We start from the raw sequence: 963,857 nt of genomic DNA, 5'->3' as shown, positions 1-963,857 counted from the left end.
GATAGCTCACCATAAAAATACTTTTAAAATATTCCACTTGTCTTCTATTTATTGTACTCATCTATTTTACCTGTATATGCTTTTGGAATAATTTACCTCATACCACACTGTCATAAGACTAGTTCTTCACTCCACTTGCCTTTTGCTATTTTGTGAGATGATATTTTATATTCTAACCTATTGTAACTCCCTATTGCCTTATCCTGTCCTTGGCAAAGAAGTCAAGTGTTTTCTGAATGAGATGATTTTTGGATTCTTTAGACCTTATTGTGATAAATATTTCACACTGATTAAGGTACTCTACAAAATGGCAATGATTGGAGTTGTTGTCCTTGTTTTTATTTAATTCTCATTCTTCAAAGCCAAATAGATTTCAAATAGGTTTGGCTGGGCCTGGTATAATTGAACAAAGTGTGTTCTCATCTTAATTGTTTCTTCTCATTTCCTGTTAATTTTAACCTTGCCCAAACCATCAACTGAAATGAGCCATTTTGTACTTCTTTCTCTCTTATGAGTTGCTATGGTCAAAAAGATCATTAATGAGTGTCCAACCTGTTATGATGAACTTTGTTATACTTAGTGATGCTTACCTTTGCATGGTAGACACAGTTGCATGATAACACCATACTAAAAGTCTTTCCACCTTGGTAGAACCTTACAGACTTTTTACTTAAGTTAGTTTCACAAGCCTGGTTTATCTCCAACCATATTGAAACATCATATTAGGTGTTTTTTGAGTGTAGTAATAAAGTATTTTGTAAATATGAACTATTATTGTTTTTAACAAATATGGGGCAGCTAGGTGGCGCAGTGGATAGAGCACCGACCCTGGAGTCAGGAGTACCTGAGTTCAAATCTGGTTTCCGACACTTAACACTTACTAGCTGTGTGACCCTGGGCAAGTCACTTAACCCCAATTGCCTCACTTAAACAAAACAAAACAAAACAAAACAAACAAAAAAACCAAATATGAAAAATATTTCCTAGAAATGAATCATTGAAATATTATGCTGGAGAGATCATGTAAGATTTTTTTTTGCAGGGCAATGGGGGTTAAGTGACTTGCCCATGGTCACACAGATAGTAAGTGTTAAGTGTCAGAGGTCAAATTTGAACTCAGGTTCTCCTGAATCCAGGGCCAGCGCTTTATCCACTGCGCCACCTAGCTGCCCCCCACCATGAGTATTTCTAAAGCTTATCTCTCTATCTTAACTTTTTCTTCCCTCTCTTTGACAACCCATTTAGTTTTATAACTTTAATAAGCATTTCTATGTAGCTCTGAGTAAATAACTTTAGTTTTTATTTCCAATCCTGACTTCTCTATCAAACTCTGATTCCGAATATCCATTTGCTGCAGGGTACTGTTTGAAGGTCCCACTATCTCCCTAAATTCAAAGTCTAAATATAATCTCATCATTATGCTCTCTCTCCTGACTACCCTATTTTAGGCATCCAGGGGATTGAAAGAAATATAAGTTCCAATAATTTGTGATCCAGTGACCACTTATATTTTATTTAACTTAAGGGATGTGTCTGTTTTATCTTCCCAGCTAGGATATAAACTCCTTCAAGGCAAGAGGTGAATATTAATTAGACTTTTTGTGTCTCTTTCAGCCTTGAGCATGGGGCTAGATACACTAAACACTGTAGGTGCTCAACAAATATTTGTTGAATGAATGAATTATGGGAGAAAAATCCAGTTGAATATAGCAAAAAAAAAAAAAAGAAATCTGGTTATCATGAATATCTTTGAAATAGGTAAAAGTGGTTGATCTGGGGTGAAGAAGTAGTGTTGCATGGGAAAAAAATAATAACAAGAAAAATGCATTGTACAGGCAAGAACAATAACAAGGATACATTCAGTTATATACATTGCATTTGTTTAGAATTCTTTACCCAATAGGGGAAAAACAAGGTAGTCTATGTTATAATGTTTGAGGGGCCCACTTCATTTCAGGAGTAGGGAGTAGGCACTTAAAAACATATGCAAGTTCTCATCTTGTTACACTTTCAATAATGAAAGTATTTCTTACTTCCTAAGTACCACTAGCATTGTTCAAAAGAAAGGACTTTCTATTTAAATGTAGATGGATAGAAAGAAAATAATTCTTAGTCAATTACTGTAAGTATAGGCTTGTCTCATTACTTTTACTCTGCTGCCTATGAGTGACCAATTCAAGCCAATAATTTAAGGTATTGTGTCAATTTAGTACTTACCTTGCATTTGTGTCTTTCTCAAGAATAAATTAACATATTCTGAATACTCCATTTTCATATTGATACTTAGAAAAAGGATTATTCTGATGGTTTAATCTTTAAACCAACTTAGTTATTTGAAATATATGAGAAATCAACCTAACTTCCATTGTATAAAAGAGATAACCTTTGACAAGAATATATGTACTTATAAGCATCATGGGGCCTGTCACAGAAACTGAATTCTTTGGAACCTGTGTGGGAAAGAACAATGATGGAAAGTGGGGTTTTTTTGAGTGGTTCAAAATTCACATGCCCCACTTACAGGTTAGAATCCTTTGCATCTCTGGGATTGGCCAAATCCTGCAAGTACCTTAGTGATGATTGTGAATTAAGATAGATTTCTCGTGGTCCTACAGATTAGATTTAAAACCTAAAGTTTTCCAGAATCTTATCATATTGTATACATAAGGGTAAGGAGTATAAAAGCCTGTATGAGGGTAAGGAGTTGTTAGTTTTATGGTCAGAAACTTACTTATTTTTGTATTTCTTTCAATGACTAACTCAGTGCTTTATGTATTATAGATATCATCCGTTTATCAGTGGACTGACAAAATGAATGAGTGATTGACACATAAGAGGGAATCCCATGGTTATCCTTTGAAATGGCCATTTAAACTGTAGGCTTTTTGACCAGTATCTATTAAAACAAGCTAGTACATGGAAGTCCTTCAGGGATAACCAATTGGTATAGTGCACATTAAATAATACTATCATTCTATGTACTGATCCTAGTAATTGAATCTTAATCTACCCTACTGAGTTAGTTTTCTAGTGGAAAGAAATCTCTTTCTTTCTTTCTTTCTTTTTTTCTTTCTTTCTTTCTTTCTTTCTTTCTTTCTTTCTTTCTCTCTCTCTCTTTCCTTCCTTCCTTCCTTCCTTCCTTCCTTCCTTCCTTCCTTCCTTCCTTCCTTCCTTCCTTCCTTCCTTCCTTCCTTCCTTCCTTCCTTCCTTCCTTCCTTCCTTCCTTCCTTCCTTCCTTCCTTCCTTCCTTCCTTCCTTCCTTCCTTCCTTCCTTCCTTCCTTCCTTCCTTCCTTCCTTTCTTTCTTTCTTTCTTTCTTTCTTTCTTTCTTTCTTTCTTTCTTTCTTTCTGGTGAGGCAATTGGGGTTAGATGACTTGTCCAGGGTCACACAGCTAGTAAGTGTTAAATGTCCGAGGCTGGATTTGAACTCAGGTCCTCCTGAATCTAGTGGAATTTCTAATATTATTTGTTCTGCCCCAATTGTTGTTGTTGTTGTTTGTGCTTTATTCTCTAAGGGAACCAGTGACATCACTGGGTGATATTTTGACTCATGTTTGAATTAGATTTAAGTGAGGCAGAGCAGGACAAAGTTGTAAGCCTCACTCTCTCTTCCAGAGTCATTGAAGTTAAGTGGCAAGACAAAAAGTCAGGATGATTAACGACCCAGGATGCAATGGATGACCTTGGCATCTTCAATATCTGACCAAGCTCTAAGCACTCCACATTGCCTGCTTCAGCCACCTCCATGAGCATGGGAACAAATTGTTTTCATCCATCTATTCCACTGGAGGAAGTCTTTACGTGCTTCGGGTAGATGCATCTCTAACACATCAATAGGTTTGTGGCTCACTGATATGATTCCTGGGGTGTAGTTGGTGCACATGTTACAGCTTCTTGGTGAGAACTGAGTGCCAGGTGGATGAACAGCCCTGAAAAGGGCTCAGCAAGCCCTCAGACCAGAGGTGCTATTCTTCCATGAACACCCCTCCACTGTTTTGCCCCAGTACGGTAACTATAATTTCATCAGGGTAACAAAGAATGCTTTATACTTACATAGTACCTCTCTTGGAGAAGTTCAACGTACTCAGTAGTCTATTATTTTGTTTAAGCCTAATGTAGGAAGGTTGATTTCAATTGATACTGTTATTGTTTTTTTTTTTTTAATTTCACAGGAGCAAGGACTGCTTAAACTAGAAAATAAAAAGTGCCAGAAACTTGGAAATAGCACAGGGTGGCTACATTAATGAAGAAGGAGTTCTAGACAGTAAGTGAAGTCAATTAGGCATTATTAATATATATTGAAGGGCCTAGTACAACCTGCTATATAACACCTGGAGGATACAGACTGTGGTTTGTAGATATTCTGATTTCCTTCTTTACACTATCAGTGTTCAACAAATAAAAATATTGAGCAATTTCAAAAGGTCAGTACCTTATTCCTTTGTTTCAATAGACTTAAAAAAATGGAAAGAAAGAGGATGATATTTGGTATCATAAGACATTTCTGTTGAGCACTTTATATGCTATATGTGGAGTGTTGCTATTGCTAGGCAGATCTCAACAATTCCTTAGGTGGGAGAATAATTAGATCTGGTTGCCACTGGTTGCGATTCACAGATGTTTCATTAAAGCTTAACTGTTATATCCACTTGGACTGTTTTCTATTGATCAAGGACAGGTTCCTTGGATGCTTCTCAAATACCTGGACCTGATTGTAGTTTATTGGATGCACCATGTTGCTACATAGCATGTACCAGAAATGTCTTATTTATCTATCTATTCAGCAAATATTCATTGAGCTCCTACTATGTCCAACTATCAGCTCCCTACCAGAGAGCAAATGCTGTTTGTCCTTAATTATACTTTCACAGAAAACCAATATCACTTAATATTAGTAGCCCTAATTATCATCATCATGGTTGGCATTCATAAACAGTTTTATGAAGTGCTTTTCTCCTTATAATACTGTGAGGAAATTACTTAGTACAAGTGTTATTATTCCCATTTTACAGATGGGGAAATTGAGACTCAGTAAGGCTAAGTGACTTAACCAAAGCACCCAGGTAGTAAGCTAAATAATTAAGACATGAATCGATGTATTCTGTGTCTAAGTCCAGATCAACCTGCCACAACAAATCTCCAACAACACTCATTGACAAGGCATTTAAGAAGTGTTTGTAATTTTTCTTGACTCTATTTTTTCTTTATTTTTAGTTCCTTTAACCTGTTTCTCATAGGCTTTACATCTGTGCATTCCAAGATATCTATCATGAATTTTGGACAAAAATATATTATCTGCCATTTTTTCAGAAAAATGCCCTTATTTTGTGCGAGTTGTACTGTGTAGAGTTTTTGGGCTCAGAGAAATTGCTGGCGTTGAGATCAAGAGGCTGGATACTTAAAACTGTACCAAAGAGAGAAGCAATTAGTCAATTATCAAGCATTTGTTTGGTGTATGTTATATGCCAGACCAATATTAAGGGCTAGGAATAAAAACAAAAAACAAAAACAATTCCTGCTTCTAAGGAGCTTATATTATAATGGGTAAGAAAACACAAAAGATAAATTAGCACATAGAAGATAAGCTTCATAGAAGAAAGCACAAGTAGCTGGGGTGGGTGGGTGGATAGTACATACTAAGCACTCACTATATAGTGAACACTATATAAGGTGCATGTATATGCCAGGCACTGTGCTAAGTAATGGGGATATAAAAAGAGGCAAAAGAAAGTCCTTGCCTTCAAGAAGCTTACATTTTAATGGAAGAGACACTAAGCAAAGAAATATGTACAAACAAGATATATACAGGATATATAGCAAATAAGCTACTGAAAGAAGACACTAGAATAAGGAGGGGTTGGGAAAGGCTTCCTGTAGAAAATGGGATTTTAGTTGGGATTTAAAGAAAGCCAGGGAATACAGTAGGCAGAAATGCTGACAAAAAGAGAATTCCAGAGATGGAGGACAACCTAATCCAGAGAAAATGACCAGAGTTGAGAGGTGGAATCTCTCGTTCATGTAATGGGAAGGAGGCCCGGCTCACTAAACTGAAGATTATTTAAGGTATAAGAATACTGGAGAGGTAGAAGGGGCCTAGGTTATGAAGGGCTTTGTATGCCAAGAGGAATTTGTATTTGATTCTTTTCTTTTTTTTGGTGAGGCAATTGGAGTTAAGTGACTTGCCTAGGGTCACACAGCTAGTAAGTGTCAGGTGTCTGAGGCCAGATCTGAACTCAGGTCCTCCTGACTCCAGGGCTGGTGCTCTATTCACTGCACCACCTAGCTGCCCCTTTGTATTTGATTCTTGAGATGATAGGGAGCCACTGGTGTTTACTGAGTGAGGAAGTAACATGATTGGACCTGCACTTAAAGAAAATCACTTGGATAACTAGATGAAGATAGACTGGAATGGGGGGAGATGTTTATCAGGCAGCCCTAGCCCTAGGTTGTTGTGAAAAAACCAGGGATGAGTAGACAAGACCCTGCATCAAAGTGTGGTAGTGTCAGAGGAGAGAAGTGGGGATATTCAAGAGATGTTTCAAAAGTAAAATCTATAGGACTTGGTGATTGATTGGATAGGGAGTTGAGAGATAGTGAGGAATTAAGGATGACCCCAAGGTTGTAAGTTGGTAGAGTTTAGGGGGGAAGATAATGAGTTTGCTTTTAGACATGTTGAGTTAAGATGTTTACTGGACACAGTTCAGGATATATTTTCTTTTTGGTAAATAAGTTATTATTATTGTCTTTTGGTTTTTACATCCTAATTTCCCCCAGTAGCCACCCTCATCATCCCAGAGAGACATTTTTTACAATAAAAGGCTTTTTAAAAAACAAAGTAAAAAGAAATATAAGCACAACTGATCAATATACTGAAAAAATCCAAAATATTCAGTGTGTAATGTCGATCTCCAACCTCCACAAAGGGTTGTTGGGTTGGGAGCATCCTCTTGTTTTTCTTCATTTGAGTCATAACTGATCTCTTTATAATTTTACTACATTCACTTTTTTATCTTTGTGTGCATGATTGTTTTTTTTTCTATTTAGATAGTTGTTACTTTGTATATATTGTTTTGTATCTGCTTACTTCATTTTGCATCTGCCATGTAGATCATGTAACTTATGTAGATCATTCCATGCTTTTCTGTATTTATCATATTCATTATTTCTTTACATAGCATTTATCCTACTAATATTCCATTACATTCATGTACTAAAATTTACTTACTCATTCCCCAATTAGGGATTTTGCTCATGTCTAGTAGTCTGTCTGTCTCTGTCTCTCTGTCTCTCTCTGTCTCTCTCTGTCTCTCTCTCTCTGTCTCTCCCCCCCCCCCCCCATAGAATCTTTTCTGGTCTTCATTAGAAGTAAAGCATCAGGACACCTAGGTAGCACAGTGGATAAAGCACTGGCCCTGGATTCTGGAGGACCTGAGTTCAAATCCAACCTCAGACACTTGACACATTATCTGTACGACCCTGGGAAAGTCACTTAACCCTCATTGCCCCACAAACAAAAGAAGTGAAGCATCACTGAAATGAACATACAACTACCTAGTGCAGCAATATGCATCCCAAAGAGCACTCAATAAATATTACAGTGAATTAAATTGATATAATAGGTGGGGTTGGTTTTTGAACTAAGTTGGGGAATTATTACAATTTCTACCAAATTATTGCTCCACAGAAAGAAGAAGTACACAGCATGTGCCGATTGCCATAGTTTTGTTGTTTGTCCTTCCTTCTTGAAGAGGACCAATGACATCAGGATGGTAATGTCTTGACTTGCACATGAATTGCATTTAAGTGAGGCAGAGCTTCAATCTCTCCTTCAGAGTCATCAAAGTCCAGTGGCAAGAATACTCATCAAGATGACTGGAGATGGCCCAGGATGCAGTGGGTGACCTTAGCCTTTCTAAATTTAGATATTTTCCAGGTCATAGTTTGTCTGAGGTCATGCTCATTCAGTGGACCAGAAGCATGTGCAAAAGTTTATCAGCTACTTTGTAGAGAAATTCCAACACTAAGGAATGATAAGTCTGAAGAAATACTATTGTTAACAGGATGTTTCCTTAGATAGAGTTGAGCATTGTCACAGGATTGAGTCAATCCACCTGGGATATCAGTCTCCCCAACAGCATCAGATTGTCCCGTCAGGCAATTGACTATATAGGAGAACCCAATTCTGCACACAGTAAGTGCATAAACAAATGTTTTTATATATGTGTATGTGTATGTATGTGTATATATGTGTATGTGTGTATGTGTATGGAAATGAATATCACATGTGAATCCTCCCTCTCCCTCTTCCTCTTCCTTACCAACTTCATCCCCCCCAATCTGTAATAGCTTTAAAATTGTGTGCACCTGTTACTTTATGCACCTCCACATTGTTCTTCATGTTATATTCTCCAGCTTTAAGTGTGTATGTGTGTGTGTGTGTGTGCATAAATGCTCATTGCCTATTATTACTAGCAATTATGAACATCTCTAAAGTATTGTTACAAATAAGTATTATTATAGGTTTTCCAAGTATTGTTGACTAAACCTGACATTCATTTGACCAGTCATTTCACATTTAGTCATTAGTGACAATTGTACTCTAAAAGCTGCTATTCTTTGCACTATTTCAAGTTACCAATATTTACAACATAAGAATGGTATTCTGCAAGATGATATTTAATATCCAAAATGTTTTTGAGACATTTCAAGCAAGCTGAGTAGCCACACAACTGCCTAGTGCAGCAATATGTACCCCAAGAGCATTCAATAAATATTGCAGTGAATTAAATTGATATAACATGTGTGGTTGGTTTCTGACCTAAGTAGGGGAGTTATTACAATCTCTACTACATGACTGGCCACAGGAAAAAAGAAAGGTATCAATAATTCATTTATATAGGTCATATTATAATTATTTTCATTGTACACCATATAGTTTTCCTGTCATATTCCTTCTAACTTTGTAATGATTTAATTTTTTTCTCTAAGAAGTAAGTGCTCTGGTTGTACACAGTTGACTCAGAAATCACTCCCACTATGTCATTTCCTTTTTTTTTTTTTTTTTTGCAGGGCAATGGGGGTTAAGTGACTTGCCCAGGGTCACACAGCCAGTAAGTGTGAAATGTTTGAGGTCGGATTCGAACTCAGGTACTCCTGAATCCAGGGTCAGTGCTTTATCTACTGCGCCACCTAGCTGCCCTGTCATTTCCTTTTAATTAAGACCAATTTTATTTTTGCCACACTATTTAGTGCTTGCTATGCCCAATATTTCCTAATTCTTTTCCCAAAGAAAAAATTCATGAGGTAAATATTTGAGGTTTCTGTATAGTCAACCAGTCTTTGACCTCTCTCATCCCTTACTTCTGAACCATATCTTTTAATGTATTTCCCCCTTCTTTCCTTAGGCCCATTTTCCATTGAACTCTCAATGATTTGAACTCAATGATTTGAATTAATTGAATTCTCTATTTAATTTGGTTTTCATCAAGTTCTTCACAGAATTTCTCTACTACTCCCCTTTCCTTTTAAATCTTTCATGCATGGTGGAACCTTGCAGACTTGTGTTCTACTGGCAAAAACCCCAAATCACTTCCAAACCACAATGAGGAATAAAATTGTTTGTGTGAGCTGTGATGAGACTTAGATTTGATATTGTGTGCAAAATGTTTTGTAACTCTTAAAGACAAGAATTATTCTGCTATAAAACATGAGCTATTATTCATAATGGCGCCAGACAGCAGTTTAGAATGAGGTGACTCTTTTCAGTTCATTTCAGCTCAACAGATACATACTGTCTGCTGTGTGCAAGGCTTTGAACAGTAATTGATTCTAAGAATATAAATATAATAGTGAATCATTCAACTACACAATCACTCCACCTGACTTAAGTAACTAACAAGATGCTAGCTCAGATACCTTAAACAAGTGAGAACACTTCTATTGAGTCAAGAAATAAAACTGCTTGTTCAATTTAGCAGTCCTTGAAAGCCACTGGATAAAATGGAGTAGTGTTATTCAAAAAGTATCTTCAGATTGGTTGAGACAACTTGGTCACATCCTGTGGCGCTTTTATAAAACTAAGAAAGCTAGTTTGGAATTGCCTATTTGAGCATCTGGCAGCTTAGTGCTAGAAGTCTTCTAGCCAAACCCATATGAAGAAATCTCTTGGGGTGGGAGGGGAGTCAGGATAGAACCTTGTTCTCTTCTTTCCTTTGACCAGAGGAAAAACTTTTGGACTTTAGGGGGTGAGCGGATTTGGAACTTCTCATTGGTATCCTACGTGCCAGCAGCATTCCTAATATAGCAGTAACTGTTGGCAGTGCCTGTACTGGAGCCATGGACAAATTAGATATACTAATGAAAGGCTGCTTTAGAACTGTCCAAGGACCCCAGAAGAAGTTACACCATACCTTGAATATCTTGAAGATTCCAATAAAAGAATTCCAGGATCTGTAAGTTACCCCCTTTGCTACATGTAAGCTAAACTGTTTACCATCCCATGGACTCTGTGTGTATTAGTAGAAGAGTATATCACAGACTTAGACAAGGGGGGGTTGTTTTGTACCAACTATTTTTTACTGAGATATCTTAGTAAACATAGCTTTCTAAAAGATACTTAGATCTGATGACTCAATAGAGGGGGAGGGGGTGTAAAGTAATTTTTAATGGAAAATGAGTGATTTTTATATATGAAAATTTATACAGTGCAGACAGATGTATTTGACAAAATGGTGCACTGTGGGAAATCTAGAGTATCTAGGACCATAGGAAAGAAGGAAGAGAAGGCAAAAAAGGAAGGGCCTTCTTTCCCCATTCAATTTAGTCATACTCCTTTAGTCTCCTATTCTTGTGAGTAGGGGAGAACTATCCTTGGACATTGGGATAGTGAAGAAAGAGTTAAATCCAGAGGAGTTGAGGGGGGGGGAGTGTGCATTATGGGCATGCTGAAAGACCCAAGTAAACACTGGAAATTCAGAATAAAAATGTTTAATCAACAAATTTGTCCTTAGCAGATATGAAAGTACCCGGCATGGGGGAGGAAGAAAGAGTAGAGGAGAGAAACAAAATTGTTACAACATTAAAAAAAAAATCACAGGAAGACGGGGAGAGAGACTCAGAAATTGAAAGGGGTGAGAAGATGGATTTTATAGTCATGGGGAGGGACAAAAGGATATCAGGAAAACAAAAGTGAAAAAATAATCTGGTATTTCAATAATAATCTGATAAATTGATTATCATGGGAAGAAGCACACCAATAGGGGCTCATAAGCTAAGTCCTTTATTTTTTTGTAATCCCACTACTTTCTTCAAGTCTTCTGGGATACTACTAGAGGGGAAAAGTAGCCAGTTTTATTCTGACCTGCCAATAGATATATTGGGGGAATACAGCAAGTATACCTCTTAATACATAGTAGGAAATCACACTTGAGATGACTTTGAAGGAATATATGCATTCTAGAAGAGGAAGTGAGTCCAGAGTCCATTCCACATATGTTGAAGGGATGAAGGCAAGAGATGTGAATGCCATTTAGGTTACTTTGACTAGAATAATGAATGGGTGAAAGGGAATAATACAAAATGAGACTTGTAAGGTAGATGGAAGCTAGATTGTTGGAGGGCTTTAAATGTCAGAATGAAGAATTGATATTTCTAAGGCCAATAGGACTTCTGCTCAAAATCACAGAGGTTGACTATAAATTTTAGACACAGGATTATTACAGTAGGAGATTATGAGGTCAATAGTAGCAACCACAAACAAAAGACTGTCATTAGGTCTGTATTGGGGAATATATTGCCAACATTTTGGGCCTTTCAGGCTCAGAAGCATACATTTAGTAGCAGTAACTTCTTTGATCCAAAAGAATGGTGGTATGTTTACTTCTGCCCCCTTTCTCCCTTTCCCTCACAATGATAGCCATGCAATTAATAAACAGTGGAATAAGCCACCACTAATAACATGAAACCATCAGTTGCAAATAGTGACTGAAAAGTGAATTCAACTCATTACAAATCTACAGACATTGATTGAGCAGTGACTATGTTTAAGGCCCTGGAGGGGATATAAAGATGAACAAAACAGACACTGCCCTCAAAGTGGTTACAGTTTAACAGGAGTGCTAACATAAGTATGAATACAGGGTGTCCAAAAGTCTTAGTGCAGTTTTTTTAATAGAATTTTATTTTCCAAAATATATGTAAAAACAAAATGTTAACATCAATTTTTTTTAAAACTTTGTGTTCCAACTTCTCTTCCCCCCTCCATTCCCACCCCCCCACAAGAACTCAAGCAATTCAAAATAAATTATACATGAGTAGTCATGGAAAAATTCCCATATTAGCTAGTTGTGAGAGAAAACAGTCAAAAAACCCCAAAACTTCAGATTAAGGAATTGTCAAAGAGAAAAAGAAAAAAAATTTTAATATGTTTCCATCTGTTTTCAGATACTATCAGTTCTTTCTCTGCAGATGGGCTGCAATCTTCATAAGTCCTTCAGGGTTATATTGGATCATTGCCTTGCTGAAAATAACCACGTGCTTCCCAGCAGATCATCCCCCACTATTGCTATTATTTTGTATACAGTACATTTCACTCTGCTTCAGTTCATGTATGTCTTTCCATGTTTTTCTGATAGTTTCCTATTCATCATAACCTGTATATAGTACCTTAAGCTTGACAGAGAATTTTCTTCATAAAAACCTAGCAAAGTAGGTACCATACATTTTGCCATTATAATCAATCATCATAACTATTTCCCTCCATCCCACTCCCTTCTCATGATATTTACTCTATCTTCTTTTTACCTAATTCCTCCTCAAAAGTGTTTTACTTCTGACTATCCTCTCCCTCACTCTGTACTCCCTTTTTTTCACCCTTCCTTCCTTATCCTCTTCCCCTTCTACTTTCCTTCAGGGTTAAATAGATTACTCCTCGCAATTGGGTATGAAAGCTATTCCCTCCATGAGCCTTAGTGCAGTTTTAAGCTTTAATAGCTTAATGAATCATTTTAAGCTTTTAATTGCTTCAGGGGTACTATGTATAAATATAATTAAAACTAGAATGTGTTTTATAATATAATAATCATAAGAGAGGTACATGGGGAACAGAGACAACAGGAACTCCTAAACTCAACAGTACACAGACAGTAGAAAAGGAAACTTCAGATAGCAAAGATCTTTTTAAAATACGAAGAATTTGTAGTTCCTAGCACAGTCAGTGGGGACCCAGTACATGAATGCTAAGGTGGCTCCTAGAAACAATGAAACTGTTACCAGGTTTTCCTTTTTTCAGGTGACCCTGCCCTGGGCAGAGTAAGAACTTGACATAAAGGAGAAAGCTTTTGTGCATATCTAATTTCTTCTTCATGTGGTGTTAATGAATATTTAGGCATTAAAAAATCATTTCAATGGAATAGGTGTGCTAACCTACATGTAGGTGGAACTCCTGTGGGTTGGATTTTGTTGTGGTGAAAGGTTCATGCAAGATGTTTCATTATACTCTAGAATATTAGAGTTGGAAAGAACCTTAAAGGTATAGATTTCCTAACTATTTCAAACTAGGACTCATCCTGATTCCACTTGAACACCTTTAGTGGTAGGAAACACCAAACAAAATGCATTCTATTTATTTTTTTTCATTGGGAGGGAGAGCAACATTGCCCTTTTTTCCATATTGAGCCAAAAATTTGCTTGTTTGCTCCTTGTTCTGGGGGCAAGAATATGTATACAATCCATCTTCCACAAGATACATCTTCTAACCCTTCAAGTTTTTCCAAATGGCTATTATGTCCTGAGTCATCTTTTCTTCAGGTTATATACATACATACATACATACATACATACATACATACATACATACATATATAGCTTTAGTTTCTTCACATTGTTCTTACCATGGCTTGTTTTTATACATTATTGTTTGCACATTGTCTTCCCCATTGGGCTGTGAGCTCTTTGGGAATAGGAACCATTCCCCAGCCCCCTTTGCTTTGTATCCCAGGCACTTGGCACAGAGTCTCACACATAGTAGGTGTTGAATAAATATTAATTGACTGACATCATCTTTATCTTCAGGAAACACTCTAACCTCCTCTTTTATATCTCACTAAAAACATGACACTCGTGACTAAACATGATATGGTCTGACCAGGGCAGAGTACAGAGGTATTATCACTTGTTTTGTTCTGGATACTATACTTTTCTAAATGATTTTCTATTTGAACCATAAAACTAATGTGGAGTTATAGCGTTTATTGAATGGGGAAGGAACCATAGTCAGATCTATGCTTTGGGAAAATCATGTTGGCAGTTGTGTGGAGAATAAACTGTAGACGGGAGAACATGAGGTGGTGAGAACAATTAGGAGGCTTTACAGTAACTTAGGAGAGGTGATGAGGCCCTGAATTAAGGTGTTGGATGTTAGGGATGTTGTGGAAATAGAATTAACCAGGCTGGGTAACTGATTGAATATGTGGGATGAGTGAGAATGAGGAATTGAGTATGATTCTAAGGTAGGAATCTGGGAAAATGGAAGGATGGTGGTGCCTTCAGCAGAAATGGGGTTGGATTTGGTTTATGTTTCAATAAATTTGAATTCAGTTTTTATGATTGATTTGATTATAAGTTCCATAAGGTCAGGGATGTTTCAAATCACTCTTTCACTAAAAAGTAGGTAAAGGAAATGGAGTTTTGAAGTCATGATAGAAGGAAGGAGGAAAGAACAGTCCTGAAGCATGGGGAAAAACAGTGCTGGGGAAAGTCAACAATGAGGAAATTTATGAATTTAGAAGGCAATACAAAGAGCTGGGGGTGAGGAGAGATGAGAGGGATCTATCCATCCATCCATCCATCCATCCATCCATTCATCCATCCATCAGTATGATGGCTAGACCTCTGCAATGGAATATACAATTCTTTTTTTTTTTTTTTTTGCAGGGCAATGGGAGTTAAGTGACTTGCCCAGGGTCACACAGCTAGTAAGTGTCAAATGTCAGAGGCCGGATTTGAACTCAGGTCCTCCTGAATCCAGGGCCAGTGCTTTATCCACTGCTCCACCAAGCTGCCTCCGGAATATACAATTCTTAATAAAATGGTCCCAAAAAATCTGAGATAACAGGAGGGCTCCTTTTCCACTTGCCTTCTAGAAACCAATATGAGAAAACCAAAGAAGATCTTTATGAATATCACTTTACAGAAGAAAGTTGCTCAGATTTGAGAAGCCTTGAGTAAAAAAAAAAAATAGAATTCTAAAACTCAGAAGAGCTCTGAGGTTTGATCAGAGGATGAAGCCCAAATCATCAAACTTCCCCTGACCCTTCCCTACACTAACCTTCAAACATATAAGTGATTTCCTTTTCATTAATAAGTAAGAGCTCTAGAGATGGAAACTTTCCAAGTACAGTACATTGTTTTTATTGCCACCAAATTCTACTTATGTTTAGTTACTGTAATTACTTTTCAGCAAGGTAGTAATACAGGCCACATAACATCATGACATTTTCATTTCTAGGGAGATTCCCAGGGATCACAGTATTATAGAGCAGCCGGTCCATTGTAGAATTCCCTTTGCATTATTCATTTTGATAAAGTAAGCAGAGAAAATAAAATAGGAAGATCTAAACTAGGGAGGGAGGCAAAGAAGCCTAAAGAGTTAGTGAGTCAGAGTGGGGGAGGGGGGAGAATCCCTTTATAGCATGGAAGACTATATTAAAAAAAAGATAGATGTTCACCTGAAAGTTTATAGTTAACTTCCCAAAGGCAAAGTGTTTATAACAGGGGCATCAGGTTCTGCCTTGGGAGTTGATGAGATCGGAAGGTCTGATGACCTCCCTGGATATTCTGTCTAGCACTTTAGTGACTAGAACTACAGATTAAACTATTTTATTTTAGGATTTTTTTCCCATTTAAAGACTGCTTTGTTTGAAAGAAGTTTTCTTCTCTACTTTTCCTTCAATGTCTCCTGGTGTAATACTTAAAGAAACACAGCAAGAATACTATTTCATTGACAGATAATAATAGTTATTATATGTTGGGGTTCAGTTGCCAAGAAATTTGTTTGGCAACTAAACTACTAGTCTCACTTCTCTTCTCCTATATTGGCTTGATAATGAATAATTTCGTTTTAAAGATGGGGGCAGCTGGTGGCACAGTAGATAGAGTGCTGGGCCTAAAGTCAGGAAGATTCATCTTTGTGAGTTCAAATCTTACTAGTTGTGTGACCCTGAGCAAGCCATTTAATCCTACTTATCTGTTTCTTCATCTCCAAAATTAGCTAGAGAAGGCAATGGCAAACCACTTCAGTACCTTTGCCAAGAGCACCAAAAATGGGGTCACAGAGTCATCACTGAAGTTACTGAACAACAAATTTCAATTCTGAGACAGAATTCCCAGAAGGTCTTTTTTTTTCCTAGACTAATAGGGACCAGAGCCCCTTTCTCTTGGAATATGTGAAAAGAAAAATGAATAGTATAGAACAGTGTTTGAACAGAAATATATAGTGGTTTACCCACCTAGGTATAATCCAAGGCATTGCTTATCTTTCAACCCATCACAAATAGTACATAGTAGCTTCAAAGCTAAAACACCTGAGTTCTAATTTCAGCATTTCTAAGACACTTAACCTCTCTAAACCAAAGTATCTATTTATATAAGTGGAAGTAAAAGTAAAATGCTCAAAGTTTCTGCTCCCAAATGTTGTGAGAATCAATTATGTCCAACATGTGTAATATTTTGAGCACCCCAAAGAAAGACATAAAACTCAAGACATTTAGCATTTTTCTCCTTTTGTATGCATGTAGAAGTGTTAGATCAATGTCCTTTCTGGCTATAGAGCTCCCTCTAAGTAGATTATGTAGGAAGCTGTGTAGGTAATGAATAAGAGCAATGACTTTGGATTTGTAGGAAATGGATAGAGGCGCCATCTCTCACTATTTGTATGACTGGAAAAACAGCAACCTCTCTGAGCTGTTTCCTCATCTTTAAAAGAACACCAGAGAAATCTGCCTTGCCTAATTCAGGAGTTTGTTATAAGTCCCAAATGAGTTATAACTTTCTCTCTAGGGTTCACTCACCTAATTCTCATTAGCACTGGCAGGTTAGGACTGCATAGTGGTAACTGTTATTTACTACTCAAGTTTAGTTGGATCTCCATGTAATTCTGTTTGAGCATATCAAAATGGATTAACACATGGAATGGTTGCTTACCGGAAGCAAATGTGGAGGACAAAGCTCCCACGTGAAATGAAATTAATATATTTCACCTAGCCTGGAGTCAGTAAGACTTATCTTCCTGAGTTCAAGTTTGGCTTTTGACCCTTACTAGCTGTGTGACCCTGGAGAAGTCACTTAACCCTGCTTGCCTCAGTTTCCTCATCTATAAAATGAGCTGGAGAAGGAAATGGCAAGCCACTGCACTATCTTTGCCAAGAAAACCCCTTAAATGGGTTCGTGAAGAGTCATGTTCTATCCTGCTAAGTCTTAGATATTCACATTGAATATATCTCTTGAAAAAAATCTCTGGGTCACTTAATTTATGATTCATACTTTTCATTTGTGTATAGAGACCTAAGACCATAATGTTCCTCCTATTGACATGTGAATTGTGAATTCATGTTCTTCACTGATATTCCTCTCAGATTGTGCCTGCTCTCCATAGTGTCATCTGGCTTGGGGGATGTTTGTGGTGGTCTCCTTCTTTAGCCTCCGTATCCTTTGGCTTCTGGGATGTCCCATTCTAACTTCTCTGTACTTCTTTAGTGGTAGCTCATAAATTGTGAGTGATCTTAACTGTGATTTCTTAGTACTTGAATTTTCTTTCTACCTGATTGAAGCATTTTCAATGAAGGTTGAAAACTATCTTGACATGTAACTGGAAAAAAATACTATTAAGATTGAAAAAAAAGATTTTCAGTCTTACCCACCTTTTATGCAAAATTATCAACTATATTGTTCTTTCCTTATATATGATATTCAGATGGTTACTAACAATCATAGCTAATGTTTGTTCAGGTAGTCCTTAAGGTTTGCAAAGCACTTTGCACACATTGTTTCACTGTCCATATGAATAAACTAAGACTAGAGAAGGTAAGCAATTTTCAGTATTCATGGTTAGTAAGTGTAGGACATAGGATCCAAACCGAATTATCTTGACCCCAAGTCTAGTTGTTGCCACTTTAAGTAAATTATTTATTTGCCTCTCAAGTTAGAGAACAACTAACTGAAGTAGATGGGAATATTAAATGTAGGGAATGTGGCAATTGCTACAATAAATTAGGTTTTAAAATTTTAATGGTATTCTTAGAAGTCTTAAGTGCAACCAGTCTTGAAATGAATTTATTTTAAATTGAAGTCTAAATCTTTACAGAGAATTAATGAAGAGGGGACCTGGGTTTGAATCACAACTTGCCAATTACTATCCATATAATGTTGGACAAGAAAATTAACATCTCCAGGCTTCAGTTTCCTCAATTATAAAATGATGGGAATAGACTAAATCAAATCTATGATCTTTTTTATGATGTATAATTTCTCAGCAGAAAGTATGGTCCAAACTCACACTGACTTCTCAGGTTTAGATTTTTTTTTTGTTGTTCATCTCTTGATACAAGTAAATATCTTGTAGTGTGAAGATGGGGGTAGGTCTAGAAAAGAGCCCAGAAAAGGCAAAGAGAGAGCATATGGAAAGGAAGTGATGTATTGCTTCTGGGCTGCCTGGAGAGTGGGACAGGAAGAAGTAATAGATGTGGCTATGTAAAGTAGGGAAGCAGTTTGATTAGCTACAAGATATTGATATTTCCCTTCCCCATTTGTTGTTATTGAGTCATTTTTCAGTTGGGTCCCATTCTTCATGTTCACATTTGGAGTTTTCTTGACAAAGATACTGAAAGTGGTTCACTTCTCTAACTCATTTTACAGATGAGGCACTGAAGTAGACAGGGTTAAGTGACTTGTCCAGGGTCACATAGCTAGTAAGCGTCTAAAGACAGATTTGAACTCAGGAAGATGAGTCTTTCTGACTTCAGGCCTAGGACACTATCCACTGTACCACCCAGCTTCTCCTCCTCTCCCTAGGCCACCAGAAAATGAAGGAAAGATAAGGGAGAATAGCCAAGGAGTTACTATAGTAGCTGATTGTACCCTACCCATTTAGCTGGATGCAATTGCTGCCTATTTCTAGGTACATTTTTATATTCATATAGAATTCATATAGTTGTATCCCCTCCTAAGTTCCTGTGATCAACCCAGGCATGTATATTTCCTTGTGTCCATTAGTTCCAGGCATGGAGGTATAGGGACAGTTCTGGGAACAACACAGGAGAGATGTTTCCTAGTTCAGTTCAGGGATCCCAAACACAGCCCATGGTTAAAGTCTCTCCCTCTTTCTCCTTTTTCCTATCATTCTTCCTCAGGACATAATCACAAGCCATACATGTTTCCTAACTAAACTTACAAGAGCAGAATGAATAAAGACCTAGACCTTTCATTTTTCCCCATCAGAGTCTAAACCTAACTTTTGGTTTTGCTGTGTAATGAAGATTTTTTAATAAATACTTAGGAACTGGTGGATAGGAGGAGATGGAAGGAGATCAAGCATTTGTCAAATGTCTAAGTGTCAGCCATTGTGCCAGGCTCTGGGGATAGAGAGAAGAAAAATGAAATAGGGCCTGCCTGTGAGGAGTTTATATTCTATCAGGGGAGACAGTGTGTGTGTGTGTGTGTGTGTGTGTGTGTGTGTGTGTGTGTGTGTGTGTGTGCATGCACATGCTCGGGCATGCACAAGTATCATAAATACAAAATAATATAAGGGGAAGCCTTAGGAACTGTGGGGAGGGGAGGACAAGGAGGGCCTGATGTTGAAAGTGACATATAAGAAGAGTGGGGCTGCATTGCTGATGAACAGGAGAAAAGATGGGAAATGGGCAGTAAGCAATCCATAAAAGAGGGCAGATAAGTGGTGCAGTGGATAGAGTGCCAGACCTGAAGTCAGGAAAACTCATCTTTCTGAGTTTAAATCTGGCTTCAGACACTAGCCTTGTGATCCTGGGCAAGTCACTTAAGCCTGTTTGCCTCAATTCCTCATATGTGAAATGAACTAGACAGAAAATGGCAAAATACTCCACTATCTTTGCCAAGAAATCCCCAAAATGGTGTCACAGAATGGCACGTGACTGTACAAGAAAAATCCATAAAAGGAATGCTAAGCATTGGTGAAGACTCAGCTGAAGTTACATAGCATGAATCTGCTATGGACCCAATCAACACAATTTCCTGATCCTTACCCTAGAAATGCCCTAGAAATCCTCAGCAATCAGGTTATAGAAAAGAAAGAGGATGATGGGGTCTACTCTGGGCTTGGCAATAAAGGTGAGCATGGACAAGGGACTGAAGGATTCTAGAGTGCTAGCCAGAGCATTAGTGAGCATGGAATTCAGGTTGGTTATGAAAGCAAATGAAGCCAGAAGGTCATGTATTTTTGAACTTGGAGATATTGGTCAAAGGACTATGATAAGCAGAAAGAGCAGGCACTTTGGGAGTGGATTGGGAGAGGAGAGATGTTCATGATCTGAAAAGGAATTTGGGGATTTGAGATCTTTGAGGTCAATTGAATGGTTCTGAGTGAAAATGAAGAGATACAAAGAGGTGGCCATGCAAATTCACTTGGGCAGAGTAATATACTAAGAAGATACTTAACTTTTGAAATCGTAAGTGTGAATTAGTCAATTAAATCTTTTCTAGCATCCAAATAGCTGAGAGCCAGGAAGGAAGGTCACCAAGCACATAGACTTTTTTAATTTTAATTTTTTGCGGGGCAATGAGGGTTAAGTGACTTGCCCAGGGCCACATAGTTAGTAAGTGTCAAGTGTCTGAGGCCAGATTGGAACTCAGGTCCTCCTAAATCCAGGGCCAGTGCTTTATCCACTGCAACACCTAGCTGCCACACGAAGCACATAGACTTTTTGATGAAATGAGAATGAAGAAAAAGCTGGAGGGTAGATGTAGTCCTAAGAGGAGGACTGAAGGTGATATAGAATCTAGGACAGTCAGAGAGTGATAGGATAAGAAAAGAGGGGAGAGGAGGATGGTCACATGGTTGGGAAAGGAATATAAGAAGAGGAAGTGGGAAGAACTAAAAGTCAACTTTGTTCCCTTCACAATTTTGTCTGTAGCAGGCCCAGCTGTTTCACCACCCAGAGGTCCTTTCCTCACCTTCCTATTCTATCCTTCCTTCATTATATTGTATTTATTTGCTTAAATATTGTATCCCCTACCTCCACCCCACCAGAACATAAGCTTGTTGAAAGCATGGGTTGTTTCTTTCTTTTTTTTTTTTTGTATTTGTAATCCTTTGTTTCTTGTATATAGTAGGTACTTAATAAAGGAGTGGCGTTGAATTAAATATATGAAAATAATAAAGATTCATTGAAGGTTTTAATATCTATAATGATAGCTACAAGAGAGACTTTGGTTTTCATGATGATATTCAGCAGCAAACAAAGGATACAGAGGCAAGGATTTGGGTAAATTAATAAAAGAGTTTGTCATCTGTCAGCTGGGGGAGGATCAGGGCCTTAGTGTAACATCACACTATTCATTGGCTAGTTTAGGTGAGATGATTCATCTGAAGATCAATTTAAGGCTGAAATACAACATATGGACACAATGAGTCATTTTAAAACAAGCATACCAGAACATATAATAATAAAATATACAAAATAAATATGATAATAAGTGGCATTTATATAACCCAGAAATTGTCAACCTGAGTTCCATCCCCCCTAGAGTTAGTCTGTCAGTAAACATTAAGTAAGCACCTACTAAGCACTGAGGATAACATAGAGGCAAAGCAACTGGTGGCTCTGTGGATGGTGTACTGGGTCTGGAGTGAGGAAGACCTGAGTTCAAATTTGACTTCCAATGCTTACTAGTTGTCTGACCCTGGACAAATCATTTAAACTCTCTTTGCACAGTTTCCTTGATTGGAAAATGAGGATAATAATAGCACCTACGTCCCAGGATTGTTGTAAGGAATAAATGAGATATTTGTAAAAATTGTTTAACACAATATCTGGAGCATAGTAAATGTTATGTAAACATGTAGTTTCTTCCTCAAATACAAAAAAGAAAGACAGTCACTTCCCTCAAGGAGCCCACAGTCTAATCGGGGAAGACACACAAAAGGAAGATGAAAGGTGGGCAGGAAGAAAAGTTACCTGGCACATGATGGAATATAGTTCTAAAGAATACAATAATCAGGTAGGCAGTGAAGAAATAGTCAGCCTGGGATTTTTCTTTAAATGGAAGCTCTGGGGAGAGGTGGTTGTCATTATTATTTTCCTTCATTCTCCAGTTAAGAGGAGAAGAGGGTCCTGATAAGATAACCCTTTACAAGAGCTCATTGATAGATTTCATGAAATTAGATGGAAAAAATTATCTTTATTTCCACTAACCTCTAATTAAAATTCAGCATTTCCTTCAATTATGAATGCAAAAAACATAACATTATTCTGAGAAGGATCCATAGTTTTCATCAGATTACCAAAGATCCATCATGTAAAATTAGATTAAGAACCTTTGATTTATCCCTTTGCAATTTGCAAAACATATGTATTATGCCATTTGACCTTCATAATAGACCTCTAAAGTAGTTACTGTAGGTACTATGGGTACTTTTTTTTTGTGGGGCAATGGGGGTTAAGTGACTTGCCCAGGGTCACACAGCTAGTAAGTGTCAAGTGTCTGAGGTCAGATTTAAACTCAGGTACTCCTGAATCCAGGGCTGGTGCTTTATCCACTGTGCCACCTAGCCGCCCCTACTATAGGTACTTTTGTCTCCATTTTACTGATGAGGAAACTGAGACTCAGAAAAGTGAAATGACTTGCCAAGGAACACACATCTGCTAAACATCTCAGTCAGGATTCTAACCCACATCTTCTTGCCTCCGAATCTGGCATTTTATCCATTGCCTCAGACTCCCTACTTCCCTACTTTTGATTGAACAAACTGGAAATAATTTAGAATTTCTTTCAAATATGATGAAGTCCTTGGACCTTAGGAGGCTCATATGCATTTTCATTAAATATCTGAATTTAACGTTTTTTCCCAAAATGGTTTTTCAACATACCCTCATTGTAAGCAAGAGCTAAAGTTTTTTGCTTGAGTCATCCTTCTTAATAGGCAGCTGGTCTCTCTTACCAGCTGATATTTCATATTAAATTGTCCTCCAGATATTTCATCAAAATGGTTTGTGGCGTACACCCTACATTTACCTCATGTCCTTTATGTGGTTCATTGTAACTTTGCACAATAGGGGAGTCTGGGTGGCAGCTGCAAATTTTCTGTTTCTCAATACACATAGAGTATTTGTCAGCAATTATGTCTCAGCTTCTCTCTTTGCACTTGTATTCTTGGTATAGAGCAGAGATGGCAAATTAATTATTACAATGATCTGCACTGTGTATTCCCTTCTCTTTAGTGCACACTGAAACCCTTTCAATTTAGCCACAAAAAAGCACGCGCACACACACACACACACACACACACACCAAAAACATGGCCTCAGTATGATGGAAAATTCATGTCTTCTAAACTTCTCTGCCCAAAGGGAAAATTTTTTAAAAATAATTTCTCTCCTCCTCCCTCCCACCCCAAATAAAGGTATTGCTTGCATTTGTCAGGCTATCGGATTCTTCCCAGGGAATCTGTCACCTCTACTTTCATTTGGGGTTTTGTTGATCCCACTGAAAAATTAATTGACTAAATTTTGCCAACCTTGATAACATTTATGTTTTATAAACAAAACATGTTGAATTTAGAGACAAAATACCTGGGTTTGAATCTTGGCCCTTTTACTTTCTACTTGTGTGACCTTGGGTAATTTACATCATCTCTTTACCTCATCTCATTATTTATATTGTGAGATGGTTTTACTACATGTTCGATCTAATAAATTAACAATCTAGTAATTCAATCTGTAAATCAACAAATATTTATTAAGCACTTACTATGTGTGAGATAGTGTTAGACTCTGGAGATGCACAGACAAAAATGGTTCTATTCCTGCCTTCAAGGGGCTTGCATTCTATCAAAGAACATAGTGTATACATATGTAAGTATATGCAAAATAAATACAAATTAATGGCGGGGGGAGGGAGGGAGGAGGATGTGTTATCCCTTAGGGACAGGGGAGGTCTAGTATAGAAGGTGGCACCTGAGTTTAGTTTGGAAGGGCAGTAAATATTCTAGGGAGACAGAAGTGAGAATGAAGTGAAGTCCAGATATGAGAAACAACCTATATAAAGGCAAGGGAGTAGGAGATAGAAAGACATGGGTAAGGAACATGGGCTATAGCATGAAGGGGAGGCAATATAAAAAACTAGAAAGGTCTGTGGAGCAGGTTGTAAAAGGGTCAGTGACAACAGAGGATCTTAGAGGTAATAGGGAATCCCTAGAGTTTATTGAGTAGGGATGTGACATAACCAGACCTATACTTAAGAAAAATCACTTTGGCAGTTGTACAGAGAAGGGATTGCATTTTTCATTCCCCTGCCCACCATTTTGTACACTAACCCCTAACTTACAAAAAAAAATTAAGCAAGTGAACTTGTGAAATCAGTGGAGAAAATGTTTTCTTTGGAGCAATTGCATTAGGAAACTCATGAAGTGAAGGTCTAGTCACATAGAGCAAAAAGCACCTACGGACAGAGGCACTGGGCAAAACCAACAGATGGTCTTCATTTATGTTTTATGTTGACGCATGTCTATGTTCTCCCATATTCTCACATTATCAAAAGTACCAAAAGTTGTAAAGTTTGTAAGTAGACGCCCCTACATATAGATGCACATACCCTGAACCTAAAGGTTTCCTTTTCTCTGCCTGCTTTTCTAGTAACTCCCCATCCTAGCTAACCCTCATCCTTCATCTATTTTTCATGAAAGATTCATAAGATATGAGTCCTTTTAGTCATATAAGATTATATTCCCATATCTGGGTTCCATCCATCTTTTACTATTAACCTAGGTAGGCACTAATTTCTCTAAGATCATCATTCATCCCCAAAGCTACAAGAATACCATGTGATCTGCAAAGTAAGCCTTTTGTCATCACACGTTAAAACAATTAAAGAATCAGAGATTTAGTATTCAAGGGGCACACAGGACTTTGAGAACCAAGCATCTTTGCTTCAGTCCTATAGCTTAACTTCAATCACTCTTTTTTTGGCGGGGTCAATGAGGGTTGAGTGACTTGCCCAGGGTCACACAGCTAGTGTCAAGTGTCTGAGGCTGGATTTGAACTCAGGTCCTCCTGACTCCAAGGCCTGTGCTTTATCCACTGAGCCACCTAACTGCCCCTCCCCTGTTTGTATTTTTAAACAAGAGTTCCACCACTCAGGAGAGCAGAATTGTTGTTGTTGTTATTGATGATGGCGATGGTGATGGTGATGGTGATGATTTTGATGATGAAGTTTTTGAAGAGAACCAATGACATCACAGGATAAAGTCTTGACTTGCTATGAATTAGATTTAAGTGAGGGGGAACAGCACAAAGTTGTCAGACTCACTCTGTCTTCCAACATCATCTAAGTCCAGAGGCAAGACAAAGTGGGTGATCTTGGCACCCCAAACACCCCAGAGAACAGAGCAATAGGTACAGGCTGGAGGGCAGCAGATAGGATTCAGGTGGTGAGAATTCAAGGAACATATTTGCTCTTCTTTATATTTATTAGTGACTTCTAGTTCACTGACCTTCATAGATTAGTTTCTGCCTTTGTTCTAGTTGAAATGTTGCATTGGAGTTTTGCACGACTAGCACTATTTGGGAGTGTCTGTGATGATACCTTTTCAGGGTCAACAACTGCTAGAAACTGCTAAATTCCTGTACTCGACTATCCCCCTTTAGAACAAGATTGTTAGGTCCTAGAATGTGAAAAGAAATACTAGTTACATGCATATTTGAATTATATTAAATGTAAATATCCCCATGACTTCACATTTGAAGGAAGGCTTCAAACAACCATTAAGAGCTTACTATGGGGGGCAGCTAGATGGCGCAGTGGTTAAAGCGCTGGCCCTGGATTCAGGAGTACCTGAGTTCAAATCCAGCCTCAGACACTTGACACTTACTAGCTGTGTGACCCTGGGCAAGTCACTTAATTCCCATTGCCCAGCAAAAAAAAAAAAAAAAAGAGCTTACTATGGACTAAGCTCTATGCTAAGCACTTTACAAATATCTCATTTTATCCTCACAACAACCCTATGAAAGTGGTGCTATTGTTATCCCCATTTTGTATTTGAGGGAACTAAGGCAGAGGTTAAGTGACTTGCCCAGGGTCACACTGCTAGTAAGTGTCTGTGGCCAGATTTGAACTCAAGTCTTTTTGACCCTAGATTCAGGGCTAATTACAATCTCTTCCTTACAAATATATATATACATATATATATATATATATACATACACACACATATATATATACATATATATTTGAATCCTACTAGAAAGAAAATATAGAAAGATCACTATGCACAATTTAATTAGTACTGAAACTTATTGTTTCATTATATCTCAGCTTCTCATTACAAAAATAAATATGCTAGCTCTTCCACTGGTGTTTATATATAGAGGGATGACTTTTAGGGGGAATATATGAAGAAAACATCTCCAAAAGAAGAATGGGTAGCCTAGAAAGAGAAGATTCCTCCTCCTTAGAGGTTTATAAATACAGGCAACATTTGTTAGGTATCTTGTAGAGGAGATTACTGTATAAGCCTTGGTTGGACCAGATGGCCTCTAATGTGCCTTTCAGGAGCAACTAGGTGGTGTAGTGGATAGAACACTGAGCCTAGAGACAGGAAGACTCATTTTTCTAAGTTCAAACCTGACTAGCTTGCCTCATATGTTTACTAGTTCTGTGACTCTGAGTAAGTCACTTAACCCTGTTTGCTTTAGTTTCCTCATGTGTAAAATGAGCTAGAGAAGGAAAGGGTAAACCAGTCTAGTATCTTCTCCAAGAAAACACCAAATGGAGTCAAGGAGAGTCAGATATGAACAACAACAAGGTCCCTTTTAAGTCTGATTCTATGATTCTCTTTTCTTGTAAAATGTAAGCTATTTGAGGGCAGGGAGTATGTCATGTTGACATAATAAATCAAGTATTTTTTAAGTGCCTACTATATGTCAGACACTATGCTAAACACTAAGGGTATAAAAACAAGAAAAGAAGACTATAAAAACAAGGATATAAATGGTCTCTTCTCTTAGAGAGCTCACATGCTAATAGAGGAAGACAAAACACAAAAAGAAACTGGAAAGCTAGGGAGGAAGAGAGTAGGGATGGAAGCTACTCTCTTGTGATCCAGGCATCCAGCATGGAGGTGGAATAGTCAGGAAGGTGAGCCAGAAGAGCCAGAACTTTCTCATGATATAGCAATTCTAGGCAAGAACTCATCAACCATTAAGTTAACCTCAAAGTGTGGGGTCTTTGTATCTTCCTAGAATGGACCCTTGCACATTTTTTTTTTTGGTGTCAGGAGAGAAGAGGGACTCATACTCACCGGGGCCATAGGCAACTCCTTGTGCAGAAACTTCCTTTACCAATGTACATAGGAATGTCATCTGTAACTTATAGTCTGAGGACATAGAGAAGTCAACTTGCCCTTGGTCATGAGGATTTGAACAGCATCTTCCTGGCTCCAAGGCTGTCCCTGACATTCACATGGAAGATATTTAACAAACATTGGATTGAATTCCTACTCCTAGGTTACCAGGAATTGCTGAAGCAAGTCATGAGACTCTACTACTAATTTGTGCTATCAGCCTTACTTGAAATTTCACTGCTATAAAGGGCAGAATTAGAAAAACAAGTACATTGTTCCCAATTTCATTGACATAGAGTTAATGTAGGTACACTAAGAGTTATTACCAAAGTTCTGAAAATACTCTTTTTCAAATATGAAATGGTTTTATTTATCATAGTTCCTGTCCATACATGACAGGAGGAAGCCCCAGAGGTAAAATCATTATCTTTCCCTCCCTCCTTTCTTTCTTTCTTCCTTCCTTCCTTCCTTCCTTCCTTCCTTCCTTCCTTCCTTCCTTCCTTCCTTCCTTCCTTCCTTCCTTCCTTCCTTCCTTCCTTCCTTCCTTCCTTCCTTCCTTCCTTCCTTCCTTCCTTCCTTCCTTCCTTCTTTCTTTCTTTCTTTCTTTCTTTCTTTCTTTCTTTCTTCTTTCTTTCTTTCTTTCTTTCTTTCTTTCTTTCTTTCTTTCTTTCTTTCTTTCTTTCTTTCTTTCTTTCTTTCTTTCTTTCTTTCTTTCTTTCTTTCTTTCTTTCTTTCTTCCCAGGACAATGAGGGTTAAGTGAATTGCCCAGGGTCACACAGCTAGTAAGTGTCAAGTGTCTGAGGCCAGATTTGAACTCAAGTCCTCCTGAATTCAGGGCCAGTGTTCTATCTACTATGCCACCTAGCTGCCCAAGTAATCTTTCTCGAAAATGGATATGTTCCCTATTGGTCCATATACCTTTAATATGTTCACTCACTCAGTCAGTCAAGAAGCATTTATTAATTACCAGCTAAGTGCCAGGCACTGTGCTAGGCCCTGAGGATATAAATATTCTTATTCTCAAAGAGCTTGCATTTTACTAGGGAGACATATATACTATCTTTTTAGCATATGCAGATGAATATGTACTTATTATTCTATTCATATACAAATAGAAATAAGGATAGAAACTAGAACAAAAATTCTTTCCCTGGAGTCCATGAATTTGTTTAAAAATATTTTGATAACTATGTAAGTTGATTTCCTTTGTAATCTTTTTATGCATTTAAAAACAGTATTCTGATGGGGTTCATAGTTTTTACTAGATTATCAAAGGAGTTACTAACACAAAAAAGGAAAAGAACCTCTGGGCTAATCTAATGCAGTTATGCCTTTCACATTATGGGGATTAGGGGTGTAATACCCTCATCATCTGGAAAACTCACATAAAATTTTTTGGCCCTCCCTTCATATGAGAGAAGTCTGAATTTTTTTCTTTTTCTTTTATGGGATGTTTACAGTACCTTATTTTAAAATTTGAATTAAGTATTTGGTCATAGGCTATATTATATAATACTATACATATATTTTATGAATTTCTGATTTTCTAAACTTTTTATGTGTAATTTTCTGGCCTTCACATGTCATCTATGGTTTTTGCAAAACTACCCTCAAAACTTCCCATTTAATTTCTTATGCCAATCTGTGATGTATCAAAACTGTGATGTGGAAGGGAAAACTATTGATAACTCCTGGGTGATGAAATGCCCACAACCAGTGCACATTAGCACATTTTCTGCAACTTATAGTCTTTGAGAGTGCTGATCTAGATCACCTCTAGATCACAGAGAAATTAAATGATTTGCTCAGGGTCACATGGCCAGTGTGAGTCAGAGATAGGACTTGAACACAGGTTTTTTTGGTTTGAAGGCCTGCTATCTATCTAGTATGCCATTACATTATATATGAGTATGGGTAGATTTCTTAGAATATATGTATAGTCTGTATAATTATCATGAAAATCTTATATTAAATTCAATCAAAAGTATGAAATACCTACTAAGCAACACAAACCACACAACATAAATTTTTTGGTAATGTTATATATACTTCATTGCAATGGAGAGCAGGGAAACTAAGCTAAGACCTAAGAATGTGAGAGGTCATTACTTCTATTTCCTACTGGAGTTTCCTCCATTTCTGACAAATATTCATCCAATCTGTCTGCAAGCATTCAAGGACACCCTTGTGGATAACTCATTTAATTTCTGAACATAGTTCTAATTACTAAAATAATTCTTCTATGTATTGCTGCAACATATAACACAAGGCAGAATTCAAGACTTTATTTTTGCTTGACAGGATGCTTTCAAAAAGATTTCTGAGTCTCAGAAACATGGATCAGTTTTTTAAAAGTATATTTTTGCTTCCCATTTAGAAAATAAAATTTCTTAGCCATGAAATAGATAATAAGAAAAGGAACACATTTCTGAAAAAATAACTAGTTTATAATAATAATAGCTAGCATTTATATGGTACCTATCATCTTCAGGTACTGTGCTAAGTGCCAAATAAACACTTATTAAATGTTTACTCTATGCCAGGAACTGTACAAGTATTTTATCCTGAGAGCAAACCTGGGTACAATGATTATTTCCATTTTACAATTGAGGAAACTAATGCAGGTAGAGGATGAGTCACTTGCCCGAGATCACATAGCTAGTACATTTCTGAGGTCAAATTTGAACTCAGGTCTTCCTCACTCCAAGCCCAACATTCTATCCACTGACCAATCTAACTGCCTGCAGGGGAGGGTGGGGGGAAGAGGTGTGAAATCAAATTTCAAAGGAGAATTCACTGATTTCATTGTTCTTATCCTTATGGCTTGCATTTGTGTAGTGCTTTAAAGTTTCAAAGTTCCTACATATATTATCTTACTTCATCCTTACCACAACCTTTTTGAATTAGGAACCAATTATTACTTACTCTTTATAGGTAGGAAGATTGACTCTAAGAAAGATTAAGTGATTTGCCCAGAGTCACAGAGCTAGTAAATTACCTGAGCCAGGATTTGAACCCAAGTTATTTCTGCAGCAGGGTTTGTGACTACAAATCCAGCATGCAATCCACTACCTATCATTGCCATCATCACCATCACCGTCTGCATTCTAGACCCTGTACAAGAAACAGTCCCCATCCTCTAGAAGCTTACAATATAAAACACATGGCATCAGCAAGCTAATAGAGTTTTCAACAGTGACCAGGTGCCAGAGTGATGAGAGTTGTATTGACAGGTTATGAATTCATATTATAGTACTTCATTATATTTCAATTTAGGTGAGGGACAAAAGCAACCGTAGAAAACCCTGAAGTTATTTCCCTTTAACTATTTATGTACTCAGATCTCTAGAGGAATTTAAACTCCCCATCAAGGTACATTTGCTTCACTTAGAGTGTGATGATTAGATTTCCAAGTCTCTGAACAGCAGCTACAGATACACATTTCTCCTATTCTGTTTCATTACTAGCTGATAATTCTATCTTATACTGCTTTGGAATTCATCTCACAAAGTACTATCCATTTTCCCACTCAATTGTCCTTCTTGTTGCCTGATTCTCATTGACAGCTCACTTGCATGATGAAAAGCCAGCCATGTTATTTCTGCGGCAGCATTTGATCCTTGAAACATTTCCCAGTCAATAACTAAATGAATGATAGTGAGAACAAGAAAGAGAAAACCTGTATAAAGCTATCCCCAGAGGATACTGTGTTTACTCTGAGACAAAAAAAAGGGGGGGGGAGGGGAAATTGACTGTTAGACACTGAATATTAATTTCACATTAAATTCACATAGTTGAGACATTATAGATATTGGAAATGAAATCTGTGCTGAAATGTGCCCTTAAATGACAGGTAATGGATGACCATTGTCATGATCCATAAAGGAAAGAATCTCAACAAAACTACTTTGAGCTCTCTAACAGGTGGGCTGTCATATTATCTACAAAACCAAGATTCCATCTTACTTTCCAGCAAGGTCGCTTGGTGCCTAGAGCACTGGGATCTATCAGGTCATAAAGACTAGACTTTAAGTTTGGGCTCAGACACTTAACTAGCTCTATGATCCTAGGCAGGGACACTTAACCTCTGCCTCTAAAATCAGGATAATATTAGCACCTACTTCCCATAGTTATTGTAAGGATTAAATATTTGTAACAATAATAACACAGTACCTAGCACATAGTAGCTGCTTAATATGTTTGTTTCCTTCCCCTTCCCTTACCTGACCACCAACTCCAAAACAGGCTGCCTTCACTCCAGCCACCATATGACAAGTGTAGCCCTCATACTCCTTGATTTTTAGCTCCCCTTTATGTGTCATTTCCTGACAATGAGGACAGTGTTGCTTGTTTGTTTTTGTATTTTGTTTACTAAATCTGATCCTTAAATAAATCTGGGGGCAGCTAGGTGGTACAGTGGACAAAGCACCAGCCCTGGATTCAGGAATACCTGAGTTCAAATCAGGCCTCAGACATTTGACACTTACTAGCTGTGTGACCCTGGGCAAGTCACTTAACCCCCATAGCCCTGAAAAACAAGCTGACAAAACATTTCATTCTACATTAATAGGTAGGGATTAAAATATAAATATCCTAAAAGGAAATAGTAGATTTAAATTTCACCAAGATATAAATGATAAAAACACTTTATCTGGGAGCAGATATTGACATGAGGAAGAATAGAAAAAGAATGAGGGAACTGGGACTTAGTGGGAAAGGGTGTTGTGGGCAAAGGGTATCCGTGGACAGTGGGAAGAGTACAGAGAAGAAAGACTGAGTTCCTAGAAGATAATGATTGCCTAAGAGATTCAGTACTGTGTATGTATTAGGAAAAGTCCTGGCCTTGGGAGTCAGAAGATTTATATGTCTTGTGAGAGCAACAATTTCCCCTCCACCATTATGACCTTAATTTTCTCTCTATTCCCTGACTTTCTCCCAGTGGTCTTTCTCCATTGTCCCATAACCACCACCACCACCTATTCTGGAGAAGTTTCAGAAGTTGTGAGGATCAGAGAAAAAACAATCTAATCTTCCATGTTGTTGGTCACATGTTCAACAAATGGCTTCACCACATGTTCATGTTCATGTTCTCAATTAGATCCTTGCTCCTGCATACCTCTCCTTTTCTTTTCTCATTGTTTTTCCCTTGCACTTCCCACAATAGATAATCCAAACCTTTTCTTCTCTCCTCCAATCTCTTTAATTATCACATCTTTCCCACTGCCTCTCAGGAGAAGATCTCACCTGCTACTTTACTTAAAGTATAGAGGACATCCTTTATGAATTTCCTGCTCTTCCATATCCTACTCTTCAATTTGGCATGTCTAGAAAGAAATTTAGTATTTTCTTTTCTAAACCTATGTCTCCAGCAAGCTTCCCTTTTCTGTAGAATATACTAACATTTTTCCAGTCACACAATCTTGCAACCTCAGAATCATCCTTTACACATCCATTACCCTCTCAAATCCAATCAGTTTTGGAAATTCTTCCTTCACAACATATTTTTTATCCCTATTCTTCTATTGACCCACATGACCACCATCCTACAACAAGCTTTTTATTGAATGTTTAGTTGTTAGTGTTTTTCTCCTTTTCAAATTATCTTATGTATGTATTTGACTTTTAAAATTTATATCCTCCAAATAAAACATAAGCTCCCTGGTGTCAGTGTTTATTTTCCATTTTGTTTTTGTTTCTCCAGCATCTAGTGTGGTGCCTTTTAAACGATTAATAAATGCTTGGTGCTTTGAGTCTCCATGTCTGACATCTACTAGTTCTTTGCTGAATTTCAGCTGCTTCATGGCCTTTTCCCAACAGAGTGATCTCTCAGCTCTTTTAAGGTTGCTTCTTAGCACCAGGTTTATTTCAGCCTTTTTTTGATTCAGCTCCATAGCTATAGCCAGTCAATCAGCCAAAGAAGTCCTTAGTAATTTTTTCGAATTTTTTTCTGCCTCAGTTGCCCCTTTTGAATTCAGCCTATTCTTTGATTCAGGATCTAAAACTTTGTTTAAATGTCCATAATTCTCATTGTTAATTGAGTCTATTTAAATCACCATTGGATTTTTATTCAGATAGTGTCGGGGTTTGGAGAGAGCAGGGTAGAACTAATAACTATTTTTGTCCTGAAATTCCATCAGTAATTAAATCACTGTTCTTGATACACTGACAACTTATTTAAAAGTATTACACATAATTAAATTTGTAATTAAAACTGAGATTTGTAAGGTTTTTACCCATTGGAATTAGAGAAACTGACCTTTTTGAAACTGTTAAAGCAAACTTAAGCCAGTGACAAACATGATTTGTATCCTCTGGGTGACTCAGTACTTCACATGTATCTATGAAGTAAATGAGAAATCCCTTCATTATTAAAATATTTGATGGGATTCTTAAAATAGTTAAGGAAAAGGAGTATTCTTGCCCATTAAAAAAAACTTTATCTGATCTTCCATTTTGCACAAAAAAGAAAAACAACATTTCATTATGAATATAGTATCTCCATAGACAAAAGTGAGCATTCACTTATTTTTTATCTTTATTATGAGGGTACAGTCTTTAGATATCAAAACAAGTTTTATAGGTATCTAACTAGAAGGGACAAAATATATCATCTCTCTAATTACTTCACTATAGCTTTATCTCTCCACTGCCAACTGTCACTAATTTTCTCTGGTTAAGAAGTCTTTCATTTTGCTTCTGTTTGAAAAACATCACTTGGAAGTTTCCATTATTAATGATGAATACTCATAATGAAGCAAGATTGTGCCAAACTACTGCTAACCAGTCGGACTGGAAGTAGGAACCTACTTGGTTGGGATGAAGATTTTTCTAAGTTTGGATACAATTCTATCTTGGGAGATTTAGAGACTCAATAACCTGAGTTTTAATTTAATTGGTTTTCTTATAGGTTCATGAAGACAAGTATTTTTTTGGAAAGTGACACATGTTACAGTGGGAGAAAGCTTCCAAATATTTATAAATGCAAATTAGAAATTCATTAGTAAAATTTTGTTTTTCACATAATGACATAAATTTTTGTTCCCAATAACAATTCTGGAGAATTAGCAAGTTCTACATTTTAAAAGTCATTGTACAAGTTGATGAACAAGATCCAAGAAAGTTTAATTGAATGCATTTTTTTCATAACCAGAAAAATTTTTTTTATAAAAGCACTATCCCTTCCTATGAGAGTTGATTACATAAAGAAAAAAAAAGGCTATAACTTTTTAATTTTGAAACTAAACCAGAAATTTCCAATGAAGCCCCAAGAAGGAGTAACTTCATGGATGTATTAAGGTATTTTTTCATGTTCATACTATTTTAGTCTAGAAACTTAAAGATAGCACAGTCCTGCAACACAGTTCCAGAGAAAAACTGAGAACAAAGATAATGTGAAATGGTTATAGGGTGAGTCTCCAAGGTTAGCACAAAAGGTCTGCAGAACCTAAATAAAGAGAAATGATCCTCAGGCAAGACAAGGCAATAAGTGTTCTTGGAGAACCATGACAAACCAGGGGGGAAAGGTTTCTGCTAGAAGGTCCTGTCTCTGTTAGGCAATTCACTTGATTCTTTCTTTACTCCATTTTAAAGTTAAGTTGGAAGAGCAAAATAACTACTTTATCTTTAAGGAAAGATATTGCTTATAATTATCTCCCTTCTTTTTTCATTGTCTCTGTAGACCTTTCCTTTGCTAAACATCAGAGTTTTGTTATTGTTCTTATTGTTGTCCTGAGTTAATATCGAAATGACAAAACCATCTATAAAAATCATCTTCGAGACAGCTTCCTGTTTGGTGCAAAACTAAAATAAAGGGTCAAATCTTTTCATAGTTATTTAGGTTTACTTTTAACGTTTTGCATGATATTCCTCCTTATCAAATCTTTAAATGCTATTTTAATTATGAAAGCTAACATTTATATATCTTTTTAAGGTTTACAAAATATTTTACAAATAATATCTCATCTTCACCTCACAACAATTATAGCAGACAAATGCTATTATTATCCTCATTTTACAAATGAAGAAACTGAAGCAAACAGAGGTTAAGTGACTTCCCCAAAGTCACACAGCTAATAAGTGTCTGAGACTGGAATTGGATTGTCTTTCTGACTCTTGACTTACAACGTTCTATCCATGCTACCACCTGGTTGCCTAAAGCTAGAGAAGTATAGTCTATAGTCTAAAAATCCCTGCAAGAGAGTCAAAATAGAGGGAAAAGTGTAGGATTCCTGTCTGGGGTTGAAATAGAGTTGAACACAAAATCCTATACTGTTCCCAGAGCCTCAGAGATCCAAAATACAGAACTCAACCTTATGACACCAGTACTGCTATTCTCTGAACTGCTGGTGTTTAGCCAAAGAATTGAGGGAATGGAACAGGTCATCAGAAAAGGTTGTTCTGTGTATGTGTATAGAGAGGGAAGGAGAATTGTATGGCACTTTATTAAACCTGACAGAGTTCAGAATCCAATTGGGACCAGTTCTATCCTTCCAAAAGGGGGAAGAGACCAAGACTAGTGAACAGTCAATTGCCCAGAATGAGGGGAGTCTGAGACATTTTGAGATCTTAGACCCAAGGAAACTATCATCAGAGTGAAGGGAGTCAGAAAGTGAGCAATAGAAGAAAATAAGTTGGGGGGGGGGAGACAGAAATTACCAAAGATCTAAGGAAGAAAAAACTCAAAGACTGAACAAAATCAGATAAATCAAAATGAAATATGCCAAGAACAGAAAGAAATATGGCCTCTAGATTTAATAAACTAATTCAGGTATCTATGAATAAACACTGCAAAATAAAGGAAAATAATTCAACACTTGACAAGACAGAGGACCTAGTGAAAGATGAGAAGAATATGTAGCCATAATAAACTGTACCTGAAGGGTTCAAAAGAGAATAATGAGAGCAGAATTTATATCCTGCACAGCAAAAATAACAGGTAGAATAATAATAATAATAATAGCCATCTTAATTCTATAATGGCAAATCTCAGCCACACACCACATTTTGACATCTCTGTCTAACATCGACAGAATTATCCCCAGTATCCTTCCCTCTTCTGCTCCCCAAAAAGCCATTCCTTATATCAAGTAGTACTTTTTTGGGGGGGTGGGGCAATGAGGGTTAAGTGACTTGCCCGGGGTCACACAGCTAGTAAGTGTCAAGTGTCTGAGGCCAGATTTGAACTCAGGTACTTCCTCCTGAATCCAGGACCGGTGCTTTATCCACTGCACCACCTAGCTGTCCCCAGTAGTATTCTTTTTAATAAGGGGAAAAAGTAGTGTAATATATTGATAGATTTTTAAAGTCCCTAAACACATGTAATGTGTAATACTTGTGTACCTCCCACTTTCATAAAGGGGTGTGTTGGGGGTACTTTCTCAAACCTCTTAATTTGAGTGGTTCTTAATCTTCATAGTTTTGTTACATTCACTTTTGATTTTTTGGTGTGTGGTTTTATTCCCATTCTTGTTGTTACTGTGTATATTATTTTCCTGGTTCTACTTACTTCAGTCTATCTAGATCTTTCCATGCTTCTCTATATTTATCACATATATCATTGCTTACAGCAAATGTCATTACCTTTATGTACCACAATTTATCTAGCCATTTCTCAGTCAGTGGACATCTATTTTGCTTCTAATACTCTGTTATCACAAAAAAATGCTTTAAATATTTTTGTGTATATGGAAACTTTCTTTATATCAATAGCTCTTTGACCTCTTCCCTTTGGCATTGTCAAATGGTTAAACATCAATGATCAATGGCAATGATGTTAAATGAGTCCTTGCCATCAGCTTTGCTGCTGTATGCTAATGACCTCAGAGCCTTTCAATATGACTTACTGACAATGTGTGAGCTCCTTGAGACTTCCTTTCCTCTTGATATGCCTAGGACTTAGCATAGTACTTTACACCTTGTATAGTTTTTCATTCATTCATTCTATCCATTAATTCATTCTCTGAAATACCCTCACTTCTACTATCTACTCTGAGTCTCTCTGTTCAACTTATATTTAAACACATTTTTGTTGTTTCTCCTGGTAGATGGTAAGCTCTGGAAAGGCAGAAACTATTTCATACTTATTTTGGTATTACTAGAGTCTTATGTAGTACTTAGAACTTAGTAGTTGCTAAATAATAGAAGAACCAGGCATACCAAATAGTGACACAAAATATTATGATTTGACTTTGAAATAAAGATTTGCATCTAACTATTACTGTGGTAGCTTAGTGGATAGAACACTGGTCTAGAGTCATAAAGATCTGAATTCAAATCTGGCTTCAAACACTTACTAGCTGTGTAACCTTGGGCTAGGTACTGATCCTCCCAGGGTTATTGTAAGAATCAAATGAAATAATAGTAGTAAAGTGCTTCACACAGTTCCTGGCACATTTTAAGCATTATATAAATGTTAGTTATCACCATCATCATTATTATTTCAACTGCATTAATTGATACAGTTGGATACTTTGAGGTGCTTTAAAATTCTAGTCCTTCTATTAACCAATACTTTTATATCACTGATTGATTATGGTTGATGAGAAGCTCATTTCAGTGCTTCGGTTTTTTCCAAGGGGATGAGAAAAATATTCCCAAAGCTCTACTTCCTAAATGGAAAATAAACTGTTGTGATGAAATTGCTTTTAATCTCTCCTATCACATTACTTTGTTTAATCAGAAGGCAAGGGATAGACTTGCTGGAGAAGACTTAGTGGGCCCTTGATTTTTGTCTTATTTTTTCCTAGAATTCATAGATCTCTTTCTGCTCTTTCTTCAGTTATTCAATTGGGAAGGAATAAAGATACTATTTCATTTTTTTTCCTGTCCATCATGAACACAGCCAATTAAAACTTCAGTGCCAAACTAGGACTTTTTCTTCCTTCCCCCCATACTCCCATACTCCAGTCATTTTTAAGTGCATATACTGAATTTCCTAATCTCAAAAAATGAAGAAATGAAGGAATTGGATAAGATAGACTCTAAACACCCTTCTAGTTCTTCTTCTTCTTCTTTTGGGGGGGGGGCAGTGAGAGTTAAGTGACTTGCCCAGGGTCACACAGCTAGTAAGTGTCAAGTGTTTTAGGTCACATTTGAACTCAGGTCCTTGGTGTTTTATCCACCATGTCACCTAGCTGCCCCCATTGCCCCTCTAGTTCTAAATCTACAATTTTACAATTCTATTGACCTTCTTCCTTTGTAGAAGGTTTTACCTAAATTTGAATGGCCACCTGGGCCCAGCCCAAGTTTTCCCCTTAGGCAATTCAATATATCTTTGATTAAATGAAGAAAAACACAAAGAAGTAAAAAAAGCCAAAAAAACATCTTTTCCTAGTTTCAATAGCTATTGTTCTCCTGAATTTACTTGAGGGTTTCTGTGATTATTTATGGAAAAGTAACTTTGACCTCTCACTAGTCCATCTATAGACTGTGGTTTTCACCAAGGAGTTAGCCCTTTATCGGTTCAAAATTTCCCCTGAAGATAGAACCTTAAAGACTTGAGATCTAATAAGAAGTTGGCTTTCCCTTAAGGACCTAAGAATTTCTCTAAATGAGCGCTTTGGGTTGCTGACTAAGCTTCCTTACATCTTTCTTTTCTCTATGAAATTTCCTAATGCTACTTCTTGTCTCCTAATAGGAAAATAGCACTTAGATGCCAGGGTATACAACTCAATTGTGAGTCTGAGAACTGACCTCTGGGTTCTGTGTGTCTCCAGTACAATTATTTTAGCTATTTGACATTAAAAAACTCAGTCACTCTGTCATTTTTTAGCTATTTCCTGAATAATTTCCAATTTCCAAGCCATTTGTACACAGGAAACTGCTGTTTAACAAAGGTTATATTCAATGAATTCAGGAGCCTCCATCTAATTATGGCGTTTACCAGACATAACTTTTCATATCTGAAAGCAATAAGATGGAAATGATAACATAGGATCGTAGGTTCATAGATTCAGAGCTGGAAATCACTTCAGAGGTCACCTAGTCTAATTCCCTAGTTTTATAGATGATAGGACTGAGGCAGAGGAAGATTAAGTGACTTGCCCTAGGTTTATAAGTAGTGAATGAATGTTAAAGGAAGGCTTAGGTCCCAATTTAAAAATCTTAATAGCTTTGTGTCCAATCGTAAGCCATTCATTACTCAGAACTCTAGTTTTCTTATCTGCACTAACCTATGGATGCAGTGAGGAAAATATTTTGTAAACTCTAAAGCATTTGAATGAATTATTAGCACTCACCTGGCAAATGTCAATATTGGAGAAAAAAAGAGAAAAAAATTGAATTTAATGTCTTGGTCAATTTGGAAATAAAGTGAATCTCCAATAGGTGTCATTCAGTTAGTTCCCATTTATCTCAATTGTATGAAGTGCTAAGGGCATCTGGGTGGCATAGTGGATAGTGCCAGGCCTGGAGTCAGGAAGATCATCTTCATGAGTTCAAATCTGGCCTCATACACTTACTAGCTATGTGACTCTGGGCAAGTCACTTAACCCTATTTGCTTCAGTTTCCTTATCCATAAAATGAGCCAGAGGAGGAAATGGCAAACCACTCCAGTATCTTTGCCAAAACCAAACCAAAAGGGGTCACAAAGAGTCAGAGATGACAAAAAGCCAACTAAGCAAGAACAACATGAAGGGCTAAAGTGAGATGATGAAATGAGACAAGTCCTGAAGATGGTAAACTATGAAAAGAACCTTCATTGAAAAAATGGAGGTAAGCTATTATACTGCCTTATCTCGCCCTAGGGCTCACTGCTTTACCTCTGCTTAAGGAAAAGTGGGCTATGGCTACTACAGAAGCTTGAAAGTATAAAATAAATCAACCCATGAGTAATTATTAGATGCTTGATATACACAAATGTTGTTTCCTCCATTAGAATGTAAACTCCTTGAGGATAGGCTCTCTTTTGTTTTTTGTCTTTTTATCCTCAATGATTATTGTATTATTCTCAGAGATTTTGTAGAAATCAGGAACCAAGCATACAATAAAACTAAATTTGGTATTTGAAGTACAAAAATTTTTAAGTAACTCAAATTATATTCTTAATATCAAGTTACTTTTAGAAAATAAATAAATAAATATAATGTTTAGAAATCATGACAAGGAGTTGAGGATTATAAAATGAATGTGGAATTGATTCAGGATGTGTCAGTGTCACAAAATAGTGCTTCCTATTCATAGTTGATCATCACAAGTTTAATATCATACCTCAAAAACAACTTCAGAATAGTACAATCATATTAGGATTGGCTAAAGGAACGAGAGATGTTTATAGCTCAGGCAGAAGACAGGTGAAGGGGTGCAGATAACTATCTTCAAGTATGTGTTAAATGGAAAAGGGAATTAGCCTTTTTCTTGTCCCTAGAGGACAGAATTTGGCGCCTTGGATGGGAATTGCAAAGAAGCAGATATCAACTTTTAGTAAGGAAAAATCCTTAAGAATTAGAGCTATCTGAAAGTGAAATGGCGGTAGTGGGAAGATTTTAGATTTTAGTGGGAAGATTCCTTTAGAAGCCTTCAGGAAAAAGGGTGGATGACCGGATATTGGTTATTTTGTGGATGGGATTCTTTTTTCAGGTATGATTTAGGTTACAAGGTTACTGGGTACCATTCCAAGCCTGAAGTCACTTGATTCTCTGAAATTGATCTAACTACAGGGTTTGTTGGTAATATATCAACCATTATTACAGTACTTAAATATGCATATGAATCTATGATCACATTGATTTAGATTGTGGATATCAATGTCACTTTAGCTATCATGATTTGAGTCTCTCTCTCCTCTCTGGGTGAGGGAACTAATAACATTGTGTGTGTGTGTGTGTGTGTGTGTGTGTGTGTGTGTATGTTTATGTATATATTGTCTCTGATCCAGCAATACCACCACCACTACTACTACTGGGTTCATTTCAAAAAATGATTAAAGGAAAAGGAAAAGAACCTATATGTTCTAAAATGTTTATAGCACCTCTCTTTATGGAGACAAAGAAATTGAAATTGAGGTGATGCCTGCCAATTGGGGAATGGCTTAACAAGTTGTGGTATGTGATTGCGATAGAATACTACTGTGCCATAAGAAATGATGAGCTTGATGATTTTAGAGAAATGTAGATAGACTTGCACGAAATAATGAAGAGCAAAATGAGCAGAATCAGGAGAACATTATATATGGTAACAGCAATATTGTTTTAAGTACAACTTTGAGCAAATAAGTCATTTTGACTATTAGAAATGCCCAAATTAACTACAAAGGACATATGCAAGAAGATGCTATCTGCATCTAGAGAAAGAACTGATAAATAGAAGTTTGGATCAAATGATTTTACATGCATACAAACACATAACTCCATTTGTGTCTAATGGTAGTCATCTCATGGGCAGGAGGGTCAGGCAGGGAAGGTAAGAAAAAAAGGGAAAAAAAAAGAAATGTACATGATAACTTGATTATCTTTTAAAGGAATAGCAAGTTGAACAAAACAGATTTGCAGTTTCATGTGCAATCATCTGTTTTTATTATACTATGCTATGGAAATGTGTTTTATTGCACAAATTAAAAATAAAACAAAATGATGCAGTAGGGAAGTGAAGCATGAACTGATTAGCAAAAACAAAAACAAACAACAACAAAAAACACAATACCCAAAGTATAATGAAGTATTACAATATGAAAAACAGGTAACATGTGATATGGGATATTATTCAAGCAGGAAAGTGATAGTATAGTTTGTTGTTTTTGAAAGATGGAATTTGATATGGGCTTTAAAGATTGGGTTGATTTTGGACAGTACGGCCCTTGGAACTAGGCCTGTATCTCAGGGTAGCACCTATCATTTTGAAGGACCCTGATCATTATAGTCACAAAAAAATTATTGAGAGTTGGGGGAGGAAGAAAAGAACAGCTACTAAAGTGACAGCAGCTATAGAACCTTTTTCTTTGTTGTTGTTATAAACTGAACTATTTTATTTTGGGGAGGTTTCTGTACAATGGGACATATCTGAAGACAGCTGAGGAAAAGATGTGATGACTATTCCTTTTTCCAACCCAAAATGTAATAACAGGAAAGAGAATTTGTATTTGGATACGAGAATATGATTATGTAGGAGCAGGGTGTAAAGCCTGAAGGAAGTATTTCTGGACATTGTCTACCCCCAGGAGAAGCTATTGTGACTATAGAGACTAACTTCACAAAACTATATTAATAGTATAAGAACCTTTTTGTACAACAAGAATAAAGTAAGAGTAGATGTTCTTGACCGGATGGCAAGGCATTACTCAGTGAAATCAGGAAGAAGAAGATGGCCTATGCATGTTTTTCTACTATGTTCTAGATATAGTCTTTTTTTTGGCCAGGCAATGAGGGTTAAGTGACTTGCCTAGGGTCACACAGCTAGTGAGTGTCAAGTGTCTGAGTCCTGATTTGAACTCAGGTCCTCCTGAATCCAGGGCCAGTGCTTTATCCACTGTGGCACCTTGCCATCCCAAGATATAGTCCTCAACAACACTACCCTTTGCCTCTCTGGTTAGAGGGCAGAAGCATGAACTCCCCAAATCTTCATTTAAAGTGGGGATTCAGGATAGGCATCTTCTCATTTCCCACATGGCTGTACTACTTTGGCAGTTCTCTAATTTGACCATTTTTTCATGTCACCTACCATTTCCTCCCTCCCTCTTCAGCTTCCTTTTGCGTATTGTCTTCCACCCATTGTCAGGGCAGGGACTGTTTTTTCTTTCTGGATCACCAAAGCTTAACACAGTGCCTGGAACATTGTAGGCACTTAATAAATGTTTACCGACTACTGATATTAGCCACTAAGAACACATCTGAAAGGGAAATGAGGAGCTAATGAGAGATTGACCAAGTGGCAAATTGGAAGTTGCAACAACTGTGGGTGAGCTCCATGTTGGACAAACTGGGCATACTCAAAGAGGGTTTCCATATACAAAATAAATACACAGTGATTTGGAAGATCCAGTCCCAAGCTCTGATGAGTAAATAGCATCACATTCCTTAGATTATTCGTTAAATTGTTCATAGCCTTTCTATAATTCAGTTTTAGTATTTCTAGGCTTCCAAAGCAATTGCTTTTCCTGACTAGTCTTTTTTTGTTTTGTTTTGTTTTGTTTTTTGGGTGAGGCAATTGGGGTTAAGTGACTTGCCCAGGGTCATACATCTAGTAAGTGTCAAGTGTCTGAGCCTGGATTTGAACTCAGGTCCTCCTGACTCCAGGGCCAGTGCTCTATCCACTGCACCACCTAGCTGTCCCCTGACTAGTCTTATTTTGTACTTTTTCATTGATGTTTTCTTTTAGAAATTTTTTTGAGAAAGTTCTGAGTGTAAAAATAAACATTATTTCTTCATGAATGATTGAGATCTCCATTTTCTGATCATTCAAAAACTGACGGGGGCAGCTAGGTGGCACAGTGAACAAAACACCAGCCCTGGATTCAGGAGGATCTGAGTTCAAATCCAGCTTCAGACACTTGACACTTACTAGCTGTGTGACCCTGGGCAAGTTACTTAACCCTCATTTCCCTGTCCCCCCCCCCCCCCCCGCAAAAAACAAAACAAAACAACTGAGGGCAGGAAAGGAACAGAAAACACAGGAGAGATTGAATTGGACTCCTGAACCAGTAACTAAAATGTGATGATAGTCACTGACCTGCTCCTTGATATAATTTAACATTAGTCAAGGGATCTAGTGAACAGGATGAAGCAGCGACAAAAGGTCTGCTTTCATCTGACGCACACTGAGTAGCTTGCAACGTATTATGCAATAAGACATCTGCTTCAAGGCTGTGTAGTGAGTGCCTGCTTTAGTATAATTTATGCTTCTAAAAAGTTTCCATAGCTTTTAAATGAAAATGAAACCTGAGCGATTATTTGAATTCACAGCAAACTGCAAAGTCACTTGAAATATTCTCTGATATGTGATTCCCATCCAAGCATCCATTTTTCTAAGCATTATCATACATGGCATTTCACATTGGCAAAATGGATCAATTAGGAGGTAGCTGCATTTTATAAAACCTGAGGCCTAGTGGAAAGATGCTAAATTTCTATCAGAACATCTGGGCTGAGATTTCTGATGTTTAAAATCTAATGTATGTCCTAACCTGCCTCCCCCCCCCCAGTTTTTTGGGGGAAACTGGCTAAGATTACTGATAAATTCAGCAAGATTTTAGGCTTCTAAGGTTTTATTAAAGTATATTAGAAGTTAGTGAAGAGAGAGAAGTTGAGAAAGCCACTTTTATTTAGCTATCCACGCTTCTACAGAGAACACGTGGAATAGACCTTTCTACTCTGTTCTGCCCCTGCCACCACCACGCCAAAATCCCAGACGAAAAGAGGGACCCTCTTTTTCTTCATCTGCCACCACACTGGTTCCTGAACCAAAAAAAAGAAACAGCCAGACAGCCAGCCTCCACTTCCTACATCTTGTCTCCCTCCCCAAAAGAGGAGGTCCTTCAAGCTGATTGGTTGAGAGTGGTCTCCTGTTGATGGCGTAGTCCACAGCCCCTGAGAAAAATACCCTACTCAGGGTTGGCCAGGTGTGGTCTTGATTCAATCATTCTTAAATAGGTTCTCAGTCAGTTTTTCAGTTTCACCCAATTCAATCAATTCTAAATCAATCTTCAGGTGGGGCTCCTGGGTGTCTGCTAAATCCCATTATTTTATCACAGATTCGAGCTCTGATATTAGTAGTATGATGTTAAGGAAATTTTAATTTCTCTGACTCAGTGTCCTGATCTATAAAATGGTGCAAATGATATACTCTTTGATTGGAGTAGATAGTAGAACTTCCATTTAAATATAACACCACAGTTCCAGTTCAATTAGATATTTAGTATATGTATATTGAAGGAGAAGGAATAGTAGTTATATGATAGTCAATGGTATAGCTTGGACTAAAACCTAGAAAGTCCAACATGTTATAGGACTGACTTCTATGTCTTCATCTTCCCCATTAAAACTTTTTGATTCCATATACTGGTGGGGAAATATGCCTCTGATTTTGGTGGCACACCTTTATTCTATTCTACAGAGTGATGAACCTCTGTAAAGTGTCAGTCAGCCAATAAATCAGTAAGCATTTATTAAATACTTATTATATGTGAGGCACTGTGTTCAGTACTTAGAATACAAAGACAAAAGCGAAATAATTCCTACCTACCCTCAGGGAGCTTATATTCTACAAGGGGAGACAAGTCTATTCATATATATGTAGATACAAAATGGAAACTAGGTAATTTGGGAGAGAAGCAGGAAAAGGAAAGAACTTGTGTCGAAGGTAGAACCTGAGCTGATTCATAAAGATTAGGACCTTTAAGAGAAAGAGGTGAAAAGAGATTCTGTTCCATACAAAGGCATGGAGTTATTTGAAGGAGATGGAGTTACTTGAAGAACAGCAAGGAGGTGTGGATCTGGAAAAAAGACAGTGGAGTAACGTATAATTAGATTTGAAAAATATGTTTTAGCCAGGTTGTAAAGGGTTTTAAATGATGAACAGAAGATCCTAAGGTGAGAGATGTGTTTTGGAGTTTGTTGATTAGGAAAGTGACACGGTCACATTTGCATTACTTTGGCAAGTCTAATAGAGAATGATTTGGAATGGAGAGTCTTGAGTGAGAGAGAGCAGTTGGTATACTATTGAAATAGCAAGGCATGAACTAATGAGGCCTAAACTAGGGTGGTGGCTATGTGATTATAGTGAAGGGGATGGATACAAGAGATATTATGGAGAAAGAAACAATGATTTGACAACTGATTGTACAAATGGGATGAGAGTGAAAAGCTGAGGATGATCCTGAAGTTACAAATCTGAGTGACTAGAAGGATGATGGTGCATTTGCTGGTTTAAATAAGGTGAATTTTAGAAGGGAAGATAATAGGTTTTGCTTCAGGTATGTTGGGTTTGAGATGCTATAGGGCATCCAGTTTGAAATATGCAGTAGGAATTAGTGATGGTAGAATGATTTATTCTTTCACTCTTTTCTCCAGTTTTTGCTTAGGTACCCAAGGAAGGTGCTCTCAATGAAATACAGGTAAATTGCTATATTTTCAGCAGAAGAGTTGACTTGTATTTTTCCCAAAAAGCCCAACTTCCACTTTTAAGTTATAAGGGATCATCATTTAGGTCCTTGTCTACTGTTCTCTTAACAATGAGTCAAGTGACATCAAATGAATGAATATAATTTGCCAATTCTTATTACTTCATCTAAATTTTCTCTTTCCTCAGTAATGTTTTTGACCTTCAGATAGCTAAATAACTACTTCAATGACCCCCTACATTTTTTCTCAGACACAACTTTAAAGGTTTTTTTTAAAGCAAAGTTTGAACATTTACCAGAAATTCATACTATTTTTCATGTTTTACAATAGAGTTCTTTATGTCTAACCCAATTTTTATAGTTTAAGTTAAGTACATTTCTTCTCTTTTCATTCTTCTTGGCCCATTGGGTTAACAGTCTAAATTTAGACAAAGGGAAAAGAAAGGACAGAAAGGGAATATGTTCACTCCAAAGAAAATGTTTGTGAAGATATGAAGGTCAAGAGTGATAAGTAAACCTTTTTTCGTGATTGTTTCTAGGGATTTGATTTTTTTAGTTCTGGGAATTCTTTAAGACTATTTCTTTCCCTCTGGCTCTGACCAAGCTCTGCAAATAACCAAGTTCAGAAAGTGTTGATAATCTATATTGGTATATCCTAGGAAGAAAAGGAAAAACCCAAATCTAATCCTTCATCAAAAATGACAAGTTTTGGTATATTGTGAATTTGACTATTCCTTTTTTTAGAATTTTTGTGGGGCTCTTTGGCTGTGTTAATCCTTTGAAAGACTTAAGTCTGGAATATTTTAAAGAATTCAATTAATCAAATATTTCTTGAATGATTATTATATTCATAACACTATGCTAGATGTTGCTGAAGAGATAAAGAAATAAAAAAACATTGTTCCTGTTTTCATATTTCTTACAATTTAATTGGGAAGACAAGGCATACAAAGTTAAATAATGACACAAGTTAAATGGCAAAACATAATTTACTAATAATCCATAAAAGTGTAACAATCCTCTTATTCTTTGTCCCTCCCCCTCCTCCTGCCAAATGGGGGGGGGATGTGGAATACCCAGGCTTCATCTATCAAGTAGAGTATAAGAAAGGAAGTATTGAAGCAGGAGTGACAAGGGAAGGCAGGGTATTGATTGGGGCAGACGGAATTTCTCCCTACATTTTGTTTTCCTTTTGCCGATAGTTTTGCTCCTTAAGAGATGAAATAATTCTACTGAGGAGCAATCAGAAGTTCTTGCCAATGATTGACAGTACATTGAAAAGAAAAGCACTAGTTGTCTAGAACTCTAGTTCATGCCAGTTTCCAAGGAGGAACAACTGAATGCCAGGTCAAGAGCTTCTGAATCTTTACCTAATGACCAGTCTTATTGGGTCATCTTCTCTTCTCTCTATATATTACTTCACTTGGCGATCTCATCAATTTCCTTGGATTTAATTACGATCTCTATGCTGATAATTCTCAAATCTATTGCCCCAACCTTCAAACTCCCATCTCCAATTGCCTTTCAGACACCTCAAACTAGATGTCCAGTAGTAATATTAAACTCAGTAGGTATAAAACAGAATCATTATTTCTCCCCTAAACCCTTCACAACACCTAATTTATTGTTACTAAAGAGGGCAATGCCATCCTACTAGTCCCTTAAGCTCACAACCTAAGTATTATCCTGGATTCCTCATTGTTTTTCACCTCCCATATTCAATCTGTTGCCATGGCCTATCAATTTCAGCTTTTCAACATCTCTAGAATATTTTCTCTCCTTTCCTTTGACACTACCACCACTCTAATACAGTCTCTCACCACCTTGTGCCTTTACTATTGCAATATTCTGCTAGCAGGTCTGCCACCTTCAAGTCTTTTCCCCCTCCAATCCATCCTCCATTCAGTCATCAAAGTGATTTTCCTGAAATGCAGATCTGAATATGTCTCTTTCCTATTAAGTAAACACCACTGGCTCCCTATTGCTTCCAAGATTAAATGGAAATTCCTGTTTTGGGCATTCAAAAGTCTTCATAATCTAGTTTCCTTCTACCTTTCCAGTCTTGATCCAGTGACACTGGCCTCCATGTTCTTCCATGAACATGACACTCCATTTCTTTTTTTTTTTTTTTAGTGAGGCAATTGGGGTTAAGTGACTTGCCCAGGGTCACACAGCTAGTAAGTGTTAAGTGTCTGAGGCCGGATTTGAACTCAGGTACTCCTGACTCCAAGGCCAGTGCTCTATCCACTGCACCACCTAGCTGCCCTGACACTCCATTTCTTGATGGATATTTTCTCTGGCTCTCCCCTATGCCTGGAAGGCTATCCTTTCTCATTTTTGCCTACTTGCTTCCTTGGCTTCCTTTAAGTCTCAACTTCTACCAGGTTTTCCCAACCTTTCCTTTTTTTTTCTTTTTCTTTGTGGGGCAATGAGAGTTAAGTGACTTGCCCAGGGTCACACAGCTAGTAAGTGTCAAGTGTCTAAGACCAGATTTGAACTCAGGTCCTCCTGAATCCAGGGCCAGTGCTTTATCCACTGCACCACCTAATTGCCCCCAAAATCTTTCTTGATTCTAGTGTTTTCCCTCATTAAATTCCATCCTACCTTTCTTGCATCTAACTTGTTTGCATATATTTGTTGTCAAACTGATTAGATTATTAGCTCCTTGAGGGCAAGGACTTTTCTTTTGCCTCTTTTTTATCCTCTTATCTTGTATCATTCAGGGTTGTAGCTTCCATTAGGGACCTAGGGAGATACTACATAAGATATAAAAAATGGAATTTCTATTTACTCTGTATAAGGAGAGTAAAAAATTAAATGCCAAATGGTAAACCTCCTCACTGTACCTTTGGCTATATTTTTATTTGGCTGCCAAATTGTTCATATTAGGGTCAAGATAAATGTAAAGCTATTACAACTGGCAACATAAAAGAGGCCATGAGAGACACGAAGGGGATGGACTTAGAATAGAAAAATATGGTCAACACATAAGAATTTCTGCATATAGAAAACTGTTCCAGCAAGAGTCAAATAGAGAATAGGTTTTAGGATTTAGTATTAGCCTGAGCCTTCTGTCTTCAATGTATCTGGACCTTAGGCAAGAGCTATTCTGAAGAGAGGAAACATCACATTATTGAAATACCCAGTGATGCCCCATACATTCATATTTATGGTCAGGAAGGGAACAATTTCTTTTCTGCTCAAGGCAAACCAAGAACAAAAAATCCCTAATAAAACTTAAAAGCCCTACCACTTGGCACAGGACAGATCTGTTCTTTAAAAGGTACTTTAATCTTCAGTGCAAGTTATTAGGAAATTATAGCTGAATTAATAAGGCTAATAACATTGAGTCAGTGAGCTACCAAGTCATGGTACAAAGTAGTTTTATATAACTGAATCACTCTGTTCTCCTGGTATTTCTTAGATGCAAAGCAATTTTGATTCGCTAAAAAATAGCTATTTGCATAGTATTCGATAAATTGTAAATGTTTTGCATTTGTTATCTTATTTGATTACCAGAACCACTCTATGAGGTAAATACTACAAGACCCATTTGCAAGGAAGTTATTCTCATTTTGAAAATTAGAAAGCTGACCCTCAGAGAGATTAAATGACTTTTTCCATGGTCACATAACTAACATATTCCAGAAGTAGAATTAGAAACCAATTTCTCCTGACTATTTCTAGTCCTCTTCTGCTTATAGAATTCATCCTCTGGCTAGGTATCACTAAAAGCAACCTTATTTGTAAAAGTGCTTAGAACAGTTTCTGGCATGAAGTAGACCCTGTATAAATGCATATTCTCTTCCCTTTTACACTTCTTTATGTATACTGTAAAGATTATCTCTCAAAACACATTTCTCTTAGGTATGCTGGACTATGAGAACAGGAAGATTTCTTGTAAAGGAAGATAAAAATGATGATAAGCATAAACAGGAAGTGATCTTAAATCCTCACTTAACCAAAGCAAATTGACCATCAGGCCCCATCAGAGTTTATAATCTGACATAGCAGACATGGACAGATGCATTAGGCATACGAACTGAACACTGTCTCACCTTTTCTGCTAGTATCCCTGGTGTTTTACACAGTGTGTGTATCTGTGTGTGTGTGTGTGTGTGTGTGTGTGTGTGTGTGTGTGTGTGTGTGTGTGTGAGAGAGAGAGAGAGAGAGAGAGAGAGAGAGAGAGAGTGTGTGTGTGTGTGTGAGTGTGTGTGTGAGTGGTAGAGGGACAGTGGCATAAAATTGGCTCAAACCCTTATTCCATGCAGTTTCTTACCCCCTAGGTAAATCACCAGAAATCCAATAATAATAAAAGATTTAATTAAACCATACTAATTAAATTAGTAGATCCCAATAGTATTCACAGCTTTAAATCAAAAGAAAGTCTTCATTCTTATTCACTGGGACAAAGACAGCTGGTTCCATACCAACCTTTTTGTCTACAATATCCTAATAGATAGTGAACACTGATGCCCTTACTTGTCTTTTTTGACCCTAAAGGATAGCAATTCAATTTGAAAAACATATATTAGAAGATAGAGCCTAGATGGCAGATCAGGAGAAGGAACTCACCCAACCTCTTCCAATATTTTCCTCCAAATATCTTTAAAATAATGCCTCAAATAAAATTCTCAAGTGGCAGAGCCAACAAAAGGTCAAGGTGAAATAATATCCCAGCCCAAGATAACTTAGGAGGTTAGCAGGAAAGGTCTCTTACACTGGAGTGGTGATTGGGCCTAGATCACAATGCAAGCCCCTTGAAGTGATGCCACCAATAGTCTTGGAGGTGGTTATGTAAGTGGTAGCAGCAACTTTAAGGGCTCTCTACTCATCGATGGTAACCAGGTTGGAAATTGGTCAGAAAGATTACAGGAAACCCTTTTCTGGCATTGGGTTCAAGACCCTGTAGCATTGTCCATACACAGTTCTAGATCCCAGTTCCAGAACAAAGAGGAACATTAGTGTTTGCAGTTTCAGGGGTCTAGCAGCACTAGTCATAGAAAAGTGCCTCTGGCCACTCATAAGGGAGTAAGATCCCTGGTCCCAGTTCTAAGATAGAAAGGAGCACTAGTGCTTGTGATTGTAGGAGAGTAGGGCACTTGGTCACAGTTCCAGGACCAAAAGACATGCTAGTAATTGTGGCTACAGATGAAAAAGATCTCTTCCTGAGTAAAGACCAAAGCACAGAACAGGAAAGCAGTAACCACACATTTCCTTAGATTATACTACCTTGGAGGCACCAAATACTTACAGACCCCTAGAACTAGTTCTGAAAACAGCAACATGAAAAACCTAAATCTTGGGACAGTGCCCCTTCCACACTGGGAGCAGAGTCCAACTTTAATATAAAGTTAAAAGTCAAAGAATAGGCTGGGCAATAGGCTGAGCAAACAAATAAAAGAACCTGACCATAAAAAGTTGCTATGATGACAGGGAAGAAGATGGTGATGTCAAAAAGGAAATCCTTAAACAAAATTGAATTGGATATAAGCCTCAAAGGAATTCTTGGAAGAACTCAAAAAGGATTTCTTAAAATCAGAGAGGTGAGGGGAAATCTGGGGAAAAAATGAGGATACAAGAAAATTATGAAAAGACAACTGACATTTTATTATAAAAAAGGCGCAAAAATACTGAAGAAAACACCTTAAAAGACAGAATTGATCAACTGGTAAAAGTGACACAAAAATCCACTAAAGAGAACACTTTAAAAATCAAAATTGGTCAAATGGGAAGAAGTACAAAAGCTCACTGAATAAAATGGTTCCTTAAAAATTTGAATTGGGCAAGTGGAATGACTCCATAAGACATCATAAAACAATAAAACCGAGTCAAAAGAATGAAAAGATAGAAGAAAATGTGAAATATCTCATTGGAAAAATAACTGACTTGAAAATAGATCAAGAAGAGGTAATTTAAGAATTATTAGACAACCAGAAAGCCATGATAAAAAAGAGCTTGTACTTCATATTTCAAGAAATTATCAAGGAAAACTTCACTGATATCTTAGAACCAGACAGTAAAATAGGAATTGAAAAATAATTAATCAATCACCTTCTAAAAGAGATCCCCAAATGAAAATTCTCAGAATATTATAGCCCAGTTTTAGAGCTTCCAATTCAAGGAGTAAATATTGCAAGGAGCCAGAAAGAAACAATTTAAGTATCATGGCAGGTGATAACATGATAGCATAGGCAAGATAACATGAGATTTAGCAACTTCTACAGTAATGGAGCAGAGGGCTTGGAATATGATATTCCAGAAAGCCAAGGAGCTAGGATTACAACTAAGAAAAATCTACCCAACAAAACTGAATATAATCCTTCAGGAGAAAAAAACTGGATATTTAATGAAAGAGAGGACTTTTTGGCATTCCTGATTAAAAGACCAGTGCTGAATAATAATTTTTTAAAAGGTGACTTTCAAATATAAGACTAAGAGAAGCATTAAGAAGATAAACATGGAAGAAAATTCATAAGGGACTCAACAAGCTGTTTATATTCCTATATGGGAAGATGATACATTTAATAATCCTGAGTCTATGTATCAAAATTGAATACTTTAACTAAGAAATATTCACTGACACCAAAGTTACTGATACTGTTCAGGTTGAGATTTGTAATGTAAACTGACAGAGAACACATGAGAATATTTGAGGTATTATCTAAACTATATTAACATGACTATAGTAAAATCAAATTTCATCTTCAAACTGAAACAGAGCAGTTAAGGTAACATGCACTAGGCAGTAATCAAACTAAGGCTTGCTAATTGAATTGAGCTGCAGGAGATAACAACACACTTGACAATGCCCAGCATGTTCTGTAATTGTTGCAAATTGGTGCTATGTTTGAAATAGAACAGTAACTATATTTTGACTGTTTTCCAGACCCAAGAAACATCCTCGAATATCATTATCGATTGTGAGATGCTTGACAGTTTCAAAACTATATATTTTAAGAGAATTATTTCACACTTGTGGAAGATTTTGGATTTTTTCCATTAAAATAAAGTGGTCAGTGAATCCAGTCTACCCTTCCAGGCTTATTTTAACACATTACTCACTTCATGCATTCTTGGATTCCACCAAATTGGACTTCTTCCACACAACTGTCTGTCTCTCATTTCCATACATTTGCAAAGGCTGTTTCCCATGACTTGGGTGAACTCCTCCTTCACCTATACCTCTTAGAATCTCTGGCTTCCATCATGACTCAAATTCTACTTTCTAAATGAAACCATTCTTGATCTAGTATCTTTCCCTGCCGAAGTTTCCTTGTCTTTAGTGTGTTGTATATGCCAAAGTTTCTTAAACTGTGGATCATGACTCCATATAGGGTCACATAACTGAATGGGGGGGGGGTCACAAAAAATTTGGCAACAGTAAAAGGTTGCATATGCCTATTTTATATATCTAAATATCTGGGGTCGTGTAAAAATTTCTTGGGCAAAAAGGAGTTACAAGTAGAAAAAGTTCAAGAAGTCTTGGTATATGTTTATTTTTATCTTCATATCCCTAGCACCTGACCGGGCCTTCCACATTATTTCCTCAACTATGAAATGGGGATAATAACTCTCAGGATGGTAGAAAGGATCAAATGAGATGATATTTGTATAATGCTTGAGGCCTGGCCCATAGTAGGCATTAAATAAATGTTAGCAATGATAATGATTATGATTGTCCCAATTGATGGTGATTGATCAAACACAAACTACAGCCCACCTCTTCCAACATTATTAGTCTAAAAGAAGAATCTGAAGGTATAATTGTAAAACTTGATGCAACATAGAAATGTTTTTATGATGCTTCAAGGTTTGCAAAGTGTTTTCCTCACAGCACCCTGTGGTAGTACAAATATTATTACCCCAATTTTACAGATTAGGAAAACTGACCTCCCATGAGATTAAATTAATTATTCATGTAGAAGAAATTACACCTCCCATAAATATTGAAACACTGAGCAACATTATGTTAGCTCCTTTGGCTGCTACATTATACTGATAACTCAAGTCCTAGGTCTTTTTCACAGGAAAAACTTTCCCCCTTAAATCTAATTGCATGGTTTATTTTTTAAATTTCCTTGATAAACATTCTTTTTTTTTTAAATTATGAACTTGACCAACATGAACTTTTCTATATGCAAAGAAAAGCAGAAAAATATGATTGTATAGGAAATTGCGAGTCTCTAATTGTGTCCAGTTTGCTAAATTTAGTATGATCATCCCAATACTTTTGTGTTTGTCTCCTCTGAACTTCCTTTTGCTCTCTTTTGTGTATTTTAAAATTTTCATTGATGCTTTCCTTTATTTTTTTTGCATCACTTAGTCCTCTCTCATTTCTCACCCAATTCTTCCATCAAAAATAAAATAAATTCCTACCTTGTAACAAATTAGTATAATGAAGCAAACAAATTCACATATTTGTCATGTCATTCTGAGTTTCTATTTCATCACCCCTCTACCGAGAGGTGAAAAGCATATTTGTCTCAGTCTTCTGAAATCATAATAGAGGATTGAATTGAGAAGAGTCTTTAAGTCTTTCTAAGTTGTTTTCCTTTATATTGATGCAATCATTGCTTAAATTGCTGCCCTGGCTATGTTCATTTAATTCTTTATCAGTTCATACAAGTCTTCCTAGTTTTCTTTGAATCTGTCCCTTTTGTCATATTTTATGGAGAAATAACTATCCAGTACATTTAAGCTATACAACCATTTCCCAATCGATGGGCACCATTTTATTTCCAGCTCTTCGCAACCAAAAAAAAGTTATAAATATTTTTGAACATATGGATCTTTTCATGTTGTCCTTAATCTGTTTTGGGTACATGCTTAATGGTGGAAATGTGAGGTCAAAAAGTATATAGAGTTTAGTGACTTTTTAAGTATAGCTAAAAATTTGCTTTCCTTCTGGTTGGATTATTTCACAGCCCCACCTACAATGATTTAGAGTGTCTGTACTCCCATATCTCCTCCAACAATTGATGTTTGCCTATTTCATCATATTTAACAATTTTATGGGTGGAATAATTTTGAAATTTACTTTCTCTTAAAAGTAGTGAGTTAGAGCATTTCCCCATGATTTTTGAAAGCTTATGTTTCTTTTAGTAACTTCTTATTCCCATCATTTGATCATTTCTCTATTGAGAAATGACTCTTGCTTAAATATTTCTACCTGTTCTCTATAATGGCTATAAAACCTTTATTATAGACATTTGTTGCAAAGATTTTTTAATTTTATAATTTATTTAATTTATTTATTATAATTATATTTATTTATTTAATTACATAATACTAACTCCATTGATCTTTTGCAAAAGTTTTTAAATTTAATGCAATCAAAATTATCCATTTTATCTTTTATAATAATTTCTATTCTTTTCTGGTCAAAAACTCTTCTCCGATCCATAGCTGTGAAAAGTATCTCTCTCTGTTCTCTAATTAGTTTGTGATATTCTAGATATCTAGGTCATATATTCTTCTATAACCCTATTATAGCACATGGCATCAGATATTGTTCTCAACCTAATTTCTCCAAAACTACTTTATAATTTACCATATAAATTCTGTTGAATCATAAGTCCTTACCCGTATAAGGTTAAGTAAGGGTTTATCAAACACCATGGTACTCAGTCAATTGCTTTTACATCTTATGTATCTTTTTACCCAATCTATTATATTGATGAACTCTCCTATTTTCTAATTAATACTAAATAATTTTGATTACTACTGAACTGAAATATAGATTGAGATTTGATACTGCTAAGATGCTTTCCTTTCAATTTTTTTCATTATTTTCCTTGAGATTCTTTAGGTTTTGTTCTTCTAGATTAATTATGTTATGTTTAAACATTTTTATGAAATACTTTTTCTTAGTTTTATTAGCATGACAGTGAATCTGTAAACTAATTTTAGTAGTATTGTTATTTTCTCATATTAACACAACTAAACAATAAGAAATTAACAACTCTAAATATTTGCATTTCCTCATATTTCTATAAATATTTTTTTGTAACTGCAATTGCATAATTCCTATGTGTGTCTTAGTAAGGGGAATCCAGGCATTATATACATTTTATATTGTTATAAATGTCATTTATTTTACTAACTTTTCTCTGAATTTTGTTGGTAACATACAGAAAGAATGATTTTTTTTTGTGGATTTATTTTTTATTCTGCCACTTTGCTGAAGTGATCATTTCAATTAATTTTTAAAGTTGAAACTCTAGAATTCTCCAAACCATTTTATCACACCTCCCCTAGAATCCAGTGATTTTTTTCTTCTTTGCATATGCTTATTCCCTCAATTTTTTTTTATCTAATTGCTACAGGTAGCATTTCTAGAAAAATATACAACACTGGTGCTGATGATAGATACCTTTGTTTCACCCCATTGGACGGGCCTTTAGTAATAATTGTTTTATTATGAGTAATTCCAGCTCTTGATTTTAAATAGATATTATTTAGTATATTAAAGAATGATTTGTTTATTTCTGTGCTTTTTAATGTTTTTTATATAAATAGGTGTTTTATTTTGTCAAAAGTTGTATCTTCTATAATTAAATTATATATAATTAACAGATTATATGTCTATTGTGTGAAGGCCAAAATTTGATATACGGAGTGTTATTTGAATGACTTGCCTTAATATTGGGGTCCTGGAAATATGAGGAACTTTTTAGGTTCACCCTCTCCTCTGAACTGCCTTTTTTAGATATTTCTCCCAGGCCAATAGGAAAGGAGCCTCTAAGCTTTAGTTCACAAAAGAATCAGATTTTATTACTTGGGAATTAATTAAATAACAAAGGTGAAACTAATAAAAATCAAAGATAAGGAAATAGGAAAATAGAAATACAGATAAATGCTCTTAACTCTAAGCTTAACCTATGTAACCCCAGACTGTTTCCAATTAAGCTAGTTCAAAGGAATTTAGGGTTTTCCATAATTAACTCACCAAACCTGAAAGTTTACAGTTGCTCATGCCACAAGAGATAGCTAACACACACCACCACCACAAGGGCCAAGCACCAAAAAGAAGGCCAAGTCCTGGAAGACGCCTAGCATTCTGGAAGCACCCTCCACCTCCCTTCAGGGAGTGTTCAGTCTTTCCTTCCCCAAAAGGGGAGGTCCTTCAAAAGCTACCTGTGGAGAGTTCTCTAATTTTTACCACAATTGATATGATCATATAATGTAATTTTTTATAATAATGTTCTATTATATTATCATTTCTTTTTGGTAGTTGTTGATGTTTTACATTTCCTTTATTGGTTCTTTGATTTTTAAGAATCTCTATTTTCATTTTTAGTTTGTTATTTGTTGCTTTTCAAGTTGTTTTTAATCTACATGCCTAAGCCATTGATTTGATCTTTTTTTTCTGTTGGTGAAGATGTTTATAGATAGAAATTTTCAATTTATGACTACTTTGCATTCTAAAAGTTTTTGTTAATCTCATTATTAATGTTTGATGGAACTACCTTTTTTATTTGTTTCTTTGAATTGTTCTTTGACCCATATTCTTTTTTATATCATAAAAGTATTTTATTATTGGAGAGAGTTTTCAACATTTGTTTTTATAAGATTTCTAGTTCCAAATTTTTCTCCCTCCCCCCTCCCCAAGACAGCAAGCAATCTGACTTAGGTTATATATGTACAATCACATTAAACATATTTCTGTATTAGTCATGTTGTGAAAGAAGAATTAGAACAAAAGGGAAAAGCCTAAAAAAAAAAAAGTGAGATAGTATGGTTCAATCTGCAAGTAGATTCCACAGTTCTTTTTTCTGGATGTGAGAACATTTTCCATCATGAGTCCTTTGAAATTACCTTAGATCATTGTATTGCTGAGAGGAATTAAGTCTATCAGAGATGATCATCACACAATGTTCTTGATACTGTGTACAATGTTCTGCTGTTTTTTCTCATTTCACTCAGCATCAGTTTATGTAAGTCCTTCCATCTGCTCATCATTTCTTATAGTACAGTAGTATTCCATTATGTTCATATACCACAACTTGTTTAGCCATTCCCCAATTGATGGGTATCCCTTCATTTTCTAATTCTTTATCACCACAAAAAGAGTAGCTATAAATATTTTTGTACATGAAGGTCCTTTCCCCCTTTTTATGATCTTTTTGGGATAAAGACCTAATAGTGGTATTTCTGGGTCAAAGAGTATGCATAATTTTATAGCCCTTTGGGCATAGTTTCAAATTGCTCTCCAGAATGGTTGTATCAGTTCACAACTCCACCAACAATGTATTAGTTTTTCAATTTTTCCACAGCTTCTCCAACACTTATTATTTTCCTTTTTTGTCATATTAGTCAATCTGATAGGTGTGACGTGATACCTCAGAGTTGTTTTAATTTGAATTTCTCTAACGTATAGTGACTTAGAGCATTTTTTTCATATGGCAATACATAGCTTTTATTTCTTCATCTGAAAACTCTATGTTTATATCCTTTGACCATTTCTCAATTGTGGAATGACTTGGATTCTTATAAATTTAATTTAGTTCCCTATATATTTTAGAAATGAGGCCTTTATCAGAAATACTGACTGTAGAAAATTGTTTCCAGCTTTCTGCCTTCCTTCTAATTTTGGATGCATTGCTTCTGTTTGTACAAAACCTTTTTAATTTAATGTAATCAAAATCATCCCTTTTGCACTTCATAATATTTTCTATCTCTTGTTTGGTCATAAATTCTTCTCTTCTCCATAGATCTGAAAGGTAAACTATTCCTTCCTTTCCTAATTTACCTATGGTGTCACCCTTAATGTCTAAATAATGTACCTACCCATTTTGATCTTATTTTGGGATATGGTATAAGATGTTGGTCTGTGCCTAGTTTCTGCCATGCTATCTTCCAGTTTTCCCAGCATTTTTTGTTAAATAGTGAGTTTTTATACCAAAAGTTGGAGTCTTTGGGTTTATCAAACAGTAGATTACTATAGTCATTTCTTACTGTGTCTCCTGTGCCTAACCTATTCCATTGGTGCACCACTCTATTTCTTAGCCAGTAACAAACAGTTTTGATGACTGCTGCTTTATAGTATAGTTTCAGATTTGGTACAGCTAGCCAATTTTCCTGTGCATTTTTCTTAGTAGTTCCTTTGATATTCTTGACCTTTTGTTCTTCCAGATGAATTTTGTTATTTTATAGCTCTATAAAATAATTTTTATGTAGTCTGATTGGTATGGAATGACCCATATATTCTTTAGGATTTTTTAGTCTCTATTTAAGCTTTGAATTCTTTCTTCACATTCTTTTATTGATTATATTTTTGTTGTTTTATGGTTAATAAATGTTTTTAAAAATATTTCTGCTTTTCTGTATTAATTTATGAGTTTTATGAGGAGAGAATACTGGACCTGGAGTTGGAAGACGAGTTCAAGTCCAACTTCAGATACTTAATAGCTGTATGACCCTGGGCAAATTGCTTTTCTATCTATTTATATGAGAATAAATAATAATATTTATAAAGAATTTTGTAAAGTTTAAATGTCATGTAAATGCTAGTTATTATGTTATGATATATTAAGTAAATGTGCCATGCACAACTGAAATATATGTATATTACACTCCATTCCTATTCAGTAATCACCCAAGATCTATTATACTTTACTTTTTTTTTTCTAAAATTCTATTAAATTCTTGAAGTTCTTTATAGTTTGTGTTTTTGCTAGATTTTTTTCTGGGTCTGAAAAAGGCATTTTAAAGCCCCTAAAAATTATTGTTTTATTCTCTATTGATCTCTGTAATTTGATTTAATTAGTTTTTCCTTAGATATAATGCTATTTGGAGAGAGAGGGAGGGAGGGAGGGAGGGAAGGAAGGAGAGAGAGAAAGAGAGAGAGAGAGAGAGAGAGAGAGAGAGAGAGAGAGAGAGAGAGAGAGAGAGAGAGAGAGAGAGAGAGATTATATTATTTCATTATCCATGGTACCTTAGAGGATAATGTAATTTCCCTACCCCCCTCCCTCTCTCCCTTCCCTTCTCTTTCACTCATCTCTGATCCTGTCTGATTTTTCTGAATGCACTTGAAGCATAATAAATTTTGATCTATCCATCTATCCCTTCATTTCAACTGTCTCTATCTTTATGTTTCAAGTGTGTGTTTCATGTAAAGAACATATTGTTGTAATTGGCCTTCAAATCCATTCTACCATCCTCTATTTTCTGGAAGACTTCAAACTATTGGTACTTGTGGTTGTATTTTCCTCTTGATCATATTCTCCTATTTTCTTTCCTTTCTTTGTTCTGAATACTCTCATTATGAAGAAAAAGGATGCAGTGGGGAAAAAAAGTACTAGTGCTTGATACTAGTAATATATAATCAAAATATAATACTACACTTTCCCTCCTCCCCAACTCTCTTCTAGCCTAGATTCTGCTCACTGGTTCTTCCACTTTCTTCCTCTTCTTTTAATATCTTTAACCTTACCTATCCCCTGCAGAATTTAATGTACTTAACAAAAGAAGAAAATAACAAATCCAATGACCTCCAGTATTTATCTTCCTTCACCTCTCTGAAGTATTTGATAGTATTCACTGTTCCCTCCTTAATATTCTCTTTTCCCTTCATTTCGATGACGCAACTCATTCATGATTCCCTTATAGTATTATCTACCTCTTAGTATCCTTTATTAATTCATTTTCTACTTTATATCTCTTAAGTATTAGGTTTTCCCTACGTCTCCACCCTTGTCATTCTTCTTTTTTTATTCATTCCCATGGCTTTGATACTCAGTTGTGGTTTTTGTTTGTTTGTTTGTTTGTTTTGTTTTTTTTGTTTTTGTTTTTTTAGTGAGGCAATTGGGGTTAAGTGACTTGCCCAGGGTCACACAGCTGTAAGTGTGTTAAGTGTCTGAGGCCCGATTTGAACTCAGGTACTCCTGACTTCAGGGCCGGTGCTCTATCCACTGTGCCACCTAGCTGCCCGTGTTTTGTTTTTTAATAAAAGTATTTTATTATTTTCCAGTTATATATAAGGATAGTTTTCAACATTTGTTTTCATAGGATTTTTAGTTCCAAGTTTTTCTCCCCCCCCTTTACTCCCCTCCCAAGACAGAAAGCAATCTGATATGCACAATCACATTAAACGTATTTCTGCATTAGTCATATTGTGAAAGAAGAATCAGATAACAAGGGAAAAACCTCAAAAAAGAAGGGGAAAAAACAGCCAAAAAGTAGAAACAAGTATGGTTCAATCTGCACTCAGAATCCACAGTTCTTTTTTCTGGATGTGGAGAACATTTTCTATCATGAGTTCTTTGAAATTGTTTTGGATCATTGAACGGCTGAGAAGAGCCAAGTCTATCACAGTTGATTATTTGATACTCACTTGTATATAGATGGCTCCCAATTCTATATATCCAGTTCTACTCTGTCTTTTGAGCTGCACTATTATCTTTACAAATGGATCCTGTGGATCTCTACTTATATGTTTCATCTGAATTTCACAGTAAACCTGTTCAAAACTGAACTACCCTCATCTTTCTAGACCTTTCGTTCTTCCCACTTTGCTTGTTAATAAAATCACTACCACCACCCCTCCAAACACTATATAAAGAGCTTGCTTTTGATTCTTTTCTCTCCCTCATCTGCTTCTTTAACCTCTTGCCCAGTACTAACAATTTAACTTCCACAATGTCTTTCAGATGAGTCCACTCTTTTCCACTCATCCTGTCACTAACCTAGCTCAGGATCTCCTCATCACTTACCTGCCCTAATATTAGGGTCCTGATTGGTCTCCCTGCCTCTAGTCTTCCTCATTCAATCCATATTTCAAATATCTGCCAAAATAATCTTCTCAAAATTAGAGGTCTGACCTTATTGCTCTCCTGCTAAAACACCTTCAGTTGTTCCCCCTTTTCTACAGGATAAAATAACAAACTACTTAGGCTGGCATTGAAGACACTGTACAATCTCTGACTTGCTTTTCCAGCCTTATTTAATTCTGTTTCTCTCCATATACACCACGTTCTAGCCCAATAGTTCCCAAGCTTTTTGTTCTCAAGACTCGTTTACACTCAAAAAAAAAAATAATGAGGACCTCACAAAGAGTTTTTGTTTGAGTGAGTTGTACTTAGATTTACCATATTAGAAAAGAAAACATTTTAGTGCTGTAAAAGAAGTTTAGTTCCTCAGTACCCTGAACATACTGGGTGCTTAATAATACCAGTTTTATTGAATTAAATAAAACTTAATTGAATGGCAGGTGGTAATAAAATATGAAAACATCTTTGGCCTCAAGAACCCTTAGCTATGAAAACAAGACATATGTACCTGAAATAATTAGTAGTGATATAATACAATAGATATTTCAACACTGAATTGTGTGGTGTGGTGTACACAGGGCATAGAGATGATAGAAAGAGGTAAATGGAGCCTGGAATGGCGAGAGAAACTTGACCCAAGCCAGGCCTTGAAATATAGGTTGGATTTGGAGAAATGGAAAGTAGAAGGTATTCTCCTCCTCCCCAGTCATGTAGTGTTGGGAGAGGAGAACAATAAGAGCAAAGGTAGCATCAGAATAATGAGCCAGAAAATGAGCCAGGGGCCAGAAAAAGAGGATGCTTGGACCATAAGGAAACCAACCTTGATTAATCTGATAATTTTATCTTTGTCTGGTTAAACTTATTCTATTTTATATATATATTTTTGGTCTGGATAATAACATGATAAGCAAATGTCACACATCCCAGGCCTTTGTGACTAGCCTTGTCAGAATCATTGTAATTGAATTTGCTGGCTCCTGGAGGTTTAGATCACCAGTATCCCACATCTTAGGCATGCCAAATGACAGCTCATAACTCCCAGGAAAAATCCTGACCATTCTCATCACAGAACATGGAGGTGGATTTTGATGAGAGATTTATCTCTCAAGAAGAAGGGGAAAGAATTCAACTTCTTATAGTTTGAAAATAATAAAAGAGTCCATAATTGTCCCTGAAATGACTAAGGAGAAAATTCTGGCTGCCCTAATGACGAGAAATGAGGTTTGAAGTAAAAAAAAAATTGAAAGCTTCCTTTCAGTGCCCTGACCCTGGTATTCATGTGGGTATGACCATGAACACAGAAACACAATTGCAAGAAACACAGCATTCTTTTCTTTTCTTTTCCCCAGGGTATACAGAGCTACCTGGCACAATGCTTTTGATGAAAACCACAGAAATCAGAAAGGACAAATTGAAATGAAAATAAAAGCCAACTGGATATACACACAATAACTTGGAGGTTTATTTATTTCAAATGCAGAGTGAAAAATATGTACAGTACTTTTAGTTAAGTTAGGGGTTTTTGTTTTATGTGGGGTTCTTTTTTGTGGGGGTTCTTTATTTTTGTTCCAGATTAACTCAGCAAAATCAAGCTTTAGCAAGTAAAGATCCTAAGATAGTTCTCCAGTTTCCAGTTGGAGTCCCTGATTTGTATTCAATTTATCCTTCAGAACATAAAAGGAATATTAGCAATGACTTGCCCCCTTCCCTTTTTTTAAAATGTTATACTGAGTCAAATGATGCTCTTTGGATTTAACATCTATTGGATGGGGAAGGGGGAGATCCTTCTGGTATCATTCAGAAGATTCCCATGCCTTTTGTGACTGAAAGAAGAAAGCATATTGGCAAATATGATCAAATAAACTTTTGTTGAATAATACCTACTGTGTGTTTAGCCGTCCTATGAGGAATACAAAAAAGGTATACACCATAATTTATGCTCTGAAATGACTCACAGGCTAGCTGAGATCTCTCTCTCTATACACACGCACACAAACATATACATATATATGTATATATAATATATACATATATACACACGTGTGTATGTGTGTATATGTATACATGTGTGTATATATACACATACAATATATATGTGTATACACTATATATAAATAAAACAGTCTTTATTCTGTTCCCACTGTCACCTGGACTCTGCCTCTGGGATGCCAAGCTCTGATAGGTGACTTTTTGCCTTATCTTACCCAGAACCAGGTCTCCACCTTCCTTCCCAATCATTTCCATCCCATGTTACTACAAGTGAAGCCTTCCACTTCCCTATACATGTTCATTTCCTTATTAGAATGTAATGAGCTCCTTGGTGGTAGGGACAGTAGTGCTTACTTGTATTTGTATCCCCAAGGCTTACTTAATATAGTGCTTGGAACATAGTAAGTGCTTAAAAGATGTTCTGGTTATCTATTTATCGGATAACAATATGGTGCCATAGATAGAGAGCCAGGCTTAGAGTCTGGAAGATGTGAATTTATATCCTGCCTCAGGTGCCTACCATATGTGACACTGGGGAAGTCATTTAATTTTCCTCAGCCTCATTTTCCTCTTTTCTAAAATGGGGATAATAAGAGAACCTACTGTACAAGAGTGAAATAACATGTAAATTGCTTTGTAAACCTTAAAGTGCTATATAAATGCTAGTTTTTTATCATCTATATCAAAGAAAGATAATGTAGGACAAGGTTGAAAATTATATATCAAATAAGTGACCCAGACAAATAAGTAGGAATTTAGAGGTAAGAGGGAATGCTGCCAAATATGACTTACTTACAAGTAACAATAATCCTAAATAATACCTAATAAGTTCATCCAAGAAGAGAAACAAAGTAACACAGGAAGTCAGAAGAAGTCATTAATGACTGGTGGAGTCTAGGAAGAATTCTGAAAGGATGTGAATTAGGCTTTAAAAAGCTACATTTGATTGGAAAAGGTGAGGAGTAAAGTGTTGGTTTTCAAGATGGGCTGAAAAAGAAAAAGCTTAAAGATAACATGGTCAGTGGAAAGTGTAGAGCAACCTGGTTAGAATAAAGGGTTTGTTTATACTAGAACAATTATGTTAGTAAAGCTAGACTTCTTCTATGGGCTTGGAAAGGTTGTTGTTGAAATGAAACAGTGATAATACTGAAAAGTCATTTCTAATATCTATGAGTCCCCTAGTGACATCTAAGTATTAAGTCTTTTTTATGAATCTCCATAATTATAATGAAGAGGGATTTGTTATCCTGGACTCTTTTATAGTTCAGTTGAATTGATGATTTTGATGAATGTAAACTAATCATAGTGGCTTACCCAAGGAAGTCTAGAGCAAATTCTAAAAGCAATGTCCTTATCTTAGTGTCAAGCCCTCTATCCCCAAAGGGTAATTCTTGCTTATATTTAAGTATCAATTCTTGGTGTCTGTAAATATCACACTCAGACCTTTTGATTTTTTTTTCCTGGATTGCTTCAACAACTTGCAAGCACAGTAAATGTTTAACCAAGTGTGCTTCTACCGTTATGAAACTTTATTTATTTTGGTGCCAAAATATCTCTTGCCTGATATACACTTCTTGTAAATATTGTCCTATTTCTTTGTGTAAAGAGATGATCTCACAGTAGTTTAATAACTTTGCACTTGCTTTTTAACAAAGAGAAAGGTCATTAGGGAAACTTCTTTTTGATCTTAAGTAAAATTATCATGTCCTGAAAATGTCAATTGTCATTATCTCTTCAGCTCTCTTCCATTTTTTTCTCTTGAAGTTCCTCTCTTTCTTCAAGGGCCAGCTCAAGTGCCATATCTTTCATAAAACTTCCCCTGATCACTTAAAGTGAAAATCACCTCTCCTTCAAATCCATCATGACTCTTAAAAAATAAATTTGATTAATGGGTTTTATTTTTAAATAATTTCTGAATAAGCCCCTTCCCCATTTCCTAAAACAACAAGTTTTCCCTTATAAACATCTTCATTGTGCTCTACCTAGGATAAACTTATTACCAGATAATTTCATCACTAGACTCTTACTAGAATTTCATCACTGGAATCCATCATTATGGAGTTTGCCTTACTTTGCTGTTCACATCTCATCAATACCTTCACTTGCTTCTGTCTTTCTGTCTAAGGGGCTGGAGAATGGAGCCAAAAAAGTCTTCCCACAACCTCCCTTTAAAGAGGACTCAAAACTCTAACCCTCCCTTCATTTACCACCAACTGCTCTGCTTGATTCCAACTCCACCATCATGGTTATCATCTCCTTCCCTCTTTCAGGGTGCCCTTTGGTACCCTCCACCCATCCTCAGATTCCTTTTGTGTATTTCCTTCACCCATTATATTGTAAGCTCCATGAAGGCAGAGATTGTTTCTTTTTCTTTTTTATATCTCCAATGCTTGGCAGATAAATAGGGATGAGTAACCCAGACTGGCACAATCTTAGCAGCATCAAGAGTTTACTGAATACCAATGAAAATATAAATGTCCAAGACCCAAACTAGTAAAATGTGTACTGTCCATCTCAAAGCGTCATTTACTTGTGATGTGTGATTTTTCTTGTGAAAAATAATGACTATATCTAAATAGTGTCTTTTTTGTTTGTTTGTTTTGGGGGCAATGAGGGTTAAGTGACTTGCCCAGGGTCACACAGCTAGTGTCAAGTGTCTGAGGCCGGATTTGAACTCAGGTCCTCCTGAATCCAGGGCTGGTGTTTTATTCACTGTGCTACCTAGCTGCCCCCATGTGTCCTTTGTTTGTGTGTATGTGTATCCTCAGTATGCTTTACTTCTCTGATTGGAGAGCTGGACAGAGCAGAGAACTCTCAAGTTCTCCACTTAAAGAGGGATCACAGAACATCTAATACTTCATTTCCTGTCAGCTGTACTCCTTAGACTTGGATGCTACTATCATCCTTTTTTTTTTTTTTGTAGGGCAATGAAGGTTAAGTGACTTGCCCAGGGTCACACAGCTAGTAAGTGTCAAGTGTTTGAGACTAAATTTGAACCATCCACTGTGCCACCTAGCTGCCCCTACTATCATCATTCTACCAGAATTTCTTTTGCCTTTATTGCATCACCTTTGTCACTCATACCTCTCCAATACCTTCTGCCTTTTTATTGCCCAATCAGAAAATAACTATTGCTAAAACCTCCATTTAAAGGATAACAGACCAACCAACTCTTGAAGTTGTTGTGTATATTTTATCCTAGTTCTGTTTACTTCACTTTGCATCAGTTCAGTCAAGTCTTCTCATACTTCTCTGAATTCCTTGTATTCATGATTTGTTATGGCACAATAATACCGTATTACTTTTGTGTACCACCATTTATTTATACATTCCTTTATCAGTGGACTACTTTGTTTCAAACTCTTTGCTATCACAAATAATTCAGCTATGAACATGTTATACGTTTCTGTCACTAACCTTCTTTTGGTATATTCCTAGAAGAGGAATCTCTGGGTCACTTATACAGCAACTTTTTTGTCACTATAATTTTGATCTATTAGTCTTCTACAACCCTCCACTATAATACCAACTCGTCTTCCAGAATATTTCTACTAACAATGAATTAGTGTGTATGTTTTCCCACAGGCTCTCCAACATTGACTATTTCTAATATTTGGGGGGGGGGTGCCAATTTTCTGGTATAAGGAGAAATTTCAAAGATGTTTTTATTTGCATTTCTTTTATTATTAATGATCTGGAGAAACCTTTCATATTATTGGGTTTTTTTGTTTTTTTGTTTTTTCCTTTGGTGAGGTAATTGGGGTTAAGTGACTTGCCCAGGGTCACACAGCTAGTAAGTGTCAAGTGTCTGAGGTCGGATTTGAACTCAGGTCCTCCTGAATCCAGGGCCGGTGCTTTATCCACTGTGCCACCTAGCTGTACCCCTTTTTAAAAAATATATATATTTCAGGGCACCTAGGTGGTGCAGTGGATAAAGCACCGGCCCTGGATTCAGGAGGACCTCAGTTCAAATCCGGTCTCAGACACCTGACACTTACTAGCTGTGTGACTGTGGGCAAGTCACTTAACCCCCATAGCACTGTAATATATCTATATATATCTATATATCTATATCTCTCTCTATATATATAGCTATATATATATTTCTCATTTTTTAATTTCTTTTTGGGGGGGGGGAGTGAGTGGGCAATGAGAATTAAGTGATTTGCCCAAGGTCACAGAACTAGTAAGTGTTAGGTGTCTGAGGCTGGATTTGAACTCAGGTCCTCCTGACTCCAGCCCAGGGCTCTATCCACTGCTCCACCTGGCTGCCCCCATATTATTTTTATTAGTTGACAGTCCTTTTAAGAATTAGCTGTTCTTGGGGGCAGCTTGGTGGTGCAGTGGATAAAACATCAGCCCTGGATTCAGAAGGACCTGAGTCCAAATCTAGCCTCAGACACTTGACACTTGCTAGCTGTGTGACCCTGGGCAAGTCACTTAACCCTTGTTGCCCTGCCCACACAAAAAAGCTGTTAATATTCTTTAATCATTTATATATTGAAAAATTAGTCTAAATCCTACATATTTTCATTAATTCTGTGTGTATCTTGGATATTATAACCTCACAGATATTTGATGCAAAAGTTGTTACCTATATTTAGCTTCTTGCTTCTTCAGCTCCCTTGATTTTGTTTGTGCAAAGGCTTTGCAATTTCATATAATTTAAACTCTGTGCTTTAATTTTTGGTGATCTCTTCTATCCCTTACTTCATTAAGAATTCTTGGGGGCAGCTAGGTGGTGCAATCGATAGAGCACTGGCCCTGGAGTCAGGAGTACCTGAGTTCAAATCCGGCCTCAGACACTTAACACACACTTACTAGCTGTGTGACCCTGGGCAAGTCACTTAACCCCAATTGCCTCACAAAAAAAAAAAAAGAAAAAAGAAATCTTCCCTTGTCTATTGATGTGAATGGTACCATTTTCCAATTTCCTTCAATTAAAAAAAAAAACCAGTATTTTGAAGGGACCTTGCCTTGGTATCTACCATATTCTTTCTTAAATCGTAGTTATTTATATACCTGTCTTCCCTTTCCTCATTATACTATAAGCTCCTGAAGATCAGAATATATCACTTTGTATCCCCAGTGCCTTGCACATGGTAGGTGCTTAAATATTTTTTAGATTGGTTTGAATTGAATTGAACTAGTTGCTGAAATCACTAAATCTTTTATTTAGTGCTCACAAGATTATAATTTTACTTGTGCTGGTCAAAAGAGCTGTGACTGTGAAATCAATTTCAGATTAGTTGCAAGAAATGTCTGTTTATACAGGATTTCTGGAATTTCTAGATGTCTTAATATTATACTGTAGTATTTTCAAGAGGTCTGTTTCATCCATGATTAACTTTGGCATTTCTTTATAATTTTTTAAGAGAAATATATGGCAGTTTTATTTCTTTCCCTGGAAAAGATCAGTTTAAGAGTAGACAATGAGTTGTAGGTTGGGTTTAATATGATCAATGGATGAATCAAGGAATCAGATAACAAGATAAAAAGAACCAACTATAAATAGTTTCATAAAATGCTACCTAAGCTATTAGATGAAAGTAAAAAGAAACATGGATAGCAATTTTTTATCTTATTGAAATTTGTTTCAGTCATTTTTCAGTCGTGTCTGACTCTTTGTGACCCCATTTGTTGTCTTCTTGACAAAGATATTGGAGTGGTTTTGCTATTTCCTTTTCCAACTCATTTTACATATGAGGAAACTGAGGCAAACAGGGTTAAGGGACTTGCCCAGCTTGTCATACAGCTAGTAAGTGTCTGAAGCCAGATTTGAACTCAGGAAGATGAGTCTTCATGACTTCAGGTTTAGCACTCTATCTATTTCACTACCTAGCTGCACATTTTAGTGAATTGTGGCATACAAATAGATTTTTTAAAAAAGGGTAGAGGCAGCTAGGTGGCTCAGTGGATAGAGCACTGGCCTTGGAGTCAGGAGGACCTGAGTTCAAATCCGACCCCAGACATTTGACACTTACTAGCTGTGTGACCCTGGGCAAGTCACTTTACCCCAGTTGCTTAACAAAAAAAAAGATAGTTATAGAATATATAGGCCATTCTTATTCATTTGTTAGGCAAGATGAACAATGTGTTTTAAACATCTGGAATTCTATGGATCAGCCAAATTTCTTTTTACATAACTTTATTTTTTCAGAGTGTCCAGGATCTATCAAATGCTCTATCAAATGATTCCATTACTTACAGATGGTAAAAAATAATTCTCCCTGCCACAATAATTAAATTCAATTAAGCAAAAAGAACAAAATTCCATCAAAATTTAACAAATGGATGAAATTTACCCAACTGAGGATTTGCCTTTGTTCTTAATTTAGGACCTGAAACAAATGCTTATTGCAAACATGCTCAATATCAAAAGAGGGCATTAGACTAGATAACCTAAGGTCTCTATCAGATCTAAATCTCCCAAGCTTTTTGGCCCCAAATAAATGTTACAGTAGGCTATATTACCTGTTACTGTACCAACAGTAATTGAAATATAAAAACTGTGATGAAATAATGGGATTTAGCAGATACTCAAAGACCCACCTGGAGATTAATCTATACTGATTGAATCAAGTGAGAGTGATTGACTGCTGATTAAGCCTACTTCAGGTTAATTGGATTGTAATCACACCTAGCTATCCCTTAAGAAGGTATTGTTCTCAGAAACTAGACTGTGAACTCAACTTGAGAACACCTTCAAAGCCAATGGATTTGGATGATGCCAACCAATCACCTTGAAGTAGTGTGTAAGGACCGCCTCTGCTCCAGATCTATAAAAAGCTTCCACAAACAGCTTGCTAGAGAGTTCCTGATTAAAGCAGGCTTGTGGAGGAGGACTTCAGGAAGAACCCAACCAGGCTAGAACTCTAGGCTAGGTAGGACTTCTTTCTTTCTTAACCTTCTGAATTCTTTGTAAATATCTGTATGCTTTAATAAATGTTTAATGCCCAAAGACTGGTACTGAAGCTTTTTAATTTTTGGCAACCACAATTATGATTTTAAACATCACAAAACTATATATCCTCACATTAATTATAATAACAAAATATGACCCACTATTCTCATATATAATCAGAATTAATATTATTCACAGACAACAGTATCCTATGCTTCTTTGATTTTTGAATTCTGGATCATATGTTTTTTTGCTGTTAGAAAAAAATCAAAAGGAAGAATAGTCAGTTGGAAATTGATTGGCTTATTCCTGGTTGTGATTTTTTTTTTTAGTGAGGCAATTGGGGTTAAGTGACTTGCCCAGGGTCACACAGCTAGGAAGTGTTAAGTGTCTGAGGCCGGATTTGAACTCAGGTACTCCTGACTCCAGGGCCAGTGCTCTATCCACTGTGCCACCTAGCTGCCCCAAGCTGGTTGTGATTTTGTACTGGAATAAATGTTGTCTAAATTGTAAGCTACTTGAATGCAGGAACTGTGTTTTAGATTTTTGTATAGTCCCAAAGTACTTCTAGTGCAGTACAGACTCAAAATAGGTATGAAAGCAGTATAATTTATCATCTTAATTCAGAATTAAATATTTTGTACCCTGGCTATTTTATATACACATACACATACACATACACATACACATACACATACACATACACATACACATACACGTACATATACATATATGCATATATATATTCACATATATACATACACATACACATGCACATACATGTATATACACAAATAGAGGGAGAGGGAGGAGAGGGGTGAAGGAGAGAGCACATTTTTGCTCTTACCTGGCATATAAAAGCACTCCCCCAAAAAGCATATATAAGCACTCAAAAAATGCCTGCCTACCTGCCTAACTCTCCCTTGTATCAGTTATTTGTTTGCTTTTTTTCTCTGCCCCATTAGATAGATTCTAAGTTCCAAAACAGGAGGAATCATATCTACATCTTTGTACTCCCTCATGTAGCACAGTGTTTTGAACTTTTAATGACAAAGTAAAGAGAATTCCATTAGGTTCATCTGCTCCAAATATCTGAACAAGAATTCCCTCTGGATCAATCCCAACAAATTATCTCCCAATTAGCTGGTGCAGTAGATAGGGCACTAAGCTTGGAATCAGGAAGAACTGAGTTCAAATTCAGACTCAGACAATTATTAGCTAAGTGACCTTGGGTAAGTCACTTAACCTATTTGCCTCAGTTTCCTTAATTGTAGTCTAGGGATAATAATATCACCTACCTCCCAGGGCTACTGTGAGGAATGAATGAGATATTTATAAAAGTGCCTGGCACATTGTAAGCACTATGTAAATTTTAGTTTTTATTATAGAAAGAGAAAACCACTATCTACCTGGAACAGTCCATTTCCATATCTAACAGCAATACATGTTAGAAAGCATTTCTTTTCTCTTTTTTGGGGGGGGCGGGGTGAGGCAATTGGAGTTAAGTGACTTGCCCAGGGTCACACAGCTAGTAAGTGTCAAGTGTCCGAGGCTGGATTTGAACTCAGGTCCTCCTGAATCCAGAGCTGGTGCTCTATCTACTGTGCCACCTAGCTGCCCCTAAATCTCTATTCCTAATTATTTGAAGAGAGTTATTTTGTACCAGTGAATTTTCTCTTTTCTAGGTTTACCTTCCTCAGTTCTCTCAATTGTTCCTCAAAGGAAACTGATATTGAAGGTTGTCAACCTCTTTCTTACTCTCACTGAATAACCAAGTCACCAAATATTGAATTTGAGAGGGACCTCAGAGACAAAGTCCAACCTATATTTAAACAATGATCCCTTCTATAACATATCCTGTAGCTTTTGCTTGAAGATCTCTGGGGAGTGGGAGTCTACTATTTCCTGAGGCTATCCAATCTACTTTTGATTAGGTATAGTTTTGGGAATTATTCTGGTTAAGCAGAATATATGTAATCTATCTACTTTGTAACAACCTTTCAAATACTTGAAGTCCCTCTTAGTCTTCCCTTCTCAAAGACAATAGGCAATAAGCATTTATTAAGCACTTACTACATGCCAGGCTTTGTGCTAAGTACTACGTGTACAAATACAAGCAAGAAGAAATACAGTGTCTGCCTTCAAGGAGCTTACATTCTTTTTTTATATAAGGAATTTTAAAAAAATTTAATTTCATTTTTAATTTATTAAATAAAATAAGCATTTCCATAGCATATAATAAAAAAGAGTGATTGCACATAAAACTGCAAACCTATTATGTACAACTTGCTATGTTTTAAAAAATATGCGATAAAATTATTGTGCAAATTTCTATTTTCCCCCTTCCCCCCCATAGATGGCTACCATGAGACATAAATATTTTTGTATTTGTGTGTGTGTGTGTGTATATATATATATACATATATTTATATAAAATCATTTTATATATACTTCTATTTTTTAGTTCTTTCTCTGGATGCAGAATGGGGGGGCAAAATCCAGATAATCAGAAGCATAGCCCAGAGGGGAATGAAACTTGACTGATGTTGATTGCCTCCAAAGCTAGAGGTCCCTGGAAGAAACTCATCAGTAGGAGAAGGAGGCTGACATAGTGGATAAATATTGCATAGCAAGAAGATGTTAAGTTATACATCTCCATCAACTTTAACTCAAATAATGTGATCAAGTGTGTAAAATCATAAGAAAACATGTTAAAATAAAGGCAACTGGGTGTTACAGTTAGGTAGAGCATCAGACCTAGTGTTGGGAAGATCTGAGTTTAAATCCAGCTTCAGACATTTCCTAGCTGTATGACCCCGGGCCAACAACATATTGTTGGATTCTGGTTTCTAATCTATTCTGCTATCCAGTTCTGTTTTATTGGTGAGCTCATGCCATTTATTTATATTTGCAGTTAAGATTACTAACTGTGTATTTCCCTCCATTCCATTTTCTTCTGTTTATTCTTTTCTCTCTTTTTATCTTGTCCTTCCTCAAAAGTGTTATACTTCTAACCACTGCCTCCCTTAATCTGTCCTGCCTTTTATCATCTTCTAACCTTTCTCTTATCTTCTTCCCCTCCTATTTCCCATTTGGGTGAGACAGATTTCTATATGCAACTGAATGTGTGCAAAAATACACACATATATACACACAATACATACATAATACATACATGTATGCTTGAAGCAATTATGAGGTTCAAACATTTCCCAACTCCCCATTTCCCCCTCTACCTATCCCTTTCTTTTTCTCCCAGTGCATCCCTCTTTCTTACTCCTTCATTCTTTTTTGGAGATTGTTCCAACATAATTGATTCACACTCATGCCCTCCGTCTATGGATACTCCTTTTAACTGCCCTGTTCATGATAAAGTTTTTTTTTTTAAATTAAAAGAATCACCTTCCCATATCAGAATATAAACAGTTTAACATTATTGAATCCTTTATGACTTCTCTTTCATGTTTAACCTTTTTATGCTTCTTGGGTCTTTTGTTTGAATGTCAGATTTTCTATTCAGCTCTGGTCTTTTCATCAGGAATGCTTAAAGTCCTCTGTTTCATTAAATATCCATTTTTCCCTTGAGAGATCATACTCAGTTTTGTGGGTAGGTGATTCTTGGCTGTAATCCTAGTTCCTTTGCCCTCTGGAATATCATATTCCAAGACCTCTGCTCCTTCAACACAGAAGCCACTAAATCTTGTTCTATCCTGACTATGGATCTATGATTTTTGAATTGTTCTGGATGCTTGTAATACTTACTCCTTGATCTGGAAGCCCTGGAATTTGGCTATAATATCCTTAGAAGTTTTCATTTTTGGATCTCTTTCAGGAATTTATTGGTGAATTATTTCAATTTCTATTTTACCCTCTGGAACTAAGATATCAGGGTAATTTTCCTTGACAATTTCTTGAAATATGATGTCTAGGCTCTTTCTAAATAAACAAAAATCATGGCTTTATGTTGATGCAATAATTTAAAATTATCTCTTCTTGGCATATTTTCCAGGTCAATTGTTTTTCTGATGAGATATCTTACCTTTTCTTCTTTATTTTTCTTTTGACTTTTATTGTTTCTTGATGTCTCATGAAGTAATTAACTTCCAGTTAGCCACTTCTAATTTTTAAAGAATTATTTTCTTCAGTGAGCTTTTATGACTCTTTTCCATTTGGCCAATTCTGCTTTCCAAGTAGTTCTTTTCTTGAATAGTTTTTGTGCCTCTTTTACCAAGCTGTTAATTGTCCTTTAATAATTTTCTTGCTTTCTGTTCATTTCTTTTTTTTTTTTTTGGCAGGGCAATGGGGTTTAAGTGACTTGCCCAGGGTCACACAGGTAGTAAGTGTCAAATGTCTGAGGCCAGATTTGAAATCAGGTCCTCCTGAATCCAGGGCCAGTGCTTTATCCACTATGCCATCTAGCTGCCCCTTTATGCTCATTTCTTTTCCCCGTTTTTCCTCTACCATTCTTACCTCTTTCTTTAACTCTTCTAGGAATTCTTGTTGGGCTTGTGTTCAATTAGCATTTCTTTTTCTTTGAGGCTTTGGTTTTAGTTGTTTTCACATTGTTGTCTTCTTCTGAATTTGTGTCTTAGTCTTCCTTACCATTATTATTGTCAGTTTTTTTGGTTGATTGCTCATTTTCTCAGCCTCCTTTTTTTTTACTTTTAACTTTATGTTAAAGTTGACTCTCTGCTTACCTGGAGTGGGGAGACTGTCCCAAGCTTCAGGCCTTTGTATGCTACTGCTTTCAGAATTAGTTCTGGGGGGGGTCTACAAGTTTTTGGTGCTTCTAAAATGGTGTTATCCTGGGAGAGAGATGTGGTCACTGCTTTCCTGGTGTGTACTCTGGCCTTTACACAAGAAGGGCACCAGCTCCCCTGCAGCCATAAGCACTAGCATTCTTCTTGGGCCTATAACTGTGACCAGGGCCCCTGCTCCCTTGTGACCAACCACAAGTGCTCTTCTCTATCTTAGAATTGCGACCTAGAATTGTATATGAGTAGTAGAGGTGCCAGGCAGCAGCAGCTGTACACAAATGCCAGCAACAGGTCCCCTGTAATCTCTTTCTGACTAGTTGTCCTACCCTTTAACCATCTCTGGGCTGAGAATTCTCAAGGCTGTTTCTGCTGCAGCTGTGGCCAAATTCTGGACAAGCTATCTTCTCTATGTCACAGACCCCTCCTGCAGACTTCTCCAGATTTTTTGAATGCACTTGTGCCAGTTCATTCACCTCCCCAGAGTAATGAACCGGTGGAGCTCTCTACAGCAAGTCTCCAGTAGGTGGCGTCATTCCAATCATTACACTTCCAAAGTTTTATTAGACTGGAAAAATGTCTCACCCTGACCTTTTGTTGGCTCTGCCACTCCAAAATTTTATATTGGGTGTTCTTTTCTTTCTTTTTTTTTTTGTGAGGCAATTGGGGGTAAAGCTAGTAAGTATCAAGTGTCTGAGGCTGGATTTGAATTCAGGTCATCCTGAATCCAGGGCCAGTGCTTTATCCACTGCACCACCTAGCTGCCCCCCATTCCTACATTTCTAATCATATTATACCTTATTCCTCTCTTCCTTGAACATATTCTGCAATCTAGTGACACTGGTCTTGCTTTTCCTTGAATAAGACATTTTATCTCTGAACTCAGTGCATTTTCACTGGCTATCTCTCAAGCTTGGAATAGCTCTCTATCTTCATCTCTCCCTCCTAGTTTCTCTGACTTCCATGAAGTCTCAACTGAAGCTTTATTTTCTGAAAAAAGCCTTTCCAAAGTCCTTCTTAGTCTCAGTACCTTCCCTCTGAGACCACCCCAAATTTATCTTTTTTTATACATAGTTGTTTGCGTGTTGTCTTCCCCCATTAGACTGTGAATTCCTTGAGAGCAGACTTTTTTGGTTTTCTTGTATCCTAAATAACTTAATATAGTGATGACACATGGTAGACACTTAATGGATGACTTGACTGAATTACTGATTGACTGTCAACACAAGCAATCCTTTCCCACTTTGTAGCTGGCTCTTCACAAGTTTTTCTAAATAAAAGAAATTAATTTTAAATCACTTTTTGACTAACTTTCTAGTGCATCATAGGATCATAGTTCTAGACTTAATAGGCCATTCAATCCAATCCATTCTTCTTTTAAGTTTGAAGACCCTGTGGGCCACAGAGGTTAAGTGGTTTTCCCAAGGTCACAAAGTTAGTAAGTGAACATTTTGAATTGGCTTTGTGTTGGAGCCTTTACATTGTGCTGAAATCTGCCTGGCTTTGCATACAACTGGCATGGCCTTTGAGAACCCAGGGTCATCACCTCCATGCCAAGATGAGAAAATGGAGCAGGACTTTAGTGGAAGGTGACACACTAAAAAGATTAAATTACCCTCCAATTACCCAGGGAAGAGAAGAAATGATCAACCTAGAAATGACTCAGTTGAACTAGAGGAGATCATGGCATGAAATGGCAGGGGTATCACTCATGTCACTGCCTAGTAGCCTGTTTTGTGTCCACTCCTGGCTTACAGCCAGATCTTGCAAATTAGTGGCTGCATTTTTTTCTCTGAGCTCACTCAAAAGGTTCTTCTCATAGAAGTACTGCAGAAAATTTGAATAAAGAGGCAATAAAATTGGATTCCTTGAGAAACTATCCTTCCTAGGCCTAGAGTGCATTTAATGATTTTGCCTTGTTGATTTACATGGATATCTGAGCAAGCCTAATACCCAAAATATAAAACATCCTGACTCAATAGTGGTAAACTCACTTCTCTTTTAATCCTTGAGTGGCTCTTAATATATATTACATAGTCAGTATTTCTATCTTTGAATGTATTTTTTCCACGCAGAGCAATTAAGGTTAAGTGACTTGCCCAGGGTCACATAGCTAGTAAGTGTCAAGTGTCTGAGACCAGATTTGAACTCAGGTCCTCCTGAATCTAGGACTGCTACTTTATCCACTGCACCACCCAGCTCCCTCTTTTTGTTTTTGTTTTAAGTTGAATTGAAATTGGAAGTTGTTAAATAGAATTGAAATTGTATAATTATTCATTTTCAAATAAAGATAATTTTTGGATTATATGTAGGGGTAGAAACATTTCTTAGGCTATTTTCTGATGATAGGAGTATTGTGTAAACCCATGCTCTGGGGCCATGTATGATGCATACATTTTTGTTTCGGTTACTTTGGGTCCTCACTTATGATTTCATTGATGTGGAGAATGCCAGGTGAAGAAGTCCCTCTACCAGTATAGACCAGCATCTCCTATACTAGTTAGAATCCTAGTTACCTGTTGCACTGAGTGGTTAGATGACTAGCCTCCTGTTCTAGTCAGTATGTCTCAGAGACAGCTGGCTTTCTATCTACTATTCTAACCTATATACACAGAAGGAAATACACACATTGCACATGGGAAATAAATATCCAAGCTATTGAGGTTTAAAGATGGCAATAGCATGCTTCTTTGGGGTGTTATGTCTGTTTTCAAAGAAGAAATTATTTTGTTTTATTTTGAGACCAGGGCTGCTTTTATGTATGTGTAAGTAGAGCTAATTTACCGATTTGTATAGATGGGCTAGCTAGCCTAATCCTAACAGTTACATTCATATTTACCTCTTCTCGTAAAACCTTAACAAAAAGTCTACCCAAATTAAGTCCTACTATTTCACTTTTAGAGTGCAGACTGAATGATCAGAAGGGAAATAACCAAGCAAACTAAATAAAGAGGCTTAGAATGGCTGTTTGAACGTCTTTAGGAGCAAGAACAGGGACAAATCATTGGTATTTAGTTCAACTTTGGTCCAGTTCATAATCTCTCTCAGTATTACAGACTACATTCAGGAGAACTCTGATTCTAAAGATCCTGAAAATGAGCATCAATTAGCAACAATAACAGATTTTAGGAAGCTAGAAGGAGCTTTAGAGTGGTAAAGTTCAGTGGAAGGAGTTTCTAGATTTGAAAACATGAAGCCTATGTTCAAATACTAGTTCTGCTATTCACCACTCATATGACCTTAGGGCAAGTCACCTAACTTATCTGGAACTTAGTTGTCTCATCTATGGAATGAGAGCATTGGCGTTGATTACTTCTAAGGTATCTATGATCTGGGGAGTCTAATCCAATACTCTCATTTTCCAGATGAAGAATATAAAGTTTAGGGGTTAATGACCCTTTCTCCAAAACCACTAAGGAAGCAAGTGACAACAGCTAGAATTAGAACCTTGGTTTCTCAAGCCTCTGTTCTGGTGTTTTTTTCCATTCTATTCCATTGCCTCTGCCTCCACGTATCATTATTTAAAGGCCCCCAGTGAGGGAAAACTTGCTACTTCCTGAGGCTTCTATTTCTTTTTTCTATACCTTTCTTATGAAGAATGGAAAATAATTATGAATTGATGTGAAGGATAAATGGAAGTAAGGATGGAAACAAGCATTTCATTTGTTAAGCACCTACTATGTCTCAGGCACTGTGCTAAGAGCTTTATAATTATTATTTCATTTGATCCTCACTGGGAGGTGGTACTATTTTTATACCCATTTAATACTAGAATAAAATGAGGCAGACAGAAATTAAGTCTTACCCTGGCTAAGTAAAAGGATAAGTAACTTATCCTCATTACTGGCTCTGTGATTGTGGGCAATTCACTTAACCTCTGTTTGCCTCAGTTTCCTAATGTGGGTAATAATAGAATCTTCCTACCAGTATTGCTATAAGGATCAAATGAGACAAAATTGTAAAGCACTCAGCACAGTGCCTAGTACATAGTAAGCACTATGTAAATGTTAGTTGTTATTGTTGTTATGTATTGTTTTGGACTCTCAGCTTCAAGGGAAAGTGGCAGTGAACTATGAAGTTGCGTGGAAATGATAATGCCACAGGTATATTTGCTAGCTTGGCTATGGACTCTGATTCTAAGAATATATACCACCAGATTTTGTCTATAAGTGATATGAGGGCAAATCTCTCATTCAACCATTTGTAGGTCTTACTGAATCAATGAATAAAAGAGGGTAAACATAAAAAGGTGACTTTTGGGGGCCACTAGGTGGTGCAGTGGATAAAGCACTGGCCCTGGATGCAGGAGGACCTGAGTTCAAATCTAGACTCAGACACTTGACACTTACTAGCTGTGTCACTCTGGGCAAGTCACTTAACTCTCATTGCCCCACCCCCTCCCCAACAAGTGGCTCTTTTCCCCTCCTAAGGAAGAGGGGAGGAGAATAATCCCCGATAATGAAGCAAAGAGTTAGGGAAAAATCTACGGTTAAATAATGTGCATTGATTTAGTGTTCTTTGTTAGAATTATTTTTACAAACATTTTTATAAATATCAGGCATATTTACAACCAAAGAGCTATTTAACCTTATCATGATTTTTATATATCCAATTTGCCTTAAGCAGCTCTAAAGGTACACAGAAGTTCAGTTTTCTCTAAGCTGTAACAAAATTTCAAATCTGTGCAAAAAATTCACGTGCAATTTTTTTTCTCTAATAAAAAATCCTGCCTTTCAATAGTGTTCCTTCCAAAAGCCAAGTTAATTTCTATATTGACTTGACCTTCACAACTTTACTGTTTTCACAGAGAAGTGATCATTAATTTTGCCACAAATGACATCAATTCATTGCTTCATCTTTAAATACAAATTGAATTTTGATCTAGTCCGATAAGAGAGAGGGCTGAGGACAAGGGAGAAAAATGAGGATTTGGCAGCATGAAGAGAGAGATGTGAAAGAAGAAAAGGAAATATAACAAATAAATGGGAAGGAGGAAAGGGTAAGTAGATGATAGGGTGTAGAGCTGAAAAGGACATTAGAGGATACCTAGTCAAATAACTCATTTTACAAAGAAATCTGAAACTCAGAGATGTGAAATTTCTTGCCAGATTTTATAAAGGTCATAAGTAGAGACTCTCAGTTCAGTTATTTTTCTAGTGTTTCACAATTCCATAATAATGGAAGTGGGAATGGATAGAAAGTTGGGCGTTAGGATTATTTAATACTTATGTTTTTTAAAGAACAGAATAAAGATAGAATCAATGGCAAATTAAAAGTCCCTCACTCAATGGTCCATAGATCTTTGGGGCCTAGAGAGATAGGACAGCCATCCCATTTTGTTGGCCATGAGAAGAATTCTCAAAGTTCCCATAACCATACCCTTATGGCCCTGCTCCCACACATTACTCAGAAAGCCACTAAGAGTTTCACAACAGGGCAGAACTAACATTCTTATTCTTTCTCTGATTCGGAGATGAGGTGCAGGGTCAACTGAACTCATTCCTCTGAAACATAAATCTATGAGTATTAAATGACTAGGAGCTTAGATTAAGAAAATGATTCAATACAAGCCCTTTAGACAATATTAGAAGCTAAAGATAGTTTTAATCACATTCTTGTATCCAGTCTCTAAACTTACCAAAAGATGTCTCATAAAATTTTACTAGCAATTTTAGAATATAGATTTTATAAAATCTTTTAAGATTGTAACTCAAGAGTAAGTCATTGGTAGTGTATCTAATAGAACCTAAAAAGATTAGAGAAACACACAAAAAAAATCTAATTTTAAAAACGCTGAAATAGTCTCGACGATATCATCTCCATTGAGATAATTGACAAGCAGAAATAGAAAGGCAGTGACAACTTTGCCAATATTGTCAAGGGCACATCCTCCTAGTCATCCAGACTTACAACCTGTGTCATTATCCATTTATCACTCTCACTCACCCCACATAGCTATTCCATTGCTAAAACTTGTCATTACTACCTTCACTATTTCTCACATGTGTCTCTTCTTCTCCACTCATATAGCCACACCCCTCATCGAGTCCCTTAGAATCATTTGCCTGGACTATTGCAATAGCCTCTAATTGGTCTCTACACCTCAAGTTTTTCCTTTCTTCCTTCCCCTTCTTCCAATCCATCTTCCACTTTGCTATCAAGTAATTTTTCTATATCATAGGTCTGGAGGGTCAGCCAGGAGGCTAAGTGAATAAAACACCAGCCCTGGATTCAGGAGGACCTGAGTTCAAATTCAACCTCAGACATTTGACACTTACTAGCTATGTGACCCTGGGCAAGTCACTTCACCCTCATTGGCCCAGGAAAAAAAAAAGAATGACTATATCATAGGTCTGACCATATCACCACATCACTCAATAAAGTCTTAATTCCTCTTGAATCAAATATAAAGTCTTTGGATGATCATTTAAAACTCTTCATTATCTGATTTTGCTTTTTCATCTACTTATTATTTTTTGAACAGGATACTCTATCTCTGCTTCCATGCCATGCCTTGGCCCTAGTTGTCCCCTATGCCTAGAATCTCTTTTTTTCTCACATCAAAATTTTGATTTCTTTGGCTTCTTTTAAGTCTCAGGTCAATTGTTACCTTCTGCAGATGGCCTTTCTTGGTATCCTACAATGTCGTTGCTTTCCTTCCCCTCTGTTATTCCCTTTCATATACTCAGTACATATCCTGTATGTACCTAATTATATACATATTGTCTTTCCCAATAGAATGTGCACTCCTCGAGGGCAGGGACTTTTGTCTTTCTTTTTATCTCCAGTGCTTAACACAGTGGCTGGCACACAGTAATAGATATTTGTTGACTTGACTTGAATGGGCAAGTGTTTGTCCTTTGTTTTCACAGTAAACCAATGACTTCATGACAGTCATTGGACCCTATATCAATTGGATTGAAGTGAGGCAGAGTTGTACAGAATCATCAACCTCCCTCTCATCCAGAGTCATCAAAGTTTAGTGGCATGACAAAAATCAAGACAGCTGTTGGTGGCCCAGGATGTAGTGGATGAACATGGCCTCTTTAATGTCTGACCAAGTTCTCAGCACTCCATAGTGTCTGCTTCAGCTACCTTCATGGCTGTTGGAAAAAATGTACTCATCTGCCCATTCTATCAGGGGAAGTCTTTCCATACTTGGGATAGACATTCCCTAATTTATGGATAGGTTTGAATCCCGTTGGTTACATTCAAGCTGGTTTAGCCCATCTGCTGATATGGTTTTACTGGAGAGTGGCCATTGGACTTAGTACAGCTTCTTGGAGCTACAGTGAGTGAGAATTGAGGGATAAGTAGAAGCTAAAAGTGCATGAGTAGCCCTGATGAGGGCTTGACAAGCCCTCAGGTCAGAGGTGCTAGTCCTCTCTGAACTCCCCTGAACTGAATGTGTGAAGTGAGGCAGCAGAAAGAAAACAAAAATTATCATGGCTGCTTAAAGTTACATAAGAGTGAGTAGTCTAAATCATGGTGGTTAGTCACATTGTGTGATTTGAGAAATATCAAATGACCTACAAATTCAAAATATCTCACAGGGCTTACTGAGATAGGTGAAATGCCCATATTAGAGATTTATTGCTTTGAGTTAAGGGTTTGTGTCTTCAAAATTCTTCTTGATTCTCAGATTATTTTCTTACATGAATGCTATGTATACTATAGGTGCTTAATCCAACCATATGTGTGGTACTGTTGAAAGAATGATGAATTGAGACCTAGAGTATCTGGGTTCAAATCCAGGTTTTGCCCTTTACTACCTATATGACTTTGGGCTAGTAACTTGACCTCTATAAGCCTTTAATTCACACATCTGTAACGTCAAAGAGTTGGGTTCATTGGCTTTTGAGGTCCCTCCTAGCTTCTATATTTATGATCCTTTGTATCTTAGCTGTCCCATCACTCAAATTCCCTCTTTTCAGTTTTCCCCATAGCACATTTCCCAGTGCACATTATTATTACCCTTTGTTGGGACTACAGCAGTAATATAGACAATGGTCTCACTGGTCCCAGTCCCTTCCTCCTCCAATGCATTTTACACGCACACCCCCATCAGATATTATCATAGTACACTTTTCTCATCATATTGCCCAACTTCTCAAAATTGTAGATATAGAGAAGAGAGGGAAACTTGAGTCTAGGGAAATTAAAAGACTTGTCACTTTACATCCAACAGATAGTAATTAAAACAGGATTTTGAATCCAGATCCTTTGACTCTAAAGTCAGTGCACTTTCCATGGTGCCACACTTCCTTCATTAGTATCCCTATTTTCTACAGAATCAAGTCTAACACTCCTTAGCATGGTATTTGAACCTTCAATTTACCTCTCCAATCTTGTCTTCAGCTACTTTAATCTGGACCACTTATCATTTCCTAAACATGACCTTAGTGGAAATAACATTGGATGTTCAGTCTGAGGACCTTGTTCTGCCACTTACTTGCTATGTGTCTAGTCTCTGGGCTTCAGTTCCCTCTTCCATATAATGTGGGTGTAGGATTAAATGACCTCTAATGTCCTTCTTAAATAAATATAATATTATGAATATGACTAGAACTTATCTCATCCATGCCTTTGTTTTTCATGCCTAGAATGCCACACTCCTCTTCCTCCCTGACCCTGGCCACCTCCAACTTCTCCTGTTGAAATCTTATTCTTTTTTAAAGGTCCAGATCAAATATTCATTTCCCTGATGCCCTCCTCCCAACTGAAAGTGAAATCACCCTCCTCAATTGTCAGTACCTTGAACTTGTCTTATGCATGAATTATACATATATACACGTATGTTGTATTGTATATTATTTATTTATTTTCTTAAATATTTATTTATTCATTTTATCTTCTCTACTAGACTGTGAGTTTATTGAAGGCAGGGACTATCTCAATCATCTCAAACAGAACCTAATGCTAATTGTTGAATTGAATAAGTGAATGAGAATGAAAAGACAATTGGACACAGAACAAACTTTGTAATAACGTAGAAGGGAAGCAATACGTTGTAGCTTTTGTAGGGCCTAGAAAGGCATTACATTAAGAGTTTCTAGGTATACAGTGCCAGATTATGGAGATAGAATCTAGGGACAAGATGCTAGGAAGGAGAAGGAAGGAAAGAGGACATATGGCTAGGAACCAGACATATTTTGTGCATTTCAACATTGGGCATCATATCAACAGCATTGCTGTCATCCAGGAGATGGGCCACAAACCTATCAGTGCAGGGTGGATCAAAAGGGACCATGTCCTCTAGAAAGAAAGCTCACTAACTTCCTTTCAAAATTTTTTTGTGAAGTTGCCTTTCTTGGTGCCATTCTCCATGTTCAACCTTAAGTCTTCCTGAATAATAAGTTCACTGGTAGAGAATTGAGGAGACAAGAACTCTGAGGAGCAACAGACCTCCAGTTCCATAAACAGAATTGTTGTGGATGCCTACAATCCACTCCAAGACAGCATGATAGTCAAGGAGGTAAAAGGTCAGGGCCTTTGGGGCTCTACTGTTAAGCTCCAAACAGAACGAGTATCAGTGCAAAAAAAAAAATAGGACTCTTTTGTCCTCACACCCCAAACCATAAGGCTGAGGGGAAGATAAATTATGCTAGCCATAGGAAAAGGAAACACCAATGGCTTAAGAAAAACCAGGAATTAGCTGCAAACAAACTGTCAGAGAATAAGAACACAGATGATTAAGGAAATGAATTTCCTTTGGAAGATTAAAGGAACTAGCAAGTATATGATCACTAGGGGGTGATTTTATGATTTTATAGAAGACTATTCATCATGTTCCAAGAACACAGAATAAAATTATAGAAAAGGAAAAAAATAGAAAGGACAGGTCCCAATGAGTATTCATTTAACATCAAGATACTCCATCTCCACCTCCTCCACAAGCATGTACCTTCTGGCTAACCCACAAACAGGCATGGCAAAAGTGGGTAGGAGGAAGTGAGGGAAAATACTTTAGAATATATTACTGAATACTTCCATCAAGGCAATATTGTATGTGTGTTACTATGCTATGGCATTTGTAAAGGAAACCAAGCAATGCAAGCTTATTTGATTTGTTATATACTATACTCAGCACTTGCTACAAAATATATTAATTTTCAAAGACTTTTATTTACCATTGGCCTCTGTTAGAATAAATTTCATTTTCCTTAAGAACCAGTGGTGACATAGATGCTAGAGGACTCTCTTCAGGCAGGATGGAGATGTATGATGTAGTCTTTAGCTTTGCAAGGAGCCTGGGATGAAGAGGAATTTTTAAATGGCATCTTGGAAAGAACACTGGATTGGAAATATGAAGTTTGGATCCTGAGTTCCAGTTATACAATTTTCTAAATGACCTTGAGTTGATTGTAAAATGCTAGCAAATTAAGGTCGAAAGGGACTTTAAGGATATTTTCCTTCCTCATCTTCTTTCCAAAAATTTACTATATCCCCAAGGTTCTATCCTTGTCCCACTTCTTTCCTCTCTCTACACTCTCTCACTTGGTAATCACACTTGGTCCCACTGCTCTAATTAACTCTTTGTTGATGATTCCCAAGGAACATCTCCAAGTCCTAATTTTTCATCAGTATCAGACCAGCAACTCCTATAGCTGCCTATAGTGTATGTCTATCTAAATGTCCCACTAGCATCTCAGACTTAGCATAACCATAACCAACCTTATTGTCTTTCTACATAAATCTGCTTCCTTTGACTTTACTATTTTTCTCTGTGTAATCTCCATTCATTCAATTTCTTACTTTTAAAAACTTGGGCTTATCATAGGATCCTGAATTAATAAATTTAGAGCGGAAAAGTCTGATACCCCACTTTATAGATAAGGAAACTATAACCCAGGGAGGTTAAATGACTTCTTTAATGAAGTTCACACAGGTAGTGAGCCAAGTTATTTTATTCTTCCTCCTCTCCAACTTCTTATCAGTAATCAGCCCCCAAATTCTATTGATTCTGTATCCACAAGATCTCTCATACTCATCTTCTCCTCCCTCTTTTCTCTTCTACAACTTTGAGGCAGACAAGAATTTGCATGAAGATCAATGGAGGAGGAAACAAAAGTGATTTTGTCATTGAAGTATACTACACTTAGAGGAAATTCATGAGAAGTTTGGGAAATAGATCATAAGCATGATACAGCAATGGGAAACTTGAGAATAAAATTCTGAGGCACACAGAGGAAGATTCTAAGGAGGAGAGGAAAAATGGAGTCTGAAGGAAAAGAAAAAATTATTTGGATGCCCTGGAAATTAACCAACCTACTGACTTTTTAAAAAAAAAGATATGGATGAAAGATCAAAACAAGGGAATGTAACTGATGATAAATACAAGACTGTGTATGGTTCTGCAAAAATCACATCATCAACTTAAAGTGATCTGAGCCTATAAAGGAAAACTAAAAACAGCAACAATTATTATTTTAAGTTATATTGAAGAAAAGAGAAGGGAGCTGCTTGAGATGGATTGGACAACAACTGACAACAGAGGGAGAAAGAAAAGTTGCTCCATTCTCATTCTGTTTCTGTTTTATCTGCTAAGGAGAATGAAACTTTGCTCTGGAAATCACAGAACAAAAATGACTAACAGAGAGTTGATTCCCTAAGATAAGTGAGATGATAGTTGTCCTTTATGAATTCAACTCATCCGGCCCAGAAGAACTACATAATCAGATACTCAAAAAACTGACAGATGTGATTGCTGAGTCATTGTTAGTGATATCTGAAAGATTGTGGAATATGAGAGAGGTGCCACAAGACTGGAAAAGAGAACATACTGTACAGTGTCCACAAGATGATAATCAACATGATAAGAGTACCATTTATCCAAGAGAAGAGAAGACTTAGGGGAAAGAGAGGTTTCCAGTTTGGGTAGCTTGGGATCATTTGATGCTGGCCGTTACAGGGGTTAGGAATCATTAGGTTGTTTAGGGTTTGATCAAGTGTGAGAATGTTCCTCATTGAGTGAAAGGCACCACTCCTCCAGAAGAGGCTGAAAATCAGGCAGGAGATGCAAGACACATGATCAGATGGGAGGAAGTGATGGACATTAGGCAGGAGACTGTGCAGTAGGAGATGGAAGTCCTATTCTCCAACAATCTTCCTCTTCCTCTTCCCTCAAAAGAGACCCACAGCAGGAAATAGGTTAGTGGAAGGGGCCTATTGTAAAAAGTGGCACTTAAGCTAAGCCTTGAAAGGAGCAAGAGATTCCAAAAGGCAGTGAAGAGGGAAAGAATTCAAATTTCAGAGACAAAAGGGAAATGGAATGGTATATATGGAAAATATCATTCATCATTTTGTTTGGAACAATGATTGCATAAAGAGGAAGAGTGTATGTTAGCCTGGAATCTATATTTTATCATAGAGACAATAGGGAGCCACTAAAACTTCTTGAGCAAGAGACTGACATAGGTAGTCTTGTGCTTTAGGAATAACCTAGGAGAGATGTGATGAAGCCTGAATTAGAATGATTTTGGTATTAGATAACAGAGAGAGGTATTCAAATGATGTTTCTGAGCTGTAATCAACAAGAGGGTTAGTCATACAGGTAGAACAACTAAAAGATAAGTGTCATAAAAATCTGGTAGTATATTGTGCCCAAGAAGATGGGGTGGCCAACACTTTCAATCATTACTAAGAGGGGGGTAACTAGGTGGCACAGTGGATAAAGCACCAGTCCTGGATTCAGGAGGACCTGAGTTCAAATCCAGCCTCAGACACTTGACACTTACTAGCTGTGTGACACTGGGCAAGTCACTTAACCCTCATTGCCCTGCCCCCCACCCCAAAAAATCATTACTGAGAGGACAGAAAGGATAATAACTGAGAAAAATCCAGTTGATTTGATGATAAAGAGATCAGTAGTGATCTTGAAGAAAACCATTTTAGTACAATGATGGGATTCAGTGATCAGAGGTCAGACTGAAAGGTGTTGAGAAATAAATGGGAGGTAAGAACATGAAGGTAAGTGTAGACAGTTTTTTTCTAGGTATTTGGCTAAGATAGGGAGGAGAGATATAGGAGGATAGTTTGAGGGGATGGGGAAGATTCTTTCTGTCATCTGTTTTTAAGTTGGAGGAGATCTGGGTATATTTTCTTGGCAAGAAAAGAAAGTCAGTAAAGAGAGATTAAAAATTAGGGACAGGGGCAGCTAGATGGTGCAGTGGATAGAGCACCAGCCCTGGATTCAGGAGGACCTGAGTTCAAATCCAGCCTCAGGCACTTAACACTTAGTAGCTATGTGACCCCGGGCAAGTCACTTTACCCCAATTGCCTCACCAAAAAAAAAAAAAAAATTAGGGCCAGAGAGGTGATGATCAAAGAGATAAGCTGCCAAAAGAGATAAGATAGAATAAGATCAAAGAGATAAACTCTGAGTCACTTATAGGAGGGTATAGATGGTCCTTGGTGTCAGAATTGTTGTAATTATCATAGCTGCGATGCTCCTCATTTTCAGTAATTAATATCATGATTTGTAAAGAAGATCATTTGTTTTTCTTAAGTACCTTACTTTATTTTTATTTTGTCTTCAGTTTTCTTTTTCTTTTTCTGGAAGCCAAGTGAGAAATAGGCAGAGGTAAAAATGGGTTGATATTTTATTTACGTAGAGGCTTTCTTCAGGAAAGAAACACTATTTCCCATTATAAAATTTCTAGTCAATTTAAAATAGGAACAAACATCAATGTTCCTTCTTCTGACGTTTTTGTTTCTGACACTGAAGGCTATTTGATTTCTGGGGAGATGCCTCTGGGGAGGCGTAGACTTGGGAGATGTTGTGTAGGTTAGAAAGCTCTCTAAGATCCCATAAGCCCATCATGAATAAAAAAGCTGTGTTTTTCTCCTTCTGGAAACCCTGGAGCTTTGAAGTAATACTGATCTAAGACTTGCTGTCATCCTTAAATCATCTAAGCTGGAAACCAAGCAAGACCCTTAATCTTGACAATTCTTTTCCATATGTGCCTCCCTGTCTTACCAAAGGTTGGCACTCCTGACTCACACATCCTGCTCCTCTGGCCAAAGATGAAGATTTCTATCTTGTGAGTGTGTGTGTGTGTGTGTGTGTGTGTGTGTGTGTGTGTGTGTGTTTTATTTGTTGTGCTCACTGATGCTACATCTTCTGATAGCAGATTAGGGATTGATTTCAGGAGAATGTATCTTGACTTCCTGTGGATAGAAATAAGGCCAGGCCTAGGCCAATAGTCATATGTCAAAAGGCACATGATGTCAAGGTTCTGCAAAGAAAACATTTTGATTAGTCATTTCTAAGACAGCACATGTGTATCAAAAACAAATTTAGGTGACCTCTAAAAAGCAGGCAGAGATGGTTCCAGTAAGGCTCAGTTATTTGGCAATTTTCACAATCAGAAGGTCCCTGCTTCTCTTTTCCTGACACTAGGAAGGTTACACAGTAGGACTTCTCTAATATAGTCTAACTCTGGATGGAAATCCCTACTCTGTACTTGTTTTTATAGTTTATCCTCTTATGGCAATGTTTGAGGGTCACTCTTGTCTTCAACTCTCCCTAACAATCTCTTGCAGGTCAAAAATTTACCATGAATTCCTTAGTTTTAAACATATGTTTCCATCTTCAATATTAAATTAAAATAATTTTAAAAAATATTCCTGGATGTTATGAGTATAATAGTAGCATATTATTTCACTAACTCTTTGGTGTGAATTATTTTTATCTGATTATTTTCCTCTCTAAAAGAAAAATGGGTCAGAATGAAAAAAAGGGGGGGGGTCCTGGAAGACAAAGAAGAGAGTGACTTAAAATGAGGTAAAGACACAGGAAAGTTAGGGGGAAGGTGACAATATAAACTTTGGGTAATTTGCAAGTTTTCTGCCCATTAAATTGATGCTTTAGATTCCATATTGTGACACTATGAGTTTAATACTGAGCATCTGTATAATTTCATTACTCCTCATGCACATCTTCATCTCCCTGTCCTTCATTTAGGGAAAAGCATCTAATTTGTTTCATTCTATGACAGTTGATGATAGAAAAACATTTGCTTTGTACTTCTAACTTGATTTAGATATACCTCTAAATACTTGGCAGTTGCTCCAAGCATCTCACCCTTTGACCGTAAAGAGCAGATCTCAGAACATTGTCTATTAAACCTGCCTTGCTTGTTGACCAGGTTGACTACTGAAGTTTAGCAAAACACCAGATGTGCACAATACTCTCTGGTGGTTGGTCTCTTTCACTTTTTAGTTCAGGGGAATCAGGCAGAAATGCTTAAAAAGATAAAGGAGGCTGTCAGATACATGCAGACATTATATACACCTAGAACAATGTCTTACTAATAGGCATTTAATAACCTTTGTTGTTCATTCCTCCTTTTTGAAAAGGACCAATAGCATCATAGGATGATGTCTTGACTTGGCCATGAATTAGCTTGAAGTGAGGTACAAAGTAATCAACCTTCCTCTCTCTTCTAAGTCCGATGGCAAGATGAAAGTCAAGATGACTAGTGATGGCCAAAGATTCATTGGATGATCTTGGAATCTTTGATGTGTGATCAAGCTCTAAGTGCTCCACTGTGCCTTCATGGTCATTGAAACAAACTGTTCTCATCTATCCATTCTGTCAAGGGAAGTCTTTGTATGCTTGTAGGTAGACATTTCCCTAATTCACTAATGGGTTTGAGGTCTCTTGGATACCCACAACCTGGTTTAGCCTGTCTGCCAAAATGGTTTTACCAAGGTGTGTCCACTATGTATGCTACAGCTTCTTGGAGCCACAGGTGAGAGTTGGGGGACAGGTAGACACCAAAGCTCAGTGAGCAGCCATGAAAATGGCTTGGAAAGCCCTCATACCAGAGGTGCTAGTGCTTCCTGAACACCCCATAGACTCCTGATAAACTTTAATGAATGACTGAGACTTAGGAGAGACTTGATCTGCTATGAAGATTAATTATTTAAAAATTTTGTTCAAATGATCAGTCCTCTGTTCAAGAAGACATTTTGTAAAGTTCAGGTATCTATAATTCTATAGCTACTTAATTCAATTTGACAGGTATCACTGAAGCACATACTATGTGTTCCACACTGATTTAGAACTGGAAGGTACCTTAGGAGCTAACTCCTTAGTTTACAGATGAGGAAACTGAGGCTCTGAGATGGTGAGTGACTTGCCCAGGATCACACAGCTACTAAGTATCAGAGGTAGGATTTGAACCCCAGTAACATGAGATCCAGTAAACGATCCATGGCTCCATGTTGGGTGACTGAAAGGACAGATTTCACCAGAAACAGGAAAGTTATGAATAGGTGTAGATTTAAGGGAAAGATAATGAGTTCTAGGGCAGCTAGGTGGCTCAGTGGATAGAATACCATGCCTGGAGACAGGAAGACCTGAGTTCAAATCTAACCAAATGAGCTGGAGAAGGAAATGGCCAACCATTTCCATAATGGCCAACCATAAAATAGGAATCCTGATTGTATCTACCTCACAGAGTTGTAAAGATCAAATGAGATAATATTGTAAAGTGCCTAGCACATAATAAATAAATAAATATAAATAATTAATTATTCTCTTCCCTACTTCAAAGGAACATACATTCTGCCAGAGATTATATTGTACTTCCAAATGTGTAAATTAACAGTCACTTCCCAAAAAGACTTCTTTAAATTTTATAATCAGTTTTTCTTGATTTTTTTCTTTTATATAATCATAGCTCTCCCCAATATCCTTCCCCAGTATCTTTGCCCAGAAAACCCCAGTTGGAGTGATAGAATCAGACATGACTTAAAAATAACTATAAATTAGAAGAGCCTATCATTGCTTGACCCAGCAACTTGCTGGAATCTGTAAATTTTTGGTACTTTTTTTTTGCATGGGCAATGGGGGTTAAGTGACTTGCCCAGGGTCACACAGCTAAGTAAGTGTCGGGTGTCTAAGGCCGAATTTGAACTCAGGTCTTCCTGAATCTTGGGCTGGTGCTTTATTCACTGCACCACCTAGCTGCCTCTGTTTGGGGTATTTCTAAGGAGAGGTGTGCTCACTGTTCTCCCAACCTGTACTCTGGTCTTTATGGAGGAAGGGACTTTGTTCCCCTGTAACCAAAAGTGCTGGCATTCCTTTTATCCCTGGATCTCTGATCAGGTTCCCTGCTCTTCTGCAGCCATAAATAGCAATGCTCCTTTCCACCTTGGAACTGAGAGCAGGGTCCCTATTCCCTTATAAGTGACCACAAGCACTCTTCTCCACCCTGGAACTGTGACCAGGGCCTCTGCGCCACATGTGCTAGGATTCTTCTTCACCCTGGAACTGCAAACCAGAACTGAGCATATGGACAGTACAGCAGGGTCTTGAACTGAGCACCAGCAAAGGGTGCACTGTAATCTCTTTCTGACTAGTTTTCTGACCTCCTTACTGTCCATGGATTAAGATCTCTGGAAGCTGCTGCTTCTGTCCCTCTAAGTCCTATGGCTGGCATTGCTGCAGCATAGCCTGGCTGTGTTCTGGGCCCAACCACCGCCTTGGTGTGACAAACTTTTCTTGCTGATCTCCTAACTTGTCTTGGGTTGAAAAATTGTTTTACCTTGTCCTTTTGTTGGCTCTGCCACTGGAGAATTCAATTTGAGGTGGTGTTTTACAATTGTTTGGAGGGGAGTTAAAGAAAGTTCGGGTGAGTTCTTGCCTCTAGTCCATTATCTTGGCTCCACCCTCCCCTAAGTACTTTTAATAATTGCTTGTTAACTGATTGTCTAATTCCCTTAAACCTCATCTTTAATTATGGTTATGTTACATCTGTGATAGTGAAGTCAGCATACATACATACATATATATACACACACACACACACACACACACACACACACAAACACACATATATACATAATCTTTGTCAAATATCTTTTTATGAATCCTTAGAAATATTTCTTTTTGAGACATGTTATGTGTCAAGGTTTCCTGATGGTGAATAGTTATCACAAAGGTTTTTTTAAAATGGAACTTCAGAAGATGAAAAATTTTTCAACCACAGTGTGAAGAAAATGACTCCTGCTCAATAATTCTCTGAAACTCAGTGGCAGTGATGTGTCAAAGGATCATTTATTGTCATTCTCCCAAGAATGAGCAACCCAGTGTGCAACTGGTTTCATTTGCCTAAAACAACCTTGCCCCTTCCATCCTCTTCTACCACCACCACCACCACCACCACCACTACCTTAACCAAAACCATTTATTTACAGGAAATAATTCCAATTCAAATAATTTTGGAATCTGAATACATGTTCTTTGCGGGGGAGTTAAAGGGGGAGTAAATCACAAGCAAATCAAAGATGGCCCCATTTAAATTTGTGCCCCATTCAAGTCTCTGTACATATACATAAAAGAAAACACCACTAAATTCTCTGTGCAGACTATTAGAGTATTTTTTTTTTGGTGAGGCAATTGGGGTTAAGTGACTTTCCTAGGGTCACACAGCTATTAAGTGTTAAGTGTCTGAGGCCGGATTTGAACCCAGGTCCTTCTGACTCCAGGGCTGGTGCTCTATCCACTGTGCCACCTAGCTGCCCCATTAGAGTATTTTTAAAGCAACTTATTAATGAGTGCTACAAAACTTGATTTTCCCAAGATGAAGGGCTTTTCATAGAATCATCAGATCTTACAGCTGGAAGGAATTTAGAGACTATGAATTTAGAGTTGGAAGAGATTTTAGAGGTGATCTAGTTCAACATTTTATACACAAGAAAACTGTGACCCAAAGGGTTAAGTCCTTTGCCTCCAATCATGCAGCTAATAAGAGGCATGCCTGAGTTTTGAACCTATGTCCTCTGATTCCAAAGCTAGCACTCTTTTGACTAACACTGTCTTCTATCACCTTGGCAGCAAGGTGTAGCAGGGAATGTAGTGCTGGACCCAGAGGCAGGAAGACCTACATTCAAATCTCATCTCAGATACCTTCTTGCTGTGTGACGCTGGGCAAGTCACTTCACCTCTGTCGGACTCAATTCCCTCCAATATAAAATAGGAATCCTGATTGTATCTACCTCACAGAGTTGTAAAGATCAAATGAGATAATATTGTAAAGTGCCTAGCACATAATAAATAAATAAATATAAATAATTAATTATTCTCTTCCCTACTTCAAAGGAACATACATTCTGCCAGAGATTATATTGTACTTCCAAACGTGTAAATTAACAGTCACTTCCCAAAAAGACTTCTTTAAATTTTATAATCAGTTTTTCTTGATTTTTTTCTTTTATATAATCATAGCTCTCCCCAATATCCTTCCCCCTCCTTTCCCAGAGAGTTTAATGATTTTTAAAGCTGTAAGGAACAATTATATAGCTATGAGATATTTTTTTAAAATCCTAAATAATTTCATGACTGTCACTACAGAGTTCTCAGTATATTGGTTTGTGGGTCCTTGGATCCTTGGGGTGAGAGACAAGGGGGAGATAAATGAAGTAAGTCAGTTGAGGGTCCTTGTGACATGATGACTTTTGTTTTTGTTTTTGTTTTTTTTGGGGGGGGCAATGGGGGTTAAGTGACTTGCCCAGGGTCACACAGCTAGTAAGTGTCAAGTGTCTGAGGCTGGATTTGAACTCAGGTCCTCCTGAATCCAGGGCCAGTGCTTTATCTACTGTGCCACCTAGCTGCCCCTGTGATGACCTTTTAAGAACAAAGTGAGGTAACAATTGGCAAGATAGTAGATTAGTTGCTTTCTTCATAATCCCCCAAGTTAAAAACACAGAAAGGAAATGTATCAAATCTACAGTAACTAAAGCAGAATCCATCAGACAGAAACACCATACAACGTAAAAGTCCCATAAAATAATATTGCAGAGCAGAAATGTTCCCAGTCATCTTCTCTACTCCCCACCTACTCTGTGTACTGTCTGCCACCACTGAAAGCAAAAGGAATAGGGGAGATTGGGAATGGGATCTGCTTATATGGCGGTCAGAACCAAGAAATGGAAGGCATAATTTCTGCCCTTCAGAATCCTTTGCTTCAGCGCAAAGGGTCTACAGTTGTACATGGGAACTGGGAAGTGGTGGCTGGGTCAGAGGAAGATAAGGAAGCACAGAAGAGTACCTATCCAAATCAAAGGCCTACCTGGCATTTCCTGTGATAATTGTAATGGATTTGTGAAAGTCTCTGCTCCTTGTTGTTTTACTATTTCTTTCTAACCCTTTCATCACAGAGTAAACTTATTCCAAGGAGGCATCATTTGGATTTTTGAAAGACTTTGTCAGGCAAGGCCTAGAATCGAGAAGACTCATCTTTTGAGTGCAAATCTGGCCTCAGACATTTACAAGATGTATGACCCTGAGCAAATAACAAGTATTTTTGCCTCAGTTTCTTCATCTATAAAATGAGCTAGGGAAAGAATGGCAAACCACTCCAGTATCTTTACCAAAAAAAAACCCCAAATGGGGTCATAGAGAGTCAGATGTGACTGAAATGAAAACAACAACAACAAAAGACTTTGAACTTCCAGAAAATAGCAGCCGTATATGTCCAAACCTCTTTATTTAATGTCTTCACAATGTCTTGTATGTATGTAAGACTAATAAATTATGCTCCATGATGATTGCTAAATAATTCTTCAGGTAGTCAGCAAGAAATAACAAGGAGAGATAACAATTTCCAAATAATAAGGAGAGGAAGGTATGGTGGTACATAACATCTTGCTTCTGGGCATACTAAGGCTGATGGATCTCTTGAGCATAGGAATTCTGAGTTACAATAGGGGCTAAATTTTTTGTGTGTCCACACTAACTTAGTTACCAAAATGGGAAATCCCTGGGTAAGGTGGGGGCCTCCAGGCTGCCTAAAGAGGGTTTAATGGAGCAGTTTAAAGCTCCACTTCTATAATAGTTGATGACCCCATCTCAACAAACCAGTCTTCATGAACAGCAAATGCAAATCTTCTGAAAACTGAGAGTTATTGTCAAGTACATATCATAGAATACATATCATATCTTCCTTATATCTTGGTTTCTCTTTCCTGATTTCTCTGAATACTGTTCTAGGTGTCTTATTAAAACCCACTAGCCAATATTCTGGTCAAGCAAAGGGAATGTCAGAATCTTTCCCAAAATTACATTTCACATTGTCACATGACCTGTCAGTAATATTTATTAAATGTCTCCTGTGCAAAAGAGTTCTCAGTGCTGTATAATTTTAGTCCATATCACCATTTCAGTAAGTGGAATTTTTTTTAAAGGAATAACCCCATACTTATGGTTACAGAAGCAGTGGTTTAACTAGAAACTTGCTGGCTGTATGATCCTGGGCAAGTCACTTAACACTCATTGCCCTGCCCCCCCAAAAAACAAAAAAAAACCAAACAAACAAACCCTTTGGTGGAGCAACAATTTGTGCAACACCCTCTTTTTTTCTTCATTTTTATTTTTAAATCCTCCTTTTCACGTCTTCTCTACTTCTTTGTACTCAACTTTTTATGACCTCTTTCATTAAATATGGTGGCCCTGATTCTACCACTTCTAATAGTGGCACAATGTACCAAAAGGTATAGATAGTTTTAGTTTTTGGAGCAATGGTTCCAAATTGTTTTCCAGAATAACTGGACCAATTCACAGCTCCATCAACAGTACCTGACCATCTTTTCACTTTGTCTTCATTTAGTCTATGAAAATCAGAGAACATGTGAATAAAGCCAAATGTAGTTTTGTTTTGTTTTGTTTTTGCCCAGGGTCACACAGCTAGTAAGTGTCAAGTATCTGAGGCTGGATTTGAATTCAGGTCCTTCTGAATCCAGGACTGGTGATTTATCCACCATGCTACCTAGTTGCCCCTGTAGTTTTGACCTATATACAAAGATTTAGGAATCCATTTCCTATTTTAATCATGTGATATATATACTGAGGCAATCTTTAGCATCAAGCTTTACTCCATTATGCCTTCATTTATATACAACCATGTAATGTGGCAGAAGAATTCCTTGATTTGCCATTCTGGCTCCTGGGCCTGGCTGTCCTGAAAGCTTGACCAAGTCATTGAAACTCTTTGAGCATCTTTCTTTCTCTGATAAATAGGGTTAAGTGTAACTTGCCCTGCATCTACCTTACAGGATTATTGGGATTATATACATGAAAGTGTCTTGTAAACGATAAAGTACTATCGACAAACATATTTTTATTATTGTGATACAGTGGAAAAATAATTGACTTTGAATTAAACCAGCCAGACAGCCACTTGTCATCATCGTAAAGGTCACTTGTTTTGTCAGTGATTTAGATTAGGTGGGCACTGAGGTCCTTTCCAACTCTCAAATCTTGTGAAAGACCTGGTTTTTGAGAAGCACTTGGCAACCTATTGCTTCATAAGGACTCTCAAAAACTTTGAGGAGGTTATGCAGGATATACCACAGCAGACTGAAATTTTACATCTTAAAATGCATTTTACGAAGAATAATTTAAGTATTATCTTTGTGTATAAGAGGAAATTGCTCATTTGAAATATCAGAAAAACTAAAATAAGGTATGTATTAATGGCATATCAGAATAATATGTTCTTAGAACAAGTATTACCTAGATAGAAAAAAAATGTTGAAAACTTATATAACTAAAACTCCATATTGTCATATCAGTAAGAATAGATATCATTTTAATATTTACCAAAGTTTTTTTTTTACAAAGAACCATAACCATTAGTCCTTTGAAGCAAATAATTATATTTCTTGGCCTCTCCCTTCCCCCTGCCCCCCAAAGTCATACAATCTGAAAAGCCATGAATTCAGGTGTGTGCCAGAGCCAGCTCTAACCAACTTTAACATATTTTGTTAAATTTTCAGTGCTATATTGCAGGGTTTTGTTGTTGTTGTTATTATCTACACTTAAAGTATAATTCACTTTCGTTAAAAAAATCATATCAAAATATAAAGTGTGTGGGTATACATTCCCCACCCCCCGCCCCCCAGAGTACTAGGTTGGTAAACATCTACCAGTATATCCCTGTATTGTTCTATAAACATTGCCCGAGCTCAGCAGGAGTTAAATAAGAGTCTCAGGTAATGAAACTATCACCAGACTGAAGGCCCAGTGATTATAGACTGACCATATTGATAATGATGATAATGAGCATGATAATATTATTATTATCAGTATTTTATAGCACTTTGGGTTTGCAAAATATTTTATATCCATTCTCTCATTTGAGTTTCACAATATCCCTGCAAAAAGACAAATAAAACCTGCCTAAATGTTGGAAAATTTCCTAACTTGGAGATCTAATCTGTTATGATTGTACTTCTAACTTTTTGTTTAATATAAACTCCCTAAAGCAACAAAGGAGGGGAATCACATGAACCTGAGTGTCTATTATATTACCCCTTGGCTAGAAAAAATAGCTAATTGTCATAACAGGGTATGGCTGTTTTTAGGTGATTATTATATGATCAAATTAATTAGACATGCCATTTTAGTAAAACTGTATGACTTTGAACAAATAACTTCTCACTTGGCCTCAGCTATAAAATGAGGGGTTTGGACTGAATGGTTCAATATGGCTATAATATTTGATGATTTTAATTTGTGATGAAATCAATAATTATATGACAAACTATCCTCTTCGTGTGCTAGTTGATTGTATAGATGGATGAATAGATGAATAAGCATTTATTAAGCACTTACCATGTATGAAGCACTGTGCTAAGCATTAAATAGAAAAAGATGGTTCCTGCCTTCAAAGGGTTCACACTCTACTGGGGGAACACAATACATGTAGGAGAGTTAAGCTTTAGTGTCCATAGAAGGGCATGACACAGCTGACAGAGCAGATGGCAGGGCATGGGAATTCTTATTGTACATTAGAGCATCTACCTGAGATACATTATTGAGGACATCTATGTGAAATACATTAATCTTTCATGACAATTTTATTGAATCACATCTAGAGTCTTAGGTAAATGAGATTTCTTCTGAAGTATATAAGTACATAGATACATACATAAACACATGTTTAGTGTCATCATTTTGAAACCAAATTTGTTTTAAAAGCATTAATTAACTGTCTGAATCAGGAGCATAGTCCACTTCACATAATCTTTTATTTCTATAGCTCTTCTCTTCTAGAAAGTTCAAGGTTTTTCATGAATGGTCTTCCTTATAAAATTCTGAATGTGAAATATTGGGATATTTTAATGAGGACCTACTGAATATCTATATGAAAGAATAGACGCAATTTTAAATGGATCCTTATCATTGAGTTCATTGCATTTTTCAGGACTGACAAATGCAACAGTCATGTTGTATAAGAAGCACAAAATGCTCCAATTCATTTTGTTTTATGCTATATATGAATTGCCTTTTTTACCTAACTCTGAGGGAAGGAAGAAAGGGAAAAAAAGCATTTATTAAGTACTTACTATGTGCCAGATACTATACTATGTACTTTGCAAATATTAGCTCATTGGATCCTTATTTGATATTATTATCCACATTTTACAGTTGAACAAACTAAGACAAATAGGTCATATGACTTATTCAGAGTCACACAGCTAGTAATATGCCTGAGACTGAATTTGAACTCAGATCTTCATGATTCTAGGCCTAGTACTCTATCCACTATGCTACCTATCTCTGACACAAAAAATGTATCAAATGCCTTGTACAAAGGGTAGAAGGTTGTACATAACCATTTAACATTAATAGAAAGTAACAGAAGAATGAAGAGAATGAGGAGGACCTTCATCTCTACCGGAATCTTGAAGTAGAAAACTCAGGTTAAAGCTACCTCCTCTATTCACTCCTTCAGAGATTCAGGGAAATTCCAAGAGAAGGTCTGCTCTTCCCAGCTTTTCCTTATATTTCTTGTCTTTTAACACACTCAGTAACATATTTTACTTATTTTTTTTATCCTAAAGTTTCCTTTACGTAAATGTAAATCCATATTAGAGCAGAGAGACAAACAAAATCTCTGCCTAAATGTTGGGAAATTTCCTAACAGAGATTTGAGTGATTCTGATAATACTTTTAACTTTTCATTTCATCAAGATTCTATAAAGAAACAGAGGAGGAGACCACATGGACCTGAGCAGATATCATGTTATACAAACACATACATACATACATACACATACACCTATATACATATACACATGTACACACATGTATTGTGCATATGTAGTTGGTTGTTGTCCTTTGTGCTCAAAGAGGACCACAATGGCATCATTATGTTAGAGTCAAGTTACAGTGTGTTCGACTGTGGCTGAGCTCAGAATGCTCTACCACAGGTCAGATACAAATAGTCCACATGAAGATTATGGTTGGATTCTCTAAATTTGTACATCTTGCATTGCTTTTTTCCTTTTTTCTTTCTTTTTTTTCTTTTTGTGAAGCAATGAGGGTTAAGTGACTTGCTCAGGGTCACACAGCCTGTAAGTGTCAAGTGTCTGAAGCCGGATTTGAACTCAGGTCCTCCTGAATCCAGGGCCACTGCTTTATCTGATGTGCCACCTAGCTATTCCCTGCATTGCTTTTGAGCTATTTCAATTCTGGTTTGTTCATAGAGCTGGGTGGTCCTGTGCCAGTGTCACGTGCCATGTCATGATATCAGTTCCAAAGTTCTTGGGTTTTTTTGTTTATTTGTTTTGTTGTTGCTTTTTGTAGGGCAGTGAGGGTTAAGTGACTTGCCCAGGGTCACACAGCTAGTAAGTGTCAAGTGTCTGAAGCCAGACCCGAACTCAGGTCCTCCTGAATCCAGAGCTGGTGCTTTTATGCACTGCGCCACCTAGTTACCCACCAGTTCCAAAGTTCTTAAAAGAGACTTTGAAAGTGTCCCTGTATGGCCTCTTTTGGAATGTATGTGTGTGTGTGTGTATAATGTAAGTATATGTGTATATACATTATATTCTATATGTATATGTGTTATGAGTGTATATGTTGTATTATATATGTATAATTGTTGTATATGTGTGTTTATGTGTATATATGGAAAGATAGATAGATAGTTGTAACAGGGTATTGCTTATTAAATCCTCAGAGATAAAGAAGATTGGGAGGAGAGAGTGGTAATGATTAAGCCAACACCCACAATCACCACAGGTTCAAATGCCTTCTCTAAGATTATCTTTAGGTCCTTTGCAGCTATTTTGCATATGCATAATTTGTTTGCATGTTATCTTTCCTATTAGAATGTGAGCTCTTACACAGTTGGAACCATGTTTTTGCCTTTTTGTATTCATAGAATTTAGCACAGTAACCAGTACATAATAAGTGCATAATAAGTGCTTGTTTACTGACTTACTCTGAAACAAACACTGGATTCAGATTCAGGAAATGTGTGTTCTGATCCAGGGCTCTGCTGTGTCACCTGTCACCTTGAACTCTTCATTTGACCTCTTTAGATCTTAGTTTTGTCATCTATAAGAGAAAGGATTGGATTAAGTGATCTCTACGTCCCCTTCCAGAACAATCATCCTAGCATAATTCATATGAAAGAACAAAATGGAAAACAAAACAAAAGAAAAAAACCTAACCTTACTTCCTGGGAGAATCTTGAATGATGAGAAGAAATAACAATTCCATTTTCTGTCCAGAAATACCCTAAAAATTATAGTCAAGGGAAAAACAGCTTAATTGTATATAACATAATTTGTTTTAATTATTTTTGTCACATAGATAAAACATATTCAAATATATTGCCAATTATACTGTTGAAAGATCCTGGCAATATCATAAGCCATTCTTAGAATTGAGCATAAAATGAATTCTCACCCTGAAGCAACAATAATGGTTACTCACTTTTCTTTAAAGTTTAGGGCTGAGCTAAGAGTGCTAAAGGTAGTAAACATTCAGATGAAATACATTTTGTCTATTCATACTTAGATTAGGTAATCTATATGAGATTACTAAAATGATAGAAAATATCCTTAAAAGTTAAGTATACAATAACATTTCTTTTCTTTTCTTTCTTTCTTTTTTTTTTTTTTGTGGTGCAATGGGGGTTAAGTGACTTGCCCAGGGTCACACAGCTAGTAAGTGTCAAGTGTCTGAGGTCAGATTTGAACTCAGGTCCTCTGAACCCTGGGCCGGTGTTCTATCCACTGCGCCACCTAGCTGCCCCCACGATAAAATTTCTAACAGTTTGTTAACATTATGCGATGTCTGAAGCTGAGAGTACAGGTTTTATTGGAGATTCGATTTCAGGTGTTGATCACATCCACAACTTTGAGATTCCTATCTTTCTTGCAGGATAAGGATTTAGAATTTGTGTTAGAAAGCTTTGTAAAGATTTATTACCATTTTTCTATAGCACAGTCAAACATATGCTGGCAGAGCCAGGCTGTTCGCCATGTACGTGAGATCCAAGCAGCTTTTCAATGTCTGGAAGAAATTGCAAAGTATAATAAATCACCATGAGTGGCTCTGGGAGATACGAAATCCATTTTGGAAACCTCCTAAACCAAGTCCTCCACTCCAGTAACATTTGGGGAACCCTTGAAGAGCATTTATAGAACCACAGTGGTCATAAAGATAAGGTATGGATGGGTTATAGCACTATTATCACTAAAAGGAAATGTTCTATCAACTAGATCAGAGAGCCTTCAAAATAGAACTTTTAATCTCATTTATTGATAAGGGATATGGGAGGTCCACTTACTCAAAGCAAAACAACAGGGGTTGGAATACAGGGAACTCTATATTACTATAGAAATAAGAAAGAGCACAAGTGATGGTGATGGTGATGGTGATGATGGTGGTAAATTAATTTTTTATAGAACTTGGTGGTTTACAAAGTACTTTCCTCATAGAAAAGAAGGCAATGAATACAGAGGCAACCTCAAGGCCAAGAAGAACTCGTTTGGTTCAGTCAGCTAGGTGGCCCAGCGCACAGAGCAATGGACCTGGAGTTAAGAAGATGACCAGAGTTCAAATCCAGCCTCAGACATTTACTAGCCATGTGATCCTGGACAAGTCACTTAACCTTGACGCCTGCCTCAGTTTCCTTGTTTTCTATAAAATGGGCATAATCATAGCACTTACCTAACAAGGTTGTTGTGAAGATGATGAGATAATTTTTGTAAAGCTCATATGAACCTTAAAGTACTATGTAAATGTGAATTGATGTGGTGGTGGTGGTGGTTGTCTTGGTGGTGAAGATGATGGTGATGATGCCCCACCTCTGACTCCTAGTAACTGTTTGACCCCATAATATCCCTTAATATTTCAATTCTCTAGGCCTTTGGTATCTCAAATGGGAATGGGGCTATTAAACCTTGCAGGCTGTTATTAGCTTAGAAAGCCACATGTTAACGTTATCTATGCTCTTTTGCATTTTTCTTTATTTTGTTACATATTTCTTAATTACATTTTAGCCTGGTTCCAACCTACTCCCATGGGGGCAGCTAGATGGCGCAGTGGTTAAAGCACTGGCCCTGGATTCAGGAGTACCTGAGTTCAAAGCCGGCCTCAGACACTTGACACTTACTAGCTGTGTGACCCTGGGCAAGTCACTTAACCCCCATTGCCCCGCAAAAAAAAAAAAAAAAAAAAAAAAAAAAACCAACCTACTCCCAGAATGCTAAGGGGCTGCAATGCCCTGCTTGTTTGACACCTCTGCTCTAGGCAACTGTATAAGACTTTATATTGCAAAAAAAAGTACAGATATTCAATGTTAGAAGAAATTATTTTCAGCAAGTTCCCTTTCTGCTCAAATCCCAGACTCTGTCATTTCTCTTGATCATTTTCCTCTTTTAATTCTTTAATCATCTTCCAACTTACTCCCTATATTAATTCAACCACAGGTCTGGTCCCTATCCTTCTTCACAATAGCTGAGCAAGGAATGTAAAACACTTATTATTTTCCTCATTTTTCAAGTAAGGACATTTCAAGATCGAGAGACATCAAGCGGATTGCTCAGAGTCACAAAGTCAGTAAGTGTGGGAGGCAGGACTTAAACCCTGGTCTAGTTCTCTTTCCATTGTGTCCTGTTAATCTCAATTTGTTTAGTTTTCTGTTTCCAATTCTGGTTAATCTAGAATAGGGATAAATTAACACTGGGGCTGTATGTAAGAAAGCAACCATGTCAAAGAAATGCAAAGCTTCTGACTTTAGAAAGGATTGTAAGAAGAGTCTTCCTTCATTTAATCATCCTTGGTTCCCAGGTACTGAAAGAGAAAATGAAGGTCAACTTTCTTTGGTACTCCAGTGTAGATTTGTATATCTTAAATATTGCAGTAAGAGAAGTTTGCATTTGATATTTAAGACTTTTTTCAAAAGATAAGTAGTTCTGCTCAGAAGATCTTGGCTTTCCTGTAGTATTTATAAAGAACTCTGTTTATCTCAGCATGGCATCATGTATAAAGAGCCAGCCTCAAAACCAGGAAGACTCAAACTCAAGTCTCTGCTTTGACACAAAGGAAGAAAGCAAGAAGGAAACAAGCATTTTATAAACACCTAGTATGTGCTAGTCTCTGTTCCAAGTGATTTATAAATATCACTTCATTTGATCCTCACAACAACCATTTTACAATTGGGGAAACTAAGGCAGACAAAGTGACTTATCTGGGGTCACTAGTCCAGTAGACTAACTAGCAGTGACTATTTATTAAGTGCCTGTTTTGTGTCAGGCATTGTGCTAAGTGCTGGGAATACAAATACAGAAAAGACAGTTCCTCCCCTCAAGGAATTTACAATCTAAAGGAGTTTGCAATCTAAAGGGAGAAAAGCTGAGGTACTGTGCACAGGGCCATGGAGTATTAGCCAAAGAAAATGTGTCTGATATCAGATTTGACTGAGGTCTTTCTGACTGAAATCTAATTTCTCTATGGACTGTACCATCTAGCAATAGCTTAGATGTCATGGTGTCCCATCTTTTGAAAGCACAGAGAAAAGTTAAGTGGAGGCATCTAGGTGGCACAGTGGATAAAGCACCGGCCCTAGATTCAGGAGGACCTGAATTCAAATACAGCCTCAGACACTTGACACTTACAAGCTGTGTGACCCTGGGCAAGTCACTTAACCCTCATTGACCCCCCCCCCCAAGTTAAACAAAGTCTTGAACCATTTGAGTATTGTGGAAGTCTACCACATGGGCTCATCATGTCTTACCCTGATCTTCATAAATTCCTTATATATTGGACCAGACTCTAAGTTGGTTCTCATGGCAGATCCCACTTTTGCCTCTCCAATGGTGAATCTGACAGTTGGGCCTGTTTTCTGATGTTGGCCCATTCTTTTTATTGTTTACCTTCAGACTTAACCAATACACACCTTTGCGAATTATCTCTGCCTTCTTTGACCTTGGTCCTTGACTGTCCCTGGGGGACTTCTAAGCACTAAACTGCTAAGTAGCCCCAGGCTGTGACAGCTTCAGCATGAGAGAGCCAGGAACCATCATCATTATTACCATCATCATTATCACCAAATAGTATTTATTAAGCAAGCATTCATGTGCACATGGCATTGTTCTGGGCGCTTTGCCAAGGGAAATTTGATAAAGAAGATTTTGCCTACTAGAGTTTACAATCCATAAATAGTATATATATGTTACAGCTAAAGTATAAGCCAACAAAATGCTCACATCAGCTGTGCCTTTTGGTTAACGTCCAATGTCTTTTCAGGGAATCAGCAGTTTCATCTTTATCCAACTAATGTTGATATTAGAGGTTTAATTCACGTAAAGCTTAACAAGCTCTGGTTCAGAAAACATAATTTCTCCATATATTGTGGTTCTTACTTAAACCTTCTAGATTGGGTTAGTGTTTTCATCATTAATCTTAACCATTTGTCTATACTTCCCAGAACATACTTTGTGGTCCTTTGTGTTTGAATATGACATTATGGGAAAGTACTACCTGTATTTATGCATGCTATTAATTTTTTTCAATTAGCTAGTTCTGTCCTGTACACCTTACTTGCCACAACATGGGTCTATCTCAGTTTGCCTTTTAGAATCATCCACCCAAACCCAAACCTCTTTGCTGTATATCAGGCTCTTCCATCACCTCCTCCCATTTTCAAGTTGTCCACGACTATTTCCAGTGTTGTGCTTCAACCTCTTGAATTATAGTAAAAAATACATAAATACAGACAAAAATAAAGGTATTTTATCAAGATGTAGAGGAAAAGGGTATTTTAGTTGCTTGTTTTATCATTATCAAAAGTCATTGCTTAAGCACCTACTTATGCTTTTTCTCTTTTATTATGGTAGTGAGTCTTTGTAGGGAGGCTCAAGGAGTTGTATGAGACCAACTAGGGAGTGAGTTGTAAGAGAGTTAAAGAATTAAGGGAGGGGTAGCTAGGTGGTTCAGTGGATAGAGCACTGGCCCTGGAGTCAGGAGTACCTGAGTTCAAATCTGGCCTCAGACACTTAATACTTACTAGCTGTGTGACCCTGGACAAGTCACTTATCCCCAATTGCCTCACTAAAAAAAAAATTAAGGGAAGAAGATAATTGAGAGAAATGACAGAATCTGGGACTTGAACAGATAGGGAAGCTATAATTGATGAAGTTTTGAGTTCATTATTTTGGGTAATGATAATAATAATAAGTAGTAGTAGTAGTATTTATATAGTATTTTAAAGTTTGCAACATACTTGACATACATTATCTCATTTGATTCTCTAGCAATCCTTGGAGGTATCATTATTCCTGTTTTGCAGATGAAGAAACTGAGAGAGGTTAAGTGACTTACCCAAGGCCACACAGTTAGTAGGTGTCTGAGATGAGATTCAAATTCAGGTCTTCTTGACTCCAAGTCCAGTGTTCAAGTGCACGATTAAGATATTTTATATAATGAACAATATGGAAATATACCAACTGTTTCTCCATGTTTTTTTTTTCCCCTTCAAATATATCAAGTAATATCAAAGTGTATATAGAGGGGTGATGAGGAGAACCCCTGATCAATTATATGAGTTCCTATCAATAAAGTAGATAAGATTTCAAGGTGTGGATCTTTGTTAGAAGGAACAACTCCTTTGGAAATAGTCATGCTCCCTAGTCCCACACTAAGAGAGGGGACTTCTCTGATTGGTTCCCCTAACTAGGTCTGATGATTGATTGGCTGAGGCCCTTATTTAGGAACTGCCCTTTCTGTAGTCCACCAGAGTAAAGCTTAACCTTTAACCCTTAGGACCCTTTTCTCAATTCTTCTCTTCCTTGTGTTTCTAGACTGAAGTGTAGCATGGTGGGGAAAGAGAATTCTATGGATATATCCCCCTTTCCCCCCAAAGCAATGACAATGCAAAGAAGAAACTCATGATAAACACTGCCTACACTTGCACAGGCAAGCTTGAAACTGGAATTTCTACACCTACTAATTCCTAGCTGCCTTCTGCGTTTCTGTTTCTTTTTGTGATCATATCCGTGACTAACAATCATACTCAGGGAAAATGTGATAACTGATTTCAACAATTTGAAGGAATGTCACATGGTGCAGAGATTAGGCTTGTCCCCAGAGGGCATAAGCAGAAGCCTGGGCGGAAATTGCAGGGGCAAATTTAGGCTTACAGTCAGGATAAACTTTCTAACAATTAGAAACTTCCCAAAGTGAAATAGATTAGTTCCAAAGGTGCTCAATTCCTCCTCTTTGAAGGTATTCAAGCAGAAGTTGAATTATCACTTGGTAGCTATGTTAACGGGGGCTCTTTTGGTGTATTGGTTGGATTAGAAAGTCACAAACATCCCTTCGTATCTTCCCTTCCCTCCTCCACCTCATATTTCCAGTCTTCTTATACCTTACTCCCTTCCAGGTACTCTTTGATCTAGTGACAATAGGCTCCTGGCTATTCCAAAAACAAGACACTCCATCTCTCTGCTCTGGGCATGTTCTCTGGCAATCCACTAAAACTGGAATGCTCTCTTCTCTCATCTCTATCTACAGGCTTCCCTGAATCTGTTTTTTGTGTTGTTTTTTTTTTTAAAGAAAATACCATTTAGTGCAAAGAATTGATATTTGAATTTTAATCATTCATCCTTTAGTAAGGATAAAGATCTTTTAAAAATTTATTTTCAATTCAGGGAACAAACCCAGCATTTACATAACACAGCACCATACACACACACACACACACACACACACACACACACACACACACACACACACACAAGATGATTGTACATGAAACTGCAAGTCTACCATGCTACTGGAAATCTACTTGCTATTCCTTCCAAATATACAGTCAAATTATTATGTAAATATCCCACCCTTTTTCTCCTTCACTCCAAACCCTAAAGATGGCTATCATTAGACAAATAGATGTGTGTGCATGTGTATTCTATACATCTATTTTTCCGTGCTTTCTCTTTAAGTCACAAATAATATCTCATCTTCTACAAGAAGACTTTTCCAACTCTTCTTAATTCTAGGATGTTTCTTCTTTTATTTATTTCCTATTTATCTTATATGTAGCTTTTTTTGTGCATATCTGTTTGTTTGTTGTCTTCCCCATTAGGCTGTAAGCTCCTTGAGAATGATCACTCTCTTTCACCTCTTTTTGTATCCCTAGTCTTTAGCACAGTGCCTGACACACAGTAGGCATTTAATAAAGGTTTTTTGACTGACTTCCAACTCTCAAATTCTGTGATTCTGTAGATCCAGAAACATCCTAGAGAAGAAATGGCAGGAAGTGGATGGGAAGTAGGGAGGAGGCAGAATGCTAATTATAGAATCATGTATCTTCATGTGGCATCTCAAAATTTCAGAGAAAGAGCATGATTTCTTTAATATGTTTCAAATCTAGAAATCAGGAGACTCCTCATTTCCCCTAGGTATTTTAAACTATACAATTTAAGTTATAGATACCTAAGCATTTCATTTTAATTAGACAAAGTCTGGGAGTTTAATGAATTATAATTCAGTCTGAGTTAATCTGTGGTATGATAGCCAAAAAAAAAAAAAAAAAGATAATGCAATTTTAGGCTGCATTGAAAAATACTGTCCAGTCCAGCAGGGCATTCTCTATTAATTGGTACCTGAATCTAGAGATCAGACAGAAACTTAATAGAACCATCTGGTAGTGACCCTGTGCTGCCTGATCTCTACTTGCTGTCACACAGACCCCAGCACAGGGACCTTTGTGGTACAAAGGAAGCAGCTTCCAGTGGGAGTATTCAAAAGACAGCTGATGTGGGAAATACCTTCCTTAGATGATATTTGCTAAAAGTGTCTCTTTGTAGTTCTTATAAGCAAATGGGAGGAAATTTTAAATACATTATTTGGTCTCAGATAAGTAAGCTTTTCTTATTCAGTATGTAATCCATTAAGCAGTAGTTTATATATATATGTATATATAAACATTTACATTATATATAAACATATATATATATAATATTTATACATAAACTATTTTTATGAGTTTTTCCCCAACTTTAGGGTTATTGTCTCCTATATTTCATATGTAAATGCAGGTTTAAGAAGGTTTGAGAAGAGTATGACTTTTCTTATACAATTGTAGACAATCAATCAAGTAGTATTTATTAACATTTGTTAATAATCAAACAATTACTATTTTTGACATTAGAATAACCAGACGTCAATTACCTATATGTATATTTATTGTAATTTTAAATATAACATATTTGTATCTAATGGTAGCCATCTCTCGGGTAGGGGATAGGAAAGAAAAAAAGAGAAAAAAGAAAATTGCATGATAACTTTATTATATGTCTAAAAGAAATAGCAAGTTGTACATAATAGATTTGCAGTTTCATGTACTGTCTTCACTTTTTTCTATTCTATGTAATGAAAATAATTGTTTAATTTTTAAGTTCAGAATAAAATAAATAAGATTTTAAAAATTTAAATATATATATATGTATTATAATTTTTCCTACTGTGCAAATATACTTAAAAACAAATGATTACATGCAGATATTTTAATTTGTTTTGTTTTGTTTTGTTTTTTTCAGGGCAATGAGGGTTAAGTGACTTGCCCAAGGTCATACAGCTAGTGTCAAGAACTCAGGTCCTCCTGACTCCAGGGCCAGTGCTTTATCCATTGTACCACATAGCTGCCCCCTTAAAGCATCTTTTACATATAAGCTATTTTCCTCACTTCTAAAATGGGAGAGGGGGGATAATAATAGTAATGGAAGAGGCTAAAAAGGGTTATCCATCCCCACTTCAATAGTATCCATCGAATAGGGTTGTTGTGAGGATCAAATGAGGTAACATTCATAAAGCACTTAGCTCAGTGCCTAGCACATAGTAAACACTATAGAAATGTTAGCTAATAATAATAATAATAATAAAATGCAAGGTTATGTCAGGTGATAAACATGCATATACAAAACAAAAACAATACCTGCCCTTAAGAAACTTACTTTCTATTGAATACATAATAGGAATTCAAAAAAAGATCTTTAGTGGAATACCCCCAAATCTGTCCTTTTGTTCTATATTGTTGAATATTAAGGCATATAGGTCATGTTTATCAAATATGCAAATGACACAAAGTTAAGAGGGACAGTGAAAGTTCTCTAAGTCAGATGGAGTATCTTATGTGAAAAATAGCAAGAAGGTCAGTGTCATGGGATCACAGAGTACTTGGAGGGGAGCGAAGTATAAAAAGACTAGAAATATAGGAAGAGGTTTCTAAAGAGTTTTAAAAATCTAAATATAGGATTTCATATTTGATGTTGGAGGTAATAGCGAGCTAGTGGAGTTTATCAAATATGAGGGTAACATGGTCAGACTTGCACTTTAGGAAGATCAGCTGATAGAGAATAGGGTGGAATGGAAAGAGATTTGATGCAATTTTTAAGGATAACAATTAGTTGTGTCTGCAAAAATCATTCCAGAAACTCTTAGATAATGGCTCTGAAAGTATTTTTTAAGTTTCTAACACCAATTCTTGGCTATTGTCATGAAGTAATTACATTAAAGTGGTTTGTTGTATCACTGTTTTGCAGGTGGTTTCCAAAGTAATTTGTTTACATTATTTTTAATTTTTCAGAATAGATGTAGTAAATAATATTTGTATCTTTTAGATGCAGCCTGCCAGCCTGCTCATTCTTCCTGTTACAAAGGAGTTAATCACTTCAATCTGAAACAGCTGTGACTAAATTCTGTACAGATAGAAACTAATGAGAGATAGACATCCCTAAAAAGCAATGTGAGGAAAATAATACCTTAGTGAGTGAAAGAGTTATGAAGTCTACACTGCATGAAGTATAGAGTGCAATTCACAAAAGGTTTTTTGGCTACTCCTTTCTGTTAAAGCTCAACCAGAACTAACAGGAGGTGAAGGGCAATAGCCATCATCTGCAAAGGAGAACAGTACTGTGGGAAAAGGGGAAGCAGGGTAGAAGCCAGACATTTCCAATCCATTGGAAAAAACCAAACATGACCCAAGTTAATAGAAGCAAATGAAGTCACACTGGACAGAGTGACAGGGAAACCAGATCTAAGAAGCCAGGGGTCAGAACCATGGAGGAGCTATATGTATGATTCTGGATCACTTTGAAGAAAATAATTTAAGTAATGCAGGTGACCATCCTGGAGCCTTAATTCAATGGGCTGAGTATAACAATTAGCCAAACTGTTATCTTAAGAACCTACTACATAGGAAGCCAGACACATGAAATATCCTGTTCAGTTGTTCAGCCACTCAGTCGTGTCTGACTCTTCATGACCCCATGGACCACAGCACTCCAGGCCCTTTTCTTCTCCTCTATCTCCTCTCATTAAGTGGCCAGAGTATTTAAGCTTCATTTTCCATATTTGACCTACCAGTGAATAGTCCGAATAAATTTCTTTAAATATTGACTCCTTGGTGCACAAGAGATTCTCAAAAGTCTTGTCTAGCACCATAATTTGAAAGCATCGATTCTGCAGTGCTCAGCTTTCCTTAGAGTTGGCCTCTCACAGCCATACATTACTACTGGAAAAATGCCTGTAAGTTCCTAGAGGCCAGGCAGTCTTTATTCAGTTTTTGTATCCCCAGTTCTTAGCATGGTAGGTACTCAATAAATGCTTATTGATTGACAAGAGAGGCACACACATTCATTATATGGGTGGTTTATTTGGGGGGGGGGCATTGCATGCAATGAAAACATGTTGTTTTCACTGAGCATATTGGAATTTTTTTTCCCTAAAACATTCCATTGATTTAAGGCCCTACAGTACAGTGGTTTAAATCCTGGCATGGCCACCTTCTCAAGCAAGCTTCTCTAGGCTTTAGTTTCATCTGTAAAATGGAGGACTAGGTTAGATGGTTCTCAAAGGTCCTTTCCAGTTCTAAATCTGTGATCTAATGATGAATGTAAATAAAATAAATAAAATTCAATGAAATCTTTCTAATCCTCAGGCCTATTTATTTAAATTGTTCATTTGAATATGCATTCTAGTTTGTGTGTGTGTGTTTGTGTATGAGAGCATAAGAAAGACAGAGAGAGAAAATATAATCGTGTTTAACTGCGTTATGTTAGTGAAGCAGCTGGGTAATGCAGTGGATAGGACACTGTGTGGAGCCAGGAAATCAGAGTTCAAATCCAGTCTCAGTCACATATCAACTATGTGACCCTGAGCAAGCCACTTAACTTTTTTGTCTTGGTTTTCTCATCTGAAAAATGAGCTGGAGACGGAAATGGCAAACTACTTCAGTATCTTTACTAAGAACACCCAAAATGGTGTCATGAAGAATCAGACATGACTGAAACAACAGAATTAGTGGGGTGGCTAATCCAGTCAATAATCCAAAAATCATTTAAAATTGGGCTTGTTAGTGATTGGAGATAGGACTTTAAATTTTCATTTTTCCATTAAATAGGTTGTACTGTCATCAGTTCAGAGTGTGGGAGATTAAAAGCTAGAGAAGAGAGGTATGTTATAGACCGTTGAAATGGATTCAGAGAGAAGAAATCTAGTGATGGATAAAAAATTGTTCATTATTTTTCAGTGATTGGGGGCATAGAAGAGATGTGAGAATGACCCTGCAGTGTCTTGGGTAAGCAAAATTGTGGTAACATGAACAGAGGAATACAGTGAAAAGAGGGATACAATGTTCAAAGTTGTCAAGTTGTATGGAGATAAAGAAGAACATGGTGTTAGAGCAGCTTCATCAACTCCTGAATCACAAGTATCCTTTGAGGAAGCACAGTGGAGGTCAGAGGGGTGCCGTGGCAAGAAGTCCCAAGAGAAAGCTATCATAGAAAAGGGGCAAAACTGAAATAAGCTTGTGCTAGTGAGGCCAATGTCAGAGTACTGTCAAGCAAAATGGGGGGTTTAAAGGCTGCCTTGTTTTCAGTGAACTGTGGAGTCCATGGGGCATAAATGAACTAAAGGAAAGAGGACTTTTTTCTGGACACAGCTCATTTTTCAATGGATCTCTTAGAAATTGTAGGCAGACAATTTTGTTTCTGCTTTGTGAATTCAGAGAACGTAGGCCATTCAACCTCAAACAGCTCATGATACCGAGCCATCAAGGTTTCAATGATAGAGCTTCCTGAGATGCCCCCAAACTCATACACGCCCTTTGATCTCTTCAAATTACCTCCCATCCTTGATGATTTAGATTGTTTGCAATGCTTTCACAGAGGACCTGACTGGAAGTAAGGCCAGAATAACCCCCTAAAAGCATCCCTGAAATTTGAAAGCAGATTTAGAGTGATGAGATTAGAAGATCTCTTTCTCAGAAATCTTAGAGAAATTGCTCTGCCTTGTCTGGAAAGTATTTATACATTTAAAAATTTTTATGTGAATCTTGTAGAATATTCCATAAGGCAGAAGTCAGGAGGGGATGGCAATAATCTCACCTTTAAATATAGATATTTTGGGTGAGCTTATAAGTCATTTAAAATTTGAGTCTTTAAACTAAAGTTTGTCTTACTTCAACTTTTTGAATTTCCGTGGAATAGTTCAGCATCTATTCATTTTTATGGTCTTAATGTAAGAGTAGGGCAAACAATCTGGGAATGACTCTAAATTGGGATGACTATAATGAAGACAGGGAGGTGGAGATGTTTTATTCTCTAGCAACCCAATGTGCCTTCCTTTTAGGACATTTGTGAAGGGGATGAAAGGATGACTGAACCCAAGAAATACTTTAAGTCTAGATAAGTGTATGGGTCCCTGGGAGTTATAGGTTAACTGGAAGAGGAAAGAAAATATTTTTTTTGACATTTTATAGGTTTGGATGTGCACTTTTATTCCTTTGCCTCAAGTTTCTCCCTATTCCAATCCAAATGGCTGCAAAAGTAATTTTCCTAAATTAGATTTGGTTGGGTGCTCCCTGTTCTCCCACCACCCTACCCTATTCCCACCCCCAAATCCAACTCCAGCATTTTCCTTTTATTTCCAGAATTAAACATAACTCCTGTCAGGCATTCAAAATTCTTCACAACCTGGCATCTTCCTTCTTTCCCAGACTTCTTATATGTTACTCTCTTTACATTAAGAGAAATAGAGGTTAAGTGACTTACCTAGGATCACACAGCTAGTAAATGTCTGAGGCCAAATTTGAATTCAGGTCTCCCTGCCTCTAGACCCAGCGCTCTATCTACTGGGGAAGCAAGGTGGCTCAGGATGGTGAGGTAATGATGAAGTCCAGGAGAGCAGAAGGGTAGAGAACTATAGCCACCCCTCTCCCCCATTTAGTAAACCACAGTGCCTCCCAATCACTTCCAGGATCAAATACAAAATTTTCTGTTTGAGTTTTAAAGAAAGACCTCCATAACTTGATCCCACTTCCTAGTCTTTTCTTTTCTATTCTTCCATTTCATTCCCCTCTACATACTCTACAATACAGAAACACTGGTCTACTTGCTGTTTCTCATGTACAGAGCTCCGTCTTCTAGCTCTAACCATTTACCCTGGCTGGCCCCTATGTCTAGAACTCTCTCCTTCTTCACCTTTACCTCCTAACTTCCCTGGCTTCCTTCTTGTCTCAGTGAAAGTCTCATCTACAAGAAGGCCTTCCCAGTCCTCTTTAGTATTAGTGCCTTCTCTCTGAGACCACCCCCATTGTTGTGGTCTCCCCCATTAGACTATGAGTGCCCTGAGAGCAGGAACCGGTTTTTGTGGTTTTGGGGTTTTTTGTATACACAACACAGCACAGTAACAGGCACATAATATATTCCTAATAAATGCTAGTTGACTGACAATAAACATTTTATTCGTTCATCCATTCATTTAGTTCTTTTGCACTATCTGTCCCTTATGCCTGAAATTCACTATGTCCTAACCTCCAATTCTTGGAATCCCCTAATTTCCTTTAAGATTCAGGATAAGCATCACCTCTGCAGGAGAACTTTCTGGGCAATGCTTTCCCCTTGAAGGCTAATTCTTTCTTTTTCCAATTTTTAAAAACATTTTTTTTAAGGTTTCGCATTCCAAATTCTATCCCTCCCTCCCTCCCTGATCTCCCCACTCCCTGTGGTGGTAAGCAATCAGACATAGGTTATACTTGTGCAATTATGTAAAACATTTCCATAATAGCCATTCTGTACAAGAAGAGTCAAATAAAAGGGGAAAATGAAAGAAAGTGAAAAATAGCATTCTTCAGCCTGTATTCAATTAATATCAGTTTTTCCCCCCTGGGGGCAGATAGTATGTTTCATCATTAGTCCTTTAGGATTATCTTAGATCACTGTATTGATGAGAATAGCTGTCATTCACAGTTCTTCATCAAATAATATTGCTGTTACTGTACATAATGTTCTCCTGGTTCTGTTCACTTCACTTTGCATCAGTTCACATGTCTTTCCAGATGTTTCTGAAATCATTCTGCTCGTCATTTCTTGTAAGACAATAATATTCTATCATAATCATATACAAAGGCTTTTTAGCTATTCTCCAATTAATGGTTGTCCCTTTGATTTCCAATTATTAGCCACCACAAAAAAAGAGCTGCTATAAATATTTTTGTACAAATAGATCCTTTTCCTTTTTAAAGATGTCTTTGGGATATAGACCTAGAAGTGATATTGCTGGATCAAAGGGTGTGTACAGTTTTATAGTCCTTTGACAAAGTTCCAAATTTCTCTCCAGGATGGTTGGATTAGTTCACAACCCCACCAACACTGCATTCTTGTCCCAGTTTTCCCACATCCCTGCCAACAAACAATATTTTCTTTTTGTTCATATTAGCTACTCTGATATGTATGAGATGGTACCTCAGAGTTGTTTTTACTTGCATTTCTTTGATCAATAATGATTTAGAACATTTTTATATCACTATAGATAGCTTTGATTTCATTGTCTGAAAACTGCCTTTTCATATCCTTTGACCATTTATAAAATGAGGAATGACTTGTATTTTCATAAAATTGACTCAGTTCTCTATGTATTTGAGAAATAAGACCTTTATCAGAGGTACTTGTTGCAAAAATTCTTGCTCAATTTTCTGCTTTTCTTATAATTTTGGATGCATTGGTTTTGTTTGTGCAAATTTTTTTATTTTATATGATAAAATTTGTCTGTTTTATATTTTGTAATGTTTTCTATATTTTCATTGGTTCTAAATTTTCCCCTATCCATAAATCTAACAGATAAATGATCCCATGCTCTCTTAATTTGCTTATGGTATTACCCTTTATGTGTAAATCATATACCCATTTTGACCTCATCCTGTTCTTTCTTTTTTAAAATACAATTTTATTTTATTTTCAGCTTCAAATTATCTTTCTCCCACCTCTCTCTATCCCTCACTGAGAAAGCAAGAAATGTAAAACTTGTATATACATACATACATACACACATGTGTGTGGGTATATTCAAGAAAAACAAATTCTTGTGTGAGCCATATCTAAAATATATGTGACATATCAATCTGTACTCTGAGTCCATCACCTCTATCTCTGGAGGTGGGTAACATGTTTCATCATGAGTCCTTTGAATTGTGGTAGGTCATTGCATTTTAACTTGCTAGGTGTTGGGTTACATAGAGTTTAGGAAGAACATAATTCTTTTTCACATGGATTTTATAATCTAGTAGTGGAAAATGACACATACAATGATAACAACAATGCAAAAATATGTATATTATTAGATAAGTGAAAAATAAAGCTACATCCAAAATCTTTGGCATTTAAGCCAAAATATTTTAAATTAATTCCTTGTGTCTACTTCATTCAGAGGTCAAATGTTTTCATAAATGAAAATATATTTTAGATTAATAGATAGATTAATTCCCTACTTGTTTGACTTATTTGTTCATTCTTCAGGAAGTATCATGTTTTCCACAGTGAATAATGCAAAAGAGAGGGTAAGGGGAATTGAAAACTTGGGCTTAGTTCAAGTATCATATTCTATTGGACTTTTCTGATCCTCCCAAGTATTAGTCACCTTCATTTTATATTGTATTTGTTTTTCTGTGTACATGTGTTTTCCCAGTAGAAGGTAAGCTCCTTGAGGGCAGTTCACCTTGTTTTGTCTCTGTATACCTGCCACCTAGTCCAGAGCTTAGTACAAAGTATTTGTTTTTTGCAAGGCAATGAGTGACTTGTCCAGGGTCACACACCTAGTAAGTGTCAAGTGTTTGAGGTCGGATTTGAACTCAGGTCCTCTTGAATCCAGGGCTGATGCCTTATCCACAATGCCACCTAGCTGCCCTTAGCACAAAGTATTTAATAAGTCCATGGTGAATTACTGTGAGTTATGTTATTATATCACCTTCCTATAAAAGAACCAAATCTATGTTAGTATAATTGTTACTTATTTTTTTAAAAAACTCTCTGTATTATGGTACACTTTGATTCACCAATATGGGAAATAGTATTATAGGAGCCCAGTTAAGTGCATGCTAGAACCAGTTCAAACTGACTCACTAGAACTGATTGTTAAATTTCCAATGTATTCACACCTGAGAGTACAGCAAATGCTAAAAATCAGTTTGATTTATTGTGTTGTCCTTTGCCTAGCCATGAGAAAGTGATGGAGAAAATGTTAATGATGCAGCTTAAATTAAAAAGTGCATTATGTATATAGTTGTTTGAGAGCCAATTATTAAACACTCACCAGCATACTGCTGATCCCAGTACACAATGAAGAAGCATAAAATGTTCTTTTAAAACAGTGCCACCAGGGGCAGCTAGGTGGCACAGTGGATAAAGCACTAGCCCTGGATTCAGGAGGACCCAAGTTCAAATCCAGCCTCATAGACTTGATACTTACTAGCTATGTGACCCCCCCCCCAAAAAAAATAGTGCCGCCAGTTACACAAACCAGGTGGCAAAACCCAATCTCATCCTTTTATAATCACATAACATAGAACCATTCCCAGGTATCTGTATCATAAAGGGAAAGAGATGAATTGATATTCTGTTCCTTTAGTATTTCAAGCTATTTCTGTCATGGCAAATACATTCTGGATCTAATCTCAAATAAGGAGAGCACTTAAAAGTATATTTCTCTGATATTCTTTAGGCTAGAGAGGGGTCTTATTGAGTAAATTGTCTTCTGACTGAATAAGCAATTTAAGGAAATGATCTGTACAGTATCCAAATCTGTAAGAGCCATGAGCAGTAATAGTCAATTAAAAATCAAAGAAACAAAAATAGGATTGTCATAAATCTCCAAGCAAAGAGTTTTGTTCTAAGAAGGGGAGGGAAAAGTAACAATCATTTCAAGAGTGTCTACTATGTGTCAGGCACTGTGTTAAGTACTTTTACAAATATTACCTCATTTTATCCTCACAACAACCCTGAGAGGTAGGTGCTATTGTTATTCCTATTTTACAGTTGAGGAAACTGAGGCAAAAAAGTTAAATGCCTTCTCCAGGATCACATAGCTAATGAGTATCCAAGGTCAGATTTGAACACAGGTCTTCTTGACTCCAAGCCTTGCTCTCTCCACTGCACCACCAACTCCCTCTAAAAAAACAACCACAATAGTCTATGTCTACAAAGTGATTTGTAGTTATTAAATGTGCCCACATATGGGAACACACACACACACACACACACACACAGCAGAGTCCTACAAGATAAGCATTCAAGGAGTTAATTCTAGATGTGCAAAAGATAAAAATGGATTCATTCAATCAACGTTTATTAAGAACATACTACAAATGAACAAATGAAAAAAAATTAAATGTTTATTTGTGCAAAGCACACTCTCCAGGGCCCCCTGCCAAGAAAGCATTCAACCTTTCTGAGGTCGAATTGGCATCCTGGAAGTTGCCTCACAATTCATGGACTGCCTTTAAGTCATGTCAATCAGTGGACTTGAATGCTACCAGCCAATTAGTTTGGAGCTGTGTGTGGGGACCGCCTCTCTTCCGGTTCCCACAGGGAGCTTCCAGGGAAACTGAGTCAAGCCTCCTTCTCTCTGGGAAGTGGGACCTGCTAGGTGAAGGCAGATTTCTCTCTCTCTCTCTCTCTCTCTCTCTCTCTCTCTCTCTCTCTCTCTCTCTCTCTCTCTCTCTCTCTCTCCCACCCCACCCCCACCCTGCATAGATCTAAGCTGGGTTCTTTCTATTCTTTCAGAGACATGTGCTCTCTCTTTGCTAACCCCTAATACACTTTAATAAATGCTTAATGCCTGAACTGTTGCTGAAGCTCTTAATTTATAAATAATTACTAGCTAGTTCCCCCCCCCCAAAAACTGAGGGAGGGGGCAAGTAAAGTGATTTAGTTTTACTACCGTAACACAAGACAGTCTCTGGGGATCAACCTATCAAAGAGCACAAAATATTTGTATAGATTAAATTACAAAGTATTCCTTAAAGAAATAAGAACTAACTCAAATAGTTGTAGAAGTAGTTGGTGTTCATGGCTAGGTCATGATAATATAATGAAAATGATAACACTACCAAAATCAATGGACATTTTCAATGCTATACCAATCAAATTATCAATAGTTTACATTCTAGAATTTATTAAAATAGTAATAAAATCCATTTGGAAAAACAAAACAAAAATCTAAAATATCAAGGGAAATGATGCAAAGTTGGACTAAAAGGGAATAACACTTCTAGATCTTGAGCTATTATAAAGCACCAGTCATCAAAGCCATCTGATGTTGCTTAAATAATTGGTTGATCAATGGAACAGATCAGACAAGAGAGAAACAGAAATGATAGAACCAAATAACCCAGGGTTTGATAAAATGAAAAAACATAAATTGTCTAGGAAAAATTCCTTATTTGAAAAAAACTACTTGGAAAATTGGAAGACAATCTGGCAGAAATTAGACTTAGAGCAACACCTTACACCATATTTAACATGCATTCTAAATGGTTATGCAACCTTAATAATTTTTAAAGTATAATTTGTCTATATTAAAATTCTTTTAAAATTTTGAGTTTCAAATTTTCTTCTTCCTTTTAGCCCCTTTTTCACCTACTGAGAGGGCAAGCAATATGATATCAATTATATATCAGAAAAATGAACTTAAATTGCACTCAGAGTTCATTAGTTTTCTTTGAGGAAGTAGATAGCATTTTTCATCAAGGGTCCTTTGGAATTGACTTTGATTATTGTATTGATCAGAATAGCTAAATCTATCACATTTGCTCATTCTTACAATATAGTTGTTACTGGGTATAATGATCTCCTGGTTCTGCTCATTTCACTTTACATCAGTTCTTATATGTCTTCCCATGTCTTTCTGAAACCCTGCTGCTTTTCCCTTTTTCTTTGATCTTTTTAGGAGATAGACCTAGTTATTGGTATTGCTTCTCAAGGGGTATACACACTTTTATAGATCTCTGGACATACTTCCAAATTGTTCTCCAGAATGGTTGGGCCAATTCACAAATCAGCCAACAGTTCATTAGTGTACCTATTTTCCTACATCCCCTCTAGTGTTTGTCATTTCTGATAGGTGCAAAGTATTAAAAACCAGGTGAAAAAAATGTTCCAAGTGAGATAAGAAAAATGCAAATCAAAACAAACATAAGATTTTACTTCACAACCTGCCAATTAACTGAGATGACAAAAAATGGCAATGGTGCATGTTGGAGGGATTGTAGAATGAAAGAATTGGCATATGCAATATCACCTAGGATACTTATGGTTAGAAACAGAAATTGACCAGTCATGTAACAAGAACAAAAGATAATGAACAGGGTTCTATCATATATGGGGAAAAGAGTTGCTAAGTCATCAAAAAGCATTTATTAAGTGCTATGTGCCAGGCATTGAACTAAGTGCTGGATACATAAATACAAGTAGAAAGGAAGACATTCCTTGCCCTCAAGGAGCTTGCATTCTGAAGGGGGAAAACAACACATGGAAAGAATTGTTTAGAGGTGGGACAAAGTAGCTGGTGTGTGAATTCTATGGCTGGAGTAAGGCATTAGGATAAAGAGCTGAGGAATGGTAAAGGAAGTTCAGAACACAATCTGAAGGGGAATGAGAAATGCCTGACCTAGGTGCTCTCCTTAAATGGGGGTTCTGAGAAGAACCATACAATAAAAAGGAGAGGCCTCAGGGATGGGGGAGCACTTCCTCAATAAAGCAGATGCCAAGATCCCTGAGGAGGATAGCTGGATGGAATACTGTATCTCTTGAAGGCATGAGCTTTTCAATTTTATCTTTCTATCTTTGGTGTCTTGCATAGTACCTAGCATGTACTATGCACTTGTTTTGTTTACTGAATTGAATTATTGAATATTGCTAATAGAACAAAGAGTCAGGACTATAACCTAAGTCCCCTAGGACTGTTTCCACTACATTAAATTGTCCATAGCCATAAAATAGATAAAATGGAGAAAGTAGAACATTATTTTTATTAGGAAATTTTCAAATTGAAGCCATTCAGAGATAGGTTCTATTTCAGACAGGTACAAAATTTGGCTTTCCAAAATCAATCTAACCCCTAGACTCTCTTATTTTGGAAATTTCTTAGAATTGGTTTGGGTGCATGTGTATGATTTCCAAAATTATATACCTCAGATATTGATTTGATAAAAGTGGCATGTCCCTGTGAAATTTTTTTGGTAATTTCTAGAAAGAAAAAGGAAGTGAAAATCTTCTTATTTGAGTATGTTGGATTATTTTTTTTTAGGTTTGTCTCTCTGATTTATTTTTTTATTTTTTTAATTATTAAAGTATTTTATTTTTTCCCATTACATGTAAAGATAGTTCTCAACTTTTTTTTTTGAAGTGACAAAGGCGTTATTTTCTTCTCATGAGAAGGAGGCACCCTAGTGTGCAGCTAGTGGGTGCCCGGAAAAGGGGGCTCGCAGGCCCTGTTTTATACCCTAGTCCCTAACACAAATACACCCTTCCCTTTTTCATCCATGGTCCAATTACTCAAGGTCAACTTTTGTTTATACAAGCTTTCGGATAATTTTTTAAAATCTTATTTCAACTAGACACAGAACAAAAGCATTTTCTTTGTTTCTATGTTGTTTGAACATCTGTTTTGATCTACTTTGTTTAAGGTTAAAAGTTTGTGTAAGCTTTTTCTCCTCATTTTGCATTTTTACCTGATTTTCACCTTTCTTGATACTTATTTATTGTCTCATTTACAGAGATTGTTAAGTTGCTTTACTTGAGTAAAAGATTTTACAATATACGTTGACATATACCAAAGCACATAAAGAATTCTCCAATATGTTTTTTTCTAAGGGAAGGATAAAACACAAAGAAAACAAGAAGAGAGAAGATTTTGTTAAATGAGAAACCATTAGCAAGGACAGATTTTCATCCACTAATCTATCTCTAGTACTTGGTAAAACCAAGCTCTTAGAGGTAGTGAATGAGATAAATGTTCACTAAATGTGTCAGCAAAGGCTATAATCTGGTGATTGTCTACAGAGGCTATGCTCTGGGAGTGAGTCTTCATTCTGTCCAGGAAGGTGATAAAGCTCTTTAACAAAACTTCAATCAGAAATTGAACCTTTTCTTGAAGGAAGTACTATTTAAATCCATGGTAAATTTTATTGTACTTCCAGCCAACTTGACATCTTCAGAAAGTTAACATTTTTTCCCCTCTAAGGTATAAAAGATTAAAAACATTTGTGGTCATCTCTGTTAGAAAGAATGATTCATGATTTATAAATCAATGTGCTCTAATCAGAGTAGCTTCCTCAGCTGGAGTTCTTTATTCCTACATAGCAGAAAACTAACGATGCACAAGGACATTAGCCCATTGAATTCACTTAGTGACTAATAAAAGAAAATTTCCCCACCCCTATTCACTATGGTTGTCTTTGAAGCAGTTAGAAAGTGGACTATATTATAAATCCCACATAAACTACTCCAAGCTCAATTAATAGTCATTACATTTCTCTTTCTATTTGTTTCAAATTTATTCTAGGGATATCCTAGGGGAGAAATAGTGACTCTCCTGGACAAAAAGCTGGGCCCCAAATCAGCACAATTTCAGTTGTTCACATGCTGTGTAGGTATAGCTAACAGATAAGATAAAAGCCCAGGGTTCTTCCAAGGTTATCCTATTTCTTGCTTTCTAAGATAAGGATTTTTCTTTCTTTTTTTTTTTTTTGGTGAGGAAATTGGGGTTAAGTGACTTGCCCAGGGTCACACAGCTAGTAAGTGTCAAATGTCTGAGGCTGGATTTGAACTCAGGTCCTCCTGAATCCAGAACCAGTGCTTTATCCACTGTGCCACCTAGCTGCCCCTCTAAGATAAGGATTTTTAATCACCCTCACATTTGGATATTCCCTCTGATTCATTCCCTCTTCCTACTCTCTCTGGACACTTGAAATGCAACATGGTATTTCTCCTGAAACTGGAAGTTTGGATGAGGTAAAAGTTGCTGAGCCTGAATTCAGTGGGAATACAACAAATGTCATCTCTCACTCTCTCTGTCTCTCAACTTTGAAAGTTCCTTTGCTTCCCAGAAAGCTGAATGGGGGAAGGGGGACACCCTCATTTCCTACCAGCCTATGTGAGAGCCCATGGCTATCTCTTTATATTTATTCTTTCCTGATCTTAGGTGAACATGTATCCCAAAATGGAAGGTGACCTTTTGAGTTCAAGAGATTCAAAATTCCCAGTAGATATCCCATCAGTGGTTAGAGCTGAATGATTTCAATAGCCAATAGTATTCATTGAAGTGGTAGAGAGGCTTATAGAAGAAATATCTTCATCAGGAGTGGAAAGACATAGTGAGGACAAATAGATGCAGAGCAATAGAAAGGTGTTGTGGGCTTCAGGTAGTATGTTCCCTCATAACAAAGAGAAATACCAGCTATTGATTCAAGAAAAGTATTGATCCTGGGAGCCTAATTGAATGGTCTGGCCAGCAGATAGCTAAAACAAATTTCGAAAAGACTCTTCAAAGGAGAAAAAGGACTTCTAGGGCCAGGATTTTTGAGGTACCCCACCACCAAAGATGTTCTTCATGGATATCCCATATTACTATTGCATTTTAATAATAATAGCTAACATTTATGTAGAGCTTAAGTGCAGCTAGGTAGTGCAGTGGATAGTACAGGGCCTGAAGTGAGGAATACTCACCTTCCAAAGTTCAAATCTGGCATCAGATTCTAGCTGTGTGACCCTGGGCAAGTCACCTAACCCTGTTTGCCTTAGTTCCCTCATCTGTGGAATGAGCTGGAGAATCAAATGGCAAACAACTCCAGTATCTCTGCCAAGAAAACCCCAAATGGAGTCACCAAGAATTGGACGTGACTGAAACAACTGAACAATAAAAACATAAAGCTTACTCTGTTCCAGTTATTGTGCTAAGCTCCTTATAATCATTATCTTTAAGTCTGATAATTAAAGCTAATTAAATATGGAAGGCTAAAATTGTTCTTGGGGAGCATATCAGTTGGAATTCAAGAGCTTTATTCCTAGAAATACAGTCCCTTTGATTTACTGCTAGAACTATGCACGAGTAGTAATGAGCCTTTTTAGAGATCTCAGACTAAGTGTGAGTGTAGACTGGGGAAGTAGTCCAGAGAGGCTACAATATCTCTCTCCTTTCTCTTCCTCCATCTCTCCGTATATGCATTTTGAAAAAACTCCCTAGCTATGGCTAACCGCATTTGACCTCTAATATATTTGTAATATAGAGGTCAAAATATAGGTACAATTTAACTTTATATAAACCCTTTTAACTTCTTTTCTCCAAGGGACAAAATGGTATTCGTTTAATTCTATTCAACAAGTATGTATTAAATGTCTCCCAAGTTCCAGGAGCTGTCCTAGGTGCTAGGAATATACAAATAAGAGGAAACGGTCTCTGTCCTCAAGAAACTTCTATTCAAGTTGATGGAAATAGATGTACAGAGTAATTTGAGGAGAGTATTAACAACTAATAATCCCTTTTACAGAAGATGGCACTTGAGCAGAGGTGAGGAGGGGGACAACTATGGTCATAGAGCAGAGCCTGTAGAAGACATGGAGACAGGATTCCTGGGGTGTGAAATGCTAGTGGAGGGGCTGGATGATTAGGAAGCAGAGTAGAATGAGATTCCATGGCAAGAAGTTGAAAGTAGCAGGAGGCAAGAGTCTCCAAAGTGGCAAATAGGAAAGCCAGGCTCTGAAAGGGTGGAGAGTAGGAGTGGGAGTGGGAGAACTAGAAGATAGGATCATCCACTTACATTGACAAATGTGCCAGCTCAGTGTCTGGAGCACATAGTCCTCTCAGCCCTTGTGTGGCTTGTTCCAGCTGGGTAGGGGGCCCAATCTCTTGATGGCTTGATTGCTCTGGTCTGATTTCTCTACCTCAGAGAAATCTGAGCCTATTGGAATCCATTAGAAATATTTCTGTGAGTCCCCTAGAGAAAGGCAGAATATGAAATAAGATGGCTTTTATTTATACAGTATTCTTAAATATGCCCTTGAATTTGTTTCTTTGCTACCCATTGCCTCTAAAAAGGAAATTATATATGTGTATGTGTGTGTATATATGTATACAGATACATGTATATGTATAGTATGTGTGTTATGTCATGATATGTTATATATTATATATAATATAAACTTTCCTTTTAAAATAGTATTATTTGCAAATCAATAGGCAGATAGATACTTGACATCTTCAGCAATAATGGCTCTAATTTCTGTTCTCCTTTCCACTAGCTCATATCTGTATCTTGCTTTTAGTAGTATTCCATGGTTATTATGTGGGAAAGGAAGGAGATGCCTCTTTTCTCTCGGCCCTTTTGTCTTCCCCAAAGCAAACCTCTTTTGGCCCAAGAGTCTGATCACTAGTAGTAAGAACAACTGTTTATCCCTTAGGTTGGGTACTGAGACCAACAACAAAGAATAGAAGTAATCAAAGTAGAAAGCCAAGTTCTGAGGCAGACAGAGAGAGGGAATTGCCAAGCCAACAGCAACAACAGAAGCAGAAGTTGAGAATTTGGGACAAGTCAAGTACATAGGGATAAAAAATCCAGGAAAAAGAAAAAGCAACAGGGCAGATCACAAAGTCAGGAAAGGCAAATCAAGCTGGAATTACAGCTCTCAACTGAATGATACTTGCTTAGCTGAGAGTGCACTCTAGTGGAATGTTTTTGTTGATAGATAGATTGGTGCATGCTGCATGTTATACCTGTAACCAGGGTGGGATGACTTAAGATTTGCCTTAGGGCATATGAATTTAGACAGAACTGACAATACTTGTGGCCTTTCAATATCAAAGAAACATCTGAGTTGAGTCCTGCTGAGCAAGATTAATTTGTTATGACATATTCTTTCTGCTGGCAGCATGGTATGTGAGATCTTTGGCCCCTGGCCCTAATTCACTTCTCCCCCCTACTATTTCCTGTTGTGAGTCTCTCATTGTTACAAGGCCTGTGCCTAGAAGATAGCCCAGGATTTCTCTCTACTACAGGATTGTGTCCTGTAGGCTCAGCCACCCCCTCATATCCAAGAGCCACATGACATTTATTTTTAAAAAGTGATTTAGGGGAAGTTAGGTGGTGCAATAGATAGAGCACTGGCCCTGGATTCAGGAGTACCTGAGTTCAAATCCAGCCTCAGACACTTAACACTTACTAGCTGTGTGACCCTGGGCAAGTCACTTAACCCCAATTGCCTCACCCTCCCCCCCAAAAAAGTGATTTAAGGGCACATTTTTCTTCTTTTTGTCTGATATAAATTTTGTGTAGGGCCCCACAAAGAACAAAAATTGCTACATACAACTCTGCCACATGTTTACCTTCTCTTTGTATCTTTTTTCTCCTCTTAGAGACAGAGAGTAGGCTTTCGGAACTTCTGTTGGGTGAAAAAAAAATAACCTATGAGGACTGATGTGTGCTTTGGCTTGCAACTCCAGTATGCCAAAGGGAAGGGCCACTCCTGAGCTTGACCTATTGGTGTTTTCTCCAGGAAGAGTGTCTCATTAAGGCCTTACTTTAAAAATTCTGGTTCTAGGGACAGCTAGGTGGCACAGTAAATAAAGCACTGGCCCTGGATTCAGGAGGACCTGAGTTCAAATCTAACCTCAGACAGTTGACACTTACTAGCTGTGTGATCCAGAGTAAGTCACTTAAACCTCATTGCCATGCCAAAAAACAAACAAAAACAGAAAGAAAGAAAGAAAATAATTCTGTTTCTAACTCATTTATTTTTAAGAAATTTTTTCTCATGACCAAGATCCATTTTCAGTCCAATAAAATAATCAATCAACAGTATTTATTGAGTGCCCTCCCCACTTTATCCAGATTCTTAATTGTTTTGATATGCATGGTCCTATTTACCTTTCCTCAGAGTAAAGGATGATGGATGCTTCTATTGGTTTTCAGCTGCTGAGAAGATTGTCTTTTCCTTGGCATTTGATAATTGTATTTAGCAGGTTCCATGTTCATGTTGTTTGTTTTCACTTTTAATTATTATAATCCAGTATAATTGGTTTCTTTGTAATGCTATGTCCTTTATGAGTTTAAAAAACAAAAAAACAAAACATGAATGGGACAAGGGTCAATAAGTTTCCCCAGACTGCCTAAAATTAAAATGATTTAAGAAATCCTAATCCAAAGGAATCTTGAAATTCAATTTAATTTAACATGTATGAGTAGAGTACTTGCTTTGTGCTTGCACTTTTTATGTACTCTGGCCTCTCTCTCTCTCTCTCTCTCTCTCTCTCTCTCTCTCTCTCTACACACACACACACACACGCACATATATTTCCATTGGTACATTTTATTATTTTTTAATTTTTTTATTAATTTAGATTTTTCTCAATTACTTGTAAAGATATTTTTTGAGTTCCAAATTTTTTCTTCCACCCTCCCTTCCCTCCCAACTCTCAGAGCCAATATTCAATTTGACATAGATTATACATTACAATCATGTTAAACATATTTCCATGTTAATCAGAACAAAAGGAAAGAAAAAAACTAAGAAAAAATAAACAAGAACAACAACAAAAAAGCAACAACAAAAGTCAAAATAGTACGCATCTATCTGCATTCAGACTCCATAGTTCTTTTTCTGAATGTGGAGAGCATTTGCCACCATAAGTCTTTTGGCATTGTCTTGGATCATTGCATTGCTGAGAAGAGCCATATCCATCATAGTTGATCATCACAAAATGTTGTTGATAGTGTGTACAATGTTCTATTGGTTCTGTTCATTTCGCTCAGCTTCAATTTGTGTAAGTCTTTCCAGGTTTTCCTGAAATCCATCTGCTTATCATTTCTTATAAAGTAATAGCATTCAATTACATTAACATACCACAACTGGTTTAGCCACTCACCAACTGATGGGCATCCCCATAATTTCCAATTCTTTGGTACCACAAAAAGAATAACTATAAATATTTTTGTAAATGTGGGTCCTTTTCCCTTTTCCGTGATTTCTTTGGGATATAGACCTAGTAGTAGTATTGCTGGATCAAAGGGTATGCACAGTTTTAAAGCCTTATCCAAATTGCTCTCCAGAATGGTTGGATCAATTCATAGCTCCACCAACAGTACATTAGTGTTCCAGCTATGAGTTTTATTTATTAATTCCATAGTTTTCTCTTACTTTAGATTTTATTAAGTTCACCTTTACTTTTCAGAATTTCCAATTTGGTGTTTAATTGGGGATTTTTAATTTGTTCTTTTTCTAGCTTTTTTTAGCTGCATGCCCAATTCATTGATTTCCTCTCTCTCTATTTTATTCATGTAGGCATTTAGAGATATAAAATTTTCCCTAAGTACTTTGGCTTTTGCCTTTGGCTGCATCCCATAAGTTTTGGTATGTTGTCTCATGAAGTTACTGGTTGTTTCTATGATTTGTTCCTTGACCCACTCATTCTTTAGGATGAGATTATTTAGTTTCCAATTCATTTTTGGCCTGTCTTTCCATGGCCCTTTATTATATATACTTCTTATTGCATCATGATTTGAAGAGGATACATTTACTATTTCTGCCTTTCCACATCTGACTGTGCAGTACTTATGCCTTAATATATGGTCAGTTTTTGTGTATGTGCCATGTTCCACTGAGAAAAAGGTATATTCCTTTCTGGCCCCATTAAATTTTCTCCAGATGTCTATCATATCTAACTTTTCTAAAATTCTATTCACCTCCTTAACTTCTTTCTTAATAATTTTGTGGTTAGATTTACCTAGTTCTGAGAGGGAGAGGTTGAGGTCCTTCACTCATATAGTGTTGCTATCTATTTCTCAGAATACACTTATACCCACACCTTCTGTCTGTGTGTGCTCATCCTATCTGCTTTAATAAAGATATAGTTCTTGGGGTGGCTAGGTGGCACAGTGGATAAAGCACTGGTCCTGGATTCAGGAGTACCTGAGTTCAAATCTGGCCTCAGATGCTTGACACTTACTAGCTGTGTGACCGTGGGCAAGTCACTTAACCCCCATTGCCCCACCAAAAAAAAAAAAAGATATAGTTCTTAAGAATTACAAGTATTTTCTTCCCATGTAGGGATGTAAATATTTTAACCTTATTGAATAACATGCTTCCATCCCCCTCTCTTTTATCTTTTCATGTGTCTCTTGAGTCTTGTATTTGTAGATTGAAATTTTGGGTCAGTTTTGGATTTTTCATTAGGAAAGTTTTAAAGTCTCCTCTTTTACTGAATGTCCATCTTTTCCCCTGAAAGATTATGATTAATTTTCCTGGGTAGTACATTCTTGATTGTAATCCCAGTTCCTTTGCCTTCCAGAATATCATATTCCAATCCCTCCAAACCTTTACTATTAAAGCTTCCAGATCCCGTGTAATTCTGATAGTTGTTTCTTGATATTTAAATTGTTTCTTTCGGGCTGCTTATAGTATTTTCTCCTTTATTCAATAATTTTGGAATTTAGCTACAATATTCCTTGGAGTTTTCCTTTTGGGGTCTCTTTTAGTAGGTGATCAGTGGGTTCTTTCAATGGCTATTTTATACTCTGATTCTACAATACCAGGGCAGTTCTCCTTGATAATTTCCTGGAATATAGTGTCTAGACTCTTTTTCTTATCATGGCTTTCAGGTAGTCCAATAATTCTCAAATTACCTCCCCTGGACCTATTATATAGGTCAGTTGCCTTTCTGATGATGTATTTCTTATTTTGTCCTATTTTTTCATTCTCTTGAATCTGTTTGACTGATTCTTGGTGTCTCACAGAGTCATTAGCTTCCGTATTCCCAATTATAATTTTAAGGCATTATTTTCTTCAGTAAGCTTTTGTACCTCTTTCTCCATTTGACCAATTTTTCCCCCATTTGGTCAATTGTATTTTTTAAGGAATTGGTTTTTTTCCCCCAGTTAATTTTTGTGCTTCCTTCTCCAAGCTGTTGACTCTTTTTTCATAGTTTTCTTGCATATCTCTCATTTATCTCTTTTCCCATTTTTCCCTCTATTTCTCTCATTTAATTTTAAAAATCCTTTTTGAGCTCTTCCAGGAAGGCTTTTTGATCCTGAGACCAGTTCATCTTCCCACTTGAGGCTTCACATGTAGGCATTTTGAGAGTATTGTCCTCACCTGAATTTGTGTTTTGGTCTTCCTTGTTGACACAGAAGCTCTCAATGGTAAGGGTGTTTTTCTGTTTATTACTCATGTTGTGGCTTATTTTTTTTTTTTACTTTTAAAGTTGAGGTCTACTCTTGGGGCACAGGGGCCACTGTTGTAAGGTTCTTTTGTTGGTGGATAGGGGCCTGGTCACTGACTTTCTGCTCTGAGGCCTCTGTGGCTTGCAGATTCCTTACCACCCTAGATCTGCTCCCTGTGCTGGGATGACTTGGCCTAGTTGTGTTTGTCCTGTGGGTGGTTTTCTATCTGGCTCTTTGCCATCTCAACTTGGGCTAGCAGGTCTTCCAACTGGCCTGATGCACCACAATCCTGCTGAGCCAGGACCAAGGGACCTCAGTTACTGATCTTTGCTCTGACCAAGAGCCTCCAGACAACTTGCCCAGACCCCCTCCAAGCTGTGCTACACTGAACTGCACCTTCTCCCCTTTCACCTAAGTGAGACTGACCTTTCCCTAAAGTCTTCTATATTATCTCAAGTTGGAAGATTGTGTCTCTCTCTGTTTTTGTAGGTTCTTTAGTTTCAGAATAAAACACACACACACACACACACACACACACACACAAAGAGTAGCCTCCATGAGATCATTGATTTCAGGCATTTTGCAAACCAAAAAATCATTTCACTTGTTAATGAAGGACCATATATTTTCTTTTTTTATATTTCTTTTTACTTTTTTTAGGGCCATATATTTTAATAGGTGATCAGGCTCAGTGTTTCAAGGTATATTATTAGCTTGAAGTGCATGTAGAACTTTTTGATTTTTGAAGTTTTATTTTCCATTTTTTTCTCTCATTTTTTGATGGATACAAAGTAATCCTTGATAATTTGAACTGAGATTCTTTTATAGATGAGAGACTTGCTCTTACATGGATATCACATTTGTTATTAGGCACTGAAATTATAAAATTTAATGACTATGAAGTTTTAGGTATTTTTTTTTCTAAAAGTGAAGGGTGGATTTTATCAATCAGTTAAATGTACCAAAAGTTCTATGAAATAAGTCTTTTCTTGTACTTTAACTATAGTGTGGTATTCAGGTTTTCTTGCATTTGTCAGTTTTTACAGCTTGTTTTCCTTAAATTATATGAGCTATTGGTAGCTAAGCAGAGACTCAGGAAGACAGAGAAAGAGAAGTAAGTGTCTGAAAAGGAAAAGTGGCAACTTGGTACTTTTTCAAGCAGACCATTTGTCCAGTGCATAGAAATTAGGGCATATGCTCACCTCCAACACTTATTAGAGAATCATAGGGAGAATTATATGAATAAATGTCGAGTGATATAATAAGAACTAGGAAAACAATATACATGATGACCACAATAATGTATGAAGAAAGAATAAGAAAAGAAACAACTGTATGATTGTGACCAAGTTTAATTCTAGTGAAGAGATGAGAAAATTAATTTCCCTTCTTTGCAAAGGTGGCAAATTATGAGTATGGAACAATATAATGCCTGGCATATAGTAGGCACTATACAGGGGCTTATTCCTTTCCCTTCTCCCGTTCAGCTGATGTTAGTCTTGCTAAGCAAACTTTTTTTCTCTTTTTATCCTTTGTTATAAAGGGATATCTTCCCAAGATAGGCCCTTTAGTCCCTGACTATCTCTTCTGTTTAATATTTATTTCCCTGAACACAGGTAAGGAGAGAAATATATTCAGAAATGAAGTTAATATATTTTAAAAGTTATCGGGGCAGCTAGGTGGCACAGCAGATAAAGCACTGGCCCTGGATTCAGGAGGACTTGAGTTCAAATCCGGACTCAGACACTTGACACTAGCTGTGTGACCCTGGGCAAGTCACTTAACCCTCATTGCCCCACAAAAAAAAAAAAAGTTATCAACAAAAAATAGAATCCTAGCAGTGCTTTTCATAGTAACAAAAAATAGAAAAAGTAGGTGATCATAAATTGAGAAATGACTGAATAATTGTGGTATGTTAATATCATTATAGTTTTAAGGAATGAAGAATATAAGGAAGTCAGAAAAAGATGAGAAGATTTGTATGAATTGATACAAAGCAAGCAGAAAAATATACACAGTGACTATAATAATACAAATTAAGATGACACTAAAAGGCAACCAAATTCAGATTAATTGCAATGTTGACCAGTTGTCCCTATAAATCAGGTGATAAAATACTTATCCCTTTTAAAAAGATATAGGTAGGAGGCTTTATGAATAATTATTTTCGTCCATCTGTTTTACTTACCTGTTTTTCTTTATTACTCTGAGGCAAAGTTAATGAAAGACAGCACCACCCTCAAAAAAAAATTAATGATATAACAATAAGCACTAAAGTTATCAGAGGAGAGAGAAATCAATAGCAGTTAGAGAAGTCAGAGAAGGTTTCCTAGAAGAAAGGAGACTTGAATGGATAATTATCATGTTTGGATTAAGAAAGTAGAAAAATGAAATGGACATTTTAGGTAAGGGAAGCAGCAAAAGAAAAGGCATGGAGACAGGAATGAGGAGGCTTTGAAGAGATCATCCTGGTTAGAGCAGAAGGAATGTATGGTGAAACTGGAGAAAAGAAGAACCAGAGTTCTTTTTTAAATTTTATTTTTAATTTATGGAATAAAATAAGCATCCCACACCATAAATATGATAAAAATATGATTGTACATGAAGCTGCGAATCTGCTACACACAACTTGCTATTCCTTTCAAATATACAACAAGGGGCAGCTAGGTTTCGCAGTGGATAAAGCGCCGGCCCTGGATTCAGGAGTTCCTGAGTTCAAATCTGACCTCAGACACTTGACACTTACTAGCTATGTGACCGTGGGCAAGTCACTTAACCCCCATTGCCCTGCAAAAAAAAAAAATTAATTAAAAAAAAAACACAAATATACAACAAAATTATCATGTAATTTTTTTTCTTTTTTCCTCCCCCTTTAACCCTACCCAAGATGACTGCCATTAGACACAAAATAGGTATGTGTGTATATATGTGTGTGTAAGTATATGTATATGTATACATGTATGTGTATTCATGTATATATAATTATAATCTATATACTTCTGTTTATCAATTCTTTCTCTGGATGCATAGTATCTTTCCTCATATGTTCTTTACAGTTAATTTGGGCATTATATAATTTGGGTATTTGCTCAAAGTCATTCTTTAAACAATATTGCTGTTACAGAGCTCCTTTTTTCAGGTAAAAACTGAATCCTTTGTCTTCTACCACAAGTGAGTTACCTGAAATAAGACCAGAGTTGATTTTCAAATTAGTCTCTTCCTCATTGATCCACAATACTAGACAGGGATTATAGCATTAGTAATACAGAAGTCACTTGCACCAAAAGTTTCAATGAATTTTTTTTGTTTGTTTGCATTTGAAGGGGCGTCTGCTTTTGTGAGAACCTACCCTCATAATGGGGAGCCTATAAAATAATCCTGCTTTCCATTTTATTCTCAATTCAGCTCACCCTCCACTTCATACTTCAAGGAGGGTGATGGCATTGATCTCTGCCATGGTGTAGATTACAATGCATGTATGACGTCTTCCTGTGTGATTCTTGCCCATGTCCTTCTGTAAATCTCCTGCAAGTGTTCTAGCCAAGATACTAGAGGCCTGCCTCTTTAGCACTAAGGCTGGAGATCCCTGTTTTACATCATTCACACCTAGACCAGCCCACATCCTGTTCTAACTACATATTTCCTATGAGACATTTTATGACACCTTGTATATGGAAAGCATTCACTAGTCATGTACTATTTCCTCTTTATAGAATCCAAGATTAGAGCTATAAGAGAAATTAGTGACCTTAAACTAAATGACCTTAGATGTTAAAGAATGAACCCCCTCTGGCCATTGACTGAAGAGGAAACTGAGGCAAAATAATTCAAATGACTTGTCTAAAGTAATGGCTATTGCATCAGGAACTAGGAATGGAACCCAGAACCTCTGAATCTAGAGCCACTGTACCATGCTTCATCTAGCCACTGGGGAACCAAGGTATAAAAATCCAAATGTAGTGGTTTTTCTCTCATTGATAGTGAAAACTTTGTTATAATCACTCTGACAAATCTATTCCCTTTTTTTTCCATTTTGTGCAGGGAGATTTTTTTGTCCTTCCCATTTTATTGATAAATGCTCTTGGAATGACTTGATTCATGTCTCATGCCAAGCATTCTGCTGGCTTATTTTGTTTGTTGCCCACTTCACTGCTCTTCACTCTTGTGTGGCTAATGCTTGTAATCTTCTACTACCCTACTCTGCCATGTTTTGCCAATGAATTTATATTCTAGGTTAGTGCTGCCATTGGCTGCTATGTCTCTCTGATTGGCAAGGAGATAAAGTCTTTTGATGGCTAATGTTGTTTCTGCCCTCTTTGGGGGCTGCTTTTGAGTTAGTTAAACTTTCAGAGAATTGGGATAGTCCATATCAATGACCAATGCTCTTTCCTTTGTCTATTTCCTCTTTGGGGCATGAGTGGCTCATTTGCCCAGCTTAGGTTAGAGCTATTTTAGCTTTCCAGTATCTCCTTTCCTTCTGCTTGCTCTTAATTTGGTGTTGATGTTGAACTTTGTTCTGCCAATATTTGTTTAGTGTAGGACTGATTCTAAAATGACTCCCACATCAGGGTCATTTTCCATCTTTCAAGGTAGCTTTAATATGATATTGTGTGTATGTGTTTGTGGGATATATTTGATATGATTGCTACCTTTGGTTTTCTTTTTGAAGAAGTAATTTGTGAATTATAATGCTTTTACAAGCCTTTGGCATTTAGTTTCTTAATCTCAAACTGTATTTTGCAATATAGCTTTACTGTACTCCCTATGCACAATTATCACTATATATGTCAACCTGGTTTAAAGAATTTTCTCAAGTTCTTCATGTAATTTCTTTGCCTCTTCATCCTCTCTTACATCTAATAAAGTCCTACTCTGATGCCTCCTCATAGCATGGAGGTAACCCTGGATTCTTAGAGATGATACTAGCAGAATAGAAGTTCTGGAAGATTCTATGGAGGTGGAAAGTCAGTGAGTATAGTCTTGGCCCCAATTAGACCTGGATTGGATATGTGTGTGTGTATGTGTATGTGTAAATATATACAGACACATATACATATATGTATATATGCATTGTGTGTGTATATATGTGTGTGTATATACATACTGAGTTTTGTGTGTATATGTCTATATATACATATATATGTATGCATGTATGTGTATATACATATGGATGTGTATTATATACACACACATCAATCCAAGTATAGAGAACTTCATCATTTGCAGTGTGAACTCTAGTTAATGAATTCTTTTACCATGGTAATTGATTTTACTTCCTTTTTTTGGGGGGGGGCAATATGGCTGAAAAAAAAGGCAGAGTACTCTAAGAATTATAGTTTAAAAACAGTGAATAAAAATTAATTTAACTAGTAAGAGACAACATGGCATAGTAAATAGAAGGCTGGCCCTAAAGTTGGGAAGACTTTTGTTCAAATCCTATTTTTGATAAGGTCACTAGTGATGTTGACCATGAGTCAATCATTTAACCTCTCAGAGTCCTGAGGTGACTTTCAAAGATTCTTAAGTAATAGAAGAGCTTCTGATCTGAATCAAAGAAGGGGGAAGCTCCACAGCAGGAATTCCCTATACTGATAAAATTACAGCTCCAGAACTCACTCTGCGCCCCACCCCCAATTATGAGACCCATGTTCAATAAACTTATCTACATTAATATTCTATCTATAAATGAAAAAATGTACCTATACAATACAAAGCAGAAGTCATAAGGATGTTATAGTCACATAGGATGGCTCACAGGTCTTCCTCTGGAAAGCAAATAAGATTTAACAGAGATTATTTCCTTGTGCAACCAAAGGCAAGAAAAAACATAGTATAGTCTGTCTTATTTTTCAAAATTCATCAATGAGGTCATCTTATATTGATCTGTGATTCAGATAGCTAGATAGTACAACAGATAGAGCTTCCAGAGTCAGGAAGACCTGATTCAAATCTTGCCTCAGATGCTTCCTAGCTATGTGATCTTGGGCAAGTCACTTAACCTCTGTCCACATCATTTTCTTCAACTGTAAAATGGGGATAATAATTGTACCTACCTGTTTTAAGGAAAATGAGACAATAGGACCATGTAGGCACTTAGTAAATGTTTTTTTCCTTCCACCATGGTATGACCCATGGATGCAAACTGGACTGGAGTACTATTCATTTTTTTTCCACATGCATTTTCCTGATAATGTTCCTTATCCAGGACTCTTTTATTCCTAAATTCTGTCAGTATATCTGGTATGGAATTATAAAGAAAAAAGAAGAAAAATAGAGAAATGTAGTGCTCCAACTGGGTGTGACAATATTTGAGACTGCTGCATCTCAGGAGTAACCGATGCCTTGTGTATATAGTTGGTTCAATTTATCAAATCATTATGTAATGATTTTTGATATTTGGAAATGAATTATTGTTGTTGTTGCTTTTATTAATAGCTAAATTAGCACTTTAATGTCTGCCAAGTGTTTTGCTTATTTTGTATTATTTGATCCTCACAACAGCGCTGGAATGTATATACTATTATTATCCCTATCTTAAAGATGAATAAACTGAGGCTAAAATAGAGGATAAATTACTTGTCCAGAGTCACACATTAAGTAAATGTTTGATGCAGACTTTAAACCCAGGTCTTGCCAACACCAAAATTATCAACTGTGCCACCTAGCTGCTGCTGCTGCTGCAGGGATGATCCATCTGAGATGAGCAGGCTTTGGCAACCATCCAGCTTACTTCAAAAGACATGCTGGTTTACAGCAAAAAAAAGGTTGTTGCTAGTGTATAGCTACAGACCAAATATGAAATCCAACTTAGGCCCCTTTTCTGAGGGACAAAAGGCCTAGAACAAATAACATCTTTACCTTCTTAATGATTGGTTAACAGAAAAGTTACTTCACTTGCCCTAGCTTACTCACTGGTATAGACATCTGATAAGGTCTTTTCTTAATGGTTATCTTACCATCTTGGACCTGGAGCTTTCCAGACTGAGCCTGACCTCGAGCTCAGGTCTCTAGATGAGACCTGAGGCTATGTCAAAATCTGGCTCTTTCAGGCCTACAGTAGCCACCATCTAATCACTCAATCAGTAAACATTTATTAAGCAACTGCACTAAGTTCTGAAGGATACCAGCCCCTGCCCTGAAGAAGCTTGTTTTACAAATTTAATGCGAGAAAACGGCACACAAGAAAAGGGGGAAGGAGGACACAGGGAAAATACCCCAGTAGGACATAATGAGGAAGTCCAAATGAGTAGTCCAGGGTAGGAAATAAAGAATTCATTGTTCCGGGCCACTCCTTAAACAGAGGTTTAGGAGTTCATGGCTTTACAATACAATAAAATAAATATTTATTAAGTACCTACTATGTGCCAGGCACTATGCTAAGTATTGGAGATACAAATAAGAAAGACAGTTCCTGCCCTCAAAGAGGCACAGATAATCTTACACAGAAGACAATACAAAAGGAAGCTAACATAGGGAGGGGTCACCAGAGTGTATTCTGGGGAAAGGGAGGAGGGAGAAGAAGGGCATTATGATTTTGTTGTTGGTGTTGTTCAGTCATTTCAGTCCTGTTTGACTCTTCTTGACCCCATTTGGGGTTTTCTTGGCAAAGATACCAGAGTGGTTTGCCATTTCCTCCTCCAGTTCATTTTAGAGACAATGAAACTGAGGCAAACAGGTTCATGTGACTTGCCCAGGGTCACAGAGCTAGTAAATTTCTGAAACCAGATTTGAACTCACAAAAATAAGTCTTTCTGAATTCAGGCCCCACACTCTTGGTGCCACTTGGCCACCAAGCCAATGGTCAGAGGCAGCTAAAGGCACTGATGAGTTATGAACACCAAAACTGAAGCAATCTTTATGATGATGAGATTTTCCAATGATGGGGTTCATGAGGGCATGATGGAGAAATCTGAAAGGAGTACAGCTGGGTGGGAAAAGAGAGACAATTTTTAAATAGGCAAATATTAAAAATCACACCAGGCATTGAATTAACTTATTCATATTATACACAAGGAAAGAGGTATTCTATGGCAAGAGTTCTTAATATGTATATTTTTGGTATTTTTGTTTGTTTGTTTGTTTTGTTTTGTGGGGCAATGAGGGTTAAGTGACTTGCCCAGCATCACACAGCTAGTAAATGTCAAGTATCTGAGGGCGGATTTGAATTCAGGTCCTCCTGAATTCAGGGCTGGTGCCACCTAGCTGCCCCTTGTTTTGTTTTGTTTTGTTTAATATATATATTTTTAATTTCATGGACAGTTTTGGTAGGCTGATGAAGCCTATAGACTCCTTGTGAAAAATCACATTTTTCAAAAGCATGAAACAAGATGCATTGAATTATAGAGGAAACCAATTATGTTGAAATGCAGTTATGTGTATATACAAACATATGGATGTATATACATGTATATACACATACACATACTATGTGTGTGTGTGTGTGTGTGTGTGTGTGTATAAACACTTCATGAGACTCATGTTCAGAAGCCCTGTTCAAGGGGTGGTCAGTGAATAAACCTACCTGTAACTATGAGCTAATGATTCGTTTTTTCTTATTTACCAAGTTTAATGTTTTATCAAGAAATGATAGAGATGATATGTGGCATCTTCAGACACTGTGAAAGAGATGGAATCCTGAAGCATCCAACTTATGTTCTAAAAACTAATGTCACCGTTTATAGGAACATGATGCTTTCCTGACTCTGTAGAAGGAAATGCAATATTTTTATATGATTTTCATTAACTCCTTTAGAGTTATATAATGACTCTGAGAATTTGAAAGGCAAAGGAAACTTGCTCTGAAAGACTTTCGTGGGCCCAGTGGCAAGATACATATCAGGACAACTGGAGATGGCCATGGATATTTAAGGCAATTGTGCTTAAGTGACTTGCCCAGGGTCTGAGATCAGATTTGAACTCTCATCCTCCCAACTTCAGGGCCAGTGCTCAATCTACTGTGCCATCTAGCTGCCCCATTGTACTAATATGTTGGAACAGAGTATTGTGTTTGCTAAATTATTTGGGGTATGCTGGGTTTTCTAAATTATTTGCTACTTATATATTAATGGCTATTTATATATTAATGGCTATTTATATAATAATGGCTATTATACCCATTTTGGCAGTAATCATTTATTATTAATTAATATTAACTTTTAGAAAAGAATTTACTGTAGCAATTCAACAATAGTCCAAGAAAAACCCCAGCACCATATTAATAAGAGAGAGAGCACATGTCCTAGCAGCCTACCTCGTCCTAAGAGGAAAACACTCACCAACCAACAGCCTTCCCAAGCCAAGAGTTCATTTCAAGAAATGGCTTCAGCTTTTATCCTCTCTAGATAGAGGCAGGTTGCTACACACTGACCAAAGCTAATTGGCTAGCATCATCCAATTCTATTGGTTGATTTGACTTGAGGGTGGTTCATTTTAAAATGAGCTCTATAGATGACATCATGACCTAATGGGAGAAACACCCTGAGGGAAAAAGGCAAAGACCAGATAGGAGTGGTACTGAACTAGACAAAAAGAATCTATCTCCATTTCTATTGTTCCTTTGGGCTCAGCCTGAAAGAGATCAGAACTTTCTTGAGAACTGAGCTTTCTGAAGTGTAGGGGGTGAGGGGAAGAGGAAGTCGACTAAAACTGGATTCCTGGGTCTCCAAGAAATTTGTTATTAATAATAATTTTCTCACAGCATATATAGTTACTTCTCTTTTTCTTCCAGTTCACTTTTGGTAGATTAACAGCTTTTATCTCTAGAGGTGTGGGAGCTAGTCCTGAAAGATAAGGGAGATGTTGTTCTTAATCTTTAAAAACCTAAAGGTAATATAATAAACACAAATACATTTGTAATTATATGTAATACATTAAGAACAGCAAATTCCTTCAATTTTTCAAGTATCCATGGTTTTGCTTGGGTGTCTGTACCCTCTACAAAGCAGATTATAATCCCACCATAGTATAGTAGGTGATTTTCATTACTTGCTGTGATATAAAAGATCTTAGCTCCTGGTAGCCATATTTCTGGTGATGAACGTAATTTAGTCCTCACATCATGGTCCATCTCCAGGATGATCACTAAAGCCTTTTTAGTTAAAACCTGTCAATTTTCATGGTGGGGAATTAAGTAAGACTTTGGGAGAGGAACATAAATAATCAAATTCCAAATATTCATTTCCCAAGTATTATCACAATTATTCAAATATTATTTAAATCAGATGACAAAATGCTCACATTTGGCAGTTTCGTAATTGTGAAATATCATGCTCATGGATACAAATCATACTTATCAAAGTACTCTTTTGAATGGGAATCACTCCTCATCTACCCCATTCATTACTGTAACTAAGTATTTGTATTAATTAATTAGTACTTGCCTGGAATCTTCCCACTCTGGGAAGACCTCAAAGGTGGATTTTGTCTCAACTCTAATTCTGTTTTACCTGTGTCTCATATTTACTTCCTTCCTATTCCAGAACTTAATCTCATTTCATTCTTCTCCATTCATTTAATTTCTAATCACTAGATCCTTTCCTCTGCTTAAACCCCTTTACCACTTCAAACCAGTTTCACCTAGTGAATGTCAGTCATTCTTTCTCAGCCCAATTTTGCCAGAAGAATACAAGCATGACCATTGCTGCACAGAATGAAAACATGTGAAAGTATCTCTTGTTCTTCAATTTAGACATGATATAGGAATAGAGAGCTGGACTTAGAACTTGAAAAACCTGGATACAAATTCTATTCCTAACATATCCTGGCTGTGATACTGACCAAATCATTTAATCGTTCATTTTCCTAAACAACTCTCTAAGACTATGAGCTACAGAGAAGGTGCCAACCTACATAAAATCACAGCCCACCCCTATCAATAAGTATATGTCTATATGTACATATGTGTGTGTCAACCTGAAAATTAATGAAACAATCAATATAGGAGAAATAAGATCTTTAATCAGGGCAGAGGAGCCATAACTCGGAGTATCACAAAACAAGATTTCTAGGAATACCCAAAGATGGGGACTGAGGAGAGAGTTTATATGGGGTAACAGAACAAAGGGAGCTAGGAGACTGCCCTTGAGTTAAGTATAGAATCTACTTAACTCTACATAGAAACTACTTAATGTAAATGAACCTTTTTACATAACAACCTAAAGTCCAGGAAGTAAGTGGGGGAATCTTTGGGAGGAGATTGTTTGGGAGAGATCCATAAAACAAATCAAGAGTCTGGATTTGACAAATATTGATCAGCCCCAGGCAATTCACTGGCCTGGAAATGGGGGATAGGTGAGGATCAGTCAGTTTTCAGTGAATTGTGGTTATCATTCCCTCCTCTTGGTCAAGATGAATTCTGGAATTCGTCAATGACCAAAAAGTAGTGCTGGGGCATGAAACACAGGATTCTCAGGCCATGTCCAGTGTCTTGGGAAAGTTGTCTACCCTGCTGTCATCTGTTTCTTTTTCTGGGTTACTGGGCAATCTATTTGGAGCTTCTCTTGAGGTAAAAGGTGTATTCAGTTGTCAATTTAGCTTCACTTTTGCAGCAGAAGGGTTGGTCAACAGGACTTGCTAGGGACCTTTCCACATGGGCTGTAGAGAGTCCTTGCTTAAGTGCCTTTTCCAATAGACCCAGTCTCCAGGTTCCAACTGTAGGTTAGACTGAATTAACATTGAACCTCTAGAAAATGACAGAGAGACAAGATAATTAAGGTGATGAAGAGTTTGTGTGAGTCTTTTACAATAGGACAGAAGGGAGGCCTTGATGGAGAGGGACTCACTGGAGGGAGAAAAGAGAGTCATAAGATGCCCAGTGATGATTTCGAAAGGTAAAAGAGATTATTTACTAAAAAGGGTTGCCCTAAGGTTCAGAAGAACTAGGGAAAGGGCTTTTGGCCATAGAAGACCCAAATCATCCATAAACTTGCCAAGCTGAACCTTAATGATCCCATTGATAGGTTCTACCAGACCTGAGGATGGGGCGGGGGGAAGGGGGGACGGTAAGCAATGTAAGTGTTGAAGTACTGGCCAGGAAGCTAACAATTGGGAGACAATTAAACCAGTAAAAGGAGTACCTTTGTCACTGCGAACTTCTTAAAAATTCCCCAGGTGGGAAAAATCCTTTCTAATAAGCACTTGGCTAAAGCTGTTGCAATAGCTTTCCTGCAAGGAAAAGCTTCTACCCAATGGGAAAACCATAACTAATACGAACTTTTAACTGGAGGATGATGGAAGCTGAATATATCAATCTTCCAGACTTGAAAAGGGGTGAAGGAATTTCTCAGGGGGAGGTGTTAGGGTCTTGCTTATAGTATATTTAGGACAGATAGCACATTGTAGATAAATGCCATGTGCAGCTCATCTCACTTTTCCCACCAATATTTGTAGCCTAAACTAAGCAGTTTGTTAGGACTCCAGTGACTTAAAGAGTGCAGGTATTCCATCATAGGTCACTGGAATGAGTTGGGGAGGATTGGGCATCCATTTGGCCCATACCAGAGCATAGAGTTTTTATTCTTTTTGAACCCTGCCACTCTTAGCCTGTCTTGGATGGAATAGGACATGGTCTCTTTACAGCAAGTTCTGTTGGCATCAGTGTTAACTTGGGGCCAGGTCCAGTAGATGTAAGGGAAGAAAGAGTAATAGGGATTGTAGTTTTTCAAGCAGCCTGCTTGGCATGCAAGTCAGCTAGGGCATTGCCCCAGGCATGGGAAGAATCTTCATGGAAGTGTCCCAGCATTTTAAAAACAGTTACTGCTGCTAATAACAAAAGGGAGTCAAACAATCTCTAGACTTGTAGGACTGCCAGGAACCCTGACGTCCATAACATCCCCAAATCATGTACCACCCCATACACATATCTGCTATCCATCTAAATGTTCACTAGTTTTCCTTTTTCTAATTCACAAGCTTGGGGGCAGCTTGGTGGCTCAGTGGATAAAGCACCTTTCCTGGATTCAGAAGGACCTGAGTTCAAATCCGGCCTCACACTTGACACTTACTAGCTGTGTGACCCTGGGCAAGTCACTTAACCCCCATTGTCCTGCCAAAGAAAAAAAATACTTTCTAATTCACAAGCTTGAGTTAGGGCTTCAAATTTGGCCTATTGCGCTGAGAAAATCAAAGGAAGGTGTCAATGACCTCAGTGGTGCTGATAACATACCCAGCAATTAATTTACCATAATCATCTTGGAGGCAGGAACCATCAGTGTACCAGAAATAATCCAGATTTTCTATCTCAATTTCTTGGAGATCTTCTTGATGGGTTAAAATAAAGTCAATAATTTTAATAAAATCATGATCCTGAGTGTGATCAGAGTTCTCAGCCTTTGTCAGAGAAGAAAGTGGCTGGGCTCTATACCTGGAGAAAGTTACACTATGTTCGGATAGTAGAGAGAGCTCTAATCCTGCAAGACAGAGACTATTGGCTAATATCAGATGTCCTAAAAACTTAAAACCTGAGAACAAAATACTTAATGGTATTTGAAGAAGGAAGTGAGGAAAAAATGGTATTAGCTTTTGAAGACTGGAGATCCAGGGACCAAAGGAGTAAATCATCCACATATTGAAAAGGGTGGAGCCTCTAGGAAACTTAAAGGTCAGCAAGGTCTGTTTTCATAATTTGTGAAAAGTAGGAAGGATTCTCTGAGGCAGAACAGTCCAAGTGTACTGCAGGCCCTCCTAGGTAAAAATAAAATAAAAATAAAAACGGGCAATTCATAGCGAAAGACTCACTGAAAAGTGCACTCCACAAAACAGTGAAAACAGTTGAATCATAGGGAATGAGATTCAGTATAGGGATGAGGGACCACAGGGGTTCTAGGAATCACACAAGCATTTCTCAAATATATGGAGAACTGAGTCAAATTTATAAAAATGCAAGTCATTCCCCAATTAATAAATGGTCAAAGGATATGAACAGGCAGTTTTCAGACAAAAAAATCACAGCTATCTATAATCATGTGAAAAATGCTCTGGATCACTATTGATCAAATAAATGCAAATTAAAACAACTTTGAGGTATCAACTCACACCTATCAGAGTGGCAGTTATAACAACAAAGGAAAATATTGGATGTTGGAGGGGGATGCTAATCCACTGTTGGTGGAGTTGTGAAAAGATCCAGGGGCGGCTAGGTGGCGCAGTGGATAAAGCACTGGCCCTGGATTCAGGAGTACCTGAGTTCAAATCCCACCTCAGACACTTGACACTTACTAGCTGTGTGACTCTGAGCAAGTCACTTAACCCCAATTGCCTCACTTAAAAAAAAAAAAAAACCAAAGAAAAGATCCAACCATTCTGGAGAACAGTTTGGAACTATGTCTAAAGGGCTGTAGAACTTTGCATTCCTTTTGATCCTGCAATACCACTGCTAGGTTTATGTTCCAAAGACATGCCAAAAAAGATAAAAAGACCTCTTTGTATGAAAATATTTATAGCAGCTCTTTTTGTAATGGCTAAGAATTGGAAATCAAAGGAATGCCAATCAATTGGGGAATGGCTAAACAAGTTGCGATATATGATTGTAATGGAATATTATTGTGCTCTAAGAAATGACAAGTAGGATGATTTCAGAAAGGCCTGAAAAGACTTTTATGAATTGATGTATAGTGAAGTGAGCAAGACCAGGAGAATGATGTGCACAGTGACGGCAATATTGTTTGAACTATTCTCAGCAATACAATGATCGAAGACATACTATCCACTTCCAGAGAAAGAACTGATATTGATCGAACAGGCTGAAGCATGCTATTTTTCACTTTCTTTCATTTTTTCTTTTATTTGTTTTCTTATACAAAATGACTAATATAGTAATGTTTTACATGATTGCATATGTATAACCTATATCTGTCTGATTGCTTACTGCCTCAGGGAGGAGGGAAGGGAGGGAGGGAAGGAAGAATAAAATGTGGAATGCAAAACTACAAATAAAAATGTTTATTATTTAAAAAATAAAATAAAATGATCATTTTTTAAAAAGAGAGAAATGACACCAGACTTAAGGGGCAAAGCTTGAGGATTCCAGCAAAAGGACTTTCAAGAATGGTGAGTTGCCCTCTTTGCCACGAGTACAGTAAGTTAAACTTGTGTCTACTTTCTCCCTGGGTTCACCTAGAATATAGAACTTCAGCTGAGTCTTGAAGGAAGTAATACTCTATAAGAAGGAGAGGAGGGAGTATTGTCCAAGCATTGTCTAGCCACTGCAAAAACATGGAGGTGGAAGACAGTGTTGTACAAATATATTGACGCAATGATGCAAAATGCTTTACATACATAACTTTATTTGATCCTCACAATAATCCTCAAAGACAGGTGATATTACAAATGGGGAAACTGAGCATGAATAAAGTTAAGGGATTTGCCAGTAAGTGTCTGAGGTCAGATTTAATTCGGATCTTCATGCCTCAAGTCTAGTGTTCTAACCATTACACCAAGTCATACTTTGTTGTTGTTGTTGTTGTTCTTGACCTATCGGACACCATGGTCTCCCAAGAATCAAAATTGCATATAACCCAAAGGGCATGGAGAGAGACAACAGTATAAGTAGGCAAAACATATGACCACTGTTGATTTGCATTAAAGAATTCATGTGAAAGATATGTGATCAGAAACTAAAATCAACTGGTCTCATAGGAAGCAAAGGAGAAGAAGTAGGTAATAGATGCACTCTGAAAGATGAACTGGTATTCTGGAAATAGTAGAAACCCTAGAGCAGGGAATAGTAAATTTGTTTTTTCGAATACTTTGATAACTGTTTTTCAATATAATTTATTATAATTTGATATACATGGCTCCGATCCAAGTATTTTATTCCCCACCCAGGTGGTTCAAAGGATAGAACACTGGGCCTGGAGTCAGGAAGTCCTGAATTCAAATCCAACCTCAGAGGCTTTATTTCCTCATCTGTAAAATAGGGTAACAATAGGTAGGTGACCTCCTAGGGTTGTTGAAGATCATTTGTGCCTGGCACATAGTACCTTTGAACCACCTGGGTGGGGAATAAAATACTTGGGGGGTGGTGGTGGTAGTTGTGAATATGATGATAATTTCAACTGAAAGGCCGTCATGTAGCACAGGCATTAGAGATGTTCTTCTCTAGCCTCAGAAGATGGAACTAGGATCAGTGACGTAATCTAAGTTGCAGACAGGCAGATTTAGGTTTAACCCAAGAGAAAAAGTCTTCACAGATAGTACAATCAAAAAGAGGGGGGCCAAGTGCCTGGAGTGCAGTCTTCCTCCACTGGAGGCCTTTTAGCAAAGGTTGGTGATAGAGAAAGGGTTTCTGGTTGGGCATGGATTGGACTGGATGGCCCCTGGGGTCCCTTTCAGCTATTCTCAGACATAGCTTGTACCACTCCCCTCAAAAGAATTCAAGCACTGAATAAACTTGACAACTTATACCCTGAAGATTCTGTATTCTGTTCTCTTTTACTGTTTCTATTCACCCAGTTTCCTATGCTTGGAATGCCCTCCCTGTCCCCATTCACCTTTCTTTTGAATTTCTGCCCATGCTTTAAGGGAGAATTTGCATACTACCTTTTTCATAAAGGCTCCACTGATGATCTCTCATGAAGTAATAATCTCTCTGCTTAGGTACAGGCAAAGTTTAACCTCATTCACCAAGGCATCATCATTCTCTGTTCATGTGTCCTATTCCTCTACCAGACTGGAAGTTCTTTGAGGCCTAAGGTGTCTCTAAAAGGTTTTTTTATGATGATTTTCTACAGGAAGCCCTCCTTAAATCCTCTTAATTCTATTATCTTCCCTCTCTTAATGATTTCCTATTTATCCAGGAGATAGCTTGATTTGTATATATTCATTTGCATATTGTAAGCTCCTTGAGGGCTGGGGCAGGCTTTTACCTCTTTTTGTATCCCCAGTGCTTAACACAGTGCCTGGCACATAGTAGGTAATATACTAAATGTATATTGATTATTGATTGATGGGGGATTTCCTTTAGTCATGTTCCAGCTTAAAAACATAGGCCTTCCATAGAAATGTGATACAGAAAGCTGAAAACTATTAATATTGTCCATGTGGTTTAATGACTTCAGCAGATAGGGGAATACCTGGCTCTATTGTTCTAGACCACTCTATACCACCATCAATGCAACTGAAGGTTATAGTAGCCATTTTTGGCTGACGTACTACTAGTGCTGATTCATCTTGAATTTGTGATCAACTGAAACCCCTCAATCTTTTCCATAACTCCGTTATCCGGTCATTGTATAGCTGCTTTTTTGAGCCTTAGTGTAGAATTTTACATTTATCACAACTACATTTTGTTTTTACCAGAGCTGGCCTATCTTTTCAGATATAGGGGTTTGGGATTTTTTGTATTCTTATTCTATTACCTAGTGTATTATCTATTTTTCACAGATTTATGTCAATCACAAAGTTGGAAAGCATGCCAGGCAATCTAGATGTTGATCTAAATTATTGATAAAGATGTTGAAGACAGCTGAGGATGGAGCTGTGCAGAGAGGCTACTTTCCAGATTGACAATGATCCATTGATTTTTTTCTTTTAAAAATAAATGTATTGCTGTCTTTTTTTATATATTACCTAAATTTCTCCCTGTTTCATTCACCCAAGAGAATTTTGTAAAGAATTAATTGTTGGGGAAGCTAGATGGCGCAGTGGTTAAAGCACCGGCCCGAATTCAGGAGTATCTGAGTTCAAATCTGGCCTCAGACACTTGACACTTACTAGCTGTGTGACCCTGGGCAAGTCACTTAACCCCCATTGCCTACAAAAAAAAAAAAAGAATTAATTGTTATTTGAGGTTTTTATGACCCCATCTTTTGGCTAGAATTAAAATAAAAACCCTCTGCACGCACTGGCCTCTGGGGCTCCGCAAACGGCATGGTGCTCCACCCACTGGTTGTAGCTGTCGCCATGGTGCTGGCACCTCATACCATCACCACTCGCCAACGCCTACATGAGCCTGGCAAAATTATGATTGGAAGCCTAGTGAGGGCAGTCATGTGACTGTCAGAGCAGCCAATCGATTGGCTGGGGGCTGCCTGGGGTTTGCTGGGAAGGGGGAGGAGAATTCGCCATTCTAGCAGGAAGGCAACAGGAGCGCTGCTGTATATTCTCAGCTGATTCCTGGGCAGTGGTATTTTTCAGGTTGTATAATTTCCCTTTCCCCATTTTATTTCCTTTCCCTCGATCTTACTGATCCTGTTTGTGGTTTTGTTTTTTTTTAAGTTTGTTCTTGTTAAAATAAATCCTGCTCTGTTTTGAGGGAGGCTGCCAGTCTCCTTCCTTGCCCCAATATTGCCGCGAGCCACTTAGCTAGCACTCCCCAATTAAAAAGTGGTCCCCACAGTTTAAAGGAAGAATTTTTTTTCTTTTTGTTTTTTTTTTTTCAGGGCAATGAAGGTTAAATGACTTGCCCGGGGTCACACAAGTAGTAAGTGTCAAGTGTCTGAGGCCAGATTTTAACTCGGGTCCTCCTGAATACAGGGCTAGTGCTTTATCCACTGCACCATCTAGCTGCCCCCTAAAGGAAGAATTTTTAAAAGAAAAAAAAGGGCAGGGGGGAATCACCCAAACCAATCAATATATATTTTTTAAAATCTGAAAATCTGTACAATAGAAAACACTCATGGATCTTTCACCTCTGCAAAGAAGAGAGGGAAGGTATCTAGAATATTTATTATAATAAAAGAGGACATGTTTAGGTACAATCATATAAACACAAGCAGCCAGATTGTGTAATGGTTAGGATTACTGGACTTGGAGTTAGAAATACTTGATTTCAAATCCTGTCTCAGACACTAGATGTGTAACCTTGGGCAAATTATCCTTCTGCCCTAGTTTCTCCCATCTGCAAAATGGAGCCATTAGACACTGATTAACATTTTTTTTTTATAAAATAATTAAACCAGTTACAGATCCACCTAATATTTCTCCATTATGCCTATAAAATGTCTTGTTGCAACAATCTCTGGATTTCAGTCTAAAAAAATACTATGCTTAGTCTTTCACAGTTTCATAATCTTGTTTTTAAAAAAATGAGGTAAATTTGGAGTGATTTATGTCTATAGGCCTGTGTTGGTTCTCTGTTATTAAGTTGTAACCACTCTCTAAACCCTCACAGACTAATAATCTGTTCCAGAATTTTGCTGAAGATACAACAAATCTACACTTTCAGGATACAGCAACACAGCCTACAAAATACAGTATCCCTTTGAACATAGAGAGAAAACATAATCTCTTTTAGGTATGGAAAGGTGCATATTAACCATGTAGAGTTGTTGTTTTTTGTGAAGCAATTGGGGTTAAGTGACTTGCCCAAGGTCACACAGCTAATAAGTGTCAAATATCTGAGGCCAGATTTGAATTCAGGTACTCCTAACTCCTGGGCCAGTGCTCTATCCACTATGCCACCTAGCTGCCCCTAGAGTTTGTTTTTTTTAATGACCCTGCCAAAGTACTTTCTGGCTTCAAGAAATGACTCAGTATTATTAATTATTATTAATCTGATCATTATTCCAATATTACATAATTAAGCCTGCTTTACTCATAAAGAATCATGTGTCAAGTTCTTTGAAGCAAGGACAAAATTGTACCGGTGAAGCAAAAAGACTTGGCTAATGTATAATTTAGTTAATTTCTTAGCCAAATACCAGAACTATCACCGTATTCTGTATCTCCTCCTCCATTAAGTATGGAATTCTTTTTAACACTTTGAAATCTGTGCTTTTATTTTTTGGTAAAAACATTAAGGACTTCCTTAAAGAGTAAATCAGGGAGTATATGACAGCCATTGAAAGGCAAGGTTGTTGTTATATTATAGAAATCAAGGTATGCTTTAGACTGAGAAAAAGCTAGTGTCTAATACACGTCGAAGGTAATTATGAAATGGCTTTGCATCATTTATTCAACACAACTGAATGATCATTATTAATAACACTCTCAGCAGAGATGATTTTGTCAGTTTTGCAAGGAGTAACAATTTCACAGGCATAAAGAGATGCCAACAGTGGAATGCTATCTTCCAATTAGTGCCAATCACACCACAGAATATCATATGGAGTAAGTGTGTTTGTTAGAGGATTATGGAAAATTACATCTGACAGTAGAAAAAAAAACTGACTATTATAAAATAATGTAAAGGCCTTCGGGTCTCAGCAGCTTTTAATGGTTCTAGTCCTGGCTACAGAGAATGGAAACTCCTACTACATTGGTATGATAGACTGAGAGAGATTATTCTAGATGTTTCAAAAATAAATTCTAGAAATCAGAAAAACACTAGATAAAACCTTGTTAGTTACCAGCCTTGGCTTAATTACAGTTGAAAGGTTGTCAATATTTTCAACAGCATTATTCAATATTTCTATCAATTCTCTGGTCACACACACACACATATATATCTAAGCACATTGCTACTGTCTTATATCTGAAAATGTGATTGCTAATAATATATCCATGCACAGGAGCTGAAAAGGACATGAACTCCATGTAACCTGGAATATTTCCCAGATCACATGTCTATTGTTGGCAGTTAATTGCTATTACCTACAGCCTCTTAGCTAAGAGGCACTGCCCTCAATTCACCATATAAATGTGGGTTTCTTAAATTACTCATAATTGTACAAATTTGTGAATCACTCTACTGTAATCTGGCATCATTCAAGGCTGACAGATCACAGGAGATGGATATGGCCCTCGTGAAGTCGGGCTACATGAAAAAAAACCAATCAGCTCATCTTTTGCTACTGTAGTTATTGTTGGCTGTTATCCTAGGCATGGGAGCAGCAGCCTGCTAAAAAAAAAATTCATAAATAGTATCTTACTGGGGCAGCTAGGTGGTGCAGTGGATAAAGCACCAGCCCTGGATTCAGGAGGACCTGAGTTCAAATTCAGTCTCAGACAGTTGATGTGACCCTGGGCAAGTCACTTAACCCTCATTGCTCTTCAAATGAATGAATGAATGAATGAATGAACGAATGAACAAATAAATGAATAGGATCCCATCTCACAGGGTTGTTGTGAGAATAAAATGAAGTAACATTTGTAAACTCTTTGTAAATCTTATAAAGTACTATGTAAATTCTAGCTTTAGCTTTCAATATTTTTTTTTGCCATTAGGAAAATAGAAGGGTTTGTGTGTGTGTGTGTGTGTATGTGTGTGTGTGTTTTTGGTTTGAGGGGTAAGTGACTTGCTCAGGGTCACACAGCCAGTAAGTGTCAAGTATTTGAGGCCAGATTTGAACTCATGTCTTCCCGAATCCAGGTCCAGTGCTTTATCCACTGCACCACCTACCTGCCCCTAAACTTTTTGCTTTAATGAACAATTACCAAGAAACAAAAAGATGACATAAAATACAAGGCCAGATTCCTATATATCTAAGGAAAGATATATGTGACAGTTGCAAGAAAAAAAAAGTCTCACTTGTGGCCAAAAATAATTTTTCAAATACCCCCAAAGCTTTTACTCACCTGTCCATGGTTGTTGTTGGCTGATGTGGACTAGTCACTGGTTCTCCATTCCTTGAAGAGTCTGTCACACATGGAAGTGGTGATACCCCTGGATATTTTCACAGAGATGAAGATATTAGAATTAACAACAACAACAACAACAACAACAAACTAGCCTCTGGTTAACACACACACACAACTTGTGTGTTCCCACCCCAATAGAGCCAAATGAAATGATGTAATGTGCTATATAAATATCAATTATAGTTATCTAGCAGGAAATGCATATAATGCTAGGACAGAAACAGATGTGTGATTTTTTTTTTATTAAGACCATGTCATAAATGTGGAAGTAATGTAGCCCTCAAAAGGCTTACTCTTGATGAGCTATCCCTCCACATCTACATGCAAGTCATAGAAAAAAGAAATTTTTTAAATCTTGAAATATATTTGTTTTGAAAATGTATAAAATATTTGTTTTTAATTCTTAAGATCTTGTAACACAGGAATTTTTATTCCCAAGTGTGCCACCCTACGGTGGCAAATACCATTAGCGCTAAATTTGGAGCCAATGGTATCAAACACTGAGAAATCTGATTCCAGAATTTAGGGTAAGATTCAAAGGCCTGCAGCTGTTCGCTCACAGCCGTGCCAAGCAGGGAGCAGGGTTTCAAGCAAAGCTGTAGCCGCTTTCAGTTAGAGATGTAAATGAGAGAACAACATGGCAATTTCAGCAGGTTCATTTTTCAATCTGGCACAAATCTAAATGTCGAGTTTAAAGCAAAGCTGTAGCTGCTGCAAAGACCCTGGGGACTGAATTCATGGAGCAATGGTATCTAACAGGGTGAGGCCGAAGCCCCTGAAATTCACGAAGCTAGAAACACCCAGAATACCAGAAGACTGTGCAACAGATCCTAGTGGAATTCACTGACTTTTTGAGCACCATATGAAACTAGAATTAGAGGGTAAGGAAAGACTTAAAGGATACCCAGAGGTAATCTACAAGTTACGTTTTTGTCAAGGGTTTTAACACTTCCCTGCCTCTACCCCTCACCTTCACCCATATATATATATATATATATATATATATATATATATATATATATGCATGTATATGTATATGTAGGCATATTTATGTGTGCATATGCAGGTGTGCACACACTTATGTATAAACCTATATGTATATATGCACACCTGTATGTGTATATATGTATGCATATATACCATATGCGCGCATGCACGCGCACACACACACACACACACACACACACATCTTGTTAGTATAGTAAGGTAGGATGAAGAGAAACCTCAGACTCAGACAACAGTTGGTGGCAATCTCTGTGTCTCTAAGAAAAAGAGGGCATAATATATGAGGAATTCTTCCTGGAAATTACAAGCAGTACCTACTCCCAACATTTCCAAATCCCAGGTCCATGCTCTGCTAGAACCTCTGCCACAGGCCAGGAGAGCCCACGTTTAGATTCAATGAACATTAACTATGCAGAGCAATATACTAGGTACTGCATGAGATACAAAGTTTAGATAGGATATGCCTGCTTGGAGCTTACAGTCTGGTGTTTCACAGCTAGGGGTATTACCTCTCCTGTTGGCCAAAAGGTTGGAAGTAGGAAGCCTCCAATCCTAGTGCAACAAGTATGAGAGAGTGACAGGAAGGAAAAGACAATATGGAGTAGGGTGGGGGAGAGATAGATGAATTGTATTGTGAAGGAGAATTTGTTAATGCCTTTTCTCACAGAAGCTGAGGTTGGGTTTTTTGGGAGGCAGTTGGGGTTAAGTCACTTGCCCAGGATCACTCAGCTAGTGTCAAGTGTCCAGCTGAGGCTGAATTTGAACTTGGGTCCTCCTGATTCCAAGGCCAGTGCTCTATCCATTGCACTGCCTAGCTGTACACCAGCTCTTACTTTTTAAAATGTTCTTAACAGGAGCAGTGCAGTGGATATAGCACTGGACCTGGATTCAGGAGGACCCGAGTTCAAATCTCATTTCAGGGGGCAGCTAGGTGGCACAGTGGATAAAGCACTGGCCTTGGATTCAAAAGGACCTGAGTTCAAATCCAGTCTCAGACACTTGACACTTACTAGCTGTGTGACCCTGGGCAAGTCACTTAACCCTCATTGCCCTGCAAAAAAAAAAAAGCAAAAAAAAAAAAAATCTCATTTCAGACACTTGACACTTACTTGACACTTACTGGCTGTGTGACCCTGGGCAAGTCACTTAACCCTCATTGCCCCGCAAAACAAACAAACAAAAACATAAGGAATTAAAATGTTCCTAACAGTACAGTAATACATTTCAAGTATATATATATATATAAAAGCCAAATGGGCTTTTACAGGCTGGCTTGGGAAACTAACCATCAGATATAACACCGTTTCAATGGGAAAATGCATCCTAAAAGCTCATTTCCAGAAGTTGGTTGCTTCTCCTACCATTTTTCACCATATATTTGGGAAATATTTATTTGGGAATAAACATTTTTGCTTCATGCTTTTTTAAAAGTCCAAATAAAGAAATAAACTCTATGCAAAGCCATATTTAAGACCACATGTGGTGTTGAGCCAAATACTCCAAACCTTTGTTCAATAAATAAAAATACAATAAAAAAGTCCAACATTGTTTTTTTAATCTTATATACTACCTCATATATATTTGAAATTATTTTAGAGTTTTGTGATTTTATATCAAGTTTTCATAATTAAAGCTAGAATAAAATATATCTTATAATTATAATTCTCTAATATGAATTTCAATTTGGAACTGGGGGGGGTTCTTTATAGTTATTATAAGCCCTTAATGAGTAAAGGAATATTATGAGTAGTACATTAAATTATCCCACTGGTTCACAACACTTTGTTGTTTTTGTTAAAAGGGACCGAACACACAATGTTGTTCATACTGTGTACGATGTTCTTCTGATTCTGCTCATCTCACTCAGCATCAGTTCATTTAAGTCCTTCCAGGTTTCTCTGAAATCCACCTGAAGCATGCTCTTTTCCACCTTTTTTGAGTCTTCTTATGAAAAATTACTGATCCAGAAATGTTTTACGTGATTGCACATATAAGCCATATCAGAAATCTCAAGGAAGGGAAGGAAAGAGAGGAAAGGAAGGATAGAATTTGGTATTCAAACGTTTTTAAGCTTTAAAATTGTTTTAACATGTAATTGGGGAAAAATAAAATATTATTTAAAAATAATAACCTGTTAACATATACGCAAAACAGGTTTAGGTACCTCACTGAATCTGTTCACCCCTTCCCAGTCCCATTGTCCTGAAACCCTCTTATTCCACCCCTCCAAACTTAACTTCACACATTTGGTTTCTGCTTCTGAGATTGACTGGAAATTTTACACTCTTTCCTTATGCTTCTGTAGCTTCGTGATTGATACTTTATGCAGGAAACACTAATAATCTACTTTTACAAAAAGTTATTTTCAAAAGAAGTTTTTAGAGAGAGTGATTTTTTTTCTCCTATTTAATTGGTGACTGTCTACCACCATTGGATGTGGTTTTTGTTATAAAGGGATTGATTAATTTATTGAAATCACAAGGGAAATATATTCTCTATTGGAGTATAAGAAAAAATCATTTCTATGCTGTGTTTAATGATCTATAATTTGAATTTTAAAAATTAAAAAATAACAGGTTTGAGTTTTTTCCTATTTTCTCTGATAGTCCATGTACATAGATGTTACATTAAATGAACATTTGTTCGAAGTTTGTAGCTTTACTTCTTTAAATTGGCATAACGTAAAGTCCCAAGGGCAGTGTATTCGGACCATTTTTTACTTTAGGCATCTAATTCATGTATTACTTACTCCAGAGACTACTTTAGAACTTTTTTATATCTTCTACAGTACTTTATAAACCTTGAAGTGCTGGGCTCAGCACGCCCCGGCCCGGCAGGCCTCGGCACACCCCGGCCCGGCTTGGCAGGCCTCGGCACGCCCTGGCTCAGAACGCCCCGGAGCACCCCGGCTCGGCCAGGCACGCCCCGGCTCTGCACGCCCCGGCTCTGCACGCCCCGGCTCTGCACGCCCCGGCTCTGCACGCCCCGGCTCTGCACGCCCCGGCTCTGCACGCCCCGGCTCTGCACGCCCCGGCTCTGCACGCCCCGGCTCTGCACGCCCCGGCTCTGCACGCCCCGGCTCTGCACGCCCCGGCTCTGCACGCCCCGGCCCGGCTCGGCACGCCCCGGCCCAACTCGGCACGCCCCACCCCGGCTCAGTGCGCCCCGGCCTGGCTCGGAGCGCCCCGGCTCGGCGCGCCCCAGCACGCTCCAGCTCGGCACGCCCCGGCACACCCCGGCTCGGCGCGCCCCGGCCCGGGTCAGCGCGCCCCGGATCGGCAGGCCTCGGCGCGCCCCGGCACGCCCCGGCACGCCCCGGCTCGGCACGCCCCTGCTCGGCTCGGCACGCCCCGGCACGGCTCGGCACGCCCGGCACGGTTCGGCACGGTTCGTCACGTCTCGGCACGCCCCGGCACGCCCCGGCTCGGCACGCCCCTGCTCGGCTCGGCACGCCCCGGCACGCCCCGGCACGGTTCGGCACGGTTCGTCACGTCTCGGCACGCCCCGGCACGGCTCGGCACGCCCCGGCACGGTTCGGCACGGCTCGGCACGGCTCGGCACGCCCCTGCTCGGCTCGGCACGCCCCGGCACGCCCCGCCTCAGCGCGCCCCGGCTCGGCAGGCCTCGGCACACCCCGGCACGCCCCGGCTCAGCGCGCCCCGGCCCGGGTCAGCGCGCCCCGGCTCGGCACGCCCCTGCTCGGCTCGGCACGCCCCGGCACGGCTCGGCACGGTTCGGCACGGTTCGGCACGGCTCGGCAAGCCCCTGCTCGGCTCGGCACGCCCCGGCTCGGCACGCCCCGGCCCAACTCGGCACGCCCCACCCCGGCTCAGTGCGCCCCGGCCTGGCTCGGAGCGCCCCGGCTCTGCATGCCCCGGCTCGGCACGCCCCGGCACGCCCCGGCTCGGCACGCCCCTGCTCGGCTCGGCACGCCCCTGCTCGGCTCGGCACGCCCCGGCACGCCTCGGCCCGGCTCGGCACGCCCCGGCACGGCTCGGCACGCCCCGGCACGCCCCGGCTCGGCTCGGCACGCCCCGGCACGGCTCGGCACGCCCCGGCACGGTTCGGCACGGCTCGGCACGCCCCGGCACGGCTCGGCACGCCCCCGCACGGTTCGGCACGGCTCGGCACGCCCCGGCCCAACTCGGCACGCCCCACCCCGGCTCAGTGCGCCCCGGCCTGACTCGGAGCGCCCCGGCTCTGCATGCCCCAGCTCGGCGCGCCCCAGCACGCTCCAGCTCGGCACGCCCCGGCACGCCCCGGCTCGGCTCGGCACGCCCCGGCACGGTTCGGCACGGTTCGTCACGGATCGGCACGCCCCGGCACGGCTCGGCACGCCCCGGCACGGTTCGTCACGGATCGGCACGCCCCGGCACGCCCCGGCTTGGCACGCCCCGGTCCAACTCGGCACGCCCCACCCCGGCTCAGTGCGCCCCGGCCTGGCTCGGAGCGCCCCGGCTCTGCATGCCCCGGCTCGGCGCGCCCCAGCACGCTCCAGCTCGGCACGCCCCGGCACCCCCCGCCTCAGCGCGCCCTGGCCCGCCTCAGCGCGCCCCGGCTCGGCAGGCCTCGGCACACCCCGGTACGCCCCGGCTCAGCGCGCCCCGGCCCGGGTCAGCGAGCCCCGGCTCGGCACGCCCCGGCTCGGCGCGCCCCGGCTCAGCAAGCTCCGGCTCGGTGTGCCCCGGCCCGGGTCAGCAGGCCCCGGCACGCCCCGGCTCGGCCAGGCGCTCCCGCCTCGGCACGCCCTGGCTCTGCACACCCCGGCTTGGCGCCCCCGGCCCGCCCCGCCCCACCGGGAAGGCCATTAATTAGGTAATTAGGGTCATAAAATGCTCTGGAAGAGAAGACTTTCACTAGGACCTGTTTTTACTTTGTAGGAAACTTTCCCATAGGGAAATTCTTATCTATCTGTGTGGCTAGCCTTCAACTGAGGGATGGGATCCTTTTTGTATTTTTTCTATGGCTCGGCGTGCCCCGGCTCAGCTCGCCCTGAGAGAGAAGAGGAGAGGGGAGAGGGGAGAGGGGAGAACCGCTGCATTGCAATATGTTAACCTCCCTAGAAAACCAGGAATACATACTAAGGAGGTACCCATCCATTAGTTCTATCATTGTACAAAAGGTATACATTAAGTTGATTGAGGAACTCCTCCAGTTAGGACATTCCCATGTTCAGATAATTGCCAGAGGCCTCTGAGCCCAACAATACCTACACCCAGAGAATTGGACAGTTGGAGAGTTCAGAGTCTATTGAAAAGGGTATTGAATGTTCATCTAGCCCAGTGTGTAAGGCTGGTGGTGGGGTAGAGGGAGATGAAGGAAAGTGACTCAATTGGCCTGGACTTCATTTACCTTTCTTTCCTTTTTGTATACCATCTACATGGAACATTTGGTCCAAAAGTGGCCTACCTTCCTTCAATATACTAATACCAATATAGCGGAGAGAATGTAATCTTGTAGGCCTGGGAGAAGGAGGGAGAGGACACAAGTAGAGCCATTCCCCTAGGATGATTTTGATAACATCAGTACTTTTAGAAAATGTTAAATAGTTCCCATGCCTATAATATACTGCCTCCTCCCCTCTGTCTCTTGGAATCCCATTTCCTTCAAAATTTAACTCAAAATACCTTCTATATGGAAGATTTCCAGACTCTACTAATTACTAATGCCTTTTCCCAAATTACCTTGTTTTTATTTTGAATAAATTTACATGCGTAAATATCTCCCCTGACAAAATGTAAGCATACATAGGGACTCTCTCACTGTTGCTTGTTTGTCACCAAAATAGTTCACTTATTAAATACTCGATGATCAATTAATTTGATTGAAGAGAGAGGCCATCAGATTGTACTGCCACTTCTATCAGAGTACTTAAGGGGTAAGAGTAAGGAAGAAGACTAATATCTTTATCATGGTGAGGAGAAAGAACAGCAGTTGAGATGAAAAAGAGGGAGTGAAAAAGATATCCAATTAGAGGCCACAAAAGCAGTACAGTTAGCACTCCTGTCCTCCCTTTGCACTGTTACTATGATGGATCTGAGTGTTCAAAGAAATCTGTTAGTCTAGGGTCATGGCTTCTATTATCCCAGAATTCCCATATTGGTTGTACTAGAAAAAATGGAGGAAAAGATGAAGAATTCTTTTTTTTTTTCCAGATCCCGTCTATAGCTGCCTACTCATCTCAATTGAACAAACACTTATTGAGCCATCTCCCAACTCCTGGCATTTCACTGGCTGTCCCTTATGCATAGAATGCTCTTCTCATCTCTCCCTCTTGGATTCCCTGCCTTTCTTGAAATCCCACCTTCTACAGGAAGACTTTCCTGATCCCTTTTAATTCTAATGCCTTCTCTTAGTTGATCATTTCCCATTTATCTTGTACATAATCTATTTGTATATAGTTCTTTACATGTTGTCTCCCCTATTAGATCTGAACTCATTGAGATCAGAAATTTTTTACCTTTCTTTTATCACCAGTACTTAGAACAGTGCCTGGTACATAGTAGGCACTTAAAAAGACTTACTGAGCATGCATTTTGTATAGTCTGCATATAGTGTCTATCCAAAGCAAACTAGTTGAGTTCACTTCTGATTTCTAATTCCTACGGACAAGCAATTAGCAACAGAAATTGGCCATGTAATATATAGCATGGTCTGTCCCCTAGTTCCCTGGACTATTCTGGTCAAATCAAGCTAGAGAAGTTCTTGTCTAGTTTCATGGGCCCCTCCAGGTCAGTCTTTAGGGACTGTAGACTACCAGTAGGTGTGTGCTAGTTAATGTTTAACCACCAGTTCTCCAAAGGAAATTACACACAGTCTCCATCACTTTGTCAAGTTTAGACAATCTACAAAATTAATCAAGCCAATTTCTGAGGGTTATATGTTCATACTGAAAATTTAACAATTGATTTTTTACAAGCTGGTTCTAACTGGCTCCAGCACACCCCTGGTCATAAATTTACATCCTTGTGGACCTGGTTACCCATCTCATATGTTGATACTTAAGTGTATCAACATTTTAAGTGTATGTAAGCCCCTTGACAAATTGATCCATTAGAGCTGTCTTGCAAAAGATCTTGGGGATTTTGATGATGTGAGATGACAGCCCAAAAGACCGATGCAGTCTTAGGCTTAAGAGCAGTGTCCAAAACACAGTAGTTGTTCCCTGCCCTGGTCAGACTAGATCTGAATTTTTGTATTAAGTCTGATTGCCTCATCTTCAGAAGCACATGAACCAATTGGACAGTGTGCAGGGAAGGGCAAGCAGGATGATAAGAGAACTGGGGACCATGCCATGCAATGATTGCCTGGAGATGAGAGAACTTCAAGGGAACAGATGTCTTCAATTAATTAAAAGACTATCATGTGGAAGACAGAGAAGAAATAAGACTGATTCTGCTTGGCCACTGAAGGCAGGACCAGAAGCAATGAGTGGAAAGTCAGTGAGACAGATTTCAATTGATATTAGAAAAAATTTCCTAATTAACAAAACTATACAAAAGAAGAATGGGCTGTCTTGGGAGGGTATAGAATCATCCTCAATAAAAAGCTCTTTAAGAAAAGGTTTGTTGAGGGGCAGCTAGGTGGCACAGTGGATAGAGCACTAGCCCTGAATTCAGGAGGACCTGAGTTCAAATCCGGCCTCAGACCCTTGACACTTACTAGCTGTGTGACCCTGGGCAAGTCACTTAACCCCAATTGCCTCACCCCCCCCAAAAAAAAAGAAACAAAACAAAAAGTTTGTTGAATATTTCTTCAGGGGGATAATATAAAAGAGATTCTTGCTTAATTATGGGTCAGTCAGAGGCCCTTCCAACTTTCATTCTGTGAACCTGTGGCCTAACCCTGCCTTTATCTAAGATCCTAAATCTGACTGTTGGCAATCATGATCTAGATAATGTTTCCAAATACCTCCATATATTTAGGTCTTAAACTGTTAACTCCTTTACCATATAAGAGCACGTGTCAAGCTCATCCCATCCTTGTATAATGGAAGAGAACCCCAGAATTTGCCCCCCCACTTTAAAGCTTAAATGACCAACCTCAAGACGGGGAAGGCATATGTTCCTGTCTCTTCCTTTCAGCTTTTTATTAGCACTCTCTAAGATCTTCTCTCCCCAGGGATATTATTTGCCTTATTGTACATTTAACTCATTCTATTAGTTTTCCTTGAATATGAAATATATGGGAGAAGAAAATAAAACAAGCATAAAAGCTCAGACTTGCCTTGATTTTGTAACCTGTCTCAGCACTACACACTCAGGGGAATAGGAAGTCAGAAAACCAGTTGAAGCTGACAAGTCATTTCAGTCTTGTCCAATTCTTCATGACCCTATTTGGGTTTTTCTTGGCATATATATTAGAGTACTTTGTCATTTCTTTCTACAGCTTATTTTACAGATGAGGAAACTAAGTCAAAGAGGGTTAAGTGACTTGCCCAAGGTCACACAGATAGTCTCTCACACACACAGTCTGAAGCCAGATTTGAACTCAGGAAGATAATGCTCTCTGACTCCAGACCCAGCACTCTACACTGCACCACTGTCAAAGGATATATGTCATCTTTAGATACTAAAGCTATTTACCTCTTCAGGGTAAAGGATACTCTTATAGCTGCTGGTATCCTCAGAGGTTTCTTCCCACTCTAACTATGTGATTTTGTGACCTTTCCCTGGCCTTGTGTGGTATCCTCCACCCCTGGAAAAAAAATTAACATGACCATCTATGCAGAGTTCTTTATTCCATTCCCAAAGACTTCACCTATGAAGTGCAGGCCCTGATAAATGGGAGATTATCAGAACAACTTTGGCTTAGTCATTGAGGAATTCATGGGGGGACAAATTTGGAAGTACTTTGATCTGGGCTAAGAACTTACACATCTCTTCCAGTTGGCCAGATTTTTTTTTCTGGCAGACAATACCAACTGGCACAAGGGTGGATAGCATGTTCCAACTACAGCTGGAACACATCTCCTTTCCCTGGGTGATAGCCAGCTATAACCAGAGGCTGGCGACTTCCATGAAGAGACACTTATAGTCAGCCTTAGAGTTCTGTACTTCATGGCTACAGCTCCTTGAGTTAAGATTCTGTACCTTCCCCTGAGGTCTTCCCCACAAAGGGTTATCCTTTAGGAACATGGGGAATGCTCTCAGCTGGTGGTAGAAGGCACTGACAGCCAGCAAAGGAGGTAATGTATGCCGAGGCAAAAGATCTCTGGAGGCAAAAAAACCATATGTTACCTAACAAAGAAATCCAGGAAATAAATTGGAGAAACTGGAAATGAAGAGTCAAAACACAGGGGAATCAAGGAAAATGGGATGAAGAAAAAGGGAAGAGAATGTCAGAACTGGAAGATTTGTTAGGCTGACCTTTCCTTCTCAGGGCTTTGGCCAGCAGGCACTCCTTATGAACTTGCACTGTGCCCATCCATCTGTACATCCAGGAATCCTCTGCCCCTGGGCTTGTGGTGAAGATCAGATACTGTCTAGCTAAATGCATGCTGTAGGGGGCAGCTAGGTTGAGCAGTAGATAAAGCACCAGTCCTGGATTCAGAAGGACCCGAGTTCAAATCCGGCCTCAGACACTTGACACGTACTAGCTATGTGACCCTGGGCAAGTCACTTAATCCTCATTGCCCCACCAAAAAAATAAAAAAATAAAAATAAAAAATAAATGCATGTTGTAATATGTAGTAGGTCAAAATAGTGTAAGGTTAAAAGCATAAGTTTAAAAAAGTGTTGCCTCCTGCATATGTGGTCTGATCAGGGCTCAGTGCAACAGAACTATCAGCTCCTGTTTTCTAGACTGTGTGCCTTAAACATTACCTTGACTTTCTTGGCCACTTTGTCAGATGGTGGACTTCTATTGAACTTTCAGTTCATTAAAACACCAAGGTCTCTTTTTTATCAACTGTTGTCTATTCCTATAGATTCCGGATAGTCACAAAACAATTCTAGGTGATGAATTTGTACAGGAGCCTATTGATAAAATTAAACAGAAGCACATGAGAAGGGGAACAATCCACCTCTCTGTCTGCTGTGATTTCAATGACACCTACCATTAATATAGTGCTTTTATAAGGTTGGTAATATGCTTGCCAGATATTACAGGCATACCTCATTTTATTGCACTTCATTTGATTGTGTTCCACAGATATTTCGATTTTTTACAAATTGAAGGTTTATGGCAACTGCACTCATCCTTTCCCCCAAAATCCTCCCCAATTTTTCACTTCCCAATTACTGTCAAGTAAACTATCATCCTGTAGATAAGGGGGGCCAGTTATTCCCAAGCCACAAGACATTCAAGCCAGCATATCTGAAGGAGCAAGGCACCCTGAAGGAGAAAGAGGAAGCAATATGTGCCAGGCAAGTCAAACAATCACTACCAACCTAACCACCATCTCTCTATAGAGCACAATGGAGAAAACCCAGTGCTCTAAACTGAAGAGCCTTAGGAATAACAGTGCTCTGAGCCACCAGAGCTACTTCCGTAGCTCCTGAAGCCATCATAAAGGGGGAAAATAATTATAGATAAGGCCTTACTTTCTTCACCACCAGAAGCAATAATTGCTGACCAATTGTCACTGAGCCACAGAAGCAGAAGAACCCTGGGAGAACCACCCCCTAGACTAGAATCCTGCTTCCAGTCTATCCCTCAATGACATCATCTGTGCAAACAACTCCTCTGGAGAAGAGGCCAATCGTCCCCACCAACTGCCAGCCACAGGGCAAGCAACACAACCTAGCTGAAGAAGCAAGGCATTCCGAAGGAAAGATAAATTAGGCTGTGCCAGGAAAATCCAAGCATTACCACTCTGACCTGACTCTGACCAATGGAGACAGTCCAGGACCCTAAGCCCAGGAGTCTTGCTTTTAGTGCTGTAGCAACTGCTCCTGCAGGCAGATACTACAGCTCCAGCTTCTGAAGATGCCAAAAGAAAAGTTCTTGCCACCAAAGTCCTTGGCACTGTCAAATGGTTCACATGAGAATTTAATGATTTTTATCAGTGGAAATGGCATTAATGTAAAGGCATTATCATCAACTTTACCACTGAACCCTAAGGAACATGGAACCTTTCCATCTGACTTGTAGCTGAAAACTACCACGTGTTGGCTCCTCCGTTTGAAGGTGAACCCCTCGAGATCAGGGACTAATATGATTTTTCTATTTGTGTCCCTAGCTCTTAGCACAGTGCTTTGTACATAGCAAACATTCAGTATATGCTGCTTTCTTTCTTCATTCATCCTCCCAGCCCTAAGTGTCATCCTTGACTCCTTGCTTTTTCTCAACACCACCCCCTCACACATAACCTATTTCCTGTCAATTTTAACTTCGAAACATTTGTCATGGGTGCATCATCTCTCCTCTGACACTGCCAGTAACCTGGTGCAGGCACTCATCACGTTGTGGCTGGACCGTTGCAATAGGCTTTTAGTTCATTTCCTTTTCTCCAGAATCTGGATACTCCAGTCCATAGCCCCTCAGCCATCACAGTGAAATTCCTCAAATGCAGGTCTGACCATACCCATCTACCCTCATTCAACAAACTGCAGTGACTCCTTATTAACTCCATGACTTAATATAAAATCCTCTTTTGGCCTTTCAGAGCCCCCCATATCTGGCCCCTTCCTATTTTTATAATCTTTTTAGGCCCGAGTCCCTTTCATATACTACTCTACAAACCATCAACACTGTCCTCCTTCTTGTTCCTTGTACTCTGTTCTCTGACTTCATTTTCACTGACTGCCACATATGCCTTCTCTTCTCCACCTCCTGAATTTCTTCGTCTCAGTTAAAATCCTGCCCCTGCAAAGTCTGTTCCAGTCCCCCTTAATTCTACTGCTGTCTCTCTGTCTCTAATTTATAATGTGTATATGTATATGTGTGTGTGTGTGTGTGTGTGTATGTATGTGTATGTATACATATATCATATTTGTATGCTGTAGGGGAAAAAGTAAGCACCTATGAATAAACTATGTGTATATGTGTGTGTGTGTGTGTGTGTGTGTGTGTGTGTGTGTGTTCATTCATAGGTGCTTGCTTTTCTTCCCCATTAGATTGTGAGCATCTTGAAAGCAGGGACTATTTTCTGCCCTTCTTTTTATCACCAAAGCTCAGCGCACAGTGACAGGCACAGAGCAGATGTTTAATAAATGCTTGTTGATTTGACTTAACTTGAAAGAGGATAGGGTACTTGACCAGCTCATACAGCTGAATTTGAGAAGTATGTGGCAGAATATGAACTCAGGTCTTCCTCATGCCAAGTCCATCATTCTATGTATTGTGTTACTTTGTTGCTTCTCTGCCTCTAAACAGAGCAGGATGGGTCAGGTATTTAAGGAGGAGGTGTTGGTTGCGGGGGAGAACTATATGTTCTAAGGCCAATGCCTGATCCTTAAGGGAACTCACTTAAGGACATATAGTTAATAAATTAAGAGCCTTTCATACAGATCCTCACCTAGAGAAAGGGAGCAGTTTTTCGAATGATGCATCAGAAGAACACTTTGAAGCAGAGCTAAGGACATGCCTTTTCCATCACTGGCATATTCCCCTGGCAATCCTCACCACCTTGAGGATTTATTTGGGAATAAATGTTCCTAACAGTACAGTAATACATTTCAAGTATATTATGGGCCAAATGGGCTTTTACAGGCTGGCTTGGGAAACTAACCATCAGATATAACACCGTTTCAATGGGAAAATGCATCCTAAAAGCTCATTTCCAGAAGTTGGTTGCTTCCTCAGAATAAAACCTGCTTATAAGTTAAGGACTGTATGTGTTTGTATGACTAAGCAATTAAAAACAGAACTTCTATTAAAAACTCCAACAAATTCTTAATTATAAAACTGTCCTAATGCCAGGAAAATAGCCAATCCAGGAAGGCCTTTTTTTAGACATCTGCCTCAAGTACAAGTTGCTCAAATAAGCAAATGAAAACTTCTTGGGGACAAAGTTAAGTTCTGATGTTCTGTCACATGGTAAGTAGCAAATGAAATTTCCATTTAACACAAAACAGGCCCTTGTTATAATCTTACATGTAATTCATTTTTTTTTTTTTTTTTTTGCGGGGCAATGGGGGTTAAGTGACTTGCCCAGGGTCACACAGCTAGTAAGTGTCAAGTGTCTGAGGCCAGATTTGAACTCAGGCATTCCTGAATCCAGGGCCGGTGCTTTATCCACTGCGCCACCTAGCCGCCCCCTAGTAATTCATTTTTAAAAAAGAAAGGCAATGACCTCGCCTTCCCTAGAAGTATTTGGCAGTGTCCTGTAGTGGTCAACCTTCTACCATGAGAGTGGCCTAAGTGACCTCTAAAGACCCTTCTAATAATTAAGAGATTTACATGATTTCAAGGTCTTGATTTTTTTGTTTGTTTGTTTTTTGTTTTGGTGAGGCAATTGGGGTTAAGTGACTTGCCCAGGGTCACACAGCTAGTAAGTGTTAAGTGTCTGAGGCTGGATTTGAACTCAGGTCTTCCTGAATCTAGGGCCAGTGCTCTATCCACTGTGCCACCTAGCTGCCCGATTTTTTTTTTAAACAACAAAAAACTTCTTGAAGACAATGAATATGTAACTTCTAGATTCATCTGTCCAGTGGTACAGTGCAAAGAAAGTTGAACGCAGGGGACCTGGGTTTGTGCAAATTTATTTTGATTTGGGGACCCTACCTTTAGGCTGAGATTAGAAAGCCTTGGGCCCTCAGGGTCTCTTCCCCTCCCCCTCTGCTTCAGCTGAGCCAAAGAGTGCCAGACCTGGAGTCAGGAAGACCCAAGTTCAACTATGGCCTGAGACACTTAATAGCTGTGTGATTTGGGGCACGTTATTTAACCCTGTTTGCCTCTGTTTCCTCATCTGTAAAATGAACTGGAAAAGGAAATAGCAAACACCTTTCACTGTCTCTGCCAAGAAAACCCCAAATGGGATCCTGAAGAGTAGGATATGACTGAAAAATGACCAAACAGCAACACAGATTGAATGCATTAATAACAATGAAAAGTACAATTCAAATTATTCCTTTGAATCCAGACTGGAACACAAAAGATTCCTGCTGGTGCCAAGCATCCTGAGGTCAAACACAGTGGCTGGCTGGACATGGAGTCTTCAAATCCCAGACAAGCCCCCATATGTCAACCTGAAAATTAATGAAACAAACAAACAAGAACATAAGATATGACTTCTATCTAAATGGACAAACCCGGAAATGTTATGTTTTAAAGAGGTGAGAAGTTTGAGGCAATGCTAGCCTAAGAGGAATGAACCAGCAAGGTGAGCTCTATCCTGCTCCAACTTTACTTCAATTTCTGTTTTCATTAGACTTATTCTGTTAAAGGAAGTGTGTCAGATTTAATATTATTTCTCATAAATACCTGTGGGCTAGCCTCTTCTCATGAAGCTGCATGGGAGTCTCACAGGAGGGAGTCAAGTCAACAAGCCAATTAAGCACTTATATGCTAGGCACTGCTGGGTTTTAGAGAATTTTGCTCTAACTGGGGGCATAAGCATGAGCCATTTTATAACCAGCCTTCTAAGTAAAGAATTACTAAGAATTTAGTCCTTATATTATAAATCAGTGTCATAGGTTGCCTATATAAAAATATGTACAATATATTATATGTACATGTAATCATTTGTATCTACATATATGTGTATAATATATTGCAGTAAGTAGGTAGAATAATGCTAGGTCTGGAGTTAAGAAGACCTGAGTTCAAATCTGAATAGATAATAACTATGTGGTGTTGGGCAAGTCGCTTAACCTCTTTGTACCTCAGTTTCCTCAGTTTTAAAATGGCTACAATGATAACACCTACCTCTTAGGGTTATAGTGATGATTAAATGATATCTCAAAACAATTTGCCAATGTTAAAGTGCTCCATAAATGTTAGCTGTTATCATTTAATACATATATGTGTATTTTCATGTGTGCCTTAGTTTCCTCAACTATAAAGAATTGACCTTTAATTTCTATAGTACAAGTAAATCCAGATGAGTAAAATCTTCCTACCATGCAGGACAGCACCTTCTCCAAAACTTAGTTGTACACAGTTATCTGGAAGGAGTTGCAAACTAGGGCTTTTGCTTATTGCATTTAAAAATAGACAAAACATTCTTACCTGATGAGCCCATTTTAAAACAGGCAAGTAGTCAACACAAGAATGAGTTTGCAAACCCTTGATCCAGAGTATGGAGAAGTTGTGACCTAACCAGGGTTGGTGCCACAACTACTATGTGTCAGAGGTGGAAATGAAACTCGAATTTTCCTGGCTCCAAGGTTATTTCTCTATTGACTTGATCATTCTGCCATTCAATTCTGAGTTCATATTTAAAAAAAAAAACAGTTAAATGCCTTGAGAGTGAAAATTAGAAATTGTAGTTTTCAGAGAAAAGAAAAGAAATGTTTCCCCATCTGTAAAATGAAGGACCATGCTCTTTGAGGGTCCTTTCAGCTTTAATATTATCTAAAACTCCATTATCCCAAGTCATAAAGATGTAAGAAATCAAAATTAAGAAACTGAATTTTAATACATTTCAAAGGAAGGGCCTGAGTAAAGATAAATTAAACTTTGAAGAGTGGAATTTATTTTCAAGCACAAAAGCAAACCAGAACATATATAGTTATGGCTAAACCCATAACTATAAAGAGTAGAATAGCAAATGAAAAAAAGGAACAAAATGTTGAATCCAGGGCAGGTCACCAAGGAAGAGTATAAAGAAAGAGCACAATTATATAGGAGGTGAAATGAAAAAAGTTCGACTAGGCAAGGAGAGGTAGCTTGTTAGAGCAAAGAATGGTAAATGAAAACCATTCTTCAATTACATAAGGAGAAAGAGAAGGACCAAAGAAAATATCTCTCTAACAGTGAAGAAGGGAAAGTTGTTAACAGAGGACTATGAAAAGGCAAACACTTTGAGTGTGTGTGTGTGTGTGTGTGTGTGTGTGTGTATGTGTGTGTGTGTGTGTTTTCTTTTCTCTTTACAAACAATATATCTGGGATCAGTTGTCTAGACTGAGCTCTAAAGCCAAAGTAGAATAGGCAAAAAAGTAATCAAAAATTGGAGTTTTTTGTAATGCTATATAGAAATCTGTATTTCTCTTAGCATTCTTAGGAATTGGAGGGATGTTATACAGCTACTATCCATGACTACTGAGAAATCTTGAATAATAGGAAAAGTCCCCAAATCCCAGAAAGGAGTACAAAAGTGATCACTCTCCCCAAAAAGGGAAGAAACCAAGAATCAAAGGAAAAAAAAAAAAAAGAAAACAAATTTCAGTCATTATAGTCTATTTAATTTAAGTGACTCATGTTATTAGACCATTAAACACAAGGAATTGATTATCCAACATATTTTATTGTTTATTGGGCTAAAATTTAAAAATCTATTGAAGGGTTTAGATAATTTAATAGATGATAGATTGACAGTTGGCAATTAAAAAAGGTAGAGATGTTAAAGATACATTCCTATTCTTTGAGGGTACCATGTAACAGGAAATGCCCTGCTTTGACACAAAACAACCCCTGGTAGTTGGTCAAATACAAGACAATAGCTTGGATTAAATTCTTATTTCATTTTACTGGGGGCAGGGGAATCAAATCATTACAAATCATTGCTTTATAGGCCAGGAAGAAATGACTAATAGCTATGTATCTTAAGTTCAATTTAGGAAATATTTATTACATTCCTACTTTGTACAGAATATTGTGCTAGGCTCTGTGGGAAAGGTACAAAGTTTAGATTAAGATATAGTCCCTGCTTTCATGCAATTTAGAATCTATAATATTATTACAACACATGCACAAATAAAAATTAAAAACATTGGTATATATTTATTAGTGATGCACACAATGTGTTCCATGAAATATGAGACAGAAAGGATAATTTATTGCACACTAAAGTAAATGAATGATGATGAATAATAAAGGCAGTAATATTTGAGTTGAATTTTAAAGGATTGGTAGGAATCCCCACCTCTAAAAAAGAAATGAGGGCATTCCAAGAAGAAGTAACAGCATGAACAAAGGCACAGAGGAAGGCAGAAGAGTTTTTTCTCATTACCAAATTTGGTTAGAATGAAGGGTATATAAGAGGTTGAATGGTACCAGATTGTATAATGCTTTGAAATGGAGGTGAATGAATCTGAATACTCCTCAGTAAATATTAGAGAATTACCGAAGATTATTAATTAAAGGACTATATCTACCACATGGCCTGAGCTCATTAAGAAAAAAAAAATCCACCTCTAGGAAGTCCCATACTCATCTGGGTGAATATGATATCCCTCTCTCTTCCACTCACTGCAAGTTCTGTAGGTATGTAAAGTAGGTAGTGTAGGCACGTGCATGTGATCCAAATTATCTTTGGTTCCTATAGAGCAGACCAACTTCTATCTCCCAATTTTGCCTCTCTCTGGATAATTGTGCTAACTTAGCTATCCAGTGGATATGGATTATTGTTGATCTATACAATTAGAATCAGGGCTTGAAACCTCTCCTCTAGCAAAACCCATCTATTCTCTAAATTTATTAAATTTCCCTAAATTCTAGTCATGTGATGCTCCATAATGATGGACAAATGTTTCTTCATCATCTCCATCATTGTATTCTGTTCAGGTTTGCAAAGCACTTTATAGATGTCATTTTAGTTATTCCTCCCAATAACCCTGTGAGGGAGGTACTATTATTATTCCAATTTATAGATGAGGAAATTGAGTCTAGAGAGGTTAAGTAACTTGCCTATAGTCATATAATATATATGTGAGGGCAAGAATTTGAACTCAGGTTCTCTGGTGAAGTTCAGCACTATTTCTCTCATGCCAACTAGCTACCTCTTGGCATAATAAAGCATCTACCACTGAGTTTCACCCTGAGATCTCTCCCAGATTCAGGTAGTCCCCAGTGAGGTCAAAGACAATTCTAAATCAATACTTTTGGGGATAAACACAATTCAGTTTTTATTGTAAAGCCTAAAATCTAGCTGTAATGTTTAAAATCCAATGTGTGGTCACCTTAAATTAGAAAAGCTTTAGCACCAGTCTTTGGGCATTAAGCATTTATTAAAGTATAATAGGGGTTAGAAAAGAGAAAGAAAGGGAGGAAAAACAGCCTTCATCTACCTATCTAAGAGAAAAAAAGCATTCCTGCTGCCAACAGCCAGTTCCTGCACCAAAGACCACACTCCTTTGCCTCTTCTCCCAGAAGCCCCCTCTGAAACAGGAAATAGGGCCATCCACACACACACACAGCTCCAAGCTAATTGGCTGGTAACACTGATAGACAAGACTCATGGGCGTTAGGCATAACTTCCAGATGCCAATCCAACCTTCAAAACCCCAGAAAGGTCACTTCCAGACACCAAAGTCACATGTTTCCTTTTCAGGCCAGAGCTTCCCTGCAATGTCTTTCTTAGCAGGTTGGTGGCACTCCAATTCTCACATTATTAACTCCCATAGTTTATTCTCTTGCAAACATCCAAAGAATTATAGACAACATAAAATAGTTAGCAATCAATATTTAATTCATGTGCCAACAGGGTCAGTTGTTATATGAAGACAGGAATCTGGTACCAAGGAGTGAGAAGTAGCAGTGTGAAGCAATAGAAAGAATATTTAAGCTGTAGTCAAAGAACCTTAGTTCAAATGTTGTCTGTTAAGGGCTAAAATTCTAGCTAGTCTGTCTAAAATCTCTAATAAGTGGTTGCCAATAAATTATAAGCTTTAGCAAGAGTTAGACTTTTAAGCATTTATTAAGGAGAATAAGAATTTGGTAAAGAGAGAAAGACCTACATTCATCTATCTATTAAAGGGAGAGAGCATTCCTAGCTCCACTCTCTGCCGGAGTCCATAGGAAAGGGCATGAGTCAGAGTGCCAGGCTCCCCCTTCTTCCTCCCACAAGCAAACGTCACTTCCTGATGCCAAAGAAAAGACTCATAGTCTTGCCCTCAGAGATATTCACCTCATGGCGGAGTTTTTCTACAGTAAGTCTCCAGCAGGTGGCATCATTCCAACCATTACTGTACCCGCTTTATTTCTTCAAGAAATGGGGCATTTCCTTGATGAAACAATCAAAAATAATAACAATATAGAAAAGGGAGAAAGGAAAGTCCATTTGGAAAAATTTAAAGGGAAAACAGCCAGTACTTAGTAGTTTAAAGGGACAGGGTAGGGGAAATTTCTTACCCAACCGGAAGATCAGAAGATGGAGGTTTTAGCTTTCCTCTTCGTGGTCAGCCATCTGTTTAGGGCTAAAATTCTAGCTAGTCTCTCTAAAATCTCTAATAAGTAGTCACCAATAAATTATAAGCTTTAGCAAGAGTTAGACTTTTAAGCATTTATTAAGGAGAATAAGAATTTGGTAAAGAGAGAAAGGCCTACATTTATCTATCTATTAAAGGGAGAGAGCATTCCTAGCTCCGCTCTCTGCCAGAGTCCACAGGAAAGAGCATGTGTCAGAGTGCCAGGCTCCCCCTTCTTCCTCCCACAAGCAAATGTCACTTCCTGATGCCAAAGAAAAGACTCATGGTCTTGCCCTCAGAGACGTTTACCTCATGGCGGAGCTTTTCTACAGTAAGTCTCCAGCAGGTGGCATCATTCCAGTCATTACATGTCTCTGCCACCTACTCTCTGTTTGGGCAAATCATTTAACTTCTGTTTACCTTATTTGTTTCCCCTCTAAAGTGAAGGGGTTAAAATTATTTCTAATTCAAGCTCTAAATCTATAATTCTATGGTCTCTTACAGCATGGAGTTCATAAATTCAGGATTTAATGAGAAATGGAATTCCCCAAGGCCAGTGCTTTGCCATTGGACCACAAAATGTTGTTGACATGATTAGCTCATTAAAGACTAGAAGGATTACAAGGTTTGTCATAGGGGGTCAGATTGATACATTTCTCCCAGGAAATGACAGAACTAATTGTGGTTTTAAGGCTGCAAAGGAGATAGGAGGGAAGGAAATAGGGGGAAAGTATTTATACAGTGCCTCCAATGTGCCAGGGCTACTCTATAAGCCTGGCACTATGTTAAACACTTTACAAATAATAATAACAACAATAATGATAGAAATAAAATTTACATAGCACTATGTGCTAGGTACCATGCTAAGCATTATGATAATAATAAACAAACAATTATATGATGCTTACTTTCTGTCAGTCACTGTCCTATGTAATTTACAGTCATTATCTCATTTGATCCTCACAATAATGTCATTATTGCTATTTTACAATTGGGAAAACTGAGGCAAACAGAAATTATGTGACTTGCCCAGGGACACACAGCTAGTAAGTGTTTGAAGCCAAACTTGAATTCAGGTTTTCCTGACTCCTGGTCTAGTACTCTATCTACTGTACCATCTAGCTACTTCTAGGGAGGAGAGTCAGAAATGTGTATGTATGGCTATATCTCCATTCTACCCTAACACTTTCCTTTGACCTTAAGACCATAAATCATGGCATATCTTTGAGGTGATCATTTCCCATTACTTTTCTGTTGCATACTTTGTCTCTCATTCCTCCATTGGACAAAATGTTGTGTCTCTATGGAGATGGTGGGAGGGTATATAAACAGAGCAGAGGGGCACTAAGTTAGTCACATGACCAAATTTTTACATAAGGAAGAATAGGCCTGAGTTGTATGAAGGTGGATTAGGTTAGGGGATTCTCACCCTATCATCAATAAATTTGGGGTTTTTTGTTGTTATTTTTTAAAAATATTTTGACAACTATATTTAAATATAGTTTCCTTTGTAAACTTCATATTTCATGCATGTAAAATGATTATTCTGTGAAGGGATCTGAAAGTTTCACCAGATTGCCAAAAGTGTTCATGACACAATAAATTTATAGACCCCCTCATTAGACAGAGATGAGAGTAGATCAGGGAAGAACTCTTACAAGGCTATTATTTTGGCTCAGAAATTAGAGCCTATTGTAGAGAGGTGAAAGGCAGAACAAAGAAGAAAGGACAGTCGCAAGATACATTGTGAAGGCAAAATGATAGGTTATATCATAGTGGGCTGGATGTAGAAGATGGAGGGAATAATCAAGGATACTACCAAGATATTGAAGATCAACAGCTACATGAATTGAGGTGCTGCTGATAACTAGTAATTTATTCAGAAGTATGCTTGAGAGGAAAATGAAGCAATTCTATTTGGAACCTTGTGCATTTTGGATTCTGCAGGAATGTTCCTAACTTATGATCAAACAAGGATAAAAGAAGTTCAAAAGATAAAACAGAAAATTTTTGATTGCATAAATTTCAAAGGTTTTTCATAAAGAAGTCTAATTCAGTTAAAATTTGAAAGGAAACAGTTAAATGTGAAAAACTTTTATAGAAAATTTATCCAAGTCTCATTAACATGATATATAAGGAACTAATTCCATAATAATAGTTAGCATTTTTCTAACAATAATGATAACTAACATTTACATAATACTTACTACGTATCAGGCATTGTGCTATGTATTTAAAATTATTTTCTCATTTAGTCCTAACAACAACCCAGGGAGGTAGGTGTTATTAATTTCATTTTACATTTGAGGAAACTGAGGCAGACAGAGGTTAAGTGACTTGCCCAAGATCACTAATCTAGTAAGTGTCTAAGGCAAGATTTGAATTCAGTTTTTCCTGACTCCAGGTGTGGTGCTCTATTCATTGTGCCATCTAACTGCTACATAGTCTTTAATGTTTGTAGATTACTTTATAAATATAATTTCATTTTATTTTATCCTCACAACAACCCTGTTAAGGAAGTTCAATTATTATTTCCATTTTATAGAAGAAGAAATAGAGGCAGACAGAGGCTAAGTGACTTGCTCAGGGTTTAGGAAGTCACTGAGGTCAAATAGGACCTCAGATCTTTCTGACTCCAGGTCTAGTGCTCTATGTACTACACTATCTCGCTTCCTCAATTCAAATGCATAAGAGCAAGATAAGTGGTCAAAAGATGTGAAGAATAAGTTCTCAAAGGAAGAAATCAAAACTACCAACATCTATATTTTTTTCTAAAAAAGCAACCTTACTCCAGATCATTAATATTTTAGAGTAATGTATATTAAAACAAGTCTGAGATTCCACCTCAGACCTACCAGCCTAGCAACAATAATTTTTAAAAAATGACAATGGTTGAAGGGGATGTGGGAAAACCAGATGTACTATCTCATTGTCAGTAAAGACATGAATCATTCCAAGCATCATGAAAAGAAATTGCTAACTATGCCCCACAAAACACTATATACTTTTAAAAAATTAATAGTACTTTTCTAATTACATGTAAAAAGTTTTTAACATTTTTTAAAATTTTGAGTTCTAAATGTTTTCCCTCCCTCTCTCACCATCCACCTGCTTGTCATTTCTTATAGCACAATAGTATTACATTCATTCATATACCACAACTTGTTCAGTAATTCCCTGATTGATAGCCATTCCTTCTGTTTCTAATTCTTTGCCACCACAGAAAGAGCTGCTATAAATATTTTGTATTTTCCCTTTTTTGTGATCTCTTTGGAATACAGACCTAGTAGCAGTATTGCTGAATCAAAGAGTAGGCAGTTTTATTGCCCTTTGAGCACAGTTCCAAATAGCTTTCTGGAATGGTTGGATCAGTTCACAACTCCACCAACAGTGCATTTGTGTCCCAATTTTCCCACATTCTCTCCAACATTTATCATTTACCTTTTCTGTCATGTAAGCCAATCTCATAGGTGTGAGGTGATACCTCAGAGTTGATTTAATTTGCATTTCCCTAATCAATAGTGGTTTAGAGTATTTTTTCATGACTATAGATAGTTTTAATTTCTTTGTCTGAAAAACTGCTTGTTCATATGCTTTGGCCACTTATCAATTGGTTCAGTTCTATACATATTTGTGAAATGAGGCTGTTATCAGAGACATTTACTGGAAAGATTGCTTTCTGCTTTGCTTCTGATCTTGGTTGCATTGGTTTTCATGGTGCAAAAATGTCTTAATATAATATAAACAAAATTAACCATTTTACATTTTGCAATTCTCTGTCTCTTGTTTGGTCATAAATTTTTCCCTTCTCCATCTATCTGACAGGTAAACTATACTTTGCCTCTCTTAATTTGCATATGGTATCACCCTTTATATCTAAATCATGTACTCATTTTGACCTTATCTTGGTATACAGTATAAGATGTTGGTCTATACCTGGTTTCTGCCATATTGTCCCAGCAGTTTTTGTCAAATACTGGGTTATTATCTCAGAAGCTGGGGTCTTCATAAAACACTAAATTCTTTTTGCCTTTTTTTTTTGGCCTGGCAATAGCCATACTAAATTTATATCTCAAAGACATCAAAGAAATAGCAAAAAAAACCCTATGTGTAGAAACATATTTATGATAATCCTTTTCATTATAGCAAAGAACTAGAAACTTAGGAAGTACCTATCAATATGGAAAATGGCTGAACAAATTATGATATATGAATGTAATGGGCCATTAATGTGATGGAAGGAAATTATGGAAGTGATACTTTTAGAGAAACCTGGACTTAGTTAACTATAAAAGAAAAAAAGCAACCACCCTTCCCACTTATCACTTCTCTGAGCAATATCAAGTCTCTCTCCTTCCATAAACTTGACTCAGATCACAGTGACTATAAGACAGCAAAACTTGCAAGTGTTTTTTATATCATCTGCCCCTGCAGTGACACTTTCCTGAATTTGTCCTTGGGTCCTCTGAACTTCAGGGCCAGTGCTGCCAGTTGTGCCACCTATCTGTCTCACCTCAGATACTTACTAGCTATGTGATCCTGGGCAAGTCACTTAATCCCAATTGCCTTAAATATCCCGGTCTATCTCTAGTATTCCTGATATATATCTTGTTACTGGACCCACATGACTCTGGGGAAGAGAATGAAGTTGGTGACCTTGCACAGCTCTGCCTCACTTAAATCCAATTCAGTGCAAGTCATGACATCACCCTGATGTCATGGTCCCCTTTGAGAACTAAGGTTTGTTGTTTTGTACTTCATTCTTGAAGAGTCATGAAGAGAATGAAGGACAAATAACAATAAAGCTATCCCCCCTAGCAATGCTGGTGAGCTTGTTTTCAGGATGGATCATGAGGTATTCCAAAGAATTAAACGACTCAGTGACTCTGTTTTAAGTTTTATTAAAAGACTACAAGGCCACAGGGAGACATAAAAGAGAAAGGTGTCTGGTTTGGGGAGATGGAAATGGTTATAATCATAGTGAAAAATATAGGTCATTTTCTCATTCTCTTAGTCTCCTCCATGTGGGAGGTTCATATACTATTGCACATGTTCCTAAAACCTGTATTAACTTGTCAGATCACAAGGGTCTCTCTTAAAGGATATCTCTTTGTCTTGAGGTCTTGTTTCTATGTACAGTTTCTGTTTCCTCTCATCCAGGATGATTATTAATGGCCCCTGGTTACTGTTTACTTAAACTTCTGTTGATATTGTTTGTTGATAAGAACTTGAGTCTTAGTTCCTCTGTTAAGCCCCTGGTTACCTCCATCAGACTCCATCAAGCTCAATGAACATCTTGGGGTGGAGTTTTCAGCTATATTAATATTAACAACAATAATAAAAACAAACATTTGTATGACACTTAATATGTGTAATATCTGTACTAATATGTATTAATTGCTTAAGTGTGCTCTGTAACTATCATCTCATTTGATCTGCACAACAGTGTTATTATTCCCATTTTATAGATAAGGAAATAGAGGAAAGCAGAAGTTAAATGAATTGCCCAGGGTCAAATAGCCAATAAGAGCCCAAGGGGTGAGAAAATAATTATTAATAATTAATTTCTTGGGGGACCCAGAGATTAGTTTCAATTCTTTCTCCTTCCCACTTCCAGAAAGTCCAATTCTTGAGGAACTCCAGCAAATATTATCTGGGACAAGCCCAAGGGAAGAAAAGGAATGGAGACTGATTCTTTTGTCTAGCTCAGTGAACAGATGGAAATAAACCACACCTAGATAATGGATTTGCCTTTGCTCTAGGGTAGAGTTTATTTTAATTTGGACCACCCTCAAGTCATGTCAACCAATGGAACTGAATGATGCTTTGATCAATGTATAATGACTTGCCTCTATCAAGAGAGGAGAAAAAGCATTGACCACATGAGACTTCTCTCTCTTGCCTCCCTGAACATGCTCCCTTGGCTCAGAATACTGTCTCTTGATATGCTCTTCCTTTTATAGGACAGTGTAGGTTTTGTGGGGCTTCTGAATTCTCCTTGAAACTCCATGTTGTCTCTCTGATCTGGGGCTTTTCTCCTACTTGTACTAACTGGCATGTGGTCAATACTTTACTAATGTATAATAATTAATTAATAAATGCTTACTACCAAAATGGGTACAATAGCCATTAATATATAAGTAGCAATCAGTAACTTTAGAAAATACACCATTAGCAAATAATTTTTAAAAACTAGGTGGCCAGATTTAAACTTTAAACTTAGGTCTTTTTTTTTTTTTTTGGTGGGGCAATGAAGGTTAAGTGACTTGCCCAGGGTCACACAGCTAGTGTCAAGTGTCTGAGGCCAGATTTGAACTCAGGTCCTGCTGAATCCAGAGCTGCTGCTTTATCCACTGCACCCCCTAGCTGCCCCCTAAACTCAGGTCTTTCTGACTCCAGACTTTGTGTTCTATCCACTGTGCCTCCTAGCTGCCAATAAATTGGGACACTGGCATGAAATATCAGCACCATCCCTCTCATTCCAGGTGCCTTCTGTGTCTATCTTGTCAATGTTTATAGAAGAGGCCTCACCTCCAAACACAATGCCATCAGTCTTGTCTCACAGTGTTATGACTTTGAAAGTGTCCAACACTACAAGATACGTGTTTTTAAAAGACTGTCTGCCCACCTCTAGCCTGCAATTGAGCTTCACTCCATTTGGGAGGGCCCAAGCCTTTCCATCACTCCCTGAACACACCTTCCCACTCCAGTGGTTTCACACTTTCCTTAGGAAGAAGAAGAAAAATATTGTTTGGGTATTTTTGTTATTGTTGTTGTTAGAAACTGGGAGGGAAGGGAAGAGAATGAAGAAGTATCTTTATGGAAATTAATTGCCATACATTGATCTGTATAAGAGTATAATCCCTGGGAGGAGGAGAGGAGAAAATAAAGAAGAGTATTGTTGGGACCTGTGTGTTTTTTAAAATAATTACTATTGCTATATAAGTTTTGGGTAAGCATATTATTTTATTAATACTATATCAGTAAACTATTGACCATGAGTCTCCCTAACTTCTCATGGTCTCAGGCCATGTGGTAGAGAAAGCAACCAGAGAGCTTCAGCATGCCAGTTAGAGCAAGCAGGAGAAAAACCCCAAAAGACCCATTCTGTCTCCCAGAGAGACTGCAGGTGATCTCAAGGAGACACAAGAGAATTCAGAAGACTTACAAGATCTAGAAAACCAGAGAGCCACAGTGTGCCTGGCTTCCTTCCCAGAATGTTTCTCCTATTTAGATAGAGTTGGGGTCATTATATATTGATCAAAACTAATTGGTTAGCAATCATTCAGTTCCATTGCTTGACATGATTTGAAAGTGGTCCACATTAAATGAGCTCTAGTGATGACACAGGGAAAAGACCTTCAGGAAAGGCCATTATCTAGGTGTGTGTTTTATCCATTAGTCCTTCACTGAGCTAGACAAAAGAGTCTATCTCCATTTCTTTTGTTCCCTTGGGTTTGTCCCAAATAAGATTTGATAGTTTCTCAAGGAGAACTACACTTTCTGGAGTGGGGGGTGGGGGGTGGAGAGGGAGCAAGCAGAGAAAGGATTGAGATGATCCCTGGGTCTCCCCAAGAAATCTATTATTAATTATTCTTTTCTCACACCTGTAAGTTCTGTGCCCTATAAGACTCTTCTCTTAAAAACTAACTCCAGGGGCAGCTAGGTGGCACAGTGGATAGAACCCTGGCCCTGGAGTCAGTAGGACTTGAGTTCAAATCCAGCCTCAGACACTTAACACTTACTAGCCGTGTGACCCTGGGCAAGTCACTTAACCCCAACTGCCTCACCAAAAAACAAAAAACAAACAAAAATTAACCCCATTATAGGCTCTAATTTAGTATAACACTTTGTCCTAAACTTTTATAAGGCATGAAGAATGTCAGTGAGCATTAGCTCTGAGTTCTGCCCTTTCTACCAAGTAGCCCCTATGATCACCCATACCTAAGCCTTAGCTAGGTCCTGAATCTTCTCATGTTACTAAGAAGATAAATGACTTGTCCAAATTCACACAAGTATTGAATGACTTAGCTAGCATTTTAACAGAGAACTTTCTTTTTTTTTTAAATGTGGGGCAATGAGGGTTAAGTGACTTGCCTAGGGTCACACAGCTAGTAAGTGTCAAGTGTCTGAGGTCAGATTTGAACTCAATTCCTCCTGAATCTAGGGCCAGTGCTTTATCCACTGCATCACCTATCTGCCCCCCTGAACAGAGAACTTCTTATACATTACTGTTCCTCTGCTACTTACTATCTGTGTAACTTTGCTCAAATTATTTCACCATTCCAGACTTCATATTCATCTACAAAATAAAGGAATTTGGATTAGAAAATTTCTGAAGTCCTTTTCATCTCCAAAAGTCCATTTTATAGCAATTTAATAGCTGTAATTAGAGAGGCAGCATGACATAGGTGATAGCACATTGGTGAAGAAGACCTGGGTTTCACTGAACTCTGTAATTATGGGCAAATTGCTTAATTTCTCTGAACCTCTGAGGCACCATCTGTAAAATAGGGAGACAAATACCTGTAGTTTGTACCTGAGATGTTTTTCTGGGTTTCAAAAAAGGTCATATGTGCAACAATGTATGCAAACCTTAGTGTAATTTATCAATATGAGCATTCATTAATTGGACAGAATATGCTGAGTTTCTTCTCCAGAGTGGATCAGACAAAAGGCAGTAGGCTTTAATTTGAGGGGTTTTTGGCAAAAATACTGGAGTGATTAGCCTTTTCCTTCTCTAGTGGATTCAGTGGATCCTTTGATCAGTCAAACAGAAGTTAAGTGACTTGCCAGGGGTCACACTGCTAAAAAGTGTCTGAGCCTGAATTTGAACTTAGGTCTTCCTGATTAACTCCAGTCTGTCCACTGAGACATCTTTCAGTGGCCTATGTGGCTTCAATTTTAGGAAAAACTTAAGCATGAAAATTGAATTAACTGGTTCAATTTTAGAAATTACATTTGTTTTTGATCTGATGATTGTTTTTGGCATTATACCTTTCAGGGAGAGTCTTTTCATAAGATCACTGACTGTGTCTGTCCTGTGCCATGGCCAACTCTATCCACAATGGACCAGATCCTTGGCTTCTGTTGCTTAAAGCATGGCATTTTCCCAATCACATGGTACTGGGTATTAGAAAAAATGAAAGAGGGACACCCACTAGCTGCACACTAGGGTGCCTCCTTCTCATGAGAATGAAATAAAGCCTTTGTCACTTCGCTACTGAGTTCCTGAGAATTATTGAGAAGAGGATGGATTTTTCCCTTACAATTGGAGTTCCCACGGAGATGTAAGGAGCTGGGGGGCCCTCTGGATTCCAGCACTCCCAGCGCCCTTCGCCAGCGATGGTCGGAGCCCAGAGGGGGCCACCCCAAACTCCTGAGTCCAAGGAACTCAGCAGAGACTTCGCAAACGCAGGGTGGAGCATGCTCACCAAGGGGTAAGAATTTATCAAAACAGGGACTGCCGTGGGCAGGAAGGAAAAGCCAGTGCTCTGGTTTGTTAGGCTCATGTTGGGGAGTCACTGCTGTACATCTTTTGCAGGGGTATTGGGTGAATTTATGAATGAAAGCTTACCTCCCAGGATTGTGAGGATAGAGCAAAATGTTATTGGGGTTTAGTATAATGTTTTGTTTGCGGGGGCAAGCCAGGAGAGAGGTCCCTGAATTTCATCTCAGAAGAGAGCATGGTGTGGAGGCATGGCCCTCTGGGATGCCTTTCTCCCTGAGTAGATGAGCAGGTGTTTGTGTGTGTGTGTGTGTGTGTGTGTGTGTGTGTGTGTGTGTGTGTGGTGGTGGTGGTCCAGTGGGGTCATCATCTGACTGAAGGGGTATCTTGTTGGGGGAGGGCCATCCCCCACTGGTGGTGGCTGAGGGAATTTGGGTGAGGGGCAGCTTCAGATCCCTCAGGTCATCTCTCTATCCCCCTCACCACACCTAATCTTCTCTTCCCTGGGGGTAGGGGAGAGTGGAGTGAAGGGCGGTGGTCCTGGAGTTACTCAGTGTGTCTGTCCTTTGGTTTGGTTTTGTGGGTAGGGGGTTCTTTTAATTTGCCCCAGGGAACTTCTCTGGTAAACTAGGGCCATTAGAAAAACAAAAGGGTTTGCTTAGGGTCCTTCTAGAGTCTAGGATTAACAAAGATTGGTTAGCCCCAGACAATTCATTTGCTTGGGAAAGGGGAGTATAAATTCAGTGACTTTTCTTAGAAAAGAAAAAGTTAAAAAAATGTTTGAGAATTCTGCTTTAAAATCCTGAGAAAACTGATTCCATGTTTTAATTGATAAACTGTTGACAGATGGAAATTATGGTAATATTTAGCAATTGTTGCATGCTATTTTAAATTGGTTTTATGATTTTGCTAAGGGTTAAATACTGTTTGAGTTTATTGATTAACTGAAAGCTTTCACTGCAGCTTTTGTGTAAGAAATTGTACCTATATAGCCCTCTTCCTCATTGATTCAGATAAAAGTTTTCTATTCATAGAGATATTCATTCTTTTACATTAATTGCCTTTTTTCTGAGTTATCAGATCTGAGCAAACAAGGTGCCAACTATCCACGGGGAGGGGGAGAGAGGACTCAGTTTCCCCTGCACTGTATTCCATGAGGCTTGGCAACTTGTGTTCTTTTATGGTAACCCCACGATCATCCCAGGAGGCATGATACACAACAATGTTGAATTGGCCATGGTATCTGGTACCAATGTTATTCGATTCTATATGAAACAAGATGAAAATTCTATTCTTATTGTCTACTATTAAATTAGAAGGGTATAGGAGTATAACTTTATGGACTCTTTTGCAGGTGGCTTGGGGAAATTTTTAACATCTCAAGTTTGTTTCAAGAGAAGGTAGAGGAGGGTGACTTATAGAATGTTTTATGATGTTAATAATTTGTTAGATAAAGCTTTGAGCAGCATGGGGCATTCTTGGCATCTCTCACTGGAACAGCTTTTCACCTCCTGATGCAGGATCTGGGGTTCCTGGCTTCTCTTTCTTGGTTTTGGGTGTGCCATGGTGTCAGGTGGTTAAAGTCTGTAGGTGCCAGGTGTGCCCAAGGTGCCAGGCATGCCAACCAGGGTGCCAGGCAGTTAAAGTCCTAGGTACTAGGTGTGACAAGGTGCCAGGACATGCCACCCAGGGTGCCAGGCAGTTACAGTCCATAGGTGCCAGGCATGCCAACAAGGGTGCCAAGCGGTTAAAGTCTATAGGTGCCAAGCATGCCAACCAGGGGTGCCAGTGCGGTTTGAAGTCCATAGGTGCCAGACGTGCCAACCAGGCCAAGTAGTGTGCCGGTGATTGGAGTCTGTAAGCACCGGGTGTGCTAAGCAATGTGCCAGGAGATGCCACGCAGTGTGCCAGGCGGGGTGGACCCCAAGAATTCAAAGGGTTCATTAAAGCTGAGGAATGCCATCTATTTGGGAGACAAATTAGAAATCTGGGATAAACTTGAGAAGTATAGAGGAAAATGCAAGAAGAGAATGCTAAAATATTGTTGCCTAATATGGGCTGGGATTCCCTCAAGGGAGGTTCAGTCCTTTTGCCTAAATTTGGTTCTACTGAAAACTGGGTCTGCCAAGCCTTAAATGTATATGTGATCCTTACTTGGGAAGGGAACCCGAGTTCCCAATAATAGAAATGAAAAGTAAGCTCTCAGATATTTCTGGCCCTCTCTGCCTCTGTTTCTTTACTCTGACAGAAGGATTCTGGCCCAGACTCCTCAAGTTTCCAGCTCACCAATTAAGCCTGGAGACTGGGTAATGATAAGAACCTGGAAGAGCAACAGTTGGAACCTGATTGGGACAGGGCCGTTCCTGGTGTTACTTTTTACTGACATTGCAGTGAGGACTGCGAGCGAAACTGGACTCACTACTCTCAAGTAAAGGGACACCTTTTCCAGAAGAAAAACCAGAGCCAAACATGAGCAGTGGACTGTTAATAGGGAATCTGATCGACCAAGGGTGAAGTTTAAAAAAGACTTTAATGTACAATATACCAAGCTGGTACCAAAAAGGGGGAAGGGAGGTAACATTTTGGGGTAGTGGGGCGCTGTCAGGCAAACAAGTAGTGGAGGAGCAAAAAGGATTTGGTATATGGGCATCTGAAGGAGGAACTGATCCTGTAGGAAGAATAGGAATATCCTTTGAAAATCCCATGAATCCTACATTCCCCTATCCTTTTAAGACTCCAGAAATAACCTCTCCAAGTCCAGAAGGGAAATTAGGAAACCCTGAAAGTCCTGAGTTACAAGCCAGTGAAGTTAAGGATGTGAGACAGACAGTGGAAACAGAGACTGGGTTTGGAGATTCAAATGCTCAGATGGAATGGATCAGCGCTTTGGGAAGACCAGCTACCCATACTCTTAAGTCCGCATTTTAGCCTAGAGGGGTTCCGGTGTCTCCTTCAATTATACCAGAATGGGTTGGCAAAGGGTGAGAGTTGCAGGGATTTGGAGCTACTCTTCCCTGTGATAAAAAGGTCAGCAGGAAAGATCATACCCACTTTTGTTGGAGTCCCAGAAAACCATCCCGCCTGTCTCTCCAGATGGGTGAGAGGTTTTCTGGTCTTGGGTAATATGAGTTGTGTCCAAATATGAGAAGTAACCGAGAACAACTCGGTAGATTTTTCATCCCTGATCCTCCCCTGAGCTGACCTATGGTGGTATTGTGGTGGAATATCAACCTTATCCCCTAAATGGGCTGGGACTTGTGGGTTGGTGCAGCTGGCCACCCCGTTTACCATGGCATCTGAGCATTTCTTCAAATCTGAGTCTAAATCAAGAAAGAAACACAGCCCAGAGTGGCAAAAAGGGTCATCTGATGCTCTAATCTGCCTAGATAGCATAGGATTCACAGATTTAGACCAAAAGGCAGAGGAGATATTCAATAAATGGAATGAGAGGAGCCAAATAGTCAAAAATAAAGAGGAAGGATTGTGAGAAATGGGTAGTTGTCTCCTCTCAATGTGGATATAACAGTCAGTCATACTCTCCCTGTTTGTAGGACAAAGGTCTCAGATCCCTTCCTCCCCCTCAGGTAAGCAAGGTCACATGCTTCAAGGAGCCCTGGTCTCAATAAGGTCTGCTCCAGAGTTGTGTCCATATAAGGAAGTATAAGGTCCACTCCTGAGTCATGCCCATACAAGGAAGAGGGGTGGGAATACTGCGTTCCGATTAGCTAGTTTTTGCACGTAGATTGTAACCCCACCAGTGATGAAAAAGGGGAAGGTCCATTCGTGTTAGGGACTAGGGTATTTAAAACGGCCTGCGAGCCCCCTTTCTGGGCACCCACCAGCTGCACACTAGGGTGTCTCCTTCTCATGAGAATGAAATAAAGAGCCTTTGTCACCTCAAAAAAAAAAAAAAAGAAAAAGAAAAAATGAAAGAAAAAAAAAGAGGGAATAGAAATATTTTCTACTTCTTAAGAACCTATTTACATTTGCATTTCCATGACCTTCAGTATCCAATCAGTTACTAAGTCCATACTCTTTCTTCTTGTACTTCTCAAATCCATTGTCCTTCCTTTCCCTTCAGTTGTCACCACAGAAATCCCCATGCGTATACTCTTACTTTTACACTATTGCAATAGCATCCTTATGAGGCTAGATGTTTCAAGTCCTTTCCCCTTTTCTGATTCATTTTTTCACATTGTTCTTTGATTAGGTTCCTAGAACACAAGTTTCATTGCTCAAAAGACCTCAAATGGCTTCTTCATTTCCTGTCTACAAACTAAAGTCCAAACTCCTTATTCAGGTATTTAGGTACTCTACAATCATGAACCAACCTCCCTAGCTTTCCAAATTCATTTTACACTAATATTCTAGATGGACACGTTTCTATTAAATTGGTCTTGCTCATTCAACAAATATGCTACATGTATCCCCTGTGATTCCTGTCATTTGTTATTCAGAGTTTCCCCACCTCCACCTACTCTATACCTATGTATATTGTACCTATGATTTCAACTTCCAATTCAAATCTTAATTTCTTCTGTAAAGTCTCCCTTGATCACCTAGCCTTTAGTGATCTCGCTTTCCTCACCTGTAGCCACTAATAGGTTCTGGTAGCTTTATGGTCTCCTTATTTTATGTACATATTCTTAGGTCTACAACTAGGTCTACAACTAGGTCTACAACTAGGTCTACAACTAGGTCTACAACTAGGATGATACTTGAAGGCACTAATGACATTTCATCCTTTTTTTTAACCATAGCATGATGTCTTGCACATATTTGGTGCTCAATAGTATGTATTTCTGAAATGGCCATAGTCACATCCAATGCAAGCAAAGAATATAGTGAGTCCAATTCATCATTGCTAGAGAATCTGGTATTTAGTGGTAGAATTGGTATTTTTGATTTAGTCTCTATTTTTGAATCTATGTATACTGATTACAGTGGCTACACTTGAATTAACCCAAAATGTAGACATGTTTCCTGTGATTTTTTTTTGTAAATGCCAAACTATGAAGTATTTCTTTTAATTCAGTTGTCTAAGTATCTACATTTTTCTAAATGTGTTCTTTTGTTTTGTTTTAGTAAGGCAATTGGTGTCAAGTGACTTGCCCAGGGTCACACAGTAAGTGTTAAGTGTCTGAGGCTGGATTTGAACTCAGGTCCTCCTGAATGCAGGCCCAGTGCTCTATCCACTGCACCACCTAGTTGCCCCTCTAAATGTGTTTTTCATAGGTAGCAGTGGCATTAGTACCTTACATCCTGCAGACACAGCTAAATCAGTTCATTGAATCAAACACATAAAAAATATTTGCAGTGATAATCAAATGTTTTTATTATCTACACTAAATGTTACATTCATTAAAAAAAATAGTTGTCTTTTGGATCTACCTTCTCTATAAGACTGCTAATATCATTGGAAACTTATGGTGAGTGCTCATGGAGAAAAGTTTTGCTCCTGTAAAGCAACAGACTTATCCAGTGTCATTGTATACCTCTCCAAACAAAGAATCCAGTGAGAGTTACTTAAACCAGAGCTACATGGAGTCGATCCCCTAAATCAAAAGTGAACCTATTCCAATACATATGCATGCTTTGGAAGTTGTAATGTGGGTAGTTTCTTTTCTTTTTTTTTTTTTTAGTGAGGCAATTGGGGTTAAGTGACTTGCCCAGGGCCACACAGCTAGTAAGTGTTAAATGTCTGAGGCCAGATTTGACTCCAGGGCTCCTGACTCCAGGGCCGGTACTCTATCCACTGTGCCACCTAGCCTCTCCAATGTGGGTAGTTTCTAATGATACTCTAACTGAAGGCTGACTTTTAGAGTTGGAATGAACAAAACATCCAAAACAAAACAAAAATCCATGGGGTTCTATTAACATGAGGGAATATGTTAATTTTCTTTTTTTTGGATGGAATTATCTTAGTTATACTCATGAATTATGGATAGTCTGTAAGGGGACCCTCGTGGCACAGTTTTTTATAATATTTTTCCTCTTTGCCACCCTTCTACAAAGTCAGGGACCATGGGATATTGAATCCTTGTGTGCACTTAATTTTTTCAATACATTTATTAAAAGAAAGGATACATAGTATATGAAGCCATGGGCTTTTCATGATTTGAAGACAACATTTAGATAAAGATCTCTAAAATGATATTTGCAGTACAAACACCACTTTTATTACATGAGAAGCAAATAAATCACAACTTTCACAACAACCTATATTTGTTTTGATTTTAACATTGAAGATGTTTCTTTGATAGATTTATGTATAACTCAAAAAATAGTCAATTTGTTCATTGTAGATTTCTTTCAGGCATTCTAACAAATAAAAAATAATGATAATTTTAAGACCAAACGTAATTAGATTTAAAATTTTTGTTTTATTTTCATAATAAAGATCTTAAGATAAATCAACACACTTCAGGTAATCATGCTAGCTCAGAGAAGGGTCCACTTTTCCCCTTACATTAGGAAATGAAATATTAGAGGCCTAGCAAATATACTATTAAATATTGGCCACTACTTTTCAATGAACCATTAATATTCTGCCTCAGAGATAATTCATATAAATTAAGAAGATATCTAATCAGAGAGAAAGGGTAAGGATGGCCTTTGGGTTAAGAAAAAGAAAATTTGACTTGTTTCTCCAAAGTAAATTCAATTTCTGTTCCACATCTTAGCACAAGAAAAATGGTGGGGGTTTGGGGGTGGGGATAAATGAAATCAGGGAACCCTTAGAATATCAAACTGCTCACTCTCAACTCTTGATACAAGTAATGATAAGAAATCAAAATCAGTTATTCTAAGTTGATTATAGGCTTGGCTTCTACATCGATAGAAATCGGAATTGTATAACCTGAAGTGGTCCACTAATATGGAGTGCCCCACTCTTATGAGGAGATAGTTCCCCTACAGAAGAAGCATGTTCATGCAAAATGACTCTTGGATATAGAAGGGTGAGACAGGAATAGGAATTTGTATAGTACCTACTACATGCCAGGCATTATGCTAAGAAGTTTACATATATTATTTATTTTATCCTCACAACAACCCTGGGAGGTCAAAAATGTTATCCCCATTTTAGTGGAGAAAACTAAGGCAAACAAAAGTCAAGTGACTTGCCCAAGGTCACACAGCTCATAATGTCTGTGGCTAGATTTTAACTCAGGTTCTCCTTCAGGCCTAGCACTATCCACTGCACAACCTTGCTGTAGGCTTAAGAGGGTGAGCAAATTGTCCCTAGAGCAGAATATTCATGTTGAGTTAGACTTACCATTAGGAAGCAGTGCATCAGCTCTATTTTTTTAGCATCACTTTCAAGATCCTTCTTTGGGACTGTTATTGTCACTGTAATAAACCAGGGAAAAATGCATTTTGAGATTCTTAGATGATCATAATTACTTGTACTAGAGATTGGGGTCCCCTTTACCAACATTTGGGGGAAACCTAGATGTGAGTTATACCCTGAATATAATAAGAACGAATCCTAGAGTTGAGAGTGAACCATCATGAGAAGATGATGCTCTTAGGGTTAGGTCCCTACAATGGAACAGATAGATATAGTACAAAGTCTTAGCATTTGTATTTTTTCATTTACACCCATATGCATGCATGTACATGCATGTGTGTACAATACATATATGTGCACATATATGTATATGCACATGTATATGCACACATATTTTTTCCTTTATCTTTCCTGTTCTTTCAAAAGTGATTCTAAATATTTCTTCAGTGCCTTAATGCTCAGGAAGTTTCTGTAATTATGAGTGAAGATTCCATCAATGTGACACTTTTCTGGCTTATGGAGATCACTGCCCACAGTAAGGGAAAGGAAAAACATCAGGCGCATTTATATGTGTGTACATATACACCTTTACCTTTTATTTATTCCTAATAATGCTTTTATTAATTTCTTCAGAAACTCTTCCTCCCTCAGTTTGCTTAACTCAGAAGTGAACAGTCCATCTACATGACGCTTCTTTGGCTTATGGAGATTACTGTGGACAGTAAGGGAAAGGAAAAACATCAGAAGTTTTAGCAAATATGTCAAAAAAGCAATAATTTGTGAGTGTGAATAGGCCAAGAATCATTAAATTAATATCCATTTGATACACAAAAAGCAAATATAATTATTAGTGACTAGTAGATTAAAATGCAGTTAGTAAAAAATAAATTGCTTACCTATTTTTATTTTCAATAAGATCTTTAATGAATTGTCTAGCAGCAAGTTCAGACAAGTACATGCTAAGATTACTGCTATGTCAGTGCTTTCTAAAATGGGGGTCATTTAAAGGTTAAAATATTTATATCTGCTTGAAAAATAATAGAAAATAGGTGTTGCCCTTCAATACTATGAAGAAAATTATTTGGAATAAATTTTTATCAAATCATTTTAGTTCTTTAAATGACGATTCTTATTGGCGTCTTATCACCTTAAATGCAAAATGAGCTTGATCCAAGTTTTATGATGACTTCTACTTGTTAAAGTTCCAATATAACCAGTCAGAGCTTGAAAATAATTTGGAAAATAACAAGAATTTAGCTGTACTAAAAATTATAGCTTTATCTTCTGCTTTTTTGAAGCAGATCCTCATGCCTTTCTGCATTAATTGTTCTTATTTCTTATTGACTGACAGTTCAATTAATTAGTTAATTGTGTTAAGGTGAAGGGAACAAAACACATTTGAAATTACAGAATAGTGGAATTTAAATAGACATAAAAGTTTTGTCCAATCTGAGTAAAGAATCTGCTCAGTAAATGATCATCCAAATACAAATATTTCCAGTGACAAAGAACTCACTACTTTTTTTTTTTTAGTGAGGCAATTGGGGCCAAGTGACTTGCCCAGGGTCACACAGCCAGCAAGCATTAAGTGTCTGAGGCTGGACCCAAACTCAAGTACTCCTGACTCCAGGGCCGGTCCTCCATCCACTGCGCCATCCAGCTGCCCCAAACTCACTACTTTTTAAGACAGAAAGTTCAATTTTTAGTCTACCTTTAGTTTTTGGAACATTCTTTGGATATAGCTAAGATTTCTTGGCTATATAGAGAGAGCAACTCTAGTGTAGCCCTTGAATATTTAATGTTCTTAGTGAATGACTCAGACTAAGACATTATGAATATTATGGAACTGGGTGCTTTTGAAAGATTTGTAGAAATAATAATATTTGAAAGAGCTGCCATGAGTTAGACTGACCAACTTTATGGTACACATAGTACTACCATTTTGTGGTATAGGAATAGCTTCCAGTAGTGCAGTATACAGCATCTTAATGTAATAATTATGATGATGACAACAACAATAACACCAGCTAGCATTTATATACATTTTATGGTTTTCAAAGCAGTTTATAAATATGACCTCCTATTATCCTCACAACCAGCCTTAGAGTTTAGATGGTGCAGTGGATAGAGTACCGAGCTTGAAGTCAGGAGATCTGAGTTCCATCCCAGCATCAGACACTTATTAGCTGTGTGACCCTGGGCAAGTTAATTAACCTGTTAGCCTCAATTTCCTCAACTGTAAAATGGGAACCCTAGAGAAGGGAATGGCAAACCACAAAGGGTTGGACATGTCTAAACAACTTAAAAACAACAGTATTATGTATTTACAAAAAGGAAACTGAGGTAGAGTTTGTGATCTACCTAGGTTTACAAAGCTAGTGAGTATCTGAGTTCAGATTTCATCTTTGGTCTTCCTGACTCCAGGTCAGAACTCTATCCAAAATTCTCAGATAGCAAAACGATGAGTGTAAATGAACTCACCTGATCAAGGGTCTTGGAGCATCCAAAAAAGATAGGTCATTTTCAGGTAATAGGCTCCCTATATGATCATTTTCCAGATTTAATAAACCTAGATTTTGGTCTGGTTCATCAAGCAGCATAACATTGCCCCTGCTGGTAGGGAAAACACCATGAGCTTGCTATAAACTATCACGTGATAAAGAATCTCTGGGGCAGCTAGGTGGCACAGTGGATAGAGCACCAGCCCTGGAGTCAGGAGGACCTGAGTTCAAAGCTGGCCTCAGACACTTAACACTTACTAGCTGTGTGACCCTGGGCAAGTCACTTAACCCCAATTGCCTCAGTAAAAAAAAAAAAAAAAAAAAAAGAATCTCTGGAAACACTAAAAACCATTGAAAGCAAGACATTTTCAAATGTATCCTAAAAAAACAAAATCTCTATTAGAAATGAAGAGATAATAAATAAGGACAATTCTTTGCTATCCCATGATGTGTATGCATTTGCACATGCATGCATGTGTGTGTATGTGTGTAATAAAGATTATACAAATTTTCAAAATAAGTAAGGCTGAAGGATCTATTCATATCCTAAGCTAAAACAAACAACCAAAAAACAAAAAAGGAGCAGAGAATTAGTATTACTAAAAGAAAAGGGAAGGGTGGAGAAGAGTGTGAAAAAATAATGAAATGCAAAAGATAAGAATGCCTTGTTTTAGGCAAATATGAGAGACAAAGATATGAAGTTCCAAGGAAAATAGAAAAGATAGTCAAACGCAGAAAGAAGAAAGAGAAGATGGAAAGCAATTCAGTATAGGAGATAGGGAAGGAAGGAAAGGTAATGTGGTTAAAAAAAAAAAATGAAAGTTTTTTAACAGTCGGTTAGGATAACTGAAAGATGCCAGTTTTTGAAGGACCACCCTATCGGGGAGGAGACCAACAGCATGAGCTACACATGCCAGACTGCCTGCTAAGCACTCGACTTCCGGGGTGCAAGCTTAAAAGGCAAGGAGAGAACGGAAATGGTTTTTTTTTTTTTTTCCTGCTCTGCTGGTCTCCTGACTGCGCTGCACAGACAGACCCTGACTGGAGTTCGACTGGGCCCGGCTCACGGTTAGCAGCCACCCAAAGGTGGCCTTGGGCTTTTGGTGAGTTTTATACAGAATATAGACTAAGCTTAGACTTTAAGACAATTTGTATTGTATTTCTACTTTCCTATCCCTCTAATCAACATCACCTGGTAACTACCACACAATAAAAGCTCTAACCAGAAAACCAGAAGCTTCTTCCATTTACTAGTCTGGGAGATAAATTAAGGGAAAGGTTAAAGAGGGGAGATTTATGATCTAATATCCAATTTTAAATCTCACAGTAAGAAGAATAAGGGTGTAGGGTAATCTATGTTTGTAAATTTAGATGTGGAAGAACTTGTTAAAACTGTCTAACATTCACAAAGTACAGAAGGTGGCACAGTGGGTAGAGTACTGAACCTGAAGTCAGAAAGACTTGAGTTCAAGTCCAGCCTGACACTTATAAGCTGTGTGACTTTGCTGCAAGATTCTTGATCTCTGCCTCATTTTTCTCAACTCTAAAATGGGGATAATAATAGCACTCACCTAACACAGGAGAGTTGTGAAGATCAAATGTATTGTAAAGTGCTGAGCACAGGGACTGGAATGTATTAAGCCCTGTATAAATGCTTATTCCCTTCCCCCATCCCTTTTCCCTCACAACAACCCAGTAACGTTTGTAGTATCAGCATTATTATCTTTTTTTACCAATAAGAAAATGAGGCAGACAAAGGTTAAGTGACTTGCTCCTGATAATATAACTAGAAGTCCATATCACAGCTGAGCTATAAACCTGGGTCTCCTGACATCAAGTCCACCAGTAATTCTACTTCACCCTGCTATATCTCATCTTGTCTATACACATCACATTTATGTGTGTATGTGTGTGTGTGCACACAAAGAGATATATACATATGTAGAAAAAACATATAATACCTATGTATTTCTATGCACAATAACAAATCTATAGATTGGGCATTTCTGCATTTTAGATGCTAAAAAAACACAAGGAGTAATTTGGATACATAAATTTACTTACACTTTTTTTCACAGTAAGAAAGACATTCATTACATGTACTAAGTCAATAAATTGATCATGTTTCCCATTACAAGACAGCAATATGTTTATTTATAAATGGATCAATACCCAGCCAGACTCTGCTACTCTACTTTCCAAACTAGCACTCCTCAAAACAATTTCTTCTGGGACTTGTCTAAGGCAGAAGAGTAACTGTATGAATATGGCAACACTACCTTCTATGTAATAGAAATTGGTGAGAATTTGTGTCTAACAAAAGTTTTCTGCCAGAAACCATGAGCTTATTCTTCCACCTACTTGGATTTAAACCTGGCTAAAAATGAGAAGAGCTGGAAGAGGAGCTCTCCTTATAGCAAGTTTCCTAAGCTTTACTGGGAAATGTAGGTTCAGCATTTGGTATTCTAGATATCTGTGACTGGCAATTTCTGTGCATTCTTAAATAAGCCAATGGCATGAAATGAGGCATCATCTCTTATCATTCACATGAAGATTGATAAGTTCCAGCATTGTTTCTTGGAATCATTGCATTTGGCAGGTTGCTGTCCTTTCTACTTGTGAATGGGAGCACTTTTACTATAAAGCATGTGCCATTATACAGCCAACAGATGGGGTGGATGTGCATGTGAAAAATGAACATTCTATAGTTCAGATTAAAAACAAAACAAAACAAACCCAAAGCTGTTTCTAAGAATGACAGTTAGGAGGTTGGTTTGAAAAATCATATAAGTTACACAAGTCTATTTAATTACATTAGTTTATTCAAAGTAAAGTCCTTAAGAAAAGTGGCAATCTTCCCAGAATTCCTAAAATGGGCAGTGATGCAGCATCCATCCTATGTGGGAATATACCCCTCAGCAAGTAAAATTGTTTAGGTTTGCAACCTGGGACAAGAAAGTAGTTGGCCACTAATATCTCTATAGCTAACACTACAGGATATTCTGTTGGTGCTACCACTGTTCTGCTTCAAAACTGACTGCTTCCTGGGCAGAGATAGAGAGGAGCAAGCTTGGATGGACTTCCTTAGCCACTCAGTACTCTTGACAAAAGAGCAATTTTCACTCAGCTGGATAAAAGTATGATGAGCAGGGAATAAGTGAAGGTTGAAGGTTGGCAAAGGATATTATCTGTGAAACTAGATGGAGAGATTCAAACTGGGAATTTTTTCTTTTCATGTTTGAGGCTTAGTATAAAATTCCTGTATATAAAAACCTGAAAGATATACTTTTTGTGTGACCTCCACTTAATTAGTATAGGAATTTTTTAAAGGTATGAAATGTGGCATCAATCAGAGGATGAAATAACTAAATATTTACAGGTAAAAATCAAATCATATTACAAATGGTTTATATTATATGTGATTTGCTTTTTAAAAAGACCTCATGTTGAATTAATTCTGTCAATATCTATGGTTTAGAGGTTTGAGTCAGTGTATTTGTATATCCAAAATGATCTTTTCTCTTTTGGCTGTAATATATAATATCAGAAAATGACCAATGTGCTACAAGAGAAAATTTGGGGGGAAAATCACACCAATATTGATATCTCTAGGAGTTCCTAAAATTTTTATCTAATGCATTCCAGGTGAAAGTAATTGAAATGAAAATAGCATCCATAGTATATATTAAAAGGTATACCAAGTTAATAATGGTTTAGGACAATATTTTGTGCTGAGACTGTAATAATGAAAGAGAAGAAAAGCCTCTTTGGGGATTCTTTGGAGATGTGCTCCCACCTACCTATATCCTACATCCTATTTCTTTAGCTGATGCTAGAGAAGTGACTTCCAGGGCACCTTTAGAATCCTTTATATTATAGTTTGGAACTGATCAGGGAGTAAAACGAGTAATAACATCACATCATTGAAGATCAGCAAATAAAATCAAGACTCATTTTCAAATAACTTTAAGTAGTCAATAGGATATGGCCCCTCATCCTACTTCACAGCAGAGTTAAGGGAGAGATGGCCACTACTCATGTTAAAAGACAATTTACCTCATGGTAGAATATGTTTCAAGAGGTAATGCCAGTGTTTGTGAGCAAAAGACACTGAGCAGCATCAGGGATACCAGGACCTGGAAGTTACTTCTGGCTTCCATCTTTGTGTATCTGAAATAAGTGAAAAAGAATCCAGTTTACATCACCTTCAGGGGTCACAGATACCATCTACAAAATAGCCCAGAACATCCCCTAGAAACATACCAGGTTTTTGCTGAGTTCAAAAGAAGTGACTGTTATTCCATTGAAAGAGATAGAACTGCAGCATGGTTATAGAGTAAAGCTATATAATTTTTCTCCATTGCTTTGAATATAAATTAGCCTCCATGTATATATATATATATGTATATATATATATATATAAACATAAACACTATATGTAGATTTCATACAATTACATAGTATATTCTGGTTTTCCAAAAAAATTCATATCAATCCAAAGGACACTACCCACCTTGTTTGAACAGAGGCATAGGTAAACAGTAATTTGATATATTTTTCTAACTAAAAGAATGAGTTTCAAAAGAGGTACCAATGAATACTTGAGCTTTCTTCTAGTTTTCATCATAATTATTTAGTAAAGATGAGAAAACTATGGAGATAGAGACAAAGTTGTTGAAACATAGAAAGATTACTCAAAACTCTCTTCCCTTGCCCCTACAGTTGAGCACTTTAAACACTATTAAGAGTAAAAAAAAATAATGCCAAGGTCTCATAGAAGAGAATATTATCATTAAAATATCTATTACTTTAGAAAAAAGAAAGTTCATAGAGGAAGTAAAGAGTATTTATATTCATTTTCTTAACATAGCTCTTCAAGGTTCTAAAAGGAAACAGGATTTTAAATTCTTCTATAAGAGGATTAACAAAATGAATTATTTAAAACTGCAAGTAAAGCAAAGAATTACTGTCACAATGATGCAATTGATTATAAAATGAAAACTTCAGTGCTTGAACAAGACACAATTTAAAATCTTGTCACCCTCACTGATTAAGGAGTGTTCACCTGTAAGACAGAAAGAAGTCAGTCTTAAAGCAAGAGAAATCATGCAATAGTAACTAAAACTGAATGAGGAAGAAAGCAGGATAAAATATTTACAAACCAATGGTGAATAAAAGCAACTTTGTTTTGTAACTGATGTAAAGGAAAAAAAAACATACATGGATAACTTGCTAGAGAGAGAAAATTCTATATAACCTGTAGGAAGTTCCAGGGAAAAATAAAGACAAGTAGAGTTTCTACTTACCCTGACATGCAATGTTCTTTCTGTGATGGGGAGTGCTCTTCTTTCAAAGATGCTGGTGAACGTTCAGAATCTTCCTGTGCAGTGAATTCCTGTGAAGCCACAAAGGACTTCACCTGTTCACTGAAGTAGATCTTAAGCTTGGCTACAGGGAGTCTGACTCCTTGTATCTTCACTGTATTCTAACCAGCATTTCGAACACCCTCCTTTTTATAGGGCTCACACATGGGGCCAAGCAGTCACCTAGCTATCTGTGATAGATGTCACAATTGTTACTCCCCCGGAGATAAATGGACAATTTCCCTGCTTTATGAGGAGGAAGATCCTATGTAATCCATGAGGAACACACAATGTTCTTACTATGGATGATTTATATTAACTTGTGGTGAGTAAGTCCAAGATGTAAAATACAGGAAGAAAACTCAACTTATTTGAATGACCACTAGGCCCATTGTTAGTAGGAAATAGCTTTTTTTTTTCTTTAAATGAATGTGAATATAATAAGATAATGATTATTTAAGTGTGTTTTGCTGGTCATGAAGCAATGTTTCACAAGAGGGGTTTTTCCCTTTTTTTCCCCAAAATTTTAAAGTTTATTTATTTATTTAGAATTTTCCCCAAGTTACATGTATAAACAAATTTTTACATTGATTTTTAAAACTTTGTGTTCCAAATTCACTTCCTTCCTCTCTTCCCACCCCCTTTTAGAACTCAAGCAATTCTATATAACTTATACATGTGCAGTCATGCAAAACATTTCCACATTAGTCAAATTGTGAAAGAAAAGAGACAAAAAACCTTTAGAAAGAGGAACTAACAAAAAAATTGTACTTCAATCTGTATTCAGATACCATCATTTCTTTCTCTGTAGATGGATTGCCTTTTTTATAAGTCCTTCTGATAGCATCCTGCTCATAATTTCTCATAGCACAAGTGTTCCGTCCTAATCTTATCACATAATTTGTTCAGCTATTCCCCAATTGATGGGAATCACCCCAATTTCTAATTCAACTTTTTAAAAAATCTCTTTTAGGATACCAACCCACCTTATAATGGTATTTCTATGTCAAAGAGTATGCATGGTTTAATACCCCTTTGGCCATAGTTCCAATTGCTCTACAGAATGTTTGAATCAGTTTACAACTTTACTAAGAGTGCATTAATGTCTTATTTTCCCCATTTCCCCTATAGCATTTGTCATTTTCCTCTCTTGTCCTATTATCCAATCCAATAAGTGTGAGGTAGTACCCAGAATTGTTTTGACATGAATTTCTCTAATCAATAGTAAGTTAGAACATTTTTTTTCATATGGCTATAGGTGGCTTTGATTATTTCATCTCTAAACTTCATATCTTTTGCTCATATATTAATTAGAAAACAGCTCTCATTTTAACAAATTTGACTCAGTTCTCTATGTGTTTGAGAACTGAGGTCTATCAGATGAACTTGCTTCAATTTTTTTTTTCAGTTACTATTGCTAACCGTATTATCCTCCATCCTATTGTGTCCCATTTATATTTACTCTATTTTCTATCTTCTTTCACCCTATCCATACTCAAAAGTGCTTTGCTTCTGACACCCCCCCCAATCTGCCCTCCCTTCCTTCACCCCTTCCCCCTTCTCCCCTTCCCCTCCCACATTCACACAGGGCAAGACATATTACTATACCCAATTGAGTGTGTATGTTATTCCCTCTTTGAGTCAATTCTGATGAGAGTAAGGCTGACTCATTCCCCTGTACCTCTCCCATCTTCCCCTACACTCCGTACACTTTTTCTTGCTTCTTTTATTTGAGATATTTTACCCCACTCCACCTCTCCCTTTCCTTTTCTCCCAGTGCATTCCTCTCCCCCTTTAATTTTATTTTTTTAAAGATATTAACACGGGGAAGTTAGGTGGCACAGTGGACAAAGTACCAGCTCTGGACCCAGGAGGACTCAAGCCCAAATCTGACCTCAGACACCCAACACTCACCAGCTATGTGACCCTGGGCAAGCCATCTAACCCTGACTGTCTCACACAAAAAAAAAAAAAAAAACAGTAAAAAAAATGCTTTAAAGATATCATCCCTTCATATTCAACTCACACCTGAGCCCTTTGTCTAAGTATAGGCCATTCAGCTGCACTAATAATGAGAAAGTTCTTATGAGTTACAAGTATCATTTTTCCATGTAGGAATGAAAACAGTTTACCCTTTTAGTATCCCTCATGATTTCTTTTTCCTGTTTACTTTTTTATGCTTCTCTAGGGTCTTGTATTTGGAAGTCAAATGTTTTATTCAATTCAGATCTTTTCATCATGAGTTCCTGAAAGTTCTCTTTGTCATTGAATTCCAATTTTTTCTCCTGAAATATTATATTCAGTTTTGCTGGGTAGGTGATTTTTGATTGTAATCCCAGTTCCTTTGCACTCCAGAATATCATATTTCATGCCTTCCAGTCCTTTAATGTAGAAGCTGCTAAATCTTGTGTTATCCTGACTGTGGCTCCACAGTACTTCAATTGTTTCTTTCTGGCTGCTTGAAATATTTTCCCCTTGACCTGGGATCTCTGGAATTTGGCTATAACATTCCCGGAAGTTTTCATTTTGTGATATCTTTCAGGAGGTGATCAGTGGAGTCTTTCATTTTCTATTTTACCTTCTGGTTCTAGGGCTTATCAGGGTAATTTTCCCTGACCATTTCTTTGAGGATGATGTCTAAGCTCTTTTTTTGTCATAGTTTTCAGGTAGTCCAATTATTTTCATATTATCTCTTCTTGATCTATTTTCTAGGTCAGTTGTTTTTCCAAGGAGATATTTCACATTGCCTTCTATTTTTTTCATTCTTATTGTTTTGCTTTATTGTTTCTTGATTTCTCATGAAGTCATTAATTTCCATTTGCTCAATCCTAATTTTTAAGCAATTATTTTCTTCAGAGAGCTTTTGTACCTCCTTTTCCATTTAGCCAATTTGGCTTTTCAAGCTGTTGATTTTTTGACTTTTTTTAATGCTTTTCTTGTATCACTCTCATTTCTCTTTCCATTTTTTCCTCTACCTCTCTTACTTTATTTTCAAAGTCCTTTTTAAGAGCTTCTGTGGTCTGAGACCAATTCATATTTTTCTTGGAAGCTTGGGATGTAGGAGCTTTGATTTTGTTATTTTCTTCTGAGGGTGTATTTTTATCTCCCCTGTCACCAAAGAAGCTTTCTAGGGTCAGCAGTTTTTCTGTCTGCTCATTCTTGTATCCTATTTCTTGACTTTTAAAACTGTCTTAAGTGGGTGTACAATCCCAAGCTTCAGGGTGTCCCAGGTGGTTACAATTTAAGGAGAGGCAGGTACTATACTCCCCTGGCCTGTGTTCTGGTCTATAAGTAACCACAGGTCTGCTTGTTCTTTAACACAGGAACAGAATTCTCTTTCACTGTGCTTGCAAGCTCAGGCCTGCCTGCACCCTTTTTCCACCTGGGACACCACTCAAGACTACTCCCTGGTTGTGAGCATAGTCAACACAACAGAATTCCACCTCAGCTCCAGCAGAAACCTCTGCAATTTCCCCCCAACCAACCACTCGACCCCCTCACTAGTCCATGAGCTGAGTTCCAGAAGAAGGCACTGCTACAGCTGATGTTGAGGTTCTAGTGGCCTGTTTCTCTAGTGCAGCCTACCTGGGGCTGGATCTGTGCCAGTGTGCCTAGGTCTGAGCTCCACTCTCACCCGGATACAACAGCCCTTTCCTGATGACCTTCTAAGCTGTCTTTGGCTGGAAAATTATATCACCCCATCCTTTTGTGGGTTCTGCTGCTCCAGGAATTGTTTTATAGCATTAATTGAAGCTATTTGCAGGGATCATGGGGAAAACTCTGGGAAGTCACTGCCTTTCCTCTGCTATGTTGGCTCCATCCCCCAAGAAGTGTTTTCTGAAAAACTTTCAAAGGAATTGGAAATAAGATCATCCTGTGAATCAAAGTAATAGAATCATTTGGGAGCTGTTTGTGTCTATGTATGTGTAATCTTATGTGCAAAGACATGCTTCACAGTTATGAAATGTTAACTACATACTATTGTTTATTTTTAGTCTAACAGGAAAACAATGTTGTTTGTGCTTTTATTATTTGTATTTAATTCCTATTATTACAGTTTCTCTCTTGTTTAATGAGATTTATGAATTATGATGAGACTTTCAGAACAGCTTCAGGATCATTTGTACATTCAGGGGTTACTTGTTCCCTACAAAGTACTGTTTCAACGTGGTAAACCTCAGAAGTTTCATTTCTTTAAAATAACTTTATTCAGGGGCGGCTAGGTGGCACAGTGGATAAACCACCAGCCCTGGATTCAGGAGGACCTCAGTTCAAATCTGGCCTCAGACACCTGACACTTACTAGCTGTGTGACCCTAGGCAAGTCACTTAATCCTCATTGCCCCCCTTCCCCAAAAAAAACATTTTTCCAGGTCTTGCATATATTATAGGGATATTTTATGTTTTCATTTATTATTAGAATACAACTTTATTGGTACTTTCTGAATATTATAACTCTTGGTACATTATTACATATCTTACTCTAAGTATGACTCTATGATTTGCCACTGAACTTTGAAAGGGAGAAAAAGAAACCCATGAAATACCACTCTAGTGAGAGGTTCTCTTTGCAAATGGGATGTGACATGGATTCCTGGGAAGGTTGTGGGATTTGGTATAAGAGACCTACTAACTAGTTGTGAGTTGCTAGGCCACTCACTTAACCTCTCTGGGAATTAAATGATCTCCAAGATCCCTTCTACTTCTAGAAAGATTACTTTGTCACCTACCATTTTCTGAAAGGAATATTTCCCAAATGCCTGACATCAGAACAGCTATCCTAGTAAAGGATATAGTGTGTGTGTGGGGGGGGGTTGTTTGTTTTATTGACCCTCCAAATAGTTCAAAATCAAACACTGTGGCTTAGAAAGTTGTAAAGAAAAAAATGGAAAGGGTAATTTATAATAATCTCATTTCTGTTTATGAAATATGCACATTATGAAAGCAACATGTGAGGGAGTCAGAAATTTAGGTTCATCTACACAACTGTAGGGATATCTAAGCAAACTGTGTTCAATCAACCCCTACTTTTGGTTTCTTGTTAATGTTCTTTGTGTGCTTATTTAAAGGTACCTAATGGGAGGATGATGAAATCTCCTTCCTTATTCTGTTTGATTCATTCTAAGACAGCCTGGAGTAGCAAAGGAATATTCTGCTATTCCTAATCACATCTTCTAGTCCATTTACTTGAAAAACTAAATGAATTAAATTTCCTAATGTCTGGAAATTTGTTTCCCAGGTGACAGTATTGACTTATACCAGAATTCCTGCGGTGGCTTAATTCCAAGAAATATTTTTTTATCTTATTATTACAAACTGGAGATCAAAATAATTCTCATTTGGAGGGGAGGAGGTGGCATTATTTCTTCATCACTACCACCCCTTCCAGTGAAGCAGCTTTATTTATGATAATAAGGATGGGACTGGGGGCAGCTAGGTCATGCAGTGGATAAAGCATCGGCCCTGGATTCAGGAGTACCTGAGTTCAAATCCGGCCTCAGACACTTGACACATACTAGCTGTGTGACCCTGGGCAAGTCACTTAGCCCCCATTGCCCCACAAAAATAATAATAATAATAATAAATAAGTATGGGACTGCATTTGATTGAGGCAGATAGGTGGTGCAATGGATTGAGCACTAGATCTGGAATCAAGAAAACCACAGTTCTAAACTAATCTCAAACCCTTACTAGATGTTTGACCGTAGGCAAGCCATTTAAACTCTGCCTGCCTCATTTTCCTCAACTGTAAAGTAGGATAACCCTAGCATTTACCTCCAGTGTTTTTTGGTTTTAGGGTTTTTTTTTTTTTTTTGGTGAGGCAACTGGGGTTAAGTGACTTGTCCAGGTCACACAGCTAGTAAGTGTTAAGTGTCTGAGGCTGGATTTGAACTCAGGTCCTCCTGACTCCAGGGCTGGTGCTCTATGCACTGTGCTACCTAGCCACTCCCACCTCCAATGGTTTTTGAGAGAATCAAATGAGATAATAATTACAAAGCAGCTAAACTTTAAAGCACTAAATAAATGCTATTATTTTTATTGTTGTTATAGTCATAGAGTTTTCAATAACAGGTAATGGGAAGGATTAAGAGAAAAGTAAAGAAAATTTCACTATAACTAAAATGGTAACCAAAAAACCTGAGAAAAAGGGAGGTACTTAACATTGTTGTTTTTTTTTTTTTTATTTTTGTAGGGCAATGAGGGTTAAGTGTCTTCCCCAGGGTAACACAGCTAATAAGTGTCAAGTATCTGAGATTGGATTTGAACTCAGGTCCTCCTGAATCCAGGGCCAGAGCTTTAACCACTGTGCCACCTAGCTGCCCCCGGTACTTAACTTTTCAAAGTGAAATTTTTTCAGTTAATGTCTTATTCTACCAGTTCATTTAAAAAAAATTATGGAACTTAAAAAAATTATTATTAGAGGTGCATAAACTAAAAATTTAAAACTAAATTAGGGGGCAGACAGGTGGCATAGTGGATAGAACACTGGCCCTGGAATCAGGAGAATCTGAGTTCAAATCCAGTCTCAGACACTTGATACTGTGTGACCCTGGGCAATTAACAACCCCAATTGCCTCAAAAAAAAAAAAAAACTAAATTAGAGGTCAACAGCATTGAAACAAAATAAAAGGATATTATGGTTTCCCCAAAACTATATCTAAAAAAAGTTCAACCTGCAGTTTTAAATGGTTTCAGAGCACCATCTACAGGCTCTCATTTCTTATATTAGTCAAAAGGTGCTGAACAAGCCCTCAACTTTTCTAGGCTATTTGAGGGATAGTATTTGTTTGATATTAGAAAACAAAAACAAAAACCCTACAAATAGAGATGTGGGGAGAATGTTTGATTTGATCTTAATGTCTTATTGTTTATGAAATTATAATTGTAAATCAAGAAAATGCAAAAATTGTATTTTACTATACACAAACCTTGTCTTTATAGTTTTAGTTCATATCTGCTCTTATCCCACAAAACTTTAAGAATTTAGACGCCTAATGCCAATGTCTATGATTTGCACATCTTTTTACAACATCTCATTTTCTAGCTAGAGGTTCATTGATCTGGAAGTGCTTATAATATATAGACCCATCATCAAATTTCAGAGCTCAATTCATTCAATCTTGTCCAACTCCTTTCATTTTAAAAAGGAGGAAATTGAATTCCCAAGAGATTTTTGGACTTGCCCATATTCATACAGATAGTTACTGGTAGTTCTAGGATGAGAACAAAAGTTTTTGACTCTTGTTTCAGTGTTCTCTCAACTACATAAAAATGTTTTTGAGTAAATTGCATAAACATGAAAAAATTCAAAAGGGTCAGTATGCCCTTTTTAAATGGGAGAAATTAGAAAGTAGATAGATAAAAACTCAGACTTCTTATTGAAAAGACACCAGAGGTAAGGAGAATAATAGTGTGAGAGATTGGAAGAAATTTTTTAAATACATTTTTATTTATACCTTTATTTGTAAATATTATAGTTATCTCCACTATCCTTCCCCCTACCTATCCCAGAGAGCCATCCCATATACCAAATAGTACTTTAATGTTGAAAAAAGAAAAAAGAAAAAAAATTAGCCTAATGACTACATTTAAAAAGTATGAAAATATGTGCAATGTTTGACAATTGTGTACTTTCTAACTCCATGAAGGGATAGGTTTATGGTGTCCCCTTATATCTCTTCATTAGAGTCATGCTTTATTTAGGTAATTGTGTTACATTTAATTTTGACTTTGTGTATGTGTGTGGTTATTTTTTCCACTTATATGTTGTAGTAATTGTGTGTATCAGTTTCTTGGTTTTGCTTACTGTAATATACATCAGTTCATGTATATCTTTCCATATATCTCTATATTTGTCTATCACAGTTGATCATCACACAATGTCCTCTTAGTTCTGTTCATTTCACTCAGCATCAATTCATCTGCTTATTAATCCATCTGCTTATCATTTCTTTTTTCTTTTTTTAAAATTTCTTTTCTTTTTTCTTCTTCTTTTTTTTTTTTTGCGGGGCAATGGGGGTTAAGTGACTTGCCCAGGGTCACACAGCTAGTAAGTGTCAAGTGTCTGAGGCCGGATTTGAACTCAGGTCCTCCTGAATCCAGGACCCATGCTTTATCCACTGCACCACCTAGCTGCCCCTGCTTATCATTTCTTACAGCAAAATAGTTTTCCAATACATTCATATACCACAACTTGTTTAGCCATTCCCCAAATGATGGGCATCCACTCAATTTCCAATTCTTTGTACCACAAAAAGAGCAGCTATAAATATTTTTTTGTAAATGTGGGTCCTTTTCCCTTTTCCATGATCTCTTTGGGATATAAACCTAGTAGTGGTATTGCTTGATCAAAAGATATTCACAGTTTTAAAACCTTTTTGGAATGGTTCCAAATTGCTTTCCAGAATGACTGAAAGAGTTCACAGCTCTACCATCAGTGTATTAGTGTTCCAATTTTCCCATATCTCCTCCAACATTTATAATTTTCCTTTTTTTGTCATATTAGCCAACTGGATAAGTGTGAGGTGGTATCTTAGAGTAATTTTAATTTGCATTTCTCTAATCAGTAGTGATTAAGAACATTTTTCCCAGAAGAGTTCCAGGGAACTCGTGATGGAAGAGGATCTCCAAATCCAGGAAAAAAAAAAAAAGAACTGCAGAGTATAGATGCTAAATGAACCATACTATTTCTTTTGTTTTTGATGCTGTTGTTTTTTTTCTATTTTGAGGTTTTCCATCATTGCTCTGATTTTTTTCTCTTATAACATGACTAATGCAGAAATAGGATTAATTTTATTATGTGTGTGTGTATATATATGTGTATATACATATATATATACATATATATACATATATATATATATATATATATATATAACCTATATCAGATTACCTGCTGTCTAGGGGAGGGGGAGGGAGGGGAGGGAGGGAGAAAAATCTGAAATTGTAAAGCTTGTATAAACAAAGGTTGAGAACTATCTTTACATGTAATGGAAAAAAATAAAATACTTTATTAATTAAAAAAAAAGAACATTTTCCCCCATATGACTGTAGATAGCTTTAATTTTGTCTTATGAAAACTGTCTGTTCATATCCTTTGACCAATTCTCAATTGCAGAATGGCTTGTATTCTTATGTATTTGATTCTTTTATATATTTACTTCTCTTTATATTTTAGATATGAGGCCTTTATCAGAAATACTGTCTGTAAAAACTCTTTCCCAGCTTTCTGTTTTCCTTCTAATCTTGTTTGCATTGGTTTTGTTTGTGCAAAACCTTTTTAATTTAATGTATTCAAAATGATCCACTCTGAATTTCATAATGTTTTCTATCTTGTTCTTCTTCATAAATTCTTCCCCTCTCCATAGATCTGACAAGTAAACTCTTCCTTCCTTTCCTAATTTGCCTGTGGTATCACCCCTTATGTCTAGATCTTGTACCCATTTTGACTTTATTTGGTGTATGGTGTAAGATGTTGGTCTATGCCTAGTTTCTACCACACTATTTTCCAGTTTTCCCAGCAGTTTTTATCAAATAGTGAGTTCTTACCCAGGAGGCTATAGTCTTTGGGTTTATCAAACAGGAGATCGCAATATTCATTTATTGCTATGTTTTGTGTGACTAAGCTATTTCACTGATCTACCTCCATTTCCTAGCTAGTACCAAATAGTTTTGATGACTGCTGTTTTATGATATAGTTTTAGATCTGGTACAGCTAGGCCACCTTTCTTTGCATTTTTTTATTAATTCCCTTGATATTCTTGACCTTTTATTATTCCATATTAATTTTGTTGGTTGTTTTAGCTCTATGAAATAAAATTTGGGATACCTTGATATTCTCACTGGATACATAAATTAATTTAGGTAGAATTGTCATTTTTATTATATTAGCACCCATGAGAAATTTATATTTTTCCATTTATTTAGATCTGATTTTATTTGGGTGAAAAGTTTTTTGTGGTTGTATTCATATGGTTCCTGCATTTGCCTTGGCAGGTAGACTTCCAAGTATTTTATATTGTCTACAATTTATTTTTAATGGAATTTCTCTTTCTATCTCTTGATGCTGAACTTTGTTGGTCATATATAGGAATGCTGATGGTTTATGTGGGTTTATTTTATAACCTGTAACTTTGCTAAAGTTGTTAATTGTTTCAAGTACTTTTTTAGTTGATTCTTTAGGATTCTCTAAGTATACCATCATATCACCTGAAAAGAGTGATAGTTTTGTTTCTTCCTTGCCTATTCTAATTCCTTCAAGTTCTTTTTCTTTTATTGCTAAGGCTAACATTTCTAGTATAATTAATATTGAAATCGTAGTAGTGATAATGGACATCCTCATTTCAACCCTAATCTTATTGATAATGCCTCTAACTTATCTTCATTGCTTATAATGTTTGCTGATGTTTTAAGATATATACTGGTTACCATCTTAAGGAAAGCTCCCTTTATTCCTATGCTCTCTAGTATTGTATTTTGTTAAAATCTCTGCATCTATTGAGACAATCAAATGATTTTGTTTAATTGTGTTATTGATGTTTTTGATTATGTTGATAGTTTTCCTAATATTGAACCAGCCCTGTATTCCTGTTATAAATCCCACCTAGTCACAGGTTAGTATCCTTGTGATAAATTACTATAATTTCTTTGCTAAAATTCTATTTAGAATTTTTGCATCAATATTCATTAGGGAGATTGGTCTATAATTTTCTTTCTCTGTTTTTGCTCTTCCTGGTTTAAGTATCAGCACCATATTTGTCTCATAAAAGGAATTTGGTAGGATTTTTCATTCACCTATTTTTTCAAATAGTTTATATAGTATTGGAATTAATTGTTCTTTGAATATTTGGGTGAATTCACTTGTAAACCCCTCTGGGCCTGGACATTTTTTTCTTAGGGAGTTCATTGATGGCTTGTTCAATTTCTTTTTCTAAAATGGGCTTATTTAAAGATTTTATTTCCTCTTCTCTTAACATGGGCAGTTTATATTTTTATAGATAGTCATCCATTTCATTTAGATTGTCAAATTTGTTGGCATATAGTTGGGAAAAATAGCTCCTAATTATTGCTTAAATTTCCTCTTCATTGGTGGTGAGTTCATCCTTTACTTTTTTATGCTGGTAATTTGGTTTTCTTCCTTTTTAAAATCAAATTAACTAAAGATTTGTCTATTTTATTGTTTTTTTTTATAAAACCAGTTCTTAGTTTTATTAATTCTATAGTTTTCTTACTTTCAATTTTATTCATCTCTCCTTGTGAGAACCAGGGGCCCCCTGCCAAGAAAGAATTTAACCTTTCTAAGGTCAAATTGGCATCCCAGAAGTTGACTAGCCATTCATGGACCACCTTTAAGTCATATCAATCAATGGACTTGAATGCTACCAGCTCGGTGTTGGGACCATTCTGCTTCATGTTACACAGAGAGGTTCCAGTAGAACTGAATGAGACTCTCTCTTGGAAAGCATGAGCGGCTAGGTGAAGGAGCTCTTTCTCTCTCTCAAGCGAAGGTCTGAGGTATGTTTTTTTTTTCCATTCTTTCAGAGACATGTGCTCTCTTTCTCTCTTTACTAACTTCTAATCTACTTTAATAAATGCTTAATATCATCACATCATAATCAACTTATACCCACATCTTCTGTCTCTATGGTATTCTCCTATCTGCCTAAGTAAATATACAGTTCTTAAGAGTTACAAGTATCTTTTAAGGTCCCCTATTTCATTGAATACCCATCTTTTTCCCTGAAACATTATAATTAATTTTGCTGAGTAGTATATTCTTGGTTGTAATCCCAGTTCCTTTGCCCTCTGGAATATCATATTCCAAGCCCTTCCATACTTTAATATTGAAGCTGACAGGTCTTGTGTAATCCTGATTATTATTCCTTGATATTTAAATTGTTTCTTTCTGGCTACTTGTAATATTTTCTCCTTCACTTAATAATTTTGGAATTTAGCTATGATATTCCTTGGAGTTTTCCTTTGGGGTCTCTTTCAGGAGGTGATTGGTGGATTCTTTCAATGAATACTTTTTCTTCTGCTTGTAAGACACTGTTTCATTCCATTTTTTTTGCAGATTTTATGGCTCCAGAATCTGTTGAGAGGCTTAATTTAACATTTCTTTTTTTGTGAATGAAATTTAGGAGAGCTCAGGCAGTTTCCTGGTTTCACTCCACCATCTTCATTCACTTGCTTCTATTATTGTTTTTTAAATTTTGATTTTCCCCCTTTCTCTATAAACTAAGTCATTGTGATGTCTCTTCAGTCACTTTAGTTTAATCTTTTTTTAAAGGTGGCCCCTATTCTTGTTGGCTCTCTTCCCTCTCCCTCTAATTTCCTACTCCCCTTTGTTAACATTCCCTTTTGGAGTTTTGCTTTTTAGTGTCTTTTACTTTCCAGAGTGTATAAGGTGTTCAGGGAGGACTAGCATTTTTAGTGTGAGTGTTTGCTGAGACCTTTTCAGGGCTGTTAATTCACCTTTGGTGTCTTCTTGCCACCCAAGCTGTGGCTCTAGGAAGTAGTGACCACACTCCAGTGCCAGCTCATCTTGGCAGATGGGATAAACCAAGGTGAGGGTAATCGATAGGACTCAAACTCATTGGAGAGTTAGGACAATTTCTACTCCACGTATATGAAGACTTCCCCCAGCAGAATGGGTAGATGAGAACAATTTGATTCAATGGCAATGAAGATGTTTGAAACAGGCATTGTGGAGCACTTAGAGCTTGGTGAGACATCTGCCAAAGTCATCTACTGCATCCCAGGCCATGGCCAGTTGTATTGATCACTGGGCTTAGATGGCTCTGGAAGAGAGAGTGAGCCTGATGACTGTGAAACTCTGCCTCACTTAAAACCAGTTTACACAGAAGTCAGGATGTCACCCATTACTCCAACATCATGATATCATTGGTCCTCTTCAAAAATGAAGGACAAACAGAAACTCTTTTATATTCCTGCTTTCATCTAGTCATTTAATTCTCCTCTTTTATACTCTTAGTTAAATAGATTCCCTGTTTCTCTCTTCTTCACCTAGTCCTGTGAAAATTGTTTTCACTCATTCTCTTCATTATCTATCCTCTCTTTTTGTCTATTCTTGATCCTCCTCCTCTGGTTCATAATGCCTTTACTTATCTACTCTCTATATATTTTCTGTATTCCTCATGGAGCTAAAACTTCTAAGGTGTCCATTCTGTACTCTTCCCTCTAAGCACTTTCTGCCACTACCTTGTAGAGTTTACCCCTCAGATTTCCCCTTTCACTTCCTAACTCCCTGAAAAAATATCTGTTTTTACAAGTTACTGAGAGGACACTTCCTTAGGCAACCTTCTCCCCCAACTTGTCCCTGATTATGTAGCCTACGTCTGACTTATGCTTTCCTTTTAGTCACCTACCTTCTTCTCTATTTGCTTCAAAATTTCCTCACTGGGTTTCTGCCTTTGCACTCCCCCTGAGATCAGTTGCCTTCAAGAGTTCCAATTTCCTTCCCCCCTCCCAAAAAAAGGATGAGTGGCTTTTGTAAGAACCAAATTCCCACAGACAATACTGAGCACATGAACCCCATCTTCTTTTACAGAATATCTATTTTTACCCACAGAGGCATTCATTATTAGAACCCATCCTCACTATCAAAATAAGATTTATTTGCCTTCCCCTCTGCTATTAAATTCTTTCCCTTTCCTCCTCAGACATTTCCTTGTATGCCCTTTTCTTCATGAATAACCAAAGAGATAACCTCTCCTTCATTGCTAAAACTCAATTTGAGCCAGGTACCTACATACTCTCCTCTATATTCTGTTGCCCTCTCTCTTTTTCATGCATCTTACCATTTTGTAGTATAGTGCCACAAAAATATATTGATTCAACAGTAGGTGGAGTATCACAGAATTCCATCAAAAATGCCCTAGGCTTGCTTTTCCACTGTTACCTCTACCTCACCTTCATCTTTACCCTTGTCTGATTATGTACCTTTGGAAAGAAATCTGTTACTGGTCCCTCTGTTGCTAATCTGTTGCTATTGCTGTCCTTAGCTGTTGCATTCATACAACCCTCCTGTATTTCTGTTGTCTGGGATGTTTCAGAAGCAAATAATCTCTTCTTTTCTAGTTTTCTTTCTACGAATATTTCAAACACCTCTGTTCTTGGACATAATTTTTTTTATTTATGATTAAGCTCAGATTTGCAGGGTAGATCACTCTGGGCTGTAGCTTTAGCTCCATCACTCTTCAGAACATATTATTCCATTTTCTCCTATGTTCTCTGTGGGTACAGAATAGTCTTGCATTATTTGACTTTCCTTTCCTTTAAATTTTGAGATCTTTCTCTTGATTACTTGCAGAATTTGTTGTTTTTGAACTGAATTGTTAAATTTAACAATGTTTCTTAGAGTTTTATCTATGGGTGTGTTTGGGGTTTTTTTGAGATGATCTATGCATTATTTTCTGTGTTTAGAAGTTCTGGACATTTTTCTCTTATTTTTCTTACACTGTGGTGCATAGCTTTTTGATTTGTGTTTTCCTAGGAGACTTATAATTGTTAAGTTTCATCTATGCCTCCAGTTTTCAAGATCAATATGTATTGCTTGGATTGAAAGCATGGTTTGTTTTAATCTTATTTCTTTTCCTTTTTTTTTCTTTGATGTTGTCATCACTTCTGTGTATATTCTTAATATATTCTCTTTTTGTTTCTATGGTGAGACTTGCAATTACTGATTCAAGTTTTTCTTTTTTTCTTTTTCTTTTCTTTTAATTTTTTTTCCTTCCTTCCTTCCTTCCTTCCTTCCTTCCTTCCTTCCTTCCTTCCTTCCTTCCTTCCTTCCTTCCTTCCTTCCTTCCTTCCTTCCTTCCTTCCTTCCTTCCTTCCTTCCTTCCTTCTTCTTTCTTTCTTTCTGCAGGGTAATGAAGATTAAGTGACTTGCCCAGGTTCACACAGCTAGTGTCAAGTGTCCAAGGCCGAATTTGAACTCAGGTCCTCCTGAATCCAGGGGCCATGCTTTATCCACTGCGCCACCTAGCTGCCACCAAGTTTTTCTTTTTCAATAATTATTTCTACCATGCGGACTAAAAATTCTGTTTACATAATTCTCATTTTTTCTTTTAATCTACTTAGGAATAGCATGTTGTGGTTTCATATTTTCCTCAAGTTTCACAAGGTTCTCTGTTTCCAGTATTGAGTAACTTTTGTTTGTCTTAATATCATTCATTCATAAAAATGTGTTTCCTTCTGGTGTTAATGTTTTCCCTATGATTTATCTGCTTATGTTTGAGGTCTTTGAGTTTTATTCCTCATGAGATATTTGGTAATTTTAGCCTTTTCCCCCATTACTTTTCCCTATTTCTCATAATACAAAGATCTCTTCTTCCTCTCTTTTAGCCTCTGGAAGGTTCTGATAGTATTATTGTCTGCATCTTTTATTTGACCCAACATGCAGGGCCTTATATTATTCATTATCATTTTATATAAACATTTCTTAGATACACAAATAAAATATTCCATAAAGGCAGAAATAGTATCTTACTCATTTTTTTATATTCCAAGCATGATACCTTAATGATAACTTGTGCACAATACTAAATATCCACGGATTGACTAGTGTTAAATCCAATGCAACCAAAGGATGTAGTAGGTCCAATTCACCATCACTGGTAAAACTACCTACTTAGTGGTAGAAACTGGTATTGGTGATCTAACCTCTACTTTTGAATCCATGTAGATTGGTCATGGTGGTCACACTTGAATTAACCTGAAATGGAGTTATGTGTCATTCTGCTTTTTTCATATAAATACCAATTGCTACTTTTTAGTCACTTTAAAAAAATCTACATTTTTCTTTTCATAGATGGCAGTGGCACTGGTACCTTGGATCCTGGAGACTCACAACTAAATCAGTGCATTGACTCAAACCCACAAAAATATTTGCAGTGATAAATGTCTTTACTGTCTATATTTCATTAGTTGCATTCATTCTGGAAAAAAAAATAATTGGGTCTCTGTGTATACCTTCTTATGAGACTGTTGAAGTCATCAGATATATGCTGAATACCCATGGAGAAAAGCTTTGTTCTTACAAAGTAACAGGCCTATCCCATTGTCACTGTATACCTCTCCAGAGAGAACCTAGGGAGAGTTACATACTCTAGTGGCAGAGTTAATCCCCTAAATAAAAAATGAATCTATTACAAATCATATTAATTCATTGGAAATTCTAAAGATAAATGTGGGTGGCTTCTAGTGATGCTCAAACTGAAGGCTACTTATCAGGCTTAGAACATAAAAAATCCATTACATTCCATAAACATGGGGGTGGGGAGATGTGTTTGCTTCTTTTTTGGCTGAACAATGTTTTGGGTTTTTGGGTTTTGGGGTTTTTTTTTGTTTTTTTTTTAGTGAGGCAATTGGGGTTAAGTGACTTGCGCAGCATCACATAGCTAGTAAGTGTTAAGTGTCTGAGGCTGGATTTGAACTCAGGTACTCCTGACTCCAGGGCCGGTGCTCTATCCACTGCACCACCTAGCTGTCCCTTGGCTGAGCAATGTTAAATATAGTAATGGTTTTGTGTAGCACTTTCCACCTTCAGATATGACATAACAGATATGTAGTTCCTTTATAAGAATTATGGATTTCCTGTGAGTATACCTTTGCAGTGTTGTTTTTTTCTTGCCACCATTTTGAAAGAGAAAGACATAAAACAATATGTTTGGGATTTGTTTGTTTCTCTTGCCACTGTTCTGAAAAGTCAGGGACCATAGGACAGTAGATCCTCATGTGTACTTCTTTTTTCAGTACATTTATTGAAAGAAAGGATACATAGATATGAAGGCATGGAGTTTTAATGATTTGAAGACAAAATTAGGTAAAGATCTCTAAAATAATATTTACATTGTAAATACCACTTATTACATGACAAGCAAATGAATCACACCTTTCAGTACAACATATATTTATTTTGTTTTTGATGTTGAAGTTATTTCTTTGATAGGTTATATAGAATTCAAAAATAGTCAATTTGTTCATGACAGATTTCTTTAAAATATTCTAAAAATATTTTTGGTGTTTTAAGAACAAAATTCATTTCATTAAAATTAGTTTATGTTTTATAATAAACACCTTCATTTAATAAACTCATTGTAGGTAATCATGCTAAATACAGTGAAGCAGAGAAATCATATCAGATTAAAAAGTTCTAGTATATATGCCAACAAAGTAGAAAATTTTCAACATAAAGTAGATCATGGAAAAATGGCTTCCACACTCACTACTTTTTGAAAATACAATGAAATTATATTCATTTATAACACATACTTTAAATGTCCTTGTTAACACTGAAAAATAAATTCATGATTAGCTGATGAAAATGCAGTTAATGAGAAAAATAGCTTTAGCTATCTCCATTTTGGGGAAGAGTATTTTTTCACAGGAGGATCCTCTAAGTCTTCACTGAAAACATTGCTCAAAAGTGAATCAGCTTTCTTGTTATTTCTAAAATAGAGGAAAAGATGATTTGGATATTAAAATTTCCACATTCATGTGAAAGATGATTGAAAATAAGAGTTACTTTTCCAGCAATAAGAACATTGGAATACATTCTGAATAAAGTAATTAAGTGCTTCAATGAAAAAGAAATCTCCTAACTAAAAACTAAAGTGTCATCATTTTAAATGCAAAGTGACATTCACCCATATTCTATGACCATTTTATTAATCAAGGATCTATCATGTGCACTATGGTTTATTGACACCAGCTTTAAAGCAATTTAGAAAATTAGGTAATCTACCCATACTTAGAAATGGAACTTTGTTTTCTACTGTTTTGATGGGAGATTTTTTTCCCAGACTAAAGCACTGGTTAGATTTATACCTGATTAAGCAAGTTCTTAATAACTGTGTTTATTATCTTCATTTCTTTTTGCCTGATAGTTTAGTGAATTGTGTAAAAGATAAATATATCATATGTGCAAAGAATAGTGAAATGAAAATAATATAGTCCAATGCAGTGAAAGAATGTGCTTCCCTCATATTTCCATCGTATAGTTAGCCTGTCAGTCTAAACATTTCTAGTTATAGGGAGCTTACTACTTTATAAGTCAGCAGGTTCTATTTTTAGACATCCCTTAATTTTTTAAAGTCTTTTTATCAAGCTCAGATTTCTTGCCTATATGTAGAATAGCTCCAATAAATGCCTTGACCAGCTAATACTTTCTAGTGAGTAGCAGAGATTAAAATATTATATCTGTTATGGAACTGGATGCTGTTGAAAGATTGAATGAAACATAGGAGTAATAGTTATATAAATGAGCTACAGTGAGCCAGACTGATGAAATTTATGTTATTTACAATACTACTATCATGAAGTACAGGCAGAGGCTTCAGTATTAAAGAGTATATACCACATTAATGAGTTAATATTAATAATACTGATGATGGTGGTGAGAGCTAGCATCTATATAACACTTTAAGACTAAATAATAAAGTCCTTTACAAATGTGATCTCTTTCTATTCTCCCCAAATCTCTGGGAGATAACTACTATTATTATTCCCATTTTCAAATGAGGAAAGTGAGGCAGCCTGCAATTATAAATGACCTGCTCAGTGTAACAAAGCTAGGAAGTATCTAAGGTCAGGTTTGATCTTAAGACTCCTTGACTCCAGGTCCTGAAATCTATCAATTGCATTACCTGGCTTCTTCAAAAGTATTCTTGGATAACCAACACAATATAAATAAACTTACCTCTTCTTTGATCTAGACTCCTTAAAATAGGACTTGCTATTTTCAAATTGTGAATTTTGGTCAAAATCATTTTCTCCTTTCAATGGACTTGGTGTTTCACCATAGTCACTTTGGCTCCCAAATAGCTTCTTTTTGCCCAACCTAATGAAAGGGAAGATTTGCACGATGAGTACTAAATGACTAAATGTTTCTAAAGGCTCTAAATATTAAATATTGATCAAAGAAAGACATTTTAAAATGTGTCATTAAAAAAACTCTATTCAGAGTAGATAAATCCTGAATATAGATAATTCTTTGTCAGCCTATGATGTGTATATTCACATAAACATGTATGTGCATTATGTAGTTTATACAAATAGAAATAATACCATAAAAGGACTCATGTTCTCATTCCTGCCATGAGGTAAGGGCGGGGAGGCGGGGGAGAGAAAGAATAGAAAAGGGCAGGGAAAAAGTAAAAAAAAATAATGAAATGATGAGAGTGCTTTAATTCAGGCAATTTTGAAAGACAAGAATACGAATCTCTGAAAAAGATACAATAAAGTCAAACTGGAAGAAGGGGAAGCTGGGAAACATTCATCATGGAGATATGAAAGGAAAGAAAGAGTAGGAAGAATAAAAGTGGAAAGAGGAGCAGGACTGTGGTTATAAACTTATATAAAGAGGTGTGATTTTAATAGTCCAAATTTATATAGTATTTTATGGTTTAAAACCTGTTTCCCCATAACAAACTTGTGAGGTGGATAGTGAATATCATTAACAGTATTTTACAGATGAAGAAACTGAGGCCTATGGAATTTAATGACATGCCCATGGAGACACATGTAATAAGTATCCATTCTTCCTCATGCCAGGCTGAGTGCTCAACATACTTCTCCACCTAGATGCCTCAAAAGTATTCTTGGATAAACAACACTCCCCATAAATGAACTCAATTCTTCTTGACTATCAAATCCTCATAATAGGACTGCTTATTTTGAAAGAATGAATTTTGTTGATGTTTTAATGTTTCTTCAGTTTCAAAAAGTTTATGTTATCAAACTGCCCTTTTTTGCTCACCCTACTTGAAGGGGAAAATACCATCTGGTCACAGTTAACAAAAAATTAACTTTAAAAGTTAATCACAGCAAAACATTTACAAATATATTATGGAAAAAAACTTCACAGTGGATGAATGATGAATACAGATAATTAGTTATAAACCCACATTATATATGAGTATTTCTGTGTGCAATATAGACTATACAAAGTGAAAAATGGGCCAAATCCTATAATATGACAAAGTAAAAAAAATGGAAGGGATTTAATATCACTAGAAGAGAGAAGGCAAGGGAAGAGTGTGAGAAATGTTAGAATGACAAGAATTTGAATGCTCTGTTTTAGGCAGATTTGAGTGACAAAAATATTAAGGGATAGGGAAGATAAGAAATTATGTCAAAAACAGGAAGAAGGGCAAGATAAGAAAATCTTAATTTTAAGAGATATTGGAAGAAAGAATAAGAGTGCCATGGGAAGCTTATGTTTTCAAATTTAGCTGAGGGGTGGCTATTCTTATAACTCACAGTTGTATAACTTCTTAAGGTATATGAGGTACTTTCTCCAGAATAACCCTATGAGATTGGTCATGTCAGTATAACTATCCCTATTTTATGGATGAGGAAACTGGAGCTTTAGAAGAGTTAAAAGACTTGCCCAGAGCCATATATCTAATAGGTACCTGTTAGTAGATTTGAACCAAGTTCTTTCTAACTCCAAGTCCAACACTTATCCATTGCCCCACTTAGCTGCACCAAAAGTATTCTTGGATCTCTATCACCCAATATAAAAGAACGTACCTCTTTTTGGGTCCGACATCCTCAAAATAGAACTCCTCATTTTCAGGTTGTGAACTTTGCTGGAGACCATTTTCCATTTTTAATGAGGCCTGCGTTTCACTAAGATCATCTTGGACATCAAACTTCCTTCTTTTGCCCATCATACTGAATGGAAATATAAAATATATAATACATTTAGTATATACTAAATTTATATATAAAAAATCTTTCTATGGAATTCAAAAGTCATTCAAAATAAGGGATTTACAAATATGTCCTAAAAATTCTATTCACAGTAGTTGAAAATGAATATAGAACACTTCTATTTATTCCATAAGGTCTGATGTGTGTGCCCATGTGTGTATGATTTATAAATGTATGTGTGTTTATATAATGTAGTTGCTAAAAATTGAAGTAATTCCCAGCAAGGATGAATAGTCCAAATCCTATCATAGATTAAAGTGAAAAATGAAACAATGCAAGAGAATTAATAGCAAGAAAAGAAAAGAGAGGTGATGAAGTAAAAATATAATAAAATTAAGATTATCAGAATAATCCCTTTTCAATAGATATGATGGACAAGACTATGAAGCTCTGAGGGAGAAAGAGACACAACAGGTTAAAGAGAGTTTAAACAGAGGAGTTAAACAGAGGAGCAAGGGCACAAGATTGAAAATAGTCAGTAGAGGAGATTTGGAGATAAAGAGAATAAAACTATTATAAAGTTAGGTTTAAAACAGAATATAAACTTAGGTTTAAAACTATGTTGGTAAACTTAGGTAAGGAGATTGTTTTAGCACTCATGCTTATGTGGCATTATAAATTGTAGGAAGTACTTTCCCTTGAAAAATGCTATTAGATGAATAATTTCAGTAGTATCCTTTTTTTTCTCACATGAGGAAAGTGAGGCAAGGAAACTTGAGGTTTACAAAGTAATTTCTGCACAACTCTGTGAGGTCAGTAGTAGCAATACTATCAGGGTTAAGTGACTTGCCTAGGGTCACACAGCTGGTAAGTGTGTCTGATCTGAACTCAGGTCTTCTTGATTCGAGGTCCAGCACTCTACTCATTGCTCCAGGTTTTCTCAAAAATATTCTTAATCAACAATATAAATGAACTCACCCCTTCTTGGCTCTGCAATCTTTAAAGTAGGACTGTTCATTTTCAAATTCTGAACTTTGCTAAAGATCATTTCCCTCATTTAATAACCATTGAGTTTCATCTAATTCATTTTTGCTTTTAAACTGCATGCCTTTTCTCATCATACTGGAAGGGAAAGGCACCATGAGGTTAAAGTAACCTACCATGTGACAAAACATTTCCAAAGACTTCAAAAGTGATTCAAAGAAATGAATTTGCAAATGTAGCCTTTTGAAAAGTTCCCTACTAACTATCTTTACATGTAACGGAAAAAATAAAATATCTCAAAAAAAAAAAAAAAAGTTCCCTACTCATAGTGGATAAATAATGAATACAGAAAATACTTTGTTATTCCAAATTAAATATGATCCAAAGTGTGTCTGTGTGTGATGTTAATTATTCAAAGGAAATTATATCAAGCAATAGCTGATACTGAAAATCCTCTTGTAGGTTAAAGTGGGGGAGGTAGGAGAGAAAGACTGGACGAGAATTAATATCAGTAGAAAAAACAAGAAGGATAGGAAAGAAAATGAAGATGAAAAATAACGGAATTCAGATGATCCAAACCTCATTTTTAGGTGGATTTTATAGACAAGAATGTGGAGCTTTGGGGAGGAGAGAAAAGGAGGTTAAATACAGGAAGATGTTAGAAAAGTTGGAAGGCATCCATTATAGGAGAAATGGAATGAAAGAATGGATAGAAAGAATAAATCTGGATTGTTGTTCAATTGTGTCCAATTCTTCATGACCTCATTGGACCATTAGCTGTCCATGGGGTTTTCTTGGCAAGGATAATGAATCAGTTTGCCATTTCCTTCTCTAATGGATCCTTTTGTCAGGCAAACAGAGGTTAACTGACTAGTCCAGGATCACACAGCTAGAAGGTGTCTGAGCCTGGATTTAAATTCAGATCTTCCTGACTCCAGGCCTTGTGTTCTACCCACTGAGCCACCAGCTGCCTTGAATAAGTCTGTAAGGGTTATTTATTTTTGCAAACTAAGATGAGGAAGAGTTATTTTTATAGCTAACATTTGATTAGCATTTTAAGGCTTATTAAAAGCTTTCCCTACAATAACCCTGTGAGTTGGTTAGTTTTGGTATTAATTTTCCTATTATATTGATATTACACAGATATTTAGGAATAGACAGCTAATAAGTGTCTTAAACTGGATCTGAACTCAGGTTTTCCTGACTCCACATCCAGCACTTGGTCAACTGGACCACCCAGGGCATCAAAAGTAGTGTTTTTGAATGGAATGTTTATAGCAGCTTTGTGGTGGCAAAGAACTAGAAATTTCAGGGATCCCCATCAACTGGGAAGTGACTGAACAAGTTGTGCTATATGGTTGTGATGTAATACTACTGTGTTATAAGAAATGATGAGTTCAGTGGTCTTAGAAAGATATGGAAAGACTTGCAGGAAATGATGAAGAGCACAGTGAGCAAGAGAACATTGTATATAGTAATAGCAATATTGTTTTTGTTTTGCTATGTTTTGTTTTTTGGTGAGGCAATTGGGGTTAAGTGACTTGCTCAGGGTCACACAGCTAGAGCAATATCGTTTTTGGTTTTTTTGTTTGTTTTTTTTGTTTGTTTTTTTGGGGGGGCGAGGCAATGGGGGTTAAGTGATTTGCCCAGAGTCACACAGCTAGTAAGTGTCAAGTGTCTGAGGATGAATTTGAATTCAGGTACTTCTGAATCCAGGGCCCGTGCTTTATCTACTGTGCCACCTAGCTGCCCCTGCAATATTGTTTTAAGAACAACTTTGAGCGACTGTCATTTTGACTATTATAAATACACAAATTAAAAAGGGACATATGAAAAAAGGTACTATCCATATCCAGAGAAAGAATTGATAAATACAAGTATGTATAGAAGAATTTTACATATGTAGACCTATTTGTGTTTAATGGTAGCCATCTCTAGGGTAGGTTGGGAGGGGAGGAAAGAAAAAAAAGGGGGAAAGGAAATTTACATGATAACTTCATTATGTATTTAAAAGGAATAGCAAGTTGTACATAATAGATTTGAAGTTTCATGTACAATCATCTTTTTAATTATACTATATTATGGAAATGTTTGTTTTATTCCATAAATTAAAAAAAATTTTTTAAAGTATTCTTGGATAGGTAACCAATACTTAACTTATTTTTTTTTTGGTGGGGCAATGAAGGTTAAGTGACTTGCCCAGGGTCACACGGCAAGTAAGTGTCAAGTATCTGAGGCCAGATTTGAACTCAGGTCCTCCTGAATCCAGGGCCAGTGCTTTATCCACTGCACCACCTAGCTGCCCCCCCCCAATACTTAATTTAAATGAATTCACTTCTTCTTGGCTTGGGAATCCTCAAAATAGGACTGCTCATTTTCAAGCTGGGAGCTTTGCTGAAGGTCACTTTCCTTCTTAAAGATCCCTTCAGTTTCATCATAGTCATTATTTGTCTCAAACTTCCTTCTTTTGCTCAGTTCACTGGAAGGAAAAAAGTCCATGAAGTTACTCGAATCTATAATGTGACCAAAAAGAAAAAAGATTCCATAGACTTTAAAAGTAATTCAAAATGAGGCATTTTAAAGTGTATCATACTCACAGTGGGGGTGGGAGGGGAGGGGAGAGAAAGAGAAAGAGAGAGAGAGAAGAAGGAAGGAGGGAGAGGGAGGGAAAGGGAGGGAGGATCAGAATGTAGCATTTTAGGAAGACTTGATGGACAAAAACATGAAAATCTAAGATAAAAAATTAGATTGAACGCAATAGAAGGGCAAAATTGAAAACATTTCATTTCAGAGATTTCAGAGATGTGGGAATAAAAAAAAGGAGAGGAAGAATTAGGCGGTGGGCAAAATGGGGAGCCTAAATTTGCAAGGTGCTTTCCCCACAACAACTCTGTGAGGTAGGTAGAATCAATACTATCATCCTTGTTTTAAAGATGAGGAAACTGAAATGTAGAGAGGTTAAACGACTTGCCCAAAGTCACATATCTAATAAGTGTCTGATGACAGACTTGAATTGAGTCTTTCATAACTAGAGTACTCTATCCACTGCCCCACCTAGTTACATGAAAAAACATTCCTGGATATCTAACATCCAATATAAAAGAACTCACCCCTTCTTGGATCTGGCATTCTTAAAATCAGACTTCTTGTTTTTTAATTGTGAGCTTTCCTGGAGATCATTTTCCCCTTTTAATGCTGCTTGAGTTTTAACAAATTCGATTTGAACATCAAACTGTCTACCTCTGTTGATTGCCCTGGAAGTAAAAAGGACTGTGAAGTCACTATATATGACCAGGTAATATATGTAATTTAATAATCACTCAAAGCAAGATATTTATAAATTTATTCTATAAAAAAATCTCTATTCATGGTGGATGAATAATGAATACAGACCATGCTTTTAAAAAATTCTATCATATGCATAGGATATGTGTCTGTGTTTCTCTGTGTGTAAATCAGATTATAAAAATTGAAATTATGCCAAGCTTGGGTTAATCATCCAGTTATATGATAGGAAAAAGTGATAAATGATACAGTAGAAGAAAATTAATACCTGTCTCAAAAACAAGAGAACAGAGCAGAAAGATGTGAAAAATGAGAAAATATAGACAATCAGAATGGCATATTTTAGACATATTTGAAGGGCAAGAATATCAGGTTCTGAGGAAAAAAGAAAAGGTCAAGCACAGGAAGGAGGGCAAGATAGAATAATTTCAACATAGTAAATAATTTCAACATAGTAAATAGAAAACAAAGGATAGGATGAAGAAGAGGTTGATTGGGGAGCCTATGTGGACAAACATATGAGCAGGAGCTGTAGTTTTAGCTCATATTTGCAAAGTATTTTAAGGTTTTCAAAGAACTTTCACCACAACAATCCTGTGAAGTGGGTAATGTCAGTATTATTATTCCCATTTAACAGATCAGAAAATTGAAACTTGGGTTAAATGACCAACCCAGAATCGCACAGCTAATAAATGTCTCAGGAGGGATATGAACTTGGGTTTTCCTGAATTCTTGTTTATCATTCTATCTACCACAACAGATAACAACCTCAAAAGTGCTTTTGGATAACCAACACTCAATGTAAAAACTCACCCCTTCTTAGATCTGTATTCCTGAAAATATGACTGCTCATTTTCAAGTTGTGAATTTTGTGGAAAATCATTTTCCTCTTTTAATGCTCCTTGACTTTTGGCAAGTTTATTTGTGCTTTGAAACTGCCCTTTTTTGTCCAGCCTACTGTAAGGGAAAACTCCATTAAGATTAAAGTAAACTACCATATGACCAAGGTTTCTATAGATACTAAAAGTCGGTCAAATCAAGACATTTACAAGTATTTCCTTTTTAAAAAGTCTCTATTCACAATAGATGAATAAGAAATACAACTTTTTAATGTTATTCCCATGACGTGTGGTATGTGTGTATATATGTGTGAAATACAGATCACACAAACTGAAGTCACACTTGGGAAGGTCAAATGGTCAAAATTCTACCATGGGTTAAAGTGGAAAAAAATAATCAAAAAGATTTATATTAGTAAAAAGAAAGGAAAAGGGAAGAGAAGAAGGTAAAAGAATCATGGAATACCCCAAATAAGAAGACTTTATTTCAGACAAGAATATGAGGCTTTGAGGAAGATAGAAAAGGAAGTTAAACTAAGGAGGCAAGACAGGATGGAAAACATTCAGTGAAGGTGATATGGAAGAAACAAAAGGGTGGGAATAAGGTTATGGACAACCAGGTGGCAGAGTGGATAGAGCACCAGCCCTGGAGTCAAGAAGACATGAGTTTAAATCCAGCCTCAGATACTTTTAGCTTGAATTTTATGGTTTACAAAATGGCTTCCCCACAACTATGATATGCTTACTGTCAGTATTATTATCCCTAATTTACAGGTGAGGAAACTGAAGCTTGGAAAGGGAATAGATTTGCTCAATCACACATTTAGTAAGTATCAACTGGTGATCTGAACCCAGTTCTTCCAGACAAAAGGTTGAATACTTCATTCTCTGCCTCTAGAATAACCCATCCTCTAACCAAATGAACTTACCTCTTCTTGGCTCTGGGATCCTCATAATAGGACTGCTCATCTTCAAGGAATGAGCTTTGCTGGATATCACTTTCTGTTTTCAATGTCCTTTGCATTAGTTCAGCTTCATTTACACCACCAGAATTCCTCCTTTTGCCAAGCCTATAGGAAGGGGAAACTCCAAGAAGTCAAGGTAAACTACCACAGCACCAAATGTTTCTATGGCCTTTCAAGCCATTCTAAACTAGATATTACAGATCTGTCCTTTAAAAATGCTCTGTTCACAATGGAAGAATAAGGAATAATCAATTCTTTGTTAATCCATGATGTGTGTGTGTGTGTGTGTGTGTGTGTGTGTGCGCATTTGTGATGTACATTCTACAAATCAAAATAATACCAGTCAAGGTCTATTCATCCAAATCCTATCATGTTATAAAGTAAAAAAAAAAAAAAGAAAGAAAGAAAGTCTGGAAGAGAGTTCCTTCTGGTAGAAGAAACAAGAAGGGAGGGGAAGGTATAAAATAAAATAAAATAAAAAACAATTGAATGAAGATAATTAGGATGCTCCATTTTAGCCATGTTGTATTGATAAGAATATGGAGTTCTGAGGTAGAATCAAAGGGAGGTGAAATGCAGAAAGAAGAAGGGGAGGCTAGAAAACATTTGATTTAGAAGATATGGAGGAAAGTGTAGGAAGAATGGTATGTGATGATATGTCTGTAAAGAGACTTTATTTGAATTATTTAATCACCTGGCTTTATTGAAGATAAATTGTAACTTTCAGGATTAATGAGTGTTTACTTGCTACATAATTAATAAACATCTATATTTGAGAGACCTGCATGAAATTTTTGATGACTGCTATGAGTCAGTGTTTAAATAGGCCTCTCTTTCCTTTTTTTAAAAAATAATTTTATTTTTAATGTTTGGAATAAAACAAGTATTTCCATACTATACTATAATAAAAAAAGATGATTGCACATGAAGCTGTAAATCTTTTGCAAACGTATGAGGAGGAGCTATTTCTCTAGCCCACATTTATATAGCATTTTATAGTTTACAAAGTGCTTTCACTAAAAGGCAAAGTGAGTAGAGTCAGTGTTATCAGCACTTTGACAAGTGAAAAAACAAGTTTCAAAACATTAAATGACAGGCCCAGTTAATAGGTATGTATGGCTCAATTTCAACTCAGGTCTTCCAGATTCCATGTCTCATTCTCTATCTACTCTCCCACTTATCATCCTCAAATACATTCTTGGCTAACCAATATTAAGTATACATGAGCTTACCTCTTCCTGGCTCTGGAATTCTCCAAAGAAGGCTGTTCATTTTGATGGAATGAACTTTGCTGTAGATCACTATCCTCTTTATATGCCCCTTGAGTGTCAACATTGTCATTTATGTTATCAAACTGCCTTTTCCTCCCCACCCTAATAGAAGAGAAAAACACAAACTGATCATCCTAATTTACCACATGACAGAAAGTTTCTATAGAGTTCAAAAGTCATTCAAAGCAAAACATTTGCCTGCCTATCCACAAAAAATCCATAATCCATAATCTCAATTCCTATTGAATGAATAATAAATATGGAATATTCTTTACTGTGTATATGTACATATATACAGTAGTAATATTGATTATAGAAATTAAAATAATATCAGACAAGGATTAAAGGTCCAAAGGCTATCATGGGTTAAAATGTAAAGAAGTGGAAGAGAATTAAAATCAGTAGAACAAAAAAGAAGGAAATGGGGAGGGGAGAGAAGATGGTGAAAAAATAACATAATGCAAATGATCAGAATCCCATGTTTTAGATAGATTTGACAGGTAAGAACATGAAGCTCTGAGGAAGATTAAAAAAAAAGAAAAACATAGGGAAAAGAAGGCAGATCAAAAACCATTCACATTGGGAGACGTGTATGGAAAGATACAATAGTAAAAAGGATTTGGAGGTGAACCTATGTTTATAATCTTAAATGAGGAAGAGATGTTGGAGTCTTGTCTCACATTTGTATTGAATTTTAATGTTAACAAGTGTTTTTCCCATAACCACCCTGTGAGGCTGGTAGCATCAATTTTATTTTCCTTATTTTATGGATGAGGAAATTGAAATGGAGACTAACCAAATGATTTGGTTATGAACATACTACTAGTATGTATCTGATAATGGATTTCTGCTCATTTTCCTTGCCAAAGGTCTAGCACTATATCCACTGTACAACACTCAGATTACATGATTTTACCTCTTCCTGGCTCTGGAATTCTCCAGAGAAGGATATTCATTTTGACGGAATGAACTTTGCTGAAGATCACTGTCCTCAATATATGCTCCTTGAGTGTCACCAGAGTCATTTATGCTGTCAAACTGCCTTTTTCTGCCCACCCTACTAGAAGGGAGAAACACCATCTGATCAGCCTAAACTACAACTAACAAAAAGTTTGTATAGAGTTCAAAAAAGCATTCAAAGCAAAACAGTTACCAACACATCCTGAAAAAAATCTCTATTCCCTACTTCATGGGTAATGAATAGTGACTATTCTTTATTGTGTGTGGTATTTTCATATTCACAGGAGTAATACAGATTATAGAAATTGAAATATCAGACAAGGACTAAAGGTCCAAACTCTATTCTGGATTAAAGTGAGAAAAGGAGTGGAAGAGAATTAAAATTAGTAGAAAAGAGAAGGAAAAGGGGAGGGGAGAAAAGATAGTAAAAAAATAATGTAATGCCATACTTTAGATATATATAATGAAAAAGAACATGAAGCTCTGAAGAGGATATAAGAAGAAGATAAACATAGGAAAAAAGAAGGCAAAAGGGGAAAACATTCACTTTGGAAGAGATGGATAGAAAGAAGGTAGTAAGAAGAAGGATTTGGAGGTGAGCCTATGTTTACAATCTTAGATGAGGAGGAGATATTTTTTTTTAATTTCACATTTCTATAGAATTTTAATGTTAACAAAGAGCTTTTCCTATAATAACCCTGAGAGGCTGATAGTGTCAATTTTATCTTCTTTATTTCACAGATGAAGAAATTGAAGTTGAGACTGGCTAAATTGCCTACAGACATATGGCTAGTATGTGTCTGATAATGGATTTGTGCTCATTTTCCTTGCCAAAGGTCTAGTGCTCCATCCACTGTATGACACTCAGATTAAATGAACTTACCTCTTCCTGGCTCTGGAACTCTCCAGAGAAGGATGTTCATTTTGACGGAATGAACTTTGCTGAAGATCACTGTCCTCATCATATGCTCCTTGAGTGTCACCAGAGTCATTTATGTTATCAAACTGCCTATTTCTGCCCACCCTACTAGAAGAGAGAAACACCATCTGAATCATCCTAAATTACCACTGACAAAAAGTTTCTATAGAGTTCAAAAATCATTCAAAGCAAAACAGTTACCAACATATCCTGGAAAAATCTCTATTCCCTACTTCATGAATAATGAAAAGTGACTATTCTTTTTTTTGGTGGGGGGGGGGCAGGGCAATGAGGGTTAAGTAACTTGCCCAGGGTCACACAGCTAGTGTCAAGTGTCTGACAATGGATTTGGACTCAGGTCCTCCTGATCCAGGGCTGGTGCTTTATCGACTGTGCCACCTAGCTGCCCCATGACTATTCTTTATTGTGTGTGCATTTTCATATTCACAGGAGTAATACAGATTATAGAAATTAAAATATCAGACAGGTACTAAAGGTCCAAACTCTGTTCTGGGCTAAAGTGAGAAAAGGAGTGGAAGAGAATTAAAATCAGAAGGAGAAAAGAGAAGGAAAAAGGGGAGGGGAGAGGAGACCATGAAAAAAAAATAATATAATGCTAATGATAAGAATTTTGTATGTAAATATGCACAGGAGTAATACAGATTATAAGAATTAAAATAATTTCAGACAATGACTAAAGGTCAATACCCTATTTTGGGTTAAAGTGAGAAACAGGAGTGGAAGAAAATTAAAAACAGTAGAACAAAAGAGAAGGAAATAGGGAGGGAAGAGAAGATAGTGAAAAAATAATGCAATGCAAGTGATCAGAGTACCATATTTTAGACAAATTTGATGGATAAGAACACGAAGCCCTGAAGAAGATATAAGAAGAAGATAAACATAGGAAAAAGAAGACAAATAGGGAAACATTCACGTTGGAAGACATGGATGGAAAAACAAGATAGTAAGAAGAAGGATTTGGAGGTGAGCCTATGTTTACAATCTTAGATGAGGAGGAGGTATTGGGAGATACTGTTTTATATCACATTTGTATAAAATTTTAATGTTAACAAGAGTTTTTCCCATGACAACCTTGTGAGGCTGGCATTGTCAGTTTTATTTTCCTTATTTTATTGATGAGGAAATTGAAGCTGAGACTGGCTAAATGACTTGCTTACAGACACATGGCTAATATGTGTCTGATAATGGATTTGAGCTCATTTTCCATGCCAAACAATGTCCAGTACTCCATCCACCATAAAACATTTAGTTTACCTGAACTTACCTCTTCCTGCCTCTAGACTCCTCAGAATAGGATTGCTCACTTAGAGGTGATGAACTTTGTTGGAACTCACTTTCCATGTTAAATGTATCTTGTGTTTGAACCCATGAATCCATTCCTTCAGACTGTTGTCTTTTGCCCATCCTACAGGAAAAGAAGAGCTGCATGAGGTTGCTGGAAACTAATGCATTAAAAATATTTCTGTTGATTTTAAAGATTTTTCTTTAAAAAGTCATTCATACATGTATGCTAAAAAAAATCTGTATTCAGAGTAGATATATAAGCATTATGCTGAGGAGATAAGATGGATATTTATATTTTACTACTTTTTTTTTAATCAGTAAGAAAGACATCCATTACATTTACTGAGTCAATAAAATGATCCCAAGATGCTTAGATTTCCCATGTCAAGGTAGCAATATATTCATGGCAACCTATATCTATTAATAGATCAATATGCAGCTAGATTCTTCTCTGGTGCTTTTCAAAATCAGCATTCCCTAAAAAGACTTGTTTTTGGTTTTTGTTTTTGTTTGATTTTTTTTTTTGTGGGGCAATGAGGGTTAAGTGACTTGCCCAGGGTCACACAGCTAGTAAGTGTCAGGTGTCTGAGGACGTATTTGAACTCAGATCCTCCTGAATCCAGGGCCGGTGCTTTGTCCACTGTGCCACCTAGCTGCCCGCCCCCCCCCCAAGAGATTTAATCTTGGACTTGTCCAAGGCAAAATAGCAACTCTATAGCTATGGCAACTCTGTCCTATCTGTAATGGTAATTGGTGAGAATTTGTTGTGTGCTTAAAAAAAGTTTTTCACCACAAACTATGAGATTATTCTTCTATATTCTTGAGTTTAAACCTGGAGAAAAATGAGAAGAGCTGAAGAGAAGCTATCCTTATGACCAGTTTCCTCCTACACTCTACTAGGAAACGTAGGCTCAGCATTAATCACTCTAAATATCTGTGACTACTCATGCATGTCCTTAACTAAACCAACAACATGAATAGAGATATCATTTCAACATTTTTATGTAGATGATGATAAACTTAAATGTTGTTTCTTGCAGCCATTGAATTTGGTAGGTAGCTGTCTTTTGTATTTGTGAATGGGAGCAATTTTAAAACAGAATGTACAAGGTTATGCAACAGAGAGATTGGGAAAATGTGCATAAGAACATGCACATTTTATATTCCAGGGCAAAAAAAAATCCAAAAAGCAAACCTGAGTTTTCTAAGAATGAAAATTAAGAAGCTGGTCTGAAAAATCCTATCATGTAAATTACACAAGCCTATTTAGCCATTCAAAACAAGGAAAATGCCAATATTCCCAAAGTTCTTAAAATGTACAATAATGCAGCATCGGAGGCAGCTAGGTAGCACAGTGGATAAAGTATCGGCCCTGGATTCAGGAGGACCTGAGTTCAAATCCAGCCTCAGACACTTGACACTTACTAGCTGTGTGACTGTGGGCAAGTCACACAACCCTCATTGCCCCGCGAAAAACAACAACAACAACAACAAAAACAATAATGCAGCATCCTGCACAGAAATGTAGCCCTAAAAAAGAAATGTAGTTCAGGATTGTAACTTGAGCCAAGAAGGGGGAAAGGCATTAATAACTCTGCAACTTGCATTCTCCAGAATACTGTTGTCTGTCCTTGTTCTGCCTCAGATTTGATTGCTTTCTAGGCAACTTTCAGAGCAGTATAGGAGCTAGCTACCTCAAAGATTGAGTACTCCTGACGATAGAGCAAATTTCATTAAACAAACTAAAAGTCTGATTTGAGTAGAGAATAAGAAAGGATTATAAAGGCTGGCAAAGTGTTGTCCCTATGAACCTAGACAGAGAGATTTAGACTGGGAGTGCTCTTTTTCATTTTTAAGGTTTAGCATAGGTTCCATACAAAAACTGAAAGATACGCCTTTTACCTGACCTCCACTCAAAATATTTTAAACTGTGAATTGTGGCATCCATCACAGAGGAAAGAATAACTAAAGATTTAGGGATTGAATCAAATTATATTTCAAATGGTTTATACTATATATGTTATGTTTTTTTAAATGTCTTTCACATTAAATCTATTATTTCACAATTTATAATTTAGAGATGAGTCAATTTATTTATATATGTGTATTGGTATTACATGCATTGGTTTTGTTAAACAATCCCACATGGAGACTAGACAAAGTGCTAAAAGGGAAAATCTTGATAAAAACCAACATTGATTTCTGTAACATTTCCTCAAAATTCATATCTGCTATATTTCAGAAGAAAGTAACTAGAATAAAAATGTCATTCAGAAACTGATGTTTCATGAGAAAATGCACTGCAGTGATGATGTATTTTTTAAGTTTGCTATTTATCAGACCCAGAAATGATAGAAAAGAGGCAAAGCTTCCCTTAGAATTGTTTGGAGATGTTATCCAACCTACCCCAAACCTATACCCTATTCCTTTGGCTAATGCCATGGAAGTGAATTCCAGGACAACTTTATAATCATTTGCACTATGGATTTAATTGGGAAATCAAATGAGAAAATACATCACATCATTGAAGATCTCCAAATTAAAATGACTCATTTTAAGTCCCTCTAACTTAAGGTAATTGGCAGGTTGTTGGCTCCTCAGCAGAGTTAGGAGAGAAATGGCAACTTCTCAAGTTCAAACAAACAAACAAACAACAACAAATTTACTTTGTTGCAGAATATATTCCAAGTGTCTGTGAGCAGAGGACACTAAGAAGCATCATCGATACCAGGAGCTGGGAGCTACTGCTGCCTTCCATCTCTGTGTATCTGAAATAAATGTAAAACAAGCCAATTTAGATCACCTCAGGGGCAACAGAAATTTTCAAAGTTTTCTGTCAAGTTCAAAACAAATGACACATCCCATAGAAAGAGTTAAAACTACACCATGGTTACAGGATCAAACCAGAGAACTGCCAGCTATATGTAACACATGACATAGGGATTTCACACAATCATATACTATATGTTAGCATTTCAAAGAAATGTGTATGAATCTAGGAACAAAGTTGTCTGTATGTAGTCAAATTGAATTCCTTTTCTAATTAAGGGAATGTATTCCAATAGAGGGGCTAATGGATAATTGAGCTTTCATACAGTTCTTATCTTAATTGTCTAGTAAAGATAAGAAAGTTATGGAAAGAGACAGAAATGGAAAAACAAAAAGTTGTTGAAACAGAAAGATTGTTCAGAACTCTCAGCCTAAAGTTGAATACCTTAAATACTTCATAATGAAAAGTCATACCAATTTATCATTAAGGAGGATATTATCGTTTGGGTATGTATTCCTTCAGAAAAGAGAAAGTGTATAAAGGAGGGAATATTTATGTCTATTCTCTTAACATGTCTCTGAAAGTTTCTAAAAAGAACCAAATTCTCTCCTTTAAGAGGATTAATAAAATGAAATATATAAAATTGCAAGTAAAAAGAAAACCTAATTACTGCCAGTAAAATGAAACGATTACAAAATAAAAACCTCAATGTTTGAAAAAGACACATGTTAAAATCTTGGTAAGAGCACTGAATAAGGAGTGTTCACCTGTAAGAAGTCAGTCTAGAAGGAAGAGAAACCATAAAATAGTAACTAAAACTGAATAAAGAAAAGAGGATTAAATCATTAAAAATCAGTAGAATGGTTAAAAAGCAACCCACAGAATATAAGCATTCTTATACAAATAAAGTTACCTAAGAAACTTTATTTCTTATTATTATTGATGTAATGAAAAAAACACACATTGAAAACTTCTTGCTAGAGAGAGAAATATCCATATCACTTTGGACAGTTGGATCAGAGGAAAAAATAAAAATCAGAGTTTATACTTACGCTGACATGAAATATCCTTTCAGCAATAAGATGTGCTCCTCTCTCAAAGATAAGATGCCAGTGAATGTTCAGAATCTTCCTGTGCAGTGAATTCCTGTGAAAGCACAAAAGACTTTCACCTGTTCACTGAACTAGGTCTTGAGCTTGGCTCCAGGGACATCTGCTCTTCCTAACTTCTGAGTCTGACTCCTCCTTTCCTCTTTACCATACTCAGACCAGCATTTTATACAGCCTCTTTTTTATAAGGCTCACACATGGGGCCAAGCAATCATGTAGCTATCCATGATAGACGTCACAATTGTTACTCCCCCCCCAGGAATGGAAGGTTTCACTTCCTTATGAGGTAGAAATTTCTGTTATTATTATAAATGATTTAGGTGAGTAATTTGAAGATAAAAGGTACAGGGGACAAAACTCAACTTATCTAAACTACCACTTGTCTCTTGCTTAATAAGAAAGCTTTTTTGAATGAATTTTTTGAAGCAATAGTTATTAAGTTATTAAGGGTCATTCGGCAATGTTTCACAAAGGATATTTTTTCCTAAAATTATTTTAAATAAATTAGAAATGGGGTCATCCTGTGAATAAAAAAAAAAATAAAATAATTTAGATGGTGTGTGTGTGTGTGTGTGTGTGTGTGTGTGTGTGTAAGATCATGGGTAGAAACATACATTATTACATTTATAAGATTTTTACCACATAATTTTACTATTCTTATTCTAAACAATAGGAAAACGGTGTTGTACATGCTGTATTTGTATTCTGTTCCTATCATGATTTATCTCTCTTGTTTAGAAAGATTTATTACCTGTGATGAAACTCTCAGAAGAGCTTCAGTATCATTTGGACATTACAAGGTTACTAATTATTTCCTACAGAGTACTGTTCTAGAATGTTAAGCCTAAGAATTTTCATTTCTTTAAAATAATTTATTTCCACCTTGTTCAAAACTCAAATATATTATAAGGATATTTTCTTTAATCTATTGTTTTCATCTCAGTATATGATTACATATATTATACTAGGTACAACTCTAAGTTCTAATGTTTTGCTATTAAACCTCTCAAAAAATATGAGATACCACTCTCTTAGAGAGGCTTCCTTTGCAAATAGTGTGTAGGCTAGTGTCCTAGGAAGGATGTGGGATTTGGAGTCAGAAGCTGATGTTTTGAAGCTTCATTCTTCTACGTATTTGCTGTGAGTTCTTGGGTAAGACAACTAATGTCTCTAAGTTACTATTTCCTTCTTTGTCAAATGAAGAGATTGGATTAAATGGCCTTTAAATTCCCTTTTACTGCTAGATCAATGGACCCATCATTACTTTCTTCTGAGAGAAATGTCTCCCATTGCCTTGCCTCAGAACAGCTAGACTAGAAAAGCATATGGTTCTCACCACCACAAACGCTTCATTCTCAATCAGGACAGAGTGCAGCAAGATTATTACTTCTTATTTTTGGACATTTTGTGTTTCCTAATACAGACATAACATGAATAAATGCAGTAGCATTCTTGATTATCATATTAAACTCATACTCAAACCACACAAAAGTTTTAACACAAGCTATTAGACACATCAACCATATCTAGGATATGTGAAGTTAATTTCTCAACCCAAGCATAGAACTTTACATTTATCTCTATAAAATTCCATCTTTTTATATTGATTTGATGAATCCTGTTGATCTTTCTCTATCCTACATTGACTTCTTCATGCAAACTTTAATGTCATATTCATGTTTGACAAATACGTTCTCAATGACTTTAACTGAGACTTTGTTAAATATACTGAACAGCAGGGCAAGGAAAGCAAATTTAGTGCTCCAGTGAATACCTTCATTCAATTTGACTCTGATCCATTAATGACTACATTTTGAGTCTATTCATGTAGCTAGAGTTGGGGGAGGAAGGAGAGTTTTTGCAGCCCTTTGGCTACAACATAGATTATCATTAAAGCATGGGGGACATATATAATTCAAACGTGCATGTCAAAGACTGCCTAAACATAAGTAGGAATAGGGGATGAATGTGATGAATAATTAGTATAGATAACACTAAGATGAGGAAACTCTCTGTGGATGCAAGTCAGCACCATCTTTGCAACTTATAGTCATAGAGTTGCCTAGAGCACTCAGATTCCGTGGCTTATTCTGGGACATACTGTCAGTAGGTTTCACATGCAGAACTTGGAACTCAGGTCTTCTTAGCTCCAAGGTCAACTCTCTGTCCTCTATACCTCACTTCCTTAACATAACATCAGTCCATATACCATAAATCCATTGCCAATAAAACAAAATGAGTGTCACTGCTTCTCCTTTTCATGTTTGTCAAACTGCCTATTGCCATCTTTGTGATTTTTTTTCTTTAAGTTTCCCCTACACCTGATTTTGCTGAGATAAAAGTGGAAGAGGGAACACATCATGGTTTTCCCTATGCCCAACATTCTCCTTAAGGCATGACCTTTCCTCTATGTCATACTTCTAATAGAATTCAGACAACTGAATTTTATGTTTTATTGAAACATATGTTCTATAGAAGAATCAAAATATGATTATGTCATATTGCTAGCTAATGTGAATAAGTGACTGAGTAAAGCTTTTCTTGTGAGACTTTAATGCAATTCTTTCAGGTCCTCTTGGAAAACATATAGTAGAATAGAAGAAAGGACAAAAGGTATGTAAAATTTTGGGAAATGATACTGTGAGAAGCCCACTCTCCCTAGAGACTGAGGTGGTGTAAGAGATGTTGAGGAAAATGATTATACTTTTGTTACTTCTATATAGCTCTTTGTAAAAACTAATTGATGTTAAGTGGAACTGGGGGATTAGACACTGGTAGCTAACCATAGGAGGAAATATAACCTGTGGGATTAAAACAATAGCATTAAACAGAAGATGCTCCATTAACTTTTCAAGGTATCACTAGAATTCTGAGGGAGCAGATGCAGTAAGTCTTAATTTTGAAGAGGTAATCTCCAAATAGTTGCTATACTTTTCTTAAAAAAGTAAAAAATAAATAATTAATGCTCCCTTTTAAAAACAAGGTCCTTGTTATCTATTCTTCCTTCTGAAATTTTGTGCATTTTAAAAAGTATTACAATGGAGCTCTTTTTTTTTTTTTGCATCACTATTGCTGATCTACCCTGATCATTAACCAACCTTTTCATTAGAAACCATAAGGGGAAAAAAGTGTGTAACAAGTATTATCAAGTTGTGAAACTGTGGATATAATAAAATATTACATCTCTTTTTACATTTTATGCCCATTACCTCTCTGTCAGGAAATGGTTAACATGATTCATCATAATTCCTATGGAAATTTGTTCATTCATTGCATTGATCTAAATTCTTAAGATTTTCAGAGTTGTTTTTCTTTACAATGTTTCCCACCTTTAAAAAAACTGTGCTTTTGTGAGGTTTGACTGATATCCATTTTTTCCATTTCTTCCTTTATGTATGAATACTTTTCTCAAATATACCAACTACAAGAAATTGCAAGGCCACCTTCCTTTTTCCTCCTTTCCACACAAGTATATTATTTCTTTTACCTTGCTTAATCTTTATTCTTTATATTTAATTTCTCCTGCCTTTGAGGACATTAAGAATTTGAAGGGACACTTTTTTCTTATCCCCCATTAGAGTATAAGTACTACATCATTGTATGGTTCCATCTAATGGTTGAGATAAACTTACCTTTCTATGTATCTCTGAACTCTTGTATTTGTATTGCTAGATTAATACTCATCTCTGATCTTTTCATCAGAAATACTTAAGCCTTCTATTCCATTAAAACTAAATTTTTCCACTTAAAATTTCAGTCTTTTTTAGGGTGAACTAGTTTTGCTTATAAGTTCATTTCTTTTGCCTTTTAAAATATTGCATTCCATTATCTCCCCTCATTTATAGTACAAGCTGCTAGGTCTTGTGGGATCTTATCTTTCCCTGATACCTGGACTGCTTCATTCTGGATTCTTTTTTTATTTTTTTCTTACCTTTTTTTTTTTTTTTGGTGAGGCAATGAGGGTCAAGTCACTTGCCCAGGGTCACACAGCTAGTAAATGTCAAATGTCTGAGGCTGGATTTGAACTCAGGTCCTCCTGAATCCAAGGCCGGTGCTTTATCCACTGCACCACCTATCTGCCCCTTATTTTTTTTTAATATGGCCTATTTTGTTTATTCCTGAGACTTTTCATTTGGGGGTTCCTTTCAAGAAGTGTTTGATAAATTATCTACCTTAACTTTTTCCTCCTGTTCTAACATATCTGAGTAATTTTCACTATGATTTCTTGAAATATGGTACCCTGGCTTTTTAAAAATCATGGTTCTTAGGAACTCTAATGATTTTTAAATTTTCTTATTGTCCTATTTTCCAGTCAGTTGTATTATATGTGTAAGTATATTCATACACTTGAGGATTTGTGCCAGGGCTAGATTCTGGCTCCCCTACTATGCTTTTATATGACTTTGTGTGTGGTAGTTTACCCTGCTTGGTCTCACCCTAAATCTCCTGGGTTATTATGTTGACTTCTATGTCCTGGAGTTAACCCTCCCCCACCCCTTAATTGAGGCTTAGAGTGCTAGATCTTCAGGGTCTTATCTGCCATCTCAGGACATCATGTTAGGGACTCAAACATGGGTCTGGGTTGTCCTGTTCTGAGTCCTATGGCACCAGTGTTTGACATTACTTATCACCCTTCACTGCCTGCTGCTACTTCCTGCAATTTTCAAGGTACCTCCCCACCAAACCCCCATCCAGGAACTTTATCAGGAGATTCTTTTGTTCTTGATGGCTCTAGATAAAACATTGCAGGCTACACATGTTCTATCTCTGGTTGAGCCAAATCTAACTTTATTGGATGTATTCCATTTCCTTTTGCCATTCCTATAATCTTTGGGCTTCTGACTTAATTACTACGCAGTTCTGGGCACCCCACTAGCATTCTATATTGATAACATCCCTTTATTAGAATTCTATTCCCAGATTCTTTGTTAGCCTATTTGGTATCACCTTGCCAAAATGTAACAAATGAAATTTCAGGCTTCTTACTGGAAATAGTAATGTGGCCTACACATTTTAGAATTAATATTATATCTCAGAGTGGAATAAAACAGCACACACACTCATGACACACATATACATATATTTGTGTATTTTCTTGTTCAATCCTTTTATATAGTATTAAATTTTTAATATATAATTATATAATATATATATATAGAAAGACTGTATAAAACATTAGACAGATAGATAGATAGAATTTTATCTATAGGGATTACTATATTTATAGAGCAGCTAGATGGTGCAGTGGCTAGAGCACTGGGCCTTGAATCAAGAAGAACTGAGTTCAGATCCAGCCTCAGGTGCTTACTAGCTGTTTGACCCTGGGTAAGTCACATAACCCTGTTTGCCTTAACTTCCTCATCTCTAACATGAGCTAGAAAAGGAAATGGCAAATCATTCCAGTATTATTGCCAATAAAATTCTAAATAGTGTCACAGAGAGTCACATATGACTGAAACAACTGAACAAGTATATATTTATATCTATTGGTAAAAAACCTCTCAATAGATAGAGATCTATAGATCTAGATATATACATAAATATAGAGAAATGTAGAGAAAGAAGAGAGAGGAGAGAAAAAGAGGGGGAAAGAAGGCAGTATAGAGGAAAGAAGACAGACAGAACTAGAAAGAGACAACAGAAGTTGAATGAAAGAAAAGCAATGGAAGTGAATTCTACAACCTAAAATTCTATAAAGTGAGTTTGCTCTAAAATTTTGGGAAGATCTTAAGAAGGAATTCTGAAGACACAAATAAAACAATTCAATCAATAATGGAAATGGGTAGACATTCACCATATAGCTCCAGGCATCATTTGAAGATGTATTACACATTACTCCTTTTCATTTGCTCTTTATTCCATCAAAAGTAGCCTATTTGATGTTTCTCATACAGAATGCTCTATTTTCCATCTATATGCTTTTGAACTTGATTAATTATATAAAGAAACTTGTAAAGGTCATTGTAAAGAAAAACAACTTCGAAAGGCTTAAGAAATTTGATCAATGTAATGATGAATCATAACTCTAGAAAACTGATCTTGGTTCTGTTTCTCATTGTGAAATTTTACATAGGAGAAGGAATAGACTCAAGGAACAATATGAGGAATACATTTTTAAACATGACCAATATAATACACACAGAAAGAAAAGAAAATGTTGTTGTATTTAGCAGTTAAGAGCTCATTATTGACTTTGGAAACAATCATTTCAGTTGTATGATGAAAGCATAAGTTAGATTGCAGAAGATTCAGAAGTGAATTAGAAGAGAGGAAGTAAAGACACCAATTGTAGATAGCTTTTTTTCCCCCAAGGAGTTGGGCTGAGAAAGTAATGAGAGGTTTAGAATGGTAGGGAAAAGAAAAGGGATAGGGAAATTGTACAAACTGGACTTCTGCTGGTTTGTGCTTATTGTCAGAAAATTAAGATGGGAATTAGTATTAATGGAAAATAGAAAAAATGACAATTTTACTATAGGCAAATAAAAGACTGTAGAAACAAGGATACAATGTAGTCTTCAAAGTTAATATTAACCAAATTTATGGTCTCAATATTGTTTTAGTAGAAACCAACTAAATACAACTGATAGTTAAATTTAAGCTCCCAATTATAAGGGATGGTGTGCTATGAACAACATGTAGAGAAGATGAAGTGTTTCTTCAGTTTTCAGTTCTAGTATGTAGTATCCAGTAAGAACCCCCAGATAAATACCTGGAGAGTAAAGGTACACTAGATAAATGCCTAATTATCCCTTTCAAAATGTTAATAGCCTGGGCCACTCAAAGGCCCAACAGAAAAACAGACCACCATGGGCAAGCCACTACAACAGTATATTAACAAAAAAATGAATGAAAAATATTGACAAAGATTATTCAATGGGACATATATACACCCACAGTTGTGTAGCAATGACCTTACCTAAGTACTGTCATTGGACAAGTTCTGTCACAATTGCTTTAATGATCTTTTTGTGGTAGGTAAGAACTGGAAATCAAAGGGATGCCCATCAATTGGATAATGGCTAAACAAACTATGGTATATGCCTGTAATGAGATATTATTGTGCTATAAGACATGACAATAATGATGATTTCAGAAAAACCTGGAAAGACTTACATGAATTGATGCATAGTGAACTGAACAGAACCAGGAGAATGGCATGCACAGTAACAGCAATATTGTTCAGTGAAGGACTATGAATGATTTAGCTATTCTCAGAATACAATGATCCAAGATATTTCCAAAAGACTAATGGTGAAGCATGATATCCACTTCTAGAGAAAGAACTGATATTGATAGAATACAGACTGAAGCATGCTATTTTTCACTTTCTTTCATTTTTCTTTTGAGTTTTTTATACAAAAATGACTAATAAGAAACTAACTGCACATATATAACCTATATCTGATTGCTTATCATCTCAGGGAGCGGGGAGGGAAAGAGAATTTGGAACTAAAAACTTTAAACAAAAATGTTTAAACAAAAAGAATTGCTTTGCTGTGCCAAATGTGTTATTCTCCCCCATACTACTAGTAAGAGCTCTCTTTCAAACATGCAGTGTTTTCCTACCTTTGATTCTTTAATTGGGTTGTTCTCTCTCCAAAAAGGAAGTCCTTTTCTCATGATAGCTTTTGAAACCATTTCCATTATTTAAAGCCCAACTGAAATTCCAGCTCCTCTATAAAAGTCCCTTGATTTTACTAGCCAGAAGCAATCTCTGCCTCCTCTGTATTAACACAATTAGGAGTTTTCTTCTAGCACGGGTATCATTTAACATTTTGTTCTTTTAATCAGTTTGTGTCCCATCTTCCCAACTAAATTGCAAGTTATCTGAGAGCCAAGATGGTTTCTTAATTATCTTTGTACCACATAACACTTAGTGCCTAGAAGTGTTTGACCCATATAGATTACATAAACGTTTCTAGAATCGGGTTGAGTATAACATTAGCAAGATGATTTTTTCTAGTGTGTGTGGCTGTGCCAGGAACATTTTGTCCTGATATGTTACTCACTGATATAGCCACACCAGGAAACCCAGACCTCATTTCCTTCAAATCCTTCAAAAAATCAACCAGGGCATTGGAAGGGATTTAACTAAATAAGCTCTCCTGGATATGAAAGTTCACTGTTTTTCAAAAGTATAAAGAAGGGTTCATAAGATCCATGGATAGATTTTAGGAGGTTAGTGAACTTTGATGGAAAAAGTATATATACATATATCAATCTCTAACTGTAATTCAGAATTTCTTTAATTATTTAAAAGCATTATTCTGAGAAGGGGCCCATAGGTTTCAACAGATGACAAAAAGATACATGACACACAAAAAGTTGATCCCTTTGCATGCAAAACTAAAAAAAAAAAGAACACTGATCTGTCATCTAATAATTCCTGCACAATTTATTCTTTTAAAAATAAATTAAATCATAATTTTGTGTTCTGCCATCCTGTCATATCTAGTGGCAATGGATTCATGTAGAAATGGGATAATTCTTTTTTGTTTTGTTTTGGTTTTTTGTGTTGTTTTTTGGTTTTTTTGGGGGGGGGCAGGGCAATGAGGGTTAAGTGACTTGCCCAGGGTCACACAACTAGTAAGTGTCAAGTGTCTAAGGCTGGATTTGAATTCAGGTCCTCCTGAATCCAGGGCCAGTGCTTTAGCCACTATGCCACCTAGCTACCCTGGAATAATTCTTTTTTGGGGGGATAATTCTTAATACAGAAGGTAGCAAGACAAAACCAACCAGAAGCAGATAGGAAATTTGTTGAAAAAATGTTTTTGAAATCTAGGCCAAGGTTCCCAACTTGCATCACTGCCTTGTCATGGCTGAGAGGTTTGTAGCTCAATGATACATTGGGCTATGCTGTTCAGGATTACTTAAGATAGAATGGCCATAATGGAGAGTTTTGAAAGAAAATGGCAATTCACTCCCATACCTTTGCCAAGAAAACCGCATGGACAGAATTAAAATGTAAAGGAGATGACATCAAAAAATGAGCCTCTCAGGTCCAAAAGGTGCCCAAAATGCTACTGGGCAAAACTGGAGGACAATTACCAGTAAGTTCAGTACTAATGAAGCATCTGGGCCAAGGACAAAGTGAAATTCAGTTGTGGATGCATCTGGTGGTGAAAAGAAAGTTTGATGCTTGTAAAGATCAATATTGTGTAGGAACCTGGAATGTAAAATATGTGAGCAAAGGTAAACTGGATATGGTATTAAAAAAGGAGATGGAAAGATTAAACATTGATATTTTGGGGGTCAGTAAACTTAAATGGGTAGAAGTGAGTGAATTTAGTTCAGGTATTTGATACATGTATTACTGTGGGCAAGAATCCCTTAAAAGAAATGGAGTAGGGGTAGCTAGATGGCACAGTGGATAGAGCACCGGCCCTGGAGTCAGGAGTACCTGAGTTCAAATCCGGCCTCAGACACTTAACACTTACTAGCTGTGTGACCCTAGGCAAGTCACTTAATCCCAATTGCCTCACTAAAAAAAAAAGAAAGAAATGGAGTAGCCCTCATAGTCAATAAAAGGGTGAGAAAAGCACTACTGGGGTATAATCTCAAAAATTGTAGAATGATATCTGTTCAAAACCAAGGCAAACTATTCAACATCTCAGTAATACAAGTCTATGCTCCAACCATTGATGCTGAAGAAGCCAAAGTTGATTAGTCCTATGAAGACCTGCAACATCTTCTAGAAATAACAACAACAACAAAAATTCATCATAGGGGATTGCAATGCCAAAGTAGGAAATCTTAAGATAATAAGAATCCAGGCAAGTTTGGCCTTGGTATACATAAATGAAGCAGGGCAGAGACTACTAGAGTTTTGTCAAGATAACTCATAGGTCATAGAAAACACGCTTTTTCAAAAACCCTCTATACATCAACATCACCACATGGTCAATATAGAAATTAGATTTGATTATATATATTTTTTCAGCCAAAGGTGACAAAGGTCTATACAGTAAGTTAAAACAAGACCTAGAGCTGATTGTGACTCAGCTCATGAGCTTTTTATTACAAAATTCAAACAAATTGAAAAAAGGAAAGAAAACCACCAGACCATATAAGTATTCATAATATCTATTATAAATATGAAGTAGAAGTGACCAAAAGGTTTAAGGGATTAGATCTGATAGACAGAGTGTCTGAAGAACTATGAATAGAAGTTTGCAATATTGTGTAGGAAGCATCAACAAAAAACATCCAAAAGGAAAAAAAAGAATCAAGAAGAAAAATGGCTGTCTGATGAGGTTTTACAAATAGTTGAGGAAAGAAGGAAAGCAAAAGGGAAAGGAGAAAGGGAAAGATATATCCAACTGAATGAAGAATTCCAGAGAATACCAAGGAGAGATAAGAACGTTTTCTTAAGTGAGCAATGCAAAGAAAAAGAAGAAACAATAGAATGGGAAAGATGAGATCTTTTCAAGAAAATTAGAGCTATCAACGATAGAGATATTATTTCACACAAAAATAGGCATGTTGAAAACCCTAAATGGTAGGGATTTAACAGAAGCAGAAGAGGTAAAGAAGAGGTAGCAAGAACAAAAGAACAATACAAAAACTATACTGATCTAGAGACAGACATCCTTGAGAATGAAGTCAACTAGGCCTTAGAAACACTTGTTAACAATAAGGATAAGTGGGGGTAATGGAATTCCAACTGAGCTATTTGAAATTCTAAATGATGATGCTGTTACAGTGGCGTACTTAATATTTCAGCAAATTTGGAAAGGTCGATAGTGGCCACTGGATTGGAAAAGATCAGTTTGTGTCTCAGTATTAAAGAAGTGCAATGGCAAGGAATGTTCTAATTAATGAACATTCATGTCACACACCAGTAAGATTATGCTTAAAATTCTCCATGCTAGGCTTCAGCAATATGTGAACTGAGAATTGCCAGAAGAGCAGGTTCATTTTCAAAGAGGTAGAAGAACTAGAGAAACAACTGTCAACATTCACTGGATTATATAGAAAGCAAGAGTTCCAGAAAAACATACTTCTGCTTCATTGACTACACTACATTGACTGTGTGGATCACAACAAACCGTGGCATGTCCTCAAAGACATAGCAGTAGTAGATCATTTTATTTGTCTCCTGAGGAAACTGTATGACAGCCAAGAAGCAACAGTTAGAATCAAACATAGAACAAATGATTATTTTAAGATTGAAAAGGGAGTATAACAGGGCATTATGTTGTCACCTTATTTATATAACTTATATGCAGAGTGTATCATTTGAAAGGGCAGGCTACAGGATTAATAATTTCAGACATGTAGACAATACCACTCTGATAGCAGAAAGTGAAGAAGAATTAAGAACTCTCTTCGTGAGGGTGAAAGTATAAAAGCTGGCTTGAAGATTAACATAAAAACAACTAAGACCTTGGCAACTGGTCCCATTATTTCCTGGAAAACAGGGAAGTCGAAGCAGTGTTAGATTTTATTTTTTTTTGACTCATAGATCACTCCTGATAGTGATCACAACTATGAAATTAAAAGATGCTTGCTCTTTGGAAGGAAAACTATGGCAGATCTGAACAGATACTAAAAAGCAGAGATATCACTTTGCTAACTAAGGCCCATATAGTCAAAGCTATGGGGTTTTTTCCAGTAGCAATGTATGACTGTGAGAAATCGTATGATAAGGAAAGCTGAACATCACATAATAGACACTTTTGAATTGTGGTGCTGAAAGACTCTTGGACAGCAAGGCGATCAAATCAGTTAATACTTAAAGAAATTAATTCAGGGTATTTCAGGTCAAATACTGAAGTTGAAGCTTAAATACTTTGGCCACATAATGAGAACATGGGACTTAGTTGAAATGATCTTGATGTTGGGAAAGATTAAAGGTAAAAGGAAAAAGAGATGGTAGAGTATGAAATGGATAAATAGTGTCAAAGAAACAAACATGAACTTGGACAGACATCAAGAGACAGTAGAGGATAGAAGGGCCTGGTGTTCTATGGCCCATGGAGTCACAAAGAGTTGGACACAGCTGAACAACTGAAAAGACCGAGGTTAGTTAATTGAATAATAGTTAAATTTGGATTAAAAATTGATCTTTAAGACATGAGCAGAGTGGTTTGTTCAGATTATTGCTTTTTTTCCCTTAACATTGTAAGGGAGGTAAAAGAATAGATATTGAGATAATAATAACACGAGTAATTTAATGCTTTCTCACAAACCCTTGAGATTCTTTTTATTAGACTTTCATCTTAGAAATAGAGAATATTAATACAATAAACAGATTTTTTCAAAGTTTTGTCAGGAATGAGGAGTTGGCAAGAATAAATGCATGCCTTCTATACATGCAAAGGAATGTTGGTGTTGAATTAAATTAATAGCTATACTTAGAGCATATGTTTTCTTGTAAAGGATATTAAAAATTAAAGTAAATGTTCCCCATTCAGTGATCATAGTTAAGAATCAGGATATATTGAGTCAAAACCAATGGGCTTTGTCAGAGAAATTGCAGTTTAAATTTAAAACCTGTAATCATTATTTTGTGGTAATAATACAGAGCAACATGAATATAGTGGGTGAAGTGATCTTTTGACATGCTTATGGGGAGCAGGAGGACAGAGGTTTCTTTTATCTTTTTTTCTATTAATGAAAACCATCTTCTCTCCCTTCTACCTTTTGCTTCCATAGTCAAGTAAAACAAATTTTTGCATTAACCATTTCCAAAAATTATGTCTTAATCTGCACTCTGAGTCCTTTGCTTCTTTGTTATGAAATGGATAGCATGTTTCAACATGAATCCTATGGAATCATGGTTGTTCATTACATTGGTCAGAGTTCTTAAGTCTTTCAGTTTCTCAGCTTTAGTGTTATTGTACCATATAAGGTCTTCTCCAAGCACTGTTCATTTCACTTTGTATCAGTTCATACAAATCTTCACAAGTTTCTCTGAAACTAATCTTTTTATCATTTCTTACAGCACATTAGTACCCAACCGTGTGCATATAACATAATTTGTTTAGCCATTTCCCAATTGATAAGATATTTCCTTGGTTTCTAGTTCTTTGCTACCACAAACAGAGCTATATGTGTATGGGTCCTTTTCCTCTTTATTTGATTGCTCTGGAGTATAACCCCAGTAACAATATTTTGGAGACACTTTAATAACTTCTTGGGCCATAGTTCTAAATTGCTTTCAAGAATGGCTGGATCAGTTCACAGGTCCAACAGCAATGCAAGTATTTGTCACTTTCCTTTTTTGTCAGCTTTGTTAATTTGAATGGTATGATGTGGATTCTCTTAGTTGCTTTAATTTATATTTCTTCATAAGTTATTTGGAACTTTTTTCATATGCCTATTGAATATTGAAAGTCTAATGAACATGATTTTACTTAAAATTTTTGAATCACTATGTATTAATGATCTTGGTCTATAATTCTCCTGTGTCTTATCCTTCCCTAGATTAGTATTAGGACAAAGGATTCCAGGAAAGTACTTTCCCTTTCACTAAAAGTATTCTAGGAAAATACTTTCACAGTTTTTGAAAATAATTTGTGGTGTGTAAAGGCAGCTGGGTGGTTAAGTAGATAGAGTTCTTGTCCTGGAATCAGGAAGATCTGAGTTCAATCTAGCCTCAGACACTTAGAGCTCTGTGACCCTGGGCAATTCAATTTGCAGATTCTGCTAAGTGGGGATGATAATAATAGTAGCTATCTCACAGGGCTGTTGTGAGGACCATATGAGGCAATAATTGTAAACCTCTTAGTACAGTGCCTGGCACATAGTAAGCACTATATAAATGTTAGCAATTTTGATTAGTAGTGGTATGGGTACTAATTGTTATTTTAAAATTTGACAGATTCTCTGAATCCATCAGAAAAAGTTTACACACACACACACACACACACACACACACACACACACACACACTTTGGTAGTTCCATTACATCTAGTTCTATTTCCTTTCTTGAGATTTAGTTGAAAAGATTTGCTTCATGATCTACTCACTTGGATATTCTATATTTTGAAGGTATTCCTTTATTTATTTTTTGTTCTCAGTTTTGTTAGCATATAACTGTGTATAGTACATTTTTACTATTGTTTTATTTCTTACAGTTTCATCGTGATTTTACCTTTTTTATTAACTATTGGTTGATGTGATTTTCTGGCCTCATTTTTAATCAGATTAGTTAAAGATTTATCAATTTTATTAGAGCCAGTTTTTTAAAGAACCAGCTTTTAATATTACTTATCATTTCTATACATTTTTTATTTCTAGTTCTGTATTTCTTCTTTAATTTTATATCTCATCTTTTATGTGTTTTAGATTTGCTTATTTTTTACTTTCTAATTTTAAAAACTGAATATTTAGTTGATTGATCTTTTTCTATTTCATAAATGGATATTTATAGGGATATGATTTTTCTCTAGAGAATTGCTTTGACTATGATGAAAATTTTGGAGATTGTTTCATCATTATAATTATCTCTCACAGAATTATGATTTTGTTGTTTGACCCACATATTATTTAGAACTTCATCATTAAATTCTTATTTAGGTCTGTATCTTTTATTTGTACTCCCTGTACTAATTACTATTTTTATTATGTTATGGTATACATAGAACTCAATAACTATTTCTGCCTTATTACATTACTTTACAATTTCTCTGTTGCCTGCTACATGGACAAATTTGTAAAAGTTCTATTGCTGCTGTTACATACATACATTGTTACTGACATATACATGCAGACATATGTATATTATATTAGTAATACATATGTTTATGTGTGTATTGATAGAGAGATGTATGTGTGAGTTGCTTTTTAATTTTTTTTTTTTGTGGTGAGGCAATTGGAGTTAAGTGACTTGCCCAGGGTCACACAGCTAGTAAATGATAAGTGTCTGAGGCCAGATTTGAACTCAAATCCTCCTGAATCCAAGGCCAGTGCTCTATCCACTGTGCCACCTAGCTGCCCCCCGAGCTGCATTTTAATTTACAAGAAGGCATAATTCTTTTAACTTTAGTTTCTCCAGCACTTTTTTTTTTCAATTCTACATTTTCTGTTTGGTTTATCTTTCTGTTGTCTTTATCTGAGACTGAGAGAAGAACATTGAAATTTTTTGTCTCTATTGTATTGCTGGCTCTGCCTTCTTGTAGCTAAGTCAATGTTTCCTTTATGAATTTAGATACTATGGCATTTGGAGTATATAAATATAATGCACATATTAATTTGTTGTCTATAGTTCCCTTTAGCATAATGTATTTTCTTTTTTATCCCAAGTTAGATTATGAATGTTTGCTTTGTCTGACAGCATGATTGCAAGTCCTGCTTATTGTTTTTTTTACTTACCTGATACATATTAAATTTTTTCTAGTGTCTCATTTTAATTATGTAAATTTATTTCTTTTTAAAATGTGTTTCTTGTAAAGTAACCGAAGGTGGGGCATTGTTTTCTTATTCAGTCTATCACTTTATTTCATTTTATTGAATTGTTTAATCCATTAATATTTAAGTTTTGAGTGCTAGTTATATTATTTATCACTAATATTGTTCTCCCCCCCCCAAAATTAGTATTCTTTCCTCACTTTCTCTGTAAACACAGTACTATGTCTCTTCAGTTACTTTACCTTAATCTATTTTAAGGCAACCCTATTTCCACTGGCTATCTTGCCCAAACTCTCAAACCCTCACTCTCCCCATGTGTTACTTTCTTCTCTGGTTTTATGATTTTCATTATTAGTTCCTTTTTCTGCCTACTTTTATATAGCTATTTAATTTTTCCCCTCCCCCAGTTAAGCAGTCAAGTAGAATTCCCCCTTCACTATCTTCTTTACTTTTTTTTAAATTTTAGATTTTTAAAAAATTCATTTTCTGTTCCTTTTTAAAAATGAATTTCTTTCCCTTATTGGATTCATTTTCCTATGCCACAAAGGCTTCCTCAAAGAGGGAGAATTTTAGCTAGGCTTTAAAAAATTAATAGGTAGAGAGTAAGATTGAATTAAAGTTAGATTTCCACTATCTATCTGTAAATGCATCAGTGAAAGTTTAAAAGGATTATGAGCTACATTTCTGAAGGACATATGTAGTTTGGGTATAAGACTACACTGGGTACTTTTAGTTTACAAAAATAATGTCCCACAAAGAATAATATTATAATCTTCATTAAAAGATGGCTCTAATTTCTTCATCATGGCAATGAGGTATCCTTCAGACCTTGAAAGCCATGCCATGGTATAATTTCTAATAAGTTCTGAGCCACTGAAAAGGTTTTAAGTGCAGGACTAGAGTTGGACTCTCATATAAGGGCAAATCTTATTTGTTTGGAAAAGCTCATAACCAGGATGTTGATAATTCATTTTAACCAAAGAAATTCATAAAGATCATTTACTGTGACATGGAAGGTTTCTGACATGCATCAGGAGAGAAAATGTACTGTTCACATCTTTTTGTATTATATAGCCCCTTTAAGGCACTGCCCTGCCAATTTAGTACTAAGAGGGACAGAAAGGTTTTGGGTTGTTGTTGTTTGCATAAAAGAGACAAATCAATTATGAAAAAATTCCAAATATTGCTCTTACTATTGACACACATTTTGCTGAAAGGAAAATAACTTTGATTTAAGAAAAAGTGCTAAAATATGTGTATGAAGAAACACAGCTTTCAAATGGGATTTGAGCAGTTTGAGACAGAAAATGAATGGTGTCGTAAAAATGAAATCACTAGTGAAAAATGTGGGGTGATGCCTCACACTAGGTTGATATTGATTGTTTAAATGGGCAGAGAAAAAACTTCTATTGCCAGCTATGAGAAATAACAACTCCCTCCTCCCTTCTCCCTTCTTTCCATATATATATATATATATACACACACATATATATGTATATATTTATATTAATTGATCTTTCTTTTTCTTATTAAATTCCCAATATAGACTTTGAAGACATCAAGATTCTGAAGAGACATGTTTCTTCTCCCTCATTACAATGTGAACCCTATATCATTATACAATTCCTTTTAATGGTTCAAGTAAATTTACATTTTTAATTTTTTTTGGACTCATGGTTGTCTTTCAAAGTTCCTACTCTTCTCTGGCCTTATCATTAGAAATAATTTGAGTCTGGAGCAGCTAGGTGGCACAGTGGATAGAGCACCGGCCCTGGATTCAGAAGAACCTGAGTTACTAGCTGTGTGACCCTGGGCAAGTCACTTAACCCCCATTGCCCCTCAAAAAAAAAAAAGAATTTGTCTTCTATTCCATTAATGCCACATTTTCCCCCATAGAATTTTATTGTTTCTCAAGATAAGTTTTTCTCAGTGGTAAGCCTATCTCTTTTGCCTTTTTGAATATTGAATTACTCATTTTCTCCTCATTTATAATACAAGTTTCCATTGTGATACTTTATGATCTTGTCTTTCTAGATTCTTTCAGTATTTGTTTTTCACTGAAGTGGAAGCTCTGGATTTTGCTTATTCCTGAGATTTTTCCTTTGTAAGTCCCTTTCAGGAGATGATCAGTGGATCTTTCTACTTCCATGTGTCACTTTTCTTTTAATATATCTGAGTGGTTTTCATTTATGATTTCTTAAAATATAGTGTACAGGCTTTTTTTTAAATCTGAATTTTCAAGAGATCCAATGATTCTTAAATTTTCTCCCCTGTTTTTTTCTGCCATTAAAAAATAGCAAATTGTATACTTTTTCTTCAATGTTTCTGCCTTTTTAATTTATTTCAGTATTTCTGTTTCGTGGAAAGATTCATTCATTTCTGTTTTCTGCTGGTTTTGCCAGCCATGGCCAAGCCTCCTTCTCAGGCTGGAATACACCACCTAGGCTCTGTTACTGAGCACCTGGAGGCAGTGGCCCCACCCCTTTCTTCAGCCTCTCTTCCAGGGGCTGGGGCTGAACTCACTCCTCCAGAAGTTGCCATACCTCTGTCTCTAATCACAATGTTGGGTAGGGGTGGTGAGGACACTTTGGTTTTGCCTTCCCCTCCCCTTTGCCCTCCCTCTTTGCCTTCTCCCTCTCCCCCTCCAGTCCCTGGTGCTTCCATTTCTCATATTGCTAAGGGACTGCCTTTTACTTCTGATGCTTTGTGCTCCAACTCTCCCCTTCTTTCCTTCACATAAATCTCAAATGATAATCTAACTTTAGAGAGAACAGAAAAGCCTAACATCCTTCTCCCTCTACAAGAGATACTTACTCATGACCACAAAGTTGCTGTAGTGATGCTCAGACAATACAAATCTAGCCTCAGACACTTGACACTTAACTAGCTGTGTGACCCTGGGCCAGTCACTTAACCCTCATTGCCCTGCCAAAAAAAAACCAATGGAATCCTGTGCTAGCAAAATGGATAATTGGGAAAAATTTCTAGATACCATTCAGAAACCCAAGGAAAGGCTTAATAGATTCTATGATACATTATGTAAGAGTGCAAAACAGCATGCTGGACTAGATCCATTAAATGCTGGAGATGCATATTTCATTTCTAAACATTTTTTCATCAATCTTTACCAGAAATAAAGAGGTATTTTGAAAAGCAGTGTCCAGAGTGGAATGCCTTGAGTACAGAAAGAATTCAAGAAATAGCATCATACATATATGAAGGAAATGAAAGGGGAAAAAGGGAAAAGAAAGACAGAAAGTGAAAGAATCACAAAACAAGAAACAGGTATCCGATATTATGAACACTGAGGAAGCAACCGCAGTCCAGAGTATTTTAGCTCCACTACAGGAAATCATGAGAAAGCCAGACCAAGTGGCTGAGACTTGCCATCAGCCTTCACGAATTTGTTACTACTGCCAGAGACAAGGGCATGTTCTTCAGGAGTATATGACAAGGCAATGAAACCTTAGAAAGCTGAGAACTGGTGAGTTTAGAAACTTCCTGAAGGGGCAGAACCAAAATAGTTCTAGATACTCTCAGAGAAATACTGAGGCCTGATGATGCTGGAGAGGAGGAAAGGATGGTGGAATCTGAAGGTTTTACCTTTCCAGACCCCAAGATACTCAGTCCTCTCGTGCCAGTCCATGTATCTCCCCAAAATAATGAACCCCAGGTAACCCTTAGGTTTAGGGACACTTATTATGATTGCTTATTAGATACAAGAGCCTCAAGATCAGTTCTAGTGAGCAAACCTGACCCTGAATATACATCTATTGGATCTCTAAATGTAGTTGGAGTTTCAGAGAAGACTCAAATAGTTGCAAAATTAACCCCTCCTATGGTATCTATGGATCCGTTAACAGTAGAGCATTCATTCCACCCAACTCTCCTGCAAATTTACTGGGTGGTGATCTCCTCTGTACACTTAGAGTAACCATATCTTGTTCTCCTGATGGTACCATTTCCCTAAAACTGCCAGAGGACACTGTCTACTTGTTGTCACTTTTGATCCCAGACACTCAGGAAATAGTAAGGAATACATTTCAAATCCCTTCTGATACTCCTGAGTCCCTTTGGGTTTCTTCCTCTTCTGATGTAGGGCTCCTTAAATCTGCTGTGCCTGTTACCATTAAGACCAAAGGAGTCCCCCTCTCCCATCCATTCCACAATATCTCTTATCTAGAGAAGCCATTGAGGGAATTGCACCTATAATTGATGCTTTAAGAAACCAAGGTATTATTGTCCTGTTCCATCATTCACCTTGTAATACACCCATTCTACCAGTCAAGAAGCCTAAGCCTGGGCCAGATGACAAACCTGTTTATCATTTTGTACAAGATCCACATGCATGTTATGTTGTACCTAGAAATACGATAGTGCCCAATCTGGCCACTATCATTTCCTCAATCCCTTGTGAGGCAACATGTTTCATGGTGGTAGAGCTCTGTTCCACCTTCTTTTTAATACCAGTAGACCAAGACTCTGAATATTTATTTGCCTTTACATGTAAAAGTACACAGTGGACTTGGACCAGACTGCACAGTGATTTTCTGACAGTCCAACACTATTCTCTCAAATTTTGCAGCAGGATTTAGTTTCCATCACTTTTATAGGCTGCACCTTAGTTCAATATGTAGATGACTTACTTCTAGCAGGCCAAAAGCTAAGATTTGCCAGGAAGAAAGCCGCCATTTATTGCTGGAGCTGCACCAGAGAGGCCACACAGGGTCTCTAAGTCAAAGGTACAATGGTACCTGCTTCTGGTAGAATATTTAGGTTTTGTTTTAGTTGCTGGCCACTCACTCCATCTCCCCTAAGCATTCTAAGAGCAACTGGGTATTGCAGAAAATGGATACCCTGTTTTGGCAAAATTACTAAGACTCTTGTATCTCTAACCAAAAATTCTGTCCCAGAACCTTTACAGGTGGATCCCCAACATCTTTCAGCTATATCAGAATTAAAACAGGCCCTGTTATCAGCACCTGCACTAGGACTTCCAGACTACAGTAAGTCTTTTACTCTTTTTGTACATGAACAGAGAGGAGTGGCTTCTGGGGTCCTGACTCAAAAATTAGGACCTGTCCAGTGCCCAAATAGCTTATTATTCTCCCCAACTTGACTCTGTAGCTGCTGGAGCACCACCCTGCCTATGGGCTGTGGGTGCCACACCCCACTCTTGGTAGAAAAAGCCTCTAATCTGGTTCTAGGTAACCTTTTAATTGTACCGTGGCCTCATGAAGTTGAGGCTCTCTTACTGTGTCACTGAACACAGGCCTTTTTAGATAAAAGGCTCACTAGATATGAAATGACCCTACTAGGGAATGAGAGGATCACTTTATTTTTTGGGGGGGGGTGAGGCAAGTGGGGTTAAGTGACTTGCCCAGGGTCACACAGCTAGTAAGTATCAAGTCTCTGAGGCCGTATTTGAATTCAGGTCCTCCTGACTTCAGGGCCGGTGCTCTATCCACTGTGCCACCTAGCTGCCCTGAGAGGATCACTTTAAAGAGTTGTACAGTCCTTAACCCAGCAACATTGATTCCTGACTTGCCATTCTCAGGAGAGCCTTTGCATGACAGTGTTTCCCTTGTTGATGTGGCTGAGAAACTTCATAATGATCTCTTTGACACACCTTTAGAGAACCCTAATTTTACTTATTTATACTGATGGGTCCTCTTTAATATGAGAGAGAACATTCCATACAGGTGCTGCTGTAGTTTCTGATTCTGATACTGTCTGAGCAACTTCTCTGCCCTCTATCCTTAGTGTTCAGGCTGCTGAACTCGTGGCCTTCACATAGGCCTGCCACCTAGCCAGAGGAAAGAGCGCTACTGTTTATACCTATTCTAGATGTGCAATTAGTGTCTGCCATGCTGTAGGAATACTATGGCTACAGAGAGGGGTTTTTAACCTCTGCTGGCAAAGTCATTGCTAATGGAGAATTTATTAAATATCTTCTGTCTGCCCTGATACTTTCCTCTGCTCTAGCTGTTGTTCACTGCCCTACCCACACCAGAAAAAATGATCCTGTGTCAAAAGGGAATGCATGGGATGCTGCTGCTGCTAAGCTTGCTGCCTTGGAAGCCCCAGAGAATATTTTTAACCTCTCTTCTTCTGATGATACTGATATGTCTCTTACCTATGATAAGTCTGAAATAGAGAAGTAGAAACAAAAATTTAAGACCAAACAAGTCAAAGGGGTCTGGGTGACTGAGGAGGGCAAGCTGCTCCTTCCCAGGAGCTTCTATCACCAGATATGCATGTCTCTTCACAGGAGTGGCCACATTGGCACTTGGGATTGTGAACTCAGTTAAAAGGCCTTCAGTTGCTCCAGGTGTTACCAACATAGCCTCCCAAGTGTGTGCCTCTTCCTCTACCTGTCAGACTTATAATCAACATGGCATCTGTGCTAAAGCTTATGGAGGGTGTCCTTTAGCTTATACACCTTTTGAACATCTATAAATTGATTTTATTACAATGCCTAAGGTGACATTGTTTTTTTCCTGTCATTGTTAATCAACTCACTTGGTGGGTAGAGACTTTCCCAAGCCCTCAGGCCACCACTGCATTTGTTGCCAAGGTACTTCTGAAGGAGATTGTTCCTCACTTTGGTCCACCAGCTCACACTGACTCTGACAAGGGTACACGTTTCATTGATTTTGTCCTTTCCCAAACCTATTCTTTACTGGGAGTAACTCCACAGTTTCATACACCCTACTAGCCACAAAGCTCAGACCAAGTGGAATGTATGAATAAAGAACTTATGACCATTGTGCACTGAAACTCATTTGAATTGGCCTGATGTTCTGCCTTTGGCACTGTTCTATTTGCACAGCAGGTCAAGAGGAAAACTACATATATCACTTTTTGAGATGCTTATTGGCCACCCCTCTAATCTAAGTAAAACCTTTTTCCCTAATATATACATCATTACTAGGGGAGTATACCTCTGTCACTTCCTATATATAGGAGTTACAAGCCAGGCTACATGAACTCCACAAGGCAGGAGCAGCAGTGCAGGCTGGCCCTTTGGACTTCTTGCATGATTTAAATCCAGGAGATAGGGTGTATATAAAAAATGTTCAGCAGACTGGTGGGGCCCAGCCTGCTTGGGAAGGTCAATTCCAGGTATTTCTGATAACTCCAATTGCCATCAAGATCAGAGAGAAGGACTCTTGGATTCATTGTTCCCATGTAAAACCAGTACCAGTACCTGATAAGTAATGCTTCTGTCCTTTAACATTGGCCATTCAACATTACTCATAACTAGTAGACTTTTGATGATATTTAAAATAGTGTCCTCACTTGCACATGATACCATTCTTTGGAATTTTACTCTTAGCCTTATAACCTCTGGTGATCTCTCCAGGTCCCTCTTGTTATGATGGTTGGGCAAAGGATAGTGCTATCATTAGACTCCATAGTCATGTGGGACATACATTACATAAAACTGGAGCTATTGAGCCTCCTGGATGTTGGGTCTGCCATCAACTCCACCAGAGCTATATTCTTTCCTGGATACCTCTTCCTGTACACCAAAATGAAACATTACCATGACCTGTAGGTTGTGACAGTAACCACAGGATATGAAATAGGCCATTTGTCCCTTTTGCAATTTTTTGTGTGTGTATGAATTTGATAGTAATAATCAGAAGCCACATGACTGGTCACAACCAGTTCCAGTGACTTATAAATTCCTTAAGAATTTCCAATTTTCTGCATTATTTAATGTAACCTCCAAGGTGACTTACAGATATTGGATCTCCCCACTCCCACTAGCTAAACTTCTTCCCATTTTTGATGATATGTTAAGCAAGACAAAAGGCCCAGGTGCTATTATATACATGGGAAATCTTATAAAATGTAATCTTACCTATCAGTTTTCTATGACAGTGTTTGCACGTGCTAAAGGTCACCTCTCTAAATCTGACAAGGGAGACTCTGGAAACATGACTTTCCCAACTGTGACTTAATTCAACATTAAGCCCAGAATATCCATGGGGATTGATAACTCCAGGACAATTTTACATCTGTAATATATTCAGCTTATTCCTCCCTTCCCCCAGGTTAGGTATGGTACATGTGGAATTGTTAACATGGCTCTACCAGTGTCAGTATTTGACCGTTCCATAGGGGTGAATGAAAGGACAACAGCTAGAAAATCAGGTGCCTGGTGGCATACACGACAAAAGATATCCACACCTAATTCAGTAGCCACCTAAATGGGGCGCAAAGGCTCTTTTGGGCCATTACACCCATGTTTGGTATGATGGCAGTAATTGACTGCACCAGAAATATGTCTGCTAAGGTAGAAAGGTTGGGGAGGGAGACAGGAATTAGGAAGAAGTTGAGGCTGACTCTCTGGATGCCTCTCTTTTCATCCAGGATCTTGACATGGTGGCAGCAGGGGCAGAACAAAGTAGAACGATCTACTCCACATGTTCTCTATAGAAGTGTGTATAGCTAAATAAAGGTGACTTTCTCAACTTCTCTCTCTTCACTAACTTCTAATATACTTTAATAAATCCTTAAAAGCCTAAACTCTTGCTGAATTAATCAGTAATATTAGCCAATTTCCCCCCAAAAACTGGGAGGGCAGGTTAGGACCTACATTAGATTTTAAACATCACAAAACCCAGAAGTGTTAGTGTTAGCTGCTCTCTCCCCCTCCCTGGAAACCAACCTAGGATGAGCCTTCAGCTCAATAAAAGGAATGCAGATTGATCCTTCTGATTAACTAGGGGAAGAAACACACCTACATAGTTGGTATTTGATCTCTAAACTACACCCCAAGTCACCAATCAATGAAGCTAAATGACACTAACCAATTAGCTTAGATCAATGTGTGGTGAGCCGCCTCTACCAGAAAGTGGAAAAAAATCCCTGGAGACAAGAGGGTCACTCTCTTATGATTGGCTCTTCCTCCCTCCCTCTCTCTCTCTCTCTCTCTCTCTCTCTCTCTCTCTCTCTCTCTCTCTCTCTCCCCCCTCCCCTTCCTTCCCCTCCCCTCCCCTCCCCTCCCTGTGACTTTTACTTTTCAAGCTGGGTATATAATTATATAGGCCTGTAAACCTATGCCCAGTGGGGAACTCAGGGATACATGTGGTCATACTTTATTAATATGTGATCTTAATTAGTAATAAATGCATACTGCCAAAACTGGTGCAATAGCCTTTAATTTATAAGTAGTGATATTTTAGAAACCCCAGCTAGTCCCACAATGTTTTAAATGACACACTATTATTGGCTAAGATTATTTATTGCAAAACAAAATCTTAACCCTCATTTCACTGTGACATGTCTACCTCAGAATATGTTAAAGGGAATGTTGTCTTTTTTTTCCTGTTGTTTCTTAAGCAAACCTTGGGTTTCATAGGTATTGAGAGCTCCCAGTAAGAAATTGCCTTTACTAAACTGGCTGATGAATCTGTTCTTGTCCTGCAATTTTAAGTCTAATAGAGTTGCCTGGAACACTGAGACATTAAATGGTATTCCCAGAGTTGTGTACCTATTAAATCAAACATTATAGATCTATAAATGGCAAAGATCTTGGCAGTTATCTTTATCCATTTCATTTTAAAGATGAGGAAACTAAGGCCCAGGGAGATTCAATGATTTGCCCAAGGTAACATGGAGGTAACATGGCTAGTAAGAAGTAGAAACAAAGACAGAGTTTGAGTCCAGATTCTCTAACTTCAGAGCCCCTTCATTCCACTATACCACATTGTCACCATGCATCAGAAGTGAGAATTGAACCCAGATCTTCTGTACTCCAATACTAGTCTCTATATACTACATCCTTCTATCCCCAGAATGTTATTTTATAATACAGGTCTGACAATGTCACCCTGCTCACCACCTCTGTCAATAAGCAACAGTAGCTCCCTATCATGTCCAGGATAAATACAAAATTCTTTGGTATTCAAAACTTTCATAACCTCGTCCTTCCTTACCTTTCCAGTCTTCTTAGCACCTTCTGCCCTTCCATCCCCCCCACCATATTCTTTGAATGACATTGCCCTCCTACTGTTCCATGAATAAAACTCTCCATCTCTTGACTCCAGCATTTTCTCTACCTCTGGACATTTCCTCTGCCTGTTCCCAATGCTTGGAATTAATTCTCTCTTCACCTCTACTTCCTGGCTTCCTTCAAATCCCACTTTTTACAGGGAAGCCTTTCCTTTTAATTCTAGTGCTCTCCTTCTACAATTATGTACATAATTGGTTTTCTTGTTGTCTCCCCCATTGGACTGAGCTCTCCGAGGTCAAGGACTATATTTTTTGCCTCTTTTTGCAACTCCAGAACATAGCACAGTGCCTGGCACATAATAAGTGTTTAATAATTGCTTATTGGTTCACTGACTGTCAGTCAAACTCATTAATAATCTGATATTGGACAGATCTCCCAATTGTAACTCTTATTAACAGGCTATCAAAGTTAAGAAGTTCCAGTTCATTTTTTTCAGGATCACATACATTAGTAGACTAAGTCCACCCTAAAATTTCTTACTATAATTAAGAAGTCATCTCAGCGATCTTAAGAATCACAGAATTTTATTCCTAGAAGGCATCTAATAATTGGTTAATGAATCAATAAATTTCCTTTTGCCCAAATGGAAAAACCGAGACTCAAGAGGAAAAATGATTTCTTCAAAGTAACACAGGCAGTAAACAGCAAGGCCAGGATTTGAATGCATGTCTTCTGAATCCAAATCCAGCACCATTTTTTACTATTTCACGCTGATTAGAGGACTTCCTTTCCAAAAGTTTTACTGCTTCTAGTCAGAGCCAAAAACTAAATTCTTGTCTTCTTTTAGGACTCACAGGCAGCTGGGACAGGAAGAGCCTATTAAGCCAGGATGTATGGTCCTCTGACCTTTTCTTCAAAGCTCAGTGCAGAAAGTCACAACAGGAACCCAGAATACAGTAATTCACATGATTAATGGCTTTAGACTAGAGTGAATGGCAACTGGAAAACCAGTTCTAACCTTTGCCAAATGACTGTCCCTTATTAACTTTGTAGATAGTTTACACTTGGGTGACTCCAAAATCCTTAAAGCTTTGTTACTGGCAAAGAAAGCCATAGAATCAAAAGATAACCTTTGAGGGGTTCTCCAGTAATACTGTGAGATAAATATCGTTGAGTGAGTCTTCATATATCACTGCTGTTGCTTTACTTGTCTGTCAAAGACAACTACTATCACCACCACTAACTACCGCCACCAATAACAATATCATACCAACCCTAATAAAGAGTAATACCTTTTTAGTTGATTTGATAGTTACTAACAGTTTAAAGATTGGAAGTTTCCTTAAAATTTCAGATTATCCCCCCCAAATAGTAACTTTCCAGATAAGTGGGGAGAATCATGTCCTTAAAAATCTCCAAGAAATGAAAGGTAACCTAACACACTCTTGAATTGTGAAAAAATCCTTTGCCAAGAGAATAAACATGAGGATCACAAATTGTTAGAGTAGTTCATTCTTCTTTGGCAAGAATCTTAAGCTATTGTGCATAAGAACAATTTTGCATCAGTTCTTCTCAAAGACTGCCATGGTGATTACAAAAGACATTGAATTCTGTTCTTTCTTGCTTTGAATTTCCTCCTTCCACTCTGACTCAGTCTCATTGGACCAATCCCCTAGCCCCCAAATAGATGAGGTGGGATAAATAGAAACAGCTAGAATAACCAGTGAATGCATAAATGTACATACCAACTACCAAAAGAATTTTGCCAGCCCATGTCCATCCTTATCTAGATAACTCATGATTCAAAAGTGCCTGGCATCTATTTCTCCAGTAATTATGCATTTACAAATGGCTCTAGTTCTCAAAAGATCCTTATTTCAGTATGTAGTCCAAGGATATTTGACTGGCTCCTAAATGGATCTCATGTATCACGTGGTATGTTCTAGTATATGATAAAGAGGTATCCAGCTAGTTATGTTTCAGTCTTGAATGTATTCTTTATATATCCTTTGCTATCACACCAATAATTTATAGCTACATTAGTTTCCTGTTAGTATGAAGAGAGTCCCTCGACTGACTGGAGGAGAGCTAATGCAGACTATAAGTTGACAGAGTCCATAGGTCCTCTTTACTGTCCTCCTTATAGACAGCATTGCACTCATATAATGTACAACTTTGCAGCCTCCTAAAGAAAAAAGTAACTACTCAAAAGTCAGTTATAATCAGTCTCACAGGAAAAGACAAGTGGATGAAGAATGTCTATTGTCCACATTACACTTAGCAGTTAGAAAGATAGCAAAAGATCTTGTCAATATATAAACATAAACATACATATACATATACATGAATCTATGTCCTATATCATGTGCCAAATCCTAAAATGCTCTGAAACCAACTTGTTATCCATTGTGAATGTCTCTCTCAGAGACTGGACATCCAGGACAGCTATTTCTCCCAGGGAAAAGCATAATAACTGGATAATGAGCCCAAAATTAGACAGGAGGAAGAGAGCAGGCTAAATTTCAAAGCTTCTTTAATGAACCACAAATGTTTTCTGTAGTCAAAAACTGATATATTTTTAAAATAATAAATATTTCTATTTAAAGTTTGTAGTTTCAAATTCTATCCCTCCTTTCCTCCCTTCCCTTTCCCCTCCCTGAGGCAGCAAGCAATCAGATATAGGTAATACATGTGTAATTCTGTAAAACATTATCATATTAGTAATTTTATATAAAAAACCTGAATAAAAGAAAAAATGAAAGTGAAAATTAGCATGATTGAGTCTGTGTTTAATCAATATTAGTTCTTTCTTTGGAAGTGAATAGTATGCTTCATCATTAGTCCTTTAAGATTGTCATGGATTGGGGCAGCTAGGTGGCGCAGTGGATAAAGCACCAGCCCTGGATTCAGGAGGACCTGAGTTCAAATCCGGCCTCAGACACTTGATACTTACTAGCTGTGTGACCCTGGGCAAGTCACATAATCCCCATTGCCCCACAAAAAAAAAAAAAAGATTGTCATGGATCATTGTATTGCTGAAAATAGGTCATTCACAGTTTTTCATCAAACAATATTGCTGTCACTGTATACAACGTTCTCTTGGTTTTGCTCATTTCACTATATATCAGTTCATACAAGTCTTTCCAGGCCTTTCTGCAATCATCCTGCTCGTCATTTTTTATATCACAATAATATTCCATCAGTATTTTACTTTTTAAAAGATATATATATATATATATATATGTATATATATGAGATAGAAAGCACAAGAGTTTATGAAGAACTGAAAATTAACATTACATAGAAAACAATGGAAAGACTCATGATGAGTGTGAATATACTTCAAATGATAAAGTGTGAAAGATGGTCGTAGGATGTATGTGTAAACCTGGGTTTCTCTTAGAACTTTAATAAACTCATTGGATTAGTGTTAGGTTTATATATAATTCATGTTCCATTTTCCTTCTGGATCTCATCATCTCATCAAAGCAATTTGGTTTTTTTGTTTGTTTGTTTGGTTGGTTTTTGTTTTTTTTGTTTGTTTGTTTTGGTGAGGCAATTGGGATTAAGTGACTTGCCCAGGGTCACACAGCTAGTAAGTGTTAAGTGTCTGAGGCCGGATTTGAACTCAGGTCCCCCCTGAATCCAGGGCCGATGCTCTATCTACTGCACCACCTAGCTGCCCCTTCATCAAAGCAATTTGGCATAGTGCAGCAGGTGTCATGCTTTTAAGTCTCAGGACGCATTTACACTTTAAAAAATATTAATGGGGCGGCTAGGTGGCGCAGTGGCCAGATCTGAACTCAGGTCCTCCTGAATCCAGGGCCAGTGTTTTATCCACTGTGCCGCCTAGCTGCCCCCAGTTGTACTAATTCCTAAAGACTCTTCTAGTTCTAAATATATTATCCTGTAATCATTTGATTAGAGATGTTTCCTGATATAAGCAGACATCACTCCCTGCTGGATGTCCATTCTCTGTGTCGTTTACCCTCATTATAGTATCATTGGTAGGTAAGACTATAGTGTTGTGTATGTTTACTGTAATTTTCAACTGGATGCTTTCTCTATAATCATTGTAACAGTTCTATTGCATTTGAATATTGGCAATTTGGCTTGTTCTCTGGCTAACGACTTCATTTCAGTGGATACCTCATTCCTTTGATCTTCTCATGGCAATTTCTGACCTCTTCATTCATGTCTGCTGAATATTTGTCACCTTGAAGGATAGACATTTCCCTCTCCCTCTTCTTTGTCCCATATCCCTTGAATCCTTGAGATGGTACACTGACAATAATATGTTCTTAAAATAAACCTAAAAAGGTTAATGCTGATACCACTGAGAATCCCACAAACAAACAAAAGTTTATCCTTGAGACCCTGAACCTGCTTATGCCCATACTGCCATCACCTTCAGGCCCATCCATTCTCAATTCTTAACTAGTTTAATCCCTTAGCTACTAAAACAGTACAGCTAATACAAATTGTAATATATTCACTGACTCTATTGATAAGGATCAGCTACAGCCAACAGCCTATCAAAACACTTCTAGCAGTTTTGAAATGGAACCATTTTTTATTCTGTATCTCTAGTGCTTTGCACAGTCTTTGATACATATTTGCCCTTAATAAAGCTTTGTTGGATGAATAAGTGAATGAATCAATGAATCAATAGTGAACATATCTTTCTTTGTATTTAATCACAATAAGCATTTGCTCCGTTTCTGATGTTTGTTTGTACATTCTATATTTTTGTTTTTATTGAAAATAATCCAAATTCATTCACAATTTATAGCTTTCTTTTCCTCCTCCTCCTCCTTCTTTTCTCCTCCTCTTCCTCCTCCTCTTCCTCCTCCCCCTCCTCCTCCCCCTCCTCCTCCTTTTTCTTCTTCTCCTCCCCCTCCTCCTCCTCATTCTCCACCTTCTCATTCTCCTTCCTCCTCTTCCTCTTGACTACTATTAAATTCAGGCAAATACAATTCTTTTTTAATATGCCTCAGTAATGGTTCGGATAAATTTCATTCCTGGATCCTCTTCCAGCGGTAACATTACCTCATGAGTACCAACTAATTTTATAAAGTGTCTGTAGATCAGGGATCTGGTATATGTCATTTTATTTTTGAGAAGATGTTTCCAGTAAAAGCAGTCTTCAGTTTACACTTATGAAGTCAAAATGCCAAGATGACTCAAAAATCATGTTAAATTACAAGTGAACTTTAGAGATTTGATTTGACAAAGATAGAACATATTCAAAGCAATTGTATACCCACAATATGACTGAGTAAGCAATCAGAAATCATTTAGTAAGAAAATGTCAAGGGAAAGAGTGAGAGCCACTTACGTTAATACCTTAGGTTGAAGCAAATCTATCAGAGGATTTTTTTCTGACATGGAAAAAGAATTTAGGTCAAGTCATGTGAGAAATACTACTAGTGTGTCTTCTCTAAAAAATAATCTGTAAGGAATGATCTATGAAAAATCTTGTGTTTATAAGATCAAAGGTGAATCATTTCTCATACTCAGAGATCTGGAACTGGAAGGGACCTCTGCCATTCCTCCAAGCTAACCCAATTTTCCATGTGGAAAAAAAAAAAGTGAGGCCTAGAGAAATTAAGTGATTTGTCCTAGGTCACATAAGTACCAATAATAGGTTTGGTATTTTGACTTAATTATTGTCAAATCTAAATCCAAACACTCTTCCTTGTATACCATAATGCCTACCAAGTATTGGGAGGAAATTCTTTGAATTTTCTGTCCCTGATTTACATAAAACTGGGGTGAATAAATTAAAATACACTATACAAACATTATTTTAAATGCACTCTCCCAGTATGTACTATTTTTTGGTCTTTGACTCCATTCAATCAACATTTATGTAGATATTACTTTAATAAATGTTGATTAATGCAGTTCTTTCAAGTTCACTGGCTATTGAAGGGAAGCAACATAGCCACAGAAAAACAAATACAAAATAAACATAAAGTGGATTAAAAATATGACTTCTGAGGGAAGAGCATGAGCAAAAGTGGGAGGACCAAAATAGGCTTCAGATTGGAGGGAGTATTTGAGTTGAGCTTTGAAGGAAGCAAGGGATCCTAAGAAATTGGAGATGAGAAGGGAGCACATACATTTTAGGTCTAAGGGACAACAGGTCAAAAGGCATGGAATAAAGTTCAATGGCACACATAGAGTAAAGCAAATAGGCTAGTTTGGTTGCAAAATTCAATGTGTGCATAATAAGTCAGAAAAAGTATGCTAGAGTCAAAGTAAAATGGGCTTCAAATACCAGATAAGGTTGTTTCTATTTTATCCTGGAGGCAAGAGGGAACAATCAGAGTTCCTAGAGCAGAGGCATGACATTGTCAGATCTGTATTCTATGAATATTGGTTTAGCAGCCAATGATGTCAATACCATTTTAAATGTTTAGGTCCACTCATAAAGGTAGAACTTATGAGGTAACAGGTGGTTTAGTGTAACTAAGTGGTTAAATGAAAAGATCCCTAACTTCCAGGATCATGCCATCTAAAAAATTCATCAGTACAAACCAAATTTTATAAGAGTATAATCTGTATATATAGAGAGAAGTATTGAACTGAGAAATAATAATAATCAAGCAATTAAATGATGAAATTAGAATACATTCATCTTATGTATGTCATTAAACCACCAGTCAAAATGTCTAACTTTTTCTTAAAAATTAATTTATGCACAAATGAATTTTCACCAATGAAGGCAAACAAAACATCCAGGGGTGAAATTTATACAATGTACAAATAAAAAATTGAGGTGCTAACATAAAGTCTATTTCCTAACTCAAAAGTTTCATAGATTATGATACTGGTTAATGTTTGTATTTATTGAACTTTTCTCCAGGGGTCATAACTAGAACCATTGTATCAAAGGGAGATTTCAGGTCAATATAAGAATTAGAGCCTATCCAAAAAGGAACTGATTCTCTCTCTCTTTTTTTCTTTTTTTTCTTTTTCTTTTTCTTTTGGTGTGTTAATTGGGCTTAAGTAAGTGTTAAATGTCTGAGGCCAGATTTGAACTCAGGTCCTCCTGACTCCAGGGCCGGCACCTAGCTGCCCCTCTGATTATCTCTTAAGATAATGAGTTCCCTGCTACTGAAGATCTTCTAGAAAAGACTAGATGACCACTTGCTGCTGAACCTATAAAGGGAATTCCTTTTGAATATAGGAGGGATGTGATGACTTCTAGGGTCCCTATCAACTCTATGATAATTGTACTTCAAATTCATGTCATGATTCTTTTTTAAATAGCAAATCTGAAAGATTCTTCCTGTATTCACTCATGTAGTTTGAAGGGTTTGTAAATTTCTCTGGGTAGCATTATGTCCAACTGTGATGTTATAAACATGTAAATTACCACAAACTTTTAACACACAACAGTGTCTCTTCACTTTTCCAATCTATATGAATTACAGTTTTCTGTAGTATGGATGAATTTTCCTTAGAATCATTAATACTAGGGAAAATCTTATTGCAAAGAAAAATTGGTTTTCCCAATCAAAGAGAATTCTTTACAATTTTAAATTCAAAATCAACAGATGCTTCTTGGATTTCTGTCCACAGATAGTAATTTTCTACAACAGAAATGAATTCTGTAAAATGAAAGACAGAGGAGAAAACCTACATTAAGCTAAACTGAGCTGTTGACATCAAATCACAAAGGCCATGGTAGTCCACCTTTTTACCTAGTACAGAAATACCCTTTATCATACCAATGGCAGATGGTCTTTTCTGACAGCTCTATTGCCTTTCATCAAGCAACACACCCTGAAAGTCCCTTCACAATTCAAATATCAAAAGCCCTAACTAAAAATCTACCTAAGCTGCCAAATCTAGGGGCTTGCAGGATGGTACAGTTAGTCAATAAAATTTATAAAATTATGTAAGTGCATAATAAATTCAATAAAAATTGCTTTCATTCATTTAAAACTTTTCTCTCCAAAGTTATAAATTATGTCTTAATTGGCTAATTCTATGACCTTTTCTCAACCCCCATTCTTCCTGACTTCTCAACAGCCTTTTATGTGGTTGATCACCTTTTTCTCTATGATACAATTTTCTCTCTAGATTTTTAAATTTCTACTCTCACCTGGTTTTTCAAGTGCTCATCTTTCTGTTCCTCCTCAGTCTCCTTTACTGGATCTTTATTCAAGTCACCAATTAAACATGGGTGTCCCACAGGGCTCTATCCTGGTCTCTTTTCTCTTCTCCTTCTAGACTATTTCACTTGATGATTTCATAAGCTCTCATGAGTTCAATAACTATCTCAATGATTATTCTCAAATCTACTTAGCCAGTCTTAACCTCTCAGTAGACCTTCAGTCTTCCATCTCTAACTGGCTAGTAGACAACTTGAACTAGATATCCTGTAGCTATCTTAAACTCAACCAAATGCATTATCTTATCTCCCAAATCCTCCCTTGTTCCAAACTTCCTATTCGTCAAGGGAAATCTGCTAGACCATGGACCTGGGTGTCACTCTTGACTCCTCACTATCCTCCATATACAATATGTTGCTAAAGTCTGTTGATTTCATCTTTGCAACATCTCTCAAACACACTTTCTTCTCTCCTCTCATATTGCCAACAGTCTGGTGCAGGCCCTCATCTCCTCTGGAAAAACATATAGCTAAGAAAAACCATTGGTCTCATAAAAAAAAAAATCTCAGTCTGTACTTTAAGACCATCGTGTCTCTGTCAGGAATGGGTAAGGTAGAATGGTATGACTTGTTCTTGAAGCAATATAAGTTCATCAAGATTATTTCTTTCTTATCTAGATGTCCTCTTACAATTTATTACTATTTACTAATCAGTAGTTATATGCCAAGATCTATTGCTTAGTACCATGCAGTACCTCATAACTCCTACCTTTATCTTTATATTCAAATCCTCATGCCATCTAAATTATTGTAATTTTATATCATCTTTCTTGTCTACTTCAAGGGTTATTCCCCTAACTATCCTCGTTATTGTGGGTATACTAGTATTCTCCACCTAGCATTTTAATTTCTTTAAGATGCCCCTTCTTTTTCCTTTTGTATTTGCTTGTAATTATCCTCAAATTATCACCAAGATCTTTAGCCTTAGTTTTTCAAAGCCTTTTACTAGGCCATTCAAAGAAATATGTTTATTGGAGCATCTAAGTCAATCAACTAACAAGTGTTTAAATGTCTACTATGTGGGGGCAGCTAGGTGGCACAGTGGATAAAGCACCGATCCTGGATTCAGATAGACCTGAGTTCAAATTTGGCCTCAGACACTTGACACTTACTAGCTGAGTGACCCTGGGCAAGTCACTTAACCCTCATTGCCCGATCAAAGAAAAAAGTCTACTATGTGTCAGGAACTGTGCAAGGCTACAAAAAGACAAAAATTAAACAATTCTTGCTCTCAAGGAACTTATATTCTGTTGGAAGAGATGACTTGTATACATACAAGTATATTCAAAATAAGTATAAGAAGGCACTCGCAATTGGGATTTGAGCTTGGGTTTGAAGGAAACTGTTTCTAAGTGGTCAGTAAGGTGGCACAGTAAGTAGAATGCTAGGTCTGAAGTCAGGAGGACTTCTTCCTGAGTTTAAATCTGGCCTTATAAGCTTAGTAGTTGGGTGACCCTGGGTAAGTCACTTAACCCTGTTTCCCTCAGTTTCCTCATCTGTAAAATGAGTTGGAGAAGGAAATGGCAAATTCCTCCAGTATCTTTGCCAAGAAAATCCCCAATGGGATCACAAAGAGTTGGACAATGACTGAACAACAACAAAAAATATATTCTAAGAGGCAGAAGTGAGGAGTTAGTTTTTTTACAGGTACAGGAGAAAGACTGTTTAGAGGTAAAGTAATGGGAGGTGGAATTCATGTGTGAGGCATAATAAGAAGGCTACTGTGGTTAAATTCTTTACTGTGTGAAAGGGAGAAATGTTTTATAAACCTGGAAAGGTAGAGTGGAGCCAGATTGTGAAGACACATCATGAGACATAAATGACAGAAGATTCTATATTCCCACACTAGAAGAAATTGGAGTCTACAGGAGTAACATGGCCAAATCTGCATTTTAGAAATATTCTTTGGCATCTCTATGGGAAAATGCATTGAAAAAGAGAGAGAGAGTTCAGACACAGAGATCTGTTAAAAGGATTTTGCAATAGTCTAGGTAAGGGCTAATGAAGACTTGAAATAGGCTGGTGGCCATATAAGTAGAGAGAAAGGAATGAATTTGAAAGCTATCCAGGATGTATAATTAACAAGATCTAACAAACAAGATGTGTGAAATTATATAGACTAACAAATTGTGGATGACTCAGAGAACCAGGGTAACTGGAAAAATGGTTGTGCACCTAACAGAAACAGGAAAGATAGGAATAGAATAAAGTTTAAATAAAGAAAAAAAATGAGTTTATACCAGTGGGACAGCTATGTGGAGATGTCCAGCAATTTGAGGTTATATTACTGAAGCTCAGGTGGTCTTGTGTGTAGAAATAGCAGCTAAGCCCATGGGGGCTAATGATATCATTGAGAGAGAGAGAAAATGTAGAGAAGAAGGCATGAGATAGAGCCTTGAAATACACCTATGGGGGAAAAAAAGAAATACACCTATGGTTGGAAAAAAGGACAAAGATGATCTTGGACTTTAGAACAAGGAATGGTGAAACAGGTAGGAGAATGAGATGAGAGCAAAAGTATCACTAGAAAATTTGATTGGCCACAAGATCAAATTCTGTAGGGAATTTCAAGAGTGATGAGAACTGATAAAAAGAAAAAAGGCATTCAATTTAATAACAAAGAGGTCATTTGTGACCTTGAAAAAAAGTGGTTAGGTTGGTAGCCAGAAACACAATCTATCAGTTAAACGAAGGTTTTCAGAGTCTGCTTACACAGAAACTCAGTATCTATTTTCAGTCCTGTTCCTGTATGTTGTTCTAACCTGCATGTATGCTGATAAAGAACAATGCTATTTGCTTAGCTATCAAATAATGTTTAATGTTTCTTTGAAAAGATTCCCAGATTACTCCAGGTTAATTACAATAATTTTATATAAATTGTATTCTTTATGATTGCTGGTTTGTAACACAAATATATTATTTACATACACACAAAGTGAAAAAAAAAACTTTCACGATCTCAAGTAAAGCGGTTCACTATACTTGGTCCTTTGTCAAAAAAGAGAGTCAGAAAAGGCAAAATTATGACAAGGACCTCCAGGTGGTCTTTACTGGAATTGTTTTGAAATCTGAACAAGGTGGAAGGTCAACATAGAGGAAATTCTCAAAAAATAATTCCTTTAACTTCCTAGAATTCCCCTTGGGGGACAGGGGAGAAAAGCAGTGGAGAAAGAAGTACTTCACCTCCCCTGAGTACTCTACACTGCTGCAACAAGGCAGTAAGATGGTCCTTTCACCTCTTTCCCCAAAGAGCTATGGTTAAGAAATAAAACTTAATTCCTGAGAGGCATTTCAAAGGTTACTTGTCCAAAATGGAAAAGGGTTACTAGACTGACTTGTGCTGTCTCTCCCACTATTCCCATCATTTATATCTGAGTTACATGGATATTTCCAGAGCTATTTTCTCCCATAACCCTTTAGACTTTAGAGCTTCACCATCAGTCTATTTAATTCTAATCTGGGGAAAAATCAACCAAACCCACTTCACCATTATAGCTAATGTTTGGGGGGTTTTTTACGTTCCCTTTCCCAATAGTCATTGCTTGAACACAACTGTCATACTTCTTAGTGGGGAATATCATCGTATTATAACAATGCATAGGGGCGGCTAGGTGGCGCAGTGGATAGAGCACTGGCCCTGGAGTCAGGAGGACCTGAGTTCAAATCCAAACTCAGACACTTAACACTTACTAGCTGTGTGACCTTGGGTAAGTCACTTAACCCCAATTGCCTCACTTAATAAATACCCTGGCACCCACTGCCTAAAGCCAGTATGTTATATTTCCACCCTCTCCTAGGGTTCTCTGGTACTCTTAAAGGTTCCAGGGAGTGTCTAGTCCACAGCATTGGCTCAAGTCCCCACTAATTGTATTCCCTAATTTTGTAAAGTTCCCTAGCATCTCAGTTCCAGTCACCCAATTAACAATCAGATTAGCTTTTTCAAAGGAATGTTTACTTCAAAATTATAGTAAGAACAAACTTACAAATGTTCCCCTCCCTGAACACCTGGGGAACATAATCCCCACATATACCGCCTCAATCTTTGGGGAGAGAAAGGGATTAGGTTCTAAGCTGAACACAGCACATAACCACCAAATTCCAAGTCCAAAACATCCCTGGGCTTGTGTCCTGGAAACCTTGATTTTCAAGGCTTTCCTGGAATCTTGGCAATAAGGTCTCCATAGCACAAGCTCTCATGACTAAGGACCCACATCTAGAACTGAAAAGGACAAACAAACTAGACCAAAATCCCAAGCCCATTTCTTAGGGCTACAGGGCCTAAGCAGAAGATGAAGGTACCCCTTCTCCTCACCCAACTTATTATATGGTACCCAAGTCATTGGTTAATGAGATCTTTACCTACAGATCTATCAGCAAGAGACTGTAATTGTGAATTAGGCAGGTAGAGTTGAAGACAGTCAGTTCTGTCTATACAGCCAAAGTAAAGATGCTTTTCTCATCCATGTGTCAGGGGAATACAAAATGTCTTCCCATAGAAGGAATCTCCCAGCATCTCCCATCTTAGGTTATATGGACATGTCTCAAAAGACCCATGGCAACATTAAAAATGATACAAGAGCAGTTAAATCATTGACTTCCCCATTGCTTCTGAGTGTTATTTTACCACATTGTTCTTACAGATTTCCTGTGCTCAAAGACCTGCTTGACCAAATGTAATGCAGGTTTTTGACTCTGCAATTTCTCCTGACCCTGCATCAAATTGTATCCTTCAAATTGATTGGGTGTGCTCCCACAAACTCTCCAGTTTGAATCAAGGCATATGCTTATAAGAAACATTTACTTGTGAAAACTTCTTTGCTCTAAGGAAACCTATATACAATAATGAATCTTTATGTCTTTGATGTGGATACTCCATTTAATATATAGGCTCTGGGGTCACTCTCCCAACCCCTATTTCACTGTCAGATCTGGTCCCCTGAACATGGGTGGATCTAACTTCCCTGAGGATTCTATGAATAACATTGAGAGGATAGGGGTATCTTTCTAGGACTGGAATACTCTACTAGAGACTCCAGTTGCTTGACATTTAGTTGTTCATGTGATCTTCTGAAGCTAACAAAGTCATAATATGGTTTATCTTTCTCTGATATTCATTCATCTAATATCAGGAAAAAATAAATGCAATGGACATGGAAGAATATCAATGCCAAACATTCATGGCCACATGATGACTGGGGAGGAGAGTGGGCCCCAGGACCTTCTCCATTCCATAGGCTCTAAGCTATCCTTGAATTGATTGCTACCAGGGGAGAAAGAAAGCTTTCTTCTAATCCTTTTGATACATACTCAGTTCCAGCTTAGTTGCAAATTAAAAGACCTTTAATTACCACATAGTAAATTGGTGGCAAATGGTCAGAGAATGACCCTCTATTCTCTGAAGCTTGCAAAGGGCCTCTCCAATATTTATCTTCTCACCAAGACTCATCAGTCCTTCATGTAGATTGAAGCATGTAAGACATATTCATATTTGAAGGATTGGATCCTCATTTGGCCCATCTCCATTAGGCTCTCACTTACAAATCCATTTGCTGAAAGAAAAACAACAAATAGCAACAAATCTGTCATCTTATTGATGTTCTTCTTATTTTATGTAATTCTTATTTATGTTCTCCTTTAAGTCTTCCACAGATAGTCCAGTCAATTTACCAGGGGAGTTATAGATTTTTTTGCCATTCTGTAAATACTTTTAGAGCATATAGTTTGTCCATTTGATGGCCTCTTCTCTTGCTCCATGAATGGTCAACCTTTTTTTCCCCTCATATATCTTTTGTGACACATCTATGAAATCCATCATTGGTTAGATGTTTCAACTGTTTATATCCATTCTCTATTATGTTTTGGGTCACCTACACTTTAATTCTTTGGAGTCTATAATATTTTGTGCTTTACAGACATTATTTCAGGAAGAATATTCATCTTTAAGAGTCAGTCAGTAGGGGCAGCTAGATGGCGCAGTGGATAAAGCACCGGCCCTGGATTCAGGAGGACCTGAGTTCAAATCCAGCCACAGACACTTGACACTTACTAGCTGTGTGACCCTGGGCAAGTCACTTAACCCTCATTGCCCCACAAAAAAAAGAGTCAGTCAGTAAATAAACATTAAATGCCTACTATATGCCAGGCTAAGAACTGAAGATACAAAAGAGGCCAAAGACTAGTCCCTGTCCTCAAAGAGCTCAGATCTAATGGGGGAGACAAGCAAACACACACACATATACGTACATGTATACATGTGTATATATAAACAAGATATAAGCAGGACAAATAAAAATCCAATTAGAGGGAAGGCACTGGAATTGAGAGTATTTGGGAAGAGATTTCTCTTTTTCTTTTTCTTTTTTCTTTTTTTTTTTTTACAGGGCAATCAGGGTTAAGTGACTTGCACAGGGTCACATAGCTAGTAAGTGTCAAGTGTCTGAGGCCAGATTTGAACTCAGGTCCTCCTGAATCCAGAGCCAGTGCTATATCCACTGTGCCACCTAACTGCCCCTTGGGAAGGGATTTATGCAGAAGGTGGGATTTTTAGCTGGTACTTGAAGCCAGTGGACAGAGATGAGGAAGGAGATCATTCCAGACATGGGTGTCTACTAGAGAAAGTCAATGGATTACGATTGAATAAGGGGATTTCTGGATTCTTGAATATGGATGTGGTACATTTGTGGTTGATGGCAAGATTAAAGGTATAACCACAACTTTCACAAGGCTGAGGCATGATCATAGGGGAAGGAGGAGGGCATAGGAAGTAAGAAGGTTGAGAAATTGAGTAGTGAGGGTGTTTGAGGGAGAGTTAATATATATATATATATATATATATATATTGACAACTGCAAATATAAATGCAAAAGTTGAGGAAGAAAGAAAAATTGTGAGCCAGTTACCAAATGCAATGAGGAAAGAAGAGAAGTGATATGGAGGTCTATAGATAAGTTAGCAAGATTTTTATTGGGTGGCAAATATGAATTACATGAATCTCAAAGGAGGAGTTTACTGAGTGATAGAGGCAGAGAAAGAACTTAGAATTGGCAATGGGGAGGAAAGAGTATGGCAGCTCTCAAAGAGTAAATTAAGGGGAGTTACTGAAGGCACAGTCAGTACCTTAGAAAGGCACACCCTTTCTAAAGGGTGGCCAGGGAGGCTGTGTCATCAGTGGGAAGCCAAATTTCAGTAATAGCTAAATGATGGAAGGAATAAGAGAGGGAAATATTTAGGACAAAGGGAACTTCGTTGCTGGTGGAACAGACATACCAGAGGGTACAGTGTAAAGATTGGGTTGTATTTGATTGGAATTTGGGGGTGATAGGGTTGAGGGGAATGGGAGTAAGAAATTGGATGGTGGGAGTGGGCAATGCGGTTTAGTCATGACCTATAGGGATTCAGAATCTCGGGTGTGTAAGGTATGACTGGGTGTAAGAATATTCATCATTTGGTGGAAGGCACCACTCTTCAGAAATTTCTAGAGATAAGACTAGAGACAATTGGAACATGGCATACAGGGCAGATGGTTAGGTAAGATGTCCCATTTCACTACTTTTCTCTCCTCTGAAGGCTGGAGATTAGTCAGGAAATTGCACAGAAAGAGATGAGTCCTACTCCCACTGACTGACATTACTAAAGATGGGCTTTCAGAGAGAAGATTGGGGTCATTGAAATCACTCCTCAATTTCTCAGTCATAACACATCCCATTAAATACTGAAAGATAGCTATCATGTCTCCTCTCTGCTTTTTCTTTGCCAGTCTGTCAAAAAAAAGATTTATCAAGCATTTGCTATGTGTCAAACCTTATACTAAGCTAGGTTCCTGATTCTCCAGCAGCATTTCTTCCTCTAGTCACTATCCTCGGTCCTTCTTTGGACACATAACAACTTATACTCCTTTGCACCTAAGGAGTATTAGAGTATAAGTTTCTTCTGGGGCATTTATAGCCTTCAACACTTTGGCTATCACCTACTCCTCCTAAATAAGTTGCATGTTAAATGAAATGAATTTGAAATTTTTTGCCTTCCCACCACTTTCCACTGCCTTTGAAGACATCACCAACTTGTTGAAAGCTCTAATGTACTCTTGTTCCAAGTAACATGGATTACAGGAGTCTTTGCTAATGATGACACTTTTTCAGGGCTTTTGATATTAGTTTGATACCTGTCAACTACTATATATTCCCTATTCCAGTCAAATTGGCCTATTTACTCTTCTGTGTACATGCCATGTATCATCTCCCTGCCTTTGTTCAGGCCAGCCTTCATACGTGGAAGGAGCATCCTCATCACCTCCACTACTTATTTTCAAAGTTCAGTTCAGGTGCTTCCTCCTCCATGAATTATTTCCTGATCTTCTTACTTCTCTGTGCTATCACCTCTTGAAATCATTTTGTACATACTTTTTATACACTTATCTGCCTGCATGTTGTATCTTTACATTTGAGTATAAGCCCTTGAGGATTCTTTCATTTTTGCTTTTGTGTCCCTAGTTCCTAGAACAGTGCATTACATATTACACACTCTTAATAAATGTCTTGGGGAAGCTAGATGGCACAGTGGATAGAGCACTGGCCCTGAAGTCAGGAGGACCTGAGTTCAAATCCGGTCTCAGACACTTGACTTACTAGATGTGTGACCCTGGGCAAGTCACTTAACCCCAATTGCCTCACCCCCAAAAAATACTATAATAAATGTCTCTTCAGTTGAACTGACTTGAGAGGAATTCCTCTGTTTGCACTGTTATTGTTTATTGTTCTTGCTTGCCATTTCTTTTAGGAATGAATGGAGAACTTTATTCCTAGATGTTTCATCCTACTGAACATGCTGGGTGTTTATATTGGTATGGGTAGAAAAAGAAGAGCTTTCTCACTCTTGACATCCCAACCTTTTTTTTTGCATAGTGATTTTGACACTTCCCCTCCTGGATCACAGCCTTGCTGTGGTAGAGGAACTTGTATAGCTCAAAAAGTGATCCACTGGAGAAGGAAATAGCAAATCATTCCAGTGTCTTTGAGAGGAAATCCCCATGAATGTATTAAAATGCATGACATTGGAAGATGAGCCCCTCAGGTTGAGGGCCTGGTGTGCTAGAGTTCACAAAGAGTCAGAGACAACTAAATTACTGATGAGAATAACAGCATGGCTGGAAGAATGCCTTGGAAGATCTAAGATATCCATCTTAGACTTGTCTCTAATGCTTACTTTCTATTGCGTTTGAAGACATCACCAACCTGTTGAAGGGTATAATGTGCTGTTCCATGGTAACTCCTTATCATGAACTTAGGAGTCTTAGCTAATCATGATACTTTTTCTGGGTTTGTGGATTATTTTGTACCTTGACCTACTATTTATTTTCTCCACTGTTGCTTACACAGCTTTAACATTTACCTTCATTTGAATGCAAAATTTTTTTTATATTTTAATTTCATTTTAATGCTAGATTCTAATCGAGCTATTCAGTATGCTCTGACTCACAAAAAGCTCAGAATAATAAGTGTTGTTGTAGCTCTCCAAGTTTAAGGTCCCAAAATTTACCAAGGCAACACTGTATTTTTGTATGAGTGAGTGTTTCTTCCTTAGTCCTTGGCTCATCTTCCAGAATGAGAGAAAGAAAATTTAAAACCCCTCTGCTGAACAATCATTAGCTTAGAGTCATCGCTCTACACTTATATGTGATAACAATATTTTTAAAATTTGGACATTTGGTTAATGCTCATTCATTTTGTGTACCTACAATTTTTCCTGCACAATAACAAAATAACTTGCCAATTCAGTTGAAATTAATTTTTTTAATCAGTAAAAAAATAGTTATTGGGAATCATATAGAAAGACCAATCAGTTGAAAGCTTAAATTATTTTCATGTTTCCAACATAGATATACCCTAAAGATAGCTATAAAATTCATGATTAATATTATTTATATTTATCACCCTTAATTCTATCTATCTTTAAAGTGAAAATGCCTAGAGGCCATAGAGGTCAGCTAGGTGGATAGAGTGCTGGGTCTGGAGTCAGGAAGACTTCTCTTCCTGAGTTTAAATTCAGCTCAGATGCTTAGTAGCTGTGTGACCCTGGGCAAGTCACTTGATTCTGTTTGTTTCAGTTCCTCATCTGTAAAATGAGCTAGAGAAGGAAATGGCAAACCACTCCAGTATCTTTACTAAGAAAACCCCAAAATGGGGCCACAGAGAGTTGGACATGACTAAATGAAAAACCACAACAAAAGAGGCCACTTAGCCTTCTGATTATTTTCTCTGCCTTGTTTCTCTATTTTCCAGCTGATTCTCCACACAGATGTCAAAAGGATATTCATAAGGTACAAGTCTAATCACATCACTACCTTGATCAAGGAGTTCCAGTGAACTCCAGGATAAAATCAAAATTCTTCTGTTAAGTATTCAAAGCCCTATGCAATATGTCCCAGGCAACCTTTCTATGTTTTATTACTATTCTTCATGCATACTTTCTCATGGATAAACTGGTCTATTTATTGTTCTTCATTCCCCATAGTCCATTTCAGGTCTTGCCTTCTTACAGGCTTTTCCCCATACCTAGAATGTACTTCCTCCTTATTTTGGCAATTTTGAGTCCCTATCTCCTTTCCAAGCTCAGCTCAGAGGTGTTCTTGCCCCTGCCCAGCTGCTAGTGCCCACGTAATTACTTTGTATGTATTGTGCATGTATTATATCTTATTTTATTCATATAGATGCTATGATAGTACAATACTCATATGGATTTCCTCTGATAGAATGTAAGCTCCTTGAGAGTATGGATTACTTTATTTTGGTCTTTAGATTCCAGTGCCTAATACCATTCCCAACACAATAGGCATTTATTGATTGCTTGATTGGCTGAATGTCTTTGTATACCATTCAAATAATTCCAGTGAATATTGTCTCTTTTTTTGTGGGGCAATGAGGGTTAAGTGACTTGGCCAGGGTCATAAAGCTAGTAAGTGTCAAGTGTCTGAGGTCAGATTTGAACTCAGGTCCTCCTGACTCCAGACTCAATGCTCTATCCACTGCACCACCTAGCTGCCCCCAAATACTGTGTCTTTTATAAATACTCTAAGACAGTAATGTTCATTGAAATATAATAAGTGGTGGCTGTTCAGCTATGCCTACTGGTTTTTAGCAACATTTACTGTAGTTCGATATACACTGACAAAATAAAAAGGGAAAGAACAATTAGCCAGCAATTATCTAACAGTTAACTCATATGTATATTTGGGGAGGGAGTTCCAATTTTCCTCAGTATAGAGATTTTTTTTCTTGAATTTTATCAGTAATTACGTCAATTATAGAAACCTTCTGACTTTTAAAATTGTAAATTTCATTATAGTTATTACCAAATGATACCTAAATAATTTCATGTGCACTATTTATAATTTAATATTTTATTATAATTATAATATTATTATTATAATTATTATTATTTATATGATAATTATTATGATAATTATAATATTATTATAATTATACATATTAATTTATAATTAATAATTTAAGTACACTATGAATTAAGGCTGAAATTAGTTTTAGTCAAATATTTACCTAAGAAATTGTCTTTAGAAAAACAAAAGATTTTATTTTGGCCTCCCCCCACTAAAAAAACCAAAAACAAACAAAAAAGCAAAAAAAAAAAAAAACAACCACACACATTTCATAGTCTCTTCCACCTTTACAAAATACTTATTTAATGCATGTTAAGATAATTTTCTAAGCATTCCACCTGCTAAGCTGTTAAATGTATTGGAAGATTTTAGTTTTTATTTCCTAGCCTTTTATTTCCAGTGTAAAATTCAGATTAAAACAAAAACAAAAACTCTGTATTTTCATATAAGTAAAAAAATAGACTTTTTAAAAAAACAAATAAAAAGTTTCCTTTAAAAATCTAGCTTTTGTTGGCAAAAGCTTCATCTTTAAAAAAATTCCTCATTCAAAAGCGACTTTATGAATTCAATTATTATAGGGTTTTCAGAAAGAGAATATATCATTAAAAGGTATATATCTGAAAGGCAACATTCAGAATAGGCAATATCACTTAAGGAATGAATAAGCATAAAGGTTATCAAATTAAAAATATCAAGACCTTAGATAGAAGGGCAGAATTATTTTTTTAAAAATTAAATATGAGACCCATATTTAGCTACTGACTTTTAGAAGTAAAAATGAAAGACCATTCCCCAACAAAAAGTATAATTTTTATTTTAAAAATAAACTGCATTTTCACTATAACCAAACCCAACAAGGGGTCTCATTTATATTAATTGAATTCACTGCCTGACAAATACCAGTGATTGCATCAACATGAAATTGGACCAGTCACATTTTCCAGCAGCTGGAGAGGTCTTCTTTAAGAGCATGACAACAGCCCATAAAAGCAGGCCGTCACGCTGTATACTTCCATGTACTCAATGTACAAACTCCATGCCATTCAATAGATTTTATCATTAAACAAACCATCACAGGATATTTTGCAACCAGCAGTTCATATTGGTAAATTGGGAATGGTTTCTTTTAAACACAAGCTAAACTTCATTTGAATAAAGGATAGGATTGTTCTCTACCTAATTAGTACACCTTAAGTGCAAGGGAAAAAAGATGATGATAGAAATACATATTTAGGTTTTCTGAGATATAAATCAGATCTAAAACTTACTATAAGAAAGAAAGTCTTGTTATTTAGTGTCATGTAGTTTTATATAATATTCACTCCTTTTTAGGTATAAAATTTTTTTTTGTCATGTCAGTCACTAAGAAAAAATGGAAGATAGTGATAATGATTAAAGTTCTTATACCCTGATTGTAATTGGAGCAGTGGATAGAGCACTTGACATGGAGTCAGGAATATCTGAATACAAATTTGACCTCACACTTTTACTAGCTGTGTGACCCTGGTCAAGTCACTTAAGCTCAGTTTCCTTAATTATAAAATGGGGTAATAATAGCACCTACCTCCCAGAGTTATTATGGAAATCAAATAATATAATGCCTGTAAAATGTGCTTACCACTGTTTCTTGCACATAGTAGCACTATATAAATGTTTGTTCCCTTCCCTTCCCTCTATGTATGAGACCTCCATCATGACTTTATTGACATGAATAATTCAGATTGAGGGGAAAAAAAGACTATAATGGAGTCTCTCTGGAAATGAAAAAAATCTAATACTCATTCCAATGATTGTTTTCCTATGTTATCTTTCACAGGTCGGTGCAAATCAGTCTCTTTTTGTTTCAATTTTAAAACCATAAATTGATTTAGAAGTGTTTTGAGATATGATTTGATGTCAAAACAAAGGGTGTTTTCTCAAAAAAAAAAAAACCCAAGTTTTCATCATGAAGTATAGGGATGGGCATTTAAATAGTATTTTCTCATAATAAACATAAAACAAAGCATAAGGATCTTAAAAATATGGATTCATCCATGTTTTAGAAAAAAACATTAAAGGGGGTATACAATATTTCAACAGACCATTCCTCTACTCTAAAAGCCTTATAATACAAGAATACAAAATTACAAAATTTATATAGAACATGAAGTTTTTGTGGTACGCAGGAACTTTTTTTTTGTACAAACTAAATGTAGTGCATCAATTTCCCACATTACCAGCATTATACAGTCTTGTCCCACTCAAAATTTATTTAATTTATTTGTGATCACCTCTTATGAAAAAGAAAGCACAGATAATCCTCTATTTAAGAATCTGGGAATGCCTTTATAATAGACTCATAAGCTGGTGGAGGAGTTTGTGTTGAAAGGCCAATACGAAGACTATTATTAGACCAGTGAAAGTCAGGACGGCTCAGACTATGTGTGGCATTGATGACAGGGGAAGTATTGGTAGAAGGAAGGGTCATTAGTTGACTATCAGTTTCCACAGGTAATGGAGGACACTGTAAGAAAGGGTGGAAAGTAGAGGCCCGGAAACTTGATTTTCTAGGAAAAGAGTTGGCTTGTTCCAGGGAAGCTTGTCGCTGGAAGGTGAGGCTGGCCAAGCTGAGGTTGCTGCGACGTTCGCAGCCACTGTGCCGGTACAATCCATTCCTGTTGAGACTGTGGGAATAAGGTCTAGAACGACGACTTGAACTCCATCGGGAGATGGGAGCACTGGCTCTTCGTCTAGACAGACAAACAAGCAATGCCCAGATGATACCGCCAATGACAAGTCCAATGGCCATGGATATTGTGAAGGACATTATAAGGTCATCTAAAAGAAAGAAAGCACAGTGTCAATGTAATTATTTTTGCTAAAGAAAGGGACAAAATAGAAGATTGCACATAATTCAGATGGATTTGGGAATTCATCTTTCAGTAATAGGTTAGAGAACTAGGATAATTATTCAAGTAAATAATGAATAATGATCAAAGTAGTTATGATTATGAAAACAAGATAATGCCTAATATAGTTCTTAATAGTCCTGAAGATTCAATATGTTGAGTCATTTTGATGATCTGTAAGAACTTACAAGTTAACATTTCTCATGGGATATAATAAGTTTCAAACACTTTGTCAAAGGACTTAGCTGCCAAAATCCAAGCATTTCTAGAACTTCTTTCTTTGGGAGATAATTCCTAAATTGACCAAATTGGAAAGGGGGTGAGGTGGGTGTAGCAGGTAGAGAAATTATTCATTCTGGTATACTTTGCTGTACTACATACCAGAAGTACAGAACTTCTAGTTGAAGAAGGCAGTTCTATACTTCTGGTATGTAGTGCAGCAAAGTATACCAGAATAAATAATTACTAACCCTCTGGAAAGAAAAGGATCTGTGACAGACCCTGTGTCTTTTCTTTGAAGACCAGATTCACTTAGCCACCTAGCTAGCCTGGGCCTCAGAGAAAAGTCACAGGATCTGTCACTGACACATTTCTACTAGAAACTTATTGCCTTAGCTAGAAATTATCTTTTGATCTTAACTCTCAAAAAACTTGCCAGTTAGACCATTCATTTGGCATTTATATCTGGTATTTAGTATATCTTCTCAATCAGATAATAAATTCCAATATTCCATGATTCTAAATATTAACAAACTTAACAGGCATATTTGTAGACTATCTTATCATTTTTCCACTTGAAAATCCTTAGTATACAGGCACAAAAACATTGGACTGGGATTCAGAAAACCTGGATTCAAATCTTGACTGATGATCTCAGGCAAGTAATTTGGTTGATTCCATTAGAACAAGTTTTTAGGTAAACAATGTTATGAAGCAGTTAATTTTGTATTTGTAACCATAGTATAAATGGATGACTTGTCAAATAACATTTCAAGGTTTTCCCATTTTAAAATGGGGTTGATATGTCCAAATGCTTACTATCTTAGTGAAGAGGGAGGGAAAAAGAGTGGAGAGAGGGAGAAAATTTGAAACTCAAATTTTATATAAAAATGAATGTTTAAAATTGTCTACATGTAACTGGAAAAAATAAAATACTGTTTATAAGAAAAAAATAAAATGAGGTTGAGTTATTGCTTATTCATAATGTTATTACCAAAAAAATTTGTTGTTTTGCTAATGCACTCATTAGTTTTGGTAATGCATTCCTTATTATTCCAGTTAATAATAATACCAACTTATCATCTAAACTGTTATATGATCTACTGTATAAGATTTGATTAATCATTGACTTCTTTGAGAAACCAGTAAACTCACAATGTAAACTTCAAGATGAGTTTATATACTATATGATGTGAGGGTTATTGACATATGGGGGAAGTGTATATATACATATACATATACATATATACATGTATATATGTGTGTGTATACATACATATATGTGCTATTTGTGTATGTTTATATATACACATATACATATATATATATATATATATATATATATATATATATATATATATATATATATATATATATACGCACACACACAAGTAAACATTTGACAAGGATTCAAGGCTATGTGGTAAAATGTAAAAGATACTGGACTTGGAATCAATTGTTACCTTAGGCAAGTAAGTCCCTTAATTTCTCTGGACTTTGATTTCATCATATATATATATATATATATATATATATATATTTTTTGAATGAGGAAGTTGGATGCAGTGACCTGTAAGATTGCTTACAGCTTCACTTTAACAATCTTATTTCCTGGTAATGTCCTTAATTCTCTTTGCCTCATTGAGATCGTGTATATTTGATATCCCTCTGTCAATTGTGTGACTATAAAGGTGTTCTGCTATAGAAAATCATCTACCTAAGGCTTCCTCTTACCTTTTTATCATCTTAACAAGGATACCCATATATGTATATAGGCCATGCTCATAAATATTTTTAAAGAATGGGAAAGTAGATACCTTAGTTGGTAATTGCTAATGTCTTATTGGTAATTTTTTATTTGTAACTGTACCATCTAGGATTTTTTTCCTATTCTTTTGGACACTACATATTTTTTGATATAGTTTGAAAAATCATCTGTAAATGCCTTTAAAATTAGGCTACTTCCAGCATAGATATCTTATATGTATTTGGTGAATACAATTGCATTTTCAGGCTTCATCTTTTTAATTGCCATTGTCATATAGCAGATGCTGAAGTGATAGAATCCAAGTTATCTCAATCCATTGATGAAAAGCATAGAACATTCATTAGCTCATTCATTAATTTTTTTGGTTGACTATTTGGTCTGGACTTGTGATTTCATTAGTACAGGTAATCTCTATATAGAAATAATCTCTTATATAGGGGAGGTAGGTGATTAAGAGGATAGAATTCCTCACCTGAAGTCAGTAAGACCTGAGTTCAAATTTGGCCTTAGACACTTCCTAGCTGTGTGACCCTGGGCAAGTCACTTTACCCTGTTTTCCTCAATCTCTTCATCTGTAAAATGAGCTAGAGAAGGAAATGGCAAACCACTTCAAGTTATCTTTGCCAAGAAAAGCCCAGATGGGGTTACAAAGAGCAGGACATAACTGAACAACAACAAAAAATATATAGAAAAGGCCTACTTGTGCAGATATGCAGAATAGAAATTCTTCTGTAACTTATGGCCTTAAAGACTTGTCTGTAGCACTAAGAAGCTGAGTATGTTGCCCATGGCTTCACAGCTAGTAAGTTCCAGAGGCAGGATTTGAAGGCAGGTCTTCTTCTTTTTTGTTGGGGTGGGGTGGGGTTAGGGGTAGGCAGGGCGAGCAGGGCAATGAGGGTTAAGTGACTTGCCCAGGGTCACACAGCTAGTAAGTGCCAATTGTCTAAGGCCAGATTTGAACTCACGTCTTCCTGAATCCAGGGCCAGTGCTTTATCCACTGTGCCACCTAGCTGCCCCCAAAAGCAGGTCTTCTTTAGGACAGTTAAGCAATCATTTTTAAGCAGGAGCTCAGCATTCTAACGCTGGCTCTTCTAGAGATCTATTATTCTATTGTTCAGGTGTTTCTGTCTAATATGATATATTTATATAGATATGGGTCTTGACATGTGATTTTATTGATATGGGAAATTTCCAGCAATTAAATTCCTTTTTACCAATACAAATGGATAACTGTTCTGTAAGTTTTAAGAGAGTTGCTTGAGTCATTGAGAGATGAAATGACTTGGGCAACAGACATACAAACTATGTATCATAGTTAGGGTTTGAAATCAAGTCCTCCTAACTGGGAGGTGGGCTCCTTGTTTTACTATAGGATGCTGCCTCCCTGGTCTGCTAGGGACAGAAAGAAAAACACTAATGAATTCCAAAAAATTAATCAATACCTATTTGCTGAGCACCTACAAATTGCAAGACACTAAGCTAGGTTTTGTGAATACTAAGGAATATGTTTATATATCTAGAAACATACACTTGTTCATATTACAGGACTGTCAGAAGGGAGTAAAGTAAACTGAAGCATATTAAAAATATTGTTAAAATCCAAAAAGTGTTGGGGCAGCTGGGTGGTGCAGTGGATAGAGCACCGGCCCTGGAGTCAGGAGTACTTGAGTTCAAATCCGGCCTCAGACACTCAACACTTACTAGCTGTGTGACCCTGGGCAAGTCACTTAACCCCAATTGCCTCACTAAAAAAAAAAAAATCCACAAGTGTTGCAAATTGCAAGTGCTTTTGGACTTTTTCATTATATTAATCAGGTTGCTTATTTTCTTATATTTATTTATTGGTCTTTGAAAGGACAATTTATCAAATGAGGTGGCTCAAGGAGGAAGACAAGATAGTGAAACTGGAGATAACTATTATAGAAGATATCAATAAAAACATTTAATTTTTTTAATAGCCAGAAATTTTTTTCAAAGTATCAGTGAAATTAAAGAATAAATAGCCTGCCTCTCCCTCCATCACCCACAGAAAAAAGTTGACCTTTGATCTTGCAGTCAAAGACTGTTCATTCATAAAATGGTAAAGGAAAATGAATGAAGAATATTTTAGTATTAAAAAATTAAAGTTGGCAATATGCAACAGCTACAATAAGAATCTAAAATTTTCATTATTATTCATTTAAAATAAAATTTAATTCAAAAAGAATAGTGTGTAAAAATAACTTCTATATGATACAGAATTAATGTCAAATAAGAAAAATGCCACAGCTTTGAGGGTTTGGGGCGGTTCTTTTTTTTTTTTGGGGGGGGGGGGGAATGGTAAGGCAATTGGCGTTAAGTGACTTGCCCAGTATCACACAGCTATTAAGTGTCAAGCGTCTGAGGCCAGATTTGAATTTAGGTCGTCCTGAATCCAGGGCCGGTGCTCTATCTACTGCAGTACCTACCTGCCCCTAGCTTTGAGTTTCAATGGACGCATTGTTAAGAGTAAGAAACTTTAAAAAAAAAGTTAGAAACTAACATCTTAATATTTATTAATATTATCCCTTCCTAATACCTCCTAGTAACATTATTAAAGAATACAGAACTGACCAAGCAATATCAGAAATACTTTGTGTGTTGTTGTTGTTATTTTAAAGACAAGTAGGCTTAAAACATAAACATGTCTGCAAGCATTTGACTTCAGATAGTTTGCAAAGAATTGTGTAACATGGTTAAGGGAATAAAAATTAGGAGAGATCTCCCTCTAGTGGACAAAACACTCACACCACCTACATTTGAAAAAAATCACAAAAAGCTAAAGTTTTCAGAAAATTGTCATTTTAATAACTGTTATCTTGAGGATTTTTTAAAAAAATATATCAATCTCTCTTGATTTTTGCTTAGCCAAACTTTTCCCCATCTTCTGGTACCTGGAGTCAGGGTGATTCATCTTCTTCAGTTCAAATCTGCCCTTAGACACTCCCAGCTATGTGACTCTGGGCAAGTCACTTAACCCCGTTTTCCTTAGTTCCTTATCAAATGAACTAGAGAAGGAAATTGAAAACCATTCTAGTATCTTTGCTGAGCAAACCTCAAATGGAATCATGAAGTTGGACACAACTGAAACAACTGAACAACATAATAATAATTCCTAATATTCATAAAGGTTATTCCTGTTCATATCAAGATCTGAAGTGTTTTCTGAATCATCAAAGATTATATTTAGCATTATTTTAGTGTTGTGTATATATTACCACCCTTCAAATAAATGCGGTAGCCCTCATAATCTACAAAAGGATGAGAAAAGCAGTTCTGGGATATAATCTCAAAAATCACAGAATGATATCTGTTTGAATCCAAGGTAAACTATTCAACATCACAGCAATACAAGTCTCTGTTCCAACAACTGATGCCAAAGAGGTCAAAGTTGATCAGTTCTATGAAGACCTACAAAATCTTCTAGAAATAACACACACACACACACACACACACACAAAGATGTCATATTTAACCTAGGAAATTGGGATGCTAAAGTAGGAAATCAAAAGATAACTGGAATAACAGTCAAGTTTGGCTTTGGAGGACATAATGAAGCAGGACAACATACTAAGAAGCAGAGCTATCACCTTGCCAACTAAGGTCTGTATTTTTAATGCTCTGTGTTTTTTTTTCAGGTATGGCTGTGAGAGTTGGACTATAAAGAAAGCTGAGCATCGCACAATAGACACTTTTGAATTATGGTGCTGGAGACTTTTGAGAGGTCCTTGGAGATCAAGATCAAATCCATCAATACTTAAAGAAATTAATGAGGGGCAGCTAGGTGGCACAGTGGATAAAGCACCGGCCCTGGATTCAGGAGGTTCTGAGTTCAAATCCAGCCTCAGACACTTGACATTTACTAGCTATGTGACTCTGGGCAAGTCACTTAACTCTCATTGCCCCCCCACCCCCGACAAAAATGATAAAAATTAAAATAAAAAAAGAAATGAATGGTCCATGGGGTCACAAAGAGCAGACTCAATGACTGAATGACTGAACAGCCACAACGATATTTTACTGATCAGTTAAAACAAGACCTGGAATTAACTATGGCTCAGGTCATGAGCTTCTTATTGCAGAATTCACGCCCGAATTGAAGAATGTAGAGAAAACCATCAGATAAAATAGATATGACCTAAATAACATCCCTTATGAATATGAAGTAGACGTGACCAATAGATTTAAGGTACTCGATCTGATAGAGTGTCTGAAGAATTATGGACAAAGGTTTACAATATCGTATAAGAGGCAGCAACAAAAAACATTATTTTTGAATGGGGGAGGGGGAAATGAGAGGGAGGAAAAATAGATTTTGTTCATAAAAATAAAATGTCATTTAAAAAACTTTGTTCCTTCTCACTATTCTCATCACATGGTTTTGAAACATTTTGGAGAATGTTTATCTATAATATAGACTCTATACTATCAACATCAGACACCTTATTTGCAACAATCTTAAAAATGTGTGGAGAACTTAATAATGAGTAAGAATAACTAAAAGTAACATAGCCATACATTGCTTCTGTCATTAAGTCAGAGTAATTCTGAGAAAGGAAGTAATTCATTGTCAGTTGCAAGAAAAACATCCTTTGTTTAAAGTTCCAACACGCCATGTGCCCCATCAAAATTTTTTCAGTATCTTTCTATTAATAACATTCACTTTAGAGTTAGGTACAAACTCTTTAACCTGACCTTCAAGGTCCCCCACGCTATGGTCCCAATCAGATTTAGACTTGGTGTAAGGGAAAAAATATTATAATAATGATATCTATCTGAAAGTGAGATGAACAGCATCAGGAATTAGTAGCTTCCCCTTCACTGGAGGTTTTCAATAAAAGCCTAGATAGACCCTTCTTAGGTATTCGGTAAATGAGATTTCTATCAAAGTATTAGTCAAAGAAGATCATTTTGGAAGTCCCTTCAGACCTTTATAAAGTATTCTGTAAAACTGGAATCCCTTTTTCAGCTTTATCAACCAGTGTTCCCTTACATATGTTTGGAACCATAACCAAATTTACCTGTCTATTCCTTGCATTTCTCCAATTCCTTGGGGTTTTTTTCCTGATCTTTCCATGTTTGTTCTTGTTCCTTCTATGTGAAATGTTTTCCAAGTGGACCTCCATCTGCTGAAACCTGTTACATTCCTCAAGTCAACTTCCTCCATGAAACTTTCACTTCCTTCTGCAACCAAATGTGATGGTTCTCTCTCTCTCTCCTCTAAATCCCCATAATACCTTATTTGTATCTCATTTATGCCTTTATATTCAGCCTTATGCTATAGACATTTGTACTTATTTTACTCCCCTGTAAGATAGTAAGCTCTCTATGGGCAATAAGTCTGCCTTATTCACTTCTGAATTTTTCATGGTGCCATGTACACAATTCCATGAAAACGGTGAATGATAAGGTTACCCCTCCAAAGAAGTCAATGACAAAAAACCAAACAAACAAAAATTAAAATGAACTAAAAAACTTTTACAATTGTAGTAGCAAAGAACCAGAAACACAAGAGATGCCTATTAGTTGAGAAATGGTTAAAAGAGTTGTAGTAGATGAATGTAATGATATATCTATGCTGTAAGAAATGATGGATGTGATAAATTCAGAGAAGCATGAGAAGATTTACACAATTACATAGAAATAATAATTAAAATGAATCAAAATTGAATGACTCAGCTTATCCCCAAAGAAGGGACTTACCTCCCCCCACCATTGTTTTTACAGAAAATGGGACCACACAATCACTTTTTTCATGTTAGTAAATTTTGCTGAATTGTTTTTCTTTCTTTTTTAGGTTGTTTGTTTTAAATAAGGAATTGCTCCCTGGGAGAGAGAAGGAAAAGGAATATATTTGCAAGTATAGAGGGCAAAAAAAGAAATCATAACAATTTAGTATTTTTTTAAATAGTTGGTGCCCAATAAATATTTGTTGAATGAAATTTTATTGTGTTTTTCCTTAAATACATACTCATTTATATATTAATCTGTTTGCTCATTTATTTATTTATTTGTTTGCTGAATCTGTTTCATGGGGAGCATAGGAATAGACATAAGGAGCTCTTTGAAAAACTTTTACCTTTGACACATCTACTCTGTTATTTATAATCTTAAATAGTTGTCTAGGGATCTGAATCACTAAGTGACTTGTCCAGGGTCACCCAGGCAGTTTGTGTTCAAAGATGAGAGCTGAACCCAAGTCTTCTTGGCTCTTAATCTACTGAGTATCTTAACTATATCCCTGGCAACTCATCTCCATACTTACATTAAAAAGAATAGCAGGGAGCAGCTAGGTGGCACAGTGGATAAAGCACCAGCCCTGGATTCAGGAGTACCTGAGTTCAAATCCAGTATCAGACACTTGACACTACTAGCTGTGTGACCCTGGCAAGTCACTTAACTCATTGCCCTGCCAAAAAAAGAAAAAGAATAAAAAAAGCATAGTAGTTGAAATGGTGAACAGTATGATCTAAAAGGAGTGAATACAATTGAAAACATAAATTCCCATCATTTGATTACAGAACTTTGTGTTATTAAGGGACTATGCATTCAATCCTGATATTATTCAAATTGTTATTGGGGTTTAAGTTAAATGGAAGCTTTTGTTTCTGCAAACTGTTGATTGTTCAAGAGTGCAGAAGACCTTAAAAATTGACAAGTGTGACTCAACAACTTTAATTATGAGAAAGCTTCAGGTATTTTTAGTCACATGGGAAGGCAGCATTCTCAAAGCAAACCTACAAAAATGCTGGGCATAAATACAAGCATTTCAAATGAACTGATCACATCTGACAAATCATTTTGCTTCCACTGGTAGTCAGTAAGAACAATGTTCTGGTATGCTGAGCATGTGATGTCCCTGCTTATTACTGCACTATAGAAGCAATCCTGGCTCATATCCTCTTAGGATATGATTAGCTAACTGTCCATGATAGAGAAATATAAAGAAATTAAGATAGAGATAAAGAGAAATAAGCTTTAGCAAAGAAATTGATTACACTGGCGAGGAAATGTGGTGATGGTGCCTTGTCTCAGGAAACCTTGGAATTTCTGAATGTCATTGTAATTATGCCAACATTATGATGGATTTAATTTAGTCTTTTTTTCTCAAGTAATCTAGCCTCAGGGGTGTTGGATAGAATATTTTACAATGAGATCATGTGATATACTTATAGGGCCTTCTTGCACATATTAGATGCTTAAAATATTTATTGGATGGAATTCAACACATACACATCTATCTATCATCTATCTATCTCTATCTTTCTATCTATCTATATATTGATGAATATTTATATTTGAGAGAGAATAACTTGGAGAAAATCTATTTCCAATAGGTACATTGAAAATAGCTATATCTATATATTTCCTTCTTTTTCTGTTTAGAATTTTATTTTCCAAATTACATGTAAAAACAAATTTTGACATCAATTTTTTAAAACTTTGTGTTCCAACTTCTCTTCCTCCCTCCCTTCCCATCCCTGCCGCCAAGAACTCAAGCAATTCAATATAAATTATGCATGAGTAGTCATGGAAAACATCTCTCCACATTAACTAGGTTGTGAGAGAAAACAGATAAAAACAAAACTTCAGATTAAGGATTTGTAAAAAAAAAAAATGTGTTTCAATCGGTTTTCAGATACCATCAATTCTTTCTCTGTAGATGGCTTGCAATTTCCATTAGTCCTTCAGAGTTATATTGGATCATTGCTTTGCTGAGAATAAACATATGCTTCCCATCAGATCATCTTACACTATTGCTGTTATTTTGTATACAATACAATACAATTCACTCTGCTTCAGTTCATGTAGGCCTTTCCAGGTTTTTCTGATAGCATCCTGTTCATCATAACTTTTATATAGTAACTTAAACTTGACAAAGAATTTTCTTCACAATAGCTCAGCAGAGTAGGTACCATACATTTGCCATTATAGTCAATCATCATAACTATTTCCCTCCATCCTATTCCCTTCCCATGATATTTACTCTATTTTCTATCTTCTTTTACCCTATTCTTCCTCAAAAGCATTTTACTTCTGACTGCCACCTCCCCCACTCTGCTATCCCTTCTTTCACCCTTCCCTCCTTATCCTCTTCCCCACGCCCCACCCCACTTTCCTGTAGGGTTAAATAGATTACTCCTCCCAATTGGGTGTGAATGTTATTCCCTCCTTGAACCCACTCTAATGAGGTTAAGGTCTTTGAGCTAATTCTGTGATCTAAATTTTTCTTCCTCCCTCCCTCCTCAACTCTCCCTATGAAATCAAGCAATTCAATATGTCATACATGTGCAGTTAATTCAGAACACCTTCACCTTCCTCAAAAGTGTTTTGCTTTTTACTGCTCCCTCCCCCAATCTGCCCTTCCCTCCTTCCCCTCTTCTCCACCCGCCCCGCCCCCCTCCCCGCCTTATCTCCTTTCCCTCTCACTTTCCCTGAGGGCAAAAATATATTACTATACCCACTTGAGTATTTATGTTATTCCCTCTTTGAGCCAATTCTGATGATAGTAAGGTTCACTCACTCCCCCACTCCTTCTCCCTCTTCCCCTCCCCTCCATAAGCTTTTTTCTTGTTTCCTTCATGGGAGCTACCTCTCCCCAGTCCACCTCTCCCCTTCCCCCTCCTCCAGTGCATTCCTCCTACCCTTCACTCCTATTTTAAAGATGTTAGCTAGGTGGCACAGAGGAAAAAGCACTAGCCTTGGACCCAGGAGGACCTGAGGCCAAATCCAGCTCCAGACATGACACCCCACCCTGCTTGCCCTACAAAGAACAAGGATAAACAAAAAGCAAATGCTTTACAGATATCATCTATTCATATTCAGTTCAGACCTGTGTCCTCTAAGTGTATTCCTTTCACCTTCCCTAATACTGAGAAAGTTCTTAAGTGCGAAGTAGTATCTTCCCATGTAGGAATGTAAACAGTTTAATCATTTAATATCCCTCATGATTTCTTTTTTCCTGTTTACCTTTTTATAATTTTTTTTTTTTGCAGGCAACGGAGGTAAAGTGACTTGCCCATGGTCACACAGCTAGTAAGTGTCAAGTGTCTGAGGCCGGATTTGAACTCAGGTACTCCTGAATCCAGGGCCGGTGCTTAACCACTGCGCCATCTAGCTGCCCCCTCCTGTTTACCTTTTTGTGCTTCTCCGGGGTCTTGTATTTGAAAGTCAAATTTTCTATTCAATTCAGATGTTTTCATCACCAATGCCTGAAAGTCTTCTTTTTTATTAAAGTCCCCATTTTTTTCCTCTGAAAGATTATATTCATTTTTGCTGGATATGTGATTCTTGGCTGTAGTCCCAGTTCCTTTGCCCTCTGGAATATCATATTCCATGCCCTCCAGTCCTTTAATGTAGATGCTGCTAGATCTTGTTTTATACTTATTGTAGATCCACAGTATTTGAATTCCTTTTTTTCTAACTGCTTGCAATATTTTCTCCTTGACATAGGAGATTTGCAATTTGGATATAATATTCCTGGAGGTTTTCCTTTTGGGATCTCTTTCAGGAGGTAATCAGTGGATTCTTTCAATTTCTATTTTACCTTCTGCTTCTAGAATATCAGGGCGATTTTCCCTGAAGATGCTATCTAAACTCTTATTTTGGTCATGGTTTTCAGATAGTCCAATGATTTTCAAATTATCTCTTCTGGATCTATTTTCCAGGTCAGCTGTTTTTCCAAGGAGATATTTCATATTGCCCTCTATTTTTTTATTCATTTGGATTTGCTTTACTGTGTCTTGGTTTCTCATACAGTCACTAGATTCCATCTGTTCAATCCTAATTCTTTGGCAATAATTTTCTTCGGAGAGCTTTTGTATCTCCTTTTCCATTTGGCTTTTCAAGCTATTAACTTTTTTCTCATGACTCTTCTGCATTGCTCTTATTTCTCTCTCCATTCTTTCCTCCACCTCTCTAAATCTTCCTTCTATCTCTCCTGATTTCTCTTCAAAGTACCTTTTGAGTGCTTCCATGGCCTGAGACCAATTCATATTTTTCTTGGAAGCTTTGGATGTAGGGGCCCTGAGGTTGTTATTCTCTTCTGAGGGTACACCTTGATCTTCCTTGTCACTAAAGAAACTTTTGATCATTCTCAACTTTCTTTGCTTGCTCATCTTGCTGTCTTTTATTTTACTTTTAACTCCCTCTTTCAGTGGGGCCCTATTTCCAAGCTACACTGTCCCAAGCTTCAGAGGGTCCCAGGTGTTTCAGTTTGAGGGAGGGCAGGTTTTTCTCTTGCCTAGCCTGTTCTCTGGCCCAAAGATAACCTCAAGCCAACTTGCTTATTAACCAGCCAGCAGAACTTTGTGTGCTGTGGTTCTTAGCTCTGATGAGCCTGTACCTCTCTCCCACCTGGGCCTCACACCACTCAAGATTTCTTCCTGGTTCCCTGCCGGGGTGGCATAGGCAAATTCTTCCTTAGGTCCTGCAGACACCCCTGTATTTTCCCCCATGGCCAGCCATTCAGCCCTCTCACCTGACCATAAGCTTAGTTCCAAAAAATGCTGGTGCTGTAGCAGATTCAGAGGCTTGGGGGTAAGTTTCGGTGGTGCAGCATGCCTGGGTTCTGTGTTGGTGTGATCATGGGGTTGGACTGTTCTTGCAGCCTAGCATGGCCCCCTTTAATCTGTCTTTGGCTGTAAAATAATCTCAGGCTGTCTTTTTTGGGAGTTTGCTACTCCAGGGGTTCTTTTATTGCTGTTTTTGGGATAATTGTGTCAGGACCTCTTTCTTCTACCATCTATATATTTCCTTCTAAGATTATTTCCAATTTATACCCTTTCTTCTTTGTATGTACAAGATCTGTAAGAGCAATGACTTTGTTTTGACTTTCTTTTTATTCTTTTAACTAGCATAATGCTTGGCATATAATAGATGCTTAATAAATGCTTGCTAGCACCACTCAAAATAATATAATAACATTAACATCAAAAAATTGTAACAGCATAATGCTATGTAAAACTGTTTGGTAAGGTAATACTAAAAAATGCCTGATTTTTAACCAAACATCAGTATTTTATATCATTAGTGTCAGAATGTATAAAGTTCTGTCAGTAATCTTTGGGGGGAAGAAAGTGGAGAATAGAAGTGTAGAGACAGGTAAATGTACTGATTTTCCAAAGGGGGAATTGGTTAGATTCTTCAAACTGTATTCTAATGAGCATGATTATTAATTCTGGAAAAACTTTTGTTCAGTCATTTCAGTAATGGATGACTCTTTGTGGCCCTATTTTGGGTTTTCTTCACAAAAATACTGAAGTAGTTTGCTATTTCCTTCTCCAGCTCATTTTACAGATTGAGAACTGAGGCAAACAGGGTTAAGTGATTTGGCCAAGGTCACATAGCTAGTAAGTATCTGAGGCCAGATTTTAACTCAGGAATATGAGTCTTCTTGACTCTGGGCCAGGCACTCTATTCACTGTGCCCCTGGGGGAAAAAAAACCTTTAGAATGCCTTATTAAAAATGGATGATTTTTGAACACTTGGAAAAGGAAGTGGTGGCTGCAATGAGCTATATGAGCTCATCAGGAAAAAAGTCATGTCATACTAACCTCATTTCCTATTTTTGAAATGATTACTAGACTAGTAGTTCAGAATATATCTGGATTTTATCTGAGTATCAACAAATTTCTTAAGATATCCCTATGCATAAGGAGAGATGAGGACAAAATGATAATATCAGCTGGACTTAGAAACTGATTAACAATGAAAATAAGAGTGTTGATTGTTTGATAGATATTAACCATTGAAAAAGGTCTCAAGTGAAGTAGTACAGGGTCCTTTACTGGTCCTTTACTGTTCAACATTACTGTTCATCAATGACCTATATGGAAATCATGACTTGGAATAACAAGTATGAAGATAACATAAATGAGGTAAATAGCTACTAGGTGGTTGAATGATAAAATTGCGTCCAAAAAAGATCATGGCAGGCTGGTTCAAAAATGAAATATGATGGGGGCAGCTAGATGGCACAGTGGATAGAGCACTGGCCCTGGAGTCAGGAGTACCTGAGTTCAAATCCGGCCTCAGACACTTAACACTTACTAGCCGTGTGACCCTGAGCAAGTCACTTAACCCTAAATCGCCTCACTAAAAAAAAAAAGAAAGAAATATGACTAAAAATAGTATGATGGAATTTCTTGGTTTATAATAAGAGCTTCAGAAATCACTTGCACAGCAGCAAAATTGTGAGAAAATCACTTACGTCTGATGATGGATACATTTAGGGCTAGATATTTTCTTCTTCTTTTCCCACTGTTTAAGGCTTCAATTGCCCCAAACCATTTTTATTTGGTACTTCCTAGTGTGAAATTATTCTCCTTAACAGAGAAAACAGAAATAAAATACCAGTTTAGAAATTTTGATGTCTCTGCCTATGGTTTTCTTTCTTTTGTTTTTGTTTTTTTTTATTTTTGGAGGCAATCTGGGTTAAATGACTTGCTCAGGTTCACACAGAAAGTGAGAGTCTGAGACAGATTTGAACTCAGGTCCTTCTGACTTCAGGCCCTGTGCTCTATCCACTAGATCACTTAACTGCTCCCTGTGGTTTTCTATTTCTATTATTCTTTCAAACCTTCAGAAGGTGACTCCCTTTTTAAAAAGAACACACATTTGTATATACATGTTATCCCGTGTTGCTGAAAGAAATCTCAGTATTTTATTGTCACGATTCAGGTATCATATGTCTAAAGATTGAATTCTGGTTGATGTTACAGAATGTCAGATTTGGAAGGATCCTCAGGCACCTTCCAGTTCAACCTAAACCTAAACAGAAATCCTTTCTACAACCCTGAAAAAGAGCCATTCAGCCTTTACTTGAAGGTCTTAATGTTGGGAAACCCTCCAAGGCAGCCAGCTACATTTTTTAAAATAGTTTTCATTGTAAAGAAGTTCATTTCCTCATATAAAGTCAAAATATACCACTCTGTCATTTTTGCCTATTGCTTCTCTTTGGTGCTCACCCAAACAACTCAACTACCTCTTCCATATGACACCCCTTCAAATACTAAAAGATATAAGTTTTTCTTCTTATCTCTGTGGTGTTGTCTCCAGTTTCATCTCCATCCTCTTCATTTTCTTCTGGATAGGGTCCAGTTTATCAGCCTTCACAAAATGTAGCAACTAAGACTGAACATGATACTCTGGAAGTGGTCTAATCGGGGAAGAGAACATGAGGAACACCATATATCTCATTCTTTTTTTTTTTTAAGCTAATTTTCTTTTTTTTGTTTTGTTTTGTTTTGCAGGGCAATGAGGGTTGAGTGACTTGCTCAGGGTCACACAGCTAGTAAGTGTCAAGGGTCTGATGCTGGATTTGAACTCAAGTCCTTCTGAATCCAGGGCCAGTGCTTTAGGCACTGCACCACCTAGCTGCTCCCCATATATCTCATTCTTGATGCTATGCTTTGATGAATATAGGCCAACACTGAGTTATTTTTTATTGTTATCTCATTTGACTCACTGATCTTGTCAGTAAAGCCCTTAGATCCTTGTCATATTAATCCTTACCTAGATATCTCTCCTCCCTAAATTTATACAATTGTTTTTTTTAAGTAAGTATAAGACTTTTACATTGATCTCTACTAACTTTCAGTTTATTTGATTCATATATTCAACCTTCAGAAATTCCATTTGGTTACCTCATTATGTTCTGGGGGTAACTCTGCATTTCTGAAGGCTATGCCAATCGGTTATAGTCTTTGACAAGTTCTACTATGCTGAAATGACTTCGACTATGGCACTAGTAATAGACCAAATCTTTTTCCAAAGGACAAACCAAGATAATTATGCAGATGCACATCACCAGTAGTGTAGCCACTTGATGATGATTTACTAGAAGAGGGGAGTAGCAATACATGATACAAAGAAAAATTTGTTATTGGGTCTGGTCCTGAGCTTCCCTCCTTTTTAAGGTCAATGGCAAATAAGAAGGAAAGGGGATAAGTGTTAAAAACATAAACTTCACTTTGACTCTTGGTACTCTAAATGAGAGAGCCTTCTGCAATGTCCAATGAATTGAATGGGCTTATCTATTGTTGGAAAAGCTGATTCAAATCAAACTTGACAATCTTTCCACAAATGAAACCAGAGGGAAAAAATGAGTAGCCAACATAAAGGATGGTTCAGAGGTACTCCTCGGAAAAGCAAAGAATAAAATTAGCAATGAGAGTTTTATTGTATGCCCAGGGGCAACAAGGGATATTATTTTGCAGGATAATAAGAATAAAAATAACAAACATTTACATAGTGCTTACTGTGTGCCAGGTATCATGCTAAGCACTTTGCAATTACCTCATTATCCTTACAACAATCCTGGGATGTAGGTGCTCATATTATTCCCATTTTACACATGAAGAAACTGAGACAAATAGAGGTTAAGTGATTTACACAGGGTTACACAGCTAGTAAGTGTTAAAGGCTGGATTTAGGATATTGGAGATCCCCTATTTTAGCACCAACCATAGAAATATGCAAAGAGACCATCCTAAAATAATTGCAGCTTATATGCCAATATCAGATGAGGATGAACTGATAGAAAAAAAGAATCATGAGGAACTTGATAATTACCTCAAAAATCAAAATTTACTCTAATATTTGGTGACTTTGCTGCAAAAATAGAAAAATGTGAGAACAGGGAGAAATGTATGAGAAAGTATGATAAGAAAGAAAGAATGAGAGAGATCAACTCAAAGATTACACAGAAATCTCATACCTTTATATCTTGAACATTTTCTTTAAAAACGAGTAGACATTAGACATGGTAAGCACCAAATAATATCATAAAGAATGAAATAGATTATATTGTAGCAGACAAAAAAAACAACTTGTTCTGGGTGTGGGAGTTAAATCTGAGTCAGATATTTGTGTGCAGTCAGACCATTGACTCATCGGTTAGAAGCAAAATTAGTTAAAATTATAAAAAGAAAGGCAGGAAAAATGAGGAAAAAAAATATGACATACAAGTGAAATGACAGTCCTAAATCATTTAAGCAGGTAATTAATTACTCAGAGAAGATCCACTGCTAGGCATATGCCCCAAGGTTATTGACCGAAACAAAGGCCCACGTACACCAAAATATTTATAGCAGCACTTTTTGTGGTAACAAAGTACTAGAACAAAGTTGAAGCCTGTCAGCTGGAAAATATCTTTTTTTAAACTGTTGTGTTTGAATGTAATGGGATACTCTTGTAATATAAGAAATGAGTAAGAAAAAGAAGCATGGAAAGACACATAAATGGACACAAAATGAAGTAAGCAGAGCCAAGAAAAAAAATTTACAATGTCTACAGCAACATAAATGGATAGAACAATAATCAGAAACAAAAATCCTGAGTATTTTGGAATTATAAAGAACATACTTGCACCCCCCCCCAAAAGATATGAGAAAACATTCAACCCCAATTCATTATAGAGGTTGAGGTTTATTGGCATATGTAACATTTGTAGTTTTTTCTGTAATCTATACAGATTCTGCAGTCTACAGATTTTTCAATATTGATCTGTTTTATTTTTTCTTATTTCTCTTTTTTCTTTAAAAATATTCTTTATAGGGGCAAATAGGTGGTGCAGTGGATAGAACATTGGCCCTGGAGTCAGGAGTACCTGAGTTCAAATCCGGCCTCAGACACTTAACACTTACTAGCTGTGTGACCCTGGGCAAGTCACTTAAGCCCAATTGCCTCACTAAAAAAAAAAAATTCTTTATAATAAGAAGTTATTCTTTAGAAAGGAAGAAGAGGAGAGATACAGGTATAGGTGTGCAGGTAATTGCTTTAACAACTAGCTGGGGGGTGTATACATGATATACTATGAAGTTTTATTAACATTTTCCCTCAATCATTTTCTTAAGTCTAAACAATCAACAAAACAATAAGCCAAGCCTTGATTTGTAACATTTCCCAATTTTTGAGGTGTAAATAAATTGAAAATTTAATAATCGGCTCTCGTGAGCTGGTATAAACTGGCTCTAGCATACCCCTGGATACAGGGGGAAAACTAGACAATGTAGGAAAAAAACCCACAATAAGATCTTTTTTTTTTTTTAAGTGACTAAAGAAAGCCAACTTCTTGATAAACAAGGAATTGAAAAGTAAAAAATATGAAATGGACAAAAGAAATGACAGTAATACCAACTATAATGATTTCATCCAGAAGTTTAACCAACTTAAAATAATTCCCACAACAAAGAGATCAAAGGAGCCCAGAAAGTGTTTTACTCTGCAAACATCTGACTTATTGCCCAAAGGCATATGACTGACAAGGCAACACTGGGTTAGAATCTAAAGTCATTTGTAAAAATCCCCCCCCAACCCCCCCCCCCCGGCAGAGCAATGAGAGTTAAGTGACTTGCCCAGGATCATACAGCTAGTTAAGTGTCAAATGTCTGAGGCCAGATTTGAACTCAGGTCCTCCTGAATCCAGGGCTGGTGCTTTATCCACTGTGCCACCTAGCTGCCCCTATTTGTAAAAATCTTACAAAGAAGAATGATTAGTGATTATGAGGACTATTATCATATAACTTAAGGAAACTATGAAAAGTAAAATCACTTTTAAAAGTTTAAGGAAAGATTAGCTACTAAACGAAATCATACTAAGGGTATTTAAGGATAAAAATGATAGGAGGATTATAAACAGAAGCAAAATAGAAAGTATCTGTAAAACCAACTTATCAGACTGTTTTCTCCATCAAGGATGGAACCCCCACACTTGGTCCTTTCTAAAATGGTTTTAGAGCAGATAGATAACAAAGACTGGTTAAAAAAAAGCTATAGATTGTGCCATATGTGCATGTATGTAGATATACAAATACATACATATATGCGAAGTATACTGGAGCCCATTGAAACTGGGTAACAGCTGTTAGCTAGGTTCAAACTGTACAATTAAGTCTTCTATATGAATCTTTTCACTTCAGAAATAAGCAAACACTGCATAGAAGGTGTTGATTTATTGTTTATTGTTTTATTCATTGTCTAGACTTAAGAAAGTGATAAATAAAATAATAATGAAGATTAAACTTGAAGTATGTCACATGTACTTTTTTTGACAGCCAGTTGTTAAACATTTACCATCACACCTCTACACACACACACACCTCTACACACACACACACACACACACACACATATATACACACGTACACACACACACACACACATACACACACACACACATACACACACACACATATACAGGGGTGTTCTGGTACATGTTTAAGAACCAGCTTTCAAAAAGCTTGATACTATGCTAAAACTTTTGGGATAGCCTGTATATGTATTTCTTGCTTAGATAATAGTCCCTCAATTCCCTTAGAATTCTATTACCTCTGGGATGTGTATGTGTATACACATATTGAGACTCCTTAGTTTTCTTATCTATTAAAGGGAGAGGTTGGACTAGATGAACTCTGACATTCCTTCCACCATTAACATTTTTTGTTATATTTTCTTTTGGGTGGGGAGGGGGATTTTGTGGTATTTTCATGTATAAAATCATCATGACAGGGAATTTTTTAAAAGTTTCCTCTAATAACTACATAAAATGATGCTTTTTTTTTGTTTTGCTTTTGTTTTTGTTTTTTTTAGTGAGGCAATTGGGGTTAAGTGACTTGCCCAGGGTCACACAGCTAGTAAAATGATACTTTAATGTATTCTATACTGATGGCCTGGACTTTGTTGGCTAATGCTTTGCTTTATACTTATAAAAATAAGTTTTTAATCATTTTAGTAAATTTGCATTTGCTAATCTGTTCACATTGCTAACAATATAGCTTCTTTCAGAAAAGCATTGTTTTGGTTAAAAGAGCATTGAACTCAGAGTTCAAAGATGTAGGTCATGATCTTTGCTCTGTCACCTTTTTCCTATTAAAGGGATTCTTTTTTTTTCTTTTTTTCTTTTTCCGGGGCAATGGGGGTTAAGTAATTTGTCCAGGGTCACATAACTAGTAAATGTCAAGTGTTTGAGGCCAGATTTGAATTCAGGTCCTCCTGAATTCAGGGCTGGTGCTTTATCCACCGTGCCACATAGCTGTCCCCTGATCTCATTGATTCTTAGTATCCTCAACTGTAAGATAAGAATAATAGCATTTAAGGGAATTGATCATAGTGCAAATTTAAATTTAACATATTTAGTAACAGTTCTTCCCTAAAGTAGACATTAGCCATTGTTCCAAATTTAGTCTGACACAAAGAAAATGCCTTTGCTAAAATCCCACTTTGATTTCAGATCCCTGAAATATTGAAATAAGCATAGGAAACAAAGTTATTGGACTAAAAATTTGCTAAGGTCCTTTTCCAGTTAAAAATTCTGCAATTATGTTCTACTGTGGTCAGAAATCTATTATTTCTAAAATAGGATTGGAATAAGAATACTTATACTAATACTAATACTTCTTCCTCTCTCCTTCTGCACAATGCTACATATTACAAAATAATGAGATGCAGTACTTTACTTTAAAATCCTTGATCTAATCAAAGCAGCTAGGTGGTGCAGTGGGGAGAGCTTTAGAGCTGGATTCAGGACTGAGGATAAAATGGAGATAATCCATGTCAAACTCTTTGCAAACTTTAAAGCCCTATATAAATGCTAACTATTAATCTGAAGGAGAAATTTTAATTTTTTTAAAACAATTCTGGAACAATGCCTTGCCCTTAAATATTTTTTATATTTTTCTTATGATTTCGGACCAAATCGACTTCCAAAGGGTAGGACCTGATCAGCTCCAGGAAGGAATACTCCCTGAAATTCATTAGGGTAATGAACAGAGTAAGAGATCAGCACAAGAAGGCTCTTCATTAATTCTATTAATAGACATATTTCTCAAGTTGTTCACTTATGATGAGGCTGAAAGATTAATTTTTAAAGGGGATGGTTAAAAACGTTTTGAATGGTTTTAAGAAAATGATTCTCTAGGGTCCCCTAGTTAAGTGACTAGTGCTCTGTGTGTGTGTGTGTGTGTGTGTGTGTGTGTGAAGAGTTAAAAACTGTTGTCTTAGACTTTGACTCCTGGTTGGATCTTGATTATGAAATTTGTGTGTTCTTGACCTTTTTAGTGGGAAGTAGGAAAGATTTTCAAAGGCAGGATGGATCTCTCTCCCTTTGGTTTTATCTCCCTATGCAGACATGCCTGGAATTAATTAATTAATTAATTTGTCTCTGGCAGATTTCTGACTAAAATGTCAAGTACGGAGTTTTTCCTATCCACATTTATCAAGGCATTTCGATATACATGATCTCATCTGATCTTCACAGTAATGCTGCTTACACTGAAGTAGGTACTGTCCAGATTTGCTTACTTCATTTTGTGCCTACTTATACAAGTCTTTTTATATTGCCATATTTCTTATCTTTTCTTTTCTTCTTTTTTTTTTCCAGGCAATGGGGATTAAGTGACTTGCCCAAGGTCACACAGCTAGTAAGTGTCAGTGGCCAAGTCCAAATTTGAACTCAGGTCCTCCTGAATCCAGGGCTGGTGCTTTATCCACTGCATCACCTAGCTGTCCCCCTACTTCTTATCTTTTCTTATAGCACAGGAATATTCCATTACATTCCTATATCGTGATATGTTTTGACATTCTCCAAAATAAAACACTTTGCAAATTGTAAAATGATATCTAAATGCTATTAAGATAGATAGATAGATAGATAGATAGATAGATAGATAGATAGATAGATAGATAGATAGATAGATAGATAGATTTTTTTTGCAGGGCAATGAGGGTTAAGTGACTTGCCCAAGGTCACACAGCTAGTAAGTGTCAAGTGTCTGAGGCTAAATTTGAACGCAGGCCCTCCTGAATCCAGGGCCAGTGCTTTATCCACTGCGCTCCCAGCTGCCCCCAATGTAATATATTTCTGTACTCTCCCATCCACCTTCCACATGGCTTCCAAATTGATATTCCTGAAACACAGATCTAGGAACATCACTCCTCTACTCAAAAACCTTCATTATTACCTCTAATAATGAAATGTAAACTCTTATCTTGGCAATTAGAGCAATTTACAACCTAGCTTCCATCTGCTTTTCCAGTCTTATTCCCTATTAGTCTGGGGTAGCTAGGTGGCAAAATGGATAGAGCACTGGCCTGGAGTCAGGAGAATTTGAATTCAAATCTCACCTCAGATACGTACTAGCTGTGTGACCCTGGGAAAGTCACTTAAGCCCAGTTGCCTTAAACATCTAGGGCCATCATACTGATATATATATATTGCCCCTTGACCCAGATGGCTCTGGAGGAGAGAGTGAGGTTGATAACTTTCACAGCAGCCCTCCCTCACTTAAATCCAATTCAGTGCCAATCATGACATCACCCTGATGTCATGGTCCTCTTCCAGGATGAAGGACAAACAACAACCCTGTTACTCCTCTTTACATTTTCTGAATTCCAGGCAAACTGGCCTTCTAATTTTCCTACAACTTTACCATGCCACAGTAGAAAGATGACTCACTGACTCCAAAGGTTGAAAATCTGAGTTCAAATCACATCTTTGGCCTTAGGAAAAATCACCACTTGGTGGACCTCAGTTTCCTCAACTGCAAAATGAGGTCATTGTACTATGTGGCCTCTAAAGTCCCTTCCAGCTTTAAATCTGTGATCCCATGAGTTCTCATTTCTGTGCCTTTGTACAAGTTGTCCCTCATGAAATATACTAGCCCCTTTGAGGTTCACCTCAGGTACTGTTTGTTGTGCAGCACTCTCTCCCCTTCTGTGATTACTTTGTACCACTTCATATATTTGCGCTATCCTTCTAGTAGGATAGAGGTTTCTTTAAAGTATTGAGTGTAGACCTAGGTTTTAATCCCAGTTGTGGCCTTGGATAAACCATTTTCTCTTTGTGGCTCAGTTTCCTCATACATTAAATGGAGACGTATGAGTGCATGATGTTTAAGGGACTCCATTTCTCATATGACCCTTTCCAAAAGTAATTGTTTTTATTTTTTGTTTTGTATGCCAAATGTCTACCATAGTGCCTTGTACATAGTAGCCATTTAATAAATGTTTTTTGGATTAAGTTAGAAATGTAAAATGTATGTAACTCACTTTTCCTCTCCTTCAAAAGGCTTCCAGTGTCAATGACAAAGAGCCAAGTCATTCTGAATTGGAACATGATAACACACAACACATCCTGCTTCATTTCAGAATACAATAGGCATCAACCTGCTCCTCCCACCTCTGCCTCCCCGCCTCAACACACACACACTTCTAAGCAAAGAACCAGCTTGACTGCTTCTGAATTAGGTAAAGTTCATCCTAAAACTGAGGAGAATTCACCACCAACTTGGGAAAACCTTCTGGGTTCCTAGAGAGGTAGAAGTGGTGTGTGTGTGTGTGTGTGTGTGTGTGTGTAATTGCACTGCTAAGTGAGTCTAACACTAAGACAATTTTAAGTACACAATGTGTCTGGCAACATCTAGAGAAACTTCCAGAGATAAAAAGACAGATCAGCTTCACATATGAGAAGTAGGTACATGACTATGAGAAGAGATTTGCATCAAATTCAGTATCAGCAGTGCCTGGTACAATTCCTTACATATAATAAGCATTTAATAAATGTATTTTTAATTCAATTGCATTCAGCTCTGGGCACCAAACTTAAAAAAAGCATTGGCAAGCTAGAGGCTATCCAGATATGCCAGAATAGGGAAGACACTCAAAACCATGCTATATAAGGATGTAAGGATTGGCCTACTACTGGACTAGCTTTGGCTTAGCCATCAGAAGTGACTCATTGTTTGGTCACTGATTGACCCACCTCCGTACTGGAATGATTCAAAGAACTGAGACATTCCTGTGTACCCAATATTCTTTTAGTCAGCTCCATTTAGGCAATAAATGCAAGGCTATACTGAGCATAATCAGTTTAGCAAACTTCATCTCATCCAGATATACAAGTTGAGCAAATCTTCCTACTCACAATGACCTTGTTGTTGATGGGGGGCAACTTATAGTCCAGACCACCTTCTTATTACCTGCCCATAAGCTTCCCCTCCCACTCATTTCCTGTGCATCTTCTCAACAACAACAATCAAATCTAAGGGCAGAGTTCCAGAGAGCTGGGCTTTCAGACCAGATATACATCCTACTGTATGCCTGATGGAGGAGGCAAAAAGGGGTTAACAGATAAACTGAGGCTTGAGTCCTTATTAATAGTACCTAAAAAGGTTAACAAAGAAACTAAGGTTTGTGTTCTTACGGTAACCAAGAGAGTTTGTCCTTATCAACCCTTACTATCAACAGAGACAGTAACTGAGACCATTAACCATTAATAGCCATTAAAATTCCTAGATGACATGACACCTAGAAACCAAATCTTAAGTAAAGAGATAGCATAAACATGGTAGAGACCCTCTGGGTCTGACAAGTTTAAGCATGTCTTTATGATCATGTGCAGAAAGGAACGAGTGTGTCCTTAGGTTCACCTTATGACATGTAAACCCCCAAAAACACACCTCCAGGGGAAAAGGTACCTGCCTCATGGGTTGTCTAAGGATTCCAGGAAGTCCAAATTAGGATAAGACCTCCCATGTACCTCCTTAAAGAGGAGATTAAGATAATGAGGAGATAACCTACTTTTTCTCACTATCAATATAATCATTTTCATCTCCCAATATGAGACACCTTTCCCCTTTGGGTGCTCTTCCTGTGGTCACAGTATTCCAAAAAAAACTTGGGAAACAGAGTCACTCAGTCTTGTAATTCTTTGGAATGCCTCACAATCAATCTGATCAATTAAATCCAGCACCATCACCACCACCCCACTCCCCCACATCATGTCTGTACCACCATATGTGCTCCCTGTGGGACTCTACGTATGGGAAGCAACAGACTTACATGCTTGTGAGAAATGAACTGTTATCTTTTGAAGGCTTATGTTCTTTTTAGGGTAGATCCTTTCACACAATCTCCCCATGGAAGGATCAACAGAAACACTGGTGAGTATTTAACCTGGAAAAGAGCAATCTTAAAGGGAATATAATAACTGTCTTTAAGTATTTGAAGGGTCTGCATGTGCAAGAGGGATTAGTGGTATTCTGCTTTTCCCCAGTGGCCAGAAAGTTTTAGGGAGCAAGAGTTAGTCCAGATGTAATGAAAAACTTCCTAACAGAAATACCCTGAAAGTGTGTAATGAAGTACCCCATGAGGTCTTTGAGCCAAGACTGGAATGTGTTGGGAATATTGTAGAGGGGATCCCTGGTCGGGTTCAGATTGGGCTAAATCTTCTCTGAAATACTTTCCAACTGTCATATTCAGAATAGAATCCTCCAGGTCAAAGTGACTAATATTCCCCCACAACATAGTTAATGAAGACCAAATCTAGTGGCTACCACTTGCCTAGAGATAATGGAGCAATTGTCCTGATTATAACCCTATGGAATCAATTTTTTTTCTTTTGTTGTTTTTAAAAGCCAGTGAAGGTGGGCAGCTAGGTGGCACAGTGGATAGAGCACTAGCCCTGGAGTCAGGAGGACCTGAATTCAAATCCGACCTCAGACACTTGACACTTACTAGCTGTGTGACCTTGGGCAAGTCACTTAACCCTCATTGCCCAACCAAAAATCAAAAAAAACAAAACAAAACAAAAAAGCCAGAGAAGGTGGGAGGTAGTTGGGAGAAGACTGACAAATTATATGAAATGTCCAAAACACTGACCTTTATACTAGCATCTAAATACCCTATAGTTATTAATTAGCATTGCCCAACCCCTATTTGCATTTGTAATTCCCCTTTGTATCAGAGTTATATTGATTGAAAGGACGAGATAGCATACTTTAAGATTCTAGTAGATTCAATTTGTCTTGTTACTCAGAAGCCATTGATTGTATTTCAGTTTATTCCTAATTGAAAGAAATACTTGAAATGGAAGTGGCAGGATTTCACACAATCACACACACACACACACACACACACACACACACACACACACACACACACACACACAGATACACCCATGCATACTGGGTATTTAGTTTACTTCTCTATAAATGAGATGGCATAGGTAAAGTGCCATGTAAACCTTAAAGCATTACATGAGTGCTAGCTATGATTACTAAGTGTGACCTATTTCTCTATTTCAATTTGCTTCCATAATGGGAACATGAAGATAAAAGATTACAAAACCTAAACAGCTTTTACTTTTAGATTATTAAACATTTTTATTACTAAATGTTGTGAGAAAATGAGCTATCAGTATCTAGTAACATTTATGGAAGAAAATTCCTCAGTGAAATTTTCATTATAAATTTTTATTTTAAGACTGAAATACTCTGGAAAAGCCTAAGACAACAAAATATGAATAATTTAAAAACGTTTTACAATTTAAAAAAATGCCACTGAAGTCATATAAACCAAAAGCTTTAAAATTTTTAAGTTTTCTGAAATAAATAGAACATGAAATAGATCTAAAATAATTTCCATGTAAGAAATTCAAATTGCAGGAAATATTATGAATATACGGTAAATGGGTGGGCAAATAGAATGAAAGAGGCTTATGAATTAAATAAATCAATACAGTGATGACACAATGTTTCCATACTTCTTTTCACAGCTTAATAAACCCCAAGCCAGATTCCCTCATTTATTATACAAACTTCTTTCTGAAAGTACCCTGTGCCCTTCTAGATGCTACAGTGGGATACAATGTAGTAGACTGAAAGAAAGATTTGAGTCAGTACTTCAGTTAGCTAGTTTGTTATAACAGACAATTATTAAGCAAATATATACAAGGCCTCTAGTTGTCCAGATACTGGGATACAAAAATGAAAAATGTCACATACTTTCCCTTGAATAGTATACAATCTAATTAGGCAAATGACATGGGACTTAGAAAGAAGTTTCTACTGTAAGAAGGAAAACCAAAGATGACCAGACAACAGGATAGGCACACATAAGAAGTAAGGAAAGATAAAATTCTATAGCAGTTAGGTATGGCTACTGTCTCACAGAGCTAGGAGAAAGAGATAGTTCTAGAGGTCAGTAGTAGTAGTAGTAGGCCTCTACCTGTCTCGGACGACCATGGATCAGCACCTTGAAGAGCCACAGGCCACAGTGAGGCTATGCTATACAGGAGCCGCAGCTCCTGAGTGACTTATAACCGGTAACTGCCGCATCCCGTGTTGTATCTACCCCATGAGGAGTAGCTGGAGTGTCCTCTCCAGGGCGCTGGCCTGGGCAGATCAATATGGAAAACAAGTTGTTGCCCATGCAGCAGGTTTTCCCTCTCCTCGACATTGGTGGATCCAAAGGAGAGGCAGAGCCAATACAGTTTGGCACCAGTGCCACCACAGGAGTTACCAAAGGGATGTGATGTCCAACATCCAACTGCCTAAGGGACTCCGACTCCTGATTTTTCCTTGGGGTTCACTCCTGAAGCCTTTCCCATATATGGGTATAGCCGCAAGGCAGCGGAGGTTTAAAATCAGGATTTTCTTCCCCTAGGTGGGTTGCCTGCCAAGGCTAACGAGCCCCACCTGCCCGGAAGAGGTCAGTACTATCATTTTTTTTTAATCCCCCTCAACTCTCAGGAATGACAAGCATCCAAGCTTTCCCCCACCCCATCCCATTTCAAAAATGATCTTTCCATTTTCAGGTGATCACCCCCATCTACCCTCCATAAAATCTTTTGCCTCCCTTCTGTTCTCAGAGGAGAATGTTTAAGCTTTCCTCCCAAGAGTGAAGTCTTTGACTTAGCCCACTGTCATTTTCTCTAGCACCAAATAAAATAGCATTTTAATTCTAATTGGACTGTGTGAAAGAGTATAATTCTTTACAGAGGAATACCTAAGGACCCCCATCACCTTTTCCCCTGTGATAGGAAATAAAAGATTTATACAAATAACTAAAATGTCAGTTAGAATTTGGAAAGGACAAGGAAGTCCAAAAAGAGGCAGATTCAGGGAGGTAGAGATCAACTCTATTTTAGGGTAGTCAAGTATATCAATCTTGTCCTTAAATAATTTATTCTATCTGTTGAAGAGACAAAAAAAAAAAATCTCCCCTCAATGATCAAGGTAACTATTCTATTTTATTCCATTTTTAAAAAATGATTATGAGGGGCAGCTAGGTGGCACAGTGGATATAGTACCAACCCTGGATTCAGGAGGATCTGAGTTCAGATCCAGCCTCAGACACTTGACACTTACTAGGTGTGTGACTCTGGGCAAGTCACTTAACCCTCATTGCCCAGCCCCGCCCCACCCCCCAAAAAAAATTATCATCCAGCTGGGATTCATTGCTATATTTGGTATAAGCTGAGGGTCTAATTCTATTTCCTGCTAAATTAATAGTTTTCCAAATTATATTAGTTAAGTAGTGAATATATTCTCAAACCTAAATATATATGCACACATATATATGTATATATATATATGTGTGTGTGTGTATATATATATATGTGTATATATATATGTATATGTGTATATATATATATATATATATATACATATATATATATATATATATATATATATATATAAATGTCTTATGGGTTTATCATAGGCTTATTTTGTTGACACCGTGCCATAGTGGATAGAGAGCTGACTGTAAAGCTAGAAAAACTTGGGTTCAAGTACAAACCTCTAATACAGTTTATGACCTTGGTCAAGTCACTTTACTTCTTAGTGACCTAGGTTGTTGTAAGTCATATAATTATAAGTTGCAAAGAAGGAGAAAGCCTTAATTTTTTTTTTAGGGCAATGAGGATCAAGTGACTTGACCAGGGTCACACAGCTAGTGTCAGGTGTCTGAGGTGGGATTTAAACTCAGGTCCCCCTGAATCCAGGCCCCGTGCTTTATCCACTGTGCCACCTAGCTGCCCCAAAAGCCTTCATTTTAAAAGGAGGTTCTTCAATGTGGGTATTCCCTAAATTAATGAAGAAATCATAAGTCCAGTCTCAATCCCCAATATTTCATTAAATGATATATTTAATCTATTCTATTGCTCTATTTCCCTCTTTTATCCAATACCAGATATTTTGATAATAATATCTCTGTAATGGGTTCATAAAGAAAAGATATTCATCAGTTTTTTTTCCCAGCATGTCTCTTGATAGTCTTATTGTGTTGTTTTTTTAAATATAAATTTCATTATTATTTTGCCTAGCTCCATAAAGATACCCCTTGGTATTTTGAAGAGTGTTGCACTAAATATATAAATTAATTTGGGAACTATTTTCATTTTTATTATGTTAATCCAACTCAATCATCAACATTTAATGATTGGGATGTATCATTTATGTTGGGAGACTGGATCAGAGAAAAGCTAACAGAGATTGGGCAGCAGTCCTGGACTTTGAAGAAAGTAACAATTTTAACAGGTGAGGACATTTAGAGAAATAGCATAGTAAAATGGAAAGAAGGCTATTTTAGGAGTTTTACAGAAGAAATGAGTTGAAGTCTCAGCTCTCAGACATTAGCAATGTCATCACAGCGAAGTTAAATTTGCTAACCTTCAGTTTCCTTAAATATAAAATAATATTTATTTTAAATAAATAATAAAATACATGTAATAACAAACAATACTAATGATATAATATAATAAAATCATATTTATATCACCTACTTCAAAGTTTTATTGCAAGGCCAGGGTTCTATATAACTTTGAGTACTATATAAGTATGACTTTCTATGAAACATAAAGTCCCTAAAGGAAAATGTGAAAATTCATTGATGTATGAGAGGGCAGGATGAGCTCTAGCAGTCAGCATGCCTTTATTCACTATCTAATATGTGTTGGGCAGGGTGCTAGGCACTAGCAAGGGGGCAGCCAAGTGGCATAGTGGCTAAAGTACTGGCCCTGGAGTCAGGGGGACCTGAGTTCAAATCTAACCTCAGACACTTACTAGCTGTGTGACCCTGGGCAAGTCACTTCATTTCAATTGCCTTAGACATTGAGGGCCATAGCCAGTTGTATTTCTTGCCTCTGCACCCAGATGGCTCTGGAGGAGAGAGTGAGGTTGGTGACTTTTCATAACCCTCCCTCACATTTCAATGCAAATCATGACATCAATGATGTCATGGTCCTCTTCCAGAATGAAGGACAAAGAACAACAAGGCACTAGGAATGAAAAGACAAATGTGAAAGTACCTTCCCTTGTGGAATTTATAATCTAGTGAAGAAAGGCAATGTGTATGTCTATAAGCAAAATAGATTAAAGGTAATTTGTATGAGGGGGGGAGGAATTTGCAGCTGACCTGATCTGGGAGGAAAATGTTTTCATGTAGAAAGCAGTACTTGAGATGAGCCTTAGAGGAAAGTAGGGATTCTCAAAGGTATAAGGATTACATTTCAAGCATTGGGAGACAACTAGCACAACCGCACAGAGGTGGGAAAATAAAGTGTTATTTGGTACAGCTATATTTGGTCAGAAACCCTGAGGGTATTCCCCTCCTCTCCCCCGCCCCCACCTTATCTATTTTTTTTTAAACTAGGTAAAAGAGGTTTTTCTTTGGCTCTTTCTTACCTAGCCTTATTACTGAGTGGGCATTGCTTCAGGCAAACTGAGACCTGTGAAAGGCCTTAGCTTAAAAAGCCAAGGTCTCCCACTGCATCTGGGCCCTCTCCAGTTGTCCTGATAATATATCTTCCCAGTGAACCCATCCTCCAGATGACTGTGGAGGAGAGAGTGAGGCTAGTGACTTTGCACAGCCCTTCTTCACTTAAATCCAATTTATTGCAAGTCATGACATCTGTCACGGTCTTCTTCAAGAACCAAGGACAAACAACAACAACAATGCTGCACAAAGGAGGGTAAGGTATAATAAGACCGAAAGGGCAGGTTGGCTTCAAGCTGTGATAAGATTTAAATGCCTAAAAGAGTAGTTTATATATAATCTTAGAGGTAAGAGGGTGCCCCTGGAGTCTACTGAGCAAGGGAAATAGGGTGATGACTTGGTAGGATTTATGCTTTAGGAAAATCACTTTGGCAGTTTATGTGGAAGATGGATTGCAGTGGGGAAAGACTTGAGGCAGGGATACCAATTAAAGGCAATTGCAACAGGACAGGAGAGTGGTGGTGAGGGATTAAATTAAGGTAGTGACTGTGAGAGTAGAAAGAAAGGTACAGAAGCAAGAGATGTTTTAGAGGGAAGATGTGACAAAATTTGGTGACTGATTAGAGTTCAAATAATGGTTACTAATACAGGTGGCTGGGGCAGCTAGGTGGTGCAATGGATCGAGCAGTCCTGGATTCAGGAGGACCTGAGTTCAAATCTGACCTCAGACACTTGACCCTTACTAGCTATGTGACCCTGGGAAAGTCACTTAACCCCAATTGCCTCACTAAAAAAACAAAAAACAAAAACAAAAAACTAGTACAGTTGACTGGAATATAGAAAAGTCGAAAGGAAGAAGTATATGAGAAGGCAGGAAAAATAGATTGGAAACAGGCTGTGGTGGATCCTGAATGTCAGAATAAAGAGTTTATATTTCAACTTGTAAACAATGTAGAGGTACTAAAGGATCTGAGCAGAAGAGTGATGAGAGCAAACCTCTGCAATAAGAAGATGTTGTTGTTGTTTTTTCTGGAAGCAATTTATGCATTCTTTCCACTGCTATTTCCATTTTCATGTTCAAAAGTTCTAGGCAGTTTTCTTGTATTTCTTCTTGCATGTTCAGGTTTTGGGGTTTGGGGGGGGACTTTTTAGGTTTTTTTACATTTTATCTTGTTCTGGCTCTATAAACCCTTAGGTTGTCTCTACATGTCCTGTCTTCGAGATCAGTATGTATCCACTGGATAGAGAATATATTTCTTTTAATTTTTTTTTGCTTCTCTTCTTCTAAATTGTCTTTCATTCCTGCATATTTTCATTCCTAATAAATTGTTCTCTCATCTCTTTTCTTTATTTAGTAGGACTTGCCATCTCAGATTCATGTTTTTCAATTCTGTCAATTATTTTTTCTGTGAAGGCCATAAATTATTGTCTCATAATTCTTATGTGTCTTTTAAATCACTCTATAAAGTTTGTTGTCAATCTGTGTTCTCCTCAAATTCCACAGAGTCCTTTGTCTCATCAAGTGTTAGATCATTTTTCCACTAATTTTGCAGTATTTATAAACAGAAACCTGAATTTGTTTACTAGATTTGGAAACTATATTTCCTTCTGTTGCTAATATTTTCCCTGCTGATTCAGATGCTTATGTTGAAGGTCTTTGAATTTTCTTCTTCCCAACATCTTTGGTTATTTCAGTCTTTTCCCCCATTATTTTTCCCTATTACTCACTCTCTGATTCCCTCCCCTTTAATGGTGGTTTTCCTTAGGGCTGGATCTCAAAGGTTCTTAGTCTCTTCTTACACTTGCTGGGCAATTCATGGTTTACCAGCCTTGGTCTGTACTTCAGATGACTTCTAGGGGGACAGTACTGGCCCCAGGTGAATGCTGGTTTTTTTTTTTTCAGGCTTAGTGGTGTTCCATGTAGCCTCCCCTCACTTCCCACATTCATGGTTTCCTGTTCCATTCCCTCTGTTCCTCAGGTCTTTGCCCTGGTAGTTCAAAGCACTGCCACACTGGTGCCACTGTGGCTGATTTTGAGGCTAACTCTCTCTATCCATTATACCATACAGCCTCTCGGTCTGTAAAAGTTCTGTGCTCAGCAGAAGCACTAGTATAATAGGTTCCCTTACTGTCATTTCCTATATCAATAATATCACAAATTCAGACAAAAATAAGTACAATAAAAGAATGATCATAGATCAGCTCTCAACTGGTGTTCACTATTTTCAGACCTTGGAGCAGTTGGATGATTGGCCTGGTGCTGATCAAGATATAATTAAGAAAACAAATATACATTCTATTCCTACCTAGATGCTTCCTTCACATACCAATAGAATATACAAACACATGTTGGGTAAAAATACCCAGGGAACCCAAAGCATTTCAGCCACTCCTGCTTCATTGCAATATGTGTCCTAATCACTTCCTTCCCACTCTGTCTTCTCTCTTTCTTTTGCCCCTCAGAAGTCCTATTAGACTTGTTATCTATGATATAAATAGAAAATTCATTCAATACATTTACATATGTATAATGATTCCTCTGGCCTCATTCCCAAGTGGGGCCAAGGATGGAACCCACCTGGGTAGAGGATCTCTATAGCACCAAAGGGGACTTCCCAAGCTAAGAAACAGAAATAAGTTGTGGCTAGACACTCCTACTAAGAAAGAGTACTCTATCTCTCTCATTGCTCTCACTATAGTCAGTCAGTCAACAAACATTTATTAATGGCTATGTGCCAGGTATTATGCTAAGCACTAGGAATATAAGGAAAAGCAAAAATAGTCCTGTCCCCAAGGTTTTCACAGTTTAATAAGGGAAACACATAGAAATAATGGTCCATACTAGTTATAATAGTGCAAATAGAAGATAATCTCAGAGGGAAGGTACTAAGAGTGAGGGAGGGAATGAGGGGCTACTTCTAAAAGGCATCCTAGGATTGGTGGGATTGAGTTGAGTATTGGAGGAAGCCAGGGAAGGCAGTAGGCAGAGGTGTAGACAGAGCATTCCAGGTATGTAAGCCTCTATTGCCCTCTGACAGCACCAGTGAAACATATGAATGTTTTTGACTCAGTTCTTGTTACCTCTGTCAGACCTAAATCCCATTCTCAGGTTAAAACTCTCTCCTACTTAGTTGGAATCCTATTTCTATTCCCTTCTGTCCAGCCCTGGCTCCTTAGAGCTTTTCCTTCAGACTCCAATTGAGTAAGCAGGGGCAGCTAAGAAGCACAGTGGATAGAGCACTGGCCGGGGAGTCAGGAGGACCTGAGTTCAAGTCTCACCTCAGACACTTACTAGCTGTGTGACCCTGGGCAAGTCACTTAACCCCAATTGCCTTAAACATCTGGGACCATTTCCAGTTGTCCTGATATATATCTTGCCACTGCACCCAGATGGCTCTCAAAAGATAGTGAGGTTGGTGATCTTGCATAGCCCTCTGTCACCTAAATCTAACTCAGTGCAAGCCATGACATCACCCTAATGTTATGTTCCTCTTAGTGTAAGGGGCTAAAATTCTAGCTAGTCTGTCTAAAATATCTAATGAGTGGTTGCCAATAAATTATAAGCTTTAGCAAGAGTTAGACTTTTAAGCATTTATTAAGGAGAATAAGAATTTGGTTGAGAGAGAAAGGCCTAGATTCATCTATCTATTAAAAGGAGAGCGCATTTCTAGCTCCACTCTCCACCAGAGTCCTGACGAAAAAGAGCAAGAGAACCAGCCTTGCCCCCTCTTCCTCCCACAAGCAAACATCACTTCCTGATGCCAAAGAAAAGCTGCATGGCTGGCCCTCAGGCACCTTCTCCTCATGGCAGAGCTTTCCTACAGTAAGTTTCCAGCAGGTGGCTTCATTCCAATCATTACATTTGAGAATGAAGGATAACCAACAACAACAGCAACAACAATCAGGTAATTGACAAAATCCCTACATTCTAGGCCCAGTTACTTGAGTTGTGTGCTTCTATTACCTTTTGATTTATTTTTTTTGTACACTCAGTGTTAAGTACAGTTCCTGCAATTTAGTAAGTACTTAATCAATGCTTGTTGACTGACTTTTTTCCCCCACTGAATATGTTGATTTTATTGATGGACCACCATAGGATTCTGCTTCTTCCCCCTACTATGGGGGATGGTTTGGGGCAAGGATACTGAATGAGGCATGAGATCCCTGTTTTAGGGAAATAGCTTAGGGCTATGGATTCCCCAATAATAGAACTCTTCTTTTGGTTCAGGCTAAAGATCCATGACTTTCTATTTTACTCCTTGGAAGCCATGTTAACCATGAGGTCTAGTATCTGGTTGCTATGACTACATTCATTTGCCATACCAAGAAATGAGCTTGACAAAATTATCATTGAGGGCAACACCAGTGCCAGCATGAAAGGTAGAAGAGTGTTTGTCACTGTTAAAGTCACAGGATACAACTTGGTCCTCTGTGTAGCCCAAGATGCCCTTCAAGGGGCCCTCTGATGCTTGAGTCACCACTTTCTTTCTTTCCTTTTTTTTTTTTTGAGCCACCACTTTCTTGATATCTTCATATTTGGCAGGTTTTTCTAAGTGACAGGTCAGATCCACAACAGAAACACTGGGAGTGGAAACATGGAAGACCATATCTATAAACTTCCCATTCAGCTCAGGTATGACCTTGTCTATAGCCTTAGCAGTACTCATGGAAGCAATGATGATACTTTAAGCAGCCCCATGCCAAAAATGGCACAACTTGCCAAAGGGGGGCACCTACTGTCTTTTTTTTTTAGTGAGGCAATTGGGGTTATGTGACTTGCCCAGGGTCACACAGCTAGTAAGTGTTAAGTGTCTGAGGCCGGATTTGGACTCAGGTACTCCTGACTCCAGGGCCAGTGCTCTATCCACTGTGCCACCTAGCTTCACCTGCCTACTGTCTTTTGATAACAATAATGGCATGGACTATGGTCATGATTCTTTACACAATACCAAAGTTATTATTAATAACATTGACCAGGGGAGCCAAGAAGTTGGTAGTACAGGAAGCATTACTGACAATTTGAAGGAAATTATCATATTTATCATGATTCACTTCCATCATGAATGTAGGGACATCAGCAAAAGAGGAAGAGATACACTTAACTTCACCCTTCAAGTAAGCCCCACCTTTTCCATGGTTGTAAAGACATCAATGGACTTCACTACATACTCAGCTTTAGCATCTCTCCATTTAGTATTGGTGATATCATGCTCCTGAAAAATAGAAAGGGCTTCTCCATTATCACCAGCTTTCCATTCTCATCCTTCACAGTGCTCCTGAACTTGTCATGAGTGGAATTATATTAGAACATATAAGACATATAGTTGAGTTTAATGAAGGGATCATTGAGGACCACAATGATCACTCTGCCTAAGTTGAATATAACCCTCATGCCCAGGCACTTAATATGGCTAAATCCATTGAGTCTACTCTTTGCCATCTTAGAGATGTGGCTACAGCAATGGATCCTGGCACCGAGCTTGGAAGAAGAGCTTAGATCCTAACCAACTTCTCATAAGAGATTACAGGACTGAAAGTTAGAGGAAGAGGCTTAGCTATCACTCTTTCTTTTTGGACATTCCTTTAACAGAGCCCAAAACTTGTGAAAAAAGAATTATTAATAATGAATTTATAGGAAAGATCCAGACTTAGTTTAGTTGATCTCTCTCCCCCTCATCCCAGAAAGCCCTACCTGGAATGAGCTCATGTGAACAAAAAGAATGCAGATTGATTCTTTTGTTTAGCTTGGGGAAGAGTACCTAAACTTTGGAATTTACCCTCTCTAAGACCACCCCTCAAGTCATGTCAATCAATGGAGCTAAATGATACTATAACCAATTAATTTAGATCAATGTATGGTAACCTGTCTCTAAGGGGGATAAAATCCCTGGGCAGAGCAGGATCAGTCTCTGTTTTGCTCTCCTCTTGCTGTCTGCTAGCTCTTCAGCTTAGGGGTATGTAGGTGCTTAGACCTTGAGACTATGTGCTGTCTCTCTCAGAGACAGCATGGGTCTTCTGGGCTTTCTTTCCTGATTATGTGAACTGCCATGTAGTCAGTACTTTACTGACAAATTACTTACAGCCCAAACTGGTCCTATAGCCATTAATATATAAGTAGCAAATAACTTTAAAAGTACATCTTAGCAACAAATAATTTAAATAACACAAACTCCAACTAAAGCAGTATCATTAGGACCCAAGAAATGTGTTCTTTTTCTCCTTCTTTTGAAGCAGGTCTCCTGAAAGGACTCCCACTGACTTTGAAATGCCCCATCCATGTTGCCTAAATTTTGTTCCATTACTAGGTCCAGGGAACATCTCCTGCTATATCTAGAATTCTAGCAACCTGGACCTCTTTCCAAACATCTTGAATTTATGAAAATTCTCTTTTCCTTGACTCCTAGCAAAGGAAATCCCAATGTCCCAAAGCTATAGAAACCTAGGCTTATTTCACTGGAACCTGGCTCATGTGTATATCCTGAAATGTAATATGTCCTTCCTTTATTTTAAGAAACTTTTTGTTTTTGTTCCTGTTGTTTCACAAGCACCATCATGCTTGGGAGACTCTCCCTCCCAGCCTCCTTCAACATTTAACTCAGATACTACCTGCTGCGAGTGGCCTTTCCAAGTCACCCTCCACTGTTGCATGAACTTCCTAAGTTATGCTAATGCTTTACCTCTAAGATCACCTCCTATTTATACTTTGTATTTTTCATAAACAGGTGGTACAGTGGATGGAGTACTCATCCTGGAATCAGGAAGATGAGTTCAAATTCCATCTCAGACACTTATAGCTGTATGATCTGAGTCAGTTGACCTATCTGCCTCAGTTTCCTTAATGAATATAATACAAATATGTATACTAATATATAATATAATAATAAAATTCATCTTTCATGGTTGTTATGAAGATCAATGAGATATTTGTAAAGCACTCAGCACAATGCCTGGCACATAGTAGGCACTTAATAAATGTCCATTTCCTTTTCCCTATAAGTACATTGCATGCTGCATCCCCCATTACAATGTGAGTTCTGTGAGGTCAAGAGCCATGTTTTTATTTTTCTCAGTATCATCAGTCCTTAGCATAGTGCCTGATGCATAAGTGCTTTAAAAATGGTTATTGACTTATGACTGACTTCAATTGATGTAACTGTTTTAGTCCTATTATGTCCATATCCCTCCTGGGCTATAGTAGTAAGCTGTGGACTGGATTGTACAACAATAACACTTATATGGCACTTAAAATTTTGCAAAGTACTTTTTGTGTTATTTCATTTGATCCATTAAGTCCAAGGCTACCTGTTCTAAGAATTGCCCAGCTTGAAGTATTGTGTCCTTACTCTGAATTACACTAACAAATAATTTTGTGACTACTCTCAAATTCTTTTTGCATCAAAAACTGATTGGGAAAAAAATGTCTGTGTGTGACCACTAGGGGGCGATTGTAGGAACAGCATGTCTTTACTGCTCACTACCTACCTTCTTCCAGAGAGATGCAAAAAGTACATTTTAGGCCAGGTGGTAAACGCATAAGTATTGTCTCAGAAAATTTTCATAGGAATCAGAACCGGAAGGAAGTTCCAAAATCATCTAATACCAAGGGTTCTTATTTTTTTGTCTGTGTTATAACCTTTTGGTGTCCTAATGAAACCTATGGATCACTTCCCAGAATATTTTTAAATGCATAAAATAAAATACATGGGATTACAAAGGGAACAAACTGTATTGAAGTAGCTATCAAAATATATTTTAAACAAAATTCCTGGGTTCTAGTTTTTAAAAACCCTGATTCTAGTTCAACTCCATCATTTGTTTCATTCAAACAGAGTTCTAGAAAAGATTAAGCTTAGAATTACTTCTTTATTTCTAAAACTATTTATGATTTCAAGTATTTCATAGAACGAATGGCTTTTCTTATTCTTTTTCCCTCTGTTTCTTTCACATGTCCTCCTTCCTACTGCCCTTACACTTTGAAGGCAAATGCACACCTTCCCTGCAATAATTGCCATGATTAACAAATTTGCTTTGTCCCATATTAATTGATTTGTCTCTTTTCAGATCTCTGATGAAAACATTTTTCTCTTTTTTATTTATTTTTCAATTTTTTTCCTTTGATTTTTAAAATTGTTAATATACAGTGATATATGCTCATATCTTATATTGTTGAGATAGATTTTACATTTGGCTTCATATCTCCATAACATATATTTTGCCAATATCCATAGTTCATGCATACTTAGGCTATGTATAAAACAGTTTACTTAAAACCAAGTTGTTGTTTTTTTCTGTCATGTTGTATATGCAATCTAATACCAAGAACAAAGAAAACGAGAGAACCCTACTGAAGAACTACTAATCCAAGAACACACATTCAATAGCTGCAGTGCCTAATAAAACAAACTTTGTTTCAAAAAAAATTATAATACTATGCCATTCCTGAGTCACCATTATGACCACTCCCTTTCTCTCCCCATCCCACTATTACTTTTTTATTCCTTTCTTGAACTCCAATTCTATTCAGGCCCCCAGAAAATCACTTTATCCCTGAGTCCTGAATTCTTTTCCAATGAGTATGAAAAATGGAGTCTTCTGTAATTTTTGTTCTTGTAATTTCCATTTATCCAAACTATGGTGACACCTCTAAGATTTTAGGAATCTAAATATTTAAGAGGTTATGAATGATGTAATAAATTAGACAGAACCCTTTCTTTATAATACTTTAAGTTAAAAACAAAGAAAAGACCTTACCCCAGAAATTTTCAGGCCATGGGCTCCCTAAAGTAGTTGCGTTATTAGCCATAATATCCACAAGAAACAGAAGAGAGGAAGGGGGAAAAAGACAACTGAGAGATCCAAAAGGAGCCCTTTGATTCTATGCTTTGTGGTTCAGCCCAGGAACAAATACCTTGCCACTGCCACTCAGATACTTTTGTTTGCATAAAAGGAAATAAGAGTATCATGTTTCCTGCTTTTATACTCAAATTAGCAACTGTTTGTCTTATCTTGGAATGCCACATGGTTCCCCAGACAAAAACAATTTCCTTCTCGTCATTTCCTCAGCCCAGGAGTACATGGACTTAGGGTTAAATTACTAAACACCCTCCTCTCAGATATTCTCAAACCCTGGGTTGAAGAAGGGGGGTCATTTGCTTTAATTGCTTTCCTTCATTGATTTTGTAATTCCTTCATAGATTTCTGTACAGTTGATTATTGAATTTCAACTAAAATGTGTTTATTAAGAAAGCTATTATTGTTCAGTTGTGTCTGACTTTTCATGACCCAATTTGAGGTTTCTTGGCAAAGATCATGTTGTGGTTTAACATTTCCTTCTCCAGTTCATTTCATAGATGAGGAACTGGGATGAACAGGGTTAAGTGACTTGTCCAATGTCACACAGCTAGTAAGTGTCTGATGCTGGATTTAAATTTAGGAAGATTTCAAGCCTACTGCTCTATCCACTGTACTCCCCATCATGATCATCATAGATAGATAGATAGATAGATAGATAGATAGATAGATAGATAGATAGATAGATAGATAGATAGATAGATAGATGGATGGATGGATGGATGGATATGTAGGTAGATAGGTAGATAGATAGCATTTAAATAACACTTTAAGGTCTGCAAAGCACTTTACAAACACTAAGGGAGGTAGTTGCTATTATTATCCCTATTTTAATCCTTGGAGGTAAATGCTATTATTGGAGCAGATAGGAGGCACAATAGATAGAGTGACAGGCCTGGAGTTAGGAAGACATCTTCTTGATATCAAATCTAGCTTTAGACACTTACTAGCTGTGTGACCGTAGATAAGTCACAAGTTTGCCTCAGTTTCCTCATCTGTAAAATGATCTGGAGAAGGAGACAGCAAGCCACTCCTGTGTCTTTGCCAAGAAAACCCCAAATGGAGTCAGACATGACTGAAAAGACTAAACAAAGGTGCTACTATTATCCTTACTTTACTGATGAGGAAAAGGAGGCAGACAGAATTTAAGTTACTTGCCCAGAGCAAAACAGCTAGTAAGTGTCTGAAGAAGGTTTTGAACTCAGGTCATCCTTACTCCAGATCTATTGATTTCTCCCCTATATCACATAGCTGTCTCTAAAAATGTATAATTTGACCAAAGAGCGGGACAAAGACAAAGACATGGAGAAAAGGAAGATATGGACGCGCCATAAATTATATATATATATATATATATATATATATATATATACACACATACATATATACACACATACATATATACATACATACATACACACATACATATATATGTATATATACATATGTAATAGATTGAAGTCCTATTTCAATGCTTATAAATGATCTTTAGTAAATTGATGAAGCAAGAATAAAAAGAATTTAATCCTTATGTATACTATTGTATTGAGGAGTGTAGGTAAAAGGTAGATCTCAATTCCTAGTAAGGAATTTTCTCTACCCCTTTCTCTGAAACTTAGGCTCTTTACAGTTGCCTGGGGACACAGAGAGGTTACCCAACATGCCCAGGATCCCAGAGTCAATATGTGTCAGAAGCAGAGATTGAACCCAGTTCTTAGGCTACCTCATTACCTAGTATTATGCTTTATCCAAATACAAACAATAATAATATTTCATTTCACTTCATAACTCTTTTTCTCTAAAAAAAATCATTCTACCTACATGTCATCTTTCTTCTTTTTTCCCTGTTAATTATTCATTACAATTTTTGATACATCAAAGGAATTTATATTTGTGGGGCAAAGAGGGTCAAGTGACTTGCCAAGGGTCACACAGCTAGTAAGTGTCAAGTGTCTGAGGCTGGATTTGAACTCAGGTCCTCCTGAATCCAGGGCTGGTGCTTTATCCATTGTGCCACCTAGCTGCCCCCTATATTAAATCTTATAGCCAATCACTAGAGTACCATTGAGTTTATTGAGGGAGTAAATATGTTTTCTTTTTTCTTTTCTTTTTTCTTTTTTTTTTGGTGAGGCAATTGGGGTTAAGTGACTTGCAAGTGTCACACAGCTAGTAAGTATCAAGTGTCTGAGGCCAGATTTGAACTCAGGTCCTCCTGAATCCAGGGCCAGTGCTCTATCCACTGCACCACCTAGCTGTCTCAGGAGTAAATATATTTTCAAAGTGTCTCATGTAGCCCTGAGTAATTTGTGCAGTGGAAAATGTAGAGGAATAGATGGAGTTCATCCTAAAATAATTCTTTGAAGCTCTATTTCTCTTTGGGTTTGTCTATCTAAACCCTCTGAATTTAGCAGTGGGAAATTATTTTAAATAGATATTTGGAGTGTTTGCTACATGGGTAAAAATACTAAATACAATTGATAAATCAAAATGGTACACCAAATGCTAAGTGACATATTCAATAGAGCGTTGGACTTGGAGTCAGGAAGACCTGAATTTGAATACTTATTAGCTGTGTGACCCTGGACAAGTCATTTCACTTCTCTCAGCCTCTTTCAGTAAACCCAAAGACTTTTCAACATAAAGATGTATAATATATTATCTATTTATATTTAAATATTAAGATACTTACATGAAAATCAAAATACCTATATGTGTATATTTTTGATAAGGAATCTTGAAAACCTCCAATTTCTTCAAAATTAATTTTGAATATGTAAAAATAATTGAAGTGTTATGTCATTATAGGACCTTATCAAAATAAACAATACAAGTGGAAAGAAGATTGAACTTGAACTCAGAACACCTAGGTTTGAATCCTGTCCCTACCTCTTCCTAGCTAGTGTGGCCTTGGCTAAGTCACTTTAGTTCTTTAATTACTTTATCTGTGAAATGAAGGGGTTGGACACCACATGATCTCTAATGTTCCTATCAGCTTTGTGATTCTACAATTTCAACAAAATCTGCTTACATTAGTTGGTATAACTTCTGATGAACTATGAGGAAAAATATAGATATAGACATTGCTATAGATATAGATGGATATACATATCAATATTGACACCAATATAGATATATGCATTGCATTTTTCCTCAAACACCCCAAGAGAGGAGTGAAGCCAGTTAGATTTTGGCTTTTAATAAATTATCTCTTGTACAAAACAGCAATCTTTCCAGCTAAGGTTGTGTTTTAGGCTGGGATTTCCTTTCATTGTTTCATGCTTTAGTCACTTCATATTTTCCCTGTTACTTTATAGTTTTGCAGATGGCCAAAGCCTAATCAAAATCCTGAGAAATAAAATTTTACAGCAGGAATGTGAGGTAGAGTAATCCTATGTGCCACTAAGGTAAAATTTACAATGACTTTGGGGGTCAGGGAATGGAGGGCAAGGGGGTGTCCTGTTTCTACAATGCAAACATCACAGATGTTAACAATAATTATCATTGGCAGAGATCCATCTGTGTGTCTGTGTATATGTGCACTAAGGAAAGCATGTATTTATGTGAATCCCGTGATTTATAAATCTATACAGGAAGGTGAGTGTTAACATTGCCAGAATGTACAGTTGGCTTTTCCTCTATTTGTTGCTATGCAATAGAACAGTCAGATCTGGTTTTCCCTACAGGTAACAAAATATATTTTTCTTTAAGTTTTCATACTCCCATTAAACATTTCCAACACTTTGAAAAGGGAAACACAAAGACTAGACAGAGCAGAAAAGCTACAAAGAGTAGAATGCATAGCAAGTCAGAGTCGTAAGACATCTTAGCAAGCATCATGTTCAATGAGCATCCTCATTTTATAGATGAGGAAACTGAGCCTTAGAAAAGTGAAATGACTGGCCCAAGCACAGACACTGGACTAGAATTTAGTGCAGAGTCTCATAAATTTAGAATTGGAAGAGACTTTTAAAATCATCACATCTTATAGAGAAGGAAAGTTAGAACTAGAGAAGTGAAGCTACTTGTCTAGGGTTACACAACTAATAAGTGTTCAAGGGAGAATTCAAACCCAGCTTTTCCTGGCTCCAAGTCCAAAAATCTGTATACTACCCTATGATACCTCTAGTATTAACCTGCTCGAGATCTCAAGGTTGTATTTTCCCCCTTTATATTACAGGTCACATGAATAAAAAGTAAAACAAGCTACATATGATTGCACTTCAATCCCAGTATTTTTAGTATTAAAATACTGAACTTAAAAAAAAATAGATTCTGATGACAACAAGGCAATTAGCAAAGGGACAGGTTTGATCTACACAATTTAAGTGGTAGTACCCATACTGCTGTTCTGAGAGAACTGACATTTCAATGTATTGTTCTGGGCTACTCTTAGGACCCAAATAGAAAGGAAACTGAGTGCCCTCAATGACAAGACAGTTTAGGGGGAAAGGGAATAAAAATCAGTAGTTTATTGAAGACTGGTGGGAAGATTAACCAGAAAAACTGGTATCTCCTTCTCAAAAGGGAAAACAAAGAAATTGTGGATTTGGGATGACAGATTTAGAATTAGAAATGACTGTGTATACAATCTATTCTAACCTCTTTGTTTGACAGATGAGGAAAGTAAAGCCTAGAGCATTTAACTGACTTCCTCTAGGTGAAATAGACAGTAAGAAAAAGAGCCATGACTTGTACCTAGACATAAGATCCAGGATTAGGGAGGTGATGGACCCACTGAACTCCATCCTGACAAGACCACATCTAAAAGACTGTTTTTGCTTTGGGGTGTCACATTTTAATAAGGACATTGATAAAGGCCAATAAACATCCAGGTGAAGGTAACTAGGATGGGGAATAGCCTCAAGTTCATGCTACATGAGAATTAACGGAAGGGACAGGAAATGGTTAGTTTGGGGAGACAGGGAGCTATCTATCTTTAAGTATTTGAAAGTTTGCCCAGGTGATAAGAGAATAGACAGTTTCTATTTGGCCCCAGAAGTCAGAAAGAGCAAGGGATGGAAAGTTCAAAGAAACAAATGTTAAATTTAATAATAATAATAATCATCATCATCATCATCATCTTCCTACCTATCCCAAAATGAAATAAGCTGCCTTAGGGAATAAGGAGTTCCCCCTCATTGGGTTTCTTCAAGGAGCTGACTGACCACATATTGGTTATGATGTATCAAGGATTCTTTTCCATAAAGAGATTGAACTAGATGTCTCCTTCCAATTGTAAGACTCCATGATTCCTTGACCCTAGGCTCCTTAACTCCAAAGTCTGTTTTCTTTCTACCACTTTGATTTGTTGCTGAAAATTACAGGAGTGACAAAAGAAAAGACCTGAAAATGATTAGTACTTTAAATGCCAAAACAAACTGTACTTGTAATAAGCCTTAACTATTGTAATATGCCTTGACGGTATGTAGTTGGCAAAACAAAATCTTTTATTCTCGTAAAATTCAAGTATGACCTTGATTGAACTATATAGGTAGAAGGGTAGAGGACAAGTTATAAAAAGAGATATTAGGGAGAAAAAAAGGAGGAGGAAAAAGCATCAAGAAGTCCATGATCTTTAATGAATGAAACCTCTCTCCCCACTTTACTCCCTGGGTAGTGGCAGAAGTTAGGAAATCTAAGGCATACCAATGGATAAGAAGGAAAACAGTTCCATGTTTTGTCAAAGAGTTTGTCCACTCTCATGATGTCAACTTTTTTCTTGATAATGATTCCTACATAATCAGAATCACAGACCATAGGGTTTTTGTTTGTTTGTTTGTTTTGTGTGTGTGTGATAACTTTTTTCTGATAAAAGTATTTTATTATTTCCCAGTTACATGTAGATATGATTTTCAACATTTGTTTATATAAGATTTCCAATTTCAAATTTTTCTCCCTCCCCCCCATAGGGTTTTTTTTTTAAGTGGGGCAATTGGGGTTAAGTGACTTGCCCAGGGTAACACAGCTAGTAAGTGTTAAGTGTCTGAGACTGGATTTGAACTCAGGTACTCCTGACTCCAGGGCCAGTGCTCTATCCACTGGGCCACCTAGCTGCCCCCCCCCATAGGGTTTTTAAAGATGGAGTGAACATTAGTAATCCTCTAGTCCAATCATTACTAAAAACAAGTCCCCTCATTATAATAAATCTGACAGATGAATGGTCATCAAGACTCTACTTGAAGGCTTCCAGTGAAAATGAATCCACTATCTTTAGAGATAGCCTATTTAACTCTTATGGGGAGCTAGGTTGTGCTGTGAATAGACCACTGGTTCTGAAGTCAGGAGGGCCTAAGTTCAAATCTCACCTCAGACATTTATTAGCTGTGTGACCCTGGGCAAGTCATTTGACTCTAATTGCCTTAAAAATCTGGAACCATCTCTAGTTATCCTGTTTTATATATATATATATATATATATATATATATATATATATATATATATATATTTATATTGCCACTGGACTCAGATGGCTCTGGTAACCTTGCATAGCCTTGCCTCACTTAAAATTCAATTCAGTGCAAGTCATGACATCACCCTGATGTCATGGTCCTCTTTGAGAATGAAGGACAAACAATAATTCCACTCTTAGATTGTATGAATCGTTAAGACATTTCTCTTTACATTGAGCCTAAATTTGTATATTAAGACCTGATAATATGGTACTTCATTCTTGAACCAAGAAGAACAAATGATATCCCCCTTCCATAAAGGAGGGTTTCTAGTACTTGAAGGTAACTAGCATGTCCTTCTCAACTGTTCTCTCTTCCAGTCTAAACATTCCCCTTTATGTCAACCAATCCTCATGTGACTCAGACACAAATGCTACTTACATCCTGGCTACTATCCTCTAGTTGCTTTCTAGCTTTTCCATGTCCAGTACATAACACAATGTTCCACATGTAGTCAGTGGAACTATTACTTCATTCCTAGAAGGTATAGCTCTCTTAAAGTAGCACAAGATAACAGCTTTACTGTCTAAAAAATAATGTTGTTGACTCATATTGAGATTACAGTCCACTGAAACCTCAGATCTTTTAATAATTGCTATTAAATCATTCCTCAAGGCATGCTAGATGGCATAGTGAAGAAAATGTTGGGCCTAGAGTTAGAAAGACTTGGGTTCAAATCCAGCCTCAGATAGTGATGGCTGTGTGGCTTTGGACAAGCCACTTAACCTTACTTGTCTCAATCTCCTCATCTGTAAAATGAGCTGGAAGGGGAAAAAATGGCAAACCACCCCAGTATTTTTACCAAAAAAACTCCAAAAGGGGTCATGAAGAGTTGAGCATGACAGAAAAGTGACTAAATATCAAAAATCATACCTCTCCCATATTTTATTTGTGAAGCTGATTTTTGAACCCATGTAAGACTTTGCATTTATCACTATTGAATTTCATCTTATCAGATTTAACACAATGCTCTAGTTCACAAACTACAACCTTAGGGCCAAATCAGGCTACTACCTCCTTTTGTATGGTTACCAAAAACAGGAGGTCAAAGGATGGGATTGTACAACATGTGGCAGGTCAGATTTGGCTGTTAGGCCATAGTTTGCTCTATGCTATCCGTTTGGATCCTAACTCTGTCACACTATCCCTTCCAATTCTGTGTCATCTTCAAATTTGAAACATACTAGGTAGTGTCCCTTTAAAGCTCCTTTATATGGTGCAGTTTAGTACTGAAAAGGGGCAGGGGGACTTACATAAAAGACAAAAAAATAAATCAATTAGTAAAGGGTACAAGATGTTGCTGCTCTCATAGATGTGCATTTGACGCCTGAGCGGAATAGGAAAAGAACATTGGTTTAATAAAAACTGTTAAAATGTGTGTATAAAGAAACAGTTTTCCAAAGGGATTTGAGCAGTTATTGGAAAGAAAATGCACTATAGAGTAAATATAAAGACAAATCACCTGTGAAAGATAAAATGAGTCCTTGTTTGCATGTAAACAGTTTTATGTTTTAAGGAAATTGATAACTTTCATTTGTTAAAAAAGGGGGGGAAATATGAGTACAAAGAAATCATTTCAAGAACAAAAAATGAAATGGGAGCTATATTTGAAATTTAGCACTGCAGGGAATATAGGCCTTCACCACTGGTATATAACTGGTTTATGATGAAGGAGGGTGAAACTAAAAAAAAATGGTTAATCATCTTAATATTTGGAGACTAAGGTTTAGGGTTTTTTTAAAGGCTAATTTCATAGGAAATTTTTGGCAAGTGACCTTTTAAGAGAAAGACTCATAACTGAGGTCCAAGAGCCTCTGTTTTAAGTCATTGGTAGGTATAGTAGACAAAGACACAGACTGGTGTTGTGGACATTTAAGAACCTTGGGTTGGGGGTGGGGGAATGGGAAAGAGAAAAGACCAACAGCTGGAACAATTAACTGACAAAAAGCTTCAACGATGTGATTTCTTATTGTCTGGAGCCAGTCTTCATTGGACAAGATCTTCAGTTCCAAAAACTGCTCCTCAGAACCCCCAAAAGCCCAAGAGCTAAAATTTCTCAGTAGTGTGTGCACTCTTCACAGCTCTCTTCTGAATTGAAAGGGAAAAACAGAAAGTGGGAAAACAGGGACTGCTGCAGCTTTGCTGTATAAAGAAAGCTGGCCAGACTGATTTGCTTTGCCTAGAGAATCAACTCAAGCTTTTCACTGTGAGCTTTGTTTTTATAGGACAACATGATCCTAGCTAGTGAAGCACTGGTTGGGCTGATCTGTAGCACCTAGAGATAGTCAGCTTGACATTATAGTTCTCTGATTTAGAGATGCTATTCAATATAAGAAGTTAACATTTTCCAAACACCATTTGATGTGCGATTGCAAACTGAAACAAGTTTGCAAATGCTACATTGGTTTGAGAATAGAAAGGAAGATCTGTTTAGCTAGAGAACATGAGAACCAACTATCAAACAGCAAAGAATTGGTTTCGTGTGGCACAGATATTACTAAATACACCAATGACAATAACAATGCATAGAATCCAGGGTTTAATTAGATCATAGATATGAGTTTCTCCTCCCTTTTGTGCTTCTCTGTTAGATTTATGTGGTGATCCCATCAAGTTTTCTATATATGACTCATAAGTGAATAGGTGGCCACCCCATTCACCCATTACAGGAGCATACCATTTCTTCCTATATCCAACTCACTGGTAAAAAATGGCAAAGGTACACTACAATGGAAAGAATACTAAATTGGGAGTCAGAAAATTTGAGTTTTAATCTTTCTGCCATGTATAGCACTTGTGACCTTGGGCAAGTCACTTAATTTCTCTGGACTTCAGTTTCCTCTTCTACAAAATGAAGGGGTTGGATTAGATGAGAGTGTGTTAATGTTACATCCCAGATAGATAACATAGAAAGATAACATTTGGTTTTCACAATAACCCTGTGAGATAAGTGCTATTATTATCACCATTTAATAGATGAAAAAACAGGCTGATACATTAAATGAATTGGCCCAGGATTACATAACTAGTCTGAGGTAGAATCTGAACTGAGCTTTTCCTGACTTCAAATTCAGCACTCTATCTACTGTTATACATAGCTATAAGAACAGTTGATACAAAACCATTCTTTCCAAAAGTTTAGAAATACTTTCTCACAAATATAACACAATCCAGGGGGAGATAGACTTGATCTTAGCACATGTGGCAAAAGAAGAATTCACGGTTCCTAGTTGAATGACCATCCTTTTCTCCCTTCTTGGAGTGTTCATGACATTTGCCTGAGGCGTTGCCCTTTGTTGGGCTCCAAGGTTTGAAGCTCTTATAGAAGTCTTAAGTTGTCTTTCTTCAGTGTGTCTAGTTTGTTCTCAGCTTCTTTCTTATACAGTGGCTGTCATTAAACACTGCTGTTTCAGGGCCACTCATATTTTCATGAATGTAATGTCCAAATAGTCTGACCTTTCAAACTTTACAAGATCTTCTCCTCTCCTTTAGAGGCCCTCTCAAGGACTTGGCTAGAAATGTTCTATTACTAAGCTGTTCTGTTATTGGAATCCTGGATTCTGAAATAGCCTCCTGTTTTATCCACAACCCACCAGCTGTGACTGATTTTCTTCAATCAATTCCAAAATATGTCCAGCATAGTGTCAACTCATTCCATTTGGCTGGAGGCATTTCATTCCTTCCCTCAAAAAATTAAGATCTTTTTGCATAACTAGTTTATCTTTTTGACTTATTAATATATTTGATAGAGGTTTATAGGAATTGTTTATATTCATTTTATACCTTTGTTTATCCAAATCCATAGTAGAGATGGTATCACATTTTAAAAGTATAAGGACTATAGTATCTTGCTAATTAATTGAGATTATGAGTAATAAACACACCTTCTTCCTACTTAATATTATTTTATTTTTCCCAATTACATGTAAAGATACTTTTCAATATTCATTTTTATAAGATTTTGAGTTCCAAATATTTCTCCCTGCCTCCCTTTGCTTCCCCCTCTCTAAGAGAGCAAGCAATCTGATATAGGTTATACATTACAATCATGTCAAATATATTTCCACATTTATTCATGTTGTGAAAGAAAAATCAAAACAAAAGGGAAAAACCACAAGAGAGAAAAAAACAAAAAAATACACAATAAAATGAAAATAGTATGCCTCCATCTGCATTCAGATTCTATCAGTTCCTTCTCTGGCTATGGAGAGCATTTTCCATCATGAGTCTTTTGTAATTATCTTGGATCATTGTATTGCTGAGAAGAGCCACCTCTATCACAGTTGATCATTGCACAATGTTGCTGTTACTGATAAATAAACCTTTTAAAATTATCCTTTCTGTGCCTCATTTTTCTTCACAGTAAATGAAGAATTTGGACTAATTTTTTCTTAGTTATCTTCTAGCTCTAATATGCTATGGTCTTATAGTAAGATTTTTTTTAAAAAAGACTTCCTCTCTCCAAGGCTTTCCTCTCTGTTATTTTCCAAGGTGATAACTAGCTAATCTGTAGAATTATGTTAATGTTAACCATTTCCTCATCCCTTGTAATATATGCACTTTAACAGTGGCCTTCTCTGAGGACTTTTTGAGTAGTTCATGAAGACTCAACAGAAGATGCATGGAGAATGTGATTTAGTGAATGTAAGCCAGTTTCTATGCCATAGAAATAATTTTTTTTCTAAATCCCTTGCTAATTTTTTTCATATTCTTAGGTATTACAGACCTAACTTGGGAAAATATTTTTTTAGCTCTGCCATCTTGTAAGGCCAGTGACACTACATCCCATTTCTCTTGGGTTTTGACATACTATGATGAAAGAGATCTACATACAGATAGAAAATATTAAATGATGATGGTCCTTTAGCCTTTAATGACTGAAAGCCTGTTGGATCAATGTTCCAAATTGGAAAAAGTATGTTAGATTGGTCATTTCAAAACCTCTTCTTTCTTTTTTGTTTTTGCAGGGCAATGGGGGTTAAGTGACTTGCCCCAGGGTCACACAGCTAGTAAGTGTCAAGTGTCTGAGGCCGGATTTGAAGTCAGGTCCTCCTGAATCCAGGGCCAGTGCTTTATCCTCTGCGCCACCGAGCTGCCCCTAAAACCTCTTCTTTCACTCTGTAGAATACATGCATGAAATATATTCTTCCCCTTTGTTGGTGATGTTATTGATTAGGATGGTTTTGTTCTCAAAATGATTTGGCAAAGATTAAGGACTTTTAAATTACTTGACTATTCTTTTGAGCAAGTTGTCTACTTCTAAAATATCTTAATAGCTTTGCCCTCCTGCAAACGATAAGCAATGGATGAATAAAAAATGTAAAGACATTATTTTCATAAAAATTGAATTTTGTTTTGTGTTTTAACTTTAAAAAAAGCACTTGATGGTGAAAGAGTAAGAACAGAGAAGAGGGAGTCAGAGACACAATTGTAGGAAATAGCTTTCAGTGAGGCTTAAGCAGAGTATTTTCATGAGGAGCACATTTGCATGGAATTTTGCACAATGGGCTATTTCTTCAAGATGAAAATAATGGGGTTTTTTTGTTGTACCTTTAAAGAATTGATTTTAATCCTAACAAAGAGAAAATCTGTATTTTCCCATGGAAATTACTCTGCTTCATAACTGTCATTCATTGGAAGGACATTTAACTAAGAGAAAGAAGGTGGCATCTTAAAATATAAAAAACTTGTGTGAAAGCAGAGGGTTTCGCCTTGAATCCCCATCTCTACCCCTTGCTTACCTATGTGACCATGGTCAAGTTACTTAGCTTCTTTGGGTTCCTGTTTCCTCATTTGTCAAATAAGGAGACTGAATTAGATGACCTTTTACCTCTAAGACTAGAATCATAATTAATACTGAGACACAGTTCCCCCCAAAATGTAAACTAGTTCTTTGGCAAAATGGGAAGAATGTTTCTACCACTTAACTCCCAGAGTAGTAGTGAAGAAACTGCTACCATTTATGTGTTATCTTGCCTTTTATTATCATTTTTAATAAAGAATATTCCTTATTGTAGCCAAATGAAACCTCTTTTCAAGCTTCAGAATAAAACACTATAATATATAGACAGCACATTTCTTTAATCAACCTAGTTTTCTAGACATCATTCTCCTTTCCCCTATATTCAGGGAGCATTAAGATTTAAAGATGAAAAGCAATTTATTGGTTAAGCAGTTTTTTAAAGCTTCATTAATTTTTTTCCCCAACTCATTTCCTCTTTCTTAGTGCATACCCTTGGAGAAGAATCCTAGAGAGGGCATAGGAAAAAATAGGAATGTCCCTGAAAGTTGTAGATAATGAGCAGATCTGTATTTATTTTGTCCTAAAAATTTTTTTTAACACTAGAAGGAACAGGTTAGTCAATTAATGCAATTTTTTTGTATTTAAAAAATTTTGCTTTTATTATTTCATTTTTAAACATTTATATTTAATATTTAAAATATTTTATGTAAATTTTATTTAAGTGCTACAATATTTATAAAACTGGGATTACAGTTTTGTAATTTCTATCTCTAAGATACACTTTAAATACAAGTAATAATAAGCAGATTTTTCTTTGAAAAAAATGTCATCCTACTATCTCTATAGTACATACAAACACCCAGCATCAGTTGACACAGATTGATCCCTTGAGATATTCTTAAATTCCCACCTCCTCACCCATAGACAGACACAATGGATAATGGCTACCTGTAAATCTAAAATCTTCAGGGTCACAAGCTTTCCTTTCTTCAGTCGAGCTTCTCTCACCCGACTTTGTATATATAATCTACATCTGCTTCACTTTAATCTGAGGAAGCTCTTGCTAAAATGATTGCCAATCAATGAGCAAGCATTTATTAACCACTTACTATAGGCAATAGACATGTTCCAGAAAGCTATATGCATATCCTTGTTTGGTTAAATATTATTTCATTTTCATTATCCAGGGGAAGGTCTCTTATTTCTTAGTGACAATTCTTTTTGTAAAGTAAAGGCACCTTTTGCAGTTTTAATGATTATCCTAACTGAGCTTTTCTTTAATAAGTATAAAATTCGGTATTTTGAAAGAGGAAATCATAATTCTCTAAATATCTTTAGAGCAGACAAATATGAAACATGTTTAACTTGGCATATTACTTTTAATTTTTCTATAATCTTGAAAAGATTTCTTGGAATAAAGACATCACCATTTGATTCTTTTTGGGGGGGCAATGAGGGTTAAGTGACTTGCCCAGGGTCACACAGCTAGTAAGTGTCAAGTGCCTGAGATCAGATCTGAACTCAGGTCCTTCTGCATCCAGGGCCAGTGTTTTATCCACTGCACCACCTAGGTGCCCCCTCACCATTTGATTCTCAAAGTTTTTCTTTTATTTCTTAAGTTCACTAAACACTAAGAAGCAGGGGATGTTAGTGTGGAGGTGATACCTGAAGGTGTGGAGAGAATAACATCAAGTTTATTACACTTTTAAAAGCTAAACATATAAATACTGATGCATGCAAAAAGTAAGGACTGATGCAAGGTAATAAATAAAATAAAGTGCTAATTAGCAGGTGTTGAAGGAAAACCCTTTATATTTCACATTAAAGCTAATTAAGGCAATTGAAACCAAAAGTGGTAAAATTGTAGCATAAGAATTTTTTTAATGGAGTTAAAAGTAAGCTAAAGTAGGAAAGGTTTGCTATAATGCTATAATGTGATTATAAAATAGCATTTGAGGGAGAAAAACCTTTTCCAACAATAATTGTTATAATAGTTCTTATCAAGAATTTATGAAATTTCATCTTCTTACTCTTGCCCCATTGATATCAATGTGAGAAAAAGTCAGAAAGGATCTAGAGTAGAGGGAGTATTAGTATATCAGGGGGAAAACAATAGAGCAATTAATTCTAACAGAGATTGAAAGCTATATAATTATTGGATTTGGAAAAACAGTTGTAAACTCCCTCTCTGCACATACAACACCATGGCCCAGTATAATCAAAGAGCACATATAACTTTGGAATGTCATGAGGGGTGTTGTCCACATCTTTTTTCCTCCTTGTCTATTGCAGTGGAAAAGATGGCCCTCCTTTTTGCCAAAGTACAACTTTTCAGCCTATCAGTCATTTTACTCAGCCCCATGCTTTTGTCATCTAGACCATTCCACCATTGTAATAAGTCCTACTCTTCAATCATACCCTTGGCACCTCCCTTCTGGAGACTGGTTTTCTTTCTTTTTTTTCTTTTCTTTTCTTTTTTTTGGTGAGGCAACTGGGGTTAAGTGACTTGCCCAGGGTCACACAGTTAGTAATTGTTAAGCATCTGAGGCTGGATTTAAACTCAAGTTCTCCTGAATTCAGGGTCGGTGCTCTATACACTGTGCCGCCTAGCTGCCCCGACTTGTTTTCTTTCAGATTAGGTCATGGGCAATGGAACATGCCTTTTCCAAGGATAAGCATCTCCATGGACCCAGGAAAGTACCCTCTTAGGATGGAAAGAAAAAGGAAAATGAGAATCAAGATCACCTAACCAAAAGCATTCTAGAAGCATGTAGGCCCTGTTTCTGGGTGTAAAAATAAGGCCAAATTCATCCACACCATCCTGATATCAGTGAATTCCAGCCACTAGTGGTTCCCCATCCTTTTCTTCATCGAGGCAACTCCTCTGCTTCCACTTCTCTGGTGTACAAAACACTTCTGACTTCCTACTTCCAGAAGTCCAAAATGTAGGGAATGTTAGTTCAGGACTCAAGATTATTTAGCTCCACCAGTGAAAGCAGATGTTCCCTCCCACACCCTTGAATCATTGTGCCCCATGACCTGTGATATTCTTTCCAGGGGTCAGAAATTTTTCAACCTTGGAAAAACAATGGTAAGTCAATCAGTAGTTCTGGCTCTTGCCCAAAACCTCAGCAGTTATGTTGTGAAGTCTGTTGCATCATTGCTGGTGGAGTTTTTGCTTGTATAAGAAATGCCACACATAGATGACTCACATTATTTTTTTTTCTGGTCTTCGTATTCCTAACACATTTGAAAAGTATGCAATTAAAATGCCTAGGATCTGTGTTTCCTTGTGGTGGGCTGCACTTTCACCTTCCTAAAAGTGAAATGAGTTACCTTAGGTTATATTAGATTGAGGTAGAGAGGAAAACTGTAAGTCAAGCCCAGGACTCATTAAGAATTGAGAAAGGATGCCTTGGGAGTCAGTAGCTCCCCTCATCACTTCATTCCTAGACTTACTGCAATTGTTTGTTGGTTGGTCTTTCTACCTCATCTCTATTCCAGTCTGCCTTCTATTCAGTTATGAAATTAATCTTTCCATAGTGCAGCCTCCTCTTCAATAAACTCTTATGTCTCTAGGATTACATTTAAAAAAAAAATTATTCTGTTTAATGTTCAAATCTCTTCCTAACCTGGCTCCTATCTACCTTTCCATTCCTTTTTTTTTTGGGGGGGGGGGGAATGAGGGTTATGACTTGCCAAACATCACACGGCTGTTAAGCATCAAGTGTCTGAGGCTGGATTTGAACTCAGGTACTCCTGAATCCAGGGCCGTGCTTTATTCACCATGCCACCAACTGCCACCTTTCCCTTCTTCTTATACCATATTCCCTCTTCCCCTGCCCATATGCTCTGTGATCCACCGACTGGCCTTTCTGTTCCTCGAACAAGACACTCTATCTTCCTACTCTAGGTATATTCATTGGCTGTCCCCCTACGCCTGTAATGGTCTCCTTGCTCATCTCCACCTCCTTTGATTGTAGCTAAAAATACATTTTATACAAGAAGCCTTCCCTCGATTCATCTTAATCCTAGTGCCTTCCCTTTATTGATTATTTCCAATTTATCTTGTATATATCTCGTTTGCTTTAGTTTTTTTTTTTTTAATTTTGTCTCCCAGATAAACTATGGAACTTCTTGAGAACAGGGGCTACCTTTTCCTTTTCTGTGTATCCCCAGTGCTTAGCACAGTGCCTGATATATAGTGAGTGCTTAATTAAATGCTTATTTACTAACTGGATCTCATTGAAAGTCTGGTTCTGAAACCAATGAACCCTAATGTAGAATAGTGTTTTTAAAATTAAATTGGAATAAATCCTGAATTTCAATTCTTATTCTCTCAGTGTGAGAGGAGGGAGGGAAAGATGTTCAGTTAAAAATTAAATTAAACATAATTTTAAAATGTAATTTAATTTAAGATTCAAACAAATTTTAAAATTTAAATGTAATATTAAAAATAATTTACAATTAATATTAAATTATTAAAAAGCATTATACAAGACAAAAACTTATAGTCTATACCACATTGACATCATAGTAGAAGGTAAAGTAGAAGAATACAGTTATCTCTTCCACATCAAAATTTTCTCCATCATGGTTTCAATATATTACAAATCAGCATAAGAAATGAAATGGGAATTTTTTGGAAGTTTTGCAGAAACTGTAAATGATAGGCAAAAGCTAGCAGATGACATACAAAAAGTTTAGAAACTCAGAAATACATAGTATAGTATGTATAGTATTATAAAATATCATCCCAAATTTTACAATAAATTATACAGCTAGTAAGTGTCAAGTGTCTGAGATGGAATTTGAACTCAGGTCTTCCTGAATCCAGGGCTGGTACTTTATCCACTGCGCCACCTAGCTGCCCCTTTAATTTTTTTTTTTTTAGAATCCTTTATATTATAATGAATTTTCCATTTCAAGTGATCCTTCTTGCCATCAATCTCTTGTATATGCCTCACCTTGGTTGTGGCATCTCTTAAAAGGCTTTGGTTCTCATTCTTTCAACAACAAAGTATTAATAAGTGCTTTGGGATGTAATGGAAGAAAAAATGTACTTTTGTAATCATTAGACTTGTCTCTAATTAAATATGAGACTAGCATGTTTGTGGGCTTAGACAAGCTACTTAATTTCTCTTAGGCTAAATTTCCTCATTTGTAAAATATTGAGTTGAGATGGAGAAGTTGATGTTTCACATTATGTAAAATTCTGGAACTTACCAGTAGGTGGCAGCAAATAACTATGAGTACACATTGCTGTTTGGGGTTGTATATGGGCACAAAATTGCTGTTCTTTAGCCTTAACTAATGTGACCATTACCATAGCAATCTGCTGTTTTATCTTTTAGCCTGATTCTTACCAGTATGCTTGACTTGCTTGCTTGCTTGCTTTCTCTCTCTCCTTCCCTTCCTCCCTCCCTCCCTCCTTCCTTCCTTCAGTCTTTCCTTTCCTTCTCTCAACTCTATCTGTTGTCAGGATCAAAAACTTCAAGATCTTCAAATAGTTTTAAAATAGAATGAATTACCTCCATGTTTAAGGGTGGAAAGGAGACCTAGGAAATCCACCAGCCAATATATGTTTCAAAAATTTAAGTTCCTGAGATATTTTCTTCACAATTAAAAAAAGATATTTTTTCTCTTTCAGGTATTAAAAACTATTTTTATATATTTATCCTTGCCTTAGAGAAAAGGATCATAGAATTTAGAGTTAGGAGGGACCCCCTCTCCTTCCCTTTATAGAAGAAGTAACTGGAAAAATTCCAGTATAGGAAAGTACCTTGCCCAAAGTCACACATGTGATAAGGGGTCAAGATTCGAACCCAGGTTCTCAAATATCTAACCTCAAATTTCTTCTACTGTACCATGGAATATGAGAGTAGAGTTTAGAGATATATCAAGACATTTAATACTAAATAATATGCAGATCTTGTTGATTCATTTCCCATAAAAGAAGTACTTGTATGTTTACTGTACTAGAAGAATCTTCAAGAATGCTTCATTTTCTTGGAAACCACCACCCACAAGGTAACCATTTTCACACTCACTAATGAGGCCAAAATATGTTGGTCTTTTGATTCAAACCTGAGATAGAGGAGCCTTATAGGTCTCAGCTCTATTTTTTTTTTTTAAAGAAAGCTAGTGAGAAATATGAAAATTAATTTCTGACCTAAAAGAATGACTCTAAATATAAGTAAACTATTAATGTTGAAAAAGGAATAAGGTATTCTAGATCTCATCAGTTATCTAGTAACAAAAAATTAGGTCTAATTAAGGAAGATATAAAAAAAAATTTGGTTTTTCTAAAAGTCAACTTGAGGGCAGCTAAGTGGCGCAGTGGATAGAGTACCGGCCCTGGAGTCAGGAGTACCTGAGTTCAAATCCGGCCTCGGACACTTAATACTTACTAGCTGTGTGACCCTGGGCGAGTCACTTAACCCCAATTACCTCACTAAAAAAAAAAAGTCAACTTGATTATAATCATGTTATATAATTATATATAATCATAATAATAATCATATTAGATAATTATATATAATCATATTAGATTGATTTCTATGTGGGGACTACTGAAAGTTTCTGGAGTTGACCCTCTGGTAGACATGGTAGACCCTATGGTTAGACATATTAAACCATGATACTTCTGATCAGGGCTGTGCTGGAGCCAGCTTGAACCAGCTTGTAAGAGAAAATTGTTATTTGGTGTGAACATTTATTTATACCTCATAAAATAGCAAACACTACAAATCAGAAATTGAGTTACTCCTTTGTTGATTATCTAGACTTAAGAGATAGATAAAGAATATTAAATAATGCAAATTAAACTTAAAAGTATGCCATGTATACATACCCCACACACCCCAGAAATCTATTTAAGTATTTACCAACATATCTTTGTAACTAGCCCAGAGCAATATCGAAAAGATATTATGAAAATGAAGATGTTATGGTATATTATCTGCAAATTAATCTAAACCATTTTATCATTATGATAACTTATTACGGAGTTATATCATCTATGCATGTATCTAAACTATTTATATTTTCAGTCTGTTCTACCTTTTGGGGTATAGTTCTACAAGTTTACTCCTTGCTTTATTATTATTATTATTTTGCAGGGCAATGAGGGTTAAGTGACTAGCCCAGGGTCACACAGCTAGTAAATGTCAAGTGTCTGAGGCCAGATTTGAACTCAGGTTCTCCTGATTCCAGGGCTGGTGCTTTATCCACTGTGCCACCTAGCTGGCCCTACTCCTTGCTTTATAAAATGGTACTTTTGATTTGTTTTAAATTTACCTTTTTAAGTTAAAGTTATCTTTTTAAAAAATCCCTTTAAATGCAAATCAGCAAGATTTTGTTGGTTGGTTGGTTGGTTGTTTGCTTGGTCTTAATTAGTGCACTGCTATGAGGAACCCACATAGTAGTTCTTAGGTATTAAAGTGTGACAATGTAGGTTTTTTCTATTTGTGATGTCCACCTGCTAATAGGGGAGTGCCCCCTTTAGCCTTTGTCAATGCATTGCTCAATTTCTTTTTCTCTCTTTTAATTCCCTTTACTTAGTCATAAGCATCTGTAATGTTATTGCTTCATGTGAGGAAACCATGTTTCTTCACTTGAAGCACAGGAGGGACTGTGACAATTGGAGTGATGCCCCCTGCTGGAGAGATACTGTAGGAAAGCTCCAACATGAGGAGAAGGCATCTGAGGGCAAACTATGTGACTTGGCAGGTCAGTTCCTTGGCTTCAGGAAGTCACATTTGATGTTTCCAGTTTAGACAGGTGGCTTGTGGACGAAAAAGGGGAGAGGCTCTCTTTCATCAGGACCTCATGGAGAGTGGAGCCAGAAATGCTGGCTCCCTGAGATAGATAGATGTAGGCATCTAGGCCTCTTTCTCTCTCTTCACCAAATTCTTATGCTCCATAATAAATGCCTAAAAGTCTAAACTCTTGCTGAGGCTTCTATTTTATTGGCGACCACTCATTGGATTTTTAGACAGTGTAGCTAGATAGCAACTTTACAGAGGGAAGTATCTGGTATAATATATAAAGTCCAGGAACCAGAATCAAGAAGACCTGAGTTCAAATTTTGCCCCTCAAATTTACTAGCTCTGACCCTGGGCAATTCATTTTTACATTCTGTGCCTCGGTTTCCTTATCTGTAAATGGGTGGCAATAATCCCTCACAAGCTTGTCAGGAATAAATGAGTTAACTTTTGCAAATTGCTTTTCAAACCTTAAAACGATATGGAAATGCTTGCTATTTCTTATAGTTCTTGAGACTACTAAATGAATCAGGATATGAATAATGACTAGCTTTAGAAATCAGGCAAAGCACACCAAAGCCAGTATTTCGATATCATAATTAGATTTAATAAGTAAAGTGGCTGAAATTTCTAGGAAGCATATAGAAGCACAATGTGCAAAAAGTAAGAAATAGAGATCTTAATGGGTTTGGAGGGTATTATTGTTGTTGTCTTTTGTTCTCCAAGAGGATCATGACATCGGGGTGATGTCATGACTTGTACTGAATTGGATTTAAGTGAGGGAGGGCTATGCAAAGTCACAAACCTTATTCTCTCCTCCAGAGCCATCTGCATCCAGTGGCAAGATACATATCAGGATGACTGGAGATGGTCCCAGATGTTTAAAGCAATTGAGGTTAAGTGACTTGCCCAGGGTCCCAAAGCTAGTAAATGTCTGACGTGACATTTGAACACAGGTCCTTCCAACTTCAAGGCCAATGCTCTATCCATTGTGCCACCTAGCTAACCCATAGTTTCGTAGGAACTCTATTTGAGGTAGATGGGAATTAGCGTGGGTAACAGGTTTTGGGATGTGGTCTGTGATAAAAATAACATAACACTGAACCACCAGAGTCTAAAAAATGAGCTCCAGGAAGACATAATTCCATAAGAAATACTGCAAACAATCAGTCACAACATTTTTAGCTGTAAATTATCAGAATCAGAGGGGGAAATCTCACTAATAGTTTGATATTTTGGGAGTGTGCCACAAGGAAATAAATTCTGTCCTTGATTTATCAATAACATTGAATTTACCACTGATAGCTTATAAGCCATCAATCCACTGGAGAATAAAGAAGTGTTTTCTACTCACCACCCCCCCTCAAGCTACTATTATTTAACTTCTGCTTAAAGCTAAACTATATCTGAACAGACAGAGGAATTCCATTTTAGAACCATATAACTTGAAGAAACCCCAGAAGTCATTTATCCTGAGATACGGAGAGACATATAGGACCTTTAGGCCAAAATCTCAATGAGTGCATCTCTTCCTGTGATTCTAAAGCAGCAACCCTCTCCTCTTCTCATCAAACATATGTCCTTGCCACTGCTCTAGATGTCATACCCCATCCCTCTGGCCCCATGTAGTCTAGTGGGAATAACAGGTAAGCCAGTCAACCAAAAATGTTTATTAGGCTTTTGCATGTTGCCTGCCTTCCAGAAGCTCATATTCTGAAAGGAGAGACAAAATGCAAAAAAATGTACATATGAGATATATACAGTGTAAATAAAAGATAACTTCAGAAGGAAGGTTCAAGTGGGAACAAGAGGGGAGTGCTAGAAAAGTCCTTTGTAGAAGATGGAATTTGAGCCTTGGGGGGAAACTAGGAGGCAGATCATTTCAGGGTGAGATAGTTCATTGTGGGAAACAAAAACACACATACATATATAGACATATACCCATATACACATGTATATATACCCATATCTTCCATATTTTATATATATGTATGCATACCCATATACATATATAAATGATAGCTTGAGATAAATTATTATTAATAACTAATGGTTTGGGGAGATTCAGAGTTCCCCCTTTTTCTATTTTGAAGGCCTCAGTCTCTAAAGGTTGAGTTAACCTTCTCCTCTGTCAGATGACAGTATCAGATGGTCTTCTACCTCATCAGAAGAAACAGATTTGGGGCAGCTAGGTGGTGCAGTGGATAGAGCAGTGGCTCTGGAGTCAGGAGGACCTGAGTTCAAATCTGATATCAGACACTTGACACTTACTAGCTGTGTGACCCTGGGCAAGTCACATAACCCCAATTGCCTCACCCCCCCAAAAAAAATCAATTTAAAAAAAAAGAAGAAACAGATTTGTTGGCTCCTATCTTATCCAATTTGTTGGAGCTGTCAAGAAGCCCAGGTTAAGGGGGAAGGCAAGGGGGAAAGAGCACCCCTGATAGTGGTGGGTCTTCCTGCTGTTCAGTTTTCTTAATGATCTTGTGAGTTAGAAAGGTCTTTGGACAGTGATAGTGGAACAGAGTGGCTGACAGCAAGGGAAATTCATGTATCAGAGAGTATAACCACCAGAAATGGCTACAGCCATTATAATCGGTACATTATACACAGATTTGTAAAGATAGTGAGTGATGAGCCAAGGTTAAACAGAAAATGGAAATTTAGTTGTACTGAAAACTGTTTCATATGTTCTGAGCAAGTTTAAATATCAGCCTCCTAGCAGATGGTAACAGTTATAATTTGTTGCTGAACTCTGTTCTAACCTTTCTGTGATCCCTTTATCCTTACCATTCCTCTCCTTAATTTTTTTTTTATTTAGTAGAAAGAAATCACCTCTCCTACCTTTGATTCATATTGTATATAGCCTTTTTAAGTTCTGGGGCTCATCATTCCAATTCACAATCACATTCATGAGTCAGGCTGTCCAAGTGTCCCCCTAAAGCTTCTAGGACACCCCTAAAGGATTAGAAATGCTAGCAATTAGACACGTTTCATATAACCAATTAGTATCATTTCACTTTTACAAAGGTTTATTACTGAGAAGAATAGTGAAAAAAGAAACTATAAACATATCCCCCCCCAATACCAAGGATATCCTCTCTTATATTAGGGAGACAGAGTAGGTTCTGATAATGCAGTTGCTATATACATTTGTCCTACCAAATACACTTCCTAATTCAGCACAACTGTAGCTCCCTCTTGTCTGCCCTCATTTGATGCTAGGTCAAATGGATTGTTCAGACTTTTATATTATGCATCTCAGCTTCCAAAAAATTCCAGCATAGCCTCTCAGTTCTCGACTTCTGGCTCTTACTCTTCTGACCTTTTGAAGTTCACAAGGTTGTAGCCATTTCACAGTGATATAGCTGATGGATAAAATTGCTCCAAAAATGGGGTTCCCTGGGGCCAAAATGTATGCACAACACACTTTTAAATTTAGATTAAAATATTGGCATTCTCTGGCTATTTTGAAAGAGTTTGGGCAGTTTTAGCCTGACCTGGGGTGGATAGGGGATACTCCTTCCATGTAAGACTGGGACAGGGCTATATCTTGGTTGTGTGTGTGTGTGTGTGTGTGTGTGTGTGTGTGTGTGTGTGTGTGTGTGTGTGAACACAAATCTGTGTAGGAAAGACAAATAAAGTAGCTTGTCAGCTAAAAAAAACACAGCATTAACATTTTCTCTACTAATTTCTTAAATACAGACAATCAACAAAATGATAAATTTAGCCCTGATCTGTAGCTTGCTAAAATCTGAGGGTCACATTGAAAATGTAACAATCTGATTAATTAGCTGCCTCTAGCACATTCCTGGACTTGCAGGTCATCAAGGCCTCAGCTTCTATCCCATCCATGCTCAGCCTCTGGCAAAGCCTGAAATTAACTCTGACTCCCAGACTCCTAGTAGCTGACCACTCTAACAAGGCCATGTCCACTTCCTTCACCTGAAGCAGAAAAGAGCAAAGAGGCAGAGAACAGAGGCTTATATTCAATGGCCTCTTCTCAGTCCTAGGTGAGGAGAGCTGAAGTCCTCTCTGAATAGACTTAAAACAGCCTCTGTCTCTCTGTCTCTCTGTCTCTGGCTCTGTCTCTCTGTCTCTATTTCTCTGTCTCTCTCTCTGTCTCTGTCAATCAGGATAAAGTTAGAGCAAGACAGTTGTTTTTCTGGGTTGTGCACTCATTCCAACTCAGCATCCAATCAACCACTTTACCATGTGATTGGTAGTCCAATTACAGAATATCTATACCTTCCCCCAATCAGGAAGCAGGGTCCTTTTATTACATGTCATCATGTTTAGCTGGAGGGCATCTAAGGAGCACAATGGATAGAGCATCAGGTCTGGAGTCAGGAAGACAACAAGTCACCTAACCCTCCTTGCCTCAGTTTCCTTATCTGTAAAATGATCCAGAGAAGGAAATGGCCAACCTCTCTCCAGTGACTTTACCAAAAAAAACCCAAATTGGATCATGGAGAGTTGGATGTGACTGAAACAACTGAACAACAAAATGTTTTCTGGAATCAGACTTTTCATATGGAATGGCAGCAAATAGAACCCACAGTGCACTATCAGGGGATGGAATGTTGAAGATTTTTGTCACTTTTCTCCTTTGGGTGAAACCAAAGACATGTGAGCCATGGAATTTAATATCATGTCTAGGACACTGTAGTCAGGAGTTTTTTTTTTTTAAACAAGCCAAGGAGTTTTATAAAAGTGAGGCCCCTTTCACCAGACACAGATTGCCTGGGACTGAAATCAGATGAGATGAGGTTCAGCTATGGTACCTCCCTTAATGATAGATATAGAAGGAAAGGGAAAAAAGGGAGAAAAAGGATTTAAGAAAGGCCCTGATCCTGAACTTTGTTCCTCCATCTTCCCACTTCTTTCAGAGTGAGAAATAGAAATAAAATGTTGGGTTTCTTTTTTCATCTGAGGCACTTGCCCAGCCCAGCCCAGGACCAGATTTTTAAGAGCACCAAAGCCACCTGATGGGATAAATTTGAAAAGTAGATTTCCCTACCCCTCTGTAGTTCTGATCTCCCAAGCTCCACCATAACACTTTCTCAAAACTGTGCTTCTCAGGGATCAAAGGAGACAGCAACCCTGTGATGTCCTGCATGTGGCTGCCACTCATCCTCAATGCTTTTCAGGTTGCATCAGTGGGACTGCAGAGTACAACCTGGTACATGCTAACTCTTGAGCTTCTTATATCACTTGAGGGGCTTCTCCCTCAACCTCTAAGCTCATCCATAAGTGTAGCTGAGGACTCTGTTGACAGCACCTCCAGGGAGCTGACTCTAGATAGGAAAAAACCATTTTTTTTCTGTATCCAAGTCCAAAAAAGTAGAGATGACAAAAGTTTCCAGAAGCTCTAGAATAAATCATTTCTACCTCTTTTTCTTCTTAAGAATAGGACTTCCTAGAGAAAAATATTAAACAAAACAGGACCAAGCAGAAAAAAAAAGGACTTCCTGGGGGCAGCTGGGGGGCGCAGTAGATACAGCACTGGTCCTGGATTCAGGAGGACCTGAGTTCAAATCCGACCTCGACACTTGACACTTACTAGCTGTGTGACCTTGGGCAAGTCACTTAATCCTCATTGGCCCACCAAAAAAAAAAAAAAAAGAAGAAAGAAAAGAAAAGAAAAGAAAGAAAAAGAAAAAAGAATAGGACTTCCTGTCCAGCAAACTTCTGTTGGTCCAGGGATTGAGGGGTAGGCCCAAGACACAGTTGCCTCAAGCAGTATCATACTCTTTTTGGCTGATGACCCTATGCTCTTCTAAACTTAATTGGGACTGTTTAACTTCTCCCTTCTATCAGAGGACTTTGGGACCTGGTTTGTGCATAGTCAGGGTGTAAAAGCACCAGATGACAGGCTCAGTGACTCAGTCTTACTGCTAGACCTTGACTGCCTATTTCCCCTATAATTGAAATACTGACTTATTAAATTGTGTTAGGACCCTTGCTATGCACTGAATTTTCCTTGTGGCTCTATTTCTTCATTTCCCCCTTTTGACTGAGACCTTCTTAAGTATCTGAGACCCCTTATTCTTGAATCCTGTCTGGGTCTGATTAGGTCCTTAATTTAAATTGTCAAGTAATCAATCAATATGCATTTTATTAAGTGTCTGTTAGGTATCAGAAACTGGGCCAGGCACTAGGGAGACAGAGAAAAGAGACAGTTCCTAATCTCATGGAGCTCAACACTTAGGAGATAAATTAAAATTAATTTGATAGAGAAGGCATTAGTAAGTAGCTGGGAAAATCAGGAAAGGCCTCATATAGATGGTGCCATCTGAGCCAGACACTGAAGAAAATAAGGAATTCCCTCTTACCTCTATGATCAAAACTGCTAGAAACAGATAAACTGAGGCATGACTCCCAGTCTGGTGCAAAGAAGGAAGGCCATTTAATTATGATCTTGCAAGAAAGGGTGTGCACTCTAGAAGAGTGGCACACTTTGCCACAGCAAACTTTCCTTTTTATCCTAGATCTAACACAAAGTCCCCCCCAATCCGGGTTCACATTCTTTGCTACACTTCTAAACATGTGGACTACCCCCCCCCAGATGTGGGGCCACCATTGCCCCCACCCTGTGGAACAACCAGACCCTGAGATTTTATGATTTTTCATTATCTAACTTCAGAAAACCTCTGCTAACTCAGCAGGGAAAGGAAGGAAAATTTTGGGGAGGCAAGGTGGGTAAGCCTCTAGGGCTTGAATAATCTAGTCTGTTCTTATCTAAGAGGAGCATCTTCTACTGGTTAACTGTTAACTCAGCAGGAAAAGGAAGGAATGGTGGAGATGGAGGAGAAGCCCCTGGACTTGAATAATGTATCCTGCCTACTGAGAAGGGACACATTATTCCTCTCAAAAACCAAAATGCTCTGTTAGCTATTTTTTTTGTTTGTTTTTGTTTTGTTTTTGTTTTTTTGGTGGTTTTTTTTGTTTGTTTGGTTTTTTGCGGGCGCAATGGGGGTTAAGTGACTTGCCCAGGGTCACACAGCTAGTAAGTGTCAAGTGTCTGAGGTCAGATTTGAACTCAAGTACTCCTGAATCCAGGGCCGGTGCTTTATCCACTGTGCCACCTAGACTCCCCTCTGTTAGCTATTAAAAAACTTTCATGGGGAAGCTAGGTGGGGCAGTGTATAAAGCATTGTCCCTGGATTCAGGAGGACCTGAGTTCAAATCCAGCCTCAGACACTTGACACGCAGACATACACTAGCAGTGTGGCTCTGGGAAAGTCACTTAACCCTCATTGCCCCAAAACAAAACAAACAACAACAACAACAACAAAAAAAAACCCTTCATGACCTAGCCTCCTCATACCTTTCCTGTCTTCTTACATCTTACTCCCTGTTGTGTACTATCTGATCCAGTGACACTGGCCCTCTCGCAGACACTCTATATCTTTACCCTGGGCATTTTCTCTTGCTGTCCCCCATGCCTGGAATGATCTCTCTGCTTGCCTCTGCTTACTCCCTTTCCTAGCTTCCTTTAGGTCTTAACTAAAATACCACTTTCTCCAGGAAACGATCTCCAATCCCTCTTACTTTTAGTACTTCCATTCTTTTTTTAAAAGCTATTTCCTATTTCTTCTATGCTTGAGTTCTTGTGGGTGGGGGATGGGGGGTGGGGATGGAGGGGGGAAGAGAAGTTGGAACACAAAGTTTTTTAAAAATTGATGTTAACATTTTGTTTTTACATATGTTTTGGAAAATAAAATTCTATTTAAAAAACATAAAAAAGCTATTTCCTATTTATTCTATATATAGCTTGTTTGCTTGTTAATTTCCCCTTTAGATTGTGAGTTCCTCGAGGGCAAAAACTGTCTTTTGCCTTTTTTTTTCTTTTTTTTCTTTTTTTTTGCATACCTGGTGCTTAGCAAAGTGCCTTTTGGAACATAGTAGGTGCTTAATAAATGTTTATTGACTTTCTAAATGAATTCAAAATAGGTGGATGTGAGGAGGGAGGCCATACCAGGAATGAGGGATAGGATCAAAGACAGGAGACAGAGGGTTGTATATAAAAAAACAAAAACAAAAAAGCATCAGGAAGGTCAGTTTATCTGAATCAGAGTATTTGAAGTGGAGTAACGAGTAATGCATAATAAGCCTGGAAAATCAGGTTGGGGACAGGTTCCCCTCTCCTGTGTCCTGCAGCAATATAACAGCTGTTGGAGATAACAGCTAAGTGTATGCATTCATTTGTCCCCTAGTTTACTGTCAGATTTTACCCAAACCATAACAAACCAATGGCTACATGAATCACACATAAGGATACTAAGGGAAAAATATAAATTGTTTTTTAAGTGGGACAATGAGGGTTAAGTGACTTGCTCAGGGTCACACAGCTAGTAAGTGTCAAGTGTCTGAGGTCGGATTTGAACTCAGATCCTCCTGACTCCAGGGCTGGTGCTCTATCCACTGAGCCACCTAGATGCCCCCAAAATATGACATTTAAAAAAAAATCCTCCCAGTACTGCCAGGAAGTTCATCCTCCTATTTAATCTAAAACCTTCCTGTTAATATTTAAACCCATTCATGCTTAATGAAGAGAGAGAACAAACACCACCCCCTTCTTTGTTAAATTCATTTTTCATGGGACCAGGAACTGTAAAGAACTTTGGAGATAAAATAGACAAACTATCTCATTTCATATTTCAGGGAACGGAAGCTAAAAAGATTACATTTATCCAAGTTCATGCAGGGAGTAAAAACAATGAGATTCATATATAGGTCATCAGCCTTCTTCAAACTCTTGTATGGTCTCAGAAGGGAAGGGACTGTCTTTTGCCTCTTTTTTGAATCCCCATAGCTTAGCATAGTGCCTGATACATAGTAGGCACTTAATAAATGTTTATTGATTGGTTGATTGATTGATAGTACCAAGCTTCTTTTTTCCTAAGAGCTAAGCAAGTTGGTCCATTAATTGGCTAATATCCCCTATTCTATTACAATTCATGGAGATGAGACTAAGCATAGATAAGGAGACTTTTTAGATCCATCTATAAACCTTGCTATTGAGATAAGGGAAATTTGGTTTGAACATGTGATGGTTGGTAATTTTTTTATACTATTAAAATGAATTATTCTTTAAATGTTTGAAGGAATTTGCTTGTAAATCTATCTGGTCTTGAGATTTTTTTTTTCCTTTGGAAGTTTGTGTGTGGCTTGTTCAGTTTCTTTTTCTAAGATAGTAATATGAGTACTTTATTTCCTGTTCTATTAATCTGGCAATTTACATTTTTGTAAACATACACATTTCACTTAATAAATGGTTTTTTTGTTGTTGTTTGTTTGTTTTTTGTTTTTGTTTTTGTTTTTTTTGTGAGGCAATTGGGCTCAAGTGACTTGCCCAGGGTCACACAGCAAGTAAGTGTCAAGGGTCTGAGGTCAAATTTGAACTCAGGTCCTCCTGAATCCAGGGCCGGTGCTCTATCCACATCTCCACCTAGGTGCCCCTTAATAAATGTTTATTGATTGGTTGATTAAATGAGCAATAGTACCAAGCTGCTTCTTTCCTAAATTGGTCCATTAATTGGCTAATATCCGCTATTCCATTACAGTTAGTGGAGATAAGAGTAAGTATAGATAAGGAGACTTTCAGATCTATCTGTAAACCTTGCTATAGGGATAAGAAAAATTTTGGGGGCAGCTTGATAGCAGAGTAGATAAAGCACCAACCCTGGATTCTGGAGAACCTGAGTTCAAATCTGACTTCAGGCATTTGACAGTTACTAGCTGTGTGAACCTGGGCAAGCCATTTAACCCTCATTGCCCTGCAAAACAAAACAAAAAACAAAAAACCCTGAGCTCTAGAGATAAGGGAAATTTGGTTTAACCATGACATGGTTGGTAATGTTTGGTCCAGATTTGTGCCTCAAATATTATCTTTAAAAAAGTTTGGTATAAGTTGTTAAATATTAGCTCCATTTAAATGGAAGAGGCAGCTTGACAGGCTAGAGAGTTAGTCTCCAAGTTGGCAGCTTAGACAATAATTTCTGCAAGACTCTGGACAAGTCATTTAACACCTCAGAGGTCTTGTCAACTTTCTAAGACTAGAAGATAGAGAGAAGGTATTGAGTGAGCTGATTTGATGGAGGGAGTTTCCCACCTGGAAATTTCAGAATAAATTCACTGTTCCATTTTCTATCCTTAGTTTCTCCCTAATTCTATCTGAATGACAGACATAAATAATCATCTAAAAGAGACAAAGTGTGCTTTTCCTTGTTATAAAGCTTAGATTTTTTTAAAAATCAAAGTCCTTATCTAGAGCTTAAAGACAACAACAATATTAATAACAACAATAATAATAAAACACTTAAGTAGTAGGGTAGCCCTACTCAAACTTTCAGATAGTGAAAATAACTTTTATCATATTCAAATCAAAGGACCTTAGGAATTCAAACTGGAGGGAACCTTAGAGATAGGGAGTCAATGCAGTGTAGTGAAAAGAACACTGAATTTGGAGTCAGACATCATGGATTCAGTTTTAGGCTTTGCTACTTGATAGCTGTGTAGCCTTGGGTAAGTCATTTAGTTCCTGTGGTTTCCATTTTCTTATCTGTGATATGAGAGCTCTGATCTAGATACCTATCCCTTCCAGCTCTCAATCTACAATCCTGTGATCTTGCCCATTCCCTTTTATTTTACAGATGAGGAGATTGAGACAGAGAGAGGTGAAGTGATTTGACTAGAAGATTCCAAATAGCAAAGAATAGGGTAATTTGAATTTATATCCACTTCTTCACACTGCTCATTGTATGTTCCAAGAACTCCCAACATTTCAATTATGGGGCCAATGACCAGATTTAAAAACATGAAACAGAAAGTTATACTGACCTTCCCCATCAATTTCTTGTGCTTTGTTATCTCCAGTGGGAATTCACCATTTCTCAAGTTTAATGCCTAGAACCAGTCTAAATTGAGTTAGCCTATTCAGTTCATACCTTCTAGGCAATTAAGTATTTTGATTTAAAAATGCTTCCTACTGACTGCTCTTAGGATAAAGCAAATAAAAGAGAATAAAAGCATGCCATCAAGCAATATCATTTACTCTGTTTTATTAGATAAATAGATCTTGAAAGCAGGATTTGATGATAATAATCTAAAAAGAGGATAATCCATCCACACTGATCTCATTCTCCTCCCTGCCCCCACCCCATCTCTGTCTCTATCTTTCTCATTTATGCTTGCTGTATCAAGCCCTAGTGACCCTGCTGAATAAGACTCATAACCACTCAAAAAGTTATCCATCCTCCACTCAGATGTCAAATTTACTTTCCTAAAGTGCAAGTATGACCATGTCATCCCTCCATTCAATGAACACCAGTGGCTCCCTATTACTACCAGGGTCAAATATAAAATCCTCTGGCTTTTAAAGCCCTTTATAACTTGACCCTTTCTTACATATCCATTCTTCTAACATCTGACTTCCTTCCATGTTCTCTATGATCCAGTAATACCATCCTTGCTGTTTCTCAAAAACAACACTTCATCTCCTGACTCTAGGCATTTTCACAAGCTGTCACCCATGCCTGGAATTCTCTCTCCCCCTCATCTCTATCTCCTGGCTTCGTTGTCTTTAAATCCAACTGAAACCTCACCTTCAGCAAATAAGCCTTTCTTAATCCCCCTTATTTTAGTACCTCCCCTTTGTTGATTATCTCAAGTTTTTTTTTCCATAAAAGTATTTTATTATTTTCCAGTTACATGTAGAGATAATTTTCAATATTTGTTTTTATAAAATTTCTAATTTCAAATTTTTCTCCCTCATTCCCCTCCCTCCCCCCTCCCCAAGACAGCAAGCAATCTGGTATAGGTTATATATGTACAATCACATTAAACATATTTAAACATATTTCTGCATTAGTCATGCTGTGAAAGAAGAATCAGAGCAAAAAGGAAAAAAACCTCAAAAAAGAAAAAAAAATAGAAATAGTATGGTTCAATCTACATCTAGATTCCATCGTTCTTTTTTTTCTGGATTTGGAGAGCATTTTCCATCATCATGAGTCCTTTGGAACTATCTTGGACCATCGCACTGCTGAGAAGAGTCAAGTCTATCACAGTTGATCAACATACAATGTTGTTGATACTGTGCGCAATGTTCTCCTGGTTCTGCTCATCTCACTCAGCATCAGTTCATGTAAGTCCTTCTAGGTTTCTCTGAAATACACCTGCTCATCATTTCTTACAGCACAATAGTATTCCATGACATTAATATACTACAACTTGTTCAGCTATTCCCCAATTGATGGGCAGCCCCTCAATTTCTAATTCCTTGCCACCACAAAAAGAGTAGCTATAAATATTTTTGTAAATGTGGGTCCTTTTCCCTTTTTATTATCTCTTTGGGAAAAAGACCTAATAATGGTATTGCTGGGTCAAAGGGTATGCACAGCTTTATAGCCTTTTGGGCATAGTTTCAAATAAAATAGAATGGTTGGATCAGTTCACAGTTCCACCAACAGTGCATTAGTGTTCCAATTTTTCTACAGCTTCTCCAACATTTATTATTTTCCTTTTTTGTCATATTAGCCAATCTGATAGGTGTTAGGTGGTATCTCAGAGTTGTTTTAATTTGCATTTCTCTGATCAATAGTGATTTTAGAGCATTTTTTCATATGGCAATATCTTTCATTTCTTCATCAGAAAACTCCCTGTTCATATCCTTTGACCATTTCTCAATTGGGGAATGACTTTGTATTCTTATAAATTTTATTTAGTTCCCGATATAGTTTAGAAATAAGGCCTTTATCAGAAATACTGGCTATAAAAATTGTTTCCCAGCTTTCTGCCTGCCTTCTAATTTTGCATGCATTGCTTCTGTTTGTACAAAACCTTTTTGATTTAATGTAATCAAAATCATCCATTTTGCATTTCATAATATTCTCTATCTCTTGTTTGGTCATAAACTGTTCTCCTTTCCAAAGATCTGAAAGTTAAACTATTTCTTCCTCTACTAATTTGCCTATGGTATCACCTTTTATGTCAAACCATGTACCCATTTTGACCTTATTTTGGTATGAGGTGTAAGATACTGGTCTATACCTAGTTTCTGCCATACTATCTTCCAGTTTTCCCAGCAGTTTTCGTCAAATACTGAGTTCCTATCCCAGAAGCTGAAGTCTTTGGGTTTATCAAACAGTACACTACTAAGGTAATTTACTACAGTGTCTCCTGTGCCTAACCTATTCCATTGATCCTCCACTCTATTTCTTAGCTAGTACCAAATAGTTTTGATGACTGCCACTTTATAGTAAAGCTTCAGATTTGGTACAGCTAGCCCACCTTCCTGTGCATTTTTTCTTAATAGTTCCCTTGGATTATCTCAAATTTGTAGTGTATAATAATTTGTTCGTAGTTGTTTGCATGGTGTCTCTCCCATTGAAATGTGTGCTTCGTGAGAGAAGGGAATATTTTTGCTTTTCTTGACATCCTCAGCAGTTAACACAGTGCCAGGTACCTAGAAGGCACTTTGAAATGCTCGTTGACTTGACAGTATGTGTATTTAGACAGACACTCCAAATGGATAATGAGTTTGGCCCAAAACTAAAAAGGAAGAGGAGAACATTATGCATTGCCTTTGGAAAATTGTGAAGCTCCTGTAGTGAACCCAAACTTCTCCCTGAAATAAAAGCTCATCTTTTAAATACCAGTATTCTACCAGCATTGCTGTGTGGCTGTTAGCCATGGATAACTACAGTCTCCAAAAAAAATTAAAAATAATTATTATTCAGAATGCAGCACAGGAGTACATGGCAAACTGCAGCACATACTAAATATTGGCAAGTTGCAACACATAATAAATAAGAAAATGTAAAGAAGACAGAGTAAAGGGTACCATGAGAGAATTTACATAATCCCCCCCCAAAAAATGGTTTAGTCACACAGAGTGAGGAATAACTAATGGATAACTGTGTACTGCACTGGAATCCTTTCAATTTCAAGAGAAAGTGAGGAATATTCCCAAACCTTATGCTCCTTTTGGGGAATAATTCAATTTTATTTTGTTTGTATATATAATTATGGCTTTGTGATACAGTTTGAGACCTGGTACTGCTATCTGATCTGTTTTCCCATTATTTTTCATTAATTCCCTTGATATTTTTTTATCATTTATTCCTTCCTGATTTTTACTATTTTCTCTAGTTCTATAAAATAATTCTTTGGTTGTTTGATTGTTATAGCACTAAAATAAATAAATTTAGGTTAATATTATCTTTGTTGTATTGGTTCAACCTACCAATGAACAATTAGTGTTTTCCAATTATTTAGATATGTCTTTAAGTGAAGAACATTTTACAATCGTATTCATATAGTTCTTGCATATATCTTGGACTCCCAAGTATTTTACACTATCTGTAACTATTTTAAATGGAATTTTTCTTTCTCTCCCTTTCTGTTGGACTTTGGTGGTAATATGACAAAAAGGTGATATTTTATGGAGGTTTATTTTATATCTCGCAACTTTGTTGAATTTGTCAACTGTTTCAATTAGTTTAGTTGACTGTCCAGAGTTCTCTAAGTAAATTATGTCATCTGCAAAAAGTGATAATTGTTTTTCCTCATTGCCTATCCTTATCACTTTATGCCAATTCCTTTTCTTGTCTTATTGCTACAATTAACATTTCTAGCACTATATTTAATAGTAATTGTAATAATGGACATTTTTTCTTTATAACTAATGTAATTGGGAAAAGTTCTTGCTTAATTCCATTATAGATAATGTTGGCTCTTGGTTTTTTGTTTGTTTTGGTTTCTAAGATAGATACCAGTTATATTAAGGGAAGATCCATTTATTCTTATGCATTTGGGTGCCTTTAGCGAGAATGGGTATTATATCTTCCCCAAAGATTTTCTGTATCTTTTCCCTGATATCTCTTTCATTAGCATGGCTATTCCATGAACAAGACACTCCTCTCAGCAATGGGCTTCCATTGTGGCTATTCCCCATTTCTAGAATGCTCTCTCTCATCTCCACCTACTGAATTCCCTAGCTTCTTTTAAGTCTTAGCTAAAATCCCACCTTATACAGGAAGCCTTTCCCAACTCTCCTTCTTCTTTTTTTTTATTTAAAAACAGGGCAATGAAGGTTAAGTGACTTGTCCAGAGTCACACAGCTAGTAAGTGCCAAGTGTCTGAGGCCAGATTTGAACTTAGGTCCTCCTGAATCCAGGGCCAGTGCTTTATCCACTCTGCCACCTAGCTGCCCCCCCCAACTCTTCTTAATTCTAGTGCCTTCCCTCTGTTAATTATTTCCTGTTTATCCTGTATGTGGTTTACTTTGTATATATTTGTCTGTATGTTGTTTCTCCCATTGGATTGTAAGCTCCTCGAGGGCTCCCTTTGCCTCTTTTTGCATCCCTAGCACTTAGCAATATGCCCAGCACATATGAGGTACTTAATAAATAATAATAACTGTTGATTAATCATATGTTTTTTTTTTATTTTTAATTTTATTTTTTTTTGGTGAGGCAATTGGGGTTAAGTGACTTGCCCAGGGTCACACAGCTAGTAAGTGTTAAGTGTCTGAGGCCAGATTTGAACTCAGGTTCTCCTGACTCCAGGGCTGGTGCTTTATCCACTGTGCCACCTAGCCACCCCATATGTTTTTATTTTTGCAATTAATATGGTTGATTATTTTCAAAGTTTTCTTAATATTGCATCAACCGTGCACTCCTGGTATAAAACCCAGATTGGTAATAGTGTATACTTGTTGCGATATTTTGCTGAACTCTCCTTGCTAATATTTTATTTGCATAAATATTCATTAGGGATATTGGTCTATAGTTTTCTTTTTCTATTTTAAATCTCCCTGGTTAAGGTAAAAAGACTATGATTGAATCTTAGAAGAATTCATTTTAATAGGATTCCTTTTCCTATTTTTCCAAACAGTTTATATACTATTGGAATGAATTATTCTTTAAATGTTTGAAAGAATTTGCTTGTAAATATATCTGGTCCTGAGATTTTTTTCCTTTGGAAGTTTGTATATGGCTTGTTAAATTTCTTTTTCTAAGATAGCTATATAAGTATTTTATTTCCTGTTCTATTAATTTGGGCAATTTACATTTTTGTAAATATACTCATTTCATTTAGATTGTGAGTATTGGCATACAATTGGGCAAAATCATTCCTATTAATTTATTTTATTTCCTCTTTGTGATTTTACCTATTTCATTTTTGATACTGGTCATTGGTTTTCTTCGTTTTTTGGTCAAATTTTCCAAGCTCAGATCTTTCAGAATGCCTCTATTTCACTAAAGCTCTATTCCCTCCCCACTCCATGTAAGATAACCAGTCAGTTTTTCTGGGTAAATTATTCTTGGTTGTCAGTCCTTATCTTTTGCCTTCTGGAATATTCTTTTTCAAGCTCTCAGTAGCAGTTAAATCTTGTGTGATCTTGTATGGCTCCTTGATACCTGAATTCTTTATTTCTGCCTACTTGTATTATTCAACCTGAAGTTATTAGATTTTAGCTATATTTCTGGTGTTTTCATTTTTTTAATCAGGAGATGATTGGTGGATCTTTTCAATTTATACTTTGCCCCTGGTTCTAATAGATCTGATCTGGGAAATTTCCAGATTTCTTGAAATATGATGTCCAGGATCATTTTTTGGTCATGGTTGTCAGGTATCCAGTGATTCTTAAATCATCTCTTCTCAATCTGTTTTTTTTTTTGTCACTTGTTTTTGTAATGAATTAGCTTATATTTTCTTTTCTTTTATATTTTAATCATTTGACTTTGTCTTAATATTTCTTCGTGTCTAGTGGAGTAAATCTTTTATTTGGTCAATTCTAATTAAGGGAGGTTTTCTTTTGGGGATAAGATTTTATACCCCTTATTTTAAGCTATTATTTTTCTTTCCTTATCTTTTATCCATAGCTCTCATTTCAGTTTCCACTTTTCCCCTACTCCTTTCATCTGGTTTTTAATACAAATTTTTGTCCTTTTTACCTCATGCTTTATTTTTTTCTAGGAACTGTGGTTGGACTTGTGTCCAAACTGCATTTTTCTTTGACACTTTTTTTATAGATGTTTTAGAATAATTTTCTTCCTTTAAGTATCTGTGTCACAAGTTCCTGACTCAGATTTAGCTCCAATTGATACCTCTGTCAGCATGTTCCTGCCTGGAAGTTTTAGGAGAGTGTTGCTGGACTCAAGCACTATTAGCTCACTGGGCAACGCTACAGGTTCTGATTCAATGAACTGCAGACTCTCCTTTGGTCTGCTAGTCCCATCCTAGTTATTCTACTTTAGCTACAGCCGGAGTTTTAGGCTAGAAGACAGTCTTGGCTCTGTTCCTGGTATCAGAGTTACATAGCTACTGTTTCTTTCTCCCTCAGCACACAGATAATGCTCATGGCCATTACCACCCTTCTTTGCAACCCTTAGGCACAGATCCCCTCCTTAGTCTATCCTGAATCTGTGACCTGGAATTGGACAATGAGGAACAAAGTTGCCAGATGGTACCATTCCAGTTCTCTCTGCTAGTTCAGGGATTTGGGGGAACCTATTTCTGCTCTAGTGCTTTCCTCTTACCTACTCTCAGACCTCTTTCAACTCTCCTAGGGTGATAAAATTCCCTGCACAGTGCTCATGGCCAGACCCTGTCCCCAAATATCTGCAGACCTCCTTACCTATCTCCCTAAATGAAATGTGCAATAAAAATAATTTACTGTGTTTTTTCTTTTTTCTTTTTTTTAAAGTAATAAACATTTTTATTTATAGTTTTGGGTTCCAATTTTTATCCCTCCTTCCCTCTCCTCCCCCTTATCAGATATGGGTTATACATGTATGATTATGTAAAACATTACAATATTAATCATTTTGAACAAGAAAATTTGAATAAAAGAAAAAATGAAAGTGAAAAATAACATCCTTCAGTATATTCCATCAATATCAGTTCTTTCTTTGGAGGTGGATAGTGTGTTTCAATAGTCTTTTGGGATTGTCTCGGATCATTGTATTTTTGAGAATAGTCAAGACATTCACAGTTCTTCATTAAACAATATTGCTATCTCTGTGCACAATGTTGTCTTGGTTCTGCTCATTTCACTCTATATCAGTTCATACAAGTCTTTCCAGGCCTTTCTGCAATCATCCTGCTTGTTATTTCTTATAGCACAATAATATTCCATCACCATCATATACCAGAGTTTGTTTAGCCATTCCCCAGTTTATGGACATTCCTTTGATTTCTAATTCTTAACCACCACAAAAAGAGCTGCTATACATATTCTTGTACAAATATGTCTTTTTTTCTTTCGGGGGATATCTTTGGGATATATACCTAGCAGTGGTATTGCTGGATCAAAGGGTATGCACAGTTCTATAGCCCTTTGTGCATAGTTCCAAATTGCTCTCCAGAACGGTTGTTATGATTTTTTCCTTGAATTTCCCAATCAAAATTCCATCTTTTTTTTTTTTTAGGCAATGGGGGTTAAGTGACTTGCCCACGGTCACACAGCTAGTAAGTGTCAAGTGTCTGAGGCCGGATTTGAACTCAGGTACTCCTGAATCCAGGGCCGGTGCTTTAACCACTGCGCCATCTAGCTGCCCCTATCTTTTTTGTGAGGCAATTGGGGTTAAGTGACTTGCCCAGGGTCACACAGCTTGTAAGTGTCAAGTGTCTGAGGCCAGATTTGAACTCAGGTCCTCCTGACTCCAGGGCCTGTACTCTATCCACTGCGCCACCTAGCTGCCCCCAAATTCCATCTTTTAAAAGATCTCTATGGAGCAGGTATGGTGGGGGATCTAGGTTCTATTTCCTCTTACTATATCTCTATCTTGACTTCTATGTTACCAACCCATTTTTTTCTTCATAAAGGTTTTGACTCACTTCTACACAAATGACTTAGTCATGAACAACAAATATTCAAAATAGATTCAAGGTTAGTGAGAATGCTAAATATTTGATGCCCACACAGAAAGCTGTTTTCTATTTAAAATATACTACCAACACAATAATGTCAAAACCAATTTATATAAAATGTGGCATCTTCCAAGGAGAATGATACAAAAACATTTTATTAACAACTTGATGTACAGGGATGGCATCTCGTATTGCTCCACTGAAAAGCATATTAAACAGCTACTGTACTTCATTTTATGGAAACTTTCTTCAACAGTATCAAAATGTAATTTGAACTTGATAAGTATAAAATTCTTAAAGTTTGAGAGGTTAAATCTGATAAAAGGAGAAAACAGATTAATAGATTTTTTTTAAAGTGAGGCAATTGGGGTTAAGTGACTTGCCCAAGGTCACACAGCTAGTAAGTGTTAAGTGTCTGAGGCCGGATTTGAACTCAGGTACTCCTGACTCTAAGGCCGGTGCTCTACCCACTGCGCCACCTAGCTGCCCCTATAGATATTTTTATACAACATGATCAACAGGTTAAAAAAATTACAAAAATATTTTTTAGAATAATGGGATCTCATAACACAAAGCAATTGCAAAACCTAATAACAAGTATTCATTACTGCATCTATCAAATGTCACTCAGAGTGGTTTCACTTTGAATAGAGATTATGGAACAACTAAGATAGAAGAGTAGAATCAAAAGGGTGTCCATGATCAACACGTACATGAATGAAACTATCGTTACACCAGTAAAAGAGTATTTAGCCAACAACTAAGATAGCCTGGTGTGGTACTGCAATTTTTGTAATTCCAACTACTTGGGGGGAAGATGAAGCTGATGGATGACTTGAATTTAGGGATTTTTGCAAGAGTGGGCTGATCCGATGGGGTGTCCAAAAATCAAATTAGCATCAATATTGCAAGCTTCTGAAAGTAGGGGGCTACTAAGATGCCCAAGGAGGAGACACAATGTGAAATTCAAAGTTCCCATGCTAATTATTACTGTGATTGTGTCTTTGAATGGGCACTGACCTTCCAGCTTGGGTGTGATAGGGCGACTTAGTTTCAAGAAGAAAAAGAAAACAAGAAGGAAGGAAAGAAAAATAAAAAAGAGAGAAAGAAAAGAAGGATGGCAGGAAGGCAGAAACTCACTTTCTTTTATTAACAGATGACAACTATACTATAAGAATAGACCCAAAATACAACTAAGAATACAACAAATAAACTTTGCTAGAAATGAAACATCCTTATAAAGAGAACTATTTCACAAAACCACTCAAACATAACATTGATATACAACATTTACAAATTTTAAATAAATGTTACCATACCATGTATTCATAATAAGTTCTATGGGATAAAAAGCTTTCAAAATATGGCAGCCTAGCAGAATAAATTAAATCAGTGTGGAAATAGGACAAGGTTCACGTTATCTTGCCATCCTTTCTTCCACTTGAGTCGTGCTCTTATACAATTATATAAGGCTATTCTATCCATTTGTGCGATAGTCCCAGAACATTAAATATAAAATGAGGATAGCAGGTCATTGACTTATCCCAGGAACATTTCTATTGATACTCTACAACAAAAGATAAAATCAAAATGAATAATAACATAAAGAAAATAGAATGTGGCAGGTAGAGATGGGGAACAATAGTATTCTAACAGGAGAGACAAGCATAAACAAGTCACAAAGATGGGATATTCAGGGATTCTTTAGAGAAAGTTATCCATCTTTCATCTTCATTATCTTCTTTCCTTCTTAGCAACTTAAAATGAGTATATGCATGAAAATCAATTATGAAATAAAGGAGACTACAAATGCCAGGTTATAGGATCATAAAGTTAGATCAAGAAGTGACCTTAGAGATCATCTAGTTCAGAGCTTCATAAACTTCTTCCCTCCTTTTCACCTGGGAAATTTTTATGTGACCCCTCAGTATATAAGTATATAAAAAGGTATACATAACCTTTTACTGCTGCCAAATTTTTCATGATCCCCGCATTCTGTTCCATGATCCCATATGGGCTGTCAATCCACAGTTTAAGAAGCTTAGGATCTAGCTCAACTTTCTCTTTGTCTCTCTCTGACACTGTCTCTCTCTTTCTGTGTATCTCTGTGTGTCTGTGTCTTTGTGTCTCTCTGTGTCTCTCTCTGTATCTCTGCCTCTGTCTCTGTGTCTCTGTCTGTCTCTGTGTGTCTGTGTGTCTATGTCTGTCTCTGTCTGTCTCTCTGTCTCTCTCTTTCTCTCCCTCTCTCCCTCCCTCTCTGTCTCTCTATCATTCTTTCTGCCTCCATCTGTCTGTCTGTCTGTCTGTCGCTCTCTCTCAAACTGAAGCACAGAAATTGAAGTGACTTGCCCAAGGTCAAACAGGTAGTGAATGGCAGAGCCAGGATTTCAACTCCCAACCATAAATCTAAACACATAATCTTCTGTTCCCATCTGTGACATGTTAACAAATTAGTTGGGCTCTAATCCTAGCATCTCTTGAATTCTGTCAACATCTGTCTAGCCAGGGTGACCCGCAAGTAACAGACAATATATAAAACAGATCAGAGAACAAGTATTTTCTAATCTAAGTAAAAAATCAAGCCATTTTCAATATTGCTTATCTTGGTGCCCTCTTTGGCTCTGGAATCTACCTGTCTACCTAGCCTATCTCCCATAGCTTATTTCACTGGATTCAACCCCACACCTGTACAGACACTTGTATATTCTAGATCCCACCTGCAATAGCTAGACTCCTACTTCTGACTCTTCCTGGGCAATCTTATCCATTACTGCTTGCATTCTAGTGTGAACAGATTATATTCATCTTACTTGTCATAGGACTGAAATTCCACTTGTAAGGGTTTTTCTAATAGTGTACATTAGTTTTCCTGATTATTAAATTAAAGCTTTAAAATGTAAGGGAGGGGGAGCAAGGGAGATGAGGGGAAGGTACAGAGAGTAGCACAGAAGTCTAGGTTCTCAAATGTTTTGCCAATGGATCAAAATCTTTTTTTAGGTTTTTACCACACTATGGCCCTAGACACATGCTGAGTCTGTTTTCTGAGGACTAACCTAGCTAAGGAAGGCTTCTTGATGATGCTTCTTTATTTTTGACCATGGTAACCCACAAAGCAAAAAATATATGTATGTATGTGTGTATATATGTGTATACAGATGTGCATATTTTATTTATTTATAATAACCCTCAATCTTGTGTGTTTCCCTTCCAAAATCTTCAGCAGTTATGGTAGAAGGGCATAAAAGGGGGTGGAAAGTATCAAGAATCACAGCTGTTGGATGATATGTAAACCTTTATTGACTATGGCTGCTTTAAATGTGTGGGGGGCAACTAGTAAGTGTGGTGGATAGAGCACAGGGCCTGAAACCAGGTGGATCTGAATTCAAATCCCATTTCAGATAATTACTAGTCGTGTGACTCTGGGCAAGTCACTTAACCCTTATTTGCTTCAGTTTTCCCTCTATAAAATGGGGACATACCGAAGAAGGAAATGCCAAACCACTCTAGTCTCTTTGCCAAATTAATGACTGAAAAACACTCTAAATTGTGAGCTCTTTTGTAGTGGTGAGCCTGGGACCAGTCAGAGGCTCTTCCTGTTTGAGGTGGAATGGTTGATCAGCTTGCTGGGATCAGTGAGAGGGTACTCTTCCCTTGGAAAAACAAGGTGGTTAATCAACCAGATATTAACTGACTAGGACCAGGTGGTGCCAATAATCCCTAGTTAGGCAAGCACCCTCAGTCCTGATTAGCTGCAACTTTTTGCCCATCTATCCCCCTATAAAAGCATTGTCTTCCCTTTAGCTCAAGGAGGAACTTGTCTTAAATCTTCTCTCTGGGAGGTTAAGTCAAACTTTTCCTTCCTTTTCCTTCCTATCACATTCTATATCATGCTGAATAAAAATGTTATTATCTCTGATCAGAAAGTGTGCAAGAGTTAATTCTTTAACAGGGGGATATTCAGAACCAGTGTTTCCCCTGACACTTTGTGTCTTGTCCAAAGGATTGACATATTGATGAAGGAGCTGAATCATATCAATCTTGACATTCTTGATTTGAACTCAGGTCCTCCTGAATCCAGGTCCAGTGCTTTATCCACTGCGCCACCTAGATGTCCCCTCTCTGAAGCCTTTAAAAAATTTTTCCTAACCAGGGCTGCGAGATGGCACAGTGGATAAAGCACCGGCCCTAGATTCTGGAGGACCTGAGTTCAAATCGGGCCTCCGACATTTGACACTTACTAGCTGTGTGATCCTGGGCAAGTACCTAGATCCTGATTGCCCCACCAAAACAACAATAACAACAACAACAAAAGGCCCCAGAGAAGGCAAGTGGTTATCTAAGGTTCCCCCACTCACCCTTAGTTCCAGGACTGGGATACAAAATCCCCATCTTCTGACCTCCAAGTACAGAGTTCTTTCTTCTTTGGGATGGTAGGGTGAGGGAGGGCAGGCAGGTCTATGGTTTCCAGTGCATGTGTGAAGGAGCTTCCTCTACCTACCCAGATCAACTATTCTGCAGCTTTAGTTTTCGACAGTAGCCTGGGGCAATGAATAGTTAAAAGGTTTAGGCTGGGTCACACCAGCAATTATAAGCTTGAGACTGGGTTTGAATCGGGTTCTTCCAGATTTCTGAGTCCTCTTAGCACTACTCCATAAAATGTATTTTCTATTCCCTTAAAACACCATACTTTCATCTCAAGTATATCAGCAAAGTGGGTCATCACTGCAACTTATGTGAAGACAGCAACACACTGAAAAATTAACCAAAGTATGACTAATGAGACAAAGGGCTTTGGAATGGGTCAGTTTAATTAGCGACATGCAGCTTTTCACCTTCACTTTTAGTGTTTACTGTTTGACCTGGGTCACAAAACAGATGGTTAAGTGAGAGACTGCTAACTTCCATCAGGACAAAACGTTAGCACCCTCATCATGCAGCCGACTTAAATTGTGCAGGAGACTGGGGTAGTTGTGCGCTGAGGGGCCACCTCGTTGCCTCCCACTCCCCAGCCCCCGGAATCCCTGCAGGAGGCTTGGCTCGGAGGGGCTGAGCAGCCAGCACACCAGGCCAAACCAGGAGATCTGAGCGCGCCCACAGCTGCGGTGGAGCCGAGGCAGCATCTCCCACTGACATTTCCGCCCCGCCCTCAACCCCAGCAGGCAGGTCCGGAGTGGGTGGGAGGGCGTAGAGAGGGTGGAGGACCCACACCAGTTAGGCTGCTGCTGTGAGACACCGCCAGGGTGCAGGCAAGGTTGTGTGTATTTCAGCTGAGAGGGAAAGCCCTTTGCGTAGCTGCCCTCCCTTGTCCCCGCCCCCAGCTCAGCCAGGGGGCCGGTGCATCCTTTCCGTAGCAGAGGCTAGCTAGGGCGTCCAAGCTAAGCCCGCCGAGGAAGGGTGAGAAGGAAAGGGATTGGAGAGCGGCCCTGGTCCAGGGGTTTTTGGAGCTTTCTCTTGCCTCTTCTGGAGCAAGAGCTCGAGAGGGAGGTGAGAAAGCAAGCTCAGGTTTGATCCTGGTGGTGGGGGGAGAGGACATTGGCCGGCAGGGCCAGCCGGGGATGCGATTGCTAGAGGGAGGGAACGACACTTCGGCGCTGCTAGGTGCAGTAGTGAGTGTGCGTGCGTGTGTGCTGTGTGTACGCGTTTATGTGTATCTGTCTGCACGGATGGAGCCAGGGTGGGATTGTTGTACCCGGTAACCAGGGCGGCCGAGGCTTCCCGTGAGCACCAGAGCCCTCGTAAAGAGAGAGGGAGAGAGGAAAGAGGGGTGGTGGTGGTGCAGGAGGAGGAGGAGGAAAAGAGCAGGATTGAGAGGAGAGCGCGAGCGCCAGCCACCGAGCGAGCTCTTGGGCATTTCCCGCAGAGCCCGGGAGAAGCAAGCCAAGGAGATTTTTCAACCGCTGCTCTTGGCAACGGTGGAACAAGACAAGCCAGCCGCCCTAGGAATAAGGTAAAAACGAGCAAAATGAGGACACATCCCTGGCAAGTTTGCGCGTTGCACTCTAGGGTCCTGCCCAGCTGAGGTAGGGGCTGCAGGGAAGAAGGGGGGGTTTTCGCTGCAATACTATACCAGGAGGTTTCTACGAATTTCTCCCTCTTTCTATATTGTCATTTCCGCCCATAGCACGTCCTCAAGCTCATGTTCGGATGGTGCAGAAAGAAGCAAAAGGCTGCCCCCCCCCCAACACCCCCTGTCATTGTACGGGTGGCTGTTACTATCAGATAGGAGCTTTAGGGCGTCAGACAGATTCTTGGAGCCTCCCTTCCTCCGCCTCCTGTGCTATTTTAGGAAGGGTTGGGGAAGGGGAAATAGGTAGCAAAGCAAGAATTGTGTGCCGGGCTGGACCCATCACATTCGCTTCTCTGCCACCGGCTCGGTCAGTGCACTAGCGCTGGCTGCACTAGAGGGCAAAATAACTTTCAGCCAGCCTGGTGGAAGACTCATTTTCCGACTCAGATTTTACATCACTGCCCAGGGTATGGGGTGGAATGGCGATTCAGAGAGGGTTGGTGCACTCACTGCAAAAGACAGTCAAATAACGCAAATGCAGCAGAAAACAGCCTGGGAAGGCAGAGAACTTGGGGGAAAGCTGTCCAATGGACTAGGTTAGTATAAAAAGGTTTTCATAAGATGTGAGAGAGACTCGGGCCCATTTTTTTTGTAGATGATTTGGGCAGGCTTTCCAGGAGTAGCAGTTATAGGCCAGTCTTACTATCCTGCCATTTTAAATATATATATATATATATATATATATATATATATTATCAGAGATTGGGCTGCTTGATTTTTTCTTTTTCTGAGACTATTATAAAGCAGTTCCAAAAATTGGGGGGAATGCTCCCCCCTTTAAAAGATCAGCGCTCACCTAATTTTTTGCCATATTTTCATAGCATTCTTCACAGGAAGGTCAAGTCACGCCAAGACTTTGTGTAATGATAGGCAATGAAACAAGTGGTGTAAATATGCAGACAAGCTGCATTATGTGTGAATTAGATGTGAGTCATGGAAATTCTTGGACCAGGCTTTCTGAGAGAAAAGCATGGGATGTATTGCTTGGGCTGTCTTGACATCGAAGGAACAGCACCTGTTTCTTCCCTTCTTCTTCACCCCTTGTTCACTGCTTTGAGGTAGATTTAAAGCTGATGCTAACAAACTATGTAAACTTAAGACATAATCATGTGAAAGGGCAGGAGCCATTTTTTTTTTCAGGCTGTTCCAGATGATATTGCTACTATTCTTTAAAACTTTTACCCCCTGGGCTATTGAGTTTACCTCACTTTTACCCTTCCCAAATAACAATTTTCACAAAACGAGTTACCCCTGCTCATCATTATTCTCTCCTTTGAATAGAAATTCTATCCTTGGTTTTCATTGTAACTTTTCTGAAGGAACAGAAAAAAAAAAGATATAGAATTGCCTTAAGACTTAGAAATCTTTGAAAAATACTTGCCACAATAGTGCAGAGTATGTGGCACTATAGCCTTCAATCTAATGTTCATTTATTTGCTAGACAGCTTCTTGAAATGGGGATGGGCTATAACTGGATGAGGATGTGTAAGAAATACATAAGTGGTAAAAGTCATTCCTTTTTTCTTCCACCCCAGCTTTAGCTATGGTTGGCTTCATCCTATAGACCCATATAGTATATAGCAAGAACATATGACAGGGAATCTAAGGAAATCCTGATAACTTTTCTTTCTTTTTTAAACTGTGGCCTTCCATTTGGTGTGGTCTACCAAAATCTGAAACATGAGGTTTATTTTTTGTTTTTAGTTCTTAGGTGTGTTTATTATTTAAAAAAAAAAACAACACTCCTAATAAGTCTATGAGAGAAAGGCAATGGATAACCTTTTTTATTGGGCAACTGTTAATCTGCTTGATCAAACAGAATCATGACCTAAATTTCTTTTTACATTAGTCAACTGAATACTCTGTCTTTTGGTTAGAGGACATGAACATCAGATGTTCATTATGCATTTGTCTTCCTGCCCTTGCTGGGCAGGGACAGAATTTGGAGCACTACCACCCACCCTCTGGGTACCCAGAACATTATTTTGGTAATGATGATGCAGGAGCTGAATATCCAAATACTTTGCTCCTCCTCTTCTTCCTTCCTTCTGTATGCCTTTTGGCTATGTTACAGGTTGCTAATTACATCCTTTACCAGTGGGTGTTTAGGAAAAAGATGAAGTAAAACTAAAATCAAACTATTTTTCTATATTTATGAATCCCAACAGACCTTAATGAGTAAAGAAATTGAAATTATGATTAAAAATTGTAGATTAAAAATGAGTGGATTGTATTACCCATTCTATTAATGAATTCTATTTGTATGGTTGATATAGTTATATAACTCTTTATAGCCTATATGATCTTCATAGCCTATTGCTGTTTTTTGATCTGAATCTTTACCTAGTAACCACATGTTAGTCGACTTATCTTTGGTTAGAAGTGAGTCAGTCCATCTCTTTCTGCTGTATGGTCTAAAGTACTCAGCTGATGCTTCCTGGGTCTTAATACCTCAACTTTTGGAATTGTTGAAGTTGTATTTCAAAACATCCTAGTAATTTGGCAGCTAGAAAATTAATGGCCATGCTGACAAGCAAAGAAAGGAAAATTTATTGTGGTGTTGAAGCAGAAGATGGAGCTTGAGGGTCCTCTGGGTTTGAGGCTCTGGGAAAAATTGGTGGGAAAATATTGTCTTAACCCCCTCCTTCCTACATGTTAGGTTCACTCATGGCATAGTGAAAAGAGGAGTGAATTTAGAACTTCTGGTTCTCTAATTCATCACTTGTGTGATCTTACACAAATCACTTCCATCAGTAAGCATTTATCAAACTCCTATGTTCCAGGCACTGTGCTAGGCACTAGGAATATGAAGATGAATGTTAAATGGTCACTCAAGGATACAGATATACTGTCATATGTAACACACATACTAAGTAGATATAAGATAACCTTAGGGAGGATGGCACCAGGGAGAGGACACCAAGAAAGGGCTGCCATGAAAATGGTCTTTAAGTTGAGTCTTGAAGGAAACTAGGGGTTCTAAGAGGTAGAGGTGAGAGAGGACAGCCCTCTAGCTTGGTTAGATAGCCATTGTAGTAGCAATGGTATGTATATAAAAGGTGGACTTTTATAGGTGAAGAATAGCAAAAAAGGCTAATATAGATGGATTAGAGAGTGTTTAGAGGGCAGGAAAGTTTAATTAGCCTGGAAGAGTAGGATAGGACCAGAGTGTGAATTAATTTAGATGCCAAACAATAGAATTTATTTTTGATACTATAGGTCATAGAAAGTCATGAGGGTTTATTGAGTGTGGGTGAAAGGGGGGGGGATGATGCAGTCAGACCATCACTTTTGGAAAATCACTTTCACAACTGTGTAGAAAAAGAATTGTAGTGTAGGGACTTGAGGCAGAGAGACTAATTAGGAGGCTATTACAATGGTTCAAAAGTGAGGCTTATAAAGGCCTAAAGTAAGGTGGTCCCTGTGAGAGTAGAGAGGAGAGGACCTATTGGAGCGATGTTTAAGGAGATAGAACTTTTAAGATAAGAAAACAGATTGATATGTGGGTTGAGGGAGAGGTAGAAGTTGAGGATTATATTGAGGTTGCAAACCTATGTGACTAAAAAGATGGAGGGTGTCCTCAAGCCCAGTAGGGAAGTTTTCAGGGCCTTAGTTTTCTTCTTAATAAAATGAGGAGGTTGTACTGCATGACCTTTGGATCATAGAATTTGGAACAGCTCTAACATGCTTTGATTTTGAATAAATTGGACACATTTTGAACCAGTTCAATCCCTAAAGATGAATAAAATTCATCTCAAAGAAGGATAAAAGTTTTCATTCAATATTTTAAAAAATTAATTTGACCATCTAATACTTTGATTCTTGTAATATATTGACAAATCCACAAGGACCTTTCACCTGGGTGGAGGTGGGGGGGGGGAGAGGGGAAGGGAGGTGTGGTAAGAAAACTACCGTCTAAGTGTTAGCAACAGATTGGTTTTCTTTTCTTCTTTCTAAGCCCAAGTCCCCACCATTGAGTATTCTATTAAATTTCATTTGCTGGTACAAAGTATACCCTTGAGACTCAGCATCCTGAAGTTAGAGTTGCTCAAGCTTAAGGTAGAAGCACAACCTATTTACCCTAAGTTCACTTGTTTGGCTCATCACTCAGTTATCTTTCCCTCCTTCTTCTTTCAGGGGAGTTACTTCCCAGAATCGTATTTTAATTTTACAATAAAAATTACTTAAAATATAAAGTAATGGTACTGATAATGATGATACCAGAAGGGTACTTTCTTGACATTTCTTTCCCAAGAAACCATTTGGAGATGAGGCAGATACTTTATTGCTACATGGAAATTATAGTACTGTTCTAAGTCTCTTTGCCCTTCCTTTCCATCTGCATGTACCATATCAGAAAAATCTTGTTCTGATCCTGTAGATAATTGTAGGTAATTGTCCTGCATTCAGAATAGAGACTCTCTGGGTGGCTAGGTGACGCAGTGGATAAAGCACCGGCCCTGGATTCAGGAGTACCTGAGTTCAAATCCAGCCTCAGACACTTGACACTTACTAGCTGTGTGACCCTGGGCAAGTCATTTAACCCCCAAAGCCCCGGAAAAAAAAAACAGAATAGAGACTCTCTGATTCAGGCCTAGGTCCTTGTAATCCCACAACTCTTCTTCATTTTATAGGACAGGTGTAGAAAGAAGATTTTGTTGTTCGTTCGTTTCAGTTATGTCCATCTGTTCCCTTCTTCAGTGGATTAAAGCAACAGGGTCAATCCACCAGTAAGTGTCTGAGGTCAATTTGAACTCAGAGGCACAGCACTCTATCCTCTGAGCACCTAGCTGCCCTCCATATTAGAGGTCTACCCAAGTGAAATAATCTGTCTCCAAAGGTAAAGTGTGCTTCACCAGAGATCTTTAAGCAAAGATTGGATAACTACTTTTGAGATATGTGGTAGAAGAGATTCTTCTTCATGTATGGGGTTGGAATAGCTGGCTTTTGAAGTCCTATCCAATTCTATGATTCTGATACACTTGCAAATTTTGAAGGCATGTCTTTTGATGAAGAAGATTGTGGGTATTTTCTGTTTTATTAATTTTCTTATGTCATGGTAACCTCCTAATTTTCATTCTACTTCTTTATTTCATTTACTAGTTCCTCCTATTCCCTCTACATATTAAAAATAAAAGTCCAGTTTAGTTCAGGTACATTCATTATTATTCCCAGGACACATTATATGCTCAGCACTGTGCAAGGTGCTGTGATATCACAGTTCATTTATATTTTGCTTGATCTGTGAGCTCATTGATATGGATACATACACCCTGACCTAGTACAGATTACCACGCATCCCAATTTTCATTCTTATGCAAGTTTTGTTCATGTCATAAATACTTCCTAGAGCAACTGTACAAACACACTGCAGGCCTTTCTCAGCAGGTGTTTTAATGTATTACATTAAAACATTGAGCAGAGAGGCTACCCATCTATTATCATACCTCATTTTTATGCAGTGACTGACTCACCTCCTTTTCTAGATATACAAGACTTTCATGATATCTTTTGTCCAACTTCTGATATTCAAGTCATCATTGTTCATGAGCTGCAACCTCCTTAAATCTGTCATATTTCTTTCCATTTGCTTTTAACTCATCTCCAATCTTAATTCTTCTGATACTTTTGTATCCCTTAATTCACTGTCATGTTACATCACTGGGAAATATTACTTTACAAAAGAGGGGTTTTTGTGACAAACAGAAATTTGAGATTGTCAAGAACATCACTGTAGTTCACCAATTATAATAGCACAATAACAGTAAATTTTAGGGGGTATTTATATAGAATTTTATGGCTTTTGCAAAGTGGTCTAAAGGACCTGCTATGTTGGCTGAACTAGTTTTTCCTGAAACTGGAGGGAAGCTGTTCCCAAGACTTGATTGGTCTAGCAGAGTTAAGCTTGTGCTGTTGATGTGGCTTCCTGGTTACCAAGGGCATTAAAAGGTCAGTCCATGGGGAATCAGTGCCCTTCAGACCTGACAGATGTTCACTACTGTGTGAGTCAACTGTGCTTTCTGACCAGATGTATTTCCGTATGGAGATGAGGTAGGAGTTTGTTTCTACCTGGAAAAGGTTATTTATCCTTTTCCAGAGCATGGCAAAGTAAATTTCCTTTTGTTAACTGTCTATGATAGATAGTCTATCAGTATCTCATTTTGTTTCAGTCCCAAACCTCACTCACTGGATTGGTCTGAGTTAGTCTTGGCTTGCGATACTGTTAAGGATTATAAGTTTAAATATTCATGTCCAGAGATTTTATTCTTCTCCCTGAGCAGAGATTTCCAGTATCATATAAAAGTCAAATGATCTCTAGATCTTGTGTCTTGATAGCTAAGACTTATGTGATGATTCCATCATGCTCTACCCATGAAATATGTTGATGGACTCATTCTAGTATTCTTATACACAAGTTTCTTAGGTAGTATACATTTCTCATTATGTTTAAATGCCTAGGGCATAGGGGTTCATGATCAATAGCTATATGGAAACAAATGAAGAAACTGAGGTCTCAGGAAGTTAAATGACTTTTCCCTATTTCTATTTCCCTTTTTTTTTTTTGGCCCGTCAATGAAGGTTAAGTGACTTGCCCAGGGTCACACAGCTAGTAAGTGTCAAGTGTCTGAGGCTGGATTTAAACTCAGGTCCTCCTGAATCCAGGGCTAGTGCTTAATCCACTGCACCACCTAGCTGGCCCCAGTTAAATGACTTTACAAATGTCATATGGATAGTGTGGGCTATCAGAGGCAGCATTTTGACCTTGGTTTTCTGATTTCAGAGTTGATGCTTTTTCCACTGTACTGCTTGGCCAGGTAGCAAGACCTGATTTACCTCTATAATTCCAATATTGATCTTTCAGTGAGGAAAAGTGGACTTTAAAAAAATGTCCTTCATGTGCAAAAAAAATGAATATCTAAGTAAATGGTCTAATGGATAATTTTTTTTCAGGCCTGACAATGTAAAAATTCCAGTCCCATCTTTAATCAATCAACCTTGATTATGTGTCTATTCATTTACTATATTTGGTGGGAAAAGAAATTGGCAAAACATACTGATGGGTTAGTAGAAGAGGAGGTAAAAAAAAAAAAACAAACGAAAAACCAAGCACCTAAGGTTCTGAGATTGACTAATAAAACAACCCCATTATGGACCATCTGGCTTATATCTGGTCAGGAAATCACTAATCAAATCATATGTCTTGGCAATGAAAAAGTGTCCAACAATAGTTATAGCTTCAGTACTGGTACATTTCTTAGTGTCTGCACCAACCTCTGCTATGTCCTGCCCCCTTCATTAGTTCCTGAAGAATGATTGTCCCATCAGCTTAATAGAAAATATAGTAAGGCAATATTTTTCCAAGTTGATTGATCACAGAACTCTTTGGGACTTGAAGGTATAATGACAAAACCTATATATGCTTGTCTGGGAATTCCGAGGAGGTAGGTTATGGGATGCTAGCCTGTATGACTACATGTATGTCTGTTCTGTATTGGATCAGATACCGTGGTGACCCAGGATGAAAAATATTGCTACTTCTAAGAGCATCCTGAGAATACTTTAGACTACAATTCGTACCATGTTTCCTTCAATCTTGGATTGGGAGAAACTACCACAATCTATTCCTCTGCTGGCTTAAGCTGGCTTCTTATTAGTGAGATGTGTAGATATACTAGGTATGCTCATTTTTGGAATTTCTTCTTAAATTTCTGTGTTTAGTAGCTTTTACATAATCTGTATTCTTAGTTAACTTTACTGCACTGAGCAAAGATTGTGTTCAGCCACCATTGTTACCCTAGGTGCCCTAGTACGAATAAACTATAGTTTCAGGCTTTAAATTTTAACATGGTCATTATAACATAATAAAAGATAGAATAAATGAAAACAGCTGGAAAGTGTGGTGGGAAATAGAGGAAATTAAGACTCTTCATACTGCTGAGTAGCCATATAAGTATATTTGATACATAAATAATTTATTATTTATTATTTAATATTTTTGGAAAGGAAACAGTTGCTATCATAATTTTCTCATGGAAATCCTATACCCTCCATATGGAACATAAGAGTTCTAAATAACACTGTTAGGAAATTAAATTGGCAGAGAATTAGAAGATTTGTGTTTTATTTTTCTCCATTCTTTGTGTTAGTAGGATTTTGGGGGATGAAGAAACAGAGTCATACTTCTAGACTAAGAATCTTTGACACAGAAACTTTTAGGAATTTTTTTTTTGCAGTTTTATAACTATTACACTTTCTCATAACACATACTGATAGATAGATGATAGATTAATAGATAGATAGATAGAAAAATTCATCATCATGACCCCATCATTCATCCACTTAAAAAACACTTTGTTTAATATTTTTTGTGGCAAAGGATTGTGCCAAACTCTAGAACAGACACAAAGGCTCTATCAAAAGAGCCTTCATTTCATGGAGCATGACCAGCTGGGGGTGATAAGGCACAAACATAGACAACAAAAATAATGGCATTTTCAGGTTTTCAAAGAACTTAGATACATTATCTCTTTAATCAACATAATAGCTACAATAGGTAGGTTCTACAGGTATCATTATAGTAATTTATATTTATAATTGTATATATTATTTTCTATTCTTCTATTCTTATATTTATTAAATTTGACAGTAGTTTTATATAGATGAGGAGAGTCGAGGCTCAGAAACTAAGGGGACGTAATCATGCTAAGGGATATAACCCACACTACTATTAGTGAGAAGTAAGATTTTTTTCATTTTATATATACATATATGTGTGCATATGTGTATGTGTGTGCATGTATATATGCATGTGTATGTATGTATGTATGTATATATGTAATATATGTGTGTGTGTATGTATCTAATGGTAGCCATCCTTAGGGTAGGGGAAAGAGAAATGAGAAAAACGAAATTTACATGATAACTATTATATATTTTAAAGCAATAATAAATTGTACAAAACAGATTTGCAGTTCCACATGCATTTTTATTATTCTGTTATAGAAATGCTTATTTTATTCCATAAATTAAAATAAAATAAATTTTTTAAATCTAAAAAGTAAAATTTAAACCAAGTCTCTCCTAAATTCCAGGTCCAGCATTCTTTTCACTAAAATATGAATTCAAGGCAAGAAACCTAGATTCTACTCTGACTCCACACTTGTCTTGTTCTGTAACCTTAGAAATATTACTGAACCAAAGGTGTAGTATTCAAACCAGGCCTTTCCTGACTCAAAGGAAAATTATTACATAAGTTCATTAGCAAGATACAAAACAAAATGCATGTGACATCTTGAGGGAGCCTGTAACCAACAAATGAGTTAAGGATGCTGCATGGAAAACGTGTATGTCAGTTAAGTTTTAGAGGCTGGGTATGAATTAAATGACTAAGAAAAAAGGGTGAAGATTATGCTCTTATTTTCTGACAATATAATAATGAGGAGAAAGCATATATATATGTATGTACATACATATAACGTATATTTTTTCCCTTACTGCAAACTTGCAAGTAGGCAGTGCCAATTGTTTTCCATTTTAACAGATAATAAATTGAGGCATAGAGGTGTGTCAGTTGCTTATCATAGCCTCACAGCTAGTGAGTCAAAGCTGGGATCTCAGCCCAGGTTCCTTGATTTTCTGGTCATTTCACTCTTATGTGTTCAAGGCAGACTGAGATACTTCAAATTATAAAGAATTGGGGAGATGTTAAGAGTTAAAAGAATGTTTACCGTGATAAAGAACACATTTTCCTTTTTCCCTATCAACTGTTAAGAAAGTTTAACGTAAAGCTTGGAGTAAAACAGTTGTTTTCTCTTTTTAGCTTTCGAATCTCTGCAGTGGGTTAAAAATGCCCAAATAACATGTAACAAAACAATACTCCTGATGACATTATGTTCCTATGAGCAAGGACTTGAAGAACAGGGCAACAGTAGTGTTTGTAAGATGGATTTGTAGCTTGTCATTTTATAATCATTCAAATAATCACCACGCAGTAGAGTTTCTGTAGCAATTTGCATTCTACTATAATATGCTTTCTTATGTGTATTTATGTTTTTAAATGTTAGATTAGTTCATTCTTTAAAACATTTTTAACATACAAAGGCCCATTTAAAATTACTTCTAAAACCTGTCTTTTCTCTCCTAACAGGCTTCTTTAGGGAAGGACTTCTGAAAAGAAGTGACTTAAAACATTGATAGGGCGGTTGTCCTAATCAGCTGCTTCCCAGAGATGGATCCATTTATGACCTCTCAGGTCTGAAAAGAAAAGAATGTTGTCTAAATGGGGAATAGTGTAGAGTCTTCACCTGTCCAAGATTTGTGGCTTCATGGGAGGATTCTCTTGCTGTAAGGTGCCTACCACAGAAGCATCATGGCCACTTCCTCGAGAATGCTATCAAGATCTCCTCGGGACATTGCTAATGTAATGCAAAGACTTCAAGGTAAGTGCCAGATGTCTCAGAGGCCAAGTCTGTTATGATTTACTCACATTTAGATATAGACATTTATTTTTTCCCATTTAAAATGTGTATGTAGTCTTTTCTCTTTTGTGAAACTGTAACAGCAACTGGTAGGAGACTGTATGAGAAATTTTTAGTAATAAAGAGCCCCAGACTTTTTTGTGATGACTTTTTAAAATCAATACAGACCATTTCCTCATCTGCCTTTGCTTTGCAAGAAGCAAAATGAGATAAACCCTGTTTGTCTTTTTCTTATCCCAGAAATGTATGTGCTTCAGTCTTTATTAGAGAAGTTTAATGTGAATTCATATTCTTTGGGACAAGAGCCCTGGGTTTATAGCTGTATAAATGACAACTCTGTCCTTCAGAGCCTGAGAGAAGCAGAACTGTAAGAACAGGCCAGTAAGAAGCAATGTGAATGGTGGGTTAGTTCACTGTCGGATAGTGTCATATAAATAACGAGTCTGTGAGTGATTGGTTCAGCATAATACTCTCCTAGATGATATGAAGATTGCTCATTATCTGCTTTTTCTTACATATTACTTTAGGGGAAAAAACAACAGCAGCAACAATGCTGGCTTATTGCCAGAAATGTGTAAAATGTGATGTGTGTTTGTGTGTGTATACAATACACAAACACATACACACATATACATGCATATACACATACACATGAATATATACATACATGCATACATGCATACACAGATACACACATACATACATATTCATCTACCTGTGGGGATATGAAAATTTGATGTCTCCTTTGTCACGGGTTTCTAAATCTAGAAATCATTGCCATTCAGGGTCATTTTAGGAAGCTCATGTTCTGCCTGACCCAGATATTAAGAATGTTGCCCAGGGTGGCTTAAAGAACAAAGATATTATTGTTTTCTTTTGAAGGGAGCATCAGAATTTCTATAAATTGGTCCTCTGCCTTCTTGTACTACAAACTACTAGATTACTAGATAAATTATTAAATTATTGGATTCATAGGTGGCAGCTAGGTGATACAATGGATGGGATTCCCTACCTGGATTCAGGAAGTCTTGAGTTCAAATACCAGCCTCAGATATTTATTAGCTTTGTGATCCTGGACAAGTCATTTCACCACTATTTGCCTCTGTTTTCTGATTTATAAAATGGGAAGAATAATAATACCTATCTCTAAGGGTTTTTATGAGGCTCAAGGGAGATAATCACTGTGAAGCATATAAGTGCCTCCTACATTGTGAGTACCATATAATTGTTACCTTTGTTATTATTGGGCAGCTAGATAGCACAGTGGATAGAGTGTGGGACCTAAAGTCAGGAAAACCTCAGTTCAAATCCAGCCTCAGATGCTTACTATCTATGTGACTCTGAGCAAGTCACTTAACCCTGTTTGCCTTAGCTTCCTCATGTGTAAAATGAGCCAGGGAAGGAAATGGCAAATCACTCTAGCAGTTTTGCCAAGGAAACCCCAAAGAGGGTCACAAAGAGGTCTGAAACAACTGAATAACATATCATTATTGTTGGTGGTGGTGGTGGTGTTATCATCATTAATCATTATTTGACGATTGATAGTTGTTTCTGGTGGCAGGTATAGTAATCATTTCCAATGTCTGGGGCAATCAATTTTCCAAAGACTGAAATTCACACCTAAGCTCTTGTAGAAGTCCATATAAGGTGAGGAGGTAGCATTTGTTATATAGTGGAGAGAGCACTAGATCTGATGGAGGAAAGCCTGGGTTTGATTTTCACTTCCAATATTAGGAGCTGTATAAGATCCAAGTCCCTTATGCTCTTCATATCTCAGTTTCCTTACTTGTAAAATGGAGATAATAATACTTTCCAACTCTCATAGGATTGTTCTGAAAGAAGTATTTTGTAAACCAAAAAACTATGTAAATGTAGTTACTATTAAGTGGGAGTATTGTCTGAATGCTCTATTGCATTGGTTTTCAAAGGTTAAGCCAATGCATGCTAATTATACTAGAATTTTATTCAGCATGCCACACAAGTTTATATTATTACAAGTAAAATTTGCTTTACATGTAATTTGGAAAATAAGTTCTAAAATTGGAAAAAAGAAAACTTATAAATAATTTTCTTTAATAGAAATGGTACTCCACATATATAATGTGGTAAGTACAGTATTTACCAAATAAAGGAAACTTGCCTATTAAATGTATGCCAGTAATCTCAAATTATCTTGAACCTCGAACTCAGAGAACTGAACCAAAAATGGCTGCTTTTATTGAAGGGAAACTGCACATCTATGAGTCTCCTGACTTTCTAAGATTAAAGAGGATTTTTTGAGCTGGATGAGGCCACTTAATTAAAACTGGCTCATTTTACAAATGAAAATAGTTTGGAACTAAGCAATGCTATAAATGAATGTGAAGATGTAATTAAAGTAAGAAAAGAACAACACCTGTTAATGTTGATAATATTAAATGCAATGTATGGTCCAGTGAAAGTTGGGTAAAATTTACTCAATGTTTATTTACTAATGTACCCCATGCATTACTCTTGCCCTTTATCTCTGTGTGCATTATTATCATTATTTATTTCCCTCCGTGCCTAGTGATGGTAATTCACGACAGCATCGGGTAATATGAGGACTGATAAATCTTAGGAAGCAGTGAGAAGTAATGTACATAGAGTGGCCTCAGGGTCATGTTCCCTCCCCCATATCTGTTAATAAAATTTATCATTGCCTCTTTTACCTCTAAGGTAAAGTGATAATACTTATTCATAGGTAATTATGAAGGTAGTATATTTACTCTGCTCACTCACTCATTTATAATATTAATTCTATCTATTATTACTTTATTATTAATTTTTATTTTTGGTGAGGCAATTGGGGTTAAGTGACTTGCCAGGGTCACACACAGCTAGTCAGTGTCAGTTATCTGAGGCCAGATTTGAACTCAGGTACTCCGAATCCAGGGCCAGTGCTCCATCCACTGCACCACCTAGCTGCCCCAATATTAGCTATCTAAATCAAAATATTTCACTATATGAAGTTAGAGAGTACAGTGACTTCAATTGAGAATCCCCACTTCTTTTAGAATAAGAAGCATATATAACATGCAAAAAAAGAATTCAGAATTAAATTCTAAAAAAGAATTCATAAAATTAAAGGAAAAGACAAAATTCTTGGTGCCAGTCCCATAGACTAAATCCACCTTGATGATCTGCCTTCTACACAGATTAGTGATGGACACAAATATCTTTATAGATAAGGCAGCAAAGTGAAATGGATAATTGTGGTAATTATTCAGATAAGTAAAAAATTATGAGGACAAATCATGATTCTTTTCTCCTTAGTTGTCCAGCGTGGTAGTTTTAATATCAAACCATCAGTTCTTTACTGGTATGTAAGTCTCAGAGAGAAGGCTTTTTTATTTTACATTTTAAATCTCAATGATCACTTTATACAACAGGATCCATATGTTACTAATGAAGAAAACAGGTTTGTCTATATAATTTAACATTTTCTGTCACTCACTGGTTATATAATTCATTGTTATCGGAGTTTGGATATTTCTGTTTAAACTCTGTTCTAGTGCAAGAAGTTAAAAAAAAAATACATCCAGTTTGGCATCATGATTTCATTTCTGCAGTAGCAGTGGTTCAATGTTTCACCTTTGCCAAGATTTGTTTAGTTTGAACATAATCTTTGAGATGGGGATCCTGAATTATGGATAGAGCTTTCAGTCTGCAGTGCAGATTCTCATTAGTCCTTAGGAAGAATGAGTGTTTCAGTCACCCAAGTCAATTATAATCTCTCTATAAAAGCACAGACGATGGAAAACAGGCTTATATAATGATAAACTAGAGTCAGCTGCAGCTAACTAGATATGAGCTCTGATTATGAAGTTATAGGATACGTTCTTCAGGTGAAGCTTGTACCATTACTTTATGGATCACCTGTTAGGTGTCTTTTCTTCCAGCTTCTTGATGGTAGAGACCATGTATAATATGTTTTGAGTGACTCATATTTCCACCTATGATGCCACTCAATGAATAGCAGTTGATTATTTTTAGAATTTGTCAGTTTCTTTACATGAAGTCAATTGTCTAAACTCCTTAATACTTAATATTTAATGATTCATTACTGGTTAATTTAGATTAATACAGCTAAATATTTGAAGTAAATAGTAAAATATCAGAAACAATTCACAGTTACAAGTTTCAATTCACAATCGGGGTTGAGTTTAATAGGAAAGGGTTGTCAACTAAAATATTATGAAAGTCCATGTTGGTAAATTATAACATTGATCATATCCATTTCCCCTAGAGAATGACCCTTTAGAAACCAAAAGAAGAAACTAAGTGTATCTTCTTTTTTCATGACATCAGAGTTTTTTTAAAAAAATTCTTGAAGTTGTGTAAATGTCCTTTTGAAATTTTATGATGAAACCATCTTAAAATGCTATTGGTTATAAGACAATTTTCCCCTGGGAATTCCTTACTCTAAGAAAGTGAACCACAGATTGCCTAGTCAAGATGGAAAGCAAAATAGAATAAATATTTTAAATTTTGGAAGATTTGTTTAGATTTTGTTACCTCCTGGACACATCAGGAAAGGAAAGCTTCCTAGGTTATGAAGATTGCATTCTGATAGCTGCAATAAGAGACTGAGATGGACCTTATCTGTCTGACTTTTCTGGCTACTTTTTAAAGGACTATAAAATATATTAAATATCCATGTATTATATCTCCAATGAAATTTCCATTTTCTTTGCTAACTCTTGCTCTGTTGGCTGGGAATCAGTTGTTGGTAGTTTTCCCAGTTAAATGAAATAAAGAACTTGGTTTTAACACATTACTATTACTTAGAAGTATATGTAGAAACTCTATTAGTCTATAGTTGCTGAATTAGAGAAATGAAAATAATTAGGCAGGCCAAAAAGAGAAAGAAAAAAGATAAACCAGTTTAGGATAAAACCAGTTTATGCCTGATTTGTCTCTTACTTTTTGTTTTAACTTGACCCATTATTCTTGCATTTGGGTGTATTTCTAAACAATGCATTTCAGATAGTTATAGTCTGCCTCTTATCCATACCCCTCTACTGAGATGTTATCTTTGTGGTTTGCTTTAACCCTTTATGCATGTTTTTTCCTTTACCCTGAGTGCTGCAACGTTTTTATTTCTTTACAGCGCTATTATTATTACATCTATACTTTCCTTCCTACCCTCTTTATCCCTTCTGTAAGCTGGCTGCTATTGCAGGGTACATCCATTAAGTATTCATTTTTATATATATCTGTTGCTCAAAAATTGAATGGTGCCTCAATAAAATCCAAACTTTTTACCTTGGCATTCAAGGCTTTTTGTAGGTCTAATTCCAACATCCCTTTCCGGCCAGTTAAATGAATCTTTGCTTTGTACATGAAATGCTTGGACATGCCTACTTTGGGGGGGGGGGTCATATGTAGGGTTAAGTGACTTGCCCAGGGTAACACAGCTAGTGTCAAGTGTCTGAGGCCAGATTGAAATTAGGTCCTCCTAAATTCAAGCTGGTGCTTTATTCACTGTGCCACCCTAGCTGCTCCTGGTCATGTCTACTTATGAAAACTCTGCCCTTTCCTAAATTCTTACAGCATTTTGTTTATACTGATCTTAGGCTAGTTTTGTGTGGGTATTTGGTTTTGGTTTATATACATATATCATTCCTACAAGACTTTAACTCTTTGAGGACCAAGAACTCACTCTTATACATTTCTGAATTCCCAAGAGCACCTGACCCTGTATCTTGTACACACTAGACAGAAGGTATATATTTTGTGAATTTCTTCATTAATATACAAATCATGCATTACATTGGGTCATTTGTCTGTTCTATTTCTATGTGAAATTAGTATTTTATTCAGAACTTAAAATTTGGGTGATATTAAATCCAGATAGCTTGCAATTGCTTCCAGATAGGAATTAAATAAATGATTTCAATAGACCCCATTTTTTAATTACCCATAGGACATTTTTATGAAACGTGTATAAAATTTATAGATGGATAGCTTTAGGAAGTTCTGTTATGGTATAGCTTTTAAAAATTGCTTCAGCTTTTTGGGGTGTCAACATAAGCAACAAAGATAGAATGAAATGATTATTTGGTCAATTGCTCATTGGTGGAGTTCCAAAGGCTGAAAAGTACTGATCTGAGTGTATTACTCCTTTTTGATCTAGGAAATAGCATTTTTCTGAACTAGAAATTTGAATTCCTATATGCCACACTCTCTCAAGTTTCTTTTTTATCTCCAGTGTGGGTTACATGAGTCATCACATACTAAAAATATATCTATTTGATTTGTTTACAATTTACTCATTGCCCTATCTTCTCTGATCCTGAGAAATTGACAACTATGAAGAAAAACAACCCCCACTAAGTTTAGTATAAGATTGTAGAAATTGTCTGTTGAAATTTTACACACACACACAACACACACACACACACACACACATGCGTGCACAAAACACACACTACATCTTTTTAGGAATGGCAAGATCTAGTTTTTCCTCATTTTTGGGGGGAGGGGGTTGGAGTGAAGTGAAGAAATAGGGATCCATAGTTATCCTTATAGTCCTATCTCTCTTATTGACTTATTCATTGTTATTGCCTGAGTAGAAACCATTCCACTGGTTTATTTGTTAAGCTTTCAAATGTGTATAATGCATATATATATGTATTAGATATGTGTGTGTATATACGGTACATAAAATATTTACATACATACACACAACACACACAAGAGGAAATTAGCTTTGGATCCTATGATTTACTTACATAAATACATTGCCTTTAAAGCAGGGCTCTTAAGGTTTTTTCCACTCCCCACTTCCTTTTCGCTCAAGAAATTTTTACACGACCCAGGTATTTAGGTATATAAAATAGGTATACATAACCTTTACTGTTGCCAAATGTTTCATGACCCCCCACATTGGTTATGTGACTCATATTGGGTTCATGGATCCACATTTTAATAAGCTTTTCTTAGAGCAGGAGTTTTTAGCCTTTTTTGTGCCATGGATCACTTTGTCAGTCTGATGAAGTCTATGGACCCCTTCTCAGAATGTTTTCAAATGCATGAGATAAAAACAATGATTATAAAGAAAATCAATCATATTGAAATATAGCTACTCTACTCATTTTTGTTTGTTGTTTGTTTTTTGTTTTTTTTTGTGAGGCAATTGGGGTTAAGTGACTTGCCCAGGTCACACAGCTAGTAAGTGTCAAATGTCTGAGGCTGGATTTGAACTCAGTCCTCTTGAACCCAGGGCCGGTGCTCTATCCACCTGTGCCACCTAGCTGTCCCTATCTTATTTTTAAAAAATGTTCATTGACTCCAAGTTAAGAACCCTTACTTTAAAATCTCATTGCAAGATCAGCTTAACAAAGCATTTCTAAAAACATGAATTCCTATGACCAGGATGCAGAAAATGCATTGAATACTCACACCAATCATGAATACTAGATGGTATTTCTAATCAGAGGTACCATTTGTTGATCTTGGAGCAAAAGGGTAAGGGGCTTTATAAGATGTCAGACATTTTGTGGTAAAAAGAAAACAGTTCTTTCAGTTATTTTAAACTTCTTTCCTTCCTCCCTCCCCTGTTTGTATAAGAATGAGACCACTAGTGACTTTTGTCCCACTTCCCCAAATTTCTCCCCAACAAATCACAGCCTCTTCTTTTTCTAGTTCCTTTATAATTCATCATTCACTTGTTAAGTTTGAGGGACATAGAGATAGGTAGAATTGTTCTTTTGTCTCAGGTTTGTTTAAAAATGAGGTAAAAACTGTATTCTGATGAGATGATAGATTCCCATTGTAAAAGTAGACATTTAGTTAATTAAACAGAAAAATTCATCTAATCAATGACAAATTATTTAGAATAGTAGAAAAACTGAATATATCCATGTATAGCTTTCACAACTAGCTTATGGATAAATAAGTCAGCTTTTCCATAATGCAAAGGAATAGATAAATAATGAATCTCAGATTTATTTTTGCTAAGATAATTATGAAAATAAGATTGGAAAAAGATACAACCTGAAGCACTTCATTAGGTCTTTAAAGGTCTATATTGGAGAAAGATGTTCCCTAAATGAAATGAAATCTGATGAATATTTTTTAAATGGTTCCTACAATAACTACTAAAGTAAAGTAAAGACCTTTTAAAAACACTTTGTTCACAATGCCTTCTTAGAATTTAAAAACAAACAAATCCTTCCTCTACTATATTGATCTTTTATGTTTTGTAAACACTGGTGGCACCTCACCTTTTTTCACCCTTTGAGAAATATGTAGATGTACTTACAGATTTAGCCTGAGAGTTAATGCAGTAACTAGAAAAATAGCCACAAGTTGGAAGGCCTCTTAGGGGCTCACTAGTCCAACCTGTACCTGAACCAGATTCCCATCTTCGATATTCCTGGCAAATGGTCATCTAGAATCTTAAAATAATTACATGAAGGAGAACTCTCCATGTCTAGAGGCAGCTTATTTTTTTTTTGATACCTTTAATTGTTGGAGTTTTTTTTTTTCCTCCCCCTTACATGGAGCTAAAATTTGGTTCTCTGAAAGTTTTACCTTCTGGGACCATAAAGAACAAGATGTATTTCATTTATGTGGCAACACTTCAAATATTTAAAGAGAGCTATCATATCCCTTGTAAATCTTGTATTCTCCAGGCTAAATGTGACGCCTCTTTTAATAAGTGGCATAAAATCCCATTAGCTCTTTTGGCTCTGTCACAGTGATGACTCATGTTTACTGCAGTCCACTAAATCCTCAGATCATTTTTGCACAAACTTTGCCTTAGCTATATTCTTCTAGTTTATATATATATATATATATATATAAAATTTGGTGGGGCAATGAGGGTTAAGTGACTTGCCCAGGGTCACACAGCTAGTAAGCGTAAAGTGTCTGAGGCCGGATTGGAACTCAGGTCCTCCTGAATCCAGGGCTGGTGCTTTATCCACTGCACCACCTAGCTGCCCCCTCTAGCTTATATTTGTAGTTTATATTTTGAACCCAAGTGTAGGATTTTGCTTTTATACCTATTAAATCTTATCTTTTTTGGCTTTATCCATTATTCTAACCTGTTGAGATTATTTTGGATCTCAGTCTGTCGTCTAAACCTTTGTTTTTACAGATGAGGAAATCGAGGCTCAGAGATATATGGGATTTTCCCAAAGCCATACAACTAAGTAAATTTTAGAGCAAAGATTTAATCCTAAGTTCTTTGACTCATAATTGCCTTTGATTTATTTGCTCTTCCCACCAACAATTTACAGGTGATATCCTCTTTACAATATTGCTGGCACATGGTCATCCAGCTTCTTGAAATAATTATGTGAGAAGAATTCAACATGTCCAGAGGCAGCCTATTTTTGACAGCTTTAATTTTTGAAGATGTTTTGTTATCCATGTGCTTCCCTGAATACATCATTTAATATCTGATTTTATTATGGTCTGGCTTTTTAATTTCCAGTAGCACTCTGGAGTCTATATATGAGCTTCCTTCCTTCCTTCTTTCCTTCCTTTCCTCCTCTTCCTCCTCCTTCCTCCTCTTTTTGTTCTCTTCTGCCCCCTCTTCTCCTCCTCTTCTTCCTTGCACTCTTCCTCTTCCTTCTCTTCCTCCTCTTCTCTTTTCCTCTGCTTTTTCTCCTCCTTTCGTCCTTCCCCTTTTTCTTCACTTTATTTCCTTCCTTCATCATTATTACCTTTTCATATATCTAGTTGCAGTATATTTTCACAGCTGTGACCAATTTAAAGGTGTTTTCTGGGTGAGGAAGGGGGATTTGCCTACAAAGTGACCTCCTTATCTAAATATATACATCTTCCCCTTGAGTTTTCACTTTTACACTGGTTGAAATTCCAATAATTTGAGTTCCATTTAATTCCATAGAATCTTAGAATTGAAAGAGCTAACTAACCTCTTGGAAGATAACCTCTAAGGAGGTTATTGTTCAAATTTCACCTGAAGGATGAATCTCCTCTGCAAGATACTTGGCTAGAAGTCAGTCATTCCATACTTGAAGACTTCTAGTTACTAAGGAACAGACTACCTATTGAGGCAAAGAACTGATACAAAATGAAATATACAGAACCAATGTAAATGGAAAAGGCAACAACTACAAAAGAGTAGAAACCATGTTAATGTCTTCCCATGCTTCTCAGCATTCATTATAATGAGGTTTCTTATTGTACAGTATTCTTCCATTATATTCATATACCATAATTTATTGGGATGATTTCTAATTGGTAGGTTTTTTTAACATAAATACTTCTGGGAGAGTTCAAGGGCCATTCATCATCTAACTGAATGATTTCCTAGGTGTTGAGATCTTCTGTGGTGAGGGAATAAGAAATTTAATTATAGGGGAAGTAAGTAGGTCATTTGGAGTACTTTGGTAAGTGGTTCAGACTGGGTGGTTTATCTTTTTTTTTTTTTTTACAGGACTAAGGTAATGTGAGGTCATTAGGAGAAAGCTACACATCTCAAAAAGGAGGTAGAACCTTTTTTTTTGTCTTTGTTTTTTACTTTTTTAAACCTTTCTGTCCTCATTCCTTTTCGCCTTTCCTTATTTCCTTCTACCAACCCTGCTGAACCGTAGGATGATAGAATTCAGAGCTCAAGGTGAATTAGGTAACTAGTTGGGAAATCCCTTTCTGGGAGCCCCTTACATTGATTAAATCCTGAATTCAGTAGGGGGGAAAGATACAAGTTGATTGGGAGCCTGTAGGAAATGAGGTTAGGGCAGGAAAGTCATCTTACATAGGATATGTAAGAGGATGTGACATTAGAAAGAACTAAACTTTGAAAATAGTTGGAGGATTCCAAGAGGCAGAATGAGTATAAAGATGTCTGATTTCTTGGTAGGTGTCTCAAAGAGGGGACTCTATGCTTTGAACAGGGGCTTGGACTGTGTGGCACAGTGGAAGTCAGAAGATCTGTGTTCAAATATCACCTCTGACACTTCCATCTGTGACCTGGAGCAAATCAGTCACCTTGCTGAGGACTCATTTTGCTCATCTAGAAAATGAGGGTTTCCTGGACTAGATGACTTTTGAGGTCCCTTCTGCTCCTAAATCTGTGATCCTCTTGCAGCAGATTTGATTCCTAAACTTTCACTAGACTTGAGGAACAGAGTCCTAAAGTTTGGCTGATTATTTCTCCCTTCAAAGTTCTCTTACCTCAGAGTAACCTTGAGAGGGTTATAGTTTCTAGTAGTTAGCCATGAGCTCCTATTGGTGTAATTCCTATTAACCTTAGTTAACTACACTTTACTTAACTTTTATAAGAATTATTTTTACTAAACCTATAGAGTAAGAGTAGTTCATTGAAATAGCCTCCTAAAGAGGCTAGGCATACCTTCCCACTATATGCACACACACACACACACATATACATACAAACATGCATATATACATATGTGCATACACACATATTTGTTTATCCATTCATCTATTTATTTGTTTATATATACATATATGTATATACATACACACATACACACATACACACATACACACATACATATACACACACACATCCATGGGAGAGTACATTCTATCTATATTTGTGGACAAAGGATAAACTCATAACTACTAAAAGTCCTTTTTTGAATCTCTAGTTGACATTTCTCTCTGGAGGAAGGGGTTATATTCTTTGAAGTAGCTTCCTCCAGTAGCTCTCTTTCTGTTTGTCTGTGTCCATATTTGCTTTTGTCTTCAGTGTGTATCTTTCTCTGTTTCCTATTGGATATATTGTCTCTTACTGGTCCATGATAGGGTCAGTGGTGGCAGTGAGGGGAAGGGTATCTACACATATATATGCATGTCGGTAGTGTATCAGTCCCTCCCAGATTACTCCTCTCTCTTTCTCCTTGCTATCCTCTGATGCAAGCACAAGATTCTTTCTCCTCAGTGTACTCCTGAGCCTGGAGTTATTCAGTGCTAGGCTTCACCCCTTTGGACTGACTGAAATTATTCTAGCTATTTAAATCCCCCCAAAACATGATTATTATTTTGGTTAGTCAATTAATTCTTTGTTTTTTAACCCAATAAAATATATTTACACAGGAACCATTGTGTTTACACATTTAATACTTCATCATGCACTTCACTGATTATATTACATTAATTGAGGTGAAAATATGAAACTATGATCATATGAGGGAGGTTAGAGGTCATCCATTTCAACACACTCATCTTACAGATGAGGAAACAGAGACAAGATAGATGTTGTGATTTGCCTAAGATAATGCAACCAGGAAGCAGCAATGAGATGTGAATCCCCTTAAAATTAACATTGCTCTTATTATTAGTACTATTTCATGCTTAATATCTATTTGAGAACTTTACTATTTATATTATCTTGTCTATGGGAAAAATTCTTTCCATGTTCCAAATAATTAGCATACAAAATCATTTTTGGAGCTCAGTTACTGCTTAAATTGAAGACTGCCTATACGTAATGTTTTGTGAAAGGATGATTACATATATACAGACAATTTCAATGCATATACATGTATTTGCATGTATTTATGTAGATGTTTGTGTATATACCCAGAATTTGACTGAAGAATTCAAGTTTCATTGAATTAAGTTGACGAAAGGCTAATGATTACTCTGAACCTTCATATTTCTTGTTTTATTGATTTGTTTTTTCTGTGTCATGTAATTAGTCATACTGCAATCTGTTTGTAGCAGATGAGTTGCATGGCACATACACATTTTAAGTGAAGTATTAGACATCTGACATTTATTATTAGTAATAAACATACCAAAAATTCATCAAGTATATTATTCTTGCTTTTACTAATTAATGCAGCATGGAGAGACCATCTGAGCAAACATTACCAAGCTTGAAGGTGTTGTAGGTACCGACTAGAGAAAGATTTGATGATACCATACTTTCATTTTATATACTTGTTTTTTATTATGCTTCTTTAGGCACATATTTATTGCAAATTAGATATTTTAGTAACACTAATGAGTTTTAATCACAGTATATCTTTAGGGTGTATTTAGAAGAATGAAATAGCCTTTTAAAACACCCTACAGTTACTGAGGTTTTATCTGGCCATACAACCATGTTTATTTTCTATGATGTGCATTTGTAAATATGTTACAACTATGAATCTTAGTTCATATTTTGGGATGAAACTGCTTATTTTAATTCTATGTATCAAATCCCAACTGGTAGTAGGTAGGACATAACAACAACAGGAGTAACAACAACAATATATATGAAAGTAACAACAACAATATATATGAAAGCCTTACTTTTTATTTGTTTTTTTTTTTTACTGAACCTGTGATTTCAGTAGTAGATAGAGCTCAGTTCCTCAACTTCCTATGCCAAGGCATATCAGTATTACATTTTTTACATCAGTTTAAAAAAGAATTCCCCATTCTCTCTTAGGACAACGTAAGATAGGTAGATGGGTAGGTAGAAAGATAGATGATAAGAAGATAGATAGATAGATAGATATGATAGCTAACTAGCTGAATGTATAGATATAGATAAATAGATGGAAACAGATAAATGGGAAGATAGCTAGGTAGATAGAGATAGATGGGTGGGTAGGTAGATAGATGATAGACAGACAGACAGATAGACAGACAGATAGACAGATAGATAGACAGACAGACAGACAGATAGATAGAACCTTATTATCACCCCTTTGTGGGTGAGAAAACTAAGGCATAGCCAAGTTAAATGAATTACTTTGTTCTCACAAGTGGTAGACCAGGTGCTTTGAACTTTAGTCAAAAGGTGTGGTTTCAAGTTCTATAGCTTTGATGCTTTCACACTAAATTTGTGATCTTAGGTAACTCACTTAAGCTCCGGGAGCCTCAGGCTCATCATCTGCAAGAAAGGGATCCATGATATCTGCCCTAGCTACTGAATAGGGCTTATTGTGTAACTTAAATGAGATAACAAAAATGAAACACTTTGCCAATTATCCCTCTATAAATGTAAAGCAGCATCACCATCACCACCACCACCACCACCACCACCACCACCACCACCATCATCATGATTGATCCTTCATCCCAGGAAATCTAATCATGGAAAGCCAAGTTAGGAATTTTCGATGTTGTGTTTTTCCCAGTCCATTATAAATTATGTATTTCATTATTCTTATCTAATGTTCATAGAGCTTGAAGGGGCTTTTGAGATCACATAGCCCAATTTCCTTTTATAGACAAGGAAAGTGAGGCCTTGAGAAGTTGTGTCAAATAGGTAATAAGTAGCCTAGTTAAGGTTCAAACCCATGTCTTCTGATTTCAGATTCAGTTCTTTTCTCATTGTGGCATGTTACCAAGTGCTTTAATTAAAAAAAAAAAAAAGAGGCAATGGCTAATTCAAAATGGCATCATTGAAAAAAATTGTTTACATGAATTGTATCTTTGTCTTTGTCTTTATGTTTGAATTTGTGTGTGTGTGTGTGTGTCAGATGTGCTAAGAATTTACTTTAAACAAAATAATAAGGCTCTGCAGGGTAAAATATTTTAGGAGGTGAGAAGTCCTATTACCCTGTTTCTCAAAGTATACTGTCATACTCTATCCTGCAAATGGACTGCTGTCTGATTTTATATTTGTAAACTCCTCTGAAAACTGAAGGAGTGGCTGTGTTTGGATTTTATGCTGTAATTCTTGTATGTAAATTATAAAAGGGGTTAATAGGATAATCCAAAATTTTAACCAATAAACAAAGGTAGTTAATATCTCTTGACTTCATGTTTTTTCACTGGCTATTCATCATGCCTGGAATGTTTTCCATCCTCACCCCTGTACCAGGAACTGCACTAAGCACTTTACAAATATCTTAATTGATCGTCACACCAACCTTGTGAGGTAGGTGGTCTGATGATCCCCATTTTACAGATAAGAAAACTGAGGTAAATAGAGGTTAAGTGACTTGACCAAGGTTGAATGACACATAATTGCCTGAGCCTGAAACTGAATTCAAGTCTCATAGTTTCCAGGTCTGGCCCTCTACCCATTGTGCCATCTCATTGTTTACATGTAATCTAATCCATTAGAAGATGAGTTCCTTGAAAGTAGGGATTGTTTTTAACCTTTCGTTATATAACCAGTGTTTAGCATAGTACCTGGTTCATAGTAAGCACTTTATAACTGCTTGTTGACTGATTAAGAATTAAAGAAATTTAGAGGCTGTTTTTCGGAAATGAAGAAGGAAGAATGTTATTCCTTACTCATTTGTTCTCATGTTTCTGCAGATGGTTCAGTGTCTGTGTCAACTTTGTCATTTTTATTCATTACTTGGTATATACTATTAACTTATTTGTATCATTCTGCAAAGTTATGTTCCATGAACTTAAAATTTAGAGGTTTAGGTTGGTTGAAACTTCTCCAGATTATTATAAAACCTTTTGGAGAGTAATCTCAAATATAAAACCCCACAGTTCTGCTAATGAATCTCATACAAAATGCTCAATCCTATTAGAGATCTAGAAACTACAATTGTGTGATCTTGGGTAAGTCACTTAAACCTAATCAGCCTCACTTTATTCATTTGAACTTCTACTAGCTCCCTCACAGGAGTCTCTGAGGAAAATTATTTTTGAAGAGTAAAATTCCATTTAAATATCAGCTAAAATGATCATTTTCACCTTCATTTATTAAGTCCACATGTTTCCTGTCGGACTTACTAGGTAACAATAACTTGTTTATTACTGATAATTAGGCAGTGTCTACATAGGTAAAATAATGGGATAATAGGAAATTATGTGGCAAATTTAAAGAGTATAATTATAGAAAGTGCCTTCCAGGAACATAGATCACAACACATCCATGCCTTCTCATCCTATGTGATTCTTTTTTTGTGTCCTTTCATAAAAATCTCCATAGAAGATTTTATCAGTGTAATAAATATTTTGCTCTAATATTTTTCCCCCAAATATTCTGTGGGTATTAATGCAGCTCTTGGCCTATGTCTTGCTCTTGCTACTTGTCTCACTCTTTTTATCAGCCTATATTTCCTAGGTAATTAAAAAAAATCAATTCTTGTGCAAAACTAATTATTGACAATATGCTGCATCCACCTTAAATTCACTATATTTCTTCATTGTCTCTTGGCTTTCTACACTTTTCATTTTTTCAGAGGTTATGGTGTTACATAAACTGAATTATTCAGACTAAAAATAGATGGATCTTCAACAGTAAAGTTTCTCCGTTTTTGCCTTAATTACTTTGATAATTGCTTTATTCTTCATTTTGTTTGGCATAGAATAAATTATATGCTTATTGTGTGATTAGTAGATAGAGAGGTAGGATGTTTATCCCACAAGTGTCTCAAATTCAATATGTATCAAAAAAAATCAGAATCATTTCCCCCAAATCCAACAACTTTAGGATTTCCCTTTAACTTTAGAGAGGGGTTCTTAACCAAGGGTTGACAAACTTGTTTACATTTTTTGGGGGGGACAGCTCTATTTCAATATAATTGATTTGCTTTGTCCTCATATGTATTTTATTGTATGCATTTAATAACATTCCAAAAAGAGTTCCATGATACACATGAAAAGACCAAATTCCCTAAATTTTTCCATCCATTAGAGGATAACTTATCCTTCCAGTTATTCAGGTTTCCAAACTTGGAGCCCTTCTTGACTCTTCACTCCTTCTTACCATCCATATCCAATCAGTTGCCAAGCATTATTAATTCTCCCTTCACATAACTACCACCCTGATTCTCATCACCTCTTGTGTTGACATTTGAAATAGCCTTCTTCTTTATGGCTCATTATTTATTATTTTATTATTATTATGGCTCATTACCCATAAAGCTTCCCCTCTCCAATCCATGATCCACACAGCAACAGAAATGGTATTTCTAAAGTTCAAGTCTGATATAATTACTCCCATACTCAGGAATCTCCAAGGAGTTCCTTGTGGTCTCTTAAGATCAGATACAGACTACTCTGGAGTACAAAGCCCTTTCCAACCCCTTCTAGAATTCTTATATATTACTCTTGTTCACTCACAGCGTAATACAATCAAATAAACTGACCTATATGCTGTGCTTCCCCCAACACACTCCATCTCTTCTCTCTGTTCCCCATGCCTGGAATTCACTCCCTCCTGACCTCTACCTCTTAGAATCAGTCAGCTCAAGTGTCATATCTTACTTAAAGCTTTTCCTGATATTCCCAGGTAGTGCCTCCTCCAATATATTCATATGAGTTAATCTTCATAAAAAATACTTAATAAAGTGCCTGGCACACAGTAGGCAATCTATAAATGCTTATTTCTTCCTCTTCTCCTTCTTTAAAAATAGTTTTGGGTAAGCTTTAGAACATTTGATTTTCAGCCAAGGCATCATTTGTTAAAAAAGAAATCCTACTTTCAAATATGAAACAAGTTATTTCCTATTTTTTAAAAAGTCTTTATGACTGGAAAGCTATATGCTAAGTTTTAATCTCATGGGCTTAGTTATTAATACCTCAAAAATGAGGCATATACTGGAAATGCTGATTCCTCCTTTAAGTGCAAGCTTGAATTGCTATAATGCATTTCTTCTTGAAAAGATTGTTCCTGTATTGACCTCAGTTTTGATTTTTATATGTTCAAGTACTCTATTTGTTGTTACCAAAAAGAGCTTCTATTGTACATTATATTATTGATGGCGGATATTATAATCTAACTTTACATTTCAGTTATAAAAATGCTTTGTAGGGGTTAGGTACCAAGTGAATTTTTTCCTGATTTTGTGGAATATATCATCATAAGTAATAATTATATTAATAGCTTATATTTACTTTAGCATATTAAGGTTTACAGTGTTCTTTATAGATATAATTTGACTGGATACTCACAATTTTCCTGAGAAGTGCTTCATGTACATTTGACCTTATCATTTCATCAGTGTAGAGAGCACTGAGATAAGGAAACTCTTCCAATGCAGATCAGTAACTAGTAGTCTTAAAGAGTTTTCTGGGGAAATGAGAGGTTAAATAACTTGTTCAGGATAACAGAGACATCTGTCAGAGATTAAATTTAAACCCATTCTGCTCCTATGCCATCTCTTTTTATATGTCATAACACTTTGCTGTCTCAGGAAAATTATTATTATATGAATTTTACAGATAAGGAAATTGAAGCTCAGATAAATTAGGTGATTTTCCCAAAGCCGTGAAACTATTACATGACACAAATATAACTATTTTGTCCCTATATTTCTATTGAGTAACAGCAATTAAAAATAAAATAAATTGGTTCTACATTCATAAAAATAACTAGTAAATTATATTTTAGAAGATTTTGTCTAACTTTGTTTCCTACTCAGTCCTGGGTAAGTATCTGCAGGAGTGGTAAGGGAAGTAGCCATCTGAAGCAGAGTTCATGTTAATTGTTTGTGCATAGACCTTTATGCATGAGTGTACACATTGTGTATGCATACAAACCTGTATGTGTATGTGTGCATGAGTGTGTGTATAAACCAGAGCTTTTCCTTTTATAAAGTAATAAAGTTTTAACCGCCCCCCCCAAAAAAAATGTAAGTCCAAGTATTCCATTCACTAAAGTCCTGTTCTGATAACTCACCATGGCATAGAGGTGATCTTGAAAAATGTACCATTTAATATAAGATCTGCTAAGTCACTGAGAACTGGTCATGTAACAGTTCCTAGGATCAGTCTACCTAAATTCAAACTGGCTCATTACCAGTTGGCCACAATATAATGAATGAATATATGTAATGTGTGGATACATACACACATTATGTATGTATGTATGGTCAAAGCAAGTCACAAATACATCAGCTAATATAGGGAGGCATTATACTCTACATCAGTGGAGAAACTACCCTTGCCAAAGAAATTACAGTTCTTTAAATCACTAGAGGCCAAATGGGAAAAAAATAATATGGCATGCTCATTTTTTCCCCTAAGGCAACTGGGGTTAAGTGACTTGCCCAGGGTCACACAGCTATTAAGTGTCAAGTGTCTGGGTCTGGATTTGAATTCAGGTCCTCCTGATTCTAGGGCCAGGTACTGTATCCACTGTGCAACCTAGCTGTCCCTGGCATACTCATTTTAAAATAGTTAATATGGCACTATTATATATAGGAGTTTGCTCCTTTACTGTTACCATTGTTATCTCCTCCTGTCATCTAAGGTTATGTCATTGGCTCTTTTCTCTTTACTCCCCACAGTCTTTTCTTCATTTATTTCTTCTAATCAATGCCCTTAGTGGTCACCTGTATATACATGACTCCCAAATTTGTATATCCATTTCCAAACTCTCTCCAGAATTCTGATAATTTCTTTCTTGTTTTTTTTGTTTTTTTGTTTTTGTGGGGCAATGAGGATCAAGTGATTTGCCCAGGGTCACACAGCTAGAACGTGTAAAGTGTCTGAGGTTGGATTTGAACTCAGGTCCTCCTGAATCCAGAGCCAGTGCCTTATCCACTGCGCCACCTAGCTGCCCTTGATCATTTATTTCTAACTTCATACTGGTTATTTCTACTTGAATGACCTTCTGGATTTCAAATTATCATACTCCAAACCTTGACCTTACCCTTCTTTATTTCCAATGATGGAATCTGCATCAGCCCAGCTACCTGTTCTTGTAACCTTCAAGTCATCCTTTACCCTTCCGTTTCCACCACCCCTCAGAGTTGGCAATGGGTTGCCAAGACTTGTTGATTCTATCTCCACAATATTTCTACCATCTGTCCCCTTATCTTTATTCCCATTTCAATAACCCTAGTTCTTTTCTTATATAGAATATTCTAATAACCAACCACCTGTCATCATATGGTTGTTATTATAGCTACTACTTTGTTCCCTCTTCAAACCTTCATGTCGTTTACTAAATCAGCTTTCTAAAGCCTAAACCTGTTCATATCACTTTTATGCTTAAACATAAATAACAAAAACCTCCTTATTGCCCATAGAATAGATTATAAAGGAGTCCTGGCTTTTCAGGATTTCCATAGTTTTGTTTCCATGCTTTCTTTCCATTGATTTTGTGATCTTGTTTTCATACTCTCTCCAGTGTACACTCCAGTGCACAAACTATTCCTCTTACCTCAAATGGTCCTTCCAAAACACAACCTGAAGTCTTCCCTGACCCTTCTAGCTGAAAATGTCTATTCTTCCTCAAATTTCTCCTAGTACATTGCTTGGATTTCTACATATATCCTACTCTTTCCCTTTATACCATAATTATTTTCGTATGTATCTTCTTCCCCACTTCCCCAATTAGTTATAAGCTCCTTAAGAATACTATCGTCCTCATATTTTTGTAATCCCAGTGCCTAGAATAATCCCTGACACTTAATAGGTGACTGATGAATGTTTGTTATACAGAATTGAATTTAAAAAAGAACCAATACAAAACCTATCACAGCAGTTAATTCATGTAAACCACTGGGAGAAAACCAAAAATAGATTAATTTCCCAACTTTTTAACATAATTACTGACTATTAAGAAAAAAATTTACATTTTCTGTTACTGTGGGCAGGTTCCAAGTGACAGATCAGAAGTCATACACATCTTATAATTATTCAGATCAGTTATTTCCTATTAATATAGAAATGAAAAAAATGATCCAAAATTATTCTTAAGAATTTGTAGCACTATTCTTGGAAAAGGCCATTCTCTCTGAAATCTGGAAAGGAAGTAGAAGTCAGAAAATAACCTAGAAATAGTGGATACTTTTTTTTGTGTCTGACCACATTAATAAGTTTTGCGGCAATGGTGTCTCAGTTCATTAACTCTTATCTACCTTCCAGATATAGTAAGTAAACTAAGCTAATAATAATAAGTACTTGGGAAAGTTGTAGTGATGCAAAAGTGATGCTATTGTCTCTGCCACATACAACTCATATGCGGCTAGACAGCTTTAGAATGTATGGCCAGGATACTGTTCATGTGGTGGTAGTCTGAGTTTCAAGCTATAAGCCCCCAAATAGTCCTTAGCTAAGATGAGCACATAGCAACAGTTACTTTTTTTTTTTTTTTTTTTAGTGAGGCAATTGGGGTTAAGTGACTTGCCCAGGGTCACACAGCTAGTAAGTGTTAAGTGACTGAGGCCGGATTTGAACTCAGGTATTCCTGACTCCAGGGCCGGTGCTCTATCCACTGCGCCACCTAGCTGCCCCAACAGTTAGTTTTGTGAGAAATAATGGGCTTCTATGAGACCCTGAAAGCCTGTCCAGACCTTTCTTAAGGTCAGCCCAGAGTCAGGAGAATTTCAAAGGAAATATGGTTGGACCTTGGACTGTGAATAGGGATTAAAACCACACCTACCTGAAGACTTTTTCCCCTGGGAGGTCTCTATACTCTGAAAGCTGCACATACTCTGCCAAACCACCCTCAAATTCAGTAAACCAATAGATTTGAATGATGCTAGTCAATTAGCTTTGAGCAATGTGTAAGGGCAGTCTTTTCTCTGGCCTGCAGGAAGCTTACACAGTAACATGCTCCCTTGGTCCTAGAAGTTGGAGGGGGCATTTGCAGCCCACAATGGCTCCTTACTATCTCTCCTTCTTAACTTTCTGAGCCATGAACTCTCTTTACTAATATTTAATATGCTTTAATAAATGCTTAATGCCCCCAAAGTGGTGCAGTAGCCTCTAATTTCTAAATTGCTACATATTAGAACCCCAGCTAATTTTACCTAAAACTTGGGACAGTAATAGGGCGATCTGATATAATTTTAATAACCACAGTTTGGAGTGCCCAGAATGCCAAAATTTGAAGAGGGAATTCAGTTCTCAGTGAACAGCTCACCTCATGTTATGTGACTGCCCCGAGACCAACATGCTCAGGAACCTATAATTGTCCTGTTACTGCATAATTGATACAGAAAATACTCAGCCAGGTACTTGAGATGGAGAGAAAGATTTTTTTATTACATGCAGGCCCAAAGGGGGTTCTCAAGCCTCCATCAATGGGTGGTAAGTCTTGTAGCCACACAAAAAAGAGAAGGCGTGGTGTAGAGGCAACTTTATCAAACGAAGATGAGGTCAGTTATTCACCAAACAAAGGATGCATAGTGGTGCCTAGTGGTTAGGGGAGGCTTGTTGTTACAGCTGGGGTACCTCAAGGGCAGAGTCTGTCTGAGACAGACAAGATTGGAAGGCAGAGATTACAGGCCTGCAGCTGTAGCTTGAACACAGCAAGGCCAGGGTCTGTTTGAGACAGATAAAGTCAGAGGCTACGTGTGATTTTCCACATCAGTGCCATAAACTCTCCCATTGTATCTTCAAAATTTAAAGCTTGAGAACTTCCCAACACTCTTGGACTGACTTCTATCACATTTAGTCCTTGGGATCTGTTCTCCGAATCCTAAGCAATAAAGAAAGAAGCTGCTTGGATGGGATTTCTCCATCTGGCAAATTGAATATTTGAATTTTAAAAAATCAACCCACCATGTATGGGTAGAGAGAGAGCAGTAGCATTCATTTATACACACACACACACACACACACACACACACACACACACACACACAAATATGCATATATATTATTTGCTGATATATAAGTTATAAATACACACACATGTATCATTTATATTTATATACTTAGATGTGTATATGTGTGCATATACAAAACACACACATATACAAACATACATACACACATACATATACATAAATTTGGAGTTGAAGTTTCAAATCTGTCCTCTATCATTTGCTACCTGAGTGACCTTGGTCAAGTCATTGAATGTCTTCGTCTTCTAGTTTCCTCATCTGTAAATTGAGGAGGTTATATTAGATGAACTCTAAGGTCTCTTCCAACTCTAATTCTATGAGCTTATCATCATATAAAGAAACACTCAAGAATTAATCAGAAAACCATTTGAGCTCTCATATTGGGCTCACCCTGTCCATTATGCTTGGATCTACACATTGACTGCCATGCCCCCTAGGAATGACTCCATCCTAATGTCAGTCATATGGATGATTTGTGTGTCCTTGCTCAAGTGAAGTACATAGCATCATAAGTCCCAGCCATGATGCTCATTTCTCTCTCAGCTCATTCTCTGGTACATTCCATTTTGTCTTTTATTTATTTATTTTGCAGGGCAATGAGGGTTAAGTGACTTGCCCAGGGTCACACAGCTGATAAAATTCATGTGTCTATGTTCATATTTGAACTCAGGTCCTTCTGAATCCAGGATCGGTGCTTTATCCACTGTGCCACCTAGCTGCCCCTGGTACACTCCATTTTGGCTGTCTTGACCTGTCCAGAACTGCCTTCTTCTGACCTCTTCTCTATATATGATATCTTCCCTGTTAGAATGTAAGCACCTTGAGGGGGCAGCTAGATGGCGCAGTGGTTAAAGCACCGGCCCTGGATTCAGGAGTACCTGAGTTCAAATCCGGCCTCAGACACTTGACACTTACTAGCTGTGTGACCCTGGGCAAGTCACTTAACCGCCATTGCCTAAAAAAAAAAAAAAAAAAGAATGTAAGCACCTTGAGAATAGAGAATCTGCTTGTTTCTTATTTTTGTAATACCATTGCTTAGCACAGGGCCTGGAACATAGTAGGTACTTAATAAGTGCTTTTTATGCCTAATAAATGATTGTTGATTGAATTTTGTTATTGTTGTTGAGTTGTTTCAATCATGTCTGACTTTTCATGGCCACATTTGTGATTTTCTTGGCAAAAATAATTGGAGTAGTTTGCCATTTCCTTCTCCAGCTTATTTTATGGAAGAGTAAACTGAGGCAAACAAGGTTAAGTGACGTTCTCAGGGCCACACAGTAAGTTTCTGAGGCTGGATATAAATTTAGGTCTTCCTGACTCCAGACCTGGTACTCTATCCTCTGCTCCACCTAGCTGCCCTGATTGATTGATAAGGTCAAAGAAAAAGTCTTTGAGGATAGTCTTGGTCACCTTCTATACCAGCCCAAGAAAAAATGAAAAGGAAGGTTAGCCAAAGAGTGATGAATTTTTCAACCACAGTAAATCATGAAGACATGAGGTTGCCTGTTCTGCATGAACGAGGAAGGCACCACACCAACTAGATCCCAGATCTTTGAGATATTAAAATAAATAATGTGAAGTTAAGGGATGGGGGAGAAAAAGAAAATCAGCACTGTCTAGATGAGAACTAACATCCATCACTTCCCACTTCCAGGAAGTAGGGGCCTACTTGGATTTTCTGTGTTGCCTGCTTATATAGAAGCCTTATTATATCCCCATTTGTTGATATGAGATAAGGAAAACTACTAGAGAAGGACTTCTTTTGTCACTTTTGAACCATTTTGATTTTATAGGTTTATATTTGCAGGTAAGTAATCCTACTACAAAGAATTACCAGAGCTTCCTTCTGGGCAAGTCCAGCCCTGTTTGGTAGTTTAAATCCTCTTCAGGTAACTAGGGAAGAGATAACTTTGGGGAAAAAAAAAGTGTGTGTGTGTATGTGTGTGTGTGTGTGTGTGTGTGTGTGTGCACACGCACGTGCATGCGCGCGCGTGCGAGAGAGAGAGAGAGAGAGAGAGAGAGAGAGAGAGAGAGAGAGAGAGAGAGAGAGAGAGGGAGGATGCTTTAGAACTATGAGTGAAACAGAAGGGATAAGCAGGGATTTGGCTCAGTATCTCTAGAGAGTTCTGGTGATTATGAAGGTCATTTTGCCAATGATGATTTGTTGTTCTCTGGTCTCTTGCCTTTTTACTATTTCCTTCTTTTATTTCCTATTCAATAATTCTAGAGGTGCCTTGAATGTATCTGTCATTAAATCTCTTGACCCAGAGCACTGCTATTAAAAGACCTAAACTTTCATAGCTAAAAAAAGGACAGTAGAATTAATCTTCCAGCCCAGATCTTGTTCAAGGTCACCCAGTGAATTGGAGGGAGAGTTGGGGAAGTTGAACTCAGATCTTCTGACGTCTAGGCTAGTGTTTTTTCCACAGGCCATACTGTTTCTAATTCGAAGGGGTAAAATAAGCATGCATCTCTAATTCAGGAAATTGCTTTGTTAGGCTAAGGATAGATAAACAAACAAGAAAACTACTTTGGGTGAATAATACCATATCAGCATTCCTCTTGATTTGAGTGGGCTTGGGCCAGGAATTTTCATACAAATCAGACTCAAGTAATGAGGATCCTGTGATAAGAAAGCTGTTAGTGATAACAAAAATTATTGTTTTCTTTCCAGAGATACTTGAGCAAGTCACACAATGTTTAGTTTACCTGAAAACAAAAACTATAATAATACTGGCTTGTCTGTTGGGAATGTTGTGGTAGACAGTTTAGAAAAAAGCAAGAACATGAGTTCCATGAATTATTGTTATTTTTGTCATAATTCCTTGGGGGACTAGAGACATGTTTGATGTTCAGATAGGAGTGATATGCCTACTTCAAACAATGTCCATGTGTGGGAGCACTCAGTGTTGTCAAGGAAAGGGAAATGGGGGGGAGCCCCGGAAAGCCCCAGCAGCATGATAACGTTGGACAAGTACTCCTAAATAATTTTGCACAGGCACTACTAAAATGTCATAGGGTTGAAAGGAACCTTAGAAAGCATCTAATTTTATTGTGGGCAAGGAAATAAAGGCCTAGAGAGGCTAGCTAAATGACTTACCCAAGATCACCCAGATAGTGGAAATATGTAAAAAAAATATATATTTTTTTCTAAACTTGGAACTTAACATCATCCCCTTACTCCCTCCCCCAAGAAGCATTTTCATATACAAATGAGAATAGAAAAAAAGTTTTTATAGAAAACTTATTAATCTATACTGTTTGCTTTTTAAAAATAAAGTACAAAATAAATTCAACATATTACTTTCAATGATGTCCTTCCTACAAATCAAGCTCTACTTAGATCTTTGTTATATAAACAATTACAAAACAAAGGCCTCTGTGGCAAGTTAATAGAGTTAATATTAAGCAATGAACTCTCCCTTTTTCAATTTATTACTGCTTGGTGTCCTTCCAAGGGCCTAGTCTCTTTGAGCAAATTCAGAAAAGTGTATTTCTTGCCAATTACACTTTCATCATTGGGGTTCTTAATTTAACCAGCTAGTCAGTTTTCATTGATCAGGTTCTTGAAAAAATTTGTTTCAGATAAAGAGTAGCAATACTAAGTGAGTATTTGTGCCTATTACTCTCTTGCTAATTGCTTTGGAAGATCCAGAAAGTGTCTCTGACCTCTTCTGCTAGGGAATGACATCATTTCAAGTTATTAATGGTCCTGCTTTCATTTGTGGCAAAAATGAACAAAACCAGAACACAAGGTTCATAAAATCATTGGATTTTTAGCTGAAAAGAACTTAGGAATGAATTACAAATTGAAAAGTAATGGGATAAATAAATTTTTAGAGCAGTTCTGTGCAATCAGTGTGGAATCAGTTTGTCATCAGGTTTTGTCTGAATAACTTGCACAATATCTAATTTTATGTTATATTCATTATGTGTGATACATTGTTGTCACTCAGTCATCTAGGTTTCCTATATAATGAATGTGGAGGGTTATTAAGAGAAAAATCACTCATTGAAAACAATTTTTGAACTATGCAAAGAAGTATAGCAGATAATTCAGAAGAAATCATAGACCAACAGGGTAATATTGAATGTAATGAATTAAATTTATTGTATACTTTATTTTTAAAAAAGCAAACAGTATGGAATAACCACTGTCTTCTATAAAAACCCCTTTTCTATTCTTATTTGTATATATTTGGTGGGAGGGTGTAAAAGGCTGATGTTAAGTTCAGAATTAATTTTTTTTTTTTACATATACTAAACTGCCAGATTTCTTTCTGGGAGTCTGACCACTTAATAAGATTGCATAATCATTGTTTTAAATTTGAAAATCTTGATATCATTAGTCCCCAACCTTTTCCAAAACTTTGAGATCACTGTAGGGTGGAGAGTGCTGACAATGAAGTCCCTAAAGGGAGTTCTAGTAGGAAACAGGCTTGTGCAATGTGCTTTGAGGCTAAAGTTAGTTCTCCACATTGTTCAAGTTAACTCATAATGTCCCCCTCCTTTGCTCCATCTTGTGTTAGGGAATGAATGTGTGTCTATCCTTTTTTGTTCAAACAACTGCAAAACTCTGGACCACATCTGCCACACTGTTGTTTTGAGTTCCTGCAAACTGAAACCTCAGCTATTATTTGGTGGTGTTACTAGAGACGCTGGGTGTCTGGCAAGCTGACTACCTGTGCTTGAATCATTAAATAAATTAAGGAGGACAGATTTTAGTGTTTATGCTACGGTCCTAGGATACAGACCTGAACCTTTGCTTCTAAGCCCAAGAAGCAACATTGGCTTTCATGGATGTTGTGAACAGTGTAAATAGAGTAGTTGTGCCTTAGTACATGTCATGACTTAGCTACACAGTGGTTCTGACCAAGGGTCAGGGTGCTCTAAACCAGGGGAACAATCAGTGCTTTTTCTTACAGTGGGAGAACTAGGCCTGCAAGAGGAGAGAGGACTGTCAAAACTCTTTGACAGAATGAGTCCCAGAAGTGTGGCCAAGCAAGCAGTAAGGAAAGGTCATTTTAAAAATAAATATTTAATTTAATATAAACTTAGTGATAGATCTTTTTAAAAATATGACTTCAGTGATTAGTTCCAGTGACCTTTCTTAGTCCTCATCCTTGTGACCTTTCTTCATCTTTTTACATGGTAACCACACTATTTTTGTGTGTGCGCTCCCTTCTCTGCATTTTCATGATGTTTTTCTGTTGTGTTTTTCCTCCTATCCGTTGGTCCAGTCCCTCTCAGTCTTCTTTAGAGGATTATTTGTCATGTTCTGCACCCATTCTTTGTGGGTAGTCAGAGAAATGATTATTAATACCCCCAATAATTTGGGACGATCCAGGGTTCCCCTTTTTTCTAAAGTCTCTCATTTCAAAACTCAGTCTCTGAATATTGAATTAAATTTCTCTCAGTGATGGTTCAGACCCACCCAATCTTTAAGGAATTTAATCTAAGGTGGGGAAGCCATTGTGATCTAACAAGTATGGGTGGAGATAAATTCTTTGAATAGATTGCCACGGCTGGGCAATCTTAGAAGTAAATGACATAATCAACAATCATTAAAATATTGTCATTCATGATGTATTCATTGTAATATAACTTTGTATTCAGTGTATCATTTGTATTCATGTATTCACTAGTATTCATTGAATATTCATTCTCTCTTATTACTTGTTAAACCAATCAGCATTCTCCATCCTCAGGAAACAAGGGCATATAAAACTGTGAGCCCACTGCCATGAGGGGTCTTAGGTATTTGAGATGACACTGATCTCTTTTTATTAATGATTTGCTAGTATTATTACTAAAATGAATACCCAGAAACTGTCTCTCAAATGTTTTAAACATCACAGTATGTGGTCAAGGTTTTGTCTTTTCTCTTTCTACACTCTTTCTTGATAACCTCACCACCTCAAATCATTCACCCATCATGTCTCTGCGGATAACTTCCACCTGAGCCAAGTACCTGGTAGATGTCCCGTATACATCTCAAGTTCTGTCTACAACATTACTCATGACCAATCAGCATTAACCCCACCTTTCCTGCCCACTTCCCTATTTCTGTCAAGGACACTACCATTCTTCCAATTGCCCAGATTTACAACCTAAGAATCATCTTCAGATTTTCACTCTCTCACTATCTCACTCCTAATATCTAAACAGATGCCAAGTCTTAGAGAATCTCCCTCCATAAATATCTTCCTATATCTGTCTCCATCTCTCCACTCATATAACCACCACTGTAATAGGTCTAATCTTAATCATCTTTCATCTAGATTATTATAATCACATTTTGAATAAAATTGCTTAATCTTTTGTTTTGACATCACCTAAATTTTCCCTTCTACCTACCCCTCCTACATCCCCTCCCAGAGAGCAAGCCAATTTAACAGGCACAAGCAATAAAAGGAAAAAGAAAAAGGGAGAACAAATATCAGCAAAACTGGAATTAACAGATGGGGGAAAAAATTCTTATGGTCTTATGGTCATACACTATTGCAACTGGCAGATCCTCTTACACTTCTGCAAAGGAGGTTTGTACATTGCATCCTTGGGGCAAGCTAGCTTTTTATAATCCTAGCAGCATTTAGCTGCAATTTTCACTTGCTTTGTGGATATCATTATTTCCATTTCCATTAATTGTTGTTACTGTGTATATTATTTCTTGACTCTACTTCATTTTGAGTCGTTCATATACTCCGTCAATATTTTTCTGTATTCATCATATTTGTAGTTTTTTTTAAAGTTAAGTAATACTTCCATACTAATCATACTTGAAATAAGGTCAACCAACAATCAACATGGAGAGGCAACAGATCTCTGGTCAAATACAGTGGCTGATCAACCTCCATGGTGTTAAAAGACAAGGATAACCTACCTTTCAGTTATAGTAACAATTAGACCCAACACCAATAATAACAAAAACTAATATCTAGCATTTACTCTAGTCCTTTACCTATAATTATCACTTTAGTTCTCATAATAGTCCTGCTATATAGAAGCATATATAGTGTGTGTGTATGAGTGTATAAACCTATACAGTATAGGAGCTACTGTATATTAATCTCCATTTTGCATTTCAGGAAACAATAGAGGTTAAATAGCTTGCTTAGAGTGACACTTGCTAGTAAATAGTTAAGGCACCGCTTGGCACTGGGGCACTTCTGACTCTTTGTGAGATTTGTTTGGTTGTTTATTTTACAGCAACTATTTAATTTATGTCGGAATAACATATGTCACATATTTGAAAAGAAAAAATATTAATTTAGACAAGGTTCAAGAGATACCTGAAAATTCATTAGCACTTCTAGAGGTTCTCTACAAAAATCATAATAATTAGATTCTTATTTCACAGTCATTCTCTGTAATCTTTTGGTTATGTAAAAAAAAAATTTAAGGGTAGCATTAAGGGGGGAATTCCACATTTCAGTAGATATAGGGGAAATATTTATGCCATAATCATTAGATGTGAACTGCAGATAATTTGTTAGGAAAACATCCATAATCCTGAGGGTTGGAAAGTCGTGCTGTCATAGGCATTAGTGACCGAGTCATATTTTAAGGCATTGCTGATCCTTATCTATTCCTTCCATTATGTATTGATCGAGCAGCTGTTTGAAGAGTTGAGGTAAGTAGAATAAAAAAAAAATCAAAAGACCTCAATAAGCATGTAATATACTACTTTGAAAGTGTGAAACTGTTTTGTTTGGAACACTCTCTTTTATTCTCGGACATAGACATCGGAAAGTAAAGCCCTGGAGATTTTTATCACCACTTTAACATATATACTGCCAGAGCATGATATTAAGAAGCAGTTAAGGTATACAATGAGTGGAAAGGGACAGTAACTTGATAAGGATTTCGTTTTTAGAATGAAGTTTGCTAAACTGGCATAGAGGACGAGCTGGCACAAAGCAATTCACCCATATGAGGACCCACTCTCCCATACATGTCTTTCTTTGGACAGTAGGCTCAGACTTTGAGGAACACATGTGGCCAAAGGGTAATTCTTGGCTCCTGCTTACCTGCAAGTCTTTCTTTACCTTCATAGAGTCTTCATGAAGGTGTAGCTTTTAGGTGTAGGTATAGAGTTCTTAGTCATGGCTCTCAACAGGGCTCCTGTGAGTTTGTGCCCTTTTCTAATTTGTCAAATCTCAGCTCCCCTTTGGGATGTGTTGTTTTTTGATGGTCAATAATATGGTCGTGGGGCTTAGGGGTATACTTCCTCTGAGCTTACCCCACCCTTCCCTTTGTTTACTTTCTGGTACAGGCAAAAGAGTTCTACCTCCTTGAGGTACTCCTCAACTTGACTTCTTTCATGCTGGAATCCCCCTCCCTTCTGATATACAGAAGCCTAGACTTAGGTCTAGTTCTTTCAACCAATCCCCGTACATTTTCTTTTAGCACTTTCAAATGATTTTAACTAAGCATTTCATTCTCCTCCCAAACAGGACTCATATCTCTCAACTTGTTCACATCTAGTTAGACATCTTTGATCTGTATAAATGATGCTGCACCTGAACTCAGAAAGGCTAAAGAATTAGACCATAGTTACAATGCAGTTCCTCTATAACGATAGAGTCCTTCCTGGTGTGATTATAGAATGTCAAACAAGTGATCAGGACTCATGTGATTGCAGAATATACCTACGTGGTCAGACTGCCCAAGAGAAATTTAAGTGGCACAGTGAGTGAATAGAGTGCGAATTGGAGTCAGGTTAGGAAGACCTAAGTTTGAATGCCGTACTCAGACACTACTACTTATCAGATGCTGAAACAAGTCATTTCATCTGTGGGCCCTCGTTTCCTCCTCTAAACAAATGAGGGGATTTGACTTGATGGCCTCTAATATCTCTTCTAGTTTTAAATCTTTGATCCATTGATGTTGATACTTTTACTATTTAATCAATGAATATACTGCCTTCAGTGGTGCAGAGACCCTTTATACGGGCGGAAATCCCAATAATTCACTAGTTTTCATTTTGTGCTAATCTTGTCTCTTTCTTCTTGGAAATCCACCATAGAACATTACCCAGTGGTTTGGAGTCCTTTAAATTTTTTTGGTCCAGTACTTGGAGGCTGTTATTCTGGACATTTGCTGCATATCCTACTTTATATATATATATACATGTGTGTGTGTGTATATGTATATATGTGTGTATATATGTATATATATGTGTATATATACACACACATACACACATATACATATACATACATATATATGTATGTATGTATACACACACACATATATATATATATAAAATCTCACCCACCTTTATATATGTAAATTGCAGTTATTTTTCTAACATATCAGCTCATCCTGACATTAGACAATTTAAAAAATAATAATAAATAGTTCAACTGAGCTTTCATTCCTCCTCATTTGCCTGGAAACATACAGTCAAATTTCATTAAATTGAATTCTGCTTATTCTGAATGTTATAATTTAGACTGTACTGTTGAGCAGCAGGATATAATAGAACAAGTCCTATATTTGGAATTAGAGACTTGAGTTTGAATTTATCTATGTCACTTATGAACTGGGCAAAATCACTTCATTTCTCTAGTTATCATCTGATTTATACCTTTGTCCTATTTATTTGCTATAGAGAAAAAGTGACAAAGTTTATATAATGGGGAAAGCTCTGACTCTGGCATTGAAGACCTACATTTGAATCCCATTTTTGCCGTTTACTATCTGTGTGACCTTGGGTAATCACTTAACTTCTTTGACACTTGGTTTCCTCAATGTGCAGGTTGGTCTAGATGACTTCTAAGGTAACTTCTGGCTGGCTAACACTGATGTCAGTGACTTTATGGTCAGCAGTAATTCTGTTCAGTTAAGCTAGGTATGATAAGGGATAGAATGCTGGACTGAGTCAAGAAGACTTGCCTCAGACACTTAGTAACTATATGACGCTGGCCAAGTCACTTAACCTTGTTTAGCCTCAGTTTCTTTATCTCTAAAATGGGATAATAATAGCACCTTTCTCATATGACTATTGTGAGAGTCAAATGAGATAATAGTTGTTCATTGAATTTTTATAGGTTTATTTTTCAATTTTCCTTACAATATGTGATTTTTAAAAGCTTGTGATTTTATTACATTTTTAGAGCTACTTTTTTTTAATATGGAAGAATACATATTCATTTGTAGAGAAAATAATTGTGAAAATAAGGTCTGATATGGAAATTTGGTTTGCAGAGAAACTTTCAAAAATAAATTTATTCAGTCAAGTACATATTGTACTTGTATTCATAGAATACAGAAAGGCAGAATACCAAACAACAAGACTGGATTAGTCCAAGATGATGTTTTATCTAATCACTTACTGTGGGTTCTATTGCTATACATTAAATGCTGTCCAATCAGGACAGTTGAAATGGATTATCAGCCTGAATGTTTTACCCTCTCTTTGTATGTGCCTCAGAATTCATGAGTAGAAAGCAGGAGCCTTGCCTGAACCAAAAGCTATTAGATTTCTCTGGGCCATGTATAATTAAATTCTAAAATGTTGACCTGCAGATGTCACAGATCCCTCCATCCAAGTGTTCATAAACAGATAAAATTGTAGGCCCTATTCTATTTCTATTCTTTTTCATCTTTAATTTCTACAAAGTAGCAGCACATTTTAGATGAATTAATTTTCAGTAATTACTGTAATTCCTAGGAATCTAGGATAAAGTAAAGAATTGTCATACTTAATGGCTTTTGATTCATGTTCACCATTATATAGAATATATTAAAAGATAATGCAGAATTTCTGAGAGGAAATTATTTATAGTGTCTGGTTGCCTTCCCCCACTTATCAAAACTCAGCCCAGCACATTTTAATATTATGTAACTCTTTGATATTTCAGTCAAATTACTGACTGATGCCAATGACTTCAGAAAAAGATGAAAAATGAAAATGGGAGCATTAACATTTTAGTGCTTTTATAACCTAAAGTTTCATCTACTTTGCAGGAATTAGAGAAGAAAAAGAAACATGGATGATTTTATTTTCTTTATTCAAAAAACATGAACAGTGATTTTATTAGCATTGGAACTCAGAAATATTAGGCTTATGCTATAATTGTGGAAATAAATTATTTCAATAATTAAGAGGGAATTCCAAATATGTACAATATAGAATATACCAAAACAGGATTTCATTTTATACTTGATCTTCTATGTACATCCATATAAATTGGTATTGTTAGTATGCGAATTAATTCTCTTATCTCAAGATTTCAATCACTCACATTCAGATATAAGTAATTGTCACCATTCATCTGTAAGGTCTAATGTACCTAACAGAATCCCTGAATAATACTGTGTAGGGGCCCATACCAACTCCATTTTGTATATGTAAGGTATTTACTATAAACAAATGCTGTATCTTAAGGGACATGAGTGGATTTATTACCAATAAATCATATCATAATAGAATTCTATGAATTTTAAATATAATTTTCTCATTCCTTTTGGAATAGTCAATTAATACATATTAAGTGACTACTATATGCCAAATATGTGCTAAGTGTTGGGGCTACAAAGAAAGGTAAATGATTGTCTCTGCTCTCAAGGAGCTCATAGTCTAATGGGAGGGGTAATGTGCAGACAACTATGTACAAATAAGACCGATCTATCTGTCTGTCTGTCTATCTATCTATCTCTATCTCTGTATCTATTAAATGTATACAGTTGTATATAGTGGTATGTACACACACATACACACACACACAGACACACACACAGACACACACACAGACACACACACACACACATATATATATATATATATATATATATATATATATATGAAATTGGAAATAATTAACAGAAGGCACTAGCATTACAGGGGATTGGGAATGCCTTTCTGTAGAAAGTAGGATTTTAGCTGGGACTTGGAGGAAGCTGGGAAATCCAGGAGTCAGAGATGAGGAGAAAGAGCATTCCAGGCTTTGGGGACAGCTAGCATAAATGTCTTGAGTCAGAAGGCAGAGTGTTTTATGGGAGGAATATCAAGGAAGCCTTCATCATGGGATCATTGGGTACTTGTGAGGCATAGTATGAAAGGAGACTAAAGGGAAGATGCAAATTATAAAGGGCTTTGGACATCAAAGAGAAGATTTTGTATTTGATTTTGGAGGCAATAGGGAACCCCTAGCGTTTATTGAGTATGGAGGCAACTATTTCCTCATTTGTAAAATTGGGCATAATAATAACAGCACCTATCTCCCAAAGTTGTAAGGATAAAATTTGTATGTATGTATGTATGTACGTATGCATGTATACACATACTATCTATCTACCACCTAAAAGTATTATAAGTGCCATAAATATTATATTACATATAATACTGGAATGATGCTAGTCCAGGTAAGATTATCCAATATTGTAGGTAATATAAAACTAGAATAATGCTATCTGGATTCTATCCTCTTTAAATAAACTGTAGCTGAGGCAAGTATTTGTTACAGTCATTCGGCTAGTATGGGAGTCAAAATTCAAATCCTGTTCTTCCTGTCCCCACGTCCAAATTTCTTTCCAGAATACCTTACTTCCTATACTATCTCATGTTTTGAGGGTTTGTTGGAAAGAGTACTGAGATTTGGAGTAAAAGGAGTTGGCTTCCAATACGGCCTCAGACCCTATCTGTGTAACACAGAGCACATCATCTGAACTGTCTTGAGACCCAGTTACCTTATCTATATAATGAAGACCTTGGACTAGATGACTGAAACAGCCCTCCCAGTTCTAGGATCCTATGTTAATTCTACAATCTTATTAAGATAGTGTCCTTAAATTCCTGGGTTGCTCTTGAAAGGTTGCTGCTGTAGTTGTTGTTATATTGGTCTGAGAAAAACCTCGTTCTTCTTTCTATAGGTACTAAAGACAATAGATGTACAATACTTTGACTCAACGATCCTACAAAAAAAAGTGATTTCTCAAAGAAATATACCATTTCAAACATCACATGAGGTTAGTCTTTTGAGCAACAACATAAGTAAACTTCTACGATAGACTTCTGTCTGGAATTCTAGCTAATAGATCATATTTATTACTCTGTTGGTACCAATGAGTTGAGAAGCATATTGCCAATAAGTGACAATGTTTAATCTGTCTTCTCTGCCAAAATCTACCTCCCCCAAAAAACAATACCTCTCAAAACCTCTCTAAAACATTTGATTACTTTAAGGCATAATTGGGGCATACCAATATTATATTTGAAAGAGTTAAGCATAGCAAAATAAAACAAGTTAGAAACAAATAAACCACCTATTCTGAAATAGAATACTATACATTTTAAAAAATAATTTTCCCCCAAATTTGTTTCCCAACATGTTTCTGAACCAAGGTACATATTATAAAAGTAGTATTGCTTCAAGGGCAAAATCTGCATCATTTACTGATAGCATATGATCCCTTATTAGTTTTTCTTATGTTTTCTCCCTTCTGGTAGCTCTTTATGTTATATAGGAGAAGTGGTCAAGACTTTCTTAAGGAGTTAAAGGAATTTATATCTAAGAAATTTAAAATATGAGTCTAAGTCCCAAATGGGTTCTTGTTTTGATTTTTAAAATTGACTGCTATGGTAAAGCCAATCATCCATTCTGACCAACACTTCATTGAACAACTATGTGTACTCTATATTGTGCCGACTGTTATGTACCTGGGAAACTCAAAGAAGTAAATGGGGTCCTTCTCAATGAGCTATACAAATTTAGGTAAGAAACAAGAAAACAAATAGGGAATAAATTGCTTTTACTCTATTTAGTGATTGCATCATGAATATAATAGTTTATATATGCAATGTATTGAGTTTGGCAGGGGTAATAATGGAAGTCTTCTTGGCCCAGTTGAAGTTGCTGCTTGTCCTTCCTTCTTGAAGAGGACCAGTGACATAAAGAGGGTGATGTCTTGGCTTGCAAGTGAATTGGATTTAAGTGAGGTAGGATTATGCAAAACCCTCAGCATCACTCACTCCTCCAGAGTCATCTGAGTCCAGTGGTAAGACATAGGTCAGGATAACAGACTTTTTCAAGCTCAGATCTTTCCCAGATCTCAGTTTGTCTGAGGCAATCCCTGTACAGTGATTTAAGGCTAGGTAAGAAATGAAGCAAAATGCTTAATTTGCCTGCATATACAGACATACACATCAATCTGGGAGGGGAAGACTTTGGGGTTGAAGTAGATTCTGAAGAAAACAATGAACATGGATGAGCTTACAGAGGAGCAACAGGTGAATCTCTGAGCAGAAATGCAGTAAGATCCAAAGGTAAAGAAATAGTAATGAAGGAGACCACCTAGGGAATTGTTAAAACACAAATGTGGATGGAATGTAGGGGCTCTTTTGGGGAAGAATAAAGGAAGAAGGTAAATGAGATAATCATGGGGAAGTCAGTTGAAAGACTTGAAATACTTAATAAGCTTACTTTTGATTAATAAGTTCTTGAGTTTGAGGGATATAGGAAAAATGATGATTTTTAAGAGAACCTAGAATTTCCTGGCAGGAAAGGCTAGAGGCAAGAAACATGGGTATGAATAATAATCCCAAGATTTTAGGGATGGTGAAAATTAGGGAATCCATAATTTTCCCTTCCTTTGGCAGTTTGACCACAAAGCAATATTCCATTCATGGGTATTTCATTACTCCTGGCAGTACAGTAAAAACAAAGGATGAGAATAAAAATCAGTACCATAAAATGATTTTGGCAAAATGCTTCCTTTGAGGTCAGAAATAGTCCCATTGAATTCTTCCCTTTTGTGTCAGTATGAATTAAAAGTAAAGAAGAGATAAATTGAAGGAGTGGCTTTACTAATCTTTAGAGATGTGAATTGTTCTCTTGAGAGAGAAGTTTTAATCACTCATGAGGTACATCAGGGTCTCCTGCATGAGAGCAGATGTGGGAAAGGAACAAAGGGAAGAAGATATTAATAAGAGGAACTTGCTAAGAGATTAAGTTCCTCTTATACTCTTCTTTGCCAAGCAACCTGACCTGTTGCAAATATTGTGATGGGCCTCTTTTGGACATTTGACAGGAAACTTCAACCTTTTGTCTGTTTCCCACATGGCTTACAATCTGTCCAAACAGGTTTCTTTGAAACCTTGTCAATGTTTTTTATCTTTTCCAATGGCCTTACAAGCTTTTTAGAAAATAGATAATACAGAGTGGGATCCACCTTTTTCTATTGAAATAGTTTAATAATTTATATTATTTGGATTTGACATGATAATTCTTGATTTTAATTTCTGTTGTCATTTTTTTATTATACTACTACTATGGCTTAGTGGTCGGATCCCAGGACTTAGTCAGGATGACCTTTGTTTGAATTCTGCCTTTAGGTACTAGCTGTAGCTGAGTAAGCTTGGGCAATATGCTTAGACCACATTGAACCTCAGTTTCCTTGTATACTAAATGGTAATAATGATAGCAGCTACCTCACGGTGTTGTAAGGACAAAATAATTATATAAGACACTTGTCAAATATTGACATATTATATAAATATTATTAATAATTATTATTACTGTGATTCTTTATCTCAGTAATTTTTTATATGTGGTATTATATTATTCCTTGTAAAAAGTATAAAAATAGTCTTTGTAGTAATCTATCATTCAGATAGTCATTTAGGGAATAATTAAAGAAATTATGGTATATCAATATAATAAATACTATTGTAGTGTAAGAAATGAAGGCAAACAATTCCAAAGATACCTGGATATAACTTCTATGAACTTATGCAGAGTAAAGTGAATACAACTAAAAGAATAATTTTTATAACAATAATATGGTAAAAATGAACAAATATAAAATACTCAAGCAGCTCCCTTCCACCTTCCTTAAATCCTTAGGTACCTCCCTCACCTTATCCCTATGTTCTGAAATTCTGGTGGGATAGTAAGAACAAAGCATGAGAATAAAAATCAGCACCAAAAACTGATGCAAGTAAAATGGTTCCTTTGAGGTTAGAAATGGTCCTGTTGGATTCTCTCTTTTTGTGTCTGTGAGAATTGACATAGTTCTTTTTTTATGTTCCTTTTTCAATCTCTCTTTTATGTGTAATCTTTCTCCATTAAAAAGTAAAGTCCTTGAGGGCAGGGACTATTTTTTTGTTTGTCTCTTTTTTCTTTTCTTTTTTTGCATGGCAATGAGGGTTAGGTGACTTGCCCAGGGTCACACAGTTAGTAAGTGTCAAGTGTCTGAGGCCGGATTTAAACTCAGGTCTTCCTGAATCCCCAGTGCTTTATCCACTGCACCACCTAACTGCCCCCTGTTTGTTTTTTCTTTTGCTTGTATTTTTATTATTAGCTCCTAGCATAGTATTAACATAGAGCAAACACTTAGTAAAAACTTGTTGAAATGATTTGAATGATTAGCCATGATAAAGAAGAATTCTGCACACTTAATGACAGAGAGACGATGGATTAATATACAGAATAAGGATATATTGTTGGATATGTGGAATTTGTTTTGTTTGATCATACTTATCCAATACCAGAATTACTTGTTGTACATATCCACTTGGATAGCTTAGATATGTGTCAGCCTCATCATGTCCAGAGTTCATTGTCTCCTCACTTTAAATTCCTTTCTCTTCTTCTGTTGAGCACACTACTTTCTTTCTTACTACCCAGCCTCAGAACCTCAGAATTATCTTCAACCATTCTCTCTTCTTCACTCCCTAGAGCCAATCAATAGCTAAGTCTTATTGATTCTATCTATTGTGTTGTTTAAAGTTAATTACTATAGATACCAGTTTGGAGCAAGCGTATTATTAACTTATCAATATTATAGCAGTAAAGGATTGACCATGTTTCCCTAATTTCTCATGGTCCCAGGCCATGTGGTAGTGAAGGCAAAGAGAAAACTTCAATTTGCCAGTTAGTGCAAATAGGAGAAAAGTCCCCAAGAGACCCATGTGTGATCTAAAGGAGACCCAAGAGAAAGAGAGCATGAGAGAGATTTGATGAAATCTCTCAAGGAAACTAGACTTTCTGGAGTGGGGTGGGGAGAAAGGACTGAGAGTGATCTCTGTATCCGTCAAGAAATCAATTATTTTCTCATACTATACAATGTATTCCCAATCAATCTTCTCTTTTCTATTCAAATTCCTGCTTATGACATAGCCACCCCCCTCATTCAGGCCTTTATTATGGCTCACTTGAGATATTTTAGTAACCTACTAATAGAAATTCTGACTTCTTGGCTCTTGCTTTACTAATCCATCTCCCACATAGCTACCACATGAATGTTCCAAAAATACAAGTCTCTTTAATGACACTCCCCTGCTCAATAATCTTCAGTGGCTCCCTCTTTCTTCTCAGATAAAAAACTCATATCAGTATTTAGAAATCCCCTAATAATTTAGCTTTAGCCTAATTTTCCAGGCTTATTTCCCATTACTCACTTCTATATGCCACAGTGAGAGATAGCATGGTGTAATCCATAGAAAGAGCAAGTCTCTGGGTTAGGAAAATTGGCGAGGTTCAAATACTGAATCTCACTTATACTGATTATTTAACTGTGAGCAGTTTAGCCTGTTGGTGCTATAGGCAGCTATCTAAGATGATGAGGTACAGTGAAGATGCCAACCTGCATAAATAGACAAAATTTTACCATCTGGGAATTGCTGATATCAGTGAGATCCCAAATCCATTCCCTATCCTGTCTCCTTATATTGAACATTCCAGCTCAACAGGCCTACTTGTTCCTTTTCCTGCCTCTGTGCTGTTATGTAGGCTGTCTCCTATACTTAGAATTCATTCTGTCCTCCCTTCTACCTCTCAGAATCCTGGATATTTCCTTCAAAGCTCATATCATATGCCTCATCTTAAGGAAGACATTTATCTCCCTAAATGTTAGTGCTATCCCACCTGAAATTACCATGCACACACTTAACATGTTGTGTCTCTCCAATAAAAATCTAAATTACTTGAAGGGAAGGACTTTTTTTTCCTTTCCTTTTTTTTTTGAGGCAATTGGGGTTAAGTGACTTGCTCAGGGTCACACAGCTAGTGTCAAGTGTTTGAGGCCAGATTTGAACTCAGGTCCCCCTGACTCCAGGGCCATTGCACCACTTAGCTGCCCCAAAGATTTTTCTTTTATTGGTTTTTGTATACTTAGGTGGTGTAGTGGATAAAGCAAGGGGTTTAGAATCAGAATGACTCTTCTTCATGAATTCAAATCTTACTTCAGACACTTACTATCTGTGTGACCCTGGGCAAGTCACTTAATCCTATTTTCCTGAGTTCCTCAGGAAATGGGAAATCATTCCAGTATCTTTGCCAAGAAAATTTCAAAATCAGGTCATAAAGAGTTGGGTACAACTGAAACAACTGAATAGCAACAAACAATATCCTTAGGACTTGGCACATTGTCCTGGACATAGTATGCAAATGCATTTCAGGTTAGCCTGTAACCCCATCCCTTGGTATTCATGAGTCTAGTGTTCATGAGTTGGTGTCAGAAAAAAAAATTATCCTATGACCAAATATAGGATGATAAGCTTCTTGTAACTTAGCTTGCCTTGTTCTCAGAGGATACTCATTCTATTCATCTCCAAGTCCATAATGGAAGCTTTTCAAGCTTAGTGGAGGACTTGCCAGAAGGCAACTTTTGTTGGCATCATCTTCAAGGACCCAGGGTTCTCTCCATGCCAAAACAAAGCAGTGGAGTTGCTTCTCCATAGAGTACAACTTTGATCACAATGATGTGCAAGTTAAATTGACGTGATTTCCTCCTTTGAGAAAATAAACTTGACCAACCCTTCCTAGCTTAGAAAGGCAGTATCAGCTGCCATTATTTATTGTCTGCCTCTGGGTATGTTAATTTGTTTCAAGCTGTACTTCATTATAACCTTGAACCATTTCAGCCTAGCCTTGCTAAATGCTGTTTTCTTCCCCTATCTCAGCTCATTGTTAGTTCTGTTATCTTGCTATCATTATTTTCTCTCTGCTCAGCACAATTGATTTTTCATAATCACTTCAACTTTCAACTCCAATGTTACATCACTGGAAATTTATCCTTTAGCATTATTGCATATCCCTGTGCTTTCTAGACTTTGGTTATGGGCAGGAGTTTGAGTCCATCTTGCTGACTTGCACTGATTGATAATGTCAAGTGACACATCCTAATTCAGTGTTTTTAAAAATGACCATGTAGTATTATATAGGATGCTGCCAAAGTAGCCCTTGTTTTCAAATCCTGTTATTCTTCTAGCCTTTATTTCAGAGACATTTATTTTATTTTATTGACATTTATTTTATAAAGGAGGACTAAATATTTTTCAATCAAAACCACACAAATAACCAAAATCATGGAGTGCTTACATTCTATTATTCTTCAGTGCAAAATATCATATTTCTTTTACGTGGGAAGTTTGTGCACAATTAAAAGAGGTTTGTAGGAAGGCAAAGAATTTGTAAAGATTGCAGGGGGTAAGGTTCAATCTTAGTTTCATATTTTTATGCTATAATCATTTTTCTACTATGTTTTACCTTTTGATGTTTATGATTCCAGTAAGCTATGTGCTTCCTGCTTTAATATTAATTTTTTCTTCCATATAAAATAATTATGCTCATTAGGCAATTTTTAAAAGAGTAATCAGAGCATTTCATAGCTTAAGAGTGTTAGCTCAGATAATCACACTTCATGTTCTCATTATAATATTGCCTTTATTTCAGAGACATTTATTTTCTAAAGGAGGACTAAACAGTCTTCCGTCAAAATCACATACATGGTCAGAATCATGTAGGATATTGATCCTACAAATTATGCTTACTTCTTTGGTAGATTATTTGCAGTTCATTTGATTATCATCTTTTCAGTTTCTTTGATGAATTATATTGTTCCTCTGCTTAAGCAGAATCATAGATTAAGAGCTGTAAGGGACCTTGAAAATAATATAGTTCAATTTTCTTGTTTTACAGATGAAGAAAACTAATAGGTGGATGAAGTCCTTTGTCCAAAGTCATACAACTTGTTGGTCATTACCATTTCAATTAAAAAGTAGCAAAAACCAAAAGAAAATAAAGATTGTGAAGCAATTATATTTATAATTACTAGGAACAAAAGGAAAAAAGGAAGATAATAGGGAGAGCAAGGAAGAGAGCAGAAAAGAGAGCCAGAGAGAGCAAAAGAGCCAGAGCCAGAGATTTAACTACTGAGAAAGAGAAAGTGATGGCTAATTTAGCTTAAGTTGAAGTATCTTCAACTATAGAATGGGGTAATATCTCAATATCTCAGGATAAATGAATGAGATCAGAGGATAGCTTTTTTTTTATTTCTAGTGAATTGAATCTTCATTGAAAAAGGTCCTTATTTGGTTTTTAGTGTTCTGAATTCTCATAAAATCAAATGCAGTAATAGTCAAATATTTGCACAAAAACATATCAAAGGAAAAATATAAATGCGTGTTGCACATTTTTCTGTTTATATGATCACCTGTACCATTTATAAACCCATTTTTGAAGTGATTGAAATTTGTCTTCAGAATCCAGACTCTGTTCTTTCTTTGGTTTTCCACCCATAGAATTAAGGACTTCAAGACTGAAGAGACCCTAGGAGCCAGCTAGTTCAACCCTCTCATTTTATATGTGCTGAGACTAAAGACAGCTTAAATAACTTGGCCAATGTAACACAGGTAGTAAGTGGCACATGTCCTTTAACTCCAAAGTTTATTCTTTCCGCTGTATCATCATCTGCCAGTGTCCCATGTTCTCTTCTACATGCTGACAGGAGAGATCCATTAACTCCCTAACTCTAATGTTTAAGTGACTATACAGGTATTATGTATTATTCTTTCCAGGGGTTATTTGCAAATTGACACATTTTACACCAGAGAAATAAATTTCTAATTAAGGATTTGTAGTCACTATAAAAAAGTGGTGATTCATGTGGTTGTTATTGTTGTAACCTTTTTCTTGCCTTTGAATTCAACCTGCTTAGGTGGCCTGGAGGGCAGATAACAGAGCAAACTCTCTCATGGTCTTTAAGTATGTCAGCATGTCCAAAGATTTAATTAATTTCTAGTAAATTTATAACTGGGAAATCATTTGTTATTAAAGTCTATAAGTCATGAATATTTCCTTAAAAATGTCACAGTTTATCACATCAAAAGATACACAAGGTCTAAGAAATACAGGAATTTTTTTAAACAACTTATACAGATTTTGCATGTATTACAACCAGATGTGTGCTAAAATAAGTGTTCTGGTAAGTCAACCAGTTTTCCCTCTTGAAAGTTTTTTCAACCCATTAATTAAAACACACTATTCAATTACTGTATTGCTTTTGGTTGATAATGAAATGGAATTACTGTATGTAATGAATAATTATGGTTTTTTTAGACTTAAAAATGACATTTTTATTTCTGAGTCCTACACATCAGCCAATGTGGGTATTACCAAAATATAGATAACTAGTAGCTTTGGAAATACTGGTATTGATGTCATAATACCGGTTAAGGGAGTTTATACTTACAAAAATATAATCTCTGAATTCTCTACTATTAATAACCTTACAAATATGAAATTATCTTTTATGTTGTACAAAGTGAATAGATTTTTTCTAGGAGTACGTAATAAAATATTTTTGGATATTATATTTCACACTGTTATTTGTGAATGAAAATTGCCATTTTCATTTGAATAGTCCTTTGGAAATAGTGAACCACAGGAAAAAAAATTATCTTGTCACAATGTTAATTCCTTTTGCCTCTGTAAAAGTCATCTCCTTGCCTACAGCTTTCCTTATATATTGAAGCATCCATTTACTAACATATACAGAAGACACATATAGAAGCTATGTTAAGGGAGAGACTGTGACACTTTCGTTTTTCTTTCTTTGTTCTACTAGGTTACATTTTTTGTAATAATAATAATAATTATATATACACATATATGTGTGTAGACATACTCATACATACATACATATATACATACACATACACACACACACATATATGACTGCTCTGTACCTTGAAATCAATTGTGTGGTAACAGATCAGTCTGTTATGGAAAAGCCTACATGTTCCCTTCTCTTATTTTTACCAGGAATATTCTTCAATTAGTGTATTTACCATTCCCATATCTCTTTTATAGAGATGAGAACGGTAAATATGGTCAGTAATTAATGACGGCTTCTAAGTCTACTCAATGATATTTTTTCATTTTTATGAATGCTACCTTTCCTTAAGACTGCTTGAAAACCAAACAAACTCTTGAAGTATCTTTACATTTTTGTCATCTCCAGAATAGGTGATTTTTAAATGTATTTAGGTATGTTCAGCTGCATTTCCAACTTCATATTCTTAAATCCCATTGCCAAGTATAACAAGTATTGGTGGAGATGTAAAAATCCAACGGCAATAGTTGCCCTATAATAGATGAAAATAAATTTTCATAGAAATAAACCACTAGGATACTTTACATTTGTTTGTTTAATTTTAAATCACCCACAAATCTTTAAAAATGAGCTTGTGCTCAAAGCTTGTGATCACCTGGATTGCCATATCTCTGGCTGGCATGGAGGTCCAGTGTTACCTTCCTGAGATAATTTCTATACTCTTTTACTTTTTTATTGTAATAAATGTTTTTTGAAAGTCAAACTTTCAAAAACTGATGAAAATCAGTTAATGTCCACCTATTACAAAAAAAATCTATAAATGTTTGTGATTATAGACTAGTTGCAATCCCAGAATACTTCAAGACTTTTGTAATGAAATCCATAGTATTCTAAGGAGACCAGTTTAGCTAAACAAATGAGAAAAACCAAGTGGATAAAGAACAAATATTGCACAAATTATGACAATTGTTGGATAGTAGCCCTTTCCAGTTATTCCATTAATACATATATTTGCAGAGGTTCTATGGTTGGAATGTTCACGGTCCAGAATTGACTAGGAAAAGGTGAGGTTGGATTGCATTGTGAAACTAAATGTCAGCAGTGACCTAAAAGGCAATGGAAAGACTCATGGTATTTATGAGCACCCTGTAGTATATTGTCAATAATAATTTGTTCACAATTAATATAGTAGATTGTATATTGAGATATTAATAATCAATATATTTATAATTAAACTATATATTAATAATCGATCATTTTAATTAATATTTATATATTTTTTAAAGTGGTTGGCTGGTCATGTGGTCAGACTACATGATGGATAGCTAGCCTGAGGATTGCTGTGTTAGCTATGAAACATTTAAGAGCCAGAAGAAGGTCTCTGGGGTGTTGGATAGGCCATTTATGGATGATTAATATAATGATATGGAGAGGAGTATCATTGGATAAAAGGGCATGACAGGATTATATTCTTTTTTTTTTTTTTTGCAGCCAGTGGGGGTTAAGTGACTTGCCCAGGGTCACACAGCTAGTAAGTGTCAAGTGTCTGAGGGCAGATTTGAACTCAGGTACTCCTGAATGCAGGACCAGTGCTTTAAGCACTGCGCCATCCAGCTGCCTGAGGATTGTGTTCTTAATCATGGAGAGAATATCCAAACAAACCAATGAAATCTTGAATGCATCAACACATTTAGTAGCATCACTAATGTTAAAAATTTTAATCAGTAACTGTTTAGACATGTACTACATACATTGGAATATCCTGAGCAGTATGGGGATAAGTTTTATGAGACATGTGTCTTGTTCTCAGGAGAAGATTGGTAGCACAAAAGACAGCATAGAGGTTAAGAGAGAGCTCTCATTGAATGAAGTTGTCCAGAAAAGCCTTTGAAATGGAGGTGGCATTTGTTCTGGACCTTTAAGCATAGACTTTCAACAGAGTTGGGAAGAAATGTATGAATCAGTAAGAAACAGAGGTAAAAAATCAAGGCATGTCTAGGAAATTTAGGGTACTTCCATTTTAGTGCAACAAAAGCATTAAAAGAAAAGTGGGAAGATGTGAAAGATAAGGAATGCATATGCTAGGAAGTTTACTGTTAAGTCAAGGCAACAAACATTTATTAAGTGCCTACTTTTTGCCAGGTACTATGCTAAGCACAAGGGATACAAAGAAAAGCAAAAGTAGTCTCTGTTCCAAAGGAGTTCAAAGTGTAATAGAGGAGATGTCAAGCAAAGAGCTATATACAAACAAGATAAAGAAAGGATAAATTAGAAATCATCTCAAAAGGAAAGCATTAGTAGAAAGCACGATGCATTAGCATCAAGAAAAACTTCTTGTAGCAGGTAGGATTTTGGCTGAGGCTTGAAAGAAGCCATGGAACTGAGGAGTTGGATATGTGGAGAGATTTTCAGTCATGGGGAATAGCTAGTTAAAATATATGGAACTGGGGCAGCTAGGTGGCTCAGTGGATAAAGCACCCACCCTGGATTCAGGAGGACCTGAGTTCAAAGCCGGCCTCAGACACTTAACACTTACTCTCTGTGTGACCCTGGGCAAGTCACTTAACCCCCATTGCCTCTCAAAAAAAATATATGGAACTGGCTGATGGAGTGTCATGTGCAAATCACATTAAGGAACCCAGTGTCGCTGGACTTGAGTGTAGGGAGAGGATTAGGGTGTAAGACTGGAAAGAAAGGTAACAGAGAGCCAAGTTATTAAGGGTTTTGAATGAAAACCAGTGTATTAGATTTGAATCTGGAGGTGATAGGAAGTTATTGCTATTTATTAAATGTGGGAGAGGGGTTGACATTGTCAGAATTATTTTTAAGTGTGATGATGAAAAATTTGAGAGACAGTTTCTGGGTACTTTAACTATTTTATTAATAGGGTCAGGAAGTTAGTAATTAAAGCACAGTCATTTCACTGTCTCTCTCAGACCAATGACAATCATGGCAAGCAGACTTGCAGTTTATATATTCTTTTTTTTTTTTGGTGAGGCAATTGGGGTTAAGTGACTTGCTCAGGGTCACACAGCTAGTAAGTGTCAAGTGTCTGAGGCCGGATTTGAACTCAGGTCCTCCTGACTCCAGGGTCAGTGCTCTATCCACTGTGCCACCTAGCTGCCCCCCCAGTTTATATATTCTTGAAAAATGTTAGGTGGTCAATGGGACTGAGAAGAAACTCCTGCACAGACAGATTATCTCCAGATTTAGGCTATCAATTCAAAGAATGTCTTCCCTCGACAATGGGGGTGGTGGGGCAATGAACCTTCCCTGGAGGGAAAGACCTACCTATCTAGAGGGAAGGATCTGTCTCCACCTAAGCTTGTGTAGAACACAATGAGCTTCCCCAACTTGAATTCCTTGCAAGCTTGGGATGGGTCTGACCAAGATGAAGAGATTCAATTCAATCTCATTATGGAGGAGAAAATGGACCTCTAAACATCAGGGCTTTGGAAGAAAGTGGGGGAGCTCTGAATCTCCCCAAGATATTGGTTATAAATGATAATTTCTCATATAAGAAAAGTCAACTTGATGCCTGTATAGAGAATGAACCGGACTGGGGAGAAATGAAACAGAGAGACCAGCTAGCAAGCTGTTAGAATGATCCAAATGTGAGGCAATAAGGAACACAACAGGCTGGGGAATTGGTAAAAGCAATCATGACCAATTTAGGAGTTTAACAGGTAAGGTCAGAGTTGATAAGGACCTGAATATTAGGTTGAGGTCAGTTGGAATGGAATGGTGGGAACTGATGAAAGAAAGATTTTTTTATTCAATTAACATACCTTAGCAGCAAAATGAATCGAAGGTGTATAGGAGGGAAGAATCAAAGATGATTTTAAGATTATGAGACTGGGTGCATAGATTTATAGCAGTATCATAAATAAAAATTGGGGAGCTGAGAGGAAGAGCATGTTTTAGGTAGGGAAGATGTTAAGTTCTTAGAAAAGAGGATCATAGATGTAGAACCAGATGGAATCTTAGAAGTCATCAAGTCCAATCCCTTCATTTTACAAATGAAGTGATTGAGGCACAAGGAGGTTAAGTGATTTGTCCAGGGTCACATAAGTAATAGGTATCCGAATCAGAATTGTCTTCTTTTCTCCAAGTCTAGCAGCCTCTACATTCTGTCACAGTGGTCCTTCAGTATCTCAGAAGGATATGTTGAAATGCATGTGGCAGAGGGGCATCGAGGGGGAGATAAATTGGGGACATCTGGAAATGCAGGAGTAGAGATTATGGAAAAAATCATGGAGGAAATGGGGATGGATAAAAATATTTTCAGAGTCATCTTCAACCAGGTATTAATCGTAGCCATAGAAACAAATGAGATTCTTTTTTTTTTTTTTTTTTGGTGGGACAACGAGAGTTAAGTGACTTGCCCAGGGCCACACAGCTAGTAAGTGTCAAGTGTCTGAGGCCAGATTTGAAATCAGGTCCTCCTGAATCCAGGGCCAGTGCTTTATCCACTGTGCCACCTAGCTGCCTGAGATTATTTTTTTAAAAAATCAATTTTATTTTATTTTCAGTGTGCAATTTCTTCCATACTAGAAGCAAAGTACAGAGTTGGCCTGAGTGTAGGCAGCATAGTGTTAGTTCTCAAACTAGGGATCCATGGTACAAATATGACTTATTAGTGGGAAGAACAAAAGGTCATCATGTTTGAAACTAATGATGGGTTGAGGAATATTGTAGGGCTTGTTTCCAGAAGACAGTTTTCATCTCCCCACTCTCACCTTCCCACAATCTGGGAGCGCAGCATAGTACTACCTGAACTCCAGTAGACATTAGACCTTTCCATGTGCCCATCATGTTGATGAGATTACATTTGGTCAGGTGGCCAACAAAGGGTTAAATTAACTGCCAATTAAGACTTGGGGAAAATCCCCTGAGAAACTGTTCTTTGCATAGAATTCCAAATACAAGTGGTTCTTGTGGGTCGCTGGGAAAGCTCCTTGAATTCTTAAAATCTGACTAACTGCAGAGTAGATTTTTAAAAAGTTGCAACCAGTTTAGGTTGGAACAAGTATAAAAACCTCTGAGAAAGCAACAACTATAGAATTTACTAGGATTGTCACATTTGTTAAATAGTTTAATTTATTTTTTCAACTCTCTTAATGCCTGAACATATTAGGGAAAACAACTAAAATATTTGTTTAACTTTTATACAGTGAAGCAAACAGATACAGAATGAGATGAGACATGAAAAATACAGGGTCATTAGCTCTGCTGGACCTATTCATCTTGAGGATTTAGAAATCCGAAGCCTAATTAATAATTTGGATAATTAAAGTTGTATCTGTAGAGACTTGGCTTTCCCAAAGAATTTCTGTGAAAGGGAAAATGCTTTTATTGTTGAAAATGTGTTTGTGAAATAAAGAAATACTTCACTTAGTAGGAAAAAAGGGCATTGTTTGGTTTTTTTGGCTATCCAATAAAAGATTTATCATGCATGGTAACTAGCTTCCCTCACTTCCTTTAAGTCCCACCTAAAATCGTGCCTTCTGCAAGAAGCCTTGCTTGATCCCCCGTCATGCTAGTGCTTCTCTCTTCTGGTTATCTCCAATTTATCCTGTATATATCTTGTTTGTATACAGTATTTGTATCATCTCCTTTGTTTTGCCATGAGATCCTTGGGAGTAGAGACTTGTCTTATGCCTTTCTTTATATGTTCAGCATTTTGTATAGTGCCTGACTCATAGGAAGTAATTAACAAATCCTTGTTGATGTAAAAGTCCTTCAAAACTCGCCTGATGCACCCAACACCTTCTTCTATATGAAGCCTTCCTCGACCTTCCCATATGCTAAAGCCCTTCCTCCCAAAATTATATTGTAATCATTTTGTGTATATTTCCTATATGCTAATATATGTATATATTGTCTCTGACTTTAGGATATAAGGCCCTTGAGGCCAAGGACTTTCATTTTTGTATTTCTATTCCTAGCATCACAGTTCTCAACACAAAGCAAGCTCTCATGAGCTCCCCCCTTAATTACTGCAGTAGCCTTCTGGTTGGTTGCCCCCCTTCAAGTTTCTCTTCACTCTAAGCCACCCTCCACCCAGTTGTCAAAGTGATCTTGCTAAAACATAGTTCTAACTATGTCACCTGCTATTTGGTAAATTCCATTGGCTCTAATAACAAATATATAATCCTCTTTTTGGCTTTCAAAACTCTTTATAACCTGGTCCCTTCCTAATGTTCTAGTCATCTTACACCTTACTTCCTATCATATGCTTTGAACTCTTTGCTATTCCTTGTATCCCTGACTGGAAGCATTTTCATTAGCTGGCACCCATGCTTGGAGTGTGTTCCTTTCTTGTCTCCACTTTCTGGCTTCCCTGCCTTCAAGTCTCAAATAAAGTCCCATCTTCTGCAAGAAGCCTTTCCCAGTCATCTTTAATCTTACTGTCTTCCCTCTGAGATTACCCCTAAATTATTTTGTATAATCTTATTACTATGTAGTTATTTGCATGTTGTCCCCTCCTTCAAGGTGAGTTCCTTCAGAGCAGGGAATGCTTTTTTTGCTATTCTTTGTATCCTTAGCACTTTACCTGTCACATAGGAGGTGCTTAACAAATGCTAGTTGACTGATGGACTGGCAGTCATTTGATTATTGATTGATTGATGGCCATTAGTTAGCCTTGAACTGAAGCTTTCCTGAATGGGCTCTGCTCTCCTGATTTAAAACTCCCATCCCTTCAAGTGGAGGGGGTAGGGAAGAAGAAATTCTAACACTTAAAAATAGCACCTTTTTTTCAATTATTTGAGGATGTATTCCTTCCAAAATTTAAAAACCAAAGTTGAAGGCTAGAGTGTAGCAAGGGGACCATGCACATTAGGGGATTGAAGTAAAAATAAAGAATTAAAATATTAAAAATGAAACAGGGGCAGCTAGGTGGAGAAGTGGATAGAGCACTGGTCCTGGAGTCAGGAGGACCTCAGTTCAAATTCAGCCTCAGCTGCTTGACACTTACTAGCTGTGTGACCCTGGGCAAGTCACTTAACCCCAATTGCCTCACACAAAAAAATGAAAGAAAAAATGAAACATTTTATGTTTTACCATTTAACCAAAATTCAGTGCTATCTCTAGAAATTTTGCATTGATTGTGCTAGAGAAATTCTCATGGGGCATACCAATGTCATGGTTTAGCTGAGCTAATAGTCATTATTAGGCCAACTAGCATCTGCTAGTAAACTGTCCCTTGCTGACTTGATTATTGGTCAAGTTAGGGACAATGATGAAACCCCTATATGTATCCCTTCTTACCCTCCCTTCCTTGGATCCACACATGAACAAAGTCATTCACATGGCTATTTCAATTCCAGAAGTATTAAACTGTGGACTTTTAAAAATATATTGTGATAACCATTTTTCAATCTGATTGGTTTCCTTAGAAATCCAAAATATTTTATTTTATAAATTTAAAAACATCATTTTGAGAAGGCGTCCTTAGGCTTCACCAGACTGCCAAAGGGGTCCATGACACAAAGAATGTTAAAAAACCCTAATATTAGAACAATACTTCCTTCACATTACTCTCACAATTCAACAGTTTGATTTAACACATTCGTTATGTGCCTCTCATATGCAAAGTACATACATGCCTTTTAGGAGCTTACATTTTGATGAAGGGAAAATTAATTTACACCCAATATGTAATCACCATCCCATAAATAATTATGTCCTGGAGGAAGGGAGTGGGTTGAATGTTGAACCTCAAGCTTGGAACAGGCCATATAGAATAATGCCTTGAAATACCCCACTGGTTATAGCCCTACTTGGGTATTATATTATGTTTCTGCACCTGAAACAGGGCAGAGAATGTGTTGCAGGCCCTTTGAAAGTTGACATCATGAGAGACAAGGTGTCTTTTTCTTTTATACTCTCCCTCAAAGATAAAACACACACACACACAGACAAACACACATACATACATACATACACATATACATCCACAAATCCAAGGTCATTATAGTTTTCTTAAAAAACAACAGCATTATTTTAAGGAGATGGAAGGAAGAAGCTGGAAGGAGAGGCTAGGATGAGTGAGTGGTGGAGGCGGGATAAAGCAGGGTAGCAGTTTTTAGAACTACTTTTGTTTCTGATGACTAAGTTTCAAGAGAAGTCTACTCATTTTTTGTACTTAACTTACTTGCATATTTCTAATAGAACAATGGAACAGTAGTGAGACCTTGAAGATACTGAAATGAGTTTTGGCTTCATCACAAATATTTTGAAAATGGCTATATAGAGTTGTGTAATGTTTTTATTATTAGGATCCCTTTCCATATAAATACATTATAATGCAATTATTTTTAAAAAATTGATTATTCTCATATATCCAATCGACTTGAGGTTGTTATTTTTTTCCAGCACCAATATAGTCAACACCATGCTGAATTTGTGGTAGTTGCAGCTATTTTTCAGGCTGAAAGGATGTAATAAGAAGGAAATAGAGTAGCTGTGTGATTTGCCCAAGGTCACATACTAATTACAGCTCCTTTGAAGGTTCTTTATATGAGTGAATCTATTACAAAAGGTTTTATCTTTGGTGAACATAGAGTATTTCCCATTCTCAGTTATTACCAGTCACTGCTCTTTTCTAAATCTTTATTTTTCTCAAAATTTCACCTTTCCTTACTGTGAATTATTTTGATTGATGATTGGAAGGTGACATTTTATGTCTTTAATCATTATATCAAAAGTTATGTTTTTAAACCTCAAGTTTAGTTCAAAATTTAGATTAGTTCAAAAGCCTTTTTTTGCATGATTCTTTTCATTAGTGTTAAACAGGTTCTGATTTGTAGTCATTTTTTTCCCCTGTCTGACAGACACCTTTTATTCATTCTGCTTAGATTATATTGTTAGGTATAAAGGCAAAGCTGAATTTTCCCACTGGTTCATGAAGTAAATAAAAAAAAATAAGGTGATATTCTCAATTTCTTATAGAGTCATTCCTTTATAAATAAATCACCAAGGTCAAGGTTCTGGCTTTGTGTTTCTATGCCTGCTGTGTCCCAGAATGGTTTGTCCGGCTGTTGACTGAGGAAAGCACTTGGGTCAGTTTGTCTTTGCATCCTGTGGAGATGTTTGTCTTTGGGAATGTCAGTTATGCATGGCAGATGGAAAAAATAATGCTAGATTTTGTATAAGTGCTTTATTATTTACAGGATATTGTAATTGATTTAGTAGGGCTAAGTTTTTGCATTTATTGACTAAGTTTAAGAAAATGAACACATTAAAGTAATAACAGGGAAAATAATGGAGAACAATATCAATCTTGGAGATTTGGGCCAGTTATATATTTATATTATACATATATAAATGTGAATATAAAAAGTCCAAACCATAAATTAGTAAGCATGTATTAATTTCTGTTACAATTTCCCATAGCCAGTTATGTCCCATCTGTCTTTTCATATTGTTCTAAGATCTTACTAATATTATAAATGCTTCTCTTTGCTTTATTAGTAAATATACTCTGGAAAATTAAGGCCCTTAAGATAAATAAAGTTGAGATTTGAGTGAGAGAACAAAGTATTTAAAAAATTAAAAGTCCCATATTGAATACCATTGGTTTGAACTGATATTCCATTAATTTAATTGCTGAGTGGAAGGTTGAGGCCATCTCTAATATGTCTCTGATGCTAACTATAATGTGGGTATTTTGTACTTAGTTTTTAGTGTTGGGTTCATTATTCTTCCATGTTTTGTCTACAGAACATCATGTATCTAACCAGCAATCATAGATGCTTATGACAAATTATGCAAATGTGCACATACCTTACCCTTACTCAAAGAAGAGAAGAGATTCCCACAAGTATTTTGTAGGGATGGATGTATAAAGCGGTTGACAGATTATATAATTTCTCCACTTTATCAAAAATTGTTTCCAGGTGATCCCTGCATCAACAGAATAATAAAATGCCATAATTCACAAAATGGAGCTATGTGTGTTTCCCACTAAAACTTCTCTTCTTCCAAAATTTTCTTTCTTCTGAGGGCACAGTCATCCTCCCAAGTCATTTAGTGCTGTCCTTTGTATCAAAGCTACTCTTGACTCTTCTCTTTCTTACATTCCCTATATTCTATCAGTTGCCAAGTCTTAACGCTAACTTTATAACACCTCTTCCATACACCCCCTTCTTTCTACCCCTACTACTACTGCCATAGTTCAGTCTGTTATAATATCTCTCCAGATTATTGAAATAACCTAATTGATCTCCCTATTTTTAACCATCTCTCCTCTCTAATTCATCTCTACACACTGTCAAAATTCTTATTCCCCCCTCCTAAAGCATAGGTCTGACCATGTTACTCCCCTTCTCTGGAATATTCAGTGGTTTCTTATTCCCTCTAGGGAACATAAGTTCCTCAACTTGGCATTGTACCCAGTCTATGCCCATTCCCCCCATTTCCCCCACCCTCATTGTTTATTATCCTGTACTCCATGCTCTAGCTATACTTGTCTATTTGCTGTCCCCAGTCTTGACATTTCCCAGTCCCACATGCATGCCTTTTTTAAAACTGTTCTCAATGCCTTAAAGAAATTTCTTCCTCCCCTCTGCTTCTTAGTACTTTCATAATTTCCTTTTGGGTTGAACTTGGGTGCTCCATTTCCTGATCTCCCTGTGGTTGTTGTTGTTCTTCTTCTTTATCATCATCATCATCATCATCATCATCATCATCATCATCCCAATAGCTAAAATTTGTGTAGTGTCTACTATATATGCCAGGCACCAAGTGCTTTACAATTATTATCTCATTTGATCCTTACAAGAATCCTGGAAGTAGGTGATATCATTATTCCCATTTTTCAGCACTCTTCTTTCTCAGTTTGTAGACTGTAAACTCTCTGAGGGCAGAGATGCTTTTATGTTTGTCCTTATATCTTTAGTATCTACCCCTGTATATAGTAAGCTCTTAATAAAAGCTTGTTGAATTGAATTGCTAGTTATCAATCTAACTGTTCCAACCAAGAGAGAAAAAATACCCCAAAGAATAATGCTCTAGAGATTTTATTCTCAGGTCATATATTACATAATATTTTTACCAGTGACCTGCATAATCATGTTACCCATGGCCCAGGTATCCTCTAAAAGGGGGAAATTTCCATTCTGGGATCACATAGATCCAGATTCATCCTGGGAGGGCCAGACTGAAAAAATGTGGTTCTATAGTTGGCTCATTATCCTATGGCAGAGTAAAATGCCAGATAAATATCTTTTTTAAAAATGGTTAGGTATATTTTATATCTTGGATCTTTCCAAACATGGGTCACTTCCAGAGAAGTTATTCAATTTATACTATCTGTATCAGATATAGAACATTTGTTCCTCTAGCATATAAAATGTTTAAGATGTAAAGATTCATAAGTACACATGAACAAATACAGGACTTCATGTTCCCCATGGGAAGGTAAGGACATCTTTGTGGGATTACTGAAGAGATGTATCACTTTTTAAATTCAACTTAGACCATCACTGGCTAAACAGCTCATAAGGCCCAGATCTCTAATTAGCCAGGGCATAACTCTCTTTCATCCTTTAGCTATTAGGATTCTATTGGTAGTTAGTTTCTCCACTAAGAAACAGGTCTGTTGGGGAGACTGTCTTTTGCTGGGTAGCCAGAACCCAACTCAATGAACTCTAAAATTCACCAGGTAGCTGCCAAAGTTGGAATATTCCATTTCTCAGACTCCCTGGCAAATGACCTCTGCTCAGAGAAGGAAAGAGAAAACAGAACAATCAAATAGCAAGGGTTCTAGGCTTGCCCAAGCAAGCCCATGTTCATGTAGCCATGGGCTTGTACCCATAATTATGTGGAGGGTTAGCAGGGAGAGGAGATAAATTTCCTTTCCTCTCCTCCACCTTGCTGAAAATTCAGTGTCTCTTTTGATAAAGCCCTGTAAGTGTCACAAAGAAAAACTCTTAAAAGGGAGAGGTGTAGCAGATGTTTTCACAGCTCTTTGTTGTTGTTGTTGTTGTCATGTCTGATTCTTCCTTATCCTATTTTGGGGCTTTCTTGGCAAAGAAACTGGAATGGTTTGTCATTTCCTCACAACTCTTACAGACATTTGCCATGGGGAAAATGGGGTGGGGGGGTTTGGGTAGGGGTAGGAGTTTTGGGTCCTTAGGAATTCCTCTTTAAATAATTATACCTGGGGGCAGCTAGGTGGCCCAGTGGATAGAGCACCAGCCCTGGATTCAGGAGGTCTTGAGTTCAAATCCAGCCTCAGACACTGGACACTTACTAGCTGTGCGACCCTGGGCAAGTCACTTGACCCTCATTGCCCCGCAATAAATAAATAGAATTTTAAAAAAAGAATTACACCATCTTGTACACAAAAGCAATAGAATAAGATGGTAGTTTATTTAGGGGCTGGGGAAGGGAAGGGAAACCATGAAAGAAATCCTTGGACTTCTCATGGGGAGAAAGGCATGGCACACAGCGAGGCTCTGAGATACCAATCTCCTGGAGCAGGAGACCTGCAGGTACTTTTATAGAGGACTAATGGGGGTGACCATCTGACTGTGGAAAGTTCCCTTAGTGAGGAAGGACCATTCCCCACTGGTGGTGGCTGGAGGACTTGGGTGAGGGGTGGCTGCAGATCTCTCAAGCCATCTCCTCAGGACACAAAGGCAGTAGCCACATCTAATCTTATCTCCCCAGGGTTGAGGCAGACTAAAATGAAGGGTGGAGGTCCCAAAACTAGCTCAGTCCGATCTGGTTCCACTTATCTCTTTAGGTGTGGCTGTCCTTTGGTTTAGCTTCTTTAGGAGAAGGTTCCTTGATGTACCCCAGAGAACTTCTGGGGTGCTCTGGGCCCATAACACGTTCAATTGCCAATTATTTTCAAGATAGCCTCCTGGTATTAGAAACCAATTAGGGAATACTTGGTTGTCTCAGGAAAGTGCATGTTCGTCAGTAAGAAAATTGTATATGTCCAGCTATATTTGAGATACCCTTTTCTGACAAAAGTTTCTACCATGTAATTTCATCAAGTGGATTGGGAACTCAATTGGCCATAGGTCCCATTGATCAATCCCTTCCATTATGATGGAATAGAGAGTATGATCATTTTTGTCATATAATTATACCAACACATTCCTGATTATGTGATATGTTATTTTGAAAAAAAGATTTAGATTTTGAACATTCATATTCATTTTGTTGAATTTTGTTTTTCACACTCATTACAGGATGTAGCAGAGTGCATAATATGTAGGGGGAAAAATAAACCAGTCATATCTGCACAAGTGCCAGTATCCTTTTCAGCAATCTCTGGTCTAGGTTATTTCTAAAACATTAAAATTTTAAGGCTTAACTAAGTAACAATAAGGGAAAGTAGCAGATTATCCAGGATTGGTGAAGATGGAGATTAGGGAACCTCATTTGGCACTGTTGTCCCAAATAAGCAGATGTACTCTATGGAAAGATGATATCACAAGTCCTGGGTTCAATTCTGTATGCCACATTTTAAGGGGAACATTGACACCATTAAGTGGAAGGTGATGAGGATGATGAAAGTTGTCGACTTCATGCCATGTGGGTATCCACTGAAAGAAGTAGAGGTGTTTAGCCTGGAGAAGGTAAGAGGTTGGAAGTAGAGTGGAGTTCATAGGTATCTTCAGTTATTTGAAGGGCTATTTGAAGTATTTGAAAGAATTACATTTATTCTTCTTGGCCTCAGAAGGCAGGACTAGGTAAGTACAATGAGTAGAGGCTGCAGACAGGCATATTTAGGCTTGCTAGAAGGAAGATTTCCTAGCACATAGAGCTGTTCCAGTGTGGAATAAGCTGGCTCATAATGCAGCGGGTTTTTCCTCATTGGGAGTCTTCAAGGTTTGATGATCCTCTGTATAGTCCATTGTAGAGGATGATTAGAGGCAGCTAGGTGGCACAGTGGATGTAGTGCTGGACTTGCAGTCTGGAAGACCTAGGTTTGAATCCTGTTTCAATCACTAGCCATGTTGCCCTGGGCAAATCACTTAACTCTCTTGTCCTCAGCTTCCTGATGTTTCATATATTTAATAAAAATCCCTACATCATTGGATTTTTGTGAAAATCAAATGAGGGTAACATATGTAAAATGTTTGGCAAACCTTAAAGCACTATGTAAATACTAACTATTTTTATTATTAGAAGAATTCTTATTCATGGACTAATTGAATTAGGTGGCCTCTGAAGTCCCAGGAAACCCTGACTCCATCATTAAAGATGTAATTGAAATTTTTCTCTTTACATCTGAATTCAGCACACACTAAGTCCCTAATTATAGGTGTGTATAAAAATAGGGATATAAAAATGCATGCAACATATGCTAGTCCCTGCTTTCAAGGAGTTAACAATCTAATTTAAACATCTTTCAACTGGATTATAAAAATCTTGACTCTTATGAGCTGTAGGTTTCTGTGTCAGTTTCACTTTCTTGTTAAGTTTTCCAGATAATTTCCATTCATTCACAGCAGAGTGCTGAACAATAAATCAGTTTTCAGACTTGGAAAAGTCCTTGGAAATTATTCATTCCAACCCGCTTATTTTTGAAATGAGGAAATTGAGGCCCAGCCAAGTTAAGTGACTATGGTCATATAGTTATTAAGTAGCAGAGCTGGATTTAATCCTAGGTTCCCTGACTGCATCTCTTGAGTTTTCCATTCTATGCCATGCTGAATCAATTTAAAAACTAGAAGGAACCTTAGAGAACATTACTCCACATCCCTCATTTAAAAAATGAGGTAATTGAGTTTTGTTGTTCATTTGTTTCATTTGTGTTGGACCCTTCATGATCCCATTTGAGATTTTCTTTGCAGAGATACTGGAGTGGTTTGTCATTTCCTTTTCCAGCTCATTTGACAGATGAGGAAACTGAGGCAAAGGGGAATAAGTACCATGTCCAGGGTCACACAGGAAGTGTCTGAGGCTGGATTTGAACCCAAGGAAGATGAGTCTTCTGACTCCAGGCCAGGTGCTCTATCCAGTGTACCGCCTAACTGCCTAAACTTAATTTAATCTAATGCAATTTAGCAAGCATTTATAAAGAGCCTATGATGACCAAGTAAGGCCCTGTGCATACAAATGCAAAGCAACCACAACTATTAAACAGTTCTTTTCCTCCAGGAAGTTATATTCTAGGCCATGAGAGTAGGGACAAAATAGTCAAAAGGCATAGTGGCTTCATTGATTTGTTTGCTTCAAGGGCAGTACATCTTTTACCTGCTTGATATTTGAGGGATGTAAGAGCACTAATGTATATGGATAGCAAGAAAAGGAGATGTTCCATGAGTTGAACCTTACAGAAAGCTAGGGATTCTTAACCGTGCTGCTGAGAAGGGACTAATGATCTAGCCATTCGGGACAATATGAGCCAAAGCATTGAGGGCAAAGCTGAAGTGCTAAGCTTGGAAAATAAATGAATGAATGAAGGAATGAATGAAAACATTTATATAGAAAAGACAGACCTTTGCTGTCCAGGAGCTCACATTCCAAAGGCAGTGACAACACACAGAGGTTTGTTTCAGCTACAAATCACCTGCAAAGGTCCTTTGATCTCTAGAGTATTGAACCAAGGCATATGGAAATGCATCTTCTTCAGTGTCATTTCCATTGTTAAAAACATATCAGTTTCTGGGGGCAGCTAGGTGGTGCAGTGGATAAAGCACTGGCCATAGATTCAGGAGGACCTGATTTCAAATCCAGCCTCAAACACTCGACACTTACTAGATGTGTGACCCTGGGCAAGCTACAACTCTCATTGCCCCACAAAATAAATAAGTAAATGAATGAATGAATAGATAAATAAATATGTAAACAAACAAATAAATAAAAACATCAATTTTTTATTTTGAATCATTTGACAGTACCAAGGACTTAGATAGCAAGAAGTTTCTTTTCCAATTCCATGGTAACTCTAACTGTAGCATCTTATAGAAGCAGTTGCTGTAGCTCTACATAGATTGTTTCCCAGGATGATTGTTGTAGGGACTAGGCTAGAAGCAGGACTGCTGCCATTCCCAGGACCCCTGAATTGGTTAGCACTCTGTGGTAGTGGTAGTGAGAAATGTAGACCCCTTCTCCATAGTGATTGCTCCCCTCAAAGAAAGGGATATGAGAAAGTATTTCCTTTGCAGAGGTGAACAATAAGCAGATACCTGTCATGTTATATCACCAGAACCCATCATAATACTTTCTACATAATAACCAATGAATCTATATTGCTTGATTATTTGAGAGATATTAGAGTCAGATTATGATGGATTTTAAATGTTAAGCAAAGAGTTTATATTTTGTCAAAGATACAGTACAAAGATACTGAAAGTTTTGAAGTAGTACAGTAATATATTCAGATTTATGCTTCATGAAGATTATTTTGGCACTACTGTTGTTTGTCCTTTCTTGAAAAGGACCATAATGTCAGGTAGGTGATCTCATGACTTACAATGAATTGGATTTAAGTCAGGAAGGGCTGTGCAAAGTCACCGGCCTCACTCTCTCCTTCTGAGTCCTCACTTCTCCATCTGGGTCCAGTGGCTAGATATATATTAGGACAACTGGAGATGGCCCAGGACGCAGTGGGAGACCTTGGCCTTTTAAGCTAAGGCCTTTCACCGGTCTTAGTTTCCCTGAAGCAATACCCATTCTGTGATTAAGCCTAGGTTGTTGTTGTTTGTCTTTTGTTCTCAAAGGGGACCATGACATGGGGAGATTTTCACTGAATTGGATTTAAGTGAGGGAGGACTTCCAAAGTTACCAACATTACTCTTTCTTCAGAGCCATCTAGATCCAGAGCCAAGATATATATCAGGATGATTGGAGATGGCCCTGAAGGTTTGAGGCAATTGGGGTTAAGTGACTTGCTCAGGGTCACCCAGCTAGTAAGTGTCTGAGATGAGATTTGAGCTCAGATTCTCTTGACTCCAGGGCTAGTGCTTTATCCACTGTCCCACTCAGACAGAGGTTAAGTGATTTGCACACAGTCATATAGCTAATAAGTGTCTGAAACTAGATTTGAACCCAGATCTTCCTGACTCTTGGTCCAGTATTCTCTATTCCCTGTGCCACCTAGCTTCCCTCAATGATTAGAGAATGACTACACAAATTATACCTGAATATAGTGGAATATTGCTGTACTGTCAAAAATGACAACTATGATGATACAGAGACTCATGGAAAAGACTTACTTGAACTGATGAAAAGTCAAGTAAGCAGAGACAAAAAAAGAATGTACGTAGTGACAACAGTGTAGAGGGAAAGAACAACCCCCAAACGGTTGGAAATAAATGCTTCAAAATAACCAAGAACACATCTGGCCTAAAGAAGAAACACGAAAAGACACCTTCTCCTCCTTTGCAGTGCTGAGGGTTCAGTGATGTGGAACGTTACACATAATGTCAAATTGTTTTGATGTGTTGATCAGTTTGTTGATCTTTCTTTTCTTTCCCTAATAAATTCTTTGTTACAAGGGATTAGTTGAGGAAGAGGAGAGGGTGATATTCAAGGAGCAATGAGGCTAGGTAAAAGCATAGGAAGCCAATAAAAATGTTATTTTAAAAAAAGAAATGCATTTGGTTTTCTATTGGTCCCCTTGATCCCAGACCACTGAGAGTACTGATGCAAATTGCTTTTACACTTGACAGTTTGGATTTTAAGTAGGTCTCTAGGTATGCAAATACAAAGAGAAGTGTGGTTGGCAAATTCCTGACTATTAATTAGGTTTATCACTACTAAAGAAAGATGGGTCATAATATGCATTCACAAAGTGAAACAAAAATAACTTAATAGTTGGATTCCTTTACAGAGAACACAGAGCACTTCTTTGCAGAAAGACATGTTTAGGCATGTTGGTTGGCTAGTGAAGGTTTAGTTTGTTCTGCTTTGGCAAGTTAAACAATAGGCCTGTCCTACAGCATTGCTAAGCACCCTGAAGGAAAAGGAAAGTTTTAATTGATTGGTTTGGGGCAAAAATTGTAAAGTGATAAAGTTGCTAAGAACTTAATTCAGCCCTTGAAAACTGATAAGAAATGTCATATAAGTATTGACCTATGTGATTGTAATGAAAGACATCATCACTGCCCTTTGGAAATTTACCAGCAATTTAAATAACCCTCCTGTCCTTACAAAATGAAGGATAATCAGGATCTGAAGTGGCAGCTATATTTTCTCTTTTGAATCTACTATTTAAAAAAAAAGATGATATACAGAATCCATGACAGTCCACTAAAAAATCTTTATTTAAAATAATATTACAGTTTTACATTAAAAGATGGTCCTTTTTACAGTATTTCACATTCCCTAATACAGTGACAGAATGAGCCAGATAATCCCAGAGCTCACATCCTTCCCTTGTGATGTGCATTATCCTTTTCAATCCTCAAGAGTATTAGGAAGATGATCAAAACTAACATCCTAAAAAGTACTCTAGTGGTATCACAGCAATAATGTATCACGAGGCAATTGTTTGAAATAGAATATGAGCTTTTTGAGAGACAGGAATGTCTTGTTTTGTCTTTGTGTCACTAGCACATAGTGCTTTGCAGAGGATAAGTACTAAATGTTTTCTAAATTAGGTGTCAAAAGCTCCATATTCATATTCTGAAAATGTTAATAAATTCTTTCTTTTCTAGCAATGCATAGCCTTATCAACAACTCCTTTGACAGCCTTTTTCTCAGCAACTAAAAAGAATATAAAGACCTAAAATCATAATATATTAGAGAGGAAAGAGAACATGTCCAGTCCCTTCTGATACAAATGATGAAACAGAGGCCTAGAGTGATCAAGTGAGTCAGCAAGGGTGTTGCTTCCACTCAGTAGCAGTGCTACGATATAAGTTCCAAAGAAATATAAATGGATAGAACATTAGACTATTGGAATTGGAAGGGACCTTGAAAAATTCCTGGTCTGACCTCCTCATTTACAAAAGAGTAAGGTTATATTTAGAGATCTGAAGAGCAACCCTATAGTTAATACTTTTTTGTTATCATGTTTGACAAACCTACTTGAGTCTAGGTTGATTAGGTTTTTAGGTTACCAAATGGTGCTCATTAGTTCAAGGTCAATGATTTATATCCTCAGAACAGTTTGCATTTCTTTTCAGAGGAAGAAAAATTGTGTCATCGCTTTAGGATGGAGTTTCCTTGTCAGAGAGTCCCTTGTGCCCATGAAATCTTGAGTTCCGTTCTTATTCCCATCCATGGCAACCAGATGATCAGTTAGTTAGCACTCTTAATGAAAGCTGTTACTCACCAAAGAAACTTAACAAGAGAAGGGGGATAGTTTAGCATACATATATATTTCTCCTCTATTAGAAAAATAACTGAGTGAATCATCTACCAAACTTTGAAGTCACAAGAGCCCTTTTAAAATTCAGGTAATTTATTATAGTGCACTAAATGGTATTATGGTGTCCAAAAAATTTTTTTTAACTAAGCACTCAATAACAGGGAATTATTCAGGTGTTCCTCTTGACTTCCACAGTGTCCTAATCTGTGAAATGGGGATACTTTTACTAGTACTGACATTACTACTACTACCAGCACTACTATTACCCTACTGTTACTACTACTAGTACTACTACTGTGCTATTACAAAAAGCCCTGGTCTAAGATAGCCATAACTATCTTGTCTGCCATATTATGCCATGATCACGAGGACAATGACAATGACGATGACAATGATGATGAAAGCATTCTTCACAGAATTTGTTGGAAGCATCAAATGAGATAGTACATGTGTGTTAAAAACCTTAAAATATTATACAAAGTCAGTTATCATTACCTATACTGTATATACTATTTGAGGGGAAAAAAGGATTTCTTTGTTATAAACTTATCTGTCTATGAGCAAATGTTTATTTAATGCCACTATATATGCTTATGACTGTCTTCATGGTGATGTTGGAGTTTCAAAAAAAGTAAAAGTATGGCTTCTGCTCTTAAGGAGCTTGCCATATTAGTATTGATAATAGCTGACATTTATGTTGCCTTTTATAGTGTACAGAGTGTTTTGGTTTTTTTTTTAAAACCTCTTTAGAGTAATATGTTGTTGTTAGTTGGGTCTGACTCTTTGTGAGTCCATGTGGGGTTTCCTTGGCATAGATATTTGAGTGGTTTGCCATTTCCTTCTCCAGCTCATTTGACAGATGAGGAAACTGGGATAGACAGGGTTAAGTGACTTTCCCAGGGTCACACAGCTAGTGTGTGAGTCCGGATTTGAACTCAGGTCCTCCTGATTCCAGACCCAACACTCTATTCACTGAACCACCTAGCTGCCCCTTTAGAGTAATGTAAAACCTTTTTCTTAGGGATGAGAACACTAAGTCTTAGAGAGATGGAGTAACTTGTTCAGCATCACATTGGTGAGTCAGTGGCACAGCCATAACCTTAAACCAGGTCTTCTAGGGTCCAATTCAGGGCTTCTTCATCACTTGATTACAACTTCCTCATAACATAGTTGGAGAGACACATAGGAATAAGTAGCAGACATCTGGCTACTAAACTACAAGACACTGACTCAAAGAACAGTAGGTTTTCCAAGAAGAGACAATCCACGAGGAGTTCCAGAATGGGAGAAGGGTCGATATGGAATGGTGCCAGAATGGAAGAGATCAATAGCTATCATGTCTTCCTGAAGGCTTTCCTTTCTTAGACTAAACAATTACAGGTCCTTGGATTGATCCTCCCATGATGTCTTCCCTATCCTGTTCACCCTCCTCTAGGCGTTCTCCAGCTTATCAATGTCCTTCCAAAGTTATAATGCTCTGGCCTAAATCTAATTTTTCAGTATTGACCAGGGCTAAGTATAGCAGAACTGTCAGTTCCTTCATTCAGAACACCATGGTTCTCTAAATATCGTCTAAGACAAAGCTTCTTAAACCAGGGGTCATGACCCCACATGGGGTCGCCTAACTCAATGTGGGGGTCACAAAATTTGGCACTAAGTGTTTGATTTGTATACCCATTTTATATACCTATATACCTGAAGTTGCATACAAATTTCTTAGGTGAAAAGGGGTTGCAAGTGGAAAAAGTTTAAGAAGCCCTGGTCTAAGATAGCCTTGAACTATCTTGCCTGCCATATTATGCCATTGACTTGTACTGAACTCAGAGATTTCTAGGATGTGTGTGTGTGTGTGTGTATGTGTGTGTTTATGTAAGTGCATGCTTTTGTGCACATGTGTGGACATGAATGCCTACTGGAACACTCATGGGCATGTATGTCTTAATAGGAGAAAAGATATAATAAGAACCCGTATGGGTTGGGGAGTGCATTCGAGAAGGTAGATCTAGTACCTTATAGGACAGATAGGAATTCAGGGATGTGATAGGAGGAAGTCAAGTCTTGGTGAGAGCCAGAAGATGGAAGGAGGTCCAAAATGAAGGATGTGTATTACTTATAGAATAGAAATTCTACACTCCAAGGGGAGGGGAAAGGAAAGGAAATAAGCATTTATTGAGCACCTGCTATGTACCAGATACTGGCCTAAGTGCTTACAAATATTATCTAATTTGATCTTCATGGTGCTCTTATGAGTTAGATGCTGTTATAATCTTCATTTTAGAGTCAAGGAAACTGAGGACAAAAGGCAATTAAGTGACTTGCCCAGGGTTACTCTAAAGTGTGAGGCAAGAGTTGGACTTAGGTCTTTTGGACTCCAGCACCAGCGCTCTATCCACCGTGACCTCTAACTGCACGTAAACAGCTGAAATGAGGCATGGAAAGCATAATCATTGATGAGGATGCAGACAGAATTACTGAGGTAAGTTCCAGAGTGAGAAGGAAGTTGAGTCATGTTGTCACAGTTTGAAGGGGGAATATTGCATGACTGGCCTGGTCTCAAATAGAGGCCCTGAAAAGAACTCACCATTGAAAGAAGGGCACAGCCTTGGCAGAGGGATGCTCCAGGGTAAGAAAATCACTGAGAGAGGGCAGCTAGGTGGCACAATGGATAAAGCACTGGCCTTGGATTCAGGAGGACCTGAGTTCAAATCTAGCCTGAGACATGACACTTATGAGTTGTGTGACCCTGGACAAGTTACTTAACCCTCATTGCCCGGCAAAGAAACAAAACAAAACAAAAAAATGAAATGAAAAGAAAGAAACTCACTGAGCCATGGTGCTAAAGTCTAGAAAGTCAGAAGCACAGCTGGGAGGTGAAACGCCCTCTAAAATTTTATTCCATCCCTGGTGGGCAGATCCCTGGTAGGCAGGCAGGTACTGGGCCTATTGCTTCCTCTTCAATGTTCCCACCTACATGGGGAGGGCAGTTATCTTCATAAGTGAGATCTTCAGGCACAGGCAGCCATAAAAACACCTGCCAAAGAGACATGACAAAAGGGTCCTCTGACTCTAACCAAGGGAGGGAAGAGGGAGGAGGAAGAGAAGTCAGGTAGTAGCAATAGCAGCAGCAGTTTGCATCCATACCTCCAGCCCCACCTTGTTCGTGCTCTGCCTTGCCCAGGAGCCCGAGTGGAGATGATTGTGCCTGCTTCAGGGGCACCGGAGACTCAAAAAAGGCCAAGCTGGGGTAGTTGTGTCAATTTTGCTTAGAAATCTAGCCTCAAACAAGCAGCTAGAGGCCTATAGGATAAATTGGAGCTAGGTCTTCCTCCTGGTGCCAATTGCTCCTTTTCTCTTTTTCCTTCCGTACCCTGTGGTTATGGCCCTGTGAGAAAATAATGGGGTTCTGAGGGACCCAGAGAGTCTTACTTGACCTTTCTTAAGGCCAGCCCAGAGTCAGGAGAATTTCAAAGGAAATGTAGATTGACCTTGCTGACTACCTAAAGTTAGTTAAACTCACCTAAAACTACACCTACCTGAAAGCCTTTCCCCTCAGAGGGTCTGTCCTCTGAACTCTGACCTCAGCATGTACTACTCATGGACCACCTTCAAATCCAATAAACCAACAGATTTGAATGATGCTAGCCAATTAGCTTAAAGCAGTGTGTAAGGGCTGCCTCTCCTCCAGACAGCAGAGAGCTTACTGTGTCTCATGCTCTCTCTTGGCTGGAACTTGGAAGAAGCCACCACGCACCTTGCTCTCTCTCCCTTCTATCCTAGGTAGGGCTTCTGAACTTTCAGAGCCACGTGCTCTCTCTTTTTGAATATTTAATATGCAATAATAAATGCCCCAAATTAGTGCTATAGCCTTTAATTTCTAAGTAACAATATATTAGAAACCCCAGCTAAATTCCCTAAAACCTGGTACAGAGATAGGCACCCCCATAAATTTTCTCTCTCTTTCTTTCCTTCCTTCCTTCCTTCCTTCCTTCCTTCCTTCCTTCCTTCCTTCCTTCCTTCCTTCCTTCCTTCCTTCCTTCCTTCCTTCCTTCCTTCCTTCCTTCCTTCCTTCCTTCCTTCCTTCCTTCTTTCCTTCTTTCTTTTGGTGAGGCAATTGGGATTAAGTGACTTGCCTAGGGTCACACAACTAGTAAATGTTAAGTGTCTGAGGCCGGACTTGAACTCAGGTCCTCCTGACTCCAGGGCCGGTGCTCTATCCACTGTGCCACCTAGCTGCCCCTCCTAAATCTTAAAGAATTCTATATATACTAACTAGCCTTATTATTGTCATGAAGGAGTGCTGACTCTGTCACTATTCACCTTTTTTAGACATTCACAAACAACCCATTTCCCCAGGAATCCATATGTAACTCAGTCCTATATAGTTTGCAGAGTTCAGAGATAAGTCACTTTCTATTTATTCCACTGCTATTTCCTCTAATAAAAATGCTGTGCATGAAATATAAGAAAGATCTCACTCTTCCAGCTCTCCATCTCTTACAGATAGAGATGAAGTCAGCATCGTTTAGTAGCAATCAGTCATGCATTTTCCATCTCCCCTTTTCTGTATCTCATAAAAGCAATTCAAGCCAAGGGAAGAGGGCATAGGTTAGCCCAGAAAGCACTTGAAACCACAAAAGACAAATCTAAGAATGTGGAAGAGTGTCTCCATTATTCTGTTTTGCTTTTTGCTAATCAGGTTAATACTAAGTTCAGAGGAAAGCTAAAAGGCCTTCATCAGGTCACGCATGAAGACTCGAGCTAGAACTTATCAACAGCTAATTGGATCATTCTCCACCTTTGATTATAGGTCCTGATGTCCCCTTCCTAGAACCATGATTATTAATAATTTGCTGTTATCTCATTTGTGCTGGAGATTTGTATTCCAGAATTAACACAAATATGAACAGAACATATTTTTTAAAAATAAAATTGTTCAATTTATTTATGTTGTAATAGATTACTTTAATGACTTTATCCAACATTGAAAAAGTATAGAATGTGATCTTCCTATAGTACAATTGTAATGTATATTCTGTATACTGATGTATCTGTTTTTCATCTTCCTTTCAAACCCTATTAACAGAACTAAGGCTATGGTTAAGAGGCCCATTCCTTTTTTACCCAGGAAATTAGGAGAAATAGCTTTGTGAATCTACCTATTAATAGGTTAATTAATTGATTAATTAAACAAGTGCTAAATGTATATACATATAGATAGATAGATAATATCTGTGTGTTGCAATTGTAACTGGAAACCTTATAATGATATTTGTATTAAAGTAGGAAAAATAATTCATTATAAGCAACATTTTCTATTTGCAGAACATTCCCTTTCTAGACTATAGGGATTTCTAGACTATATAGATTATGTGGCTTTTTGGGGGGGCGAGGCAATGAGGGTTAAGTGACTTGCCCAGGGTCACACAGCTAATAAGTGTCAAGTGTCTGAGGCCGGATTTGAAAATAGCTGTTTTCCTTTCCCTATTATCTTCATAAAGAAGAAATGTTAAGTCATGAAATTCAGTTAAACAAGCATTTATTAAGTACCTAGTATAGGCAGAACATGTTGTAGTTAGCAGAGAGACACTTTTGAGCATAATGTCCTATTAACAATTTTATTCTGTCATTGTTCTACTTTTCTGATTTTGGTGGGGAATTCATTATCCATACTTTCCTTCTGCCCGAGTGTATTTATTATACCCCTGCCACACTTTTACTCCTTTTTATCCTTAATTATATTTCTGCCCCAATGCATTCCTTTTTGAGGTTTCTAGATTTCCACAGAGTTGGATATCTTCTTCACTTCTGTTCTACTTCTCTCATCATTTTTTTTGTTTTTGTTTTTGTTTTTTTTAGTGAGGCAATTGGGGTTAAGTGACTTGCCCAGGGTCACACAGCTAGTAAGTGTTAAGTGTCTGAGGCCGGATTTGAACTCAGGTACTCCTGACTCCAGGGCCTGTGCTCTATCCACTGCGCCACCTAGCCGCCCCTCTCTCATCATTTTTATCACATTTTCTTTCTGCCTGGCCACAAAATGTCAAAAACAGTGAGTTAGTTCCCCAAAAGGTTAGAGTTCAGGGAGGTATATTTCAGCTTGCCATAAGGGGAAAAAAGGCTTTTAAAAAAAGAATGGGCTGGGATAACTAAGTGGCACAGTGGATAGAACACTGGCCCTGGAGTCGGGAAGACCTGAGTATAAATGTGACCTCAAACATTTATTGCTATGTGACCCTGGGCAAGTCACTTAACCCTGATTGCCTCACCCTACCCCATACCCACCCCCCAAAAAGAATGGACCAAAAAATTGAATGGATTATCCTAGCTGGATGTAGGAAGAATGAATTACCAAATGACTGGACATCTTTAAGTATAAGCTGGATATTGCACATTAGGAGATTGGGTTAGATGTTCAGTAACTCTCCTTCTGACTCTACAATTCTATGATTTTCTCTTCTTTGAAAAGTCACTTAACAGAGACACCTAGCCATCTCAGTGGACTCCACTGGGCCTGAAATCAAGAAGACCTGATTTCAAACCCAGCCTCAGACATTTATTAGCTGTGTGATCCTGGGCAAGTCTCCAGTTTCTTTAGTATAAAGTGGGAATAATAATAGCACATACCTCCCAAAGTTGTTCTGAGCATCAAATAAGAAATCCTTGCAGGGTGCTTAGAACAGTGACTGGGACATTATTTCCTTGGGACTTAATTTTCTTCTCAATGACTTCTCTTCATATAAGTGTTGTAGTAAGACTTAATCAACAACCTGAATCCCAGCCACTGTATAAGCTTTTGATATCAAAAGGTTGTTATATTTAATAGCTTCAGTGTTTTTTTAATTGCAAAACACTTTCATAGTCCTGCCCTTCTCTTCTTTACTGATGTTTGGTAATGCTTAATTGATATTGTGGTTATATATTCATAAGTCAAGAAGTGATAGAGGATGTATAGACATTTATATATTCTCCCTTTATCAAGGAACCTCTTGCTTGCATTTTGTTTTTTGTTCTGGTAATGTTATATAAAGCAGCTCAATAAGAGGTCAATGTGGAACAAGGCTGTAACATTGAAGAGGATGATTTGGCCATGGGTACTTTGTTTTCTTTTTGTAGACAAATAACCAAAGATTAAAATGCAAAGGAGGGAACTTTGTAATTGCAGTAATTTGAATTGTCTCAAAATCATCAAATTTTAAGGTAATTTTTACTTTTTAAGCATATGAAAACAGGTCATTGGAATTTACATTTGAATTGTAAGGTAATGGCTGACAGAATCTCTTTCTTGAGGAAAAAGATAATTCTTAAATATAATGAATCAATTTAACTTTAAAAAAAGCATGTTAGCATCAATTTCAGTCTTTGTAACTACTTTCCCTGAAAAAGGGTATAAATCTGTTTGAGAAATAATTATTAATAACTGATGTCTTGGGAGAGATTCAGTACTCTCTCCTTCTTTCTTTCCTTTCTTTCTCCCCCACCCTCTACTCCAAGGCCCAGTTATCCTTAAAAATAAGACTACATTGAAATTCCTCATCTTGGTCAGGCTTTTAATCTAATCATTGTGTTCTACTCAGGCTTGGGATGCAGACAGATCTTTTTGTCTAGATAGGAAGGCCTCTGTTCAGGGGGTGGTCTGGTATACCCCTTCATTTTTATATAGCCAACCTCCAAGTTAAGTTAACTAATTAGATTTGATGGCTATTTGATGGACCACCTACAGTTAGAAGGGTATATAAAGTCCATTAACTTTTTTGGTCTTTGGTCAGAGAGAGATGGTCATTGACCATCCCTTTGTTAAAAACCTGTTGGACTTATTAATAAAATCATTAAATTATCCAGAAAGTATGTCTCTTATATTTTTAATCATCACACCTATCTTTGGAAAAGAATCACTTTCTCACACCCAAGTAAGTCAAGAAACTTTGTATTCAACCACTGCACCATAAAGATGTCCCCCTTCAAAATGGAGGTGGGTCATTGTTCAGGAGTATGCCACCAGTTCTTCTGAGTTCTGTGAACTTTTAGGAAATATTATAATAACACAGTAAAATAAAATAGCTTAATTTATTTCCTGGGTATGCAGCTGTTTCCTATAAGCCAGGAGTTCTATAAGCTGGATAAACACAATCATGCGAAGGTAATAACTAGAAAGGTATGAGAAACATTTGTTTGTTTAAAGGATTATAACTCTTTCCTCATTTGTCAAATGAAGGAACTGGCTTAGATTCAATACAACTCTACAAATGATTATTAAATATCCTGCATGTAGGCAAGGCACTTTAGTAACCAGAAGGTATCAAAAGATAGCTATGATATATCCCGTATTTTCAAGAACCTTACTGTTTAATAGTAGGTAAAACATGTCCACCAAAGGTGATTTTAGGGAATAATTTAGTAGAATAAAAGCTCAGTGTGAGTGAATATGCAATGTATTAGGCAAAATAGCTAATTTGATCTTGAGGTACATTAAGAAAACTCATTTGAATGCCCATCAAGTGGAGAATGGCTAAACAAGCTGTGGTATATGATGGTGATGGAATATTATCATGCTATAAGAAATGATAAGCAGTATGATTTCAGAGAGGCCTGGAAAGACTTTTATGCACTGATGTTTAGTGAAATGAGCAGAACTAGGAGAATGTTGTGCACAGTGACAGTAGTATTGTTTGATGAAGAACTATACTACTCTCAGCAGTACAATGATCCAAGACAATCTCTGCTTAGCTTTTTTTTTGGGGGGGGGTGAGGTAGTTGGGGTTAAGTGACATGCCCAGGGTCACACAGCTAGTAAGTGTCAAGTGTGTGTGAGGCTGGATTTGAACTCAGGTCTTCCTGACTCCAGGGCCCATGCTCTATCCACTGCGCCACCTAGCTGCCCCGATCCAAGACAATCACAAAGGACTAATAATGAAGCATACTATCCATTTCCAAAGAAAGAACTTGTCTTGATTGAACACAGGATGCAGCATGCAGCATTTTCTTTAATTTTTTTCTTTTATTCAAGTTTCCTTATGCAAAACAACTAATATGGTAATGTTTTACATAATTGCACATGTATAACCCACATCAGATTGCTTACCACCTTAGGGAGGGAGGAGAAAGGAAGAAAAGGAGGGATAAAATTTGGAATTCCAAACTTTAAATAAAAATGTTATTAAAAAAAAGAAAAATATTTTCAGGAATAGGGAAATTATAGTTCCACTATAGTCTTATATTCATTAAGTAGACAGTGAAGAGCTACTGAATAAATAAATTGTGTAGTTAGAGCTGTAGGGAGATTACTTGGGAAGTATGTTTGGAGTATGTTTGGGAAATATGTTGGAAAGTATGTTGTGAAATATGGCTTGGAGAGGAGGAAATAGAATCATCTAGAATCAAAAAGACCAATTAGAAGTCTATTACAGTAGGTGAAGCTTAAAGAATTGAGGCTCTGACAGCAAGGTAATGGCAGTGGAAATGGAAAGGAGGGGACAGACACAGGAAAGAAAGCCCAAATAGAATCAACAGGACTTGGCAACTTTTTGAATATGTGATGTGAGACTAAAAATCTGTGTGCCTGGGAGGATAGTACTTAATCTTTAATAGACTAAAGCTGTACAAAGACTGTTGGGACACCCTGTATATCATCCAGGAAATGCATGATTGAGAAAGGAGGTGGGCTGGTCTTATTTCAAGAGCTAGAGGTAATGTGTACATAGCTTGCTTCCTGCAGTGGCACTTCTTAAATGTTAAGACCATCTTTAGGTTGAGTAGATACTCTATCAGGAGGATATGGGCAAAATTCACACAAGATGAGAAAATGTGAATTATATTCTATACATTGGGGAAAGTTCCCACAACCTAATAATATTATAGATACATTGAAATTCTGATTTTTAGATAAAGCATGAAATTATCTTGAAATTCATAAAGAAAGTAACAGAGTGGGGCAGCTAGGTGGTACAGTGGATAAAGCACCAGCTCTGGAATCAGGAGGACCTGAGTTCAAATCTGTCCTCAGACACTTGACACTTACTAGCTGTGTGACCCTGGGCAAGTCACTTAATCCTCATTGCCCTGCAAAAAAAAAAAAAAGAAAAGAAAGTAACAGAATTATTTTTTAAAAAGGTTAATCTTCCCCTTCAGGGTTCTAACCCCTGAAGAGTTAGGGCTAATTCTCTAATGCCGTCTGCTTGAGTTCATAACAGTGTGCTTCCCTGTCAAGATTATGAATTGAGAATCATTTAGTTATCCATTCTTAAGTAGTTTTTAGAAGGTGTTATTAACTAATTTGGTATAGTAAAAATAACTAACTAAAAGCAACCCCCCCCCAAAGTGTGTGACACACTTTTGCACAAGCACATATAGAGTGCTAGGGACATTAGACTCCAGCTTAGAAAGCACATTTTGCACTGAAATAATCCATAGTGCTTGGTTGCTGGAAGTACTTTGTCATTCAGGACGTGCTCAAGGATTTCTACTTAAGTATAGGGAATCTGCATCCATTTTTCCGTGTTTCCCAATTTAGACACTTCAATTATTATGAAATGTCATTCAAGATCAAAGGCCTTTTGGTCTCTGGTCTAAGGTCTATGATTGATTGATTAAGAGTTAAAATATTAAGGTTAAAATGGGATGGGGTGGTTTCAACTCCATACTTACCTTTTATTATTGTTTAAGTGGAGAAAATATGTCTGCATCATTTGAAATTTTTGCCTATTCTTTTCTCCTGAATACTGTCTTGTCTGCTTGTCTGGATGATCCTGATAGAGCCTTCTCTTTGACTTTTTTTTCCTGACTGTTACTCCTCAGTCTCCTTTCCTAAATGATCTTCCATATCCTACATCCTAATTGTGGTTGCACATCCAGTTGCTATCCTGGGCTCTATTCTGTTCTCTTTCTATACTTTCTCTCTTGGTGACCTCCTAAGTTCTTATGGATTCAATTGTCATCTCAACAGAGCTGATTCTTAGATCTATCTATGTATAAAACCCTAATTTATGTCCTGAGTTCCACACCTCTGAATCACCAACTGCCCATTGGACATTTTGAACTGGATGTTTTCATGTCCATCTCAAACTCCACATAGCAATAAGAACTCATCATCCCCCCCAAACCCACAACTTTTCTCAGCTTCCCTCTACCTATCACAAGCAACACTATCCTTCTAATCATCCAGCTTCACAATTTGGGAGTTATCCTGGACACCTCACTCTCCCTCACCACATGTATCCAATCAGTTGTCAAATCTTGCCAATTTAACCTTCACAATGTCTTTCATATGTCTTCCTTTATCTCTATTCCCCTAGTCAACACCCTAGGTCAGATTCTAATTTTCTCTTTCATAGAGATTATAATGACATTCTATTTGGTCTCCTTCCCTTGAAGTTATACAGCCAAACTGGTATTTTTGCTATTCTTCGCATACAATATTCCATCGATTGTGTTTGTAAATACATTGCCCCTTCCCCAACTGCCTAGGAAATATAAATTTCTCACCTCTGTTTCTTAGATATCCCTGATTTCTTTTCTTTTCTTCTCTTTTGTTGGGGGCAGGGCAGTGAGGGTTAAGTGACTTGCCCAGGGTCACACAGCTAGTGTCAAGTGTCTGAGGCCAGATTTGAACTCAAGTCCTCTTGACTCCAGGGCTTTATCCACTGCACCACCTAGCTGCCCCCCTGGTTTCTTTCAAAGTTAAACTTAGATGCTACCATCTACATGGGACCATGCCTGATGTCTTCCACCTAGTAATGCTGTTACCCTTCAAAAAATTCCCTTGATTTCATCTACAGTTTCTATATACTCATAGGTGTACATATTGTCGCCTGGCAGAATCTAAACTCTTAAGGAGAAGCATTCATTCATTTTTTTGTCTTTGTCTCAGTGCTTAGTACATAAACTAGAACATAGTAGGTATTTAATGAATGCTTGTTGATTGATTGTTGATGGAAGTTAGTTGTATTTGGTTAAAGATTCTGATTTTTGTGATTAAGAAAAAATTTGTTGTTGGATAGTGAATCAGTCAATTTGCATCATCATAGAATTAACCAAGAATCAGTGGCTTTTTTTCTGTTACTATGAAGATAAACACTTTTATAGCAAGAGTCACTCTGACAACTATTGTTCCTGTGAAATTAATATTTTGAGTCAGGCTAAGTGCTGTGTTGACTAATCCCCTACAGACACCTTGCTGAAACAGGAGCCTGTGGTTTTTCTTCCTGCCTCATGCCCATTTGGCAACCACACCCTTGATATAAGCCTGCAAATGTCATCCTGGAGCTCTATGTTGTTCAACACTTTCTGCCAGAAATTGCTATTTTAACTATCTGATTGCTTTTCACTTTTCTTTTTCTTTCATTTAAAAGGGTATATATTGAACTTCCTCTCTTTGAAAATTTCCTTGAATGTGTGATATTCTTCCCTTTCCCCACCTTCATTTTCAACCCCCAATGAATATTTGAGATTAAGAAATATATTTTCCCAGCATTACTCCTTCCTCTTTCTTACCACTACTATTTTTTCTCCTTTTGACCTTGAAACAAGGCTCCATCAAAAGTTTGTTGAATTCGTTAAACTCTTGTCAAGGGAGGTTTCCTTGAGTAAAATATACTTTTCTACTTTTCTAATGCAGATAAAGTATTAAATTAAGGGAGTGACTGGCTTCCTGCCACTGAATGAGGAGAGAAGAAATCTTGCTCTTGTTTAACTGCTTCTTACCTCCCCCTTCATGTTCTTCCCTTCATCCCTGATCTCTTGTGTTGAGGTGCTATTGATCCCCAAAAGCGCTACTAGTTTTTGTTTTGTTTTGGTAAAATACTGTTAGTGGGCTGAAGTTAAAACCTTTTCTTTCCCTGAAGCAAAAGGACTTCAGTGACTATGTGTGGATGTGAAAGGAAAAGGATTCCTACATTTGAGCCTCACTTATCATTTGCATATCATCTTTCTTCCCTCCCTCTTTCTATCTCAGACTACTCATGTGGCCTTGTTTAAAACAGTTTTGCTCTGAACAGTGGGGAATTTCTCAATTAAGAGAAAAATATGTTGAAGTGGATTGATATTTAACCTTGGATGAGTAATTGTTCTTTAGTAAATTCAAATGATTCTCTCAATTAAGATCAAAGTTTGTTGGAAGATCTAGACCTAGGTTCATTCCTGCTCTCCAAATTCCTATAACAACTATCCTCTTTCCCTCTTTTACACATGCTTCTTTTAGATGTAAGTATTAAGAAACATGGGAAATTAATCTGATCAACACAGGCATATCCTTTTGACAATCATCATTTGATTCCTATATTAGCAATAATTATTATAAGGTATAAATTGTTCTTTGAGATCAATGTTATAAATGGAAGATAGAAGCAAAGTTATAGGAGTGTTTGGCAATATTATAATTGGGTTTTGGTTGTAATGTGTTAATGATATTTTGAAATAATTTAGGACAAGAAAATTGCTATTTGGGGGCAACTAGGTGGCTCAGTGGATAAAACACTGGCCTTGGATTCAGGAGGACCTGAGTTCAAATCCAGCCTCAGACATTTGACACTTAACTAACTAGCTGTGTGACCCTGGGCAAGTCACTTAACCCTCATTGCCCTAAAAAAAAAAAAAAAAGAAAATTGCTATTTTCAAGTTTTTGTGAAACCACATTAGGCCACCTACACTGAGATCCTGCTCTAATCCTTAACCATAATGCCAAGTTGATCCAATCTATAGATCACCTATAAATGATTTGGATTTTGCCATGAAATTCTATTCTAAGTTAAGACATTCTTATCTATTGCAATGAGGAAATGTGGCAGAAGACAAGGGCTTTTTGCTTTAGGTGATGGATAGTGAACCAAGAGAGGTTGGGTAACTTTGTAAAGGTCACACAATTAATTACTACAGTGGTAAAACCAGGACGAGAACCAATGGTTTTCTGGCCCTTCTACTCCAATGATTCCCACCATACCATGCTGCCTTTTTCCAAAGACACTCAATTGGATTTTCTTTTAGGCATGCATTATGCATATTATCTGATCAACTTTCATTTTTGTACAGTTTTTTAATTAGCCATTATTTTGTATTCTTCTGTAAATTAAGATTTCACCCACATTCCCTGCTTTTATAAAAGAATCTGTGTGACTCCCACGGGAACAACCTTTTACTACATGTTTCTAATTATGATCACTGTAATTCCTTAATGTTTTTCTTAACATCAGATATTTGGAAAACCTCCAGGAAGTTCAAAGAAGAAATAAAGCAAACACAACTGTAACTTGTAGAAATGCAATCATAAATTAAATTATCTTCCAACAGTGGGCTAGACAGGAGTGGTAGCTTAGAAAACACCTGTGCATGGGACTTACCTTCCAGATTTACTATACATAAGGTATGGAGTCCTTGGGCACCTTAAGTAAGTCTCTTACCTTTATTTAATTTTTCTGTCCACAAAATTGGGGGCAGGGGAGTGTTAATCCCTCTCTATTCATGGGATAAAATCCCCACATTTTACAGATGAGGCAATTTAGTCACAGAGAACTTAATTAACTCAAGCAACACCATACAACTGGTAATTATCTGAGTTAGGATTTAAACCAAGTTCTTCCTGACTCTAAGACCAGTTCTCTATCTAGAGCTACCTCTACTAATTCTATTATCATATGAATCTAGTGAGATAAAGTATGTGAAAGCATTTTTTATAAACTCTACAAGAAATGTAAAGATTTATTTTAAAAGCATTTAGAATGGTAGACTGATAGAGTTGCAAAATGAAGACTTAAAGATCACTTAACCCTGTTTGCTCTTGAGGAAACTGAGGCCCAGAAAGTTGCCCTCTCTACACATCTTGTTCCACAGATATGACTAGATCTCAACTCTCTTGGCTGAAAAACTTTGTTTTATTTTGTTTTCCAGTGACTCCCTCCTTTAAAGCGTTTTGTATATGCTATCAAATATAAAGGATTTAGTGTTACTTGGGTTGGACCTGTGATTTCATTTGTATAGGAAACTTGTTAGAGCAACAGTTCTCAAAGATTGGTCTTGGGTGCCCAGTTATCCCTTCAGGGGGTCCATGAAATCAAAATTATTTTCACAATAATGCTAAGACATTTTCATTTCTCATATTGTATCAATAGTTATAACCCACATAAACAAAATCTTTTTGGTTAGGGGTCCTCAATTTTTTAAGAGTCTAATAGGTTCCAGAGACCAAAGAATTTGAGAACCCTTGCCCTGTAGTAGTGCAGACTATCCCCTTCTATGAAATTCATAGTTTTATAGAGTTGCCTGGGGCAATGAAAAATTAAGTGACTTACCTTGGGTTACACTGTCAGTATGTATCTGAGATGAGATTGGTCTTCCTTACTCTGAGGAAGGTAAACTACTGCTAGCCTCTTCACTATACTACCTCTCAATGGACCTAATGTAGCAAGTAATAATTCAGGGGGTATTCACTCAGGGGGGGGCATTCCTATAGGACTACTGGTTTATTTTTACATCCTGAAACTTTCAGGTATCATAATTTTAACACATCAACATCAAAATCTTGAGTACTCTTATTGTTCATTGAAATTACATGCATGGCACCTTTTTTTTTTTTTAAAGATGTGTGAAGACTGTCTTTGTGAAGTGGCTCTCACTTAGGAAGCAGTGCAGTTGGTCAGCAAGCAGGGGGTAGGACCAAAGAATGAGAGAAATAATGGCAGCACATTTAACGGAGGCGTTGCTATAGCAATGCCTAGAGGATAATGCTGCTAAGCTGGTTGGAGGTTTCCTTGGTGAAAACCTGTGTTTGGTTTGGATCCTGATTGAATTAGGGCTGCTTCCAAAACTCAGGAGAACAGGTGGAATATGTTGAAAACAGACTTTAAGACTCACTGCAAGATAAAAGGTACTGTTTTTCTCTCTGTATGTAGTTTCCTTTCATTCCGAATTCCAGTCATAAGCTTAGATAAGTCATGTGAAAAACCCAGTGTTATGATGTGTACCAAGCTTTAAAAATGAATTCTCTCTCTGGTTTGATAGATGTTCACGTCTGTTAAATGGGATTTTACTTATTGGTGGTGGAACTGACACTAATTTTATTCTTACGAGATTTGAATACCTGAAATCACTATGAAGAAAAACCCTCATTATGAAAAATAGAAAGAATTTTTCTTTGAAGCAGGATAAAATCTGTTATGGATATAAATCTGGGTGACTTTTAGATATTTCTGTGTTTTTTAAAAAAAGTTATAAAATGTTCATATAAAAGTGTGCTTCAGACAAAGATGAAAGTCATCTTTAAGAATTCCCTGGATAATGGAGTGAAGTATGTTTAGCACTATAAAGTTATCATTAATTTTGTTTCTAATATTATCACTTGGCAATTTTTTTGCATGTACCATATGGAAAAACATGTATACTTCTGTATATATCACATATGCACATTATGTGGATACACATGCGAATTCAGTAGAATTATTTCACTTGTGAAATTAGTAGTATAGAATTATTTTAAGTTGATGTTTAAGCTTTTATTGAGTATGGAATTTCCACAGTTTACTTTTTTCCCTATTATTAAACTGAAGCAGAGAACTCAAAATGATCATTTATCAGGTTACATCTATATTTGGACTGTGGAATAAACAGACCCAGATACTTTCCAGTGCCTGACTATAAAGGTAGGGGCATCTTCCTTCATCCGCCTCATTTTCATTTGTAGATAAATGGTCTCCACAAAAGTAGAGTGTTGTGAACCAAAGTATTTGTCAGGTACCTTTCTGGAGAAGTTTTAAACCAGTTCTGATCAACTATTTTGTTGTTCAGTCATTTTCAGTTGGATCCAACTCTTTGTAAACCCCATTTGAGGTTTTCTTGGCAAAGATACTGCAGTAGCTTGCCATTTCCTTTTCCAGCTCATTTTATAGATAAGAAAACTGAGGCAAATAGGATTAAGTGACTTACCCAGGTTCACACAGCTAGAAAGTGTTTGAGGCCAGATTTGAACTAATGAAAGTGAGTCTTCCTGACTCTGGGCCTGGCACTACTCTATCCATTGTACATCTAATTGCCCCTGATTGAATCTATAATTCCAGTTAATAAAGACATCATAAATAATGTGGATAAATCCTAATTCATCTTAATTTGTTCAGTTGACTAAATTTGGAACATAGTTTTTGACTAAGTAAAACACTATACTTCATTTTCATTAATATTTTTCTAAAATATTTATTTTCATAATGCATGCCCATTTTTTGCTACTATAAAGGCAATGTAGCAAAATAGAATGAGTTTGGTTCAAATTATGCCTGAGACACTACGTAGCACTGGACATGTCACTTTAACTCTATGTACCTCAGGAAACTCTCTAAGACTTATCAACTAAATGAGCCATTTTCTATCTTTTTTATTTTAGAGCCCTTTTATACATTTTAATAATCATTGAGGACCCCATAGAGCTTTTATTTATATGGGTTATATCCTGATATATGAGTCAATATTTCCCCTATTAGAAATTAAAAGTGATAAAATTTTAAAGTATTTATCAATTCCTTTAAAATAATAAATCACCAGTTGTCCTGATCTATATCTCACCACTGGACCCAGATGGCTCTGGAGGAGAGAGTGAGGCTGGTGACTTTGCACAACCCTGCTTCACTTAAGTCCAATTCACACAAGTCATGACACTACCTCCCAGTGTCATGGTTCCTTTCCAGAACAAATCCATTGCATCCTATCATAATATGATATTTTCCAAAATAAAGTTTAATGAGGAGTGGCACCATTTAATATATTTTCACAAACCTTTAAAGAAAAAACTGGATTTTTGTATTTGCTTCTGAGTTCAGTCTGTTGTATTATTTTATTTTGGTTGTAGTGTCTGAAAAAAAACTGGCCTTACAGCAATATAAATTGGAAAAGGCGGGATTATTTCAATAGGCAAATTATTATATCTTAGTATGAAAACAGTTCTGAATCTCAGGCTCACTGGAAAGGTCTTGAGAGTTGGACCATACTTTGAGGACTGCTATACTAAATCATAACTGGTATGTTGGTGAGGACAGTTTAGAATCAGAGATCTTTCATGTATACTTTTTCCCTCCATCAATTACTTCTGAGATAATTTAAATTATCCATCAAAAATGCTATATAGATTCTTCTTAGTTTGAGTGCTTCCTGCCCCAGTTTTTCTGCCTCCCATCATGCTGTACTCAACTCACTTCTCAGTGAGTAACCAGGATATATCACTGGTTATTATTTGCTTGTATTTAGAATTCTGCATTCAGGTCAGCTTCCTACTTTAGTTTTATATATACTGGAAAAGAACAAGGGTTAGTACCTGCTTTGCCAGTAGAGAGAGAAGGCTCTGCTTTCTGGAATTTCAATTCAATCTGATAAGTATTTCTCAAATGCTTGTGTTGAGAAATCTTTGCTAGACATTACAGTAATATAACATTTACATAGGTCACATGGAATTTACAATCTTATATGATATGAACACAGATAATTATAAATTATAATAACATATTGGTGCCTTTGAGAAGTCATAAGCAAAGTGCTGTTTGAGTCAAGTGAAGTCATTAAGGACAGGGATAGTCAGAGAAAGATTCATGGAAGAAGGAACTTTTGAGTTGCCCCCAAGAATTGGCGAGAGGCTGTGTGGTGTACTGAATAGAGGCATTATGATCAGATAAATCTGGGTTCAAGCCCCACATACTGACTGTTACACTGGGAATATCACTTAATGTAATACTGTATAAATTACAAAGAGGTATTAATGTATATTGGGAAATTCCTACAACCATGAAATCACAGGGTTAGTTTGAAAAAAATAATTGGTAGGATTCAGTAAGTGAAGAAGAAGAAGGTGGAAGTATAAGGAATTAATTATAATTTAGGGTTTCTATGACTCCATCTTTGGCTAAAATCGAAACCCCAGTGCACGCCCGTGCTTGCTGACCTCATTCCGGACACCTGCACGCCTGCATGGGCCTGGCCAAATTATAACAGGGGAAGACATGCCCCGTTAGCATCCAGAAGCTGGTCGGCTTGTAGCTGTAGAGCCACCTGTTAGTTTTGTCAATCAAAGTTTCCAGCCAATTAGCTTGTGGCTGTGTGTGTGGTTGGACCTGTTTTCCGGTTTCATGGAGGTTTTCGGGAGTAAGCCAGGGAGGAGAGAACTCACTCCTGCGTGCCAGAGAGAGGGAGAGAGATGCTGGTGTGGTGGTGAGTTTGTCTATCCCCTTTTTCATTGTCCCTAGCTCTATTAACTTCACTTGTGTTGTAGATTTGTTCCCATTAATAAAACGTTTTTTGTTTTTGTGGGGCAATTGAGGTTAAGTGACTTGCCCAGAGTCACACAGCCAGTAAGTATTAAGTGTCTGAGGTCAGATTTGAACTCAGGTCCTCCTGACTCCAGGGCCGGTGCTCTATCCACTGCACCATCTAGTTGCCCTATGCTTTGTTTTGTTTTGTTTTTAAAGAGGCTGTTAATCTCCTTTCTTACCCCAATATTACAGCGAGCTGCTCAATTAACTCTCCCCATAATAAATTTGGCCCTTACAGAAGGTATTCCTGGCATATAGAGTAGGATCAGTAAAGGCAAAGAAGTGGAAATGGTTTGAGGGAGTGTTATTACATTTTAACTCAAGCTTGGAATGGGAGGAAGGGAGTAATGTGAGATAAGATTGGAAATCTCGAATGATACCAAATTGTGGAAGGTTGTGATATGGATGTGTGACACCCTGATTACAAAATACAAACCATGGAACTTTCGGTTTAACCCATCTGTGCTTTGGACTTAATTCCTGCATCTTCCAAGGAAGGGACTGACCATCATTATTGGGAGGGTTTAAAACATAGTATGAGGGGAAGCTAGGTGGTGCATTGGATAAAGCACCGGCCCTGGATTCAGGAGGACCTGATTTCAAATCCGGCCTCAGACACTTGACACTTACTAGCTGTGTGACCCTGGGCAAGTCACTTAACCCCCATTGCCCCGCAAAAAAACAAAAACAAAAACAAAAAAAACCCAAACAAACAAAAAAACATAGTATGAGCGATGTGGACTATGAGAACAAGGTAGAGAGCAGGGTTGGGAAGCAACTTCCAAAGGTGTCTGGGCCTGAAGATCTTCCTCTATCAATCTTCACAAGTGGCCTTCCTTTTGTATTTCTGTTTGGAGCCTTCCCCCTAATTCCCAGAAAGGTATAAAAGAGGGTGTTTGTTCTTTATTTGTTTGTTTTTGTTGAGGGAAGCTAGGAAGTAAATATGTGGAGGGAAAGTTTGATTTGCACTTATTTGCTTTTTGGATTCTACTGTCCAATCTCTTACTCATTTTTTCTTCTGATTCAAATTCAAGAAGATGAATGTTAACAAAATTAAAGGTCTCTATTTACAGTTGTGAACTTCAAAGGAAATCTAACTGGTAGAGAAGAACTGATAGAGTCTGAAAGCAGATTGAAACATGCTATTTTTCATTTTTTTGTGTGTGTTTTGAGGGGGCTCTGTGTTTTCTTTAACTACATGACTAGTATGGAAATATGTTTTGCATAATTGCACATGTATAACCTATATCAAATTGATTACCATCTCAGAGAAGGGGGAAGGAAGAATTTAGAAACTTGGGAACTCAAAATTGTAAAAAAGGAATGTTAAAAATTGCTTCATCATATAATTGGGAAAAATAATAAAATATTATTAAAAAGGAAGTATAACATAAACAAAATAAGAGCAAAATATTTAGAAACTAGTTTCCTGAATGTAGAAGAATAAATATTTATAACCAAACTTAAATTCTGATAACAAATGAAGATCCAGGGGCAGCTAGATGGCACAGTGGATAAAGCACTGGCCCTGGATTTAGGAGGACCTGAGTTCAAATCTGGCCTCAGACACTTGACACTTACTAGCTGTGTGACCCTGGCCAAGTCACTTAACCCTCATTGCCCTGCAATAAAATTTTTAAAAATGAAAGAGGGGCAGCTAGGTGGTGCAGTGGATAGAGCACTGGCCCTGGAGTCAGGAGTACCTGAGTTCAAATCCGGCCTCAGACACTTAACACTTACTAGCTGTGTGACCCTGGGCAAGTCACTTAACCCCAATTGCCTCACTAAAAAAAAAAAAAATTAAAAATGAAAGAAATGAAGATCCACAAATAAAACAATTTTTTTTTGAAATAGGCTAAAATGAGAGAATATGTAGTTTAAGAGATCACTTCACGATGATCTCATCTTATATTATAACAATTGGTCATAATTAAAATAATGAAGACCATTTTTTTTTAAATAAAGGAATACAGGTGGTGCAGTGGATAGAGCACCGGCCCTGGAGTCAGGAGTACCTGAGTTCAAATTTGGCCTCAGACACTTAACACTTACTGGCTGTGTGACCCTGAGCAAGTCACTTGACCCCAATTGCCTCACAAAAAAATAAAATAATGGCATACATACATAAAGTCCTTTCCATTTGAACAATATTAAATACCCTAAAGATATAGGCCAAATAAAATAAGAGAATAATACAGATATTCCTTCTTTTCCTTCTATTAATCTGAAGGTAAAGAATTGAATCATTAAAATTGAAATGAATTTCCATGTTCAAATAAAATGCTTCACTAAAAGGCATATGTGAGAAAATTTTTCAATATTACCTTCACTTCTGTTGTACTGATGTTGGTAAGCAGTCCCAACAGGAAATGATTGCTCACTTGTGGTAGCTTTCTTGCAAAAGTAGGCAACAAACACATTCTTTGAAAAGTTAGAACTTTCTGTAGCAAGTTGAAAGTTGGGCCAGGGCAGAGTCCATGTTCCTATTCAGAGGCTATGTTCTGCATTTTCTAGTTTAAAATTCAATGTGTCATGCTTTTAATATATGTACTTTATATGAGGTTCATTAATGGAAACAGAATATCTACTCCGGCACGTAGCATGTATAGATGGTCCCTTTTACATATTCACATTGCTTTTCATGTCATGATTGTCATTATTTCATCCATATCTAAAGTCTATTCCAAAAGAAAACAACCAACAAAGTGTATTCCAATACATCTTCTAACCTTTTCTGTGCTTTTGTATAACTTGGGCTAGGAGTCAGAAGATCTATAATGATGGAACATTAGAGATGGAAAGGATCTTAAAGACCATTTAGGTAATTTTGAAAATAAGGTCACTAGGGGCAGCTAGATGGAGCAGTGGTTAAAACGCTGGCCCTGGATTCAGGAGTACCTGAGTTCAAATCCAGCCTCAGACACTTGACACTTACTAGCTGTGTGACCCTGGGCAAGTCACTTCACCCCCATTGCCCCGCAAAAAAAAAAAAAAAAAAAAGAAAAAAAGAAAATAAGGTCACTAAGGTCTAGAGAATTGTTATCTATGAAAGATTATGTATGTGCCACATTCTGACAATACAAAAAAGCAAACTAAAATAACAGTCCTTGAGCTCAAATCCTGAAATAAATCAAACTCATAAGTGGAAGAAAAAAACATCTTTCCTTGAGATAAAGAAAGTCATGAGCCTGGGTCCATATATATGAGTAGATGGATGTTCACCAAGAAAACTTACAGAATGGCTTATACACTTTTAGAAGGAAAAGTGGGGTGGGAGGTCATATGCGGATCAAGGCCTGCTCATAAGGTCTCAGCTGTCCCTGGTAATCTGAGCAAGAAAACCCACTTCATTCTGGTGATTTTACCCTTCATTATCTAACTCACTGCAAATCTTAATGAAAAAGGGATGGATATTTTGTGGTCACTTTTGGTAGCTGTGGCTATTCCAAGCCAGCCTCTGTTTATGGGTGGTTGTTGCCCTTCATCCCTGAAAGAACCAAAATGACATCACTATGTGATGTCACACAAGTTACAGTGTGTCCTATTGTGGCTGATCAGAACAATATGAGCTTGGAATGCTCTACCACAGGTCGGGCACAAATAGCTCACATGAACATTTGGTTTATAAGATAAACAGAACTAAAGATCCCTAGGGTGAAGCCCAGTCAAAGCTAGCTGAGAGTAAAATACCTCAAGAGCAGGAATGCAAGACATTCCTAGCATTAGGTTTTTTTGTTTTGTTTTTTTGTTTTTAGTAGGGCACCTCAGACACTTAACACCCTGGGCAAGTCACTTAACCCCAATTGCCTCACCAAAAAAAAAAAAAGAAGAAAGAAAGAAAAAAGAAAAAAAATGTGTAAAAGCCTCTAGAGATGGAATGATGAGTTCAGGGAATGGCAAGTAGTTCACTATAACTGAAATGTAGAATGTACATGTAGAGTTTAAAGGAGAGTAGGATATAATAGTATAGTAGTAGTAAATAATAGAAATAAAGGAGAGTAGTATAAATAGAATAAGTCCAGAAACGTAGATTGGAGCCAGATTGGAATGACAAGCCAGGGTATTTTATCTTAGAGGTGATGAGAAGTTATTGAAGACTTTTCAGCAGGGAAATAACATGGTTAGACCCATGTCTTAGGCTTATTACATTGGCAGCTGTGTGGGGTATGAATTCAAGAGGCCAGGAGAGGGGAGACTGGAAGTAACAAATTGATCGATTACTAATCATTTATTAAGCATTACTTTTTTTTTTTGGTAAGGCAATTGGGGTTAGGTGACTTGCCCAGGGTCACACAGCTAGTAAGTGTTAAGTGTCTGAGGCCGGATTTGAACTCAGGTCCTCCTGACTCCAGAGCCGGTGCTCTATCCACTACGCCACCTAGCTGCCCCTTAAGCATTACTTTTGCACCAGGTATTATGTTGGGTACTTTGGATACAAAGGTAAATGAGACAGTTGTTCTGGTCAAGGAATTTATATTTACATTCTATCTGGAGAGGATAATGAGGAAGCTATTGCATTAGACCAAATTAAAAGTGATGAGGACATGAATTAAAGTAGGGGCCATGTTAGTGGAGAGGAGTGGACAAATCTGAGAGATGCAGAGACAGAATGGAGAAGCCCTGACAACTGAATGGATGTGGGAGGTGGAGAAGAAAATTTCATGGATGACTCCAAGGTTTTAAATCTAGGTGACTGGAAGATGGGTGGTATCCTCAAAAAAATAGGGAAATTTAGAGGAGGACTGAGTTTTGAAGATAAATGATTTCTGTTTTACACATGCTGAATTTCAGATGCCCATCAGACATACAGACATCCAATAAGCAGTTGCTGCTACAGGGAAGGGCTAGGTATATAGATCTGGGAATCATTTGTACATTGAATAACTGGAAGCAGGTGTGTGTGTGTGTGTGTGTGTGTGTGTGTGTGTGTGTGTGTGTGTGTGTGAGAGAGAGAGAGAGAGACAGAGAGACAGAGAGAGACAGAGACAGAGAGAGAGACAGAGTGAGAGAGACAGAGACAGAGACAGACAGACAGACAGAGAGATATAGGAAAAAAGGAATCTATTGCCTTGCACAAGCTCTCACAGTTAAGTTGCAGAATGAGAACCTTAGTTACCTTGGCTTTAAAATGGGAGGAATTATATCTGTCGTGTCGGACAATACCTAACCTGACAAAATTGTGAGGAAAAAAGTGAAATTGTGTATGTGGAAGGATTCTCAATCTGTGATCATAAGGATCATGGATCAAAAGTTAGAAGGGGCCTATGTAAATTCTTAAATAATTCAGTGGATCTGTGATCTCATTGGTGGGGCTACGTACTTCCTCCACTAATACAGGTCGGAACTCCTTCCTGTTTTTTGTTGTGTGTGATTCTTATCCCTGACTATAAAATATATCACTATTAGCATATGTTTCATCAATATACAGATATCTTTCTGAAACAATTAGCAAAAGGGTGTTGGAAGGGGCAGCTAGGTGGCACAGTGGATAGAGCACCGGCCCTGGATTCAGGAGTACCTGAGTTCAAATCCAGCCTCAGACACTTGACACTTACTAGCTGTGTGACCCTGGGCAAGTCACTTCACCCCCATTGCCCCGCAAAAAAAAAAAAAAAAAAAAGAAAAAAAGAAAATAAGGTCACTAAGGTCTAGAGAATTGTTATCTATGAAAGATTATGTATGTGCCACATTCTGACAATACAAAAAAGCAAACTAAAATAACAGTCCTTGAGCTCAAATCCTGAAATAAATCAAACTCATAAGTGGAAGAAAAAAACATCTTTCCTTGAGATAAAGAAAGTCATGAGCCTGGGTCCATATATATGAGTAGATGGATGTTCACCAAGAAAACTTACAGAATGGCTTATACACTTTTAGAAGGAAAAGTGGGGTGGGAGGTCATATGCGGATCAAGGCCTGCTCATAAGGTCTCAGCTGTCCCTGGTAATCTGAGCAAGAAAACCCACTTCATTCTGGTGATTTTACCCTTCATTATCTAACTCACTGCAAATCTTAATGAAAAAGGGATGGATATTTTGTGGTCACTTTTGGTAGCTGTGGCTATTCCAAGCCAGCCTCTGTTTATGGGTGGTTGTTGCCCTTCATCCCTGAAAGAACCAAAATGACATCACTATGTGATGTCACACAAGTTACAGTGTGTCCTATTGTGGCTGATCAGAACAATATGAGCTTGGAATGCTCTACCACAGGTCGGGCACAAATAGCTCACATGAACATTTGGTTTATAAGATAAACAGAACTAAAGATCCCTAGGGTGAAGCCCAGTCAAAGCTAGCTGAGAGTAAAATACCTCAAGAGCAGGAATGCAAGACATTCCTAGCATTAGGTTTTTTTGTTTTGTTTTTTTGTTTTTAGTAGGGCACCTCAGACACTTAACACCCTGGGCAAGTCACTTAACCCCAATTGCCTCACCAAAAAAAAAAAAGAAGAAAGAAAGAAAAAAGAAAAAAAATGTGTAAAAGCCTCTAGAGATGGAATGATGAGTTCAGGGAATGGCAAGTAGTTCACTATAACTGAAATGTAGAATGTACATGTAGAGTTTAAAGGAGAGTAGGATATAATAGTATAGTAGTAGTAAATAATAGAAATAAAGGAGAGTAGTATAAATAGAATAAGTCCAGAAACGTAGATTGGAGCCAGATTGGAATGACAAGCCAGGGTATTTTATCTTAGAGGTGATGAGAAGTTATTGAAGACTTTTCAGCAGGGAAATAACATGGTTAGACCCATGTCTTAGGCTTATTACATTGGCAGCTGTGTGGGGTATGAATTCAAGAGGCCAGGAGAGGGGAGACTGGAAGTAACAAATTGATCGATTACTAATCATTTATTAAGCATTACTTTTTTTTTTTGGTAAGGCAATTGGGGTTAGGTGACTTGCCCAGGGTCACACAGCTAGTAAGTGTTAAGTGTCTGAGGCCGGATTTGAACTCAGGTCCTCCTGACTCCAGAGCCGGTGCTCTATCCACTACGCCACCTAGCTGCCCCTTAAGCATTACTTTTGCACCAGGTATTATGTTGGGTACTTTGGATACAAAGGTAAATGAGACAGTTGTTCTGGTCAAGGAATTTATATTTACATTCTATCTGGAGAGGATAATGAGGAAGCTATTGCATTAGACCAAATTAAAAGTGATGAGGACATGAATTAAAGTAGGGGCCATGTTAGTGGAGAGGAGTGGACAAATCTGAGAGATGCAGAGACAGAATGGAGAAGCCCTGACAACTGAATGGATGTGGGAGGTGGAGAAGAAAATTTCATGGATGACTCCAAGGTTTTAAATCTAGGTGACTGGAAGATGGGTGGTATCCTCAAAAAAATAGGGAAATTTAGAGGAGGACTGAGTTTTGAAGATAAATGATTTCTGTTTTACACATGCTGAATTTCAGATGCCCATCAGACATACAGACATCCAATAAGCAGTTGCTGCTACAGGGAAGGGCTAGGTATATAGATCTGGGAATCATTTGTACATTGAATAACTGGAAGCAGGTGTGTGTGTGTGTGTGTGTGTGTGTGTGTGTGTGTGTGTGTGTGTGTGTGTGTGTGAGAGAGAGAGAGAGAGACAGAGAGACAGAGAGAGACAGAGACAGAGAGACAGAGAGAGAGACAGAGTGAGAGAGACAGAGACAGAGACAGACAGACAGACAGAGAGATATAGGAAAAAAGGAATCTATTGCCTTGCACAAGCTCTCACAGTTAAGTTGCAGAATGAGAACCTTAGTTACCTTGGCTTTAAAATGGGAGGAATTATATCTGTCGTGTCGGACAATACCTAACCTGACAAAATTGTGAGGAAAAAAGTGAAATTGTGTATGTGGAAGGATTCTCAATCTGTGATCATAAGGATCATGGATCAAAAGTTAGAAGGGGCCTATGTAAATTCTTAAATAATTCAGTGGATCTGTGATCTCATTGGTGGGGCTACGTACTTCCTCCACTAATACAGGTCGGAACTCCTTCCTGTTTTTTGTTGTGTGTGATTCTTATCCCTGACTATAAAATATATCACTATTAGCATATGTTTCATCAATATACAGATATCTTTCTGAAACAATTAGCAAAAGGGTGTTGGAAGGGGCAGCTAGGTGGCACAGTGGATAGAGCACCGGCCCTGGATTCAGGAGTACCTGAGTTCAAATCCGGCCTCAGACACTTAACACTTACTAGCTGTGTGACCCTGGGCAAGTCACTTAACCCCAATTGCCTCACAAAAAAAGAAAAAAAGAAAAAAAAGGGTGTTGGAAGACAAAACTCTTCCCAGACTATTCAAATTTACTGCCTTAATGAACAATTTTAAGTTAACAAATAACTTCCCATAAACATAGGAGTATATTTTTAGAAATATCAAAATTAAAAATGATCTACAACACTTGCACCTTTTTCTTGTTTTCCTTTTTTGTGAAGCTGGCTCTCCCTTACTTCCTCAGGTTGGCAGTGCGGGGACCACTCATAGGCTTGATCTCACTGATGATCAACAGAAAAGCTTTGACCTGCTCAATTTCTGACCTGCCCAGGGTTTCCTTTTCCTTAGGCAGTCAGATGCCTCCCACTTCCTCATCCCCAGTCAGAGGACTCACCATATTAGTATAGAACTTTGTGCAGACACCCAATAAGCTTGAGCACTACTGTTGGGCTCAAAGCTCCCAAATTTAAGCAATTCACCAACCTCAATAACAGGAATTATAGGCAAAGAACACCATCCTTGGCTGCATTTTTTAATTCTTGGAGAGAAATATGTTGACGCTTGGTTTTATGGTGCTGGAAATAGCATGTGATAAACTTGTTTTTTGTTTGTTTGGCTTTTTTGTTCATTTGTTTTTGTTTAAATTAGCATGTAAGGTGTTTGGGGCCACACAGAAAGATGCTGGAGGTCATACCTTATCTTATATTTCATTTGAAGACCTTCTCTTCTGCAGGAAGGCTGGTTCTAATTTTAAAATTTTCTTTGCCAATATTACATGCAGCTTATTTTTTCTCTACAAACTTAATAAAATTTGAACTTTAGAATTTCCTAAATTATTGTGCATATCACTATTGACTAGTTAATTGACACTTGGAAGCCTTAGCATTGATAATATAAAAATACAGTATTGAATTGGTCACTAAGATTTTTTAACCAACTCTAGTCATTTATAGCCAAATTGACGAACTTTTAGATTTTAATAGTATAATAGCCCAAGAACAATATCAGGATATATGCGCTCTCATCTTATCTTCCCACAGCAAATCATTCTCTGTGTGTGAGTGTCTGTCTGCCTGTCTCTTTCTTTGTCTCTGTCTCTATCTTCCCTCCCCACACACACACAGAAAAAAACCCGAACACTACTATAACCATCAAGTCCACACCTTCGCCAGACTGTGAGATCACATACTCTTAGTGTTTATATTATATGTTTCATTCAAAGAGAAATTCCATTTTAATTAGAAGAAGTAGATCATTTCCAAGCCTGAGTCAAGGATAGACAGGATTATTGGCACAACTCAAATGGGTATCTTACAGAGCATAAGGCTTTGTGCCTTACTAAATACATGAGCTATGGCAGTAGGCCAGCACAATGTACAAATAATGTTTGGGTTTGTTACCTTACTGGCTATTTACAATAATAAAAAACAAAATCATTTTGCTGGAAATTTGCCACAATGGCAGTTCTGTTTGCTTAAGCAAAATATTTTCTGATGTCTACACAGAGACATGGTTAAATATTTCAATGAATTGCCTCAATTTTCCTGTCTAAAATGAAAGACACAATACAGAGAGCAATGTTTCTCAAGCCTTGTGGTCTGCTGAGCAGGATGTTCTGCACAATGGGAAGAAAGATTCTTTGAGAGAATTTCAGTGCTGATGATATTTTCCTCCGTAAGCTATATGATAAAAGATACAAAATTAATTGTAAATGCAGAATTTTAAAGGATGAAAATAAGCTTAAATTTCTCTATTTTGCACACAATTTTTTTTGATGCTTCCCACTCCTATCCTTTACCTTCTCACAGGATAAGCATTTATGGATTTCTTCAAGATATTTCAAGCTACCCAGAGTATTTTTTGTCCAGATTAGTTTGGACAAGATGAAATATAAAATTCCTTCTAATTCTATATTTTCATGAAACACCTAAGCTTTATTTGCATGAGTTTTTAGTTTCAATGAACCATGAAATTTTTGTATAATTCTATTCCTTCAACATCATTTTATTTTGAAAACATCAGGAGAAGAGCAAGTGTTAAATAATAGAAGTAAATGGAATATTCTTTGGAGATGCTGATTCAGTGGTGACTTGAATTTTTAAATAGTATAAAAATTTAGTAGCCACAGGTCCTTAATTTAATTTTATTGTTCTAGTGTGTTTTACATTCTTAGGCTCATTAAAGAGTATCTAAACTACCATTATGTAAAGGAGATATTTGATAGTTTTTTTCCATGTAAACAGCTATTTTGGTTAATTCATAAACTAAAAAGGATCTCTTGGATGGCATGATCTGTTTTGACTTTGTAAGGTCTAAAATTCTACCTGTGATGTCTAAAATCTAATGAGTGGTCACCTTAAATTAGAAGCTTTAACAAGAGTTTAGCCTTTTAAGTATTTATTAAAGTGTATTAGAAGTTAGTGAAGAGAGTGAGAGAGGAAAACAGATTCCTTATAGCATGGGAAATCCTAGTTTAGATCTATTCAGTATAGCCAGAGAGAAAAAAATCTTCCTTTCCTAGCAGCCCACATGAAGGCCCCCACCACTCCAAAGTCCGGAAACAAAAGGACCTCGCTCCTGAGTGGCTTCTCCCAGAAGCCTCCTGTGAAACCAGAAACAGGGCCATCCACACACACAGCTCCAAGCTAATTGGCTGGTAAACTGATTGACAGGACCCACGGGAAGCAGACATCACTTCCATATGCCAAAGTCACATGGTTTCTTTTCAGGCCAGAACTCACAATGTCCCTCCCAGGAAGGAGTGTCATTCCAATTCTCACAACTTTCAGCATTCATCATATTAATACTAAATTTGTATTAATTTTCCCCCTCTGTTTTCACCCTTTACAACTGTGTCCAAAAATCAGATCAGTGGGCTTTCATTCAGTTTTTCATAACAGTTCAACTTTTCAGTTTTATTTAGTTCACATTTTAAAGCAACTCTGAGCAAAACACATAATGCTAATTACTGAGGGAGATACAAAGTTTAGATAAGACATAGCCCTTGGCTGGTTTCATGGAGTTTGTAGGCTTATAGGGGCAAAGAGGGATATGGTATATGATTTTGTCTCTATCTAATGCTTACATATCAAAAGATATAATTATTACAAAAACACTTTTTAGTAGAATTGAGGTCCACAAAAATCCATACTTTTCTGTTGGATCCTTAAAATACATAAATTCATTTGTCCTATTGATCCAAGTAATTCCTAGTACATATGTTATTTCAATAGTAAATCACACATTTAATTGTAATAGATCATTTTAATCATTATCTAATTTATTGACCCTATCTGAATGAGGATAAATACATATTTTAGAGAGAAAACTGGTATATTTTATCATAGGTACTTTGTGTCAAAAGAGAAACCTAACCAAGTATTTCACTGAAATCTTAAAACTATTTTAAGCAAATGACAAGGAACATATACAATTCTAGTTAAACATACTCATTTTGAATAAAAAATATATTAAATGAATGGAAATGTTGGGAAAATGCACTAAACACTAACATACTTCCTTTTTTTCTGAGAGAGACAATGTGGCGATGGAGATAGAGAATTAGCCTTGAGTATAGAAGCACTCAATTCAGATCCCATCCCTGACAGATTGGCTGTGTGACCTTGGGCAAATTGATTAACCTCTCTGTGCTTTAGGCAACTAAGACTATAATTTGCAGAGAAGATGCTAACTTATGTTGATAGAGTGAGTTTCTTCATTCTATACTGTTGAAATCACTGTTCTGTTCTTAAATACAGAAAAAAGTCCATGATAATATTACTTATTGTTATACATATTGATATAATATCTGCATGTACAGTGAAAACAATCCACAGGTCTGTTCACCAAACACCAAGGTGTTATAAAGAATCTGTATAAGTTTATAGTTGTGTTTTGTGCACATCATTAGACATTTATTTTCTTTGGGTTTTTTTTGGGGGGGCTGTTTTTGTTTTTGTTTTTGTTCTTTTCTGCAGGGCAATAAGGGTTATGTGACTTGCAGAGGGTCACACAGCTAGTAAGTGTCAAGTGTCTGAGGCCGGATTTGAACTCAGGTGCTCCTGAATCCAGGGCCAGTGCTTTATCTACTGAGCCACCTAGCTGCCCCGACATTTATTTTCAAGATATTTTCCCCAGTGCATATTTTTACAAACTCTGTGGGTAAACTGTTTCATTTTATATATGCAATATAATTTTCAGTATCTTTGCATTTCAACAAATTGCAAAAGCTCAAGAAAAAATTTCAATTTCTGACAGATAAAGACAATGCTGAGTTGATAAAACTTAATTAAACATTTCTTTAGGGGAGAAATAATAGGAAGAAATGATGGCATCAAAACTAGAGGTTTCTTGTTTCATTTTGTGTTTTGTTTTCTATTTTTTAAACTTGAGATATAGCTGGCTTTGTCTGAGATATGAACTAAAAATATATTTGGAGAGCCCATTAAAATCTGTTTTCACAGTTCTCATATTGAATGGAAAAGAAGTGTAGAGGGATTTGTTGGCATTTAGAAACATATAATGCTACAAGAAGATATAATCTGAGCCTTCCAAAAAAAGGTCTTTTAGCTAAAGTCTAAATATAAACACATAAAATCACTATCAAATGGAGCAGCAACAATAGCAGTGGTGGCTCATGAAGGTGGTGACTTTGGCATTTTACCTCCCTCCCTCCTCTGCCTGATTTTCTTTTTTTGAGAACCTCAGATGCATCTGGAGTTGTTTTCCTTTTTATAGACTCCTCACACATATGTCCTTCACCGTGGCTGCACTCTTAAATGATGTGAATTTCCAAAAAGATTAGTCTCTTCTATCTATACTTCTTACCACCTCTACCTTTTCTTTCAAGTTGGCTTCTTTTGTACATCATCTTCCTGCCATTAATCCCATCTTATCCCATCTTGCCATGCCTAAAGAACTGTGTGTCAAATTCCATGGTCCACTCTGTTTCTCACCCATTCTTTGTGGACATAGACACCTGAAATGACACACATTATTCTTGACTCTCTAATCTGTTGTTTTCCCTTGTCAATTCTTCCCACCACAACCAACCCCTTAACAAACATCATACTTCTTGTTCTCTAGGGTATTGTAGGGACCAATTTTTAATTGGGGAGTGTTAGCTATGCGGCTCACCGCAATATTGGGGCAAGGAAGGAGACCGACAGCCTCCCTCAAAAACAGAACAGAATTTATTAACAAGAATGAACTTAAGAACACAAGCAAGATCAGTTAATTAAGGGAAAGAAAATATGGGGGAAGGGATATGATACAACCAGAATAAACACCACCGCCCAGGAATCAGTTGAGAACACACAGCTGCATCCTGTTGCCTTTCCAGCTTCAAGCTAGAATGGCGAATCTCCTCCCTTCTTCTTCTCAGCAGACCCTAGACTGACCACACATAGCCCCAAGCTCATTAGCTGGCAACCCTAACTGACAGTCACATGTCTGCCCTCACTGGGCTTCCAGTCATTATAATTTTGCCAGGCCCATGTAGGCGTCAGCAAATGGTGATGACGTGAGGTGCCAGCCCCAAGGCGATGGCTACAACCAGTGGGTGGAGCACTGTGCTGCCTGAGCCCCAGGCCAGTGCACATGCTGGGGTTTTTTAAATTCTAGCCAAAAGATGGGGTCATAAAAACCTCAAATAACAATTCTTTACAGTATCTGGTTTTGAAATTTTCATGTGAGCATTTATCTAACTACCTGTCAAATTTGTTTAAGCCCTTTTTAGCTTAGATTGTTAGGTTTTAGAATTTCTATAGGTAGATATCCTGTAGTGTCAACACTGATGGGAGAATGTATTACATTAGGACTTAGAGCTAGAAAAGGGCACAGGTGGTGCTTCCTGCACATTATGTGGGAAATTCTACAGGGATGCACCTGCCTTACTTAAGTTGTAGGGAACAGCAGTATACAGTTGATTGTCCCAAGTTAACAGAACACATAGACCTCCCCCTCCCCAGCAGTTTAGTCTACTAAGCACTTACCTACTGCACAGTAGCAATATTTGGTTCTCCTAGGAAATCATTTACAATGTTTTTCCCTTAATGTTAAAAGAAAATATAATAGCAGTACTTTAACAAAAGTGTAATTAGTACATCAAAATCATATTATTGATGGCTAAGGTTTCTTCCTCAGGCTATTCCTTGAAAAGGTATAGAACTGGTGGGCAGCTAGGTGGCACAGTGGATAAAACACTGGCCCTAGATTCAGGAGGACCTGAGTTCAAATCCGGCCTTAGATACTTGACACTTCCTAGCTGTGTGACCCTGGGCAAGTCATTTAACCCTCATCGCCCCGCAAAAAAAAGAAAGAGAAAAAAAGGTATATAACTGTCCAACTTCAACATATTGTATCTCATCTCAGAACCTAGGAATGCCTTCCTTAAACAACTTTGTAGATTATGCAAGTATTCCTAACCGTGTTGGAGAGATGATGAAACAGAAACTTAGAAATTCAGTGACTTGCACAATATACAGTCAGTTAGTAACAAAGTGATGATTTGAACCTGTTTTCTAATTCAAGGCAGCAGCATTATGTCTTCTACAACATATCTAACTTTCCTTTACTTACCATTCCTAGCCTTAGATAAGTATACCTCCCTCTGCCCCAAATGTACACCTATGAGGTTGAGTCCAGTAGAGAGGGAAGAAAAAAAGAGAGAGAAAAAAGGGACATAAGAGGTAGTAGAAGGTATTTGTGTGAAATGCAAATCAGACTTTCTAATATTAGTTAATATTATGGAATTTTAGGGTTAAAGGGGACCTTAGATATCATTGCGACCAATCCTTTAATTCTCTAGATGAAAAAATTAAACACAAGTTAATTACAGCCAAAACTTGATTCACCTACCAGCCCCTTTTAGACCAATTCATGGTCTAGTCTTTAGATTCTAGATTGACTTGCTGAGAAAAGTTCCTCCCAATCTTTTACATATGTATATATATTTTTTCTAGGTATCATGAGTTGGCCTTGATTCTGTTATTAGTGATTAAGGCGTAGAGTTCTTACCTGATACACTGAAGTTCTGAAATAGATTCCATGACAGGTTAGCTTCCCTCTTGGAGATGCAATACACTGTAATGGGAAGAACAGTGAATTTGGAGTCACAGAACTAGGGATTGATCTTGGTTTTGACACCACCAGTATGAACTTGGGTAATTCATTGGCATTTCTCTGAGATTCAGTTCTCCAGCTATAAAATAAAGGGGTTGAACTGGGTGATTTCAAAGATCTGAATGTATTTTCCAATTAAATTTATTTCTAAATTAAATTCTACGGTCTACATCAGCCCTAAATTTATGACCCTATTGTTTTGTAAAAATGTGCCAAATCCCATTAGAATGTGAGTTCTTTGAGGGCAGAGACCTTGTAAATGCTTCTTTGTATCTCAGCCCTTAGCACAGGACCTGACAAATAATAAATGCTTAATAAATGCCTGTTGATAACTTTCCCTGTGTCCAGTCACTCCCCTCCAAAACATCCTCAACACATCTTCCAAATCAATATTCCAAAACATAGATCTGACCATATTGCCATCCTATTCAAAAATGTGATTTGGCTCCTTATTGCCTATTTGATAGAACACAAAATTGTCAAACTGATGTTTGGAGCCTTCTACAATTTAGCTCTCACCTATCTTTTAAAAAATATATATATATCATTTCCCTTGATTCACATTCTGTTTCAGGCAATGTGACCTGCTAGCTATTCTCTCTAAAAGACATTCTCCCTCCCAGTTCTGAGCCTTTGTCTATAATTTACCCCCTCCTTACCTTTACTTCATCAGATTCCTAGTTTCCTTTAAAGCATAGCTTAAGTATAACCTCCACTATGGGACTTTTTTTGATCCTCTGAGTTATTAACATTATTGAATTTGAACTTTTCTAATGTTACTTTTTATTTACTTACTTATAAATATGCTGCAATCCCCCAGTAATAAGTAAGTCATTTCAGATCAGAGAGAATCTAGTTTTTGTCTTTTGGTTCCCTGTCCCTGGCATTGTGACTTGCACATACATATTAAGTATATAATAAGAGTCTTTTGAATTGATTTAAATTTAATCTTTATTTATTGTGATTTCCTGCTTTTATAGAATTTCTTAAAATATAGTAACACCATAATACATGAAACAATCTGTCATAGACTTGACACATTATAGGAAGGTTTAAAATCTTAATGCATATTTATCACATAATATAATCAATTAATTAATATATATTAATTAGATAATATAGTTGATGAAAACTCTTTGAGATTAATTTGCCTTTCATTTCAAGGAGAAGAAATTATAGGCAAAAATAAATGAGAACAAAAAACAATTGTTTCCTGCAGTTATTTATTACTGTAACGTTTTTCATGCTGTTAGCTCTTAGTGGCTTCTTATAATATCTAATTAGTATCATTATTCTTATTTTTTAGATGAGCAAGAGATAGTACAAAAACGGACTTTTACAAAATGGATCAACTCTCATCTGGCTAAGGTACTAATCATTATTGTATTTTTAATTATACTTGGTGAATGATACAAAGTATTATTGTTACTTACTCAATGACTTTGGAAGTCATAATAATTTAGCCCAGGTTTATAAAACAATGAAACCTATTGGTCAACAAGCTTCATTTTGGAAAGAATAATAAATAATAATCATGCATATGTGTCTATTAAATATAGTTTCTTTGTGGTCAACCCTGTTAATCCTTGTGAAATATTTCAAAATAGTATATACATATATATATATATTTTAATTATGTGTTCATTAGATATATATTTACTGATGGGAATATTTTTTTCTGTCTGTGAAATTCCGAAAGTGATACATAGTTCTAAATAAGAGTCTTTCATTCCCCTGGATGGTTGTAAAAGCATCATAAAAGTGTTACAGAAAGGCAACACCTTAGCACCATGATTGATCCCTTACCCAAATCAATCTTACAATGGAGTATCTGGCATTATGACTTCATCAAGCTTTTCATAACTCCACATATACATTGTAATCTGTTTTTAATCTATGTTGTAATACATGGTTAATCATAATCTATTCAGGGGATAGCCAGGCCCTAATCAGTGCAAATACTGAATCTCCCTAGCATTGTTTGGACTTATACTGCACATGACTCTCAGGCTTGAATTGGTGACAATATTTTACACAAGACTTTGAAGAGTGTCAATGGGGAGGGGATTGTTGTGGAGGGGAAAGGCAAGAATCACAGTCATTATTTTCTCACTATTTGGGACCTAAAACAAAAATGTCTTTGGAAGCTTTTTCATATTATTTAGAAAAAATAAATACAGACTTCAAGAGAGTCTCTGAGGGGCAGCTAGATGGTGCAGTGGATAGAGCACCGGCCCAGAAGTCAGGAGTACCTGAGTTCAAATCCAGCCTCAGACACTTAACACTTACTAGCTGTGTGACCCTGGGCAAGTCACTTAACCCCAATTGCCTCACTAAAAAAAAAAAGAGAGAGAGAGAGAGAGAGCCTCTGAATTCATTCTGCTAGGATGTTTGGGTTGAAACTAATATCTTTAGTTTGACAGGAACAATCACCTGAAGTAACACTAAAAGAATTTCTGAATTGATTATGGTGAGGATGAAGAGGAGTTACTTCTTATAATGCCTCAAAATCCATTGTCTCCTCGTTATTTTTTCTCCTGTATTTTTGGGAGGATGGTGCACCATATAGACAAGCAAAGAAAATAAAGGGGGGAGGGGTGGGAATAGTAGAAAATAAGGATCCCTCCCCTCCCTGCATCCATGGTAGTTGCTTGGTACCCGGAATAACAAACAAATCTTGCAGCTTTGGAAATCCTTCTTGATCAGGGCAGAGAGGAAGGAGGTAGGACTTGGTGAAGAACTCTCTTGAGCTTGTGTTGGCAGGGTGCAAGGTTGAGGGTTATTTGTATGGGATGATAAATCCAAAGCATTCAAGTACTTAATGTCAATCTGAGGATAGTTTGTTTCTTAGAATGCATATGTGCAAATGCCAGCGCATCCAATGTGGGATGAATTTTTTTTTTAAGTGTAAAAGGTTATTTATTACTTTTATTTTTTTTTGTGAGGCAATTGGGGTTAAGTGACTTGCCCAGGGTCACACAGCTAGTAAGTGTTAAGTGTCTGAGGCCGGATTTGAACTCAGGTACTCTTGACTCCAGGGCCAGTGCTCTATCCACTGTGCCACCTAGCTGCCCCTATTTATTACATTTTCAATCAATTGGAGGGATAGAAGGGAGAGAAGTGGATTTTTTTCCGATTAAGAAAAAAATTATTAAAAGACCCAAAATATGAAACGACATTTCAAGTGTTGTTTCATTATAATTTGTAATGCCTTTTTGTACTTTTCAAAATGACAGTGAAAACACAATGAAAAAATGGCAGAGTTCCCTGTTTGTAGGACATATAGGGCAGATTTATCAATATTTCCTCTTAGTCCTCTTAGTCTTAGCTCAATATTTCATGAACTTCAAATGAAATATGATCTGTCTTCTTGATTGCACTGCAGTAGAGTATAGTTGCTGCTTATGATTCAGCAAGTTCTGTCAGGCATGAAATGACTTTCATCACCCTTGAAATGGTTACTCATTAATAGAAAAGGGTATTTTAAAAAAATTTCTTGAAGATTAGCAGTTTAGTTCAAGATGTATAAGTCTTTTTTAGTGGCTTGTATTCTTCTATTTCTAAAACACTGAAAACAAAGTACTACATATTTTCTAAGATGTTCATTTTTATGGAATAGATTTATTTTGATTTGCAATATACCATAATAATTTCATTCTATTTTAATTTATCCCATTGTGTATTGATTGTCTGTTTTGATCAATGCAAATACTGTTTGGAAATTGTATTGGACTTGGGAGCAAGAGAAAGCTAGACTCAAATTCCATCTCTTACACCAACTGACCACTGGCAAATTGCTTAATTTAATTTATCTCAACTTCAATTTCCCTTACTTACAAAATGAAGGTAGTAGTAGTAATTGTAGCAGTCACCTCAGAGAGTTTTGATAATGAAATGAAAAATAAAGTACTAAAGTTCTTTGCAAACCTTAAGGAGCTAGGGAATGTCCAATACAACTAGTGCTACTGTTACTGCTACTGATACTACTGTAGAACTATAACTGTTGTTATTCTCACTGTTCTGAAACATTACATGGTCATTATGTCCTTGGTCATGTTGTTCATCATCCCCTGATTGGAATGTTCTCTCTTCTTCAGAATCAAATATTACTTATCTTTTAAAGCTGACACAAGTTGTATTTATTCCATGAACCCTTTCATAACCAAAAGAGAACTTATTATGTCATCAGAGGACCTGAGTTCAAATTTTGCCTCTTGAACTTATTACCTAGGACCACTCATTTATTTTACCTAGATTTTAGTTTGCTCAGCTACAAGTGAGGGAATTATACCAAATGATTTCTGAGGTCTCTTCCAGTTCTGGATCTACGAATCTAACATATTAACTTATTTCCCTATCTTTTAAATCAGTCATTCAATCAAGAATTATTTTTTGAGTTGTAATTTTGCCCATAGAATATAACTGTGTCGGATACTAAGAACTCCCACAGAACATAGTTCTATATCACGTGAATGAGTATTTGGTCCTCTCATATTTTTTCATTGTAATTTCATGTATGTTAGTTTGGTGTCTCCAACTAGACCATAAGCTCCTTAGAGTCAGTCATTTAGCAAACAAACATCTATTAATTATCTACTATGTGTCAGGCACTGTGCTAAGTTCTGGGGATAGAAAGAAAGGAAAAAATACTCAGTCTTTGCTCTCAAGGTAATCTTTATAGAACTAGCAATTTTTTTTTTTGTGAAGCAATTGGGGTTAAGTGACTTGCCCAGGGTCACACACCTAGTAAGTGTTAATTGTCTGAGGCCTGATTTGAACTCAGGTCCTCCTGACTCCAGGGCCAGTGCTCTATCCACTGTACCACCTAGCTGCCCTAGAACTAGCTCAAATTTTTAAAGATAGGTGGCTCAACCAAACTTCTTAAAGTAAAAAAAAAAGTTTATCTTTTGAATACTGTCTTCCTCTTTTTAGACAAAACGATCAGTGCAACTAAGGGATATGGCCTGTGTAAGCTATTGTCATTTTAGGCATGAGTCACTAATCTGATTCCCAAATTAGGCTTGGATTCAAACTACTGTCAGAATATTTATCTACCACCTGTCACAACTAGCCAATCAAGGTATCATTATTACTAATTTTATCTGGCTAGCAAAGTAGTGATTTAATCATAGAATCCCAGAAGTTATCTAATTTCTTGCCTCCAAGATAAACTCCTCTTGAACTATCTCTGACATGTACTTTGCTCAGATTTTTCTCAAACATCTCTCAGGAAACAGAAAGAACATGATTTTATGGTTTTCAATAGGACTACTTTATTATGCCACTATCATATTCATTTATAGTATAGATATTCCTTACTATAAAAAGTCAGAATTTCAAGGTTATTTATGTATAGCTTAAGGAAGATAGTGATGAAGGGAACATTTTTATTGTAAGATGAGAAGTGTAAAAGAAATTTTGAATAAGGATTTGGATAAAAATAATAAATATGTAAATTGAAACCTTTAAATATTGATGCATTTCAGTATAAAATACTGAAATGCGAATAGTGGCTATCTAGAATTTTATACTTCATAGTGACAAATTTCTATCAAGCAGTTAAGCTGCTGTTTGCAGTAGTCAATCTGGGCTTGGGTGAGAGTTACTGTGAGATTTTTGTGTATGCTACATTATCAGTTAGAAAGCCATTGGTCAGGGAGGAAAGCAGAAAAATGCAGGAACAGAAGAGAAACACCATCCACTTGTGAAATAAGATGAGAGGTTGAGAAGTAAATAGAAGAGGGAGAAGTAGAACAGAAAAGCCAAAAGGAAATAAACAGAAAGAAACCAGAAACTGGATTGGTCATGATGGAGTTAGGGTGTTATTTAAAAAGGAGTATCTGCAAATGGCCTTCTTTTGAGCATGAGTGAGATCCTTATGTTTTTGTTACATCCTTAAGCAAAACTATGCATTGAAAACTGAGAAGCAGACATCTCCATTTGTAATATGCTTTACTGGAGTCCAAAGTTTTGGCTTAATGGGATACTTTTACTAAATAGTACCCTTATGTACCTGAATATTCTAACCAATACGAGATAATATGTAAGCTTCTTCAGGGCAGGGGTGCGGGTGTGTGTGTGTGTGTGTGTGTGTGTGTGTGTGTGCGCGCGCGTGTGTCTGTGTCTATGTCTGTGTGTATCTGTGTCTATGTGTCTGTGTATGCATTTGTGTGTGTATGGTACCTTTTATATAGTAAATGTGGAATAAATGCCTATTGGATTGAAAGAATGAAGGTTGGGCCCAAATGAAGGACAATATGACTCCATACCACTACTTTAGATGTATTTTGCCTCACTTATAAATAGTGGATCCAGGTTGATCAGGCTTGGAACAAAAGTGATTCATTCTTTGAGTTCAACAAAGGCATGGTATATTGCAAAAGTCACTGCAGGAGAAAGGGGAAAAATACTTTAAGGGAAGAATTAATAAGTAGTAATAGAACTGCAAAAAGAAAAAAGAAAGAGAGAGTTCCAATGAAGCATTAAAAAATGTAGGAGAGGGGCAGCTAGGTGGTGCAATGGATAAAGAAAGCACCAACCCTGGATTCAGGGGGACCTGAAGTTCAAATCCAGCCTCAGACACTTGATACTTACTAGCTGTGTGACCCTGGGCAAGTCACTTAACCCTCATTGCCCCACCAAAAAAAATGTAGGAGAACAAAGTTGTTCAGAAGGGGACACAGACAAGCAGAGTACTTTTGTTACTCTCATGTTAAATTTAATATGCACTTAAAACTAAGTATCCAGTTCACAGTTACATATGCAATCCTTTTTTATGTGCATCTTGGTGTTTTAAAAGGTGCATGTTTGTTTATATGTGTGAAGTTCATAATAAAACAAATTCGAATCAAAAAAGCAAAGGAAAGCAAAGACTAAATTGTCAGTTTTAACTTGTAACTTAAGGAATCTCTGTAGGATTCAGCTTCATAGGTGACTTCCAGTTAAGTATGACTAGCTTCTCTTTTCCTCCTTATGACCTGCAATATACTACAGGAATTACATTTCTTTCCAGCCAAATTCGTGCTTTTTTAGTCTGAAAAGAAATGTTGGTCCCAGAAATAGGTTAAGACAGCTTTGAGAATTCTGGTCAGGGTCTTGGGAATACATGTGTACTGTCTGGATGAGAAAACTGTCTCTTCATCTAGGGAATAGGGGAAAATGGCTTCTGTAAAATACTGGAATATTGCTGGAGCACTGGGGAAGCTTAAACAGCAGCATGGTGGATTGAGTTATATCCAAGGTCTGGCTTGTAGCCTTCTAATCAAATGTCTTCCTTATCTGGATGACGTTTAAGTTGCCTAACGGTACAATATAATAAACATATTGAACATATAGAAAATCAGGGAGTAACAGAACAAAGCATTTACTCTATCTTGTAATATATTTAATGCTCTGAAACTATGTGCAAGTCTGTTACTCTTTCCTTCTTGGTTTCCCATGAATAACTAACTCCAAGGCCTTCACAAGAAGTAAAGACTGCTAAATGAACCTCAGATACAGGTTACTATTCAGTCACAGAAATCAAAGTTCTTGGGTCCAGTTCCATAATACACATACCAGGTCAAGATCTGTGTCTCCTGAACTATGTTGATTATACTGCTGCATAGTTTAAGTCTGACCATATGTTATTAAAATCTCAAAAGCACCTAATACTTATTTTTTTTTTTGCGGGGAAATGGGGGTTAAGTGACTTGCCCAGGGTCACACAGCTAGTAAGTGTCAAGTGTCTGAGGCCGGATTTGAACTCAGGTACTCCTGAATCCAGGGCCAGTGCTTTATCTACTGCACCACCTAGCCACCCCCTGCTCCTAATACTTATTAAGGAGAAAATATTATTTTAATGTTGGAAACTAATATTCTACTGGAAATTACAATGCTATATGTAGTGGGATGATATGGATACCCCCAAAACATTGCCTAAAATCTAGGTATTGAGGAGGCCACATCAGTATACCCCTTAAGATCACCAGGAATAAGAAATAGTAGATCCTGTTCAGCATGAGCAGTTCATGTTGAATCTCATTATGACTCATCAGAGCTTATGTTTTATGGTTCAAAGACCCTGACAAGAGAGGGGCAACCCATCAGCTATTAGCACACAATCACCACCGCATATGCAAAAATATCCAGCTCCTTTCTCCCTACCCCATTCCCTCTCCCTCCTTCCCTCCATTACCTCCTTCTGAATCGGAGTCTAGGATGTTCAGGTAAACTTGTGGAGCCACAAACTTTGATGGGTTAGGAATAACCTTGCTAGAGGCTTATTGGAGATGTATATACTTTGACCACGGGGAATGTGGCCATCATCTTGCACTCTGAGACAGACAATCAAGAAAACTTAAAAATGGATCTTAAACGGGGAAGCTAGATGGCACAGTGGATAAAGCACCAGCCCTGGATTCAGGAGTACCTGAGTTTGAATCCGGCCTCAGACACTTAACACTTACTAGCTGTGTGACCCTGGGCAAGTCACTTAACCCCAATTGCCTCACCAAAAAAAAACAAAAAAGAAAAATGGGTCTTAAACACACTAGATCTGGGGCAGCTAGGTGGCACAGTGAATAGAACACCAGTCCTAGGGTCAGGAGTACCTGAGTTCAAATCCAGCCTCAGACGATTGACACTTACTAGCTCTGTGACCCTGGGCAAGTCATTTAACCCCAATTGCCTCACTAATAATAATAATAATAATAATAATAATAATAATAATAATAATAAAACACACTAGATCTTTCACAAGTTAAGCTTTGGGGAAATTAATAGGAGTTGTAAGTTCTTGTGATAGCTAATGAGATGCCATATCCCCTCTAAAGGGTGACTATAAACCTCAGAGAAAAGAACATCTTTGTTGCAAGGAGTTCTTTCTCCCTTATGGCATTATTTTGCTTTGCTAGTTTTGATTTATATGAGAACACAGGACTAGAGCTGTAGTAGTTTGGAAAAGCCACCAGCCCAAGAGAGGATAGACCTGATTATGGAACTCGGTAGCAAAAATGTTGAGTGTGGCAAGTGCCAGTATCACAGGTTCTGTGACTTATAATCAAAACTTGAACTGATAGAAATTGCTTCTTGAGATTCAAAGAAGCCTCCACCCCTGGGGCTTAATTAAAAGCCTTTGATGTTTGAGTTGTTCTGCCAAGGTTGTCATTATTATAGGGAATCGTTAGATAAAATAGTATCACCATCCCAGGAACCCTACGAGGTATGATTAATCCTTCATAATATCGGGGATACCCAATTGAAAGATGGTTTCTCCATTATACAGCTATGTTTTTAATCCCTTAACAGCATAAACAATGTCCTAAGAACAACACTCCATATTTTTTAAAGTGGGCACTTTTTGAATTTGATGAATGGCATATGCTGAAATAACTGCTTGAGGACTGTGCAGACCATTTGGTCGTGCTGAGAAAGATTTTTAGAGTAAATCAAGATGTCACTAAAGTATATCCCCAATCCTCAGCTCAGCAGGTTTTAAAAAATGTGGTTCATAAATTTCTGGAATGTTGCAAGGGCAAATAACATGATGGATATTAATATTGTGAAAACAAATTTAGAACTCTGTCTTTTAAACACCTCTATTCTGAATCCTTATCATACTGTAGGTCCCCTACTAGATTTAGTTTGCTGAACATTTCCAGTTGTCCTGTTATAGAGGAGGTGGTTGTAGAAGATAATAGCAGTCATGATAAAATAGTTGTGACACAGATATTTTAAGTCCCTAATGTAAAGAATTGTTATTTGAGGTTTTTAGGCCTCGTTGTGCGTGCCACAAACCGCACTGTGCTCCATCCACTGGTTGTAGCCATTGCCATGGCACTGGCACCTCATGTCATCACCACTCGCAGATGCCTACATGGGCCTGGCAAAATTATAATGATTGGAAGCCTAGGGAGGGCAGTCATGTGATTGTCAGAGTGGCCATCCCATTGGCTGGGGCTGTGTGGGGTTTTTCTCGGATTGGGGGAGGAGAATTGGGCATTCTAGCTGGAGGCTGGAAGTCCACAGGAGTTCTGCTGTGTATTCTCAGCTGATTCCTGGGTGGTGGTGTTTTTTTCAGGTTGTATAATTTTCCTTTCCTTTGATCCCACTGATCCTGTTTGTGCTTTTTTTAAAAAAAGTTCGTTCTTGTTAAAATAAATCCTGTTCTGTTTTGAGGGAGGCTACAGGTCTCCTTCCTTGCCCCAATATTGTGGCGAGCCGCTTAGCTAACACTCCCCAATTAAAAATTGGTCCCCACACTACTTTTTCTTATTGAATAAAATGGAGTTTGTGTATATGTGCAAAAATATTTATAGCAGATCTCTTTGTTATAGCAAAGAACTGGGAGATAAGAAGGTACCTATCAATTGAGAAATGACTGAAGAAACTATGGTATATGACTATAACGAAATACTGTTGTATTGTAAGAAATGATAAAAGGGATGGTTTTGGAGAAACCCAGGAAAATTTATATAAACTGATACACAGTAAAATTAGAATAAGTGAAACAATTTAAACAGTAACAACAATGTTGTAGAGACAGATATTTTAGTACTCTGATGAAATCAATAACCAAACACCATTCCAGAGGACCTTCTGACAAAGGTAAGATCTCAAGTTGTAGAATATGACAGATTTTCAGACACAGTCATTTGTTTTTCTCAAATGTGAATATTTCTTGCAAATTTCTGTTTTTCTTTTTTGCTGAATTTCAAGAGAGGTGAGCTAGGGATGGGGTTTCCCTTAAAAAAGGAAGAAAGGTTATAGAAATATATTTTTGAAATGAACAGAAGAATTTATTGCTATGCAGTCAAGATTAATTTTTTCTCTGCCTAATGTATACAGAGTATCATATTAAGCCATTTCTATTCTCAGAGGAAGAAAAAAAGAAGCCCTAGTTTAAGCTCAAAACTTTCATTGTGTATCTCATAATTTGACAGTTTTAATTTAAAAATATTTTTCATAGTGTTCTGTGGAGGGCTCAGCATTTATTTTGACCTTTGCACCTATCAAAGTAATAATACCTAATAATAATAGCTAGCATTTATATTACCCTATAAGGTTGGGAAAGTACTTTATAAGTGTTCTCTTATTTTATCCTCACAACCCCACTGGGAGTGAGGTGCTATTATTATCCTCATTTTAGAGATGAGGAAACTGAGAGGGAAGAGAGGTTAAGGGATTTTCCCAGGGTCACACAGCTAGTAGGTGTCTGGGGCTGATTTTAAACTCAAGGATTCCTGATTTCAGTTTCAGCACTCTTCTCCATTGTATTACCCTTGGTCACTGCATACACCCTTGGTCATTGATCTTTACATCTTGACCAGGTCCTTGCATATAAATGTAGGTCAAGAAGACTGCATAAGGAAGGAAGTAGTTCCATGAACACAGTAGAAAAGGCATATCTCCTGAATGAAGCCAAGAGCAGAACACAAATACTCCTGATATTTGGAAGGCAAAGTCTAGCCAGTAGACCTAGTGGAGAGAGGATTCCTCTAGAAAGCAAGTTCTTTACTTTGTGTTTGTTTTTTGCAGGGCAAAGTGTCAAGTGTCTGAGTTCGGATTTGAACTCAGGTCCTCCTGAATCCAGGGCTGGTGCTTTATCCTCTATGCCACCTAGCTGCCCCCTTGTTTTTTTTTTGGGGGGGGTCTTTGGGGTTTTTTGGAAAGCAAGTTCTTTAAAATAAATTTTACCATAGATCCTTAGAGTCATTGTTCAGAAGATTCTCTCACCTAGATTAAGAAGAAATTAATATCCACATCTGAATTTTATATGGTACTTGAAGGTTTGCAAAGCATTTTACATGCACTGTCTCATTTGATTATGTCTAGTCGTAAGGGATTCTTGCTACTTCCAGGTGTTTAGTACTAGAATTGTGAACATGTGATCTTAGATAAATTGAGGGCTGGGCTGGATTTGTTTATCTGTGTCTTCTCTGTTATAAGCAGGATGTAGTTCTACTAAGTAGGCAGATTCAGAACCTTAAACAGCTCCTACATGCCATAACCAGTAATGCAAAACTTAAAATTACAACCTCACTCTTAGAGTTGGAGAAAGGGAAAAAAAACCCAACATACTTTCTCTATTAAAAATAATCTTACTTTCCTACAGGAGAAAGTGATTTTAGAGCCATGTGCTGTTTCATTTTCTTTAATCAAACTTTTTCCTGGATATTGGTAATTCTTAGAAGAGTGAGTAGGAGCTAATGGAGGCTTTAAGAGTTAGAGAATTGGAGTGAGGTGAAAAATAGAGTGCTACTATTGTTGAGTAGATATTTAACTTAATTAAAAGAATTGAAATAAAAGAAAAAAATTCAAAAACTGAAATTCGAAAACTGGAAAAAAGAATTGAAATGAAAAAATAAAACCTAAGGATGTGCTGTTTGATATTTATTTTTATTAGGGAACTTGTGCTAAATTACTTTTTAGTAGTTCTCTTCAATTGAGAAGTTGTTTTAACAAATTATTTGCTGCTAAATAAGAAAATAAACTCCAACTTTTACTGATGACATTATATTACATTGTAATACTTCTGCATTATAAATATTATGACAACAGTAAGATGAGACAGAGTGGAAAAGGAGAGCACAATCTGTTCTCAAAGAAAGCTCTTATTAAAGTAGAGATGCTTACAAAAACAGAAAGATATAATCAAGCTTTTTTTTTTTTTTAGTTTTCCAGATGTGAATTTTTCAGACTTGTTGGTGTAATTATCTGGTTTTTAGGTTTGTTTTGCTTTCAAAGAAAGTATTCAAATTCATTACAAAATATGTAAAATATTACAAATTTAAAATGTACTCTAATATATTTATCCACCAAAAATGAATAATATTTGTTTATTTAATGTACCTGATCATTGTTTCTAGAAATTGCAGGAGGAGTTTATCCCTAGTATAAAACCTAATTTTCTGAATATTAAAGGAATTTAAGCCTATTAAACTTTTTTTTAAGTGAGGCAATTGGGGTTAAGTGACTTGCCCAGGGTCACACAACTAGTTAAGTGTCTGAGGTTGGATTTGAACTCAGGTACTCCTGACTCTAGGGCCGGTGCTCTATCCACTGCGCCATCTAGCTACCCCGCTATTAAACTTTTTTTTTATATATATATATATATATATATATATATATATTTTTTTTTTTGTGGGGCAATTGGGGTTAAGCGACTTGCCCAGGGTCACACAGCCAGCAAGTGCCAAGCGTCCGAGGCCGGACCTGAACCCAGGTACTCCTGAATCCAGGGCCGGTGCCCTAACCACTGCGCCATCTAGCTGCCCCCCGCTATTAAACTTTTAATTCTCAAATCTTAAAGATTCTTTGTTTGGTGGCACATAAACCTTAATCTAAAATACTGGGGATGGTCAAGTTTAATGGATCTCTTGAACTTTGGAATTCTGAAATGCTGTGGCCTAATCTGATCATGTGTCTGTGCATTAATATGTCAAGGTGTGTGTGGGGGCAACTACTTGGATGCCTAAGTCAGAGCAAACTGGCCCACTCTGGAAATGGTGCAGGTAAAAGCTTCTATATTGATAAGACTGGAATTGTAGGACAAAACTTGTGTAGATGAGATAGGGAGACTGTGTCTTTAAAAACAAAAGAAAACAAAATTTAATGTAATGAAAGAAGAGGTAGTGTCTTTAATTAGCTCTAAGTTGATAATGAGATAGAATTGTTAACTTTAGGGTTATTGATACATTTCCATTCAGCCACTAGTAAACTACCTAGAAGTTATTTCTAGATTTAATTTAAGCTTAATCTTTTCCTTTGTTTTTTTTCTGATTTACTTGGTAGTTGACTACCCAAATAAATCCATGAATTGCCCATAGGTTTATTTTTTCTTCTGAAATGGATTCCTGAAGAGAAAATAGTCTTCACCCTACCCTTTCATGATTGGAGAAGCACTTCTATAATGTATGTCTCCAAGCAATTGTGATAGGAAAGTATGTAGTATTTCACTATCATGACGCTAAGTAGACTATTCTTAGTTCTGTGATTGTATTTTGCCCTAGCCAAATTTTGTGAGTGTTAGGCATGAGGTCCTAAGAATTAGGAATTATGGGAGATTGAGTGGTCTGTACATTAAAAAAAATGAATTTCATATTTAAATAAAGTTAACATTAGTCCCCATGAACTTTAACTCTCCAAATAAAATAATATTCTAGCTGGCAACAAGATCTTAGTTTTAAAGAATGGTCAATGAAATAGTTGTTTCATTTGTTGCTCAGGGGGAAAAAAACCTTCTAATTATTGCTTAGTAATCTTAGTAAATGAAATCCTCACATAAATCAACATATGTCACCACCACCAGCACCACCACCACCACCACCATCATCATTAAGGATATACTGGATGTAGAGCTGGTCTAGAAACCAGGAAAAGGTGGTTTCAATTCCTGTCCACACTAGCTTAAGAACCCTTGGCAATTCATTTAACTGCTTCATGTTCTTAGCAATCTACTCAGATCACAAATTGCAGAAAAGGTGCTGACTTGCATTGGTAGAGAATTTTTTTCTTACCCAGGAGATTTTTATACCTGAGAAATCACTGTACCATCTCTTTAAATTTAATAACCATAAAAATAATAGGACAAACAAAATAAGAGTAAAATATTATCCCAGAGTCCAAGCCTGTAAATAGATGAAACAAAGTAAATTAATAAACAAGCAAAAGCTGCTTTTGGTGTCTCTTTCCAGGTCTCTCCAAAGTTCTATTCCATTTGGCCCAAATTTTCTTCTTGCTTTCTTCTTTTTATGTAGATTTTTTGGGGGTGGGGCAATTAAGGTTAAGTGACTTGTCCAGGGTCACACAGCTAGTAAGTGTCAAGTGTCTGAGGCTGAATTTGAACTCAGGTCCTCCTCAATCCAGGGCTGGTACTTTATCCACTGTGCCACCTAGCTGCCCCCTTTTCTTCTTTTTAAATAAGTGTGTATACAGTTTTGGTTTTGCTGTTTTGTTCTTATATGATTTCATTTTTGTCAAAATATTTCCTTATATGCTTTGTATGTTTTAATTTTATAGCATTATTATATTAATATGCTGCTATAATTTATTAATTCATTCTGTAACAATTTGGCATACAGATTCTTTAAATTATTTTCTACTGCAAATTGAGTAAAAATGAATATTTTTATATAGTGGACATTTTAAATTTTTTTATTTTTATAATAATTAAGGATAGAGCCTTATCAAAGGCATTCTTGAGTGAAAAGTTATGTTTAATTGTGACTCGTAGTGTATATTATAATAATATTCTCTTTAAATTTTTTGCCATTTAAATGTCACATTCTAAACATAATAGAGTGCCTGTTTCCTCATAACCTTGCCATCTTTGGATTTCATCACCCACCCTCCCCATATTTTTGCTGTCCTGATATATGTAAGGTATTATTTTAATTTTGTCTTGATTTTAATTCCAAAGATTATTATGGAATTTAAACATATTATCTCATGATTACTTTTTGTTTTTCTTACTTTGCAAATTGTTGGCTCATCTCAGTGTAAAAATTTATAGCATTTGGATATGGATCCAGGAAATACATTTTATAATCATTAGTCATTATGGTTTTAATACTTTAATCTTTTAGTGTAATTACTTTCTTGTCCAACAACATCTTTTAAAATGCATTTTATTCTTACATTACTAACTCCCAAATAACTGACTTTGAGAATATATTCTTGGTTTGCTGTTATAATATTTTGATAGAATGTTTATTACATAAAAAATAAAGGCTATTATTCTTAACCACAGTATTTTCACTGCTGATTTCAAGCAGGACTAAGTTATTCCCATAGTTACATTTTGAATGTTTCCTCCGAATTGACAATTGATGGGTCTAAGCCATAGAGGAAGAGGAAATCATGATTCTCTGAGAAAACAGAGGGAAGAAAAAGGAATAGTTTTCCCCCTTTGCCAAGTGGTAATGGAAAATAATCACACATTTGTTTTTGTTTTTGTTTTTTAACAAGCAATGAGGTAACAACAGCTTTAGATAATGAGAACCAGAATGCAAACAGCCTTTCATTTTGAAACCACAGCTCTTTACAATAATTAAATTGTGTTATCATTAAAATGTCCAAACCATTTGGACATGGAATTCACTTTACTGACTTATTGTCTGTTGTCATAACCCAGAATTTATGAATCTCAAGCTTGGAAACCAGTTTGCTATTTTCTAAAAGTGTAGAATAGTCTCTACATATAGACTTTTCTCTCTACTTTCTGTGCTCTATATTTACACTTATTTTTTCAGTTGCTTCTGTTTGGTTAAACTTTATAAACCAGCTTTGATCCAGGGTTTTCCCCTGAATGCTATCCGTTTATGGATTGGAGTCCACCCCAAATCAAAGCTTCCAAAGTTGACTATCGGTTCTTGAGGGTGAGTGGTTTGGAGGAGGGCAAACCCAAGCTGGGTAGTGATTCTTGCTATTGCTTGACTTGGGCATTATCCATCTACAGCTAATGAGGGGGTGGATGAGAAACAAATTGCAGTATGTGAGAAAATAAGTTTTGTTACTGTTTCAGACTGTGAATCTGAGTCATAGCCAGTGAATGATCACTCTTCTCTTGTTTTCAGCACTGAAATGAACTGAATATAAGGTCGTGATATCATTATCCACCATATCTCTTCAGATAGTATTTGTTAAGGGCATACCTGGGGAAAAAAGGAAAAAAAAATTTTGACTCCTGAAAAAAAAAATATTTCTACAGACCAAACTTCCTATTTTTTCTTTTTCCCTCTATCCACAACACTTAGCACTAAGCCTGACACATAAGTAATAATAAATGCCTACATGATGTTTTACTTAAAAGAATTGAATTAAGATATTTGGAAAATACATTTTTATTTAGGTACCGTTCAGAGAAATATGATGATATAAATATATAGAGCAAAATTAAAGTAATTATTATGTATTTCAGAGTAGACTAAATTAAGCCCCACTTTTATGCTCTTGGAAAAAAAAACTACTTAATTAGAATCTTTCTACTTAATTAGAAACTGTAAACAACTTTAAATTGGAGACATTGGACAATTCATTATTGATGTATTTTCTGATACTCACCTTAGGCATTGACAATAGGCAGAAAGGACAAAGAGATGTTTGGACTTAGAAGACCTGGGTTCAGGTCCAACTTCTGATATATATTGATTATGTGACCTCAGATAAGACACAACTTCTCTGGGCTGTAGTTGGACTCCTAGGTTGTTGAGTAGATGCTGATCTACATTGATGGAGAGGAGGTTTCCTCACTGGAAGTTCCCTATACATATGAAATTCCATAAAGATCAGTACTTTAGGAGTGATTACCCTGGGATGAAAGAGTAAAACTTGAATTTAGGTGTTATCTGAAGAAAAAAGAGGCAGCATGTTAAAGTAGAAAGAACAATGATTCTAGAATCATTGTTCAAATTCTACCTGTCACACTTGGAACAGATTGGATCAGTAGATAAAACACTAGGCCCGGAGTCAGGAAGACCTGAGTTCAAATCTAGACACTTCCTAGCTGTGTGGCCCTTGGCAAGCCACTTAACCTCTGATTGCCTGACAAAATGGATCTACTGTAGAGGGAAATGACTAACCATTCCAATCATTTGTAGAAATACTAATAATTTTGTGTATGCTTTCAGAAATTTCCAACATGCCTATGTAAAAACATACCTCGATTTACAATGCTTTAATAAACGATAAAATCCTTGCTTTTTTCTCTTCCCCATTCTGGGGAACAGTTCAAAATTAATGAGTCAAGATAATGGGCATAGATTTTTGTGTAGAGGGGGAAAAAAGGGATCAGAAAATTGACTTGTATTATGGCTACTCTCACCCATGAACTTGTTTCCTCAAAGAGGCTGTTCCTGGGCCATCCAAACTATGTACCACAACATTTCTCAAAGGGCACCTTACGTTTTGTGAGGCATGCTGCAAATTGTATGGAATTTACACTTTCAGTTGCATGGGCATTCATCAGTCTCCCAACTCTCCTGGAAAATGGCATGGTTCCCAATGGCAAACAATAATAGATTATGGATTGTACAGTGCTGCTCCCAAAGTCAGTAAAATCTGAGTTCAAATTTTACTAGTTATATGACCTTGGACAAGTCTCTTAACCTCTGTCTGCCTTAATCTACTTATCTGTAAAAGAGGGATAGTGATGGCAATGATTTCCGAGGGTTGTGAGTATCAAATGAAAAAATATTTAGAAAGTGCTTCGCAAACTTTAAAGGATTTTATAAAAACTAACCTTTATAGTAATCATAAGCATACTTGTTAATATTATTATTACTACCAAAGATTGAGAACTGCTAGTGTAACACTTCCCACTGTGCACAAACCCATATTAACTTCTCTGACTGTCCTATTAGTTGGCAAAAGGAAGCTACCTCATCAACGTCAACAGTAACTGCTACCAGCAGGATAAACATGCTGAAGTGAGTGAAATGAATTATATCTACCTTCAGGAAAGTGATAATCTCTAATCTTAGAAGGGTGCCTTTCTATCAGAGAAACAAGATGAATGTTTGATTTCTGCCATGTAGAAACTGATTTGAGCTTTGTAGTCAGGTTCCTATAATAAGAAGGATGAGGTTTGGAGAACATACAAAACAGATGCAAGATTTTAAGAGAGAGAGAGAGAGAGAGAGAAACACATAGAGTTCAAATTCCAATTTTCCATCACAAAAGGAGACAAATTTACTGGAAGATACAATTGACTTGCCTAGAATTGTCAGCTGATTGATATGATATGATGCTAAGAATTAGATTCATAGTATTTTATTTCCCAGAGGTTCATCTTGTTCTCTATACTACAGTTGTTTGTCCTTTTTTTTCATTGTTTTCATTTTTTATTCAGCATTGTAACTGGAATTTCCCCCGAAGGGTTGATTTTTATCTAGATGACAGGAGCAAAATTTTAATTGGTCTTTTCTTATTAAACATATGTATTGTAGTGGTCCAGAAAAGAAGTAAGGATGCTGTGATCACAGGAATAAAGATGACTACCTTTGGCCTCCTAATAATATTGCCTCTGATCTTCCCTTGTTTCAATAAGATAATAAAATTGACAGCGTGAAAGTACATTAGATATCAATTAATCCATTCCCTTCCTTTTACAGATGAAGAAAATAGGCTTGGATAGTTTAAGTGACTTGTCCAAGTTCACATAGTAGAAAAACTAGGATCGAAAATTCCTAATTCAGATCCTTTGACTCTAAATCCAGAATATTTATTTTTGGACTTGTCTTCTCATTTCATTAATACAGGGAGCTCACAATGGTAAAACCGTGACAACCTCTCAATGCCCCATGCAATTCTCTAAGAGTTAGAAGTTCAGAACAGGTGTCAATCTGAATAGGTAGGAGGAGTTTCCTCAGTATATATCAGAGGTAGTACTTGAGCCTAGATCTTCCTACTTCCAGTGCTGATACTATTCCAATATGAAATGCAGTCTTTTAGTATATACCATATATACATGGCAAATATTTTCCAGTATTTATTTTTTTTTTTGCCTAATTCATGGGCCTGCTGAAGAAAAGCTTTTCTGGAAATGAAAGTTTGGTGCTTTCTTCACCCTGCATGGTGTGATGTCTTATAATCATCTCCTGTGTAGGAAAACATAAGACCATTTTCTAGCATTTATTTTGTCTAATGCTTGCGCCAGTAATGGCTGTCCAGGGGCTTGCTCAGCTATATACTAATATCATCAAATTGTATCATTAAATTCACTGCTCCTAACTTCATTGTGCTACATGATAGATTTCAGTATAATTAACAATTTATTAAAACCATACATCTAAGCTAGATTAACTAAACTTTGCCATTTGAACTATGTGTCGTATTATGTCCAAGTTTCTGGTTAGCCTGGAGTATTTTCCAGAGTCAAAATTCCTGGCACATTATATTGGCATGGCATTGAATATGGCATATTTGGAAAGCAACTTTGTTATCAGCATGGCTGGTTGGTGGAAATCCTCTCTTCCCACTTTTGATACTATTTATTTGTGATCCTTTTACTGTATTTATTTACCTAGGGCTTCCAATTGTGTTTTTTAGCCAAAATTAAATATATTTGGATTCTTGCAATAGCCCCATAGCTGCTTCCAAAGTCATCCATATCTCCTGCACAACCTAGACAGATTGATCTTTTTTTGAAACATTACCTGCTTCAAAAATCCATAATGCCTTTCTCTTATTTATTGGCTCAAGTTCAAACTATTCATTTTGAAATATCAATCACTGTACTATTTATTAAGTATAAAATTTAACCTATAAACCTTATCTCCTGGCTTGAATTTTTCCCCTAATTATTCCATGTATATATATATACTATAACTCAGACTAGACTGTAATAATTTAAGAATGTAAGTTGTAAAGATGGAGGCCTATGATTGTGGACCATATGATCAGACTCAGTTAGTAATGTAGGTTAGTTTTCCTGAACTGCTTTTTATTTTCTCTTTAATTTTTATTCTTTGTAACAAGGAATGACATACCATGCTAGGGAAATGTGAAAGGTGCTATATTTGGAAATAAAGTGATACAAAAACAAAAGACACACACATATGGATAAGAGGACATGGTCCCTTCCTAGAGCATGTAAATATGTATGTATTTATACATGTATTTGTGCTTCTATAGCACATATATACATATATGTAGATAAATAGATATATAGATGGATGGATGATTAAGCTAGGAACCATGCCTTTTATCGTTTTCCACCTGGCAAAGTGGATACAGCATGTATGCTGTTGTGCATGTAGTAGGCAATAAATCCATATTTAAAAAATCGCTTAATCTGATAATATTTGAATAAGTAAAGGAAAATAATAACTTTACTCATATATGTATTCCTGACATGATGAGTATCCACCATATTTGCTTGTAGTGGAAGAATGATATAGAACATTATTTGTTAAATTTTTTGGTCTGTAAACTACTTTGTTAGGACCAAAGGATCCCCCACCATAACTGGTAACTACTTGCCATCCCCGAAAACTTAGCATTTTCTTCTTGGAATAGTTTGATTCTTATTAGTTCTTTCTGAGGTGGGATAATAGGAACTGAGAATGTGACTGAAGGCTATAAACCCTTCATAGAGGATAGGGTCCTTTATATAACATTTGCAGAAGAGAATCAGACTCATTTGTGATCTCATAGAATGTTAGAGATAGAAGGGAACAATAAAGATCAATTACAACTGTGAGATAAAAGGTTTTGTTCCATGTTGCCGCAATTTCTCTACCAGCAAGGAGGTGAGGGGCCATTTTTGTAGTCAGGCAGACCCTCAAATATTATACTGGCTTTGATTATGTCTTGGCAGCATTTCTGCTTTCCAAAATTATAAAATTCTTGTCATGGTTATCAGTTTTTGCTGCCTTTCCCATCTCAACACCATAGTTTGTAATCTGATATGACACATCAAATAGGGAAGACAATGGCAAGGTGACCAAAAGAACAGAATTATTGACAAGTAAAACATTTTTAAAATTTTTGGTTCAGATCTGTGCTTTTTGGAGTATAGGCCACTCCTGGGGTTCAAATACTCTCTGCAGACAATCTATTGGTCTTAGAGGTTTGTGAGGCCATTCAGAAGTTAAGTGACTTGCTTCTGGACAAAACTATATCTGACCAAATTAATAAATTTATCTTAATAACTCAATCAACATCTAATTATAATGAAAGCTAACATTTATATGGGGTTTTAAAGTTTACAAAAACATTACATATATTTTATTTGATCTGTATGGCAGCTGATAATTTATGTTAACTATAGGAAAGATACAATGATTGAATCTAGTGTCCATCAAAAGATGTTTTAAATGGGAAATTACTCTTGATTAGAATTAGTCCAGTAGCCAAGATATGATTGCTCTATTTCTCAATTCTTCTCTGGATCTATGATTTGACTCTTCATTGACTGGCAGAATGAAATGCCACGGCACTACCCTATACCTATTTGCTACCTGGGTGAAGTTGTGCCTTTAGGCAAGTCTCTTAACCTCTCTAGGCATTGGTTGTTTGTTTGTTTGTTTCCCTTCTCTAAGATGAGGGGGAATGGATAGGCTAGATGACCTCCAAGGTCTCTCCTAGCATTAAAGCTGTGATACTAGTATTGTGTAATCTTTGTTCATGTTTTTTTTAGAAAACATCTTGTCTTCCATGCAAATTTTATTGAATAAACTATGATCCTTTCTCTTATTATTTTAGCATCTTGAGAGTTACTATCTTATGGGTTGTTCATCTGTTTTAATTGTCTGCTAAAGATAAAATACAAATTCATGCTACTTTTTTATTTTTGGGCGGGGCAATGAGGGTTAAGTGACTTGCCCAGGGTCACACAGCTAGTAAGTATCAAGTGTTTGAGGCTCCTCCTGAATCCAGGGCCCCCGTGCGTGCTTTATCCACTGCACCACCTAGCTGCACCCCCCCACACCCCGATGCTACTTATTTTAAAAATAATTTTCAGTAAGATTGGTTGGAAAATATTGACTCTTAAAAATGTTGATAACCTTTTTGTTTTGGATTTTTTCCCCTAGCGGAACCCCCCAATGGTGGTAGATGATCTTTTTGAAGACATGAAAGATGGGGTTAAGCTACTGGCCCTCCTTGAGGTTCTTTCAGGGCAGAAGTTGGTAAGTATTTTTCCTCTTCGACTCCAGACAATAACAACAACAACAAAAGCAAAAAACACAGATGTGTTTGATGATTCTTTAAGCCCAAGAGAATTCTACTGTCTAATATAAAACTAGACAGAAGAAAAGTCACTCTATTTCTCTAGCTTTACATGTGGAATTTCTTTGTCCAAGGAAGGTATGGTACTGATAGAAAGAAAGAATCCTGTGAACTAAGGATTTTTAAAGTGCCTGCTATGAGCCAGGTACTGTGTTAGATAGGCAGAAGTTAATATTCTACTATAGGGAATAAATGTGTATGTAAAAAAGATTGAGGAAGCACAGACAATTTACAAAACAAATAGAAAGTAGTATGAGGGAACAAAGATACCATTCTAAAAGGAAGAGAATTAAATGCATTAATTTTATTGTCAGCCAGAATGTAGTCAATAGAGAACTATCCATGAACAAAGTACATCTCTTAAGTTCTCACTACTCTGGACCAGTGTTGACAAACTCAAATACAAATGGCCCCTCCAGGTAGCATGTTGACTTAGAAAACTATAAATTAACATTTTCTATCTTGTATTATATTTTAATTAATTTTTTAAAAACATTTCCCAAATACATTTTTTCCAGGTTTTTGAGGGTTAAGTGACTTGCTCAGGGTCACACAGGTAGTAAGTGTCAGGCGCCTGAAGCTGGATTTAAACTCAGATACTCCTGAATACAGCTTTGGTGCTTTATCCACTGCTCCACCTAGCTGCTCCTCAAATACATTTTAATCTGGTACCACCCACATTTTTCTGACTGCTTGCCTCTGCCTTAGGCACCTTTCTAACTCTATAACTTTCAGAGAAGGGGCTGACCTGTACTGGTAGAGGAAGTTCTTCACAAAGAGCTTTCTACCTTAGGAAATCATAGATCCCATCCATAGTTCTATTTCTAATTTTTGGAAAAGAAGCATTAACAAGCTGGAGAATCAGGAAAGGCCTGTTCTTGATTGCAACTGAACTAGCTAAATGTTTGGCTCTCTTTTGTGCACGTTAATTATGTTACCTGTGGCCAATACAGATGAATACATCCAATAGAGGGTTGGAGATTCAGGACTGGGGCTTAGAGAAATAAAATTTGAACAAGTTGAGTTGGGGGTTATCTGCATAGCAGTGATAGCTGAACCCATTATGAGTTTGTGAAATCACTGAGTAAGAACATATAGAGTGGAAAGAGAAGAGATTCCAAGATAGAACCCACTAATTGGGGGCTGGATATAGAGGATGGGCCAGGAAAATAGACTTGAAATGATTGGTCAGTTAGGAGGAATACTAGGAGAGAGCCATGTTAGAAAAACCAAAGAAGAAAAGAGCATCTAAAAGTTAACAGAGGCAAAAAACTGCAAAGAGATCAAGAAAAGGCCTTTATATTAACAGTAAGAGGAGCATTTTTGATCTTAGAGAGAATATTATTAGTTAAATGATGGGGTTGGAGGCCAGGCTTAAAAGGTTTAGAAGTGAATGAAAGATGAGAAAGTGGAGGCACTGATAATTTTCAAGTAAATAACTTTTAAGCTTCATGTCTTCTGATTGAAGGAAATTGCTATGCACCAAAAGCTCTTTGCCTGAACAACCAGCCCCCATGCCATATTTTAGGCCATATTTTTAGTTGGATGCATATTTACATAATATAGCATCCATTTTACAATGGGTAGTAAGATAAAGAAATTCATAGAATCATAGAATATCAGAGGTGAAATGGGACGTTAGGAGTTATCTAACCTAACACACTTGGACAGAAATTTTCTCAATAGCATTTCTTATAAGGGATCAGTCAGCTTCCTTTTGAAAATCTCCAGTGGTTGAGATATCATATCACATATCAAGGCATCTAATTCTACTGTGGGACACTTTTTTCCCCCTGATAACATACTTCCCCATTTCTCTAAGTAACAAGCCATGACCCTGTAACAAAGAATAAAAAAGAAAGAGAAAAAAATATTTTGGCCAAACTAATCCACACATCACCTGACTCTGACAGCTTTGTAAATGATGGTCTCCTGTTTGGTTTTCTTCAATATTTTAATACACTTAATTGAAAAATTTTATTTTTATATCAGAATTATTTCCTCTCTTCCCTTCAAGGAAACTGAATCCTACCCATTAACAATTAAACAAAAATTGTCACATATGGTGATCATATCTGACAACATATACCCTATTTTGTCCTAGTAATCTTGGACCTCTATGCAATGAGGGAGGGTGTGTATTTCATTATTTATTCTCAGGGGCATTTATTGGTTTTTCAGTTATTGAGCGTTCAACTTCATTTTAGTAGGGGTTTTCTTCCATCTACATTGTTAAACACTGTACACAATATTCTTTTGATTATGTTTATTTCACTTTGTATCAGCTCATGAAAGTCTTATCATGATTCTCTGAATTCCTTATAGTCATCATTTCTTACTACATAACAGTGGCCCATTTTATGAATATGTAAGCATATTTAAACAGTTTTAAAAATTAGGTAGTTTTGGGGGCAGCTAGGTGGTGCAGTGGATAGAGCACCAGCCCTGGAGTCAGGAGTACCTGAGTTCAAATCCAGCCTCAGACACTTAACACTTACTAGCTATGTGACCCTGGGCAAGTCACTTAACCCCAACTGCCCTGCAAAAAAAATTAAGTAGTTTTTTGATGTTTCTCTGAACTTATTTTTTATAATTTTAATTGATATTTTATGATTATGATTTAAAATAATTTGTAAAGTGATCTTTTGTTTATAGATTACTTTTTCTTCTGATAATATCTTTCCCCACAACCCTAACCAGCAAGCCATGCCTTGTAACAAAGAATAAAAAAGAAAAAGAAAAAAATATTTCAACCCTACTAATCCACACATTAACTGAATCTGGCAGTATATATACATTGTTATATATGCGTACTCTCTTATCTATGGAAGAACGGAGAACAGGATATTTCTGATCTCTTCTTCAGGGTTAAACTTTGGTCTAATTTCACAGTGCTCAATTTTCTTTTCTTTTTTTTTCTTTTTTGATCTTTCCGTTTAAATTGTTGTGGTCATTATGTTCCTGGTTCAGCATACTTCACTCTGCATCAGTTCATATAAGTGTTCTCATGTTTCTCCTAATTCTTTATATTCATTGTTTTTTTATAGTGTAGTAGATTTCCACTGTAGGCTTATACTACAATTTGTGTATCCATTCTTCAGTTAATGGGTATATACTATATTTCCAGGTCTCTGTAACACACTGGCAAGGTAGAATACCTTCAGATCATTACTATCAAGTCAGTTAGCTAACCAGCACTTATTACGTACTTAACTATTTGTAAAGTACTGCTAAACACTGGTCATAAATCCCCCCAAAAAAACCAATGTTCTTGTCCTTAATGAGCTCACATTCTGATGAGAGATAAAACATGTGAATAACTATAGTCATATAAGATGAATTTTTAGGCAGTACAGGGGATAGAGTGCCAGGCCTGGAGTCAGGAAGACTCATATTTCTGAGTTCAAATCTGGTCTCAGACAGTTACTAATTGTGTGACCCTGGGCAAGTCACTTAACCCTGCTTTTGCCTCAGTTTCCTCATCTGTAAAATGAGATGGAGAAGGAAATGGCAAATGATTCCAGTATCTTTGCCAAGAAAACTCCAAATGAAGTCACAAAGAGGGGGATGTTACTGGAAAAAATGACTGAAAAACAAGAAATAGCCACTTCAGTACCTTACGGGAGTGAGTTACAACTAGTAGGACTCATCTTTTCATCTTGTGACCAGGCCAAGTTGCTTATCCTGGCAGCACCCACATATCTTCATAACTTTCCTGGAGTATGAATTGCTGCTTCTTCAGAAGAGGGCCCAGCTTTACCTACTGTAGGCTAAAAAAATCAAACCTATCACATAGCTTCAGAGGTTTCATGGTTGTTTTTCTTTTACTTTCTGTGTTATATTCTTCCAATTTCCAATTTCTTAGATTCTCCTCTGCCTCCTTGAATTCTGTTCTTCCCCCATACCTTCTTTGGAGAACCTCTTCCATTCCTTAAAGTCTTCTGAGGAATACTTCACTCCTCCTAGGGAACAGGAAAGTAAAGAGCATTTCTATCATCCTTTAACTTTCTTCACTTCACCATGACCAGGGTCTTCTTTGTATGTATTTGCACTGACTTTTTCCTCCTGGTCATAGGAGAGAGTGTTTTCTATTAAGTTATCATATAACAAAATATCTTTACTCTTTTGGGATAATATAATGGCACCCTTAGAGAATGGATAGCTTTTTACTTTATTATTATGAACTTGACAAATAATAAGTATTAAGGTGTCTAGATATAAATAATTTTAAAGAGGATTTATAGTGGGAATCTCTATCATGTACAGCTTTTTAGAAACAAAAGTACATATTAAATATAATATAGTAATACCCAGCTTGTCTATATCAGGGTTTCTTGAATTTTTTCTAATCACAATCCTTTTTTACCCAATAAATTTTTACTCAACCCTGGATATATATGTATATAAAATATGTATACGTAAACTGCTGTTCTCTTTGGGTACAGCTAGATGGCTCAGTGGATAAAGCACCGGCCCTAGATTCAGGAAGACCTGATTTCAAATCCAGCCTCAGACACTTGACACCTAATAGCTGTGTGACCCTGAGAAAGTCACTTAACCCCTCATTGTCCCACCAAAAAAAAATATGTATACATAAACTTTTACAGTTGTCAAATTTTTTGCAACCCTCACATTCAGTTATGTGAGCTCACATGGTATCATGACCCACAGTTTAAGTAGCTTTGGTCTATATTCCCTTCTGAAATTCCTTAGAGCCTCTATTCGTGTTGACATTATTACTACTGCAGCTTGAGTCTCTTCCATTTTAAAGTGTGTCTAGCTTTAAGTGTTATGAGATTCCATGAAGTCAAACATATATACCATAAGCAACTCAGCACCAAGGTCTACCTTATGACACCTTCAGTTCCTATGAGTTCCACAAGCATGTGGAGAGCTTGAAATATGGTCATCTGTGACATGAGTAAGATCAGGGACAGATAGATAGATGGATGGATGATAAGTAGATAGAGAATGTAGGTAAATAGAAGATAGATTGAAAGATAAGTAGATAGATACATGGATCTATATAAAATATATTTGATATAGATAGATAAGTATATATGTGAGTACATATATGTGTATATTTTTATGTGTATGTATATAGGACATGCATATATATAGACACACATGTGTATGTGTGTATTGTGTATAGGTATATATGTGTGTATACACATACCCCCCATGCATGCACATAACATACAATGCATACATACATATCACAGATATGTGCATACATGTATATACATATATATAAATATATAGATATTTTTGACATTCCAGAATATATTACTCTTGTATTTGAATACAAACTGAAAAACTTCATTGTGCATAAAGCTAGTATTAATCTCAGTGCTGTTATTTTTCCAGTTGGAAAGAATTGACTGGTTTATCTGTGTGTGTGTGTGTGTGTGTGTGTGTGTGTGTGTGTGTGTGTGTGTGCATGTGAAGGGGAGGTAATGAATGTGGTATTTTTCACGATTGTGTTTACACAGTGACAGTATCAATCACAACCAATGAAAGGACAGCTTGTTCAAAAGTATTTTTCTTATGGGAGCTACAGAGCCAATCCACATAAGAATATTGAAAATAAGATCATTGAATACTTCCCTTTTGGAGTATATTTTAAATAATGAAAAAATAGATTTCTTTTGTTTAGGTTTATTTATCTCAGTGCTATAGAGTGGTAGATGATTTGTTTTCAAACTCTATGTAAATAAAATTATTATTACTTGGACAAAAACGCTGAGGAGATAATACTTAAACTAGTATACAGAATAGTAGAAACTAAATCCCAGACTGGGAATTCCCGTTCTGATTTTATTCTTGCTTATCTAGCCACAGTTACTTAACCAGGTAATTTACTTTTAAAAGTTAAGTGGGTTTTTTTGCACGAACAAAATAGGTACTTTCTTAAACCTATTTTTACTTTGGTGGTTAAATGCAATTTTACACACACCAAGCTAGGTGGTTCAGTGGGAAGTCAGCAAGAAGACCTGAGTTAAAATCCTACCTCAATTGCCTTCTAGTAAAATCAATCATTATCCTTTTTGAGGGATTCTGTTAGATTAATAGACTTTTTTTTAAAATTTATTTATTTATTTTTTTGCTGGGCAATGGGGGTTAAGTGACTTGCCCAGGGTCACACAGCTAGTAAGAGTCAAGTGTCTGAGGCCGGATTTGAACTCAGGAACTCCTGAATCCAGGGCCAGTGCTTTATCCACTGCGCCACCTAGCTGCCCCTAGATTAATAGACTTTTAAAACAGGAGGGGACCTTACAAATCACTTTCTTCCAACTTCCTCATTTTACAGATGACGTGTTAAAGTAACTTGACAGGGGTCACACTTCTGATTAGTGCCTGGATCTGAAACAGAACATGAGTCTTCTAACTCTCAATCCAAATTCTGTTTACACCACATCACAAAGTATGAAATCATTTTCTTTGTGTATTTCAAGAGTCTGGGTTATCCAAATTGAAATTACTAAAAATAATTAAAATAAAATTCCATAGTGCAGGTTTACCTTATTTGTGTGCATTTTATGGGTTCATCCTTTCACATGAATTTTCAGTTATTGAGGAACGACAGTAAGGTTTAAAGGCAAAAGGGGGATAGTATTAGTGCAAGAGATAAATGAGCTGATGTGGGTTTTTGCCTTCCATTCTCTCTATGCTGACTTCTGAATAAAAATGTGCTGTCTGAGACATCCTTTCCATATCCCTCCCCGTTTTGTTTTAAAGGCCACTCATGGGGGAGGACATTTTGCTTAGAAACATTAAAATTTCATTGTGAATTTGAAATTATATGTTTTCAAGTGTTACATAATTATCTGCTGGGTAGAGCTATTTTAGGAATGTAAGAATTGCTACACTAGGTCAGCCCCATTGTCCATCCACTCCAGTGTTCTGTATCTGACAACAGTATATATTATGGAAAGACATGATTGTCCTTGACCTCAATTGTGATACAATAGCATATACTTGCCAATATCCTAGTTCTTTTAATAACTCATTATAGATTTTTCATTCTGGATCTATCTACAACTTTTGAAAGCTACTTCTATTTTTGTTGTTGTTTTAACATTTAGATTTTCTCAGCACTTAAGAAAATCTAATTGGCTTTTTTGTTTACTAGTCGAACAAGCCTTTTTTTTTTCTTTCACTGAAATGATGATTATCTCCTTTCACTTGTAAATGAACATAGGATGAGTAGGTTTGATTTTAGATTTCTGTATTCCTAAAGAATGTTACTAATTTCCATTAATTTGTTTGGACTGGACCTGTGATTTCATTGACATTGGGATCTCCTCCTGAGAAAATTCCCTTCATTAATTTAGACTTTTGCTTTAGACTTTTGCCTTAGACTTAGAAGAGACTTGCTTGAGGCCCTGATAGGTCATACAGCCAGTTATGTGTCAGAGCCAGGATGTAGGGCTAGGTCTTCCAGACTCCAAGGCTAGTTGTCTCTACATTATACCAGAGCTGCCTGTCTTTGAAAAATTACAAGAAATCAGAACAATCTACCTAAAGGTCAAATATTGAGCAGATTACTATTCTGAAGTATTGGGAAAGTAAAAGGAAAGGTTTGAGATACTTTTATCCTTTATCTTTATCAGAGAAAACTGATATTTTTCCATAGAGGAGTGAATCATATCTGCCTACATGCTCTTTTCCCTATTCCCACTGGTCAATGAATGGAGGGTGCATACCTATAAGACATCTCCATGAGTATCAAGGATCTTATTTAGTTATTGTTCACCATTTCATTTTACTGAAAATCTTTCAGAACCTCAGTGAAAAGTTATAGCCAGGGGGAGACTCAGTGCCTCTGACCACTAATCATTAATTCAAATATATTTATTAAATGCCTATTAAATAGACATTTATTTGCCAAAAGGAAATAAATATAAAGAAATTACTGCTCTGAGGGGGTTACAAAGATGGCTAAGACATGTTCCCTACCTTTAAGGAGCTTATGCGCTAATAAGGGAGATAAACCGTGTACAGTATAGACATGTATAATACATGATACACTCATGGCAAGTACCACAAGGAAGGTACAGTTGAAAGAGAAAACCAAAGTCTCTGCCATGAAGTGATTTAAAATTTTAGAGGAGAAATAGAGATCACTTCTGTGGAAAACTTTAGAGTGTCTGAGTTGGTCCTGAAGAGCCTGTTTCTTCTCTTGGAACTTGGGATGTGTACTTTCCCTGAATGAGAAGATATTCAGAGGGAAAATTGAGTTTTCTGATTGAGAAGGTTATTAAAATCACTCAATGTTTAAAAAAATGGTTGGAATATTGTTTTAATGCATGCTTTGTACTCTTATTAGCTTTTCCATTCTAAAGATGATGTGATTACTTTGGAGAAGGCTGAACATAAGGAAAAATGGTACATTTTACATGATTTATAGATCACAGAATAGGAAATATATCAAAATAATAGTTTATTATATGAGCCTGAAAACTGCTTTTGATTTAGTGAAACAGTTCCTATTAACTAAAGGTAAGAGTCTATGTGTAAATTTGATAGAACCCCAACTCTTTAAGGGAAGAGAAGGACTGCTAAAGTATAGGCTACTTTTGATTTTATTGTTCTCTGAGTTAGTGGAGGAAGTTTACAAACTGTGAGTTCCTCACATGGAAATGACATCCTACATTTCTGTATGCAGGTAACTAAGTCATAAAGTCAGTTGTTCACACTGTTATCCAAGAAGCCCAGTTATTATAGGTTGGAAATGGGTTGGTAACCTTTTAGCAAAAAGATGAATGCATTTACTGAGGTGGCTAAAAGAAGTCTTAAATGCTAATTCTCTTTTTTTCCTCCCAGTCTCCTGGGGATACAAAGCCTAAAATGATGTAGTCCCTGTCCTCAAGGGGATTACATTCTATCAGGGAGACAATTTATATATTCATGTTTATAGAATAAATAACAAATAAATACAAGGTAATTTTGATATTGGGGGCACTAAATCGTTCTCTCAGGGTGGGGCAAAGGAAGAGAATCAGGAAAGCTTCATGTAGAAATTGGTGCTTAAGCTGACCCTTGAAGGAAATAAGGTATTCTAACAGACTAAAGTAAGGAAGCACACTGTAATTCCTAGCCTGAGCAAAGTTGTCTATAGAACATAGAGTATGTGAAGAACAGCAAGAAGTCCTATTTGAATAGATGGCCCAACTTTGTTTCTTCAGCACTTTATCTCTTCCTTGTCTCTCACTGTTATCTGATTTTTTCCTCTTCACAAACTTATGGGCACCTAAATTCTGAAGGCTCATAAACTGAACTGTCTAACTGAAGAAGTGGTGCTGTGGATAGTGTGCTTGACCTAGAGTCTGGAAGACCTGAATTTGAATCCTGACTCAGACACGCTCAAGCTCTATGGTCCTGGGCAACTCAAACCTCACAGCCTCAGTTTCCATTTTGGAAAAATGGTAATAATAGTACTACCTTCCTCATAGAATTGTTGTAAAGGCCAAATGAAATCACACATGTAAAGTTCTTTGCAAACCTTTGAACACTATGTTAATAAATGCCTCCTATTAATAGGAACATATTCCTAGGACAACATATTCTCATTTTTACCCTGACCATTTTCCATCTTGCCACTGCAACTGCTGCTGCTCTACCCCCTTATACTACAAGTGACCATGCCTTGGAGAAGCTAAGCAGCTGACCTCTTGACTTCCTTGGATGATTAGTTCCCATTTTTGCCCCAATGCCCCTCCCTATTTCTATCTCTTCCTTGTTTCCTATTGCTTTGGGAACTGTAATCAAATCAATATTGGATCAGCATGTGTAAATAGACGGCTCTAATGTTTGACTTACATCTGTGTGATTTCCCAGTCCCAGAGCATCCTTCTTTGGCCATGACCCCCTACTAAATATGTCATCTCTTTGTTATAGAGTATGATTCTTCTGGACAAAGAATGTATTTCTATTGTATTTATGACTCCAGCACTTAGCATATTGTTTGGTGCATAGCAAATGTTCAATAAAGACTTTTTCATTCATTTAAGAGACAGGATGGAGCCGTTTGTGCAATGGAGTAATAAAATATATTTTCTAATTACTCTCCTTGCTTCTGGGAAAAGTTAACTTATAAAGGGAAAAATTACTCTTTATATATTTACCCATTCATTCATTTATTCATTCAAGTAATAAACATTTTTATTTATAGTTTTGAGTTATAATTTTTATCCCTCCTTTCCTCCTTCCTCCCTGAGACAGTAAGCAATCAGATATGGGTTATACATGTGACAAACTGAACTGGAACCTTGTTAACTAAGTGTATTAATGATATTTATGCTAGCATGTCAATAGGAAATTAGTAGGGTATACTATATGGAATTCTGGACTTAGCGTCTAAAGGACCTGGGTTTAAATGCTACCTGACATACTTCCCCATTGGGTAACCCTGGGCTAGTTACTTAACCTATCTGAGTATCAGTTTCCTCTTCAATAAAATGAGAGCATCTGATTAGGTGGGCTAGATCACCTCCAAGGACCACCTATCCCCAAATCTGGGAAACTCTAATCCTATTCCTTAGTATTGGCCTGATAGACATCATATTCTATAGTAATAACAATAAAGCTTAAATAATATTTTCCACATAACAACTCTTGGAGGCAGGTGGTACAAGTATTATTGTCCCTGTGTTAGATAAGGAAAATGAAACTTTGGGAGAAGTCAAGTGACTTGATAAGGTCAGAACCTGTAATTAAACTCAGGTCTGTCTCCTGGGTCTATGTGCAACACATTTTAGGATCATAGAATCATAGATATAGAGCTTCAAGTGAACTTAAAGGCCATCTAGGTCAACCCCCTCCTTGTACAATGAGGAAACCATGTGTCAGAGATCACAAAATTAGTGTCAGAAGCAAGATTTGAACCCAGTTTTACTGGACTCTAAGTTTAATACTCTGTCAAATATGACTGACTTCCAGGTATGTTTTGATTCTTATATCATCATGATATTTAAATGTCGGTGTGGCTGAAAAAATATTGCATGCTTTCTGTGGCAGTTAGGTGGCCCAGTGCAAAGAATGCCAGACCTAGACTCATCTTCCCAAGTTCAAATGTGGCCTCAGACACTTAACTAGCTGTGTGACCTTGGACTACTTCAGTTCCTCATCTGTAAAATGAACTGGAGAAGGATATGGTGAACCACTTCGGGACCTTTGCCAAGAAAACCCCAAATGGGGTCACAACGAGTTAGACACAACTTAAACGACTGAACAACAACAAAAGGCATGCTTTCATGGTGTTTATATATAGGTGATCTCACTTTCTTTCTAGATAATAGGTATTTAGACATCTTGTTTGTATGTTAAAGGGAATTTTATAATCAGAAAAAGGAAATAAGGCAGCAAATAATAATTTTGATCTTTTGATTTGTATTCTTTTTCAGCCATGTGAGCAAGGACGCCACATGAAAAGAATTCACTCGGTGGCTAACATTGGCACTGCCCTTAAATTTCTTGAAGGAAGAAGGGTAAGTAGATAACAGGGAAATAAATTTTTGCTTGTTTGTTTTTACCGTTGCTTTTTTGAGTTTGGTTTATATTGAAAAGTTTGGAACCAAAAACCCCAATGTATCATAAATTGACATTTAAAATTATAAGAAATTAAAAACACTGCAAAAAACTTCTATACAAGTCAAATAACAAAATGATGATGATGATGATTACCGAGCTTGTTATTTGAAGCATCATTTGATCTTTTGGGATTTCCCAATTTGGGTACCCATTGAAATAATCAGTGATTTCTTATACTGGCTAAAATACGCTGCTAGCCAAATATACAAAAAGTAATTGAATAGATGGTTACTTCAGTAGCTTCTGTAACTCACTGAAATGATAGTGATTGAGTCTCCGTTAATGAGATATTTTGTATGATGGGCATGTCTGGCCTTGATATAAGAAGGGTTGGGGTGGGGAGGGCAATGTGATAATGGCCTTCAAATATTTGAAAGGCTGTCATGTTAAGGACTCACAAGACCTTTTCTGTTTGGTCCAAGAAGGCTTATCCAGAAGCAGTGGGTGGAATATATAGGAGCCATTATGGGCTTAATAGCAGGAAAAATTTACTAATTGTTGGAGAGGGATAGAGTATCTTTAGAGATGATGTACTCCCTCTCCCTTTAGGTTTTCAAGCAGTGGCAGGGTGACCACTTGTTGGGTATATTATAGTGGGAATTCCTTTCAGGTTGTTGAGGTGATTTTGCAATTTTTTTATTAACATGTCTCTCTGTGACATATAAACTACATAGGAAGAAAATAATTCTTGTGCAATATTGGTCCAGTCCTTTCCCACCTCCGTACATCCTGAAATCACCTCACCAATTCATGCTCTCCTCCATGGATCTTTAGGCTGCAAATGGGGCTGTGTCATCTGGATATTTAAAACATGGTTTCTTTCCTATTTCTCTAAGCAAAATAAACCATGTGACTCTATAGCATAAATTTTGTGGGTCATTATGTAGTAGAAGGACCACTAGATTAATAGCCAAAATACATGACTTTAAATACTTGGCTCTGCTGTTTAATCACCTGTCTCACCTTGGCCTAGTTGATTAATTAATATCTTTGGGCCTCAGTTTCCTTATTTACATACAGAGAAGGGTTGAACTGTCATTTTTAAGGTCCTTTCTAGCTCTGTTTAAGGTCCTTTCTAGCTCTTTCTAGCTCTAATTATTATCATGTGGGAAGATTTAATATTAAAGATTTCATCACCAGTTACTCTGAAATTTTTGGTGATGTGGATTTAGTTTTATACCACTGACATGTGAGAGCTATTGCTTGTACCTTTGAGGAATATTCTCTCTGTTTCCAGAAAAATCAATATTCACAAGGGACATTTTCACAAAGCAACGGCTAGAAATAAAAGAAAACCTTCTTTTCTTTTATTTTTTCCCTCTCACTGAAATGTAGGTCAGGTTTGTCATTAATTCTGGAGGAATAAGGGTTGTTGTTTTTCTGTTGTTGTTTGTATTTTACCACCAGATATGAAGTATTATATTTGAGGTCTCAGTTGGTACCAGTTTCACATTATTTTCTTCTGATCTCCCAAAGTGTCTTAGCTGTTCTAAATTCAAAGTAAAAAAAAATTATCCGATTTATATTTTATTCTCCTTATGGTTGCTTCCTTACATTTCTTGTTTTTATAGCTTTTATGATTATTAGACTGTAGGGAAAGAAAATATTTTTGTGGGCTTTTTTCTCTCTTTAAAGACTGCTTAGTTTTATCCTTTCTATCTTCTTTAAAACCCTGTTCTCCCTCTGATATATATGTATGTCTATCTTATTAATAGATTAAATACTCCATTTTCACCTTCTCTATTTCTGGCAATGGGTGGATCACATGGAGGAATAAAAATAAAATATTTTTAATTAAGTACCTCTTCTTAAAGGACATTATTGGGGGTCGGATGGAGACACTGGCATATTGTTGTAAAATTCTTGATATTTCATAAGAGTAAGATAATTTTTAGTGGAATTGTGATCCTTCCAATTAAATTTAATTGGACCAAAATTGCCAGTAGTATTTCTTACAAAACCTGGAAACTCCAACAAAATTCATTGGTGGAATAAATGTCATAAACATTTATTAAGTGTCTACATAGTGCCAGACACTATGCTAAGCTTCGGGTATACAAAAAGAGGTGAGAAATAGTTCCTGCTCTCAAGGGGCTCACAATCTAATGGGGGAGACAACAAGCAAATGAATATAGATAAGCAAATTATACACAGAACAAATAGGAAATAATTAATAGCCAGAGGGTTTAGAAAAAAGCCTGCTGGTGGGTCTGTCTGCCTCAAATCTCTCCCCACTCCTATCTATACTCTATTTAGCCATCAGTGATCATCCTAAAGAGTAGCTCCAACCATGTCACTTCCCCTATTCATTAAACTCCAGTGGCTCTCTATCATCTTCAGGATCAAATATAAAATCCTCTATTTGGCACTCAAAGACCTTATAAGCTGGATCCCTCCTCCCTTTCCAGTTTTCTTATACCTTACTCCCCAAAACATACAACAAAGCCTCTTTGCTGTTCCCAAACAAGGCTCTCCTCCATCTCTCCACTCCAGGCATTTTCTCCACTCATCACCACAAAGTATCTTAGATGTGTTAGGCCGGGTTTCCAAACAGTTCCTCTGGAAAAAAAGGGAATTCTATGGGGGAAAATAATGAATTCTGGTTTGGACATGTTGAGTTTGAGATGGCTATAGTGTCTCCAGTTTCAGATGTCTAAATGGTACAAGAAGGACAGTAATATTGGAAAGCAAATTTGGGGCCAGGTTATTAAAGGTTTTAAAAAGCCAAACAGGAGTTTATGTTTGATTCTAAAGGCAATAGAGGTCCATGAGAGTTGGTTGAGGAAAATTACTTAGTATATGTGTATGGAGAGAATGATTTGGAAGACATTTGAGTCAGGGAGACCAATCAGAATGCTATTGCAATAATCCAGGTGAAAACTTATGAAAGCCTGAATTAAGGTTCTAACTATAGGAGAAGAAAGAAGAGGATGAAACAAGAGATGTTGTAGTAGAAAAGACAAGATTGGACAATTGATTGAGTAGGTGGGGCTAATGTGACTAAGGATATTGAGCATATAGCTTTCACCATACAGAAATAGATATCTACTTCTCCTCCAATGGAATGGTTACCCTTCTACATATTCAAACAGTTCCTTCTTAGATTGCTGAAATCCTATTTCTAACTCTCTGACACTTAGTTCTGTGGTAGAGTAGATATAATAAATATATTCTGAAATCAGAAAGCCTTATGTACCTTTTACTGACTCATTCACAAACACCAGCCTCCTCTTGCTGTGCAGGTTAATTAGTCTTTCCCTCTTTCCCTCACCTACCCCCTTGGCATAGGGAAGAAAATTGCTTTGCACATTTTAAGTATTAAAATAGGGAGGGAATGGGGGGGGGTGGGAAACTTGACACTGGCTAAATATTAGCAAACAATTTCCATTAACAGTAAGAGTACAATTTAACATTTTATCCTTTCTTAGTAGGCACAAGTATACTTGGAAAAGATAATCTATAGGTGCCTGTAGGTTGATTTTAAGTTTTTAATGTAATTCATATATAGGGGAGTGAGTGATATTGGACTAATCCAACTTGGAATTGAAAACTATTAATAAGTTATATAGTATAAAGAGACAAGGATTAAGCGTTCCTTTGTCTTCTACAATGACTAAATAATTTATTGAAGTGTTTTCAGTGACCAAAAAAAGGATGTGAAAAGAGAAGCTAGAGAATGGATAGAAGACAATCAAAATGATTAAAATGATTGAAGATTGGTTTCATTAAAAATGGTTGAAACCAGGGCAGCTATATGGCTCAGTGGATAAAGCACTGGCCCTGGATTCAGGAGAACCTGAGTTCAAATCTGGCCTCAGACACTTGACACGTATTAGTTGTATGACCTTGGGCAAGTTACTTAACCCCAATTGCCTCGCCAAAAAAAAAAGAAAAAAATTGGTTGAAACGAGGACAGCTAGGTGGCACAGTGGATAAAGCACTGGCCCTGGATTCAGGAGAACCTGAGTTCAAATCCAGCCTCAGACACTTGACATTTACCATCTGTGTGACCCTGGGCAAGTCACTTAACCCTCATTGCCCCACCCCCAAAAAAGAAAAAAAAGAAAAATGGTTGAAACCATCAGGATTGTTTATTTAGAATTCATTCAAAGTATTTAGTGTTTGTTGTATTTCTTGCACTCCAGTAGGTGCCCAAGAAAAAAATCACTCTTGAGGATCTCAGGAAGCTTATGTATAGAAGAATAAAGGCTAACAATTCCTGTTTGTAAACATTTGGAGGCTTCATCAGAATGCTTTTAATGTTTAAATATATATGTACATATGTCTACTTATGAGAAAGATTATTTACTGAGCAATTAATCTGTATGTGCAATAAATATTTTTGAAACCGGAGCTAGAGAAAAAAGAAGGCTTAAATTTAACTGAAGAGATTTTAGGTGGATAAAAGGAAAGACTTTTTAATCAGTAGAATAATAAAACATGCAAATGGGTGACCAAAGGAGATTGAGAAATTTCATGCCTTTGAGAGCTTCATGAATAAAATAAATAACTGTGTGTTGGGATGACTTAGACATCACAGAATCACATAATTTGAGAGTTGGAAGGAACTTCAGGAACCATCTAATTCAACCTACTCATGAAAGGAATCTTTTCATAACATATCTGACAAGTGGCCATCCAGCTTTTTTATTTGAAGATCTCCAAGGAAGAGGGCAACCCTCTGCAGGCAGCGCTTTTTACTCTCACATATTATAGGGAAGTTTTCCTGACATCAAGGCCAAGTTGGCCTCCTTGCAACTTCCTCCCTGTTCTTGCTTTTGCCCTCTGGGTCTGAACAAAATAAGTCTAATCCTTCCTCCAAATGGCAGCCATCCACATACTTGAAGACAGCTAGCTTTCCCAGTTGCCTTTTTTTTTCTAGGCTAAACATGCCAAATTCATTCAACCAGTCCCTCTGTGTTGTGAATTTGTGGTCTTTTAGCATCTTGGTTGGCTTCCTTTGGATGCTATCCAGTTTATCAATGTCCTTCTTAAATCATGATGCCCAGATAGGAAGATGATGTTCCATATAAGTTGACAGGGGCAAGGTATGGTGAAACTATTGCCTCCCCATTCCTGGAAGTTATGTCTGCCCCTTTTAATAAAACCTTATATTGTCATCCCATTTTTAGCTGCCATATCACATTGCTCATTTGTTAAGCTTGCAGTTCACTAAAACCCCTAATTCCTTTTTTTTTAACAACAACAATGACAACTGTGGTTTAAAGTCACAGGGCTGGACTACATGAACATGATGTCCATCTCAAATCTCTTATGGATTAAAACAATTTCCCTAATTTTTTCTTGACTTCACCCCTAAGGCTCCATTCTAAAAATAATGTTTTAAACCAACTAAATAAAAATTCTACATTTAAGATTAGTCTTCTCTATAGTACTTAGCTAATTTTCCCTTTGACCAATTAATGCTGCTTTTTATAATATGTATGTCATCTTCTTCCTTTGTTTTCCATGTCAGTCCATGTACAGAGGATCACCGGTTAGTACAAGATTCTGTAGAACTTTTAATTGCTGATTTCTTATAGGTAAAAAACACCTAAGTTACATGATATTTCTAACTCCAAAGTAAGTGCATCATTTTAAAACACTTGCCATGTTCTTGGGTTCCAGCCAGCATTCGAAGGGAAAGAGTTACATCTTCTCTGTCTGACATTTTGTTGGTAATCCTTTGCATGATGTTGCACTTTTTTTCACCATTAAGTAAAGCAAGTATTCACAAATACTTGATGTTGAAAAACTAAAATATCTTTTTGTAATGCACCTAATGAATGTCACTGATGATTCAGCCAAGATTGTCTAATTGAATGTTTTTTATGAGTTCAACACGCATTTATGTACTATTACACAGGCATGTTTAAATTTCATTGTTATCTGATAAGCTCTAGATGATTATACCAATAATTTAAAAGAGTTTCCATTACTTGTGGTACTAGTCTCTTTTTTATTTTTTTAAACAGATTAAACTAGTGAATATAAACTCCACTGACATTGCTGATGGCCGACCTTCTATTGTCCTTGGCTTGGTTTGGACCATTATTTTGTATTTTCAGGTATGAGGATAAAACATGATTACTATTTTACTATGTTATTAAATACTGATTAACCTAGAAGAGAAATAATCTAGAATGGCAAAATATAATTTCTATAGCTAGGATGATAATGATTACCTCTCAATCCTTATTCCCTTGCCTAAGTCCAACTGTGTGCTAACACAAGATCCCCAAACTGTAATGGTTGGAAAGGGGAAAGGGAACAAGCTAGGATCTGTATTATTCTGGTTGAAGGTTGAAATTCTATAGAGAGAGATGGCTAGAATTGGAGGTGGGAGGGTGGGAGTGTGGGAGTGTGGGAGTGAAGGCCAAATAAGGCAACAGGTGGAGGACGTTTTTTTTTTCTTTCTTAAATAACTCTCTTCAAGGTAGAATATTATAATTTAACTAGATACTAGGACTCTTATAGATGAGGAAGAGAGGAACTAATTCATCCTCTTCCCCCAAAACACTGTACCAACAATGACATTTAGTAGAGAAGAATGTTGTTCACATCTCATATTTTGTATGTATGTATATATGTATGAGGCAAGATAACCTGGAGGTAAATTTTCTTAATGTTTTATTTATAAATTAAATTTTCCAAAAGCCAGGCAATTCCTGTGTCATATATCATGAATAATTAATTATATATTTAAACAGTAATTTGTACTCTAAAGTACGATTCTACAAAACAGTATGGGGAATAAGAAAAGTTGTGAGGTGACCTTTGCAGCTGAGGAATGTAGCTTTATTATCAACTAAATGGAATGATGCATGAATCCCTTTACATCTGTAGGTCTCTGTTTTATTAATTATCTGTTTTAATTAGGAGCATTGGATTATTTGATTCATGGGATGCCTTCCTGCTCTGAAATTCTATATTTTTATTATACTTCACCATTTCAGATAATGTATTATGATTAAACCATGATCAGTGGGTTATTTTTTGCATTATATTTCTTTTACAATTTATTGACAGAACATTTAGTACTCAGATGCAAAACACCCAACAGAGTACCATAGTGCTGGTATTTATGCTGTATCTGCTTTTGTTCCTTTACAGATTGAAGAGTTGACAAGCAACCTTCCACAGCTCCAATCCTTGTCCAGTAGTACATCTTCTATGGACAGTGTCCTCAGCTCAGAAACTGCCAGCCCACCAAACAAACGGAAGGTGGTGACCAAGGTCCAAGGGAATGCAAAGAAGGCCTTATTAAAGTGGGTGCAGTACACGGCCACAAAGTAAGTGTCTCCTGAGTTCATTTGGATTATGATCCTAGAGGAAGCAGGATGAATCACTGAGTGCTTTTTAAATTTCTATTTAGGCAAAAGTGCCAAGAAATGTTTAAGGGGCTTTCCTGCTGTTCATTTTGCTTTGTTATTGAAAAGGGGCTGTTTGATAAGAAAGCTAAGCCCATTTCTTCATGCTTCTTCTTGTACAAGAACCATTAAGGGGATTAAAATTTATGCTTTTCCTAATTGATAGAAAGGACTATGACTTCTATTATAAGTCATTGTGGCTGATATTTTTGTCTTTACAATTAATTTTTCCAGAATTAATTTGTAGCTTCAAAACTGTCTAATTCCTCTTCAGTATTTTCATTTCATTTTAGGCAAATGATCTGGAGTTCAGCTTTTTAATAAAAACTAAGTTCCTTCCTGTTTTATACATCTTACTAGAATTTTCCTTTCTTATGATTTTTTAAAACTTTGGTTGTAGATTTCTTTGTAGGACCCATTTTTATGCCTTTGAGGCTAAAGATTCATTGCTTGTTATCAATGTTTTTAGATGAATAGCACAGCTGTGTGAATCAAAAAGAAATTAGAGTTCTCCTGGAACTCCAAGAAAAAATAACAAATAACTACTCCAAAATGATTATCTTTGCAGACAAAATCAATTGGGGAATTTGGTTGATCATTCTAATAACTTAAGCATGAAGGAAATGAAAAAAAAAATGTTCATTTGCTTGAATATTTCCAGTTCATGTTGAATGGATGTTTTGTTAGATTAATAGAAGAAAAATACCTTCTTCTCTACCTTATTTTATGTCACTTGGGATTCCTATTTTCTATATCTGTGAAGTAGAGGTTAAAAAAAAAGTATTGTTCCTTAAATAAAATACCTACTCTACTGGGGACTTGCAACATGATTCAATAGAAAGATCACTGGTTCTGGAATCAGAATATGAATTCAAATCCAGATTCTGGTACTTACTACCTATGTGTTCTCAAGTAAGCTACTTAACCTGTCTGGGCTTCAGTTTCATAATATATAAAATGAGAGGCTTAGATGAGATGGAAACTAAGGTGCTTTCTACTTTGAGATTAATCATGTTATGATATGTTGAAGATTAAGGAGTTTCATTCTTAGAATGTTTAGGAAGTTTCAGTTCAAATGAGTTATATAAAAGAAGAATGTGAATATTTCTTCATATAATGTCTCTAATTTTAAAAATATGAATTGTTATTAGAAGTTAAATTTTCTAGATTTTGTGGTAGCTAACATTTTTCAGTACATATTAACATAAGAACTATTTCTAAAATGAACACACTGAGGTGGTTTCTAATTTTAAAAAACCTTATGTTTCAGCAAATCTGTAATAATCTAGCTGTTACTAATATGTACATATTAAATCTTAAATGTGCAGGAGGAGCAGAAGGGCCTGGTAAGTGGACACTGGAATATACCTGCCATGCCTGCACAGTCTTGTGATGGTTTTCCAATCTGTCTTAATATGGTATATGTAATCAATAGTGTTGCTTTTGTTCATTGCTTCATACAGCATTAAATTATTTAAATACCAAGAAATTGGACCAGCATTTAGAGTTTCAACATTTTGAGATAAACTGACCCTGAATTTAATGCTGTTAGAGCAGTTCTTCATTTTCTGTTGTCTTTCCCATATTTCGTTAGGCTTCAGTAATGTGCCAAGTTACGATGTGTGATTATCTCTAAACTACTCCCTCAACTGCCATATTTCTGTGATGTCAAGTTAGTGTTCTTCTTCCTGATCTGCACATCTTTCCTGTTATTTGAGGACTGAGTATTTTACATTTTATCATCCTAACAAAGGGATGTGTTCTATTTTAGAATTGACTTATGCAGGGAATATTAATCACTGTGAATTACTGTAGTAAGTAGTTGTTTTTTAAATGTGGCACATCAAATTTACAAATGGAATGGAAAGTCTATGGGGAAGAAAGATTGTTTAATGATTAGTAAATAAGTGAGTAGAGACAAATTATGATTTCTATGAAAATCTGAAAGTAATGTGGTGGCAGAAATATGCCCGAATACCAGGCCATTCCAAAAACTTCAAATTCAACAATATTTGTTAATTCCTACTATGTACAAGGCACTGGATTAGGTGGTGGAAATGCAAAAAAAAAATAGCATTTCTGCCCTAAAAGAGCATATGGAATGGTAGTGGTGGGATATATACAAATAACTATTATATATGAAAGTAGAAAAGAAAGGCAAAATGGTGAAAGTTTGTACCTAGACTATCACTATTATGTTGCATTATTATAGTGTAGAGATTGTGAGTCAGGAGTCCACAAAATTATTTTTAAAAAATATTTATAATTATTTCAATATAATTAGTTTCCTTTGTAATACTTCATATTTTATTTTATACATTTAAAAATACAATTCTTAGAAAGAGTCCATAGGATTCACCAAATGATCAGTGAGGTTCATGATACACATAAAAATTAAGTACTCCTGCTATAATAGAAAAAGGAAAATGTCTTTTCTGAAGCTCTAAAAAGAAAAACAATCAAATTATATTATGTATATTACATGTAATTATATATTGCATAATTTACCAAACTAAATATAAATGAGAATCCATTATTGCAGTTTCACTCATATCAATTCTAGAAGCCAAATCCTAGTATGATATAATCATGAATGTAGAGAAACCTTTTCATATAAATTTTTTTTAACAAACTAAAATCTTACAGAAAAGTTTTAGAACATAAACATCTTTTGAAAAAAGAAAAAGAAAAAAACATACCCTCAAGAAGAGAACATTTCCTGCCATTTGGAATGTAATATAGAAAAAATGTGAAGCTACATATTGAATAGACTTTGCTAAAGTTCTTTTCAGAAGCCTCTTTATAGAGTGTTTTGAAGTTTTAATTGGGGGCTTGAAGCCTAGGCCTACATAGTTTATGGTCTAGAAGGCCTTACCAAGTGAGACAGTCTAAGTCTGAATCCATTTCTGTTTGTTGTCTAGGCTAACTAGGCTCAAAGAAACTTGGAGAATTAGTGTAGAGCAATGAAGAAAAGTGGTGGATTTGAAAGTTTTAATTTGATGCAATTTGGCAAAATCAGAAAATATATGAGAAACTCATGAATGAATGGTTAAATAAAGTGAACAAAGAAATAAATGACACAGATGGTCTGTTCCTCTGTAAGAAGTATGGAGTAATAAACTATGCCTTCAGGTTACTGACATAACAAATTGTAAAATTCTCTATGTAAAGGAGAAGAAAAAACAGTAAACCTTAAAGTGTGCGCCAAAACACTATAGGAGGGGATAGTGCTGGTATGCTTGAGTTTATTGAAAACAGTATTTATTCATCTGTAGAGTTAATAAATAAATTAATTGAATAGAAATTATTTCAGCACAAATAATTTTAATGTCTTTTGAATGCATTGGCTAAACACTGTTTAAAGTGGCATATGCACACAATATTTCAACTTTAATTTTGCTAAGAGTATCAGACAACATTTTTAGGAAGCAATCTATTCTTATAACCATTGTAGTCATCACATATTTTGACTTGCACTTTAAAGAAATTGGATGATCTAGTTCAGGAAGAGGTAATATTATATCCCATGTATATCAGGTATAACTATATAATAAGTAGACCGATTTTAAAATAGACAAATATACCAACATTAATTTGCCTTAAATAGTATGATCCTTTAAAGTCAGCTTCAGGACATTAACTTTGGACTTATTTCAGTGATGTTGCTATTGCTCAAAATATTTTTTAAAGTAATAAACATTTTTATTTATAGTTTTGGGAAAACTCAGAAACAGTATGATGGAAACTATGTATAGATCAACATCTGACACTGTATCCTAAAATAAGGTCAAAATGCGTACATGATTTACACATAAAGGATAATACCATGTGCAGATTAAGAGAGTATGGAATCATTTATCTGTCAGATTTATAGGCAGAAGAATTTAGAACCAAAGAATATATAAAGAGTAAAGCAAAATGTAAAATAGATAATTTTGATTATATAAAATTAAAAAGTTTTTGCACAAACAAAACTAATGTAACCAACATTACAAGGGATGCCAAAACATTTTTCAACACTTTTGTTGAGAATTGCCCTCACAGCAAATTTATGAACCACCAAGAAACTGAACCAGTCACATTATTTAATTGCTGCACATCTTTTTTTAACAACAAAACCCTTTCATTTTACTTAGATTTGCACTCTAAGCAATTTTTTTTACTATTTCCAAAAGCCAAACTCACCATCAAAGGATAAAGATTTGCCATCATTGAAGATATTAAAAAAATATGTGACTGTCTCTGAAGGCATTGGTGAGAGTGGAGTTACATAAAGGTTTCATGAAATTGCAGTGCTTTTTAGGAAAAAATGCATATTCTTCCATGATTATAACTTTGAAAGGGGAGGCAGCAGTCATGCTTGTTAAAATATTGGTGACCCTACTTCATAATCACATTTTGCTTATGTTAGGAAGTTTGTCTTAGAAAATCATATAATGACGACTTACCCTAATTTGGAGTATTGTTGCTTTCACTCCTCTCTATTCACATTTTCTTAGCTTCTTTTGCCCAACTTCCTTTTCTTTTAACGTTTTTTTTTCTTTTTAAACAACAACAGATAAGCAAATAAAAACAGATATTATGGAAATATAGTCTTAAACTTGTAACTAAACTGATGGAAAATCAAGGAAAGTAAAACCTAAATGAAGGAATTTGATATATTTATTTTCTTGTAAAAATAATACTTTTAACTAAAATACTACATTTTAATATTTATGAAAATAGTGATTTTTTTATCTCAGAAGATGTGATTGGTGAAGCAAGTCTGCATATTATTTATATTGAAGAACAACGTACTTGCATGAAACAGTATTCACTATTGTCTGTTGTTCAAAAAACTATGTTATTTCCAAATAAATGGACCAACAAATTTCTTTTTTCTTTCCTTTTCTATTCCTTTTTCTTTTTTCTTTCTCTTTCCCTCTCTATTCCCTTTCCCTTCTCATTCTTTTCTATTATTTTTCCCCTTCTCTTTTTTCTTTGTCATTTTTATTTAAACATATCAAGGCAGGTTGGGATCGAAGTAAAAGATTTTGGACGAAGTTGGAGAAGCGGTGTGGCATTTCATTCCGTTATTCATGCTATTCGGCCAGAGCTAGTGGACTTGGAAAAAGTGAAAGGAAGACCTAACAGGGAAAACTTGGAAGAAGCTTTCACTATTGCTGAAACAGAATTAGGAATCCCAAGACTTCTAGATCCTGAAGGTATGTTGGGCTTTTTTATCCTACCTCTAAACTGATTGGCATCATGAAGTTACAGTCTCTGATAAATACTCTAGTAGTATAAATACGTCATCCTTTTGTTACTGAAAATGGCTATAAATAAAGAAAGAAAACATGTAAAGTATTTTGCAAACTTTAAAATACTATAGAAATGCTAATTATTAATAAAATATATTAAGCCAGATGTTTCTACTACCCTAGGTGACTGTTTTTCAGTTATGGTCCTTTGTAAGTAGAATAAAGTTATCTGGTCAGTAGAACACTCCTTTAATAACTTGTGCACTTAAAATTCAATTCAATTCAACAATATTTCATTAAGCTTCTATTATATAAAAGACAATGTGATAAACACTGAGAATATAAAGACCAAAAAATATATAATCCTTACCTTAGTGGGCAGAGTGGGAAGGGGCATAGCTGTCACATACATACATGAATACAAGATAATTCAAGGAGGTAAAGTGTAACAACAACTAGGGGAGAGAGGATCAGGGAAGACTTTACATATTCAGTAGTACCTGAACTGATCTTTGAAATGAGCTAGAGATTTCAAGAGATGAAGGGAATTAATTCCTGCCTTAGCAGACAGCATGTACAAAGGCAAAGGGAAAGAAAGTGGAATGTCAAATTGAGAAGACAGTTAAACCAGTTCATGTGAAAGGTAGAGTAGGGGAAGAGGAGTAGTATGAAATAATTTAGGAAAAGAAGGTGGGAGCCAAATAGCATATTCCATTTTTAGAAAAATTAAGTTTGATACTGACAGAACTTTTGAATGGAGATGACCAAGAGGCAGTTTGTGATGTAGGACTGGAATTGAGAAAGATTAAGGCTAGGTCTTTAGATCTGGGAATCATCTTCCTATAGCTTATAATTTAATGCACAAGAGCTGTTGGTATCACTTATGGAGAGTGTATGAAGAAGGAAGAGAAGAGAGTTCAGAATAGAATCTTGTGGACATGCCTTTACTTCATTAGCTGGGAAGCATGATGAACCAGCAAATGAGAAGGAAGGGTAGTCATGTAGAGAGCAAAGAATAAAGAGAGCAGTGTCGTGAAAGCCAAGGGAGTAATAAATATCCAGGAAGTAGGCTTGTTAACAATGTCAGAATCATAAAAGAGATCAAAGAGAATAAGGAATGAGAAAAGGTAATTTAATTTAGCAGATAAATATTGGTGAACTTTTAGAAAGAAACTTTGGTGGAATAATGGGGTTAAGAAGCCAGGTTGCAAGGGGTTGAGGAGTGGGGATAGAGGAATGAATTTATCAGAGTATATTCTGTGAAAAGCAAAAAAATAGGTAGTGAAGGCTTGAAGTAATGGTAGGGTCAAGTGAAGTTTTTTTAAGGGTGGTAAGAATTGGGCGTATTTATACACAGCAGGGAAGGAACCAATAATTTGTTGTTTAGACCTTCAGTTGTATCTAAGTCTTTGTGACCCTGTGGACCAGAGCATGCCAGTACTGTCCATGGGGTTTTTTTTGGCAAAGATACCGGAGTGGTTTACCATTTCCTCTTCAGTGGATTTAGGCAAACAGAGGTTAAATGACTTGCACATGGTCACATACCTAGTAAGTGTCTGAATTTGGGATTAGAACTCAGATCTTCTTTGCTCCAGGCCCAGTGTTCTATCTACTGGAAAACCTAATTGCCAATGAGAAAATACTAAAGACAGAGGCAGGAAAATAGTTAAGGCAGTAAGTTCCCAAGAAGATAAAATATGATAGGATCACAGACATAATTAAAAGTTTTGGTCCTGAAAAAGAGGACCAAATTTTTGTCAGAGCCTAGTTGAAAGTGGGAGAGAATGGGGGAAAGTGTAGAATGTTTTGAGTTATGGAATAGGGGAAAAGATAGAACTCAAGTGAGATAGCCACTATTTTCTCTTTAAAGTAGGAGATGCTCTGCCTAGAAGGAAGTGAGAAGACATGATGTAAGGCCTTGATCAATCAGGGACGAATAAAAAAATTATTGTCCAAAAGCAAGAGCCTTTGAAATAAATTGTAGTAGACTCTGCTGGCATGTTTGCATGACTTCCTCCAGCAGTGTTCAAATAGTACATTAGAGCAGGACATTAGCATTCAAGTGGTTTTTTAATAAGAGCAGAGGAGGTACATGGTGAGGCCAAGCTAAGAGTGGAGTTTTGCTACAAGTAAGTGGAAATACAACAAAGAGACATAGGATTCAAGGATACAGGACTGTATACAATTTAACTCTTCAAATGCAAGGTCAAGACTGTGAAGGTAAGAAAGTGAAATAAAGAGCAGGAGTAACAAGAACAAGAAATTATGGAGGGATGGGAGGTCTCAGTGACAACTATAGACTTGTTTTTAGAATAATGCAGTGAGAAAGATACCTTTCTTTATACCACACTCAGGTCATAAAAAGTAATTTACAGGGGGTGGCTAGGTGGCGCAGTGGATAAAGCACCAGCCCTGGATTCAGGAGTACCTGAGTTCAAATCTGGCCTCAGACACTTGACAATTACTAGCTGTGTGACCCTGGGCAAGTCACTTAACCCCCATTGCCCCACAAAAAAAAAAGTAATTTACAGATATTCATAAGAAAGCACATCTTTATCAATATTATTGATCAACGACTGAGTTTTTTTAACACAACAGGAGCAACATGTGTTCTATGAAAAGGGATTTTAAAAAAGAGATACCAGTGGTCTAGCAGTACCAGATATCAAACTGTATTATAAATCAGTAATTATCAAAACAATCTGGTACTGGCTAAGAAATAAGAGGTAGATCAGTGGAATAGAATAGATAGAAATTACACTATAGTAAATGACTATAGTAATCTAGTATATGATAAACCCAAAGATTCAAGCTTTTGGAACAAAACTCATTGCTTAACACATATTGCTGGGAAAACTAGAAAATAATATGGCAGAAACTAAGTATAGGCCAACATCTCACACCATATACTAAAATAAGGTCAAAATGGGTATATGATTTACACATAAAGGATGATACCATAAGCAAATTAAGGGAGTATGGAATTATTTATCTGTCAGATTTATGGGCAGGGGAAGAATTTAGGACCAAAGAAGAAATAGAAAATAAAATTAAATGTAAAAAGATTATTTTGATTGTATAAAATTTAAAAGCTTTTGAACAAAAAAACTAATGTAACCAAGATTACAGGAGAAGTAGAAAATGGGAAAGAATTTTTGAAACAAATATCCTGATAAAGGCCTCATTTCTCAAATATATAGAGAACTGAGTCAAATTTATAAAAATACAAGTCATTCTCCAGTTGATAAATGGTCAAAGGATATGAACAGGCAGTTTTAAGGCAAAGAAATCAAAGCTATCTATAATCATATAAAATGCTCTAGATCATTATTGATCAGAGAAATGCAAATTAAAACAACTCTGAGGTATCATCTCACAACTGTCAGTGTGGCAAATATAATAAAAACGTAAAATATTGGATGTTGTGGGGGGAATGTGGGAAAGCTGGGACACTAATCCACTGTTGGTGGAGTTGTGAAAAGATCCAACCATTCTAGAGAACAATTTGGAGCTAAGCCCAAAGGGCTATAGAACTGTGCACACCCTTTAATCCAGCATTACCATTGCTAGGTTTACATCTCAAAGATATCCCCAAAAGGAGAAAAAGCCCTATTTGTACAAAAATATTTATAGCAGCTCTTTTTGTGGTGGTTAAGAATTGGAAATCAAAAGAATACCCATAAATTGAGGAATGGCTAAATAAACCTTGGTATGTGATGGTGATAGAATATTATTGTGCTATAAGAAATGACAAGCAGAATTCCTTCAGAAAGGCCTAGAAAGACATGTATGAAATTATGTATTGTGAAGTGAGCAGAGCCAAGAGAACATTGTACACAGAGATAGCAATATTGCTTGATGAAGAACTGTGAATGACTTGACTATTCTCAACAATACAGTGATTCAAGACAATCCCAAATGACAATTGATGAAACATCCTATCCACCTCCAAAGAAGGAACTGATATTGATGGAACAGAATGAAGCATGCTATTTTTCACTTTCATTTTTTTCTTTTAATCAAGTTTGCTTGTACAAAATGACAAACATGGTAATGTTTTACATAATCATACATGTGCAACCCATATCTGATTGCTGGCTGCCTCAGGGAGGGGTAGTGAAGAGAGAGAAAGAGGGATAAAAATTAGAACCCCAAACTATAAATAAAACAGTTTATTATTAATAAAATATGCCAAAATTCTTAAAGACTGTAGTCTACTCTCTTTTTATCTTTCCATCTACTCTCTCCCTAAACCAGATCATTGGCTTTTGGCAATAATTATATCACTAGGTACTTATAAATTGAATCAAAGTTTCCTTGGGATGAATCTCCAAGTACAACATTAGTTTTATTTAAAATGACATTTTATTCTAGATCTTTGTGAATTATTGACCTGTTAGTGGTCATAGATGAAGAGTGGAAAATTAGGTCCTAAATGTATAACTATAGAGATATCTTAGGGATTTTCCAGTATAGGCTGCTGTATCTTCCACTTTCAAAGTCTGAATCCCCAGTGACTTCCCTCTGACTTCAGGGCAGAGGATGAATAATTTGCCACTTAAGAATTTTCCACTATACCCTTACACAACCAGGAAGTCTTTTCCAGGTCTCAATAAAGTGACTTGGTTCAAGTCGTTGCCATAACCAGGTCTTCCTCTCCCAGCTCCAGAGGGTGTGGTAGAACTCAAATCTTGCTGTGGTTAACTTCCTGAGAATGGAATTAGGTGAAAGCATGAATGGGAACCACTATAGGAATCTTAGGGTTTTGTCTGAAATAAAAGATTAAGACTACACATGTGTTGCAACAATTTTTCATTCAGTCCTGTGGCTAAAATAAGTGCAGCATTTTTAATCTAGATCTGAAGCTTGCAAATAGTTTATACTTTAGTAATTAGACAAATGTACAAGCATAGAGAATATCAGATTCCAAGTGTTCATAATTCTGGGAACTAGTAAAAAGAGATATGCATCACCTGTCCAAATGTTCATTTGTGCATTTTTCCCTTTAAAAATTCAGTTCTTTTCTAAGTTATGGCCTTTCTAACTTGTCTTAGCTACACTGAGTTGGTTAAAAAACAAACTAGATGAGCAATCATATGTTCTTCTTCACTTAAATTGATGTTTTTGTTATAATATGTGTGTAAATAAATGATTTTAGCAAAATAAGTTTGTATTATATCATTTTTCTTACATTTTGTGTGAAATTGCTTAAAGCCATGATTCCCTTGGAATTGTTACTATTGATTAACTATGAATATTTTTGTGCGTTTTTCCAGATGTGGATGTAGACAAACCAGATGAGAAGTCTATTATGACTTATGTAGCCCAGTTTCTGAAATACTATCCTGACGTTCATAACACAGGCACTGATGAACAAGAAAATGATGTAGGTATTTTGTAACAAAACTAAACAAAAAATATGTATATACATATATATATAAACATATATCTTATATACATATTTTATATGTGTATGTATCTATTACATATATTTATATGCATATGTAAACATATGTATTATATTTTTGTTTATACACATGTATTTTATACATAAATGTATATATATAGACACACACATATATAACTATATTGTTTTTCGGTCATTTTTAAATTGTGTCTGACTCTGTGAACCCTATTTTGGGGTTTTCTTGGCAAAAATACTGAAGTGCTTAGCCATTTTCTTCACAGTTCATTTTACAGATGAAAAAACTGAGGCAAACAGGGTTAACTGACTTACCCAGGGTCACACAGATAGGAGGTATCTGAGGCTGGACTTGAGCTCACATCTTCCTGACTCCAGGCCCCCAGTGCTCTACCCATTGCATCACTTAGCTGCCCATATATATATATATGTGTGTGTGTGTGTGTTGTGTGTATATATACACACGTGTGTATGTATATCTATGTATATGTGTACATATATGTACATGTGTGTATATATGTAGTTTTAAAAACAAAACTATACTATTTGTTTTATTTTAAAAATAATATAAAATAATAGTTGAATGTAATTAAATCATAACTGAATAAAGAATAGAGAGAAACAAAGGGGAGGGTGACATAATTTGCTTTAAAGATAAAGGCTTTTTTTGTTGTGAATAAGGAATAAAAGAGGTAACCACGTATAGGAAATTATATTTTTAGGAGGGAAAAGACAGTATGATGGTTTGGTAATGTAAATGATACATGTCACTATTTGCCCACCAAAATCTTGAGTCCAGCCCTAAAAATATTGTATTTTAAATTTATGAAGGAAGTGATTGATTTTTATATTTTGAATATTAATGAAGACAGTACTTATAGCAAACTGTGATCAAGCCTGGTACAAATCACTCAGGCTATCTCTCACTTTCTCTCTCTCTCTCTCTTTTTTTTCTTTTGCTAGATGACTGACTCACCTACTTTTCATATTATATTTCCTAAAACAACTTCCTTATTCCACATATAGATGATAGGGCTTAATTGGAAATATACCATAGCTTACATTTAGCATGCATTTTATTGCCTTTGGGTCTCCTATAACCTTAATTCTTTGGAGATTGTTTGTTTGTAGCAATCAGATGGATTTTTATGTACAAGGAACACCTTAGGATTAAAAACAAATAGTACTGTGCAACCTCCCCAAAGCCCTTGCTCCTTTCCTCTTATTCATATTGAAGTCTGGGTCTAGTTCATTTTCTCTCTGTAGTACCTGTCCCAAATAAATATACTGATGTACTTATCCACCAGGCATTGGATAGACATTTTTCATGCATTTATTTTTGTTTCTGTATAGATTACTACTTTTACCTCTTTGAATAATTATGGATCTCATTGAATTAGATCCTGAAATGATCTAGGACTTGATGTAATTGGTAGAATATCATCTACAGGCAAGGGACATTTGGAGGACTATACCAATTATAGGGAATGCTGTTTCCATTTGTTTCTTTCAGGTTGACAGACACATTATCTTATTTTTTTAAAGCTTGTATTAGTCTTTTCCTAAAGCAATTAAATCCCCAATTTACATTCTTCAAAAAGTTAAGTAATTATTTAGGTAGAATACTGTAACTTTCCCTATGATTCCAAGCTTTTAAAATTCCATTTAATATTTAGATTTTACACTATGCTCAAGTCTGATACTGGAGATAGATTATTATTGCTCATAATAGACTGCAAGCAAACAGTGAATCAGGTTCATATTAAATAGGCCAAATAATGTTGGGAGATATACGAAGAGGATTTGTAAGAGCCATGAAGTGATCTGCTTCTTGCTCATCATTGGTCAAGCCCAAACTAAAAGTACTCATCTCCATTTAAAACACTTAATTTAATGAAGTATGTCAGTCATTTAATAAATTTGTAGTATGTCAGTCATTTTTTTAGGTTTACAAAAGAGAATAACAAAAGTAATCCTATGTTTAAAAGACATGTCTTCAGATCAAAGCCTGAAGGAAATGGACATGTTCAACCTGAGGAAGGAAAAGCTCAAGGAAGCATGATCAGTGTTTCCCAATATGCAATATTGCAGTCAAGTGATAGCTTCATGACATTACATGGACAAATACAAAACAATGACTTCAATGTAGAAAAAATTGTTGTAATGAAGAATTGGGAAAAAATGTCTAAATTTTCCAGTGTGCACATTATATTGTTAATGCATTAACCAGTATTTATTAAGTGATGACTTAATAGTAGTCACTGTGCTGGGTACTTGGGATAAGAAGACAAAAATAAGCCAATACTTTTTCTCAAGGAACTTTTATTCCATTGGCAGAGACAATACCTATGTCTATAAGTATATACAATGTAATAAATAAAAATCCTACAAAATAGACCTTTAATACTTTTTTTTTCTTTTACAGAAACACAAGCCCATGGGGGAATCAGAAAGATGTCATGTGGGCAGTCATGTTTGAACTGAATTTTTAGAAAGCTAGGATTCTAAGAGGGAGTTAGGAGCAAGGAGTACATTCCTGAAAACTTAAGTTTGGACCAGGGTTGTGAAGGCTTTGAATGTGCCTGAAGTTCATTAAGCAAGGCAGTGACATGGTCATATCTGTTTTGGAAATAGCACTTTCATAGGTGTTTGGAGGATATGTTGCTGGGGAGAGATTCAAGATCAAAAAACCAGTTAGGAGGCTGATACAAAAATGGAATGAGGTCCTAAACTAGCATGGTAGCCATAGGGGTAGAGGAAAAGGACAGATGTAAGAGATGTTTGTAGATCAAAGATTGATGATATTTGACAATTGATGTCCTTTGTAAGGGAGAGGAGAATATGAAATCAAGGATGATTCCAAGGTTGTGAACCAAGGTGACTAGAAAGTGAGGAGGTGTCCTGTCTAGAAATAAGGATGTTTGTAAGAGGTCTAGGTTTGAGAGGAAAGATGAGTTATGTTTTAGGTGTAATACATTTGAATGCTTACAGGACAGCAAGGTCAGAAGGTCTGATAGGCAGTCATTGATGCAAGAATGGAGTTCAGAAAAGAAGGTGAGGGGGGCAGGTAGGTGGTGCAGTAGATAAAGCACCAGCCCTGGATTCAGGAGGACCTGAGTTCAAATCCAACCTCAGACACTTGACATGTTCTAGCTGTGTGACCCTGGGAAAGTCACTTAACCCTCATTGCCCCAAAAAAAGAACAAAAAGAAAGAAAGAAAGAAAGAGAAAAGAAAAGAAAGTAGGGGTAGGTATACAGGTCTGGCTTATCTACATAGATAGTAATAATAATCATAGCCAGTATTCATATCAAATTTTAAGGTTTGAGGAAAGCTTTACAAATATGACCTCATTTTATCTTTATAATAACTCTCAGAGGTAGGTGCTATTATTCCATCCATTTTACAGAAGGGGAAACTGAGGATGAGAGATGTCAAGCAACTTGCCTATGGTCGCAGAACTAGTAAGTGTCTAAGGCTGGGTTTTCCTGACTACAGGGTCAGTACTGTTTCCACTTTGCCACCTATCCAATGAGGTCATCCACAGAGAAGAGAAGGTGGCCCAGGTCACCTGTGTAGGCATAGACCCACATTTAGGAGCCAAGATAATGAATTTTTCTCCATAAGCTCAGATGTTTTCGAGTTCTGTTTATGGATCTGTATGTATTTACCATTTTGGGGGAATCTTTATTTACTTAATACTTACAAAGGACATGTGGAATGCATATTCAATTCCCTGAAAATCAGTCTATACAGAGTACATGTTGTTCATGTCTGAACAGTGTTTCTAAAATCATTTAAGTGAAATAGGCATGTCATGTTCAGTTCATGTAACTCTGTTGCTGCAGGGAACTAATTCTATTTCTTGCCAGCCACCTTTCAGGAAGACGATTCCCAGTATACCTAAATCATAAATAGGTACAGAAAGCAGATTTTACTCACTGGAGCAGCAGACAGTTTTAGTGGGCACAGCTGCTGACAGGGATTGATACTTCTACCTCGGGCCTCTTGATATGGTTGCTGTTTGGCTCTCTTGCTATAATGGGGAAATGCTTGTGGCTGGATTCTAGGTTTGTGGTTTATACTAGCTCATTAAATCCAGATGCACAGAGTGCTGCTCTGTCTATCCAATAGCTTTACAGGAACTTGGGCATATGTAACCCCTATCCCCACATTATACAGAAAATCAGATTCTTTTATGTAGTAATTTTGTTCCTAGAAGGTCTTTTTTCTCAAATTAATTTTCTTTCTTACCCTCTTTCTGAATCTCTATGGTTTTGTTATCTCCAACATTAATAGTCTTTCTAGGTCAGTAAGTTAATCCCTTAGTATGTGGAAAGAAATAAGGTGATGCTTCTGTTAATGTATATGAGCAGAAATATAATACATAAAACCTTAGAGCTTTTTTCAATAGTTATAGTCCCCACTGCCCCTGAACCCCCACAATAAACATCCACTTTACCTCCCAAATGATTCTTTACTTGCCAAGAGTAATTTGGTCATAGCCTTTTATTTGTAACTTTTAAAAAAAAGGAAAATACATTTGATTTCTTCTGGGATATTTCAGAAATTGTTACTGAGGGATATTTATTGTGATTTTCAACTCTACTTAGTTTTTTACTTAATTTTTTCTGTACATGGGATCAGTGATAACATGGTATCAATGTGAAATTCAAAATTGAAGTCTAAGATTTCTATTTAGAAAAAAAGAAGGTAAAATGACAAAAGTTGTTGTCATTAGAGAAAAGGTCTATAGTTGTGGCTTTATGTTGGACATTGCGAAATAACCTTTCACCTGTTCCATATTTTTTCAACCATTAACTTGAATGTGACTTATAGTCTGATTTCCCTTAGATGCACAGCTCTGATCACAAATGTTAATTTGTGCCAAGTAAAAATGCTACTTGTGTTAATTAAAAGAATGTAACAGTTAAATAAGTTAATAATGAAATGCAATTCATTTGTTGTTCATGATTGATTAATGATGTAGATGAGTGGCAAAACCTTTTATTAAAAACAGTCTTAAAAGGATTTAATTGTATAGCTGTATAAATAATATTGTATAAGTCTAGCGGTATATGTGTACACATGTACATAAATAGGTATATAAATTGACGATTTTTTCTTAATTTGGCATATAAAGGATGTCTGGTTGGCCTATTATGCTTTATTCCACAGCACGAGCTAGGGTTAACAGCTTTCTTTTCTATATGTATGTATATATATATGTATATCTGTACACATACACACATATATATTATGCTATAGACCAATAGACATAGATGATGATATAGATACGGATACTATAGATAATATCCAGATATAGATTATATAAATATAGATGTAGACAGATATGGAGGATATAGATAGCTATATTTAAAATGTAAATTTAGAGTTAGTAGCTAGGTGACACAGTAGATAGAGTGCCAGGCCTGGTGTCAGGAAGACCCATCTTTCTGAGTTCAAATCTGGCCTCAGACATAGACTAGCTGTGTAATCCTGGGCAAATCACTTAACTCTTTTTGTCTCATTTTCCTCATCTGTCAAATAAGCTGGAGAAGGAAATGGAAAACCACCCCAGTATCTCTAAGAAAACCCCAAATGGTATCACAGAAAGGCGGAAACAATTGAAACAACTTAACAACAAAAAAATTGAGAGTAAATATGGTGTAAAAAAACCCAGTATTATAAATATACTTTTTTCCCATTTCATTTCTTTTTTTTTTTTTTTGGTCAGGGCAGTGAGGGTTAAGTGACTTTCCCAGGGTCACACAGCTAGTAAGTGTCAAGTGTCTGAGGCCTGATTTGAACTCAGGTCCTCCTGAATCCAGGGCCAGAGCTTTATCCACTGTGCCACCTAGCTGCCCCCTTGGATATACTTTAAATCTGGATTTCTTAACCTATTTTTTTTTTCTGTGATAGACCTCTTTGAAAATCTGGTGAAGCCTAAGCTTTCTCAGTATATATTTTAAAATTATAATTGAAGAAAATTTTATATTTCAATCAGAGGTTAGAGAAAATAAAGATATTATATATATATATGTATATGTATATATGCACATGTCTGCCTGCATGTATATATGTATCTATTTATTTGTTTTTTCATTTATTTATTTTTTATAAGGTCTTTTTTTTTCTTTTTGGCAAGGCAATTGGGGTTAAGTGACATGCCCAGGGTCACACAGCTAGTAAGTGTTAAGTGTCTGAGGCCGGATTTGAACTCAGGTCCTCCTGACTCCACAGTCGGTGCTCTATCCACTGCGCCACCTAGCTGCCCCTGTTTTTTCATTTATTTAAACTTTATCCACAGACTCCCAGGCTAAGAACCCTTGTCAAAACAATGCCATTAAGACTTTCTAACATCCTGCTCTTTTGAACTATGACGAACTAAACATGACATAATTGGGCGAGAATTGTAATATCAAAGAATACAGCTGAATGTTCCAAAAAAAAGTTCAAAATAATGTAATTTGCATTCTATGTTACTCATTGTTCTTCCTGATGATTTAGCAAAAAGAATCATAAATTCATAAAACCATAGAATATGTTTCAGGATTTAAAATCAATAATTTTAGTTGTCTGAAGAGCATCAGGATTCTATCCATAACTGTGTTCTCGATACAATCATACTTGCAGTCTTCAATTTAACTTCTAAAACATTGCTTCTAAGCATATCTAGTAATAATGCCCTTAAGTGTGAGATCAGTAACAACATGTACTTTAGCTTTCTTTTTAACCTTATATGACAAACAAGTAATCTTTGGGGAATTCCCCCTTTATTTTCTTTCTAATGTTTGAATAACTTTTACTGAAAACTTTCATTAGATAAGAAAGGGCTAATTTGAAGCAAAATCCTTATATCCACATAGGCTAGTATTATTTCAGTCTTTCAATGGATAAATGATCTCATCAATGCAATTGCTCTTTCTAATGGTGTAGCTCCCACCTTGCTGGCTCCTTCTGGTCCTGTGTGATTCTTGTGTGTGTTCTCTCATAAATTAGCCCCAGGGTGTCCATCTACCTACTATGCTAGGGACTTTCCTTTAGGTCTTGCTGTATTGTTTGGATGTTAACGGAACATCCAGACCATCAATCACTTATTTCCTGTTCACTCTACAGAAATAGCTACTCCCTTTTCCAGCAAGACTGATAATATCTTTTCTTTTCTTTTTTTCTTTTGATAAAATCTTTTCTATCAGTTCCCCTGTATAGTTATTCATTAGTTATTCTCATGAGTCTTTCCATTGCCCTTTGAATGACTAGCAACATTAAACCCTTAGAGACTGGTATTACATGCTTTACATTTATATGGATGCTAGGTAGCACAGAGGATAGAGGGCTAAGTCTTAGACTCAAGAAAACTCATCTTCATGAGTTCAAATCTGGCCTCAGACATTTACTAGCTATGTGACCCTAGGCAAATTACTTAATCCTGTTTGCCTCAGTTTCTTCATCTGTAAAATGAGCTAGAGAAGGAAATGCAAGCCACTATAGTACCTTTGTCAAGAAAACCCCAAATGGAGTCATGAAGAGTTGGATATCACTGAAAAAACAATTGAATAACAACATTCATTATGGTATCACCATAAGAATATTGACATTAAAACAACGGGCCATTGTTTCAGGTAGAAGTTTAGGGTCTTCGAAAACGTGGTACTATTTCACAAATAGAAAAATAGTTCTACTCCTCCTTCCATTCAGTTCTGGGCCAGGTTCATTATGAATCTTACAGTGGCTATCCTTGATATATTTGCTGATCAGCCAGTTCTATGGACTGTCCAACCAACTGTATATTATAATCTAAACAGGTATTCTTCTTTCACTTATTTTTACTATGCATGTTGGCTTTTATTAAGAAATATCTGGGGCAGCTAGGTAGCGCAGTGGATAAAGCGCTGGTCTTAGATTCAAGAGGACCTGAGTTCAAATCCAGCCTGACCCTGGGCAAGTCACTCATTGCCCCTCATTGCCCCACCAAAAAAAAAAAAAAAAGGAAAAGAAATATCTGCAATTTGGGAGATCTCCGGGCAATCAGAAGCACTACAAATTGGAGCATCTGAAGTATTTTCCCATATAAAGAGAATGCCTCCTTCATTTGATCTCTGCCTTAGATATACTTTATGATGGGTAAATCATCTGAGGGTGTCTTTTGTCTTAATTGATATTGATAATAAGAAGGCTGTTGAACAAATTTACCTATATATTTGGGGAAATTAAAATTTTTATTTTACTTTATTATTTAAAAATAAACATTTTCCCCACCTCTTCCCCACAAGTAGAAAAACAGAACCCTTGTAAAAAAAATCATCCTTTAAGGAAAACAAATTCCTGTGTTTTCCAAGTAGGTATGACAATTCTGGTGCAGTGAATAGAACACTGTGCCTGGAGGTAAGAAGAGCTGCATTCACACACTTAACTAGTTGTATGACACTTCACTGAATTGTTATAAGCATCAAATGAGATAATATTTATATAGTATTTAGCACAGTGGGATGTAGTAGTAACTATATAAATGCTTATTTCCTTATCTTTTCCCCTTGCATTTTGAATCCATCACCTCTCTATCATGATGTGGGCAGTATGCTTCAGCATTGGGCCCCTGGAAGTATGATTATTCCTTTCATTGATCAAAGTTCTTATCTTTCAAATTTGTTTGCATTTATGTTTTTCTTTTGTATAAATTATTCTCCCTGCTCTGCTCACTCAAGTCTTTAACACTTGATACATCTTAAGGTGTCTCTAATACCATCATGTCAAAGCACTGATGGTGGAGCTCTGAATTGGTGCTGCCAATCTGAAAAGCAATTAGGAACTATTCCTGAAAAATAACTGAACTGTATACATGCCCCCTGACTCAGTGATACCACTACTAGACCTAAAATATGAATGTCCGTTATTGTTATGCTTGATAATAAGTTAGAATTAGGTGAAAAGAAATTGAGACAAATTCCATTTGTAGCAACAATATAAGATTTTTGAAGGGATTAACTTAACCATTTTGTGTTTTTTTTAAAAAGCTAAAACAACCCCTTTTGGGAGGGTATGGAGGTGAGGTTGGAACTATGTAACAACACAGAAACATTTTCCTCTTTCCAGAGAGAAGAAAAACTAGTACCAAGAGAAACAAAAGTTTGGATAGAACAGTTTGAAAGAGATATGACAAGGGCACAAATGACAGAAGCAAGTTTACAGGACAAATATCAGGTAATATATAGAAAAGTGATTTTTGACTTCACAAAATGCCTTTTGTAACTAAGGTTCATATATAACCTTAAATCTGTGTGTTTAGTTGTGTTTTTTTTTTAATTGGCAGGTAAACAATTAAGGAAAAATTCTGTGTGAGTTTAGGGCTTTGTACTATTTCTTGCTCTGCATAGTTAAACAATATTTACCAAGTCCCCACTAACTAGAGAATGGTAGGTTTCATCCTTGTTCTTAAAGAGTCTTTACTTCTTTTGGGTTGTTGAGGGAGATATATGCACATGTGCAGGCACACAACTATATACCCATACCCACAAAAATTACTTCAAAAGTCATTACATAAATGAAATCAAAATTATATATACAACACAACCAAAACTGTACCAGATACCTTCTATATCCTTTTAATTCTCCAGTGCCTAGGGTTCTTTGAAAGAAAAGTTAAATGAACACCCTAAGGATTTATTTTTATGTAGCTTTTAAGATATTTTGAAAGTTAATATTACCTTGGAGGGAATGAAAGATAAAATGTGCAATGAACTTTTATTCACTATCACCACCCAGTGTTCATCATATGAATTTACTGCCTGCATGATCTTTATTGGGTTTCATAAAATTGCAGTTATTGCAGAAGACAGAACTCACCTAGTATTTCCTGTTTAGCTTAACATAAAGGTCACTAATTTCTCCATATCTCTGGTTAATATTGACAGAATGCAACCCAATTTTAGCCCATTCATTTTAATAGTAATCATACTGTGAATCTTATTTAGAGACATTGTTAGTTTGCTGTGTAATATATTACATTCATTACCATATGTACAATGTTTTCCAGTTTAGTGTTTTATGTATAGTTGAAGCTACTTCTAATAAATTTATTTTATTTCATAGTTTCATTGAAATTTTATGTTAAAATGTATTGCTATTTCATATTTTTTAAGTTTCACGGTTTTATATGAGTATGTTAAAGTCACATTCTGTCAAGTTATAGTCCAAATAAGCTATGATTTTATATATAGTTTCTCTGTCTAAATCTTCCATTTTTGCAAATGAATATTAGCTATTTATTTTAAAATTCAGTCCAGTCATTCAGAATTTAGGCTGATCAATTTGAACATTTACAAAAGTTCCCAGCTTGCAAACTGCTATTTGAATAAAGATGAGCCATAACCTTTATTGTATTAGTTTCATTTTCATTACCATCATCATACAATCGTAAAACACTTTAAATTGAGCTTTTCTTACAACACTCCTGTGAGGTAGACAATTGGTGTCATTTGACAGATGAGGCAAATGAGTTTTAGAAAGTTGAAATGATTTACCGAATATCTAATCCCAATAAGGGTCAGCAAAGTGCCTGGCACATAATAGGTTCTTCATATATGTTTATTGATTGTTGTTTTTGTTGGTAGTGGTGGTGATGGTCATTCATTTTCAGAGTATCAGTGACATCATGGGGTGTTTTCAGACTGACTTAGTGAATGTCACATACAGTGCTCAAACACAGATCTTTTTATTCCTAGTCCATTGATTTTGTTATTATAGCAGTTTTACATGGGGTAGATAAAGACCTGAAGTCCCCAGTTGACTATGTGATCTTGGACTTGATTTTTCTGAGCCTCAGTTCCTTATTTGCAATATAGGGATAACAGTTGCTTTGTCTTCCACATGAGGGTAAATTTGGATATTCAATGAGATGATGTACATACATAAGTAAATTCATAGCTAACATGCTATACAACTTTAATGAATTTGACTTCAGTACACCATCTCTTACATAAACATCATTTACTCTGTAAAACTGAGAAAAATATAAGATAGTTCATTTCTTGAAAGCCTAATTTTCAACCAAATACTGAAATAAAACAAGTTTAAGTGAGTGGAACAAGAAGAACATTATACACAGTAACAGCAACATTATGCGATAATCAACTGTGATAGACAACTCTTCTCAGCAATACAATGATCTAAGACAGTTCCAAAGGATTTATCATGGAAAATGATCTCCACATCCAGAAAAAAGAACTGAGGAATCTGAATGCAAATTGAACCATACCGTTTTCTACTTTTTTGGTTTTTGAGGTTTTTCCCTTTTGTTCTGATATTTCTTTCATAGCATGACTCATGAAGAAATGTTTAATGTGATTGTACATATATAAACTATATCAGATTTTTTTCTGCCTTGGGGAGGGGGCAGGGGAGGGAAGGGAGGAAGGGAGAAACATTTGGAACTCAAAGTCTTATAAAAACAAATGTTGAAAATTATCTTTACTTGTAATTGGAAAAATAACAAAATACTTTTGTGATTAAAAATATAACATTTATTAATAATCTCAACTATGTCTAATACTAAGCTGAAAAATTCTGTCCCTGTGTTAATGAATTCATTATATGCTAGCAGTGTCCTCCAAAAGAATTCACGTCATGCTTTCTGTGACACTGAATGGGCTAAAACACACTATATTCAATCAATACTAGCCTGAAGAGGTAATTTAAGGTCTGTAAATTACTATATCAATACTAATTTGGTTCTCTGTGGAAAATTCATGAAAAACTATAGACAAGAGTTGCTGAGAGAATAATATAAAGATCATTAAAAGTATGAAAGTATTATTAAGGAAGGACTGATTCTCCTATCAACACAAATGAGTCAAATGGTGTGGTTTTCCTCATTTGACATATTGCCCTATTATTCCTGGTTTTTTTTCTGTTAGTCCTTTAAGCACTTCAGAATTCAGTATGAAATGAAGAGGAAACAGATCGAACTTTTAATTCAGCCACTACGGAGAGATGGCAAATTGTCACTTGATCAAGCTCTAGTAAAACAGGCATGGGACAGAGTGTCCTCCAGGGTGAGTTTCCCAAGTTCTAATTTCCTGTGCCAGTGTCTATGTTTATTTGTGGTACATTTTTAATGTCACTTGAGTGGTTTTTCATTAGGTTTTGCAGTTTCCTTTGGGAGATGGAGAGAGGACTACTTTCCCTTTTTGGTGCTGGACTTTTCAATTTGAAGAAGGCATAACAGGTCTCAGAGCCATTCATATTATATCTTCTTGTCAACTTTTTCTTCATGCCCTTTGGAAAGTTTATTCTGATCCTTTAGTTGTCTTGCCTTATATCCCTTGCCTGCCCTCTTCTCTTTTTTGTCTCCCATCTGATTATATAATTTAGTGAACAGAGGATGTTATAGATGGAAAAACTCTATCTTCATTTGAGTGAATAGCCAAGAAAATCTCCAGCAATAGAACCTTTACATAATTTCCCTATAGTCCATTATAGTGTTGCTGCTGTTGAAATAACTCAGACAGCAAATAAATTCTCCCTGTAGCTAAATATAATCTCTTTTGGTGCAATTTAAGCAATTTCCTCTTGGAATTCTAGTCTTTGAAGGCACTTTAGAGTGTCCAGTCTCTCCTTGAAATATTAATCCCCTCTGTATCACCACTAGCAAATGGGCATATAACCTTAAGTTGAAGACTTTTAAATGATGGAGAGTTCATTATATCATAAGACATTCTATTTTCTGATAGCTCCAATTCTTAGGAATTAAATTAAATCTTGGGCAGATAGGTGGCACAGTGGCTAGAGCACTGGGCTTAGCATCAGAAAGACTCATCTCCATGAGTTCAAGTCTGGCCTCAGACACTTAATAGCTATGTGACCCTGGACAAGTCACTTAACCCTGTTTGCCTTAGTTCCTCATCTATAAAATGAGCTGGAGAAGGAAATGGCAAACTACTCCCATATCTTTGCCAAGAAAACTTTAAATGTGTTCACAAAGAATCAGACATGACTGAACAACTAATTCTTAGGAAACTTTTTTTCTCCTTTAATGGATAGATCTTACATGGATATGGAAGAGACAATTTCTATATTCTTCATATGAAATCTTCATCTGAAATTCTTCATTTGAAGGAATATTCTTCAAATGAAATCCCTGTAGTCTTGAAGACAGAAATTAAGATAGACCTCAAGCTTTTTCTTGTCATGGCTCACTATCAGTGGTTTATATTTTCCTTTTTTTCTTTCCATTAGCATTGTTATTCTTTTATGGAATTTCTTTAGGGGTCTAGAGATCAAGTTAAATTCCAAGTCAGTCTTCTAGCTCTTTAACCCCTCCTTTGATTCTCTCCTATGGCTTCATTTATCACTATTCTGCAGATGAATCCAGGGCTGATCTTTCTACTTACATCCATATGAACATTTCCAGGTGACTTCTGAATATCTCCACCTATATATTGTACTTTGACTAAACATGTTCCAAACTTAATTTATTCCCATTTTTTCCCAACCCTCAATCCTGCCTTTTCTTCCAGTTTCCTTATTTCTACTGATGACATCAATATCATCTCAGTCTCCCAGGCTTAAAGTCTTGCCGTTGCCTTGACTACCTTCTCCCTTACTAATCCCTAATACCCAGTCAATTTAAAGTTCTTGTTGATTCTATCTTCAGAGTACTTCTCACATCTGTATTCTTTCCACTTACACTTTCAGGATCCTAGTTCAAGCCTTCATATCATCTCACTTGAATTAGTATTAAAGCTTCTTAACTACAGCTCCAGGCTCTACCCTCTCCATTTCATTCTTCACACAGTTGCCAAAGGGGTCTTCCTAATGAATATAGCTGAACATTTCACTATTCTACTCATAAACATTTTGGGATATCCTACCACTGTTAGGATAAAATATCCTCTACAGTCTTTCTCCATCCCACCTGGCCAGATTTTATTTCACACTATTTCCTTTCACATAATCTACATTCCAACCAAATGAACAGCTTTATCTTTCATGATCGTGCCCTATACTGCCCTACTTCCAAGATGTAGTATAGGTTCTTTATGCTTGGGGTGTACTCCCTCCACATCTCCAACTATTAAAATCTCTTTCTTTTTTTCAAGGTCCACTTTAGGTACCATCTCCTTCATGAAACCTTCCCTCATAACTTTCCATGATCTATCCCACCACAATTTTTCATTTAGGCCCTTTTTTGGATCTCTTCCTTGGCTTTATCATATTCTACCATAGTAATATGGGGAGTAGTTATATGATGCAGTCACGTCAGAAAAGCTTTTATTAAGTGGCACCTCATGCCAGGGATTGCATTCAACAATGAGTATACAAACAGTATTTCCTCTTGAGGAGATCAGTCTAATGAGGTGACTCTCAGGTTCACGTAGGGACAGCCAAACCAATCCCACCACTCTCCATTACTGATTTGTCTCCCTATTAATTATATGTTTTCAGATTCAAAGGTCATCTACTGGATATACTCTGAAATAGTTTTAGAAAGTGCCCGAATTACAGAGATTCTTTAATTGGCTTGCCCGCACCTCAGAGTAAAACCAGGAAAATCTCTTTTCCCTTTATCTATTTTCCTAGGTTTTAATCTTGAAACTTGAACTTATAGACTTTGACAAAATTACTATTAATTGACATGCAGTTTATTGGAATTATCGAGTAACATTCTATAGACATTCAAACAAGGCTGTGATAGGGCTTCCTTTCCCAGTTCTTTTTCTAACTCTTGGGATTTCACCATCATAGCTCAACTACTATCTTACTCTGGAAGTTCTCTCCCTCCCTATGACTGTCTTACCCCAAAAGATCCCTCTTGGGGCAGCTAGGCAGTGCAGTGGATAGATCACTGGCCCTGGAGTCAGGAGTACCTGAGTTCAAATCCATCCTCAGACACTTAACACTTACTAGCTGTGTGACCCTGGGCAAGTCACTTAACCCCAATTGCCTCACCAAACCCTCCCCCCCCAAAAAAAAAACACAAAATAATGAATAAAAGATCCCTCTGCCCTGGCCGGGGGGGGGGGGCACTCTTTTGCTTTGAGTGAGTTGCTCCCAGAATTTCCATTTTTAAGAATGGACCAATCTTTTGTGTCCCTCTCCTGATTCTGCTCCTGACTCAGACTTTACATTATTGCCGTGAGTAAGTATCCTTCTCCACCCCTACCTTTTCAACTTTCTCTTATGTGTTGCTTTTCCTCATTTGATTATAAGCAACTTGGGGACAGTTAATTGCCTCTCTTTTTATTGTATTTGTATCCCCAGCACTTAGCACAAGGCCTGGCATATAGTGTTTAATAAATGCTTGTTGACTTGACTTGACTCACAGACCCTCATCTCTTTCTCCCTTCCTTTACATGTTCCCTGCTGGCCTATGTTGGGTTTACTGAAGAAATGAATTGCATTTTAAATTATGGAGAGAAATTCCCAAGCACAGGGCTCTGGAACAATGGGAAAAAATAAAGATGTAGATTGGATTTCACTCTCATCAGTATCGCCACAACTGGTGATTCAACCTGATCTAAGCTCCTGAACACTCCTACTATGTATTTGCTTTGTCTCCTTCCCTCCCTGTCTCCCTCCTTCCCTTCCCCACCTCGCATATAATCATCTGCTCTCATCTCATACTTCCTCTCTATTTACCCATATGGTGCCCTCAACACATTGGGCTCTCCTGAATTCCAGCCAGAAATCTAGCCCAAGAATTTTCTATTATCCCACAAAGATACTCCAAAGTCTCTCTGATTCTAGAGAAATCCTTCCAAAATTTTCTGGGTCTTATTACCCTAGGGCTATGCTGCCTTGTCTTATTATTATTTATGTGTTTGCATATTTGATGAAAAGCCTATGATGGTCAGGAACTATATCAGTTTTCATCTTCTTATCCCCACACCAAGTATGTGATCCTGCACATTGTAGGTATTTAGTAGGTGTTTGTTGTATTAAAGCAAATTTAACTGAAAGTTCTCATCTCTATCCTATTAGACTTCTGATGGCATTAGATGGGCTTTTCCGGGGAGTGTGGGAGAAAGAATAGCATTCATTTATGTAGGAGGAAGAGTGTAGGAGACTTTTTTAAAAAATTCAGAATGATAAGAGAAGGACAGACTCTAAAAGATCTTCTCTATCTTTGGAAATGCCAAAATGTTCTGGGGAAGTTATGATTAGGAGTGGGCATCCTGGACCTGATGACAAAAGTCCAGAAATTGGTCCAAACTTAAGGGTAGTATACTGGGATGCACTGCAATCTGCTCTATATAGGCTTCATTCAGATATTATGAGGTAGTATTTGTAAAATAATTTAGCACAGTGCTTGGAATATAGTAAGTGCATAATAAATGCTTGCCCTCTTCCTTTCCTTCTTTCCTTCCCCCTGTCATTATACACAGAGTCCTTGAGTTTATCAGAAGATCTAGCCCATTTCATGTCAGTGAAAATGAAAAGTCTTTGTACCCTTCAGTAATTTGTTACTTCTGGCAAAGGAGAGGAGATGACCAGGCATATAGAAAAGAAAAGGAAAATACCTTGTGTGGCTGCCCTATGGCAAACACATGGGAGGGTGTGGACAGCCAGGATGGACAGGCATAGTTTAGTTAAGATCTGCATCATTGTAGGGGTCATTCCACATTGATGACATCCTAGATAGATTTGAATTCTTCTGAACTCAAAATTCTTTGTTGCTGCTGTCACTTTATTAACTTTCCTTGAAAGAAATTTTATTTTTTTCCTGATTTTTTTTCATGTCAGCTCTTTGATTGGCACATACAGCTTGATAAGTCTCTTCCTGCACCACTGGGCACAATAGGTGCATGGCTTTATAGGGCAGAAGTTGCCTTACAGGAGGAAATAACCATTCAGCAGGTCCATGAAGAAACTGCAAACACAATACATCGGAAGCTGGAACAACATAAGGTAAGAAATCTATAAGCCTATTAGTCATAAGTTGCTTAGAGACAGAGGCCTCCCCCAAATTTTATCCACACATCATTTAGCAATGTTTTTTGTTACCTTAATTAAAATTATTTTGCCTTTTCTTATACATTCCAATCATGGGTTTCATTTCATTTGCTTGCATTGCCTTTTTTTGAAAGATGGCCTTTCAGTTTAAGAAACAATTACAAAATCCTTTGTTTTTATTGTTGTTGGTTGGGTCATTTTTCAATCTTAGAATTTATGTAAGAGCTGTAAAATAGATTGAAAAATAGGCCAACTTTTGTAGTATGTTTACAACTAAACTAATTGATATCTTGGATAGAGTAATCTGCCATCTCACCTACTGATATATTTTTAAAATATTCATCCTTGAGAGAAAAATACAATATGCTATGAATTATGAAGCTAGATTATGGCAGGATTATTGGATTAAAACCACATACCAGTGAACCATGAGATATGAGGTCTTAGTCATTTAATAAAACTGAAAAATTCTGAGTTTGGTCAAAAGAAGTACATTTCCTATTAACTGGTGGGATAACTTTGGACCATTCACTCTACCTCTCCTAGACATCAGTTTCCTTGTCTTAAAAAAAAAAAAAGAGTGGGGGGCAGCTAGGTGACACAATGGATAAAGTAGTGGTCCTGGATTCAGGAGGACCTGAGTTCAAATCTAGCCTCAGATACTTGACACTTACCAGCTGTGTGACCCTGGGCAAATCACTTAACCCTCATTGCCCTGTCTCCCCCCACCCAAAAAAGTGTAGGAATAAATTAGATTTCAAGTGACTTTCAGCTCTTAAATTTTTTGATCTGTAGCCTGTCAACATGATATCTTGTTTTGTTTTAATTTCTTTAAAACTAAGAATCAGTCTTCAAATTCCTTTAATATGTCTATCTAGGAAGTGAAAGAAATAAATTTAGCCAGTTACATACTTAATTACCTTTTTGATAGCTTTTTTGTGGTGATGACTTCTAGATAAGTAGATGGAATATTGTCCTTGGTGACCATAGAAAAATGTCATCCAACCTTCTTATTGTCTTATTTCTTAACATTGTAAGCAACTTAAGCTAAACTAAAGCTGGGAAAGGGCAAGAAGGTTTGAAAATTGTAAGGGTAACTAGAAACATGCCCTATGTTCCCTTTATCTATGAATGTTTTTTACTGTGATTCACACATAGAACATATTGCTCTCTGTAGTTATCTCCCTACTTTCTCTACCACAGTGGATAGAGCACTGAGCCTTAAACACTTACCAAGTAACTATTAGGTATATGACCCTGGGTAAGTCACTTAACCTTTGTTTATAACAGTTTCCTTAATTGTAAAGTGATGATGATAATAACACTTCCAACACATCTCAAATGAGATATTTTTAAAGCAGTTCACATACTGCCTAGCACATAGTAGGCACTTAGTTATTCACAGATGATCGTTGTCCAAATTGTTATTACTATATACAATATTCTGATTCTGCTCATTTCACTTTTCCATCAGTTCATATAAGTCTTCCCAGGTTTTTCTTAAACCATTTCCCTAATGAATAGTGATGCAAACAATTTAAACAAACTACTACCAAGGACATTACAGCAATATATTACAAATATCATACATTATGATTAGGTGGGATTTATATCAGGAATGCAGGACTGGTTCAATATTAGGAAATCTATCAGCATAATTGACCATATCAATAACAAAAACAGCAAAAATAATGTGATTATCTCAAAAATGCATGAAAGCTTTTGACAAAAATAATACTCATTCCTTTTGTTGTTGCTGTTTGTCCTTCATTCTCAGAGAGGACCATGAAAAATATCATGATGTACTGAATTGGATTTAAGTGAGGAAGAGCTGTGCAAATTCACCAGCCTCACTTTTTCCTGCAGAGCCATGTGGTTTGAGTGGCAAGATATGTAATCAGGACAGCTGGAGATGGCCCCAGTTATTTAAGGCAATTGAGGTTAAGTGACTTGCCCAGGGTCCCACAGCTAGTAAGTGTCTGAGGTCACATTTGAACTCAGGTCCTCTCAACTTCAGGGTCAGTGATCTGTCAGCTATGCTACCTAGCTTCCCCACTCATTCCTAAAAAACAAACAAACTAGGAAGCATAGAAATAAATGGAGCTTTCAGTAAAATAAGTATTATCTGTCTAAAATGACCAGCAAGCATTCTTTGTAATAACGACAACCCAGAAGCCTTCCCAATATGTTCAGGGGTGAAGCTAGGATGCCAGTTATCACCACTATTATTCAACTAGTTGAAATAATTAACAACTTCAGTGAAGTAGCAGGAAATAAAATAAATCCTCATAAATAATGAGCATTTCCATATATTACCAACATGGTCAAACAAGAAGAGATAGAAAGAGAAATTCCACTTAAATTAACTGTAGACAATATAAAATACTTGGGAGTCCACCTGCCAAGATAAACTCAAGAACTATATGAATGCAATTACAAAACATGTTCACACAAACTCAGATCTAACAACTGGATAGATATTAATTGTTCATGGGTAAAACAAGCTAATATAATAAAAATTACAATTCCACTTAAATTAATTTACTTATTCAGTGAGTACCTTACCAAACTACCAAAAATTGTTTTTGGAACTAGAAAAAAAAAATTCATCTGGAAGAACAAAAGGAGGTGCAAAAGCTTACTGAGGAAAATAATGCCTTAAAAATTCAAATTGGGCAGATGGAAGCTAATGACTCCATGAGACACGAGGAATCTGTCAAGTAGATTCAAAAAACTGAAAAAACAGAAGAAAATGTGAAATACCTAATTGGGAAAACAACTGACCTGGAAAATAGATCCAGTATTGATAACCTAAGAATTATTGAACTACCTGAAAGCCATGATCGATAAAAGAATCTAGACACCATATTTCAGGAAATTATCAAGAAAGATATAGAGACTCCCACAAGTTCCAAAAAAACCCAGAGCAGCCTAATGTACATAAGAACAGAGTGAGACTATTTATGAGCAAAAGAGGGCAATTCTGATGACCTACTGATCAGGCGGAACAGCTCAGTGCATGGTCATGACCCAGCCAGGAGCAGATGGCGCTTCGAGCACCTGTCAGTGTCTTCAGCGCCAGCAGCTTCTGAGGCTATGATCGTGGACAGGTGAGGGGGTTCAGCGGTAGGCTGGGGTGAAGTGGAGGCAGTCTCTGCTGGAGTTGGGGCAGAGAACCCTGGGTCTGAACCAGTGGGCTGAATCGAGTGGTGGTGGCCCAGTGGGGGAGGGGCAGAGGCATGCCAAGCTTCCAAACATAGAGAATCAGAGTTCAATCAGACTTCTGTTTCCATGTCAAAGAGAAAGCGGCCGTGGTTACTCACAGACCAGGCAGGCTGAGAAGAAGCCCAATCACCCTCTGGGCCACAAGTGTGTCCTGGAAGCAGTAATACACTTTAAGAAGGAGTTAAAAGCCAATAAATAGTCAGCCAGGATGAGTAGGCAGAGAAAGCAGCAGACAATCAATAACTTCTTTGGGGGGAAAGTAGACCACAATACACCCTCAGAAGAAGAAGATAATAACAGGGTCAAAGCTCCAACATTCAAAGCTTCCAAGAAAAATATGAATTGGTCTCAGGCCATGGAAGCACTCAAAAGGCACTTTGAAGAGAAAGTAGGAGAAATAGAAGGAATATTTAGAGAGATGGAGGAAAGAATGGAAAGAGAAATGAGAACAATGAAGGAAAGTCATGAGAAAAAAGTCAACAGTTTGAAAAGCCAAATGGGAAAAGAAATAGAAAAGCTCTCTCCAGAAAATAAATGCCTAAGAATTAGGATTGAACAAATGAAACTAGTGACCTTATGAGAAATCAAGACACAGTAAAGTAAATCCAACTGAATAAAAAAGGTGATATGAAATGTCTCCTTGGAAAAAAAAGCTGACCTGGAAAACAGATCTAGGAGAGATAATTTGAAAATCATTGGACTACCTGAAAACCATGACCAAAATAAGAACTTAGAAACCATCTTCCAAGAGATTGTCAGGGAAAATTACCCTGATATTCTGGAAGCAGAAGGCAAAATAGAAATTGAAAGAATCCACTGATCACTTCCTGAAAGAGATCCCAAAAGGAAAACCTCCAGGAATATCATAGCCAAATTCCAAGCTCCCAGGTCAAGGAGAAAATATTGCAATCAGCTAGAAAAAAGGAATTCAAATACTGTGGAGCTCCAATAAGGCTAAAACAAGATCTAGCATCATCTACATTAAAGGACTGGAAGGCATGGAATATGATATTCCAGAGGGCAAAGGAACTGGGACTAGAGCCAAGAATCATGTACCTAGCAAAACTGTGTATAATCTTTCAGAGGAAAAAGTGGGACTTCAATAAAAAAGAGGACTTTGAGGCATTTGTGATGAAAAGACCTGAACTGAATAGAAAATTTGACTTTCAAATACAAGACCCTGGAGAAGCATAAAAAGGTCAACAGGAAAAAGACTTCATGAGGGATATTAAAAGATCAAACTGTTTACATTCCTACATGGGAAGATAATACTTTAAACTCGTAAGAACTATCTCAGTAAGGAATTCAGAGAAGACACATGTCTGAACTGAATATGAAGGGATGATATCTGTAAAGCATTTATGTTTTGTTCTTTGTGGGGCAGACAGGGTGGAGTGTCTTATGTCTGGGGCTGCATTTGGGCTTGGGGCCTCCTGAGTCCAGGGCTGGTGCTTTGTCCACTGTGCCACCTAACTAACCCATAATGACATCTTTAAAATAGGGTTGAGGTGTGGGTAGGAGGAATAGACTGGGGGAGAGGTAAGGGGAGAGATGGTCTGGGGAGAGGTAGTTCGCATGAAGGAAACAAGAAAAGAGCTTATGGAGGGGAGGGGAAGAGGGGGAAGGAGTTGGGGAGTAAGTGCCCCTTAATATCATCAGAATTGGCTCAAAGAGGGACTAACATACATACTCAAGTAGGTATAGTAATATATTTTTGCCCTGAGGGAGAGGAGGGAGATAAGGGTGGGGGGGGGAGAAGAAGGAAAGGAGGGAAGGGCAGAGTGAGGGAGAGAGCAGTAAAAAGCAAAACACTTTCAAGGAAGTTAAAAATGTTCTGCATTACTACACAAGTATGACATATTGAATTGCTTGATTTCATAGGGAGGGTTCAAGAGGGAGGGAGGAAGAAAAATTTAGAACATAGAATTAGCTCAAAGACATTAATCTCATCAGAGTGGGTTAAGGAAGGAATAATATTCACACCCAATTGGGAGGAATAATCTATTTAACCCTATAGGAAAGTAGGAGGGGAAGAGGATGAGGAAGGAAGGTAAAAAAAGGGAGTGCAGCATGGAGGAGGGAACAGTGAGAAGTAAAACATTCTTGAGGAGGAATAGGTTAAAAGAAGATAGAAAATAGAGTAAATATCATGGGAAGGGAATAGGATAGAGGGAAATAGTTATATTGATTGATCATAATGGCAAAACGTATGGTACCTACTTTGAGGGCTATTATGAAGAAAATTCTCTGTCAAGTTTAAGGTACTATATACAGGTTATGATGAACAGGATACTATCAGAAAAACCTGGAAAGACCTACATGAACTGAAGCAGAGGGAAATGTACTATATACAAAATAACAGCAAGAGTGTAAGATGATCTGCTGGGAAGCATGTGGTTATTTTTAGCAAGGCAATGATCCAATATAACCCTGAAGGACTTATGAAAATTGCAACCCATCTACAGAGAAAGAACTGATAGTATCTGAAAACAGATGGAAACAATTTAATTTTTTTTTCTTTTTCCTCTTTGACAATTCCTTAATCTGAAGTTTGGGGGGTTTTTACTGTTTTCCCTCAAAACCTAGCTAATGAGGGAATGTTTTCCATGACTATTCCTATATAAGTTATTTTGAATTGCTTGAGTTCTTGTGGGTGGGGAGGAAGAGAAGTTGGAACACAAAGTTTTTAAAAATTGATGTCAAAATGTGTTTTTACATATATTTTGGAAAATAAAATCCAATTAAAAAATAAAAATTAAAAAAACAAGTACATAACTTCAACATTAAAGGATCAGAGGACTTGGGAATATGATATTCCTGGAAGGCAAAGGAACTGGTATTACATCCAAGAATATACTAGCCAGCAAAATTAATCATAATCTTTCAGGGGAAAAGATGGATATTCAATGAAATGGGAGACTTTAAAACTTTCTAATGAAAAGCCTAGAACCATACAGAAAATTCAGTCTACAAATACAAGACTCAAGAGACACATGAAAGGGCAGATAGGTGGCACAGTGGATACGCTCATCTTATTTGGCTCAAAGAGGGAATAACACACTCAATTGAGTATAGAATTCTATAAAGAAAAAGGTAGAGTGCTAATAGAAGGAAGAATAAAACCAGGAGGGGAAAGGGGAAAAGGACAAAAAGATGGTGGGGCTGATAGAAAGGAGGGCAAAACTAGGAAATGAAATAGGAAAGGACAAAAGGGAGTTGGGGCTGATAGAAGGGAGATTAGACTGAGATGGCCAGAAACAAAGCACTAGTGAGAAGGGACAAGAGAAAGGAAAGAGAAAACTAAAAACAAGAAAAAATAGGATGTAATACAGTTGGTAATCATAACTGAATGTGAATGGGATGAATTCTCCTATAAAATGGAAGCAGATAGCAGAGTTGATTAAAAACCAGAATCCTACACTATGTTGTTTACAAGAAACATATTTGAAGCAGAGAGATACACACAGAGTAAAGGTAAAAGACTGGAGCAGAATATTTTATGCTTCAGCTGAAGTAAAACAAATCAGGGGTAGCAATCCTTATCTCATACTAGTCTTAAAAGTAAAAATTGACCTAATTAAAAGAGACAAGGAAGGAAACGACATCTTGCTAAAAGGTACCATAGACAATGAAGTAATATCAATACTAAACATAAGCAGATGGATTTCAGAAAAACCTGGAAAGACTTATATGAATTGATGCTGAATGAAATGTATATCAACATTTTGTGATGATCAACTGTGATAGACATAACTCTTCTCAGCAATACAATGATCTAAGACAATGCCAAAAGATTTATGGTAGAAAATGCTCTCCATGTTCAGAAAAAGAACCATGGAGTCTGAATGCAGACAGAAGCACACTATTTTCACTTTTGTCCTTGCTTTTTTTATTATTGTTCTTGTTTATTCTTTCTTGCATTTTTCCCTTTTGTTCTGATTAATGTTGAAATATGTTTAACATGATTGTAATGTATAAACTGTATCAAATTGTTTGCTGGCCTCTGAAAAGGGGAGGTAAGGGAGGGTGGGAGAAAAATTTGGAACTCAAAAAATATTTACCTATAATTGAAAAAATTAAAAATAAAATTTTAAAGTAAAAAGAAGAAAGAGAAAGAGAACGAATAGAGGGAAAGAAGGGAGGGAGGGGTAAGCATTGTTTCAACCTTTCTCTCATCAGATTTGGTTCAGGGAGGAAATAACATATATTCCCATTTGTATAAAGAAACAGCTTACTCTTTAAGGAATCAAAAGGGGAAGGGGAAAGGGGTGGTATTAATAGAAGGGAGGGCAGAAGCAGGGGAAAAAAGGGGAAAGAAAAGGAAGGGTAGCTGATAAAAGGGGGACAGATTGAGGGAGGCAGTGGTCAGAAGCAAAACACTGGTCAGGAGGAATAGGGTGAAAGAAGGGAAAAAAGAGTACAAACAAAGGGGAAAAGAGGATGGAGTGAAATAAAGTTAATAATCTTAACTGTGAATATGAATGGGATGAACTTTCCCATAAAACAAAAGCAAATAGCAGAGTGGATTAAAATTCAGAATCCTACAATATATTGTTTACAAGAAATACATTTGAAGCAGAGAGATACACACAGAGTAAAGTTAAAAGGTTGGAGCAGAATATATTATGCTTCAGCTGAAGTAAAAAAAAAAGCAGAGGTAGCAATCCTTATCTCAGACAAAGCAAAAGCAAAAATAGGTCTAATTAAAAGAGATAAAGAAGGAATCTACATCTTGCTAAAAGGTACGATATATATTGAAGTAATATCAATACTAAACATGTTTGCACCAAGTGGTATAGCATATGGGGTGACCACCTGACAATGGAAAGTTCCTTTTGGATGGGATGGGGAAAACTTGAATGAAGAGTGGTGTGGGAAAAGCTGGAAGGAGGGGTGGGGTGGAAAAACCTTGAAGGAGGGGTAGTGGTCCTGACATCTGCAGTTATCTCTGTTCCCAAGCTACTCAACTAGTAGCCATGCCTAATGGACGTATCTCCCCTTACTTCTTAGGTGTGTCTGTCCTTTAGTTTTGCCAATCAAACTTAAAAGCAAACAATATGACAATATATTAAATACAAATCCGTTTGACAGTTCAACTAAAAGCAAACAATATGACAAGAGTATATGATTCAAAAGAGGTTGTCAAAGATAAGGATGCCTAGATTTTTTAATAAGTTTTTGGGAGGAAAACAAAATGGCTCCAGCAGATGAAGGTGTTCATTGAGAACCGTAAAATCTACCAATTATCCTGGAGAAATATGCCACAGTAGATAGGGGCTTATCTGCTAGCTATAAATTCCCAGACATTTGAAGAGGCAAATGATACGCAATACTAAAATGACTCTGGGGTTTGCTTGACACTCACTTGTATATTGTCTGGATTCAATTGGGGTTCAGTTGGAGAGCATTTTGATCTCGTTCATCTAAAAAACATTTATAGCAGCTCTTTTTGTGGTGACAAAGAATTGATTATTGAGGAATGCTCAACACTTGAAAATGGCTAAACATGTGTTATATAATTGTGATGGAAAACTATTGTTCTATAAGAAATAATGAACAGGATACTTTCAGAAAAACTTGGAAAGACTTATATGAACTCCTACAACGGGAAGTGAGCAGAACCAAGAGAGCATTTTACTCAGTAAGAGAAATATTTTATGATGATTGACTGTGAATGACTTAGCTTTTCTCAGCAATAGTGATCCAAGATAATTCCAAAGGACTTATGATGAAAAATGCTATCCACCTCCAGAGAAAGAACTGATAGAATCTGAATGCAGATTAAAGCATAATTTTTTTCACTTTCTTTTTTTTCCTTGTTTTTTGGCAACATGACTAACATGAAAATATGTTTTGAATGATTTCAAATGTATAATTTATATCACATTTCTTGCCTTCACAATGGGTAGTGGAAGATTGGGAAGGAGAAAGAATTCAGAATTCAATTTTTTAAAAGTATTAACATGAAAGTTAATGAAACAAACAATACAGGAGAAATGAGGTTTTTAATTGGGGCAGATGAGCTATAACTCAGAATATTGCAAAGCAAGATTGATAGGAATTTTTTTAAAGTAAATATGTTTGGAATGTAGACCATAGCATATTACCAATGATGATTTGTAAGCAAGAATGAAATGTAAGCTCCTTGAGGGTAGGAAAATTTTCATTTTTTTTCCTTTGTATTTTCATCTGGCACAATGCCTGGTATGTAGTAGGTGCCTAATAAATGCTTTTCGATTGATGAATTATCATCAAAGATGACCAATATTGGCTTGATTCTTCATTTTCCAAAAGTATTTGCTTTATTTAAGATAAATTGATTTACATTTGTCTTATTATGTGCATTTTTCTCTTACAATTACATCCTTTACATAAAACCCTTAGTTTGGTTATTTAACTATCACATTCTTGCAAGCAAATATTTCTTAATCCATTTTCACTCAAAATTTCACTGACTCAATGTCTTAATTCAAATAGAGGACAGTACAAATAAAGGAAAGTGATAATTGGTAGCAATTTTTAATTGAGCCTTTTAACATTCTAGGAGGCTTCTTTCTCAATTCCTTAGTCCCAAGTGTAGCATTTGCAGGTGATCCAGGATTATTGGAGGTTAGCAACACATATTGTTGGGATTTCTTCTAGTGCATCATGTATTAGGGATATTCCTTATTAACACTGTATTAGTGATTAAATAATCATTAAGCATCAATTATGTACCAGACACTGTGCAATAGGTCTAAGGCACTGTCTTTAATATCTCTTTGTTTAGCTCAAGGTAACTCATAATGCCAAACCTGTGAACATCAATTCAATATGCAGTTATTAAATACATAGTATTTTTTAAAAATTAATAAAGTATTTTATTTTTTTCCGTTTCATGTAAAGATAGTTCTCAACTTTTGTTTATACAAGCTTTACAATTTCAGATTTTTCTCCCCTCCCTCCCCTCCCTCCCCCCCTCCCCTAGACAGCAGGTAATCTGATATAGGTTATATATATATATATATATATATAGAGAGAGAGAGAGAGAGAGAGAGAGATAATAACATTAAACATATTTCTGCATTAGTCATGTTATAAGAGAAAAAATCAGAGCAATAATGAAAAACCTCAAAATAGAAAAAAACAGCATCAAAAACAAAAGAAATAGTATGGTTCATTCAGCATCTATACTCCACAGTTCTTTTTTTTTTTCTTGGATTTGGAGATCCTCTTCCATCACAAGTTCCCTGGAACTCTTTTGTGCCATTACATTGGTGAGAAGAATATAGTCCATCACAGTAGATTAACACTCAATGTTGATGATACTGTGTACAATGTTCTTCTGGTTCTGCTCATCTCATTAATCATCAGCTCACGCAAGACCCTCCAGGTTTCTCTGAACTCCTCCTGCTCATCATTAAATACATAGTATTACGGTACTCTGTGCTAGGTTCTGAGGACATAAAAATAAGAATACAACAATTTCTGTCCATCAAGAGACAGGGAAGAGGGAGATTATATACATAGTTACATAAATATATAACATATTAAAAATGCACAGTATTTTAGGTGGAAGAACTATAATGGAATCATGAATGATTTCTTGTAGGAGATGGCACTTGAGTTGATCCCTGAGGGGATTTGGGAATCCAAGAGGTGGAAGTGAGGAGGGAGGGCATTCCAGATAAAGGGAAATTTGTCCACATTATTTGCAGGATTGAAAAGGAACTTCACAAAATTTGTCAGTAGGTCAAAACAGGAAGTATACCAAGAGATATGATTTCACATGAAGATCTTTTATGTGGGGAAAATAGCATGGTATACCATCAGATCACTGTTGATTCTTACAACTGGAAGGGGATGTAGAGGGTTTCTGCCCCAACTCTGTCATTTTATTATTGGGGAAACTGAGGCCCAGAGAAATAAAGTGACTTGTGTACGGTAGCTAAAATTCTAGCTAAACTGTCTTAAAATCTATTGAGTGGTCACTATAAATTATAAGCTTTAGCAAGAGTTTAGACTTTTAAGTATTTATTAAGGAACATAAGAATTTGGTGAGGAGAGAGAAAGAGGCCAAGATTCCTTCATCTATCTATCTCAGGGAGCCAGTGTCTGTGCTCCACTCAAACCAAGGTCCCGAGTGAAAGAGAGCTTGCTTGCTCCTTCCTCCTCCCAGAAACCTCCTCTCCAACAGGAAACAGAGCTGTACACACACACACACACACACACACACACACACACACACACACACACACAGAGTTCCAACGTAATTGGCTGGTAGCTCTGATTGACAAGTCCCACAGGTGGTTCTTTAGATGTAACTTCCGGAAGCTAAAGTTACATGGTCTCTAAATCACATGGTTTCTCCTCATGGGGGAGCTTCCCTACAGTATCTCTCCAGCAGGGATGCCATTCCAATTCTCACACTTGTCCAAGATCATACTGCAAGTTAGTGGCAGAATTTGGACAAAAACATGAGCTCCTGACTCAGCATCTCGTGGTCTTTCTTCTATACCATGTTGGTTTGTGGGGGCCAAGAAATGAGATCTAAAAATATGACTATATTATTACATGAGATATTCCTTTTAGGAAATCATCATTTTTTTTACTTGATCATTAAGCTTCACTCTTTCCTAGGTTTTATATTTTTTCCCAGCATGAAAATTCCCAAATATTATGTTTAGTGGCAAATTTATGCTTGTAGTTCTTACAAACTCTGGTCGCACTTATACAGACTCCCACTCTCTCTGCCAGTTAGCTATATTCTTTGTAGGTTCTTATTTCAACTCCTGCTATTACTAACAAGTCAAGTTCCCAGAACCAGATTATATCTTCTTCTTTGGATTTTAGGGAAAGGGGTTCTCCCCAATATTGATTACTAATTACAGTTACTATTTCCCTTCTAACATTGATTGACCAAGAAATTAGGACCTTTTATCATTTAACTGATTTAAATCATTTAGCTTTGGCAGAGAGATGGTACTGAAAAAATAAAGGATGAACAATGGAAACATGTGTCCCTGAATTAGAGGCACCTCCTCCCCTCTACTATCTTGGTCTTTGGGAAATCAAGCTAAAATTTAACATGGTTTATATACAGTTTCCTCCCTGCCAAGTTCACTTCTGAGTATGGCATAGCCAATGGATAAAAGGCTCCCTCTTGGCTGCCATTGATACACTGCTATTGTGGCTTAAGTAGGTTGCTCCTTATAGGACTTGACTGGTAGCAAATTCCCATATCTAGACCTCTAGTGATTTGCTCTTGAAGTAGATCTCTTATGCTATCACCAAACTCTAGTAGAGACTTCTCACCTTTTGGTGCTCCTAGGCTCATGGAAGTCCTCAGTGCCCCTTTACCCAGGAACACAAGAGAATAGACACAACAGAGAAACAATAGCCAGTTCATGTGCTCACCAACCTTGGCAGCAGGTGACCACTGTTGCTGCTGCCTTTCTTGCTACTCTGTCTCCTCCAACTCAGATGTTTATAGTAGGAGCATAGCCAGGGAGGAAAGAGACCAAGTTGCCCCTTTGTGAGGGTCTTTTGCATGCACACACAACCAATTTGGCAGGGGGAGTGTCTTTTGCTTGCACAACCAATTCTGGTTTACAAATCAGTTTAAAAAATTGGAAAGAGTTATAGAAATATCTCGGCATGTTTGTAAGTGGAGTTGGAACCTCCATTACACATGTCCAGAGGTAGGCTCACCAAACACTCACATGTTTGATCCCAGGACTAGACTCTCTAATTGGCTGGCCCCTCATTACTTTCAGGTCTGTCTATCTTTTTATAGTGCTCAGTGTCTCTCAGTTAACAAATAACCATGGACCTAGCAGGGGACTTAGGGCAGCATCTCCAAAAAAAAAAAAAAAAAGATATATACATTTCCCTCCTCCCCATCATGTGGTCCTTTTTATCTCATTCCTGGATGAACCACAAAAGTAAGAGTCAGAGGACAGCAAAACTCAGGCAATTGTTGCAAACCAGATAGGTCTGCAGCCGATGACCAGGAAATGTCATTAAATAAAACTATTGAGGGGCTGAGAGTCGGAGCCTGAGTTTATTTTCAAGTTTTACAAGTTGCGTTTGAGGAGAATTAATTACTGCTATTAGGCAGTGACCCATCAGTAACAGAATCAGTTACCATTAAAGGGTTAAATTATTTGTGTTTGGTTTTATGTTTTGTTTTTTTAAAAAATGACCATCCCAGGAAATTCATGGTAAAATCAGCATATTATTTGTGGAATCTCTTAAGTTTTCTTTTTGAGCGACCATAGAATCAAAACCATGCTCATGTTTCTTTAAAACCTCTGAATGATATTGTTGTGCAAGTGTCATGTGTGTTTAAAAGATGCCATAGTGATTAGGTTCCGCTCCAGCATAATGTCTTACATGTAAGTGCTTGAGCCTCTGTAAAAAGCCGGGAGCCTGTGATCAGAATAAAGCTGCCCCCGAATGTGGCAGCAGGACCAAATTGTTGAATACATTGACTCATCGTTGCAGGCTTTAACATCATGCTTTTTAGTTAGCATTCTGTGAGCAGTATTTCTTTTCTCTCCTTCTTTTTAAAAATCATGCCAGGATCTACTTAAAAACATAGATGGCCACAGAAAGGCATTCCATGAGATCCACCGGACCCGGTCTGTTAATGGTGTTCCTGTTCCACCTGAACAGTTAGAAGATATGGCTGAAAGGTAAGGAAAATCTCTAGCTTTACATTGAAATCTCTCCTTCAGCATGCATAGTGACTGCTTGTTGCTTGGTATTTTTCAGCACATGTTTTTCAAATCATGACTTGCTTTAGGTGAATAAACATGGGAGCCAGTAGCATCCCACAGTTTTCTGACTCTTGTGCCAAGATAGATAGGTCTGATTTATCAATATTGGAAAAGAAATGGCTTTGAAAAATAAGGGAATGATTTTTCCCCCCATAGGCAATATTGTTATTCAGAACTGTAAGGAACATTATGTAATGTTGCAAAAGGAAACAGATGAAGGATGAGTTGGCAGGGGAAAGAACTAAGCCAAAGATTTGAATTGTTGATTTGTGCCTTTAAATTCACAGAACTAGAAGAGGGAAGCTTTTTCTAAACCAGTCCTCAGGCTAGTGAATCAGCCAGAGTTAAAGGAAGCCTTGATTATTGCATTATGTTTCATATTAAACACAGCTCACACCTAACAGGTTAATAAGCATCCCTCTGTTACTATTGGTAACATTCTCTAAGTGAAGCACATTTCATTTCTAGGTTTAATTTTGTTTCATCTGCCTCGGAACTCCACTTAATGAAAATGGAATTTCTGGAATTAAAGTACCGGCTGTTGTCACTGTTAGTCTTAGCAGAGTCGAAGTTAAAGTCATGGATCATCAAATATGGAAGAAGGGAGACAGTGGAACTACTTCTACAGAACTACATTGTAAGTCACGTTTCTTTCAAACAAAATGCTGAAAACCTACCAATTTTGTTTTTTGAAATTAAAATAAATGGGAAAAGAAAAACCACCAGGAAATATTCATTAGATTAGCTGCTACTCTATGACCTTTCAGATTATTTTAAAGTGGAACACTTATTTGTTAACCCTTTGTGATCAGGTGAAAGTGATGGTTTCAGGATGCATGATTTTGCTTCATCAAGTTCATTCTTGAGGTGGGGGGGGGGAGGGGACGGCTGCCTGGTTGTTCCATAAGATGGCTACAGTGCCCAGCTACTGCTTTTCCAGCTTATTGTAAAAATTACACTTACATATCATAACCCACATCTCCCTAGACACAGTCAAGTGCTGGACAGATCCAATCTTCCTATGTCTTCAGGGAGTTGATTTACTTTGTGGGTAAACTGTAGCTAATGTTTAATGTTAGTCTGTGTTCTATCACCCAAATGGCAGTCTGTATCCATCTAGGAAGGATAAATAAATGATGATATTTAATATTAATAAGGAAAAGATTATTAGAAAGTTAATTACTTCTGTGGTGAATGAATTTAGTTTCCTTATCATTAGGGAGCTAAGTGGTATAATGAATAGTGTTGCACCTGCAATAAGGAAGACCTGAGTTCAAATCTCACCTTGCACACTTACTAGCTATATGACCCTAGGCAAGTCACTTAACTTTTGTATGGCTCAATTTCCTCTACAGTAAGATGAGGATGGTAATAATAACATCTACCTCCCAGGATTATTGTGAGGATCAAATGAGAAAATATTTGTAAAGTGCTTTGCACAGTACCTGACACACAGTAAACACTTAAATACCCCTCCCTCATCTGAAAAATGAGAAGTTTGAACTGTAAAATAACTCTACAAATTTTAATGGTTCTATGTTGTAATTTCTGTATCTATAATTTCAGATTATCTGAATTACTATTTTTTTTAAGATGGAACCTGTGATTTCATTGATATAGAGAGATCCCAGTGAAGAAACTCCCCTTACCAATTGAAACCATTCCCTGTTCTGCAAATAAAACTGATAGTGAATTTCCTGGGGTCTTGAGAGGTTGTTGTTTGCCTAGAATCACAATGGCCAGTAGGTGTCAGAGATGGGATTTGAACCTCAGTCTTACTGACTCTGAATCCAACTTTATATATACTATATCGGGGTGCTTCTTACCTATGAGTATGAATTATTGGTATTCAACTGTATTTAAACATAAGAGCTCCCTAGTAAGTTTTTGAGGCCAGATTTGAACTCAATTTATCTTGACTCCCAGCAGTTAGGAGGCACAGTGGATAGAACTCTGGGACTGGAGTCAGAATGAATCGAATTCAAATCTGGCCTCAGACACTCGCTGTGTGACACCAGGCAAGTCACTTACTCGTGATTACCTTAGTTTCCTCATCTGTAAAATGATCTGGAGAAAGAAATGGAAAACCACTCCAGCATCTCTGCCAAGAAAGGCTCAAATGGGGTGCTGAAGAGTCTGATATGACTGAAACAACTGAACAACATTTGTTTTATCCACTGCAACCTAGCTGTCTCCTAGGAATTTCTTATGTGAATGAAATTATAAGTACAGACTCCTCCTCCCAGACCAAGTATGTACAGTAACCAGGACTAATTACTAATAAGGAGTTCACAATGTAGGTCCTGGCAGATTTATTTGAATGAATAAATTTAACTCATTTTGAATTAATTCACCATTTGCGTATAATTAATGTATTATCTTCTGAAGATAGATTTTTTTTTCTTCTAAGTAAGTTAAACCTCCCCTATTCTTGTCATTTGGTATATACTATTAATTTATTTAGCAAATTTCTTTCTAAGGAAAGTTTTTCTTGATAATACATCTCAATCCTGATCAGGACATTTCAGGTTAAATCACACCAGTTTTAAATGAGTGTAATACAAATAAATGTATATTTATTTTACTTCACTGTAAGCATGCATGTAGTCATGGTAAATTTCTTTACTCTGGAGCTGTCTTCCTAGTATACAGACAAAAATGAACACTTTTAACTACTGCATCATAGAAAAGTTTTACCATATCTTAATTTTGCCTCCCAAATTATACGGGAATAGCATCTACTTTAAATCTTGGTAAAATTTAAATGGTTATATTCAAATGTTCACATATAGTTGTTAAAAATTTACTAGGGAGCATTAAACTTAAGGTATCAGTTGTCTCCTATCTAATTTTGTTTGGATCATTCAAAAGAATAATAATAATACCTATCATTTATATAGGGCTTTAAACTTGGCAGAGTGCTTTTAAATATTAATTTATTTGATCTTTATGACAACCCTGTAAGGTTGGTGCTACTATTATCTTCATCTTATAGTCATGGAAGCTGAAGCACAGGGGGGTTAAGTGGTCTGCTCAGGGTCACACTGCTGGTAAGTATCTCAGAATTTGAACTCAGGTCCAACACTTTATTGTGCCACTAAAACAACTGCATTGAAATAAATTAATTAATGCATGAATAAAAAATAAACAGATCAACAAATAACTTGCATGTATGTACATATGTGCATGCACATGTATATACACAGTGTACATATACATACAAGTTTGTATGCACACATGTTCACAATGTGTCTCCACATATACATGGTGATAATATATGTAATGATAAAAGGTAAGCTCAGTAGGTAATTTTGCGACTCTGCTTTCTTCCAGCTATTTAGAAATAGTCAGACTTAAATAGATAACATGAATCTTCCACCATTAATATAAATGCTAGCTATTATTAATGTACCAGTATAATAATGTTAGTAATCTTCTTTGAATTCCTTGGCATACAGGTTATATAAATGGTGAATTATTAATTACTTTAAAAGATAATGCTTACTGCCTACACCTTAAAGTTCATGTGAGGTTTAATAAGTTGCTCATTTTCAAACACTTTCTAATGCTCAACACGATTATTTTAAAATGCAGAACTTCATAAATACACAGCAGCTCAGGGAACTTAGCCATTTTTTCTTATTTTTCTCCTCACAATAGGAGCTACTAAAGAACTATAAAATCTTGGCTGCACAGGTCTTTGTTCTCTTGACTCGTTAGATTGTTTTAGGTACTGTGCTTGCTGTTTACAATGGTCAAGAAGATTTCATTGAAAAGCCAAAAGCATTGACTGTGTCTTACTGTATCCATGTCTCACCTCAGTAACAAATCCATTTAGTACTTTCACATATTTGGCCATTCCTGCAGAGAAGCAAAATGTTAGACTGTATATTACAAGCCACATTCTTCATAGCTTTTCTGTTACTTTATTGGACTATCATATATTAAAGATGCAACCTTTCTTTTTTTTTAAATTTCATTTTGTTTTTCAGTTAATAAAGATCCCCAAAACTTCTCTCTCATCTTAAAATAAAGAAAAAAAGAAACCCTTATAACAGCAATGCATAGCCAAGTAAAACAAATTCCCACATTGTACATGTCCAAAACTATGTCTCATTCAAACTCTTGAATCCATCATCTCTCACATACAGCAAGGTCCTGACTGGTGCAAACAATGAATCCCCTGAAGTCACATATATTTGAACTCACTCTGTTTGAAGTTGTAATTATGTACAATATGGTAATGGAATTGCCCACTGAAAATTTGAATGATGTGACCAGTTCAGGGGATTCATTGTTCATATTAATTGAGTCCTAGCTGTAGTTCTAATACAGTTTTACATGCTAGTAACTTTGGAGAGTTAAAGACACAGTCCTTTCCTGTTAAGAGTTTAGGAGATGGGGCAGCTAGGTGGTACAGTGGATAGAGCACTGACCCTGGAGTCAGGAGTACCTGAGTTCAAATCCGGCCTCAGACACTTAACATTTTCTAGCTGTGTGACCCTGGGCAAGTCACTTAACCCCAATTGCCTCACTTAAAAAACAAACAAACAAACAAAAGAAAAGAGTTTAGGAGATGAGTAGTATATTTCATCATCAGTCTTCTAGAACCATGGTTAAGTCATTCAATTGTTCAGTGTTCTTAAATCTTTCCAAATTATTTGTCTTTTTAGTGTTGTTATTGTTGTAAAAATTGTTTTCCTGGTTTTTATTTCATTCTTCATTAAGTCATATAGTTTCCAGGTTTTTCTGAACCTGTTAAACCTTATATTTTTTTTATAGCTCAGTAATATTCTGTTATGTTCAAGGCACAGACATTTTTAATGGTGCATTAACTTAAATATGTATCTCTCTATCTCTATCTAACTTTATTTCTCTCTATCTCTCTATCTATACATGTATATTTATATCATATATACATATATATTTCTTACAATCTTAGTATGGCCATCTTTAATAGCATGAAAATATTTGTAACTACAGGTATTTATTTATTGATGTTTGTTTATACTGATACTCTACTGATGCAAAATGCAATAACTAATGTGATTATAGAGAAATAAGGACTTCACAGTAGGATTTTCCTTACTTTGACTTTATTAATCACACATATTTATCTCAAAACTAGATTGTAAGCTATTTAACAGACAAGAACTATGTATTCTATTTCTCTAGAGTGTCTAGGATAGAGATAAAGATTGGTAAGTGTTTATTAAGTATTTATTGAGTTGTTCTGCTACAAATAATATTTGTAATAATATTTTACTCTAATGAATTTCAGAAACTATGGATTTCATTCCTCTCAACAGTATTACCTATATGTATTCTTATTTGGCATCTATCAAATGGAAACAATAAATTCACCCCTTCCCAAACTACCCTATATCTGTCTAGGGCACAACTATTCTTGTAATCAGTGAAGTTTGCAACCTTCAGGTCTTTCTCACCTCCTATAGCCAAAAAAAAACCATTAATTCTGTATTTATCCCTATTTCACTGGATTTAACATCTCTGTTCGATGATTGTGCCACTCTGCCTTATTTTAGTCCAATTCATGTGCAAGTCAAGACATCACTTTGGATATTATTGGTCTTCTTTGAAAATGAAAGATAAACAACAAATACACTTCTCTTCACTCACATAACTATCCTTGTTCAGATTTTCATCACTTTTCTCTAATCATTGCAACAATTTCCTAATTAGTTTCCCTACCTCAAATATTCAGTCTATCTTCCACACAGCCTAAATGCTGCTCCATAAGATATTTCATCTCCAAACTCAGTGCCTTTGCCTGTGCCTAAAAGAACTCTCGCCTTATCTGCCCCTCTTAGCTTCTTTCAAGGATCAAGTACAGATGTGGGAGTTGTATGGTTACTTAATTTAAATCACATGCAAAGCTATTCCAGATAATTTATTCTTCAGTTATTTGTTTGCTGTCTACATAGTTAAACAGATTGTGATATAATTGTGAAGCAAGTACCTTATAATTATTATAATCCATATCCTGGATAACTTTGTATATTTTTCTTTTTACCTGAGGGCAAGAAATATCTAGTCATATTGACTAAAATGGAGAATTGTGTGGGGTTAGAGCTAGATTTTTCTTTTGAAGTACCTTCTCTCGAGTTCCCTTTGCCAAAATCTTTACAGATAGCATAATTCATGTTCCCAGATCTTCACTGTAAGAATGGTCCAGGCAATTATCCAATTCAAGTAATCTTGGCTGATAGTATAATTCATGTTCCCAAATGATTCACCTTGAAGTTGCATATCTAAGACAAAAGAATGTAAAGGAAGAATGTAAAGTAACACTCATAATCTACCTCCATTCAGTTCATGACTTGGCCAAAAGGAAAGCTCAAAAAGAAGGCTTTTCATCCTTCCAAGAATGAGAATAATGACATCTCAAATTTAGGGGAGGCGGGGGCTTTTAGTTCTTCAAAGCTCTTCCCTCAGGAAAAAAAGCATGAAGTTCTTGGTGTGAATAGTATGATTAAACACATTTTCAGAGTCTTAAAATGGCTTGTCCAAGGTTGCATAGGTGGTAAGTGGCAGATCATGGATTTGGACAGAGATTTATTCATTACATAGTTCAATTCTTATATCCATAACACATTAATAACTATGACTACTACTATAGTGGTATATAAGAATGTGGTTTTTGGTCTGAACCATGGATTTCATATTCAAGATGAACTCCCAGTGTGGAAAAGACTTCCATTAATACACATCAGGATCTCTTCTGTAGCTCATTTTCTTAGAGAGTTGTATGAGACATTGAGAGTTGAAGTAACTTCCTCATAGTCAAACATGTATATAGCTGAGGCTATACTTGAGTGGTCTTCCTGACTCCTCCAAGTCTAATTCTCTATCAATGATTCCATGTCTCTTCTTTTACATATTAGATATTTTAATAATCTAATAATAAACATTTTATAGTGCTTTAGGGTTTATGGAACACTTTCCTCACAATAACCTTGTGAAATAGATCATAAAAGTATTAATGTCACCATTTTACAGATAAAGAAACTGAGGCTTAGAGATGTTATAAAGCTAATAAGACGAGGATACCAGACTAAAACCTTTCCCTTTGCCCACCTCCATATCCCTAGGTCCCATAACTGTTCACTACATTATATTTTCAAAATATCTTTTCTTGAATGCCTTGTCCCACTAGTAATTTGAAAATGAACAATTTCTTCTTGCTCAACTTTATTCTGTCTTTAAAACACTATAGTATGTTAATTAATTTTTTGTAAAGGACCTCAATTTATTTGACTTATTTGGATTATTAAACCATTATTATCATGATTGTTTAGAATAGCTAAGTACTAGACATTATTCTTGCTGTATGATGTAAAAATCATAGGACTAATGTCTTCTTTACAGGTTAGAACTAAAATAAAATTCAGTTAATCACATAGAAGATATGGAGCTCATCAACTGAATCCTGTTGTTTAAAGAAGTTTTAAAATAAGAACCCCTTCAAGGAAAATAGAGATTTTTTAAAAATTTCTACCCTTGATCTTTCTGGGTTTTGGCATGGTGTGCTTGACTTTTAGATAGAAATTTGCTTACTTGATTAAGCCTTATTTTGTTTTATCTACTTTTAGATTACTGAAATACATTTCAATTATAGTTTTTTAAGGAATAGGTTTTTTTCTACTTTTCTTGGAAAATCAATGACATTAATAAACTAATTAGAGTATGATTTATTTACTTCAACATCAAAAACAATAGATTGCATGGCAGTTACTAAGTAAAGTGGTCACTATGTATTCTTATCCAAGAAAATGAACAAAGTCTTGTTTAAGGACAAATTATTTACTTGTTCTTTCAAAAATGGCATATTGGGCATCAATCCAATTAGTCTTCATGAAATATACTAAGCATTCATCAGCAGTGGTCTGTGTGCTTCTTCCTATGGAATTGCTATAAAGTTTTACATCTACAAATAATGTATTAACCATTCAGTCTGATCTTCAGGACTAATTTTATAACATACATTTGGTGTATTTTTTGAGAATTTTTTTAAAATTATGGAAATTGTGAGAAATCAGCACAATGACAACTGAAGCTCTTTTTATTCTTTACACAACAAATATCCCTCTTCCCTTCTCCAAAAATGTCTGCCAACAAACCTCTTCTATCATTGGCAAAATTAGCTTTGTGCTGAACATCTACATCGTTGACTATTTTATCTATTTTATTGGTCCATGTGTGATGACTCATTTCATGTTTCCAAGAATACAATATCAATTATATTTAGGTAATTTGTTAATATTATGTTTTGGTGTTTTGTCTTCAAGTTTATGCTTTTTATTCATTGATGTTTACAATGTGTTTTTAATATATATAGAAAAAAACTTTTTTCTTGGTTTTAATTTAAAAAAAAATTTCATGCTATGAATTACTTTGTGTCTAGGAGCTTTGTGCTAGATAATCGAAATATGTCACTGTGGAAAGAATGAAGTGTTATTTTGATGTATTTTCTACATATAAAAATAGGCATTTTTTTTCCTATAAGGGAAATGTTCGAGCACTGCACCATTTTGTTTATAAATTGAAATACCCACAGAGAAGTCACTTAGGACTAAAGAATATTCAGAGTGCAAAGGAATCCCACTGCTGCAGCTCAGCAGAAGGCTTAAAAATGTACCTCTTAATTTAGTGCTTTGAAAATGCTAGGGCTGTTCTCTCTAGGGATCCTTCATTTTTTTCAGGAGCAAGCCCAAGGGTCATGAAAGAAAGGATTTCTTTTCTTAGCACATTAGAGTCAGCCATTAGGAAAAAACAAGGTGGAAATAGCTAATAAACAAAAAAGAATCTTTGCTTAATTGTAATAATGTAACCATTTGATGTGTATTTGGGAAGGATTCTGAAATTAGAGGGGAAAATGACCTACCTACTTTGCACTGGAGAAAAAGGTGGCAGATTAAATCTATGTTTAATATTCCATATAAACATACCTTTTGCCTTCTAACTGATTTCTTCTTTTCTAGTCTTTTATAGAAAATAGTAAATTCTTCGAACAATATGAAGTGACATACCATATCTTGAAGGAGGCTGCTGAAATGTATGTCAAAGCAGATGGTTCAGGTAAAACATCTTGCAATATCTCCTATGGTAAATATTAACATGGTTTTGACATGTATCGCCTTTAATCTGCCTCCTTATTAACATACTAAGTATGCATTTAGTAGCTGACTCCACACTGGGATGGCTTTGACCTGCTGAGCTGAGCTCATTAACTCACCTGCTATATAACTGTACAAGATCTACATAGGATTCTGGGTATCTGTAAGTATCTTCATTGACAAAAGACTGTGTAAGTTATACGGTACTATTCTTCATTATCATCAGGAAAAGAAAGTGATCATTTTCAGAAGTGTACTTTTTTCCCCTTTTATGTTTAGAAAGTTCTCAACTTACTCTTGATGCCTTTTGATAATGACAAAGTAGTTGGAATGATAAATATTGTGATCAGTTAAAGATGAATCTTAATTAGTGAAAAGATACCTCACATATACCTATGCATATAAATGTGTATATATGCAAATACATGTGTATATTAATAGATGTGTATGTATACATGTATGTATTATATAAATGTATGCATATATATGTATATGTTCACATATGTATTTATATATATACTCAATATTAACAACATAGCCTTGTTGATGGCATAGAAATATGGTTTTTCACATTATTTTCTATGTGTGACGTTGGGCAAGGTATTTCACCATAATTCTCCTTCTTCCCTTTATGTAAAATTGAATCAGTTCATAAGCTAGAGTGATGTAGTCACATTAAAGAACAGAGAAATAGTATGATCCATCTTAAATTGTACTAATTATAAAGTTTTTTTGGTCAGTTTATAAAAACCATTGATGGACATACTAATAGAAAAAGAATACAATACATGCATTGTGGCTTATCTCATGTCTGCTCAGGGAAATGAGACCACATAACCAAGCAGCAAATGATTCCCAGAAGGTAGAATCTATCCAGGCCATTATCCCATCCCAGGTGGCTGAGACAGTTAAGAGTAAATGGTGCTGTTTTTATAGAGAGGTGAGCCAAAGGATGTTGGTGCATAGCCAAAGACACCAATCTGAAATAATATATTACAAGGTTTTCCCCAACCCTCCATACCTCTATGGGCTCATCAAATTACATTCAAATCAAGTAGATGAGGTTGATATAATCTGTTTGGTCCTTCTGGATCCAGTCTGTTCACCAGTCATAACTCATTGCATCTATTAGCCACCCAGCACTACAGAGTAAGGGAAAGGGCTGAGCTCATACAGCTTGGACCAATAGGTAAAGCTTTTTGAAATGCTTAAACTACTCTCAATATAACATTATTTGCAATGATTTCCTATAACAGACATCTCTTGTACATGCTTCATATACAAGGCACAGTGTTAGGGGCTAATGGAGATATAAAGATGAATTAGGCATGGTAACTTTCTTCAAAGTGTTTACATTTCAGCAGAGGAAAGAGACAAATACATAAATAACTGTAATGTAATATGTGATAATTACCACAAGAATAATTCAGACAAGGAGTAAAGGAATTCTGAGAAAGTTGGATCACACTGAAGGCAGATGACCAGGGAAGGTATCAAAGGAGAAGTGTGAGATGCTTTTTGATGGCAAGAAAGATATTTGGAGATGAAAATACAGGACATTGTAGACTCTTGGTATTGGAACAAGAAAGCTCTCTGTATTAGAAAAGATGAATATATTACTTGTGTGTATGCATGTATGTTACATATGCTGTTACTTAAAATATTACTATCTGAAATGTTATTAATCAAATGAAAATAAATAACTGCCACATTTCCCTTCCCCAGATGAGAAGGCAAGAAAAACAAAACCCATGTCACAAACATATGCAGTCATAAAACCACAAATTCCTACATGGACCCCCCTGCCCCGTCTCTATATATCTATGTCTGTCTATGTCTATATCTATCTATATGTATATGTATATGTGTATATTTATATATCTTTTTCTATCAATCTATTATCTTTCTATCACTTCTCTGACAAAAGAGTTAGTTATTGTATTAGAGATTTAAAGGTTTTTAAAGGTTTTCTTGTTGAAGAGGAGTCCGATTAGCTTTACTTGCTCCTGGTGGGCAGAACATGATTAAAAGTTACAGGAGTAAGCTTTGGCTTGTAAGGAAAAAATATTCCTAGTAATTAGAACCATCCAAATATAAAAAGAGGTGTTTTGGAGGTAGGGTACTGAGTGCCCTGTCACCTAAAATTTTCAGGGATGTTCTGGATGACTACTACTGGAGATAGTATAAACAGGTTTCATGCTTGAATAGGAATTATACAAGATGAGTTCTGAGGTCTCTTTATACTCTAAAAGTATATGATTTTATAATTATCTAATTTGGTTGGCTATATATCATCCCATAATGACCTTTCTCTTTTGTTTTGTTTTGGGGTTTTTTTGTTTTGTTTTTTGCAGGGCAATGAGGGTTGTGACTTGCCTAGGGTCACACAGCTAGTAAGTGTCAAATGTCTGAGGCCAGAATTGAACTCAGGTCCTCCTGAACCCAGGGCTGGTGCTTTATCCACTGCGCCACCTAGCTGCCCCACCATAATGACCTTTTAATGGCCCTTTATTTAGGCTTTAGGAAGTATTTGTGGGTATTTTCATTTGGCAGCCAAACTAAAAAATACATTATTAAATGGCAGTCTACAATTCCTTAAGATCCCTAAACCTCCCCTGTCTGGGAAGAAACAAACCATGGTGAGTGTCATAGCATTAGTAATAATAGTAGTAACAAAAGACATTTATTTTGTTTCAGGGAGAAAAAGCACTTAGTATACTTCGTCTCATTCGAGCCCTTTTAAGATTACCATTGAGTATTTCTAATGGAAGCTAAGTTAAATGGCTTAATGTTTTCTATCCTCATCTAATAAAAGAATATTGTTGACATTGTGCCTCCAATTCAATTAAGATTCTTGGAAGCTGTATTAGTGGAGCACAAACAATCCCCAGCAAGGTTTTGAGTATAGATTTGTTATTGATTGACTAGACTGCATGCCTGCCATTTATGGACCAATATAATGGAGACAAATGCAAAGAGGCTTACTACCAGAATGTCTGTCACCAAGTTGGCCCAGTAGTTCTGGAATACCATCTATAAGGCTAGAGAGGTAGCTTTCTGAATTTGTAGAGAGAACATCCACATTTTTGGAATCATGGAACTTTGAAGGATAGAAATAAGTTTGAAATAATGTACAGAAGAATATATATGTGTATATATACATATATATGTATATATATATGTATGTATGTATACAGACACACACATATATACATATATACACATACACACAGAGATAGATAGATAGATAGATAGATAGATAGATAGATAGATAGATAGATAGATAGATAGATGGATGGATGGATGGATGTTGTGGTTAAAGGAGAAAAATGACAGCTAATAGCAACATTTCAACATGTAGCTGGTTGTATTGCTACAAGCCAAGGCAGTTTGTTTTGTACTTCTCTCTACTCCCATAGAAGAATGTTGAACTTTGTTTTCCCAAATAGCCCAAGAACCCATGCAAAATGCTGAAAAATTAGCTCATTGCTCTGTTTCTTAGGGATGCTAGCCTCATCCTTTGGGTCAATTTCAATGAAGTTTGTATCCTGCCTTCAGATGTGACAAAAAAGACAGCCTAAAGACTGCTCTAAAAGAAAAATAAATGAAAAAAAACTGAGTTAAACAAGTTATTAGACTGGATTTGTTATTATCTACCTGAATGGGTACATATACACTTATTATAACAACTCTTTATTATACTGATTTACATATGTCAAAATGTGCATCCTCTTTCTCCAAATAATTATAAGCTCAACAGCTTTCACCAACATTTGTGAAGGCCAATATGAATTAGCAAAGTCTAAATGACAATATATTTTAAAGAATATTAAATATCTGGCGGGGAGCTAGGTGGCACAGGGGATAAAGTACTGGCCCTAAATTCAGGAGGATCTGAGTTCAAATCCAGCCTCAGACATTTGACACATACTAGCTGTGTGACCCTGGGCAAGTCACTTAGCCCTCACTGCCCCACAAAAAAAGAATATTAAACATCACAAATATTAAATAATTCAAAGAAGTGCCATTTTGATACTTTAAAGTATACATATTAAGCAAAACTAAACTAGCAAAATTATTGGCATTTAGTAGAGTTATTATTAGTATAGTAGATGTTTTATGAATATATAACAACAATTAATGATGGCATAAATCGTTGTAAATCATTTAAGACATTAGAAATTGCTTAAAAGAGGAAGGGCAGGAAGGAATATGCACTTATATAGCACCTCCTACAGGCCAGGCACAGCACTAAGCACTTTGCAAAAACAACAACCTCAGAAGATGGAGTGCTATTATTATTCCCATTTTCCAGTTGAGGAAACTGAAGGAGACAGTTAAGTTACTTGCCCCAGGTCATACAGCTAGTCTGAGGATGGTTTTGATCTATCTTCTCTCTCATTCCAGTACTCTATCCAGCACCACCCTGCTGTCCCAATAGTTTTCTATTGTTCTTTGTGCAACCTTGTTCATATCATTAATCTGCTTAGAAAATATTTTATTTGGAGCTATTGCTTTATTGCAGCCTCATCTGGAATATTAGAAATACCCAGTTTACTGGATTCTGAAATTAAAAGATTATATTTTACATATCCTAAAAGTTGACTGTCTCATGGTTTATTATGGTATAACACTGATGGCTATTTTGTCCTGCTGGGGTTAAATGGACGTTCTTCAAGTGTTGACATTATGGAAAAGGATTGCTCTTTTTTCAGACTCACTCCAAAATCTGGTTAGCAGTGACTTTTTTTTTAGCAGTGACATTATTAGAAGCATCTCAGAAGTTAAATAAGAGCCATGTAAATATTAGGATCATATTACTTTGATCAGAAATGAGCAAAACTATAAAATGTCTTGGATAATAATATTGATATTATAATTCTACTGTATGCATGGCAAAGACTTAGTTGATTATGGTGGTAACCATATTGGTTAAAGTGCTTGTTAACCAATATTTTAAAGTGCTCACTGCTTATTTAAGTGCTTACTATCTTTTCTAAAGTCTTATACTGAGACCTCCTTTTAGTGTCATGTGGATCCTTGCCTCTTGAACTCTAGGCTAACAGAGTTCAAGCTCAAACAGGTCTTATAAAACTAGAATGGAAAGCTTTAAGTGTGGGTGCAGGGGAAGGTTATATGTCTATTACATTTCAACCAGCTCAGCTAAATCCACAGAGGCTTATCCTCAAAAAAGTTGGCTGCAGAGTAGTGAATTTTTCAGACACATCAATTTATGAAAACCATCTACTGAGGTATGGAGAGGCTATAATCAGGGCACATGTACAAGGAGAATAACTGTTCTTGTGAAGTCACAGCCTCTTGAAGCACTAAAGCCACTTTTGTCTTCATGGGTGCCCAGTGCCTTCATACAAAATTAAGTCATTGCTCTTGCAGGCTCTCTCCTTGTAAAGATAGTATGTGGAAAAAATTCCACGACTAAGTCACATCACTTGTGGATGTGCTTCTTTCATCTTAACAGTCATTCTAAGAAATCACTGCTAGGTAAATCTGATAAAATTGTGCTTCATGACTAATAGGGTTCCTCACAGAGTGGGAACTTAAGTAAATGTTTATCCATTGAACTGTATTGATTTCTGTGTTTTAGGAGGTACTTGTCATATCACTTTTAAACACTGTCTTGTTATAATACCAAGATATGCGTCTACCAATGTGTAAGATTACTATAATTATAGGATCATGAATTTGGCACTCCACCATTCACTCCAATCCCTTCATTTTACAAATCAGGAAACTGAGGCCTGGGAGTTAAATGACTTTTCCATTGTCACATGAGCTGAACTTGACAGAGGTGGAATTTGAAGCCAGGTCCTCTGATTCCAAAGCCATTACTTTTCTTCTACCATTCCGTATTGCCTTTCTCTATAATTGATGTTTAAAGTAAAATTTATTGCTTGGCATCCTTTATTATTTATGGTCTACCAGTTTTGAATAAATAGCTTTCTGATCTTTGCCAGGTATAACTGTTTCAGAAAATCAGTACCTAAAAATCCCATCTTGCTTCATCTGTTTCAGTGGAAGAGGCAGAGAATGTGATGAAATTCATGAATGAAACAACTGCTCAATGGAGGAACTTGTCTGTGGAAGTGAGAAGTGTCAGGAGCATGCTGGAGGAAGTAATTTGTAACTGGGACAGGTATAGCAATACTGTGGCCAGTCTACAGGCCTGGCTGGAGGATGCTGAAAAAATGTTGAACCAATCAGAACATGCCAAAAAGGTAAGAAGACTTCATGGAGTTGAATAGATTGCATATGAATTTGGCAAAGAGTGGTAGTATTGAGTGATCATTCACATTTATACCCTGCTTTAAAGTTTGCGAAGCACTCACTCACAACCCTGTGAGGTAGGAGATAGAGATAGGGACAAGGTGTGTCATTCAATGATAACAGGGACTCCCAAGGGAAGAAATTCTCTCTTACCAATGAAGTTAGGCATCTCCTATGCAATTGAGACTTATTGGGGAGTGACTTGCTCAAGGTAACAGAGCCAGTATGTGACAGCAATTGATTTCAGTCATTGGTCCGAAATTTATTAGTTACCTACTATATGCCAGGCACTGAGGGGCTAAGTGCTATGATACAAAGAAAGGCAAACAATAATCCATGCTCTGAAGGAACTTCCAGTCCAATGGGGGAGAAAACATGCAATCAACTATGTACAAACAAGATATTTCCCAGGTAAATTGGAAATAATCGACAGAAGATAGGCACTAGGATTAAGAGGAGACCAGAAAGATTTCCTGCAGAAGGTAGGATTTTAGATGGGATTTGCATTCCTCATATGTAGGTGAATCAGTGAATAAACCTAGTTGGGTTATGGAAGTCTTCTTTGAGGAACAGATTAAGAATTCGATTTGGCACCAGGAGATCTAACTAGGTTCTAATCCTAGGTCTAACAGTGGGATACTAGTCAAATCACTTAACTTCCCCGACCTTTTTTTTTTTTTTCTTAGTGAGGCAATTGGGGTTAAGTGACTTGCCCAGGATCACACAGCTAGTAAGTGTCAAGTGTCTAAGGCCAGATTTGAACTCAGGTCCTCCTGAATCCAGGGCTGGTGCTTTATCCACTGTATCACCTAGCTGCCCTAAAGTGACCTCTCTTAAATATTCCTGGAAACCTCCACCTTCTCAACTCCTACTATTGACCTCCTTGGCTTACTTTAAGTCCTAATTAAAATCTCATCTTTTACTGAAAGCTGTCCCCAAGCCCTCTTAATTATAGTGTTTTCCCTCTGTAATGTTTCCTATATATTTGTTTGCATGTCATCTCCCTTATTAGATTGCAAACTTATTACAAGTAGGGACTGTCTTTTGCCTCTTTTTGTATCCACAGTTCTTATCACAGTGCCTGGCATGTAGTAGGCAATTATTAAACATTTATTGATTGATTCCTCATATCATATCATGATATCTCTCTTTTGTACTTAAAATACTTTCACTGGAATCAGAGTTACTTGGGTGAACATCTTTTTCTCCCCCTTTCAGATTTTGAACTTCTTGAGAGCAGAGTCTGAATCACATCTATTTTTGAGTGTTCAATGCCAGCACTATGCCTTGTACACAGTAGGATTTTATATGTTTGTTGAGTTTGAATGACTATTTTGGTTTTCCATAGCAGATGAGTTGGCATGCAAAATATCATACTAAATTTGTTCTCTAAGCTTATGTATGATATAAGCAGAGCAAATTTACATATCCTCTGATGTGAATCAGCTTTCATATAGATGGCATGCTTTTGGCCTAGCTGAGGATGGTATTCCAGTTTGGGCTGTTCTGATAAGGTGGCAGTATGCCAGTCAATGTCATATGTGTTGATGCTTTTGTGAAGTGAATCAACCAGAAGCAGAAATGTTCTCTTCTATTTATGTAGGGGAACCTCCTACACATGGGTTATTATTAAAATAGATTTTAAAAGACTTAAATTGCTAGTGAGTTATTTTTGGCACCTTTTGTCCGTTTGAGAGATTTTTAGTTTGCAAATAAGGAAGGATAGGGTAAAACAAATAAATTGAGAGGGGAATTATTGTTTTCATGTTATGTTATTCTGGACTCTCAATTAAGGAGGAACAGTCTTAGGATGTACCTTAAGCATTCTCAACTCAACTGTTTTTAATTGTCATTTGATTTGTGACACAAACTAATTCACTTGGAATAATATTCAATTTAAAAATTTAGAATGGCTGATGGATCAAAAGATTTTTTTAAACACTTTTTAAGAGCTGAGCTGCAGTTGGCTAGTACAGAACACTAGGTTTGTAATAAGGAAGACCCAAGTTAAAATCTGGTCCTAAAATACTAGTGTGTGTGATCTTGTTCAAGTCAGTTAATGTCTGTGTGCCACAGTTTCCTCATCTTTAAAAGAAGGATATTAATAGTACCAGGGTTCTGATAAAATGAGATAATATTTATAAAGCATTTTGCAAACCTTAAAGTATGATATAAATGCTAGAGGTAGCTATAACCTAGTAGATTGGCTGATTTTGGAACCAAAGGGGCTTGGGTAGAAATCCCGTCTCTGCCATATACTGGTTCTGTTATCCTTTATAAGCCAATCGTCCTGTCAGTGTTTTACTAGAGGGAGTTTCTCCAGCTGAGAATTCCCTATGGCAGTGAAATCACAAATCCTGTCCTTATCCCGCCATCTTGTTGTAGAATACAATCTTGATAGTCAGTCAACAGAGTTTGTTAAATGCCTACTATGTTCCTGGAACTTTGCTAAGCTTTGGACATACCAGGAAGGACAAAAACACAATCCCTGTCCTCAAGAAACTTGCATTCTAATGCAAACAATTATGCAAATATAGAATATATGTAGTGTGAATGGGAATTAATCTCAAAAGAAGGACACTAGAAAGAGGAAATGGGGATAGAGAGAACCAGGAAAGACCTCTTGCAGAAGGGAATATCTGAGCTGAGTTTTGAAATAAGCCAGAGGAAGCAGATAGCAGAGGTGAAGCAGAGAATCTGTTTACCAACTATTTCCCCAAATTCAATAGTCTTATCAAATATCACTGAGAAAAATACATATATCATCACCACCTTAAGCCAATATTTTTGAAAAGCTACAGGTTTTTCTTTAATAGTTTATATATATCATGAATTTTTCTTCAGGATTTTTTCCGAAATTTACCTCATTGGATTCAGCAACACACAACTATGAATGATGCTGGCAATTTTCTCATTGAAACATGTGATGAGACTGTTTCCCGAGACCTTAAGCAGCAATTGCTTTTGTTAAATGGACGGTGGAGAGAGCTATTTATGGAAGTGAAACAAGTGAGTGTTTCTGGACCATTTAAAATTATGAGTATGTTTATCTTATTGTGTTAAGGTTAAAGAAGTGTTTTGTAATTTTTCTAAAGGGCATATCAATTACTAAAATTTGGGCTGTATTTTCTTAGAATTCTTATAGGTTCTTTTCTAGGCTAGTCCTTTTTGCATGTTTTATAACGATGTGGAAATAACTTTAAAAGGGACCTCTGAGGCTACGCCAGTGGAGCATTAGGTATGGCAAAACCGGAAAGGCTTGGATTACTGACCCAGAAATACATGGCCTTCTAATGACCAACCTATCTAAATGCAACGTTCATCCCCAGAGGTTTGACTGCTATCATGAATAAAATATTTTGGCCACAACAACTAATCAAACTGTCTTCTAAGTTATACAGAGGTTACAGTCTGAAAAGGTGAAGAATATACCCAGAGTTGTTAGGTACTTGCTTCCTATTGAGAGAATGAGGAGGAACATCTCAAACTTAGCAAAAATTGACAGGCCTGGCTGGAAGGAGTAAGCACAGTAGGCAATGGCATCCATACCAAGATCCAAGTTTGTCCATAAAATGATAGACAGATGTCAAAGCCAGCAGTTCAGAAAGGCAACTCCTTTAGAGAACTAGTCATGGAGTTGAGAACTGATCTTGAAACCAAAAGGCCCAGAACTCAAGGAAAGTCTTTAATTTTTAAAATCAGAAACAAGATTTAGCAGAGGGACAGCACTAATAATGTTTCTCATGTGAACAATCTATAGCAACTCACTAGCCATGCACCCTCATATCTGAGCTATTGCCTTGCAGCTATTGCCTTGAAACCAATCAAGAAATCTTGATTTGCATTTGGTTACCATTTTTTCCTCTCAGTTGCTTTGTTTCAAGGGCATTAGAAATCTACGTATAATTAGTTTAAATTTTAGAAGAGATTAAGGTATTTTCCTTATCCAATATACCCCACATCTTTAAAATTGGTTTGATTTATGTCTCCAATAAGCTTTTAGTATTATGTGTTAGCTCTCTTCCTCACAGATGGTTAGTAAATTATTGCTTGCCCCCAGATTTAAACTTCTTTAAGACAAATATCAGAATTGAAACCATCATTTTTTAAATAAAACTTATGAGGTTAATGATTTCTTGGATCACTGCACAACTGTGCTTTGACAATATTATACTTTTGCATTTTTTCTTTTTTACAGTATGCTCGAGCAGATGAGCTTGACCGAATGAAAAAAGAATATCTAGATTGTGTTACCACTTTGTCTGTCTTTACTGCTGAAGCCAATGGGAAACTTTCTGAGCCTTTCGATGTTTCTTTTCTTAATGTCAAGATGTTATTTCAAGATTTAGAGGTGAGAGACTTTTTTTGTGACATGAAAGGATTTTAAACTCAAGCTAGTTTGACATGTGACCAGTTCTTCCCTCATTCTGCCCAAGTTTATCATAAAATACCTCTTTAAGCCTACCTTCTAAAGTTCTGCTTCCCATAACTATTTTGACAATTACCAACCATAAGGAAACCACAGTATCAAAAATTGTATGGTCTTTCATTCCTCAGCCTCCAAATGTTTCTAGAAAAAAAGGTCTTGAAATTCTACCAAAAATGTCCAATAATCCATCCTTACCACTCCAAGGAAAGTATTCCTTCAGAGATCACCAAGTGACCTTTGAAATGCCTGAGTTAGTGATACTTTTTCTGTACTTATCTTTTTTTAATGTAGGTTCAGCATTTAGCACTGTTGAACATTGCCTCCTTGTTACTACTATTCTTTTCTAGGGCTTTCATGATTTTATACTCTCCTGAATATGTCTGTCAGTCTGTCTGTCTGTCACTGTCTCGCTTTCTATCCTTACTTAACTAATTCTTTATCTCCCTTTCTATATATGTTCTTCAAGGTTCTGTCCTCAGCCTTCTCTCAATGCATTCTCTCTTGGTGGTCTCATCTATCCTTACTAATTCACTTATCACCTCAATGTAATTGATTCACAAATTGATATTTCCAAACCAACTGTTCTTAACGTTTTGTTGTATCATTGTTCCCTTTTATAATCTGGTGAAACCTATGGACCCCTTCTCAAAAGAATGTTTTTAAGTGTATAAAATAAAATTCATAGAATTATAAGGAAAATAGATTATATTAAAATATAATCATTAATGTTATTATCATATTATTTCCCTTAAGTGCCCCAAAATGTTCGATTGCATTCAACAAATGCCTTCTTAAGTAGCTAGTATGTGTGGCATGCTGGAGGAAATATGTTATTTAGAAAATAAAGAATCTTGGTCCTCTTTAATTGAGAATGTTACACCATCTTAGCCACAATATAGTATAAGGTTATCCAAGGGCTTTGCAGCATTTAGGGGCAAAGGTCTATACAGGTAATAAGGGTGGGTGGCACAGGCAGTTAGGTGGCAGAGCTCTGGGCTTGGAGACAGGAAGACCTGAGTTCAAATCTAGCCTCAGAAATTTAGAAGTTGTATGACCCTGGGCAAGTCACTTAACTCTATTTGCCTCAGTTTACTCACATGCAAAATGAGCTGGAGGAGGAAATGGCAAACTATTCCAGTATCTTTGCTAAAAAAAAAGCCCAAACAATGTCACAGAGAGTTGACATAACTGAACAACAAACAACAACGACAAGGTAGGGGGAAGAATTTGTGGAGATATTGTTTAAATTGGGCTTTAAAGCAGAAGTTCAATGGGTAAAAAGGGGGAAAAAGACATTTTGGGCTTAGGGAACAATATGAAGAAATGTATAGGGGAGAAAAACATAAGGTGTGTTGGTCTAGGAGCCAGTGAATAGTTCAGCTTTGTTGGAGTGTAGAGTATGTGATAGGAAGTAGTATTAAATTAGGCTAGAAGGCTAAGGTGACATTAGTCTGTCAAGGACCCTGAATGCCACATAAAAGAGTTTGAACTATACTTGATTGCCAAATAAAGAGGCCCTGAAAATTTTGAGCAGAGAAGTGTCATGATTGGATTTATGGATTTAAGAGAGGATTAGTCTGACAGAAGCTTGAAGGATAGATTAGAAGGGGGAAAGAGTACAAATGGTAAGAGCTTTAAGAGTCTATTGAAATAGTCTAGACAGATGGTAATGAATGTTGATTCTAGGTTGGTTTCTGTGGGCAAAAAGAGGAAAGGATAAATTCAAGATATATTATAGACTGAACCAACAGGACTTAGTGACTTATTGCATATAGAAGATGGGAGAGTACTAAGAATCAAAGCTAGCACTAAGGGTAGTTCAATACTTTACATATAGTAAATATCCAGTGGGGTTTTTAAAATTAATTCAAATTTTATTCTAAGCTGGTACAATATAATAAAACAGTCTAGTATAGTCATTCAACTTAATTCAGAAGATATTTCTGTCTTCTCTTACCTCTGCCTTAATGTCATATAGATTTATTTCTATATCCAGCATGGTACATATAGTTTCAGTTGTTTTCAGTCATGTCCAACTCTTCATGACCCCATTTGGGGTTTTCTTGGCAAAGATACTGGTGTTTTGCCATTTCATTCTCTATCTCATTTTACACATGAAGAAACTGCGACAAACAGGGTTAAGTGACTTCCTCAGCTAGTAAGTATCTAAGGTCAGATTTGAACATAGCAAGATGAGTCTTCTTGACTCTAGGCCCAACACTCTATCCAATGGGACACCTAGCTGCCTTACACAAATTAGTTACTTAATAAATATTCGTTGAATTTAAATGAATAGAAATGGATGCTAACTAAATATGAACCCTTCAGTAAGGAGTCAATTAATCAACAAGCATTTATTAAATTCCTACTATGTGCCAGGCAGTGCACCAAGTATTGGGATTACAAAGAATGAGCCAAAAAACACTAACTGAGGAGAGAAAAAGAATTCTAAAGGGGGAGACAAAGAATTTCAGTCAATCAAATCTGCATTTCAAAATTACACTTCTTTAGATGAAGTTATATTCAATGAGAGTAATTGCTTTTAGTTATTCCCATTAGTGGCTTAAGTGTAGATTTCATATTCTAAATGGTATAATTCAAGAAAAAAAGGCAAATTTTTTATATATTACCTGTACATGAACATTATAAATGACAGCCTTTAAAATGGGGAGGTTTGTCTCCTAACGTGCTCATTTTAAAGATTGTTATTGACACTCAAAAAAATACCTGACCCACATATATAGTTTAGAAATATAAATCCTATTGCAGTTAATCTGAATATTTTCATAGTATGAATAATAATTCTTCCTCTTTAAATCATAGTGTTCATACTAATTCTAAGATATCTTTCTGTTTACTGATTGATTGACATGCATCTCAGCAATAAATAGAGGTGACCTACAAAAATTTCTTAAAGGCAGAAATCTTTATAAAATATATTTCTTCATTTCTGTGGTATGCTTAGAAAAAGCTGAAGTACCTCCATCTCTCATAATAACATAAACAGTTATTTCTGACTAATGATTCATAATAATGATTCCTGACAGGATATTAAGCAGAAGATGCCTGGGATGGAAGCTCAGTACAAGATTATAACAAGGACAGCACAGCTTATTACAAAAGAGAGTCCCCAAGAAGAAGCCCGTGAAATACTTGCAACCATGTCTGGACTCAAAGATCAGCTAAACAAGGTTATCGATGAGGGTTTTTTGTGTTTTTTGATGACATGTGAATTGCACAAAAAAAGCCAACAAAAATTGCTTTCCATCTGTCTATTTTTATGACACTGACACACAATGCTAGTGTATTCATTATGAACTAAGGAAAAAGGTTTTTTGTTTTTCTCTCTCTTTTCTTCTTTTCTCTTTCTCCCTCTCTCTTCCCTCTTTCCCCTCTCTTTCCTACCCTCCTTCCTTCCTTCTCCCTCTCTCTTTCTCCCCCTTCATTCCTCTCTGTCTTTCTCTTTTCATACATACATACATACATACATACATACATACATACATACATACATACATACATATCTTATGTACTTTAAATGTGTATATTTGTGTATCACATTCTTAAAGCACTTTAAAGTTTAAAAATCCTTTCCCCCCATAATATCTTTTTTTTTTTTTTTGCGGGGCAATGAGGGTTAAGTGACTTGCCCAGGGTCACACAGCTAGTAAGTGTCAAGTGTCTGAGGCCGGATTTGAACTGAGGTACTCCTGAATTCAAGGCTGGTGCTTTATCCACTGCGCCACCTAGCTGCCCCCCATAATATCTTTGGGAGATCTATAGAGCAAATGATTTTATGTAAACATATATCCATTTGTAGAAATTACATAGTTAAAATTTGCAAAAATAAAAGCACAATTATAAGGCACATTTATATAATGTTTTAAGATATGTAACATTCTTTACACTATATCGCTTTTTTATCTTCACAAAAACACTTAAAGGAGATGTTGTTTTTATCTTAGTTCTATAGAAGAGGTAACAGCATCAGAAAAGTTACATTTCAGCCAGGGTCAAAGAGCTATTAAGTATCAAGCAGGACCTGAGCCCAGGTCATCTTAATTTAACATTCAGGTCTCTCTACTACCACACTATGCCTTACAAATGCAACTCCTCAGAGCCTGGCTCTTCCATGTGTATCTATGTCTCCCCAGGACCTATGGCAGTACATTGCCCTTGTTGTTGAGTCATTTCAGTCATATCCAGCTCCTCCTGAAACCATTTTGGGGTAACTTGATGTTTCCTTCTCCAGATCATTTTACAGATGAGGAAACTGAGGCAAGCAAGATTAAGTGATTTCCCAGAACTAGGATGTGTCTGAGACTGGATGTGAACTCAAGGAGATGAGTCTTCCTCACTCCAGGCTCTATACTCTATCCACTGTGCCACCTAGCTGCCCACATTAACCTTAGTAGATATCGAATACATTCAATTTAATTCAATAAGCATTATTACATTGCCCTGAGTAGATATCTATTAAATGTCATTGAATTGACTTGTTGAAGTGACAATTGTCTCTTATTGATTCAGAAGTACTACTAACTATTTTTTAAAGTTATACATGAGTAGTCATGGAAAACATCTCCACATTAGCAAGGTTATAAGAGAAAACAAATAAAAACAAAACTTCAGATTAAGGAATTGTCAGAAAAGAAATGTTTCAGTCTGTTTTCAGATACCATCAGTTCTTTCTCTGTAAATGGACTACTAGCTATTTTAAATTGTATATGATAAAGACCCTTGTGGGGAGGGACAGAGGACATAGAATGAATGTAAGTGTAGAGGGTACCCAAGTCTCTGGATTAGACTGAAGTATTAAGTGCCCTTAGAATGCTTTACAAGGTATATTGGTAATCTTTAAAAGGGAGTTGGTTCTCCTTCTGTTCTTTTTTGTGTCACTGAACTTCAATCCCTGTCTTAAGACATAACATTTTAAAGTCCTTCTAAGATATTGCCAAAAACAATGAAAGTGCTTTTCCTTCCTCCTCATTGGACTTTTTTTTGGGGGGGGGGGAGGCGGGGGGAGGCAGTTGGGTTTAAGTGACTTGCCCAAGGTCACACAGCTAGTAAGTGTCAAGTGTCAAGTTCCCGAGGTCGGATTTGTACTCAGGTCTTCCTGAATCCAGGGCCGGTGCTCTATCCACTGTAGCACCTTGCTGCCCCTTCCCCATTGGACTTTGAAAAAGTTTTAAAATCAAAATGGTTTTCACATATTATAGGAACAGTATATTAGAGTTTTAATGGAGTCATCAGTTGATGATGATAGCATTTAGGTTGGACTTTAAGATTTGCAAAGTGCTTTCCATATGTTATCACATTTGATCCTCATAATACTCCCGTGAGATACTTCTATTATTATCCCATTTTGCAAATGAGGAAACATAGCCACAGAGATCTTTATATGGTATTAAAACAGATACTTGGAACATAAGAAAGTAGAAAGCTCCCTAGATTTGGAATCAGAAAACTGGATTCAAATTCTAGCTCTACTATAGCCTAATTTTGTGATGCTGAGGAAATTATTTAATCAGTTCTTATCTGTAAAATGAGGCTAATGATACCTGATTTGAGGTTCACAAGAGAGAAGGTATATGAATGGTTTTTTAAACTTTAAAGTGTTATGTCAACATCTCCCCTTACAGAATACTTTCTATTTCTTTTGGGATATTTATCCTTCGTTCTTCACACTCTGCCCCAGTAGACATCACATTCACATTTCAGTTCTTATTAAGCTCAACACTTAACACATGATGAAAAAGAAAACCAATTGTAAGCAACCACAACCAAAAAGCTGCCCCCTTTGAGTGCCATGTTTAAAGAACAGAGCTTCTCATTTTGGGTCACTTTTATATCTCTGTACCCCATAGCATCATACTATACCTCTACTTAAAAACAAACACACAGCGGGCAGCTAGGTGGCACAGTGGATAAAGCACTGGCCCTGGATTCAGGAGAACCTGAGTTCAAATCCGGCCACAGACACTTGAGACATACTAGCTGTGTGACCCTAGGCAAGTCATGTAACCCTCATTGCCCCACAAAATAAAAACAAAACCCTGAAGCTCTCCTACTGTTCAGCCCTGATTCCTTTCCTTTTCTTGGGGATATGAAAATAATTCATGATTTGCTGACCAGAAGATACCCAGGGAGGTTCAGCGATGCTGGGGGGTTCTAGCTCACTCTATGCTTTAACTCACATTTATCAGCAAATAGCTCACGATTCATTTAGATGTTTTTTCCCTTGAATTTCACATTAGAGTGCCTTAATTTCAATTCAGAAAACTGTAGAACTCTGTTGAGGAGGATTTGTAAGTTCCATCTTGCAAAATCAGTTTACAAATGTAAATAAAGAACATGTTATCTCCAAGTGACCATGCAGTTTCCTCTGCTTTGGCACTTTGCTATTTAATGGAGTTGTTATATTTGTATTTTTGAAGGTCAAAGAAGGTTATCCTGCATTACTTTATGAAACTCAACAGCTGCTGATTCCGCTGGAAGAATTAGAAAAGCAGATCACCCTCTTTTATGAGGCACTTAAGAGAATCAATGAAGCTATGTCTCTTCTTGAGCATGAGGCACAATCTACTGCCCTTTTTAAACAAAAACATCAGGTAAGGAAAGCTGCCATTTACTTGTTTAAAGAAAAACTCATAGGATTTCTAAGGAACCCAAACCTCAAGATACTAAAGTAAAATTAATGACTATTCTCTCAGGGGGTAAACACTCCCCAAATGTGTTTTCCCTCCTTAATAAATATGGCCCTCCTAAACCATTAGATGTATTTAAATCTCCTTCCTATTAGCAAGGATGCAGATTTTTAAATCATAGGCATATTTTATTATTTTCCAGTTACATGTAAAGATAGTTTTCAACAATTGTTTTTATAACATTTTGAATTCCAAAATTTTCTTCCTTCCTCCCTTTCTTCCCTCTCCTCCAAGACAGCAAGAAATCTGATATAGGTTATACATGTACAATCACATTAAATATATTTCTGCATTACTCATGTTGTGAAAGAAGAGCCAGAACAAAAGGGAAAAACCTCAAAAACCACAACAACAAAAAACCAAAATAAGTAGAAACAGCATGGTTCAATCTGAATTCAGATTCTACATTTTTTTTTCTGGATGTGGAGAGCATTTTCCATCATGAGTGCAAGGGTACATATGGAGGGTCCATATGTATTCTCTACTCAGTCTCCTTTCTTTTATCCAAAGTGGGGCCATGAAGAAGATGCTCTTTTTCTTTTAGAATCCAAGGAATAAACTCAGGGCTGTGGCCTCATTAGTACCATGTTCAAACTACTTAAGGTCATAAGACCATAGATTCCTAACTGAATGGGACCTTAGAGACTACTGAACTCAGCCCTTTCATTTGACAGATGAGGAAACTGAGGCACGGAGTATGAAAAGTGACTTTCTCAGGGTCACACTGCTTGTAAGTGTCTGAGGAAGGATTTGAATCCAGGTCTTCTTGATTCCAAATCAAGTACCCTATTTGCCATTCCACATTGCTCTATATTAGCCAAGAAGGACAACATTCATGCCGTGTTTATTTATCCTACCCTTTGTATAATAAGTAGGATGCAGCTGGAACATTACTACAGATCAAGTCTTTGGGTTTGTTTTTGTTATTTTGCAATTAAACTGAATATAAAGATTTTGAAAAATAATCTGTAGGTATAAATGTACATATAATGTGTTATTTTATCATATTGTATGCATCTGTGGCTGGTTCAGACATAGTCCTGATCAATTTTTAATAATTTTAAGTGGAACATAATTATAAAGACAGTATTGCTTATGATGAACTTTAAAAGCTCAAAAAAGAGGGGCAGCTAGATGGCACAGTGGATAGAGCACTGGCCCTAGAGTCAGGAGGACCTGAGTTAAAATCTAGCCTCAGACACTTAACACTTACTAGCTGTGTAACCCTGGGCAAGTCATTTAACCCCAATTGTGTCACTTTTTAAAAAAAGCTCAAAAGAGGATTTTATGTTTGTTCTTGGAGGTAATAAGAAGCCATTAGAGCTTATTGAATGGAGGAAGGGTACATGGAAGGTCAGATCTGTACTTTAGGAAGTGGAGGATGGAACAGATTGGGAAGAGATCTGAAGAAAGGAGACCAAATAGGAAGGTGTTATGATAGTGCAGGTGTAAGGTATTGAGGGCTGACAACAGGTAGTTGTCAGTTCTTCGAGAAGAAGGGTTTATGTATGAAAGATATTGTAAAAGTAAAATCAGCAGGAGATGTCAACAGCTGGGATATAGGGAATGAGAGGAAGAAGTTGAACCTGAGACAGATTGTGAGCCTGGGTGACTGGGAGGATGGTGGTGCCCTCAACAGTAATAGAGAAATTAGGAATAAGAAAGAGTTCAGGGAAAAGGTAATGAGTTCAGTTTTTAACCTCTTGAGAATATAATGTCTATAAGACATCCAGTTTGAGGAATTCAGTAGGCCGCTAGAGATACAAGAGTGGAAGTCAGTAGAGAGGTTTTGTTGTTGAGTTATATTAGTCGCGGCTAATTCTTTGTGACTCAGTTTGGGGTTTTCCTTGGAAAGATACTGGAGTGTTTTGCCATTTCATTCTCCAGCTCATTCTATAAATGAGGGAACTCATTTGGCAAATAGGGTTAAGTGACTTGCCTATGGTCACACAGCTAGTAATTGTCCAGGGCTGGATTTGAACTCAGAAAGAGGAGTCTTCCCGACTCCTGGCCCATACTTTATCCACTGAGCCACGTAGCTGCCCAGGAGAGAGGTTAGGGCTAGATACATAGATTTGAAAATCAACTCTATAGAGATAGAGAAACAATGGTTCAGGTGTCTTGAATAGATATTGTCCATGGACAATGAGTTAGGCTGTGAATTTTAAAATACAACTTGCTGTGCTAAGTCAGCCATTATAAAATGTTTGGGGAAATACTTGCCATGACAAGTTGTATTTTTTTATTGTCTCATTCTAAATAGACCTGTCTTACATACACATGTTATCCTTCCACTGAGTGTAGTTAATTACTTTATTTAATTGGTATTTATTGAATGAAACCATCTGTCAGCAGACAGATAAATAAGCACTTCCAGAGCTTAGTACTACTTACTCTAAGCCAGTGTTCTTAACCTTTTGTGTGTCATCGACCCCTTTAAGCAACTTGATGAAACCTTCAGATACCTCCTCAGAAGAATGTTTTTAAAAGCATGAAATAGGGGGCAGCTAGGTGGCACAGTGGATAAAGCACCAGCCCTGGATTCAGGAGGACCTGAGTTCAAATCTGGCCTTAGACACTTGACACTTACTAGCTGTGTGACCCTGGGCAAGTCACTTAACCCCCATTGCCCCCCATAATAAATAAGTAAATAGATAGATAGACAGATAGATAGATAGATAGATAGATAGATAGATAGATAGATAGATAGATAGATAGATAGATAGATAAAAGGATAAAATACATAGGATTAGAAAAGTAAATCAATTATATTCAAATACAGTTATCAAAATTTATTTTTTAGAAAAAAACAAGTTTATGGACCACTTTAGAAACCCCTGATCTAAATGAATTCCTTGGCAGAAAAGACCACTTATGTTTCCAAATTCCATTCAAATGTATTTCTCACCATATCATCATTTTATTCATAACACTTCTTTCATCCTTAGACATAGTCCCATTTAGTAGATCAGCAAAATAATTATGAAATCTTTGTTACACATGACACAACCCAATTAGTGTATTTATAACCTAAATCTGATTTACCAAATCTTCAGAGAAAAAAAATTTTTTTAGTTTGTAAAGGCAAAACTCAATAACAAAGAGTCTACCAGTCAAATTTGCATGCATTTTACCAAAAAAACCCCACTCGTTCGTTTATGGAAAAGGTTTGCAAAGCATATTACTTGTTTTATTGCTCACTTGATCCTCACAGCGGTCCTGTGTAGTAGAGTTATCCCCATTTTAAAGATAAAGAAACTTGAGCATGAGAGAGGTGAAGTGACTTGCCTAAGATATCCCTCCCACCAGAGCTACCTTGTTTTCTCCCATCAAGCAATTTGGCTTGACTGACATATTATAGAGCCAGTAGGGAGAATTTTAAGGGACTGAAGGCCATTGCTGCTTCTCTACTTTTAAAAGTACAGAAAGATAGAAGTGATTCCATGGGCCTCTTGTCCACTGGGGACAATCTGCCTTTATTCTTCAGCCTATGTCTAGTTAGCAACAATTGGACATTCTTCAGTTTTTATAGCACCATGGGCATGAAGGCATCTAAAAATAGTTTCTGCTTCTGATTATTTCATTTCAGTGCAACTTATTAAGGTAAAGAACCTGTCAGCATTTTATAATCTGATGTGCAGGTTCATCTCTGTAGTGTCATTATCGTAATATGAGCCCTATTAGTTGGACAAAGCAAGAAGTTAGGTACTTATTATAATTTCAATTCTATGTTTAATTATTTTATTCTATTGCTTCCACTGTAGAGTTAGGTCAAATATGAGGATAACATATGAGAAAAAAGTAAGATGGCAAAAATTACTTTTGACATCTGACCTAAAATGGAGCAGCTTGGGACAGTTAGGTGGCACATTGGATAAAGCACCAGCCCTGGATTCAAGAGGACCTAAGTTCAAATCCAGCCTCAGACACTTGACACTAACTATCTGTGTGACCCTGGGCAAGTCACTTAACCTTCATTGGACCGCAAAAAAAAATTTGTTTCAAAAATTAAATAAATAAATAAAAATGGAGCAACTTTACTGATTGCTGAATCCTTTGATTTAAAGATTGTTCCTTAATCATATTTTTTTGAAAATGAAGCATCGCGGGTCAGCTAGGTGGCGCAGTGGATAGAGCACTGGCCCTGGATTCAGGAGGACCTGAGTTCAAATCCAGCCCGAGACACTTGACACTTACTAGCTGTGTGACCCTGGGCAAGTCACTTAACCCCAATTGCCTCACCAAAAATAAAAAAGGAAATGAAACATCTCAATATAGATTAGTCTATGTCCCTTTAATAACCTAAAAACTATGCAGCTTCTTGTTCTTTTCCCCCTGAATATGATATTAATGTTATTTCCTTGTAGGAGCTCTTAACTCATCAAGAAAGTTGCAAGAAGACTTTGACACTAATTGAGAAAGACAGTCAAAATGTTCAGAAATTTGTGGCCTTGAGTAAGGTGCTAAAACATTTTGATCAGAGCATGCTGCAAAGGAAAGTTGCTGAGGTCCATGTTGCTTTTCAGGTAATTTACTGTTTCTTGTTTAAATTGTGATTTGGGAAAATGTTGGTGAGAAAAAGGCAGAAGAGAATCTATTATTAATCATTCCTCTGGTTTTCTCCTTTTTTCTTTTTCTTTAAACTACTGCATGGAAAATCAATTCAATTCATTACATATTCACAAGCCTGGAAAAGAAGTCATCTGTACCATTATTTCTGTTTCCTTTAGGGCCAGTGATTGCATTAAGGCTTCCTGTTAAATATTTATTCAAAACATAAATTCTTAATTGGTGATGCCTACATACACACAACATGCTGTTTTCATTAATAAGAAAAATAATTTTCTTTTGACTTTGTTATCAAGAATATGGTAAAGAAAACTGGTGAGTGGAGGAAGCACACAGAAACAAATAGCCGATTGATGAAAAAATTTGAGGAGTCTCGAGCAGAATTGGAGAAAGTTCTCCAGATAGCCCAGGCCAGCATGAAAGAAACAGGGGATCCTGCAGCACTTCTGAAGAAACATACAGTAAGTTACGCTCTCTAATGTACAGGCAGCATGAGCCATATGGGCAGGATTTTTTTTTTTCCTTAGAACTCTGATTTCTTTGTTATAGGAAAATTCCAGTAAGAAAAGTCCATTACCAATACAGATTGACACCAACTTAATTTACAGTAATTTACAGTCTTAGAGAATTCTCTGGCACACTGACAGATTCAGTGACTTGCTCAGAATCACACAGTCGGTATGTGTCAGGGGCGAGCCTTGAACCTCCTTCTACCTCATTCTGAGGCCACCTTTATATTCACATCATATCACATAAAAGATGGAACCAAAGGATATTTTCATCTAATCCCAAGGGAAGATATAAGGAGTCCAAAGCAGAACTGGAGAAAGTTCTCCAGATTGTCCAATAGTCTTGTAGAGTCGAGAGAGCTAAAATAATGGCATATGAGAAAAACTTTAAAATGAAATTATTTAGTTGGTTTCTCATTGGCTTGCTATAGTACTCTGGAAAAGTGTAATTGATTTGGTATCAGAATCTTTAATGACAAGTTCATATAAAACAGAATGTAATGGAGAATATAAAAACTGAAGAGATTAATATTTCAGGCCTACTGATTCATCCTTTACTTATCTAAGCAATTAAAAAACAGAAAAGAGTCCTTTCTAAATGGATTTCAGATTTATAAAAAAATTCTTATGATTGCTTAAATTCTGGTAAAGTGAAGCAAAGATTATTGAGTACTTAAGGAATGATATCACATGACCTTTATTATTTATTGAATCACCTTCTCCCGGTGTTGAAAAAGATTATTGTTTATCCTTAACAAATCTGAAATGAAAACTAATGTTATTGTTTCTAAATGAAGATTTTGCTTAACTCTGTCCACATTGAAGACCTGTCATGGGTATTGTTTAACCAGGCGTATTTATCAATGTATTGACAGATTTGTCAGCCCTCTGGTTCATGTTTATGACCAATGGTTTAAATCTGTGCAATAACAACTCTTAGCTTGGAGGCAGAACAAAACTTATTAAACAAAAACTCAAAATCATTTTTTTCTGAGATTGGGCCTCTCAGGCTGGAAGTGAAATAGCTACTTATGGACCCAAACTCATCACTGAATGGCATGGACCTTTGATGTGCTGTTCTGTTTCCCACTTTGACCAGATTACCCCTCCTTAGGCTGCTTCATGATCCCCAAACTCAGGTTTCACCATATTGGTAGTGGTATTAATGCTGATGGCTGTTGAGCTTAGCCCATGATAGGTAGGAATTTCTTAGCTCAAGAGATCTGCCAGCCTCAACCTGCCCCAATGACAAGGATTACAAGGCTTACATTTTTATATAAGTACCTCCTTTAATTAGTATACATCACTAGTGTGACCCGTTTTCTTCCGAAGTGAACATGATGAACATGTGATGAAATATTTGTGAATGTATGAGTAAACTATCTTTTTAATCTTCTCTTTTGAGGGATGGGGCAGAAATCCTTCAGGGGAATGCTTATTTTTAATGTCATATGAGGATCTTAAATATTAGTTATTATCAAGAATAAGGGACTGTAAATTCTAGGTCTGACTTTTGGTCTTTCTGGCTGGTCTTAAAAAAAGAGCTATAAGAGATATGAATCACTGTCATCTTAAGCTTATGAGTTAATAATCTCTCTTTATCTTCTTAATTACAACTGCTCCACTGGCATGCATGCTTTCTAATCTGGAATCTGTAATTACCACCCCCCCACACACCCCCAAAGAAAAGAAATAGAAAGCACTAGATTTCTAAACATGCAGCTACTTATTCTTAATTGTGGCTAGATAGAAATTCAGTCTTCACGTGAACTAGTGAAGAGATTGTTAGCTCATGTTAAGCAACTTTATTACTTCCTTGCAGAACATTTTATGATCACTTTCATACTGACTGTTTTTTGTGTTAACAGTGGTAAAGAGATTGAGCTCTTAATTGCTTTCTTCCTCCCACAATCCCCAAATCAGGAGTTTTTTAGTCAGCTGGATCAGAGGGTACTAAATGCCTTCCTGAAAGCTTGTGATGAACTCACTGACATCCTCCCTGAGCAAGAACAGCAAGGTCTACAGGAAGCTGTTAGAAAACTCCATAAACAATGGAAGGTGAGTAATTATGTGAAAGAAATTCCATTTGCCATGACTGAAGAGTAACAGGATGAATGTATTAAAGCTCAGTCCTTTAGCAGCAGAGTGGGGGAATTATTTGCACCAAATTTCACTGACAAAAGTATGAGATTTAAAATATTTAGAAAACCAACACGAATAAATAAGACTAGAGCCACTCCCCAGTAGGTAAATGGATAAGGAATATATAATCAGACAGGTTCTAAAAGAATTGCAAGCTATATTACTAATAAAACCAAATATAGGGGCGGCTAGGTGGTACAGTAGATAAAGCACCGGCCCTGGATTCAGGAGTACCTGAATTCAAATCCGGCCTCAGACACTTGACACTTACTAGCTGTGTGACTCTGGGCAAGTCACTTAACCCCCACTGCCCCACAAAAAAAAAATAAATAATAAAATTAAAAAAAACAAATATAAAGTCAGATAATACCAAATTACTAATATTGAGAAAAATATAATTTGAAAAATTATAAAAAATGTTAATATTCAATGTTAGAGTCTTGTTGCTAGAGTTGTGAAGTCACAAAGTAGTCCTGAATATCAGACTAGAATTTTGTAAGAAATGTGAAAAATTGTCTATGTCATCTGATCCCGTGACCCAGAGACTAGGCATATATCTCAAAAAAAAAAAAAAAACCAAAAGCAGAAAAAACAAAAGGTCAAATACATGTCATAAAGTGAATAGCAACACTTTTTAAAAAATGCTGAACTTTAAAAAAAAATAATAAACATTTTTACTTAAAGTTTTGAGTTCCAAATTCTATCCCTCCTTCCCTTTTTCTCCTCTTTTTGTATCACTTACATTTCCCAGTGTATTCCCCCTCCCTCTCTCTCAGAGAGCCATGCATTATAATAAAGAAGGGAGAAAAAGGAAGAAAAAAAATTCAGTCAGAATAACCTATATATCTGATGTTATATGCAGTTTCCACATCCATCCTACCTCAGGATATGCAGGACTCTTTCTAGCTGGGAAATAAAGATGTATTTTCCTTAGCTTGCCATCTCAATTCAAATCTCTCTCATCACAGTTACCATAGTTGTGCACCCTTGGTCTTGTTTGTGTGATGCAGGATCTCCAAGGAGAAGCTCCCTATCATTTACTTCACCTAAAGATAGAAGTGGAGAAAAACAGGTTTCTAGCTTCAGTAGAAGAGTGTGAATCTGAGCTTGGCCGAGAGAATAAATTGGTGTTACAGGAAGGCAGTGAAAAGATCATTCAAGAGCATAAGGTATGTCTCATACACCACCAAGCGGACACTAGTGGAATTTCAACTGGGATAGTTTGGCCTGAGACCAAAATCACAAAATGTCTCAATTTCCCAAGGGAGAATATTTGTTGTTTTAATGGCTTCCCACCATACTTATAACTTCACTTGTTTCTCATTAGGTTTTCTTCAGTGACAAAGGACCCCATCATCTTTGTGAGAAAAGGTTACAGCTGATTGAAGAGCTCAGTCTGAAACTTCCTGTCCGTGACCCAGTGAGGAATACACCAGATAGCTGTCAAGCCACTCTCAAAGATCTCAAAGCTATGATTGATAGCACTTACAAGAAATTAATGGAAAATCCAGATAAATGGAAGGATTATAAGACTAGGTAGGTATTCTTGGAGAGAAGTTTTTTTGTTTGTTTTTGTTTTTTGCTGTACATTGACCAATTATTTATAAAACAAAACAAAAAAAAAAAAAAGGAAACAAAAACACTTATCCACTGCCTATAATGTCCAAGACATTGTGTTTGGTACTATGGGAGAATACAAAAATAAATAATCAACAGGGGAACTTACTGTTTGATTAAGAGAGATGACTTAAGATGTACAAAAATAACTATAACATGAATTTTTCCTCATTTAATAAACAGGTGACATGATTTTAATTTTCTTATGTACATAAATATTGCTATTAATAGACTGTAAAATCTCTAGTAGCCCCATTAATATCCCTTTGTAGAACCACTTATAGCAAAAAGCCGACTCCAAGTTCTTCAAGGTGACATCAGAAGAACACAGCAACTTGGAAAGATTTGGAGGAACCTAGTGATGGACCATAAAGCTGTTGTCCAAACATCATACTAGCTAACTCTGAGGTGAATCTTCACTGTGCTGGCCACAGGATGTTGACTGCTTTAGCCACTGCACATCTAGAAAAACCATTTTGGAAGGTGTAGTAATGTGTGACCTAGTTTAGAAGAAAGATTACCTACCCTGATGAAAATCAAATGCCCTTGAAGTACAGAAAAATATCCCTATGTAGCAAATGGTATTGATGATACCATGGTGTCAGGAATTTGACCACCAGACGTAGTGAATAATAGAATTATATAAGAGACTTTAAGATGCCTTTCATTATGTAGATTTTCATACCTTTCATTCATTGTCCAGGAATTGTCTATCCCCTACAGGATTTGAGGGCAGGCTTCTCCTCCTTTTAGGGTAATTTGAAATAGTACTTCTCTTTTGGAATAATCCCCCACCCAGTGTTGGGAAGATTGAACAAGGCCGACTTGACCCAACTCCAGGTGATTCCGATATGCAAATTCCAGGAGTAAGGCTTTTGCCTCAGCTAACCCCGTAGTCTAGAGTGAACCAGATTCAAATGAGACACAGCTTATTTAACCATTATTAACACCATACCATCCTCTTTGCTCTCCAATAACAAGGCCAACTTTGTTAAAAAGAGACTTTTCTTCAGAAGAGATTGAAGTGTTGCTTAATCTGGGAGAAATTTTTTTTAAAGTAATGTTTGAATGATTAAGTACTTATGTAACACTATGACTTTTTTTCTTATAAGATGGTAATTATATTGTTTTAGATTTTCTGAATTCTCATCTTGGATATCTGCAAAAGAGAAAGAGTTACAACTGATGAAGCAGGAGGCCAAAGATACTGCCGCATATGGAAAGATTAAACTTTCTGCAGAGGTCAGTTCCTGGCCTATATTTGCACATCTGAAGATTTCCTTTTTTTCTTCTTTTTACTTGACTAGAGGATCTTTTTACTTGACTAGCAGTGATCTTTTTACTTTAAATATGTAAATACTAACAGTGTAATGATGGGTATAAAATAGGGCTTACTTTATTATGTATTTACTGTTTGGGTCGTTTTCCTAGTTTCTCTACCAAAAAGGTTGAGAATAATTTCTGTGTCACTCACAACTATCAAGTGAAACTGCCTCATCAGGATTTTAAGATTTTGTTTTGTCCAGGGATGGTTTTCAAGGTTTCGGAACAGAAGGGCTCTCAACAGAAGATATTTCAATAGACTTGTGTGTGCGTGTAAATAATGCAACAGAAATATGTTTAAAAATTATATAAACCAAGAATAGTGTAGGCAATAAGAATAGATGTCCAGAACTTGAAAAGATCTTCAAAGTCCTCTAATCCAACCCTTCTATTTTTCAAAAGAGGAAAGGGAGACTCAGAGATGGTAAATTACTTGCCAAACTTTACATAGGAAGTCAGTAACAGGGCAGGGATTTGAATCCAAATTTCTTCAAATCAACAAATAATTTCCTAACTTTCCCTAGTTAGAATAATAACTGATAGTTCTATAACACTTTAAAGCCTGAAAATTACTTCCTATACATCATTCCATTGTTATACATCACCATCATTCCCTAAGGCACTACAAATCTGTATTTTACAGATGAAGAAACTGAGTCAGAAGTTTAGAGATTGGCACATAGCCCAAGTTACCACACACCTCCCTTGGAGTCGGTTTACGGAAAACTCATACTCTGTGCTCATACATTTTCTCCTGTTTTCTATGTGTTGCTGTGCCCTATATTCTTCTCTCCACTTAGAATACTGAGAGAAGCTGCAATTTCCACAAGGTAACATCAGCGTGTTTCTTAAAGGTGGCACTTGAACTCAGGTTCTCCATATTCTGAAGCCAGCCCTCTGTCTATTATACTTCATTATGGAGGCATTTGTTTGTTTGTTTGTTCGTTTTTGTAGGGCAATGAGGGTTAAGTGACTTGCCCAGAGTCACACAGCTAGTAAAGTGTCAGTCAAGTATCTGAGGCCAGATTTGAACTCAGGTCCTCCTGAATCCAGGGTCAGTGCTTTATCCACTGTGCCATTTAGCTGCCCCTTATACTTCATTATAACTAATAAAATTGAAATTGCTAAATCTAGCCCATCCATGTATAAAAGATTGTAGTCTATTTTGTGTACACTAAGCTAATTGCATATAGTAGGTTAGAAGATCTCACCTAACATTTCTCTAGCATCCGGAGATTTTTGTGAGAAATATGGACACAAATGAAAATAAGTATGGAATACATATATGGATTATCATTGTTGACAATTTAATTCAAAATATTTTTATTAAGATGTGTAGTATGTGTCTAGTACTAAGTGAATACAAACTCTGTTCTCAAGAAGACCAGGGGCAGGAAAGGCAAATATGATAAAAGGGCGAGTGAGAAATACAAAGATGCCATAGAATAGTTAGAATTAGGTTGGATTTTGCAGAACTTGGCAACTGATTAGGGCAACTAGGTGGGTCAGTAGATAAAGCACTGTGCCTAGAACCAAGAAGAATCATACTCCTGAGTTCAAATCCAGCCTCAGACATTTTCTACCTGTGTGACCTAGTAAGTCACTTAACCCTGTTTGCTTCAGTTTCCTCATCTATAAAATGAGCTGCAGAAGGAAATGGCAAACCACTCCAAGAAAACCCCCAAAGCAGTCAACAGAGTCAGACACAACAGGAACAACTGAAGGACAACCCAAGTAAAAAATAATTGAAATGGCAAGTGTCAGTAACTGGGACAACGATAACACTAGCAGCAGAATTAGATGTGTTATATAATGAGGAGCAAATTTTTATGTGGAGGGAAGGAGGAAGGAGGTGATCAACTTAGTTTTGGATATAGATTTAGAGCCAAAAGTGAGTTTAAATGGCATCAAGTTGTTGTTGTTGCTGTTTTTGTTTTGGAAATCCACCTATTTTATTTATTTATTTTTTACTTAATAGTATTTTATTTAATGTCATCTAGTTAGACCACTTCTTTTTACACATGAGCAAACTAAGGCTCAAAGGAGTGAAACTGAATCTGAGGTAGCAACAGGGTATCTAAGTGTATCCCCTCCAGAATGCCATTGGAAATATAGAAAAGAATCTCTGGGGAGAGGTTATGGATATAAATATATAATGTGTCCCCAAAATCTTGATTCAGTTTTAAGGGTTAATAGCTTAAAATAGTACTAAAACTTTTGGGATGCCATATATTTGTACATCTCCATAGAAGTGATAACTGAAGTCATGGGATCTCAGATAAGATTACCAATGGAGAGACTAGAGAGGAGAGAGGGCCCAGAAAAGAACCTTAGGACACAGTCATGTTTAAGAGGCAAAAGAAAGTGCCAAAAAAAAAAAAAGTAATTGGAGTGGTCAGAGAAATGGAAAGGAGAAAACCATGCTACTGAGATGTCAAGAAGCATGATCAAAGCGTCAACTGCCACTTAGACTTTGTCATACTTACCCATGGTTCACAGATATGTCTTGATGAATTTTACATGCAGGAAATTAGAGATGAGATGAACAAACAAGGAGAGAATCTTGGTTGGCTGAAGGCTAGGCTGAAAACTCTTACTGAAGTTTCTGCTGAGGAAGAAATCCAAAAGCAGGATGATGAGCTCTCAAAACTCTCAAGTGACTTCAAGGGCCTCATAGCTTTGCTGTCAGAGGTAAAGTTATATATTTGAGTAATGTGCAGCTCTTTTTGAAAGCTACATTTATTTCTTCCTATGTAGAGTTTTAATTTATTTTAACCAAAATCAGAGTAGAAAATAGCACCACAAAAGATTTGTTATTTATACAGAGGTTGCCAAAGCTAATCTATAGGATTTAAAGTTGCACCCTATTATAACACTGATGATTTAATTTTAAAATTTAACAAACATTTATTTTCTCCTCCTCATATGTGTCCCTTACAAGAAAAAATAAAATAAAAATTAAATCCCTTGTAATAATTAGGGTAGAGAATTTTGAAATTTTAGCCAAGTTTCTAGGTTAAAATTAATATACTGGTTGAGTTTTCTACTTCAACAATGACAACAAACCCCAAAATGTTTTTTATAGTAATTTATGTGGTCTTTCTCTAGGATATATACTATGCTTAATTGTCAGGTATATTCCTCTTCTTTTTCTATTCAAAAGTTTGATTAACTATGAAATATAGTCATTTTGTTGATATATTTAAAGGGAAACAGTAAAATGTTTTTAATATTTCACACTGATGCTTAAAAAGAATGATTTCGATCCAGTAGAATGTGTCAGCTGCGGTCTTTTTTTTTCTCCCAAGTGCTGTATGTTAAATAAATATGGTATTTTTGATTGAAAGCATACTTAGATATTTATTGACATGCTATATACTACAAGAAAAAAATAAAGTAGCATCAATTTTACTTTTATTTTTAAAATTTGTTTTATTTATTTTATTTTTGGGGAGGGGGTGAGGCAATTGGGGTTAAGTGACTTGCCTAGGGTCACACAGCTAGTAATTGTTAAGTGTCTGAGGCCGGATTTGAACTCAGGTCCTCCTGAATCCAAGGCTGGTGCTCTATCCTCTTCGACACCTAGCTATCCCTACTTTTATTTTTTTAAGGTAATAAACATTTTTAATTGCAGTTTTGGGTTCCAGTTTTTATCCCTTTTTCCCTCCCTCCCCTCCCCCTTTCCTAAGGCAGTAAGCAATCAGATATAGATTATATATGTATGATTATATGTCTTCTATTTCTTAAATTATTAATTTTCTGGAAGTATTTCTTAATTCCTAATTCTATTCAATAATATATGGCTCAGGAATGTATCTGTGTTTTTTTTTTCTAATTTAGGTTGAAAAGATGCTAAGTGCTCTTGGGGATCGTGTCCAGGACAAAGAAATCGCAAAAAGTTCCCTTGAACAGTTAATTAACACCTCCAAAGAAGTTCAGGAGCAAGCAGAAAAGATCTTGGACACTGAAAACTTATTCGAAGCCCAGCAGTTACTTCTACATCATCAGGTGGGATGCTACTTTAAACTTTATTGCATCCCTTAGGGGCAGCTACATGGCACAGTGGATAAAACACCAGCCCTGGATTCAGGAGGAACTGAGTTCAAATCTGGCCTCAGACACTTGACACTTACTAGCTGTGTGACCCTGGGCAAGTCACTTAATCCTCATTGCCCTACCAAAAAGAAAAAAATGGGGATAATAGCATCTACCTCCCAGCGTTGTAGTGAGGATCAAATTAGGTAATAATTGTTAAGGGGTTAGCACGATGCCTAGCACATAGTAAGTGTTATATTAATATTATCAATAATAATAATAATAATATATTTTCTTATAATGCTTTATATTTTATTATTATTATTATTATTATTTCTATTAGTGAATTAAACCCAGAGAGACATATAGAACAGAGGTGTCAAACCCTTTGTCCAGTGGCCACATATAACTCACAATACTCCTTAGAGGAGCCATATCAGAGTAAAATGTAATTGGGAAATATTTTTTAAAAATAAATAAAACTGCCATAAAACAAAGATTATGTTATTTTTTAAAGCTAATTCAGTATGTGGCCCTCAGGAATCCTTACTTAAGGTTTTGTGGACCTTGTTTCTGTTTGAGCTTGACACCACTGGCATAGAACATTTCCCCATTCAGAAAATATGGGCTTCATTGTCTAAGGATTTGCAAGAGTCTGCCCTCAGTTGAAATGTCTCAGTTGATATTGAGAAATACCTTCACATTGAGCAATCTGGTGATGACAAAAGGCAGAAGAAAATAACATAGACTAAATTTGACATTAACTTTGAAAACTTCCCTTAAGAGTCAAATTGGTGTTGCCTATTTTGGAAAAGAGGAATATGAGGATATTTTACTGCAAACTCATTATGCTAATTTAATTATGTAAAAAAAAACCAAAAAACTTTTGTTTGCTCCCCTCCCCACTGTACCTCCTGTCTCTCTTTTCTCTAATTCCTCTTCCTTGAACACATAGGACACACTGTCATACCACTTGCTATGCCAGGCTTCCCTTCTTCCATAAGTCTTCTCTGATATCCCAAGCACAGAATGATTATAACACTTGGTTCCCTTCTTATGTACTAATCTCTCCTTATATTATGTTTGTCTGTTTGATTTTTCTCCTTTTTTCCTACAGCATGAACACTTGAAGGAAGGACATTGTATCATCTATACTCATTTCTTAGTATATTCGTCTAGCATGACACCTAGCACCTACACACATTAGACATACATTAAGTATTTGTAGAATAAATAAAATGGGAAGCTCAGTGGCTCAATATATACAGAGAGCTGGGCCTGTAGTCAGGAAGACTCATTTTCCTGAGTTCAAATCCAGCCTCAGACAGTCCTGCAACTCTGGGCAAGTCACTTAATCCTGTTTCCTCATGCGTAAAATGAGCTGGAGAGAAAAATGGGAAACCAGTCCAGTATGTTTGCCAAGAAAACCTCAAATGGGATCACAAAGAGTCAGACACATCTGAAAAATGACTAAACAAAAGAATAAAAAAATGTCTTGTTTTACATAAAATGGCAAGGATTTCAGGAGGACATGCTCTTGTTCTAACTTAGTCTTCCAAGTGTGATCGCAGAAATAAGAACAAAGTAAATAACATTACTCATAATGTATTTATGCTAATCTGCTAACCCAATTAAGTGTCTAAACATTTTATTATGAATTTGAGGGGGAAAAAACCAGAAGCCTAGGAAAGGCCTAAGCTATTTTTTCTTTTTTTCTTTCTTTCTTTCTTTTTCTTTTTTTTTTTTTTGCAGGGCAATGGGGGTTGAGTGACTTGCCCAGGGTCACATAGCTAGTAAGTGTCAAGGGTCTGAGGCCGCGTTTGAACTCAGGTCCTCCTGAATCCAGGGCCAGTGCTTTATCCACTGCACCACCTAGCTGCCCCCGGCCTAAGCTATTTTTACAAAATTAAGTTTTAGGGGCAGCTAGGTGGTGCAGTGGATAAAGCACTGGCCCTGGATTCAGGAGGACCTGAGTTCAAACGCGGCCTCAGACCCTTGACACTTACTAGCTATGTGACCCTGGGCAAGTCACTCAACCCCCATTGCCCTGCAAAAAAAAAAAAAAAAAATTAAATTAAGTTTTAGTTATAAAAAAGAATGTACTTAAAAAAAACCTTTATTGATATATTTTTACATCATATTCATTTCCTAACATATATTTGTCCGCACCCTTTATTCCACAGAACTAGCTCTTATAAAAAGGAACACAAAAGAAAACAGTATGGCAAAATTAAATAACATATCTAAAAAATAAATATGATACTATATATAGTGTTCCATACACACAGTGCCCCATTTTTGCAAAGAAAATTGGGAGGTATCTTTGCATTTCTCTTTTTGGGGGGACTAAGCTTAGTGAATATACTTCCCTAGCATTCCGTTTTGTTTTTTGTTTTGTTTTGTTATTATTCTTTTCATTTATATTGTTCCAATCATTTTTGTGAGCAGTGCTGACCCTGAAGTCAGGAAGACCTGAGTTCAAATCTAGCCTCAGATACTTAGTAGCTGTGTGACCCTGGGCAAATCACTCCAGTATCTTTGTCAAGAAAACCCACAAAGAGATGGATATAACTGAAAACGACTAAACAAAAAAATCATTTTGTATATTATTTTCTTGTCTCTGCTTGCTTTACTTTGCATCACTTCTTATGTCATCCCATGGCATATACTTTTTAAAAGATGCAAAAATAAGTTATTTTTATAGATTTCACTGTTAACCTCCTAAAAATAATAGATCGGTGGTGTTTTAAAAGTTTATGTACATGAGGGGCAGCTAGATGGCACAGTGGTTAAAGCACCGGCCCTGGAGTCAGGAGTACCTGGGTTCAAATCCGGCCTCAGACACTTAACACTTACTAGCTGTGTGACCCTGGGCAAGTCACTTAACCCCAATTGCCCCTCAAAAAAAAAACACACAAAAAAAAACAAAAAACAAAAAAAAAGTTTATGTACATGAAATGAAACTTGGGCTGCATATTGCTCCTATTTTATGTTTTTTTCTATGTTGATTAATAGATTTTAATTTTGTATTAATTTGATTAAGGAAATGGTAATATCATTGATATTTTCATTTCTACTTTTACCTTTCTGAAAAATCTCTGTAGATTTTTCACAGTTTCTACAGAAGAACCCCAGTCCTTAACATATTCAACTTTTTCTCCATTAACACTTTTTCTTTGCCAAAGAGCTACATTAACCTTTGGATTTGAGCCTGTATTTTTATTTTCAGCAAATGAATTATTTTGCCAAATGCCTTCCATTTGTAAAGCAAAAAATAGACCTTTTGACATAATTTTTAAGTGATGTAACTCAAGTGTTATTGTTTTTCTAAGTGAAAATATTTCTAATTAATTCCCGTCTGTGGCTTTTGTAGATTCTTCATTGCTGTTAATAGTTAATCCCTCACTTAAAAGTATAGTTCTTGCCTACACTGCATGCTTTTGTATGCACTTTTCTATCTTCTGTTCAAGTGTGGGCGTGTACTTCCCTTCTTAGCTGTAGGAGAAATTAACATGTATATCCATCTGTTAAATAAATCCTTTCAGCAAAAGACCAAGAGGATCCATGCAAAGAAGAAAGATGTACAAGAGCAGATTGCCAGGGCCAAGCAGGGTGAAGGTGGGCTACCTAGAGGAGTCCAGGAGGAGCTGAAGAAGCTGGAGAATACCTTAGACAACATGGAACAGAATAGGGAGAAGCAGGAACGCCGCCTACAGGTGAGATTTAAGAAAGCAACAGCCTCTTCAAAGGTTCTTCCAAGTGAAAATATGATGATGGGGCAGCTAGGTGGTGCAGTGGATAGAGCACTAGCCCTGGAGTCAGGAGTAGCTGGGTTCAAATCCAGCCTCAGACACTTAACACTTACTAGCTGTGTGACCCTGGGCAAGTCACTTAACCCCAATTGCCTCACTAAAAGAAAGAAAATTATAAAAAAAAAAAAAAGATGATGTTGACCTACCAATTGTTTTCTAACTCTAGGCAGCTCTTTTCAGTTGGCAGGGTACAGAGTGGGGATGGATATTTTTTAGTCCTGATTTTTCTATTGGAGAATATATATTAATTTTTATGATCAGGCTGCTTATTCCCCCCTTCCCTTCCTATTTTCCCTTATTTTTGTTTTGACTCTGCATTGCTCTTTGCCCCTCGGTTCTAGTAATAGATTAACATTCCCTATCCAGAAAATGCCTCAGAGACCATTGCGTCTAACTCCTTTTTGTCCCCTATAAATGAGGCCCAGAGGAATTAGTCTGTACTAGAAACTGGACAGTAAACTTTCTTAGGATGTCATTGTGTTAAAGTGGCAACTGAATAAAAATAACTGGAATTTGAAAGGTTACAACTCTCCAAGTTAGGGTCCATGTGAAAAATGATTACTTGATATTCTTCATTAATTTATAACTTATTATATTATTTAACTTTTTTCCCCTTTAGGTGACAATAAGAAAGTGGGAGCGCTTTGAAACAAACAAAGAAACAGTGGTCAGATACCTTTTTCAAACAGGTTCCAGCCATGAACGTTTCTTGAGTTTTAGCAGCTTAGAGAGCCTGTCCTCAGAACTGGATCAGACAAAGGTATAAGTGATATGATCTAGTCCTTTGTTAAATGTTTAGCCTGGAATAGTCCCTTGCTCCCTGCCCCCACCTTTTTTTTTTTTTCAAAAGAAAAAAAAATAGAGCCCACTTTCCAGGACAGAACAGTGAATGGTTGTTAGTGTTATACATGGATATCAAGAGGCTGGTTACCACTCTGGCTAGAATGATGATGTTTTAAGGTACTAAGTACTAAGGTAATAAGGTACTAAGTACTAGGATGGTGTTAAATGAGGTTCTAAGAGCAGGTATACCAGACCCTTGGTTTATCTTTTATGGGGTTTATAGGGAGAGTGAAAAGCTCAGTTCAATTCATTCCATTCATATTTAAAAGATGCTCAGAATTATAGAATCCAAGATTTTTAAGAGTACAGAAGTCATCTATCCCAACCCAGCCCATAGCTGAGAATCTCCTTCTGCTACGGAACTGACAAGTAGTTATCTAGCCTCTTCTAATCTCCAGGGAGGGGGAATGTTCCACCTTTTTAGGCATCCTGTTATGATTCTGGATACCACTAGATGTTAGGAAGGTTTTCCTTACATCAATCTTAAATCTCTCTCTCTACAACTTGTACCCATTCTGCCCTTTGGAGTCAAGTAGAACAACCTCTTCCACATGACAATCCTTCAAATACCTTTTCTGGGCTAAACATACTAAACATAATCAAATGAGATACAAATGTGTAGTACAATTCCTGACAACCAATAGGTGCTTAGTGTTTTTTCCCTTCCCTTCACCCTGAAATATGATACCTAAAATGGGACATAGTGATACAGGTGTCACCATACCTGAGCAAAGTATAGTTAGATTATACAATATAGACTATAGCCTACTTAAGAGGTTTGTGACTTTGTAAGAAAAAAGGCCATTTTCCTTTCTCTCTAAATATTCCATTTGCTAATTTGATTACGTTTAGGAAGTCTCTGTTTCTTTTTCTATCAATGAGTTTATATGAACACTTTCTATAAAACTCTTAGAGATTTTTTTCAGTTACAGTTCTATTGTCCCTTAAGGCTTCATAGATTTATAATTTCTTCATATCGTGTCATACTGTACCACAACATACCATACTGCACCATATCACAATGTACCATACCATGCCAGGGCATGCCATGCCTATCCTATCCTATCATCATAAGGTATATCTTTCTCTGTATAGCTGCATTTGTGCCTGCATTATTTAAGAATTCCTTTGTCCTTTCTATATTATGAATTCTTAATTCTTCTTTTGCTAATTATAATTTAAAAAATTACTCTGGTGAAAACTATGGTCATACATACTATTTGGTATAAAGAAAGTACGAGGCCAAAGGCTGGTAGATTATTAGGAAGTCTAGGCTCTGCATATAAGTACATTAGCAAAGAGTCTAAAGAGGCTGGATGTTATGTGTACTGAATAAATCATAAAAAATGAAGTTGACCATAACTTAATGGATCTGAAATTACTGATTACAGATATTATCAAGCATTTCAGAGTTAGCTCTTTGTTATCAGATTATTAACTGGTAGACCCAATTAAACACCTATATTAGAAAAAAATTATGGGGGTCAAGAATTGGGAAGCACATCTTGACACTATAGCACCCATAACCCTGATCTCTATAAAAACAGTTGACTTTAAAATATGAGAAAATAAAAAAGCTTTTTTTTAAAAAAGAAGCTCAAATGAGCCACTAATTATAATACACTTTCCAAACACTTAAGTTTGACATAAATGTTAATTGTGATAACATTAGTAAAATGGAATTAAAGATAGTGAATCTTTCAACCTTTGAAAAATTTAACCAGAGCTAAGAAGTCCTTGCCATTAATAGGTTAAAAGAGTCTAAAAATCACTTCATTCAGTAAATATTTAATCTTCTTTTAAAAGGGACTTGGGAGCTAAGTGCAATTCATTTTCTGGTACAAATTAATTTGAAAAATGTCATGAGGAGGAGCATAGCAGAAAGTAGCAAGGAAAAAAAGGATCCTGAATAAAGATTAGGGTAAGATCTGGTTAAGCTAGAACATCCTAGGGGAAAAAAAGATATATATATATATATATATATATGTCTGCCAATAAAATGGAAGAAAGATAAATAAACAAACAAAATGAAACAATTATGCTTTCATATTTATTATCATATATTGTTTGGGGCAATCATAAAATTATGGTATTTGTATCCCATAGCTTCCATTTTATATGAACTATATTGGAATATGCCAATAGTGCTTGAGATTCATAAATCAGGTGGAATGGTTGGATCAGACCGAATACATATAGCAGAAATCTGTGTTAAAGTTGACAGTAATTTCAAAGTGTTCAGGAATTGATTTTCGAGATATTCTCAAGATGGGAAGAATATAATAGAATAGGAAAGATCCTAGATAGATATTTTTTATAAAATAAAAATTATAGAGAAAACACCATCGAGTTTTAAATAATATACTTGTTTTACTCATCTATAAATAAGAATAATCTATGTACCAAGATCATTTTTGCTAAATACATGAAAAGGATACTTGCAGGCTTTTTTAGATGTTTTCTATTTTAGGTAATTTCATTGTGCTAATGAAATGAGAGGTATGGAGAATACATGGTACTATTTCTTTCTTTCTTTTTAAATTTCAAACTTAATTATAAAGAAAATGGAATTATACAAGAAGGAATGAACTAATATTTAAAACCTAAGCACATTGTACTGTATTATTAACCAAAAAAAAAAAAGAGAGAAAAGAAGCAGACATTAACAAATGATAAACAAGCCCAAAATGATTTTTCTTCTGTGTCTTCTTCTGAGTCCATTTGAAATTCCTTTTTCTTTCATTTTCCTTTTTTAAAAAAGTTTTATTAAATATATATTGCTTGGATTTGCTGACCTTTATTTTTCATCATTTCTCATAGATATATCCTTATTTCTTTGTCCTTATATTTATCATCATACAATACCATGCTATTCTATTTAATATACTATGATTTGTTGGGAAATGTTTTAATTATTATGCATTGTTTTACATCCTCAAGTTTAATAGAAAAGAGCTGTGCATGGTGATTCTTGTTTTTCTGATAAAAGTATTTAATTTTATTCCAGTTACATGTAAAAATAGTTCTCAACATTTGTTTATACAAGGTTTCCAATTTCAGATTTTTCTCCCTCCCTCCCCTCCCTCTCCCCTCCCCTAGACAGTAGGTAATCTGATATTGGTTTTATATATATATACACACACACACACACACACACACACACACACACACACACACACACACACACACACACACATAAAAACATTAAACATATTTCTGCATTAGTCATGTTATAAGAGAAGAATCAGAGCAATGAGGAAAAACCTCAAAATAGAAAAACAACAGCACCAAAAGCAAAAGAAATAGTGTGGTTCAATCAGCATCTCTACTCCACAATTCTTTTTTTTTTCTGGATTTGGAGATCCCCTTCCATCATGGGTCCCCTGGAGCTCTTCTGTACCATTGCATTGGTGAGAAGAATCCAGTCCATCACAGTAGATCAACACACAATGTTGATGATACTGTGTACAATGTTCTTCTAGTTTTGCTGATCTCACTCATCATCAGTTCATGTGCATGGTGATTCTTGATCATTTTCTTTGGCCTTCAAGACCTCTCTTTCTAATTTCTAAATTTGATTATTTTATTTTCCTCTTTTCCTTTTTGGTCTTAGATTTAATGTTAATTGTTCATCCATTTTGTTGATATTCACAAAAATTGGCTCTTGGATAGATTTCTTATTTAATTCATTTTAAAAAGTTGAGTTGTATTACTATCTGTTCTGATTTTCATTATAGATCTTTCTGTTTTTGTTAGTTGCCTTATTCCTTTTCTTGGGCTTTAAAATGAAAATTCAATTAATTGAGTTCCTCTTTCTTTTTCAAATTGATGTAGTCATTCAGTGCTCTAAAATTTCCTCAGCAATGCCTTGAATTAACACCATAGATTTTGATATGTGATACATATATTGTTATTATCTTTGAATTCAACTTTATTTTGATAATTTCTTCTTTCATCTGGAGGCTTATTAAATAAATAATTTTATGTCTACCTGTAATATAAAGCTTTTACTTACTGTATCATTATTTACTGTTAATGATTTTTACTGATTTTACTGTATTATGATGTAAGCAGAATACATAAAATCTATGGATTTGTTTATTGATATATAATTTCTTCATATCCTAACAATACATTTTTCTGTATTTTGTGCATGTGCTCAAAACATTATTTATATTCTTTACTCTTCTAATTAGGGTACTTCAATATTTCTTCTAGATCTAGTTTGACTAATAACTTGATCAATATCTGTAATTTCTTATTTTTGTGTTGGATTTGTTATATTCTAATTAGTAAAGTGTAAAATATCACATTATTATACCTTTATATGAGATAAAGTGATTGAATCAATATATTTGTGGATGTTCATATTTTATTAGAAGCTGGTTTATATTGATTCACTAAAAGTGATTTTACTTCACTGTTCTTCTAAGACTTTGTGTGGCTCTGCTAAGTTTTCAAATACTAAATTCTTCATGACTGTATATCTCTTTTTTTTTTTTTTAAGTGAGGCAGCTAGTAAGTGTTAAGTGTCTGAGGTCGGATTTGAACTCAGGTACTCCTGAATCCAGAGCCAGTGCTCTATCCACTGCACCACCTAGCTGCCCCATGACTGTATATCTCGACTTTACACAGCAAATTATTTTTTTGCTGGGTAGATAAATTATTTGCATATGATTAATACTTCTTGTTTGTTTGTAGCACAGTCCAATTTATTTGATCATTTTTATCTCCCTTGAGAAGTCCGCTGTGATCCTGATTGTTTTTACTTGGTAGTTTATTTTTATTCATTCTTTTTAGATAGTAAGATTTTTTTCCCCCATTGGAATTTGCCTATAATGTTTTCCTATTTTTTATGTTTTCACTTGTTTTTGATAATTCCAGGGGCAGCTAGGTCGTACAGTGGATAGAGCACTGGCCCTGAAGTCAGGAGGACCTGAGTTCAAATCTGGCCTCAGACACTTAATACTTACTAGCTGTGTGACCCTGGGCAAGTCATTTAACCCCAATTGCCTCACCCCCCCCAAAAAAAATACATAAACGATAATTCCAAAAAGTTTTTTAAAAAAATAATTTGTGGGGGCAGTGAGATGGTGCAGTGGTTAAAGCACTGGCCCTGGATTCAGGAGTACCTGAGTTCAAATCCGGCCTCAGACACTTGACACTTACTAGCTGTGTGACCGTGGGCAAGTCACTTAACCCCCATTGCCTAAATAAATAAATAAATAAATAACTTGTTAGAATAGTGTGTTCTGAGTCTTGTGTTTTTCTAAATTCTCTGGGATGCAAATAATATGAGCTTGCTGCATCCTGTCCTTCTCTGTGAGTCTGTTACTTAGATTTGCATGATTTCCATTTTTCCCCCAATAATTGTTTCATTTCCTAAGCTTCCCACTCCACCTACCTCCAGTCGATCTGGGGTGTTTGCAATGCTATTTTCTGCTATATTAAGTCTGATGTTATTGACTACTTCTCTTTAATTTTTGAGAATTTCTGTCATGTTCTACACATTGGTCATTAAAAAAAAAATCTTGTTTTTTTTAAAGCTTCTTTGAATTTTATGCCAGTGTCTTCTGTGTTTTTTTTCCTAAAATTTTTTTCTTTTGCCTGCTATCATGATTTCCTTACCAGTGTCAGTTCTTTTTAGAATTTAGACACCTGAAGGATATATTTCAGGATATATCTTGCATCATCATTTTTTCCCACATTTAATATTTGATACTTTATCCAAAGTGGCCCCACAGTATATTTTTAGTGTACCTTGTTCACTTTGATAATTTGTTTCAGATGATTTTTATTTTCTTCTGTGAGTGCGTGTATGTGTGTATTTTAGCCATTTTTATTTGCTGTTTCAAAAAACTGGTCCCTTATTCAAGCTTCTAATTTGGCCATATTAATAGGAAACTTATTGTTTATTAATTGAAAAATAACATTTGAATCTCTAGAATAAAATCATGTAATACTCAGTGACAGATGAAACTTTAAGGGTGACTTTATTCTAAGAGCTTTTGAATATTTCTGTAAAGTGAAATTAATAAGGTGCAAATTGGAAAATTCATTCAATCCAAGTTTTTACCAGTGTTGATTTAATTAAATGCAGCAGGCATTTATTAAACACTTCCTATATGTAAGACATAGTGCTTTGGTGCTAAGGATACAAACACAAAATGAAAAGGATTCATAGAAAATACCATGTCCTAAGCCTAAATAAAATGATTCCCTATCAAATTTTATGGTCTACAAATCACATCTTTTTTTTTTTTTTTTTGCACAGTTCTTGGCTTGATACTAGTTGTTTCAAGTCTGAAACTAAAAAGCTTCCTCATTAATTCTGCCTGTACACTGGAAAAAACAGAATATGTGAAAAGCACTTATTGCCTACTTAATCATTATAGATGATAGATAGATAGATAGATAGATAGATAGATAGATAGATAGATAGATAGATAGATAGATAGATAGATAGATAGATAGATAGGAAGGAAGGACAAGAACTTCAGAAGGACTGTGAACAAAACGAAGAATTAAAGAGATAAGGCTTTATTGTATTTGGGAAATTGCAACATTAGTGATAGTTTACACCCCTTCTGTAGAGACGCATCTTTTTTTAATACTAATAGTTCTCCCGTGGTGGCCTATTGTTCTGAATCCTGAAGAATCAAGCTAGAAATAGCATAGAGCTCAATGGAGAGATGTTTGATTGGTAAAAATAAGTATGAAGAACATTATTAGTAACAGCCTGTGAATGAAAAATTGGCTAAAAATTTTATCAAAAACAAAGAACTTCCCCAGAAACAACAGAGGAATAGTTAGACTGATACTTTTTTACTCCTTCCTCCTCCTCCTCCCACTCCTGATATTAAAAGAAAAGAAAAAACTGTAGAGTACTTTGGGTTGACCCTTTGCAGAACAATAATTGAATGGGGTAAGCAGGAAGAGAATGGTTGTAATTTTGTAATAGTGGAAAGAAAGCCATCATAGAAGAAAACATAAGTCTAAGTATTCAATTGAAAAAACAATTCTCATGTATCTACCACTTTACAGTCATAAAGCACTTTACATACCTTATTTCACAGCACAGCACACTAACCTGAACAAGTAGGTCAAGCTGATATTACCATCTCCACTTTACAAAAATCAGATTTATCTGGGATCCCTAGGATAGAGCACCGGTCCTAGAGTCAGGAAAATCTGAGTTCAAATCTGGACTCAGATATTTAGTACCTATGTGACCCTGGGGATAATAGCAGTACTTACCACCTTCCAGGGGTTTTGTGAGAACTGATATGAGATAATATTTGTAAAGCGCTTAACACAGAATCTGGCACATTGTAATGCACACATGGTAGATGTTCTATAAATACATATTTCCTCCTTCCCTCCTTCCCATCTACTTCCCAATTATTTTATAGTTACAAAGTGTTTTACAAACATGATCTCAAAACATAGCACAGCCCAACCACCTCAGGAAGTAGATCAAGCTAGCATTATTGTCCACATTTTACAAATAAAGATCAATCGATGATCAATAGTCAATAAACATTTAATAAGCACTTACTATATTCCAGGTACTGTGCTCAGTGCTAGGGATACAAAAAGAGGCATAAGATAGTGCATTCCCTCAATGATCTTATACTGTGAAGGGTGAGACAACATAGAAACAAATATAAGATTAAAATAAAATGACCCAGCCAGTATCACATACATAGTAATCAATAGAGCTAGAGATTCAAACCAAGATCTTCTGACTCTTTCTTTCACCATATGTGACCACATTCCAATTAGTACTATATTATCTATAATTACCTCTTTTTCTTTGATTATGTGCTTTACAGTTAATTATGCATGTTTTCTATTCACCATTTTCACTTTTCCCTTGGTCCAAAAATTAGTTTATAGGGAAATTGTAAAATGTATAAACTCAGAATTTTTTTAAACATCATCTAAACTTATCATGAACCACTCACACATAGCACTGAAGTTTCCTAAAAAAGAAAGACAGTCAACTACCAGCTAATAAAAGCAATCTGACAAAATAGAACTTTCTATTACTCTAAAATTTTAGGTATGTTCCATAATTGTGTATAACTGTATACCAACATATGTATACATATCAGTTTGCATCTATGCCTAGGTGAGTTATTTTGTATGTGCTGACATATATCACATGTAAGAGGCTCCACATACAGGTTCAATAGTAAATTGTGCACAAGATTCTTGATATCTCATTTCTAGAGACAATCAAATGGCTCACAAACGTTATTTTTAATGACAAATTATGAAATGTGGCTATAGGTAAAACAAGTTTCCTTCTTGCATTTTATTATTAAAATTCTTTGTCCATAACTTAACATCATTTAAGCAAAATCTAATTTCTCTCAGACCATAAGCCCTCTAGCTTACTGCTGATTTACAAGTTCTGATCTATAACAATTGTTCTATAATTGGTTCTTTTCTCCTATTTTTGATTTGTTTGTTGTTTTAATAGATATTTCATACCAGTTGGCAACCCTTGAATGCTTATGATAACTGGGGTTCTTTCCCTGAAATAACCTTCATTCCTAAGATTTTGTTCAATGGGAATGACTTGTTTTTCTTTTAGTTAATTATCTACTCCCTTAAGATTCTCTAAGCTTACAGCATTTTGTTTATTTTGAATCCTGAAAAAATAAAATTAATGATTGCTCAGGATATATGTTCTTCCTTTACTTAGTTTATAAGTAACAGCAACACACATATATACAACACTGACTATTAAGGTAAAAGAGTTAAATTGCATATGTTGAAAGGATGTCACAAAATCATCTCTCTAATTGAGAATAGGATTGATTTTTACTTGACCCAAATGTAATTCTTGTTAGTGGTAGCTACAAGTGAAGAATTATGGCACACAGTTGGTTGTCTTATTGAAGGTTTTATTGTAGGAGCAAAGCAAAATATTCTGACTCTTCTTCTAGTTCTTCATTAAACCCATTTGTTATGCTACCTCCAAGCAGCTAGTTGTGTCAATGGGCCTGAAATAATGAAGACCCAAGTTCAAATCCAGTCTTAGACACTTACTGGCTGGGTGACCTTGGACAAGTCACTTAACCTCTATTTGCCTCAGTTTCCTCATAATAAAATGGTGATCATAATTGTACTTCTCCCCCAAGGTTGTTGTGAGGATCAACTGAGATAATAATTGTAAAAGCCCTTAACAAAGTACCTGGAACATAAGTGCTATATAAATATTAGCTATTATTATTATTTCATGGTTCTTTAAAAAATTATTGATTGAGAATTGGTTATATAATGTTATTTGAAAAACTATGCTATGCATTCTGCTATTTCTTAGATAACATTGTACCTATCATTTATTGTCATAAATGTTTATTCTACAGAATATGTATGAAATGACATAGACTTTCTAGATTTCTAAAGCTAGCCATTCCATTGAAATTCACGTCAATCTAGCAAACATTTTATTTGCTTCTTCTGAGTAAGATAAAAAATAGATGGAGCTTGTAGTCACAAATGCCCATGAATGAATGAAAAAAGCATTTATCTAGCAGATACTATGTTTCAAGAAATCTTCCAGATCCCTTCCCTTTTTTATTTTCTCCCAATATATTCTGTATATATTTTGTTTGTATATAGTTATATGCATGTTGTTTCCCTCATTAGTCTGGGAGCTCTTTGAGAGCAGGTATCTTTTTTCCTCCATGCTTTATGTCTTTATCTCTTAGCACAATGCCTGGCACATAGTAGGCACTTAATAAATATTTGTTGAATTAGTTTGGGGTTACAAATGAAAAAATGTGATGCTATTACTGCATTCAAGGAGCTCTAATTGAAAGGATAAAAAACATTTTAAAAAAGCTTAGTTTCAATGCAAATAGAAAGATCTCAAGTCCTCATGGTGAAGTGATCAGTATGGTAAGATCTCGGGATCTTTAGGTCAAATGACATTGCCAGAGGCCATTGAAATATGGAGGCAGGGTAGAAGATAAGGTCTGAACCTTAGGAGACAGTGACAAGGCTGGTGGTCCTCTATCTTATCGAAAGGAATAGCTATTGCATCCCATTGCATCCAGGCAATATGAGCAATGCGGGCAAGGGAGGAGAAGGTCACTCCCAGTAATGGTATATATGTGTGAGTATACATGCATATGTATACACATTCAAACAGACATATTTTATTTATGTACATATATACACACAGATATAAACACACATATATATGCATAACTTTATATATACAGATGAAAATAAGTCAAAATAAAAATTATTGTCTTAGAAAATTAAATTTCAATATTTCTAAGGAGAATGCTATAGATTAACTGAAAAATTTCCTTGGGGAATATATAACTAAAATAAAGACAGCATTTTTCTATGGAACATTAACAGTATGAATGAGAAATTTGCAAGATAGATTCTCTCTTAGTAATTCCAATACTTTTTTCCAGGCATTTTCTAAACGTACAGAAGCTATTGCAGTTCAAGCTGAGAGTCTTGTGAAGGAAGCATCAGAGATACAGCTGGGATCAAAGACTAAGCAGACACTTCAGCAACAGGCCATGTCGGTCAAGGAACAAGTCAAAAAATTGGAAGAAACCCTTGAAGAAGAGTATGTGCTTGACAAGTCCTAAACTTTCTTCTCTGAGATAGTTTAATATAATCTTCCCTGTATATTGTGTTTAAAATATTGCTTCAAAGTGTCTGTGTATTACAGCATGTTCTAAGATAGTGACTCATTAAAAGGAAGTATCGCTAAATTTAGAAGCTAAAATTTCAAAAGCAGCAACAAAAAATGGGATACAGTTTTACAGCCTAAAATGATTCTACTCACAAGAAAAAGCCATACCTATTCAATTCTGTGGCCTTTTGTACTTGGACATTTGTGACCAGATCTCAAGATGGTGCCATTCACTGAGGAGAATTTTTACTGGATTAGCCAACTGTTAGCAGATTGTAGAAATGCAGCTGATTTGCAGGCATTATTTAACATTGTAAGACTGTAGTACCACATGTAGACCAGTTGCCACCAGCCAAAAGAAAAAAGTTTACAGTGACTTACCACCATTTACAGTGATACCAAATTGTCATTGGTTCATCTGGGTTTTTTGAAGCCATCTATAAGAAGCCATTGCATTTTTTTGGCTTTTGCTGTTTATTTTTGAGGCAAGAAAGTACAAATGGGCTCTTCTATGATTTCCATATCCCAAGGATTTAGGGCAATGTCTGTGTCTTCCATAAATAGTCTCCACTGTGAAGACCTGGAATTCATGGCTTTGTATTATTGAATCATCATCATGACTTTGCCATGAAATACATTAGGAAAAAAATCTGAGACAAATATGTCAAGAGAATGTTACAATGTCTGTCATACAAATAAAGTCAAGCAGTTTTTCATATTATAGCAAAGAATCACCAAAAGACCTTCTGTAAAATGTTACTAATTTATGGATATGTTACTATTCCCAAGATGAATTTTAAATATGTAAAATGATGTGGCATGGCTTAGTAAATAGAGCTGACTATGAAACCAAGAACACTTGGCTATGTGACCCTGACCCAAGTAACTTAAGCTCACAATGCTCAAGGCAACTCTCTAAGAGATTCTTAATTTTCAGAGATGGTGCTCACTTGCATTGGTGAAGGTGGTTTCTTCCAATCTTAAAATAAAGGCTAAGTCCAGTTGAATGTGAGTAATGAATGCCATGAACTGGTGACATTATTTGTATTTGCACTGCATATTTCAATTGAGTTGGAACCAATTATTCTGTTTTGGAAAATAGTGTATATAATTATAATTTCAAGTAGTGCAAATTTGAATACATTTAACCACTTCTTGGGATTTTTTTTTTTACCAATAAGGCTCTGTCCTAACATCCTAATCCAAATTTTGCATTTCTCTAAAATTTTAATTTGCTAATAGTTTGACTTTCAATAAAAATAATACAATAAAAAACTTTTCATGGACACCACAAATTCTCTATCAAATATAATAGACTGTTTTATTTTATTTAGGCCTGTCCTGATTTAAATAAGGAAAACACAGCATGGTATTTACATATTGTAACAATTGATCAGATTGGTACTGTTTGCCTTCATAAAGGACAAATGCTATAAAAATATATTTGCCAAAGAAATCACTATAATCCATCTCTCACATTCTACTCTTGTATTAATAACTCCCATAAATTCCAGGGAGATGGGTGTGCAGATAGAAGCTACATGGCCATTTATTTCAGTTGCCCATAATAATGCCACAACTTTTATTTCTTGCTATCTTCAAGTGCCTTTGGGAAGCAGGGAAGTCCTTTAATCTTGGTCTAACTTCATCTTTTTCATAGACAGTAAGACACAAATAAAAATACATTTGCTGGGTTACATGAATAGTGTTAATACAAACTAAGAATCCCAATGGAAACATTCACTTCATATCTTTGTAAAAATTGAATCCTAAACTGGCCACAGATGGGAGGTGATTCCTCAGTAACAGTAGCTACAAAAAAGGGGTTTGTGGTCAAATCCACAAGAAGTGTAAAAGTAGTTGGTATTATCACATTAGAGGAAGGAACATTTTCTGTGTGACATCATGCCCTCACTTAGATTTTAAGCTTTCCCATGACACCTAAAAGCATTATTTTGTGAACCAAAGAATAAAGATATCTTTAGAGTGAGCATTCTTTTTTTTGGAGGGGGCGGGGCTGCAATGAGGGTTAAGAGACTTGCCCAGTGTCACACAGCTGGTAAGTGTCAAGTGTCTGAGGCCAGATTTGAATTCGGGTCCTCCTGAATCCAGGGCCAGTGCTTTATCCACTGCGCCACCTAGCTGCCCCTAGAGTGAGCATTCTTAATTTCCTTTAGAACTGAGGGATTGGGGCAGCTAGGTGGCGCAGTGGATAGAGCACTGGCCCTGGAGTGAGGAGGACCCGAGTTCAAATCTGGCCTCAGACACTTGACACTTACTAGCTGTGTGACCCTGGGTAAGTCATTTAACCCCAATTGCCTCACCAAAACAAATAAAAACCTGAGGGATTTTGTGACATGAAAACAAATCATTTAAAAATGCATTGCAAGTGCAGACTTTCTTTCCAATGTTAAGATCAGAGGATCATATAGTTAGTGCTAGAAAGGGCCTTAGACACCATCGAGTCTAATTACTTATTTTATAGATAAGCAAATAGAGGCACAGAGAGGTTAAGAGACTGATTTAGGGTCACAGAGTTAGTGAGTATCTGAGGCAGAATTTGAACTCGGGGTTTTTCTGCCCTGAAGGCCAGAGCACTATCCAATCCACTGTACTCCCTACCAGTATCTCTTCCTTCTTTTTATATAGATTCAAATTCTTTTAGTTATAGCGATGTGTGTATGTGCACTCGCACATGTGTGTGTATGTGTGTTGGGACAGTGCCACTGCTACATCATGTATTATAGTTGGTTAAGTCTTAATATCATGCTTCTATTTGTTTTGCATGTACCTATCATGCAAAATCCCTTAATGGGGAAGATGAAGTCCTGTCACTCCTGTTTATATAGATAAAATGTGACTCTCCTTTAAGTGGCTAAAAAATCAATGTGGCTGCAAATGTCCTCACAAATTTTCACTTCATTATTTAAAGGAAACATTCATGATTATCTTTATTAAAATATTGCATTTTTTTCACTTGATCTGGTTAATTTTAGTATTAAAACCATGGAGATGGTGAAAAACAAGTGGGAACATTTTGGCAATAATTTTGAGGCCCTCTCCGTCTGGATTACTGAAAGAGAAAAAGAGCTGGATGCCTTGGAAACTCCATCTCCTCCCTGGGACATGCAAATCAGCCAAATTAAGGTGATCTGTTCACATTAATTTACAATTCATACATATTTAGCTTTGAAGAAATCTTCCCTTTTTCCCCCCATTTCCCTTCTTGATATTGAGGGCTGATATTTTTGATGTGTGATTGTATTTAATTTGTGTGTTACATTTGTAAAAAAACAAAATAGCAAGCTGGAGGATTTGATGGAGAATGTGCAAAATTTTATAAATTAAGTTTTCTTCTTTTAGTGTTTGGTTTATACATAGAAAATTCACACTGTATGTGATGTCATTAAAAAATTATGGTTGCATAATTCTTTTCTTTGACTTTGAATAAAACCCTTTGGGGTACTCTTGTCTATTCGTTTAGGCAATGCATAGCAAAAACATTCCTCTTTTAAAAACATTCTATTAAAGAATCATTTCAGATATTTTAAAACATGGTAACAGTAGTTACCTGAAACAACCACAAGGAGGAGATCAAACAATTCTATTCTCAGTGTCAAACAGAGTTTCCACTCCCTTCCTTAATGCTAGAGATAGGGCTTATATTCAAATGACCTAACTCTCCAAATCCTTCCCCAGATAGCACTCTGTTATGTTATCAGATATTATTGCATATGAAAAGGTTAAAGTGGGATTATAAATGTTAGTTTATATGACATGTAACAACCTTGATCCCAAAAGAAGAGGAAATAGTCATGCAAACAGTATTATCGAAGGTATCCCCTTTTATATCATCATTTATGCATTTCCAAAATCCAGTTACTCGTTTTTCACAGACTTGCTTGTTTCCTTTATAATGTAAGAGTCCCTTTTCCTTTTATCTGGGGAAATGTAAGTCCTGGTCAAAGAAACACTATGCATTATTATACCTTAGAACAAGAAATAGTTACTTCCATAGAGAGTGGAAGAACTGACCCCCTACCAAGATGAGAGTTGGTTCATCATTGTTAAGCATGCATGATGTGCGAAGCAGTACATATACCTTTTTTCATACAGCCTGTATATGTATTCTGTAGTTTCCTAAGGTAAACTGATTCTACATCCCTTGGACAGATTCTTAAAAGATTTTTAATCCTCAAAGTTGTGAAAAGTATAAGAAAAGCTGCCTTTTATTTCACTAAGTGATGGTCAAAGTATATGGTTGAAGCTAAATAAGACTTTTACATTTTATATCTCAACATTAGGATTTCTTCTTTCCTCTACCCCTTTTTGGAATTTATGTACCACTATTAAATTAAATTTTTTCATAAGTTTACTTTGATATCAGTATCCATTCCATAAGCACTCCTGAATTATGTGTCAATGATGACATCACATTGTAGGAAAAGAAATACTTTCTTAATTTAAAGAAATACATTTTAATTTCTCACTCTACTTTGGAAATATCCAAATAGACTAGCACTATATTTGGTCCATGTATGGCATTTTGCAAAAGTTTATGGAATTACATAAGGCCTTTCTGTGTTTGTTAGGGTCCTACTCTTATCCTTTCTCCGAAAGAAAATTATCTTGTCTTTATTTTGAATATATTTAGTATTTACTTATTTGTCCATATGGTATTTTCTCCATAGGAATTTAAGATATTTGTGGAAAGGGATAGATTCACTTTTGCCTTTTTTGTTCATAGCATCTAATACCTGGTTCATAGTAGAAACTTAATAAATAATTATTGAATGGATGGATGAGTAATCTGTATTTTAATATAGAAAACAAGGTGATTTCTCTTAATGTTGTGTAAGTCAGTGACACTTTTTTTTTTTAACAATATCTTTGATAGCCTGGAATTCAGTATAAATCAGATTAAGATACTAGAATTTTCACCTAGATAACAGATCAGCAAAATTAACTCTAGGAAACTGAGGCACCAGTATTTGTATCGGCATATACACTTTAAACTCATCCCTCATTATAAACATTTAATCCCTTTATTAGTTTTAATTAAATATCCAGTTTTTAAGATATAAACTATGCTATTTGTTCCATGAAGTTTTCATAATATGATTGTGCAATTTTAATTGATAATTATTTTAGCATTCTACATAAAACTATCAAGCTAACTCATCTAAGATAAAGCCTTTAGAAGTACTAAAAATACTTATTTTCTTAAAGGCTCTACTGTGGACATGTATACTTAGCTTAAGAACAGATACATGCTCTATATCATTTCAGAATAAACTAGATATTTTGAAATTTAGGCACATTTTTTTTATATCAGAGGGAGGAGAAATACCAACAACTTTGATCTTAATGATTTGAACATGACATGTCTGTCTAAATTTTTGGTTTTTCTTTGGCCCATTTCTTTAGAGGAGTGGAAATGAATCATCTGAGAATAAAGAGGCATCTGTATTTGCAAGTGAAGCACCATGAATATCATGCAGCCCATAGGTAGTGGCTCAGCAAATTTCATTACTTTGTTTTGTTCTGAGTGTGGCAAGAGGAGTTCCAAACCTGTGATTCCAGCCACGTAGTATAGAAAGTCTCTCCACTTTTGTAGACTGGCTACATATCTGTAACTTTGAGTCTTGGAAAGTTGCCTGGTGCCCTATGAGATTAATTGACTTGCCCATGTTCACAGCTAGCATCCTAACTCCAAGTATCCTAGCGTCCTAACTCCAAGACCAACCCTTCATCCCCTAAACTACTGTGTACTTTTTTCCATAGATATCACACTGTAATTTTCATGTGAAGGATTCATACCACATACTGCAATAAAGCCTGCCTTTATGAAAGCTTTAAAGTTCAGATACATCTTTGGCATTTGGAATAGTATAAATATATGGAACACGCATGTTTGATTTCATGGCCATTTTTCATTTCTCCTCTGAAGAAACCAAATAGATGTCATGCTTAGCTCTCCTGTAGGTAGTGGGGTTGGGAGCTTTCTCTTTCCTCAAATCTATAAATTAAATATCTTGGTTAATTAAAGTGAGCCACGGATCCTATTCATGATCTGAGCTGTATCCCCAAACTTGACACATAGTAGACTCTTTTTTTTTTTTTTTTTTTTTTTTTTTAGGCAATGGGGGTTAAGTGACTTGCCCAGAGTCACACAGCTAGTAAGTGTCAAGTGTCTGAGGCCGGATTTGAACTCAGGTACTCCTGAATCCAGGGCCGGTGCTTTAACCACTGCGCCATCTAGCTGCCCCCGAGGTTTTTTTGTTTTTTGTTTTTTGTTTTTTCATAGTAGACTCTTAATAATTTTTTTTTTAAATTGATTTGGGGGGCAGCTAGGTGGGACAGTGGATAGAACATTGGCCCTGGATTCAGGAGGACCTGAGTTCAAATCTGACCTCAGACACTTGACACTTACTAGCTGTGTGACCCAGGGCAAGTCACTTAACCCTCGTTGCCCCGCAAAAAAAAAAAAAAAAAATTGATTTGACTTGAGATATGTTGTGGAAATTGCATACTAGTTCTTTTTATTCCACTAAGCCCCTCATGATTACTTCACCACATACAGAGAGGCAGGCAGTCCTAATCATCGTACAGTTCACCATCTGTTCATATTTTGCAGATTTTGTGGGAGAGAGAGAGAGAAAAGGAGAAGGAGGAGGAGGAAGAGGGAAAAGGAAACAAATAGGTTATAATTATAGCAGTTCCCAAATATATTACAACGACTGTTCAAGAAAATTTTGGCACTTTTCTCAGTATGCTATAAAAAATTGCCTTAGGAGAAAAGCAAAGCTAACTGGGACTGTATTGTCATTTTATTTCAAACCTTAGGTTATTCTTGAGAGAATAGAAAATAATCAAAGTGACATTCCAAGACTAGAGGAGGAAACTCAATCTTTTTCTCAGTTTATCACTACTGGAGAATCTGCTCGAATTAAAGCCAAATTGACACAAATAAGGAGACGTTGGGAAGAGCTCAGGGAATATGCCCAGTGTCTGGAAGCCACACTCCTGGAAAATGAATCTCTGCAGCAAAAGTTTGAAGAAAACCTCAAAAAGGTATATAATTATCAAAACTGACTCATCTTATTTATCTTATATATTTTACAGAGGATGAAGTTTTTCATTGCAAATATATTCCTAACTTCCTGTAATATTCCAGTTGCTGGACCACCTAAAAATAAATATTGAATTAATCCAATTTGCATCTTGCTATAAATTACATTAGTAAGTTTAAAGTAATTTAAAAGGTTACTTTGGGGACAACATATAAATATCATTTTATACTGTGTTTAATTTAGCTCTGAGTGTGAATCTTTCAAATCATGCAACAGTGAAGATGCTGTTGATTTTATTTTAGATTTTTCAGTTTTCAGAATTTGTCATCAAATTATAAAATATTTGTATAGCAACAAATGAGCATGCCATTCACTATTTAATAGCTGGACTAGTTTGGGTGGATTTTTTTGCCTTGATACGGTTATTTTAGTCATTATACTTGCATCTTCATTAATGTTTTAGGTCCAACAATCTGTGTCTGAATTTGAAGATAAATTGAATGAACCAGTTAAAGTATGTTCTTCAGCTACAGAGACATACAAAACTCTCCAAGAACATATGGTAAGAAAAATGTTTTATATTTTTTGTTTGATTATCAACTTAGAAATCTGAAATACAACATGGCTGCACTTTTTATTTGTACTTAGATGTTTTTCTTTCTTTCTTTCTTTTAATTTTTTTTCTTTTCTTTTCTTTTCTTTATTTATTGGGGGGCAGGGGGTGAGGCAATTGGGGTTAAGTGACTTGCCCAGGGTCACACAGCTAGTAAGTGTCAAGTGTCTGAGGCTGGATTTGAACTCAAGTCTGCCTGAATCCAGGGCTGGTGCTCTATCCACTGTGCCACTTAGTTGCCCCTAATTATTTCTTGAAGGAAAAGAGTCAAGGTTATCTATTAGTTTATATTTGAAATTGTATTACAGGGGCAGCTAGATGGCTCAGTGGATAGAGCACCAGCCCTGGAGTCAGGAGTACCTGAGTTCAAATCCGGCCTCAGACACTTAATACTTACTAGCTGTGTGATCCTGGGCAACTCACTTAACCCCAATTGCCTCACTAAAAAAAAAAAAAAAAAGAAATTGTATTACAAAGTAAAAAAAATTATGGTTTGAAAATTTGAACAATATTACACTTTGGAAATATAAATGTTTAAACATTTCACAAGAGATTGCTATATTAAAGAAGCAATTTATGATCAGAGATATGCGGTAAGTGAGAGTGAGAAGTTAGGATGACACTGAGGTTGTTGTGAATCTAATACTGAAGTTGTGAATTTTTAGTTTTATAACTGGGAAAAATCACTTCACATGTCTGGGCTTCAGTTTCATCATCTCTAAGCGAAGATGCTTGGACTATACAATGTTTATTGTCATGTCAAGTTCTAAGAGATTAACTCAGAGATGACCCCCCCCACCCTGCTTTTTAAGGGAGAAGGCACAGTAATGTCCACTTATTATTATGCCTATAATATCTAAAATTATATTGATAAGTAGAGTAACTTTTTTTCACCCCCATAGGCTGCATTTGAGTTATTGAGGTGATAGTTCTGGTAATGCTATCTTTAAAAAAAAATACTTTGGATATTTCTTAGCTTTTTATTTTTTTTTAAACATGATTCTTCCTTTATATTCCTTTTCCATGATTGTCAGGATCTCTGCCAGGCTTTGGAAACAATGAGCACCACAGTTAACTCTTTGTCCATGAGTGCCCACAAGGTTATTAACAAAGATTCATCTGTTCATGAAGCCATGACCCTCCAGAAAAGATATGAGAAGATGATTGGTACCACTAAGGAACAACAAGTGATGCTAGAGAATCTATTGGCCCATTGGCAGAGGTGAGTCCATTGCTCTAAGACCAGATGGCATGGCTCTTCATCACCTGGTAAGAAATGGAAGCATAGACTACACATTTTCTTTGGAATACTTATTTAATATCAAAAGACATTTCTGGCTATGAATAGACAATTTCCAAAAGAAGAAATATAAATTATTAACAACCACTTGAAAAAAATCCTTCAAATGAAAATTGAAGTAACTTTAATTCATACCCATCAAATGTGTAAAATATCTAAAAGCAATGAAACTCAATGCTGGTAGAGGAATGGGTGCAGTTATTCATTTCTAGTTATTTCATTGCAAATTTCTAGAACCTTTTTTGAAAAATATTCTGACTGTACAGTAAAAATTACAGACCACCAAAAATTATCAAAAAATCATGTGATTTGATTCAATTTTTGCATTATTGGGGAAATGTGCCTTTTCAAGATTTTTCCCAGCAGCATGACATGTAATCACAAAAATTTGGAACTAGTCTAAATGTTTAAAAATGGGAGAATGGTTAAAGAACCTGTTGTAAATTAATGCAGTATAATATAATGGAGTATAAAAATGCAAATAACACTAAGAATAAGAAATACAAAAAAATCTGGAAAGATAATTTTGAACAATGCAAAGAAAAAAATAAAATCCGAAGAATTAACTATACACCAACCATACTATTATTCGTCCTTCATTTTTGAAGAGGACCAGTGACATCAGGGGGGGTGATGACTTGCATGACTCTGCCTCACTTCAATTCACGTACAAATTCACCAACCCTATTAGATAAAAAGTGAATGAAAATCAATGGACAGTATATTCTAGAGGACTTGGAGTAATTGATTAATTATATGTGTGTGTATATATTATATTATATATACACATATGTATGTATGTATGTATATACAATGTAAATATAAATAGTTACTAAGCAAGTTTGATTGTATTTATGTTTAATATTAGATTTTTCCTAGTATTAAACAAGACCTTTAATTTAGGTGCTTCACAGTTTTGAAGTGATTCTGATAGAGAAAATTTGAAAGGACAGAATCCTTCAGCTGTAAAATCTGAAATAGCCTGGCATGCTTTTATCTGTGGGTTAAAATGATTTTTTCTCAGTCTCAACTCTACAAACTTCAAAAAAGATAATTCTTCTACTGCGATGAGTTTACAATCATTTTCCCTAACTCTGCTTTCTTTAGGTTAGAAAAAGAGCTATCCACCTTTCTGACTTGGTTGGAGCGGTGTGAAGCAGGAGCCAGTTCCCCAGAGAGTGACATTTCTGCAGACAGAGCCAAATTGGAGAGTGAACTTCAGTTAGTACAGGCAAGTGTCAGCACATAATATGAATAGGGAAAAAGATATACATTGGAATATTGAAAGGAATGGCTCAGTGTGTAGCTTGCCAACATACTTGGGGTATTCAAGTTGCCTTGGAAAAAAAAGACATTAACTCCTTGATGGAGGTTGATGCATGTGATCTACCAGGAAGAACTTATGATGTAGAATAATGATATTTCTACATAAATAATTATCATTTATAAGAAATACTGAGAGATGGTAACCTATATGTCAGGAAGATGTCTTCATTGTTGATAGATTTAGGTGGAGATTTAGGAAACATGGATGTTCTGGATAGTTATATCTGTACAAATAGGGAAGTAAATCAGTGCAGTTGAGTAATGAAGATGGTAGGAGAGCAAGCAGATAGGGCCATTGAGTCAGAAAAGTGTAAGGGAATATATGGACTTTTTATTTTCTTATTGCTAATGTTGTAAAAGGACAAAATATTATTATTTATTACTGCTGGCATACAATTATGAAGAGCAAGTAAGAGGAGACTAGTTAAGAAGCAACTTGCTTAACAATATCTAGTGGTATGTGTGTTTGTGTTCTTGTGGCAGGCTGGGAATTCTCCCTTCTAGAAGGAAAAATCATCAAGGTATATACCCAAGCTGTTTGGAAGTATGGGTGCAATAACTACCTATGGAGTAGTGTATCTGAGATTTGTGTATCTGAGTTTTGTAGCTATCTGAGTTCAAACTATTCTTGAAATGGTGCTACAGGCAACAGTGGTGATTTCTGGAATTTAAGTGACTTTAAATAGTCATTCTGCCTTTGGCCAAACAGCCTGATAAAGCTATTTACTCATTATTCAACACTTATTTAAAATGCATTGATAGGGGGTAGCTTGGTGACACAATGGATAAAGCACTGGCCCTGGATTCAGGAGGACCTGAGTTCAATTCTGGCCTCAGACACTTGACACTTACTAGCTGTGTGACCTTGAGCAAGTCACTTAACCCTCATTGCCCCACAAAAAAAAAAACAAAAACAAACCCCAAATGAAAAAAAAGCAAACAAACAAAGAAAAACATTGATAGGTGCTGAGGATGGTTTAAAAAAAAAAAGAAAAACATAGTCCTTGTCATTAGAGACAATGTGCTTACACTCTGGAAAAGAGTAAGACACAATCATAGATAAATGGGATACAAGATATTACATGGTAAATATATTCTTCCTCATTGGCAAAAGATACATCTCATTGGTAGCCCCTTACACTAATGAAATCACACATGTGGTACCAAAAAAGTACCATAATAGCTCTCAAAGTATTATATACTCACAAAAATGTACAATAATTCTCTGAAATGCATCCCCCCCCACACACACACACACACTAGATGGTATGCTCCACATGAACAGGGGGAGTGTACCATTTCAACCTTATTTCCTGTCTCCTCTCATTACCAACCCACCCATCCCCACAAACTTAGCATGTAACAGAGCACCAAGGTGCAAAGAGAAGGCCCTCACTGACTTAGGGGCTCAGAAAAGTCTTCATGGCATTTGCTTTAAGATTTAAAAGATGGATGAGAATTTAGCAGCCAAAGAAAATGGTATGATATTCTAAGCTCAAAAAGTAATATTAGCCAAAACACTGATCCAGAAAAGTGTAAGGCAGTTTAAAGGAGAATAGATGATTCTCATTTTTCTAGAGTTCAGAATACTTGATAGGGTAGTTATAAGGTAAGAACTTGAAAGATAGTCTGGCACCATATTGAGGAAATTAGAACTGCTACTGCTAAAGGAATTCTCTGGAGGATGTGACATGAAAAGGGATCAAGGCCACAAGTAATGGGATTAGATTTATTGAGAAAAGAAACTTCTAGCTCTGTGACAGGAGGGATGGACAGAGTGGATAATGGTGCTTCATTCTTAGAAACAAAAGAGGGAATGAGGGAAAGGGGTTCACAGGGAAGAAAATTGGAAGGGAAAAAAAAGTTATATTTTATGCCTATCCCTCCCTCAACTTCATGTGATCGTTAATAAAAATTTAGAAGATATGACCTCTTCGATCTAATATCCCAATAGTTCCCCCTTTGTTGGGTCTTTAGGAAAAATTCATCTTTGACATTAGATGCTAGAATATTTCTCCCCTGGTCTCACAGATTGCTCAAAAACTTGATTTCCTCAGAATTTCTTCACTGGTACGTGATACCTACTATGTGCAAGAGGCTCTTCAAGGCACCTGAAATAAAGAGAAAATGAAAGAGTTTCTGCTTTCATTTTATTAGGAGATAACCATTTAACCAGATAAATATGATTTCATTGATGGAAAGTTAGACCATCAACAACCAGAGGTTTCAGGAAAGAATATCTATATAGGAGGTAGCACCTGAATTGAGCCATATAGAATGCTATGTATTCTAAAAGAGGCAAATGATGATAGAACCACTTCTTGAATTCTTCCAGTAAAGAGGAACATACCACCTCCTGGGGAAGCCCATTTCAGTTTTAGATAGCACTCATATTTTTCTTTATATTAAGATTGAATCTGAATCTTTTAAAACTTCTATTCCTTTTTCCTGGTTTTGGCCTCTAGGGACAAGTAGAAAAAGTGTAATTCCTCTTTTACATGATAGCCTATAAACTACATAAAGGCAATTTCCACATTCTTGCTTCTTCAGGTTAAACATTCCCTACTTTCTTCAGCCAGTCTTAGTATGACAAGACCTTGAGACTTTTCAAGTCCTAGGAAACTTCTCCTGGTTGTTCCCCAGTTTTCAGCATTCTTCCAAAAATATGGCATGTTAAGCTGAACAAAATATTCCAGATATAATTGCGTCCCGATCCTCATTCATCTTGACCTTTTTTGTGGGTTTCTGCACTCTTGACTACATCTTTTTTCCTGTCTATTCTCTTCTCTCTGTTTTTGTGGCATTTCTCTCTCTCTCGCTCTCACTCTCTCTCTCGCTCTCTCTTGTCCTCCTACCTGTTTAGCTGCTTCTTATCAGCCTTCCATCTTCTTCCATCCATCTATCTTTATTCCACCAATTGTGGCTATGCTTCATGGTTCCTTCTTTGGCTTTCTTCTTTATCTACATTCACTTTTGAGTTTCTTCCATGGGTTCAAAAATGATTTCCACGCCTATGACGCCCAGCTTTATATATTCACGCCAGTCTCTCAGACATTTTGGATTCAGTATTCCCTAGACATCTCAAATTCAGTATGTCCAAAATAACACCCTTTTTATTTTCCCCCAAACCCACCTCTCTCCATAACTTCTTTATTTTTGTTGAGGTCCTCACCACATTTTAGTCACCCAGGTTCACAACCGAAGAGTCATTCTTGATTTCTCACTCTCCGTATCAGAGAAAGAAGAGCCAGGAGCAGAGTCCAAGAAGTTGGAGTGAGATGAGGATGGTGGCTGGTGCAATGACAATGTGATTGAGAGATTTGAAATGAACTAGATGGTTTTAGAGCCTTTTCCAGCTTAGATCCTTGAATTCCCAACCCCCAGTTCATCCTTTTATAACAACATGTATATTTTCTTTTTTGTCCTCAGGCACTGCAAAATGAGGTTGTATCCCATGCCTCAGTGTACAGCAATCTCTTACAGTTAAAGGAATCTCTTTTCTCAGTGGCTTCTAAAGATGATGTGAAAGTGATCCAGTTACAGCTGGAGCAGTTAGATGAGAGATGGCAAGTTTTGCCTCAGATAATTAGCAAAAGGTTTGTTTGTTTTTTACTGAAAACTACTCACTTTAGTTCATGTGTAGATGATGAACCTCATAAATTAAGAAAGTCAGTTATCAACTGAACACTGGTCTGGGAGTCAAAAGAGAACATTTGCTTCCATTCTCTGGGCCTTAATTCCCCAAGCTGGGAGAATGACAGGGCATTTGGGTGTCTTTAAGCAGCACACTTTATGTTCATAGCCATAAACTGACTTCATTCCTTTTTAGAGTTTTAACCCTTGGAGGGTTAAAAAATGTGGGGGGGAGGGCGGAAAATTGACTTGATTTTGATTTGACTCTGAACTCTGAAATACACTAGTTTTATGAGTCTGGATAAATGACATTATCTCTCTCAACCTCAGTTCCTCACAGCTAGGTGGCACAGTGGATAGAGCACCGGCCCTGGAGTCAGGAGGACCTGAGTTCAAATCCGACCTCAGACACTTCACACTTACTAGTTGTGTGACCCTGGGCAAGTCACTTAATCCCAATTGCCTCACCAAAAAAATATATATATATGTATACTACTTGCTCTGATTCACAGATTTATAAGAATAGTGGCTAGCATTTGTGTAATGCTTTAATGTTTAATAATAAATATTATCTCGTTTTATACTCAAAGTATTTCTGGAAGGTAGGTGTTATTTATCCACATTTTACACAAGAAGAAACTGAGGCAGACAGAACTTAAGAGTCACACAATTAAAAGTCAAATTTGAGCTGGTCTTCTTGTCTGCTGCTCTATACACTGAGCCACCTCCCCATCTTGTGAGGAAGTAAATTGTAAAATTATAAGCTCTTTACCTTAAACATACTTCCTCCCTTTCTCTTCCTGCACAGAATTAGTTTCCTCCAGTCTATAGTTGCCGAACACCAACAATTTGATGAACTGCTACTTTCATTTTCTGTCTGGATTAAACAGTTTCTCAGTGATTTACAAAGTACTTCTGAGATCAGCATAATGGACCATCAAACCGCTGTAATTCAACATAAGGTAATGCACAATGTTTTATAAGACTGAAGAAAGAACACACATATGAATGAAAGTCCAATCAAGAAGCATTCATTAAGCCCTTACTGTATACCAGGCACTGTGCTGAGCATGCAAAGAAAGTCAAAAACAGTTCTTGCCCTCAAGAAGCTAACATTCTAATGAAGGGGACAACATATAAACAACTATGTACATACAAAATACAGACCAGATAAACAGGAGATTATCTCAGAAGGAAGCTTTAAAGGAGATTGGGGAAGTTTTCCTATAGAAAGCAGGAATGAGAGCATTTACTTAGTACAGAATAGTGATGCTAAGAAAGGTAGACATTTATTTGGTAGACATTGAAATCATCATTATTATTAATTACTAGTTATTTACTAATACTAAATTTTATGCTCCTACTATATACAAAGTACTATGAGCATCACTGGGTATAAAGAAATAAATCTAATTTGCTGTCTTTTGACTTCATTGTAGTATATACAATGGGAAGAACAATAGCTCTGGTGTCATAAAATCTAGGTTCTAATCCCATCTCTGACTTTATACCTGTGTGGCCTTGGTCAAGTCACTTAGACTATCTAGACCTCATTTTCCCCACCTGTAAAATAGAGCTGGAATTGTTGACCCCTGAGGTCTAGCTCCATGATCCTATGCTTTTAAGTACATATAAACCCATCTAGCCTTTGTTCTCTATGCTATACAAAGTCAATTAAATAGACACAGTCCCCCTACCATTTTGTTAATTAATAAAGAGAGCAATCCTATGACTTCTTTCCCTCTCCCTTTCAACCCCAGAGCAGGATAAAATATTTAAGGTGAAATGTTAAAGCTTATTATGATATCGTTTCTCATGTTCTTGTCTAATTAGAAAACTAAGACTGATGTCTTGGCTTTTACTTTACCATTTCCCACTCTAAATACTTAATTAGCTTGAAAGTGTTTTCCCCTACATGTACTAAATTTTTTGCAAGTAACATTCTTCTTTTGATGGCTAGCCTGCTGTACCATACTTCACAGAAATATGAGAATTCATGAGCCATTGACCATAAAGTTCCTTCTTTCCTTTACAGTGGTCCAGGAGGAGGAATTAGCATATTATTTTATTTCCATTGTTACTTTTATGCCCTTTTTTTGCCACCATCACTCAGGAATCTTTCCATTATTGGCCATATTTGTCACTTAGTGCAGAACATCATTGCTGTCATTGGCATTGGCCACCCCCCATTCTCTACCCCATGCATGGAATAAACTTGATCTTCAACTCCAACTTTCAGAATCCTTCTTTTTCTTCATGGCTTAGGTTAAGTGGTATATCCCTCCCACCTATTCCCATTATTTATTGTTGTTATTATTGTACTGTCCCATTTAAATCTCACTTGGGGTGTTCATCTGTTCTTTTTATCCCTCTCCTCACTCCCTCACCAATGTGACATTTATTTGTACGAATATAAAATGTATGTCCCTTGAGGGCAGGGAGGAACATTTTCTTTTTTTGGTCTTCCAGCACTTAGTAGAGAACATTGAAAAAGTAGACATTTCATATACATATGTACATATCTGTTGAATTAAAATTTTTGAAGATATATATATATATATATATCAATGGTTATAATAGCATTAATATGAATAAACTGTGCTTTGAATACATTGGTTGAAGTAGATTTCCAATTCTTTATGAAATTCTATTTTATTAAAAATCCCAACTTTGGGGGCGGCTAGGTGGCGCAGTGGATAAAGCACTGGCCCTGGATTCAGGAGTACCTGAGTTCAAATCCGGCCTCAGACACTTGACACTTACTAGCTGTGTGACCCTGGGCAAGTCACTTAACCCCCATTGCCCCGCAAAAAAACAAAAACAAACAAACAAAAAAATCCCAACTTTAGGAAACAAAAGTAATTTATAGTCATTGACAGATTCAAATCATTATGTCACCCAGCTGGTAGAAACAGCTCTGAGAGCCTCAATAATTTTTCACCAATTAACATGCTTTGTATACACAGTTTTCATTGAATGTTCATATTCTGTTTAACAATCTCTGACTTAATATAAAATTTCGATTTGATTATTCTACAATGTGACCAGCCACCAGAGGGCTTGGTTACATTTCTCTCTTTGGGCTTTTCTCTTTCCTATATAGATTTGAGCCCAAGTTAATGTTTAAGCATTGCCAAGTTTCTTCCTAGTTCTTCTAGCATTTTTTTAGAATAGGATATTTCTATTTTTATGTAAAATTCCATTTCACATGATAACTTTAATCCTAACTCATTCTGAAAAATTTGAATTATGTAAAAGTCTGGATTTAGAAGTTATTTAAAAATAACTGCATTCTTAGCAAAGTATTTCCTTAAAAAAAAAATTAGCTTGGGGGCAGCTAGGTGGTGCAGTGGATCAAGCACCATCCAGCCTCAGACACTTGATACTTTCTAGCCGTGTGACCCTGGCAAAGTTACTTAACCCTCATTGCCTCACCAAAAAAAAAAAAAAAATCTTGGCATTCTTTAAGAACATCCCTAATACACTTAAAGTATTATTTTAGTCTTTAATCCCTACTCACCCCCTCCCCCCACCCCCGGGGAATAAGGGTTAAAAGACTTGCCCAGGATCACACAGCTAGTAAAGTGTCAAGTATCTGAGGCTGAATTTGAACTCAGGTCCTCCTGAATCCAGGGCCAGTGCTTTATACACTGCACCACCTAGCTGTCCCTTAATCCCTACTTTTTGAAGTTCTCTCTTTCCATCCCCCTAAACTATATCTGTCTTCAAATGACTTTTTAAATAAACTTGTTTATTCATCCATTTATGCATTCACATCTTCATTAATTCATCAATTTATTTATTCATCCATTCATTTAAGTACATATTGAATTCCCCTCTCCTACCAATATCCAATGTTAGTTGCTTTAAGGCAGAGACTATTTCTTTTTCAAGCTTGCCTTTCTAGCCTCATAATGCATATTCCCCATCTCTCTCTCTTTCACACACACACACACACACACACACACACACACACACACACACACACACACACACACTATGGTCAGCCCAACTAGCTTTTTAAGTGTTCCTGATCCATGGTATACTATCTCCCATCTTGGAGTCTTTGCCCCGGCCTTCCCCCCTGTCAGAAATGCACTCCCTCCTTACCTTTGCTACTTAAAATAGTTTCATTCAAGGCTTGTGTCACCTTCTTAGATAAATCCTTTTCCTAATTCCTCCAAAATTCCTTGAATCTCTGTTACTTGTATATTTGCATGCTTTCCCATTACTAGACTGTGAGCTCCATTTTTGCCTTTGAATCCCCATCATCCAGATTTGTTGATTGATTATTTTGTTTTGTTTTTCTAACATCCCCAGAGCTTAGTCTAGAGACTTGGACAGAGCAATGGTCAAATTTAATTGAAATGAATTAAAATCATAGAATAGATGCATTGTGTTAAAGAGACATATCTGCAAGGCTAGACTGCTTTTAATTAATTAATTTGTTAATTAATTTGTTAATTAATTATTATTATTTTAGAACCACTCGGGAGAGGTAGAGAGCAAGAAGGAAGACATGCGTCAACTGAAGGTTCACTTAGGGAAGCTGTGTTCTTTCAGCAGAGAAGAGGACCACCACACTCTCCAGGGCAGAGCAGAGGACTGTTTCCAGCTGTTCCAAGAGGCCAGTCAGATGATTGAGAGAAGGCAACTTGCACTGACCAAGTTGGCCCAGTTCCTCCAGGCTCATGCATCTTTATCAAGTGTTCTTCATAGGTTAAGGCAGACTGTGGAAGCTACGAGCAGCATGGATAAGACACAGTCTGAATTATTGGAGAAAGACTTAAACGATGCTATTATGGATACTAAGAATTTAGAGTGTACTGCGATTAGTCTGGATGGGATTCTCACAAAAGCCCAGTATCATCTGAAAAGTGGTGGTTCTGAGCAGAGAGCTTCCTGTAGGAGAATGGCAGATCAGCTTGGTTTAGAGTTAGAGAGCATCCAGAATCTCCTGGGGACCAAGCAGAGTGAGGCAGAGGCCTTCGAAGCCCTGAGAAAGGCTTTTGCAGATCATAAGGAAGCCCTTTTGAAGAGTCTTGAAGATATTGAAGAAAGGACTGACAAAGAACAGTTAAAGGAACTCACCCAGCAAGCTGTTCAACAAAGGTAGCTTTCTTCTTGTTTAATTTTTTTTTTTTTTGCTGTTTCTACTAGAGATTTTTTTTTTCACTTTTTATAGCACCCAGGGCCCTCTTCACATGTGGGTCCCCAGAAAGCTATTCCAGTTTCAACTCTGTGGGTCAGCATCTACTCAAAACTGCAGCTCAAAAGTCTCTAATGATGTGCTTACTTTTATTAGGCTAGCCAGAGGGGACATTATTTCAAAACAAAAGACATTTATTCTAATAGCATACTAAATTAATTAAAAGAAAGATCTCACACCTACCCATCACACTCCCTATAAACAAGGTTATATTTTGCCAAATGTTCCCATGCCACCAATAGGGAAGAAACCCATATGGATGGGAACATGTAAGGAAGATGTGTGACTAGGTCATTCATCTGACTGATACTGCACATCCACTGGTGTCCTTTAGTGATGGCATTATAATTGCTTTCTCATGTGCTTTTCTTATTTTTTGTTGCTTGCAAATTCTTTAGCATATAGCTCCTGAGGCTATATTAGCTCTCTTTGAGTGACTAACATAGATCTCAGCCTTCACACTTGCCTAAAAATTAATTCCATAGTCATTTTAAATGTCCTTTTAAACTCCTTTTCTCCCATGGCTTTCCAAGTTCGTTTGGTCTAAATTTGTATATGTCAGAATGAGAATATTTTTTCAATCCCTTTATATGACTAGGTAGAAGAGACTTAAAAAAAGTGGTGACTTTTTTCCTACCCCCCCACTTTCCTTTTGACAACAAAATTTTAGTTTTTCATATATTATATGGATTCAGCTTCCATATAAGTACCAAACAAAACTTTGCTAAACTTAAATGTATTAAGTAGGTAATTCTTATCATAGTAGGTAAAATTAATGATACAAATAATTTGAAATTCAAGAAGTCTTTTATGTAGATAAATTCACCTAAAAGGTCACCATCAGGTTGGCTAGAGCTGATTTTTTTTTGACCACAATAACTCTCAAACATCATCTACTGATACAGGGGGTTGTGAATTTCACTGGGAAATGGGAATACCCACATCAACACAATCATGGATCATTTAAATATGGATAGTCTTTAGATAAATAAAATGTAAAAGTAAGGCAACTGAACATTTTCATTTGTAGGTTACGAGTTTTTAATCAGTTGGAAGACGAGTTGAATTCTCATGAACATGAATTGTGGTGGCTAAAGGACAAAGCTAAACAAATAGCTCAAAAAGATGTGACTTTTGCACCAGAATTTGATGAAGAAATAAATCGTTTGGAAGCTACCTGGGATGACACAAAGAAGCTAATTCATGAAAAGTAAGTCAAATATTCTCAGAATAATTGTGTCATTGCATGTTGATGTGAGTAAAGCAGATGTTGGAATTTAATGTCTTTTCAATTTTGGCTATTCCATGTGCTTCCAAACATTTCTTCATTATTTCTTTACAATTTATTGACATATTCTTGAGAGATCATATTTGTTGTGGGGAAATAGGTGGGGGGGGTTGGGAATAGGGGTTTGGGGTCCTTAGGAATTCCTCTTTAAAGAATTACACCCTCTTGCACACAAATCCAATAGAATAAGATAATAGTGTATTTAGGGGCTGGGGAAGGGAAACCAAGAGAGATAAATCCTTGGACTTCTCATGGGGAGAAGGCATGTCACAGAGTGTGGCTCTGAGATATCAATCTCCTTGAGCAGGAGACAGGCAGATACTTTTATAGAGGTCTAAAGAGGTGATCATCTGACTCCCTTATTGAGGGAGGCCCATCCCCCACTACTGGTGGCTGGATGAGTTGGGTAAGGGGTGGCTGCAGCCACCTAGACATCTCTCTCCTCCTCAGGACACAAAGGCAGCAGCCACACCTAATCTTATCTCCCCAGGGGTAAGGGAGACTAGAATGAAGGGTGGTGGTCCCAGAGCTACCTGAGTCCAGATCAGGAGGTTCCACTTATCTCTTTATTTCTTTAGGTGTGTCTGTCATTTGGTTTAGTTTCTCAAGGAGAAGGTTCTTTGATATACCCCAGAGAACTTCTGGGGTGGACTGGGACTATAACATTTCCCTACTTCTCTATATCTAAGGGAAAAGGGCTGATGGTCTTTCTTCTGTAACTGCTTCAGGCTGAGCAGGTTGAAGAAATCACGGCGCAGAGGAGGAGTGGGGAAGTGAGGAAAAGTGGGGAAGGCCTCATGGAGTACAAGGAGATGTGAGGTCCAGAGGGTGAGAGGAGACACATAGGCACAGTGGGTAGCTGCCATGAGGTTGAATCCTTGAGCCTAGATGGAACAGACTTAAACAAAAATTTAAAAGAGAGCAGGGCAAAAAATGAAAAAGCACTTATCAGATAAGGAGTAAAATGTAGCCGCTTTTCTTCAGCTAAGGCTGGCAAGGCTGAATGCAAGACAGGGTGTGGCCTGCCTTATGTGGGGACCAATTTTTAATTGGGGAGTGTTAGCTAAGCGGCTGGACGCAATATTGGGGCAAGGAAGGAGACCGGCAGCCTCCCTCAAAACAGAGAAGGATTTATTTTAACAAGAATGAACTTAAAAAAAACAACACAAACAGGATCAGTAGAATCAAGGGAAAGGAAATAAAATGGGGAAAGGGAAATTATACAACCTCAAAAGATACCACCGCCCAGGAATCAGCTGAGAATACGCAGCAGAACTCCTGTAGTTCCAGTGTCCAGCTAGAATGCCCAATTCTCCTCCCCCAATCCCAGAAAAAACCCCACACAGCCCCAACCAATGGGATGGCCGCTCTGACAGTCACATGACTGCCCTTATTAGGCTTCCAATCATTATAATTTTGCCAGGCCCATGTAGGCATCTGTGAGTGGTGATGACGTGAGGTGCCAGCTCTCTGGCAGCAGCTACAACCAGTGGGTGGAGAACTGTGCAGTTTGCGGAGCCCCAGGCCAGTGCGCCCTGAGGCATAAAAACCTCAAATAACAATTCTTTACATTTACAAAAGTTATGTAATCAGATCAAAGCTTAATTCTGTGTAGTTCAATGGTGAGACTAAAAAAATTTTTCTTTGCAACTTTTACACAAATAATTCCCAATTTTAAACTATTCTACGTGAAAGATCTTAAAGAGTAGCAGTAAACAGATCAACAGCTGTGAGATAGCAACAGGTTATTGCTTCTGTTCTAAGCAGTGAACTAAGAGCCCATAACCTAAGAATTTTCACTGAGCTCACTTTTTCTTGACATCACACCCTAATGATATAGTGGGAAAATGAGTACGGGTTGGGGTTCTTGGGAATTCCTCTTTAAAGAATTACACCCTCTTGCACACAAAACTTAGTTAGAACAAGGTGATAGTTTATTTAGGAGCAAGGGAAGGGAAGGGTGGGGGAAGGGAAACCATGAAAGAAATCCTTGGACTTTTCATGGGGAGATTTGGCATAAAGCACATGGCTCAGAGGTACCAAATCTCCAGGAGACTGGAAGGTACTTTTATAGAGGACTGATGGGGGTGGACCATCTGCCCGTGAAAAGTTCCTTTAGTGAGAGAGGACCATCCCCCACTGGTGGTAGCTGGGGGAATTGGGTGAGCAGTGGAGGACCATCCCCCACTGGTAGTGACTAAAGGAATTGGGTGAGGGGTGGCTACAGATCCCTCTTCAGAACACAAAGGTCGAAGCCACACCCAAACTTATCTCCCCAGGATAAGGGAGACCAGAATGAAGGGTAGGAATGCCAAGCTAGCTCAGTCCGATTTGGTTCCTCTAGGCATTATCTGTCCTCTGGTTTAGTTTCTCAAGGAGAAGATTCCTCAGTGTGCCCCAGAGAAATTCTGGGGTGCTCTGCGCCCCATGACACTAATAAGGGCCAAAATGAAGAGGGTAGAACCAGAGAGGGATGAAGGAATTTGTGATCCTCATGTCCTCATGCATACACATTAAAGGCAATGTTGGCCTACGTTTAAGGGTTGTTCCCCTTAAACTCCCCACAACCTGTAGCTTTGATGGAATAGTAGGACCTGAATGAGAGAGTAAGACAGGGGTCTCCCCTGTGTCATCCATAGACTGACCTCCCATGTCCAGTTTGATCCTGGGCTTGGCCATAGAAATGTCAGTAGCAAGGGGCTGGCTAGAAGACTGAACTGCAGGGAGCTGGGTTTTTGCTAGGCTAACCTCTTGGGGACTGCACTGGGGACAAGGAGGTAGGGGAGGTGGCCTCACCTTCGAGGTGTGTCCCCCACTCCTGTGTCCCAGTTTACTGCAGCTGCCAGAATCTTGGCGACCCGGAGATCTGCTGGTAGCAGACATGATGGCTGCTGATATTAGTGAGGCTTGTTCTATTGAGTGGGCATGAGCCATCTTTTCTCTCTCTTTGGCTACTACAAGGTCCCTGTTATGAAAAATCTTAAGAGCAATATCAAGGAGTTGTAAGGTGGGGTTTGGGGACCCTAGTCTAATTTCCAGAGTTTTCTCCTAATGTCAAGAGCAGATTGGCCAATAAAATGTAAATTGAGAACTGTTATTGCTATATCCCTTTCTGGATCTAGATTAGTATTTTCTTCAGAGAGACCATGAGGTGACTCATGAAAAGAGCTGGGTTTTTGTCTGGTCCCTGTGTGATCTCCTTCACTTTCTCATAATTGACTTGTTTCTTAATCCCCACCCCCTTTCTCATTCCAAACCTGTTTTTTCTCATGGGGGTACAATAGCTGGCAAGAATAATTTGCAGGTTGGTCCAGGAAAGGTCAAACTGCATTGTCACAGACTTAAAGTCATCTATGACCGTTGTGGGATTATCTGAATAACACCCCAATTTTTCTTTAATCTGAGATAAACTTCTCATGGCAAAAGGAACATTATTAGGGTTGTACCCTTCCCAATGGGAAATTCCCTTAATAGAAGCAGGGGAGAAATGGAAGATGCTGGTAGGGACTTGGGAGAAGCCGGTTGGGGAGGGGACCAGGGGGCTGGTGGCATAGGTATAGTCACATGCAGAGGGTCAGATGGAGGAGCCTGATTAGTCTGTGGAGTGGGAGGGGGAAGGGTAGCAGTCTTTGGCTGTGGAGTGGGTAGAGAAGGGATAAAGGAGACTGGAGGAATGGACATAGGCAACTGCAAATTAGGTAAAGCAGATGGGAGCAGCTGCTTAATGGAAAAAAAAGGAGAATAGGGAAAGTATTGGAGCCCCCAGATCGTGACAGGGGTATAGCTGTGAGGGATACAGCTGGATAGGAAGTGGAAACTGCTGTTGGGTGGGGCAAATAGAAGAATACATCAGTCCACTCCCAGTGTGGCAGGAGCTTGGCTGTGGAGGACACAGGAGATTGGTTCTGAGATCAGCTGGTGGGCAAAGAGGAGTCTCAGTCATGGAGTGGTATGACAGTGGTTGACCCATAGGTATGGAAGCAGGTGGGGAAGAAGGTTTGAATCGAGGAACAGGTAGTGAATGAGGCTGAGGAGCAGGAAGGGGATGGGGTCCCAGAGGAGGAGGGTGTGCCAGAAAGGTTAAGTAATCACCTGGACCTGCGGTGGTTTCCTACCATCAGGAGGACATCATCCAATAAATGATTTAATTCCTGAGCCTCCTGTGAGGAAGGAGGCTTTTTAGGGTTACCCAGTGCCTCTTTAGATTCAGTTGGTTTTGCTGGGCATATTCTGTTCTGTTCCTTTCCTTTTGAGTTCTGGCTTAAAGCCATAAAGGCCAAAATGTATGGAATCTCTGTCCATTTCCCTTCACACCTGCAAAACTTGTCCAACTGCAAAATGGTGTTATAGTTAAGAGTTCCATGTAAAAGCCAATTGTCTTGGGATCCCAACTGATATTTTGACCAAAGAGTATTACAATAATAGATCATGCATCTCTTTATCAATTTTGTAAGTCCAATCTCTTAGGATGCACCTCAGCAGTGAGCCTTTTGGAACACTGCCTTTCTGCCCTGTGGCTATACCCAGATATTGTCCTGTCTAAGGAGAATGGTCTGAACATGGTTCAGACATTAGGTTGAGCTTTTTCAAGGGAGGGAAATGCTGGCTGCCCATCTCATGGAAGAGCCAAGCACTGGCAAGGGATAGACACACAAACACAGAAGTTGTTACTCAGAAATATGGAGTCGTAGGGTCTGAGTGTGGTTCGGACGTCTGGATGAGCAAAACAAATGAACAAATAAAAATTTTGGATGGTACGTGTAGTATTCAGAACCCCTTAGTCTCCCTACTACAGCAGAGAAGCAAAGGGAATTTTAGCAAAAGGTGTGTAATCATCATTCAAGGAAAGTGCTTTAAGCCAAAGATTTTAAACATAAATGAATAGCATCATTGTGACAATAGAAGTTGAAGGCAGAAACAACTTTATGGTTTTCAGTTAGTCTCCAGATAGTTTCCTTTGACAAATTTGGGACAGTTCTCCTTAGATAACCATAAGGAAAAGTTCCCTTGTACTGTCTCCCTTGAAAAGTGATACTCTTCTAATTCTTTTCTTTTCTTTTCTTTTCTCTATTACCATTTCAGTCAAGGTCAGTGCTGCGGACTTATTGATTTGATGAGAGAATATCAGAATTTGAAGTCAATGGTCTATAAAGTCCTAGAGAATGCCAACAATGTAACTATTGCCAGATCTACTGTAAAGGATCAGGATGACATTAGATGGGCCTTATCTAAGGTGATGATTCGATCAATGCTTGGTTTTTTATTGAAACTTACATAGATATCTGTTTTTGGTCATAGAGGTTGTTTTTTTAATTTTTTAATTGCCAACATTCTTCTGTACGTTAGAAATGCTGGACAATTCTTTGAGAACTCCTAGAAAAGGTTGTGCTCTAAAATTCTGGAGAGCTCATCAAGAGACAATGTGTAATTCCCACCATCCTACTGTGTGGGCATAAGTGAGTTGTAACACATTTGACTAAGCTCATTGGGATTATTAGATTCTCTATGTGAAGCCAAGCTTCGCCTAGAGTTCTTAGAGACGGGTATTAGTGAACAACATACATACATACAAAATATATACATACATACATATTTGTGTGAACATAAATTAGTTTCAAAATTGAGACTCTTCTAACTAAATATATATATTCCAAAATATATACATACATACATACATATATATAAAGCCACTGGTTATATATTATAATACATATTATAATTATATATTACAATTAAGTGTTACATACTATATTATGTTATATTGTTATATTATATATTATAACCACTGTGTGTGTATATATATATATATATATATTTATATTTACATAACTACTTATTATTTTTATTAAATGAAAGAAATGTTTATTTCCACAGCATGAAACTGTCAAGAATGAGATGAATGGGAAGCAAAAGGACCTGGATGAGTTTACAAGTAAAGGAAAACACTTGCTATCTGAACTGAAAAGAACTAAAAGCAGTGATTTCATTCTGGTGAAAACAGACATGGATAGCACTGTGGATAGATGGCTAGATGTAAGTTCACCTTTTCTTTGTATTAATGCTTCTAAACATTCATTCCCTCATAGCTAAGTCTACCCTACAGTGGGTAGTATTGTGGCAAGGCTTTAACCCATCCCCAAAGGAGGAAATTATTCTTAGTATAAGGATAGGGATCAGATCTGTGATGTCATTGGTATGAGGAACTCCCACATAAGAAAATTCTCAAGCAATGGAGCCTAGAACATAGAGAGATTAAATGACTTTTAAAATTTTTCTTCCCCTTAAATAATATGTTTGCATATATGGGTCATTTATGTGTGCATTTATAATTATACACATATAAATAATCAAGCCCCAATGAAAGTTATAGCTTAAAATTAAGTATCACTGGTGTAGAGGCCAACTCTCTACCCACTTTTCTCCTCTGCTTTTCTTTGTCAGCATAGTCCTACTTTATTTAAAGATTTATTCATAGCACACAAAGTTAAAGCATGTGGGCCATTCACATGAGACAGAATCAATTTCAGGGCTTTTTATTTATTAATTTGTCTTTGGAAGTTTTAAATATGTTTCTTTATAAATAAGGATTTAATTGAGGACTAGAAAGCCATCTGTTCTGGAGACTTACTTAGAAGGAATGTTGGGTGGTGCCACCACATATTTAATGAAATCACTTTTCTTTTGTTTGTTTCTCTAGATTTCAGAGAAAATTGAAGACAACATGGATAGACTTACTGTAAGCCTGTCTCTTTGGGAAGATGTGCTTGCAGCTAGAGATGAAATTGATGGCTGGTCAAGCAGTTCCATACCACAGCTAACAGAAAATATTAGCAACCTCAGTAGCAGCCTCAAAACAGAAGCATTCCTTAAGGAATTTGAGGTCAGTGGGCCAAACTTATTCATGTAGATTATAAATGGAATATGAAAAGTGCATTTCTTTTTCTTTGCTCTTGATAGTGTACCACTTACCTCAGGGCATCATGACCATTCCAGGACTTTTCTAAACTTAATGTCACTGCCTTGAATATATTTGTGACAAAAGTAGTTATCCATCTTTTTTCTTTTTATCTCATCTTTCTGCATGTATTTCTTCTTTTGTTTTTGTTTTTGTTTTTTTTTGCAGGGCAATGGGGGTTAAGTGACTTTCCCAGGGTCACACAGCTAGTAAGTGTCAAGTGTCTGAGGCCAGATTTGAACTCAGGTACTCCTGAATCCAGGGCCGGTGCTTTATCCACTGCACCACCTGGCTGCCCCCGCATGTATTTCTTCTTAAGGTAGAGAACATGAATAAAATGGAAATGAGAGCTGGAGAAAGTTGCATAGCTATCCCAAGATAAATGATGCATTACACCGGGTTAGAGGAGACTTACAATGATTAGGTGGTCTTCTTTAAAGCTATGGAACTTTTTTTTTGTGGGGCAATGGGGGTTAAGTGACTTGCCCAGGGTCACACAGCTAATAAATGTCAAGTGTCTGAGGCCGGATTTGAACTCAGGTCATCCTGAATCCAGGGCCAGTGCTTTCTCCACTGTGCCACCTAGATGCCCCCAAAGCTATGGAACTTTGAGGGAAACAATATGTCAAAAACCAAAATAACCATAAAATCTTAATCATGAGCCTAGCTCTTCACAACACCAAACAGTACTAAGATATTGAAGAACTGTACTTGAAGTCACCTGAAATGGCCTATAAGATATTATATATTTCCTTAAAAACCCTAGCTTCTCCAAGGGAATAACTTGACTCTAACTGGGATCCATGTTCAGCTACTCCCATCATAAAATCAATTCATATCTGAGTAATAATATCCTCTCTAATATCCTGGCAAGTGATTATCTAGACTTTACCTGAGGACTTTTAGGAAAGCAGAGCCTTTATCCCCTCTGCAAACTATTCAGCTTACAGAATACTGCTCTAAGTAGCCTTAGAGAATTTTCTCCCTTAGTCTTTGCTCATCCTGTATTTTTAAAATATGGTTGTATTTAAATGTACATGATGAAGTTTCCTATGTATCACAATTTCCTAATCAGATTTGACTTCCATAAAATTAAATACTTGTTACATGTTACATGTGATATATTTAAATAATGTGTGCATTAGATATAGTTATGTTTTGAAAATGAAATACTACTCTGAGTGTTTAATGAGGCTGCCATGGCAAACTATATTATTTAGTCTCCATTGCATAAAGAATTTTGGTTTCAATAAACTTTTAAAAAAGATTTTTGGTTTGAACTTAATTTTTCCAAGAGATTTCTTTAATAAACAACAAAATATAGACTGCCTTGCATTCCATTCAGTGGAAGCTAATAACAACAGCTTTTCCAGACTGATAAGTAATGACTTTTCTTTGTTATGCACAAACTGATTTTGAAAAGTATTTTAGGGGCAGCTAGGTGGCGCAGTAGATGGAGCGCCGGCCCTAGAGTCAGGAGTGCCTGAGTTCGGATTTGGCCTCAGACACTTAACACTTACTGGCTGTGTGACCTTGGGCAAGTCACTTAACCCCAATTGCTAAAAAAATCACTAAAAAAAAAAAAAGAAAAAAAAAAGTGTTTTAGAAACAGCCGCATAATGTTGTGTGCATTTAGTTAGAAGAGTCTCAATTTTGAAACTAATTTATGTTCACACAAATATGAGAATAAGAACGTGATAGGTTACTTGTGTGTATATGTATGTATACCAAAACATTTATTATTTATATTATTTATTGTGTTTTTTTCTATTTGGGGGCAGTGTGAGGTTAAAAACAAAGGACTTAAATTGGAAGAACTTCATTCAAAAATTTTAAATCTCAAAGAACTAACCAAAAATCAGGAAACACCACCAGATCTTCAGGTGAGATGACTTTTAATACTAGTAATGATAATATTAACATTTTAATTTTGATAATTAATATTTTAATTTCAATACTGATAATGGTAATTATCTTGATGATGATGTCAACAGTTATTTTTTAGTCCCTATCATATGCAAGTCAATGTATTAGGTAATATCTGCAGAAAAACAAAACCCTAAGCAAACACGATGGGCCTTGCATTGGCTTTAAAATATCAAAGTCCTTGGATTAAGTTGGTGTTGTATTGTCAATATCTGATGTCAAAGATTACACTAAAAATCTGCCAAAATAGCCTTGAAAAGTCAGGGTTTTCTTAATCATCATTATGGAATGTTGGGATAGGAACTCAGTATAAGATTATGCCTTTGTAAATCATATAATGAACTATTCTGCAAATTAAGAAAATGATTGGAAAATACGTAATATAGAATTCACATAGGAAGTGGAACTTAATTGATTTGTACTCAGATTATGTGAACACAATGATTCCCTTCAAGAACAGCTATATGGGATGTTTGAACTTTTATATTGAAAGTACTCAAACATAAATAGCAACAACCTATGTATATATCTGGGGACATGTTGACTTCCCCTAACTAATTGAAAAGAAGAAGCATTTGTCCTTTAAGGCATGAAATGGGAAATTCAAAACCATGCCTCTGAGATAGAGTTTAATATAAATGGTCAAGAGCTATCATCACCACTACTTACAAGGTTTCAAATATTTTCCCCAGAGTGCTTGTATTTTGTTTACTCACATTTTGTCAAGGACTATTTGACCAAGGCCCCTTCCCAACCCTTAGAAAACATCAGCTTAAAAAAAAAATACAAATATACAGATCGTGACCTATAGGGAATTGGATTGTCCTCTGATTACTGGGGATACTGACAATGACTTAGCATGGTCAGAGACTCTGGAGGCCCCATTCAATCCAGAGTGCCTGGCTGAGCAGAACAAAAATGAGCAGAGGCCTAAACTTCTCAAACTTTTAACAGGTAACAGAAATCTTAATGGAGCCATCATAGTAACTGTTTTTTATGACTGCACCAGGTTATTGCTACAGATTAAGACACAAGCGGCCTGTTTTAAATCAGACCAGGAATTATGTTTGCGAGGGCACTGGGATGTTTGAGAAGTAAGAAATACCAAGAAAGGAGCAGTGTTGGGGAGACAACAAGTCCAAGCTAGGGTTTTTGTTAAGATTCAGTCTTTGGCATGGTAGAGGGAACACAAGTATTAATTGATTTGTCTGATTAGGAACAGGGAATCCTGGGAAGTACAACAGAGTGGAATAGCCACCGTAAGAATATTTAAACATCTTCCTTAAGGATTCCTGGGCATGACCAGCTTTTTAAGACCCTCATGATCTTCTAACTGTGATGGGCTTCAATTGTTAGTGATACCATAGATCATGGGCTCTAATTAGGGGTTTACATTTTTTTTTTTAATTTTTGTTTTTGTTTTTTTGGTGAGGCAATTGGGGTTAAGTGACTTGCCCAGAGTCACACAGCTAGTAAGTGTCAAGTGTCTGAGGCCAGATTTGAACTCAGGTCCTCCTGACTCCAGGGCTGGTGCTCTATCCACTGTGCCACCTAGCTGCCCCCAAACAGGGGTTCTTAAACTGGAATCTGTGAACTTGTTTGCTTATTTTAAAAATATTTTGATAAGTATACTTCAATATATTGATTTCCTCTGCAATCCTCAGCATTTTAATATTTTTCAAATGTTATCCTGAAAAGTGATCTAGAGGCTTCACCAACCTGCCAAAGGGGTCCATGATACAAAAAACATTAAACCCCCCTAATTATGGGGCAGCTAGGTAGATCTTTGCTTTATTCTTGCCCAACTTCCATAGCAACTGACCATATTCTTACTTCAACACTTTAGGCTGGACCAACTCCCTGGATTCAGGGTAAACTTCAGCAGACACCAGTAGTTGACTGACCTAGATACAGAAGTTTTCTATGATCCTTTCCATTCATGCTTCTCCTATTTCATCAATTGCACAACATTCCATTTGGTTTCCACTAATTTTTCTATTTTCATAGAAATTAATTAATGGCAAATAAAATTCTTGTGGTTGTTTTTGTTATGTATTATGTTTGCCAAATTTTTTAATGCATGAAAGGAGTCCTTTAAAACCCATCTTTTCCCTATTTATTGAAAAAGGTATGAACATTCCAATGTATAATGAAATGGAAACTCCCTGATGTATACTCAAATGACCTTGATATCAATCTGTTTTATTTTTCACTTTCAGTTTATAGAAACAGATTTAAGGCAAAAACTGGACCATGCCAGAGAAGTAACGGAAATAGCAAAGGGAACCCTGAAAGATTTTACTGCCCAAAAAATGCAGTTAGAAAAATTTATTCATGAAGTTGAAACTTGGCTTACAAAAATTGAAGAGTCTTTATTGAACTGTGCACAAAGTCAGAATTGTGAAAGCTTAAAAAAAGTAAAGGTGAGTGATAAAAGCTATCTTTAAACCATCTGGTCTAGCAATGAAAAAAAGTAGAAATTTGCATGATAATTTTGTTGTATATTTGAAAGGAATAGCAAGTTGTGCATAGTAGATTTGCAGGTTCATGTGTAATCATCTTCTTATTGTACTGTTATGGAAATTCTTTTTTTATTCTATAAATTTAAAATAAAAATTTTAATTTAATTTAAAAAATAAATTGTTATTATTGTTGCTGTTATTATTAATCCATTTGTAAGATCTTATATTATGTAATTTCAACCAATATGATAAACCAGCTCTTGAGGAATTATGTGAGTATTGAGTATCAGAACAGATTTATCAAGCCATATACCCAATGTGGAATAAGGTCCATTTGAAAAATCTCTGGTCAGAGATTCAAGATTTCTCTAGATTAATATACAAATTAGATAAACCACTGACAAATGTCAAGAACATGCAACACTGTATCTGCATTAGAGTCTGCTTATTTAGTCACTAATTTTTTATCTCTAAAATTCGGATCCTTTCAGAATCTATTGTCAGGCCTCTAAATCATACCACCTTATTACATTTATCCCTATATATATATATATATATATATATGTATATATATATATGAAAGCAAAACAAATTCTCTTAACAACTATATACAAATTATACACACACATGTATTCATATATACCCATATATGTATGGAGACACACTTTCTGATTCCTTGTTCTATAATTATTTTTTCTGTTCTACCATGATCCTTTTTATGTATGTGTATGTATGTGTGTGCCTTGTGACAGAAATCACCAAGTTACTAGACTTAAGTTACTGGGGTTACCAGTACAATCTGTGACTATGAAATTGAGTGCCATAGTTCACTGGACATAGTTCAGAGAAGTAGCCATGAGATAGTGGCATCCAACAACTGAATTCTCTAACCAGCCAAATTAACTAGCTCTTAAAGCCCAAGGTTGTTTAGTCTAAATCCATATAGGCTAGTTATTTTATTTTTTAAAAAATTGTCACAGGCAGCAACCCTAACCCTGGCTAGACCTCTCGCCTGCTGATATACGTACATTAGATCATATGTGAGACCTAGGGAAAATGTGGATGTCTCAGGGCAGTTTCATTCCTGTGTGTTGTGTGTAGCCTTCATTGCTTAATTTTATTCTTTAGGAGATGCAAAAAGAACTTCAAGGTCAGCAGAGCAGCATCAATTCAACACAAGAAAATCTTAATAGCCTATGTCGGAAGTACCATTCAGCTGAGCTGGAGAGCTTGGGCAGCACAATCACTCTCCTAATAAAGAAGCATGAAGCTGTCAGCCATCTTGGCTCCAGAACACAGGCCAGCCTGCAGGATTCTCTGGAAAAACACTTCATTGGTGAGCCATTCTGGGTGTTAGAGTGGACAGTTAGCTCACAGGAAAAATATTAATCCAAATGCTGACTCAGAAACAGCCCATGGAAGCTTGTAATAGGGTAGCAGGGGCATCTTTTGAAATTTTATATTTCTTTGAATTTTTAATAAAAGTGTTATGAATCATGATTCATTATGACCTTACTTATGCCACTCACCATCAGGCAGTAGAAAAAAATATACCCTCCTCATAGAGGAGGTAAAAGTATTCTCTTTACACTCCCCATCATCACTCATTCAAGTAAAGGAATTCCTTCCCTAAAGCCAGAAGCCTCCATTTCCAAGGGAATATGCTGCAAGTCTCATTTGTGACAGTAAAATCAATAGAGGACACTTATAGGGAAGCTATAGCACTAGATGAGCTAGAAAATCCCCATTGATGTGTAACATGGGTTGTGTCTCTAGGCCGTATGGTTCTGATTGAGTTCATCCAAATGTCAGTGTGCCCAAATGTGATTGAAAGAGGAAGTGTTCTCTCTCTTTGCTGTATAGAATATTCCTCAACCAGTTTTGGAGAACTTGATATTGCTCTTTAAGATAGAGAAATTACTACCATATATCTTGAGGCACATTTTTCTCTTTTTTGATTCTTTTTCCCCCAATAAAAATGTTTTCTTCTTTCTTCCAATAGAAAGGAGTCACAACAGATATGAATGCACTTCATTTTAGAAGTATAACTTCTTGTTCACTCATTTATGGCCATTTCCTATCATTATAATACCTAATTATGATCATAGAAACCATCTCCGTTGTTTTCCTCACAGAACATTCTTATGATACCAAATGTTACATTTCCCTAGGATAAGCTCACTTGAGGACCACACTTAAATTCATGGGGGGTAATTTTTGGAAGCTTGTTTCATGTCTTGATTTTTATTTTTGATCTTTGTTCTCTTTCAAAAGAGTCTATGCAGGCATTCCAAACATGGTTTTCTGGTGTGAAGGCAGCAGTGAGAGAATCATCAGATAGATCTGGGGATAGCAAAGCCATAGAGGCAAAGCTACAGAGTCTACAGGTGGGTGCCCCTTGAGCAGCAAAAGTTGTCAAACTTACATACTTTTCATGACAGAATGGTATGATGGGGTGATTCCAGGTCAAAACTGAACCACAAAAACATAGAATCTCAGAGTCAGCACTTTAATTGTTGATTGTATGCTTTTGTCTTCTTCCATCTCCTCTCATTTTTTTTCTTTTCTTCCCTTCTACCACGGGTTATGTTACCAAATTCAAGAGGTGATGGGCATCACATAAAGGAGAAATGAAAGAATCCCTATGAAATAAACTATTTCTTTTTAATTTTTAAAAATTAAATTTTGTTGTGTTTTTTCCAGTTCCTTTCCCTTCCCTCCCTCAGCCCAGTCCATTGAGAAGGCAAAAACAAAACAAAACAAAACAGAAAAACACCTCATTTCAAATATGTATAGAGCCAAACTATTTCTGATTCCTTTTTCTATAATTATTTTTTTTTTCTGTTCTACCATTATCCTTTTTTAAATTTTTTTTTCATCTGTAGCCCATACTGGGCAAACCACACATTTTTCAAGTATATATTATGAGCACATTTATTAAGCATATATTAAGGGCATAATGAAGGGATTATATGGAAGAGATGGCAGAGTGATCACCTGGAGAGAATGAGGGATAACAGATGGACAGCCAAAGTGATCCACCAATAGGTGCCCTCTTGATGTCAGGGAAAAAGTGAGAAAGTCCTTCCATAATACTGGGAAGACCCCCTGTGGCAATCTTTTGGGAGGACGTGAATTGCACAGGATGGCTGAGTATGAATGGGTTGCAATTTGCATTAACAGAGAGAACTCCAGAATTGCTGAGATCCCAGATCTCTTTAAGCATGTGGTTGCTATTGAGTAAAGTACTGCAGGACAGGGGTTGGGATAAAGGTGGGGGAGAGGTATATAAGAAAGCAACAGAATTTGTGGACACTTTTTAGAATTAACAGTCTACTTGGTGAGATACTATAATGCTTGAATGAAATTAAAAGCAACACATGTATAACTTCGACTGCTTGCCCTCTTGGGGAGGGAGGGAAGGTGGGAAAGGAAGGGAGAAAAATCTGAAACTCAAAATCTTATAAAAAGTGAATGTTGAAAACCATCTTTACATGTAATCGAAGAAAATAAAATAATATTTACAAATTTTAAAAAAGAAATTAAAAGCAACACAAAACCATATGTAAGCCAATGCTAGATGCTAGATTTTGTTAGTGGAAAAAAAATATATACCATAGCAGTTTCAGAAGGGGAAAAAAATTGTGAGCCATGCTCACTCAGTTCTCTTAATGAACCCAAGAAAAATCTTGTACATTGTTGTTATTACTGCTTCTGTTTTCTTTAAACAGGGTATTTTGGACTCAATTAGTGATGGCCAGAACAAACTTGATGCAGTGACTCAGGAAGGACAGAATTTATATGCCTACTTATCTAAGCAAATTGTGAGTAGTATTCAGGAGCAGATTACAAAAGCTAATGAAGAATTTCAAGCATTCCTGAGAGATTGCCTTAAAGATAAACAGGCTCTTCAGCTCTGTGCTACCGAACTGGGGAGGTAAGTTATTCTCAGAGATGCATAAAATTTACTTTTCATTTGACTTGGGGAAGGGGATCAAATGAACAAAGAAGATGCAGAATTATGGTTTTAAATAAGAGAAATGTTTGCTTCATTCAACAAGTCAACATGCATTTATTTACTACAGTGAGGCAAGTACTCGGCTAGTTGCTGAGGATACAAAAAAAAAAAGAAAGAAAACAAAAGAAAAGAAAAAGAAAAGAAACAGTTCCTATCCTCCAAGAACTTACATTCTATCCATGTTTACCATGGTATAGAGTTCAACTTAAGCTGTAGTGTATACCAGCATAATAACTGGCTCTGTGTTTCTGAAGTCATTATTTAGCTCTGTGTGGCAAAGTGTGTGTGTGTGTGTGTGTGTGTGTTTATAGTTAACATGGGATTATTGTAATTTTATTACAATAAGTGAATTATTATGATTATAATTACAAAATAATAAAAATATATTAAATAAAAATTATTTAAATTATTTTAGTTAACCAGATTGTCTCCTAATTGTATGGGGGAGTGGTTGTTTTAAATATCAGTATTTAAATATTTTGGCTATTGATTGAAAATATAAATGCCTATATGCACTGGTTCTGATGACAAATGCCATGTGCCAAATTCATTATATTTTTGCTATATTCCATTAAGCTTGATGTGAAGCCTCTCTTAGTTTGTATTAGGATCAGAAAATACAGGAGAGGACCAGTACAATCCCTGATGTGGGAGTATGGGAATTGGCCCCACTTGCTTCTTGGATTCTTGGGGAACTTGTGTAGTACCTAGGTTACTGCAGCCAAGTTGAGATTCCAATAGCTTCCTCTCTACTAAAGTTCAAAGATCAAATTCAGTTCCTTACATCTCCTTTCCTTCCCCCCTCCTCCTCCATTTCTGCCTCTTCATTCATCCCCTTGTTCACATTCAGTGATGTGATGATTGTTTTTTCTGCTACTGGGACTCTAGCAGATTACACAGTGACTGGAGAATTCAACCTTATTGGTACTAAGTCTTTATTTCTGCCTTCAAACTTTTGACTTGATAAGCAACCTTCTTATCTTGCTGCATTCATGATAGATTGTTCTTCTCTGATATTTTTCCAAAGGAATTTCCTTTTCTTTTAAATGTTAACACATTTTGACCCAAATAATTAATGGGAGACAATATTTTTTAATAGAAAGTACAGTGAATTTAGAGTCATAGGATCTGTGTTCAAATTCCAGCTCTTCCATAGTATTTATTAGCTTTGGAACTGTTAAGGGTTAAAATTCTAGCTAAACCGTCTAAAATATCTAATGAGTAGTCGCCAATAAATTATAAGCTTTAGCAAGAGTTAGACTTTTAAGCATTTATTAAGGAGAATAAGAGTTTGGTAAAGAGAGAGAAAAAGGCCTATATTCCTATCTATTAAAGGGAGAGCACATTTCTAGCTCCGCTCTCCACCAGAGTCCACAGGGAAGAGCGCGAGACTGAGCGCCAGTCTCTTCCTTCCTCCTCCCACTCACCCGCGTCACTTCCTCATGCCAAAGAAAAGACTCCTGGTCTTGCCCTCAAAGACCTTCCCTTCATGGGCGGAACTCTTCTATAGTAAGTCTCCAGCAGGTGGCGTCATTCCAATCGTTACAGAACCATGGGCACAGGCTTCACCTCTTGGGGCCTTACTTTGCTTATATATAAAAAAGAGGCATCTGACTGGATTTCTTAGTCTAGATTTTATTGTCTGGATTTGGACACAATTTTTCTTAAAAGTATCTTTTCCCTAGTTTTCACAGAGTTCTCCAAAAGTATATATAGTAGGCTGCCTGGGAAGTTAGTGGGTTTCCTTTTTGGTGGTCTTCAAGCAGTTGGCTATATTGCAATAGGAATTCCTTTACAGGTGTGGGTTGAACTAGATAGCTTTGGAAATCCCTTATAACTCTAGAATTCTGTGATTCACAAATTTGGAGTTGTATAAATTCTTAATTTCTTGCTCTTATATAACTTAAACCATTATAAAAACTCAGAATATAATAGTAAATCTTATAGAACATAATGGTAAAAATCAAATAATTTATTTTTCTAAAGTGCTAAAATTACTTTTCTGTCGTTCCTGTAGTTTTGAAGATCAGCACAAGAAACTCAGTCTGTGGATTCATGAAATGGAGGAAAGATTAAGCACAGAAAATTTTGGAGAATATAAACAGCATGTTCCTGAGAAGAAAAATGAAGTTCATAAAGTTGAAATGTTTCTGGCAGAACTGCTAGCTGCAAGGTACAGTGGGAAAATGTGCTTGTACCATTCACTGTGGGATTTTTGTTTTCTTATTTATCTGGCTGCATAGTCCAGTGGGCAGGTGAATTTTTAGCCCAGTGTCTAGCATTGATGAGTGGTAGCAAGGTGTTGAAGTAAATAGTCACTGAGCTTGGAATCCAAAAGAATTGAGTTCAAATTTGACCTCAGACATGTAAATAGCTATATCACCCTTGGAAAGTCATTTAAACCTCTATTTGCCTCAGTTTCCTCTACTGTAAAGTAGGGCTAACCATAGCACCTACCCCATAGGGTTGTAAGGAACAAATGACATCATCCTTGTAAAGGGCTTAGCACAGTGCTTGGCACACATTAGGGTCTTAATAATGCTTGCTTTCCTCTTTTCTTCCTCATTGTCTGACTAACTTTCTCACTGTTCCAACAACATTAATTGCCTGTATTCCTGAATATAAATTTCTTTTTTTTTCTACCTACAATTTTAGAGATTCCCTTGATAAGCTTTCTCAGAGAGGGCAGATTTTAAATGAAGAAGGCCACGGGGCTGGAAAAGAAGTACGTCTGGCTTCACAGCTTCTCACTGGCTATCAGAACTTGCTCAGAGTTACGAAGGAGAAATTAAGAACTTGCCAAGTAGCTTTGCAGGAACACCAAACCCTGGAAGAAGCCCTTCAAGGCATGTGGTCCTGGGTAAAAGATGTTCAAGACAAATTGGCTTCTGCAGAGAGTACTGTTGGCAGCAAAGCCACCTTAGAGAAACGACTGTTACAAATTCAGGTATATATGCCTCCTGACAAATAGAGAAGACTGCATATACACACACAATTGCACTCGCATACAGCCAACTAGCCAACTGTGTTAGTTCTTGTCTTTCTGTGTTTATTCAGAAGGAGAAGTCAATAAGCCATCAAGCATTTATTAAGTGTTCACTCTGCTCCCAATACTATGCGAAATGTGCACACAAAGGCAAAAGCAAAACAAAACAAAACAAAAACAACCACAAAAAAACCCCACAGACCTTTCCCTCAAAGAGCTCACATTTATTTTTTTAAATTTAAATTTAATTTAATTTAATTTTTTTTTTGCAGGGCAATGAGGGTTAAGTGACTTGCGCAGGGTCACACAGCTAGGAAGTGTCAAGTGTCTAAGGCCGGATTTGAACTCGGGTCCTCCTGAATCCAGGGCCAATGCTTTATCCACTGTACTACCTAGCTGCCCCCAAGAGCTCACATTTATAATGGAAGAGAAAAAATGCAATCAATGATGTACAAATAAGATTTATACAAGATAGATTTTAAGTACTATCAGAAGGAAGGAACTACCATTCAGGGCAATACAAGGGGAGAGAAGATGTAGTTAGTTGTTTTTTTTTTTTTCCCTCTGTTAAAATGGAGTTTAAAAACTAAATTTTCCAACTGCAATAGGGCTTCCTGTTTCCCACCCTCCCCCAACTGATTTTATTCTGTGCTCACCTTCCTATTATTTTTTAAGCCAATTCTTAAATAATTGTTTCCTAGTTTATCTTAATAGCTTGAGCTCCACATAGTCACTTAGCAGGTCATTTTAATGTGAGAGATTTGGGGAGTTCTCCATTGCTGTTTTAAAATCTTGAAACCTGGCAGCTAGGTGGCACAGTGGATAGAGTACCGGCCCTGGAATCAGGAGTACCTGAGTTCAAATCCGGCCTCGGATACTTAACACTTACTAGCTGTGTGACCCTGGGCAAGTCACTTAATCCCAACTGCCTCACTAAAAAACAAAAAAAACAAAAAACAAATCTTGAAACCTGAGGGCAGATAGGTGGTGCAGCGGATAAAGCACCAGCCCTGGATTCATAAGTACCTGAGTTCAAGTCCAGCCTCAGATACTTGACACAACTAGCTGTGTGACCCTGGGCAAGTCACTTAACTCTCATTGCCCTGCAAAAAAAAAAAATCTTGAAACCTGTGTTTTGTTCACTGACTTGGTGTGTAGCATAGTAAGTATCCTTTTACTGCTAAACAAGCATGGACATTGAATCAAGAGAATGATGGAATAAAAAATTTGTAGCTACAGAAATAATATGCTTAAAAATTGGGAGTTTATTTAAATCTTCATTCTTTCTTTTTTCAGGAGATTCTGTTGATGAAAGGTGAAGGTGAAGTGAAGTTGAATATGGCCATTGGGAAAGGAGAACAGGCCTTGAAAAGTAGCAACAAGGAAGGCCAGAAGGTGATTCAGACTCAGCTACAGACACTTAAAGATGTGTGGGATAATGTCATGATCACTTCCGTACATGCTCAGAGGTACTTTTGTTTTTTTCTTGCATTTGCTGAGGCAACATTCCTTGGTTCAGGAAAATGGAATTAACTGAGTATGAGATGTTAGAATCAACATGGTTTTGGAAGATTTTCTTATAAGCGGTTGACTGACCCTACTGTTTTCAAAGTGTGTTTCTCTTTGCACATTGCATAATATTACAGCACAAAGTCATCTCTTAAAAAAGGAATCATGGAGCCAAGATGACATTAATTGGAGCCACTAAAATGGATCAAAAGAGTAAGAAAACTACAGGGAGACAGTGTGCTATAATATTTGGTTAAATCTTGGCTATGTTTTGTATGTCTCAGAAACTGAATTCAATTAAGGCACATACTCCCAACACAAACATGTCAGTCCAGCAGTTTAATATTCAGTTCTGGATCCCAAAGCCAGCAAGTAACATTTTCAGAAAAGTTACCAAACAGGAAAACCTCCAAGTTCCCCACAAAGCAGGGACCATATGGGTAGTATTTCTATCCATCTACTTAAGGCAAATAAGTAGCCACATATACTCCAGCTACCTGTCAATTCAGGATGGTTACCTGAGATTTAATTTACCAGATATATAGGGTGAAACTTGGCAGAAGTTTTTTTGTTGCTTAACTATATCAATATGGGTATAATGATCCTATTCTCATTTCTAAAACTCATACCAGTGAAAATGAAAGTTTTTGTTTTTAAAAGCATTGCCTTGTGGGTGGGATGTTAGATCACTTCACAGAGAAGCAGTATTTTCATTGCACATATGCAGAATTTAATCTTACAAATAATAATGGTGTTATAATACTTGACTTTCTTTGTGTTACCAGTAATTAGTACAGTGCCTGGCACATGGTTAGCACTTAATAAAAATGTTGTCATGTATGAAAGTCTGAGAGACATAATTTCTGGGTAATTAATCATTTTTTACATTAAAGCTAGCAAATAATTAATAAAAAGGATGGTCATTTGACTTTCTCTCATAAACCAAAGACCCCTCATCTAGGCTTTTTGATATTTACACACTCTTTGAAAAGTCAGTGTACCCAAGAGGTGGAAATCAACTCTGATTGGTTAATAATTAATGAGAGAATAATGAGGTGGGTACGTGGAGCTGGGTTTGTGACTGATCTTGTCAGTCATTGACCAAGAGAGACTCCTCTGAAGCCAGAATACCCTGGGGCAATCCATCCAAGTGGATCTATCCTACATCCAGTCAGTAAACAATGAAAGATGGTGGGGTAAGAGTTCCACCTAGCTTAGCTTCTCCCACAGAGATCTTCTAGTTGGGTGGGGCAAGTACACAGAGGATTTGGGCAGTCTTACTTATCAGCAATATACTTCACAAGGATTGCCTGAATAACCTATAGGGATTTATTTCTGAATGATGAAATACTAAATGAAAAAAGAAACAACTGAATCATCCCTCCCCCACTCTGATATTAATTAGCTATTAATATAAGAGAAATAATCATATCTCTCAATGTTTCTTGCTTGAGTGACTTCTTTTGTTTTAAACTTACAAGAAAGCCAACCTACACTCTACATGACTTTTTTTTTTTAAATTTTAGCTCTTTGGAATCTGTGATTACCCTGTGGAATGATTATATGGAGAGGAAGGTTCAGCTGGAGCAATGGATGGAATCAGTGGATCACAAGGTGGAACATCCCTTACAGCCCCAGATGGGACTGAAGGAGAAATTTTCCCTCCTGGATCACTTTCAGTCCATTGTTTCAGAGGCAGATGATCATGTTGGGGCCCTCCATAACGTAATTGAAAAATCCATAGAGCTCTATGAGAAGACCGAGGATGATTCACTTAATGAAGCTGCTCAGGAAGAACTGAGAACACAGTTTAATGACCTCAGCACTGTTGCAAAGGTAAATGACATATTAATTAGAAAATAGAAACCAATAAAAGAAATCCAGATAACTGTCAGCTTTGGCCTCCTTTCCTTTTGGAACTGGAATCCTTGATGGCTGAATGTTGGGGAAAATTAGCTGTTTTAAAACCATGAGTACCTCACTTGAGCAAAAGATTGTTTTTTAATGCCTTCATGTCATAATACTAATTTCTTATCTATGGATTTCATTGTACTAAACTTGTAAACTTTGGAGTAACTCTGAGTTTTGCTTTCCTTCTCTTTCCCCCATTTCTTTAAGTCAACTCCATATTGTATTAGGAACAGCTAGGTGGTACAGTAGATAGATTGCTGGGCCTAAAGTCAGGAAGACTAATTTTCCTGAATTCAAATTTGGCTGGCCTCAGATATTTAATATGGCAGCTAGGTAGCCAAGAGCAGCTAGGTGGCTGAGTGGATAGAGCACTGGGCTTGGAATCAAGAAGAGTCATCTTCATGACTTCAAATCTGGCCTCAGACACTTGGTAGCTATATGACCATGAGATATTTATTCACTTAAGCCTGTTTGTCTTAGTTCCTTGTCTGTAAAAATGAGCTAGAGAAGGAAATGGTAAAACACTCCATTGCCTTTGCCAAGAAAACCTCCAGTGGGTTCATGAACAGTTGCATATGATTGAAATGACCGAACAACAACAAATACTATATTAATTCAATCAACTCTATAAACATTTCTTAAATGCCCACATAAAAGGTGGGCATGAAGAACATGAAGAACAGAAAGATGAATAGCAATATAATTCTTACTCCCCCTCCCCCAAATTTTCAGTCTATGTGGGGTTATGCCATGTATATAAATAAGTATAATACATGACAGAATATGACAAGGATGAAAGAGAGACCTAGATAAAATATTCTTGACACAATAAAGGGACAAATAAACAAGTGCTTAAAGCCTTATCACTCTATCTTGGAATACTTGAGGAAGGAGGGATTATTTTAAACCGACTGAATTGGGGAAAGCTTAAGGGAGGAGTTGGCATTTTCCGTGATACTGGCCTAGGTAGTTTCTGGAGTCTGATTACAGATATGTGATAATCTGGGATTCTTAGTTGTGCTAATGTGAGAGAGCCCTAAATGGTGCTGTGAATAGAGTGCTGGATTTGGGAATCAGGAAGACCAAAGTTTAATTCTGGTTTCAAACACTTACCATTTCTGGGAGCCTGGATGAATGACTTAACTTCTGCCTGCCTAAGTTTCTTATCTGTAAAATGGGGCTGATGATAGCATCTACCTCAGGGCTGTTGCATTTATGAAATAAGATATCATTATCATCACCATAATTACTAATAATACCTAATAGGGGCAGCTAGGTGGCGCAGTGGATAGAGCACCAGCCCTGGATTCAGGAGTACCTGAGTTCAAATCCGGCCTCAGACACTTAACACTTACTAGCTGTGTGACCCTGGGCAAGTCATTTAACCCCAATTGCCTCACCAAAAAAAAAAAAAAACAAAATAAAAACATAATAAAACTAGGCAGATGTCTTTGATATTTCTAGGACAACATATTATTTTATTAGTGCTCCTACTAATATAGCTAAGTAGTCAGTGGACCTACCACAAAAGTCCTACTCTAATATCACTTGATGATGAGGTAACCTTGAATTGTTAAAGTCTATTCCAGGACAAGATAAACTCTGACAGGTTCTAAAGTTCTAGAAAAGTGTTAAGAATGGTTCCAATAGGGGGCAACTAGGTGGTGCAGTGGATAAAGCACTGACCCTGGATTCAGGAGGACCTGAATTCAAATCTGGCCCCAGACACTTGACACTTACTAGTGTGTAATTTAAATTTCTAAATGTGGGTTCTAATCTGTCCCCCCAGTTTTGGGGGAAAACTGACTAAAATCACAGATAAACGAGTTTAGGTTTTTTAAGGGTTTATTGAAAGATAGTAAAAGAAAGAGAAAGATTGAGAACAGATTTCCTATATCCTGGTGATCCTAAACTTCCTAAGCTCCCACTTCTGAAGTCAACTGCCACCATGCCGATCTCTCCCAGCCAAAGAGGCCAAGCTCTCTCAGCTTCCTTCTTCCTGTTTCCCTCCCAGAAATGGGAGGTTCTTCAAGCTGATTGGTTCACTGGGCCCGAAGGTGGTCAAAGTTCAAAGTTGTTAGCTTCTGAGTACAATTTCTTTCTTAAGGACCTTTAAGTACCAGCCAGATGTGCTTAACTAGAAGTCAACCAGTAATCCATTCAGGAGTCAGACACCTTATGCAATCCAATCAGTTTAAATTAATCTCCAGGTGGGCCCCTGAGTATCTGCTAAATCTCATCTATCACATTCCATTATCTTGACACACTAGCTGTGTGACCCTCGCAAGTCACTTAACCCTCATTGCCCGCCCCCCCCCCAAAAAAAATAAAAAGAATGGTTCTAATGACAGACTGTATTTCAGCCAAGAAAAGTTCAGAGATTCTTCCTTGGTAGTCTGGTCAACAAGTGACTCCTTCCTGCCTTCCTGCCTGCCTGCCTGCCTGCCTGCCTGCCTGCCTGCCTGCCTGCCTGCCTCTTCCTTCCCTCCTTCTCTCTCTCTCTCTCTCTCTCTCTCTCTCTCTCTCTCTCTCTCTCATTGGCATTCATTCAGGGGAACACAGAAAGCCAAAACCAGTTCTTGCCTCCAGAACCTTTTAGAAGCACAGGAAATGCAGAAAAAATAAAAAATGTTCCCACGCCCCCGTAGCTTTCTGATGAGGAGACTGACCTGAAACACCTCTGCTGACTTATGTAGTGACGGTAGCAGTTTGGTATAAAAGGGGGCAGAAGGTGTTAGAAATCATGCAGTTTCAGAACATTTGTATACAATTTCTAATCCTCTAAATGTTTCCAATACTTAACAGAGTGCCTGCATTGAGTAGGTGCTTTATAAATGCTTATTCCTTCCTCTTCCTTCCCTCCAGTAGTTTGGGATGGAATGAGAAATTGAACTCTTGTTCCATAGAAATTCAGTGAAGTTCAGCAAGTTTTTATTATGCACTAGGAATATGAGACACAAAGAAAAAAAAAATGAATAAAGCCCCTGCTCTCAAAGAGCTTACATTCTACTGGGGGAAATACTTATTGTAAGGATAAATTGTTTTTTAAAAAAGAAATTGTTCTAATGGAGCTAGTGACTAAAGTATACAAGTTTAATAAATTACACCAACAAAGATATCATAAAGTTTGTCCATGTCCTGCATTTATGACTTAATTATTGATTCTCATAAGCCAGTCTCCACCATTTAAAGAATGATGTATAGGTTCAATAAAAAGAATAAAGCTTATTTAGGGTGTTTTATTAGCACTTCATATATTTGGAAGTCTTGCATCTCTAATATTAATTGACAAATATAAGACAACTGGAAAGTGCTTCCAGTGTAAATATGTACATGCTTGGTTGTTCTTGTTCAGTCATTTTAATCATTTCTGCCTCTTTATGACCCCATTTGAGGTTTTCTTGGTAAAGATACTGGAGTGCTTTGCCATTTTCTTCTCCAGTTCATTTGGCAGATGAGAAAACTGAGGCACTTAGGGCTAAATGACTTTCTCAGGGTCACACAACCATCAAGTGTCTGAGGTCAGATTTAAACTCAGGAAAATGAGTTTTCATGACTTCAGGTCTAGCAGTATTCACTGTGCCACAGCTGTTCTATGTCTCTGCCTTTCTGCGTCTGTGTCTCTGTCTCTCTCTGTCTCTCTCTTTCACACACACAGAAAAAGGCAAAATAATATTATTTTGTGGGAATAGTAGCAACTGGGGTGGGGTCTAGGTTGAGGAAAGGCTTCATGAGGAAAGTTACTCTTCAACTGATGCTCCTGGAAGTGAATGAGGGATCCTTAGACAGAGACATGAGAAGGGAAAACATCTCAAGCATGATTAAGGGGAAAGCCTGTGCAGAGATACACAGGTGGAAGTTGAATGTGATCCATGGGGAAGAGAGTTAAGTCAGTTTGACTGGGACATAAAGTATATGGGGAGAGTTATCTGAAACCAGTCCAGGAAAGTCTAAGTTGGATTGTTAAGGGTTTAAACAACCGAAGAGCAGTTTGTATTTTATCCTCATGGCAATACAGAGCCCCTGAATTTTCTTGAGCAGGGGACTGGATGCGATGATACCTGTGATGGCCTGAACCATGACAGTGGCAGTTTGGTGTAAAAGTAGGCAGAAGGCGTTAGGAAGAATTATGCAGGTTTTTTTGTTTTGTTTTGTTTTTTGGTAAGGCAATTGAAGTAACTTGGCCAGGGTCACACACCTAGTAAGTGTTAAGTGTCTGAGGCTGCATTTGAACTCAGGTCCTCCTGAATCCAGGGCCGGTGCTCTATCCACTGGGCCACCTAGCTGCCCCTGAATTATGCAGTTTTTAGAAAATTTATAAACAACTATCGATACTCTATATATGTGCTTCTTGTCCAAGGTGCTTGACACAATGCCTGGCACATATGTGTTAAATAAATGCTTATTCCTTCCTCTCTCTCCCTTCTAATGGCCAATGAGATTATCTACTTTTGGGAAACTGAATAATATAAAAAATTACATTCTTGTAATAAAAAAACACAGAAGATATAATAAGGTTGCATTTAAATAGAAAGATGGTTCATTATTTCTTTTGCTCAAACATTAAAGGAGGTTGGCAGAGTTGGAAAACAAATAATTCATATAGCCACTACACTACTTTAGATCCCAGTCACTTCTTAGCTAGACTATTGTAATATTCTCAGAACTGGTTTCCCAGATTCTTGTCATAATCCTTTTCAAGCAAGCCTATATAGAGTTGTCAAAATAATCTTCCTAAAACAAAGTCTGACTGTGTCATTTCCTTAACCCCCTAAATCATAAGGGATTCCCTCTTGCCTTTGTGATAAAATACAAACTCCCCACCCTGTTGTTTAAAGCCATCCACAGTTTGGCTTCAACCTTATGCACTCCACATTCTAGCTACATCTATGATTTAATTGGTATTAAGAACTCCTGATGTGGAAGCTTCCTGCCCTGATGCAGATAGGCAGTTCATCAGTAGTTTACAGTCTTAATGGTTTCCTGAGGTCCTGACAGGTTAAGAGACTTGCCCATATTCACATAGTAGATGTGTGTGTGTACATATATACCTATACATACATACATACATACATACATACATGTGTGTATGTGTATGAGCAAGAACTTTTACTCATGACTTCCAAAGCTATTGATATTTTTCCTCTTCATTATGTATCAGCCAGCTTTGATTAAATATATCGGGGTTTTTTTTTGGTTGATCTTGTTATTGCTTGTTATGTTATCTAGCACTTGGTACATATGAGCTAAATATAGAGAAATATATAATCTCCCTCAGATCTTTCCATTTGCATTCTTTTTTTTTTTTTTCTGGTGAGGCAATTGGGGTTAAGTGACTTGCCCAGGGTCACACAACTAGTAATTGTTAAGTGTCTGAGGCTGGATTTGAACTCAGGTCCTCCTGAATCCAGGGCTGGTGCTCTATCCAGTGCACCCCCATTTGCATTCTTTACTTTGCAAACTGAATGTCTATTGAAATAGGTTAGGAAATATAGATCAAGCTTAATCTATTTGTCTTTTTTTGTTTGGTTGTTTGTTTGGTTTTTTGGTGGGGCAGTGAGGGTTAAGTGACTTGCCCAAGGTCACACAGCTGGTAAATGTCAAGTGTGTGAGACCTGACTTGAAGTCAGGTCCTCCTGAATCCAGGGCCGGTGCTTTATCCACTGCGCCACCTAGCTGCCCCCAATCTATTTGTCTTTTTCATTATTTTCAACAACAATCTATTATTCTGAACAGCTTTCTCTTTCATTATCAGGAGAAAATGAGGAAAGTAGAAGAAATTGTGAAGGACCATCTGATGTACATGGATGCAGTTCATGAATTTACAGATTGGCTCCATTCAGCAAAGGAAGAACTTCACCGCTGGTCAGATGCATCAGGAGATTCATCTGCCACCCAGAAAAAATTATCCAAAATTAAGGTCTGTATTCCTGGAATAAAACATGACTGAGATGAAGGGTACCTTTATTTTATTCATTATCATTTTTGGCAAGGCAATGGGGATTAAGTGACTTGCCCAGGGTCACACAGCTAGTAAGTGTCAAGTGTCCACAGTCGGATTTGAACTCAGGTCCTCCTGAATCCAGGGCTGATGCTTTATCCACTGCGCTACCTAGCTGCCCCAGTACCTTTATTTTAAAAGAAAGTTTTACAAAAAGATACATTTCATTTTATTTTTTTAAATCACATTGCACTTACCCAATTTAAAGGATGCTTTTCCCAGTGTCACTTTACTAATGAGTATGCAGGAGAAAAGGGGAATTAAAAAGACCTTACATGTGTGAACAAAACACAACATTGTTCCTTTGTGCTCTAGTATGCAGCAGTCCTTGTTGGAAAACTATGGTGTGAAAAGTTGGGAAAATAAATCCACTTGGGTTGGCTGAGAAATTCAGATACTGTTTCCTAGCACAGTGAAAGGAAACTCTTTGTTAGGTAATCTAATAAGTGCAGGTGAACAGTAAATTGGTAATGTCATTGTAGATGTCTGGTTTTGCTACAGTAGCCAGCAGTGAGAAACCATATAAAAGACGGTCCCTTACAAGGTCATCAGTGTTTTCCTCTAACTTTGGCATATATATGAGTACCATTTGACAGAATTTGACAGAGGTCTCACTTTGAAGGACTTTGTGAGATCCTCTAAAACATTTTGACCTATTGAAAAAAGTGGTAAAGATATCATATAGAAAAAAGGGTATAGATAAAGGTCAACCTTTTACTGTTTCCCTTGAAAAGCGAAATTGTGGATTTTTGTTAGAAAGGCTAGAACAAGATGGACTCATCATGTGATTTATTGTTAGGACATGAATGAGGCAAGGCAGTAAGATGGTTTAATAGAAAGTCAGGCAAGGTCAGGTTTTGGAAGTGACTATGCCTTACAACTCAGAACATAGAAGCATTGAAATTCCCTAAATTGTAACTGTAACCATTGCAACCAAGGTTGCATTCCTTTAAACTCCTTTTAACACATTCCTTTGAAAATCTGCTTATGTCTTAAATGTTAAATATGATTTTTACTATTTTCTGAAAAAAAAAAAAGGTGCCTGAAATTGTTCCCAAATACATTAATTACCAACTTAAAAAACCAAAACTGTGTGGAAAGATTTTAGGGAGGTGTGGGTTACAAGTTGGGAAAAGAATATAGGAAAGAAATGCATATACATTATTTAAACCAAGTAGTTCAGACCATGCCTGAGCTAGTCATATGAGATGTTCTTTGTTGGGATAAGACCTTAAGGAGGAAGACAAGAATCCTTCATACCCTCAGCCCCAACCCACCATCTATCCCAAACATGGGACTTATAGTTCTTCAGCTAAGTATGGGAAACTGTAAAAGCAAAATATGAATCTCTTAAAGAGGAGGGGGAAGTTACTTAAATAGGAGGCTAGTACTATAGATATAGATAGATATAAAATATGTGTATGTATCATTCCAAAATTATAAATTACAGTGAAATGGAGCAAGATCTCTTTCAACCTTTATATTTCTTATGATCCTAGTCAAGCATTCCAAATGCAGGTTAATCAGAAGTAGAGAAAAGGGCAGCTGTGCAGGAAATAAAAAAACTGGATTGCAGTACTCTGATGCAGAACAGAACTCTCTCTCTCTCTCTCTCTCTCTCTCTCTCTCTCTCTCTCTCTCTCTCTCTCTCTCTCTCTATATATATATATATATATATATATATATATATATATTGTGTGTGTATGTATGGTTTGCTTTTATTTTTAAATCTATAACACATTCAACAAGTAACTTTCAAAGCTGTCTTCAGAACAGAACTTTGAAAACCTAGAGCACTCAGCAAAATTTGTTTGGAAGCAGTTTTTGACAACTGACAACCTATAGTCACCAATTGTGAAAATTATTTATGAATGAAAATTGATTATAAAAAACCAAAATGTGGGGGCAGCCAGGTGGCACAGGGGGGCAGTCAGGTGGTGCAGTGGATAGAGCACCAGCCCTGGATTCAGGAGGACCTGGGTTCAAATCTGGCCTCAGACACTTAACACTTACTAGCTGTGTGACCCTGAGCAAGTCACTTAACCCCAATTGCCCCACCAAAAAAAAAAAAGAATGAAAAGAAACATGGCCTCTGCTCTGGGGCAGCTAGGTGGCGCAGTGGATAGAGCACCGGCCCTGGAGTCAGGAGTACCTGAGTTCAAATCTGGCCTCAGACACTTAACACTTACTAGCTGTGTGACCCTGGGCAAGTCACTTAACCCCAATTGCCTCACTAAAAAAAAAAAAAAGCACTACAATCCCATCACTCAAAGAGCTTACATTCTAATGAGGGGAAACAACACATATAGGAGGGTAGTGGCCAAGGAAGGTAGGTAGTTTTGGTCTGGGAAATCACAGAAGTGATGAGTGAATCCATAGTTCAATTGATGGACATTTGATTGTCATTCTCAGACTTGAAGGGAAGAGATGGAAGGTAAGATAGCATTTTGCATCTGGTTCATATGGGGAACTTTCCTATAAACTGGGTTTATAGAATACCAGAACTCCAGCTCCAGAGCTGAAGTGAAAAATGTTTTGGGGACAGTGTCTCATTTAATCCTTACAACAACCCTATCACAACTATTATTATTACCCTCCTGTTATATATGAGGTTGTCCAGGATTGTACCACTACTACTTGTTTAAAACCAGATTTGAACCCAAGGCTTCCTGACTCGGAGTCAACTATTCTGTTGAGTCTACCCTACTGCCATCTTGAGAAACATTTTAAGAACAGAATTTCAAACAATTTAGCTGATAGTATTACTAACCAAGGCTTTTAAAAAAGCAACATCTATTTTTTCTTGGTTAACTATTATTTTTTGTTTCATCTATATAATACCCCCCCAAATTTAACATTTGGGCCTCTAGTTTTCTTAGTGGGGATTAAGAGAAGCATCTAAATATATAGATCCCCCCTCTTTTAATATGTTATTCCCTCTTTTTTCTATCTCTGTGGAGTTATCTGGTATATGAATTAGGAAACCTTGAATTAAAAAATAAAAGGATTTCAAAAGGATGAAGTATTTAAAGTGACTCTATAGGAAGTCAGCTTAAAGCCTACAGATAATCACTAACCTGGGAGTTAGAAGACCATGCTGGTCATGTGACCACAAACAGATCCCCTAGCCCTCTCTAAGCTTATTTTCATCTTTTTTAAATGGGGGAGGAGCAGACTTGTTGACCTCTAAGACATCTCTTCAGCTTTGATATTCTAGGGTTCTCTATGGCTAATACTTTTATAAAAAGAAGAGCAGTAATAAACCAGGCCAATCAATGACACATTGAACTTTTAGTAAAATATTTCTATTGATTTTTTTTTATGTTTGTGGTTCTCAAAAATAGTTCACATAGAAAGGAAGTGCTTTGAATGAGAAAGTTTGCTTTACAAATTTGCTCATTTCTTTTATGGCCTGTACTACATAGGACTGATTTTTGCTCATGATTTGCCATGACAGTGTATGACTTTGCTTTCCTGGAATATCGTGAAATACGATATGAGTTGCTGTCTTGTAGAGTGAGATGAGACTGCTATTCAGACCATCTGCATAACACTGGTTCCTCCACTCCTGTTTATATGCCCTTCAACCTAGAAAAAGAAAAAGTAGTGAAGCTTTATTTACTGAGACAGAATGCCACAAGGAAAGTATTTTAATCACAATCAAAACATGTTTGGCTACTTTAACAATGCTCTGTTTCCAGGGTCCCTGCTTAGTCTATTTCAGGATATCAAAGCTTCCTGAGGTTATAGTTTTCAAGTTTCCCTTCAAATGTTGACTATCTCCACCTACTATAATTTAAGGACGGGGTGTGGAGTGGGTGGGTGGATAAAATGCTTCCCGTTCTCTCTGATACACTTGCTAGAAGTTCCTAGCGGGATGGGGGTCTTTCCATGCACCAATTTAGAAATGTTCAGCCAAAGTGAATCAGAGCCTTCTTGGTTACCATGGCAATATTCCATTACAGGAGTTGATAGATTCCAGACAGATTGGTGCAAGCCGCCTAAACAGAGTGGAGTTGCTGGCTCCTGCAGTGAAACAGAGCACAGCTGCCAGTGGGTGTGAACTTATGGACACAGAGATGCAGGCCCTTCGCTCTGACTGGAAGCAGTGGGAAGACAGCGTCTTCAAAACACAGGACTGCTTGGAGAATCTCGTTAGCCAAATGGCCTTATCGGAGCAGGAGTTCACAGCCCAAGTGGCCCAGCTGGAGCAAGCCCTGGAGCACTTCAGTACCCTTTTGGAAACCTGGTCTCAGCAAGTTGCTCTCTTGGAAGGGAAGAACACAGACCAAGAAATAGTGGATTGCTGGCACCAAGAAAAAGTACGTTTCTCCATTTGGTGGTTGTGTTACAGATGGGTTAAGTTCTCCTAGGCTATAAATAATATTTGCTAGCAGAGAAATTAAAATATTCAGACTCTGTGGGAACGAAACGTTTGGATGCCAAGTAAGATCAGTTTATATGTGGTGTCCCAAAAGTCTTGGTGCACTTTTAAGGTCTTGAAACTTAGGCATTTTTGAGTTTTAAATAGTTTTAGCTGTTGAAACTCAAAAGTGCACTAAGACTTTAGGGACATTCACATATTCTCATCAAACAAACTTTGTTTCAAAAGAAATTATTCTTAGAGGCATCATATATTCGAAAGTTTATTGACAGTGAAAGCAAGTTACTTTTTTCCTGTGGTAGGAGGTTGTAATATGTTTGATCATTTCAACACTGAAAAAAAAATGGCTTCTCTGAAGAGGCATAAATAGACTAATGGTCATAAGTTCCGCGTGTGTGTGTGTGTGTGTGTGTGTGTGTGTGTGTGTGTTACTTGCTGCTTAATTTACAGTGATAGAGTACTGAATTACAACACAGAAGGGACAATAGGATTCTTCTAGAGATAATGGAGAGCAATTGCCCTATTAAGTGCCCTTTTTGAGGTTTTTGACAGCTATAATTGAATTATTCTGTTAATAGAACTCCTATTCCATTCCCATTCTTTCTCTCTCTGCCTGTTTGTAGGAACGTGTGTGTGTGTGTGTGTGTCTGTCTGTCTGTCTGCCTGCCTGCCTGTATCTCCATTTTTGCTTTAATGGCTTTTCTTTGGGTCGAAAGACAGAAAACACCAAAAGGATTAATGAAATTAAAAAAAAATGAACTTTTACCATTCTTTCCTTTCTCCATTTTGTTTTTACTACTAAGTCGACTGTGAAATTGAAATGTGCAGTTTTGTGTAATTATGAATCATAGCTATCCTTATAAGGAAGCCTAAGGAAACTTCTGTGTTTCCCTTTCTGTTAGATCTACTTTAGATACTGTCAGAGAGAAAAGGCATATTTCTAGTTTTATTTTTGGTGGGAAAGGTTTAGTTCATCATAAAGAAATTTATAAGTTTGGATTGTTAGTGTTAAAAGTACATTTCTACCTTATCTTCCTCTTCTTCCTTTACAAATTGAAGATTAATTCATCTAGAACAGTTTACTGTCTGGTCACTTAATGATATTTCCTAAGTAACTTCTTCTGGTTCATTTTTTTAAAGTGGCTCTTGGATTTCTTCTTTTTGTAGACTCCTTTTTTCATTCAGATTTTAAGGGCCTTAATACGGGTTATCAATCAGCTCAAAGAAAGAGGATGAAGGAAATTGTAATACCATAAATAGTCAATGTTAACATACAGTCAACATGGAAAAATCACTTGCTTTTAAGCTCTACTTTTCTGTTACATTTGATCAGGTTTATAAAGTCAATTAGCTGGCCTCATTCTTTTTTAAAGAAAAGAAAATTCTATCTAACCCTGGAATAAAAGGATTCACTCATACTTAAATTATCATTACTCTTTCAGAATTAATTGCTTTCATACAGATAATGTTGCTAAAAAGTGATATACAATTGATATGCTTCATGAACAGTACAATAACAAAGTATGACCTTTAAGAGTACAAAAAAAAATAGAGAAAAGTGTTCTTTAAACTTTTCTGTGCTTTCATATAAAGACACTTCAAGTTGAAATAACTGAGTCTGAATTATTTTTTAAAAGAAAGTTGATAGGCAGAAAGACAATTTGAAAACAAATTTCTAAGTTATGTGTTCACTTTTATTACTTTTTAAAAGAATCATTAAGTATCTTTATGTTGAGAAGCCATATTTAAAAATGAAATAAGCAAACATTTTCTCCCTGTGGTACATGTTTAATTTAATTGGTATTGTTTGTGATTCCTTATATAGTATTTATTTTATGGGTTACATGTTTAAAAGAATAGTCTTTATTGATACTTTCAAGTCTTCAAATAAAACATAATTGTAAATATGAATATAATAGTTCAAATGAAATTTCTAAAAGACTTTCCATTTATATAAGGCTTATTCCTATGTTCATTTTATATGCCATCTGCCCTTCATTAGTTGAAAGACACAATTACCATATTTCCACTTCAACTCAATAGACTTCATTTTTGCTTAGGAAAATAACTTACTTTTTTGTCCTCCCAAATTTCCTTCTCGGTGAGTCAACATTTGAATGTTGGCATGGATTATCAGCCTTTAATCCTGCTACAAAGTGAACATTTTTTGCTTTGATGAATCAATGTGTCCATGATTTCACTGGTGTTATACTCTTGGCATTGATGCTTGGACACAATATGTTTATATCCTTTGAGTCCTATTTAATTTACATGTATGCTTCAATAACTGCTGATTTCCATTTTAAAATAAACATTTTATTCTTAAATATTGGATAGCATCTCAGCATTACTCCGAGTATTGTTGATGAAAGTATATATTGAAGACTAGATGCAACTTTTGGGCTACTGTAAATTTTTAATGAATCTCAAAAAGATTGGATTTCTTAAGCACTTCTGTAGAAACATCCTGGGAATTATTACTAACCATAGTACTAATCCCAGGGTTTTACAAGCTCTTACTTTCCTCTGGAGAAAGAGGCTAATGTTCATGTTCCCCTTATTATACAATGGTTGATAAAGTACATCTCTCTCTCTCTCTCTCTCTCTCTCTCTCTCTCTCTCTCTCTCTCTCTCTCTCTCTCTCCCTCTCTCTCCCCTCCCCCGCACATGCACACACACACACACACATGCACATGTATACGTCCATGTATAGACATATGTGAAAACACACGTGTATATCCTGATACATGTGTACCTATGCATGTCATATCTTCATATATGTATCTGTATCTATATCTTCATATATGTATATGTATATGTATCTTTCCTAAAACTTAGCCATAATATCTCAAAAGACATTTGCATTATTAATAACTCTTTTAACAACCATTAAATGCTTCTGTTAACATTTTAGTAAAGTGAATATAATTTGGTAATGCTATTAAAAAAACAACACAACCTTGCTCCAGAGATGTATCATGAATAATCAATCAAGCCCAATAGTTGTAAAATTAAAACCTTTATTAAAATGCTTCATATTCTGGCAATAGCTTAATGTGGAGCCTTAAGGTTTACAGAGCTCTTTGCCACAAGCTTGTAAAGTAGGCACTTAATATATTATTATGCCCTATTTTAGAGATTAGGAAAATAGAGCCTCAATCAGTGAACAAACATGCCTTAAGTACCTACTATGTGGCAAGTACCATAGCAAGCTGGGGGTGAGCAGAACTCACACATATGTATATGGAGAATAAATATGAGGGAGTTTGGGAAGGAGGGCAAATAGTATGTGTTGAGCAGGGAAATCAGGAAAGGCTTCATGGAAAAGGTTGTGTTTCATCTTCTCTTGAAAGAATTGAGGGATTCTAAAAAGTGAATCTGAGGTTAGAGAAGTTAAATGAATTCCCCAAAGCATCACTGTTATTAAGCATCAGGGTCAGTATTTCAATCCAGGTAACCTAACTCTAGGTCCTGTGATCTTATAATGAAACAGTGCTGTTTCCTACCATTGATATCACCCATTAATAAGTAACAGTGCATCCCAGATTTTTGTGTAATTTTAGTTGTAACCTATCCCCAATATTTTGCTTATGATTGCCCTTTTAAATAAAGTTCCTATCTCCCTTACTGCACTGAATTCTTCTCCATACATAAATGATTTCCTCATATCCTGTTCCGAGAATGTAAAATAAATGTTTTGATTTTTTTTCCTGAAAAAATTAGATCATTTATCCCTATGTAGCTTGTCAGGGTCTTAATCAGGTTATGTAAGAGGAATGCAGTTCAAAATTAGTCATTTTCTGAAACCAAACCAGACTTTGAAAAATTAAGTATAAAGAAGAAAGAAATATTTCATATATACTATGCCTTTAATTTCTACTTTTATCCATAGTTCTTTTATGAAAGGACTTTTAGCTTATACAGCAATGTCATATAAATATATAACTTTTAAATTACACAGTTAGTTTACCTAATTTCCCATGTAAAATATATTTCACTCAGTCTATCAACTAGCATTTATTAATAAACATAATAAGACCACATTTTAAAAAACTTATCATATACTATAGACAATGTTGTCTGTTTCTTTCTAGGCTTACTTCTTCTGAATTAATGATGCCTTATTCCAGCAAAAAGCTATCTTTTGCCACATAGAGTTTGGGGTTTGGAGTCAGGACCTGTGTTTGAATCCCTGTTCTTATAACCCATGTGACCTCAGCTAAATCCCTTGACCTCTCTGCTCCTAACATTCCTAATTTCTAAACTGATGAAGCTAGACACAATAAATGTATATTCTACATATATGATACTGTATATTCTCGCAGTAAATCTATATACCCATGCGGGAAGGAAAAGGAGGACATGTAAAATTAGGTAGTTCACAAACTATGTATCTCTGGGAAGCTTCTTAGATGTTTTATGTTGAACTATAGAGCTATTTATTCAAAAAATAGTTTTGTCAAATATTAGTTTCCTGTAAAAAAATTGTCTCTCCTGAGTTCTTGGGCTCTAGCCAAAGATATGTCAACAGCAATACACAATAATACAGTACTTACATACAGCCAAATTAATAATCATCAAAAGATTTCTTTTGCTTTATAATTTTTTCAAAATATCCCACAGCTATCCCTTCCACATTTCGAGTTTTAAGAGCGCAGCGCCTCTGCAATCTGGAAAATCTGCATAATTTTTTTTGGCTTTCCCTTCATAGCAAAGAAGTCTGATTTTTTTTTCTTTTTCTTTTATGGGAGTATTTATAGTGCCTTACTGTAAAATTTGTGTTAAGTATTTGGTTATAGGTTCTGCAGTGTCTGCTGGCTTCACATGTCATCTATGACGGCTTTTGTAAAACTCTCCAAAAATTCCCACTTAATTTCTTTCTTTCTTTTGTGGGTGGGGCAATGAGGGTTAAGTGGCTTGCCCAGGGTCACACAGCTAGTAAGTGTCAAGTGTTTGAGGTCAGATTTGAACTCAGGTCCTCCTAAATCCAAGGCCAGTGCTTTATCCACTGAGCCACCTAGTTGCACCCCTCCCCCACTTAATTTCTTATGCCATCCCATTAGATACTGAAACCACAGTGGGGAAAGTCATCATGTGGAAGGAATAATTGGACATTAGGGGAGCATTAGTCTGATTTTACTAATGAGAAAAGGAGAAAAAAATAAGATGGCATTTTTTTTTAAACTATAGTTCAGTGTCCTCAAAACAGGAATTTATGTTTTTACTTGGTACATACGAGGGAAGCATTTTGCTTTATCTAGAGAGCTGACTTGGAGGCAATAACCACTGTATCCTAGTCTTAACCTCTAATACATACTGGCAGTATGACCTTGTATAAGTCTCTTAACTTCTCGGTGCAATTGGATGGCCCTCTCTAAGGTTATAAGTTGTAGGGAAAATGCTAACCTGTATTGGGAAAGGTAGCTTTCTTATCCAGAAATTCTCTTTTAGTGAAATCACAGATGTATCCTACCATTTTGGTATGTTAAGGGCTAAAATTTTAGCTAGTCTGTCTAAAATATCCAATGAGTGGTCACCAATAAATTATAAGCTTTAGCAAGAGTTAGACTTTTAAGCATTTATTAAGGAGAATAAGAATTTGATAAAGAGAGAAGAAAGGCCTAGATTCCTATCTGTTAAAGGGAGAGTGCATTTCTAGCTCCCTTCTCCACTAGAATCCCCAGGAAAAAAAGTGAGACCAAGCGCCAGTCTCTTCCTTCCTCCTCCCACTAGCCCGCGTCACTTCCTGACGCCAAAGAAAAGACTCCTGGTCTTGCCCTCAAAGACCTTCGCTTCATGGGCGGAACTCTTCTACAGTAAGTCTCCAGCAGGTGGCGTCATTCCAATCGTTACAGGTATATAGACTATAAAAATCTATCATCGAAGGTCATTAGTAGTCCAGTTTGTGTGTAGGAAATTCTTTTATGTAAATATAAAAGTACAATACATGAGTTGTCAAGTCATTGCTTTTTTTGTTGTTATTCTTATATTTGTTATTTTCTTGTTGTTTGCTTTTTTTTTCTCCCCCTGGAGATCTGATTCTTTCAATTTAAATAGTTCATTTAATTTTTAGTGTCATGCCTCCTAGCACAGTGCTTCTTAAACTTTTTTCACTCACAATACCTTTTTATTCAAGAAATATTTATGCAGGCTCAGGTATATAGATATATAAAATATGTATATGTAACTTTTTACTGTTGCCATTTTTGGAGGACACTCACAGACCCCATGTGGAGTCACAACCCACAGTTTAAGAAGCTAGGCTCTAGTGTAGCCGAACTTTATTCTGTGGTCCTAGCCAACCTATAGCACTGAGTACTTTTTGTCCTTCTTCTTTCTCATTGAATCTTATTTTCTTACTCATAGTGATTGTAGTAGAGCACAGCTCAAGCATATAAGAGAAGAAAGATTCAAATGAACATGATGTTATTGTTGCTTACCCATAAGGGTGATGGGCCAAGGAAAGTGTTGGATTATTGATTTGGATTAATTATTCATTTTCAATTACTCTCATTATAGTTTCTCCTTCCTCTTCTCTCCCATTAATAAGAGAACTGAAAATGTGCTGAATATTTTTTAAGATGGAAATTATATGATAAAAATGATTCTTACTGTTTTATTCCCCAATAGGAAATATTGGATGCACTGGGAAAAGCAGAGCCCTTAACCGATGAGCTCAAATCTCAGTTAAATGATCTTTGTAGATTTTCTAGAGACCTTAGTACATACAGTGGAAGAGTTTCTGGTTTAATTAAAGAGTACAACAGGTAAGCATATTTATATATGTATAAACATGGATTTCACTAGGCTAGATCAACTATTCACATTAATATCTCCCTTCTCTGAACTACTCTTTCAATTATAGTATATATTGTGCAGATTAGCCTTTTAATTATTCTCTAATGGTTTTATTATATTCTTATTTTCTTGTGATCAGGGTTTATACTCCTTTATTTTCTATAGGTCTTAACAAAAAGGAAAATTGGAATAGTCAGAGAAGGTTGATTTTTATGTTTCTATGTTTCCCACTAATTCATTAATAGAGATGTATTTTAATGTTTACTTTATATTCATAAATTTAATATAAAATGGATATCAACCATTTAGAGAGGCAAGATGATATAGTGGGAAAAACTTAGGAGAGCTGCATTTGTTCAATTCAGCTTTGCCACTTACTAGATGTATTACCTTGGACAAGTCATCTTACTTCTCTGGGTTTCAATTTCTTCATTGGTGAAATGAAACTATAACCTGTAAGTTTCCTTCCATCTTTGATGGGTACATCTCTGTGGTTCTGTAATTTTTTTCCTAAGCTTTCCTAGCTTTCACATGCTTTCTAGCTAATTCAATTTAAGGCAAATAATTTGAAGCAGGGGTGGTCATAAAGTTTCAAAATGTGTATTTACCAGGCATAATTTTAATCTTTATTTTCCCCTTTCATTTTGCTCTCTGGAATTGGTTTAGTCTTTCTTTGCAAGTATCCAAGGATTGTCAGAATAAAGAGCAGATTTTACAGCAACGATTCCAAAAAGCCTTCAGGGATTTCCAGCAGTGGCTAGTCAATGCAAAAATCACCACAGCCAAATGTTTTGATGTGCCTCAAAGTATTACTGAAGTATCAACAAGTTTGCAGAAAATACAGGTAACTTAAAATTCACCTCTGATGAATGCATAAATCTATATCTAGTATTTGTTGTAAATTACATATTACCTGCTTCTGGAGGACATGAATCTTAGAAACAAGTCCTGATTGAAAGGTCTAAGAGTGAATTTAAAGGGAATTTAGTCTACATATACCAATATACACATTTTTGTCTGAGGCAGGAAGGAAGGGAGTATTGTGTAGACTTTCATTAAAGCAGTACCTTGACAAACATTTTATTTAGGCAGAATCTTTCACTTTAAACAAAAACATTGTAGGGATCCTGCTAAGACAAACTAATGACTAAATAATTGTAAATAATGCATTTGTGAGCATGCTTGGTTATTGATTCTAGGCCAAAAGAAAGACAAATTGCAATCCTATAACCCATCTGTCTTGATCAATCTCCACAGTGACTAGGCACACATAATTCAATTCAATTTACTTTTTAAAAAATATTTTCAACTTGGAGAGAGTTTTCTAACTAAGACAGGAAAGCTCACGTATTTACTATTTGCTTATCTGTCATTACAAATTTTTTTTTTCTTTGTGGAATCCCTTAGATGCTTGAGCATTTCCCAGGATTCCCCAAAGCAAAGTTAGAGAAATGTAAATTTAGAGTGTTTTTACATTTACCTAAAAAGGTAGATTAAATCTCATCTTACTTTATGCATAGCAGAAACTTAAATATTTGTTGAGTTGAGGTGAATTGAAAAATCACAGGTTTGTCCTATGATACTTCAGCCTCATTTAATAAATCTCTCTTTGGCATCTGCTCTGCGTGATGCAGTCTAAATATCCTGAGGAACACAAAACCCAAAATGAAATGGCACCTCTGCCCTCAAGGTGCTTCTCATTTTAATGGGGGATATAATATGCATAAGAGAAAGAAATGCAAAGGATATACAAAATCATTGCAAGAGGCAGAGGGTATGAATAATAATTGCCAATGGAGAATTTACTAAGTAAATAATTTCAAATGAGTTGATACAACATTAACTGCTTCTTATTCTTTTGCAGGAATATTATAGCATAAAACCAAATAAAACATGCATAAGGACTAGTTTGAAAATCACCAGTTCTATCAATGGCTGATTTCACATGCCTGTCCAAACCCTAACCCCCCAACACACTCACTTTTTAATGGAAGCCAGGTGATGTAGTACATGGAGTCCTGGACTTGGAGTGAGGAAAACCTGAGTTCGAATCCTGCTTTGGACACTTTAAGTTGTATGACCCTGGACAAGTCACTTAACCTCTCTGTTTCTCAGTTTCCTTATCTATAAAATGGAGATAATAATGGCACTTCGTGTGCAATATTTCACAAAAAGTGCCATATAAATGCTAACTTGTTTATGGATACCAACCTCAAAGTATGGCCACATAAGAGAAGAAAAAGGAATAAGCACATCTCTATTATCATCATCAACATTATAGCACCTACTGTGTGCTAGACACTGTGCTAAGCACTTTACAATTATTATTTTATTTGATCCTCCCAAAGCCCTGGGAGTTAGGTGGTGTTATTACCCCCATTTTGCATATGGGAGGCTGAGGCAAAAAGATTACCCAGAGTCACATAGCTGGCAATTATTTAAGGCTGAATTTGAACTCAGGTCTTCCTGATTCCAGGCCCAGTACTCCATCCACTTGCACTACCCAAAGTTTTTAAGGACATGGACCAGGAACTGTGCTAAGGCTTTTTAAGAATTTTATCTCATTTGATCCTCACAATAACCTTGTGAGGTAGGTGCTTTATGTAACAAAACATCTAAACTAAAAATAGTTATTCCAATTACCTTGGATTTGACTGGAATTTAAATAGAAAAACCACATTTTGTTTGCTGTAAATGTCATTTCATCATTATTAACCTATTTTCTTTCTAGGAATTTTTATCAGAAAGTGAAAATGGACAGCACAAGCTAAACATGGTTATATCCAAAGGAGAACTTTTGAGTACTCTTATCATAAAAGAAAAGGCTAAATGTGTCCAAGATAAAGTTGTTGCTGCAAAAGATGACTGGAAAGGCTTTTATTCCAATCTCTGTCAAAAGGAGTCTGCCCTAGAGGTATGAAACCAATCTGGTAGAAAGTTTCTTAATTTTTTTTTTTTTGTAAAACCAAATATCTAATGATTCTTTTCTGTCCGTGATTTTCAGTCATTCTCCCTCATTGAAAATTGCCCAATAACTCCTACAAATCCCAGGACTGAAAGTTATAAAAGTTATCAAGAAAGTAAATTATAGCTTCACGAATGACTTATATTACAGATTTATTATATCCTATCCCAATAGGAACAATAAGATTAGATTTCAAACTACATTATGTACCCTTTCATTTGACACATGCTTGATTTAGAAAACCTGAAGTATCCAAGATAAAAAAAAAGAAAAAAATCTGAGTCAGATTTATATTTTGATTAATAGATGTAAAAATTTATCTAAAGGGGATCTGAGGAAAGTAGACATACAAGATAAGATACATAGACATATGTATTATATATATGTATATGTATATATATAATACACACATACATCCATCTATCCATTTATTAATTTAATTTGTTCATTCATTCATTCATTCATTCATTCATTCATCTATGTATTTAGACCTGAGGTAACATAGCTCAATGTTTTTATAGAATGGTATACAATAGTATAGTAATGTTTTCCTCTAAATTCATTAGTTGTCTCCATTTTATAAGAGATTTTAAAGGAGGTGAGGGGTTATGGTATACTATTTGCCTATTGGATTCATGCCATTTTATATTTATGAGAATTGATAAATAATGGTAACATTTTATAGGTTAAAAATATAGAAAAAAAAGAAAAGGCTATTGCTTCTATTGTTCTACCAGCCCAATATTTACACCTAAAAGGCCTTGATAGTTGTGACTTTCTTGTGAAAATTGCTTTTCCAGCAAAGGTATCCTGTGTTTACTGGACTATGGTATTTAATTGTTAGTACAAAGCCTGGAACAGAGGTCATACTTATTTCTGGCCTGAAAGCATAATTTCTTAGAGCTCATGTTCTGGTTCAAGTGTAGGAATTACCTACCTGCCCTGTCATACTTTTCTTCCTCTGAGAAACTGCATTGTTTTGTGGAGAGACCACTGGACACAAGTCAGGACCTAGGTCCAAGCTCATATTCTGCCACTTAGTAGTTGTATGAATATGAACGAGATACTTAAAGCTATCTGAACCTCATTTTCTTTATCTGTAAAATAAGAATAGTATTACTTGGACCATTTGTATCACAGGGTTAGTTGTAAGGAGAAGAGTTAGTGAAACAGACTGTAAACATTAGCTATTGTTTTACTAGTAGTAATCATAACCCCATATGTCCATTATTTAAGGACTAGACTAACTAAGATGGGAGAAACTCATAATCAGAACATTGGTCACCTGGTGATGCATTCTTTTTTTCTGGGCGTGGGGGTAGTTGGGGGTCACATCAACTCATGATTATCACTCAGTGGAAGATGTGCTTACCCATGGAAAACACAGATTTTTGATGGTTTGAAATAATTGTTGTTATAATTATTACTCCAGTCAGGAAAACCAGCCTTCATCTCTACCTACAGAAGGAGGGCCATCCACATGGAAATCAGCCTTTAGCTTTCCAGGGAATATATAATCGGTCCCTGACCTAGAAGGCAGTTAGTTGTCTTGGTATCAGACACTCAGTTTTGCTTCTGATGCACAATGCTATTTACTACTCTTACCTATAGCTGAGCCACCCCTGCCCACATTGGTTGTCTGCCCTTTCCTATTACTGTCCAGGTCAGTGTATAAAAAGCAGATATATGGTCAATGGCCAAATAAGCTATTTGATGTCTTTCACTCCATATTCTTGTGAGATTAAAATAGGTATTATTATTTCCAATTTATAGGTTTGGATTCTTCTAGATGCAATGCTTACCATGATTACAATGGCAAAATAATAGCCCTGAACTTAGCCCAAAGTGCTGGCAGATTTGTTACAGAACCCATTACTTTATGCTTCATAGAATTGTAGTGTGCCCCTCAAGGAAGGGACCTTAGAGATTATTTAGTCTAATGCTTCATTTTAACAGGCAAGGAAGCTGATGCCTGGAGAGGCGAAATGACTTACTTCTCACAGTTAAGTGGCAGAATGAGAACCTAGCACTCCTAACTATGCATCTAATGACATGTAAATAAGAATTGTATGAAGACCATACAGTATGAAGCAGTGACATATTTTGAAGCCATTAGGCAGCATACAAAAATAAAAGTAGCCGTTGTTTCAATTTGGTTTAAGTTAGCTAACTCCTAAGGAAGGAAAAGACAATCCCATTTATAGCATGCCTAGATGACTATCATATTAACTCTGGATCAGAAGAAGAGAGTAGAGAATTAAACATAAGGAACCTCTATGTAATGAAGCTACATTTGATATAACATGAGTGCTACAACACTTTAAAAAATAGCAACAAATAGTAGCCTATGGAGAATGATATCATTGCTAAGATATAGGTGTTGGGGGTGGAGAGAGTTCCATATAAGACTTGATAAAATTTAACCTTAATTTCTGTAAATTGTATATCCAATGATATTTTTTAAAAGTCTTACTTGACAGTATTTATATACATTATAAATAAGTACAAATATAACATATTTGTATATATATAGAGTATACCTCTGATTTCATTAGATAAGAAACTCCCAAGTGAAGCTATCCCTCCATAAATGCAAGTTGGTATCTTTTCTACAACATATAGGGTTTTTTTGTTTGTTTGTGTGTTTTTTGCGGGGCAGTGAAGGTTAAGTGACTTGCCCAGGGTCACACAGCTATTAAGTGTCAAGTGTCTGAGGCCAGATTTGAACTCAGGTCCTCCTGAATCCAGGGCCAGTGCTTTATCCCCTGCACCACCTAGCTGCCCCCCAACATATAGTTTCAGAGCATGGAGAAGTTATGTGACTTACTCAGGGTCACACAGCCAGCGCTAGGACTTGAGCCCTGGTCTTCCTAGCTTTGAGCATGTCTATCTACTATCCTATATCTACATACACACACATACATACATAACTATATATACATACACATAAATATACATTCAGATGTAAGTGATAAATACACATCATAGATAGTACAAGTTCTTATAAAACAAATAAGATATCCGTTTTTGCCACAAAGTAATTCACCAATGAAAATTATTGAAGAACAACTATATATAAAATATGTAAATATTAGGGGTAAAGTGGGACATAAGAGATACACTAAGCACTGACTAGGTATAAAGGAAGTTAGCTCTCAGTGAGTTTATAATCTCCTTGGAAAGCTAATACAAACATAAACAAAAAAAACCCTAATAATACAAAATGGTATTTGATAAGGGAAGCAGGGTTATATAGTGGAAAGAGCATAGGTCTTGGGAGTCAACAATGTGTCTTCAAGTCCCAGATCCAATAGGAGTTTCCTATGTGATGCTGGGAAAATTACTTGGGTCCCTGGATTCTTACTTTTTTCTGGATAATTAGGGCGTTGGACTCTTATGATCCCTCAAAGGTCTAATGCTGATTCTGTGATTATATGAATGAAATAGTAAGAAAAGGCTTACTGTTATTATGTAGTTCAAGAATCCAGAATTATAAGCTTACATGATCAAAAACAGGATCATAAAGTTAGGGTGAGATGAGTAGTAGGCATTGAAAGATAGTCTGGAGATGGAGAGAAGGAAGGCAGATATTGTGTCTTGAAGGCATCCTTGCAGGCAAAGCAACTTGGTATTTTCAGGGGCTAACTGTTGGGCATAAGATTTCCGATGAATGGTAGAACATATAGATCGGAAGATGGCTTGGGTTTGGATTGGGAAGGTTCTTAAATCCAGACGAAGGCATTGTGACTTTGTCCTCGAACCAGCAGGGAACTATTTAAGGGTAAATATAGAAGGCCTGTCTTAATAGTGATCTACTCTCTTTGTAGAACCTAAAGACTCAAATGAAGGACTTTGAAGTGAGTGCAGAGCCAGTGCAGAACTGGCTGAGCAAAACTGAGAAGATGGTACGAGAAAGTAGCAGTCGACTACACGATCTGCCTGCAAAAAGGAGAGAGCAGCAGAAGCTTCAGGTGACAAGACCCTATAATCTGTTTTTTTTTCCCTTTGGGACACCACAAGGCATACATAGTGCATGCTGAGCTCAGTGGAGATCTGCTCCTTCATTCTAGTCATTTCTTAGGATAAATTTGTTCCCTTCTATTCTGCAAAATGTTTTATGTCTTCTGACTTGGCCCTGGGAATTTCTTAAATGTATTTTCTTTGTTTCCTATTACTATCCTCCAGGTAAGCTTGGAAAAAAAGCCATCTGGCCTCTGGGATTCACTTGTTGCTTGCTAGTGTTGATTTCTGCTATTTGGGCCAAAGCTCTGTCTGTGGCATGCTTTTTCCCCCAACCCCTTAATAGTAAACTTGCTTGTGCTTTACAGTCTGTCCTTGAGGAAATAAACTGCCATGAGCCTCAGCTCACCAGGCTCAAAGAAAAAGCTCAGCAGCTGTGGGGAGGACAAGCTACCAGCAAAAACTTTGCGCACAGAGTGTCTCAGCTGTCTTCTCAGTACCTAGCACTGAGCAATTTAACAAAGGTAATGAATGCGGTGCGTGCGCCTTCAAGTGGGGTATGTCAGTATGACTAAAATGAAAAGCACAATGGTTTAAAATATATAGAGAGATGTCTATATAGCAGGATTAGAACGTGGTCTCTCGTCCCGCTGCTGTGTCGTACCGTGTGTCTGATCTATCCAGTGTGTGTCCCAGTGCTGCCCAGCCAGTGGAGTGAAGGACTCATTAAGTGTGATTTTCCTACCTCGTGTGCCAACTGTATCAGCTACAATGCCTTGCTGTGGCTTGTCTCCAAGGGACAAGGGAGACTTCATGGAATAATTATAGCCAGCATTTATGTGGCGCTTACTATTTGTTAGGCACTGTGCTAAGCGCTTTACAATTATTATCTCGTTTGACCCTCTCAACAACCATTGGAGGCAGGTGCTATTATCCCCAGACAGAGGTTAAGTGATAACAATGATAGGGAGCATGTATACAGTGCTTACTATATGCCAGGCACAGTGCTAAGCATTTTATAATCATTATCTCATTTGATCCTCAAGAACCCTGGGAAGTAGGTGCTGTTGTTATCCACATTTTATAGCTGAGTAAACTGAGGCAGCCAGAAGTTAAGTAACAACAACAACAATAATAAACACATATAGTGCTTACTATGTGTTAAGCATTGTGCTAAACTCTATAATTGTTTTCTTATTTGATCCTCACAACAGCTCTGGGAGGCAGGAGCTATTATTATGAGGAAACATAGGCAGAGAGAAGTATAGTAGTAGTAGCAACAGCAGTAACAGTAATAACAATAATAGCAATAATAGTAATAGTAGTAATAGTAGAAGCAGCAATTAACAGTAACAGTAATAATAGTAATAGTAGTAGTAGTAGTAGCAGTAATAGCTAACATTTATATAGTACTTACTATGTGTTAAGCATTTTGCTAAACTCTATAATTGTTTTCTTATTTGATCCTCACAACAGCTCTGGGAGGCAGGAGCTATTATTATGAGGAAACATAGGCAGAGAGAAGTATTGTAGTAGTAGCAGCAGCAGTAACAGTAATAGCAATAATAGTAATAGTAGTAAAAGTAGCAGCAGCAATTAACAGTAACAGTAATAATAATAGCAATAATAGTAATAGTAGTAATAGTAGCAGCAGCAATTAATAGTAACAGTAATAATAATAATAATAGTAGTAGTAGTAGTAGCAGTAATAGCTAACATTTATATAGTACTTACTATGTGTTAAGCATTGTGCTAAACTCTATAATTGTTTTCTTATTTCATCCTCACAATAGCTCTGGGAGGCAGGAGCTATTATTATGAGGAAACATAGGCAGAGAGAAGTATAGTAGTAGTAGCAGCAGCAGCAATAATAATAATAATAATAGCAATAATAGTAGTAGTAGTAGTAGTAGTAGTAGTAGTAATAGCTAACATTTATATAGTGCTTACTATGTGCCAGACACTGTGTTAAGCACTTTATAGTTCTTATCTTATTTGATCTTTACAACAACCCTGGGAGGAGCTATTATTATCTCCATTTTACAGATGAGGAAACTGAGGCAAACACAAGCTAAGTGATTTGACCAAGGACAGAGAATGAGTGTCTGAGGCCAGATTTGAATTCAGACATTCCTGATTCCAAGTTAAGCAGACTATCTACTGTGCCATATCTACTATTTGATTTTAAATATATTTTAGCATACTAGCAAACTTTGTGGAAAGAAAAGTTTGGTTTTAAAAGCACAAATCATTAATATATGGGGAAATTTGAATTTCTTCCTCCTTTCCCCCAATATGACTAAAAAAAGGATCACTTTAGGAAAACATAATTCAAAATACTTTAGTTTTTGGTTTTTGTTCTTGTTTTTGTTTTTTGCAGGGCAATGAGGGTTAAGTGACTTGCCCAGGGTCACACAGCTAGTTAAGTGTCAAGTGTCTGAAGCTGGATTTGAATTTAGGACCTCCTGAATCCAGGGCTGGTGCTTTATTCACTGTGCTACCTAGCTGCCCCTAGCACTTTAGTTTTAGAGAGATAAAATTATATGAAATTTTTTAAAAATTAAATTTAGATTTTTAAAAACTGTTTTACCATTAATGCCTTATAGTATTTGAATCTATATAGTAGCTACTCATAATAACCTACATTTATATAATGCTTTAGACTTATAATGGTGTTGCTACCACATTGATGTAGTAAAACATTTAGGTCACTTCAACAAAACCCTTAATTTCCTAATCCAAAAATCTCATCCAATTTTGTTTCCTTAAAACTAACATGCTTTAAGGTAAAGCATTTTTTCTAAAGTGTTCCACTTTGACATTAGGGTGGAAGGGGTTCACTAAGTGGTCAGCCACAACATTAATAATATGCAGTGCTTTAAGGTTATACTGACATGATATATTAGATGACTCTAGTTCAGCATCAGAACAAGGGCCCAACTAATAACTGGCACTGAATTGTTCAATTGTTGGTGCTTTGATTGAGAATCTCCAGTCTGAATTGGCTTTGTAGGACAGTCTTAGCTCATAAATTGTAAGCCTGGTATCATTTAAACCCTTGGGACCATATCTGGTGTGACAGCTCCCACCTGCAGCTCTTCTCTCCTGCCTAATCTCCACTGACTCTGTCACTGAACAGCTTTAGCAGTTCAATTTGGTCACACGTAGGTCAGACATTTCTTCCCCTTAAAGCTTCTCTGTAGCCAGCAGATGGGAGTCCTCAGGGTAATAGCTACAGAATGGGTCTTGAAGGAAGCTGTTTTCCAACCTCTTCCTGTATCTCAAATTGTAATGAAACAGGAATATTACAAAGAAAGATTCTTCTATTCTTTTAAAAAATAATGTGCCTAATAAAGCAGGATGCTAAGTTAAATTGAAACCGCTCACCTTAGAATAAAGATATTTAAAATATTCATACTACGCATTGTATTGTGTTAGACGAAGAAATTATTAATGGCTATTTATAAGGAACTGTATCAAGACTATCAAGAATAGGATAAAGCATCCGCCTTGGATTCAGGAGTACCTGAGTTCAAATCCAGCCTCAGACACTTGACACTAGCTGTGTGACCCTGGGCAAGTCACTTAACCCTCATTGCCCCGCAAAAAAAAAAAAAAAAAAAAAAAAAAGACTATCAAGAATAGTCTTGTTGAAGAGTTTTGACTGAAAGATGCAATGTTCAATTCCCACCTTTGATACATGATGGCAATTTCATCTTATTCAAGTCCCTTAAACTTCATTGCCCCTAGACAACTCCCCAAGGTTCTAAGTTGCAGAACTATAGTAGATCTGCCTTGGTAAAGGCAGTTTCCCATGCCAAGTAAATAAAATATCTAAATCTCTCCCCTGGCCAATAAAATATGATTATATTTATATCCTTAATTTACTTAATATGAGAATTTAACTACATTGCATATAAGTGAATTGCTAGAGGGTTTTGACTCATGAATTTTATAATATTCAAATTAAGATATATCTGTAAGTGAGAAAAAGACCAAAATGAAACATAAATGCAAAAAAAAGGTGGTTATAGGGTAGTATCTATTAATTATGAACAAATTTTATTATTGTCTAAGACTTGTGACTAAAATTGGGGGTAATAAAATAGGTGTTTTTTTTGTTGTCATTGTTCTTGAGATTATATAGAATAATTTATTTGCATATTTTCCAAATTGTTCTTGGCATTTAACTTAGTGTATAATGTAGCCATTATATAACCTCATATCTCAAAGGCCACGAACTTCTACCTGTGAACATTTCACCTTTCTGTTGTATAGCCCACAAACTGTTTCTCTTAAAGATTTTCAGACAGTTTGCTATTCTGTGCACCTTGAATATTCAAGATATGAAATTCAGTAGAAGCTGAAAGTCTTTTTGTGAATTTCAGGAGAAAGTTTCACGATTGGACAGGATCGTAGCGGAACACAACCAGTTCTCCCTCAGCATTAAGGAGCTACAAGACTGGATGGCAGATGCAGTTCATATGCTAGAATCCTATTGTCAGCCAACTTCTGACAAAAGTGTCCTGGACAGCAGAATGCTAAAGTTGGAGGTAGGCATTGTTCCTCAGGTGCTTTCAAAGTTTGAAGAATCTATTTCCCTAGAAATATTTGTCTCTGTTTTTCTGAAATAGCTTACATCTGGTCTTATTTGAAATCAAGGGTTAGATTAAATTAAAATTAAATTGAAATTTCAGCCCTGTCATTTACCACCTTGTAGTGGGTGACTGTGGCAAGTTATTTGGCCTCCTGGGGCTTTGGTCTTCTGATCTGTAAAAGGAATATAATGTAGTGAAAAGAACAGTGGCTTCAGAATTAGAAGACCTGGATTCAAAACATACTTACGTTTAACAATTATTATCTTATTTGATCCTCACACAGCTTACTTCCTCTGTAACTTTGGGCAAGTCATTTTACCTCCCCGGGCCTCAGTTTCCTCCACCATAAAATGAAGGGGGTGAGCTTGTCCATGATTTCCTGACCACATGAGTAGGATCTGTGATCCTATGACTACATTATCTTGAAAATTATTTCCATTTTTTTTTTTAAATTTTTGCAGGGCAATGGGGGTTAAGTGACTTGCCCAGGGTCACACAGCTAGTAAGTGTCTGAGGCTGGATTTGAACTCAGGTCCTCCTGAATCCAGGGCCGGTGCTTTATCCACTGTGCCACCTAGCTGCCCCCTATTTCCATTTTTAAATCATGTTATTCTATGACTTTAAGAACACTGAGAGCTGAAGCAGGGGATGATTAGAGCTCCCTGTGTCTGTGGCCCAAGATAGGAATTTACAAACGTTCACATATTATTTGGCCCAAAGTATTTTTTTTCATCCACTGTCAACATTTGCAATAACAGCCAGATGTGAGTTCAAGGTCTAGAATCCACAAACAGAAACATAAGCATTTGAAAGAAATGTTGTTCTATAGGGTAAAACATTTATCATGTTTGCCAACTTATATATGTGTGTATATATGCATATATACATATATAGATACATATGTATGGGTACATATATGCATGCATGTATGCATGCCTGCTTTGCATTAATTGTTTCTTCATAAGCAATAAAGCTTTCATGAAGCAATAAAGCCGTTAAAGGCACATTTCTTCCCCCTCCTCCTGACTTTTAAATTTGTTCCCTACCTTGGTATAAATTCCAAATTAGGATTGTGGTTGTTGTGCAAAAACATGTTAAGAATGTGAAATTTAAGGTGAATGTTAAAAAAAGTTAATGTAATTAGGAAATATTTAGTAAAATAAATGTACTTTAAAAAAGAAACAAATTCCTTTTGTATTCAAATTTCATCTACAGCAAGAATATAATAATTTACTTCCATATTGGGTATATATGGTTGGTTCCTGAACTAGGAACTCATTTTCAGTATCAACATTAAGTTAATATTCATAGATGGTCTAAAAATTGTATAATTATTTGTACCCTATGTCTCATGTAATCATTACCTTCCATTTGGAATCTGCTGAATCTTTTGTGATCCTGACTGTAATTCCATAATAATGGAACAGGTTCTTTCTGGCTGCTTACAATATTTTCTCCTTGACTTGGAGAGTTCTGGAATTTGGAAACAATATTCCTGGGAGTTATCAATCTGGGATCTTGTTCAGGAACTGATTGGTGGATTCTTTCAGTTCTTATTTCACCCTCTGGATCTAAGCTATCGAGCCAGCTTTCCTTTATCATTTCTTAAAATATGAAAACAAGGCTCTTTTTCTGATCATGACTTTCAGGAAGTCCTATAATTCTTAAATTATCTTTCCTTGATCTATTTTCTAGGTCAGTTGTTTTTCTGATCAGATATGTCACATTTTCTTTTATTTTTTTTCATTCTTTTGACTTTCTTTTATTGTTTCTTGATGTCTCATGTAATTATTACCATCCATTTGGACAATTCTGATTTTTAAGGAATTATTTTCTTCAGTGACCTTTTTTTACCTCTTTTTCAATTTGGCCAATTTTGCTTTCTAAGGAGTTTTTTTTAATGATTTTTTTCCCACCTGTTTTACTCTTTGGCCAATTCAAGGTGTAATTTTCTTCAGTATTTTTTGTGCCTCTTTTTACAAAGCTATTCTGTTTTCATAGTTTCCTTATATCACTTTCATTTCTTTTCCCATTTTTTTCCTATTACTCCTCTTTATTTCCTTAGGTCTTCCAGGAATTCTTGTTAGGCTTGTGTCTAATTTGCTTTTTTTTTTCTTTGAGGCTTTATTTATAGTTGTTTTCATATTGTTGCCTTCGTCTGAATTTGTGCCTTGTTTCTTCCTGTCATCATAGTAACTTGTTTGTTGTTTTCTCATTTTTTTTTTAGCCTATTCCCTGACTTTTAACTTTATTTTAAAGTTGGACTCTGGGAGGAGTGGTGTGACTGCCAATGTCCCAAGCTTCCGGCTTTTTAGTGCTGCTGTTTTCAGAGCTCAGTGCTACAGACCTCTCCTTCTGACTTTCTACGTTGTCTTAGGCAGGAAAAACATCTGACTCTGACCATTTGTCAGCTGTGCCCCTCAAGAATTTGATTTGACACTGTTTTTAAATTGTTTGGATGGGGGGATGTTAGGAGACTTTGATTGGGTTGCTGCCTCTACTCCACCATCTTGGTTCCAATGAGGTGCTTTTCTAAATTAAATTAAACCCTATAGACATAATTATTCTTATATTTGAAATGATTGATTTTAATAGAAATTTGAATGTACCAAACCAGAAATCTTTCTGGCTTTTTATCAGTTCTATGAGTTAATTTATGTATCTTACCTAATTAGAGTTTCTTTGAAGTTGCTTTATTTTTTCATGGGTGGGGGAATCAAGTGACCTTACTATAGGCCACATACCATATTCCTGGGAACTAGACAACAAGTGGTACAGTGGCAGTTGCAATGGATAGAGGGGTGGGCCTGGAATCAGGAAGACCTGAGTTCAAAGTGGGCCTCAGTCACTTTTGAGGTGGGTGATAGTGGAGAAGTCACATATTTTGACTGACCCAGTTTCCTAACTGCACAGTATATTTACAGCACCCGCATCATAGGGTGGTTGTGAGGATCAAATGAGATACCATTTTAAAGTGCTTAGCACAGTACCTGGCACATAGCAGGTGCCATAGGAATGGTTATTCCCTCTCCCCCTAGAGTATTGTTCTTTTGTTTTTTAGGCACTGCTTTCTGTGAAGCAGGAAAAAGAAATTCAAATGAAAATGATTCTGACCAGAGGAGAATCTGTTCTACAAAATACATCTCCTGAAGGTGTTCCTGCTATTCAGCAGCAATTACAGACTGTCAAAGACATGTGGGCTTCTCTTTTGTCCACTGCCATCCGTTGTAAAAGGTAAGAGGAGCTAGGAATAAAAAACAACCAGAATTCTAATCATTAGGATTAGACTCTTATGACCTATATTTTATACCAACCTATCCTCCCTTCCTCTTTACCTTCCTCTCTCACTCTCCCCTTCTTTCCCTCCTTCCTCTTTTTCTTCCCTGTTTTCTTCCTTCTTTCTTTCCTTCCTTCCTTCCTTCTTTCCTTCTTCTATTTATTTCACTCCAATATTGTTTTGTAATTATGAGCATTTTATGTAAATATTTTAAATTTTATTTTAGTCAACTGGAAGGAGCTCTGTCTAAATGGACAAGTTATCAAGATGATGTTCGACAGTTTTCCAACTGGATGGATAATGTAGAAGCTAATATAAATGAATGTGAGAGGCAGTGGGCAGAACTTCGAGATAAAACAACTGCCCTTGGGAAAGCAAAGGTTTGTGCCTAATTTTATTTAAAATATAAAAACATTTAAAAAATACAATTATAATTCCTATTAGAAATACTAAAATGTTTTAGAAGTTGGTACCTGGGGGTGTGGTTAGTTTTGAAAATTTGATTTTAGGTTGTTGTGTTTTTATTAATAAGAAGTGGATTCTTTCATATTCTATGTGTGAAAACAACCAAATGAAAGCTTAGAAATTAAAATTTCTTTTTCTTTAATCATTTTAGTTTAATGATTCTCCACAAGATAAGGACTTATAATGTCTTCTTTTTAAATTCTTCTAGTGGCAGAAATTATCTTTCACTTAATAGCTAAATAAGTTATTAAGCCATATGTATTTTATATTTACTTTTTAAATTTTGCTTTTATTTTTCTATATTTCCTTTACTTTCTATATTATTTCTTTGTGATTAAAAAAATTACCATCTTTTGGCTTCTTTTATAGCATTATCCTTCCTCATAATAGTTATCCTTTTTTTAATATGGTAAAATTGTTTTTATAACATTAATTCTTCCACTATGATATTCAGATTTAATATTCTCAGGGAATTAATTTTCTCTGATGATGAAAAAGTACAACTAAAAAAATGACACTATATTTTTTAGAATTGTAATCATATTTTAGATTTGATGAATGTTCTGAATCACTGTGAAAAATCTGATATATTTAGTGATAGAGATAAAAAGAAGACTATACTGCTAAAAGACTTTATTCTTTTAAAGGAATTATTTGACTTTCTTGCATAAGTCTGTATGTATCCATATAAAACATATACACATGTACATGTATGGGTGTATGTATCAACACACACACACACACACACACATATATATATACACACATGCATGCACACCTGCATGCATGCATACATACATACATGAATCATTTGCCCTATATTGTATCCAGTAGTATGTGGGAACCAACTTCTATAACCCAAAATAGCCAATTACAAAAAATTTCAGTGTCAGCATTTATACCTTGGAAATCAGTAAATGCTATAAAATGACTTGATTCATTGTTTTAATGATTGTCTGTACTTTAAAGAGATTATGGAGAAAATGCAAATTATATCTTAAAATATGTCATGCATACATCACTCCTCCTCCCCCACCAGATATAGTTGTTAAATGTTTACCAGAGCATCCTTGCTCACATCCCTTATGTCGTATCCATTCTTTCTCACTGTCATGAAACATACACAGGTGCTATGGAAGCCCACACTTATTTCTGAATGAGTTGGTCATGACTTGCAGCCTAAGTGTAATAGAGCACTCTGTATCATTAACCACCACAAATTTCAAATCCAATGCTTTGCCCACATTTCTTGCTGTTCTTCTAAATAGTAGGTTATTTTCCCATGGTTTTATCAGGACTATTCATCATGAAAATGTCAGATGAGCTCTCTTTTGTATCTTACTAGGTATTTTTGGTATTTCTTGGGGTTTTGTTGCTGTTTTGCAGTATTTTGATATTTCTTATTCTTGTATAGTACTAGAGATGGTCAACAAATATCTTTTGACTGATTCATTAAAATGTGCTTTTCAAAGAGACACTTCAATTGAAGTTTTTTTTTTTCCCTTCTTTTTTTTGGCTGGGCAATGAGGGTTAAGTGACTTGCCCAGGGTCACACAGCTAGTAAGTGTCAAGTGTCTGAGGCTGTATTTGAACTCAGGTACTCCTGAATCCAGGGCCGGTGCTTTATCCACTGCGCCACCTAGCTGCCCCCTTCAATTGAAGTTTTAATGTGAGTCAATGCATGTGGTTACTCGCTGCATATTGGTTTGTGATTTTTTTGTTTTGCATGTGTTTTCCAGTTATTGAATGAAGAAGTACTGAGTCACAGCAGCTTGCTAGAGACTATTGAGGTAAAGGGTGCTGGAATGACTGAACACTACGTGACACAATTAGAACTTCAGGATCTCCAAGAACGGTACAAAACAGTCAAAGACAGGACCAAGGTACTGTCCATAGTAATCCAGAGCAATCCTGCAGAAAGAAGCATTGGTTGGAACTCTTTCTTTACAAATATGTCTTTTACTTATTTTTTTTACTAGAGTTTAAAAATTCAGAAGGCAACTTAATGCAAACATTAATGAATGCATTAAATGTTTTTATTACAAATAGATAAATAAACTGAATATTTTATAAATTCTATTAGGGAAAGATATGTAACTTATAGGATAATAGATTCAGAGCTCGTAAAGGCCTTAGAGGTCATCTAATTTAATACAATATTTTTTCTTGATGAAGAAACCAAGTTCTAGAGTAGTTATGTGACTTGTTCAAACACACATTAGTAAATAACAGAGCTAAGAATCAAAGCCTGATCCTCTGACTCCAAGTCCAATACTCCTCACTGAACCACACTGTGATATTATTTTAAATACAGTAAAATAAAAATGGCCATAAATATGTAGTCAGGTGAATTCATTAAGTAGAAGAAAGTAGTCTTCATGATAAAGCTTCATCAAGGTTGGAATAATCATGGAATTATTTGGTTTAGTGCTTCCCCCAAAGTCTTGCTCTGTTGAACACCTCATCATGGTCATTTGTTGACTTTACATTCTGTAAGGAAATGTCACCAGAGATCAAGTCCTGTCAGTTCCTACCCAGTTATGGAGTGGCTTTGAGTAAGGTCTTAGTGATTGACTGGTCAACTGTCTGGGGTCACACAACTTCAGAAAGGTTCATTACCAAGTTGACTGCAGAGTGAGAGATTTTTTTTAGGCAAAGTAACTTTGAAAGGCCAATTTAAAAAATTCATTAAGGAACTGTGTTTGTGTCTGCGAAGGGAGTAGCCACTCTAAAGAATTCATAGATCCTTGAAATCTTGCAGTGTATTTTAAATTGAGTTTTCTACAGTAAATAATAAAAGCCTGGAACATTTACCATTGTCCAACCACGATTCTCAAACAACAACAAAAGTATTTTACTAGTGAAAGTCATGTTTTGACTAGGATAGATTAGTTAAGTGAGTTCCTGAATTTTGCTTAAGTGTGGTGATAAGCTTCAGTGGTACTCTATAAAAATAAATTGACTGCTGAGTCTGAAATTTCAGTTAAGTTTGAACAGCAGCAGTAAACATATTTTATAACCCTAGCTCTTAATAGAAGCAGAATTGACTTAATTTTTTTCTGTCCCATGTTGATTAGTATTGTCATCATCGTCGCTGTCACTATCTTTCATTTAAATATCACTTTAAGGTTTGCAAAATGCTTTATATTCTATCTCTCATTTGATCCTCACAACAACCCTGGGACATAAATGCTGTTATTATCCTCACTTTACTGCTGAGGAAACTAAGGTTAACATACAACTGGTAAGTATGTGAGACCAGATTATGAACTCAGGTCTTCATAACTCCAATTCTAGCACTGCATGCGTTGTGCCATCTAGCTGCCTTTGAACATTGAAGGAGGAAGAAGGAAGGGAGAGCAAAATATATCCAATAAAAGATAGCTATAACCTTGAATAACTAAGGTTTGACACTTGTCTCTTTGCAAATGAAGGCTCTTGTGAGCAATGAATCTTTGAGAGGCCCATACAAACTAATATGTAAGATTTCTTGCTTTGAATTCTTTCAAGACTTAGTTTTTCTCATATGTTAAGAAACATGCCTTAGGTCTGAAAGGTTAATAGAGTTTTCATTTAGAGAATCATTATGAAATCAGATAATTCAAACCTTGAAGACAATTTAGCTCATTAGAAAAAAAAAAAGTTTTGAAAAGAAAAATTGGCCCATTAAATGGGCTTCAAAATTGGATGTGGCCCAATAAAGAGCCAGTCTTGTCCATGATTAAATCTAGACTAGTCCCATCTTGCCTTTTCACCTTGCCAGCAGATTTTTTGTTTAAGGTAACGGGGCACTGAAGGAAGCAGCATTTATTTGATTTGCAGAGTTGCTGGTAAGGTAGTGTAACATGATGGAAAGAGGATCCTTATTCTGTAACTTACCATGTGATGTGACCTTGTCCTATTGGTAGAGACAGCATGCACATACTGAGAGTCCAAAAAATCTTTGTGCAGTTTTAAGCTTATAACATAGAACATATCCCAAAAGTCTCAGCGCAGTTTGCTCTGCAACTTCTAGGACACTTTGTATGTTGGTATTTACAACACAGATAAAATGTTAACTTTAGGGAGAAAGGCACTAGCAGCAACTGAGGGAACCAGGAAATGTCGTGGATAGGATGGTGTTTAAATTAAGTCCTAAATGAAACCAGAAATTCTAGGAGATAGAATTAAGGAAGGAGTGCATCTTAGAACTATGCAACAGGTAGTGAGAAAGGAAGGAGATTGGGGACGAAGTGTTGAGGAGAGTCAGATCCACATATGCTTAAATAATTGGGCAGTGCTAGGGAACGAAGGATGCATTGTAAAACAAGTTACATAAAGCTGATATTTGCTATTCCTAATAGGAAGCAGTAGCCAAGTGTGAGAGGCTCGTTCGTCTTCACCAAGAGTACCAAAGAGATCTCAAAGCTTTTGAGGTCTGGTTGCAAAAAGAACAAGAAAAATTGGACCACTTTTCGCTTCTTGAAGGTGATGCTAAGACTCATGAGACAACCTTACATGACCTACAGGTAAAGCCCATTTAATTTTATTATTATTATTATTTTTTTTTGCGGGGCAATGGGGGTTAAGTGACTTGCCCAGGATCACACAGCTAGTAAGTGTCAAGTGTCTGAGGCCGGATTTGAACTCAGGTACCCCTGAATCCAGGGTCGGTGCTTTATCTACTGTGCCACCTAGCTGCCCCTAAGGCCATTTAATTTTAAAACAATTGACAATTCAAATACATTTTTGGGATTGTTGTAAGTAGTAGGCATGTGATATATCTATTTTTTACCCTAAACATAACAAATGTGATACAAATCTTTACTTCATGATTTTAAAATAGTAATTATATTTGTGTAGTGCTAGAAAGTTTAAAAAGCATCATACATATGTACCTATGTATATATATGTATATAATTTCATATAAACCCCATCAAATATCCATGAGGTAGGCATAATGAGTATTATTATTCAAATTTTTCTTTATGAGGAAACTCAGGTACAGAGAGGCTAAGCAAGCTGTCCGTGGTCACAAAGATAGTGTCTTAGAATCAAGATGTAAGCCCAGGTTTCCCTGATTTCAAGCCCCTCACATTTTGTCCACTATTTAATTTTGGCTAAAAAAGCATCATAAATTGCTAGAATGAGAATATGGTTGGAATCTAGTGTTAGACTCATCATTAGTAAGCTTTATAACTTCAGGCATGTGACCTACCTTCTGTATATGTCAGTTTCTTCACCTGTCAAATGAAAGACTATCATAATTTTTGTTTGACTCAACTTGTGAATTCTTCTGCTCCTGGTAAGGAACCTACCTACCAACTGATACCTTTTTCTGAAATCTGAGCTCTTTAACAGGTGCCCAGAAGCAGTGCATAGTTAAGTAACCTGTCCAGGGTCATAAAGCCAGTGAGTGTCAAAGGCAGGATTTAGACCCAGATCATTTTATATTCAAGACTAGCTCTTTTTCCAATGGGCCATACTGCTCAACTTTAGTGTGAAAAATTCCATGTAAATAAATACAAGGTGGTATTATTATTGTTCATAAGTAAAACATAATAAAAGTTAGAATTCTGTCATATTAAATGGTCTAATGATCTAAGATCTAAAAGTTTTAGGGTATTAATGCAGTTATGCCTGTCTAAGAGTTAGGAATTTCTTTTAATAGTGTTGACTTTTCTTTCTCTTAATAATCTATATTAGTCTTAATGCCAGGCATTTTTGGCAAGGAAAAGTGCAGTGTTGCAAGCTTCTGTTCTTAAAAATTTATCCAATAATTAAATTGTGACTTTTGGATATTTGTTTTCAGGCCAAATTACTAAAAAATATCCATGTAGTTACCCAAGTATCAAATTTGAATGCATTCACAATGTAGCTCCGATTACCAAGGAATTTAGGTTTAAATTGCATTTAATTTACCCCAAAGTTAATGACAATAGTCTTTATCCTGTGGTTGATGATGGTAAAAGAAGACAGTCGATAAGTATGTTGCTGGTATTACAGAACATATATAATGCTTAGTAAATACATTATTTTTGTTATGGTTGGCTTGCTTTCTTTAGATCAAATCTACTAGAAAAATTTTTAAAAATGAAATAGCTATTACAAAATGGAGACAGGGTAAAATTTTGTGTAAATTTGTAATTCTGAGCCAAACTATTTCTGTGCTTAAAAAGACTATTATTCTGAACTATGACTTCTAAATCATTCAGTAGCTTCTTGTTACCAAATATTTCTAGGAAATATTGTGCAATGATGTTGAACTGTGCCCAAATTTCATTATCCTCATATGACTATGAACACTGTAATTTTTTGTAAATGTCACCTTCATCACAAAAAAGCTGGCCACAGCAACTCATAAGGATTATCTACTAAATATAGAGAGGTTACAAGCATTGCTAATGGAGTACACCTTTGAAAATATTGGCTCTTAGAAGTATTTGAAAGTATTCTTTTCTTCCTTAAATAGTTCTTTTTTTCCCTGGGGCAATGAGGGTTAAGTGACTTGCCCAGGGTCACACAGCTAGTAAGTGTCAAGTGTCTGAGGCCAGATTTGGACTTGTCCTCCTGAATCCAGGGCCAGTGTTTTATCCACTGAGCCACCTAGCTGCCCCCTTAAATAGTTCTTAAGCTTCTATTTTATCCAAGAAACCATGCCAGGTTCTAGAGCTACAAAGATTTTTTTTTTTTTTAGTGAGGCAATTGGGGTTAAGTGACTTGCCCAGGGTCACACAGCTAGTAAGTGTTAAGTTTCTGAGGCAGGATTTGAACTCAGGTACTCCTGACTCCAGGGTCAGTGCTCTATCCACTGCACCACCTAGCTGCCCCCAAAGATTTTTTTTTTAAGTTTCTTCCTCAGAAAGTTTATATTATATTGAGATGAGTTGTTTAATAGACAATTTAATTTTCAATTCAATGCAATAAACAATGCCTACTATGTGCCAAGCACTTTGTTAAGCACTGGAGGTACAAATAAGAAAAAGAAAGACAGCCTTGCCCCCCAAGGACCTTACAATCTAATGAGTGAAGACAGCAAACAAAAGGCAGATGGAAATGGGGGTGAGAAGTTGAACACCACAGGGTACCTAGTGCAAGGAAGAATCTTGTTCCATGGAGATCAATCAACCCCAGCAGAGATGCATATAGAAAACGGAGAGTGAACTGGGAAGTCCAAATCATGCCTTCTGTGAAGGAAAGCTTTAGAAGGTGTTTTATTCGTAGCCCTCCAATCAGAGGGAAGAGGAGGCTGAGAGGCTTGGGAAGGTGTTGAATATCTAAGGCTGAGTTAGCATTATGATGAGACAGATGCAAAGTCAAAACAACAATGAAAATGTAATGGATGTTGAATGTTAACAACCTGGTCTTACAGGTTACAATGAGTTATTTCATACAGAATGACAACAATGTCCACTGTGTTTAAAGCAAAGCAAAGTCTCTTTATTTCTGTCCCTTATGGATCATCTCACCACTCTGCCAGAAGCAAAGCATAGGGCCCATCTAATATTATAGTTTAAAAAAATGACTCTAATAACAACTTTATGATTCTTCCACAGAATATACAATTTAATGAGAGCCATTCTTCACTTATAACTTGTGGTTAAGCCTGCTTCCTGGAATTCTAATTTTAGGAATGGAGTACAATTTTCATTTTTGAAAAGAAAGTAATGTCTTCTGTGTATGTGTATATTTTCTTTAATATAAACTAATATTGATTTTTGTTTTATTTATTATAAATTAATTTTATATATTTTTCTGCAAGTGTATTTTCCTTCAAATAAAGTCATATATTATACTTGAAAAGGAAAATCTACGTTTATAACTTACTTGCTTTAGAATTTTACCTCTGAATGACTGGGCAGCACTAATCTTATTAGCTATCCTTTTACATTACCATGGTGAATTGAATGAATGTCTAATGAGAAGATCAGCCTGAAGCAATTGTCATGTGTGAGGAATGTTTACCTGTGCTCATATAAAAAATGAATGAGTTGTAACAGCCATTCACCTTCCCTCCCAGGAGTTACAGATACACTGTGCAGAGGGTCAGGCGTTACTGAATGCAGTCCTGCATGCCAGAGAGGAAGTGATACCCTGGGGTATACCGCAGGTTGAGGATCGTGTTTTAGAATCCTTAAGACAGGACTGGCAGACATATCAACAAAAGCTGGCAGAGACTCGAACTCAAATCAACACCATAGTGAATAAACTCAGGCTGATGGAGCAAAAGTTTCAACAAGTTGATGAATGGCTGAAAACTTTGGAGGAGAAAGTTAATGTCAGGACTGGTCGTCAATCTAACCGAGCAGTGAAGGAGATGCAGCTACATCAAATGAAGGTAGTAGAAAGTCATTTTAAGATTAATTGCAGTAAATTGTTTCTATGTGGCAGAATAATGCTGTTCTAGCTTTGGTAAAATATTTAGTAATCTTTTTTTAAAACATCATGCATTTTGTAAAACCTGTTTATACATAAGAATTTTAAGTAATTAAATATTCTTATTGTTCAAGTAATAAGCATTTTTATTAATCTATCCCTCCCACTACCCCCACTGAATATTTTTTAAATCAATTCATAGATGTATTAGTGATATGTGGGAATTAATGTTGTTGTGTATGTGGTGCAGATTCTTCCTACTTAAAATATGAAATTTAAAAATACAGGTAAATGCAAATCACCTTGCCATTGTTTCATTGTTTTGATAAAATTTTCCTATGAAACTTTTAATTCATTTTCAAAATTATGTCTTAGAATAACAGTTTCCTAATTCACAACTAAACTCCTTCTTAATTCTGGTGCCTTCCCTCAATTAATTATATCCTATTTGTTCTGTATATGGCTTGCTTTGTATGATTTGTTTGCATGCTGTCTCTCTCATTTGACTGTGAGTTCCTTGAGGACAGGCTTCTTTTTGTATCCACAATACTTAGCAGGCAGTAGGTACTTAATAAATGCTTATTGATTGACTAAGCAAACATTTAATGTATTTCCAATTTAGAAGATATATTCATTTTATTTTAGAATTCTTGACATTACCCCCAATCTTTCTCTCCCTGTACATACACATTTAGAAATGGCATGAAGAAGTCGCAACGTACAAAGATGAAGTTGAGGAAGTTGGATCCCGAGCTCAGGAGATACTGGAAGAGACTCAAGTTAGCAGCAGAATGGGATGTCAAGCAACACAGCTAACTTCCCGATACCAGGCCCTTCTTCTTCATGTGCTAGTGAGTAATAGAACATCTTTGTGATAGCATGTTTTGTCATCTGCTAGCAGACCTTGTTCATTGCAGATGAGATAGATTTTGTGGTTGTCATAAAATTCTAGCTGAAGATATTTGTTTTTCAACCAGTCACCTCTTGTTTAATATTTTTTTTTTTTTAAGGAGCAAATCAAGTTTCTGGAGGAAGAGATTCAGAGTTTAGATGAATCAGATTTATCTTTCAGTGCCTACTCTGATTGGTATGGGTCCATTAATAAGAACTTCAAGAATATATCTACTGAAACCAATAAAGTGGACAAAATCATGATGCAGAAGAAAATGAAGACGTTAGAGGTAGGCTAAAAACAGGCCTGCACCAAAAAGACTTCTATAATTTAGCTACCCAATTTCTTGTTTGAGTTCCTTGAGGATTTATGAATATTCCTTCCCCAATAGCACTTAATGCTTGTGTGTCATTTCCTATGTGTACCTAATCTTTCCTTCCATTCTATTATAAGCTCATCAGAAATGGAAGGACCACATCTTTATTTTCTTATTATTTTCTCAATAGATACTCTAATGTATTCTGTGTACTTTAGCTACTCACCATATTCTATTTTCTTTTTGTCATTTGGAGCATTTCATTTGTGTGAATATTTTGTGCCTTTAGAATTTAGAATTCCAGGAATTTTTCTGCTGTATGTTTTCATTCCATATCTTCATGGTATGATGTTAGTTGAAGTTGTAAGCACAACAAACCCAAACTGATGGGATGGTAGTAAATTGGTCTGCCAATTTTCTAGATCTTTCAGTTGAACATCAAATCTGGGACTGATTCTACCACACTTGCTTAATCTTCCTGTGTTCATGATATTCTTGACTAATAGCTGGGTAAACATTCAAAGTTTTATTGGTAAGAACTTTGTAGCTTGAATATATGGCATAGAGGCAGTCAGTCAACAGGCACTTGTTGTTTTTTTTTGGGGGGGGGGTTGTTTTTGTGGGGCAATGAGGGTTAAGTGACTTGCCTAGGGTCACACAGCCAGTAAGTGTCAAGTGTCTGAGGCCAGACTGGAACTCAGGTCCTCCTGAATTCAGGGCCTGTACTTTATTCACTGTGCCACCCAGCTGCCCCAACAGGCACTTATTAAGGACTTATGATGTTCCAGGTATGATGATAAACCTTGGGAATACAAAAAAAAAAGTAGAAATTAAGATAGTCTCTGCCCTCAATTAGCTTATATTCTAATGAAAGAAGGAAACATATAAAGGAAGGGGGAGAACAAAGATAAGCAAGGTCACACAAGGTAAAGGACGTCCAAAGTGCTAATGAAGTTTTGGGAAAAGCCATCCAATCAGAGAGAGAGGCTTCAAAGGTGGAGGGAACTTCCAATGTGTGAATTTCAGGCTGGGTTGAGGCTTTCTACCTAGGGTCTTAGAATGATACTTTGGTGATCTTGATAGAGATAGGAGACACTTAGAGTTTCTGGCTGTTTCTTTATTTTAAAAAGTTTTGTTTATTAATTATACTGAGCTTTTTTGAAACCTATGATAAAGTTGTTGTACCTCATCTATAACATGATGAAGTTGTACTAGATGATATCTAAAAATCCCTCCAGTCCCAAGTCTATGATTCCATGATTCTGTACTCTAAATATAGGAAAAGAAGCAATATGCCATTTTCTCTTAGGAATAATTATAGTTCAAATCTAAGTCAGTAAATGAAAGGGGGGATGCTTATTATTGGTTAACAAAAGTGGACCAATCACAAGTCTTGAAGCTTGAAGATGTTGCTTTATATAAGATTTTCATTGAAATAATGTTTGTTCTCTTAAGGCTCAACTTGTATTTTCAATTGCTATCTTTTTTTCAGTCTTTGCTGAATGATGTGGAGAAAGGTCATGGCTTGCTGAAATCAGCCAGGGAGAAAGGCGAGAAAGCAATTCAGTACCTGGAGGGTAGTGAAGCCGAAATGCTAAGGAAAGAGATCAGTGATCACGTGGAGCAACTGGAAGAGCTGGCCAGCACTGTCAGAAAGGAGCACAGGACCCTAGAGAAATGTTTGCATTTAGCCAAAGAATTTACAGATAAATATAAAGTACAGACTCAGTGGATAGCTGAATACCAAGCAGTACTTCATAGTCCTGAAGAACCCAAAATGGAATTGTATGAGAAAAAAGCCCAATTGTCTAAATTCAAGGTAATGAATGCAATATTATTTCATTATCCCTGGTAAATGTATCTTGCCTATCTGCAATTGGATCTTCTTAATGATGTGTGTTTGGGGCAGAGTAGAGATTGAGGAGGGGCAGCAAGATTAGAAAATTATTATGAGATAGTTATGGCAATAGTATGTAATGATGGAAAAGCCCCAGGGGAGAGAACAACTAAATGGAGTGGTCAACTGTGTGAAGTACTGGAAAGAAGTGAAGCATGAAACCTCAGAAAGCCACTTTACCCATTTATGCTTCAGTTTCCTCCTCTATAAAATGAGCTTGATTAGATGATCTTTAAGCTTCCTTAGGGAAAGAGCTCTCAATCAGGGGTCCATAAGCTTTTTTTCCCCATTTTGATAACTATATTTCAATATGATTGGTTATTTTAATTTTGCACATTTAAAAAACAATATTCTAGGAAAGGGTCCATAGGCATCATCAGTCTGCTAAAGGAGTCCATATACACAAAACATTAAGAGCTTCCTGCCATACAGATTAGTCTCTTGGAGACGAACTCATCTCCATACTCATGTAAGGATGCTTCTCAAAAGCAGGCAAAGTCTATTGTCTAGACCATACTTGAAACTTTTCTAGCATTGTAGAACCTGGCATAGCCCCTGAAAGCCATGACCACACCTCTGTGCACAATGAGGAGATTGCTGTAGGACTTTGGGGGTGGCTCTGGCACATAGTGAGTGCTTCACAATTTTATATTATCTAGTATTGGCAGATATCTAAGAGCTAGTAAATAGAAGGGTGAGTGGAGCAGAGTCCTAGTGATACTAGGATTGGTAGGACCAGGGCACAGATGGTAGGGTTAGCTTCAGCAAACTATATTTTCTCTAAGAATAGAGGAAAGGATGGTAAATACAATCAAGGTCTTAGGCATGGCAGGGAAAGGATGAGAGAACTCACGCTGGAAAACCTCAATCCATTGAAATAGGGAGGTGATACCGTCTGCTGTCCTCTGAACAGAGGTTGGTGGGGACATTATAGACTTGAAGAGAATGAAGCAAGAGTCTGTGATGATAGCATCTCTTATTTTGTAGTTCAACAAACTTTTATTAAGTACCTATTTTGTGCTAACCACTCTGATAGTCCTGAAGAAATATGTGTGTGTGTGTGTGTGTGTGTGTGTGTGTGTGTGTATTCACTTTGCCTTCTTTGTTCTTCTTGCACATTAAGTCAATCCAACAGATGGTGCTATCCCATGAGCCATCAGTAAAATCTATAAATGAAAAAGGAGAAGCCCTTCTGGAACTAGTACCAGATGTTACTTTAAAGGATAAAATTCAGAAACTTCAGACTGATTACCAGGACCTCTGCAATGCAGGAAAGGTAAGAGAGAGCAGGAAAATTATCAGATATAATTGTGCTATTTACTAGAAAAAGCAACTTCTGTCTTCAGGGGGACAATTTTTAGGATAGTGAAGGGTTAGTTTTATTTCTTCTCTGATGTCCTTGTATGCAAATAAATAAAGTGAGATGTACCGAATGTATAATTTTCCTATGACTAAGTAATTTGCATATAATTTTATATTTGTTGTTTAGTTGTGTCAGTTGGGTCTGACTATTTGTGACCCTGTGAACCTCTGTCCATGGAGGTTTCCTTGGCAAAGATACTAAAAGTTTGTTATTTCCTTCTTCAGTGAGAAACAAAAGTTGTGACTTGCTAAAGGTCACCCAACTAGGAAGTTTTTGAGGTTGGATTTGAATTTAGGTCTTCCTTAACTCCAAGATACCACTCTATCCACTGAAACTCCTACCTGCCCATTTTATATACATGTATACATATCACTCAATCTATGAAGCATTTACAAATTTAATACAATGTCTAATGTTTCTCTCTTTGCACTCACCTCTAATGCTTTGACATTTGGAATCCACAGGAGCATGTGATGAGTCTGGAAGTAAAAGTGAAAGAACATGAAGAGTACAATAATGAGCTACAGGAAGTGGAGAAGTGGCTGTTACAGATGTCTGGCAGGCTGGTCACCCCAGACCTCATGGAGATGAGCAGCTTAGAAACAATTACCCAGCAGCTGGCCAGCCACAAGGTATGCCTGATATCTGGACAGATGTGATACATTAGAGTATCTATTGAGAAAATAATAAGAAAATAAAGATGTGGTCCTTCCATTTCTGATGAGCTTATAATAGAATGGAAGGAAAGATTAGGTACACATAGGAAATGACACACAAGCATTAATGAGAATTTTTTCAGTGATTTTTATGTACATATTTCTGTTGTGCTTTATATACATACACACACATATATATGTATGTGTGTGTGCTTGTTTATTTATTTAACTAAAGTAAATACAGGTCTGTAGGTTCCGATAACTTTAGAGAGCACATAACCCAATTAGTTAATTTTATAAATGTGAAAACTGAGGTCATTCAAGGTTGTCGTTGGTTTTTGGGGGGAGGGGAGGGGGAATTGATGGGGGGTTTTTGTCTTACTGTTGAACCTAAAATCACACGGCTAGCAAATGGTAGAGATGCAATATGAACCCAACCCAGGCTTCTGATCTAGAGATATAGTCCTTTGCCCATCACACTTCCTCTACATTGCTGTCAGTGTCAGAGAAACTCATTAAAATAGATGTCAGAACTTGCCAGATATCATTCTGATGAAATTTCAGGTGGAGACAAAATGTTATTTTCCATAATGCGTGTAATAATTCCAAAATTATTATTATTTCTTAAAAAATGGGTCTTTAGGGGCAGCTAGGTGGTTCAGTGGATAAAGCACTGGCCCTGGATTCAGGAGGACCTGAGTCCAAATCCTACCTCAGACACTTAATAATTACTAGCTGTGTGACCCTGGGCAAGTCACTTAACCCCAATTTCCTCACCAAAAAAAAAATTAAAATAAAAATTAAAAAAAATGGGTCTCTATTTCTAAAGCACCACTGCCCAATTCAGCTGACATCATGGGCAGATTTTTAGTTGCATAGGATCAAAACCTTACAATTTTTAACTCTTCCCTCTCTTATCTAATCTGTCAATTGTACCACATTATCTGAGTTTATTCCCTTTCCACTCACACAAACACTCCTCCAGTTCAATCTTGCTTTATTTCATAACTGAAGTATGAACTAGTCTCCCTGCCTCCACTCTCTTTCTTCTCCAATCCTTATTTTACATAGGTGCTGAAATAAATCAAGACACAAATCTGATCATGATGCTCCTCTGTTCAAAGACATCTACCACACGTGGGATAAAACCCACTCACCTGAATTTAGCATTTTGAGACCTCCAAAATCTCATTCCAACCTAGCTTTTTTTCCAACTTCATTACAGTGCAATTCACTTCATGGACTCTCTGTTTTAATACACTGAACTATGAACTTTTGCTGGTATATCATCATGCCCTCTCTCAGCTCCGTGCCTTTACATAGATTCTCTCTCATGACTGGAATTCACTTCTATTTTGACCTGTTGATATTTTTTTTCTTCATTTCATTTCCCACTCAGATATTATGTCTTGTAGTTAGTCCTTAATCCCTCTGACCGTATTTTGCCCTCCAAAATTTCTTTTAGCACGTGGCTCCTATCGAATTCTATTTTCTGTCATTCTTATCTTTGCATTTGACTTATTTCCTAGACTGTAAGCTTTGTGAGGGAAAAGGATGGATTTTATATCACTGTGTTCCTAGTAAATTGTATATATTAAATCCTTAATAAATGTGTGTTAAATTTGAGATCAACAAAATACTCAATATTACATTGAATATGACATATAAGACTTTTCAGTAGAGCAAAATTAACTAATAAATGAATTACTTTTCTTAGATGACCATTATATAGAAATAAATATCTCTTATTCTTCTTATTAGCAACCAGCAATTGAATGCACTGGACATTGTTCTTCAAGATCTTTTGACTCTCTGGAAGCCAATTAAGCCCTGAGGGAGGTTCATTATTTCCTTTAGAGAGCTATTAGTGTCTGAAAAAGTGAATTTGCTTTTGTTAAACACCTAATTTACACTCAAACTAAATTATTTAGATTGTTGGGTGTAAATGTGATGTCATTAATCATTGAGAAGAAAAGCATTCGGAAATCCTCACAGGAACTAATTGATCCATCTTAAGATTTTCTTTTACTATGTAGAGAAGGATTTTTTTCTTCACCTCTAAAACTGTAATTACATTTATTTATTTTATTTTATTCCTAGGCTATGATGGAAGAGATTGCAGGGTTTGAAGACCGTTTGAATGATCTGAAAACTAAAGGGGATCATTTGATCAGTCATTGTGCAGACCAGCTTCAAGCCAAGCTTAAACAAAATGTACAAGCCCATTTGCAGGGCACGAAGGATAGTTACTCTGCTATCTGCAGTACTGCACAAAGGGTAAGTTTATCAGAGAACTTTATATAGACATTATGAATTATTGAGAGAGGCCTGGAATCCAGGGACTTTCAAATAGGATCTATTTTTATCTCTTTGGGATATTTTTGGTATGAGTCCATCCTGAAGGCAAGAAGGTAGCCTACACAGGGATGGTATTGACAGGGATAATGAACCGACCTTTTGACTGAATTGTCTAGAAAACGAAGTTCTGACTTCTAGTTTACCTGCTCTTAACTTACTCTCTCTCACTGAGTTTATTTGTTTATTTGGCAGCAGGTGTGTGTGTGTGTGTGTGTGTGTGTGTGTATTAAGTTTATCTCAGTTGTTGAAGGATCCTTGACAAAGAATTTGAACAGGTCTCCCATGCAGACTGAATGATAGTACAAATAACTACATCCCTATAGCACTGTTGGAGAAATTATAGTCTGAGAATTTTAATTAATGCATTGTTGCTAATCTGTAAAGAAGACTTCATTGACATATAACAAGGTTCTGTCTATGGCCTTGTTCCATTGAATATGTTTATCAGCAACTTATATAAAATTACAAAATGGATATATGTCCAATTTGTGGATGTTATAAAATAAGAGGTTTAGCTAATAAATTGGATGACAGGATCAAGATTCAAAATTATCTTGACCAGTTAGAATGATAGGTTAAAACCAGAGAGATTAAATTTGGTGGACATAACTATAAATTCCTTTATTTGGGTTAAGAAAAACTACGTAAGCACAAGATTTGGGTACACTTCATGTGGAAAAGGCCTGAGATTCTTAGTAGCCTACCAACCAGTTCAACTTGAGCCAATAGTGTGACATGGTTGTGAAAAGGCTGGCATGGCCTTAGTCTACCTTAATAGAATTATAATTTCCAGAACAAATTAGGTAATCAACTCATTTCACCATGTACTGGTCATATCATATCTGGAGTTCATTTCTAAACATTAGCATCATACTTTGGGAAGAACATTAACAGAGAGGTTTATATCCAGTGCAACATAACCATGATGGTGAGAGATCTGGAAACTTTGTCACATAAGGAACAGATAGAGAAATTAGAGGTGCTTATTATGGAGAAAAGAACAAAAGTGGAATCATGATTATTGATTGTCCTCAAATCATTGAAGAATTGTTAAGAAAGCAGAAGATGTAGTTCTGTGCATTGTTGTTTTGAAGTAAGGATTGGAAATCATCCAGTGGAAGGAACAAGCATAAGAACTGGTATACTAAATAGCTTCTCGGGTCCCTCCCAACTCTAAATTCTATATTTCTAATTCAGCTTGTATAACATTATATCTCTGTATTGTGTTGTTACATAGAGGCACAAAGGGAGAAAGAAATAGGTGTATTTTGATATTATCTGGGGTAAGTTGTTACCATAAAGTACTCCAAAATTTCCTAAGCAGGTAGAATATGCACTCTTCTAATTGATTCTATAGCACACGGTTTTGTGCTAACAGAGCCAATATCTAGTCTGAAAAGCAAAAGATAGATACTTATAAATTTGTGTAATTTAAAGAGATTCTAACAAAGCTAGAAATGAACACAGTTCATGTTTAATCATTCTGCTTCATTCCAATAAACTGCATAATTATTTTCTCTCTTAACACTTCAGTAGATCAATTAATAAATAAGCTACATTCATTAGCAACTGCTAATATGCCTGGCCCAGGAGGATATAGTTATAAAAGCAATAGAGTGTCTGCCCTCAAGGAGCTTACATTCTACTTTTTTTCTCTTATTTTCATCTTAGGTTTACCAGAGCTTGGAACATGAACTTCAGAAATATGTCAGCCGGCAAGACACCTTGCAGCAATGTCAGGCGTGGCTTGCTACAGTTCAGCCAGATTTAAAGCCAAGCCCTCATCCACCTTTGAGTAGAGCAGAGGCACTTAAGCAGGTAATACTTATTTAAGTAATTGGGGAAAAAGAGAAACCCCATAATTGTCTGATTGCTTCTTCTTAGACTGCTTTGCTGGATCTTCTTCATGTCCATTAGCTGTGGATGTCCACAAGGCTCTATCCTGGGACCTTTTCTTTTCTCCCTCTACATATTATTTGACTTGAGAATCTCCGCAGCCCCCATGGACACAACTATAAGGTCTTTGCAGATTATTCTTAGATTTATTTGTCTAGACCTAACCTCTTTCCTGACCCAGTCTTACATCCCCAATTGCCTATAAGATAAATGAAACTGGAAGGCCTGTTGACATCATAAACTTTCAAAATCTAAAACTGAATTCATCATCTTCCCCCAGCCCTAAGCCATAACTTCCCTATTACTGGTAAAGATGCTGCCATCTTCAAAGTCATCAGGCTTGTGAACCAAATGTCATCCTCAACTCCTCACTTTCCCTCATTATTCATATCCAATTACTTGTCAAATGCTATCGATTCTACTTTTACAACATTTCTTTTAAATGCCCCACTTCTCTCTTCTGACACTACCACCCTGGTGCAGGATCTCATCACCTCATGCCAGGACTAGTACAATAGCCTCTTAATTGCTCTCCTTGCCTTAAGTCTCTCCTTTTTCCAGTCCATCCTACAATAAACTATGAACTGAGTCTTCCTAAAGCCCAGGTCTGACCATGTTCTCCACATCTTCAGTCATATCTAGGGGCTCCCTATGGCCTCCAAAGTAAAAAAAATCCTCCATAGTCTGGCCCTTCCCACCATGCCTGTCTTTTTACCTCTTATACCATCCATCCCGCACCCTCAGTATGTTCAGATATTCAGTGACAGTGCCCTCCTTACTTTTCCTTGCACAGGACATTCCATCTTCCAATTCCTTGATTTTTTTTATTAGGTAATTCCCCCATTCTACAAGAGGCCTTTCCTCTCTTAATGCTAGTGCCTTCTTTCTGTTGATTATCTCCAGTTTCATCCCCTGTATATCTTGTTTGCATATGGTTATTAACATGTTGTCTCCCTTGTTAGACTGTAAGCTCCTTGAGAGCAGGGATTGTCTTTTGCCTTTCCTTGCTTCCTCAGTGCAGTGCCTGACACATAGCAGGTGCTTAATAAATACTAGTTGACTGAATGACTTAATTAATTTATTCATTCTTGCTGGCATCAAGCTGAAGTTTTTTCCTTGTGAAAATAATGTAAAAAAGAGAAAATAATGTAACAGGTTTTTATCCTTATATCCTTTCCCGGCATTTAAAAAATATCCTTAAAATAATAATAACAAGAATTGAAGCAGATAACTTGTGCCTGTGTAGTTTATATCATGAAAAAATTATTTGGGAAGAATTCCTTGGCTTACCAGACTCAAACAGTTGTCACTGCATGACAAAGCCAGTTTTGTCTTTTTTGCTTTGTTTTGTTTTGTGTATGTGAGCAGCTTTTAAAAGAAATCATTTTCCCCTGTAACTTACCTGAAACAAGTCAGCTGCACATTTTAGAGAGAATTTGATTGTAAAAATAATATTGTTCCAGATATGGAGGGACATTGTATAATTATTACAAATTCATCAAACTAAAATACTAAATAATAGTGACTCAGACTAGGTAATAATGAAAGGAAGCAAAATATCTTTAGGACTCTTCTGTCTTCCTTGTCCTTCATTTCCCTTGTTGGATCCTAATCTGTGTCATGGCCACTAACTATAGGTGAACCACTATGCTGTACCCAGTACCATCTTCTTATGTTACTATCTTCTTGTTGTCTATTTATGTTCTTGAAGGGAGTGATCCCATTATGTCCTATGGAATTCCAATATCCATCACCAAGTAGATGCACCCTAGACCTATAATGCAATCTCCACTCTTACAACTGACCCTGTCTATTGGACATTTCGAACCAGATATCCCATAAACATATCAAATTCAAATGTACAGCAGAACTAATTCTATTTCTGGCAAATTCACCCTTCTTCTAAATTTCTATATTGCTATTAATAACAGCACCATCCTTCTAATCATACAGGTTTATAACCGCAGTGTCAGCTTCAGCTTCTCATCATTCACCCACTTGATATCTCTAATCATTTAACAAAAAATGCCATTGCTTTATCTATAACGTCCCATGGATGTATGTACACATATACACCTATCCCCTTTTATTTATCCAGTCAAAACACTGGTTGTGAAAGGCTTTAAGAGACAAATGGAGAATTTAATATTTGATCCTAAAGGTAACAGGGAGCCACTGAAATTTATTGAGGTAGGGAAGTGTTATGGTCAGACCTCTGCTTTAGGGAGATCACTTTTTCAGCTGAATGGATGATAGACTCAAGTGAGAAGATGGGTTTGGGGGCAGTATTTGAGACTGGGAGATCAACTATAAGACTATTGTAGTACAGATGTGATGTGAAAAAAACTTGTATAAGGGTTATAGACTTGGGAACAGATTGGTTATGTGCAATGAGTGAGAGTGAGAAGTCATGGATGGCACTGAGTTTGCAGGCCTGGGTGACTGGTTGGATGATGGTGTAAGAGGGATTTTTGGAATAGGGGAAATTTGGGGAGAAAAGATAATGAGTTATTTTTTGGATATGCTGTGTTTAGGATGTCTTTGGACATAGAGTTCAATATGTTCAACAGACAGCTGGTGATGTAAGATGAATATATAGGTCTAAAATTTATCAGCATAGAGATGATCATTAAACCTCTGGGAACTAATGAGGTCAGCAAGTGAGATAGTATAGAGAGAAGAGAAGAGAGCCCAGGATGGAATCTTAGTGAGCTGGAGGAGGATCCATCAAAAGAGATTGCTAAAGAGGGGTCAAACAATTAGGAGAACCAGGAGAAAACAGCATCACAAGAACTTTTAAAGAGGAGACAATAATCACGAGAACAATAGACAGTGTCAGAATTATCAGTGAGTTAAACAATGAGGATCAAGAATATAACATTAGATGTGACAATTAAAAGATTATTGTTAACTTTTTTTGTGTGGGGCAATGTGGGTAACGCTGACCTTACCTACGGGTTACACAGCTAGCTAAGTGTCCAAGTGTCTGAGGATGGATTTGAACTCAGGAACTCCTGAATTCAGCGGCCGGTGCTTTATCCACTGCGCCACCTAGCTGCCCCTATATGTTAACCTTTTTACAGAATAATTTCAGTTTGGATGATAACGTCAGAAGTCAGATTACAGAGGCATAGAATTAAGTGAGAGGAGAGGAAATGGGGGGTGCCAATTGTAGTAGACTTTTGAGAAATCTAGCCCATGAAAGACACAAAGAAAATAGGATACAGCTAAAGGAGATGGTAAAAATCCAGTGGATATTCCAGAAAAAAAATTCAAACTCCACAAGTGATTTTCCAAAAGGACAGGTTTTGGAAATCAGGGATCCAAAAGGGTAGGTAGGCATCAGTACTCAGTGAATTGTAGAGGCTTTCTGTTACCTGCAAGATCAAATCCAAGGGAATCCCTTTGGTATTTAAAGCTCACTGCTCCCTTTTTAGTCATCTATGCTATTCCAATAATTTTACAGATTCCTGTTTGTTTTTTAGAAATTCAGAAGAGCATTGCATTCTGTAGGTTAAAGATATCAGCTACATAGCTCTACAGTTGTATGTTCAAACTAGAGATAAGTTGAATTTGGAATAGAGATGAAAAGAGGAGAGAGTGAGGATGAGGGCAAGAGAAAGAGGGCATGAGAGAGAAGGAGAGGGTTGGTCAGGGACAGAATAAACAGACAAATCAATAGAAATCTGTTTTTCACGCTGACACTTGCCTTTTTCAGGTGAAACATTTCAGAGCTCTGCAGGAGCAAGCCAGAACCTACTTAGACCTTCTGTGCTCAATGTGCGATTTGTCCAACTCCTCAGTGAAGACTACAGCAAAGGACATCCAACAGACAAAGCAAATGGTATAAAAATGACTAGTGGCTGTACAGTAGCTTTTGAATGCCATTTAAAAGTAATGGATTTTAAGGAAACTACCTCTTTACATGTGTTCTGTTTTTGACTTGCAGTTTTCCTAATGATAAAGAATTGACTTTTGGGTAAGAAATTCAGATAGGCATAGGTAACCCATAACATTGCTTCTGGTGAGGAACCACCTGGGGAGCATCTACTTTCCAAAATTTTTTATCATCTTTAGTTCTTTTTTTAAAATCTGGCCATCCTTCATTTTAATATTCCTTTCTTCATTTCTGTCCTTCCAACTTAGTCCTGCTGGTTAGTGTTCAGGGATAAAATGGTTACTAATAATTGATTTATGTTGCGTATGTATATATATACACTTTAAAGAAAATAATGTTTGAATCACTGATCATCAGCTGGCTGGTTGGCTAGCTCTGTTGCTTTAGTTAATGTTACTTTCATTGTTTTTGTGTCATATAGTATCAAACACAGCTTTTACAAAAATCTATGTTAAGTTTTCCATTGTCTCATTGTTTCTGCTGTATCTTTATCACCAGAGAAAATAGTTTTGGAATGCTTATTTCAACTATCTTTTTTTTTTAAATAAAAGTATTTTATTATTTTCCAGTTACATGTAGAGATAGCTTTCAGCATTTGTTTACATAAGATTTCCAATTTCAAATTTTTCTCCCTCCCTCCCCTCCCTCCCCTCCCTCCCCCTCTCCCCCAGACAACAGGCAATCCGATATAAGGAAAAAGACCCAACAGTGGTATTGATGGGTCAAAGGGTATGCACAGCTTTATTGCCCTTTGGGCATAATTCCAAATTGCTCTCCAGAATGGTTGGATCAGTTCACAGCTCCACCAACAATGCATTAGTGTTCCAATTTTTCCACAGCTTCTCCAACATTTATTATTTTCCTTTTTTGTCATATTAGCCAATCTGACAGGTGTCAGGTGGTACCTGAGAGTTGTTTTAATTTGCATTTCTCTAATCAATAGTGATTTAGAGCATTTTTTTATATGGGAATAGATAGCTTTGATTTCTTCATCAGAAAATTGCCCGTTCATATCCTTTGACCATTTCTCAATTGGGGAATGACTTGGATTCTTATAAATTTGATTTAGTTCCCTATATATTTTAGAAATGATGCCTTTATCAGAAGTACTGGTCATAAAAATTGTTTCCCAGCTTTCTGCATCCCTTCTAATTTTAGATGCATTGCTTCTGTTTGTACAAAACCTTTTTAATTTAATGTAATCAAAATCATCCATTTTGTATTTCATAATATTCTCTATCTCTTGTTTGGTTACAAACTGTTCTCCTTTCCAAAGATCTGAAAGGTAGACTATTCCTTCCTCTCCTAATTTACCTATGGTATCACCTCTTTTGTCTAAATCATGTATCCATTTTGATCTTATTTTAGTATAAGGTGTATATTTCAACTATCTTTGAAAGATTTGACACCATATCCATCTTTGGCAGAAGGGATGTATTAAATGAAATGCTTTTGCTTTGAAAAGCAGCTAAATTTCCACCAAACATATATACAAAGCATCAACGACATAAATTTCACTATTCATCTTCACACTAATATTTTTGTAACTAGAACACACAAACAAAAGAGTATTTTAAAGACCTCTCTAATTCACTCCAGAGTCCTATAAATTTGATAAAATTGAGAAGGAATACCAGAATTAGAAAATATGCAAATCCATATAATCTATAAGATGCCTTCAGATCCAGTCTATAATAATGAAAGCTCATCAGAGGCTCAGGAGAATGTAAAAAAAAAAAAAAGAATGGACTGGCTAAATACAATGAGCCAATTAAGTAAAGCCTTCTGGAGACTCAGATCTTAATGGCGTCCTGCTGTTTTACTTGTCAAACAAGTGAAATCTCTTCTAAATCAGGTCAGGAGTGATGACCTATTTGCATCTGGAAAGTGTTACCTCTGCTCCTCCCCCAATCCCCTTCCCTATGCATTGATTATGTATAAGAGAAGATGATAGATAGAAGGTATGATAAGGTACTGCAGCAAGGTAAAAAATACTTTTTCTTCCTGGTCTCCAATACTTTGTATCAGTGGGTTATGTAGATGATAATCTGAGCAGATTCCAATGCCCACTTTACAAAGTTTGAGGGAATTGTCCACATCTTCATCATATGTCTTCCTTCTTTATTGAACATTTCCAAGGAGTGAATTTAAATTATGTTCTTTGTATAGCTTCATATTTACATAGATTTTATTTTGAGAATGGTCTGACAAAATACTTTGCAGCCTGTGAAAATCTTTATAGAATAGTTTTTCTTCACCGGCCTGTTTTTTTTTTTTTTCTTTTAGATTGAACAGAAAATAACAAACTCACAGTCTTTAACTCAGGGCTGGGAGGAGATTAAACAGATGAAGGCAGAACTTTGGATCTATTTCCAGGATGCAGATCAACAGCTGCAAAATATGAAGAGGAGGCAAGCTGAATTGGAACTAAATATTGCACAAAACATGGTTTCCCAAGTAAAGGTAAACAGTCATTTTTTTTTTCTGCAAGACATTATAGAGGTTGCTGACATGATTGAAAGGAAAAAAAATCCTTTGAACATGTTCATACTCTCAGTACTCATCATAGGTTTTGGAAGAGATTGTAAAGATCATATATAGTTCAATCCCTTCATTTTACATCTAGGGAAACTAAGACCTAGAGAGATTAAGTGACTAGTGGAGTCATTATGCAAACCCAAATATTCTGATTTCAAATTAAAGTCCCTTTGTCCTATACCACAGATCCCCTCTGAAAGTGTTGGTAATTAATCTTTAGATAAATTAAGAAAGTCTAATGGAATGGGATCACATTATTTTATTTGTTTTTTGAGTTCAACAAAACAGAAACTGAAGTGTAATTCTTGGCCTATGATGAGCAGCCAGGGAACTATCTACCTATCATATTTAATCTATTTCTTTACTTACTCTTTTTTTTTTTTTTTTTTTTGGTGAGGCAATTGGGGTTAAGCGACTTGCCCAGGGTCACGCAGCCAGTAAGTGTTAAGTGTCTGAGGTCGAATCCGAACTCAGGCACTCCTGACTCTAGGGCCAGTGCTCTATCCACTGCACCACCTAGCTGTCCCTACTCTTTCAAATGTAGAGTTGATATTGTCTTATTTTAATCTTAATAACCTTCTTTGCCATTAAAATCTAAGATAAAATTATGCTAAGCAATTTACATGAATTAGAAAGTGATTATATGGCTTTAAATATTCTTCCCAAACTCTGTGACTTTCCCAAAGATTTCCAAACTATTGAGTGTCTTTACATTAACCTTTAAAATTGTTTTGAACAACCAAAATATAATGGAAAATGAAAAAATATTCTCTCAAAAGCATACACTAAAATTTCTACAAAGGACAGCAATAAAACATTCTTTTTATGATTGTCACTAATAAATGATATATATTGTTTTCTTCTACTAATGCTTCATAGGGGAACATTCACATAGAGGAATATGTGGGCTGATGTAGTGGAGTGTGTAGTCTTAGCAACAGTGTGTCAAATGGCACTGTGTACAAACAAGTCTGCCTTGGAGATCTTGGAGTATAGGGTGGGCAAAATCTGTAGCTTGCAGGGCCAAATAGTTCTGCTTTTCACACATACTGTCCTCCTTCTGCCAAGTCTACACAGGACTTCACTATTTTCCTTGTCTGTTACTTATTACCACTTAAATTCATTCTTTAAAGAAAGATGGCTATTTACTTTAGAATGCAGAGGAATTGGCAACATGAGTGTTGTGTTGCTCAAAGAGATCAGTTCATAAATACATGTGATAGCATCAAGTTTATTCTTCATGTTCTGAAATTTCTGCAGCATTTAGCCTTGCTACACATCCACCATATTTTTTCATTATAATATTCTCCAAGGGAAGCAGCATAGTATAGGGGATAGAGAGCCAGCCTTGGAGCCAGGAAGACTTAGGTTCCAACCTTGTTCCCTGACACTTCTTCACTTTGTTACCTTAGGCAAATCACTTAGCTTATCAGGGCTCTAGGCAATTTACTAAGCCCAGAGAATTGCAGAAAAGGTGCTGGTAGAAGGGGTTTGTGAGTTTTCTATAGCAATTAAATCATTGGTCCCTATTTTTTATCTCCCTACTCAAGCATCTTTGGTAAGAAAACTCCAAATGAAAACTCCCTAGGAATCAGACACAACTGCAAAACAAGTAAACAACAAAATTCTTAGCTCTATTTACTTTTAACCATCTATTTCAGTTTCATTACACAATTAGGAAAGATTAGGATCTAATGGGGAAAACACACCATGAAAAGGAACACTGTTGTTGGTTTTTTTTGTTTGTTTGTTTTGGTTTTTTATTCCTTGCTGTAACCAATTACCTCCTTGACATCTCACAAATCACATTTCCTGAAACAAATAGGGATCTAGTGTTGTTTGATAAAGAGTATCTTATGTCCTTTGATTTTTATCAATCAGTGATGCTATCTGTTTGGCCTTGATTGAGTTTAATCAGAGATATCCCTATTCCAAATTTATTAGATTCAACATGTCAAATGACACAGTACAGAAAAAAAAAAATCTGAGTTGGAGTTCTCGAATGTGATACAAATCTATAGTTTGCAATAATTAGTCCTGCTTTTCATATCTATTTTCCTTACATTGCCAGTTCTGCTGTGATTTCACTTTGTTTCTTTGCTGCCATGGAGTTCCCTTGGTTGACTCTTCCTTGATTCTTTTCTGTCTCCAAATTCTACTGTACCTCACTTCCCTCCTAACCCCCCAACCGCTTAGTCTTTGTATCATCAGTATCTCGTATAGTGTTGCTAGATCATGGCAGGAATTAAAAAAAACAACTGTTTAATGAATTGAATATTTGACCCAATTTCCTTCCACTCCCCACTGTCTACCATTTCCAATCGGTTTCCAAGGCTTGGGCTTGTTGATTTGACCTTAATCATATGTCTGGCATAGCCCCCTTCTCTCCTCTGACATTGCCACTGCTCTGGTATAAGCCCCCATTGCCTCCCACCTGGACTATTGTAGGAGCCTGCTTGTGAGTGTGCCTGCTTCCTGTCTCTCCCCACTTCAATCCATCCTCCACTTAGCAAAGAAAGTGGTTTTCCTGAAGTTCAAGTCTGACCATGTCACTCCCCTATTCAATAAACTCCAGTTTCCCTATCAACCCCAGGGTCAAAAAACCCCCAAAACCCTCAGTTTGGAGTTCCAAGCCCTTCATAAGCTATCCTCTCCCACCTTTCCAGTCTTAAGAAACGTTAGATCCCCTCCTCATGCCCCATGCCCAAGGAATCTGCACTCTAGTGACACCTAATGCCTTGCTGTTCCTCAAGCAAGACACACTCTTTTTCTCCTCGGGACATTTTTCACTGGCTATCCACTATATCTGGAATGGTCTCACTCCTTATCTCTGTCTACTGGTTTCCTGTACTTTCTTTAAGTACTAGTTAAATTCCTACCTTCTTTGCTGGTCCTTCTTTGTTTTTCCCACTTAATAGCATTTTATTTTTTTCCAATTACATGGAAAGGCACTCTTCCAACATTCATTTTTGTAAGATTTTAAGTCCCAAATATTTCTCCTTCTGTTCCTTCCCTCCTCCCTCACGAAGACATCAAGCAATCTGATATAGGTTATACATGTACAATCACATTGAACATATTTCCACATTAGTCATGTGAAAAAAAGAATCAGAGCAAAAGGGGGGAACCACAAGAAAGAACAAAACAGAACAAAAGAAAAAGTGAAAATAGCATGCCTGCATCTGCTTTCAGACTCCATCAGTTGTATCTCTGGATGTGGAGAGCATTTTCTGTCATGAGTCCTTTGGAATTGCCTTGGATCATTGTATTGCCTAGAAGAGCTAAGTCTAACATAGGTGACCATCATACAATGTTGCTGTTGCTGCTAATAACATTCTGGTTCCACACTGATCCCTCTTAATTCTAGTGCCTTCCCTCTGTGGATTATTTCCAGTTTATTCTCTATAAAGCTTTTTGTGTAATATGGCTGTTTACATGTCATCTCCTCCATTAGACTGTGAACTCCTTGAGATCATAGACCATCTCTTGCCTTTCTATGTTCCCCCAGTGCCTAACACAGTACCTGATACACCGTGGCATTTAATAAATGTTTATTGGCTAATTGAAGTAAATAAGTCATTTGACCAGGTAAATAAGCTTGAACATGTGCAATATTATGATCATTTTACATGTTTTGAAAAGGAAATTTTCAAAAAGTTACATCAAATCACATAATACAATATGCTTCCCCACCTGGCTCCAGCATACCTTGCAGATTTAGTTACACATGATCCACCCTTTACTCAGTGATCCAACCAAACTGTCCTATCTGATGTCCCTCCCCAGCAGATATACTATAGTGCATTCCATCTGCCAGGCCTGTGTCTTTGTATAGGCTGCCCCCTAGGTCTGTTTTGCATTCCTTCTTTTTTCTTTCTTTTATTCAAAAAACTCATATTTTGGTCCTGCTTCCTAGAATTCATTCCCTTTTCCAGCTTATCACAAGTGCCACTACTTACATGGGGCTTTTCCTGAATCTCCTCCCAGCTACTAAAGCCTCCTTCTCTGAAATTACCTAGTATTTACTTTGAATATCTTCCATGTCTACTTGTATGCGAACCTCTTTCCCCATAGACTGTAAGTTACCTGAGGGGGAGCTACTATTTCATTTTTGGTCTGTGTATCCCCAGTTCTGAGCATTGTATCTAATACATTGCAGGCACTTAAGAAATACTTGTTGATCAATTGATTGAATATGGTTGGATATACTCTGTCTTCCATAGACACTAACATGCTAACCTGTCCTTTTGTATGTCCTGAATGTTGTAGGTTTGCAAATTATTTTCTTTGGTGAATATAAAATTGTTCCCTTTCCCCTAAACTTCCCCATGAAGCATATTCAACTCACACTCATCATAGCTTTTAATTCTAAAATCAAACAATGCCTTCCCTACAAGGCCAATCTGATTAATTTTCTTAAATATGTGGAGATTGTATTATATAATAAATGGTTACTTTTTTTTTTTGAGGGGCAATTGGGGTTAAGTGACTTGCCCAGGGTCACACAGCTAGTAAGTGTTAAGTGTCTGAGGTCGGATTTGAACTCAGGTACTTCTGAATCCAGGGCCGGTGCTCTATCCACTGCGCCATCTAGCTGCCCCTTAAATGGTTACTTTTGATATATTTTCTATCATGATTTTGATTCAATTATTTTAATAAATGTCATGTTTTAGGCCTTTTCTGAACCTGTGACAATTTATCTCTTTAATAAGCAAGTGTTTGAATTTTATTTTACTTCTTTATCCTTCAGGAATTTGTTAAGAAGCTACAATCCAAACAGGTAGCCATAACAGCTGTTACTGAAAAGGTGAATAAGCTAACACAAGGGCAAGAGTCACCTGAACACAAGGAGATAAATCACTTAAGTAACCAGTGGATAGATCTCTGCCTGCAGACCAATAATCTGCTTTTGCAAAGAGAAGAAGACCTTCAGAGGACCAGAGATTACCATGACCGTATGAATGTGGTTGAAGTATTCTTAGAGAAGTTTACTAAAGAGTGGGACAAGTTGGCCAGGTAAAGAAGGTTCTTCACCAGGACAAGATTGAAATGTTTTACAAAATATAATTGAATTCTTATCCAAGTTAAAACCTTTTTGTTCACTTCTTTTTTGTATGTTTGGCTTTTTAAGACTAGGGGACATACAGGGACTACTTACATAGGCTGATCCCATTGTTTTGAAATGCTCTGTTTCTGATCTAATCTGTCTCCCGCTCCTCAAGCAACCTGGGTGTTCACCATATTTTAACCCAATTGGTATAAACCAGTGCAGGTCAGAACTCCCCAGACTGAGTATTTTTCCCCTTTTCTTCCTTATTGTAGTCTGTTGCCTCAGTGACTGTCTACTTGCAAACAATTTTATTTCTTTCTTTCTTTTTTTTTTTTTTTAGTGAGGCAATTGGGGTTAAGTGACTTGCCCAGGGTCACACAGCTAGTAAGTGTCAAGGGTCTGAGGCCAGATTTGAATTCAGGTCCTGCTGAATCCAGGGCCGGTGCTCTATCCACTGTGCCACCTAGCTGCCCCAACAATTTTATTTCTAAGCTTTGATGTAATTAAGATTGTCATGAGTAGTAAAGACAGAATTTTGCTGTTTAAAAAAAAAGCCAGCCTTAGTTTCCCTGGTAGTTAGGATTACAGGCTTCCTCCATCAGAATATAGCATGATTTTTTTTACTTAAATTGAGATGGAATGTTCTAATATAACACTGTTCCTGCATTCATCCTGGTCTTTTTTAAGTTGCTACTATTTGCATGGAACCATATGGTATAGAAAGGAAAATTAAAAATAATTTTATCTTTGTGAAGCTTGGGGCTGCATCACCTGGACAAGATGCTCTCTGCTGTAATTTTATCACCCCTAGGCTGCTCTTCCTTTCTAGAAGAGTACAATGCCTGGCTCACAGTCTTCCTGTTTACTCTTACATAACTTCTCACAGCAAAGGAGACAGAATAGTATAGTGGAATGAGCATTGATCCTGGAGTTAGAGAATACAGGTTCAAATCTTACCTCTGATGAGTAATGTTTGGTCATCTAGCCTCCTTAAGCTTCAGTTTCCTTAGCTGTAAAATTAGGGGTTGGACTAGATTGTCTCTGAAGTCCCTTATGAATCTAAATCCATTCTTTAATTTTAATTTTTGTGTATGTGTATATCACTCCCCACTAATTCCCCTACCATCTCTCCTTAAAAATAAGCCTTCTCTTAAATAGAGTCACCCCCCAAAAATTAACACATTGCTATGTCTGAAAATGTTTGACTCATTTTTCTTTTCTAGTCTCTCCCCTTTTTGTCAAAAAGTGGAAAGAATTTTTTATCGTCAATGTCTGCCCTATCTTCATTTTCTCACCTCATTCTTTCCCATAGCTACAGGTATCAACTTCCACACAGGTGATTCCTAGGCTTAACTTCTCTTCCAGCCTCTAAGACCAGAATCTCTAGCTGCTGAAAGAGCATCTCCATCTGAATGTTCCAACTACCCCTCACACTCAAACTTGCACAGATAGTAGCTTACTGTCAGTCTCCAAAACACTGCTTCTTTTTGTGTTTTCTCTATTTCTCTCAGCAGCACTACCATTCACCTAAAATACTGTAATGAAAACCTTGATGTTATCATTATGAGTGTGTGTGTGTGTATATATGTGTATATACATATATATACATATATACCCACATACACATATATGCATATGTACATACTATACACACATATTTATTATATACAATGTATTATTATGATTTTTTGTATAGGCTATATATGGTATAGAGAAAGACTTCTATTTCTCTTACCTTTCATCTCTAATTGCTTACTAAGTGAATTCTCTCCACTTTTTCTTGCATATCCTACCTCCTCTTTATTCCCCCTGACATTACTTAAGTATAGATCTTAGTTACCATTCATCTGCAGCACTTGTAATAGCCTCCTAATAGGTTCTCTCCTCCCTCTTCCACTCTCACCTCTCCAGTCCATCCTTCAGTCTAATATAGATTAGTGATTTTTATACAGAAATCTAGTCATGCCAGTTCTATACTCAAAACATTATAATGGCATCCTGTTGCCTATTGAGTAAAGTTCAGACTATTCTGCTTGATGTTGGGGATCTCTACAGTTAGGTACCATTCTGCTTTTCCAGACTTATTTCAGTACCACCCTTTGTGACCCTTGGACTATTCACAGTTCCCTAAACATACCTTGCTCTTCACTTTTCCACATTTGTACCTTTATTTACATGGTACCTAATATTTGAAAACTCCTTCTTCCCCAGCCCCTTTGTTGAATTCCTACTCATCCTTTTTAAAAAGCTCAGCCCATCACTGATTGCTTTAGCTAGTAACAACTTATTCCTCTTCAGACCTTAAAAAACATTTTGTTTTAGACATTTCTATTTTTTATCATCTATCTTTTTGTCCTATTCACTTATTAGCTTGTAAGCTTTATGTTGTCAGGGACTTTTAATTATCCTAACTTTTTATCTTCTCAGCACTCAATACAGTGCTCTGTATACATTAAATATTTAATAAATATTTATGGAATTGAATTGAAGTAACCATAGAGTGCACAAAGGCAAATAGCATGAAATAAAAATGGAGAAGCACATTTGACCTAGAGCATGGAAAACTTTGGTACACTTGTACCAAAAAGGCTATCAAATAGCCTACTTGAAAGTTATTTGTTATACTATTTGCTATTTAACAATTAAAGACATATAGTTGGAAAATAATAATATACAATTATTTTAACTGAATATGAATGTTCTTACATATTGAATGAACATACCTGATTGTACTTGTGTCAATTTATTTACAGATCAGATGCTGAGAGTACAACTGTACACCTTGAGTCTTTGAAAAAGTTAGCAATGGCATTGCAAGAAAAGAAGCACATTATCGAAGACTTGAAAGACCAGAAACAGAAAATGATAGATCACTTGAATCTAGATGACAAAGAATTAGTAAAAGAACAGACAAGTCACTTTGAGCAACGCTGGTTTCAGCTTGAAGACCTTGTCAAGAGGAAAATCCAATTGTCAGTCACAACTTTAGAGGAGCTACATTTGGTACAGTCCAGATTTCAAGAACTAATGGAATGGGCTGAAGAGCAGCAGCCTGGCATAGTTGAAGCCCTCAAGCAAAGCCCTCCCCCAGATCTAGCTCAAAACTTGCTCATGGATCATCTTGCCATTTGTAGTGAACTGGAATCCAAACAGATGATCTTAAAATCACTCATCAAGGATGCTGATAGGGTGATGGTTGATTTGGGCCTCAATGAAAGACAGCTCATTCAGCAGGTCCTCTCTGACGCACAATGCCACGTCAGTTGCCTCAGTGATTTAGTGGGTCAGAGAAGAAAACACTTAAATAAAGCATTATCTGAGAAGACCCAGTTCCTCATGGCAGTCTTTCAAGCTAGCAGCCAAATTCAGCAGCATGAGAGAAAGATCATGTTCCATGAACACATTTGCCTATTGCCAGATGATGTTAGTAAGCAGGTCAAGACTTGTAAGAGTGCCCAAGCCAGCTTAAGAACCTATCAGCATGAAGTCACTGGGCTTTGGGCTCAAGGGCGTGATTTAATGAAGGAAGCAACAGAACAAGAAAAGAACGAAGTATTAAGTAAGCTTCAAGAACTTCAGGGCATCTATGACACTGTTTTACAGAAGTGCAGCCAAAGGCTACAAGAATTGGAGAAGAATTTGGTTTCTAGGAAGCATTTTAAGGAAGATTTTGATAAAACTTGCCATTGGCTGAAACAAGCAGATATCATTACATTTCCTGAAATAAACTTAATGAATGGGAGTACTGAACTTTATGCCCAGCTGACAAAATACCAGTGCCTTCTTGAACAATCTCCTGAATTTGAAAACCTTCTGCTGACTCTCCAAAGAACTGGACAAGCAATCTTGCCATCACTTAATGAGATGGACCATTCCTACCTCGATGAAAAGCTGAATTCTTTGCCCCAACAATTTAATGTTGTTGTGGCCCTGGCTAAAGATAAGTTCTACAAGGTACAAGAAGCTATCCTTGCCCGGAAAGAATATACCTCCTTGATTGAATTGACTTCTCAATCTCTAAGTGAACTGGAGGACCAGTTTGTGAAGATGAACAAAGTCCCCACTAATCTGTCAACCCAAGAAGCCTTGTCTCTTCAAGAAGCTTGCAGAGTTCTTCTTGGAGAAATTTTAAGTCTTGGGGCAGCAGTAGATGAGCTGAACCAAAAGAAGGAGGGTTTTCGTAGCACAGGTCAACCATGGCAGCCTGATGAGATGCTCAAACTTGTTACTCTGTATCACAAGCTGAAAAGACAAACTGAACAAAGGGTTAACTTATTAGAAGATGTGACCAGTGCTTACCAGGAACATGAAGAACTGTGTCATCAGCTGGAGAGACAACTAGAAGCTGTAAAGAAAGAACAAACCAAAGTGAATGAGGAAACCCTTCCTGCTGAAGAAAAACTGAAAACATATCATTCACTGGCTGGAAGCCTTCAAGATTCAGGAATCCTTCTTAAGAGAGTGACTGAGCATCTTGAAGATCTTTCTCCAAATCTTGACCCCATGGCTTACGAGAAGGCGAATCAGCAGGTTAAGACATGGCAAGAGGAGCTCTCACTGCTGACTTCAGGCATCAATGAGACAGTAATGGAATGTGAAAGTCGACTGGTTCAGAGCATAGACTTTCAGACTGAAATCTGCCGCTCACTTGATTGGCTAAGACGTGTGAAAGCAGAACTTAATGGAACTATATGCTTAGATATGAAACTTCAGAATATCCAAGAGGAAATCCGAAAAGTTCAGATTCACCAAGAAGAAGTTCAGTCCAGCCTGAGAATAATGAATGCACTGAGTAGTAAGGAAAAAGAAAAGTTCTTGAAAGCAAAGGAACTGATTTCAGCTGACTTAGAAAACACTCTTGCTGAACTCACTGAACTAGATGATGAAGTTCAGGAAGCCATAAGAAGAAGACAGGTTAGTATACTAAGTTATACACACTGTATTTGTTGGATGCAGGTAAAAGCTTGAGGAATTTGTTTTTGTTACTATGCTTTCATTGGATATTTCTTTTCAGAAACTTTGTATGGGTCATTAAAAAGTACCCAGATAAAATGGCTTTATTTTTCCAACCACGAACATAACTTTATTGCGTAAAAACAAATCTTTCCTAATAAGGTCTAAATCTTTTATAGTAAAATAAGACCTTGATTAGCAACAAGATGCTTATCTTATTGATGGGAGTATGAAGGAATTTCCTCATCATCTCAACCATTTGTATTAAAAATTTTGGAAGGGCCTTATTTCAAAGCCTAGATGGTATTGGCAATCAGAAAATGATGTATATCACCAAAGGATAACACAACGGACTTTCCTCAAGGTCTTAAGCTACTAGGTGGTATAGTGGATAGAGTACTCAGCCCGGTGTCAGGAAGACCTGAGTTTAAATGTGGCCTCAGCCACTTACTATTTGTGTAACTATAGGAAAGTCACTTAGCCTCTTTTTGACTCAGTTTCATCATCTGTAAAATGGGGATTCTAATAGCATCTATCTGAATGGGTTGTTGTAAGAATAAAATGAGATGTTACTATAAAGCATTTTGCAAACCTAAGCATTCTATAAAGTACTAATGATTGTTTTTTTATTATTGTTGTTATATTTTTAAAGTTTTAATGAGATGAAAAACACTTTGTAACCTCTATAAAATTAATCAACTCTTAAGTTGCCTTCCAAAATAGCATTTTTTATTACAGAGAACATCTCGGTTTATAGATTGAATTGAGAAAGTTACATTGGCATTCAGGGACCAGGTTAAATTTTCTCTGTCATTCTGATCCCTTAGGGTAGGTGATGCAGTTCTCTATTACTTTTCTTAGATTAGCCTAATTCAATAATTAATCAGTGAAAGTATAAATAGGTGATGAACCTACTCAGAAAACAAAACACAAAAATCCTTGTCCATTCAAACATTCATTTATACTCTGTCATCAATCTGCATTTATGTGCCACGTTTAAAAATCCAGGAAAATTAAGTTCCTGTTTCTAGAGGTTCTATTTTAATAATAATAATAATAATAATAATAATAATAATAATAATAATAATAATAGAAGCTAACATTTATAAGGTACTTACTATGTGTCAGACACTATGGTAAATGCTTTGAAAGTATCTCATTTATTACTTACAACAATTCTGGGAGAGAAGTGCTATTATTATCTCTTTTTTACAGTTAAGGAAACTGAGACAAACAAATTAATTGACTTTCACAGGGTTTCAAAGTTAGTAAATATCTGAGGAGGGACAGGATTTTTTTTTTTTTTTTTTTGCTGAGGCAATTGGGGTTAAGTGACTTGCCCAGGGTCACACAGGTAGTAAGCGTTACGTGTCTGAGGACAGATTTGAACTCAGGTCCTTCTGAATCCAGGGCTGGTGCTCTATCCACTGTGCTACCTAGCTGCCCCAGGATTTTTTTAAAAAAAATCAAATTAACTACTGGTATATTTTATTGTTTTTTTTTTTTTATAAAACTAGCTCCTAGTTTTACTTATTAGTACATTTTTTTTTTACTTTCAATTTTATTCATCTCTCCTTTGATTTTTCAGGATTTCCATTTTGGTGTTTAATTAGGTATTTTTAAAAGTTTTTTTCTACATTTTTAGTTGAATGGCCAATTCATTGATCTGTTCTTTCTCTCATTTATTTATGTAAGCATTTAGAGATAAAAAAATTAAATTAAGTACTGCTTTGTCTGCATCCCACAAATTTTGGTTTATTGTCTCATTATTGTCATTCACTTTAATGAGATTATTGATTGTTTCTATGATTTGTTCTTTGAACCAATCATTCCTTAGGATTAGTTTTTTTTACTTTCTAATTAATTTTTAATCTATCCTTCTACAGTCCTTTATTGAATATAATTTTTTGCATTATGATCCGAAAAGGGTGGAATCACAGAACCCTCCAATTAGGAATATACCAACATTTCAGTTCAACCTGTTTCTCATTTGAAAAATAAATTGTAAAGCCTTTTTTTCATTCCAGATTACTGTTGGGTCACTGAGCAAGAGATAGATACATACTGTACAAAGTCAGGAATCTATCAATTCCTAGAATAACTTTTGTCACACACCTACCTATATATTACTGCCTTTGTATATACTACTACATTAGTAAAGGACTCCTCTTTACTGCTTCTCACTTCAGGACAGTTTCTCCATGTCCCTTTAGAAATGGTGAACTTTGATTAGATCTCTAAATTCTATGATTATTTAGCTTGTAATTCCTGTCGCATCAATCAACACAACCTCCCAACCTTTTATCTCCATTTTCTTGTGTCATTTCTTAAATATTCTGCTTTAAAATATTTTGGGCAACTTCTCTCACACTTTGTAGCATTTGCACAGACTTGGCTTTTGTAGCACTACCCTGCTATTCAGAGCACTATTTTTCTTCATGTTGGCCAACTAGCTAGTCACATAGAATTATTGAGAATAGGAGCAGCTAGGTGTTGCAGTGGATAAAGCACCAATCCTGGATTCAGGAGGACCTGAGTTCAAATCCAGCCTCAGACACTTGACGCTTACTAGCTGTGTGACCCTGGACAACTCATTGCCCCGCAAAAAAAAAAAAAAAAATTATTGAGGATGATCTTCCCTTCAGCTGATCAACTCTGCTGTTTTTGGCATTGTTACCTTCTCAGGGACTGTTTCTATGCTATCAGAACTTTAAAAAAAACTATCTTGTTCAGGTTCAAGGCAGTTCTGGTTGCTTGAAGTTGTTCAAAGACTGAATGATTACTGTATTCTAAAGAAACATTTAGTTTCTTGCACATTATTGAATCACCTAAGTGTATCAGTGATGTTATAATAAAGGTATTATCCATTTTCACTCTGCCCTTATTCTTAAATCATTGAATTTTTTTTTCTGCAATTATTGCTTTATAGGCCACATTGACTAACGTATATAAATTGTGTCAGAAGTATTATCAAGTATTTCAAACAGCTAAAGACTGGCTTGAGGATGCCCAAGAATTATTACAGCTGGAAGGGAGTGGATTGGATGTGGAAGGCTCAGAAGAGAACCTAAGAAGCCACATGGAATTTTTCAGCACAGAAAATGAGTTCCAGAGTCATCTGGCAGAGCTTCAAGTTTTGGTGTCTAAACTGGAACCATTTATCAAAACCACTGGAAAGGAAGAACTGCTGCAGAAAGTGGCTTCCTTGGAAGAAAAGGGCAAGAGAGTCATTCAGGAATCCCAAATCCAATTAGACCTATTGCAAAGGTATCTCTTTGGTTTCTTTTTAATCTTTCAAAGTTAAATGAAGAGGATTTTCATAGTGGAAATAAGAGTACACTAATTATCTACATTAGCATGTATATTTACTCTAGGTTCTTTGGTATCTTTAGACATAATTAGAACCAGAGCTCTGCATAGCAATGTATTATTCCACATTATTTATTCTCTGTCAATGCTTTATTGGTCTCACATCTTTTTCCCCCCTAAGATGTGCAACTCAATGGCAGGATTACCAGAAATCAAGAGAGGAAGTTATTGAGCTGATGAATGAGGCTGAAAAGAAATTATCTGAATTTTCTGTATCCAAAGCTTCTTCCAGTTGTGGAGCAGAAGAAAAATTACTGGACCACAAGGTAAGATTTCCTGTGTTGATTTTATGTAATTTCAGTGAACTTTTCAAAAAAAAGAGGCTATAGGAAAAGTTCATTTTAAACTTTGTTTTATTTTCATCCAAGCCCCATAAATGTGAATAATATACGTTGAATCATTTTCCAATTAATGATAAGTAATTGTCATCAATCATCAGGCTTCTCCATCTGAAATGCCTTTCCATGATTTACAAATAGAGGCACTTCTGTGATTTTCTAAGAAAGCATATTGACATGGCATGCCTTTGGAAGGCATGGCAGTCAGTGGGTGCTAAGTAAGTACTGATCGCTGGTGATGATATGGAATGATTCAAATAATTTTCAATCAATTAATAACTACAACTTTAAGCTCTTTTGCAGAAATCTCAGTAAAGTTTGAATCTGGATAAAGCTCTATATACCCAGTCCTGCTCACTTATTTTATGTAACTAGTTCACAATAAGACATTCCAAATATTGAAAGAATAGTCACTTTTAATAGATAAACTTTTTCTCCTTCACTTAAAAATGTTATCATCTTCTAAGATACTTTCTAAACATCAAGACCTTTTTAAGCATAGGAAAAATCTTTCTGTGGAAAAGTATAGACCCTTTGGTACCTATACCACACCAAATATTCTAAGAATTAAAACATGGAAACATTCATTGATGCATTAAAAAAAAAAAAACAACCTTCCCCATCTTTCCTTTATTTTTTTCAGTCACTAGTATCTCTAGTAAGCTCCTTCCATGACAGGATTATAGCCCTAGAAGAGAAGGCTTCTCAGTTAGAAAAAAATGGAAATGATGCCAGCAAGGCGACCATCAGCAGGTCAATGACTACAGTCTGGCAACGCTGGACACGCATTCGTGCTGTAGCTCAGGACCAGGAGAAGATTCTGGAAGATGCAGTGGATGAGTGGAAAAGCTTCAATAGCAAGGTAAATTTCCTTAGTACATTAGGGATCATAAGGCTTAGCTCTTCCTGACCAAACCCTTGGGTCCAATGAGGCTACACAGTTTACCTCAGAGTAAACAGCAGAGTAAGAATTCTAATCCTGATCTTCTGATTCCAAAGCTCAGAAATAGTTTTTGTTGATTGGATCATTTTTACTATTTTACATTCATGGACAAAAGTAACGAATACATGATGCTAGAAAACATTATTTTATCCAAGTTGAGAGTCAGGCTCACATAAGAAAATCCTAAGCAAAATCCTCTTTGCAAGGCTTTCATATGGAATGTAGAGAGTTAGCAGACTCTTGGCAATGCATCTTCTCCAGCTGGTTTCTAGAAGAGTGGAAAATATACAGATTACCCGAAGAAACATGAAACGTAGCCCATTTCAGTCTGGAATAGTTAAATGATTAGTCGTATTTCCTCCATCTCTAAAATAAATTGATGCTTTGATAAAAATTTAAAATCTCTCTATTCAGATTTTGCTGACAGTATTTCCAGGAATAATTGTGACTTCCTTATATCATCGATAGCTCCTGGCTATGTTGGGACTGGAGCAGGGAACCTGAGATGATGAGGAGTTGCCCCTTCCTCATGCCAATTATGGTGTGGTGTTTAAATCCTCCAGTCCTTAAGAGGTTACACACTCATTATTAGACTGGTCCTAATGTATCAATGCCAAGTTTAATAGAATGGGAGGGGGAGGAGTTGGTTAGGGGGTAGAATTGCCTCTATTTGAATGTTTTCTCATCTTTGATTTTCAGTAGCTTCTTTTGTGATTTATAAATTTTTATGTGGATCTTTAGGTTCAAAAAGCCACAGAAATGATAGATCAGTTACAAGACAATTTACCTGGAAGCTCAGCAGAAAAAGCCTCAAAAACGGAGCTCTTGGCTCTCCTTGAATACCATGACACTTTTATTCTTGAGGTGGAACAGCAGCAGGCAGCCCTAGGTGTACTGAAGCAACAAGCTCTGAACATGTTGCATGATGGGGAAGGAGAGTCATCTCCTGAAGAAGAGCTACCTATCATTCAAGAAATCACAGCAATGCAAGATAGATGTCTTAAGTAAGCATTCAGTTCTTTCTGTTATATAAGAATGACATGAGGACATATGAAAATAAAATAAGGTTGTGTCTTTAAAATTGCTATCACTGGTACCTAACACAGTGCCTTGTACATTGTTTGAATGGCTGAATGAATGGAAAGGCATTTGTGAAAGCTTACTATGTACAAAGCCCTAGAGTTGTAAATAGACCCTGATCACAAGGAGTTAATATTCTAATAGGGATTGCAGGACAACCCTTATAGGATAGCTAAAATTCAAGGCTGAATAACTGGGTTGGTTGCACCATTAACAGAAATGAGGAAGACAGGACCAGAACAGGTAGGGTGTGTGTGGCAATGAAGAATTTTATTTTGTACATGTTGAGTTTGAAGGGCCATCAAGACATCCAGGTAGATATGTCTGGTAGAGAAACCGATAAGCAATTTCTTCCTTTCATCTGTGTGAGCAGTCGGGACTTAAGATACTGATTTCAGGAATCATTCCCAGAGAGACTTGGTAGGGTTAGTGGTAGTTTAAAAATATTAATCCAGCTAAAAACTAAGAAGCTATACTTATAGGATCATCTTATTGTGTGTTTCATTTAAAAATATTTGGATATAGTTATTTGAAACAAACAGAGCTATTCATTGGTTATAGATACTAGTTATATGTAATTATATATATTATATATATGTATATAATTATATGTAATTATATATAATATAAGCAGCCAATTAGTGCAGTACATAGAATACTGAACTTGGAGTAAGAAAGACCTGGGTTCACATCTTGCTTAAAGCATTTACTAGTTGTGTGACCCTGGGCAAGTAACTTAACATTCTGTGCCTCAGTTTCCTCATCTCTAAAATAAAGGTAATAATAGTGCCTGCCTCACAGGTTTGGTATAAAGATTGAGTGAGTTAATATATGTAAAGTTTGTGGAAATTCTTCAATTCATTACTTATTATGAAGCTATTTTTATTATTACAAAGGTAAGCAAACATGCCTCATTAAAATGTGACATATTAATGATGTATGTCTTACAAAGCAAAGTGAAGTAGAAACCTAGTAAATGCACAGAATAATTTATTTGATAAAATTAATTGTAAATAAGTGGCAAAAAGATTTAGTTAGTTCTTAATTTTTCATCCTCCAAATTGGAGTCTGTTTTATACTTTCATTTTTTTTTACATTCCCTGAGCTAAACTGTGCCAAGCATTAGACTGTTGACACAGTATATGTTTTCCCAATAAAATTCATCCCATATAATCTCTTTATTTGTAAAGTTGTCAGTTTGTTGTTTTATTTGTGTGTGTGTGTGTGTGTGTGTGTATGTGTGTGTATACATACACATACATATATATTTAATGGGTATAGGGATCCTAGATTTCAGAGGTTTGATTTTTTTTCTTTGGACTCTATGTTTTAACCTACTGATTGTTTATTTTCCCTCAAATTCACTTGACTATTCCCTTTTTGATATTTCTGTAGCATGCAGGAGAAAGTGAAGAAAAATGGAAAGTTGGTAAAGCAAGAACTAAAGGATCGTGAAGTAGTAGAGACCAAGATTCATTCAGTCAAGTCCTGGATTCAGGAAACAAAAGAATATTTGGTGAATCCTACAATGGAAATAGATGTTCAACTTGAGGAATTGAAGGTAGAAAAGACTATATTTTATACCCCTTCTGAATAATCAGGCACACTTTTTGGTGCACAAGACATCTGTGAAAATTGGGTTGTTGGGGCAGCTAGGTGGCGCAGTGGATAGAGCACTGGCCCTGGATTCAGGAGGACCTGAGTGCAAATCCAGCCTCAGACACTTGATACTTACTAGCTGTGTGACCCTGGGCAAGTCACTTAACCCCAACTGCCTCACCAAAAAAAAAAATTGGGTTGTTGAAGCTTTGTCAAAAAATTGTAGGGCACATGCAGTTTCATAGTGGTTTTGGTTAAATGAACTGAATACATTAAAGAGAGTCTTAAAGAGACAGAAATATTTTTTGGCCATTTTTCAGTGATGTCCAATTCTCTGTGACCTCATTTGGGGTTTTCTTGGCAAAGATAACAGTTTGCCACTTCTTTCTCCAGCTCATTTTACAGATGAGGAAACTGAGGTAAACAGGGTTAATTGACTACTCTATTTTTATATAAGTTTAAGCTTAATACATAAGCTTCCTCTATTTACTCATGATAAAGTTTCATCTTCATGCCATTAGGCAATCTGAAATGATTTGATTTTGATTTTTTTATAGGGTCTCCTGACAGAAGCCAGCAGTCGCCACCAGGCCATTGAGAAAGTGACTGAAGAGCAGAAAAATAAATACCTCGGTCTCTATACCCTATTACCTTCTGAAGCTCTCTCTTCAGTTAGCCTGAAATAGCAATGGACATAGGGACTGTACGTGATCAGGTAAAAACACCCCTACCCCTTCTTGTTTTGTAATATCTTAAAAATTAACACCATAGAAGGTTTTCTATTTTCCAGAAAACAGACTTTATCATAAGGCAAATTATTGTGACACAGACTGTATTTTTCATAGTGCTAGTGTTATATATGATAAAAATGTGTCCTTACCAAGAATATAATATCTAGTAACAGATATTATGCTATTTATTATTAAAGCAAAAAACAAAAAACAACTAGAGACCCCTACAATAATTTAAATCATCAAGCTTTGCTTCAAGGCCTATCTAATATATAATATATTCTGTATATTTTGATTATGTAAAGGGGCCCAATGCATATAAATTACATGATACATTAACATAGCAGGACTTCATTATTTGGTATTCCCTTCATAGGTGCAGTGAATAAGCCATAGGAATCCAAATGACAACAACCCATCATGAAATTTATGCATAGTCTTTGAAAATTACTGTGGCCAAAAACTCACTACCCTCTGGTCAGACTGGTGATCAGCCTTTCCAAACTGAGCTTATTCTTAGACAATAGACATAATTGATATATATTTTGAATAAATGGCATGATAAACAGTGAATAAGATTCTTTGAAATTATGGAGTTGGATAATGTTGCTTTTAAAAGAAACAGGAAAGTTTGAAATAAAGTTAAGTTTGAGGGAAAGAATAATGTGTTCAGATTTAGATATGTTGTTTGAGATATCTACAGGATATGAAGTTGAAATGTCCAATAACTCTCTAAAGAGATTAGTCTATAGAGAGATTAGAAATTAGGAAAGAGAGAGGCTAGGATCTTGAGTTATCTACACAGAAGAGGTTAGTAAGAGAGCAAGAAGATAAACAGGAGAGTAGAGAAAAGAAAATAGGGGCCGGACAGACTCTATTTTTTTTCTTTTTGTGAAGCAATTGGGGTTAAGTGACTTGCCCAGGGTCACACAGGGTCAAGTGTCTGAGGCCAAATTTGAACTCAGGTACTCCTGACTCCAGGGCTGGTGCACTATCCATTTTGCCACCTAGCTGCCCCCCAGGACAGACTCTTAATTGCAATCACAGTTAGTTAATGATGATCTAGCAAAGGAGACTGAGGAGCAGACAGGTAGTTGGAGAAGGAAGAAAGAAGAGTTTAATGAAAAAAAATTGAGAAGAGAGTATCCATAAATAAAAAGTGGTCAACAGTGTCAATGTTTTTTTTAAAATTAATAAAGTATTTTATTTTTTCCGTTACATGTAAAGATAGTTCTCATCTTTTGTTTATACAAGCTTTACAATTTCAGATTTTTCTCCCTCCCTCCCCTCCTTTCCCCCTTCCCTAGACAGCAGGTAATCTGGTATAGGTTATATATATATACACACACACACACACACACACACACATATACACATAATAACATTAATCCTATTTCTGCATTAGTCATGTTATAAGAGAAAAAATCAGAGCACTGATGAAAAACCTCAAAATAGAAAAAAACAACAGCACCAAAAACAAAAGAAATAGTATGGTTCATTCGGCATCTATACTCCACAGTTCTTTTTTTTTTTTTCCTTGGATTTGGAGATCCTCTTCCATCATGAGTTCCGTGGAACTCTTCTGTATCATTGCATTGGTGAGAAGAATATAGTCCATCACAGTAGATCAACACTCAATGTTGATGATACTGTGTACAATGTTCTTCTGGTTCTGCTCATCTCACTCATCATCAGCTCACGCAAGACCCTCCAGGTTTCTCTGAACTCCTCCTGCTCATCATTTCTTACAGCACAATAGTATTCCATTGTATTCATATACCACAACTTGTCCAGCCATTCCCCAATTGATGGGCACCCCCTCAACTTCCAATTCCTTGCCACCACGTAAAGAGCAGCTGTAAATATTTTTGTACATGTGGGTCCCTTTCCCCTTTCCATGGTCAAATGTTTTAAAGAGATAAAGAGGGAAGACTGACAAAAGCTCATTGTATTTAGCAAGGCCATTAATAATTTTGGAGACAACAATCTCAGTTGAGTTATGAAATAATGACTCAGACTGCAAGGAGTTGAGACATAAAAGAAGTAGAAACCATAAATGTAGACAAGTTCTATTTTTTTAATAGTTTGACAATAAAGAGAATATAAATGTAGGGCAATAGCAGAAGGAAATGGTAGGGCAGAGTGAGAAATGTTTAAGGATGAGGGAGGCCTGGGCATGTTTGTAGACAACAAAGAATGAGCTAGTAGACAGGGAGAGATTAGAGAGAGAGGAGAAATGATAATAGAGTAGTCTGCTGTAGGAGACTAAAATAGACTGGACTAAGGATAAAAGAAATGTGGTTACCCTTAGCTAGAAGAAGACCCACTTATTCATCAAAGATTGGAATTAAGCAAGAAAGGGTGAGAGATAATGTCAAGGGTTTGGGGGTTTTTTTACATGTAGAAAAGGAAAGAAGAGGAATCTTACTGCAAATCTCTTTTTTCAAAGCAAATTATAGGTCCTTTGCTGTGAGAGTAGGAGGAGGGAATGGTGTGAGAGACTTAATGACAGAAGACAAGGCTTGGAACAGCTGGTATGGAAGATTAGATAGGCTGACCTAAAGAGTAGTAAAAATATCTTTGCTGTAAAGGCTTACTAAGAGTAGATGACGTTTATGGTGGACAAAGTCAGCTCAATTGACTGTCGCTGTATATGGTTGAGGTGGAGTGAAGGAGTAAATCATGGGAGATAAAGACACTTATGAAACAGGGAGTCACAGTGTCTGAGAAGACATCAACTTTGGGTTGTGATGCAGAGGGACAGGATGATCTTCTTGGGAATTTATCAAAAATGAACTGGATGTGGGTAGGTAATTTTCAAAAGGATCTAGTTGGGGTAATATATTTGGATAATTTTTCAGTCATGTCAGTTGTGTCTGAGTCTTCATGACACTATTTCAGGTCTTCTTGGCAAAGATATTGAGGTAGCTTGCCATTTCCTTCTCCAAATAATTTTACAGATGAAGAAACTAAGGCAGACAGGGTCAAGTGACTTGTCCAGAGTCACATAGCCAGTAAATGTCTGAGATTGAATTTGAACTCAGGTCTTCCTGACTTCAGGCCCAGCACTCTATTCACAGCACCACCTGGCTGGCCCATATCTAGATAGAGTGACACTCAAAGAAATTGCCAAGTGATTGCCACCAAAGGAGGAATTTCAACTGGTAATGAGTTACAAAGAGAATGCTAATTCCCCTTCCAGGTCCAGTGTTTTTGAAGGTGTGTCAACTTCAGAAAATAACTGAACATCCTAAAATTTTCAATTCAGTTCAGTAAAAAATTAAGTGCCTACTATGTGCCAGCCACTGTACTCAGCATTGGAAATGCAAATAAGAAAAAGAAAGACAGTCTCTGCCCTCAAGAAGCTTGCACTCTAATGAAGGAAGACAGCACACAAAAGGAAACTAGAACAGGGTGAGGGAAAGGATACCAACGGGTACCTAGCAGTGGGGCATCTTTTTCCATGGAGTTCAAACCAAGCAAAACTGCACATAGAAAGTGGAGACAATATGAAGTGTTTGAAAGTGAAATTAGTCAGGAATGGAAATTTGGAAGCAGTTTTGAAAGAAGTCAAATGCTCAGCTATGCAGTTTATATTTTAAAGTAGGAGCAATTGAGCCACTGCAGAATTTTTGAATGGGAGAAGATCATAATCAGAGCTGTTCTTTAGGCAAAATATTTTGACGATTGTGTCAGTGATGAATTGGACAGGAATAGACCAGAGGCAGGGAATCCAACTAGGAGTCTACATAATAATCCAGATGAGAGGTGATAAGTACCTGAATTGGGGAGACTTCAGTATTATGGAGGCAGAACTAAGAAGAGCTGTGTGTCAATTTTCTAAGGAGGTGGTGAGGAAGAATGAGAGCAAAATAGTCAACATAATTCTAAGCTTTGGAGTGACTCTATAAACACAAAGAGGTCTGCTGAAGAGATGAATTAAAGGGTAGAGATGAAGAATTCAACTTTGGACACATTGAGTTTGAGGCCTTGTCAGAACATTTGAATGGACATAAACCAGAGGCCACTGGAAATGAAACCTGTTGTTCAGGCAAGAGGATTGGAATGGAGATACTGATATGAACCATATATGGGAGTAATAATGAAACATTTTTCCATTTTGCTTTCCTTTGTCTGTACATTTAAAGCTTCAAGTTTAATCATTCACTGTAAAAACAAAGCAGTGACACCAGGAAGAAATAAATACTATTGTCATTCTTTCTCATCCTTTACAATTATGAGCTTATTGACATTTTGTTGACATGCTATCAGGGCACTTTGTACTTTAAAAAGTTTTAAAAAATAATTAACTGGACATTAACACAAAAGTCAAAACACCTCTTACTAGCAAATTGCTAAGAAATTTAGACAGCAGTTAGACAAGCATTTATCATGAGCTTTTGTGCCAAGCACTCTGCTAAGGCATATTAACAATATCCTTACTATGTACAGATTCTCTTTTTTCTCTTCAGATGACAGCAGAAATATCCACAAATGTTAAGAAAAGCAAGGATTGGGCTTGGTTAATCATTAAATGAGTGGAGTTGTAGAATTTGTTGCTGTGAAAAGAGGGATCTGGCTGTCATTGATTTGACTTAAGCCCACTAGTCCAAAGTTTTAATGACTGCTTCTATTAGGGAGTAGCATCATTGTAGGTAATCAATAATTAGAAGCTTGTGGTAAGAATTATTATGATTGGTTTTTCTGTCATTGATTTTTTTAGATCCAAGCCAAAGAAAAAGAAGCCCAGAGGAACAAAGCAATGAATCAGGAATTCAGCCAAAAAATTCAGAGGATAGCAAAAGAACTCACAACAATTTTGACTAAGCTGAAGGCAAAGACAAATGATTTAGCACAAGCTAAAATTGACCAGAAGGTAAGTAAAGAAAAATAACATCCAGAGTTGGAACTTCTTAAAATAGATACTGAAAGAATGAAATCAAAATTAGGGTAGGGTCATTATTGTATTGATAATATCCCACCCCCTCATTAGCATACTAGAGGAAAGAAATAGAAATCATTCAAGAGATACATCATATTATTGGGAGTTATTATCCTTTGACACAGTACAATCTGGTGTTGTTGTTGTTGTTTTGTTTTGTTTTTGAGGGGAAATGAGGGTTAAGTGACTTGCCCAGGGTCTCACAACTAGTAAGTGTCAAGTGTCTGAGGCCCAATTTGAACTCAGGTCCTCCTGAATCCAGGGCTGGTGCTTTATCTACTGTACCACCTAGCTGTCCCTACAATTTGTAATTATGAAGAAATTATACTTAGAAAGAAAAGTTTACATGAAATTAACTTATAAGAAAGAAGCTTGGGGCAGCTAGGTGGCACAGTGGATGGAGAGCTGGCCTTGGATTCAGGAGGACTTGAGTTCAAATCCAGCCTCGGACACTTGACACTTGCTAGCTGTATGACCCTGGGCAAGTCACTTGACCCCCACTGCCCTGCAAAAAAAAAAAAAAAAAAAGAAAAAAGAAAGAAGCTCAGGAGACATAGTGGCAGATTAAGAATTTCAATGAATTCCAACATGGACTATATTATAAGGTAGCTTAATTTCACATCTCTATATCTTTGTCTTGGAATGATGATAACTATTCAAGATGACCAACTATTGTAAAGAACTGAGTAGTGGTGTAGAAATTCTGGAAGTTTATAAATGTCAGTAGATAAAATAATGTAAAATTTAAAAATAATATAGTTTTTTTTTCAAAATATAATGTGTACTTTTAAAATAATGGATAAGATAAACATATAGTACTAAAATGTTTCTTTATAGCTGATTAGATTCCTTCTAGGATAAAAATAAGTAGATACTTAGCTTTGGGCAACATGGCCATTTTGACCTTGATGCCTTACTTATATATAGTGCTACCCACAAGGCTCTATCATTTCTTTTACTTCCAGTGGCACTGATTTGGGTGACAACAACATGCTAGCCAGTTGGTGGCTTCAGAACTGGATGAAATTAGCATAAACTTTTTACTTCCAATATGAGAAAACAAGTTTTAACTTCTTGGTTTTAAAGATGAACAGGATGTAGGTCAGGATATGGGGAGTTAAGTCATTCACTGATTCATCTTGGGTGGAGCAAAAAGAAGGAAGGAAAGGAAAATGTTAGACTCAGGCTCATAGGAAATAAACATCAAGATGATCCCATATCCCTTCTTTCTTTTCAGCCTGAGTAGAAATAAACCATAGTCAGAGTAGCACTATTTCTAAATTATGAAAATAATTAAAAGGCAATTTTAAAACCATGGTCTTTTTAAAAATGGAAAACTTGGAGGGGTGGATTTGGGGAAATGTAATGTTTTCTGACTTTGATATTTACTCTAGGCCCTTGGAGAGGAATTAGATGGTTGTAATATAAAGCTAATGGAACTAGATACAGCTGTACAAGATTTCACTGAGCAGAACAGCCAACTGGCTAAGCAGCTGGCCAAGAGGATTGGGAAACTGACTGAGCTTCACCAGCAGACCATTAGGCAGGCTGAATACAGGCTCTCCAAACTCAATCAGGTAGGCTTTCAAATCTATGAATCAGTATGTCTTAGGCAGGCCCATCAAGGTTTCTGTTTTTCTTTTCTTTTTAAAGATGGCAGTATGAATTGTGGTTATTTCATATAAAGCTTTCTATAGAAGTGTTCTTGAAAATTGTATATAAATCAAATTATTTTAGATCATATGTTTCATAGGCACTGAGAGACAGATTATATAAAAGCAACTATTGGATGCATCCTCGTGTGTGGTGAATAAGTAGCTTAAGAAGATGCAATAGATAGAATTTATATACCCCTTTTATGTTTGCAAAGTACTTTACAAATTGTCCAATCCCTTCATTTTAAAAATGAAAAAACTGAGGTTCTCAGTATTTAGATGACTTACTCAAGGTCACACAGATACTAAATGACAGGTACTAAAATTCTCCTTGCTCCAAACTTCACTGTTCCTTTCACTGCACCTTGGTGAATATCAAAGCTAATGGAAGGAGCAGCATAGATATTACTACAGAATGACCTACACATTTGTTTTCTAAGACCTTCCGTGTATTCCTAAGGAGCATATAGTTAGATCATAATCTTATTTTTTCCAGAAAGTTTTTCCAAGACAATATCAATACCCTTTTTAAAAATCACACTTCATGAATCAACATTTATGTTGATTTATGTGCCAGGCACTAAGGATATAAAGAAAGCCAAAAGACAATCCCTGCCCTCAAGGATCTTACTATCTAATGGAAAAGAAAACATACAAAAGCTATGCATAGACAAGTTATATATGGGATAAATAGAGAATAATCAATAGAAGAAGGTTGTGGTTGTTCATCCTTCATTCTTGAAGAGGACCAATGACATTATGATTATGTACAGAAGCTATTTAAAAAGTGTGTCTTCACATGTACCAGGGAAGATACTAATTAGTGTGACTGAGAAAGGCTTCCTATAGAAAGTGAAGACTGGAAGAAGTTAGGAGATAGAGATGAGGAAGGACTCCATTCAGTGAATGAGGTTCAGTCAGGTAAAATGCCTGGAGTCGGGAGATGGAGTTTCTTTTTTGAGGAATAGTAAGGAGAATAATATCATTGGATTGAAGAGTGAATGATGGGGAGGTCTAAGAAATCTGCAACAATGGAGCCAGAGGGCTAGGTTATGAAGTACTCATCTGGCAGAGGGTTTTATATTACATCTTAGAAGTTATAGGGAGGCACTGGAGCTTGGTGAATATGGGGGTGACATTCTCAGACCTTGGATTTAGAAAAATCATGTTGGCAGCTGGGTGGAGGATGGACTAATGTGAGGAGAGACTTTGGGCAGTCATACAACCAGCAGACTTTTGCAGTAGTCTGTCTATGAGGAGAAAAGTTCTGTGCCAGAGTTGGAGTACTGTATAAGAGGAAAGAAGAAGGCAGATTTGATAGAATATTGGAGCAGGAGGAAGATTCAGAATTTAAGATTAACACCTAGCTTTTGACCTAGGGGTACTGGGAGGATAAGTGGAGCCTGAGATAATAATAAGGTAGTTCAAGTTTGAAAAGGGAGAGGATTTCAAGGGACAGATAATCATAAAGTTTTGGAGAAGTTGAGTTTAGGATGTCTGTAGAACATATAGTTTGAGGTATCCAAAAGGCAAGTGGAGACTGGGAATCAGCTGAGTAATTAGTCTGGAATGGTAGATTTGAGAATCATCAGCTTAGAGATGATAATCAAATCCATGGGAACTGATGAGCTAGATCACTAAGTGAAATAATATATAGGGAGAAGAGAAGTAAGCCAGGGCAGAGCCTGTTTTGAGAAGCCAATAGTTTTGTTTCTATTTTTCTCTTGTTCAATAACTCTGATATGCCTATAAAAATAACATCACATCTTTATTCATACAGATTAGGATTAGTTGTTCCAGTTTTAATAACCATGATTTGAAAATATCCTGCTCAAAGTATTGAAAATTTGCATACAAAACCACAATAGGCTAAAAATAGATCTTCAGGCATGGTAAAATACTATGTATTTCCCCTCCTCCCCCAATGCCTAGAACAATGATTTACATATAGCAGGTGCTTCATGTTTATTGAATAAATTAACATACCATCTTTTGACCATCTAGTAATTAGAACTTTTTAGTAAGCAAGACTTTTATTTACATTTATTTCTGACTTCTTCAGCAAGTAAGCAATCAGAAAAATCTAATCAACATAGGTTAACTCACTGGTTATAGGTCTATCTATACACTGTAATAGCCCTTAATGACAATGGAGACTATGTCAGACTGCATGGGGTAGGAGTGAAGGAGGGGAATAGTAGCAATAACCACAACGGAACTTTAATGTAACAAAAACAAATTATTCAAAAAATCAATAAAATCATGTCTATTTTTCTGCCTGGTGAGATTAATTTTTTTAAAAAGGCAATTTAATCATTTCCTACTCTTTATTCATTTATTCATTAATTAATTTATTTTAAATTTATTAAGCACTTGTTTTGTGCAAAGTTAAAATCGAAGGTAGATATTGAATTCGTGTAAGGCATATGTATGTCCTCAGAGAGATTATAGTCTATGAGATATTTTTAAAATGAGAAATTATAATAGTTTTACAATGACAGTGTGGAAGGCTTTGATTTCTCAATTCTTGTAGTTTAACCAAGAAATCTTGTTCTGTGTTGATTTTTTTCAGGCAGCTGCACATTTAGAAGAATATAATGAGATGCTGGAATTCATATTGAAATGGGTAGAGAAAGCTAAGATCCTGGTACATGGAAATATTGCTTGGACATCTGCTAGCCAGCTTCGAGAACAATTCATTTCCTATCAGGTAACTTTGAGCATTAGTTTTCAAATAATATCTGAGAGTGTAAATTGGTACAAAGTTGCCTTATTTTGTCAGATATTAAAGGGACTTGGTGTGAAAATTTGGCCAATTGATTGTTAAAAAGGTGGGTAGGTAGAACCAAGAAGTTTGTTTTTATTTTTCCTCCTATGAAGTTCTATTTCATTTCATTTGTCCCATTTTCCAGTATGACTTGAGAGTCATGATTTTGGCAGTCAATAGAATATCTATTCCTTTCAGATTCCTGTTATTTACAAATTTGACAAGCCATTTTTATCTCTCTTTATCCACATAATTGATAAGAATGTTAAAAAGAACATGTTGGGGACAGCTAGGTGGCGCAGTGGATAAAGCACCAGCCCTGGATTCAGGAGGACCTGAGTTCAAATACGGCCTCAGACATATGACACTTACTAGCAGTGTGACCCTGGGCAACTCACTTAACCCTCAGTGCCCTGCAAAAACAAAAACAAAAACAAAAACAAAAAGAACATGTCTAAAGACAGAATTGTGCAGTATGCTGCTAGAAACCTTTCCCTTAAGGATTGAACTGTTAATCAGTATTCCTGTTATTCGGTCAATTTTACATTCACCCAACTGTGTTATCACTTAGCTTATAGTTCCCCATTTTAGTCACTGAGATCTCATGAAATAATTTGTTAACTGTATAGATAAAAATCCAATATATCACATATTGGATTATCTACCTGTGTTATAGAAGAGGCATTGAGGTGTAGTGGATAGAGAGTTGGCTGTAAAACCATTAAGATCTGGATTCAAGTTCTGCCCCTGACATATAGTAGCTGTGGTTCCCTTGAACAAATCATTTAACCTCTTGGTGCTTGAGGCAAATCTCTAAGGCTTTAAGTTGTAGCATGCATTAGGTTTTTTGTTTGTGTTTTTTGTTTGTTTGTTTTTTGTTTGTTTTTTTGTTTTGTTTTTTTAGTGAGGCAATTGGGGTTAAGTGACTTGCCCAGGGTCACAGAGCTAGTAAGTGTTAAGTGTCTGAGGCCGGATTCGAACTCAGGTACTCCTGACTACAGGGCTGGTGCTCTATCCACTGCACCACCTGGCCGCCCCGTGTAGCATGCATTAGTAAAGGAAGTTTGTTCAGCTGGCATTCCCTATGAAATAGCAAGTCCATTCTTTATCCTCATTCCAGTGTTGTACCCATTAGCTATCAGGGGCTTGGAGCACGGGAAAAGAAACTACTAGGCATGATTTATATTTTAGTGAACAGATCTATCTATTTTTTATTTGTTAGTTTGAAAAAACAAATGTTATATCACAGATACTTGCTTTTCATTCCAGACCATGCTAGAGGAGTCTGGAGAAATTCACATTGATTTGGAGGCCATGAAAGAAAAGATAGACTATCTGAGCAGCGTGTATTGTACTGAAGGCATGTCTCAGCAAGTGTCAGAATTGGGACGAGAGACAGAGGGGCTGCGGCAGCTTATCAGATCACGCTTACAAAGTCTCCAAGATGCTGCCAAGGTAAATGAAGGAGCCATCATTCCAACTGTTGAGATGTCACAGTGAATCTAATATTCACCTCTGGCATAGTGTCTGTTTCTTGGTTAACATTCATTAAACTTTATTCTTTGAAACGTTCATAATTTATATTATACTGTGGTTACTCTCCCTTTGGTTTTCTAGGACATGAAAAAATTTGAAGCTGAGATAAAAATCTTACAAGCTGCTTTGGAGCAAGCTCAAAAAACTCTTACTTCTCCAGAGTTAGGACGCCTAAGTCTGAAAGAACAGCTTTCTCATAGACAGGTAAGAAAAAACACACAACAACAACAAACAAGAAGTGATTGGATGCAAAGGTACTATTTCAGGAATGTAGCCCTTGCAAAGAATGATGATTGTCTTGAATTATAGTCCTAGTTATATGTAAATTACTTTGAAAAATTTTGATCTTGACAATAAAACCTTATGAGACACCCACTTATTTCATGAAGAATTTTATTTTTATTTTTATTTTTATTTTTATTTTTTTTTAGGAAATGAGATGGAATGTTAATTGGGGGGATTTTTCACTTTACAATGATTTTTAAATGTTTTCTTTTTCTATTTTGTTTGCTGACATGAGTCTAATACACATATGAGAGGGTTTTTTGGTTTGGTTTGGGTTGGGTTTTTTAAGTCTACAATTTTATAGATTTTTATATCTAAGGCCTAGGACTTGGATTAATAGTCTAAAAAGGTCTTAACTACTAAAGGGAGATTAGATCTTTTTTTTGTTGTTGTTGGGGCAGTGAGGGTTAAGTGACTTGCCCAGCGTCACACAGTTAAGTGTCTGAGGCCGGATTTGAACTCAGGTCCTCCTGAACCCAGGGCCAGTGGTCTATCCACTGCGCAACCTAGCTGCCTTGAGATTAGATCGTTGAAGTCAAAATTCATCTAAGGGAAATATCTAGAATTTGGGAGTCTAAAATAAGGTTTTCAACTAATTTCTTGCTATGACCAGATTTTTTTTTTTTTTAGTGTGTCAAAAGATTCAAATACCTAGAAATAAAACATCAGTACTGGTGGAATAAAATATACTAGTGGTTCCTTATAGAATATGAGGAATTCATATAGAGAAATCATTAAACCCTTTGGGTTTTATATTGATTTATGTGCTTAATGATCCTTATTAATACTATTTAATGTTCATCCTGGTTATTACTAGACAGTTTAGATTAATTTAAAGCTAAAAGTAACTAACCTAGATAACTGAGCTATCTAGAGTTAAAAATAAAGAGTATGGGGCAGCTAGGTGGTGCAGTGGATAAAAGCACCGGCCCTGAATTCAGGAGTTCCTGAGTTCAAATCCGGCCTCAGACACTTGACACTTACTAGCTGTGTGACCCTGGGCAAGTCACTTAACCCCCATTGCCCCGCAAAAAAAAAATAAATAAAATAAAGAGTATGTGTATAGATTGAACATAGCCCAGAAATCTAAATTTATTCTTTTTCTATCCCCAATGAAATTCCATTTACTTAAAAAAAAATTCCCATTTACTTTTTAGAAAAGATGAGCTGCCTGGGCAACAAGTAATGAAACTATGATGTGACTTCCTTCACTTTGTGTCTGACTAGTTAATCACCTCTTACCATAATTAGGCTTGTTGACATTTTAAATCTTATTTATAATTCAATAAAATGTGACTTTTATTTTCAGCACCTGCTTTCTGAGATGGAATCACTGAAACCAAAGGTAGAAGCCGTGCAGTTTTGTCAGAGTGCTCTAAGAATCCCCGAAGAAGCGGTCACTAACCTGCCTCTATGCCACATGGCTCTGAGACTACAAGATGAAGCCAGCCGTTTACAACACACTGCTATTCAACAGTGCAACATAATGCAGGCAAGTGTCAGACACATGGAGGGCCTTCTGTATAAAATCTATTGCCAAGGGCAGCTAGGGGGCGCAGTAGATAAAGCACCTGCTGTGGAGTCAGGAGGACCTGAGTTCAAATCTGGCCTCAGACACTTGACACTTACTAGCTCTGTGACCCTGGGCAAGTCACTTAACTCTCATTGCTCCACAAAAAACAAACAAATAAGTAAAAGTGAAATAAATAAATAAAATCTATTGCATGGCATGGAGCACAAAAAATGATTCACATGTTTTACTTAGATCCAGGCATTCTCAGTGACCAAAATACACCTGAAAGGTTCAGTTTGACAGACTATGTCATGAAAATACAAAGATTAAGCTTTGAATTAATCCTCTATCATTTGGATCAGTTGGAAAAAAAAAACTAGAGAAAGCACTGGAGTAAATATTATAAACGTTGAAAATTTGTGAGACTTTTTTAAACAAGGACATGAAAAAGTTAATTTTGCCAAGCATCATCTCTGAGAAGTTTAAATGTCTTAAAATTAACACTGAAACTGATATACTCCTATGTAAAATAATATTTACTTTATCTTTTTAGAATAATGATAAACTTTCTTACACAAGCCTTAATGCTAGTTCAATGCAAAATATGTAAATCTCATTTTGAGTCTTCACCAATTCATACACAAATTCTCTGTTCAGTAACATCAAAAACAGAAGCATACTCTGTCATGTTTTCCATTCTTTTCTCTTTTTTTTAGGGGCAACGAGGGTTAAGTGACTTGCCTAGGGTCACACAGCTATTAAGTGTCAAGTGTCTGAAGCTGGATTTGAACTCAGGTCCTCCTGAATCCAAGGCCAGTGCTTTATCCACTGTGCCACCTAGCTGCCCCATTCTTTTCCTTTTTTTCTACCTTCTTTATTTTTCTAATTATTACTTTCATAATCAGCCAAGCAATCAATTAACTAGCATTTCTTAAGTACATGCTATGTGGTAGGTATTGATACAAAGAAAAAGAGAAAATGGTCCATGCTTTCAAGAAACTGATATTCTAATGACAGAGTCAACATGTATATAAATGGCATGTATGTATGTGTGTATGGAAACACCCCTAAGAAAAAGAGAGAGAGAGAGAGAGATTATCCGTGTATTTCCATTACGCACATATATGCTCCTATGCTTTGAAACTCAAACATTTTTCAAATGAATATAAAAAGTTTTATATGTATTTAGAAAAAAATAAAATATTAAGAATTAGAAGGGACATAATAAATGTTGCTTTGCACTTCTGAGAAGAATTTTGTCATTTTTGACAAAATAACTATAGGCTTGACCCCAGCTCTGCATTCAGTTTTAGAGAAAATTTCTAAAACAAAGCTTAGTTTTGACTCATGGTCCTTCCTAAGAAACATGTTCAGTTAACAAAGTACAGTCAAGCAGAGGGCAGCTGCTTATTTTCTCCTCCCCCAAAAGAAATACTTAGAACATAAAAGACTGACAAATATTTAAGTTAGATACAATAACCTGTCACTCCTATTGCATTCTTATATACTGATTCTTAAAAAAATAAAATATCCAACACTTTGTGGAACTGGTAAACAGGTATTTCACTTTCACCTCTGATCTCTACAATTCAAGCAGATTATTAAAGGTCCATAAGGTTCATAACTTCTGACAAGCCAGGGTATGGCTTGGACTCATTATCCTGTCAGTGTATATACTCTCCTATGAGAAGGTAGCTCCTCCTGGGCCACAGGCACTGGGACTCAGGAAGTCCTGACTGGCCAAACTCACTCATAAGTTACCACCAATGTTGGAAAATATGCATCTTAGCATCACTATATAGTCACCTGTCCTCAGAAAAAAAGAGACATAAAATTGGAAGAGGCTGCGAAAGTCTTGCCCCCCCCCTCTTACTCTCACCTAGACAGCATGAGCTCTGTGTGTGAGCAGCTTCCATTGATGCTTGGGGAGATATCTCTCCCCTCCACTATTTTGGAAGTCTGCAGGAAAGCTGTAAAAGTCCCAGCATGCTCGAGAAATGAGATGAGAGAGCACAATTGCAAAAGTTTTCTATCTCTTTAAAAATCCCCTGAGTTGGCAGTTCTTCCCCTTCAATAGCTATTCCTCTTTGAAGCAGCACTCTTCCACACCCCCAACTATCATAATGGAAGCTAAAACTGATCCTTCATCCTACAGTGCAAGTCCACAGTGACCCATAGGGGATTGATTCTTTAGGGCTGATTAAAAGCCCATGTCTCTCTGGAAGTGGACCAGGGTCCAGGAAAACCAAGGAGCTCCCTTAATTATACCCATTAAACTTACAAAATGCATTGCAAATAAGCTGAAATCTTAAATAGGGAACATTGAGTGCAGGTCATGTCATATACACACAGAGAAATACACATGCACATACACAAAGTTTTTGTTTTTGTTTTGTTTTGTTTTATTTTCTTCAGCTTGGATATCATTAATTCCATGAAACTTCTGCAGTTCCTTCCTCATACCATCTGGTTGCTGATATTCTTTCATTCCTCAGATCATATTATATTTACTTTTTTTGTGTACATGGTCCTTCCCTCTAGTGGAATATAAACTATTTGAACAAAAAGAACTGTTTAATTTTGTTTGAAACTCTATCCTTTGTACTTTGCACATAGTAGGTTTTAATGATTTTTTTTAAAGAAAAGGAAATCGGGGAAGCTAGGTAGCTCAGTGGATAAAGCACCGACCCTGGATTCAGGAAGACTTGAGTACAAATCCATCCTCAGACACTTGACACTCACTAGCTGTGGGACCCTGGGCAAGTCACTTAACCCTCATTGCCCCACAAAAAAAAAAAAAAGAAAAGAAAAGGAAATCTAAAATGACCCCATACGTGACATTAAAGCCTAAAACATCAATGTTATCTTTGTCTATTTATTTATTGGGGTTCCATTGTATGTAACTTCAATTTATATAGTAATTGGAAAAAATGGGAATTTGTTTTTGTCCTATAGGAAGCAGTAGTACAATATGAGCAATATGAACAAGAAATGAAGCATCTACAGCAACTAATAGAAGGAGCTCATAGAGAGATCCAAGATAAGCCAGTCACCACCAGTAATATCCAGGAGCTACAAGCCCAGATTTCTCGTCATGAGGTAAAAACAGGCACAGAGTTCAAATTCTATACACAGCGGATTGCTTTTATTTTAAAAATCTGTTTCTTTGGCCATTCTTCTGAGTTATTTTCCAGTAGGATAATAAATATGGATTACAATGCTTGGAATCTGATGCTTGTTAGAATAAATAAATAAATTCGAAATATATTTTATAAACCACCACTCAGCTCCTATAGGGTATTTCAGAATAACGATGTTTGTAGCAAAAATAAACTGTGAGTATGGAAAGTATCAGAAGTAATTGGGTGGAGATGGCAAAGTTGTCCATTGCAGTTTAATGTAAGGAAAAACTTCCTAACAAGTGGAGGTGTCTAAAAGAAGAATGGGTAACCCAGAGAGGTGATGGGTTCTCCCTCCCTTGAGGTCTTCAAGCAGAAGCCAGTTGACTTCTTGTCAGGTATATTGTATTGGGGATTTTTTTCATGTATGAATTGAACTAGATGGCCTCTGAGGTACTTTCCAATGATCATCATCATCTTCATCATCTTTATGTAGTGCTTACTATATGACAGACACTGTGCGAAGCGCTTTAAAATTATTCTCTCAGTTGATTCTCACACCAACCCTGGGAAGTAGGTACGATTATCACCCCCATTTTACAGGTAAGGAAACTGAGACAAACAGAGGTTAAGGGACTTACCTAGGGTCAGTTAGTAAATATGTGAGGCCGGATTCTGTGACTCTTAACCTGCAGTATGGTCTTGATTGTAAGAATCTCGATGAATATGAATTTATTATTTTAATGTGAAAGTAGGGCTTAAGGAGGTTAGCAAAAATATGTGTATTTCCTATGTAATTGTGTGTGAAGGAGGAAGAGGGGAAGAAAGAGGGAGAGAGGGAGGAGGGAGGGAAGGAGAGAGAGAGAGAGAGAGAGAGAGAGAGAGAGAGAGAGAGAGAGAGAGAGAGAATAGAGTTAAGAATCAAGAAATTTTTAAAAGTCAAAAATAGGTTCCCATCAACTGGAGAATGGCTAAAGCAATTGTGACTCTTAAATCTAATGGAATATTACTGTACCAAATAGCACAATACATACAGAGAATTTAGAAAAGAATGGGAGACTGGGATTCAGGTAGAGTGAAATTTACAGAACCTAGGGAAACACATACATACATACATACATACATACATACATACATATATAAAATCTCTGTGTATGTACACATATGTGTGTGTATATATACCATACACACACACACACACACACACACACATAAAATGACTATGTAAACCAACAACAGAAAACTTCATACTGTACAACTATAATGAATAACTGATCCTCGAGAATAATTGCCAAAAATAAACCTCTCTCCCATCTTTGAAGAGATGGAGTTATAATGGTGAAATATTATATAAACATTATATGAGTTTTTTGAATTGGGTATGTTTAGGGAACTATTTTTTTCTTCTCTTTTTCCAAATTATTGTTACAGAGGATAGCTTAATAGGTAGAGGAGGAAAGAAAAACATATTCAGAAATGAAAGTGATGTTAAAACAGGGAATAACAAAAAATTTTTCAAAAAAAGAAAGCTGTCAGAAACCTAACATTATTGCATCACACATGCTTGTGTGTATACATATATATGTATATCTGTGTGTCTGTATATATGTATGTCTGTATATAAGTATATGTGTGTGCATGTATTGACAGAGAGAGTACACTCATTAAGCAATGTTCCCCTTATCTTCAGAACTAATTAGGGAATATAATACACAAAGGGGAGATGGGAAGTGGTAATAGGAGGAGAAAGCATACCTGTGTAGGGGCAGCTAATAAGAAGGAATCCTAAGAGAGATTGGAATTGAAGGTGAAGCATTATTGAGGCTCTTAATAAAATGGTCGTCCCAGAAAAAGTCACCAATGAGGAGAGGAGGGTCCCAGTGTGGTGGTTTCTCAGGGTGGCAATTTAGCAGGCAGTCTAGAGAAAGGTTAGATGTGAATGAAATACATCATGAAGAAAGTTAGTAGACCACACACACACATGCACATGCACACACATGCACACATAAGTGAAATGAATTTAACTATATCTTATTAGCAATAAAGAGCTAATGATTTATGTTTGTCATTTCTGAAATCAGGTCTCCCCAATTCATTTAGATCATTAATTTATTAGAACCAAGCTCGAAATCAATCTCAAATTAAATGAAAGAAAAAGGAATAGTCTTTGCCAAAAACTATAGCAACTCCAACCTGACCTGCTTAACCAAGTTGTGGACTCCCACTGTGAAGAATGGCCAAAAGCAAAAAACCTTCACTCTGATCATCACCATTTTTAAAGAAGATTTATTATGCAACACAGATTTTTAAGAGGCATTCAAAACTACTCAGTCTCTACTTTGGCCATCAAGCATTTAACTTTTTTTAAACTAAAAAACATATACACATATGTACATATATGCATATATATGCATGCATATATACAGATATGCACAGTCATATATGTATACATGTATGTATATATGTATGGTGGTGCTGTGGATAGAGTATTGGGCTTAGAATCAGGAAAACTCGTTTAATGAGTTCAAATCTGACCTCAGATACTTACTAGCTGTGTGACCCTGTACAATTCACGTAACCCTGCTTGCCTCAGTTCCTTAAAACTGAATAAAATACCATAAAAATAAGCTGGAGAAGGAAATGGCAAACTACTCTAGTATCTCTCTGCCAAGAAAACCCCAAATGAGATTGTGAAGTCGAGCATGACTGAAAGGACTTAATAATCCATTTGTTTCTCTATCTCTGTCTATATCTGTCTATCGATCCATCTATCCACAGATACAAATACTCTTCATAATATATATATATGGATATATATATATGTGTGTGTGTGTGTATGTATATATGTCTGTATGTGTGTATATACATATATACATATCCATACACACATGTGTACATATGTATCTATGTACATTTGCAGTTGAATCCAGATTTGTATTGAAAGAGATATGGTTAGATTGTGTGTGGGAAATGGTATAGTAATTTGAGTGATCTGAAGTTCCTTACTGCTTTTAAAAGTCCATCTTTTTAACACTAGTGTTTTCCCATTGATGGTATGTGACTACACAAAATTGAATGTGATTGCAGAATTAAAAAATATATAAGTAACTCAGAAGATAATGGAAAGATGTTTATAGTGGAGTTAGGTAGACTCTGCCACCTAACTAGTGAGGCATAAAATACATTATCAAAGACATATATTTGTTTTTTTTTTCCTTAAAAATTTTATTTTCCAAAATATATGTAAAAACAAATTTTGACATCAATTTTTAAAAAACTTTGTGTTCCAACTTCTCTTCCTCCCTCCCTTCCTACCCCCCCCCAAGAACTCAAGCAATTCAAAATAAGTTATACATGAGTAGTCATGGAAAACATTTCCACATTAGCTAGGTTTTTTTTTTTTTTTTTTAGTGAGGCAATTGGGGTTATGTGACTTGCCCAGGGTCACACAGCTAGTAAGTGTTAAGTGTCTGAGGCCGGATTTGAACTCAGGTACTCCTCCCTGACTCCAGGGCCAGTGCTCTATCCACTGCACCACCGAGCTGCCCCCATTAGCTAGGTTGTGAGAGAAAAGAGTTAAAAAACAAAACTTCAGATTAAGGAATTTTCAAATAAAAAAATTTTTCTAATTGTGTTTCCATCTGTTTTCAGATACCATCGGTTCTTTCTCTGTAGATGGGTTGCAATTTTCATAAGTCCTTCAGAGTTATATTGGATCATTGCCTTGCTGAAAATAACTACATGCTTCCCAGCAGATCATCTTACACTATTGCTGTTATTTTGTATACAGTACATTTCACTCTGCTTCAGTTCATGTAGGTCTTTCCAGGTTTTTCTGATAGTATCCTATTCATCATAACCTGTATATAGCACCTTAAACTTGACAAAGAATTTTCTTCATAATAGCCTAGCAAAGTAGGTTTTACCATTATAATCAATCATCATAACTATTTCCCTCCATCCTATTCCCTTCCCATGATATCTACTCTATTTTTTATCTTCTTTTAGCCTATTCCTCCTCAAAAGTGTTTTACTTCTGATTGTCCCCTCCCTGGCTCTGCACTCCCTTTTTTCACCCTTCCCTTCTTATCCTCTTCCCCTCCTACTTTCCTGTAGGGTTAAATAGATTACTCCTCCCAATTGGATGTGAATGTTATTCCTTCCTTGAGCCTACTCTGATGACATTAAGGTCTTTGAGCTAATTCTATGTTCTAAATTCTTCTTCCTCCCTCCCTCCTGAACCCTCTCTATGAAATCAAGCATTTCAATTTGCCATACTTGTGCAGTTATGCTGAACACCTTCACCTTCCTTGAAAGTGTTTTACTTTTTACTGCTCTCTCCCCCAAATCAGCCCTTCCCTCCTTCCCCTCTTCTCCACCTCCCAACCCCGCCAATCTCCCTCCCCTCCCACTGTCCCTGAGGGCAAAAATATATTACTATACCCACTTAAGTATGTATGTTATTCCCTCTTTGAGCCAATGATGATATTAAGGTTCACTCACTTCCCCACTCCCTCCTGCTCTTCCCCTCCCCTCCATAAGCTTTTTTCTTATTTCCTTCATGTGAACTACCTCTCCCCAGACCATCTCTCCCCTTACCTCTACCCCAGTCTATTCCTCCTACCCCTCAACCCTATTTTAAAGATGTCATTATGGGTTAGCTAGGTGGCCTGGACCCAGGAAGCCCCGAGTCCAAATTGGGCCCCAGACATAAGACCCCCCACCCTGTTTGCCCCACAAAGAACAAAACATAAATGCTTTACAGAGATCATCCCTTCATATTCAGTTCAGCCTTGTGTCTTCTGTGAATTTCTTGCTGAGAAAGTTCTTATGAGTTCGAAGTATTATCTTCTCAGGTAGGAATGTAAACAGTTTGATCTTTTACTATCCCTCATGAAGTCTTTTTCCTGTTTACCTTTCTTTGCAACTCCAGGGTCTTGTATTTGAAAGTCAAATTTTCTATTCAGTTCAGGTCTTTTCATCACAAATGCCTGAGAGTCCTCTTTTTCATTGAAGTCCCATTTTTTCCTCGGAAAGATTATAATCAGTTTTGCTGGGTACCTGATTCTTGGCTGTAGTCCCAGTTCCTTTGCCTTCTGGAATATCATATTCCATACCCTCCGATCCTTTAATGTAGATGCTGCTAGATCTTGTTTTAGCCTTATTGGAGCTCCACAGTATTTGAATTCCTTTTTTCTAGCTGCTTGTAATATTTTCTCCTTGACCTGGGAGCTCTGGAATTTGGCTATAATATTCCTGGAGATTTTCCTTTTGGGATCTCTTTCAGGAGGTGATCTGTGGATTCTTTCAATTTCTATTTTGCCTTCTGCTTCTAGAATATCAGGGCAATTTTCCCTGACAATCTCTTGGAAGATGCTAAGTTCTTATTTTGGTCATGGTTTTCAGGTAGTCCAATGACTTTTCAAATTATCTCTCCTGGAGCTATTTTCCAGGTCAGTTGTTTTTCCAAAGAGACATTACATATTGCCCTCTATTTTTTTATTCATTTGGATTTGATTTACTGTGTCTTGGTTTCTCATAAAGTTACTAGCTTCAATTTGTTCAGTCCTAGTTCTTAGGCAATAATTTTCATCAGACAGCTTTTTTTTTTTTTAATCTCCTTTTCCATTTGGCTTTTTAAGCTGTTGACTTTTTTCTCATAGCTCTCCTGCATTGCTCTCATTTCGCTTTCCATTCTTTCCTTGACTTCTCTAGGTCTTCCTTCTATCTCTCCTACTTTCTCTTCAAAGTTCCTTTTGAGAGCTTCCATGGCCTGAGGCCAATTCATATTTTTCTTAGAAGCTTTGGATGTAGGGGCCATGAGGTTGTTATCTTCTTCTGAGGGTGCACCTCGATCTTCCTTGTTGCTAAAGAAACATTCTATTGTTCTCAACTTTCTTTGCTTCCTCATCTTGCCATTTTTTACTTGACTTTTAGCTCCCTCTTACAGTGGGGACCTACTTGCAAGCTACACTGTGTCAAGCTTTAGAAGGTCCCAGGTTCGGTTTGAGGGAGGGAAGGTTTTTCTCTCACCTGGCCTGTTCTCTGGTCTGAAGGTAACCTGAAGCCAACTTGCTAGTTAACCAGCCAGCAGAGTGCTGTGGTGGTTTTTAGCTTTGAAGAGCTTGTGCCTTTCCCCGACCTGGGCCTCCTTCAGCTCAAGATTTCTTCCTGGTTCCCTGCTGGGGTAGGATATCTGAACTCTTCCTCAGGTCCCACAGACACCCCTGTGTTTTTCACCCCTTGGGCCAGCCATTCAGCCCTCTCACCTGATGGTAAGCTTAGTTCCAGAAGACACAGGTGCTGCAGCTTATTCAGAGGCTAGGGGTAAGTTCCCTTTGTGCAGCATATTTGGGGTCTGTGTTGGAGTGATGGGGGAAGGGGGGTTGGATTCTGCTCACAGCCCAGTACAGCCCCCTTTAATCTGGAAAATAATCTCAGTGTCTTTTTGTGGGTTTTGCCGCTCCAGGGCTTGTTTTATTGCTGTTTGCGGGATAATTGTGTCAGGAGCTCTGTGTGTTTAATGTATTTCCTCTGCCATCTTAGCTCTGTCTCCACTCAAAGACATATATTTGTGAAGAAAAATGAATGAGTTGATTATATGAGAGCATTTAACAATGGTGAAGGGAATCTTCACACTGATCAGGTCATAAATCCATTAAAATATAAAAATAGACATAAAATCCCTGTTGATAATGAAGTTTATTTACAATTTTTCAATATGAAAGGGATTTTTATTCAAATTTAAGAGGTGAACTAAATTTTATAGAAACTAATAAAAATATCTTCTAACCAATGGATCTGTAGCTTTCTCTTTCCTATAAAACAAAAACTTGTAGAAATCTGAATCATATTAATAAAAAAGTAATTTAATAAAATTAATTAGTAAGAACTTAGTATTAATAATGCTAATTACCATTATATTCTGCACTATATCTTTGAATACTAGTTAGCTAAATTCCAAAGGTTCATTATAAGATTTGCTGGAGGGTTTTAAATTCTTTTGTCCAGAGAACTCTCAAAAGTCATCTTCTTCCAAGTTATTGAAATGTTGGAGTGTCCATGGTAAAAGAATTGCAGATATTATTCAAAGAATATGGTCATTAGTAAAGTGAAGTTTCAAATTGTGAATTTAATAAATCATATTTTAAACAATCATTTAAAATGATAATTATATAGAAATAATCTCTACCATCTCATAAAATTGTACAAATAACTCCTATCCTACATATAACATCCTAGTCAATGACATTATCACTGAATTTTATTGATTATAGTACCTGTGTCAAAATCATTATGTGACGAAGTAGATAGAGCACCAGCCCTGGATTCAGGAGTACCTGAGTTCAAATCCGACCTCAGAAACTTAACACTTACTAGCTGTGTGACCCTGGGCAAGTCACTTAATTCCAATTGCCTCACCAAAAAAAAAAAATCATTATGTGATAATCATTCATCATTCATTACTATGTGAAATTACCTGAGTTGTAAATGAATGGGGGAGGGAGATTTATTAAACATTTTTGTTGTTGTTGATCAGTATGTGTCCAAGTCTACCTGACCACATGAATTTTTGTTCATGAGGTTTTCTTGGTAAAGATACTGGAGTGGTTTGCCCTTTCCTTCTTCAGTGTGTCCCCATTTTACAGATGAAGAATTGAGATAAATAGGTGTTAAGTGATTTACCTAGGGTCATGCAGCTAGTAAATGTCTGAGTTCATGTTTCAACTCATGTCTTCCTGATTCAAATCCTAGTGCTTTATCTTTTGCCCCATCTAGCTGCCCCATTATTAAGCATTTACTTATATGCAAAGTATTGAGGATACAAATGACAAAGCTAAGTTTCAAAGAACTTATTTATAGTCTAAGAGAAACAACACAGGAAAGGGTGCAGAGTGGGGCACTCTGCTCCTAGAAGTTATAAAATGGTGAGCAGGAGGCAATTTGGGAAATGGATTGACATGCCCCATATAGGAACAATGGCAGAACTAATTTGACCGTGTTAATGGTTCCAAAGACAAGAGAGCAGACCATTAGGGGATGGTCTTTCACATGTGCTACTAAAGAATTGTCAAAAGTTATAAAGGAGGTGGGAACTCAGAGGAGTGAATGAGGGAGTTATAATTAATATATTTTAATTTCTTAAATATTTTTGTTGTTTAGTCATTTCAATTGTGTCTGAATCTTCCTGGCCCAATTTGGGGTTTTCTTGGCAAAGATAGTGGAGTGGTTTGCCATTCCTTCTCTAGCTCATTTTACAGATGAGGAAACTGAGCCAGATAAGGCTAAGTGCTTTGCCCAGGGTCACACAGCTTTTAAGTGTCTGAGGCTAGATTTGAACTTAGGTCTTCTGATTTCAAACCTGGTACTCTATCCACTGGACCACCTAGATATTGTTACTAGCCCATAAAATGAGCTCATGCTAAACCTGAAATACTTCAAGAATTTAGTAACTTCAAGGAACAAAGAGATATATTTTAAGGTATTCAGAATAAGATAATAACAAGAAAACTCTGCCAGTTAATAGTCAACAAGCATTTATTAAGTGCTGAACGTTTTATTTATATACACAAATACACACACACACACACACACACACACCAGACAAAGTGCTAATTACTAGGGTTGCCAAAAAAAATACAAAACAAAGAAAAATGTAAAAATAGCCCTTGCCCTTAAGGAGTCACTATCTAATGGGGAGATAACAGGTAGACAACTATGTACAAACAAGAAATATACAGGATAAACTGGATGTAATTTCACAGGGAAGGAACGAGCCTTATGAGGAATCAGGAAAGGCTTCCTGCAGAAGACAGAATTTTAGCTTTGAAGGAATTGAGCTTTGAAGGAAGTCAGGGAAGTGAGGAGGCAGAGATGAAAAGAGAGAGTGAATTCCAAGCATGAGAGATAGTGAAAATGCATGGACTCAGGACATTGTGTGTCTTGGGTTGGGGAACAGCAAAGAAGCCAGTGTTACTGAATCATACAGTATGTGGAATGGAGTAAGATGTAAGAAGACTGGAAGAGGAGGAGTGGGCTAGGTTATTACAGACTTTAAAAGACACAGGATTTCATATTTGATGCTGGAGGTAATAGGGAATCACTAGAGGTGACTGAGTAGATGAGAGGAAGGATAATATCATAATATCTATGCTTTAGGAAGATCAATTTGACAGGTGAGTGGGCATAATGGAGAGAGATGAAGCAGTTAAACTAACCATAGGCAATTGTAATATTCCTAGTGTGAGAAATGTTGTGATGGTTGAATCAATAGGACTTGGCGATATATTAGATATGATGGTGAGAGAGTAAAGAGTGACTGAGTGACTTAGAGAATGGTAGTGCTTTCAACAGTAATAGAGAAGTTAAGAAAAGGGGAGGGTTTAGGGGGAAATATAATGAGTTCAGCTTTGAACATGTTGAGTTTAAGACGTCTATGGGATTTCAAGTTTGAGATGGCCAAGAATTGGAGATTCAAGACTGGATATAAAGAGTGGTTAGGACTAGATAAATCATCCTGAGAACCATTAGCACAGAGAAGATAATTGAGTGCATGAAAGCTGATGTAATAACCAAGCACAATAGTAAAGAAGAAAAGAAGACCCAGGTCAGACACCTTATGGACATCTACCATGAACAGGAATGACTACAGAGAGTGAAGGAGTAAGAGTATATTTCATATGTGTATATGTATATGCATATATATGCATATGTACATATACACACACATATACTTCTACACACAGACTATATACTATATAATACTTCCACAACTCCCTCTCTTCCAAAGAATCACTTGGAAGCAGAGTCAGTGGGTTAAATGAGATTCTGAATGCAGATATTAATCATTGTATTAAAGTCTATGAGAGAGAATTATAACCATATGCCAAACTTTGCTGTTTTGTTGCCAATCTTAAAAAGAAGAAGGAAATGTTTTATCATTAATCCTTCCTCCCTCACTAATCCTTTTAATTTCATGATATAATAGTTCACATTTTTAGAATCTTTTCAGTAATCTCTTGGGACTTTGTATCACTCATATCACCAGAAATCCAGATTCAATTAGCTTTTATTACTTTTTCCCCCTTTTCCTTACCGGCCTCCCTTCGTTTTCCTCTGGCATTATTAGAACCTCTGGCCCTCATTATTGTCTGGACTGACATAGGATAGCATTTTTAAGTCACCAGAATCTCTAGCTGTTTGCACTTATTGACTCAGAACAATTAATTTCTCTTCATGACCTGTCAACTTCTAGTTAGGTCACCATAACTCTGGATATAGTTTGAGGTGGGTCAGGTCTGTGATAAATCCAAAAGAAGTGTTGTATTGTTTTTATACACGTATGAGAGTTTGAAGGTCATTTATATCTTTTCAAATAGTGGCAGCAATATCAGCTAGTAAATCCAAAGACAAGTCTGTATGTTCTCACGTCAAGTTAATAAAACTGTAGAATTATTGCCAAAAATATGTATCTAAGTTGTTAGCAAACCACATTTGTGAAAAATAAATATCATTCCTGTTTATCTGAGCATGCAAGAGATCTAATTAGTGCCAGGATTGTAAAAGGAATAGCAGATGGCATTCACTTGCTTTTTAAGGAAAGTGTTTACTTTGCCTTTTGTTGGAAAATGAGGAAGAGCTCATGAGAATGCATTTCTAGAATCTCCTGATTCTTCTAATTTCTCAGCCTCTTTAAGGTTTGCAAATACTTTAACAGGAATGAAATCAAAACCCTCTGTTAGATTAGTGCTATTCCGATCACCATTTTTCCTACTTATATTGATAACTTTTATTTTTTTGTTCAGCTGTTTCAGTCATGTCCAATGCTTTTTGGACAATTTCTTGGCAAAGACGCTGGAGTGGTTTACCATTACGATTTCCATTTCCAGCTCATTTTTCAGATGAGGAAACTGAAGCAAATGAAGTTAAGTGACTTGCCCATGGTCACATAGATAGTAAGAGTCTGAGGCGGGATTTAAACTCAGGTCTTCCTAATTCCAGGCCTGGTACTTTAACCACTCAGCAATTCAAATCTCACCTCAGACACATTAGCTATGTGACCCTGGGCAAGTCACTTAATCCCAATTGTTTAAAACATACAGGGTTGGGTAGCTAGGTGGCACAGTGGATAAAGCACCAGCCCTGGATTCAGGAGGACCTGAGTTCAAATCTGGCCTCAGACACTTGACACTTACTAGTTGTGTGACCCTGGGCAAGTCATTTAACCCCAATTGCCTCACACACACACACACACACACACACACACACACACACACACACACACACACACACACACAAAACAACAAAAACAAAAACCCAAAAAACATACAGGGCCATTCCAATCTTCCTGGGGTGTGTGTGTGTGTGTGTGTGTGTGTGTGTGTGTGTGTGTGTGTGTGTGTGTGTGTGTGTGTGTGTATGTGTGGCTTTGAAGGAAAGAGGTTGGTGATGTCACCTACCCCTCCCTCACTTAAATCCATTTCATTTCAAGTCATGACATCACCCTGAAGTCATGATCCTCTTTGGACAACGAAGGGCAAACCAGAACAAGTAGCAATTCTCTCAACTCTGTGTTTCATTTTTTCCATCTCCATGCAATGCTTGAATCATATTCTTTTTCAAGAATCTTTAAAAATCCTTAATCCTTTAAGAATACTTTTCTGCTTTCAAGGTTTACTTCCTAGAACCTTTCCTGATTTTCTAGTTATTAGTGCTTTCTTCCTCCTAAAATGTACATTTATCTTCTCAATAGAATGAAAGCTCAAGGTTTTATTTTCATCTCTATATCCCCATCACTTGCATATCATTGGTACTTAGTAAATACTTGATTTAAATCTGCATTTGTAAAAAAAAAAAAGAATGGTGAAATAATTCATACTTTTACCTTTAGAGACTGCTAAGTATTTTTATTATGGATGAATGTTGGGGAGTGAAAAAGTATTTGTTAATCAATTAGTATGTTCCAAGACTGTGCTAAGGGTTTGAAATAAAATAGAAAAAACTGGAAAGTCCCTGCCTTCTGTCATCCTATTTGAAGGACATAATGCATAAGAGAAAGTTCAGGCTTGGAATTCCTAAGGGTCTGCAGTGCATGTCCTCAGGGTAAATCATAAATCCAGAAGGACATTAAGAGGCAGTGGCAGGGCTGATGGTAGTCCTCCATTTTTCCAGAAAGAGTAGAATGAAAGAGTCTCATTCCACCCAAGTCATGTGAACAGTCAGGAATCTAGTATGCATTCTGGGTGATCCCTACTTTGGAGAGAGGAAAAGGGTCACAGTAATGGGGAAATAGTGTCCCTGATGGTGGCAGGTCTTCCCAGTACTTGGTTTTAATTAATGTAACTAATGGCATTATTGTTTATCTGCACCTGACAGATAGATGAGGTGATATCTGCCTCTCTGTGTTTATTAGAGAATATGAACAATTCCTATGGTTGTTGATAGACTGCATTGCTTGTTTGGTTTTATTATTTTAAAAGAAATTTAAAACATTCCCATATAGAAAAACCTGAAAAGTACACAGAGAAAATCAGAAAGGAAAAATAGCCAAAGAGAGCTGTGGAGTAGAGCTCCAAGTTAAGGGGCAACAAAAAGGATAATCAAGAAAATAGTGAAGAGTTTGTGTGGCAAGGTTAACAGAATACTGTTGTAAGTAAACCAAATTCAATAGCTGCAAACATTTGTCCTTCTCACTTTTTAATTTCTTGTCAGGCTAATCTCTAGGTTTCTGAATTGCCTTCAGCCCTTAAATAACCTGGAACTTCTACTCAACATCTTTTTTCCTGAGTCATATTTTTTTTTAAATTTTTAATGGTTTAACTTAGAAAAGAAGTCATCAGATTTTCATTTCAAAAGACCCAGAATTTAAATATGTCAACCTTTTTAGCCTTCTCGAGGAAATATTAAATAAAATTTCTTTAGAATCTAAAATATGGAATTTTGGAGCCTCAAGTAGCCTTAAAGATTCTGTGGTCTGGTCCCTTCATTTCCAGATTTCACTAAAACTGAAAGACATGAAAAGATTTAGATAAAATCAAACATTTAAGTGGCCTAGCACAGCCTTGAACCTTAGCCTTCAGAACCTCAGGCCAGTGCTTTTTCTACAACAGGATACTACCTCTGCTTTCATGGACATACTTATTGACTTCATTTTTTAAAAAAATTATCTCAGGCTTAAATAAGCAATGTTGTTATTGTTCATGGACAAAAATCACCTCAATGTTTAGAATTAAAAGGTAGCTTGTATACACCAAAAAAAATATAAGAGAGAAGTAAAGTAAAGGGGAGGCACAGTTTGTCATAATGGAAAAGTCAGGAAAAGTAATAGCAAAGTATGATTTTAATTTAATTTTTGTTAAAGGGCAAACATGTTCACCATACAAGTAATATATACATTTGTTAGTACTTCAACGGATCGATGAATCTCATCTATATTGGTACCCACTCCAGTGATTCACAACCAATCTATTCCTTTTGGTTTTTTGTTTGTTTTTGTGGGGCAATGAGGGTTAAGTGACTTGCCCAGGGTCACACAGTTAGTTAATCTTTTCCTTCTTTCTTACCCTATGTACTCTTCCCTCTCCCCCCCCCCCCCCGAAAGGCAATGAGGGTTAAGTTACTTGCCCAGAGTCACACAGCTAGTAAGTGTTAAGTGTCTGAGGTCAGATTTGAACTCAGGTCCTCCTGAATCCAGGGTCAGTGCTTTATCTGCTGTACCACCTAGCTGCCCCCACCCTATGTATTCTTATCCATGTACTCCTATAAATGCTCCACAGAAGGGTAACTCAACATGCTATAGGGCTTCTTAAAGAGTGATCTTTCTCTCTCTCTCTCTCTCTCTCTCTCTCTCTCTCTCTCTCTCTCTCTCTCTCTCTCTCTCTCCACTCATGCACATACACATACATATATAGTAAGTTCCAGTATAGCATTGGGACTGTATATCTTATATCCCTCACTACTCTTGGTTGTTGAATGCCTCACTCCCTTTTCTAGTCATATATCTCCTTGACAATATCTTTTATGCCACTTCTTGTGTTTAATTTGTCATTGGTGATATGCTACAGCTTATTTATACTCACTATACATCTCTCCATTTGCCCTTTTAGTGATTTTTAGTTTTGATTCTTCAGATACAGTATTAGTCTGATTTATAATCATACAGTAATGCCAGAAAAAAATATCACTATTTTCTAAAAAGATGTTTTTGAGGAACATTAATATGCTGTTGGTGGAATTGTAAATTGGTTCAGCCGTTATGGAAAACAAGTTGGAAGTGTGCCAAAATGTTAGTAAGCTGTGCATACTCTTTGGCTTAACAATATCGCAACTAGGCCTGTATCCCAAAGAGATCAAAGAAAAAGAAAAAGGATCCAGATGGGAAAAAAAATCATTTGCAGTAGTTATTACCGTAGCTACAAAGATCTGGAAACTGAGGCTGTACCAATCAATTGGGAAGTTGCTGAACAAATAACAGTATATGCATGTAATTTAATATTATTGTACTGTATAAAATGGTGAGAGAGATTGTTTCAATAAAACCTGGCAAGACTTTTGTGAACTAATGCCAAGTGAAGTTATAGAAGCAGGAGAAAGCTTTGGATAATAACAATAATGTTGAAAAAATTAAACTTAAAAAAAAAAAAACTTTAGAACACTGATCAGTGAAATGACCAAACTTTATTTCAGTGACAATGATGAAGTATGCTACCCATTTCTTAGTAGAGAGGCAATGTATTCAAACACAGGATAAGACATCCATATTTAGAAATAACCAATGATTTGTTTTGCTTAACAATCATGTTTGTTTATAAAAAATAATTTCAAGGAGAAGTTTGGAGTCATTGAAAGATCTATGCAGTTTCCCAAATGTAGTTTGGCTTCTTTTATTCCCACTCATGGAATAACGTTGGATATTATTGTTTTCAATTAGAAAGGACTTCAGGGACTGTCTTATAGCGTATAGAATCATAGATTTAGAACTAGAAGAGAACCTTGGAAGTCATAAAGACAAATCACCCCATTTTACTGATGAAGACATTAAATGATATGTGTATGTGTGTATACATTTATGTGTGTGTGTTTATGTGTTTATAGGCACATATAACATTTATAATACATATAAAGTTATTCTTTCCATATGTATTATTTTATACACACACTCATAATATTCCATGTTGAGAATTAGAAGTTAGAAAACTTTGACTAAGCTCACACAGATAGGGGGCAGCAGAGTCTTGACTATAACCTAGATTTTGACCATTCAAGAGCATTGGTTTCTTTTCTGTACAACAAACATTGAGCTGCTTTCCCCTTTCCATCCTTCCTTTTCTACATATAACAGGATGGCCCTCTAAGTGTACTGTTTGATGCCTCTGTGGCAATTTATGAGAAGGGTTTTTTTTTTCTTCCCATTAAAGAAATTCCTTTGTTAACCACTCTGACACTGTGTCTGAAAACCCCTATCATTGTGGTTTTTCTGTTGGATTAATTCATTATCTCCACCAAAAGTCTACCTGAAATATAACTGTGGTACCTGGGAAGTATACCACTTGGTTTACCCATTAGCACTCTTTTGCATGGATTAACTTATTTCATTAGCTGCCCAGTTATCATTTCTATGCTGATGATTCTTAGATCTACTTATCTAGCCCTAACCTCTCTTTAAACTTTCAGACTCCCATCTCTTAACCTTGTATATCTCAAACTGGATAACTCCAATTTCTCCAAAACTGAATTCATTATCTTTTCTCTCAAACCCCTCAGCTTTCCTAACTTTTCTATTACTGTGAAGGGCACCATCAGCCTCCCAGTCACTGAGGTGTCATCCTTGATTCTCCACCCTTTCTCTCTCACATGCATGTCCAACTCTTACCAAGGCATGTCAATTTTACCTTTATAAATTCTCTTGTATAAAGTGCCCTCTCTGCCCTGACACTGCCACCACTGTGATGAAGCTCCTCATCACCTGACACCTGGACTTTTATAATAGCCTGGCCATTGGTCTCTCTGCCTCAAGTTTCTCCCCTCTCCAGTCCATCTTCCACTCAACTGTCAAAGTGATCCTCCTAAAGCTAGTCTGGCCATGTCATCCCTCAGTTAGGTAAACACCATGACTCTTTATCATCTCCAGGATCAAATATAAAATCCTCTGGTATTCAAAGTCCCTGCTTCCTTTCCAGTCTTCTTACACTTTACTCACCCTTACATATTCTTCAGTCCAGTGACATTAGCTTCCCTGCCCTTCCTTCTACAGGAAAATTTCCTTATTCTGTTCTTTTTTACTGGCTGTGCCCCATATCTAGAATTCTCTCTTACCCTGTCTTTGCCTCCTGGCATCCTTCATGTTTCAGCTAAAATCTCACCTCCTACAAGAAGTTTTTCTTGACTATCCTTAATGCTAGTGCCTTCCCCCTACTGACTATCTCCAATTTATCATGTTTATATCTTATTTGCACATAGATTGTTGTTGTTGTTTAATGTTGTCTCCTCCATTAGTCTTTGAGCTTCCTGAGAGCAAGGACTGATTTGGGTTTTTTGTTGTTTATTTGTTTCTGATTTTGCCTTTCTTTGTATCCTTGTTGCCTAGTACAGTTCTTGGCACAATTATAGTTGTTTAATAAATGCTTATTGACTGACTGAGTGACTGACTGTGTATTGAAGAAATGGAACACAGGAGAGTAATGTTTTCATCATGAAAGGGAGAGGTTTGGATCATGGTAAATTGTCACAGAATTCTTGTCTATACGTATATGGTGGGTTAGTGGTTAAACATGAGGACACTAGAAGTTTGGCAGAGGTCAAAGACAAGAGATTCATCATTAGAAGGGTGGAGGTTTGAGTGAAATTAGATATATGAGGCAAAAATCAAAACTTAGGCTCTAGAGGGTAAGCTAATATAAAGAAATTTGCTGAGTTTGTAATGAATGATCCTACATGAGACAAGAAATTGACCTTTCATTTACATGAAACAGCTATTTTATGACCATCTACATTGCCACATTAAATGAAACACTCCTATCCCCAAGAGGTTCTAGCCAAAGGCCACAACTGAAGTTAAAGATCTACTCTTTCTTGCTCCATAGACTCAGTCTCTTGAGTCCTGAGAAGCTATCCAATTGGAAACAGTCTGTCTCTGCCTGCTGAACTAACGGTATCCCCACTCCATTTAGTCAGCATCATGACTAGAAATGAGAATATATGCTACATTCATTCTTATGTTAATGCAATTGACCAGTTTCAGTTTTGAGCCCACAAAACAGGAACTGAATAAGCCCTAACAGGAAGCTCTGTTTGTTTTAAATCAAATAAACAAAAGTAAGGGCAACGGTTCATATTCTGTGCTCTACTTGGCTACTCAAGCCTTCCACTCAATGTACAGCATGAGTGGAATTGATCCATTTAATTTGATATTACTTATTTTTCCCAAAAAAAATTTTCTCAGAATTTGGTGGAGGCAGTGTGGTATAGTAGAAGTACAAATGGTCCTGGACTCTAAAAAACTGGGTTCAGGTCCTGGCTTCTTCTATCTGTGTGATCTTGGGCATGCTATATCATTCTCTATGGGTCAATTTTCCTACCTATAAAGTTGAAGGAAAAAAACTGAGGATAAACTAGATAATTTCTAAGGTCCCTTTCAACTGTTCACTGAATCTATTTAGTAGTTATAGCTTTTCTCTTCTTTTATATGCATATATCTTTTAAGAGGATGCTATACATGTACTTGGGGTTTATTATAGTCTTGAAATTGACTCAGACCTGTTTTCTAATTGCCATATGATTCCCAGAAGGCTTTTAAAATTTGCTTTTAGTATTAAGTCCATTTTCCCTTTAAAATATTTTTTTTTTAAAAGGGGGAGAGCAGTTACTGAAAATAACTTAGTTTAAATGCAAAAATGTTTGAACCTGAACTAAACTTGTAAAGACTAGCTGACAAGAATGGTAAAAAGATGAGTTCAGATTGCTGTCTGAAATGTATATGGGATTTAAAAAAATAAAAGGTGTTGGATTTTGTTTTGTTTTGTTTTGTTAACTTAAGAGCTTTTATTTAACCCAAATGATTGGTTCAGCTTACATAAGAAAAGTAAAAATAGGCCTGCCTTCAGGCAATATTTGTCATAGAATTTTACCTTGCTACAGTGAATGGCTCTTTTCTCTGTTGTATTCAATATGGTGAGAGCTGAGAGTTGCATTTTTTACAGTTTTAGTCATCACATGACCTAATTTCCATGGCATGAACCATCTGAGAAATTTCGGCGTCTTTGGGCATTTGCAAAGAGTTGCTGTTTCTCAAGGACAGCCCAAGTTCAAGCTTCTGTCTGTTCTGTGCAGCTCTCCCAGCGAGAGATCACTGATCAGCGTCATCCTCTTTCTTTTTGCCACTGAATGTAGCTTTCACAGCAGTTTTTCCGGGTTCACTGCATCGCTCTTTGCTTTGTGGTTTAGCTATGCTATGAGATGCAGCCTGACTTGTTCTCTTCCACAGTCCACATCCTGCCTTTCAGCTACTGCTGCTGATGATGTCTGGCTTCTGAGTCTCAGAGCTGTGATTTTATTGGCTGGCCCTGCAGAAGGATAGCCTGCCTGCCTAAAGGAAGATGAATGCTACTAGTTCTGTTTCCTTTTGATGCTGCTCTGACCCACGGAAAAAAAAAAATGTTTTCTCAGGAGCTGGCTCAGAAAATCAAGGGATACCAGGAACAGATCGCCTCTTTGAATTCTAAGTGCAAGATGTTAACCATGAAAGCTAAGCACGCCACCATGCTGTTGACAGTGACAGAAGTAGAAGGGCTTTCAGAAGGAATGGAGGACTTGGACACTGAACTCCTCCCAACGCATTCCACACATCCCTCAGTGGTTATGGTAAGGACCAAACTGGTATCACTGCCCTCTCCTATTAGCAATACTCCAGTCTCTCTGTTGCTTTGCTTGGGGAGAGCCAATGCCCACATTTCCCCTCTCCGTGCCTGGCTTCTCCGCTCTATCTTGGATGTTGCAGATTAGAATGGACTGAGAGTTCTTCATTAACTTTCTGTGGCTCCACTTGTGTTATGACTGAGATTTTATCCTGCAACTAGTGGGCTTGCAATGAAGCTATGTGGTGGAAGAAAGAGATCAGTGCTATTTGAGTCTGCTAAATTAAGAATATTTATAACCAATACTTAGGATGTTCAGTGTCTGTTTATAATTATGCATGTTGACTTTTATGTAAATTTTAAAACAATGTTTTGCATGTTGCCTGGTTTATTTGGGGGAGGAAATCTGAGACTGCGTTTTTCTTGTATTCTCTCTGATGTAATACATGACGATGATTTCTGTACACTTTTTGGTTGTGATAAACACAATTTTATTAAGAATTAGAAGAAATTGTTATTGTAAGGAGAGTTACAGTATAGAAGATGAAAAAATATAAACTCCATTAAGTTCTGTTCTGCAACATTCAATATCTCACACTCACCCCTGTACAAAATTATTGCCAGTAATTTAATTAGCTGCAGCATTGTGACTTTTGACATTTTTTTTAAATACAGTAGTTATCATTTAACATTTGGCCTTAACTTTTTTGTGTGATATATTGCTTTTGGATACCCTTCAGTTTCCTAGATTATTGTTAGAATTATGAGATGATTCAGAAAAATTGAATTGTTTCACAGATCCTCTATAGGTATATGAAGTAAAATAATTCTAGCCATTGTGAACAATAATAGTTTAAAAAATATTTAGTTAGCGCTAAAATTTAAGAGTGTAATATCTAACATCTTTGTTGGATCAACTAGTGTCCATATGCATGATGTGTCAATCATAGAACTTAAACTTCCAAATTCTTAATGCAAAATGGATCCCCAGAATTGTATCTCAGGAATTCTAACATTAACTGTTAATTTTATATGTTTTGATTTGCACCTAATTAGCCTTTTTTGTTGACATGTTCCTGTCCTTTGGGCTTGCATTTCCTGTGACAGATGACTGCGGGTCGCTGTCACACGCTGCTTTCACCTGTCACTGAGGAGTCTGGGGAGGAGGGAACCAACAGTGAGATTTCCTCTCCACCTGCCTGTCGCTCTCCTTCACCTGTGGCTAATACAGATGCTTCTGTTAACCAGGTACCTCCTACTTGGCACTCACTCTGGACAGAGGCAGGACCCCATCCTGGGTATTTTGCAAGCTGTTTCTATGCTTGTGGAACAATTGATTTGAATATCATTGTGTTTTTGTTGATGGGCACACTATCATTTAATAACACAAAGCATGACTGCCTTGTGAAATTCATTAGATAACTTGGCAAATCACTTTAACTCTCTTTTTGAAAGTGAGATGAAGAAAAATTTTATTCCTGGAATTGAAAGCACTGTGAAGAGCTACTACATCCTATATGAAGGCCTCATTTTCTGTATTATCTATCTATACTGGATATTGCATCCTAACAAAAAATGAGGTTGTGTGACATACTTATTTGCTTCTGATTTAACTATCACTGTGACTACCATTGTTTTCCTCGCAAGCATTTTCAAAAATTATAATTAATTATGATTAATTATAATGATTTTATTTTGAAACTTTTTACATATTTTAAATATAACCAAAGTAAGAATAACAACCCATGGTTCTATAATGCTTTATAAATCACTCTGCTCACAACATCCCCATGGAGTAGTTGGTTCAAGTATTCTATGATAGATATAGGAAATTTTAGCAAAAGATTTACTTGTCCATGTCAGAGATCACATCTCCTGACTGAGGATAATTTTCTTTCTACTACAAGACCTTTTTTTTTGTAACATATGCTAATATTATGTGGCCATGATGTGGAACCTTGACAACAATTTAGAATTTTTTTGATGGGGGCAGGGTCCACTCCTGGTTTGAAAATTAACTCAAATCATCCATTCGCCTGCAGCTTCTAGCCTTAGATTGTTGCTGAAAGATTAAGTGACTTGGCCATCTTCTCAAAGCTAGTATATTTGAGAGATTGGACTTGAAGCCAGTTCTTCTTTATTCCAATGCCAACTCTCTTATCTATTACACTACAGTGCCCTGATAGAATGAATGAGCTTGCATTTTGTGTACTTAGCTTTTTAGAATCCATAGTCACTTTTATGAAGCATAAGACCTTGGCAGAAAGATTTTGGTGAAATATGGAGAATTTATACTTCTAAAAATATTGCATTTGACACACAATCTGCCTCAAATTTAAATCTCTTGGTATTCACATTTTTTTTTTTTTTATCACTGTTCTCTTTGTCATAAAGTTTCATGGATCTAGGGCTTCCCAGTTGTAAAATGACATGATAGAATTAAACGATCTACAAACATTCTGCTAGCTTTCAGTATTAAGATCCTCTGAGTTGCTGAAAATAAAGAACATTTTTGTTATCTAGCACTTTTTTTTTTTCCTGTGGGGCAATGAGAGCCAAACGACACCCAAGGTCGCACAGCCAGTAAGTGTCAAATGTCTGAGGCCAGACTTGAACTCAGGCACTCCTGGTACTTTATCTACTGAGCCACCTAGCTGCCCCTATCAAGCACTTCTTGAGTCATATGGAGTAAAGTAGATTGGATTTACTAGAGTCCAAATTGATTTTTTTAAAAGTCTGTATTATTTTGATGTGGTTTTAGGTTTGTAAGTTAAAAAATCAGTACAAAGTTTGGATTACACTGGTGGAGAAAATAAGACTTTTTGGTTATATCTATATCATATCCAATATCTAGATTAAGTCAAAAAGTAAATTTACTCTAACAACTAGGTATTTTACTATTCATCTGAATATTTGGACAGATCCAAATAATTGGCTGGAATCTCTGGTTTTCATCTGTATTAGGAAATATGTAGATAACTCTTTAGTGTGTTTCACAAGCTCTTGATCTTTTCTAGGATATATATATATATATATATAAGCAGAACCATTTCTCCTCAGGATTTCTTTTTAATATAAATTGCACATAATTTAAAACAGTTATATATTTAAATCATTAAATGATGTGGGACAGTAGAAAGATCATTCATTCTGGAGACAAAGGACCTGGATTCAAATTTTATCTCTGACACATCACCAGTATGACCCTGGGCAAATTATTTAACTTTCCTGTATCTCAGTTTCCTTTAAAATGAGGAGGTTGGATGAGGGCCCCTCTATGAAATCCCTTCTGGTTCTATAATCCTTTGATCTTATTCACTTTCCCACATTCTTTGGAGACTACAAAAAAATAAATAAATTTTGTGTCCTACTGACTCAAAACAGTACCATTACTGGTTTTGGGTTTTTTTGTTTGTTTGGTGAGGCAGTGAGGGTTAAGTGACTTGTCCAGGGTCACATAGCTAGTAAATGTCAAGTGTCTGAGGCCAGATTTGAACTCAGGTCCTCCTGAATCCAGGGCCAGTGCTTAATCCACTGTGTCACCTAGCTGCCCTATACTGTTTAATTTTTGTTTTTATATCTTCAGTTTTTATATATTCAGTACAATACTGTGCACACAGTAGGAACATAATAAATGTTATAAACAACAATGCCTTGTCACTGTGAATATGTATTTAGGTGTGTTTGAAATTGAAAAATGTTTTAAATATGGTGAATGAGGCAACCTTGGACAAAATTGGGAAACAGAAAAAAGTTCTCTTGATCTTAATCAGTACTCCACTCTACTACCCATCCCAATTACCCACTCCTACCTAGAGGATTTCCCACCAGTCATTTTTCTTTTCTTTTCTTTTCTTTTCTTTTCTTTTCTTTTCTTTTCTTTTCTTTTCTTTTCTTTTCTTTTCTTTTCTTTTCTCTTCTCTTCTCTTCTCTTCTCTTCTCTTCTCTTCTCTTCTCTTCTCTTCTCTTCTCTTCTCTTCTTTTCTCTTCTTTTCTTTTCTTTGTTGTTGTGTTTTTTTTTTGGGGGGGGGGGTTGCAGGGCATTGAGGGTTAAGTGACTTGCCCAGAGTCACACAGCTAGTAAGTGTCAAGTGTCTGAGGCTTGATTTGAACTCAGGTCCTCCTGAATCGAGGGCCAGTGCTTTATTTACTGTACCACTTAGCTGCCCCGACTCTGTCATTTTTTAAAGCGTATTTTCATACTTTTCATTTTGGGTATGAATGACATAGCATAGTAAAGTATTATTCACACAGTAAATTTTAGTAAAGATAAAAATATAAAATAAATGTGTTTAAGTTCTAAGTTAAACATCAGCCAATTTATATATGAATGATGGTCGTTGTCAGTTGACAAGTATTTATTGCTATATGTGAGAATTATGCTCATTAGTAAGGATACCCGCCCCCCCCAGAAAGACAAAGCATGGTCCCTGCCTTCAGGGAGCTTACATGCTAATGGAAAAGACAACATGTAAACAACTACATACAGACAAGACATATAGCTATATGCAGGGTACATGAGAGAGAATCTCAGAGGGAAGTCATTCATTTACACTGAGGCATGGGGGAGGGGAAAGGGAAAGGTTTCTTGCAATGGGTAGGATTTGAGCTGAGTCTTGAAAGAAGCAAGGGAAGCCAGTAGGTAGATCCCAGGAAGGAAAACATCCAGGTATTGGGAGATAGCCAGTCTCCCAGACTTGGAACTTAGGTTTTCCAGTATAAGAGACAATAAGTGGGGCAGCTAGGTGGCACAGTGAATAGAGCACCGGCCCTAGAGTCAGGAGGACCTGAGTTCAAATTTGGCCTCAGACATTTGACACTTACTAGCTGTGTGACCCGGGGCAAGTCACTTAACCCCAATTGCCTCACCAAAAAATAAAAAAGAAAAAGAAAAAAGAGAGAGACAATAAGAATGCCAGGGCAGTGACACTGGAACATGCAATATGTGGAAGGGAATAAAGAAGAAGAAGACTGGAAAGGTAGGAAAGGACCAGGATATGACCCATTTAAAAATGACAAACAGGATTTTTAAAAAATTTGGTCCAGGGGCAGCTAGGTGGCGCAGTGGATAGAGCACCGGCCCTAAAGTCAGGAGGACCCGAGTTCAAACTCGGCCTCAGACACTTAACACTTACTAGCTGTGTAACCCTAGGCAAGTCACTTAACCCCAATTGCCTCACCAAAAAAAAAAAAAAAATTGGTCCATCATAAAACAGGGAGCCACTGGAATTTTTCAATAGGGGAATAGCATGATCATACCTATCTTTTAGTAAAAATCACTTTGCTAAATCAGAGAAGATAAGGGGATTATATATACATATATGTGTTTCTATATGTATGTATATATACATATGTGTTTCTATATGTATGCGTATATACAAGTGTTTCTATATGTATGCATATATACATATGTGTTTCTATATGTATATAATGTGTGTTTCTATATGTATATATGGGTGTGTTTCTACATGTATGTATATGTACATATATATACATATGTGTGTATGTATATATATGTACGTATATAAAAGAGATGTTGCAACAGTAGACAGAGTATGTAGGATGAGATTGAGGCATCCAGGATGACACCTATATTGTGACCCCAGTAGTGAAGGATATATTTGTTGATATGTTGGGACAGGAGGAGTCCTTGCTCATAAGGACTCATTTGCTTACTTGGTAGGCCCATCCTATGAAGTATGCATAAAGTATGTGTGTATGTATATACACACATATACATACATACAGAGACAACCACAAATATACACACATATGTGTGTTTATGTGTATATACACACATATATATATGCTTAAAGATATATAAGTTTTAAGTTGAGGTTTAAACTTATATGTAAGTATAAACTATATATACACACATAAATGTATATATACAAGTTTAAAGTTAAAGTTTAAACTTATATAGGTATGTATATATGTGTGTGTCCTATTAAGTGAAAACCCAATACCTATAATGACCTTATTATTTTTTGAAATGGGTTATGAAACTTCGAGTATCCTGGACTACCTCCTGAATTTAGACACTTCTGGAGTAAGAAGGGACAGAGAGGTTTATTCATTCACTAATTTGTTGGTTTTTTTTTCCAATTTAGTATATTAATCTTCTATTGCATAGTGTATTATGTTATTCACTGGGGGTGATATAAATTTTAAATAAAATCCTGTTTAATAGTAGAACCATGCACCAGAAATTAGAGATGACCTACTAACTTCTCCCTTCTTCTACTCATCTTGCCCTTGAGTAACATGGTTTTTCAATATTTTCCCATCCCAGGAAGGAAAATATCCAGGTATTGGGAGATAGCCAGTCTCCCAGAGTTGAAACTTAGGTTTTCCATTATAAGAGACAATAAGTGGGGCAGCTAGGTTGCGCAGTGGTTAGAGCACCGGCCCTGGAGTCAGGAGGACCTGAGTTCAAATCTGGCCTCAGACATTTGACAATTACTAGCTGTGTGACCATGGGTAAGTCACTTAACCCCAATTGCCTCACCAAAAAAGAAAAACAAAAACAAAAGAGAGAGAGAGAATAAGAATGTCAAGTCCGTGACACTGGAACATACAATATGTGGAAGGGAGTAAAGAGGAAGAAGACTAGAAAGGTAGGAAAGGATCAGGATATGACCCATTTAAAAATAACAAGCAGAGGATTTAAAAAAAAAATGGTCCAGTATAAAACTGGGAGCCACTGGAATTTTTGAATAGGGGAATAACATGATCATACCTATCTTTTAGTAAAAACCACTTTGCTAAATCAGAGGAGATAAGGGGATTATATATTATGAGTGAGGTTGTGTTATTGTTCCCAAGCTAAGAGTGAGACATAACAATTTCAGGTCTTAAGCTGTCATGTCTATAATGTAAACCATTTCATCATATTATTCCTTTTAATCTTGATAACAGCCTTATAAGGCTGGTGTCACATTTATTACTCTTTTATTACAGAGAGTAAGATATAGATTAAGTGACTTTCCAATGGTCACATAGCTCATAGATTTCAGTGGCAAGATGTAAACCCAGTAATCATTCTTCTAAATACTATGTCCATGCATCTAAAATTCTTTCCAAACCTTTCCATTAATTAAAATGTACATTCTTACCCTAAAATTAGTTTTCTGCAAGTATTGGCTTTTTTTTTTTTAGTGAGGCAATTAGGGTTAAGTGACTTGCCCAGGGTCACACAGCTAGTTAAGTATTAAGTATCTGAGACCGGATCTGAACTGAGGTACTCCTGACTCCAGGGCTGGTGCTCTATCCACTGCGCCATCTAGCTGCCCCAAGTATTGGCTTTGGAGAAATATTGTGGAAGCAATTCTATTCTGGAAATTAGGAAATATTCTATAGACATAAAGAACCCAAAGAAAATTTTACTTAAGCATTTTTTTCCAAAGAGAGAAAAGGTTTTGAAATTTAGTCACTATGAATTCACATAATAAAAATAAATCATAAAATCCTCCACGTGTGAGCAAATTATATCCTTGTACAGAAATATGAGTTAATGGGAAAAGGTTGCAGAAATATTATATAAGATCTGTTTCATGATGCTTATTGAATTTCAGGTTGAGAATACAGGGTACATTTTCATAGAAATGCATCTTAAGCAACAGTGTTCAGGCTGAAAATACTTTAAAAATCACCGAGAACTGAAGTTCATTATTCTAAGCCAAAAATAGCAAATTTCTTAATAATTGCAGCTGTTACAAAGGAAAAGGGGTTGGTCTACTTGCTGTAAGTAAATCTAAATTAAATAGCTAACCCATCCTCACTCACATGTCAGATTAACTGTAGCTATTAGACAACTTGAAACAACAACTGGATTTATTCTCAAAGAGAGATGACTTGACAAAGTTAGATTTTACAATGAATACCTGGCCTTCTTTAAAACACATTCAGATTCTATCTTTACCAAAAAGTAAAATAAAAGGTTAAGAGAAAGGTTTGGGGGACCTGAATTTCTGAGAATTTTCTCCCCTAGACAATCCAGAAAGCTTTGTAATTATACATTCTCTGAATTCAAGAATATGCAGATATGATGATACATTTCTTAGTGATGGTCTTAGAGACCTTTGGTACCCAGAATATTGAAACTACTTAGGTGCTCTTTGCACTCTTGACCTACTTACTAGATTGAGTCTGTGAAGTCTATGCCCGAGTACACCTGAATAAGTCATTAAAAAAAATAGGATCAGAAAACAGTTTTCATAAAATTGAAATTGTGTGCATCTCTAGACTAGAACTTTCATGGCAAAATGCCATGTCCCAAGCTCAAAGACATATTTGAGAAAGCAGGTATTATAAGGGTACTGCTAACTACAGCATTATTTGCTCTTCCCTCATGCATCATATAAAGGTGTATCAGAGCTCCAGCATAAATAATAAGCCAGGAAAATAGTTCATTTTTGTTAAGGATGTTTATGAGCCTTTTTATATGTAATATTTTATCTAAAGCAAATGACTACATCACCTTATTTAACAACATTTAAATGTGATGAAATTAAATCCTACATATTTCTAACCTCAGGCTAAAGTTTGAGCATAGATTAAAAATATTTATCATGTACAACAGCTTAACATTTATGAATTTGCAACATATGCCAAAAGAGGAAGACTTAAAATTTTCTCTATTTTGAGATTTCCTCTAAGCGGTTGACATTATATCCATGTTGCACAGAACTTGTTCATAAGTAATTATTAGAAAATTCAATAATTATGCTCATATATGTGATTCAATTATCAATGATAAATATGTCTTATTAAGCCGAGATCATTTAGTTTATTCGTGTCATTTATAGGGCAGAGATAACTTCCTGGAATAAAAACTGCTTTGTATAAATTGTACATGAGCTACATTTCCTGGCAAAGTAGATTCACACAGTTTTTTATAGAATTATCATTCTCGGTAAAATACAGTCTTTTAGACCAACAAATGGTTATCCATAACATTTTAACTAAGAAATAAGGCAATTCTTAATGAATTTCCCAATACATATTTCCTGCAGGGACATTAGCTCAGGTTTGATTTTATCTGTGACACATTCGTGTGTCAATATGTACAATCATCAACAATCTCATGTTATCTGTCCACTGACAGTTAACTTCCATTTTTAGCATTAATGAAGGAGACCAATGGCACTAATCATTCAAAGTTCCTGTCCATTTGACTTTATTATTATTAAGTTACTGGATTTACTAAAGGTCTTTCTTCCAGTTTCCTTTTGCCTGATACTAACTCTTCCTTTGAAAAGATGAAGGATTCAGAGGTTACCCAACTGAATGAGCTTATTCTTTAGCTCTTCCATATCAGAAACCTTCACCTTGAACTCATTATTCAGGATGAACATGTGTTAGAAGTGCTATTCAGGGGGCAGCTAGGTGGTGCAGTGGATAAAGCACCAGCCCTGAATTCAGGAGGACCTGAGTTTAAATCCGGCCTTAGACCCTTGACACTTACTAGCTGTGTGACCCTGGGCAAGTCACTTAACCCTCATTGCCCCAGAAAATAAAAAAGAAAAGAAAAGAAAAAAAAAAGAAGTGCTATTCAAAGGTTGGAAGAGATATGGGGGGTAAGAATTACCCTGGAAATCACTCTAAGAAGTCACCAGTTTTTATTGGGAGATCATGAGTCATAAAGCATAGACTTAGAGCTGGAAGAGGCTTTAGAATCCATCTAGTCCAACCTCTTCATTTTACAGTTGAAAAAATTAAAGCCCAGAGAAATTAATGATTTGATTGAGGTCATGAAGGTAATCAGAAACAAAGCTGAGGTTCAGCCTCTGGCTCTCTGCCTCTAAATCCAATATAATTTTTTTGCTGTATTAGATCCTACATGATTTTCTAGAACAGACCCAGGAAGAAGTGACTAGAACAAATCGATATTATTCTAGGTAAACCTGCCATATTGTTTCTAGGTACTTTTTGATTAATTTTTTCATTATTCAGTAAATAAAGGAATATTTCGTGAATACCAGGGTAATTAGATTTGTTCTGGTTTTGTCATCTGAAACAAAGATGATAAATTCAAAGACATTTGTTTTATCAATCAGAGAAAAGACCAGGTGCAACAAGGAGTACAAAACTGACAGGATTTAGGCAATCTATAAGATTACTTCCACTTTTTCCTAGTCCAGTTTCCCTAGGCTCTTTCAAACTATATCTTCTCAAATTTGATGCCTCCATAGGCACTTCCAGGGCTGGATTGAAAGAGTGTGCACATTATGCTTTATTTTGCTGTAGCATATTTTGCTTTTTTTCATTAAATATTCAAACATTTCAATTAATTTTGTCACGTCTAAGTACACAGAGTAAGCAATGAACTTGGTGACCTTGTCTGTTGCTTATTCTGTGTATTTAGATATCAGAGGGAAGTATCTTTTTGGCTGTTAAGTCATTTAGTCATGTCCAATTCTATGTGACCCCATTTTTATGGGGTTTTCTTGGCAAAGATACTTAAGTGGTTTGCTGTTTCCTTTTCCAGGGTCCCCATTTTATATTTGAGGAAACTGAGAGAAAATGACTTGCTCAGGGTCACATAGTCAATAAGTATCTGAGGCAGGATTTGAACTCAGGTCTTCCTGACTCCAAGCCCAGCACTCCATCCACTGTGCCACCTAGCTGCCTGGAAGTTATTTTAGAAAATACAAATGTGATAAAGGATAATTAGGATAGAAATTATCCATCACTGAACAAATCTGAAAGAAAAAAATGCCCTGGATTTAATTGCATGTGAGAAGGTGTTATCCTTTTTACAAATATATTTTCTTCCATAGAGGAAGCATGGCTTAGTGGATAGTGTATCAGCCTTGAAGCCACAAAAACCTGGGTTCATGCCTGGCCTATGATGCATGCAAGCCCTGGGACCCTGAGAAAATTATTTAGCTTCCCAATGCTCTAGGAAACTTAAAATCTTTTACTTGCAGAAAAGGTGCCAGCCTGCATTGATAGAGGTATTTCCCTCATCTGGGAGTAACTTCCACCAATTCTCTCATGAAGCAAATTTTGAAGTGATTTTAGTCATATTAAAACAATAAACAGGGGGCAGCTAGGTGGCACAGTAGATAAAGCACTGGCCCTGGATTCAGGAGGACCCGAGTTCAAATCCGACCTCAGACACTTGACACTTACTAGCTGTGTGACCCTGGGCAAGTCTCTTAACCCCCATTGCCCCGCAAAAACAAAAACAAAACAATAAACAGAGAAAAGTTTAGCTCAGTTCTCTGCCGCTCTAATTCAATTCAGCAAGAAAAAAAAATATTGATCACCTATCACAAAGGACTGTGCTAAATTCTATAAAACAGGGTGGCATATTAGATGGAGGATGGGTTAGATACAAAGATGATGACCCACAAGGATCTTATGAATTATAGCTAAAAGAAACCTTATATTGCATCTAGTCCAACCCTTTCATTTTGCATAGAATCCATTAATCACCATAAAAGTAAGTAAATCACTTGGATTCTCCATGATTAAATTTTATCAAATTCTAAATAATAATTCCTTCTGCAAGATAGGATGTTATTAAAAAAATACTTGGAGACTCTCTTTAAAGAGTTATCTAGACCTGGTATTATTGCATAATTATATATGGTACCACAAAAAAATAGCAACTCATTATTTATTGTGTCATTGTAAAAGTGCAGAATCCATTCCCTCCCATGATAGCATATAGGGCATGTTCACAAAGTCCCCCATCTTTCTTTTGAATGCAATGTTGTGCTTCACAATCGTAGGACATTGCTTATTACCAAGCCTTATCTGCTGAACAGTTGCAGAATGATGCTGCCAGGATTCAAGCTAGCACATCATCAACCCAAGAGTTCTATGAACCAGGGCTAGAGTCATCTACCAGTGCTAAACTGGATGATTTGCAACGTTCATGGGAAACCCTCAAGAATGTGGTAAGTCATTGAGCCTATTGAATTATAGATACACATCAACTTGGTGATTGTATTGTGAAATAAATGGATCTACTTTCTACACCAGATACACAACATTGGTTTGCAGAGGTTAAAAAAAGTGAAGAAATAAATGTTGTAATGAGGATGATAAGGGCTTGTGGAGATATTTGGTAATATCCCTTTTCTTGTTTAGATCAGTGAAAAGCAGCGTACTCTTTACGAAGCTCTGGAACGCCAGCAGAAATACCAAGACTCTCTTCAGTCTATTTCTACAAAAATGGAGGCTATTGAGGTGAAACTGAATGAAAGTCTAGAACCTGGCAAGAGCCCAGAAAGCCAGATGGCGGAACATCAGGTAAAAAAAAAAGAAATAGCTACAACTTTTGTTTTCTAAATGATTAAGTGGGTGCATAGTTATTTGTCTAACAGGCTCAGGTAATCAAGCTGAATTTTTTTTTTCTTAGTATGCCACTTCTTTGTACGGTAAGAAAATATTCCATAGAAGATTTCTTACCTCTCATGCTTTGAAGTAAGAACAAAGGTAGGGAGGAAAGGCAAGTGTAATCTCAAATAAAAACCATGAATTTTAGGTACTTAGATATATATATATATATATATATATATATATATATATATATATATATATATATATATATATATATATATATATATATATATATATATATATTTTTTTTTTAATTCCACATAAGGGCATCTAGGTGGATAAAGCACTGGCCCTGGATTCAGGACTCCCTGAGTTAAAATCCGGTCTCAGACACTTGACACTTAACCAGCTATGTGACCCTGGGCAAGTCACTTAACCCTCATTGCCCTGCAAGAAAACAAAAAACAAACAAAAGTTTAAAGCCCCAGTTAATTTCCTCTCTCATTTAATCACAAAAGTAAGCTTTTCCCTAATGTCCCCAAGTATTTATTTTAGAGTTTAATATGTTGCAATATTGATTCTGGACTCTACTCTAGCAACCGTTGCTTGAACTGGAAGGTTGGGTCTTTAGAGTGAAGATAGCCGTATCTCCCCTCAGTGTTCTAGGGGTATCACTGAGAGGATGATTTTGTCTTCTAATGCTGGTTCTCTTGAGCCCCAATCTGGTGGATTTCCCACAAATACCCTCAAAATCATCTAACAAGTGATTAACACCACAATGTCATTGAATCATGTGATCATTTCTTTACATCACTAATAACTGATTAATATCAATTATCTTTTACAGACATTTATTGAGAAAATATAGCAAGGACAGAAGTACAAACACTTCCCCTTGAATTGTCACATATTATCTCCCTTTAAAGCTCAGTCCCTGAGAAGAATGGGTTTAAACAAAGTAGTTACTGTAAATACTTCCTACCACAAAGTCTGTTTTTTGGGGGGTGGGGCAGTGAGGGTTAAGTGACTTGCCCAGGGTCACACAGCTAGTAAGTGTCAAGTGTCTGAAGCCGAATTTGAACTCAGGTCCTCCTGAATCCAGGGCCGGTGCTTTATCCACTGCACCACCCAGCTGCCCACAAAGTACACTTCTGAGTGAGGCATAGCCAATGAACCAATCACTCTCTTGATTTCTCACCAAGCTTGGCCATGACAGTTACTGACCCACTCTGCCATTCTCTTCTTTCTTGACCTCCAATGTTTCTTCTGAATTTTTGAAGTTCATGAAGTTATTATCTCCTTGATACATATCTATGTGGGATCTGGGAAGAATAATCCCATTAGAGATGGAATAGAACTGCCTTGTAATCATATCCATGTGGAGAACTAGGTGGGAAGAGTAAGCATCTAGGCCCAGTTGATCAATCCTCCATTACACTTATACATACCTAACAGTCACTCTTTTGTCTCTGTGCCTTTACATAGGCTACCTCTCCTTCATGTTTCTCATGTACTTCCTTCTCATCTCTACCTCTTAGAATTCCTAACTTACTTCAAATCTCAGATCAAGATTTGCCTCCAACATGAGACCTTAACTGATCTTCCCACGGGTCAATGGCTTCCTGCCAGATTGACCTTATAATTGCTTTGCGTGTGTGTTTCTACATGTACATGGATAAGCTTGACACTATTTAATAAATGCATACTGATTGAATTAATATATGTAGTGCAACATTAAACTGGAGTTGAACATTGTTTTTCCTTGACAATCTATTTGCAGCATAGTGTTATAAGAATACTACTCACAAAAATTCATTTTAACCAGGAACAGTTGTATAAGAAATTAAGCAAAAGGCATACAGTAAAGAGATATTTCTCAGAACAAATTAAGTTATAGAAAAAGATTAGGAATAATGCAATAATGTAACTGAGAACAGTGGATATTTCTTAGATTTAGAAATAAAACTCTGTACTTGTCTTCCATTTGAGTGTTTAAAATCCATATTTACCTGTCACATTTTGATTATCTGCTGTAAATATCTATAAGAAAATTTTGTATTCTGATCATTCATAGGCAGCTAAGTAGTGCATATTGTGCAAATGGTAAAACATACAAGTATTATATTGGACTTGGAGTTCAGAAGACATGACTTAAAATCTTGCCCATGTCACTTACTAGCTGTATGACCCTGAACAAGTCACTTAACTTCTCATAGCCTCAGTTTCCTCATCTGTAAAATGAGAAGGTTCTACTTGATGGCTTATAAGGACCAAGCTCCAACTCTATGATCTGGACAAGGATCATTTCAGTTCATTTTAAAACCAGGCCATTGAGAAATTGAGAAATAATGGCTTCAATTCCATTATTTTGATTTTATTTCTTAAGGTAAGTGGCAGATTTCTGTAGTCAAAGAATTTCATCATCCTGATGCCCAACTAGTCTATCTGACCTTTGCTAGACTGGTCTTCGTGTAACAGCCACATAGTCACATCTACCTGTACTTGAAGACTTTTCATCTTAGAATTTTAGTTCACCTGACCCAACCTTCAGGAACCCAAGATGACCTTCTTGTCACAGTAAGGCATTAGAATAAGAGTCTAATTAATCTTTTAATCTTGAATTGAAAACATAGGTATGTAGAACAGATCTATAGGTATACCTCCTCAGGGGCAGCTAGATGGCTCAGTGGATAAAGCACTGGCCCTGGATTCAAGGGGGCCTGAGTTTAAGTCTGGTCTCAGACACTTAACACTTACTAGCTGTGTGACCCCGGGCAAGTCACTTAAACCTCATTGCCCTGCAAAAAAAACATAATAATAATAAATAAATATATATAGGCAGACCTCCTCAACATAGAGTTCAATATTTAGACACTCACTTTTTTTTTTTTTTTTTTAGTGAGGCAGTTGGGGTCAAGTGACTTGCCCAGGGTCACGCAGCTAGTAAGTGTTAAGTGTCTGAGGCCGGACCCGAAGTCAGGCACTCCTGACCCCAGGGCCGGTGCTCCATCCACTGCGCCACCTAGCTGCCCCACTCACTTTTAAAGTCATTTAGATAAAAACTAAATGGAGTTATAATTTTATAGTAATTATTTTTCAAATTTTGATGTTTTTATGAGGTGCTAATATTTTTAAGCAACTATGATGAAATGTGTGATAATATTCTAAAGCTGATTTCAGCCTTTCAATTCAACAAATATTCACTAAGATCCTACTATGAGGATTATAAAGACAAAAATAAAATAGTTCCTACCCTCAATCTACTTACTTTTCATTGGGAGAAATGGATATTTAAGTATATAGGCATACCTCAGAGTTATTGTTAGTTTAGTTCAGGTGACCACAATCAAGCAAATATGACTATAAAGCTTTCCTAGTGCATGTAAAAAGTGTATTTATGCTATCCTGTAGTCTAAGTGTGTATTATATCTAAAAGATGTACATATATTTATTAAAAATACTCTATTGAGGGGCAGCTAGGTGACACAGTGGATAGAGCACCGGCCCTGGAGTCAGGAGTACCTGAGTTCAAATCTGGCTTCAGACACTTAACACTTACTAGCTGTGTGACCCTGGGCAAGTCACTTAACCCCAATTGCCTCACTAAAAAAAAATACTCTATTGATAAAAATGCTAACCATTATCTGAGCCTTCAGTGAGTCATAATCTTTTTGCTGGTGGAAGTTCTTACCTTGGTGTTAAAGGATGCTGATTAATCAGGGTCATGGTTGCCAAAGGGTGGCTGTGGCAATTTCTTAAAATAAGACAACAATGAAGTTTGCTGCATTGAAGAGGCCATTGTATGGTTATTAACTAGCCTCATTTCAATATTGTTGTGTCTTAGTGAGTAGGGAGGCCCCAAAAGTAGGAGAAAGACCAGGGAATGAATGACTGGTTGATAGAGCATTTATTAAGTTTGTCTTCTTATATGAGCTCATTTTATGGCACCTATTAGAATAGTAACATCAAAAATCACTGACTATAGATCACCACAACAGATCTAATAGCCCGAAATATTGTGAGAAATACTGAAATGTGACATGGAGACATGATGTGAGCACATGCTATTAGAAAAATGGCACTGATAGACTCAATGCTCAAACCTTCAATTTGTAAAAAAAAAAAAAAAATAACTATGTATGAAGCACAATAAAGTGAAGTGTAATTAAACAAGGTATGCCTGTATACAAAGTATATAAAGTATATGCAAAAGAACAAAAGAATGTTGGTAGGATCATTAACCATAGAAGGGAATAGGGAAGGTCTCTTTTAAGTGGAACATGAGTTGTGCCATCAAGGGTGCTAGGGATTCCAAAAGGGGAAGCTGATGAGTGGGAGAACATTCCAGGAAATGTGGAAAACTTATGGAAAGGGACAGAAGTAGGAGATGAAATACCAAGTACAAGGAACAGCAAGTAGGCCATTTGGCTAGAAAGTAGAACATGTGAGGGAAAGTAATGTGAAATCCAACTGGAAAGACAGCTTGGAGGCAGAATATAAAGGGTCTCAAATGATAAACAGAGTTTATATTTTATCTTATAGACCATAAGAAACCACTGGAGTTTCTTGAATGACACCATCAGACCAGTGTTTAGGACTATCAGTTTGGTGGCTATAAGGATTATAAATTGGGAGGACCTGGAAGAAGAGAGACCAATTAGGAAGCTTTTGGAATGATACAGCTGAAAACAAATCAAGCCTTGAACTTGGGTGGTTAGTAATATGAGTAGAGTGAAAGGGTCAAGTAGAGTGAAAAGGGTTCAAGAGATGTCATCAACAAGACATAGCAACTGATAGGATTTGAATGTGAAAAGGGAAGGAAGAGTTGGGAATGATGGTTCCATACCTGGATGACAGGAGGGACTGTGATGTCCATGATAGAATAATTAGTTAGGAATAAGTGGCATTGGGATTGGAATGAGGCAATAACAAATTCAGTTTTGAACATGTTGAATTTGAAATGGTAACAAAACATGGAGGTGGAGCCAGTGAGGAGTTCTGAAGCTCAGGAGAGATAAGAGAGGCATGCATAGAGAAATGATCATTAAACCCATGGGAACTGATAAGATCATCAAAGGAGTGGGTACAGAGACAAGTAAAGAGAAAGGGGCCCAGACAGAGCCCTAGGGTAACACAGACAACCCCTTAGTAAAAGTGCTATTGAATTTGTAGACATTTGCAATGTGTTGGGAGTAGAAAGGAGAAAGAGAGAGAGATTGTCTCTTTACTTTCCTGGCTGCTGCTCAATTAGAACTGAAAGAATAAAAGGAATACAGAAGCTGAGTAATAGAAGTACTGATTTTATCTACATAGACTTGGAAAACTTTGAAAAACTTTCTCTCCATAAATAAACACTTAGCCTACATTCATTGCAAAGCATCAGAATAGAGTTGTATGACCCAAGCAGGACAAAGCCAAAAAATTAGAGAGTTTCTTGTTTTATTATGAATTTTTTCAGACAATTCAGGAAAGTAATTTGAGATTGTTCTAGACTCAAACACACACACACACACACACACACACACACACACACTTTTTGCACCCCACCCCCCACCAAGAGCTATATTTTCATTATAGACTTGATCTTACATAAGACAAATAGACTAAATCTAAACATTACCCCATTAATCAGCAACACTCGTTGATATATAGGTTACAATTTAGTGTCAGTATGATAGAATGAATGAGGTGATAGACATGGAGTCAATAAATCTAAGTTGAAATCCTGCTTCATAAACCAATTAACTAACCCAGACCAGTCACTTAACTGCATTATGCCTCAGTTTTTTCATCTATAAAATGGAGGGGGTGGGGTATCAAGATGGCAGAGAAAATAAAGGGACTCACCTGAGCTCTCCAAAGTTCCTCTCCAAACAACTTTAAATAATGGCTAAAAACAAATTCTGGAACAGCAGAACCCATAGAAGGATGGGATGGAACAATTTTTCCAGCCCCAAACAACAAAAGTATATTAAAAATCAAATAAAGAGCTAGGGGGAAAATTGAGAAAAGAAATGAGAATGATGCAAGAAAATCATGAAAAAAGAGTCAACAGCTAGGTAAAGGAGACACAAAAAATACTAAGGAAAATAATACCTTAAAAAATGGAATAGGCCAAAAGGCAAAAAACACAAAAATCCAATGAAAAATACTTTCTAAAATGAGGGGATTGGCCACAATGACATACCTTTTCAGCTTTATATATATGTATTATATATATATATATGTATATATATGTATTTATATATTGAGCTGTGATTGATTATCCCACTCTATAAAATGAGAGAGTTGACTCAGTGTCCTCAGAGTTTCCTTCTAACTCTAAATCCATCATCCTATGATTGGTTAGGAAAAGTTTTCTTGGTCCAGTGTTACCTGCTGCTGACTGAATAATGGAACACAGAAACAATGTGAAGTGGCAGCTACTTGATGAAGTGTTTAAAGTATTAGTCCTCAGTAAAAAACACCTGGGTTCTAATAATCCTGTCTAAAATACTAGCTGTATGACCCATAAGTTTTCTCAGCCTCAGTTTCCTAATCTGTGTAGTATAGATAATAATAGCACCTACCTCACAGGATTGTTAAGGGTTAATGCATATGCAGTACTTTGCAAACCTTTCAGCTTCTGGGTTTCCGTAAATATCATAGCATCACCATCATTCATCATCACATAAAACTGATGACCTTAAAAACTATCAGATTGCACTTTATTTCCACCTGTATTCACAGACCCTAAACTTTTTTTTTTTTCCGGGGCAGTGAGGGTTAAGTGACTTGCTCAGGGTCACACAGCTACTAAGTGTCAAGCGTCTGAAGTCAGATTTGAACTGGGGTCCTCCTGAATCCAGGGCTGGTGCTTTATCCACTGTGTCACCTAGCCACCCCAACCCTAAACTTTTAAGGTAATAACTGGCTACACTGACATACAGGTGATAGGCCTCCATATTTTCAAAACTTTAATAGAGTCATTATTTCCACATATCTGTCCTTGCTATATCACATTTATAAACAAGTTCTAAAAACTTTGTTCTATGGCTGTTGATTGAATACAGATGTCAATAACCTTCATTTCTTTTCCATGACACTTTTGACTTCACAGATAGGAATAATACAAGAATAATAGATATTAGGTCAGATATTAAAGGCTAAGAGCACAACCAGTCAAAATACATGAAGTTGGACACTTAACTCCTTTTGAGTGTTCTCATAAAGGAGGCATTTTGATCTTAACATGCCCCAAACAGAATTCAATTTCTTTTCCCCAAAACCCACCTCACTTATTTAATTTCCCTATTGCTGACAAGGATGCCACCATCTTTTTTTTAAAAACATTCATAACCTCAACTCCTTATTCCAACTCACCTCACATATCCATTTAGTTGACAAATCTTGTCTTATCTATCTTGAAAGTATCTCTCACATACATAGCCTTCTCTTCATTTACACAGCCATCCTGCTTCAAGTGTTCATCCCTCCTCCCCAATAAACTACAGTGAATTCTGTCATCTCGAAAATCAAATATAAACTCCTCTCTTTGGCATTCAATTGTTGTTATTCTATCATTTTCAGTTGTGTCTGACTCTTTGTGACCCTGTTTGGGTTTTGGGCTTTTTGTTTTTGTTTTTGTTTTTTGGCAAAGATACTAGAATGGTCAGGGGCAGCCAGGTGGTGCAGTGGATAAAGCACCAGCCCTGGATTCAGGAGGACCTGAGTTCAAATCTGGCCTCAGACACTTGACACTTACTAGCTATGTGACCCTGGGCAAGTCACTTAGCGTTCATTGCCCCACCAAAAAAAAAAAAGATACTAGAGTGGTTTGTCATTTCCTTCTCCAACTTATTTGACAAATAAGGAAACTGAGGCAAACAGGGTTAAGTAAGTTGCCCTGGGTCACACAGCAAGTAAGGGTCTAAGGCCAGATTTGAACTCAGAAAGAGGAGTCTTGACTCCAGGCCCAGCACTCCATCCACTGTACCACTCAGCTGCCCTCCTCACAAACTGTCCCCGTCTTCCTTTGAAGCCTCATTACATGTTACTCTCTTCCATGCATTCTATTGTCTAATCATACGTGACACTCCTATCTCCTTGCTTTGTACCAGCTTTCCCCATGTTGCCGGCAATGCCTACCTAATCCCCTCCCCCAAACCTAGAATTCTCACTGCTAATCTCCACCTTCTGAATACCTTAGATTATTTCAAGTTCCAGCTAAAACCTTACTTTCTATAAGAAGCCTTTACTGATCCCCCTTCATGCTAGTACCTTCCTTCTGTTGATTATGTCTAGTTTATCCGGCATCTATCTTGTTTGTAAAAATTGTTGGCATGTTGTCTCCCCCATTAGATTATGATCTCTTTCAGGACAAGGACTATTTTTTAACCCTTTTTTGTATCCACAGCATAGCACAGTGCCTGGCACATAGTAGACATTAATAAATGCTTGTTGACTTGACCCCTACCTTTTGTAGTATCTAATCTCCTTCAAGTCATTGAATATACCCACCTTTTTTTGAGGGGGGGCAATCAGGGTTAAGTGACTTTTCCAGGGTCATGCAACTAGTAGGTATCAAGTGTCTGAGGTCATATTCGAATTCAGATCCTCCTAAATATACTGTCTATATTGTCTTGGCCAAATCACATTTGCAATATTGTTTACCAATCTGTAGTCTGCATTTTAGGAAGGAAAATGACAAACTGGGGGATCTGCAGAGGAGGGCATTCAGGACAGTGAAGGGGCACTCAAGACCATGAGGTAGAAGGACCAACTGAAAGACTAAGAAGGGTTCAGCCACAGAAAGAGATGTGAGATATACTAATTACAATCACGCCGAAGTTTCTGAAAAGTTGTTTTGTAGAAAAGGTCATTTAGGTGGTTCAGTAGTTAGGGTTTGACTTGTAGTCAGGAAGATCTTAATTCAATCTTGTCTTAGATACTTGCTAGCTTTGTGACTCTGGGCAAGGCACTTCATACTCTCAGCCTCCTCCTCTATGAAATGGATATAATTATAGCACATCTTAGGGTTGGGGTTTTTTGTTCGTTTTGTTTTTTGGTGAAGATCAAATGAGATCACGTAGAAAGTGCTTGGAAAATTTTAAAGTTCTATATAATTGCAAGCTCTGTACATGATGGAGAAGTCAGAAAAGTCTCAAAGTAGTGCATCTAAGCGGGAAACAAGGAGGTATTCTAGTATTTAGTATATTAATATTTAGTGTACTTGTATTTAATATAGATTAGAATAGCAAGAAGAACAGCTAGGTGGTGTAGTGAATAGAGCGCTGGGCCTGGAATCAGGAAGACTCATCTTCCTGAGTTAAAATCTGACCTCAGATACTTACTAGCTGTGTGATCCTGGACAAGTCACTTAACTGTACTTGCCTCAGTTTCCTCATCTATCAGAAGAGCTGGAAAAGGAAATGGCAAACAACTCCAGTAACTTTGTCCTGAAAACCCGAAATGGGGTCACAAAGAGTTGGTCATTACTGACACTACTGAACAGCAACTACATAGCATAAATAGGGAGAGACTTCAAAGTCATTGTAACCTATTACAAGGCAAGTATAGCAATCTAGCTTTAGATCATTTAGAAGTTATGAAAGGAGGGAAACAAAGGATCATTTCAAAGAACTAACTGATAATATTTGATGACCATTTGGATAAGCAGGATGAAGAAGCTTGAACTTTAAAATTATTTTAATTTCTTAGGTGTCTAGGAGAATTAAGGGTACTATGTATCAAAATGGGGACACTAAGTGAGTCTAGTCAGGTAAACTTAACTGTGGGTCAGACACATTAGAAGTCATCTAAGAGAGATGATGAATTTGATTCCGGGTATATTAAGACCATGGCTACCAATGAACAGTCAATGCACTCTTTTTAAGACAGAGATGTGGAGCTAGCATTTGGGATATTACTTCTCAGTAAAGATGAATTTGTAATGACTCTTTTACCACTTTTACCATAGGCCTTGATGGATGAGATCCTCATGCTTCAAGATGAAATTAGTGAACTGCAGACATCATTAGCAGAGGAGCTAGTGTCGGAGTCTTTGGAAGCAGATGCTGCTGAACAGCTGGCCTTGCAATCTACCCTCATTGTCTTAGCAGAGAGAATGTCAACAATCAAGATGAAAGCTTCGGGAAAGCGCCAGCTGTTAGAGGTAAGTTACCTTCAACTACTAGTCGTTACTTTCAGCTTTCTGAATTGAATATTCAAATTGATTGATTTATATATGGATTTCTTTGTATTTCAGCAATAGCTTTTCTGACATCCCACTCATCAAATGTCAGCTGTCCATTCCAAGCATAATCTTGTAGACTGAGCAGCAAGTCAGTGTTTCTCCTGAATTGAATCATTTTGCCCCTCTTAGCATCATGTTTTGAGTGTATAAAATAGAGGTTTTAGTTGTTAATGTCTATCTAACACATAGACATTAATGGCATGAGCTGTCTATCAAGTCTACCAGCCAATCAACTGGAGGAGCCTCCTATGGTCTGGGAGGAGACAGGAAGGAGGAAAGGGAGCCTGCGCAGGGAGCGCTGGCCTTTTTGGCTTCCGGACTTGATGGTGGTGGCGGCAGAGGACTTCACAGGAAATTTGAGGAAAGATAGGAATGCCAGGCTGTTAGAATTCTGTTCTCAATCTTTTTCTTTCTATTTTCCAATAAACCCTTAAAAACCTAAACTCGTTTTATTAGTGATTTTTAGTCAGTTTCCCCCAAACTGGGGGAACACATTAGAATCCACATTTAGAATCTTAAATTACACAGCCGGTGCTCTATCCACTGAGCCACCTAGCTGCCCCTACTATTAGTGTTTTGATCACTGCAAGTATTAGAGTAACTGAATGAGGAATCATCAAAGGAAATTTGAGTGAGCGAATAATATGATGACAGGGGCAGCTAGGTGGCACAGTAGATAGAGCACTGGTCCTGAAGTCTGGAGGATCTGAGTCCAAATCTGAAGTGAAAAACTTGCTAGTTGTATGACCCTGGGCAAGTCACTTAATCCCAATTGCCTTAACATCTGGGGGCCATCTTCAGTCATCCTGGTGTATATCTTGCCACTGGAGCCATTAATTAATCTTTCTTAACCATGGTCTAACCAAATAAGCCTTGTGTTGTTTGGACTTACTTGGTTATAATTGTTGATTCTTTGATTTTCTCCCTTTATACTGGGAATCCCTTGGACTTTCAAAATTCATTGGCATTTTATTCTACAAATCTGTGTGCTATGGTTTGACTAGTTCAAACTGAATAGAGATGTGGACAGTAGAAAATATGGAAGGCAATAAGGACAAGCCTATTACAGTATTTATTTTATTGTAATAGAGCAATGTGCTAAAGCATACCTGAAATGTTTTCTACTGCCAAGAAAACTACTTTTAATTATAAAGTTAGATCTCCAGTGACACTTATGACTGACATAAAACTTTGTCTTCTATATAATGTTGTATCTAAGCTAAGGTATAACTAAATACCATTTCACTTAATTCATTAGGAAAAGTTAAATGAGCAACTTGAAGAACAGAGGCAAGAGCAAGCCCTGCAAAGATATCGCTGTGAAGCTGATGAACTTGACCACTGGTTACTGAGTACTAAAGCCACTCTGGACAGTACATTGGTTTCACCCACAGAACCAATGGACATGGAAGATCAGCTGGTTGACTGTCAGGTAAAAAAAGTAATATACTTGTATAAACAAAAGTTGAGAACTATCTTTACATGTAATGGAAAAAATAAAATACCTCATACATTAAAAAAAAAGTAATATACAAATATGGCTTCAAAATTAACAAATGTATGTATGCGTGAGCATACTGTATTTATATCTCCCAGAAATATACCTTAAAATTAAGTGGTAGGAAATAATAGATTGCAAAAACTTAAAGTAGGTCATATTTTGAATAATCTTTTGAAAAATTTCCTATTAATTGAAGTTGAGACTAAAGGAAAATATTTTTTTTCTATTTCGAAAGCTCACATCAACAAGATGAAATTTAAAATTGAGGATTTTGGCATATTGCAATTGATTCTTGCTACAGCATTCGTCATTTTTTAAATCAGTCGCTAATATAAGCACAATGAAAGGAATAAACTTGTAATAGTTAGCCAGACTAACCCAACATTAAGAACAAAAAAGTTTTCAGAGGTCTAAGAATATTATAACTTTCTTCCATATGTGTGTAAATGTGGGTGTTCTGTGTATATGTCTCTATGTGTGTTTGTAAGTGTGTGTGTGTGTGTGTGTGTGTGTGTGTGTGTGTATGTACACCATATGAATTTGAAAAATTCACAGGCTGGCAGGTGAACTGGCCTGAGGAAGTACAAACATACTCTGTGACAGAGGACTTATTTAATACCCTTTATACAAGTACCTGAAACTTTTAAAAGTTAAGGTTAAGTTTTACTGATGATTAAACTGTTATTACTATGATATATGCCCTAATATATTTCTCTAGGTTTTGAAGTGGTCTTTATAAAGCATTCAGGAAATATTTATTAGTTCCTGTAGATTGAGCAACTTGGTCTCTTTGAAAGGGATCATATTTTATGTGACTTGAAGGACCAGTTGACTTTAGTATAATCTGAGTGTTTGTAGCAGGGTTTATGGCCTAATATTTCTGCTATTTGATGCTTGAAAAATAGGTGAGAAAAAAACAACTAATGAACAGGGTGAAATATGTATTTTTTTCCTAAAGAGTAGATCTGTTAATTAATTTTGATTATTCTTATTATATTTGATATTAGGAATATACCCATTATTATATATTATTATATTATATTACTATTATATATTAATATATACTTTCTGATAACTTAAATAACTCAAATGATTTTTAATAGTGCATTTTAAAAATGTTTCCAGAAAGTTAACTCTATGAACTAAAGCTATTATTAATCCTGGCAGTGATGTTTCAGAATAATTACAGAAGGTTACATGGGGGTGTTTTATATTCTCAGTATCATCTTTTCCACCTCTTCTTGGAGGAGGCCTCTATTTTTAGGACTCTCTTCTAGCACTTCAAATAACACAATTAATCTGTTTTCCCTAAACTCACTAGCATTTCCAAATTATGTTTCATCATTGGTCCTAAATTTCCCCTTTGATTTCCTATATTTTCCCATGATTGCACCAAAAACCAAAAACCAAACAAAAAACCCTTCACTCAGGTAAAGAAATACATTTCATTGAACTATTTTTTTAAATATACATAATAATTAAAAGTCATTTTTAAGATGGATTGCCACCCTACACCTAGAAAATCAAAGAAGCAGACATAAACTTAATTGATTTAAAAAGCAAACTTCAAAATCAACTCTAAACCAGGAGAGTAGGGAAAACTATTTCACAGGGACACAAACATTCTTTGCCAAAAGATTCCTGGTTTAGATATAGTTTAATGAGTGCAATTTTGAATAGTTAGTTGTAAATTTAAAGTTTAGAGTAAAATATCTAATTTTCTATTTTTGTGATAAAGAAACAGTCATTAATGTACTGTGTTTCTTATAATCTATGCATTATGAAAATGCAGTTCTTTCTTTAGGTAAATATTAGTGTTTTGTTGTGGTTTTTTTTGGTGGTAGTAGGGGAGGAATTTTGAGGGGGAGGGTTAATTTTACTTGTTTTCATCATACTTTCTTGGGGGAAAAAAAGCTAAGTTTAGCAGTAAAGTTGCCATGGGAAAGTAAACACATTTCTTTTTTTTAAAAAATAGATGTTGGAGCAATTCAAGGTAAAAAATCTATAATTTTTACAGTGTCTTATTCAAGAAGCAGGGATCTATTCTTTGGAGAATAACTTGGGAAAATAAACAAGGCAAAGGATTTATTCTTAGGAACTTGTCTGTAGAATAAAGAGGATTATTCAGAGCCTCTTAGTGCTATTTAGACACCAATAAAAAAAAGAACAAGAAGAAAAGCTTATCAACACAAATTAAGCAATGTAAATCTCTTGTCTCTGACTAGAAAGGAAAGGAAAGGAAAAGAATAGCAATAACTGCTTCTGATGTAGGTAGTTGTCATTAGCCACAAGTGTCTGTCAGAATCTGACAAGGGATAAAAAAATAGCTAAACCACTGGACTAGCTACACTCCCACTCATGTAGATTATGCTTTCTGTGCTTGGTGTGAGCAAGTGTGTGTGTGTGTGTGTGTGTTCAGTTGTTTGTTTGTTTGTTTGTTTTACGTTTTAATAAGGTGAGACCTGAACCTGTTAGCCACAGAGGAAAAATTAAGAAATGCTGAGGAATTAAATGAGAACTTTCTTCTTCCTAAGCTTTTGGAAAGAAAGTAAATAGAGAAATGGAAGTCGAAAGAGGCTTTGGGTCTCCATACTGGGAGACTACCTAGTGCTGGAAATATGTATGAATTTGCCTCATTGTTCTTGCTGCTACAGAACATGTTGGTGGAAATAGAACAGAAGGTAGTGGCCTTATCAGAGCTCTCTGTTCACAATGAAAACCTACTTATGGAAGGAAAGGCTCATACCAAGGATGAGGCAGAACAGCTGGCAATCAAGCTGAGAACCCTAAAAGGAAGTCTCCTGGAACTGCAGAGAGTACTACATGATAAGCAGATCAACATTCAAGTAAGAGTTTTTGTGGACTTGTCTTTAAAAGAATTTTCTATGCTTGGTTGATTATCAGAATTTTGGCACTTTGATGCAAAGAGGGACAAAGCAAAGGAGGGAGTATGGAAATGTAGGTTTCTATCATTTTTACCACTTTGTGTCATAGAATAATCAACTGCCTTTGGAACCAGCAGATCTAGGCTCAGATCTCACCTTTTCTGTTTCCTAGCTATATGGCCTTAAGCAATTCTCTTCACCTCTGGGTTTTGGTTTCCTCAAATGTAAAATGAATAGACTGGACAAGATGAATTTCTAATATCCCTTCCAGCTCCTGCAATTGCTGTAATAATTTTTAAATTGATTACTATAAAATGTGGCAGATTATTATACTTTGTACATTGATTATGGTACAATATGTCCTTTCAGCTATGGTAAGTAAAGACTATATTTGTTCCTGAAGCCTCTGGCAACTTAAAGTACTTGAAAATAATTTGCTAAAAATGGCAATACCCCAATTATTTCAGTTAAGAACAGGCTGTGGGTTTGTAAAATACACTTCACCATAAACATTCTATTTTTGCCCAGCCTCTTTTCCCACTTACTAAAATCTAATCAGTATCCTAAAGAATCATGTTTTGCCACCAGTTTTTGTATATGCTTTAGGCTGACTTAATGCAAAAAATAGCAAGAGAAGGATCAGTCTATCTTTACATAACATAAAGCTCAATTTGTTATATGGATTTTTTTCTGAAATGTAAACATTTTATAAATATGGATTTTTTTCCATTTTAGAAGAAATGCATAAGTAATTAACTATATAATTTAATTCCAAGCACTGGGAATATGATATAAGAGAAGGGGAAGATGCTGGTTTTCAAATTAAAAGGAAGGAATCTATAGTAGGAAGCTACAGTAAGATCACTGATAATCAGCCTTGATCAAGAGACCAATGGTAGAATGTGTAATTTAATCATTTTTAATAGGGCATCATGGGTTGATAATATCAAGGAACAGCTCATTTAACTACTTGAGGAGAATAGTAGCACAGAAAAATCTATAAGGGCAAAATCTAAATTTATGTTTAATTTCAAATACATTATATACATCTATGTACACATGTACATATACTAATTACTGATATATACAATGTATACAACTCATGCATATGTTTGTTTCTCTGTGATATATACTAAAATTCTAGGTTACTTTGGGGGGGATGTTAAACTTGTACTGATTAGCAATATTTTCTGGAATCACCAATGTTCCATAAGATCAAAGATTTATATATGTACGTGCATAGGTATGTGTCGATGTATTATATGGTATCAGATTTAGCCCCTAAGCATTCTTGACTTGAGCTAGTATTAAAATGAATTGTCAGTTGGTGTTTCCTTAAGGACTTAGAAGTAGCTCAAAAAATAAGATGAAAACTTTCTGGAATGAATTCACAGCTAGAAGCCTTTTTCATCAAGTTCAACAAAAATTATGAAATGTATGCCTAGCACTAAAGGAAACCTAGCACTGAATCCAACTCCTCCATTTTATAGATAGGGAATCAGTCCCAGAAAAGTAGTTAGCACCTTCATCAGAGTTTTTGAAAAGTGATGACCATAAATTTTAGACTTATTCAAGGTCCTCTCAACCCAGGAGAAGAGACATTTAGATTTTTGGGGAGCTAAATTCCTCATAATTTTCTGATCCTTGTATTCCCATAATTAGTAATTCCCTTAATGTATTCCTATAATTAGTAAAGCTAGGGAGAAATTCAACAGCTTGAGAAAGAATCAATTACATAGCTAATAACATACAGTTACTATTTAAAGACTTTGTACATGATGTTGGTGCTTCAGGGTTTAGTTCTTCAGTTACTGATCCTGGAACATGGTTTAGTACATGTTCATTTATTTAGCCAGACAGCCTTCTTCATTTCCTAAGAGAGAAGATTTTAATTGTATTTTTAAAAGCATAAAATAAATGTGTGACACATAAGTGGGAAATTTAAGATGAGTTGCTTTGATCAAGCTATTACTGTTCACAGGAAGTTATTTCATGAGGAACTACAAAGGAAGTCTTTGAAAATCTTATAATCTAATGGGAGGTGAAGAAAATATTAACACTTAGAAACATATATGAAATACATATATATGACATATATAATTTTAAATCTACCTTATTGGCATATTACCCATTTACAGCTATTAAAATTATTAGGTTTGAGAGCTGAGTTCAGATAATTAGACCAAATAAACTCCTTACTTAGTGTATATTAGTTATTTTACCTTTCTGATTCATCAAAGTAAAAGGTTCAAAGTCTAAATGTCTCATAAGCACCATAACATTAGTAATAGTAATAATATTCATTTGTATGTTATATAATCTTTGAAAGAGTTCTTTCACAAACTAATTCATGTGGTGCAAATGGTCCTGAATTTATTAGGAGGAACAGAGAGAAGTAAATGATAGGAAGATGATGACCAGAGAGGGAAATTTGGGGGTTTCTAATTTAAGGAAGTAAAACACTTGTGGATAATGATAAGATCTAGTGTTTGACTGACTGTACCTATGTATGATTGAAGTAGAGAGAAGGGATAGGTCATAAGGTTTTTTTGTCATTTTCTTTTCTTTTCTTTTTGTTTTTGTGGGGCAATGAGGGTTAAGTGACTTGCCCAGGGTCACACAGCTAGTAAGTGTCAAGTGTCTGAGGTCAAATTTGAACTCAGGTCTTCCTGAATCCAGGGCTGGTGCTTTATAAACTGCGCCACCTAGCTGCCCTTCAGGTCATAAGTTTTAAGGACACTGGGGACATGGGAGGGTAAGGAGTTTGAGAAAGCATCTATAGAAATATTAATGCCCCATAGTATAAGTGCAAGAGTTGAGGAAGAGGTACTGAATTCATTGAAAAAGGAGGAAGAATGACATCATGGTCAGTATAGACTACAGCTACTGTCATTTTGATTGGATGGGAACTTTTCATTGTATGGACTTCAAAAGAGGAAAGGTTACTGAGGGAAGGACACAAGAGAAGAGCCTGGAAGTGACAATGGGAAAAAAAAAAGAATATGTTCCCCCTTCAGGGCCAGTGTGAGGGAAGGTATAGCCCATTCTGGAGAGGATAATGAGGGATATGGTGTCATCAAAAGGGAGTCAGGTCTTGGTGAAAGCTATTAGATGGAAAGATTATGTTAGAATGAGTTCTAGGATGAAGAGGACTTTGTTCTCTATGTTCTCAAGGATTCCAAAGGGCACATTATAAGGGTTAGATTGGGTGGGGTCAGGCTGACATGTCAGAATAATTATGCCAGCATATACATGATTAAGGGAGATTCACCAATGTTAGAGAATCCCCAGAATAACTGAAATTTTTGGATGCCGTTAGGACCAGTCTGGATGTCTTCCTTTTGAGAGGAATATTTGGTGATAGTTCTGAGGTTCAAGAGGATCCCCATTCTTAAGCTCCTATGCCCCTCACATACATGAAACGCCCCTCCCTGAAATGGGGTCAGCTTCATGTGTTCAATAGTTCCTCTGAGAGGTTATAGGAATTGAGTTGCCCATAATCCATAAGGTCATGTAAACTTGGGTTTAGGATGTCCAGCTTGAACAGCTGAATATGTGAAAGTAAAAATAACAATGATTCATTCTATGGATCCCCAATGGATCTGTGAACGGATTTCTCAAATTTTTATGACAAAAAAGAGTACACCTTAATTTTTACTAACCACTAACTAGATTTTAACATTTATATCATTTAAAAATGTCATTCTGGGGCAGCTAGGTGGCACAGTGGATAGAGCACCAGCCCTGGAGTCAAGAGGACTTGAGTTCAAATCTGACCTCAGACATTTGACACTTACTAGCTGTGTGACCCTGGGCAAGTCATTTAACCCCAATTGCCTCACCAAAAATAAAATAAAATAAAATAAAAATGTCATTCTGAGAAAAGATCCATAGGCTTTATCAGACTACCAAAGGGGCCTATAACCCCAGAAAGGCTAAGTATTTCTGATTTATTCAAACCCCTTCATTTTGAAATAGAAGAAACTGAGGCCAAAGACATGAAGTGGTTTGCTTGAATCCATATAATTAGTGGCAAAGCTAGAACTAAGAACCCAGGTCCCCTGATTCTTAATTTAACTTCTTTTATATTCGAGATCCTAGTTGTTATGGTAGGAAAACCAAGTACACGGTATAAGAACAGATAATTTTTTTTAATATAATGAAAACCCCTAAGTAGAAGGAAGTTCTTCCAGGAATTTACAAGTGTATCTATTTACTTTGCTCTTGTCTCTACTTGCTGTGTCTTATTTTCAATGTATTTGTTTAAGCAAAGGGAGTCATCCAGTGTCATTTACGCAAACCACACAGAAATGTTTTGAATCACATTTAGGTCTTGGGTAAAATGATCATTGGTTTGTTTCCTCTTGATCAAAAGCAGGCTACATCACAAGAGAAGGAGGAGTGTGAAGCTGATTTAACAGCTACCCAGAGCCCAAGTGTCCAGGAATGGTTGGCACAAGTCCGAACCACAAAAAGCCAGCAGCAACAGAGCAGCCTCCAACAACAAAAAGTAAACTGTTGAAATATCACTTTTATCTTGCAACCATTGGCCTCAGAAAGAATGTGTTTGTGGAATGTCTTTCTTTTAGATTGCTTGCTTCCTAGTTTATGGACACTTTCAGAGAAAGTTTGTGTTCCCCCAGTCCTACTAGTTTCATTGTCACCTTTCCCCACACTAAAGTCTCTTTCTTAGCTTTTACATATGAATGAATGATATTGTCTGGATGGGCTGATAATTTAATCTTTTCCAGATCAAAAAGGATATTTAATAAAAGAATATTCAATAAAACCTTGCTGACCACAACTGTAGTAACTGGGAAGAATGGCACTGTGAATTAGCCATGGTTAACAACCCCTTCCATGACTTGGTAGATAAATTCTAAGGAGATGCCTGAGGCACTTAGAAGTTCACTGACTTGATCAGGGTTATAACTGGCATGTATCAGAAGCCGAATTTGAATCCAGCTCTTCCTGGCTCTAAGCCCAGCATTCTATTTGCTGCCTCTGTGAAGAAATGTACTTATATTGCTTTTAAGTATATGATGTGTAATTTAGGTTTAAAATTTTTTCTTGGTAGAAACCCTTGGAGAGCTGACTTTAATAAATAAGCAGTGAACATTTCTAATTGTCAAAAATATAATTTTTGTCTATAAATCTTTTTTTGGTCAAAAAGTCTTGTAATTAATATAAACATATCTCCATGTGCAGATCTCTCCATACCATAAAAGTAAAATTTAACAAAAGTCCTGACAATTTTAGATTCCAGAGAAGTAGGGCTGGAATTGAAGAAGTTTTGTGCTATCAAAGAGGCATTTCTCTAGAATTCAAAGTGTTGGATATCTTATTCTATGAGAAACTGTCATTCATATGTCACAGGATGTTTTTACATTGATTTATGAAGTCTATTTTTAATCCACTTGGGGGCACTACAGCCCTGCAAGATTCTCTTTATAATATTAAAAAAAATGTCTTGGTTTTTCATAGATATCATCTTTATCAAAGTTAAAGTATAATATTAATAATTATATTACCATAGAGACCAGTGTGTGTTAATACTTTATACGGTGTACAACTGATAAGTGAAAACAGAAGGATTACGGGTGCCATAAGACATAGTAGATAATTTTATTAAGCTCACAAATATTTTGACATTTGTTTCCTTTACTTGACTAGGAACTAGAACAAGAATTAGCAGAACAGAAAAACCTTCTTCGATCAGTAGCAAGTCGTGGAGAAGAAATTTTAACCCAACATTCAGCTGGAGAAAGTGCTGGCATTAGGTGTGTTTTAATTATTTTTTGGTGGGGAGAAAGAAGGGGTGATTTTGATTTAACTGATTTAGGGAACCCCCAGTGAGCAATCTCCTTCTTCCAATGCAGATCAGCATCTCTACAACTTGAAGTAACTTAAAGTCTTAAGGGCACTGAGAGTTTAAAAGACTTGTTTAGGGTCAAACATTCTGTATATGTCAATTGTGGTGAGTAGAACTATATATGGTTGCCTTATTTCTGTCCCAAGTTTGGGGAAAATTAGCTGGGTTTTCTAATATATTGCTACTTATAAATTAGATGCTTTAGCACCATTTCTAGGACATTAAGTATTTATTAAAGGATATTAGGGGGGCAGCTAGGTGGTGCAGTGGATAGAGCACCGGCCCTGGAGTCAGGAGTACCTGAGTTCAAATCCGGCCTCAGACACTTAACACTTACTAGCTGTGTGACTCTAGGCAAGTCACTTAACCCCAATTGCCTCACTTAAAAAAAAAAAAAAAGCATATTAGGTATTAGTAAAGATAGAGCACATTGCCCTGACAGTTAGGAAAGCCTTGCTAGGTTCTAGGGAAGAGGCAAAGAAAAAAGGCGCCTTCACATATGAGTCTTGGGCCAAAAAAGGAAGTCCCTCTCCCTGTGTGTCCGGAAGCTTCCTGCAGGTCCCAATGAGAGGCAGTCCTTACACACTGCTTCAAGCTAATTGGCTAGCATCACCTAAATCCATTGGTTCACTGGACTTGAGGGCAGTCCATGAGCAGAACGTGCCTGAGGTCAGAGTTCAGAGAACACACCCCCTGAGAGCCAGGCTCTCAGGTAGGTGTGGTTTCAATCAAGTCAAGTTTAAGTGAGCTAGTCAGCAAAGTCAATCCAATCAATCCCAATATTATCCTCTCAAACGGGGCCTCTGGGCATCCCCAAACCCATTCTCTTCTCACACAATGTTAGGACTTGAACCTAAGTCTTTCTAATTTTGAGACCAGATCTTCATCCACTACCCCATGTTGCCAAGTATGTTTTAAGACAACTTACTGTGGATAAAGCACCGGCCCTGAATTCAGGAGGACCTGAGTTCAAATCTGGCCTCAGACACTTGACACTTACTAGCTGTGTGACCCTGGGCAAGTCTCTATTGCCCTGCCAAAAAAAAAAAAAAAAAGACGACTTACCTTCTTCTCCTCTTCCTTCCATTTTCCAACTATTTGGAGAAAATTTTATTTTCACACATCACATTCTAAATATTATTTAATTTTGGTTTCTTTTCACTATGAGATAATGAATTTGTTCAGAACACATAGGAAGCTTTTTAGGGTAGCTTAACCTATCTCATATCTATGATAGCTATTATGTCTATATCATCCCAGAAGAGAATATGGCATCTAGGAAGGAAGGGGATGATGTTTTTTAATAAAATGAGAAATCCAATACTGAGTTATATTTTGATCCATACAGACCCATATTCTGTCTATAGCATCAAGTAAAACTTTGTGGATAAGCATTAAAACATCATCCTTAAAGGACATAGAAATATAATGAACCTTAGACAGTCTCCTTCCATCTTGTCCAATCACCTCATTTTATAGATGAGCAACTGAAGCTTTAGCAAGATTAAGTGACTTGCTGGGGGTCACACAGGTAGCCAATGATGATGATGGTGACAAACAATAACAACAACAATAATAATGATGAATAAAACTCCATTTCCATAAAGCTTTGTTTTGTGATACACTTATCTCATTTGATCAGGAGAACTAGCAGAAGTATAAAATAATTTGTCCTTTTTAGTATAGTACAATAGAAAAAGGACTTCATTTAGAGTTAGGAGACTTGAGCTTTTGTTCTGGCCCTGCGACTAACTGGCTTTATGAATTTGGAGAACTCACTTTATGTCTCTACATCTTCATTGGTAAAAATGAGCCGATTGGACAGATTGATATTTTGTGTTATTTCAGCCTTGGGATTTACAATTCTTTGCCTGCCTCTGGGATGGCTCTAGGTCACAGTGTTTTATGTAAAATAAACATTTAATAAATATTTGTTGAATTGAGAATTATGAAGTAAACAAAGGTTCATTCAGGCCTTTTCCATTTCCTTTTCAGAGACCAAGTCTTTACAATTTTCTCTCTAGTGCCTCTTGTGGTTTTTGCTACATTTTTTTTTCCTATCAGAGAGCAGCAGCCCTCTCTGATAATTCCTTCTTCTTTAGAGCTTTCCTTTTACTTTACTTATTAATCACTCCCCTTTCCCCTGCCCCACCTCAATCAAAGTTTACCTCTCCTTCACCTCAGTGCCCTACCACATAACTGAATCAAATCTTGGAACAGCTAGTTGTTAATAAGGTGTCAGTGACAAATAACATATTAATAATGTGTTTCCCCATTGCATATCTCTATGCCACACATATAATTTCCATATACTGTGGCAAATTGGGGACATTTTGGCATCCCTTTGGTGACAGCATATAGGCAGCTACCTATTTTATCTCTTCATAAAATAGGCTTTTGCCTACCTCACCTCCATAACTGTTTCAACTTTGCCATTGTGATACTGCGGTAATAGTATCACATCTCACTGCTGCTTAAGTTATCCTCAGATTGGAAAAAAAGCTGAAGTTAGATATAATTGAGAAACTGAAATGAGAAAGCAGAAGAGAAAGAAATAGGAAGATGTAATTCCAAAGATATTTATTATATACCTACAATGTGTAAGGCACATAGAGGCACTTGGCCACTAAGAGGGATAGAAAACTGAGGAAGGAAAAAAGAGAAGGAAATTAGGTGGAAAGAAGGCAAGTGGGTAGAAAACATTATTTGGGGAAAAAAAGTGAAAGAAAACAGGCCACATTTACAGTTGTAAATAGCTAATTAAGTCATCATCTGTCTGGATATTGTAAGATGTAGGCATCATTCTAATTTCAGGATGTGCTTATCAATAAAAGGACTAATTTTCAGCTTCAGAATTCTTCACAAATAGCTTTATTACTGTTCTGTTGTAAACACAACCAAGGCACATTTTGGAGTATTAGTTAAAATAGACCAGACCTTGAGATGATAACAGAACATAGACAGTGGTGAATGTGGCTTATTAAGTCACCAGAACTGTAGGGTACTTTTGAGACTTCAAACGTTCTGTGCTTTCATGACTGTGTTTGCCTAGTTTAGGTTTTACCATAAAACCTCCGTAGAGAACCTAAAGCTGGAACAATAGAAAATAAATGGTAAGAAAAACATGCAAATAAAAATGCAAGTAAGACACACTCCACCCAATACTATGTCTAGCCATCCTTACTGAATTGAGAGTTAACAAAGCTAGACTTCAGGTTGGCTTTAAGAAAGGTATAGCTTCCAGGGGCAGCTAGGTGGTGCAGTGGATAAAGCACCGGCCCTGGATTCAGGAGGATCTGAGTTCAAATCTGGCCTCAGACACTTGACACTAGCTGTGAGACCCTGGGCAAATCAGTTAACCCTCATTGCCCTGCAAAAAAAAAAAAAAAACGGTATAGTTTCCAAGAATGAGGAAGTAATGATCCCTTTGTGCTCTGCCTATGTCAAACCACTTCTGGGATATTATGTTTTCATTTTAAGAAGGACGTCATAAGCTAGACAATATCCAGAAGAAAGCAACAAGAATGGTAAAATACTTTCAAGTCTGTGTATGATGAGGATTGGTTGAAGAACTCTTTAATATAAAAAGAGGAAACTCTGTCAAGTATTTCACTGGATATCATGTGGAACAAGAATTAGATTTCATGTGTTTGGTCCCACAGAATAGAATTAGGAGCAGTGAGTGGAAGTTGCAAAAAGCCAAATCTAGGCTTTCTATAAAGTAAATGCCCCCTTCTAGGGCAACTCTCACTTTAACAAAAACAGTTTTCAGATTGGGTATGAGGGGGACATGAATACTAAAAAGATGATTCAGGATATTCTGTGAGTCTGAATTCTAATAACTTTAGCAAAAGCCCCCACTAGTGTGTTTATACTTAACCATCAATACACACAATTAGTTCAGAGAGGTATTTATTGAGATAGTAACAACAGTAGCTGCAAAGCATTCCACCATAAACCAGTAGAACTCTCTCACAAATGGACATAGTTTCAATGAGAATAGTGAGCACATATATAATATAGAGTATATTTGTAGAAAAATATATACAGAGGGAACTGAGAAAACTTACATCTCAAGCACTTCAGGGCCTTAATGTTCTTTCTTTTCTTATAGTGTTAACACAGTGTTCTACCCACCCCATTCACAAGTGTAGTGTCTCTAGTGGACAAATTGTTTAGCTGAGCTCCCTTCCCCTGTTCCTCTACAGAGTTCAACTCCCCACTGTCAAGTTTAATTTTCTTTCGAATAGCTAGCTGGTTCTCTTTGTTGCCATAGGTCACATGCCTCAAGATGATCTTTTGCTTCTCCTTTCTTTTTTTTTTTTTTTTTTTTGGTGGGGGCAGGGGCAATGGGGGTTAAGTGACTTGCCCAGGGTCACACAGCTAGTAAGTGTTAAGTGTCTGAGGCTGGATTTGAACTCAGGTCCTCCTGAATCCAGGGCCAGTGCTCTATCTACTGTACCACCTAGCTGCCCCCGCTTCTCCTTTCTTAATCCCTACCAGGCATGGAATCTCTAACTGGTTGAGAAACACTGTCCAAAACACAAACTTAATGTAGCCAGTAGATAGGAGGGAAAAGAGAGGAAGTAAATATCCCCTCCTATTTCTCTGTTCTCTGATAGAGACATAAGAGGAAAGGCCAGAAAGTGATAGCCTCTGAAGAACTGAATTGTTCCTCTGTAGCTGGTTCTCATATGTGCTACTAGAGGTCACCCTCAGAGCTCTCTCAAATGATTTCACTATAATGAAGAAATTATTTTATTTTATAAGCTTTAAAGAACTACATAAATATTAGCTTTTATCATTGTCTTCATCACCCTAATTATTAAACTAAACCGTTAATAAAACAACTCTGTAAATCAGATAGTAGAAGGTAATCAGAAAAATAAATTAGAATATTCACAACTAGAAAAATGAAGAAAGGAAGAGCATAGAATAAAGAGATGTATGGAAATGTAGTGAAGAAATTATTGCTATGATGCTCATGGATAGAAGAAAAATAGATATCAAAGCATTCCGAGTTCTAGAATAGTGAAAAATGATTAAGGATAATCTATTAGATGATCACCTTATGATATTGGGACAGACGTAAGTATTTGCAAATGTAGCTAAAAAGCAAAAGAAATGTGGTACAAGTAAGGTTTGTTCTAGACATTACAAATAATGTCTCAGGTTATTCTTTTCATTTACACCTCACTGAAAATCATTGTTGAAGGAGCTAGGAATACAAAATCCCACCTTCCCTACCCTGTCTTTAATCCACTTCCCCCTTTCCACTTCTCATATAGGTGCATATCTGAAAAAAGTGGATCCCTCTGGCTACCTCTTACTGTTTTTTTCCACAGACTTTTAAAAATTTTCCCTGTTCTTTCATCCTCTTGATTTGGAAATTGCCCAAAGGAAAGGCAAGCAATGCTAAATTACATTCTCAGACTTTAAAAAATATTGCTCTTTTAAAGAAATTAATAGTCAGGCACTATTCACTTTAAGGGGAGTTTACAAGGATATTTCTTATTTATTGTGCTTATACTTTTTTTTTAAATTTATGTAGGTGATTATGCACCCACTACCCACAAGGCTCTGGGCACATTCATAGGCACACCCATCCCCTCCCTTACTCACAGATACCACAATTAATATATACAGTTGCCAAAGAATAAGTAACTCATAAAAAGGGAAAGAGTTTTATTGGCAAGCACTTCTATTCAGCCTCTAAATTCACTATTTATAATACTATCAAATGTGGATTTATTTGTGTAAGAAAAATGTTCGAAGGGTATGACCCTCTCCTTTTCTTAGGACTCATAACCCAAGGGATATGTGTTTGTATAATATATATTGTGTATCTTATACATTTAATGATATATAAATGTACAATATATATTATACATATACATTTATACATGCATATATACACATAGATAGTGATAGGGGAATGTTCCCAGAAGTCTCCAGAAATTATTAGAGAAAATTAAATGAAAAGAACAGTATAATATAAACATCTAAGAGCTGAAATATAATTTCTGTGGATATCTGGAAATGAAAGCATACCATATAACTTCCTTTCCAATTCAAACTTACCTTTGAATATGTTGCTATATGTCTCAATAACTGAACAAAATAGGATTCAAATAAAACATATCTTTTTGGAACACTAAAATGCTATGAGAACACTGCAAGAGATAAATATATTTGTTACATAAGATGGACTGCCAACAAAGCAAGAGAAATTATATAAAATACATCTATTTTTATGGGAAAATTAATATATTTTCCCATTACTTCCACTGCTGCTTATTCAAAGCAAAGATACCTTTGGGACAACCTGGAAATAATCAAAGAGATATCTTCCAGTTTTAACATGGTTTCACTTGCATGGACAAATGCCTCTGTCTGTGTATATGTTGTATCCCTCAATCCCTCAATGAAATGCAAGTTCCTCAAGGACAAGAACTATTTAATTTTTTTTTCCTGTGTACTCAGTGTCTAGGACATAATCAGGGTTTAAGAAATCCTCATTGATTGATTAACTAACTGACCTTTGTATCTTGAATGTTTAGCATCGTACCTTGAATTCAATAAGCATATAAAACATTTGTTGGGTTAAATTCAATTGAATTGAGTAGAATTATATGCCCAAGAATCTACCCCAGGAAAATTCCAGAACAATGAAAAAGTAAATGTTTATTTTTGACTTTGAAACTGATCCATCCATCTATCAATCAACAAGCATCTATTCAATGCCCTCTGTATGCCAAGCACTGAGCTAAGCATCGAGGGTACAAATAGAATAAAACAATCCCTACTTGCAAGGATATTACATTCTAATGAGGGAGACAGCAAGGATATAGATAAGGATTTTAATCAGGGTAAGTTGATTTATTGAGTATCAACTATATAGAGAGCTCTAAATGCCTTATTGATATTTCACCTGAATTTAATTTTATTTAATCTCTAAATGTTATCTTGAAATATTTATTGGACATAAAATAAAAGGAAAATGATCTATTTGTATAAAAATATGGCAGTTTTTTGTTTGTTTGGTTTTTTTTCAATGGCTAAGAATTGGACATTGAAGGATGCCCATCAATCGGGAATGGCTGGACAAGTGATAGTATATGATTATAATGGAATATTATTGTGCTATAAGTAATGACAAGCAGGGTGATTTTAGAAAAACCTGGAAATACTTACATGAACTGATACAAAATGAAGTGAGAAGACTCAGGAGAACATTGTACACAGTCACAGCAATATTGTACAATGAAGAACTTTGAATGACTTCACTATTTTCAGCAATACAATGATCCAAGACATTCTTAAATGAATAATGATGATGCATGCTATCTTTCTCCAGAGAAAGAACTGATATTGTCTGAATACAGACTGAAGCATGCTATTTTTCAATTTCTTTCATTCTTTTTTTATTCAAGTCTTCTTGTACAAAATGACTAATATGTAAATATTTTACATGAAAAAATTAATTTGTTAATTGTATGATAGTAATGAAAATTAGAATATTTCTGAATATCTATTCTTTTCTATATGTTTGTCTTTACTTATTCTTTCCTGGCACATAGTAGGTACTAAATACACAATTATTGTTTGCATATCAATTAACAATCAGAAATACTGAAAACCCAGTACCAAATTTGAGGTTAATTTTTTTGCTTTGTAATCTTTACCTTTAGTCATTGCTTTTGTTTCACAAATTGTAAGCTGAAATTATCTGCTCTTCTAACAGTGAGAAGCCGGATGAAATATCCCAGGAGTTGGCATTTGAAGGGGAGAAAACTTCAGGGGAAGGCCACATGCGTATGAAATGGGAAAGTCTTCATCAAGAATTTAGTACAAAGCAGAGACTGCTGCAGAATGCTCTGGAACAGGAACAAGAGCAGATGGTATCTTTGTTTGCTTTGTGGTTATTGATTCTTGGAATTATGTAATAATGTAGCAATTTACAATTTCATTGTAGTAGTCCAAGAGAAATAATGAAACATATCATATTTCTATTAGGGTTTTTATAAAAATATTATTATAAAATATTTCTGCCCCAAATCCGATTTTTCAAAAGGAAATTCCTCTGACTGCTGGATTTTCAAATTATTTATTGTTCTTTTCACTTCTGGTTGAGTCCAGGGCATAAATATGAAAAACACGACAAGTGAAAGAGTTTCCTCCATCATCTTATTAAATGTAGTTAGTAAATAATGATCAAGTTAAGATCTATGAATTATATATATATATATATATATATATATATATATATACACACATATATATTAGTGACAGAACCTTGAAACAAACATCACATTTTGAGAATGGTTGTAAACTCGTATTACCAAAGGACATTCTTGTCTATAAAGGCCTTTGGACCACTCACATTTTTCTTGGAAATGTCATCCTCCATGAATTCTTTTTCATTCCTCTTTCTTTCCCTACTCACCCTGCCCCCATATCAAAATGCCACACCCCAAATTTTGGCCTCTGCTTTTTTTGAAGACATAATTTGAGGGGTATGCTAGAAGTAATTTGGCAATTAGGCAGCAATAGTAATGACTATTAGGATATCAGAAAGCACAATTTTGTAACATAAACTATAATAAATTTTTTAAACAACTTCCAATACATATTCATTCATTCATTCATACATTCATCTTTTTATTCATCAAATATTCATTGAGTGCCTTTAGCAATCAGCCTTTGGTAGGGCAGAGGGGTCATTTATAGAAGTATAATCTATGACCCCTGCTATTTGAGAGCCTATGGTTAAGGTGAGGACACAAGATATATGCAATGAGAAAGTAGAAGATGACATAAAATACAAGGAAATTCATTGTTTCCTTGTATTTTTATTTAAAAAGGAGTATGAAATTAAGTACTTGAATGGTAAATAAATACTACAGGAGTTTAAATGAGAGAAAGTTGAGACAAATCATCTCAAATGAGAGACGATTTTTTGGTGGGTGTGGGAAAGGAAACATTTTTTTGGTGGATATGCAACAAGCCAGGTTGGATTTGAAGGAGGAGAGATTGGAGGTAAAACAATAAAGAGCTTCCTATATTAGGAAAATAGTAAGTTGCTTTTTTAATCATTGAGTAAAATTATTATTATTGATAAATATGAAATACTAAAGCTTTTGTATGTTGTGTTCTATAATTATTTTTTGCCAGCAGAGTTACATAAATAAATATTCTCAGTATTTGTCCCATGTATACTTCCAACATAGCAGAACCACCCTAAACTACTATCCTTATTCCTATATAGCTTTACAGCAGGCCAAATAGACTGCTGACTGGTGTGCCATTGTACAAAGGGGAAGGGCAAACTCAAACTAAATCCTCAGTTACATCTTTGCTGGATGGTTTGAACCAGGCTTTTGAAGAAGTTTCATCTCAGGTATCGTATTCTTGGTTTGCTTGAAAATTCTATTTTACAAAAAGATGTATATTATTTTTAAAATGTGGATTTTGCCCACTGTGTCTTATACTTAGCAATCAGCCAACAAAGATCACTAAAATGAACTTTAACAGGTTTAGTATGGTTATGTTCTGGTCTCTTATGAACATCACAAATTCCCCCTCATAAGAAAAAAAAGTCAGAAAAAGTATTTCATATCTCATATGCTTCACAAAAATTGTATCTAATCAGAACTGAGAACACGAATGTGTTTTTTTTTTTCCACATTCAGATCCATTGTCACTTAAATGTATTGGAAGAACTGACTTTTTTCTCTCCTCTTGAATTTCTTTTCCCAGAGTGGCAGAACAGGGAAGCAAAATTTTCATTTGGAACAGAAATTATATGATGGAGTTTCAGCTACCTCTACTTGGCTAGATGATGTGGAAGAACACTTATTTGTTGCCACAGCCCTTTTGCCAGAAGAAACAGAAACTTGTCTCTATAACCAGGAAGTAAGTTTGATAACTCATCTCCATGATCACATGACATTTAAAAAATTAGATTCTACTTAATTTATTTAAAAAGAAATCAGAAAATTAGGGAAGCTTTCAAGGAAAATGATGAAGATGACTAATTAACATAAACTTGGCAGAAAGCTTTATATTCTGAATTTGAATATTCCATCTAGTATACACAGGAAAGTGAGAAGAACTTTGAAGGAGTCTCTTTGGAAGTGTTAGTGCATATATCATAAACCCACATAAGGAATGAAGACCAAAATAAATTACTGAACTTTTTTTTCCCATTATATTATGTAGTTTTAATTTATTTCGATACTGGTTAAGGAACCAGATGGAGTGCTTTCTAGGGGAGTGTTTTTTTGTTTGTTTGGTTTTTGGTAAGGCAATTGGGGTTAAGTGACTTGCCCAGGGTCACACAAGCTAGTAAGTGTTAAGTGTCTGAGGTCGGATATTAACTCAGGTCCTCCTGACTCCAGGGCCAGTTCTCTATCCACCTCGCCACCTATGTGCCCCTTTTGTTTGTTTTTGAAGAAAGAAATTCTTTGTTGTATTGTTTGTCTTTCTTGGAAGGTATAAATAAATACATATAGTTATTGTAAACAAATCCTCTATAGAATAATTAGTAAAGTTCAGAACAAAAAAAAAAAGCTAATCACATTCAAAGTCCTTTGTGCTCCTTGTATATTATCCTGAACAACTCATTCAATCGTTGGGGCTGGGTACCAACACAGCAAATAGCAAAAATAATTTTGCTGCATCACTAGGATGCTCCATCTTTAAAAGCCACAATATTTATACCCCACATCTCTACTTCCTATTTAAAAGCTGTACTTAGCATGATAACAGTGAACACTGTGTACTGATGATATTCCCCTTCTTTTCTTCTTATTTCTAAATGGTATTTTATATTTCTCAGTACTTAACAGAGGGCATTCCCAGTAGAAAATATTTACTGAGAAAAGTTTATCTATTGAGATCCAATATGCCTTAAGGTCATTGAAGTTGAGTAAAAAAAAATTCAAAAAACCTGGATTAGTTGTATGAGTAACAACAGTAGGTTGTTGTTTCAATGAGATGATAATTCTTGATAAGAAATGTGCTAATATGTCTGGTTCCTTAAATATGATTTTCCCTTTTATGATTTCAGACTCTTGCCAAAGATATTAAAGAGATGTCTGAAGAAATGGACAAGAACAAGAACTTATTTTCCCAAGCATTTCCTGAAAATGGTGATAACCGAGATGTTATTGAAGATACGTTGGGCTGTCTTTTGGGGAGGCTATCCTTGTTAGATTCTGTAGTAAATCAACGATGTCATCAGATGAAAGAAAGACTACAGCAAATACTAAACTTCCAGGTATGATCATTCTTACATTATATTCTACAAAATTATTTATTAGTTCTATCTCATCATCACTCAACAAGTTATTTAATTGAGTGATGTTACTTAATGTGTGATGCAAAGCCAAAAGCACTACTGATAACCATAAGGTTAGGAATATAACCAAATTGTGAAATTAGAAATGGCTTGGTCCTTGTAGAGATATGAGAAAATCACATGACAGCTGGAATTGCTCGTGGGCTTAGAAGATGAAGTAAATTTATTGGAACTAAGGGAATTTTCTAAGAAAAATGTTGACAGTCATAGACTTTAAAATGCATTACAGGGGCAGCTAGGTGGCTCTGGGGCAGCTAGGTGGCGCAGTGGATAAAGCACCGGCCCTGGAGTCAGGAATGCCTGAGTTCAAATCCGGCCTCTGACACTTAACACTTACTAGCTGTGTGACCCTGGGCAAGTCACTTAACCCCAATTGCCTCACTAAAAAAAAAAATGCATTACAAAATTATGCAGAAAGTATTTTAATGAAGAGATATAAATATCTTTTAAAACAGCTAGTCAAGTCACATAATCCCTTTACCTCCATTTAAAAGTTTGTTTCATCTTTTAAAATTATAGATCTTGGGCCAGCTAGGTGGCACAGTGGATAAAGCATGGGCCCTGGATTCAGGAGTACCTGAGTTCAAATCCAGCCTCAGACACTTAACACTTACTAGCTGTGTGACTCTGGGCAAGTCACTTAACTCCTATTGCCCTGCAAAAAAATATATAGATCTTAAGGTTTGTTGTATTTTTTTACTTTGAGTTGAGATTTCTAATATACACCAAATAAACATGCTTGGACACTTTCCTTGACTCTGGGTGAATAGGTGATAATGAAGCTTATCTAATGACCGATGTTACAGTTTGACCTTTAATTTTCAGTGAAATTTAAGCTATCATTTTACAAATAAAATTTCCCTTTTAAAATATTTAAGTGTCTAATGGGAGGATGTTTTCATAAAGATAGGAGTACTAAATAATGGATATAATTTAAATGGTATTGTTGGAAGTAGACGATGTAGTTTGAATTATAATTCTGATCCATCTCAAGTGCACAAGTGAACATGTAATTTTCTGGATACTAAAAGAGAGAGAGAGAGAGAGAGAGAGAGAGAGAGAAGAGGGGGGGGGGGGACGAGGGAGGGAGGGAGGGAGAGAGAGAAGTAAATAGTAATTGGCTACATTTAGGCTTTAGTGGCTTGCTTCCTAAAAGTCTGAAAAAACAGTTCCAAGGATATTTTATATTGTTCTCTTGTCCTGAGAAATTTGGCTAGAACATGTAAAAAGTGAACAGTGAACTTATTTGCAAATAAAGAATCTGATTCATCATATTTTAGAGCAATTTAGAGAATTAGTGTAATTTAAGATACTGCCAAAAAATGTCAAGATTGTGAAAATATTGGTAGGTACTTATAAACCTCATCTTTAGTGAAAATAAGACTTGTACTTTATGACACCTCAGATATCATTGTGTAGCATTAAGACAATGGACTTTTGTCTTTTTGCATGTACGATATGTGACTGAAAAAGGGAATGTACATGGGGCATGCTAAGACTAAAACTGAATTGAACTGCCATAAATTCAATTAATACAAAAGAATGGCCCTGCCCAATTATTATATATGTATAGAGACCAGGGTCTTAGAATATACATAGAAAACATGGTATATAAGCATGCATTTTTGTTAACTCAGTTATTACTATAACATGTAGTTTTCAAGATATAACATCAAGGGGTTGGTGATGGAGGCAAACCGATAACTCTGTGATTTGGAAATGACTAGTAATCAGTGAGGATTAGGGAAGGGTGTCCAATCTGTCAGCAAAGGGATGTCATGGCATCTTAGTTCACTCAATAGTGGCAATCTAAGGGCAGGAATGACTAAGAATAGAGGTTCAGAGGAAGAGAAAGTAAATAATTCTTTTGAAAGTAGACTTTTAAACTCTCATAAAGTTTTAGCTGTATATAGTAATATTTGGCAATTGTATCATGTGTATGCATGTGTATGTACATATAAATTAAAATAGATATGAGGATAAAATTAGAAAAATGAAATTATGAGATTGATCCATATGACTCATAGAAATCTATATGCTTCATTTAATTTTTTAAAAGTTAGAAACCTAACAAATTTCATAAGCTTACAACTGCACTAAGCCTTTTGGGACATATTCCAAATTCTATATATAATAGAAACAAAAAGAGTATTTTTATAATTGAAATGGCTATTCTGTTTTTTAGGTTTTTTGGTCTTTTCTTCTCTTTTTCTTATACATAAAACAGTTTTTAAAGTTTTTTTTTAATTTTGAGTTCCAAATTCTTTTTTTCTCCTTCCCTCCCTTTATCCCACCTATGAGAAGGGAAGCAGTTACATATACACACACACACACACACGTGAAATCATGCAAAGCATATTTCCATATTAGCCATGTTGCCAGATAAAACACAGACAAAAAAAAGACAAATAAAAGAAAGTTTTTAAACAGTATGTGTTGATATACATTTAGATTCCATCAGTTCTTTCTGTGGAGGTGAATAGCATTTTTTCCTAAGTTCTTCAGAATTGTCTTGAATCATTGTATTCCTCAGAATAAGTAAGTCATTCACAGTTGATTACTGTATAATATTGTTACTGTGTACAATATTCCCCTGGTTTTACTCCTTTCACTTTGCATCAGTTCATGAAAGGCTCCCAGGTTTTTCTGAAACCATCCCACTCATCATTTCTTATAGCACAATAATATTCTATCACAATCATATACCAGTTCAGTCATTCCCCAATTAATGGTTATCCCCTCAATTTCCAATTTGTGAACTTCTGTTATGTACATATTACTTTTCATTTAAGACATATAATAAAGTCAGTATGTAATTTTCAAGGGTATCCTGCTTTCAGGTAATTCCTTCTGGTGTTCCTTCTGTTCTCAACCCGAGAATTATTTTTAAATGCTTCAGTCACCCCCACCCATTTTTTGCAAGTCTAGACTTAGGCCCCTTCTTCCTATCTCTATCCTCCAAAACTAAAAATGAATGAAAAATAAGCTTTATAACAATTATGAACATTTACACCAAATAAACATTGGCCAAGTCCAAAAGTATATGTCTTATTCTGCATCTTGAGCCCATCACCTCTCTCTCTCAGGAGGTAGTTCACATGTTTCATCATCGGTCCTCTCAAATTGTGTCTAATCATTGTACTAATAAACATTTCATTGTTTTATAGCAACATCTTATTTGAAATAAGTTGTAATTGGTTTCCAGTATACTAGCACCATGTCTTTGTTAAATGATGGTCAATCTCTTTTGAGAGTCCTATTCTGTTTGTGTGTGTGTGTATGTATAGGTATTTGTGTGTGTGTGTGTGTGTATACACACACATATACATACACACATACATATTTGTTTATTATTTATTTATTCAATAATATATTTATTTTTATTTCTGGTACCTTTCTTTTTTTTAGGTAATTAGGCAATATAGCTAGTAATAAAAGAACCATAATAATTTTATTCATTATATAGTACTAGACTAAAGAGATAGCATGCATGTGTTTATATATTTTTTAAATATTTTAGTTTTTAATGGGGTTTTTTGCCAAATATTCCTTAAGAACATATTTTAGGTAATTATTTACACAGTGGCCAGCTCATATACACAAACTGGCATTTCAAAATATGTTATTGTCATTTAATTGGAGGAAATAGTTGCAATATGAATATGATGTAAAGGTCAAGTTTCAGTCATTCTTATTCTCCATAATTACTAAATACCTGCTATGTGGGCAGAACTCAATGCCTATTGGAATGATATGTCTTCATTTTTCTTTTCTCCACTAAGTATTTATATCCATAATACATCTGGCCTTTTCCAGTCTAATAATGAACAAAATGAATTCTTGGACAAATGAAGATAGGCAATAGAGATAATGGATGGACTGAATATGAAGATATGGATTATGTATGTTCAAACAGTTACCTATGAGTTATATTTAACTATAAATAATCACTTGATATTTTAACATTATCTTCTCCTAGAATTCACCCAAAGTAAATTTCCTGGGAATACTATTTAACAGTTTTAATTATTTGAAAATGAAAACAAAAATTACAAATGCCTATTTAGTGGATGAGTCAACAAATTAATTTTAAAGTTGAAACTGGGGGTAGCTAGATGGCGCAATGGATAGAGCACCGGCCCTGGAGTCAGGAGTACCTGAGTTCAGATCCCGCCTCAGATACTTAATGCTTACTAGCTGTGTGACCCTGGGCAAGTCACTTAACCCCAATTGCCTCACTAAAAAAAACAAAACAAAAACAAAAAAGTTGAAACTGGGGGGCAGTTAGGTGGCGCAGTGGCTAAAGCACCAATCCTGGATTCAGGAGGACCTGAGTTCAAGTCCAGCCTCAGACACTAAATAAACAAACAAATAAATAGACAAATTAAAAAAACAAAAACAATCACAGATCCAGTTCCTGTAATACAAAACTGATTTGTCTTATACCCAATATATTTGTTGAATATCCTTCTAGACATCAGTGGGGATTCAGGCAATGCAATCCAATTAGCCTAAACTGAACATATTTATAAAGTCAAATCTGCTACTACAACACACCTACATACTTCATTCCCCAAGCAAATATAATCACTTTTTTATCATCTATACTAATGCTTTCCTCTGTGCCATAGGGAATTGATGGGGTTTTTTTATATCTATTTAGAGGGGGAAATATGCTTAAATGAATATGTGGAAAGATAAATACTTCACAGTCAAATTCTGCAAATAGTATTCTTGTAATCTATGGATTCACTCATTCTTGACAATTTTCATATATTTAGGAGGTGCTTGTCATTCTCATTGCAAATATAATCTGTCTTTTGCATAGTTAAGATAGTTGCTCATCTCAGTACCTTAGGCAGTTTATCATTCTTCTTCCTTTTTTTCTCCCATTCAGCATTTTGCTGTTTTTACTCTGCCTGTTGTCTCCATGAGCTGTTGTTCTCTTTTCTCAATTGTATGAGTTGACAATACAGTGGATCCTTGGAAGTTTTATTTGTTGTTCCCTGTGTTTAAAACTCATGTCTACCTGGCTATAGCACTGGCTTTAGCACTCTGGTGAAATTTCTCCATATTCCCTGAATTCACCAGAAAGAAGCTATTATAATTGTGCTGATGTGCCTATTTTATTATTATTTTGTTAGCAAAAAGATAAGCATATTTACTTGTGTTTCAAATAAAATTTAGGATGCTAAAACTGTGCTTTAGGGTTTTTTGTTTTGTTTTGGTTTGGTTTGGTTTTTTGGTTTTTGTTTTTTTAGTGAGGCAATTGGGGTTGTGACTTGCCCAGGGTCACACAGCTAGTAAGTGTTAAGTGTCTGAGGCTGGATTTGAACTTAGGTACTCCTGACTCCAGGGCCAGTGCTCTATCCACTGAGCCACCTAGCTGCCCCTATGTGCTTTAGTTTTCCAATTTAAAATTCCTCCTTTGGAAAAATTACTTTAGGAAAAATGTCCTGACGGTCAATTCCTTTATGGGAACACCAAGACCACTGTGGGTGAAATTTACTGTTTTGACAATAAAATTAGGTTGGGGGAATAAATACAAGATTCAACCAAATCATTGTCCCTTCATAAATTCCTACAGTTGCCCTAAACACTTCTTTCATCTAAATTTATGAATAAATATTATATATACCTAACTATATTGGTACTTTTCAAAAATCAACAAATAAAATGTAAATATTAGTTAGGATACTGCTGTTCTAGGAATCTAGTGTCATGTCTTTTCAAGGGATAGTTTTATGATCCAATCTTTAATAGGATTTCTAATGGGTAGAATTAATGGATTTTTTCACAATTTTATAAATGATACCTTTAATTCAGACAAAATAAAAGGCTTTCACTGACCATTTAACTTTTTAAGTTATACATTACTTATGTATGTTTATTAAAGTTCCAAATGTTTGTTAAAATCTATATAACCAAGATGAGGTCCCTGTCTCAATAGCACAGAGATCCTGAGAACGTATATGCCTCATCTTACTCCAGAAATTGAGTATCTGCTACTATTAATCTGTGAGTAGTTGGGTTATGTGGGCTTTTAAGATGACCTACCTGTCACTCCATTGCTTTTTTTTTTCCTCCCTCAGAATGATCTCAAACTGCTTTTGACATCATTAGCAGATAACAAATACATCATTCTGCAACAATTGGCCAATGTGGTGGAGAAGCCTGCAGCAGAACAAATAGAGGTATTTATAGTTACTTGTGTCTGAAAAAGGAGAACAATTGTAACAAATAAAGTAGAGTTTATGGAGCAGGTCAGCTCAAATAATCACCAGAAGATCAATACATAGCTTATGGGAGAGGGGAAATAGGTCTTCTTTGTCTCCAAAGCTAGACACAGTATGTTCACTTCCAAGAATCATAAGCCTTATTTATGCCAGGGTGAAGAGTTAGTTTCCATCTTTCATGAGGTTGTTGGAGCACACTAGAATTTTATAATATTTTAGGGGCTATTATGGGCACTGCTATCTTCTTTTCCTAGAATTGAAAAAAATAGTCGTATTCAGGCAAAATTATCCTCTTTTAAAAGCCTATGGTACTATGTGTATTTCTTTGTTATATTGTTTAAGCTATCTTTTTGCCCAATGAATGTTAAATAAATCATAAATATAAAAAGGACAGTAAGACCTGTGTTGGCACCATCATATATATAGGGAATGAAGCAAAAAAAAAAAAAGTCCAGTTAGAGCATGCATTTTAATACTAAAGTATCTGAGGTGAATAACTTTTCCTACCACAGAAAATGTATCTATTTAAGCTAAAGAACAGATTCTGTCCACTCTGTAATGTCTGCTTATCATCTATGATAAAGGGACTCCACTTTAGTCCAATCATTTTATGGTTGTCTCAGGTACAATAAATGTTCTTCATGTTCAACCTCTTACCTAGAATGTCCTCTTCCTGTTGGTATGAATCCTATAAAGTCTTCAAAGCCTAACTTGAGTTCCAACCTTGCCATAAAGCCTCTCAACACACTGATTATATCCTTTGCTGACCTCCTGTAACGCATAATATGTCCTATATTATAATTAGTTAGTACTCAATTATGCGCCTTTTTGAATTTGTCTAATTAGAATCTGGATTTGTTGAGCCAGAAGGGACCAAAAAGATTCCTTACAGTCCAGCCTTCTCATTTTATAGATTAAGAACATGAGACCCAAAGAGATTATATGATTTGACTCATGCCACAGCAGCCAATAGCAAAGCTGACTTAAACTCAGATCTCCTGACTCTTGGCCAAAACTTTCCCATTCTGCCATACTGCTTTTGAGGTGTTTGATGTGTATCATTTTCTTTAAGCAGATTGTGAGTGCCATGAGGCCAGGGATCACATTTTATACCTCCACAGCTGAAAACAAAATTCTATGATTTTAGTGGTGGGAGGGCCTTGAGAAAGTTAAAAAAAAAAAAACAGAACCAAAAACAACCCCCAAAAAACCCTAATTGATAGATCATATAGATTTTAGAGAAAATCCAGAATTTAAGTAACTGAAAGTAGGTACTACAAGTAGTAAAGAGCCAAGCCAGTACTCAAATCCAGATCTTCTGACTCCAGGTCCAGCGACCTTTACATATTTAATAAATATTTCAGATATTTAATAAATACTTTTTCCCATTTGATTCCAGAGAGTGTTCATTCCCTAGTCATGCAGATGGGAAAATTCCAGGTATGTTTGTATTAGAGACTATGCTCAGCTTGAGGGAAAAGTCATCTATTTGCTACCAATGCAAAAAAGAAATTGTTCCACAAATGGTTTCTGATCATATGGAATGTTTTCATCCTATCACAGAAAAGCAACGAGTATTCTCTAAAGAAATATAGACAAAGGCAGCTAGGTGGCACAGTAGATAAAGCACTAGCCCTGGATTCAGGAGGACCTGAGTTCAAATCTGGCCTCAGACACTTAACACTTATTAGCTGTGTGACCCTGGGCAAGTCACTTAACCCCCATTGCCCCATTTTTTTTAAAAAGAAAAAGAGGGGGCAGCTAGGTGGTGCAGTGGATAGATCACCAGCCCTGGAGTCAGGAGTACCTGAGTTCAAATTCGGCCTCAGACACTTAATACTTACTAGCTGTTTGACACTGGGCAAGTCACTTAATCCCAATTGCCTCACTAAAAAACAAAACAAAAAAAAAAAGAAAAAGAAAAAGAGGGGCAGCTAGGTGGCACAGTGGATAAAGCACCGGGCCTGGATCCAGGAGTACTTGAGTTCAAATCCAGCCTCAGACACTTGACACTAGCTGTGCGACCCTGGGCAAGTCACTTAACCCCCATTGCCCCGCAAAAAAAAAAAAAGAAAAAAGAAAAAAGAAAAGAAAAAGAAAAAAGAAATATAGGCAAGATTTCTCTTTATCTGTTCTTCTCCATATTCTATTTTTAAGTATTTAGTTGGATACAACACTTTATTTGTCCTGTTTGGCCATTTTTTCATAGCTTTTAAATCTTCTTCATCACCATTGAGGTGGTTAGCACCTCCACAATAGATGCTTTTCTCTTCTCCCTATACTAAATAGTATATGGTTTTCATGTATTTTTTAAAATGCCATTTAAAATGGGGATACTGGTTGTGATGGAAAGAACAATTAAACAACCATGGAAATTACCTGAGTGTTACAAAGAAATGTCATTTATTTGATGCAGGCAATACAGCAGGCTGAAGATGGTCTGAAGGAATTAGATGCAAGTATTATTGAATTAAAGAGACGTGGTGATAAATTGCAGATTGACCAACCCTCTGTGCAAGAACTCTCTAAACTCCAGGTAAATATTCCATCAATGGCCATTTTATCCACATTTTCTGTTTTACCCCATTCTTCACTTAGCACTCTAAACATGCTATAAACATTGTTGAATTAAATTTAACAAAGTAATGCAATTCATATTCCAGAGTTCATCATATTAATAGAAATTAGTTTCTCTAGTACCTTCTTAATTTTTTTTATGAAGCACATGTTACTTAACTACTAACTGATGAACCAGATTTTCTATAACCTCTTTCAATAATGTCACTTTAGGATTTTCTCTTTCCTCTATGATTTTTTAGACCTATATTTTATTTGAAAATAGTTATATACTTCAGATGATACAGTTCCCAGGAAAATGCGTCACTTACAAACCCGATTTAATACTAAAGAGAAATTTATGGACCTAACTCTCCATCCATGTTTCCTAACCCCCTAAAAATTTTAGAGGAATATGTACTCTGTTTAATAATAGCTTTGACAACTACAAATATAGATTGTCTTTACAAGTTTTAAAATACTTTTTAATGTATCTGAAACCTTGTATCAGTTACAAAACAATTCAGCATTCAGAATGGAAGTTATAAAATGTTGACCTGAACTCCCAGGGTCATTCCAAGAGGTCTGGAAACTCTAGTTTCCCTTTTCTAAACCTGTATTATTGGTGGGTTAGCCAAAACCTGACACAGATGTGAAAATATGAAGCTACTTCATTTGCCAAAGGAATACCATACTTTATTAAACACAGAATTGGCATGGCAATTCCTGTATTCCAAAAGTCTGCAAATAGTTACCAATAAAACCCTGAGTTATCTTTGTATGTCTTACTACAACAATGTTTAAAGGATATATAAACTCAATTAGTTAATTTAGTCCTCAGTTAGTCCTTTTAGGGAAATAAATAAAAAAGAGAAAGGGCCATTTAATTGGCTTCCTTTCTACACCTGACATTTCAAAATGCCTTACATGGAGCCTTGTTTAAAATTTCTTCAGTCATTATTCCAGTCTTTAAACATGAGGGAATAAAGCCAAGTAACATACTTCTAACTGAGCATGAGCATTGAATTTTACCAGATTGGACATTTTGGGACTTTCATAAACATTAATATGATATATTAATTGACTCTACATCCTTTCACAAATTCTGTGGTTGCTGTATCAGCCTCTACTAAAATGCCATTCCAGGTCAAAGAGCTACTTTACTCATTTGATACAATATTTTCTTAGTGCCTCAAAAACCTCTCTTCACTTCCATTTAACTAATTAAAAAATCAGTTTCTTTTGGACCCTACAAAATGAGGTTGTGATTGAGCTTGCAAGATTTTTTTTTGCAGGGCAATGAGGGTTAAGTGACTTGTCCAGAGTCACACAGCTAGTAAGTGTCAATTGTCTGAGGCTGGAATTGAACTCAGGTCCTCCTGAATCCAGGGCCCATGCTTTATCCATTGTGCCACCTAGCTGCCCCCGAGCTTGCAAGACATTAAGGAAACTGCACACACTTTCTCTAAAGAATAGTGATAATTGTCTTTTTTTCCCCTGCTGCTATATGGCTCATAGGCCAAATATCTACCTTTTCAGTCCTCTCTATAGCTTTTACAAAGTTATGTAATGTAAGCCACATCTACATTGCTCTATGAATTGACACTTGGCATCACTGGGAGAACTGTTATCAGATCTCTATTCTTCTTCATAGGCCACACTCATATTTATTGAAGTGTTGAAACATTAAATTCACCTTTTTGGACATGATTTCCAAATATTTTTAGATGTTTTAAAGGCAAATCAATTGCTCCACCAATGACTTTCCTACAAATATAGGATATCTGAGGATAAGTAAACATGATATAGTCATATCATTTAGGCCAAGTGACATGTTTTCATCCTGTATATTAAAGGAAAATCTGTTGCCTTTTCTGCTCCCTTAGGACATGTATGATGAATTGATGATGGTCATTGCCTCCCGACGTAGTGGACTGAACCAGAATCTAGCCCTTAAGAGTCAGTATGAACGAGCTCTGCAAGACCTGGCTGACCTGCTGGAAACTGGTCAAGAAAAGATGGCAGGAGACCAAAAAATGATTGTATCTTCCAAAGAGGAAGTTCAACAGTTACTTGACAAGCACAAGGTACAAAATCAATACAAACATGTGCTTCTAAATAGACGCTGACATTTATAAATGAAAACATAGTACTCAATCTTTTGAGTTCTTAACTTGCTGTATTTTTCTTTATACTTAAATTTTATTATTCAAAGCAACCATTAAAAATAGATTAAGCCTGGGGGCAGCTAGATGGCGCAGTGGTTAAAGCACTGGCTCTGGATTCAGGAGTACCTGAGTTCAAAGCCAGCCTCAGACACTTGACACTTACTAGCTGTGTGACCCTAGGCAAGTCACTTAACCCCCATTGCCCTGCAAAAAAAAAAAAATAGATTAAGCCTGATGTGGCAAGAAAGACCAAAGATTTGTCACAGATTAATTGAAATGGGATCTTGAGAAAATTCTAAGTTGAAATGCAGACATTTTTAGTACTTTTTCAAAAAAGTAAGACCTTACTGGACATTTCTATTTTCTCAGTAGAAGGTAATCAAAACAAAACAAAATAGAATTCTTTGGAGAGAATCGATTCTTGTTCTGTATTCTTATTTCAAAGTCCAGTCTGTCTACTGACATGAATTACCTTTTTTCTCACAATTTAGCTCTAAAAACCTATTCCTTCTTGGTGTCTCTAACCTATGGGCAATAGCTTTCCTATTTGCCCTAGGAATGAGTTCTTTCCTAGACTCAAAGATGAAGCACATCTCCATTATAGCTACAGATCTTTTGGTACAGATAAAGATGTTTCTTCTTCCTCTTGCCTTGAACTCCAGACATGTTCCTGGGAAAATAGAATCCCTGTCTCTCTAAGTGCCCATTCTACATTATCATACAGGGTCAAAGAATAAGGGTAGCCAAAAAAGAGAGAGGAAAAATAGAAAGATAATAATTCATATTTTACGGAACTTAAAAGTTTACAATGCATTTTACTCATGAACTTTTATTTACTATTTATGAGGCAAAAGGTAAAAATATTCTTACTTTTGCTGTATTCTGGAGGAAGAAACTGGAGTTTATAGTAGTGTAGTGCCTAGGTTCATATAGCTAGAAATCACAGAAGGGAGGTGTTGGAGCTAAGCCTCTCCAATTTCCCAAGGAGGGTCCCTGTTCTTCCTACTATTCCACCTGACTTCTCCAGAAGAGCATTCCCTGGGGTTGAGGTGAGAGACCAAGATCATAGCTCTAACTAGATTGCTAAATAAACTGTAGCACAACCTCTTCATTCATTTCCAGATACTTCATGGGAAATGCTTTTAGCCCACATGTAATCAGATAAGATCTGAACTGGTTTTACACTAATTATGCTTGGTCCACTTGACTAAAAGTTAATGAATATGCTTTTGTGCCTGCCAAACTGGAGAGTTAACAGTTACTGAATTGACAATACTGATAGGATCTCTAATGAACTTCTCTTAGTCTGTGAAATTGCTATTTTAGCTTTGGGATATTGTGTTCAGAAGTTATTTATGATGGATGACAACCTAAAATAAAATGAATGTGACTGAAACCATTTATGTATGCCCTACAAAGAAGGTGATTAAAAAAAAAACATATTTAGGCGCACTGTCTCCCTGTTGCTTCTTGTGCCATATAATCTTCTGTATTCAGATGGGGATGGGATCAGAGAGGTATGATTTTTCACATCTCATATTTTTCTAGATACTTGCATCTAAACTTTTATGATATATTAAAGTTTTATCATTTTACTATGAAAGCATATTTTCACAGATCTCTTTTTTTTTCCTCAGATCTTTGACATTTTAATGAAAAATGAGTGTCACTTTGAATAGGATAGAAATTTATAAAGAAACATATTTTGGCTCAAAGTCTTTCTCACATTTAAATGGACTGCCTCATAGAACAATGAGCTCCACATAACTGAGAGTTATATGCCTCGATTTATTATTTATTATTAAGAGCCTTGATTTTATAGGGATGTTGCAGAAAGAATTCTAACATTAGATGGTCTGAATGCTTCAGGAACCTTCAAACCTAATATGAGTTAGCACCATGCTATGACAGTGAAGACAGCAACTAAATATCTTAGTCTTTAAGGAAAAGTTAGAGCTTTCAAGAAGGAAATAACTTAAAACATGTGGAGGTTAAATATTCCAGGAAAGGAGCATATGAGCAGAGACATAGAATAAGAATGTACTTGGTACAGGCATCCAGGAAATGGTGCATAAATTATTTGGTTTGGAGCAAGGGAATAATGGAAGGTAGATTGGATGGAGAAGGTTGGTTAGATGGTGAAGGACCTTTAACACTAGGCTAAAGAATTTGGATTTATATTATGGAAGGCTATGAGCAATTGAAAGTTTACATGTAGGAAGTCCTCCATAAAAAATGATCTCAGTTCTAGAATATTCTGGCAGCATTGTGGAAGGATTCTTTAGGGCATCAGAAGATTGTTGAAGTAATCCAGATTTGGGGTTTGGACTGTTATGGTGGCAGTGGGTTTGGAATATTGCTCCATTGCTCAAGCTGAATATTCTTTTACATTAACCCAATTCTGTTAACACTCTCTTTGGATGCAAATTTTATTGGAAAAGTCAGACGTGAATAGATTTGTGACCCCTTTGTTTTCTGAAAAATTCTAGGAATATTTTCAGGGCCTTGAATCCCATATGATCTTAACTGAAACACTCTCTAGGAAGATAATGAGTTTGGCCATCCCAAGGGAAAACCAGGTCCACATGGAATTGATGGCTCAGGCTTCAACTGTACTAAAGCAGGCTCACAAGAGAGGTGTAGAGCTGGAATACATTCTCGAGGTGAGAGCTTGGTTTTAACTTACTTTTCTGTTGTAAACAAATGTAAGGGTATTCATTAAGGCAAGGTTTGTGAATCCTTGCAGTCCACCATGGTCTCAGCAATCTTTGTTACTGACATTTTCCCTGGGGTTCTACCACAGTTGGATTTTTGTACAAATTCCATACTTACATAATCTTCAGAAATGTGAGTCCTAAGAAAGCATTACATAGTGCCCTAATCTTATTAATAAGGTATCAGCAACTGGTTAAGCATGTGACTGAAGGAGCACAAAATGTGATTTTTGTGTTGATGATATTAACCCTATTAAAGACTTGACATGGAATAGAAACTGAACTGTTAGCACATTGCCTAACGAATAAAGAAATGGAGGTGGGGAATAGCCCTAATATTGCTACCAGAGATTAGCATCATGGTCTCAATCTTGCCTGGGTGTTTGCCTTTGGTCAGATCCACAAAGTATTAAAAAGAAAGCTTCAGGTGTTTATAATACTCTTCCACACCATCTCAGGATCACTGATCCACTTCAGTGGGATAGATAGCATGCTTAGTTTCTGCTACATCTCACTACAAAGCAATAGCATATTTTTTGTGCTTCCAAAGAGGAAGTTTCTAACCCATGATGATTTGTGGTCAAATGGAACTTAATGTTGTTGACACTAGGAAACTTAAATTAAGTGAACAAATGAAGACTTGACACTGAGAAATTGTTAAGCCCTATTCTAAACCACCTTCTATATAAATATCAATGATCTTTCACATTGAAACTGAAATACATTTGAGTAAAAAGTAAAAGGGTTTGTATGCTAATATAAGGTTAATCTTGTGTATTCATTTTAAAATTTCTTTTCAGTTTAGTGACATCTCCTCTAAGAATTTATTTCATCAAATGCAATATACCAAGTCATATAAAGTACAGTAGGAATGCATAGCTGTATATAATCAACTAATATTTATTAAATGCTTACTATGTGCCAAGCACCATGGTATTGTGATTACAGAGACAAAGATGAAATAGTTCCTGCCCTCAAGAAGCTTACATTCTATCATAGGAAACAACATTTACACACTGAACTAAATACAAAATTACTATAAAATAATTGTAGGGAAGTGGGAAGCAGTAACTTCTAGGAGGGCCAGGAAGGGCTTCATACAGGGCATGATCCTTGTGCTAAGATTTGAAGGAAGCTAGGAATTCTAAGAAGTAGAGGTGAAATGGCTTCTATGAGGAACAGGGAATAGGAAAATTTGACTAGACCATAGAGTGTATATGAAGGGAACTAATGTAAAATAAGTCTAAAATAATAGGCTGGATCCAGATTATGAGGAATTTTAAATGCCAGACAAGTTTTTATTTTATCTTAGAAGCAATAGGGATCCACTAGAGGTTTTTGTTTCTTTCTTTGTTTGCTTTTTTACATGCACTTGTACTTGTACTTGAGGAGTTTTAATTTGAAATCTTTGTGGGGGATAGATTGAATAATGAAGAGAATTGAAGCAGGAAGATCAATTAGGAAGCTATTAATCCAGTAATGAGGGCCTGAAATGGAGGAGGTCAGGGGAAAGAGACTACGTGAATGGGGGAAAAAGGAGACAAGTGTCAGAAATGTTGGAAAGGCAGAATTGAAAAGACTTGGTAAGTGATTGGATATTGGCGGGGGGGGGGGGGTGAAAGAGAATGAGGAGGGGGCAGCTAGGTGGCACAGTGGATAAAGCACCGGCCCTGGATTTAGGAGTACCTGAGTTCAAATCCGGCCTCAGACACTTGACACATATTAGCTGTGTGACTCTAGGCAAGTCACTTAACCCCCATTGCCCCGCAAAAAAAAAAAAAAAAGAGAGAGTGAGGAATTGAAGATAACTCCAAAGTTGCAAAGTCTTCTTTGTGGCTAGAAGAATGGTGGTATAATGGATGATATTGGAGAAGTTAGGAAGAACAATGGGTTTGAAGGAAAAGATAATGCATTTTTGGATAAGTTTACATGATATGCAGTTCGAAGTATCTAAGAGACACTGGATTATGAGGAACTAGAGAAAGGCACTACTGATAAATTCTCAAATCACAGATATAGAGCTAAAAGGGACATTACTGGTCCATAAATTGCATAGTGACAACAGTTGATAGGGGCAGTTAGGTTGTACAATGGATAGAGCATTGGTCCTTGAGTCAGGAAAACCTAAGTTCAAATCTAGCCTCTGACACTTGACCCTGGGCAAGTCATTTAACTCTATTTGCCTCATCTGTAAAATGAGCTGGAGAAGGAAACAGTAAACCACTTCAGTATCTTTGCTAAGAAAACCACAAATGGGGTCATAAAGAGTCAGATACTACTGAAATAACTAAATAACAGCAAAAAATAGGTAAACCTATGGATGTCGAAGAAAGAGAAGAAAGAGAAAAGAAGATGCAGTACAGAGCCTTACCAACAATTAGAGGATGGCACATGAATGATGATCCATTAAATGAAACCGAGGAGTAGCAGCCAAACATGTAGGAAGAGAAAAGAGAAAACAGTGACAAGAATTGTAGTACTCTAACTAAGGGCCACTCACTGCAGCAGTCTGAAAGTCTTTGTGTGAGTTCTGAAAATTTTTAAAATTTTTAAATGAAGTCACTTGATCAATTTATCCTCATCTCTCCATTTTAAGACTCTTTTTTTTCATCTCTCCATTTTAATTCCTACACATGGCAGCAGAGACCTCTCCAAATATTTGGCAAATAAGCATTTATAATGTGGAGAGTAAAAGTAGAAAATCAATGCACGAGGCTTATGTGTCCAAATGATACTTATTAAAGAATCATCCTTACAACTCACTGGAGCCAGGATGGATTATCTGATGACTGACTTTAGGTGTTTTTTCATAGAAATAAGAACTTGATCTTTGCATCTGTTACTAGGCCTCCTCTTCACAGGTGGTTATGAGCTCATGATAAGAATAAAGATGCCAAAATTTGTTCATGGCCTGAATTTCTGGCTTCATTCTTAGCTTTTTGTTGCCTTTCTCCAGACACTAAATCATGCAGTAGGCTCAGTAAACAGGTTAATGGTCACTTGGGATCTTTTGCTCAGCATTTAATGTATTGAATCTACAAGATGGACTATTTGTTGTCTAGAGGGTACAATAGAGACAAATGTATAATCTTACCTCAACTTTATATTCTCTAACTTACTTCTTAGTACCTTCCTCCATAGCAACCTACCATGTGACAAATCAAAATTTGCTTTTAAACTAGCCATAAAGATAATTTCTGAAGTCCATTGAACTTCATTTTCATGGAAATACAAAATAAAATAAATATCTTTTACAAATAAGTTCTCCCCAGAATTTAACTTGCTTTCTTACAAATATAACGTGTATATATTAAATATATAGGCCTGGTCCCATCTGGAGGATGATTACCAAGAACTCACAAGACAATTGGAAGCAGTTGAAAGTAACATTCCAAGTGTTGGTTTGGTGGAAGAGAGTGAAGAAAGATTAAATGACAGGATAACACTATACCAGGTTAGTTATCTTTAAAAATTTTCTTTTTATACCTAGCCAAAAACCCGACAAATATTCTGAATAATCATAAAATCAAAACTAAATTGAAATAAGTTTGAATCATATGCTTTTATTTAGATTAAGTTATACACTTTCCTAAAAGCAATGAAACTTTATATTAATAGCAAATTGACCATTTGGAGAATATACATACATATCTATCTACACACACAGATATATACATATATGCATGCATACATATAGACACATGCATGGTCCTTAACCTTAAGCACTTCCCTGTTAACTAAAATCAAAGGCATTCATTATTACACATAGATATATACATCTATATGGATATAGATATATGTGTGTATATTTGTATAACAAGTTCAAAATATGTATTATTCCACATGAAGATGAGCCTTTAGTTTTCTTTTTTCAGACTATATCTATGTCCTGATTTTTTTTCTTCGTTGAACATTTTCTCCAGTTTATCATGGAACCTGATCATTAGCGGTTTCAGTTAATTGACTTGGACAAATGTCTGTATTTACTACATAAATGTATGTTTAATCAAGCTGAAAACTAAGGAGAAGATTAGAGCTTAGCTATTAATGGAAAGTTGAAATTTTCAATGTGGTTGTAGCACAGAGTATAACTAGATTTAGTATCAATAATGGGTACTTTGGGAGCATTGGAGAAAGTATAAGAGTCAAGGCTGGGAGTGGGGAAGCAGTAAACTTCCTGACCTAATGTTTTCCATCATTTTAGCGGCTGAAATCAAGCTTGTCTGAATATCAGCCAAAATTATACCAGGTATTGGATGATGGAAAAAGACTGCTGATTTCCATTAGCTGTTCAGATTTAGAAAGCCAGCTAAATCAACTTGGAGAACATTGGCTAAATACTGCCAACAAGATTACTAAAGAATTGCACAGATTGGAGACGATACTGAAACACTGGACAAGGTAATAATATAAGCTCTCTAAGATCACAGGCTGTGTTTTATCTAAACTTTGTATCAACCCCAGTGTGTAGCCCAGTATTCTAAAAACGGTAGGTACCTAATAAGTTGTACAACAAGAGCTAATAACTTGTTGTACCTAGCATCTTCTAGTTAGTACAATTTGGCCCCTATTGTCTTTATTAGTACCTAACTTGTAGAAGACATACATGGTGGGCAGCTAGGTGGCTCAGTAGATGAAGCACCAGCCCTGGATTCAGGAGGACCTGAGTTCAAATCCAGCCTCAGACACTTGGTACTTACTAGCTGTGTGACCCTGGGCAAGTCACTTAACCCTCATTGCCCAGCAAAAAAAAAAAAAAGAAAAAGAAGAAGACTTACATGGTGTTTGGCTTTAATGACTTTCCCATTAATTAAAATCAGGTATTCATTAGTATACATTTTGTATAAGCGATAAACTACTTAGGGCTAAATTAATACCTCCTGCCTGTTTATATTCATAAAGGAGTACTTTCTAAAAGACTGAAAAAAGAAATAGAAGGAAATTTTATGGATAAAAAGTAATAGTTGATTAAGCAGAAAACAGCTTTAAAGAGGAAACAAGTAAGGGGTATACAGAGTAATTCTGTGTAAGTTAACATTTTATCTTTGTATTCCACCTTGTGAGAGGCAGTTTAGCATGTGAGAGGCAGCATGATACAGGGGAAATAACACAGACTTTGGACTCAAAAGAACTGAGATAAAATCATTCTGTGACTTTGGCTAAGTCCCTTAGCCTTTATACTCCTCAGTTCCTTATCTATAAAATGAGGGCAATGGGCTGCATGACATCTGAGGTCCTTCCTAATTCTGGATCTGCAATTCCATAGTAGATAGATGACTAATGTTGGCATTAGGAAAGCCTGGAGTTAAGTCATGTCTGACTCAGACTGGGTTTGTGACCATAAAAACTCACTTAAGCTTTTGGTATCCCAGGCAACTCACTGACCAAAAGCTGCAGATGAGTCATAGAATTTCAGAATTGAAAGGTATATCAGAACACAACCAATTCAATTGATACACACCCCCCTCCTCAAAAACATATCTTTGCAGCATAACCAACAAGTGATTGGTTACTTAAAGTCTTCCACTGAAAGGGGAACTCACCATCCCAATTGCTTGAAGTCTTCCACTAGAAGGGGAACTTAGTACCTTACATTTTGGATTATTATTTTGAAAATATTTATAGCATCAAGCCTAAATTTGCCTTTGTATCTTCCACCTGTTGCTTCCCCTTTCTGATTTACATTAGTAGAGGGAGTTTCCATACTCAGAGTTTCCTAAACTAGTAAAATCATGTGTCCACCCCCTGCCACCCAACAAACAACAAAAAAACCCCAAAAAACAAAAAACAAAACCCAACTCATATCCCAAAGTGCCATCTTTTTGTTTTATGCCAATAAAATGGCATCTCTGTGTTGAAGAGAAAGAAACAAATAGTATTATCTTTCATTTATTGGTAAGCAAATTCAAATTTAATGAGCCTTTGTGTTTTATGATTTGCCCAAAGTTACTGGATTATAGGACTTAGAATAAAAGGGACCTTAGTGATCATCTAGACTAACCCTCTAATCCTATATATGAGGAAACTAAGTTAGAATGACTTGTCCAAGATCATACTGACAACAAGTAGTAAAGCCCGGTGTCAGAGTCAAGATGAGGTAATGGATGTAGTTATTCACCTCCCTGTGCATTTTCATCAACTGTCCTCTATTAAACCTGCTAACATTGTTAATAATGAGAATTCTTGCTTTTAATTAATTATTCTTTACTTTGTAAATTTAAATTTATTATCATGATTTATATTACTAGGCACAATTATTACTTGATATATTTATTAATATTGTTTATAATATTGATTTTACATTTACTAAGGACTTTCCTCACAGCAGCCTTATAAGTTAGTCAGTACAAGAATAACCTCCATTTTACAGATAAGGAAATTTAGACTCAGAGAATTTAAATGATGTATTGATCAACGATCTAGAAAACAGAGGAGCTAAATTTCAAAAATAGGCCTTCTGACTCTGTACCATACTCTTTCATTAGCTGCCCCTCCATGCACATTTATATATTTTCCTGTCATTAACTTTCTTACAGATATCAAAGTGAATCTGCTGAACTCATTCACTGGCTGCAGTCTGCAAAGGATAGGCTGGAATTTTGGAATCAGCAATCAGTGACAGTTCCACAAGAATTAGAAATGGTTCGAGATCATCTGAATTCTTTCCTGGTAAGACATTTTAAGAGTCTGAGCCATTTAATCACATGTGATCCTTCTCTATGTAATTCCATCAACCATGTAAACCTGAGTAAAGCAATCAGTGATTACTTACCTTGTGGGTATGCATTTAATCACTAGGCAACATAAATGCCCTTAACTTTCTATTCTCAAATTGTTCCCTTTTAATTTTATTCCAGAATAACATCCTCTAAAATACATAGCCTTCATAGTAGGGCAAGGACTATCCTTTTTTTTAATATGCTTTTTTAAATTGCCCCTATAATGCCCAAAACAGAATTAATGTAATATAGAGGCCTAAAAAGCAATTATTAAATCTAATGGAAGGCCCTTCTTAAACATCATCTCTCCACTTGTGCAACTAACACATTTTTAGTTAGGTGACATTTGTTTGCTCAATTAATTCTTCATTTAGGAATTTTCTAAAGAAGTTGAAGCAAAGTCCTCCCAGAAATCCTCCGTTCTTAGCACAGGAAACCAGCTTCTTCGACTGAAGAAAGTGGACACGGCAGCACTTCGTTCTGGGCTGTCCCAGATTGACAGTCAGTGGACAGAACTGCTGGCACACATTCCAGTGGTACAAGAAAAGTTGCATCAGGTATGTAATGAAAACACTCTTTTACTTTAGTCTAATATGACTGAATAAATATTTCTCCATGGGGGCCAGGCAGGGGAAGTATTGATCAAAAGCATAGATGAAATACATTATTCTTTCTTTTCAATCTTACCTTAAATAAACCTTATCTTACTCCACTAATCCCTACTCTTGATTGGAAAGAAAAATGACCCCATGAATTAGTAATAACAACCACAATTTAGCATAGAAATGCCATTTTAGGATCTGATTGAATTTTGAAGAACTACTTCAAAAGTGCCAAAAATTAAGGGGCTTGTGTCTTTTGTTTTTGGCTCTGGTTTGTTATTTTAGTATTTTGTTTTTGTTTGCACTGTCCTGAGATTGAATATCGAACGATTTAATGACATAGTAAAATATATTATCAAATGAATTTTCTTTTTTTTTTCTTTTTTTTTTTTGGGGGGGGCAGTGAGGGTTAAGTGACCTGCTCAGGGTCACACAGCTAGTAAGTGTCAAGTGTCTGAGGCCGGATTTGAACTCAGGTCCTCTTGAATCCAGGGCCAGTGCTTTACCCATTGTGCTACCTAACTGCCCCTCAAATGAATTTTCTATAGTTTTTAATACCTTTCCTCCAAAAAATTTTTGAAAAGGAAAAAATGAGAAATTATTTACTTCGTGCTGGTGTTAGAATTAATTTAATGTTTATGAAGTACTTAAATTTGAGCATAAGATAGTTTTTATTTTTCAGTATTTTAATGACGTAATTTGAAAGCTATTATTGGAATTAAGATACGTAGGAGCTTTCTGGAGAGACAGTTCGTTTATAAATAAAATTTAGCATGGGGTTACAAGTTAAAAGGAATTGAGTTGAATTTTAAAACTTGTGTCTTGCTCTACATAATACCTTAACAGCTGCAAATGGATAAATTACCTTCACGTCATGCTATCACTGAAGTCATGAGCTGGATTTCTCTTATGGAAAGTGTTATCCAGGAGGATGAAGAAAAAATTAAAAATGCTGTGGGACACAAAGCAATAAATGAATACCTACAGAAATATAAGGTAAATAAAAGGAAAGGTTTACCTTTGTGTCAAAGAAATGTAGGGATTTTTGTTAAGATTGTCAGATGGGAGGACAAATCTCAATGTATAATAAAATTACCATTGTATATATATTAAGGAGCTATAGACTAATCAGGTTAATGTATATACACACATACATACAGACACATATACTCATGCACATATATATTTATTGTACCCATACACATGCATATATAGGCAAATATGTACATACATATGCCTGTGCACATATCTGCATGTGTACTTGTGTGTATATACACTGCACCTATGCACGTGATCATGTAATGTATATGCATATGTGTTATATATACATATATATAAAGATGTACATGTGCATGTACACATGTGTATGTTTTTATTTGATATTCTGGTTCAGCTATTCTGAGAAATGAATAAAATGGTCAAAGAATAGCTTCCCAGTCAGTAGTTATATGTGGTAGTTATATGGAGGTTGTTCACTATGAACTCTTAAAAAAATGTTTTTTAAAATAATTTTTAAAATTAAAACAATGCTAAATGACAATTCTTCTATCCATACAAATGAAACTATCTGTGAAGTTTAAAAATGTGTTTTTTCTAACCCCTCTGTCTTATATTTAAAAATGAAAAACAAAACAAAAACTGTCTGAAAATTATGAGTCATATAAATTTTCACCATTTTTATACCATTTGGATTAAAATATGGTAATGACAATACTACTTTGTAGCACTTAAAAAGTAACAGCTTTTCAAATGAGAAGATATATTTAAATGTGTCATTTCATACATTCTCTATTTTCTTCTTTTAGGGTTTTAAGATTGACATCAATTGTAAACAGTTGACAGTGGATTTTGTGAATCAGTCAGTGCTACAAATCACCAGTCAGGATGTGGAAAGTAAGCGTAGTGATAAGACAGATTTTGCTGAGCAGCTTGGAGCAATGAATAAACACTGGCAAATCTTGCAAAGTCTAGTAACTGAAAAGGTAAGCAAAGTGACACATTGCTATTTGTCTTCCCTTAAAAACCACAATAACATGTACAACCTTTTCCAAGAGTAGTCATTAAGTGAGTGGGCTATTTATTCCAATAAGCCCCAGGTATATGGCAAAAATACAATTTCTACATGGCCTCTTGAAATCCATTTTTTCTTTTGCTTTGGACCATTCATGTTTTAAATTATAAAAAAATATACTTGCATATCTTAATGGATTTTGGCTTTATGAGACAGGTGAATTTCAGATAGCCAATAGCTACCTAAACATAAGCATTATTTCATACTTTACATAATTAATCTTGTCTGGGGGGGATATTAAATTGTCAGGATGCAGTTTTGATCACCCTTTGAAACATCACCCTTTGAAAATTTTAATTCTGAAATATATTTACTAATTGCCTATGGTAAATGCATTCATGTTCTTTTATTTTCTGTTGATGCAGATCCAGATGCTAGAAGGTTTATTGGAATCTTGGACAGAATTTGAAAATAATGTGCAGTGTCTAAAAAGCTGGTTTGAAACCCAAGAAAAGAAACTTAAGCAACAGCATAGAATTGGAGACCAGGCTTCAGTTCAGAATGCAATGAAAGACTGCCAGGTAACCAAGCAGTTAACTCATTTGTGCTCCATTTCAAACACATGAAATGTGTCTGAGAAAACCAATAGCAGAACAGTATAACAAGAATAGTGAGAAATGCTGCTCTGTTGAGAGCTTGAAAACTAATCATATTAGCTTTTGTCAGTCAGCTTTCCCAATTATAAAAGGTTTTTTTTAAACCATTATATATCTTCTCTTTTCTAAATTAAGAAAACAAGCCCCTCCCATCCTATACTGGTTTTTTTTTTTGTTTGGTTGGTTTTTTTAGTGCAAAACAATAAATTTTTATTTGTTCACAGTTAGACACAAGCAACTGCCTTGACATTTTTAGAACATTCTAATACGGACAGCAAAACCTTTTGATTTCAATTCTCATTCACTAAGATTGTACCATTTTCCCTTGCAGTTCATATTTATGGCATTTACTGTGGATTGTTTTTGACATGCTTACAAGCATGAGGCAGGGAACGGATTGAACCTTTTTGACAAAAGATGACATTTTTAGATTTGAACTAAAAGCAGTTAAAAAAGAAGTGTTGCCACTTTGCCAAAGGATCCCTTTAAACTGCAAGTTCACTCTATTATTCTGAAGTTCCGTGGTTGAGGTTTACAAAACTAGATTATGTCCTTAGCAAAAAAATCTGTTCCTCCATAATCTTCATGGTCCATAGAAAAACAAAGTCTTCTGAAAGTGATTCCCAATTCTTGCTAGTGTAAAACACCTGGCGCTCCTGGGTAAACCCATAATTGGAGTCAACACCATATGATCTTGCTATAAAGAACACCACCTCCCTCCTCTCCAAAAATGGCACCTGAATTCAGCCTACAGGTTTAAAATTTCCAAAGGTATCCTCTGAATGGAGATCAAGCTCAGTAGGTAAGCCAGTCTGTTTACTCAAGGATAATTTTTGTAGCAAAATTACATTTATCTACTATCCACTGAGCAATGGGGGAAGAAGGGACAAAGAAAGACACACTACCTTCATTAACTCATCTCAAGAGTAGGAAAGTCATGTTAGGTAGACAGAACTGCCTATTCACAGTGGTGCCAACTTAGCTTTGTGAACAAACCAGATTTCATTTTTCCCCTCAGATTAGCACATATAGATTGAAAGACTGTTTTAAGAAAACTGAACTGTTATGTTTTCATTAAGCACATGTGCAGCTAGACAATGGATTCTGGAGCCAAATATAAGACAAGGGCACACAACAGCAGCTCAGGGACCAATTCCCTTATATAAACCCATCCCTTATTCAGCTGGACAAAGTTCCTACTGGTAAAAGCTTAGACAGATGCAATTAATTTGCAAGTGGGACTACTCTGAAAACTCCTTAAGAAAACACACACACACACACACACACACAGCTTTGGATAAGATACAATTTCAAACACTCGTTATGGGGCAACTATAAAGCATGTACCATGAAGAGTGAAGAATGTAACAGGCTCAATTGTCCAGACACTTATTCATTTCTCCATCAATTCTATATGAAGCACACCATCCTTGGTCAGACCAATGATCCACTCAGCCTAGTATTTTGATAGTGACAACCAAAGGCCATTGTGAGAAAACATGGCTATTCTTGCTGAAGCAACTTCAAAAAGCTTGACATGTTCCACCCTAATTTATCTTAATAACTTATTATGGATCTACCTTTCATAAATTAATGTAAATCTTTCTTGAACCTGTACTTTTTACCTCCAAACCACCTCATTATCATGCCCCAAAAGTGTGCCAGTCACTGTCAAGGAGAACTTAAGCTTTTCTAAAATTCTTTCAAGCTTCAAAGGGGGTACTCTCTGGTTCTAGTATTCCAAGATTTGGCGGAAAAGGTCATCTTCAGTAATTCTTCCCATAATTTCACAAATTTTGATCATATCCACTCAGCCTTTGACAAAATTTATTTTTCATTTTTGTCTATCCTCACAGAAACTCCCATCAGTACCTATCTTGCTTGTTTCCCTGCTGGTCTGGTCTCTGGCTTTGTCCTTCCTAAGCAAATCAAATTGCATATATTGCAAGTGTAGATGAGTCATGGTTTGGATGTTTTTCATTTTGTTTTCAATTCCCTGCCTAATGAATTTTGCTTCCACTTTTCTGACTTTTAAAGCTATAGCAATATTGTCCTCAAGAAAGAGGTAATGATTCTCAGATCTCTTCCTTAGATGTTAACAGCTTACCCTTTAAGGTACATTATTGACACTTGCTCACACTGAAGTTCATCTGTCATCTTTTTTCCTCACTTAGACCTCATGAAATTTTCCTGAAGCATATCCCCACAGACTTGGTATTTTACTACCCAGAAAAGCTGAGTGTCACCCATAAACTTTGATATTTCATTTGTAAAAACGTTAAATTATTGCTTCTAGGAATCCTGTTATTATCCCATCCACAGAAATGACCGTTATCCCTTACATTTTGGTTCATGTCTCTAAACAAGATCTCTATCCATGTGCAAACATTCTTCCTAACCCAAGTGTAACACAATTTTCAACTTTCTGATAAAACCTTTGTCAAAGGGGAAAGCCTAAAATTTACACCTTCAAATTTAAGCAGATTTCAGCATGATTTCTTTCTACTCTTAGCATATACTTATTTCCCTCCCTTCCAACTCTGCCCCAAAAGGTCCACAGGATTATACTTATGTTCTTGTTACTATCCTTGATAACTGATTCTACCAGCTTGACAGCCAACAGATTTACCTGCCTAGAGTTGTCTCCCCAAGGAACAGGAATCATTAGTAATCTAGTAGCTCTCTGATCTGGTAAACATTTCTAACTGGTTGCACATTTGGCCTAACAGTTCCTTAATTTTTACCATTTAATTTGCTGATAATGCTTTGATTCTTAAGATTCCACTCAATTTGTGATTTATACTTAAATTAATATTGGTCTAGGACACCCCATGCTTTCACCACTTTGTTCAAATACTTCTGATCCATACACTTTTTTTCTTTTTATTTTTGCGGGGCAATGAAGGTTAAGTGACTTGCCCAGGGTCACACAGATAGTAAGTGTCAAGTGTCTGAGGTCATATTTGAACTCAGGTCCTCCCGAATCCAGGGCCGGTGCTCTATCCACTGTGCCACCTAGCTGCCCCCTTGACCCATATACTTTCAAGAGAATTCAGGAATGGAGAGATTCTCCTATATCCTCATCATCCCCTAAAGAACTTTTTGGACTGTGATCCAGTGTTCCCACTGACTTTCTAGCTGTAAAATTAAAGAACTGCACTATTGGCTTTTAAGTCCTTTGAAAAGTATATGCAGAACGAATGTGGTTTTTTAAGCCTATTTTATATCTGATCTTCATCCACTGCAGACTTAAACTTGTATGTAATTATGGAATGTTTGACCTGAATGGGACTTTGCAAGTTATTTAACCCATTCTCCTTCATTTTATATAAAGTGAAGATCAGAAAGAGGAAGTTATTTAGCCACTGTCATAGTTTAGTTAAGGGCAGAGCTAGAATCAGAATTTATATTCTGACTCCCAGTCCCATGCTTATACCAGATTACCTCCTTTTAAAAAATAATCACTTGTATAATCTCTCCAGATATATATCTGTGAATATAAAGATACAAATCTTTTTCTTTTAATCCTTTCAAAGTTCTTCTTTAATTCACTTGTTAGCCATACAGGGCTTTTGTTCAAGTACCTAGTATTTTTCAACACATTTTTCCTAGGCTTTTGTAGAGGGTATGTTCAAACACATAAAATGTATCTGAGAAAACCAATAGCAGAACAGTATAACAAGAATAGTGAGAAATGCTGCTCTGTTGAGAGCTTGAAAATTAATCATATTAGCTTTTGTCAGTCAGCTTTCCCAATTATAAAAGGTTTTTTTTAAACCATTATATATCTTCTCTTTTTTAAATTAAGAAAACAAGCCCCTCCCATCCTATACTGTTTTAAAAAAACTTTACACTGCTTATGTCTTTCATATCAGTAAAGCAAAATGCAAATAATCAATAATAAGCATAATTACATCTCAGAAGAGAGAGCTTTCACAATACTTTGTAAAACCAGTAAAATTAAACTAAGCAATAAGAGAATTCAAAAACAAGAACTCTCCTGGGAAAATATGTAGGGTTAGTGTTCCAGATTATATTGAGAACTTCCCTTCTGCTATTATTCTTAGGAGGGTATAAATTATGCAAGAAAAAAACCAATGGAGTAAGTTGAAATTTATCAATTAAAATAAATATCATTGATTGAATGTATATGTGGACTGATAAGACAACAAAGATTAGGAAGAACATGTGCATTATTTTCTACATATATAGCCCATGCAAAAAGCTTTCCACTTTTTACCAAAATCAGTGATCACAAAAGTAAGGGTGCCACAAAACTAAAAAGGAAGCACATAAAAGCACAAAGAAAATAAAAGACAGGCCAATATTCACATATTTCATAAATATTCTTAAAATTAAAAGTACATTTTTATTGTCTGAAAAGAGCATGGAGAAAAACTAGGGAATACATTAGTCATGGCTATATAAATTGGACAAAAGAGGGTAGTCTGAGATAATTTTTCCCCTCATTTCTCATTGATCAATAACATGACTATCTTAAATAGAACTATGAATCTGAACTTGACAAGTTAATTGATATTCCAAAATTCTATTTAGAATATGGAGGATATCTCCAGGATATCTTTTTGTATTACAGACCTAATAAGATGACAATTTTTGTTGTATTATTGTTGTAATCATCATTGCCAAAAAGCTCAAAATATGTATATTACTATATATTTTCTATCATTTTTCTTCCTTCTGTTTTCCTGCTTCTCTTTTAGTCTTTCAATTGTCTTTATTGTTTTTATTTTTTTGTTTTTCTCTTTTTTCTCCCCTCTTTTATTTGTCTTGTAAAAATAACAAAAGCCTTGCCAAATAATAATATTGTAATAATCTTTCTTGATTTTTTTTTTTGGTGAGGCAATTGGGGTTAAGTGACTTGCCCAGGGTCATGCAGCTAGTAAGTGTCAAGTGTCTGAGGTCAGATTTGAATTCAGGTCCTCCTGACTCCAGGGACGGTGCTCTACCCCCGTGCCACCTAGCTGCCCCAATCTTTCTTCTTTTTTGTTTTTGTTTGTTTGTTTGTTTTTTGCGGGGCAGTGGGGGTTAAGTGACTTGCCTAGGGTCACACAGCTAGTAAGTGTCAAGTGTCTGAGGTCAGATTTGAACTCAGGTACTCCTGAATCCAGGGCTGGTGCTTTATCCACTATGCCACCTAGCTGCCCCTGCCCCAGTCTTTCTTAATTTCAATCAAAAGTGAATGACTCTCTGAAGAGTAGAGACTTTTAAATGTGTTTATTTCAATACAGACACATTTCTTTGAAACAAGTGACAGAAAGAAAGTAGTCTGCATGATTAATTTAAGGTTATCACTCATCGCATCATGGTGTAACATAAAGGTTTGATTTGACAATACCCTAAACCAGGGGCGGCTAGGTGGCTCAGTGGATAGAGCACCGGCCCTGGAGTCAGGAGTATCTGAGTTCAAATGCGGCCTCAGATACTTAACACTTACTAGCTGTGTGACCCTGGGCAAGTCACTTAACCCCAATTGCTTCACTAAAAACAAAACAAAACAAAAAGACAATACCCTAAACCTTGGTAAGATTTGTTATTTCTTCTGAGATATATATCTTCCCAGATATTATAATCTGGTAAAATACACTAAAATTAGTTGTCTAGATTTCAAGCTCTGGTTTTGTTAACATCTTTTCTTTAATGTTTCACATACACACAAAATGTGAAGAGACTTAATTTAAACCAACATAAAAGCTGGTTGAAAATAAAAACATTGTATTTCATTTCAGCTGTCAACTACTTGTGGCTATATTCATTAAAAAACATAGTCAAATATATTTGATTAATATGATCATAGTAAATATATTAATATGATCATATCAAATATATTTGACTATGTGTTTTAATGAGTTAAACTGTGCCTAGGGTATTTTAGCAATATGTTCCCAAGTCATGACTTGTGATCATGAATAACATTATTCACTTAATTATATTAATAGCATTGGATGCATAATATTAAATTTTCAGTAACTGAATATTATGCCAATGTTAGCAATGTGATTGGATAATTATTTGCAGTTGTCTCAGTAAAAGTATGGGAAGTGGGGGAAAAAAAGAGTGATTTTTAAGGTAAGAAAAAACCTGTTTATTAAAAATATAAACTGAGGTGATTTTTGGTTCATTCTGCTTTTCACAAACTTTTCTAAACATCCATTTTTACTTTCATATGATTCACCATCATAGATAAAATTCCTATAGTAATTTAAGCTTTGCATAATACATGATATGTCATCTCATTTGAACCTCACAACAATCCTTTAGGGTAGATGATACTGTTATTATGCCTGTTTTACAGATGAAGAAATTGAGGCCAAGAAAATTTCATTTGTCCCAAAGTCACATAGCCAGTAAGTGTCTGAGGCAGGATTTGAATCCAGGTATCATAGTGTCAAAATTAGTACATTAATAAAATTTTACTTTTAAAGAATATTCATTCATAGTACCTTTTTAGGGCTCCATTTCAATTATATATATTCTGTCTAGCTTTTAGGTGGCATAGTGAATAGAGGAATAGATGTATAGTAGGTGGCTCAATGTATAGAGCACTAGGCCTATAGTCAGGAAGACCTGAGTTCAAATCTAACCTCAGACACTTAAACTATCTGTGTTACCCTGGGCAAATCATTTAACCTCTCTTTGCCGTAATCTACTGGAAAAGGAAATGGCAATCCACTCCAAAATCTTTACCAAGAAAACTTCATGGATGGCATTTGTGTGCTATGGTCCATAGGGTCACAAAGAGTCAAACACAACTGACTTACTGAACAACAACACCCGAGTTTAAACCCTAGGCATACCCCATATGAGGGCTCTGAACATTAGAGCTATGAAGTCTACTGTATTTTTATTCAATAAATTATACATTTTTCATATTATCCCTATTTCAGTTGGAATTATAAATTGAATACAAATTATAGACAAAGAAAATTCCCCATGGGATTATGACTATACTACTATATATTAAAGATAAGGTCAGCAACATTTTGATGTTTAACAAGAATACAGGGATCTGATAGATATCAAGAAAGTACATTGTCTGCACTTTATCCCATTGTCATGCATGGTTCCTTCCCATTGTAACAACATCTAATCTATCATTTTAGTTTGAAATGATCTGATTGATTCTTTATCATCTTTTAATTAATCACATTTACAATTAATTGATTATGTCCTATAACTGCCTAAATCATGACTGTTTGTCTCTGAATTTAGTTCAGAAATTCAGCTGGTGGGTAATAGGTTAAATTTAGAAATCCGGTTCTCCTGTTAATCACCGTTCTATTCTTGCCTCAAGGAAATCTGTTATCCTTGAAGGATGCCAGTGGATAAAAGGCAGTTTGGACTATTATATTTATACCATCAAGCTATCCTTCAAGGATGTCTGGTTTGTTATCCAAAGAAGTCTGTTCAACTATCTCTAACCTTGCAGGTAGACTCAAACAGTGAACATTTATTTAGTCACAGGAGGGAAGGAAGGGGTTGTTGCTAGCTCCTCATTCCCAATTTCCACAACTCTGGAACCAATCATATTGGTTTCACCATTCATGATGTTAAGCTCTTGTAATCAATCATAACGTATTCCTCACCTATGAGAAACCTTGTTCTTTGTTATGTATTCCCCAAAACTATACAAGACAGCTATCCCCTTCATTCAGGGTCTTAGCATTGCTGAAGAAGCTGAAATCCTATTTATTGGTAAATTCATACTTTACTCATAAATTGATCATGCTTGGAACTTTGTGCCACAGTTACCTTATTTTGACTGTAACAGTTTTCATATAATCAGGTCAAATAAGCTCTACCTGTGTAATCTTTAAACTACTTTATACTCATTCATTTCTTCATTCAAAAGTCATTTATTAAGTTTTAGTGGGGCAGCTAGGTGGCGCAGTGGATAAAGCACCAGCCCTGGATTCAGGAGTACCTGAGTTCAAATCCCGCCTCGGACACTTGACACTTAACTAGCTGTGTGACCCTGGGCAAGTCACTTAACCCCCATTGCCCTGCAAAAAAAAAAAAAAAAGTTTTAGTTATTTACCAGATTCTATGCTAGACACTGGGGTTACAAAGACAGAAATAAAACAGTCCTTAAGGAATTTACATTCTGTGGGGATGCAACATGTACACATATAACTTGATTCAAAATCTATACAAGGTTAAATGTAGAATAATTGAAGAAGGAAGAACTAGTAGCTTTTTGGATTAGTGAACACCTTTTAAAAAACTTGATAATCATTTTTAATCCTCTGTTACCTAAGACTTAATTGTACCCAAATTAAATTCTACTAATTCATCATCTTTTTTTATATTTTTTTTTAGGAATTGGAAGATTTAATTAAAGCAAAAGAAAAAGAAATAGAAAAAATTGAACAGAGTGGACTTTCTTTGATTAAGAACAAAAAGGATGTGTCTGGTGTCGTCATGAGTAACCTGCAAGAGCTCAACCATTACTGGGCAAACTTAGACCACATGGTAATAATGTATATTAAAAAAAAAGATAATGGGGGTAGCTAAGTGGCACAATGGATAAATCACTGGCCCTGGATTCAGGAGGACCTGAGTTCAAAATCCAGCCTCAGATACTGGACACTTACTGGCTGTGTGACCCTGGGCAAGTCACTTAACCCTCATTGGCCTGAAAAAGAAAAAGATAATAAAGTTTACATCAAGATTTTTAGAGCATCTCTAAAATCTAGTGATCTTGAGATCATGACCATCTTGACAGTAAAAAAACTCATAAATTCACATTTCCTAGAACCTTTGTACCACTTCCTTTCTTCCATGGGCTAGGGGCAAATTACATTTATTAGATCACACCTTATTTTTAATTTTAGTCTTCTTGATTAGATTTGAAAAAAAATTACTCTAGTCCCTTGAAGAGATTCCAGAAATTAGTTTCTCGAATAAAACATACTTTAGGTTGAGTTAATTCTGCAGAATGCCTGATTCTTGTCAACTCTAATTTTGGAGGGTGACATTTTTAAAAACCTTCCCCTAAATTCTGTTGGATAAACCTGATTTGAAGGTCATAGGCTCTTACGCACTGACTATAGATAAAGATATAGGGTTGCAAAAGTTGTTCTCTCTGTCAAGTTTGTACTGACTAAGCCACATTTATCAGTATAATCCCTCTTCTCTTAGCAATTTCCAAATGTTGCCTGGTGTAATGGGCTATAAATGATAATGCATCTCTGTATAGTAAATATATTCACAGTTGCCTCATCATCTGAGCGACTTATGAAAGTTAATCCCCAAGAGATCACAAAAGAGCATCTTAAATTCTATGCTTTGCCTCTTCCTGATTTATATTATGTATATTGACTGATTCTCATTAGATAGTCTTTAATAGCTCTAGACTTGTGATTCAGTGCATAGGGTCAGGGTTATTTTGCATTTAATTTGTGTAATTACCCATGTATTATTCTCTCCACACAAGGTTGGACAGCTAAAGATATTACTACAGTCAGTGTTTGATCAATGGAATGTGTACAAAGTGGCTTATGAGGAAATAAACAGTTACCTAATGGAAGCCAGGTATTCCCTTTCACGTTTCCGGTTGCTTACTGGTTCTTTGGAGGCTGTGAAAGTGCAAGTAGAGAACCTTCAGGTGAGGAGCAAATATTAAACGTTTCATTGCAGTGACTTTAAACTTATGGAAAAGAGAAGTTGGCACAACAACTTTATTAGCCCTATTCTTTACACTAAAGCATTTAAAAATTTTAAAACCATTTTTACATGCTTTCTTTCTGAAGCAAACCTTTCTGTGGATTCCATTTCTTCAGCAGATATCCCATAACTAGGTGACACTGTTTTCTGAATATTTTATTTTCTATGTTTTCTAAAGTAAATATTAATTACTGAATATTTGCAGGTTTATGACTCAGCACTATTTCAAAAAGTTTGCTTTATGCCTGAAACTAGGAGGTTTCATGGGTGGGGTGCTGGAATTGAATCAGCAAAACCTGATTTCAAATCTTACCTCAGATGGTTACAAGCTGTGTGTGGCCCTGGGCAAGTCTCTTAACCTTTCTGCAACTCAATTTCTTCATCTCTAAAATGAGAAAACTGGATTTGTTGGCCTCTAAGATTTCTGCCAAAATCTACAATCTTTCTAATCCCAGAATCCCTTCGTTTTTTACCTCTGAGGTCTCTTCCAACTCTAAATCCATGCTCCTGTGGTTCGCTTTCCACCACTGACATCTCCCTCTCAAGTTTCCTCTTTTTATTGTCTTCTCACCAGTCTCCACAAGTTAAGGGATTAAAAAATAAAGCAAATAGAAAGGAATAGAAAAGCTATTAAGTAGCTTTTAAAGTATCTTTTCTTTGCTTTCCACAAAAAGCTAAATGCTGTGTTCCATGTGTGCTCTGTTCTTTCTTGTATCCATTATCAGTAATAACATTTAAAATGACATTCCTGCCATAGCTGAGGGTAGCCTGTCAAGCCATACGACCTCCACTAACCTGCTGCCTCCGCGTCCTCAACACTGTCCACCAATCTAATTCGGCCACTCTCTTCCATCTGCTGCTATCTGTACTTGGAAGAATAGGTACTGTGTGTATTAAGGGTTGGGAAAGGGCACTTAAGGGCTAAGGTGCACAGAATGTACCTTTCCCCACTTCTAACCTACTCTGGCAGCCTAGCACAAATTCAAATACTGCTGATCCAATGTCTAATTCTTCTGAACAGAATTTGCTTCCTCCGACTAATATTTAGTTCCCAAATACATAATACAGTGGAATATGCCAGGTACATCCTTATTAGTATGAATTGATTGTGAGGATGGTGTGATTAATAATGTTAACTTTGGGAGAATTAAAATAATTTCATAATCCAAAACATTAAAATGTTCTCTTGAACCTCATATGTATCAATGACAGTTTTCTTGGCATTTCTTTATCCATTGCTTGATTCAGGGACTTCTTTGTGACTTACAATAATAATAATAGGGGGCAGCTAGGTGGCACAGTGGATAAAGCACTGGCCCTGGATTCAGGAGTACCTGAGTTCAAATCCGGCCTCAGACACTTGACACTTACTAGCTGTGTGACCCTGGGCAAGTCACTTAACCCCCATTGCCCTGCAAAAAAAAAAAAAATTAATAATAATAATAGACAAGTCAGCAATAGTTTTAAAATAACACTGGACTTTACCAATTCACATACAAACATGTTATCTGGTGTTACATATTGCCTGGAGTCTATTCTGTAGCTTCTTTGAATATCATTCCATTATCCACTCTCCAACTAACCCCCATTTCCCCATTTTCCTAAGGCCTCACGAGCCCTTATTTTATGGTCCCTGAGTTCTTGACTCTGTCATCATATCCCATCCTGTCCCACAGGCTGTGACCCACCCAAGAGCTTGCTCTTATAGGAAAATATAAGTGAAGACTGCTTCCCAGTCAAAAACTATCCTGGAAATAAGGTAGCTTCTTCCATTCTAATTCTCTGAAGTATGTTCTGGAGTTCCTGTAGATACTACAAAGAATAATAGAGTCTTGCTGTTCTGGAGCTCGATTTTGGAATCTTGTCCAGAGCGGCATCTTATACTCAGATTATTCCTCCATAGCTCCAGCCATAGATTATAGATTTTTTTTTTTTCAGGGCAATGGGGGTTAAGTAACTTGCCCAGCCATAGATTATAGATCAGAAAGGGACCTTAGAAATCATCTACTTCAGTTCCCTTTATTTTACAAATGAAATAGTCCTAGAGTCACAGAGCTAGTGACAGAAATAGAATAGTATATGATCTTTTGATGTCAAATCCTACACTCTTGCAGTCATACTAAAGATGATTCTCCATCGTCAGCTCTGCTTCCTGGCTTCCTTCAGTCTCTACTAAAATCCCTTGTTCTACCTAATGTCTTTCCTAATTCTAGTGCTTTCCCTCTCTTTGTTATTTTCAATTTAACCTCTATATATCTTGTTTCTTCATAGTTGTTTGCATCTTGTCTCCCCCATTAGACTCTTTAAGTTTCTTGAAAGCCAGAAATATCTTCTTGGTATTCCAAGCTCTCAACACAGTGCCTGGTGCATAGTAGGTGCAAAATAAATAAATGTTTATTAACTAACTGACTAATTCTAGGGTGACAGCTTCAAAGTAGAAATGAGAATTGAAAGGGAAGTTATCTACACAAACTTTCTTTACATTGTCAAATTAAATTAGCTAGCTGGCTCTAGCTACAGTATTTTAGACTTACCTGCTAACCCCCTTTTGTAATCATTAGTGCACATATCTTTGAGTGGAAAGAAATATTATTAAAGAAAAAAAATTAAAATGTATTTGAAAGTTACTCATTTTTCTGTCATTTCAAAAATACTTGGCAAGCACCTATTTTACCTTTTTCAATGTTTAAAATTTATTTTATTTTTAATTTGTGAACTAGAACAAGCATTTCCATAACATAGAAGGATAAAAAAAGATAATTTGTGCATGAAATTGCAAATCTATTATATACAACTTGCTACTCCTTTTAAATACATAATAAAGTGTAAGTTTTTGTACTAACAGTAGATACCAATTGTCTGTTCTATGTTTGTGAATAGAGTCTACAGGATGAGCTAGAAAAGCAGGAGAGCAGCTTGCAGAAATTTGGTTCTGTAACCAACCAGCTGTTAAAAGAATGTCATCCACCAGTGACAGAAACACTTACCAATACCTTGAAAGAAGTAAATATGAGGTATGTAATAGGCCAATTCTAGTGTTGCCTTTTTAAAAGACCTCATTCTCAATGCCACTGACTAATATAATGGGAAATCTTTAGATTTTTGGTCTTGAGTTTAGCAAGGTTTTTGTCCCCATGTAGTCATTCATTCTATTGGTTTTCAAGTTGAAAAATAATGTATTTTGCAAGTGGAAAATGCATTGATTGGTTTGGAACTACTACCTACATAAATGGAACCATTGCCTACTCAAAATATTTTCATTCCTAATCCTCTACCTTCAAAATAAAATTATAGACCAATGTTGAAACACTCTTTTTTCATTTTTTTAAATGAATGTTTGTACACTATTTCCATTTGCACAATATAAAATCGTATTTTGCATCATGATTAATGAGCCAGTCAATGGGCATTAAGTGCCTATTATGTGCTGGGCACCAGGGCTTCAGAGACAAGAATAAAACAGATCCTGCCATCAAGAAGCCTACATGTTAACCTATTTGTATGTATGTTTCCTATCATTTCCAGGTGGAATAATTTGTTAGAAGAGATTGCTGAGCAGTTACATTCCAGTAAGGCCTTATTTCAACTGTGGCAAAGATACAAAGATTATTCTAAACAGTGTGCTTCAACAATTCAACAGCAGGAGGATCAAACCAATGAGCTGTTGAAGGCAGCAAATAATAAGGATATTGTTGATGATGAAGTTGCAACCTGGATTCAAGATTGCAATGTATGTTGCATAAACATTGTGTTTCTCCACTTTTCCTTTCATCAGAATCCAAGTTTGCTTAATTTCCAAAGTTTTACCTAATGTTACGCATGAGGTCTGAATATGCCTCAGAATACAAAATAATTTTTTTTTTGTCCAGGTAAAGGTACCAAAGAAGTACTCACCTTTCTGAGACAACATTGTTTGAATGAGATATGATTTTGCCTTAGGAGAGGAAGTGTGCCATAGTGCACATCCTTCATATACTTAACTGCTTTAAAACCTAAGCTGATTGGACAGCTAGGTAGCTCAGTGGATAAAGCACCAGCCCTGGATTCAGGAAGACCTGAGTTCAAATATACCTTCAGACACTTGACATTTACTAGCTGTGTGACTCTGAGCAAGTCACAAGTCACTTAATATTGATTGCCCTGCAAAAAAACAAAAACAAAAACAAAACAACAACAACAACAATAAAAAAAAACATCCCTAAGCTGATTTTCGTTAAAAGGCCAGAAAGATTCTTTCAGTTTTTCTTCCTTCATGGTTTGTCCTTTTTTAAAGTTCAAGAGCAATGTTTAATGTTTAAAACTGAGCATCATTTCAGTTAGTTTTCTGTAATGCTCATGTCACAGTTAAAGTAAGCTATTTCATTTAATCTCCCATGTAACCTCTAGTGATGAGGCAAATAAGTCTGGCTTCCCCTTCCCCATTGAATGTATAGATATAGATATATTAGAATGAATTGTGGAGGTCTTAATCCACAGGTAGATGGGAGCTCAGAGCATAACCAAGTCCAAGGGTTCTTAACATTTTTTTATGTTGTAGAACTAGTTGTCTATCCAGTGAAGCCAATGGACCCCTCTGCAGAAAAATTATTTTTAAATGTAAAAAGTAAAATACACATCCTTACAAAAGAAACCAATTATAATAAATTACAGTGTTATACATATACATGTGTGTGTATACACATACATACATATATGTGTATATACGTATGTGTATATATGTGTGTGTGTGTGTGTGTGTGTGTGTGTGTGTGTATATATATATATATACACACACACTTTTTTTTTAATGTATTCTGTATGGGTCCCAGGTTAAGATCCCTTACCCTACGGAATAAATAAAGAGAAAATATGTTCTATTCCTTGAGGGATATATACATGTGCTGCATTCAGTGCTGCACTGCAGGACACCTGGATGTTAGCAAGGAGATTTAGATTGCCCGAATATGTATACAAACCTATCCTGTAACAGGGAAGTGACCTCACTTTCTATATGATCATAATAAGAAAGTAAAAAGGTTTGCATGAAGAGTCATTTCATGGTAGACATTTTCGTTTTCCCTGCTCATTTAGGACCTTCTCAAAGGCCAGAAGACTGTTCAGGATTCGTTGTTTGTGCTCCAAGAGCTAGGAGAGCAACTCAAGCAGCAAGTGGATACTTCTGCAGCAGCGGCCATTCAGTCTGACCAGCTGTCTCTGAGTCAACACTTGTCTGCCCTGGAACAGGCTCTTAGCAAACAGCAGAAACTACTACAGGTAAAAAAAAAAAATAGACTGCTCCATGGATGTGAACCTTTATTCATCTTTGAGCTTAAATATGGAAATATTTATAAATAGTAGATTGATTCATCGTCCAGACAATGCTAAATCCTCCTTAGCCCTCCCCCAAATAAATAATAATTGATGGTCAAATCTTAAAAAGAGCAGGTAAAAAAATTATATATATATATATATATATATATAATATACATATATACACATATACACATGTACATACATATATGTGTACATGCATATACAGATATAGAATAGAAATCTGTCTTTGTTCACTGAAGTTTATATTCCTTCCTATTGCATCAGTTAGTCAAGCCAGCAAGTATTTATTAAGCACTTATGCTCTATAAGCACTTATACTCTATACTGGGGATACAGGACAAAAATGAAATAGCCCCTGCCCTTCAAGGAGCACAGATTCTAACAGGTGACACACAACACAGACATATAGATATATAGAAAGCACATACAGGGCTGATGCATGATAACCATAAAGAAAAAGGCACTAAAGTTTGGGTGGGTGAGAGGAAAATTAGAGGAGAGTGTTACATTAGTCTTGAAGAAGGTCAGATTCTAAGAGGCAGTGGTGAAGATGAAGAGGATTCATTCCATGTATAGGAAATACGCAGTGCAAAGGGACAAAAATGGAAGATAAAATATTGTAAATAAGGAACATCTAGTAATCTAGTATGACTGGACAAAGTATGGAAGTGAATAATGTGTAAAAAGGCTAGAAGTAACATGGGGCCAGTCTGTGAAAAGCTTTAAATGCTAAATAGGGGTGATTATGTTTGATTCTATTAATAATATGGAGCCACTGTAATTGATTGAACAAAGATGAGAGACGGCAGGGTCTGACTTACACATTAGAAAAACTTTGATGCCTATAAGGGTTGGGGGGAGGGGGGAGAGATTGATGAGGAGGTAGATCTTAGGGAGACCAATTAGGAAGCTATGGAAATAGTCCAAGTGTAAATGGAGAGGAGAAAGGTGAGAGATGTAGAGATAGAATGACAAGATTTGGCAATTGATTGGTTATGTGAGAAGAGTGAGAGTGAAATGTTGAGGATGACATAGAAGCTGTGAACATGGGTGACTGAAAAGATGGTAATATCCTAAACAGAAACATGAATATTTGGAAATTGTATATAAGGCTAATGCTAGATCAAAGAAATTCTGTATTTTAGAACAAGTAAGTTAGAGGAGGCATACTCAAGCTGAAAAATCCAGAATAGCAGGACTTTCAGGAAAAGCTTTTGCCAGATGGGAAAGTGAAACAATTGCCTAAGCAAATTAATAAACTACATCTAAATATACTTTTTCTAAAATTCTAAATCTTATTATTTCTTTTTTCTTTTTTGGCAAAAGGCTGGAGTTCTTGATTATGAAACATTTTCCAAGAGTTTAGAAGGTCTGGAGGGCTGGATTTTAGAAGCCAAAGAAGTACTAAAAGGACAGGACCCCAACCACTCATCTGACCTCTCAACAATTCAGGACAGGATGGAAGAACTGAAAGTAAGTATTAGGAAAGTCATCCCTATTCTTCTATATCATTACATTCTCATTAATAAATGAATGAAGAAGCATTTATTTAGTACTTACTATATGCTAAGCATCAGGATATAAATAGAAAAGGAAGACAGTCCCTACTCTTAAGAAGTTGGTACTCTACTTACAAGTGAGAGATATCTGGACAGATACAATGGTTTGGAAGTCCTCAGAGTGGGGGGTGGGGAGTGGGGGTGGGGAGTGGGGGTGGGAGGGGGTGAGATGAAAAGGCCCAGGTGTCCTTATGGTACATGAAAAAGTCAAATGTCTGGACTGTCTGGAGAATGAAGGGATAGGGCAAATTATAAGGCCCAAAGGACCTTAGGATGTAGTGGCAGGACAGATAGTGGGTCTTACACAAACACCCTCTAACCAAAAGTATTATAGTTGATAACTTTCTGATCCTTTAAGTGGTATGAAATACCACTTAGTCCACCCTGCAGGGTTGGGAGGAGAAGGTGGATCTCAAGTCAATAATAGTCAATAAACATTTATTAAGCACCCACTATATTTCAAGTACTGTTCTAGAAAAAGAAGGATAATCCCTGCCCCCAAGGGATTTAAAATCGAATGGGATAAGTCAACATACAAAAGAAAGCTGAACTGGAAGGGAGGAGAGAACCTGGCCATGGGGCACAGTGGAGAAGCCAAACAAGTCCAAAAGGGAGTGCTATGGGAGAAGTAAAAGAAGTCTAAAATAAGTATAACCAGGAGGGAAATAGGGAGATAATCTGAGATATTCAGCCTTGTGTTATTATTATTGTTCATCATTTTTCAATTGTGTCCAACTCTTTGCAAGTCCACTTGGGGTTTTTTAGGCAAAGATACTGGGGTAGTTTGCCATTTCCTTCTCCAGTTCATTTTACAGATGAAGCAACCAGGGTTAAGTGGTTTTTCCAGGTCACACAGTTAGTAATTGTCTGAGGCAGAATTTGAAATCAAGAAGATGAATCTTCATGACTCCATGCTCAGAACTCTATCCACAGTGCCCCTTCATGGCCATATCAGCCCTGTCTTCCTCCTTAAATGGAGATATTTAAGGTTTCACCCTCAAATCAGGGAGACAAAGGGTAGTGATGAAGTGTGAGTAACAAGACTGATTGGAGCTTACAAAATGATGGGATTTCCCAATGCTGAGGATCTAGAGGGATCTCTGTTCCCTCAAGAAGAAATCACCTTCCCTCTCCCTCACCTCCCTCCATCCCAAGCAGATCATAGATCCTTCTGTCATCTAGCACCTATTATCGTGAGCAGCTTCACAAATGGGAAAATATATCACTTCAAGATGAAGGTAAAAAATCTCTTTTAATAGCAGATGTCTTGTCATTTTCATCTGAGGCATTTTGTTCAGTTGTTTTCAGTCATGTCCAACTCTTCATGACCGCCCCCCCATCCCCCATTTGGGGTTTTCTTGACATAGATAGTGGAATGGCTTGCCATTTCCTCCTCCAGCTCACTTTACTAATGAGGAAACTGAGGCATTATAAGGGGCTAAAATTCTAGCTATGCTATCTAGAATCTAATAAGAGGTCACCAATAAATTATAAGCTTTAGCAAGAGTATTTAAGTGTTTAAGTATTTATTAAAGAGCATTAGGATCAGAGAGAAAGGTAAAAATCTAACTATTTCTAAGAGACCACCATCATCCTACCCACCATGGCAAGGTCAGGAACCAAAAGAGAAGAAAAACCTCTGCCAGTGTCCACTTCCTACTTTGTGTCCTCCTCCCAGAAATGGGAGGTTCCTCAAGTTGATTGGCTGGTAGCGTTGATAGACAGTACCCACGAGCAAATGTCACTTCCTGACGCCAAGGACCTCGACCACATGACTTGCCCTCAGAGGCCTTCTACTCATGGTGGAGCTTTCCTATAGTAACTCTCCAGCAGGTGGCATCATTCCAATTGCTACCGCATACAGGCTTAAGTGACTTGTCCAACTAGTCATACAGCTAGTAAGTGTCCAAGGCCAGATTTGAACTCGGGAAGATGAATTTTCCTGATTCCAGACCCATCACTCTATCCACTGTGCCACCTAGTTTCTGTCTAAGGCATTACACTAGATGAAAGAGGTGATGCCAAGGAGGAAGATGAGTTAGTAAGCATCATATTGTGCTTAAAGGAGAGAAAGGAGTTGGCAAGGTATCTAGAATGTCTCTTACTTTGCATTAACTCTGATGGAAGAGACAGTAATCTAAAACCAAACATGTCTAAGAAAGCATTCGTTTATTCTTTCTGTGGAATTATAAAGACCAAGATCAATTACAATGATTTTGTTGCAGAGATAGGAAATTATGGATGTGGAATATTGAATAATCTATCAGATGAGATTGGTGTGTTGGTTGGTTTTGCTGAACTATTTCCTTTTCCTTTCTTATTCTGTATGACAAAAAAAAAAGATTTACTGTCACAGAGAGGAGAAAATTATATGTTTTCATAAATGAATATAATGTAAATACAAAAAGCTAAATATTTCAAATAATTTCAAATATTTTAAAATTCAATAAAATAATAGAACAAGATATAAGCTAACTAATAAAAATCTTAAAGAGTTTTTTTATGAACCTCCTTTCTTTACTTGAAGAATTAGAGGCCTATGACTGGAAAATTTGCATATCCTGTTGGACTTTAACATGCTAATTGCTTTTCCTTAACTAAATATCTTTGTTTCAAGGGGGACTTTACTGTGTAGATCCTAGGTAGGGCAACAGATGACAAAGTAGATCCAGAAATTACTGTAAAAACAAATTGATATAAAAACGAAAAGATATCAAATACTTTATTTTCCCCTATTTGGCATAACTTGTATGGTTAATAGATAAAAATGTCCTAATGATGGAGAGATGAATGCAAACTGCATAAATTTGGGTAGAAAGATATACATAACATGCTTTGTTTGGTTCCATTATGGAGGATGGAAAGAGAAAAGGAAAAGAGAGGTCTACTGTCTATTAATTCTTTCCTTCTTTTTTTTTTCTTCCTTTATTTTTTTCAGAATGTTAGAGATTAGCTTGAGGCACAGAGAGCTTAAATGACTTTCCATGGTCACACAGGCTCCTGTCATAGGCAGGACTTGAATTCAGGTCTCCCTTCTTCTGAGGCTAGCCTACCATCCGCTACAATAAACTGCCTCTCAAATATGTATTAGCAAATACAGTTAATTCAGTTTTTCTAAGTTTAGAGGGAATGGAAGCCAGCAGTGTTATATCTCTTTTAGTATTTACAGTTCATTTGGGAGGTGACTGGGAAAATGTACAAAACATTAGTGAGGCATGAACTAGAAGGTGATTGAGGAAATAAGGTTGAGATTGTATAAAATTCTAATGTCAGATGTTCTCTATCATATAAATGTATGCACATCATCCAGCCTAGTTAAGGCCAATATCGAGAAAGAGCAAAACTCCAAAAATAAAACAGCTTCATCTTTCCTGTAATTATCAGGGGAAGAAAAGAGTAATAAGACTTCAATTTAAAAAAAAAAGCTTTAAATGTATCATTTATTCTGCTAGTCACTTTAGCTATTTCTCATCTATCAAAGATGCATTGGAATAATGAAGTCAAGGTTGCCATATATAAATTGTCTGAACCTGCAAAAATTATTTTTAATAATTAGTCTTATTTATATCCTTATCCTGACATGAAAGACTTTTTTTCCCACAAATCACCTAGTCAATATATCTTTAGTGTATCGTCTTTTTCCCTATTTTCCTGAAACGCTGTTATCATGTGGTCTAAAATTTGATAAAAGAATTGTGCAGGTAGAGAATAGGGGAAATGGTTAACCCATAAATCTAGGTAATAAAGACCTAATGGGACACTTAGGCTGCTAGTAGTACTTCAACTTCACTATCCATGGTGGTAAGAAGATTCTTTGCTGTTTTATTTCAGGGACAGATGTTAAAATTCAGCAGCATGGCTCCAGATTTAGATCGTTTAAATGAACTGGGATATAGATTACCACTAAATGATAAGGAAATCAAACGGATGCAGAATCTGAATAGACATTGGTCTTTAATCTCCTCTCAGACCACGGAAAGATTCAGGTAACAAAAGCTCAGAAATTTGAGGTCAAGTAAAGTTACATTTATGACTTTTTAAGGTCTGTAGATTTATAAAATGTGTTTCTCTCTCATAACACTGCCATAATTTGGAAAATAATTCTGAAAATTAGAATTGAGTAAAACAAAAGCATTTCTACTTGCATTAAGTATTAAATATCACTTTCCTTTAATAAATTTAAATTATTTTTAAATGGTGAATTGAAACTTTTAGTGCATTTTTATTTATTTTCCAAATATATAGAAACTGATTATTTAGACAGCAGATATTATTATCGTATAAAAGGTATCTATAGCATTACAGATATGATGATAGTCATACTATTGGTAAGGCTGGGGAAAATTTAGTGACTTTATTTCAATAAGATAGAGGTATTTTCTGATCTTACCATTTTATTCTTTTTGTTTCTTACCTTTTATTCTTTCAGTAAGTTACAATCATTCCTTTTGCAACATCAAACCTTCTTGGAAAAATGTGAGACGTGGATGGAATTCCTGGTTCAGACAGAACAGAAGTTGGCTGTAGAGATTTCGGGCAATTACCAACGTCTTTTAGAGCAGCAGAGGGCACATGAGGTAAGTAATGATATTAGAATTTTGGGGAATATGGATTCTGAGCCATTTAAAAAGGGCTATATAAATCTAGTGTAACAGAAGGGGTATTTCACTTGAGGAAGAGCAGTAATGAACAATCTAATAATTGCTTACATTAGCAACCTATCCCCTTTTCCTAAGCATTTTATTTTTATATTTTAATTAATAAAATACCTATGAGAGCCTGCCTCCCTGATCAGCTCACTGTACACATACAATGTAATATATAATATTACATTTCAGTATTCCAGAACCCTATGACTTTCATTCGTGAATGTACTCTGACTGATGTGTTACAGTTCTATGTAAGCAGTCTGATTTGCTCTTAATGCTTCTACTACTACTACTACCTCTACTACTACTACTACTGCTGCTGCTGCTGCTGCTGCTGCTGCTACTACCACTAACACCACCACCACTACCAACACCATCACCCCATCAAAAACAGTAACAACAATAATGACTATTATTCTCAAGTTGTCAACCTTCTGACAATGAATCTCTCCAAACTTAACTAGTCTAACTTTCAGAAGAAAATATGCCACCAGATCTGTACTTGGACCTATTCCTCTTGGTCAGAAATACCAGAACTTAGACCTAATAGGCAAACTCTTCTAAAAACCAAGATAATTGCTTAGGATAGAACTTTAGTAGAAGATAATAGATAATAAGTGGGAACTTATTATATGTAAGAATTTCTCTATACATTTCTGTACCTGAGTGGTGGCACAGTGAATAGAGCACTGGGCCTGGAGACAGAAAGATATGAGTTCAAATCATAATTCAGACATTTACTAGCTGTGTGACCCTGGGCTAGCCACTTAAGCTCTGTTTGCTTCAGTTTCCTCAACTAGAAAATGGGGATAATAATAGCATCTACCTTTGTAGGAGTTTGTGAGGATCAAATGAGGTAATACTTATGAAGGACAAAAGAAGTAAAAGTTATGTCTTAATTGCAGACTGTTAAGGAATGAGAGGGACAGAGAGACTATTATTCCTTAAAGATGTATATATACATGTACATAAAATTTGTTATTATTATCATTTCATTATCTTCTATTGTTCAGTAGAATCATTTGAAAATCTAACCTATTCTTTTACATGTATCTTAGATACAAACATTAGAGAAAATGTTATGGTTTTGCTTGGTATTTTAAAATCTTTGATTTCAGACATAATAATTAATCATTATTAGTTCAAACAAAAACTTCCAGTTCTCAATTACATGTATCTATAGTGATTTTATTTAAAATAAATTTAAATTTTGCCCACTATCAGGATTATTTTTCAGTAAAAAATAATTCTGACAACTTTCCTTATCTAACAATTCAGCACTTCTAAATTGATATATTATCATTTATCTTCTGGTATACTTAATCAATTATCATATGAATTAAAGAAGAAATATGTGCTTGTCTTAGAAGATAGCAATAAAAGGAAGGAAGGAATGTCTGTTAAGTTAGTATGGAATTAAGTTTTTCTAATACATATTATCAGGTTGGAGGATTCTGAAGCATATTATTGTTATTTTTCTCATTGCCATATATATTTTTTTTTGTGACAGTTGTTTCAAGCAGAGATGTTCAGTCGTCAACAGATTTTGCATTCAATCATTATTGATGGGCAGCGCCTTCTAGAACAAGGTCAAGTGGATGACAGGTAGGATTTTGAATACCTATGTGGAAAGTTGCCAATGAATTAAGTAGCCAATATAAATAAGGTATTATACCTTTCTTCTAGGTCTTCTTGCCTTCACTCTCTTTCCCATCATTTTGAATTCTATGCTACTGTCAGAATAATTTTTCTCATATGTAGAAAATGTCACCTGCTCAAAAATATACAATGCTCCGTATTTAATCCAGAATTAATTCAAGACCCTTTATAATCTCATGTTAGTTTAACTTTCCATGATCATCTCATATTACCATCCTCTACCCACACCATTTTCTACTCACTGAATGTGTCATTCATCTCCTAATGCCATACCTTAGCTGTTCTCTGTTCCTGGACCTGCCTGCCTTCTGACTCATCCTCACCCCATTCCCAACATTCCCCAATATTATCCCTCCATTTAACATGTTGAATTCCTATCTAGAGAGGAAGTCTTGTATAGTGAAAGACCTGGGTTCAAAAGGATTTGGTTCTGGTTCTACCACTTAATACTTGTATAACTTTGGTTCAAACTCTTTGTACCTCAGTTCCCCATCTGTACAATGAGAATTTGATAACTAACTTTCCTACTAGCTTTAACTCTATCCTCCTTTCTTCAAAGCCTTCTTTACCTATTAGTATTGGGATCCATCCTATGCCTGCTGTACTTCTATCCTGGGCAGACCCAGAAAATAAACAGAATTCTGTGCTCCTGTAATCTATCATTTAAAGTTTAATTTATTTTTTGTTTGTTTGTTTGTTTGGTGGGGCAATGAGGGTTAAGTGACATCCCAGGGTCACACAGCTAGTAAGTGTCAAGTGTCTGAGGTCATATTTGAACTCAGGTCCTCTTGAATTCAGGGTCAGCTATTTATCCACTGTGCCACCTAGCTGCCACCTAAAGTTTAATTTAAATGCTACCTTCTCAATAAAATCTTTCCTAATATCCCTGGTATCTAAAGACCTTCCCAACTATGGCTTCACATGTCAGTCCATACTATGTGACAGAAAGCATGCTAGAACTGGTCATTCAAAGAGAAAAGAGAAGCAGTCTCATGATTAAGGAACTTAAATTCCAGCACATACCTTTGTATCTTACAACTCTAATGCACTCACTGTGGTTGGCACCAGTATCTTCACGGTAGACAGAGCACTGGGACTGGAATCGAGAGACGAGTTTAGATCTGGCCTCAGACTCTTGCTAGCTATGTGACCCTGGGCAAGTCACTTAACTCTCTCTGCCTCAGTTTCCTCAGCTATAAAATGAGAATAGTGGTAGCATGTACCTCTCAAGGTTACTGTGAAGTTAATGAGATGATATTTATAAAGTACTTTGCACAATCTCTGACACATAGTAGGCATTTAATAAATATTTACTCTTTCCCTCCCTCACTTCCTTCCTTCTATCCCTTCTGTCCCTCTTTTTTCCTTCTTTCCCACCCTCCTTTACCTTACTTCCTTTCTTCCTTGATTTCTTCCTTGTTTCCTTTCTTTCCTCCCTTCTCCTTCCTTCATTCCTTTCTTTCATCCTTTTTCCTTCCTTCCTTTCCCTTCCTTCCTTCCTTTCCCTTCCTTCCTTCCTTTTTCAAATTAACATCAAAATTATTCTTTATTCTTCCCCCTTTTCTCCCTATATTTCATAATTGGCAGGATTTTTTCAGTTATGCTTCCTTTTATTGCATCCATTCAAACCTTTTTCTCTACCCATATAACCATTCTCGTGACTTGGACCCTCATTGCTTTTTTCATAGACTGTTATTATGATACCCTCTTAAATGGTCTCCCTGTGTTCAGTCTGTCCCCCTTTCCAGTCTATCCCCTACACAACTTCCAAGATAATCTTCCTCTTTTTTTTTTCTTTTTAGTGAGGCAATTGGGATTAAGTGACTTGCCCAGGGTCACACAGCTAGTAAGTGTTAAGTGTCTGAGCCCAGATTTGAACTCAGGTACTCCTGACTCCAGGGCCAGTACTCTATCCACTGTGCCTCCTAGCTGCCCCTCAAGATAATCTTCCTAATGGAAAGATCTCAGTGTGTTACTAAAACAAACAAACCAAAAAAAAAAAACCCAAAAAACAAAACAAAAGCCCTTTAATGGCTCCCTTTTGTCTCTAGGATAAACTGTAAGCTCCTCAGCCTGACACTTAGAACATTTTACCTTTTAGTTCAAATCTACCTTCTCAGGCTGCTTTTCTATCCTATACTTTATCCTCCAGCCACACTGACCTACTCATTGTCCTCTGAACTCAATATTCTGTTCTCCTCCTCTGTACTTTAGCATAGGCTGTCCCTTAGGCCTTCAATGGACTCTTTCTTGGAGCCTTCATCCTCTTAGAGTCTTTTGCTTCTTTCTGCTCATGTACTGAAACACTTGGAGAAGCCTTTACTGTTCCCACCCAGTTGATATTGCTTTCTCCTCAAAATAACCTTTCTTTTATTTAACTATGGCCTAAATATAACCATATGGTAGAAGGTAGGCTCCATGAGAATAAGAATTGTTTTTCATTTTGTATCTTCCAGCATTCAGCACAGTACTTTGTACACAGTAAGCATGTGTTTCTTTAATTGACTTGTTCATTTTAATCTGTATTTGTGTCTTATTTGCCTGTAGGCTTCTTGAGATCCATAATTCTTTTAGCTAAACTTAGCATCTTCCCAACAGCTAATACAATCCATTGAACTTGAATGTATTGGGCATTCAATAAATGGGTGTTGTTAATAAATTATGGGCAGCTAGGTCATACAGATAGGGTACTGGGCCTGGAGTCAGGAAGATTCATCTTCCTGAGTTCAAATACAGGCTCAGACACTTATGAACAGTGTGACTTTGGGCAAGTTGCTTAACCTTGTTTACCTAGTTTTCTCTTCTGTCAAATGAGCTGGAGAAGGAAATGGCAAACATCTCTAGTATCTTTGTTAAGAAAACCCCAAATGGGGTCACAAAGAGTCAGGCACAACTGGAAAATAATTGAACAACAAATTAATAAATTGATTAATGAATTAAACTGTAGTAAAACCAAATTTATTCAAACTAATTAGAAGACATTTATTAATTACTGAAATGCCAAAATTATAAGACATGACATTTTGTTACTTCATGTGTACAAAACATTTAAAAATTTATTGTTATTTAGACGTTTTCAGTCATACCCAACTTTTCATGACCCCATTTGGGGTTTGATACCGAAGTGGTTTGCCATTTCCTTCTCCAGCTCATTTTACAGACAAGGAAACTGAGACAAACAAGGTTGTGACTTGCCCAGGGTCACATAGCTATTGAGAAAGCACTATATTAATCATAGCAAATGTCATTTCAGATGTCAGTGTTTATATTTCTTAGGAGAATAACATTTATGTCTTAGGCTGGGTTTGAACTCAGGTCTTCCTGACTCCAAACCTGGCCCTCTATCCATTGTACTACCTAGCTGCTCATTAAAAATAGTTTAGCCAATTATTACTGAACTTTAAGCAGCTTGATGTAATGGACAGGTAGAATGATTTGTAAATAGCATTATCGGTGTTATTTATTAGATGTTTCTGAAATATTTTGCATTATTCTCTTAAGAAGTATAAACATTGGGGCAGCTAGGTGGTGCAGTGGATAGAGCACTGGCCCTGGAGTCAGGAGGACCTGGGTTCAAATCCAGCCTCAGACACTTGGCACTTACTAGCTGTGTGACCCTGGGCAAGTCACTTAACCCCAATTGCCTCACCAAAAAAAAAAAAAAGTATAAACATCAGTCTCAAAAGTCATGCTTGCTTTATTGATTTGATTTATATAGTAAGTATCTTCTCTGTAGAAAACATAAAGGTAAACTCATATCTGTCCAAATAAGCAAAAGATGAATTGGTCCAGTTTTATTCTTGCCTATATTTCCCAAATAGTATTATTTATTAGAATGTCATTAAAATTACACATAAGATCAATGGATCATGGAATAGAGATGAAAGTGACTGTAGGGACTTTAAGGAAAATAGTTACCTGTTTTCTGTTGTGGTAGAGACCTATGGCTTTTGTTGATATACATGTGTTTGTTTTCCTATTGTGGGGATTATTATCACTGCTACCAATGAACTAAACATTTTGCATGAAATATTTTGACAACAAATGACAAGTTCTCATGCAGTATTTCTATATTTGGACAAAATAATTGAACACAACAGAATTGAAATGATAGTAATTAAGCAAAACAGAAACACAATAACATTTAATAATTTTTTTAAACTCTTGAAAGCTGATCATTGAGGGAGAAACGTGTTGTTCATTTGTTTTCTTGGCAAAAATACTAGAGTGGTTTGCCATTTATTCCTCCAGCTCATTTTTTATAGCTGAGGAAACTGAGGCAATCAGGATCACATAGCTATGAAGTCTCTGAGATCAGATTTGAACTCAGATCTTCCTGACTCCATGTCCAGTGCTCTATCAACTATACCACCAAGCTTCCCTGAGGGAGTAATTAGGTTTAAGGAAAGAAGAACAGGAAAGTAGATGGAGGTGTTTTTGAAGATTCTGAGGGTGAGTTTTGGTAGGATTGTGTTACCAGGTCTATTCTTATACTAACTAGTGGTGATTAAACCATTTTTATTGTTTTAATATCTTGAAAAGATGGGGCAGCTAGATGGCGCACTGGATAGAGCACCGGCCCTGGAGTCAGGAGTACCTGAGTTCAAATTCGGCCTCAGACACTTAACACTTACTAGCTGTGTGACCCTGGGCAAGTCACTTAACCTCAGCTGCCTCACTAAAAAAAAAAAAAAAGAAAAAGAAAAGGAGAGAGAAAAACAAAGAAAGGATAATTTTGGACAAGCTTTGGAAGAGAAATGGGAAGGAAATAAAGTTTTAAAATATGTGTTCAGATTAAAAAAAGATTGATAGAAATATAAATAACTGGTTATGAATTTAGAATAAAGAGGAAAATTTAAGAGCTAGATATGTATTAATACTACCCCTGGTTGGGATTGGGGCAGGGGTAATAAGTAACATTTATATAGTTAAAACTTGCAAAGATATTAAATATATTATTTCATTTGATCCTCACAACATACCTAAGAGGAAACTGAGGCTGTGATTGTGATTTATCCAGGGGCCACACAGCTAGGAAGATGTAGTATCTGACTGTCCCTTCAAAGCTGACAAGAAAATCATACGTTGAGTCTTGTAACTCAGAAAGTTCTTCTGCAGTTTTTTTCGTCACATATGAATTACAGTATTTTGGTATACAGGCAGTAATGTTCCCTTTCTTTTTGAAAAATGTCACTATCTAATTAAAACAATTATTATTAAATATTAATTGAGGAGATACATCAGAGGTCATCTACTCCTGAAGTATAAATGCCCTCCACAATGATCAGTGGATCACTGTCAGTATAAGAGGACATAAGCAGGTTGTTTTCCTGGGCTTAATTCTGTACCCAGTATTGTATACTTTCTCTCTGTCTCTGTCTCTGTCTCTGTCTCTGTCTCTGTCTCTGTCTCTGTCTCTGTCTCTGTCTCTCTCTGTCTCTCTCTCTCTCTGTGTCTCTATCACCACCTGTCTCTGTCTCTGTCTCTCTCTGTGTGTCTCTCACTGTCTCTCTCTCTCTCTCTTTCTATGTCTCTTTCTTTCCCTTTTCTCTCTCCTTTCCTCCCATACATACTCCTCCCTCTCCCTCTTTCCCTCCCCAAAGATGCTGTCATAAAGGAATTATTATTGTGGAATAAAACACACATGTTCAAGTTATCTCATTAATCTAACTGGTTGTAAAAAATACTTTCTTTAGAAAGTATGAAATGGTATTAAATGGGGAAAATATCCTGAATCCACAAAAATAAAATAAAATAAAGCTCCATGACAGAAAGTTCAGGATAGTTTCTGGGAAGGATAATTATAAAATAATTCTAAAATAGCATATAATGAAAATTCGTATAATCATAAAATAAAGTCCAAATATTCAAGGTAGATAATAGTAATATCATAGAAATGTTGTTGGATTTTTTTTTTCAAAAAGGCAAAATCAAGAGTAGAATGAAATAAAGGTAAGGATATATAAATTAGAATTAGACATGTAAACAAGCTCATCATACCAGTTACAATGTAAGACTGTGGCCCCACAAACTGTGCTCTGGAAAACTTAGAAAGTTTCATGGGGAGATTCATGTCAGGAAAGGTTACAAGAATTAAGGTTCTTCTGCCTGAAGAAAAGTGAAGGAAAACTTGACAATGTATTTGAGAGTATTTCTTATGCGAAGAATTATCTCTTTCATTTTCACTGAGATAATATAAAATGGATCTGAGATGTAGAATGGGAGATTCCAATTAGGTATATAGGAAAGAGTTGACTGAGTATTTGGGTTGTCAGACATTGAGTTGGATTACTAAAAGAGATTATAGAGCTGTCATTCTCTGGTTTTTTTTTTTAAATAATTTCATTCATTTGAAATGGTTTAAGAATGATCCTGCCTGATATGAAGAGATGGATTAGATGCCTATCAAGATCCCTTTTAGATTCATTGGGTCTGAAAACTTGTATCTTAGTAGGGAAGTGCATGTGTATTAGCCATGGTTTTTCACCGTGCAGCTACTCTCTCAACAGGGATGAGTTCAACCTGAAACTGACACTTCTTAGTAACCAGTGGCAGGGAGTCATTCGCAGGGCTCAGCAGAGAAGAGGGATCATTGATAGTCAGATTCGACAGTGGCAACGCTATCGGGAAATGGCAGAGAAGCTTCGTAAATGGTTGGTCGAAGTGTCCTATCAACCCGTGAGTGGATTGGGAAGTGTCCCTATATCATTACAACAAGCTAGGACATTATTTGATGAAGTACAGGTAAATGCAAAATGTTTTTTCCTATCACTCTCCTTCTCCCTCTACCTTGACCCTACATTTCCAGTATTTATTCCAGAATGCCTTTGGAATTAGGAAAGTTATAGTTCTCCATTGTCTAATATTGTAATGAAAACATATAATATTTCTTAAATTTCTGATAGCACTTTAGTTGTCCAGCTCGTTAGGAATTATCTTATTCCCTCTACATTATCATCACTTGTATATATCTATTCCCTCTCTTTGACTGTAAGCAACCTAAATGACAAAAATTATCTGCTTTTCAAATAATGACTGAATTGAATTGAAATGGTTCCTTGATTATGCAAAGCCTTAACTAATAATGATAATGATCAGATAAGATAGCAGCCTTTCCCATAGTCTACTGTCATGTACCAAGGATTCTGCTCAATTCAGAATGACTGTATCAGATTATAAACACAGGGAAAACTCATGGTGACAGTGTTTTCATTTAATATTTAAATATTAAAGAACAGGTAAAAGTGACCATAGCTTTTGACATCCCTCAGCTTTCTTCTTATCTTGACTCTTTTGCCTTCACCCAACAGAGAAAGCATTTCAGTTCACAGTCAACAACAAAACATTTAAAATATCTATTATATACAATGTTCTATATGAGGTGCTGGGAGACATTCTAAGATAAATATGACATGGTACCTGTACTCAAGGATCTTATATAAATAACTTCATGCATGTTGGTCAGATTTTCATTCCACTAAAATCCAAAGTCCTACACACAAGAAATAAAGATCTTCTTTCTTATTGTGAATTTACAACCCCTTTAAAGAAGAAAAAGAGTGAAACATTGAAAATGTTTTCTTTTCAGGTCAAAGAAAAAGTTCTCCTTAGACAACAAGGGAGTTACATTCTGACTGTGGAGGCTGGGAAGCAGCTGCTACTCTCTGCTGACAGTGGGGCTGAGGCAGTCCTCCAGTCTGAACTCATGGAAATCCAGGAGAGGTGGAAATCAGCCAGCGTCTGCCTTGAAGGACAGAAGAAAAAACTTGGCTTCCTGTTGAAAGTAAGTTGAGTTGCTCATCTAGAGAGAGAGAGCTTGACTTCTTAGTTTCTAAAGATCCTCTGTAACTGTGTCATTTTCCCCATTACTATATGAATAAGACAACTGAAGAGGAAACACAGTGTTAATGGACAAGAGACCTAGTCTTGGAAACAGGAAGAAAAGAATTTCAAGTTGCACCTCTGATTCCATACTGGCTTTGTGACCCTGGGCAAGTCACTTACACTCTGAGTAGCCCAGGCAACTGGGCTTCATTTTAGAGCAGGTACTGCTCAGCAATGGAAGGGGTTTCCTCATTGGGAATTGTTAACCTTCAAATTAAGGAAACAAGCAATATAGGAGAAATAAGGTCTTTAATCAGGGCAGAGAAACTATAGTTCCTGGTATGACAAAGCTCAGAAGCTAGGAATACCCAAAGATGGGAACAGAGGACAGGGTTTTTATGGGGTAACAGAATAGAAGGGAACTAAAAGATTGCTCCAGAGTCAAGTACAACTACTTGATGTAAATGAACAGAAACAATAGAACTGCTCCTAAGTTAAGTATAGATGCTACTAACTCTAAATAGAAACTACTTAATGTAGGTGGACCCTTTTTACATAATAACATAAAGTCCTGGGAGTAAGATGGGGAAACATTGAGAGGGGATATGTTGCTTGGGGGAAAGTCCATAATTCCATCAAGAGTCTGGAAATGACAAAGACAGTCAGCCCCAGGCAATTCATCTGACTGGGTAGGGGGACTGGGTGGGGAATCAGTCGGTTCTCTGTAAATTCTGTAGTTATCAGAATTCTCTTTGCCAATAAAATCACAGGTCAAATCCAAAATCTCTGGAAAAAAAAATCTGAAGCCCATTAATTACATAGTGCCTCATAGTGTTTCTAGCACCTAGTCCCCATCTACTCTGTATGTGTCTTATAAGCACTTAGCACAATGCCTGGCACATGGAAAGCACTTAATAAATGTTTATTGATTGATTCATATGCACACAGATAGTTATAGATTATATAGAGATCTTGCCTTCACAATTAGAATGTAAACTCTATGAGGGCAGGGATTTTTTTTAGGGGGGAGCAGGGCAATGGGAGTTAAGTGACTTGCCCAGGTTCACACAGCTAGTAAGTGTCAAGTGTCTGGGTTCAGATTTGAACTCAGGTACTCCTGAATCCAGGGCCAGTGCTTTATCCACTGCGCCACCTAGCTGCCCCAAGGGCAGGTATTATTTTTGCCCTTTTTTGTGTATCCTTATTTAGCACATGGTAAGCATTTAATAAATGCTTATTGACAGATTGATTTAGGACTTTAACACCGATTATCCCCCATATCTGAAATACTCTCCTTCCTCACCTCTACCTCTACCTACTGGGTTCCCTGGCTTTCTCTGGAGATCAGCTCAAAGTCCACCTTCTGTAGAAAGGCTTCCCAGATTGCCTCCTCCCCTCAGTCTCTTCCATTTGAGATCACCTTTCACTTATAGTGTATGTATATATCTGGGCGGGGGGGGGGGGGAGGAGATGATAGATAGATAGATAGATAGATAGAAAGATAGATAGATAGATAATATATTATAGATAAGTAGATAGATGGATAAATGGGTAGATGGATGGATAGATAGATGACAGATAAGTGGATAGATAGATGATTGATAGATGATAGATAAGTGGATAGATAAGTAGAGAGATGGATAAATGGGTAGATGGATGGATAGATGATAGATAAGTAGAGAGATGGATTGATGGATAAATAGATAATAGATAGATACATAGATATTTGCATGTTATCTTCTCCTTAGAGATTATTGAGGTCAGTGTTAAGTCAAGGCAGCAAAAATATACTAAGCACGTACTCTGTACTAGGTGCTGTGCTAAGTACTCAGAATACAAAGATCACCCCCCCAAAAAAAAAAAATTTCTTCTCTCAAGGACCTAATTGTATACTAGGGAAGGCAACATGCAAATAACTGTGTATGAACAAGAAGTGTGTGTTGTGATATATGTGTGTATGTATGTGTGAAATACACACATGATGTATGTTTATATGTGTTATGAATATACATTACATGTCTTGTGTATATATCTTATATGGCATATATCGTGTTTATATGTATATACTTATATACATACACGTGTATGTATACACATATACATATATATATGTATATGAGACAAATTTGACATAATCTCCAGAAGAAGGCACTGGAATTAAAAGAGTTTGAGAAAGACTTATTGCAGAAGGTGGAATTATATCTGAAATTTGAAGTGAGGGAAGTCAGGACATAGTAGGAATGAGGGTATTCCAGGCATGAGGACCAGCCAGTAAAAAAATTCATGGAATTGGCCAATGGAGTGTCTCTGGCAAGAAACAGCAAGGAAACCAATGTCACTGGATTGCAGGGTTAAATGGACAGAAGTAAACTGAAAAATAGAAATGAACCAAGTTATGAAGGGCTTTAAAAGACAAACAGAGGAATTTATATCTAATACTAAAGTTAATAGGGAGCTACTGAAGTTTATTAGATAGTGGGGTGATATGGTTAGACCTGTGCTTTAAGAAGATCAGTTTGACATCTGAGTGGAGAATGGAGAGATTTAAGATGAGATTAGACAACAGACTTTAGTGAGAGCCTACATCAGTGTGGTGTCAGGGTCATAGGAGAGAATGGGGCATACACTACAGATTTCACTACGGTAACTGTTTTTGCCTTTCTTTGTAATCTCAAGTGTTTAGCACAGTGCCCGGTGCATGGTAATTGTTTAATAAGTGTTTATTGACTGGCTGGCATGCCACCTACATTATGCATTAGCAAAATCTACTTTCCTAGACTAGAGCAATAAGGAAAGAAAGCCATGGATAGAAAAGACATAGATTTATCACCATTTGCTTCTTATGCTTCTGGAATAAATCAGATAACAAAAAGTATAAATAGTACCCTCCCATCTTATATGAAATTATGTAGATGTATATTATTTATTCTATTAACATTTAGAAAAATAAAACTTTAGATCAGGAAAAATGTCAAGCATATGTATGTACATATATTTGTATATATGAGACATACATATATATGATTATAGGATTATTATTACCAGTTATAATCCAGTGCTTAAATGTGAATTTTCTCTTCTTTCATATATGTCTTCTATAAATATTGCATTTTCTAGAGCAGTTTTTACTTTGGTATACCAATTAGCTTGTGAGCAGATTAAAAAGATCTTTAGGACCTATTAACAAGCCTGAACATTTTGATGACATGATTCACCCCCACTTCTCCTTATGCTGCTCCACTATTTGATGATTTATGTGACACATCCAATTAGCTGGAGGACTTCAGCCCACAGCAAGAATTCACTTATACATTATATAAGGGGAAGATTTCTGGTAGCAGATTCATGGAAAATGGAATTCCTATTTAACTCGTGAGAGTGTATTTAATATATATTTTTTTAATTTTGTGGGGCAATGGGGGTTAAGTGACTTGCCCAAGATCACACAGCTAGTAAGTGTCAAGTGTCTGAAGCTGGATTTGAACTCAGGTCCTCCTGAATCCAGGGCCGGTGCTCTATCCACTGCGCCACCTAGCTGCCCCCGAGTGTATTTAATCTTGCATCAAATTTTCATTATTGATGATGATATTGATGATGATGGTGCTGAGGTAACATTTGTGAAGTCACATTTTAATGTTGTCTTCCATACCACAGACATACAAAATAATCCCAATATATGTTTAGCTTTTTGGTTGTTGCTACTTCTAAAGAAATGTCCATAAAATTAGTTCAGTGAATACGCAGTGCAGAAAATGGACTCACTGTAGATTAAAAAACTGAATCACATGTTCACCTTTCTAAGTCTCTGTTCCGATTAAGTGGAATAAGAAGCTAATACACTGCTTTAATACTAGGCAAAAAATATTTACTCTAGGAAGATTTCAGCTTACATAAACTAGGTTAATTTCTTTGAGAATTTATTTTTAAAATATGGAAATATGTATATATGTAAGTGTATGTATGTATAAGATTTTGCTGTAAATATGCATATATAAGTATAAATATGTAAAATATATAGCATGTATACATGTGTGCATGGGTACATACACACATATAATTTTGTAAACATACGTGAACACATAAGTACATGCACATATGTAAAACATGCATGAACTATGTGTAGCCTATATGTGTGTTTATAAAATTTTATGTGTACATCTATGTAGGCTACATGTATTTACATGAACATATATACATATATTTACATATACACATATATAAATTCATGATCAGAAGAAGGATTATTGTTGTTGTCATCATTTCCATCCACCCTTGAGCATGTTGCATTAATTTATCTTTATTACCTGTAATCAGGCTTGAAGATATTTAGACAAGAGTGATTTTCTATAAAGTAGGGAGAAACAAGGGTGTAAGGCACTGGGTATGGGAAGCAAGTGAAGGATTTTGAAGTAGTGAATGAGAATTTTGGATGCAGTACACAATTCTTTAGGAGACCTCCAGAGAGTCCATATTTACCATCAGGTAAGTCATCAGGTTCAGAAGTTGAACAGAGAACTGTGTCTGCACTCTACTGCATCTGTGCTCTGGTGGCATATATCCTTCACTCTCCTTTGCAATCTTATCAAAGTGGTTTTGTTTGTTTTTTGTTTTTTGAGTGGAACAATGAGGGTTAAGTGACTTGCCCGGGGTCACACAGCTAGTAAGGGTCAAGTGTCTGAGGCCACATTTGAACTCAGGTCCTCCTGAATTCAGGACCAGTGTTTTATCCACAGCGCCACCCAGCCACCCCTCCTTTAAAATCTTAATATTACATTTTAAGATGTAGCACAAACTTTAGTGAGAATTTTTTTTCCAAACTAATTTTTGAAAGATTTATTAGACTGTTTTGTTTTAATTGTTCTTAACTCCAAGTTCCCACTGGGAGACTTCATGTAGCTTCTTCTTCCTTCTGTTTAGGACTGGGAAAAATGTGAAAAGGGAATAGCTGATTCCCTGGAGAAATTAAGAGCCTTCAAAAAAAAGCTTGCCCAGCAATTGCCAGATCACCATGATGAGCTCCACGCAGAGCAAATGCGTTGCAAGGTAACCTTTGAACTTTCATCTCTACAGTAATAATGAAATTGAAAGCATAATCAATATCTCATATTCATGGATTTCTTTAGGGTTTTTAAAGTGCTTCCCTTACAAGACTATAAAGTAGGTGATGAAAGCATTACTCCTTTCCTTTTCCAGATAAAGAAACTGAGACTCAAAGAAGTTAATAACTTGTCCAAGGCCCCACAGTTAGTCAGTACTAGGGTTTGAATTCTAGCCCATTTCTCTTGAGTTCCATTTGAGTGTTCTTTTCACTACTTGCTTCTTCTTTGTAAATTTTTTCCAAAGTTATGCCTTCTCTGCCTACTACTTTTCCCCTCCTATCCCACATTGAGAAAAAATATGCGCACACTTCTCAAAATTGCATGTCAGTCTTACATAGGGCCATCCTAATTTTCTCATATCATTCCAATTATAATATTGGTGTTGCCAAAGTGAGCACCTTGCTTCTAATAATAAAAATAAATGTCGACATCTATCTACAAGTTGCTGTTACATTACATAAAGGCAGTTATTATAGGGAGAACTATATGTATCTGATTTATGGCAACTGGTGAAATTATACCCTTTCTGCACTTAAAGAATACAAAAATGAATCTTAAGGATTCATATAGATGTATATTTAAACTCAGAATGTGAGCATAAAAGGAGAATTATGAACATAATTACTTTAAACGGTTTGATTATAAGGAAAGGCGAGTTTAAGGAAATGTATCTTCTAATCTGTCATAATTGTTAACAAACTGGGGGATTGCCAAATCAAGAAATTCTACAGATATTTGCCTTCTGAGGAACACACCCTAGCTCCTGGTTTCTATTAGTTGTCTTGTGGAAACTTAGTAGATGATATCCTGTATGTTACATATATTAAGAATTTTTGAAGGCAGATGGCATTTTCTAGTTCCTAGGGCCAAAACATTAACAGATTATAATCAGCACCTTAAATTGTACTTGGAAACAAATCAAGTAACTGATACAGACTACTCCCTAATGTGCTCCTGAAATTAACATCATTGAGCAGCCATTACTATATCAATGGATATACATTTTACTAGAAAGGAAGAAAACACTCATTTTATTTAGTGCCTGGCAGTGTGTGTGTGTGTGTGTGTGTGTGTGTGTGTGTGTGTGTGTGTGTAATCTCGTTGGATCCTTAAAGCAATCCTGTGAGGTAGGTGCTATCACTATCCCCATTTTAGAATTGAGGAAACTGAGGCAGACAGAAGTTATATGGCTTGCTCAGAGTCACACGGTCATAAATGTGTGAGGCTGGATTTCCAGTCTCCAGGCCCAATTTTCTATCTTCTATGACAATTCGGTACCTACAGTAGAAATGTAACAACTCTTGAAGTTCCTTCTAATCTGACTCCATTATTTGGCAGTTGAGTAAAGTGACCATCAAAGTAGGAAAGTGAGTTGTTTAGGGTCACACAACCATTCAGTGAGAGACAGAATTAGAAAATTTTTTTTGGAAAAACTACAATTATGAAATTTGTTAATGTGAGTCAGCTCTAACATGTCCTAACTTATTGCCTTGCATATAGCAGGTGTTCAGTAAATATTAGTGAAATCAAATTGAATCCAATTTCCTAGCCTTCATCCTCTTAGCCCCAGACATCAGGATATTGACAGAAGATATACATGGGTGGATTCCATAATCTTTTTTTGTTTGTTTGTTTGTTTGTTTGTTTAAGTGAGGCAATTGGGGTTAAGAGACTTGCCCAGGGTCACACAGCTAGTAAATGTTAAGTGTCTGAGGCCGAATTTGAACTCAGGTACTCCTGACTCCAGGGCCGGTGCTCTATCCACTGCACCACCTAACTGCCCCCCATAATCTTTTAAAGTCAAAAATGTTATTCATTCATCCAGCTGGCCCAGCAAATAGAGCACTGGTCTTGGAGTCAGAAAGACCCAGATTCAAATATGGTTTCAGATCCTTGCCAATTGTGTGACCCTGGGCTGTTCACTAACCTCATGGCTTCACTTTGTTCATCTTTAAAACAGAGATAATAATGGCACCTACTTCTTGCAGATCTTTTAAGGATCAAATGAGATAACATATAAAGATAATTTCAAACCTTAAAAAGCCATATAAATATTGTTGTTGTTGTTGTTCTTCTTCTTCTTCTTGGAGATATACTGAAATTTGAAGCATAAGACAAATAATAGTTTGGACAGATGTCTTTTTTTGAAACCAAAAATAATATACATTTTATTTAAATATTTTAATGAAAAACATAGAATGTAAACAGCTTCATAAACATAAACTTAGGCTCTTAATACTCATATAAACACTTTTTAAATCTTATATAAATAGTTCTAGGATATTACAATTCAAAAAATATGAAGAGGGAATTGGAATTTTAACAAATCTCTACAGTATACAACAATCAACTTTTATAAACCTTCTAGGAAATCTTAATAGAAGCATGTTCACCACAGTTTGTAGGCCATATGTTAATCCTGAATTCCTGTTATTGATTATTTAGAAAAAATTGATAAAACAAGCCTATATAATAATAATTTACATTCAAAAAATCTGTGAGGTTGTTGTTATGAATATAACGGGATATGAAAGTAATGCTTCAGAGGTGACAAAAAGATTTCTTAGCAGTATCACAAGAGATGATGGTTAATAGGCTCAATCAGTTTCACCATCTTCCTGCCAAGTTGGTATACCTAAAATCTACTCCTTTACTTCCTTTAGAAAGTATAAAGTTCATCTTTACTATTTAAAATAATTGAAAACCTTTTCATTTTAGATAGTAATCCTTAGTAAAAAGAAAGTTCAAGGCTACTTAAAGAAATTATATAACCTCCTTTAAATGCATAACTGATAACCCTCTGTGGAATTCTGCTGACTTAAAAAAGAAGGGCTTTAAGAGTGGTGGGAAAACTTTGTGTTGTTGCTGTTTTGTGGGACAATGAGGGTTAAGTGACTTGCCCAGGGTCACACAGCTAGTAAGTGTCAAGTGTGTTGTTTTTGTTTTAATCAGGATAATGGAGATACACTCTACTATGGTGATTCTGTGTTTCCCCAGGCTTTGAACTGGAGACAAACAAGAGCTGTCTTTGACCAGTTCCATTTTCAAGATGAAATTAGCTCTCTAAAGTTATTAATGAGAGTATTGTAACTTGGAGAATTTGGTGCCTGAAACAACTATTGTTGCCCTGGGACATGATTCTCCATCAGAGAACTAATTTTGATGTTAACAAAATAAATGATATTATTTAGATACAGTTGAAAGAAACTTTTTCCTGTCCTTGTTTCTCCTGCCTTCCCTCTGCAATCCCTTCTCCAATACTCTGCCATCCTTAACAACAAACCAAAGGACTTATATTGGTTAAAGTGTAATATATCCACATTATCTAGAATTTCAGCTCCAAACATACATGCCTAGATTTTATGTTTTGTTTTAAGTGTCCTGGCCTCTTTGTAAAGAGCCAGAAACCTATATGAAGTACATTGCTTATGTGATCAATTAGTTGGAATCCTAACATTGAAAGACTGTTGGAGAGCAAAAACTATGCAAATTACAAAAAGGGGTAACCTGTCAAAGCACGGCATGAGCAGTGTCGAGGCATTGGAACATCATTATTGGGACGGTGTCAATACCTACATTAGCAGACAAACGATATTAACTTTGTCACTAGCTTAAATGATTAAATTTGCTACAACATTAGGTTATCCATCATGAGTAATAACAGCAAGATATAATTGATTTGCATATTTTACACATATAATAATAATAACAGCTACCAGGACTTATAGGATACTTTAAGGTTTGCAACGTATTTTACATATGTTATCTTATTTTTTCATCCCAATAACCTGATCCAGTAAGTGCTATTAATGCCCCCACTTTACAGATGAGGAAGTTGAGGCAGGCAATGGTTAACTGACTTGCTCAGTGTAATACAGCTAGTACATGCTGAGGTAGGATTTGAACTCATGACTTCCTGATCCCAAGCTCATCACTCTATTCACTGCAAAACTTAGATGCCCATAAGTATATATTTTATGTCTTCATAGTGTAAAAGGAGAATGTTTCATAGAGTAGATAGTTCAGAGATGTGGGACATGAAAGAGATTAAAGATAGAAAGATGAATCTAGGAGTCAGTCTTTTTAAAAACATCAGAATTATCCCAAACTAGAAGGGAAAGAATTTAAGTGGAGAACTAGAACTGAATAGGATCACGTGAGAGATGCATGGAAGGAATCATCATTATACAATTCTAAGTAGAAACTTTGCATTTTCCCAGTAGAATTTGCCAAAATGCCAAATGACCAGGTAGTAGTTTAATAATTAGGTTGACTAAAATGGGTGTTGTGATTTCAGGTATCACGGAAACAGAGCAAGTGTGAGTAGTAAGGTGCCCAATGGAGAAGAAAGAAACACATATTTAAATAAATAGCTATATATCAAAAATGCACTCTCATAATATGGAAACATAGTAGTGATCAAAGTAAAAATATCATTTATGGGACTCATTAGAGTTTTATGAGAGCTTTCATGTTGATGGGAAAGCATAAACATTCAAAATGATTTCTTGGGGGCAGCTAGGTGGCACAGTGGATAGAACACCGGCGCTGGAGTCAGGAGTACCTGGATTCAAATCCGGCCTCAGACACTTAACACTTACTAGCTGTGTGACCCTGGACAAGTCACTTAACCTCAGTTGCCTCACTAAAAAAAAAACACAAACAAACAAAATGACTTCTTTTCATGCAGGAGTTAGAAAATGCTGTTGGAGGCTGGACAGATGACTTAGCACATCTGGCACTTCTGAAGGATACTCTCTCAGCATACATCAATGCTGATGACATCTCTATCCTCAATGAACGTATAGAGTTGCTACAAAGGCAGTGGGAAGAACTCTGTCACCAGGTAAGGCACATTTTTTTCATTGAAGTCTTCTGTCTTTATATGCTAATTATTTAACTATTATTCCTACCACTAGGGTTGGCCAGGTTGAACCTTTAATTGTGACAAAGAAAAGCAATTGAGCAAAACCATTCATTACTCTCTCCATATCCAATAGTGTACACAATAGTAATCCCTCACCTCTCTTACTTGAGGGAAGATTTATGTTTCATTATTTGATCTATCCAACTTCAATTGGCTTTTCAGTAACAGGAGAGTTCAATTTCATTTTAATGATTATTTACTTTGCATAGTTTTAGTTGTTGTGAGGATAGTTATCTTGGTTCTGCTTATTTTACTCTATATTAGTTGATAAAAGGTTCTCCTATATTTCTGTGAATTCCTCAGATTAAAGCACCATAAGTAAATATTAAGGGCATGTTTAAGGGCATGTTACAGTAACATGCCCTTAATATTTACTTATGGTGCTTTAAGTTTTCAAAGGACTTAATTTATATTATCCTATTTGATCCCCACAATATCACAGACAGTAGGGATTGACACCATCCCAATAATGATGTTCCAATGCCTTGACCAATCTGTTTGGAAACAGAATTAGAATTCTACTGTTAGGATGGGTGACTATGTAATATGTGCTAGAGATAAGGCTGGTCGATTAGCTACTAGAGTCACTGCTATGTGTGAATATATAAATCTTTACAAATCCCAGAGTCTTATGGAGTAAAGCAAAAATCAACCTTTGTTTCCTTATCTTTTCACCAACTTTAACCTAGATGGAATGGTGCTTTTATGTAGTTATTTTCATAGCTAATATTTCAGCTCATAACTGAGCAAGAGCAATAAATTTTTTTTCTTACAAGCTCTTGAGTTAGGCATTTCCGGTGAGCAGCCATCAAGTTTAAAACCACAAAAGGAAATGAGCTGGTATCTGTGTTTCACTTTAAAAATCAAATGTAAATAGCTAGAAAATGGCATTATACCTCTGTTGAAGAGCTGTTGCTGTTTTTATAGTCCACCCAACTTAGTTGATGGAAATTCCAGAGTAGTTGAAACTACAGATGATAACGAGGAAGTAAGCTGCTGTAAGTAGATATTATACCCCAGTAAATGTATAAGATTATCTATTTTTCAGTCTGGCAAAGCAGATTTTTATGCTGTATACAACTGTGAATTGTTGGTTTGTATTCTTGTTTATGGCTTGAAGGGTTTTTTGCAGGTCAAAAGGAAGAATGGAAAGATCTCTACTGTATCGGCTTAAGAATATTTTTATCTCAAATGCTTGTTGTATAAATCATATTTAAAGCAGAGAAAGATATGTTGCCTGTATCAGTGCTGGTCAGATAAGTAGGCTGCAGCTTCTTCTTATCAACTGCTGCTACTATAGCCTCTTTTAATTCCTAAATTAAATGTAAAGGTCGTCATGCATTCAACTGAAATACAGTTCTTTTGGATTGTAGGTGGCCTCCAAAGAATGATGTAATAATGTTCAATTGTTGTTCTTCTTAAATAGACTATTTCTGAATTGAAAAAATTATATCATTAACTTTATTTTAAAACACCTATAATTTCATCAGCATGATTGCTCTCTCCACTCATGAGCCTCGTAGTACTTAGAGAAGTGATTCTGAACCTTTTTTGCATCTTGGATCCTTTTTTAGTCTGGTGAAGCTTATCAGCTTAATATTTTTAAGGAAAACTAATTATCTTCCATACAGTTATCAAAAAAATCAATTCCAAGTTCATTGGCTGCAGGTTATGAATCCCTACCTTAGAAGCTTCATGGAACAGTGGGAAAATCAAGAGCACTAGAGTTAGAGGAATGGGGTTCAAATGTCAGCTCTGACACTTCCTAGTTATGTGACCTTGAGCAATGCACTTCACCTCTTTGGCTTCAGTATCCTCATGTGTAAACTAAGACAATTGGACTAGCTGGCCTCTGTGGTCCCTTCTAGCTCTCACTCTATGATCCTTTGATCTTCTTAGAGTCAGTGTGATATCCTGGCCTGGTCAAGATCTTTTTTGGATCCTGATTCTATCTGTCTTTCCTACATTTGTGTTATTTGTAAATTTGATGGGCATGTCATCTATGGCCTTATCCAAAAGATTGATAAAAATGTTAAGCAATATTGGGCCATACCAAGTATCTTGGAACACTCTGCTGAAGATTTTCTGTCATGTTGACCTTGAAACAGAAATGCTCATTCTTTGAGCCTAGTCTGAATCCAGACTTGAATCTGTGTAATTATATTGTCATCTAGTCCATATTGCTCCATGTTTTCCACAAAAATAGTTCTGTGTATTCTTTGGGCATTCAAGTTGTTGAATTCAATTCTAATTGAATGAACCTTTGTTGAGAGCTTATTTAATTTGGAGCTAAATGACCTGTCTTCAAAAATTAGGTTTACCAATTCCTACCTCTGTGAACTTGAGCAAGACTTTTAACCTGTTTATGCTTCATTTTGTTCTTGGGTAAAATGAGGCTATCGTAATAAATGACCTCTAAGGTCCCTTCAAGGTCTAAATCAATAATTAGTCTCTTTTAGCACTGGAGCTGCAAAGACAAAAAAAAAAACAACCAAAAACCAAAACCCAAGTATGGATCCATTCTAGGTAATGTGAAATGTATGTAGATAAGAAAATTTCAAAGTAATTTGGTGAGGAAAATCACACTAAAAATTGAGATCAGGAAAGACTTTAAAAAGGAGATGCTACCTGAGCTGAACCTCAAAAGCAGATTCTAAGTGGTGGATAGGAGAAGAGGATGCATTCTATGTGTAAGGGTCAGTCTTTGTGGAGACAGAAGCATACTATCAAATACCAACTTTAGAGAATACCTATTCATCCAGTTTGGCTGGAAAATTGACTATGTGAATGATAACAGTATGAAATAAGTCTTGAAAGTGAGAAAAATCACAGAAAATTTTAAGTACCAGTTGAGAAGCATTTTATCCAAGAGGCAATCACAGAGAGCGACTGAAGATTTTGGACCAGGGGTGTGACATGGTCAGAACTGTGACTTAGATCATTTTGGTAGCTATGTAGTAAATAGATTAGAAAGTGGAAGAGACCAGAATCAGAAGTCAGAGTGAGTGGTGATAAACATATGAACAAAATGAGAACTATGTGAGTGGAGAAAAGGGGAGAGATATGAAAGATGGAGTGAGGTAAAAATGGACAAGTCTCAGCAAGGGATTGGCTATGGGGATTGAAACAGAGGAAAGAGTCAGACAACCCTGAAGTTACCATCTTAAGTGACTGTGGGGATGGCAATGCTCTTGGCAGAAATATAGAAGATAGGACAAGTAGCTTTGGAAGGAGTGGTGTTTTCTTTTGAACCTGTTGAGTTTAAGATATCTGTAGAACATCTTGTAGGAGCTATCCAGCAGTGCAACTGGTGACCAGAGACTGGAACCCAAGAGAAGAGAGATGTAGATTTGGTAGTCACCAGCATAAGGTTGATAACTCAATCCATGAAAAGTGACGAGATGAAAAACAGAGACAGAGATCACTGAATGATAGGTCCGGGAAAGAACCTTTAGGAAGAATGGCAAAATATGCAATAATCTTACAAAGAAGACTGAGAAGAAAATAATACAATCAAACTTTTAGGAAACCTAGGTAATGTGAAAAGTTTCTAGTTTCTATTTTCTTTTGAATCATCTGTTTTGGCCTTTCAGCAATAAAGGCTTTTAAGTGAATGAGGTTATCAATCTTGTGGAAGTAGGCTTCATACTCTTGTTAGTGGTCAAATGTCTGAGTTAAGTTAGGAGAGGAGTTCTTAACCTGGGATCTAGTTTATTTCTTTTGTAACCATGTATTTTGTTTTATGCCTTTAAAAACATTATGAGAAGGGGTCTCTAGGCTTCATTAGACTGTCAGAGGGGTGCATGCCTCAGAAAAAGGTTAAGATCCCTGTTCTAGAGCCAGTGGGCATAACTCCAAGCAAAAGTATGAAGTAGGCAGAGCTCATCTTCAGCACCTTCCCATGTCCCTTTTCTGGGCCTTTGCTTCCTTTGCCCATAATGTCAAGTCCTTTCATGCTTCTCTAAGCTTTCCCCTTTCACATATGAAACTAATTTTAAAAACATAAATCACACTAAAGTAGTGACTTAATAACTCACCCTTCCCAGAAGCATTTATATTTTAAAAGGACACTAAAAAGGAGAGAGCACACTTAAGCCAAGAGAATAAATCTTTAGGGAATTTCTGGCACCACTGGCCAATGATAGTAAGATATTTTGACGTAGAGGGTCTTTCCAGATAAATATGAAGGCATATATTCTGCTCCTAAGCAAGCATATCCCGGAATATTTAGCAATATTTAGGCTCCACATTCCTAGTAACATCAAACAGCTCTGAGTTTTAATGGGAACTTTTCTAGGCAAAATCTCAGAGTAAACAAAGTTTGTCTTCATGCCAAGACCTCTTCTTTCTGTCATTTTACCACCCAAGCATCTATTATTTTCAGACTTTATTTTAAAAATCTGATATAATATGCCCTCCAGTGATAATAATTTACTATTTTACACCTTTGAAGAATATTTCGATTGTAAAAGAGGACTTGGAAAAAAGATGGTTTAATAAAAAAAAATGAATGAAAGTTTATATTTGAGAGATGTGCTACGGGCTAGGGTTAAAGTAAAGATCCTGCTCTTAGTTAGGTAGGTAGAGCAAAGATCCTGCTCTTAAGGCACTTGCTATATTCTTAGGGAATGGGAAGAGAGCAGCAAAAAGATATACACAACTATGATAAAATGGAGAGTGAGATAAATACAAAGGAGAAAATCTTTCAATGTGCTATGAGTTCATTGTAGTGAGAAGTCATATTCAGCTTTGAGTAGAAAGAGAGAATATACATGAAGATAGAAAGACTTCATAGGGGAGATGTCATCTGGATCAATTCTTTTTTTTTTTTTTTTGGTGGGGCAATGGGGGTTAAGTGACTTGCCCAGGGTCACACAGCTAGTAAGTGTCAAGTGTCTGAGGCCGGATTTGAACTCAGGTCCTCCTGAATCCAGGGCTGGTGCTTTATCCACTGTACCACCTAGCCACCCCCTGGATCAATTCTTGAAGAAAGTAGGTGGATGATAGGGTTGTGGGGAAGGGGAGTATATTTGAAGCATGTTCAAAAGATGGAATAAGCACAATCATAGAGAGAGGAGAAAGTAGAATAAGAATAGGTGACAACAAGTAGTAATAATAATAGCTAACAATTATATAGTGTTCTAAGGTTTACAAAGTGCCTTCCAAATATCTTATTTGATCGTCATAAGAACTCGGGGTGTGGTAGGTCCTATTATTATCCCCATTTTACAGATGTGGAAACTGAGACAGACACGAGGTGAGGTGAATTTGCCCAGGGTCACACAAGAAGTGTCTCAATTTGAATTTGAACTCCTGTTTTCCTGATTATAGATCCATTGCTATATCTACTGTAAAACCTAGCTGCCTAGTTGAATTTGGCATAAACATAGGGTGTGTGAAGAGCAGATAAGGTTGCAGAGATAAATTGGAAACAGATTTTGGAGAATCTCGTATGTCAGTATCAGGTATTTAACTTTATTAGCTTGAAAATATGGAAACACTGAAGAATTTTTTAGGAGAAAAATGAGTTGATCACTGTGGTGCACTGAGAAAATGACAGATAGTGATATAAAGGATGATTGGAACATGAGGTAAGAACGCCAATTAAGAATTTATTAGAGTAGTCTATAAGAAAGGTAATGAAGTCCTAATAGTGGAAGTTATGACATTAGCTCAAAGTTGGTGAATTTTTATTTTTTATTAATTATTTTTTATTTTATTTTGTTTTAATCAGGGGTCATTTAAATTGGTAGGCATTTTAATTGCCATAAAAAACCCAGCTATTCTACCCATGCCTTTACTTAGACAAGCTCTGCCTAACAGAGTATGGTAGCTGTTTCTTTCTCCTAAATGGAGCTTCTTGGATATTCTGAGCCTTTGATATCCTTAGGGTGTTCATGATAAAATGGAAGAAGCACAGGATTTGGAGTCAGAAGATCTGGGTTCAATTTTCAGACTTTCTATTTCCCCTCTGTGATATCTTGAGCAAATTGCTTAACCTCATATGTAAAATAAGGGAATTGTACTAGTTGACCTCTAAGAACCATTATAGCCTTAAATCTATGGTACTGGATTGTAGAAAGAAGGAGATGACATTGTTATTTACTTTTTGAGTTGAAAAAAACTTTAAAACTCATCTAGTTTAGCCCCCTCATTTTATTCTTGAGGAAATTGAGGCCTTGAGAGGAAAGATGATTTGACCAAGATTACAAAAGAAGTTGGTGGTACAGACAACATTAGATTGTTGTTTTGCTGTTTTATTATTTTTTTTTAGTTATGCCCAACTCTTTCTAATCTCATTTTGGTTTATTTTTGGTTTTGTTTTGGCAAAACTACTAGGGTGAGTCGCCATTTCCTTCTCCAGCTTATTTTACAGATGAGGAAACTGAGGCAAATATAGTTAAGTGACTTGGCCAGGGTCACACAGGTAGTAAGTGTCTGAGAGCAGAACCTTGAGGCATATTCCTGACTTCAGGCCCAGAGGTTGAGGCATATTCCTGACTTCAGGCCCAGAGGTTGAGGCATATTCCTGACTTCAGGCCCAGCACTCTATCTAGAACTCTGGGTAAGACCTTATCTCAGTAAAGAACTCTTTCAAAGTTCTTACAACACACTTTATTCCATGTTCAAAATCACCTTAGATTTTGTACTTTTAAGACTTTACTTACTCTTGATGAATGCATTATTTCAATATTTACTAAGCTCTCTCTCTCTCTCTCTCTCTCTCTCTCTCTCTCTCTCTCTCTCTCTCTCTCTCTCCCTCCCTCTCTCTCTCTCTCCCTCCATCCCTCACCTTCCCTCCCTCCATCCCTCACCTTCCCTCCCTCCATCCCTCCTTTCCTCTCCCTCCCTCTCCTCCCCTCATTTTCTTTTTCATTGTCTTCCCTATTCCAACACTGGCAGGTATCTCTACGTCGGCAACAGGTAAACGAGAGGTTGAATGAGTGGGCTATCTTCAGTGAGAAGAACAAAGAGCTTTGTGAATGGTTAACTCAAATGGAAAGCAAAGTTTCTCAAAATGGAGACATCCTCATTGAAGAAATGATAGAGAAGCTTAAGAAGGTATGGAATGTTAAGCTTTTTATATCTTATGGTTTCATTTTACTTATACATGTCTTTCTAAGGAATTACATGGTTCCTTAGTCTACATGTAATTGTCTAGCAAAGGAACTCTCTAATTTAATTAACATGAAGGTTGGTTCTCAAGTATTTAATAGTAGTCATTCTAGATCCTAGGGATTTTTTCCCCAGGATTCAATTTCATATCATGGCCATATTGTTTAGTATTCTCCAACAAGTATACACAGATTGCCATCCAAACACCTTGCTTAATTATTGTCCATTTATTTCTACATACCCTCCATGGAGTCTTTATTGAATACACTGGAAATTTTCCTCTATTTTAGGATACCAGTGCAACCACAAGGGATGTTCATGTGTTATCCCTCATTTTCATTTAATAATTAGTTATGAAGTAAATGAAACAAATGACAAAACACTTGGTAAATGCATCTTATAACCATCATTTAAACTTTTGCACAATGGTTTCCCTAAGGTACAGAAGTGAACCAGTCACTAGTGGCATAAAGTACAATAGATCTCTGTGTTCTCTGTCCTCTATTGTGTCTTTTTATAATAATTCTCACAAATTATACTAAATGATATATTAACCATATTCAAATGAATAAAAACACAAAACAAAACAGCTTTTTAAGCATTCTGTCACCTCTACCCATAGACATATATAATTGTATTTACAAATAAAGAACCTTTTTTAATGTTATGAACTGATATTCATTTGGAATTGCTCAGAAATAAAATTATTCCCAGGTAAACACTATAAAATGGATTTTTTTTCTAGTAGTGCTTAGGTGAATACATTTCAAATAAGCCTCCTGACCTTCATGATCATTATTTATTCCTCAGGATTATCAGGAAGAAATTGCAGTTGCAGAAGAGAACAAAATCCAACTACAGCAAATGGGAGAACGACTTGCAAAAGCAAGCCATGAAAGCAAAGCCTCTGAGATAGAGTACAAACTAGGAAAGGTCAATGACAGGTGGCAACATCTCTTGGATCTGATTGCAGCCAGGTAAAAAGGATGCTCTTGTTGCTTTCATTAGAGTTTGTGTACACCAAATCAGAAAGAAAAATTTTTCTCCAAATATAGCACATAGATTTCTTTCTTTACTTCCCTATTTTATGCTTTTTATCTAGTTTCTCTTCAAAATGAATTTAATTAGTTTAACCCAATAAATATTAAATGAGGAAGTTGTTGATCAACCTCCCCAAAATGCACATCCAAGGGTGATTTACTTGTTTACTTCTTGGTCAGAAGAGGCACTTAAAAATCTCTTTAAGAATATAGCAAGACAGGGGCAGCTAGGTGGCGCAGTGGATAGAGCACTGGCCCTGGATTCAGGAGTACCTGAGTTTGAATCCGCCCTCAGACACTTGACACTTACTAGCTGTGTGACCCTGGGCAAGTCACTTAACCCCCATTGCCCCGCCCCCCCCCCCAAAAAAGAAGGAAGAATATAGCAAGACAAGGGGCAGCTAGGTGGTGCAATGGACAGATCACCGGCCCTGGAGTCAGGAGGACCCGAGTTTAAATGCAGCCTCAGACACTTAACACTTACTAGCTGTGTGACGCTAGGCGAGTCATTTAACCCCAATTGCCTCACCAAAAACAAAAACAAAAAGAATATAGCAATACTAGCAGGGCAGGTAGGTGGCTCAGTGGATAAAGCACTGGCCCTGGATTCAGAAGGACCTGAGTTCAAATCCGGCCTCAGAGACTTGACACTTACTAGCTATGTGACCCTGGGCAAGTCTCTTAATGCTCATTGCCCCACAAAAAAAAAAGAATATAGCAGGACTATGGACAAGAGTGGGAATATTTTTATCTAGTCTCCGCTTTGCAAAGAAAATTGATCAAATTTATAAGATGCTACTACAACATGTGCAAGTTTATTATGATTCATATTAATATGGAATAGCATCATCTCAGTAATGGTTGCCCCTTTATGTTAAACATCCTCTTAATTATATACTTCTTCATAATGCCTCAAAGAAAGGTAAGGTATAATTACTGTGGTAAAAGAAATATTAATTGTGATCAGTCACAGTTACATGGCACTTTGATGTTGACAGAACATTGGCCTGTCAAGTAGGTGATGCAAGCATATTTATATACATTTTACAGATAAATATAATGATAAGTATTTGTTAAGCACCTACTATATGTCAGGGATTGTACAAGATGCTAGGAAAACAAGAAATGAAGCAATGCCCATTCATGAAGAGCTTATAGTCTAATAAAGAAGATAATAAGCATATCTGTAAATAAATACAGCATAAATATAGAGTGAGCTCTAAGTTTCAAGGGGTTATAGTGACTTGCCCAAGGAAGTATCAGTGCCAAGACTCTAACCTATATCTTCTGACTTTGAGCCCAGTGTTATTTTTCTTAAAAGTTATGAGCCCATCCTCTCACTCCCCCTCACCCCCCCCCAAAAAAAAAACAGGAAAATTCAATAAGGCTCCTTCTGGAGGCATGTGGCATCTGATATGATTTTAAGTAGATAAGCAGTTATTTATAATTATGATAATAATTGCAATAATGCTAATGATAAGGGATTGTCTGATGGTAACTGTTAGGCAGATATTGATGTGAGTTGAATATTATTAATCTCACAAAGGAGGAGGGGATTTGAATGGTAATGATTCCCTTTTCTAATTCCCAATGGAGTGAGAACCGTCTCAATAAACCTATTTCTGATCTGAGCTCCATTATTCATTAATGTTATACTACAACACATGTAAAGGTGAAGACCTGCTCACAGAGCATAGAAAGCTCATTTCCCAATTGAGTTCAATTGAATTCAAGATGTCTTATTTATTAAGGAATCATACAGCTCTTTTATTTATAAAAGGATGCCCAACTCTGGAGGTAGGTCAGGAGATAATTAGGATTTTCTCAGTTTCATTGAACAGAAAGCAAAAAGGCAATTAATGCATTTCATCACTTGAGAGTTTTTGTTTTAATACCCTTATGATTCAAGATTGTCTTCAGAGCTCCTTGTGAAAGGTAATCAGCAATTTGGTTCCATTTTGGTAAATGTTATTTCATTTACACTAATTACTTTGGGTATATATAAGCCCAATTAAGGTTTGAAAAATTTACTACTGTTTTTAGTTTTATTTCATATCTATTAAAATCAAAACAAACTTCTTTCAGCAAGATAAATTGAAGCCATTCTACTATGATACTCCCTCTCATTGGAAGAGTTGTTATATGCACATTTGCTAAGAAATATTGTTTTATTTCCCTAGATCTAGATAAGAAATTTTAGATTGAATAGTATTTTAGAATAACCCATTGAAGCCAGTAAAAATTCTTTAATACCATTTACTGAGACATTTCGAGAAAGAAGATGCACTGTGGAAAAGCTTAAGCATTTGACAATTGACTTAAAATGTCCTATTGGTACTAACATCAGGGCAAAATTAGGTTTACTGATTTCATTTAATAGGGATTTTATATATAATCTTGACTTTTCCTGAGCAAAAAGCTTTTTAGAATTTTCAAATATTTCCCTAGTCTTTTAAAGTAAAAGATAAATTGCCAAATATGAGTAGGTTTATAAAACATCCACCATATATTCTAAAACTTGCTATGATATTTTCTGTATATTCCCTACTTTAACAAACAATAAACACCACTCATATTAAGAGACAGAAGAATGAGCCCTGAAATCAGGAGGCTTGGATTTGATTCATGATTATAACATTTACTTGCTGTTTGATCTTACCCAATTACCTCGTCTCTCTAAGTCAGTTTCCTCGTCTGTAAAATGGGGATAAAGAGGAGAAAATCTCTGAGCAAAAAGAGAACCAGCCTTGGAATCAGGAAAACCTGGGTTCAAGTCCCCTCTCTGTTATGTAATGGCAATGGAACTCTGAGTGACTCACTTAATCTCCCAGTTCCCCTAGAAATTCTACAAGAGTTTATCAGGAATTGCTGATCAGCATTGATAGGAGTTTTGCTTCATAGGAAGTTCTCTATGCTAATGAAATTATTGTTGACCTCATCCCATCCCCATAGAATTAACAGTATATTTATGACCTCCCTCAAAGGGTCAGAGAGAGAGACAGAGAGACAGAAAGAGAAGAGAGAGAGACAGAAAGAGAGAGACAGAGAGAAATATATAGAAAGTGATGTAGAAGCTGTAATGTGTTTTTAAAATGTGAGCTTTTATTGTTGACTTGGGGGCTAGAGAGGTTATTATGTTTTGGGATTATTTTTGGCTTAGAGTTTTATTTTTTTGCTTTTTGGGGGTTATTTTCTCTGCTTCTTATGCTCATAATTTTTTCTGTTACCTTTATTCAAAAAAGTTGCCCTTTTTCTAATTATCATATCCCAAATTGAATAGCAGATTGTAGATGGTTAGTTGGTTTTAGGCTTTAATACCTCATTGGCTCCATTTTTTTTTCTAAACAACTTCCCAAAGGACATGTTGACCTTCTAAATTTGTTTTTCCATTTCCTTGTCTATCAGTGCATCATTAGACAGTGTATTGGCTGAGTAGCAATATCCAGTAATAGTTTTCAGCTGCACAGTATCTGTAGCATCTTCAGCTGTATGCAGTCTGCTTGTTTATAATGCAGGCTTGTGCATGACCCATTTCTTCCAACTTGTTGGACCTTGTTGATTTTAGCTGCCACTCCTCCTCTCTTATTCAACTTGTCAAACTCAGGACTCAATCTGTAAAATAAGATTATAATCTTTTGCATAATTTCTGGTACGCATGCTTTGAAAGCTCTATTCACATCAGGTTACTATAGTTCCAACATTAATGACTCAAGGACATTTGTTGTTATCCGTTCACTTGAAAGATTTCTCCTAGCAACCAGAATTATGACCTAGGAGGCAGGATGGATAGTGGAAAGAACATTGGACTGAGTCAGGAGACCTGAGTTGTAATGAATGAATACAGATCTTTTACTAGATGTCTAGCACTGTGCTAAGTAACCCCTGGGGATGCTGATACAAACTGGGAGGGGAGGGAGGAGGGGCAAGTCACTTGCCTCTAGTAATTTATAGTTTCTGTAGTGGGTGAAATTCTACCTCCTCCCACCCAGTTACCAATATAGTCTGTAGCCAGAGACCTTTATCAACTAAGAAGGTCCCTTTTGACTGGGCTTCAGAATCAATCAATGAATGTGAAGTATAAACAAGATTGACTGTACCCTGAAATGCAAACCGATTTAACAAACAAGCTAGCCACAGTATCAGAAGAATATCAGTAGTTTCAAAGGAGAGTCTAGTGTAGCAACAGATTTGTTACTGACTTGAGTATCTCAGTTAGAGCTGAGACCTTAAGAAAGAGTTACTCTTGGACTGAGGGGGAGAGGGGAAACAAGCATTTATAAAGTGCCTGCTATGTGTTACCAACCATGCTGAGTGATCTACAAATATTATCTCATCTGATCCCCACAGGAAAGCCTGAGGTGGGTGTTATTCCTATGTCCATTCTATTGTTGAGTGTGAGAAATACAGTCACAAACTGATACAATAGTGGACTCTTCTCAGTTAGAAAAGCATGCCCATATAAGGAACAGCAATATTATCTAACTCAATATTTTTAACTCAAAAAAGAGAAAAGTAGGTTTTTCAGGGTTAGAGATAGGAACCAGTTTGAGCTGGCTCACGATGGAGTCCTAGTAAAAGTATGTAAAAGTTCAACCCTAGTCACTACTGCACTTGCTTAATAGACTTATGATTATTAACTTCTCCCATGCCTAAAATCTCCACCCCATTTTTGATCATGGGTTGCATGAAGGTGTATGTGGATAGGAGGGATAACCTATCAAAGAGAATTTAGATAGAACTCTTCTGGGAAGATTGTGAACCTCAGCCTAGCAACTCAGAGGAGGGACTTACTGAGACAGGGCTCAGGATAAATACAGACTGAGCACCCTCAGCATTGGCACTCACTAATTGGTTTTACTATTGGCGCCCATTCTAATGAGAATGCAATAAAAAGCTTTTGTCATACCAAAGTTGCCTCTGAAAGAACTTATTTTGAGGTGGTCTTTACCAGTTTCTCACAGTTGAGTAAACTGAGGCAGAGGATAAACTACATGCCCAGTCATTTAATCATCAAGGACAATTCCCACATCTACCTGTCCTGTCCCAACCTCTCTCCAGATATCCAATCTCTAACTGCCTTTCGGACACCTTGAACTGATGTAGAGTAGACATCTTAAACTCAACATGTCCAAAACTGAACTCATTATCTTTTCCTGTAAACCCCTCCTTCTCTCCTACCTTCCCTATTATGATAGAGGGCAACACCATCCTCCTAGTCCCTTAGACTTGTGACCTAGAAGTCATACTCTACTCCTCACTGTTTCTCACCCCCCCCCCTCCCCGCCCCCATCCAATCTGCTGCCAAGGCCTTTTGATTTCATCTTTGCAACATCTTTCAAATATGTTCTCTGCTCTGCTCTGATACCACCACAACTCTAGAACCGACTCTCATCACCTTGCTCCTGGATTATTGCAATGGCCTGCTGGTGGGTCTGCCAAAGTATCTCCCTACTCCAAGTCATCCTCCATCCAGGAGCTAAAGTGCAGGTCCAACCATGTCACACACACCCTACTTGATAAACTCCATGACTCCCTATTGCCTCCAGGATCAAATACAAAATGTTCTTTTTGGCATCCAAAGTCTTTCATAACCTAGCACCCTCCTCATTTTCAGTTTCAATATCTTAATCACAGCCATGTACTCTTCAATTCAGGGAAGCTTGATAGTGCAATGGATAGAGCACTGGCCCTGGAGTGAGGAGGACCTGAGTTTAAAACCAGCCTCAGACACTTGACTTACTAGCTATGTGACCCTCAGCAAGTCACTTAACCCCAATTGCCTTAAACGTCCACCACCATCTCCAGTCATCCTAATGTATATCTTGCCACTGGACCCAGATGACTCTGAAGGAGAGAGTGAAGTTGGTGACTTTTCACAGCCCTGCTTCACTTAAATCCAATTCATTGCAAGCCGTGACATCACCCTGATGTCATGGTCCTCTTCAAGAACAAAGGACAAACAAAAGCTCTTTAATCCAAAAACAGTGGCCTTTTTGCTGTTTCTGGAACAAGACACTCCATCTCTCAGCTCTGGGCATTTTGTGGGAGGGGGGGCATTTCCTCCTTCCTGACCTCTACCTACCTCCATCTGAGCCTCAATTTCTTCATCTCTAAAATGAGTTGGTTGGATTAGATGACCTTTAAGATGCCTTTCAGTTCTGAATCTATTTATTATCTGCTGCCTCTTCATTCCATTGTTTAAACAATGTCAGCATTCTGTTTCATTTTCAGCATTTATAGCTAGACTGCTGTGTACATATATAGTTCTAGGGACTGAACCTCAAAAGAGACTTAATGCAAGTCAGAAGTAAGATCATGGCTTCTAAAACCAAGAGCTATAGAATAAATTAAAAATCTTACAATTCTAGTTCATAAGGATACAATTAAAATATATAATAAAATTTAAAAATCATATTTATTTAGCACGATAAGTTTTACAAAGCACTTTCCTTATAGCAACATTTAAAGCAAGTAACACTGGTACTGTTGTTTCCATTTTTTATATACTGAGGTATAGAAAGATTGTGGCATGTCCATGGTCCCATGGTTAGTAAAGTGATAGTGTCATATGGAGGGAAACCCATTATATTTGGAGTCAGAGAGGCTATTTATTCTCCGGTTTTCTCATCTGCAAATTAAAAGGGTTATACTCGTTAACCAGTAAGGTCTTCTCCAGCTTTTACACTGTGATCACAAGTGGCAAAACCAAGACTGCAACTCAGGTACCCTGGTGTTAAAATCATTATTTTTTTATACCATTCCTTATTTCCCAAATACCAGTAGGGTGAATCATTTACTAATGAAAATAAGAAAAAGCAACAATGACCCCAAAACCCTCCAATTTAAAAGTAAATGTACATTTTTAGTTGGGGAGAACTTTTAAAGAAATTATTTTACAGAGAAAGAAAGTGGTTAAATGTTATAAAAATCAGATTTAAGTTTAAAATAAAAATGGCTTCATGACAAGGTGAAATGGGCTACCAAGCAAGGTGGCATCTCTTGTGAATCTTTTTTTTTGGGGGGGGGGGCGCAGTGAGAATTAAGTGACATGCCTAGGGTCACACAGCTAGTAAGTGTCAAGTGTTTGAGGCCAGATTTGAACTCAGGTTCTCTTGAATCTAGGGTCACTGCGCCACCTAGATGCCCCTTGTGAATCTTTTAGGTAGAGTTATCATGACTACTTATGGGCAGCTAGGTGGTATAGTGGAGAAAGTACAGGGTCTGGATTCGGGAAGATGAGTCTTCCTGAGTTCACATCCAGCCTCAGATTCTTATTGGCTATGTGATCCTGGCCAAGTAACTTAACTCTGTTTGCCTCAGTTTCCTCATCTTTAAAATAATCTGGAGAAGGAAATGGAAAATCATTCCATTGTCTTTGTCAAGAGAACCTCAAATGGGGTCATGAAGAGTGTAACATGACTGAAAGAACTGAAGAAAAACAACACATCATGACTATATATCAAAAATGCAAGAAAAAAAGCATTGGTTAGAACCAGTTACTTCAGAAAACCACTTTTCACACAGAGATCTTGTAATTTTTTAAATAATTAAATTTTAAAATTCACTTAAAGTTAGTATTAGTTTAAAAAAACGAAAAATTTTAAATCCAGGAAAATGGCAATAAAATAAATGAATGAATGGATTTTTCAAATTGGAAAGTGCAAAGGAAAGCAATAAAATCTGTCAAAACAAATTTTAAAATATATCTGCCTTGAGCATCCAACTTTAAACAAAAGCAGTATGTGAACTTCCAGTTTTCTCTAAAGACATTAGAAATCTTCTTTCATGATGTGGAAAAGAATTCAGAATTGAATTTCTTTACATAACAATTTCTCCAAGTGACTTCAAAAATTATTTGATTTGCATGTAACTTTTCAGGAAAATATTCATTGTAAAAGAGAAATAGTCTTTTTTCCCATGTATTTTTTAAATTTTTAATAATACTTTCTTTTTTACCCGATTACATATTTAAAAAAAATTTAAGTCATTTTTCTCAAGTTTTGAGTTCCAAATTCTATCCCTTCCTGTCCTTCCTCCCCGAGATGATAAGCAATCTGATATAGGTTATAGATGTGCAATAATGTAAAACATTAAAGAGAAATATCCTTTATAATTTTGTGCATTTACTAAACACATTTCCTCCTACAATTTTTCTTTATTTCAAAGAAATTTAAAGAATTTTATATAGCAACTAGATGTTTAATATGTCATTTTCCTTTAGCTCTCATTTTTCCTCAGTGACCCTGTTTCAGGATTTCTCACAGTTTGACTGATTGATTAAACACATTTAAATCATGAGTGGTTGTTAGTTTTGCCTTAGAGGTTTCAAGCTAAAGCTATATGATCATTATTAAGGAAACTCCCTTCCTTCCCACTGCATCCCTTTTTCAGCTTTGTTTTTTGTTTTCTTGTCTTCCCTTTCTCCTTACATTATAAGCTCCTTAAAGGCAATGACTGTCTTTCTTTTTGTATTCCCACTAATCGGCACAGTGCCTGGCTCATACTGGATACTTAATGTTTATTGACTGATTTTTCAGGTCTTGGTTGAGGAGATGCTGACCAGCTTCATGAATTACTTAACCTCTCTAGGCCTCAGTTTTCTCTTCATTAAAGTAACAGGGTTGAAATAGATGGACTTTGAACTTCCGGCTTAGAGCTATAACACTATGATGCCTTATATTTGAATGAGCAATTTCTCTCTCTTTTTTAGTAGTCACAAACATTTTTATTTAAATTTTTGAGTTCCAAATTCTGTCCCCTCCTCCCTCCCCTCCACCTCCCTGAGGCAATAAGAAATCAGATAAAGGTTATGTAAAAAAAAATATGTAAAACATTTCCATATTAATCGTTTTGTATAGGAAGATTCGAATAAGAGAAAAAAAATGAAACTGGGAAAATAGCATGCTTCAGACTATTCAATCAATATCAGTTCTTTCTCTTGAGAGGGATAGTATACTTCATCAGTGCTTTGGGATTGTCTTGAATCATTGTATTGCTGAGAATAGCTAAGTCATTCACAGTTCTTCATTGAACCATATTGCTGTTACTGTGTACAATATTCCCCTGGTTCTGTTCACTTCATTATACATCAATTCATGTAAGTCTTTCCAGGTTTTTCTGAAATCATCCTGCTTGTTATTTCTTATAGCACAATAATATTCTGTTACAATCATATAGCACAGCTTGTTGTTTAGTCATTCCCCAATTGATTAAGGCATATGATGCCTTAAATTGTTAGATCCCTTCCAAGTCCAAACATTTCCAAATCTTATTCTTTGAACTGGTCTTTCCCAGTTTAAGCAGCTGGAAGGCATAGCTATTTTAAAGGTATCTTTATTTGTATTCCTACATTCTTTTTAAAGTAGAAACCTTGTGCTTTCAAGTTTTTTTTCTCTCCACTCTACTATCTTCCTGTCCTTCCTCCTATAACTTGGACTCCAGTGATTTGCTAGTAAATATTTAACTATCCCTCCAGGAAAACAAATGCAATACAAATTTTAAAATTTAATCTGCATTATTAACATTTCCCCCGTCACTTCTTTAAGTCTAAACAACCAACTAAACAATAAATCAAGCCCTGATATTTAGGGTTTGCCAATTTCCCAAGTGTAAATACTCACACTGAAAATTTAACAATCAGCTCAGCTCTGGAGAACCTGTTGGATCTGGCTTTAGCCCCATCCCTTTTCATGGTTGCTGTAAACAAGAGAGGGAAAAAAAAGCAGACACTACTTGCTGTCTACTCTAATTTTCTTTCTTACCCTCTGTGAATGTGAATGATTTCTCTTTTCAAAAAGCTTTTCCTAATTTATAGAAAACACAAAAAGTAAATTCTCTTGATAAGCAAGAATCCGTGTGGCTGGTCTGTAAGCATTATCGTTCAGATCTATCTTCCCTTTGGGCTGTAGGGCTCCCACTGCTTGCAGATTACACTGAGCCTTTTTTTTTTTTCTTACACTCATGGCCTACATTCCAGGAGATCAAGCCTGGCACATGTTGATGAATGTAAGTTTTATTTAGAAACATGACCACTTGTCACTGCTCAGTCTCATGCCATTAGACAGAAGCTACCCACATTTGTCTACACTGAACATTTTGATACCTCTGTACATTTGCAAAGGAAAAAAAAAACATACACATGCAATCTCTATAGGCTTTTGGTCTGCATGGTGTTACTTTTGTCAGTGGAAGCTTTCATGGTGGTGTTTCAGGATTTGTGTACCCTGAGGATGGCAGAGGACGGCAGTGTGGACTCAGATCTCCCAGATTGTAACTGCGATGTCACAAGGCAGGAATCTACTTGAGTTTCTTTCATTGTGCATAGCTTTCATGTCTCTGTGTATAGCTTATAGGACACTAGCTGGACACTAGCATTGATCCATAATTGTTTTGTGCCAAGGTTTAATTGAAAATAATTGGTATGAGGAGATTGTCACATAGATGTAATTCTGGAAGGTGTCAGCTAGATCTTTATAAAGTTTATCCCTAATAGAAATGAGACTAAGTGAAAATGTTAACGGTTGTTATCATGACTAGTTATTCCAGTTGTCTCAGTAGTATATGTGTCATGTGAAGGCTATGGCTGTTGTAGAGAGGCTTGGGCATGAAGAAAAGATTCATAAAAATGCTCTTAACAACTTTTTAAAGCATGGCGTCATTATGAAAGTAAAATCCAACTTTAACCAAGGATAAGAGAATTTTTTCCCACTAAAATGCAAATCTAGTCATGTTTCCTGGTTATAAGAAGAGGCTAGAAAAAAATAACTGCTTGTTGCGGGGGTGAGGGCATAGGTGTTTGTGTTGCATCTTATATTTTTATCAGTTCATTAAAGTTACAACTTATTAAACTAATATCCAGCTCTATGAACTGTTGTTTAAAAAAAATTTTTTAATAAATCTGGGTTAAATAAATAGCATAAAGAATTAAATAATTATGTAACATGGTACAAATGCTTATGATTTGTTCAAGCTCTTTGTTTAGAATTTCTGTAAAAATCCTTTTCTATTTTAACATGCCATCCCAAATTGGAAATTTCTAAATTGTGTTATTAAACATAATGCAATGATATTTTAATTTCCTATCTTCATTTACGAACTAAGGAAAATATGCTTATATAATTTTCCTTTTCAAAATAAAATCTTAAGTTCAAAATTTTGCATTAGAGAAAAGTGGTGAACATTAATAGTCAATGTGCACATCTTAAAATGTGGATATGTTAGCAAATGAAAGAACTGACTTAATAATAGCATTTTCCTTCCTAAGGAAGGTCAAATTCCCAAGCTATACTTGGGGCTATGAGAGGATAGCTATAAGCAAGCTACAAAGGGCTTATGGATTTATCAGACTTGCTAAATTTACTGAGCTGAATGACATCTCTAAGTATCTATTTTGATTGTAATCCTGGATGCCACCACAAAGAATGTCCTCCAAACTTCTTAGTCTGATTGATATACAGGTAAAACCACTGTGATATCTTTTAAAGAATTTGCTTTATAAAAGCATGTACAAGCCAATGTGAGGCCTACCTTTACCTTAAGAATAACACCTATCCTGGAAACTCAAAGCAGAATAAACTTGTTGGAAATGTGCTAAGACATTTCCCCTTAAAACTGAATATATTATGCCATCAACAGTCACACAGGCCTAAATAGATGTAGAGAAAGAACCCCTTTAACACATATGCATGAATGTATGTACATCATTCTCCTTGTCTTCCCTCCACTCATGTTTGTTTTGAAGAGGAATTTGTCCCTGAAAGACCCAGTGAACAATCATTTTAGTGATGCCTTTGACAATTCACATGCTAACTGCATTGGCAGTAGCTTTTATGCAGAGCAGAGCTATCAAGAATCAGAATAATACTTCCTGTCCTCAAGAAGATTACATTTTACTTAAGCAATTCAGCTTCACAAAAAAAACTGATTCTTTGTACAACCCTGTACATAATTTCATTAATAGTTGGGGGGGGGGGGGCTAAAGAAAAACCTCATGAAAAAAGTGATTTAAAGGAAGCTGGGGATTTCCTGATATAGGGGTAAAGAAAGAGCATCTTTGACAAAAAGGTAATACCTATGCAAAATCGTGGAAACTGGAAATGACATCTTGTCTATGGGGAACCAACCACCAGACCAGTTTTGTTGATGTTCAGTTGTTTTTCAGTCATGTCCAACTCATCATTTACCCTATTTGGGGTTTTCTTGGCAAAGATACAGAAGTAGTTTTGCCATTTCTTTCTCCAGCTCATTTTACAGATGAGGAAACTGAGGCAAACAGGGCTAAATGACTTGTTCAGGGTCACACAACTACTAAGTATCTGAGGTCAGATTTGAACTCAGGAAGATGAGTCTTCCTGACTCCAGCCCTGGCACTCTGTCCACTGTGACACCTAGCTACCCAGACCAGTTTTACTGAAATGGAAAACTGTTAACAGAAGTTATATTAAATAAGACTGGAACAGTAGGTGGGAGCCAGTTTATGGAGGGCTTTAAATACCAGGTTAAATATTTTATATATTTATACACTTATATTTATATATTCAGATAATCTAAATATTAATAGAAGAGAAAATTGGAGTTTTTATAAAGCCATATAGTAACAAAGGTCATAGTATCAGAGGTTTAGAGGTCATCGGGCCCACCCCCCTCATTTTACAGATGAGAAAGCTGATTCCCAAAGAGGTTGAGGGATAAGGACTTACCTTAGATGACACTGGTAGGAGTTATATGTGGTAAAGCCAAAATTTGCAACCATATCTTCTAATTTGGGTTTTGGTGCTCCTCCCCATGCAGAGTGGCACCTAATTACTATTTCTTTAAATTACAGCTAATGTGTTATGCTGCTTTATACCCACTAGGCATTCAAACCCAATTTGATCAATAATTGGCATCCATTTGAAATAACAAAACTGTGAGAAACATGAATGAGCTCTACATGAAAATACATAAGAAGGTTTTCAAGAAATAATGAGAAGACAAGCACTTGGGGGCAGGGCACAGCCTGTGCTTTTAAACCCGTTTAGGGAAGTCTCTCATGAATGAATCATAGTAACTCAAGCTGCAAAGCTATGATTTCCACTTCCTGGAAATATAATATGCAGTGGAGACTGACTGTACTCTGAAAAACAAAATTGCATTTTTAAAATTTTCAAAGTAAATCTTAACCCTTACAGGTGGCCAAAAGCAGCCTTTACTTGCAGTAAACGTTCAGCAAATAATGTATTGAATGAATGGAGAATAGGAATATAAACAAATCTGAATGGAAGTTTTTTCTTCATTTCCTATATTTGTTAAGATTAAATTATGGGGGCGGCTAGGTGGCGCAGGAAGGAAGGAAGGAAGGGAGGGAGGGAAAAAGAAAGAAAGAAAAAAGGAAAAAAAAATAAATTATGCTTCAGTGATATTGTTCAATCTAGATAAATTTTAAATAATTATTAAATAAGCTGTTTCTGTTGAATGTGTTTTAAGAAGTGGAAAATAAGATCCATATCTTCATTATCAAAATTGTCCATCAGTTATGTTTTAGCAACTGTAGTATTTATTATTACCTCCAATGAAATTATTTAGACTGGTAATTACAAAGGTCCTATCTTTGTTATTTCAAATCATGTCTTAAATATGAGATCAGTACTATCTGGTTAACTTAATTACATTAGATCATTAAATGAGTATATTTTCATGTAGTACTAGAATCAATTTGAATTGTATTAAAGTGTAATACTATGTTTCTTGAGCAATTGGTATGAAAAAATAAGACTAGCTAATAATTTGAGCTTTTTTCCAACATGGAGAAATATTCAATGTCCTTTTAAAAAATTTATTGATTTTTTTCTGTTGATTTCATTATTAGAACTAATTGCTTATGGGAAAACTCTCTACTAATACAGATCTGCACCTGTTCTGTAACTTAAGAGTCCAAGAGGTTAAGTGACTTCTTCAGGGTCATATAACCATTATTGAAAGACAAGACTAGAACTCAGGTCATCCTATCCCTTGTTGTTTGTACTTCATTCTTTAAGAGGACCATCACAGATATCATGACTTGCAGTTAATTAGATTTAAGTGAGGGAGGGCTGTGCAAGGTCACCAACCTCACTCTTTCCTCCAGAGCCATCTGGGTCCAGTAGCAAGATATAGATCAGGATACCTGGAGTTGGCCCCAGATGTTTAAGACAATTGGGGTTAAGTGACTTACCCAGGATCACACAGCTAGTAAGTGTCTGAGGTGAGATTTGAACTCAGGTCCTCATGACTCCAGAGCCAGTGCTTTATCCACTGTGCCCCTGCCACTTCCTATTCCTTAGTACAGCTTTTAATCTACCATGCCACAAATATTATTATTTTTATAATGACAAAATTTATGTTAAATTGAGAACAACCACAAAACTAAAAAGTCTAAATGGATTACCTTTATTTTTTGACAAATCAGTACTTATAAACAGTTCCCAATTTTGATAACAATGAGTTTTTTTACTCTGAAGCGCTATGGTTAATCTGGAGGAAGGAGGCTGCATACAGACCAAGCACAGTAAGATAGCTTGCCTGGAAATCAGGTTCACATTAACAATTGTGACCTCTTCCCCATGCTCTACTTGCATTTCTGGCAGCAAAAAGTGTGGAATGTAATATGGCTGGAAGTTCTCACCACACTATCCTTCCTGTACAATGCTCCCATTTCCAGTAAGAACTAAGTTGTACTATATGTCGAGAAGATGGCTGTTACAATTGAAATATTATGGAAGGATAACAAGGTTCTGACTTCTAGTTAGACTTTACAAAAGACTATTGAGGACCACTGGTATCAAAAATTCTACTTATCAATCTCCAAAGAAAGGGCTCCATTCCTGATATAGTGCAGTGTTCCCCACATGGATGGGGTTCTTATATTTTTTTAATATGTTTCTTATTGTATTCAGGAAATGAGTAAAAACAAAGGCCCAAGGTCTCTTTTTCACATAAGTGTTAGATGTCTGCCTATGTTGCATTTGATCAAGAGATAAACAGATCTGGAGTCAACTTTTGCAAATTTAGAGAAAAGTTATAGAGCTGAAGCCTTACCTTGGGATATTATATGAAATGAGTTACCTGTGATAAGTCAAAAGACCTCTGCAGAAATTTTGGCTTGCTTACTTTTTAGCATATGACCTAGAACAAAATACTTACAAACCTCTCTAAGCTTGTGAAGATCAAGTGTTAGAAATTATATATAAAATGCTTTATACATCAAATAACATTATATAGATGAAACTATATTGTTAGTATTAAGAAACTTCAAACAGGAAAAAAAATACCTTCAAGTGCCAGATTCATGCTCATCTTCAGAGCTAAGAACAGTGTTAAAAGTGATTTAATGGCACTAGGTAGAATGACATATCATGTGATATTTGAATTTTAAAAGTACATTAGTCAAATACTTGACAGATGTTCAAACAGAATGGTATATTGTTGTTTGACAGTGATGCATTACATTTATTTTGCCCTATAAAATGAACTTTTCCATTTTAATGAGACACATCCCACTAAATTAGAATTTCTGGTTTTGGACTGGTATTATAATATATGAAGTGGTATATGGATATGTAATCTAATTTTGTGACCTTCAAATATGAGTATCAAAATGTGGTCTAACATGCATCATGGGAATAATGCAGTTTATTCAGTTCTCTGGATTGAGGTGTAATTTGGCTTTGAAATCTGAATGTGACAGAGAGGATAGAATGGGAGAGGGGGCCAAATGTTGATGCAAGAAACTCTTGAGATGATCATATATGCCTTAGTTAATATAAAGGAACAACTTTGCTTATGGTTGCGTGAAAGTGATGTTTAAGTGGAGCCCTTTAATGAAGTCCACTCCTCTGGTTTCTCTTCCCATAGGGTGAAAAAGTTGAAGGAGACCCTGGTGGCTGTGCAGCAGCTGGATAAGAATATGAGCAGCCTCAGATCCTGGCTCGCACACATTGAATCAGAGCTGGCCAAGCCCATCGTCTATGACTCCTGTGACTCAGAGGAGATACAAAAGAAGCTTAATGAACAGCAGGTAAAACATGTTTTTTAAATGAAAGAAAACAAAGAAGGGTTTCATTTTTGTTTCTTCTTAATCCGGAAGTGGCCCACCTCCTGGCAGTGGGGCATGACAGAGAGAGACCACAGCAAAGTGAATGCTTGGGCAAACAGCCTTCCTGCCATTACAGAGCAGGGAAGGTGTTCTAAGACAGGAGGCATTTATAGCATCATTGGTTAGTTTCAATTGTCTTTGTCACTGAAGCTACATTGGACAGCCTATTGATTGATTTCTTCCCCAAAGGAAGATGAGGCACTTCTGCCATGAACCATGCAAAAGAATGCTTGCTTTTTTGTTTGCTTTTACATCCTCTTCCCACTTCTAAAAATTAAAAAATAAAAATAAAAAAGCATCCCTTTATTCCTTGCAGGGTTTCGAGAAAATATTTTAAATAATCATGTTCTGGGGTTTTCATACTTGTAGTTCCTAAGAGTGAATATGATTATTGCAGACATTTTTGCATGAATTATATTTAAGCTACCACCTACTTTTTTGAAGGCAGCATTGTATAATGGAAAGGGTACTGGGCTTGGAGTAAGGAAAACCTACTTTCAGCCTCTCTCTTATATATACTTACCAGCTTCATGGCCTTGGACAAATTGCTTAACGCAGGGTTTGGTTTGGTTTGGTTTTCCCCACATAAAATGAGAGTGTTGGACTCAGTGGTCTCCAATATATCTTCCAGCTTTAATTCTGTCACCCTATGATCTTATGACATGCAACTAATATACACATAGCAAATCTGCCATTTAGCACTGAAATATAAGGTTGAATCATGCAAAGATTCAAAGAAGATAAATCTAATTTTCAGTATTGCTTACTAGCAGTTTCTTAATTTTATGAAATATGTATATCAAATAAATCTTGGCATCCTGTTACTCACTCATCTTTATATCTAATACTTTGACATAGGTTTCAGATGATAAGCTCCATTACTTCACCATAAAGCTCTTATCTACCATATTACCACCCAAGGCAGTCAGCATGCCTTTAATAAGTACCTAATGCCAAGTGCTGGGGATACAAAGTCAGATGAAAGACAGGCCCTTCTCTCAAGAAGTTCACATTCCGGGACAGCTAGGTGGTGTACTGGATAGAGCACCGGCCCTGGATTCAGGAGGACATGAGTTCAAATCCGGCCTCAGACACTTAACACTTACTAGCTGTGTGACCCTGGGCAAGTTACTTAACCCCAATTGCCTCACCAAAAAAAAAAAAGAAAGAAAGAAATCAGCTGAAAAAGAAAAGAGAAATCAGCTGGATGATCAGTCTGCATACATTAGAGAATGCCTGAAGACATTATAGAATTTACTTATTGAATTTTTAGTAAATAGTTACAAAATAGATATTTAAATGAGACTATATGTTGTTTGTCCTTCGTTCTCAAAGAGGACCATGACATCTGGGTTATATCATGACTTACACTGAGTTGGATTTAAGTGAGGGTAAGGCTGTCCAAGGTGACCAACCTCACTCTCTCCTCCAGAGCCATCTGAGCACAGTGGCAAGATATACTTCAGGATGACAGGAGATGGCACTGGATATCTTAAGGCAATTGGGGTTAAGTGACTTGCCCAGGGTCACATAGCTAGTAAGTGTCTGAGGTGAAATTTGAATTCAGGTCCTCTTGACTCCAGGGCAAGTGTTCTATCCACTGTACCATCTGACTATCCATTTGAAATGAAACAGAAAAGATAGGAAGTTTTGCAAAAATTTCTAAGTCGCAATGTTAGATGAAGAAAAACCCAAAGTCTCCAAGCCAAAAGAAAAATAGGTTTATTGAGAGAGGGAACCTGTCTCACAACAAAGCTGGTCTCAGGTCTAGGACCCAAAGACCCTGAGCCTCAGGATCCATGGATATTTATACACTATGACTCCTCCCACAAATTAACATAATCCAAGTGGTACATGTACAATAAGTATGGAATAAAGAGAAAGAAACCATCGGTCAGATAACAGCATAGTCACTTGCCATTATATATACTGTACTTAAAATAGCCCCATTACTAAGTTAACAGGCTCATAAGAAAGGAAGCCATCTATTAGAATATATCTTTGCCATCTCAGATGATGCCTCTCTTACATTTAGTCCTCTGAGTTGTTTTCTACTATCAGGGATTTCCACCTTATTGCTTTAAGTGTGACTTTCCAGCTTCAACCTACCTCTGATTGGTCCCTTTCAGCTCAGAAGTTACTATTTTTGGTATTTGACCTTTAAGCTGATTGGTAGCTATACCTAACCACAACTGGAGGTCAGATAGTTGAATCTTTGGTTAAGCTTGTAGAGTAGATAAGTTAGAATTTGCCTTAGCTCCTTTCAATATCTATCTTACTCTTAAGATAGTAAAGAATATCACAGTTTGTAGTCTATAAACTACTTAGTACTACTGTTAAATCACTTGTATCTAAGGGATGGGGAAAATCTCACTCACAGAAGGAACCAGACTGTAGAAGACTTTATAGTTCAAACAGAAATATTTACATTTATTTCCAGTAGCAATAGGAAACCACTGAAGATTTTTGAGTAGCACAATGATATGGTCAGATTTTTATTTTTAAATTATCAACCCCATAACTATGTGGAGTCTTTATTGGAGAAGAAGGAGACCCAGAAGCAGAGAGGTCAACTAAGAAACTATTGTAATAGTCTAGTCTTCCTTCTTCCTTCCTTCCTTGCTTCCTTCCATCCTTTTTTCCTCTCCCCACCCCCATTTTCTTTCCTTCAGCAAAACTCAACACACATAAACACACAAAATCGGAAGATTTCACATTATTTTATTTAAAAGGGCGCTGGCTACCTGTAGATTCTATACGAGCCTTCAAACCATGAGTGTTGATTTCTTCAGTCAGGCTTACCTTTGCAAATTCCTGTGGATATTCCATGCAAAAATGTCTAACTATCGTAAGACTTGAAATACCACCACAGTGTAGTAAACTCAGTAACTCTGAAACTGGGTTCATACCTTATCACAATTATCTTTATAATCTCTTAGTGTTTGAAATTAACCGGAGGAGCAGCTAGGTGGCACAGTGGATAGAACACTGGCCCTGGATTCAGGAGGACCTGAGTTCAAATCCAGCCTCAGACACTTGACACTTACTAGCTGTGTGACCCTGGGCAAGTTCCTTAACCCCAATTGCCTCACCAAAAAAAAAAAAGAAAGAAAGAAAGAAAGAAAAGAAATGAACCAGAAAATTCAGGATTTGAGACACCCTTGTAATGGGGTTATGTAATGGGGTAGAGCAGGGTAGAAATTGCTAGTTACAGCCTAGTCCTTGGGGTTTACACAGATCATCTGCCATCTGTCAAATTCCATGCTTCCACAAACCCATAATGGAGAGTTGCTTTATCAGTTTACTCTAGATCATATGTAATTATTCTTTGACTGTTTCCTGTTGCTTTCCCGGATGGTGACAAAAACATCCCAAAATATCTTTAATAATTATATTTTTTTAGTGTATATTATAAAATGGGAATCTTCCTGTTAGTAAATGAGATGGTACAATTTATCCTTGATTATGCATCCATATGTGTATGCTGAGATTTCTCTGTTTGTAACCATGACTATTATTCATTTTGTAAGAATATGTTAAATCAATTTGCCAGTGCTAATTTATTTATCAAGGAAATGCAAGTTAGTCATACTTTCTCAAAGACACCATAAATCTTTGAAATAATGCAATAAACAACCCCATCCTTACAGGACACTGATGTATGGCATGCTCAGAATTTTAATTAGACTTTTCTTATGTCTTTAATTATAACATTAGTGTGCACATAGAGTTATTCTGATTCCTCTATTATTGAAGATAATTTTTTCAATTAAACAAATTTAAATAGTTTATGAGTGCGAAGTTTTGTCCCAAGTATATTACAGGTACTTATCAAGTAATTGTTGATTTGATACTAACTTTTTCTTCTTAATTTTATATGAAATTTTGGCAATATTGGAAAATTTTACTGGGGCTATACAAGATCTAAGTCTTTTTTTCTGAATCAACACAAAAGAAAAAGAATGATCCAAAAGAGAAATGTTAGAAGTTAATTGCCCAGTACTGTGTTTTCTAATGTAAAAATAGATTTTTCAGGTGTTTGGAGTCTTATAAATATATTTCAAAAGTAAAAGAATTAATTTGAAATATTTACTACTAAATAAAAATATGTCTCTTTGAAAGACCCTCTCTATTATGATTTCTTCATCAATGCTTTAGAAATAATTGTTTATCATTTAGTTGTTTTATCTGATGTAATTGCAATGGCACTATATAATGATGAATTGTTCTTATTTGTGTCAATGAAAGAAAAAAGTTTCTGACACATTGTGATATTAGTTGTAAGATTGTGGATGTTATTATAATGGATTTTTTGGGCATATTTGGAGTGTCAAAGAGCAAGAAGATCTTGCTAAAGCTGTGGCCTCACCTTGGGCTAAACTGAGGCTGGGGCACACTGAAGGACCATATAAAGACCAATCCCATTATTGTTGCATCTGTAAATACAAATAGTCTAAAGAATAATTTGTTAATTTCTTTGATTTTCCCAGGAATTTATTTAAACAAGAAAAACTATTTCTATATAAAAATAACAATATCTAACCTTTACATAGTACAAAATATTGCAATACTGGAATATAATCAGATCACTTAAAAAGACCACATTCTGCAAATATGTCTACAATTGTCTCTTTCATCAGCTTGTTATAGTGGGAGAATTATATGGAAGATTGCATGTCATGGTGGGAGAATAATATTGATCATGGATCCTTGCTCTCCCAACCCATTGATGTTCCAACTATCCCATTAGCCTATAATGGAGAAAATCTGTTATGCAAATGATTCACAATTTCTTTTTTTCCTACATACAAATTTCTGAAGTCTCTGTAAAACATCGATTGATGGGAAAGAAGATATTTGAAAAAACCATACGAATGCCTTGGTTGAGTCTCAGTTTCCTCATCTGTCAAATGAGAGTAATATAATACTAATAATGCATATTTATTTAGCTCTTTAATATTTTTAAAGCACTTTCTTCAAAACAGTACTATGAAGTGAGTAGTTACAAGTATTTCTATCCCCATTTTGCAGTTGGGGAGTCTGAGATCTGGTAGATTAAATGATGTGTCTATAGACACACAGCTCATATATTTCAGAGATCAAACTTAAACCTGTGTCTTCTGAGTGCTATGATGGATACCAAGTTTAGTCATCTTTCTACTATGGAGTTACAGTGGAAAAGCGCTTAGACCATTATATGAATTAGTCACTATTATTAATATGTCTCTATCACTTAAAATTTTATCTTATAGTTTGTGTTGTATCCTCTAATAAATCATAAACTCCTCAAAAACAGGGATTATGGCTTTTCTACAATTCATGACTCTCCCAACACCTTGCATAATGTTCTGCACACATTGTCTCATTGAGAGATGCTCATTCAACCTGTTGATTCGATTCAAGTCCTCTCATGTGATTAAGATGTTTTATAATTATTCACTGTATTAAAAATTACATTTATTGCCATCTAATTATCATGTATTAATATGTTGAAAATGTCCACAGGAAGAACATAGTTGAAAAAATGAATAATAATATGAATGAATAAGAAGGGGTTTGGGGTCAGAGTTGCCTAAAATTTAGGGATACAAACAATTTTTTTTCATGTTTTATACTGTATCAGATTCCCTGAGTCCTTAATTGAATGCAAAATAACTAGTACAATTAACTTCCCCTCAAAAAAAAAAAAACATGAAAAAAAATACTTCATGTTCTGGCCAAGAGAATACATTAACAATTTTCTTTGTCTGGAAGTCAGGGTTAGATTTCATACTCTTTATCCAGGCAAACCAACGACTAGGAATATATTTATTTGGTTTTTTGTCTTCTCTGCCAAAGAAAATGATCATTACACTAGAAGTGACAGAACAGAAATCACAAACAGGGAGTTAATGCCCACAATATGTAAGCAGATAGTAAGAAATCTCCTAATCACCCCCCTGATGAATGCATTTCTCCTGGCCCTGGAAACTACATCTTTGGGTCTTGAAAGAACTGGCAGATTTGATTGCTGACCCACTTTAGGTGATGTTTTAAAAATCATGGAAAATGGAGCAGCTAGGTGGAGCAGTGGATAGAGCACCAGCACTGGATTCAGGAGGACCTGAGTTCAAATCTGGCCTCAGACACTTCACACTTACTAGCTGTGTGATCCTGGGCAAGTCACTTAACCCCAATTGCCTCACCAAAAAAAAAAATCATGGAAAATGAGAAAGATATCTCAAGATTGGAAAAAGAGAAATGTCCTAATATTTTTTTTAAATGGACAAAGCAGATTTTGCACATTATAGGCTATGGTGGGCTCGACGTCTGTTCTTGGGAAAATTCTAGCATGGATCACTTAAGAAATAGTTAGGAGACAAAAAAATGGAAGCAGTGATTACAAAGAACTAGCATGGATTCATCAAAATAGATCATGCCAAATATTAACCTCATTTCCTTTTTCCACAAAATTGCCAAACTGGTACATGAAGCAAATTCTGTAGACTTAGTTAGCCTAGATTCTAGCAAAGCTTTTGATAAAGTATCTCATATTATTTTTGGAGAGAAGATGGATAGATGTGAATAATACAATCAGATTGACTCCAAACTGCTTGAGTGGATAGATCCAAAGAGAAGTTGTTCATTGTACAATTCATCATGTTAGTAGGTCTCCAGCAGAGCACCCCAGGGATCCATATTTGGCAACTATACTGTTGAACATTTTTTATCAAGAACTTGGATAAAAAGCATAGATGTCATATTCATCAAATCTGTCAATGACACAAAGCTCAATGGGATAGATAATATAATAGATCAAAGACTCAAAATCCAAAAGGAATCTAATAAGATTAAATTCAGTAGAGATGAATGTAAAGTTTTTTTAACTGGGTACAAAAAGATCAAATTTACAAGTATGAACTTAATGAGTCATGGGTGGGCAGCAGTTCTGAAAATAATTTGGGCATTTTAATGTACTGCAAAGTTTAATGTGAGTCAACAGTGTGCTACAGCAGCTAAAAAAGCTAATGCAGTCCTGAGCTTCATTAAGAGAATTGATTACGGGGCAGCCAGGTGGCTCAGTGGATAGAGCACCGGCCCTGGATTCAGGAGGACCTGAGTTCAAATCCGGCCTCAGACACTTAACACTTACCAGCTGTGTGACCCTGGGCAAGTCACTTAACCCCAATTGCCTCACCCCCCCCCAAAAAAAAAAAGAGAGAGAGAATTGATTCCACGAGGAGGGAGATGCAAATCCCATTCTACTCTACCCTTAGCAGAACTTATCTGTAGTACTGGGTTCAGTTCTGAGTGCCATGATTAGAGAAGGATATTGATAAGCTAACAAAGAAGGGCAAAGTTATGGGGATTAGTTGAAGAAAGTGGGCATGTTTAGCATGGAGAAGACTTGGATTGGGGGAAGGGCATGATGACCCCAAAAGGCAGAACCCAAAGCAATGGGAGAATGCAAAGAGACCAATTTAGGCTTAAGGCCAAGAAAAAACGCTTCCAAATAATCAGAATTACCTAAAAATGGAAGAGATTGTTTTAAGATGCCTTAGGTTTCCTCTCCTTGGAGGGAAGGCTTTAGGCAGAGGCTAGAAAATCACTGTCTTGGTGTGTCACAATATAGGGATTCCTATGGATTGAACTGAAGGACCATTGAGATTCTTTCTAACTCAAATTATGTGAGTCCATGAAGATCATTATATAAATAAATACCTGGAAGGTATGTCTTGATATTTCTTAGTGTTTAGTATTTATTTCATGGTATTTTCTCGTTCACTGATATTTCATGATATTGTCATTTTATCCAAATCAGGCCTTATCACATGAAACAACATTTTAGGAAAATTATGTGCAAGAGAAAAAAAAATAAGACAACATTCACTCGGATGCTACACATAAAACAAATATAAATTTAATTTGTTTAAAATTTAAATTTCCTTCTTAGGACTAAAAAATACATAGTTTCCTTTATATAGCTTCATTAGTCTATTGGAGGGTTGCAAGACTATTTGCTGGTGAAGGTCATTAATGTGACATAGATAGCTAATTATAGAAAATCTGGGGCTATTCAGAAATTGTGCCTTCAGGTATGTGACAATTTCTATACATTTATAACTATAGTGAATCTATCTAGCATAGCATACAGTTATCCCTAACAGATGACATAAAAAGTTTAGAAACTCAGAAATGCATAATATATATGTATAGTATTATATAATATCAACATATTTTATCTTTTAATAACATAATACTTCAGACTTCTTCTCTGGTACGAAGGGAGGGCCAAAAATATTTATGTGGACTTACCAGATCGTAGGGGTGCTGGGCCCCTAACCCCCTTGATGTGGAAGGGATAACTGTACTTTTTAACCAAATTGGGATTTTTCTTAGAATGAGAAATTCATGGAGAGACTTTGTCTACCCATTCATGCTTGTAGAAGCTCTGCAGCTTATCATTTTAGAAGGTTCTACAAGGGTTTAAATGACTTGATCAGACAGTATGTGACAGAGAAGAGATTTGAACCAATGTCTTGCTGACTCCAAAACCAGTTCTTAATCCATTATGCTATGATGACTCTTGTTGGGCTCCATGGGGGTGTTCGAAACAACACATGGAAAATCAGATTAGAAACTATATATGAATGTTTAAAATACCCTGATTCCCCTAAAGAAAAAATGTACTCTATATATTTAAATTTAATCATAATAGAGAGTAGTTCTTGGGTAGAAATTTAGTTTCTAGTTACTGCCTGTTTTGGGGGTACATCTGATTGCTCAATGCAGATACAAGCTGCTGACTCCAGAGTTCTGTAGGACTCAAATTGTATTTTTTCTGACTGAATTTACTATAAATTACGTTTATTTGCCTTTTAATCATGATGGTTTGTCTAATATAGTCAAAACACCCATATATTTAGTACAGTAGTTCTTAACTTAGGGTCTGTGAATATTTTATAAAAGTATTTTGATAGTTGTATTTTGTATAATTGGTTTCATTTCTAATCCTTTGTGTGTAATTTTATACATTTAAAACATTAGTCAGAGAAGGGGCCTAAAGGACTGAAGGGCAGTTCATGACACAAAAACTATTAAGACCCCCGGCTTGCTCTCTCACGCTCTCTCTCCCTCCCCGCTCTCACTCGCTCTCGCTCTCTCTCTCTCTCTCTCTCTCTCTCTCATACTGTACTGTGTTTATCTATACATCTATACATATATATATGTATATATCTATACATATATATGTATACATATGCACATATATATATACATATATATATATATTTGCTGTGTGGCACTGTTTATCATCTAGCTATCTCTGAGTGAATGAATGAAAAAGCATCCATTAAACATATACCATTTGTCAAGCACTGTGCTAAATGCTGGGCCTACAAATAAGAAAGCAAAGAAATCCTTGTTCTTAAATAGTTCATACTCTAATTACAAGAGAGAGTACATAAAGGTGGATTTAGCTTCAGGGTAGATATTCTACTGACTCCTAAAATATATTTAAGCCTTTAAAAATATATATGTGATTGTTTTTGTAATTGAGTCATTTTAGTCATATCCTAATTTCCATGACCCCATTTGGTATTTCCCTGGCAAAGACACTAGAGCAGTCTGCCATTTCCTTCTCCAAATCTGAGACAAACAGGATTAAGTGACTTGCTCAGGGTCAAATAGCTAGTAAATGTCTGAGGCCAGATTTGAACTCATGAAGCTGAGGTTTCCTGACTCCAAGCCTAGAACTCTATCCACTGTACCAGTAGCTGCCCCGTATGTGAATATAGATATACACATATACTTACCTTTGCAAATACATGTATATATACATATACCAGTATGTTATGTATGTGTCTATGTATGTCTATGTATATATACATCTATATGTGTATGTGTGTGTGTATATATATATAAGCAATGACTGTACTCTTTTCTCATCTCAAGTATATACAGGTCTCTAAAATATAGAGTATCTTCTCTACCATATCACACTATGGGTTGTAGAAATGAATGTGGTTTAGTCTACATATATACACATGGATCATTCTTAAAGGTTTCATTAGTTTAGGGAAGTCTGTCTCTGGTTTGTCCTCCTCTTGTAACTTACCTGGATCTATTGATTGAGTTCTGAAAATAGATTTTAGGGTCTTTAATATCATCAACCACATTTAGGTTCTTTGATATTATCAATCGCATTCCCAGTTAATAAAAGTACTTTCTTCCAATAATACAATAAACTAAGTATTATAAATTTGCTTTTTTTTTTTTCTTGCTTCTCTGTGGCTTTCAAAATGCCAGCTTCCAACCTCTAGTTCTTAGTTTCAGGACCTACATGAGAAAGGTCTCATTCTTTTTCAATCTTTAAACAAATCTACAGAGCTGTTCAATGCTCACTATGTAAAAGACATCGAGTTTTGTCAGTTGCTTCATTGGCAGGCATGTCCTTTGATTTTTGACTGAAGCATGATGTGTTCACCTCTAGGAACTTCAAAGAGACATAGAGAAGCACAGCACTGGTGTGGCATCGGTACTGAATTTGTGTGAGGTACTTCTCCATGACTGCGATGCTTGTGCTACCGAAACAGAATGTGACTCCATTCAGCAGGCCACACGGAACCTAGACAGACGATGGAGAAATATCTGTGCGATGTCTATGGAGAGGAGACTCAAGTAAGCAGGCTGTTTTAACTATTTAAAGAAGAGAAGACCTCCCTCACCATCACCACCATCCATAGATGGTGAAATATGTTATTTGGTAGAAAAATGTGTCACCATTCCCTAATGCTTACAAAGCTAGAAAATATTCTCGATGCTTCAGTTTTACCACAACCTAGAGTGGGTCTGGTAGTAATATGAGCATGCAGAAAGGAACCTAACTTTAACAGGCCAAGTTATGACTTCCTTAACTAAATCATGTAAAGTTGGGAAAATGTCACTGCCAAAAAGGTCTTTGCTAAAAAGGAACATTCATTTATTAACAATGAAAATATAATGAGTTGAAGATGATTTATCTCCCAGCTCTTGGAAGTTTCAAGTACGGGAAAATATCAGGGAGTTGAGTAAAAACTGGAATGACTTTAAACCACAGTTTCAATGCTCTCTAGTCAGCTCTGCCCATGAAAATTGGTTATTTGTCTGGCTGCAAAAACATCCATTTTGTGAGGGTGGGCCTGATCTTATGTTAGACTGCAATTTTCAAACCTTATTTTAATTTCATTAGAACATTGGCATGAGTGTAGACTGTAAACATGGTGTTGCATTTATAAACCTCTTTATACACACTCAGTGGAGCTCATGTTTCTTGCTTACAATATTCTGTTCTACAAATTCCAAATCCAGGGCTTCAGGACATAGGGAGGAAAAAAACCACAGCTGTTTTATTTTAGCTTGAGCAGTTGTCTGTTTTCACCCTGGTCAAATTTGGGTTAAGGCACAATTATTGTTTGGCACAACTGTTCTTGTTTGGTCCTTCTCAGTCTGTTGTCTTGTTCCTAAGCAGTACTCTGGTGTGTAAACAAGTCTTGAACAATTAAATTTGGTACTTTTTTTTTTTTGGTCACAGAATTGAAGAGACCTGGAGATTGTGGCAGAAATTTTTGGATGATTATTCTCGCTTTGAAGATTGGCTAAAGCTTTCCGAAAAGACTGCTGCTTTTCCCAGCTCTTCTGGGGTGCTGTATACAGTTGCTAAGGAAGAGCTCAAGAAATTCGAGGTGACTTACAAAGCTTGAAATTCAATATCTCCTTATCCGGTTACAGCAGCCAACTGGTTGCCTCTCTGTTCCAGGGCAGAAGCTGTTCACTGAATTTACTCTCAGATCATACAACTGAGTTGATAATTGTGCAGTTATCATCTGTACTATTTTGCAGTCTAGTGTGTGTGATAACTAATTTTTTAAATTAAAAATTAGAAAAGTTGGTAAATAAGTTGGTTCGTCTAGTCATCAAGCATCAGAACTGTGATGTTTTCCTTAAGTGTTTGGTTAAGGGAGAGATTTTAAGGGCAACAGCAAGCATGAATACACAGAAACAAGCCTGGCTCAGGTTTGATTTGAAAATGCCACCTTATCATTTTTCTTTTCTAAGAAACTTTTCAGTGCTATGAAGATACATATCACAAATAAAATCCTTATTTAATTGTATCTGACAGATTTAAACTTTTTAAAAAGTTTTTAAAGATAAAACAGGTTTCCCTCCTTATTTTGAGCCAAACATTTTAGTCATGATCCACTTTTTGTAATAAAAGTTGGGTTGTACTTGGCATTTGTTTGATTAAAGTTGGGGTGAATAGTGAAAATGAAAAAAGCAATGGTATAATAATTCATTAAGAATGGAATTATTCAATAATTTGTTCCAGGTCTGCTGCCAGTTACTCAAACTTCTGTCCATTCCATCAGTTGCTATTCAATGACGCATTAGTTTTCAAACCCCTCAGCTGTCTCCCATTTTCACAGCTGAACATTATTTATTTCAATTTGATGCGACTCCTCTCCCTTCATCTGATATTAATGGACAGATAGGAAGGAGCAATTACTAATTTTAAAAAGAAAACAAAAACTCTGGCCCCCAACTAACAGTTTAAAGCCTTTATCTTACTCAAATCAGTTGCAATTGATGTTTTTGCCTCTGACTGCTCAAGATACTAAAAAATAGGACTTATACACCTGAATCCTGTTGCTTTCATTTCTCTGAATATTTATTGGGTGTTAACTATAGAGAGACATAAAGAGTACAGTTGCCTCCTTTAATGTAATAGAGAAAAGATGACATATACATGGAAGTCATAAGAACATATAGGAAGGAAATCATAAGAACATATAGAAAGGATATGCACACCTAGTGGGAATGTGACATGTAAGTTGTATGGGGATCCTTGAGTGAATGCAGTTATTTATATCTGTATCACTAAATCACAGAAAATTTGCTTTCCTACAAATCCCAATTCCTCTTAGAGCCAAAAACTTTGAAAACAATAACAAGCTCTTTAAGAGTCTCTGTGCCATCTCACATGAGCCCTGTTACATTGCAGTCAGATTGCCTTAAGTATAAAACCTTATGTAATTGTCATCCTAGTATAACAGTAATTTTAGATGTATTGTATCCTATTTCTTGCTTCTTTTGTGACATGTTATTCTATGATTAATTTAACTAATTTAATTAATAGGTTTGGGCCCTGGAGCTTTTTTAAGCAAGAGAAACAATTGCAAAATTAAATAAACAAAAGGGAAGAAAGAAATTTTTGTTTATGGAAAATGTGTAATCGCATTTGTTAAGGAAAGTCAAGCGTGTGGGAAGGTCCCATGAGACGTGGGGGATTGCCTACCCATGACATAGTATCACTGCTCTCTTGAATAAATAGATATCTTTCTCTGTTCAAGGGTAGCAAATGTTATGTCCTCCTTCCCACTTTTTGGCAAGGGAGAAATATGAATTAACATAGGATAGAGAATCAAGGAGAGTGATTATACATGAAAAACTAATAGGAGTCTGAGAGAGTATAATTATAGGGATAGAAATTTGGCAGAAACCTAAATGATGAAATACAATAATGGTGGCCATGATCCAAAGATACTCACTAATAAATTATTGGATTGTCTTCCTCTTGCCTAGTCAAGAAGATTTCATGGTTAAATGGTCTCATGTTAAAATGCCATAAGTTGATCATTAATGTAAGTTCATGGACTAAATTTATAAGAGAGAGCAGGAATGCCTGACAGTGCATATTACACGGTATGTATAAGGATTCTTCAGACACAAGCTAGAATATAAAGTGATTGTGATTAAAAGTCTGTGGTAAAAAATGATTGGACATATTTAAAATATTTGTAAAGTCAAAAGAATGGTCCTTGCATATTACTAAATAGATTTATCTTAAATTAGTCTCTTTAAAAATTTCATCACAGGGGGCAGCTAGGTGGCGCAGTGGATAAAGCACCCGCCCTGGATTCAGGAGGACCTGAGTTCAAATTTGGCCTCAGACACTTGACACTTACTAGCTGTGTGATGCTAGGCAAGTCACTTAACCCCCATTGCCCTGCAAAAAAAAAATCATCACAATTTAAAATTAATTTGTATATTTGTGGATCTATTTATGGAGAGAAATTTATAAATAACTGGCTTTCCTAAGTGCCCATTTAACTTTTATGGGCATTAATATTTCAGAACTGAGGTAATTTCTGAATCCCATCCTGATTTTTAGCAGATTTGTTGAACAAATGAATGTTTGTTTTTAGTTCTCTCTTTCACCTGAGTTTCTACCAAAAAATGACAGGCATTTATAATCATATACCAGAGATTTAAATTCACACAATCACTGGAGTCAAGGGTAATTAACTTTTCATTTTGTTTTTCTTATATGTTTGCTTATATGTTTTATTTATCACCTTTAAAAGGAAAGATCAAACCGATATTTTTGTTACATTTACTAAAGAAAATTGAATTACCATACTGTTCAAACAACAGTCCTATACTACCTTTTTGTTTATTGAAGCTTGCTTCTTCTTCCCTAATATGACCTGATTTCCTACTCCTTTCCCTTCAAGTCCTAATAAGATGTTAAATTGGATAGGGCTATCACTTTTTGATTATCTCTATGGAGGTAACTGAGGCAAGCAGAGTTAAGTGACTTGCCCAAGATCACATAGCTAGTTAGTAACTGAGGCCAGATTTGAACTCAGGAAGCTGAGTGTTCCTGAATCCAGACTTAGCACTCTATCCACTGCATCACCTAGCTGCTGTGGTGGGGGCAGGAGGTGGGGACCTCTACTTGGTGTCCAGCCTTCTGGTGATAGGCCTCCTCAGACTTAGCTCAGTTAATTCCTCAGACCATAGATATAGATTCCATCCTTGCACCCATCTTTTTAGCACCTGCCATAGTTTTCCTTTTACTTGAGTATCCTTTAAGAGGTCATGGTTCAACTTTTGCAGAGAAGCATTTTTAGTTATTGAATATCTTAACATATCTGTAAGTGAAACACATTTTCATTAAGACTTGTACTTTGTTCTTAGATAAATAATAAAATTAAACCTTCTCCATACTTGTGACAACAAGAAGACAACCAACAGACTTTTGCAGAGAACTTTTCACATGATAGCATTTTTATGTTCTTCCTATCTTCTTTTGTGTTCTTAGGCTTTCCAGCGACAAGTCCATGAAAGTCTTACTCAACTGGAACTCATCAACAAACAGTATAGACGCTTGGCCCGTGAGAATCGTACTGACTCTGCTTGTAGCTTGAAACAGATGGTCCATGAAGGCAATCAAAGATGGGACAATTTACAAAAGCGTGTCACTTCCATCTTGCGCAGACTCAAGGTGTTTCTCATGCTTTGTTCTTAACTTGGTGGGCAAGGTTAGGTATCTGAATCATCAGAAAGGAGTTTATGCTATAGAGATCTTTAATTCTACCATATTAGAAAGAGTTGGGATGGATTGAGGGACAAGAGGGGAAAAGATGGAGAAATTTCTGCTTATTTGACTAGAGTAAGGATTTATACCTTGGGTCTTTGAAACTTCTAAAACATATTTTAATCATAATATTTCAATAAAATTGGTTTTCTTTGTAATCCTACATATTTTATGAATTTGAAAACATTATTCTGAGATGGGGTACATAGTTTTCACTAGGCTGCCAAAACGTTCCTTGATTACACCCTCCCAAAAAAAGGTTAAGAACATTTGAACCAGAGTTTTTCAGTAGGAAGATAGACATTTTCCACATATCAACATTATTTTCCTTTTCTTCTCAGCATTTTATTGGCCAGCGTGAAGAGTTTGAGACAGCTCGTGATAGCATACTGGTCTGGCTAACAGAGATGGATCTGCAGCTCACAAACATTGAACATTTTTCGGAATGTGATGTTCAAGCCAAAATAAAACAACTCAGGGTAAGAAATTGTGTGTGTCTCGGGTCTTCCATGAGAGGGATAAAAAGAATTCATGAGGGGGCAGCTAGGTGGCGCTTTGGATAAAGCACCGACCCTGAGTTCAAGTGTGAACTCAGACACTTGACATTTACTAGCTGTGTAACCCTCATTGCCCCGCAATAAATACATACATACATACATACATACATACATACATACATACATACATACATACATACATACAATTAAAAATCCTGGAAGCTTAGTTCTGGTACCTCTTTTGTAGGGCAGAATGGAGAAGGGTGGAAACAGACCTGTAATTGTTTACTTGGTTTCAGGACTAACATCAATCTGCTAGTTATTATTTTTAAATGGAATTTACTGAATCATTGTACAACTTTGTGCAACAATTTTTAAGCTCTCTGCAGTGTTTCATTGGAATTCCAGGCCACATTTTTTTTTTCTAAATTGCTAGTTAATTTTTTTCCTTGATGATTTCAAATATTTGTAATCTAAAATAATCTTTACATTCAAGGATAAACATTGTAATTCTTCATTAGCACTTATGACAGAATAAAAGGAAATTAACCAAATTTGGAAGAGTCTCAATAAGGTAAGTAAAGAATTTTATATAGAAAGAGTTGATATGCACTTAAATAATTTGCCAAGAGAGACTATGGAATGTTCTTCCCAAGGGATTTTTAAGTGCCTCAGGGCCTAATAGTCTAGGATAGCATAAGTAAAATCTACACAATGATAAGATGATGGATTATATATTATCTCAGTGATATTATTATCCTATTATCATAGATAATTATCATAGTACACACTAACATTTTGTATTAACATAAAACTTCTGAAAAGGTTTTTTTGTTTGTCTATTTTTTTCCTGGCATTGGTTATCATTCAACTGATTTATCCCCAGCTTGTGGCAGGCATTTTGTAGGAAGGTTTTTTTTTTTTAATCGTGTTTATTACTTCTCTAAAATTTTCTAATTCAGTTACATTGCCCTGAATATCAGCTTTACATCATAGGAGTTTATGGACATTATCCTCAATTGGCTTCCAAGGCTATTTTTCCAGGATTCTATAAAAGCAGATAGATGTTGATAGACAGCATGATACAGGGGGAAGAACACTCAATCTGGCCATCACCAGAAGACCTGATGCTGACCCCTTTGATGTAGTTGTCATTTATTCTCTATGTGACTTCTTGGGCAAGTGACATAACATCTCTGGGCCTCAGTTTACTAAATACAAGATCAGGGGCTTGAATTAGATGATTGATAAGTTCCTTTCTATCTCTGAATCTATGCCCCTGTTATCCAAAAGCATATTAATTAGCTATGATTAAGTTTGTTTGTTTGTTTCTCATTTACTAAAGGAGCATTCTACTTAATGAAAGCAGGTGGTTTCAACTTCTGGCACCTGAATCTGGCTTTATGTTTTCATTGTCTATTCTAGGAAGTCTCTTACAGTCTCCAAATATATCTGTGCATAGTAAATGTAATAAACTAATGGCCAAATTCCCTAAAATGAACTAGAATGTGTAAACAGTTCATAATGGTTTCACATAAATTTGAGCAATGACATTTACATGCAGGTTTTCTGCTATTTAGGCATTCCAGCAGGAAATTTCACTGAACCACCATAAAATTGAGCAGATAATTGCCCAAGGAGAACAACTGATCGAAAAGAGTGAACCACTGGATGCAGCTGTCATTGAAGAAGAACTGGATGAACTCCGGCGTTACTGTCAGGAGGTCTTCGGTCGCGTGGAACGATACCACAAGAAACTGATTCGCCTTCCTGTATGTGGCATTCAAAGTTCTTATTAATAACACTGTAAATTTTGTTAAGGGGATTCAGCTCTTGTCAGAGAGATATGGAAACCTACTAAATGATCAAAATTGGGTGATAATTGGCTAGGAAAAAAATAGCCCAGTGAAAGTGTCCTTATAACAAAATTAAGGTGGTTCTTTATCTCTCTGAAAACTGACATTTTCATATTTGAAGGTCTGGAAACTGCTGAAACTATATGTATGGTGATGGGGTGGGGGGTGTTGTAAGTGTTAGAAATGAGTTAGGATTTGGCTAGCGTGTCTGTTAATTCGTTATATCCCTGTGTTCTACGTGAATTCGTATATTAAGCTGGAGATTGTCACTGTTCATTCTCATTGTATGAAGCTTATACTTTCCAGATTAAGCTAGGAACATGGGAGGGGGAGGGAGGTGAAGACTGGAAATTGAACAGAAGAGAAATAAGAAAAAGGGGGATAGTTTAAAAACAAAATTTACATAGCCGGTGTCACTTTTACTTCTAGCTGACGGATGATGAGCATGACTTGTCTGACAGAGAGTTGGACCTGGATGAATCTGCAGATCTCTCTGACATCCACTGGCACGACAAGTCTGCAGACAGTGTGCTCTCCCCACATCCATTCTCCAACCTCTCCCTTTCGCTCCCTCAGCCTCTCCGAAGTGAGAGGTCAGGACGAGATACTCCTGCAAGTGTGGACTCCATCCCTCTAGAGTGGGATCATGACTATGACCTCAGTCGTGACCTAGAATCAGCAGTTTCAAGAACCCTGACTTCTGAGGATGAGGAGGGTCAAGAAGACAAAGATTTCTATCTCCGGGGAGCTATTGGCTTAGCAGGTGAGAACACTTATCATAGGCAAGCCTTAAAGAAAGTAGAAGGAAATCTGAATCCCAGCAGAGATGTATGAATGATCCCGGATTTAGAGGCCTAGCACCATACTGTTTACATTCGTTGGATTTGTACATGAAGACAAAATTCATCCTGTACTTGATGAGCAGTTAGTTACTACAGGGGAATGGTCATGTGTTAGTTAACCTTCATAAATGATATATTCATTCTTTTTTTTTTTTTTAGTGAGGCAATTGGGGTTAAGTGACTTGCCCAGGGTCACACAGCTAGTAAGTGTTAAGTGTCTGAGGCCAGATTTTAACTCAGGTCCTCCTGACTCTGGGGCTGGTGCTCTATCCACTGTGCCACCTAGCTGCCCCCTATATTCATTCTTAAAGGAGATTCCTATGACTCCCTTCTTTTTCTTTGATAGCTAATTATCGATATCCCAGATGTCTGACTGTTCTGAAAAGAAATACAATTGCTCTGATTCATAGCCCTTCCTTACCAGAGGCATTCTGGAACTGCATTTCTTTCTTTGTTTACTGTAAATTAAAACTGATAACCTGCTTTTTTTCCCCTCCTCCCAGGAAAACCATTTCTTCCATAAGGAGAATGAACTTTCCAGTGCTTAGAAATCAACTTAGACTGTGCTTTTTTTGCAGATGTAGTGATTCCAGAAAGCCCTGAGGCCTATGTAAAACTCACAGAAAATGCAATCAGAAATACCTCTGGTAGGCATGAAAACAACCTAAGCATAGCGAGAACCAAGTCCCTCACCCATGCCTATAACAAACTCTTTCTCTTGGCACATCTGCCCAACCTTGCTCAGCTTATGGCACAAGCATGTCAATGCAGAACTTTCCTCTCTTATCTTTCTGCTAGAAGATCCTTGTCTGGTTACTCATTCTCCCGAGAATGGGTTTTCAGTAATTAAATGAGACATGGCACCTTCTCATCATATGAGATACTAATGACTGTTATTAAGCACAGAGATGATCTTCAGCCCTTTGCAGGTATAATAGCAGCAGGTTACAGTGTGTAGTGGATGAGCCGTGGACTAAGGGATTCATGAGATGGAGGGTCTCTTTGCAGATGTGATTCACTACTGATACGAGCTTGGGCAAGTCAACCTCTCAGCAGCTTTGTTTTCTCATTGGCAAAATTGGAGATGCTAGCTAGCCTTGATGGTCCCTAATGTCCCATTTTGGGTGCTTTAAAATTTTAGTTCATTAATTCTGTTAGGTGAAAGAATTCACATCCAGTGATCTACTTTACAACATCTGGAACCTTGGGTTCTCTTTGAAGAAGAAATAGATTTCTTAAAGAAATTCTCATCGTGAAGACAGACAGGCAGAGATAAACATTTCTTAACAGGCTACTAGGCACTGGTTCAGAGACAGTAACTTTCAGGAGGGTGCAAAATTGGGTTTGAATTACAGTGTTCCCAATAATGGGAAGCAGAAGGGCCAAATCATGTAACATAACTGAATTTTTTTTAAAAAACCATCTTGATATTTGGGAAAGAATAGCGTGGTAGAAATAGTCCTAAATTTGGAGTCAGAGGGATTGGCTTTGATGCCAGCTCTCATCCTTAATATCTGTGTGACTTTGAACATGTTATTGTACCTGTCATTTGGATCTTAATTTTCTCATCTGTATAGTGAGGGGATTTAGATGATCTCTAAAGTCCCATGTAGATATAAATCTAAAATCCCATAGGACTAATGTCATGTTGGATGAATTGCCCCCTACATTAAAAAAAAAGTATTTTCCAGTTAAAAATGACATTTGATTCTGGCACTTATTTATTAATGAATGGTTGTACTGTTTAGATCACAGGCGATAGCAAAGAGTTATAGAGTTATTCCATTTTTTTTTCTTTGTGAAAAGTGTTGCAACTAGAATAGTAGAGGCAAATGAGCCAGTATTCTCAAGAGCATGTGACAGCATGCCTGTATGCTTGTTAAAAGCTTTGCTCCCTCTTGGCCGTCTTTCAGATTTTGAATACAAGCTACTTATGGGTACTTTATGATGGCTTGATCAGAACTTTACTTTTTTCTCCCTCAAAGAAACAATGCGGTTGCACTGTTTCCTAAGACTGATTTTTTTAGGACAAAATAATGCAAGATATGGACTCACTCTGTTCTTTAAGAGAACTGGCGAGAGGCAATTTTCCCTTACTTGGAAGCGGAAATGTGAACTTCATTGCAGTATCTCATGTATATTAAATAAGGCCTCCTATCAAACACATTGAGAATCTTGCTTCTCAGAGGATCAGACGAGAAAAGGGTGATGAGTCACAAATGTTTTCAGAACAGATTGTAAAACTATTTACAAATATCAAGGTCTTCACCAATGCTGTTAGGGGGAAAAATCACTAGATTAATCATTTTCTTAAAAAATAAAAATTCTAACACATGAGCATGTCACTACTAAATTTGCTTTATAATTCCCTCACATGCCATTTCTATGCTTCCTTATCTGAGAATAAATCCTTAAACTTTTCTATAAATGTAAAACTTGGACTGGGAAAAAAATAATGCTAAAGATCACTTTTCTTGTGGTCACACTTCAGGTGAGCCAGGGGCCTTAGAATCACATATCCGACAGCTTGATAAAGCCCTAGATGCCAGCCGTTTTCAGATGCAGCAGACAGAAAATATTATACGCAGCAAAACGCCCACGGGACCTGAACTGGATGCTACTTATAAAGGCTATGTGAGTATTATGACTATCACCACTCATAATCCCACGAAGACTGGATTTCTGTGACAAAATATAACATGTTTAACGTTCAAAGGCTTTGTCAGTTCTCAGAATACCTTACCTCCCTTGCTCTCACCAAAAAGGCAACCTTACGTGGTTACCTTTTGAATCCCTCTATTTTACTTTTAATCTTACTAAATGTATCATCATCGTTATCCCATCCCAACTTGTTGATTTGTTTTGTTAAGTTACGATTTATAAATCTTGAGATTTATTTTAATGGAAGCTACAAGATGCCTCAAGACCAAGTTGTTATTTGATTCATTTCTCAATGCAAATGATGAATGTCTTTAAACAAGTTTATCAGTGAGGCATGAAATTTCTGTTCCCTCTTCTGGTTATATGCATTCACTTAATTACTCTTAATAAAATATTGATCCTGGATGTTTTTAATATCTTTCATGTGTCAGAGAAAATAATTCTGACATTTATAACAGGATGTATTATGGGAGTAAGTTAGTAAAGAATAGTATTATGCACTGCTATTTCTGCTATTACCTAGTGTTTATGCCACCATGAGCGACTCTATACAGCAACATCACTTAGCCCTGCGCCCAGGTTGTGATAAGACTTTTTTTTTCAAGGAATTTGCCATTCGCTATATGTCACCAACTAGGGAACAAAAACACCTCTGTCTTCTCTGCCTTTGAACTTCTTGCCACATACATCCAAAAGACCCCCTCAGAGTGATAAACCAGGAAATACAAATAACCAAGGTTCACAGAAGCTATTTCAATGCACATTGGTTTCCCCTGTTTGAGCCCAGCACATGATAGACACTTAATAAATATATTCTTTTCAACTGATTGGTTGAGCCCAAGGATGGGAATCAGCCTAGCTACTGTGTATTGTAGGTCATAGCTCATAGCTTTCTTAATAATGGTAGAAAAGTCGTTGTGATTCACAAATTTCATTTCACTCCACTTTAGCTGATAAAGCTGCTACTCTATCCTTTTACAATCGCTTCTAGCTGTCCTGAGACTGAGAAGCAGGAAGAAGCAGGAGAGAGAGAATATGCCTTAGAGTCTCAAAGATTTGGATACAAATTCTGCCTTTCATTGATCCTAAATGTGTGACCATTGGCAGATCAATTAACCTCTTGATGCTCCCCCACCCCACCCCCGCCAGAAACAGTCTGAATTTATGAGTTATATACATGAGTTGTTGACCTGCCCTAGCAGAAGAAATTTCAATCCTGGGTGCTCTTCCCACAGTCACGAAATCATATCTGGACCCTGCTAAATAATAAATGTGGAGTCCACTAAGATATTTGTGAAGGCCATTGAAAAGGGGAGGTTAGTTTTGTGATACTCCATTAAGGACTCTGAAAAATAATGCATTGGCATTGAAATTGTCCACTTGCTTGTTTCTGTACTGTTTGGCAGCATTAAAAAATGGAATTAAAAGTGCTCTGTGAGAGTAGAATCCAAGGCTTCAAACATATTGTACGTTGTTTTAATGTTTCCCGAAAATAGCATGAAATTCTGACATGAGTGTGGCTTTTATGCTTTCCAAACACTTTAATGAGTCAGTGCACAAAGTGATCCTGGGAAATTTGGGGGGAGCTTTGTCCTTCCCTCTTCAGAGTCTAAAAAATTAGAAGATGGAGAAGCTAGGTGGCACAGTCGATAGAGCACCAGCTCTGGAGTCAGGAGTACCTGAGTTCAAATCTGGCCTCAGACACTTAACACTAACTGTGTGACCCTGGGCAAGTCACTTAACCCCAATTGCCTCACCAAAGAGAGAGAGAGAGAGAGAGAGAGAGAGAGAGAGAAAGAGAGAGAGAGAAGAAATTAGAAGATGACATCATCTGCTAAGACGATATGATGTGTTTCAGGTGCTAGGCTGAGTTCCGACCTGTTTAGGTCCTAGTTCACTAGAAAACATATTCCTTTCATCATTTTAAAGGGAATTTGGAGGACATATCATGCAACTTGATATGACTGAAATATACTGTAAAGTACATTTTTCTGCATATAGAAACATACATACATACATATACATTTACCATCTGTATATCATTCAAATAGTAAACTAATAATGTCAAAACCTATTTTAAAAAATATTTACTCAGCAGAGGCTGTGTGATGTAGTAGATAGAGAACCAGTCTGGAAACCAGGAAGACCCATGTTCAAGCCCTGTCTTTGACACATATTGGCTTTGTCTTTGGGCAGGTCACTTAACTTCCAGGTGTTCTGGGCAAGTGGTTTCAAACTCAAATAGAAATGAAGGCCACTGATCCATGTGTCCAGTTCTTTGTGGGCTACCGATTAACTTAGTTTTAAAATGTAATATTATCTGTATTTTATTGTATTTGTATTTATTTTGCTATTTCCCAATTACGTTTTAACCTTGTTAAAATGGACTACAATCAAGAATGTTGCAGACAAAGGGCCATGTATTTGACATCTCTGCTTTAGGCAACTTTATGAAACTATTAAGTTGAAGAAAAGGTAGAGGAAGTTTTCTCACTGGGAAGTTCCTATAACAGGTCCAGCCCCTCTCTTCTATCCCTATTATTCAGCAGCTATTTATTAAAGCACCTACTTTGTGCATAGCATTGAGGAAGGTACAAGAAGAAGGTATGGACTTTGCCACAAAGCTACTTCATAGTGTCCTTTTTATGTCAGGTTTTTACTTATGTTCTTATTCCCAGAATACTCTGTATGAATAAGACCTGTGGGTTTTTCTGTGTTTTTTTAAACAGATGAAATTGCTAGGGGAGTGCAGCGGGAGCATTGATTCGGTAAGGAGATTAGGTCACAAACTGAAAGAAGAAGAGGAGAAGCTATCTGGGTTCATTAACCTGAATAGCACCGAAACACAAACATCCGGTAAGAAGCCTCACCCCTGCTCACAGATGAGAGGGAGATGGGAGACCCTGAAGCCCTTCAAGCCCAGAGAGGACAAGCATTTTCCAAGTACAGTTTCCAGGACATCCTTTGAACTGGTTTTGCACTAGTCAGCGCTCTGAGCTTCTGTCCTCATGGGAGATGATCGCCTGGGGGAGAGGGAGAGGTGAAGAGCACTGAGTTCTTCCACCCCATGCTCCAGTCATCCAGAAGTGTTATCTCCATACTTAGACTTACATATACCCTTCATGTCCCACCCAGGCTGATCTAAACCATTCAACATGTATCAAATGCCTCCTTTGTATTAGGCACTGTGCTAAGCACTGGAGATAGAGTTAACAGAAAGACAGTCTGTACCATCAAGGAGCTAATAGTCTAACTGGAGGGGGAGAGGGGAACAACACACAAAAAGAGGTAGGAAAGTAGGGGAGAGGAACACTGAGCAGTGTCCAGTGTGGGGACATCTTGTTCTGTGTAACTGAAACTAGGCAGAGCAGCAGATGCAAAATGAAGTGGTTTCAAATTCAAATAGAAATGGGTCCCCTGAGAGCCATACGAAGGGAAGAAGGGAGGAAATGATAGATAAGTGATTAAATAAATACATAAGTAGGGGGCAGTTAGGTGGCACAGTAGATAAAGCAGTGGCCCTGGATTCAGGAGGACCTAAATTAAAATACAGCCTCAGACACTTGACACTAGCTGTGTGACCCTAGGCAAGTCACTTAGCCCTCATTGCCCTGCAAAATAAATAAGTAAATACATAAGTAAATAATCATTTATCAAGTAGCTATTATATGGTGGGTACTTTACAAATATTATCTCAGTTGATCCTCCCAACAACTCTTTGAGGTGGGTTATTCCCATTTTATAGTTGAGAAAACTGAAGAAAGCAGAGTTTAAGTGATTTGCCCAGGGTCACACAGTTAGTAAGTGTTTGAGGCCTAATTTGAACTCAGATCTTCCTGGCTCCAAAGCCAGTGTTCTATCCACTGTACTGCCAAGGTGACATAGAGGTCACAGAGTCCAACTTACTTATTTTGTAGATGAGGAAACTGAAGCACAAAGGTGAAATGAATTGCTCTGGACCATGCAACTTAAATATCTGCAGAGCAATTCAAAACCAGCTCTTCCTGACTCTGGGCCCAAGGTCTTTCCCATGGCACCATGGTGTCTGTCCACTTGCAATTAGTGTATGTTTCCAGGTCCTGATTGGTTTTGCTATTCTTTTAGTTTCAAGTGGAATATGTAGCATGGGTCTTAGTGTGTTTGCTCCAAATGTTCATGTGCTAATGAAACTCACACACCCCTGAACTGCCTCACTTTAGGTGTGATCGATCGATGGGAGCTGATTCAGGCCCAGGCTCTAAGCAAGGAGCTGAGAATGAAGCAACACCTCCAGCAATGGCAACAGTTCAACTCTGATCTGAACAGCATCTGGGCTTGGCTGGGGGAGACCGAAGAGGAACTAGAACAGCTACAGCGTCTGGATCTCAGCACTGACATTCAGACCATTGAACTCCGAATCAAAAAACTCAAGGTAAGGGGCAGCTAGGTGGCGCAGTGGATAGAGCACCAGCCCTGGATTCAGGAGGACCTGAGTTCGAATCCTGACTCAGACACTTAACACTTACTAGCTGTGTTACTGGGGGCAAGTCACTTAACCCCAATTGCCTCACAAAAACAAAACAAAACAAAACAAAAAAAACTCAAGGTAGCTATAAAAAAACATACAAAAAACTTCATCATCACCTTTTCTGTTCATATCCAAAATCTTTCCCTTTAACCACTGCACCACTGGACACCCCCTTGGAATGACATCTACAAACAGTGTTAAGAGGAGTCAACAGACAGAGCATCCACTCCTGATACTGTATGACATGCGCTACAGCCATGGTCCTCCCCTCTAATCAGAGGAGGAAAAACTAGTCCCTTGTCAGTTCTCTAGTACTGAGAATATTCATCATAGTACAATTGCATTTAGTGCTGTTAGCCTTTACATTAGTTTAAGAATTGGTAAGATGACTCTCCTCCTTGCTTTCCTCATTTCAAATCACTGGTACAAGTCTTTCAAATGGCCTGTAGCCAGCCAGCTAGATATCCATGAAACTTAAATTCCCATTCACGAGGAACCACTAATCACTGTAGTAACAATGTAGATTGTGAGGGGATTAAAAAAAAAAGTCTATCAAAGCCAGAAATAAGCTTTAAGAACATGTTGTCCAACTGTGCCATTTTACAGATTAGAAATCTGCAGCCCAGGGGGCAGCTAGGTGGCGCACCAGCCCTGGAGTCAGGAGTACCTGGGTTCAAATCTGGCCTCAGACACTTAACACTTACTAGCTATGTGACCTTGGGCAAGTCACTTAACCCCAATTGCCTCACTAAAAAAAAAAAAAAAAGAAATCTGCAGCCCAGAAAAGTGACATCATGTAGCTACTAAGGGGCAGTGATTGAACTCAAACCCAGGTCACACAGAAGATAAAGGATCAGATACTCAAACAGAAGATTTCTAACTCTGAAGTACATTGCTCCTTCTAATATGCCACAGTAGAAAGAATGCTGGTTTGGGCCTCAAAACTTCTGAGTTTGAATCCTGTCTCTTGTATTTACTCCCAAGGCAACTAGGTAGCTCAATGAATAATGTGTCAAGCATAAAGTCAGAAGACCTGAGTTCAAATTTGGCCTCAGACACTTACTAGCTGTGTGACCCTGGACAAGTCATTTAACCTCTGTTGGCCTCAGTTTCCTCATCTGTAAAATGGAAATAAGAATAGCACCTCTCTCTCAGGGTTGTCATGAAGTGAGATAATATTTTTTAAACTCTTAGCAAAATGTTTGGCATGGGCAGCTAGGTGGCGTGGTGGATAGAGCACCAACCCTGGATTCAGGAGGACCTGAGTTCAAATCTGGTATCAGACACTTGACACTTACTAGCTGTGTCACTCTGGGCAAGTCACTTAACCCTCATTGCCCCACCAAAAAAAAAATTGATGTTAAAAATGCTTGGCACATAATAAGCATTATATACATTTTTGTTATAATAGCAATATTATTATTACTTTGTGACAATCATCTATTATTAGATAGTATTTTGATTATTATAGTATTATACTATTTTGTTTATTATTATGATGATGTGGTATTGTAACACATAATATCATATAATATGTAATATTATTATTATTATTATCATTATTTTTACTTTGTGACTGAGCAAATTATTTGTCATCAACTTTCTCGGGTATAAAATCAGGAGGTTGTATTTAGTGATCTCTAAGGATGGAGATCTTTCACCCTGTGACTGTCAGAAATGAATAATGCCTTGAGATCATCACTTCACCCAACAGATTTAATAATTTGCTCACGAAGAAATAAAATTGAAAACAGAGTCAAGGAACTGAGACTTAGTGATTGGTCTGATGACTTTGTCCTAGTCATATCATAGTGACTATCGTGATAATAGCTTTGTCAAAACCTTCTGAAAACTGCAATGGTCAGAAGTAGTCATGTGAAGAAGGGCGTGAAATCAGTCCATAAAGACAGGCCAAAGCCAGCCTTAGAAGGACTTTAAATGCCAAATAGCGGAGTTTATGTCTTATCCTAGAGGCAATAAGGAACCACTGAAGTTTATTCAGAGGGGGAGAGGCATGCTCTGCCCTGTGATTGAGGAATATGTGAGTGATGATGGATTGAAAAAAGAAAAAGAATAGGCAGAGAAAAAAATTAGGGAGCTTTTGTAATAGTCAAAGTGAGAGGTAATGAGTGCCTAATTTTATAGAGGAAATGGTGGCCAAGAACAGTTAAATGATCTGCCTGAGACCATACTGGTCATAAGTGGTGGAGAATGGATCCAAACCAAGGAGTTCTAACTCTGAGTCCCACACTCTTTCAACTACAGCACTGGTGGCCATGGCAATGACAAGGATGCAGAAGTGAAAGGTGCTGTGGAGGTAGAATTGACAATTCTTGAAGTCTCGATATGGATCAGGGCGGGTGGCGGGTAGGAGGTACAGGAAGCAAAGGGAGAGTGTCCAGAATAACTCTGAGTTTACAAACCTGTGAAAGTGAAAAATTGAGAGTACCCTACACAGAAAGAAGGACGTTGGGAGGAGGAAAGGCTAGTAAATTCCATTTTGGACAAATTGAGCTCAAAATAATTGTAGGATATCTAGTGGAGATGTCCAGCAGGTGGTTAGTACTGTGACATTAGAGTTTAGGAGAAAGATGAGAGGTATATATGTAAATTTGGGGTTCTCATCTATTAGGTGATGATAGTTAAATACATCTCTATTGAGATCATTAAGAGAGCATGTGTTGTTGTTCAGTCCTTTTTTTGTCGTGTCTGACTCTTCCTGTCCCCATTTGGGGTTTTCTTGGCAAAGGTACTAGAGTGGTTTGCCATTTCCTTCTCCAGTTAGTTTACAGATGACGAAACAGAGGCAAACAGGGTTAAGTGACTTGTCCAGGGTCACACAGCTAGTGTGTTTGAACTGAGGAAGATAAGTCTTCCTGACACCAGGCTTGGCACTCTATCCACTATTCCATCTAATTGCTCTAAGAGAGCATGTATAGAAAGATCATAGGTGAGGGTTCAGATAAGAACCTTGGGGGACATACATATTTAGTGGTTAGGAAATTAATAATGACCCTGGAAACATGACAGAGAAGGAACAGTTAGACAGGATGGAAAAGAATCAGGAGACAACAATACCCAGAAAACCAAGAGAGTAAAGACTGTACAGAAGGGAGGGGTGATTGACTGTCATAACCTTCAGAGAAGTCAAGAAAGGTGAAAATAGAGAAAAAGTCATCAGAGTTAGCAATTAAGAAATGGTTAGTAACCTTGGAAAGAGCAGATTAAGTCAAAAATTATATTGGAAGCTAGATTGAAAAAAGTTGAGATGGGAGTGGCAGAAAAGATGTAGACACAAGTGTAGACAATTTTTAATAGTTTTACTGAGAAATGCAAAAGATACAATAATATTTTGAAGGGTGCAGGTAAATGGCACACAAGAGAGTGCTGGGGGGCAGCTAGGTGGCGCAGTGAATAGAGCATCGGCCCTGGAGTCAGGAAGACCTGAGTTCAAATCCGGCCTCAGACACTTAACACTTACTAGCCGTGTGACTCTGGGCAAGTCACTTAACCACAATTGCCTCACCAAAAAAAAAAAAGGAGAGTGCTGGGCCTGGATTTGGGAAGACTCCTCTTCCTGAGTTGAAATCTGGCCTCAGACACTAGCCTTGTGGCCCTGGGCAAGTACCTTAAAGCTTAACTTGGTTTGCCTCAGTTTCCTCAACTGCAAAATGAGCTGGAAAAGGAATTGATAAACCACTCCAGTATCTTTGCCAAGGAAACCCCAAATGAGATCACAAAGAGTTGGACACGATGGAACAACAAAAACAATAGTTTGAAGAGATGGTGAAGTCAAATGAAGGGTTTGGTGTTTGGGATTTTTTTTTTTTAAGAAATGGGGAGTGTGGCATGTCTGTAGGCAGCAAGGAAGGAGCCAAACTATAAAGAAAAATTAAAAATTAGACTGGGAACGGGAGAAATCAATGGGATAAGCTCCAAAGGAGACTGGAGATGATAGTCCTAAGAGCACAAGTAGAAGGGAACGGCTTTGCCTAGAAATGTTGACCTGTCTTCAAAGGCTAAAGCTAAGGAAAGAAAGACCTTCTGCTGAGAGAGAGAGGAAAAGATGATGTAGGTAAGTAGCATCAAACTTATATAGAAACAGCAGCATGGATAAGTATCCCTACAGGCACAGAAAACCACATGTTAACATTATATGTGTTTTATTGTATTTTTATTTATTTTGCTAAATATTTCCCAATTAAATTTAATCAGGATCAGTCTGTATAAAGGGACCAGGAGTTTAACACCTCTGGCATAGGTGACTTCAAGAGCAAATGTATTTGTAATAACTTCTGTGAGAGTTATATAGTTAGTCAGTATAGATGGTTGTAGATCCTATAAGCTGCATGATTCTTCTTACCCCACCAAACAGCAAAATTAAAGAGTGCTTCCAATAGATGTTGAAGTAACATAATTAACATCCTTAAGCATCAGCCTATTGATCTCCTAAAGATGATTTTTTAAAAATATAAATTATCTAAGGCCTTTTTTTCCTAAGTAAATTATTTCAAGCCAGCCTTGCTATTGCAAACAGATCCTGTAGAAATTACATGAAAAATAAACATTGTTGTCTTAGACATCAAAAGAACCAGGCCAGAGCTAATGGGTATCAGATAGTGGGCTTGATGCATGACTGATTTGCCTCTTTGTATTATTCCTTTTACATTTTTTTTTTCGCAGGGAATCTCTTTGTGGGTAGACTCTGTGGTCTTTCTCCAAGATGATTTTCATCATCCCTTTGGCTTCCTCTTACATAATGCTTACAACAGTAGAAAACTGAACATTTCAGAAGCCACATTTCTTATTTTCAAAGATCCAGAGAAGAAATTTGTTCCAAGGTGGTTTGTTTTTTGTTTTACTAAACACTGAATGGATTGACAGATAAAGCTACTAATTTGACTAATTGTTTTGGCGTTATGTACACAGAACTCTTAGTCTAGTGATATGGAAGCCAGAGATAAAAGGTGTACCTACTCCTGACAAAAGTGAATTTGGAGAACCTGAGGGTGATGACCATGATGACGATTTATATACTCTTTTATAGTGGCACTAGACTCATAACCTTGCAATGATGTAGGTAATAAGCAGTATTATCCTCAATTCACAAACCTATAGGACACATCAGATAGAACACTGGACCTGGAGTCAAAAAGACCTGAGTTCAAATGTAACCTCAGACTCTTATTAGCCACGTGATTCTAGACAAGTCACAACTTCTGTGTGCCTCAGTTTCCTCATTTGTAAAAAGGAGATAATAATAGCATCTACCTCCTGAGGTTACTTATGAGGCTCAAATACAATAATATTTATGAAGTGCTTTGTAAACCTTATTAAAATGCTAGTAATTATAAAGTGACTTTCCAATAGTTATGTAGTGGTTTAATGTTTTCAAAACACATAGCATATATTCTCTCATGTTATTATCCCATAATCCTTTGAGGTAAGCCACTACCACCATCTCTAAGGTTTAGGAAATTATGGTTTAAAGAAATTAAATTATTTGCCCTGGGTCACACAGCTAGTAAATGTCAGAGGTCAGATTTGCATCTAGGTCTCAGTTGACTACAAGCATGACTGCCTCATGCTTTCTAGAACAAGAACTGGTATTTAAACCCCAAGACTTCTGGGTCAAAAGTCCATGATGGTTTCCTAACTAGTTATGTCAGTTTGATTCATTTCAGCAAGCACTTATTAACCAAAGATACAGAGAACAAAATGAATCATTCTCTGCCTTCGAGGATTATACATTTTTATCGAATGAATAAAGAGAACACACACACAGAGGGAAATAATAAAATCACTAAAAAAAAAAAAAAAGGTGAAGAAGAGGTTCCAGTAGTCTTGGGGGTTGTTCATTTTGATTTTTGTCTTGGTTCGTTTTTATAGGAGCTTCAGAAAGCAGTTGATCACCGCAAAGCTATCATCCTTTCCATAAATTTGTGCAGCTCAGAATTCACACAGTCTGATAGTGAAGAGAGCAAGGAACTACAAGAGCGACTGGCCCAGATGAACATGCGCTGGGACCGAGTCTGCAGTTTGCTAGAAGACTGGCGTAGCTTACTGCAGGATGCCTTAATGCAGTGTCAGGTTTGTATCAGGCCTCTTTCTCTCCTCTAAAGTCAGCCGGGGTCATCTAGCCTTCCCTCCCTAACTCATTACTTAAAAGGCAGAGTAATTTTGTGAGTTTCATAACTTTCTGGGCCCTAGCAGTACAAAATGCTTGCAACATGTCCCTGGAGAAAACAGTTCCTAATTCAGATGTACATGTGTCAGGTTTTAAGTTAACAAGATGACAATTTCTCCCTAAAACCAATGTGAATAGGATTATTTCTGTACATAATTCTTCCCTTTTGTATAGTATTTTAAACTCTGAACCTCATCAGAGATTTCAGATGTCCAGTCCTTATCCCATTTTTGTTCTGTTTTGTTTTTTTAGTCAAAGGCCCATTAATAAGCCCTTTCCTTCATTACCACACAAGAATACCAGGTCTGAGAGCTTGTGAAATCCCATGTGACTTGAAGGCCTAAATGCACAGAAGTAACACTTGTATATTTTAATGCTTAGGAAGATTTGTGGGTACTCCTTCCATGTTATATTTCACAGTCTCTGCATGCCTTACCAGATAGTTTGGCCTCAAGGTCAATCATCAGATGACAAAACTCTTCACATTAGCTAAGCCACCCTTTATATAACAAGCTGTGGGTGGGTCTATATTTCAAACCTTTCAAGCATAATAAGATTTGTTTCAGCTTATAATCATTACCTGTATCAATGATATCTAAAAATTATATACCACTTTAATTTACATACCATCTATAACCATTTTATAGCTGAGGAAACTGAGGCTGAAAGACATTAATAACTGTAAGTATCTGCAGCAGAATTTGAACTGAGTTCTGCCCAGCTCCAAGTACAGACCTCTATCCACTTTGCCATCTGGCTGCCTAGCTTAGCTTTAATGGGTTCAGCCTTCAAGAGAACACAGCCGGGGGCGGCTAGATGGCGCAGTGGATAAAGCACCGGCCCTGGATTCAAGAGTACCTGAGTTCAAATCCAGCCTCAGACACTTGACGCTTACTAGTTGTGTGACCCTGGGCAAGTCACTTAACCCCCATTGCCTCACCAAAAAAAAAAAAAGAGAGAACACAGCCACCTCCATGACATGACTCATTATATTTCTGGCCTCTTGCTTCCAATATGGCTGAAAGATTACAAATAGCTTCCATGGGATATTTGAAAGGCTAGTTTCTTATCTTCAAATATTCTAAAATCTCTTCCTTTGTTCAATAAATACTAGCAGATATGTAGTAGTGTGTTAAGTGCTGTGGGGCACTCAAGGGAAATAGAAGCTACATCCCTGTCCCCTAAGCCTAGATTAGTTTGTATAATAAAGCTACATACATGAATTATTTAAAAACAAAGCAATATAGCACATGAATAAGTATCAAACCATAAATCTGAATAATAATCATAATAATCCCAACAATAATAATAATAGCTAATGTTTATGGAGCACCTACTATATACCAGACACATTGCTTAGCACTTTACCAATATTATCTTGTTTGATCCTTACAACAATGCTGGGAGGTAGGTGTTATTATTATCTCCATTTTATACTTGAGGAAATTGAGAAAAACAGAGGCCAGGGTCAGCCAGCTAGAAAGCCTCTATTTTATACTCATGTCTTCCTGACTCCAGGCCCAATACTCTATCCACCACTCCACTTAGTTGCTCTGGAGAAGGGAGTATGGAATGACATCTGAGTGCAGTAAGCTGTTACAAAGCAATACTAGGGACAGGGCACTGAGCTAGACTCTGAAGTTAATAAAATTTAAAAACAACACAGTTCCTGTCCTCAAATTCCATACAGAGACAATGCTATATATTTATATCCAAGTCTAATACAGGGTAGAGGTTTAAGGGCAAAAAGAAGAGAGCTAAGCAAAGCATGGTAGGAAAATCGAAGGATCAAAGAACACTTTCGTTGAGGGTGTGGGAGATGTCATAAATGAGGTGATTCCTAAGCAGAGCCTTGAAGGAAGAAAACCATTTTGACAGGTAAAGATGGCATTAAGAAGGCATTCCAAGGCTGCAGAAATGCATGGAAGCATGATAGCTGATGGATCTTCCTTATTAGAAAAGTACTACCAAAAAGGACATCAATAAAGGAAATTTATGTACTCTAAATTTTTATTTAAGTACTTTTTTGGGGGGCAGAGCAATGAGGGTTAAGTGACTTTCCCAGGGTCACACAGCTAGTAAGTGTCAAGTGTTTGAGGTCAAATTTGAACTCAGATCCTCCTGAATCCAGGGTGGTTGTTTTATCTACTACACCACCTAGCTACCCCCTTATTTAAGTACTCTTTAAGTATTTAAGAACTATTTAAGTGCTCTAAGGTTTATGAAGTGTACTCCAACATTATTTTGATGAGAGATTGCTCTGCTTCTCTGTGCTATTTCTTTTTCATTTGTTTTTTGTTGGGATTCTCTTCAAGTTTCACAATAATCCTGTAAGGTAGCTCTAAGAGGAATTATAGTCCCCTTGTCTATGTTCCATGATCAGTAGGTATTAGAAAGTATTTTCTGAAGCCAGCCCTTCCTGTCTCCAACTCCAGCACTCTGTCATATATGCCAAGCTGATGAGTAATGATGATGATGATGTAATGATGAGTAATGAGGAATTGAATTGAACTATGGCAATGCCCATGTTTGTGTGTCCTTGAGTACACATCTCTGTGTGTGTTTGTGTTGTGCGAAAAGAAGGGGAGCAGATGCAAGAGATATTGAGAAGCAGGATTAATAGAACTTGGTAAATGTTTAGATGTGGGGGCAGCTAGATGGCTCAGTGGATAAAGAACCAGCCCTGGATTCAGGAGGACCTGAGTTCAAATCCAGCCTCAGACACTTGACATTTACCAGCTGTGTGACCCTGGGCAAGTCACTTAGCCCTCATTGCTCCACCCCCCAAAAATGTTTAAGATGTAAGGGTGAAGGAAAAGTTGAGGATGACTTTGAGTGGTTCAGATCCTGTGTACCTAAAAGGATATTGGTGTTTTAAAGGTGAGATAAGCTTTGAATAAATGAAGAGGAGAATCTCTTCTCTCCTTGGTATCTAAATATAAGTACTCTTCTTTTAGCCATTAAATGTGTACATTTCCAGTTTCCCTGTATCTAAATTACAAGTAGGTAATAAATTAGATGAGGCAGCTGATGGTTCAGTGGATGGAGCACCAGGCCTGGAATCAGAAAGACCTGAATTCAAATCCAGTTTCAGACACCTCCTAGCTGTGTGACCCTGGGCAAGTCACTTAATTTCTGACTGCCTGACAAAAGGATCCACTGGAGGAGAAAATGGCAACCTACTTTACCATGTTTGCTAGGAAAAACCCATAGACAGTTATGGTCCATGGGTCCATAAAAAGTCTGACACAACTAAACAATAAAATAAGTTAGATATACTAAGAGAAACAGTAACCCTTTCAAATCATTTAGTGAGTTAGGACAGTAATAATAATCTAGTGTTCAGAAAGAATGATATGCCTGCCATTAAAATAGTCTAGGAGAAGGTGGTCCATTACTAATCAGTTGCATCAATTTATAGAAGAGAGATGTGACTCAAGTCTTTGTGTAGATGTGGGTATATGGGCAGTTGGGTTGAGAGCAGTCATAATAGCATTGCTCAAGGTCATTACAGATTCTCTCCTTCTTTTTATAGGATTTCCATGAAATGAGCCATGGATTGCTTCTGTGGTTGGAGAACATTGACAGAAGAAAAAATGAAATAGTTCCTATTAATCCAAACCTTGATTCAGAAGTACTTCAGGACCAACACAAGATGCTTATGGTAGGATGTTTGACTCTAGCCTCTGGGGATGATTCAGAAAGGTCTCTCCCTTGCACTGGAAAAAAAGAGAATGCAGAATCCAGCATTCTATCCTTTGTACTTTGGTCTCTAAGATCAATCCCTTTTAGTTTTTTACAGCTAAGAATATCCACAGCAGATGCCACCTTCTATAACTGGAATTGAGTTTCAGAGTTCTTGGTTCAATTTATAAAATACCTGTGTCCGCTCTTTCTCTTACTCATTTATATGGGAGAGGGTGGAGGGTTAGGGAGAAGTGTATTTTGGTGGCATTGAATTCTTGTGTTCCATTAGGAGAAAATGGGTTTTTATGCTAGCAACTTTCTGCATCCCTGAAAAGGTTATCTCTCATTTACAACCTATTAACTTAACCTAAGAACTTAGCAACTATCAATTGGATGCTAATACAGAGCTTGGAAACTACATAGTTTTACTACTGCATTTTCCCCTGCATTATTGATGCTAATGGTCACCTCTGGAGTTTAGACAGATCCAAGAAAAGAACACACGCCTACTTGACTTCACTGGGAACACCCTCACTCCTTCAGCCAGCATTAGTCATTAAGTGGTGAATGGTGAATCTTCCACTCCATCTTAAAAATGTTTGACTATATTGGGAATACAGAATTGGCCTGAATAATTTCTATATTCACAGTTTAAAGGTTTTTTATACAAATAAATTTATAGTAAAATAGCATGCATCTATATAATGCTTTTATATTTAAAAAATGTTAATTGACAAATATGATCCCCACAACAGCTTTGTGAGGTAGGTAGGATCATTATCCCCATCTTTCACACAGAAAATCTGAGGGTGGGATAGTTGTGGTGATTTGCCCAAGATCATAGAGTAAGTTGAGAAGGGCATTTGGTACTCTTTGCTCCCAACTCAAGCAGCACCGTTACTACTGTGTCACGTTACATTACTGTTTGCATGTGTGACATTCCATTGCATGGGCACAGAACTGTCCTAGATTAAAGAGCTATCCCAAGTTTTAGGAAACTCTATATTCATTGAAAATTCATAGAGGAAAAAATGATATTTTACTATGTAAATAGCAAATCAGACGTGAGTTGCTGGAGTCCCAACTAAAGGTGGCGTCACTGCAAGACATGTCCTGCCAACTCTTAGTTAATGCGGAAGGAAAAGACTGCTTGGAAGCCAAAGAAAAAGTCCATGTCATTGGAAATCGACTTAAACTTCTCTTGAAAGAGGTTAGTCGTCATATCAAGGACCTCGAGAAGATCTTAGATATATCAAGCAGTCAACTGGTAAGTCTCGGATTCATTAATATGCAAACAGCTTAGTTCTCCTTCAGTTGCTGTATAGTTTGTGTCCATTTAAACTGAAAGTGTCTCTAAAACCAGCAATATCAAAAATATTTATTAGAATGGGAAGGGCCTGATAGAATAGACTTAGTAATTTGTTAGGTCCAAAAGAAATACTTTTTTACTCAGAGTGGTAACAGAGCCCAACTATATTTTTTATGTATAAGCACCTTAGAAGTAAAAGTTCTACCAGAGAGTTGAACCAGTCCTTTCTTTTTCTCTTTATGAAAGAACTGATTAGCTATAGAATACAAAGTACCTGCCCTCCTCTAGGGCTGATAAATGAATTTCTTTTGAAAAAAAAACAAAGATAGAGAGAGGGAGGGAAGGAGAAGTGATGGAGGGAGGCAGGGAGAAAAGGTGTGGTTAAAAGATTCATTTATGTAAAAAAAAAAAAAAAGATTCATTTGTGAATTCCTGTCATGAGCATACAAGATCTCTTATTCTTTTATAAGCACATAAATAATAGCAATGCCAGAAATAACATAATATCCTTGACAGCACAAATGGACTACTAGGTGAGTTTGTCACAAAGCCCAGATGAGAGAGATTCCCTCAGGGTATAAACCAGTGCTTAGCTGTAAGTCTGTCATCTTTCACAAGCTACACTTATTGTTTTACAACATAAAATCATAAAATCCCCAGTAGAGTTGAAAATAATTTTTAAGATAATAAATTGGCCTATAAAATGTTCAAGAAAAATAGACTGTCTTCAGAGCCCATTTCAAATTCCACTCCTAAGGACCTCACTATTAGAATCTGTAGTTTATTAAAATGTGCTCAGAATCAGATTCCCTTGGGATATGGTGATATTCAGAGATTCCTGAGATTTTTCTAATCAAATTCAATCTTACACATAGGATTTATCCTCTTGGTCTTCTGCTGATGAACTGGACACCTCAGGATCTGTGAGTCCTGTATCAGGAAGAAGCACCCCAAACAGACAAAAAACGGTAAATGAATACTGACTATCTTCTATCAGCTCTAGAGAGGAAACACTAGGAAATAACAGTATTTTCAAACAACAGGGTTCACAGCATTTTCTTGAGGGAAAAGCAAAAGGTGTCTTCCCCTTCCTCCACAAGAGGTTTTCCTACAGTTTAATATTGCTTCCTCAGTCCTGCTGCATTTCTACCCTGCATGAAAACAGTAATGGAAGATGGTATCTTTATTTTTAAATTAAAAAAAAAATCAGGGCTCAAAGTGTGGCTGGTATGCAGGCTATTTTTGTTACTCAAATGACCAGTTCTAGAAGGGTCTTCACTTGTCCCTTGGGCAGCCCTTTTGTTTGTCTTCTCCTCACCCCTTTGCCATTCTTTTTTCAGCTAAAAGATTAGGCTGCCACCTAAAAAAGTCTCATCAAAACTTTTTTTATGTATTAATAAGGCTCTTGATTGCTGAGCCTAATGATTTTATAAAACTATTTCCAAATGTGTCTTATAAGGTTTTTAAATTCTTTAAGTGACCAGGTAAGCTATTCTCCAAAGCTGCTCCTGGGTTGTGGCCTAGAAGACTTGTGAATGAGTAATGGCTCCCTGTCCAAGGGACCACACTACATTGTTGTAGGTGACCCTGATTTGCCCATGGGCACCACTAAAACAAATGAAAATTAAATCAAAACAAACAAAAAAAAGCTAATTCTGTCCCTGCTGCCCTCTATACCTTGATCTTTGTATGTAACAAGAGATTTTTTTTTGTCCTGCTTTACAGTTCCATTGGTTTTTATTATTATCCCATTTTCCTTAATTCTTAGAATACTATTGATTTCATTTGCACTTTTTATAAGCATTTAAGTTCTGTCCTGGTGAACTTTATGATCTTTTTTTTAATTAATTTTTGCAACATTCACTAGTTTCCTGTAGATCCTAGTTTCAGAATGTGAAGGAACACTGGCTTTTCAGTAACTCCCACTTCAGCCTCTAGAATGAATATTTAACTTGTTTGTTTTTTAACAGGCAACCTTATGTTGTTTTATTAATCTACCAAGAAGGGAAAAATGAATACCCCAACATGCTAGAAGATGAAAAATATAACTGAATGAGATAATGAAGTGAATTCATATAAAATTTAAGTGGGGAAGCATTTAGTTAAAAACATGCCAACTAGAAATCTATTATGTTCATCTTTATCATCTGGCTATTTGGTTTATGTGCTTTACAACCCCATTCATATGTGTCCAAATTCATATTTTCCAGACCAGACTGTAAAGGTCTTTTGTTTACCTTGAAAAATGGCATAGATGAATACTCAGAACTTCTTTAATGATGTGGAATCATCTATAGCCTACGCCAAAACATTTGACTCTAAAAACAAAATTGTACCACTACTGTGGAAGTAATTTGAGTAATAAAGTTCATGGATAACTGCTAAGCAATTGGACATTCATTTCATTTGTTCAATAGAAGAAAAGCCAGTTTCCTTGGTTCATGGGTATTGATCACTTCATTTGATTTGTGTTTTCCTTTGCTGCACTTTTAGTTTAATTTTCATCAGTAGCTTGTCTTTATTTGCCTGGACTGAACATTCTTCTTTCTTTACCCCCTGTTCATTGCAAACAGCCACGGGGCAAATGTAGTCTCTCACAGCCTGGACCCTCTGTCAACAATCCACATAGCAGGTACCTTATTCTCCTGGTTTCCACACTGTTCTAGAACTGCAAGAGGATGATGGAAAATGCCCTAATTGGGGTCAGCCTGCATTATAATCTGCCCTCAGAGGAGTAAAGGGATGATTTATTTTAGAAACACCCTTGTCCTCAGTAAGCAGGTTGACAAAAGTTTGGGTTTCCTTATAAATACTTAAATACTTGTGAATTTTACAGCAAAAAAGCTCTTGGTCCTCACATGCACAAAAGAAAATCATTCCCCAACACGGACACCATTCTGATATACTTTGCCAGATGGTGAGCCTTTCTGTTTGTAACATAGAGACCAGGTAGCTGACTAGAACATAACACCATGCAATTCATGGCAAAGAATTTTTATCATCCTCTTAGTTCTAGATTTTACATTAAGACAGGTGATAGAACAATGCAATATTTTACCATTTACAGAACCCACAAGTCTGAATAAAGCATACTAACACCCCCCCCAAGCTTTTGATTTTTTTTTTAACGTTTTATTCAGTTTGTGGGTTTGGGGTTCTTGAGATTCTAAAAAATGAAAAGTCAGAATTTGGGTAACTTCATCTAAAAATCCTTAGCACCTTATCTCTTTGGCATTGCCTTCAGCTCCTCTGCAGTCAACACATTAAGTCACTAACTGTCCTTGACCCTCAGCAGAGTGCTTGCATCTGCTTCACTCTGGGAGCAAGCCCAGTGTCCACTACTCTGTGACCACTAGAGAGCAGACTTACAACTGCCGCTTTTTGCTTTCCACCTTGTCTCCAGCAGTCTTATCATTTCTGCAGCTAACAGTGCTTTTGCATTCTTCCTCTTTGGTGTGATGTGTCTGTGTTCCTTCACTCTTTCACTGATCAGTTCATGCCTCTCCCTCCCCCAACCCCAGACAATTTTAAAAAGAGAGAAAGAGAAAATGATGTCCTCCTAGCCAATTCCAAATTCCACTCCTAGGTACTTCACTGTTAGAACAGTTCAGCTGCCTGGGAGTTTATCTGGGCCATAACAGAACTCTGAATTCCTAAGGGGAGGGATAGGAGGAAGTCTAAAAGTGTAAATAATCCTTATTTGAGATTTTCAGTTTGCCAGTTGTGACAATTGTATATGAGAATTCTCACTCAGCTGCCCCGAAGTATTGAAATTAGATGATATTTTCATGTATCCCTCTCTATTAGAAGATACAGAAACAGATCCATAGATAGATGTATGTGTGTATATACATATATACATATATATATATGTACACAAACATGCATACATACCTATATTTGATTGGAAAACACAAAGATTTTCCTAGCAAAGTAGCAATTAGTAAATACAATTGGCAAAACGCAGCTCTGGCACCTTGAGAGTTAGCTATTATTCTTCCTTGGTTGTGTTCACAATACCCATGATGGATTCACCAGCCTCTGCAATAAAGTAGTGCCCTACAGTAGTGCCTTTGCAGTAGCAGTGCCCTACTGGCCAACAATGTCTTGTGGGTTCCCTCTCCTTCCCCTTACCCCATCCCCCACACACAACTCAGCCCTCTCAAAGAAAAGTGATGCATCATTGATTTCAGCTTGGAGAACATTTTGCTACTCTTGAGACAAGAGCAAGTGTGTGGCTCAGACAAAAGTGGGAGAGGAGGGTTACAAAGTTACAGCACAAGATGGTTTCCCCGCTTCTTCCCCATGAAAACTAGAAGCTAAATTCGGGCAGACATAGATATATATTGACCTTGGAGCACAGGTGGAAATTTAGTTTGTTCCACCCCACCTCCCCCCGGACCCTCTCCCCACATTTCTTCTCAGGATTTCAGGCGTCTCTATGTGCAGGGCTGAGCGGGTGCTTCAACATGCATCTTACCAGTGCTTTGCAGCTTGGGGAACAGCCCCCCCCACCCCGCCCTCCTAGCTGGGGCATCCACGCGGCACCTTTCAGATCAGCTCTGTCCAGCACTATTTATTAACACATCTCCTTAGCAGTACAACACAATGCTCAATTTGTTACTCAGACAGGCATGGAATACAAACGAGTTTCACCTGAATGGTAAACTTAATCAAACACACTAGGCAGACAGGTTGTGGTTGAAGTAGATTGGGTTTTTTAACTCATTGGCGCCGCTGTTTGGGGTGCACCCACTGTGGGCAATGAATGCAGCTCCTGCTGGGAAAGGATTAACTCACAGTACATGCTGTCACATTGTTCTGGAATATTTTCACATCAGAGTACTTCGTATTTGATCTTGCCCTGGATCAGCAAACTTGAGAGGTTATGGTAGTTAGGGCAGACAGAAAGCCCCAACAATTTAGGAATGTTGACCCTGGAAGTTTAGAGTAGGAAATTATAAACCAGGTTTGGGGTTTTTTTTGTTTTTGAGATGTTTGCTTTTTTTTTTTTTTTTTACTTTTTTTGTTAATTTGAGCTACGAGGTGGTGTGGGCAGGATCAGCGATTAGTGTAGAATTTTTTGTTTGAAGTCAAATATCATTTCCTTGTTTGTCAGTGTCTGTCATCTGTGCAATTCAGTTTAGTCTTGTCATTATGTGTCTGCTCCATGAGCATGGTATTTGGTTAAGTCTACTACACAGCTAGAAGATTTAATGAATCCAGGATTCATAGTGAATGTTATGCTGAATTAATTGATGAGAGTCCTGTCCCCGCCCCCCTCCCACCTCTTCTCCCCCCCCCTACACACACAACTTACCCTTTTCACTTCAGATTCTAAGACCATTGAAAAACTGTGTGCATTCTTATCTATGGTGAGAAATTTTATCTAGCAATAGTTATTTTAAAACACATAATGTTGCTAGCCATGGTGGCACATGCCTTTAGTCCCTACAAGTAGAGAGACAGAGGCTTGCTTGAGCTCAGGAGTTCTGAGCAATAATAGGGCTCAAGCCAATGAAGTGCACAGCCTCCTGGGAACATGGGGCCACTTGCCTACTTAATAAGGGGTGAAAAACAGCAAGTCAAAACTTCTGTGATGATCAGTAGTAGGACTGAGCCCATATCAGCGGATGATGCACTCACAGCCTGGGTGATTTAGGGAGAACTAGTCTCCAAAAAATAAAAACAAACAAAAACATATTGTGTTTAATGAATTAGACTCAATTTCTGATGTGGCAATCAGTCTCTTTCATACAATTCTGTCCAAATTCTAGGCCTGGTTAGTGCTTATATGTTAAAGCCTGTGGCCTTAGAGGTGAACTAGTTCAGCCCCCTCATTTTATAAATAAGGAAATGAGAAAAGTTAAGTGATTTGCCCAAGCTTATACAGGTAGAATAAGTGAGAAAACATGGATTCAAACCTATGTCCTTGAAGTACAAATATCAGTATTCTTTCCACTATTCCACGCTATTCTATAACAAAAAACAAAAAAAATATCTCTTAGGATGACTACTGACTACAGATGGTTTATACATGAATTCAGCTATACTATGTTTAGATAGACTCACATTGGAATCTCACCATAAAAACTGGTTGCTAGAGAGTGACATTCAGTAAAAGCTGATGCAGAAAGCCCATTTATTAACATTCCAAAAAAAAAAGATTATTTAACAGCTAACAACATTCCACAGGGCACTTCTTTATACCATTAAAATCACTGGTCCAGCTCTCTTTCCCTATTGTCTACAGCAGTGGGGTCAAACTCAAAAGGTGGTTTCCTCTATACTGAGTCCTAATGACAATGTTAAATAGTAAGGCTCCAATACATTTCTCTTTCACTGTTTCACCTTATAACAAGGTCCTCGGTAATATGAATGATGAATTCCCCCAGATATGGTCTCATTAATCAAATTTGCACCATGTATTTCCATTGGGCTGGAACCAGTAACCATATTTTACCTAATCATAACTTTAAATACGGTGATTTTGAATACATGTGGCCATTTCCCTGGATTCATTATTTATACTAATACTTCACTGTATTAATTTCCAAAATATCATAGGAACACAGATGTGAACTGGAAAACACTTCACATGTTATCTAATCCAACACCCTCGTTTTATAGGTTAGGAAACTAAGGCCCAGAGAAGTCAGATTTCTTGCTCAAGTTCACAAAGCTTGTAAATTGAAAAGGTGTCCCTGAATCCCAAATCTATCTCACTTGCCACTGTTCTGTATTTCCTAGCAGATGAATAAACTACTCCCTGAAAATGTTAAGCACCTTACAAGGTTCATTATGTGGTTGAAGTAACTTCACAGTAACAAAAGTTCCATAGAATGCACCTGGAATTTAATTCCCATGATAATTGTCTATTAACAAAGCTAATGTTGTATGATGGATGGAGTTCTGGACCTGAATACAAATCTTATCTTAAGATACTTACTAGCTATGTAACCCTGGTCAAGTCACTTAGCCTTTCTCAATCTCCTTTCCCTCATCTGTAAAACAAGCGCAATAATAGCAACTATCTCCCAGGGTTCATGTGAAGATAAAAGAGAATAATACTTGTAAAGCACTTTGTGGATTTTAAAATGTTTTGTAAATGCTAACTATTATTGTTGCTGTTGTCTACGATTCAAGAGGCAGGGTAGTATAGTGATTAGCAACCTCCCTTCAGAGTTAGGAAGACCTGGATTCAAATTCCGTCCCTGATATATGCTTCATATGTGATCCTGTGGAAGTCTAACCATAACCTCTCAATTGTCAAAGACTTTAAATTTCAGAGAAGATGCCAATCTCGGTAGTAGAAGGAATTTCCTCAACAGGGCAGTTCCTTATATCCATGAAATTGATAGGTCCAATCTCTATTCCTTACCCCTACTGTATGCAGCACTAGTGTCAAACCCAACTAGAAATGGGAGCCACTAAGCCATACATAAGTATCCTGACGGGTCTCATGTTGCTTCAAAAACTACCCATGTTTACATATTTTGATTAATTAATTTATTTCATTAAAAATTTCTCAGTAACATTTTAATCTGGTTCAGTCCATACTTGGGAGTGTCATGGGCCTCATATGTTTGACACTTCCAGTCTAGAGCAACTGAGACCAAGATCTTAGTCATCCCTGGAAATAAAGAATTTTAGTGGTCAAGGTGGTGAAGGACCAATTCAGAAGCTTGGATAAGTGTATGGTGGGACTGTGGTAGCCCTGGAACAAGATAAAATACTGGGTTTGGAATTAGAATATAGACAAGCTTTCAGGTTGCCCTAAAATGTTTTTATGTTTCTGAACAACATAGCTCCCACGAGTGATTATAGGTAAGGGATGATGCCCCCTTTCCTAAAAATCTGTATATAACAGAACCACACATCTGTTTCTCCAGACATATTTGTCATATTTTTTTCTCATGATGAATTATTTAATCTATCTCCCCTGTTATCTAACAAGTTATGAAGTTCCCTAAATTATTTTTAACAACTCTTCTAGCAATGTGTTTTAGTTTGAATGATATTGGAATAGATTGGATTCTTCTCATTTCCTTGATTACAACTCTTTTTTTCAAAACAAGTCTTTTTCAATTCTTGCCTCCATCCACCCTTATGTGCTGTTTTGCTTTTCCCATTGGACCCATACTTAAACTGATAAAGTAACATAGGACATTGAAGCAGTTTTCAGGTAATTTTAAAACCCTACTATTGAGAGGAAGGGGAATTTTTTTGATTAGAACTCTCTTGCTTGTCTTCATCAATCAGATTTTTTGCTGCAGCTTCCATTTCATTTTGTCACTACAGACATATTCTAAACACAGAGCCCTAACCATGTCCATTAAGGTAGCAGTGCCAAAGGAAGAAGAAAGAAAGGGGCCAGAGGCTAGTCAAAAGGCTGCCTTTGTTCTTTCTCTTGGAAATCCTCCCCAAACTCTATTGAAACCCAGGTGTCTTTAAGGCCAAGGATAAATATTAAAAGATTACTTTTCACCCCAGGATCATTAACCCTGTTGGGACAAAGGTAAAAACCCGATTCACCATAGACAAGAGGTGACTTTGGTCAGTCTCGGACCTTAGTGGTTCCAAAAAAAAAAAAAATGGAGAGGGGAGTTCTGTAAAGGGGTAAAGTGCAGTTTTCAAGGAAAGCCAACTCCTCCGAAGGTAATTAAGCACTCTGTGTTCCCTTTGTCCCTACCTCAGCCCATTAACTCTCAGTGTGTTGGCATTCTTAAGACAGTAGAAGCCCTGGTCTAATTGAAATTTAATAAGGAATGCTCTGATGCTGTTAAATGTGCCATGTCCTTTCAGGGGGCTTTTTACAATATATGACTTTATATAACACAAGAATAAGCAACTTTTTCTTCTGGCTCAAGAGCATACTGTTGTTTAATGTACAACCTTGGTTTTGATCTTGAACTTTGACCTAAACATCCAAGAAAATATATCTTCCCCCCCCCCCTTTTAATTCAAATCTGTCAGACAAATTTCACCACCCGTTCTGTGCATAAGTCAATCGATCCATCTCTGGATTGCTTAAGAATCCTCTGAAATAAATGAATCATGACAAATTAGCTTTCATTTTAGTTGAACATTAATAATTGCAGTATTACTAGTGACCCTTAACTTGACCATAATCAGCAGGTTCTAAGTAAGAAATATCATCTATCTGAAGACTGATGAAAGTTGTCAATTCAGTCTAGACTGAAGAAAGTCTTCATTTCAATATCCATTGTCACTTGAGCCCACATATTTAAAGGATACTTTAAGGAAGGCCAATGCAACATTGCTCCAATAACCCTCTGACTATAATTAGGAAGGAAAGGAAAGAGGGAGGGAAAGGGGAAAAGGAAGGGAGGAAGGAAAGAAGAAAGCATTTCATGCTCTAGTATTTCTGCCAAGTACTGGAGATACAAAAGCAAAAACAAGCCCTGGCCTCAAGGAGCTTACTTTCTAATGATGGAGACAGAACATAGGAGTAGTGTCTGATCAGTGGAAAATCAGATGGTTCCAAGTGTTTTGAGCTATGAATATACTCTTGACAATCACTCTCTGTCACCTTCTCCATGTGAAAGCCATGTCACAAATGTGAGCCAGAAGCTCCTATCTGTTCTTTCACAAACCAACAAGTCTAATTAAACCAAGGGCACTGGAGATCACATCAGACTCAGAGTCAGGAGGTCTGAGTAATAGTGCTGCCTCTGCCAGCAACTAGCTGTGTAACCTCACATGAAGGCTTTTGTCGATGATCCTCAGTTTCCTCCGTGCTCCTCTTTTACTTCATCTGTTAAATGAGGGATTGGCCCAAGAGATCTCTAGCTGGAAGACTCTTTGAGTCTATGACTCAGAAGCTGAAATTAAAGAGCAAGTCTTGCCTGCTGTCTATTAATGTGTCATCATACTCTGTGACATTTCCACAGAATGAATCATTTTGTTAGGTATGGCTGTAGTTTGTAGACCAGCCTAGCTAGGTACCAAGAAGCTCAAAAGGTTGGCTGTAGGATGATTCATTTTCTGATCACTGTAACTTTTAGAAATCAATTTCTACTTTATAAAGGTTTCAATCTGTCGGTAGATGGAATAACCCATATTTATGGAATTACAGTTCCTAGAGTTTTGCAGTATATCATTTTGCACAGCGCATGCATGAATTTACTTCACCTGCTTCTCATGCTAGAGCAGTTCTTGGTTTGACCAGTAGATGGCAAACATTCTTTTTGCTTCTTTCATATAATCATAAGATTTAGAGCAGGACACTCAAATGAAGTGTCTTTAATTTGTCCAATCAATGAAAGAAGAAAAGTTTCATCGAATCATAAAAATCTTAGAGCTAGAAGAGACTTTGGACATTTTAGGGAACAGGGCCTCTGTGTGTATGTGTGTATCTTTGTAAATCTAGTGCCTGGTATACTGCCTCCATACATAGGAAATACTCAATAAATGTCTGTTGAATTGAATTTTCGAATCTAGTACGATCCCTTATTTTACTAAGACTTTAAGAGCTAGAAAAGATAACTTACCCATGGATATCCAGCAGATAAATAGAGCTGGTACTCCCCAAGTCTCTTGATCCCTACTTCAGTATGGGATGTTCCATAGACACTCTGAGCTTCCACAGTAGTCACACTGTTCCCCTTCCCAGCTGTGTTTGTTAGACCAGTGTTAGAACTCTGGGCAAGACCTAGTTTCCATTCCACCAAGGCAAGTCTGGGCTAATTTTAAACATACCCCACACTAGTGTTCTGTTGTTCCCGCGCTCTCTCTCTCTCTCTCTCTCCCTCTCCCTCTCCCTCTCCCTCCCACACTTTCCCTCTCCCTTCTCCCCCTCTCTCCCTCTCCCTTCCTCTCTTCTCTCTCTTCCCCCTTCCCCTCTCTCCCTCTCCCTCCCTCTCTTCTCTCTCTCCCCCTCCCTTTCCCTCTCCTTTTCCCTCTCCCTCCTCCCCCTCTCCCTCTCCCTCCCTCTCTTCTCTCTCTCTTCTCTCTTCTCTCTCTCTTCTCTCTCTTCTCTCTTCTCTCTCTCTCTCTCTCTCTCTCTCTCTCTCTCTCTCTCCCTCCCCCCTCCCCTCCCCTCCCCCTTCCTCACTCCCTTACCCCCTTTCTCACTCCCTTACCCCCTTTATGCTAGTTTATGAACACACAGTAACCTTTCCAAAACAGACAATTGAGCCACAATGACTTTATTGAAGCCAAAAGAATGTATGAGTTACATTTTCCACATTATGGATATTTCTCTCCATACCTGAGCATTTTCTGCATCTTCAAAATGTTTCCTTAAATATTTTAAGAACAATATCTACATCTAGGATGAATATTTTATGGGGGGGGTGGAGAGGGTGCTAGAACAATAATGATGTGGCCTCCCTATAGAATATCTTTTATTTAAATAATATACCTTCAATAGGCTATATAATTTCCTTTGTCCTTTCCACTGGTTGTGCTTCAGTGAACTAATTATCTGCCCCATCATTATTGTCATCAACAACAACAACAGAACAGAGCAGTGGTATTGTCAGTCTCAAGGACTTAGGGCAGCCAAATCAGAATTTCATTTTGCAAGATTCAATAGCCAAGAAAAGAACTTTGCCAAGAGATCCTGAAACCTGTGAACTTTTCCTCTCCTACCAACTACACTCAAAGCAATTATAGTCATTGCATTTAGCATCTGTAATCACCATAGTCAAAAACAAAAACAAAACAATTACCCTATATTCCTATAGTGAAAGCTTGCCAGGGCAAGGTGCTGATTCTGTGCAAAATCAAATCACGATGTATACTCTCTAGGCCTAATCAGGCTTTCATGGGTGTATCCAAATGGCTGGGGACATACTTTTGTACTTGTTTCATGGGTTTTCATGTACTGGTGATTGTTTATGAGATTTAAAGATGAGTAACCTTGTGTAAGATATCCCTTATATTCTCAGACTCAATATGTGTTGCCTCACATATTCATACTTTAATTATTCTACAGCTAGCTAATTTCTTCTGGTTAATTTGTATGGAGCTTTGTTAATGGAAAATGTTTTGCTGAATTAAGAGGAAAAATTACTGGAATCTGAGCCTCTAATTAGTTATTTTTTAGTTGATTGATTAAATGTTTATTTTGCATCAGTACAATTTCCAAACAACTCTTTTGTTAGTATTGGGAAAATAGCATGGGCTCTTTGCAAACCAGTGACGGGTAATTGCTCAGCTGAGTTATATTTGGCATATTCCTGTAGATTCCAGGAAGAGTAACCAAACCAAGAAGCAATGTCCCTTACGAGTGTTTTTGTTCATTCTCTGTTGATTCTTTCCTCAGGTCCATAAGAGGTGGCTCCGTTTCCTCCCCTTCTGAGACCCAGCCAGCTCAATCCTGCCAGGCCTTCCTCCTCAGAGTCCTCAGAGCCGCTTTACCTCTTCAGCTTCTCCTTTTGCTCTTAATTGGTCTTGCCTGCCTTGTACCAATGTCTGAGGAGGACTACAGCTGTGCCCTCTCCAATAATTTTGCCCGATCATTCCACCCCATGCTCAGATATACCAATGGCCCTCCTCCTCTATGAAATAGACAGAAGAAGACTAGTATTCATCTGTACATGTACTGTTAGCAGGAGAATCTGGCAAAAAAAAAAAAAGCAAATACACAAATGAAAAAAATTAAAATCCATCTAGAAAAAGGACCTTTGCCAAGTGGAAAGCACTTAGGGTGGCAGCTTCTTATATCTCCTAGATCCTGTGTGCAAATCATCACACTGGCAGTAGGTCATAAGGAGGGAGAACCAGAACAGAGCCAATATTTTGAAAGAAACCTCAGTGTCCAAACTCAGAACCCTAGCACTAAGAAGACTCTTAAGTAATAGCTGCCAGTGGCCTGGAGAGTTTGCCACCTGAATCCTGGCCTTTGCCTGGTTCTGTGGATAGCCAAGGAGTTTATTATCCTTGTCAGAGTAACTTTCCTATGTGCTGCTGCCAGGCTCTGTTAGCCCATCATCCCAAAGTACCTTATCAGTATCATGGGATCTACAAATCAACCAGTGCTTAAGAGATTTTAGAATCTTGTACCATACAGTTTTAAAGAGCTTCAATAGCTGCTTACTTTTTACCTTGGTTACTTTTTCAGGCATGATGTTCTAACCTTTGCTTTGGGATGCACAAGCTGTAAATCTAAAAAGCACTTTTTTAAAAAGGTTTAAAGAAAACTGGATGTAATAAATAAGATCATGAAAGGTTTTATGAGAAAAAAAACTATTGAATGTTAAGTAAAAAAAAGGAAGATATTTATGTATGTACAGTTTGCTAAAGCCAAGTTTTGTTTGTATTGATTTATTTGCATTTATTATAGATACCCTAAAATATTTGTCTGTTCTTTTTTTAATGATAATATTGAAAAAAATCTAAGTTTCAAGATTAAGCAGGGGAAATTAAAATATAACCATGTGGATCTACAGATGTTTTATTTATTTTCCTCACAAAAAGTCACATTAGGATGATGGTAAAGGACAAATATGACAGCAAAGGCTTTTAAAAATATAGATATACATGTGTAGTCATCATAAAAGTAACATTACTTTTCTAAAAGAAAAATTGTCACCTGACTATGTTAGAAATTAGCTTTAGTTCCATGGATGAAGAAAACAAATGAAGAAAAAAAATCATTTATTTATTAAGGGCTTACTATGTACCAAGAACTGTGATAAATTCTGGGGATTAAAAAAGTGATGATGATGATGGTCCCTGTCATCAAGGAGCTAACATTCTTTCAAAATGTGACAACTGAAATGGGGCTGATAGAAATTATAGAGATGGTGAGGGAAGCAATGGTTTCCAAGCTGCTTCAATTTTAAAGACATATTATTTTATTTAGATTATGATATTTTCCAGAATGAAGGTCTATGAGAGATTTTGGCTTTCAAGGGAGATATAATGTAGAGGTCTTTTTGAATAGGGAAATTTACAAATACTGTACTGAGAAGACAGAGAGGATATGGAATCATAGGTGTTAATAGTAATGTCTGCAATGTGCCAGGCACTGTGTAAAGACAGAAATGAGAGTTTCTGCTCTCAAGGAGTTTATATTTAATGAAGGGAGAGATATATACATACACACACACTCATAAGACATATATACAAGGCACACACATTGGATGGGAAGTCACAACTGAAAGGACCAAGAGCCAAGAGGAAGACAGTCGTCAGAGAATAGGAGTCTGACCTACTTTTTCCAGACATCTGGTGTGAGTATTTCCTATTTTACCTTAAAGAAGTTTGTCTTCTTTTTTTCTCTTCTCCTTTCTTTTCCCCTAGCAAAGAAGAGGTGGGTTTTGGGTAAGGCAACCTAATTCAAATGGAGAACTTGAACTAGCTTGAGCTGAGGATGTTAGACCAAGTGTTTCCACATTCTGAACTTATACTGATGCCTTGGCAACTTTAGTCAACCCACACCTACTTGTGAAAGACAGCTCTACTAAATATTTGGTATATGAATTGTTAGTTACTGCAAAGAAAGAATAATTTGAGTTTGGAGCCTTCCCTTCTCCCTTCAGAATCCTTTTCTACTAACCCAGGGTCCCCAAGTTACTCATGCTCTCTAATTGTCCCAAATTCCCCATTCCATCCAGAATTACCTTTTTCCAAAGTGTCTTATATTTCAAAATTATCCATCTCCCTCTTCCCTGCCTGCATAGGAACTTCTATACCTCTGATCTTTGTTGCTAATGTCAGTGAGATGCTGATCTTACTAACCAATGTAAAAAATATCTAAGTGGTTTGACTTGATTAGCCTCCCAGAAGAGATGTTTCCTAATCACTCAGAACTGGGTACTGGCTGAAGATTTAATAATATGTCACAGGAATACAAGCTGAGAAAGCTGAGTCAATACAAGTCAATTTAACAAATACACATTAAATGCCATTTATGACACTAAACTAGACAGTAAAAGGTACTGGGGAAACAAAAAGACAAAAATTATACAGTTCCTACCATAAGAAGCTTACACTCTACAGAGAAGACAATATGGGTACAGATTAGTAAATTTTTTATATATATTATTATATATACACATATATATCTATATATGATAAATACAAATATGTATAATATAAATGAAAAATGCTTTTCAGTGTGAGGGGATTAACAACTGAGGGAATCAGAAAAGACTTCTTATAAAAGGAAGCACTTGAGAAAAGCCTAGAAGGGAGCTAAGGATTCCCAGAACAATCATCTAATCCAACTCTTTCATAGTGCAAATGAGTAAACTGAATCCCAGTGAATTGAAGTCACTTGCCTAAGGTCAAATAAATAGTAAATGGTAATGGGATGGAAATCCAGATCTATTGCCTTCAAATCAGTGTTCTTTCCATTATACCAAAACTTCCATAGGAATAAGTTAGGTTGCTTTAGGCTTAAAAGATGAAAACAATCAACAGCTATCCATTCATTGCATGAAAAGTAGGGGGATGCAAAAAAAAAAAAAAGAGAGAGTATAAGACCCATTATTCTGGTCTGCAGCTACATCTCTCATACATTTCTTTTCTCCACTCAGCAACCACCTAGACCAAGCCCTTGTCACCACTTGCCTGGACTATTACAATTGTCTTCTAAATGATGTCCCTGCCTCAAGTCTCTCCCTATTCCCATCCATCCTTCACTCAGCTGTCAAAATGATTTTACCAAAGCATTGGTCTAACTATATCTCTATACCCTTTCTGTCCACCACTCAGTAAACTCCAGTAGCTCATTACCTCTAGTATCAAATATAAACTCTGTAAAGGTAAACTGAAACCAGATCGTGGAGGGCTCTGAATGCTGAGGAGTTTGTATTTTAACTTATAGGCAAAGAAAATACCATTGAAACACTAATTTAGAAGGAATAATTTAGTGAGTAATGTGTAACAAGTTAGAAGAAGGACATTCAGATCAGGGAATGTTAGTCTGGAGTCTGAACATTTAAAAAATATTTTAATAACTATTGCAATATAATTGTTTTCCTTCATAATCCTATGCATTTTGCACATTTGAAACATTATTCACCAACCTGCCAAAAACAGTTGATGACTGTTTAAAAAGCAATGAGACCGGGACAGCTGGTGGTGCAGCGGATAGAGCACTGGCCCTGGAGTCAGGAGTACCTGAATTCAAATCTGGCCTCAGACACTTAACACTTACTACTTACTAGCTGTGTGACCCTGGGCAAGTCACTTAACCCCAAGTGCCTCACTAAAAAACAAAAACAAAACAAAACAAAAAGCAATGAGACCAATTCCTTTAGATTACTGCAATAATCCAGGCATGAAGTGATAAGTGACTAAACTAGGGAAATGACAATATGAAATAAAAAAGAAGAAACCAGTAGGAGAAACAGAACTTGGTAGTTTATTCGAATGGGGGAGATAGGTAAGGAATAGGGAGATGCCCTTTGATGACTCCAAGATTAAGAGACTGGACGAGTAGAGAAATGACAGTGCTGTTGGCAGAAATAGGTCAGAATAGGTAGCTCAGTTGGGAGAAAGTATTCAGTGATTTGTTCTGGGAGACATTGAATTTAAGGTGGTAGGTGTGACATTCAAGTGTAAATGTCTAGGAGGTAGCTGAGACATCCAGTCATAGTTTAGGTGAGATACCAGGACTAGAGCTACAGGTTTTGCAGTCATCCAAGTGAAGATGATGATAATGAAGCAGTGAGAATGAATGGGTTCTCTTAAAAGTAGGGAATACAAAAGGGTTCAAGTATGGAGCTTTGAGGAGCACCTACAATTAGGGAATGAAAGAAGAAAAAGGAGTTGAATTAGATCTTCTGGGAGGGGTATAATAAAAAAACTAAAGTAATGTAAGAAATTTAAGTTGGTCTTCAAGGACCAACTTAAATTTCATCTTCTCCTTAAAGCTTTCCCTAGTCTCCCCATCCAGGAATGACGATTTATCTGGAAACTTCATTCTCTCTGTAATTATGAATTCATATAACAACATTCCAGGAAAATAGTATCATGCACTGGAAAATACTGGATTTGGAGTATGAGAACCTGATTTCTAATCCCAACTCTGCCACTTACTTCCTATGGAGCATTAGGCAAGACACTTAATGTCTCTGGACCTCTGTTTCCTGATTTGTAAAAAGAGGGAGTAGGACCAGATAACCCCTAAAACCCAACCCTTGCAGCTCCGAATCTATGCTGATTCTAAAAATGTAAATTTCCTGAGGAACTGAAATGATAATCAGAACTGTTCTTGTAGAGAGAGATAGTAGCATTCTTGTCCTGATGGCATTAGTGTTGGGACTGTGATCGGTAGTATGGAGGAAGTAGTACTGTGGGTTTGGGGTAAACATGGTCTCCCCAGATAAAACAACCTCAGAGAACAAGTTAACAGAATGGCTGGGTTTGTACTATACTTCCCTCCTTTATTGGCAACAATGGGGTGAACAAGGATGATTCTGTTTTAAAAGGGACCTCCACCATCTTAGTGATTTCCTGCCAATATAGAGAATTCTGATAAGACTAACTACAGAGAAAGGCATTTCCCTCAGTAATAAGCCTAATCTTAGTAACTCCTATAAACCTAAAATTTGACATTTCCCCATTTATACCACAGAATACCACTAATTAGTTGTGTACTTGAGTCAAGCCTAAAAAGCTATTAAAAACCCAATCTATACCCTGTGAAGCTATCAACCTGAGCAGGCTTCCTTAGTACACTACCAAATTACTTTTCCTTTCAGTTTGGCTACTTACTTTTTGACTCCCTGCTTGTAGACATAATGGTAGGTGAAATTCTACTTGGGCTCTCATAGAACCCAGTCTGGGAAAATCCCATGATAATATCATGAGGGAGGGATTATTCTTCCTTAGCCTCTGCTCCATGCATCTGGACCATACTTCATGGCAGCTCAGTATTAAGACTGATGTATGAATCTTTTCTGAAGCTGGAGCGCTGTCATTGTCACACACACACACACACACACACACACACACACACACACACAGAATCAACATTCAAGCATAAATAATGGGAAAATTGAAGCCAGTGATAAGCTAGTGGGTGTTCCTCAGTCTCTTTTCTAGGAACTGACTTGCTATGTTGTGGAGGCATTTTGCATCATTGATGAGTCATGGTTTAAAGGAATATGTTATTGATTAAGAAAATTTGAAGAGGATAGCTCCAGTAGAGTTATCTGAGAGCCCATACAAAATGAAAAACATCCTAACCCAAAGTCTTGTTGACTTTTTCATTAATTAAAATTGACTAGAGTGACAAAACATTGGAACATGAGCATGGGAGTCATGAGGAAGTGGAGCTTGGGAGTCACTACTTTACACAAGATTATGATTTATCTAACAAGACCCAGTATACAGATGGGAAGGAGACACTAACTCAGAAGACTGCCCACCTCATTGGATAGTTAGGTGCTCACATGTGAACAGCAGTTATTCTAGATATTCTAACATTGTAGAAAAGCGGGGACAATTTCATTTTTCTCAAAATGCTTCCTAGAACTGAGAAAGTATTTGGTTGATAAAGGGAAAGTGATGGCTATCATGAACTCATTTCTAATATAGTTGATAGGAAGAGAAGGTATTACTACTGCAGGCCCAAGGGATGGAAACCCCAAGTGAATTAAGGGTTTTAAAAAAGGGGGAGGATAGGGCCAGAGAAATGATCAAATAGATAGATGAGATCCATCAAATAGGATGTTGTTAATCAGTAGTTTTGGAAGATAAAAAACAAGGGTCATGAAAGGGCTAGAAATGAAAGAGCAATTTCAAACAACCCAAAAGAAGAAGGAATCTGTGTGGACTTTGTGGTACTAAAAAAATTTTAAATCCAGAAAAAAAAAGGGTATTAGAAAGTAGAACATGGTTGTATAACCAGAAATATATGGGTAGGATCTAAAGGTCGACAGGAAAGGCATATGTTTTAGTGCAGAAAGGTTGTCTCTCTGGAAGTCAGACATCATTATGGCTAATTTCTCAAAAATCAAGGTAATAGTAAACTCCAGGTCTTTCTACTTCCAGTGAGAAAAAGAGATAAAAGTGGCAAGGGGAACATTTGAAGAAAGGCTGAGATGGAAAAGTCAGCACTAGTTCATACAAATCTTCCCGGATTTCTCCGAAACCATTCCTTTCATCATCTCTTAGGGCACAATAATATTCCATTAGATTCATATACTACAATTTGTTCAGCCATTCTCCAATTTATGAGTATCATCCTTAGATTCCAGTTCTTTGCCACCACAACAAAACAAAACAAACAAACAAAAAAACATGCTATTGAGTAGAGAAGGGAGAATTTCAGGTAGATGGATTCATAACCTGCCACTCCAAAATGAATGTTAAGTAATAGAATATCTAGATAATTTGGAAGCAATAGTCACCAGATGCATAAACTGACATAGATAGGAACAAGGGAGAGTGACTTGGATTACTGGAAGCTATTGTGTAAAAACAGGCACCAAAGGCCAAGGCTGAATAATTAGACTGGATGAGAATGAGAACGATTCAGAAAATCTGGCTCAGCTGCCTCCTTACCTCCTCCTCTTCATTCTCTGTACATAACTTTATCTATAACAGAAGGTTCAAGGTTAAAGCTGGGGAGAAAAGTAAAAGTTCTAAGAATTTACATTAAATAGGTTAATAAGTTTGGACAAGGGTTGATTAGTTTGTATTTTTTGGTGTTTTGTTTAAATAGAGCTAAAGCCACTGGTAAGAAAAGCAAAATAAAAACAAAAACCGGCATCTGAGCCCTGAGGATACCTAAGAATGAATTGGTTCGGATTGGTTTTGGTCTCCACCAATAGTGACCAGGGACTAGAGAGAGTAGTATAAGGAAAACCATCACATGAAACATGGAGACTTAGAGCCAGAAGGTCTAGCCAGTTTCAGGACCTACCACTCTTATGCAACTAATTAACTAATTATCTGTGAGACTTGGGACAAGGCATTTCACCTCTCATGTCTTCCTTATGTATAAATGAGGGGGTTTTACTATGGGATTTTTGCCACCTCCAGCATTCTAGGATTTGGCATATGATAATAGAATTTGGGGCTCTTAGGCCACCAGAAAGGGGTTTGAACCTCGGGGAAAGAAAACAGGCTGAAAAAAGAAGAGGACTATGCCTAGTTGGGGAAATGAGGAAAGGGGGACAATTAAGTGTACCATTACATTAAATGTACCATCATATTCTGATGGAAGATCTCTCCTCTTTCAACTTCTCTTAACTGTTTTGTTGTTATAGTAAGACATGTTTTAGAGGAATAATTTTTCATTGTCAGCATTGAAAACTGGCCTGGACAAAGGGAGGAGGCAAAGGGATAACAGTACATAGACCTCTGAAGCTAGGAGCATCAGGGATTAAGTGGCAGCAGGTAGGATTTGGGCAGCTCTGCAACAAACCACTTTCCTCTTGTTAAGAATTGTTTGGGGACAGCTAGGTGGCACAGTGGATAGAGCACCGGCCCTGGAGTCAGAAGTACCTGAGTTCAAATCCGGCCTCAGACATTTAACACTTACTAGCTGTGTGACCCTGGGCAAGTCACTTGACCCCAGTTGCCTCACTAAAAAAAAAAAAGAAGAAGAAGAAGTTTAGCATTGGATGGACTATGAATGAATGAGAATTCTAAAAGTAGGATGTATCACTTTTACCTATGGTGGATGGGTTGGTAAAGGCACGGATTGAACTATAGGCCTTTAAGTGCTCCTTCCTGCTTTGGAATTGGAAAAGGATCATAGCACTGCCTAAGTCAATTGGGCTAGTGAAGGAACGTAAGGATTCTTCCCAAAGCTTTTCTCTCCCTCTTCTCATTTCTCAGCTATTGGACTTGGTCTCTGAGAACTTTATTGAAAGCCTGTAGAGTGCCTGAAAGTTGATTTGAGTAGGAGAGAAAGTCCAAGACTGAAAACAAGGAGAGAATCCATAGGAGAGAAACACACTTCCCTAGTTGACAAGCTCCATCCATTACTCACTCCCCTTTTCCCACTCTTCCCATTCCTATATGCCTTTTGGGAAACATGATCATTGGTTTTTTGGGTGTTTTTTGCCTGCACAAAATGAGAAAACAGCTCCCTTCTGCGTGTATCCTAAGCCCTCTCATACCATCCCATTCAGTTACTCACTAAGTTTTAATAAGTGCCTACTAGGCAGCTAGGATAGAGCACTTGGCCTGGAGTCAGGAAGATGTCATTTAAAATCTGGCCTCAGACACTTACTAGCTGTTTAACAATGGGCAAGTCATTTAACTCCTGTTTGCCTCAGTTTCCTCATCTGTAAAATGAGGGTAATAGTAGCCCCTACCTTGCAGGGTTGTTGGGAGGATCAAATGAGATTATTATAAAGTACTTAGCACAGTGCCTGGCACATAGTACACATCATATTAATGTTAGGCATTACTACTACTACTACTACCACCACCACCACCACAACTACTTCTACTACTACTTCTTTTGAGACATTGGGCTAGCTGATGGGGATACAAAGACAAAACAACAACAACAACAACAAAAATAGGTGGGCTAAACCCTGGAAGTGCTCACGTTCTCTTGGGTAGATGTGACCTGTACAGAGATCAGTCGACCAATACCTCAACAAATATGGGTAATTATGATGGAAATACAAAGAATGAAATGATCCCTATTCTGAAGCTGCCCAATTTGAATGGAAAGTAGCTTGCATGATTCACTTATATGAAATTAATTTGGGGCAAGGAATGTGGAGGATATATTGGAGGAAGGGAAGAGACTGGAGGAAAATAAACCAATTAATGTGATACTGAAATAGTCCAGCTATTGAAGTAATCCAGATATGTTGAGGGACTGAACCACAGTGGTAACTGGAAGAATGGAAAGAAAGAAATCAAAGTCAGACATGTTGTACATGTAGAAAAGACAAAACCAAATGATTGACTAGAGATGAGGGGTTAAGAAAGAATAAAGGGTAGAGGGATAACCCTGAGTTTGTGAACCTGGGTTGTCCCTAACTTTGGCAGAAATTGGGAAGTTGAGAAAAGTGAGAGATTTGGGGAGAAGGACAATGAGTTCTGTTTGTAGCATATTGAGTTGGAGATACCTATGACTCATTTAGGTAGTTGGTGATGGAGGACTAGGTTCAAGAGAGAGAAAAGGGTTGAATATGTAGATACAGGAGGTATCTGCACAGAGATGATTATTGAATCCATGGGAACTAGTGAAATCACCTAGCAAAGTGAAGTGAAAGAGTGTAGAAAGAGAAGAGGGCTAAAAAAGAAATCTCTATGTAGAGGAGATGAGATATGGATTACAACAAATGGAAAGGAGATTAAGAAGGATGTCAGACAGGTAGGGGGAGAACTAAGGGAGGATTGGTGCTTTGACAAACCTGGGAGGAGAGAGCAATTGGGAGGTGGGGGTTAAGTAATCAATAAGGGCAAACATTGCAAGAAAGATGAGGTCTGAGGAAAGACTATTTGATTTAGCAATGAAAAGATCAAGTTTGAGAAGTTTAGCTAAGTAGTGGGATCAGAAGACAGATCACAAGGACTTGAGGAATGAGCAGTAGACAATGGCTCAGAGACAATGAGTATAGATTCAACAAAGAGAAGGCTTTGTTGTTGTTGTTGTTGTTTTTAAAGGATGGAGGAGATTTCTGCATATTTGTGGGCAGTAGAGATGCAGTGGATGAAAAGACAGAAGATTGATATTAAGGAGGTGTTATTTAAAGGGGCAAAATCCTGAAAGCTACATTATTTAGGTTGGCTTTCCCAAGATTTTTCTTCCTTAGTCACTAGCACAAAGATGGAGAAAAAAGGGGGTGATGTTGAGGGGATTTGAAGTATAAAATTGCAGGGAAGGAAGGGTTCAAAGTAGATAGCTTATGTTTTCTTGGAAAAGTAGAAGTCAAAATTGTCTGTTGAGAGAGTGGGGAGACAGTTGCTTGAAGAAAGATGAGAGACTAGAAAATATGCTGGTCAGTCAGGGGTCCATAGGATAAGCCAACAAGATATTTAAGGGTAGAGGAGAGTGCAAAGTTGAATTTAGCTATAGGATCAAGATTGTGAAGGGAATAATGCAAAGCAAGAGCAGGGTTGATGAATTGGGAAAGTAGGAGGGGTGGATGAACCAGAAATCATGATGAAGATAAAAAATAGATTTTGGGAGGAGTGAAGTAAAGGGAGAAATGGTGGGGTACAGAGATGATAGTTTGAGACAATTTTCAGATTTCTAGATTATGGAGGTCTAAAAATTATGGGTGATAGAAAGATTAAGAGTAGAAATATCCCTTTGTGGATGTGTGGAGGGGGTATGGGAAAAGATGCATCCATTACTAGAGAGGGTGGCAATGAAATGGTGCCTTCTGGTGAGAGCCAGGCTTCTGTGAGTGCAAGAAGATGTTAAGAGTGTGGAAGGAAGAGGTAAAACATAAAAGTCCAATTTGTTAATAATAGGATGGGGCCCCAGAGGGTATGATATAGAGGTCAAGCCAAATAAGACTGGGGCTCAGGAGAGATAGGTCTGTAGGGAATTGGTATACGAGATCAAGGAGCCAGAGGGAAGACACAGGAATTTTGCCTAGATACCCTCTGATTCTAAATCACAGGGATCTCTAGAGGAGGAGAGAATTTGTTAGTGATGGGACAATAACAGATGGTCATAAACTTCCCAATAAGCAATGGTTGCTCTGACATAGGATTTAGCTATGCTCCTGATTTGATTTTGTTTTCCTCTGAATGGGATAGGGACCTCTAGGAAATTCCCTCTAGGGAATCTGTGGAAGCTCTGGTCCTAGTCTAGTTCAGGTAACTGGGTGGCCACAGCAAAGGACTGGTCCAAGTGACAAAGCAGCAAGAAGCCTCAAATATGGGCCTTCACTTGCTCTAGTATATATTATATATTATAGATAAAGGTGGATCATTGGAAAGAAGACTTGATTCAGAGTCAAGAAGACCTGAGTTCAAATTCAGCCCTAGATACATCTTAGCTGTGTGATCCAGGGCAAGTCACTTAACCTCTGTTTGCCTGACAAAATGGATTCGCTTGATCTAATAGAGAAGAAAATTGCAAACCACTTCAGTATCTTTGCCAAGAAAATTCCAAATAGGTTCACACAGAGTTGGAAACAATTGAACAACAACTGGCTATAGTGGCCCCAGGCATGATTAAGTTACTCACCCCTTTCACCAATTGCCATAGTACTGTTGATTTACTCAGGTAAGGAGAGTTAGGACCAGCATTTTCAGGCTTTTAATTTTGGGAGATTCTGGAAAGTGCCTCAGGAAATCACTGGGTGTGGGGAAAGGCAAAAAAAAAAAAAAAAAAAGAAAGAAAGAAAATTGGTTCCACCAGCTGTTGTTTAAAAAAAAAAATCTGAAAATCATTTCCACTCTATCACTGCCACTGATTAGTTTGGTAAAATCACTTCATATCCCTAAAACATCAGTTTTCCCAAATAAATATTGTCTTCTAAACTTCTTCATCTATTTTTTTCTCTGCTTTTGACGTTAATCTTTAATTTGATTTTACATATCTACCCATGTTTAGGAAATGGGATTCCCCTCCTCCTGCAATGGGCTGGGCACATCTGGCCCAATATATTCTATGCATGACTAAGCCACCTTCCCAAGACAGTAAGTAATTCCCCCAAAGGGACAGAGTCTGGGCCACTGCCTGTGTTTTCTGAGAACCATATCACTCCATGGCTGCAAGGAGGGGAGTGTACTTATGACAACGGGATTACAAAGTCGGTTTCACAGGTTACCAAAGATAAGGACAATGAGTCACATTCATATAACGTTTTCCAGTCTACTCTGCTTTTAACTATGTCATCTCATTTGATCCCCAAAACAACCCTGAGGAACAGGTGGATCAAATATGATTATCAGTTTAACAGATGAGACTCGCAGATTCAGTGATTTTCCCAAGGTTACACAGCTAGTAAATGGTGGAGCCAGAGCTCAAAGCCAGGTCTTCAACTTGGAATTCAGGATTCTTTCCATGACAAAAATTGCCAGAAAATTGCCTTTACAGGACTGTTCCCAGGCAGATATTTGGAATTTCACTGGGAAGATGTAGTATATTTTCCTCCATCTTTTCTCTTTTCCCTTCTCTCCTCACACTCCTCTACTCTAGGAAGAAAAAAGTCCCCTCCCTTTATAATGGTAGTGTTTAAATTTAGTGTAACTGGCTGTCTGGGGACCCTTTGGAAAGAAGGTTTCTCATCTGAAGGGCTGATTTTCCTGGCACATACTTAAGGTTGCACAGTATTTTAACTTCTTGTTGACAAGGCTTCTCTCCTGCTTGTTCTCTGACCAGGGGTCATGTGAAGCTTGAAGCTGACTCTGAGATAGCCCCAGGCTAGCTTCTTTCTTTCATAGAAGACAGTATTTACACACACACACACACACACACACACACACACACACACACACACACACACACACACACACACACAAACTGTCCCCAAGAGATTCTTAACACATCCATTTCTGATACAACAAAGATTCCTCAGGAACAAACTTTACAATGTCTTTGCTTCTGTGTCTCAGGGGATCTGGATCCAAATAGAATCTTTTTAGGGGAAGAAATCTGTGGCATGGAGGAATGGGCCAGGACACAGTTCAGACAAGTGGCATTCAGCTTGCCATCCTTCTGTAAAACTGTATAAATGGTTTTCCTAGATGAGTAAGCCCTGGGGCTGGAAGCCTAACTCAAAGTTACTTCAGAGAGACCATGTTCACTTTGAATGGCCCTTTGCCAAAGGGATATCACTCTAGAATGGAGTCCCTTTGTGGGATTCTACTTATTATTTGTTGTCCTATGTTTTGGCCCCATAGGATAGCTAAAGAGGAGTCAGACTTATCACCTCTTCTCTTTCTTGTGTAGAATTCTTCATCCTATTTGGGGAAGCACAAAAACTGGGAGAAGCTAAATTGAAATGATGTCACAGAGTCATGGGATCTAATAGGATCATAGATTTACAACTGGAAGAAACCTTAGAGACTGTCTCAACAGTCTTCCCTCCACCCCACTGCCCCACCCCCACCCACATTTTACAAATCAGGAATCTGAGACTGAGACTGGATAAATAAGCTACTGAAGGTCTCCCTGGATTCAGAATTCGAATCCAGGCCCCTTGCCTCCAAATCCAGGGCTCCTTCTCTCTACCTCCCAAAGTCAGATATTTACTTCTGTTCATTTCTATCCTAACCTACATGGAGGGTTGAGTCTTCCTGAGATAGAGAAACAGAAGTAATGCAAAGTCTACCTGTGTGAAGGCAATGATTGTTTTGTTTTAGTCTTTGCTATTCCACTTAAACTGTGTGACCTGAAACGTCAGTTTCCTCATTTTTAAAATAGAGAGGTAGGAACAGATGATCTCTAATGTCCCTTCCAAGTCTGAATAGAGAATTCTACGATGATCTATGATGATCCTCTGAAATCCTACCACATTTTAGGTCTGGCCACTTATCCCTCTTTCCCAGAGAGCAATATTTATTGCTGAAAAGTCTATGGGTAAGATGGGAAATGCCAATTCCTGTCTCTTAGCAGTCCCTCCCAGGGAAGGGCATCCAGCAGAGGTGGGGAGACTAGGTTATAAATTTTGTCCCTAATAGTAATTGTAGCTGTGAGCTTTGGGGCATCTGGCACCTCTAATTGATCTTGGCAGTGGAATTGGCTATTTCCCTTTGTCAGAGTAGGAACAGCTTCAAGAATGTGTCCAGCAGGACCTGGGCATCCATAACATCTGCAAGTGCGGATATTAATATTCAGCAGCCTTGCTGTGACCTTGTTATGACTGACTTACCTGTGGCAGTAAATTCAAGATTTCATGGCACAGCCTATGAAAGCATTTCCTTCATCTGACAGGAATTTATGGCCCTCAAATTCTGCAGTCTTCTTGCCTCTGTATTGGGTAACAGGTTAAAATACTAGGGAAGCTGATCAGTTTTCACTCTGACCTTCATAGTTTAGGGGGGAAAAAAAACCAAAACGATTGCAAGTCCTAACGAGCTTCATCTTCCTGGATGAGATTTCTTGTGTTTAGCAGAGTTGAGTTATAGCTCACAAGAGATCTCAGTCTTTTATTAGTCACTCCTTTTTTTTTTTAACCCCCATGATGTTGGCAGGGAAGGAAAGGGGGGGAAGAACTAGAGAAAGTCCTAAAGTGCCTCTCCTATCCTTCTCTCCCTTCTCTTTCTCTCCTCTCCTCTCTCCCCTTCTTGTCTCATATTCTTTTTTTCTCTGTTTTGTGTTATGCCTCTATTTCTATCTCTCTATCCCATGCTCTATCTCTTCAGTTTTTATCTCTATTTATTGTCAGTCTCTGGGTCTTGGTCTCTCCCTTCTCCCTCCCACTCACTGCCTTAGAGCCCAGAACCCAATAAGGCTCTAAGACCAACACTGCTTTTCATTAGAGTTACCATTGTCCTATGGAGAGATGACTCAGGGGCCCTAGGAGAATAGATAAAAAGGGATGGGGGAGGGGAAGACCCCAGGAAATACTTGAGAAGAACAAATGTTCAGACTTACTCATGTTCTTCCCAGTTTGTCTTTAGTTAAAATTCATTTTAGTGAGTTCTTTAACATATTCTGCTATGTTTTTTGTTGCATCCCTAGGCTCCCCCACTCCTGCTTTAGGCATTTTTATGATAGTTCTAAATAGATTTGTGGTTGGGTTGAGAAAACTACCTCTAGTAAGTCTGGCCAGGATCGATTGATTGATAGATCGATCTATCTATATCTATCCATCCTCTTTGTTTCTTTGTTTCTTTCTTTCCTTCCTTCCATCCTTTCTACCTTTCCTCCTTTCTTTGCTTCCTTCTTTTCCTTCCTTTTCTTCCTTCCTTTTCTTCCTTCCTTCCTTCCTTCCTTCCTTCCTTCCTTCCTTCCTTCCTTCCTTCCTTCCTTCCTTCCTTCCTTCCTTCCTTCCTTCCTTCCCTCCAACTTATCTACCCATGCATATATGTTTATGTATGCCTATATTTTGTGCTAGGTGGCACTGTGTAATTTAAGATTCTAAATGTGGATTCTAATCTGTTCCCCCAGTTTTGGGGGAAACTGACTAAAATCACTGATAAAACGAGTTTAGGTTTTTAAGGGTTCATTGGAAAATAGAAAGAAAAGGATTGAGAACAGAATTCCAACAGCCTGGCATTCCTATCTTTCCTCAAATTTTCTGTGAAGTCTTCTGCCGCCACCACCACCAAGTTAGGAACCCAAAAGCCCCAGCACTCTCCGTGAAGGCTCCCTTTCCTCCTTCCTGTCTCCTCCCAGAAAACAGGAGGCTCCTCAAGTTGATTGGCTGGTAGCCTTGATAGACAGCACCCATGAGCAAACGTCATTTCCTGACGCCAAGGAAAAGCCACAATGTCTCTGAGGCATTTTCCTCATGGCGGAGCTTTCCCACAGCAAGTCTCTAGTAGGTGGCATCATTCCAATCATTACAGCACAATGGATAGAGCTACAGACCTGAAGTCAAGAAGATGTAATATGTATGTATGCATGCATCATACATCATCATCACATGCATACATACATACATACATATACACACACATACATATCTCCCAAAGACTAAGAGCTGCTTATTTGAAGGATTATTACTCCTATTGTTCATCAGGTATGACTCTCAGTAGGACTAGATTTGAAATGGTTGGAGCTTCTCTTAGGAAGAGCTCTCCTCACTTCCTGGAATGGGATTCCTGGTGTCACAAGTGACTAAACTGAAAATTGCCTCTGCTTTTGTATAGTCTTCACCCCAATCCTTTGTACTCAGTGATGCCAGTGACTCCAAAGAAATGTGTCCCACTGCACCATTAAGGCAGGTTAGTATTAAAGAAGCTAACAGGAAAAAATAATGACAATGAAATTAAGGATAGAAACAGAACCTGTGATTTCATTTAGATGAGGAACTCCCAGGTGGGCAGCCTCTCCACACTTTAATCCCCCCTTACCTCCCAAACACACAGGCTTCAGCACTAAGTTTTCAGTTATCTGCTGCAGTGGTCTAGAAGACCTTGAAGGTGTTGCCACCGAAGGACACAGAAACAGGAATTTTCCCCACCCCCAGCCCCCTCCCTATGCCAACCAACCCAGGGCAAACTTCCCAAACCTCACATTTTCCTATAATGGATTTGTCTGTTTTCGAGAAGAGAAATGCTAACAAAGTGCCTGTTTTAAACTATAAGCTTGAAAACAGAAGTACTAGCAGTGTAATTTGTGTTCAAGAAGGCAAAGGCTGCTCTCAGTGAGGACTGAAGGCGGCCCCCTTACTCCAGTTGG

At 36.7% G+C, this 963,857-nt stretch overlaps 2 protein-coding genes, 1 non-coding gene and 1 pseudogene across 3 annotated transcripts; 1 reads left to right on the top strand and 3 right to left on the bottom strand.

Moving 5' to 3' along the window:
• Nucleotides 1–278,329: 278,329 nt before the first annotated feature.
• Nucleotides 278,330–320,487, bottom strand: MYCT1 (MYC target 1). The gene is made up of 2 exons (XM_043999536.1): nucleotides 320,332–320,487; nucleotides 278,330–281,006 (listed from the first exon to the last, which is right to left on the bottom strand). The coding sequence occupies exons 1-2, from the start codon at nucleotides 320,381–320,383 to the stop codon at nucleotides 280,495–280,497; spliced, it is 564 nt and encodes a 187-aa protein (XP_043855471.1). The 5' UTR covers nucleotides 320,384–320,487; the 3' UTR covers nucleotides 278,330–280,494.
• On the bottom strand, nucleotides 315,833–316,954 carry LOC122752662 (annotated as a pseudogene).
• Nucleotides 320,488–364,596: 44,109 nt separating the features above from the next.
• SYNE1 (spectrin repeat containing nuclear envelope protein 1) lies at nucleotides 364,597–948,060 on the top strand. The gene is given in 148 exon segments (XM_044001388.1): nucleotides 364,597–364,757; nucleotides 375,488–375,779; nucleotides 475,304–475,365; nucleotides 496,512–496,607; nucleotides 508,113–508,196; nucleotides 513,776–513,796; nucleotides 514,275–514,367; nucleotides 515,413–515,591; nucleotides 516,998–517,015; nucleotides 520,677–520,873; nucleotides 526,186–526,295; nucleotides 535,427–535,534; nucleotides 538,246–538,383; nucleotides 543,074–543,238; nucleotides 557,072–557,184; nucleotides 557,737–557,905; nucleotides 566,271–566,367; nucleotides 572,439–572,641; nucleotides 575,535–575,699; nucleotides 576,889–577,041; nucleotides 580,167–580,310; nucleotides 583,557–583,730; nucleotides 588,194–588,352; nucleotides 588,692–588,856; nucleotides 590,828–590,962; nucleotides 592,057–592,215; nucleotides 592,374–592,582; nucleotides 593,797–593,905; nucleotides 596,513–596,677; nucleotides 597,827–597,994; nucleotides 601,567–601,737; nucleotides 602,453–602,593; nucleotides 613,122–613,282; nucleotides 616,348–616,498; nucleotides 620,198–620,425; nucleotides 620,888–620,986; nucleotides 622,072–622,259; nucleotides 623,445–623,568; nucleotides 627,093–627,259; nucleotides 628,105–628,258; nucleotides 631,780–632,408; nucleotides 633,536–633,715; nucleotides 638,876–639,026; nucleotides 639,668–639,826; nucleotides 640,491–640,673; nucleotides 642,530–642,631; nucleotides 644,894–645,097; nucleotides 646,265–646,472; nucleotides 647,411–647,523; nucleotides 648,868–649,073; nucleotides 651,172–651,327; nucleotides 651,810–652,101; nucleotides 653,437–653,609; nucleotides 655,176–655,485; nucleotides 661,316–661,480; nucleotides 665,527–665,883; nucleotides 672,576–672,712; nucleotides 673,410–673,587; nucleotides 675,475–675,657; nucleotides 679,536–679,679; nucleotides 680,037–680,192; nucleotides 684,057–684,221; nucleotides 687,328–687,500; nucleotides 687,770–687,923; nucleotides 689,748–689,891; nucleotides 692,352–692,516; nucleotides 696,008–696,325; nucleotides 697,059–697,214; nucleotides 697,374–697,544; nucleotides 699,064–699,390; nucleotides 700,592–700,744; nucleotides 701,296–701,463; nucleotides 703,588–703,764; nucleotides 705,517–705,663; nucleotides 709,460–709,585; nucleotides 711,926–712,102; nucleotides 716,928–717,193; nucleotides 719,981–722,141; nucleotides 725,110–725,447; nucleotides 725,671–725,815; nucleotides 726,531–726,749; nucleotides 727,572–727,834; nucleotides 729,306–729,471; nucleotides 730,067–730,186; nucleotides 730,189–730,224; nucleotides 734,964–735,116; nucleotides 736,577–736,759; nucleotides 739,410–739,547; nucleotides 740,874–741,059; nucleotides 741,222–741,344; nucleotides 742,735–742,917; nucleotides 745,894–746,037; nucleotides 764,721–764,915; nucleotides 766,016–766,156; nucleotides 776,650–776,817; nucleotides 777,011–777,172; nucleotides 787,161–787,355; nucleotides 788,695–788,868; nucleotides 791,592–791,783; nucleotides 796,201–796,332; nucleotides 797,496–797,602; nucleotides 805,439–805,595; nucleotides 806,963–807,094; nucleotides 807,454–807,609; nucleotides 808,766–808,975; nucleotides 815,149–815,250; nucleotides 817,709–817,828; nucleotides 819,735–819,935; nucleotides 822,506–822,679; nucleotides 826,053–826,184; nucleotides 826,935–827,131; nucleotides 829,267–829,399; nucleotides 829,824–830,006; nucleotides 830,898–831,047; nucleotides 831,857–832,033; nucleotides 832,488–832,643; nucleotides 841,059–841,211; nucleotides 842,176–842,346; nucleotides 845,286–845,419; nucleotides 845,931–846,135; nucleotides 847,476–847,658; nucleotides 849,045–849,191; nucleotides 853,109–853,263; nucleotides 853,707–853,854; nucleotides 855,437–855,531; nucleotides 862,095–862,329; nucleotides 863,174–863,368; nucleotides 868,327–868,452; nucleotides 873,199–873,354; nucleotides 880,339–880,497; nucleotides 881,362–881,528; nucleotides 897,462–897,624; nucleotides 908,174–908,361; nucleotides 909,254–909,404; nucleotides 912,824–913,006; nucleotides 913,441–913,578; nucleotides 915,177–915,368; nucleotides 915,882–916,215; nucleotides 916,873–916,941; nucleotides 918,786–918,928; nucleotides 921,685–921,811; nucleotides 923,155–923,366; nucleotides 929,352–929,552; nucleotides 933,185–933,313; nucleotides 934,391–934,603; nucleotides 935,521–935,613; nucleotides 937,219–937,277; nucleotides 946,938–948,060. Coding segments are annotated over 147 exon segments (26,454 nt in total). The 5' UTR covers nucleotides 364,597–364,757; nucleotides 375,488–375,709; the 3' UTR covers nucleotides 947,179–948,060.
• On the bottom strand, nucleotides 868,802–868,906 carry LOC122727057. The gene has a single exon (XR_006353025.1). It is a non-coding gene; the product is annotated as a U6 spliceosomal RNA (small nuclear RNA).
• Nucleotides 948,061–963,857: the final 15,797 nt, after the last annotated feature.

Source organism: Dromiciops gliroides, chromosome 4 (assembly GCF_019393635.1).
Source record: "Dromiciops gliroides isolate mDroGli1 chromosome 4, mDroGli1.pri, whole genome shotgun sequence".
Lineage (NCBI taxonomy): Eukaryota > Metazoa > Chordata > Mammalia > Microbiotheria > Microbiotheriidae > Dromiciops > Dromiciops gliroides.
Note: the sequence above shows the minus strand (reverse complement) of the source record. Positions and strands in the feature narration are given on the sequence as shown.

Coding starts and splice junctions, on each gene's coding strand:
- MYCT1 (XM_043999536.1), bottom strand. CDS start 320,383: ATGGCTAATAACGCAACTACTTTAGGGAGCCCATGGCCTGAAAATTTC. Junction 281,007..320,331: donor ATGGCCTGAAAATTTCTGGG/GTAAGGTCTTTT, acceptor TCTTTCTTTTAG/ATGACCTTATAATGTCCTTC.